Raw genomic sequence first — 1,153,433 nt, forward strand, 5'->3', positions numbered from 1 at the left:
GAACGTACTCAGGTCCCGACTTTCATGTGCTAAGTTCTGGCAGAAAAAAACATTAGAAATATCTAATGTTGTTTTATATTTTTTACATACTATATTGTTTATCAGTGCGTGCTATGTGAGTTTTGTATTGCATATGTGCATGTATGACTATTTAAATGTCTATAATCAATGACTGTTCTGTAGGAATGGTCTGGCTGTGCAACTGGGAATAACAGGTTATTCATTGCAGATGTACAGGGCTCAATTACTGATTGGTACTCTAGCTGGGTGAGGATCTCCCTCCCCGGGGCTTTTGCCTCATGTTTAACAGGATATTGTGGCTGCGGTTGGGGTGTAGACCTTACAGAAATAACATGACAAGGAGACTTGCGTTATAATGCAGGTGCCTGCGCTAAACCCATTCAGCAGCATAGGCTTCTTTTTCTGCTTCTGGAACAAGATCGGAGAAAGAAGGCAAAATTACATCTTCCCCATGCGGGAGCTTACAGACATGTTCAGGTGGCCAGTCTCTTTCAGCCAATAGGATGTCACTAGTAAGTTCATCCCAAAATATCACACCAATGGGGCGCTCCACGTGTCCTTCTATCTGAATTTTTAAATCATATTCCCTGTCGGGTGGGAGAATGCAGCCGTCAGCAGTTTCAACTGCAATAAAATCGCTAGTTGCTGTCGCATCCAGATGATCTTTCAGACTCTGGCGACATATCATGACCTCTGCTGCACTGTCTAACAGAGTAACTGCCCACGTCTTGTTCCTCAACAGTGTTCTCAAGTGTACTGGCATTTTTAGCTGTCAGTGCTGCCACCTTTTTCTTTTTAAACTGTGGCTTTTGCTGAGGAGTCTTTTCTTCTTTTTTAATTGTAGACTGCAGTGAGTCTTTCTTTTGTTTCACATATTCAGGACGTCGATCAGGACGACCCCCTCTCTTGCTACGCCTATCCGGTGCATCCTGAAAGGAATTTGAGGGACGTGAATCAGTATGTCTGTCTGGAGTTTTAATATTCTCCCTATTTCTGAGATTGTATCTACTTTCGGAGTTCTCTGGGTGTGGAGAATCAGCGCTCTTATTTCTTCTATCTTTAAAATCTTTTTGTTTTTCCCAGCGCTTCATAGAGCCCTCTTGTGCCTGCTTTGTACCTTCCTTAAGGGTGGTACCTTGTAACTCCAATTTCTTTGGTTTGGCTCCCAAACTATCCCACCCTATACTCGTATTATTTTTGGTAGCTGACTCTCTTGTTCCAAGTGTGGAGTTTCCCGGAGACGCTGGCGTATTGCCAGTGCTACCGCTTCTCCTTTAATATTACTGAGTATTATTGAGGAAACTGCGTCAAAGTTACGCATTAATTTCATCTCCAAATCCAAGGTTGGTGCAGCCCCGTGCTCACTCTGTATTTGTTTCAAAACTTCCGGTAAATTTGCAAGTGTTGAGTTACCATGTGTGGTAGTGTATATGGCAGCGAAGACTGTAGCCCATGTGGCACAGTCATCCATTGAGGGAACCATCACAAAGGGCAAGCACATAGTAAGCAGTCTATGATTTTCCTGTGGTCCCGTCTGAGGAAACACAGCTTCCAGCTGATTAGTTAGACAATAAAAACTTAACTGAGGTCTCGTCATGTTACTTAAAGGAATTTCAGATGCGGTTCCTAAGTGATCACTTTTACCATGTGTGATTATTAAGCTTATGTGTCCGGGTTAGTTAGGTCCATTTATTGGGTCTTATGGTTATTGCTATAGAGGGGGAGACCCAGTTTAGTAGCAATTAATGGTGTCTGGGTCCTGTTAACTTGTGTTCCTGTGTGGGGCCCTAGTTCCACTCTGAGTATTTATAATGGGTTACTTCTAGTGAAGGAGGTGGGCGGGGGTGACTTCTCGCTATAGTGTTTGACTCGTTAGTCCCACTCGAAGCGTGGGGATCTGTTAGGTAAAAGAATATTTGCCTTAGGGTTGCCATATGTTCCAGTTCATGGCTGTTTCTCATCGCTTTTGGCTTCCAGTCTACTTATTAGAGTTTCCCAGATCTCACTACCTGTGTGCTGTTGGCCCTCCCATGCCGATCTAAGCAGCACCATTGATTCTGCACTAGCCCATCTCAGTGTCATGTTGTGCTAGGTTTTTAGATCTGGAGCAGTGGCCGATTCCCAATTCATTGCTCTCAGTCTTTTGTACATTACGTATGCTAGGTCTGTGAATTTATGTAAATGCTTATGTTTCCTGTCTCTCTGTCTCAGGCCCAGCAAGCAGGATTTAAGGTCTGCTGTGAGCACCAACCCCGTCAGCTCCGATACCTTCTCCTCTATCCCGCTCCATTCCCTGTGCACCTGGGCACATTCCCAAACCATGTGGTAAAAGTGTGCCAGCGGGGCCTGGCATCTTGGGCAGGTTGGGTCCGAGCTGGGGAGCCTTTGTTTAATCCTGGCTGGTAAGAGATACGTTTGATGTGTATAATTAAATTGCGTGTAGCGAAACCTGGGGTTTCTCGATACGCCCTGCGTGTGGTGTAGTACGTTCCGCCATTCGTCTTGTGAGATCGGGGTTGGAAAAACATTGTCCCACCTTACTCTTGCATTTTCCAGGTTGGGTGTGGGGTATTTATTCAAAGTTTTGTATAGATTCGACACTACCTTCGACTGGCTGTCATATTGTAACATGTGGTGCAGTGCTGGGGAAATCACTGGTTCTTGGTTCCCTGCTAACCACATCTTCTTGATGGAGTGGCATATGGCATAATATGTCATGAACTTCCCAGGATTTACTGAGGTGAGGTCCCGTATCGATTCAAAAGGCATTAATTTCCCTTCTTCGAAGCAGTCACCTATCGTCTCTATGCCCGCCTCCGCCCAGGCCTCTAACAAGCGTTTTCTTTCTCCTCTTTCCCAGCCAGGGAGTGCGCCCAACTGTATAAGAGGTGAGTAGGGGAGCGCGCTGCAGCCGTTTTGGATATATCTCTTCCAGCATGCATGCGCCACTAGTATGAGTGGTTTGTCGGTCACCCCCTTCGGAGACCTGGTTGCCAGCCAAGCGACCAAGGGTATGCCGCACAAATTCATCAGTACCCATGGCGATTCCACCAGCGTGGGCCTATGTATCCAGCTCAATATCCACTGTAGCTGTGCAGCCGCGTACTAGCGTTCAAAATTAGGGATGCCCAGACCGCCCTTCGTCACTGGGCGCTGCAGTGTAGTGAGTGCTACGCACGCCCTGTCCCCGCCCATATGAGTTGCAACAAAGCCCCATTCAGGTCGTGGAAGAAACTCCTAGGGATCAAAAGCGGCAGTGCCGCAAAGTAGTATAAGAGCCTAGGTAATATCAGCATATTTGCTATTGCCACTCTGCCCATCGGTGGTAGCGGTAGTTTAGTCCAGAAACGTAACAACCCTTTTATGGAGGCCAGTGCTCTCCCCAAGTTTCCATCTCTAAGGTCCTCTGATCTATGATATATTTATACCCCCAGGTATTTGAATGAGTCAAAGCACCATTTCAGTTGCCCAGTCAGTCCTCTATTTGACTGTGGCCGTGTGGACAAGGGGAACACGCATGATTTTTCCCAGTTCACTAACAGTCCAGATAACCTTCCGAATTCGGTCAAAAGTGAAACTACCAGCGGAATCGTCTTGCTTCCCTTCCACAAGTATATTAAGGCGTCATCTGCATATAAAGATATTATATGTTTCGCCCCATTCCTGAGTATGCCCCAGCTGTCCTCCGTCATCCGCAGGCGGGTCGCCAGTGGTTCCATTGCTATTGCGAATAGCAGGGGGGACAGGGGGCACCCCTATCTGGTGCCTCTAGCAATCGGGATGCTGTCAGATACAACTCACCCCATTTTCACGCGTGCTTGTGGTTTGGAGTATATTGTCTGCACCTATTGTATATATTTAGGGCCGATTCCCATTTTTTGCATAGTGGAAAATAGAAAGTCCCATCCCAGCTTGTCAAATGCCTTCTCAATGTCCAGTGAGAGCACCATTTCTTCAAGCGCCCCGGTGGAGTGCCCCCCGTCACTCCCAGCAGTCTGCAGATATTTAAAAAGGTATTGCGTTTCGGGATGAAGCCATTTTGGTCATCGTGTATCAAAGTGTGGATAACGGGCGCTAACCTATTAGCCAATACTTTGCCCAGGATTTTACAGTCAGTGGTTAAATGTGATAGTGGTCTGTAGGATTTAACGTCCGTAGGGTCTTGTCCCTGCTTGGGTAGGACCACTATCATGGCTTCTCTTTGCGTGGGGGCCAATGCCTTGTGGTTGCAGGCTTCCTCATACACTTTCAGCAGGTGAGGCTTTAAATAATTTGAGTATTTCGCGTAGTATTTTAGTGGGAGGCCCTCTATTCCCGCTGCCATATTCCTGGGCATCTGTGCTAATGCTATGTTTAATTCCGCTACACTCAACGGGGCCTCCAATTTCTCAGCGTCACCCTGAGACAGTTGTGCCAATTGTGATCCTGCCAGAAAAGCGGTGAGCTGTGTAGGCGTACAGGCCGCTCGTTTGGCGTAGAGGTTCGCATAGTATTCCCTGAACGCCCCATTTATCTCCGTTTGTGTGGAGGCCATCTCGCCGTTGTCTAGTTTTATAGCCCCTATTGGAGACTGCTGTCGGTCTCCCTTGAGGAGCCATGCCAGCAGCCTGCCTAACCAGTCTCCCTCCGACTGCTGCTGCATCAAATTATATTTGTGGTCGTGTCTACAGAGGCGAGTGTCTGCTTCTTTATATTTTATACTCGCCTCTTTTAATACGGTGTAGGGTGCCTCCTTCCGTGCCACCGCTGTTTCCAGCGCTCTCAGTTCTTTCTCTAAGTTGCTGATCTCCTAGTGTAGAGTGCTCCTAACTCCCCAAGTGGACGACATGCAGTACCCCCTGACTACCACCTTATGCGCCTCCCACTCTGCTGCCCTTGAGCTCGCGGAGTCCGTGTTGATTTCCCAGTACTGCCTCAGCGTCGTGTCCAGCCCCTCTGCGTATGCCTGATCTTGGAGTGCTTCTGGCTGTAAACGCCATGTAGGGATCACTGATCGAGTTCCAACCCATTTTAATATCATTCTGAGCGGGGAGTGATCCGATAGTGTCTTAGCCAGGTATTCTGTCTCGCTCGACAATGTGCATATGTCAGCAGTACCCCAGATTATGTCTATTCTAGTGTGTACTTTGTGGGGTAATGAGTAGAATGAGTATTCTCTCTGCCGGGGGTGTTGCATGTGCCATAAGTCATAAAGTCTCATATCTTCCGTCTATATCTGTAGGGGGCTCTTAGCACTTCTATTTGTTATACCTTTCTTGAGGGGGTTGATCTATCCAGTGCTGCATTCGGTAAGCTATTACAATCGCCTCCCCATTTGGCCGGGGCTGCAGGGTTTACTGGTAGCGCTGGGGTGAGTGTCTCCAGAAAACCCGCCAGTGCATTGTTGGGGGCGTAAATCCCTATGAACGTTAAATGTCTCCCGTCTAGTTGTCCCTCCACTATTACATATCTGCCCCCTGGGTCTAATTTATACCAGGTTCGGGCAAACGGGACGCCGCCTGCTATCTATATCAGTACCCCCCTGGCGAACGCTGAGTAAGCTGTACCTATTATCTGCCCGCCCCATTTCCCACGGATTTCCTGTAGCTCAGGTTCCAGTAAGAGTGTTTCTTGTAGGATGGCTACGTGAACTTTCTGACGTCTGAGACGCGCATGCACTTGCGCTCTTTTGCCCGGTGTGCCCATGCCCCTCACATTCCACGTAACTATTTCATATTGGTGTGCATGTACAGTCGTATGCCGAGACATGCGTCACTGTGTTGTGTACCTCCAACATGCCATTGCCGGAGTGCGACTTCCTTCCGGGCTCCCCCCCATTTCGTCGGGTGTGTGTTTATGACAGATATCCGCGGTGGTGTATCCTGTTCACTTAGTTGACCTATAACAAACCCCTTAACTCCCCACTCCCCTCCCCGTTCTAACTATTTCCCTTAACCAACTACTAACACATAGTGAAACACCCCACGTTCTACTATTTGGTGAGGTCTGTATCCATTCGAATACCTGTGGGGGAGCCATTTTCGGTATTAGATGTGGCCCTTTTGGGGAGCTCACATCCTTCCTCAGACCTAGTTTGCGGGTATGTGCTTATATAAGTGTGGGCACTCCCGATATGTTATGTTATGTTAGCCCCCCCATTCCGTTTGCCCACAGTTATTAATCAGCGAACACAGCGGGCAGGGATTAATCGTTCAAAAGATACTCTTTATAGCCAACATGGCTAGCAGTTCGATTTCTGTTGCGGTTTCTTCTGTATCCCAGACGCTTGCTGCCCTGTCAGGACTGAGGTAGCCGGTTTGTTATTGCCATTTACAGTTCATCTGCAGTTCTAGGGGTAACCACCGGGCCCCTGAGCGCATCTGTAATCGTGGAGTCCGAGCTGCCCGATTCCGAATCCGAGCCCGCCAAGGGGCCCGCCCTGAGTGTCTCGAAAGAGTTCTGCATTAGTATTGGGGTTTCTTTTAACACTTTTGCTCTTTCCTCCGCTGCCTGTCTCTCCGTGGGCTGACCCTTGTGGCGTCTCTTATTGCTCTTTCTCGATGTGGAGGACATCCATTCCTCCTCTTCATTCACTCCTTCGTTAGTCTGTGCTATGCCTTTAGCATGCATCCAGCTCCAGGCATTTTCGGGGGAGGTGAACATATGAGTACGTTCTTCTGAAATCACCCTTAGCTTGGCAGGGAAGAGGAGAGCATATTTGATATTGTGTTCCCGGAGTCATTGTTTAATTTTCATGTAGCAGTTCTGTTGTTTCTGTACTTCTTGAGTGAAGTCTGGATAAGCATTGACCACTGAGCCCTCATGCCGAAATGGGCCTTTGCTACGCAATTGCTGCAGTATCAGGTCTCGGTCTCTATAATTCAGGATTCTCACTATTAATGGTCTGGGTGGTTGACCCGGTAATGGCGGTCTTCCCGGGACTCTGTATGCCCGTTCAACAGAGAAAAACTTCGAAGGGGACCCGCTCAGTACTTCCTTAATTAGCCACTGCTCTATTCTGCTGCGTGCTCAGGGAACCCCACGAAGCGCATGTTATTGCGGCGGGATCTGCTTTCTACTTCTTCGGTGCACCTCCATAGGAACTTCACCTCTGCGTCCAGGCGCTGGATTTGTTTCTGGTTGTCCGAGACCATAGGGCTCGTCTTGCTCAGGGTATCCTCCGTTGTTTTCACCCTCTCTGTCAAGTTCCGATGATCCACTCTGAGTAGGTTTAGATCTTGTGATACTGCGTCTATTTTTAGTTCTAGTGAGGATTTAGTGTCCATGATCGCCTGTAGCACTTTTTCGAACTGCACAGAGTGGGATTGGAGTGTGCTCTCCAGTGATTGCAAGGTTAGGATTTGCTGTTGGTCGTTGGGCGCCGGGCCGGGCGCGGTTCCTTCTTGATTTTTTGCTGACTTACATTTCCCAGCCATTGTTTTTCCTTTTATGTAACTCCCGCAGCCAGGGGGCAGCTTAGTTATGCGTTTCTAGAGCGACTAGACGGCCCGAGAGCTCTGATTCTCCTTCCGACGTGTTATGCCTTGTTGAGGCCCCTATAACCTGCTTCTGGTCCCTCTTTGTCAATTCTATCTGTGGGGGCTTGTGCTGGATCAAGTAAAGCAATTGGGGGGATCTTGGTGCTACTAGTTGGGTGTTCCGGTCCCGGGGTGCGTGCAGGTGCCCCCTCAGGGTGCCCACCCTGTGTAGATCCCCCGGGGGGGGTCCAGGCGATCCTGGTGCCCACAATATTCCTCCTCTGACACCACCCTGCGCGTGTCTACAGGCCCCCGCCCACGCAGCGCAGGAAGTCCTGCGGGGGAGGCCAGTATTTACGAGGGCAGTGGCGCGGGGGAGATGGGGAACCTCCTTGTTGGACTACCCCCCTCGGCTGTTTTTCTTCTGTCCACTTTGTTGCCCCCTTTTTCTACTTTTCACCCTGCTGTCTCCGCGCTTCTAAGTGGGGGTAGGGGGGAGAAGCAGTTGTTTACAAGCTTCAAGTGGTGGGGGGGCCTATACCCTGCTGTGTTTGGGCGCTACACCCTTGGATCGGGTAAGCACCCGCGAGGCCCCACTTTTGTTTCTGTCGCGGTTCCTTTAGAATTTGTTCACGTCTGGGCCGACTGCGGTGCCCGGACGCAATACCACCATTCCGCCATGTTCCCTTGTTATTTAATTCGTAGGGGCGGTCCGCCCCGCTGAGGAGAGAGCCGCCGGCTCTCACTTCTCCGTACGGCTGGATGGGGGGAAGTGGGGGAGGGGGGACGCAGCAGCGAGGGGAGAAGCCGCGCCGGTACACGGGCCTCACTCCCCGAGGCCCCCCCCAGCCTAGGGCCCCCGTCTCCTTACCTCCGCCGCTCTGCGTTTCGGTGTTTCTCTTCTCTTTCGCCGGAGGCTCAAGCCTCCAGGGCGCCGCCATTGCACGGTCGCACCTCTGCCCCGGCTCTTCATGCGTTCCCGGCACCCATGCGGGCCCGCACAGACCCGCGGCTCCGTGTGCAGCCCGTGTGCACAGACCCGCGGCTCCGTGTGCAGCCCGTGTGCAGCCCCAGGACCAGGTGCACTCCACAGGCAATGAGTGCCCTACAGAATCATCTCTCCAGGTCCGAGTCGGAGCTCCTCGCTTAGGCGTCCGACTCGGTCGTCATCTTGGCTCCTCCAGCATATAAAAGACATAAGATGTGTAATATTTCCTAATACCCTAATATGATAGGCCTAACCTCCTACCTAAAGGAGAGCTGGGTTTGCTAAATCTAATCTGCCAATGCCATGTCCATGAGAGAAGCCCACAACCCTTGTTACCTTGGAATGAGGTCTCTATCTCAGAATCCGCAGGGACACGAAATGTGGGTCAGCGTATAGATGATGTGCAGCATCGATATCAGCGATGGTGGCGATGCCCTCTGGTCGGAATCCCTCTGATTATCTGTCTAAAATGTGATGTATTAATGCAGATCTACCAGGACCCCTGACTTAGGTATGTTCTCAAACAATAGATAACAGACATGCTTGGGGCGGCAATTATTATGAACAAATTCCTCGAAAGTATAGAGAGGGAAAGTCCCTAAGTGTGAACACCTACTGTTTGTTTGTCTTTGTCACTTGATCTTGACGCCTTAGCGCTGTGGCACTGATAATGCAAAGCATAACAAGTGACCTAACTATAAACAAGGCAGCTATCTTAGATGAATTAAATAATTAAATGAGCCAACACAGAGCAAACTAAGTAGGTTAAAAGTCACTAGGTGATGGGGGCACGAGCCTGCAAGCCAAAGGCTAAGCTAATTGCTGTTATCCCAATAAAACAAACTAGAATTCACTGAAAGGGCTGACCTGGCTGCCTACCATGATGTGATGTAGCTGCTATACTTAGGAACCAGCAGCTCCTCCTTGCTGCAGTACTGCCCTTAATAACCCCACAGTTGGCAGCTACCGGGATTTCTGACTCCACGTATTCAAACACTGAAGTGTGTGTTGCCCCTTCAAACTCACCACCACCAAGGGCAGAGGAGATGACGCACACATCAGAAAATGAAGACGTCGAACAGATCACTTTCAACCATAAGAGTACATGGTAGCACAATTCCATGCCACATGGGCACTGATATCCTAGGTCCTGTGCTTGTTAACATGCCAGTCTTGCAACAGCTGCTCACATGCACTGTTCTCCAGCACACTGTGTACCTTCACACTATGCTCTGTGATTGTCTCTCACTACCTCATTGGCAATTCATGTTCCTCTGCACTGTATGACACTTCACCCCAGCATGTCCAATGACATGTCCCATTGCACTTGTGTAGCATCACAATAGAATGCGTCACACTAATGGGCTCAAAATACTGGACTACAGCACTTTCAAATAAATAGCACTTGCACAACCACTTTGTCTCTGTGTAATGTGACTCATCAACCATGTAGGAGATTAGCGATGTATGTCACATGTCAATGGCCATAGAATGTCAATACAACTGCGTTGAAAGATTGTGGGCTGATACCTATGCACTGGGGTCTTGATTGTATCATCATCTGCGCTTCCTGAGGCTTATTTCTTAAGTGAATTGAAAACTGACAGTATAATGCTGTGTTGGACTGAAAAAGTCCACTTTAAGGTATGTACTGTATAAGCTGAAAATCAATGTGTTCAAAATTTCCTTCAAGACAATCTTTATGTATGTGACATCTGACTATAAACTTTCATCACACATGCACACCACACAGTAGGAATGGATGTGTATGAGTGTATGGACATTCATGTAACCTGGGAGTACAATGTAAGAAATGATAGGTGTGAGTTATATATACTATAGTACATAAGATTAAAACATCATTCAGCTTTTCAGTGTTCACATGAACATCAGGCTGCAGGCAGACGTACCACAGTGGCCAAGATTCCAAATCAGGTCTCAAACGATGACAGATTTAAAACACACATCCAAATTTCACAACACATTGGGAACCATAGAAACCTTGAGTGGTGGGTGCAATGGATGGCAAAGGTGTTGAGAAGTAGCTGTGGTGTAGCTGCCAATGTGACTGCACATTAGGAATTGTGAATAACTATGTCAATAATGGGATTCGGGTGCAGGATGGTACACAAATGCAAATACTAAAATTGACACTGTTCACCCATGCCAAGGCCCTGATCCCCAAGCATATGACACATACTGTAAAGGAGTACCTAAATATGTATTTAACAGTTAAAAAAAAGATAATAAAACTAGGAGAAACACCTTAACTAACCTACCCTATCCTAACTACACATTACCCACAACTGGCCCTAACTACCCAAAGCTAAACTTACCTATCACATTTAACTAAACACTCAAAACATCAACCCCCCCCTTATATGACGGGACACACGTAGGACAACATACACTAACCTAAACACATAGGGGCATATTTATACTCCGTTTGTGCCAGAAATGCGTAGTTTTTTTTTACGCAATTTCGACGCAAAACTAACTCCATATTTATACTTTGGCGTTAGACGCGTCTAGCGCCAAAGTCCATGGAGTTTGCGTAATTTTTTAGCGTGGACACCTACTTTGCGTTAATGATATGCAAGGTAGGCGTTCACGTCTAAAAAATTGACTCCGAGGCATGTGCGCCGTATTTACACTCCCGGGCAAAATTCACGGCCGGGAGTGGGCGGGTCAAAAAAAATGACATACAGCCGCTTTTGCGCTGTTTTTTAGCGCCTGGAAAAGGCAGGCGTTAAGGGACCTGTGGGCTCTGAAGGAGCCCAGAGGTGCCCTCCCATGCCCCCAGGGACACCCCCTGTCACCCTTGCCCACCCCAGGAGGACACCCAAGGCAGGAGGGACCCATCCCAGGGACATAAAGGTAAGTTCAGGTAAGTCATTTTGTTTTATTTTTTTTGTGGCATAGGGGGGCCTGATTTGTGCCCCCCTACATGCCACTATGCCCAATGACCATGCCCAGGGGACAGAAGTCCCCTGGGCATGGCCATTGGGCAAGGGGGCATGACTCCTGTCTTTGCTAAGACAGGAGTCATTTCTATGGGGGTTGGGAGTCGAAAAAAATGGCTGCAAATCGGGTTGAGGCAAAAAATTTGCCTCAACCTGACTTGCCCCATTTTTTGATGCCCAAGCCCCATATCCCCCTACGCCGGCGCTGCCTGGTGTACGTCGTTTTTTTCCACGCACACCAGGCAGCGCCGGCGGCTAACGCCGGCTAACGTCATTGATTAAATACGGCGCCCGCATGGCGCTTCAGAATGGCGTTAGCCGGTGCAATTTTTTTTGACGCAAAACTGCGTTAGCGCAGTATTGCGTCAAAAAGTATAAATATGGCCCATACTATCTTATCCTAAACAAATATATATTTTTGGGGCATTTATTTTTTATATTTTTATCTTTTTATTTTTTATACACATAAACCCCAACATCATCCCCCAACCACCCACCCACAAAAAAACACATGTAATAATATAACCCCCTCAGCCCCCAACCCACTTATACTAACTAAACTAACAGCCTATTCTAACCTTACACTAAGCCCCCTAAACCCACTAAATATAAGAATCAGGAAAGAGGAAGGAGGGAAGGGAATCATGGCTGAGGGTCACAAAGTCACAGATTTGCCCTCCGCAGGATCTTCTTTATTCCACGCAGTCTCCTGCTATTGCAGGACACCTCCTGCTGCAGCCTGTCCATCTGCAAACATCCATTGCATGTCAACTTTCATTTGTTGGAATTCTGCATTGTCTATCACTGCAGCTGGGGTTGTCTGTATGCCACTAGTGGATGGTAGTGCTGGTGCTGGTGCCGTGCTTGGAGGGGGAGGTGCAGGAGCTGCTGTCTGTGGGCTTGGAGCTGATGAGGTAGAGGGACCTGCAACAGTGGCTGTCATCCTTTGTGCAACTGTGGTCAGAGTGGTTGTGCTGGTGGTGGTGGCTGTTGTGGGCAAGGATGGCCCCCCTTGGGCAAATGCCCTCCAGACCCCTGTGGCTCTCTCATGGCGATAACGCTGTGCCATATTGTGGAACCCATCTAGTATGTGTCGGTAAAGCATCGCCCACCTCTGGAATTCCCTGATCTGATGGGCATTTGTGTTGGCAGCTGTAAAAATAGAGAAAGCCAAACATTAGTGACATTATTGTGTGATACATCTACTGATGATATTCTAACACTTTCTCACAATTAGCTTAAACAGTCCAAATCACAGTACAGATCATAGAATGTCAATGAGGAATGACATGCCAACGCAGCCTACACATCTCCTATCTAACAGCACAGCAATGCTCAAAAAGGTGTGTACCTACTTAAATGATTTGTGCATCATTGTTCTGCCATTAGTCACATAACAAATGCTGCAAGTACTCCACATGTCACAGGCCAACTAATGAATATCTTCTGGATGGCAAACAAGGCCCACAAGATCTGTGAATTGTAAATGTAATTGCCTGGACGATACGCAGTTGCTAATCATGAGGGAGTATCCTAGGTTGGAACAAATGAATGTTGCAATTAAATGTCTGTCTTCTACACTTGGATCCTCACACCTAGGTACGCATATTCCATAACCCTAACCCTGTGCCTCAGGGGGTGATGGTCATGCAACTCATACTTTAAAACATCAAGGACAGCCACGAAGCTTTGGACAGCTGTCCATTGGTTCAGTCAGTCCACCACAGGTAAGGAGGGCTGACAACTAGGATTGACTCAAACATTGGACAATCACATCCACATTTATTTGATCTCACTAATACCTTACCAAAAACAAGCACATAGATGCAAGCAGCCATCTGGGCTTGAGCTGCATGCACACCTATGATGTTCTACTCAGGTACCACATAAACTTAGCACAACATGTGGAGCCAGATGCTGCTAGGAAGTCAAACATACAGTCCAACATGTTCATTATTTAACAGGGAGGCTGATGTCTGTGGCTAATACTTCGGCATGTCTGTGTGAATCAGGGTATGACTTGCTGACTAAATCATGAACATGACCACCTCCACATTTTTCATTGGCATAAATGTGACGACAAATATCAACCTGTTCACCTGCCCATGCCTATAGCAGCACTAGAATCCCAAAATATGACTCTCCCCCACTGATTGTCCAACTCAAACATGGAACAAAATGTCAAACTCCAGGCAAGTCACATATCAGACCATGTGCCAGCACATCATACCTTGCAATGTGTCCAACACACAGGAGTCAATCACACAACAGCTGCAAACAGAACTAACATATCGACACTTACTGGATATGTCCGGGTACGCAAATCGAGCCACTTCTCCAATTGTGTAGGGGGCTGGTCCACCTGTAACACACGGAAGGGTGAAATGTGCTCAATGTCTGCTCACTGTAAAAAACTTGGAACAAGAAATCACTGTGTGTGACATTTTAGATGATAGAGCAGTACCTCAGGCATGTAGACACCCCAACAGACATAACACTGCAAACATGTATTGACCCTGTCACTCCAGTGATTGATAGACACACATATGCACACATGCACTGGCCCTAACAATCATGTGGTGACAAGCATGATTTCTCAATTTTGTGCAGAATTCTTTTTAGAGGGTAGTCCATTTCTTCATTTGTTGTTATGAGAGACATGCAAAGCCACATTCCTGGCGCACTGCAATACCAGTCACTCAGGTACTGTGGCTTGTGCATCAAGGGACAATCAGTTACTGTGTGATGCTCAGGTGGGTTGAGTTTAGTACAGGAATTATTGTGCTTTCTATGGTCTGTTATATGTGGGCCTTTGTTGTCTGTAGGTTACATATGCCACATTGGCAGTGTAATCATAGCCGTATATGCCCCCATGACACCATGATGGCAGGGATCCTGTGTGTTACTTGAGGAGAATGTTACAACAAGCATGGAGTGGCCATTTATCTAAATCAAAACAACAAAGAAATATATGCTGACAGTGTCTAATTTGACCATCCGTAACAGAATGCATGGACACAGGTGTAGTCATTGCACCTGAAATGTGTTACTCAGGGCCCTGTGTACCTATATCAGGTATTGTAGATCACAGTTAGCCACATTCATCATCTTACATTTGCCAAGTTGGGTGATCTGTGGTTATACAATGAACTGACACAGTCCCCTAATTGAAACATGGTCTAGCAAATGTCCTACTGTGGCAATCTTGATGAGGTAGGTCTCAATTTGTATGCACCTTGGGAATGGCAGCCATCACAGTAATGCTGGTCTGCTGATCTTAGCATACACCCATGTCTGTGATATCCTTCAGACCGAGAAGTTAACAATTGTAAATATGCTGCACTAGATCAGCAGGGGTGTATCAAACGTAAACTACCAAACTATTTTATGACTTTAAATGTATGATGGAAGCAGTCAGGGATCCCTTGCACAACATCATGCAAATAAATAATGTGTGACCATGCTTTCACAAAGTTCAGGGATCCCATCATGACCCATTAACTTATGAAAATTGCTTGGCTATCAAGTGACACAGATGGCAAATGCATCAGCTCTGTACCAAAAATTGTGCCCAAGGCAAATTAAAACACACAGGAACAATGAACATAGGGCCCGATTTTTAAATGTTTTTTATGTGTAGCATTTGCTTGCTGTTTTTACGCTACAGCTATGGAAAGTAGCACCAAACATTTAGATATTATCCAGTGTGCAATACTTGGCATCCATGATTAATTTAAATGCTGCACAAACCAAGTCAAAATATCAGCCCAAGATATTACCAGAAGTTAGGAAGATCTTTGTACGTATGGCCATGTATACAGTTCAGACATTTATTCCAAATATTTGGGGACTACGTTCATTCCTTGCTTTAGCATGTGAGATACATCTAATTCCTGGTACACTCACAGACCATGAATAAAACATTTGTTTGTGCCGCATTACCATCATCTATTCACATCAAAGCAGCACTAATTTACAAGATCAAGTTGTGTTTTGTAAGTTTGTGCAGCTTTTGCGTCAACAAATGACGTTGATGTGCAGCAAATATTGTATAAATCAGGGCCACTGTATGCTCAACTTGCATTCCACATGTCCACAAACATTTCATGCAGCATGTCACCAAATCTGCTCCTATCACTACAGAGCATTTTACTGTACACATTAGTCTGATTTGTACTCACCAACAGGGCCACCAATCACCACACCGAGGTGGTCCAGCAGGCCTTGCTCTCTGGCCACAAGGTCAGCCCAGCGATGTTTGAGTTGGTGGTCGTTGCGCTGGCTGTTGAATACTCTCTTTAGATGGCACAGCACCTTGGACCACCTGAGCCTCCTCACCTTGGTATGATACCCCTGTATCACCCTGCCACCAGCCTCTAACATCAGGAGGAAAAAGTGGCACACCAGCCAAATGAAAGCCCCCAGCTCCTCCTCACCCATTCTCCCCAAACGTGGCCTGCCCAACATCACAAAAAATAATAGGGACAGGAAAGAGAAAAGAGGGAAATACAGGAAAATGAAACTTAAAGAACCCACCAACAGCCCAACAATACACCAACTAACAATACCCACTACACACTCCCAACAGTACAAAGACAAAATTAGACACAAAAAAATGGCAAAACACACTTACACAGAATTACTGAGACAATTATAAAAACAACAGATGACAATTGGAATAGCACACAGGAGACAAACGCACAATTTGGACTGACACAACTCCCAACACAGCCACACAGTCTAGAAGAATCACGGACTGCAAAGTGAAAGTGAAAGTACACCCACTGTACCATTTGTGTAAACAGGATATCCTCTTACATCACTTCCGGTCTCAAATGTGGTGCGTTTTTATTATGATGCGTGAAATTTTATGACGCTTACGGGCTTTGCGTCAATATTTATTGACACATGTGCTTAAAAATTACCCCGCATTCAAAGATCAATATATTTTTCATGGATAATCAATCTCATGTGGTGCAGTGTTGGAATTAACGCGTGGGACCAATCGATGTATAATGGCTGTGAGCGTCATTTTTTTACGCCTATGTGGCATAATTTGACGCATATGCATCATTTTTGGCATGTTTGTGTCAAAATATCTGTCTTTACCTGTGTTTGTGTCATTTTTCTCATTTTTACGTACATCAAAGCCATAACTATACAAAGATAGGCTGTTAGGGCCTGCTGTGTGTTTTCCAGTGTTTGGCCACATGCGGCAGACCACACTACCAGCAGGCCATAATACTCATGTTGTTGTGCCGGATTAGCACTCTTAACTGACGCAACAGCAACCCAAACGTTTGGAATTAAAATTGGTATTCCCTAGTTTGAGCAGGTGGTGCGTCAATAGAGGATAGCAAGGCTAAGCAACTTAAAAAATCACTCATGGCCTGTGAGTTTATGTCTGTGAATTGGCTATTTTAATTGTTGTTGTGCCTCTGTGTATATGTCGCAAGACTTGTTTTGCATAATGTGCTTGTATGCATGTGTTGTAATTGTTGATAACCATCAGATGCCATTCATTGAGGTACTTCAGTCAGGATATGTGTTTGTCATACCCGTAGCGTTTTATGCTGTTTGAACTTCCCTGACTTTGGGGACAAAACATCTCCCATGACAAACTATACACAGGATAGTTAGGGGACAGTTGATAATGGCAATGTTACAAAGGTAAGCCATCACATGTACTGGAATGTTGGATACCACTTCATGGTCACTTGTGTGTATACTACCCATGAGTCAGGCATTTGAACATGCTAGGTAGGTGCAGTGTTAATGACACAGAGTCCCAACGCCAATCCAGAAAAGTTATGGTACACCACAGATTGAGTCATGTAAATGACCTATGTTTCTCTTGTGGCTGTGGAGGACCAGCAGACCATGCTGCATGTGTTCACATATTTCCAGTGGTTCAGTGCACAAAGGTGTCCACTTCAAGTTTGTTGCCATGTGTACCCTGTGTCAGTATTGGCCTCCATGTTGTCACAGTTATGTGCATGTCTAGTCATGAGTCTGTGGAGTCATTCCCTGCATTAACAGAGTATTCTTCAAATCAGATTTGACCTAAAGCCAAAGAACAACTAACGACACACATGGGGATAGTCCAGCTATGGTACTGCTGAACTTTAATAAGGCAGAAGACAGGGCAACCTTGGTGTGCTTAAAAACATTTTGGATCAGTAATAGGAAACAGGCAGGTTTCATCACAACATTTGTACAAAGGGTGGCCTCTAAAATTCCCACTGCAACAGGGAACATCAGTGCCTCTGTGCTGATTAAAGTCACAGCTAGTCATCATGCAAGCCCCATCAAAAGGTGGTGGCAGAAGTGAATCTGTGTGTGGACCGTCAGGGCACAAACATGTTTTGTCCTTACATGCACATTGGCAACCCTTGTTTGTTGTGCTGGAGGCACTGTACCAAATCAATGCATACAGCCATGGCACACTGTCACTGTTTGGCACTAATGAATACATGCAAAACCAGACAAGGGATGGGGGCTAGATTAGGCTATATGAATACATTTCCCAGAACAGAATACTAAAAGAAAACTGGTTAAACTATACTATCTATTTGAGGATTCATCGTAGACCTACCAGACCCAATACCCCATGAGGAAAGAGAGGGCATGGAAAGCGTATATGAGACAAATGTTGCCACAGGGACCCTCTATGGTTAACGCAAAGACAGGAGCCAGTCAGGCTAACAGGATGCATGCTCTGTCAGGAACAAACATGAACAAGGCAAATACACAGTGAGCAGACTCTGACTGGGAAAAGCTGGAACAATACTGTGGGAACTAAAAACTGTATTTGTGATGTGGTCTGGAACGTTACACATTCCCCCAAGGGCTTTGTTACACAAGTGAATTGTACGCCAATGCACAACAAGGAGATTCAGAAAATGGTAGCTTCTAAGCAGTTCCAGGCAGCAGCAAGGGCAGAGCAGGTTCAAATGGCTGGTCTGCATGGAAGTGCTCACAGGTGTGTGCAGCTTCAGTCTTTCACAAGTCCTGGAGTTGAGAATCAAGTTCAAAGGGCCAACTGGACCTTTCATATGGGAAGCAATGGACAGCTGATTACAGGTCCTACTGACTACCAGGCAGTGCATTTTCAGACCTTAAGTCTATGCAGAGTGATTAACTATGACTATGGCATGCCATACTGAAGAGGGAAGCACACAGGAGTCAGAATGGGACTCTGGGTGTGTGTAGATGAAGGTTATCAGGGTACAGATAGTCCATTTACAGGACCCCCTAGAAAAGGGTGGGCAGAGACTGAAAACACGGCAGTGGCAGGACTTATTACCTGGGATGGACTGCACAGGGCATGTCTTGTGAGCAATGCTTGTCATACCTGGGGCACTTGTGCTATCCATTTTCAGCTTAGATGGACTCCTTGTCACACATGCTCCTTGCAAAGATAGCTGATGTCACACTTACTGCTGTCAAGGGTTTAGTCATACATTCCTGTTACCAATGCAATATCACATCCACTGCCTCATGTATGAAACACTTTTTTACCTTATGATTGATGGTGTCTTAGTTGTGTGTCATGTGCTGCAATGAACCATGTTGGCAACATGGATGTGTGTCATAGCCGTGGTCCTCTGATATTGCCCTTCACATGTGAAATAGAAAGGACATATGTTATTTACACTGTGTGTGATGTTGGGTGTACATTCATACCCATCAAATGTGATGTGGCTTTTTCAGTATCCTAATCTGTATTTCTGCAATGCTCCATGAGGCTAAACTCTGATTATGATTCCTAGGGATCATGTGATGCATAAATAATTACACAGAGCATGATTGAGTGATGAAGGTAGCTGTTTAATGACATATGGTAACAAAGTGGTGTTGGTGACTATAGTTAGAAGAAGTTTTGTACAATGTGTTGTCTCCGACGCAATCCTGCTGCAGTGTTTGGATGGTCCCCCTCATGTTCATGAACAGCATCCTCCTCTTCAGGCAGTTGTGCGTCTGGTTCATAGAGCAGAATTATCCTCCTTACACAAATGTTGTACAGGATGGCACAGGTCAAAATGATCTTGCAGACCATTTCAGGTGAATATAGGAAGCTGTCTCCGGTGATGTTGATGCACCGGAATCTGGACTTCAGGATGTCAAAAGTCCTCTCTACTATGGTGCGTGTCCTCAGATGTGCCTCATTATAGGCACGCTCTGATATTGTGCTTGGGTTTGCAGATGGGGTCATGATCCATGGCTGGATCCCATAACCCTGATCAGCTGAAAGAGAAAATGAATGTAAATATTTGGATGTTGTTTGAACCTTGATTATCACTTTGCATGGTAGTTGTTATCTTGTATCGTCTGTGACTCATCTGTGTTTCTGTTATTGTGTGGGATCCTAGGGTTCTAGGATGCTCTTTCAGCACTGGGTTGTTTAATTATCAAAACTGGTGTTTGGCTGATTGACTGGATATCAGCGGTATATTTGTAAACTTGCAGCTCATTGTGTATCTCCCATGCATTATGTCATGTGAAAGATGTGTCCATGTGCCTTCATTGGAGGTGACATGATACTTCCACATATAGAATTGATTTCACTGTGGTGGTAACACGGTTGCACTATATGGCCTGAACATCCCATCCAATCCAAGATATGTAATAGCATGTGAAAAACAACAGTGAGCCCCTTTGATTTGGCTCGGTGACAATGTACAACACATCTCCATAAGTTGGCAGCACTGAAATGTTCACAATTGATAATGCACTAATATCCCATGTGTGACAAGTTCCATGCAAACCTATTTTTGTGCCCTCAACGAGTTGGCTCATGTGCAAACGTGTACCTACACTACTGAACCTGCTCCAGGTAAGCTGGCTAACTTGGTTGTGAGGGTGAAGGTTTAGGTGTCAGAAGGTTCATGTGCCTGTACATCTGTTGTGTATATTTGTAATTGTCTCAATCCGTACTGCCTCAATTATTCCATGTCCCCTTCATTAGAGTCAGCATCATCATGCTATGTGTCTCATGGTGTTTGACCTGTAGCGAAATGCATTACACTCCCCTTACACAGTACGTACTGCTTGGAAGGGTGTGTGATTGAGTGTTATTGATGTGCTTTTGGAAGATTAATCTTCCAAGTTGTACTGCCAGTTAAGGCCATATCATTGTCACTGTGTGGTTTTAAGTTGGTCCTTTGTGGTTCTGAAGTGGCATCTGTTGTTATTTGCATCTGTCATTTGTCCATAGGTGTGTATCCCATCGGGTCAGGATATCAAACATGACTAGCAGTGTCACAACCTCAGTGTCTTCCTGGCCACGTGTCAATGTAGTGGTGTATGTGTTGTGTGTCCTACAGGGTTGCTGTGCTGCGTGTATATAAGTAGGTTTCTGTACTTACCAACAGGTAGGCCATTTCCATATCATCCATCCTGGAAGTGTTGATTGATGGTGCAGTGACGGAAGATGAATGAATCATGTACACTCCCAGCATATTTTGCCACGATGTTGGTAATCAATCCCCGGTGATCCACAATGGCCTGCACATTGATGGAGTGTGTGTGCTTCCTGTTGCGGTATAGATGCTCGGTTGCAGCAGGTGGCTCAATCCGTACATGTGTGAAGTCAATGGCACCAAGCTTGTGTGGGAAGCCATTGATTTGATAGAAGCCCTGTTTGGTCTCCTGCTGCTTCTGCTGTGTGTTGGGGAAGCTGATGTGGCAGGGTGTGAGGGAGATGATGGCACCCAGTACCTTGGGTAGGAAGGCAGAGAACGAGGGCTGTGAGATCCCGGCAACCAGGGCACCAGTGGTTTAAAAAGAGCCACTTGCCAACATGTGCATGACAGCTAGCAGCTTGGTCCCTGGTGGAATGATGTGGGGTGTCTGCAAGCTGGGGGCCAACTGTGGCTCAATGTGGCACAGCAGCTGCTGTATGGCTTGCCAGTTAAGTCTGTTCCTCTGGATGATGTCATATTCCCTGAGGCCCTGAAGGGTTGTCCTGGTCTGGAATATCCTCTCCTGCCTTCGGCGTTATCTTTGGGGTCCCTGTTGGTGTGGTGGAAGCTGCTGTTGTTGCTCCTGTGCTCTGCATCTTTGTGCATGCTGGATGAATAGCACCTCCTTGTCTTCCTTTTGGAGCTGTGATGTTGCTTCTGTGGGTTTTCCCTTAAGTACAGGTGCGTTTGCCCCATTTTAAGGCCTGCCCTGACCCAGGCATTGATTTTTTATGCAAATCGGGATGTGTGCCGTTTTCTGACTCCGCCTCTCAGCCGTGCGGGATTTTTGCGCAGTTGGATAAATATGGCGCAGGGGTGTTTAAGTCATTTTTTGGACTGGAACGCCTACCTTGCATGTCATTAACCAAGGTGGTTTCACGCATCCAGAAAATGATGCACACTGAGATATTTTGAAGTTATCAGGGTCTAGTGTCAAAGCACAAATATGGCGTTAGTTTTGCACTGAATTTGCATAAAAAAATGATGCAAATCCAGCGCAAGCAGAGTATAAATATGCCCCATAGTGTCATAGTGTGTAATATTGTACAGTTGGGAGGTGTAGAGTGGAGTGGCATAGAGTGAAGAGGGGTACACTGTACTGGCGTACAGTGGATTAGCATAAAGTTGATTGGCATATAGTTGAATGACATACAGTGGAGTGGTGTAAAATGTAATAGCATAGAGTGGAGTGGCATAGAGTAGAGTGGTAATTGAAACAGACATAGCCTGAAAGTGGGTAAATGGATGTAGATGTAATATGGCAGGAATATACATTATGATGTGTAAATGGTAATTGTTGGTAGCATGTGTGAATAGTGTCAGTAGTGTTAAATATATGCATTTTAAAAATACTCATTTATTGTGCTGCGGTATATTGCAGTAAGTTTGCAGCATACCGCCGTACATGTGGATGAGAAGGCACTACATGATTGGCTAATGGCTGTGTTTATCGAACATAAAAAGCAGCCATGTTGTTATCAGCACAGTTTGGCTGCATTGTACTTTTCACTGCATTCTGGGTTTGGGTCTTAGACATAGGTAAATAGTAGGTTTTATTGTTGTTCTTTACTTATTACCACTTTAACAGAGTGGCAACAGGTACATTTATTTAATATAATTTGCTTTATATTTTTGGAGCAGTCTAGGGAGAACTGTTTATTTTTAAGCACATTTTTAAGTAGCACACTAATTTGTAGGCATTAAAGTGCTACTCCAGAGATTTTTTGTGTGAATATTTAAATATGTTAATATAGTTTAACACAGTGTAGTTTGAGTTGTTTAACATATTTTTATTTATTTTAAGTACCACAGTACTTTCAAAAAAGTATCGCAGCATTCCATTCATTTAAAAAAAAATACATAGAAACGTAGAAATAATTTTCCTTGTCTAATATCACTTTAATAAAGTGGACATAGGTAGAGAAAAATATCAAACCTAGTACTTACTTATATCTAAAGGAGTAAAGCAGAACATAGCCAAAGTGTACCAAAAACAATAAGGCTGCCTTTAAGTTTTGTAAAGGTAGTCATTAGCCAATAACATAATTACTTCTCATTGCTATGTACTACTGCAAAATATCACATAATTCTGCTAAATATTGCAAAACTACAGTGACACTTGATATCACTAAGATAAAATGCCTTAAAACTTGATAAATACCCATCCTACTTACCTGTAGCCCCTAAAATAATAATCTGTGCACTATAATGCCTTAACCTACCAAATTTCATGTAAATCTATTCAGCCATTTTCACGCTGGGGTAAATACAAGTCTATGAAAAATGCATTGGTGGGAAAAATGGGTGAAAAAGTGTTTTTTGACTTGCCTATATCCTTGACACCATTTGACGAATCTTCACAAAATTTTCCAAAAAAAGTGTGATTCTTTTTGAGCACAGAAAGTTTCAGGGTGATCTGCCATGTGGGGACAGAGAAAAAGGGCTGATGACAAAAGTTCTGTTTCCCATGTAAATTCCCATAGGACCTTTAGACACTTCTACAGCCCAAACCACTGGACGAAATTACACCAAATTTGATACGAAGCTAGCTTTCGGTACGCAGATCATGCTTTCACTTATTTGATGTAAATCCATGGAGTAGTTTTTGAGATATTAAAGGGAAAATAAATTTGTATATCTCTAGCTGTGAAGACTTCACGGAGATGTTATGTAACTGTAACTCGTGCCCTAGGGAAACTATAACTTCCGCTTTCACCATGAAAATCTAATTACTCCACATATTATATCATTGATGAGATCTTGTAAGGCATCTTTGATATTATCACTGCAACATTTGCAATAAAATTATTGATAAGAAAACTGTGCCTGGCAAGGGCATGAGTTATACTTACTTAAAAGAAGTCTATCTATAATTGCTGAATTTCTATGCTTTTGTCCATGTAACCTTTGTTTTTTTCAGTGAACGTATACATACATATAAAGAGAGAGAGAGAGAGAGAGAGGAAGATATGTAAAGCAGAATTTACTTGATTTAACATTAGTTTCTGTTATTTGTTTCCCTGCCTCATTGTTTTCTGCAAGCATGTTGCAGTATCAGTGGTTTGCCATGCTTGGTGCTTGACATACTCCATGGATGGGCTGGAGTACATTTGAGCCTGTATTATATAGTTTAGAAATCATAATCGGCTAATTATTTTGTAGATGTGTTTGTATTAGCATGGCCCTCTCTAAGTGCCCCCTTAATTTTTACTGAACTCCACCCACATAGTAAAAAATATTCATTATTTCCATATGAATTCCTTGGTAGTCGCAGGAATGTAATCCCCCACATTATGGAGTCCTGCACATGATCTTGTAAGGGGCATCACAGTGGATATCATAGGTCCTGGATTATGTCAAACAGGACACGATCAAATACATTGCAGGATGCATTACACAGGAATTCATTGTTAACATTATGCGTATACCTAGTGATGTAAAATGTGGAGAAATGTTATTGCAAAAAATGTTTACTATAAAACATATTTAAAAACTATAAATGGCATCAATTTTGCAGTCCAGACAGGAATAGATTTTAGGATGTGTTGTAATCAATGACAGTTGGATAATTTGATAGACCTATTTCCCATTTATTGGTTATTAATTGATTTAACAATTAATTCCTTATTCTGCAAATTAAATAAACGCGTGCAAAATCTATTTACAGAGCAGAGCTCTCTGTTATACCTATGAGCTCTTACAAACTATTCAATATTTTTTCAATTTTAGTTATTATGAAGCTGAACCACATCACCCTTACTGAATTTGTGTTTACGTCCCTCAGGACTAATAAACAGGAAGCAATTAGCTGATAATTATTTCCACCTGCTGAACTTTGTTTTAAGGAGTTTAGATTAATAAACACCAAAGCATTCATCAGCGCTATTTGCTGAAAAGAAAAATATGAGAAAATTAGCATTCATCTGGAATGATCGCTGTGTCCATTTTCTGGGTCATTGCCACTTAAACTCATTACCAAAATAATTGAAAAACCTAGCCACTGTTTATCAATACAGCCGGTGTCACGAGTTATTTTATTAAGTTGCTGGTAATTGTGCCGCAAATGAACAGAAAACAATAAATCTAAAAAGCAAGACAACTAGTCCTTCCTGGACAGCGAAGCAGTTTGCACTTCCAGGCAGAGGCAATGTAGCTTTACTCATCTGTTAAAGCAACATGTGCTTCTAATAAATTAAAGTTGCATACACGATTCCCAAAATCTATTCAGGCTACGGCATATCCTGCAACAAAACTCTTTCTGCTACCAGTCTTTCTACCAATATGTGTAGGAGCTAGAAATAAAACCATAAGTGGGGGCACTACGCATCCAGTCTGCATAACATGCTGGGGAAGTATATTATGCATGTGAGGGACATTTCATTGACATTTTCCTGATAATTCCAGACCCCGTTCATGTTATCCTTTCATAAACGCCACCAAATATAGCTAGTGTTCCAGCCTGTCTAGGACAGATGGCTGATGTGTCGCCCTCATAGCACATTACCTCTGCATCTTTGTGGAGCAGCTGCAGTGTCACCTGAAGTCCAAGGCTAGAATTCCACGCAACTGACTGCATAAGTAAGACAATTTACTAATGGTGTCGATCCTAGATCTGAAAACTTCACAGCAAATTATATTTCAAAGCCAAACCCTAAAGCAGACCGTAAGAACATGTGGCATTACAACTTATCACTATACGACACAATTCACAAGCCTATGGGCGGACATCACCTCTACCAATCCTATCTTTTCAGTATACATAGATCACTGCACACATAGGTATAAGTTTTTATAGTAAAAGTGGAACATACCACAGGAAGTGGTGGGAAAATGGGAAAGAATTATCAGGTGAGTTAGTGGAAAATAAGGAATCAGTTTGGGAAGGAAATGCTAGGACGAGACACACCCACAAAAGAGTAAGACCATTAAATTTAAACAAAATACACTTCTAAAGTTACAAGGGAATTAGAGCCATAATGGTGTGTAACAGACTTAAATGCACTCCAGTCCAGCCTTGGAGTAAGTCAAGCACCACATCTAGCCACCTACTTGTACTGCAACACACTCCACAGAACACATTGGAGGTAGGGAAATACCTAACATGATATAGGAATTAATGAAAAATTTATTTAATTAGTATACATTTACATTTTCTCTCTCTCTTCCAAATGCCACATGTTTTTTGTTTTAATAATAACTTCGGCACCGTTTGACAAATCTTTACAAAACTTTCCAAAACAAAAAAACTTTGTCCACCTCAGCTCTTTCCTGGAACGCTTCTGGGTGATCTATCAAGAGGGGGTTGAGAAAAAGGGGAGGGGTCCCATGCAGTGTCCTTTAGGATTGTAGAGTGTTTTCAGAATAAATGAATGAACATTGTTGGAAAGTGGATTATTGGTAAGAGCAGATAAGTACCTACACTTAGCAATAGGCCACTAACCCCCACTAGGTCCAGTTAGGTTTCATTAAATTCACCCCAGCTCAACCCTTGCTAGCTTGGCAACAAGCAGTTAGACTTAACTTAGAAGACAGGTGTGTAAAGCATTTAAAAATAACAAAACAGTAAATGAGTTTAACACGAAACACAATAAAAAGCCATCTCCAATTTATAAAAATAGATTATATTTGTCTTTAAAATGACACTAAAATGACAAAAATCCACCAAAGGGAACCGGAAATATGAATTTTCAAAGATTAAAGGTATCTATACTACCCTGGTGGTCTTAAGACCGCAACTGCCATGGTCGAACTGCCAGCACTGCCAGTTTTCTGCTACTAGAGGGGCTGGTGTTGCTGACGCTCCTAATCTGCCAGGGCAGTGCTGCCCTGGGGATTACGAGACCCTTCTCCGCTGGCAATTACATGGTGGTATCCCCACCATATAAAGGCTGGTGGTGATGAGGTACAGGGTGCCCGAGGGGGCCCCTGCACTGCCTATGCTCTTGGCATGGGTAGTGCAGGGGCCCCATTGGCCAGCCCTGTTACAATTTTCACTGTCTGCTTTGCATCCTACACAATACAGCATTGCCGCTGGTTCTTTTATGAGCGGGCATCAATATTGTAGGCTATTTCCCACTAGGCCAGCGTGTGGAAACTCTGTTTCCGCCAGCTGACCTAGTGGGAAACTCTTAATGTGGCCCGGGGCAACAGTGCCACAGTGGTGGTAACCTGACCGTAGGAGTTTGGCGGCCGGCCTTTTCTGTCCGACAAACTCATTAATGACCCCATAATTGCTTTCTAGTGCTTAAAAGAAAGCACTAATCTGTATATCTGGTTGCACTTGACTGGGCAAAGTCATAATTTGAGGCCAAACACAATGGCGCTTACAATGAGTGGGAGGCCTCGGTCACAGTTTTAACTTCAAACTTAGGCCCTCATTATGACATTGGTGGTAAGTGCCGCTTACCACCATGCTGACTACCGCCAACATACTGCGACAGCGGCGATATACTGCTACGGGTATTATGACCCACACATATACGCCACGATACAGACACACACACAAGTCCCTCAGCCAAAAGGTCAATAAAAACGGGCGGTAGCAAAACTCACACTCTTACGCCAACAGAAATACTCCCACAGCATCATGACCCATGAATCACCGCAGCAGACATTCAACCGCAGTAAACCATTGGTGGTACACACCGCCACACTCAAAATACACTCACACTAAGAAAATAACACCACATTGGACAATTCAAACTTCACACACCTGACACACATACACACACCACACCCACACTACCCACAACCCTTTAAGACTCCAAAAGAATCTACAACAGAGAGAGAGAGAGACACCAAGAGCACCCACAGAACCAGAGCCACAGAACACCATCACCCATACACCATCCATGCACCTCACAGCACACACCCTAACACATCACCCCACACACCCTCACACACCACTCACACTACACCCATGGCACCACAAAGACACCCCATATTCTCTGAGGAGGAGCTAAGGGTAATGGTGGAGGAAACATCCGGGTAGAGCCACAGCTATTCAGATCACAGGTGCAGCAGACGTCCATTGCTAGGAAGATGGAGCTATGGCGGAGAGTCGTGGACAGGGTCAATGCTGTGGGACAGCACCCAAGAACAAGGGATGACATCAGGAAGAGGTGGAACGACCTACGGGGGAAGGTGCTTTCCGTGGTAGCAAGACACCAGACAACTGTTGGTGGACCCCCACCTCCTCCCCCACAACTAACAACATGGGAGGAGGAAGTCTTGGCGATCATGCATCCTGGGGGCCTGGCAGGAGTAGCAGGAGGACTGGACTCTTGTAAGTCATATCTTTACTACTTTACCCCCTCTACCTGCATGCCATCGCAAACTCCTACCCCTACCCTCACCCCCTCACTCCACTACCTCACATATATCCCACCATCACAACCCACCCATCCCAATACTAAGCCTTGCAGGCTACACCAATGCATTGACCCCATCACAGACCTGCATGAACACCCCTCACCATAGCATGCACACTAGTGACATTCACTTAGCCACTCAAATCACAACTCACAAAAGCCAAAGTTGCCTTGGTAATAACAACCATAGAGGGAAACATACCCATGCACAAGATGTCACACGCAGAAACAATAACACTGCATTTACATCCCCACAGGACCCCCATACAATGTCACCGGAGAGGAGGTGCCAGCAACATCCAGTTCCCCCACAGAAGAGGCCCACAGTGATGACAGCAGCTCTGCACACCTAGATCAGGATGACTAACCTGGCCCATCAGGGACCTCTGGACAGTCGGTGACCCAGCCACAGTCCCAAACAACAATAGAGCCTCCCCCCTCAGGAAACACCACCACAGCACCCACCCAGTAGACCCATCCCTCTGTAACCAGGACACGTCAATCAACAGTGTGTCCACCACTGCAGGGACCCCAGGCAACCCCACAAACAAAGGATGATTAGGGACCTGGGGTCAGTGGCAGTGGGCACACAGTTCAGGGGACAGAGGCACAGGACAACAGGGAAGCAGGGAGGGCTGCTGTGCGACAGGGGGAGGACAGGCCCAGGGAAATGGCTCTCCACGAGGCACTCACCAACATCCTGGGAGCATACCATCATACCCAGGAGACCATGGGCCTGATACTGGCCAAGCTGCACGAGACCCAGCGGGTGCAGGAGGGACAGTACCTGGGGATCAGGGACGACCTGAGAGACATGCACACCACCCTGGTCACCATTGCAGGGGTGCTGGCAGACATGGCCAACACCATGAGGGAGGCAGTGGCACACCAACGGGTGCCTGACACTAGCCACACCGAAGAACAGCCCTCCACCTCAGCCGACGCTAGTGGACAGGAGGCCCCGCCACAGGAACAACAGGCAACCAGCACCCCCTGCAGAAGGAGAACCAACACACAAAAGGTCCCTGCAATCCAGGCAGAAGCCAGAGAACATTGCCAAGACCCCCGCCAGGAAATAGGACTCTCCTGATTGCTACCCTTGTGTCCCACCCTGTCACCCTGTCCACCTTTAACTGACATTGCTCCACTTCCTATGCCTCCTTGGACAATGCATCTGTGATACCAATAGACTGGACTCTATCCTGGACAGTTCTCCACCATCAACCCAGCCCATTGCACATCCCCATTTACTTCTTCTAAACTGAAATAAACACACTTGGAACTAATACAAGTATGAAGTTTGTCAATTGATTGAAATATGTATTAGTTTAACAAGCTGTAAAGATTGCAATTCAAATGTACTGTAATATTTACATAGGTATGACCTGTAGTGGGCAGCAGTAAACACACCCGGATCCAGAGTGGGGCACAGATATCTGAAAATAGAGATGCCAAAGGGCACAGTAAATGGCCAAAGAAATAGGGAAATCAGGCTGCCATGTTCAATGTCCAACACAAAACTGCAATGGAAGGTGAAGTTACAGTGTCTTACCTGTGTGTCACTGGAAGTACTGTTGAATTATTGTAGTTCTGTTGTCCACATCCTTTTCCTCTGCCTCCTCTTTGTCACTGTCCATAGGCTCCACTGCTGCCACACGACCATCCCCAGGCTCATCTTCCTGCAGAAAAGGCACCTGGTGTCTCAAGGCCAGGTTGTGCCACATGCAACGATGATTTGGCACTCCTTCTTGGGTGAGTAGTACAGGGATCCACCTGTCAGATGGAGGCACCAGAATCTGGCCTTCAGGAGGCCAAAGGTTTGCTCAATGATCCTCCTTGTTCGCCCATGTGCCTCATTGTAACGTTCCTCTGCCCTTGTCCTTGCATTCCTCACTGGGGTCAGTAGCCATGAGAGGTTGGGGTAACCCGAGTCACCTGTAAATATCGAGGGATACCTGTTAGCCACACACTCACCCTTAAGGCCAACACCACACCCATATACCTACATCAACTGGGTGGGGACCATGGGCTCACCTATTAGCCACACCTGGTGCCTCTGGACTTGAGACATCACACATGGGATGCTACTATTCCTCAAGATAAAGCCATCATGCACAGAACCAGGATACTTTGCACTGACATGGGAGAAGTACTGGTCCGCCAAACACACCATCTGCACATTCAGAGAATGAAAGTTTTTTTCGATTTCTGAACACCTGTTCATTTCTCCGGGGGCGACAAGGGCAATATGTGTACCATCAATGGCACCAATGATGTTGGGGATATGTCCCATTGCATAGAAGTCAGCCTTCACTGTGGTCAAATCCTCCACCTGGGGGAAAAAGATGTAGTTGCGCATGTGTTTCATCTGGGCAGACAACATTTTGGTCAGCACGTTGGAGAACATAGGCTGTGACATCCCTGATGCCATGGCCACTGTCGCTTGGAAGGAATCACTTGCCAGGAAATGGAGCACTGACCAGACCTGCACTAGAGGGGGGATACCTGTGGGGTGGCGGATAGCTGAAATGAGGTTTGGCTCCAATTGGGCACATAGGCGGTCATTCTGACCTTGGCGGGCGGCGGAGGCCGCCCGCCAAAGTCCCGCCGTCAGGTTACCGTTCCGCGGTCGAAAGACCGCGGCGGTAATTCTGACTTTCCCGCTGGGCTGGCGGGCGGTCGCCTTCAGACCTCCCGCCAGCCCAGCGGGAAAGAGGCTTCCACGATGAAGCCGGCTCGGAATCGAGCCGGCGGAGTGGAAGCTGTGCGACGGGTGCAGTTGCACCCGTCGCGTATTTCACTGTCTGCGCAGCAGACAGTGAAATACATGTAGGGGCCCTCTTACGGGGGCCCCTGCAATGCCCATGCCAGTGGCATGGGCACTACAGGGGCCCCCAGGGGCCCCGCGACCCCCCCTACCGCCATCCGGATCCCGGCGGTCGGACCGCCGGGATCTGGATGGCGGTAGGGGGGTCGGAATCCCCGCGGCGGTGCAGCAAGCTGCGCCGCCGTGGAGGATTCAATGGGGCGGCGGTACACTGGCGGGAGCCCGCCAGTGTTGCCGGTCCGACCGCGGCTTTACCGCCGCGGTCGGAATCCCCATTGGAGCACCGCCGGCCTGTCGGCGGTGCTCCCGCGGTCCTCCGCCCTGGCGGTCTTTGACCGCCAGGGTCAGAATGACCGCCATAGTTCTTAGATTGTGTCCCTATCAAGTCTGTAGGTTAGGATAATGTGCCTGTCCTCCATTGTCACCAGGTCAACCATGGGTCTGTACACGGGGGGATGTCTCCATCTCCTATTCATCCTCAGCGGTTGAACTCTAGGGTGAAAAGCGATGAGCAGACGGTCATATTCAAATATATTCTCAGATTAATATGCGATTTTTGCTTTACATAAGCAGTATGTGAACTTGTAAGTCAGTTGATGTGCCTATGTCTGCTGTGATGCAGTTAAGTGGCATGGCCTGTGCCACCCTGAAATGCCGGTTGCCTGACCTGTGAGGAGGGACAAGTGAAAATGAGGTAATTCCACTGGCGTCGTGTGCTGCTGTGGTTGACGCTCGACGACGCCGTGCAACACCTCATTGGTTATCATTGGGACCTATGGGTTCCAGGAGCCAATGGCGATGTACGCTGGCGGTGACAGTACGCACCTCGGATGAGACCGCCATTTTCTATGTGTTCACTCACTTGCTACCTGACATTCAACAGGAGAGGACCTACACTGCAAGTGCTGCTGTGACCTGTGTCCAGAAGCAACCATGGCTTGAGTGTCTGGGGAAAGGGCCCCTGCCTTCACTTCGAAGGAGTTGGAGAGACTGGTGGATGGGGTCCTACCCCAGTACACTTTACTTTATGGTCCTCCAGACAAACAGGTGAGTACACTGTGAGCATGATGTGTGGGGCATGAATGTATGGAGTGCTGTGTGTGTAAGCCTCGTGTGGGGGGGCTGAGGGGTCCTAGGCAGAGTGCTGCATGTATGGTGGTCAATGTGTGTGCGTAAGGGGATGGGAGGGATATGGTGGGCCATGAGTATAACAGTCCGGACGGTATGACTAATACCTTTTCTGCTGTATATTTTCTGCAGGTCAGCACCCATCAGAAAAAAGGTATTTTGTGTGTCATACCAAGGAGGTGTGGACCTTGGTGGTCTTTGAAAGGCGGAGCACCCACTGCTGTAAACGGTGGGAGGACCTGTGCTGCTCGTCAAGGAAGATGTACCCTGACCTCCCTGATGTTCCGCATCCTGGCGGTGGCCTATCCGGAGTTGGATGAAGGCATCACAGCAGCCACAAGGGGGTGAGTGCAGATTCAGAAACATGACTTTGCATGCATTAATGTATTACCTGGGTGGGGGATGTGGGCTGTGGGTGCCCCTAGTCCAGGGCGAACATGGCAGGGTAGGTTTCATAATGGGCAAGCTCAGATGCACTCCAACCACAATTGTGTTAGTTGGCATCCACTGAGCAGCTGTCACCACCGGAGAGCAGTGTGTAGTTGTGACTACATGGGCTGCAGTGCGTCCTGGCCGATACAACACCAGTAGGTGTGACACCCAGGTGAGAGACTGTGACCTTGCACGATCCAGGATGAAGCACACTGGGCACAGAGCCCCCTCCAGAACCAGTGGAAGGAGGAATCCACTCAGCCCCTCCTTGGCAGGATGAAGCACACTGGGCACAAAGCCCCCTCCAGAACCAGTGGAAGAAGGCATCCACTCACCCCCTCCTTCGCAGGATGAAGCACAATGGGCACAAAGCCCCCTCCAGAACCAGTGGAGAAGCCACCCACTTGAGAGACTGTGGCTTTGCACTCCCCAGGACCAAGCAGTCGGCAAACCACCCACTTGAGAGACTGTGGTCTTGCACTCCCCAGGACCAAGCAGTGGGCAACCCACCCACTAGAGAGACTGGCTTTGCACTCCATAGGACCAAGCAGTGGGTACACCACCCACTTGAGAGACTGTGGCTTTCCACTCCACAGGACCAAGCAGTGGGCAAACCACCCACTTGAGAGACTGTGGCTTTGCACTCCCCAGGACCAAGCAGTGGGCAAACCACCCACTAGGAAGACTGTGGCTTTGCCCTCCAAAGGACCAAGCAGTGGGCAAACCACCCACTTGAGAGACTGTGGACTTGCACTCCCCAGGACCAAGCAGTGGGCATGGAGCCCCCTCCAGGCCAGGGGCATTGTAGCATCTTCCAGCTGTGGTGCCCTCCCATTCCCTGTTCCCCCTGAGGCGCCTGTGTTTTTTCAACCTGATGTCCCTGCAGTGTTCTCTCCATATTGAAGCAGGAGTCAAGTGTGGCCTTGGCCTATGTGTTATGGCCCCGTGGGCCACAGACACTTTGGAGTGGGCATTGTCCCTCCTTTTGTATATATTGTACATACTGTTTATTGATTTAAGTATGTATTTTTCTAAAATTTTACTATATACTCATTTTAATCCATTCCTTTTGTCCTTGCGTTATTCCTGAGGGTTAAGTGGGGGGAATATGTAGTGTTGTTGCATATGTTTGTGTTTATGGTGTTGGGAGTGGGGGTGGGGGTGTTGCGTGTTGCATGTGTGTGCCACTCTCCTTTTCCTCCCCCCTCCCTTGTGTGCTAGGTGCAGTACTCACCGCGGTCATCTTCGCCGACGTTCGTGTTCCTGGTGTATGAGGAGGTACATCAGCATTGGAATAATATGCAGCTCGGGCTCCATGGCGTTGTGGTTCTTCCTTCGGTGTCTAGAGGTGAGTCGGTTCCCTTCAGGGTACTGTTTTCGCTGTGCTTTTGATGGCGTTGGTACCGCCCCAAAAAGCTGGCAGATAGGCCTGTTGTATTGTTGTGGGAGGAACATTGTCTTCCGCCTGGCTGCTGGCGGTTACCACTGCGGTGTTTGTTGCTACCGCCGTGGCGGTTGGAGTGTTAAAGTGGCTGTATGTGTTGGCGGTTTCCGCCATAGTCATAATTCCATCTTTGTTACCGCAGGACTGATGACGGTTTTACCGCCGCTTTATCATAGACTGCCAGCATTGTAATGAGGGCCTTAGCCTTTTACTTGAAGATTTTCTTCACTGGGATGAAGTCACAAATTTGATCCGACCTTTCTGGAGCCCTCTTCGGATACATGACACAGACATCCTCAACGAAGAATTCTACCTTCGGACTTAAATGATTTTTTATGACATAAATCTTCATCCGGGCTTAACTTGAAATTGGTTCCGACCTCCCTGGCGCCTTCCTCGGATACACTGCACGGGAAGCCTTGGTCAACTGTCTACATTCAGACTCAGAAACTTTTTTGGAGCTTTTTCTCTCCGACGTGGGCTGACCCTCCAAAGCAAGCCGATTTCAAGTCAACATCATTGGATTGGCTTTCCAGGAGCTCTCAGTGAATTCCTGGAAGTTTGAGGCTGCACATCTTTTCAGCGGGCGGACCTGCAAGTCAGTCAGGGTCACGGTCGTTGTAAGCCGGCTTGACTCACGATGTCGGGTCGGTCCACTTGGGTAGCTTTTTTCCAAAAGTTCTCTAATCTTCTCCAAACTTCTGGATCTTCTTCCAGAAGGTCTTTGAAAGTCCTCTAGGAGTTCACAACTCACCCCAAAGTTCCAGAAGCTCTAAGCTGCTCCTTGAGTGTTAGGACTCCAACTCCCAGAATGCACCTGGTTCAAATCCAAAAATGACCACTGGTCAGTTATTCAATTTCTTCAGGGCTTGATGCAGGGGACTCTGTTCAGCTATGCTCTACCTGTAGCAAACAGCGAGTCCCTTCTTCAATCTGTTGAAGACAGGCAAATTCCTTTTTGTGTTGAAGCCCAAGTGTGCAGTTGGTGCGGTCCTTCAGAGTGCAGTGTCCAGGTGCAGGTCACGGGTCCAGCAGGGCAGTCCTTCTTCTTCTTGTCTTTGTGGGGGTGCAGTTATGACAATTTTATCCTTGCTCCTGGGATGGAAAGCAGAGGGGCTCTTGACCAATCACATGCAGGCCACCACCCTCTTGGATGAACACAGGGACACCTTACTGCGTGGTTTTGCAGCAAGTGGGGGAGGTTCCCTTGCATGACCAAATGTCCTTTCCTCCTTTGAAGTACAGTTTGGCTGCTCTCCCCCTATCCTGTTTCACCAACTGTACAGCCAGTTATCCTCCCCCAGACACTTCCTTTGTGTTCAGCCCAGGCCACTTCACATCTCAGCCTGGCCAATCTGAGAAGGGCTCTACAGAACTGAAAATGGTAACTTTTAGAAGAGTTCTAAAATGCTTTCAAGGTGTAAGTTATATTAAATTAAACAATGGCAAGTTGTTGGATTTATTATAACAATACGTTTGATGCCAAACTTGAAATATCTAGCTCTTTTGAGACTTTATTAAACAAAAATACATTCTCCCCATGTTAGCCTATAGAGCTCATTCACTACAATGGGGGCAAATTAATTTAGCTATTTTCCCTTAACAGGGCCTATAAAACATCTTTCATAAAGTCCATGCTTATAGCCACACTGCACCCTACCCTCAGAGCACTTAGGGCACACCTTAGGGGTAACCTATATGTCAAAATAAGGTAGCTTAAGACTTCTTTGGAAGTACTGTTAACTCCAAAGTCGAATTTGGGGTTAACTTTAACTTAAAATCAGCCAGCAAGCCAGGCCTGCCTTTACAATGACCCTTAGCAACACCTATGGGTTCACTACCTATGCTGAGGTACCTAAACCTACTTGCCCAGCCATATACTAGGGACTTATAGGTAGGTTGGTACAGCCATTTATAAAAAGCCTAATTTGCATATCCATTTTAATCAGAGCACAGGCCCTGGGACTGTTTAGTAGTGCCCAGAGCACCATCAGAGTCAGAAAAAAACAGCATAAGTGAAAATGGGGACAAAAAGTTAGGGGGCTACTGCAATCAGCCTAGTTTTCTCACAAACTTATATACATCAAATTTGGCAAAAAGTTAGATCTTTACTCAGAAAGCATGCTTTGTGTGATTTGGTCTAAATACACCCACCAATATTTTTTGGGAAGTCAGGGTTAAAAGATTAGTGATATTATGACCGTTTGTGAGCAAATATGCTCTGATTGGCCAATATAAAGGACACTAGTAAATCCTGATTCGTTGGTCATAAATTGAATAATATGTCGTGGCAGCCACTACAAGACCCAAGTACATGGTCCCTGTGCTCTAAAAATGAATTAAACAATATATAATGATCAGAGTCAGCACTCCCTGTTGCCAATGGGCTTGTGGGGTGATTGGCTGGCCACAACATAGACAACGTGTTGTGGCAACCGTTACAGGACTCTGGGACATGGTCCCCATTGAAATGCATTGTAGATGGTTTTAGAGGGTCACATAAAGTAGCAGATATAAATGGTGATAACTTATTTTAGTCACAATATAAATTATTTGTTGGTGGTACCATACTCATTTTAAGTGCTGTGGTGTATTTTAAGGTGACTCTACCCTCTGTAAAATTCTGATCCTCTGCTGGGATTGATGAACTATGCTTCAGAGAAATAATTTTTATCTCATGAGTTTGTCATATAGATAACGAAAGGTGCTCCAGAAGTTAAAATGAGAGCATATTCTCCATAAATTCACACTATCATTCTCTGCCATGTAATAATACATTCTGAAATAATGAATAAAACATATACTTCCAAAAGCAACAGTAATCAATCATTTGGTTCCCCTGTGTTCTACAGAAACCTCCCACGGAGTTCTAATAAACAACTAGGACTGTATGATGCAAACGGGACACATTTGCGCCATGATGCACCTTTCAAAAGGTGCACTGTGTGGAAACAGCATTTGGATGGTAGTGTTTGTGAACCGGAGTGTGGCTTGCATTTGACTGGCTGTCTGTGTGAACTGGAGTTTGGCTGGTGGTGTGTGTGGACTGGCATCTGACTGGCGATGTGTGTGGCTAGTTTTTTGCTGGTGATTGAAATAAGGGCCACGCCCCTCTAGAGTGCCAATTTTTTGCCTCTGCATTTTGCCCCTGTGGGGGCAGATCAGATATTTGTGATGTTGATCTACCCCAGGAGCAGAGTTCATTTTGTTTTATAATGTTAACTGTATTATTTTGTGTTATCGTTTGCATTTGTGACCTTAGGGCCTCATGATTCCCAGTGGCATGACAGCAGTCGGACTTATAACCAACCAGGGCGGCGCTGAACTCAGCACTGCCTGGCTGATTACAACCCCACTTCCCCCATCCTTTTCAAGGCAGTGACCCCAACAAGAAAAGGCAGGTGGAAAGCCAGTGCCGGGGCCCATAGCGTGGGCAGTGCAGGTGCCCCTGCTCAGCACCATCAGAATTGTTAGCAGACAGTGCACATTCCAAGGGTGCTGGGGTGTCCATTGAAGGAGCCAAGGCCAATATCTTAACACTGTTCCTGTTGGTCAGCACAGTGGGATTGGTTACAATAATGTTCTGCCGGTTAGCCCAGTGGGAACATTGTAATACACTTGGGGGAATGTCACCTCTATGAGTTTGGAGGCCCCATGGTGGGAACGCCAGGCTCATAATGAGGCACTTAGGGCCAAATGTATCACAGGTTTTTACCCATTCTGTGTCTATAGGAAAAAGTGTTTGTTCATATGACCCTTAATGTTTTATTTTTCCTTTTTATTGTGGTGAAAAGCATTTCATTTCCTTGGTGGCAACTCCTGCTTGTGGGTTTCATCGCTGGTAGAGCTGCAGTTTAAGTAGTTGTTTGTGTTGGGTAAGGAAACCTTTTTTGTAATGAGTATAATTGCCCTGCTGGAATGTGTTTTTTTAAACTATCGTAATATTTGTACCATATTTAGGTTATGTTTTATGTTTCAAAATTGCATTTAAGTTTTCTCAAGATTTGTATTGTGTTGTCCATTGTGTATTTCTTTTTATTTTTTTCTTTCTAGTGGGATATCTTTGGTGTTTACTGTGTTCATGCAGAGTAGATCCTTCAGGCTAGCTGGCTGTGACAAGATGGTGGTATTTTTTGGAGAATAAAGTTCATTGTATGGTTTGCATGTAAATAGTTTTATTTACTGTTTGATACAGCCACAATGTGTTGATTTCTAATTTGACAATGTGTTAGTGTGTTGTTTATTTCATTAGTAAGTGTTATGGCTGCCCGCATCTGATGATGAATCCTCTATTAGCATTGATGAAGTGCCTCTTTGATAGAAGTACACTGTTATACCGGTAGTGCAGCAAGAGAAAGTTGGATTGCAACCAGCAGCTAGAAGGCTTCCCATTGAAAGTGCTGGAACCTGGACTGCCCCTAGCATGTGCAGTCAGTTTTGTCTGCTTTTATAGGTGTGGCAGGAGCAGAGTAAATATAGAAAATGGTTTGCCTATCAATTTCCTCCAACTGTTTATTGATGATGTTTTTTATAATGATATTGTTGAGCAGGAAAATTTGTATGCAGGAATGTTTTTGAGGGGCAACAGTGCCACACTCTAGAGCTACCCAGTGAATTCCCATAGATTTCAATGAGATTAAGAGGCTCTGGGGTATAAATTTGCTAATCAAATTGCTGTGGAAGGCATCACTGCCTTTGTATTGGTCTATTAGACCCTGGATGGCAACTCCTATACTGAATCAAGATCTGTATTTGATTCCACAGCAGATGCTGTATTTTGATGATAATGCTAACACAGTGCCATGAGATCACCCTGGTTGTGACCGGCTCTCCAAGATTCGGCCTGTCCTTAACCATTTAATAGATTATGTTTCAGAGATCTACATTCTGTGGATGGCCCTCTAGTCCTGCTCAAGGGACATTTGATTTTCAGGCAATCCATACCCTGCAAGAGAGCATATTGTGGTACTGCGCTGTATACGCTGTGTGAAGGTTTTACTGATAATGTGTGTAATTTCAGGGTGTACTCTTATAGGGATTCTTCAGTTGACCCTCCTCCCTATCTGGTTGCCCTTTCACTGTTGGAGTCAATGCAAAACATGTGAGGGAACTTGCCGAAATACTTTTTAATAAAGGTCAATATTTATAGTTGAACAATTTCTACACAGGTGTGCAATTTGTTAAGAATTGCTCAAAGTCTCTGCTATAACCTCAAAGGCTACCCTAAAGAGGCTATCTGTAAAAAAACTAAAAGGGGGACAGAGCAGTGCCTTTCACAGTAATGAAGTTCCTACTTTGACATTTTCAGACAGAAGAGATGTCCACATGCTCACAACTATTCACCATAAAAGCACTTCACTGTAGCTAGGGTCACGTAGAAGAAGTGCAAGAACTTGTGTGCATTTTATACTACAATAAGCACATGGGAGGTGTAGATAAAGCAGAGCAATGGTGCCTTACAATGCTGCTTGAAAGTCAAACATCTGGTACAAGAAATTGAGGGGCATATTTATACTCTGTTTGCGCCGAATGTGCGTCAAAAATATTGACGCACAATCGGCGCAAACCCTGCCCCATATTTATACTTTGACGTCCGACCCCGCGGCGTTAAAATTCCACCATGTGCGTAATTTTTTGGAAGGGGGAACCAGCCTTGCTTTAATTATATGCAAGATAGGCATTCCCTTCCAAAAAATGACTTTAAGGCCTGTGCCCCATATTTATACTCTGAAGTCATTTTGACGCACAGGAGGGGTTGGGCCTTAAAAAAACTACGCACAGCCTGATGGGCGCCGTTTTTTAACGCCTGGGTCAGGGCAGGCGTTAAGGGACCTGTGGGCTCGGAAGGAGCCCAGAGGTGCCCTCCCCTGCCCCCAGGGACACCCCCTGCCACCCTTGCCCACCCCAGGAGGACACCCAAGGATGGAGGGACCCATCCCAGGGAAGTAAAGGTAAGTTCGGGTAAGTATTTTTTTCAGATTTTGTTTGTGGTATAGGAGGGCCTGATTTGGGCCCCCCTACATGCCACTATGCCCAATGACCATGCCCAGGGTACATAAGTCCCCTGGGCATGGCCATTGGGCAAGGGGGCATGACTCCTGTCTTTGCTAAGACAGGAGTCATGTCAATGGAGGTTGGGCGTCAAAAAAATGGCGCAAATCCGGTTTGAGGCCTGAATTTTGCCTCAGACCTGACTTGCCACATTTTTTGACGCACAACCCCCATTTTCCCATACGCAGGCGCTGCCCGGTGTGAGTCATTTTTTTGACGCACACCAGTCCGCAGCGCCGGCTAACGTCATTCCATAAATAAGGTGCCCGCATGGTGCGTTGGAATGGCGTTAGCCGGCGGTAAAATTTTGGACGCACAACTGCGTTGGCACAGTTGTGCGTCAAAAAGTATAAATATGGGCCTGAATGTTCATTTGTTCAACTGGCGCTCTTCAATGCTTATGTGGTTTTCAAATATTGTTCTCCAGATTCCAAGATGAGTATTGTACAGTTTCAGCACTATTTCATGGACAACCCTGTTGCAGCCAATTAGTCAAGTGTTTCTAGAATCAGAGTGATGAAAGATGTGGCTAGGTTGTAAGGTTGCGGATCTCCACTTGCATGAATACATTCCTCCAACACCCAAAAAAACTTTCCTTGCCAGAGATGTTGATACTGTGCCTGAAGAGGAGTATGAAAGGAGAATCATGTGTACTGCCTCAAGTGTCCTTCCATTCCTGGCCTATGTTTGCCCATATGTTAAGGTTGAACCACAGGCAACTCAAGTACTGGGAACAAACATGAAAGTAAAAGGAACTGACTGCAGTCTGCATTGCTATTTATTTTCTGTTTAGATACCTTGATGGCAATAGTTTGATGGGTTTAGTTGTATCTGATGTGAGTGTAAACATAGTCAGTATTTCATGTTCAATCAATTTTCTATCAATAGATAGTTTTTTTCTGTTTGAAAAATGTGATGTTTTTAGTTGGCTGTTTTAATTTTTTCCTATCTGTGTTTTATGTTTGTAATCTGTTCATTAAGGGGGTATTTTAAATGAAAGTGATATGCAGTTTAATGGTGATTCCTGAGTGGCATTTGGATGGCAGTGTGTATAAACTGGCACTTGGCTGAAGGTGTTTGTAGACTGGCATTTGGTTGGAGGTGTGTGTGAACTGGTGTTTGTCTAAAGGTGTGTGTGGCTGGTGTTTGGCTGGCAGAGTGTGAACAGGTGGTTGACTGATGCTGTGTGTAGTGGCAGCTGGCTGGAAGAACATATGTGTGGTGACTTCCTGCAGCTCACTACACACAGACTGCCAGTGAAATGCTATTCTGCACACACCAACATCCAAACACCAGTCCACAAATTACAACAGTTGCCACATGGTGTTTTTGCTGTGCCAGTCCTGTGGGTGTATGAAAGTAATGGCCTTTGAATGGTGCCATTTGTGAGTGCTGAAATGTTTTGGACCCGCAGATGGTGGTGTGATTGGTTTTGAGTTTGTGAGATGCATAAAAGGTGCATGAATGATCGTAAAGTGGTGGTGCTTGTCGTGGCTTTACAACTCATGAGCTGTGAGTCACTGATTCAGTATTCTAAAATTTCAATGATTTTACTGACAGTGAACTCTGTGTTTTCATTGTCATGAAATTTTTTGTTAATAAAATTTACATTTCGACCTTTTCATTCACCCTTGTGCCAAATCAAACTAATATATATGTGCAATTGAGCAGTAGATGGTTGTGCAGTAATGTTTGTCGTTTCTAACTTTCACTGTAAGGGTGAACATTTTCTCTAGGGAAAAGCTACGACCCCCACATATTTTTCTAAAATAGACACCTGGGGACTCCATGGTGGTGTGCCTTTCATGGATTACACAAGGTACTCTTACTCAGAAACCCTTTCAATCCTCAAACAGTGGCTAACAACACACCTTTTATTCATATTTCTGTGAGTAAAAATACTAGAATCTATGGGAGCCACAAATGTCTTACCACCCAGCATAACCACTTGTCTCACAATATAAGTGGTACCTAGTGCTCGTGACAAGTAAGGGTCAATGACCCAATATGGCAACATCAACAAAAGGGGCAGCTGATATTTCTGAAAACTAGACAACCTGGAGAGTCCAGGGTGTTGGGCCCAGTGTGTATCATATCCCATTAGGTTTTCTAACCCAAAATGCCATGCAAACTTCCCCCTTTGCCTTAAATCGATCGAATATTTGTCTTACATTTCTGTCTGAAATCAGAAGGAATCCACAAAATTCCTACCACTGAGCGTTCCCACACTCGTCCTGATAGAAGAAATGCCCCACTTGTGTTGCTGGGCCTAGTGCTTATGACAGGAATGGATCAAATTAAGGTTTATCTGAGTTTCGTCAGCCATATAGTCACTACGAAATCAAAGTTTCTAAATACCGAAAAGAGTGAACTTATACAAAGGTTTACATTTGTGAATCAGGCCCTTGGTGTTCATGTATTTTTCCATCTTGTTGCCAAACAACCAAAATATGTAATTTGTAAAAAGGCACAAGAAAATAACATTTTTAAACACCAAATGTATTTTAATCCCAGTATGTGGTATCAAATGAACAAGTGCGGTATTTTTTTTTCTTATTATGTTATGACATGTTATGATACATTTACTTTGGGTGAAAGTAAGGACATACAGCAAGCATTTAGCTACCTTGCTTCATGTATCCTGGACTCCTTTTTGTTGATACTGGACTTTTTTTTACAAAATTACTGCATTTTGGAAAGAAAGTCTACATTTGTTTGAATTAACAAATGCATATCAAGCCAATGACTGGCAAAGGGAATGTTCATGACTAGGTGCACAATATTTCAAGTAGATGTAACTATACAAGCAATAAATTTGAAGGTAATGAATTACTTGTGTGCTGTTGTGTGTGGTTGCCTGACTCTGTGCTTTGATTTGCAGGCATGGGTTTGTGACTATATCTGACTTTACCAGATATATCGAACTGTCCCATGTTTCTAAATTTGAGTCATGACCAGTTCCTCACACTGTTTGCCTCATCTTAATTTGCCTCCAACCCTCGCCTGCTCCCTCACTCCCTCACATGCAGCAATTCTTCCTCTTCTTGCCGACCAGGTGAGTAAGCATAGCTACAGATTTGTGTGTTTCTTGTAGCAAATAATTTCAGTCACAGACGTGTTCATAATGTCTTCTTTCTTGTTCTCTTCTTTCCAGCTTGCTTGTCATGGCTAACATTGCAGGATGGCCTTAGAGTAGGAATCAGTGCTATACAAGTATAACAGAAATGTCCCACATGTGCACATATGATCAAAGCATTATTAAGACCTTTGGGAGGAACAATTGCACCATGTGTTTTCCATATACCATTTTCAAAACTGAGTTCTGAAGACATCAGTAGAAACATTTTAAGTTCACCATTTAAATTATTGATATCTGGCTAACATTGGCATATATAAGAAATATCTTACTGTAAAACGTACTTCAGTGGCTTCAAGCCATTCCACTCAGTACATACCCCAACCCACTTCTGGACAGCATCAATGGGTGCAACCACACAACCAGTCGGCCCTCAATGGTCAGCTCATGCCACAACTCCCTCTAAACTACCCTCTGTTCTCCCTGTATTCTCCTGAATCCCCCCACCTTCCCTCTGTTGTTCATTGAGTTGCCTCTGCCCATGATGACTTGCCCTCAGTGGTCGGTTTGCTACCCCAACCTTTGACTCAACCTGTGCCCTCAGTTCTCAACATGCATGCCCCTGCCCATCCTCCTACCTTCAATGGTTAATTGTGCTGACCCAGCCCTAGCAGGTGTGCTCACCATCGTCTGATTGCTGCCTCCGCCCTCCTTCTGCCTGACCTCCATTCACCAACTGCATTCCCCTGCCCAAACCTGTCAGACCTCTGTGAACGTCTTAGTGCTGCTCCCCATGCCAGCCTGTTCTATGTAGTCACCTTGCTGCCCTGCTCCCGCACCTCTTCCTTTGTTCTCTTTCTTCAGGTCCCTCCCTCATGACCTCATGGTCCATTGTACAGTTACAACCGACACAGGTCGTTTCTTTGTGATGTCATTTGAAATGTCATTAGTGATGTCACTGACATGTGATGTAATATGTGCCATCATCTGCAGTGCATTGTGGGGGGGTACTTTATAGTTAGTTCAGATAACTATAACTGCTGAATTTCTATAGTTTTGTGTATGTAAAATCTGAGCCTATCTATAATTCAAACCTTTTTAAATTTGATTTCTTAAATATAATGTCCCTGTAATCTTTGTTGTTTTAGTAAATTTCAGTTTTTCTGTAATGCAAAATGTACTACAATTTCACCCATACATGCAATTCAGTAATTGTGTTGTTTATAAATACATTTTATTAACACACTTATTCTTATTATAATTTTTAAAGTAACAATGAACAAAACAACAAGGGGTAACTTATATACACTTTATATAAATGCAATACAGCAAGCCTTTCCCAATTTTGTATTCATTTTATGGATCCACTGATCCGCTGCAATGCCACCACAACATTTCATGACCACATACCCGAACATAAACTTCTCATTGGATACATTAAGGCCATCATTATGACCCTGGCGGTGAGTGATAAAGTGGCGGTAATACCGCCAACAGGCTGGCACTAACTACCGTTAAATTAGGACCATGGTGATAGCTGCATGTTAGTGGCAGATGGAGGTGCCACCTGGGCAGCCTCTGCAGGTGGTGATGGCTGCACTTCCTCAGCAGTCAGTAGGGGCCCAATGGCCACTGGTGGTGGTGGAAGTGTCACCCTCACTGACTCCCCTGGAGTAGAGGGCTTCTTCCTCTCCATGACATGGGGCGTAGAAACCTTCCCCTTCCTGGCGGGGGTTGATGGCTTCTTCCCCTTCATCGCAGGTTGTACGTGTTCCATAGCCTTCCAGGCAGGAGTCGAGCACTTCTTCCCCTTCAAAGCAGGAGGTGTAGTCTCCTTCCCCTTCTTGGCTGGTAGAGTAGGATCCTTCAGTGACTTTCCACCACGACTAGATGGTGTCACCACTGTCTGCATGGACTGTTTGGCTGAGGTGCTGGGCTGGGTCTTTTGGACCCTGCTCTTATGGGTGGGACGGGGAGGAGGGGGAGGGAAGAGGGCAAGTTGGGCAAGTTGGGCAAGAAAAAGCTTCTTAGGGATGGTGGGGCAGGAGGAGGGAGGAGGGAGGAGGGAAGGGGATTGGAGCTTGAGGGAGTGGTTGTAGGAGGTGTATGTCTGCTGGATTTGGGTGCAGGAGTATGGGCAGAATGCTGATATGAGGTCGATGGCTGTGTGTGAGTGCTTGCATTTGTATCCTTTAGCGGGGGGTCCCGACAGGGTGGGAGAGGACAGAGGGGATGCATGCATGGATGTTGTCGAGGTGCCTGCTAGGGAGGTGTGTGTGCTGCTTGGTGTGGTGATGCTGGTGTTGGATGTTGGTGAAGTGCATGCAGGTGTGAGTGTGGACATAACTGGGAGGGTGGTGGAGAAGGAGGAAGAGGGGGAGACAGTGGAGGCAGTAGATGTGGTTGTGGTTGCAACTGTCTGGTGTTTGCGTGAGTGCTTGTGGGATGAAGCGTGGTGCCTGTGTTTGACTATGCCACTCTAGGGTGTTGTCTTGTGTGCATGATCGTCAGTATCTGTGCATGGGATGGGTTGTGGTTGGGGAGACTGAGACTGGGAAGTGGTAGTTGGAGGGGGGACTGTAGAAACAGGGACAATAGCTGTCATCAGAGAGGAGTCCAGAGCCTGAATCGATCTCAGTTGTGCCGCCAATCCACTGTGGATGCCATCCAGGAAGGCATTGCATTGCTGCATTTGGAATGCCAGCCCCTGGATGGCATTCACAATGGTTGATTGCCCTACAGAGATGGATTTCATGATGTCAATAGTCTCCTCACTCAGGGCAGCAGGGCTCACTGGGGCAGGGCCTGAGGTGCCTGGGGCGAAGGAGATGTCCACCCTCCTGGGTGAGCGGGCATGGGCAACTCGCTGAGGGGCTGCTGGGAGGGCGGTGCTGGCACGGAGGTGGTGGCTGTACCTGTAGCTGGGGCGGTCACAGAGGTGTCCGCCACCACAAGGGAGCTCCCTTTGGAGGCGGTATCTGAGTCTGTGTTTTCACCTCCTGTCTCCGCCGTGATGCTCCCCTTACCCTCTGTCCCACTGGTTCCCTCAGCGTCGGTGGACTCTGCCTCCAGGATCCTGTGGGATGCAGCACTCTCTGTCACCGGTGCCCCTGCTCCTCTGCCAGATGATGCTAATGCACACATGGACAGGATGACAGAACAAAAAAGGGGGGGAGAAAAAGGAAACACTGGGTCAATTACTGCACCAACACCACAGTTGGCATACACAGCACTGTCAAACACAGGGATCAGGCTTAAGCACTATGCATTGCACTGCCAGTGAGTTGCCTAGATGCTAAGGCAAGATGAGGGCCATACACCACCAACTGCACCCCTCCTGGTACCCACAAAGCCCTGCCTGAAATGGAATTCTAACAAGCTAGGTTACCTGCATTTTCCACACACCCATTACCCTAGAGTTGACCCATGCTGCAATGTCTGGCCTGGCCTTATGGTCACCCACTAACTCACATCCACCACCCGGATCCCACCCCACCTGCCAAATTTTAGAATATTACCCACTGTAATCACCCCCATTTGGCTACTGTGATGCCCTCAAGCGCCCACCCAGCTCTGGGTAGGCCACCGCCAGCATGTGGGACATCAGGGGGGTCAGGTTCTGACAGGCACCCCTACATCGTTGCGAGGTCATACCCAGCTGGGCCTTGCCGGTCTTCTGTGCCAAGTGTCTCAGGTCCTCCCACCGTTTCCAACAGTGGGTGCTCCGCCTGCCATAGACCCCCAGGGTCCGCACATCCTTGGCGATGGCACGCCATAATCCCTTCTTTTGATGGGCGCTGACCTGCAGAGGCAATACAGACAGGAGAACACCATTAAACAAACAGTCCAGCCAGTCACACATATGGCCCACCATTCCCATTTCCATCACCATTGGCACACACATCGTCCGGCACGGACCATGTACACCACCACAGGACATACCTCCTGCCCCCCGATGACACTATGCTTGCACACCATTCTCCATGCATCCTTCCCACATGCATCATGCCCAATGTGTACTCACCTGTTGGTCTGGAGGCCCATACAGCAGTCCGTACTGGAGTAGGACCGCATCCACCAGTCGCTCCATCTCCTCCGAAGTGAAGGCCTTTCCCCGGTCACATGGGCCTTTGTGGGTTCAGACACAGATCACAGCAGCACACGCAGTGTAGGTGTTCTCCTGTTGAAGGTCAGGAAACAAGTGAGGAATCAGATAGAAAATGGCAGTCACCTCCATGGCGGTGTACACCGTCACCGCCGGCACACATCCCCATTGGCCACTGTACTCCATAGAGCCTCATATTATCCAATGAGCAATTGCAGAGCGGTGCAAGACTGCCTTCCACTATGATACCCAGGGCCATATTTATACTTTTTGACGCACAACTGCGCCAACGCAGTTGTGCGTCAAAAATGTTAACGCCGGCTAACGCCATTCCAAAGCGCCATGCGGGCGCCTTATTTATTGAATGACGTTAGCCGGCGCAGCTGACTGGTGTGCGTCAAAAAAAATGACTCACACCAGGCAGCGCCGGCATAGGGGAAAATAGAGCTTGGGCGTCAAAAAATGGGGCAAGTCAGGTCTGAGGCAAAATTTTGGTCTCAACCCGATTTGCGCCATTTTTTTTGACGCCCAACCCCCATTGAAATGACTCCTGTCTTAGTACAGACAGGAGTCATGCCCCCTTGCCCAATGGCCATGCCCAGGGGACTTATGTCCCCTGGGCATGGTCATTGGGCATAGTGGCATGTAGGGGGGCACAAATCAGGCCCCCCTATGCCACAAAAAAAAACAAAAAAAATACTTACCTGAACTTACCTTAAGTTCCCTGGGATGGGTCCCTCCATCCTTGGGCGTCCTCCTGGGGTGGGCAAGGGTGGCAGGGGGTGTCCCTGGGGGCATGGGAGGGCACCTCTGGGCTCCTTCCGAGCCCACAGGTCCCTTAACGCCTGCCCTGACCAGGTGTTAAAAAATTACGCAAAAGCGGCTGGACGTCATTTTTTAAGGCCCGCCCACTCCCGTGCGTCATTTTTGCACGGGAGTTTAAATAAGGCGCACATGCCTTAGAGTCATTTTTTAGAAGGGAACGCCTACCTTGCATATCATTAACGCAAGGTAGGTGTCCACGCCAAAAAATGACGCAAACTCCAAGATCTTTGGCGCTAGACGTGTCTAACGCCAAAGTATAAATTTGGAGTTAGCTTTGTGTCAAAAAAACCAACGCAAATCCGGCGCAAACAGAGTATAAATATGCCCCCCAATGTCTGCGGAATTACCTCACTTCCACCTTCCCTACATACAGGACAGGCGATTGCCATTTCAGGGAGGGAACAATGGTCATATCGACATTAACTGCGTCACAGACTAGATTGGCACATACCTTGCCATTAACACTGTCCCATAACATAAATGCACCATGTACACTGAAGTTGTGGTTCCATTGTTCAAATTGTGACAGCCTAACCACTCTTGTGTCCCTTTGATTCCTACCGCTGCGGATGAATAGGAGGTGGAGACAGACCCCTTGTGGGCTTGGCTACACTGGAGGACAGGCACATTATTCTCATCTATAGACTGAACAGGGCCACAGTCACAGAGCTGTGCGCCTAATTGGATCCTGATCTGATATCTGATATCCATCATCCAACTGGGATCCCCCCTCTTGTGCAAGTGCTATCAGTGCTCCATTTCTTGACAACTGGTTCTTTCCAAGTGACAGTGGGCTTGGCAGCAGGAATGTCACAGCCAATGTTCTCAATCGTGCTGGCAATAGTCTTGTCCGCCCTGATAAAACACATGTGCACCTACATTTCTTTCCCCCAGGTGGAAGATTTGGACACTGTGAAGGCCGGATTCTATGAAATGGGACATATCCCCAATAGAATTGGTGCTATTGACGGTACACATATTGCTTTTGTCCTCCCGCCAGAATGAACAGGAGTTCAGGAATCGTAAGAGTTTCCACTCCATGAATATGCAAATTGTGTGCCTGGCGGACCAGTACATCTCCCACGTCAATGCTGGGCATCCTGGGTCGGTGCATGATGCCTTTGTTCTGAGGAATAGCAGCATCCCAAATGTGATGGCCCAACTACAGAGGCGCAGGTTGTGGCTAATAGTTTATCCTTGGTCCCCACCTACTGTATTTAGTGTATGTCTTCAGGTGTCATCTCCAAATGATTGTGTGAGTCTAAATGTGGCCCCCAATACTTGCAGGTGACTCTGGCTACCCAAACCTATTGTGACTGCTGACCCCTGTAAGGAATGCCAGGACAGGGGCTGAGGAACGTTATAATGAAGCACATGGGTGAACCAGACGGATCACCGAGAGGATCTTCGGCCTCCTGAAGACCAGGTTCAGGTGACTCCATCTGACAGGTGGATCCCTGTGCTACTCACCCGAGAAGGTCTGCCAGATATTAGTGGCATGCTGCATGTTGCACAGCCTGCCCACAAAGAGCATGTACCCTTTCTGCAGGAGGAGGAGACTGGAGATGCCTCAGTTCCAACAGTGGACCTTGAGGACAATGAGGATGAAGTGGCTGAGGATGAGGACAACAGAACATCAGTTATCCGTCAATACTTCCAATGACACACAGGCAACTTACCATTCCTATGACTATTGGTGTATTCTGTATGGCTGTAGCATGATGGCATTAACTTCCTTTGCATCTCAACTTACTGTCACCTGTGGCTTGTCATTTTACAGATGTTGGTGATATAACATCTGCATACTGATGTGCTGACTCCAGACAGCTACAGGTCCTTATTTCTATGCTCTCATAGTGTTCAGATCATTTGCAAAAGATGTGACTGTTTCCATAAATTCACATTTTCTAAACATAAATCACTAGTAGTCAAGTTGTGTTCAAGGGTGTTTATTGCAGTGCTACCAAATGGAAAAAAAGTGCAATGGAATGGAGTGATGATGGAGGACAGTCCAGAGTATTGTTCAAGTCTGTCTGTAGCACAGGTCCTGTGTCCAAGTAGCCATAGGAAGGGGAGCAAAGACAGTTCAAAGTGGACAAGGTGACAGGGTGGGATACAAGGGGGACAATCAGGAGAGTCTCATTTCCTGTGGGGGGCTTAGAAAGTGTCTCTGGCTTCTCTCTGTGTTGCAGGGAGCATTTGCGGGGTGATTCTCCTTCTTTAGGGACGAGAGGTGCTGGTGGCCTGTGGGTCCTGTGGCAGGGCCTCCTGCCCACTATCTGCAGCAGAAGCGGACGGCTGGCCAATGGACTGGCTAGTGGTAGGGGCCGCTGCTGTGCTGTAGCCTCCCTCATTATGTTCGTCATGTCTGCCAGCACCCCTGCTATGGAGATCAGGGTATTGTTAATGGCCAGCAAGTCCTCCTTGATACCCTTATACTGTCCTTCCTGCAGCAACCTGTTCTCCTGCACATTGTCAAGGATCTGGCCCATCGTGTCCTGGGAATGTTGGTAGGCTCCCAGGATCTCATAGAGTGCCTCCTGGAGAGTTGGTTCCCTGGTCCTGTCCTCTCCCTGGCGCACAGCAGCCCTCCCAGTGGCCTGTGCTTCTGTCCCCTGAACAGTGTGCCCATTGCCACTGACCCCAGGTCCCTGATTGTCTTGGGTATGAGGTGTGATCTAGGGTCCCTGTACAGGTGGCCACACTGCTGATTGACGTGTCCTGGGGACAGAGGTATGAGTATGTTGGGTGGGTGTTGGGGTGTTGGATACTGATGGGGGAGGCTCTGAGGTAGACTCTGTTTGGGCTTGGGTGACCGGCTGTCCAGTGGTCCCTGATGGGCCAGGTAGGTCATCCAATTCTGAAGTCCAGAGTTACTGTCATCACTGGGGGCATCCTCTGTTGGGGGACTGGATAGTCGTGGCACCTCCTCCCCGCTGACATTGGTTGGGGCACCTGTGGGGATGTAAGTGATATTTTATGCTTCATGTCTGTGACATATTGTACATCCCTATCTTCCCCTCTATCATTGGTATTGCCCTGCCACTTTTCGCTTGTGTATGGTGATGTATTGTCTGATTGTTTCCCTATGCTGTGCATGCTTTCGTGATGGGTGTCCATGCAGGGCTGGAAGGCTGTCTATGCATTGGTATAGCATGCAGGGCTTGGCATTGAGGTTAGTCATATGTGTAGGTGCAGTATGTGGGATGTAGTGGAGTGATGGGAGTGAGGGTGAGGGATTGTGATGGCATGCAGGTATGGGGGTTGATGAGTAGTAAATGTTGACTCACCAGTGTCCAGTCCTCTGGCTACTCCAGCAAGTCCCTCAGGATGCAGTAGTGCCAAGACTTGCTCCTCCCATGCTATGAGCTGTGGGTGAGGAGGTGGGGGTCCACCGCCAGTCCTCTGTATGGCAAGCTGGTGCTTTGCTGCTATGGAACGTACCTTCCCCAGTAGGTCATTCCACCCCTTCCTGATGTCATCCCTTGTTCTTGGATGCTGTCCCACGGCGTTCACCATGTCCATGATTCTCCCCCATGCTCGATCTTCCTTGCAATAGATACTTGCTGTAACTGTGCGCCAAACAGCTGTGGCTCTACCCTGACTATTTCCTCCACCATGACCCTGAATTCCTCATCAGTGAAACGGGGGTGCCTTTGTGGGGACATGGGTGTTGTGTGGTGTGTGTTGGTGAGAGTGTGTTGAGTTATGTGGTGGGGTGTGTGTTGTGGGGTGCGTGAGGGATGTATGGGTGTAAGTGATGTGTGTGTCTAGTTTTCACAGTGGTCTTGGTGTCAGTCTGATGGCAATAATTTGTATTTGTAAAGGATTGTGGGTAATGTGAGTGGGTGTTTTATAGTGCTGTGGGTGGGTGGATGTGGTGTGTGTATGAGTGTCAGGTGTGTGTTTTTAATATTGGCCAATGTAGTGCTGTTTTGTATGTGGGTGTCCATTCTGATCACAGCAGTATGTAGCGCCAATGGTTTCCCGCCGTTTAATGTCCACCATGGTGATTCATGGGTCATATTGTTGTGGGCGTTGTTTTGTTGGTGTGAAGGTATGGGTGTTCATACCGCCACTTTATCATTGACCTTTGGTCTGGCGGATTTGTGTATGTGGCAGTATTCTGTCAGATTGGTGTGTGTGTGTCAGAATACGGTGAACGGATATTCGCCACCGCAGTGGTATGTTGGGGGCCGTCACCACGGTGGTAAGCAGGATTTGCAGCCAATGTCATAATGAGGGCCTAAGTCTTCACCCATGCATTTTGCAAACCGTTCCCTAAATCAGTTATTTGGGTTTAACATCTCTCTGGATTCCGACACAAACCTAGGCCTGGGTAGAACTTGAGAAGTTCTGCTATGCAGAATTCAGCAGAGTGACTAAAAAACTTTGCAAGAGCTCCGACTTACTCTGCGAATGTGCAGAGTTGTGATTGGCCACCCAGTCATGCTGATTGGTGCAGGAAGAGAGTTCCTCTTCGTGAAGCTGGCATGAATGGAAATATATGGTCAGAGGTGAATGCAGCAATTTTGTTTTACCTGTTCTGTGCAGGGTTTGGGCCTAATTTACAATCTACTCTTAATCTCTGTAAGGCTTCCTGTATCCCAGTTACCCACTCTGTTTTACCTTTATTATATCAGTGTGTATTTGTTTGTGCATTTTACATTTTTGTCTTTTTCTTCTGTGACTTTTTATCCGTTTTTGTTTTCCCTTTACTTCCTCATTTCTTCCTTTTCATTTCTTCTGTTTCCTATTTCTGGACCTGCTGAGTGCCCAGGGTGCAGGGCATGGTGAGTTAATAAGTATTTGTTGTATCCTACAATTTTTCCAAATAGCATGCTGCTCACACTCAGAGGTATGTTAAGTTCACCCAACATTATGAATAATATGGGATCCAATTTAAGCAAGCCAGGTGATTGGTGAAACCTAGTTGTACGCATCACTGTTGGTGCTCGCTTGGGCTGATTATTTGAGAATTCATGCAGAATACTTGCCAGTAAGATAGTACTACTGTGATAGTAGTAATATCAATGAATTGCATTCTGCATGTCTTTGTTTTTATGTAGCTCGTACAGGTCCAATCAATCTCCCAGTGACGTGTAGTATATGTCAATGCTTTAAAAAGGGAAATTGACTGAGTTGGAGCCTCAGAGGGAGTTGTGAAGCATAGATCATTTGCTGCAATGCATTAGTAGTTTCAAATGTAATTTCAAATGTAATTTAGGAAACTTAGAATAGGGCTTAGGTAAAGTTTAGGAAATTAGGAATAGGTCAACTCAATGCTAGTATATAGACGATCTAATTTAGGAAAGTTGAATTTCAATATGTTACTGCACTTGTTTTTGCCTGTCAAAATATTTCCTGGGAGATTAACTGTACCATTAATCTGCTTTTGTTATCTTCTTTATTTCTTATATCAGCACCAAGGGCAAGAAGAAAGGGCCATTGAAGGATCAGGATAAGGGTGCCACCCCAACTGCTGTGGCAAGTGGAATAGCCACCACCAACGCCGCAGATAACTGCTACGCTTGTCTCAGTAAATTCTTGTTAATACTATTTATTTCTCTAACTTTTACCTCTCCCCATTTCAATAGCTTTTCCTTGTTTCTCTTATAATGTGGCTTTGTTTTTCAAATCCTCTTCATTCTATTTACTGTTTCTTAATTCCTATTATCCCTCCCTGCATTATCCTTTTTTCCATATTTCTTGTTTCTGTAGCTGACTTCCTCAATCTGTAGCTTTCTTCTGCTTGGCTATTAAACTTTCCCTCTTCCCTACCTTAAATACCCTATTGATTGGTACTGTAATACTAAAATAATGGAATAGGTACTCTACTGTGAAAATGGCAGATATTGCAGACCTAAGCAAGCTATTCTACACTTGTTTGTTGAGGTTTTTTTTTTTCTGGCTCATGCTCAAACAACAAGAGACTGTCCATTGTCATGGCAACTACCCCCAATGTTGTGCTGTACGTTTTATTCAGTATCCCAGCAGTTTCAATGACAGTGCAGCATGGGAGGAAAGTGGTGTGAGGATGGTCTCGTGGCATTTGCCAACCAAAACTATGTGCCCTTCATTGACCAATTTAGCCTACCCGTTCATTGTGCTTCAAATGACGCACAGTCATCATCATACCTCTGTCCCTCCATTATGAAAGGTTTTTGGTTGGTGTGTCTACCTGGCTTTTCTAACATTGTTTACCCACAAAATGCCCAAAGTGATATTTTAGGTAGAAGAGAAGATACTGCAAACTGAACTATAGTCATGTGTTGCCGTTAAAAAAATAAAATAAAAAAATTTTAAAAAAGGGGAGGCGTAACTGGCATCTAAAATGTGTAATGTTTTTTCTAGCTGCACAGATCACCAGTGCTGGGCCAGCACCAGTGAGCCGCATGAAGCAGCAGTGGGAAGGCAACATGGGCAGGTGATGGTAAGTCACATTCCTTGGGTATTGACAATTACTAGTAAACCCACTGTATTTGTTAAGGGAGGTAGATCCGTCCCATCACCATCCATGACCTCTCTGCCCATGGCATTTCATGACCCCTGGGCCACTGTAGTGTTGGCTGTGTAATGTGTGTCTGCTTCAGTTAATGCACCATTTACAAAGCTTTCAATGGTCTGCAAACCAAAGTGAAAACAAGGTGTCTTTCCATTCCATCCCAGTGCCCACTCAGTCACCTCTTAGTATTTCACTCCTTTATTCATTCCTAAGTTCTGTCCAAGCCTACCAAAAACATTTAAAAAGAAAACATTCTTGCAATGTGCCACGTGTTATGGGCCTAGTAGTTTGTATTCTTATTTAAAGGATTCCATAATGGATTTAAACCTGTTCAAATTTTTCCCTTTTGATATTCGTAAACTTCATTTTCAACTATAGTGACTGACGAAGCCAAAGATAAGGTTCCTGATGATCAGTGACACCCCAGTATTCTTGAGAAAAACCTCTACAATACCTACACGGCATTTTCCATGTAACTTACCTTGCAGTAGAGTTAGTCAAGATTAATTTCCTTACTGCCAAGTGATTATGTTTGTTTGAAATAATTTGTGTTTGAGGGTGACTCCAAGAAGTAAAGTGGGAATAGGTGCCTGTGATTTTTTGTTTTTATCAGATAAGCTAAACTGTGGTGAGCGTGTCCAATAAAATCTGAATATCCCATTCCTTTCTCTGTATTGCAGTGCAACGTTTTTCCCACCATCTATTTATGGCAGACATGATATTTATTATCCACATGTTATACATGATGTGTGCAACATGTATTACTCAAGTGCCATTTTGGAATCAGGGTAGAATTGAAAGGCTTGTGGAGGAGAGCAGGGCAGTTGGAATCAAAGTAACATAATTGTCCATTGTAGCTGCCTCAGCTTCTAACTGCAGAGAGTAGCAAATAAGTGCCAGGTGCGCGAGCTAGCACACCTCCATTCATTTAGCACAACAAAAATAGAGTACTTAAACTCCATAGTGGATGATAACTTACTCATTAATCAGAGTTATTTTTCGTTTTCTTCACAGTGTCTGTGTGATCTTTTAGGAAGTCCTTTACAAGGAAAAAACATTTTTTTTTTAAACCTGAGTTTATGCTGCCTTAAATCATTTCAGCCAGTAACTCTTTTTTTGAGAGGCATATGTTGATAAAATCATGTCGCTATGACTCTCCTAAACACATCAAAAATTCCAATGGCCCTAACAGGCCAGCAATGTACTGCTATTGTGCACTATGTAAATTCAAACAACACTTGAAAAAACATTGTTTATAATTTGTCTTTTGTATTTCTTTTCTTACTTGATATAGCTACTCCTTCTGTTAGACCACCTTCACTGGCCCGGCAGAAGATAGTAGCCTGGCTCCAGCATTAGAGGTTGGAGGCCACCCGGAAAGAGCATCAGCAGGAGGAGGAAGAGTGAAGCCCATGCCCCTGCCCTGGGCCTCACTTCCATTAGCCAGCTGCCTGAGCCTCCAGGGCACGTCAACACCAGCACTGCTAACAACTTGCAGCCGCCCACTCCTGTACCAATATTGCTGCCCCCCCTTTGGACTGGCTACTACATTGCTGTTTATTGAATGAGTTGGCACAATTAGGTCATTGGATGGCATGCCTTGAGTCCCAGTTTCAAGACTTGTGGACCCTCCTGGAGAATGCCCTCTTCTAATCCCTCTTTTAATTTTTTGTTTTGGTGGGAGGGAGTTTTCTTGTTGGTGGACAGGGTGAGAACTAGATGGGGCATTTTATTATTTTGGACTTTTTTGGACAATTACATTTTGGACATTGGTTGGGTTGGTGTTGTTTTGGGAGAGCGGTAAGCCAGTTGTGGGTGGAGATGGCGGATTTACTTTTGGGCATTTTTTAATAGAGGGAAAACTTTCTATTATATTTTATGCGTGAAGTTGTTTTGTGTTTTACCTTAACTTTGCACTGATGCTTTTTCTCACAGGCTGTCTTTTTAATCTCAATGTGTAAACCAGTTAGTTATAGTTAGATATACCCTTGTCCTACTACCCTCTGTAACAATATTGACCATTGAGGGGTATGCTGGCATTCTCTATATTGCCTACAGAAACCTAGATAAACAATTGCTTACCTTATCTGCAGTAGAGGTTAGTTGCATACTAATTTATCTAATTTACTTCAATCCATAGTTCTCTTACCAGAATAGCTGTAGCAATGGATGCTACCTTTCTCCATCTTCCAGCACCTTACTGGAGGATTTCCCAAGGTGCCTTCTTAATGGTAGCGATAGTGCGCTAACAATGAAGGCATCACAAGCAAGGTCCTGCTCCCACCTAGGTGAGCTCTAATTATAGGATTAATCAAAACGATAATCCATCACAGGAAACTAAATTGAAAAAAACACAGAGTTAGTGGGTTATACATTTATATTATAGTTTTAGAAAGATTGAGACCAGACTACTACCACATGACACAACAAAGAATACTAGAAATTATAACAAAAACTAGCAATAATAAAATATTCTGAGCAATGGGGAGCATGGAATTCAATGAAAAACAAAGTTACAAAATACTCAAGGCAGGAACGTGTAGTCAAAGTCTGGACGAGGTTAAGCTTTTACGCATAAGAAAGGGCTGAATGATGATGTTGGTATAGATGAATTGTGTTCTTTTATGCATTGTTGGGTAAGTGGAGCTGGTCTGGGCTATTACTCAAGTAATAGAAGATTCTTAGATTCTGCAGTGAGTTGGAGTCACATTTAACAATATACGCCCCACCAAGTATGTGATTCATTTGGTGTAAATTGAGCCACCTCAATAAATCACACAACATAGCGGAAACATTAGTGGTTTGAAGAATGAATGGGAAGGGGGATTTGGGGGAAGGTATGACATTGCACAATGCAATAACAATATTAATCAGGGCGATAAACAGCACATCATCATCAATCTGTTGTGGAAGGAAATTAAGGAATGAGTGTGATACAGTTCAGTTAAAGGCATTGCAAACAGTCTGTCTGCCCCAGATCCAAGTTATTATTAGATATGATATCTAAATGTTCTGTCATCTAGGTTTGAGAAATTCTAATTATGGAGGAGTGAAGCGAACCTACCCAGTTCTAAAAAAATGATTGTTAAAAGAAACATGATTCTGTATTGCCAAATTGGGCAGTGCATCTGAATTCTTCTAGGAATGTATGTCACCCTGGGGTGCCTGGCTGAACTGATGCATTAGCTAAGCAGGAGTGTTGAGCTCATTTTCAGCTTTTGTTCATGCAGGAAAGGAGAAGGCCTATGGATTAAAAAAACAGTATTGTAAAGTCAAGGAGGAGGACAAAAGGAAGGTAAGCTTCACGGGGAGTGTACCAATAAAACTCTAAGACACAGCAAGAAGAGTTTCACCTTAGCCAGCAGTGCAGCACACACACTCAGCAGCATTTCCCAAATTAATGCACCTCTCTCCATTCCACACAGCTGAGTACTAAGTCTCAGAGTCCTCGTCATCATGGTTTCCTTTTGAAGTCAATAACTTCCTTTTTCTGGCTGTTGAGGTAGTACTGTTCTAAAGCCTTTCATCCTCCTCCTGACTCTGAGTACCTCTGTCACAGGTCAGTCCAGATTGAAATAGACCTGTAATGCATGACTGTTGAAGAACTAGTAGAGAAGCAGAATTGGACTATTTTATTTAGATTTGTGTTTGTTAGATAAAGTGAGTGGTCTGGTTTCTGAAGAACTAGAAACAATGCAGTGGACTCTGCAGGTAAATTTCACTAAGTTTGAAAGGGCCAATCACCTTATTGAAAAATGATCACCTGTCACACCCCAGGCATTGCAAAACATCAAAATCAAGTTTACTAATTAGTTAACCACTCTCTCTCACTGTCTGCCACAACATAAATCATCCAACATCACTCACAATCACATACTAATATATCATCACTCATTGGTGCAATAGTTAGTAGTTACCTCTTTCATTCCAAGCACGGTGATAGGTGCACAATTGTATCTCATCTTTGATGCAAGCAACACATTGAAATTTGGCAGTCTTGTAAATCAATTATCTTCTGAGGCACCTCTGCTAGGCAATGCGAAAAAAGGATCAGGAAGGGAGAGATGCAGGAATTGTCTTCAATGTCCTGAAGGAAATGAGGAGGCTTCTTCACTGCACTCTGGTCCAACTCCAATCTAGGCATACATGTGACTAAAAATGGTAGGGCATCATAAAGCAGACACAACCATAATATTTCACTGGCTATTTATTTTTTTGGCAAAGGGAGGAGTTTGTTGACAAATATTTTGAAAGTACCATGGTGACATACTCAGTAAGGGAAGTGGAGTTCATCCTCAAACTCAGTTGGCTCACCCTGAAGTTGGTCACCTAACACACTTGATTCTGACCAATCATGTTCCCCCTCCTCCTGTGCTGTTTCAGGAACAATGTAATATAAAATGTTTGTTTATTTTGATCATGTTCAATCTCTAGTCACTGTAAGGAGAGAGACTGGTCCTTTTCACTGTGACAACTTCACCAGCTGCACTTAACACATGCTCAGCAGAGACACTGGCTACTGGACAAACCAGATCCTTTATTGCCAGGCTGCTGAGCTCTGGCCATTTTGGCACATCTTCCCACACCAAAACACCATGGGTTTTGATCCACATAGAACTCTTAAGGGTCATCCAGATAGTACCAGACACCTTTTTTAACTGGCCCTGTAGCAGATGCAACAACAAAATAGCTTGGCCCGTCGTACTACCCTCCTTGCTAATTTCTCTTGTGGAAATCTTAAAAGGGAGTAACATCTGTGTCAGGCGTTTGACTAGGCCCTTTTCTCCGCATCCATGGCCATACTTTTCCTAATTGCATCCCCTCCTCTTTGAATTACATAGTCGTTCATCTGACTGTATGACTCAAACAGATGCTGTATCATATAATAGGCCAAGTTCCAATGTGTTAGCACCTCCTGTATGATGGCTTTAACTAGTACTCCATTAGCACACTGAGTACACCTCAACTGCTTCTGGTCTTTAAAAGAATGGCTGAAATGAGAGCAGATTCTTCTGTAGGTGGTCAGTATGTTGCTGACTATGTTTTCATTTTTTAGAAAGTCCTGCATAGCCAGCTTGAACCAATACACCAAATACAGGACCCTGAAATAGTTACCATCCTACATAGCCTTGACTATATTACTGCCATTGTGCGTGGGAACAAATTCAATTCTAAGACCTCTGGGTCACAGCTATTTAAACACCTTGCTGTTAAACTCTTTCAAGATGTTTGCAGCTGCAGGGGATTTCTCCATGATGAATACAACAACTGTTGCATGCTGCAAAATGCCTTAAAAAAGTACCTTCGGGCTGAAACCTGTAGGTAGCTGTTGCCTAAGCCTCTCAAAAGAGATCCAGTGTGTAGTGATATACATGTAATCAGTTGCTTGACATAAGGTGGATAGTGTGAATAGCACTTTGCCTCAAAGCTTGCCCAACCAATTGCAGCACATTATGATGGAGTGCTGGAACAGCAACTCTGTCAAAACAGGTTTGACTTGGAACCTTATATTTTGGGCAGAACCTTGCCACAAATTCTACAAACCCCAATCTTTGCACAAAAGAAAAATGGAGGGATGCCTGCGCTAACACTTTAGCCAGCTTCCCATTTTACAAACGTGTGATGGGGTGGTTCAATTTATAGAGCCCCGTCTGTCTAAACTATCCTGTATTAGTAGCCTGGAGTTTTTTCTTTTCTTGGGTCACTGATGCTGATGACGTTTGAGAAGTAGGAAGTGGTAGACTCAATGTGCATCCTGGGGCAATCACTGTATGCCGTGGTATCTCCATTGCACTCTAAGGCTTTTGCCATTTTGAGGTCACTGAGTTTGGTGATGCTGCTGCACTACTGGAGACAGGACTGCTTTGCATAAAGATGTCAAACTCTTCTTCCTTGTGACCTCCCACTGTGATCCAACCTGATGTTTTCCTCACCTCCACCACCACATTCAGCAATTTTGTTTAAGGTGCTCCTTCCACTGGATTGCGAGTCGTTTGACCTTCAGTACCATAGTATGAACCAGACTTACTTCACTGAACCCTCATGTGGCAAATGGAGCATATTTTAAATTGTAATGATCTTATCATGCTGGCAAAGCAAAAGAAAAAGTCCCAAACAGGGGAGGACTACTTTCTTAGTGTGCCAATTCCATAAGTAGAACTGGAGGTAGGTGGGTGTGTCATCTATTGACTCCCTTGAGTGCATACTTACACTGAGGTAGGGGTTGGCTCAGGATTCAACAGGGCCTTTACAAATATGGGATCAGGTGCTGGTGGTGGTTCCTTTGCCACAACCCTTGGAACAGGTTGAATAGGAGAGGTATTGTTGGACTCCTCTGGGCTAGCTTCCTTAACAATGACAGGCTCGTCTGCATCCTCCTCATCCTCCCCTTTCCATAAGATTAAGGCTTTATTTTCCCTTGCCTCTCCTGACATCTCTCAGACTCTGCCAGGGTCCAATCCATGTCCATATGATCATCATCATAAGGGGTGCTTGGTAAAGATGGTAGAGTACTCTTCCTTTATCTTGTTGGAGATTTGGGAGCTAATGATTCTAAAAGAGTAGGCCTTGCTCCACTGGAAAATGAACCCCCTGTTCTGATCAAACTTCAGGAACATCTACTATTGTTGGCTGTGGCTGCTACACATTTTGCTCAGTTTCTTGAAATGATTGGGTAGTACTTTGAGAAAGGAACAAATCCACTTCAACGACACTGCTCATCAGCATCACTATGAATGCAGTGGCTGCCTCGCTGGAAGACATGGGTTTGAGCTTAGATTGAGGTGGTTCCATTGATGAAGAAGTGCTGCTCCCAGGTTCAGGATGGCAGAAACACTTCTCCCAAAAAAGGTTGTAGTCAGCACACAAGTGGTGGAAAGCTGCTTCTTTTCGCTGGCCACTTTCTTTGGGGGTCATCTAAAAGCTGTCATTTGGGAGTGGCATCGAGTAGCATGAGTAGAAGATATTGGAGGACTAACATCACATGTTGTGCTGTCAAGTGTTTTAGACAAGCCTTCTGTTTGACAGTGGTGTGAGTGATGTCTTTTCTCTTTTGCACCTAATAGCAAACATTTAGTGAAATATGGCATTGTTGCAGTTTAAATTAGTACAGTCAAAGACACTATACATTTGTGTGGTTGGTTACTTAGGTAATAATTAATGACAATATAGACAACCATCTTAAATTCAAACCACAGACACATAACAAAAAATGTCATTTCCACTCAGGATAACACAACATACAAATATATATTTTTGGTTTATGTGCATCTATTCTAAAGGAGACATATGTGGCAGTAAGGGAGGTGCATGGGTAAATGGAATAATCATTAAAAATGAAGGCTAGTGTGTGCCTATGGCAGGCAAGGTGGTCCGGGGGAATGGAATAATCATTAAAAAAAATAATGATGCTAGTGTGTGTGCAGTGCACCTACTCCATAGCAGGCAGGGGAAAATGGAATAATATCTAAAAAATAAATGCTGTTGTGTGGCTGTGTGACTATGGCAGCCAGGACGTAGATGGATCAAGGCAAAATGCACATAAATAAAAAAAGAAATTACAAAAATCTAAAATTTTATTTAAAATAAATAAAACAAATAATCCAAATACAAACCATTGAAATATTGTTTTGGAAATTAAAATAAATAAAAACGAAATTAATTACTGATGTTTGTACTATGAGAGTATGAGAAACCTATAGGGAGGCAAGGAGGTGCAGGTTAAAAATGCATGTAATATAAAGCACTGTTCCTCATCATCATAGGCATAATAGACATACAATGTTCAGTGATCCATGATATCAGATGCAAGGCTATGGTATAAGCACACTTGCTAGCTACAGAAAAAGGCTTATGGACACCTGGTTAAACAAACTAGTGTGCAAGGAGGCATTTGCAAATAAAGACACATGCAAGTCTGTGGCAAAAGCACACTGTTTGGCTGCAGAAAATAGCTGCTAGTCACATGATCAAACAGCAATAGTGAGCTAGAAGGAATGGAGAACCAATAACACATGTAACCCTATAGTAAAAGCACAGGCTGGCTGCAGAAAATGGCCACAGGCCACATGGTCAAACCAGCAACAGCAAGCACGGATGCATCGAGAACAAATAACACATGCAGGCCTACGGACACAGACTACACAAAATGGCCCATGGCCACATGGCAGGAAGAACAAAGACAATTGGTGGCCCATGGCAAACACACTCATACACCCACTGGTCAGACAAAGGAGGCATGGTAACACTGAAGAAAACACTTCCAAATATAAAAATAGTAAAAATCAAAATGCTTCTCACACTTAAAACAACTTGAATGGTCTGTTGGAGTAGAAAATCCTCTCAAAAACATCTTTTCAAGTAGATGTAGCTGCTTCTTGAGTAGAGAATCTGCCTGAGGTGCACCTGCTGTCACTCGTGAGCGATACTATAACCTTGCCGTCGTGGCCAGAAGCCATGCTAATGGGTGAAAAATCTTGTGAATGCTCACAAGCCGCCTGAGACTACGATGGCACTCATAGACGAGTGCCAAAAACATAAAACAGTTCTTGAGGGCACTAATGGAAAAAATGCCATGTTAAATGGTGGAATTTGGGAACTCTGTGCTACTCCACCGAGCATGGAGTGCCAGAATTCTGCAAACTCTGTGAGCGGAGTGAACTTTACCACCACTCAAAACCACAGCTCCATTGTTTTTCTGGCTTTCTTTGAAAATAAAAGAGTTTCCGATTTAAGATGTCTTCTGTTAAAGATAGAAGAGAAGGGGAAGAGTAGGACAAAGAAGAAAAATACTTACCACCTCCAAAGAATTCCTCTGTTTGAAAATGTTTGTCCATATTTTCAGGAGAAAATAATTTTCTTCCTAAAATGTGTCCAGTGCAATATAAACAGCAAAAAACCTTTGAGCTATAGTGAAGAAATATTCAAATGGCACACCCTGTATTGGGAAACACCTGAAAACCATACATAGAAGATCATAATACAATATGATAAGGAAAAGGGAAGGTGGTGCATCATCAGCAGGAGCTGGGCAATCTGTGGGACCCTTACTTCTTGACCAGATGGTTACCATCCCGGTTGTTTTACCAAAACTGGAAGGCATGGTCACTCATTGTAGAAAATGTCATACAACAGTTGAAATAACAATCTCATCTGTTGGCCAGTTTGTGGATGCTATTAACAAGCATAATTCTGCTTCATTTTTCACCTCCAGGTTCCATTTTCCATCCTTCTCTAAACACAAGTAGTTATCTGAAAAGCAAATATACTATTATATTACATCAAATAAGCAAGTGAGAAGCTACATAAGTGATTATTTCAGTGTGCAACAGGTGGTGTATTTGTCTGAGTATGGATATATAACTGGGTATATGAGTGGCTCTACAGGTGACTGACTGGATGTGTCACTGATTGAGTAGATATGTGACTGAGAGTATCACTGCCTCTGTGGGAGTGTCACTGGATGTATAAGTAGCTGTATGGGTGAGTTAGTGACTGTGTATGGGTATGTAATTGGCTGTATGGATTGATAACTGTCTGTGTTAATGGGTGTTTGGGTGTATAACTGAGTGTGCAAGTGGCTCTGTCAGTTGTAGATACATACATGGTGTGGGGGTATGTGAGTAGATGTGTAAGGGTCTCTGTCCCGGTCAGATTGGTTGTGTGAGTGGTTCTGGGCTTTCGTAAATAGTTTTGTGAGCAGTTGTATGGGTGGGGAGTTTATAAGTTAGTGTATAGGTGTGTAAATGCATGTGTAACTGACTGTCTAGTGCTGGCTGTATGAATAGCTGTATAGATGTGTGAGTGGGTGTAAGAGTGCCTGCACATGCATGTGAATTATTACATAGGTGGATGTATAGGTAAGTAGATTGGTGTGTGAATGGTTTATGGTTATGTGACTTAGTGTGTCAGTGACTAGGTATATGACTAGTGGGTACAAAAGTGATTTTATAGGAGTTTAATTGGGTGTGCAAGTGCCTACCTGACTATATGCAAATTACATCCTATTAAGTTGCACACTATAAGCATCAACCCACATCTAAGTTCAATCACATTAATTCACACTGGCTTAATAAAACAACTATATTTTCACTATAGCAATTACCTTTTCTCCTTTCCTGCTCACTATTTAGTTATGTAATGTTCTCATCTAAACTCACTTCTATTTTGCTTTTAGTGTAGTGTCTAGAAACTATACATTTTCTTTATGCTTAAATATACTCATAGCTTTTTGATAAAGATAATGTTTTATACTGCCACCTAAGTCAAATACCTGTAAAATCACTTTGCTAATGTGCAACTTTTATGTTAATATCTCTTATTATATGTTTTTCACTGCAAATCTCTAGTCGGGAATATGGCAACCCCCCTCCACTCTCATAAGAAAAGTAGAAAATAATGGCTACACTTTCCATTGCGCTCTTGCTCATAATGTTGTGCTTACCAAATCTTAGACTTTCTTGCATCTTTTTTTTGTGTTATACCACTTCTAAATGGTCACTGTTTGTTGACGTTTTCCATATTTCCTGTAACGAAGCTCAATTCTGAAGGTTTTTGTGTGGAACTGCTGATCCACCACAAGACTTACTGCTTCCCCCCAGTGTTGTACATGGTGGATCCACATGGCAGCCCATAAGCATTCAACAATCTGCTATCAATGCCTTTTATTTGTCAATTATAAGATATACCCTCCCTACTGAGCAATTTTTATACATTAGTCTGCTTTTCTGTTTCACACTGCAGTCACTTTTGATCCCTTTCCCCATAATCTTTCAGCTCCATTTCCGTACCATCTTTCCAATAGTCTCTGCCTACCAGTAGGTCAGATGTTCACAAGACTTTCTCAGCTGTATACTAGCTTCACAGGTATAGTTGACTGTTTTCAATTTCAATTATACCCCAAAAAGCATATTTTATTTTAATTTTCCAAAGCCAATCCCAGATTTAGTTACTTTCTCCTTAAAGTCACTACCTAATTTTAGTTCCCAGCATGTCTCCACCATCAAATCAAATTTGTTCTTTTGTACTTTACTTGCTGCCTCCCATTTTAACTGCCCTTAAACATCAAAATTGCCCCATTCTACTGTAGCTTTTTCCTGTATGCTACTCCTGCTTGTCTCCAAAATGGTCAGAGTCTGGATTGTGGGTATAGTTTTGTGTTTTAGGCCAGAGATAGTGCTAGAAAGAGTGGCATTGACAGGAACGTAGGTTTACCCAATGTGGACATTACTTGGGTTAGTTAGAGAGGGTTAAAGTGGCATCAATTGCTACCTTTGGTTAAAATAATTATTGCCAACATCCAGACCTCATAATTGTGCATTGTAATGGCACTGACAGGCACAATTGCTGAGATAGGACTGAAAATTCAAATGACGGATATCTTAGGTAAATTAATGACACTTTTCCTGCATACTACCTTGGTGTTCTCCAACATTTGCCAAAGACAAAGTCAGTGGTCTACCAAATTTTGTCCAGAGATAGATAAATTCAGGAAACATGTCAATGAAACAATTGCTGCATTCCTCTGAGACCACAACAAGGGCTCTATATACCACAACAACTTATGCTTTGATATGGACTCATTATAGTGAAAAAACGGAGTCAATTTCACAGACAGAGGCAGCAGGGTGTTCCTCAATAACTTAAAAGACTGCATTGTGTTCTATGTGTAATTATCATCTACAGATCATAAACACAAGGGCTTTGTTTAGAGCCAACCCATCTCCCAAACACTGGGTCCTTATTGTTTCAAATCCTTTTTAAAAATGTCTCACTTGGATCTCCTGACCAACTAAGGATCCCTGGCCAAATAAGGGGTCTGTCTATTATTTTAAGTGAGGCTCTGCAATGGATCTGCGGATCCAATGTTGCTGTATGGGTGTGTGACGGATTTTGTAAGTGTCTTTGTGGTTCTGTGAGTGGGTGTATAAGTGACTGCATGAATGTTAAGTGGCTATGTGAGTGTGAGTGTGAGTGCCTCTGTGGGTCTGTGTGGTAGTGGTATTGTGGATCTACACATGGGTGTGTGAGTGGATATGTTACTGTGTGAATGAGTGTGTGAATGAGTTTGGAAGTGGGTGTGAGTGGCTGCTTGGGTCTGCGAGTGGGTGTGGTAGAGATTTTGTGGGTCCATGCGTGTGTGTGTGTGTGTGAATGGATATGCAAGTGAATGTGTGAGTGAATATGTGAGTGGCTGTTTGGGTCTGAGTGTGTGTGTTAGTGGTTTTGTGGCTCTGCAAGTGGGTGCCTAAGTGTGTGAATGGGTGTGTGGGTACATGTGTGAGTGGCTGTGTGAGTCTGCGAGTAGGCATGGTAGTGTTTTTGTGGGTGTACAAGTGGCTGCGTGAGTTTGTGAATGGTGTTTGAGTGGGCGTGTGAGTGGCTGTGTGGATCTGTAAGTGGATATGGTAGTGGTTTTGAGGGTGTGTGAGTGTGAGAATTATTGTGAGTGTCGTGTGTGAGTGGCTGTGGCGTTCTGTAAGTGGGCGTGGTACTGTTTTATGGGTCTGTGAGTGTGTGAATGTGTGTAAATGGGAATATGATTATGTGTTTGGGGTCAGTGAGTGGATGTGGTAGTGGTTTGGTGGGTATATAAGTGGGTTTGTGAGGGCCTGTGTGGATCTGTGAGAGGGTGTGGGAGGGGTTTTGTGAGTGTTTGAGTGGCTCTGTAAGTGTGCAAATGTGTGCGTGAATGAGTGGCTGTGTGGGTATGGTAGTGGTTTTGTGGGTGTGTGAGTGTGTGAATAAGTCGGTGTGTGAATGACAGTGTGGTCTGTGAGTGGGTGTATGAGTATGTGTGTGGGTCTGTGAGTGGGTGTGTGACTGGGTTAGTGAGTATGAGAGTGAGTATGTGAATGGGTTTGCGGCTGGGTGTATTTTTTTAATTGGCCTTTGGATCCACTGATCTATCACAGATTCACAAGGGGAGATGCGCTGAGCGCAGATCCTTATGCACTACCAAAAGAACATTTTGGGACAATTTGTTGCCCATGAAAGGGTCCCTCAGAGACCCCTCCATCAGACCCATTTCAAGGTACTCCTACCATGAGTCCTTCTATCAGTTTTATGTTTAAGTTTTCCCTCCCTGGTACCAAGTCCCGATACACAAAATGACAGCCACAACTTTCCTTTCAGGTTGCGGCCAGACAACCATGGCATTGCTGCCAGTGTGTGGCGGAGCAGATCTGCTGCAGTTGATCGACATGCATAGATATACGTAAAAAACATCTTTCATATCTTTAATAATTAATGCACAGGTTTATACCAAATTACAAAAAGCCATGTTTCAGAACCAAAATCTAGCTTTCTGCCAAATTTGGTGTAATTCCGTCAGGCGGCCTGGGCTATAGTTGTGTCTAAATTCCCTATATGAAATTGCATCATGAAAATGTGCTTTTAGGAGCCACCTCTCTCTTGGCCCCTGCTTGACAAATCATTCTAAAACTTTACAGACAGTAGCTGGAGTGCCAAACTATTTTTAAACATTTTGTGACGATTTGTCAAAAGGCATCAAAATGTTTTTCCTATGGAAACTAGATCCTAGCTTCCTAACTATATACAACTACACAACTGCAATAATTATATATGCTGTCGCCATGCATTGATAATTTTCCACAAATTATGACACTTATGACATCCTTGATTACATCATTGATAATATCACTGTAATATTTGCAGTAGAATTTGTGATGAAAAAACTGTGCTTGGCGGGGTGCAAATTATAGTTACCTTAAGGCACGAGTTACAGTTAGATGAGATAACTCTAACTGTAACTGGTGAATTTCTATGGTTTTGTACATTTAAAATGTGAGGCTAACTATAACATCTCTGTAACCTTTGTTTTTTTCAGAGAATAACTGTAACGTCCCTCTAACCTTTGATTTTTAGTGAATTTCAATGTTTTTTTAAAATGTATAGTACTTTTCATTGCTATACATTAATCCAAACACTGCCCCACACTGCCTTTGGCTGTGCATGACAGTGGTTGGCCACAGGGCTTGCCTGGGCCAGGCCCTGTGGCTAACCCTCTATAACCCAATAATCTTATAATGTGCTGGGGACAGAGATGAAAGCTCTGTTGTTTGACAGGATGATCTGCTTTAAAGATCTTGCTGTCAAACAGCAGAGTGTTTGCTGTGACTTGGCGCTGCAGCAAGCCACATAAAACAGCTATGCCCCAGGGTGGGCATAGCTGTTTTGTCTGGATGGGGGTCCCCAGGGCCATCAGTGGCTCCAAGAGGGCGCCGCATGCCCCCCTCTTATGAGAATAGCCCACTGGGTGGTGTTCCTTAGGTCTTATGGGGAGGGTTCCATAGGGACCCCCTTTCTTCTTTTAATCATTTGCCCCGTGGGTGGCGGTCCCTGTGTGTTGGAAAGTAGATTATTCATAGTGGCAGATAGTGCCTATGCCTAGCAATAGGCCACTAATCTCCACTAGGTCCATTTAGGTCTCAATAAATTAAACCCAGATCAACCCTTGGTAGTTTGGCAACGAGCGACTAAGTTTAATTTAGGACACATGTGTTTGAAGCATTTAAAAATCACAAAACAGTAAATAAGTCAAACACAATAAAATTCCAACACAACTTTATACAAATAGACTATTATCTTATCTTTAAAATGACTCCAAAATGATTAAAATAATCGGATAAGGGGAACCGGAGATATGAAATTTTTAACAATGAATGTTTTCTAGAACATAGAAACTAAAAGCACCTATCTGGTCGCACTAGATCTGGGCAAAGGCAAAGTATGAGGCCAACCACGATGAAGGCCTGCTAGGCTACAGCAAGCGGAAGGCCTCGGTCAAAAGTTTACCTTTGAACATAGTCTTTTTCTTCACCAAACCAATCCCACCTCCCTTGAGCCCTCTTCAGATACGCTTCGCAGGAGATCTCAGTGAAGAATTCTACCTTCGGACTTAGATGATTTTTCAGGGCAGAAATCTTCACCCAGACCAAAACTGAATCTCGATCCGACATCTCTGGAGCTCTCCCTGGATAGCCTGAAAGGAAGGTCCCGGTCTATTTTTTAAGGTCAGACTTTATCACTTTTTCAGGAGCTTTTTCCTTCCGATGGGGGTCGACCCTCCACAGCAGGCCAATTTTGACGTGAGGTCATCAGATCACTTTTCCAGGAGCCCCCAGTGAAATCCTGGTAGTCTGGGCCTCCGGATCTTTTCAGTGGAATGAACCTGTAAGTCAGTCCGGGTAGCAGTTGAGGTACGCCGGTTTGACTCACCCTGGTGGGGCGGTCCCTTTGTGGAGTTTATTTTTCCAAACGTTCTCCAAACATCTGGATCTTCTTTCAGAGTGTCCTTGAAAGTCCTTTACAAGTCCATAGATCACCGCAAGGATCCAGAAGCTCTGCGGTGCTCCTTGAAGGTTAGGACTCCAACTCTCTGAATTCACCTGGTTCAAGTACATAAATGACAACTGGCCACTAGTCAGCCATTCAGTTCCTTCGGGTTTTTATGCAGGGGACTCTGGGTAGCTATTTTTCACCTGTAGCAAGCAGGTAGTCCCTTCTTGAACCAGTTGAAGACAGGCAAAGTCCTTTTAGTGGTGAAGCTGGTATAGTACTTTAGAGTAAAGTGTCCAGGTGAAGGTCAGGGGTCAGGCAGGGCAGTCCTTCTTCTTCTGTTGTTGTTCCTTGTAGAGATCTGAGGTGTGGGTGCAGGTCTGCAAAATGTATTCTTGCTCCTGGAGTGAAAAGCAGGGAGGGTGACTGTCCAATAACAGGCAGGACACCACCCTCTTGGATGACCACTTCCTAGAAAGTGTGGGAAAAATCAGTCCCAGGGAACAACATTCCTTACAAATCCAAAATGGCAGAATCTGAATTTTGAAGGTTAGGTCTGGCTGAATCCACCCACTGGTGTGGCTAAAAATCCTTAACACACCACTCTCCTCCCCTCTCCTAATCTAATCAAGAGGGCACCTGGTTGTCTGGGTTTGCAGGAAAAGGGGGAGGTCCCTGAGCTGCTCTAAATGTCCTACACTCCTTTGTAGGCCAGTTTGGCTGCTCTCTTCCCATCCTGTTTCACCATCTGCTGAGGCAAATCTCCTCCCTCAGGCACTTCCTTTGTGTTCAGCCTAGGCCACTTCACACCTCATCAAGGCAGCCTGGAAAGGCTGCCAGAGGCTGGACAATTCAGAGAAGAGTTCTAAAATTCTTTCACTGAATTAGTTATATTAAATCCAAAAAATGGCAAGTTGTCGGGTTTATTATAACAATTGGTTGGAGACCAAATTTGCCTTATATAGCTCCTCTGGAGACTTTATTAATTAAAATATAGTCTCCGCATTTTAGCCTATGGAGCCTGTTCACTACAATGAGGGGAAAACTCATTTGGCTATTTTTTCTTACCAGGGTTTATAAAACCCTGCTTACAGTTACACTGCAGCCAGCCCTGGGGGCACCTAGAGCTCACCTTAGGGGTGACATATTTAAAAATGAGGTAGTTTGAGACTTTGGAGTACATTTAATCCTAAAGCTGAATTTGTATAATACTTTAGTTTAAAAACAGCCAGCAAGGCAGGCCTGCCTTTAAAATGTCACTGGGCACCTCAGCAGTGTACCTATGGGTGCACCGCCTATGGTGGGGTCCCTTAACCCACAATCCCTACCATATACTAAGGACTTATAGATAGGTTGACATAGCCAATTATAATTAGCCTAATTTGCATATTAATTTTACACAGAGAACTGGTCAGCAGTACCCAGGGCAGTATCCGAGTCAGGAAAACACTAGCAAAAAGTTAGGGTTCTTTTGCAATCAGTACCATGTCTTCCCCCCAACCAAGGTCAAATATTCTTTTGATGCAATCATCACTATCTTTTCGATAAGATGGAAGATTCTGTACTAACGGTCTCCGAAAATAATCTATACACTGAAAAACCTTTTCAAATAACCCTTTCTGTGTCACAATTACAGGTATTCCCATGTTTAAAGCATCTTTGTGCACTTTAGGAATTAGTTAAAATGCAGGGAGTTTAGAGCAATCTGTTTTGAAATAGCTATACTAATCTGCACTAATCAAACCCTGATCCTGTCAACTTCTCAGGGCTCCTGTAAACTTTATCTCCACTTCTTTGAAATTGACATAATCTACTTTTTATTACAGGTGATGTCTCTCAGCTGTTTATAGGAATCTGTCATTTATACCTTCATTGACCAGATTACAATATTGCCCCCTTTATCAGAGTTTCTTACCACCACATCAGGATTAGTGGTTATTTTGTTCACAGTATTTATGAGCTCTCCATTTCACTTCTTCATTTTTCTATTCTGTTTTATTCTTAAACTTTTCAATTCTTTTGTTATCACTTCTACAAAAAGATCAATTGCATCATTGTCACTGGCTGGTACTGTTCTAGATTTGGGCGTAAGTGTTAAATCCACTTCTTCTGATCACCACACTCCTTCCTTTTCCAAACTTTCTACTACCATTTGTTCATCAATTTCTCCTTTAATACTATTCTCAAGTGTCATTAATTAACTCTTTCATTAGGTACACATTATCAATCAATAAATTACTCTGTGACATCTCCATTAATGGTCCCTCTCTAGGAGGTTTTCTGTGTTCTCTCAATTTATATAATTTGGTCAATTTGAACATTCTGGCAAACTCGAAAAGATCAAAATGACTCTGTACGTAATCAAATTCACTTTTTATACAGTAAGACAATCCGAAGGAAAGGTTTGAGTGATCAATGTCACTTATTTTCATTTGTGATAAGTTAATTACCAGGCACTTTTCCATAATTTTGATCTGGCAATTCTTTTTTCTCTGACCTCCTTGCCTTTTCTTCCTCTGCCTTTTTGTTTCATTCCATTTTACCATGGCTTGTGATTTGTTTTCCTGTCGTAAAAAGTCAAATTCTTCCTGCAAAGTAGTGTGTGTGTCCACACAAAGGTGAATAACTGGCCTGTCTCATAATCTCTTCTATCCTATTAAATTTGTTTGCCTTCTTTTGGATAATTGCTTCTTCAGTTGATTTCAATCTTTCCATAAGTGTTTTCAAAAGGTATGTTATCCGTTCTTTATACTATTTTTTTGTTTAGGGCCCGCCACATCTACAATCCTACCAATTAACTTTTCTCTATCCACATGTGCATACTTTATAAGAATTTTCATAATTCCTGTGGAACCCTTGGCATTGTATTCGGCCCAATCTTTTAGCATTTCTGAATTGAGATCCTCAGAAGTTGGGCTAATCAATATCCAAAGTCCTCTAGGTTCTCTCTCAAAATCAAAATATTTTGACACTCCCAAAGTTTACTAATTTCTGATTTTTTAAATCTTTCTAGACTTCATTCATACTCGATCTCCAGCGTCTGGCTCTGAGTTACCCAAACTTTATACAAAGCCGAGTGTCTCTCACCTGCAGGACGGTCGTTCCTTGAGTGTTGTCTCTTCTGACACTCTCTGCAGCTCATTCCTCATCCATGCTCAACACTCCTCTGATTCTGAATATGAGCTAGTCTGCTTTTAAAATGCCAAATGTGTACATTGTGATGCCACACCATTGCACCTATTCATACCTCAAGTCTCCTCTACAGTATTTACTGTAGAGATGGGAAACAGGAACACATTTTGGCGATGTCGCCTTCGTCAGCCTATGTACATTGACATCTTGGTACCATATTTCAACAAATCGTGAAATGACTGTGTCACACCACATGCAGTGAACAGTGGAAAAATACTCATGATGTCCTTATTACCAAAACTAAATTTGCAAACAATTATTGAAACATATTTTTAAACATTGTTAACCTTTCTTTCTTTAAAAACATGAGAACATTACATTTATAACAAACATAGCTATGATCAGGTGGCTATAATCCCATTTTCAAAGAATATTCTCATTCAACATTTGTGCCTACCATTTTTCATACCCAGGCTTTCCAATTACATCATAGCAAGAGTGTTCATACCAATTGCATTAATGTAATCAATACAATCTCCTCCCAGTTTTTCAATGGGGGGGTACATTTCTCAAAACATTTATACTACAATCAAGCCCAAGTGTGTGAATTTTTCCACCTGTCCCTCCCCCTTCCAGGAAACAGACTCTTCAAAGATATAAATAGCTCCTTTGCTCTTCTGGGATAACTGAACTGCCTTCACCAAACTCTGAAAAAGTAAAAAACATTAAAAACTGCATTAAAACCATCAAAACTACTTACCATCACAATTCATCTATTTTTACATTAGCTTCCTAGCAAAGAACACAGCTCTCCATTGACAATCAAAAGGGTAAGAGTGTTTTCTCTTATTATTCTAGATGCAAATGTAATTCTTCGCCAAAGTTAAAACCTTGAGGTTCCTTACAATCAAAGGTAATTATATATTTTGAGTCTAATCTCAGTTTTTTCTCCCTATTTCCTCCCCTCACATCACTTTCAGTTCCTTATATTACTCCATACTTCAGATCGTTTGCATTTCCCCTATGTATTTCCTTGCAATGTCTGGTCACTGGGTATGAAATGTCACCATATTTAATGACTCTACGATGTTAAAGAATCCTCCCATGTACCTGTAATGTGGTTCTTCCCACACACATCTTTGGGCAACTGCATTTCATGATGTATATTACAAAATCACTTTTACAGCTATATTGCCTTTTGGTTTGGGAGACTTGAGGTATATCATATCTATATATATAATAATATACATATGTATGTAGGTGTGGATATATATATATATATATACATACATATATATATATATACATATATATATATATATATATATATAAATATATATATACATACATATATATATATATATATATATATACACATATGTATATATATATATATATATACATATATACATATATATATATATATACTCAATGAGAAAAACAAAGGTTATAGTTAGGTTCTAAATTTACTCACACAAAACCATTGAAATTCAGCAGTTACAGTTATGGTTAACACATGTATCTACAACTCATGCCCTAAGGCCATGCACAGTTGTCTCATCAATAACGGTACTGTAAATGTTGCAGTAATAATATTGAGATGCCACCAAAGGTGTCATCAATGATGTAATTTGTGGAGGAATTAGAAGTGCATGGCAAAGGCGCATGTTATAGTTACCATAGGGTTCTTGAGTTAACCATCACTATAACCAGCTAGGACTGCGGGACCCTTCAGGTTCCCCACAGTCCTATCACTCTCTCTCCCTCTTCCATCCCATAATGGGATGGAAGAGAGAGAGAGATTATTATTGCAATGGTCTCTCCATACAATGACTTCAAAGAGTTAGACTAGCAAGATGTGTAGTATGAATGTTATAGTTACCTTTGGATGCAGAGCAGAACAGTCACTTCTGGGCTAATGGTCAAGGTCTTGTACTGTCACTCAGGAGACTGAAGGTTCAAATCCTTGTATCGCTGAACAGTGTGCTTGTTTATTTACTTGTTTTTTGCCTTTTAAACCTTCCTAATGATGGAACATTCATGTTTCTTTCCAATCACATATGGGTTGACTGTCATGGGTACGGAGTCACCTATGTCCCAAAGGTTAAGGTCATAGACACTCACAATGAAAGTTGAGGCTTCTACTCCAGTTGTATCTGTAGTCCTTTTCCTTCTTTAATTTCCTTTAAGCTTCAACATTTTAAGGTTCATACTGAAAGGTGATCTCACTCTATTTAAATAACAAATACACTTTTTTTAAATGTGTCCTAAAATATTGCATTCTATGTATATCATTCATCAAAGCCTAAAATACCTCTCTCCCTCTCAAGTTTTCCGTCTGTCTTATTCTCTTCCTTTCTCTCCATTTCTCACTTTCTGAATTTCTCTCTCTCTCTTTCTCTTCCATTCCATAAGGGATGGAAGAGAGAGAGTGATTATTATTGCAATGGGTTCTCCATACAATGACTTCAAAGTGTCACAGTAGCAAGACATTTGGCCTGAATATTATAGTTATTTTTTTTTAATAGTAAGGATTCCTAGTGATGGAACATTTATATCTTTTTCCCATAGAAATATTTGGTTGGATGTCATAGTTATGTAAAATTTGAAGTATTAAGTCTAGGTTTCATTTCCCTGTTTTAATTTCTTTTCAACATTTAAATATGTAAGGTGCATACCGAAGGTGATCTCACTCTTTTTACTCGACAATTGCATTTTTTTCAATTTGTCCTAAAATATATTAATGTATCGATCTAATTTATTAAAGTTTAGAAAAATTATCTGGGAGGTTGTAGGGAGTTGGCCGCAAGGCCTGTAATTAAAATTACTTTACATTAAAAAAATCAAAGAAATTAATTGAAAAATCCACAGGGTACCGAGACATTATAGTTAGGAAACAGAATTTAAAAAACACAGAAATTCACCTTAAAAAACAGATGTTTCAGGGATGTTATAGTTAAGTTCTGAATTAACTCTTACAAAACTATAGAAATTCAGCAGTTAGAGTTAATTCAACTATAACTCGGACAATAAAGTAATCATAACTTGCGCCCTCGCCATGCACTGCTAATTATCTGAGATATTATAGCAATCAATACAACTTTTATAACGTTAATACAAATATCAATGAAACATTAGCAGTCAAGTTATTGAAGAAAAAAACAGTGCATGGTGTGGGCATGAGTTATAGTTACCTTAGGGCATGTGTATAACTACTAAACTTCTATGGTTTTGTACGAGTAAATTCAGAACCTAACTATAATGTCACTGTAATCTTTAGTTTTTTTAATGAATATATATATATATATATATGTATGTATATATATATATATATATATATATATATATATTAATCAAAACAATGGTTTGTATACTCTCCCATCCTTGTTTATTTGAAATTAATGATTTGGGCACAATTGGGAAATATAGCAATTGGCAGGCATGTTTTGAGATTATTTAGGTATTTGCTGCTTTCGAGTATTGGGAGGATGTGTGTCCTAAATCAGGACGGGTTGGGATTTCATGACATAGACCTGGCACTGGTCATAGATATTTTTCCGGAGGTCTTTGCTGACTGAACAGTCACTGGACTAATGCACCTTTCAAAGAACCATTAGTAAACATACAGTACCTGTGCTTGGGCATTGTTTTTGGATGTGTGAACATGAGATTAAAGTAATTATAGTGTTTTCTTTATATTCATATATCATGTGTTCTGCTCACTGCAAATATAGGTGTTAACTGAATGCGCTCTGTAAAAAGGCTGGTTCTCAGCTCAAATGCGTCACATCAGCTGTGGTACCTGAATAAAAAACATGGGCCCATATTTATACTTTTTTAGCGCCGCATTTGCGCCGCTTTTTGACGCAAAAACGGCGCAAACTCACAAAATACAATTGGGGGCATATTTATACTCCGTTTGCGCCGAATTTGCGTCGTTTTTTTCGACGCAAATTCGGCGCAAAACTAACGCCATATTTATACTTTGGTGTTAGACGCGTCTAGCACCAAAGTATGAGGAAAGAGCGTCATTTTTTTGCGTGAACGCCTTCCTTGCGTTAATGAGATGCAAGGTAGGCGTTCCCGTCTAAAAAAATGACTGCGACGCAAATGCGTCGTATTTATACTCCCGGGCAAAAATCACGCCCGGGAGTGGGCGGGGCAAAAAACCCTGCATTTGGGCCTCTTTTTAACGCCTGGGTCAGGGCAGGCGTTAAGGGACCTGTGGGCTCAAAATGAGCCCACAGCTGCCCTCCCATGCCCCCGGGGGCCCCCCCTGCCACCCTTGCCCACCCCAGGAGGACACCCAAGGATGGAGGGACCCATCCCAGGGACATTCAGGTAAGTTCAGGTAAGTATAATTTTTTATTTTTTTTATATTTTTTTTTGGCATAGGGGGGCCTGATTTGTGCCCCCCTACATGCCTCAATGCCCAATGACCATGCCCAGGGGACATAAGTCCCCTGGGCATGGCCATTGGGCAAGGGGGCGTGACTCCTGTCTTTACTAAGACAGGAGTCATGTAAATGGCATCTGGGCGTCGTTAAAAATGGCGCAAATCGGGTGGAGGCGATTTTTTGGCGTCAACCTGACTTGCACCATTTTAAGACGCCCTAACGCCATTTTCCCCAACGCCGGCGCTGCCTGGTGTACGTGGTTTTTTTCCACGCACACCAGGCAGCACCGGTCTGCTAGCGCCGGCTAACGCCATTCAATAAATACGGCGCCCGCATGGCGCTTCAGAATGGCGTTAGCCGGCGCAAAACTTTTTGACGCTAAACTGCGTTTGCGCAGTTTAGCGTCAAAAAGTATAAATACGGCCCAATTGTATTTTGTAAGTTTGCGCCGTTTTTGCGTCAAAAAGCGGCGCAAATGCAGCGCTAAAAAAGTATAAATATAGGCAATGGTGTTTAAGATGGATCCTGTGTCATGTTGGAGCCTGTTTCTTTTATTTTATGAAGAGAATGTAGTTGTATATATATATATATATATATATATATATATATATATATATATATATATATATGTGTATGTGTGTATATATATATATATAATTAAAAAACAAAAAAAGTCACACTCGCAGGAGCTGGTCACTCTTCTTTATTTACGACAGCCCCCTGATGTCACCTTACTCCACAACGCATTTCGACCTCTGTCTTTTTCAAAGTGGATTATTGTGAATAAATCAGTCCCATTAATTTACTGTGTGTTTTAAATCACCTTCAGGGGCATTATGGTAATTGTAGTCCAGAGGTGTGGCACAGCCTATCATATGCAAACCAAAAGTTAGACACGGAGTGCATTAACACAGTTCCCATTTATATTGAGAAAAAAGTTACAAAGTGTGTGTTCCATTCTCGCTTTAGTAATGACATTTTCTCTTTGTCAAGGTCACTTGTCATTTCCACACTTGGCGTTTGCCCATTGAGTTCACAGGTAGTTTACCTCCTCCTTCATACCTCAAAAACTCCTGAGCCCTAACGCCCCTCATTCTTTCATTGGGAACCCCGGCCACTTAGCACACAAAAGCAAGACAATCAGTTCACAACTACTTCAGGTGATGCTGATTCTGTTTTCTCTGCGGTAATCACAGTCCTTACCTTCCAGGTTCTCTTTGACTTCAAATGTCAAAAACACGATGCCAGTAAAAGTATCCTCTTATGATCACTGCTAATTAGATAACTTTTATTCCTTTTGGTGCAGGGTGCTACTGCCATTGAACAATTTACCAAGCAAACGCGATCAGAAGCGGAGCACCTCTCTAATGGTGCGAACAGTGGGCTTGACCACACCCCAACATCATTAAAAACAAAAAACAGAAAAAGGTTGCACTCCCAGGAGCTGGTCACTCTTCTTTATTTACAACAACAGCCTCCAATGTCACCTTACTCTACAACGCGTTTCGACTGCTTTTGCTTGAGATATATATATATACATACACAAACACATCTTCTTCAAGATGGAATTAAGATTAACAAATCTGTAACCACCACGACGATATTGTGGTAGTGGACATACTGGTTATAGATTTGGAATCCATTACAGTCCTGTTAGTATGCTGCTGTCTCTTTAGCTCCATGCATGTAGAGTTTATATCAATGCATGCATGAATGCTGTATGTTTGTGCCCTTGTGCTGTAAAACAGTGTCTTGTGGGCTTTGTTTTTAATAATAGTGATAACTAGAATTTGCCATTGTATAAGCTTACCAAACTTTGTGCCAAAATTACTAAGGGCCTCATTACTAGTTTGGCGGTCCTCAGACCGCCAAATGCTCTGTGGTAGTTGGACCTTCACACCTGGTGGTCCGACTGTTTGATTATGATCCTGGCCATCAGACCGACAGGAGGTCTCTGCCAAGATCGGGGATCTCGACAGGTTGGCGGCGGTCAAAGTCATGGCCAGCCACGGCAGTGCCGAGTTCAGCACCGCTGTGCTGATCACAGCTATGCTTTCTGCCAGCCTTTTCATGGTGGGTTCCCCACCATGAAAAGGCTGGCAGAAAGGCAGTGCTGGTGCCCCCCCTGCCAGCACCCCCTAAATGCACACTGTCTGCTATGGCTGTGTGAGCAGAGAGAGCCGAGGGTGCTATGTGCGGCAGCATTCACCCTGGCTCCCTGAGGAAGCCGAGGCCAATGCCGCCACACTTTTTCCACCAGTCAGCCCGGCGGAAACATTGTAACATGATGGGGGTGAGGCCTCTGGATTGATGGCCACCTCGCTACCGCCGATTTGATTAGGAGTTGTGGCAGTTCAACCACCCAACGTGTTAAGAGGCCCTGAGTTCTAGTCAATTTTTTTCAGCATGCGTCGTATTTCATCTGTGCTTGGCTTGGCAGAACAAATGCCCATTGTGATGTGATGTATTCTGTTGTGATTCCTACTGATTGCAAAATAGTCTGCATCAATAACTATGTAGCAATGGCGAGACCCCTGTAAAGTTTCCAATGGGAAATAACAATTGATCCCATTGATTTAAATTCTAAGCAATAGACAAACATTGTTGGTGGTTGCATGTAACTGAAAACCTGCCCATGATGGCATCATAAAATTATGCCACCAGTGATTAAAATCCACACAGAAATAATCTAAACTTCAGGAGCAAACCTATTTTGCAGCTTCCTGCATTAAACTCTGCCTCCTCAGTCAGACAGTGTATGGAGGGATGCCAAGTACCGGTCAATTTACAGGAAAGAGATTTAAATAATTAAGTAGTCTGATCTCACACTTGTGAATGTGTAACTAGAGTCCCCTTGTCACTACGCATACACTAGAACATGCAAAGGCTGCTATTTCTCTCATTTATTTATATCTGTTCCACTTTGGATGGTGCCAGTCCCTCTGTCTTCTGCAATCATTACATATTGATCTCTTTTAGGCTGCAAATATAATGCATGCCCTCTAATGTACAGGATGATAAATAAATGGTTATCCAGGATAAAGCAGAGCTAAGGAGACAAGATAGGTCAAAGTGCATCCCTTTGACTCTTTCCAGCTCTCCAGAAAAAACAGTGCAAACCTTAACAATAAAACATGGATACTTATAAATGCTTGAAATTGCTACAACATTTTTATATAAGGTTTGTGCAGGGGCTGTATCAATGGAATGACATGGACCTTTGTGGGAAAAGGTCTTTAATTTGAGAGTGAGTCTCATGTACATCATAGCAGGTGTCAATTCATCTTAGATAATGAACCGCATGAAAAAAGTAAACACATAATATGATAAAAGTTTGAAGGATATCCCAGTTTGGATGTTGGAAAGTGGGTGACAATATTTTTGTAACACCAGGTGCTTGCAAATAGAAGGAATCATACATAGTGGTGGTTAATAAGGCACACAGCTTAAAAGGCTTTAGTCCTGAGAGTTTACACATTAGTCACCAGTTAATTTTTTGTTAGCTGAGGGCATCACTTGGGCCATTTTAGTCTGCAATATTGTGTACTGGAAATCTAGTTACAACAACATTGGGAACAATGGGAATTATGTATTTAGGACCAAGATATCGAGGGAGTAACTGAATTTAGATAAGAATGGATTTACTTACTTCCTCCACATAATAAATATACTTGTGCTCTAAGGTAACTAAAATTTGCGCCCCCACCATGCACAGTTATCTGATGAATAATTTTATTGTGGATGTTATAGTGACGTTATCAATGAGGTTATCAAAGATGTCATGACTGCTAGAATTTGTGGGGTAATTAGCAGTGCATGGTGAGGGCGTGAGTTAGCTACAATGTCCCTGTAACCTTTGGTTTTTTAAGTGAATTTCTATGTTTTTTTAAATTCAATTTCCTAACTATAACATCCCTGTAAGTTTTGGTTTTCTCTGTGAATTTCTATTTTTTTTTAAAGTAAATCAATTTTCATTACTATACGTTAATACAACCACAGCCATGCATGAACTTCGGCCATGCATGGCGGTAGTTGACCGCAGGGCCTGGCCTGTGGCCATCACCCCTAACCACCCAACCCTATGCTGGGCAAGTGCCTTTAGGCCGTGCCCAGCAGGAGTTGACTGCAGCCTGTCTCTCTTGGTATAAGGATAGGTGTGAGAGGGTTTATCTTAGGGTGAGAACGGGAGTGAGAGTATCTGTCTGGGTGTGAGAGTGGGTGCATCAGTGTCTTAGTGGGTGTGTCAGTTTCTGTGGGGATCTGTGAGTGGGTGTGTGAGGGTTTCAGTGGGTCTGTAAGTGGGTGCACAAGGGTCTACGTAGGTCTGTGAGTGGGTGAGTGCCAGAGTGGGTCTGAGTGGGTCTGCAAGTGGGTGCACAATGGTCTGGTGTGACTGAGTGTGGGTGCATGAGTGTGAGTGAGTTTGTGATTGGGTGCATGAGTGTGAGTGTGTGTGTGAGTGAGTATATAAGGGTCTGGGTAGGTGTATGGCTGAGAGAAAGAGATTGTTAAAGAAATTGAGAGGATGAGAGACTGAGAGGGAGAGAATTTAATAGGCTTTGATGGATGATAGACTTAGAATAAGATATTTCTGGACAAATTAAGTAGAAAAATCGATTTGTGAATTAAAAATTGTGATATCACCTTTCAGTATGAACCTTAAACCTTTCAAGAAATTAAAATAGGGAAATTACCATAGACACACCTGGACTACAGCCCTCAAATTTCAGTGTGAGGGTCTGCAACCTTAACCATTGTGCCACAGGTGACATCCTTACTTCTCTCTCTCTCTCTCTCTCTCTCTTCCATCCCATTATGGGATCGAACAGAGAGAGAGAGAGTGGCAGGACTGCAGGGGAGCCTCAAGGTCCCACCAGTCCTAGCCAGCTTAACCCATTATGCGAAGCCGGCATTGATCCCACAAGCAGGGAGCTGCATATTTGCATGCAAGCAAGACAGATGAAAACTCTGCTTTCTGCAAGGGAGGGCTATTTGACAGCTCTCTTTCAGAAAGCAGACAAAGCTCCCACCAACCAAAAACAAACAGCTATGTCTCTGGACCGGGGTCCCCAGGACATAGCAGGAGCCAGTTTCTTTTTCTTTTCAAATTTGCCCTGAGGAGGTGGTGTTCCCCTGGGCTGCAGGGGGTGCTCGGAGGCCTCCCCACATTGAAATAGATGTGTGTTTTCAGTGATGTGGTGGTCCCCGGGACTGCGCGCGGGTTGGGCGACCCCCTGCTCTGAAATAGATTTGTGCCCTAGAAAGGTGGCAGTCCCCAGGGCTGGGGGGGCCCGAACACCCTTCTGCATTTCTTTTCAATGCGTGTCCCGGGGAGGTGGCGGTCCCTGGGGCTGCTGGGAGGCTGCACGGCCCCCCTGTATGAAATAGATGTGAAATAGATGTGTGCCCAGGGAGGTTGCAGTCTCAGAACCCTTCCATATTGTATTTCAGTGTGTTTCCCAGGGAAGTGGCAGTTCCCAGGGCTGCGGGGTGACTGGATGGCCACCCTGTATTAAAAATATAAATGCCCCCGGTACCTGGCCCACCTGGGGGTTCCAGTGAAACAGGCAAGGGAACCTGCATTTGCTTTTTTATTTGAAATTTTGGCAGGTCCGCCGTGACTCTGGCTGAAAATTAAAAAAAAAAAGCTTTTTTGCTCTATGGGTCCCAGTATCAGAGCTAAGGGGGCAGGGTGACTCCACCCTGGCCGCTTTTCTTCTTTTTTTCTGGAACTCCGATGAAGCCAACTCCTAATATGGCAGCCAATACTTACTTGTTGAAGTGTTGGTAGCCAATCAGATCGCAGCACATGATCAGGAGGGTTCATGAAGCCTTTCCATCTCTAGATATACAAATTTAGATTTAGACCAAGAGCTACCTTTGTTCCAAATTTAGGCCCTCATTATGAACATGGCTGTACGACGGGGGTGGGACTTTGACTTGAGTGAGGAGGTTTGGTGGGCTTCTCCTTTGAAGGGGGTGGGGGCTGTTTTGCTCGTGTGGAGCTGGATGGCTTAGGCTCAGAGCGGGCCTTCTTCTTCACTGGAGAAGGGGCACGGGAATGCGAAGGCTGGACCGGGGTGGGCTGTGATGTGGAAGGAGCGGAAAGGGCAAGGAGGTGGGCACGTTTTGGGACAAGACGGGGTGGGCCAGTGGGCTCAAACAGGTCTGCACGGGAGAGGAAAAGTTTTTTAAGAGCGATTGGGGTGGGTGTGGATGAGGGCGTGGGAGTGGAGGCAGAGGGAGTTGATGTAGGGGGTGTAGATGTTCGTGTACTGGGTGCAGGTCACTGCTCAGTATGCTGTGGTGTGGTAGATGTCTGATGGGTGGGTGTCTTGGTGCGTTTGAGTGTTTTGGGAGTTGGGGGGTTGACACAGTGGGAAAAGACAGACAGCTAGTGTGGATGTATATTGTGTGGGTGTCTGCAAGTCAGGTGAGTATGCTGCATGTGTCAACTACAGTGGAGGTGGTGTGTGCAGTTGTGGTGTATGGGGTGCCTGTATGGCTGTCTGCTATTGTGGTGAGTGCAGGAAGAGGAGCAGTTTCAGTGAGTGAAGGTGCAGTGCATGAGGGTGTGGATGTAGAGGTGACAGACAGGGAGGCGGAAGAGGTGGGCACACTGGGGGAAGTGGACGTTGTTGTGTGTGCAGGTGTCTGTTGGCTGTGTGAATGCTTGTGGTGGGAGGTGTGGTGCTTGTGTTTGGAAGTGTGCTTCTTGTGTGTTGATGTGCCTGCAAGTGGGTCTGATTGTGTGCATTGGATGGATGAAGGGAGAGGGGTGCTGGAATGGGTGGAGGAGGTTGGAGGGGGGGATGAAATGGCCAGGAAAACTGGCTGCTGTCCAGAGGAGGCCAGAGCCTGAAAAGATATCTGTAGGGCAGACACGGCACCGTGAATGCCATCCAGATAGGCATTGGTCTGCTGCACCTCAGAAGCCAGACCCTGGATGGCATTGACGATGGTTGTCTGCCCTACAGAGATGATTCTCAGGAGGTCAATAGCCTCCTCTGTGAGGGCAGCAGGGCTGACTGCGGCAGAGGAGGAGGTACCTGGGGCGAAGGAGATGCCCACCTTCTGGGGTGGGCGGTCAGGGGCAACTTGGTGGGGAGCAGAAGGAAGGGTGCTGATGGTATGGGGGATGGCGGAAGATCTCACAGTTGTGGTTTGTCCACTAGTGTCCACCACCGCCAGAGGAACCCCATCGGAGGAGGTCTCAGAGTCACTACCTCCTTTGGTAGTAGCCTACCCGTGGTGATCCCCTCACCCTCCCACCCACTGGTTCCCTGGGTGTTGTTGTCTCTGCCTCACAGGATCCGTGGGCCGCTGCCTCCCCACTTGCCGGTGCCCCAGCTCCCTCGCCTGATGTTGATGCTGTACCAGACAAACACAAGAGAACAGGGATGAGGAGACAAAACAGGAGAGACACTTGTAAGTAGCTGAATGCTGATACACAATGGCCAGACATACACCTACCCAGCAGACACACCCAACAGGCAGCACCGTGCACTAGGCCCATGGCCATGGCCCTGACTACTGAGCAGTATACTGACCTACGCCCATATCCTGAATTTGTTTTGGAGCTGAGGTAGGTGAAACCTGACAGGGACACCCCTACACCCTTTGGGGAGCAGACAGTAGCTGAAAACCAGTCAAAATCCCTGATCTAAGCACTATGAGCCCTATCGCACACACACTCATCCTTCTAGGCTGAAGTATGGGCTGTGAGTACTCACCCCCTTGTGCCTGCTGTGCAGCCTTCAAGCGCCCATCCAGGTCTGGGTATGCCACCGCCAGGATCCTTCGCATGAGGGGGGTCAGTGCCCAACGGGCACCCCTTCCACATTGGGAGGACTTCCCCAGTTTGGCCTCAGTGATCTTCCGCACCCAGCGCCACAGGTCCTCCCACCTCTTTCGACACTGGGTGTTCCGCCGGTTGAAGACCCCCAGGGTCCGTACCTCCTTGACGAGGGCATGCCAATGTGCCCTCTTCTGGTGGGCGGTGACCTAGTAGGGTGACACAGAAATGGAACACAGAGGTCAGGCACCTGCACAATGGCAACAGCTGGACGATTGTCAGACATAGGACAGACAGTACTCCCAGACATGCAGGACAGTGGCACACAGCATTCCATGCACCAAGCCCCATCCTGGCTCACAGGAGCACACATCTGTGCAATCCACTCCATCCATCACTCACACAGTGCCCCCAAAAGCCATACTCACCTGTACCTCTGGCCGTCGGAAGAGTCTTCCGTACAGGGGCAGGACCCCTTCCACCAGTTTCTCCAGTTCTTCCTGGGTGAAGGCCGGGGCCCTTTCCCCTGCACCACGTGGAACATCCATAGCCAAAGGCAGGCGACAGCAGTTCACAGAGTGGAGTACTTGTCTGCACAGGATCAAGTGATCAAACGATGACGAACGCGTGTACGTTCCGCGGCGGTATGCACCGTCACCGCCGGCGGCGATCATGATACGCCAGGAATCCCCATTGGCATCCATGTTAGCCAATTAGGGTGCAAACAGCGGTCAACACCACCGTACGCTGTGACGCCATCTGCTAGCGGTATTAGGTCACTTCCACAACGAAGGGGCAGAACTACAGTGGGCAGACATTTTGCCATCTCCTACGCATCTTGAAATTCATAATACTCACAATGCTGGGCCTACTAGCCATAAGAAGCACCTAGGCCTCTATCCATTGAGTATATAATCACACATGATTTACTCCGTTCCCTTCTAGTGATGTACATGTACTTCTGTCAGGTTGCAGTTATTGTACAGACTCTACTATGAAGAATGCAGTGCATGTATGTAGCAAATATGCCAGTGTATGTGTGCACATCACTCCTTTTTCTTACCACTCATAGGTACCGACCCTTGTGGCGTGGAAGGGCACCATCAGTGTACAGAACACTTGTGGATATGGGGACCATGGTGGAGCATCAGATCATAATCACCTACAGACTCACAAGTGCAACTATTCAGGACCTATGTGCATTCCTGGATTCTGCACTGACTCCCAGAAATCGTAATCAGCATGCCATTCCACCTGAGGTGAAGGTGTTCACTGCACTCCATTTCCTGGCCACGGGCTCTTTTCAAGTGACAGTGGGCATGGGTGCTGGTTTCTCACAGCCAATGCTCAGCCAGGTACTGACAACATTTCTGAATACATTTGTACAACATCTGCAATACTATGTGTGATTCCCCCAAAGTGCTGACCTCCCTGCCATCAAGTCTGACTTCTATGCCCTTGCAAACATTCTCCATGTCATAGATGCCATCGATGGCACCCACAGAGCTATCATACCCCCAAGAGTGAGTGAACAGGTGTACAGAAACAGGAAGAACTTTCACTCCATGAACATCCAATTGGTATGTATCGCAGACCAGTACATATCCCATGTGAGTGCCATGTTTCCGGGTTCTGTCCATGATTCATTTGTTTTGAGGAACAGTAGTGTGCCACAGAAAATGGAACAACTACAAGAGGACAGAGGGTGGATCATAGGTAAGTTTTCCTGTCACTAACTGACACATTGCTGTGAACTAGCCTGCCTGACTAAGGGGCATAACAATGACAACTCTGTATTGCACCATTTCTCTAGGTGATTTTGGCTATCCAAACTTGCGTTGGCTCCTGACACCAGTGAACAATCCTAGGTCGGATGCAGAGAGGAAATACAATGAGGCCCATGGACGTACTAGGAGGGTGATAGAGCGTACTATAGGTCTCCTGAAGGCTAGATTCCAGTGCCTACATATCTCTGGGGGTTCCCTGGCCTATGGGCCTGATAAGGTGTGTAGAATAGTGCACAACGTGGCAGTGGGACATTCAATCCCCCTTTTGGTGGTGGAGGGTGCTATAGGTCCTCATCAGTTACCTCAGAGAGGTGAGGAGAGTGATGGTGAGGATGAGGAAGGGGAAGATATCAATTCCAGGAACCAACTGATACAACTCTACTTCCAATGGCTGTGTGGGACATAAGCCTGTAAATGTGGTTAGTGACTGATACTGTAAGTGTGCCTTGTCATCTAGGGGGAATTGGTCATGACAGGCGAGACATGGACCTCTTCAGCATAGTACTGACAGACAATATATGCATTCCCTCCTTGCCTCATTTGAAACACACATTACCACCACCATGCACACATTGACAATAAAGTTGTTCCCTGCCAGTTGCATCCATAATCCACTTTGTTCAACATTGAAGACAGGGGACAGTGTTACAGGTGAGATATGTGGTTTATTGGTGGAATACAGTGAAACGTGCTATGTACAGTGATGGAAGTCGTATTGGCTGGGTGTCCACAAAACCGACATGGTGGCAGGCCTGTTTGATGCCATAGGTGGGTCCTATTTGTAGTTTAGTACTTTATTTAGCCCTCAGCTAAGTGTAGTTGGTGAATGGGTGGGATGGTTGCTTGGCAGTAGTAGCAGTGTCAATTGTTGGAGTGGGGCTTGTACTTAGCTGGGGTTCCAGTGCCATATATTGGCCTGAGACTACGTTTGGGCGCCTGCTGTGGAGCTTCTTGAGGTGGCATGGTTGGTCCTTGTGATTCCTGAGAGGGTATTTCCTGTGCTGTTTCAGCTGCTTGGATTATCTGTTGCTGGTTGTCCTGGGCTTTTGTGGGGGCCTCTTGTCTGGTTTGGGTGACTGATTGTTTGTTGACCAACTGAAGCAGTGCTCCAGTAATGGTGGCCATTGTGGCATTGTGTTCTGTCCACTGGTCCATGGCCTGTTGGTGTTGTTCCAGCTGCATCCTCTGACTTTGCTCAAGGGGGGATATAATCTTTGCCAACCTGTCTTGGGTATGTTGGTTGGCCCCCAATACCTCTGCAATGACGTCCTGGGCTGCTGCATCTATCCGGTGCCCTACCCCCTGACCCACTTGACCTTGCCCTGGCCCCCTGTTCCTGTGTCCCCTGCACAGGTCTTTACGTGCCACTTGTACTGGGGCCCTCATCTTCCTGCATGTTGGGGGTGGGAGACTGTGGCCTCTGTAGCTGTGTTCCACCTGTTTGTGCCCTGGGTCCACTGGTGTGGGTACGCCTCCCCTGGCCTGCTGGTCTTGACTGGGTGTTAGGGGTGACAGTGTTTTCCTGAGTGGGGCTGCTGCATGATGAGCATCCAGGGCTGTGTGAGGGGCCTGCCTGCTCATCATTGTCCAGGGATCCTTCACCAGTGTCCTGTGATGTGCCTCTGTCTCCCTGGAATGCTGTGGCACTCGTTGTCCCCTCCATTAGGGTTGCATGGGTGGAGGTGCCTGTTGGTGGACATAGAAGTGTATGTTACATATGCATGAGGGTTTGAGGTGTACTGAACTGTGCAATTTTGTGCTGCTGTGCCTTTCAGTGGCCTTCCTGGGTGCCTTTGTGAGGTGGTCATTGCATTTAGTGGCAGTGGTGGGGTTACATTGTGGTGGGGTTACTATTCCATTGTAGGTACGTGGGGGGGGGCTGTGCACAGCGGGAGTGATGTGGGCCTGGTAGTGAGTTGTGGGTGATGCAGGGTGGTGGGTAAAAGCTGGGTGGGGTGTGGGTCTAGGTGGGTGTGGTGGGGTGGTGCATGCATTACAGGTATGGTGTATATGGGGTAATTGTAGATGACTTACCCGTGTCCATTCCTCCAGTGAATCCAGTGAGTCCCTCTGGGTGCAGGATGTCGAGTACCTTCTCCTCCAAGTCTGTATAGTCGGGTGGTGTTGGTGGCGGTTCTCCCACTGCGATGTGGTGCCTGGATACCATGGCCCGGACCTTCCCCCGCAGGTCGTTCCATCTCTTACGGATGTCATCCCTGGTGCGTGGATGGTGTCCCACTGCATTCACCCTGTTCACAATGGTCTGCCACAGCTCCATTTTCCGTGCGATTGGTGTGTGCTGCACCCTGGACCCGAATATTTGAGGCTCCACTTTTAGGAACTCGTCCACCATGGTCCTTAGCTCCCTTTCAGTGAAGTGAGGAATTTTTGGGGGGACATGGTGAGGGTGGTGGATGGCGTTGGGACTGGGGACGGGGTTTGGGTGCTCCTGTGTGGGTCGCCATGCGTGTCCTGTGTGCTGGTGTTCTCTGTCTGGCTCTGGTGCTCTCCGTCTGTCAGGATACTTCAATTCGATTTCCTCAGAAGCAGAAGATAACTCCTCAGTCCCGACTTGAGCTACTCACAACGAATATTAATCCTTCGTGCTGAGTACCCCGGAGGGGGAAAGGGGAATGGGATGGTAGAGAGACTGCCACAGAGATGATGAACACCAGTACTCAGTCTGCCTCTTCACATCTAAGATTGGATACAGCACCTGCAAGAGTCACAGTCGCAATTACTAGGGACATACAACATCAGTTTTTCACTTTCTACTCTCAACACTTAATTCTCTTTAATTCTATTATTTCTTCACTCACCCTGAGTTCTCTGTAGCCTTGCTTCTCTCTATAAATGATAGCTCTTCTTAAAAAATGCTTATTACTGATTCTGGAAGAACTTCTCAACCTTTGTTAGAGATTGGTTTTATGTTGCTATATATATAGTTGGTGATAATGCGTTCTTCAAATCAGCTGATGTTATTTCATTTCTCCTGTCTTATTGTGACTTCTGTCAATACTTGTATTTGTAAATGCTTGTTTATTAAAGTTCGTTTCTCCTTTCTTACTTCGACATTTGTTGATAACTTGTATTTGTTAATGCTTATTTATTACAGTTAGTTTCTCCTTCCTTACTTCGACATCTGTCGATAACTTGTGGTTGTAAATGCTTGTTTATTTAAGTTTGTTTCTCTTTTAAACTCTATTTTGGTTTATTACCATTGAATTTGTAAATGCTTATTTGTTAACAGTTCGTTTCTCCTTTAAACTTGGCCTTTGTTTATAACCTTGACATTTGTAGATACTTGCTCTTTTAAAGTTTGTTTTTTCTTTGACTTTAATACCTTAAACAAGAACCTTGTAAACATAAGGTTAATTCATACATTAACTCAGCAGCCTTGCCGACTTCCACTGGAACGGTCTACTATCAAACTCTTCGAATAAACCTTGACAATATTTATCCGTTTTCTGTAATATAATCTTCAAATGTAATTTTATCTCACAGGAGTTTCTGTTCTGAAGCGCGCTCTCTCTCCACACAGCTGATTCCTGTCAGACCTCAGTTGAAGTGCAAGGCTTCCAGCTGGAGAGCTCGTAACCTAGCAACCAACCGATTGCAAGACTAGAACTGTAACTAACCTTCAGGACTCACAGCGGCCATCTTGGATCTTCTCTTCTTGATTCTTCCTTTGAAATAAGCGCAAGATTACTCTGCAAACCTTCTTCCAGTTTGGGCTTTGCTGTCTCCACTGAGGATATCTCTTTGCTTTTCTCATGGACTTCTTTGATTTGACTTGGCAAGTTTGTGTGGTCATGACAGTACTCCCCCTCAAGGAACAGTTCTCCAATTTAGGTTTGCTTGGGTAGGTTCTATGAAAGTTTCTCACTAATCTTGAAGCATGTACATACTTGTGCGGCTCCCAGGATCGTTCCTCTGGACCATAACCTTTCCAATCAATTAGATAATAAAGCTGGCATTACGGATTTTGGAATCTAAGATTTGATTGACCTCATACTCTTCTGCAGAGCTAATCTGGATAGGAATTGGAGGGGAGTTTTGACGTAAATTTGGAGGACTGTTCTTTAACAAGGAGACATGGAAAACAGGATGTATCTTTAGATGAGCTGGCAACTGCAATTTAACTGCCACTGGATTGATCACCTTGTCAACTTTGAATGGGCCTATAAATCGTGGCTGAAATTTGCGATTTCCTTTGAGACGTAAATGACGAGTGGATAACCAAACTTTGGGGGTGATTCTAACCCTGGCAGTCGGTGATAAAGCGGCGGCCAAACCGCCAGCAGGTCGGCGGTCCAAAAAATGGAATTCTGACCCTGGTGGGAACCGCCAACACACTCCGACCGCCACGGCGGGACCGACAAACAGCGCGGCGGTCACCGCCAACAGCCAGGCGGCAGACAATGTACCGCCCACACTATCACAACTCACCAATCCGCCACCTTTTCCGGGGCGGGAGCACCGCCGATAAAAACACGGCGGAAACAGACTACGAACGGGAAAACGCTCACTTCTACGCACTCCACGAGGAAGGAGGACAGCATGGAACCCGAATTAAACATACTACCTGCTCTCGTCTACCTTCTCATCTACCACGAGTACGAAGTCCGGCGCAGACGACAACGGTGAGTACTGCACCTACGACACACGGGAGGGGGGAGGACGAAAGGTTACGGGCACACACATATGCGACCCCCACCCCCCCCCAAGATGTACACACCAATGCAGAGCAACAACTCACAGTGACACCACCCAAACACCCGTAAAAAATACAATGACATAACCAAATTGAGAATAAATATTTATGTACAAAATAGCTGCAGAAAAGTCTTATTCAACCATCAAAAAATATTTCATTAAAAAAAAGTATTTACACAGCAGTGGATAACTGAAGCAAGTAGTCCTGCACATCTTACGAATTCATCATGTCCGTGGGCCAAAGTGTAGCGAAACAAGGGCAAAGCCCACACAGGAGACCTGAGTCCTTTGGAGAGAACACTGCAGGGGCATCTGGTGACAAAACTACAGGCACCTCAGGGGGAAGGGAAGGGGGGGGCACCACAGCCACATGAGTCCACTACGCCAGATCCACGAAGGGGCCACCATGCCCACTGACATATCCTGGGGAGTGCAAAGCCACAGTCTCTCAAAGTCTCTACAGTGGGTGGCTTGCCCACTGTGCCATCCTGGGGAGTGCAAAGCCACAGTCCATCAGGTGGATAACAGAGTCCACTGGTCATGGAGGATGCATGGTGGGCACAGTGAACCGTGAACAGTGCTTGACAGGAAGGGCCCAGCGGAGCGGTGCTTGAGACGGCGGGGCCCAGCGGAGCGGTGCTTGACAGGAAGGGCCCAGCGGAGCGGTGCTTGAGACGGCGGGGCCCAGCGGAGCGGTGCTTGACAGGAAGGGCCCAGCAGAGCGGTGCATGAGACGGCGGGGCCCAGCGGAGCAGTGCTTGACAGGAAGGGCCCAGCGGAGCGGTGCATGAGACGGCGGGGCCCAGCGGAGCAGTGCTTGACAGGAAGGGCCCAGCGAAGCGGTGCTTGACAGGAAGGGCCCAGCGGAGCGGTGCATGAGACGGCGGGGCCCAGCGGAGCAGTGCTTGACAGGAAGGGCCCAGCGGAGCGGTGCTTGAGACGGCGGGGCCCTGTTCAGCGGTGCTCTCCTGCATGGCGGGGCCCTGTTCAGCGGTGCTTGTCTTCATGGCGGGGCCCTGTTTCAGCGGTGCTCTTCTGCACGGTGGGGCCCTGTTCAGCGGTGCTCTTCTGCACGGCGGGGCCCTGTTTCAGCGGTGCTTGTCTTCATGGCGGGGCCCTGTTTCAGCGGTGCTCTTCTGCACGGCGGGGCCCTGTTCAGCGGTGCTCTTCTGCACGGCGGGGCCCTGTTCAGCGGTGCTCTTCTGCACGGCGGGGCCCTGTTTCAGCGGTGCTTGTCTTCATGGCGGGGCCCTGTTTCAGCGGTGCTCTTCTGCACGGCGGGGCCCTGTTCAGCGGTGCTTGTCTTCATGGCGGGGCCCTGTTCAGCGGTGCTCTTCTGCACGGCGGGGCCCTGTTTCAGCGGTGCTTGTCTTCATGGCGGGGCCCTGTTCAGCGGTGCTCTTCTGCACGGCGGGGCCCTGTTCAGCGGTGCTTGTCTTCATGGCGGGGCCCTGTTTCAGCGGTGCTCTTCTGCACGGCGGGGCCCTATTCAGCGGTGCTCTTCTGCACGGCGGGGCCCTGTTCAGCGGTGCTCTTCTGCACGGCGGGGCCCTGTTTCAGCGGTGCTTGTCTTCATGGCGGGGCCCTGTTTCAGCGGTGCTCTTCTGCACGGCGGGGCCCTGTTCAGCGGTGCTCTTCTTCACGGCGGGGCCCTGTTTCAGCGGTGCTTGTCTTCATGGCGGGGCCCTGTTCAGCGGTGCTCTTCTGCACGGCGGGCCCTGTTCAGCGGTGCTTGTCTTCATGGCGGGGCCCTGTTTCAGCGGTGCTCTTCTGCACGGCGGGGCCCTGTTCAGCGGTGCTCTTCTGCACGGCGGGGCCTTGTTCAGCGGTGCTCTTCCAGTCAGTGTAGGGAGTCAGACCTGGCCTTGACAACCTGCTCACTCGCCCTCCAAACGTGCAGTGTCAGGCCCCTTCGGAGACGGAGTCCTGGGCCCTTTGGTGTCGTCCCTTGCAGGCGGGATGGGGCGTGTGGGTCCCTCCTGCTCCGCGCTCCTGCTGGCTGGCCTCTCCGCCCTGCTGCCCTTCCGCTCCTTAGATGGGGCTCTCGGGCCCTTGCCTCCCCTGGCTGTTGTGGCAGGTGAAGTGGCCGGAGTTACCTCCTTGGGGGCAGCCGTCTCAGTCCGCTCACGGCGGCCCTTCACTTTCCGGGTCCTGATGGTTGGGGTAACCAGAGTCGCCTGCAAATGGCGAGGGACAACTGTTAGACACACACTAACCTGTAGGGATATCCCCAGACCCAGAGAACTCTTCCCACTGTCTTGCTTCCAGGTGCTCACCTAATAGCCACACATGGTGTCTCTGGAGTTGACCCATCACATAAGGGATGCTGCTATTCCGCAGGATGTAGGCATCATGCACTGAGCCAGGGAACTTGGCATTCACATGGGAGATGTACTGGTCGGCAAAACACACCATCTGCACATTCATGGAATGATAACTCTTCCTGTTCCTGTACACCTGTTCACTCCTGTGGGGGGGGACCAAAGCCACATGGGTCCCATCAATGGCACCTATGATGTTGGGGATATGTCCCAGGGCAGAGAAATTGCCTTTCACTGTAGGCAAATCCTCAACCTGAGGGAAAACGATGTAGCTCTGCATGTGTTTCAGCAGGGCAGCAAAACATTCTGGACAACACGTTGGAAAACATGGGCTGGGACATCCCTGATGAAATGGCCACAGTTGTTTGAAATGACCCACTTGCAAGGAAATGGAGCATTGACAGCACCTGCACTTGAGGGGGGATTCCTGTGAGATAGCGGATAGCTGACATCAGGTCTGGCTCCAACTGGCTACACAGTTCCTGGATTGTGGCACGGTCAAGCCTGTATGTGATTATCACATGTCTTTCCTCCATTGTCGGCAGGTCCACCAATGGTCAGTACTAGACCCTAACCTATGAAAAATCATAGAATTCTTTTAATTTTAAGGTTCAAAATAGCAAGTCCTCAGTTTTAGAAAATGGCCATCTAGGAAGCCTTAGCACCACAATCAAGGGTCCAGGAGTGGATGGAGACCACTTGGGGGTTCAGGACTCACTCAGGATGGGTTAAGGTGTGGGCTCAAGATGGTGAGAGCCTGCTATGTCCCTGTGGCTCTGAACAGAAGTCCAGCAAAACCAGCCCTTGGAGTACTGGGCACAGGTGAAGATGCAGTGTTTCACAGCAGGACTGGCCACTGAAGGTTCAAGGCAGGCTATAGGCAGCAAAGCAGTCCTTCCAGGTACTGCAGCAGTCTGGATGAGTGCACAGCAAGTCACAGCAGCAGGCAGTCCTCTGAGAGTCTTTCTACGGATCCAGTAGTGATCCGAAGAGAGGACTTGAGAGCCCTCTTTCTATACCTGGTACCCTGCTCCTAGAAGTTGGAAGAAGTTTCCAGAAGAGTTTTTTGAAGTTCCAGGAATTTCCTGTCTCCCCTGTCCTGGTTCCTATCTGGCTCCCCTCACCCTCCATTAAGTCAATTAATGACCCATTCAGGCTCTGCTAATTCCACTATTGTGTGGCTGTCAGGGAGGAATGGTTGGAGGGTTTAAGAATGAAAGCTTAATAAATATAATAAGGAACCCCCAATGGTATCCAATGGGAGGGGGTCGGCCTCAAAGTAATGAGAAACTAACTTGGATGTTTTTCACTACCAAGACATGTAAAATAAAAAAGTACATGTCCTACCTTTTAATTACACAGCACCCTTCCCTGTGGGCTACCTAGGGCATACGTGAGGTGGGTGTAATAATAGGGGAGTTTAAGGCTTGGCAAGGGGTTTTAAAGGCCAAGTTGACATGGCAGTGGGCCACTGCCTTCAGGCTGCAATGGCAGGTTTGGGACAAGCTTTAATGTGCTACTTAAGTGGGTGGCCCAATAAATGCTGTGGGGTATTTAATTTACAGGCCCTGGATATATGGTATTCTACTCTACAAAGGACTTACATGTAAATGAAATATGCAAATCAGGTATATGTCAATCAAACCATGCTTTAGGAAACTGAGTTCATGCACTTTAGCACTGGTTAGCAGTGGTAAAGTGAATAGAGTCCTAAGTCCAACAAGCACAACTCCAGGAAAACGTAGGAGGAGGAAGGCAAGAATGTTTGGGGGTGACCCTGTAGAGAAGGCCATTTCCAACAGTTCTCTCTTGAAGTGAAATCATCTTGGCCTTTATTATTCACAAGATTCAGGAAACAGATGCATGTTTGATATCAAGCTTACAAGAAATTACATTCTCCTCCACACTTGTGAACACATATTGGCTCTTGCTGACACGCATAGAGAGTACACAATAGTATCCATTATTCTGACAATACATCATACAAAGCATTTGCAAGGGGGTTCTATAAAACCTTATTTTAAAAAGACATTTTCTTTAGAGTCCTTTGAGATTGAAATTTCCAGTGGACCCATTTTGCTTCCTGTGTTTCCAGCAGAAAATGTAGGCGGTCACTGCAACATTGGCGGTAAAAGTCGCTTACCGCCGTGCAGAAGACCGCCAACACACTGCCGCAGAAAACCGCCACAGCTATTATGACCCACAGCACGGAATCCGCCAAAAGTCAGACACCCACACAAGTCCGCCACACCAAAGGTCAGTGATAAACTGGCGAAAACAAAACCTCCACCGTCACGGCAAAAGAAATACGCCCCAACTATCATGACACACAAATCCATGCGGCGGTCTTTCAACCGCGGTATTCCATTGGCGGTACACACTGCTGCGTTCAAAATACACACACATTTACAAAACACCACCACATTGGACAATTCGAAATACACACACCTGATACACATACACACACCACTCCTCCCACACACCCGATACAATATAAAACCCACACCCACATCACCCACAAACCCCTATGACCAAAAATCACGAACGAAGGCCAGAGAGAGATACCACCATCAACAATACTAGCATCCACAGGCACACAACACCATCACCCACATAACTTCCACATACTTCACACTACACACCACTACATATCAACACACTTATCACCCCACACACCACCCCACACATCACCTACACCACCCCATGGCACGGCAAAGACACTCCAGGTTCTCGGAGGAGGAGCTCAGGGTCATGGTGGAGGAAATCATTCGGGTAGAGCCACAGCTATTCGGATCACAGGTGCAGCACACCTCAATTGCAAGGAAGATGGAGCTCTGGGGAAGAATAGTGGACAGGGTAAGCGCAGTGGGACAGCACCCAAGAAATCGGGAGGATATCAGGAAGAGGTGGAATGACCTACCGGGGAAGGTGTGTTCCGTGGTCTCAAGACACCACCTGGTGGTTCAGCGGACTGGCGGCGGTCCCCCACCTCCTCCGCCACAACTAACAACATGGGAGGAGCAGGTCTTGGTGATTCTGCATCCTGAGGGCCTTGCAGGAGTAGGTGGAGGAATGGACTCTGGTAAGTCAAATCTTAACTATTACATCCCCCACCCTACCTGCATGCCAGCACATACCCCCACCCTCACCCCAATCACTCTAACTCCTCACAAATGTCCCAACATCACAAACCACACATCCTAACACCAAGCCCTGCATGCAACAACAAAGCATGGACACACATCACTAAAGCATGCCCACTGCACGTACCCATACACCCCCCTAAACCATCATCACGCAAGGTCCCACACAGGAATGAAAGCACTGGGGTACACGGTCACCCACCCAGGGACAGTCGGTTCCCCACACCCAGTCACAGGCCACCACAGAGCTTCCCCCCTTTGGAAACACCAGCACAGCACCCACACAGCGGGCCCATACCTCCATCCCCAGGACACATCAAGCAGCAGTGTGTCCACCACTACAGGGAAGCCAGGCTAAACCACCATCCCAACAACAACAGGGACCTGGGGGCAGTGGTAGTGGGCACACGGTCCAGGGGACTGAGGCCCAGGAACACAGGGGAACTGGGAGGGCTGCTGTGCGACAGGGGGTGGACAGGCCCAGGGAACCCACTCTCCACGAGGCCCTCTCCTCCATCATGGGAGCCTGCCACGACTCCCACGAGACAATGGCAACGGTACTGGCCAAGTTTCAGGAGACCCAGCGCCTGCAGGAGGAACAGTATTTGGTCTTCAGGGAGGAACTCAGAACCATCAGTTCCACCCTGGGCACCATTGTAGGGGTGCTGAAGGAAGTACTCAACACCAGGAGGGACACTGTGGCACTACAAGGGGCCCCTGACACTAGCCTGGACGATGAACTGCCCACCACCTCGGCCGGCGCTAGTGGACAGGAGGCACCGCCACAGGACCACCACACCAGCACCCCACCCACTGCAGAGGGAGCACCACCTCGCAAACGGTCCCTGAGATACAGGACAAAGACAGAGAACGATGCCAAGACCCCGCCAAAAAATGAGACCACCCTGATTGTTATCCTACTGTCCCACTTTTTCACCCTGTCCATCCTTAAACTGCCCCAGCTCCACTTCCTGTGCCCATTTGGGCAATGCACCTGTGAGACTAATAGACTGGACTCTGCCATGGACATTCCTCCACCATCAACCCTCACCATTTTGCTACCCCCTCCAATTTTGAGCACTAAAGTAAACACCCTTAAAGCACAAAACCATCTGGAGTCAGTCTACGATTTCGGAATACTGTATTAGCAATTAATGTGGTAAAAAGTTCTTTCATTTGTAATGTCAGCATACCTATGTCACACAGCTCTAGTCCATGAGGAATCAAAGCAGATGTCACACTGTGGGACCCAGATCTGTAAAATCGTAAGGGAAAGTGACAACTCAGTGACTATACACTGGGTGAAAACGACAGACAGTAGAGAGGTAGTAGTGTTTAAGTACATGTAGTAGACAGGTTTGTATTTTTACCTGTGTTTCAATGGAAATATTGCTGGATCACTGAGTCCCTGTTGTCCACGTCTTCTTCTTCTGCTTCCTCGTCTTCACTGTCCACAGGCTCCACAGCTGTAACAACACCGCCATCTGGACCATCCTCCTGCAGAAAAGGCACCAGTCGTCGCAAAGCCAAGTTGTGAAGCATACAGCAGGCCACGATGATCTTGCACACCTTCTCTGGTGAGTAGAATAGGGATCCACCTGCCATATGGAGGCACCTGAACCTGGCCTTCAGGAGGCCGAAGGTCCACTCGACCACCCTCCTAGTTCGTCCATGGACCTCATTGTAGCATTCCTCTGCACTTGTCCTGGGATTCCTCACTGGGGTCAGTAGCCATGACAGGTTGGGGTAACCAGAGTCGCCTGCAAATGGCGAGGGACAACTGTTAGACACACACTAACCTGTAGGGATATCCCCAGACCCAGAGAACTCTTCCCACTGTCTTGCTTCCAGGTGCTCACCTAATAGCCACACATGGTGTCTCTGGAGTTGACCCATCACATAAGGGATGCTGCTATTCCGCAGGATGTAGGCATCATGCACTGAGCCAGGGAACTTGGCATTCACATGGGAGATGTACTGGTCGGCAAAACACACCATCTGCACATTCATGGAATGATAACTCTTCCTGTTCCTGTACACCTGTTCACTCCTGTGGGGGGGGACCAAAGCCACATGGGTCCCATCAATGGCACCTATGATGTTGGGGATATGTCCCAGGGCAGAGAAATTGCCTTTCACTGTAGGCAAATCCTCAACCTGAGGGAAAACGATGTAGCTCTGCATGTGTTTCAGCAGGGCAGCAAAACATTCTGGACAACACGTTGGAAAACATGGGCTGGGACATCCCTGATGAAATGGCCACAGTTGTTTGAAATGACCCACTTGCAAGGAAATGGAGCATTGACAGCACCTGCACTTGAGGGGGGATTCCTGTGAGATGGCGGATAGCTGACATCAGGTCTGGCTCCAACTGGCTACACAGTTCCTGGATTGTGGCACGGTCAAGCCTGTATGTGATTATCACATGTCTTTCCTCCATTGTCAGCAGGTCCACCAATGGTCAGTACACCGGAGAATGCCGCCATCTCCTCACATGTCCCAGCGGACGGTGCATATGAAGGACAACAGCGAGCACAGAGTCAAACAACTCAGAGGTACGTACCCACAGCTTACACAGAACACCAATCATAATTAAAAAAGTGGCATGTATGTGTGTTGAGTCTAGGCCTAGGTATGTGTGACACAGTTGAAAATGAAGCCATGTGGGCCCCTGAAATGGTAGCTGCCTGACCTCTAAAGTGGGACAATGGGATGTGAGGTAACTGCGCTGGGGTTGTACACCGTTGCGGTAGGCGGTCGAAGACCACAGCGCTATGCTGCATTGGTTAACATTGGACACTATCAGTCCCAGGAGCCAATTACGATGTATGGCGGCGGTGACGGTACGCACCGCCACGGACGTGACTGCCATTTTCTATCACTTCAATCACTCAATACCTGATCTTCGACAGGAGAGGACCTACACTGAAGGTGCTGCTGTGACCTCGGTCTGGAAGAGACAATGGCTCGAGTGTCTGGGGAAAGGGCCCCTGCCTTCACATCGGAGGAGTAGGAGAAACTCGTGGATGGGGTCCTCCCCCAGTACACGCTACTCTACGGTCCTCCAGACCGACAGGTAAGTACAATGGGAGCATGCAGTATGGGCTATGCCTGTGTGGAGAGGGGTGGATGTAAGAAGGAAGGGGGGAGAGTGCGGCGTGCATGAAACGACGGTGAGTGCATGTGCCACATGGCAAGGGTAGGGATGGGGACCAATCACTTTGACGGTGCAGTTGGTAATACATTTCTCTTCCCCCTGTACAAATCATGTAGGTCAGCGCCCACCAGAAAAACTATATTTGGCGTACCATCGCCAAGTTCGTCCATACCCTGGGGGTCTACCACAGACGGAGCACCCACTGTTGGAAAAGATGGGAGGACATTCGCCGCTGGAGCAAGAAAACGGCGGAGGCTCAGTTGGTGATGGCCTCCCAACGTGGGAGGGGTGCCAGTTGCACCATGACCCCCCTGATGTTCAGGATCTTGGCGGTGGCGTATCCGGAGTTGGATGGGCGCTTGAGGGCATCACAGCAGCCACAAGGGGGTGAGTACACTCTGATTCCGCTGATTTTGCGCGCAGTGTAGGGGTCTGGGTGGGGGAGGTGGGCTGTGGGTTTTCCTAGGCCGGGGTGAGTTCCGTAGGCAAGGTCCCTCCGTAAGGCAGGCCATGTGGCACCCCACCACACCTCTGTGGAGTGCCAACTACACCTAGTCATGCTCCTGTGTCATCCATGTGTGCAGATGTCGTCCATAGCCTCGTAGGCCATTTCCCAGGAATTGAACAGTGGAGCCCAGGAGCACGGCGTAGTGCATGGGGCTTGTGTGTCTGTCGTGTCCGCCAACGGTAGCGGTAATGCATGCACTCAACAAGTCTTTCTTCTGTCGTTCCCCCCCCTTTTTGTGGTCTCCCTGTTCTTGTTTGCATTAGCATCATCAGGCGGAGGAGCAGTGGCACCGGAGCACAAGGGGGCTGTATCCCACATGGACATGGAGGGCAACACTATGGAATCAGACTTCACCAGTGGGACGGAGGGCGAGGGGAAAGGAGCTGAGATCACTGACAAGGACTTGTCCTCTGATGGGAGCTCCCTTGTGGTGGCGGCAACATCTGTGCCCCCCCATCTACAGGTACAGCCGCCAACCCCCCTTCCAGCACCACCCTCCCAGCAGCCCGTCAGCCTTTGCCCCGTGCCTGCTAACCCGGGAGGGTGGGCATCACCTTCGCCCCAGGCACCTCAGGCCCTGCCCCAGTCACCCATGCTGCCCTCAGTGAGGAGGCCATTGACCTCCTCAGGTCCCTCACTGTTGGGCCGTCTACCATTTTGAATGCCATCCAGGGTGTAGAAATGCAGTTGCAACAAACAAATGCATACCTGGAGGGCATTCATTCTGGTCAGGCGGCCCTTCAACGAGCTTTTCAGACTCTGGCCTCAGCACTGATAGCAGCCATTGTCCCTGTGTCTAGCCTCCCCCCTCCAACTTCCTCCACCCAGACCCAATCCCCTGTACCCCAGCCTCTCCCAAGCACACCTCTAGACCAGCATGCACACACGTCAACACACAAGGGAAGCTCAAGCAAACATAAGCACCACACATCCCACAGGCACTCACGCAAGCATCAGACACACCAACATCCACTGCCTCCACTGTGTCCCCCTCCTCCTCATCTCCCTCCTCCCTCCCAGTCTCGTCTACACTCACACCTGCATGCACTACCTCTACAGCCACTACTACCATCACAGCACACCCACCACCACACCCCGCTCACGTGCAGTCACCACCCCACTACCATTCACACGTCCCCTGTGTCCTCTCCCAGTGCGTCTGTGACGCCCCCTCCCAAGATACACATACGCAGGCACACACCCACCCAACAGCCATCCACCTCACGACAGCCTCCAGCGCATGCACCTTCACCCAAAGTCAGAACACCTCCTACAACCACAACCTCTTCCTCCACTGCCAAACCCCCTCCAGCTACCCGTCCCAGTGTCTCAAAAAACTTTTCCTGTCCAACCTTGACCTCTTTCCCACACCTCCCGCACCCCGTCCGCATCCTAGGTCCCGAACTAGCACCTCAGCCACAACATCTCCGGGACCAGTGGTGCCTGTAGTCACCGGAATCTGGAGTGCACCGGCCACCAGGGCAGGCAGTGTGGCACGGAGCCACAGCACGGACAGTCCCCACCTGTGAAGCATCAGAAGGTGGCCAGTGCCCGACCGGGAGAGGGGGAAGACTCCAGCCACCAAAGCCGCTCCCAGGGGTCCCAGCGGGAGTGTGGAGTCAGCTGCGACACCTTCCAAGCTGAGGAAGGACCACAAGAAACTCAGCAAGTCTGGGAAGAGCAGCACAGCGGAGAAGACCGCCATCATACCCGCTGCCCAGGAGGCCACCGCCAGCACCAGCCCAGCTGCCCAGGAGGACACCACCACCAGCCCAGCTGCCCAGAATGCCACCGCCATCATCCCCCCTGCCCAGGAGGCCATCGCCAGCACCAGCCCAGCTGCCCAGGAGGTCACCGCCACCTGCCCAGCTGCCCAGGAGGCCACTGCCAGCACCAGCCCAGCTGCCCAGGAGGCCACCGCCACCAGCCCAGCTGCCCAGGAGGCCACCACCAACACCAGCCCAGCTGCCCAGGAGGCCACCGCCACCAGCCCTGCTGCCCAGGAGGCCAGAGCCGTCATCCCCGCTGGGACAGAGAGTACCGCCAGCACAAGCCCCGCTGGGCCATGAAGGACCGCCAGCACAAGCCCCGTTGGGCCTTGTAGGACCGCCAGCAGCTGAGTCACTGCAAAGGAGCCCGCCGCTCCAAGCACCGCTGAACAGGGCACCGCCGTCTCAAACACCGCTGAACAGGGCACCGCCGTCTCAAGCACCGCTAAACAGGGCACTGCCGTCTCAAGCACCGCTGGCCCATGAGCCCCAAGGGCACTGATGCTACTGAGTCCATCACGGGCAGAATGAAGCACACTGGGCACCACACCCCCTCCAGAACCAGTGGAGAGATCCATCCACTACCTCTGTCGTTAGCAGGATGAAGCACTCTGGGCACAATGCCCTCTCCAGAACCAGTGGAGCGATCCATCCACTACCTCTGTCCTTAGCAGGATGAAGCACTCTGGACACAATGCCCCCTCCAGAACCAGTGGAGACTGTTATCCACTTGAGAGACTGTGGCTTTGCACTCCCCAGGATATGGCAGTGGACAACCCACCCACTGTAGAGACTTGTGAGACTGTGGCTTTGCACTCCCCAGGATATGGCAGTGGACAACCCACCCACTGTAGAGACTTGAGAGACTGTGGCTTTGCACCCCCCAGGATACGGCAGTGGGCAACCCACCCACTTGGGAGACTTGAGAGACTGTGGCTTTGCACTCCCCAGGATTGAACAGTGGGCAACCCACCCATTGTAGAGACTTGAGAGACTGTGGCTTTGCACTCCCCAGGATTGAACAGTGGGCATGTGGCCCTCTCGTGGATTTGGCATTGTGCACGCAACCGGCTGAGGTGCACCCCCTTTCCCTCCCTCTGAGGTGCCTGTTTTCTTGCTCTCTGGTGCCCCTGCAGTGTTCTCTCCGTCATGGTCAGGGATCTTGTGTGGGCCTCGCCCATACCGTGTGGACCCAGTGTTCCACAGACTTAATTGGAGCACTACTTGGACTACTATGCTTGGTGTATATTTTGTAAATGGTGTATATATATTTTTTTTTGCCTACTTGATTTTAATATATTACAATGGTTACACTAATTTTCTATTGTCATTGCATTCTTCCGGGAGGGTTGCGGGGTGTAACTGTGATGTCTCAATATGGATTAGTGTGTGTGTTGTCGTGGGTGAGGGTGGGGTGGGGGTGTTGTGTGTGTGTCCCTGTTTTTTTCCTCCCCCCTCCCCTGTGTCGTAGGTGCAGTACTCACTGTGGTCTTTGCCGCCGGCATTCGTGCTCCTGGTAGAGGAGCAGGAAGACTATCGCAGGGAGAATTTGGAGTTCCAGGTCCATGGTGTCCTAGTTCCTCGTGGGGTGTGTAGAGGTGAGCATTTTCCCTTCGGAATCCTGTTTCCGCCTTGTTTTTATCCGCGGTGAATCCGCCCCGGAAAGGGTAGAGGATTGGCCTGTTGTGATACTGTGGGCGGTACTTTGTCCTCCGCCTGTCTGTTGGCGGTGACCGATGCGCTGTTTGTTTGTACCGCCGTGGCAGTCGGAGTGTTAAAGTGGCTGTCTTTGTTGACAGTTTCCGCCACGGTCGTAATTGCAAAATGTTTACCGCCGGCCTGTTGGCGGTCTTACCGCCGCTTTAACACCGACCGCCAGGGTTGTAATGACCACCAAAGTCATTTAAATGAAAGTAGATTTGTGCCCTATTTCCTTCTGTATCAATCTCACTTATCATTTGACATATGGAATCTAGATGTGCACTTGATTTTACATTGGAGCCCAGCGTGTAAAATACCAATATAAGTGTCCATCTTCCTTCACTGTTCCTTTGAAAGGTACACTTACAAAAGTCTGTGACATGCCTTCAGGACCTCAGTTGAGACTGGAGTAACAAATGAGCAATCTGTAGGTTGTGTCATATTTTCATTCCATTGCCTTAGATACTCTTTTTTTACTAGTATGATAAGGGAATCCACTAGGGACCAGCAATATAGGGCTACACCTCCTTGTCAATTATATTCTGTATTTCACCTTTAACAAGTAGAAAAAAACATCCTCATCAATGTCGAGATGGGGCCACTCGTGGAACAAGTCTGGACATAGCTTCTGACATCCTGCACAAGTGTGGGCCACCAAAACCATCTTTGACAGGGATCTAACATCTTTTTCTCACCCAGGTGACCTGTGAGGACAGAATCATGTCCCCAATGTAACATTGTATCCCGTAATTCTTTGGTAGGGACGTACAACTGATCAGCATGGTTAAGTAAACCCTCTTTTTAATACACATCAGTTGAAGAGGAAACCTTGTGTTGGACTACCTGTATTTTCTCAAGGAACTCTTGGGAAGTGCACACAGCCACGATTTTTTCTGGGGGTATAATGCTTCTGACCTGTTCTAGTGCATTATCAGAGGAGAAATCCATCCTAGACCATGTTTGTTGTGTAGTGCCAGGCCTATAGGTGATTACGAGGTCAAACTCGTTAAAGAATAAAAGCCAGAGTAATTGACGAGATGTCTCGGCCTTGGTCGCTTGAAAAAACTGTAAATTATGGTGATCTGTATAAATAGTTATGGTGTGTCTAGCTCCTAGTAGGTGGTGACGCCATTCCTAGAAGGCAAGCTGATGGCCAGAAGTTCCCGCTCTGCCACCGTGTAATTTTGCTCTGCACGTAGCAATTTCTTTGAGAAGTAAGCTACTGGATGGAAATGCCCAGCCTTGGGATCTTGTTGGGACAAGACACCACCCACTGTCATTTGGGAAGCGTCTGCTTCCCTGAAAAATGGCTGAGCCGGGTCGGGATGATGGAGAATGGGTGCTTCAGTGAATGTGTTTTTAAGATGTTGGAATGCTTTCTCAGCTTCTGCGTCCCAGAGGAACTTAACCCCCTTGCGTAGGAGACGAGTTATGGGAGATACCATGGTAGAAAAGTGGGGTATAAATCTCAGATAAAAATTTGCGAAGCCCAAAAACTGTTGTAGTTCCTTGATGGATCTTGGGGCTACCAATCCATGATGGCCTATACCTTGGACCTATCCATGGAAATTCCACCTGGAGTGATCACATATCCCAGGAATTCTACAGTTGTAGCGTGAAAAACACATTTTTCCAGCTTGGTGAAGAGATGATGCTCACAAAGCTGTTGTAAAACCGCTCTTACATGCCCTCCATGTTCCTCAGTGGAAGACGAATAGATCAAAATGTCATCTATGTATACCACTACACAGATATCCAGAATCTCCTGCAGCACTTCATTGATGAAAAATTGAAACGCTGCAGGAGCGTTACACAACCCGAAGGGCATCACTGTGTACTTGAAGAGTCCGAATTTAGTTTGGAACGCCGTCTTCCACTCATCCCCTTCATCGCTTGGATCAAGTGGTAGGCGCCCCGGAGGTCGAGTTTAGTATCAACGGAAGTGGATACAGATTTTTTATGGCCACTTTGTTCATTGCGGGATAATCTATACAGGCGCGCAACTCGCGATTCTTCTTGTGCACGAAGAACAAAGACAATGATACTGGTGATGTTGAATGACAAATGAAACCCTTAGCCAATAGATCATCCAGGTAGTCTCGCAGGTGTCGATCCCAGGCTCAGAAAGAGCATACACCCTACTACATGGTAGCGTTGCCCCTGGAATCAAGTCTTTACGACAATCGTATGACCTATGTGACAACAGCTGCGTGGCCTTCTGTTCAATAAAGACATCATGGACGTCTTTATACAGTGCAGGAATGGCCAGTGTGTTGTCCGGCTTCATAGCAGTACTATGTGTGGACCCACAATGCAAGGGTATCACTAGTAATGGTTTGTCCTGGTAACAGGACTGCCAGCAATGTTTAAGGTCTAATGTCACAGTCCTTGCTGCCCAGTCAATTTTGGGATTGTGTAACTGCAGCCAGGGTATCCCCAAAATGACATAAAATACTTGGGTTTCTATGAGGTCAAACTGAATTTGTTCTGTTTGGTTGTTTGCACAAAGCATGGACAAGGGTATTGTTTGATAAATGATAATCCCGGAGGACAATTCTGAGCCATCCACGGCTCTGACTGGTTCAAGGATGTATTTTCTGAAAGTCGTAATATTTAGGGTTTTAAACACACCCAAGTCTAAAATGTTTCCGGTAGCCCCAGAGTCAAGCAATATGGGAATGACCTTACGAACCTGAGGGGACAAAACGTCACAATAAGAGTTAGATGTCGAGGTACTGGACTGGTGGTATTAGCCAGAAGACGTGAGACCATATTGAAAGCAGCGCTCGATAAAATGGTCTCAGAAGTTATTGAGCCAGTTAGTTTTCTGCCTGGTCAGGAAGAGAGAATTCAGGCCCTGTTACCACTCTGATGGCTTTCTTTGGAGCAGTAGGTTTGTTAGGACATTCCCGAGCAAAATGCCCTGCCTTACCGCAGTATAAACACAGTTTAAATTTTTTCCTATGTTCTTTCTCTTTCTTAGAAAGTGGGCCCCGCACACTGCCAATTTGCATGGGCTCAGGTGTATCATGAGTGGGAATGGTGGACTCCTTTTTCTCAGTTTTGAGCACCACTAAGCATGTGTCACCCCAGAATCTTTCTCCCTTACAGTCACTCAAGCGGTGATCCAATCATACCACCAGGTCGCTGAACTTGGAACACTTGAGATCGTCCCGAAGGTCACGATAGAAGAGGGAGGTCCTCTTCTCCTCGGGCCACTCAGTCTATGCTACCAACCGATTGAAAGAGGTGATATAGGACAGTAGATCCTTGTTTCCCTGGTGCAAATTCAGCAACTCATTGTCAGTGGCTTGCACAAAGAGGTGTTTGGCGAACAGTTTCCGCAAGGCTTCCTTGAACCGCTTGAAATCGGGCCATTGCGCTCCACCAGCAGAATAGACAAATTAGCTGCATTGCCTCCCAAATAAGAAATAATAAAAGCTACCTTTGCAGCATCGTTGGGGGATGCAGCTGCCTGACACTAAAACTGTAGCTGGCACTGGTTAAGAACATTTTTGAACTTGGCACTAGCTCCAAAAAACCTTTCTGGAGGAGCTAAGGGTGCAGGGGTTGGTGTTGTGACCATTACTTGCATGGGTTGTGTGGTGGAAGTTGCTGGGCCTGAATTGGGTCTAGAACATGATTCGACGGGTCAAACCGTGGGGTCTGTAGAACTGGAGATCTTTGTTTTAGTTTGACTCCTCCTCAGGGGGTGTCTTGTGGTTTATACCGCTGTAGTTCAGTGTGCAATTTCAGGTTCTCTTCCTTTAAGGAAAGAACTTCCTTCTGTAATCCCGCTAGGGGCCTATTTAAATCTCATAAAGATGGAACATCCTGATCATCTGGTAAAGCCTGTGCTAAACCTTTGAAAATACCCATTGAGGAATAAATCGCCCAGGCAGCCCTATACATTGTGGCTTGACTTTATGTTCAGACGGAGCCACTCACCTGAGAAGCAGGATATATGCAGGGGCGATGGTATGCCCCCCGACCTTCTGGAACACCTCTCAGCACTTCCTGGTGGACACAGAAGCCCCGGCAGGTGTCCCAAAAGGAAAGGGGAGTGGAAGAGAAAGAGACAAAACACTGCCACGTCTTACCGGTCCAGCCAGGCACCTGTGTCTTCGAGGGGCAGGTTGTTGTTGACAGAGTGATAGTAGAGTTAGTGCTCTCAACTTCCTTGAAACTGAAGAAGAACGGGATGCTCCAGCACTTTTATTGGATAATAATAACTGCTGGCACAATTACTAACACTGCATTACCAAAAGCCCAAACTGAGGACCATAACAATAAGTACTGCAACTCTAGGGCTGGCTTCACAGAGATTCACTGTTGCACAATACAATTAGAACTGTGGTTGCACTTATCATGCACAAGAAAGACAAACAAGGGCATTCATTATATCATGTATACCTTTCCTAGATGCATAGGGTTAAACTAAAAGGAACAACATCAATCCAAGAAATACAAATGTCCACTCTGGGTTTAAACAGTTAGGGTGGCACAGAGAGTGAAAAACCCATCTAAAGCAAATTCCTCAAACCTGAAACACAGGCATGAATAACACAATTGAAATCCAAGAGTTATGCTATTAGATAAAGAAAAGTCAAATAAATGTTCTTTTAAAATTGCACTGTCACTTTTTGTAGTACTTGAGCTCAAGCAGATTTCCTGAAGCACATTTGGGGTAGTAACTACAATAATAATGTAGAATGTTCAGAAATGCATTTGTCTCTTCAAGATAAGCACTCTGCCAAAATACAAGGTCTGACATACACTAGCTGTTCTAGTAAAGCGTGGCACTCTAAGAAAAAACTCCCTGGAGAATACTAGTCACTTAGCTGCAGTCTTTTCGGGAGTGCTGGAGGAATGCCTGGTTTCAGCTGGTACAAGAATGAAGAAAAGAATTGCCTCTAAAGGCCTGAATATGAGGATGACAGCAGGGGCTGGATTGCCAAGCCAGATGCTGAGATCAGGAAGCAAAACAAAGCAAAGTAGAGAGGCATGCTCCACTCTGCTATTTATAGCCAATCAGGAAAGCAGTTGAGTTTCCACATGTGGATGAGTCACCACACCCAATTAGAAGCACATGTCTACACTACACCCAATTAGAAGCACCTGTCTACACCTGCTCACATTAGCAAACAAGCATTGGTAAAACAAGCATTGATAAAACCAATTGTGTAATACAGCACATTGGGGGTGATTCTAACCCTGGCGGTCGGTGATAAAGCGGCGGCCAACCCGCCAACAGGCCGGCGGTCCAAAAAATGGAATTCTGACCCTGGCGGGAACCGCCAACACAGCCCGCCACATTAACACTCCGCCCGCCACGGCGGTACAAACAAACAGCGCGGCGGTCACCGCCAACAGACAGGCGGCAGACAATGTACCGCCCACACTATCACAACTCACCAATCCGCCACCTTTTCCGGGGCGGGAGCACCGCCGATAAAAACACAGCGGAAACAGACTACGAACGGGAAAACGCGCACCTCCACGCACTCCACGAGGAAGGAGGACAGCATGGAACCCGAATTAAACATCCTACCTGCTCTCGTCTACCTGCTCATCTACCACGAGTACGAACGCCGGCACAGATGACAACGGTGAGTACTGCACCTACGACACAGGGGAGGGGGGAGGACGAAAGGTTACGGCACACACATATGCGACCCCCACCCCCCCCAAACTATGTACACACCAATGCAGAGCAACAAGTCACAGTGACACCACCCAAACCCCCGTGAAAAAAGCAAGGACATAATAAAATTGTGTATCGAAATTTATGGAAAAAAAAAAGCCACTGATAAGTCATGGTCAAATAGCAATAACAATTTTAAAAAATCAATTCAATATTTAGTGCATTCGATAAACCGAGGCAATTAGTCCTGCACATCTAACGAAATTCCAAGTGTCCGTGGGCCAAAGTGTATCAACACAAGGGCAAAGCCCACACAGGAGACCTGAGTCCTTTGGAGAGAACACTGCAGGGGCATCTGATGACAAAACTACAGGCACCTCAGGGGGAAGGGGGGGGCACCACAGCCACATGAGTCCACGACGCCAGATCCACGAAGGGGCCACCATGCCCACTGTGCCATCCTGGGGAGTGCGAAGCCACAGTCACTCAAGTCTCTACAGTGGGTGGCTTGCCCACTGTGCCATCCTGGGGAGTGCGAAGCCACAGTCTCTCAAGTCTCTACAGTGGGTGGCTTGCCCACTGTGCCATCCTGGGGAGTGCAAAGCCACAGTCTCTCAAGTCTCTACAGTGGATGGCTTGCCCACTGTGCCATCCTGGGGAGTGCAAAGCCACAGTCACTCAAGTCTCTACAGTGGGTGGCTTGCCCACTGTGCCATCCTGGGGAGTGCAAAGCCACAGTCTCTCAAGTCTCTACAGTGGGTGGCTTGCCCACTGTGCCATCCTGGGGAGTGCAAAGCCACAGTCCATCAGGTGGATAACAGTCTCCACCGGTCAAGGAGGAGGCATGGTGGGCACAGTGAACCGTGAACAGTAGCTCGAGACCGATCCGGCACTGTCATTGTGCCAGTGGTGCTTGAGACGGCGGGGCCCAGCGGAGCGGTGCTTGAGACGGCGGGCCCAACGGAGCGGTGCTTGACAGGAAGGGCCAAGCGGAGCGGTGCTTGACAGGAAGGGCCCAGCGGAGCGGTGCTTGACAGGAAGGGCCCAGCGGAGCGGTGCTTGACAGGAAGGGCCCAGCGGAGCGGTGCTTGAGACAGCGGGGCCCAGCGGAGCGGTGCTTGAGACGGCGGGCCCAGTGGAGCGGTGCTTGACAGGAAGGGCCCAGCGGAGCGGTGCTTGAGACGGCGGGGCCCAGCAGAGCGGTGCTTGACAGGAAGGGACCAGCGGAGCGGTGCTTGAGACGGCGGGGCCCAGCGGAGCGGTGCTTGAGACGGCGGGGCCCAGCGGAGCGGTGCTTGAGACGGCGGGGCCCAGCGGAGCGGTGCTTGACAGGAAGGGCCCAGCGGAGTGGTGCTTGACAGGAAGGGCCCAGCGGAGCGGTGCTTGAGACGGCGGGGCCCAGCGGAGCTGTGCTTGAGACGGCGGGGCCCTGTTCAGCGGTGCTCTTCTGCACGGCGGGGCCCTGTTCAGCGGTGCTCTTCTGCACGGCGGGGCCCTGTTCAGCGGTGCTCTTCTGTGCGGCGGGGCCCGGTTCAGCGGTGCTCTTCTGTGCGGCGGGGCCCTGTTCAGCGGTGCTCTTCTGCACGGCGGGGCCCTGTTCAGCGGTGCTCCTCTGCTAGGCGGGCCCTGTTCAGCGGTGCTCTTCTGCGCGGCGGGGCCCTGTTCAGCGGTGCTCTTCTGCACGGCGGGGCCCGGTTCAGCGGTGCTCTTCTGTGCGGCGGGGCCCTGTTCAGCGGTGCTTGTCCAGTAATTCAAGGGAGCCAGACCTGGCCTGGACTCCCTGCTCAGTCGCCCTCCGACCGTGCAGTCGCAGGACCCTTCGGTGACGGAGTCCTGGGCCCTTTGGTGTCCTTCCTTACAGCCGGGATGGGGCTTGTGGGGCCCTCCTGCTCCGCGCTCCTGCTGGCTGACTTCTCCGCCCTGCTGCCCTTTCGCTCCTTAGAAGAGGCTCTCTGGCCCTTGCCTCCCCTGGATGTTGTGGCAGGTGAAGTGGCCGAACTCTGGTCCTTGGGGGCAGCCGTGTCAGTCCTCTCACGGCGGCCCTTGAGTTTCCGGGTCCTCTTGCCTGGGGGGGGCTGGCTGTCCCCTTGCTGCTGATAGAAGTGTCACTGCTGCCAAAGGGTGGACTCCAGAACCCATGCACCACAGTGACACTCGAAGCTGGGCTGGTGGTGGCTGAGGTGCTCTTGGGACTCTTAGCAGATGGAGGGGGTGGGTCAGGGGAGGGAAAGAGGTTAAGATTGGAGAGGTAAACTTTTTTAGGACCAAGGTAAAGGGTGGGAGTAGTGGTGATGGGAGTGGAGGAAGAGGATGTGGTTGTAGGAGAGGCAGGTGTGCTGTCTTTGGGTGCAGGTGATTGTGACATAGGCTGTAGTGAGGTGGATGGCTGTTGGGTGGGTGGCTGCCTGCGTTTGTGTGTCTTGGAAGAGGGGGTGACAGACACAGTGGGAGAGGACACAGGGGACGTGTAAATGGCAGTGGGGGTGGTGACTGCACGTGTGCGGACTGTACTGGAGGGTGTGCTGGTGATGGAAGCACTGGCTGATGGTGGTGTGCATGCAGGTGTGAGTGTAGACGTCACAGGGAGGGAGGAGGGAGACGAGGAGGAGGGGGACACAGAGGTGGTAGTGACTGTTGGTAGTGACTGTTGGCATGTCTGCATCTGGATGTTGCTTGGGTGAGTGTTTGTGGGATCTGTGGTGCTTGTGTCTGGATGAGCTGACCTTGGGTGTTGACGTGTGTGCAGGCTGTTCTGATGGTGTGGATGGGATAGGCAGAGGAACAGGAGACAGAGACAGGCTGGAGGCAGTTAGAAGAGGGAGGCTGGAAACAGGGACAATGGCTGCCGTCAGTGCTGAGGCCAGAGCATTGAACGATCGTTGATGGGCAGCCTGACCCGAATGAATGCCCTCCAGGTAGGAATTGCTCCGATGCACCTCCCTTTCTACCCCCTGGATGGCATTCAAAAGGGTAGTCTGCCCAACAATGATGGTCTGAAGGAGGTCAATGACCTCCTCACTGAGGGCAGCAGGGGTGACAGGGGCAGGGCCGAGGTGCCTGGGGCGAAGGAGATGCCCGCCTTCTTGGGCGAGCGGGCACGGAGCGTAGGCTGAGGGGCTGCTGGGAGGGCGGGCCTGGTGCGCTGGGTGGCGGCTGTACCTGTAGAGGCGGGGGCCCGGATGTTGCCGCCACCGCTAGGGATCTCCCATCCAAGGACGTGTCGGTGTCGCTGGTGTCACCACCGGTCCCCGTTGTGGTGCTCCCCTCGCCCTCCGGATCACTGGTGCCCTCGGTGTCTGTACCACGGCCCACCGGGGCCTTGTGACTTGCAGCTCCCTCGTGCTCCGATGCCAAATCTCCTCCGCCTGATGATGCTAATGCACACATGCAGAAGATGATCAAGAAAAAGGGTGGGGGGAGAAATAATAAAACAGGTTGAGTGCATGCAATGTCAACACCGTTGGCGGAGAGGACAGACACAGGGGCCTCATGCACTACGCTGCGCAATCAGGGTATACTACTCAGTGACCAGGCCTACAGGTCTATGCACAACAAATACACACATGGATGATGCAGGACCATGGATAGCTGTACTTGGCACCCTACAGAGGTGGGGGGCGGGGGCACAGGGCCATGCCTAAAGGAGAGGACTACACTACAGAAAACGCCCTGGCCTAATGTCACCCACAACCCTCCTCCCCCACCCAGACGCCTCCACTGCGCAGAAAGATAGCAGAATGTGCTGATACTCACCCCCTTGTGTCTGCTGTGATGTCCTCAAGCGCCCATCCAAATCAGGGTAGGCCACCGCCAGGATCCGGGACATCAGGGGGGTCAGGGTACAACTGGCACCCCTCCTAGGTTGGGAGGCCATCCCCAGCAGTGACTCGGCGGTCTTCCTGGTCCCGCGGCGGATGTCCTCCCACCTCTTGCGGCAGTGGGTGCCCCGTCTGACGTGGACCCCCAGGGCCCGGACTTCCTTGGCGATGGCACGCCAAATGTCGACTTTCTGATGGGCGCTGACCTATTTGACATGTACAGGGTGGGAAAGGATAATTCATCATTTATCTGCATGTTAGATGTGATTGCCCCCCCTCCCCAAATTTGCCATGTGGCACATGCTCTCATCTGTCGTGCGTTGCACTCCTCATTCGCTCCCCACCCCACCATCATACATCCACCCCACTCAACACAGGCATAGCCCATTCCATGTGCATCCAGTGTACTTACCTGTTGGTCTGGAGGACCGTAGAGTAACGCATACTGGGGGAGGACCCCATCCACTAGTTTCTCCAACTCTTCAGACGTGAAGGCAGAGGCCCTTTCCCCAGTCGCAGCAGCCATTGTATCTTCCAGACCGAGGTCACAGCAGCACTTGCAGTGTAGGTCCTCTCCTGTGGATGATCAGGTCTCGAGTGATTAAGCAGATAGAAAATGGCGGTCACGCCCGCGGCGGTGCGTACCGCGGCGGTGCGTACCGCGACCGCCGGCGCACCTCGTCATTGGCTCCAGAAACCCATAGGCTTCAATGTTAACCAATGCAGCTTCGTATAGCCGTCTTCGACCGCCTACCGCCACAGTGTGCCACGCCAGCGCATTGACCTCACATCCCATTGTCCCACTTCACAGGTCAGGCAGCCGCCATTTCAAGGGCCCACATGGCATAATTTGTACTGCGTCATACAGGCCTAGGCCTTGCATTGCCACACATACACGCCTTTCAATACATAGATAATCGTGTGCTATGCATGCTGTGGTGAACGTACCTGTGATTTGCCTGAGTCTGTGCTCCATGTTGTCCTTCCTAGGCACCGTCCGCTGGGACTTGCGAGGAGAAGGATGAATCCTCGCGTGTACCGACCGCTGGTGGACCTGTCGACAATGGAAGAACGCCATTTCATACTACGATACCGACTTGACCGAGCCACTATACATGAACTGTGTGCCCAGCTGGAGCCAGCCCTGATGTCCCCCATCCGCCAACCCACAGGAATTCCCCCTCTAGTGCAGGTTCTGTCAGTCCTCCATTTTTTGGGAAGTGGCTCATTCCAGACAACAGTGGCCATGTCATCTGGAATGTCTCAGCCTATGTTTTCAAAAATTTTGTCTAGAGTGTTGTCTGCCCTGACGAAACACATGCGGAGCTACATTGTATTCCCTGAGGAGGTTGATTTGGCCACTGTGAAGGGTGATTTTTATGCCCTTGGACATATCCCCAACATAATTGGTGCCATTGATGGGACCCATGTGGCTTTAGTACCCCCAAAAGACGATGAGCAGGTGTACAGAAACATGAAAAGTTACCATTCTATGAACGTCCAGGTGGTCTGTTTGGCTGACCAGTACATCTCCCATGTAAATGCCAAGTTCCCTGGGTCAGTGCATGACGCGTATGTGATGCGTAATAGCAGCATCCCTTATGTGATGGAACAGCTACAGAGACAACGTGTGTGGCTAATTGGTGACTCTGGTTACCCCAACCTGCCTTGGCTATTGACCCCAGTGAGGAATCCCCGGACCAGGGCAGAGGAACGGTACAATGAGGCCCATGGGCGAACTAGGAGGATCATAGAAAGAACCTTTGGCCTCCTGAAGGCCAGGTTTAGGTGCCTGCATATGACAGGGGGATCCCTGATGTACTCACCAAAGAAGGTGTGCCAGATCATCGTGGCCTGCTGTATGCTTCACAATCTGGCATTGCGAGGTCAGGTGCCTTTCCTGCAGGAGGATGGTCCAGATGGTGGTGTTGTGGCAGCTGTGGAGCCTCCGGAGAGTGAAGAGGAGGAAGACGAAGAGGACGACACAGACAACAGGGACAGAGTTATCCAACAGTATTTTCAGTAGCACACAGGTAAGAATCACCCACGCCATTTAACATTTACTGAAAGGCCCCTGCATCTTTACTTTGTGTATTTCACCCCAGTTCTTTTAAACTGATGTTTGACTTTCCCTTCCCTTTTCAGTGCTGTATGACCCACTGCGTGACTTCTGCTTGGTTAGACCATGGACTAATGCTTATTGACATCGGTATGTTGTCATCACAAAATTAACTGAACATTATTGATCAGTAATGTGTTATACATTTGTAAATAATACAGGCTGACTCCTGAATGATTTCAGTGCAATGAGTGATTTATTTTTAGTGCTAGATATTGGTACATGATATTAAAACGGTGATGGGTGAGGGTGGAGTTATGTCCATGGCAGAGTCCAGTTCTCAGTTTCACAGGTGCATTTTCCATATGCCTGTGGAAGGATGGAGCAGGGGCAGTTCAAGGTTGGACAGGGTGACAATGTGGGACAGTGGGATGACATCAGGGGGTATCTTATGCTGGTGGGGGTCTTGGCATCCTACTCTGTCTTCCTGTGAGATCTCAGGTTCCTCTTGCGGGGTGGTTGTTCTTCAGCAGGAGGTGGGGTTCTGGTGGCCCGTCGTTCTGTGGGGGCCTCCTGACCACTAGCGCCGGCGGAGGTGGTAGGCTGTTCCTGGTCCTGGCTAGTGACAGGGGCCCTTTGTGGTGCCACATGGTCCCGCAATGTGGTTTCTATCCGGTTGAGGGCCTGGACTATGGTCCCCATAGCGGTAGCGATGTTCCTGAGTTAATTGCTGAACCCCATGTACCGTTCCTCCTGCTGTGCCTGGATCTCGGTGAACCTGGCCAGTACCGTCACCATCGTCTCCTGGGAGTGATGGTATGCTCCCATGATGGTGGTGAGGGCCTCTTGGAGAGTCGGTTCCCTGGGCCTGTCCTCCCCCCCCTGTCGCACAGCAGCCCTCCCAGTTCCCCTGTTTCCCCGGGCCTCTGTCCCCTGGACGGTGTGCCCACTACCACTGCCCCCAGGTCCCTGTTGTTGTTGGGGTGTTGGGTCAGCCTGGGTGCCCTGTAGTGGCAGACACACCGCTGCTTGACACGTCCTGGAGACAGAGGCATGGGCCCGCTGGGTGGGAGCTGTGCTGGTGTTCCCAGAGGGGGTTGGGTCTGCTGTGGCCTGTGTCTGTGTGTGGGGAACCGACTGTCCAGAGGTCCCTGATGGTCCGGGCTGGTCATCAGGTTCTAGGTCGACAGAGCTGCTGTCCTCACTGGGGGCCTGTTCTGGGGGTGGGATGGACAAATCTGGACCCTCTGTGGCGGTGTGTTGGCGTTCGGGCCCTGCAGGGGTAAAAGAGTATGGTTATTGTTTCTGTGTGTGCCATGGCGTGCATTTTGAGTGCCCTTGTCCCCCAGTACTGGCATTCCCTTGTGGGAGGTGTTGTGAGGGTGGTGGGGGGGGTGTATGGGTATGTGCAATGGTCATGCTTTGGTGGTGGCTGTCTATGGTTTGTGTTGGCATTCAGGGGTTGGTGTTGTTTAGGGTGGGTTGTGCTGGTGAGACATTGGCAGGGAGGTTGTGTGCTGGGGGGTTGAGATTGGGGGTGAGGGGGGGGTTGGCATGCGGGTGGTTGGGGGGGTGAAGTAGTTGAGATTCGACTTACCAGAGTCCATTCCTCCGTGTACTCCAGCGAGGCCATCAGGATGCAGGATGTTTACTACCTCTTGCTCCCATGCTGTGAATTGGGGTGGAGTGGGTGGGGGTCCGCCGCCAGTCTTCTGCACAGCGATGTTGTGTCGCGACACCATCGAGCGCACCTTCCCCCGTAGGTCGTTCCATCGCTTTCGGATATCTTCCCGATTTCTGGGATGCTGTCCCACAGCGTTGACCCTGTCTACGATCCTTTGCCATAGCTCAGCCTTCCTTGCTATAGTGGTGTGCTGCACCTGTGTGCCGAAGAGCTGGGGCTCAACCCTTATAATTTCCTCCACCATGAACCTGAGTTCTTGGTCCGAGAACCTGGGGTGTCTTTGGGGTGCCATGGGGTGGTGTGGATGAGGTGTGGGGTGGTGTTTGTGGTGATGTGCGTGGTGATGTGTGGTGATGTGTGCGTAGATGTGGTGTGGGTGATGAAGTTGGGTTCCTGTGTGTGTTGGGGTTTTCGATTGCTGTGCTCGCTGTCTGTATCTCTATCTCTATCGCCTTCTCTCCGATTTCCAACTAGTGGGGGTTTGTGGGTGATGTGGGTGTGTGTTTTATAGTTGATTGGATGTGTGGGAGTGTTGTTTGTATGTGTCTCAGGTGTGTGTATTTCAAATTGTCCAATGTGGCTGTGTTTTGGTGCTGTGTGTGTATTTTGAGCGCGGCGGTGTGTACCGCCAATGGAATACCGCGGTTGAAAGACCGCCGCGTGGATTCGTGGGTCAGAATGGCATGGGCGTGTTTGTGTTGGCGTGACGGTGGAGGTTTGGTCATCTCCAGTTTTCCGCGGCCCGCTGATGAGGCGGCCTTCCTTGGATGTCGGGTTTTTGGCGGTTTCACAGTTGGTGGTCAGAATGACCGTGACGGTTTACCGCGGCCGCGGCGGTAGAATGGCGGGCTTCTGACCGGCGGTAAGGGCCTTTTACCGCCGAGATCAGAATGACCCCCATTATGTTTACTTAGAAACATGAAGGTTTAACCAAGAACAGAGATATGATTTAACCCTAATCCCTGGGGATGCTGTCAGATAATGCAGGAGGCACCTTGGGGATTCCTGACAATCAATAGCTTTAATTGGAGTCTTAATAGTGGCTGCCATTAAACTCACCTTGAACATTGCACACTAGATCAGATACCATAACCTTGATCTACTGTGCCGACCAGAGTAGCAATTGTCAGAGTTTCTTAAGTACTTCTTAATTGATACTTTTCTAACAAATGTAAACATTCCTAGTTTAAGGACTCAGGTAACAAGATGGCAAGGAGGGGGCATCAGCCCTTCATAAAAACAAAATCTGTGCCACAATCCTGGTGAATTTGGGCCAGATGTATGACATTTTTTGCAAATTGCGATTTTTCGCAGAATGGCATTTTGCACATGCAAAATACCATGATATGAAACCAGGTGGTAACCTGGTGCAAAATTTTAAAATGCAGTTAAAATGCTTTTTTAAATTGAACATGTAAAGCAACACATGCCCTTTTGGCATGTGTGCACCTTACATGTCCCCCAAAACATGTTTGGGGTGCAGCAGAGAGAACCCTGGCCTTTTGCATTTCCAAAATTGCGATTTCTGGTTCAGAAATCGCATTTTGGAAATGCAAAAAATTTGCAGCTATGGGCCAACAGGCCCACAGCTGCGAATGGGGCCGGTATCGCCATTTGCGATTCGGTAATAGCATTTGCGATTTTTAAGAAATCGCTATTACCGAATCGCAAATGTGATACATGGCACTTTGCGAGTCGGAAATAGCGATTTCTTAAAAATCGCTATTTCTGACTCGCAAAGGGCCGTAATGATACATCTGGCCCTAAGTCCCTTGCATTCGAAGTCTCAAATAGCTGCAGACAATTAAAATCATTCAAATTTGGGATTTGCCCAACCACTTTGAAACAGAGATTTGCACATCTTCTCAATGCTAACCCATCTTTGTTTGCCTCCCATGAGTATACCAGACAGTCAATTAATTACAACACCTTTAGCTAGATGACATGGTACTGCCTGAAATCCAATATGAACTGTAAACACATTCTCATTTTAATTGTATTTATTTCCCACAACTAGTGTGGAAGGTGAGAAAATCCTTTAATTTATTTTGAATTATATACCAGTGCTAAAAAGGATATAGTATATAATTTCATTACATGTGCATTAACAATCATACCTAGATATTTTTGATGGAGTCGTTCATCACTGATTGCAAGACGTTGAGAAGTGTATCCAAAGAAGCTCCAGTACCTAACCTTTTGTCTTAACTATTTATCGGGCAACCATGGACTGTTCGGCCTTCCAATCAAGCAGCAAAGTAGGAACCGTTTTGCTTACATACAGATTTATTTTGAACTCTCCCACAAGACAACATTTGAACACAGCATCTGTTCTACTGCAAATTGCTAAGGACTCAATATAAAATTCAATTATTATTAATAATAATAAAGGTATTGCAAACCTGTCTACATGAACATAAGCACTTTATTGCCTGTAACAGTATTAATAAACAGTCTAACTAATGGTCCCTTTAAGTGGTGGTGACTGACCTAGGGTACTTGGGCAGAGCTCTTATTTGTCTTTTCACCTCCAATGCAAGTCCTATGTTAGCAGAATGAATGCCTTTTCAGCATCAAGGAAAGTAATTATTTAAGTATGATGTAGTATCTGCCAAATAAAGAATTTGAGTGAATAGGTGATTGCCAGAGGTGAAGCCATCTGATCTGTCTTCATTATCTTTCTCTTTACCACAGAAACTATTAGATAATATTATATGATTTAGGAGCACAACAGGTGTATGTGTTCCTCACCTTAATGGGTCTTTATGATGTTTGAGAAACATAAAGGTTCTCCATCCTTGCATTTTGGTGACATCCTCATGTATATGTTGGTACAATTTAGTTACATATGTGATAAGCACATCTTGAAGAATTTCTAAAATCTGCTTCCAAATCCATTGTAACTAGACCTTTATCAATAAGTGAAGCTTAAATGGACTTCCCCAATTTAGTGTAACCAATGGAGGCACCAAGGATCCTAGCTTCACCTACGTTTCCAGGAACATTATGAAATAAGCATTTATTTAATTCCAACTCATTCATCTATCATTGAGAATGAATACCTATATTAAAATGGGATCTAGGGTGACAACATTACTCTATGCATGTAAAAATGCAGAAACTTCTTTATATCACAGCAACAATGTTAAGTCACTGATACAGTATGTGACCAAGTATTATCAGCAGTATGTCACAACTGTGTGTATAATGGATGGCAATGGTGCTCAGCAAATGACAAATGAGGATGTCTGCAGACAGGTGGTAAATCCTGGTGCAATGATTCTTTAGTAGGTATTAATGTCCATAGGGCTATATTTAGAACTTTAGAGGCCTTACACACTTAAAAGATGTTGGTGCCTCAATACATACCTCATTCATAATATAAACAATAAGAAACCATAGAAATAAACCTAACAGTAAGATGGAAAATATTTCTTTTTGTGTAATTCACCATGTATATTTGAAATGTTTTCTCCTACAATTTTCTATTTGCAAAGACTTGATCAGATCCTCGTAACTAATCTTACATAGCACATCCGCTTCCATAATTAGTAAACATAAGATATTCAGCCTGCCTTATTGCATAGTTGTTCTGTTGGGATTTTTAACATACTTCAATTGAGAAAATCAACACTCAGCTGAATGATTTGTGACCATTGATGTTAAAAATATATGAATGCAAATGTCTACATTTGGAAAGGTACACTCAATGTTGCCTTCTACAATTATTTTATAAAGTTCAGCAAGACTAAGGGGGTCATTACAACATTGGCGGTAAAAGCCGCTTACCGCCGTGCAGAAGACCGCCAATACACTGCGGCGGCGGCGGGAGACCGCCACAGCTATTACGACACACATCACAGAATCTGCCGAAATTCAGACACCCACACAAGTCCGCCACACCAAAGGTCAGCGATAAATATGCGGAAACAAATCCTCCACCTCCACGCCAACAGAAACACGCCCATGCTATTACGACACACAAATCCACGCGGCGGTCTTTCAACTGCGGTATTCCATTGGCGGTACACATCGCCGCGCTCAAAATACACACACAGCTCCAAAACACCGCCACATTGGACAATTCAAATACACACACCTGATACACATACACACACCACTCCCACACACCCAACACAATATAAAACACACACCCACATCACCCACAAACCCCTACGACCACAAATTAGGGACGAAGGCCAGAGAGAGACAGCACAGAATACATAATACCATCACACAGAGGTACACTACACCATCACCCACACAACATCCACGCACAAAACACCACATACCACTACACTCACCACACTCATCAACACATACACCACCCCACACATCACACACACCACCCCATGTCACGCCAAAGACACCCCCGCTTCTCCGAGGAGGAGCTCAGGGTCATGGTGGAGGAAATCATCAGGGTAGAGCCACAGCTATTTGGCTCATAGGTACAGTAGACATCCATAGCCAGGAAGATGGAGCTATGGCAAAGAATAGTCGACAGGGTCAACGCTGTGGGACAGCACCCAAGAAATATGGAGGACATCAGGAAGAGGTGGAACGACCTACGGGGAAGGTGCGTTCCACGGTCTCCAGGCACCACATCGCTGTACAGCGGACTGGCGGCGGACCCCCACCTCCTCCCCCACAACTAACAACATGGGAGGAGCAAGTCTTGTCCATCTTGCATCCTGAGGGCCTCTGAGGAGTCGTTGGAGGAACGGACACTGGTAAGTCTAATCTTCACTATCATATCCTCCACCCTACCTGCATGCTATCACCCACCCTCAAACCCTCCCCTATCACCCTAACTCCTCACTAATCTACCCATAACACCAACCACCCATCCCAACCCCAAGACCTGCATGACACAACTAAGCATGGACACCCATCACTAAAGCATGCCCACTGCACAGACCCACAACACCCCCCAACCATCACCACACAAGCCCCCACACAGGAATGCCTGCACTGGGGTTCACGCACACCCAACCATTCCACACCATGAAAGACACACATGCAATAATCATGTACTTATACCCCGCAGGAACCCGAAGGAACATCACCACACCAGAGGGTCCAGACAACACCACTCCACCCCCAGAAGAGGCCCACAGTGACGACAGCAGCTCTGCCCTACTGGATCTTGATGACCAGCCCGGACCATCGTGGGCCTCAGGACAGTCGGTTCCCCTTACCAAGCCACAGCCCAACACCGAGCTTCCACCCTCTGGTAACCCCAGCACAGCACCCACCCAGCGGGCCCATACCTCCCTACCCAGGACAGGTCAATCAGCGGTGTGTCCACCACTACAGGGCACCCAGGCTAACCCACCACCCCAACAACAACAGGGACATGGGGTCAGTGGTAGTGGGCACACAGTCCAGGGGACGGAGGCACAGGAACACAGGGGAACTGGGAGGGCTGCTGTGCAACAGAGGGAGGACAGGCCAAGGGAACCAACTCTCCACGAGGCCCTATCCTCCATCATGGGAGCATACCACCACTCCCAGGAGATGATGGCAACAGTCCTGGACAAGTTGCAGGAGACCCTGCATCTGCAGGAGGAGCAGTATTTCGGGTTCAGGGAGGAGCTCAGGACCATCGCCTCCGCCCTGGGCACCATCGTAGGGGTGCTGATGGACATTCAAAAGACCTTGAGGGACACCGTGGCACTCCAAGGGGCCCCTGACACTAGCCAGGACGATGAAATGCCCACCACCTCCGCCGGCGCTAGTGGACAGGACACCCCGCCACAGGACCACCACACCAGCACCCCACCCCCTGCAGACGGACAACCACCACGAAAGCGGGCCCTGAGATCCAGTAACAACACAGAGCAAGATGGCAAGACACCCGCCAGGAAATAAGACTACCCTGATTGTCCCCCCACTGTCCCACTTTGTTACCCTGTCCAGATTGGAACTGCCCCAGCTCCACTTTCAATGGCCAGATGTGCAATGTACCTGTGAGACTAATAGACTGGACTCTGCCATGGACATTCTTCCACCATGACCTCTCCCCATTTCACAACCCCCCTACATTTTTATGCACTTCAATAAACACCCTTGAAACCTTAATAATATTGGAGTCAGTCAATGATTGTGAACTTTGTATTGTCAATTACAGTGTTAAAAAAGGTTACCCATTGGAAGGTCAACATACCAATGTCACACATCACAAGCCTTTCAAGGGTGCAAGCTGTTGACACGTAGGTTACCACATTAGTGAAACTGAAATGGAAGGGGACAACTCAGTTACCAAATAGGGAGTGAAATGTAGGTACAGGATAGAGGTAGACGTGTGAAATGTAATATAATGTGAAACATGAAATTTTACTCAACTGTGTCTCATTGAAAATATTGCTGTATGACTGACTCCCTGTTGTCGTTTTCATCTTCCTCAGCCTCCTCCTCATCACTGTCCACAGGCTCCACAGGCTCACCCGCTGCAACAACACCGTCATCTGGATCATCCTCCTGCAGAAAAGGCACCTGGCGTCGCAATGCCAAGTGATGGAGCATGGAGCAGGCAATGATGATGTCACACACCTTCTTCGGTGAGTAGAATAGGGACCCACCTGTCATATGGAGGCACCTGAACCTGGCCTTCAGGAGGCCGAAGGTCCGCTCGATCACCCTTCTAGTATGCCCATGGGCCTCATTGTAGCGTTCCTCTGCCCTGGTCCTGGGATTCCTCACTGGGGTCAGTAGCCAGGACAGGTTGGGGTAACCAGAGTCCCCCAATAGCCATACAAGGTGCCTCTGGAGTTCACCCATCATATCAGGGATGCTGCTATTCCGCAGGATGTAGGCGTCATGCACTGAGCCAGGGAACATTGCATTTACCTGCGAGATGTACTGGTCTGCCAAACAGACCATCTGGACATTCATGGAATGATAACTGTTCCTGTTCCTGTACACCTGTTCATTCCTGCGGGGGGGACCAGAGCTACATGGGTCCCATCAATGGCACCTATGACGTTGGGGATATGTCCAAGGGCATAGAAGTCACCTTTCACTGTAGGCAAATCCGCCACCTCAGGGAAAATGATGTATCTCCTTATGTGTTTCAGCAGGGCAGGCAACACTCTGGACAAGACATTGGAAAACATAGGCTGGGACATCCCTGATGCCATGGCCACTGTTGTCTGAAAAGACCCACTTGCAAAGAAATGGAGCACTGACAGCACCTGCACGTCAGGGGGTATTCCAGTCGGATGGCGGATTGGTGACATCAGGTCTGGCTCCAACTGGGTACATAGTTCCCGGATTGTGGCACGGTCAAACCGGTAGGTCACGATGACATGTCGCTCTTCCATTGTCAACAGGTCCACCAGCGGTTGGTACACCGACGGATTCCGCCATCTTCCAATATGTCCCAACTGACGGTTCCTAAGAAGGACAACAGCGAAAAAACTGTCAGCATTCCTCCAGGTATGTACCCACAGTCACACACAAGACTACACCAGACAATTAACCCATCCAGGAAAGGTTTTGAGTGTAGGCCTCAGTATGTGTGACACAGTAGTAATTGAAGCCATGTGGGCCCCTGAAATGGCGGCTGCCTGACCTCTAAACTGGGACAATGGAATTGTGGGGTAACTGCGCTGCCGTTGGACACCGTCGCGGTAGGCGGTCGTAGAGCGCGGCGCAATGCTGCATTGGTTAACATTGGACCCTATGGGTCCCAGGAGCCAATGAACAGGTGCGCTGGCGGTGATGATGCGCACGGCTGCGGACGTCACCGCTGCGGACGTCACCACCATTTTCTATCTCTTCAAACACTAGATACCTGACCTTCGACAGAAGAGGACCTACACTGCTAGTGCTGCTGTGACCTCGGTCTGGAAGCGACGATGGCTGCTGCATCTGGGGAAAGGGCCCCTGCCTTCACTGCACAGGAGTTGGAGAAACTTGTGGATGGGGTCCTCCCCCAATATACGCTACTCTACGGTCCTCCAGACCAACAGGTTAGTACACAGGGAGCTCGTTGTATGGGCTAGGCCTGGGTGGAGACGGCTGGGTGGATGAGGGAAGGGTGCAGAGTACATAGAACAGTCATGCATGGGGATGAATGGGCCACAGGGATAGAGTTGGGAGGGGGCCAATTACAACGACGGTGTAGTAGGTAATGACTGTTCCTCTTTCCTTGTGCATGTCATGTAGGTCAGCGCCCACCAGAAGAGGGACATTTGGCGTGCCATCGCCAAGGAAGTCCGGACCCTGGGGGCCCACCATAGACGGGGCACCCACTGCCGGAAGAGATGGGAGGACATTCGCCGCTGCAGCAAGAAGAAGGCGGAGGCTCAGCTAGGGATGGCCTCCCAACGTGGGAGGGGTGCCCGTCGCACCATGACCCCCCTGATGTTCCGGATCCTGGCGGTGGCCTACCCGGAGTTGGATGGGCGCTTAAGGACATCACAGCAGACACAAGGAGGTGAGTACAACCTCATCCTATGGACTTTGCGTGCTGTGGAGCTGTCTGGGTGGGGGTGGTGGGCTGTGGGTGTCCCTAGGCCAGGGCGAGTTAGGTAGGCAAGGCCCCTCCGTTATGTAGGCCATGTGGCACTCTACCCCGGCTCAAAAAAAAGGCAAATTGATGTATAGTTGCCGCTTTGCCATCCATGTGGGCAGATTTCTACCATTGCCATGTAGGCCATATCCCAGAAATTGCATGTGCAGAGGGCAGGAGCACGGCGTAATGCACGGGGCTGCTGCGCTTGTCTTGTCCGCCAACGGTAGCGGTATGCCATGTACTAAAACTCTCTTTCTTCTGTCTCCATCCTTTTTCTGCTCTCCCTGTCCTTCTGTACATCAGCATCAACAGGCGGAGGTACAGTGGCACCGGAGCACGAGGGAGCTGCATCCCACATGGCCATGGAGGGCCACACCACAGACTCTGAATTCACCAGTGGGACAGAGGGCGAGGGGAGCTTCACGTCAGCCACAGGATCACCAAACAGCGACACGGACTCGTCCGCCGATGGGAGCTCCCCTGTGGTGGCGGCACCATCTGTGCGCCCCACTTCTACATGTACAGCCACAACCTCCCCTAACAGCACTGCCCTCCCAGCAGCCCCTCAGCGTTCGCCCTGTGCCCGCTCACCCAGGATGGTGGGCATCACCTTTGCCCCAGGCACCTCAGGCCCTGCCCCAGTCACCCCTGCTGCCCTCAGTGAGGAGGCCATTGACCTCCTCAGGTTACTCACTGTTGGGCAGTCTACCATTGTGAATGCCATCCAGGGTGTAGAACGAGAGTTGAAACACGGTAATGCATTCCTGGAAGGCATTCATTCTGGTCAGGCTGTCCTTCAGCGAACCCTGCAATCTCTGGCCTCAACACTGATGGCAGCCATTGTCCCTGTGTCCAGCCTCCCCCCTCCAACTTCCTCCACCCATACCCAATCCCCTGTACCCCAGCCCATCCCAAGCACACCTACAGACCAGCATGCACACAAGTCAACACACACAAGTAGTTCAAGCAAACATAGGCACCACACACACCACAGGCACTCACACAAGCATCAGACCCATACAGACACAGCAACATCCACTGTCTCCACTGTGTCCCCCTCCTCCTCTTCTCCCTCCTCCCTCCCTGTCTCATCTACACACACACCTGCATGCACCACATCTACAGGCACTAGGACTCGCACCAGGACACCCAGCACCACAAGCCGCTCACCTGCACTCACCACCTCCACTGCCATATACACATCCCCTGTGTCCTCTCCCAGTGTGTCTGTGACGCCCCCTCCCAAAGTACACAGACGCCAGCAATCACTCACCCAACATCCATCCACCTCACGACAGCCTCCAGTACCTGCACCCACCTAAAGTGACACCTCCTACAACCACCTCCTCTTCCTCCACTCCCAGAGCCCCTCCAGCTACCCATCCCAGTGTACGTCAGAAACTGTCCCTATGTCAAATTGACCTTTTTGCCCCCACCCCGTCCCTCCAATTCATCAGTCCCGTCGTAGCGCCTCAGCCAAAAAGCCTCCAGTACCAGTGGTGCGTGTACCAGGTTTTTGGAGTGCCCCGTCCACCAGGGCAGGCAGTAGGACCCCGAGCCAAGGCACTGTCAGCCCGCCCCCTGTAAAGGCTCCGAAATTGGAGAGTGGACGACAGGACTGTGTCAAGACTCCTGGTGGGACAAACAGTGAAATGGGATCCAATGCGATTGGTGAGTCATCTGTAACTCAAAAGAAGGTGGGGAAGGTCCCGAGGAAGTCTCCCCAACCTGTTGTGAGTGTCACGGCGGAGAAGTGTGCCATCATTTCCGGCGGTCCAGACACAACCGCCAGCACCGTCGTTACTGGTCAGGAGACCACCGCCAGAGTCAGGAGGGCCCAAGTATCGTCACTGGTCCAGAGACCACCGCCAGAGTCATAGCCCAGGAGGGCCCAAGTATTGTCACTGGTCCAGAGACCACCACCAGAGTCATAGCCCAGGAGGGCTCAAGTATTGTCACTGGTCCAGAGACCACCGCCACCGCCAGAGTCTTAGACCAGGAGGGCTCAAGTATCGTCACTGGTCCAGAGACCACCGCCACTGCCAGAGTCATAGCCCAGGAGGGCCCAAAATCGTTACTGGTCAGGAGACCACCGCCACTGCCGGAGTCACAGCCCAGGAGGGCTCAAGTATCATTACTGGTCAGGAGACGACCGCCACCACCAGAGTCACAGCCCAGGAGGGCTCAAGTATTGTTACTGGTTAGGAGACCACTGCCACTGCCGGAGTCACAGCCCAGGAGGGCTGAAGTATCGTTACTGGTCAGGAGACCACCGCCACCGCCGGAGTCACAGCCCAGGAGGGTCCAGAATCCCACAGCCCCGCTGGGCAATGATGGAACGTCAAGCCACACACCAACGTCCAGTGTGGAGTTTGTCATGCCACACACCAACGTCCAGTGTGGAGTTCGTCATGCCACACACCAACGTCCAGTGTGGAGTTCGTCATGCTACACACCAACGTCCAGTGTGGAGTTCGTCATGCCACACACCAATGTCCATTGTGGAGAACGTCATGCCACACACCAATGTCCAGTGTGGAGATCGTCATGCCACACACCAATATCCGTACCAGAACCGCCATGGCAAAGCACCGCTGAACAAGGCCAAGACCGCCATGGTGAAGACCGCTGAACAGGGCAAAGACCGCCATGGCAAAGCACCGCTGAACAAGCCAAAGACTGCCATGGTGAAGACCGCTGAACAAGGCCAAGACCTTCATGGTGAAGACCGCTGAACAGGGCAAAGACCGCCATGGCAAAGCACCGCTGAACAGGCCAAAGACTGCCATGGCAAAACACCGCTGAACAAGGCCAAGACCGCCATGGTGAAGACCGCTGAACAGGGCAAAGACTGCCATGGCAAAGCACCGCTGAACAAGGCCAAGACCGCCATGGTGAAGACCGCTGAACAGGGCAAAGACCGCCAGGGCAAAGCACCGCTGAACAGGCCAAAGACTGCCATGGTGAAGACCGCTGAACAAGGCTAAGACCGCCATAGTGAAGACCGCTGAACAGGGCAAAGACCGCCATGGCAAAGCACCGCTGAACAGGCCAAAGACTGCCATGGCAAAGCACCGCTGAACAAGGCCAAGACCGCCATGGTGAAGACTGCTGAACAGGGCAAAGACCGCCATGGCAAAGCACCACTGAACAGGCCAAAGACTGCCATGGTGAAGACCGCTGAACAAGGCCAAGACCGGCATGGTGAAGACCGCTGAACAGGGCAAAGACCACCATGGCAAAGCACCGCTGAACAGGCCAAAGACATGCCATGGCAAAGCACCGCTGAACAAGGCCAAGACCTTCATGGTGAAGACCGCTGAACAGGGCAAAGACTGCCATTGCAAAGCACCGCTGAACAAGGCCAAGACCGCCATGGTGAAGAACGCTGAACAGGGCAAAGACCGCCATGGCAAAGCACCGCTGAACAGGCCAACGACTGCCATGTTGAAGTCCGCTGAACAAGGCCAAGACCGCCATGGTGAAGACTGCTGAACAGGGCAAAGACCGCCATGGCAAAGCACCGCTGAACATGCCAAAGACTGCCATGGTGAAGACCGCTGAACAAGGCCAAGACCGGCATGGTGAAGACCGCTGAACAGGGCAAAGACCGCCATGGCAAAGCACCGCTGAACAGGCCAAAGACTGCCATGGCAAAGCACCGCTGAACAAGGCCAAGACCGCCATGGTGAAGACCGCTGAACAGGGCAAAGACTGCCATGGGAAAGCACTGCTGAACAAGGCCAAGACCGCCATGGTGAAGACCGCTGAACAGGGCAAAGACCGCCATGGCAAAGCACCGCTGAGCAGGCCAACGACTGCCATGGTGAAGACCGCTGAACAAAGCCAAGACCGCCATGGTGAAGACCGCTGAACAGGGCAAAGACCACCATGGAAAAGCACCGCTGAACAGGCCAAAGACCGCCATGGTGAAGACTGCTGAACAAGGCCAAGACCGCCATGGTGAAGACCGCTGAACAGGGCAAAGACCGTGTGGGTATGAATAGTCCGGCACATCAGGCATCGTTCTTCCATGTGCAGCTGGGACTGTGACAGGACATGTACTTTCACGGGGAGACTCATCCAGTCTGGGCACCAGTCCCACCCAGTACCAGTAGAGAACTGCATCTACTTGCGAAGATGTGTCTTTGCACTCCCCAGGATGGCACAGTGGGCAACGCACCCACTGTAGAGACTTGAGAGACTGTGGCTTTGCACTCCCCAGGATGGCACAGTGGGCAACCCAGCCACTGAATTGACTTGAGAGAGTGTGGCTTTGCACTCCCCAGGATGTAACAGTGGGCAACCCACCCACTGTAGAGACTTGAGAGACTGTGGCTTTGCACTCCCCAGGATTGTTCAGTGGGCAAGCCACCCGCTGTAGAGACTGGAGAGACTGTGGCTTTGCACTCCCCAGGATGGCACAGTGGGCAACCCACCCACTTGTGAGACTTGAGAGACTGTGGCTTTGCACTCCCCAGGACACATCAATGGTCATGGAGCCCCGTCGTGGATCTGGCTTCGCATTCATGTGGCTTAGGTGCCCCCCCTTCCCTTCCCCCTGAGGTGCCTGTATTGTTTCTATCTGATGCCCCGGCAGTGTTCTCTCTGATTTTGTTCAGGTATCTATTGTGGGCGTCGCCCATGCATTTGGACTGTTGGTGCACGGACATTGTTGTGTATATATCTGCACTACTTCTTGTATTGTACATTTATTTTTGATAGATTTTGTGATAGATATCCGTATATTTTTTAATGAGTAGTATATTGGCACAATACAAAGTTTGACCGCTATTCGCTTTGTCTTTGCATTCTTCCGGGGGGATTCTGGGTTGTTCATGTGATTTTTGTGAATGCATTGGTGTGTATGTTGTAATATGCGAGGGTGGGGGTGGGAGTGTTTGGTGGGTGTCCCCGTAACTTTTGCCTCCCCCCTCCCTGTGACGTAGGTGCAGTACTCACTCGTATGTTCTGCGCCTTCGTCGCTGTTGGTCGTAGATGAGCAGGAATGCAAGGGCAGGTAAGATTTGTAGTTCCGGCTCCATGGTGTCCTCGTTCCTCGTGGGATGTGTTGAGGTGAGCGTATAGTGTGGGTGGTACATTGTCTTCCGCCTGTCTGTTGGCGGTGACCGCCGCGCTGTTTGTCTGTACCGCCGTGGCGGGCGGTGTGTTAAAGTGGCTGTCTTAGTTGGCGGTTTCTGCCAGGGTCGTAATTCCCTTTTTTTGTCCGCCGGCCTGTTTGCGGTATTACCGCAGCTTCAACACGGTCCGCCAGGGTTGTAATGAGGGCCTAAATCTTGTTTTTAGATTTTTTGTTGCACTGAACTTATGAGGCACATGAGTGAAACTGCTAAAGCTCAGCTGAGAATTTAGTATTCAAGTCCTCTGGGTAAGAATCAATTAGCTTTTGAAAATACTGAGAATACCATTCAATTTCATTTGATGGTGAAGTGACATTGGGCCAGATGTAGCAAAATTTTGCGAGTCGCAAATGGCCCGAATCACAATTTGCGACCCTGCAAAATCGGATATGGGATGCAAAAACCCCATTTCCGAATCGCAAATTGCGACGCAAGCCATTACTGACTCACAAAAATTGCGACCCCATTTTGCGACCCACAAATAGGAAGTCGCAATTTGTGAGTCGCAAACCATATGAAATAGCCACTCGCAAATTGCGACTAGTCCCAAAAAGCCCATTTTGCACTTCCAATTTACCACTAACTCAGAGCAGGTGGTAACCAAAACCAAAGTATAAAAGGGGACCCAGAAGGCACCTGGGTCACTCAAGATGGCGGAGATATATATGATAGCAAGGAGGAGGAGAGCCCACGCCGCACTGCAGATGAGGAGGAGGAGCCAGAGACAGGAGAAGATATACAGAACCAGACAGACACTTTTCCAACAAACAGAGGAGAAGATATATGATAAATATAGACTCAGCAGTGAAGCAATATTAGAATTAATAGATTTACTCAATCCGCAGCTTCAACGCCAGACTGTGCGCAGCAGCGCCATCCCCACACATGTGCAAGTGCTATGCTCACTGCACCTCTTGGCCTCGGGTAGCTATCAGGGGGTCATTTCTGTGGCAGGTGGGGTATCTCAAAGTGCACTCTCACGTTCTTCAGAGCATTCCTAGATGCCATACTCACACACATGTCCAGATACATATACCTACCCAGGAATGAGGCAGAAATCAACAGCACCAAGTGGGAATTCTACAGGATTGCCAACTTCCCGCATGTAATAGGGTGTGAAGACGTGACACATATAAAAATATGCCCTCCTGCAAATCTGGAATATCTGTCCCGCAACCGGAAGTGTACCCACTCACTGAACATCCAGGTGGTATGTGACCCCCATTATGTTATAACTGACATGGTTGCCAAATTTCCAGGGAGTACACATGACTCCTACATTTTCAGGCACAGTGAGATACACCAACGCCTAGAACGTGGGGAGTTTGGAGACGGATATCTCCTAGGTATAGCTGAATACACCTTGCAGACATACACACAGGTCAATGTGGAACCCATCTATGCCCAGCTAACATTGTTCATTTTGTGCCAAACAGGTGACAGTGCATATGCACTACGACCATGGATACTTACCCCGTACTTGACACCCAGCAATGAGACAGAGAGGCGATACAACAGTGCACATAGGAGGACCCGAAATATTATAGAGAGGACCTTTGGACTGTTGAAGGCAAGATTCAGATGCCTCCACAGAAGTGGAGGTGCCCTCCAGTATTCCCCAATAACAGCATTCAAGATCGTTGGTGCATGCGCTATACTGCACAACATTGCCACCAGACATGGTCTACATCTCACCCCAGAAGACCCAGATTCGGAGGATGACGAACAAGAGCTACCACATCGCCATCATGGGGATAGAAGCATTGCAAATCAAGGCAGACAGAGACGGGACCACATTGCAAACCAATACTTTGGAAGGTACGTGGTAACTGTCAGTACACACACAAATGTCACACACAAAGAGCCCAGGTGTGAAGTGGAACAAACAAGAACTTTAATGATGTGAACCAATAAACTATTGAAATGAACTATTGATCAGGGGCTGTAAAAGTCCACCTGCTATGAGGACACATTAACCTCATGTGCCTCCATTGTTTGTCAGTGCGTAGCTCACATCCTACGCCTGGGACGCCCAGCATGGCTGGTGCCTGGAGCGTCTGCAGTTCCCTGCCGTGCACTTCCACTACGCAACACCCTGGTGTCTGTGGCAGATGCACTATTTATAGTAGAGCCCTCCTCACTGTCTTGCGGCGTGTCTGCCATGCCCCTAGCCACCCGTCGTGCCTCCATCATGTCCACTGCGTGGCTTATGCGTCCCAGCCCACGAGCCACATCGCTGGCAAAGTGGCCCATGTCCACGTATAGGCTGACTGTGCGGCGTGATAGCACTGTGGTATTTACAGCCAGGCGGACGATGGAGGCAGCCATGCGGTCTAGTCGGTGGATTAGTTGCCGGTCACGGCGCCTTGCACCCTCTCTCTCCATGACAAGTTCAGCCACTAGTTGTCTGATGGAGAGCGCAAGGTCGCCTACATTACTGTTCAGGTGTTGTAGCTCTGTGTGGACCTGTGCTAGCCCTGTTGTTTGATTCCTTTCCATTCGCCGCATGGCCCCTGAAATCAGTCTCATTTGCCTTGTCTGCAGGCGCTGACCTTCAATGAGTGCAGCCTCGGTGGCGGACATGGAGGCGTCCCCTACATCTCCCTGTGACACTGTAGGGACAAGGACACGTCGCCTGCGACGCGGGGTGGATCTGTGTCCTGTTGGCTGGCACTGTGGCTGGGACCGGGTGCTGCCTCTATCTCCACTATGGCCACTAGTGCATCTGGAGGGGACTGTGGTGGGGTGGTGCAGGTCCCTGTGGTGGCTGCTCCTGGGTCCTGTGCTGCCTGGTGGCTGACCTCTGGCCCCTGGACGGTGTGGCTGGAGGTGGTGTCTTGTGGGAGACCTGTGGGACATAGGGAACACACTGTCAGTATCTACCATCTGTTGTATGCTTCCTAATAAACTGTTGCCTATCAGCTGCCTACTTGACTGCATTGTCCATAATGCACCATTCTGGTGGTTGCTACTCTGACATGGATCTATTTTGGTTGTGCATGCTGCTGTGTACTAGGTGGGTGGGGGTATGGCAGATATGGGTGTACATGCATGTTTCATGGTACTCACTGGTTGATGGTCCTGGCGCTGATTTGTCCAGCTCTCCTATTCCAGACACTGTCTCTGGCTCCAGGGTCTCTTCCACTCTTTCCTCCAAGGGTGTAGGTGGTGGTGTGGTAGATGGTCTTCCTCCAGTGCCCATCATCTCCCGGAGGCACTCTGCCACCCTCTCCTTGGTCCGGGAGCGCAGGTCATACCACCTTTTTTTAAGTTCATCAATGCTCCTGTCGCTCACCCCCATTGAATTCACCTTGTCTTGGATTTCAGTCCAAATCCTCCTTTTCTCCAGCTCTGGCACACTGAGGGCTGCTCTTCCAAAGAGTTGATCATGGTGCTGGCAGCATTCATCCGTCAGCACCTCCAGTTCTTTTTCAGAAAATGTTATCTTCATCTTTCTGGCTGATTCCTCCATTGTTGCTGTTGTTACTCCTGTTGGCTGTTCAGCAGTTGGAAATGGGTGTGGTCCTCAGTCCTCCCAGGTGTATTAGTAAACTTCCTGGCTGTGATGTCATCATCAAGAGCCAGGAAGTGTTTTCCAGAGTGTTCTGCTGCACCTGCATGCAATTTGCGGCACAGTCGCAATTTGCGACACCCACTCGCAATTTACTTGTTCGTTTTTAGCGAGGTCGCAAAAAGCGACCCCGCAAACAGCGGACTCGCAATCTGCGGTGCGACTTAATTTGCGAGTCGCAAAATGAAGTCGCTTTTTCTTGTTGGATACCATTTTGCGAGTCGGAAATTGCGAGTCGCAACGACTCGCAATTTCCGACTCGCAATTTTTTAGCTACTTACATCTGGCCCATTATGAGGCACATTACTACAAAAAGAAAATCTCTCTGCTATTTCATTGTATATCTCTCTTCGTTTTCTCATCTCAGTTTCAACTTTATCAACAATTGTGTAAAAGCTGGTGTTGCAAAATGTATCTCTGGCATTCAGATGTACTTCTGGTGCAGCATATTGGTCATTTGGTATGTTCTTTCTGATGCATTTGCAAGATTGAGCTGCCTTTTAATCAACATCTGGTAACACTTGCTTTGTAGCTGCTTCACATCTTTCAAATTCATCTTGTGAAGTTCACAGTTGGTCAGCTAATGATCCATGAAGAGCTGCACATGTTTGTAAGTTCACACCATGTGGCAGTTACCAGATTCTAATTTTGTGTTTTTTCCAAGATTGATGTTTATCATTAACCTCTATTATCACTATTTTATTAGTGTATATATGTATGTAATATTTTCATTTAAAGTGGGATCCCCTTTTTGTGGAACCTAGTTCAGCTGCACTATTTTCAGTTTTACACCATATGGTCCACGGTAAATCCAATAATGGAAAATTTCTGATGCCCTAAGCACATGCTTATTTTGCTTAATGGTTAATCCAACCTTGAATGTCCATCATATTGCATCATATAATACTTACAAAAGCTGTAGACACCTATTCTTTATCAAAGCACAGATTCAAGATCTTCAATAAAATGTATTCTTTCTCAGACCACTTTGCTCTTGGCATGCCAGTCAAGGAGCTTCCTTAATGTTACTACTTTCATCATGAAATCTCTGCCTATATCAAGTAAGAGTTATGTCTTGCTCTTTTGTGGAACTTAATTTGGTTTCCTGATTGAATCTCTCCTTGACAGCAATAGAAAGAGCAGTCACCATCAGGCCCTTGAAACCGTTAAAAACAAATTTTATGTCATCCCTGATATCAAATGATTTCTAGAGGATGCAAAATTCCTGTAGTTACTGTTAATGTTTTATGTGAAATTACCAAAAAACGTATGTGAAATTATGCATAATTGTGTGAAATGCATCATCCACCATCCCATGCAAAAAAATTGCACAATTCATGTGAAAAATCATGGAATTATATTATGTGTGTTGCAAGCATGCTGCAATTTTTAACAGGAAGTGACACTGTCTCTAGGATGCTCCTGGTTAATCACTGGCAGTGTGCCCTTATCTCACCCCATCCACCCCAATGTTGGCCATCTTTCTCTTTTTTTCCATTTATTCCACTTTTTTCTCTCCTTTCAGCTAAATGTGCTTATTTTATTAATTGTTCTCCTTTTCTGCCTGTTTTGTCTTACACCTCACCCAGAGCTATGGCATTGTCTGGAAGTGTGTCAGGACCACAGGAATCCCATTACAGTTTCCCTGCACTATATATTTTTAGAAAGACGTGGCAGCGCTTGTTTTGTAAGTGCCAGGCCATCTCCAGCTCATGTTGGAGGCATGTCTAATGAGTATCATGCCTCTATGGAAAGGAAGGAGCTCTGGCAGCAAATGCAGCACAGGATGCATCACCTCACCACACCAGTATCCAAAGGAAGGTCTTAAATTGCTGGGCCAATGCCATCAACAGCCAATTGGACCTTCTCAGAATTGAGGCAGTGGAACCAACAAGTGTATGATGTTTAAAATATTTGTATTTATTATTATTATTTAACTGTAACTTGCACCCAAAAGTAACTGTAGCTTGTGCCCCCTTGAACCCCTAACCATGCACTGTGTTGTAAAAGGATGTAATTTCAGATGTTGTAATGATGATATCAATGATGTCATGAGTGATGTAATATGTGAGGCGATTAGCAGTGCATGGTGAGGGGCCAGTTATAGTTCTTTTAGGGCACGATTTATAGTTACTTGCGATAACTATAACTGGTAAATTTCAGTGGTTATGTTCATTTAAAATGGAATGTTTGATCTGACATTTTCACCTAAATGTGATGTCCTTTAACCTTTTGTTTTGTCAATGAATTTCTAACTTTTTTATTGTAAAGTTGTTTTTTTCAGTGACTTTCTATGGTTTCATGTAAGTACGGTTTCCTTCGCTGATTGTGGTGCGGGGTTTAGTGCCTAATCCCACACCACTGGCAATGCCCTGCACCTAATCCCCTGCAGGCAACCAAGCCCCACACAGTCTTTCAACATACATGGTGTGCTGGTTTGGGCACAAGTTCTGGCCTATGGCTAGACCCTGCATCAAACTCGCTCCATGGATGGCCTATGCTGTAGCTCACGACCTTCCAATGTGCTTGATGTGGGGTTAAGGGACCCAGCGCTCAATCCCCCATGGGTACCCAATATCCTTTTTTTGTTTTTTGGGTTCAATTGATGCCAGGATCCACTGCAATGCTCAGCCTGACACCCCTGGAGATTCTTTTGGGATCCACAGATCCATGAAACTTCAATAAAACCTTTTTTTTTCAAATTTAAAACCAGGGGGGTCACACAAGGCCCAGGAGGTCAGAGTACCCCTAAACTTCCCCTTTACATCTTATTTTGTTTTGTTTTTTTAGGACTCGTAGTAAGTCCTAAGATGCCTTCTGCAACTTTTCCTACAGATTTTAGCCAGTCAATCACAACACGTCTCCATTTTTTAAAATATTTCAAGATATTTGTGCCTTTATTTCTCAAAATCTAGAGAACAGATTTACACCAAATAACAAAAAATTGCTCTCTGGGCCAAGATTTAGCATTCTACAGTATTTGGCATGATTCTGTTTAGCAGCTTTGGAAGCAGCTATGTCTAATTCTCCAATGGAAAAATAAAGGGAAAATAATGTTTGGAGGCCCCCCTACTTCCTGACCCCTGATCGATCTGTCTATCTATCTATCTATCTATCTATCTATCTATCTATCTATCTATCTATCTATCCCTCTCAATACATATACTCAGAAGACCATGTACAAGACCTTAGAACAGCCCCTGCAAACAGAGAGCACAGACTTTTGTAAAAAGTGTAAATAAATCAAAAGTGTCAATAACATTTATGAAAACAGTAGTTTAAAGGTCTATAAATGTGAACAAATAAAATTATATCAAAAACATAAACCAAAACAATACTTGAAAACCTCCAAAATCTTCTGAAAATACAAAAATGAAAAACACACATCAAAAGTATCTACTCTGTTTTACACATTAAATGAACATTCATGGAGGACTGGGTACAGAGTCAGACCATAGGCCTGGCCCTGTGCCCAACTCACTGCTGTGCAGGACTGAAGGTTGTGAGTGGCAGGAGGTTGGCCACTGGCGGGGGTTGGTTGCAGGGCTGGGTTGCAGCACATTGACAAAAGCTTTGCTTAGTAGGGGAGTTGACTGAATATGATAAAAGGAACCAGAAATTCACCGAAAAAAACAAAGCTTAAAGTGATGGAATTATTAGGTATTAACCCCTTAGCTGCCAGGCCTTTTCCCCTTCCTATGCCAAGCCTTTTTCGGCTATTTGGTATAGTTTGTGTTTAGGCCGTTATAACTTTTTGCCCACATAAGCTATCCACCTCAACTTTGTGTCCTTTTTTTTCAACATTTTGGGGATTCTAAAGGTACCCAGAGGTTGTGGGTTCCCATGCAGGAGATAAGAAATTAGCCACAATACAGCTAAAATTTGTTTTTTTGGGGAACAATTTGAAAAAATTGCTGCAGAAGAAAGCATGTGTGTTTTTCCTTGTAAATGGCATCAACAAAGAGTTTGTGGTGCTAACATCACCATCTTCCCAGCTTTCTGGAACAGGGAGACTTGAATCAGTAAACCAATTTTTTCAACACAGCTTTGGCATTTTACTAGGACATACTCCATTTTTACTATTTTTTGTGTTTTCAGCCTCCTTCTAGTTAGTGACAGAAATAGGTGTAAAATCAATGATGGATCCTGGGCAGCTAAACATTTCTGAAATGTAGATACATTTGAATTGAGGAAGGGGTTATTTGTGTACATCCTTCAAGGTTTTCTTATAGACAGTAATTGTTGAAATAAAAAAATATTGAAATTGAGTTGGAAACACAGCCATTTCTGCCTCCGTTTTCTTCTGTAACGTTTTCCAGCTAAGGCAGATTTTTTTAAACAATATACTGTTACATCTGCTGGTCCCATCTGGTTGCGGGTATATGAAGGTCTTTTAGGTTCATCAAGAACCCAAGGTACCCAGAGCCAATAAATGAGCTGCTCCTTACAATGGGTTTTCAAGTTATACTGGATATACAGCAATTCTTTTGGTAAAATATAAAGAGTGAAAAATAGGTACGAAGGAAACCTATCTATTTCCAAAATGGGCACAAGATATGGAGTTTAGAAGCAGTGGTTATTTGCACATCTCCGAATTCAGGGGTCCCCATACTAACATATGAAATACAGGGAATTTATCAAAAACAATTTCTTTCTTACACACTGTCATACATTTGGAAGGCAAAAATGTAGAGAAAGACAATTGGTCATAACACTTGTCCTTGTATTCTGAACTCCCTCAGGTATCCTGATAAAAATTGAGTGGGTAGGTCTAGTGGCAGTGATTGGAAATGCCCCAAAACACCATGTGAACACATCACATTTTCCCAATAAAAAGAGACATGTTTTTTGCAAAGTGCCTACCTGTCGATTTTTGCCTTTAGCTTGGACGGCACCTATGGAAACCTAGAAAACCTATACATTTCTGAAAACTAGACACCTAGGGAAATCCAGGATGAGGTTACTTGTGGGGCTCTCACTTGTTCTGTCACCCACAATCCTCTGCAAACCTCAAACGTTGGCTAAACAAACAATTTTCCCCCACATTTTGATGCTGTGAAATTCGGGAATCAGAGGGAACCCAGAAACCTCCTTCCACCCAGCATTCCCCCTAGGTCTCCCAATAAAAACAGTTCCTCATGTATGTGAATAGGCCTAGTGCCCGCAACAGGAAATACCCCAAAACGCACTGTGGACACATTTTTCCAATAAAAATGGACATGTTTTTTATAAAGTGCCTAGCTGTGGATTTTGGCCTCTAGCTCAGCAGGCACCTAGGGAAACATAGCAAACCTATACATTTCTCAAAACTAGACTCCTGAGGAAATTCAGTATGTGGTGACTTGTGGGGCTCTCACTGGGTTCTGTCACCCAGAATCCTTTGCAAACCTCACAATTAGGCTAAAAAAACTATTTTTCTTCACATTCTGATGCTGCAAAGTTCTGGAATCTAAGGGAGCCACAAACTTCCTTCCACCCAGCATTTCCCAAAGACTCCTGATAAAAATGGTACCTCACGTGTGTGGGTAGGCCTAGTGTACATGACAGGAAATGCTCCAAAACACAGTGTGGACAACTCACATTTTTCCAATGAAAACAGACACGTTTTTAGCAAAGTGCCAAGCTGTGGATTCTGGCCTCTAGCTCAGCCGGCACATTGGGAAACCTAGCAAGCTTATACATTTCTGGAATCTAGACACATAGGGGAATCCAGTATGGGGTGACTTGTGGGGCTTTCACTGGGTTCTGTCACCCAGAATCCTTTGCAAACATAAAAATGTGGCAAAAAAAACACATTTTCCTCACATTTTGGTGCTGCAAAGTTCTGGAATTGGAAGGGAGCACAAACTTCTTTACACCCAGCATGCCCCCAAGTCTCCCAATAAATATTATACCTCACTTATGTGTGTAGGCCTAGTGCATGTGACAGGAAATGCCGCAAAACACAGCACAGACACATCCCATTTTCCCAGTGAAAACTGATGTTTTTGCAAATTGCCTAGCTGTGGATTTTGACCTCTAGCTCAGCTGGCATCTAAGGAATGCTAGCAAGCTTATACATTTTTAGAAACTAAACACCTTGTGAAATCGAGGTTGGGGTAAATTTCAGGCTCCCACTGGGTTCTGTCACACAAAATCCTTTGCAAACATCAAAATCTGGCTAAAAAACACTTTTTCCTCACATTTCGGTGCTGCAAAGTTCTGGAACTGGAGGGGAGCAACAAACTTCTTTCCACCCAGCGTGCCCCCAAGTCTCCTGATAAAAATGGTACCTCACTTATGTGGGTAGGCCTAGAGCATGTGACAGGAAATGCGTCAAAACACAGCGCAGACACATCACATTTTTCCAGTGAAAACTGATGTGTTTTTGCAAAGTAGCTAGCTGTGGATTTTGACCTCTAGCTCAGCCGGCACCTAAGGAAAGCTAGCAAACCTATACATTTTTGGAAACTAGCCACCTAGTGAAATCCAGAATGGTGTAATTTGTGAGGCTCTCACCCAGAATCCTTTGTAAACCTCAAATATGGCTAAAAACACTTTTTCCGTGCTCACATTTCGGTGCTGCCAAGTTCTGGAATCTGAGGGAAGCACTAAACTTATTTCCACCCAGCATTTCCCAAAGTCTCTCAATAAAAATGATACGTCACTTGTGTGGGTAGGCCTAGTGTCCACTACAGGAAACTGCTGAAAACACAACATGGACACATCAAAATTATTTATTACGAAACTACCTTTTTTTGCAAGGTGGTACCTGTGTTGTTAGTCCTGGGCTCGGCAGCCATCCAGGGAAATGTACAGAACCCAGACATTTCTGTAAACTTGACACCCGCGGGAGTCCAGGGAGATATGACTTGCGTGGATTCCCCCAGCATCCCTGGCAAATTTTAAATGTAGCTGAAAAATGATATTTTCCTCACATTTCTGAGTGGGATCACTGCAAAGGCAAAAATTTCCTACTGGCAATTGTTCCCCTCAGTTTCCTGATAAAAATGACACCTCACTTGTGTAGGTAGGCCAATTGCCTTTGAAAGGGAAGGGCCAAAAACATGTAGAATTGGAGGGGAACTAAAGCTGGACAAAAGGGCAGTTTTTTTTCAAACGTTTTTAGGCTAACAAGATCCCAGAAGGTTTCATCACAAAAACGTAGGGAAATACATGATTTCAATCAAAGTTGGGGGTTTACAGGGCATTTTGGTTAGAAAAATGGTGTGGCGTGCATGTGAAGCACACCACTCTGGACTCCCCTAGATGCTTAGTTTTCAGATCTTTCAAGGTCTTTTAGGTTTTTCTAGGTGGCAGCGTACCAAAGTCCAAAAGTGCAGCCACTCACCATTCCAAGTGGGACGATATTGGAAGTTAGCCAAGAGTCAAATGTCCTCTTGCTGGGTATTGGGAGGCGATGCTTTAGTTTGCGGGGGGGCTGAAAGATTATTCCCCCTTTCAGTTGGGTTGGGGGCATAACCATAGTGGTTGGCAGTCCCCGCCCCTCAATTCCTGGCATCTAGTGTGTTTTCTGCCCTCCTGGGGGGATGGATCGGGGGTAATTACCCTAACTGCCCATGGTGGGTAGAACATCTTTGTCCCCATTTTGTTGGGGTGGGGATACGGCCATACCTCTACTTTCTAACTTAAAAAAAATCCTTGTTGTTTAGTGTGCTTACTGTCCCCTTGGAGGGAGATGGGCCTTACAAAAATAGGCCGATCTGCCTCAAGGGGGGCAGAAATGGCCAAAATTACTTCCCCCCAAAGGGGAGTGACCTTTGCCCAATGGGCCACCCCCCAAACAAACACACACACATACCACAATCCCTCATGCCCAAATGGTTTCTGCCCCCTTGGGGGCAGATGGGCCTAAAGAAAAATAGGCCGCTCCTCCCCCATGGGGGTCAGAAATGGGTAACAGTAATGTGCCCCCATGGGGAGTGACCCTTGCCCAAGGGCCGCCCAAAATAAAACAGACACACACACACAACACTCCCTGGTGCCTATGTGTTCATACAAATAGGGAGATCTGCCCCCAAGGAGGACAGAAAGGCCATCAGTAATGTTCCCACATGGGGAGAGGCTCTTGCCCAATGGGCCGATCCCCAAACAAAACACACACACACAAATATCACTGTTACCTAGTGGTTTCTGCCCCCTATGGGGCAGATGGGCCTAATAATAATAGGCTGATCTGCCCTCAAGGGGGGCAGAAATCACCTAAAATAATATGCCCCCATGGGGAGCGATACTTGCGTACGGGGCCGTTCCCCTCATGTAAAATACAATTTTTTAAAATCTCCGTTGTCTAGTTGTTTCTGCCCCCATGGGCAGATGGGCCTAATGAAAATTGTCCGATCTGCCCCCAAGGGGGCAGATATTGCCTAACATAATATACCTTCACAGGGAGGGACCTTGCCTAAGGGGCTGCTCCTCTTATGTAAAATAAAATAAAATAAAATAAATCCCTGGTGTCTAGTGGTTTCTGCCCTCTTGGAGGCAGATGGGCCTAATAAAAATAGCCATTGCATCCATGGCACAGAAGGGGTTAATAAGATCTTACTTCATGTTAAAATAAAATCACCGAAAAAAACATAAAGGTTAAAGTGATCATAGAGTTAGGTTAGGTAATAATATTTTAGTTGGTGGCTAAAAAATCCTTAAAGATTTACTGAAAAAAGCAAGAGTTAAAGTGAAGTTATAGTTAGGCGTTACAATAATATAAAAACTAAGGCCCAGATTTAAGAAAAATGATGCACAACTGTGCTAGCACAGTTGTGCATCAAAAATGTTAATGCTGCGTCGTATTTATAAAACAATGCACCATGGTACAAAGCAAAGGTTAGCGTAAAAAAAATGACATGACACTAAGCTTTGCAACACGTTGTAAGGAAAAACAACGCTAATGCTGCAAAAGTGGCACTAGCATAATTAGTGACACGTTTTTTGATGCTGATTGTGCTTGTGCCATGTTTGCAGCATTAGCATAAAAAAAGCCTGCGAGCAACAACAAAAAAATAAAGTGATCCAAGATGGCATATGCAGGCCAGGAGAGACTCCTGTGAGATCCCAATCTGCCCAGTACAAGCCAAGATTGAGCAGGAAAATCCCAGGAGAAAAGGAAGCAGAAGTGTCACTTTGGTGAGGTGGAAAATTACATCTTGGTCAGAGAGGTGACGGAGCTCCAACACCAGCTCTTTGTCACCTCCAAATTGCCAATAGGTAGGAAGAAGCCATATGGCAGGAAATAATACATAAAGTCAACAGTGTGACAGAGGTAAAGAGGACTGTCATCAATTGTAAGAAGTGCTGGTATGATTGCAAAAGCAGAACTAAAGAGAAACTTGTCAGGAGCCGAAAGACAGCACTGCAGACTGGAGGTGGAAGTCCCCCACCTAGGATGATCTGGATGACCTGGAGGAGACGGTGGCAGTGGTCCTCCCCGGGGGAGCTGGTCTCGCAGGACAGGACAGCACAGACTTCCAAGACCTACCACAAGTGCACAGTAAGTTGCAGTGGGGAACAATCTGGAAATTATCAAATGGCAGCAAGGGGAGGCACATAGGATGCACTGAATGCATGCAAAAGTGTTGCATTGGGACACATAGGGGGTCATTCTAACTTCGGCGGGCGGCGGAGGCCGCCCGCCAAAGTTCCCCCGCCAGAATACCGCAGCGCGGTCAAATGACCGCCACGGTAATTCTGACTTTCCCGCTGGATGCCTAACGCCAGAACGTCACTGTTATTGATGTTCCGGTGGGGCTATGCACTATGCCATAGTTACAAGGGGGCATTAAGCCAATTTTTTTAGCTCAACACCACCTTGTAAATATCTCATCAAATACAGCACTTTGCCTGGAAGGGGTGTGCAATCGCTGTATCTGTGGGTGTGCCACAACATTACCCATTGCATTTTGACGTTGCTCCTTATTTACAAGTTCATGTAAACCTTAGGCTGCGCCACAATCTAACACCAGGGGTGGTGTTAGCATTGCACAATGAGGAGAAATGCTTTAATTCCTCCTCATGTTTTTGCTCTTTCAATGTGTGCTGCATCTTGCAGCACACATAGAACGTGCAAATGGCCATAAAAGATTGTTTTAGTGCAGGAATGTGTCCCTTCCTGCACAAAAACAATCTTGCCTGCAGCGCAGTCATCCTTGCACCATGGCACAGGGTTGTCTTTAGTGGCGCTGTGCTGCAAAAATAGCTCAGTCGCAGGGGCCAGCACTGGGGTGCGCTGTATACGATCTAGAACAGTGCATTCCTGCTTATTGAAACTGATGGAGTTTGGCGCTGCCAAATGTGGCAGAGCGTTGCACTCCATAATTTTCCCTGGGTCATAATGGTCAAACATTTCAGATGTGCCCACACCTTCTCCCCTATATGCACTGACCATTTCTCAGTCATGGCAGCAATCGCTTCACAGTTGCCACTGATCTACCTGCCCATGTGTAACACTGCGGGTGGCCCAGTAAGAACTGCCACACACCTCCATGCACTATTTGGGAATGGGCACAAAAGTGAGCATATACAACATATGGGGCATGTCTGTAATCATCATTTGTGCTGCTGTACAATTAGCTTCCATTTCACCATGTAGCAAGGTTGCCTGTGTTGTGGGAATGGTTGGTGTTGTGCACAAAGGGACATCTTCATATGTTAAAACAGCTACAATTGGTATCAATGTTGCACTAAGGGCCCAATTTTACAAGCCTGTAAAACATTAGCATTATACAAATTGTTACCAATGTGGGTACAAGCTGCCCATTCTCCATGTGCTACATCAACATAGTCACATAATGCATGCATTGATCCACTATGTACATCCTTCCACCACTATATGCCTGTGGCAGATATGATGTATGCAAGGAAATATACCTTATGCAGAGGGAAGAACTAATGGGGCTGACAAGCCATAAAGGTTGCACTCTGCTATCTAATAATCTCATGTGTGAGGCCTGCCAAAGACAGACGACAAATTGACACAAGCATTGTAAACAATGGTCTTCCTAGTGCTTTGCTGCATGAGTGCCATCATTTATGGTACCACCATTTTCCCTGCTGGCCCCTTGCCCCAGCCAACAACAGCATAAAACCCACTATTGACATTACTGGTCACCATAGTGGACATCTTCACAGTAGTCTTACACGTTTATATTGGTGCTTAAGTTAAGCACCAATATAAACGTGTAAGACTACTGTGAAGATGTCCACTATGGTGACCAGTAATGTCAATAGTGGGTTTTATGCTGTTGTTGGCTGGGGCAAGGGGCCAGCAGGGAAAATGGTGGTATGGGATCAATGCACCAGATACATTGAAAGTTTGCCAGATGTCTGATGAACAATGCAACTCACAATAAACCACTACCATCTAGAGAATTACAAACTGGTCACACACCCCCTTGTCACTCCCACACCACCCTGAGTTCTTGGACTACACTTAACTGATTCCAGATGTGCTGACCTTTTCAAAGGCATCAGGAACAGGGTGGGTCATACATGTGTTGCATGAGAATATCACAAATATACACATGAAATGCCTATTACATGCAGTGTCAGGTGTGAGAGGGGCACATGTAAGGTACACCAGGATAAGGTATGCAAGTTGCCTCTCCTTGGCATGTTAAGTATGACCTATCACTATCCCCCCACTCGAGTAGTCAATAAAAGTATACGTTTAGCTAGAGCTCCATGATGTTTGTGTCAGGATATACTGGCATATAATTATCCATTTATGAAGAAACATGCAGTGCAACAGCTCAGCTTGCTCTGCTGTGCAGCATCAATTCAAATATGCAGTGATGTGTACTTGTCACAGAGAGTCAATGGATCCCTACACTAACCTTGGAAATGCCTAAATATATGATGGACCTCACTATCATTGCCACGCAACCTGTATGGTGTAGGGGTGTCCCTCTTGCTGGTCCTAATGCACATCTGCAGGACGGAACATATCCTGCTGAATCTACTAACAGGAATGCTGTCTGCCACTTAAAATGTCTGTGTTTAGTACCACAACTACAATGCCACTCGTGATGTTATGTCCCATCATGATGCATCCACACATCAAGAAGCCTCAAAATGTATCAGGTCTGCATTCCACCACGCGTGTGTTGACAGAGTGATGGAAGTGAGTGGGTTTTCCACATGCATCCTCCTAGACACTTAGGCCCAGATTAATGACAAAGTGGTGCAGCGCAGTGCAGCTCCAAAATAGCAGTGCCAATCTGTGCCACTTTTGAAATGCAGGCATGCGCCGTATTTACAGGAATATGGCTCACCCCTGCTTTTTCCCCTTCGCCAGCACTGAGTGAAACTGCATGCGCCAATGCGGGCATCCATGCACTATAGTGCAAGGGTGTCTGCATTGAGGAGATAGATTGTTTATGTGCAGGAAGGGATACCTTCCTGAACACAAACAATCATCCATGCCATTTTGCTAATACTATGTGTGCTGCAGAATACAGCACACATAGAAAAAGCAAAAAACAATGAGAAACAAAAGCATTCCTCCTCATTTTGCTATGCTAACATCACCCCTGGCATGGCCTTAGTAATTGCTGCCACAAATGTACGATTTCCTGCAATTCTGGGGCAGCATCAAAATCCATGGAGTTTGTGGTGGAATGGCCAATGCAACACCCATTGCACACCCATCTGATGCAGAAAACTGCAATGGAAGAACCCATATTTACAAGGAGGTGTAACACCACAAAAAGTGGAATCCCACCTCCTTGTAAATATGGAACAGTGAAAAAATATTCAGTGGCCTGGGATCTCTTATGGGGTCAGTGAACAGTACATTGGACATCATTGGAAACTAAACATGCACATGTAAACAAATCACCATAATCATGTGTCCTGCTTTTTTCAGTGTTCCATCAACTCCTATAAAATGTATGCATTATGTGAAGTTAAGTCAATGAGTACAGACCCTAATAACATGCATGGCTTACTGTCAGACACAGAAGCACAAACTAGGGACTCAATCATGGTAAAGGTAGTATTGTGGTCTACAGTCACTATCAGAGGCTTCAAAGCACGTATCAAACAGAAATTAATTCAAGTTGACATATGGCTTGTGTGGTTCAGAATACATCGTGTACAACAAATATGTGAGAAACAGAAAAGGCATATGTTAGACTGTGAAGGGCAGCTGTTAGTGTTCCAGTATGCATTTCCCAAATAAGGTGGAGTTTAATGTGCTAAACTTAAAAAAAAAAAATATTATTGTTAAAGACCTTAGCGAATTGATTTTGCATTATTTACCTGACAAAGAATTTGTATCCATACACAATCCGAGTGTCAGTAACTGTGCTGAAATTTGTCTTGAGTTGCTTATGTCTTACAGTTGCCAATCAGACAGCTCCTTTGTCATAGGGGATACCCATAATAATACATGTAAATCAGTACTTGATGCATACCCTAAGGCATTTCTCTAACGTGGTCAGTGTAGACATGCGAACACCCAGACAGTCAATCAGCATGGACAACTCATTGTCCAAAACTAAGAGGATTTATTGTTACCTAAAAACACAACCTATTAAAAACCTATACTATACACTAACCTACACTAAGCTAACCTAAACTATCTTCATCATCAACACATAGCTTTATTCGGTTACTTTCAACCATAAAAGCAAAAACAACCAACAATTGAATGAAAAGAAAATAGAAATTAAGTTAAAAAGGGATAAGAAAGGTAAAAAACATATATTTCAGCCTTAAAACACATATAATTACTTTCCTTAAAAAAATGCACCTAACCGCACAGGATAGGAGGAGAGAAGTTTCCCTCATCATGATCCTTAAGGCAACAATACAGTGTCTTGCCCCCATATTCCTGCACACAGGTCGTAACCACTTCCGTCGCACAATCAAGTAAGCAGGGCATATAAACATAAAATGTACAAGAGATTCTGAAATATGATTACAACTCGGACAAAGATCAGGTGTTGGAGTCGCACTCCGCGTACTGCCATAGGATTTAAGAGGCAGACAACCATATCTGAACTGAATATATAGACTCTTACTTAATGGATCAAGAATTGTATCCATAAATGGTTCCAGATACGGATACCATTTAAAATCAAAGAATTGTGACGTCAATCTACCGTGTGTTGAGAACAGCAGGTAGTTTTCCCTGACATGTATCCAGTAAACAGTTTTCAGATGATTCTTCTGATCCTTCCTTATACTTTCTGGATGACTCCAAAACTCACTAAGACCCAATCTATGAAACCATTTTGAGATGTGGTTAAACCAGGAAATGGTAAGTACATTTGGTCTATCTAGAATGTCTTGAATAGACTCCTTGTATGTGGATAGCTCAGGGGTGGTCCATACATGGACCCAGAAAAGCAACGGTCGTAGGGCAATTACATCTGAGATGCGTGGAAGGCCAAGGTCCCAGAACATTGGCAGCAGTGGGGTACTGCGAGGACAGGTCAAGGTTGACCTTACAAAGTTGTTTCCCCCCACTGCAAGCTGGCCAGTGTTCGAGGACCCCCAAATTTCTGCCCCATAGACCGCAGCGCTCTGTGCCTTTGCTCAGTAAATTTTAATAGTTGGAGTAATCACTCTCTCAGAGGTAGACTTGTGGAAGCGTAAAATGGCCCCAGATCTCTGTGCCAGAAGAGCTAAGCTTTTATCGATTTGGGCCCCCCAATGCAGGTTGTTGCTAATTCTCACCCCCAAATAATCTATGGAGCTTACCATACCTAGGGGGGTTCCATTATAGAAAATTGAGTATCTCTTATCTTATTTTACTTCACCCCATAGCAATCTATCCTAATCTAAACTTCTCTTATACATATAGCTCCACATAATAAACATTGCCCCCGACCCCACTTAAGAGACAGCATGAACTAAAGCTACACATAGACTAACTAAACCTATTGCCTAAACAAACATATATATTTTATTTGTATTTTTTTTCATTTATTTCTTTACATACAAACCTATTCATAACCCCCACCTAAACCCCCCAAAACAATAAAATACCAACCCCCAACTATACCAACTATGTCCTACAACTAACCTAATTTATCCTGTCTAAGCTATAACTACCCACCTAAAACCCACTAAAACTATTTACAATATAAAATAAGGGAAAGAAAAGTACTGGGATAGTCACCATTTTCAAATTCATAGCGTTTTCAACTTTTTCTAGTTGCAGGCATTGCCTTGCTCAAGTTTTGCCTACTTACCCTTCACATTAGCCATGTTCCTTCTCATTTCAGCCTCAAAGGTGAAGACTGTGGCAGCTAGTGGTGGCTGTTGCTGGGCTGTTGTCAAAGTCTGTGCAGTGGATATGGAGGGAGTGGGACCTGCTGAAGCACACCTGACCCTTGGCATAGAACTGGAGGTTTTCTTGCTGTGGGTAGCTGCCTGTTGAGGTGGTCCCCATGTGGGAATGCCAGCCAAGACCCCAATTACTTTTCCCTCTGATACCTCTTGGCCATCTTCTTGAATGCACGCTTCTATGCTGGGGTCATTATGTCTGCTAAAACATGAGGAGAAGATGACATCAAAAACTACATTGGGATGAGGAAGAACAACCATGCAATGTATACAGCATCATCAGATGACACATGTCATCCACCAGACATACTACAACAATGTCAAGATCCAAATCAATACAAGTCTGCCTACCAGGCATCTAAGGTATCATGTCTCTGTCATGGAGATAACGGCTATCTAATATTTCACATGAGGGCCCAGATTTAGGTTGGACCAGTGCCTCTTTGGACCACACTAGCATCATCATTATAGTGAAGCTGATGTGCCCAAAAAGGCCAACATCCCTGTGATATAGTACAAAAGTGGTACAATGGAAGCATTGCATCACTTTGTCACCCCTTGTGTTGCATTATACCTTGGTCAGGCATCATGAATGCAAGGTAGGTTTCATCCAGTAAGGGGGCCTGGAAAAATGGCTCTGGGGATTGTAAGAGATTCCACATCACCATTTATTTTTTTTCCTTTTAACATCTGCTCAGAGCAGGCGTTACAAGGGGACACACCATTGGTTACAATGGGCCCCTATGTACTGTTCAGGGTTAGTGCCAATATATTTTGCAGTAAGCCTGAACAGTACATCAATAGTGTCTACAAATTTGACCCCGTTGCCCCCCCGTGGCATAGTGTGCCGAATTTCTAATGTGGTGCACACATGGTGGCTGTAGGGGTGTGCTAAGTGGAACAGGAAAATTAGTGCTGCTCAGGGTGCAGCCTCACTATTCTTAAATATTTGCCTATCTGTGCATATACCTTTTTACATCTCCTAAGTACCAGGTATACCCTCACCATGCACATTTCATAAACACATGATGTGACCATGCTCACTCACAATCATCATGAATCTGTACATCTTGTACGCTAATCTGCACACATCTTGTTTGCTACAATCTGTAGACATGTCCTACATCCACGTGTAGAAGAGCTGAAAACTTTCCGGGCACTCACCTGACAGTTGTACATCAAAAAAAGCTCCTTGCACGGCTCTTGCCTCACTTCATTTCTGAAGAATAGTGAAGCATCGGTGGTGCAAGTGTCTCATTGATACGCCCCTTAGTGACCTCAACACATGCACATAAATTGTACCATGTTCAGAGTAAATTAGTGCAACGTGTGGCACACAGAGCAGAAACATGTGCTGTGACAAATATGTGGCAACATCCATGCACTTCTAAAAGCGAGCACCTCTGACACATATCTTGACTGACATCACTGTGTTTGTGGGCATAATTACCTTTTCCTAATAATGACAATGCCATTTCAGCACACGTTGGCACCTGTGCATCAATCAACTCATTCAACATCCTCAACATTACATCACACATGATGTCGATACACTAGCATAGATGATGTTTACTTAATTGTCACATATGCCAGTTCCACATGGCATTGCACTTATCATACCCTCTCACACACAACCCTGGATCTAGACCTGTGACATACAAGGTGACACTTACTGACTGCATTGTGGTCTTCAAACCTGGAAACCTCTCCAACAGTGTAGGGTGGAGGTCCACCTGCAAGACACAACAGGAAAACATAGCTTTATGATTATTTAACAAATAAAAGCATGGACAATTGTTACACATTCAACTTGTTTAGCTGAGTGAGCTAGTCAACTTAGTGTTAGGAATTAACAACTGCCAACTACAACATTCCTGTCAGAAAGGCAATGGGCCAGATTTAAAAGGCCCTAGCGCCACTGGAGCATTACTTTCAGTCACGCTCCTGTTGCGCTTTTTACTGCACCATATGTACAAGAAGCTGCAATGCCACTTTGTGTGGCATAATACCTTCATGTAAATATGGGCCACTATGACACAGCTTTCTGCATCGTGACAACCATTACTTTTGACACTGCCCCAGATTTATGAGATATCGTAAATTGATGGCAGCACTAAACACAAACACCATCTCAGGGGTGGGGTTAGCATGGCAAAACAATGTATTCCTCCTCGTTTCTAGCTTATGCTATGTGTGCTGCATTCTGCAACAAACACAGAAAAAAACTAAATGTCAAGGTGTCCCTCCCTGCACATAAAAACAAACACTCCCCTCAACGCAGACACACTCGCACTACTGTGAAACTGTGCCTGTGTTGTCTGAGGGAGCTTAATTAGGCGTCAGAGCAGGGCAGCGATGTACACTTGTAAATACGGAACAACCCTGTGTTTAAAAAGTGGTGCATCACAGCACTGTTGATGTTGGCACAGCACCACACTGCGCCTGTTAACTTAATATCTGGTCCATAGTTAACCCAAAAATATATGTACAGATAAGGGATGCAGACATATATACATGTGTACGGTACACATTTTTGGGGGACAGGATACTGTCCATTGGCAGAAGCTTAACTCCATCATGTGTGTGCTGTATGTAACATGTGGCACACCATGGCAGATGTCAGGACACTGACATTGGTCACTATGACATTATTGTTGCTCTTAGCATGTTTTGCACCATACATGCAGGTGCTATACCTGCAAAGTAAAAATAGGCATTTTGATAACAATGGAATTGTCATGTAACCAACCTGCCTTAGGAACAAATTTAACTCCAAAAAGAGCCACGGTGTAACTAAGTTCTTTTGAAGGCTCTTTTTTCATGTGCCACTTACAGTAGGAATGCACACCTTGCATTCTCCAGGCCTGGCGATGCCATCATGTGGTACCAGGCTTTCAAACTGCCAGAATGCTTGCAGTGGCCAAATTTTGACATATGGTTAGGTAACACTTGCCTCCATCAGCAACATTACCTTCAAACACTAAGACCCAGATGTTGCATTATGAGTCAATCACTCCTTTTTACATTAGTGTTCTTGTTATGTCACACTGCACATGCATGACTCCTGCATCAAGTTTCTCATCACTCAAACATTACTTGCCACATTTTCACAGTTGTAAAGCTCATGATGGACATGTACATTTCTTCCTGGGAAACATGAACCCTTGCACCATTGCACGTGTGTACGATTATTGGCACTTTATTTTCTACATGTGATACACAAGGTACACAGAGAGGAATATGCAATTTGTCTGCAACTGGTGCATGTCTGAGCTCTCATAAATGCAGGTTGGTTGAGACACAAAGCTTGCTGTCTTAACCCCTGTCATTACATGCTGTGGTTACCCTTGAGTCCTACTGTCATGCAGAAGCAAATGAGGATGTTGCAATGTAAAAAGGATACTTACCCACAGGTCTGCCAACTCAAATCACCAGGTGATCTAGGAGATCTCCTTCCAAGGCAATGAGGTCTGGACACCGGTGTATGTGCTGGTGATCCATCCACACCACTGAAAAGATCCTGCACAGCTGGTAGAGCACCTGGCCCTAACGCAGCTTCCTTGAAGCCGTTGGGTAGCCCATGATGACCCGACCACCCATAGCCACAATGTTGGGGAGGTAGTGGCACACAAGCCAGATGAAACCTTGCACTTCATCACCGCTCATTCAATGGGTTTTCCCCTTCCTCAACATTTTGAAGATCCCTTCGAATGCCAAAATAATGACCTCTAAAAAAATACAATAATACCCCACCTAATCCCAAATACCCCAACAAGCTACAGTACACCAAGACGAACATGCAACAATACAATTACAATAACAGGACAATAAAGTACAAAAAACTTACAAATGTAACAAATTGGACTTTACACAGACAGGACACAGCAGAAAGCTCTCCAAATCAACCACTGCTCAACCAGCACAACCTCCACACAACCTCTCACAACCACAGACTAGAAGACTATAAAGGAAGAGGAAAAGTATTTTCACGTTACCACGTATGCAGTATGGAACTCCTGTTACATCACTTCCTGGGAGTATGCGTCATGTTTTTCTGATATGTGTTTTCTTAATGCATGACGGGCATGCGTTGAATTTTTCTATGAAGGCTGAAAAGGTCTGACAACTTAGCATTGATGCGTAGGGGCCAGGCATCATTTTAGGGATGTGCGTTATTTGTAGGACAATGGTATGCGTCATAATTTTTTACGCAAAGTGGCCATGCATGCATTTTGGTGGAAAGGCTGACAGTGCACCCAGATTCACATTCTTTGTGCAGGGGCTATGCATCTATGTAGTTTGTATGGCATGGCTACATGTGTGTGCGTGTGCGTTTCATGGTGTACCAGTAACATAGGAATTTGTTACCATATGTTTGTATCCGTGGGTGATGCATGTGAGGACTGATACTATTTGCAAATGTGCATGTGTTTGAAGACTCTTTGCCAAGTACATGTTTACACATGTGTACATATGTAATGCTACTCATATTGTGGGTCTACCACATTGTCATGTCAGAATACCTACTGTACGTTTCGCAACCAAAAGATAGGAAGGGCCATGTGCAATACATGTTCAGGCATATGATACCCTTAACAAATCTTTAGCAAAGGATGCTGTTGAGTAAGGCTGGGATAAGATCCTGAAAGCCATCACAATGTGAGTGCACGTATGTGCACACTTTGGTGTTTTGGAAGGAGCACACTTAATAATGCAAAGCAACACATGTAACATATAATTCCCCATGCATGCAAAATGTTAAAGATGGTGCTAACATGTGTCATTGTGGGTATATATGTGACATGTTTGTGTGTAAAAATACATGTATCATGTCTGATAAGTGATGCGTGATAGAGTTGTATGATTAGGGAGTAGACACATACCAATTCTCAATTCCAGCTGTGTCATGTGTAGGACATTGTCTCATGGCTGTGTACACATATCAATGTAAAATATGTTTAACATTGTGGGGACATTTGTAGTGGTCATAATAAGTTGTAAGTTATAATGTGACACATACACATTTTATCAGGCAAATTATACTCATTGGTCCATCAGCAAATTGACAACACAAAGCCCGGTCCACCTAGCTGGGACATGTGTGGAAACCTTTAGGTCTTGTGTTAACAACATAAAATTTGAATGTTCAATGAGTCAAACTTTGCTGTTATTACAAGATTGATAACATTGGATGCAATCTTAATGACAGGGCCACTCTCATGCAGTGATAGCACCCTAGTCATCATTGCTCCTGCGGCACATTAAATGACCACACAGTCTTATTGTTGCATGTAGTAACACAGGTTGACTGTGGTCCCCTCAGCTAAGTTTAATGTGCACAATCAGCAGGCCATTGACTGTGTCAAGGGTCCATGTAGCCTCCTCTGAGGATTGGGGGGGTTTTGGATGTTGATCTGCCATCCTCATGGTAGATCCTCAGCATTGCAATGCACAGTCTCCTGCAGACATACACCTGCACATTTGTGATGCCATGGCCAAGTATGTTTTGTTACCTTTATGGTTCTTGATATCAGCTATGCCCTGTCAAGTACTGATGACAGGCAGCTTGTTTGTGTAGGACATGTCTTATCAATTCCCATTGTTTTACATGACTAGCCATAAATAGTTGAGATTAGTCCTAGGGTGCTTGGGTAGGTCATTGATAGGTTGTGGAACTGGGTCATGTATGTAGACCAAGGGTACAGATACCGTCCTCCCTGAGCTTGCCTTCCTTTTGGATGACCACTAATGAAGCCTGTTGCTGGTCTAATGAGAGAACTCACCCCTTCTGGCTGTCCTCATACATCTGTTTCAGATGTGAGGCAAGCTTAATGGCTGTCAACTTATAGAGTTCTATTGGTACCCCATTGGGCCCTGATGCTTTCCATGGCTTCACATTCCTTATGGCTCATACAATTTCCTCCTGGGAAATTTGATCTTCTAAGGCTTCCCTATCCTCTGTAGGGATGGGCATGTCACCCTGGAACTTGCCTGCTTTGATTGGAGCGGCGAAACACCCTGCATAATAGATTTTCCCATAGTACTAGGCAAACGTTTGGACTATGGATTCTCAACTACTAGCAAGTTCCCCATCATACTTCTGGTTCCCAAGAACCCTTCTATCCACTGCCTTCTACCTGTCGAGCCAGGCCAATATTTTTCCAGTCTTGTCCCCCATTTAATTGATGTGGTGCTGTGTTGCCCTTTGTTACATTTTAGCAGCTTTCTGGGCCACATCTCGGTATTCTTTTTGATTAAGGGCTAGGATGTGGGCTCCCCCTGATCCCTCCTCATCTGGCAAGCTGGCCTCACGGGACAATAACTCGCATTCAAGAGCCTTCAATTTGAACCTTTTAAAGTTTTTCCCTAGCGCCATCATGGGGAAACCCACCCCCTTGGCTATTGTCTTATAGGCTGCCCACAACATGAGTGCAGATTCTATTGTAATGCTGTTTCTAGTAAATAATGGTTTGTTGCAGTTAACATCCCTTCTCTAATATTTTGGCAATTTAAGGTACCAAGGGCTCAATATAATGTGGCTAGTGTTTGGCCTCTTTCCCGACCATACACCAGATACAGCAGAGAATGGTAATTAATACTCCTGGCTAAGTTGGTAATCTCCCTTACTTTTAACACCTGGAGAGTTGGCATGAGACAGTGATCACATCAGGAGAGACTATCACCCCCCCCAACTAAAATGATAGAGTGCCAGGTTGCTGGGTTAAGGTTACACCATACATCTACCAGTCCCTGGGCAGTGAGGACATATGCAAATGGTCATCTAACTGAGCCCAGGAGCCTGGGGGGATGATGGTGAATGCTATTCCTCATGTTGCATTAAAGTCCCTTCACATGATCAGTTCTCCATCTCGGTCAGTGCCGGTAGTACCAAGTGGGAAGTCATATTGGGATGAATACTAAAAGTATGTTTAAGATGCCCCCCTCCCAGGTCCCAGAGAGCACCACATAGCAACCCAGCTGACAGGACCATATTTGTCAAATGACGAGGGGCAGCATTCTCTGCACCAAGATTACTACTTCTCTAGAGGAAGTCTTATGGGCCACTTGAGCAGCCTTTTTTTAATCCCCATTGGTTCAGGACATGACACCTATTACCTAGGAGGTGAGTCTCTTGTAGTTGAAGTATAGGATGGGAGTCTGGTTTGCTATACTGGAGCACCACTCCCTGTTTGACTTTGTTGCCAAGGCCATTGACGTTGCAGGTTAGTATCCTCAGGTTTGACAGACTAACGTTAGACATACCACTCTGTGGTAAATTGACCACACCCGGGGGTTGCCAGGCCAATGCTGGGTGGGTTTTAAACTGTGAGATTGAATGTCCTGTGTGCCTCAGCTATGTTGATGACCATATGTATCTTGCCTGGACATATACTTCCACAATATTCGCATTACCGTCCTTCAATCATGAATCCACCCTCCCTGCTAAAATGCATTGTGGAATCAAAAATGCCCACCTCCGCAAGTGTGTATAGCGCCTTTTTCCCCAACTAAACATACTTCTAAACTACCACTACCTCTAACTTCTTATGGCCCCTACCCAATCACTTACTGGAATGTCTTTACTAAGTGTGTTTCTCATATCAATCTTGCCCCCAATCACTGATTTAGGACCATTGAGGGCAGCTCCCAACCCACCTACAAGAAGCTCTGGGTGAATCTCCAGTGCCACAATTACAATCCCACGAGCCCCTCCTGTCTCTCCATGGGTCCCAAGATCTGTTTCAGGGATCAGGACAATGGCTAGGCCAATTTCTTTTGCTTCGCATCTCCACTTCAAGTATATTACAATTCTCCTTTGCAGTGCTGCCACACCGGCGCATCTTAGGGTGGTCGCAGCGTCTTGACCCTCCTGCCATCTGACATCCATCCAGCCAATCCCGACTATCTTCTGTGCTTGACAAAAAGAGAGTTTTGCATGCTGCGACTAATCAAAGCTGTGCCAGATAAATCTTTGAATCCTTGTGTCCCGGTCCCTCAGAGCCTTCTTCACCTAGAGGAAATTGCAGCTCAACCTCTGAACCCAAAGACTGAAATTGAGGGAGAAGGTAACCAGTTTGTTACCTATATGCAATGGAGGGGCACTATGAGCTGCTTGGAGAATTACATCCTGGTACTGGAAGTTGATGAGTCTTTCTATGATGGGACAAGGGTATGTTCCAGACTTTGATGGTGCACCTGGGATGCGGTAGGCTCGCTTCACCATTTCACCTAAAAGATTTTGGTAAGTCCACATGTTTGCAGCTTTTTCAGGGTGAGATCCTCCACGAACAGGTCCATGGCCGGATCCCTGAATTAAAGGTACCACTAGTATCCATACAATATTTTAGCAGGAACAGCCCGCCAAGCCTTTCAAATTCTCTCTTGACTATTCTACTGTAGCGTCACATAATTTGTTATGCATGGCAACATACTCACATTTGCATTCCACAACCTATGTCACATTCACAATGAGTGTATTTTGGTACTGTGATTACTCGAATCCGCTATGAGTAGAGGGGATGACACAATCAGCCTTTCTGTGTCATTCTGTCATTCTTCATGCATACAATTTACCAAGGGTCTGTGACTTGTTTGTACATTGCTTGACTTACATGCGCATTCTTAAATGATTGGGTGTGATGATACACCTAGACATTTATGTGTATTGGTCCCTGTATGTCACACTCTTGCTAAAACATGGGAGTGGCACAGCGACGTATGTTCTCAGTACTCACATGCGATATTGAAATTCAGACTTTGCTAGGTTATGCAGATACAAACCTGCCCTTGTATTCAATTTCTAGCCTTTTCCTACCTAGCCCATACATCTGTACAGCAATTTTCATGTATATTTCCAGGACTGCTACAGGCATATATCAGGCCAACACACTTGTCTGATATGTGTGATAATGTAAAATGTATTTGCTGCAGACTATGCCTACATTCGATCCACACAATCATGTGGTAGTGAATTCTTTTAAATAGTTTTTTGTTCCTGACTATGGGGCGGATTCATGAAAAGCGGAGCCGCAAACAGTGCAGGGCCACTGTTCTGTCAGCCCTTAGCACCCCCCTACCATCACCATGTGTATGCTGTATGTTAAAGGATGTGCACCATGGCATAGGGTAGGGAGCTATTCCCTCAAAGTAGTTGACGCAATTGATGTACTGTTCAGGGTTAGATCTAACATTTTGGCCCTAACCCTGAACAGAACTGAAGGACCAATTGATATAGCTGGTGTGCCCCTTTAACCAGCTGCTCAGAGCAGGTGTTAAAAGCAGCTGCAAAATATGACACAGTTGATTTTCTTATATTTTTCTTGTATTCCACAGCACCATTTTGACAATGTATGCATTGCGCCACTATGAATTTCTGTTGCTTAGATTTTCGCATCGTTGGGACACATTGGCATATGATGTAAGATGCTAATGTTGAAAAAGGATGCACTAGCCCATCTTAAGTCTGGGCCTATGTTCCAGAGTTGTTTACAACTGCTGCAGTGTAGTCATTCTCTCTGAGCTATGGGGAACTTTCAAATGGTATGTGATGGTGTAAATAAGTACGCCATGAGCATACTGAGTTTACGTGATAGTATTGAATTATTTACATTGTTATTCCTGGGGACTGTTCTATGTGAAAAGGTTTTGCACAATTAGTTCTCTTCTACGTACCCCAGCAGGAGTGTATGTTGTTCCCCCTCCTCCACTTGTATACTATTGTTGTCATCCTCCTCATTAGGGATATCTACTTGTTCATCCCAGGGGACATTTGTGCGCAGACAATTGCTATGCAATATGGCACACATAAGTATCATTTTGCAGACAAAGGATGGCGGATATAACTGACCTCCTCCAGTAAGTTGTAGGCACCTGAACCTTGATTTAATGAGGCCGAATGTCTTCTCCACCACATTTCTGGTCCTTCTGTGGGCTTCATTGGAGGCCCGCTCTGCATCCGTTGTAGGAATTCCAAAAATTGTCATGACCCATGGCTGGATGTCGTAAACTTGGTCTGTTGCAAATGAATGTGTGAACATGTACCAGTCATGCATATTAGTTATTTGCTAGGTGCCATGGCACATATTTGTTTTTGAGGAGAGTGGTGAATCAGACTTGCATCTGGTATTGTGTGTGTTTCTGTTTGGATGGGTGGTTGCACAGGTGTGTGGTGGTGCACTTTCCAATCATGGGTTGTGCCTGAGGTATCTGGTGTTTGTAATTTCAATTCTTGTCTGACAGGCCATACATGCCACATATGTGTGGTGTTGTCTACATTTTAGCCTGGGGCCCAATCTTAAGAGGACCTAGCACCTCCTTGCACAACATTACCCTAAATTTACACACACCACTGTGGGTCAACAAGGTAAACAAAACAGTGCTGTGTTTACAAAGTGGCACTACCCATGCAGTGCAACACTTAGTGAGACCTTGTGCCACATCATGCATGTGCAAGGCATCATGTATGCAAGGGGTGTGTTCTCCCACTGGGACAAATGTAAAAATGGTACAGAGGAATATAAGAGGTTCCAATGCATCATTTTTATCTGGTACTTTTGACGCCTGCTTTCAATGGACCTCTATGTACTGTGCAGGATTAGCACCATACATACGGCAATATTCCTACACAGTCCATCTATGGCATCCATTATGTTGACACTATTGCACCTACTCTGCACCATGATGCACCATATATTGAATACAGCACACACATGTTTGGGGTAGGGTAGAGCTTAGGGGCACAAGTAAAGTGGATGCTGCCCAAACTTTCTGACATGTGGCCCTTAGTGCCTTCAATTTGGACCAGCAGAGTGATGTTGTGGAAATGTGTACCTATTTTGTGTGTTGTGTGCCATGTAACAGGTGTAGGGCCCTGTGTGTTGCATGTGAATCCCTCCCCTTTGCCCTTGAAATACCTCCCTTGCACAAAGTGTTGTTGTTGGCAATTACTGGCTGGAATACTTATTACATGAGGTTCATATGCCCAGTGTGGCACAGTTATATGGGATGTTTTGTGATGTGTGCAAGATGTTTCAGACAGCTATGGTGTAGGACAGTGCATGCTGTGCTTTTCAGCACTGCCCTGCATCAGAAGTCCAGTCCTGCTGAGTTCCGTGTATCCTCATTCATATGCATTTCTGGACTCTACTTGTACATTCAGAAGTTCATCTGCCACAGTCCACTGTTGTTACACTTGTATCATGGTATGGAGATGTGGGATTTATGGGTATGTTTGTTTTTGCTGCATTATGCACCATACAAGGGAATGTTGAACACAATGAGTATATCTGTTAAGTTCTGCTGATATGGAGATGGTGATGGGACAACATGGCTGGCAATTAATATTGGTGCTGCCTGAGGTTTCTGTAGCATGGTAAATGTGGGGCAGTGCCAATATGTGAGTTGTTTGACTGTTGAATAGCTGATGCAATTCACATTACCAGAGTGATTCCTTGGTAAGTGTTATGTTTGAAGGATCTTTGTTTTGTTGTCAACCTGTGGTCACATGTAGTTGTTTGAGGGCTGTTTTTGTATTCAAGGGGGACTATGCTCCACCTGCCTGTCCTATGATGTGTCAGTCAGGTGGTGCCAGGGACTTGTAGATACGGACGTATGTGAGAATGATGTGCATTGAATGTGGTATAGTGTGGCATGTGACATAAGTGTTGTGGTCTATACGTCTGTGTTTCAGTGTCCATGTGTGTTTAGTGTGGTGTATGTATTGTTTGTACTACCAGTTTGGTGTGTTGTCTGTGTTATGATTTTTATGCTATCTTACCTACAAGCAGGCCATTGCCATATTGTCCATCCTGGAATCTTTGTTTTTTAGAGGAGTGCCTGAAATGTAAGCATCATGGACGCTACCAGGATATTTAGCTAGGATGTTTGAAATTATTCCACAGTGGTCCACGATGGCCTGTACATTGATGGAGTGTGAATGTTTGCAGTTCCTGTAGAGGTATTTCTGTTGCAGCAGGAGGGACAAGTTTGACCTGGGTGTAGTCCATTGCACCCAGCACATGCGGGAAGCCAGCAATTTGATAGCAAGCTTGCTGGTCTCCTGCTGCAGTTCCTGGGTGTTGGGGAACTCAAGTGGTGGGGTGTAAAGTCTGATGATGGCATTCAGGACTGTTGGGTGGAAGGCAGAAAAGGGATGGTTGGTAAATCCCCTCCACTTGTGCCGCAGTCGTCTGGAATGAACCTGATGCCAGCAAGTGGAGGACACCCAGGAGTTTAGTCATGGGTGGTTATGCTGTGTGACTCTGCACTCCTGCTGTAATGTCTGGCACAATGTGGTGGAGCAGGCGTAAAATTGACTCCCGCCTCAGATGGTAGAGTCTGATCACCTCTTCCTCCTTGAAGGCTAGGATTGTTGCACGCTTGCACAAGATCCTCTCCCTCCTTCTACAGCACGTGGCATCATCGCTGTCATCCTCTAAAGGTGCCAAGCTGTAGTAATAACACATCCATGCTGTCCAGTTGCTTGGAAACATTGCATCTGTGTGTTCTACTTATGTAGTGGTGTGTGGGCCTCATTTTAATGCCTGGTTTGACCTGGTCTTTTGCATGCATCATTTTTCCACTGGGTTCTAAATAGGGCGCAAGTGGCCTAGCGTCATTTTTTAGGAGGGAACGCCTAGATTGCATATCATTGTCATCAAACACTGCAAGGTGAGTTGGTCCTCCCCCAAAAATATGATAAGTCAAATATTTTGACACTAGGCTGCTCTAGCGACAAAATATAAATATGGCGCTGTGTTAATGCCGCATTTGCATTAAAAAAATGTTTTCTGAAATCTGGGCCTAAAATTTTAGAGCCAAAAACTTTTCAAATTCATCATTTGGTAATTTGCAGAGCAGGTTACCTATTCCAAGTGAATCATCCATCTATCTGTCTATGATTCTCTTGTGTTTCAAGGAAACAACATAAATAAGCTGTGTAGTGCAGTCCATTACATCCTTTCTTACATCTGAGCAAGGAAAAGCAGGGCTAGGCATTTGAGGAGGCAGCTTGTTTTTTTTTTCAAGATATGGCCTGCAGGTATCCATTGCTGAATTAGATGCTAGGTTGAATTTTTTTTCTTCCTTTGTCACTGCTCAGTCACCACTCAGTCACCAGGCCACATGGTATTAGCCGCACATTAACATATAGGTCAACATATATATTATAAAATTATAACTAGTCTTGGATGAAATGTCAATTATGCTGGAGTAATCTGAGTAATTTCAGTAATAATATATCGCTCTTGTGATTGGAAATTACGAAACTGGGCGATTATGCAATTTTGAGTAATTAAGGTCAATTTGGAGCAAAACTATTTCCTCAGGAGCACAGGAACAATGAACTTCGAGAGATTGAATGGCTGTGGGCTACTGCTGTTTGTGTCCTGTGGCATTTAGTGCACATTTTTAGCACACAATGCTTCCTGGGTCCTATTTAGAGGCAAGGGTGCATTTTAGAAAATAGCTCTAAATGCTAGATGATGCTTCTCACATGATTATAAGTACTTTTGAGGTAATTATGAGTGATTACAGTATGGAGAACTAGGCCAGTTGTGCTCACTCCTACTTGTAATGGATTAAAGAATCTACTCCACCAAGTTTTTTAGTATCCCAACTACTTCTTCACGAAGCAGCACAGTTTGCTATCACCAAAGACCCTATAGCTGGCAGTATGTGTATTTATTCCTTTAGCAGACTTCTCCATATAATTATAGAGAGCATGAGTAAGCCCAGATCAGTCACTAATAATGCATTTATTAGCGTAGTTCTTTCTTGGTGTCTCGAATTAAAGAACCAGGCAGAGTGACTGGCTTGCAAACACTGAGCACCAAGCATCCCACAATACAGATAGTCCTAGTTGATTTTCTTAATTCAGCAGATGTTTGCTATTTGTATGCAGAACAGAACCTAAACAATGCATGCTAATCTCCCATCATTAACCTTTTATATGCTACCTGCATATCTTTATGAGGTGCAAATATATCTCCATCCATGCACATGCTTGAGATGGGGAGGTACTGGACCGCTGAGATGAGGGATCCGAGTACTAGGAAATTAAACAAGCAGGAGGAGAGGGGCATAATGAAAAGTTATGTGAAGGAGCAAAATTAAGGAAAAGCTTTGAAGAATTGAGTTAGGAGCAGGAAAGAATGGAGGATTAATTGATGAAAAAATAAATGAGGGAGGGTAGGAAATAAAAATAAATGTCTTTATAAATACTGGAAAATACTATTCTTCTGATTTTGTAAGGTGCAAAAAAAGAGTAAACACTCATAATCACTTATTTTTACAGTTTTTTCAAAACATCGGGAACGACATACAAAAATCACTGTAATTCACAACAAATAGAAACAGAAAACAGGAAATTGTATTTATGCTATTTTTCTTAAAATGGAAATGTTCTGAGAAACAATCTTTTGTATCTATTTAAACAATATAAATAGGATAAACCAGAGGATGCATTACAGCTATGGTGAATAAATCAATTTCACAAGCCTATCTAAAAATGAATCATTTTACAGAGCTTAAAAATAATTACCATTTAAAGAAATTGAAAAGTTATTTAAAAATCTCACATTGTTAAAAAATGTTAAAGGTACACAAAATATCCACTGTTATGTAGCCTATTTTTCTAAAAAAACATTTTTGGTTGCACATTGCATAACAATCAATCAATCAATCAATCATGGATTTGTGACTACTCACTAGTGAGGGTCTCAAGGCGCTGGGGAAGGGAGGGTAGGTGCTGAGGATCAGTCGAAGAGCCAGGTCTTGAGGTCCTTCCTGAACTGAGACAGGGTCGGACACTGCCTGAGGTGGATGGGGAGGGTGTTTCAGGTCTTGGCGGCGATGTAGAAGAAGGATCTTCCTCTGGCTGTGGTCTTCTGGATGCAGGGGCGTTGGCGAGGGCCTGGTCTGTGGAGTGGAGTTGTCTGGCGGTAGTGTAGAAGAATAGTCTGTGGTTCAGATAGGCTGGTCCTGCGTTGTGTTGGGCCTTGTAGGTGTGGGTCGGGAGCTTGAAAGTAATTCTCTTATCGCTAGGCAACCAGTGAAGGTCTCTCAGAAGGGTGGAGGTGTGGCTGTGTCGGAGACATTCTTGATGAGACAGGCAGAGGCATTCTGGATGCGTTGCAGTTTTTTTGGGTATTGACGGTGGTTCCGGCGTAGAGTGCGTTGCCGTAGTCAAGGTGGCTGCTGACGAGGGCCTGGGTGACTGTCCTTCTGGCTTTGGTTGGGATCCATTTGTAGATTTTTCAGAGCATGCACAGGTTGTGGAACCATCCTGATAAGATGGCGCTCACCTGTCAGTTCATTGAGTGCGATGAGTCTAGGAGAACGCTGAGGTTGTGGATGTGGTTGGTGAGGGTAGGGGCGCTTCCGAGGGCAGCGGGCCACCAGGAGCTGTTCCAGGCAGTGGGTGTAGAGCCGAGAATGAGGACTTCTGTCTTGTCTGAATTCAACTTGAGGCAACTGTCTTTCGTCCAGGCAGCGACTGCCTTCATTCCTTTGTGGAGGTTGTTCTTAGAGGTGGTCGGGTTGTTGGTGAGGGAGACGATCAGTTGGGTGTCATCGGGTAGGAGACAATGTCGAGAGTGTGGCGTCTGATGATGGTGGCCAGCGGGGTCATGTAGAGGTTGAAGAGGGAGGGGCTCAGCGAGGGTCCTTGGGGGATGCAGCGGCTGATTTCAGTGGCTTCCGAGAGAAGGGGGGGAGTCAGACCAATTGTGTCCTACCGGTGTGGAACAAGGAGAGCCATTCCAGTGTTGAATCTCGGATGCCGGTGTTGTGGAGTTGGGTGCATAGTGTGATGTGGGAGGCTGTGTTGAAGGTGGCAGAGAGATCCAGGAGGATGAGGGCGACGGTTTCACTTCGGTCGAGGAGGGTACAGATGTCGTCTGTGGCGGCGAGGAGGGCGGTCTTGGTGCTATGGTTGTTCCCGATTTCAGACTGTGAGGGGTCCAAGATGTTGTTGGCTTCCAGGAAGGCAGTGAGTTGTTTGTTGGCTGCCTTCTCGATGACTTTGGCTGGGAAGGGGAGCAGGGAGATGGGCCAATATTTTTTGAGGTCTGCTGGGTCAGCAGACGGTTTCTTCAGCCGAGGGTTGAACTCGGCATGTTTCAAGCTCTCTGGAAGGAGTGGTTGATGGTATGCCGGAGTTTGGGTGCAATGATGTTGCTGGCTTTGTTGAAGATGTGGTGGGGGCAGGGGTCAGCGGGTGCTCCTGAGTGGGTGGTTGCATTGATGTTGCGGGTCTCATCATCTGTGATGCTGTTCCAGCAGAGGAGGGCGGGGGCATGGTGATGCTTTGGTCGAAGAGCTGGTGGTGGGAGTAGTGGGGGGTCCTGGGTGGTGCAGCTGTTGTAGATGTCTGCGATCTTGTGGTGGAAGTAGTTGGCGAGGTTTCCTCACAGTTCCTGCGACAGGGGATGTTGGTGGAGTCGGAGTTCCTTGCTTTTGTGGGCGTTGTTGTTGATTCGCTGTTGCAGGGCAAGTTTTTTTGGTGAACCAGATGAGCTGGTGATGATGTTTGATGGTGCTTTGGAAGGTTTTGTGGTTTGCAGGGGTCTTGTCAGTGCACCATTTCTTCTCCAGATGTCTGCAGGCCTGTTTTGATTCTTTGAGTGTGGGGGCAAACCAGTTTACTTTCTTGGCTGTGTCTCTGTTCTGGGGTGTTTTGAGGGGGGCGACGGCTTGCTTGTGTACCCAGCAGGTGTTGATGAGGATGCAGCTGAGGTGCTTGCATCCTGCTCCTCGGGTCCTTGGGGTAGTGCTTTGGAGGCTGGTGAAGTTGCCGTTCCTGCAAGTGAAGGGTCCCTTGGTGTCTCTCAGAGAGGTGGAGTGCCAGGTGGGAGATCTGCCGGCTTTGAGCATGAGGAGGGTGCGGGCATTGAAAGAGTTTGTGGTCCTGGGGCCAGGGTTCCTGGCGCTGGGCGTGGTCCAAGTGCAGACGCCATAAAACCTGGAGGGAGGCAGATGGGTGGGGCCGCAGCTAAGAGGTGGGAGGGTGGGAAGAGCAGGCACGGCACTGGCGAGGGTGCGGGGGAGAGCGTGGTACTGGGGGAAAAGAGCTGGAGGAAGGACAGTAGAACCAGAAGAAAAGGAGCAGAAACAGGCAAGAAAAGCTCAAGTGGGTAAGGCAAAATAGGCAGAAAAGGCAGACAAGGCAGAAGGCAAGAGAGAGTGAGAGCAAGAAAGCAAGCATCAGCAAGAGAGAGTAAAAGCAGAGAGACGAGAGTGAACAGAGGGAAGACGGGAATCCGACCAAAGAAGAGCACTGGCAGGTGTATGGTCCTCAGCAGAGGTCCGCTTAGCAGGTGGTGCTGGTGGTGGGGGCAGGTCACACTGGGCAGATTTCTTCACTCTCAAATAATGTTACATAATTGTCATGTGTTTGTCTTCTTTGCTAGCATTATATAAGATAGTGGGATGTTTTCCCATGCGTTGGTATGTTTGTATAGTACAATACAAGCGCCACAATGTATCACAGTAGTAATTATTGCACTGTTCAGTTCTTGCTTTGCCCTTAGGGCCTATAGCATTTTCCTCATTTTAGAATACAAGTAGTCCCGGACATAGTACTCCCCAGCCACACCTCTACGCTCCTCCCAGCAGTTATTCAACACCAAACCCCGCATAAAGAAGTCCTCGGCTGAGGGAAGATCTTTCACCTTCCTCACAGCAAAATGTTGGAACACCTTACCTCTCCACATCAGACAGTCACCATCATTACCTCAATTCAGGAAGGACCTCAATACCTTGCTCTTCGACTGAACCCTGAGGACACGCCCCACAGTGCCTTGAGACCCTATGGGTGTGTAACGTGTTCTAAAAATGACTGATTAATTGATTGAATGCCAGCCCTCTCACCCTCTGTGCCACTGGATCTTTCAAACCCAATGATACTGCTATCTGACTCCACAGGATGACTTCTGTACCCACTATCGTCATTTTGCCACCAGCCCTTGACAATATTTAATCAAGGGGCGTACATATTTTCAAATCAGCAACTGTGTGATTTTCTTAAACTTTACCGATTGTAACAACTTCATGTATAAGGAAAAGTTTTACAATTTCAATTATTGCAAGTCAAAAATCCTATCAATACGTTTTGCGGGAGAAAAAGAGAAAATAAACCTAATATTATTGTGTATAAATTGGGCCACAAAAACGTTTTTTGTGGAAAAGTCTAACTCCATGTATTTTTGCAGGAAATTTAACAGAGTGTTGAAGTTCTGCAAAGGAGACAAACTACAAATTCTTGAACTTGCAATTTTTGTGATTTAGAGAAAGATTCTCCGGCCAAGTTATAGTTTTAGACTACGCCACTTTAACATTTCAACTTTAAAGAGTGATATAATTGTTACTACAAGTATTGAAAAAGGAAATACGATGCTGGTATTGCCAGTGTGCTATTTATATGAGGAGAGCTCATTCTAGTAGTATGTTTCAAAACTGCGTGCTCTCTTGCAGCATGTGGAGAGAAAAAATTGTAGCACAATAAAAATAAAGCGATAAAGCTGCATGGGAAGTACTTCTTGTATCTCACGCCATTTATGTTGCTGCATTGTACAGTTCATACAGGAGGCAATTCATGCACTTAAGGGACAAAGCTTGGTCCTTTCTTATCTGAGGTTGCTGGGTCAAATATGACAGATTTTTTCAATATGTAATAGGGAACTTGATATGAAAAAAAGGTGTCTGCTGTCTTTAGGGTGCGATCAGAAACTCAGAAAGACATTACTTCATCTGGGAGAGAATCTTTGTGTTCCTCTGAAGCGCCCAAAAGGAGACTAAAGGGATATTAAACTAATAAAATAGCCCAGAGAACACAATGGAGTTTAAAGATCAGAATTGTCTTTGAGAGCTATTAGCATTAACACAGTTGTTATTAAGAATCTCATATAATTGACTTGAAAGCTTCAGCATCTGTTGAGGAGAAAGGGAGAACCGCCTGTGAAGATTAACAATACCTTCTGCACTTTAATTAGTTTCATAAAGACAGGAATTACCATTTACAACATTGTTGGAGATTGTTATGTGAGGGTACCTTTTTGTTCCAGTTGTTCTTTTCAGAAGGTGGCAGAACATTAATCCTGTGATTGATCACAAGGTCACAGTGGCTGTGTTTTTTCTATGCTTGTAAAAGTACGTTACTGATACAGGAAAAAACGGAATGAGTTGTCGCTCTTGTTGCCAACTGTGCCCTGATCAAAAATTTCTTCGTATGTGTCACAACTTAGAATCAACGTATCAATTAAGATAAGCCATTAAGTGGGGGAAGATTTTGTCTATGTAGCTAGTACTGTACGTGTGTCTGTGATGTACAATACTTTGTGGCAGTTTGTAGTGTCCACAAATATAACGCCACCTTCACAATGTCTTCCTACCACCCCCCACACATCCTGTCAGAGTTTATCCTTGGGTGAAATCTGTGTAATATGGAATAAACTCAAACCCTGCATTGTATTTTAGTGTAAGACAATCACAAAAAAGCAGAGGACTGTATCAAACAAATGGCCAAATCAGTGATAGAAACCATGGGACTGTTTATGGATGGGAAACAAATGAGACTGACCATTGCCCTGGGAGCATTTGTACAGGAATTTATATAAACTGGGAGATTGTCTGTATAGTGTTGTGTGAGTTCTTAATGACAGAACCCTTTTGGCTCCTGATAGACTTCATAGAACTGTGACATGTTAAAGCGTGCTGAAGTGAATGCAGGTTTAGAATGTTGAGTTTGTGGTTACCGGCAGACGAGTAAAGACATTTAGGCCCATATTTATACTTGTTTAGCGCCGCCTTTGTGATGCTTTTTGACGCAAAAGCGGCACAAACTTACAAAACACAATTGTATTTTGTAAGTTTGCGCCAATTTTGCGTCAAAAAGCGGCGCAAATGCAGCACTAAAAAAGTATAAATATGGGCCTTAATACCTAGCTCTGTGTGTGGCGTAGTCATTGCCAAGTACCCAGGTTGGGGAAGACAAGACGACTGGCAGTGAGGTAGGGGATAAGTAACACAAAGTTTGATAGTGCTGTCTCTGAAAGTTTGAAGTGGTCCAAGCAAACTGCTTGTGAATACCTCCTTCAAAGTGCACAATCAGCATTTGGTATATGTGAAGGCAAAGCACAATTCCTGCCACTGTGAAGCATTTGAAGATAAAGAAATCTTCACTGAGAAGCCTACACATGGGTGTCCAAGTAAATGCTGGCAAGGCCGTAAAGAAAGGCACAACGGTACTATGCAACATAGAGCTATTTATTACATGGAGTAATAATGCTAAAGGCAGAGACAAATAGATACAGGAAAAGCTGTGTTAAAAACTACCATAGTCAGATGCAAGTAGCTAACAAGATGATTGATAAAAAGGCATACTCTTATTGCATTTATGAGACCCTCGATAAGAAGTGCTCTATGACCCCAGCAGTGGGCACAGAGACCCAAGAAGAATCACATAGGTTGTGTTTACTGAGCTGTTCAATACCTGAAGCAGCACACTACCAAAACTGCCAGGTGGCAGCCCAGCACAACTCCAGAGGTCTCCATAAAGGTGAAGGGCTCAACATATGCTAATGTTGTGGGGTAGAGAACCATTTTGGATTGGCCACATGTGAAGAAAGTTACCAGTGAAAGAAAAGTCAATATGAAAAAGAACCAAAGTCATTCAAATATGTTCCAAATATTACACTGAAGTAAACGGTTGTTCAATACCTTTGATTATAGACAGTGGTGTGTCAAAAAACATTTTGCCCGAGGAGAAATATAATGAGAAATGTAGGGGCATATTTATACTCCGTTTGCGCCGAAATTGCGTCGTTTTTTTCGATGCAAATTCGACGCAAAACTAACTCCATATTTATACTTTGGCGTTAGACGCGTCTAGCGCCAAAGTTCATGGAGTTAGCGTCATTTTTTTGCGTGAACACCTTCCTTGCGTTAATGATATGCAAGGTATGCGTTCCCATCTTAAAAAATGACTCCGATGCATATGCGTCGTATTTATACTCCTGGGCAAAAATGACGCCCGGGAGTGGGAGGGTCTAAAAAACCTGCATTAGCGCCGGATTTTAGCGCCTGGGTCAGGGCAGGCGTTAAGGGACCTGTGGGCTCAGAATGAGCCCAGAGGTGCCCTCCCCTGACCCCAGGGACACCCCCTGCCACCCTTGCCCACCCCAGGAGGACACCCAAGGATGGAGGGACCCACCCCAGGGACATTAAGGTAAGTCCAGGTAAGTATTTTTTTTTTTTTTTTTTGTGGCACAGCGGGGCCTGATTTGTGCCCCCCTACATGCCACTATGCCCAATGACCATGCCCAGGGGACAGAAGTCCCCTGGGCATGGCCATTGGGCAAGGGGGCATGACTCCTGTCTTTGCTAAGACAGGAGTCATTTCAATGGGGGATGGGCGTCGTAAAAAAATGGCGCAAATCGGGTTGTGGCGATTTTTTTGCCTCAGCCTGACTTGCACCATTTGTGGACGCCCATACGCCATTTTCCCCCTACGCCGGCGCTGCCTGGTGTACGTCGTTTTTTTTAACGCACACCAGAGAGCGGCGGCGGCTAACGCCGGCTAACGTCATTGAATAAATACGGCGCCCGCATGGTGCTTCAGAATGGCGTTAGCCGGCGCTAATTTTTTGGGCGCTAAACTGCATTAGCGCAGTTTTGCGTCAAAAAGTATAAATATGGCCCGTAGTGTCATGACTGACATAATCGAAAACAGAAGTACATACATGGGCTGCGTTGAAGCCATTGAAAAGTCAAGGTTCATTCATAGCAACAATGAAGAACAAGAAGACAAAGTACAAGCACCCACCCATGTGCTTCAAGGTAGAGCATCAAGTGCCTGTTTACTCAGTCGAGTTATCCCTTATTAGTGAAATGTAAACAGAATCTAAAAGCCAGGCTCTCTAGGAGTAGTGTGTATCAGCAGCAAAGGCCGAACTAGGAGACATGCAAAGCTCATGCAATACCAGTGTTGTCACAAAGTACTCACGCGCGACAGAAAATACTCATTGTTACACAACATAAAGGTACTTTATATCGGTGACACAAATGCTAAAAATGCCAAAGAGACTATACTCCCTTAGGAGGTAAGTAATACACAAATTATAAACACTTGTATGCAGAAATTGCTGTGAAACCAGTTAGAAAACAGTGCAAATAGTGAAAATCACAAAAGTTAGAAATGGGCCTAGGGGGAACACAAACCATACACTGAGAAAGTGTAATGCGAAAGTCGGTTTCCCACCTAGGCAAGTGTAGTTTGTAGAGGGGTGTTAGCACGTTAGACCTTAATAAGTACAAGGGAGATGCAAATAGGCTGAAGAACTTTTGACTCGCTTCCAGGTTTTCCCACCATATCCCGTACATTCACAGAACCATTACCAATAACAATAAATAAGATTAGCAATCAAAACAAGTCAGTAATTGTCACAAACCATGACCTTTCAGTCATGAATAACCACACCGTTGTGTAAAAGTTAGAATCATTATTTCCCTATATTAACAACACTAATGTAACGTAGGTTAATCTCAAAATCAATTGATAAGAAACAGATACAGAAACAATACTGGCTGCCCAAAGCAGCGTAAGAATCGCAATCTAATCAAAGCTTGAGCTACTACACATTCCAAAGTCACAGTGCAAATCAATAATAAGAATAACTGTGCAAACGATATCACATACATTTAGATTCAGCAAAGAAAAGGCATCAGCTGTTAATACATGTAGCAAACTTCATCAGTGAGAACCCTAACTAATGCCAGATTGGAATTAGCATGTTTGGGCTTTATGCAAAACAACTTAGTCACACCAATTTGGAAGCCATCTATCTATGGCTCCATCAAAATAGCGGTTGGTAACTAGAAACAAAAGCAAATAAACCTAGCAAACAATATCATAGTTAATATACCTCTCCTCAAAAAGCATCAGCAAGCTGTGACAGTCTCTGTCATCAGGACATCAGTCTGGTCAGCAAGGCATAAGGATTCAGAATCAAAGTTCAGAAATGTCAAAGTCTTTAAGCAGTAAAGTTAAACACGTCTAATCAAGATGGTCACAAAACATAATGGTGGTATGGCATACGGAAAAATGGGAAGATGGGGTGGCAAATGGCAAATGCTGTCTTCTTCTCAGACAGTCTGGCTAAGTTAGATTTCCTAAAATTACCTCTCACATCCTAATTGATCAGGGGATCAAATGCTCACGCTTTGTCCAATGAAACTAAAACCCTTAATCTAAAGCTCTTCTACTACATGGTTCACATGTTGATGATTGGCTCCTCTTGTCCCGCTCTCGTCATTTGGTTCATCAGGTATCAATATCGTTGCAGCTTATACTCCAGTCAGTATGGTCTTTGTCTTCTTCTGGGAAAGTTATTCTCACACAAATTACTTTAAACAATGTTGTGGTAAAAAAGTACAGCATCTTCTAGCAACCAGTTCTCATGAGAAAGACTTTTAGTTATGAGCACATAGACAATACTGTGGAAAAACACAATTTAATTCTCTAAATAGCCATTTTATTAAACACCTAAGAAATACAGCTTGACATGAGGCCATGCTACTAGGCCAAGACCACGCTCAGTTAAGGCCTATGATTAATACATCTAATAAATAATGCATAACTCTTAGTATCACATATTACTACATTCAAAATTGTGCATTATTTTTCTTTAAGTTAGTACACTTTCTACGCAAATCCAACACTCAAGTTACATGAATATTCATTAGTGAAACTCATTAAAACTTCTGTGTTAACAGGGGCACTGGAAGTATTAGAAAACAACACAGGTAAGTAATAGAACTCACTCTAGAGCCCAGGAAAGCAGGAGTAAATCACAGTAACTTTCCTTGAAAACACAAGAACATGAGAAAGAATTTAATGCAAGAACTAGAATAAACTGCAAGACACCAACAATGGATTCCTGGACCTCAAGACCTGTGGAAGAAAGGGACCACGTCGAAGAAGCACAGAAGAGTCCAGGGAGAACAGGAGCCCCTGCTAACCCAGATGATGGTACAAAAGAAGAACCACAGGTGAAGGACAATAGTCAGTACAGCACCCAAGAAGATGAATGGGGATTCCTGGTTGGTGCAGATGATGTCCCACACCAGATGGCAAAACCCAGGGACCCTCTGGGAGAGCTCTGAGCATCACCCCTGGGGTGGTGATAGACAGGGGAGTGGTCACTCCCCTTTCCTTTGCCAAGTTTCATGCCAGATCAGGGATTGGGGGTCCCTGAACTGGTTTAGACTGAATCTCAAGCATTTACAGTGGCCTGGGGAGGCTACCCCTCCCAAGCCTGTAACACCTATTTCCAAAGGAAGAGGGTGTAACACACCTCTCCCAAGGGAAATTCGTTGTTCTGCCTTCATGGGCTCAAGCTACTTGAGCAACAGGAGAGCAGAAAGCTGTCTGAGAGGTGGCAGCAGCTGGGCTGCCTTGAAAACCTCAGAAGGCTATAATGGTAGTACTTGGGGTCCGCTAAGGAGCCCCCAGGGTGCATGAAATCATACAACCAATGCTTGCAAAAGCCTTGGGGTATGATTCCAACATGTTTGATACCAAACATGCTTATGTTCGGAGTTACCATTATGAAGCTGGACATAGGTAGTGACTTATGTCCAGTACATGGGTAAAATAGCGTTCCCACACTCACGAGGTCTGGGAAAATGGTCCCGGAGGTTGTTGGGGCACCTCTCCTTGTGCAGGGGTGCTTTCACACACAGGTGCGCTGCACCCTTCTCTCAGGGCTGAAGGGCCCTCTATACAGGTGACTTATAAGTGACCTGGTGCAGTGTAAATGGCAGTGAAAGGGTGCATGCACCTTTTCACACAGGCTGCTATGGCAGTCCTGCAGAAGACTTTGCATGGGCTCCCTATGGGTGACAAAAGAAATGCTGCAGCCCACAGGGATCCCCCGGAACCTCAATGCACTGGGCACCTAGCTACCAAATACTAGGGCCTTATAAGGGGGCACCAGTATGCCAATTGTGGGTGAAATACTGGGTTACCAGTATGCAGTGACAAAATTTAGAGGAGAGAGAGCATAATCACTGGGGTCCTGGTTAGCAGGATCCCAGTGAACACAGTCAAACACACTCACATCAGGCAGGAAATGGGGGTAACCATGGCAAAAGAGGATACTTTCCTACACCTGGGAAGTCGATTACACAAGATTTCTCATATTTCTGACATGTACCTCATCACTCATCAGATACCAATGTCAATGTAGAGACTGGTTCCTAAACGGCAATTGAAAAACCCCTGACTACTGTTGCTCCTATATCCTCAATGAAGATCATTGACACTCCTATTGCCAGTTTCTAGTTTCCTAAGACACTATCAGGACAAGTAATTAGAGCACCATAAAGGCTCAAAGGAAACTACAGTTGGGTATATATTTGTAAAAAATTATGATTTTTTTATTTACGAGAGGCAGAGATGTAGTTTTGTGTGAGTTCTTAACGACGGAACCCTTTTGGTTCCTGATAGACTCTGTAGAACTGTGATGTAAGTATTAGAGCACGGTGAAGTGAATAAAGGTGTCGAATGTTGCGTTCATCGCTCCATGCAGACAAATAAAGATGTGGAATACCCAGCTCCATGTGTGGTATAGTCATTGGTGGGTACCCAGACTTGGAAAGACACTACAGTTTAGAATTAACAGCATAAATACTCCAGGACCAGCGATATTCCCTGGTTTATGCAGCAGAGTAGATTCAGTGGTGTTCCACAGTTATCAGCAGTCAAAATTCAGTGGTGAGGATGGTACAGGCTGTGTCAAGGGAAATAGGTAGACATTTTTGGGAGCATGGCGAGTGCTAGGACATCCACAAGAAATATGGGAAACAAGATAATACAATGAAGTTTACATCAGCTGTTACCTCAATCCGATGCTAAATTTGTAAAAAAATAAGTGACAGAGTCCTCGTCAGGTGGCCACTGCAGCTTGCACCACCAATTGCCTCTGCCAGTGCTACCAATGACAGTACTAATGCAACTACTAAACATCAAACTCTTGCAAGTGTGACTATTCCGACTATTTCAGCCCCCCAAAGCATTAAGAATGGTTTAAGTGGCAGGTATTAGTCATTTTTAATGCACTTTGGATTCATAACCAACCGTTGTTGTACTGATCTCTAAATGATGCAAACAGTGCTGCTATGTGTCAGACTGTCATAAGTGCTGATGTTGACAATTAAGTGCTGGTGCAGAGCATGGAAAATGACTGGCCCAAAATAAGCACTTCCCCAAACTAAAGTAGAATCAAATACCAAATCAGAGGACAAGTGTTAGCTCCTTCAAGTTGTAGGGACTTCCAATACTGTTTGTTTTCTATGAATTCAATAGAAATGTGGTACTGTGTTAGGCTACATAGAAATCCTGACATTCGCTCTATTTAGTTTGTGCCACTATTTAATAGCCAAGCTTATAGGCTAGCTTAGAGAGTTCAGAAGCCAACTAAACCCTCAGCAATTTTGTAAAAACTTTCTGGAATGGGTTTATCCACAAAAAAGAGAAGATTCTGCAAAGTTAAAAAGACTCCATTATGAGAATATGTTAGAATAGGTTCTGTGCCTTTTAAGCGCCACTGTTGAGTTACCACTACACCAGGAAATTCCCTCAACCAGGAAATCAGACAAACAGCTGGATGAGTTTTGACTGTACTGAAGCTCGTTCAGCTTGGTCAAGCATTTCTATCTATAAGCTGGTTATCTAGAAACTGCCCCTGGTTTAGAGTTTTGGGACTGATCAGGCAAAATAGATTCAGTTTTCTCTGAATTCATTAATGGAATTTTTAATATGGAAAGAGAGGCATGGAAAACTATCTGCACCTTGAATTTGAGGCAAGCTTTGTCGGAAGAGTTCCTGATAATTTAGAACATTTGGAGAACCTTGACTGAAGAACCCAGGGGCATATTTAAATCAAATATAAGTAACCTTCTTGCCAACCCAACAGCAGCAATTCGAAGATTCTGAAGCCTTAGTATCAAGGCTATGCATGTGTGTTTTACAGTGCGACACATGCAAACTTGGAAAGGTTTGGAGAAATAAAAGCATTTCTCCAAGTCAATGGCAATCTAAAAGAGGTGTTATTTTTATGCAAAATGCTGGCCACTGCTGTTAGAGTATAGGCGAAGGGCTTTGCACCACAAAAATGCTGCTTTGCATTCCTTTCAGGCAACTTTTCAGCACAATGAGCTGGAAAGTAAATTCCAAGTGAACATTTTGCCACAGATTATGTCATGTTTGTGATGCAAGCCTGGTAAAAAATGTTAGTAAATCAGCCCCTATATTGCCTACATTTAGAGGAAGTGGGTGACTGTTGGACGTGGCCGTTTCTGCGGGGTAATCCCTACACATTTCCGCTTCACCTCCTTGTTTGCTAAACCCATTCTGTTGACTTTTAGTACTGCTGACCAGTGTCAAAGTACTTGTACTCTCTTCTTTAAACAGGGAAAAATTGATACATTTAATTTACTTGCTGTTTTCCTGTAAAGTGGTACTACATGTACCCTGGGCCTGCAAACTGAATGCTTATTTAATGCTACTAGTGAGTCTGTAGAAATTAATTTGCCACCTACCCAAGTAGTCATTTAAACCTGTCTTGGGCCTGTCCTTGCAGCCCGTCAGTGCAGTTTGAAACCTGCCATTTCCATTTGGAAAAATAAGTCATTGTAAGGCTCAACCCTTCCTTTTGAACACATATATGTCACACCTGAGGTAGGCCCTACATAACCCGGGGGTTAGTGTGCAGTGCATTTAAAAAGTTGGACATACACTTTTACTTTTACATGTCCTGGTAATGAATAACTCTTAAATTCATTTCTCATCACAGCAAGGCCTACTTCTCCCTTAGGATACCTTATTACCTTTGTAAACTGATAACTTTCAATTGGCATTTCTTTATCCCATCCATTCTGCGTGTGCAGCCTGTATCCTGGGTTACATGACCAGGTATATCTGGCAGTAGGTCTTTGTATATTGCTCCCAGACAGTGAGACAAAAAGAAAGATAGGTCTTGGCAGGAGGGGAGAAGCTGTCCCCAGTACACTTTCAGATCACAAACGATCAGCCTGAAAACACTCACAAGGGGTTTCACACTAGTCTTCCTCATCAGAACCTCAGGGTCAGAAAATGCTTCAAACACTTTGAACCCAGCACCCCGACTCTGTCTTCTGTGAGTCTTGCCCCCGAGCGTCTTCCCCCAGTTCTGTATCCTTGGAAGTGGGCATGAAGGTACTCTGCCAGCCTAGCTGTGGTCCTAATAGCCGAACCAATGCTATATGGCACATCTCATAGCCATATTGGAACCACCACTGCATAACACATCCCCGTCCAAGGACCTTGCATTGCAGCCTGTAGGTTCCTTTGAACCACAGCTGCATGATGCATCATGGACACAAGCCTTTGTATCATAAGCCCTTCCTCAAAGGAATCCTCCATGATCATGCAGGACTTGGCATTGCAGCCCTCAAGCTTCCTCAACCTGCTGCTGCATGACTCATCCTTGATGCAGGACTTCACATTACAAGCCACTCATCAACGACATCCTTGCCCATGATGCAGAAATCCACATCATAGCGCCACATCTTCCTTGGGATTGCCAAGGTACAATGCATCCTTAGCATGGGCTCTTGCCCTTGTAGTTTTTTTCTGGTCTGGCGCGACCACATAACCGCAGTTAGTGGCGTGTGTTTTCACTTAAATCTTTAAAATCACACTGTTAGAGCTGGCATCCTTGTTGTGTGGTTTCCCCAAACTTTTTATCTTCTGACCTCGAGTTTTTTTTTTACTTCATTTTTGCTGGCTTTAGGATTCTGTGGACTTTACCACTGCTAATCAGTGCTAAAGTGATGGTGCTCTTTATTCTAAAACATGGCTACATTGGCTTAACCACAATTGGCATATTTAATTTACTTGTAAGTCCCTAGTAATGTGAACTATATGTGCCCAGAGCCTGTAAATTAAAGGCATACTAGGGGATGTTGGAAGGTGGGTCATTAGTTGTGTAGTCTGCACAAGTAATGGGTCCACACTCGACCACCACTAGGAACCAAACACCCCATTGTAGGGCTTGGCTATCGTTGGGTAGCACTGCAGAGCAGTTCAAGGCTTACTCAGGGGAGGTGGTGTGGGCTAGTAATCGCCATTCACAAGCACACAAGAATAACACTCAAGAAGTGATTGCCAGTCTGTGCTTTTGCTTTTGATAAAGTAAAAGTACATTTATTGGACACACACTACTCAATACTATGCAACAATTTATAAATATACGTAAGTTGATGGAATTACTTTTGGATGACATTGCATAATCATTTTGGTCTCACCCTGAGGGTAAAGCACCTAAATCTTCCAATAACGAACATCTACTTTTCTCAGTGGGGGCTATCAGTCTCCTGACTCAGAGGCATGAACAAGAACAGGTGGAATAATGCTGGAATAATTTGAGCTGTTAGGATTACTTTCAGATTACTCTCAGATTACTCTTGCTCAACGTGGTGTAATACCATCCTGCACCCCTAGAGAGTGCTTTGTCATATGATCCTTCACAAGCTATACTAATGGACTCTACACTGGGACCACACATTCCCAGAATACATTTAGACTAACATACTATCATTTCAACGAGGGCTGTAAAAACACTTGTAATTACAGCCTTTCACAACTTGAGGACACAGATCCACAAGTCAGGAACAAAAGTTCCAACAGAGTTGTGCTTCAAATTGCTTTGTAACCCTTGAGTGGTTATCATTCCATCATGCTAACCAACTTAAAGTGGGGATACCAAACTTTGTGTTGGGGCAGGCTGACCTGCTCCTGCACCTCCCCCTCTCCGTGGGGGTTCTGTTAGTGGTGACCCCGTCTTCCTGGGCCACCACAAGCTGTGAAAGGAGCCAAGGAAAATGTTGTGCATCCCAATGATTATGGGGCTTTGTGCATATTTTATGTGCGGCTCTCCTGCTGTGTAGCGGAGAGCCGCTTCACTTGCATCTGCAGTTTTGTTATGCGGCCTCGCACCACGTTCCTCTTTGGTGCAGAAGGTGTCTGGTCCCACCTGAACAACCCTGCCATGCTGCCTCAATAGGGGGGCATCACGGGGAGCCCATCCCTGGCTGCCCTTGGGTTTGGGGGTGTCTGCTGCCACCCAGAAACCCCTGAGATGCCTCCTCGTTGGAGGGCAGCTTGGGGAGCCCATCCCGGCTGTGGCAGCTGGCACCCTCTCTTTGGTCTGCCCACTCCTGTGGGCAGAAGTGCACTGTGGCCCTGTCCTCTCCACTCCCACCAGTGCGGAGCACTGGGATCGGGGGACAGCAGCCACCTTGAGGAGTGCAGAAGCTCTCCCCTATCCTTCCTACTGCAGTACCCATGGATGGGTCCTATGCCCCACCTCTGCCATGATCTTCACGGGGAGCATGACAGCCATCCCCGGCTTTTCTTCAGTGTGGGGCCCCGGGATGGGGTCTGGGGTCCCCCTGGGAAGTCTTCATAGAGGGAACAATGGCATCCCCTGGCTTCATCTTAAGTGTGGGGCTCAGGATGGGGTTCAGGTCCCCTCTGGAGCCGTCGCGCTCCCCTGATTCATCTTTTGCCACCAGACTTTCCCAAGGCAGGCTGCCATATTCGTGGGGGACTCTGATGCTTAACGTCTTAGCGGGCCTTGGGATGGGGTCCAGGCCCCTCTCGCATTTTCACAGGGCGTGCGATGGCACTCCCAAACTTGGTTTTCTCTCTGGGTCCCGAGATGGGTCTAGGGCCCTACCAGCACCTTCATGTTCATGGGAGGGGTTCAATGTTGCCCCTCAGTCTTACTTCGGGCCCGAGGGCCCACCTTCACCTTTGTGGGAAGTGCAGCAGCACTCCCTGTGTTTGCTTCTTTGCGGGTCACCCCCTGGTATTGGGTCGAGGCCTGCTCTGCTAGTCTTAACAGGGTATGCAACAGTGCACCCCCAGCTTTATTTCTCTTTGAGGCAGACCCTGGGTCCAGGCCCACCCTGGGGCACCAACTAGAGCAGGGGCAGAACCCCACGCTCTTCGCTGTTCGCTCAGAAAAGTCAAAGGTTGCAGACATTCTTCTCCTGATCTCTTGGCACCCCCAAGGGCCATTTTTGAGAATCGTTTGTCATTTCAATCCTGGTGACAAACCCTTGCCACCAGGAGTACTTTCATTAGGTCTCCTAACCTAGAAGGTTCCCAAATAGGTAAGGAGCCATCCCCACTGACTTACTGTCCCAGCCTTTCCTCTGGGTGCCTTCCTTTTCTTCTGGGCTTCATTGCCCCAACCTCAAGGCCCTGGCCGTGGCATGCACCTACCTTGGCCAGAGCCCTGCCACAGTGGACAGTCAGGGGCTTCTTATTTCCAGTTGTCCATGGTGCCCATCTTTAGTCCCAGTGTCCTGCAGTGAAACACATCCAAGAAAAAGCACCCTCCCCTGTGCAAGACCTTTAAAGTGGGGGTGTAAATGTTCAGCAGGCCTACACCTCTTGCCAATCCAGATGTGCCACATCACTTCCTTGACCCTGTCCCCTCCTTGCTGCACAGTCTTCTGTGATAGCTCAAAATGGTGTTGTCCAGGAGTTAGTGCCACATGGGCTCTGAAAGTCTCAGCCCCTCCGACATTCCTTCCAGAGCCTCTCCACCCAAGTCCTGACAGGGAATGACAGGTAGCTGATTGATGCCAGGCCCTTCTTGGGCAGCTGGACAGAGCAATACTGGGCCCTTATCTGGAGCTGAGTCAGAGAAGGATGACATTCTTGGATGACCCATAAATGGTACAACTTTGCTTCTGTAACCTACTGCATTATTTGTTTCATACAGGTTACAGTGTACATTGGTGTGACTCTGACCTCTGTAAACCCTGGGGACTGGAGTTGTACCCTAGACCATCATTTACCATTGACATTTAATGGAGTGTCCCTACAGTTAAACAACAAAAGCACACTGACTATCCCTCACATGTGTACACCGGTCTCATGAGGCCTACCCAGGGTCACCACCCACTGAGCATAGTTCCTTCTGTGCCATGCTAACCAAGTGCAGTTCTTGGGGTGCACACACCAGGAAACCACCCCATGCGGCCCTCACACAGGTGTACACGCGTGTGCACACATCATCAAGTCTAACTAGCCTTGGGCCTCCTACCTTTGCTGCATCTCAGCAGCCTGGCCTTAGCAAGGCAGCACTGGTGGTAAACACACGCTGTCCATTTTTCCATGAGTTTAATGTGGGTGAGTCCTCAACTATGAGGCTCCCTCACAGTAAAATGTCAAATACCAAGTGATTCAAAGGTGACAAATCAGGGTAGACCATATAATCAGAACAGTCCTCTCACATGGGACCTGCAGCAATGAGTGTGCCACCTACTACTGTAGCCTGGTACTGCAGAGGCTGTGCGTGCTGGTTTAAGCTGCCATTCTGACCTGACAAGAGCACCCACTTGCCAGGCCCAAATCTTCCCTTTTTTATATATCAGTCACTTCTAAGGTAGACCTTAGTTAGCCCCAAAGGCAGGATGCAGTGTAAGTTTAACATGAACTATCAAATTCGTTTTTCACTACTGCTTTCGTTTTTCACTACTGCAGGCCTATCTTCCCTATAGGTTAATAGCGGGATTACCCTGAAGAAGCCTTTATGTATAACTTCAGTTTTGAATAAGATAAAAGTCTAGAGTTTGGTGTCTCTGGACTCACAATTTAAAGTAACAACTTATGGTGAAGACGGATTTTAAATTGTAAATCTGAAAATGCCACTTTTAGAAAGTTGGCATTTTCTTACCTTAACCATTCTGTGCCTCCGCCTGTCTCTGAATACACTTCAGGGGTGGGTGACAGCTAGGCTTTATACATTCCCTCTAGACTGTCACACTCAAAGGGAGGCGGAGTGTGACATTTGGATCCTGATGGCCCATCACCCGACTGTTGGGATTTCCTGGGCTAGATGGGAGGGAGGAGCTGAAACACCTGAATAGGGCTATGCCTCTCCCCATACAAAGAGCTGCATCATCCCCAATACAGTGTGTGAAGATAGAGAACAAAGGGCAGAGACCTTGTGCACTTCAAATCCCTCTCTTTGGAGTCTCCCCCACTTTAAAGACTCAACTGGGTATAAGTACTGGATCCCACCAAAGTACACTTCTGGATCTGAAGGACATCCTGGCAGGAAGAAGGACTGCTGTACTGCCAGGAGGGACTGACTCTCTACTCAACTGCATTGCTGTGTTGGCTTGCTTCCTCTTGTATGGGAGTGAGAAGGACTAGACTTTGTTCTCTACATCCTCTGCAGAACTAAGTGACTCCAATGGCATGCTTCTTTGCCTCCAGTTCTGGGAGTCTCAGGGCCATCAAAGGTTTCCCCTCAACTCTGCTTTAGCTGTTGACCCTGACAGTGTTCGTCCTGCCCTGCCAAGAGGTGACAATCCAGTCCTGGGCCTTGAGAAAAGACTTGACAGCAGCTTTCTACCAAACACTGATGCATCAAGGTTGTTGCCCCGTTCTGAATCAATTTCCTTATTCAATTTATTTCTCAAAGTGCATAGTTAATCAAAGCTCTTACACCATCCATGTAAAAAAAAGTGTTACTCGTAAATACAAACTTGTGTAAGCCTATAAAATCACTTAAAAATGCAATACAGTACATAAGACTAGATACAAAATAGATAAATAGCAACAGAAAATGTTCTCCTAAAACCATATAACCTATAACAACAAAGTTGGTAATTTAAAAGTGCACCAGTTCTTAGATTTGTTTAAATACAATTAACATACTATAAAAAGACTCATTCGACTGCCTCATTTAAATTAATCTTGCTTTGTGCATTCAGTTTCTTAGATGTAAAATGTACAAAATGTTGCTGATCTCACAGTCAGAATAATATCAGATGATTTAAAACTAGTGATCATGACTTGCCTACATGTTCGTATGCCTCTCTGATTAAAAACATACTTCAGGAGTCTTCTGCGTTCATTCAATAAACCTCTGCATATACAAACCACATGGATAAGGTTCTCCACCCGGCAACCACAAAGGAAACAAGGGGAATTTAAACTAGAGCATTCCCAAGAGACTGTGTTAGTGCAGCCTGGAAGAAGGCCAAATCGATATTTGATAAATAAATCATGATCTTTTTTTGACCAGCCCAACTCCGGGTATAACTGGTATTTCAGAGTTTTATATTCATTAACATCCATGAGTGGGATCGGCCTGCAAGAAGACCCTTAGCCGTAATTAAAGATGTAGGCCCTCATTATGACATTGGCAGTAAATCCCACTTACCGCCACACTGACTGGCGCCAACATACTGCCACTGCTACGGATATCTGTTCACCATATTATGACACACATACACCAATCTGTCACTATTCAGCCACATACACAATTCCACCACACCAAAGGTCAGTAATAAACTGGCGGTATAAAAACCCACACCATAACGCCAACAGAACCCATCACATTATGACCCACGAATCACCATGGCGGACATTCAGTGGTGGTAAACCATTGGCGGTACATACCGCTGCACTCAAAATACACACACACAAACAAAACACCACCACATTGGACAACTCAAACAACACACACCTGACACCCCTACAAATACCACACCCACATACCCACACCACTATAAAACACACACCCAATTTACCCACAACCCTCTATGAATACAAACCATTGGCACTAGACAACACCACGACCACAGACAAAACCAGAGCCACACACTACCTACACCTGTACACCGCCCACGTACCCCACATCACACACCCCAACACATCACCCTATACGCCCTCACCTACACAACTCACACAAAACCCATGGCACCACAAAGACACCCCCAATTCTCAGAGGAGGAGCTAAGGATCATGTTAGAGGAAATAATCAGGGTAGAGCCACAGCTATTTGGAGCACAGGTGCAGCAGATATCGATAGTTAGGAAGATGGAGCTATGGCAGAGAATCGTGGACAGGGTCAACACTGTGGAACAGCACTCAAGAACCCGGGATGACATCAGGAAGAGGTGGAATGACCTATGGGGGAAGGTACGTTCCATCGCAGCAAGACAGCAACTCGCTGTACAGAAGACTGGCGGTGGACCCCCACCTTCTCCCCCACAACTAACAACATGGGAGGAGCAAGTCTTGGCAATCATGCATCCTGCGTGCCTGGCCAGAGTAGGAGGAGGACTGGACTCTGGTAGGTCAACTCTGTACTACTACTACCCCCCTACCTGCATGCCATCACATACACTACCCTCACCCTCACTTCCATCACATCACCACGTCCCACACACCCCACCATCACATTTCCAAGCCCTGCATGCCATACCAATGCATGGACACCACTCACAGCCATGCATGGACACTTATCACTAAAGCGTGCACACTAGAGAAAATCAGCAATCCCACCACATACCAACGTACCCAAGTGAAAACTGCCAAGGCAAATACAACCAAAGAGGGCAATCCACGGATGCACAATATGTCAGACACAGAAACAATAACACAGCATTTACATCCCAACAGGTATCTCAGCCAATGTCAGTGGAGAGGAGGGGCCAGCAATATCCAGTCCCCCACAGAAGAGGCCCACAGTGATGACATCAACTCTGGACTTCAGGATCTGGAGGACCCAGGAACAGTCACACACGACCACAGAGCCTCTCCCATCAGGAAACACCACCACAGCATCTACCCAGCATACCCAGACCTCTGTACCCAGGACACGTCAATCAGCAGTGTGTCCACCTCTACAGGGACCCCAGGGCACCCCTCATACCCAAGAGAATCAGGGACCTGGGGTCAGTGGGCACACGATTCAGGGGACAGAAGCACAGGAGAACAGGGAAACTGGGAGGACTGCTGTGCACCAGTTGGAGGTCAGGCCCGGGGAACCGACTCTCCTGGCGGCACTTGCAGAGATCCTTGGAGCATATCAACATTCCCAGGACACGATGGGCCAGATCCTGGACAATGTGCAGGAGAACAGGTGGCTGCAGGAGGGACAATACCAGGTGATCAGGGAGGACTTGCAGGCCATCAACACCACCCTGGTCGCCATAGCAGGGGTACTGGCAGACATGGCCAATATTATGAGGGAAGCAGTATCCCAACAGCCTCCCCCTGCCACTAGCCAGACATCTGAACTGCCTTCAACCTCCGCTGCTGAAAGTGGACAGGAGGCCCCGCCACAGGACCAACAGGCCACCAGCAACCCTCCACCTGCAGAAGGAGAACCACCCCACAAACGGTCCCTGCGATCCAGACTGAAGCCAGAGACACTTGCCAAGACCCCGCCAGTAAATGAGACTCTCCTGATTGTCACTCTTGTGTCCCACACAGGCACCCTATCCACCTTGAACTACCATTGTTCCCCTTCCAATGTCCCCTTGGACAATGCATCTGTGCTACAAATAGACAACAATACCCTGGACTTTCCTCCATCATCACCCCAGCCCATTGCACTTGCCCCTCTTTTTCTTAGCACTTCAATAAACACCCTTGGAAAAAATAGATGTATGGAGTATGTCACATTTTTCAAATATGTATTCATTTCACCAGGTTCAAACAATGCAATTGAACTGTACAGTAAATGAGCATATGTTAATGACCTGTAGCTGGCTGCAGTGTTCACACCAGGAACTATTGTGAGGCACCAACATCTGTAAAATGAATTTCCAAAGGGTACAGTAAGTGGGCATAGAGGTGGCATATAACAGCATGCCAGTGCCACAGTTATTAAAAATAATTACAATGAATTGTGAAGTAAAACTGTTTTACCTGTGTGTCATTGGAAGTACTGTATGATAATTGATGTTCTGTTGTCCTCATCCTCATCCTCTGCCTCCTCATCCTCACTGTCCACAGGGTCCACTGCTGCCACACAGGCATCTCCAGCCTCCTCCTCCTGCAGAAAAGGCACATGGCGTCTCAGGGCAAAGTTGTGCAGCATGCATCATGCCACCATTATTTGGCAGACCTTCTTGGGTGAGTAGCACAGGGATCCACCTGTTAGATGGATGCACCGGAACCTGACCTTCAGGAGGCCAAAGGTCCTTCTATAATTCTTCTGGTTCAACCATGAGCCTCAATATAACGTTCTTCTGCCCTTGTCCTGGCATTCCTCACAGGGGTCAGCAGCCAAGATAGGTTGGGTTAACCATAGTCACCTGCAAATATTGAGGGACAACATTTAGTCACACACTATACCCATATACTAACATATACTGGGTGGGGACCAGGCCTCACCTATTAGCCACACCTTGTGCCTCTGTAGTTGGCCCATCACATTTGGAATGCTGTTATTCCTCAGGACAAAGGCATCATGCACCGAACCAGGATACTTAACTTTGGCGTTGGAGATGTCCGCCAAGCACACCATCTGTACATTCATAGAGGGGAAACTCTTACTTTTTCTGTACACCTGTTCATTTTGACGGGGGGACAAATGCAATATGTGTTCCATTAATCGCCCCTATTATGTTGGGGATAGATCCCATTGCATAGAACTCGGTCTTCACTGTGGCCAAATCTTCAACCTGGGGAAATACTATGTAGCTACACATGTGTTTAATCAGGGCAGACAACACTCTTGTCAGCATTATTGAGAACATTGGCTGTGACATTCCTGCTGCCAAGCCCACTGTCACTTGGAAAGGACCAGTGACCAGGAAATGGAGCACTGATAGAACTTGCACTAGAGGGGGGATCCCAGTGGGGTGACGGATAGCAGATATCAGGTCAGGCTCTAATTGGGCAGACAGCTCTGTGATTGTGGCCCTGTCAAGGCTATAGGTGAGGATAATGTGCCTGTCCTCCAGTGTTGCCAAGTCCATAAGGGGTCTGTACCTGGAGGTATGTCTCCATCTCCTATTCATCCGCAGCAGTAGCAATCTATGGGGCAAAAGAGTGAGGAGCCGGTCACAAACTGAACAATCGGGGTACAACAAAACATTGCATGCTTTTAATTTGTAATGGGTCAGTGTGAATTGTCCAGTATGTCCAAATTTAAACAGTGACACAACAATTATACAGGGCTTGCCCCCCCACCCTTGAAATGGCATCCGCCTGTCCTGTGTGGAGGGACAGGTGAAAGTGAGGTAATTCGGTGACGTTGTGCACCATTGCAGGAGGCGGTCGGGAACTGCCATGCAACTGCCCATTGGGTAACATTGGGCCCTATGGGTTACAGTGGCCAATGGTGATCTATGCCGGCAGTGACGTGACCACCATTTTCTATCTAATTCCTCACTTGCTACCTGACCTTTAACAGGAAACGACCTACATTGCTTGTGCTGCTGTGACCTGTGTCTGGAACCTGACATGGCCTGTGTGACTGGGAAAGGGGCCCCTGTCTTCCCTTCGGCAGAGTTGGAAAGACTAGTGTAAGGGGTCCTACCCTAGAACGGACTGCTGTATGGGCCTCCAGACCAACAGGTGAGTACACTGCGGGCACAATACATGTGGCATGAATGCATGGGTGGTGTGTGTGAAGGCATCGTGTAAGGGGGGTTGGTGGATATCCTCTGGCCCATGTGTGCTGTGTGCTGGGCCATGTGTGTGCAAATGATGATGTGAAGGGGTATGGTGGGCCAGAAGTTTAACAGGCCGGACTGTCTGACTAATACTATTTTCCTGTCTGTATTGCCTCTGCAGGTCAGGGCCCATCAAAAAAAGAGCATATGGTGTGCTATCGCCAAGGATGTGCAGACCCTGAATGTCTACGGCAGGCGGAGCACCCAGTGTCGGAAAAGGTGGGAGGACCTGAGACGCTGGGCACAGAAGATGGCAGAGGCTCAGCCGGGGATGGCCTGCCAATGAGGAAGGGGTGCCCATCGAACCTTGACCCACCTGATGGCCCGCATACTGGCGGTGGCCTATCCAGAGCTGCATGGGTTCTTGAGGGCATCACAGCAGCTACAAAGGGGTGAGTACAGTGCCTATCACTATTACTAAGACCTGGTGGGGTGGTATCCATGTGATGGATGTGTGTCAGTGGGTGCCCCCAGGCCAGGCCTGACATTGCAGCGTAGGTCCCCTGGTGGCTAGGGTGCAGAAGGGCAAATTTAGCTACCTAGCTCATAGGCATCCACTACTGCCCAGGGCTGCGTGTGTCCCAGGTGTGCTGGATTAGCTGGTGTGTGTCCCTCCCCATGCCTTGGTGGGTAGCAATATCACTGGTAGTGCAGTGCATATTGCGCAGGCCTGTTCCCTGTGTGTGAGGGTGCTGTGTATGCCAACGGTGGTGTTGGTGCAGCCATTGACCAATTGTATCCTTTATCTCTACCCCCCTTGTTGTTGTGTCACCCTGTCTTCATGTGCATTAGCATCATCTGGCGGAGGAGCACACACAACAGCAACGGAGGGAGCTGCATCCCACAGGACCCCGGAGGCAGAATCCACTGACACTGAGGGCACCAGTGGGACAGAGGGCGAGGGGAGCACCACGGCAGAGACAGGAGGGGACAGTTTGGACACAGATACCTCCTCCAATGGAAGCTCTCTGGTGGTGATGGACACCTCTGTGACCACCCCAGCTACAGCCGCCTCCCCCGTACCAGCACCACCCTCCCAGCAGCTCCTCATCGCGTTGCATGTGCCCTCTCACTCAGTAGGGTGGGCATCTCCTTCGCCCCAGGCACCTCAGGCCCTGCCCCAGTGAGCCCTGCTGCCCTATGTGAGGAGTCTATAGACCTCCTGAGATCCATCTCTGTAGGGCAGTCAACCATTGTGAATGCCATCCAGGGGCTGGCAGCCCAGATGCAACAGACTAATGCATTCCTGGAGGGCATTCACACTGGCTTGGCGGCCCAACAGAGATCAATTCAGGCTCCGGCCTCCTCTCTGATGGCAGCCATTGTTCCCTGTTTCTACCCTCCTCAACTCCAACTTATCCCAAGCACACAGGCAGACGAGCATGCACACAAGACAACACACAAGAGTGGTTCAGGCAAACACAAGCACCACACTTCATCCCACAGGCACTCAAACAAACACCATCCAGATGTATATAGACCAACATGAACAATTTTCACTGTGTCCCCCTCCTCCTCCTCCTGCACCTCCCTCCCAGTTCTGTCTACACTCACACCTGCATGCACTACACCATCATCCACTACCAGCATCACCAGCACACTTAGCAGAACACACCTCACTGGCAGACACCTCCACAACAGCCATGCGCACATCCCCTGTGTCCTCTCCCACTGTGTCTGTCCCCCACAAGGTACCCAAATGTAAGCATCCAGACAGCCATCCACCTCACAACAACATCCAGCCCATGCACCTGCACCCAAAATCAGCAGACGGACACCTCCTGCAACCACTCCCTCTTCCTCCACTGCCAAACCTTCTTCTTCTTCTCGCCCCAGTGTCCCTAAAAAACTCTTCCTATCCAACATTGACTTCTTCCCTACTCCTCCCTCCCCCTGTCCTGCATGTCTGGCCAGGGTGGCAAAAACCCAGCCAGGCACCCTAGCCACCCAGTCCACGGGCCGAGTCTTCACCATACCCACTCATGGTGGGAAAGGATCCAGGGCACATGTCCTGAGGGTGAAGGAGCCTGCACCAGGCAGCCTCAAGGAAAAGGAGCCTGTCAGAGGTGCTGCCAGGAAGACAAAGGAGCCTGCACCAGCTGCTGCCAGGAAGACTAAGGAACCTGCCCTAGCTGCTGCCAGGAAGACTAAGGAGCCTGCCCCAGCTGTTGCCAGGAAGATTAAGGAGCCTGCCTCAGCTGCTGCCAGGAAGACTAAGAAGGCTGCCTCAGCTGCCAGGAAGAGCAAGGACCTAGCACCATCATGCAGGAAGGGCAAGGGTTCTGAGGAAGGAACTGTGACGGAGCCTTCACCACCAACCATGGTTTTGCAGCCATCTGAGGCTGCAGGGGATGGGTAGGGACCTCCCCCCACCAACAGCACCACCACCTTCAGTGGGCAGCCGTCCGAGGCTGCAGGGGATGGGCAGGAGCCTCCCCCCACCAGCAGCAGCACCACCACCATTGAGCAGCCATCACCGCCGGCGGATGGTATGTAATCCTGCCTCCATGGGCTGCTGTGCATCCTGCCCCCTACAAATCCAGTGGGTATGACACCCACCTGAGAGACTATGACCTTGCACTCCCCAGGATCAAGAGCACAGGGCACGATGCCCCCTCCAGAACCAGAGGGTAAGACACCCTCCTACCCCAGCCTCCCCAGGATCAAGAGCATAGGGCGAAATGACCCCTCCAGAACCAGTGGGTAAGACAACCACTCCAGAGACTGTGGCCTTGCACTCCCCAGGACCAAGCACATGGCATGTTGCCCCCTCCAGTGCATGTGGGCAAATCACCCACTTGAGACACTGTGGCCTTGCACTCCCCGGGACCAAGCACAGGGCATGTTGCCGCTTCCAGAGCATGTGGGCAAATCACCCACTTGAGAAACTATGGCCTTGCACTCCCCAGGACCATGCACAGGGCATGTTGCCTCCTCCAGAACCAGTGGTGTTGTTCCATCTGCCGACTGAGGTGCCCTCCGTCTCTCATCCCCCTGAGGTGCCAGCCTATTTCCCAACTGATGCCCCTGCAGTGTTCTCTCCGTGTTGATGCAGGTGACAAGTGGGGCCTTGGTCTTTCGGCTTGTAGCCATGTGGCCCACACGAACTGAGGACTACCGCAAACTGAGGACTACGCAGTGTCCCTTGTTCCGTACATTTGTAAATATCTGTTACATTGGCTAAATTATTATTTATACTGTGTTGATATCATTACACTCACTTTAGTAAATTTGTTTAGTCCTTGCATTATTCAGCCGATTTAGGGGGAGTAACTTTTTTTCTTGTGCATCTGGTTGTGTGTATGGCGTGTGTATGGCGGGTGTGTGTGGTGCGTGTGTGTGTCACTCTCGTTTTCCTCCCCCCTCCCTTGTGTGCTAGGTGGCTGTACTCACCATCGTCGTCTTCGCCGTCGTTGGTGTTTGTGGTGGAGCAGCACACAGAAGACCATGGGAAGACATGCAGCTCGGGCTCCATGGCGACGTGGTTGTTCTCTGTGTCTCCAATGGTGAGTCCTTTCACTTCTGTGCAGTGTTTCCGCCAGGCTTTTGATGTCATTGGTGCGGTCCCGGAAAAGGTGGTGGATTGGCATGTCATAATGCGGTGGGCAGAACATTGACTTCCCCCTGGATGTCGGCGGCTACCGCCGTGGTGCCTGTTTTTCTCCTCTGGCGGTCGGTGTGGTTGCCTATCGGAGATCTATCCGCCGTGGTCATAATTTGGTGGTAATTACCGCCAGCCTGTTGGCGGTATTACCGCCACTTTTACACGAACCGCCAGGGTTGTAATGAGGGCCTTAATCTTCATTGTGCGGTTTATGATTTTTTTAATGCATCATATGGTAGACTTTTATCCCACACTGACCAAACTCCCATATCTTGATCCAAATATTGTCAGGATGGAGCCAAAAAATTCAGACTCATCCTCTTCCAGAGTGTTTGACACAGTTGATTCCCCTTTGATTGGTGTACATGTTTCCAGATATTAATATAGTTACCCTTCCTTGCAATAGTTTGGTTCAGGCATCTAAACTCTAGCCTGAACTGGGCCTAAGAGGAGTTCCCAGGAAAATGGAATAAGGACCTGAACACTTTTTTGATTATTCTGTTCAGAATGCCAGCATTTCTTCCTCGCAGAGCTTCACTTTCATAAGTAATGTTTGACACTTGTTTGGTGGCAATTACTTGTAGCAGAGGAGAATAACCAGGGCCATCCAGCGATATTTGCAGAGTAGGAAAAGCGAGCAGCAGCGCATTTTCTTTCTGCTGTAAATCCAGTTTTTGGTTAATAAAAGATCCCCTCTCATCAAATAATACATCCAAATATCTATATCATTTTACTTGTTCTAATTCTTGCCCTTAAAGGTGCCAGTTGTATGTTTAATGTATTTTTTTGCTCACTGCCATAATTTTAGTTTTCCTCTCATTTATTATCATTCCATTTGCTTAGCAAATTCCGCTAGTTTAGCTATAAGTCGCCCTAATCTATCTTTGGTTTGTCTTAAGAGGATTACGTTGTCTGCATAAAGCAAGTTCGAGATAAGTGAGTCTCCAATCTTTAGAGGATGCGCATTTACCTTGTTTAGCTTAATGGTCAGATCTGATAAAAAAAGATTAAAAAGATATGGTGCGAGCACACAGCCTTGTTTAAGACCTTGTTTTGTCTCAATTTTCCTTGATAGAAAGGAGCCATCACCTACCTTCACTCTGACCCAAGTATCAGTATATAACATCTGTATTGCTTTTAGTAAGCGGGCGGGAATACCCCAGGAGGCTAACTTTGCCCATAAGTGACTGCACTGTACCAAGTCAAAAGCAGATTTAAAATCCACAAATCATAAATAAAGGGGTTGATTTATTTGCTTACATTTATCTATAATGATAGAAAGAGATAGAATATTTGCTGCTGTTCTGGCCCTTTAATAAAACCTGACTGGTTTGTCAGGAAAATATTTTTTTCAGTTGCCCAGCTCTGAAGGTCCTCTAAAAGTGAACCAGCATTATATTTTCCTTCAGAGTCTGTCAGAGTAATTAAATGGTAATTCTTCAGGCTAGAGGGGTCTCATCCTTTATATATCAGTTGAATAATTGCGCCCTTCCAAGAACTTGGGATGGTTTTGAGCTCTAAGGGTTTTTAAAGACTGCAACTGTCATAGTTTGGACTCTTCCTCTGAGCAAGACTGCTGGTTTAGGGATGACAGTACTTTTATTTGTAAGCGACTACGTCTTTACTACAACAAGTCGCAACTGTTGTCCCAACCTTACCGGCTCACTAGCAGCACCTCACCAGAAACACAATAGTAAAAGGTGATTTATGGCAGCCGTTACGCGTGGACTCGAGAAATAAGATATCTCAGGGAGTGTCGCGGTTAAACGGAGATTACCCTTTTCTCACAGATATATCGGGGCATATTTATACTCCGTTTGCGCCGGAATTGCGTCGTTTTTTTTACGCAATTCTGACGCAAAACTAACTCCATATTTATACTTTGGCGTTAGACGCGTCTAGCGCCAAAGTCCATGGAGTTAGCGTCATTTTTTTAGCGTGGACACCTACTTTGCGTTAATGATATGCAAGGTAGGCGTTCCCATCTAAAAAATCGACTCCGAGGCATGTGCGTCGGATTTATACTCCCGGGCAAAATTCACGCCCAGGAGTGGGCGGGTCCAAAAAAATGACGTACGGCCGCTTTTGCGCCGTTTTTTAGCGCCTGCAAAAGGCAGGCATTAAGTGACCTGTGGGCTCTGAAGGAGCCCAGAGGTGCCCTCCCATGCCCCCAGGGACACCCCCTGTCACCCTTGCCCACCCCAGGAGGACACCCAAGGCTGGAGGGACCCATCCCAGGGACATTAAGGTAAGTTCAGGTAAGTGTTTTTTTTAATTTTTTTTTGTGGCATAGGGGGGCCTGATTTGTGTCCCCCTACATGCCACTATGCCCAATGACCATGCCCAGGGGACAGAAGTCCCCTGGGCATGGCCATTGGGCAAGGGGGCATGACTCCTGTCTTTGCTAAGACAGGAGTAATTTCTATGGGGGTTGGGAGTGGAAAGAAATGGCGCAAATCGGGTTGAGGCGAAAAAATTGCCTCAACCTGACTTGCCCCATTTCTTGACGCCCAAGCCCCATATCCACCTACGCCAGCGCTGCCTGGTGTACGTCGTTTTTTTTAACGCACACCAGACGGCGCCGGCGGCTAACGCCGGCTAACGCCGGCTAACGTCATTCAATAAATACGGCGCCCGCATGGCGCTTCAGAATGGCGTTAGCCGCTCTAATTTTTTTGCCGCAAAGCTGCGTTAGCGCAGTTTTGCGTCAAAAAGTATAAATATGGGCCGCCATATCTCATACAAACACAGGCAATGACACAGATGCAGTGGAGTTACAATAGTTTTTATTTAACATAACTGCAATTTGCGATAAGTTGCATGGGCTGCAATGATTAGGATAATGAATAATGCAAGAAATAGAATTGTGAAGATGAGAGTCATTATTACAAAGACCCCCACCATCTTGCAATACGTAGAAAAGATATATGAGATGTAATATGCCCTAATACCTTAAGGAGAGCTGGATTTGTTAAACCTAATCTTCCAATGCCATGTCCATGAGAGGAGCCCCCAACCCTCGTTCCCTTGGAATGAGGTCTCTATCTCAGACTCCGCAGGGACACGAAGACTGGGTCAGCGTCAAGACGACTGCAGCATCGGTATCAGCGATGGTGGCGATGCCCTCGGTCGGAATCCCTCTGATTATCTGTCTAAAGTGTGATGTATTTATACAGATCTACAAAGTCCCCTGACGTAGGTGTGTTCCTAAACAATAGATAACAGACATGCTTGGGACGGCAATTAATATCAACAATCCCTCAAAAGCATAGAGAGGGAAAATCCCTAAGTGTGAACACCTGCTGTTTGTTTGTCTTTGGTGCTTGATCTTGATGCCTTGGCACGGTGACACTGATAATGTTACCCATAACAAGTGGCCTAACTGTCAACAAGGCAGCCATCTTAGAAGAAATAAATAATGAAATGGGCTAAGACAGAGCAAGCTAAGTAGGTTAAAAGTCACTAGGTGACGGGGGCACGAGTCTACAAGCCAGGGGCTAAGCTAACTCCTGTTATCCCATTAAAACGAACTAGGATTCACTACACCCTCCCCATTGCCGTAACAGGTATGATGAAGGCATAGGGACCCAAATGTTAAAACTTGCTTCTGAACTAAAAGCTAAAAGGAAAAAACAAGCTAAAGAAAAACAAAAAACTCTACCATGTGTTAAAAATATGTTAAAACTAACCTGTTAAAATACATACAGAGATGTTAATGTCAACCATGACAAGCACAGCGTGCAACAGCAAATGTCAATTTAAGTGCATAATTTGGACTCGGAAAGGCAAGTCAATTCATCAAATTATTTGTTATACGCATGATCTTGAAGAATGTCATCAAAGTCACCAACCAAGGACCTAAAAAATGAGTCAACATCGTCCGATGTTAAGTCGAGAGCTGGGTGGACAAACGGATCCACAGAGCAGAAGTGAGCTGTAGTTCCTGGTGTATCTTTATCCGTTGCAGTGTTCTCATCCATGGTAGATCTCACAACGGAAGGCTCATAGGTGGCCTCGCGGAGCAACCTCAGTCTCAAGGGGCATGACCGTGTATGAACCCTCATCGGGGACATCAGCAGTTCGTGGTCCACAGGAGATGTCAGTGTAACAGCAAGACAGACCATAGGCAGATGTTCAAAGATACACCATATGCAGCGGAAGACTGGTTGTACACACCAGAGAAGGGGCCGAAATGACAACGACCAGTCAAGCTCCAGTTCCACCAGCAAGGGTGCACCGAAGATCCGAACCATGCGCTCACGGCACAGTGGAGTTGGTGGGAGCGGCTCCATTGCTCTGCGTTGCTGGAAAGAAACAACCACTGCAAATCAGAAGAAATAGCAGTAGTAGTCCGCCAATCAAAGCCAAAATAATTGGAAAGCCACCAAACACACTTGAAAAGAGAGAATGGATGGCTGCTGGGATGACTCCAAAAACAGTCTGGAAGATGGACACGAAACTAGACCCGACAGCCTTAACAAAATTAACAATCCCAGTGGTGCTCGAAGCATTGAATATTCTGGATACCAGTTCTCCTAAGTGTTTGGGTAAATTGGTATTTAAAAGGGATTGTATCTCGGCTGATGATCTAGCAATCTGGAGAGAATACGTCTCCTTTGGGGAAGTTAAGGCGACCTGTTTCTGAAACAATAGCGCCTTTAGCCTACTCAGCTTGTCATAGTTCACAATAATAGTATCTATGTGGGGCCACATGTCAGATACTTTAATCTCTCGTGTGGGGAGAAACAAAACATGTCCACAACACATAACGACCTTCGTGACCGAGATTGCGTAGGCAATTCCAGGTCGCATGCCGCAACAACTTTGATCGTTCAGTACCAGATAACTTCCATTGGAAAGTACATGAAATACCGGGCGAATCAAAGGGACGGGAGTACCCTTCAGAAAACAGGCCAAATTCGACACCCCGCATTGCAAAGACCGTGAAGAGACACCTGCTTGCATATCATAGAATGACGAACAGCAGTCTCACATTTGCTGCCGCTAAGAAAGACTTCCTTTTCGCCGTTCAGACATCTATAGTCAAAGGGCAACTCCCACTCTTCCTTAATAAAGCTATCTCCTAGTTGCTCATATCTTCCCACTGCAAGATGTTTCAGGCAGCTCGAGAAACGAAAGGTCGAATTTGGTAAATTAATAATGCCATCTAAGAGCCAGATAGTTGAAGGACTCTCTGCTACCATGAAGGGCAACTTATCTAACTTCTGTACTTGAAGTAGGGTAAAACTAGCCTCCATTTTAGCATTATCACTTGTTCCTTGGAAAAATTAAAAGCAGTGAAGAATTCACTCCCATTAATATACTTCCATGGAATGTGGCCACTTTCAGTGTCTGTAATGTCCAACCTAGCTGCATGATTGAACGTAGCTGTGTTTGCCCATGATATAACCGGGACAAGTCTGTCTGAGTGATATCAATAGCAGACAACACTATATTTGATAGTGAATAAATCCTGTTGGACAGTGTATTCATGCCGTTGACGACGACAGATAATGTTTTCTCTAAATTTTCTTTATCTAGTTGCCTTAAACGCGCAGCAGCCTCAATCTGGGAAAGTTTCCAAATTTCATTGTAGGTAGCATATAAAAACCTTTTAGAGCGCTGTTTCCTAGGACCCAGCAGAAAATCCTGCAAGTCTATATTTTCAGAAAGAGTGTTCAAGTGTTTCTTAACTGTGGCCAACGTGTTAGTTTGCCAATCTTTAAACCTTGCCGGAGTAGGGATACTGGGCGTGTTTAGATCCTTAATTTTCGCTAACCCCAGACATGATGTCTGCTGAATAGTGTCATTTAAGAAAATCATTTGCACAGGAATCAGGCATGCTCGAAATAAAGCCTCCCTACACTTTATTTGCCAATCTTGTGTTCCCCATACACTTTTCAAGTCAATAGTGGTCTTCCATTATTTGTAACCCTCAATTGCGAGCCGGGAAAACAAAGGGATCTGAATAAATCAATTTTGTATCAGTTAGAAAAATGTTCCTAATTTGTGCCGGAGGTATTTTAAAATAATATGACTCTGCTTTTCTTGTATCATGCCCAGAAAAGTATGTAAATTTATTGCTATAATACTTTGTACTCCCCACCAGTGGTGTAGAACAGTGTAGAACAGTGTTCCCACTGTGTGTAGTTCAATACTGGCCTGTATCTAGTGGCACGGTGTAGGTAGTGATGTCCCCAATAGTTATAGCAGAACATTTCCCCATAATTCATTGTATAATCATAAACATCATCACTTTCAAAAGTGCAATAGTCCTTCATTTCAGTTAGCATGGAATCAACTGTTTGGACATCCAATCATCAGAAACAACATCAGGTGTAATTACATCAGTCATTGAAATTTTGAACACGTATGGTATTTGAATAATTTCTGTAGGCCCGTATATATAGAATGGAACTTTGTCCCACACAATCCCATCAGTAATCGGTAATGCTGTAATATTTACAGGGGACAAATCTCTGTGGACCTTATGTGAAGAATGATGTGGTGTTAAAACTTCATCAACGGGCTCCACTGAGGAGCGATCAGGAATATAGTGACCATTTATAAGCAAAAAGAAAACAGTCACAAAACCAATCCATAAAAATAATGCAAAAAATGTCAAACAGAACCATAAGTAGTTCCATGGGCATTTCAAACAGTTCTTTTTAAGCCATCGATACAGCCTACTACTCTTTGAAACATTGTCAATCACAGTAGTGGATGAATCTGAAGAAAAATCATCAATGTCAATGAAATAGCCAGAGGTAGTCTCTGCAAACACAGGAGTCGGTGAACTCTGATCCACTGCACGTGGAGGCTCTTGGTAAACAACGTCATTAGTCATTGAAGGGTTAGTGTAAAATACAGCTAAATCTTGAAACGGGGTGGTCACTGAAGATGTGACTGGAACCAACAAGAGTTAATTTTCCGCCCTCCCCATGGTCAAGGAGATGTCTGGAACAGCAGTTGACATTGTTGCATAGTCTGTAGTAGTGATGTTCATCCTATTATGTAGATGGATGTCCTGTTGGGTAGTGAGAGGGGTTCGGGAACCACCCAAGGGACCTCCTGGTCTACTGTGAAGGATCGGCCACATGGTGTAATTTGATGTCATCAATGGAGATGAATCTGTTCATCTTAAAACGAGACAGCGGTGGTAAGATGACAGTCCTGGTGCCTTGTATTCCTAAGACTGATACAGGTGCTCTGTATGATGGACCGAACTCCTTCTTCACAGCGATCTTTTCACGAACCAGATCCCCAACTTTAGGAATCCAGCCAGTTGAAGTTTTCACCAAATCCCTTATTCCTAAGGTGGCAGCACTTGCAGATGATTTATCATCACAAAATTGTTGAAGCTCCTGTAAAACAGTGAGACGTTCTTTTATGTCAAATGGTGTTTCTGCTGCCACCATACCAGGGGCATCAAGATCAGGGACATACATAGGTATCCCAAAGAGAACCTCATATGGAGAGCATCCCCACAAGGACCGTCTTGGCAGATTATTCAGTGCTCTCTGGACTCCAAATAAGTGGTGTAACCAACTGCGGCCTGAACCTAATACTCGAGCTGTTAAGGACTGTTTTAGATCACGATTCCGCCTCTCCATGACCGAATTTCCCTTGGTATGGTGAGGAGTAATGGAGTTCAACACCCATCATCCCCATTGTGTCCCTGAACGCCTTAGAGGCAAATGCAGGGCCCTGGTCTGAATGGAATGCTGCAACCGCATATGTACCGATAAAGATCAGCAAGTCTTTTATAACAGTCCAGGCATCAGCCAACAGCTGTAGCCATACCCACAGGAATCTAGAACAGGAATCTACAGCTACTAAAATGTATTTGTATGCACCATCAGGCTGTAAGGGACCACAATGGTCCAGGTACACACACTGTAGTGGCTTGTTGGCCACTAAGAGGGATGTCTGCGGTGGGTGTTTGATATTAGAGCCCTTGATCTGCTGGCAAATGTCACAGCAAAGGACATACTGCTTTGTTCGTCTGCATAGACCAGGCCACCAGTAGCGTTGCTGTAGGAGTGTTATTGTGGCCTGTATACCAGCATGTGCAGAAGCAACACCCTCATGCGCTGCTTTAATTAGATCTAATCTCTGGTCTTCATTGGGGATCACTCGATCTCCAACCCCAGGAATCGTTGTGTAAGCAACATTCTGTGCACTGATATGGTAAGTATAGTTTGTAGGGTATCCTTTCAGAAGGGGCTTGCCTGCTGCCGAAGCTTTAACGGCAATCAGTATTTCATTATCCAATCTCGTCAGAGAATGAGTCACTGCAGCCACAGAAGCTGTAGCTACTGATGCTTTCGCCGCTTCATCAGCCAACGTATTACCGGTAACGTGTACTCCTACACATTGGTGTCCCAATGTATGAACTACTTGGACACACGGTAGCTTATCCTTAAGATCAGCCACCCTCCCCCACAATGTCTTGTGTTTAATGGTGTTCCCTTCAGCATCTCTAAACCCGTTCAGTTTCCAATGATTGAGATATTCATTGTATGACTGGACGCAGTAATATGAGTCACAGACTATCAAAGTCTGGCTTCCTGTCTCAGTATGTGCGAGCGCTAAAATAAGAGCCTTAAGCTCAGCCAACTGTGCCGTGCAGTCCCCTAAGGTCTGCGTGTAGGTATTGTGAGGGTGGAAAACTCCATCTTCCATCACTCCGCTCACGGCTGCGCAAGCTGCCGAGTATTGATGTTTAGTAACCTACAGCCAGTTGTGCCGAACCATCAGTGTATATGACAGTATGATAGCTGTCAAGTGGCAAGATATTCAGAGGAGAGGGGTACTCTTGTTCATACTGGAGAAATTCTTGTGTCTGAAGTTTGGGATCGAATATATAATCGACATCAATGGCGGTCAGGGACGTTTCCCATTGAATCCAACGCAGATGTAATGCTTTTGCATTAGGAACGCTTGCTTTGGTGCCAGCCTCTAAGGCTGGCACCGGGGAGACAACAATTATACGTTTCCCCTGGGCAAGTGGCCTCTCCTTTATGATGGCCATCTGAACTGGCGTTAGAAACTTTTCTGTAGGTGCAAAACGTTGTTCTGCATTTGAGTATAAATGTGATTTATATGCTATGGGTACCGTGTCATCCTCATTAAAGGTGACATAAGTAAATCCAAGGGCACCAGCAATTATTCTGATGACCAAGTTTGTTTTATTGTCACGTGTGTGTAAGTGTTAAGCTTCTAGCATGTCCCGTTGCATGTCCCTAAGGATGTGCGTGTGTTCAATTGTCCAGCGTCTGCTAGAAAAATTGGGCTGAACTAAGTCATAAAGTGGCTTTATGCGTTCTGCATTATCTGGAATGTTTGTTCTGCCAAAATTGAAGAAACCCACTAATGACTGTAATTTCTTAAGTGTGTTTTGGAGGCTGTAGTTGAGCACATTTCTCCAGAAAGTGCTGGGCCAGGCTCTTCCCCTCGTTTGATAGCTCATATCCCAGGAATAATACGCTAAGAAAGGCTATCTTGCTTTTCTTAAAATTGAATTTATAACTGAGGTCTGCAAACCCCAAAATGATCCCATCGACCCTCGCAAGATGAATGTCGAGGACGTCATCTGTGAGATATATGTTATCCACATAAGACAATGCCTCGGAATCAATATCATGTAATATTGATGTTACACAGGCTGAAAACAGCCCTGGGCTATTTTTATAGCCTTGAGGTAAACGACAAAAGCGTTTCTGAGAGCCAAATGAAAATGCACTTAGTTCCCGTTTTTCATGTGCTAAATTCTGGCAGAAGAAGTGTCTATAATCAACCACTATTCTATATGAATGGTCTGGCTTTGCAACGGGGAATAACGGATTATTCATTGCAGATGTACAGGGCTCAATTACTCCCTGGTACTCAAGTTGTGATAGGATCTCCTTCACCTGAGCTTTTGCTTCATGTCTAACAGGGTATTGCGGCTGCGGTTGGGGTGTAGACCTAACGGGAATAATATGACAAGAAGACTCCTTGTCCCAACCTACATGATTGCGATATAGTGCAGGTGCCAGCGCTAAAGCACATTCAGAAGCATAGGTTTCTTTATCTGCTTCTGTAACAAGACCGGAGAAAGAAGGCAAGATGACATCTTCCCCATGCGGGAGCTTGCGGACGTGTTCAGGTGGCCAATCTCTTTCGGCCAATAGGATATCACTAGTAAGTTCATCCCAAAATATCACACTAATAGTGCGTTCCATGTCTCCCTCTATCTGAATTTTTAAATCATAAACCCTATCGCTGTTTCAACCACGATGTAATCGCTATTTGCTGTTGCATCCAGATGATCTTTCAGACTCAGGCGACATATCGTGACTTCTGCCACACTGTCTAACAGAGTCACTGCCCACGTCTTGTTCCTCAACAGCGTTCTCAATTTTACTGGCATTTTTAACTGTCAGAGCTGCCACCTTCTTTTTTTTAAACTGTGGCTTTTGCTGAGGAGTCTTTTCTTCTTTTTTAATGGTAGACTGTTGTGAGTCTTTCTTCCCTTTCACGTATTCCGGACGTCGATCTTGACGGCCCCTTCTCTCGCTACGTCTATCCGGTGCGTCCTGAAAGGAACGAGAGGGACGTGAATCAGTATATCTGTCTGGAGTTTTAATGTTCTCCCTATTTCTGAGATTATGGGGCTCATTCTGAGCCCGGCGGGCGGCGGGAGGCGCCCGCCTGGAGGGAGCCGCCAAATGGCCGCTCTGCGGTCGAAAGACTGGCTTTCCCGCTGGGCTGGCGGGCGACCGCCAGAGGGCCGCCCGCCAGCCCAGCAGGAAACCCCTCCCCACGAGGAAGCCGGCTCCGAATGGAGCCGGCGGAGTGGGTATGTGCTACGGGTGCAGTGGCACCCGTCGCATATTTCAGTGTCTGCAAAGCAGACACTGAAATACAAAGTGGGGCCCTCTTACGGGGGCCCCTGCAGTGCCCATGCCATTGGCATGGGCACTGCAGGGGACCCCCGGGGCCCCACGACACCCCTCACCGCCATCCTGTTCCTGGCGGTGAGGGGGTCGGAATCCCCCATGGGGGATTACCAGGGCAGCGGAAAAACGGCGGGAGACCGCCAGTTTTCCTTGTCTGACCGCGGCCAAACCGCCGCGGTCAGAATGCCCTGCGGGGCACCGCCAGCCTGTTGCCGGTGCTCCCACATCCCCGGCCCCGGCGGTCCTTGATCGCCGGGGTCGGAATGACCCCCTATATCTCCTTTCGGAGTTCTCCGGGCGTGGAGAATCAGCTCTCTTATTCCTTCTTTCTTTTAAATCTTTTTGTTTGTCCCAGCGCTTCTTTGAGCCCTCTTGTGCCTGCTTTGTACCCTCCTTGTGGGCGGTACCTTGTATTTCCAATTTTTTAGGTTTGGCTCCTAAACTATCCCATCCTATACTAGTATAGGTATCGGAAATTATTTTCAGTAGCTGTCTCTCTTGTTCCTGGTGTGGAGTTTCCCGGAGACGCTGGCGAATTGCCAGTGCTACTGCTTCCCCCTTAATATTACTGAGTATTATCGAGGATACGGCGTCAAAGTTACGCATTAATTTCATCCCAAATCCAGGGCTGGTGCAGCCCCATGCTCATTTTGTGTTTGTTTTAACACTTCCGGCAAGTTGGCAAGTGTCGGGGTACCATGTGTGGTAGTATATATGGCAGCGAAGACTGTACCACATGTGGCACAGTCATCTACCGAGGGAACCATCCCAAAAGGCAAGCACATAGTGAGCAATCTATGTTTTTCCTGTGGTCCCGTATGGGGAAACACAGCTTCCAGCTGATTCGTCTTCTGGGCAATCCAGAACAGTATTTTTTCCCGTTCCGTGGGCACTTTACCCATAATAGTATGCACTGTTTTTGGACTAATCCCAGTAGCCAATTGATAACCACCAGCTACTGGCGGTGCTGGACGCACTGGTGTTGTGTTTAATGTTTGCAGTACGAACTGGGCTAATCATCTATATAATGCCACTAATTCATTATATAAAACTTGTAAATCTGCTATCTGCATATTTTGTAAGCCTGGGTGAGGTGTGTCTGTGGCAAACATAGGCCACGTAGGTCCATCATTACTTAAGGGACCTAACCTCACTCTTTGTAGTACATGAGGTAGGACCAGTTCTGATGCTCCTGGTATGTGAGCGATATTTCATGATACTGGTATGCTTTGTACCGTAAAGGTACGTTTGCAACTTCATATGTGTGAAATGTGTGCGTTCTTTGGTTAACCTCAAGAAAGGTGACCCAACAGTAAAATGTTTCTGTTTGGTATACTTCATTAGCTTCTATTATCAGAGTAACATCTCCACCCTCATCTGTAAGGCCATGCGTTAATAAATGTTGTGTTAGTGCACGTCTAGCATTTTCAGGAATGTCTATGGCATCAGCCATATTTGTTTAGAGAAATGGAACACCAGATAGGGGAAGTATTGTCCTTTTATGAGTTCAAGCTCGAACAACCTACAGCTGAATCAGGTGTTACCTTTTCAGCTGAGGAGGATTCTCCCAAAGACCACGGACGTCTCCGTATAATGATACTTAGGGTACCTGTTGTCTGTGAGACAGTGATAGTCAGGGTATCCGTAAATTAGTGCCTAAACACCATCCTTGGTGTCGTAGTTTGGACTCTTGCTCTGAGCAAGACTGATGGTTTTGGGATGACAGTACTTTTGTTTGTAAGCGACTACGTCTTTCCTACAACAAGTCGCAACTGTTGTCCCAACCTTACCGGCTCACTAGCAGCACCTCACCAGAAACACAATAGTAAAAGGTGATTTATGGCAGCCGTTACGCGTGGACTCGAGAATAAGATATCTCAGGGAGTGTCGTGGTTAAACGGAGATTACCCTTTTCTCACAGATATATCATGTCTCATACAAACACAGGCAATGACACAGATGCAGTAGAGTTACAATAGTTTTTATTTAACATAACTGCAATTTGCGATAAGTTGCATGGGCTGCAATGATTAGGATAATGAATCATGCAAGAAATAGAATTGTGAAAACGAGAGTCATTATTACAAAGACCCCCACCATCTTGCAATACGTAGAAAATATATATGAGATGTTATATGCCCTAATACCCTAATGTGAAAGGCCTAACCTCCTACCTAAAGGAGAGCTGGGTTTGTTAAACCTAATCTGCCAATACCATGTCCATGAGAGGAGCCCCCAACCCTTGTTACCTTGGAATGAGGTCTCTATCTCAGACTCCGCAGGGACACGAAGACTGGATCAGCGTCAAGACGACTGCAGCATCGGTATCAGCTATGGTGGCAATGCCCTCTGGTCGGAATCCCTCTAATTATCTGTCTAAAGTGTGATGTATTTATACAGATCTACAAGGTCCCCTGACGTAGGTGTGTTCCTAAACAATAGATAACAGACATGCTTGGGACGGCAATTCATATCAACAATCCCTCGAGAGTATAGAGAGGGAAAATCCCTAAGTGTGAACACCTACTGTTTGTTTGTCTTTGGTGCTTGTTCTTGACGCCTTGGGGCGTAGACACTGATAATGTTACCCATAACAAGTGGCCTAACTATAAACAAGGCAGCCATCATAGAATACATAAATAATTAAATGGGCTAAGACAGTAGGTTAAAGGTCACTAGGTGACGGGGGCACGAGTCTACAAGCCAGGGGCTAAGCTAACTCCTCTTATCCCATTAAAATGAACTAGGATTCAGTACACAACCAGCTTCTCTGCCCAGAAACCCAGGTTTTTTTCTATAAGGCATTTGGAATCCCATTTGCGCCTGGAGCCCGTGCCTGTCTGCTCTTATTAATCCATCTACTCACCTGAGCCACGGAGAATGTAATGGTTGCTTCTTGGAAGTCAACTCATTCAAGGGGGCAACAATGGTGCTATATCCCTTGACAAACCTCCTGTAATAGCCAGTGAGGCCTAAAAAGGCCCTCTCCTCAGTCTGGGTCTTGGGAGTCTCCCAAGACAGAATAATCCATTTTGGCTGTAGGGGTGCTTGCCTTAATAGTGAGTCCTGCCTTTTACATGGCCTCTAACACTCTGCAGAGGTGCTGCAGGTGTCCCTCCCAGGTGGAACTGAACACTGCAATGTCATCCAGGTATGCCGCGCTGAAGTCATCCAGCTCAGTCAATACTTGGTTGACCAACTTCTGGAATGTGGTAGGGTCATTTTTTATCCCAAATGGCACCACTTTAAACTGGCTGTGTCCATCTGGGGTAGACAATGCTGACCTCTCCTTGGCCCCCTCAGTTAAGGCAATCTGCCAATACCCAGATGTCAAATCAAACGTGCTGAGGTATTTGGCAGCTCCCAACCTATCTATGAGCTCATCAGCTGGGAGGATGGGTTGTGCATCAGTTTTAGTGACTGCATTGAGACCCCAGTGGTCCACACAGAACCGGAGTTCTATGGTGGCACCAGGAGCAGCAGCCTTTGGGACCAAGACCATAGGGCTGGCCCAAGGACTGCTAGAAAACATGATTATCCCTAGGGCTATCATCTTAGAAACCTCAACTTTGATGCTGGCCCTGACTTTATCAGTCATCCTGTAAACCTTCTGTATAATGGGTGGACTGTCCCCAGTGTCCACATCATGTGTACACAAGTGTGTGACCTTGGGATCAGGAAGAACAGGGAGGTAAACCGACCCAATACCTGGTGACAGTCCCTCCCCTGTTCTGAGGTCAGGGAGGGGGAGAGGTTCACACCCTCCACAGACCCTTCTTTCTTTCAAGTAGACAGGAGGCCGGGAAGAGGCTTGCTATCTTCCTCCACCCCATTTTCTTTTGCTAGGAGCATGGACAATTCAGTCTGCTCAAAATGTGGTTTGAGAAAGTTCACATGCAGGACCCTTAAGCAGTTCCTGGGAGTCCTCAAGTCCACGGGGTAGGTGACTTCACTCTTGCGGTCCACCACATCAAATTGCCCAGACCACTTGTCCTGGAGTGCCCTGGGCTCCACTAGCACCATTGCCCACACTTTTTGCCCAGGATGAAACTCGACCAGAGTGGCATTCTAGTCATACCACCGTTTCATGTGTGCCTGGCTTGCTTCCAGGTTCTCTTGTACAAGAGCTCTGAAGCGGGCAGTCAGGTTTCTGAAGGCCAGTATGTAGCTAAATACATCCTGGGGAGGTTTACTGGGGGCTTTCTCTAAGCTCTCCTTCACCAGACTCAAAGGTCCCCTAAATGGGTGGCCTTACAGTAGCTCAAAAGGACTAAATCCAAGCCCTTTTTGAGGCACCTCCCTGTAGGTAAATAGAAGGCATGGCAAGACGACGTCCCACTTCTTCATCAAGGGTTTTGACAGGCCCATGATCATGCCTTTTCAATGTGAGGTTGAATCTCTCAACCAGATCATTGCTTTGGGGATGGTAAGGAGTGGTGAACTTATACGTTACCCCACACTCCTACCATAGAGACATCATATAAGTAGATATGAAGATGGTACCTCTATCAGATACCACTTCCTTGGGGAACCCCATGCGGGTAAAAACCCCATCAATGCACGACCCACCATAAGGGAAGTGATTGAACTCAGAAGAATGGCTTCTGGGTACCGGGTGGCATGGTCCACCAACACCAGGATGAACCTGTTGCCCATGGCTGGCTTGGGATCCAGAGGCCCCACACTGTCAATACTGACCCTCTCAAAGGGGGTACTGACCACTGGAAAAGGCTGAAGGGGAGCCTTTCATTTCCCCCAATCTTGCCACATGCCTAACAAGTCCGGCAAGATTTGCAATGAGCATCTGAGTGCCTGTGCATTAGGGGCCAGTAAAAGTTGGTGACAAGCCTTTCAAAGGACTTGTCCTGCACCAAATGTCCAGCTAAAGGCACATCATGAGCCAGACCCGCTAGGAAGGCTCTGAAGCACTGGGGTACCACCGGCACACGGACTGACCCATGCACAGTAACCTTAGGCTCACTTGAGATCCTGGCTCCTTGCCAGCCGCCTGGTCTGCAGCCTTCTGCTGCAAACTCACTAGAGTAGGGCATGTCCTTCATGCCTCATAGAATGTCTCCCTGCTGCCACTGTGACAGCGCAGGGACCTCCTCCACCTCAGCCACCTGTTCCCCTGTAGGCTGAAGGGCATCAACCACAGGCTCCACCTCCTCCCGAACCGTGGGAACCTCTGGGACTGGTTTCCCATGCCTCCTGCCCTTTCTCTTTTAGGGGTCTCCTGGGCCACTGTTTCAGGATCCAGGGGCTCCCGACCACCCTGACGGGCTGCCATTGACCTGGTGGATACGCATACTCTCCCAGGCAGACCCAACATCTCCAAGTGTGACCTGTGTTCCACCTCCTTCCAAGGGGAATCCTCCAAGTCATTGACAAGCAAACAATCCACAGGCATGGTTGGACTCACAGCTGCCTTCAAGGAACCTGAGACCCCCCTCCATTCAAAGGGAACCTGCGCCACTCTGCACAGATGCTCTGAGTTGTCCACTGCAACCACTTGGTGAAGTATCTGCTCTTCAGATAGGCTCCACCCTCTGTCCATTAATGGTCACCCACTGCTTGTACTTTTTAGTGTTCTCAGGCACGAGGGTTCTCTGGACCATCTCAATGTTCCCTAGCACAACAAGCGGCATCCCAGCTGGCTCCCACCCACCTGGAACCAACTCCTCCGCAAGCGCTACACTAGCCAAACCCTGGGACTGCGCACAAGTGGGTGCTGGTGTACTTTTGGGGCATGTGGGGTCCCCCCACCCATGACCCAGCTGGTCACATGCATAACACTTATGTGGGGGACCTCCTACAACAGGTTTCCCTTTAGAGAACCATGGCTTCTTTTCACTGGGGGGCTGGGAATCCTTACCCTGGAAATAGGGTTGGGGCCCTTTAGAGAACTCCCCATATTTACCCTTACCTCCCTTCCTTCTTAGAGGGACCGTGCCCACCACTGGCGTGGTCTCCCCCATACCTCTTCTGGATTCTGGATCCTGGTGCTCTCCCTTCGGTCCGCTTCCTGCGCAAGCTTCCTGCGGTCAGTTAGCTTGCTGTAAGTTAGTTGCTGGCACAGCTCTGGAAATATAAACTGTACAAGTGCTCCCAAGCAATTAAATTGTACAGCCCCTCATACGTTGTCACCTTACTGCCCTTCTCCCAACCATCAAGAGACTTGCAAAAAGAACCAAAGCATTCCAACCATGTTTGGGATTCCTTCTTCTTATAGGACCTAAACTTATCGTTATACTGCTCAAGGGTGAGACCATACCTTATGAGTAGGGCATCCTTCAGGATAGAGTGGGTAAGTCTGTGAGGATCTCCCACGGATGTCAGAGTATCCCTCCCCTCTACCTAAATGGCTTTCACAGACCCGCCCCCCAAAGAGCTTCAGGGACCAGATCCACATGGAGAGCAGATTCATATCCCTTGAATCACAAAAACATGTCATCCTCCCTTTTGTAATCCTTCACAAGATCTTTAGGAATGTGCACCCTTTTCTCAGGCTGCACTGTGATATTGCTGCCACCATACCTACTGGACTGGCTCCTGTGCTCCAGCTCCCTCAAGCTAAGCTAATGAGCCAACGATATCATCTTCTCATCTATGGCCATCCTCCTCTCTTCCATCTCCCTTTGCATCCTAAACTTTTCTAACTCCAGCTGGTGAGCCCATACTGCCACCTGCCCTGGAGACTCTCTCCCTGGACATAATAGGCCCATCCACTATACCATTGTGTAGGGATTGCACCTCCTCACCCGCATCCTCCTCCTCTGTGTGCCCCTCAGCTTCCTTTGCTGTCACCCAGGCCCTCAGTGCTTTTTGCAGCTCCTCCTTCCTGGTGGAGCCCTTAATGGGACAGGCAAGATTATTGCGGAACTGCCTCAACTGAGCAACTGTATAGCTATCCAGTTTCCCTAAGTCAAAAGCAGCTTCACTGGCGTACTGGAATGGCGCTAGCCGGAGCTATACTTTTGGGCGCAAATATGCGCTAACACAGGTTTGCGTCAAAAAATATAAATATGGGCCTCAGTGTCTTGCCCCCTTCTGCCACGTAAGTGAGATAACAAAACTGTCCTTCACAATAAACTTTATGCACCAATGTTGCCAGAAAACATCTTGCAAGTGAAGGTAGCAACTGAAACCACTCATCTCTGTGTGTGAAAGCACGAGATAGGAATACCAGAGTGGTGAGAGCCGGTTAAAGTTGGATTTCCTTGGATGATTATCCCATTGTACTATGTGAAATGCATTTTTGTTGCTGATGATTTCACAACATTTAAACAAATAATGTTTAATACAAGTCTTTGGTCTTGTCCAAAGTCAGAGATGTTAAATAGTGAACAACAAATACAAGGAGTGCATGTTAAACGGCATCATTCATCTTGAATTCTGTAAAAGTATAATAAAATATAGACATTATTTCACCAAATTACCGTGCTCTGGCTGTGTGCACAGAAATATTGAAGATCCTGTTCTCACTCTATTCGCATATCCAATGCAAAGACGGTTTGGATGGCATAAAACTCATGTTAGATGATGACACAATTAGGTATCTTTTGTGAGAACAAATAACTTGGGAGGCAAGGAGTATTATCAGAGTGTGTCAGTAATAATTTCTATGCCTTGCAAATAGGTAAAATCAATTACCAATGAAAAATATTGACTCATGTGAGATGTAAACAAGAAGAGAGGAACACGTTTAAATGATACTAACGAGATTCCTGTTCATGGTAATCTATTCTTACTAAACTCATTGTTGGTTTCTAATTATATTACTCCTTCGAGGAACTTGAAAAGGGAATGGAGTTTCCAAAACCTTAGCCTGCTAATGAATAATGTAACTAATTACATTTGTGACTGTTTTGCTGCTTAGATCCCATTGTGCAACATTTCTCATTTCTTTTTTCTCCAAATGCATGGAATATCCTTGGATACGATTTCAGAAAGTTGGATGAGTGTGTATATCAGTTGATGTCAGAAATATAAATATGATTTCACGCGTTGCTTTACGTCTCTAAAGAAAATAATTTGTATATTGTTTTTTTAATATTTGTTAAGTTATATATGAAGATAACTCAGGACTGAACAGTGGTACTACAGCTGCTTATGAAGTACAATTTAAATGAATGAATTCCTAGGCATGCTTGAATTGATTCCTTCCTTCATTTATAGAAGGAAGAGTTTTAAGTCAGTACACACAATAAATGAGGACTGCATACAGTACTTACCAATCCAGGAACAGGAAGAAGCGCCCAATGACAGCACAACTATAGGATCCAAGGATCTGTCAATTAATCACTGGCAGGCTAACTTTTAAAAGGAAGAGTTTTATGCACATGACTCCTTTTAGATAAACTCCACCAAAACAGGACAGTCCATAAAAAAGTCCCAATTTAAAATGTATAGTTACCTTAGGGCACAAGTTACAGTTACCTCAGATTTATCTATCTATAACAGGTACATTTCTATCGTTTTGTACGTTTAAAATGTGAACCTAACTATAACATCCCTCCAACCTTGTTTTTTTAAGTGAATTTCTATGATTTTTAAATTCTATTTCCTAACTATAACGTCCCTGTAGTCTTTGTGTTTTTTTTCCCGTGAACTTCTATGGTTCTTTAACACAAAGTAATTTTCATCACTATACAGTAATCCATCCTTTGGCTGTCCGTAGCTGTGTGTGGTGGCGGTTGGCCAGGCTCTATGGCCAACCTCCTATAACTTCCCAACCATGTGCCATGCACAGCCGTCAGACATGTGAGGTGGGGTTGACCGCAGGGCCTGGCTTGTTACCTTATCCTGCAGCCAACCCCCACCTAACCACCCAACCCTGGGAGAGATAGAAAGTGAGAGACTGAGAGCGCTTTAGGCTTTGATGAATGATATAGTTAGAATGAGATATATCTGGGAAAACTGAAAATATTTTTTTTGTCAGTTAAAAAGATTGAGATCACCTTTCAGTATGCAACCTATATATTTATATTTAAAAAGAAACTAAGGCAGGAAATGACCACAGACTCACCTAGACTAGAACCCTTAACTTTTAGTTGGAGTGTCTAAGACTTTAACCACTAGGCCAGTGGTGACTCCTTACTGTGGAGTGTTCAGACTTATCTATGGCATTGAACCCACAGATTTTGAAGTTCCATCACTAGGTATGATTAACAATGAAAACACCAGAAAATAAACAGAACAGATCCATTGTCAAAAAATACTAGGATTTGAACCTTCACCCTAGTGAGTGACAACACAAGACCTTGATCATTAGGCCAGAAGTGACTCTGTTCTGCTCTGTATCCTAACCTAACTATAACATTCTTACCAAACATCTTGCTAGTCTGACTTTTTGAAGTCATTGTATGGAGAGACCATTGCAATAACAATCACTCGCTCTCTCTTCCATCCCTTTATGGGATGGAGGAGAGATAGACAGAGAGTGACTGGACCGCAAGGGAAGCCTGAAGGATCCCGAGGTCCTAGCCAGCAAACCACATTCTGCAGGTGCCGTCATTGCTCTCACAAGAAGAGAGCTGCTTTTAATAGCAGCTCCATGCTTGTGGGAACAATGTTTTAATCTGTTTCAAATATGCATGAAGGGAAACAGATGAAAACTTCACTTCCTGCAAGTAAGAGCTGTTTAACAGATCTCACTAGCAGAAAGTGAAGTGTTTGCTCTGACTTGGCTGAAGCTATCAAAGCTCCTGCCAAGTCAAAGCAAACAGCTATGCTACGGGATGGGCACCTGGGACATAGCAGGAGCCGGCCCTGTGAGTGGCAGTCCCCAGGGCCATCTATGACTTCTTGAGGTGGGCCGCGTGGCATCCCTCCAATGTAAAATAGCCCCAGGGAGGTGGTGGTCTCCAGGGCTGTGGGGGGGTTGTGCACCCCCCTGCATTGTATTTAATTAAAGTCCTGTGGAAATGGTGGTCCCAAGGGCATCAAGATGTCCTAGGAGGAGGACTCAGTGTGCCTCCCTCCTTTATTTCAAAATGCCCAGAGGACCTGACCCACCTGGCAGATTTATAAAAACAAGCTTGGGAGCCCACTTTTTCTATAGAAACGTGGTTCTAACTGTAACTACCCACTGGCAGTCACTACTAGGTAGTTGTAGTTAAGAGCCAGTTTCCATAGACAGAGCATTTTTGTTTTTCCAATAACTGTCGCTGCTTGACCAATCTTCACAAAATTCTCAAAACCTATACTTTGGTTATTTCAACTGCTGTATTGGGGATGTCCCAAAATGCATTTTCCCCATTCACTTTCCATGGGGTCTTTAGACACAGTTACGGCCCAAACTGCTGCCTGGAATTAGACTAAATTTGACAGGATAGTAGATGTTGTTGTGCAGATTGTGATTTTTGTAATTTGATGTAAATCCGTTCAGTAGTTTGGGAAAAATGAATGGCAAAAAATATAGATATCTAGGGACTCTGATCCTCCACGAATCTGACTGTCCTCTTGCAGATATCTGATTGGCTGCCAACACTTCAGCAAGGAAGTGTTGGCAGCCATCTTGGGACTCATCTTCAGTCAAGTCCCAGGAAAAAAGGAAAAAAGAACAAAAGGGGCCTGGGTCGGGACACCCCGACCCCTTAGCTCTGGTGCTGGGGCCCCAGGGGGACCCTGTCCGGGCTTAAGAGCATATTCTTTTTTTTAATGTTCATGGGTCCATGGATTTTCCTGATTTTTTTTTTTTTAAAGTGGTGAATCCCTACCCTTTTTTGTGAATGCCCTGGGTAGGCCAACTCCCTGGGGCATGAGAAAAAAGATAGGAGTGAGGTGAATGCGTGTTACAGCCCCTGGGAACACCACCTCCACTGGGCTTTAATGAAATTTGATGCAGGGGGATGCTCTGCCCCCTCACAGCCCCAGGGACCACCACATACTTGGAGATAAAATTAAATAATCAGGGGGTCCATTTCAGAACCCCCGCACCCCTTCAGTGGGTGTGAGCATGGGTGCATCAGTGTCTTAGTGGGGGAGTCAGTGTCTGTGTGGGTCTGCGAGTGGGTGCATGAAGGTTTCAGTGGGTATCTGAGTGGGTGTGTGAGAGTCTGAGTGAGTCTGTGAGTGAGTGCGCATTGTTCTGATCGGGTCTGTGATTGGGTGTATGAGTGACTAAGTGGGTCTATGAGTGGGTGCATAACGGTCTGAGTGGGTATGTGAGTGGGGGAAAGATATTGAAAGTGAGCAACTATAACTCGTGCCCTAAGGTAACTATAACTTGCGCCCGCACCATGCACAGTTTTTTCGTCAAAAAGTTCACTGCAAATATTACACTGATATTATCAATAATGTTACCAAAGCTGTCATGAGTGCTGTAATTTGTGGGGAATTGGCAGGGCATGGCGAGGACGTAAGTTATAGTTATCTTAGGGTATTTCTATGTTTTTTTTAACGTAAAGTAATTTTTTTCACAATACATTAATCTAACCTGGCCTTTAGCACTACTATGTGGCTAACCCCCCCAAACCCAACACTACGCATGGTCTTTGGCTGTGCGCGGTAAGAGTTGGCCACGGCCTGCCTCTCTGCGTGTGAGAATACATGTGAAGGGGTGTATATGGGTGTGAGAGTGGCTGTGAGAGTGTCTGTCTGGGTGTGAGAGTGGGTGCATCAGTGTCTTAGTGGGTCTGTGAGTGGGCGCATCAATGTCTGTCTGGGTCTGTGAGTTGCCGCGTGAGGGTTTCAGTAGGTCTGTGAGTGGGTGTCTGGAAGTCTAAGGGGGTCTGTGAGTGGGTGCATGAGTGTCTGAGTAGGTCTGTGAGTGGGTGCGTGAAGGACTGGGTGGAGCTGTGAGGGGGTGCACAAGAGTCTGAGAGGCTCTGTGAATGGGTATATGAGTGTCTGAGTGAGTCTGTAGGTAGGTGCATAAGGATCTAAGTGGGTGTGTGAGTGGGAGAACAGGATTGAAAGAGAGAGAGAGAATTAAAAAGAATGAGATCACCTTTCAGTATGAACATTACATTTTTTTAAATAAAATATAAAAGGAAAACGACCATGGACACACATGGAGTAGAACCCTTCACTTTTAGTGGGAGGGTTTGTAACCTTAACATTTAGGACATAGGTGACTCCTTACTGTGTTGTTTCCAGTCATACCTATAACAGTCAACCCATGCAAGTGATTGGAAAGAATTGTGAATGTTCCAGCACTAGGAAGGTTTAACAATCAAAACACTAGTAAATAACCAAACACACTGCCAAGCGATACTAGGATTTGAACATACACCCTACTGAATGACAGCACAACATTTTGACCATTAGTCCAGAAGTGACTCTATTACACTCTGGCTCTCATTACAACCCTGGATGTCAGAGTAAAAGTGGCGGTAATACCACCAACAGGCCGGCGTAAAAAATATTTAATTACATCCATGTCGGAAACCGCCATGGCAAACCGCCACTTCTACACTTCGACTGCCAGGGTGGTAACGTCTGCTGGGCTGGAAACTTCAGTCTCCAGCCCAGAAGCCGTCACTACAACGCCGGAGGTATCAGGACCTCGCATACCGCCATGGATTTCGTGGGGTTTTGTACCGCCATGAAATCCATGGCGGTAGGCACTATCAGTGCCAGGGAATGCGTTCCCTGGCACTGATTGGGGTCTCCCCTTCCTCCCTCCCCCTCGCCAGAGCCCTCCTCCAACAGCCACGACCCCCCTACCACCCCGCAAAGGTGGTAGGACCCCCTCCCCCACCACCCCGATACATACACACATACCCCACACCCCCTACAGGCACGCTCACACCACTCATACACATACATGCACACATACATGCACACAGACATTTATCACATTTCCCATACACACAATACACCCACTGCATGCATACACGCACTCACACAACTCCTCTACACACTCACAAGCACACCCCCATTCACGCACATAACATACAACACCCCCCTCCCCTAACAGACGATCACCTTACCTGGTCCGGTGATCCTCCAGGAGGGAGCGGGATCAATGGGGGCTGCTCCACCACCAGCACCCCGTCACCTGAACACCACCATGCTGAATCCTGAGTTGTGATTTGGTGGGCGTTGTTCTGATGACGTGGCGGTGGAGCAGCCTCCACTTCACCGCCGACCGCCAGTATGGCTGCTGGTGGCTCTCTGTACAAAAAAGGGCGGAGGGCTGCCAGCAGTCATGATACGCTGGACGGGAGACCACCTGCACTGGCGGTCTTCAGCCCGGCAGAACCTTGGCGGTCTTGGAAAAAGACTGCTGAGGTCCAAGTGAGGGTCTCCGTATCCAAACATAACTATAGCATTCATACCAAACATCTTGCTTGTCTTCAAGGCTAGCTTTAGGATGGTGCCACTCTAGGTGCTGACTTGGGGAGAAGGGGTGCTGAGCTTAGCGGCGGATCTTGTTTAGTGATAACTATTTTAAAGCACCCGCTGCAGAGTTCCTTGTGCATCCACCTTTCAGGCCGCAATAAAAATGTCAAGATAACTCATGTGATTAATGTTCCGCTACAAAGTGTGCAATATCAGAGTTTTGTTGAGTGGCAGTTTTGACCCATATAAAGTAGCACAGAGTGCTAATATGCCTGCTGCAAAGAAAACCTACTGTGCAGATCTGTATATTACATGGATAGCTGAATGGACTACTGCTTTTGTCATAGAGATCCTTTTTGTTATCTCAGTTAATAAGATACAACCCTAAAATAGAAAAGTGACTGTTACAAACTGTCATCAAAGAACTGCATGCAGACTGTATAAAATAGATTATGATGTTATGTTTTGTTTTCCCCAGTATTTCATTATCTATTCCTAATGTTGCTACAAAGTGTTTGTTTGGCTAGATATACATTCTTATTAGTAAAGCCAGCCTTTACTAGAGCTTTGAAACAAATTAAACATATTTCGAGAGATGGACTATGGAGAGATGAAGAGGGGTAGTGAGGATTCCGAGGAGGAGGGCACAAGATGCAAAAAGTGACTCGCACACCCGGCACCACCTGCGATAAAGCTGGCCCTGCTAGTCTTACTCAGTCATTGCATAGAGAGACCATTGTAACAACAATATCTCTCTCTCTCTCTCTCTTCCATTCCATAATGGGATGGAAGAGAGAGAGAGCGAGAGAAGGACAGGATCATGGGGGGAGCCTGAAAACATTCATTGCTCCCAGAAGCAGGAAGCTGCTTGATGGAGCAATGTTTTTATCTGTTTCCCTGCACCCATGTTTGTGTGCAGGGAAACAGATGAAAACTCCACTTTCTGCCAGCGGGAGCTGTTTGACAGCTCCCTCCAAGCAAAAGCAAACATCTATGTCCTGGGGGTAGGCATCCCTGTGGCAAAGCAGGAGCCAGCCCTAGGGAGTGGCGGTACCCAGGCCAACACTAGCCATGAGGCCCCCCTCCAACTAGTATTACCCCAGAGAGGTGGTGGTCCCCAAAATGGACTCCCCTCATTACTGTATTTTAGCCCCAGGATATGGTGGTCCCCGGGGTGTGGGGGGGGGCTTGTGCCCCTTGCACAGAACTAAATATTCCCCCAGGGAGGGGGTGTGAGAATGGATTTCTTTTGAAATGATTAACCTCCCACTTTTTGCCTGGTATATCAGGTTTCAACGTTGTTAGTGCCCAGTGCCCTTGCTAACCAGCTTCACTAGGTCAGATCTCTTGCCCAAAACGGTTGTGATGCATTGGCACCATAGGCAACACCTTTAGCTGCCACTATAAGTCCCTAGTAAATGGTACTTAGGTATCCAGGGCATGGGGTACTAAAGGTAGGCCCCTGAGGGCAGAAGCATAGATGGTGCCACCATAAGGGACCATGCATCCAAGTGCACCCAGCACTGCCATTGCAGGCTGTATGTTCCTGTGCAGTCCCAAAATGCAAAACTGACATGGCACACAGCCTGTGTGGCCTGACCATTACACACTACATGCAATATATGTAAGCCACCCCTCTGGCAGGCCTTTCAGCCTTAAGGCAGGTGCACTATAGTGCATGTGTGGGCACAGATGCATGAGCAATATGCCCCTACTTCTACTGTGTCCTTCCCAAACCTGGGGTATAGGAAGTGTACAGAGCAGCCATTTTAGATGCATGCGCTGGACAATGGTCAGTAAGAGTTTCCCAGCGACACAATAGCCACTCTGAACCCTTGATTGTTTGGTATCACACAATTTCAGGACAATAAATTAAAACTGGTGCCAGTATTGGATTTATTGCAAAATGAACTCAGGGGCAACCATTGAGTTTTCTGGCAGGTCATAAGCAGCCTGCCATCACCAGATAAGATTCTGGAACCTTGGGGTGGGAGTCCTTGCTCCCTGGGTCCAGAAAACAAAGCCCTTCCTGGGCAGAGGGTTACATCTCCTTCCCCAGAAATGTGCACTGCCCTGCCAGCGAGCTTCAACGGGCTTGCTGCCTTTGAAACATGACCCACAGCCCTCCTGCTGGCAGCAGATGGCTGCCCCATTGCAAATCCCCACTTTTGGAGGGACAATGGAGGAAGAATTGACAAAGGACATGAGGAGTGGCCACACCCAGCTTGCACCACCCCTAAGATGTTGCATGCAAGGTGACCTCTCCATTTCATTTTCCTCTACCTTACATGTTAGTATAATAGCCAATCAGGGATAGGGAACTGACCTCTGAAGATGACCCATTGGTCACTACTAGGGACTCCTCTGAAAGTCCACTAAATGCAGTATTTAGAGGACACCCCTAGACCTGCACATCAAATTCTCAGGACACAAGAATGCCAGTAGCAAAGAAGACCCAAGACACATGAACTGCATTCCTGCTGCACAAACAAAAAGGTGCCAAACCCTGCCTGCTGCACCCAGGACTCGACAATCACTGCTGAGGGGTTGCATGGACAAGAGATGGACTCTGTAAAATCCCAGAGGACCTCCGCTCATCTGAAAATTAAAAGATCTCCCTTCAGAGTGAAGACATTACCCCCTGCAACAAAGAAGCAAAAGACCAGTGAAGTCAAGTTCACTGACCAGCCGCTGACCAAGGAACCAGACCAAGCAGCCAAACCAAATTTCACCTGTTGGACCCAGAGTACAAATCCTGAAAATGTGGCAAGTTTGGTGGCACTGAGACCTCCAGTGGCTGAACAGTGCAAAGCCCAGGGTACTGCACCCCCATCGCCAGCCACCCAGAAGAAAAGTCCACTTTGGACTCCCAAAGGACCAGTAAAAATCCCAAGTCGATGGACTTCAGGACACAGTAGAACCACTACTCAGAGCGGCCCTGTTGACCTGCAATTCAACCTCAACTTGACCTGCCTCCTGCTTCCAAGGGCACCTTTGCACATAACTTTTGGCTCACCTATCTCCTCTCCAGCCGGCCTCCCTGGGCCCTGCACCAGAGAACCAGCTGTGCTCAAAGGATCTCCCACCCCTTGTGACCTCTACATTCCAAAGTGACCCATCGGACTCCCCCGGTCTCCTCCGGAGTCCCCTACAGTGGTCTGGCACCGGCTCCAAGAACTTTTCAGCAGCTACTCCCACTGAAACCAGGAGCCGCCCGAGCTTCCCCGGCTGGTCCACAGGACATCTCAATGAACTCAACCTAAAAATGAAAGGAGATATTAGTAAAACGCATTGCCAGATTTTATGTACATTTTTAAAGTTTTCTCCCATTGATATGTTTTGTTTAATTGTCCACAAAAAGATTATGGGGGTCATTCTGACCTCGGCGGTAAAAGGCGCTTACCGCCGGCCAGAAGACCGCCATAACACAGCCGCGGCCGCGGTAAACCGCCACGGTCGTTCTGACCCGCAACTGACAAACCGCCAAAAACCCAACATCCAAAAAAGTCCGCCACACCAAAGGTCAGCGAAAACATGGCGATGATCAAACCTCCACCGTCACGCCAACAGAAATATGCCCATACCATTCCGACCCACAAATCCACGCGGCGGTCTTTCAAACGCGGTATTCCATTGGCGGTACACACCGCCGCGGTCAAATTACACACACACATAGAAAACTCAGCCACATTGGTCAGTTTGAAATACACACACCTGATACACATACTAACACCACTCCCACACACCCAACACAATATAAAACACACACCCACATCACCCACAAGCCCCTACGACCCGAAATCATTACCGAAGGCTAGAGAGAGCACAGATTAGACAATCCCACAACACCAACACCCACACAGAATCCACGCACCAAACACCACACACCACCACATGCACCACACTCATCACCACAAACGCCACCCCACACCTCATCCACACCACCCGATGGCACCCCAAAGACACCCCAGGTTCAGTGACGCCGAACTCAGGGTCATGGTGGAGGAAATAGTCTGTGTAGAGCCCCAGCTCTTCAGGGCACAGGTGCAGCACACCAGAATTGCCAGGAAGATGGAGCTATGGCAAAGGATAGTGGACAGGGTTAACGCGGTGGGACAGCATCCATGCAATCGGGAGGACATCAGGAAGAGATGGAACGACCTACAGGGGAAGGTGCGTTCCATGGTATCAAGGCACAACATTGCGGTGCAGAAGACTGGCAGCGGACCCCCACCTACTCCCCCCGAATTTACCGCATGGGAGGAGGAAGTCTTGCACATCCTGCATCCTGAGGGCCTCGCAGGAGTATCTGGAGGAATGGACTCTGGTAAGTCAAATCTTCACTACTGCTTCCTACCCCCACCCCACCTGCATGCCAAATCATACCCCCACCCTCACCCCCATCACACCAACTCCTTGCAAATGGCTCACCATCACAACCCACCCATCCCAACACCATGCCCTGCATGCGACCACAAAGCATGGACACCCATCACCAAAGCATGCCCACTGCACACACACATCACCCCCACAAGCCACCCTCACAAAAGCCCCCACAAGGAAATGCCTGCACTTGGGTACACAAACACCCACCCATCACACGAAATGCCACACACAGAAGCAATAACCATACCTTTATACCCCTGCAGGACCCGAACGCCACCACACCGCCACGGAGGGTCCAGAGATGTCCATCCCACCCCCAGAAGAGGCCCCCAGCGATGACAGCAGCTCTGTCTCCCTGGAGCCAGATGACCAGCCCGGCCCATCAGGGACCTCTGGACAGTCGGTTCCCCACAGACAGGCACAGGCTACACCAGACCCAACCCCCTCTGGGAACACCAGCACAGCTCCCACCCAGCGGGCCCATGCCTCTGTCTCCAGTACACGTCAATCAGCGGTGTGTCTACCACTACAGGGCACCCAGGTTGTCCCACCACCCCAACAACAACAGGGACCTGGGGGCAGTGGTAGTGGGCACACCGTCCAGGGGACAGAGGCCCAGGGACACAGGGGAACTGGGAGGGCTGCTGTACGACAGGGGGGGACAGGCCCGGGGAACCGACTCTCCAAGAGGCCCTCTCCTCCATCATGGGAGCATACCACCGCTCCCAGGAGACGATGGCGACGGTACTGGCCAGGTTCCAGGAGATCCAGGAACTGCAGGAGGAACGGTACATGGGGTTCAGGGAGGAACTGAGGAACTGAGGAACATCGGTTCCGCAATGGGGACCATCGTCGTGGCCCTTACCCAGATCGTCACCACATTGCGGGACCATGTGGCACCCCAAAGGACCCCTGTCACTAGCCCAGGCCAGGAACAGCCTACCACCTCCGCCGGCGCTAGTGGACAGGAGGCCCCCACACAACGACAGGCCACCAGAACCCCACCTCCTGCAGAAGAAGAACCACCCCGCAAACGGAACCTGAGATCTCACAAGAAGACAGAGTAGGATTGCAAGACCCCCGCCAGCCAAAGATACCCCCTGATGTCATCCCACTGTCCCACATTGTCACCATGTCCAAACTTGAACTGCCCCTGCTCCATCCTTCCCCATGCATAAGGACAATGCACCTGTGCGACTGAGAACTGGACTCTGCCATGGACATTACTCCACCCCCACCCATCACCGTTTCACAATCATGAACCTATATGTAGCACTTAAAATAAATCACTTATTACACTTAAAATAACAGGAGTCTGCTTGTATTCTTTACAAATGTATTACACATAACGTTGCAATAATGTCCAGTTACTTTGTGATGACAACATACCAATTTCAATAAGTTTTAGTCCATGGGCAAACAAAGCTGAAGTCAGGCAGTGGGTCATACAGCTCTGCAAAGGGAAGGGAAAGTCACAAATCAGTTAACAGGAACTGGGGGGAAACACAGACAGTGGAGACCAATGGGGCCGTAAGTAAATGTAAAATGGCGTGGCTGATTCTTACCTGTGTGCTACTGAAAATATTGTTGTATGACTGTATCCCTGTTGTCCGTGTCGTCCCCGTCGTCTTCCTCCTCTTCACTCTCCACAGGCTCCACAGCTGCTACAACACCACCATCTGGACCATCCTCCTGCAGAAAAGGCACCTGGCATCGCAAAGCAAGATTGTGAAGCATACAGCAGGCCACGATGATATGGCACACCTTCTTTGGTGAGTACATTAGGGATCCCCCTGTCATATGCAGGCACCTAAACCTGGTCTTCAGGACCCCGAAGGTCCTTTCTATGATCCTCCTAGTGCGCGCATGGGCCTCATTGTACCGTTCCTCTGCCCTGGTCCGGGGATTCCTCACTGGGGTCAGTAGCCACGACAGGTTGGGGTAACCAGAGTCACCAATTAGCCACACACGGTGTCTCTGTAGCTGTTCCATCACATAAGGGATGCTGCTATTTCGCATGACATACGCGTCATGCACTGACCCAGGGAACTTGGCATTTACATGGGAGATGTACTGGTCAGCCAAACAGAACACCTGGACAGTCATCGAATGATAACTTTTTCTGTTTCTGTACACCTGCTCACTTTCTTTGGGGGGAACCAAAGCCACATGGGTCCCATCAATGGCACCAATGATGTTGGGGATGTGTCCAAGGGCATAGAAATCACCCTTCACTGTAGCCAATTCGCCCACCTCAGGGAAAATAATGTAGCTCCGCATGTATTTCATCAGGGCAGACAACACTCTGGACAAAACCTTAGAAAACATAGGCTGAGACATCCCAGATGATATGGCCACTGTTGTCTGAAAAGACCCACTTGCCAAAAAATGGAGTACTGACAGAACCTGCACCAGAGGGGGAATCCCTGTGGGTTGGCGGATGGGGGACATCAGGTCTGGCTCCAGCTGGGCACACAGTTCATGTATAGTTGCTCTGTCAAGCCGGTATGTAAGTATGATATGTCGTTCTTCCATTGTCGACAGGTCCACCAGCGGTCGGTACACGGGAGGATTCATCCTTCTCCTCGCAAGTCCCAGCGGACGGTGCCTAGGAAGGACAACATGGAGCACACAGTCAAGCAACCCACAGGTTCGTACACACAGCTTGCACAGTACATGAATCGCTATGCATTGAAAGGCTTGTATGAGTGGCAATGCAAGGCCTAGGCCTGTGTGACGCAGTAGAAATCATGCCATGTGGGCCCTTGAAATGGCGGCTGCCTGACCTGTGAAGTGTGACAGTGGGATGTGAGGTCACTGCTCTGGCGTGGCACACCGTGGCGGTAGGCGGTCGAAGACCGCGGCGCAAAGCAGCATTGGTTAACATTGAACCCTATGGGTCTCAGGAGCCAATGACGATGTGCGCCGGCGGTCGCGGCACGCACCGCCGCGGGCGTGACCGCCATTTTCTATCAGCTTAATCACTTGAGACCTGATCATCCACACGAGAGGACCTATACTGCATGTGCTGCTGTGACCTCGGTCTGGGAGATACAATGGCTGCTGCGACTGGGGAAAGGGCCCCTGCCTTCACTTCCGAAGAATTGGAGAAACTTGTTGATGGGGTCCTCCCCCAGTATGCGCTACTCTACGGTCCTCCAGACCAACAGGTTAGTACACACGGTGCACGTAGAATGGGCTATGCCTGTGTTGAGTGGGGTGTATGTAAGGTAAGGTTGGGGAGGGGGGGGCCACTCACATTGACCATGCAGAAAACTGATGCGATATCCTTTACCACCCTGTACATGTCACATAGGTCAGCGCCCATCAGAAGATCGACATTTGGCGTGCCATCGCCAAGGACGTCCGGGCCCTGGGGGTCCACAACAGACGGGGCACCCACTGCCGAAAGAGGTGGGAGGACATCCGCTGCGGGACCAGAAAGACCGCTGAGTCTCTGCTGGGGATGGCCTCCCAACGTAGGAGGGGTGCCAGCCGCCAATTGACCCCCCTGATGTCCTGGATCCTGGCGGTGGCCTACCCCGATTTGGATGGGCGCGTGAGGACATCACAGCAGACACAAGGGGGTGAGTATCAGCACATTCTGCTATCTTTGCGCGCAGTGAAGGTGTCTGGGTGGGGGAGGAGGGCTGTGGCTATCTCCAGGCCAGGGCGCATTCTGTAGGCTAGGCCCCTCCGTTAGACACGGCCCTGCCCCCCCGCACCCCATCTCTGTAGGGTGCCAAGTATAGCTATCCATGGTCCGGCCTCACCCATGTGTGCATTTGTCGTCCAGAAACCTGTAGGCCTAGTCACAATAACTGAGTAGTGTACCCCGATTGCGCAGCCTAGTTCAGGGGGCTTCTGTGTCTGTCCTCTCCGACAACGGTGTTGCCAATGCATGCACTCAACCTGTCTTCATTTCTCCTCCCCCCCCCTTTTCTTTGTCTTCCTGTTCATGTGTGCATTAGCATCATCAGGCGGAGGAGAAGTGGCATCGGCGCACAAGGGAGCTGCATCTCACATGGCCCCGGAGGGCCATACAACAGACTCCGAGTACACCAGTGAGACGGAGGGCGACTGGAGCTCCAGAACGGGGACCCGTGGAGACGTCAGCGACACCGACACGTCCTCGGAAGGGAGCTCCCTAGCGGTGGCGGCAACATCCGTGCCCACCGCCACAACAGGTACAGCCGCCACCCAGCGCACCAGCCCCGCCCTCCCAGCAGCCCCTCAGCCTTCGCTCCGTGCCCGCTCGCCCAGGAAGGCGGGCATCTCCTTCGCCCCAGGCACCTCAGGCCCTGCCCCAGTTACCCCTGCTGCCCTCAGTGAGGAGGTCATTGACCTCCTCAGGACACTCATTGTTGGGCAGTCTACCCTTTTGAATGCCATCCAGGGTGTAGAAAGGGAGGTGCATCGGAGAAATGCATACCTGGAGGGCATTCATTCGGGTCAGGCTGCCCATCAGCGATCGTTCAACGCTCTGGCCTCAGCACTGACGGCAGCCATTGTCCCTGTCTCCAGCCTCCCTCTTCTGACTCCCTCCACCCAGTCCCAGTCTCCTGTTCCTCTGCCTATCCCATCCACACCATCAGACCAGCCTGCACACACCTCAACACCCAAGGGCAGCTCATCCAGACATAAGCACCACAGATCCCACAAGCATTCACCCAAGCAACATCCAGATGCAGACATGCCAACAGTCACTACCACCTCTGTGTCCCCCACCTCCTCATCTCCCTCCTCCCTCCCTGTGACGTCTCCACTCACACCTGCATGCACACTACCATCAGCCAGTACTTCCATCACCAGCACACCCTCCATTACAGTCCGCACACGTGCAGTCACCACCCCCACTGCCATTTACACATCCCCTGTGTCCTCTCCCAGTGTGTCTGTCACCCCTTCTTCCAAAGCACACAAACGCAGGCAGCCACCCACCCAACAGCCATCCACCTCACGACAGCCTCCGTCACAGGCACCTGCACCCAAAGACAGCACACTTGACTCTCCTACAACCACATCCTCTTCCTCCACTCCCAAACCCACTACACCTACCCGTCCCTGTCCTTCCCAAGTCCTTTTCCTTTCCAACCTTGAGCTCGTTCCAATCACTGACCCACCCCCTCCATCTGGTAAGAGTAAGAAAAGCACCTCAGCCACCACCAGCCCTGCATCTACTGTGACCAAAGTGCAGGGCTATTGGAGTCTACCAGATCCTAGGGCAGGAACATCGGCCAGCAGCAAGGGGACAGCCAGCCCACCCCCTGGGAAGAGGACAAAAAAGAAAAAGGCCCGGCGCGACAAGAGTGAGACGGCTGCCACCAAGGACAGTAGCCTTGCCCCGTCACCTGCCACATCATCCAAGGGAGGGAAGGGCCACAGAGCTTCAGCGAAGGAGGGCAAGGGCAGCAGGGCGGAGAAGTCAGGCAGGAGGCGAGCTGCCCAGGAGTGCCCCACCAGCCCCATTCCGGGTGTGACGGACGACACCCACGGGCCCAGGACTCCATCACAGGAGGGCGCCGCGACCGCAAGTTCGGATGGTGAATGAACGGGAAGTCTTGCCCAGGTCTGGCTCCCTAGACACACAGGACAAGCACCGCTGAACAGGGCCCCGCCGGGAGGAGCACCGCTGAACAGGGACCCGCCGGGACAAGAACCACTGAACAGGGCCCCGCCGGGACAACATCCGCTGAACAGGGGCCCGCCGGGACAAGAACCCCTGAACAGGGCCCCGCTGGGAGGAGCACCGCTGAACAGGGACCCGCCGGGAGGAGCACCGCTGAACAGGGGCCCGCCAGGACAAGAACCGCTGAACAGGTGCCCGCCGGGAGGAGCACCACTGAACAGGGCCCCGCACGGAGGAGCACCGCTGAACAGGGACCCGCCGGGAGGAGCACCGCTGAACAGGGGCCCGCCGGGACAAGAACCGCTGAACAGGGGCCCGCCGGGAGGAGCACCGCTGAACAGGGCCCCACCGGAAGGAGCACTGCTGAACAGGGACCCGCCGGGAGGAGCACCGCTGAACAGGGGCCCGCCGGGACAAGAACCGCTGAACAGGGCCCCGCCGGGAGGAGCACCACTGAACAGGGACCCGCCGGGAGGAGCACCGCTGAACAGGGGCCCGCCGGGACAAGAACCGCTGAACAGGGGCCCGCCGGGAGGAGCACCGCTGAACAGGGGCCCGCCGGAAGGAGCACCGCTGAACAGGGACCCGCCGGGAGGAGCACCGCTGAACAGGGGCCCGCCGGGACAAGAACCGCTGAACAGGGCCCCGCCGGGACAAGAACCACTCCGCTGGGCCCTTCATCTCAAGCACCGCTCCGCTGGGGCCTTCATCTCAAGCACCGCTCCGCTGGGTCCCGCCGTCTCTGCACCGCTCCGCTGGGCCCTTCATCTCAAGCACCGCTCCGCTGGGGCCTCCATCTCAAGCACCGCTCCGCTGGGCCCTTCATCTCAAGCACCGCTCTGCTGGGGCCTTCATCTCAAGCACCGCTCCGCTGGGTCCCGCCGTCTCTGCACCGCTCCGCTGGGCCTTTCATCTCAAGCACCGCTCCGCTGGGGCCTTCATCTCAAGCACCGCTCCGCTGGGGCCTTCATCTCAAGCACCGCTCTGCTGGGCCCTTCATCTCAAGCACCGCTCCGCTGGGTCCCGCCGTCTCTGCACCGCTCCGCTGGGCCCTTCATCTCAAGCACTGCTCCGCTGGGCCCTTCATCTCAAGCACCGCTCCGCTGGGGCCTTCATCTCAAGCACCGCTCCGCTGGGGCCTTCATCTCAAGCACCGCTCCGCTGGGTCCCGCCGTCTCTGCACCGCTCCGCTGGGTCCCGCCGTCTCTGCACCGCTCCGCTGGGCCCTTCATCTCAAGCATCGCTCCGCTGGGCCCTTCATCTCAAGCACCGCTCCGCTGGGGCCTTCATCTCAAGCACCGCTCCGCTGGGTCCCACCGTCTCTGCACCGCTCCGCTGGGTCCCGCCGTCTCTGCACCGCTCCGCTGGGCCCTTCATCTCAAGCACCGCTCTGCTGGGCCCTTCATCTCAAGCACCGCTCCGCTGGGGCCTTCATCTCAAGCACTGCTCCGCTGGGGCCTTCATCTCAAGCACCGCCCTGCTGGGTCCCGCCGTCTCTGCACCGCTCCGCTGGGGCCTTCATCTCAAGCACCGCTCCGCTGGGTCCCGCCGTCTCTGCACCGCTCCGCTGGGTCCCGCCGTCTCTGCACCGCTCCGCTGGGCCCTTCATCTCAAGCACCGCTCCGCTGGGCCCTTCATCTCAAGCTCCGCTCCGCTGGGGCCTTCATCTCAAGCACCGCTCCGCTGGGGCCTTCATCTCAAGCACCGCTCCGCTGGGTCCCGCCGTCTCTGCACCGCTCCGCTGGGGCCTTCATCTCAAGCACCGCTCCGTTGGGTCCCGCCGTCTCTGCCCCGCTCCGCTGGGCCCTTCATCTCAAGCACCGCTGGCCCATTGACAGTGCCGGTTCTGTGTCGACCAGGGCTTCAGGAAGCACTCTGGGCACCATGCCTCCTCCATTAACAGTGGAGTCGGTAATCCATCTGATGGACTGTGGCTTTGCACTTCCCAGGATGTAACAGTGGCCAACCCACCCACTGTAGAGACTCGAGAGACTGTGGCTTTGCACTTCCCAGGATGGAACAGTGGGCAAGCCACCCACTGTAGAGACTCGAGAGACTGCGGCTTTGCACTCCCCAGGATGGAACAGTGGGCAAGCCACCCACTGTAGAGACTTGTGAGACGGTGACTTTGCACTCCCCAGGATGGAACAGTGGGCAAGCCACCCACTGTAGAGACTTGTGAGACTGTGGCTTTGCACTCCCCAGGATGGGAAAGTGGGCATGGAGGCTCCTCGTGAATCTGGCGTCAAGGACTCATGTGGCTGAGGTGCCCCCCCTTCCCTTCCCCCTGAGGTGCCTGTAGTTTTATCATCTGATGCCCCAGCAGTGTTCTCTCCAATGGTATCTGGTCTCCTGTGTGGGCTTTGCCCATGTGTTTGTGCACATTGGCCCACGGACTATGGAACTTTGAGGGTATGTGCAGGACTTATTGCCTATGTATATATTGTTGACTCTGTTCATTCCTTATTTTTGTATCTTTTATATGGCATATTTCACATACCTTTAATGGAGCTATTTCTACATATATTTTATAGATCATTTTAATTGTGTCTTTGCATTATTCCGGTGGGTTTGGGGGGTGTCACTCTGACTTGTTGCTCAGCATTGGGGTGTAGGTATTTGTGGTGGGGGGGTGGGTGTATGGCGCATGTGTGTGCGTGTAAGCTTTCCTCCTCCCCCCTCACCTGTGTCGTAGGTGCAGTACTCACCGTTGTCGTCTGCGCCGGCGTTCGTACTCCTGGTAGATGAGCAGGTAGACAATAGCTGGTAGGATGTTTAATTCGGGTTCCATGCTGTCCTCCTTCCTCGTGGAGTGTGTATAGGTGAGCGTTTTCCCGTTCGTAGTCTGTTTCCGCCGTGTTTTTATCAGCGGGGCTCCCGCCCCGGAAAAGGTGGTGGATTGGTGAGTTGTGATAGGGTGGGCGGTACATTGTCTGCCGCCTGCCTGTTGGCGGTGACCGCCGTGCTGTTTGTCTGTCCCGCCGTGGCGGTCGGAGTGTTAAAGTGGCGGGCTGTGTTGGCGGTTCCCACCAGGGTCAGAATTCCTTTTTTTGGACCGCCTGCCTGTTGGCGGGTTGGCCGCCGCTTTATCACCGACCGCCAGGGTCAGAATGACCCCCTATGTTTGCTAAAATTTGACAAATCATAACTTAAAAAGTACTGATCCGATTGAAATGATTTTGGTCTTAAAAATGTTATACAAATCTGAAGCATTTTTGTAAATTGGTTCCTAGTTAATCCCTTGAGTGTGTGTCCACATTTATTGATACTGTGAATATAACAAATGCTTAGCACTTCTCCAAGATTGGCCTAACTGCTTGACCAAGCTACCATAAAAATTAGAGCATTAAGGCCCTCATTATGACATTGGCGGTAAGTGCCGCCAACTTACGGCGACCACGACGGTATACCAATACAGGTATTATGACCCACACATATAAATCTGCCACTATACAGACACACACACAAGTCCGCCAGCCAAATGGTCAGTGATAAACTGGCAGTACTAAAATCCACACCGTTACGCCAACAGAAATACGCCCATAGCATTATGACCCACGAATCACCACAACGGACATTCAACCGCGGGAAACCATTGGCAGTACGCACCGCCGTGCTCAAAATACACGCACACTTAAAAAACAACACCACATTGGAAAAGTCAAACTACACACACCTGACACACATACACACACCACACCCCTAACACTATAAAACACACACCCACACTACCCACAACCCTTTACGACTCCAAAAAAATATGCAACAGAGAGAGAGACACTAAGAGCACCCACAGAACTAGAGCCACAGAACACCATCATCCATCACCATCCACACACCTCACAGCACACACCCCAACACATCACCTCACATACAACACTCACACTACACCCATGGCACCACAAAGACACGCCTGGTTCTCTGAGGAGGAGCTAAGGGTCATGGTGGACGAAATCTTCTGGGTAGAGCCACAGCTATTTGGATAACAGGTGCAGCAGACATCTATTGCATGGAAGATGGAGCTATGGTGGAGAGTCGTGGACAGGGTCAACACCGTGGGACAGCACCCCAGAACAAGGGATGACATCAGGAAGAGGTGGAACGACCTACGGGGGGAAGGTGCATTCCGTGGTAGCAAGACACCAGATACCTGTACAGAGGACTGGTGGTGGACCCCTACATTCTCCCCCACACCTAACAACATGGGAGGAGCAAGTCTTGGCGACAATGCATCCTGAGGTCCTGGAAGGAGAAGCAGGAGGACTGGACTCTGGTAAGTCAGGTTTCTATTACTATCACCCCCTTACCTGAACGCCATCACATACCCCCAACCCTGCCCTCACCTCCTCACTCCACCACCTCACATATACCCCAAGATCACAACCCACCCATCCCAATACCAAGATCTGCATGCAACACTAATGCATGGACACCCATCACAGACCTGCATGGACACCCATCACCACAGCATGCACACTACTGACAATCACTTAGCCAACCAAATCACAACTCACAGAAGCCAAAGCTTCCTTGCTAATAACAACCATAGAGGAAAACATACCCATGCAAACAATAACACTGCATTTACATCCCCACGGACCCCCACACAACGTCACCGCAAAGGAGGTACCATCAATATCCAGTCCCCACCAGAAGAGGCCCACAGTGACAACATAAGCTCTGCCCACCTCGATCAGGATGACCAACCTGGCCCATCATGGACCTCTGGACAGTCGTTGACCCAGCCACAGTCCGAAACCACCACAGAGCCTCCCCCCTCAGGAAACACCAGCACAGCACCCACCCAGAGAGCCCATCCCTATGTCCCCAGGACACGTCAATCAGCAGTGTGTCCACCACTACAAGGGCCCCAGGCAACCCCACAAACGCAGGACGATCAGGGACCTGGGGTCAGTGGCAGTGGGTACACGGTTCAGGGGACAAAGGCACAGGACAACAGGGAAGCTGGGAGGACTGTCTGTTCAACAGGGGGAGGACATGCCCTGGGAACAGACTCTCCACGAGGCACTCACAAACATCCTGGGAGCATACCACCATTCCCAGGAGACCCTGGGCCAGAAACTGGCCAAGCAGCAGGATACCCAGCGACTGCAGGAGGGACAGTACCTGGGGATTAGGGAGGACCTGAGGGACATCCTCACCAACCTGGTCACCACTGCAGGGGTTCAGAAAGACATGGTCAACACCATGAGGGAGGCAGTGGCACACCAATGGGCCTCTGACACTAGCCACACCGAAGAATAGCCCTCCACCTCTGCCGATGCTAGTGGACAGGAGACCCCGCCACAGGAACAACAGGCCACCAGCACCACCCCCTGCAGAAGGAGAACCACCACGCAAAAGGTCCCTGCGATCCAGGCAGAAGCCAGAGAACATTGTCAAGATCCCCGCCAGGAAATAGGACTCCCCTGATTGTCACCCTTGTGCCCCAATTCAAATGTACTGTAATATTTACATAGGTATGACCTGTAGTGGGCAGCAGTAAACACACCAGGAGCCAGAGTGGGGCACAGATATTTGAAAATAGAGATGCCAAAGGGTACAGTAAGTGGCCATAGAAATAGGGAAATAAGAATGCCATGTTCAATGTCCAACACAAAACTGCAATGGAAGGTGAAGTTACAGTGTCTTACCTGTGTGTCACTGGAAGTACTGTTGAAATATTGTAGTTCAGTTTTCCACATCCTCTTCCTCTGCCTCCTCTTTGTCACTTTCCACAGTCTCCACCGCTGCCACACGACCATCTCCAGCCTCATCCTCCTGCAGAAAAGGCACCTGGCCTCTAGGTTGTGCAACATGCAACATGCAACAATGATCTGGCACAGCTTCTTGGATGAGTAGTACAGGGATCCACCTGCCAGATGGAGGCACTGGAATCTGACCTTCAGGAGGCCAAATGTGTGCTCAATTATCCTCCTTGTTCGCCCATGTGCCTCATTGTAACATTCCTCTGCCCTTGTCCTGGCATTCCTCACTGGGGTCAGTATCCATGAGAGGTTGGGGTAACCAGAGTCACCTGTAAATATCGAGGGATACCTGTTAGCTACACACTCACCCTTAGGGCCAACACCACACCCATATACCTACATCAACTGGGTGGGGACCATGGGCTCACCTATTAGCCATACCCAGTGCCTCTGGAGTTGAGACATCACATATGGGATGCTGCTATTCCTCAAGATAAAGGCATCATGCATAGAGCCAGGATACTTTGCATTGACATGGGAGATGTACTGGTCTGCCAAACACCATCTGCACATTCAGAGAGTGAAAGCTTTTTCGATTTCTGAACACCTGTTCATTTCTCCGGGGGTGGACAAAGGCAATATGTGTACCATCAATGGCACCAATGATGTTGGGGACATGTCCCATTGCATAGAAGTCAGTCTTCACTGTGGCCAAATCCTCCACCTGGGGGAAAACGATGTTGCTGCGCATGTGTTTCATCAGGGCAGACAACACTCTGGTCAGCACGTTTGAGAACATAGGCTGTGACATCTCTGATGCCATGGCCACTGTCGCTTGGAAGGAACCACTTGCCAGGAAATGGAGCACTGACAGGACCTGCACTAGAGGGGGTATACCTGTGTGGTGGCGGATAGCTGAAATCAGGCCTGGCTCCAATTGGGCACACAGTTCTTGGATTGTGGCCCTATCAAGTCTATAGGTGAGTATAATGTGCCTGTCCTCCATTGTCACCAGGTCCACCAGGGGTCTGTACACAGGTGGATATCTCCATCTCCTATTCATCCTCCGTGGTTGAACTCTAGGGTGAAAAACGGTGAGCAGAGGGTCATATTCAAACATATTCTCAGATTAATATGCAATTTTTGCTTTACAGAAACAGTATGTGAACTTGTAAGTCAGTTGATGTGCCTATGTCTGCTGTGATGCAGTTAGGTGCCATGGCCTGTGCCCCCCTGAAATGGCGGCTGCTTGACCTGTGAGGAGGGACAAGTGGAAATGAGGTAATTACACTGGCATTGTGAGCCGTTGCAGTCGGCGCTCGACGACCGCCGTGCAACACTGCATTGGTTATCATTGGGGCCTATGGGTTCCAGGAGCCAATGGCTATGTACGCTGGCGGTGACAGTACACACCACCACAGACGTGACCGCCATTTTCTATCTGTTCACTCACTTGCTACCTGACCTTCAACAGGAGAGGACCCACACTGCAAGTGCTGCTGTGACCTGTGTATGGAAGTGATAATGGCTCGAGCGTCTGGGGAAAGGGCCCCTGCCTTCACTTCGGAGGAGTTGCAGAGACTGGTGGATGGGATCCTACCCCAGTACCCTTTACTTAATGGTCTCCAGACAAACAGGTGAGTACACTGTGAGCATGATGCGTGGGGCATGAATGTATGGAGTGCTGTGTGTAGAGGCCTCGTGTGGGAGGGGGTGTGAGGGGTCCCGGGCAGAGTGCTGCATGCATGGTGGTCAATGTATGTGTGTAAGGGGATGGGAGGGATATGGTGGGCCATGAGTATAACAGCCCGGACGGTATAACTAATACTTTTCTGCAGAATTTTCTGTGAAGGTCAGCGCCCATCAGAAAAAGGGTATTTAGCGTGCCATCACCAAGGAGGGGCGGACCCTGGGGGTCTTTGACACTGCCGCGAATGATGGGAGGACCTTCGCTGCTGGGCAAGGAAGATGGCGGAGGCCCAGCTGGGGCTGGCCTCCCACGAGGAAGGGGTGCCCGTCATACCCTAAGCCCCCTGATGTTTCACATCCTGGCGGTGGCCTATCCAGAGTTGGATGGGCGCTTGAAGGCATCACAGTAACCACAAGGGGGTGAGTACAGATTCAGAATCATGACTTTGCACGTGTTAAGGTATTACTTGGGTGGGCTGTGGGTGCCACTAGTACAGGGCAAAAATGGCAGGGTAGGTTCCATGATGGGCAAGCTCTGATGCACTCCAACCCCTCCAATTATGTTAGTGGGCATCTACTACTGGGCAGGGTCCTGTGGGTTTCAGGTGTGCAGTTAATGACATTAGGCATTGTACCCCATGGCCTGGTGACTAGCATTGTAACTGGTAGTGCATGGCCTAGTGCATAGGGCTGTTCCCTGTGAGTTGTGTACGCCAACTGTAGTGTTCTTGCTGGCATTGACCAAGTGTGTCCTCTGTCTCTTCCCCTCCCTTTTTGTTCTGTCACCCTGTCCTTGTGTGCATCAGCATCATCTGGCAGAGGAGCAGAGGCACCGGCGATGGAAGGAGCTGCATCCCACATGGGCCTGGAGGCCGAATCCACTGACGGCAAGGGCACCAGTGCGATGGAGGGCAAGGGGAGCACCACAACTGAGACAGGAGGGGACAGTACCGACAGCGACTACTCCTCTGATGGAAGCTCCTTGGCTGTGGGGGATAGCTCTTTGCCCACCCCAACTACAGGTACAGCCACCAGCCCCATACCAGCACTGCCCTCCCAGCTGCCCCTCAGTGAGTTTCCCGTGCCTGCTCACCAAGGAGGATGGGCATCTCCTTCGCCCCAGGCACCTCAGGCCCTGCCTCGGTCAGCCCTGCTGCCCTTAGTGAGGAGGCTATTGACCTCCTGAGATCCCTCTCTGTTGGGCAGTCAACCATACTGAATGCCATCAAGGGTCTAGCAGGGCATTTGCAACAAACAAATGCATACCTGGAGGGCATTCACTCTGGCATGGCGGCCCAACAGAGAGCATTCCAGGCTCTGGCCAACTCACGGATGGCAGCCATTGTCCCTGTCTCCAGCCTCCCCCCTCCAACTTCCTCTACCCAGTCCCAATTACCTCAACCCCAGCCTACCCCAAGCACACCTTCAGACCTGCATGCACCCAAATCAACACACAGAAGTGGCTCATGCAAACACAAGAACCACACTTCATCCCACAGGCACTCACACAAGCACCATCCAGATGCAGACACCCAACATCCATTGCCTCCACTGTGTCCCCCTCCTCCTCCTCGTCCACCTCCCTCCCAGTTGTATCTCCACTCACACCTGCATGCACTACATCCTCATCCACTACCTTCATGACCAGCACGCCTATCACTACACCCCCCTCACTGGCAGTCACCACCCCCACATCCATGCATATGTCCCCTGTGTCCTCTCCCACTGTGTCTGTGACCCTTCATCCCAAAGTACACAACTGCAAGCACTCGGACACCCAACAGCCATCCACTTCACACCAGCATCCAGCCCATGCACCTACACCCAAACATAGCAGACAGACACCTCCTACAACCACTCCCTCTTCCTTCACTCCCAGTCCTTCACCCTCTTCCCACCCCAGTGTCCCTAAGAAGCTTTTCCTCACCAACAATGACCTATTCCCTACCCCTCCCCCCATCCTTCCCTTCGGGCCAGGGTGGCCAGAACCCAGCCCAGCACCTCAGCCTCCAAGTCCACGGCCACTGTGCTTTCTGCAGCTTCTGCAGGTGTGAGAGGCTCTAAGGAGAAACCTGTCAGCACAGCCAGTGTGTCAGCACCACCTGCCAAGGCCAAGAAGGGGCTGCCACCTGCCAAGGCCAAGAAGGGGCTGCCACCTAGCTAGGGGAAGGAGGCACCACCAGCCAGCAAGTGCAGGAAAGGAATTCCAGCTGGCAGAAACAAGGAGGCACCACCATCTGCCAAGGGCAGGAAGGGGAACACAACACCAGCCATGAACTGCAGCCGTCCGAGGATGCAGGGGAGGGGCTGGAGCCTCCCCCCAGCACTGCCACCTGCACTGCGGCCAGCACCGCCACCTGCACCGCGGGCAGTACCTCCACCTGCTCTGCTGCCAGCACCGCCACCTGCACCGCCGCCAGCAGCACCACTGCCAGCAGCAGCCCCAGTAGGCAGCTGTCCGAGGCTGTAGGGGAAGGGCTGGAGCCTCCCCCCACCACTGACAACACTGCCACCTTCACCGTGGGCAGCACCGCCACCTGCCCTGCTTCTAGAAGCACCACTGCCAGCAGCAGCAGCCCCAGTGGGCAGCCGTCCGAGGCTGCAGGGGAAGGGCTGGAGACTCCCACCACCACTGACAGCACCTCCACCTGCAGCGCAACTGCCATCCACTGACCAGCTGTCAACGCCGGCGAGCAGTGTGTAGTCATGACGACACGGGCTGCAGTGCGTCCTGGGCCCTCCAACACCTGTAGGTGTGACACCAGGTGAGAGACTGTGACCTTGCACCATTCAGAATGAAGCACACTGGGCACAGAGCCCCCTCCAGAACCGGTGGAAGAAGGCATCCACTCACCCCTTCCTTGGCAGGATGAAGCACACTGGGCACAAAGCCCCCTCCAGCACCAGTGGAAGAAGGCATCCACTCACCCCCTCTTTGGCAGGATGAAGCACACTGGGCACAAAGTCCCCTCCAGAACCAGTGGAGAAGCCATCCACTCCAGAGACTGTGGCTTTGCACTCCCCAGGACCAAGCAGTGGGCAAACCACCCACTTGAGAGACTGTGGCCTTGCACTTCCCAGGACCAAGCAGTGGGTAAACCACCCACATGAGAGACTGTGGCCTTGCACTTCCCAGGACCAAGCAGTGGGCAAACCAGCCACTTTAGAGACTGTGGCCTTGCACTTCCCAGGACCAAGCAGTGGGCAAACCAGCCACTTGAGAAACTGTAGCTTTGCACTCCCCAGGACCAAGCAGTGGGCATGGGGCCCCCTCCAGGCCAGTGGTGTTGTACCATCATCTGGCTGAGGTGCCCCCCCATTCCCCGTCCCCATAAGGTGCCTGTGTTTTTTCGACCTGATGCCCCTGTAGTGTTCTCTCTGTTCTCTCTGTGAGGCAGGAGTCAAGTGTGGCCTTGGCCTATGTGTTATGGCCCCGTGGGCCACGGACATTTTGGAATGGGCATTGTCCCTCCTCTTGTACATATTGTACATACTGTTTATCGATTTAAGTATGTATTTATCTAAAATTGTACTATTAAACTCATTTTAATCCATTCCTTTTGTCCTTGCATTATTCCTGAGGGTTACCGGGTGTATGTGTAATGTTGTTGCAACTGTTTGTGTGTAAGGTGTTGGGGGTGGGGGTGTTGTGTGTTGAGTGTGTGTGTCACTCTCCTTTTCCTCCCCCCTCCCTTGTGTGCTAGGTGCAGTACTCACTGTGGTCGTCTTCGCCAGAGTTCGTATTCCTGGTGTATGGAAAAATATGCAGCTCGGGCTCCATAGTGTTGTGGTTCTTCCTTGAGTTTTGAGAGGTGAGTTGTTTCCCTTCAGAGTACTGTTTCCGTTGTGCTTTTGATGGCGTTGGTACCGCCCCGGAAAAGGTGGTGGATAGGCCTGTTGTAATGCTTTGGGCAGTACATTGTCTTCCGTCTGGCTGTTGGCGGTTACCGCTGTGGTGTTTGTTGCTACCCCTGTGGCGGTCGGAGTGTTAAAGTGGCTGTGTTGGCGGTTTCCACCGTGGTCCTAATGACATTTTTGTTACCGCCGGCCTGTTGGCGTTATTACCGCCGCTTTATCACTGACCGCCAGGGTTGTAATGAGGGCCTAAGTGGTCTAGTTTTTACCTCTGTATACCAAGGTGGTGTTGCTTGGACTCTGCACAGTGCACATCATTTTTGTACACTACATAGAGAGCAAGCCTCCTACAGGTGTTGGGGAGGTGCGTGGCTCCCCCATTTACTGGTATTTTCTCCCTGGGGAGGTGGCGGTCCCCGGAGCTGCGGGGGCGGTGCTCCCCCTGCACACATTCACATTTTTGCCATGGGTAGGTAGTAATGCCTGGGACTGGGGGTGCCGGTAGCCCCCCACATTGGATTTAAACTTGGGACCCAGGGAGGTAGCAGTCCCCCAGGCTTCGGGGAACGAGTGGTCCTCCAGCATTCATTTTCGGTAGAGCCCTGGTGAGATGGTGACCTGGGGCTGCGGGAGGGGTGGTTGGCCCCTATTCAAAATGTAAATGACCATGGGATCTGGCCCTCCTGCGGGGTTTAAAGAAACAAGTGCAGGAACCCTACACTTTTTTAAAAGCTAATTTTCTGCATATCCACCACAATTCCCACCAATTGTTTTAAAAAAAATGTTTTTTTTGCTCTTCAGAGGTCCTGCTGGGACCAGAGCTCCGGAGCTAAGAGGTCCAGGTGTCCCTAACTTGGCCCCTTTCCTTTAAAAAAAAAAAATTCAGGAACTCGACTGAAGCTTAGTCCTAAGATGGCCGTCAGATTTCATCAGGGGGACTGTTGGATTCGCGTCCCTAGATATACAAATTTGTTTTTCTTTTAATGTCTCAAAAATTACTGAACAGATTTACAACAAATAACAGAAAGGGCGCTTTCTGGGCCAAGAGCTACCTTTCTGCCAAATTTGGTGTACTTCCGTCCAGTAGTTCGGGCGCTATTCCTGTTCAAAATCCCTATAGAAAAATGTGTGGGGATAAAGTGTTTTAGTACCCTCCCCCCCTTTTTCTCAGCTTCCACTTGATGGATCACCCCGCAACTTCACAAACAGACACTGAAGAAAGTTTTATATTTTCTTTGACAATTTTGTGAAGATTCATCAAATGGTGCCAAAGTTATTTGCAAAATAAAAAGCGCTTTTCTATAGAAACTAGGTCCTAACTATTACTACCGACGACCACCAAAAGGCAATATATACACACACTATAACAATTATTAAAAGATTAAAAGAGGCACTAGTGCAGAACTTGTGACATTTGTTTATTTTGTTTACTTAACGACCTTTAATTCTAGTTCCCAAGTGGCATTTGAACCTCAAGCCTGGTTGTCCTCTGCATCCAAAAATAACAGACTTAGTGCCAGATGCAGCAAAGGATTTGCGCCTCGCAAACGGCGAAAATCGCCATTTGCAAGGCGCAAAAGCCTCTTTGCTATTCAGGAATGCATATTGCGAGTCGGGACTGACTCGCAATATGCATTTCAGAATCGCAAATAGGAAGGGGTGTTCCCTTCCTATTTGCGATTCGGAGTGGAATGCAATATGCGGTCGCAAATGGAGTCGCAGTTACCATCCACTTGAAGTGGATGGTAACCCACTCGCAAATTGGAAGGGGTCCCCATGGGACCCCTTCCACTTTGTGAATGGACCCACAAATATATTTTCAGGGCAGGGAGTGGTCCAAGGGACCACTCCCTGCCCTGAAAAAATACCGAAACTAAAGGTTTCGTTTTTTTTTTAAGTGCAGCTCGTTTTCCTTTAAGGAAAACGGGCTACACTTTAAAAAAAAAAAAAACTGCTTTATTTAAAGCAGTCACGAACATGGAGGTCTGCTGACGACAGCAGGCCTCCATGTTTGCGAGTGCCTAGACTCGCTATGGGGCCGCAATTAGCGCCCCACCTCATGAATATTAATGAGGTGGGTCATTGCGACCCCATAGCGAGTCGCAGTCGGTGTCTGAGACACCGTACTGCATACCAATTTGCGAGTTGCAAATTGCGAGTCGCAGGGACTCGCAATTTGCAAGTCGCAAATTGGCGTTTTGCTACATCTGGCCCTTTTTTTCGTCTTGTCTGGCTGATATCAGAAAATAACTTTTTTACTCTACTGCAAACTGTTAACACTTCTTCCTGTAGTGTTTCTGTGTACCTCAGGGAGCCCAAATTGTTTATCGTAACTGTGCTGCTCTACAGCACTAATTGCCAACATTTTCTTCTTGTCTTGAAACACAATTACAGTATCAGGTTTGTCAGCCATAGATGTGTTTCTGTGGATCGTGCGGTAAACAGGTGTCACCCAGCTCTCGTGTTTTTCCTTTTCATGTTTGCTCAATTACAAGATATTCTCTCTTTTTTCCAGCTTGCAATTTGTTATCCATTTTAATTTCCCTTTGTGTGATCTGAAACTTTGCTCCGCTTCATTTACCCCTGTCGAAATAGCCTAAACTAATTTGTGCGTCATCATCACCTGTTTATCTGCGTGAGCAGGAGCTGGGCGTTCTGACAAACAGGATCATGTCTGGAGTGCCAATCACATTAAAGCGTGCTGATTGTCCAGCGTGGTGCTAATGATGTGTGAAGGGGCTGCAGGGGAACCTCAGAGATCCGTAGCATTTCCCAGTGTGATGTGAATATATGTTTATTTATGTGCTCCTGTTTTGATGCAAAGCACCCGGCTTCAAAGTGTACACTAGAATCACTTCCGAAAACAAGACTACCAATGACATATCCAAGATTATTTTCACAATACAGTAAGGCATATTAGCAGATTTAAAGTTGGAGAATTGTGTACTGACACTTATACATGGTTATTAGTATGCCATCCATTTGTGTTATATAATGCAAGGAGGATGCACACATTAAAGTGGAGCATGCGTGAGCATACATATATTTGGATTGCCTTGGCAATTCATTCCTCTCTACTTTTTCTTGAGATGGTGAAAATATGACTTTCATCTTAATATACTGTCACAGTAAAAAAAAACGTGATAGGTGGGACTTTGGTTTGCAGAGTCAACTAAGCCTTTGGTTTTTGTTCCCCTGGCAGATGTCCCTCCTCCACTCCATCTACTGTGGCACTTGTGTGGCAGGAGCACTGACGCCAGAGTGGATTTGCCAATCAGCAATGCATTTTGACTCCTAAAAACAACCTCCCAAAGTGGGAGTTTGTTTGTTTTTTATTTAATTAACCCCGTCACTGACAGGCCTTTTCCCCTCAAGTGCCGAGCCTATTTTTTGCTGTTTGGGGTAGTGTGTGCTTAAAATAAAAAAATATTGAAATTGAGGTGAACAAAACAACCATTTTTCTCCATGTTTTCTTCTATAACTTTTTCCAGCTATTGCTAACTTTTAAGAGCAATATACTGTTATGCCTGATGGACTCTTCTGGTTTCAGGGATATATAGGGCTTGAAGGTTAATCAAGAACCCTAGCTACCCAGTGCCAATAAATGAGCTGCACCTTGCAATGGGTTTTCATTGTGTACGGGATATACAGCAATTAATTTGGTGAAATATAAAGAGTGAAGAATAGGTATCAAGGAAACCTTTGTATTTCCAAAATAAGCACAAGATAAAGTATTGAGAGGCAGTGGTTATTTGCACTTCTCGGAATTCCGGGGTCCCCATACTAGAATGTGAATTACAGGGCATTTCTCAAATCTACTTATTTTTTTAAACACTGTCTTACATTTGGAAGGAAAAAATGTAGAGAAAGACAAGGGGCAATAACACTTTTTTTTCTATTCTGTGTTCCCGCGACAGGAAACACAACATGGACTCATCACATTTTTACATTGAAATCTGACGTGTTTTTTTGGGAAAGTGCCTAGCTGTGGATTTTGACCTCTAGCTCAGCTGGCACCTAGGGAAACCTAGCAAACCTACACATTTTTTTAAAACTAGACACCTAGGAAAATTCAGAATGGGGTGACTTGTGGGGCTCTCACCAAGTTCTGCTACCCAGAATCCTTTGCAAGCCTCAGAATTTGGAGAAAAAAAACAATGTTCCCTCACATTTCGATGATAGAAAGTTCTGGAATCTGAGAGGAGCCACACATTTCCTTCCACCCAGCATTCCCCCAAGTCTCCTAATAAAAATAGTACCCTACTTTGTTGGTAGGCCTAGTGCTCGCGACATGAAATGCCTCAAAACACAACATTGACACATCAAATGTTAACATTGAAACCTGACGTGTTTTTTGGAAAGAGCCTAGCTGTGGATTTTGGTCTCTAGCTCTGCCAGCACCTAGGAAAACCTACCAAACCTGTGCATTTCTGAAAACTAGACACCTAGGAAAACTCAGGATGGGGTAATTTGTGGCGCTCTCACCAGGTTCTGTTACCCAGAATCCTTTGCAAACCTCAAAATCTGGCAACAAAAAAAACACTTTTTCCTCACATTTCGGTGATAGAAAGTTCTGGGAGGAGCCACAAATTTCCTTCCACCCAGCATTTCCTCAAGTCTCCCAATAAAAATGGTACTTCACTAGTGTGGGTAGGCCTAGTGCCAGTGACAGGAAAAGCCCCAAAACACTACTTGGACACAACAAAATGATCAATTACAAAACTAGCTATTTTTGCATGGGGCACCTGCGTTTTTGGTCCTGGGCTCAGCAGCCATCTAGAGAAACCTACCAAACCCAGACATTTCTGAAAACTAGACACCCGAGGTAGTCCAGGGAGGTGTGACTTGCGTGGATCCTCCAGTGTTTTCTTGCCCAGAATCCTCAGCAAACCTCAAATTTAGCTACAAAAAATCAAATTTTTCCCAAATTTCTGTGTGGGATCACAGCATCAGCACAAATTTTCTACCACCCAACGTTCCCCTCAGTCTCACAATAAAAATGATACCTCACTTGTGTAGGTGGACCAAGTGCCTGTGACAGGGAAGAGCCAAAAACATGTCAAAATTGAGGGGGAACCAAAGTGGGTCCAAAAGGGCAGATGAAAAAAAAATGTTTAGGCTGACAAGTTGGACAGAACTGTTATCGGTATAGATGCCACAATGCTGGATGGTAGGCATTTTGTGGATTCCTGCAGATTCCGGAAGGTTCTATCACAAAAATGTGGGGAAAACATGTGATTTCAAGTAAGATTGGTGGTTTGCAGGGCATTATGGGTAAGAAAGTGGTGCGGGGTGCATGTGAAGCACACCACCCTGGACTCACCCAGATGTTTATTTTTCAGATGTATCTAGGTCTCATAGATTTTTCTACATGGCAGCGTCCCAAAGTCCAAAAAGTGCAGCCCTCACCATCTCAAGTGGGATGATTTTGAGAGTTGGCCAAGCTCTCATGGCCCACATGTAAAACCAAAACCGAAACCTATCAAATGTCCTCTTGCTTGCCGTTGGGATAAGATATTTTAGTGTGCGTGAGGGGAGCTGAAAGACTGTTACCCCCTTCAGTTTGGGTGGGCGCATAACCAGGCCCATACTGGTTGGTAGCCACCACCCCACTATTTTTTTTTAATTCCTTGGCCATTTATTTGGGGTGGGGGGGTATAACCATACACCCACCCTCTTTTTTTGAAAAAAAAATATATTCCCTGGTTTCTGGTGGGCTTTCTGCCCCCCTTGGGGGCAGATGGGCCTCACAAAAATAGGCTGATCAGCCCCCAAGGTGGGCAGAAATGGCCTAAAATAAAATTGCCCCCCAGGGGAGCGACACTTGTCTAAGGGGTCACTCCCCTTGTGTGAAATTGGTGCAAAAAATCCCTGGTGTCTAGTGGTTTCATTGGCCTAATTAAAATAGACCTCTCTGCCCCCAAGAGGGGCAGAAATGGCCTGAAATAAATTTGCCCCCCAGGGGAGCGACCCTTGCCTATGGGCTGGCTCCCCACTTGTAATTTTTTTTAAAGTTATCCCTGGTGCCAAGTGGCTTCTGCCACTCCCCCGGGGTGGATTAGCCTAATTAAAATGTGCCTTAAAAATAATGCCCCCCCCGGGGAGCGACCCTTGCCCAAGGGGTCACTCCCCTTTATTGTTTATGTGAAAACAACAAACTCCCCGGTGTCTAGTTGGCATTTTTGCAGCACGATCGCTTTATGATCGTGCTTCAAAAAATGCTCAGAGACACATGAATGGAAAGAAAAAGCCTTTCATGCCTCTCTGATCTCCCCCACCCCTGATCGGAAGAGAAATAAAAACATTTCTCTTCCAATCGCGATGGAGGCGACCTCTGATGAGGTCAGCATGTGATTGCATGCTGATGTCATAAGACGTCACTGAGGGGAGTTGGGTTGGAAGGGGAAGCAGTTCCTCTTCCACCCCTGCCCATTGTGGTGGGAGGTCGACGGGTGGATGTGCTTGCACTCCCCTCGTGGGCCGGATGCAGGACAAGGTAGTTATATCCTTGTCACACTAAGTCCGTGGCCGAGGACGTAACAAGCACGTCCCTGGCACCCAACCGGGTAATGGCTTTGACATGGAGGAAGTTTTGCCTCAGTGCCTTGGGACCACCAACTAATTTTCCTGTCCAGTATCATGTGGTCCTGTTTCAGGAAATCTAGTGACAGTGACCTTATCCTTGTGGGGCAACAATCACTGTGATGTGGTAGACATGGGTGCAAATTTGGGGGTGTTGTGTGACTCACCAAAAACAAATGTATTCTTGGCTTGATAGTTGAATCAGGGTGCCCGGATTTGGGTCTGCTATGTCTTGTCAGTTTTTCAAGTCATGCTCCCAGGATAAAATATAAAACAGTGACATTTGATGTAAACAGGAGTGAGAGAGAGAGCAAGAGAGAGTCAGACCACAATACCCATATGGGGCTGTATTATAAATACAGCACACTTTCGTTGTTTGTGGCACAGCACACCTTTCAAAAGTGTGCAAAGGAGCAAAGTGTGTATTAGAAAGAGTTTGCTGGCATCAGGGCAGATGCAAACTTGTCCGCATTCAACTGAAATACAGAGCAGTAGTTTAAAAGCTGCTCTCTGTTTCACTCTGCTGGCAACAACGTACCTGCACTTTGAAGGGGGATTTGAAAACTCTTTGCAGGCGGGAGCAGTGAGTGACTGCACCCACCTGTAGGGGATGTCTGGGAGAGCCATGGAACCCTCTTTCTCCTCTCATAGGAGGCACACTGAAAGTGTTACACTTTCTTCAGGCACACTTTCAGTGCACCTCTTAAAGCCACATTTGCCTCTGCGTCCACAGTGGTAATGCGGTGTGGGCGCAGAGCCAAAGTGATTCCCTCATTTCCATTAGGCCATGACCCCACGCAAATGAGGAAACATTCTCTAATGACTGCGCTGGCACTATCAGTACTACAGAAGGGGAAGCACAGGTGTCTGCGGACCCTTCTGTAATACAATTGTGCCCCAGGGTTACGCAAAGCGGGTGCACAAACCTGTTGTGCTTGAGGCACAATGTATAACACATCCCATGGAGTCTGAGATTCAAAATACGAAACTAGATAAACTGGAATACAAATCGACTTTCTTGTTTGTCCAAATTATGTGATCCAGGAAAAAAGTTTGTTTCACAAAGCCTCCTTTTACTCTATTTTCACATACAAGAGTACTTTTAAATACCTTAGTTTAGGATGTGCGCTAGACAAGTGTCTCTAATAGTTGATTCAAAAGTCTACAATATTGTTCCACCTACAATAAAAATCCAGGCCATGTTTTGGGTTGACATGATTATTCATTTTCCTCGTAATTCCCTAATCACATTATCGCTGGGGGGCAAACCGTTAATGTTTCTAAGTTCATGTTTAAAATCTTTTAATATATGTCTATCTATGCAATGATATAATCTGATATGCTAAGGTGAAATGATTTTGCATGATGCACAATATAAATGCCAAACATGTTCATGTGCATGGACTCCTATAGCTAAGCCAATTCAAGCCCTTGGCTACACTCTGACATAGCTTGCATTAATAATTTGCTACAGCTCACATCTATTTGCGTCTCAGGCTTAATACATGGGGCCAGTCCGTTGAAAAAATTATTTGTGAAAGACAAAAACCAGAAACGTGGAGCCCTGCTTACATCCATCAATTTGATAACCCTATGAGGAAGGGTTTCATAGCATAGATGAAGAAGAGTGTGTGAAGCAACAATACATTAAAATAAGGGAGTCCTGGACAGGGTCCCCAGCCTACTGTGTCGTAAGTGACTGTAGTCTACAGTTCCTAAGGAGAACTACCAGGCTCAGGTGGGATAAACAGGGGCATAGCTTCAATGAGTGTCTAAAACTTACTACAAAATGTAGTTTTTGTGCATAGCCCTAGTGTATTCAGTTTGGTGGAGACATGCAAGTTACTCTTTTGGGGTACATTTACACTCATATTTAGTGAACAGCCAAAGAAGAACCTCCATTGGGCCAAATATATTAAAAGATACTTTATCCCAAACAATCCCATCAGGGATTGGTATAGCTGAAATATTCACTTAGGACAAGGCTCGACGGACCTTAAGTGAGAAAAAATGTGGTTTTAGGACCTCATCCACTAGTTCAACTGCAGAGCATTCAGAAAGGTAGTGACCATGTATGAGTAAGAAAAAAGACGATGACAAACCTAATCCAAAGGAGAAAGGCAAGTACCGTTAGTAAGAGCCATAGATAGTTCCATGGATGAATAAAATAGTTACATTTGAGCCAATTTATCAGTTTACATGCTCTTGACAATGGTGTCGCAGAAGAAGTGGATGAGTCGATGAAAGAGTCATTAATATTCGGCTAAATATCAAGAACCAGTTTGAGCAAGACTGGAGCCATGTGTAGAAGCAGAGAACTGACAGAAGTCTCTCTTGGTGCTTCATAGTAAGGATTCCATCGGTTTGAGTTGAATTTGAGTAGAATTGCTCATTATTTTGTTAATTTCTTGTCACAGAGAAAGATAGTGGTAATAATGAAAGATCATTTTCTACCCTCCCTAAGCTTGGGGAAGTGTCAGCATCGCTGCTCAAAAACTGCAGAGGAACTTCCTGGTCCATATTGAGATGGTTTCAGAAACTATCCAGGAGCCCTCTAGATCTGCTGTGAAGGATCCACCACATTGTGTAACTTGACATTAATAATGGAAACTAGGCGGTTTTCCTTTGAACCAGGCAGCGGTGGAAGAATAACAGTTATGGTACTCTGTACTCCCAGGACTGGAACCGGTGCACGATATAAACAATCAAACTCCATTTTAACAGCAATCAATTCTCGCACTAGATCCCCAAATTTCATAATCCAGACAGTAGATGTTCTTGGTGCATCCCTTATTCCCAAGGAGGCGGCACAGGCAGATGTGTTTTCATCATGGAACTGTTGTAATTCCTGCAAGACAGTGACACGTTCACTCATGTCAAAAGGAGTGCCTGCCACCTCTGCATCAGAGCCTTCAAGATGTTAAACATACATTTGTGTTCCAAATAACACCTCATATGGGGTGTACCCTCCTAGGGACTTTCTGGGTTGATTATTAGGTGTGTTCTGTACTCCATACAGGTGATTAAGCCAACTACGACCAAGCCTACTACTCTTACTGTTGAGGATTGCTTTAGGCCTCAGTTCTTCCATTCCACCATACTGTTGCCCTCGGGATGGTAGGGGAACAAGAAATGCACTTGGACCCCTAACAAAGCCATGGTGTCCCTGAATACCCTTGAGGCAAAAGCAGGGTCCTGGTCTGAGAAGAAAGTCGCAACTGCTTATGTCCAGATAAAGACTTGCAAATCTTTAATAACAGTTCGAGCAACAGCTGATCATTGTGGCCATATCCACAGACATCTGGAACATGAGTTGACAACAAATAAAATATATTTGTATGCACCATCAGGTGTCAGAGGGTCACAATAGTCCATGTACACACATTGTAGTGGTTTGCTTGAAATAAGAAGGGATGTCTGTGGTGGGCGTTTGATGGCGGACCATTTTGTTTTCTGTCAGATGTCACTGCAAAAGACATTGGCCCTCATTTCAGATTTGGCGGGCGGCAAGGGCCGCTCGCCAAGTTGAATCAGCCGCATGGCCGCCAATGGGGCCGCACTCCTGCGGTAGCTATTTGGAGATCCCCGCTGGGCCGGGAGGCAGAAACCTAGTTTTTGCCCGTCCGCCTGCCCAGCAGGGATCTCGGCACCAACACGGGAGCTGGCTCCAAATGGAGCCGGCGGTGTTGCGGTGGGTGGTGCGACGGGTGCAGTTGCACCTGTCGCGCTATCACTGTCTGCTATGCAGACAGTGAAAAGCTCCATGGTGCCGTGGCAGGGGGCCCCTGCACTGCCCATGCAGAGGCATTCCTTCATTTGATAACTTGTATCCCAAATATAGGACACAGAGAAAGGACATTTTTGTTTTCTTAAAATTGCATTTGTATCCTAATTCTGCAAATCCCACATCAATGTGGGCCACTCATCTTACATGTTGAATGAGATCATCAACCTTAAGGTAAATGTCATCTACATAGGAAAATGCCTCAGGGACAAAGTTGTGTAAAATGGATGTTGTATGTGATAAGAACAGCCCAGAACTGAGCCTCTACCCTTGAGGGAGCCTACACTTGTTTTCTTTTGTGAGCCTAAACTGTTAAATGCTGTTATATCCCTACTTTAATGTGCTATATTTTGGCAGAGGAAGCTGTTGGAAATATCCATTGTTGTTTTGTATTTTGTGGACTCCATATTGTTAATGAGTGCTGTGCTATGTGCATTTTGGAAAGCAAATGTGTATGTATGACTGTTTAAATGTCTTTAATCCAAGACTATTCTACATGAATGGTCTGACTTAGGAAGGGAAATAGGGGATTGTTCACTGATGAGATGTAGGGCTCAATTACACCCTTGTATTCTAGCTGTATGAGAATCTCTCTCACAGTTGCAGCCTCATGCTTTATAGGATATTGAGGTTGAGGCTGTGATCGGGATACAAATGGTATTATGTGATAGCAAGAATCTTTATCCCACCCCACATTGTTGCAATACTGGCTGGAGGCTTGTGCTAATGCCCAATCAAATGTGCAAGCCTCTCTCAACTCTACAGGAACCAGGGACGAGATAGAGGCATAATGATCTCTTCCCCTTGTGGGAGAATATGGATAAATTCTGGTGATCAATCTTTTTAAGCCAATAAAAATTCATAAATACTAGTTAGTCATTCCCAGAATACCATATCAATTGTGCGCTCAATGTCTCCCTCCAATTGTAGTTTCATTTTATACACACTATCGGGAGGGGAGACACACATTAAGGCAGCTTTGACTTCTAAGAAGTCTCAGTTGCTCCCACCTCCAGATGTGCTTGAAGATTTCAGTGAACTATTGTGACCTCTGCTGCACTATCTAGCAGAGCCAGTGCCCTGTTCTTGTTCTTTAATAAAACTCTCATCTTGCGTGGCATTTCTCTCAAGAAATAGTTGCTACCTTCTTCTTTTTGAATTGGAGCCTTTGTTGTGGAAGTTTCTCTTCTTTTTTAATTTTTTAATTGAAAGATCTGTTTCACTTACTCTGTTGGTTGTTCTGACTGCCCACCTCTCTCACTGCGTTTATCAGGTGAGACCTGAAAGGAACAAGATTGGTGTGTATCAATGTACTGATATCTATCAGGAGGTTTAAATGTATCCCTATTTCTTAAGTAATAGTGTTTTTCAGAGGTCTCCGAATGTGGAGATTCCACCTATCTTTTTTAGGTATTTGTTTTTTATTATCTCAGTGTTTTTAGAACTCTCAGCTGCATGTGTGGTAGAATCCTTGTTGCATTTACCTTGTAATTGTGGTTTACTAGGTCTGGATCCCACACTATCCTGACCTATACTTGAAAGGTTTCTTGAATAATCTTAGGCAGCTCATGTTCTTGATACTATGGAGGAACATCCCGGAGCCTCTGGCACACTACCAAAGCTACTGCTTCCACTTTAAGGTTACTTAATATTATTGAGGACACTCTAGCAACATATCCCATAAATTGCACCCCCAAGCCCAGGGCCTGGGCAGCCCCGTATTCATCTTGAACTTGTTTTAACACTTCTGGAACTTTGGCAAGTGTAGGTTTACCGTGTGCCTTAGCGTAGAGTGCTGCAAATATCATGCCCCAGGTGGTGCAGTTATCCACCGAGGGAACCATCCCAAATGGCAAGCACATAGTGAGAATTCTGTGTTTATCTTGGAATCATGAATGGGGAAACACTGTTTCCAGTATGTTCATTTTTTGAGCTGAACAAAACAGAATTTCTTCACGTTTTGCAGGCACCCTACCCATAATCGAAGGCACTGTTTCAGGGTTAATACCCAGCCATGCCCCAGGTGGTGTAGTTTTCCAACAAGGGAACCATCCCAAATAGCAAGCACGTAGTGAGAATTCTGTGTTTATCTTGAGGTCATCTATGGGCAAACACTGCTTTCAGCATCTTTTTTTTTAGCTAAACAAAACAGGGTTTCTTCATGTTTTCCGTGTACTTTACCCTTAATTGAATGCACTATTTCAGGGTTAATACCCAGTGTGACTGCATGTAGTTGTGCTGGAGCAGCCCTGTACTGTTTGCATTACAAATTGTGTTAGGAGTCTATATATTTCTATAAGCTCAACTATAAGTGGTGAACCACAGTTACTGCCAAGTTGCCTTTATAAGGATGTGGTGTGTATGTGGCCAATTGAGGCCGGGTAGGACCTTCATTGCTCAAAGGACCTAGCCTAACACAAGGTGTTGTATGTGGTAGGGCACCATCAAGCCTGTTTTGGTGGTCTTGAAATGATACAGAGATTTCCAAGTATGCATATGCTCCGTATTATGCAGGAACATTAGCATGTGTATAATGATGAAATGTATTACTGTTTCCATCAACTGCTGGAAAAGTAACCCAAGAGTAAATACATTCTGTTCTATACATTGGATGTGCTTCAACAACAAATGTGACAGCACACCCCTGGGTTTTGAGGCCTTTATTTAATAAATGATTAGTGAGGGGAGCCTCATGTATAGTGCAATTACCACTCGTTGTGGGTTCGCCATGTTGAATGCATTTGTTCAGAGATAAGGATACCAATTGGGAATTAATCATTTTAAGGTTCAAGCATAAACAACCTACTGCCATAAATAGGTGTTACCTATTCAGCTAAGGAAGAAATCCGCAATACCATGGATATCTCCGTATATAGCACTGGGGTGCCATAAGCACATAGTGAGACAGAGATACTGAGGGAGATCCGTAATTCAATACCTGACCTAACGTTGGTGGTGCCATGTCATGTTGCCTCTTATTATAACAATGAGACTGCTAGACTTGGGCAGCAGCAACACCGGATTGAGAGGAACTGAGTCCAATTCCACACCATGTGACAATAATTGTTGGACTAACCCTTCCGGCCAGCTAGGAGTACCTCACCAGTACCCAAGAGTATAGGTGATTTGTGGTGCCGTTTCTCAGAGAAATCGAAGTGGAACAGATCTTGCCATTTTCTCTTAGTTACATTTGTCTCACACATGCAAAGAAAAACAGAAGCAGGAATTGGTTCAATTAATTTTATTAATTTGATTGAATCAGCTGCATTCTAAATAAAAAAGCATGTACTGCGATGATGATGGTAATGAAACATGATAATAACAGAGCAGTGATGAAGAAAGTGAAACATAAGAAAAGTCCCACCATAGCACCACAATGCTAGGATTTGGAATTCCTACCTACACCACTAAAGTTTTATACTATAGCATCTCAGTGTTAGCCCTAATGCATCTCTCAGGACCCCTGGGAAGACACCAATCTCCATACCTGTGTATGGCAGTAGCGAAGAGGGCAGTTGTTTTACTGAGAGTCTTCCCCCATTTAGGCAGAAAAGATGTCTAGTCTCAGAAGACAGCTGCAATGAAGTAAACAGCATGCTGTGGCAACTTCTGGCTGGAATTTTCCTCTAACATGTAGGTGGGCAGAAAGGTGTTTTATAATAAAACATCTGGTGTTCAAAGAAAACTGCCCTAACATAATAACACGTATGTTTCCAAGAAATGACAGGGAATATGACATTCTACCAACAACATTATCGTGTAGAGCCTTGAGCAAAGCATAGAGTGAAAATGTTGTGCTAAAAATGAAAACAATTTCTAAGCAGAGTGAAAAAATAAAAACATCACCAAAAATCAAGCTTCTGCTAGAATATCAGACTGAATTGTTTTCTAGGCTAAAGGGCACAAGTTGCAGGCCTAAGGCTAAAATAGTGTGCCCATAAAATGCTGCCAAAATAACCTTATGATACAGTGTTGTTTAGATATAACATAGGGAAATGGCTATAATCCAATGGAACTAGGGTTTAAAAGCCAGTAATATACAAAAAATGTTCCAAAAGCAACCACTTAAGCAAAATGTTGATGCAAAGGCAGGGAAACAGAGTACAATAAATCCTGCTTTTAGCAAATGACAAATAATATATCATTTAGTTTTAATAACTTTACTCTACATAATCTCCCAATAATCATTCCAGACAATGATGAGGTGCTACATGTGACTTCGCAGTGTTAGTGAAGTTAAGTATTAAAAAAAGCCTCGACCGGGGCAACGTCAAAGTTTAAGGCTGACAGCGATGGAGCTCTGCTCAGCTACAGCCCACGTGGGGCCTCGGTCAAAAGTTTACCTACGGACTTAGTTATTTTCTTGAAGATTTTCTTCAGCGGGACCAATTCGCCAGTCCAATCTGACCTCCTGGAACTCTTCCTCGGGTACGTGTTACGGGAGCCCTCGGTGGAGGTTTTTACCTTTGGACTTAGTTGTTTTTTCTAAGTGAAAATCCTTCAACTGGGTCAATTCTGAATCTTGATCCGACGTCCCTGGAGCCCTCTTCGGATACACTGCCTGGGAGGTCCCCGTCAAATTTCTATGTTCGGACTTAGTCACTTTTTCTGAGATTTTCTTCACCGGGTTGAACCTACAAGTCAGGCCGGGTCACGGTTGAGGCAAGCTGGCTAGAGTTACCGCGGTGAGTCAGTCCCTTTATGGAGCTTTATTTCAAAAGTTCTCCAAACATCTCCAAACTTCTTGATCTTCTTCCAGATGTTCTTTGAAGGTTCGTTTGAGGTCCACAGCTCACCCCAAGGTTCCAGAAGCTCTGAGATGCTCCTTGATGGTGCAGACTACAACTCCCAGAATGCACCTGGTGCAAATTCCAGAACGGCCACTGGCCGCTGGTCAGCTGATCAGTTTCTTTAGGAGTTGGTGCAGGGGAAACTGGTTAGCAATTTTTCACCCGTAGCAAACAGGGAGTCCCTCCTTGAATCAGTTGAAGCCAGACAAAGTCCTTCTTGTGGTGAAGCCCAAATGTGTGGCTGGTGTAGTCCTCCAGGTCTGCGGTCCAGTAGGACAGTCCTTCTTCTCCTGTACTTCTTCATTGTTGGAATCCAGTAGGGATTTGAGGTGTGGGTGCAGCTCTGCCATATTTAACCTCAATCCTGGGTGAAAAACAGGGGGGTTCTGGTTCGCCATTCATGTGCAGGGTTCTTCCCCCTGTGAAGACCACTTCCTGGGAAGTGTAGCAAAAATCCATCCTAGGGAGCAACATTCCTCAAAAATTCATCATGGCTGAAACTGATTTTTGGAGGTTACATCTAGCTGAGCCCACCCACTGGTGTGGCTAGAAATCTTAAAAACACCCTTCTCTTGCCCTCTCCTAATCTAATCGGGGGGGCACCTAATTGTCTGGGTTTGCAGGATGTGAGGGTGGTGCTGGGTTGCTCCAAATGTCCTTCCCTGCCTTTGAAGACCAGTTTGGCAGCCCTCCCCAAGCCTGCCTCTCCATCTGCAGAGGGAAGATCTCCTCCCACAGGCACATTCCTTTGTGTTGTTCAGCCCAGACTACTTCACACCTCATCAAGGCAGCCTGGCCAGGCTGCCAGAGGCTGGCTAATCAGAGCAGAGCACTACAGGGCTGAAGTTTACAACTTTTTAGGTAGAGTTTAAAACTCTTTACCTGAACAAGGCATATTAAATCCAACAGTTGTAAGTTGTGAGATTTATTATAACAATTACTTTGATATCAAACTTGAAGTATCTGATACTTAGGGGGACTTTATAAATTAAAATAAAGTCTTCCCATTCTGTCCTATGGAGGGCATTCAATACAATGAGGGAAAACTCATTTGGCTGTTTTACCTCACCAGGGTTGTTAAACTATTGTTATAGGGTCCCTGCGTATAGTTACATGGCACCCAGCCCTAGGGGCACATAGGGCACACCTTAGGGGTGATGTATATGTAAAAATAAGGTAGTTTAAGACTTTGGAAGTACTTTTAATTTCAAAGTCGAGTATGCATGTAACTTTAATTTAAAAGCAGCCAGCAAGGCAGGCCTGCCTTTAAAATGACCCTAGGCACCTCAGCAGTGCACCTATGGGTGCACTACCTATGCTGGGGTCCCCAAACCTACATGCCCTACCATATACTATGGACTTATATGTAGGTTGACATAGCCAATTATAATTAGCCTAATCTGCATACTCATTTTACACAGAACACAGGCCCTGATACTGGTTAGCAATACCCAGGGCACCATCAGAGTCAGGAAAACACCAGCAAAAAGTGAAAAATGGGGGCAAAACATCAGGGGGCCTCTGCAACCAGTCCTGTTTTCTCACATGCACAAACATGACTCAACCAACGGGACAATGATCTTATAAAGAGGAACAGCAATTCAGTCAAATTCATAACTTTCATTCTACATTAGTCCTTTCATTAATATATTTCTAGATAGGAAGTATTTGTCAACATTTTAACCCATAAAGAAATAATTTGGTAGGGTCTTCATCAGGACAGATGTAACAACCTAGAAGGAAATTAGGAATTGTCAGAGCTATAGTGAAAGGAGTTTGAATAAGAGCCCCCAAATTAATACAAATAGTAAAGTTTCTGCTTGCTTACCTGACCAAGAGTGAAGTACAGTCTAGTAAATTAGGCCACCAAATCAGGATAAAAGTTGCTTGCAACAAGAAAAAGCTAGTACTATGTCACAGCTAAAAACAACAAAGGCTCTCTGATAACATCAAGTCCATGTGCAACAAACAGACAGAGGGCCTGATTCTGACCCCGGCGGTTCCTTACCGCCGGGGCCAGGGTCGGCGGGAGCACCGCCAACAGGCTGGCGGTGCCCCGCAGGGCATTCTGACCGCAGCGGTTTTGCCGCGGTCAGAAGTGGAAAACCGGCAGTCTCCAGCCGGTTTTCCGCTGCCCTGGGAATCCCCCATGGCGGCGCAGCTTTCTGCGCCGCCATTGGGGATTCTGACAGCTCATACCGCCATCCTGTTCCTGGCGGTTCTCCCGCCAGGAACAGGATGGCGGTATGGGTTGTCGTGGGGCCCCTAGGGGCCCCTGCAGTGCCCATGCCAATGGCATGGGCACTGCAGGGGCCCCCGTAAGAGGGCCCCACATTGTATTTCAGTGTCTGCATTGCAGACACTGAAATACGCGACGGGTGCCACTGCACCCGTCGCACCTTCCCACTCCGCCGGCTCAATTCTGAGCCGGCGTCCTCGTGGGAAGGCTCTTTTGCACTGGGCTGGCGGGCGGCCTTTTGGCGGCTGCCCGCCAGCCCAGTGCAAAAGCCAGAATCACCGCAGCGGTCTTATGACCGCGGAGTGGTGTTCTGGAGGGGGGAACTCTGGCGGGTGGCCTCCGCCGCCCGTCAGGGTTAGAATCACCCCCAGAGTCTTAATAAAAATCCTCCAGCTTCCAGTCAGGCAAGACTGAGGAGCAGCATGCACTTACTTCAAAAGGAGCCAGGCCCCACACCACTCTGTATTAACTCATGCTCGCAATAGTTTTCATTGGTACTTTCTATTAGAGTGGTCTAATGATTGTCCTTGTGCTTTCTGGACTTCCTTTCAAAGTGATGATAAGGTTTTATCTTCACCAACCAACACAGTCATGTCTCCTTTTCAGAGTAGGTGCATGCCACTCCTCAGACTTGTCTGACACCTCCTTCTCTTTGTCATGCCTGTCACTGGAAGTATGAGACCTGGACAAGAAAACATCTTTTTTTTATCTCTGTCAGGTTTGAAATTGTTTTCTTAAGCACTCATGTTGCCCGACAGAAGAGATAATACAGCACTCTAAGGGGTACTAAATTCATCTCCCATTTTCTGCCCTAAGAAAACAGAAAAACAGGCAGAACAATCCATGATTGTGGTCAGCCACTTGGACCAACAGCTATCTGTATGGGAGAACTTCACCTGTTCTGTTTGCTGTGACATTGCTATGGTGGATAGAGTCACTCACTGTTCTCCAGAATGCCCATGAACTCTGGATTAGTGTTAGGACATGTAAGACATTGGATTGTAATTTAGGGTGGTTGACTACTCACTTCAAGGTATAATTAAAACCCTTGTCCGAGTGAAACCTCTAGCCATTGAATTATTCTGAGCTCACCCCCCTGGTAGCTACGGCACAGAGCAGACAGGCTCAACTTATGGCAATGTGTGAAGTATTTATGCAGTACCAAAACAGTAATAAAGTCAAAAAGTTAAACAATAAATATCCCTAACTGAATTTGAAAAGGAAGTAATATCTAATTAACAAAATAACTCCAGAACAACAAAATCCAAAGAGATTAACTGGGTGTATACATTTTTAAAGGTTTATGTGACAATAGCACTACAATTGCCATTGATCATCAATGATTGCAGTAGACTGGGACCTAGGCACAATTTCAATCCAACCACAATAGATTGGATACAATAAGCAGGATTAACTTGGTTGAACCTATTATCTTCTAACTTAGAGACTGTTTAGAGATTGAAACACCCAAAAAATCCATATTGAAAACTGCATGCCAGCTATACAGACAACCTTAGTCATCAACAGGAACCACCATCATAATCAATCATGTCAATGAGTTAAAATGTTGATGGATGAGTTTTTCAAACAGGACAGCCGCCCATCAAACTGTTAAATTGTTTTTGCTTATTCAAAAGCAACATTCCAAAGTTAGATTTTGTTTTTTAAAAGAAACAAAAAATAATACCTCAATATCATTGGAGTTTTCTCCTATAGTGTGGTGATAATTTTTACTGCTCCAGAGCTCCAGGTTTTTCTCAGTGATAAAGGATAGTGTAAACTGGCAATTCAACTGCCCACATTATATGAGGCACGAGGTCAAATGGCCAAAATTCCTGTGTTCTTACTCTGTCAGGCCGTCAAAGGACTATGTGAGTGACAGAGCCACAGTTAAGTCTGTTGCTGATGTACTTGGTTAGTCAGGTGGACCTTCCGTTTTGTGGTTCTAAGAGACATCATTGACAATGACAACAAAGCTGGAATTGTTTATGATGTCAATTAAAACCTTGAGATTGAAAACTCCATGATATAGTTAGCTGCATAGCTATAATTATTTCATATATTTTAACTCTCACATAACCTGCACACGCAACTATTCACCTACAAATTTGAAACACTGATTTTATAGGGTGGCTGTTTAGGGACAGAAGAGTCAATGGGACAGCACACACAACCTGACTTCCCCTATCTTCACACTCTCCCCTGTCTAGTTTGCTCCAAATACATATATCTAATTTCTTCTCACTCTAAATCACCATCCTATAACTATCTATTATTCCTTTTGAAATGAGCCATTTGGAAAAACAACTATCCTAAGCATCTTGCCACCTTACTCTCCACCGTTTCTCAGATACAAAAAAAAATACCTCACATCCTGCAATCCTACCTATTACCCTCAGCAGCACATATTGTTACTCTGATAGTGCTGCTATAAACTCAGAAACTAAATCTCACGCCTATTGCTGATTTGCTGAGTCCTATACCGGACAGGTGGGAATGCATCACATACATTTTTCATCATCCTCTGGTTTGTAGAGACCCACAAAAAGAGAGTGGAGATGTGGAGACCTCCATCCACTATTTCACTGTTTTTGTCTCAATGACCTGAAGGAGGTGGAAGTGGTAAAGGAGGTACATATCTTCTTTGTTGCTCTACTCCAGTCTTTTGGGACCAAGATAAGCAGAGGAAGAACAGAGAAATGGGCACTTCCTGAGTGATATCACAACAGTAAAAAACAACTTTTGTTATCAACGTTCAAATTTATGAAACAAAAAGACAAACCTACTTACAACATTTCTATCCTCACAGTTACATTTTATGTGGGCTTGGAGAGGAATTTGAAACATTTTATATATCACAAATGGGGTAAATTAGGGAATTTCAATTTATATGCTGGATAAAGTACCCTCTACTATAGACTGTTAGAGTATTGCAAGTCACCAAATAGTTCAATGACCACCTAGAGGAATGACGAAGACAGCCAAATTCCTTTTTAAGGATTTGGGACTCCGAAGTGACATGCAGTATCCTTTCCATGTATGACAATGGATACTTTATTCTTTATAACAAATGGTCACACAATAGTCACCTTTCCCACAAGCCATTTGAAATCCTTGCTGCATAGCTCTTCCATATGAAAGAGAGAGAGAATGTTTGCAAACACAAAGAAAAATAATGGAATCTCTATTGTAAAATTAAACACATCTAAAATGCTGTTAGATAGTAGTTACAAAAATATATTAGAAACAGTTTAATACAAGCCAGTGTTTTAAAAAAAAAAGCACATTAGAAACATGCAGAAATATTCCATCTGTTCTATAATTACCCAAGGAATGCAAAACTAAACAAACATCTACATTCTGCTTGTCAGTGTACAACTAGAAAATCAGAGTAAAAGTAAGAAAAGCAATGTTTCATTTTCCTGCAGTAAACAACTATTTTAATTATGCTACTTTATCTAACCTGTGTTTCCCTCGGCAGCTGGGTCTGGCAACAGCTCTATGACATCAGAAGTCAAGTGTAATAATTTATTACAATTGGGTTCCAATGCATTTTTTTTATAATCAGTGACAGGGTGCTTCACAAGTCTCTGATTATAAAGAAATTAGAGAAGAGTTTGTTATTGAGGGGTGCAAAGTCCCATTAATTATGCAGTCCTAATGTCGATATACTGGACCCATACATTTATTATTGGATAAATATTTAGAGGAGAAATGTTTGTGGGTGTATAAGGCAGTTAAAGACCTAAAGGAAAGGCTGTGGTTTGGGAAGAAAATATATTGAACTCATGAAACATAAATAAAAGAAGTAAACTGATGAGGACACACAAATGATGCTAATCTTGATTATGATCCCTTCATCTGTTATTCCAAGAGAGGTTGAAACATATCAATGAGATAGTCAGCCAAAGATAACAGGAGTCTACATTTATAATCAATAAGAGCCTACTCCCCAGCTCATCCTTATAGAGGCACATAGGCCCTGATTTATATTTTTGGTTGCAAAACTGCACTAAAGCAGTTTTGCACCAAAAGGTTTGGAACCGGCTTGCACCATTTCTGTTCACCAGCCGGACAGTGTATTTATGGAATGCTGCAAGCTGGTGCAAATGATAGGCTAGCGTAAAAAAATAAAATGATGTTAGCCGGGTGGGGCTGGCTGTATGGAAGAAGGGGGTTTTGCACCATAAAATCATGTTAGGCAGGCTAGAGTAAAACAAAATGACTCTAACCTGCCTAGAGTCATTTTCTGACGCAAAACCATCCTTACCACGTCTTCTTTCTTAGAAAAGACAGGAGTCATGCCCACCACCCCAATGGACAGCACAGGGGACCAGGGTCCCCTGGGCATGGCCACTGCACACAGTGCCATGGAGGGGGGCCCTCCCCCATGCGTCATCGTTCCTCTGGTGTGGTGGAGGTGTCCCTGGGGCCTGGGGAGGACACCTGTGGGCTTATTCCATGGTGTTCCACCATGGAAATAGGCCCACAGGTCCCCTAACGCCTGCACTGACCCAGGGGTTAAAAAATGGTGAAAAGCAAGCGCTGCACCTTTTTTAACCCCTCCTCCCCCCATGCATGATTTTTGCACTGGAGGATAAATACGGCGCTAGGGCCTTAGAGTCATATTTTGCCCGGGAATACCTACCTTGCATCTCATTGACTCAAGGTAGGTTTCCGCACGCAAAAAGTGACTTTAACTCCAATATTTTGGTGCTAGACATGTCTAGTGCCAAAATATAAATATGGAGTAAAGTTGACGAGGGATTTGCATTAAAAAAATGACGCAAATCCGGCTCAAACAGAGCATAAATATGCCCCTTAGTTTACATTTTTTAAAGCACTAATTGAACTGAAATGTAGGTTTAAAACTAGTGTTTCCATTTGGTCCTTCAAACCAGATAAATATATATACATTGTGAATACCAAGGATGTCTTAAGTGCAGGTTTCAAGATGTGAAGATTGACTTCACAAGTGGGGGGAGAGGGAAATTATTTTCGATTACCTCGAGAATTTTGTCAATTACGAAAAAAACAATCTATACCTGAACTGTTTTAAAATCATTGTAACTTGGCATTACCTTTACAGCTTGGGATTCTCTTGTCGATGAGAATCCCATTTATACGGAAATACCTCTAAATGGATGTACATTAAATGTGTTGCATTCGATGGGGCTGGTACACTTAAATCTTGAGTTGTGTTTCAAATAATGAATTTGTATTTTTATGCGTGGCGAACCAACAGACTGACATATCATATTTGAGTTTTATGATAAGTTTGTGTACCACAAGTCTTTTTTTTGTTCCTGTTCCAATGGCATGCCTATATTGTTTACTATTATTGCTAAGTATTTGAATATTAAAGACAGTTAACATTTTTATGTTGCATTTGTTGAGTAAGTCTGGAATCTCGTTGACTTCAAAGCAAGTCTGGATGAGTGCTTGGAGAGTGCATGGCTGTTAAGCCTCTAGGAAAATCATGTCTTTCATGTAAGTAGCTCAACACTTCGAGAGAAAACGTTATCTCTGATATTCCAAATACGTGGTTGTTCTATCATGTACATTTTTTATTATAAGCTGTTAAATAGAATTCATTGTCACTAAATTCCTGTTTTTCACTGTTTGGAATTCTAAGTTAGTTGTGTCTTGTTTGCTTTGTCGTTTAGCATGCTCAGCATATGTACAAGAAATACATTTTTGACTGAATTCGGTGAGGTTGGGTTGAATTATTTGCAGCTCATGGTCTCTTCAAGGGGAAGGCCTGGGTTCACATGTTCATGGCATTATGGAAATCATTTACCTCTGTCTCGGAGGAGCCCGGAGCGGTGCTTTGATCCTGACATTGCAGTCTTAGCAAAGAAAAAATATTTCTGGATATGAGTTCTTAATGGTAATGTTAGTAATGGGACAGCTATGTAGTTTATTCTTTATCAACTGCTCGCCTGCCAGATTCGGGCTGGGACTTAGCCTGAAGGTATTTTTGTGAAATGACTTCGGTTTGTTTGAAGGGACGTGTTTTTCTGTAATTGTTAACCCCTACTCCAGATTTATGTCAGTAGTACTCTAGACATTTCTGAAGTAGTACAAACTTATTCTCATGAAATATCTTTGCGAACCAGGTCCTTCGAAGCTGTTGTCTTTTATTAGTATGACGTGCCCTGGAAATACTTTTGCATCAATAACCGTGTGTACCGACGTTTTAGTGCGTATGCTATTAGTAGTAGAAGGTGTTTGCCCTTTAGTAGTGTGGCACACAGTGCCTGTGTACATAAGCCCCCAAAATAATTTTAAAACCTATTTTGTCCTGAGATGAGCAGCATTTGCTGCTAATTGGCTCGAGTTTATTGATGCTGAAGAGAAGATACTCTACAGGCATCCAAGGCGGCATGCTAAAGTCTCCTGGTATTGGAGATGCTATGAATGAGGGTCAGGCTGCCACCTGCCGTCTAAATATGTCTTACTGAAACGGCTGAAAAATAGCACATGAAAATCTAGTGAAGGTTTGGGATAAAGGTGTCCAGTCTACCTGTTCCAAAGATTAGCTAATATTTTGAAAGACATCCAGTATGCCTCTTGCTGTAGAATGATGTCATCACATTAAAGTGAATCAGCTTCTAGGGCCAATGTTACACATATGTAAAGCAAAATTACATCCCATGGTGGCTGGCAATTAAAACATATAGCTGAACTCTTTAAGATTCATCTTTAATGGACCAAACTATCTTAAAACAACTGCTTGGGAAAATTAAGGGTACCCTAAACCACACCAGCCCCTGAAATTACTAACCTAAATCTAAAGTATCGAAACTCCTCTAGGACCCAGTGAAAATTAATTGGGAAAATGCAGGAGTCACTCACTCTTTCCTCTATTACTAACACTAAAATCACCTTCCCCCTTATTTAAATTAAACATTATAATTTGCAAGGAAGACAACGAGCAATTAGTCATGATGGACCTGGAATCTGAAAATCATTTGGATTTAGTTTGCTTTAGGAGCAGAATAGAAAGGAATATACAAGCAAGTGGTAATAGGTGGGGTTAGGTGGAATTTACAAGCAATCAACTTGTAAATGTTACAATCAAATCAGAAGTCGGTGGCATTTCAGATCAATAGACTGTAGAGTATATGTTATTCAAACATAATGCAAGCATTAAAAAGTGCACAGAACTAGCCACACTTGCTGCCTCTGCCTCTAAATGCAGGATAATTTTCAGCAGCAAACCAATTTGCATCAGCCATGTCTCATTGGCGTCTAACCATTCATGTACTGTATGATACAGGTACTTCATAATACTGACATTGTAATTTTAGGGCCTCAGCAGGACATATTTTGTGTTCCCTTGTTCGGAACAACAAGAAACTTTGAGGAACAGTTTATTCTTTCAAATGTAGGAAAGCACAATAACACTGATTCGACGGATGTTTAGTGATCTGCTGCACAATATTAAAATAGTACAAAAGCGCATATTGATTTGTAACATTAATTTCTGAATGTCCGATGTTCGTTAAAAACTGGCAACATCAATGCATGAGTATAAAAGCACGCATTGCTTCAAGTATATTCAGCATTCCATCTGGTTGAGTTTGATGATTTTTCCCTAAATTATTTTCCCTTGCCTTGTACATCCTTGCTGCTTTCTATCTGTACACTTCTCTGACAACCAATGATCTCCTTCTCTGCTGATTAAGTGAAAAAAGAGAGTAGGAGGTGGAAGAGGTGCAAAGACGTAACAACAATGGTATATCGTGGGACGTGAGGCTGAGAGAGAGTAGATTGAGAAAGATGAGGGGCAGAGATAAGTGAGGTAGAGAGAGGCATAAGCTAAAGAGAGACAAAAGAAGTACCAAGAAGTAATGATAGTGACATATAGAAAGAGAAGGCAATAGGTAGAGGAAGAGAAGAGAACAAGAACAATTGGTAAGGTTTTCGAGTGAATCAAAGAGAGATAGAGACTGGGAAAAGGAATGTGGGGAACGGGATAGGTGATGGAGTACATCAAAGTATGAGGTAGAGAAAGTAGTAAGTTAGAAAGAGAGGAGAATAAGAGAGGCAGGAACAGAGAGAAGTAGAGATTGGCAGGGAGTGTGATGAGGTAGTTACAAAGCACAGAAAACTGCATAGTAGGTAAAGAGGGAGCACAATGAAAAGAAGAAAAATATTATAGGTCTAGTAAATAGAGTACTGAGGCAGAGAGAAAAGTAGAAAGAGGGGTGAAGGTCAGTAAGAGATGATGTGGAGAGAGGAAAGAGGTGATGTAGTGAGACATGAGATAGAGAAAGAGGTGTTAGTGCATCTGACCTTATTTGGTTAATTTACATGAATTTATAAGGGGACGTGCTTGTAGGTCGATGGACCTTTTGACAGCCCTTAGAGTAGGTCCCACCATAGGGCTCAGTACCAATATAAATCATTAGCAATGACAATTAATTGCATAATTATTCATAGGAGTCAGTAAGTTCCACACACCATGACCTTTTCGGCCACGAATAACCACACCTTTTTGTAAAAGTTAGAATGTTTATTTCCCTATATTAACAATGCTAATATCTCAATATCTCGTAACTTAGTCTCAAAATCAAATGATAAGCATTCAGAAACAATACTGGCTGCCTACATCTTCTAAAGAATCACAATTTAATGAAGGCTTGGACCACTACACATTCGAAGGTTACAGTACAAATCAATGGCAAGAATAATTGTGCAAAAGAAATGGCATACATTTAGATTCAGCAAAGAAAAGACATCAACTGTTATTACAGGTAGCGAGCGTCATCAGTGAGTGTCCTAACTAACCTTCTGATTACAATAGCATGTTTGGGCTTCATGCAAAACAATTTATTCAACATAAATTCGGAAAACATCTAACTATGTCTCTGTGAAAATTAGCGGTTGCTACTTAGGGACAAAAGCAAATAACCATAGCAATCAGTAAAATTGTCTTATACCTTGCCTCAGTATGGTTCAGTAAGCTGTGACAGTCCTCGTCAATTGGACATCAGTCTGGTCAGCCAGGCATCGGAATTCAGCATTAAGGTTCAGGAAAGTAAAGCCTCTTCATGCAGCTCAGAACGAATAATATTTAAACCCTCAAGAAGAATGGGGAGAATGGCACATCTCCACTCGGCACAGTCTGGCTAAGTTAGATTCCCTAAAACTACTCCCCACGTTGCTATTGGTCATAGAATCGTACATTTACATTTAGTCCAATGAAAGTAGAACCCCAAATCTAAGAATTTACTAGACCACTGTTCACATGTTGATGATTGGCTCCTCTTCTCTTGTTCCTGTCATTGGGCTCATCAGGTAACACATCTGTATCAGCTTATACTACAGTCAGTGAGTCCATTGTCCGCTCCTGTGAAGGTCGTCTTTACACACACTTCGGCCCTGATTTATACTTTTTGGTGCAAAACTGCAATAAAGCAGTTTTGCACCAAAACGTTTAGCACCGGTATGCACCATTTCTGTCCACCAGCCAGGCACCATATTTATGGAATGGTGCAAGCCGGTGCAAAGGGTAGGTTAGCGTAGGAAACAAATGATGTTAGTCGGGTGGTGCTGGCTCTGTGGAAGAAGGGGGTTTTGCACCAAAAAATGGTGTTAGGCAGATTAGAGTAAAAAGAAATGACTCTGTTCCTGCCTCTCTTATTCTCCTCTCTTTCTAGGGTCATTTTCTGACACAAAACCATCCATACCACATGACTCCTGTCCTAGAAAAAACAGGAGTCCAGTCCACCACCCCAATGGCCAGCACAGGGGACCAGGGTCCCCTGGGCATGACCATTGCACTCAGTGCCATATTGCGGGGTCATTTCAGGGCCCCCTATGCACTTAAAAAAAAAAAAAAAAACAATACTTACCTGTACTTACCTGGGATGGGGTCCCCCATCCTCCGTAGTCCCTCTGGTATGGGGAGGGGTGTCCGTGGGGCCTGGGGAGGGCACCTGTGGGCTTATTCCAAGGTGTTCCATCATGGAAGTAGGCTCACAGGTGCCCTAACGCCTCCCCTGCCCCAGATGTTAAAAAATGGGGCAAAGCAATCTTTGCCCCATTTTCTGATCCCTCTTCCCTCCCGTGCATCATTTTTGCACAGGAGCATAAATATGGCATTAAGGCCATAGAGTCATTTTTTGCACGGGAATGCCTACCTTGCATCTCATTAAGGCAAGGTAGGTTTCCACTTCCAAAAATTGACTTTAACTCCATAAATTTGGCGCTGGACAGGTCTAGCCCCAAAGTATAAATATGGAGTTAGTTTTGCACCAAATTAGAGTTAAAAAAATGACGCTAATTCGGTGCCAACAGAGTATAAATATACCCCTAAATTATACAAAGTAACCTTAGCTAGTACAACATATTCTAGCAAGCATATCTCATGGGAAAGAATTCTAGTTACTAACATTCGGTCCAGGCCATGGAAAATTACAATTTAATTCTATTAAGCAGCTATTTTATAAATCACCTAAGCAATGTAGCTTGACATGAGGCCCTGCAAATAGGCTCAAGACCTCACTAAATCAAGGCCTAGGATTAACAAAGTAAATACATAATCCATGACCTTTAATATGACATACTATTACATTAATCAAAACATAAGCTCGACATTTTACATTAATAAGCTCTTAATAAGTAAACTTCATGATTATTGGTGGTTAGTCAAGTAGGCACAATTTCAAATGCTTGTATCATTTTTCTACGTTAACTCATTTTCTATGCAGCTTCAACACTCAGAAAACATGAATATTCATTAGTAAAAATTCAGAGTTAACAGAGTGGAGGTTGAGACTGAGGTAAAGGGAGAAGGAAAGGAGGTAGATTTGTAAATTAGAGAGAGAAGAAAAAACATGTAGAAAGAAAGATAAAGAGGGAGGTGAAGTTGAAATGGTGAGCTGAAATAGAAAATTAAGTGCAGAAGTGAAGTGGATATAGTGAGCTGAAATAGAAAATTAAGTGCAGAGAGAGTGATGTTAAGAGAGGCGTTAGGAAGTAATAGAGACAAAGGAGTTGAAGCACAGATAGAGACATGATCAGAAAGGAGTAAAGAAGTGACAACAAAGAAAAAATATGTTTGTTAGGAGACAGTCAACAATGGATAAATAAAATGTGAGGGTAAGTAGTCAGTGAGAGATAGGGAAAGAGTGGTGAGGTAGCAAGAGACAAGGTAGTGAGAAATGTGAAGGATAGTAATGAAGAAGAGAATAGTGAGATAGAGAGAGGGCTGAGAGAGAGTTAGAGGAGAGGCAGCATAGAGATGTACAGAACGAAAAGGTAAATAGAGTGATTAGGTTGAGAGAGGTTACTTACTTGGAGGAGAGCGGCAGGCAGGTAAGATGGAAACATTAGTAAATTGCAGAGAGAATGGTGGTATAGTGTGTTGAGGTCAAGAGAGGAAGTAGAGAGTTAGACGTATTGGCAGGCACCGAAGGATGTAGAGAGAAATAGGTGAATTCCATTTGAGCCGAGGAAAGGAAAGGCTAGATTACAAGTTCTGTTAGCAGGAGTGTTAACAAACTGGATTTTGACTTGATATAGCGTGTCTTTGGGATTTTCAGAGGTAATGTGTAACCGGGCATTTTTTTCCCGGGATACTTTAGATCATTGGTGAAGTTTGATTCCACTTATTTGGGTTGTGACAACAAATGGGTGTCTCTCCATTATATGGCTGGTATAGTGCATGCATTGTGGACTTCTTTCTTTCTTTCCACTTTCAGATGGGTTTGATTATTGATGCAGGATGAGGGCGTCACAGATTGGGTGTTAATATGGATTAATATTGGAATTTATTTATATTAATCTGGGCATATGTTACTAATCCAACTATGTAAATTAAAAAATGGATCCTCATGTTTCTACTAGTGCTCTACAATTTTGCCTAAAGTGTTATTATTACTAAATTAAGTATATTCAATTATTTTACAATGACTCTTGGGTTCCAGATTTACTAAATTAATGAAAGCAACTAGATTCCAGCCCTGAGGAAGTCAAGTGACGAAACACGTGTTGGCTGTAAGGTCGTTACAAAGAACTTGGATACATTTTTTGTTTCATTATGGATTCTTACCTGAACTTAAGGTGATGAAGTGATAGGAACAACTGTGTTCAAGCGGAACGGATTGTGTACTCTGATGGAACGACTCTCACATAGTTAATTCATTTGGAAAGAGATGAACTGATATAATTGGATTGTATGATTTTGATTTTGACATGTAAGGGTTTATCAGAGTGGGGGTTAGAGTATTAAACGAGGTTCCTAAAATATAAATAACATAAGACTATTTGATTAACATTTAATATTTGTTGTGTATATCAATAGAACCGCTATCTTGAGTAAGTATGATGTGCATGCATAAATAAGAGTACTGTATTCGTTCGAAAAATTTGAAGCATCACACTAGGGATGTACTTAAGAACAACGGGTGCCACAGAATGTACACATGAGGTCATGAAAGAGGTATAGAGATGTGGACAGTGTATTGAGGAAAGTGAGGTATATATCTAGAGGAGGTAGAAATTTGAAACACAGATGTGGGGCGGTAGGTAAACAGATATGCAGAAAAGAGAGGTAAACAGAGGTATAAAAGCTGAGCTGAAGTAACTAGAAAGAAGTGGGTCAGAAAGATTGCCATGAAGTCTCCAACTGCACGAACACATGAGGGATAATGCTTGCCAGGCTGGTCATAAACAATAAGCTTCAGTGAAGAGTTAATGCCCAGCTCGCAAATTAAGAATTTGTTTTGTTACGAGCACTATTCTTGTATTGGGACTTCATTATGGCCCTATCCTACAAGTGGGCTTCTTTGACGGTGCAGCCTCTGGGCAATTAGCCAATTTTCCCGTTCCTTAAAATAAAAGATTTTGCTTGACACATATAAATCAGTTTGCAAAGCAAGAAGTGTGCGTCTTTGATGCCCCCTGGCAACTTAAAAACTTCTGTAAGGAGTTTTGGGAAATGGAGAAGAAGATTAAAAAAAAAAACACTTTCCTTAGTTCATGAAACTGTCAGCAACCATTGATTTGCTGAAATTTCCAAACACTTGACCATGTTTCAAAGAGGTTGTTAGGAAATGTTTACCAGCTTCTACCAAACTACACCTTTCATGAGTACAAGTGGAAATCTACTTCTTTCCCCTGTGCTCTAAACTGCCTCAATTTACCTGCCTGGCTCATATCACTCCGACATATCAATATCACAAAACCATACATCCAAACACAGAACACTGGCCGCTTTCCAAGCCATGGCCAGCCTTCTCTTTGTCAATATTAGTACCAAGTCAACAAATTTACAGGCATATTTGATATATTTGGAGCTCGAGATCCGAAAAACACATCATGGCATTTGCGTTATGTCTTTCAGTGAAGGCAACGACTCCTGCATCTACTTCAATCTGGTAAGACACAACTGACTCACATGTCCAAACCATGTGATAAAAATCCGAATCACCTGAGCAAGAGAGTAGACTCTCTGAAGATTCTCAAACATACATTTTACTAGTGTGCTGAGGTGACAAATAGGTCTGGCTCCAGCAGCTGAACTGAGTATACTCAGTGTAGATTGCGTGAGACTGTTTGTACCTACTCCAGAGAACACACTCTTTTCTCATTCGTGAGAGGTTGATCCAGATGAGAATTCCACTTCAGCCTCAAGTCACTGCCATTGCTTGTCTAGGATGCGAGCAGCATGATGAACAGTATAGATACAGCCTTCTTTTCTGCTCCATGAGAAAGTAATATATTAAGGTTGGCATCTATTCTGTTTCTAAATCACCTCCAGACCACGTGCTGCAAATCGCTCCTATACACTCTCTATGTATTAAGAAAAACCCTCCCCTATACTGACCTGATTCTTGTAGTACAGCAAAGGGACGTAATGGTCCCTCAGTAAATAATTCCCCAATATACATTATTTCTGCTTCTACCCAATTCCATGGTTCATGGGCTAATACAACTCTGCGGAATACAGTGAGGGACCACAAAGGTATCTTTGCTGGATATAGGTTAGTGCCACCTCTCTATTTTAAATATTTCAACCGACACAATCAAACCATCCATGGCAATAGTGTGGGGCATGCTATGTCTTAAATGGATCGTACCAGTCTACTGGAAACCTCTTTAGAACTGGGGGGTTTTACTCATCCATGTTGGTTTTAATTTATAAAATCAATGTTATATCACCATGCCACTAGAATTCTATTGGTTTTCTGAGAAATAGTTTTGTCTGCCACTGCTAATAATTTAAAGTGTGAGACAGCTGGGATTAAATACATCACACATCATTAGCTTTTGGATACCTTTACATAGCCTCTTCTACTTGAAATGTTCTCTTGTGGGAGTATATCTCAAAAACTACCCTGAATATAAAAGAAGAAGATGTTTTACTGCTTGATATATGAAAGACATAGTCACAATGCCAAAAAGGTGTTTTGTGCTGGAAAAGTGCATTTTTCACAGCGATAAAACTTCCTTTCCAAAGCTTCATAAAACGAGAGTTACTGATGTGAATTAATGCAAATAATCACAGGTTTTGACGGAAAATGTAGATTTACTAAAGTAGCTAGACCAGGCTTGACGTTAAAGCTAATGGTTATGTGAAGCAGGTGTCAGCAAGGGCTTCTCCAAGAAACCAAAGCATTCATTGCATTGCATGTGTGCTGCTTTTCACAGTACACACCCAATCTGGAGGACGTTTCTGAGTTTATCTACACATAGTAGTTATAAGGGAAGGTGTATGAAAGTGGAGAATTATTCGGGGTGGAAAATGTTTACTGCTAAATGTTGCACGATTTAAATAAAATAAACCTGAGCTAAATCGTAGGTAACACGACACAAAGCCATCAGACTTAAATCAAAGGCCGTGTGTAAAGAATTGAACAAGTACATAAACAGAAGAAAAAGTTGCCCAAAACACAATAAAACCCCACAACCAATTTTAAACTAAAAAAATAAAACTTTTATGAATAAAAAGACAAACATGGCAAAACTCAAGTAGGAGGAACTGGAGATATAGTGGGTGATTCTAACTTCAGCGGGCGGCGGAGGCCGCCCGCCAAAGTTGCCCCACCAAAATACCGCTCCGCGGTCGAAAGACCGCTGAGGGTATTTTGGGATTTGCCCTGGGCTGGCGGGCGGCCGCCAAAAGGCCGCCCGCCAGCCCAGGGCAAATCAACCTTCCCACGAGGACGCCAGCTCAGAATTGAGCCGGCGTAGTGGGAAGGTGCGACGGGTGCAGTGGCACCGGTCGCGTATTTCAGTGTCTGCATAGCAGACACTGAAATACTTTGTGGGGCCCTCTTACGGGGGCCCCTGCAGTGCCCATGCCATTGGCATGGGCACTGCAGGGGCCCCCAGGTGCCCCGCGGCACCCCCTACCGCCATCCTGTTCCTGGCGGGAGACCCGCCAGGAACAGGATGGCGGTAGGGGGTGTCAGAATCCCCATGGCGGCGGAGCGCGCTCCGCCGCCATGGAGGATTCTGCAGGGCAGCGGGAAACCAGCGGGAGACCGCCGGTTTCCCGCATCTGACCGCTGCCGAACCGCCGCGGTCAGAATGCCCAGCGGTGCACCGCCAGCCTGTTGGCGGTGCTACCGCGGTCATTCGCCCTGGCGGTTTTTACCGCCAGGGTTAGAATGACCACCATAATTTTTTTAAGAAGTGTAGAAGCACCAAGAAAAATAAACTGCCCAAAGTTAATTTTCTCACCTCAAGAGATCACGCTCATGGTGCAATTTCAGGCCGACCATGACGGAGCTTAGTTCAAACACACCAATTGGATTGGTGCCAGTGAAAGTCTCAAGTCAAAAAGTTCACACATTTTCTAATTTCCAATCAGAAAGGGACCTTGTCACTTTCTCGAATTAAGATGCTGAAAACTCCTCTTCAACACATCATACCTGGATCGAGAAATTAGGAGATAAGATGAATTAGTCATTATGCCTTGCTCCTTCCAGAGACCATTATTATGTTATATTCTTACTGTATCTCATTGATTATAGCACAAGACAATAACATCGCATCTACTTTAGCGAACTAACTACCGCATCGGAAAGAAGGTAAATGAAAAAGATGAACAGTATAGTTAGTAGGGCTAGAGGGACGATGAAGATATAGTGGTAGGGGTGAACGGGATGGGATATGTTTATAGTTCGATAAGACTGACCTAATTACGGCGTCATAAACTCATTATTACCACCTTAAAGTGCTTTTTATTTTTATTTTTGATACCTTCCTCGTAGAATTGTGTTCTTCAATGATAGTAATTGCCGCCTAGTTTGTAGGTTCTGTCTTGAAGTGTCTAAACATTACAGACACATATAATCAATATCTGTACCTTTCAACCAATTAAAGGTGTGGTTGTACAAATCGTGCACTCGTGCACTCTTTTAGTCCTAGTGTAACTTTATTCTACTTTTTATGTTGGATGATCTTCTTAAAGTTCAGACTTTTTACAACTAACAAATTCTAATACCTCAGAGCAACTTTCTATTTTTCTTTTATTCCGAACGTGATTCAATGGCTGTAATAAATTGCACTACCACTTTTTATAATTGCCTAAACCTCCAGAAATACCATTCCCTACATTAGGAGGTATGGATACACAATTGTTTCAATTAGCTTACAATAATGATTGCCTACGAATTGCTGAGAAATGCAATTTCCTTCAACAATTGTTTAAAAGCCTAATCTCAGGTACACTATTAATAGTTTTCCATCAAAGAGATAATATCTTCCAACTGGTGTGGTTTTACACATCAGCTATTAGAGACCGATTGATAGTCCTGTTTCAAGTAAATGAGATGCGATTAGATATTTAATTATGTGCAACGTGGATAAGTACTGCAGTTTAAGGCAATAAGCGTCATTAGTGAAATAAATTAAAGCTATAATGCTACATTTGGTCAATTCATTTCAATCTGAATTAATGGGAGAACTCGTAATGCTCACAGACCAGAGGTTTAAATATGTCAGCTGGATATACTTGAAGGCGATTTCTTTGTGAATAAATGCCCACACCTAAATAGCGCTTAGTTATTGACTGATGACCATTCACCATAAGTGAGTACAGGAGGATGAAGAATTGAGGAGTGGCAATCATTGTACCAATAGTCATATGAAGGGTGTATTCAGGGAGCTAAGGTTGCATTTTAGCAGGAATTTCATTGATTTTAAGAGCTTGTCACTGGTCCAGCAGGTTACTAGCAGGGTGATTAGTCGGAGGACTAGCTGGGTGCGAGCGGATACTGGGTTTCTGTGTGGTCTCTGAAAGGAATACAAACACAAGAGTAACTGAAGGCTGGAAGGGAAGCATGACAGAAGCATAGGACTGAAGCAGGTTGAATAGGCCTGTGAATTGGGCACCAGACGTCTGCAGGGAAAACTCAAGCATACACAACAAGAATGTTAGAAATAGCATCTCTGGTTGGCAGTCAGTTTGCACACTGTCCAAACAGGCACCCTCACTCTAGTCAGGGTGAAAGAGATACACACTTTCGATAACCCCTGCTCACCCCCTTGGTAGCTTGGCACAAGCAGTCAGGCTTATCTCAGAGGCAACGTACAAAGTATTTGTACACCCACACACAGAAACACAGTGAAAACACCACAAAAACACTTAACACCAGTTTAGACAAATATCCAATATTTATCCGAGTAAAACAAGACTAAAATTACAGAAATCCGACATACACAAGCTAAGATACAAATTTTGAGAGATTAAACTTCAATGTAGCACTTAGAAACACAATAGCTCCAAATGGGACTATTGCGATGTCATTGACGGAGTTGTTCCCAACAAAATAACTGAACTCGTGAGGAGGGTGGGGCTGGTCATGGAGTCTCAGGGATCCCCAGGTACAGTACCTTTGGTAAACGAGGAAACAAACCAGTGTACAGAGTCATGGAGATGAGGCCATTCTGTATCCAGTGCATTGCCGGTTCCTTGCTGCAGAGCAGGGGAGGTGATGCGGTGTTGGTGTGAGGTGTCAGTTCCTGACAGTCCAGCAGGATCAATGAATCTGGCAGGGCAAGATGCAATGGGTGGCGGTCACACCATGGGACTGCAGGCACCACGGTGAAATCAGGTGTCACGAACGTTGGTGACATGGCACTTTGGGTCTCACGGAGTAGCAGAACTTCAGTGAGGCTGTGGTGGCATTGGGCCTGTGGTGTTAGTCGGGGTTGTCGCACTCCAGGATTACAGGCAGAGGCACTGGATAATTCACTCCAGCCCAGGAAAACTCATCAGGATCTGCAGGTCACACCTCAGCTCCCTTTGTGTCACTGTTTAGAGAGAATTCACAAAAGCCCAACTGTCAGTCTGACACAGGTGTGGATTCCACAGGCAGGCTGAGGCACAGAATGGTTAAGCAAGAAAATGTCCACTTTCTAAAATTGCAAAAAGAACAGAAGATGGACGGAATGCTGAACAATGCAAACATTCACCCCCAGTCACAAAGGTCTGGGTTTAATCCATCGTTTTTTTTCTCACCATGCCACTCCAGTTTGTGCCACTGGATTCAAGCTAGCCTGGCTGATGAAGGATGATACCCTGAAAGCGATCCCAGGATGCTTGTTTCTGGTCCAGGGAGGACTTGGCCTGGCAGTACATTCTGGACTTTTCCCATGGGGAACAGGGTCAAGACTGATTTGTATATGGCTGGGTCCAAACTGGGGTGGCATGGTGAGCAAAAGAATTGATGGATTGAACCCAGATATGTGACTGGGGATGAATGTTTGATTGGTTCTGCATTCCGTCCATCATTTGTGTTTGTTTGCTTTGTTGCCATAAGTGTGCCGGGTATGCCCAGATGGATTCAAGCTAGCCTGGCTGATGATGGGTGATACCCTGAAACAGGTCCCAGGATGCTTGTTTCTGGTCCAAGGAGGACTGGGCCTGGCAGTTCGGGCTGGGCTGTTCTCATGGGGAACAGGGTCAAGAATGATTTGCACATGGCTGGGTCCAAACTGTGGTGGCATGGTGAGCAAAGGAATTTATAGACAAAACCCAGAACTGTGACAGGGAGTGAATGTTTGATTGGTTCCGCATTCTGTCCATCATTTATGTTTGTTCACTTTCTAAAAGTGAGATTTTCAAACAGACAATCTAAAAACCACCTCTACTCCAGGATGTATTTTTAAATTGTGCGTTCATAGACCCCAGACTCTATATCTCTATCAGCTCCCAAAGGGAAACTGTACTTAAAAGCCATTTAAAGGGAGTCCCCATGTTTTACCTATGGGAGAGATAGGCCTTGCAATAGTGAAAAACGAATTTGGCAGTATTTCACTTTCAGGACATGTAAAACACAACAGTGCATGTCCTAGTTTTTAACTACACTGTACCCTGCCACGGGGCTACCTAGGGCCTACCTTAGGGGTGATTTACAGTTAGTAAAAGGGAAGGTTTGGGCCTGGCAAGTGGCTACACTTACCAGGTCGAATTGGCAGTGCAAAACTGCACACACAGACACTGTGGGTGACACGGCACAATCAGCGCTGCAGGACCACTAGTAGGATTTGATTTACAGGCCCTGGGCACACATAGTGCACTTTACTAGAGACTTACCTGTAAATCAAATATGCCATTCATGGATAAACCAATCACCATTACAATTTAGACACAGAACATATGCACTTTAGCACTGGCTACTGGTAGCAAAGTGCCCAGGGCCCTAAAGCCAACAGAAATAGGTCAGAAAAAATAGGAGGAAGGAGCTTGGATCACTACACATTCCAAAGTTACCGTACAAATCAATAGCAAGAAAAGCTGTACAATATAAATGGCATACATTTAGATTTTAGCAAAGAAAAGACATCAACTGTTATTAATCTTTAGCAGGCATCAATCAGTGAGTATCCTAACTAACCTTCCGATTACAATGGTATGTTTGGACTTCATGCAAAACAATTTAATCAACACAGACATACCTTACCCCACACCGACTGTCGCTAATTTACGGTGGAGCCCCCAAGACATGCCCCAGATGCGAGGACGTGAACGCTGATTTTGACCACATGGTGTGGAGTTGCCCAGAACTTCCGCAAGGCTGGGTTGCAGTACTAGCTGACTTAGCACGATTGTTTGAGGTAGAACTGGCCCTGTCCTCAACTACATGTTTACTGGGTCTAAAAACGGGTCTCCCACTTGGGAAGGTGAAGGGGCGCTTCCTGGACCTAGCTCCGGTTCTCTATAGGAGACGTATCACGATGGGCTGGAAATCCCTCAAGTGCCCTCTAATGAGTGAGTGGAGGCGTGATGTCACGAAGTGGGCTAGAGCAGAACTTCAAGTAGTAAAGAGTGAGGAAGCGCAGGGCCTCTGTCAAACCCCTATTTCCCCGGCGTAGGAAGAAATACTGACGAGATGGGACAGCATGGCGAGGGGAGGGGGGACAATTACGGAAGGGCAGAATGAACAGTAGTCCGGGGAATGGGGTAGAAGGATGGGGTAGACACAACTCCAGCAGTGGTGGGGACAGCGAGTGAGGCTGGGAGCCACATGGGATGGAAGAGCGGAGGAGGCAGCGGAACCGAACTGAGCGCAATAGGGCGTAGATAGACTCGACCCAGAAGCCCACATACTCATTACTGAGCGGGCGGAGACGGTAAATTGGGAATGGTACCAGTCCGGCCCCAGTGGAGAGGGAAAAGGACCCATCCCAGCGATTGAAGTCACCTACTCACAATAGCGCCATCACGTTGAAATAACAGTTAATATTAGTTAAGACTGTTATGTAGACACATAAACAAAATGGGTTCACGGCATGCACACGGGAAGAATGAATATCCAAGAGACTTAAACGAACTAGGCACTCCGGAATTTTAATTCTGAAGTTACACATAGAAAAAGAACAATATGTTGTAAGCCCTAGAACATGCAATAGCTCGCTGTGCTATTACCAATGAAGACTACGAACTGAATGGGAACCTGTTGATGTCACAAGTTGAATTGTATATGTAAGACAGTGAAATGTTAATAAAAATATATTTAAAAAAAAAAAAACTATTTAGTCAACACAAATTTGGAAAACCATCTAACCATGGCTCTATCAAAATTAGCGGTTAGTACCTAAGGACAAAAGCAAATTGATATAGTAATCAGTAACATCGTCTTATACCTTGCCTCTGTATGGTTCTGCAAGCTGTGACTGTCCTTGTCAATTGGACATCAGAATTCAGGTTTAAAGTTGAAGATAAAAAAATGTCTCTTCATGCAGTTCAGAAAAATAATAACTATCCTCTCGGGGCAGTTAGGAAAGAACGGGGCGAATGACCTCTCTCCTCTCTGTGCAGTCTGGCTAAGTTAGATTTCCTAAACCTACTTCACATGTTGCTATTGGTCAAAGAATCATGGATTTATGTTTAGTCCAATGAATGTAGAACCTCAAATCTAAGCATTTACTAAATCATTGTTCACATGTTGATGATTTGCTCCTCTTCTCCTGTTCCCATCGTTGGGCACGTCAGGCAACAAATTTGTTTCAGCTTATACTCCAGTCAGTGCATCCATTGTCAGCTCCTGGGAACCTTACATTGACACACACTAAGTTATACAAAGTATCCTTAGCTAGTACAATATATTCTAGCAAGTAGTTCTTATGGGAAAGAATTCTAGCTACTAACATTCGATCAATGCATTGGAAAATTACAATTTAATTCTCTAAGCAGCCATTTAATAATTCGTCTAAGCAATGCTACTTGAGATTAGGGTGTGGAACTAGGCCCAAGACCTCGCTAAATTAAGGCATATTAATAATAAAGCAAATACATCATACATAGCCAATAATATGACAAATTACTACATTAATCCAAATATAAGCTCAACATTTTACATTAATATGCTATTAATGAGTACACTTCATGGTTATTGATGGTCACTCAAGTAGGCACATTTTCAAACTTGTGTATTATTTTTTTATATTAGCACATTTTCTATGGAGATTTAACAATCAGAATGCATGAATATTCATTAGTAAAATTGCAGCGTTAACATACCAATCAGCTCCTATGGAGAAGGTGCACTGGATGGTTCTCTGTGCCAAAAGCACAAGTCTTGGAAGCTAACAGACTCCCTTGGAAGCAATGACAATCCAGATAACAATACAAGGCAGAACAACAGGGAACAGAACAAGGAACTCCAAAACAGAAACAACTGGCCTAAGGCAAAGAAGGACTGGAATCAGGGTGAGCAACAAGACTGAAATTCTGGGGACAAGGCTTGGAAATCTCTACACTCAAGCAAGACAAGATGGTAATATGGAGTCAAACAGGAACACAGAATACAAAGCAGGGAGTCTGCATATAAAAGGGCAGGGAGGAGACTATGAACTATGGCTAACACTGGAACAGAGATGCGGGAAAACAAAGTACGGGAACAGTAGACTATGAACTATGCCCAACAATGGTACAGCGCTGCAGGAAAACAAGGAACGGTAACAGAAGACTATGAACTATAACTGACACAGGAACAGAGATGCAGGATAACTAGGAACAGAAACAGGAGATGCAGGAAAACAAAGAATTGAAAAAGGAGAATATGAGCTGTGGTTAACACAGGAACAGAGAAACCATGGACTGAAACGTATACTGAAATTAGCCAAAAACAGGACAATGGGTTCAGAGAAAAAAGGAAACTGAATCAATGGACAAGCCTGTAGTAACAGTAGCAAAAACACAGAGCACAAGGAGATGCAGCAGGAGTCAATTGCAAGCTGGAGCACTCTGCGCTCATGGGGATGAAATAGCTAGAGGTCCAGGGCAGGAGCACAGGTTCAGTGAGGGAGCCAGGTGCAAGGAAATAACCAGGTGCAGGGAATCAGGAAACCACCAACAAAGAGAAAGCTGAACTGAAGCTTGTAAGAAGGAAGACCAAGGGCACCAGGAGACCCAAGACAGGGAATAGGAACACCTAAAATGGAGTGTGGATCAGAACAAACATAGAGACAGGTCCAGAGCACAAACATATAGGGCTCACAATAACCATAGGATCCAGGAACAAATCTGGCAAACAATAAACCACCACCAGGATTTGATCTAGGTCAGGTCTGAATGCAGAGGGAAGTACAGGGACTATGATGCATTAGGACAATGGAATGGAAGACTGGGCTGGAATACAAAGTGTATATCACAAGCCAAGTTGTGGGAGTGCATGACCTCATATTTAGTGATTGAGGCAGGTGTCCAGAGGTCCTTCATAAGTACTGCCTACATGTAGGATGGCATAATTCTGACAAGCATTGCCGTAGAAGAAACAACTAAACAGCTAAATATTCCAATTCACTTCATATTGTATCCATAGGAGCAGAACTGCACTAGGGGAAACAGATGAAGTCATCCTGCAGAAAAAGGAAAAAACAGTTGATGAGTTTACTTTGCATGTTGTGTCAGGCAACCTCATTCTTGCCTATCATTTGCTAAATGTGAAAGACATCATGGCCCAGATTTATCAAGAAGTCACATAATGCAGGGCAAGAAGTAAATTACTGCTCTGCATTGTGAGAACGGTAGAGAGCAGATCAGCATCACACCTACTTTAAAGTGTCTTAGTTCTGCATCCTTCCTGCGGTGGCACACTTCAGGCATCCATGAGCAAATGAAACGCCTTTGCATCACAGTGCAAAGGTGTTTGCATTGTCTAAACCATAGGTTTTGTACTGGAAGGAGTGCCTCCTACAAAAAGATTGTGCCTTAAGGCCTTTCCCGCTTTGCATGTATTCTGTACAATACAGTGAGCATGCAAAGTGGGAAAAAGGGGAAATTAAGGCGTTTCTCTCATTGCTCCAGCTTAGAGGAGGCTTAGGATTTTGGCACAAATCCCTGTATCCAATGGTTTGTATATAGGGATTTGCTTCAAAACCCATGCATTGCTATATGGGAACATGCAAGCACTATTCATGAAACACCCCTCTATGCAAAGTAATGCAAGGCAGTACGTTGTGTAACTTTGAGATGCTTTGGGTAACTATCCACCCCGAATCACAATTTTTGTTGGATAGTAAATACCACCTGAAACTTTGCGTCAGTCGGGTTTGCGTTAGAAAATATACACAAACCTGACACAAAGCGTTTGTAGATCTGGGTCCTTTATTGAATGATTTTGTACTTTTAGGGGCATATTTATACTCTGTTTGCACCGAATTAGTGTCATTTTTTTTTTACTCTAATTCGGTGCAAAACTAACTCCATATTTATACTTTGGTGCTAGACCCCTCTAGCGCCAAATTTATGGAGTTAAAGTCATTTTTTGAAAGTGGAGACCTACTTTGCCTTAATGAGATGCAAGGTAGGCGTTCCCGTGCAAAAAATTACTCTATGGCCTTAACGCCATATTTAGGGGCATATTTATACTCTGCGGCATATTTATACTCTGATTGCACCGAATTAGCGTCATTTTCTTTTACTCTAATTCGGTGCAAATCTAACTCCATATTTATACTTTGGTGCTATGCCCATCTAGCACCAAGGCCCTGATTTAAACTTTTTTTGCACCGCATTAACGTCATTTTATGACGCAAAAGTGGCGCGAACTTACAAAATATTGGCCCCTATTTATACTTTTTGCTGCAAAACTGCACTAACTCAGTTTTGCACCAAAAAGTTTAGCACCGGCTTGCACCATTTCTGTGCACCAGCCGGGCACCATATTTATGGAATGGTGCAAGCCGTTGCAAAGGGTAGGCTAGATTTTTTAAAAATGACTTTAGTCGGGTGGGGCTGGCAGTATAGAAGAAGAGGGTTTAGCACCAAAAAAATGGCTTTAGGCAGGTTAGAGTAAAAAAAAATGACTCTAACTAGATTAGCATCATTTTATGGTGCTAAACCTACCATGCCACATGACTCCTGCCTTAGAAAAGGCAGGAGTCATGCCCACCACCCCAATGGCCAGCACAGAGGACAGGGGACCCCTGGGCATGGCCATTGCACCCTGCAGCATGTATGGGGGCCCTATGGCACTTTCAAAAATAAAATGCGCTTATCTGTACTTACCTGGGATGGGGTCCCCCATCCTCGCAGTCCCTCTAGTGTGGGTGGGGGTGCCCCTAGGGCCTAGGGAGGGCACCTCTGGGCTTATTCCATGGTGTTCCACCATGGAAATAGGGCCATAGGTCCCCTAACGCCTGCCCTGACCTAGGTCTTAAAAAATGGGGCAAAGCAAGCTTTGCCTCATTTTTTGACCCCTCCTCCCTCCCTTGCACCATTTTTCCATGGGAGTATAAATATGGTGTTAAGGCCATAGAGTCATGTTTTTGCACAGGAACGCCTACCTTGCATCTCATTAAGGCAAGGTAGGTTTCCACTTCCAAAAAATTACTTTAACTCCATAAATTTGGCGCTAGACGGGTCTAGCACCAAAGTATAAATATGGAGTTAGTTTTGCACTGAATTAGAGTTAAAAAAAATGACGCTAATTCAGTGCAAACAGAATATAAATAGTGTCAAAAAATGATGCTAATCTGGTCAGAATCATTTATTTTGACTCAAAACTGCCTAACGTCATTTTTTTTAAAGCTAGCCTACCCTTTGCACCGGCTTGCACCATTCCATAAATATGGTGCCCAGCTGGGGCAAAAAAATGGTGCAAGCCGGTGCAAAACATTTTGGGGCAAAACTGCCTTAGTGCAGTTTTGCACCAAAAAGTATAAATAAGGCCCTTAGGGCCAGATGTAGCAACCCGTTTGCGAGTCGCAAACGGCGAAAATCTACCATGCCACATGACTCCTGCCTTAGAAAAGGCAGGAGTCATGCCCACCACCCCAATGGCCAGCACAGAGGACAGGGGACCCCTGGGCATGGCCATTGCACCCTGCAGCATGTATGGGGGCCCTATGGCACTTTCAAAAATAAAATGCGCTTATCTGTACTTACCTGGGATGGGGTCCCCCATCCTCGCAGTCCCTCTAGTGTGGGTGGGGGTGCCCCTAGGGCCTAGGGAGGGCACCTCTGGGCTTATTCCATGGTGTTCCACCATGGAAATAGGGCCATAGGTCCCCTAACGCCTGCCCTGACCTAGGTCTTAAAAAATGGGGCAAAGCAAGCTTTGCCTCATTTTTTGACCCCTCCTCCCTCCCTTGCACCATTTTTCCATGGGAGTATAAATATGGTGTTAAGGCCATAGAGTCATGTTTTTGCACAGGAACGCCTACCTTGCATCTCATTAAGGCAAGGTAGGTTTCCACTTCCAAAAAATTACTTTAACTCCATAAATTTGGCGCTAGACGGGTCTAGCACCAAAGTATAAATATGGAGTTAGTTTTGCACTGAATTAGAGTTAAAAAAAATGACGCTAATTCAGTGCAAACAGAATATAAATAGTGTCAAAAAATGATGCTAATCTGGTCAGAATCATTTATTTTGACTCAAAACTGCCTAACGTCATTTTTTTTAAAGCTAGCCTACCCTTTGCACCGGCTTGCACCATTCCATAAATATGGTGCCCAGCTGGGGCAAAAAAATGGTGCAAGCCGGTGCAAAACATTTTGGGGCAAAACTGCCTTAGTGCAGTTTTGCACCAAAAAGTATAAATAAGGCCCTTAGGGCCAGATGTAGCAACCCGTTTGCGAGTCGCAAACGGCGAAAATCGCCGTTTGCGAGTCGCAAACGGCGAAAATCGCCGTTTGCGAGTCGCAAACGTGGGTTTGGCATGCAGAAATGCATATTGCGAGTCGTTACCGACTCGCAATATGCATTTCCGACTCGCAAATAGGAAGGGGTGTTCCCTTCCTATTTGCGAGTCGCTGTGGGATGCAATACCATTTGCGACCGCGTACGCGGTCGCAAATCGTATCGCAGTTACCATCCACTTCAAGTGGATGGTAACCCACTCGCAAATTGGAAGGGGTCCCCATGGGACCCCTTCCAGTTTGTGACTGGACCCCAAAATATTTTTTCAGGGCAGGGAGTGGTCCAAGGGACCACTCCCTGCCCTGAAAAAAATACCGAAACAAAAGGTTTCGGTTTTTTTTGCAGTGCAGCTCGTTTTCCTGTCAGGAAAACGGGCTACACTTAAAAAAAAAAAAAACTGCTTTATTTAAAAGCAGGTCGCTAACATGGAGGTCTGCTGACGTCAGCAGGCCTCCATGTTAGCGAGTGCCTATACTCGCAATGGGGCCGCAATTTGCGACCCACCTCATGAATATTCATGAGGTGGGTCATTGCGACCCCATTGCGAGTCGCAGTCGGTGTCTGAGACACCGTACTGCATAGCAATTTGAGACTTGCAAATTGCGAGTCGCAGGGACTCGCAATTTGCAAGTCGCAAATTGCCGACTTGCTACATCTGGCCCTTAGTGTCATGTGAAGTTGAAAAGCAATTTTGCAACCTTTTCAAACAATTTACAACAGTTTTGTGCAAATGTTCAACTTGTAGAAATCTTGTAAAATCCTACAACCTTTTCCATTTTGCATAGAAAACCTTTTCTAAAGGAAAACTTACAGGTAAATAATCTGCATACATTTTCCACCTAGCCTGATGCCAGTGATGACGCAGAAATGAAGGTTTTACATTTATTAGCGCATAAACGTAGTGCTGAAATAATCAAGTGTGACTTTAACCGAACTAATAAAGATTGTACGGGGACAAATGTGCCCTCAGAGTAGTTCGCCAACATTTATAAGCGTGCTTTATATAACGTGATGTATTAGAATTGTACTAATCTGACATAACCGTAAACGTGTGCCATGATTTGCTTGTTTGAAATGTTTTAACTTAGCATAACTTTAGTGGAGGCTTCGGCCTAGTTGCCTTGTCTCACGGTTTAGATGCTCGTGTTTTTCTAATGTGCTAATAAAACGTGTATTCTTGCTTGAAGCTGTACTTTTCCAGTGAGATCGGTTCACATGCTTATCTTTAAGGTTTCGTGCCAGCCTGGCATCTTCTTCTTTGCTCCAAGGTCAATCTGCAGGTGCGGACAATGGAAGCTCTGACAGTGAGTTAATTGGTAAAATATGTTGCAACTTACGTTCCCGACTCCAAGGATAATGTATGCCTAGGTAGAAGCTTGTGAATTGTTGTTTTTGATTGGACAATTTGAAGCCAACCTATGAACCTTCCAATGGAAGACCCTACTGGATTTGAACTGTTGTCTATTTAAACCTGGTGCACAAGAAGAAAGCAGCCATTACCAGCCATTCGCCATTTTTACCCGCCATTTGCCATTTGCCATTAGACATTAGACATTGGGCATTACCCGCCATTTGCAGGACATTGCAGACATTATGGCCCATCTTGCCGACTTCGTCATTTTGCCATCTTCTACGATGCCAATTGATGTTCGACGCTATTTTGAATGAGACTTTGATGCTTTCTCTAATCGAGAGAAAGAGACTTTAAGTAATTCTCGCCCTAGAGACTTTAACTTCGATTTGTCCCTTTGCATGAAGTAGTAGTTTTGTCCTTTATCTTGCCGCTGTGAGGCAATTGCCCTGTCCACCCTGCCCCTTTGTCCCCGTCCCATGCTGATCGGAAACCGGTACCTGTGAGACGAAGACTTCCTTGAATGCTGATTGAATTTGGTAAATATGAAAGGAAAATGTACAATTGCATTGTGTTTCTTTTTAGGTAACCAACTGCTGATTTTGGATAAGATCCCTAGTTAGGAGTTTTCCAAATCAATGTTGCTAAATTGTTTTTGCATGAAGTCCGACATGCAGATGCTAATTTGAGGTTAGATGAGGATTCATTTGTTACACGATGCAATTTGAGACCTTGTTATGCTGACTAATGTATGCAATTAGCCCATTACAGATTATAGTTTTAGTGGTCTGCGTTGCTATTATTGAATGCATTGTTATTCAAATGCTGCATAGATTGCATCTTTTTCGCCGTTATGGACAGCTATTAATGTTCATTTACATATATCATTTAGTGTTGAGACACATTTATATCGTGCTAGCTTTGTTAATATAGGGAAATAAATTCATTAACTTTGAATAAACTGGTGTGGTTATTCATGGCCGAAAGGTCATGGTTCGTCGAAATGTTTTCTGGATTAATTGTGAAGTGTTATGTTGACCAGGGCATTGCTTATGTTCGTTATTGATTATTGATTTGATTAAATTGACTAATCTCGGGTGAAGAGAGCCCCACTTGGTCAAAATATTCATCGAACCAAGAGCGTCCAAATACAGGTAATTTATTAGTACGTAACGCTCTGGTAGCAGAGGACGGTTACGCCCTTTGGGACAACACTCGAGAGGTAACGGTTTCGCCCTTTGGGACCCCGCTCGAGAGGTAACGGTTTCGCCCTTTGGGACCCCACTCGAGAGGTATATGGTGTTGAATTAGATTTTTCTTGAGTAAAACAGATTGAGAGAATGATGATGCCCTAAGTCCCCCGCGACTTTCCCGGGATCTCGGAGCTTGCGAATGGAGAGAATGGAGGTGTGAGATCGGCGTTGGCGGTACTAGTGACGGTATGAGTGAAGTTAGGATTTTGCGCTTGCACAGCTTATTGCCGCAGATTGTTTGAAAAGGTTGCGAGGATTTTAGAGAATAGCGGAGGTGCGACTCCGAGTGTGAGAGTAGGGAAGTCGTCGAACTTCATGTGCATGTGGCGCTTTGTGCAGAAAAAGGTCCACGTGGTTGTTGTTGTTGAGACGGGCCCTGCGAGGTCAAGAGACTCCGGAGTATGTTGAAAAGTGTATGAGACACTTGTTTTATGTTGTGGTCTGGTCGGTTTAATAGGTTGACCGGGCGTGGTCAACGAGTCGGTACGTGTGTTAAGGGAGTGAAAGGAAACTTCGATTTCGGGCTTTGACAAATTCTAAGTGCACTAGAATAGATCATTGACAAGTTGAGAGCAGAGTCTCGGGTCAGATTTGCTCGCGAAAGTGGGGACCGAGAAAGATGGAATAACTGCCGAGGCTAGTGAAAAATCCCTAAGGTCCTGAAGCGATTGTGTTACCCTTCCTGTAGTAAACCGACAGATCTGTTTTATTATTATTTGGTTGCTCGCGATACATGCCAGAAGTTGTTACGAGAGGAGCTGAGTGAAGGAGGACTAGCCGCGAGGCTTTGTCAGCCGCAGTGTGTGTGAGTGTGACGTCACTAGGAGCCGCGCTGGGATAGGTAGGTTGCAGAGAAGGGTCGCGCACGGATTGGACGCAGTCCGTGGGGCTCGATTGGAAGGGGAAAGGCAAGCGAAGAGTATTCCGGGAATTAAAGTCACTTATTGATTACAAATTTTGTGAAATAAAAGACGAGAAAATGAAATTTTTTAAAGCATTAAAGAGTGTGATGAAGGGGGAGTCTTACATTAAAGCGAGCGTAGGAGAGGAGACGCCACCCGAAGGTACACCAGCTTACATTGTAATGGAGGAAAGGGGGGTAGCTCCGTGCCTTTGGCTAAAGCAATGGCACAAGCTGACAGAGAAACATGGGAGCGTAGCGTTCCCGATCCATGGGACATTCAATATAAGGATCCTAGAGAATTTGAGATTCGCGATGTACGACATGAAGGTACCTCCAAGGCCAGCACAGTTTGAGGCTCTAGCGATTTGGGAACTAATGGCTAGACAGCAACAGCAAAAGAAGTTCGAGACCAGGATAAGAAAGGCAGAAAAGGCACTAGCGGACGCTAGGTGGGATAATGCACAGAAGGTGTGGAGGTCAGATATATTGCAGGGGATAAAATTGTTTCCCGCAATTGCTAAGGAAGAAGAGGCGACAGGCAAGAAAGCTACCTGTAAGACAAACAGGAGGTGTTCCAAAAATAGAGAGGACGAGGAAAAGTTAAGAAGAGAAGACGATTCAGAGGATGAGGAGTTCATCATGCAATTGCTGAACGACCGTCCACCACCTTATGTAGAGAGTGAACAAGGTCCAAGTACCAGTTCTGCCCCTCCGGCACCAGTACAGAATAATGAAACTCCGAATTCAGAAACGCCATCGGGATCTAAGGACCCGAGTTTACTGTTCACCCCGCAGATACCGCAGGTTAGGAGGATATATCCAGATGTGCCTATATTGAAAACAGCAGAAAATTATCAGCCGCAGGTCCCAAGGTACTACAGCAGTGACAACAGTACGGGAATGATTCTAGATCCAACCGTAATGGGAGTACAGAATGGTCGCAACCCAACATTGGCACAAGCTGAATCAACCCAGTTTTTGATGCCTCAAAAGCAGATGCAGGGGGGAACCACACATGCTCAGATGACGGGGAGTCAGACGGGCATGCCGGCAATGATGACCCATAGTGTAGGAATGAACATGCCTCAGAACCTAGGGAATGGACAGAACCCAGATGCGATATCCCTACCCATTACTGTAGGTCCACCGGTACCTTTGTACATTCAGCCTAACTCAGGTATGAGCGGTCAAGGATCAGTGGTGCAGAATGGGACGGAAAGGAGGTACATAGAAAACACTCCAGAGACAACTCCGATAGCGGCTCAGCCAACTGGATCTGGGTCCTTGATGGAGTTTAGTCCCATATGTGCTCAGTCAACAGTGGTGAGGTCGAGTCCCCCACTGATGATACCGCTATCATCGAACACTGCACAGTTGCCGCAACCATCAATGGCAGTCGATGTGAATGCTACACTGATGGGGTTGAATGCGCAACAGCTGACACAGTGGTTCAACAGTGTGAATTCCACACAAAGCTCAGCCAATGGGAAGGGAGAAGACTATCTGAATAGGGTAAGGTTGAACATGGAAGCAGAAGAATTCGTGGAAGGGACTATGGGTTTGAATAGGTTAGAGTCCTACTCGGAAGAAGAGCTGAGGTATCTATTTCCCAGGATTACGAGAGAAGTGAACAAGGTACATAGAAGGTTGCAAGAAATAGCTGACTTCGGGACCACAGACTTTGAACACATGAGCTCAGCAGGCATGAAAACGCACCTTAGAGAATTGCTGCAGAGTGCACAAGTGTGGAGGTGCTTAGACAAATGGGAAAGCAGATGGGCAAAGAAAAAGGAAAAGAGGAAAGACAGTGTCCCAGAGCACAACGAGAAAAGACCACAGAGTAGTGATGCAATAACCATGTTACCAATGAGGGAGACAGCAGGGGGGAAATTAATACATGTACCGTGGCACAGAAGCGACATTCAGTCTTTTACGGATGATTTTCCCAAACTGAGAGAGAAACCGATTGAATGGTATCAACAGACTGATAGGTTTGTGAAGCTTGCAAAATGTCTTTGGGAAGACCTGAACACCCTCTTTGAGATTGTGGTTCCGGCAGATTTGTGGGAAGACTGCAAAAGGGCTGTAGGTTGGCCGACAAGTGAACCAGAGAGAGACAGGGATACGGGCGCACCATCACCTATGGTAATGAGCTTGTACTATAAGGTGATTGAGCATTTGAAGACGAAGGTTGCCGCGAAAAATGTGGATTGGCAGAAGATTGATCGAACTGCCCAAGAGGCTAAAGAGTCGATTCATGGTTACTATGAGAGGTTGTTGAAGGCGTTCAAGAACTACAGTGGCACGGAAACAATAGAGGTGAGGGACATGCTTCATTTTGTGTTTAGATTCGTGGAAGGGCTGAGACCAGAGATAAGTCAGATGATAAAGACGCATTTGATTTGTTGGCAGTCGAAACCTATTGATGAGGTGTTGAATTATGCGAAATACTGTAGCGACGAAATTGAAGTGAAACAGAAAAGGTTGAAGGAGAGAGTGATGGTGATGCAACTTAAAGCAGCTCAGACAGGGTTGCAAGGGTTGCAAGGGTTCCAACAGCAGATACCGCAGCCGCAGCCGCAGGGAAATATGGTGTTTCAGCCACAGGCGAGAGGCTGAGGCAGAGGAGGCTTTGGGAGTAATGGTCCGGATTTGAACACTGTTGCGATTCCGAATGGTGTGCAGGCAATGAAAAGGGTGATGCCGTGTCACGTGTGCGGAATCGTCGGACATTGGAAACGCGAGTGCCCGATGGTGGTGCTGGAAGGTGCAGGTGTTGGTCAGCAAAACAATGATGTCAATGCATTCCAGACAATGAGGGGACCGAAAATGAGAGGTCCAAACCCAAATTTTCAGACCATAAATCAGCTGCAGGGATTACAGCCCATGCAGCCGCAGCAGATGCAGATGCCCCGTATGCAGATGACACAAATGCAGCCAATGCAACAGCAGTTTCCCATGGTACCTAATCAGCAAATGCAAATACCCTTGGCACCAGTGAGTCAGCAGCAAGTGATGGTTCCTCCACAGGTCTCGGGTCAGGTGATGAGTACAAATGGCACAGTACAACAGTTCCCATTACACAGTGAGAATGGAATAAACAATGTATGGGAGAGTGAAAGTTCAGATGAGGAGGGAAATTGTGTGCTTGCAGCATCCTTGGAAGTTGATCAAAAGGGTCCATATGTGGAGGGAAGAGTTATGGGTCATCGTGTTTCATTCTTGGTTGACACAGGAGCCACACGTTCAACTGTTAGGAGCATTGAAGTACCAAATTTGCCACTCTCAGGGAGAACAGTTCAAGTAGTGGGAGTAGCAAACAGGCACCTGACGAACCCAATCACAGATCCAGTACAAGTCAGAATTGGTAACTATCAAGGGTTACATAATTTTGTGGTATGTGACTCAAGCCCGATAGCACTGTTAGGGAGAGACCTATTGTGCAAATTGGGATGTTCGATTATGTGTTCGAACGATGGAATTAGAATTCAGACGAGCAGTGATGGGGAAGAAGAGGACAGTGTAGAAGGGGATGAGATGGAAACTGTCGATGAAGAATATCCTCTGATTAACCTTTTTCCGATGATAACTGAAGAAGATATTCCAGCTGAATTACGGGAAACAGTCGGAAAGGAAGTGTGGGATATGACAGGAAAAGAGGTGGGATTGGTGAAAGGAGTGGAACCAGTGAAAGTGACCGTAAAACCCAATGTAACCTTTCCCCAGACCCCACAATACCACATGGCACAAGACACCCTCATGAAAGTCGCCCAACTCATTGACGAGTTTGTAAAACAAGGAGTACTGAAAGAAGTGTTAAGCAGTCCATGTAATTCACCAATCATGGGACTAATAAAGCTGAGTGGAAAGGTCCGAATCGTGCAGGACTTGAGGAAAATAAATGACATCATAATTAAATGCTGCCCTGTAGTACCGAATCCAGCTGTGATAATGTTTCAAATCCCTTGCGATGCTGAGTGGTTCTCAGTCATCGACTTGTCACAAGCATTCTTTTCGGTGCCTCTTCATGAGGACAGCCAATTTCTCTTTTGTTTCAAATTCTTAGACAGAGTTTACAGTTGGTGTCGAATTCCTCAAGGGTTTTCTGAGTCACCGTCAATTTTCAATCAGATTCTAAAGAAAGACTTGGAAGCGTTAGAATTGCCATTCGAGTCAACCCTAGTACAGTACATTGATGACTTACTGATTGCATCTAAGACAGAAAGTGGCTGCACAGCCGACACCATTGCTCTACTGAACCATTTGGGAAGGAATGGACACAAGGTGTCTCCTTCAAAGTTGCAGTTCTGTCAGAAGAAAGTGAAATACTTGGGCCATCAAATAGAGAAAGGGTCACGGAGAATAATGAAGGAAAGAATAACAAGTGTACTTCAAATGAGTCCACCAAAGACGAGGAGGGAGGTGAGGAAGTTTTTGGGGATGGTGAGCTACTGTCGCCAGTGGATTCCCAACTTCTCAACTCTAGCAAAGCCTTTACTGAAACTGACCCAGAAGGATGCCTTGGATGAAATTGAGCTGAAAGGAGATGAGATGGATGCTTTTATTGAATTGAAAGAATGCATGTGCAGGGCTCCAGCTTTAGGTATGCCTGATTACACAAAGCCTTTTACATTGTTTTGTCATGAACGTGATGCATGTTCTTTGTCTGTCTTGACCCAAGCCCATGGTGGCATAAACAGACCAGTAGCGTATTTTTCAGCTACTTTGGATCCGGTCGCAGCACCACTTCCAGGGTGTTTGCGCGCCGTAGCAGCAGTTGGTATCAGCCTCACTCAGAGTGAAGGAATAGTGATGGGACACCCATTAACAGTCATGGTCCCTCACTCAGTTGAGATACTTTTGACCCGCTCCCGAACGCAACACATGACTGGGGCAAGACTCACAAGGTATGAAACAATAATTCTGGGCTCACCGAATGTGCAGCTGAAAAGGTGCACTACGTTGAATCCAGCAACCTTGCTTCCCGGTGAAAATGCTGAAATTGAGAACGCTGAAGACGTCGAGCACGACTGCCTTCAGGTGACTGAATTTTGCACAAAACCCCGACCTGACATTAAGGATACTAAGCTTGATGAAAATGACCAAATTGTTTTTGTTGATGGGTCATGTTTAAGAGATGCATTGGGAATATTGAAAGCAGGATATGCTGTATGTACTGTAACAGGTGTCTTGGAAGCGTCCTGGCTTCAAGGAGTCTATTCCGCACAAGTAGCAGAGCTTGTAGCCCTTACAAGAGGATGCCAACTGTCTACATTGATGAAGGTTACCATTTACACTGATAGTCAGTACGGGTTTGGAATTGTGCACGACTTTGGGCAACTATGGTCACAGAGAGCTTTCCTGACCTCTTCAGGGTCCCCAGTGAAAAACGGGGAGAGAATAAGGGAATTGCTACACGCCATTCAGATGCCAGCCGAAATTGCAGTGGTAAAGTGTAGTGCTCATACAAAAGGACAGGACTATGTTTCCCTGGGAAATGCATATGCGGATCAGGTCGCAAGATTTTGTGCCTTGAACTGTATATTGCTCAGGGATGAATGGAATTTGATAAGTGAACCAGAACTCGAACCAGCTGAAGCATTTGCCTTGAAGGTCGTGGATACAATGGATGAACTAAAAGCATTACAGAATAGCGTCAGGGAGGATGAAAGGGCTTCCTGGATTAAGTCACGATGTACAAAGAGACCAGATGAGTTATGGGTTTCAAATGAGGGAAAATTTGTTTTACCAAATAGTCTCTTATCGCAGCTAGCGCAGTTCTATCATGGGCAGGCTCACCTAGGGAGAGATGCCATGATAAGATTGTTCAAAACTGATTGGTTTAACCCCAGATTCCGTCAAGTTGCAGAAGCAGTTTGCCATTGTTGTGTCATTTGTCAACAGATGAACCCAGGAAAGGGAACGGTTGTGAACGTGAGCCACATTGGCAGGGCGGGTGGCCCGTTCAGCAGAATGCAGATGGACTTTATTGAGATGCCTGTGCATGGAGGTCTGAAGTATGTGTTGGTGATTGTGTGCATTTTTAGTCACTGGATTGAAGCATACCCCACATGTAGAAATGACAGCCTTACAGTTGCAAAACTATTGTTGAGGGAGTTGATACCACGTTTCGGATTCCCGATCTCTTTAGAATCAGATAGAGGAAGTCACTTCAATAACGAGGTGATAAAGTTACTTTGCGCAGCGCTGAACATTGAGCAAAAACTGCATTGTAGCTATCGCCCTGAAGCCTCAGGACTGGTGGAACAAATGAATGGTACACTGAAATCAAGAATGGCGAAAATATGTGCATCGACAAATTTGAAATGGCCTGACGCATTGCCTTTGGTGTTAATGTCAATGAGAAACACCCCTGACAGAAATACTGGATTGTCCCCGCACGAAATTCTCATGGGCAGGGCCATGAGACTTCCTGCAGTTCCCGCAAACGCGCTTTTGAATATTACAGATGATATGGTGTTAGACTACTGCAAAGGTCTGGCTGACGTGGTTCGCTCTTTCTCTCACCAGGTGGAAGCAACCACCTTGTCACCGATCCAAGGTCCAGGACACACACTGAAAGCAGGTGACTGGGTCGTGATAAAGAAGCACGTGAGGAAGTCGTGTCTGGAACCCCGTTGGAAAGGCCCTTTCCAAGTGATCCTGACGACCACTACCGCTGTGAAGTGTGCGGGAGTTCCCAACTGGATTCACGCCAGTCATACAAAGAAAGTGTTGTGTCCCACAGATGAGGAAGTTGAAGCGCTGAAACTGCCAGTACCTGATAACAAAGTGCCAAGCGCTGAGACAGAGCAAAACAGAACTAGAAGCGAACAGGCAGAAATAGAGGAAAGAGAAATATTTTCTGAGGACGAAACAACCGATTCACTTGGGGAAGACCAAGGAGAAACCTCAGACAGCGACGAAGCAGCTGAAGGTAACAAAGAGCCTGAAGCAGCTGAAGGTAACAAAGAGCCTGAAGCAGCTGAAGGTGACAAAGAGCCTGAAGCAGCTGAAAGTGACAAAGAGCCTGAAGAAAGTAAAGGTGACAAAGGGCTCGAAAGAGGTGAAGAAGCAGGAGAGCCTGATCAGAGGAGGGCTTTCCCAGAAGCAGACGGTACAGAAAAAGAAAATAAAAACCTGATTGACTCCCCAGAAGGAGGGGACAAGGCAGAAGAGAACGAAACTGTTCAAACTTCTTCAGAAGAGATCGCAGGTCCATCAAGTGGACACAGTGCTAAGAGAAGACCAAGTATATCACCAGTAAAACTAAGAACTAGAGAAACGTTGAACGACAATGAAGGGCCAAGAGTGAAAGAGAAAAGAAAGGAAGTGTCTGTCGTGATACCAACATCAAGTGAAGAAAAAGACTTGGCCAAAGAGGAAAGTACCAGTGAGGCAGAATCAAAGAGAGATGCAAAATTGAAAAGGAAAAGGATACCAAACAGGAGATATTACGGTCCAGAATGGGCATATGTAGTCAATGACGATTGGACTGACGAATTTGTATCTCTTAGCCTCGAGAACGAAGAAGAAGAGATACCAATAGAAAAGAAAAGTTTTATGGACACTATTGACTAAAAAAAAAAAAAAAAAACGGATAAATGACATTGCTTGCTATAACCCGATTTGAGATACAACCAGCTGAGACATTGCTAAACCGGATGAGACATTTGCTAACTTGATAAGACTTTGATAACCTGATTGACTCTTAAACCCGATTTGAGACAACGTTGCTAACTGATAAAAGACTGAGTTATTGCCGAATTGAGACAAACGCTGCTAACCGATAAGTGACTGGGCTCCTGAAGAAAACTGTGTGAACAGTGCGCTCGTTCAGCTTTGTAACTAATTGCCAAATCGTTTTTTTTTAGGTGCTTCTAGCTCTCTGATTCTATACAGATCATGACACAAAACAGTAGAGTGAAATATTGTAAATATGCGTGTATAGGCTTGATAACTGCATGTGTACTAATAATAATGGCAATAGTGCTTGCAACGCGTGGTAAGGGTGAGAATGAGAATATGATGCTTCTACTTCTGCTCCTGTTACTGTCACTGAACTACTAGAATTAGATGAGAGACACTTGCATGATAAGAAGGAACTTTCGTATAATGTTTTCTATCGCCTACTAACAGAATATGTTGAGACTATGGATGCGAAAGATTGTTATGTGTGTACACAGATACCGACATCGGTAACGGAAGGGGTGACTTATCACCACATGCCTCTTACATATGGGATTACATGTAGTTTAGTAACTTCTAGATTTTATGGTCAAACTAACATACAGTATTTTTACTCAAATTATGATGTTACCTTTGCATATGTTCCTATAATAACGCAGCTAAGCCAGATTGCTAAAGATTGGGATGCTAAAATAATGAGGGAATTTTTCGAGCCAATGCAACCTTTTGAAACAGCTCACGCTCATAGGGAGAACCTTACCTGCTCGCTCTCTGCAGTAGAAATAAGCTTTTTAGATCGCACAGATGATAGAAGGGCACAAATGAATGCGAAATTAGAAAAAGAGCTAAGTAAGAGGACTTCAGTAGATAATTATGCTTTTGCCGCAATAAAAACAAAAGGGAAAATAGCTTTAGATGCTTGGCATGTAGGGAAATTTTGTATATATCGTGGTGAATCTTATTATGATAACATTTTCGTGGGAGCGAGTGAATGTAAACATACGTTTATCTTTAAGGCCAAATGGACATTCATGCTGAACGGACTTGACCCTGTCATACCTGGTGTATATTACATTTGCGGGCATAATGCCTATTATCGTCTTCCAAAGGGATGGTGGGGGAGATGTTATTTGGGTATAGTGTTCCCAAAGGTTTATCAACTGGATGACCTATCGGTGATTCCAAAGACATCTGGATCTCATCGTATCCAGAAAAGAGAGACCACAGCTGCTGTGGTAGGAGATATATTTGGAGCCATGATTCCTTCATTGGGAGTTGTGTTGAATTCCATCAAAATAAGAAAGTTGTCTACTATAGTGGATAACATGTTGACAAAGTTTTCAGGTGCTATAATCCTGATGGATGCTGAACTTGCAGCAGAAAGAGCTATGACTCTTCAAAACAGGCTTGCCCTAGACATTCTTTTAGCAAAGGATGGCGGCGTTTGCAAAATGCTTGGTGCGCGTCACTGTTGCACGTATATACCAGACAACAGTGTGAAAATTAAAACAATGCTTGAAAATCTAACAAAAGAGAGTGCAGACTTGAAGGAATTGAAAGAACCAGGAGTTTGGGAGAAGGTTGGAAAGGGAATTGCTTCAGTGGGAAATTGGCTTGGTGGCATTTGGAATGGAATCTTACTAAAAATAATACAGGGAATACTAATAGTACTAATTTGCATCTTTGGGATTTGGGGAATAAAGAGGGGAATACTAATGATGATGGGAAGAATTTAAAGAAGGAAGGAAGAGAAAGTGATGAAAAGAATGGCAGAAGAATACAAGGCAAGAACAAGGGGAACTAAAAGGCAAAGAGAACTGACAGAATTTTAATGGAATAAAATTTGTGGGAATAGTTTTGTGTGATGACAAGTAGTCATCAGAGGAGGGATTGATGACGCAGAAATGAAGGTTTTACATTTATTAACGCATAAACGTAGTGCTGAAATAATCAAGTGTGACTTTAACCGAACTAATAAAGATTGTACGGGGACAAATGTGCCCTCAGAGTAGTTCGCCAACATTTATAAGCGTGCTTTATATAACGTGATGTATTAGAATTGTACTAATCTGACATAACCGTAAACGTGTGCCATGATTTGCTTGTTTGAAATGTTTTAACTTAGCATAACTTTAGTGGAGGCTTCGGCCTAGTTGCCTTGTCTCACGGTTTAGATGCTCGTGTTTTTCTAATGTGCTAATAAAACGTGTATTCTTGCTTGAAGCTGTACTTTTCCAGTGAGATCGGTTCACATGCTTATCTTTAAGGTTTCGTGCCAGCCTGGCATCTTCTTCTTTGCTCCAAGGTCAATCTGCAGGTGCGGACAATGGAAGCTCTGAAAGTGAGTTAATTGGTAAAATATGTTGCAACTTACGTTCCCGACTCCAAGGATAATGTATGCCTAGGTAGAAGCTTGTGAATTGTTGTTTTTGATTGGACAATTTGAAGCCAACCTATGAACCTTCCAATGGAAGACCCTACTGGATTTGAACTGCTGTCTATTTAAACCTGGTGCACAAGAAGAAAGCAGCCATTACCAGCCATTCGCCATTTTTACCCGCCATTTGCCATTTGCCATTAGCCATTAGACATTGGCCATTACCCGCCATTTGCAGGACATTGCAGACATTATGGCCCATCTTGCCGACTTCGTCATTTTGCCATCTTCTACGATGCCAATTGATGTTCGACGCTATTTTGAATGAGACTTTGATGCTTTCTCTAATCGAGAGAAAGAGACTTTAAGTAATTCTCGCCCTAGAGACTTTAACTTTGATTTGTCCCTTTGCATGAAGTAGTAGTTTTGTCCTTTATCTTGCCGCTGTGAGGCAATTGCCCTGTCCACCCTGCCCCTTTGCCCCCGTCCCATGCTGATGGAAACCGGTACCTGTGAGACGAAAACTTCCTTGAATGCTGATTGAATTTGGTAAATATGAAAGGAAAATGTACAATTGCATTGTGTTTCTTTTTAGGTAACCAACTGCTGATTTTGGATAAGATCCCTAGTTAGGAGTTTTCCAAATCAATGTTGCTAAATTGTTTTTGCATGAAGTCCCACATGCAGATGCTAATTTGAGGTTAGATGAGGATTCATTTGTTACACGATGCAATTTGAGACCTTGTTATGCTGACTAATGTATGCAATTAGCCCATTACAGATTATAGTTTTAGTGGTCTGCGTTGCTATTATTGAATGCATTGTTATTCAAATGCTGCATAGATTGCATCTTTTTCGCCGTTGTGGACAGCTATTAATGTTCATTTACATATATCATTTCGTGTTGAGACACATTTATATCGTGCTAGCTTTGTTAATATAGGGAAATAAATTCATTAACTTTGAATAAACTGGTGTGGTTATTCATGGCCGAAAGGTCATGGTTCGTCGAAATGTTTTCTGGATTAATTGTGAAGTGTTATGTTGACCAGGGCATTGCTTATGTTTGTTATTGATTATTGATTTGATTAAATTGACTAATCTCGGGTGAAGAGAGCCCCACTTGGTCAAAAGATTCATCGACCCAAGAGCGTCCAAATACAGGTAATTTATTAGTACGTAACGCTCTATCACCAGTTAGAGTAAATGATGTTGTGATACAGGACGCAGCTACAAATTTGTTCGGCTTATGGCAAAGGTAAACGGAAAACATGAAAACTTTGTGAATGATGAAAATCACAACCTTTGCAAAACAATTTTGAAATATTATAATGCTAAAGCGAAGCAAATATTAAACTACATATACTTGGAACAAGAGTCAAGTAGTTATGAACTTCAAGTCAACATAGAAGCCTCAGAGGCCAAATATAAGCAGTTTGCGTGTTGCTAATGAGTCATAAAGCCAATTGCAAATTCAAAAAGTCGCTTGAGTTATATCAAAGCATGCAATCTTCACAAGTGCTAAAGCTGCAATGAATTTATTCCGCAACAAATATTTTGCTAATTGCAATTGTCACTCTAAACAAATAGCCATCCACAAAGAACAATTCATGAAGACATGCACATTTTTCATAAATTGTGCTACGTCACAATAAAGCTAAAATAAAGTGCCAAAATTGCCGCACACCTCACATCATTGGATCAGCAGGTGTGAAATGGAAAGGAGAAACCCATGAAGAATTCACACTTTCAGGTCTGTAGTCCATTTTGTGACCTGAAGATTTTAAATCTACATCGATGCAAGAGTAGGGAGAGGATTTTTCAGACAAAGTGTAGCATTGCGTAGCCTGGCGGGTTATGGAGGCAACCAGCACAGCAAGCACAGCATCTTTGACATTATGCTAGAGCGAACCATAGTGCAGACTGAGGTTAACTGTGGCAGGTAAAGTTCAGCAAAGCATCTTGTTATCTTCCGCACGTGTTTTTTGATGCCTTTCTATTAAAAGCAATCATCCACACACTTCCATGAAACACACCTTGACTTGCATTAAGGAAGGGAGGAATTTTAAGAATTTGCTAATTTTTCCAGTGCATTTGGATTCATACATAAAATTCGTCCTGTGTTTCATCTGTAAATAAATACATTTTCCAACAACGGACTGTTTTAGTTGCATCATCCTAGGAAAACACATGGCATTCTAAATACTATGCCAAAGGCTCCTTTATGTACGCATTGCCAGGCATGATATCATTGACAGAGCAAAACTAAGTGGGATTTCACACTACTTCCATTCACCTTCCACAGTGCCATTAGTGTTTCATTATGAACATTTTCTTCACATGCATATGACAAATGAATGTCATCCTTTTTTAAAACGTGATGCCATATTGGAAAAACACCCCCCAAAAGAGGACAGGTACAATGCACCACACAAACATGTGGTGGAGTGGGGATTTGAAATTCTTCCCATATCAAGTGCCTGATGTCCTCATAAGACTGGATGTACTCTGCTCTATGACCCAGATAAGTGCTAAAGAATTACAGAAAGTTGGCACTATATTGCTGTTAAGGGTATGTCCCAAAGGTCTACTTATCTCGCACTCAGGTGCTTGAAAGTGCAAGTATGTATGAATTTGATGGGTTGGGGCTGTTTGGTGAGGACTAGATTTGGGAAGTTTCTGTTTCATCATGCATGAAGGATGCTCCCATTACGATACTTTGAATATGTGAATTATGTCTGCCTCAAACTCAATTCAGAGAAGACAGAAGTCCTTATCTTCGGCTCCACCCCTCCGCATGGGATGACTCCTGGTGGCCTGACACTCTCGGAACCGCTCCGACTCCCACCGACCACGCACGCAACCTAGGATTCATCTTGGACCCCTCACTATTGATGAAGCAGAAAAAGCAAGACTAACAAACATTCATATATCATGTAACAAAATCGTATAAGAAAATGTTATTTTAGCAAAGAAAAATAACGTGTGTAGAAAATGTACCCACGAAGTAGTTCGCCATTAGTATAAACGAGCTTGATTAATCATGAAGAATTCAACAATGTAGTAATCCGTCATAATTACAGATGTATTTTATGATTTTCTCGTTAAACTGTTTAGCTTAAATTTAGCAGAGGCTTTGGCCTAGTCGCCTGGTCTCAATTTTAACTGCGTAGTTTTCACTTGTATTAACAAACATATATTTTATGTCTTTAAAGCTGTATTTTTCCAGTAGAATGACTAATACACTTATCTCAAGGTTTCGTGCTAGGCAAGTTTCATCCCCTTTGAAGCAAGGTCAGTTTCTGCAGATGCAGACAATGAGGACACTGATACAGAATTAATTGGCAACTTTGTTGCTACTTGTGTTCCAAAACTCCAAGGACGCCTTATGCATAAATGAGTACTAAGAGAAAGACACTATTCATTGGTCAAAGAGATGCTACCCTATGAACCCTCCAATGGAAGACCCTGAAGAATTTGGAACGTTCTCTTACTTAAACCCACCAGACAAAGAGAAGTCAGCCATTTTTCTTGATGCCATTTTGAAGCCAGATTCAAGACGTAATTTTAAATGACACTTTGATGCTTTTTCTCTATCCCAGAGAGAGAGAGACTTTAAAGAATTCTCACCCTAGAGACTTTAACTTTAATTTTACCCCATCTTGCCCATGCAATAACTTTTGCCCCCCCATTTTCCCTGCTGCTGCAAGGAAACTTGCCTTAAACGTTGCCCCTTAGAAATCTGCTCCATGCTGATCGAACCGGTACCTGAAGGACGAAGCCTTATCTTGAATGCTGATTGTATTTGGTAATTATGAAAGGATAAATGTATTATTCGTTGTATTTTCCTTCTTAAGTACCAACTGCTTATTTTGACAGAGCCTAAGCTAGACGTTTTCAAAATTTATGTTGACTAAATTCTTTTGCATGAAGCCCCACATGCCAATGCTAATCAGAGGTTAGTTGAGGTATCCATTTGATGCACCATGCTGAATTTAAATCTTGTTATGCTGACCAATGTATGCAATTAGTCAAATTCAGTTACTCTTATTAGTGATTTGCATTGCTATGACCGAGTGCATTATAATCCAAATCTTGCATAGATTGCGTTTCTTCCGTCGTTATGGACAGCTATTAATGTTCGTATATGTATACCATTTGATTTTGAGACTTACTTATATTATGCTAGCTTTGTTAATATAGGGAAATAAACTCATTAACTTTTAATAAACTGGTGTGGTTATTCATGACTGAAAGGTCATGGTGTGTCTAATTACTGAATCTCTGTTTAACTAATTTGTAGATTGATTACTAATCGAGTATTGGTTATTGATTATAAATGATTATTGATTATTGATTTGAGGGATCTGACAATTCTTTGGAGGAGGAGAACTCAACCCAGTCAAAAGGTCCACCGACCTCTGGCGTGTCCAAGTATAAGTAATTCATACGGACTGGACACGCTATCAGTAGATGGTAGCAGAGATTGATGGTTTGGCCCTTTGGGATCCCATTCGAACAATAGACGGATTCAAGTTAGAATTTTCTTTGACAAAACAAGTTGGAAAGATGATGATGCCCTAAATCCCCAATGGCTTTCCCGGAATCTCGGAGCTTGCGCATGGAGGAAATGGAGGTGTGAGAATATTTTGGGCGTTTCTAGTGACGGTATGAGTGAAGTTAGGGTTTTTGCGCTTGCATAGCTTCTGCCGCAGATGAATTGTGAAGTTTGTGAGGATTTTAGGAGGTTACGAACTCCAATCAAAATTTTAGAGGAGTGATACTCCAAAGTGTGAAAGTAGGGAAGTCGTCGAGCTTCATATGAGTGTAGCGCTTTGTGCAGGAAAAATTGTCCACGTGGTTGTTGATGTTGAGACGGGCCCTGCGAGGTCAAGAGACTCCGGCGTATGTTGAAAAGTGTATGAGACACTTGATTGATGTTGTGATTTGTTCGGTTTAATAGGTTGATCGGGCGTGGTCAACAAGTCAGTACGAATGTTGAGGAATAAAAGAAAACTTTCGACTTTGAGATTTGACTAATTCTAAAGTGCACTAGAATAGTTCATTGATCAGTTGAGAGTAAAATTTGCAGGTCAAATTTTGCTTGCGAAAGTGGGAAACCGAGAAAGATGGAATAACTGCAGAAGCTAGTGAAAAATCCCTAAGGTTTCTGAAGCGATTGTATTACCTTCCTGTAGTAAACCGACAGATTTGTTTTCTTCTTTTTGGTTAGTGCTCGCAATATATTGCAGAAATTAGTTTTGAGTGAAGTTGAATGAAGGAGGACAAGCCGCGAGACTTTGTCAGCGACAGTGTGTGAGTGTGACGTCACTAGGAGCCGCGCTGGGATAGGCTGGTTGGTGAGAAGGGTCGCGCACGGATTGGACGCAGTCCGTGAAGCGCAATTGGTGGGGAAAGGCAAGCGAAGAGTATTCCGGGAATTAAAGTCACTTATTGATTACATTTTTTTTGAGAAAATAAAAGACGGAAAGATGACATTTTTCAAAGCACTTAAGAGTGCCTTGAGGGGAGATGGAAATATTAAAGCAAATGTAGTAGAAGAAACACCGCCTGAGGTACACCAGCTTTCATCGTAATTGAAGAAAAGGGTGTTGCACCATGTCTTTGGTTAAAGCAATGGTGTAAATTAACGGAAAAGCATGGAAGTGTAGCGGTTCCTATCCATGGGACGTATTGCAGGGAATTAAATTGTTTCCAGCAATTACTGATGAAACAGAGATGGAAGGAAGGAAAGCCACTCATATAACAAACAGGAGTCAGTCCAGAGAAAACAAGAGAAACTCGAAAAGGTCAGACGAATCAGACGATGAGGAGTTCATTCTGAAATTGCTAAATGACCATCCACCTGCATATGTGAAAAACGAAAATGGCCCAAGCACTAGTACTGCCCCTCCAGAACCAATACAGGGTACTGTAACCCCAAATTTGAGAATATTGCAGAGGCAAAGTAGTCCAGTTATGCCTTATACACCAGAAATACCACAAGTTCAGAGAATATATCCTGACATGACTAAACTAATACCTGTTAATGATTATCAGCTAAAGTCCAAAGATGCTATTATGATGAGCATAATTTGGAAATGACCTCTAACTCAATGGTGCAGGGAGGACAGAATAACCAAAGACCGACATTTATTCAAACCGAACAAACACAAATTTTGATGTCTCAAAAGCAGATGCAAGACATGCCAAAGTACATTCAAAGTGCAGAAACACAGTTAAACATGCCAGCAATGATGAACCATAATGTGGAAATTAACATGCCACAGAATTTGGGTAACAGACAGAATCCGGACGCAATATCTTTGCCTATCACTGTAGGTCCGCCAGTACCATTATACATGCAAGCAAAGCCAAGTGTATGCGATCAAGATGTAATGACGCAGAATGAGACAGGATGAAAATACATAGAAAATACCCTAGAGACGACTCCTGTAGGAACACTGTCAAACAGATCTGGGTCTCTGTTGGAATTTAGTCCAATTCCAATTTGTGTTCCGTCAACTGTGGTAAGGTCAAGTCCACCACTGATAGTACCGCTAACTTCAAAAACAGAAACATTACAGAAACCATCAGTAGCAGTAGACGTAGATGCCACATTAAGGGGACTAAATGCACAGCAGTTAACACAATGGTTGAACAGTCTGAATTCCCCACAGAGTACACCCAAAGGGAAAGGAGAAGAATATTTGAATCAAATAAGATTGGGCATGAAAGCAGGTGAACTCGTAGATGGAACAATGGGTCTGAACAGGTTAGAATCATACACAGAAGAAGAGCTGAGATACATTTGCCCTAGAGTTACAAGAGAAGTAAGCAGCATACATAAGAGGTTACAAGAAATTGCAGACAGACACAAAATAGACATAAGTAAAACAATAATTAAAACAAAGCACTTGAGCAGAAGTTACAGGTTAGACTTTGAAACAAGAGATTTTGAACACATGAGGTCTGCAGGAATGAAAACACACCTTAAAGAAATACTGCAAAGTGCACAGTTTTGGAGATGTTTAGATAAGTGGGAGAGTAGGTGGGTTAAGAAAAAGGATAAGAAGAAAGAAAGTACCCCAGATCGGAATGAGAAAGTAGAACAGAATGATGATCTGATAACCATGTTACCAATGAGAGAAACAGCAGGGGGAAAACTTATCCATGTACCATGGCACAGGTGTGACATTCAATCTTTTACAGATGATTTCCCTAAGTTAAGAGAGAAACCGATCGAATGGTATCAACAAACAGATAGATTTGTGAAACTCGCAAAATGTCTTTGGGAAGACCTGAATACTTTATTCGAAATTGTAGTTCTAGCAGATTTGTGGGAGGATTGTAAAAGGGCTGTAGATTGGCCAACAAGTGAACCAGAAAGAGATAGGGACACAGGTGCACCATCGCCTACGGTAATGAGTTTATACCATAAGGTGATTGAGCATTTGAAAACAAAAGTTGCGTCGAAAAATGTAGATTGGCAGAAGATTGACAGAACAGCACAGGAGGTCAAGGAGTCGATACATGCATACTATGAGAGATTGTTGAAAGCATTTAAAAATTACAGTGGCACGGAAACGATTGAGGCAAAGGACATGCTCCATTTTGTGTTCAGATTTGTGGAAGGATTGAGACCCGAAATTAGCCAGATGATTAAAATGCATTTGATTTGTTGGCAGTCAAAATCGATCGATGAAGTGTTGAACAATGCAAAATACTGCAGCAATGAAATTGAGACAAAGCAGAAAAGGTTGAAAGAGAAAGTAATGGTGATGCAGATTAGAGCAGCTCAGTCAGGTTTGCAAGGTTTCCAACAACAGTTGCCGCAGCAGCAACAGCAGGGAAATGCTATGTTTCAGCCACAGATGAGAGGCAGAGGCCGAGGAGGTTTTGTTAATAATGGTCCTGATTTAAATACTGATTCCTAATGGTATACAGGCAATGAAGAAACTGATGCCATGTCACACGTGCGGAATCGTCGGACATTGGAAATGGGAGTGCCCAATGTTGATGCAGGATGGTGTAGGTCAGCAAAACAATGATGTCAATACTTTTCAGAATGTGAGAGGACCAAAATTGAGAGGTCCAAACCCAAATTTCCAAAATAATGTAAATCAGATGCAGGTTCTACAACCTATACAACAACAGCAGGTGCAAATGCCTCGTGTACAAATGGCACAGTCACAGCCAATGCAGCAGCAGTTTCCTATTGTACCTAATCATCAAATGCAAGTACCCTTAGCACCAATGAATCCGCAACAAGTAAAGCTTCCTCAACAGGTCACAGGTCAAGGAATGAATCAAAGTGACACAGTACACCAATTCCTGTTACACATTGAGAATGGAATAAACAATGTATGGGAGAGTGAAAGTTCAGATGAGGAGGGAAATTGTATGCTTGTGACATCTTTGGAAGTTGATCAAAAGGGACCATATGTGGAAGGAAGAGTTATGGGTCACAGCGTTTCATCTTTGGTTGACACAGGAGCTACACGCTCTACAGTCAGAATTATCGAAGTACCAAATTTGCCACTTTCAGAGAGAACAGTTCAAGTAGTAGGAGTAGCAAATCGGTATCTGACAAACACAATTACAGATCCAGTACAAGTCAAAATTGGTAACTTTCAAGGGTTACATAAATTTGTGGTGTGTGACTCGAGTCCAATATCCCTATTAGGGAGAGATTTATTATGCAAATTAGGATGCTCGATTATGTGCTCACATAATGGAATTAAAATTCAGACAAACAGTGATGAGGAAGAAGACGACAGTTTAGAAGAAGACGAAATGGAAACTGTTGATAAAGAGTATCTCCTGATTACTCTTTATCCTATGCTCACTGAAGCAGATATTCCACTTGATTTACAGGAAACAGTTGAAAAGGAAGTGTGGGATATGACAGGGAAAGAAGTAGGATTGGTCAAAGGAGCAGAACCAGTGAAAGTGACTGTAAAACCCAATGTAAATTTTCCTCTGACTCCGCAATACCATATGTCACAAGACACTCTCATGAAAGTCGCCCAGCTCATTGACAAATTTGTGAAACAGGGAGTACTGAAAGAAGTACTCAGTAGTCCATGTAATTCACCAATTATGGGACTAATAAAACCAAGTGGAAAGGTCCGAATTGTTCAAGATTTGAGAAAAATAAATGACATAATAGTCAAATGTTGTCCCGTAGTACCAAATCCAGCTGTAATAATGTTTAAAATTCCCTGTGATGCAGAGTGGTTCTCAGTCATCGATTTGTCACAAGCATTCTTTTCTGTGCCTCTTCCTGAGGACAGCCAATTTCTATTTTGTTTTAAATTCCTAGAGAGAGTCTACAGTTGGTGTCGAATTCCTCTAGGATTTTCGGAGTCACCATCAATTTTCAATCAGATTTTAAAGAAAAATCTGGAATCATTGGAATTACCCTTTGAATCAACCTTAGTACAGTACATTGACGACTTACTGATTGCATCCAAAACAGAAAATGACTGTACAGTTGACACTATTGCCTTACTGAACCATTTGGGAAGGAATGGACACAAAGGCGGTCATTCTGACCCTGGCGGTCATGGACCGCCAGGGCCGGGGACTGCGGGAGCACCGCCAACAGGCTGGCGGTGCTCCCAAGGGCATTCTGACCGCGGCGGTATGGCCGCGGTCAGAAACGGAAAACCGGCGGTCTCCCGCCGGTTTTCCGCTGCCCTGAGGAATCCTCCATGTCGGCGCAGCTTGCTGCGCCGCCATGGGGATTCCGACCCCCTCACCGCCATCCTGTTCCTGGCGGTTTTGACCGCCAGGAACAGGATGGCGGTGAGGGGTGTCGTGGGGCCCCTGGGGGCCCCAAAAAGATGCCCATGCCAATGGCATGGTCACTGCAGGGACCCCCGTAAGAGGGCCCCAAAAAGATTTTCAGTGTCTGCCATGCAGACACTGAAAAACGCGACGGGTGCTACTGCACCTGTCGCACCCTTCCCACTCCGCCGGCTCCATTCGGAGCCGGCTTCCTCGTGGGAAGGGGTTTCCCGCTGGGCTGGCGGGCGGCCTTCTGGCGGTCGTCCGCCAGCCCAGCGGGAAACACAGAATAACCGCGGCAGTCTTCTGACCGCGTAGCGGTATTCTGTTGGGGGAACTTTGGCGGGCGGCCTCCGCCGCCCGCCAAAGTTAGAATCACCCCCAAAGTGTCTCCTTCGAAATTGCAATACTGTCAAAAGAAAGTGAAATATTTGGGTCACCAAATAGAAAAAGGGTTGAGAAGAATCATGAAAGAAAGAATAACGAGTGTGCTTTAAATGAGTCCACCCAAAACGAGAAAAGAGGTGAAAAGTTTTTGGGAATGGTAGGCTACTGTCGCCAATGGATTCCCAACTTCTAAACTCTAGTCAAACCTTTACTGAAACTGACCCGGAAAGATGCGCTTGATGAAATAGTGTTGAAAAGAGATGAAATGGATGCCTTTATTGAATTAAAGGAATGCATGTGCAGAGCTCCAGCTTTAGGTATGCCTGATTACACAAAGCCCTTCACATTGTTTTGTCATGAACGTGATGCATGTTCCTTGTCTGTCTTGACTCAAGCCCATGGTGGCGTGAACAGACCAGTAGCATATTTTTCAGCTACTTTGGATCCAGTCGCAGCAGCCTTACCAGGATGCTTGCATGCTGTAGCAGCAGTTGGTATAAGCCTGAATCAAAGTGTCGGAATAGTGACGGGACATCCTTTAACAGTTATGGTCACTCACTCAGTCGAAATACTTTTGACACGTTCCCGAACACAGCACATGACTTGTGCTAGGCTTACAAGGTATGAGACAATCATTTTGGGATCACCTAATGTGCAATTAAAAAGGTGCACTATGTTAAATCCAGCAAATTTGTTTCCCAGTGAAAATGTTGAAATTGAACATGCAGATGATATTGAGCATGACTGTCTTCAAGTGACTGAATTTTGTACCAAACCAAGACCTGATATCAAAGATACTCGATTGAAAGAAAATGATCAAATTATTTTTGTTGATGGTTCATGTTTAAGAGATGCACTAGGAATATTGAAAGCAGGATATGCTGTATGTACAATAACCTGTGTTCTAGAAGCATCTTGGCTTCAAGGAATTTACTCTGCGCAAGTATCAGAACTAGTAGCCTTTACTAGAGCTTTCCAACTCTCAGCATTAACGAAAGTCACCATTTACACTGACAGTCAGTATGGATTTGGAATAGTGCATGACTTTGGACAACTGTGGTCACAAAGAGGTTTTATGACCTCTTCAGGATCACCAGTGAAAAATGGTGAAAGAATAAGAGAATTGTTACATGCTATTCAGTTGCCAGGAGAAGTGGCAGTGGTAAAATGCAGTGCACATTCAAAATCACAAGACTTCGTTTCTTTGGGAAATGGATATGCAGATCAAGTCGCAAGGTTTTGCACATTGAACTGTATATTGCTCAGAGACAAATGGAATTTGATAAATGAGCCAGAACTTGAACCAAGTGAAGCCTTTGCTCTAAAAGTTGTAGACACAATGGAAGAATTGAAATTCCTACAAAATAATGTTAGTAAGGATGAAAAACTCTCATGGAGTAAATTACAATGCGTAAACAAACCAGATGATTTATGGGTTCCAAGCGAAGGGAGATTAGTTTTGCCAGACAGTCTTTTGACACAAATAGCTAGGCTTTACCACTGACAAGCACACATTGGAAGAGATGCCATGATTAGATTATTCAAAATTGATTGGTTTAACCCCAAATTTCACCAATTTGCTGAATCAGTTTGCCATTGTTGCGTCATTTGCCAACAAATGAATGCAGGGAAGGGAACCGTAGTAAATCTGAGCCACATTGGAAGAGCAGGTGGGCCATTCAGCAGGATGCAAATGGATTTCATTGAGATGCCTATGCATGCAGGCTTGAAATATGTGTTGATGATTGTGTGTATTTTTAGTCACTGGATTGAAGCATACCCCACACGCAGAAATGACAGTCTCACAGTTGCAAAACTACTCTTGAGAGAACTAATACAACGTTTTGGATTCCCAATCTCTTTAGAATCAGATAGGGGAAGCCACTTCAATAACGAAGTAATCAAATTACTATGTGCAGCATTGAACATTGAGCAAAAATTGCATTGTAGTTATTGCCCTGAAGCATCGGGACTAGTGGAGCAAATGAATGGCACGCTAAAATCAAGAATGGCGAAAATATGCACATCCACAAATTTGAAATGGCCCGACGCGTTGCCTTTGGTGTTAACGTGAATGAGAAACACACCTGATAGAAAGACTGGACTATCACCGCACGAAATTCTCATGGGCAGGCCATGAGACTTCCAGAAGTTCCTGCAAATGCTGTTGTAAATATTACAGATGATATGGTATTGGACTACTGCAAAGGTCTGGCTGATGTGGTCCGCTCTTTCTCTCACCAGGTGGAGGCAACCACCTTGCCACCGATCCAAGGTCCAGAACACGCCCTGAAAGCAGGTGACTGGGTGGTGATAAAGGAGCACGTGAGGAAGTCGTGCCTGGAACCCCGTTGGAAAGGACCTTTTCAAGTGATTCTGACAACTACCAACGCCGTGAAGTTTGCAGGAGTTCCCAACTGGATTCACGCCAGTCACACGAAAAGGGTGACGTGGCCCACAGAAGAGGAAATTGAAGCACTGAAATTACCCACAACTAACAGGAAAGTACCAGGCACTGAGACAGAACGAAGAGAGCCTGAAAGCGAACAAAAAGAAATTGGGATAGAAGAAATATTCTCTGAAGAAGACAAGGTTGTTTCTTTTGAGGAAAACGGAAAAGAAGCCTCAGGAGGTGACAAAGTTCCTATCTCAAGTGAAGAAGCAGGAGAGCCTGATAGGAGGAGGGCTTTCCCAGAAGCAGACAATACAGGAAAAGAAGGAGAAAACCTGATTGACCTCCTCGAAGGAGACATGACAGAGAAAAGTGAAATTGTTCCAAATCTTCCAGAACCGGTTGCAGGTCCATCAGGCGAAAGCAACACGAAACGGAGACAAAGCATATCACCAGTGAAATCAAAGGCTAAAGAAACATTAAAAGAAAATGAAGGGCCAAAGTTGAAGGAGAAAAGAAAGGCAGTATCTTTCATAACAACATTGAACGAGGAAAAAGACACAGCCAAAGAACAAGACATAAGCGAAAGGGAATCGAAAGGAGATGCAAAATTGAAAAGGAAAAGAATACAGAGCAGAACATATTCTGGTCCAGAATGGGCATACATAGCCACTAACGATTGGTCAGACGAATTTCTATCTCTTAGTCTTGAAAATGAAGAAGCAGAACGACACTTTGGTACTTGAAAAGTGAAATTTCATGAACATTACTGAATAAGACATTGATAACCTGATTGACTTCTGAACCGAATAAGACAATGATAACCTGATTGACTTTTGAAACAGATTTTGAGACAAAGCTGCTAAACCGATAAGAGACTAAGCTGCTAAAGAAAACCGTGTGAACTTTGACCTCATTCATCTTTATATATAGATATATATATATCTGCAAATTTGATTTGATAACGTGTCTTCAGCTTTCTGATTCTATACAGATCATGCCAGGCAGTACTACGCAAGGACATAAAATGAAATATTGTAAATAGATGTGTATAGGTCTAATAATTGCATGCATACTAATAATTATGGCAATAATTATTGGAATGCATGGAGGGAATGAAAGAGACACGAATTATGCTTCTACTTTTAAAACTACTACCGAATTAACTCCTTTGAAGAAACTCGAACAAGACGGAAAATATTTACACGACAATTAAGAACTTTCTTCTAACGTTTTCTATCGCTTGCTGAATGAGTATGTTTAGACAATGGACGCAAAAGATTGTTATGTGTGTACACAAATACCTACATCGGTAATAGAAGGGGTGACATATCATAGCATGCCTCTTACATATGGAATAACATGTGGTTTGTTACTAACCAGATTTTATGGCCAGGAGTATATTCAATACTTCTATTCCAATCATGATGTTGTGTTTTCATATGTCCCCATAATAGATTACTTGAGTAAAGTGGCAAGAGATTATTATATAAAATTAGTTAGGGGTTTCTTTGAACCACTATCACCTTTTTCCACAGTTCAAGCTCATAAAGAAAACCTTACATGCTTGCTTTCACCCGTAGAGAAAAGCTTTTTAGATCACACTGAAGATAGAAGGAAAATGTTAAAGGAAAACTTAGAAAAAGAATTACACAAAAGGACATCTGTAGATAACTATGCTTTTGCCACAATAAAGACACAAGGAAAACTAGCTTTAGACGCAATACGTATAGGGAAGCTTTGTATATATAGACCTAAATCATACTATGGCACAATCTTTGTAGGAACGAGTGAATGTAAACACATGTTTTTGTTCCAGAGAAAATGGACGTTCATGATAAATGGCCTAGATCCAGCTACTCCAGGAGTATATTATATTTGCGGACTCAATGCCTATTATCGTCTTCCAAAGGGATGGTATGGGAGGTGTTATTGGGGAATAGTATTTCCAAAGATTTATCAACTAGAAGACTTAAAGACGTTTCCAAAGCTGTCTGATTTACATCGTATTTAGAAAAGGGAGACGGCTTCTGGTGTGGTAGGAGATATATTTGGAGCAAAGATTCCTTCAATAGGAGTTATATTGAATTCAATTAATATTTTAATTGAAAGTTGTTGACTATTGTGGATAACATGCTGACAAAATTCTCAGGAGCAATGATCCTGATGGATACTGAACTTGCTGCAGAAAGAGCTATGACTCTTCAAAATCGGCTTGCTTTAGACATTCTTTTAGCAAAAAAGGGCGGCGTTTGCAAAATGCTTAGTGCACGTTACTGTTGTTCATATAAACCAGACAACAGTGGGCAAATTAGAAATATGCTTACAAATTTAACTAACGATAGTGCAGATTTGAAAGAATTGAAAGAACCAGGAGTATGGGAAAAAGTTGGAAAAGGATTTGTTTCTGTGGGAAATTGGCTCAGCAACATTTGGAACGGATTATTACTGAAAATAGTAAAACGAATATTAATAATATTAATTTGCTTAATAGGTATTTGGGGAATATGGAAAGCTATTAAAATATTAAAATCAAGAAACAAGAGAAGAATTGAAAAGAAAGAACAAAAGAGAATGGTAGAAATCTACAGGAAAAATCAAAGGGAGTGAAGAGGAAAAGGGAATTGACTGAAATATCAAATTACCAAAACAGAATTTTAATTAGATAAAATTTGTGGTGGAAGATTTAATGTGATGACATAATTAGTCATCAGAGGAGGGATTGATGAAGCAGAAAAGCGAGACTAACAAACATTCATATATCATGTAACAAAATCATATAAGAAAATGTGATTTTATCAAAGAAAAATAACGTGTGTGTAGAAAATGTCCCCACGAAGTAGCTCGCCATTAGTATAAACGAGCTTGATTAATCATGAAGAATTTGACAATGTAGTTATCCGTCATAATTACAGATGTATTTTATGATTTTCTCGTTAAACTGTTATATGCTTAGCTTAAATTTAGCAGAGGCTTTGGCCTAGTCGCCTGGTCTCAATTTTAACTGCGTAGTTTTCACTTGTATTAACAAACATATATTTTATGTTTTTAAAGCTGTATTTTTCCAGTAGAATGACTAATACACTTATCTCAAGGTTTCGTGCTAGGCAAGTTTCATCCCCTTTGAAGCAAGGTCTTTTTCTGCAGGTGCAGACAATGAGGACACTGATATAAAATTAATTGGCAACTTTGTTGCTACTTGTGTTCCAAAACTCCAAGGACGCCTTATGCATAAATGAGTACTAAGAGAAAGACACTATTCATTGGTCAAAGAGAAGCTACCCTATGAACCCGCCAATGGAAGACCCTGAAGAATTTGGAACGTTCTCTTACTTAAACCCACCGGACAAAGAGAAGTCAGCCATTTTCCTTGATGCCATTTTGAAGCCAGATTCAAGACGCCATTTTAAATGACACTTTGATGCTTTTTCTCTATCCCAGAGAGAGAGAGACTTTAAAGAATTCTCACCCTAGAGACTTTAACTTTAATTTTACCCCGTCTTGCCCATGCAATAACTTTTGCCCCCCCATTTTCCTTGCTGCTGCAAGGAAAATTGCCTTAAACTTTGCCCCTTTGAAATCTGCCCCATGCTGATCGAAGCGGTACCTGAAGGACGAAGACTTATCTTGAATGCTGATTGTATTTGGTAATTATGAAAGGATAAATGTATTATTCATTGTATTTTCCTTCTTAGGTACCAACTGCTTATTTTGATAGAGCCTAAGCTAGAAGTTTTCTAAATTTATGTTGACTAAATTCTTTTGCATAAAGCCCCACATGCCAATGCTAATCAGAGGTTAGTTGAGGTATCCATTTGATGCACCATGCTGAATCGAAATCTTGTTATGCTGACCAATGTATGCCATTAGTCAAATTCAGTTACTCTTATTAGTGATTTGCATTGCTATAACCAAGTGCATTATAATCCAAATATTGCATAGATTGCGTTTCTTCCGTCGTTATGGACAGCTAGTAATGTTCGTATATGTATACCATTTGATTTTGAGACTTACTTATATTGTGCTAGCTTTGTTAATATAGGGAAATAAACTCATTAACTTTTAATAAACCGGTGTGGTTATTCATGACTGAAAGGTCATGGTGTGTCTAATTACTGATTCTCTGTTTAACTAATTTGTAGATCGATTACTAATCGAGTATTGGTTATTGATTATAAATGTTTATTGATTATTGATTTGAGGGATCCCACAATTCTTTGGATGAGGAGAACTCAACCCGGTCAAAAGGTCCACCGACCTCCGGCGTGTCCAAATAAAAGTAATTCATAAGGACTGGGCACGCTATCATTATCCATGACCCAGCAAGTGAAAGCCATCTCCTCCTCCTGCTTCAACACCCTCTGCATGCTCCGAAAGATCTACAAATGGATACCCACCGAAACAAGAAGAACAGTCCCCCAAGCCCTCATAAGCAGCAAACTGGACTGCGGCAATCCCCTCTACGCAGGAACCATGGCCAAACTCCAAAAGAGGCTGCAACGCATCCGGAACATCTGCGCACGCCTCATCCTGGACATCCCCCACCACTGCCACATCACAGACCACATGAAAAACCTGCACTGGCTCCCGGTCAACAAGAGAATCACCTTCAAGCTCCTCACCCACGCTCACAAAGCACTGCACAACACCGGACCAGAATACCTCAACAAATGACTCTCCTTCTACACCCCGACTGGGCATCTCCGCTCTGCTGACCTCGCCCTCGCAACCGTCCCACGCGTCCGCAGACCTACAACTGGCGGTAGATCATTTTCACACCTTGCCACCAAAACATAGAACACTCTTCCCTCCGACCTGCGCCAGACCAAAGACCTCCTTACCTTCAGGAAACTTCTCAAGACCTTGCTGTTTGAGCAGTAGCAGCACCCCCTCCCCCTCCCCTCCTCAGTGCCTTGAGACCCTCACGGGTGAGTAGTGCGCTTCACAAATCCCTGATTGATTGATTGATTGGACTAATTATTCTGCAAACATATAAGCCCTAATTATGTATTTGGCGGTAAAAACCACCTACCGCCACGGTGATGACCACCAAAAGACCATCACCGTGGCTATCATCCGTCTGCCATAATATCATCACTGCCGGACTTCTGCCACAATAAGGGCAGAAATCAGGCAGTGATCATACTGGCGGATGGTGGTAAGGTGGCGCTGCTACCACCAGCACCGCCACAGCAGTAGACTGCCGCCAGCTGTATTATGACCTGTGACACAGCCTGGTGGTGTTCTGCTGGCAGGCGCTGCTGGAGGTAGCAGCGCTTCTTCCAGTTCCCTGCCGGGAGACCACCAGGAAGAAGGTAAGTTGGGCTTCCAAAAAGAGAGGGGGGCGAGGGGTGTTGTATGTGTGAATGTGTGAGTGTGTGCATGAATGCGTCTGTGTGTGTAGTGTTGTTTGCTTGGGTGTATGCATGTGTGTGAATATGTGTAGGAATGGTAATGTGAGTACGTGTCCGCATGTCAGTGTGAATGTGTGTAAGCATGACTGGATGTATGCATGTATGAATGCATGTATGCCAGTGTGAGTGAGTTGGTGTATGCGTGGTGCATGTCTGTGGGTGTGTGTATTGGGGGTGTGAGGATCAGAAGGGGATAGTGTTGATGTAGAGAGGTGGGGGGTTGTCTGGGGAGTGTGGGGGTGGGTGAGCGGCCTACCAGTGACAGGGAAGGAATTCCCTGTCACTGGTAGGGCCTACCACCATGGTTTTCGTGGCATTAATAATGCCACAAAAACCATGGTGGTGGGCAGGCTCAAAATGCCGTCTGCGGTACTATAGTGGCCGCCGGGCTGGAGATTGACATCTCTTTCCTGGCGGCTGCTACCGCCATGGCAGTCTTAGTGGAAAAGTGGCAAACCCGCCGTTCTCGCAATGTGGCGGTATATACTGCCAACCTGTTGGCGGCTCTTGTGTTCATTGATGCTAGCAACTACTGTGAAATAATTGAGAAAAACCTTACTTCATGTATTTAAAAAACAGTGTTTGGGGCATATTTCCATGCCCCTAGTGCCACCGGAGCATCACGTTTAGCAACGCTTTGGTGGTGCTGTGCACTGCGCAATATTTACAAGGTTGCTCTAAGCATCACTGTTTGTGGCTTAACGCCACCTTGTAAATATGGGCCACTCTGATGCAGTTTTCTATGGCAGAGGGGTGTGCAAAGTGTGTTGCTGTGGGTTTTCCACCACAACACTGTTGCTTTTGATGCTTCCTCAGATATACAAGGGATTGTGAATCTGGGGCAGAGCCAAACATTAACGCAACAAGGATAAATACTTATTTCTCATTCCTTTTTGCTTTATCTATGTGTGCTGTATTCTGCAGCACACATAGAAAGAGAAAAAGGCCATTAATGGTTGTTTATGTGAGGAATGACGATTTGCTGCTTCTATGTGTGCTGCATTTGCAGCACACATAGAAGTGCCAAATCGCCATTGTAGATTGTTTCTGTGCAGGAACGGATACCTTCCTGCACATAAACAATCATTCCATTCAATGCAGACAGCCTTGCACTATGGTGCAAGGATGCCTGAATTCACTCTGGCAGCTAAGTTTAGCACCAGTTCTAGGGGAAACACAGGGTGCACCGTATTCTTGTAAATATGGCACATCCCTGTGTTTAGAACTAGCACAGCACTGCCAATTTTGACACTTTCCATGTAAGTATGCCCCTAAAATCGGGTTTGGGTCCAATACGTATACCCCTTTCTGCCTTTGAAGTTGGCCACCTTCAAAGAAAAGTCTTTGTTGTTTACAGGATCCTGCCTTGCCCAGGTCTGGCCCCAGACACACACCAGGGGGTTGGAGACTGCATTGTGTAAGGGCAGGCACAGCCCATTCAGCTATAAGTGACCACTCCTCCCTCTACTCTAGCCCAGATGGCTCATCAGGATATGCAGGTTACACCCCAGCGCCCTTTGTGTCACTGTCCAGTGGAGATGCACAAACAGCCCAACTGTCAGTCTGACCCAGACAAGGAATCCACAAACAAGCAGAGTCACGGAATGGTTAAACAAGAAAATGCCCACTTTCTAAATGTGGCATTCTCAAACTAACAATCTAAAAACCACCTTCACTAAAAGATATATGTTAGAAATGTGGTCTTTGGTTGGCAGTCAGGTGAAAGGACCCTCACTCTAGTCAGGGTAAGTCACACACAATCCAAATTATCCTGTGCCCACCCTCTGGTAGCTTGGCACTGAACAGTCAGGCTTAACTTAGAAGGCAATGTGTAAAGTATTTGTGCAATAAATCATACAATAACACCATATAGCACCACATAAATACACCACACAGTATTTAGAAAAATAAATAATATTTATCTGGATATTTGCAGGTCAAAAACGATAAAAGATGCAATAAGAAAAAGTAAATATATTACTGAAAAGTGATATAAAGTGTCTTAAGTCTTTTAAAAGCAAACAAGGTCTCTTTCAAGCACAAATTACCTGGTTTGAGTGAAAAATCGCTGCAAAGAGCCGCAGAGGAGGAGAACTGTGGAAACAAAGGGGTGTGCGTCGATTTCTCAGGCCACACACGGTCGATGCGTCGTTTAGTTTCCACGCAGGGATGTCTGGGCGTCGATTTCCGGCGCTGGGTCGTGGATCCTCTTCGGGTTGCGGGGCTTTCAGATGCCCCGGGGTCTGTGCGTGGAATCCTGGGCTTGCGAGGTCGAGGGGCATCGTCCCGGTTTGGCGTGCAGTGAATTTTTCACCATGGAACAGGCTGTGCGTTGTTTTTAGCAAGCTGTGCGTCGAATTTTCACCACACAAGAGTCCATTTGCAAGAGAGAAGTCTTTTTGGTCCTGAGACTTCATGGAACAGGAGGCAAGCTCTAACCAAGCCCTTGGAGAGCACTTCTTCACCACAGCCAGGAAACAGCAAGGCAGCAGGGCAACAGCAAGGCAGCAGTCCTTCACAGAAAGCAGTCAGGTGAGTCCATTGGGCAGCCAGGCAGTTCCTCTTGGCAGGATGCAGGTTCTGGTTCCAAGTTTCTTCTCCAGGAAGTGTCTGAGGTGGTAGGGCAGAGGCCCTGTTTTATACCCAAATGTGCCTTTGAAGTGGGGGAGACTTCAAATAGTGGCTTAGAAGTGCACCAGGTCCCCTTTCAGTTCAATCCTGTCTGCCAGGGACCCAGTAGGGGGTGTGGCAGTCCTTTGTGTGAGAACAGGCCCTCCACCCTCCACCCTCCCAGCCCAGGAAGACCCATTCAAAATGCAGATGTATGCAAGTGAGGCTGAGTAACCTGTGTTTTGGGTGTGGCTGAGTGAATGCACAAGGAGCTGTCAACTAAACTCAGCCAGACGTGACTTGTAAGACACAGAAAAGTGGCATTTCTAAAATAGTAATATTAAATCCAACTTCACCAGTCAGCAGGATTTCGTATTACCATTCTGGCCATACTAAATATAACCTTCCTACTCCTTTCAGATCAGCACCTACCACTTCAATAATGTATGAGGGCAGCCCCAAGGTTAGCCTATGAAGGGAGCAGGCCTCACAGTAGTGTAAAAAGGAATTTAGGGGTTTTACACTACCAGGACATGTAAACTACACAGGTACATGTCCTGCCTTTTACTCACACAGCACCCTGCTCTAGGGGTTGCCTAGGGCACACCTTAGGGGTGACTTATATGTAGAAAAAGGGGAGGTTTATGCTTGGCAAGTACTTTTAAATGCCAAGTCGAAGTGGCATTGAAACTGCACACACAGGCCTTGCAATGGCAGACATGAGACAAGTTTAAGGGGCTACTTAAGTGGGTGGCACAACCAGTGCTGCAGGCCCACTAATAGCATTTAATCTACAGGCCCTGGACACATGCAGTGCACTTTACTAGGGACTTATAAGTAAATTAAATAGTCCAATAGGATATGATCCAATGTTACCATGTTTAAAGGGAGAGAGCATATGCACTTTAGCACTGGCTAGCAGTGGTAAAGTGTGCAGAGTCTAAAACCCAGCAAAAACAGTGTCCAAAAAGTGGAGGGAGGTTGGCAAAAAGTTAGGGGTGACCACCCTAAGGCTGTCAGTCCTAACAATGTATTTTTAAAGAGTGAGTTCAGAGACCCCCAAGCTCCATATTTCTATATGCTCTCGAAGGGAAACTGCACTTTAAGGATATTTAAAGGCAACCCCCATGTTAACCTATGAGACAGATAGACATTGCAACAGTGAAACCCGGATTTGGCAGTATTTCACTGTTAGGACAAGTAAAAAAACATCAATACATGTCCAACCTTTAACAGATACTGCACCCTGCCCATGTGACCTTCCTTAGGGGTACCTTACATGTACAAAAAGAGAAGGTTTGGGCCGGGCAAGTAGGTACACTTGCCAGGTCAAATCAGCAGTTTTAAACTGCACACACAAACACCACAGTGGCAGGTCTGAGCCATGTTTACAGGGCTACTCATGTAGATGGGATACTCAGTGCTGCAGGCCCACTGGAAGCTTGGCCTCCCTCCCTCTTGGCTCTGCCCCCTCCTCTCCACCCTCACCCATTCCCCTGCCCTGCTTGCCACTGCCCTGCAGTGGGGCCCTACACTTGCACCTGCTCTGGGACTCTACCCTGTCACTGACAGTACCCCTCGTGCCCTGGAGTCGTCGGCCCTCAGTATCTGACCTCCTTGATCCTTCCTGGTCCTCCTAAGTTTCCCTCCCCGGCCAGGCCCCTGGTGGCATCGACAAACAGGGAGGACCGGACAGAGGGAGGAGAGCTGGTCGGGCCCCTCTGTGTATGGTACTACGCAAGTGCGGTGACTGCACCCAGTCACCCCAAAGGGTGTGCCCCAGCATTCGTTGAAGTGGCCCCCTAGGCGGGGTGCGACTTGCGGAAGGCTGGTGAGCCCCACGTGCCATTCAGCAACATCAGCTGCAGCACCACCAGCGTCAAGATCTCCATACTCTTCAGCCTTCATCTGACTCTACCTCAGTGGAGTCCAGTGCTCTCATGAGTGACAGCGTAACAGCCAACCGTCAACTTCCCCACGCCTCCACTCTCCCTTCCATTATCACAACCACCCCACTAGGGGGAAATTAAGGGCGTTATAGGAGGCAAAAAAGGGAAGGAACTGTGAGGAAGAAATCACATGACCATGCGGTCCGGCAAAACAAGGAAGACACCCCCCCAACAAAATCGTTATGGAAAAAAGGAAGAGGAGAACACAAGCTCAGGACTGCGACCATGAGGCCCAGATTGTCTCACCCCTGATTGAGATTGAGTCAGACCCACTCCAAGGAGGTCCAGAAGAGCAACCTCATGCTAGGCATAGTCTGGAACAAAAATACAGTCTGGAACAATCCAAAAAACGTTGTGTCACCAATTTCCAACCAAAAATCTACACCAAGTTCTCATTTTTAAGAAACAGCAGACCTGGCCTTGTCTCCAATAGCAACGACACACAGGGGCTACAGTTACCACTAATTCCGTCGATTTTCACTCATACAGCAAAAACCCTCCTATCAAGAAACAATTCCGCCACAACAGGGGCTTCCTCTAGCCCAATCTTTGCTCAACCTCCCGCAGCTAGCACAGTCTCAACACCTCTGAGGCAATCTGGCATACTCGCCAGGGCAGATGTGCACGAGGAGCCCAGACGGACTCCAGCGAAGCCATGGTGGACCTCCCTCCAACAAAGTGCAGCCCACCAAATTCACCTGGTGCTACATGGACTGAAAGCGACATAACCTGACTTTGAGAAGGAGGTGGGAAAGCAGTCTACAGATGGTTTGGCCTTTCTTCTGAAGGCCACCGATGATGACTGCCTGGAAGGTACATCAAAAGATGGATCTCTGGGCCCCTCCCTTTCACCGCCCTAAAAACTATATCAGAGGGGCTCCACCAGGAGCAGATGCAGAAACCCTATCTTGCCTAAACAAACAGGAGTGGGAAGATATGCTTGTTGCATATTCTCAAGACTCCTCTTCTGTCACTAGACTCACCCCAGAGCCTAGCCAGCAATCGCCAGAAGACGAGCCAATGAACAACCAGGCCAATCCACTTCCAAGCCAACCATCTCCCAATGACGGTGCAAGGATCAGTGCAAGCATGAACACTAGCGCCACATCAACAACTGGACAGGACCCTGCCTCAAACCGTCTCAATCAGCACACGGATGGCACCTGGGCCTCCCTGCTCAACACCTTGCAGCTCCTAGTCGAAGCACTCCACTACCAATCGGACAAAATGGACGTTCAGGTAACCCTACTCTACACCTTGGCAGTATTCGTAGCAGGTATTGACGAGAAATTAGGCGACCTTAAATCCCTCCTTATGCAACCACAAGAAAACTCCACAAACTTCTCTACAAGCTGCGTATGTGGCCCCATAATTGACAAACTAGCCACGCTCCCTTTGATGCTAACCAACATCTCTAAAGATGGGAGCCTCCACCCAGCATCCACATTTGCATCCCTCTCCTGGCCCTACCATACTACTCTAGGGAAAGACTCACTCGGAGTCACTCGAGACCACAACCATCGGCCTGAGATCAAAAAGCGATGACAGAACAAAAGGCTTACAGGAGACTCCAGTGATTGCAAACTCTTGCAATCCAACTCCAACAGTAACCGCACCGTCACCTTCAAGGGACATACTCTTATCTGGCAGCCCTGGGGACAGCCACATCACGGTGAAACTCAACGCCAAGCAGAGACGCATTCAACGGAGGAAAGGCTGCAAGAAGCGTATCGCAGGGATCGGAGCAATCCCAGATGCAGCACGTAAACTAACAATACCGGACATCTGGGCCTCGAAAGAAGTTACATCGCCCGGGTCACCTGCCCTAATAATAATCTTGGCGGTTCCATCCTTGAACTTGACCACAAAACAGAAGATCGCTGCCAAAAGCAATCACCCCTGGTCTGTAGAAGGGACGGACAATACCGGGGAACCCCACACTGCACCTTCTGGAGGTCACGGTCAATCCACACAAGTAACTTCTCCCACACAAGTAACTTCCCCCATCCCCTCCCTGGTCCATTCAGCGACGACTCTTCCTCAGTTCCTGAGAGCATCCATTAAGCCTCCTAGCCCCACATATCATGCACAAGCTGAAAACTTTACAATCAGCAGGACTAACAGTTGTTGGAACCAGGGAGAAGACCCCGTCAAGGGGCCCTTCGGCATCCTCTGCAGAAATTCAGGACTCCACCAGATTCGGCCACCACCAACTCATTGATTTTTCACCCGCATTATAAATCTAAAGGATCTGGCAACATTCTGAGCAGGGGGAACATCCTTCGGCTACTATCACATATCCCCTCCACAAGTGGCCTCAATTCAACTGATCTTCTAGCAGTTGAATTTCTCCATCCAATTAACACCACTGCTCCCGAACCCACTTAAGCCACATGGAAGACAAGCCTGATTGCCCAAACAGTCCAAGGAGAAAGTACAACCTTCGAACGCTGGGGTATCAGTATTACCACGTACTGTGAGGTTAGCTACGCAACTCCCCTGCTATCACCAGATCCCGCTTTAGAACCAGGCCCCCAGTGCCGGGAAACACGCTCTGTACTTAGGAGAGCTCGGGCTGCTCTCCGGTAAACTCAAGTTCCTCCAGGACTGCTAGAGGGGAATCTCGTCCCCAAAAATCCATCACCTTGGTCAACTTCTTCTCAAACAATGAAGACTTAAGGTGGTTTTCAAAAACAATCGACAACTGCAACAGGCAAGGGTGACAAACCTTAGATAAAAAGATGGGCTTTACATCTATAAAGAAGACCCTCCATATGTGCTCATGGAACGTCAATGGCCTCCTCTCCAAAGTACAGGACTCTGATTTTATCCAACACATCAGCACCTTTGGCATCATATTAATGCAGGAAACCTGGCTGGAGGAACCACTTCACTTGCAGGGCTAGATGTGTTTCATTACCCCAGCAATCAGGATAGTGAAGTATGGGCATCTGCAAGGTGGCCTTGCCACTTATATCTCCTTAGCACTATCGGCTAGAGTCACCCCTTTGCATTCCACCTGCTACTTCATCAATACAGTGTCAATTGCCGCTACAACAAGCGCGTCCGCAGTAGAGATATTTCTTGTAAACACCTGCCTTCACCCTAAAACTAAACTCAGTGAAGCCAATAATTTAGTGGTTTCCTCGAGAACTTCATAAGCAGCAGCGTCATAGCGTACGCGGCTGACATCATTGTCTCAGGGGACTTCAATCTGTACCTGCTAGGATCCTCAACAGATGAAGTTACAACTGCTCTTTCAAGCACCTGGGACCTCCCCGCACAGGGGGGTAACATACATGGCTGTCCAACAAAGATCAGCAGGATAGTGCTCAATGGCTTGGAACTGTTACAGCTAAGAGCCCTGAATGGCAGATTTACTGAAGACTTGCCTCCGGCAGCATCATATTTTTCAATAATTGCATCCACCACAATTGACTACACATTTGTTTCTTTTCCAATATTCAAGCAAGTAGCCTCTTTTCAGCTAGGCAACAGTGCGAGAGTGATCAGTGCCCACAGGAAGTATCCATCAAACTGGGGATAACCAAAATGGAGAAAACAAACATTGCACAAATCACCACTTTTACCACAAATTGCAGGCGTGTCAAATGTGGGCAATCAAACATTGACCAACTCATCAAAACAGCAAAGGATCTCGCACTCGAACTTGAAACAACTAACGATAGTGAAGTGCAGAAATGGGAACAACTCACTACCAGGCTTAGCGGAATGTTTGTGGTACCAATTACCAACAGGCGATCACCACCTCCTGGAGCAGTAACTCACCTGGCGCAAGCCCCCAAGTCAGCACTGCGAGATGCAAAGAGAAAAATCAACTACAGCATAAGGCGACTCCGTGGCAGCCCGGGTAATCCAGAACTTCTGTCAAACCTAAGGCACCACAAACAGGAACTGAAAAACTAAAATGGGCAATCAATAGGAGCCGCAATTAAGACTTGTGGGCCAGGATACATTTGGATGCAAGGAGTAACAACAGCGTACGCTTCTGGCGCACAATATGCAACCTCACACGCCCATACCATGGTGGAATTACATCACAAAAACCAAAAGCTGTCTGGGCCAAATATCTCCGACTGCATTTCAACGGACCAATATCAGTTAGCACTGACACACAAAGCATGATCACACCAGGATTTCTTCCTCTACATAGGCCTGTACCAAAGACTAAGCATTCATTACTTACCAATTCTGTCACTATACATAACCAGATAGCCAAGGGGCGGAGAGATGGCACCCCAGGACCAAATGGCCTCCCGCCTGCAGTCTTCAAGCACAATAGACCCTTCTGGGAAAAGATTCTTGAACCCCTCTATCTGGAAATAGGTTTGACAGGAACGAACCCGCTGTCCTGGAAGTGGTCCATATTCTCCCCCATCTATAAAACAGGGGACAGGTTGCTTCCCAATAACTATTGTCTGATTGCCTTAATTGACAACGACGCAAAGTACTTTGCAGGCCTGTTACTGGATCATCTGCTGGCATGGGCTACCGAAAAGGAAATAATCCCTACAATTCAAACAGGATTCTCCAAACATACCGGCACCATCACGAACATCACGGCCATTGCCCCCCTAAGTGAAAAAGCAAAAACACTGAAACGTCAGCTCCACCTATGCTTTGTTGACTTTAAGGCGGCATTCGACCATGTGGACAGAAACCGGTTGGGAAGAAGCTTGCAACCTGGGGGCTTCCCCATTCACTTCTATGCCTAATAATAGCTCTCCACACAGACACATGGGTCCAGGTAAAACTAGGCACAGGCACTTATCTTTCAAGGCGGATCCCTACAACCAAAGGCCTAAAACAGGGCTGCATTCTGGCACCCACACTGTTCAATCTATATCTAGCAGACTTAGCGGGTGCGCTCACCCTTGCAAACTCGCACCCTCCAAAAATTGGGGACCTCGAGCTACCATGCCTCATGTACGCCGACGATCTCGTACTACTCAGCCACACGGAGGTAGGCCTTCAGAGACTACTCAACGCCACTCAGCTCTACACAGATACGAATGCCTTGACAGCAATCTTTGGCAAAACATGCACACTGTCAATTAGGTCAAAGCCATCCAGGAGAGCCTGGTTTTGGGGTGAGACACGAATAGTCCACACAGATAAGTACAAATATCTTGGAGTCACTGTTGACAAATCGGGAAACTTCGAACATCAAAGGAAAAGCCTAATGGGAAAAAGTCTAGCCATAGCACTCTCACTAAAAAGACTAAAAACCCTGCTTAATGGGCCTTCATACCCCCCCTCTTAAAAGTGCTAAAGGCAAAGCTCCTCCCCACTATAACATACAGGAGTGAAGCTCAAAGAGGCAGGGACTGTGATATCTTAAATCTTGCAGTGAGCAAAGCTTACCGGACGATCTTTAACATCCCTAGATTCACCTCCTCTGCCCAACTGAGATTGGAGTTTGGTCTGCAGAACCAATCACTGGCTCGACCTGTCATCTACATAAACTTTTGGAGCAAAGCCCACAGTGCCTCCCTGGGCACTCTCACCTATCATTTGTGGCAAGAGCTTGAAAGTAAGAACACCTCCCCATTCAGAATTCACTTAGATAAATCTCTTAAGAAGACCGGACTAACGGACTTGTGGAGGACCTTAATCCCACACAATGCCTTTAAGAAAGCGGCTAGGAAATCACTTAGGCTCCAGTCACTACTGGAGGACAAAGCAGCCTTCTCACAGAGATCTCATGCCTGGATGACCCTGCACACCTACACATCTTCGACACCACAGCCATACCTAGGCCAGGGCTTCTCGAAACGAACAAAGGGCGACTTCTTAAAGTACCAACTTGGTCTCCTACCACTTGCCTTATATGCGGCCCCCTGGTTGAGGGAGCGGAAGATCTCCTCCACGTCCTTTGTCCTTGCAATCATCTTGCACTAGAACGAAAAACCCTACTGAAGTGCAAATTTAATGAAAAAGGCATACAGACACGGAGACAAGCAGTAATGGCGTGCTTTGCACCTGGTGGCCTACAGTTTAATTATGCCTTGGTAAAGTTTTTACTGCGTATGTCACAAAAGCAGGAGTGAAATGAGCAACATTGCCCCTGTGTCGATCTAAAGGAGGAGGACAGGCTTACTGCCTGAAAATTTACTATATTGGCATTAAGCGCTGCTATACTCACACTGGAGCAATGCAAAATCTTTAGATAGCAACACTTAACCATCATTTAAAGCGAGCTCCTATGGAGCCAAACTGAAATGACTGAACAATGATTTTTCTTTTTTACCTTTTTATATAGTGCTTATCTATTTTTATTTTTTGTGTTATTGTTTTAAGTAACTAAACAATAAAAACTCTTCTCTTCTCTCATTTGATTTACAGGCCCTGGGCACCTCTGGTGCACTTTACTAGGGACTTACTAGCAAATCAAATATGCCAATCACAGAGAAGCCAATTACACATACAATTTCACATATGAAGCACTTGCACTTTAGCACTGGTCAGCAGTGGTAAAGTGTCCAGAGTAACAAATACAGCAAAAACAGAGACCAGCACACAGCAACAACCTGGGAAGCTGAGGCAAAAATGTAGGGGAGACCATGCCAAGGATGCCATATCTAACAATACTCAACTATACTGAAAGTATTTTGTGCCTTGAAATGCATAGAAATGTACAATAATCAACACTATTTTGGCATAGTGGTGTAATTCTTGGCCTATCGTGGGTGTCCATGCTTTAATGTGAGTCCTGGCATAATAATTGTATTTAATTGCATATTGAGTGCATGCTTACTTAATGACTTACACCTCTGGTATAATGTAGACCCTGGCAGGATCATGGCAATCCCACCCATTTTGTGGGCATTCATGGAATGATGATGCCCATCCCTGGTATACTACTGGCCCTCATAACAGTGGTCATTCTTGGTATGTTCTGGGCATCCATGGCATGCAATGGTGAGGCATTGAAATGCAAGGCATAATCTATCCATGTGTGCAGTGATTATAGGTAAGTACTATATAATACTCATAAATTGACGTTGGGACACCAAACATGCATCATCTAAAACATCAGGAAGATATTTCAGGTCAAACACGCTTTTTCATAATGAAAACGTAAAGCTTTTATTAGCGCGATTGTTTTTTATTTTTTAAATAAAAGTGTGCCTTGATAGCAAAAATATGGGTATGCTGATAAGTAAACGGATTTTAGTGACAAACGAGTAGGCTTTTAAATACATACATAAAAGATAGCGAGCCTGTAAAATCTGTCTGCTCTGGTGTACTGCCTGTGAGTACAAGGTTTGTGTATTTTTTCTTGTTTGATTTTCCACTCTTCACCATCCAGGATCATTGAGTCCTACCACGAGACAAACGCTAGTTGGAGTGAGGAGAATGGGAAAATGAAATCCAGTGATTTGTAGAAATGAAGATAGGTGCTGTGTAAAATGATAGCTTTTACAAAAATGCATGTTATGATCCACCTGTGCCAAGTATGGCCTTTTTAGACATTTCTTAAGGAAATCATTACATTGTAGGGAAAAGTAACAATCTTCCCATCATTTTCAGAGTTTACAAACCCGGTTTAATCTTAGTTAGCATATCATGTCACTAAATGGATATCGTCATAAGTGTAATTTAATAGCTAATGGCATTTTAGCAGATTTATATGAGAAATATGCTGTAAAGTTTCCTCCCCTTGCATGATCGGTGCTCACTTGCTTTCCTGGCTTGCTGAGCGCAAATTAGGACAAGCATTACTATTCCCCATCACTTTCAAAGGACTCCAGCCACCACTGCTGGCTGCCCAGCCTTAACCTTTATGATAGTGTCTCCTTTTGATCCTTCTCCTATTGTGTTCTCCTCCAGTGATTCAATCTCTGGTTGTGTCTCTTTTAACACTCTCCCTTTCACAGTCCTAAGTCAGTGATGTCACACGTTGGTTTGTATTTTGTCTCACGACTCAGTACTCTTCCCCATTTTTCCTTCCAGGGACCTTACGAAATTGGCCACTCTGGTCTTTATGGTCAACAATATCCACATCAAAACGTGCATGCTGAACTCCTTCCTACATGAAGTGCTTCCTCTCTATCGGGTGTTCAATCACGCTAGAGTCTCTGGGTGTAAGATTGCATGGAGTATATCGTTGATGTTTGATCATTTTGTGGGCTGTGTAGAAACTCAGCTTTCTTGTTTCTAACTTCCCTGTTTTATGGCAAGTATTCAGCATTTTTACATGATGTTTTTTTTCAGGAGATCTACAAAAAAGGTGCTTACACTAAGCAGAGATATAGAAAGATGTATGAGATACATAAGTTGTAAAGCTTGAGGATCTGTAGCATTAATTCAATGTTATATTTTGTATTCCCAAACACAATGCAGGTGCCTGCATATAAGGGATTAATAGAACCATTTCACGTAATAAGTTTTGTCGTATTCGAATGTGCCAGTGTTAGCCAAGTCACATAAACAAATGTGTATCCACCGTAGTTTCTAAGCACTCAATTGTGCAGACTCAATATTAGCATCACAGTGCACCAGACCGAGTACTTTTCGTGACTGACAGTGATAAATCAGTACCATTTTACACAGCATACTAAACAACTGTTGATACTTTTTACTGAACATAATTCCAAATATTGTCAACACAAATATTTTCAATAGATACAATCGAAGGTTACCTTTACCCTGTTTGTTTTCATCTTTTCATTCCAGAGTACAAATGTAACACATCTGTTTTGCCATGGTACCAGCTTCCTGAGCCACAATCCCCTTATGCCAGCTTTTTGGGCTGAGAATAGGTACATCCCGGTGGGCTTATTTACAAGCTCATGTGCCACCGGTGTGCCGCTTTTTGTGACGTAACATACAAGCGGAGCATTGGGCAGGCCCACTCTACAAGACCACGCAAAGCCACTTCGTATGGCTTTTCATGGTTTTGTAGATACGGTGTAGTGCAACGCAGCGCAAGTCGCTCCATTACCTAACACTATGGCGGTCATTCTGACCCTGGTGGTCAAAGACCGCCAGGGCGGAGGACCGCGGGAGCACCGCCGACAGGCCGGCGGTGCTCCAATGGGGATTCCGACCGCGGCGGTAAAGCCGCGGTCGGACCGGCAACACTGGCGGGCTCCCGCCAGTGTACCGCCGCCCCATTGAATCCTCCAAGGCGCCGCCGAGGGGATTCCGACCCCCCCTACCGGCATCCAGATCCCGGCGGTCCGACCGCCGGGATCCGGATGGCGGTAGGGGGGGTCGCGGGGCCCCTGGGGGCCCCTGCAGTGCCCATGCCACTGGCATGGGCATTGCAGGGGCCCCCGTAAGAGAGCCCCTAAATGTATTTCACTGTCTGCTGCGCAGACAGTGAAATACGCGACGGGTGCAACTGCACCCGTCGCACAGCTTCCACTCCGCCGGCTCGATTCCGAGCCGGCTTCATCGTGGAAGCCTCTTTCCCGCTGGGCTGGCGGGCGGCCTGAAGGCGACCGCCCGCCAGCCCAGCGGGAAAGTCAGAATTACCGCCGCGGTCTTTCGACCGCGGAACGGTAACCTGCCGGCGGGACTTTGGCGGGCGGCCTCCGCCGCCCGCCAAGGTCAGAATGAGGGCCTATGTCTGGGATGTGTGCTTTGGCCATTGCTGAGGGTGTTCCCAGGCAACACCCATGGGTTTTGACACATTCCCAGATTTACAAGGATCTGTAAACCTGGGAATGTGTCACAATAACAAGGAGAAAAAACGTTATTTCTCCTCGTTTTTCCTCTTTCTATGTGTGTTGCATTTTGCCTTATCAGACTACCTTAGGACCTCTATAGTCAAGTGTCTCTGTTTTTGCTTTGCTGTATCTCTGGATTAATATGAGTGAGAAAGTCATTGACCGTCAACTACTCCTAACAACTGATTTTATATTAGGACTGTATATGTGCACTTATGTTAGATGGCATAAAGTCTGTTGAGATTGATCATGAATCTGAGCATTCAGTGGGTTTAGTAAACAGAACTATGGAGAATCCATGGGCACAACAATGTTTTTTAGAGGGGAAGCTGTTCATTTCATCTGGTTGATTTGATTTGATAGGCAATAATATCATCCACTAAAGAGCTGACATCATGATACTTTAAGAGATATTAAGCCAATTGAGAAAGGTATTATACCTTGATGGTAATTCTTTCCAGGTGTGTAATAGATTTACTTCAGTTATCCTGTATGGTGTGAAGACAGATTGAACATATTTAATGAGGTTTTTGAGTTGAACAGGGTCAGAGTGTTTCAGGAAGCAACCACTGTAAATATATGTGAGTGTTTAATTTGGGTGTTGAAAGAATCCTGCAATGAAGCTGGAGTTTTAGTTTTTTTTTCAATCTTGGTGACAGTATCCCAACAGACTATAAATACAATTTAAAGAATTGGTCAATCACAAGCTGGATCAAGTTGGACCTGTTGAGGAATTCAGGATTGAGTGAACTGGGGCTGGAGTGGATAGATTTTGTAGGTGAAGAAGGCAGGACTTCACACATATTTTGTGGTGTTACTTGAGATATCTCATTAGAAGCAGTGACCATTCCATGGTAGATGAGAGAAAGAACTTTTGGTTATTTGTCTGATTTGGCAATGCCTGACTTAACGCATGCCATAACCTTGCTCTTATGATGGCTATTTTGTAGCTCCTGGAGGATGACTAGCTGAAGATATGCATGCCTTTGTAGAAATGGTTGCCTTGAAGTGGGAGCAAGGTGATCTCCCATCTTAGATCCTCCCGTCTTTCTTTCAAAAAGAATATGCCATGAATAACATTCTAACAATTAATAACTATGCCTTCCCCCACCCTTTTTGATCTCTATTGTTACCACCACCTCTCTATCAATATACTAACTTTACCCAGATTTACAGGATTTGGGCTTATTCATTCTTCTTCTTTGCTCTTAATGCTTCACATTAATTCCCTAGCCTGCCGGCCCAGAACAAGGTTCACCATTCCTTTTCTCTCTTTCTTTTCTTATCTCATTCTTCCCTGTAACTGTTATCCAAATCTCTTTCTATACGCGATTATGCTGCCTCTAGAAATACCCATTTCTAAGGTATTTTTTCTGTCTTCACTTCAATCAACACCTTTGAATTCAGCTTGGTGCCCAACTGTTGGACCTGGTCTTTCTGCAGGGTAATCTCTAGACTTTTGGCCTTACTCCTCCTATTTTTGCTGCATATTTTTTTGTTGGTGTTGGAAATGGCCCTTTTGCAGGGTCATCCCCATTCTTTGTGCCTTTCTCCTCCTGTCTTTCTGAACCAGTTTCTGTTGGCTTTAGGAATCTGGGCACTTTACTGCTGTTATCCAGTGCCAAAGTGCATAGGCTCTGTGTCTAAAACATGGTAACATTGAATTCTCCATGATGGGATTTTTTGATTTACTGGTAATGCCCTATGTGTGCCCAGGGCTCGTAAGTCAAATGCTACTCGTGGGCCAGCAGCACTGGTTGTGCCACTCATTATGACAGCCTTAAAAATATGCCTCAGGCCTGTAGTTTCTGAGCCTCTGTGAGCATTTGAAACTGCCATTTCGACCTTGCAAGTGTGCACACTTGTCACGTCCAAGCTTTCCTCTTTATTATATGTAAGCCACCCCTAAGGTAGGCTCTGGTTAGCCCCAAGGGCAGGGTGCAGTTTATTTACAAAGTTAGACCAGTACTTTTGGGTTTAACATGTCCAGGTATTGAAAGACTCTTAAATTCATTTTTCTCTATTGCAAGGGCTATCTCACCCATAGGCTAGTATGAGGATTGCCTTAAAACATATTTTAAGTGTAATTTCTGGTTGGGAAAATATAGGAAAATCGGGTTTAGTGACTGTGGACTCAAAAAAAAAATCTTGTGGTAAAGGTGGTGTTTGTAAATTACAGGTCTGAAAATACCAGTTTTGGAAGGTTGGCATTTTCTTTCTTTCACAAAACTGTGCCTTAACCTACCTCCAATTTACATGTGGTCTGTGAAAGGTTATGTGCCAGCTACCTTTGTGCATTCCATCCAGAAAACCATAAATATAGGACACTCAACTGCCCCTACCGTCCACCTGCATACTGAGGGATCTTTCTTGGCAGGAAAGCTCTCATTTACATTCCAAAGGGTAGTGGCCCCATGGACCTCTTGGCAGACGTAGCTGGACTGAAAGGGAACTGGGGCACTTCAAGCCACTCTTTGAAGCCTCCCCCACTTCAGAGACACATTTGGGTATCAGTAACGGGCCTCTGACACCATATACTCAGAACACTTCTACGAGGAAAAATAACTACGGGGTTGTCAGGAGGGACTGGCACTTTGCTGTTTGCTCTGCTGTGTTGGCCTGCTGCCTGTTATTCTTGCCTGGAAATGAAAGGAATAGATCTAACTCTCTACATCCTGCAATCTGAAGTTTCTCTAATGTCATGGCTGATCTTGTCTCCTGTTTCTGAAGTCTCAGGGATATTAAATACTTCACCTGCATCTTGCTACCAGTACCTGGGCTCCTCTCCTGTGAGTTCTGATCTGCTTAGTGGTGCCAAATGCAGCCCTGGCTCTTAGAAGTGAGTGTGGTGTTACAACACAAGAACTGACACAATGACACCGGTGCATAATTTGGAACTGACACATCCCACTGCAGAAGCTCCACTTTGCTGCTTCCTGCAATGAAGCCGCAGACACCACTCGCTGACTGCGCAAGACAATGACCTCGCCTTAGCACCAATGTATCAGAACCAGTACTGATCGCTTCTGGACATCGACGCATCAATGATGTTGTCCAACCAGGAAATGACGCATCACCTGCAAGTATGGCATATCCCCTCCTCTGGATCAATGTATTGTCACCAAGCATCGGCGCAACAAAGGTACTGTTAGCATGTGTGCATGACTCCTGTACCTGGCCCGTCCTCAATCGCGGTCGGACTGCACTTTTGGATTTGCCCCGGTCAAGGGCTACCAGATAGTCCCAGTTGGAGCTATTGTCTTCTAAGCACTGCATTTTGATTTAATCTTTGAACATTCATAACGTGACTTGTGTATGTTAGATTTTTGTCATTTTGGGATTGTTTGACTCAGGTAAATATTGGCTATTTTCCTAAACTGATGTGGAGTCCTTTTGTAGTGTTTTCATTGTTTTACTGTGAGAGTGCACAAATACTTTACACATTGCCTCTTTAGTTTAATTTAGCCTGACTGCTCTGTGCCAAGCTACCAGATGGTGAGTACAGGTAAACGTTTAGTGTGTATCTTACGTGCCCTGACTAGGATTGTGGTCCCTTCTTGGATAGGGTGCAAACCTCTGCCCACTTAAGACCCAATTTCCAATAGTTGGTTTTGGGATTTTGTGCACTTTATCACTGCTAACCAGTGCTAAAGTGATTGTGCTCTCTCCTTAAAACATTGTACAATTGTCTTATACCTAAAAGACATATTTAATTTACTTGTACGTCCCTCGTAAGGTGGTACTCCCTGCACCGAGGGCCTGTAAATTAAATTCTACCATGGTCCTGAAACACTGATTGTGCCAACCAATTAAGTAGCGTTGTAAACATGTCAGAGGGCAGAGTGAAATGCATCTCAAAAGCAGGACATGTACTTTTAAGTTTTAAGTGTCCTTTTAGTGAAAACACTAAAATTCACTGTTTTCTACTGTAAGACATAGCTCTCCCTTAGAATAACAGTGAAGTTGCTTTATTACAATTTTTAAACATAATTTCCAAATGGGAAGAGATAACCAGTTCAAGTTTTGTGTCTCTGGAATCACAATTCAAAATCCTAACTTATGGTGAATTTGGATTTTAATTTGCAAATGTGAAAATGCCACTTTTAGAAAGATGGCATTTTCTTGCCTTAGCCCTTTGGTGCCTTCATCTTGTCTCTAGTCACATGACTGAGAATAGCTGACAGTTGAGCTTAGTGGATTCCTCCTAGACAACCACAACCAATAAGGAGTTTAGGTGTGCCTGGATGGGCCATCTCTGGCAGGATGGAAGGGAGGTGTTGGGTCCAGCCTCACTTGCACCTCTATAGGCTGTGTCCTTTCTCCACTCAAAAGGCTACATACTCCCTGTAGTTAGTCTGGAGCCAGGACAGGTAAGGCAGGATACCTGGGGACATCAAAGAGAATTTCTAGAAACTTCTCCCATCTTCCAGAGGTAGGGCATCAGGTCTAAGTATGGGACCTCAGACACCACCTCTTTGGTACACTTCCAGGTCTGTGGAAGTACTGCCAGGAAGAAGGACTGCTATGCTGCTGAAAGGGCTGTCACTCTCGCGGACTGCTGTGTTGAAGGACTGCTGTCCTACTGTGCTGACCTGCTGCCCTCTTATTTGTATGAGAAGGACTGGACCTGCATCCGTTGAACCCAGGACCCCATAATGACTCCAAAAGCTATCCCAAGAGCTACTTTGCTGACCTCCTGACTTGAGCCTCAGGGATAGAAGGCTTCAACAACACTGATCCTAGCACCTGTACTTGGCCATTAGAGAGCCTACCCTGTCTAGTGGTCCCATCCCAGCCCTGGATGCTTGGAAATGGGGTTAATATGCTCTGCCAGCCTCTGTGGCTACAGCAGAATAAATGCATCTACTCTACTGTGCAGCACAAACCCGGGCAGAACTGATATATTGCCACTGTTGCTTGGATTGCACAGTTTGCAAAGACCCCCCCAACATCTCCTCCACAGCCTGCGGCCTCTTGAGAACTGCTACGCAATGAATCCTCAATGCAGCTCCTCACTTCCCTCATTGATGGCAGCTTCGACAATGGCATCGGACTCAGCATCACAGCCACTTTGCTCAGTGGATCTAACTGGGTCTCTGTAGCTGGCCAGTGCTCCATTAAGGTCCGGCTGAACTTGTGACTTTGTCACAGTCCTGTGTGATCAGATATCCACAGTTGGCACATTGTGCTTTTTGGTACAATTATCACTGAAGCCTTTAAACCTTCATATCTATGGGTGTACAGTATGCATTTAGTTGTATTGGTCTTGTTTTTCTTTTTTTTAATTACTCTGTTTTTCTACTCTTTAAGGGATCCTTTTTGTGTGGTGTTTTCACATTGTTACTGTTTGAAGTATTGCACAAATACTTTACTCATTGCCTCTAAGTAAATCCTGCCTGCTCTGTCCCAAGCTACTATGGGGGTGAGCATTGTAGCAAGCCATCTCAAAAGCATGTTTCCCAAGTTTGATATCTGTCCAGGCAACATAAAATATTATCAGCATTTGAGCAGTCTCTTCTATGCAGTAAAGCTGCATTTATTTACATTTCGTTATAAAATTGGGCTATTATTCTTATTTTTTTCAAATAAATATAATAAGGAATTTGAGTATGCTTACAACAAAAAAAGAAACTGAAGCAGAAACAGAAAATTATTCATAAAAAAGTCTGAAATAACAAATAGAAGCAAATAAGCATGTGAGTTATTGGTTTTACACCCTACTCTGAAACACTCACTGTGTATCAGCAAAGAGAGTAAGGTTGGGTAAGTGTGGGCAGGTGTGTGTAATATGGTCATAAATGGAACCAAAAACAAAGAGAAAAATACTAACAAAGGATGAATGGTAAGGTTTAAGGGCCTGATGTACTATTATCTTCCACAAAGTAATGTGCAATTTGCACTCTGATTTGTTTGTGAAAGAGGGTGCGATTTGTGATGTGACTCTTGTCATAACAGGTCACATCAGAAATTGCACATTAGCAGTGGGTCACAAAGTAACCTACCTAATAAATATTCATAGGTCGCAATTTGCAACTGCCTGTGATTGGCTGCAGATGCAGGGATGAGGGTCTTGAAGAGACAGCAGACCTTGTCTCTGAATTCGCATTCCCAAATTGGAAACTTGTATTTTTTTTTTAAGTTGCGGGTACTGTCGCGATTCTCAAAAGGAAAACAGGGACCAGTTCCCCTTTGTGAATCAGAAATCCCGCCCTTTGAGATGTGAGAATATGTTCAAAAGTTTGCAGTTTATTATAATTCAAATTATTTTATTATCATGTTATGGAACTCCTAAGAGATCCACATGAATACAAATACAAAACCCTAAAAATCCCCATAATAAGATACATATTTCCTAAAGGAGCGATAAAAAATAAATAAATACATAATACAATAGTTCATTAATTAAAACACCAAATTCAGAATATCTGCAAGAATGATTGAAAGAATTTAAAAATCTTCTAACAAATTATTTCATTGTGGGGGGAGTAACATAAATCCAATGCCTCTCTATGAGATCTAATATTAAGCTGCAAAAAAAGGGGCTTCAACCAAAATTTCCTTGGAATGGCCAGAGCCGGGCAAACAAATAAGACATGTGTAAGAGACTGTACCCCTCCTTGACATAGGTCACAAATGCTACTAGAGCCATCCTACCTGGACGTGAGATCTTTCAGTGGCAATCTATTTAGTCTAAGCAACATACACAATCGCCTCACCCCATGGTTTAAGTTCCAGGTCAAGTAGGGTTGCACCATTTTCATAGTTACTGAGGTAATTAATTTCTCTAAACCTCTTCTTTAGCGACACCCCTTCATGTCCATCAAAAAGCCTTTAGACCATGATGCTTCCTTCTGGATTTTTTTTAATAATACACAGGGAATTGAAGGACAGAGCTCCAAGTCTAACTCTAGGAGTTGAGTAGCTTTGATGTAATTTAAAAAAAAAAAAAAATGATTTTTCCCTCAGACTGCTAAAGATCTCACTATATGCTAAGTTTCTCAATGTACAATTTTCACTGTGCATGAGGTTGTGTGCGCCCTTCCTATTACTGCCACAAGGCCTTGCACAAAGATGTTCCTAATGTCAAATTCAAGGCGTAGTGCAGCCTCTAAGACTGGATGATTACAAGAGACCATGCGTCTCAGAATGCGGCCTTCAATTTTGTCCAAAAAATCCCATTTAGTTGTATCAATACACTCCAGTGCATATAATAGAGTCGCTGGGATCTTAACCTGGTAGGCTGATAGTAAGTGGGCAAAATGGCGCTTACCATTTGCCTTATAAAAGGCTGAAAGGCCTTAGGCTAATGGCAGGGCCTTGTTGGTATTCTGATGTATGTGATCAGAATCTTTAATTGAAGCCGAAAAGATCTTACCCAAAAACTGGTATGCTGCAGGGAAACAAAACTTTTCCTGTGACTTAGCTGTATTAATTTTCAGGTAGTGCATCTCTGAGTAACTTTTTGAAGCAGCCAGACGATGGTTTAGGCCCTTTGGGGTAAGGTCATACACTACTTTATCATCCGCATACAACAGACACAAAATTGGCCGGCCCCCCACCGCAGGGGCATCGCCGGAGGAGTTCCTGAGGCTTAGAGGTAGGTCATGGATATAAAGGGAGAAAAGTAATGGGGCCAGTATGCAACCTTGTTTTAAGCCATTTTTGGTTAATACCTTTGAAGATAGGCCCTGTTCTCTGCCCAGTAAGATTTTACACCAGGTTGATGAGTATAGGGCAATCACCAATTGCAGGAGGCCAGATGGAACTCCTAGATCTTGGAGTTTTTTCCACAGTATTCCCCTATCCACTCTGTCAAATGCTGTGGAATAATCGATAAATGCCGCATACAATATACCTCCCCTAGTCACGACATCCTTATCAATTATGGTTTGAATTATCAAGATATTGTCTAGGGTATTATGGACTTTTCTGAAGCCTGCATGTTCCTCTTGTAAAATACCCTTTTCCTCCACCCAATCCATCAATTGTATGAGGATACTTTGCAAATATCTTTCCTGTAGCGTCTAATAAGGCAATTTGTCTATAATTTGACAGGATTGATCTATCTCCCTTTTTATGTAAAGGGATTATTATACTACCTGTCCATGATTCCGGGATGGCGCCATAGGCATAGCATAGTCCAAAAAATGGTTGATGTAATTTTGCCAAGAGCAAAGGCTCCCTTTTAATTAGGGTAATTGGGATCTCATCTGGGCCCATGGCACCTGATGAACGCATTGATGTTATGATCCCTTCTAGTTCTATCCCTGTTGGTACCCCTGTATAACCCCTTTCTCCACCTATATTTAATACAATCTAATTTCTCCTCATATCAGCACCCTATTTTCAGCATACAGTTCTTTAAATATACGATTTCCAAACTTCCTCTGCTATCGGGGCAGCCGCTAAGTTTTTACGATTTCCGCAACCCTCCGATATAATAGTCCAGAATAATCTGGTGTTTCTCTTTACGGCAGCTTCGCTCACTGCCACCCAATTCTGGTCCTCTTTTTTGTTTGAATTGTCAGTTTCAGCCTCGATCTTCTTCTCTTTAATTTTGTTATTTCCCTGCTCATCTCCTTAGACATGTACTCCAGATGTTGACGTATTAACTTATTAATTACTCTATTCAGGTTCAAAATAGGGAGCTGGTCGTTACCCACGCTTGTTAAATTACGCCCAGGCTTCTTTTGCGCAGAAGTATTCCTTATCAGCTTGGGAAATTGTATTAGTGCTTCTTTCCTCCACACCTCCATATTTCCTGTGATATTCTCCAACAGTGGCTTAATCAATAGCATTTTTACTGTTGACCAAGAAATTCTCCTATTTTTCCCATACTACTTATGTTTACACCTTTTAAAGACCACAAATCTGTTACCCCTAACTTCAGGCATAAGGAAAGCCTTAAGATTTTATGGTCACTATATGGAGTGTCAAATACCTCCATGTCCCCAACTTTTTGGGCCAGGTTATATGAAGCACAGATGTAGTCTATTATGGAGTTATTATTAAATGAATTATGGGTGGGATTTGCGGGAGAATCCATACTGTGCGCCCATTAAGAATGATACAGCCGCATGCCCTTAGGCCTTTCAACAAAGATATGCCTTTTTTATCTGTCCTAATTCTTGGAGGGAACTTAATGGCTGGGATAATAAGCGATTTTTCTCTGTCTCGGTTACTAAAGGCATGAAGCTTAGTGTTAGAAACTTTGCAATTTAAGTCCCCCATCACAATTAAATTGACGGGTTTTCTTATAGCGCAAATTTGTACAAAGAGTTGTTGAAGTAAAATGTCACATTCTTTTTCAGGAGGGATCTACACATTCATAATAGTTATGGGTATTTTTGCACTCTTCTCTCCTCTAAGATGTACTTGTACTATTTGGCACAAATTTGTAGAATCGGGGAGACTGACATATTCCCAGTTATATCTGTTACTTAAAAGCACTGGTATTCTCCCTTTATCATGCCCTTTTTTTGAAGGGAGTGCTTTTTTGCTTAAAACCGTGTAACCCGGACAGATAAAATCATTTAGACACCAAGTTTCTTGAATAAAAATCAAATCAAACCTCATGGAACACAAAACTTGTACTTTACATTGATCTTTCCCTAGACCTGCAATATTCCAGGAAGTCAGGGTAGGGCCAGTACTAAAGAACTAAGAAGGCTGATTCAACTTCTCCCTCGGCTTAGGTCTGTTCAATATCCCCGCTAGCCAATTCCAATTTTTGTGAATGGCACCATAGCCCTGCGATTTGGGCCCTTGCACCACATTCACTACCATTATACCTTGGTGTAAAGAAACTTGGACACTTTCTCCTAAGGTGGAAAAAGATTCCCCCCCCCCATTCATGGCTGAATTTATGGGAGCTGATCCTTGAGTCTTGGACGACCCACCCAAAAGCAATGCCTTCACTTTGACTGGGATCACATCTATTCCTCTACGTTGTAAACGGGCACTATTAGCCAATATGAATTTCACAGTAGTTTTGGAATAGAACCAAATCTTTGCCTGGCTCCTACCTTTACTGTGGTCAGGAAAGACCTTCACAATATCAGAACTTTCAATTAGATTGAGCTCATCTATTTCCAAGAAACATGATAATATGAATGATCGATTTCTGCATACATTTGAGTCAAATATAGCCAGGAATTCCAAAAAGTCAGGTATGTCGGTCTGCCCATCAGGGGCCATATCCCCTCTGAATTTTCCTCCCATACTCTGAAAACTGGCTCCCGAATGAGGCCCCTTATCCACGTTAGGGGCCAATTCAGTCGGGAACATGATGGAAGAGTCGGGCCTTACACATGGGATCACTGGAGTCACTGGGTCATCCATCTGAGCCAGGACTTCTGCTTGTCCAATTACAAATGCACCCTCAGTCTTGTTCAGAAAATTCTTCAAAGGGAGGCCCAGTTTCATAGTGTCCATATATTCCACCTGTTCTCTCTCTTCAAACGTAACCTTTGGTTCTTTTTTTTAAAATAATTCTCAAATTTATTTTCTTTCCCGACTTTTTCCCTCTTATTTTGGATATTCTACTGGCCTGCCCCACCTCGATTTCTATTTGATCACTTTGCTCTACTCGCTCCACCTGCTTTATAGGTAGGTGATCTTTGGGAAGGAAGATTGGAAATGGTACTGTATTGGGGGTAGGGACCGTTTCCTTGAACTGTGTGATGTGGTCCAGTGGAGTAGTATTATGAAATGAAAGAGAATTAGTAAACAAATTGTCCAAAGAATATATCTTGTTCTCTTCCGAGGCATGAATTACTATCCTAGTGTCTCCTTTGTCCACCTGTGATTTCCCAATTAGAGTTCCTCTATTGAGGAGAGCGGGTTTCTCACCTTCAGTATTCAGATCTTCAGTACTTGTATACGGCAAGCTAATACCATTTGCGTTCAGACCCAAGCTTTTAGTTGCTTCTTTTTTAGATCACGTAATCCACTCTGTTGGGGAATGGCTCATATTTTGATTTACTAGTAAAACTTTTAAAATAGAAACCAAAATATCTTGAGTATGGCCTGAAATTTTTACTTATTCCTCCAAAAGTTCCAGGATGGATGATAAAATTATTTCAAGACACTTGAGAGAATAGGAGAAAACTACGTGTTGTGAAGGTGGACACCCTAGATCTGTGGTAGCAAATGGAGATAAATCTGGAGTTAAATCAGAAAGAAAATGATCCAAGGGGGTACTATTGAATAGTTTTAACAAGGGTGAGACGATATTAGAGTGTGCTTCTGTGGGTGTCATTGGTATAATTGAGGGTGCTAATCTACAGCTAAGCCCCTCATCCAAATCTATATCAGGGAGGGTAAAATCAGTGGCTTTGACCTGATTTATCTCCCCACAATAGCCCTCGCAGACCCCTCCTTAGCATTAGTGCCCTCACCTATCAAAACATTTGGATCATTGTTCTGAGTAGGGCCTAAAGGGGATAGATTAAAGACGCCAGGTGTGTTTTCATCCATAACCACTATTTTCTCACAAGGCTCCTTCGACAGGAATGGTAGGATAGAATTCAAACTTTTTATATTTACTTGTGGCACCCCTTTGTTTCTCAGGGGGGGTTTAATTTAGTTTTTTTACATGCCCGATTAAGGAAGGACCTACTCCTTCTTGTGTGTGTAGACGTCATTCTTTTGGTGCTGTTCTCAATCACCCTATTGCTACAATATTTCTCTGATACACCGCTCTCTCAAAATATAGGCGATGTCCAGTATAGTAAAGTAGACCACCAACTACCAAGAGTACCACCTGATCCCAGTTGCAGTTGGGGCAGGAATGAAATGAAATGAAATGAAATGGAGAGACCGGCACCAGGTGGGCAGAAGCTGGAAGGCCAACCCGACTCCCAGCCCTTCTAGCGCTCTCCTAGCACTCCCAGCACTCCCAGCACTCCCAACACTCCACACTCTTAATCCTCTCCCTTGCTGCGAGCTTCAGTTTAGGGATCTCGGGGCTTCCACTGACAAGCCGCTTCCAGTCCGACAATAGTCAATAATCAATAGTCACAATAACTACGGTGCCTTTGTGAGTAAGAGACCACAGAAGTCAATGAAGTCTGTTAGACACTGGAGGCCGGTGAAGGGAAAAAGCATCTTTTAGGACTCATGTAAGTCAATAGGAGTCAATAAGGGTCATAAGAGGTGCTGGGGAATTTAAGGCACTATGAGCACTATAAGGCGGTTAGACAGGCAGGTGACTGAGGAGGGGTGGGAGAGAGACCCCTCTCTCCCCTTCTCCCTTTTACCCCCTTACCTCAGTCACAAAAGGTCAGGCCTGCTACCACGCTCCCTCGCTTGTTCCTTGAAGCCCAGTGGCCTCCAAACAATCTCCTCCTTCCTCTTTCCTTCTCCTTCAGTCCTCTGCTCCCCAGCACTGCAGCACTGCAGCACTGCAGGACTGCTCACCTCACTTCTCCAATGTGCGCAGGTTTCACAATCCCCAACTCGGCGTGCTCGGCTCAGCTCCGAGCTCCAACACTCAACGCACACCAACTTCAAGGCCTGCCACCTCTCCGGGCTCAGGACTCATGGTCTTAGGGCTCAGAGCTCTGCGCTAAGGGCAAAGATCCAAGATAAGAAGGGAGACCCTCCCGAAAAACTTTGTCCGCCATCCACCGTCAGGCACTCAGCACCCGACTGCAGGAGAAGCTCAGCAGGATCCAAGATAAGGGGGGAGACCCTCCTGAAAAGCTCGATTCACCATCCGCCGTCAGGCACCCAGCACACGGGCACAGGAGAGGCTCAGCGGGCCCCAACAGCAGCCCAACAGCGGCTGTGGTGCACGCCACTCACAGCGAGCGCGAGGACGGAACAAAAGCAGAACCGGAAACCAAGTCTGCTTCCGTAAGCCGCCTCAACCTTTCCCCCAATAGTTTGCAACCTCAATTGCGGTCACAAATGATTGATGTATCCCTCTCCAACTTGCAGATGGGATGCAAGTGCCCTTTCACACTTCCTCATATCTGAAAGATAGACAAGATCACAAAAGCTCTTTAATGAGTTATAAAAACATTGGTGGCTCATAAAAAGACATGTTTAAACAGTGAATATGTGCTTGCAAAACCAGTAATTTAGGGCCAGATGTAGCAACATTTAGAACTGCGACCCGCAAATTGCGAGTCAGAATGACTCGCAATTTGTGAGTCGCAATTCTGAATGTTGGATGGTGTCCCTGACACCATCTGCGATTCGCATGGGGGTCGCAAATGCCCACCTCATGAATAATCATGAGGTGGGTCGCAATTTTCGACCCCTTTGCGAATGGCGGCCCTCACAGGACAGCAGACCACCATGTCTGTGACTGCTTTTTTTATTTTTGTAATGCAGCCCGTTTTTGTTTCATTTTTTCAGAGCAGGCAGTGGTCCAAAGGACTGAAAAACTGAAAGGATTTTGCAGTGCCATTCTCAACGGGAAAGGGGTCCCATGGGGGCATCTTAATGCATTACTGTGCTTTTGAAAATGTTATTTTTTAGTATGTTATCTTAATATTTCTTTCACCTTTATTTTTGCTTTTTTACAGTTTTGCGGCACTCTCTTGAAACCAGATTCATGCAAGTATTAGTTCCCTTCAGACTGGACAAATGCCTGCCTAAATACAAATCATATAAACATGCATAACCCTAAAAATGGATTATGTATAACTTATGATAGAACATCATGTATTATGACCCTAGAATGCCTTAATTCTTTTAAATGTAATTATTTCACAGCATGATAAAATCGTGCAGAATGTTACCATTTCTGTACTGTACAACTGCCCCAGTACTTGGCAATTACAAGAAAAACACCATGGAAATAGGTAATTAATAAATTAGGCAGATTGTTCCAGTTTTTTAATACTCACAGAATAATCTATTTATGCAGTTTTGCCGCATAGATTTACTTCCTGCTTGCAGCAGGTGGTAAATGTAAACGAGGGTTGGTGCATTTGGTGGGGGAGAGGAAGGGAGCTGAGGGGAGTAGAAAAGGGAAGGCATGTTTTTTTTTTTTAAGCAGGTGGAAGCAAGATATTCTCCCCTATGTTCTGTAAAAAAAGCAGCATGAAAATTGGCTGCTGAAGTGTTTTCTAGCTAGAAAAACCGGGTACGTTCTTCCCTACGTAGTATATCAGGGCTTGGAAAACCTAGCCAAAGAGTATCAACTAGAAATTGACAGCGAGTTTGATTTGAATTTAACAGGACTTTATTGTACACAGCCGCCACACTGTTCTATGAAAATGATTAGTTAATAAAATTGATGTTGTAACGATGACAGTGTTGTTTGGAATGAATTTCAGAATGACATTAAGTTAATACATTTGATTAATATAACATCTAAGCGTGTCGGTCTCTCTATCAATTTATAACGTTTATTGTTAAAGTGGTTTATTTTGTGGAAAAACCTAACCAAGAATAATTAGGTGGAGAGAAATTAACACACACAAGCATGCTTTAGTTTCATTCTGCTTGACTTGGAAGCAGGCCGTAAAAAATTAAAATACATTTTGGGTCCGTTTTCTCACTTTTGATATTGGAAAAAGTGATGCACCAGTGGCGCAAGAGGCTTGTAAATAAGCCCCTTTAGTTTGATGTTGTGATAGTTCTAATTTATATTTCGCTTTTTGTAAAGCAAGATCGTTTCAGCATGGAGGGTCCTGGAGAGAGCTAGTCAATGAGTACTCTTTCCCCGGGAGGCTTTGTGGGTGAAGGAATGGCAGACAGGACTGGTTAGTGGGAGGAGGGGGAGTCACATGGGGTGGAGCAGGGGTTAAATAAGCTGGGAGAAGAAATGAAGTCCTCGTCCTCTTCCGGCTCATGGGGGAAATTTGTAAGGAGCTTTTTGCCACCAACCAGTCCTACATGCTTTTGGAGCGAGGGCTGCCACGTTAGGAAGGGTTTGCTGATAAGTGTGAACGTGGGGGGTGGGGAGTCAGATGCAGGCAGATCCACCCCTTGGGAAGAGGAGTAAGTTCAGGTGAAATGAGATCTGGGGTTAGGTTGACTGGAACAGGTGAAAGAAGCCGTGGTTGGAGGAGGTTTTGAAAGGAAGAGATGAGGATGACAGTGATAGAGGAAGTGACTGGAGTGAAGGGCAATAAGAATGCATGAGGCATTGTTGGGGGGAAATGGTGATGAGGGGCAAAGGAGAAATACAGTTGTTATGTGAAGGAGTTTCAGATGCTGTATGTTATATGTTCTAATGTTTTTGTTGCAGGCCTGTCCTAATAAATGGCCTTTTGCACAATATTTGTGTCATGATGATTATCCACAATACGAATTTCTCTGCCAAAACTGGTGTTAGAAATAGGGTGTCTAGTTGGCAGTCGGGTTGTACCCTGTCCAAGTACGGGCCCTCACTCTAGTCACGATAAGGGAGATACCCAGCTCAGATAACCCCTGCTTACCCTCTTGGTAGCTTGGCACGAGCAGTCAGGCTTATCTCAGAAGCAATGTGTAAAACATTTGCACATAACGCACAGTAACACAGTGAAAACACTACAAGAGGACACCACACCAGTTTTAGAAAAATAGCCAATGTTTATCTATATAAAACAGGACCAAATACAATACAAATCCAAAATACAATAATATGAATATGAATTCTGCAAGAATTACTCAAAAATACAGTTCCTTGAAGTCGAGCACTCCACCCGGGGCTATTACGGCATCATGATCAACAAAACCAGCAGTTCAGGCTGACCGCGGCATACGGTGTCGAGAAGACCCACAAACAGTACCTTTGGAATTCCAGGGCATCGTGATCTTCGCGATGAGACCGGAGAACAGCGTTGCTGGTGTCGCAGTGTCGGTTCTAGAGATTGGTGCGGGGGTCATCGGGCCCTAGAAGTCACACAGGTTACGGATCAAACTCCAGCCTGATGAAATCAGGAGCTCCAGCGTGCATGGCATTGGGGCTGCGATGCAAAGCGGGACAATGCAATGTGCGGTGCCCACAGGTCACAGTGCAGGCAGCGGCATGGTAACGTTCTCCACCAGCGTCGGTGAGGCCAGGGCTGTGGTGTGAAGGGGGGCGGTGCAACATGCAGGGTCACCAAGTCACTGTGCAGGCAGCGGCGTCATTGCTGAAGCAAAGTCAGCGGTAGGCCAAAGTCAGAGGTGCAGCATGGGACAGGCTCCATGCTTCATCCACACATCGCGGTGCAGACAGGGATGCCTGGTGACGACACTGGAGTCGATGGTGCTGGCATTGGGGGACTGGGGCTGCAGTGCGCGACGGAATGGTGCTTTGCGTACTTCAGGAGCGGTGTCCACAATCCATGGTGCAGGCAGTAGCGCCAGTGTCAACAGGAGCAGCGGCCTCGGGGATGCCCAGGCTGCAGTGTGAGCAAGGCGATGCCGGAGTGCGGGGCCCACAGGTCACGGTGCAAACAGTGGCTCGGTGGCAGCGTCAGATGACGCCAGCAGTGAGACCAGGGTTGTGGTGCAAAGTGGGGCAGTCTGACTCTGTGTGGCGTCGGCAGATCACGGTACAGGCCAGCGCATCGTTGGCAGCGTTGCAGTTGTTTTTCTTCTTGAACAGCACAAAACACACAGTTACCAGTGCTGTAGGCAGAAACTGAAGCCTTTGATATCCATGAGACTTCCAACAGGAGGCAAGCTCTAATCCAAGCCCTTGGAGAACTTTCTCAAGCAGGATACACAGCAAAGTTCACCTTTGCTCTCTCTTATGGCAGAAACGGCAACAGAGGCCATTCCAGCAAAGCAAAACAGCTAAGGTGTGGTACTCCTCCTCCAGTTCTTCAGCTCTTCTCTTTGGCAGAGGTTCCTCTTGATTCCAGAAAGATTATGAAAGTCTGGGGTTTTGGGTTCACTACTTATACCCCTTTCTACCTTTGAAGTTGGGAAAATTCAAAGGCCCCAGACACATACCAGGGTGCTGGAGATTGCATTGTGTGAGGGCAGGCACAGACCTTTCAGGTGCAAGTGACCACTCCTCCCTCCACTCTAGATCAGATGGCTCATCAGGATATGCAGGCCACACCCCAGCTACTTTTGTGTCACTGTCTAGAAGAGAGGTGTAAACAGCCCAACTGCCAAACTGACCCAGACAGGGAATCCACAACCAGGCAGAATCATAGAATGGTTTAAGCAAGAAAAATGCCTGCTTTCTAAAAGTGGCACTTTGAAACTAACAATCTTAAAACCAAATTCAATAAAAGATGTATTTTTAAATTGTGAGTTCAGAGACCCCAAACTCCACATTTCCATCTGCTCTCAAAGGGAATCTGCACTTTAAAGTTATTTAAAGGAAGCCCCCATGTTAACCTGTGAGAGAGATGGGCCTTGCAACAGTGAAAACTAAATTTGGCAGTATTCCACTGTTAGGACATGTAAAACACACCAGTACATGTCCTACCTTCTAAATGCACTACATGCTGCCCATGGTGCTACCAAGGGCCTACCTTAGTGGGGGTTTACCTGTAGTAAAGGGGAAGGTCTCAGCCTGTCAAGTGGGTACACTTGCCCTGTTGAATTGGCAGTTTAAAACTGTTCACACAAACACTGCAGTGGCAGGTCTGAGACATGTTCACTGGGCTACTCATGTGGGTGTCACAACCAATGTGGCAGACCCACTTGTAGCATTTGATTTACAAGCCTTAGGCACCTCTAGTGCACTATACTAGGGACTTATTAGTAAATCAGATGTGCCAATCATGGATAAACCAATCACCAATACAATTTACACAGAGAGCATACGCACTTTAGCACTGGTTAGCAGTGGTAAAGTGCCCAGAGTCCTGAGGCCAACAAAAACTAGAAAAAATAGGAGGGAGGAGGTAACAAGTTTAGGGATGACCCTGCAATAAGGGCCATTTCCAGACATTTGCCTGTGACATAAGCTAATTGTCTGGTTGTTATGGCTGTGGGAGTGATGTAGGATTCCTTAATGTACAAATGTGGAGATGGGGTGTGATAGCAGCATCGTTCATTCCACTGCTGCCCTCAAACATTTGAGAATATTAAATAGTAATTATTCTTTAAAATTAAATGAGTAGTGATCTGCAGTGATTTGAAGACAAAAAGCAAATGGAATAGCCATCAGCAGTATTAACGCCCTTTGGAGGAAGACATAATTTAATGTCAATGGCCAACTAGTACGGGAGGGGAAAAAAAGCCTTATCAGCCTAATGGCCTGAATAGACCCCAAAAATGGGGTGAGACTATTTCTCTCGCCTCAGAGGGGCCTCTCTGTATCATTTCCTGAATATCTGTTTCTGGAAATGTATGTATTCATTATGATTGATAAAGTCAATTCGGTGTTGGAAGGGAGTGGTGCTTGAGAATGAAGTGGGCCACCCTTCATTTTATGTGAGACCCACGTAGTTTCCAATTGATAGAAGATAGCAGCTAACTCTGTGCTGCTACACTTCACTGAATAGTTCTAAAAGTATTACTTATAAGTCTTTTTGTTGTGAATGTTTTTGCTCTGCCACTTTGCTACAGAAAATATAAGCACTGAAAATATTTGCGATCATGCATGGAAAAGCTTTGAGAATGGTATGTATGGAGATAAGTATTCTATGTACATTTTCCAGCCTGGTGATGTGCAACCATAGTGACAGATTTTTCCTTTTGGGCCTCATTACAAGTTGCCTGGAGAGAAATGATTGTATGTTTTCAGTGGTAATACCAATCTGGGCAATTATGAGTTTAACTCTGTGAGATTTTTTTTTCCGCATAGGAAATATGTGTTAAAATTTTGCACACTCATTTTCCTTACTCACTTCCAGAATTACTGGATGTGGTAAGTCCAGGCATAAAATAAGAACCCTACAGACTTGGTGATATATCATGTCAGTTGGAATAAATTAACTAAAAACACACACTTTGTGACCTAGAATTATTTTTCTTACATAATGAAGTAATTTCTCATATTGTAAAATTTAATACACATGCCCATTTAGCAAAAAGAACAGTAATAAGCAATTTATAAACTAGCTCATGCACAGGTGCATACATTACTATAAATTGCTCAGTACACCTTACCTTCCTCACACTGGCAAACCATACCAAGGAGGGAGTTGTTGGCTACGACATCATCTTAAATGCAAGGCAGATCTGGTCCCAGAAAAAGATACTGCAGCAGCAATTCAATTCACTTTATTTTATTGCACGATTTGGAACTCCAAAGAGGTCCACATGTACACTCATCATCTAGTCAAAAGGTAAAAATAAAAAAAAACCTTAGCGCATATATTCTAACTATCTTAAATACTATACATAAAAGCAGGAAAAATATAAAACAAAGTTATCTTTACAGTACATGTGAGAAACTAGGGCTGATTGCAGAGGCCCCATAACTTTTTGCCCCCATTTTCCACTTTATGCTGGTGTTTTCCTGACTCTGATGGTGCCCTGGGTACTGCTAACCAGTCCCAGGGCCTGTGCTCTGTGTAAAATGGATATGCAAATTAGGCTAATTATAATTGGCTAAGTTAACCTACCTATAAGTCCCTAGTATATGGTAGGGCATGTAGGTTTAGGGACCACAGCATAGGTGGTGCACACCTAGGTGCATTGCTGAGGTGCCCAGTGTCATTTTAAAAGCAAGCCTGCCTTGCTGGCTGCTTTTAAATTAAAGTTATATGCAAATTCGACTTTGGAATTAAAGGTACTTCCAAAGTCTTAAACTACCTTATTTTTACATATAAGTCACCCCTAAGGTGTGCCCTATGTGCCCCTAGGGCTGGGTGCCATGTAACTATAAGCAGGGACTTTATAAAAATAGATTTATAAGCCCTGGTGAGGTAAAAACAGCCAAATTCGTTTTTCCCTCATTGAAGTAAATGGCCTTCATAGGCTAGAATGGGCAGACTTTATTTTAAATTTTAAAGTCTCCTTAAATGTTACATACCAAGAATTTGGTATCAAATTGATTGTTGTAATAAATCCCACAACTTCCAGTTGTTGGATTTAATATAACTTGTCCAGGTAAAAAGTTTAGACTTTACCTAAAAAGTTGCCAATTTCAGCTCTGCATTGTTTTTGCTGCTGTGCTCTGATTGGCCAGCCTGCAGCAGCTTCTGCCAGGCTGCCTTGATGAGGTGTGAAGTGGCCAGACTTCACACAAAGGAATGTGCTTGGGGGAGAGAATCTCCCCTCAGCAGATGGTGAGGCAGGAAGGGGGAGGGCTGCCAAACTGGTCTTCAAAGGCAGAGAAGGACATTTGCAGCACCCAGCAACACCCCCACATCCTGCAACCCCAGACAATTAGGTGCCCCCTTGATTAGATTAGGAGAGGGCAGGAGAGGGGTGTTTTCATGATTTTTAGCCACACCAGTGGGTGGGCTCAGCCAGATGTAACCTCCAAAAATCAGATTCATCCATGTTGGATTTTTAGAGACTGTTGCCTTCTGGGATGGATTTTTGCCACACTTCCCAGGAAGTGGTCATCACAGGGGGACGACCCTGTCCCTGATTGGAGAACCAGGGCCCCCCTGCTTTTCACCCAGGAGCAAGGATAAAACTGGCAGACCTGCACCCACGCCTCAGATCCCCTCCAGAATTCAACAAGAAAGGAACTAAAGAAGAAGAAGGACTGCCCTGCTGGACCCCTGGCCTGCACCTGGAACCTGCACTCAGAAGGACTGCACCAGCTGCACAATTGGGCTTCACCACAAGAAGGACTTTGCCTGGCTTCAACTGGTTCAAGAAGGGACTCCCTGTTTGCTACAGGTGAAAAATTGCTAAACCAGAGTCCCCTGCACCAACTCCTGAAGAAAGCGACCAGCTGACCACTGTCCAGTGGCCAAAAAGGAGTTTGCGCCAGGTGCATTCTGGGAGTTGAAGTCCGCACTTCCCAAGGACCATCACAGAACTTCTGGACCCTTGGGGTGAGCTGTGGACCCCAAAAGAACCTTGAAAGAACATCTGGGTGAAGCCCCAGACGTTTGGAAAAGATTGGAGAATTTTTTTTAAAAAGCTCCATAAAGTGACCGACCCGACGCGGAAATTCTAGCCGGCTTGCCTCAACCGCGACCCGGCCTGACTTCGTGGTTCGTCCCGGTAAAGAAAAACATCCAAAAAAGAGACTAAGTCCGAACGTAAAAAGTTGACCGGGACCTCCCAGCCATCGTATCCGAGAAGGGCTCCATGGACGTCGGATCAAGATCCAGGTTTACCCCGGTCGAAGGATTTTCATCTAAAAAAAACGACTAAGTCCGAAGGTAAAAATCACCACCGAGGAAACCGACTTCGCGTATCCGGACAAGGGCTCCAGGAGGTCGGATCCAACTGGCAGGTTCGTCCCGGGGAAGAAAAACATCAAAAAAGAGACTAAGTCAGAAGGTAACTTTTTAACCGAGGCCTCCCGCGACTTGTAGCCGAGCAGGGCTCCATCGCGGTCGGCCTGAAAGTTTGACTTTGCCCCGGTCCTGGTGCAACCAGATGACCCGATTGGCGCTTTTCGTTTCTAAGCGCTAGAAAATAATAATACTTTAAAAATTCATATCTCCGGTTCCCCTGAACCGATTTTAATCGTTTTTGTGTCATTTTAAAGATAAAAATATAAGCTATTTTTATAAATTGGTTTTGGATTTTTAAACTGTTTCCTGTGTTTTATTTAATTACTGTTTTGTGATATTTGAATGCTTTACACTTTGTCTCCTAAGTTAAGCCTTGACGCTCGATGCCAAGCTACCAAGGGTAGAGCTGGGATTAATTTACTGAGACCTAACTGTACCTATGTGGCTTGTTGCTAGGTGTAGGTACCTACCTGCCCTACCAATAACCCATTTTCCAACAGTACAAAATAATCAGGTCGCAACCCATCACTTGTGAATTAAGATATCATACAATATTTACATAAAGAGACAACAATCACTGAAAACCTATTGTTTGGTAAATTTTGTTTTCTTCCCCTTCTAACCAATCACACATGTAAAAATCAGTACATAACATTATAGAATAAGACCAACAATAAAAGGAGAATTAGAATACCTATCAACAGAAGGTTTAGTGCCTTCACCATGACAGAAAGGTCCTACTACACGTCCCAGAGTATAAAATGACAGTACATTCAGATGGTGGCAACCTCGTTGTAACCACCAAAAGAGTGATAAGATCAATAAAGATTTAAAAAGGACTGAAAAAATTGAAACATCCTAAAACTAAATATTTCGTTGGGAGGATTATACATAAATTCCAATACCTCATCTGGTGAACATATATTAAAATTTGCACACAGCGATTTCAACCATTTTTTCCTTAACTCAACTAAGGTCAGACAAACGAATAGAACATGCATACAAATTTGTATCCCTATCTGGCAAAGATCACAAATATTTGAGGAACCATCCCTCTTAGCAGTCATATCTTTAAGAGGTAGTCTGTTAAATCTCAACAAAATGAGAAAATGTCTTACTCCATGTGGTAAATTCCACAGTAAAAAAGGTTGTGGGTAATTAAAAATCGCCAAATTAGTTAATGTCCTTAACCTCCACTTTTTAAGACAAAACTCCATGTCCAACGAGAAGCTTTTTCCCCTTTTAGCTTTTTTAGACTCTTTTTAAATGAAAAGGGATGTTGAGATAAAACGAATGAACATTTAACTCAAGCAGTTGCAGAACAAGGTTAATAATTCTATAAAACTGAGATTTATCTCTTAATGAACCAAATGTTTCTTATATGCTAGGAGTCTTAAGGGCATTCTGAGCTAAACCGAAGGCTCTCCTAATTAATACAGCTAGGCCTTGTGTATAAACACTCTTGATGCCAAATTCTAGTCTGAAGGCTGACACAGAAACCAAATTATTACAGGAGACCAAGGCAAATATGGCCTTCAATCTTATTAAAAAACTCCCATTTAAACATTTCTATTCCTTCTATGGCATACAGGAAGGTGGATGGAATTTTTTCTTGATAAACAGATAGTAAGAAAGAAAAATGCCGCCAACCCACAGCTTTATAGAAGGCTAATATCCTGTGAGACTGAGACCAAGCCTTGCTGATGTCATTAAAAATGTGGTCTCGCTCACTGAGAGAACAGGATAGAACTTTACCCAAAAAACAATAGGAATTCACCCGCTCCAAACTTTGCTCACCCACTGACCAAGTAGACTTAATTTTTTTACGGTATTTATTCCCCAAGAAGCATACCACTTGAGATTTTAACGCATTTATTTTTAGGTGATGCTGCTTCGAGAAATCATATAAGGTGGCCAATCGCCTATTAAGACCATTCTGGGCGAGGTCGAGCACCACGGTGTCATCAGCAGAAAGAAGGCAAGAAATTGGAGCACCTCTGATTATGGGTGTTCCCTAATAAAGACGGAAGGTCATGAATGTATAAAGAAAAGAAAAGGAGTGCCAACAGATAACCCTGTTTTAAACCATTTTTTGTCGTGAATTCTGAGCAGTACATTACACCACGTTGAAGAGTGCAGGGCTATGATTAAACATAGCAAATTTGTAGGAACACCCAATTTTAATAATTTCTTCCATAATATCTTATGGTCCACCCTGTCAAAAGCTGTAGAAAAGTCAATAAAAGCAGCATACACTATCCCCCCTCTAAGATGGACATACTTTTCTTTTATAGTTTGCATTAAAATGATATTATCTAGGGTATTATGATCCTTCCTAAAGCCTGCCTGTTCAATAGGGAGGATTGAATTTTCTTCAACCCAGGAAGTTAAATGCATGAGTATGCTATGAGCGAAGATCTTACAAACAGCATCCAGCAGGGCTATTTGCCGATAGTTTATAGTTAAAGATTTATCACCCTTTTTGTACAAAGGAACTATGAAACTCCCTGTCCAGGACACCGGGATTATACCATTCGAATAACAGGAGTGGAATACCAGGTTAAGAATCTTTGCCCAAAGCAAGGGCTCTTTTTTGATTACTGCCATTGGAACCAGGTCTGGACCCATTGCTCACAAGGGCCTCATTGGCCTTATAACCCCCTCTATCTCAGGGATTGAAGGAACCCCGAAGGCATCAGGTTCCAACCAAGAACCAATCTTAAAATCCAATTAATCTAATTCAACTTCCTCATTTTCCGCATACAGGGAGAGAATGTAGTCCCTCCATTCTGACTCAGCTATCGGAGGGGCTGAGGGAGTTTTACGTGACCCACAGCCTTCAGAAATAAGTGACCAAAATTTCTGAATATTTTTAACCCTAGCTGCTTCCCTCAAGGCTATCCAATGCAGATCTGCCTCCTCCTTCCTTATTCCCTCCTTCATCCGTACTCTTCTCCTCTTGAGAAGGGAAATTCTTCTACTCCTCTCCTCAGATTCCCACCCATACTGCAGCCAATCTATTGACTGCAACAACAAAAGAAGGCAGCTTCCCAGCACCAACATCAAATGCAGCCTCACAGAAGGAATCCCCCCGCACTCCAGAGGAGATGCGTTACCCTGGGCCATGACTTCAACCTACAACCTTCCCCATATAGTCTGGATCTGTATAGTATACAGAACCAGCAGAATGACATAGTGGATGAACTAAAGCCTAATATATTTAATAAAATATATGTACTGCCATCCCATGCCTTAGGAATGTAGTGACAGTCCCTCAGTTTCACACAACAGGTGGACTCCAGGCACAAGTGGACAGTCAACACATGACGCCCCAACCCACTTTCTGTAAAGACCTAAAACAAGTACTAACAGCCTCACTGAGTCTGATGCCTCAAATCACTCAATTTCCCACTGATCCAAATTGAGGCAATAGTGTAAAGGTGCAGATTTACGCAACTAGGGCCATTTGTCATGTCAGAGATGAATTGCTTTGCACCACTGCTGCATTTTTGCAGCCAAACACATAGGGATTGCCTTGAAATATCTTTTAAGTGTAATTTCCCATTGGGAGCAGATGAAGATATGGATTTTGGGGTCTCTGAACTTACAATATAAAAACACATCTTTTGGTGAAGTTGATGTTTGAATTGTAAGTTTGAAACAGTCACTTTTAGAAAGTGGCACTTTCTTGCTTAACCATTGTGTGCCTCTCTCTGTGTGCTGAATACACGTCTAGGTCAGGAATAAAGTTGGGCTGTTTGTGCATTCACTCTAGACAGTCACACAAAGGGAGCTGAGGTGTGCCCTCCATATCCTGATGACCAATCACCAGGCTAAGCTAGAGTGGTGGGAGGAGCCAACACTTGTACCTAAATGGGGTTCTGCCTGTCCTAAAAATAAAAGCAGTCTCTAACCCCCTGGAGTGTTTCTGGGGCCATGGCGGGGAAGGGCAGGGCCTTGTGCACTACAAAGACTTCTCTTTAATGTTTGCCTACTTCAAAGACAGAAATTGGTATAAGTACTGGATCGCTGAACCCAACAAGTTAGAATCCTTCTGTACTGAAGACATTCTGCCAGGAAGAGGAGCTGGATGCTGTAGGGGGGACTGCTACTCTGTCTGTTGCTTTGCTGTGCTGGTCTGCTGCTTGCTGCTTCAGTCCTGGGAGTGAAAGGACTGGACTTTGCTTTCTATATCCTGCTTCCTTAGGTTCTCCAAGGGATTGGTCTGAACTTGCCTCCTATTAAGAAGTCTCAGGGATATCAAAGACTTCATCTGCCAGCACCTGGGATCTCTTGCTGAGAGTCCCGACTTGCCAAGTCTTGCCAAATCCAGTTCCTGGGCCCTTGGGAGTGAGTTCTCGTGTAACTAAGACAAGCACATCAACTCTGGTGTGACTTCGAAACTAGTGCCACTGTCCAACTGTGTGACCCTGCCTATACCGGAGCCATGGTCCCTGCTGACAGCAACGACTGTGACCGACAACACAGACTCGACCATGCCTCAGCACCTCTGAAGTCCCACCACAGCATTAGCTGAGTCCACCACCATCCATGACACCTGCCTACGACTCTGCCAAAGCACCTGTGGCCCGTGGTGTGATTGCAACACCTCAAAGTCGACATCTCACGTCTTGACCCACTTGATTCATTGACACTGCCCTGTGGTAAGGAGCCGACACCTCACCATTGACGCTGCATCACTTCCCCTGCAACCATAAGGAACCAAAACCTCACCTCCCCTGCCTAGCAGTAAGGAACTAAGGGCCAGATGTAGCAAACTGTTTGCGACTCGCAAACGGCGAAAATCGCCTTTTGCGACTCGCAAATGCGTGTTTGCTATGCTGAAATGCATTTTGCAAGTCGGAACCGACTCGCAAAATGCATTTCCGAGTCGCAAATAGGAAGGGGTGTTCCCTTCCTATTTGCGAGTCGCAGTGGTATGCAATTCCATTTGCGACCGCGTATGCAGTCGCAAATGGAGTCGCAGTTACCATCCACTTGAAGTGGATGGTAATCCACTCCCAAACGTGAAGGGGTCCCCATGGGACCCCTTCCCCTTTGTGAATGGACCCAAAATTATTTTTTCAGGGCAGCCAGTGATCCAAGGGACCACTGCCTGCCCTGCAAAAATCCGAAACTAAAGGTTTCGTTTTTTTTTCAAAGTGCAGCTCGTTTTCCTTTAAGGAAAACGGGCTACATTTGGAAAAAAAAAAAACTGCTTTATTTAAAAGCAGTCACGGACATGGAGGTCTGCTGTTCCCAGCAGGCCTCCATCCCCGTGAGGGCCCAGAGTCGCTATGGGGGCGCAAATTGCGACCCACCTCATTAATATTAATGAGTTGGGTCTTTCCGACCCCATAGCGACTCGCAGGAGGTGTATGAGACACCTTTCTGCATAGCAAATTGCGACTTGCAATTTGCGAGTCGCACGGACTCGCATATTGCAAGTCGCAATTTGCTAGTTTCCTACATCTGGCCCTAAGACCTCACCTCCCCGGTAGCAGTAAGGAACTGATGTCGCTCCGGCTCCAGCAACACCTCACCGCCCAGACTTCATGCAAAATATTTGTTTCCTCATTATCCAAATTACTATACATGGAGTTCGTGAGACTCTGTGACCAGCCCACACGCCCTCACGGGTGGCGTTGGACTATTGGGAGAGACTCCATCAAGGCGTTGTTTCTAAGCTCTATACTAAGATTTAATCTTTGAAAATTCATATCTATGCTTGTGTATGTTGGATTTTTGTTGGTTGGTCTTGTTTTACTCAGATAAATATTGGCTAATTTGTCTAAACTGGTATGGACCACTTTGTGTTAATATGTGTGTGTGCTTGTGTGTGTACAAATACTTTCTACATTGCCTTAGAGATAAGTCTGACTGCTCGTGCCAAACTACCAAGGGGGTGTGCAGGGGTTAACTTAGCTGTGTGGCTCCCTCACCGTGACTAGAGTGAGGGTCTCTACTTCGACAGGGTGCAACCTCTGCCAACTGGAGACCCCATTTTTAACACATATAGTAAAATATATACTACTCAAAGATATATTTAAATACATTTATACAAATATAATAAATAATTTATAGCTAAAACATTGTTTCTTACAAACATTTAAAAAATACTAATAATAGAACTGTAACAATACAATTTATATATAATTTACAATTGAAACAAAAATTGATAAACGTTAAATTATACAATCTAATTACTAAACAATTCAATTTAAATTTAAAACACATTATTAAAATTAACACTACCCTAAAAAATGTATATATAAAATAACAATATTAAGATATAGTGAAATATACATTCACAAAAAATAAATCAAAAAATCAAAATAACAAAAGTACAATTCAAATCAAATATCAGAAAAAAGAAAAATATAAAACAAATATTAATATAAAAACTGCAATGAATAAAAATCAATCTATCTCCAGCAAAAAAGGACCATATTTCAAATGCTATGTCCGAAGTAAAAATACAAATAAATGAAGTAAACATCAAACCAAGTTAAACTCTATTAACATTAAAATTGAACAAAACTCAATTAATATTCTAAATTGAACAAAAAGTAAAAAAACTCATAAGCTGAAGAATACATTTCATTACTTCCACTTCAAAATGTGTTTTTCTGACTCTAATCTAAGCTACAGATGGGAAAGTGATGAAGTTTGGTGTAGTCACATTTAGTATTCCAACTCCAACCTAACCAAAAGAAGGTAATGCACAGGACTTTGTACGGGTTAGAGTTACATTCTCACTCCAATCTAAGCAAAAGTAAGGAAAGTATTTGACTTTAGAGACACAGGAGTCCGATCTAACATTCCCACTACAAGCTAAGCAACAACAAAGAAAGTACTGGACTTTGGAGGGGTGCTATTTAGAGTACTACACCAGCAGTAAAAATGTACTACACAATGTTACTTCTAAGGTGCTACTGTCTTTTTGTGCTGGTACTTTAGATGTGCAGTTTGTCAATAGCATTTTGTACTACATTTGTAGTGCTACAAGAAGTACTACAAAATACAGATGGTGAATCAAATCAAATCAAATCACTAACATTTATAAAGCGCGCTACTCACCCGTGCGGGTCTGAAGGCGCTAGGGGGAAGGGGGGGTTACTGTTGCTCGAAAAGCCAGGTCTTGAGGAGTCTCCGGAATGCGGAGTGGTCCTGGGTGGTCCTGAGGCTGGTGGGGAGGGTGTTCCAGGTCTTGGCTGCCAGGAAGGAGAAGGACCTCCCACCCGCCGTGGAGCGGCGGATGCGAGGGACGGCAGCGAGCGTGAGGCCAGAGGAACGGAGGAGACGGGTGGGGGCGTAGAAGCTGAGGCGACGGTTGAGGTATTCCGGTCCCTTGTTGTGGAGGGCTTTGTGTGCGTGGGTGAGAAGTCGGAAGGTGATCCTTTTGCTGACTGGGAGCCAATGCAGGTGTCTCAGGTGTGCGGAGATGTGGCTGTTGCGGGGTACGTCGAGGATGAGGCGGGCCGAGGCGTTTTGAATACGTTGCAGGTGTTTTTGGAGTTTAGCGGTGGTCCCAGCATAGAGGGTGTTGCCGTAGTCCAGTCGGCTCGTGACGAGGGCATGGGTCACGGTTTTTCTAGTGTCGGCGGGGATCCAGCGGAAGATCTTGCGGAGCATGCGGAGGGTGAGGAAGCAGGCGGAGGACACGGCGTTGACTTGCTTGGTCATGGTGAGAAGAGGGTCCAAGATGAAGCCGAGGTTGCGGGCGTGGTCTGAGGGGGTCGGTGCGGTGCCAAGGGCCGTGGGCCACCAGGAGTCGTCCCAAGCGGACGGGGGTGTTGCCGAGGATGAGGACTTCCGTTTTGTCAGAGTTCAGCTTTAGGCGGCTGAGCCTCATCCAATCTGCGACGTCCTTCATGCCCTCTTGTAGGGTGGTCTTGGCGCTGGCGGGGTCCTTGGTGAGGGAGAGTATAAGTTGGGTGTCTTCGGCGTAGGAGGTGATGATGATGTCGTGCTTGCGTACGATGTCGGCGAGGGGGCTCATGTAGACATTGAAGAGTGTCGGGCTGAGCGATGAGCCTTGAGGTACGCCGCAGATGATCTCGGTGGGGTCTGAGCGAAATGGTGGGAGGTAAACTCTTCGAGAGCGGTTTGAGAGGAAGGAGGCGATCCAGTCCAGGGCCTGGCCTTCGATCCCGGTGGAGCGGAGGCGGGTTATTAGGGTGCGGTGACAGACGGTGTCGAAGGCAGCCGAGAGGTCGAGGAGGATGAGGGCGACTGTTTCACCGTTGTCCATCAGGGTTCTGATGTCGTCTGTGACTGAGATGAGGGCGGTTTCAGTGCTGTGGTTGGTTCGGAATCCGGTTTGTGAAGGGTCGAGCAGGTTGTTGTTTTCCAGGAAGGTGGTAAGCTGTTTGTTGACGGTCTTCTCTATTACCTTGGCAGGGAAGGGGAGGAGCGAGATGGGGCGGAAGTTTTTCAGGTCGCTAGGGTCAGCCGTAGGTTTCTTTAGTAGGGCGTTGACTTCGGCGTGTTTCCAGCTTTCGGGGAAGGTAGCAGAAGAAAATGAAGAGTTGATGACGGCCTGGAGGTGCGGGGCGATGATGTCGTCGGCTTTATTGAAGATGAAGTGAGGGCAGGGGTCCGATGGGGCGCCGGAGTGGATAGAGTTCATGGTGGTTTTGGTTTCTTCAGTGTTGATGTGGGTCCAGGCGTTGAGGGTGATGGCCGGGGGTGTGGGTTCGGTGATGCTTGGTTGGGTCTGGTGTCCGAAGCTGTCGTGGAGGTCGCTGATCTTGCGATGGAAGAAGGTGGCGAGGGAGTTGCACAAGTCTTGTGAGGGCGTGACAGCGTTGGCGTTGGAGAACTCTTTGACGATGCTGAAAAGTCCCTAGTCCCTTCAATTCGATGGAGAAAGTTACACTATTGGGAGAAATTTACAGTTAGGTTTTTTGGATAGCCAAAAAGAAGTAAATTTACTCAAAAGTATAAATTAATCAAAAGTGTATGTTACCTTTGTGAATCAGGCCCATATAGTGACTGTTTTACCAGCAAAATAGTAAATATGTATCCATAGAAGTACTGTTTGAATGGTTGCAGATTTACTACTTTTTGGCATTCACAAACATTGACAGTAGTAGGATTGGTATGCTTTGTCAGTCTCAGGTTTTCAGGCATACTACTGCCAATCAAACATCAAAAAGGTGACATGATGAATGCTTTCTGATTTTATTACCAGTGGCAATTTCCTGGAGTAGCACTCCAAACCATTGTTTTCCACCTACTGTGCCACTCTAGACAGAGGCCCACCTGTCAAAATTCAGTACTGACCCTGTTACTTATGAAACAGTCCACCCTGCACCTTGGTGACGCTGCAGCACTTTGCTTTTTTGGTTGGGATATTTGTATTTCACCCCCCAAATGTCACTGACTCAGCTACGCCTCTGTTTGTAGGGGTTAGTATTACTATTCCCACTCCAATCTAAGCAACAGTAAGGAAAGTATTTGACTTTGGAGGAGTCAAATTTAGAGCCTCATTACTAGTGTGGCGGTCAGAGGACCACCACACTCACAGTGGCCATCGGACCGCTGCACCTCAGGAGGTCTGACCGCCAGATTACAACCCAGGTGGGCTGACCCACTTAACAACTGCCGTCCCCGCAAGGAACATTGTTCCTGATGGGCTGACGGTGGTCTGAGTTGTACTCAGCCACAGCGGTGCTGAACTTAATGAGGCCTAAAGTCATAAAACACTACAAAATAATACAAAGTCCATATTATATACAACTGTATTTATACAAACTATACTAAACACTTTGAAAATGTGTTGTTACCTGCAGTATTCTGTACCTCGCTATCCTTGTCATCACAATATTTTTTGACAATATTTGTGTATTTTTTATGAGACAAAACTAATATAGTGAACCCGGCTGATGGTTCTGCAACTTGTGACAGGTGTGAATTTTTCAACTGGAGGTCATCTCTCCTCTTTTGTTATAGGGCATGGAAGGCCAAGGGCTGCTCCTCCTCCTGACTATCTGGGCAATATAATCTTCAAAAGGAATCACATGCACTTAAAATATTGCAATCTCCTTTCCAGTTTGTTTTTAATCATAATCATGCCTGTGTTGCCAAACACTAGTGTACATTATATTAGGGCTGCTAATATCATCCACAAGGCACCCACTGTGTATGGATAAGGCATGTGTACATTGTAAGTACAATAACGCTTACATTAGTATCAGCTGTGAGCAAGTGGATTTCAGATGAAAGTAGAATCAACCACATGATTTATGGTAACAGCATGAGCCGTTGTTCTGATGTACAGTTCAACTCACTGTTCGGGACTCCTGTGTGCATACTTGGTTTTACCGAATTGCTTTGTGAGGCTACATACTGTCAATGTTTCTTAAGAGTATTATTGGTACAAAATGTTGTGCACTTATCAAGGGCACTTGCTCATCCAGCCTCTCTGCCATGAGCTAATCACTCCAGACTTGTGGGATTAATTACTGTCCTTACCGTCCCCTCCCCGGCCTGAAAGTTCAGTTTTTCTGTAGGACCTCCACCATTGGCCAGTATGTCATGTTCGTAAATAAAAGTCCCCACTCTCATCTAGCATTCCACTGCCCATTAAATCATGGAGACTGCATTTACACAATCTGTGACACACTGTCACAGGTGTGCCCTGACCATCCCACTTGTTTTTGTCATGAGATGAACCATCAGCGGTGGTTCCTCCTTGAGGGCAGAAGAGTGTTGTCTCTCTACCTATAATGCCCCCCGAGGATGAAAATTAAAATGATAATATAGTTAATTGATTACCATTTTATTTTCCATCCTCCCATCCTGAACCAGGTTTCAGGACGGGGTGGGGCCACTGCTTCTGAGAGACAGGAGAGAGAGCTATGCACAGCTTAAGGTGGGCATGTCTTTTTGGACAGCTGTCTTGCAACAGCCAACCATACATGCACACAAGAGAAAGCACAGGCCTCCAGTGCTCTAAAGAGCGCTTAGGGACACTGCTCCCTCCAATCCTGATGCTTCTTTCCTGCTGATCGTAATGAGGCCCAAAGTCTTGATTACTGACTTGTATTAAATGTTGCTGCCATGAAACCTTCCACTTCCAACCACAGCCTTGCCAGAGCTTGCTTCCCGGACTGAAAATAGCAAACTCTTGACTCAAGCAGCAGTATTATTTTCTTTAGTAGAAAAACCTTTTCCAAGTCTGTTCTGAATCAAGCCCTAAGGAACGAACACCTTATCTTTGGATGTAGATTGCTGACATTTAGGAAGATTCAACAGGAGACCCTAACCAGAAATTATTTCTCTTATCTTTTTCTAAAACTGGTGGATCTGATCCAGATTTGGTGCCAGTTACAACCAGTCATCAAGGTAGGGAAAAATCTGCATCCCTAGAAGATATAGGGGAGTGACCACTGGAGCTATCATTTTCGTGAATACCTTTGCAGCTGATTTCAGGTCAAGGGGAGAACCTTGAATTGGCAATAGTGATCCTCCACTGCAAACCTCAAGAATTTGTGATGACATTTTCCAAAGGGAAATAATTGGCTGCAATGTTGTCCTCTTATGTACCTGATGAAGGAATAGAGATCTTTACTTTAAATTGGTGACCAGATAATAGTCACCCGAGGACCTTGGTACTAGAAAGACAGATGAATACATTTTTAGTCCCAACTGCTCCTCGGGTTCTGGTTCAATGGCATCCTTCTCATGAAGTGCCACAATACCCCTTAGTAATGCCTTCCTTTTGACTGGATCAAGAGGCACTAGAGTATGAGTGGAATAGTGTGTGTTGAACTTGTCTCTCTCTGCAAGGTCACTCCCAAACCTTTTGCCTTCCCTCTCCTATTTTTTCTGAATTTGTTTTTGTTGGCCCTAGAACTCTATGCACCACAGCTAACTATTGGTAAAGTATTTGTGCTCTCTCCCTAAAACTGCAAACTAGTGCCAAAGCACTTGTGCTCACTCCCTAAAACATGGCAAAATTAGCTTACACCATTTAATTCACGTGAAAGTTCCTAGAAAAGTTGTAGACCTTTTCAGGGTGTCTGTAAATGAAATGCTACTAGTGAGCTTGTAGCACTTTTTGTGTCACCCACTTAAGTAGCCAGACAATCATCCCTTGAAACATGTTTTAAACTGTCAATTCAACCTGGCAATATAAATCCCTTGCCAAGCCTTAAACTCCCCTAATAGGGCATATAAGTCACGGATAAGGCAGGCCCTGGGCAGCCCATGGGGCAGGGTGCATTGTAGTTAAAAGGTTGAACATGTACTTTTAAGTTTTACATGTCCAGTGGTGAAAAATTCCTAAATTAGTTTTTCACTGGTTTTCCAGGTGGTAACCAGTGTGGAGTCAGAATAGACTAGACGGCCATCAGTGAGTTAGTGCACCAGGGCCCAGGAATAGCAAATTAAGTTAGTTAGTGGCTGAGTTGTACAGCAGCTTGAGTGTTCCTTTTGGTTTACGCTAGGTACATAGTAGTGGTTGACGTGTGCCACAAATCTGTTTGGCTTTCGGATATGTTTTTTATTCTCTGAGTATATTAGATGCATGTGGCGTATGGAGGCCTACATTGTGAGACACATAGCTTGCACTATGTAATTTGATAAGTTGGGTTGTTATCTGTCCCTCACTACAAAAACTAACAAAAGACTGAACTGTGTATGGGCATTAAAGGGAACCTATTCATTGTCTGGATCTACCTTGTCTGTAACGTCAATAGGTAAAGGTAACTGTAGCCTCTAGTTGGCTTTCTCACAAATTCATTAGTCAATTTAAAATGAGTGTATTATCAGGTTATTAAAGTCACCAGTTTTTTTTTTTTTGTCGACAGCTTCAGAATCATTTATTGAGCAGACGTAATCAGCTTTTGAATAACAATTTGTAAGTGTGCAAGTTTGGCGAATCAATAAACAAATATATATATAAGCAGCATAACAATGCTGATATCAAAATCACAAATGTACCTATAGTGATTTGCCTTTCGTGAAATACACATTAGGCATACAATCTTGCATGCCTCACATAAATGAACTTACTGCCACCACTTGTGTGTCTTTTAAACTTTGAACATGTCTGGGTGACATTCACTTTGGTTTTTGTGCATGACAATCTTGGTGAACTGGGTGTTGCTAGATCTAAGGGATAACTTATTTAATGAATAAATTGTCTGAAGCTAGTCTCGTCAGCAATATGAAAATGGCCCTTAGTTTTTTTTTATTTTAGATTTTTCATTTTGTCCTGTCATTTGTTAATGGCATAATATATTGAGGTCCTGAGGACGGTGATATAGAGATGTTGCAATCCCACTAAAACATATGTTGGCAGTTTTTAAACCCAATTTGACAATATCACCAAAGGAGGACAAAGAAGATCGGAAACCCCCTGGTCTAGGACAGGCGTATGATGCTTTCAGACTGGGAGTTGGAAAGCGTGTGATACATGGTATGAATGGTGTAATAGAGGTGAGTGTGAGAAGGAGGGGACACATTGGGTTTTGAGAATTTTCTATGATTTATTGGTAAAAATGTGTATTATGATACCTTTTGAATTATTTTGTTCCATTTTTGGATTATTTAATGTACATGTGTGTTTTCTTAAATAATGAAATGTGGCTGATAAGTAATTTATGTTGTGAGACTACTTGATATGTACATATAATAAATAAATAAAAACAAAGATAATGCATGTTAAAATGATAATAAGAATATGTTGGGTCTTTTAACTTTCAATTAGGTGCATTGCAGAATTGTAGGTAGACAAGTGGGATCTTCTATTGAAAACTGTGTAATTTTCCCCGAATCGCTTGCCAGGGAAATTAGTTCAATTTGGCAGATCCCCTATACTTATTTAACTAACTTTGATTAGACACAGGTGAATATTTCATGTTGGAAAAAGCATAATTTAAAACCCTCTTTAGTGGTAAAGTTAGATGTTAAGTTACAATTTTGAAATTTGTACTTTTAGAAAGGTGGCATTTTGTTCCTGGGTCACATAACCATGTTTAGTTGGCAGTAAGGCTTTGTTTATTCCTCCTAGACAGCCACACATTAGACAGATTAGCTGTGCCTGAATAGGCCATCACTAGCAGGAGGGGGTTGGGGCTGGGCACTTCCCCACTTGCAACTGAATAAGCTGTGCTCTGCCTTCCCACAAATGACTTTTTACTCCTGAATTATTCAGGCAAACAGCCAGGGCATGGTAGGCAGGAAACTTTAAGCACTTCAAAGGGAATTCTCCAGAAACTTCCCCTAATTCACAGAAAGTACCGGGTGTAAAAATAGGACCTTCAGACTCACTCTTCAGTTTACTTTCAGGAACTACGTAAGGACTCCCAGAAGTCTGTCTACTGCTGTGGCCAGTTGTGTACTTCAGAAGTCTGCTTTGCTGTGCCTGGTAGGACTGCTTTGCTGCCTAAAGTCTGCTGTGAACCCTTAGACATCTGCCCTGCTGCTTGAGCCCTGTAGCCTCTTCTCATTACTTGAACCCAGGACTACCAGAGGGACTCCAAGGGCTAGTTGGCTGGCCTCCTTCTCAGAGCATCAGGGCCAGAGAATGCTCCAGCTATCTTGAAGACACACCTGGATCCAGCCTCAGTGAGTCCTAGCTCCCCTAGGTGGTTCATTTCCAGTGCTTGACCCTTGGTGGTGGGGTTAAGTGTGCCCAGATAGCCAATATACAGAACTTGGGCTTAGAAAACTTTTGCCTAAAAACTGCTCTGAGAACTGAGAGGAGACCAGGACAAGCCTGCTAGTCTATCCACCCAAGGTGCATTGTTGTAGGACTTTGCAGCAGCTCCCCATACATGCTTCTCTGCAGCAGCAAATCATGTTCAGCAGGTCTTTGCAAAAAGGGGTATCCGGCCTGGTAGATCTCTTGTCAGCTACAGCCTTCAACTTTGTGCGGCTAGAGACTTTTGACGTCCAAAAAAGAGACTAAGGCCCTCATTACGAGTGTGGCGGTCAGTGGACCGCCGCAGTGGAGATGGTGGTAGCACCGCCGGCACCTGCAGAATAGTCAAGTTTCCGTCCGAACCGCCAATGTAGACGGACTGCTGTTTCCGACAGAAGGCTTCTTCAGGCCGGTGGTCAGACAGTTTCCACCCACCGTATTACGAGGTTGCACACCGCCAGGACTTCATGGGCAGTATAACCGCTGCGAAAACCATGGCAGAAATGAACAACATAAAAGGAAGCACCCACCTTCTGGAACACTGGCACATCCGTAGGCACCATGGAACATGAATTACAAGTATTTCCAATGCTCCTGCTGGCCATTGACATCCAGGACCAGTGACGCTGACATAGACAACAGCCGTAAGTACCCCATCCTAGCACACACTGGAGGGAAGGACATTAGTGCACGCACATGCACAAATGCACAGTTACCATACATACATGCACAAGGAAAGCCAGGACAAGCTATGTAGCATCGGTGCCGGTGTAGGTAAATATTATTGTAAATATAAAAAATTTTATGACAACAACTATATACAAAATGCCACAAGGGCCAGTGCATCATTGTCCAAATGTTCCGGGCACACTGGGCATGTGAGGACTGCCCAACTTGATTCCTGACTGCAATGTGCAGACCTCCACAGGGTAGGAGAATCAATGGGTCATGCAGGCACCTCAGGGATAGGGGGGTTGAGGGGTGTGTGATCAGGGTTTGTATGGGGGTCCTTTCTCTTCTTATCAGGCTTCCCCCTTACTGTCCTGCTTTAGGGGTGACTCCTTAGCCTGCCCCTCTTTTATGCCTTTTTATGTGGGATGGCGGTGCAGGCCACCACAGCAGGGGACCCAAAAAGAGTGCTACCAGGGCTGGAGGTGTGAGGGACAGTTGTGGCAACCTTGCAGACTGCTGACTGCGGGGCATGGCTCAGCCAAGAGGAGGACAGGGAGGTGGAAGGTAGGGGTCTGGGAAGGGTAGCAGGGCATTTGGGGGGAACAGGGACTGGACCAGGAGACAGGAACAGGGACAACTCATGCAGGAATCTCTTTTTGGGGACAGGGAGTAGGACATGGGTTAGATGTTTGGAAGTGGAGTGAGAGGGGATGGTTGACAGGTGTGTAGGTAGATGTGGTTTGGGTGCTGGTGCGTGGGTGTATGATATGCGTGTGCTGGGTGTGTGTTGGGTGGATGAGTGTGGGCGTAAAGGTGTACAGGGAGGAGGTGGTGGAGGAGACACAGAGAGATGGTAGGGGGGATGTGTGAGTAAATGGTGGGGTGGTTTGTGCAGGTAGGGTGGACATGCTGCATGTGTTTGTGTTGACTGTTGTGGTGCGTGCAGATGTGGTGTGCATTCATGGGAGTCTGCTGTTGTGGTGACGGTGGTATTGACAGGACATGTGTCTGGACTTGGGACTGATGAGGTGGTGTCTGCATGTGTGAGTGGCGATGTGACTGTGAGGGGGAGCAGGTGGGGGAGTCAGGGTGGGTAGTAGATGTTGGTGTGTGTGCATCTGAATGGTGGGTGTGTGCATGGCTGTGATGGCGTTTGTGGTGCATGTGATTGTCCTTGTTCTCTGGGTCTGTTGGTAGTGATGCATGCTGGTATGAAAGTGTGCTTTGGATAGGAGAGGGATGTGGGAGTGGGATCAAGTAGTTGGAGGGCGGGCAGAAGAAGAAGAAACACTGGTTGCCGTCAATGAGGAGGCTAGAGCCTGAAACGATCTCTGAAGGGTAGACAGGGCCCAGTGAATATCTTCTAGGAATGCATTTGACTATTGTATCTGTGATGCCAGTACCTGGATGGCATTCACAATGGTTTTCTGCCCAAAAGAGATGGACCTCAAGAGGTCAATAAGCTCCTCATTAAGGGTAGCAGGGCTGACTGGGGCGGGGGCAGAGGTGCCTGTGGTGAAGGAGATGCCCACCCTCCTGGGTGAGCGGTCACGGGCAACTAGGTGGGGAGCTACAGGGAGGGTGGCACTGGTAAGGGGATGGAGGACAAGGATGGTGCGGGCATAGGGCCTGAAGGTTCCACCACCACCAGAGAGTCACCATTGAAAGAAGAATCAGATGATGGTGTAGATGTTCCTGTCTCCCCTGTGGTACTCTACTCGTCCTCTGTCCCACAGGTCTCCTCGGCTCCGCTGGTATCAGCATCCTGGGTCCCGTGGGATGCAGCTTCCCCACTTGCTGGTGCCCCTTCTCCTTTGCCAGATGATGCTGTTGCACACAAAGACGGAGGAGCAGAGGGAAGGAGGGTGGGACAGTGAGAGACAGAGTGGGAGAAAGAGAAACAGGGATCAAGTGGTCAATGTCAGCACAACAGCCACTCACAAGTCACCACAACATGGTCTAGTGCCATGTCATTACATGCCATGCCTTCACACACCCAGGCCATAGCAATGACAGCCCATGCGTGCCACCTCAGTCATGTACATGAGTTTCACACACTCTGACTCACATTCAATCCTGTACAGGATGAAAGCCATACCCTCAACACATGTCTAACCCACCCCATTGGCTCATGGCTCTATACGATCACTAGAACCAAACTTTATACTCTACAGGCATTCAGAGGCATACTTTCACAGCCACATAACCCAAGCGCATAAAGCTGTATGATGTGAAACCTCAGACTTTTCAGACCACACATACACCACATGCCAGCAGACAGCAGATAGGGATATGGCCCCAGCAACACTGATTGGATCTTTGGGAGTACAATGTGTGTGTACTCCAGAAGCAGGAACCCTGTCCATATCTAAGACCCTGCTCATGTACTACACAGTTGCCATGTCATTGATACCAATTAGCAGTAAAGGCAACCCCCACTCACATCATGCATGGCATATGAACACATGTATGTAGCATATCCGGCCTCAATGTGTCCCAAGCCTAGTCATACAGTAGCTACCTAGCACACATCTCACAGCCTTCACACACTGCACAGGCTGCATCTATCACTCATCACATGATCTAAGTATGAATGTGAACTCACCCCCTTGTGGCTGCTGTGCTGGCCTCAAGTGCCCATCCACCTGAGGGTACACCACCGCCAAAATGCTGGACATAAGTGGGGTCGGGGTCTGATGGGCACCCCTCCTTCGTTGGGAGGATGTCCCCAGCTGGGCCTCACTGGTCTTCTTCACCCAGTGTCTCAGGTCCTCCCACCACTTCCTGCAGTGGGTGCTCGACCGGGCACTGCTGCCCAGGTGCCCCATATAACTGGGCATACAGAGGTAGGACACCCTCCACAAGCTTCTCAAGTTTCTTCTCTGAGAAGGCTTGGGCACTATCCCCTGCAGCACGTGGCATCTTGGCTACCAGTGGCAGAACACAACAGCACACGCAGTGGAGGTATTCTCAGCACAAGTGCCAGGAGTCAAGTGAACATGAGCACATGAAATGGCGGTCTCGGTCGCCGCGGACATCACCGTCACCGCCGGCAGTGATCGCCATTGGCTTATGTCTCCCAGAGGCAACCATGTTAACCAATGAGGAGTTGCACGGTGGTTGCAACAGCCTACTGCCATGACGTCTTACACCAGCGGAATTTGCTCACTTCCATCTGTCCTGTGCATGCAGGACAGGGGTCTGCCATTTTACTTCTACAATGTGTACAGAGGGAGGGTTTACGAGGTGCGTCATGGATGTTTAATAGTGACCTGTGCACAGCTCCGCTGCCACCACACACTCCTTTATGCACATATTGATTGCCACTCCATGCTATTTCCAGGTACGGTGGAAGAATGATGATGAGGAATGCTCCTGTCTACAGGCCTCTGGTCGATCTTGCCCCCCTTGAAGAGAGGCACGTCATCCAGTGCTATCGGCTCAACCATCAGACCATCATGGATCTTGTGAGGCTGTTGAAGCCGGATCTGTGGCCTTGTATTCATCATACCAATGTCATCACACCCACAGTATAGGTGTTGGCAGTCATCCACTTCCTTGCCTCAGGGCCTTTCCAAAAAGCAGTTGGCTGGGCTGCCGGAATGTCCCAGCCCATGTTCAGTAGCGTCTTGATGAACATCCTATGTGCCCTACTGAAACATATTGGCAGCTATATCAGGTTCCCCCCACGTGACAATCTGCCCACTGTGAAAGCAGCTTTCGACACTGTAGCACATGTGCCACATGTGATCGGGGCTATTGACGGGACCCACATTGCCCTGGTGCCACCCAGGAGGAGTGAACAGGTGTTAAGGAGCCATAAAAACTTCTACTCAACCAATGTTCAGGTGGTATGTCTCGCAGACCTCTACATCACTCAAGTGACTGCCCGGTTCCCAGGGTCAGTGCATGATGCCTACCTACTGCAGAGCAGCGGTATCCCACACCTGATAGCACCACTGCAAAGGGATTGTGCCTGGCTCATCGGTATGTATCGTGTCATATGTGTGCCTCTGTATTGTACACACTCCACACCACCTTGCAGATTTACCTACAGTTTTCAGTATGCCTATTACCTCTGTGCACACAGGTGACTGTGGTTATCCCAACCTGCCATGGCTACCAACACCTCTCAGGCATCTGACTACAGTAGCAGAAAACCGTTTCAGTGAGGCCCATGGTTGGACCTGACAGTTAATCAAACGCTCCTTTGGAGTGCTGAAAGCCTGATTCAGGTGCCTGCACCTTACTTGAGGGGCCCTACTGTACAGACCAGCAAAAGTGTGCCAGATCATTGTGGCATGCTGCATGTTGCAAAATTTGGCTCTCAAACGTCACATCCCATTACTGGATGCTGAGGAGGGTGCAGCTGTGCCAGTGGCTAATGAAGGAGACATGTGGAGTGATGAGGAGGATGATGATGAGGATGCAGCTGATTCCAGAGCAGACCTGATACAAAAATACTGCCACTGAGATATAGGTATGTGTTAGAGCCATGCTATGTAACCATTAACAATGTCTGCCATGTGCCGGGCTGCAACCAGGATTGTATGTTCAATATGGGTGTAGGATGAACCACTTAACTTTAGATGTGGTGCTGTTAACTGTATTACGGAACTTGTAAATGATTGTTCCCCCTTATGGCACTGTCACATAAATTGGTTGGTCAATAGTCTTCCTGTTACATATTTGATGGCTGCATATTTTGTCCTCACGGTAAAGACGTAGACAGAAACTGTGCTAAAGGTGTTTATTTTTATAATGCAATTGCAAGGGCTGATGAGTAGGTTCATGGCGTGTGGGATCATCAGAGTACCTGAGGGGAGTCGTGCAGTATGATGGCCATGTGAAAAAGGTGTCATGACAGTGGACAGTCAACAGGGTGTCGCTGTGACACACAAAGGGATATGTTCTGAAGTGGCCCACTTCCTGGCGGTGGTTTTGGCCTTGGCATCAGTGGAGGCTGGATGTCTGGTTAGACATCCTCGCTTGTGTGGGGGCTCCTCAGTTACAGGGGAAGGGGTGCTGGTGTCCTGTATGTCCTGTGACAGGGCCTCCATTCCACTGGTTGTGGCTGACGTGGAGGGATCAGATGTGATTTGGCTTATGGTAGGGGCCTGCTGGTGGGAGATGAACTGACGTTGGATGGTGGTAAGTTCCGTCAGCACCCCTGCTATAGTGGCCATGGTGGCATTGTGGGTCTGCCACTGCTCCCTGGTGTCATGATGGTTCTCCCTCTGTAACCTCTAGGTCTCCTGCAGGGTACTGAGGATCTGGGCCATGGTGTCCTGGGTTTAATGGTATGCACCCAGGGCTTTGTTGAGGCCCTCATGGCCAGTCTGATGTTGTTGCTGCCCCCCTCCCAATAGACCTGGCCCCCTGTGCTTGTGCCCCTGGCACAGTGTGCCTACTCCCAGTAGCACCAAGGTCTTCATTGTCTGGGGCAGGTGCCCTTGACTTAGACCCCTGTACTCTGGGGCACACCTCTAATTGAGTGGCCCCTGAGGCACAGGTTTGGGGAGGAGGGGCTAGTTGTGGTGTTGTAGTCACACAAGAGGGTGAGTCCGGATGTCTAGGTTGGGGATGCTGGAGGTGGACTAGCCAGTGTCCCCAGATGGCCCAGGCAATTTGTCATCCTCCAGACATCCACTGGGGCCTTCATCCTGGGGAGGGCTGTCTGACCCTGGCATCCTCTGCTGGATGGCAGTAGCAGGGTTAGCTGTGGATGGAAAGGGTGAGACTGATTACGTGGAAATGTTGTTGTAGTGTTATGGTGTGCCGCTTGCAGTGGGTGGAATCATTGCCCAGCTTGCAGTGGGTGGAATGACATTAGCAGCAATGCTGACACTGCATGGTGAATGGCCTTTGGGTCATGCTTGTCATATCAATTGTAGTTGTGGGTTTGCTGTTTGACATTGCTGTAATTGGCATTGGTAGTGAGGTGGTGTTGGCTAGCTGTCTGGGTGGGCTGTGGAAAGTCCATGCAGGTGCACCATTGTGAGCTGTGACTCAGATCCAGCATGCCTAGTGATGGATTGTGGGAGTGGTAGTTGAGGAGATAGTGAAGGTTTAGCGTGCATTGCGCGAGGTGGGTGTGTGGATGGCGGGAGAGGGGTGGTGTGGCATGAAGAGTAGGAAGGTGGGGTGATAGTGGGGGGTGCATTCTTGAAGTTTGTGATATGATGGGGAGTTGTGGGAGCTTGGGAGGCATGTAGGACTGGAGTGGTTAGTTCTCAGGGGTGTAGGTTCCTTACCAGTGTCAATCCCTCAAATGATTCCTGTCAGGCCCTCAGGATGCATGATGTCCAAGACCTTCTCCTCCCAGCTTGTCAGGTCAAGGGGAGGAGGTGGGGGGGTCCACCGCCAGTCTTGTTGAGGGCAATGTTGTGACAGGACGCCATGGAACGGTCCTTCCCCCTGATGTCGTTCTACCTCTTTCTAATGTCCTCCCTTGTGCATGGGTAGCTGCCGACTGCATTCACCCTGTCGACGATCCTCTGCTATAGCTCAGTTTTCCTGGCCATTGATGTTTGCCGGACTTGTGCTCCTATCAGTTGGGGCTCAACTCTGTTGATCTCGTCCACCATTGTCCACTCATTGTCGGTGAAGCGTGGGTGCTTGTGTCATGGCATGTTGTGGGGGTGCGTGCTTTGCATTTGAGGTGCAGTGCGGGCAGATGATTGTTGTGGGGGTGCATGCAACGTGTGAATTACTGTTCAATGTGCAGTGGTTCATTGGTCGTATATCTCTTGCTCATTGTGATATTCGCAAGGGTTCGTGGGGTGTGAGGGGGTGTGTTTTATAGTGCGGTGAACAGGTGTGTGTGGTGTGTATGTGTTTCAGTTGTGGGGTATTCAGGGTGTCCAATCTGGTTTTGCCTTCTATTGGCAGTGATTTTCTAGCCTGCCTCGGTGTGCACCGCCAATGGTTTCCTGCCATGCATGTTCTGCAGTGCTGAATTGTAACTCATGATATGGAGGCTGGAATGGTGTCAGCGTGGCGGGCCCGGCAGACGGACAGTCGCTCTTTCGCCGTCAGTGGCACTGGCGGTAATGGCGTTCTGGACGTGTTTCGTCGGCTTGGTGTTTGTGACTTGTAATACAGTGGACACTGTACCGCCAACACTGGCAGGATGGTGGCGGGATTTTGCATGGCGGTCTTGCCCAAAGACCCCCAAACTCATAATGAAGGCCTCAGTCCTAACGAAGAAATCTTCACCGTCACTTCACACAGTGGCTCCCCGACAATGCGTCCTTCTCAGACACTTCCTGCAGCCTTGCCTCACTGAACTTCTACCATCTCAGAGACTTTTTCCAAGAACTTCTCTGTGTCCGAAGGTAAGCACCAATCAAGCCCAATCCACTTTTGCATCCGACTCATGCTCCATCACGGTTGGCCATATATTATGACTTTAAAATGGACTTGACTGACTAGATGTCTGTGGTTGGCACTTTGATCTTTTAGGTTCTAGTTTTTACCTTCAACTTTACAAATTCATAACTCCGGTTGTACTGATTTGATTTGTGTCATTTTGATTTCAAATAACATATTAAATGTACTTTACTACTCTAAATTGATGTGGGACTTTTCTTGTGTTGTTTTCACTTTATTACTGTTCGGGTGCTGCATAAAGGCTTTTCACATTGCCTGTAAGTTAAGCCTGACTGCTTTTGTACTAAGCTACCAGAGGGTTAAGCACAGGTTAATTTAATAACTTTTGTAGTTCACCCAGAGAGGGATTGTGGCTGTTTCTTGGGCAACCCCACTAAGCCAACAACCTGTTTTCTCACAGGGTGTGACAAGAATTCTATCATGTAGCCTTTCCTGACAAATTGCAGACCCATTGATTCATTGTTACTAGATGTCACTGGGAAGCAAATTGTTAAATTCACCCACTGACCCTTGATGGTAAGCTCTTTTCCCCAGAATAGTCAAGAGAAAGGCAATAAATTCTGCTCTGATCATGGAGATGAAGGAATTTTGGGCACTTCGCTTACACTTGTAATGTGGAGTTCTTGCCAAATTCCACTAACAACCATGTGGGGTACTTTTTTATCATGTGTGGCTAGCCAACGGTAAGTTGTCAGCATTGAGCGAGAATTGGCGTCTCCTTGCAAGATTTTCCCAATGCAAGCCATTGCAGACCATCGTGACCCTTTACAGTGAGAAAGCTGATGCTTGAGAAGAAAATCTACTTGAGCAGAAGCAAATCCAACTCAAGAAGCAGCACCCTCTGACACACCGTTGGTGCTGATCATGCTGATTTTTCAGTGCAGAATGAGATCCAGGCACAAAAAATCAACACAATGTGCTAATTTCTCCCCTTTTATGAAACTCCACAGAATCCTGTAGAGTTTTAATGCAACTCTACAGAATTCCATGTAGTAAAACTCCGTGAGTTCCACCCACCCCTAGTCAGGAGCACTGATTTATAGTACCTGTGTCCTGCTTCTGCATCTTAAAAGATTTGAAAGGAGGTGATTTGAACTGAACTTTTGGGTATTGACTGTGATTTTATTGCCTTCTGGAAGGTTGATGAAAGGAGGACCTCATTTCAGGAGAACTTGCAACTTTAAGATTGATGTGTCCTCCTCTCTTTACAAATCCAATGTTGTTTATCCTGCAATTTAATGCCGAGCAGTTTAGAACCAACAAATGGTATCTGTAGGGCAACCAATCTATAAGCTACATCAGGGTTTAAGTCTGTGATATAAAGATTCTGGCCCATATTTATACTTTTCGACGCAAAACTGCGCTAACGCAGTTTTGCGTCAAAAAAATTACCGCCGGCTAACGCCATTCTGAAGCGCCATGCGGGCGCCGTATTTATTGAATGACGTTAGCCGGCGTTAGCCGCCAGCGCTGTCTGGTGTGCGTTAAAAAAAATGACGTACACCAGGCAGCGCCGGCGTAGGGGGAAAATGGCGTATGGGCGTCCACAAATGGTGCAAGTCAGGCTGAGGCAAAAAAATCGCCTCAACCCGATTTGCGCCATTTTTTTTCACTCCCAACCCCCATTAAAATGACTCCTGTCTTAGAAAAGACAGGAGTCATGCCCCCTTGCCCAATGGCCATGCTCAGGGGACTTCTGTCCCCTGGGCATGGTCATTGGGCATAGTGGCATGTAGAGGGGCACAAATCAGGCCCCCCCATGCCAAAAAAAAAATTAAAAAAAATACTTACCTGAACTTACCTTAATGTCCCTGGGATGGGTCCCTCCTGCCTTGGGTGTCCTCCTGGGGTGGGCATGGGTGACAGGGGGTGTCCCTGGGGGCATGGGGGGGCACCTCTGGGCTCATTCTGAGCCCACAGGTCCCTTAACGCCTGCCCTGACCCAGGCGTTAAAATCCGGCGCTAATGCGGGTTTTTTAGACCCGCCCACTCCCGGGCGTGATTTTTGCCCGGGAGTATAAATCCCACGCACATGCCTCGGAGTCGATTTTTTAGACGGGAACGCCTACCTTGCATATAATTAACGCAAAGTATGTGTCCACGCCAAAAAATGACGCTAACTCCATGGACTTTGGCGCTAGACGCGTCTAACGCCAAAGTATAAATATGGAGTTAGTTTTGCGTCGAAAAAAACGACGCAATTTCGGCGCAAACGGAGTATAAATATGCCCCTCTATCTTTCAGCTATCAACCGTCCTCCAGCAAGAGCCACTGATCTTTCTATGTCAAAAGAAATATCCTATGGAAATTCAATCTGATGCTCCAGGTCTGCCAGCAAAGGAAGGAAATCTGTATCATTCTGAATTGCTGTAAACAATTTCTTGAAATCCGAGATTAGAGATTGTGTGGTAGAGGTACCATAAATACCAGCCCTTATAGCCACATGAGATCCAGAAAAAACTTTCTCCAAGGCAGAATCCACTTTTATCTGATGAGTCCTTCAAAAGATGTTCCTCTACCATAAAGGAGTGGATGCAACAAAGTTGATATATACAATAAGCTGTAAAACAGTGTCCACATTTCCAAGAGCATAAAGATTAGCCATAAACCTTGGTAATGCAATCCTGTCAGTATTTTTCTATTCCTGCTATATCACATCTGTAACTAATTGATAGTTTGGCAATTCTAAATTGGAAAGCCTTTGAAATTATCCCCGAAACGTTTCCATAGGGTCTCAGGTTTCTCAAGTGACAGAGAGCCCATATTGCCCTTGCTATGGGCCACTAATTCTGATAGCATTTCTTTAGAAAAGTATTTGATTTTGAAAACAGAGTGGTTAGGGGTTTTATCCAGGCTGTCCAAATTCCCTGAACCAGAAACCCCTCTGTTCCCTTTTTGGTGTGGCTGGAAGGGGCCTTATACTTAAAGACTTTCAAAGTTTCCAAAAGTGTCCTGTAGGTTTTCTCCCCCTCCCCCTCCTCACTATGCCTGTGCCTATGCCTGGCTAAGGTGAGGGATAATGGTCTAAATATAAGGATGAGACAGAAAGACAATGGGGAAGTATGCCTTCTCTTGGCCAGATGCTTGCCAATCCAGACTCAATGGCAGGCGATAAACAGGAGCAATTACTATAAAATATGTTTTACTATAAACCAGAAAAGGCTTATTTGGCGGTTTAAATGTTGATAAAAGGCACACTACCCTTCACGTATCCTGAGGAAAATCACATGCAGGAGCAGGGCAGGCTTTTGCTATTCAAGTGATAGTCCAAAACCATCACATATGCGTGTGCTGGAAACACTCCCTCTGCTCTTCTCTTAAGTGAACTGGAGAGTGAAAGTAAAAGAAATGTCCATGTCTCCTGGCCCACAGCAGCTTAGAGGGAGACTAAACTAATGGTGGGTGGAATTCATGGAGTTTCACTCCGTGAAATTTTTTGGAGTTATATAAAAACAGCGCAATTATGAGGAGGTCTATGAGAAGGCAGAAATCCACAAGTTGTGTAGGCTTTGCTGAGTTTTAGCACCAGAAGCTTGTTCCACACTGAGAAATCGGCGAGAATGGGACCGCACGGGATGCAAGAGGATGTTACTTTTATAGTTGGTATTGCTGCTGCTTCAGTAGCTTTTCTACTTGAGCAGCAGCTTTCTCAATGCGAACAGTTTCGAGTGGCTGGCTGCATTGGGAAAATCTCACTAGCACTTGAAAATTGAGCTTAGGGATGCCAAAACTTTCTTGCATTTGCCAACTTACCATTGGCAAGCAACACTTGAGGAAAATCTCGACCATGTGGCGGTCAGTGGAATTTGGCCGGAAATCCCTTTTACATGAGTATCGTGGAGTGGCTAAAAACTCTGCAAACTCTGATTTTTAGTGTTAAATTTATAACCCACCCCAGATCAAACTGGGTTGTTGCAGAAGAAGGAAGACAACATCTAAATCCTCCTCATGAAGCTACTCACATGCTGAAGGATGCCATCCCTTCAGCCCCAGCAAGAGAGGTAAGCAGACCCCTATTGAGTACCAATCCAGCAGGGACTGCAACGTCCTTGGCCCAGTCACAGGAAACAAAAAAAACAAAACAGGAGGAGACAGGAGTGACAGCTCCCTCTATGGCACTGAGGTGGGTTCAGCGGGGATAGCCTTCAAGGATCCTCTTGTTTTTTGTTCCTCTCATGAAGTGACAACACGTAATTTTGTAATGATTGGGATGAGGACAAGGGCAGTAGTGTCTCAGCATGTGTCCTTCCACGCAGCCGCTCACCCATTTATTAATCCCCACTGGCATCAGAGATGCTGAAATACATGTGTGTACCTTGACTTCCTTTACATCACGTGAGCCATTACAGGTCTCAGATCTGAAAACATAATTTGGCTTCTCCAGAACGGGATTTAACGTGCTCTTTCACAAGTCAACTCGCAAGGAGGGCCTACATGGTAGATATGATCTTGCAAGTTAGACAATAAATCACGGGGCGAGGGTAAAGTGGAATATTCACTAACCTTCCTGAATGTCACAAATTGAGACCTTTGTAAAACTTTACTTGCGGAATACATTTCACACACACTGCCGTAGCAGCACCATGTACAGCTCTTGCCTGGCCTTCCTAAGGATAACTTACATCTTTATGATTAACTACAATATCCACTGTCCCCAATATAGCTCAAACACACTATTTTACACCAGATAGACACACATGTTAAAATTGAACTTGTTACGTCTGCATGTTATATTGGGATTTTTAACACGGAGACAAAGATGGCATTGTGTTCACAATGAAATTTCAACTGTCTGCATTTAGAAATCTTCTTCCACAAAGAGTATTTGGTTTGAGCATCAATGTATTAAAGGGACGTATTTTTCTCTACATTTAACTGCCTTGTAAAAGTCTGTGACACAAAAGGAAACTGCAGATAATTGGAGAGACCTGTTAATTCAGTATTCACTTTGCAAAGTAACTAAAGATGCAAGCTGGAATGGAGCATTGCCCTGCTGCCCTTATAGAATGTAGTACCAGGCGCGGCCTGGCGTTTAGGGCAGAGGGGCTACATCCCCCCACCTTTTGCCCCTCATGAACAGTGCCTGTCAGGCTGAGCAAAGGTCAGCCTGACAGACACTCTTCATGTGCAGCTCAGGGAGCCAGGAGCAAGACATGCGTGATTTGCGCAGACTCCTTGATGCCTGAGCTGAACTTTCCTGGGCTGAAGAGGTCACAGCTCTTATGGGTGTGACCTCCTTGGCTCAGAAAAGGTGCTTCAAGGTCCTTCCCCTTGGTGACGTCACCCATTGACTCCTACCTGGGCGCTTTAGTTTTAAGCCCTGAAGCACCCAGGGCGAGTGTCAATCAGTGACACCTTGTCACAGAGTGGGGTGGGGTCAGAAGTTTCACTGACCCCATCCAACTCTGTGACAAAGTTGGGACTGCTGCCTTCCCTCATGGGACCTCCGAGCTGAAGGTAAGTGTGTGTGTGTGTGTGTGTGTTTTTCAAATTAATGTTTGGTGCGTGCGTGTATGTTTAAATGTTGATGAGTGTTGTGAATTGATGTGCGTGCGTGAGTGTGTGTATGAATGAGTGTGAGTGTGCTTTTTGCCCTTCTCCTGCCTCCTAAAATTGCCAGCCCCCCCTGTGTAGTACAAATAATCCTATGCTTTGACTTAATAAGGGCCTCCATGACACAGAAGTATGTGCCCACTCACGGTAGAAAGAGCTACGATCGGAAGTGAAAGCATGCTCTCAACTCAAGTCTCAGGTATTCAAGGCAGCATTCAAGAAGAATTCATGAGGCACTACAGAAAATGTTGTGACTATACAGCCTAAACTGGCCAGCTTTAGTAATGGACAAAAAATCACGGCTTTATTACAGTGAGTATTTGAGTGTGGGTATCTTTATTTTCCTACATTTCCATGCCTTCAAAAAATAGGCTTAGTTAGAATTTGGGTTATTTTTTATTTTACATATTTAATTAGTATGCAGTAAAAAATGACATCACAACCAACACGGCCTGTAGAATTACAGAAGGATGTGCTAAGCAATATAGTAAACACATAACATGAAAACATACAAACAAAAGAAAAATAATTGACCTGCTCTATCCCTCCCCTCATCCTCGTTTCCACAGCGCAGTGTGCAATAATACGGAGTCCACTGCAGTATGCAGCGTGATAGGCACATATACTCCTACTGGACCCCTGCATGCCCCGGGACGTCTTAATTTCTGCACCTATAAAGTGGTGTGGTTGACTCTTCCCCTATATTTAGTCCATCTTTGACATATTTTTGGGTGTTTCTGGGGATATCCCCGGGCCTTATATACCGCTATCCCTATTCCCATGTAATGATCTATTCCTCTTTTACAGACCTCCAGGGACGGGGTGGGGTGCAGCTTTCCACTACCTGGGGATATCCAACACCGAAGTAGTGAAACACACCCTGCCAGAATTTGTCAAGTACCCGGCAGCTCCACAATGTTTGGATGAAGGTGCCATCTCTGGCGCCACACCAAAGATAGGATGGCGAGGCAATCACGGCCATGCTCCAGAGTCGATGGCGTGTAAGGTAAATTCTATGAAGGTATTTAGTATTTAAGCTTGAATTAAGCAAAGGCGGGCTGCAATGGCTGCTTCTTGCGGGGACCAGAGAATCTCTGTCCTGTTCCTCCGCATTAGATTCCTAATCTGTGTGAAGGGAGCCAAACTTGTCTGGCTGATTAGATATGTGTCTGATATATTTTTGCAATTCAGTGATCATCATGGTCTACCAGGAGGAGCTAACCCTCAAGTGGATTAAATTTGTGAAGTTCTCATAAAGTATGTATACAAGAGGTTAGTGCATGACAGAATTGTAAGTAGCGGAAAAATTGGCTGCAATGCAATTGATATTCCATTTGCAAGTCTAGAAAGGAGTTAAGCATTATGCCTTGCATAACATCACTCAGGGTGCAGGTCCTAAAGAGATCCCACTTTTAGAGTCCTCACAATCTGGCCGTCTGTAGTAACATGTTGCTGCACCACAGTGGTGTCTGTTCTGCCAACCTTCCCCACCATTTCATTTGTTGGAGGGACATTTGCCATAGTCTAAGGACTGTTTGAGTTGCCGGTGACAAATCTGTGTGTCAACCTCCGCTGTAACGGTATGCCACTAGTGAGGAGGGACCCATTACCCCTTTCTCCAATGTGTATGCTGGATCTCCCTGCATATCATACCACCAATCATTGATCTTTAAGAGAAGGGTTGCTGGGTAGTGCGATTCCACATTGTAGGAAAGTACCATCTTTCTTGGCATGTTACCCCCATTTTTACCTGTATGTCAGTATATTATTGCCTGTCTCACTGGGATCCTGCTGGTCAGGCCCCCAGTGCTCATAGTTTATGGCACAATGTGTGTGTTGTGTATAGTGTTTGACTGTGTCACTGAGACTGTGCAAACCAAAACCTCAGTGCTTATGCTCTCTCTGCTTTTAAATTTGTCCCTATAGGCTCGTGACTTCATTTACCAATTTCAATTGGCTCACTGGACCCCCCTTATAAGTCCCTAGTATATGGTACCTAGGTACCCAGGGCATTGGGGTTCCAGGATATCCTTATGGGCTGCAGCATTTCTTTTGCCAGCCATAAGGAGCTCAGACAAACCCTTCCACAGGCCTGCCATTGCAGCCTTCGTAAAATTGTGCACACAATATTTCACAGCCATTTTCACTGCACTTACGTAACTTATAAGTCACCTATATGTCTAACCTTCACTGACTGAAGGTTAGGTGCAAAGTTACTAAGACCCGTATTTATACTTTTTTTGCGCTGCATTTGCGCCGCTTTTTGATGCAAAAGCGGTGCAAACTTACTAAAAACAATTGCATTTTGTAAGTTTGCGCCCCTTTTGAGTTAAAAAATTATGCAAGTGAGACGCTAAAAAAGTATAAATATGGGCCTAAGTGTGAGGGCACCCTTGCTCTAGCAAAGGTGCCCCCACACGGTTCAGGGCCAATTCCCAGGATTTTGAGAGTGGCGGGACGCCATTACACACGTGCACTACATATTGGTCAATACCTATATGTAGCTTCACAATAGTAACTCCGAATATGGCCATGTAAGGTGTCTAAGATCAAGGAACTGTCCCCCCATTCCAAATATGTTATTGGGGAGCCAATTCCATGCATCCTGGGGGCTCCACCATGGAGCCCCAGTACTGCCAAACCAGCTCTCTGAGGCTTGCAATGCAGCTACAGCTGTTGCCACCTCACAGACAGGGTTCGGCCCTCCTGGGGGTCTGAGCAGATCAGTCCCAGGAAGACAGATCAAAGCATTTCCTTTGGGAAGATGGTTTTGCACCCTCTTCCTTTGGAAATAGGTGTAACAGGCTGGGGAGGGGTAGCCTCCCCCAGCCTTTGGGAATGCTTTGAAGGGCACAAATGGTGTCCTCCTTGCATAAGCCAGTCTACACCGGTTCAGAGACCACCAGTCCCTGCTCTGGCAGGAAACTGGACAAAGGAAAGGGGAGTGACCACTCCCCTGTCCATCACCACCCTAGGGGTAGTGCCCACAGCTCCTCCATGGTGTCCTAGACTTCAGCAATCTTGTTTTGCAAGGTGTGGGGACATTCTGGAGTCCTACGAGTGGCCAGTGCAAGCTGGTGACTTCATAGACCCCTCCTGATAGGTCCTTACCTGATAAGGTAGCAAATCCCCCCTCAGGGCTATTCAGGATCTCTCCTGTGGGTTCCCTTCAGATTCTACTTGCAAGTTTCCAGCAGGAATCCTTGGCACCTACTGCTTCATCCTCTGACCTCGGATAAACTGCAAAGTGCTCCAGGAACCACTGTAATAGCAACAAAGTATCCAGAAGGGCTACTTTTCCTCTGGAACTTCAGCTCCTTCCAGCAACTGTACAGTTTCCATGGTGTGCACACTCTGGGGACTCCCTGTCTTCACCGTGCAACAGGAAGACCTAAGAAATTCTCCTGTGAAGTGACGGGGACGCGACAGGAACTCTGAGAGACTACATATCCCGGACTGCTTTGTGGCCCCATGAGGCGGCCATCTGGTGAGCACCTACATCCACTTGATCACACCAACGAGCGCTATATAGCGCGTGGTGGCACTTCGCAGCGTGGGACGCGCCATGAACTCTGAGGGACTACATATCCCGGACTGCTTTGTGGCCCCAGGGGGTGGCCATCTTGTGAGCACCTGAATCCACTTGATCACACCAACGAGTGCTATTTAGCGTGTGGGGGCACTTCGCACCACGGGACGTGTGCAGGCTGTGCCCGGGTGAAGCCCGGGCCAAGGGCGGGCCCATCCATGCCCATCATAGCCCAGAGGAGGCTGGGCTGGGCCTCTTCCCTAACATTTTTCTTTAAATAGGCACCATTGACTATTGCCACTACTGTATCTTCTTGCAGGAGTATTTTTAAGCAGCTATCCATTAACTATAAACATATGGGCAAAAGGAAGACAATAGAGGGTGGGACAGGGGTGGTGTGAAAAACCAAGTGGAAAAGGCAGAAGCCTGTAGTCAACAACTGTGTTATGGACAGAACTGACAACCTTCTTGACGAATATTAGGAATTTTAAACTCCCCCCCGGACAGCAGCCCCACCGGAATTGGGGGAGAGTCCTCGCCTGCCAGGAAGGGCGTTGGCCATAAAAAAATTGCTGACATATTTGTCAAGCACGGAAAACAGGCCATAACCTCCACAGGCCAGGGGGAGGGTAGGGATGTCATCTGCCACGCATCCCCAATATCGGCAGATAAGCCTTCAGCTAACCCCAGCGACCCTATCCAGTGCGTTAACCACTTCACCCCCCTAATAAACATCCTAGACTCTCAGGATGCCCCAGATCAATGCACCAGGGTGGGTTAGTAGATGTAGATGTAAATGTAAATAAGCACTCAGTCCAGCACATGCTATGCATACAAGATCTAAAAAGGGAGGGGTCCGAATTAAAGTCTATGGTTAATTCCTTAATTGCAGTAGTTAAGCAGTTAATTTCTCCAGACACAACAAGTTCTATAAATCATTATTGCCATCCAACATCATACCACTTAGGTACCACAATGAAATTGCCCACAACACAAGCAAATGGTTGCGCTGACCAATTCTAAGCCAATGCTAAGATAAAGGAATCTGACCAGTCCACCTCCCATATAAGTTTAAGCGCAGGGAATACACTGGATGCCTGCTATCCAATTACAAAACCTACAAGCAATATTGTCCCTAAATACACAGCTAAGCCCATAATTGACCGACTCCATTCCACAAGGACTGTTAAGCTAAACCCATTGGCATCCAGAGAAGGGGGAGATTCTATTAGAAACAAGGCAATTCATTGGATTTGCCATGCAAGAGGCTGTTACTCTGTAATCCACAAGGACATAATTGATGCAGTAAGAAGGCCCGACCCTGGCACACACTTTGACACTTTACAGTTGACATTCGGGGATAGAAGTATGGTGGACAACCTAGAGGCCCTAGTTGCAAGGACAAGTGCTCCAGAGCAATCCTGTATCCAGTTTAAATATCCTAGCTCATCTGCACATTGCATGGCCCACTCCAACCATTGCCCATCAGGCAAACCATCTGCTCTTAGCAAAAATGATGAAGTGCATGTTGAGCTTCCCCCTGACTTACATGAAACAACTGTCCCCGGTCTGGCTGTAGCCCCCAGTATTGCCGCTGCAAGCACCCACGATCTTCCGCCGTACAGACCCTACCAGTCCTCCTCTGATCTACTGCACGCCCATGACAACACTGCACATTCTTTCCCCTGTGACTCACACTCATCATAGACAGCAAAGTATGAGAATACCACACCTAGGACCAGGTCAGGTCCCGTACATGCTTACTATAACTCTAATCTGCATCAACTGGACAACAGTGAGGATGACCCCTCTCCTTCTAAGCGACCTCACTTGCTAAACCCACCGTTAGCAACCAAATCCTCAAATACGTCAGTGGACAGGGTTGTCCACTCAACCACCGGGGTATGAATTGTCTTGTCGAATGTGGCAGGCCTGAGATCTATCCTTCACCTCCCGTCCTTCACTTCCTTTATTGATGAGCACAACATATGTCTCTTTCAAGAGACATGGTCAACTGATCCACTCTTTCTAACTGACTACTCCAACTTTTATATTCCTGCTATGGCCAGCACTAGGGGGAGGCCCTCTGGGCATCTAGCCATCTAGACCAGAACGTCACTAAATTGCCGCATAGTAAAGCAACCTATTGACTCCCCCGATCTGCTAGGTCTTCAACTATTATTCGGGGCTGATAAAGTTGTGATTTTATTAAACATCTATGCCAGAGGGGTCGGGCGGTTTATCCAAAACCCTCTCCACCCTGGACACTTTTCTGCAAAACTGTCCCCGACATTACAAAATCATTGTCGCAGGTGACTTTAACGTCACATGTGAACCTCTCGACTGGGATGATCATGGGTCCACTCACGATGAGGACCAGGCATGGGCTATCCCTGCACTGGATATCCCGCCCATCAAAAGGTTGTCCCAAGTTGCTGTTCAAGTTAAATAATTGACAATGTTATTTGGACTTAGGGCACTAAATGGTAGGATCAAGTCAGATGTAAAGGGCTGTCACACGTACAACAAAGTTAACCACACCAGTAGAATTGACTATTGTCTAGTCGGCGTAAGATTATGGCTTTTGGTGATTGACATGATGGAATGCGAGAGATCAGAAAGTGACCATAATCCTCTTTCAGCCCACTTGTTAGCTTTGAGCTGCCAGCTCCCCATAATTAACAACTCAGCTAAAGCACCAAAGGAGATTAGTTTGGTCAATGACAAACGCCACCTAAAGTGGAACCAGGTTCTGGCTCGACCAACACTCATTGACACAGCCAATGACACCCTAAGGACCACATTGACTTCCCTAAAGGGGCGTCTATATACACTAATGAGGAAGTAAGCATAACTCACATTACGGCCCGTATTTATACTTTTTGACGCTAAACTGCGCCAACGCAGTTTAGCGTCAAAAAAATTAGCGCCGGCTAACGCCATTCTGAAGCACCATGCGGGCGCCGTATTTATTGAATGACGTTAGCCGGCGTTAGCCGACCGGCGCTGCCTGGTGTGCGTGGAAAAAAACCACGTACACCAGGCAGCGCCGGCGTTGGGGAAAATGGCGTATGGGCGTCTTAAAATGGGGCAAGTCAGGTTGAGTCACAAAAATCGACTTAACCTGATTTGCGCCATTTTTTCACGACGCCCAGACGCCATTAACATGACTCCTGTCTTAGTAAAGACAGGAGTCATGCCCCCTTGCCCAATGGCCATGCCCAGGGGACTTCTGTCCCCTGGGCATGGTCATTGGGCATTGTGGCATGTAGGGGGGCACAAATCAGGCCCCCCTATGCCAAAAAAAAATAAAAAATATATATATATATATATACTTACCTGAACTTACCTGAATGTCCCTGGGATGGGTCCCTCCATCCTTGGGTGTCCTCTTGGGGTGGGCAAGGGTGGCAGGGGGGGTCCCTGGGGGCATGGGGGGGCACCTCTGGGCCCACAGGTCCCTTAACGCCTGCCCTGACACAGGCGTTAAAATCCGGCGCTAAAGCAGGTTTTTTAGACTTGCCCACTCCCGGGCGTGATTTTTGCCCGGGAGTATAAATCCCACGCACATGCCTCGGAGTCTATTTTTTAGACGGGAACGCCTCCCTTGCATCTCATTAATGCAAGGAAGTTGTTCCCGCCAAAAAATGACGCTAACTCCATGAACTTTGGCGCTAGATGCGTCTAACGCCAAAGTATAAATATGGAGTTAGTTTTGCGTCTAAATTGCGTCGAAAAAAACTACGCAATTTCGGCGCAAACGGAGTATAAATATGCCCCTACATGTTTAAGGGTATTGCGGCCCTCTTCTCAGCTGACGCAGCCCCTGATAGTAAGAGGCCTAAGGGTAGGCATTGCTGGTTTAACAAACAAGCACTTAATCCAAGCTATTAAATCCAAGGATGTAAAAGCAATTAGCCTAGCTAGAAAGTCTTACAAATCTGTCATTAACAAAGCTAAAAGTGAACAAGATGAGAAGTGGTGGGTTGCACTTAGTGATGCAGCACAAGAGAGGAACTGCAGCACATTTTGGTCCCTGCCAGCGCCCGGCTCTGGAAACAGCGATCTCCACTTACAACTAAAATCGCACCAAAGGACTGGGTAGATCACTTCAGTGGGTTATATTCTTACAACCATGATAGTTCTACCTCTTCACAGAAGGACACTTGCTCATCTATCACTCTCATACCTACCCCTCCAGTGCTGCAACTATTTTCCCAAGCAGACATAGTATACTCTTTAGGCTCCCTAAAGCACGGCAGGGCACCTGGTTTGGATGGTGTCCCAGCAGATCTATTCTTAACCGATATAGCTATCTGGTCAAGATATATCCCCATCATAGCAAATGCAATAGAATCTGAGGCACCAATCCCTGAGTCTTGGAAAGGGGCCATCATTATCCCCATTTTTAAAAAGGGCGACAGAAGCCAGCAATTATAGGCCTATTAGCCTATTAGACTGTGTGCAGAAAGTGTTTTGTCATTGCCTTCTGGGTAAAATTCAAGACTGGATGGAAGAACGCTATATTCTTAGTCCCCTCCAGGCAGGTTTTCACAAAACAAATATCTACCATTGAGCAAGCCCTTAGGTTCCTGCTCTTATATTGGAAAAACGTTTTTTTTTGGCAAAGGGAACTTGTACATTGCTTTTGTGGACTTGAAATCCTCATCCGATTTAGTACCCCGTAACAAGCTGTGCGAAGTTCTTTTCCTAATGCGAATCCCTGAGCACATTCTTGTTTTACTAACTCAGCTCCACAAAGGTAATTATGCATGTGTCAGGTGGGACGATAGGGGCCAGTTAACTGACATAATTCAGGCGTCAAGGGGTGTGTGGCAAGGGTGTGTCCTTGCCCCAACCCTGTTCTCCCTGTACATAAATTATATTGTCCCCTTTTTACTTAGACTGGAGGCTGATGTACCATCATTAGGCACACAGAAAATTCCAGTTCTGCTCTTCGCAGATGATACATTGCTGATATCCAAGACCCCAAGTGGATTACGTAAACTCCTTGCGTGTTTTGAGGAATTTTGCTCCACAAGGGGACTTGAAATCAATGCCTCTAAAACTAAACTGATGACACTCAATCCAAACAGATCATTTAGAGGAAAGTTCACTCTTGAGGGAACTCCACTTGAAAAGGTTGACACTTTCAGCTACCTGGGCATACTGCTAACGGAAACAATGCTTTGGAATTCCCATATTGCAAAGCAAGCACTCAAGCTAAAGCAAACAACAGGGGTCTTAATAAAGGACTTTAACTTTTCATATACCAAACCAATACGCCCTGCGACCCGGATATATGAAACCAAGGCAGTAAGCTCAGCCCTTTATGGGGCAGAACTCTGGGGCTATGCCACAGCCCAAGAAATAAAAGTGTCTGGAAATAACTTCTTACGGAATATAGTGCCTCTCCAGTTGAGTACTCCACTGTTTCATCTTTTTAAAGACCTAGGCATGAAACGCATTGACCACAAAGCCCGTCTACGCCCCCTCTTGTATTGGCGGTGCCTTTGGACCACCCCAGAGCTCGCCTCATTTACTACAGCCCTACAGGTCATCCTAGAAGCTGACCATTCACATAGTATCCCCTGGCTTAGACACATCAAGGGGTTACTTTATTCGCTTGGGCTCAGAGAACTGTGGGATTCCCCAACCACTACTTCATTTCCTTCCAAAAGTGATCTTAAAAAATTGTATTGGCACATGGTAGACTCTAAAGACACAAGGGTCACTCTTCATTGTACAGTATCATGTGACTTCACTAACCTAAAGATACGTGCAAATACGAGGCTTTCTGGGTCATAATCACAGTGCCAAGAGAAAGGGAGTTGTACTTCCAGTTCCGTATGGGCACCCTGCCATTAAGACTATTCACTAGTTGCTGGTCACATGACGAAGCAACAATCTGCCCAGCTTGTAAAGCACCCATTGAAAACCTCCCCCACGCCCTATTTGTCTGCCCTGCATACACTGCTCCATGCAGGAAATGGTTGACCCCGGCTTGTAGACAGCTAGGAGTGCGCAGGTCTGACTTAGCTCTTCGAATTCTTAGATCAGATATTCGACCTATGTTAGTGATTGCTGTTGCCAAATTCCTTGGGGCAAGCTGGATTGTCAGAGGGAAGTTTTTACCAATATAATGGTGTTAACAAGAATGTTAGACTCACACCGGGAGCGCATTCAATCTCTATTTTTATTTAAACTCTTATTCCTATTTAATTTTATTATTTTATTCATATACATGTATTGTACATATTTTATACACACATTTTATTTAATCCTGTGTAATTATTTATTGTTGCTGTGCTTTTGTGGCTCCTGGTTCTCTTGGACTCCTCTCCTGGTGATGAGCATGCTCCTTGGAACACGGAGGGTGGACCCCATTGACACAGACTGTACTGAGGTCCTGCTGTCCCAATTTGGAGGAGGTAAGACCTTGCCTTCCCCGAGAATGACAGTACCCCTGTGCACCGTGTCTTTTTGACCTCCTGTGGCCTCTGTGCACTCTTTGCAAAATTCCTTCATGCACAGCCAGGCCCAGGTCCCCAGCACTCTATCCTGTGACACTCAACTTGCTGAGTTGTTGGCGTGGGACCTTCCTTTGTAGCGCTGCACCAACCGCATTTTGCATCCCATTTGTCCCCATGTCCTGGGACACCAGTGGGTGCTGTCTGGCGTCCTGAGGGCTCTGTGAAGTGCTGAGAGCCCCCTTTTCCTCCTCCCTCAGAGTTGAGGCCCCAGGTCCCTCCTGGGTCCAGATAGCACCAACTTGACACAAAATGCAAATTTGCTGGAACCAAGGCTTGGTGGAGAATCCCAGCACCAAAACTCACCTGCATCCAACTTCTCTTCATGGGACATCCAGTGCATCATGCAGGAACCTGCTGACATCTTCCTTGGGTGCATTTCTGCAGTCCTTTCTGGGTTGGCAGGGGTTCCTGTCCTTCCTGGAACTTCTTTCGAGTTCTGGACTTGGTCTCCTTCATTTGCAGGTCTTCAGGTCCAATAATCCTCCATTTGTTGTTTGCAGTCTTGCTTGGTTCTTGCAATAACTCTAATCACCACTTGTAGTGTGTCCTAAGAAAACTTGCAGTCATTTACTCCTGTATTTCTAGGCTCTGGGGAGGGCTAATTTACTTACCTTTACTATATTCTTACTCTCCCAGCAATTCTGCACACACTACACCTGCCTAGGGGGGAATTTGTGATTCACATTCCACTTTCTTAGTATATGGTTTGTGTTGCCCCTAGACCTATTTTCTCCCATTGCATTCTATAGCATGTATATTTGCTTGCACTACGCTATGTCTAATTACTTACCTTACTTGGGTGTCTAGTGTATATATTGTGTATAATACTTACCTCTAGAAGGAGTATTGCCTCTAAGATATTTTTGGCCTTGTGTCACCCAAATAAACTACCTTTATTTTTGGTAACACTTAGGCAGTCATTACAACCCTGGCAGTCGGTGTTAAAGCGGCGGGGCGACCGGCAACAGCCAGACGGTAAAATATTGCAATTACGACCGTGGCAGAAACCGCCAACAAAGACAGACACTTTAACACTACGACCGCCATGGCGGTACAAATAAACAACGCAGCGGGCACCGCCAACAGACAATGTACCGCCCACACTGTTGTGACAGGCCAATCCGCCACCTTTTCCGGGGCGGATTCACCACAGATAAAAACACGGCGGAAACAGGAATACCGAAGGGAAAACACTCACCTCTACACACCCCACGAGGACGCCATGGACCCGGGACTCCAAATTCTACCTGCAATAGTCTTCCTGCTCCTCTACCAGGAACACGAATGCTGGCAGCGAAGACCACAGTGAGTACTGCACCTACGACACAGGAGAGGGGGGAGGGAAAAAACACGGACACACACATGCAACACCCCCACCCTCACCCACTACAACACCCCCACTAATGCATATCAATACATTACAGTTACACCCCCAAGCCCCCCGGAAGAATGCAAAGACAATAGAAAATGAGTGTAACCATTGTAATATTTTAAAAGCAAGTAGGCAGAAATATATATATACACCATGTACAAAATATATACCAAGCATAGTACTTCAGGTAGTGCACTAAGAAAGTCCGTGGAACACTGGGACCACACGGTATGGGCGAGGCCCACACAAGATCCCCGACCATGACGGAGAGAACACTGCAGGGGCATCAGAGAGCAACTAAACAGGCACCTCAGGGGGAGGGAAAGGGGGGGCACCTCAGCCGCTTGAGTGCACAACGCAAAATCCATGAGGGGGCCACATACCCACTGTTACATCCTGGGGAGTGCAAAGCCACAGTCTCACAAGTCTCTACAGTGGGTGGTTTGCCCACTGTTCAATCCTGGGGAGTGCAAAGCCACAGTCTCTCAAGTCTCTACAGTGGGTGGTTTGCCCACTGTTCAATCCTGGGGAGTGCAAAACCACAGTCTCTCAAGTCTCTACAGTGGGTGGTTTGCCCACTGTTCAATCCTGGGGAGTGCAAAGCCACAGTCTCACAAGTCTCTACAGTGGGTGGGTTGCCCACTTTTCAATCCTGGGGAGTGCAAAGCCACAGCCTCTCAAGTCTCCATAGTGGGTGGGTTTCCCACTGTTCAATCCTGGGGAGTGCAAAGCCACAGTCTCACAAGTGGATGACAGTCTCCACTGGTTCTGCAGGGGGCATGGTGCCCAGAGTGCTTCATCCTGCTAAGGACAGAGGTAGTGGATGGATCTCTCCACTGGTTCTGGAGGGGGCATGGTGCCCAGAGTGCTTCATCCTGCTAAGGACAGAGGTAGTGGATGACAGTCTCCACTGGTTATGGAGGGGGCATGGTGCCCAGAGAGCTTCATCCTGCTAAGGACAGAGGTAGTGGGTGACAGTATCCACTGGTTCTGGAGGGGGCATGGTGCCCAGAGTGCTTCATCCTGCTAAGGACAGAGGTAGTGGATGGATCTCTCCACTGGTTCTGGAGGGGGCATGGTGCCCAGAGTGCTTCATCCTGCTAAGGACAGAGGTAGTGGATGACAGTCTCCACTGGTTCTGGAGGGGGCATGGTGCCCAGAGTGCTTCATCCTTCTAAGGACAGAGGTAGTGGATGGATCTCTCCACTGGTTCTGGAGGGGGCATGGTGCCCAGAGTGCTTCATCCTGCTAAGGACAGAGGTAGTGGATGGATCTCTCCACTGGTTCTGGAGGGGGCATGGTGCCCAGAGTGCTTCATCCTGCTAAGGACAGAGTTAGTGGATGGATTTCTCCACTGGTTCTGGAGGGGGCATGGTGCCCAGAGTGCTTCATCCTGCTAAGGACAGAGGTAGTGGGTGACAGTCTCCACTGGTTCTGGAGGGGGCATGGTGCCCAGAGTGCTTCATCCTGCTAAGGACAGAGGTAGTGGATGACAGTCTCCACTGGTTCTGGAGGAGGCATGGTGCCCAGAGTGCATCATTCACCCCGTGGCGGACTCAGCTGCGTCAGTGTCCCTGCCGCTCATGGGCTAGCAGTGCTTGAGACGGCGGTGCACTGTTCAGCGGTGCTTGAGACGGCGGTGCCCTGTTCAGCGGTGCTTGAGATGGTGGTGCCCTGTGCAGAGGTGCTTGAGACGGCGGTGGCCTGTTCAGCAGTGCTTGAGATGGCGGTGCCCTGTTCAGTCTCCATTGCAGGGTCTCAGCTGCTGGCAGTCCTTCATGGCCCAGCGGGGCTTTTGCTGGCGGTCCTTCATGGCCCAGCGGGGCTTTTGCTGGCGGTCCTTCATGACCCAGCGGGGCTGGTGCTGGCGGTGGCCTCCTGGCCTGGTGGGCTGGTGCTGGCTTCCTGGCCAGGTGGGCTGGTGCTGGCGGTCGCCTCCTGGGCAGGTGGGCTGGTGCTGGCGGTGGCCTCCTGGGCAGGTGGGCTGATGCTGGCGGTGGCCTCCTGGGCATCGAGGATGATTGCGGTCTTGTCCGCCGTGCTGCTCTTCCCAGACTTGCCGGGTTTCTTGTGGCCCTTCCCCACCTTGGAAGGTGTCACAGCTGACTCCACACTCCCAACGGGACCCCTGGTAGCAGCTTTTGTGGCTGGAGTCTTCCCCCTCTCCCGCCAGGCACTGGCCATCTTCTGATGCTTCACAGGTGGGGGACTGTCTGTTCTGTGGCTCCGTGCCACACTGGCTGCCCTGGTGGCCGGTGCACTCCATATTCCGGTGACTACAGGCACCACTGGTCCCGGAGATGTTGTGGCTGAGGTGCTAGTTCGGGACCTATGAGACGGACGGGGTGGGGGAGGTGTGGGAAAGAGGGCAAGGTTGGACAGGAAATGTTTTTGGGACACACTGGGACGGGTAGCTGGAGGGGGTTTGGGAGTGGAGGAAGAGGTGGTGGTTGTAGGAGGTGTACGTTTGGTGACTTTGGATGAAGGTGCATGCGCTGGAGGCTGTCGTGAGGTGGATGACTGTTGGGTGGGTGTGTGCCTGCGTTTGTGTATCTTGGGAGGGGGCGTCACAGACACACTGGGAGAGGACACATGGGACGTGTGAATGGTAGTGGGGTGGTGACTGCACGTGAGCGGGATTTGGTGGTGGGTGTGCTGGAGAGGGACGTAGTGGCTTTAGAGTTAGTGCATGCAGGTGTGAGTGTAGACGAGACTGGGAGGGAGGAGGGAGACGAGGAGGAGGGGGACACAGTGGAGGCAGTGGATGTTGGTGTGTCTGCATGTGTGTGATGCTTGCGTGAGTGCCTGTGGGATGTGTGGTGCTTATGTTTGCCTGAGCTTCCCTTGGGTGTTGACGTGTGTGCATGTTGGTCTGTAGGTGTGCTTGGGATAGGCTGAGGTACAGGCGATTGGGTCGGGATGGAGGAAGTTGGAGGGGGGAGGCTAGAGACGGGGACAATGGCTGCCATCAGTGCTGAGGCCAGAGTCTGAAAAGCTTGCTGAAGGGCCGCTTGACCAGAATAAATGCCCTCTAGGAATGCATTGGTTTGTTGCAACTGCCTCTCTACACCCTGGATGGCATTCAAAATGGTAGACTGCCCAACAGTGAGGGACCTGAGGAGGTCAGTGGCCTCCTCACTGAGGGCAGCAGGGGTGACTGGGGCAGGGCCTGAGGTGCCTGGGGCGAAGGTGATACCCACCCTCCTGGGTTAGCGGGCACAGGGCAAAGAGTGAGGGGCTGCTGGGAGGGCGGTGCTGGTAGGGGGGGTGGTGGCTGTACCTGTAGATGCAGGGGGCATAGATGTTGCCACCACCACAAGGGAGCTCCCATCAGAGGACGAGTCTGTGTCGCTGGTGTCAGCTCCTGTCCCCGCCGTGGAGCTCCCCTCGCCCTCCGTCCCACTGGTGAATTCCGACTCCGTAGTGTCGCCCTCCAGGGCCATGTGGGATGCAGCTCCCTCGTGCTCCGGTGCCACTGCTCCTCCGCCTGATGATGCTAATGCACACAAGAACAGGGAGACCACAAAAAGGAGGGGAGACAGAAGAAAGACATGTTGAGTGCATGCATTACCACTACAGTTGGCGGACACGACAGACACAGAAGCCCCCTGCACTACGCTGCGTTCTTGGGCTCCACTTTTCAATTCCTGGGAAATGGCCTACAAGGCTATGGACGACATCTGCAGACATAGATGACACAGGGGCATGACTAGATGTACTGGGCACTCTACAGTGGTGGGCTGGGGTACCACATGGCCTGCCTTACGGAGGGGCCTTGCCTACAGAACTCGCCCTGGCCTGGGGAAACCCACAGCCCACCTCCCCCACTCAGACCCCTCCACTGCGCGCAAAGTCAGCAGAATGAAAGTGTACTCACCCCCTTGTGGCTGCTGTGATGTCCTCAAACGCCCATCCAACTCCGGGTAGGCCACCGCCAGGATCCTGATCATCAGGGGAGTCATGGTGCGATGGGCACCCCTCCCACGTTAGGAGGCCATCCCCAGCTGAGCCTCCGCCGTCTTCTTGCTCCAGGGGCAAATGTCCTCCCATCTTTTACGGCAGTGGGTGCTCTGTCTGTGGTAGACCCCCAGGGTCTGGACGTCCTTGGTGATGGCACGCCAAATATTTTTTTTCTGTTGGGCGCTGACCTGCATGAAATGTACAGGGGAAAAAGAGAAGTTATTACCAACTGCACCGTCAAAGTGATTGTCCCCCATCTCTACCCTTGCCATGTGGCACATGCATTCACCGTCTTTCATGCATGCAGCACTCTCCCCCTTCCTCCTTACATCCAGCCCTCTCCACACAGGCATAGCCCACACAACATGCTCCCTGTGTACTTACCTGTTTATCTGGAGGACCGTAGAGTAGTGTGTACTGGGGGAGGACCCCATCCACGAGCTTCTCCAACTCCTCCGATGTGAAGGCAGGGGCCCTTTCCCCAGACACTCGAGCCATTGTCTCTTCCAGACTGAGGTCACAGTAGCACTTGCAGTGTAGGTACTCTCCTGTCGAAGATCAGGTATCGAGTGATTGAACAGATAGAAAATGGCAGTCACGTCCGCGGCGGTGCGTACCATCACCGCCAATGTTAACCAATGCAGCATTGCGCCGTGGTATTCGACCGCCTACCGCAATGGTATACAACGCCAGCGCAGTTACCTCACATCCCATTCTCCCACTTTACAGGTCAGGCAGCCGCCATTTCAGGGGCCCACAAGGCTTCATTTCCAACTGCATCACACATACCTAGGCCTAGACTCAACACACATACAGGCCACCTTTTGTGAATGATTGGTGTTCTGGGTAAACTGTGGGTACGTACCTCTGAGTTGTTTGACTCTGTGCTCGCTGTTTTCCTTCATAGGCACCGTCCGCTGGGACATGTGAGGAGATGGCGGCATCTTCAGGTGTACCGACCATTGGTGGACCTGTCGACAATGGAGGATCGACATTTGATTATCACATACAGGCTTGACCGTGCCACAATCCAGGAACTGTGTACCCAGTTGGAGCCAGACCTGATGTCAGCAATCCGCCATCCCACAGGAATCCCCCCTCAAGTGCAGGTGCAGTCAGTGCTCCATTTCCTTGCAAGTGGGTCTTTTCAAACAACAGTGGCCATAGCTTCAGGGATGTCCCTGCCTATGTTTTCCAACGTATTGTCCAGAGTGTTGTCTGCCCTTCTGAAACACATGCGGAGCTACATCGTTTTCCCTTAGGTGGAGGATTTGCCTACAGTGAAAGGGGATTTCTATGCCCTGGGACACATGCCCAACATCATTGGTGCCATTGATGGGACCCATGTGGATTTGGTCCCCCCCCACAGGAGTGAACAGGTGTACAGAAACCAGAAGAGTTATCATTCTATGAATGTACAGATGTACGTTTGGCAGACCAGTACATCTCCCATGTGAATGCCAAGTTCCCTGGCTCAGTGCATGACGCCTACATCCTGCGGAATAGCAGCATCCCTTATGTGATGGGTCAACTCCAGAGGCACCGTGTGTGGCTATTAGGTGAGCACCTGGAGGCAAGTCAGTGTGAATGGTTGTCTGGGTCTGGTGATATCCCTTCAGGTTAGTGTGTGTCTAACAGTTGTCCCTCCCCATTTGCAGGTGACTCTGGTTACCCCAACCTGTCATGGCTACTGACCCCAGTGAGGAATCGCAGGACAAGGGCAGAGGAACGCTACAATGAGGCCCATGGGCGAACTAGGAGGGTGATCGAGCGGACCTTCGGCCTCCTGAAGACTAGGTTCAGGTGCCTCCATATGACAGGTGGATCCCTATTCTACTCACCAAGGAAGGTGTGCCAGATCATCGTGGCCTGCTTTTTGCTTCATAACTTGGCTTTGCGACGACAGGTGCCTTTTCTGCAGGAGGATGGTCCAGATGGTGGTGTTGTTGCAGCTGTGGAGCCTGTGGACAGTGAAGACAAGGAAGCACAGGAAGAAGACACGAACAACAGGGACTCAGTGATCCAGCAATATTTCCAGTGAGACACAGGTAAGAGTACAGACCTGCCTACTACATGTACTTTAACACTACTACCTCTCTACTGTGTGTCGTTTTCACCCAGTGTATGGTCACTGAGTTGTCACTTTCCCTTACGATTTCACAGATGTGGGTCCCACTGTGTGACATCTGCTTAGATTCCTCATGGACTAGAGCTGTGTGACATTGGTATATTGACATTACAATTGAAAGAGCATTTTGTCACTGTAATTGCTAATACACTATTTTGAAATCACAGACAGACTCTAGATTGTTTTGTGCTTTAAGTGTGTTTATTTAAGTGCTCAATATTGGAGGGGGTAGTGAAATGGTGAGGGGTGATGGCAGAGGAATGTCCATGGCAGAGTCCAGTCTATTAGTCTCACAGGTGCATTGCCCAAATGGGCATAGGAAGTGGAGCTGGGGCAGTTTAAAGATGGACAGGGTGACAAAGTGGGACAGTAGGATGATAATCAGGGTAGTATAATTTCTTGGCAGGGGTCTTGGCATCGTACTCTGTCTTTGTCCTGGATCTCAGGGACCGTTTGTGGGGTGGTTCACCCTCTGCAGGGGGTGGGGTGCTGGTGTGGTGGTCCTGTGGCAGGGCGTCCTGTCCACTAGCACCGGCGGAGGTGGTGGGCAGTTCATCGTCCATGCTAGTGTTAGGGGCCCCTTGTAGTGCCACAGTGTCCCTTCTGGTGTTGAGTACTTCCTTCAGCACCCCTACGATGGTGCCCAAGGTGGAGCTGATGGTTCTGAGTTCCTCCCTGAAACCCATATACTGTCCCTCCTGCAGCCTCTGGGTCTCCTGAAACTTGGCAAGTACCGTTGCCATCGTCTCCTGGGAGTGGTGGTATGCTCCCATGATGGAGGAGAGGGCCTTGTGGAGAGTGGGTTTTCTTGGCCTGTCTGCCCCCTGTGGCACAGCAGCCCTCCCAGTTCACCTGTGTTCCTGGGCCTCCGTCCCCTGGAACGTGTGCCCACTACCACTGCCCCTAAGTCCCTGTTGTTGTTGGGGTGGTGGGTTCCCTGTAGTGGTGGACACACTGCTGATTGACGTGTCCTGGGGATGGAGGTATGAGCCCGCTGGGTGGGTGCTGTGCTGGTGTTTCCAGAGGGGGTAAGGTCTGTGGTGGCCTGTGACTGTGTCAGGGAACCGACTGTTCTGAGGTCCCAGATGGGCCAGGCTGGTCATCTAGATCCAGTTGGACAGAGCTGCTGTCATCACTGTGGGCCTCTTGTGTGGGTGGTGTGGACATGTGTGGACCCTCCTGTCCGGTGACGTTGGGTAGGGGTCCTGCAGGGGTATAAAAGGATGGTTATTACATCTGTGTGCGTCATGGTGTGCAATGGGTGAGTGACCGTGTACCCCAGTGCTTGCATTCCTGTGTGGGACCTTGTGTGAGGATGGTTTAGGAGGTTGTATGGGTATGTGCAGTGGGCATGCTTTAGTGATGGGTGTCCATGCTTTATTGTTGCAGGCAGGGCTTGGTGTTGGGATGGGTGGTTTGTGATGTTGGGACATATGTGGGGAGTTGGGGTGCTGGGGGTGAGGGTGTGGGTATGTGATGCATGCAGGTAGGGTGGGGGATGTAATAATTAAGATTTGTCTTACCAGAGTCCATTCCTCCAGCTACTCCTGCGAGGCCCTCAGGATGCAGAATCGCCAAGACCTGATCCTCCCATGTTGTTAGTTGTGGGGGAGGAGGTGGGGGTCCGCCGCCAGTCCTCTGAACCGCCAGGTGGTGTCTTGAGACCACGGAACGCACCTTCCCCCGTAGGTCGATCCACCTCTTCCTTTTGTCCTCCCGATTTCTTGGGTGCTGTCCCACTGCGTTGACCCTGTCCACTATTCTTCGCCATAGCTCCATCTTCCTTGCAATGGAGGTGTTCTGCACCTGTGATCCGAATAGCTGTGGCTCTACCCTGACGATTTCCTCCACCACGACCCTGAGCTCATCCTCCGAGAACCTGGGGGGTCTTTGCCATGCCATGGGGTGGTGTAGGTGATGTGTGGGGTAGAGTGTGTGGTGATAAGTGTGCTGATATGTAGTGGTGTGTTGTGTGAGGTGCATGGAAGTTATGTGGGTGATGGTTTTGTGTGCCTGTGGATGCTGTTGTTCTTGCTGGTGCTCTCTCTCTGGCCTTCTTTTGGAATTTTTTGTTGTGGGGGTTTGTGGGTGATGTGGATGTGTGTTTTATATTGGAATGGCTGTGTGGGAGTGGTGTGTGTATGTGTATCAGGTGTGTGTATTTCGAATTGTCCAATGTGGCTGTGTTTTGTAAGAGTGTGTGTATTTCGTGGATTCGTGTGTCATGATAGTGTGGGCGTATTTCTGTTGGCGTGATGGTGTCGGTTTTGTTTTCGTCAGTTTATCACTGACCTTTGGTGTGGCGGATTTGTGTGGGTATCTGAATTTTGTCGGATTCCGACATGTGCGTCATAATAGCCGTGGCGGAATTCCGCAGCCGCGGCTTTGTGTTGGCGGTCTTCTGCATGGCGGTAAGCGGCTTTTACCGCCAATGTTGTAATGACCACCTTAGTATTGTCTTTACTTGTGTATAAGTACTGAGTAACTATAAGTGGGATTGCAGGATCTTTGCATGCCTCCTAGTTCATCCTAAGCTGCTCTGCTATAGCTACCTCTATCAGCCTAAGCGGCTAGAACACTACTACATTTCACTAATAAGGGATAACTGGACCTGGTATAAGGTGTAAGTACCCGAGCTACCCACTATAAACCAGGCCAGCCTCCTACACACATCCACTGTGGCGATACAGCCATAGTATGTGGATTGGAAGCATTTTCTGAGGGAAGTTGTTAAAAGTGAACTTCACATTGTGAAACCAATGTGCAGTATTAGAGAAGGAAAGTTCTGTAGCTGATAAAGAAATTTTGGAATGGAGACCATTTTTTAAATCGCCTACCATCCTAGTAAGGGCGGGGGAGAAATGACTAGGGGGTCATTACAACATTGGAGGTAAAAGCCGATTACTGCCATGCAGAACACCGCTAACACACAGCCGCAGAATTTTGCCACGGTCATTATGACCCAAAGCCCGGAATCCGCCAAAATCTAAACACCCACACAAATCCACCACACCAAAGGTCAGTGATAAACTGGCGATAACAAAACTTACACCTTCACGCCAACAGGAATAAGCCCACAGTATCACGACCGACGAATCCACGTGGCGGTCTTTCAACCGCAGTATTCCATTGGCGGTACACACCGCTGCGCTCAAAATACACACACATTTACAAAACACATCCACATTGGACAATTCAGAAATACACACATTTGATACACATACACACACCACTCCCACACATCCAATACAATATAAAACACACACCCACAAACCCCTAAGACAACAATTGAGAAAGAAGCACACAGAGATAGACAAAACCATCTACAAAAGAGCATCCACAGGCACTCAACACCATCACTCAAATAACATCTACGCACCTCACACAACACACCTCTAAATATCACCCCACACATCACAACACACACCACCCCACACATCACCCACACCACCCCATGGCACTGCAAAGACACCCCAGGTTCTCTGAGGAGGAGCTCAGTGTCATGGTGGAGGAAATCGTCCGGGTACAGCCACAGCTATTCGGATCACAGGTGCAGCACACCTCCATAGCTAGGAAGATGGAGCTATGGTGAAGAATCGTGGACAGGGTCAACTCAGTGGGACAGCACCCAAGAACTAGTGATGACATCAGGAAGAGGTGGAACGATGTATGGGGGAAGGTGCGTTCCGTGGTCTCAAGACACCACATCGCGGTTCAGGGGACTGGCGGCGGACCCCTACCTCCTCCCCCACAAATAACAACATGGGAGGAGCAGGTCTTTGCTATCCTGCATCTTGAGGGCCTCGCAGGAGTAGCTGGAGGAATGGACTCTAGTAAGTCAAATCTTTACTACTTCATCCCCCACCCAACCTGCATGCCATCACCTACCCCCACCCTTGCCCTCACCCCATCACACCAACTCCTCACACATGTCCCAATATCACAAACCACACATCCCAAACCCAAGCCCTGCATGCAACACCAAAGCATGGACACCCATCACCAAAGTATGGCCACTGCACATACCCATACACCCCCCTAAGCCATCATCACACAAGGTCCTACACAGGAATGCAAGCACTGTGGTACACGGTCACCCACCCATTGCACACCATGGCACACACAGATGCAATAATCATGCTTTTACACCCCTGCAGGACCCCTACCCAACGTCACCAGACAGGAGGGTCCAGATATGTCCACTCCACCCACAGAAGACTCCCACAGTGATGACAGCAGCTCTGTCCAACTGGATCTAGATGACCAGCCTTGCCCATCTATGACCTCGGGACAGTCGGTTCCCCTCACACTGGCACAAGCCACTATAGAGCTTCCCCCCTCTGGAAACAACAGCACAGCACCCACCCAGCAAGCCCATACCTCCGTCCCCAGGACACGTCAAGCAGCAGTGTGTCCACCACTACAGGGAACCCAGGCTAACCCACCACCCCAACAACACCAGGGACCTAGGGGCAGTGGCAGTGGCCACACAGTTCAGGGGACAGAGGCCCAAGAACACAGGGGAACTGGGAGGGCTGCTGTGCGACAGGGGGAGGACAGGCCCAGGGAACCCACTCTCCACAAGGCCCTCTCCAACATCATGGGAGCCTATCACCATTCCCAGGATGCGATGGCAACGGTACTGGCCAAGTTTCAGGAGACCCAGCCGCTGCAGGAGGAACAGTATTTTGGCTTCAGGGAGGAACTTAAATCCATCAATTCCACCCTGGGCACCATTGTAGGGGTGCTGAAGGAACTCGTCAACACCAGTAGGGACACTGTGGCACAAGGGGCCCTGACACTAGCCTGGACGATGAACTGCCCACCACCTCCACCGGCGCTAGTGGATAGGAGGCACTGCCACAGGACCACCACACCAGCACCCCACCCCCTGCAGAGGGAGAACCACCCCGAAAATGGTACCTGAGATCCAGGACAAAGACAGAGAACGATGCCAAGACCCCCGCCAAGAAATGAGACCACCATGATTGTCATCCTTTTGCCCCACTTTGTCACCCTGTCCATCCATAAACTGCCCCAGCTCCAGCTTATATACCCCTTTGGACAATGCCCCTGTGAGACTAATAGACTGGACTCTGCCATGGACATTCCTCCACCATCACCCTCACCATTTTACAACCCCCTCCAATATTGAGCACTTACATAAACACACTTAAAGCACAAAACAATCAGGAGTCTGTCTGTGATTTCAAAATAGTGTATTAGCAATTACAGTGGCAAAATGCTCTTTCAGATGTAATATCAACATACTTATGTCACACAGCTCTAGTCCATGAGGAAACAAAGCAGATGTCACACAGTGGGACCCACATCTGTGAAATCGCAAGGGAAAGTTGCAACTCAGTGACCATACACTGGGTAAAAATGACAGACAGTAGAGAGGTAGTAGATGTAAATCAGATGTAGCAGGCATTGTTTTCTTCTTACCTGTGTCTCACTGGAAGTATTTCAGGATCACCATGTTCCTGGTGTCGATGTCCTCTTCTTCTGCTTCCTCGTCTTCACTGTCCACAGGGTTCACAGCTGCCACAACACCTCCATCTGGACCATCCTCCTGAAGAAAAGGCACCTGTCGTTGCAAAGCCAAGTTGTGAAGCATACAGCAGGCCACGATGATCTGGCATACCTTCTTTGGTGAGTAGAATAGGGAACCACCTGACATATGGAGGCAACAAAACCTGGCCTTCAGGAGGCCGAAGGTCCGCTCTATAATCCTCCTAGTTTGCCCATGGGCCTCATTGTAGCGTTCCTCTGCCCTTGTCCTAGAATTCCTCACTGGGGTCAGTAGCCATGACAGGTTGGGGTAACCTGAGTCACCTGCAAATGGCGAGGGGCAACTGTTAGTCACACACTAACTCATAGGGACATCCACAGACCCAGACAACTATTCCCACTGTACAGGGTCCATGTCCTCACCTAATAGCCACACCCGGTGGCTCTGGAGTTGCCCCGTCACATAAGGGATGCTGCTATTCCGCAGGATGTAAGCATCATGCACTGAGCCAGGGAATTTTGCATTAACATGGGAGATGTACTGGTCTGCCAAACACACCATCTGCACATTTATAGAATGGTAACTCTTCCGGTTTCTTTACACCAGTTCACTCCGACGGGGGGGGGGCAAGGCCACATGTGTCCCATCAATGGCACCTATGATGTTGGGGACATGTCCCAAGGCATAGAAATCACCTTTCACTGTAGGCAAATCCTCCACCCGAGGGAAAACGATGTAGCTCCGCATGTGTTTCAGCAGTGCAAACAACACTCTGGACAACACGTTGGAAAACATAGGCAGGGACATCCCTGATACTATGGCCACTGTTGTTTGAAAAGACCCACTTGCTAGGAAATGGAGTACTGACAGCACCTGCACTTGAGGGGCGATTCCTGTGGGATGGTGGATAGCTGACATCAGGTCTGGCTCCAACTGGGCACACAGTTCCTGGATTGTGGCATGATCAAGCCTGTAGGTGATGATCACATGTCGCTCCTCCTTTGTCGACAGGTCCACCAGCGGTCTGTACACTGGAGCATGCCGTCATCTCCTCACATGCCCCAGCGGACGGTGCCTATGGAGGAGAACAGCGAGCAGAGAGTCAACCAACTCTGAGGTACGTAAACACAGCTTACTCTGAAAATATTAGCAAATCGAAATATGCCTGTATGAGTGTTTAGGCAAGGCCTAGATATGTGTGACGCAGTCCAAAATAATGCCATGTGGGCCCCTGAAATGGCGGCTGCCTGACCTATAAAGTGGGACAGGGGGATATGAGGTAACTGCGCTGGCTGCATTGGTTAACATTGGACCCTATGGGTCCCAGGAGCCAATGACGATGTATGCTGGCGGTGACGGTACGCACCGCCACGGACGCGACTGCCATTTTCTATCTGTTCAATCACTTGATACCTGATCTTCGACAGGAGAGGACCTACACTGCAAGTGCTGCTGTGACCTCAGTCTGAAAGAGACAATGGCTCGTGTGTCTGGGGAAAGGTCCCCTGCCTTCAGCAAGGAGGAGTTGGAGAAACTCGTGGATGGGGTCCTCCCCCAGCACACGCTACTCTATGGTCCTCCAGACAAACAGATAAGTACACTGGGAGCATGCTGTATGGGCAATGCCTGTGAGGAGTGGGGTGGATGAAAGACAGGGGGGTTGAGAATGAGGCGTGCATGAAACGACGGTGAGTGCATGTGCGTCATGGCAAGGGTAGGGATGCAGGCCAATGACTGTGATGGTGCAGATGGTAATTACTTCTCTTTTTCCCCTGTACAATTCCTGTAGGTCAGCGCCCACCAGAAGAAGGACATTTGGTGTGCCATCGCCAAGGAAGTCCGGACCCTGGGGGTCTACCACAGACGGAGCACCCACTGCCGGAAAAGATGGGAGGACATTCACTGCTGGAGCAAGAAGACGGCGGAGGCCCAGCCGGGGATGGCCTCCCAACGTGGGAGGAGTGCCCGTCGCACCAGGACCCCTCTGATGTTCAGGATCCTGGTGGTGGCGTACCCAGAGTTGGATGGGCGCTTAAGGGCATCACAGCAGACACAAGAGGGTGAGTATACTCTCATTTTGCTGATTCAGCACACATTGTAGGTGTATGGGTGAGGGAGGTGGCCTGTGGTTTCCCCTAGGCCAGGGCGAGTTTAATAGGCAAGGACCCTTCTTGCGGCAGGCCCTGTGGCACCCCACCCCACCTGTGTACAGGGCCAACTACGCCTAGTCAGGCTCCTGTGACATCCATGTGTGCAGAAATCGGGCATAGCCTTGTAAACCATGTCCCTGGGATTGAATAGTGGACTCCAAGTGCGCAGCGTAGTGCAGGGGACTTCTGTGTCTGTCGTGTCCGCCAACTGTAGTAGTATTGCATGCACTCACCATGTCTTTCTTCTGTCTCCCCCCCCCTTTTTGTGGGCTCCCTGTTCTTGTGTGCATTAGCATCATCAGGCGGAGCAGCAGTGACACCGGAGCAGGAGGGAGCTGCATCCCACATGGCCCTGGAGTGCAACACTACAGAGTCTGAATTCACCAGTTTGACAGAGGGCGAGGGGAGCTCCACGGCGGGGACAGGAGCTGACACCAGCGATACAGACTCCTCCTCTGATGGGAGCTCCCTTGCTGTGGCAGGCCCATCTGTGCCCCCCGCATCTACAGGTACAGCCGCCACCCCCCTACCAGCACCGCCCTCCCAGCAGCCCCTCAGCATTTGCCCAGTGCCCGCTCACCCAGGAGGGTGGGCATCACCTTCACCCCAGGCACCTCAGCCCCTGCCCCAGTCACCCCTGCTGCCCTCAGTGAGGAGGCCATTGACCTCTTCATGTCCCTCACTGTTGGGCAGTCTACCATTTTAAATGCCATCCAGGTTGTAGAGAGGCAGTTGCTACAAACCAATGCATACCTGGAGGGCATTCACTCTGGTCAGGCAGCCCTTCAGCGACCTTTTTAGACTCTGGCCTCAGCACTGATGTCAGCCATTGTCCCTGTCTCTAGCCTCCCCCCTCCAACTTCCTCCACCCAGACCCACACCCCTGTACCTCAGCCTATCCCAAGCACACCATTAGACCAGCATGCACACACCTCAACACACAAGGGAAGCTCTGGCAAACATAAGCACCACACATCCCACAGGCACTCACGCAAGCATCACACACATGCAGACACACCAACATCCACTGCCTCCACGGTGTCCCCCTCCTCCTCATCTCCCTCCTCCCTCCCTGTCTCGTCTCCACTCACACCTGCATGCACTACATCCTCAGCCACTACGTCCATCACCAGCACACTCACCACCACACCCCGCTCACGTGCAGTCACCACCCCCACTACCATTCACACGTCCCCTGTGTCCTCTCCCAGTGTGTCTGTGAGGCCACCTCCGAAGGTATACAAACACAGCCACACACCCACCCAACAGCCATCCACCTCACGACTGCCTCCAGCCCATGCACCTTCATCCAAACTCAGTGTAGGAAAGTCCTTTTTTTTTGCCTGATCACCCCCACTCTTTCTGGATAGGTACTGGTGGTTACTGACTCTTGGCTGTGCCCTGGGTACTGCTTACCAGTCCCAGGGCCAGTCCTCTGTGTAAAATGGATATGCAAATTAGGCTAATTATAATTGGCTAAGTTAACCTACCTATAAGTCCTTAGTATATGGTAGGGCATGTAGGTTTAGGAACCACAGCATAGGTGGTGCACACCTAGGTGCATTGCTGAGGTGCCCAGTGTCATTTTAAAAGCAAGCCTGCCTTGCTGGCTGCTTTTAAATTAAAGTTATATGCAAATTCGACTTTGGAATTAAAGGTACTTCCAAAGTCTTAAACTACCTTATTTTTACATATAAGTCACCCCTAAGGTGTGCCCTATTTGCCCCTTGGGCTGGGTGCCATGTAACTATAAGCAGGGACTTTATAAAAATAGATTTATAAGCCCTGGTGAGGTAAAAACAGCCAAATTCGTTTTTCCCTCATGGAAGTAAATGGCCTTCATAGGCTAGAATGGGCAGACTTTATTTTAAATTTTAAAGTCTCCTTAAATGTTACATACCAAGAATTTGGTATCAAATTGATTGTTGTAATAAATCCCACAACTTCCAGTTGTTGGATTTAATATAACTTGTCCAGGTAAAAAGTTTAGACTTTACCTAAAAAGTTGCCAATTTCAGCTCTGCATTGTTTTTGCTGCTGTGCTCTGATAGGCCAGCCTGCAGCAGCTTCTGCCAGGCTACTTTAATGAGGTGTGAAGTGGCCTGGCTTCACACAAAGGAATGTGCTTGGGGGAGAGAATCTCCCCTCAGCAGATGGTGAGGCAGGAAGGGGGAGGGCTGCCAAACTGGTCTTCAAAGGCAGAGAAGGACATCTGGAGCACCCAGCAACACCCCCACATCCTGCAACCCCAGACAGCTAGGTGCCCCCTTGATTAGATTAGGAGAGGGCAGGAGAGGGGTGGGTTTATGATTTTTAGCCACACCAGTGGGTGGGCTCAGCCAGATCTCTCCTCCAAAAATCAGATTCATCCATTTTGGATTTTTATAGACTGTTGCCTTCTGGGATGGATTTTTGCCACACTTCCCAGGAAGTGGTCATCACAGGGGGACGACCCTGTCCCTGATTGGAGAACCAGGGCCCCCCTGCTTTTCACCCAGGAGCAAGGATAAAACTGGCAGACCTGCACCCACGCCTCAGATCCCCACCAAATTTCAAGAAGAAGGAACTACAAGGAGAAGAAGGACTGCCCTGCTGGACCCCTGGCCTGCACCTGGACCCTGCACTCAGAAAGACTGCACCAGCTGCACACTTGGGCTTCACCACAAGAAGGACTTTGCCTGGCTTCCACTGGTTCAAGGAGGGACTCCCTGTTTGCTACAGGTGAAAAATTGCTATCCAGAGTCCCCTGCACCAACTCCTGAAAAAGTGACCAGCTGACCACTGTCCAGTGGCCAAAAAGGAGTTTGCGCCAGGTGCATTCTGGGAGTTGAAGTCCGCACTTCCCAAGGACCATCACAGAACTTCTGGACCCTTGGGGTGAGCTGTGGACCCCAAAAGAACCTTAAAAGAACATCTGGGTGAAGCCCCAGAAGTTTGGAAAAGATTGGAGAATTTTTGAAAAAAAGCTCCATAAAGTGACCGACCCGACGCAGAAATTCTAGCCGGCTTGCCTCAACCGCGACCCGGCCTGACTTCGTGGTTCGTCCCGGTAAAGAAAAACATCCAAATAAGAGACTAAGTCCGAACGTAAAAAGTTGACCGGGACCTTCCAGCCATCGTATCCGAGAAGGGCTCCACGGACGTCGGATCAAGATCCAGGTTTACCCCGGTCGAAGGATTTTCATCTCGAAAAAACGACTAAGTCCGAAGGTAAAAATCACCACCGAGGAAACCGACTTCGCGTATCCGGACAAGGGCTCCAGGTGGTCGGATCCAACTGGCAGGTTCGTCCCGGGGAAGAAAAACATCAAAAAAGAGACTAAGTCAGAAGGAAACTTTTTAACCGAGGCCTCCCGCGACTTGTAGCCGAGCAGGGCTCCATCGCGGTCGGCCTGAAAGTTTGACTTTGCCCCGGTCCTGGTGCAACCAGATGACCCGATTGGCGCTTTTTGTTTCTAAGCGCTAGAAAATAATAATACTTTAAAAATTCATATCTCCGGTTCCCCTGAACCGATTTTAATCGTTTTTGTGTCATTTTAAAGATACAAATATAAGCTATTTTTATAAATTGGTTTTGGATTTTTAAACTGTTTCCTGTGTTTTATTTAATTACTGTTTTGTGATATTTGAATGCTTTACACTTTGTCTCCTAAGTTAAGCCTTGACGCTCGATGCCAAGATACCAAGGGTAGAGCTGGGATTAATTTACTGAGACCTAACTGTACTTATGTGGAGGTTTGTGGCTTGTTGCTAGGTGTAGGTACCTACCTGCCCTACCAATAACCCATTTTCCAACATAATTGGAAGCAGCGACGGGATCCTGTACTTGTGTTCAATATCACGTTACAGTTTTAGGTAAAACAAATTAAAAATCCTTTAAATTGTCCTAGTGCAAAAATTGTTTTTAATTTTTAATTTTAATTAATTTTTAATTAATTTCAATTATTGAATTTTTTTAATTTTTCTAAATTCTTGTTTCCAATTTTTGCAAAAAGTTTTTGTTGACACAAAACTAGGGAACCATGGAGCTTGATCTGGCTAGCCTACCCACACTGACAGTAGTCCAGCTTAGGGGGTTGTGTATTGAAAGAGGGTTGCCTGCAACCACTAATCTCAGGAAGGAAATCCTGATTAAATCCCTGACAGCATGGGCTGAGGCCCAAGAGGTAGAGACAGAGGAAGCTCCAGAGGAGGAAGAAAAAGGGGAAGATGCTAGCTCTAACCTTTCAGGGGAGGGAAGGCATCAGACCCCAAGTGAGGAAGAGGAGGAACGGTCCTCAGTGGATACAGTCACTAGGGGCAGACCCAAAGCTAGTGGTAGGAAGGGGGTCCTTTCAGGAGGAGAGAACCCATACATCAGAGAAAGAGAGCTGGAAGCCCAGCTAGCCTACATAGCTTTGGAGGCAGATAAGCTTGCCCTAGAAAAGAAAAAGTGGGCAAGCAAAAAAAAAAAAAAAGATGGAGGCAGCGAGAAAGAAACTGAGGTGTCCCTGGGTGGGGGTTTTGCCCCCAGATTACCCAAAGGGGTGGTTCCTGCCTATGTAGAGGGGGATGACATAGATAAGTGGCTGGGGGCCTTTGAGAGGGCCCTCCAGATGAGGAAAGTCAAGCCTCAGTACTGGGGTTCACTCCTTTGGGAGTTAGTTCCCAACTCTGGGAGGGATAGGCTCCTAACCATGAGTGGGGAGGATGCAGACTCATACCCCAGTATGAAGAGTTGCTTGACTAAAAAGTTTGGTCTAACCCCAGAGCAGTATAGGCTTAAGTTGAGGGACACCCAAAAGACAAGCACCCAGTCCTGGGTGGACTTTGTGGACATTTCAGTAAAAGCACTGGAGGGCTGGATACAGGGCAACAGGGTAAGTACCTTTGAGGGGCTGTACAATTTGATTATGAGGGAGCACCTTCTAACTAATTGTGTCCAAGAGAGGCTCCGCCAGTATCTAGTAGACTCTAGGTTGACCAACCCCAGAGAGCTGGGGGAGGCAGCAGATGACTGGTTAAGAACTAGGGTTAACCAGAAACCCCCAGGGGGTGATCAGAAAAAGGGAGGACATGGTTCTTCTCAGGGGAAGAACCAGGGGAAAGATGACAAAAAACCCAAAGAGTCCTCACAAGAGTCCCCAAAAACTTCTCAGGGAGGGGGAACCCCGAGCCAATTCACTTTTAAAGGGAAAGGGTATCAGGGAAAGAATTATGATCCTGCTAAAGCAGGAAAGTTTCAGGAGCTTGCTAAGGCCGGCAAGTGTTTTGACTGTCATCAGCCAGGACATAAAAGAGGAGATGCTATCTGCACCAAGAAGCCCCCCACTGGTGGGCAATCCCAGGGGATTGCTAGTGTAGGGTTGGGGGTGGAAGTTGGCCCAGGGGTGGAATCAGGGTACACTGAGGTCACCTTAGTATCCGTGGGTGGGGTGGACATTGCAACTATGGCCACCTTACCTCCCATCATGGAGAGGTATAGGCAGAGACCTAAAGTCAATGGGACTGAAGTGGAAGCTCTGAGAGATACAGGAGCCAGTGTGACAATGGTCGCGGAAAAGCTGGTTTCTCCAGAGCAGGTCTTACCTGGTGTCTTCCACCAGGTGACTTATGCAGATACCAGAACCAAACTCCATCCCATGGCTATGGTGAGTCTGGAATGGGGAGGTGTGACTGGCCCTAAAAAAGTAGCTGTAGCTCCTGCCCTCCCAGTAGAGTGTCTACTGGGGAATGATCTTGAAGCATCTGAGTGGTCAGAAGTGGAAAGAAGGGTCCATGCACAGATGCTGGACCTCCCTGAATGGGTGTGTGCTGTGACCAGGTCACAGGCGGCACAACAGGGGAATGCTTGACACTTGGACCCTGGAACAATGGGCCAAGCCTCCAAGAAAAAGAGAAAAGGCACTGGGTCTGGCTTGCCAGCTCCAACAAGTACAGAGGGTCAGGAAGAATCCAACCCTGAGGGGGAAGATCTGAACTCTGAGGGAGGGACACCTTCCCTGCAAACTCTGCCTGACTTGGCAGAACTGCAAGGGGCAGGTGGGCCCACCAGAGAAGATTTGTGCCAGGGACAAAGAGAGTGTCCCACTCTTGAGGGCCTGAGGCAGACTGCTGCCAGGCAAGAACAAGGGGATACCAGTGGTACCCACAAGGTTTACTGGGAGGATGGAGTTCTCTACACTGAGGCAAGGGCCCTTAAAGAAGGGACTACTAGGAGAGTAGTGGTCCCCCAAAAGTATAGAGAATTCCTCCTTACCTTAAGCCATGATATCCCCTTAGCTGGTCATTTGGGACAGACCAAGACCTGGAGCAGGCTGGTCAACCATTTTTATTGGCCCGAAATGTCAGAAAAAGTCAGGGAGTTTTGCAGCTCCTGTGTCACCTGTCAAGCCAGTGGCAAGACAGGGGGCAAGCCAAAGGCTCCCTTGATTCCACTGCCAGTGGTTGGGACTCCCTTTGAGAGGGTGGGGATTGACATTGTTGGTCCCCTAGACCCACCAACTGCTTCAGGAAACAGGTACATTGTGGTGGTAGTGGACCATGCCACCAGGTACCCTGAGGCAATACCCCTCCGGACAGTCACTGCTCCCACAGTGGCTAGGGCCCTACTTGGTGTGTTCACCAGAGTGGGATTCCCAAAGGAGGTGGTCTCAGATAGGGGCACAAACTTTATGTCAGCCTATCTGAAAGCCATGTGGGAGGAGTGTGGTGTTACTTATAAGTTCAGCACACCCTACCATCCACAGACCAATGGTCTGGTGGAAAGATTCAATAAGACCCTGAAGGGCATGATCATGGGTTTGTCTGACAAACTCAGGAGGAGATGGGATGTCCTCCTCCCATGCCTGCTGTTTGCCTACAGGGAGGTGCCACAGAAGGGGGTTGGATTCAGCCCCTTTGAGTTACTTTTTGGGCACCCTGTAAGAGGCCCATTGTGCTTGGTGAGAGAGTCTTGGGAAAAGCCTCTCAAGGAATCCAAGGAGAATGTGCTGGATTATGTACTAGGCCTGCGGTCTCGCATGGCTGAGTATATGAAGAAGGCAAGCAGAAACCTGGAGGCCAGTCAGGAGCTCGTGAAGCTCTGGCATGATCAAAAGGCTACCATGCCTGAGTATCACCCAGGACAGCTGGTGTGGGTTTTGGAGCCCATGGCTCCTAGGGCACTACAGGCCAAATGGACTGGGCCCTATCCAATCCTAGAGAAAAAAGGTGAGGTCACCTACTTGGTGGACCTTGGCACCCCAAGGAATCCTCACAGGATCCTACATGTAAACAGGATGAAACCCCACCAGGACAGGGCAGACATGACCATGCTGATGGTCACTGATGAAGGGAAGGAGGAGGAGGGTGAACCTCTGTCAGACCTCCTGTCCTCAAAGGCAAAAGATGGGTCAGTGGAGGGAGTGGTACTCTCTCCCAAATTGACAGATCAGCAACAACAAGACTGTAAGCAAGTCTTGGGACAGTTTGCTAGTCTGTTCTCCCTGACCCCTGGACTCACCAATTGGTGTGTCCATGATGTTGACACTGGTGACAGCTTGCCTGTCAAGAACAAGCTGTACAGGCTGTCTGACCAGGTCAAGGCCAACATCAAAGCTGAAGTGGCTAAGATGTTGGACCTGAAGGTAATTGAGCCCTCTGATAGTCCTTGGTCCAGTCCAGTGGTACTGGTGCCCAAAGCTAATCCCCAAGGTGAGAAGAAAGAATTAAGATTCTGTGTGGACTACAGAGGTCTAAATGCAGTCACTAGGACTGATGCTCACCCCATACCTAGAGCTGATGAGCTCATTGACAGGTTGGGGGCTGCCAAATTCCTGAGCACATTTGATCTGACCTCAGGATATTGGCAGATTGCCTTAAGTACAAGAGCTAAGGAGAGGTCAGCATTTTCCACACCAGAGGGCCACTTTCAGTTCAAGGTGATGCCCTTTGGCATGAAAAATGCTCCTGCCACCTTCCAACGGTTGGTGAACAGAGTCCTATCTGGGTTGGAATCTTTTAGTGCAGCTTATCTGGATGATATAGCTGTATTTAGTTCCACCTGGAGGGACCACCTGGTCCACCTGAAGGAAGTGCTTCAGGCCCTGCTTCAAGCAGGCCTGACTATCAAGGCAAGCAAGTGCCAGATAGGGCAAAGTTCTGTTGTGTACCTGGGCCACCTTGTTGGTGGAGGCCATGTACAACCTCTCCAGCCCAAGATCCAGACTATCCTGGATTGGGAGGCTCCAAAAACCCAGACTCAGGTCAGGGCCTTTCTTGGCCTGACTGGGTATTACAGGAGGTTTGTTCAGAATTTTGGGACCATAGTGGCCCCTCTGACTGAGCTTACCTCCAAGAAACAACCCAAGAAGGTCATTTGGACCCCAGAGTGTCAGAAAGCTTTTGACACCCTAAAACAGGCTATGTGTTCAGCACCAGTGTTACTGGCCCCTGACTATAGCAAGGAGTTTGTAGTGCAAACAGATGCTTCAGAGGAAGGGATTGGGGCAGTGTTAGCACAAGTTAATGAAGAGGGCCATGATCACCCAGTTGCCTTCATCAGCAGGCGACTACTCCCCAGAGAGAAAAAATGGAGTGCCATTGAGAGGGAGGCCTTTGCTGTGGTTTGGTCCCTGAAGAAGTTGAGGCCTTACTTGTTTGGCACTCACTTCCGTGTACAAACTGACCACAGACCTCTCAGATGGTTGATGCAGATGAGGGGGGAGAACTCAAAACTGTTAAGGTGGTCGATTTCCCTACAGGGGATGGACTTCACAGTGGAGCACAGACCTGGGACTGCTCATGCCAATGCAGATGGCCTTTCCAGGTTTTTCCACTTAGCTGATGAGGACTACCAGGGTGTAGGTTAGTACCCATCACCTTTCATCTGGGGGGGGGCAGTGTAGGAAAGTCCTTTTTTTTTGCCTGATCACCCCCACTCTTTCTGGATAGGTACTGGTGGTTACTGACTCTTGGCTGTGCCCTGGGTACTGCTTACCAGTCCCAGGGCCAGTGCTCTGTGTAAAATGGATATGCAAATTAGGCTAATTATAATTGGCTAAGTTAACCTACCTATAAGTCCCTAGTATATGGTAGGGCATGTAGGTTTAGGGACCACAGCATAGGTGGTGCACACCTAGGTGCATTGCTGAGGTGCCCAGTGTCATTTTAAAAGCAAGCCTGCCTTGCTGGCTGCTTTTAAATTAAAGTTATATGCAAATTCGACTTTGGAATTAAAGGTACTTCCAAAGTCTTAAACTACCTTATTTTTACATATAAGTCACCCCTAAGGTGTGCCCTATGTGCCCCTAGGGCTGGGTGCCATGTAACTATAAGCAGGGACTTTATAAAAATAGATTTATAAGCCCTGGTGAGGTAAAAACAGCCAAATTCGTTTTTCCCTCATGGAAGTAAATGGCCTTCATAGGCTAGAATGGGCAGACTTTATTTTACATTTTAAAGTCTCCTTAAATGTTACATACCAAGAATTTGGTATCAAATTGATTGTTGTAATAAATCCCACAACTTCCAGTTGTTGGATTTAATATAACTTGTCCAGGTAAAAAGTTTAGACTTTACCTAAAAAGTTGCCAATTTCAGCTCTGCATTGTTTTTGCTGCTGTGCTCTGATTGGCCAGCCTGCAGCAGCTTCTGCCAGGCTACTTTAATGATGTGTGAAGTGGCCTGGCTTCACACAAAGGAATGTGCTTGGGGGAGAGAATCTCCCCTCAGCAGATGGTGAGGCAGGAAGGGGGAGGGCTGCCAAACTGGTCTTCAAAGGCAGAGAAGGACATCTGGAGCACCCAGCAACACCCCCACATCCTGCAACCCCAGACAGCTAGGTGCCCCCTTGATTAGATTAGGAGAGGGCAGGAGAGGGGTGGGTTTATGATTTTTAGCCACACCAGTGGGTGGGCTCAGCCAGATCTCTCCTCCAAAAATCAGATTAATCCATTTTGGATTTTTAGAGACTGTTGCCTTCTGGGATGGATTTTTGCCACACTTCCCAGGAAGTGGTCATCACAGGGGGACGACCCTGTCCCTGATTGGAGAACCAGGGCCCCCCTGCTTTTCACCCAGGAGCAAGGATAAAACTGGCAGACCTGCACCCACGCCTCAGATCCCCACCAAATTTCAAGAAGAAGGAACTACAAGGAGAAGAAGGACTGCCCTGCTGGACCCCTGGCCTGCACCTGGACCCTGCACTCAGAAAGACTGCACCAGCTGCACACTTGGGCTTCACCACAAGAAGGACTTTGCCTGGCTTCCACTGGTTCAAGGAGGGACTCCCTGTTTGCTACAGGTGAAAAATTGCTATCCAGAGTCCCCTGCACCAACTCCTGAAAAAGTGACCAGCTGACCACTGTCCAGTGGCCAAAAAGGAGTTTGCGCCAGGTGCATTCTGGGAGTTGAAGTCCGCACTTCCCAAGGACCATCACAGAACTTCTGGACCCTTGGGGTGAGCTGTGGACCCCAAAAGAACCTTAAAAGAACATCTGGGTGAAGCCCCAGAAGTTTGGAAAAGATTGGAGAATTTTTGAAAAAAAGCTCCATAAAGTGACCGACCCGACGCGGAAATTCTAGCCGGCTTGCCTCAACCGCGACCCGGCCTGACTTCGTGGTTCGTCCCGGTAAAGAAAAACATCCAAAAAAGAGACTAAGTCCGAACGTAAAAAGTTGACCGGGACCTTCCAGCCATCGTATCCGAGAAGGGCTCCACGGACGTCGGATCAAGATCCAGGTTTACCCCGGTCGAAGGATTTTCATCTCGAAAAAATGACTAAGTCCGAAGGTAAAAATCACCACCGAGGAAACCGACTTCGCGTATCCGGACAAGGGCTCCAGGTGGTCGGATCCAACTGGCAGGTTCGTCAAGGGGAAGAAAAACATCACAAAAGAGACTAAGTCAGAAGGTAACTTTTTAACCGAGGCCTCCCGCGACTTGTAGCCGAGCAGGGCTCCAGCGCGGTCGGCCTGAAAGTTTGACTTTGCCCCGGTCCTGGTGCAACCAGATGACCCGATTGGCGCTTTTTGTTTCTAAGCGCTAGAAAATAATAATACTTTAAAAATTCATATCTCCGGTTCCCCTGAACCGATTTTAATCGTTTTTGTGTCATTTTAAAGATAAAAATATAAGCTATTTTTATAAATTGCTTTTGGATTTTTAAACTGTTTCCTGTGTTTTATTTAATTACTGTTTTGTGATATTTGAATGCTTTACACTTTGTCTCCTAAGTTAAGCCTTGACGCTCGATGCCAAGCTACCAAGGGTAGAGCTGGGATTAATTTACTGAGACCTAACTGTACTTATGTGGAGGTTTGTGGCTTGTTGCTAGATGTAGGTACCTACCTGCCCTACCAATAACCCATTTTCCAACACTCAGCAAACGTACACCTCCTACAACTACTACCTCTTCCTCCACTCCCAAACTCCCTCCAGCTACCCGTCCCAGTGTTCCTAAGAAACGTTTTCTGGCCAACCTTGAAATCTTTCCCTCACCTCTCCCATCCCTTCAGTATCCTAGGGCCCGACTCTCAAGGTCCCAACCTAGCACCTCAGCCACAACATCGGCGGGACCAGTGGTGCCAGTAGTCACCAGATTCTGGAGTGCACCAGGCAGCAGGGCAGCCAGTGTGACAAGGAGCCAGAGCACGGACAGTCCCCCACCTGTCAAGCATAAAAAGTTTGCCAGTGCCCAGCGGGAGAGGGGAAAGAAATCAGCCACCAAAGCCGCTCCCAGGGGTACATTTGGGAGTGTGGAGACAGCTGTGACACCATCCAAGGTGGGGAAGGGGTACAGTAAAACCAGCAAGTCTGGGAACATCAGCATGGTGGACAAGACCGCCAGCAGCCCCGCTGCCCAGGACAAGACCGCCACCAGCAGCCCCGCTGCCCAGGACAAGACCGCCAGCACCACCGCAGGACAGTGAGCGCCAATGATTACAACGCTACTGATGCCGCCACGGGCAGGATGAAGCACTCTGGGCACCAAGCCCCCTCCAGAACCAGTGGAGAGTTACATCCACTACCTCTGTCCTTGGCAGGATGAAGCACTCTGGGCACCAAGCCCCCTCCAGAACCAGTGGAGACTGTTATCCACTTGAGATACTGTGGCTTTGCACTCCCCAGGATTGAACAGTGGGCAACCCACCCACTCTAGAGACTTGAGAGACTGTGGCTTTGCACTCCCCAGGATTGAACAGTGGGCAATCCACCCACTGTAGAGACTTGAGAGACTGTGGCTTTGCACTCCCCAGGATTGAACAGTGGGCATGGAGCCCCCTTGTGGATCTGGCGTCGTGCACTCATCCGGCTGAGGTGCCCCCCCTTCACTTCCCCCTAAGGTGCCTGTTTTATTTCGATCTGATGCCCCAGCAGTGTTCTCTCCGTCTTGTTCGGGTATTGAGTGTGGGTCTCGCCCATGCCTTTTGGGCCCAGTGGTCCACGGACTATGATAGTGGAATCCCTTGGACTTGTGTCCTTGGTGTATATAATTGTTTATAGTGTAAATGTATGTATATGTAAATATTTTTGATTAATGTAATTGAATATATAACAATTATTTTACTCATTTCCTTTTGTCCTTGCATTCTTCCAGGTGGGGTTGGGGGTGTAACTGTAATGTATCATGCTGTATTAGTGTGTGTGTTGTCGTGGATGAGGGTGGGGTTTGGGGTTTTGCGAGTTGCGTATGTGTGTCACTGTTTTTTCACTCCCGCCTCCCCTGTGTCGTAGGTGCAGTACTCACCGTGATCTTCACCGCCGGCGTTCATGTTCCTGGTAGAGGAGAAGGAAGATAAAGGCTGGGAGCATCTGAAGTTCGGGTACCATGGCGTCCTGGTTCCTCGTGGGGTGTGTAGAGGTGAGCGTTTACCCTTCTAAGTCCAGTTAACGACGTGTTTTTGTCTGCGGTGAATGCACCCTGGAAAAGGTGGAGGATTGGACTTTTGTAATTCTGTGGGCGGTACATTTTCCTCCACCTGTCTGTTGGCGGTTACCGCCGCAGTGTTTGTTTGTACCGCCGTGGCGGTCGGAGTGTTAAAGTGGCTGTCTATGTTGGCGGCTTCCGCCACGGTCGTAATTCTATTTTTTTTACTGCCGGCCTGTTGGCAGTTGTACCGCCGCTTTAACACCGCCCGCCAGGGTTGTAATGACCACCTAGATCTTTAAATTTTCCTTTTGAGAATATATAGGTTAATTATTCGCTCCTCAGGTCACCGTTGCGTCATCGGATAGGTAAACACTCAGGTAATTAAACCTGGTAGTGGCCTGATGTGGATCTGACGCCCATTCTAGTTTATGTGGTCCTTTACTGAGTGTATACATTTTGGATTTGGCAATATTAATGTATAGGCCAGAGGTTTCTCCAAACAGGTGCATTATCTGCAATAGTCTGGGGCACATCGTATTTGACAATGTCAGAAAGAAAAGAACATCATCAGCATACAATGCAATTCTGTCTGTTAGTCCATCCCCCAAGTTCTAATCCCTTGACTTGTGCATCCACCTGCACCCACTTCAAGAGCAGTTACATTTTAAGGGCAAACAGCAGGTGGGATAGAGGGAAATCCTGTTGTTTCCCCCTCTGTACTGGAAAGGAAGCTGATCAGGTGCCCAACACCCTGTCTGAGGCCCTCAAATCTTTGTATATTCCTGTGAGCCAAAGTTGAGGTGCTAGAGGAGGATACATAAGTGTTGCAACTAACAAAGTCAAAGGCCTTTTCAATGTGCCAAAAAGAGCATTGTGGGGTCTCTTAGTTTTTCTGCCATTGCCATTTCATTATAGATATGAGACATATTATGTTGAGATGCCTGGTGGGGGATAAAACCCAACTAGTCTGGATGTGCCAGGTCCGGTATATGTGTAATTAACCTGTTTCCTAGTGCCTTGATGTTAGAAATGGGGTCTTTGGTTGGCAGTCAGGTTACCCCCTGTCCAAGCAAGGACCCTCACTCTTGTCAGGGTAAGTCACACACAATCCAAATTATCCTGTGCCCACCCTCTGGTAGCTTGGCACTGAACAGTCAGACTTAACTTAGAAGGCAATGTGTAAAATATTTATGCAATAAATCATGCAATAACACAGTATAAACACCACAAAAAAACACAACACAGGTTTGGAAAAATATAGAATATTCATCTGAGTAAAATAAGGTCAAAACGAGTACAAGTTGAGATATCACTTTTATAATGAAAAATAGAGTCTTTAGTTCTTAAAAAGCAATAAATGTCTCTTGCAGGCATAAAGTACCTGGTTGGTATTTAAATTATCCACAAGGGACCACAGAGGAGGAGATGCGTTGAAAACTGGGAGGTGTGCGTTGGTTTCTCAAACAATGCACTGATATTTTCCATGCAGCAAAGGCCTTTAATCGATTTCTGGCACGCAGACCTGGATCCTTTGGGGGTTGCAGGGTATTTGGACACTCTGGGGACAATGCGGAGAAATACTGGGTGTACGGAACAAAGTCACAGGAGCAGTTTCTGTTGCACGGCAGGCGCTGCGTCGATTCTTCTCGCAGGAAGTCAGTCTGCGTTGTTCTGGTTCGGTGTCGATCCAGTGGGCCGTGCATCGACGTTTCAGTCACAATGTTGGCGCTGCGTCGATCTCCACTCGGGGAGCTAGGCTGCATCGTTCTGGTTTGGTGTGTGGTGAATTTCTCACCACGATGCAGGCTGTGCGTCGATTCTGGCAGGCTGTGCGTCAATGTTTTGCCACACAAGGAGTTCTTTGTAGAGATGAAGGGGCACATTTACACTGTTTGCGTCGGAGTTGCGTAGTTTTTTTATGCAAATTTGGAGCAAAGCTAACACCATATTTGTACTTGGACGCTAGACCCGTCTAACATCAAAATATCCCAGTGTGCATCATTTTCTGGATGTGTGAAGCCGCCTTGCGTTAATGAGATGCAAGGTAGGTGTTTCCGTCCAAAAAATGACTTAAACACCTGTGTGCCATATTTATCCCAACGCGCCAAGATGCAGCACGACTGGGAGGCGGATTTTCAGGAGCAGGACAACCCTTTAGGGCCTCAGGGAACAGGACCTCATCCAGATGTACAGAATAAACTGGCAAGCCATACAGCAGCTGCTGCACCACATTGAGCCACAGTTGGCACCCAACATGCAGACACCCCACATCATTCCACCAGAGACCAAGCTGCTAGCTGTCCTTCTCATGTTGGCAAGTGGCTTTTTTCAAACCACTGGTGCCCTGGTTGCTGGGATTTCACAGCCCTCATTCTCTGCCTCCCTTCTCAAGGTACTGGATGCTATCATCTCCCTCACACCTTGCCACATCAGCTTCCCTAACACACAGCAGAAGCAGCAGGAGACCAAACAGGGCTTCTATCAAATCAATGGCTTCCCGCACGTGCTTGGTGCCATTGACTGCACACATGTATGGATTGTGCCACCTGTTTCAACAGAGCATCTATACCGCAGAAGGAAGCACAAACACTCCATCAATGTGCAGGCCATTGTAGATCACCGGGGTTTGATCACCAACATCATGGCAAAGTATCCTGGGTGTGTACATGATTTATTCATCTTCTGCCACTGCACCATCAATCACCACTTCCAGGATGGACGATGTGGCAATGACCTACATGTTGGTAAGTACAGAAACCTTGTAATATACACACAGCACAGCAACTCTGTAGGATACGCAACACATACACCACTACATTGACACATGGGTAGGAAGACACTGAGGTTGTGACACTGCTAGTCATGTTTGATATCCTGAGCCAATGGGATACACACCTAAGGACAAATGACCGATGCAAATAACAACAGATGCCACTCCAGAGCCACAAGGGACCAATTTAAAACCATACAGTGAAAATGACATGGCCTTAACTGGCAGTACAACTTGGAAGATGAATCTTCCAATATCACATCAATAACACTCAATCACACACAATTCCAAGCAATACTTACTGTGTAAAGGGTGTGTAATGTGTTTTGCTGCAGGTCAAACACCATGAGACACATAGCATGATGATGCTGACTCTAATGAAGGTGACATGGAATCATTGAAGCAGTACCAACATCTCACATCACTCCTGGGGTGACATTGTCCGCTAGCAAAAAGGAAGTGGACTGTGCTATGAACATATATTGATGTGACAGTAATGCAAAGTACACACTGCTACACATATTGACTGAGACAATTACACATATACATAACAGATGTACAGGAACATGGACTTTCTGACACTAAAACCTTCACCCCCACAACCAAGTTAGCCAGATTATCAGGAGCAGGTTCAGTAGTGTAGGTACATGTTTACACATGAGCCAACAAGGTGAGGGCACAAAAATAGGTTTGCATAGAACTTGTCACACACAGGATAATTGTGCATTGTCAATTCTGAAAACTACAGTGCTGCCAACTTATGGAGATGTGTTGTACATTGTCACCTACCCAAATGATAGGGCCTCACTGTTGCATTTCACATGCAATTACATATGTCTAATTGGACGGGATGTTCAGCCCATATAGTGCAACGTGTTACCACCACAGTGGAATCGATTGTTTGGGTGGAAGTATCATGTCACCTCCAGTGAACGCACATGGACACTTATTTCATATGACAAAATGCATGGGAGATAAACAATGAACTGCAAGTCTAGAAATATACCGCTGATATCAGGTCAATCAGCCAAACCCCAATTTTGATAGTTAAACAACCCAATGCAGAAAGAACATTTTAGAAGCCTAGGATCCCACACAATACCACAAACACAGATGAGTCACAGACGACACAAGATAACAACTGCCATGTAAAGTGATAATCAAGGTGCAACCAACAACCAAATATTTACCCTCATTTTCTCTTTCAGCTGGTCAGGGTTGCGGGATCCAGCCATGGATCATGACCCCATTTGCCAACCCAAGCACAGCAGCAGAGCATGTCTATAATGAGGCCTATCATAGGACACGCACCACAGTTGAGAGGACTTTTGGAATCCTGAAGTCCAGATTCAGGTGCCTCGACATCACCAGAGGCAGCCTCCTACATTCCCCTGAAATGGTCTGCAAGAACATTTTGACCTGTGCCATCCTGCACAACAATTGTGTAAGGAGGAACATTCCCTTCTATGAACCAGACGCACAAATGCCTGAAGAGGAGGAAGAGGAGGATGATGTCGGTGAAATGAGGGGGAACATCCAAACACTGCTGCAGGATTGCATCGGAGAAAACACATCGTACAAAAACGTCTTCTAACTGTAGTCACCATCACCACTTTGTTATCATATGTCATTAAACACCTACCTTCATCACTCAATCATGCTCTGGGTAATTTTTTATGCATTGCATGATCCCTAGGAATCATAATCAGAGCCTTTTGCTTGTGCTTTTGTCTCCTGTGTACCATTTCTATTGTCATCTGTTGTTTTTGTAATTGTCTGTGTAAATCAGTGTAAGTGTGTTTTTGTCATTTTTTGAGTTTAGTTTTGTCTTTGTACTTTTGGGAGTGTGTTAGTGGGTATTGTTAGTTGGGGTATTGTTGGGCTGTTTGTGGGTTCTTTAAGTTTCCTTTCCATACCTCCTTTCCCTGTATTTCCCTCTTTACCCTTTCCTATCCCTATTTTTTCTGATATGTTGGGAAGGGAGTATGTGTGAGGAGGAGCTGGAGGCTTTTTATTTGGCTGGTGTGCTACTTTCTCCCCCTGATTTTGGAGGCTGGTGGCAGGGTGATACAGGGGTATCACTCCGTGGCTAGGAGGCTCAGGTGGTCAAAGGTGCTGTTCCACCTAAAAAGACTGTTTAACAGCCAGCACAACGACCACCAACTGAAACATCGCTGGGCTAACCTGGTGGCCAGAGAGCAAGACCTGCTGGACCACCTGGGTGTGGTGATTGGTGGCCCTGTTGGTGAGTACAAATTAGACTACTGTGTACAGTTAAATGCTCTGTAGTGACAGTAGTAGATTTAGTGACATACTGCATGTAATGTTTGTGGACATCTGGAATGCAAGTTGAAGAAACTGTTGCCCTGATGAATACTATTTTTGCTACACATTACAGTCATTTGTTGACAGAGAAGCTGCACAAATTTACATAAGACAACTTTATCTTGTTAATAAGTGCAACTTTAACCTCAATAGATGATGATAATGAGGCACAAACAAAAGTATTATTCAGGGCCTGTGAGTGTACCAAGAATGAGATGTATTTCACATGCTAATGCAAGTAACCAAAGTCTTTCCCAAATCCTTTAATACATGTCTGCACAGTATTCATGGCCCTATGTACGAATATCTTCCTAACCTCAGTTAATGTCTTAGGCTGAAATTTCAACTTGGTTTGTGCAGCATTTAAATTAATTATGGATGCCAATGTAATGCACACTTGATAATGTCTAATTGTTTTGTGCTACTTTCCATAGCTATAGCTTATACAAATGAAGCAAATGTTACACATAAAAAAAACAGTTACATCTAGCCTTAAGTTCATTGTTTCTGTGTGTTTACATCTGGACAGATAATCATTCACATGGGCACAAGTAATTGTACCCGGTTTCTACCAAATTGCAGTAGCAGTACACAGGTTCCACTTGTGGCTTTTCAGAGTAGGCGTAGAATTCCTATCATTGAGTAGCATAGCCCAACAACATTTTTGCCTTGGGCACAATTGGTGGTACAGAGCTGGTGCATTTGCCATCTGTGTCACTTTATAGCCAAACATTTTTCTAAAGTTAATGGTCATCATGGGATCCCTGACCTTTGTGAATGCATGGTCAGAAAATATTTATTTGCATGATGTTGTGCAAGGGACCACTGACTGCTTCCAACATACATTTAAAGTCACAAAATAGTTTGCTAGTTTACGTTTGGTACACCCCTGCTGATCTAGTGCAGCATATGTACAATTGTTGACTTCTCAGTATGAATGGTATCACAGACATGGTTTTATGCTAAGATCAGCAGGACAGCTTTCCTGTGAGTGCCGCCATTTCCAAGGTGCTTACAAATCGAGACCTACGTCATCAAGATTGCAGAAGTAGGACATTTGCTAAACCATGTTTCAATTAGGGAGCAGTGTCAGTTCGGTTGTATAACCACAGATCACCCAACTTGGCAAATGTAAGCTAATGAATGTTGTAAACTGTGATCTACAATACCTGATAGAGGTACACAGGGCCCAGAGTAACACATTTCAGGTGCAATGACTACACCTGTGCCCATGCATTCTGTCATGGATGATCAAAATGGACACTGCCAGCATACATTTGTTAGTTGTTTTGATTTAGATAAATGGCCACCCCTTGTTTAGCGCACCATTGTCATCAGGTAACACACAGGATTCCTGCCATCATGGTGTCATAGGGGGAATATAATGCTCTGGGTACACTGCCAATGTGGCATATGTAACGTACAGACAACACAGGCACACATATAATGGACCATTGAAAGCACAATAATTCCAGCACTAACCTCAATCCACATGAGCATCACACAGTAACTCATTTTCCCTTGATGCACAAGCCACAATACCTGAGTCACTGGTATTGCAGTGCACCAGGAATGTGGCTTTGCATGTTTCTCATAATAACAAATGATGAAATGGAGTACCCTCTAGAAACAATTCAGCACTAAATTGAGTAATCATGTTTGGCACCACATGATTGTTATGGCCAGTGCATGTGTGCATATGTGTGTCTATCACTAACTGGAGTAACAGTGTCAATGTATGTTTGCAGTAGTATGTCTGTTGGGGTGTCTACATGCCTGATGTGCTGCTCCATCATATAAAATGTCACACACAGTTCAGGTGTTTCCCCTAATTTTAGTATCCTTTATTACTGTGAAATAAAGTTTTAGGTACTCCTTTACAGTATGTGTCATATGCTTGGGAATCAGGGCCTTGGCATGGGTGAACAGTGTCAAATTAGGATTTGCATTTGTGTTCCATCCTGCATCAGAACCCCATTATTGATATGGTTTTCACAATTTCTAATGTGCGGTCACATTGGCAGCTACACCAAAGCTACTTCTCTATGGATCTGCCATTCATTGCACCCACCACTCCAGGTTACTATGGTTCCCAATGTGTTGTGAAGTTTGGATGTGTTTTTAAATCTGTCATCGTTTGAGTCCTGATTTGGAATCTTGGGCACTGTGGTACGTCTGCCTGCAGCCTGATGTTCATGTGAACCCTGATAAGCTGAGTGATGTTATATTCTTATGTAGTATTGTATACATAAATCACACCTATCATTTTTTACATTGTACTCCCAGACTACATATTTGTCCATACACTTGTACACATCCATTCCTGCTGTATGGTGTGTGTGTGATGAAAGTTTATAGTCAGATGTCACATACATAAAGATTGTCTGGAAGGGAATGTTGGCCACATTGATTTTCAGCTTATACATACCTTGAAGCAGACTTTTTCAGTCCAACACAGCATTATACTGTTTGTTTTCAATTTACTTCAGAAATAAGCCTCAGGAAGTGTAGATGATGATACAATCCAGATCCTAGTGCATAGTTATTAGCCCACAATCTTTCAACGCAGTTGTATTGACATTCTATGGCCATTGACATGTGACATACATCACTAATCTCCTACATAGTTTATGTGTCACATTACACAGAGACAAAGTGGTTGTGTAAGTGCTATTTATTTTAAAGTGCTGTAGTGCAATAATTACATAGTCCAGGATTGTGAGTCCATTAGTGTGACGCCTTCCATTGTGATGCAACACAAGTGCAATGGGACATGTCATTGGACATGCTGGGGTGAAATGTCATACCAATTTCCCTCAATTTCCAGAATCAGAACTAATTTATGCACTCCCTCCTGTTCCTTTAACAGTGAGGTCGAGTCCGCCCAGGTGGCACTGTCCTACCTGGCTGGGGCTAGGTGGTCATATGATGAATCCTGACACTATATAGTGTGTGAGACCACCTAGTGTGTAAAGGAAATTCCCCATCGTATCCTCCAGACTTGCCACAGCACCTTTTTAATAGATACTTTACCTCTAACAGAGGATTACGAGGTTTCTGGTGCTGCAATTGGTACACCATTGATTCATTCCTCGTTACATTAAAAGAACACCGTACTCCCCTTTTTGTGATTTTGTAGTGATTTTGGGAGCAGAGTACGGTTGAGTTCTATTTTTGCCTTCTCCCTCGCTCCCTCATACTCTCTCGTTGTGATTTGATACAGTGAATAGGAACATGAATTGCCAATGAGGTAGTGACAGACAATCACAGAGCATTGTGTCAAGGTAAACAGTGTGTTGGAGAACAGTGCATGTGACCAACTGCAGCAAGTCTGACATGTTAACGAGCACAGGACATAGGTTATCAGTGCCCATGTGGCATGGACTGGTGCTACTGGGTACTCCTACTGGTGAAGGTGATCTGTTCCACGTCTTCATCTTCTGAGGTGTGTCGTCTCCTCTGCCCTTGGTGGCGGTGGGTTTGAAGGGGAAACACACACTTCAGTGTTTGAAGACATGGAGTCACAATTCCCGGTAGCTGACAACTGTGGGGCTATTAAGGGCATTACTGCAGCAAGGAGGAGATGCTGGTTCTTGAGTATAGCAGCTAAATCACTGTGGTAGGCAGCCAGGTCTGCCTTGAGGAGGTCATAATTGCATTTGTGCACGCAGTGAAAGGTTTGGGATGCCAGGTGTCATGGCAACTCCCTTACTGCTGTGGTGAATTCCCTTACACATTGTTGTAGTCCTCGCAGGATTGATGGTAGCGCTTGCATGGCTGATGCCTGTTCTGCAGATGACATCATGCACATGCGCATCCCCTCAAGGCTGGCTGGCGTATTTTGCATCCCCAACCGCACCTCCTTGGCCAGCTCCTGCTGTACTCCAACTACAGTCCTCTCAAAGGTGGTGCCAGTGTCCTCAGAGTCCTCAGTTGGGTTGGAGCTGGCAGGTTGTACTATTAGGGGGGTGAGTGGATCCTCTGTAATGGCTGCTACTTATGTGCTTCTCCTTGCAACTGAAGGTGGGGTCTGGAGGGTTCCGAAGGACATCTTGGAGGGTCTGCTGGCTAATGTTTGTCAGCTCATCATCCATGTCATCAGGGAAGTCCAGGACAGGCATATCCCCACGACAGCCATTTTTCTCTGCAATTAGATATTGTACAAATAGTGTGTCTGTGTTGTGGCATTTGTAATGTGACGTTACTGACTTCCTATTAGTGGAACATTGTAATCTTGGTTCCTGTTAATTGGACCTGTCATTAACATCAGCATTCTCCCAGGCCTATGCCCCACCTGCATGTCACATGTAGTGTGGGCAGTTTGGGGAATTGTCTGCGTCACATTCTCTAGGTGTAGGTTCTGTCCAAATTGTAAGTTGCCACCTTATTATCCTACTCAACCCTCTGTCTACTTCCATTATCATGGTGAGGCCCTGCACTGGCTGTGGGTGTTCTGATGCCACTTGCACCACACTTAACAATCTGGAACTGACCCAGTCTCAGATATTTCACATCCACCTATATGTTGGTGAGACCTAGCATATACTATGTATAGCATTGGCATGGCACGATACAGGTGATAGCATTGGTAGCGTGTAATGTTGATGATGGAGAACATGTGCTACATTGGATTGCAGTGATGGTCCTGGCAGTGTTCCATTTCGTCGTATGACTGTGCAGGTGTGTTTAACTAGCTTGTCACATATGTCCTCCCCCTCAATGCTGTTGTCTTAGCAATATGACATTTGGGATGTTGCAAGGTGGCATTGCAGCTTTTGTAACACAGGCACGGGGTAGACCCTGAAATGTGCAGCATGGGTATGACATTACTGCTGTGTACTTCTTAATGTAAGTAACAATACCTGATGTTTATTGCGCCTACAGACATGAGCATTTGACAGGATTTGCACTTTGTTCAGAATTACAGGGGATTGATAACTTCGTCATCCTGAACCCTCTATTTTGGGTGTGTTTGATCCATGGGCACGTAACTGCAGTAAGCTACTTGACTTGCACACACAGCACATGTGGTAGTGGCAACTGTTGTCAATGGTAAATACCACTTGCGGATATGGCCTGAGACTGGTAATTGAGCCCTAATTCTTGTAGCGACAATACCAGCTGTTGTGTGACAGCAGGCCAGTTTTAAGTTGTACCCTACCCTCCTGGACTGCCTTTGCCTTTCCAACAGCCCTGGCATGGCAGAGTACCCCCATGCAAAGGTTGTTGTTGTAGTGTTTTATTGTGCCCTAGATTTCCCCTGCACAGCCCATGCACCCATGGTGTGCCCCTGTGCCCTTTCCACTTCCTGATTATCATGGCTGACATGTATTGTGTAGTAGGTATCCCCCCCGCTTACAGTTAAAATGTAGGCATTTTTGTCCCCCAAGCAACTTACCCTGCATCTGTGTGGTTTACTGGTAGTCTGCGCTGCCTGTCCTTGAATCCCTCTGATGATCTCCTCAGGGGTATCGGCTGCCACCATCTCCTCCATGTGGTCAAGGGCCTCCTGCGGTGCTGGACTCCCACCTCCAGTCTGCAGTGCTGCCTTCCTGTTCCGTGCCATTTTTTCCTTGGTCCTGCGCTTACGGTCATGTCAGCGTTTCTTGCACTCAGTGACTGTTCTCCGTACTTCTGCCACACTGTTGATCTTGTAGACAATTTGCTGGCAAATTGCCTCTCTCCTCCCAATTGGCAATTTTGAGGTGACAAAAAGGTGATGCTGGTGATCCATCACCTCTTTCACCAGTATTTCATGCTCCTCTGCACTGAAGCAGCACTTCCTTTTCTTCTTCTCCCTCTCCTGGGTCTTGTCTGGGTCCTCCTGGTTGGTTCCTGGTCGGTTGCAGTCTTCCTGGGGTCTCTCATGGCTTCTGGGATCCATTTTGGGGCTCCTTTGCACATTTTGCTGTGTTTGCGCTGCTTTTTGATACTATTGCGGTGAAAAAAGGCACGTATCCGGTTTGCGACGCCGTAAACCGGATTAAAGTAATTTTCACTGCGTTAAGGTCATTTTTCTTTACGATGTGGCGAGATGGTTTGAGTAAAAAAAAAATGACTCTTACCTGTGGTTTGAGCCACGGAGCGTCAAACTATAAATTTGACGCCTGGGTGGTGCAAAGAAATGGCTTTAGCCAGCGTTAAACTTTTTGACGCAAAACTGCATCGGCGCAGTTATACGTCAAAAAGTAAAAATATGGGCCAAAGTCTTTTTGGCCCTGAGACTTCAGAAAACAGGAGGCACGTTCAATCCAAGCCCTTGGAGAGCACTTCTCAGCAGAGTCAGATGGCAGCGAGGCAGCAGGGCAACAGCACGGCAGCAGTCCTTTTCAGCAAAGCAGTCAGGTGAGTTCTTTGGGCAGCCAGGCAGTTCCTCTTGACAAGTTGCAGGTTCAGATCCAGAAGTGTCTAAGTTGGTAGGGTCAGAGGCCCTGTTTAAATACCCAAATGTGCCTTTAAAGTGAGGGAGACTTCAAAGGCCACTGTCCTTTGACATATAAGTGTCAGGCCCTCCACCCTCCCATCCCAGGAAGACCCATTCAGTATGCAGATGTGTGCAAGTGTGACTGAGCATCCTGTGTTTGGGGTTGTCTGAGTGAAATGCACAAGGTCAACTAGCCCAGCCAGATGTGGATTGTAAGGCACAGAAGGATTTACGTGCAGAGAAATGCTCACTTTCTAAAAGTGGCATTTCAAAAATAGTAATATTAAATCCAACTTCACCAGTCAGCAGGACTTTGTAATACCAATTATTTTCATACTAAATATGACCTTGTTACTCCTTTCAGATCAGAATCTACCACACAAACAGTATATGCGGGTAGCCCTAATGTTTGCCTATGAAAGGAGCAGGCCTCACAGCAGTCTAAAACAAATTCAGGAGTTTTACACTACCAGGACATATAAACTACACAGGTAGATGTCCTGCCTTCTCCCTATATAGCAGCCTGCCCTATGGGGTACCTAGGGCCTACCTTAGGGGTGACATGTATGTAGAAAAAGGGGAGTCTAGGGCTTGGCAAGTACTTTTAAATGTAAGTCACATTGGCAGTGAAACTGCACACACAGGCCTTGCAGTGGCAGGCCTGAGACATAGTTAGGGGGGTACTTATGTGAGTGGCACAATCAGTGCTGCAGTCCCACTAGTAGCATTTAATCTACAGGCCCTGGGCACACGTAGTGCACATTTACTAGGGACTTATAAATAAATTAAATAAGCCAATTGGGTATGAGCCAATGTCACCATGTTTTAAGGGAGAGAGCATTTGCACTTTAGCACTGGTTAGCAGTGGTAAAGTACACAGAGTCCTAAAACCAGCAAAAACAGTGTCAAAAAGTGGAAGGAGGTATGCAAAAAGTTGAGAGTGACCACCCTAAGGCTGTCAGGTCTAACACTTGGTGAATATCTTATCCTCCAAGTTAAGGATGGAGATTTGTGGGTATGAGGTGATGTCATCTGGTGTGCCACCTGGTTTAGGGAACTACAATCTCCATGTGGCACCAGTCTGTTGGCATAATTACCACCTCAGAGGCCGACACTGCCACCCCAAGAAGACGATCTTGGAGTTTAGCCCGGGAGCCTTGCCCATCTTCATGTCAGTCACAGCTGAGGTGAGTTCCTCTTAAGTCAGCTTCACATCTAGTGATTCGTGTGCTGATGCAGAAAGAAATTTAAGAGGAAGAAATCTCATTAATTCTTCAGTCTGTGCATTCGATATCAGTTTACGCTAGCCATAAACTCTCTTGAAGTGTGTAGCATAGCTGTTGGCTCTCTCGGCTGGGTCTGTGAGTAGAGTACCTCACACATTTCTTATTACTAGAAAGGGAGGTGTCCTGGGTAGTCCTTGGCATAAACTATGGAGCATTTGGCTAAACTTATTCCTTTACTGGTATAACCAGCTTTGTGATGCCTGCCAGGCCAGCCGAGACTCGTCCATCAAATTCTGGTGATATTGCTGTTGCACTAAGCCGAGCTGTCTGTGTACACAGTGACTGTTGTCCTGATGACCATGGGTGTCTAAGTCTAAGAGTTACATATAAAAATGTAGTAACTGTTGTACCACCCACCAGTGAGTGCCTGTGAAGTAGTGAATGTGAACACCCCTAAACGTGGGCTTCATAGCTTCCCACAACACCTGGGGAGACTGAACCTAGCCTGTGTTATGTGCAAATTATCCATCTATGCAATCTTCCATATGTTTGCAATAGTCTGGGTATTGAAGGCCCCACAGTGATAGTCACCAGCAAAATACCTGGCATTGCCAACCAATTTATAGATCGTGGGCCACCAGAGGGTGATCTGACAAACCCCTGGGAAGGACTATAATAGTAATCACTCTGCAATTGTATGTGTGGGGGATCAAGAAGTAGTCAAGGCAGGAATAAGAGCCACAGGTTGCTGACAAGGAGGTATAGCCCCCAGAGGTAGTATGATGAGCCCTCCAGGCATGCGTCGGTACCAAGGCAGAAATAAAGGTGGAAAGGGACATAGGTCTTACTTCAGGTGGTAGTCCCTGGGGGCACGTCTACCTATTTCCGGGATCACAACTCTATTCTAGTTGCCGCCCGCCAGTACTAACCCACCCAATAATTCACTCCACAGCCATGTCAGCACCTCAACGTAAGACTGACCCGGTGGGGGGTGGGGACATAAACACTAAGCAATGTGATAGGTTCCCGATAAAGTGACCCCGCTGCTGCTCTGCATCTACCGTACTTGTCCGTCCAGGACTTAGAGTGCTAAAATGGGACTGACTGCCTGATTAAGATTCCTGTACCCCTGGAGCCCCGTGTGAACCTCAAGTGGTATACCTGCATGTATTCCCGATGTGCAAGACATTGGGCTGTGTTCCCACTAAGATAGGTTTCCTGGAGGAATAGGACTTTGACGCCCAACCACTTTTCCTGCCACAGAACGCCACCTCTTTTAATTGTGTCTAGGAGGCTGCTGATGTTCCAGGACACTACTTCAGAGGCTGTCCAGAGGGGTTACCTTATGTGTTGTACTCATATTAGAGTATTGCTAAAGTGTTTACAGACTGCGTTTGGGAGGTGTAGGTGTCTAGCAAGTCAAAAAATGAAAAGAACATGCAATCCCACATGGCAATAACGACAACAGCATTAATACAAAAAACATATTACTGTGGGGATAAGGAAGGAATGGCTGTTCCCTTGAACCCACAACTCCCTATTACAAACCTGGAAAGTATCTTTCACTGAAATGGTCTTAGCTCAACCCCAACATGGGATCTGCCACAGCCAACTCCAATTAGTCCCTCCCACCAACATTAACAAACCAAAAAAGGGGACAAGTACTCTTATGCACCACAGTGCACAGCCACCTATGACACCATAGAGATATACATATGTGAGAAAGGCTTAAAAGAATATAGACGATGTGATATCATTTAGGATAGTCATCGCCCGAGGTCTGAGGGTTTGGCGACTCCCCCATCACCTGTTGCTGAATCTGTCTTTTTATTTGGGCTTTGCCTGAGAAGCAATACCAGTGTTGACAAGCAGCAGAAACTTTAGTGGATTTGGCCTGGTTGTCACCCTGAGATGAGTCTGACTCTAGATGTGACAGAGTATGAGGTCTGACATGGATCCGCTCATCAGTTCATTGGAATACCTTCTCTGGGGTGTCTGTGACTGATAGAGAAGGTCAAGTTTAGCCGGGTATTGGAGCATATAACAAATGTTTATCCCACGTAGGCATTGCTTGGCAGCTGATGCTGTTGCTGCACCAGTCTAGTGTAGTTTGGGAGGCTCATTATTGTATGTAACTGGTATATTATCTTCCCTTGAAAGCAGTCATGTTTAAAAATTGCGTCTCTGTCCAAGTAAGTCAAAGGTTTTGCTATAACTGGCCTAGATCTAGCTCCAGGGAGAGGGTGGCAAACAAGCACCCGTTTGGCCTGCTCAATAACAAAACCAGGAGAGATCTTGTCTGAGGAGTGTCACATCTGAGCTCACAGTTCCTACCTTGGCATCCATGCATCACAAGACTGTGTTATAGCTGCCAGAAGTGTGGCATTGTCTTGGTCTACCTCTGTAAGGACGCCTGGCCCTGTCTGTGTCAATGGTCCACCCAGCTGAGTATATTTATCCAGTGTGCCTTGTTTAGTGTTGATTCGTCCCTTATCTTTGGTCACGATGAATAAGTGGGTCACAGTGCTGTTGTCAGGCATCCCCATGTCTGGCTGTGTTGTCAACTCCCTGACCCCCTTTCACAGGGTGGAACGAGTATTTGAATCACAGCTCTTAACTCACCGACTGGTGCAATGTGAACTTAGGCAGAATCAATTGGAAGAACACTAATTATGCAGTTGAAAAAATGGGGTCCCCCACGCCCACAAACAGCACCAAAACCTAGTTTAGCCACCCCCGGTGTGTTGCCCCAATAATGTCCCCTTAATAGGGAATGGTGGTGTCCATCCCAGATGTGTGTACGATGGGGGGTATGAGGACGTTCCTCTCTTGGGAGAGGGCCTCTGTCAACAATTCCGGCTACCTTTGCCATACACAGTCTAGCCCCCAAAGTCACAGCTCCCATGGCCCTGTCTGCTGCCTCCAATAGCACCTGGTCCCTGCACTAAGGGCACAGGACTAAGCCTGACTGATGAGCTTGACAATTAACCAAGACAGGACAGTGTTACAGGGTCTCTGGTGTATGTTTACTCATGCCACTTCACCAGTGGTGGTCCCTCTACTGGCAAACCTCGGCAGGGTGCCTTCCTGCAACTGAAAACTTGTAGAAGATGGGAAGGGGCCCAAAAGCTCTATCTACTTATGGAACTCAGCCCCTCCATCACAGGTCAGGTGGCAGTTCCCCTAAGTAGGTTTCGATATCTCCCACTGGATGCCACTGGCTCTACGGACATGGGACAGATCCCAGGAATGGACCTGCAGCAGTCTGATGTATTTAGGATAAGTGGCCAATGTCTCTCACACAGCTACGAGCCAGGGCCAAGCCAAATCGCATCTGAGTCAGATGTGGGCAAGGAGGTTGGGTGGGCAAGAATTGACCTCCTGGGCACCTCAACTAGTATGGGTACCCTCCCCTTAGCCACCCCCAGAACGGTACCTGCATGTCATGGTGCCGTAGAACCAGAATCTGCCACCGTGCTTCCTGGGCCCCCGGCATATTATACCTATCTGGGTATTGTTAGCTCATGGTTGCTGGCGGCACAGTCTCTGGTGGATCAGGTTCCTCAATTCCTCAGGGGAGGACTACGCTGTCCTCCCAGGGCTCTCTTTATCACCTCTGAGGGGGTACCAATGGATATGGTAGGCCTCGCACTTCACCGCCACAGAGGCAGCCATTGTTGCTTCATGAATGCGATCTGGGCTCTCAGCACATCCTCAATTGAGACTGCTGATCGGCCCGGGGAGCTCTGGTATCCTCAAAGGGGCTGACTACTCCATGCCACACTGCTGAAATGCCGGGTCAGGGTCAATTGCATGTGGCACGAGAATTGTTGACAGGGCTCCAGCAGCCCCAGACGTACCATTGCTAGACATGCTCTCTGCAGCCAGGCCCAACCCTGCTGCATTCACTCTCTCTTCTTTGTGGTTTCACCTGTATTCAGAGCATCATAAACTCTCTAACGAGTGACAGTTACAGTTCATGTACAATATTTAGTGAGTAATCTGTTTTTTCATCAGATGTAGTCTTAGGATGATTGCGGAAGGTTGGTGGCCACATGGAGTTGTATTAAAGTGCAGTATCCATGATTGGTGCACAAGTCACACCCCTGGGTTATTGATCATATCAAGCTGAGTAAGACAACTAGAAAATTCAGTTGTAGTGAATGACTGAATGAGTTAGTTAAATCCAAAGTTAGGTATGGAAATGAGTTTGAACGTTGCTCATTGTGAATGTACAACGTCCCATCGTAATCACCTCCTTCACTGCCGGGAGAGGCACTGAAAATATGGGAAAAGTTACCAATAGTACCATACATCTCAAAATTATTCATAGTAGGAATGCAGAATTACTAGTGGAAACAATCGAGAAGTAAATATGCAGTAAATATGCAGAAGTAGCTACTAATAATGGTATTATCGGCTCAACCATTACCAAGCCAGTTCATAAACGCGGTTTAACCATTCCTTCAAGCATAAGATGTATCAGTACCTATCCATAAGGAAAAAGACATCTTCAAGAGTCCTCTTAATGTACATTAATAAACACATATATCCCCACATTCATTTTTCTGACTAATTCAGTGCTTGCATTCCATGCACTAGCATTAGTGTTGTTCATTCCTCACTGCTCTACAAGATATCATCATGTATGTCTTTAGTAATAAATATATTGTTTCCATTTATGAATATTTTTGACTGCAACAACCTACTGTGTGTGTTTCTCATAGGTTTTTACAACCACAATGAATATATCAGAGCATAAATAAACAAACATTTAAATTGATGAACTGTAACATCAGCTTTTGCAGGTGCTATAGACAGATGCTGACAACCGCTTATACCATGCTTTGCCAACCTTTTTTGCTGGGCATCGGTCAAAATGTTTACACAAGTTTCCCACATGACACAAACGTTTTAATTGGTGAAATGTAACATTATCTTTTGCAGTAACTATAGACAGATGTTGACAAATGCTAATACCGAGCCTTGCCAGCCTTTTTTGAGGGGCATCGGTCAAAATGTTTACACGAGGTTCCCATATGGCATAAACACCTTTTTATTATAGTAACAAAATATCCTCCAAGGAAAGAGAAAATACAGAAACTCCAGTATCTGGCATTATCTTGTATTGTAGCTGTGCTAGATATGTATGTCTTAGAAATGTACGTGTTAGGACCCCATGACTAGGGGTGGACGTATGAAAGAAATGACATAATCGATCTGGGAGGTGTCAGGGTGTGGTCCTAATGGTTATTGAGCTATTGAGAGTTAGCATGTTATACGCTGATGAGTAAAGACTTTAACTGAGAGCTCCTTGTGTGGTGTGTTCTTGTGCATGCACTGGGCTGTGGAGGATGAGACAACTGGCAATGAGTAAGGGATATGTGCCCCAAAGAAATAGAAGTGCTGTCCCTGAGAGTTTGCAAGAAATAGCAAACTGCTTGTGCATGCCACGTGCGCCCAAGCCAAAATGAAGAAGCCTGTGCTGGCATATGTGGAGTGCAAGCACCACTCCAACCCGTACAAGGACTCATGGAGAAGTTGAAGGCCCGTCAAGAGAGCACCTTTGGAAAAGCCCTCCAAGACTTGCCGGCCAACCTAAGAAAGAAGAAGGTGCTGTGCCACGACACCGAGCTATCAGTCATACAACGAAAACACTAAAGACAGTGATAACCAGGTACAACATAAAAGGGAGTGATAAACAGATATAACGCTAGAAGGCGGCAACAATCAGGTACAAGAAATAAACATATATTCATCAGTAAGACAACAATCACAACTGAAGCATCAGAGACACCTGGTGAAACCTGCTGGAGAGACGATATGTGCAAAGTAGCATCAACTACATTTTGAATCTCCCCTCAAGCAAGGAGGCTCGATCTCATGGCCCACCATTATTAAAGCCACAAGGTAGGCCTGAAAGAGAAGCTGCTGAAAAAACTCAGGAAATGACTAGTACAAAAACAAAAAGGCGAAAGCAAAGACCAGAGTATGCAAGAATCACAAAATGCACCAAAAGTGAAGGAGAGCAGCAGAGCCGCTGGGTTGGTCCAGCAACCCGAGATTAAATATGGAGCTAGTACTTCCAGAAGGTGTGCTTTCAGGTGCACAATGAACACTGCCTAAGTAGTACATACTCTCAACGCCAGAAGAAAGAAAGATGAAGTACATGGCAGCTGCTTTCCTGAAACCTATGCCGCCATTCAATACTGCCAAAAAAGGAGTACTTAAAGAATCTCACTGGTGAAGGAGTGAAAGAAGTGATAAAAAACTCTCACAGACCGAGATGATGTCTTACTCTCAAATCAGAAAAAGCATTAGGAGTCAAATTTAACCCAATGCCAGACATAGACTAAAAAAGCTACATTTTCAATAAAGCTAGATGACAAGTTGGTGAAAGGATGGATGAGTTTATTGAAAGACTTGATATGCTCATCAGACGTTGCAAATTTAGTGAATTTAATTATGAAGAAGCCATCCACCTCAAGTAATTTATGGTTGTTTGTCGGACTCATTGAGAAGACGCATGTTGTGAGAGTCCCTCAATCTAGAAAAGGTATTAATGGCTGCTAGACTTGAGGAACAAGCCGATCGGCAAGCAGCTGACAGGGAAGCAGGAACAGCAAAAGGTGAAAAGGCATTGGTCAAGAAGAGTATACACCAGAGCCAAATAGATGCCTGTAAGTCGAAATCTTCAAAAAAATAAAGACTGTGTTTCTGATGTAGATTTCCATTCTCACGCAAGAACAAATGTCCAGCCATTGGACAAGAATGCAGAAAGGAGAGCCACTTTATAACTGTTTGCAAAGCGAAGAATAATCCAAGCGCCTCACCATTGGAGGAGAAGATGAACAACAGAATGCCCCTGAAGCAGGCTACCCACACCCACAAAGACAAAAATATGACCTCAACTGCAACAGATCAAAACTAAACAAAGTTGATTGCCATCAAGTTCATCCTGCAAGAGATCCTTCATGTCACCATCGAGAAACAGTGAAGAGGGTGAATGTGCAATGATCATAGGGAACAGCTGCACAAGTGGCCCTTGAATGGTGAAAGCAAAATAACTTGTGTGGACATTGCCCTAAAATCAAACTGAAATTCAATGGTTGCTCAGTAACTTTTGTAATTGATAGTAGTGCATCATTCAACATCATTCCAGTTGAACAATTTCACTGTCTATTGCCTGTACCATGACTCAAGGCATCAAGCACAAAAATGTACACATGTGCTGCTTCAGAGACAAGGATCATTCATAGCGAAACTGTGGCATAAGAAAATGTCTGTGCAGGTCCCAATTCACATTCTTCAAGGTACTCCATCAAGTGCATGCCTAGTTAGCTTTACATCTGCTGTAGACATGGCGTTGATATCCGTCAATTACAATTTAAATACCCAACTTGAAATAATGAGTCAATTCCTGTCTCCATTTCATGGTCTAGGAAGGCTCAAAAAGATGAAGGTGCAACTTCACATTAATGAAGATGCCAGGCCTGTTGCACAGTAACACAACAGGAAACCATTTCACCTACAAGGAGCGGATGAGAAGGAGCTAGAAACTTTGCTGAAACATGAAATTATTGAGGGATTTCTTGTCCCACACCATGGTTTTCGACCATTGTAGTAGTACTTAAAAAGGACATTGAAGGTGCAGTGTGCATCTGTGAGGATATGCGTCATGCCAATAAAGCAATCAACAGAGAGAGACATCCTGGTCAGGCTTCTCCCATCTTGATTTGAACAAGGCAACCATCAGCTTGAGCTGAAGGAGAACTGCCAATACATTACTACTTTTGTGACTCAGGTTGGTTTATTTAGCACAAAAGATTACGTTGTGGTGTGTCCTCTGTTGCAGAAATATTCCAAGATGTTATAAGTAGGATCAGTCAGCCTGTGACACATGCCTTCAATTTCATTATTGGTATATTGGTATTTAGTGCAACTCGAATGGAGCATGATAAAGCCCTCAAACAAGTTTGGCAATCACTTACAGATGCAGTCCTCACACAAATCCTGAAAAGTGTGAATTTTAAAAAACAAAGCCCAAGTTTTTTGGACATGTGTTTTGTGATGGAGGCATAACTCTCTATTCCGACAAAGTACAAGCACTATCAGTCACAAATCCTCCACAAGAAGTCACCATGGTATGTTTTTTTCATGGGCATAGCCAGCAATTGTTTGAAATACATTTGTGACTTTGCCTCAGTGAGTGTCTCTTTGTGAGACATTACAAAGGGAAATGTCCAGTTCTGATGGTCCACTGACTGTCAAGAGCAACAACCAGTCCCAGGATGCTTGTTTCTGGACCAGGGAAGACCTGGCCTGGCAGGTCGTGCTGGACTGTTCCCATAGGGAGCAGGGTCAAGACTGATTTGGATATTGCTGGGTCCAAACTGGAATGTCATGGCAGGCAAACAAACTGATGGATTAAACCCAGAACTGTGACTGAGGGTAAATGTTTGATTTATTCTGCATTCTGTCCATTATCTGTTGTGACTGCAGTTTTAAAAATATAAAGCATGCCATTGAAATTGCAACTGAGATAGCTTACTTTGATCATAAATTGCACACTGAGATAACTGTTGATAAGAGTCCATTGGGGCTGGGAGCAATCCTTGCTCAGCATAGTGGACATCCAAATAATCTGAGACACATTGTGGCATAGGATAGTTGAACTTTGTCTGACACAGAATGCGTCAATTCCCAGTTGTAAAAGGAGAGTCTGGGAGTGGTATCAGCCTTCGAGCATTTTCATGTGTTTCTGCATGGAAAGCATTTTATGATCATCACCGCTCACCAGATATTACTCACCATTTTTGACAATCCGAAATCCAAGATGCCTCTTCACATTGAGAGGTGGGGATAGCATCTGCAAGAGTAAAACTATACAATAGTGTACAAGCCAGGGAAGAATCAAAACCCTGCTGATTATTTCTCATGAGTACCCCAGCGGTGGCACAGCTCAATGTTGAAAACTGCTGAGGAGTTGATCAACTTCATTGTAAAGTCCAGAATGCCTGCAGCTCTGTCCATTGAGCAGGTCATTGCTTCTAACATGCTGATAAGGACATGTGTGCCCTTAAAGACATTCTTGCTGCCAAGTCCTGGAGATGGTGTATTAAACCTTTAAGTAATGAATTTCAAAAATACTGCAATGTCCAAGATGAACTCTCTGTCACCAGAGAAGGGATTGTGCTAAGAGGGTCCCATATTATCATATCTGCAGGCTTGAGGCAGCAAGTGATTGAACTCACTCATGAAGGCCACTGTGGTATTGTGGCCACCAAGAGCACATTGAGGGATCATGTCTTGTTCCCTTGCTTGGACGAGAAAGTGGAGAGGGAATTAAAGTAGTTCCATTTATGCAACTGCCTGTCTCCTAAGATGACCTAGCATTCCCTAACAATGTCTAATCTCCCTGTGCATCTTGGGAAAAAATTGCTGTTGACTTCTTTGGGCCTCTGGCCAATGGCCATCACCTTATGATGATCATTGATGAACATTCCTGTTTTCCTCTGGTAGAAGACATGTCATCCACAACCCACAACAAAGTAATTGAGTGGCTAGGTAACATCTATGCAGTGTGGGTCAAACCGGACAATAGTCCACCTTTCAACAGCACGGAGTTCAGAGAGTTTCTAGCCGGTCCCAACATCAAACATTAGAAAAGCAAACTTTTGTGACCTCAAGCCAACAGGGTCTTGGAACGATTTATGGGGACCCTGAAGTGGGTGATTGAATGTGCATCAATAGAAGGACTCGATCTGAGTCAGGCATTATGCCAAGCCCTTTGTGCTTATCAGTCAACCCCTCATTCTACTACAGGCCAGAGTCCTACCACTCTGATGTTCCTGAGAGCCATGTGAATCAAATTACCACAGTGGACCCCTGAGCAACACCTATATGACAATGTGATTTGTGCTACTGAAGCTACTTGGAAGCATCAGATGAAGATGTATGTTGATCAACGTTGTCAAACTCAAGATGTAAAGTTCAATAAGGGTGATTTGGTCCTTGTCAAACAAAAGTGAAAGCGAAAGAAAGACCCTCTATTTGAGGATGACCCCTTAAAAGTTGTGACATGAAAGGGACATATGGTAATGGCGCATCTTTCCAGGAAATCCACCACAAGGGACTCAGTTCACTTCGGATATCTATCTCATGGACAGACTCAGAGGAAACTGCTGAACTTGAAGACTCCAACCAAACATTAGATCCTGTATCCCTGAGGTGAACACTGTGTACAGTTAAACTACTTCATACCATGTGGTCTGGCCGAACTGTAAGAGCACCTAGATGGCTGATCCAAGTAATGTGATACTGATATTTGTTCATATCTTTTGTTTGTGCCTACCTTTTTATTTAACAAGGGAGGAGATGTAGTGTCCTAGATCTGTTTGTCTAAGGACCCTGTGACTCGGGGTGTCTTATGAAGGAAATTACGGAATCGATTTGGGAGGTTTGAGGGTGTTGTCGTAACTGCTATTGAGATATTGAGAGTTAATTACATGTAGTATGCTGATGAGTAAATACGTTTACTAAGAGCTCCATGTGTGGTGTGTTCTTGTGCATGCTACCAGGAAGTGGAGAATGCAATAAGGTTCATCATTGATAAGTAACCAAGGCAAGCTGTCTTCAAAATCTATGATATTTGCTACATGAGTGGAGGCCTGAAAGTATGCAAGGCCTGTGGGAAAATACCACCCCATCCCCTTCTGATGCCCTTCCTATTCTAGGCTTGAAACAAGAATCATGAACAATATTACCATATTGTGCTTGTCAGGAACACCGCTTCACAAAACATGTGCAAAAGGTCCTATACTACACAGGGGCCTGCTATTGACGGGCTTTCTTAGTAAAGGCTGCTTCAAATAGATGATACGGCCTGTATTATGACAAATATTCTTTCTATCGACCACGATGCAGGCAGGTTGACAAAATGCATGAATAAGAGTTCTTCTGCCCTTATATATGACATCTTCATGTTTACTGAAGCACTTCTGTCTTTGGTTCGCCTCTTTAATGTGTTAACTTCCGGTGCCCTTGTGTTTTTATGGCTCCCATGAGATCCAGTACTTAAATTGTAAGATAATAATGTAATAGCAATGTTTTGTTACTACTAGCTTTTAACTTATAAGTAAGGCTGCTTCTCTGTTATTAGAATATAGAGTTTGTTTTGGGTATTTGTGGGTGAAATTGGAGCTTTCAGTCACAGGAGCGGACTTCAGCTACAGTGCTGCCCTTTCTGCTCCGAAAACTGGAGATATTAAACAAACTTGTGTTCCAGTTATGTAACATAGTCAACCATCCTTGTTGTCCTCCACCAAGTCCTTCCTGAGCCCCAAGTGTTTTTGTTCAAGACTCAGTGGAAAGTTTGAGATGTGTTTAATCATACTTCGTCTAGGAACGTTTAGTGAATCCTTTTTGCCCTGTTTCCTGAAAGAGATTAATCTATGGAAATAATTTGTCTACATCTGATCAACTCCCAATGTACACATAAAGCAAGTCATTTACTGGAACCCATTTTTTCTCCCTTAAGCATATCACCTCTGGTGAAACTATTGAAATGATCTGCATCTGGCCACCACTTGTTGAAACAGAGGAATGGATCTGCCTTTTCTCCATACACTTTAAGGCAGTTAGCTCACATCCAGGCGCTAACCATACACAAACTTGGGCATATTTACAAGCCCCTAGCGCCAACTTTTTGTGATGCTCTGGTGGCACTGTGCACTGCACCATATTTACAAGGTGGCGCTAAGCCACTTTTTGTGGCTTAATGCCGCCTTGCAAATATGAGCCCCTCCAATGCAGTTTTCTGTGGCAGACGGGCATGCAATGGGTTTTGCTGTGGGTGTTCCATTGCAATACCCATTGGTTTTGGCGTTGTCCCAGATTGACAAGGAATCGTAAATCTAAGGCAGCACCAAAAACTAATGCCAATCCAGGGATGCCATTGGCATGGTGCAACGAGAAGAAATACTTTTGTTTTTCCTAGCATTTGCTTTTTCTATGTGTGCTGCAGCATAGAAAGAGCAAAAGGACATGAATAATTGTTTATGTGCAGGAAGGTGTCCCTTCCTGCACATAAACAATCATTCAGTAATGATGATTTGTTACTTCTATGTGTGCTGCATTCTGCAGCACACAAGTAGGCTTATTTACAAGAAAGTGGTGCATCAGTCGCGATGCATCACTTTTCTTGTGTCCCTCTGCACCCCCCCAATGATACCATGGTTGCTCTGTATTTACAATATGGTGCACAATGGCAGTCGTTACCACAACAACATCTAAATTATTGACACTATTGTGGTGCTTTGCTGGACTAGCGCTAAATTTTTTGAAGCTAGTGAAGCAAAGCACAGCAAGACCTCTAAGCCAATACAGGAGCATCACTTTAATGTCTGCCTTGGGCAGGTGTTTAAAATAAAGGAAAAAATGGCGCAGTGAAATCTTGTAAATTTCACAGTACCATTTTCTCGGGCCTCCCCACAGGAGAATGCCCACCTTGCATACATTATACCTGGCACAGGAATAATGTGACACAAGGGGTTGCAAAGAGGCACAATGCAAGCATTGCTCCACTTTGTAAATATGGCACAGGGAATGGCCTCCTTAGCACTGCCTTCGCAAAACAATAATGATGCAAAGGAGGCAATAAGAGGCACCGGGGGCTTGTAAATCTGCCCCCCTAGAAGTGCCAAATCACCATTGTACATGGTAAATACTGTGCATCCCTGCATTTCGGAACTGATGCAGCGCTGCCAACTTTGGCACAGTGACACACCAGTTCCGTATAAATATACTCGATTGTCTCTAAAATAGGCCAGCCATTGACTGGACATCTTTCTTCATAATAACAATAATTTGAATGATATGCGTGTACAAAAAGACCAAAAGTCCATAACAGGGAAGGAAAAGTGCCAGAGGAAGCGCCTATCAATTTAAAAAAAGTAGTGGGTTCAGGGAAAATTCTTGAGAAGCCCCACAAGTGAGAGAAAATTATTTGTAACTGAAAGAATCTGTCACTACTGCCTAAGTTCTGTTAGATAAGAAAGAGTGGAGAAGCTGGAGCTCCTCAGGATGCATTTGATGCTAAAATACACAGTGCAAAAAAAACACAGAGCGAATAACAGGCGTTCACATTCTGTTGTTTCCGTTGTCCCCGTGTCTTTGTGGTACGTCGGTACAGCAAATGGAGCATTCACTGTTAATGTTGATATTGAATGTGACATTGTGGCACAATATATCGTAATAGCGTAATTTTGAAAAATGTAAATATCAAGAGTAATGCGAAATGGCATTAACTATGCAGATGTTACGCATTTTTCACTGTGCCCAGCTGACATACCCAAGAAGGGATCATGGACGTCATTTAGGGGTCGCCAGGGGTTGCAGCTGCGACTCCTGGCTTGCTCCTTGTGACCCCTGGCACTGCCTTTGGGACTTCTGGCCTCAGATGTGGTAAAATTAGTGTCAGGGCGTTGCTTGGGGTACACTCTCTTTGTTTTCAATGAGTATTTTTATCACATTAATAGTGAATGATAACATATTTTGCACTATTAGTGTAATTAAAAATGAAGTACAGTTAGCTGGAATATGACCCTCCTTGGTAGCTGAGGTAAGTAAAAACACATTTAAATGTACGTTGTATTCATGCTTGTGGGTGGGAGTGTGTTTATGTAAAAGAGAATGTGTGTATGAGTGAATGTGTGCGTATTTGTAAGCATGTGTGTGTGATTGAAAGTAAAGATGAAATGGCATGTGTTGTCACTTCTACCCCTGGTGTTTTGGTGAATTGACATCCATGGAAGGCATGAACACTTATAGATAAATTACATAATTCCATCTACACAAGTGTCAGCCCATTGAGACACACCTCCAAAGAGGCTCCATTGGTAGAGGATTGGATTTGTAACACAAAAAGTTCCATGAATTTGGAGTCCTCTACAAGCACTTTTTTAATCAGCCGGAGATACGGGTCGTGGTAATCTTCCATCTGACGTGTCGCTTGCTATAATTTATAGACTGAACATGGGAAGAGCAACACTGAAGGGTAATTGTGATTTAATTTAGCGTTATTTATGCTTTGAGTGCTTCCGCTCTCGCGATGACATTTGTTTTCTTTTCTATGTCATAATTTTCATATGCGACCTATGATAAATGCTAGTAAAGTTTACATAAAAATATGGTGATGGTCTTTCACAATACCCCTTAAGGAAAAGTGTGACTATTGTGTCAAAATATTTAGTGCTGCTAACGCTCTACCCAAGACAATTGTAGAAAAGGTTTTAAAATCAAATAATTTATTTGGTAAAACTCATATACCCATACCACACATCGCCAAGGTGTGCAAAATTAAGTGGCTCCTGGACTCACAGGTTTCTACATTTTTTTAGAATTTTCTAAGTGCAAAAATCCCATAGTTTAACAGAAATGAGTAGCAGTGCCAGAGCCCCTTTGAGGCAGTGAAGAACGGTTCTTGCAGCTGTGAGATTTTGCTCAAGGCAAAAATGGGATTGTTGCCCATTGACAGCCATTCACCCCATCTACAGCTCTGAGCTCTTCAACTATTTGTAAAATGTTACGGCACTCATGTTACTCATTTTTTCATGCACAATTTCCATCCAGCCCACTGCCCACCAAATAGAGATCCCAGCCTAACCAGCACTCATGTACATGGCCCTACAAAACAAAGGACTCAGCCAACCTATCCCTTAAGCACCTCAGCCTCACTATTGATAGTACTTTTCCCCTGCCTGAATCCTGTATACCATTTGCAGGCTTGATCTCCAGACTTCTCCCCACCACCCCCACCTCCCCTGCACCACTTAGCAGTGACTATAAGAAGGTAAAACGTGCATTCTGCAATTTCCCTCTTCAAGATGCTCTGGCCATAGGACACTGCAGGAAGGGAATTGTAAAACAGGTGTGTAAATTATTTTTTTACCATGCCTTGCTTAGTGCAATGAAACTGGGAAACTTCAGCTTACTTCAATGGGGGTGAATTGTCCTAATTTCATCCAACTATGAGGGCATAATGAAACAATGGCCCACCCCCGATGAAAAGCAAATATTTGTGTCAGATACATATGAGCAGCTCTTCCAGACATCAAGATAATACAAAAAACTCAACTTGGCTTGTTTGACTCAAGAGGTAAATAATCCCGAAAAAAATGGAATTGAAAAAGAACTCTAGTCATGAACGTAGGCGATGGATGCAGAACCAGTCTCTATCAGAACAACTCAAAAAAATAATATTGATGTTTAGAAAAGCATGAATGCTGAAGGAAGCTTGGATTGTTGAAATTCAACCACCAACTTCAAAGACACACTCACACCCAATAAATAGACCTCGCTATTTTGCAACTGTGCAAATTATTTCACCCAAAGTAATTGATATGAGTTCAGAAGCAACTAGAGTAAAGAAGACAGGGTGAGAGGCAGTGACTGTTCTGGGCTGAACAAGAAACAGATATTCTAGAGAGAATCATGAATGCATTGCCCAAAAAGGAGCTACTAGAAACAGAGACACACTTTCTTTCCTGATCCTGTGAACAAATCTGTGAAGAATGGAAAAGAGGGTATATCAAAACAATCCTGTTTGGCCAAGAAAATCACAGAACAGTCACTCACTCCGCCGTGACCAGTACGCACGGGAGAAAAATATAGGGAGCAAAACTTTCTGCCGGAGGCAACCAGATATTTGTAAAACCCAAGTGGTCAACAATCTCCAAATACCTCAGGATGCAGTAATTGGCCATGAGTTAGGGAATGCCTGACACAGAACATTGGTTTGCAATTTGTTTCTGTGATGTATGAAGCCCAAATACAGTGCAGATTTAGTTCTTCCCAGGTCAAAAGGGGTTGTGCCAAGATGATCGGATCAGAATCTGATGCCAGTTTCACTATTGATGTTGTCTTGTCCACCTTATTGCATATCCTGACCAGAAGCATTTTAGCCCTTATCTGCGTTTAAAATGACTGAACCACATCCAATTTGCTTTCAGGTTCAATTTGTTGAATGAGATACTAGATTCCTGAAGATGAAACAAGGCCAGCGCCAACTGAAAACTCAATGTAAACAGGTGTAATGTGGGTGATGTATGTAATGGTGGGCGACCAGCACCAGCAGTAGTGATATACTGCAACATTTAAATGGCATGTGATAAGAAGTGCAAACTTTCACACATTGTTTACCAATACATTGCTAATTACTAGGTGATTCAGTGCTACAGGAGAGCATTTCAGGCATAGGTCATCCCTGTGGGTAGAACACAGGTTGCTCCTCTTATTTCACCAACATAACACAGATTAAGGGATTAAAAGTGGGTTATATTAAAGCTAGATATCCCTGCCAAAATGGAGAATGCCTTGTGTCTGATGGGTTGAAGAATGATGGGCAGAAACATATTTAACTTGATCTAAGTTGTGAAGTTTCCTAAAAACCCTACCCAGTCTATGTATATTTAGGTATGGCCTAAAGACCGTTTTAGCTGTCTTGCCAACATTATATTTTCCAAATGAATCATACAAGAATACCTCCATATACAGGGGCTTCCAACCAACACTCTTTCACCATTGATCTGTTGACATATCACTCAAATTGTACACCCTCCCATCACACCAGAAGGAATAGATCAATACACCAGCCCACTCCTGCAGGTGGATAGTTTTACTTTGAGTGACTGCATTTTACCCTGCATATATATACATAAACCTAAAAAATAGTTGTAGAAAAATGAAATTTGCATGTACAGTGCACTGACTGAAAACAACACCCGCACCCTGCTTAACTCACTGCCTGTCATAGAAAAAACCACTGGCTTATGCAAATGATATAATCCACATAAAAATAAACATCCTGAACACAGCTCATATATTCAGTAGGGTCTAATCACCGTGCTAGAAATCAAATATGTATAGAAATCTGTAATTTGGACTCACTAATATGTACCGAAACACAAATTGAAATTATTAAAATAGCACAAGTGTGTAGACAAATGAGTATATAAAAGCCACATCACCTCATCTTGGTGGTGGTCATCTAGTAAATACTAGAGGAACTGCAGCATCATGTAAGAATGTCAATGTTTTTCCAATTTTACTAAAGAGATTGATAGATTTCTAGTAATGACTAATGGAACTGAGGTTTCAAGTAAGAATTTCTATGCTTTTGCATGTGACTCAAGAGGGACACCTAGGAAGGACTTGTTTGAACTCCAGCTTCATGTAAGAATGTCAATGCTTTTGTAGTTGACTAGTGAGGAACAGCTATTAATGACTAGCTGAACTGCAGCTACATTTAAAAAAATCAATGCTTTTCTATTCACCTTGGGAGGGACACCTAGTAACATCCCTCGTAACTCATTCTTAGTAAACTTCATTAAAGAATATCAATACTTTTGCATCTGTGCTACAAAGGGCACCTAGTAATGACAAGTGGAACTGCTGCTTCATGCAAGAATTCCAATGCTTTGACATCTGACTCATAAATGAGCTCCAATAATGCCTTAAGATATACTGTAGCTCTGAGATTTTTTTTTAAAGAGTTAGCATCTGACTCCAGAGGGACATCTAGTAACTATATATATATCAATATATATATATGTATATATATATATATATATATAAATATATATATATATTTCAAATTATCTTCTTACAGGAGACTTAGGCTACCAACCCATTTACAATTGATGGATTCATAGGCTTTTTCACCCCACCAATTAGGGAAAAAAGGTTTGGCCACCCAAGGAGGGGACTAGCTATCTTTATTTCAGCAGGTCTAAATCAGGCACATGAGGAAATTAGGAAAATGAACAGTTTCTGTTAGTGAAGTTAGACGGATGGAACAAAGAGCATTCCAGCTCACGTTTGCTAATTAATGTCTACATCCATCCAGATGCATGCTCCAAAAATCACATTTCCTCCAAATTGATAGACACAATATTAACTGCCTCTAGATCTAGGATACCCAGAGTTTCAAGTAGCTGGAGTCTTCAATATGAAATCACTAAATCCTTTTGAAAGGGATGCTCAAACCATCTTGAAAGATCAGCAGAAAGATCAGCTGTGGGCAGTCCCGCAGCAGTCCCTGGGGTCACTAGAGCAAGGTAAACCTGACACTAAGGCGCTTTCCTTAGTAAAAGATCTTGAGGCCCTCAAAATCAGACTCCTAAATGGGAGGTTTCCACAAGATACTCTGCCGGCAACTACTTGCTATGCCACTGTAACTCAAGCAACAATCGATATCACTGTGGGCTCTTGATCCCTACTTACTATATTTACTAAGTATCAGATTGTAAAGTCAGATAAAAGTGACCATAGTCAACAATGTCTGGAGATTGGCTGTGGCTTTCCTATATTTAATCCTGCCCCAACCACATCAAGGGATGTTACTACAACAAACTATAAGAAACTTGGATGGAATGAAAAATCAATGGAGCCCATTTGAGAACAGTGAACTGTGATATTTGACCAATGCCATAATGATCCTGTTACCCAACAACCATCTGGTCGATATTCCTGGACAGATTTACAGTTGATGTCCTCATAGATAGACCACAAAAGAATTATCAAAACCAGGGGTGAGTTAAAACAAAAAAGAATCTTTCTGCTCATATGCCCAAACTAAGAACACAACGAAACAGACTCTTAAGGCTGTCTAAGAAAAACCCAACTGACTGTTATATGAAGGCTGACTTAAAAATCGTAAATAATATCTATCAGAAACAAATATGGGATGATAAATTACAGAATAGTCATGACTTTTGGGCAAAGGCTTTATTTCTGAATAAAAAATCAAATGCACAGGGATTCTGGAAAATGGTTAATGAACTGAAGAAAGCCCCAATGACCTTGACTAGCTCCAATTTTGCGGAATCCACATGGTCCGATTACCTAACTCAACATTTTGGTGAAAATAAGAAAGACACTAAAAATTCAGACGAAATAACAAATGAGTTAAGCCAAGAAGGAGTTTTATCAGAGTCCCCAACTCTCCAAAAGGAATCCGCAAATGTAACCTTCTCGATGTCGGAAGTTGTGAATTCAATAAAGAACAGCGGAAGCACTGTGGCCCCAGGTCCAAATTGGATCCCTAATGCATTATTTAAAACAAACCCTGCCTTTTTGGATGAAAAACTGGTCTCGATTTACAACCACTGCATAGAATTAGGAGGCATTCCAAAATCCTGGAAGGGAGCTATAACCCATCCAATATTTAAAGGAGGTAGTAAAGTTCATCCTGAGAATTACCAGTTGTATTACCTTAATGGATGTAGAGGCTAAATACTATGCTGGGCTATTACTGGAGCATCTTCGCAGCTGGGCAACCGAGAACAATATTATTCCCCCAAATCAGACAGGCTTTGCAATGGGCCCTGGAACAGCTACAAACATCTTAACTCTTTCCATTGTCATTGACAAATGCAAACAAAAGTCAACCTTTGTATTTGTGTTTTGTAGACTTCAAATCAGCTTTTGATTTGTTACAGTGAAGCCTTGTTTGGGAAAAACTAACAGCCTGGGGCATACCAGAGAAATTGTTAAAGGCCATTCTGCAGTTATATACTGACACATGGATCAGAGTAAAAATAGGGGACAGATCTTTCCTCTCAAGAAAAATTGAGACAAAACAAGGTCTGAAACAGGATTGCACGCAGGCACCATGGGCCGTATTTATACTTTTTGACGCTAAACTGCGCCAACGCAGTTTAGCGTCAAAAAAAATTGCGCCGGCTAATGCCATTCTGAAGCGCCATGCGGGCGCCGTATTTATTGAATGACGTTAGCCGGCGTTAGCCGACCGGCGCTGCCTGGTGTGCGTGGAAAAAAACCACGTACACCAGGCAGCGCCGGCGTTGGGGAAAATGGCGTATGGGCGTCTTAAAATGGGGCAAGTCAGGTTGAGTCCAAAAAATCGACTTAACCTGATTTGCGCCATTTTTTTACGACGCCCATCCCCCATGAACATGACTCCTGTCTTAGTAAAGACAGGAGTCATGCCCCCTTGCCCAATGGCCATGCCCAGGGGACTTCTGTCCCCTGGGCATGGTCATTGGGCATTGTGGCATGTAGGGGGGCACAAATCAGGCCCCCCTATGCCAAAAAAAAATAAAAAAAATAAAAATATATACTTACCTGAACTTACCTGAATGTCCCTGGGATGGGTCCCTCCATCCTTGGGTGTCCTCCTGGGGTGGGCAAGGGTGGCAGGGGGGTCCCTGGGGGCATGGGGGGGCACCTCTGGGCCCACAGGTCCCTTAATGCCTGCCCTGACCCAGGCGTTAAAATCCGGCGCTAAAGCGGGTTTTTTAGACTTGCCCACTCCCGGGCGTGATTTTTGCCCGGGAGTATAAATCCCACGCACCTGCCTCGGAGTCGATTTTTTAGACGGGAACGCCTCACTTGCATCTCATTAACGCAAGGAAGGTGTTCACGCCAAAAAATGACGCTAACTCCATGAACTTTGGCGCTAGATGCGTCTAACGCCAAAGTATAAATATGGAGTTAGTTTTGCGTCGAAATTGCGTCGAAAAAAACGACGCAATTTCGGCGCAAACGGAGTATAAATATGCCCCCATATCTTTTCAATCTCTATCAAATTTGACTGTTAAGCTTAATAAGGTGAATGCACACTCCCCTTAGGTTGGTGACATGTTTATCTCTAATCTGCTATACGCTGACGATGTAGTACTTCTGAGCCAAACTAAAGTAGGACTACGATGGCTCATCATCAATTTAATCAAATACGCCAAACAGAATGGAATGGAAATCAATCAGAAAAAAAACAAAGTGATGGAAATCAGTAAAAAAATCCTTGGAGTTAAAAAAAAAGGCATATACAGAGGGGAGTCTTAGAACAAGTCAATCACATAGATACCTGGGCATACTATTTGATAACCGGAGTTCCTTTCTCCCTCAGAAGCAGGATTTATATTACAAAGAAAATATTCTACTGCTTGCCTTTCGCACTTTAAAAAATTTGCTAAGCAGCCCTAGCTACCGTCCACTGATACTAGTTGTGGCAGCTAAACTAAATTCGACGATAGTGTATAGTAGCGAAGCCCTGCATGGGCAAGATGTCACCATCTTAAATGGTATAACTGGAAAAATATTTATGTCTCTATTTCAGTTACAAGGGTATACTTCACAAGCTCAAATCAGACTAGAGTTTGGTTACTTCAACCAAAATATAGCAAGCGAATGTAGCTATATTAAAACATGGAAACACCTACAGCTATCAAAGGGAAATCAGCTCTGCCAGGTGATATGGAAGAAGATTAGTTTGAATCCCACAGCCAAATCCAGACAGTACCTAGATTAGGCATTAGAGGATCCTGTTATGCATTTTAAAAAATCTTAAACCGAACAGCGAAGAAGAGATCAGTATTAATGGATTAGAACCTATTAGCAGCCAGGTCACACTCTTGGATGGTAATAAATGAGTATAAACTCCTGAAATATCAGCCTAATCTGGAGGCAGGGTGGTCAAAAGCTGAGAAGGATCTTTTTATTAAACATTAATTTGGCCTTATTCCTGGAGGTGTCCACCAAGCCCCATGGGAACGTACTGCAACAATTCCCCAGTGTAGGCTCTGTGGCTGTGGACTGGAAGACATTACTGGAAGACATTACTCATCTGATCTGTAATCACCTGCTTCAAACCTTCTGACTATATCTTGAATATCAGATTTTCAAAGTTTTTATGCTAAAAAACTTTTGCAAGCTCATCATTAAGTATAAACTTAATATATGTTTCCGCAGGCCTTCTAGGCCTCCGTACAGTATCCAGGGAAGTATTTTTAGCTCCTGAGTATTAATTTAATTGTAAATAAATGTATAACTTATTTTAGAGAAAAATTATTAGAAATCTTTAAGATACCTCTCTAATATGCTCAGAATCACATACATAAGATGAGGAGAGTGGGAAATCGATGCACCTTATAGGAAAACCTATATGGCTATGACTTAAAGATACTCACTCTAATCAGGAGGTATTTTGCCATAAAAAACAATTAACAACAGTAATATTTTATGGAATGTATAAATTGAAAAATTATGGTTAGTTATACTGATCTTATATTTTATAAATTAAGAAGAACTTTTAGACAACAATGGAAGGTATTTGCTTTTTATTTTGTATGGGGTGAGTAGTATCTTTTATATATATATATATATATATATATATATATATATATCTTACCTAGTGGCGGTCACCAGTCACAACATAGTTTCAATATGAAAAGCGTTTATTTACTTGCCTATATCTTTGGCACCGCTTGATGAATCTTCACAAAACTTTCCCAAAAATATTTGCCAGTTTCGTCAGCTGCTGCCTGGAGAGTTTTGGGTTGATCCATCTAGGGGGGCCAGGAAAAAAGGGGGGCCCCAAAACACATTTTCCCCATTCATTTTTACCTAGGAAATTTGAACAGCGAAACAGCAAAAACTATTGGACGGAATTACACTAAATTTGGCACAAAGGTCAATCATAAGCCAGAAAGAGTGCTTTTTTGTTTTGGTGTAATTCCGTTCAGTAGTTTTTGAGAAATTAGGGGGAAAACAAGTTTGGACATCTAGAGATGCGAAGGATCGCAACCCCTACTGATATTGTGCTGAGATGTGATCGGCTGATAACACTTCAACAACAGAAGCTGTTGATGTGTTGTCAGCCATCTTGGGACTCGACTAAAGCAGAGGGCTAAAAAGCATTTTTATTTTATTTTACAAGCAAAGACTTGGTGAATCTGCAAATCTGCTTGAGAAATTAAAATAAAAAAGGAAGTGAGGTCTGCCACGCTTCTTAATTTAATGCCCACGGGTGGGCTAAGTCCCGGGGTCTTTTTTTTAAAAAAGCAGCGGCCTGTGGCCCCCTGCCGCTGGCCTGGGGACCGCCACCTCCCAAGGGCTTTAATGTAATATGCTGGAGGGGGCACAGCCTCGGGGACAACCACCTCCCCAGGGCGATCGCATAATTAATGCTGTGCCCCCCCCCCACTGCGCTGGCACCACCACTTCCTGGGGAAACACTATATTTGGATTGGGGGGCCATGTGGCCCCCCCACTGCCCCAGGGACCACCACTCCTCAAGGCAAATGTGTACAGAAACAAAGAGGGTCCCTATGGGACCCCGTGCACCCGGGACCACCAGCTCCTGCGGGTATGTTTTTGTTGGAGGGAGGCCACGCGGGCCCCATCTTGAAGCCATAGATGGCTCTGGGTTTCGATACCACCCAGGGCCAGCTCCTGCTATTTCCCATCCCGGGACATATCTGTTTGCTGTGGCTTGGCAAAAACTGAAGTTTCATCTCTGTCCCCTGCACACGTGCAGGGGACAGAGATGAAATGCTTCAGCAAGCACAGAGCTGCTGTGAGCTACTGTCAAAGGAGCTCTGTGCTTGTTAAAGCGTTGGGACTGCAAGGGAAGCATTAAGGGTTCCCCCACAGTGCCAGGTAGCCCATAAGGGCTTTGTGTTAAAAATAGAAAATGTAAAAATTAGGGACCAAGGGGGGAGCCCTTGAGGGCTCCATTGAGGTCCCACATAGCCCGTAAAGGGGTTTGTAATAAAAAAATTAATTTTCTGTTTAAAAATAAATAAATTAAAAAGTAGGGGCCGTGGGGGAGCCCTTGAGGGCTCTCTCGTGATCCCACATCGCCCACAAAGGGCTAAAAACAAAATAAGAAAGAACCCACCCCCCCATCTCAGTGTGAAGTTCACAGATCTTCACACTGAGCTATGGGGGTTTGTTAGACCTGACTTCCTTGGGTGGGCACCCCTAACTTTTTGCCTGCCTCCCTCCACTTTTTGGACACTGTTTTTGCTGGCTTTTAGACTCTGCGCACTTTATCACTGCTAACCAGTGCTAAAGTGCATATGCTCTCTCCCTTTAAACATGGTAACCTTGGATCATACCTGATTGGACTATTTAATTTACTTATAAGTCCCTAGTAATGTGCACTATATGTGCCTAGGGCCTGTAGATTAAATGCTACTAGTGGGCCTGCAGCACTGGTTGTGCCACCCACTCAAGTAGCCCCTTTACCTTGTCTCAGGCCTGCCATTGCAAGGCCTGTGTGTGCAGTTTCACTGTCACCTCGACTTGGCATTTAAAAGTACTTGCCAAGCCTAACCCTCTCCTTTCTCCACATATAAGTCACCCCTAATGTGTGCCCTAGGTAACCCCTAGAGCAGGGTGCTGTGTGGGTGAAAGGCAGGACATGTACCTGTGTAGTTTATATGTCCTGGTAGTGTAAAACTCCTAAATTCGTTTTGCACTACCGTGAGGCCTGCTCCCTTCATAGGCTAACATTGGGGCTGCCCACATACAGTATTGAAGTGGTAGCTGCTGATCTGAAAGGAGTAGGAAGGTCATATTTAGTATGGCCAGAATGGTAATACCAAATCCTGCTGACTGGTGAAGTTGGATTTAATACTACTATTCTAGAAATGCCACTTTTAGAAAGTGAGCATTTCTTTGCACTTAAATCTTTCTGTGCCTTACAATCCACGTCTAGCTGGGCTTAGTTGACAGCTCCTTGTGCATTCACTCAGACACACCCCAAACACAGGGTACTCAGCCTCACTTGCATACATCTGCATTTTGAATGGGTCTTCCTGGGCTGGGATGGTGGAGGGCCTGCTCTCACACAAAGGACTGCCACACACCCTACTGGGACCCTGGCAGACAGGATTGAACTGAAAGGGGACCTGGTGCACTTCTTAGCCACTCTTTGAAGTCTCCCCCACTTCAAAGGCACATTTGGGTATAAAACAGGGCCTCTGCCCTAACTCATCAGACACTTGCTGGAGAAGAAACCTGAACCAGAACCTGCATCCTGCCAAGAAGAAATGCCTGGCTGCCTAAAGTACTCACCTGACTGCTTTCTACAAAGGACTGCTGACTTGCTGTTGCCCTGCTGCCTTGCTGAACTCTTGCCTGGCTGTGAAAGTGCTCTCCAAGGGCTTGGATAGAGCTTGCCTCCTGTTCCCTGAAGTCTCAGGACCAAAAAGACTTCTCTTTTTCATTTGGACTCTTCGTGCGCCGAAAATTTCGAAGCACAGCTTGTTTTGCGGCGAGAAAAACGCTGCACACCGACGCTGACCGACGCAACGCCTTCAGGCGGCCAGAACTTCGAGGCACGGCCTCGTAAGGACAACGCCGCCCGACTTCCAGAGGGGAAATCGACGCGACGCCAGCCGTGAGAGTGAAACTTCGATGCACAGCCCCGCGGAACGATGCGCAGCCGGAAAACAAGCAGGATAATCCACGCACAGACCCGGGACATCTGGTAATCCCCGCGATCCATAGAAAGAGACTGTCCGCGTGCCAGAAAAAGACGCACGACTTCCCCGCATGAAAAATAACGACGCAAGTCCGTGTGTGCTGGGGAATAATCGACGCACACATCATTTTTCCACGTATCTCTTCTTCTGTGGCCCTTTGCGGAGATTTTCCACTCCAAACCAGGTACTTTGTGCTTAAAAGAGACTTTGTTTGATTTTTAAAGACTTAAGACACTTTGGTGGTCATTCTGACCCTGGCGGTCTTTGACCGCCAGGGCGGAGGACCGCGGGAGCACCGCCGACAGGCCGGCGGTGCTCCAATGGGGATTCCGACCGCGGCGGTAAAGCCGCGGTCGGACCGGCACCACTGGCGGGGTCCCGCCAGTGTACCGCGGCCCCATTGAATCCTCCGCGGCGGCGCAGCTTGCTGCACCGCCGCGGGGATTCCGACCCCCCCTACCGCCATCCAGATCCCGGCGGTCGGACCGCCGAGATCCGGATGGCGGTAGGGGGGGGTCGCGGGGCCCCTGGGGGCCCCTGCAGTGCCCATGCCACTGGCATGGGCATTGCAGGGGCCCCCGTAAGAGGGCCCCTACATGTATTTCACTGTCTGCTGCGCAGACAGTGAAATACGCGACGGGTGCAACTGCACCCGTCGCACAGCTTCCACTCCGCCGGCTCGATTCCGAGCCGGCTTCATCGTGGAAGCCTCTTTCCCGCTGGGCTGGCTGGCGGTCTGAAGGCGACCGCCCGCCAGCCCAGCGGGAAAGTCAGAATTACCGCCGAGGTCTTTCGACCGCGGAACGGTAACCTGACGGCGGGACTTTGGCGGGCGGCCTCCGCCGCCCGCCAAGGTCAGAATGAGGGCCTTTATATCACTTTCCAGTGATATCTCTACAATTTCACATTGCATCTTAATTCGTTTTGACCTACAATTATCCTGATAAATATTATATATTTTTCTAAACACTGTGTGGTGTATTTTTGTGGTGCTATATTGTGTTAATGTATGATTTATTGCACAAATACTTTACACATTGCCTTCTAAGTTAAGCCTGGGCACAGGATAATCTTGGATTGTGTGTGACTTACCCTGACTAGAGTGAGGGTTCTTGCTTGGACAGAGGGTAACCTGACTGCCAACCAAAAAAAACCTTTCTAACAGGGTTCAAGTCCAGCTGGACTATTTCCTTTTCTTTCTTTTTTAAATTAAGAAATATACTTTAAAAAAATATATTCCAAGTATATGAGATATTAAAGCCTAAAAAAACTCTTTCTCTCTCACTTTCTTTCTCTATTTCTGTCCCTCTTTCTATCATTTTTTTCAACTCACACACCCACTTAGACACTTACGCCCCCACGCACAGACCCACTCAGACACTCACACAACCACTCACAGACCCAGTCAGACACTGATGCACCCACTCACAGACCCACTGACACCCTCATGCAGCCACTCTCAGACCCATGCACACACCTAGGCACCCACTAAAACACTGATATATGCACTCTTACACCCAGACAGACAGACAGCCATTCTCAACCCCAGATAGATCCTCTCACACCTATTCTCACATGCAGAGAAGCTGCGACCAACTCCTGCCGTGCACGGCAAAAGGGCTGTGCACCAGGTGGGTTTGGGTGGTTAGGGGGTGCAGGCCAGCAGAGCCTGGCTGCAGGCCAGGTCTTGCGGGCAACCTCCCCTGTGCATTGGTGAAGGACGTGCACGGTTGGGTGCTTACAGTGGGTTAGCCTCAGGGTCGTGGCCATCCGCCACGGCGCACAGCGGAAGGTCGTGCGCGGGGATGTTTGGATTAATGTATAGTAATTAAAATTAATATACGTTAAAAAATAAAGAAATTCACTGATAAAAAAACAAATGTTACATGGACGCTATAGTTAGGAAATAGAATTGTTTTTAAAACATAGAAATTCACATAAAAAAACAAAGGTTACAGGGACGTTATAGCTAGGCTCACATTTTAAATGTACAAAATCATAGAAATTTACCAGTTATAGTTAGAGTTACCTCAAGTAACTATAGCTCCTGCCCTAAGGTAGCTATAACCTGTGCCCTCGCACTTGAAATTACCCCACAAATTACAGCAATCATGCCATCTTTCACAACATCATTGATAATATCGATGTCATATTTGCTGTAATAATTTTAACGAAAAATCTCTGCATGGAGGGGTCGCGAGTTATACTTACCTTAGGGCACGAGTGATAACAAAGTTTAGTTACAATATAAATCAGTTGTTGATGTTACCATGTTCATTTTAGCAATTATGGTGTGTTCTAAGGTGATTTTACCCTGCTGGGATTTCATGAATCATGTTTGAGAGAGATCAGTTTTCTCACGATTTTCCCATCAAGGTTATTGAAGGTGCTCCAGTAGCTAAAATGAGAGCATATTTTCTGGAAATACACACTATCTTTCTCAGCGATATGAGAGTGAAGTCTGACATTCTCAGTGAAACATGTACTTCCAACAGGAGCAACCTGTCGGATGATTCCCTTCAATTCTACTGCAGACCCCAGAGCCTCCCAGAGTGTTCTAAGGAAGAACTAGAGTTCTTACAGTCCTACTTATGACAACATTGTGGCACACCTGAAGTCATCTTGATTGATTCAAAGTGGTAATACAGGTAAAATGTAACACATTTAATTTAGAAAGAAATCAATCCCTCAAGATGCACTGCTAAATACCTGAGATATTACATCACTCATGGCATCTTCTTTTACATCATAGATAATATCACTGTAACATTTGCTCTAAAATTATTGATGAGACAACCATGCATGGCAAGGGCACGAGTTATTGTTACTTGTAATAACTGTAACTATAATGGCAAAATTTCCATGGGTTTGTGCATGTAGAATCTGAACCTATGCATAACGTCCCTGTAACCTTTGTTTTTTGAGTGAATATATATATCTACATACTTTTGACAGCTGGCAGAAAAATAGATGAAAGGTCCCCTTCCAGTGAGAAGGAGCAGTTTTCCTTCTCCTGTCCACTGTGAGCAGACTTAAAGTTTACTGTCACTTGGCAGATGCTGTGAAAGCTCCCGCAAACCAAAAGCATACTGTGGATGGTGGCCCCCTATGACCATTAATGGCTCCATGAGAGGTAATGGCCCCCCTACTTTTTGTTTGTGCGGGCCATCTCCAGGGAGGTAGTGGTCCCTGGGGCCATTAATGGCACAGAAATGGGGGCCATGCGGTCCCCTCCCACTTTATTTACATATGTTGCCCTGAACAGGGTTGGTCCCTGGGCACTACAGGCAGAAAGAGAGTGGCTCAAGCACCCCCCCTCCCATTTACTTTTAAAGCTCCAGGGAGGTGATGGTCCCCAGGGCTCCTCTAAGGCACAGGAGGGGCACCTGTGTGACCCCCCTCCAATTTTCTATTATTGCCCTGGGGAATTGGTGGTTTTCAGGGTACTCAGGGTGCTGAGAAGCACAAGGAGGGGACCCACACAGCCCCCTTCATTATTCACACAAAGCCCCACGGAGGGGGAGGTCTTCAGGGCTCAAAGGAGCCTGAGGTGGAGCCCCCTCCTCACTTTTTTTGGTATCCCGCATGCCCCGGGACCTAGCCCCCCTGGAGCTGATAAAAACACAAGCGCAGGAACCCACATTTCCTTTTTTTTCTTTATTCACCAGATCCACAGATCCATGCAGTTTCCATTGAAAATGAAGTTTTTTCTCCCTGCCGTTGCCCAAGGGGGACCCCAGCACAAAAGCTTCCTACCCTACCCCTTTTCTCACATTTTTATTTCCCAAAATAGCTGCCAACTCTTCCTGATTGAAGTGTTGACAGCCAATCAGATATAAGCAGAGGGACTATAGTATCTGCGGAGGATCCATGTTCCTAGATTTACAAATTTTCATTCAAGATCTCAAAAACTACTGAACAGATTTACACCAAATAACAAAAAAGGCTCTTTCTGCACCAATAACTACCTTTCTGCCAAATTTGGTGTAATTCCATTTATTGATTCAGGCTGTAGTTGTGTTAAAAATCCCTATAGGAAATTGCATGGAGTGCTTAAGTATTTTTGCCCCGCCCATTTTTCTTGGCCCTCCTTGATGAATCACCATGAAACGAGACAGCAGCTGAAGTGAGTGGCAAACTAGTTTTGACATTTTCATAAAGATTCGGCAAATGTCGCCAAAGTTATTAGCAAAAGAAAAAGATGTTTTCCTATGGAAACTATTGAGCAGATTTATGGAAAGTGGCGCTGCTCAGAGTGCAGCGCCACTTTCCCTGCGCCCTTTAGCACCCCTCTACCGCCACCTTGTATGCACAGTATTTAAAATACGGCTCACCCTGGCACAGGGTAGGGGGCTATAGTGTCATTTTTTATGACGCTATTGATGTACGCAGAGCACATAGGGGCCCATTCTAAAGAATGGAAGCCTCCTTTTAACGCCTGTTCTTAGGCAGGCGTTAAAAGTGCCGTATTAAATGGCGCATGGAAATCTCAAAGATTTCCTTGCACCATTTTACAGGCTCCCCTAACAGGGGAACGCCCCCTTTGCATACATTATGCCTAGCGCAAACATAATGTAGCACAAAGGGTTATAGAGAGCATTGCACCACTGTAAATCCGGCGTGGGGATTATGGCCTCGTTGGGCCGCATTAACATCAAAATAAATCATGTTAATATGGTGCAAGGAGGCGCTAGGGGCCTATAGGTTCTAACTATACCTACCTACTGGCAATCACCAGTATGTAATAATGGAATACCAACAAAAATCTTTTTTCATAGGCATCTAGTAGTTTACTTAAAATTAAATTGGAAAATTATCTTCACAATGTTTATTCTTCTAAATTCATCTTCTCAGCCAGCTGACACATGTTTTTTGGTCATTTCACCTTTTCAAGGCTGTCAAAGAAATATACGCAGTTGTGAGCTATTGAAAACCTATAAACTATAAATGATTCAATAAATGTTCTAAACATGTCTAATCCTTCAAATTATACATAAGTAAACTCAATGAATTCAATTCAAATTAAATTGTATTGATCAATACTACAATCTCCCTAGCTGGTAACTAGAAATCTGGGAGGTGAAGGCTTTTACTTGCTTTAACCCATTATATTTAGCAATTCTATATACAAGGACCATTCACCAAATATCTTTATTCATTGGTGTACATTTTGATTCTTCTACTGCAGCCCATAGCATGTCAGTGGGCCTTTTACTGCGACATACATATAATGCCACTTAAAAAACTGTTTCCCAGCTATGTGATTGAAGGCACTTGACTTAACCAGTGACTGCTAGTACTAATACATACCTGTTGTCTTCAAAAGTGTTCAGATCAGATGTGTAAATGTTTATATATACTTTGTGATATTTGAAGCAGTTGACAACATGAGTTATTGCAGCTTTGTCACAGATTTGTTAAGCAGTTTCTTTTGACTTGAGACAGACAACTAGGAAAGCTTTGAAGAGCTGCAGTCTTGTTAAAGACTTCACACTGTTTCTACTTACTCCAGAAGGACATATAGTAATTAGTTGAAGTGTTGTAGCCATGTGAAAGGCCAGACTGATTGGCATTACTAATGCTTGTTTAACCTCGAATAAGTGAAATTTGTATAAAATTAAATGGGCCTATTTTAGATCCTGACGAAAGGCATTACTCCATCACAAACATGATGGATATCCTGCCCGCCGTATTATGACCCCATAATATCCCATGGAGATCGTAATACACCAGATGGGTTATCTGGAGTATGACAGAGTAATTCCTCCACCAGGATCTAAATCAGGCCCTATGTTCCCTTGGAATATTATTATAACCATCAGAAACCCCCAACAAGTAACATGCTGCTTTACTGAAAGTAGTGACTATCCCCATCATAATCACAAATAATAGGACTCATGCATACGCATTTTGTCACAAAAAAAGCTTGAGATGAGTCTGTCAGCATCAAGGTTAGTTGTAGGAGTGGCATGATCTCCAAGATGAAGTATTTCCTCTAATGGGATTAAGGGCCCGTATCCTGTTTTCTGTATAACCCATTCAGAAGAGATTTCTGAAAAGTATATGGACGTTACAAAGTGATATTGTTATTTTTTACAATACATTGATCAGGGTGCCAGAACCTCTTTTGGAGGCTCTCTGGGCAAGCAGCAGGTACTGAAGCTAACCAGAGAGGTTGCTGATTTTTACTCTATTGTTCCAGGGCCTAACATGCTATGGGTCCTGAGACTCTGGACCAAGTACCACCACTTCAGCACTTGACTCTCAGTGGTAGCACTGGGTGAGCAGTCAAAGGATCTTCATGGGTAGGTACATGCAAGGCAAGTGAGGGCCCATAACTCACAATATGCACAGTAACCGCAATAAGATGACTGCACAATCCAATACTGATTTTTACTGTAAAAAGATGCATTTATTATATATGCTAAACAAAGCACAATAAGCAGTCCTCGCAAGTAGTCTCTCAAGGTTAGCATGCTCACACTTATCAGGGCAGTGCTTCGTCTGCTGGTCTACTTTTTCCCCTCTCTACTCCTCTATGCTATATTCAGCATCATTGGTGGACTTTAAGAGGTGACTTCAGCTGCTCCCCGCTCGAGTGATATGCATCAAAATATGGTTTTGCCTTTTAGAGTTTTGAACTCTCTGGTGAGTAAACTGCCAAGACTGAAGACGTTTCACAGGGGGCCTGCAGCCCTGCTTCCACCATACCCCAACAGCAGCCTTCAAAGGAGTCTAAGACCCAAGTTGCTTCTCGCACCTGTGCTCCACCATGAGAAGCTTGCACCATGCCCTTACTGCAGTCAGTACAGTCAGTGCACTGAGGTAGTCTCAGAAAGCAACAGCTTCCATGTGCAGTAATTCCTTCTTCTTCATAGTTCCTGCTCATAAGTTGGAGAAGCAGTTGCATGCCTGCTGAGGGCTTCTGGAATTGTTCCAGAGTTCCTCAGGTAAACGCAGGAAATCCTCTGACATAGAAAAGACCCCAAAAGTCTCAGTGAAATTTGATTGGCATACTGGGGTCACAGATACAGTCAACAGTACCAATCAGGTTGGATCCTCTTAGTGATGGCTTTCACAGTCTCAGTGGCCCCTCTTTTTCACAAATGGTGGGTACAGAGGTGAAAGCCCAGATCCTCTGTTGCATGGATGATGGCCCCAGCAGTCTCAATGGCAACAACCGCCAGCCACAGCAGTTCCAGTTGCCCTCTCCTGACATGCGGGGTCATGGACACAGGTGATGACCCTAATGAGATTTGAAACACCGGGAGATACCAGCAACTCCACAGCAGCCCAGAAGGGGTTGCCAACTTTTGAAAAAGATCAGACGGCTCATTCACAACACTGGTCCAAAATGGACTGGGCACCTCCCACTCTGCTCATCTCGATCCATTCATCAGGATCCCTGCTGGACCTCACTCCTTCCAGGGTCTCTTCTTATCCATACAAGGCACTATGGTCTTGGCAGGCAGACAGAAGACTGATACCCCAGGTACAGAACAAATGTTCTTGGCTCCTGGTGATGGCCCCTCACAGATGGGAGAATGGCAGACCCTGCAACTGTCTGGTGCCAGCAGCAAGAAATGTTGCCCATCTTCCTACTGCTGGTAATACGAGGGAACTGTTCAGCAAGTTATGGGGCCCATGCTCCCACAATTTGTGCTCACATCCAGGCACATATGTGATTTAGCATCTGTTCCTATGAATTTGTATTGGGGAATGTCACCTCCTTTGAAGTACTCTCTTCTTTGCACTACCCTTTGTCAATTCAGTCTACCACAGCATGAATGGCTCTAATTCTTAGTGACCCAAAACACAAGCTAAGGGGTAACCGCGGACCATAACTGGCTGTCATTTCCTACTGAAATATGTTCCATAAAGGTTCAAATAACAAAGCATTCCTCTATAGCAAGATTCTCTGGAAGTGCAAACCTAACCAACCGTATCAACTTCACCATCTCCTCAACAATGAGCCCAGGCCCTACTGACCAGAAGCTCTTCTTGAAATCAAAGAGCCCTCTGATGTGCATTGTGGATGCTCAGCTCCTCTTCCTTCAGTGTAAGTGTCCCAACCAAGCCCTCAGGAATGTCAGCAATATACATCTCTTGGTCGGGGAATGAAGTCCTCACTTCTCCAGCCTCTCCATGCCTGGGATTCCAACATGCGACCCATAGGCATGCATGTTATGTACCATCCATAGGCATTCACATGCAACTTAGCATTCACATGCACATATAACAAGCCTTTGGGCACTACATGCAATCCATTAAGGCAAAGTTTGAGTTAAGTAGACAGCCACAAACCTTTGCATGAGTGGGTCAGTAGGCCCCACTCCAGTGCTATTGGACTGTTCACCTTACTGATTCTATTGAACATAAAACAGGTATGCTGCTACCACCACGCTTGTGTAGCCGTCTACCTTCACAAGGGTAGCACTAGGTGTGCCCTGGAACAAACAGCATTACACAGAGGCAGGCCTAGGTCAGGGCACACATGCATGATCTGTCAGTGACCAAAAAACAGTACCAGAGATCCAGTTATCAAAGCAGATAGGGTGCTCAGTGGTGCATATCGGTTTACCGGCATGTTAGTCCCGGCGGTTGTAATCCTCCAGGTTAGTACTGCTTGCAGCGCTGCCCAGGGGATTACGAGTCCCCCTCCCGCCAGCCTTTTCATGGTGGTAGGAACCGCCATGAAAAGGCTGGCAGAAAGGGGAGACGCTGGGCCCCTGGGGGCCCCTGCACTGCCCATGCCTTTGACATGTGCAATGCAGGGGCCCCCTACCACGGCCCCATGGAGCTTTTCCCTGTCTGCATAGCAGACAGTGAAAAGCGCAACGGGTGCAATTGCACCTGGTGCACCGCCGCAACACCTCCGGCTCCATTTGGAGCCGGCTTCCGTGTTGCGGCTGACATCCCTGCTGGGCAGGCAGGTGGAAACTCAGTTTCCGCCCAGCGGGGATGTTGAAATGGACACTACAGAAGTGCGGCCGCAATGACGGCCGCGCGGCAGTTACAACTTGAAAGTTGTAATGAGGGCCATGGTGTAAAAGCAATTTTTGAAAATGCACAAAATGTGCAAATTTCATGTAAAAATTATTTCTAGGAATTAGTGTTTCTTCCAAAGTAAGGAGTCTTTATTGCTAAATTGTGTTATTCTATAGCCTTAGAACCCGCCGTAGCGGGCTCTACCGGCTATTAAAGGCCCGCTCCCGCGTTAAATGCCCGAGCCGAAGGCGAGGGCATTTAACAAGGGATAGGGACTTTAATAGCCGGTAGAGCCCGCTACGGAGGGTTCTAAGGCTATTAGAACATTCTGCCACACAGGGCAGAATGTTCTTTTAAAAAAAAAAAATGTTCACGGAGCCCGAGGGGATTTAAATCCCCTCGGGCTCCGTGAGGCTTTGTTCACAGCTGTTGCTGTGAACAAAGCGAACATTGGAATGTTGGCGCTGGCGGGCTTTTACCGGCCAGTAAAAGCCCGCAGCACTCCATTGTTTTCAATGGAGCCTCCAGCATTCCAATGTTCTAATAATGAGTAGTGCAGTCTCTAACCGCTAGAGCAGCTGAAATCACTTAGGTAGCATTTTGAGGTGATCAAATATCGGGGTTCAATGATTATTGGTAGCTCAGCAATTACCACTCTGAAGTAACTGTGGGAACCTAACCCACAATGGCTTTACCCCATCATACTTTAAAACAATTTATCCCATTTCTACTTCAAAACAACGTCATAAATTCCATCATACAACCGACATTTGAGAACGCATTCACTTCATCACCCCTCCTTCTAAAGTCACTCCACAGAGACAACCATGATTTCTTCTATGTCTTCAAATGTTTCAGCTATAATTTTCTAAATCACTGCTGTAATCACTATGCCGTTTTCAACACTCTGTTCTAATGAATGGGAATATATTTTCCATGTTCTATGTAGGAAGCTCAGAAATGACCACTCTGAAATAACTGCAAGGCCGCCTGCAGCAAGCACCCCCCAAAAATTCCACAATAAATATATAAATAAATGAATACAGGTGAAATATGAAAAATCTAATAGATGACTATGCTCAGCATCAGTCTCGAGGACATCTATAATGGCGAGCCTGAACTTTCTATAATCACGTGCAAACGATCGCTTTTGCCATGCATTACTCCCCACGCACACTGCATTTATTAAGCTGACAGGGTACTCAGCTGGCAGTGAATCTCAAATCCGCATAAAGTTATTTTAATGTGAAGCATAAAAGATTCGGAGATGTCAACTGATAAGTCAACTCATTTTCATATTGTTTTAATGTTGGAAGAGAAGGGGAATCAGGGTCGGCTTTATGAGTAGTCGTAAATAGCTGTTTCATTACCCTTGTTGACATTCACTCTGCATAAATTTCCCAAACCACATGAAAGCAGAAACAGGTCAAGTCAAATGCTGCTGTGGGTCATGGACCGGAATAAGCTGCCTATTTTCAACAATCTTTAATAAAAGAAGATTGATTCTGTTTGCTTTCGTCGTGCATTTTGATATCAAGAAATGCAATTTTAAGTATTGGACTACAGCTAGTGCTAAGCACTGTAAAGCTATGATGGAAGCTCCGGCCCGTATTTATACTTTTTGACGCTAAACTGCGCTAACGCAGTTTAGCGTCAAAAAATTTTGCGCCGGCTAACGCCATTCTGAAGCGCAATGCGGGCACCGTATTTATTGAATGGCGTTAGCCGGCGCAAGCAGACCGGCGCTGCCTGGTGTGCGTGGAAAAAAACCACGTACACCAGGCAGCGCCGGCGTAGGGAAAAATGGCGTTAGGGCGTCTTAAAAATGGCGCAAGTCAGGTTGACGCAAAAAAATCGTCTTAACCCGATTTGCGCCATTTTAAACGACGCCCAGACGCCATTTACATGACTCCTGTCTTAGTAAATACAGGAGTCATGCCCCCTTGCCCAATGGCCATGCCCAGGGGACTTCTGTCCCCTGGGCATGGTCATTGGGCATTGTGGCATGTAGGGGGGCACAAATCAGGCCCCCCTATGCCAAAAAAAATATCTAAAAAAAAAAAAATGTATACTTACCTGAACTTACCTGAATGTCCCTGGGGTGGGTCCCTCCATCCTTGGGTGTCCTCCTGGGGTGGGCAAGGATGGCAGGGGGGGTCCCTGGGGGCATGGGAGGGCAGCTGTGGGCTCATTTTGAGCCCACAGGTCCCTTAACGCCTGCCCTGACCCAGGCGTTAAAAAGTGGCGCAAATGCGGGGTTTTTTGACCCGACCACTCCCGGGCGTGATTTTTGCCCGGGAGTATAAATACGACGCATTTGCGTCGCCGTCATTTTTTTAGACGGGAACGCCTTCCTTGCATCTCATTAACGCAAGGAAGGCGTTCACGCAAAAAAATGACGCTATTTGCCCATACTTTGGCGCTAGACGCGTCTAACGCCAAAGTATAAATATGGCGTTAGTTTTGCGCCGAATTTGCGTCGAAAAAAACGACGCTAATTCGGCGCAAACGGAGTATAAATATGCCCCTCCGAGTTTTGAGTTCCGTCACAGGCTTTGCTCATCTGTTTTAAGTATTTATTAATTTTATATTTTTATACGCCACTGTATCATTTTGTTTCTTTTTCACCTGGACTTTGGTATTACAGGTAACCTTAAAAGGCAGGAAGGGCATACATTAATGTAATTCACATGTAGTGAGTGTGTCCTGCAGACTCAACTGAGCCTTATTTTTAATTTTTGCATTGCTTCTAATTAACCCCGCGGGGTGAAGACCCTTCTCTGTGACCCATGAAGTTAATTTATGTATAGCCATGGCAGCAGCTACCCCCTCCTTTTAGTACCCTAGTTACTGGTCTTGTAGAACAATGAAAACCTCATAGCTCAAAATTCTCGTTCACCAGTGCTTTTAGCCAAACAGCACCTTAAAGTGATAATCAAATGAAAATAAATAATCCAGTTCCTGTTATACGTAATCTACCTAGCCAACAATGAGAATCTCAGACCCTTATTCATACTTTTTCTGCCCGCGTTTGCGCCGCTTTTTGACGCAAAAACGGAGCAAACTTGCAAAATACATTTGTATTTTGCAGGTTTGCGCCGCTTTTGCGTCAAAAAATGACGCAAATGCGGCGCTAAAAAAAGTATAAGGCCCTTATTTATACTTTTTTAGCGCCGCGTTTGCGCAGCTTTTTGACGCAAAAATGGCGCAAACTTACAAAATACAATTGTATTTTGTAAGTCTGCGCCATTTTTGCATCAAAAAGCAGCGCAAATGTGGCGCTAAAGAAGTATAAATATGGGCCTAAATATGGGTCTCAGTGTATCTAAATGTCTGACATTGCCAAATGGAGTTTTCAGAAGTGTTACTTCAGAGTGAGGTAGACATGTTGTGATTTTACATCATAAAATGTAAACTAGCAATCACAAGTACCAAGGAGGTAGAAGCGCTGCAGTTCCCATCACACATACAACCAATCCCATAAGTTAATGGCTTTCCGAGATGACTTGCAATATTCTTGATATATGCAGGGGGTACTTTACTCGTTATAAAAGATGATCACGCCATCACCTTTCCACCAAACCACTTAGGGGCATATTTATACTCTGCTTGCGCCGAATGTGTGTCAAAAAGTTTGACGCACTTTCGGCGCAAACCCTGCCCCATATTTATACTTTGACGCCCGACCCCGCGGATGTCAAAATCCCACTATGTGCGTCATTTTTTGGAAGGGGGAACCTGCCTTGCGTTAATTATATGCAAGGTAGGCGTTCCCTTCCAAAAAATGACTTTATGGTCTGTGCGCCTTATATATACTCTGGCGTCATTTTGACGCACAGGAGGGGGTGGGCATTAAAAAACGGCGCACAGTCTGATGGGCGCCGTTTTTTAACGCCTGGGTCAGGGCAGGCGTTAAGGGACCTGTGGGCTCGGAAGGAGCCCAGAGGTGCCCTCCCCTGCCCCCAGGGACACCCCCTGCCACCCTTGCCCACTCCAGGAGGACACCCAAGGATGGAGGGACCCATCCCAGGGAAGTAAAGGTAAGTTCGGGTAAGTATTTTTTTTAATTATTTTAAGTGGCATTAGGGGGTCTGATTTGGGCCCCCCTACATGCCACTATGCCCAATGGCCATGCCCAGGGGACATAAGTCCCCTGGGCATGGCCATTGGGCAAGGGGGCATGACTCCTGTCTTTGCTATGACAGGAGTCATGTCAATGGGGATTGTGCGTCAAAAACAATGGCGCAAATCCGATGTGAGGCCTGATTTTTGCCTCAGACCTGACTTGCACCATTTTTTGACGCACAACCCCCATTTTCCCATACGCTGGCGCTGCCTGGTGTGAGTACATTATTTTTACGCGTACCAGGCCGCAGCGCTGGTTAACATCATTCCATAAATAAGGCGCCTGCATGGTGTGTTGGAATGGCGTTAGCCGGCGGTAAACTTTTTGACGCACAACTGCGTTGGCGCAGTTGTGCGTCAAAAAGTATAAATATGGCCCTTAAATCCTTGGAGCATAGCTCTTTCATGTGAAAGAGAGAATATGCTTGTAAACATGAAGAATAAAGATAGAATCACTAGATCACTACTGCAAAATTAAACCAATCAAAAAAGTTTTTAGCTAATTGTTGAAAAAAGCTATCAGAAGCCAACAAAGAGGAACACTTGCTTGTCATTTTTCATAGATCCAAAAAGGCAGATAAGGACATCTCTGTACAGTTCAAACTGCAAAAGGTAGCAGTATGTTTAGTTTTGTGAGAATAATAACCAACACCAAAACACATGGTGCCCCAGTAACCCAAAGGCCTATTACCATGCTAATTATGGATAAACAGCATGCAAGTCCTATTATAGTGACAACCATAAAACATCTACTTGAGGTTACACGAACAGCTACCAAGACCCTCATGTGCCAGGCCCACCTCGTCTCTACCTCTGTGCTGCAGGTGATAGCACCAACACACTGACCATTAGAGTAATTTTATTAGGTAAATAGGTCAGATAAATTAACGTATAAACCTATGCCTTCTTTTAATTTGTGTAGTGCTCTTTGTATAATGCCATGCCCCCTTTTATGGCAAAAATGACTTTGTGAAATATTTAAATTAAATAAAAACAAACAAAATATTTTGTTGTATCGAAAGATGTTAAATCCACTATAAGACAACTTTAAAATTCTGGTAAATATTTTAAAACTTATCAAAGAAATTAACATATATCTTATAACACCTTAGATTCGGTTTAGCTAGTAAGGTCAGGTATTTACATCAGGTGCATTTGGGGGAATTCAGCTAACCCTACCTGCAAGCTCAGTCCCAGATAAAGGTTGTGAAAAAAGTGCAAATTGCAACCATGTAGGAAATGCTACAAGAAAAGGAAAATGCGGATGATGGAAAACTCTGCTTACTTTTCTTGGAGTGCAGAGTGGAGCACTGGATATGATCTACACATATTCCATTTCAGTGTGTAAATCATTGGAATTGTTCATGATTGGAGGGTAGTTATGCTGTAAATCTTGTAAAAATCGAGCAGCTCCAACATAAGGACACAAATTTTTTATGCTGCTGTTCATTTTTAGGTCTGGCTGGACTGTTTAAGCTATCTCCGGAGCCTATTTCGCTAAAACAAAAATATAACACACAACATACTACAAAACAATATGTAAAAAGGGGTTTTGATTTAGCCCAGTTTTTGGCTTGTTTGATTCAGACTACTTTAGCCATTGTTTTGAACAGTCCCACACATTCTGGACAAACCCACAACTTTCTGAGCATATTTACATTTTTATTTTGCATTTCTAGTTGATTACTGAAGTAGCCCCATTCAGTAATTCCAGCTAACGGCCTGCAGGGGGATGCATCACTGGACTGCCTACAGGTAACTTTCATTTTACAGTGGGTGGGATTTTTTTTTAAATTGTTATTTAATAGCTATCATTTAGAAATTAATTAATAGATTGCAATCAATTATTTAATTATTTAATACACGTTATGTAATATGTTAATGTGCTGTAACATAACAATTTACTGTGCTACGTCTAGGTTTACAATAAATATTTTGAATTAATTTAAAATTATATTTTACACAAAATAGTTTTAACTAGAATAATAACCTTCAATACTTCTCCTTTATTTTTTCTCTTTCTCGTGGGGCAGAAATCTTCATCTACATGTGAAAAGCAGTAACTTTATATTTATAATTCAGCTTCAGATGTCTCCATCCACTGAACCGAGGAGGTAGAGACCTGTAGGTCTACACTTTAAGGGAGATCTATACTACGAAAGGGTGAATCATAAAAGTGTAGACTTGCACCTAGGTTTTGTAGTAAATTTGCACATACGTTAATGTACAGATGTATATTTACCTTTGACATTAACTTGGTGAAGAACTTTGTTGTTGAAGAGCACGTGTCCAACGTTCCAGATCAGTGTCCTGCCAAGTTACAAGAAGTATTGATAGGTATCCATTCTCTTTGAGGTGCCCTTTGCCATGTACTCGACACATCACTGCTGTATGCCCAAGTACGATTTAGGTTGAAGAAGGGAATAGTCACCCTCCTTTTCAATAATCCTGTCGTCTTCACAACAGAGGTTCAATTTAAAATATTGCTTTTCTCTCGACATTGGTTAAATGAGTGGATTCGGATCACATGAAGGAATTCCTTGAAAGTAATGAGCTGCTCAATCAGTGTCAGCTCGGTTTTAACTTTGCCAGTGGCAATTAATCAACGCTGGTCATGCTCTAGAATGACTTGACTCTGAATGCTGATGGTAGCCGAGTCAGCACCTTGATTCCCTTACGACTCTCTCTGCTGCGCTTGACACTATCAATCACCAGGTACTTCTCGATCATTTCCAGGTGGACGGAATAGCTGTTAAAACCTTAAACTAACTGTTCTCCTTTGTATCCTCATAGAAACAATGGTGCTTTAATCTCTTGTTTACAGTAAAATGTTGTTCTCTTTTCATTGGCTGATTTCCCTCTATCCCCTTTACATGTTAATGTATTCATAGGTTCTGTAGCTTCCCTTTGATTATTCGAGTATTCAGCTTTGTCTTGTATGTGGCTACCAACAAACCCTAATGCTCCTCATATCAGAGGAAGGTCTGGGTGGTATATCGCAAGGATTGTCTTCAACCCAGTGATTTTTTGATGCCCCTTAATTGTGTGATAATTAATAATATAGAAAAAGTCACAGTGATTGAAAATTGTCCCGACTGCTCAACTCCAAAAACCCTAGATTTCAATGTTAAGACACGAACACACCAAGCAGGCAGGTCTTGCAAAACCTCTCGTTTAAGTCTCTCACTTGATACTAGGTCAGGAGGGCTGGTTCCGAGCCAAATTTTAGGACATGCATGTATATTTTATGCAATGACTTCAAATAAAATTAATTTCGATAAGATAACTTACCCTAAGAATAGAACCGGACCTCCTGGACCTATGTTTAACACTCTTGCACTAGATTCAAAGAACAATATGGGACAACTAGTCCTAGGGCCAGACCACTTCAGTTGCACATTTGAAAAAAACTGATTAAATAACAAGACTGATAAACTCCCAATGCACACTTCATTCAATAATACAGCTTTCCCAGGTATACAGTAAACCCATGTGAGTAGTTGTTCATCAGACTGGCATTCACTAGAAGCCTATACTTATTTCTAAATTAAAGACACATGAGCAGTATTCCTAGCATACATCCTGCTGCAAATATATTATGTAGTCATTAATGATCCTCATTGGCAAGCAGGGATCCAGATAGCAGCTACTAGTTAACTCATGCCAAAATGTCCATGCGGCTCAGCACAGCAGTGATGTTAAAACAGTGCTGTAGAGTAAAGGTAGGGAGCATGCATCTCCCTTTTGTAGAGTGCACGATGAGTATCTCAGGTTTATAGTGGGATTACTTTTAGACCTCTTACTCGGAGTGTTTCTAACATTCACAAATTACTAAAATTGCTCCCAGTGAGTATTGTCCTTTTCTGCAAGGTCTCGGTTCCGTTTTAGGTTTAAATATGTTTTATCGCACAAAGAGAAAAATGGAACAAACCACATATGTTGACAATAGGTTAAGCACACAAATCCCCACTCTCAATGTGATAGCACTCATCCTAACTCTTACTTAAATATTAAAATTGTATCTTCATGTAGATAACCTCTTGGCTAAGGAGAATACTGAGCAGGCTCAAATGTCCCAGGAGAAACCACGAAGAAGATGCAGAGGAACAGAGATAAAATAGTCAACAGTTCAATGACATCAAATAAAGCTCCCAGGTAAATACATTGTCTTGTTCAAAGAAAGGGCACCTACCTGGCCATCTTGATCAAGGTCAGGGCCCTGCACAATATGCAAAAATCCCATCACATAACACATTATGCGCAGCAACTCCGTATCATCCATTCTCCAGGTTTGAGTTATCATTGAACATTCTAGTGGATTCAGGTTCTTCGAACACATACTGTTTGTGGTGGTATTCCTCAGCCTTGGTAAAGGGCCCACATGGACGATCAGGCCTCTTGTCAATACTTTGGAGAGCTTTAGACACACTCGTTTCCCAACATGTTCAATGTGTGGAGATCAATGGGAAATAGGAATCTGTTTTCCCCCATCTTGACCACTTTCTTCTTAATTCTAGTATTTCCATCACTGTGCCCTCTATTCTTGTAGCAACCCTGCAAACCCTCAATGGAAGCCTCAATGCATTTCAAACCTCTTGGCAATTAGACACCTCTTGTAATCCCAGTAAGTCATTCAATATGTTTTCTATCTACTCAGGAAACAAATTTACTGGGATGTGGGCAACACCGGCCAGGACTCTGAGCATTTCTACCTTCCACACATTATCCAAGTACTCTATTCTATTTTCAAGTGTAGAAAACCCCTTTTGTTGGCCATTGCTGAAAGTGACCAGCCCTTGCAATATCTCTCTACATTCCTTCACTTTGTCCTCGCTGGGAGGGATAAGGCCACTGCATGGTGCCAAACGTTCACCCCCACCCTGAGTACCACAGCTGCATGGATATCTGCATCCCTGGTACTGATTTTTGTTCATGTGTGAACATGAATAATGCATGAGCGCCATGCCCTAGGCATGTGTCTTGGTTCTGTGGTCTTGTTTAACGGGACTGGCACACCAAGCACTACTCTCATAGTGGTAGAAAGCTACCACCCATGTCAGGAGTAAAGTGACATGAGTGTAGTGGTGGCAGCACTCCCGTTTTGTGTTAAGTAGCGATCAATCAATAATATTAACAGCATTTTTTCCTTGTGTCACTGAAGTGGTTCCTACTGGCTCACTTATGTAAAATTTCACTGCTGTGTACTTACCTCACACTTGGTCTACATGGAAAAAGTGTGTAGCACTGGGTAGTGTGCGATTTTTGCATGTGTGATCTGGGATATGTGTGTTCCTGTGCAAGGTGCATAACATGAAGGCCTATGGGCTCAATTTTGGAAACCCAGGGCCTGGAGAGGTTAGTGGAGATGAGCACGTCATCCCCTAAACAGGAGATATATATTGCTGACATTCTCAAGGGCTGAGGTGGGGACATACACAATGGAGAAAGGAAGAGCAGAACATCCTCTGTGCACATCAAAGGTGTCTATGATTCCAAGAAAGGCTATTGGTCAGTGGGGACTGCGCTAATTGTACAGTGAGATTGAGGGTTCAGTAAGGTTGGCACTGAATGACCAGGGAATCATGATAGAGAGGAAAGCATAGACCTTCTAACTTTTGTGAGGCATATTTCAGTGGAGGCTGACTGCCAGGTGTGATCCTTGATTACTCACTTGGCCTTTGCTGTGGGTCAATCAGAATTGGAGCTGCTTCTTCTGTGGCAGGCTTATCCTTTATTAAAGAACAGGCAGAGAAGAGGGCACTTCAAAAGATTTGACACGCACAACCTGAAATTCAAAGGATGAAGCACTAAGTCACATCTGTGGCCAGCTTTGGACTTGTTGAGCGGGAGCATGAGTCCCACCAGTTGTTCAACAGCTCTGTTCAACAGGGGATAAGACTTCTACCTATTGGAAGCATGACTAGGTACCAAGCTCTGCTAGTTTCCTTGCCTGCTCAAAGGTCATCAACCAGGAAGTCAAAACCTTTTATCCTGAGCCTGGACCACCAGCCTTTGGCCTGCCTGCCAAGTCTGAGAGACCCTGTGAGGAGGAGAAGAGTGTTTGGAGGGAGCAATGCCCAGTGGGCATCCTGCTGAGTGGATCCTGGTGACCAAAGTGTGAGACCCCCAGTCCTGTTGGGATCACTACACAGATGAAGTCAATGAATCCTGTGTACCATGAGGGGCCCACCATCAAGTACAGGCTGTCACCCTTGTGCAGGTGAAATGGGTGACCCTGTACGGCAGGAGTGGGCCACCATGAATTACAGAACATCACCTGGTCATCCTTGTGCAAAATAAGTCATCAACCACCATGAGCCAGAAGGTATGTCTCCATGGATCTAGCATGTCACACTTATGCAGGTGAAATCTGTGGCACCTGTGTGGTATGAAAATGCCACTGTGGAAGCAGGACTATTGCCCTGGATCGTCATGACAGGCTGCTATGAAGAACACTTACTTATTGCAGAGGAGCCATGGAGAAGGATATCCAAATCCATGTGGGCTGTCTGGTACTCAAATGCCTGAGGCCTCATCCGGGAAAGACTGCAAGAGGTTGTGGACCCTCAGCATCAGGCTACCGGATCCACAAAGACATGCCCTGGTCCTTATGCACTTGCTGGCTGCCATCGGGTTGGGTAAGAATGTTCGATGTCAGCAGACCAGTTAAGGACGTCCTTAAATTTAGCATGAAGAACTGCTGAAGTTGATTCTTAATGTGAAACTTAGACTTTGTCATGCTGTCATTAGCACCAGCCTAATCTGAAAGTCACCTCTAGTATTAAATGTGGAATGACTAGCCTCACTAGTGGAGATGGAGGGACTCAAGTAAACCACTCAGGATGATGTAAGCACATCACTCTTCACATACTCTGGATATTATTTAGTGTGTTGCCTCTATGCTTATTTTAAAACACTGCTTTATTCATTAAAGCAACTATTTGCGGTTACTGTTTTATTTCAAGTCTTGTGTCTCTCTATGCCTCACACCTAGCTCCCTCTTGAAGAGCCTTGTACTGCTCAACCAGTGTTACTACTGAGAGTTAAGTGCAGTGCTGAAAGGGGTAGAACTTGGTTCAGTTTCTAAGGATCCATGCTAGGGTGTGCCCAGGCATAGCAGGAATAAAATGCCAAAGCCCCCAATGGTTGGGCCCAGTAACCACTGCATGCCCTGTGGTCCTGTGAAAGGGGTCCTGAAACCCTTCAAATCCCGAACACTTCTGTTCTGTTATACATGGTGCTACTCAAAACCTTGCACTTTGCCAGATAACTCATCAAGTTTATTCCCACTGTCTGCAATGTCCTTTATCTTTCCCTATCAGCGTGGAGTGAGTTGATCAATTTCAGAAAAGATTAATCATCAGAAGGGAGACTTGAGCTGCCTGCTCAATATTCCATAGTGTTGTGTGCTCTTCTTTCATTTCTGTAGTGTCTTCCCCAGCCTGGAACCCGTCAAATAACTAGGGCACACACAGAGCTGTAAACCACATGTCTTTATTGTTCTGCGTGTATTATTCTATCTATCTATTCTAGCGACTATGTAACATTGATACTCAGAGCAAGAAAGGTTCTGCTCTAAATCATGCAAGATATTACATTTCCTCCTCTCTCAAATAAAAAACACTAATTGAAGAAGGATTTTTATAAGGACCCTGCTTATATTTACATGGCATTTACCTGGCTACATGGCACCCAACCCTAGGGGCACATAGGGTACACCTTAGGGGTGACATATGTAAAAATAAGGTAGCTTAATATTTTGGAAGTATTTTTAATTCCAAAGTCGAGTTTGCATATAACGTTAGTTTAAAACCAGCCAGCAAGGCAGGCCTGCCTTTAAAATGACACTGGGCACCTCAGCAGTGCACCTAAGGCTGGGGCCCCTAAACCTACATGCCCTACCATATTATAGGGACTTTATAGGTAGCTTAATATTGCCAATTACAATTAGCCTAATTTGCATATCCACTTTACACAGAGCACTGGCCCTGGGACTAGTAAGCAGTACACAGGACACAGCCAGGAGTCAGTAACCACCAGTATCTGTCCAAAAAGTTTGGGGGTGACCAGGGCAAAAAGGAGGACTTTCCTACATACGCCATTTCTGTAGCATTTTTGATGGCATGTTTGATTCTCTTGAAATTCTTTTCACATTCTTGCGACCATTTAAAATAAACATTCTTCTTTCTCAACTATCGTAATGGACACTGACAGTGGCAAATTCCTTTATGTATCGTGAACACTAGCTAGCCATTCAAAGATAAGAACACATCATTAAAACATCTTATGGGGGTTCAGCATTTGTCAAGGCTTGGACTTTTGCAGGATCAGGTGCCATACCCTCATCAGAAAAGATAAGTTTAAAGAATTAAAATTTTATTGTATTGAACTAACTGTTGTCTGTGTTCAAAGTCAAATCTACATCACTGAGTAATGGACATACTTGTGTGAGAGCTCTATCGTTCTCCTTCTGTGTGGATCCAAAAATCAGTACGTCATTGCAACAGTTAAATGCATTCACAACAGGTTGTATGATGTGTCGTATAACATCTTGGAAAAGTTCTGCAGCCAAACCAGAGCTAAGGGCCCGATTTAAATATTGGCAGATGAGTTACTCCGTCACAATGGTGACGGATGTCCCATTCCCCAAAATCTAAATTCCTTTATATCCTATGGGATTAAGATTTTGGCAGATGGGATATCCGTCACCATTGTAATGGAGTAACCTGTGCACCAGAATCTAAATCAGGCCAGAGTCTTTGATGCCTAAGCAAACCAACATGTGTAGCAAAGGTTGCCATATACCTGCAGCTTTCTTCTAATTCTAACCGATGATAACCTTAATTCAAATCAAGACAAGAGAAGATTTTGCCACCATTCAATTGCGTGATCACGTCACCAATGTGCGGCCCTGGATGTCGCTCTTGTTCAATCTCCTTGTTCATCTGGTGCATGTCAATGCATATCAGCAGAGCTCCTTCATGATCCTTTTTAGGGAGCCACTAAAATGAGAGAAACCAGTGGTGCCCTAGACAGTTCCTGGGCCCTTGAAAGATGAAACTGGTAGCCAAACCCTGAAAATCCACGCACAGACCGCCATGCTGGGAAATTTTCAACGCACCTTCCGAGATTCGGCTGAGAAACGATGTGCTCTGGCTTCGCAGCTGAAATCTACGCTCCACCTGCATCGCAGCTGGAAGATCAACACAATGTGGGTGGAGAACCGATGCTCAACACCTTCTGACGGAGGTTGTTAATGTCACAACCCCACATATCGTGGTTTTCTGAGACCGTGGGAATGGATATTCGACGCAAACCTCTCTGGGTGGGGAAAACCAATGCAAAGCCTGCCGGACCCGAGGTGCCTCTCTGGATCGATGCATCGCTTTCCTGCAGAGAGGAAAAACTACGCACGCTGACCCGACTGGAGGAGGAACAATGCATCGCTGGCCTTTTCTGACGCACATTCACCCATGTGTTTTTATTTTGACGCAACCCAGCTACTTTTTCATGCTAACAGTGTTAGCATTGTTTTCTATGGATTTAAGACTCTTTTTGCTTTTTAAATTATAACCTGACTTGTGTATGATGGTTCTTTGTCATTTTGGTCTTGTTTTGTTTAGATAAATATTACCTATTTTTCTAAACATGTGTTGTGTAATTTTGTAGTGTTTTCACTGAGTTACTGTGTGTGTTGGTGCAAATACTTACACCTAGACTCTGAAGTTAAGCCTGCCTGCTTGTGCCAAGCTACCAAGGGGGGGGGGCGGGGGTTAAACAAGGATGATTCTCCTTTACCCTGACTAGAGTCAGGGTCCTTGCTTGGACAGGGGGTAACCTGACTGCCAACCAAAGACCCCATTTCTAACAACGTCCATTTCAGATAAGCTGGTATCAGCAATATTCCAATAAGCCATTGCTCACTTGTGTAATGCAGAAGTCCAAATGAAAAAACAAGTAAGGTACATGGTGGAGGGGAGGGAGGGATAGACCTCAGTAATGGTGCAATAAGACCACATCTCATTTTCAAGGCACACCTAGTGCATCCGAGGTGCTGCATCAATGTGCAGGCAGTCCAGGCAAGTATTCTCACAGGGAGTCCTAGGCACCAGGGCCATTGTATTTATTTTAAATGACACAATTAGTTGGTATTTTCTCAGCAAAGAGCGGGTTGGTTGTCCTCACCACTGCCCTCCTATACACTCAAGTATCTCTCTATGGGAGCCCAGATGTCTTTGGGTTGCATGATGGTCCCAATACGCTGTTAGATATTCCTGACAGTATGCTGCATCACAAAGCCAATCATCTTTTTTTTGTCACTGGGCGGCATCCACAGTGGATTGCCACCCATCGCTTGGCCAGCAGCAGCAACAGCACAACTAGCTTCCCCAGTTCTGGCAGGATCTCCCTCAGATACCCAAGCAGCGTAATCTGGGACATGTGCTCTAGTGAGAGGCCAGTAATATCTTCAATAGTATCAAACACAGCATTCCAAAACTCGTCCATGCCTGGGCATCCCCAGGCAAGGTGCAGAAAATCTGCACAAGGTGCCGAGCAGCATGTGCAGCATGCGTCCTCAAGGAGACCCATTTTATGGAGTCTCTCTGGGGTGTGACAAATCGTATGTAAGCATTCATAATGTATTATTCTAAGTTGATAGTTGGGTGAAAGAGCTTGAGCCTGGGTGCAGCAGAAGTGCCATTGTTTATCAGGGATAGGGGTATTAAGGGGAGTAGCCCACGCTTGATGGGTGACTGGGACAGGTATTAGGACATTACTTTGCATATTAGAATCTAATCTAGTGATGAGCTTGCGCGGAGATGGGCTTTGAGGACATGAAACACTGGTAGTATTGTAGGGAGAGTGTTTTGCAAGTTACACATCGCAGCTCTGAGTTGGAATATGTGACTGTGCCAAGGAGAGTGGCATCCGGGCCCTGTAGCGATTGTTGTTGGATAATAAAAGTACCATATATGTAGATGTCAGCCATAGTGGTGAAATTTAGTACCTGAAATCTTCCTCGAGTTCTAGAGTCTTGTACGACAAAAGGGTTACAGAGCAACTCCATCCAAGCTTGCCACCACAGTTCATTCCATGACCGAATGGTGCAGCCCACAGTGTGGATGGAGGCTCTAGGGTGTAGCACTAGGCGAAGGGGGGGTGGTGCAGTGTGGTTATGTTCAGGTGCCATGTGGGGTAGGAATTGGGTGGGGTATATCCAATAATGTGCAAATTGTGCCTGTGTGCTGTAATAGTAGAGGTCCATATACGCACCGCCAGCCCACCCTGTTCAAAAGGTAATGTAAGAATCTCCCAGGCAATATGGGATGTTTCCCAGCCCATGCGAGAGCTATGAGGAGAGAACGGACACAGCAGCGGAAGTACTGTGGTAAAGGTAATGGCAGGTTGATGAATAGGTATAAGAATTTAGGCAGTATAATTATTTTGGCTAGAGCAAGCCTGACAGAGATAGCGAGAAGTTTCTCCATGCAGACAGATTATCATGCAACAATATTTTCATCGCCAGAGAGTCAGTATTTTGGCCCAGATATTTAATTTGTTCAGTTGAGTCTCTTGAGTCTCCGGCGTGAGAGGAAATATTACAGATTTTGACCAGTTTATGGTAACGCCAGAGAGGCTCCCAAATCTGGTTAATTCTCTAATAAGGGAATCAAGGTTCTGTTGGGGGTGTTTAAAGTATAAAGTGACATTGTCAGCGTACATGGCGACTAGGACCACACACAAGGAGAATGCCATGTCTCGATGAGAGTGGTGTTGCCAAAGTCGAGCCTCTAGGGTCTCTATCACAATGGCAAAAAGGTTAGGTGACAAGGAGAACCCCTTGTCGGGCCTGCAAGTCCCAATATGCTCCAGAACCCACATCTGGCATTTAGTCAAGTATGCCCCTAAGCAAATCACCTGACCTTGCATGGGCCAATGATTGTTGTTGCCTTAGTGAAATGTGTACTTGAACCAGTGCTTGATTTTTAACTTGTGTAGGAATCTGGGGCATGTATTAACCTGTTGCCTTAGCTTGTGGCATCCTCATGACTCAGACTGGGTATGGCCATGTACAGCAGCCTTTGACTCAGACTGGGTGTGGCCAGGTGACTCAGACTGGGTGTGGCCAGGTGTAGCAGTTATTAAAAGCCACTCCAGTCTTGAGGTGATTGTTTGCTGTCAAAGGTCTTCAGATGTAGAGTGGGATTCTCTGCTCCTCCGCGCTTGTTCCTGAAATGTCTATTCCACAGCCAAGCATCACGGATGCAGATCCTAGAAAAGAAGAGATCAAGAAGATTAGCATCATAAAAGGCGGTAATGCGCTGTAAGCGCTTGAAAGGCTTCTTACCGGTTGCCTTTAAAAGTTGATTGTCGGATGTTCAGGTGGGCAGAGGGCACTAGAAGGGCATGTTATCAATGTCCTTGGTTACTTGAGTACTTGCTGTCTGCCTAATAATAACGCTCATTGTTGTTAGCATGCAATTACAGTACAGATTAGAGTGCGTGTTGGACAATTGTTATTATAACTATGTTCTATGAACATGTTTGTTATAAGTGAATTTTATGTAGCATTTTTGTGATAACAATCATTGCCTATGATTAAAAAAAACTCTCATTTATTGGCATACACTAGTTTCAAAACATGAATCAAAGGTCCATTATTTCCATGTTTAATTGCCATTGTGATGTAACATTGATGACACCAATCACATACAAAAGTGCACTTCAGTATATTAACCTATGCTCTCAGTGTGCTTAAAACACTGAACTGTGTTTTTTTTCAAATACTAACTCGCTGCGCTGAATAGTCCCTGAATAATTGAAAAACCTAAATACTTAAGAAATGATTTTCATTCTTTATTGCCTGTAATTGTGAGTGTGACTGTCATTTAGAAAGTCTCATCAAGTCCCAATGAGCAAAACATACACTGAATTTTTGGAACACTTTAGGTAGGCCTTCAAAGGGGGCAAAATTGATTAGGAACAAGGTGGGAATACATGTAGACAGGATACAAGGCTAAACATTGCATCTGGTTGCAGGTTCCATACTGTTTCTTCAAGATCTCTAGAGAGAGGGGAGAGCCATCAAAAGCGGCAAAGGGAACTGTGACATGTACGCCTGTTTGTGGTAGTTGGCAAAGAGTAGTTTTAGTATATTGGATACATGAAAAGTGTTATTTGACTAAGGGCCTGATTACAACTTTGGAGGAGGCGTTAATCCGTCCCAGCCGTATTACGAGTCCATTATATCCGATGGAACTCGTAATACGGCTGGCGGTATATCCGTCACTTTACTGTCACTTTTGGGACGGATTAACACCTCCTCCAAAGTTGTAATCAGGCCCTAAATGTTTAATTCATCATAGAGATGTCTGCGCTTCGTAAACCACCACTAGCCATCCTGATCCTGCCAGGCAAAGTTTGTTTCTCTCACTCTCATCCATCCCCTTTCCCCCAGAACATTCCTGCGCCGATCACGTACAAGTAAGTGGGAGGCACGCAACATCTAGGTGTAGTTTGTATCAAGTAACTTGGGTCAGTATTGTGGCTCCGTGGGATGAACAGATTAGTGCTTGACACCCCTGCCGTGTTCCACAAGTCACCTGGAAGGGGGAGGTGATCCACCCATTAACGCAAAGGCGAGTTGCAGTGTTTGCATATAGGAGGCAAATAGGTTGTATAAATCGGAGGCTGATGCAAAGCTGGGCCAGAAGCATGAAAAGATAAGGCCATTCCAATTAATAGAATGCCTTTGTTGCATCAAGGAAAATCACTGCAGCACTGAGGCTAGGGGCGATGGTATACACCAAGGTGAGAAAGGTACAGATATTATGTGCTGTGGAGTGAAACCCAAATTAATCTGGTCTAACAATGAGTGGGAGGAGTGGCAACAGGTGGGATGCGATTAATTTGGTGAGCGTTTTGTTGTCCGTGTGGATCATGGAAAGCGGTCTGTAGGAGTCACATTTCAGAGGGTCCTTGCAAGGCCTAAGGATTGTGATAATTAATGCTTCACGTAGGGAGGGAGGCAGTTCTCCCCTCATCAATGATTACTCAGGCATGGCAAGGAGGTGGGGGACTAGATGAGGGACATATTCCTTATAAAATGCAACTGTGAGCCCATCCAATTAAAGAGTCATGTCCCCAGGGAGTGCACTTATCACCTGTACTACGTCTTCCACTGTGAAGGGTTCATCTAAGAATCAACAGTGGCAGTGTTAAAAAATGAGCTGAAACATATAAAAAAAAATGAGCTATATTCTGAGGGCTCGACTGGCTGCATATTCTGATACAGGGAGTAGTAATATTTTATCATTTCCCTCACCGCTGCATTGCCATCTTCAGTTTTCAATTCACTAACATAGGCATTAGCACGATGTTTGTGCAGCATACCCACCAGAGTCTTCCCCACTGTGTTGCCCTCCCCGTATCGTTTGGCTTGGCCCTCTTTCGACAAGTAATATTCCTCGCTTTGTGGCTTCTTCGTAATCATTTAGGGGGTCATTACAACACTGGCGGTAAAAGCCGCTTACCGCTGTGCAGAAGACCGCCAATACACCGCCGCGGCCGCGGAATTCCGCCACAGCTATTATGACCCACATCTCGGAATCTGACGAAATTCAGACACCCACACAAGTCCGCCACACCAAAGGTCAGTGATAAACTGGCAAAAACAAATCCTCCACCGTCACGCCAATAGAAACACGCCCATGCTATTATGACCCACGAATCCACGCGGCGGTCTTTCAACTGCGGTATTCCATTGGTGGTACACACCGCCACGCTCAAAATACACACACATCTCCAAAACACTGCCACATTGGACAATTGAAAAAACACACACCTGATACACATACAAACACCACTCCCACACACCCAACACAATATAAAACACACACCCACATCACCCACAAACCCCTATGACCAAAAATTAGAGACGAAGGCGACAGAGAGAGAGCACAGCAATAGACAACCCCACCACACAGAGGCACACAACACCATCACCCACACAACATCCACGCACAAAACACCCCACACCACTACACATCACCACACTCATCACCACATACACCACCCCACACATCACCTACACCACCCCATGGCACGCCAAAGACACCCCCAGGTTTTCGGAGGAGGAGCTCAGGGTTATGGTGGAGGAAATCGTACGGGTAGAGCCACAGCTATTTGGATCACAGGTGCAGCACACCTCTATAGCTAGGAAGATGGAGCTATGGCAACGAATCGTGGACAGGGTCAACGCAGTGGGACAGAACCCAAGAAATTGGGAGGACATCAGGAAGAGGTGGAACCACCTATGGGGGAAGGTGCGTTCTGTGGTATCCAGGCACAACATCGCGATTCAGCGGACTGGCGGCGGACCCCCACCTCCTCCCCCACAACTAACAACATGGGAGGAGCAGGTCTTGACCATTATGCATCCTGAGGGCCTCGGAGGAGTCGGTGGAGGAATGGACACTGGTAAGTCAAATCTTAACTATCATATCCCCCACCCTCCCTGCATGCTATCACACACCCCCACCCTCACCCCCTCCCCTATCACTCCAACTCCTCACTAATGTACTAATAACACAAACCACCCATCCCAACACCAAGCCCTGCATGACACAACAAAGCATGGACACCCAGCACTAAAGCATGCCCATTGCACATACCCATAACAACCCCTAACCATCATCTCACAAGCCCCCACACAGGAATGCTAGAACTGGGGTACACTCTCACCCACCCATTACACACCATGACACACACAGATGCAATAATCATGCTTTTATACCCCTGCAGGACCACTACGTAACATCACCAGACAGGAGGGTCCAGACATCTCTACCCCACCCACAGAAGAGGCCCACAGTGATGACAGCAGCTCTGGCCAACTGGATCCAGATGACCAGCCCGGACCATTGTGGGCCTCGGGACAGTCGGTTCCCCTCGCACAGGCACAGCCCAACACTGACCTTCCACCCTCTGGTAACACCAGCACAGCACCCACCCAGCGGGCCCATACCTCCGTACCCAGGACACGTCAATCAGCTGTGTATCCACCACTGCAGGGAACCCAGGATAACCCACCACCCCAACAACAACAGGGACCTGTGGGCACACGGTCCAGGGGACGGAGGCCCAGGAACACAGGGGAACTGGGAGGGCTGCTGTGTGACAGGGGGCGGACAGGCCAAGGGAACCCACTCTCCACGAGGCCCTCTCTTCCATCATGGGAGCATACCACCACTCCCAGGAGACGATGGCTACGGTCCTGGCCAAGTTTCAGGAGACCCAGCGCATGCAGGAGGAACAGTAGGGCTTCAGGGAGGAGCTCAGAACCATCAGCTCCGCCCTGGGCACCATCGTAGGGTTGCTGAAGGACATACAGAAGACCATGAGGGACACCATGGCACTCCAAGGGGCCCCTGACACTAGCCTGGATGATGAACTGCCCACCACCTCCGCCGGCGCTAGTGGACAGGACGCCCCGCCACAGGATCACCACACCAGCACCCCACCCCCTGCAGATGGGGAACCACCCCGCAAGTGGTCCCTGAGATCCAGGAACAGGACAGAGCAAGATGGCAAGACCCCCGCCAGGAAACGAGACCACCCTGATTGTCATCCCACTGTCCCACTTTGTTACCCTGTCCATATTGGAACTGCCCCAGCTCCACTTCCTATGCACATATGGGCAGTGCACCTGTGAGAATAATAGACTGGACTCTGACATGGACATTCCTCCACCATCACCCCTCACCATTTTGCCACCCCCTCCAATAATTAGCACTTCAATAAACACCCTTGAACCACAAAACAATCTGGAGTCAGTCTGTGATTTTGAAAATGTATATTATCTATGACAATGACAAAATCAGTTCGAAAATGTAATGTCAACATACCTATGTCACACATCACAAGCCCATGAAGGATGCAAGCAGATGACACACGTTGGTAACCACACCTGTGAAACCGTAATGGAAATGTACTATTCAGTTAGCAAATACTGCTTCAAATTGACAGACAGGATAGAGCTAGAAGTGTGAAAGTAAATGTACTAGTAAAAAAATTGTTCTCATCTGTGTGTCACTGGAAATATTGCTGTATGACAGAGTCCCTGTTTTCAATCTCTTCTTCCTCTGCTTCCTCCTCATCACTGTCCAAAGGCTCCACAGCTGCCACAACACCGTCATCTGGACCATCCTCCTGCAGAAATGGCACCTGGCGTCGCAAAGCAAGATTGGGAAGCATAGAGCAGGCGATGATGATCTGGCATACCTTCCTTGGTGAGTAGAATAGGGAACCACCTGTCATATGCAGGCACCTGAACCTGGCCTTCAGGAGGCCGAAGGTGCGTTAGATCACCCTCCTAGTCCACCCATGGGCCTCATTGTAGCGTTCCTCTGCCCTGGTCCTGGGATTCCTCACTGGGGTCAATAGCCATGACAGGTTGGGGTAACCAGAGTCCCCTAATAGCCACACCCGGTGCCTCTGGAGTTGACCCATCACATAAGGGATGCTGCTATTCCGCAGGACGTAGGCGTCATGCACTGAGCCAGGGAACATGGCATTTACCTGCTAGATGTACTGGTCTGCCAAACATACCATCTGTACATTCATTGAATGATAACTCTTCCGGTTCCTGTACACCTGTTCACTCCTGTTGGGGGGGACCAAAGCCACATGGGTCCCATCAATGGCACCTATGATGTTAGGGATATGTCGCAGGGCATAGAAGTTACCTTTAGCTGTAGCCAAATCCTCCACCTGAGGGAAAACGATGTAACTCCTCATGTGTTTCAGCAGGGCAGACAACACTCTGGACAAGACGTTGGAAAACATAGGCTGGGACATCCCTGATGCCATGGCCACTGTTGTTTGAAATGACCCACTTGCTAGGAAATGGAGCACTGATAGCACCTGCACTTGAGGGGGATTCCTGTGGGATGGCGGATTGGTGACATAAGGTCTGGCTCCAATTGGGTACACAGTTCCTGGATTGTGGCACGGCCAAACCTGTAGGTGATGATTAAATGTCGCTCCTCCATTGTCAACAGGTCCACCAGCGGTCGGTACACCGGAGGATTCCGCCATCTCCTCACATGTCCCAGCTGACGGTGCCTAGGAAGGACAACAGCGACCACAGAGTCAACCAATTCGGAGGCATGTACCCACAGCTACACAGAACACGACACAAAATACAAAATTCTTCCTGTATGTGTGTTGAGTCCAGGCCTAGGTATGTGTCACGCAGTTGTAAATGAAGCCACGTGGGCCCCTTAAATGGCGGATGCCTGACCTCTAAAGTGGGACAATGGGATGTGAGGTAACTGCGCTGGCGTTGTACACCGTCGCGGTAGGCGGTCGTAGACCACGGCGCAATGCTGCATTGATTAACATTGGACCCTATGGGTCCCAGGAGCCAATGACGAAGTGCGCCGGCGGTGAGGATACGCACCACCGCGGACGTCACCGCGGCGGACGTCACCGCGGCGGACGTGAATGCCATTTTATATCTGTTCAATCACTCGATACCTGATCTTCGACAGGAGAGGACCTACACTGCAAGTGCTGCTGTGACCTCGGTCTGGAAGAGACAATGGCACGTGCGTCTGGGGAAAGGGCCCCTGCCTTCACTGCACAGGAGTTGGAGAAGCTCGTGGACGGGGTCCTCCCCCAGTACACGCTACTCTACGGTCCTCCAGACCAACAGGTGAGTACATAGGGTGCAAGTTGTATGGGCTATGCATTGGTGGAGAGAGCTGGATATAAGTCGGAAGGGGGCAGAGTTCTGCGAGCATGAAGGAGTGTCAATGCATGTGCCACATGGCAAGGGAAGGGATGTGGGCCACTCACTTAGACGGTGCTGTTGGTAATGACTTCTCTTCTTCCCCTGTACATGTCATGTAGGTCAGCGCCCACCAGAAGAAGGATATTTGGCGTGCCATCGCCAAGGACGTCCGGACCCTGGGGGTCCACCAGCGACGGAGCACCCACTGCCGGAAAAGATGGGAGGACATTCGCCGCTGGAGCAAGAAGACGGCGGAGGCTCAGCTGGGGATGGCCTCCCAACGTGGGAGGGGTGCCCGTCACAGCATGCCCCCCCTGATGTTCCGGATCCTGGCGGTGGCCTACCCTGAGTTGGATGGGCGCATGAGGGCATCACAGCAGACACAAGGGGGTGAGTACACTCACATTCTCATGGATTTGCGCGCAGTGGAGGGGTCTGGGTGGGGGAGGATGGCTATGGTTTTCCCTAGGCCAGGGCGAGTTCCGTAGGCTAGGCCCCTCCGTAATGCAGGCCATGTGCCACTCCACCCCACCTCTGTAGAGTGCCAAGTACATGTATACATGCCCCTGTGTCATCTATGTGGGCAGATGACACTCATAGCCATGTAGGCCATATCCCAGGAACTGCATCTGTAGAGGCCAAGAGCACGGCGTAGTGCAGGGGGCTGCTGTGTCTGTATTGTCGGCCAACGGTAGCGGTAAGCCATGCACTCAACCTGTCTTTCTTCTGTTTCCCCACCCCTTTTTGTGCTCTCCCTCTTCTTTTGTGCATCAGCATCATCAGGCGGAGGTACAGGGGCACTGGAGCACGAGGGGGCTGCATGGCCATGGAGGGCCACACCACGGACTCGGAATACACCAGTTGGACGGAGGGCGAGGGGAGCTTCACAGCGGTCACCGGATCAGCAACCAGCGACACGGACTCGTCCTCCGATGGGACCTCCCTTGTGGTGGCGGCAACATCTGTGACCCCCACTTCTACAGGTACAGCCGCCACCCCCCCTACCAGCACCGCCCTCCCAGCAGCCCCTCAGCCTTCGCCCCGTGCCCGCTCATCCAGGAGGGTGGGCATCACCTTCGCCCCAGGCACCTCAGCCCCTGCCACCCCTGCTGCCCTCAGTGAGGAGGCAATTGACCTCCTCAGGTCACTCACTGTTGGGCAGTCTACCATTGTGAATGCCATCCAGGGTGTAGAAAGGGAGATGCAACACACTAATGCATTCCTGGAGGGCATTCATTCTGGTCAGGCTGCCCATCATCGAACCCTGCAATCTCTGGCCTCAGCACTGATGTCAGCCAATGTCCCTGTGTCTAGCCTCCCCCCTCCATCTTCCTCCACCCAGAGCCAATCCCCTGTACCTCTGCCTATCCCAAGCACACCATCAGACCAGCCTGCATACACGTCAACACAAAAGGGAAGCTCTGGCAAACATAGGCACCACACATCCCACAGGTACTCACACAAGCATCACCCACATACAGACACAGCAACATCCACTGCCTCCACTGTGTCCCCCTCCTCGTCATCTCCCTCCTCCCTCCCAGTGTCGTCTACACTCTCACCTGCATGCACTACCACTACAGCCACTAGGACTCGCACCAGAACACCCAGCACCACACCCCGCTCACCTGCACTCACCACCCCCACTACCATTTACACGTCCCCTGTGTACTCTCCCAGTGTTTCTGTGATGCCCCCTCCCAAAGTACACAAACGCGGGCACACACACACACCCAACATCCATCCACCTCACGACAGCCTCCAGAACATGCACCTGCACCCAAAGCATCAAAAGTTACACCTCCTACAACCACCTCCTCTTCCTCCACTCCCAGACCCCCTCCAGCTACCCGTCCCAGTGTTCGTCAGAAACTTTTCCTGAGCAACCTTGACCTCTGTCCCACCCCCTCCCCTCCAATTCATAGCTCCCATACTAGCACCTAAGCCAAAAAAAGTCCGGTACCAGTGGTTCCTGTTAGAGGTATGTGGAGTGCACCGGGCACCAGGGCAGCCAGTGTGACACGGAGCCAAAGCACTGCCAGTCCACCCCCTGTGAAGCACCAGAAGTTGGACAGTGCCCGACGGGAAAGGGTAAAGACTCCTGCCGGCAAAGCCGCTCACAAGGGTCCCGGGGGAAGTGTCGAGTCAGCTGTGACTCCTCCCAAGGTGGGGAAGGGGAAGAAGAAGTCTCCAAAGTCTGGGAAGAGCAGCACGGCGGAGAAGGCTGCCATCCTCCCCGCTGCCCAGGACGCCACCGCCAGCCCCACTGTCACTGGTTCGGAGACCACCGCCAGAGTCAGTGTCCAGGAGGGCAGCACAATCATCACTGGTCAGGAGACCACCGCCAGAGTCAGTGCCCAGGAGGGCAGCACAATTGTCACTGGTCAGGAGACCACCGCCAGAGTCAGTGCCCAGGAGGGCCCCGGCAGCCACAGCCCCGCTGGGCAATGAGGGACCGCCATGGCACACACCGCTGCACAGGGCAAGCACTGCTGAACAGGGCAAAGACCGCTGAACAGGGCAAAGACCGCTGAACAGGGCAAAGACCACCATGGCAAGCACCGCTGAACAGGGCAAGCACCGCTGAATAGAGCAAAGACCGCTGAACAGGACAAAGACCGCCATGGCAAGCACCGCTGAACAGGGCAAGCACCGCTGAACAGGGCAAAGACTGCCATGGCAAGCACCGCTGAACAAGGCAAGCACCGCTGAACAGGGCAAAGACCGCCATGGCAAGCACCGCTGAACAGGGCAAGCACCGATGAACAGGGCAAAGACTGCCATGGCAAGCACCGCTGAACAGGGCAAGCACCGCTGAACAGGGCAAAGATCACCCTGGCAAGCACCGCTGAACAGGGCGAGCACCGCTAAACAGGGCAAAGACCGCTGAACAGGGCAAAGACCGCCATGGCAAGCACCGCTGAAAAGGGCAAGCACCGCTGAACAGGGCAAAGACCGCCATGGCAAGCACCGCTGAACAGGGCAAGAACCGCCAACTCAAGCATTGTTTGCCCATGTGCGGCAGGGGCAGTGACGGAACTGGGACCGGCACGGGGAGCGTGATGCACTCTGGGCACCAGTCCCCCTCCAGAACCAGTGGAGAACAGCATCCACTACCTGAGTCCTTAACAGGATGAAGCACTCTGGGCACCAGTCCCCCTCCAGAACCAGTGGAGAACAGCATCCACTACCTGAGTCCTTAACAGGATGAAGCACTCTGGGCACCAGTCCCCCTCCAGAACCAGTGGAGAACAGCATCCACTACCTGAGTCCTTAACAGGATGAAGCACTCTGGGCATCAGTCCCCCTCCAGAACCAGTGGAGACTGTTATCCACTTGAGAGACTGTGGCTTTGCACTCCCCAGGATGGTACAGTGGGCAACACACCCACTGTAGAGACTTGAGAGACTGTGGCTTTGTACTCCCCAGGATAGAGCAGTGGGCAAATCACCCACTGCAAAGACTTGTGAGACTGTGGCTTTGTACTCCCCAGGATGGTCCAGTGGGCAAACCACCCACTGCAAAGACTTGTGAGACTGTGGCTTTGCACTCCCCAGGATAGAGCAGTGGGCAAACCACCCACTGCAAAGACTTGTGAGACTGTGGCTTTGCACTCCCCAGGATGGTCCAGTGGGCAAACCACCCACTGCAAAGACTTGTGAGACTGTGGCTTTGCACTCCCCAGAATAGAGCAATGGGCAAACCACCCACTGAAAAGACTTTTGAGACTGTGGCTTTGCACTTCCCAGGATGGTACAGTGGGCAAACCACCCACTGCAAAGACTTGTGAGACTGTGGCTTTGCACTCCCCAGGATACATCAATGGGCATGGAGCCCCGTCGTGGATCTGGCGTGGTGCTGTCATCCGGCTGAGGTGCTCCCCCTTCCCTTCCCCCTGAGGTGCCTGTTGTATTTCTATCTGATGCCCCTGCAGTGTTCTCTCCGTTTCTGGACAGGTATCGTGTGTGGGCCTCGCCCATGCATTTTGGGCCCAGTGGTCCACGGACATTGAAATGTGCATACCTGCACTACTAATCGTGATGTATATATTTGTAATGTGTATATATTTCTCTATATATGAGCTTACTGTATTTTGATACATTACAATGGTTGTACTGACTTCCTTTTTGTCTTTGCATTTTTCCGGTGGGGTTGTGGGTTGTTACTATGATGTTTGGAAATGCATTGGTGTGTGTGTTGTAGTGTGCGAGGGTCGGGTGGGGGTGGGGGTGTTGTGTGTGTGTGTCCCTGACTTTTGCCTCCGCCCCCCATGTCATAGGTGCAGTACTCACCGTTGTCTTCGGCGCCGCCGTTGCTGATGTTCGTAGAGGAGCAGGAAGACAATCACAGGGAGTATTTGGATCTCCAGCTCCATGGTGCCCTCCTTCCTCGTGGAGTGTGTTAAGGTGAGCGTTTTCCCATTGCAATAGCAGTTTCTGCCGTGTTTTTATCCACGGTGAATCCGCCCCGGAAAAGGTGGCGGATTGGCCTGTTGTAATACTGTGGGCGGTACTTTGTCTTCCGCCTGTCTGTTGGCGGTGACCGCCGCGCTGCTTGTCTGTACCGCCATGGCGGTCGGAGTGTTAAAGTGGCTGTCTATATTGGGGGTTTCCGCCACGGTCATAATTCCCTTTTTTGTTCCACCGGCCTGTTTGCGGTATTACCGCCGCTTTAACACCATCTGCCAGGGTTGTAATGACCCCCTTAGTTTTCTATGAATTTCTGCCAGAGTGCTCTTGCTCTTATATGAGAAAAATTGTAGTTCTAGTGCTCCAATCTGGGACTCGAAACGTGACAAATCATGTTGTAGCATGCCCAGCACCCCTGTTTATTTAGTCATGCAAATTCCATGAATGACAACCTTAAACACCTCCCACAGAGTGCTGCGTGAGTCTACTGTGCCCTGATTCAGTGTGAATTATTCAGTTATGGCTGTGCGCACCTCCTCCCAGAACATCTGGTCTTGCAAATTGTTTGTGTTAGGCGCCATGCGAAAGCACATGATCTATAGTCAGGGGTCATACGCAACAGGGCCAGGATGTGATCCAACATGGTGTGGGCCATGTGTAGAACCTCCCCATCCATGCATTTTTGTCCCAGGAAGTCAGCCAGAACTCTATCCATGACCAAGTGAGGTGTGGTGGGGTAATACAAGTTTCCTCGTCCTCACCCGCAAGTCATGCTCTCCATAAGTCAATAAGGTCAATCTCCCTTATCAGGAGGGCAGCCAACAGTGGGTGGGGATGTCTAGAGGTGCCCAACTTGACAACTGAAGGGTCAAGGATTGCATTAAAGTCCTCACCCCACAGTAGTCCGCCAAGGGACTCCGTAAGTGTCCAGAACTCTGTGAAAAAGTCTGTAACGTCCACCTTAGAACCATAGATAGAAAGTGGATGTCCCTGCAGTGCGCCTGCTAATATCACATAACGGCCCTTATAGTCGCAGATTACCTGGAGCATATGCCATTTCCGCAGAAGTAGAATGACACCTTGTGCATAGTTCGAAAAATGTGCAGTGTATTGCTCTCCAACCCAGCCAGCCCACAGGTGATTAAGCACACCCACCACCAAGTTAATTTGTCTTTACAGGAATGCCAGTACATGACGTGTCTTACGTCTGTCATATAGCCTGTGAACATTCCATGTTATGCAAGATATAGATGTCATGTCATGCTGGCTTGGAGTTGAGCTGAAAAGGATATGCATGCCTGCGGTTTGCAATCACATGCTGCAATGTAGGTGTCAATGTACTGAGTGATGTTGAGGGAATAGACCATAGACGGGAATATAGCAGGGAGAGAAGAACATTCCAACATACCAACTCACCAACAGCCCATCACCCCACCACCCTATTCACTTCGCCCCCCCTCATTCGGGCCGAAAGTCACCCACCCATCCACCCCCATTCAGGCATCTAAAGTCAGCAGAGAAGAACAGCAAAGAAGTCATCCCAGAGAATGTCCAGTAGCCCAACACTTGCCCAGCCCAAAGGGTGGGGAACAGGGAAGAAGCTGTTGCATAGTTGAGCCACCGCCATGGCATCCCCCACTTGTGCAGGTGTACAAAGCACTTCCAGGGGTCTAGGGATGCCGAGGTCCACATGGTAAGAAACAGTAAGTGTGCAGGCTCAGCAGTGCCAGCCTACTCAGTCGCCAGTCAGATAATGGGGATGGCAGCTCGCAATTCTTAGTCGTTGTTGGAGCAGTTCTGACCCGGAGCAGTAGTATTAATGTGTGACGTAGATGGTGTGAGTGGATAGTCTTAAAAAACTTAGCAGCCACTTTCGGATTTGTGAAGTATGTGGTCTTGCCGGCGTGGAAGATATGGAGTTTGGCATGGTACGATAGGGACTACTTTGTGTCTGTATTAAGAAGAGAGCACTTAAGTGGTGGGAAGTCCCTTCTGACTGACTGCACTGTACCTGTAAAGTCAGGATAGAAAGAGACAGTCAGGCCTTAATAATTGAGAGATGGCCAGTCCCTTGCAAGGCGTAACACAGTGTCCCTGTTCCTATAGTTTTATAGATGGGCAATGTTAGGTTGAGCCAGAGTTCCAGATGGGGGTTTTAGTCCCAGGTATCTATGTGCTCTCTCTATGGTTAATTTAGTGGAAAACATTTCCCCAGAGAGGCTGCGCAGTTTCATTTCCACATAGTCCTCTATCAGTCCAATGTCAATGGACTCCGGGATACCGAAGATCCTGAGGTTACTGCACCTTGAGCACGCCTCCAGGTCCTTGTTTTTGTTGCAGACCACCTCTAGAAGTTTTTCCATCTCAAACAGTTTCTCACTTGTTCGGACCCCATCATCCTCGAAACCCAATGTGCAGCCCTCCAACTCGGTTATTTGTTGCTGTGGCCATCTACCCATTCCCTCAGGAGGTCAAATCTGTCAGTTAGCGAGTCATTTATAATATCTATAGCAGTTAGACTGTGTTTCAACTCCAAGAACATAGCCCATATTTCTGATACAGTGGGTGTGCTGTCTGTGCTACCCGTGCTTGGCTGATCATCATCTTGGGAGAGTTTGGGTGCGCGCATCGTCCAGCACTGTTTAAATGCAATTTTCTATTGTTTTATATCCCCATCTTCAGAGGAGTGAATGAGGAACAGACAGGCAGTCGCAAATGAGGCGGTTATGACCAATTTGTGAAGATAAATTAATTCTATCAGCGGGGTCCCACCACTCCTCAGAGGGAGTTCATGAGGGGCATGAGCAGACCACCGTTGTGTAAAACACGTCTTGTTGCTGAGCGTTGTTTTCTTGATCTTTTAGCTCCTCAGACCTGGTGCTTCCTGAATGAAGATGTCAGCTAAGGCCCCACCTCACCTCACAGGTCACAAGCAAAGGCACGAGCAGGCCAGCAATCTCCCCAGCATGAAAGGAGTCCACAGAGGTGTGTGATGCAATGGGGGCCCTGGGGACCCCATGACAGAAGCCAACCCGCACCACAGTGTTTCGCTTGCAGGCTGCGTCTACCAACCTACACGGACCGCTGCTCCCAGCTTCACTCTGTGTCCCCCTAAGCGAGTTGTGAGTCTAACACACATGCACAAAACCCTCTGAAGGCTGAGGGAGGGGGCCTTCCCCCCAGCATGGCTACAGAGCCCCAGCGCCCATTGCAGGCCACGCCTCCCCATTCACACAGATCGCTGCCCCCAGGACCCAGATACTGCTCTATCTGTCGATCATACCACGCCCACACAAGGTGCTAGGCTGCACACCAGGGCTGTGCTTCAGCGGTCTCAAAAGGCAGGAGGTTCCTACCTCCACAGGGCCGCTCCAGCCCCATGACTTCACCTGCTGGGGGCAGCAAGCCGATAGCAGGGATACTTCCCTGTACGCACCCTCTGGAACACGGGTTGGTCTTCCCGGTCATGGCGTCTCTCTTCAGCACTCATGTCGTTTTCCAGCTAATCGCACATCCTGGCTTCCATCAAGGAGGATTTAAGGAAGTTGCAGAGCTTCATCTACTCCACTGCTAGTTGGCAGATACCGAAGCTGTTGTTTTTTATAGGATAAATACCAATATTCTATCCATGGTCAGAGAAGCCTCACAGAGTGATGGCCATCTTGCGGCTGGGTTCTCTGGCACCTCCCATGTCGACTTTTCTTTGACTGACTTTTCTCCTTACAGGTGACCAGTCCAATAAGTGCAAATTTTTCTGAGGTAAGCATTCACTTGGCACAATCACTTTCTTCACTTTCACTTATTATTGATGCTGAAGAACTGTTTCAGAATGATTTAGATGACAATCAACTTTGTTTAGTATCTATTTACCTCAACTGCTGTCACCACTTGAGCTTGTGGGCATGCGTCAAACGGTGCTTATGACAGCCATTTTGTCTTCGCGCCATGATGCACTTACATTTTCCTTTGCTCTGCACATTGTCACAAATTTTTTCTCTTTCCCATGACCTTTGTATATCTGACCAATGGCGGGACACTTTTCATCATGTGTAAATGCAAATACACACCTGAAACACAACGTCTTTTTGCGTGTAGACATCATTTTGTGCCAGTCAGTCTTTTGTTTCAAATTACTTTTCACACTCATGACTAACTCGCTGTAGGCACCTCTGGCCTCCGTGTCAGCAGCTTGTCTCTCAGCACATTCCTCAGCTCTGGCAGCCATCAACAATCACTTCAGACTAAGAATTTCTCAGTATTTGTCATCTGAATGAAACAGACAAGCATCCATTGATCACTCTAAGCCTCATGGCTTCTTCATCATTAAATTCATTGAACTTACAGTGTTTGATGAGCAGGTCAAGTCTTTCCACAAATTCATTGATTGTTTGGCCAACTCTTTGATATTTCTGACTGAAAACGTATTGTTCATAATCAACGTTTGGCCATGGAGTAAACTTGAGATTCAATGCATTCTCAATCTGACTATATGTGACTTCCTCATCAGCTCTTCTCATTGTCTTTATGAAAAGAATTTTAAGATATTTGATAATCTTCTTATTATCATTCTTTTCATGTGTATCTATGAAATCTTGAAATGTCTCTATCCATGCATTCCATTCATTGCCAATGTTTTGCTTTTTTACAGTGTACAATGGTGATGGTAGTTTGAGGAAGGTGGCAACATTGTAACTGTTCATGGGAGTGTTAAGATATCAAGCTCTGTCAAACGCTGTTTGGTGTTCCTGGGAATCTGCATCATCACGTAGGCCTGACAATGTTTCAGCGTGTGGGTCATCCAGGACAACCCTTGAAGTTTTGACCTGCTTCTTGATCTCTATCGAAACTCCTTCTCTCATGGAGACCTCCAAAGTTTTTCTGAGCCACCTCCTTGCAGCTTTGATGGTATGTCACTTCAAGTATTGGACAGCTCAGTAAGCACAACCCCAGTGTTTCCTATTGGGTCTCTCCTTCCAGTGCTGAAGTCGTAATGCTCCACTTGTTAAGACTCAGGTAAGTGTGATAACAGTATCCTTCTTTTTTACTTTTTCTGTCAACCAGCACTATTTGGTATGTGATGTGTCTTTAACTGTGCTTTGTAAACCTGGTTGAAGCCACCTTCAGCATTAACGCTTCGTACAATGTATATCTTTACTTTGCATGGCAGCCCGGTACCTTTTTGTACAATCTTGGTCATAGTTTCTTGAAGCTGTGAAGCTCTCTTTCCATTCACATGCTTCACACCGGCTGGAGTTGCGTTTTGACCAATGACATAAGAAAGGACCCTGCAGCCCCTGTGGGGGGGTGGGGCGTGAGCTCCATGGGCCCCCCTCAGCACAGCACCATGGCTTGAGATCTCTCCACCGGGCCCAGATGGGGGGCACCATTATCTTTGCAGGGGGCCCCTCAAGTTTCATTACGCCACTGGCTTTGACTCCACAAATGCCAACTGTCAACTCTGCACTTCGATGAAGACATGTGGCATGCATGATTAGTTTTCTTGGACCAAGGCAAACTCTCCAAGAGAGACCTTTCTTCTTTGGGTTACTTATCCCCTATCTCATCTCATATCATCTTCCCCAGCCTGGTACCCACTGAATACCTAGGCCACACACAGAGCTGTAAATCACACATCTTTATTCGTCTGTCTATAACAGTGAACACCAACATTCTAAACCAAGCTTTCATACATTTCGTTCTAGCGATTATGTCACACTGATGCAGCATCCTCAGGGAGCCAGAAAGGTTCAGTTCTAAATCATGCAAGACACTGCAATCCCTATGCCTTAAAGAACTCCGCTGTAGTAATTTTTTTCTCCGCATGATGGAGCTTCACTGCACCAATAGTGTGAAGGAGCACAGTATGACAGAAGAACAGTGCCAAGAGCCAGTCACAGTAAGAGGAGTGCAGTATCCCAGTAACAAAAACTGTGATCAGGTCACCATGTGCCAGAGATCTTTATCTGTGCAAAGAATCAAAGTTGACCAAGAGCAGAAGTCAATGGTAGCATCAGCAGTTCTGGGCTGATAGTCACCCTGAAGGGGTCAGGTTTCCTACTATGCTGGACTACTCCTCTGCACTGCTCCCATCAATATTTTGAATATGCAGTGGGCAACAGTTAAGCTGCAACTGTCTTCTCAAAGACATGTTTTCCTCTGTCCCCTCTAACAGTTGCATAAGTTTGGGTTCTTCCTCCAACACCTTGACTCTCACCCGAAGGTGGCTGAAAGGGTTAACACAATCATCTGCTCAATCCTGCTTGGGGCCTCTCCCCATAGGAGGGTGTGTGTGAGTGAAGACCTTTACAAAGATGCTGCTGGAGATCACACCCAAATTTTCGCTCTGATCAGAACCCAAATGTTTCATCTCTTTGTAGTGCCACTCCAGTGGGCCACTGACGTCCGAGTATACAGTCAGGAGAAAATACTGTGCCTATGCCAGCATCTTCAAGAAACAGCAGACATTGTGGGCAGTGACAGCCCCCAAGTTCATTTCAACTAAAATGAAGTACAGAAGGACCCTGAACTCAAACACCCAATTTGTACTGTAATTTCTGCCTTCAGAAACAAGCTCTGCAGAAATATTTGAAAAGGAGTCTGTCAGCCCTCCAACAATGGTAGTTTCATTTCTATCTATGAAGGAGATAATACAGTACGTACATGCTCCGTACACCACACTACTAGGACTCCGCATATTTCACACTTTGTTACTTCTTATAGTAATAGAACCACAAAATATCCTCACTGCCTTGAGGTCCGTTTTTCAACTCTGACTTTGATGCTGACTTGAAACATCTAAGCCTAATCCAAATCAGTGTGTCCAGATAATTGAAAATCTGGCAACATTTTCAACTCTTGACTACGCAAGCACTCATCCTATACCTCATCCTCTATCTGTAATTTACTGCTGCCTGACTTAATGTGACATACTTTCTCATCTCCATTACCTTTACTAATATGGCAGACCACTGCCAGGGATCATTATTTACATTCTGCTGGCAATATTTGAACAATGAAGGTAGAGGTGCCCATCAAGGATTGCAGGAACTGGACCTATGTGTAGTTCCTTCTCCACTGCTGTTTATCTTCCAGGCCGAGACTACCTTTTGCAATTTCTATGAGCTGTATGGACCTTTACGCAGTCAAGACTACTTTAAATTTAATGAGAACTTTGAGTATTTAGTAATCTGAACACATTAAGATATGTGCCCTGTTTTAGAAAGAGGCTGGCAACTTTGCTCGCTGGCACAAATTTTACAAAGATCATAGATGTGGGAGAGTCAGAAAGCAGCTTCAGCACACTCCTACTGGGTAGTGCGCATAAGACCTACTCTACAGAAGCTTCTGTACAGGTTTTGCCTATTAACAGGGGCAGCTAAAGAGAATGCAGTGCTTAACTACACTCCACAAGCCGGGGTCATTATTCACCCTGTTTCCTAAAGGCCTACTTTAAAGCCACATCATGGTCACAGTGGGTGTATCAAAGCAAACTAAATGGGGTATTTTAGTTAGTTGCAGAATCTCAGTAAATGTGAGGGCAGTGAGAGTTCTGCCATTATATAGCCCAGTTACTATCAGGTATTAGCGACCAACCGCAGGAAGATGTGATGGCCATTGTGCTTCGACCACAAAATGGGATCTGAAGTCAAATTCTGTCTTATTGTTTTACAGTAATGGTATAGTCTGCTTTTTTGCTTTAGCAATAGTGTATGCTGACTCATATGCTTATCCAAATGGACACTGCTGTCCCTTGTGTGCCAGCCTGCACCTTATGTATGGGTCCATCAATGCCCAGGTTCCTCTTTTTTTTTCATCAGAGAACACATATCTGCAGCTGTCCCCTGCATGAGGCATGAACTAACTATTATCTCATAGGTTTCTATAAACCACATCTGAATCATAAATCTGGTATCTAAACATGATTCTATTCTACGTATGTTACAGGTTGTTTTCGTTAAAAATATATATTGTATTTTTATTTGTGTTAGTAAAGAGGAAAGGTAATATATATTGTAGATAATATTAAGTGGGGTTCACTTCAGGCTTGGTGAAGTGCAAGGAAAACTCAATCAGATCATACTCTTGCACAAAGGCTTCTAATGCCCTCATGGTTGTGCTACACTCTGCATGGAGTTTCTAGCTGCTCCATAAATAAGACAAAACACACTGTTGGGTACCATTTCATCAATTTGTTCTATGGTCTTCAGACATCGCGGTTTTCATATTCTTCTCAAAGTCTTGCTCTAGAAGTCAATCATCTTTATGCTATTATTTCACATCATCAACTGCTCTGCAGAAGCATGCCTATTGTGTCTGGGTACACACCTCTCAGGAGTCTGAAGAAATTTGACTGCATATTCTCCACCATAATTGAACGCCACTGGTTGCCCTTGCCAGCTGCACTATGTTAACTGCTTGGGTGCCTTGGACGAGGTGATCTCGTCCAAGGCACTGGTTCACGGGTAGCGCTCCCCCCATGGGCCCCCCACCCACACTCCCCGGTCGTGGATGGAAGGGAAATCCCTTCCCCTTCCATCCCGACCCCCCCCCTCGGCAATCCGATGACGTCGGCGCGTGTCATCAAATATTGACGAGGGACGTGCTAGAAGCCATTTGCTTCCAGCGCTTCGGGGAGAAAGGACCTAAAAGGTAAGCCCTTTCCTCTTTGGGGGTTGGGGGGGGGGACAGACACGGGGGAAAGAAAAGGGTTTTTCCTTTCCCCCTGTGCCTGTTTTCAGTGGATTCCTGCTCCACGATCGCGGGTGGGGCCTGCGATCGTAGAGCAGGAATCCCCACTATGCACCAGGGAGTTATTTTTGCTGCTAGTTTTGGGAGCGACCCCTTGGGCAAAGGTCGCTCCCATGAGGGGCTAATTTTTTCCGTATTTCGGCCCCCCCTGGGGGCAGATCTGCCGATTTTTCGTCTGATCTGCTCCTGGGGGGGGGGGGGGGGCGAAATCCACTAGACACCAGGGAAATAATTTTTGGAATGTATTTTAGGGAGCGACCCCTTGGGAAAGGGTCGCTCCCATTGGGGGGCATTTATTTTCCATATTTCGGCCCCCCTGGGGGCAGATCGGCTGATTTTACGGCCGATATGCCCCCAGGGGGGCAAAATCCACTAGACACCAGGGACTTTATTTTTGGAATGTATTTTAGGGAGTGACCTCTTGGGCAAGGGTCGCTCTCATTGGGGGGCAATTTTTTCCCATATTTTGCCCCCCCATGGGGGCAGATCGCCCGATTTTTCATCTGATCTGCCCCCGGGGGGGGCCAAAACCACTAGACACCAGGGAAATTATTTTTTTGTTTTAGGGCAGCGATCCCTTAGGCAAGGGTCGCTGCCCCGGGGCAATAATTTTATTTATATGTTTCGGCCCCCCCTGGGGCTAGGTAGGCCATGTTTTTGGCCAATCTGGCCCCCGGAGGGGGTCGAAACCCACCAGGCGCCAGGGATTGGTAGGTGTGTGTGTGTTTTGTGTGTTTGGGGGCCCCCCTTGGGCAAGAGTCGCCCCCCCAAAGGGGGGAAATTTTGTATTGACCATCTCTGCCCCCCCTTGGGGGCAGATGGGCCTATCTTTGTAGGCCCATCGGCCCCCAAGGAGGGCAGAAACCACCAATACGACAGAGATTTTTTTGGGGGGGTTCCCTTTTTTTGTTTAGTGCTGGGGGTGTCCCCTGTTTGCCCCCTTTGGCAAGGGTCGCCCCCTGAAGGGGGCACAGAGCTGTTGGCCATTTCTGCCCTCCTTGGGGGCAGATCGGCCAATTTTTTTACACCCATCTGTCCCCAAGGGGAGGGCAGAATCCACTTAGGCACCAGGGGTCCTGTGTGTGAGTGTTGTGTGGGGGGGGGGGGGCGGCACCCTTGGCAAGTGTTGCTCCCCAAAGGGGGCACGTTAATGATGGCCATTTCTGCCCACCTTGGAGGAAGATCAGCCTATTTTTTTTAGGCCCATATGCCTCCTGGTGGGGCAGAAGGCACTTAGGCACCAGGGACAATTTCTAAGTTCTTGGTGGCGGGGTGTTTGTCAACTGGCGAAGTATTTGTATTTGTGATTTTAACAGTTTATTTCTTCTTTTTGTTCTAGTTCAAATCTTTTGCTTCATTTGCTGTGGATTCTTGTGGTTTTGGCAGTAGTTGTCCTGCGGTTTGCATAGTTGCATGTTTTAGGTAAGTGAAAGCAATTTTCTCCAAAGGAGTATTGTTGACATGCATGAATGAGATGTTTGTAGGTGGTGTACCAAATGCAGAATTGTGTGTGAAATTGTCCTTAGATTTGAGCACAATGATATTTGTGTTGTCAGCTGTCTAATTTACTTTTTTCTTTTTAGTGGGATATCATTGGTGATTGCTGTGTCTGTGCAGAGTAGTTGCTGGTGAGTAGCCTGTTCAGGCAAGTGAGTAGTATAGTTTTTTAGTACATAACTCTTTATGATAAAGCTACACTTTGTTTATTGCTTATTTTAGTGCTAGTTGTTGTTGGCAATCCATTTGTTGTCAGTGAAGATCATGGCTAGCTGCAGAGTGACCGCTCAGCAGGTTGTTGGCATGCTCTTTGAGTCGTCTTCAGACCATGATTACGAGACTGACTCTGCATCTGAGGCAGATGAGGAAGTGAGAGATTCTAGCAGTGAGCTTTCTGTCTGAGAGTATTCTTCTGATGAGGAAGCCACTCTCAGTGCAGATGAAGGGTCTGTATTAGAGGAGGACATTGATGTGCCAAGAGTGCAGCAGCCTGGAGCTGAAGGGTTTCCCATTAGAAGACCTGACACCTGGATTGCCCCAAACATGGAGCAGCCACAGTTACCTTCATTTACTGGTCTCCCAGGGTGTAGAGTCAATACAGAAAACTTTTTGCCTGTCCATTTCTTTCACTTGTTTATGGACGATGTATTTTTGGAAGAAATTGTGGAGCAGACTAATTTGTATGCAGAGCAATATTTGAGGGACAACGCTGCCAGACTTAGGCCTCAGTCTAGAGCTACTCAGTGGGTTCCCACATATCTGGAAGAGATGACAAAGTTTTTAGGTTTGACTTTTTTGATGGGGTTGATCAGGAAGCCGTCACTGGCTTCTTATTGGTCTACTAGTCCCTTTATGGCAACGGCTATATTTCCTTCAACTATGACACGTAATCGGTATTTGCTTATTCTTCGTTTGTTGCATTTTGTAGACAATGCTTTAGCCTTGCCACGAGATCACCCTGATTGTGACCGTCTTTTTAAGATTAGGCCTGTCCTTGATCATTTTGTAGATCAGTTTTCAGAGGTCTATGTTCCAGGCAAAGAGATAAGTGTGGACGAGTCTTTGGTCCTTTTTAAGGGGCGTTTAGTTTTTAAGCAGTACTAGTAAGAGGGCACGGTTCGGGATTAAATTGTATATGCTGTCAGAAAGCAGTACAGGATATGTGTATAATTTCTGGTTCTACACTGGTAGGGATTCCAGCATTGACCCTACTGGTTGTCCGGCCACCTTTGGAGTTAGCGAAACAATTGTGTGGGAACTTGGTAGACGACTGTTTAACAAAGGTCACTATTTGTACGTAGATAATTTCTACACTAGAGTGCAGTTGTTCAAGGAGTTGTTTAGAGTTGACACTGTTTCTTGTGGCACAATCCGTTCTAACCGGAAAGGCTATCCAAGGGAGCTTGTCTGTAAAAAACATGAGAGGGGACAGTGAAGTGCCTTGCGGAATAAGCAGCTGCTAGCTCTGAAATTTTCAGACAGGAGGGATGTGTACATGCTATGTACCATCCATGATGAGAGTACTTCCCTTGTGACTGTTTGGGGTCAGATGGAGGAAGTGCGCAAACCTGCGTGCATTTTGGACTACAATGGGCACATGGGTGGTGTTGATAGAGTAGATCAGAGGTTGGAACCTTACACTGCTCTTCATCAGTCTTACGTGTGGTATAAAAAGTTGGCCCTACATTTATTTCTTCTGGCAACTTTTAATGCTTTTATTGTGTTCAAGTATTGTTCACCTGAGTCAAGGATGACATTTGTTGAATTTCAGGAGTCAGTGATAGAGAGCCTTATTGTGGTGGAACGGGCAAGAGTTCCTAGAGTAGAAGTGGTGGAGGAAGTGGCTAGATTGAAAGATCGCCACTTTCCAGATCACATTCCTCCCACTCCCAAATAAGACTTGCCCACAAACAATTTTAGAGTATGTACCAGGAGATCAATCCGGAGGGAGAGCCGGATGTACTGCCCCGAATGCCCTTCAAAGCCTGGGCTGTGTGTGCCCGGCTATTTTAGAAGTTACCACACTAGGAACATTTTTTGGGAAATACCGTGAGGGTATACTGTCTGTTTTATATTTTCATATGTTTAGTTTCACGGTTGACATTACTGTCATGTATTTAGTTAGAGCTTTTGTGTGTGTAGTATTGTAATTTTTTTATAATTAGTTAGTGTTTTTTGTTGTTGTTTATAAACAAAAAAAAGTGATGTCGGTGTGCGTGGGGTGGCGCTTGGCTGGCGGTGTGCGTGGGGTGACGCTTGGCTGGCGGTGTGCTTGGGGTGCCGCTTGGCTGGCGGTATGGGTGGGGTGGCGCTTGGCTGGCGGTATGGGTGGTGTGGCACTTGGCTGGCGGTATGGGTGGGGTGGCGCTTGGCTGGCAGTGCCAGCCAAACGCCAATCCACACACTCATCAGCTGGTGTGATTGCTGTATCAGGCATGTGGGCATATAAAAGTGATGGGCCCTTGACTGGCGCTGTCTGTGGATGCGAGTGTTGTAATGTGCTGGGCCTGTGGCTGGCGGCGTGAATGGTCTTGTGCATGTCATGTATGAATGGTGTGTGAATGGACTGTAAAGCGGTGTGTGCCTTGCCGTGGCTTTACAGCACACAAGCTGTGAGTCATTGGTTCAGTTTTTTGGCCTTTCAGTTATTACCAGTGCATTTCACTTTTGTGAAATCTCTTGTGAATAACTGAACCATCACTCACCTTTGTGCCAAATCCAACCAGTATGTGTGGTAAAAATTAAAAAACCTGCTCTGCTAGGTGTCTCAGGCGGGACCCCAATGATGAAGCATGCCACCAACTTGGTTGGTGGGTAAGGGGCTTTTTCACATAACCCAAGTGCATTTCTTTTCACAATTTTAGTGTTTGGCACATCACAGACGTATGTGGACACATCAAAATGATATATTTCAAATCTACTTGTGTTTGGGGAAGAGGGGGCACCTATGTTTTTGGTCCTGGGTGCGGCCTTCATCTAGGGAAACCTATCAAATCCCAGACATTTTTTAAAACTAGACACCCCAAGGAGTCCAAGGAGGTGTGGCTTGCGTGGATCCCCCAACATTTTCTTACCCAGACTCCTCTGCAAACCTCAAAATTTGCTTAAAAAAGCATATTTTCCTGACTTTTGTTTGTACGATCACCGCTCCAGCACAAAATTCCTACTCCCCAGCGTTCCCCTCAGTCTCCCAAGTAAAATGACACCTCACTTGTGTGGGTCCCCAAAGCAGAGTCAGCCTAAAGATGTATAAAAGAAGAATATGTACTTCTCAACTCGCTGTGCTATCCCCATAATCTCTACAAGTTTGTGGCCTTTTTCTGTTGCAGGCACCTGGCCCACCCACACAAGTGAGGTATCATTTTTATCGGGAGACTTGGGGGACGCTGGGTGGAAGGAAATTTGTGGCTCCTCTCAGATCCCAGAACTTTCTGTCACCCAAATGTGAGGAAAACGTGTTTTTTTAGCCAAATTTTGAGGTTTGCAAAGGATTCTGGGTAACAGAACCTGGTCAGAGCCCCACAAGTCACCCCATCTTGGATTCCCCTAGGTCTCTAGTTTTCAAAAATACACAGGTTTGGTAGGTTTCCCTAGGTGCCGGCTGAGCTAGAGGCCAAAATCTACAGGTAAGCACTTTGCAAAAAACACCTACGTTTTCTGTCAAAAAATGTGATGTGTCCACGTTGGGTTTTGGAGCACTTCCTGTCACGGGCGCTAGTCCTACCCACACAAGTGAGGTATAATTTTTATCAGGAGACTTGGGGGAATGCTGGGTGGAAGGAAATGTGTGGCTCCTCTCAGATTCCAAAACTTTCTGTCACCAAAATCTGAGGAAAATGTGTTTCTTTAGCCAAATTATGAGGTTTGCAAAGGATTCTGGGTAACAGAATCTGGTCAGAGCCCCAGAAGTCACCCCATCTTGGATTCCCTAGGTCTCTAGTTTTCAAAAATGCACATGTTTGGTAGGTTTCCCTAGGTGCCGGCTGAGCTAGAGGCCAAAATCTACAGGTAGGCACTTTGCAAAAAACAGCTCTGTTTTCTGTCAAAAAATGGGATGTGTCCACGTTGTGTTTTGAAGCATTTCCTGTCGGGGGCACTTGGCCTACCCACACAAGTGAGGTATAATGTTTATCGGGAGACTTGGGGGAACGCTGGGTGGAAGTAAATTTGTGGCTCCTCTCAGATTCCAGAACTTTCTGTCACCAAAATGTTAGGAAAATGTGTTTTTTTAGCCACATTTTGAAGTTTGCAAAGGATTCTGGGTAACAGAACCTGGTCAGAGCCCCAAAAGTCACCCCATCTTGGATTCCCTAGGTCTCTAGTTTTAAAAAATGCACAGGTTTGGTAGGTTTCCCTAGGTGCCGGCTGAGCTAGAGGCCAAAATCTACAGGTAGGCACTTTGCAAAAAACACCTCTGTTTTCTGTCAAAAAATGGGATGTGTCCACATTGTGTTTTGGGGCATTTCCTGTCGCGGGCGCTAGGCCTACCCACACAAGTGAGGTACCATTTTTATCCGGAGACTTGGGGGAACATAGAATAGCAAAACAAGTGTTATTGCCCCTTGTCTTTCTCTACATTTTTTCCTTCCAAATATAAGAGAGTGTGTAAAAAAGACGTCTATTTGAAAAATGCCCTGTAATTCACATGCTAGTATGGGCACCCCGGAATTCAGAGATGTGCAAATAACCACTGCTGCTCAACACCTTATCTTGTGCCCCTTTTGGAAATACAAAGGTTTTCTTGACAGCTATTTTTCACTCTTTATATTTCAGCAAATTAATTGCTGTATACCTGGTATAGAATGAAAACCCACTGCAGGGTGCAGCTGATTTATTGGCTCTGGGTACCTAGGGTTCTTGATGAACCTACAAGCCCTATATATCCCCGCAACCAGAAGAGTCCCGCAGACGTAACAGTATATTGCTTTCAAAAATCTGACATTGCAGGAAAAAGTTGAAGAGTAAAACGTAGAGAAAAATTGCTGTTTGTTTCACCTCAATTTCAATAAAAAGAAATTCAGTTGTTATTTTCGGTAGGAAACCCTTGTAAGATCTACACAAATTACCCCTTGCTGCATTCAAAATTTTGTCTACTTTTCATAAATGTTTAGGTTTCTGGGATCCAGCATTAGTTTCACGCCCATTTCTGTCACTGACTGGAAGGAGGCTGAAAGCACAAAAAATCGTACAAAGGGGATATATCCCAGTAAAGTGCCAGAATTGTGTTGAAAAACCCTTTGTTGATGCCATTTTCAGGGAAAAAACCACAAGCCTTCTTCTGCAGCCCCTTTTTCCCATTTTTGTGATAAAAGAAAATTAAATTTTCACTGTATTTTGGCTAATTTCTTGGCCTTCTTCAGGGGAACCCACAAAGTCTGGGTATCTTTAGAATCGTTAGGATGTTGAAAAAATAGGACGCAAATTTGGCGTGGGTAGCTTATGTGGACAAAACGTTATGAGGGCCTAAGCGAGAACTATTCCAAATAGGCAATAAAAGGCCTGGCACAGGAGGGGGAAAAGGCCTTGCAGCGAAGGGGTTAAAAAATAGCTGCATCGTCTGCAAAGGCACCATGACCAGCACTCTAGGCTCTCTGGCAGAGAAGTTCACCAGAGTCTCTCTGCACATCCACAGCCAGGACACCATCAGACTGGAAATGAAGAAAGGGACAAAGGTCTTCTCCATCTATGCGCATAGGATTTGAAACAACATACTTGTATTCATCAAGACTGCCCCAAACCCCGTCCATTTTAGGAAAGAGTTAAAGACACGCACTTCTATAATGAACAATCAGGCACTATGCAGTAACAGTCCACTACACCAAGCTCACCCCCAATTACTCAATAACTGTATCTTTGCCTTTGAGCGATAGTGTGATGTGGGGAAGAGACAATTCATTAATCCTGTCTGGAGAATTTGATTGTGAGTTTCTACAGATGCTCATTTCAGAAGAACTATGTGTGAACAGAATGTTGTCCTCTGTGATGCATTTTTTTGATAAATGGAACAATCACCATCCTCTGCAGGAGTGAACAGTGGTGCTGGAACAATTTCAGGTTGTGGCGCCACCAGTCATGTTGCATGACCAAAATTATAGGGATTGTGAAAAAATTCTAAACATCATAAAAAGAACAATTGTAGCAAATGAGCCACACCCACTCGTGGCAAGGGTGTAGTATGTAGACGGTGGTCCATTTGAAGCACAATGTCAGAAATATATAGCTAATCCTTCATATGATACTACACTGATATTTAAAGACAGCACATTCTCCATCGAAATGCCCACTAAATTTGCAGACATGCAGTTTTACTGATAAAACTATACAGCACACAAATGATAATGGGGGTCATTATGACCCTGGCGATCAGCGTAAATTTGAAGGAAAGTACTGCCAACAGGCTGACGGTACTTTCCCCCATAATATGACATTGGAATGTACCACACCGGACGCCATGGCATTAATGACCGCCGGGCTGTAGACTTCAATCTCCAGCCCGGCGGCTGTCACTTGCCCACCTGCGGGATTATGACCCCGCCTACCGCCATGGTTTTTGTGGCATCCTTACTGCCACGAAAACCATGGCGGTAGGCACTATCAGTGACAGGGAATCCCTTCCCTGTCACTGATAGGGGGTCTTCCTCACCCTCCTCCCACTTCCCAGCTTTCCCGCACCCCCTTCCTCTCCAGACTCCCCTTCATACACGCCCCTCCCTTCATACATGCACACACGCATACACACACCCATTCCAACATTCATCCACACATTCATACATCCATTCACACACACATCCACACACAATTACATACATACACGCAGACACGCATTCACACAACTCAACATACATACACGCACACCCCCAAACATGCACACACATACAACACGCAACACACACCCACATACTTGCACGCACAGTCATACACACACACCCTCGCAGCACCCCCCACCCCATCCCCTGTTGGAGCACCTACTTACCTTGATCCGGGGGTCCTCCGGCAGGAGACGGGGCGCTACTGCCAGCAGCAGCATTCGCCAGCAGGACACCGCCAGGCCGTATTATTCTCTTATTACGGCCGCCAGTGGTCTACTGGCATGGCACTGCTGCTAGCAGCAGCACCACCTTACCGCCATCTGCTGGCATGGACACAGCCATATGTCCGCCATCCGTCTGGCGGTTATCCGGCTGTGGTCATGATACAGCGGACAGCTGGTAGCTGTGGCGACGGTCTTTTGGCGGCCGTCATCGCAGCAGTAGGCGGTATATACTGCCATGGTCCTAATGTGTAGAAATTGAGTTTCAACCAATATTTGTCATTTGTGCATCAAGAAGTGTCTTGATTTGTTTTGATCCTAATAAAATTAGAGTTTCCATTGCACTTCAAAATTTGTAAAAAGGCTGCTTTTGTGCTTTCATAACTGCTGATATATGTTTAAATATATACACAGTCCATTTATAGGTATTTACATTTAATTGTGTGTTAGCAAAACTGACATCCTCCTGCTTTTCCCTTCACACCAGCAATGTTGTCATATAATTATAAAATATTCTCACTCTGCTGTGTCTGATCATGTGATGGGGCCCTGAGAGGCTTCAAAGGGAAGGAAACGAATATCCTTCCCTTTGAAGTCTCTCAGAGCATTTCAGAAGCCGGATCGTAAAGCGATCCGGCTTCTGAAATGCCCACTAGACACCAGGGATTTATTTTTAAAAAGAAATTGGTATAAGGGGAGCGACCACTTGGGCAAGGGTTGCTCCCCAGGGGGGCAATTTTTTTCAAGGCCTTTGGCCAATTGTTTTTAGGCCAATCTGCCCCCAGGGTGGTAGAAGCCACTAGGTGCCAGGGATAATTCTTTTTTTGGGGGGGTTTTTTAGAGTTGAGGAGCAACCCCTTAGGCAAGGGTCGTTCTCCTGGGGGGCAAATTCTATTTAGACCATTTCTGCCCCCCTTGGGGGCAGATCGGCTGATTTTGTTAGGCTAATCTGCTCTCAAGGGGGGCAAAAACTACTAGGCACCGGGGATTTTATTTTTGCGCCAAGTTCACGCAAGGGGAGTGACCCCTTAGGCAAGGGTCGCCCCCCGGGGGGCAAGTTTATTTTAGGCCATTTCTGTCCCCGGGGGGCAAAATCCTCTAGGCACCAGGGATCTTTTTTTTTTCTTCTATTTTTTAGAGGTGGGGAGCGACCCCTTAGGCAAGGGTCACTCACCTGGGGGACAAATTGTATTTAGACAATTTCTGCCCCCCTTGGGGGCAGATCGACCGATTTTTGTTAGGCCAATCTGCCCCCAAGGAGGGCAGAAACCACTAGGCACTGGGGATTTTTTTTTTGTGCCAATTTCATGCAAGAGAAGCGACCCCTCAGGCAAGGGTTGCTCCCCGGGAGGGCACATTTATTTTAGGCCATTTCTGCCCCCCTGGGGGAAGATCGGCTTATTGTTAGTAGGCTGATTTGCCCCTGGGAGGGGCAGAAACCTCTAGGTGCCAGGGATCTTTTTTTGGGGGGGGGGAGTTTGTTTTTTTAGAGGTGGGGAGGGACCCCTTAGGCAAGAGTCGCTCCCCTGGGGGGGCAAATTTATTTTTGGCCATTTCTGCTCCCCTTGGGGGCAGATCAGCATATTTCTATTAGGCCGATCTGCCCCTGGGGGGGGGGGGGGGGCAGAAACCACTCAGGCACCAGGGATTGATGTGTGTGTTTCCTTTACGGGGGAAGCCCCTTGGGTAAGGGTCGCTCTCCATGGGGGCACATTACTGTTGGGCAGATTGACCGATTTTTGGAAGCTCCATCAGCCCCCAAGGGGGGGCAGAAAGCCCACCAGAGACCAGGGATTTTTTTTTTTCCTTTCCCCTACCCCAAATAAATGGGGCCATGGTTGTTCTGCCCACCAGTGGGCAGATGGGGCAATTACATCTGATCCACACCCGGGGGGGGCAGAAAGTCTACTAAATGCCAGGGAATTAAAAAAAAATAGTGGGGTGGTGGCTACCAACCAGTATGGGCCTGGTTATGCCCCCACCCCAACTGAAGGGGGTATCAGCTCTCCCCCACACTCTAAAACAACTTATCCCACGGCAAGCAAGAAGACATTTGATTATTTTGGGTTTTGGTTTTACATTTGGGCCATGATATCCTGTCTAACTCTCAAAATCGTCCCACTTGGAATGGTGAGGGCTGCACTTTATGGACTTTGGGACGCTGCCATGTAGAAAAATCCACAAGACCTAGACACATCTGAAAACTAAACATCTGGGTCATTCCAGAGTGGTGTGTTTCACATGCACCCCACACCTTTCCTTACCCGCAAGGCCCTGCAAACCTCCAACTTTGCTGGAAATCACACATTTTTCCCACGTTTTTGAGATGGAACCTTCTGGAATCTGCAGGAATCCACAAAATTCCTACCACCCATCAATGTCTCATCCATACCGATAAAAATTCTGCTGCCTACAAATGTTTTTTATTTTTTCAAATTGCCCTTTTGGACCCGCTTTGGTTCTCCCTCAATTTCAACATGTTTTTGGCTCTTCCCTGTCACAAGCACTTGGCCCACCTGCACAAATGAGGTATAATTTTTACCAGGAGGCTGAGGGGAACGTTGGGTGGTATGAAATTTGTTCTGGTGTGGTGATCTCACACAGAAATGTGGGATTTTTTTATTTATTTTTTGCTAAATTTGAGGTTTGCTGAGGATTCTGGGTAAGAAAATATTGGGGGATCTACGCAAGTCACACCTCCCTTGACTCCTTCGTGTGTCTAGTTTTCAGAAATGTCTGGGTTTGGTAGGTTTCCCTAGATGGCTGCTGATCCCAGGACCAAAAACACAGGTGCCCACCCTCACAAAAACAGGTAGTTTTGTATTTAATAATTTTGATGTGTCCAGATAGTGTTTTGGGGCATTTCTTTTCACGGGCAGTATGCCTACCCACAAAAGTGAGGTACCATTTTTATCGGGAGATTTGGGGAACAGCACCAACACTAGGGTCTAAAATCTCTTAGATGGTTCTTGGGATGATGAGACGACGTTTCCCAGAATGCAAGTGCAAGTGAAGTTCTGTTAACATGTTGCAGTCAAATTCAAATTCAAATCAATCTTTATTCGGATTTTACTCCATAAAAGATAAACGATCTCTTTAAAAATGATGATAATATACAATAAAATACTTCAAGAAAAACATTACTAATGAATAAATAAATAAAACCTTTGCTGCAACAAATTGGGCAATTATTCATTCTCATACTGGAGGTTTTCTAAATACGACAGCTTTTTCCTTTGTTCTATGGCATATAGGATAAAATGCATTACTGCATCACATTTCTCTTTAGTGTCCAGTTTACATAAATAATTAAAAGCTCCTCTACAATGAAATAATTTGTTACTTACAAATAAAGGTTTTAAAAAATGTTTCCTAATGTCATGATAAAATTTACAGTATATAATAAAGTGCATTGTAGATTGTGCAAATCGTCCCACGCATGGGCACTTCGGTAGACTTTTATTCCAAATCCTCACCTTTGGAAAAGCTACCAAAAAGTGCAACAGTCTAAAGCGCATTCGAGTCAGATAAAATCTATCCTGAATATTTACAACTGACAGTAAGTAATTTGACATTACCTCGTTAGTTTCAGTCATATAAAGTGCAACTGTTGATTTCCTACATTCTCTGCTTTTTCTATCACTAACCCTCCAAGCCATTAATTGGTTTTTCAATTCTTTCTTGCTAAATTGGAGGATAATACCTGGATTGTTCAAATTTGGAGCTAGATTTATGCCTTTCAATAAATCTTTTAAATGCATGAACCACGGAATTCTATCCCAATATTCGAATATAAGGCAATCTGTAATAATCTTTTGGGTAAATTGCATCCCTTCTTTAGACCAGATGCCATGCCAAGCCAACAGCGCGTTGGTATATATTAAAACTTCCACATAAGGACAGCCCAGTTCCTTATGTACCATAAATGTGGAGGTGGTATTTGGGACTGCAAGTAGTCTACTAAAAAATGTGTTCTCTAGCACTTGTAATGAATGGATCTCGGGCATCAAACCCCAAAAGGCAGAACCATACGTAATGCTGCTAATTGATTTACTTTTGTAAATTTGCAACATTTCCCTAAGGGGTTTATTACCATTTTTTTTTTGAAAATCTAAAAACAGCCTCCGTTGTCGTAATGTACTTCATCTTGATAGTTTCTAGATGTTGTTTCCAATGACCCATATTAGAAAACTGTACACCCAAATATGTAAATCCATTCACCTCTTCACATTTATGGCCCTTGATATCCCGGCCTTTCCCTGTTCACAAGTCATTACAACAGTTTTGCTCATATTCAACAACATATCTCTTTCCTCCATAAATTCCACAAAGCCCTCGATTAGCCGCTGCAACCCATTTACAGTTCGTGACAGCAGTACTGCATCATCTGCATATAAAAGGACTGGGGTAGAACATTCTCCTATTTTAGGGGTATCAATTTCGATATTTTTTAAGTGGGCATCTACCCCATTTATATAAAGGGAAAATAAAAGGGGCACCTTGACGTACTCCTCTTCCTATCCTAAAGCCTGGGGTACACTCGCCATTTCTTCCATATCTCACCTGCGCTGTTAAGTGGTTATATAATTGCGCCAAGAAGCTTATTATATCTGAGGGTGCACCCATATCTATTAAAACTTTCCACAGCTTTGAATGGTTCACCAAATCAAAAGCGCTGCTAAGATCTGCAAAACAAAGGAATACATGACCCTTCCTTGCTATTGTATTTTTACTTATTATTAAATTAAGATTTATACATTGTTCCAGAGTACCAACCCCAGGTCTAAATCCCAATTGAGTCTCTGAGAGTATATGATTGTTGGTTGCCCATAACTCTAGTCTTTCTAGGAGTACTCTTCCCAGCAATTTAACAGAGGTATCTAAAAGTGAAATTGGTCGATAGCATTTGGGGTCACCTCTATCTCCCTTTTTGAAGATAGGGACAATTATACTTTCAGTCCATGATGTTAAAATATATCCATTTGTCACACTCATAAAAACTTGGGTCAAAATAGGGCACCACAGATCAACGTGTGTCAAATAGGCATCTATTGGCACCCTATCAAGGCCCGGTGCCTTCCCTTCCAAGCATCTTCCTATAGCACATTTCACTTCCCCTAAACTAACTGGTTTCAAGAAGGGTGGCTTGATCTCAATTATCCCAATATTCGATGAGTGAATAGTCAGATTATCTGGGTTAAAAATTGAGCCAAAATGAGAAAGCCATTCCAATGATGGAACGTGTACTGTTATTTCGAGTGCATCACTATTTTTTAAGAATGGTTGGTTAATAGTTTTCCAGAATAGAGTACTGTCTCTTAGTGTTGTTGCTTGCTCAAGGTTATCCCATGCCCTAGCTCTCAATTGTGCCTTCCTGGTCTTTAGTCCATGTTTATAGCTAGAGCGTTTAATAATTACTTCTTCCCTATTTCTTGGTCGAGTCTGCAGGGCTTGTTTTAATTCCTAGCTTGCTAATGAACAATTATGATCAAACCACCCCACTTTTTCTCTCTTTTTATTCCCCAATGTTCTCACTAAACTTCCTGCGATGGCGTTTCTAAGCTGGTTAAAAGATCCTAAAATCTCGTTTGGACTTTGAATTCTGTACATGTGAAAATTTCTTGACGGTGTTGTGTCACAACTTTTTTCATCACATCTATTTCATTTACCCCAGTCCATTTAATTACAATTCCATTTTCCCTTCTGAGTCCTATATTCGTTGCTTATCGTTCACCTATGTTAAAGGGTTTAGCTAATCTCATAGTAAGTAACAAGGGGTGATGATCACTATAGATGGTTGGCTCAATCTTCAGAGATTTGACCATATCTATATTACTCTTAGAAATTAATATGTGGTCGATTAATGAAAAATGTCCTCTTCCTATAAACGTTGGAAGCTTCATTCCATTAAGCCCATCTAGTTCTGTCAATTCTAATTTATATCTAAATAATATTTCATTCAGTACAGTTCCGTAATTATTATGCAAAAAGTGCGATTGGGCGCTTCCCCCATCGTTGATAAATCCACATGTCTTTCCTATAGTATTCTGGCATGTCCCGATATTAAAATCTCCAGCCCAAATTATTGTATAACTAGAAGTTATATCATTTACAAAGATCTGTAGATCATCCTGGAGGGTCGATGCCACTACTCTATTGGTGCCATCAAATTTGTTATTGTAATAGTTTATTAATACAATTCCTAAAATTCCATCTATCCGAAAATATAAAAACTGATAGTAAGGGGAATCAAGGGAGGATTTCACCAATGTATACGGTACCAATGTTGATATCAGTATTGCTAATCCTCACTTTGCCCTACCACTGGCTGAGGCAGAAGCTGGTGTGGAGAATATGGTATAACCTTCAATGAAAAAGGATCCCGTATGCCATGTCTCTTGTAGACAAATTATAAGTGATGAACTTATTAAGGTCTGCCATTCCTTCTCAACCATTTTCATTTTTACTCCAGCTATATTCCGCGACATGAGTATAATTGAGTCTCCTGCTAGGGACCTCCCATCTGACTCAACATCACCATTACAGCTTAAAGATTTTAATTTGGGCATTGCAGTGATAGATTGTATTTTGTCAGGTAGCGAAATCCCTTTTCTACTTATGTCCTCCTGCTGTCAGTCCAAATCCTCCATGTTACTCAGGGGAGTGAATCGATTGGAACACTCTAGTTTGTTATGCCTATCCAAATTACTGGGTATATTCCTTGTCACTTGTACCTGAGATATTCATCATTCTATAAAAATATCCTAGGGGAACAGCCATGATCTCCCTTCTCAAATTTTTACCAGTTCGATGTCTTATATCAAAATCCACTAGTAGTTGACCAACAAAACGAGGATTGCGGAAATTGACCACAATGCAATCTTCCTCTTCTTCCTCCAAATATCCTACCCAATCCATTCTCCTTGCATATAAAATTTCGCAAAACAGTTTATCTGGTGTACATATATTCTCTGACATCCAGTGTACTACTTTATTGCGTAAATCTGGCCAGGTCTCAACAATGTTTGGTCCCAATTTGGGAACGTTTTTAAGAATGATTGTGTATGGAGTAGTATCTGGCGGTAGTTGTAATACCTCTTTCACAGGTCTATTTCTAATCCAAGGCTGGCACCTATGATTTCTATCCAATTGCTCCCTTTGATTAATCATAGGTACCTTAGCTTCGAGGATTTCATCCTGTATGGGGTACCAGTATTCCATACTTCTTTTATTAGAAACTGCTTTCCCTGTCATTGCACTGTTCCTTATATCTACAACTGCTTGACTCTCATTTGATATAGTGTCACGGCCAAGGGACAAAATTTTCGCTTTAGTCACTGAATTAACACTTACTTCTATCTTAGTTATGCGTTCTTTTATCTCCTTGAATTCTAACAATACTTTTGATTCTATATGGTCTAACTTGCCATGCAATTTCTTGAAAAGAGTTTCCATACGTTTTTGTAAGGGACCATCGTTATCTGATGATAGTACTACTGAATGACCCCCATGCATTTCAGTGTTTATTTTGCTACCCTTAGGGAACTGTGGAGGTGGTAACATAAACTTAGGTTTGGTGATCTGACTACTTCTTTTTTTCTTGTTTGGTGAAGGAATTTGGTCGTCTATACTGTTCGATGGGTCAATTTCTTCTATTGTCTCTGTAGGTAATAAAGGTCCTAAGGAAAATCTAAGATCCACCCCAGTGGATCTTTCCTTTGGGGATTTTAATTCAGAAATTAGGCCTACAGCCTCAGTGCTCACTTCAGTGACGGCCTCATGAAAGACATTTTTTGTTGCCACTAAACGTGCTTCGACGTTAATGATTTCTTTGTTAATTTTCCCCATTGCATCTGTAAGATAATTAGTAATCGTATTAGTACTTCTCTGGCTTTTTGTATTGATACCGTTCCCCATTTGATTTTGCTTTCTTTTCCCCATTATGTATATGGGGTTACTATATTGGGCACTCTTTGCCAGTCTCGGCAAAGTATATGCAAAACTCTAAACCAGATATCAACAGGGTATGCCCTACCCAGCCTCCTCCGGGCTCTGAAGGGCACCCAGCGGCGGCGCGAAGGAGTTATAAAAAGGGCTCCTGCCCCGTCCACAGAACCGGCACCAGCTGCAACTCAGAGTCCTTAAGCGTCTCCTTGCGGCCCTATAGCACACTGGATCATAAAGTCCATAGGAGAGTCAGCCTGGTGAAGAGCACGTCCCAACCCTATATAAGTGCCCAAAACCGGAGGTTTGCAGAAAGATGTCAGGGGGTGGCCCAGCCCAGCCTCTGCCAGGCGCTAACGGGCGCAGGACTGGCCCACCCTTGGCCTGGGCTTTGCCCGGGCGCTGCCCGCGCGTGTCCCGCGGGGCGGGAGTGCGAGCTCAGATTTAAAGGGCTCCTGCCCTTGTTGCCTTGCCTGCCGCCACCTCCTCCGACAAATCACGCTTCCCGTGGGGTGGGAGCACGAGCTCAGATTTAAAGGGCTCCTGCCCTTGTTGCCTTGCCTGCCGCCGCCTCCTCCGACAAATCGCGCTTCCCAGTCATGCAGTCCACTTCTTCACTTCTTGAAGCCAGGCAAAGTCCTTAGAGCTGTAGTTCCTCAATGTGCAGCAGGTGCAGTCTTCCAGAGTGCATTTATTTAAGGTGCAGACCAGGGTTCCAGCAGGACAGTCCTTCTTCTCCTGTTCAGGCACTCATCTGAGTTGCTGGTCAACTCTTCCATATGTATTCACTGTTCCTGGGTTGGCAACATCCTGACAATGGGGGGCAGGGTGACACCCTCACTTATGATCACTTCCTTCAGAGTGTGGCAACATAAATCCTATGAAGCACTATTCTTTCAAAATCCAAAGTGAAAAAAAGTTTCTCCTTGGGGTTAGGATCTCACTAGGCCATCCCACTGGTGTGGGTGATTTACCTTATCACTCTCCCTTTAGCCCCTCTGCTAATCTAATTACTGGCGATCTTGTCTGACTGGGGTGGCATAAAGTGGGGGTGAGCTTGTGTCCTGTCTTAACTGTCATCCCCCGTTTGAAGATCACTTTGGCTACCCAGACCCCTTCTTGCCTTTTGCTCTGCAGCTTGCAGATCTCCACCCACCAGATGTTCCTTTGTCTCAATGCAGGCCACTTCACACCTCATTAAGGAAGCCTGGCTCAGCCTGGCAGAGGCTTGCCAGTCAGAGGAGAGCTGTTGGAAGACTGGATTTTGACTCCTCAGAAAAGCAAGTTCTTAAACATTTTTGTGATAGTTATGATAAATCTAACAGTGTCATGTTGCTTGATGTATTCTAGCTACCTGATTAAGTCCATGAATACCATTTTTAGCTCTTTCCTAGCAATAGTTATACTTTGATAAAGTATTACCATGTTAACCTAATGAGCAAATGCACTACAAATGTAAACAATGAAAATTTAAACAACTTTATTTCCTCAGTGTACCTAGTTACTAATTGGACAATTTTTGTTACTTTAATATTACTGTTTAGAATTACATGTTTCTACTCTAGGATTTGTAGCATACTTTTGTGTATGTGAGAACATTTAATTTAAAAGCAGCCTGCAAGGCAGGGATAGCTTTTAAAATGACAGCAGGCACCACAGCAGTGCACACTTAAGTGCATCAAATCTGCTGGGCCTCCAAACCTACATGCCCTACCATATACCAGGGACTCACAGGTAGGTTGTCATGCTAACTATGCTTAATTAGCAAATACCTTTTAAACAGAGCACTGGCCATGGGTCTGGTTAGCTGAGAGAGAGAGATATTTGCAAAAAGGATGATTTTCTCACAATGGCTTTCCCACAGAATATTGGGTACTATAATTAAAATGGTTGCCTGACCAAGAAATAATACTGAAGTGTGAAGGAGGTTGTAGTGCCCTTGGAGATCGTAACCAGGAGTATCATTCTTTATATCTAGATCAAATTGCCTGTGTAATCTTTAGCTTTGCTGTGTTTTGCTGAGTTATTAAAAGTACTCTTCTTTTACATACAGTTAAGCACTATGTCAGACCTTAAGATTTTGTGCCTGTTGGTTCTCTGTTGAATTATGAGCTCTTGCCCACCCACTTTCACACTGAGAAGCCTACTTGACCTTGCTACCCGGACAGTCAAGTATGTTGGGCCTAGCACACAAAGCAACCTGAACCACAATAGCCTGGCCCAGTAGCCCTGCTCTACCCTGTGGCAATTCTGAACGGGGTCTTCCACATGCAAATTTAAAAATTTGCACTGCCCTATCTTAAACAAGTTGTACCGAATTCTCACCACAACTTCCTCGTTTACTAAACATACAAATTCCTGGGCAGCTCACCATTACCATGTAGCTCAGTTCTCGTGTTAGGAAAATAAGACTCTCTTACTAAAGAAGCTAAATATCCTAATATGTGTTATATCAAATCAGGAAGCTTTCATTATCAAAAATACTGGAAATATTTTGGAATAACAAAGTTGGTTTACGTGGCATACTCTCTTTTAGACAATGGCAGTGAATTTCATGGTGAATTAATTGTGAATAAGAGGCAGTCACGGCTTCTACCTTGGTAACATGGATGTTATTGGGCAAGGAAGAATAAACTGTTTAATTATATTGTCATCAGTCAACACGATGCTTTCTTCTCTGTAACTGAGGAAATGGAATCACACGAAGCTAAACACTTTAATGTTGTAACCTTATAATTGCTCTAGAATAAAATTATGCAGAGGTACAAACTGACCAAATAAATAACCCCTGGTCGGTGTGTTCATCGATCTGTAAACCATCTATCTAAAAGTTTAATCTGTGAGTTTATAATAGATTGTCTGGCCGAATTCGCCCCGTAAATTTCAACCTTTCACAAAGTACCATTAGCTGTGGCTTATATTTATGAACCTCTCCACAAAAAAGGGGCAGTAGAGAATCATGGAGGTTTTTGGATCACAGAACTGCCTTAATCCCTTGACCAAATGTGACAAAAACATGTCTCTTCGTTTTCAACAATAAGGGATAGATTTACTAGCGTTTTAGCTGGTGAGCCAATGCACTGCAGCCCTGACGCTACACCCAAAAACCTTTGCACCACCCCTTTGCTAATGTATGCAAAATTAATTAAATATCCTGATCCACCTTTGTCCCAAAAACCTAACAAGAAAAGCAGGTACAAACTAGGGCCTTGTGATATATCACCTGATATGAACTTGCCTGATATCGCCATGTAACCGGTGCTTTCCCCTAAAACACACATCTTATATGTCTGCCTTCTATGCTGATATCCACACCCAGGAAATTGCACTGGGTGGTGCACCTCAAATTCAAGTCTAGGCTGGACAGTGCAAAGTCTCCATTGCACCAGACCACGAGCACGAGGCTTTGCGTGACATAGTACAGCCAGATTTAGCATGTGCGTCAATGATGCAGGCGCTTTACTAAATCTGGTGCTGTGTCCTACATGCAATGGAGCTCTGCAGTTTTTCACTCAGTGCTAACAATTTCCGTGAATCTGGGTCATACTTCCTTATTAATAGTTGTATCATAATGGGACATTCTCAGATTTGTGGAGAAAGTGCTAAATCAGGAGTAGAATGTACCAGAGGTATTCCGTACACCTTATCGATAGTAAAGTTAATGCACTTCCTCTGGTGGATTCTGCTCCAAAGTAGGACAATTACAGGCATTTTAGAGGATTCTCCATTACCACTAAATGCATAATGAGAGTGTTTTTTCTCCATTTGGTTATATGAATAAGTGAAGAAGAAATTAGAATTTTTTCGGTTTATTTGAAGCTGCCCTAGTTGATCGATAAATCAACACAGAATAGTATGTGTAGAACATTTTCAATATGCAGTTCTTAATAATGCGTACATGTCTGATCTCATATCCATCTAGAGCACATACATAAATATTGGCCGCTCTCTGACCTTCAGTCGTCCTCCCTCACCCAGCCCCTCCTCCTTTGAAGTTTAGACTCCACTGTCTTCAATGGTATCTTATTTTTTACTGCTGTCGGAGTCGGACCGGACTTTTTATCCTTCTCAGTTCCTGCTTGTCCAAGTTTGTCCCTCTTTTCATTTTGCTGATATGAAGTGGTTTACTATGTTTTTATAACGTTGGGGCGGAAGTGTCCACGCAGTCCAGCTTTTGCACTGCTGTACTACCTTCACTCATTATTTTCCAGCTCGCCAGTCAACAAGCCGGCTGGTCTGCTGAGCCTGCTACTTCCTCGCAGCTCCACCAATCGCGTAAGGCAATCAGATTGGGGAGCCAATAGACGCCCTTTTGTGCAGCAGAGGTTGTTCCAGGCTTTGGAGACATCGAGGAAGTTATTAACCGACTTTGGAAAGTAGAGAAGGAGCACTTCTTTTTCTTGATAAAGATTGATAGATACAGCTCGTCTAAATAGCTTGTTTTCACTACAAATGAGTACAAGTAGCCCACTAAAAAGAGGAGGAGACGTAGCTGCCCATCTGGTCTCTGAGAGAAGAGTGCCTACCTTAACCGTTTATAATTTATTTTAATGTCTTTTTAAAATGGTGAACTAATGTAGTAGGCTTGGGGCCGCATTTACAAGGCCCGTGGCGCAGGGCTGAGCTGCACGTGACTTTCAGTGCTGCTCTCCGCCACCAGGAAAGGGCAGAAATGTGCCATATCTACAAAATACAGCACATTTCTGTCCTCGCTCTTAGTGCTGGCACACAAATTGCTGTCTAGCACCAATGCAGGCACCCTTGCACCATGGTGCAATGATGCTCGCATTTCAGGGATGAATGTTTTTGTGCAGGAAGTAACACCTTCTTGCACAAAAACAATCACAAGAGGTGTCTTTCCTTTTCTTTGTGTGCTGCAAAATTTGTCATTCTTACACCAACCCTGATGAGGTGAAGGAATCTGAAGCATTACTATACTTGTTTTTCTTCGGGTTCCATGTGTGTTGCACCGGAACACCCCAAGCAACACCCATTGAATGCCTCTTTCACACAGTGTTATGTGTGAAAGGGGACCATATTTACAAGGCCATGAAGAGCCACACATGGTGGGTTTGAGTGCCCTTGTAAATATGGGCTGGCCCACTGAGCCGCTGGAGCATCAAAAAACTGACGCTCTGGTGGTGCAGTATTGAGCTGGGGTCTCGTAAATGAGGCCCTTGGTTTTTCTGGACAGACTTATTAAAATCAGTTTTCCTCCAAAAACCGTAAATGAAACATTCTGAATTCACAGCAGTATGTTTTAATGCTCTTTAAGAACATCGAGGGGCATATTTATACTCCGTTAGCGCCGAAATTGCGTCGTTTTTTTTAGACGCAATTTCGACGCAAAACTAACTCCATATTTAAACTTTGGCGTTAGACGCATCTAGCGCCAAAGTTCATGGAGTTAGCGTCATTTTTTGGCGTGAACACCTTCCTTGCGTTAATGAGATGCAAGGGAGGCGTTCCCGTCTAAAAAATCGACTCCGAGGCATGTGCGTGGGATTTATACTCCCGGGCAAAAATCACGCCCGGGAGTGGGCAGGTCTAAAAAACCCGCTTTAGCGCCGGATTTTAAGGCCTGGGTCAGGGCAGGCGTTAAGGGACCGGTGGGCCCAGAGGTGCCCCCCCATGCCCCCAGGGACACCCCCTGCCACCCTTGCCCACCCCAGGAGGACACCCAAGGATGGAGGGACCCATCCCAGGGACATTCAGGTAAGTTCAGGTAAGTATATATATATATATATTTTTTTTTTTTTGGCATAGGGGGGCCTGATTTGTGCCCCCCTACATGCCACAATGCCCAATGACCATGCCCAGGGGACAGAAGTCCCCTGGGCATGGCCATTGGGCAAGGGGGCATGACTCCTGTCTTTACTAAGACAGGAGTCATGTTAATGGGGGATGGGCGTCGTAAAAAAATTGCGCAAATCAGGTTAAGTCGATTTTTTTGACTCAACCTGACTTGCCCCATTTTAAGACGCCCATACGCCATTTTCCCCAACGCCGGCGCTGCCTGGTGTACGTGGTTTTTTTCCACGCACACCAGGCAGCGCCGGTCGGCTAACGCCGGCTAACGTCATTCAATAAATACGGCGCCCGCATGGTGCTTCAGAATGGCGTTAGCCGGCGCTAATTTTTTTGACGCAAAACTGCGTTGGCGCACTTTAGCGTCAAAAAGTATAAATACGGGCCCAAGAATATTGATAGCATCAACCACATTGATTTGTAAGCATGCTAAAGCTCGCTTCAACTAAAAAATGTGTTGCATAAAGAAGGAAGAATTTGGCCGACCAGAGGCATTGTAACCATCACACATTAATTCGGTTGTTTCTGCGTATAGGTGCTTGTTGCTACGGGCTCCTGAGCGTATTTTAAAACGTTACGTACTTTGTTGGTGATTTGATTGGATTTTATTAATCAATTGGTTGCTTGGAGAGGGCCTTTAACTTTAGGTTTTGTTTCTTCTCATTTTATTTCGGTACCCTTAAGAAGTGTTTGTTTTACTTCAAATATCCAAGTTTGGGAACTTGCAACTCACCCCCAGGAAACAAGTTGAATCAAGGAAGTTGGGTCTTCTCAAATTCAAACTCAATTAGCAGTCTCTAGTATGGAGAAACACATCATTACAGCAATGAATCGAGGCTAATGTTTGTCTTCCCTGATGGAACACAAAGTCGGATTAGGAGGAGTTATGACTAATGGAGAAATAATAAGTTCTCTGAAATCTAATAAATGATCCCAATGAGATGCTGAAGTCAACCGAGTTTACATCTGATGTATACTTGTTCCATACACACACCGAGATGGAAAAAAGGAAGAAATTGTTCAATTTTTTAAAAATGTGTGCTGTTTTTTCTAAATACTCCTTATATTTATCAATGAGTAGGTGACATTTGCTGAATGTGTTGCAAGTTCTATATCAACTCCGTTTAAATACATAAAATTACTGTCATTTCTTTCACGTCATTCCAAACTACATAATTTATTTGGTCCTTTTCTGAACAAATAGGCATTAATGGGATTTATATTATTTCCTGGGGCTGCGTTATTACAAACCGTGCTGAAGGGAAAATGCATCTCTTCTCCTTTCCAAGCTGCCTTATATTTAATTGTATTGTCTTAGGACAGGCAAAAGAGAGCGCTACCAATTTTCATGCAACAAAAATAGAGAAAAACAATAAATCGTTGATACCGGTTTTAGAGCCACTTTAGGACATGCTGAATCATTGCAGACCTTATCTTGGGATGTGATGATTCTACATTACTTAAAACACCTGTGATAGTTTGTTTACAGGAGACTTGGCTAACCTTTACCTTTGACTTAAATAATTATTTGGTGCTCTCCATTCCAGTTCTAGAAGTTTCTAAGGTATATGCAAAAGCAGAACTTGAGGTAAGTTCTTAAAACCTGCCAAGAATTGGTCAGCTGCCAGTTTACAGTGAAATTGTCTCAATGCTTTAGTTGTACGTCTGCAATTGCCAGAAATATAATAAGTAAATGACAGAAACTCTGTGCTAGACTTATTAGTTTGATACATTTATATTCCTACTAGTTCAGCGGGTTTAGTCATCTAACATAATGGCATGCCTTATACGAAACCCTACATAAGTATTAAGATGCTATTTTTAATTGGTTGGTGATTGTAGTGGACATATCACTTCATCTATACGTGCAAAGTCAGTTCTCTAATCTGAAGTGATGTTGGGGGTTGGGAGTTCCGAATCTTTCTAACAAATAAGCAATAAACAAGGATGTTAGTTATCTACACTCTAGAAATGCTTGTGGTATTAATGTATGGTTTCTTTAAAAGTGGTAGTCCTGGGAACAGGGGCGGCTGGCACATCCTAAAAGTGGTGGGGCAGAAAGTTCCATTCCAAAATGAACAGCTGAGCAAGCAAATCTGACACGAAGGAGGGTGAAGGGGTTTTCTTGCTGTGAGAACATTTTAAAAAATTTCTCATTTTAGAGCTAAATTCTAACAAAACTTCACAAAAGTTTGAAAAAATGGGGTTCAAATTGTGCATTTTATAGCGCAGACTCTTTAATAGTCAGCATGCCATGTGTCTCTTTAAGGCCCACCAACAGATTGGAAAAGAAATGTTTTAAATTAGCTGTTGAACCATGTAAAGAAGAAATGTAGCAATTTAACCGGAAAGCCAGCTGTTTTGAAGAAAGCACCGCCAACAGGCTGGCTGTGCTTCCAGGGGGATTACAGCAGTTTTCCACAACTTTTGTCCCGGCAGATTTAATTCTCCAGTGCTGCCCAGGGGATTACGAGTCCCCCTCCCGCCAGCCTTTTCATGGCGGTTTGAACCGCCATGAAAAGACTGGCGGAAAGGGAAGTCGCGGGGCCCCTGGGTTGGTATGGGTTTGATCTTTCCCTGGATTTTGTATGTCAGTATGTTAGAAACAGGATTTCTAGTCAGCAGGGGTATCCACCCAGTCCAAGTAGTAACTACCAGTCGGGTCATGGTAAGTCAGATGTATACTAAAAGATAATCTGTGCTCACCCCCTGCAGCTTGGCACAGAGTAGTCAGGCTTTCCTCAAGAGGAAATGCGGAAGGTATTTGTGCTTCACACATACACACACAGGAACACAATGAAAACACAATTAAAAGACTTCACACAGGTATAGAAACATAGACAATCATTTTTATAAATAAATAAAGACCAAAATGATAAAAAGAGTTCTAGCGCTTAGAAGCAAACAGAAGTTTAGGGGGTTACTTGAGGTTGCTCTGGACAGGGTACAGAGTATCTTGATCCTAGTCGTGAACATGAAATATGTTGATTTTCCTCACACAGTGCTGACATTGTGTCGGTTCCAAAGGCAAAGCGCTGGTGCTGCGATGCATCAATTTTGAAGCTCCAGGTTTCTCCATGCAGTGAAGTGACACATTGATCTTCCTTCAGGAGTAGTGGTGATTCGGTAGTGCAGGTGCAGTGATGCATTGTCTCCAAAGAGGATCTGCAGGGTTTCTCCACAAACTGTAGAGATGAGCTGATCTTCCTTAAGCAATGGCGGCAAAACGGTGGTTTCAATTTGGCAACAATGCAATGGTGAACAAACCGGTTCTGAATGCGATGTACTGGTTCTGCTCCCACAACAGGGTTGATGCATCGGTTGCCACTTCCAGCAGGCAGAAGATGCAACAATTACACTGATGCAAGAATCTAGGTCTGCTTCCAGTGAACCAGGCACAGGAGCAGGGGTAGATACTCTCTGGCAACAAGAGGCATGCCAAAAAGTCCTTGGAGCTCACTTGGGGCACGAAAGCAGCAGGTAGCATGGCAGCACAACAGAAAAGCAGTCCTTTCAGGTAGGCAGTCCAGCAGAGTGGCAGTCCTTGATACAGCAAAGCAGTTAATCTGACGGAGTCCAACTGTCGGTCCAGAAGTGTCTGATTTGGTAGGGTCAGAGACCCAGTTCATATATACAAATGTGCCTTTGAAGTGCACATGAATCCTTTCTTCCTCTGACCTGGCTCCAGAATATTAGTAAGAGGTAATCATCCCTTTGTGTGGATGCAGAAACTGCCTATTACAGTGAAAGTATCAACTCCTCCTGCCCTTACTGCCCAGAAAGAGCCATGAGAAAACAGAAGAATGCAGATGAGCACTCAGACACACCTAACCTTCCTGTGTTTGTGGCTATTAGAGGAAATGCACAATGTGTAGCTGACACCCACCCCAGACATGTATTGGAGCCACTGCTATAAGAGCAGAGAAATGCCAACTTTCTAAAAGTGTCATTGCTAAAACAGTAATGTTAAATTTGACTTTACAGTAAAGAGGATTTATCATTACCATTCTAAAGATATGAAACATAACAGCTACTCATTTCTAATCAGGAAGTGCAGCTTAAAAGTGTATAAGGGAACACCCTATGTTATCCTATGAGAGGAATAGACCTCACAGTAGTGTAAAACGGCATTGGGAGTTTATCACTACCAGAACATGAAGAGTACATGTCCTACCTTTTAGTTACATAGCACCCTGCCCTATGGGCTACCTAGGGCCTACCTTATGGGTGACTCATATGTAATAAAATGGGAGTATAAGGCTTGGTAATGGGGTTTAAATGCCAAGCCACATTGGCTGTCAAACTGCACACACAGGCTCTGCAATAACAGGCCAGTGACATGTGTAAAGGGCTACTTCAGTGGGTGGTACAATCAGTGCTGCAGGCCCACTAGTAGTATTTAATTTACAGGCCCTGACTATATGGTATACCACTTTACAAGAGACTTATAAGTAAATTAAACATGCCAGTTGTGTATACACCAATGTTTCCATTTTTAGGGGAGAAGCGCACGCACTTTAGCAGTGGCCAGCAGTGGTAAAGTAGTCAGAGACCTAAGGTTAACAAAAATGTACAACAAAAAGAGGAGGTAAGCAGACAAAAGGTTTGAGGGAATACCACCCTGAAGGAGACAGGAGTAAGAATGCCCATTGTGTACTTGTACTCTTGTAATGGTAGACCACAGAATTCAATTCGAAGAGGCATCTTGGCTTTTGGATTTCCAAAGATGGTCAACAATGCTTTATGATCCGTCTCAAGTGTAAAAGGTTTTCTGTATAAAAACATGTGGAATGTTTACAAGCCCACACCACTGCTAAACTTCATTTTTTAGGTTGTGAATAAAAATGTTAAATTTGGGACAAACGTTTGCTTGCATATGCCACAACATGTCTTTTAGCATTTGGATGACCCCTGTGCTGTGCAAGGATTGCGCCTAACCCGATGGGGCTAGCATCAACCACAATTTCTGGATGGAGCTGTGGATATGCCAATTTCAGTAGTGTTCTCAACAGTGTTTTTTCTTCTTTTAAAGTTTTGCTTACATTCACATAACCCATGAAATGAAACATTCTTTTTTATCAGGTCCCTCAATGGAGAACTCACAGTGGCAAAGTTGTGTATGAATCTGAAACAGTAACTGGCCATGCCAAGGAATGAACATAACATGGAAACATCTTGTGGGGGACTTGCAGTTGACAACGCTTGCATTTTAGTTGATCAGGTCTCATAACCCCATCAGAAAAGAAATGGCTGAATAATTTTAGCTTTGGTTCATTGAATTCACATTTCTCACCATTCAAAGTTGGGCCTGCATCAACCAGTAAGTGACTCATATGTTTGAGAGATTTATCATACTCCTTTTGTGGAGTTCCGAAGATTAATATATCATCACAATAGTTAACAGCATTAATGGCAGGCTGCATGATATGTCGAATGACATCCTGAAAAATCTCTGCAGCTGCTGCCACTGCATAAATTAGGGCCTGATTTAGAGTTTGGCAGAGGGGATACTTAATCACAAACTTGACGGATATCCCATCCACAGCTCACCCCAAGGTTCCAGAAGCTCTGAGATGATCCTTGGGGGGTGTGGACTACAACTCCCAGAATGCACCTGGCACAAACTCCTTTTTGGCCACTGGACAGTGGTCAGCTGGTTGATTTCTTCAGGAGTTGGTGCAGGGGACTCTGGTTATCAATATTTCACCTGTAGCAACCAGGGAGTCCCTCCTTGAACCAGTTGAAGCCAGGCAAAGTCCTTCTTGTGGTGAAGCCCAAGTGTGCAGCTGGTGCAATCCTTCAGAGTGCAGGTTCCAGGTGCAGGCCAGGGGTCCAGCAGGGCAGTCCTTCTTCTTCTGTGGTTCTCCCTTGTTGGAATCTGATGGGGATCTGGTAGGGAACTGAGGTGTGGGTGCAGATCTGCCACTTTTATCCTTGCTCCTGGGTGAAAAACAGGGGGGTCCTGGTTCTCCAATCAGGTATAGGGTCATTCCCCCTGTGATGATCACTTCCTGGGAAGTGTGGCAAAAATCAAACCCAGGGAGCAACATTCTTCAAAAATCCATCATGGCTGAAAGTGATTTTTTGAGGTTACACCTGGCTGAGCCCACCCACTGGTGTGGCTCAAAATCATAAACACACCCCTCTCCTAATCTAATCAAGGGGGCACCTAGTTGTCTGGGGGTGGAGGATGTGGGGGTGTTGATGGGGTGCTCCAAATGTCCTTCTCTGCCTTTGAAGACCATTTTGGCAGCCCTCCCCCTTCCTGCCTCACCATCTGTTGAGGGGAGATCTCCTCCCACAGGCATATCTCTTTGTGTTAATCCACGCCACTTCACACCTCATCAAGGCAGCCTGGACAATCAGAGCACAGCAGCAAAAACAATGCAGGGCTGAAGTTGGCAACTTTTCAGGTAAAGTTTAAAACTCTTTACCTGAACAAGTTATTTTGAATCCCACAACTGGAAGTTGTGGGATTTATTATAACAATTAATTTGATACCAAACTCCTTGTATCTGTCACTTGAGGTGACTTTTAAAATTAAAATAAAGTCTCCCCATTCTAGCCTCTGAAGGCCATTCACTACAATGAGGGAAAAACAAATTTGGCTGTTTTTTCCTCACCAGGGCTTATAAAACTATTTTTATAAGGCCCCTGCTTATAGTTACATGGCACCCAGCCCTAGGGGCACATAGGGCACACCTTAGGGGTGACTTATATGTAAAAATAAGGTAGTTTAAGACTTTAAAACTACTTCTAATTCCAAAGTCGAATTTGCATATAACTTTAATTTAAAAGCAGCCAGCAAGGCAGGCCTGCCTTTAAAATGACACTGGGTACCTCAGCAGTGCAGCTATGGGTGCACTACCTATGCTAGGGTCCCTAAACCTACATGCCCTACCATATACTAGGGACTTATAGGTAGGTTGATTTAGCCAATTATAATTAGCCTAATTTGCATACTGATTTTACACAGAGCACAGGCCCTGGGACTGGTTAGCAGTACCCAGGGCACCATCAGAGTCCTGAAAACACCAGCAAAATGTGAAAAAGGGAGGCAAAAAGTTAGGGGGCCTCTGCAATCAGCCCTGTTTTCTCACACTCCTGCTCTGAGCAGACATTAAACATGATGGCAAAAATAGTGCAGTGAAATGTTGAAAATTTCACTGCCCCATTTTTTGGGTCTCCCTGCATCAGAATGCCCCCCTTGCATAAATTATGCCTGACACAGTCATAACTCACTCAACACTGCAGATGGCAGTATGCATGGCCAAGGAAACCAGGGGCTGTCATTATTATATTGATTTTTAGTGGGGAAAGTACATTTCCTCTTACCAAGTGTCTCAGCAACTGCAAATGAATATATATTGTGCAGTGGTGAGGGAAGGCCTCAACCCAGCTGCCATGCTAATGCCTGATAGCTGCAAGGAGGGGTCAAGAGTGCAGCAAAGCTTTGCTGTTTGAGAAGTCATGAACATCATTTCCATGTCAATGATTGAGAAGAGCAGCTTCACTTCAGAATAGCAACCCAACGTGTTCTTCACACCTCAGGGCATCCATCCATCCGACTCGGAATGAGAAACTAGACTGCTCCCCTAACATGACCCCTCAGCAACACTCTCTTCTGCATGTCACCTTTTCTAGCCATGTCTCCAGCCATTTACGCTCCTGTGCTCTGCTGACTACACCCCAGTTCACAACAATCAACACCCCAGGGCAGACTTTACAAAACTGATTAAACAGGTCATGCCCTCTACTTCTGACACCACTGCTCTAGATTGGGCCTAAAGAGCAAGTAAAACCTTACTAGGCACATTTGCAATAGCAACAACTCCATCTTCCCTTATCCTTCCCTTTAAAATATACTGCCCGGATTGCTTCACTCTAATAGCAGCCCTAGGCTAAGTGTTAATCTACTCGGGTGCTCTTTTTCTTCCTCCTTCAGTGTGAATGTAGGGCCATGTCCTCAATGCTCCCTAACATCATCCGCTCCTGCCTTGGAAATCTACTTGGAGGAACATAGGAACTTCCTCTCTTATAAATTATGTTTTTATTTCACATATTAGATGCTTACTAGTACAATCTAGGAGCAACCTTAGTGGTTACAGTCAAATTGATTGTGATACTAGGTCTTAATCCATACTCTCATTCGATCATCCAACATGTTTAAACTAAGTATAATTGCTATACCAAATGAATTGTATATTGGAACAACAAACATAGCCGATCTTTCATAGGATGGATAGGTTTTAGGGTGAAAGATCTAGGGACAATACCCAATTCGGTTTGCACTGGTATAGTGACTCAGAAAGGGAAGCTGTTGATTATTTACTGAACAATGAACCCTCCTATCCTTCGGTAACATATAGTAGATGAGAAAAATGATATCTAGACACCGGCATTCTTTTACTAAAGAGGCCTTAAACATGCAGACAAAAAATTGGAAGTAAGAAGGTGATTCTCATTTATGTAAGGGAATTGTGGTTGAATGTAGAAACATAAACACAAAAATAGATGTATATGAATCATGCCCTTATTGATGAATCATCCTGATGCTCCCATTTTGCGTGGCAATCAAAATCATGGAACAAAGGGTATTGTGATTAAAAAAGAACAAGGAAAAATTGATAGAGAAGCCTTTCAGAAAGTTTACCCAGTGAAAGAGAGCCAATTGCGGTTGCAGATAGTTAGGGGCATATTTAGGACTGGTTTGCACCGGTCTTGGGTCACATAATGTGATGCTAGGCTGGTGCAAGCAGTAAGTCATATTAGGAACAAATGCCACATCTGCAAAAATGCATCACTCTTTAAGGTTTCAGTGGGGCAAAAGCTGCATCATGCAGGAATTAATATATGCAATGCAGGTGTTTCCCCGCAAAATCCAACACAACTCTAACACAGTGGTATTTATCACCTTAACACTGCATCATGCATGATGGAGTAGCGTAATGCTAAGCTAGAAACATGCTAGAATTGCTGCACATCAGAAACCTAGGCATAGAAAATGACACAGTGGCTGCAGTACAAATACCCAACAGTCACAGTACACTCTAGCAGGCTCAGCTACACCATGAAGGTCGTGATACTGCAGCTGAGAGTAGCTAGAAGACACCTACATAGGCAGCAAAGGGGAAAGAAGAGTATTTTCCAGCAGTGTATATCCCTCGTTCACCTGAGGGAGGAGGAAGTCATACAGTTCTATAGAATCAAGAGGCAGTACATCATGTGATTGCTGGAGAAGATTGGGCCAAGTCTCCTGCCAGGAACTGTAAGGATCAATAACATCCCAGCACATGTAACATTGATGGCTGTGTTCTACATGCTGGTGCCAGGATTCTTTCAAGTCACAAAAGTAAGATTGGTTGGGATATCACAGGAAGCATTTTCTGCCTGTCTCTCTTCCTTTTTGGATGACATCATTAAACAAACACCCCACCCATATTTTACACAAATGGTCCAGGAGGTGTGATACAAGTTTACAGAGGTGAAATGCACTCTTCAGAAGCATGGCTTCAAATACAGCATGCTTTACCCAGCACGTCTACGTTGTGCACCATGTTTTCCATACCCCTGCTGACATTGCTCAATTCTGCAAACAGCACAAGCATGGTGTGGATTCACCTCAACATACTCCACCTAACCATTCACCTGCCACTGCCTCTTTGGGATCTTAGCACGACCTGCTGCCTTGAATGTTCCCTCTTCTGGATGAATAGCTCACCTTCTAGACACATGCCCACTACCCAGAAGGGCGCTGTTCTTTTGAGCGCTGTCATCCCCACAAGGAGTACACAGAATTATTTGTTTTCTTGTTCTTTTTGGTTTACAGTAGAATTTCCCAGAAGATGTTTCTTCTGGTGTGGGTGGGGGCATTGGGGGGTTGATTATTTTGTACTATTCAGTTTTTTGGCTTCGCTGTATGCGGATGACATCCTGTTATTCAAATGTGATCCACTCATTGATCTCCCTCCTCTCATATATGAGATAGTATGATTTGGAATCTTTTACGGTTTGTTGATTAACTGGAGCAAATCAGAATTTTCCTGCTCATGGAGTCCCCTGTACCCTGCAATTTAGACTACCCCCTACACTGGTGCGCTGATTCCCGCAAGTATCTAGGTGTTTTCTTACATAGAGACACATCTGAAGTTCCAAGTCAGAATCATCGCATTGATATTGATAAGCTCACCTCTCAGGTGGAAAGATGGATTAAGCTGTATATTATATATCTTTCAAATATTCCTACTGTCTTAACCAATAACTTCTTTGGCACTCAGTGAGGTCTCCTGACATGCGTCATTTGGAAGAATGCTGGCCTTGCATTAGGTGGGAGACCTTGACACTTCCTAATGAAAAAGTCTGCTTTGGTGTTCCTGATACGCGTTTATAATATTTAGTGGTTCAATCCCACTTCGCCTACTATTGGTACCCAATGCCATGTTACTATACTTTAAACTGAAGCGAGCTCACGCAACCAACATGCCTTTTTTTCCCTACTCCCCCAGGAACTTCCCTGACACCCTACTAACATACAAACTGTTTTCACAATGTGTTGGGCATGGTTTAAGCTCTGATAATACTCAAGCAGTGGGATCCTATATTCCCCTCACATACCCCTTTGCAACAACCCATTCCTCACTCAGGAACGCTTAGTGCAACATTCACTCACTTCACACCAGTTACAAGTGGTAAGTGATTTTTTTGTAAATGGGAGGATGAAACCTAGTTCCACACTCACGGAGGGGGGTGGTTCAACGCTCATGCACAGCTTTGTATTTCATCCCTTGCATAGAACCTTGCGAGTCAGCCTGCCAGCTTACTCTGAGGAACCTGCAGATTTTCCTCCCCTTTCCCTAGTATTGTCCACTCCGAATGGTAGCAGGTTGATATCCCGACTATATCACACTTCCCTGGAGCTGAGATTCACTGGTTTGGAGAAATCCAGAGCAGCCTGGGACAATAATTTAGGACTGCCCATCCTGGATAAAACATGGCATTACTGCTGTATGCAAAATAAATTATTCTCCAATAACCATAGGCACAAGTTGCTCCACTGCAAATATTTACACTGTGCTCATACCACACCTATGGCACTGGCCAAGCTCAATCTCATGAGACCACACCACTACCCTAAATGCAAAATGGACCAAGCGGATTTTGCGCATTTATCTTGCAATTGTAATGGTATTAAACAGTTTTGGGGGATTTCTTTTAATGGATATCCCCCATGATTGAACAAGTTATTGAATCTAACCCCCTGATGGCCCTGCTGTTTTATGTTAAGCCCCAGTGTCAGGGCCAGCAATGCTTTACAGCCAGTGCTCGACTGCTTCCCAATTGGCAAATAGCTGTCCACTAGGGCAGCACCTGACCCGAACCATAACTGTCTGGCTCCGAGATATGACATTTTGTGACACCACCAGTGACCTTTATGCCTTCCTACAATCCATTACATCCAGACCAAAGGACATATGGCCTCCGCTTCGGGATTATCTCTTAATGTTGGATTCTGATGGTGAGCAAGTTGATACTGACTGACCTGTTTACAATATATATTATGTTCAGTATTGTGCACAAAATGTTTATTGCAAATAGTAAATGTGAACTGTCATAGTGCACTGTATTGGTCAATATCTGATTGTCATGTAGAGTTTTCCCAATTTAGCTCTCTGTGTGGGCTTTGCATGTGAGAAGTGTCACCACAAGTTAACCACTGTGTAGCCTGTTTGGCTTATTTAAAAATTATAAAGTTTAAAATAAAGTCCAACACCAGTGCCTTCTCTTCCCCAAAACTACCCCACAACAACTGGAAACCATGCAAGGCTTTTACACCATTGCTGGATTCTCTAATGTGATTGGTGCCATTGATAGAACCCACTTGCAATTGGTGCTGCCTGCAGTAACATGCAACCTGTACCGAAGCCTCAAGGACACCTACTCCTTCAATGCCCAGGCCATAGTGGACCATCAAGAAATGTTCATCAATGTTTTGTCAAAATATCCATGAAGTGCACATGATGCCTACATCTTTTGCTACAGTGCCATGAATGAGCGACATATTTTCCGCAATGTTATGTAGCAGTAAACAAATCAACCCACAAATCATGTGTTCCACAATTAAATGAAATTTGAGTAGAAAGGATACATGCTAGCTAAATTTGAGATTTTGTATGTGCAATTGTGTTTCAAGTCTGGAGTATTAGTTAAAGTTCCACTAAAATAATGGTTGTTGATCGGATCATGTATTCGTATGTATATGTGTCCCACATGGCAGCAAATCTGTAGGCTGACCAAAGTTTCAGGAGCACAAATGGAAAAAGAACTTCTACATTTCATGTATGTTATGCAGTAAAAATGTAGCATCACGTCATGTGTACATGTGAGCTCTCAGTACATATGTGATACCAAAATTACAAAGTTCACCTACTTTTCTGGCATTCCAACATTCTAGGTCCAAACATACACATAGATAATAAGCCACATTGAAATACATCATCAATGTGGTAGATCAGTGGTTTCCAACCTGTAGTTCGGGGGCCGCTTGGGGTCTGTGAAGCCTCCTGAGGGGGGCAAGTGACTGCTCAGAAAATTAAAGAATATTAACAGAATAATACAGTTTTTATAAATAAAGTGGCTAAATATACAATTGAAATTTTAAAACATACTGTAAATGTCAAGGAATTTGAAAACGGAAGCTAAAAATTAAATTAGTATCCTCAGATTGTTCTGTGTGAGCAATGCAGGTGCCTCAAACAGAATAAGTATGGAAGATGTGTGGCTTCATTTGAACTTGGAAAAGCTCCTATTAAAATAACAAAATATTTTGTTATTGTGTTTGTAAGTTAAATAAAAAGTGGTGTATTTGGTGTGTGTGTTTTCCGAATGCTTACTTCTGTATTTTATGTGTATTGTTTTGCGGTTGAAATCAACAACAATGTTTAAGCTTGGGTCTCCGCCTTCCAGTAATGACTCAGTGAGGGGTCCCGAGGTTCCAATAATGATTAAGTAAGGGTCCCTGGGTTCTAGTAATGATAAAGTGGTGGTCCACAGAAGTCAAAAGGTTAGGAACCACTGTGGTAAATGAAAGGTTTAGTGACTCAAGTTGCCTATTTCCTGCACCTGCTGTGAAAAATGCCATACACCAGGAAATAACAGGTGGAATCCAACCAAGTTAAGGTATCACAGTGTACTCATTATCTAAATCTGAACCCTGTCATGCTAAATTAATTTGTCACAATCAAAGGATTAAAAGTACAGAGTAGCCTACAAGGCAAACTCATGCACAGACATGTGAATAAAGAAAATGTTGTATACAGGTCTGTTGTATGAAGTTACTTGTATCCAAATTGTGCTGCCCCATATGAAAAAGGTCTGCATTGACATAGCTATGTGTCAATCTAAGTTCAGCATGACAACTTGCCATACAAAATATATTAGCTGATGTATGAATGATTTCAATTTAAATATCCATGACACATGTTGAAAATTGGTCAAATTTACTAAGCAAATCACCATGTTAAATTAATTAAACAAATCTAAGGCTGCGCAAATGTCATCGAGGCAGGCAAGGGCATCATAGGTGACGAAATGACAAATGTTTGTGCGTGTCAAACATGTTGGCAGTGTCACAACCTATGTAGGGCTAAATGTTTGCAAGATAATCTAATCATAAGTTTGATACTTTGCAGACATTTTTACGGCAAATCACATATAGCTGTTAAAGTCATTCTGAAGTACAGAAAGTACTCTTCTGCCTAAACAAGAAAATCAGCATTTAGATGTATACTATGTTTCTCACCATGTACAATATGTGCAACATACATGTGTAAAACAATGGGCGACAGTACCTAAGACATATCTTTCAAAAGTTAAATAAATGTGTATGAGTTTTCCTGCATACATAACACACATGGTCATTTATGTCTAAGTAACAATGTACTAAACCTTTGACTGTTGGTATTTTCCACTTTTCAGATGACCAAGTATATGAGTTGCTGCCATGGGTCATTACCCCATTCAACAATCCACTGACAGAGGGGGAAAATGTTCATCTCTGCTCAGACAAAAACAAGGAATGTCATTGAGAAAATGTCTGGGATCCTAAAGTCCTGGTTACACTGCATGGACAAATCAGGTAGAAGACTCCTGTACTCCCCTCCTATAGGAGCAACATCATCCTTGTGTCTGCAATATTGCATAATATATGTTTAAATGCCAATGTGCCGTGGGACTATGACCCAGATATCTCACATGAACTGGAAGAGAATTTAGACAGTGATGCAAACATAGAGCACACAATGGCAGGCCAGCAGAGACAGGACTAAATAGTGGCAATTTGTTTTGCATAATGAAATGAAAAAGATAGTAATACTGACAGAAATTATGTCAGGTTATCGTCAATTGAATCCTACTTTTTAACTTATCCATTGTGTTGTGTTTGTGTGAATGTCAAGGTATATATCTCGTCACTCTGATCTTCTCAACTAGATGTAGGCCTCAACATGCATCAATCTTGACTTCTGAGCTGTTGATAAACAAGGGGGCATATCTTCAACAAGAACAAATCAATGCAGCAAGCCATTGGGATGCAGTGCGCTGCATAAAAGGGAGAGGGCAGGATTGCCCCATATTGAGATAGTTATGCTGCATCAAAGTGTGTTTAATGTACTACTCTGTGTATGATGGATCATAAATCCCCCAATAAGTCACTCCTTGAGGCAATCTCCTGATTCTAGTGTGTTTCACATGTCGGCTAGCATGCAGAATGCCAACACTTTGCTGGAGTAAATATTGCCGCAGATACTATCACAGATCATGGGAGACAGCTGTCATGGCCAAAGGCCTAGTATCATCTGTAGATGTCAAAATGACTTTTGAAAGAATGCATTCATGCAAGTGTGGGAATTCACAAAACAGCACACATTTAACACCTTTCTAGGGCTGATTGATGTGAGGGCTACATTAGCCAACACTTGATAGAACACATATTTACCTTGCTTTGCATAGCAATACAAGGAGGCACCAAGGCCCGTAACAAAACAAACTAAATGGCTGAAGTATCAATGCAGGACATTTTTTGGAAATGTAAAACAAGGGAGATGTTTGCCAAACATCACATCACTTCAGGAATACAGAGCTGTGTAATTTGCGAAGCACGTATGTTATAATGCAAGCACAAATTGGTTGTGGGCATGCACAAGTATGTGAAATATGGTGAAATGGTAAATGTTGGCTTTGACAATTTCCCTGCATGGTAAAAGATTTATACCCCTGCCCTGGGTGCCGAACTGCATTGTTGTCTGGTTCACTAATGCAGCTATATTTCCATAGAGGAACAAGGAATGTGCATGTGTGCCATGAAGATATTGTCATGGATTTCATTCTTGTTGGATCAGGAGGGGCACCAAAGTTCTAACCTCATAATTGTGGTGCACTACTGCCTTTGCCAGGAGAAAAACAGCACAAGCATGAGGGTGGCAGCATACGGTATAGCGATCAGTAGTAATGAACATGGGAATTCTACCCTGGGTCACATGAGTGAGGTCTACTAGCTCACTCGCCTTTTCTAAAGTACTGCTGCTGTGCGTTCAGCTCATCCCTGCCCAACGTCAGGTTGATCTGGAAGTGTGTGTATGAGAATAGCATGTGCTGATGCAAGACATAAACAACACATACGGTTAAATGTTGAACACTGTGCACATGGTTAATGTGTATGTGTTGGCAGTGTGTGTTCTAAGTGACACATTCTAGTACAGTACAAATGGACTGTCGTACTAAACAGTGTGCGCAGAGTGACTGTGCTGCATGTCAGTATGCTGGTGGTACTACAAAACATGGATTACTGTACTGAACACTGACTGTACATTCTGAACAAGATTTATGAATTGCAGCAAATAACCGTAGACATCAAGGTGCTACAGTTTCGGTAGTCTGACACAGAGTGAAAACAAATTACCAGAATTGCAGAGAAAGATAGGAAATATCGCTATAGGGTTTTTAAGGCTTTTCTAAAAGTAGAATGCAATTTCACACGTCAGATGATAAGAAATTGAATTCCACATTCTTGCCACAGCAACAGAGAAAGTTCTGTCTCCCCATCTCTCCTTCTGGACTGTGAGCATTGTCGTCAAATCAAGATGACTTGATCAAATATTTCTCCCTGGGATATACCAGTGGAACATCGCCTTAATTCCAGCTGGGCTAGCATTATAAAGGGTCTTGTACACTATGGAAAGGGCCTTGAACATAATGTGCTTTTTGGGGGGAAAAAATGCAGGTCATATAGTCCCTTAGTCACAGACTACCATTTTGGAATATCCAAAATAAGTCTTAACAGCTCATTCTGCACTAACTGAAAATTGTCTTGTGTGTTGTTATTGGTATCTAAGTAAAGCACATTACAGTAATGAATCCTTGACATGACAAACACAGGCGCTACTTGTTTCCATGCCAAGAAGATGGATAAATAGAGAATTTTCTTCAGCATTCTGATTATCATGAAACAAGTTGACAAAGGGCAGTTGTCCTCCCAGTCCAGTGAGAGCTTGCTGTCCAGAATCACCCCTAGGTTCTTAGCCTTCTCTGCTGGAACAGGTACTGTACCTAGTGGATTAGGCCAGCAGTTTCTAGATAGATGCTTGTGCTCCACAGAGTCAAACCTCTGTCTTCTCCCCTTTAAGCTTCAGGTAGTTCCTTTCCATCTACCCTGCTATTGCTATCATACAGTGATTGAAATTATCTGCAGCAGTGGTCGTATCTTTAGAAATTGACACAATGATTTGGGTGTCACACTGACTGTAGAAGTGCCTGCACCACTACATAGCATGGAAGGCCTTGGGTTCCTTATTGGGTAAGGTAATAGCTGCGTGGGGAAAATATAAGGAGTGGAGGAATACCACCAGACCAAGTTTGATAGTCCAGAAAAGCTTCAAGCTGGGAGTAATAAGCACTGGATGGTGTGAGTGCCAGTGATTCTCTGTGCTTCCCTAAGTGTTTGATGAATCAGTGATAGATCACAAGGAAGGGGGCTGGACACATCTCAAAAAGAGAGAGTCTGGGCTAGATATGGAATATAAAAGAGTGGGGCAGAAGGCCCGGGATAAACTTTTTCATGCACATAGGACTGTGGCTGACATCCAGGTGTAAACTGTGAGAACTCATAGGGAGAAATCATCTTTGGATTCCTGCCTTGCTGTGCTGCCCTGCTGCCTACTGGAAAAACCCAGACTGGTGCAGCACATCACACATGGACCTGAGAAACTTGGCAGGGCTGATTAATTGTCACTTCCTAAATAAATAACAGTTATGTGATGGATGAGTTAACATGTGAGGCATTCCTGCCCTTTCCCTTGCACACAGAGAAGCAAAATGACTTGCTGTTTTGCACTGAATGACAGTTTAAACAATATAGTCCCTTGTTTATACTCCTTCAGCACTGTCGTGCCCTTCTACTCTGGTCCTCATGTCCGCCTTAAGGTTCTTAACCTGTTTTTCTTTTGTCCCACGTTTATAATCATGCCACCTCTTCCTGCACTGCAGTGCTGGTCTTTTTGTTTGTGTAACACAGTTTATCTCCATTATGGATTGCCAAAATGCATCCTTCCTTGCTAATGGCAATTTTGAGGTGACAAAGAGGAGGTGTTCATTCTTTGTCTCCTCCCTAATTAGGATCTGATTGTCCTCCTTACAGAAATTAGTCTTCCTCTGCCCCTGGGATGCTGGAAGGTCTTCTCGGTTTGGGTTCTTGGTCTCCTGGCTTCTTGGTGCATCTTTTATGGTTCTGTGTATTGAGGAGTACTGTTGTGTAAATTCCATTGCTAATTTCAAGGTTCCTGCCATGCAACATACTCCTGTGTGATGCAATTCTAATTTTGCAGCATGTAAAGGTTATTTACAACACGCAAATCAGATTTCCGTCACATAGGTAGCAGTTGTCACGTAGTAGTAGTTGTGCCATCATTCTTTACACTTTTGCATTTGGATTTCAGACTCATTTTTGGTCCATAAATGTGGTGCTTCCATGGTGCAGGGAAATGCTGCAGCACAGTGCAGGTTTCTCTGATGCATCAAAGAAGCACCGCAGGATAGCGTCATAGTCATATATGTGCCCCTTAATGCACTGAACAATATAAGTTCATTGAGGTGTTAGTTACAAATAGGCTCCCAATAATAACTTAGAAAACAAATCCAATTTCTTGGACCATAACTTTCCACTGGTTACTTGATTATGCTGTAACAAAGAATCAGCCCCATGTTACATGCTGTAAGAGTTACATCACTCCATTATAAACAAAGAAGAAATATCTATTTCATTAAACCAGTGTCACAGTGCATTGTTGGATTCAGCAGGAAAAATATATGCAAAGATTATATTCCAATATTTGGAAATTTTGATAAATTAGAATTAGTTGTTCACAATGGAGCAAATAAGCTTTTGTCATTCTTTCTCTATGGTAGATAGTATTGTTTGTCTGAGGTTCCTTTGCAAAAAATATGTACTAGAAAATACCAGAATGGATATGACACTTTTTTGACTTTATTAATGCCTTTGATCATATTGATTGGAACACTCTACATATCTCTTTTAAAAACTACAAGGAGACTACATTCATAAAACTGGGTAAAAATTGTATTGAGATGCAGTAATACAATATCAGCTATTGTTCCAGTCCAGAATGAACTTAAACAGGGACATGTTTTGCACAAATACTTTTTGTTCAGTATGCTGCTCGCCTTCCAACACTCCTAAATTCTTATAACTTATTTCCTCCCAAATATAGGTAAAGTTCCCTTGGTTTGATTTTGTTGACACTCACCCTGATTGAGATACAGCAGCAAGTAACAGTCTTTGGTAATTTTGCCTCAAATCATAGTTTAATAGTAAATGAGAGTAAAATAAAAGATTTTTGGGACAAGTGGCTTACTTTCTCCTCACCAGTGGCTAAAAAATAACAAGCCATTGGAAGTGTGAGTGAGATATCCATATTCAGGGGTAACAATAATAATATTGTGTTGACCGAGAAGAAAGCTGGGAAAGGGAACATGGCAGCCGGTTGGAGTCAGGTCGCTGGACACAGGCTTACTGGTATCATGAAGACTCAGTGCTGGATCAAGGGGGCTTGTTAGTGGCATAGCACGGTGCTCCATGGCCGAAATAGCAGGAGCAGAAGGGACTCATGGGGACCTGTTGGAGATGATCTAGGGACAGAGTCCCCAATAAGAGTTTGATGAATGTGACTGACAGAAACAAGTGAGGAGTTGGCATTGGTTCCTGGGGCCGGACAGCATCAGAAGTGCAATGGGGCAGTCGAGCTATGACAAGGATTTCCTTCCGTGCTACCAGAGGCAGAGACATCACAGTAGAGGGTGTTGGGCTGTAGTGACTCCACTCCAGGGCTTTGCTACATGGAAGAGATCCTCGCAGCAGGCTGACAGGCTGGAAATCCTGGAGAGCCTAGGAAAGGCATATGGTAGCCCATGCAAAGATGTCCATTCACTGGTAAAAGGTAAGGGGGAAAGCAAGGCTGAGTCTTTAAGGAGCTTAAGAAGCATCTGCTTAAACGGGTTGGCAGATACATGTTAAGAAGTAAGGCGGACAGAAAAAGGGAGGAAAGAGGCCCAGGAAGAGACATACTCAGGCTCCCCAAAATTACAAGAGTGGAAGGAATTATCAAAGGAAAGTGATAGGTGGGGCAGAACCAAATCCTCTAAATATTCAAATGCTTACAAATAATGCAAAGTAGCTAACAAAATTAAAGATAGCACTATCCATGAGATCCTTTTTAAGGCACTTCCAAATAACGTGAAGCAGAGGGAAGATTTTATAATGGCTATTGATAAAGAGCAAAGTGCCTCAGAAGAGAGAGGGGTCCTCATGAACATATAGGCAGTAGTGACAAAATTCCTATTCTACAAGGGCCCTTATTAAGTGTCAGTAGTGTGAGCAGTGAAAATGTATTGGGTGTGCCTGTATCAAATAGGTTTCAGCCCTTGGCAGAAGCGGAGGATAGAGGCGAACTGAGTATGGTAATAGTTGAAGATAGAGGAAGCGAGAGGCACAGAAGAAGGTCCCCTCTCAATAGCCTCCATCTCTTCCCAAGTGGAGTTATTAAACAGCCCCAATATCATGGAGAGCATGATGCTGTTCCTAACAAAGGTGATCAAGTCAAGATTTACCAAAGCAGAGGTAAATCAAATGGAAATTCGAGGAGCCTGAGGCGTTTTGGAAAAGAAGCAGGATGCCCTGGCACAAATGACTCAGATCCTCAAGGAGGAATTGAGTGGGATGAAAAGCACAGTTGCCCTAAACAAGGAAGAGATTACACTAATGCAGAAGAAGGATAATGAACTCTCTGAGGAGTTGGAATCACTCCAGAAGAAAAACTTAAGAATTCTAAATATTCCAGAGGGTACCAAGGAGGAAGACTTGAAATCCTTTGTGATGGACTTGCTAAGAGCGGTTGCTTCCTTGGACAACACCTCAGTGTATGTGGCTTAGGGCATTCAGAGAATTCATTAGTACCCTTATAGGAGAAACAGAAAAAGAAAACCTCTGGAAATTTTAGTGAATTTTCTGACAAATTTTATTAAAGAGCAAATACTCTCAAAGGCCTTGATATTAAAATCTTTAACAGCAAACAGTTTCAGGTTAGAAATAAGGTCTGATATGTCCTGGACTACCTCTGACAGGCAATAGGAGCTTGCAAAATTTATGGATGTATTGAAGAAATTGGGGGCTACAGAGCAATTAAATTTCCCATCTCTCAAAGTTATATATGACAACAAAATGTATAACTTAAAAAGTTACAGAGAGGCAGATGAACTGTTTGCTGACATAAAGAGACGCAAGTCAGCACAGCATAATGATTAAAGTATGATCTTTCTGTGCTTAGTGGAAACTAACAGGAATTTGAGCATCCTAATTGACTATTGGAGTCTTAGTGAAGTATTACTTTACTTGAGCTGCAGTTGTTCTAAAGGACAAGAGGAATGTCCAATAAGATCTTAGAGGGGTTCCCTATGGGAGGGAAGGTAGGGGGGAGTAGAAGAGTGGAAAGGGTTATAGGAGGGGGGGCACTATTAGTACTGCTCAGACTGTATGCACAGGGGTGGTAGCATTAGGGGATAAAGGCAAAAAAGAAAAAAAATCATGAACCACATCCACATAAGGAACCAGCTGACACAAGACGGTGGGGGGTAGATTGAGGTAGAAAAATGTTTATCCAAATTATCTCACTGAATGTGAATGTTTTGCGCATGAGAGCTAAGCAAAGAAGAGTCTAAGAATATTTATAGGACTCTCAAGAGAAACTCTCAATTCTTCAGGAGGTCCACTTAATGCATAGGTAATGTGTGGAACTTTTCAAATCACAAAGGTGGGCTCAATAAGTGGTCTCTACAGATCAGGAAGGGTGCATGAAGGAAGTAGCTATTATTGTCAAAAAACAACAACCCTGTATCTATCACAGAATGTGAGCCAGACAGTTGTGGGAGGTGGATAATTACCCATCTTTGATTGTACAATATAGGATATTGGTTGGTGGGGTACTATTGACTCAGATAATGTAACCTCGATAAAAACTGTTCATTTAAAACTTCTGGATGCCAATACACCTGTGATATTGGCAGGTAATTTTAATGTTTAGATCAATAATGCCCTAGACAAATCTTCCAGTAAGGAGCGGATTTACGGCTCGAGGATGACATTGTTTATTAAGGTTATGATGGCAGAATTATGTTCGTGTGCTATTTAGAAGATGAGAGAGGGAGTAAAAAGTGAATCTACCTTTCAGGACATGAAACTCAGTCATGTTTCTAGTATAGACTACTTGTTTGTAGAGGTATGTCATAGTAAGAACACAGAGCACCCATTTCACGTACTTTATTACTCAAGGTACAGAGGATGATTCAACATTGCTTACATCTCGATTGCCTTCCACCAACTGTCCCACTTGGAACACTCTTTTCTCAAATGGTGCGGATGGCGGCCAGGCACGGACCCATTATGAGAAAAGGCACAAGCACACAACACATCCTCCTCTTTATAAAGAGAAATAACACAACCCCCACTTTATAAATAACAAAATAACAGAGTTAGAAGACAAAATATTTCCTTAAAGATAAAACAGAGAAAAGAACAAAACAATGCATTATACAACTATATGAGAAATTAAACTGAATCAAAGGCACAAAAAATCATTTACTACATTCATGTATGTAGTCCTTCAACTAGTAGGTGGCTTCCTTGTCCTACCCTGTTCGTTTGTATTCATATCAACTGGTGCTGCCATCTGCTGCTGAATCGTCTCATTACTCCTTTAATGATTTATCGGTTAGTTGTGTTTCTTCCTCCTCCAACCTTTGATTATTAGAACAATCAGTAATAGTCAAAATTTGGCAAAACAAATGTACCACGCAGTTTTTCATCTTCATCAAACCATTCAAATGATTTTTTTGAGTGACATCTCTTCATTCTTTTATTTTACTCAAAGCACCAGATTTAAGACAAACCTTGTCATTATGCAATCGGACTGCCTTGTGTAATACTTCAACTACTTCTTCTGGTTCATAGAATTTGCTGTCCCCTTTTGTTATGAGACCAGTTTTCTTCACCGTGCCCCCCATCTGAATGGACACTGGTTTAGTACTGTTTTTAGTGTCATAGCAATATTTACTTTTCAAAAGCCCTTCACTTAATGTATTCCTAACGTCCTTAATAGACGATGGTTCCACATTCTTGCTATTCAACCAGCCAGGACTGCACTTGGTTCTCAGGTTTTTTCCCCTTCACGATTAAGAAGGGAGACAACCCTGTTGCTTCATTCTTAGTAGCCCTGCAAGCCCAAACTACCTTTAGTGCCTGAACTTCCCAATCTTTGTTATTTATCCCTGCAGATTGTATCAATCCTTTGAGAAAACAGTTAAACCTTTCCACCCCACCGTTTCCACTGGGGTTATACAAATGAGGTGTTTCTCAGTCTACAACCTAGTTTTTTACAATATTGAATGAAGGCATGTGACCTAAAGTGTACTCCATTATCACTTACTACAGTAGATGGAATACCCTCAAAGTTGAAAACCTGGTCTATGAAACTTAATACCGAATTGGAATCTGTGTTCCGTTCAATCTTGACCTCAGAAGCCCGAGAAAATAAGTCCACAATCACTATAATGTACTTTTGTAGAGGTCCTACTGGACCCATTATATCAATTGCTATGGAATTCCACGGATTCTTCGGTCCAACATTCCTACTCATTGGGGGCCTGCAAGTCTAAAGAGATTTGTCCGCCTTTCAACACTCCATACATTCTCTAACAGTATATTTTGTCTATGAATTTATACCAGGCCACTAAAACAACTTTTTAACAGCTGCCCAGGTACGACTTATACCAAAATGACTTTCATGACACAGTGCCAAAATGTTATTGCGAAGACCATGAGGAGGAACTATTCTTTCCGTGTTAATAACATTCCTCCCTCAGGGGAAAGTTCAAGGTTTCCTAGAAAGGTCTGACTGCTTCTGATAACATCCTTTTTACTAGGCCACACCTCTTCAATGTACTTCATTACCTTGTGTAATTTAGTGTCATTTTTATACTCCTGCTCCCATTCCTCTTTATCACTGGAACACCATTATCATGTATTATTGCTATTTGAAATTCAATCCATACTCCATCTTCATACTCCTCTAGCTGCACAGGCATTCTAGAGAGAAAATCTGCTACTACGTTTTCTTTCCCTGGCCTATATATAATCTTGTAGATAAAATCTTTATGCAGATGGGGATTCTAGCAATTCTAGCTGACGCAACTATGGTACATTCTGTTGTCAATAATTTAACTAAAGGTTTGTGATCACAACAATTTGTAATGGGCTTACCCCACACAAATGTTCGGAAGTGTTCCAGCGCCCAAGCACATGCAAGTGCTTCTCTTTCAATGGTAGGGTATTTTTCTTTTGATGATGTTAACGACCTAGGAGCAAATGCTATTATATTTTCTCCAACCTTTTATTTTTTGGGCTGCGCATTGCCCCTAATCATTTATTGCTAGTGTAAGTCAAGGTTATGCACTCATTAGGATCAAAACCTCCTAATCTGGTAGCTTCAGTGATTCCTTCTTTTATGGTTGCAAAGTCCTTTTCACATTGTTGTGACCATTCAAATTTTGTACCAGATTTAAGAAATTGCCTGATGAAAAAACATTTCTCCTCAAACCTGGGTATAAATTTAGCACAATATTCCGCCAGACCTAAAAACGATCAGAAATTGTCTTTACTTTTAGGAGTGGGAGCATTCTTAATGGCTTGTACTAATTTAGGTGTATGTCTGACCCCCAAATTCATTAATCACGTGGCCCAGATAAGTTACATTTTTCTCTGAGAATTTGCATTTTGAGTATTCTACTTTCAACCCCTTAGACTTAAGAATAGATAGTACTTCATCCAACTTTGCATCATGCTTCTGCTTATAAAAATGTAACATTCTGCACTTTGCCAAATAGATTGAACACCAATCGCTGCAGCAGCTGATGCCAAGCTGTAAAGCATGCAGTGAAATTGGAAACACCCATCAGAGGTAATAAATGATGTATATTTCCTGGAGTCCGGTTTTAATGAGATTTGGTGATATGCAGAAAATAAATCAAGGTTAGAAAACCACCTTGCATCTTTAAGTGAAGTCACCATCTCAGTAATCTTAGGTAATGGAAATTTGTCAATGATTATATTGTTATTGAGCTAACACACAATGTTAGCTTGCCATTACTTCATTGTGCTACTACCATCAGAGAGATCCACTCCGACGCCTCTACAAGTTTAATTAACCCTAACTCCATTGATTTCTCAAGTTCTTTTGAGACTTCTTTTCTTATTGCTATGGGTACATTTCTAACTTTATGGACTTTTGGAATAGCCTCTTTTTTTAGATGAATTTTGTGTTCAAAGCCTACCACGTTACCCAATCCTTGTATGAATACACCAGGGATTTTTATTTACAAATTTCATTCCCCATTAAGGTATCTTGGTCCACAATCAATAATTGTTCTTTGCTATTTGGGTCTAGTATAAAATACAAGTCTTTTTGATCACCCCAACCTAAAACTGGTGGACCACATTTAGACACATACAACTTACCACGTGACACTCTATGTTGATATTTGTAAATTAACCACCTGAATCCCAAAATGTTCATTTTTTTCACCTCCATAACCTTCAGGATCAATATCAGATGGAATCAAATACTCCCTGATGTTCCCCACAAATACTTTTCTCCAAGAGTGCTCATTTATCCAGAATCAGCAAACATATTTACGTCTACCCCTCCAAAGGTCATAATGCATTCTGGCTTCCCTTTACACACATCATTATGTAAGTTTAAAACCAACCTTTCTTATATATTTCTGACAACACTAAATCTTCTTCAGAATCCTGTTTCTAATCACTTCATTCCATCACATCTTTTCTTTCCTCATAGACAAATTTGACACTTTTCTTCTTTTTACAGACTTTTGCAAAGTGACCACAACTTTTGCATTTTGGTTAATCGCAGGACACGTTTTACTGTAAGCAAGATATTTCTTACTGTTGCATTTATAAAACCAAGGGGCATAGTTATACTCTGTCTGCGCTGAATGTGCGTCAAAAATTTTGACGCACATTCGGTGCAAAACTCGCCCCATTTTTAAACTTTGACGCCCGAGCCCGCGGACATCAAAATCCCACTGTGTGCATCATTTTCTGGATGCGGGAAACCGCCTTGCGTTAATCATATGCAAGGTAGGCGTTCCCGTCCAAAAAATGACTTAAACGGCCATGTGTCATATTTATGCTTTCGGGCAAAAATGCTGCACGGCCGGGAGGTGGAGGCGGAGGCAGAAAATGACGCACAGCCCGATTTGCATAAAAACACCTGGGTCAGGGCAGGCGTTAAAATGGGGCAAACACACCTGTATATAATCAGAACACACAGAAGCAACAGCAGAGCAGCAAAAGGGAGACATTGAGGTGCTACTCATCCAGCGTGCACGCAGACGCAGAGCCCAGCAACAACAACAGCAGCTACCACAACACCAGCAGGGACCCCAAAGGCAGCGCAGAAGGCAGACGAGGATATTCCGCACCAGAACAACCCTTCATTGCCCCAGGGAACATGACATCATCCAGAGGTACAGTTTGAACTGGCAGGCCATTCAGCAGCTGCTGCGCAACATAGAGACACAGTTGGCACCCACCTTGTTGACACCCCGCACCATCCCAACAGAAACCAAGCTGCTAGCTGTACTTCACATGGGGGCAAGTGGCTCCTTTCAAACCACTGGTGCCCTGGTTGCCGGAATATCACAGCCATCATTCTCTGCCTTCTTGCCCAAAGTACTGGATGCCATCATCGGACTCACACCCGCCACACCTGCTTCCCAAACACACTGCAGAAGCAGCAGGAGACAAAACAGGGGTTTTACCTCATTATTGGATTCCCACATGTCCTTGGTGCCATTGACTGCACACATGTACGCCTTGTGCCACCTGCTGCAACTGAACACCTCTACCGCAACAGGAAGCACACACACTCCATCAATGTGCAGGCCATTGTCGATCACCAAGGATTGATCACCAACATCGTGGCAAAGTATCCTGGCAGTGTACATGACTCATTCATCCTCCGTCACTATACCATCAATCAACACTTCCAGGATGGACGATATGGCAATGGACTACTTGTTGTTAATTATAAAAACCTACTTATATACACACTGCACAGCAACCCTCTAGGACACACAACACATACACCACGGCAGCAACATGTGGACAGGAACACACAGAGGTCGTGACATCGCTAGCCATGTTTGATAGGTCTGCAATGAACCTGTCACACATCTGAAATTAGTGTACAGTCAAATGTTAGGACGTCAATGATCACAACGTATGGAGAGGTTTGACTAATTGTCATCTTGCAAAATTTAAGCGTCTCACTGATGTTTATATTAATCCATTGCATATGTCTAAAGGTATGGGATGTCCAGGGTACACTCTGTGTATGGAACTATCATCTCACCCCCAGTGAAGACACAGGAACACCTGTATCACATGTCACAATGCTAGGGAGTGCACACTGTACTGCAAATACCCAAACATACTGCTGACAACCAGTCAGCAGGCAAACACTCGTTCAGCCAAGGAAACAACACAATGCAGATGGTACATCCTACAAGCCTAGGAAGGAACACAATAACACAAAAGAGTCACAGACAACACAAGACAACTACTGCCATGCAAGGTGATATTAATGGGGCAAGCTACAGCAACATGATCCCATTCATTTCCTTTTTCAGCTGATCAGGGGTATGGGATCCAGCCATGGATTATGACACCATTTGGCAACCCAAGCACTGAAGCAGAGCGTGCCTACAATGAGGCACATAGGAGGACACGCACCGTAGTCGAGAGGACCTTCGGCATCCTCAAGTCGAGATTCAGGTGCCTCGACATCACTGGTGGCAGCCTCCTATACTCACCAGTAATGGTCTGTAAGATCATTCTAACATATGCCATCCTGCACAACATTTGCATACGAAGGAACATTCCCCTCTTAGAACCAGAGCCACAAATGCCTGAAGAGGAGGAAGAGGAGGATGCTGGCCTGCAACATGAGGGGGAACAACAAAACACAGCTGCTGGATTGCGTAGGCGCCAAGATATTGTGAACAATTTTTTTTAAAACAACTCACCATCACCACTGTATTCAATAATGTAAATAAACACCGATAATAATCACCATATTATGGTATGGCTAATCATTTTTGCTCACCTTTATATCTAACTATCAGATTAAGAGTGTAGCTTCATAGAGCATTGCTGATATACCGATCATGACACAGACATTTCCAGAGCAATTGTGATGCGTATTATACAACAGTCACATTCTTACACACTGTAAATTACATATATCCTGTACATTTCACCTTTGAAGGGCAATAGCAGAGGACCACACCTATTTTACACATACATGTTGGCAACATGGCTCATCACAGCATATGGCACACAACTAAGACACCAGCAGTCTATAAGGGAAAAAAATGCCTCATACATGAGGCAGTGGATGTGCTATTGCATTTTTAACAGGAATGAATGTCCAGACCCTTGACAGCCGTAAGTCGTACAACACCTATCTTTGCAAGGACTATCTGTGACTAGAGTTCCCTAGAAGCAGAACATAGACAGCACAAGTGCCATACCTATGACAAGCATTGCGCACATGACATTCCATGTACATGTCAGCCCATTTCCTAACTCCTGACACACCCATGTTCCTGGTCTCAACCCACCTGTCTGAAGAGGTCCCTGGAATGGTAATATGTGTACCCCGATATTCCCTCCTCTACACACACAGACTAACAATAGTAATCCAGTGTGCTACACCCTTTCCTATGGTATGCCATTGTCATTGTACATCTGACTGCATGGACGTCAGGTCAGTTAATACACTGGCTTGTAGTTTCTAAGCCCTGTTATCACCTGTAGATTGCTTCTTATGTGAAAGGTACTGTTGGCCATTTGAACTCGAATCTCACCTACAGGACTTGTGAGAAACTGATGCGGCACACACCTGGGATCACCTCCAAGCACACCACCCATTTGAACATCCACTGCCCCTGCTGATGCTTGGAACAGCATAGAAGTTGCCATTTTGTCAAATACACTGTTATGCATTGCTAGTAATTAAGCCATGTAACACAGCCCTTGGGTTTATGTGTCACCTTCAAAAACACAGGACAAACACAGTTTCCAATGTCAACTGTCTTGTTCTTCCTCCGACCAGTCTAAGTCAGACCACTGAGTATGTACCTTGTGAAATTGCTGGATCCTGATTGACCCTGCATCCTTGTGGCTACATATGTACCACACTTGCGTTACCAAACCTCACATTCCTCAGGGGGTATTTTGTCATGTGCTTCCTCAATGCATACAAATGCATTGTATAGCATCATCTGCTTTTTAATTGTACCATATTAGTCAAATTGTCTTTGAATACCAAAATCATGGCCTATCGCTTGTATGGGTCTCATGTATGCATGAATGACAAAGTGTGACAGTGTACCATGGCCGTATGCAGGGATTGGGTATGGTGCCTCCAGCAGAACCAGCTACCTCTGATAATGTGCATGAACAGTCCACACATGTTAGGACCCTGACTTTTCACACGCTGAAACACATTGCTCACAACATATCGATGGGCTGTGAGTGCTGAATAGCTGCAAGATTAATCAACACAGAGGCTATGATGTTCCCAGATGCAGTGGGAACTCTACAGGCCAACCTGTGTACAAATGTTGTAATGACACCTGCCGGAACATGACTCCTGAGATATGATCTCACTCAGCACACCAAGGTTGCCCTGTTGACAGTCTCATAACACATCTGCAGTGACAGGGTGGGACCATCCCCATCTAGGTTCTCATGTCCTCATCGACTTTACTTCCTATGATCTCCGAAGGTACTCAGTAGATACAGGACTAGCCGCCACTGACTCATGATGAGACCTGGACGTAACTGTGACAACATAGACCCCTAAAATTATACAGGATCAACATTGGACCACACACATGAACCAGACACCTCTGTGCAATTGAGCACTGGAAATATGTGGACCTGTGCTGCCTCGTTTGCTGGTCCACCACTGCCACTGGAGAGTTGTGGCTCAGTCATATGACCACAACTGTGGCGTGATATAACAGTTGGGGGTCACCTTTGGCTGTCTGTGCCAATAACATGGTACCCACTTAGTCTGTACATGTGCCAGACTCACGGTGGGTTCACCAACAAGTGCCTAGGAAGCAGTTTCCAAATTTCTAGGACATGGGATGGGCAACTTTTGGACCATTGACATGAACAAGCATCTGCCATCTATCCGGTGCATGCTTTATCATTTGTGGTGTCTACGTTACCCAAAATCTTGGAAGTGCACACAACAGATGTTGCTACGTGTATGACTAGCACATGTCCTCTCTCATTTCCACACTGACTTGCATCTAAGGTTTGGACACATTGATTTCACATTCATACAAGCATATTTTCAATAATGCAACTTGTGATGCACACACACTGGGTCAACAACTACATTAGTAGCCAATGCACACACATTGAGCCATATTTGGGTTCACTCTCCCAGGCCCACAAGTTAATGCTCATGATAGACGTGATTGTGAAGTGCCAGTTCCTATATTGTGGTCAGAAAAGGTCAGGGGGTCCACAGAGCTAAATAGCAAGTTGGCGCATTCCTCAGCTCCAGAGTCAGGTCTCACATCATTATTGAGTTATAATCTTCTTTCTGCTAACACAATTTCAGTTGAGATTATCATTACTGCTCTCTTGAGCATACTATGTATATTAGTTTCTAGATGTGCCACTGTATCAGCAGCCAAGGGCACAGTTTCCCATAATAACAGTAGACACCAATAGGCCCAGAAAACCACTTACCAGTTAAAGCTTCTTCCTCAGCACACAGACAAAGACACATAGAACAGAAGAGCGTAGAGGGAGGGCCTAGCCCAGCCTCGTCCAACTGCGGACGGGCACAGTCAGGCCCACTTTTCATTCGTCTTTGCCCAGGCATGTGACCGGACATATCCCTCGCAGTGGGAGTGCTGTGATCTTTAAATTCCAAAAGCTCCTCCAGATGCATGATGCAGGGTGGTGTGTGCAGGACTGCTATTTGTCATTTGGGCAAGCTTTTCATCTGAGGGAAGCAAGGGGTGGAACACACTGTGGCAGTGAAGGGGCACACGATTTTCAATGAGCTGGGCACATCAACAGAGATTGAGAGATATGAAAAAGACAGACAAGCTGATTTTCCCTGCTAGCCACATTGTCCTGAATTCATCCTTCATTTCTCTGCAGGCCATCTGGGTCTTATAACTTGAGTGGAGAACCTTCAGCAACCCTTATAGCCAGGAGCAAAGAGTCTATAATGGTATTCAAAATGTCCACACTGTTAGAATGTTCCAAATTACGATTGGGAAACTAGAGAGAAAAAATTGAATTTTGGAACAGGGAACCTGTACCAGCCAATATTGACCCTGAACCACTCCATTGTCTTAATTAGGACTCTCAACATTCCAGTCTTCTAAAAGAGCATTATAGCATACTGCTGAGGTCAATACCAGATGTTAAAGACCTTCTTCCCATGCCAAAGACACTCCTCCAAAGGGCAGTTGGGGCCTTTAGTATAAGGGATGATGGCCCTCATTACAACCCTGGTGGTTAGTGTTAAAGTGGCGGTAATACCACCAACAGGCCGGGGGTAATTACTGCCAAACTATGACCCTGGCGGAAAGATCCCTGATAGACAGCCAATGTACCACACTGACCACCAGGGAAAAAACAACAGTCACCACGGCAGTAGCCGCCTACAGCCAGGTGGTAGTCAATGTTCCGCCCACCATATTAAGACACATCAATCCGCCACCTTTTCCGGGGCGGTACCAACAACATCAAAAGCCTGGTGGAAACTGAGCTCAGAAGGCGAAAGGACTCACCATTGGAGACACAATGAACAACTACGCTGCCAAGAAGCCTGAGCTGCATGTCTTCCCCATGATCTTCTACATGCTGCTCCACCACGAACATCAACGCCGGCAAAGAGGACGACATGAGTACAGCTGCCTAGCACACAAGGGAGGGGAGGAGGAAAACAACAGTGTCACACACAAGCACCACACCCCTCCAAACACCATACACAATCAGCTGCATTATTAAAACATTTATACCCTGCAACTCGAATGAATAATGCAAGGACATACATATGTACACAAAAAGAGACAGAGCCCAGTCCACAATGTTCGTAGGCTAAATGGCCACAGGCCAAGGTCCAAGACCACACATGTCACTCAACACAGAGAGAACACTACAGGGACATCAGTTGGTACATAGGCAGGCACCTCCGGGGGATTCGGGACAAGGGGGCACCTCAGCCGGGAGATGGAAAAAGACCACTGGTTCTGGAGGGGGCAACATGCCTTGTGTTTGGTCCTGGGGAGTGCAAGGCCACAGTCTCTTGAGTGGGTGACTTGCCCACTTGCTCTGGTGGGGGCAACATGCCCTGTGCTTGGTCCTGGGGAGTGCAAGGCTGCAGTCTCATTAGTGGATGACTTGCTCACTTGCTCTGGAGGGGGAAACATGCCCTGTGCTTGGTCCTGGGGAGTGCAAGGCCACAGTCTCACGAGTGGGTGACTTGCCCACTTGCTCTGGAGGGGGCCTTGTGCCCTGTGCTCTTGATCCTGGGGTGTCTTGGCTATGTGGGTTGCTCACCCACTGGTTCTGGAGGGGGCCTATTGCCCAGTGCCCTTGATCCTGGGGTGTCTTGGCAATGTGAGTGTCTTACCCACTGGTTCTGGAAGGGGCCTCGTGCAACTGTGCTCTTGATCCTGGGGTGTCTTGGATATGTGGGTGTCCTACCCACTGGTTCTGGAGGGGGCCTCGTGCCCTGTGCTTTTGATCCTGGGGAGTGCAAGGTCACAGTCTCTCAGGTGGGTGTCATACCCACTGGATTTACAGGGGGCAGGCCGCACAGCAGCCCATGGAGGCAGGATTACATACCGTCCGCCGGCCATGATGGCTGCTCAGTGGTGGTGGTGGTGCTGCTGGTGGGGGGAGGCTCCTCTCCATCCCCTGCAGCCTCAGACAGCTGCCCGCTGGAGGTGGTGGGGCTGCTGGTGGGGGGAGGCTCCTGCCCATTCTCTGCAGCCCCAGACGGCTGCACAACCATGGTTGGTGGTGGAGGCTCCGTCACAGTTCCTGTCCCAGGCCCCTTGCTCTTCCTGCCTGCTGGTGCAGGCTCCTTGCTCTTCCTGGCAGCTGGGGCAGGCTCCTTTACCTTCTTAGCAGCTGCTGGGGCAGGCTCCTTGCTTTTTGTGGCAGCTGGGGCAGACTCCTTTACCTTCTTAGCAGCTGCTGGGGCAGGCTCCTTGCTTCTCCTGGCAGCTGGGGCAGGCTCCTTTACCTTCTTGCCTGCTGGGGCAGGCTCCTTGGTCTTTCTGGCAGCTGGGGCAGGCTCCTTTCCCTTGAGGCTGCCTGGTGCAGGCTCCTTCACCTTCAGGACATGTGGCGTGGATCCTTTTCCACCACAAGTGGGTGTGGTGATGACTGGGCCCATGGACTGGGTGGCTGAGGTGCTTGGCTGGGTTCTTCCCACCCTAACCATACATGCAGGACAGGGGGGTAGGGAAGAAGTCAATGGTGGATAGGAACAGTTTTTTAGGGACATTGGGGCGGGAAGAGGGAGAAGGAATGGGAGTGGAGGAAGAGGGAGTGGTTGTTGGAAGTGTCTGTCTGCTGATTTTGGGTGCAGGTGCATTGCCTGGATGCTGTAGTGAGGTGGATAGCTGTTGGGTGTCTGAGTGCTTGCGTTTGTGTACCTTAGGTGTGGGGGACAGACACAGTGAGAGAGGACACAGGGGACGTGTGCATGGCTGTTGTGGAGATATCTGCCAGTGAGGTATGTTCTGCTTGGTGTGGTGATGATGCTGGTAGAGGATGATGATGTAGTGCATGTAGGTGTGAGTGTAGATGGAACAGGAAGGGAGGTGGAGAAGAAGGAGGAGGGGGAGACAGTAGAAATAGTGGATGTTGGTGTGTCTGCATCTGGATGGTGTTTGTGTGAGTGCCTGTGGAATGAAGTGTGGTGCTTTTGTTTGTTTTGTGGGCATGCTCGTCTGCCTGTGTGTTTGGGATAGGTTGGGGGTGAGGAGAAATGGGACTGGGAAGAGTAAGTTGGGGGGAGGGTAGAAACAGGTACAATGGCTGCCATCAGAGAGGAGGCCATAGCCTGAATCGATCTCTGTTGGACCACCAATCCAGTGTGAATGCCCTCCAGAAATGCATTAGTTTGTTGTATCTGGGCTGCCAGCTACTGGATGGCATTCGCAATGACAGACTGCCCTACAGAGATGGATCTCAGGAAGTCAATAGCCTTCTCACTCAGGGCAGCAGGGCTCACTGGGGATGGGTCTAAGGTGCCTGGGGCGAAGGAGATGCCCACCCTCCTGGGTGAGCGGGCACAGGCAACTCGCTGAGGGGCTGCTTGGAGGGTGGTGCTGGTGTGGTGGGTGGCAGCTGTACCTGTAGGTGGGTGATCACAGAGGTGTCCGCCACCACCAGGGAGCTTCCATCGGAGGAGGTATCTGTATCAGAACTGTCCTCTCCAGTCTCAGCAGTGATGCTCCCATCGCCCCCCATCCCACTGGTGCCCTCAGCATCAGTGGACTCTGCCTCTTGGGTCCTGTGAGATGCAGCTCCCTCCGTCGCTGGTGCCTCTGCTCCTGCACCAGATTATGCTAATGCACATAAGGACAGGATGACAAAACAAAAAGGGGGGAGACAAAGGATACACTTGGTCAATGGCTGCACCAACACAATTGATGGCGTACACAGCACCCTCACACACAGGGAACAGCCCTACGAAATATGCCATAGCATTAGCAGAGAAATAGCTATCAGCCAGGCCATGGGGAGGGCACACACTGTGAAATGCAGCACACCTGGGACCCACCCAGCCCTGACCAATATTGGATGCAAACGAGCTAGATAGCAAGATTTTGCCTTCTGAACTATAACCACCAGGGGATCTATGTTGCAATGTCAGGCCTGGCCTAGGGGCGCCCACTGACACACATCCCCCACCCGGATACCACCCTACCATTCGTAAGTTGTAATGATGGGCACTGTACTCACCCACTTGTGGCTGCTGTGATGCCCTCAAGCGCACATCCAGCTCTGGATAGGCCACCACCAGTATGCGGGCCATCAGGGGATCAGGGTTCGATGGACACCCCTTCCTCATTGGGTGTCAGAGTCACCAGATCCTCGGGGTCTGTGCACGTTCCCAACACTTCCACCACAAGACAGCTCCAATACTCTGATTAGAATTGTCACAGAGTCTAAGAGAGTCCAAGTGAGGAAAAGGGAATTAGGAAGGGAACAGCTGGGAAGGAAACCTGTAGGAAGCAAAAAGGTTAAAACACACAGTATCAAGATTATATCATATTAATCAGTACTAGGCTATGACTCTAAGCATTGTCATTCTGAAAACATGGACAACCTAAGCATAGACTTAAATAACTAGGCTTCAAGATGACTAGATACCTGTGAGGGAATCAAGAAAGGTTAAATGCAACTTTCAAATTCAAGTATTATTTTTTGCATGAGAATCAGGAAATAATCTGAATGGTTTCTAAACCATCATATGAATCATGCTTGAGGAACTTATTATGTACATACAACATCACATCTAGAACTCTTGCATTTTTGTTTTCGCAGAATTGCAGGAACATGAATTGCGCACATTGCAGATTTTCACAAAGGTTGTACATACCATGGAATGATTGTGCACCATGAATAACATTAGTTGGACTCGAGAAATAAATTGCGCGTCTTGCCGACTTGGAGGTCACCAAGGAAATGCCATGAAGTGGTAGCACATAATGAACACCTTGATTTTAAACACAAGAAACAAATCGCGCTTATTGCCGATTCGAGCACCCCCAAGTAAATGCCATGAGATGGTAATGCTCGCTGAATAGCATGAGTTCAACACAAGAAATGAATTGCGCGTTCTGCCGATTCGAATGTCAGCCAATAAATGTCATGAAATGGTAACACACAATGAATATCATGAATTAGACACAAGAAATGAATCGGCGTCTTGCCGATTCGAAGGCCATCATGTGAATGCCAAGGAATGGTGGCGCACATTGAATATCATGAATTAAACACAAGAAAAGGAATCGCGCAACTTGCCGATTTGAAGACTACTATATGAATAACAAGAAATGGTAGCGTACAAGGAATAACATGAATTACACCCAAGAACTGAATCGCACATCTTGCTGATTCAAATGCCACCATGTAACTGCCAAGAAATGGTAGCGCACAATGAATATCAAGGGTTAAAGCACAAGGAACGAATTGCGCGTATTGCCGATTCAAATGCCACCATGTAACTGCCAAGAAATGGTAGCGCACAATGAATATCAAGGGTTAAAGCACAAGGTTAGGTTGTTTTCCTAGGCCTCCGGAACAGGAGCTCAGGAAGTTGCTGCTGCTCTGCACCGGGACCTCTGAATAGTGAGCACGTGGAGCTGGGCTGGCTCCCTTTTATAGAGTCTTAGCCCAGCCCACCAACCACACCCAGGCATGCTGCAGGGAAAGCTTCTAGAAGGCCCTGGAAGGGGACCACACCCGACACAGTCTCTAAGCCTGCAGCAGTACATTGCATGCGCACAGTATTTATATGCATGCTGAACATAAGTCTTCAGGATTAAACTCTGTAATGCAAAAGGTTAAACAAAATCATATCAGCACAATGCATAAATTATGTTAGCTTGAAATTGTTAGGTTTTTGTATTCTAGTCGCCCGTAGAGCGCGCTCTGCCCTGATGTTGACATTGGGAGGCCATCCCCATCTGTGCCTCTTCCGTGCCCAGCATCTCAGGACCTCCCACCATTTCTGACAGTGGGTGCTCCACCTGCCATAAACCCCCAGGGTCCATACGTCCTTGGCAATGGTACACCATATACCCTTCTTTCGATGGGCACTGACCTGAAGAGGAAATACACACAGGAAAATAGAATTAGTCAAATAGTCCTGCCTGTTACACTTATGGCCCAGTATACCCCTTCATTTCACCATTTACACACACATGGCCCAGCACACAACCAAAACACCGCCCAGGGATCATCCACCCACCCCCCTTACAGGAGGCCTTCACACACAACACTCATGCCACATGCATCATGCCCACAGTGTACTCACCTGTTGGTCTGGAGGCCCATACAGCAGTCCGTACTGGGGTAGGACCACATCCCCAGTCTCTCCAACGCCACCAAAATGAAGGCTGAGGCCGTTTCTCCAGTCACACGGGCCATGGTAGGTTCCAGACACAGGTCACAGCAGCACATGCAGTGTAGGTCCTCTCCTGTTGAAAATCAGGTAGCAAGTGATGAATCAGATAGAAAATGGCGGTCACACCCACGGCGGAGCATACCGTCATGGTAGGCGTAGATCACCATTGGCCACTGTAACCCATAGGCCTCAATGTTATCCAATGAGGAGTTGCACAGCGGTTTCCGACCGCTTCCTACAAAGGCGCACAACGTCAGCGGAATTACCTCACTTCCACCTGTCCCTCCACACAGGACAGGCGGATGCCATTTTGGGTGGGGCAGGCCCTAGATATTTGCTGCATCACTGATGAATTAGGGCATCCTGTACAAATCACACTTACCATTTACAAGTTAACAGCATGCAAAGTTCTGTTGTAGCCCCAATGTTCAGTTTGTGACCGACTCCTCATAGCTTGCTACCACTGCAGATGAATAGGAGATGAAAACATACCCCGTGTACAGGCTCCTGGTGGACTTGGCAACAATGGAGGACAGGCACATTATCCTCACCTATAGACTTGATAGAGCCACAATCTCAGAGCTGTGTGCCCAATTGGAGCCTGACCTGACATCTGCTATCCGTCACCCCACTGGGATCCCCCCTCTTGTGCAAGTTCTATCAGTGCTCCATTTCCAGGCAACTGGTTCTTTCCAAGGGACAGTGGGCTTGGCAGCAGGAATGTCACAACCAATGTTCTCAATAGTGCTGACAAGAGTGTTGTCTGCCCTGATTAAACACATGTACCACTACATTGTATTTCCCCAGGTTGAAGATTTGGCCACAGTGAAGGCCGAGTTCTATGCAATGGGACATATCCCCAACATAATAGGGGTGATTGATGGAACACATATTGCATTCCCCCGCATCAGAATGAACAGGTCTTCAGAAATCAGAAGAGTTTCCACTCTATGAATGTACAGATGGTGTGGTTGGTGGACCAGTACATCTCCCATGTCAATGCTAAGTATTCTGGGTCGGTGCATGATGCCTTTGTCCTGCGGAATAGCAGCATCCCAAATGTGATGGGCCAACTCCAGAGGCACAGAGTGAGACTAATAGGTGAGCCCTGGTTCCCACCCAGTATATGTTGTTGTATGGGTATGGTGTGGGCCATGTGGGATAGTGTGTAGCTAAATGTTGTCCCTCACTATTTGCAAGTGACTCTGGTTACCCCAACCTATCATGGCTGCTGATCCCTGCGAGGAATGCCAGGACAAGGGCAGAAGAACATTATAATGAGGCTCATGGATGAACCAGAAGGATCATAGAAAGGACCTTTGGCCTCCTGAAGGCCAGGTTCACGTGCCTCCATCTAACAGGTGGACCCTTATGCTACTCACCCAAGAAGGTCTGCCAGTTAGTAGTGGCATGCTGCATGTTGCACAACCTTGCCCTGAGACTCCACATGACTTTTCTGCCAGAGGAGGAGGCTGGAGATGCCCGTGTGGCAGCAGTGGACCCTGTGAACAGTGAGGATGAGGAGGCAGAGGATGAGGATGAGGACAACAGAACATCAGTGATGAGACAATACTTTCAATGACACACGGGTAAGACAGTGTTACTTCGCATTTCTATTGAATTTGTTGGAATTTCAATGGGGTAGTTCTCCTTCTGCAGGGGGAGGGGTGCTGGTGGCTTGTTGGTCCTGTGGCCGGGCCTCCTGGCCACTAGCGGTAGTGGAGGTGGGAGGCTGTTTAGATGTATAGCTAGTGGCAGGGGCCCGCTGTTGTGTGACTGCCTCCCCACAATACTGGCCATGTCTGCAGGCACCCCTGCTATGGAGATCAGGGTGTTGTTGATGGCCTGCAAGTCCTCCCTGATCCCCTGGTACCGTCCCTCCTGCAGCCGCCTGTTCTCCTGCACATTGTCCAGGATCTGGCCCATCGTGTCCTGGGAATGTTGATAAGCCCCCCGGATCTCTGCAAGTGCCTCCTGGAGAGTCGGATCCCTGGGCCTGTCCTCCTCCTGGTGCACAGCAGTCCTCCCAGTGTCCCTGGTGGCCTGTACCTCTATCCCCTGAACCATGTGCCCACTGCCACTGACCCCAGGTCCCTGATTGTCATGGGTTTGAGGTGTGCCCTGGGGTCCCTGTAGAGGTGGACACACTGCTTATTGACGTGTCCTGGGGACAGAGGTGTGGGTACACTGGGGGTGCTGTGGTGGTGTTTCCGGATGGGGGAGGCTCTGTGGTGGTGTGTGACTGGGCCTGGGTAACCGGCTGTCCAGAGGTCCCTGATGGGCCAGGTTGGTCATCCGGATCCAGAAGACCAGAGTTGCTGTCATCACTGTGGGCCTCTTGTGTTGGGGTACTGGATATTGCTGGCATCTCCTCTCCGCTGACATTGGCTGGGGTACATGTGGGGATGTAAATGATGTGTTATTATTTCTGTGTCTGACATATTGTGCATCCGTGACTTGCCCTCTTTGGTTATATTTGCCCTGACATCTTTCACTTGTGTACGTTGGTGTATGGTGGGATAGCTAGTTCTCTATAGTGCGCATGCTTTAGTGATGAGTGTCCATGAAGGGCTTTGAGGGGTATCCATGCATTGGTAAAGCATGCAGGGCTTGGCATTGGGATGAGTGAGATGTGATGGTGGGGTGTGTGGGTAGTGTTGGAGTGATGGGAGTCAGGGTGGGGATATGAGATGGCATGCAGGTAGGGGGTTGATAGTAGTAAAGAGTTGACTTACCAGAGTCCAGTCCTCCTCCTACTCTGGCCAGGCCTTCACAATGCAGTATTGCCAAGACTTGCTCCTCCCATGCTGTGAGTTTTGGGGGAGGAAGTGGGGGTCCACCGCCAGTCCTCTGTACAGCTAGTTAGTGTCTTGCTGCAATGGAATGTCCCTTCCCCCGTAGGTCGTTCCACCTCTTCCTGATGTCATCCCTAGCTCTTGGGTGCTGTCCCATGGCGTTGACCCTGTCCGTGATTCTCCGCCATAGCTCCATATTCCTAGCTGTCAATATCTGCTGCCACAGTGCTCGAAATAGCTTTGGCTCTACCCTGATGATTTCCTTTGGTGACCCTTGGCTCCTCCTCTGTGAATCGGGGTGTCTTTGTGGTGCCATGGGTGTTGTGTGAGGTGCATTGGTGAGGGTGCGTTGGGTAATGTGTTGGGATGTGTGATGTGGGGTGCATGAGTGGTGTATAGGTGTGACTAGTATGTGGCTCTGGTTGTGTCAGTGGTCTTGCTGTCTCTCTCTGGTGGCAATTGTTTGTAATGGTAAAGGGTTGTTGGTACTGTGGGTGTGTGTTTTATAGTAGTGTGGGTGTGGTGTGTGTATGGGTGTCAGGTGTTTGAATTGTCCAATGTGGTGTTGTTTTGTTTGTGTGTGTCAATTTTGAGTGCAGCGGTATATACCGCCAATGGTTAACTGCCGTTGAAAGTCCATCGTGGTAATTCGTGGGTGATAATGTGGTGGGTGTAGTTCTGTTGGCGTAACGGTGTGGGTTTTGATACCGCCAGATTATCACTGACCTTTGGGCTGGCAGATTTGTGTCTGTGTACTAACGTATTGGTGTATGTGTCATAATATGGTGAACAGATATCCGCCGCGGAGGCGGTAGGTTGGCGGCAGTCAGCATGCCGGTAAGTGGGATTTACCGCCAATGTCATAATGAGGGCCAATGTGTTTAATGCTATTAGAACATTTTACCCACAAAGACAAACAAAAAGATAAACATTGCGATGATGGAGCAGAAGGTCCTTATCAACCACTACTGACACTGAGGCACTACATTCTCTCTAATGCATCTCTCAGTATGTCACTGTTATGATAGTAGTCATTGATGGGAAATAAAGCGTTGGGATTGGCTTTCCAGCTTGCAACGCTTCAACATAGGTGCTAATTGAAATAGGAAGTTGGTAGAACGTCATTTTCATTCTATATTCATGTTTACATTAAGCAAATTCAAAAAACAAATTTGTAATTTAAAAACTGACGCTTAGGGGCAATTTAAGCAGATTTTACTGAGGAACACTTTTAAAAGAAAAACTTTTAATTTATTATTTTCATTTAACAAACAAAGTACATGCTAAGAGAAGCTCACTAATTCATTCCCTAAGTTTTTCATCTGCCTTCAGTTCATGGAATTTCTGAATACAGTCACATCAATCTCTCCCCAGGACAGCGTTTTCCTTTAAATGTATAATTATGAAACCACAGGAGACATCAGTATGAATAATATTTAAATGAGAGGATACTTGCTCGTTATTATCACTTTCTGAATTTATGGTGAAAGAGATCGTGATTTTAAGAAAGGATGATAATTGGTTTATGACTCCATACCAGCCTTGATTATCAAGAAGTTTCGCGTCATGTGAAACAGAGAAGTGAATGCAAAATGAATAGCAAGTGCAGAATACCTCAGCCTTAGTTAAAATATTTCTGCTAGTATTGCTCAAATGAATACTTGTCTATCTACTGTCCACTAAATCAAGTTATGGCAAATAGTCACTACTAAAGTTATTAGCTGTAATGGAAACCTCGCCCTAATGCGATGAGGAGTGTTTTAAAAGTCGTTAACACATTTAGGTGCATATTAAGAAGCCCCTTGCGCCGCCTTAGCACCGCCTTACTGACATTTTGTCATGCTAAGGCGGCGTTAAGGAGACCATTCCTCCACCCCATGGCCCATATTTATACATTGTTTGCGCCACATTTGCATCATTTTTTTACTCAAAAGTGGAGCAAACTGACAAAATACAACTGTATTGTGTCGGTTTGCGCCACTTTTGCATCAAACAATTACGCAAATGTGGCACAAAAAAAGTCTCAATATAGGCCCATATTTGCAAAGTGGCGCAATGCATGCATTCCCCCACAGGAAGGCCTCAAAATAGGGCACATTGAAACGTACAAGATTTCACTGTGCCAGCTCAGGGCAGGCTTTAAAGTGACACACCCATAAAAACCTATCGGCCTCCCTGACCTTTTCTGGACTAGCATGAACATTTTTGGTGCTAGTGCAGCAAAGCACCACAACAGCAGCAGACATTTTGACACTGTAGTGGTAACGACCGCCATGGTGCACTATAGTGTAAATACAGCACAATCATAATGTTGTTATGGGGCTGTAAGGGGACGCAAGAAAAGTGACTCATCAGGAACGATGCCCCACTTTCTTGTAAATCTGCCCATTAAAGTGGTGGACCTTGATATGCAACAAATTCAAGACTGCTTGTGCCAGAGGATTATTAAGATGCATATCCCCAACTGTTACCTCACACTTAAGGGGCTTACTCCATTTTGCCACCTGCAGCCGGAAGGGATCGACTACATGAATGCAGGAAGAAGAATAGATTACAATGTAAAGCAGACTAATATTTCTCTTCACTGGGGCTTTCATAACGAGATCTAAGAACACGTTGCCAGAGCAGCTACTGTCTCCTTTATTAAGACTAGAGATAACATGCAGATATCTATAAAAGTAAGTATGAGGGAGAGCAAACCACTTCCGCAAAATTTCAAAAGAGACAAGGACTTCCCCCTTAAACAGCTGACCCAGAGCCTGGTAGTCTAGCTTTCTCCCAATTGTCCCAATAGCACTCATGGATACACGGGGTAGATTAGGGTTGTACCCTAACTATGTAAATTGATTGAACTGGGCAACTTCGGGATAGCCCCAGATAAGACGAAAAACCTTTAGAGTCTTAAAATGAGTTCTTTTAAAATATGCTCTATCCACAATACCAATGCGTGGGGTAATTGAATTCCCTAGAGGCAAAAAATCAGTAAACATACGCCCCTGTTCACACATCCCCATACCCAAAATTAGACAGAGTCGAGAGAGAAATGCAGCAAAATAAGAAACCCACAGAACCAGAAGATAAACCCCCGATACTCTTTGTGCTGCTGAAGTTACTGTGTCTTACAGGATGGCTTCTCATAACCCTAAATTAACTTTTGACATCCTCTCAAAAATTGCCATGAGGTGATACAGAGGAAGGCAATGGAAGAGATACAAATACCTCAGAACAACAATCATTTGAATAAGGTTACATCAGAATATCAAGCACAAATGAAAGTGATTTCACTTTGTAAATAACTCAGCCTCTTGTTAGTATAGCTTCCCGTAAATATTTTCCACAATGTCCTCCGTACGCACAGACAGCTCGACCTCCATATTGACCGGTGACTGTACCCATCTGGTAACCCGGACCGGGGGACGTAATATTGGACAGAACCTGAGTTTTATCTGAGATCACCTTGTAACTAGATATTTCTCAAATAGATAGACAACCTCCACGACTGCCCGCAAGGCTCTAACAGGGGCAGGACTTTAGGACTTAAAACATGCCACTTTATCTGCTTATGTCAGGACTTTTACTTCAACTCAATGTATCATCAATGGCTGGATGTCTTCAGTCAGTTTAAAAGTGAATAAAGGGCTCAAAATATAAGGCAAACAGCTGAGGAGAAAGGGGACAACACTGCAAAGTACCACATGAAACTGCAATAACATTGGAGAGAAGCCCCACTCATCGTATCCTTGCCTTCAAACCTGTATAAGGTTGGCGTAACCTAGAGATACAGCCAGAGCCAGGCCCCACAGACTCCATAACTACCCAAAGGAAGGGCCAAGAAATCCTATCACAGGCCTTCTTTACATCTAAGAGGATCATACCAACCAGACACTTGTCAGGTAGAGGCGACCTCTAGGGCAATGATTGCCGTATTGACATGGTAGGTGGTATTGCAACCGGGAATAAAGCTGTGCTGGTTAGAATCTGTCCAATTCAAAATAACTGTTGCTAGCCGATCAACCAAAATACACATGTAAATCTTCAAATCAAAATTAATTAAGCAGATTGCGTGGTACGAACCACAAAGCAAAGGATCCTTCCCTTTTTTTGGAAAGTTGGCTATCATGGTCTTGTCCCAGGACTTGACCAGAGTCTTCAAAGGAATTAAACAGATCCCGAAAAACAGGAGCCAAAATATGCAAAAAGGTGGCACAAGCTCCTCTGGGATCTGTAGTGCCAGAGGCCTTACCCTTAGCAAGAGAACTGGTGGCAGCCTCCACCTCAGTGAGAGTCACCAGAGCCTATAAATCAGACCATTGGGTATAACTCAGGTTGCAAAAAAAAACACAAGGGAAACAATCCTTCCAGCATAAGCCCTGATAGAACTGCTGGAAGATATTACTGAGCGCATCCGGATCAGTCCTGATCTGCCGGATGATATTAAAGCTGGACCTATCCTTCACTCTAAAAGAAAACAGCATCCCATCTCTTCACTGTTCTCAAAGCTTAACATCTGCCTAGTGCGATAATTTTTGACTCTCTGATTCCAAATCTGCCGCCTGAGAGATGCCCGAAGAACAGTCATCTGTTCCACAAAAGCATCCTCCCAAGTCATTATTATATGGCTCAGCTTGTCCTCTAGCACACTGAGAGTCAAGTGGGCCATAATCTCCTCTGTCAATGCTTCCGTAAAGGGACGGAAAGCAAACCAGAGTATTTGTCCACAACAGAAAGCTTTGAGTACCTCCCAGCTAACTGTGGGAGCTGATGAGCCGTTATTAACTGCCAAGAGCTTTCATAACTGTATGCTCATCATTCAAAAATAAGCCTCCTCTAAAAACTACCTCTGGTCAAAGATTCACCCTTTAAACCCAAGGTTCAACAAACAGGGGTACAGAATTATGGTCAGATAGAACTTTTGTCTTCAGAACCAACTTCTACAATACAACCTGTTGGTTACATAAAACATGTCTAGGTGTGACACGGATTTATGACAGGTAGAACAGAACATAAAGACGGGTTCGTTGGAGCACTCAAAATGCCAGAGATCAGCAAGCACATATGAAAACATAATTTATTGCAAAGCATCTGAGTTTATGCTTTCCCAAAAAGGCCGTGACCTGCAGGCCCGAAGCCTGAGATGTAGAGTCTTTTGTGGCATACTGTCACTTTAAAATCTGCACAGACAAATAAAGGGAGTGTGAGAGAACAGGGCTGATTGCAGAGGCCCCCTAACATTTTGCCCCTGTTTTCCACTTTTTGCTGGTGTTTTCCTGACTTTGATAGTGCCCTGGGTACTGCTAACCAGTTGCAGGGCCTGTGCTCTGTGTAAAATCAGTATGAAAATTAAGCTAATTATAATTGGCTAAGTCAACCTACCTATAAGTCCCTAGTATATGGTAGGGCATGGAGGTTTAGGGACCCCAGCGTAGGTAGTGCCCCCATAGGTGCACTGCTGAGGCACCCAGTGTAATTTTAATGGCAGGGCTGCCTTGCTGGCTGCTTTTAAATTAAAGTAATATGCAAATTCGACTTTGGAATTAAAGGTAGTTCCAAAGTCTTAAACAACCTTATTCTTACATTAAAGTCACCCCTAATATGTGCCCTATTTGCCCCTAGGGCTGGGTGCCATGTAACTATAAGCAGGGACCTTATAAAAATAGTTTTATGAGCCCTGGTGAGGTAAAACAGCCAAATTTGTTTTTCCCTCATTGTAGTGAATGGCCTCCATAGGTTAGAATGGGGAGAATTTATTTTAATTTTAAAAGCCCCCTTAAGTAACAGATACCAGAAGTTTGGTATCAAATTAATTGTTATAATAAATCCCACAACTTCAAGTTGTGAGATTTAATATAACTTGTTCAGGTAAAGAGTTTTAAACTTTACATGAAAAGTTGGCAACTTCAGCCCTGCAGTGTTTTTGCTGCTGTGTTCTGATTGGCCAGCCTCTGGCAGCCTATCCAGGCTGCCTTGATGGGGTGTGAAGTGGCCTGGCTCCACACAAAGAAATGTGCCTGTGGAGGAGATCTCCCCCTCAACAGATGGTGAAGCAGGAAGGGGGAGGGCTGCCGAAATGGTCTTCAAAGGTAGACAAGGACAATTGGAGCAACCCAGCAACACCATCACATCCTGCAAACCCAGACAATTAGGTGCGCCCTTGATTAGATTAGGAGAGGGCAGGAGAGGGGTGTGTTTAGGATTTTTTGCCACACCAGTGGGTGGGCTCAGCCAGATGTAACCTCCAAAAAATCAGTTTCAGCCATGATGGATTTTGAGGAATGTTGCTCCCTGGGATTGATTTTTGCCACACTTCCCTGGAAGTGGTCACCACAGGGGGAAGGACCCTGCCCCTGATTGGAGAACCAGGACCCCCCTGATTTTCACCAAGGAGCAGGGATAAAACTGGCAGACCTGCACACACACCTCAGTTCCCTACCAAATCACTACCAGTAAGAACTACAGAAGAAGAAGGACTGCCCTGCTGGACCCCTGACATGCACCTGGACACTGCACTCTAAAGGACTGCACCAGCTGCACACTTGGGCTTCACTACAAGAAGGACTTTGCCTGGCTTCAACTGGTATCCCTGTTTGCTACGGGTGACAAATTGCTAACCAGAGTCCCCTGCACCAACCCCCGAAGAAACCAACCAGCTGACCACTGTCCAGTGGCCAAAAAGGAGTTTGCACCAGGTGCATTCTGGGAGTTGTAGTCCACACCCCCAAGGAGCATCTCAGAGCTTCTGGAACCTTGGGGTGAGCTGTGGACCCCAAACGAACCTTAAAAGAACATCTGGAAGAAGATCCAGAAGTTTAGAGAACTTTGGAGAAATTTTGGAAAAAAGCTCCATAGAAGGACCGACCCGCCGCGGCAACTCTAGCCGGCTTGCCTCAACCGTGACCCGACCTGACTTGCAGGTTTGTCCCGGTGAAGAAAATCTCCAAAAAAGAGACTAAGGGGGTCATTCTGACCCTGGCGGTCATGGACCGCCAAGGCCAACGACCGCGGAAGCACCGCCAACAGGCTGGCGGTGCTTCTGGGGCCATTCCACGGTCAGAAAAGGGAAACCGGCGGTCTCTGCTGCCCCAGGGAATCCCCAGGGAATCCTCCACGGCGGCGCTGCAAGCAGCGCCGCCATGGGGATTCCGACCCCCTTCCCGCCATCCTGTTTCTGGCGGTTTTCACCGCCAGAAACAGGATGGCGGGAACGGGTGTCGTGGGGCCCCTGGGGGCCCCTGCAGTGCCCATGCCACTGGCATGGGCACTGCAGGGGCCCCCTAACAGGGCCCCATTAAGATTTTCAGTGTCTGCTTGGCAGACACTGAAAATCGCGACGGGTGCAACTGCACCCGTCGCACACCAGCAACTCCGCCGGCTCCATTCGGAGCCGGCTTCCTCGTTGCTGGGGCTTTCCCGCTGGGCGGGCGGGCGGCCTTTTGGTGGTCGCCCGCCAGCCCAGCGGGAAAGTCAGAATGACCGCCGCGGTTAAGACCGCGGACCCCCTAAGTCCGAACATAGGAAATTGACCAGGACCTCCCAGCCAATGTATCCGAGGAGGGCTCCAAGGACGTCGGATCAAGATCCAGGTTTGCCCAGGTCAAAGGATTTTCCCCTGGAAAAAATGACTAAGTCCGAAGGTAAAAATCTCCAACGAGGGCTCACGCGATACGTATCCGAGGAAGCATTCCAGGAGGTCGGATTGGACTGGCAGGTTCGTCCCGCTGAAGAAAATCTTCAGAAAAACAAATAATTCCTAAGGTAAACTTTTGACCGAGGCCTCCCGCAGGCTGAAGCCGAGCCGGGCTCCAGCGCGGTCGGCCTCAAACTTTGACTTTGCCTTGGTCGAGGTGGGACCAGATGACCAGATTGGCGCTTTTCATTTCTATGCGCTAGAAAGCATTCATTCTTTAAAAATTCATATCTCCGATTCCCCTTATCCATTTTTATTCACTTTGGTGTCATTTTAAAGATAAAAATAGAATCTATTTTTATAAATTGATTTGGGATTTTTAAACTGTTTCCTGTGTTTTATTTAATTACTGTTTTGTGATATTTGAATGCTTTACGCTTTGTCTCCTAAGTTAAATCTTGTCACTCATTGCCAAGCTACCAAGGGTTGAGCTAGGTTTCATTTACTGAGACCTAACAGGACCTAAGTGGAGGTTAGTGGCCTATTGCTAAGTGTAGGTACTTACCTGCCCTTACCAATAACCCATTTTCCAACAGGGAGGCAACCAGAAATGAAGCTATGTCAACAAAAAATCTAAAACTGCTGGATCTTCATTATTTGGACCATAAATAACAGTTAATGAAACACAAATTGCACTTCGGGTTATGAAGCCTCGCACTGACAAGTGTTGCTTTCGCTGTGGGTTTGAAGGGGCAAGTGTGGTTCATGTTTTCGCTTCTTGTCCTACTCTCTGTTTATTTTGGTCTTTTGTCTTCCGCAAAATTAATAGTATTGCAAATGTATTGGTAGTGTGAGACCCAAGGCTGATCATGCTGGGGCATTCTCCATCCAACCCATAACATCTGAAAGGTTTATAATTTTTCTCTATTTCATTTGCTAGACTCGTGCTGGCATGTGCAGCGCTCTCGAATGGGGCCCCCAAACCCCGGATCTGGTGGTGGGAATTCTTGATTGTTTGTCAGTTGTGGATGACATTGTTAGAGAATGACATGCAGAGATGGAGGCTGAATCAGATACGGAATCTGGTCAGGCTTAGGATGGGCAAAATGTTTGCTGGCCACGACTTGGGCATTTAGCCTATACCTATCTCCATGATACTCCCCTCATTTCCTTTTCTTTTTTTTCAGGCCCAGCCTAGGGATTCATTGTCTTGGTATTTTATTTTGTTGTTTCATTTATGTGAAAAGTCTTATCTGTGTTCTATTTGTTGGTACTCAACCTGTCTGTTCCAAAACAAACCCCAAGTTGCACATCAGTATTTTCAGTAACAAGAAGTTTTAGATTTTCTAGATGTGTGAAAGAATTTATAGCAAGGCAATATCACAAAATAAAATGATGTACAGTGTTGAAACTTTTCAAACACTCACCCCCAGTCACACATCTGGGTTTAATCAATCGTTATTTTGCTTGCCACATCACCCCAGTTCGGACCCAGCTATATGCAAATCAGTCTTGACCTGCTCCCAATGGGAGCAGTCCAGCCCACACTGCCAAGCCAGGTCATCCCTGGACAGGATTCAAGCATCCTGGGGCCGATTTCAGGGCATCACCATTCATCAGCCAGGCTAACTTGAATCCAGTGTCGCAGCAAGCAAGGGACCCACGTCTGGGCATACCCTAGCCACTTAGGGTGCACAAGGCAATATCACAAAATAAAATGATGGACGGAGTTTTGAAACTTTTCAAACACTCACCCCCAGTCACGGATGTGGGCTTAATCCATTGCTATTTCGCTTGCCCCATCACCCCAGTTTGAAACCAGCTATATGCAAATCAGTCTTTACCCTGCTCCCTTACCTATACTAAAAAATGATAGCATTTGTTAACTAACAATACAGATGCCAGAATTTACTAGCTGATAACAAGAAACACCAATCTATCAGTAGTCTTGGGTATAAGACTTGAACCACAGTGACTTGAATCATGGTAGGTGGAATTGGGGGCTGATTCCCTGAGAATCCATGACTAGAGCATTTCAGACTTCTAATATGATATTGAGTGTCAGAGACCTCATTTTGTTATAGGATGGCAACCAAGCCTGTATGTTCCTGTTGTGGAGATGTCTGCTCCTCCACCACCTTCATGGAATCCTGCTTGTTGTATTTAAAGGTGCGTGTAAGCCTGTTGGTGCTTTTTACCAAACGTTTCTGATCTAATTCAGCCGAAGCACTTTCATTAAAATTCTTGTATGGTAGCCAGCCCACTGCATCATGGTACTAAGGTGGTTGAGCTGGCCTATATTGCTTTTCAGCAACAAACCTTCAAAGGTGAGATTGTTTCTGAAAAACAAAAATCAATGTCCTTAAATCCCGGGAATTTTCTCCTCAAGCTTGGAGGGCACAGTTGCTTTTATCCTGCTGGGACCACCAAGATCTCAAGGTGGGCATGTGCATTAAAAACAGTGTGTGAAGTCCTCTATAAAACAGGGCAGACCTTACAGTGCCATGAATATAGTTGTTCTCTTGTGGCTCTCCCCAAGCAGCTCTACACTTCACTTCTAAATGATGCTGGATAACCAAGTGGTGGGCAAACAGGGTAACCACTGGAGTTTGGAGAACACCTCATTACTGTTCACCTCTGAATGGCTCCATTAGTCTTTTTATGGAAACCTAGAGTTTTCATTCTTTACTGTCATGTTCTGAATGTGTTGGGTTTGGCCTGTTGATACACTGTTTGATTATAATCTGTTTTTTTGAGTTTTATAGGCATTTCAGTAGGAAAAAAACACGGCTTCACTTACTGAAGGAAAATCTCTAATTGCAAAGAGCAATTAAGCAAGGTAGACCATTGTCTCCAATAAATAAAATCATTCAGGGGAGATTATTATCTGATACTATAAAGTTGTTTGTAAATTTGCTTATGAGTTTGGGTAGCAGTTTGAGTGCCAGCACAGGACTATAATTTCAAACTTAGAAGTAGAAATTTGGAGAACTGTTGAACCAGTCCAGTACCAGATTCACAGACATATACTGCATGAAAATTGCCATATGCTTATGTTGCATGCTCTCTTATAGGGACCTTGAAAGTTTGGATATGCTGAGTCTCCTGTTAAGGAACTGAACATAAGTGAACCATCAAGTCCCTCACTTCATGATTGTAGCACCTGAAATTGCTCACAATCAGGACAACATGTCTTATCAACCTGCCAAGCCCTCTCTTGGTGCAGTTGTGACATCAGATGGGGTATGTTGCTGTTCCACATTATGAAGGAATCATATGCTGATCCCAGATAACGGAAACACATATGTGAGATATAGAAATTCACCAAACAGGCAACTTACATGTTGATGGAATGGAAGTTTTTTCTGTTGCAATAGACTTGTTCAGTGGCCTACGGTGGCACCAAGCCAACATGTGTGCATAAGTGGCCCTCACCACATGTGGGAGGTGGGCAAAGTCACAAAAGTCAGCCTTCAGATTGGCTAAATTCTCACGTTGTGGGAACATGATATAGCTGTTAATGTGTTTTACCTTTGCTGAGAGGAAATCCTTCAACACCAGACTGAACATAGGTTGGGACATACCAGCAGACAGGGCCACTGTATGTTGAAAGGACCCTGTGTCCAGGAAGTGCAGTTCTGACATGACTTGTACAATGGGTGGTATAGAGGTTGGATTACTAATAGCTGGCATCAGATCTGGCTCCAACTGACAGTATAAATCCACTATTGTTTGCCCATCCCGGGCCCATCTTTATACAAAATAATTATATGCCATTGCTCCATGGTCTAAAGGTCTAGCAATCAACGGTAGACAGGATGATGCTGCAATCTCCCTCCCCCAGGGAACCTATGTTTGTTAAGACATGATTTGTAACATTATTCAGTGTATCCACAGCAACATGCATGATGCATGCCAATATTATCATATGACAAAGCATTTCTGACTGGATAGACATGACACAAGGTATACATCCCAGCTGGCAACTACTGGCTTGTTAATGAATTCCTTCTAATGTATGGACAACTCTACGGCTCACAAGAGGAGCAGTCCTTTCCCTCCTCACAGGCTACAATGTGCCCCTGTGTACCAGTTACACTTCTTGGGTGCCTATTGTTGCACTCTGTGTGGCATCTATGGGATGTACATTGTGCAGGTATTGTGGCCAGTACTATATTTTGTATTCATTAACATTGTGTTGTGGTTTTTTTGTAGTCCTAGATCCTCCTTGTGTTGGATGCACATAACTAGGCAAGGATACTGTATTGCCATCCAGTGACACCTCTTTCATCAAGATGGTTGTACATGATGGACAACATGTTTGTGAATGACAGATTGTGTATGCATCTTGCCTAAGTAATTTGAGGATATTGTAAGCATTGTGTATAGTACCACAGACCTTTCACCCCACTTCTGGCCTTGCAAAACTGTTAACTAGAAGGCATATCCTGACTCGCTTTGCCCTTCAGGTTGCCACACTAACCACATTCCAAATTGTTGATGGTCATATGATGTACTGTCATGCATGAAAGTGATGGAAATGTGAGTGTCATGTAGGCTCTAAATGCTCAGCCTGCAGAGACCAGGGCTTGCCACATGTATATCACAGTATGGGGCATTAGTCCATGCTGTGGGAGTGTCACTGTGGCTATGCAACGGTGGCACGCTGCCCACTTCCTGCACAGCAGCAGATCCTGTCATGTGGACAATATGATGTTCTAGTGGCAAAACCTGTTCTGGATGCCTCAGTCCATTGACTGGATTAGGAATGGGTACTCAGGTACATCCCAGAAATAGTTGTATGTGCATTTAGCATCTTTGTCAATGTGTGTCTTAAACTCATGACAGGTCCCTTACTCCTACAGCTCTGTTGTCACCTTCACGTGTCATAATTGCACAGTACAGGCTTTTTGCACAAATGACTGCCCCACAGTGCAGACAATGTGTTGATTCCTGGGAGGCCATGAGATGTGACTCAGTAGCTTGGTTACATAGCTGAAATTATACAATACATACCTTTGTATGATGGATGTCATCTCTGTAGGATAGTCACATATGTCCAAAGCGGTGTTCTGTGGTACAGGTACATACCACAGTATCCCCGCCCCCTGAAGTGGCATGATTCTGCATTTAGTAGGTTCACATATGCACAGGGAAGACAGTAAATGTACCCACCATGCTAGCCCATTCATTGTCACTCAAGTGAAATGGTGAAATCTGCCTGTAGGGACTATTTGCAGTGAGTCACTCTCACAAAGTGTGAATGCATTGGTTCATTCAGGCTTAAGGAATACACCCTTCAGAAGCTGTACATGTGCATAGTGTTTCATTGTGGTCAAATCATAGTACATGTTGCTTGAGCATGGGCTACCTAATGTGAGTAGGCTTGCTTAGTCATTGTAGTCCCTGAGTAGGGTAGTTGGTTAGTCTGCCTGGTGGATACAAACATCTGTAGTCATGTCTCTGTAGTTATTGGCTTGTGTGCTTTATACTTCTTGTGTGTTGACAAATTGAACATTTTTTAAATTTAACTTGGTATTTCTGACATGTGTGTGGCACAACCATTTTTCTGAAACTTGTGATAGTAATCTTTTGATTTGTCTCTCGCATCCATGCAGTTAAACGCCCATCAGAAGAAGGAGATATGGAGAACCATCACCCAGAAGGTGTGGACCCTGGGGGTCCACAGCTGGCAGAGCTCACACTGTTGCAAGATGTGTGAGGACCTGAGACGCTGGGCCCGAACATCGCGGAGGTCCAGCTGGGGCTGTCCTCCCAACATGGGTGGGTGCACTTTGGACCATGACCATCCTAATGTCCGCATCCTGGCGGTGGTGTACCCAGAACTTGATGGGCATTTGAGAGGAGCACAGCAGCCACAAGAGTGTGAGTACAGGGCATATTCCTGCCAGTCACTTTGCCAAATTGATGTGTTAGGTTCTGACATCTCCCCCTGACGTTTAAGGATTAACCATGTGTGGCACAGTAGATGAGTGACTGTTTGTGTAAATATGTAATGTGGTGCATACTGATGTGCCTGCCCTATTAGCCCAGGGAACTAGGACACAACTGAGTACAATCCACAAACAAATTGCCCTCCAGGGACAACACATGGCTGTGTACATTAATTAATCAAGTAATGTTTGTTGTTGTTGCAGATGTAAATTCTACGCTACAGACCACTACTCCTCAGTGCTACAGGTCAAAGGAAAGGATGTGATGGTTCAGTGTCCTCAGCCATGTGGATGGTCAAATGAGTATATTGTCATCTGCCATCCAGAGGCTACTTGTCCTCAGCGTGTGACGGTTGCTCGTGCCTCACTACTGTCTGTAATGTGAAGATGGCCTTCATACACATGACATAGCATACATTGTTCTTTGGGTCAGCTACATATCAATACTTCCCCTTGGTAAACATAAATTGTCTATTGACATGATTTGTGTGCCATCACTGTTGCCAACATTCTTTGTGCCTGCATGTTAGCATGTGTCCCTTTCTCTTTTGACAAAATGTGTACACTGCTGTTTCATGCATGGTCTACCTGTGTTCATGGAATGATTTCTGTTTCCCCTCACATACAGTATATGTGCATGACAACCTGTGTTTAGAAAAGGACATTTGCAATTGGGGTACATTTCATGTGGTAATACAGACAGGACAGTGTCACCATTGCTTGCTGGCTAACTTATGGCCTCATTCATCTTTGCATTTCATTTGGCAAGCACAGTTGCTGTAGCAAGTAGGACATGACATGTATCGATCGTAGATTTTTTAGCCACAATGTGCATTTAATGCCATTTGTGTGGCATGATGTGGGAAAGTGCACTACACACATGTAATGGGGAAGGTTTGTAACCTGACTGTTGACATGCATCACTGAGTAACTTGCAGTTATGTTGGAATCATATGTGTTTGGGTGCACCCATTCATCCACAGACATCTGGGTTTTTAAGACCAAAATGGAGACAGTGATGTAGCTTCCCTTTGGGCAACATGTTGAGGGCCTTCTACAAGTACTTGCAAATCTCTGTGCCTCTCCAACATACAAAGGACTAATGGCATCTGCTGATGCAATCAGAGTATGTCATTGCAAGGGGAGCCAGACATTAGTGGCAATTTCCCTGGGGCTTGCTTATTTGTTGTGTAGTAGATTTTAGGGACACATCTCCCTAACAATTTGTACATTTTGTCTCAAGTGTCCATTTCCATGCCAAATGTGTAGCATATCTGAGCAACATTAGTACTACATCCATGACTCCATTGGGATACATTTCACTTGGTGAAGTGTGCATTGTTCATCTGTTTCCAGTGTGACATGAGTATTTCCATGTCACCATCTCCAGGCTACTGTACTTTTGTCAGTAGCATGGCATGTTCTGGGAACATCATTTTGACATTGTTGTGTTATTGTGTATGTGACTAATAGATGTCTGCATGACCTTGTGTTGGATCTGTGGGAATGAACTTGGCATTGGGCTACTATTGTATGACATTGGTAACTGAGCAATGCATTGAAGGTGATATAGTTTTCTACTTGTTCAGTGGCTACTGTGATTGTACAACTTCAGCCACACAGTTGTAGTTGTCTGTGATTCAGATTTTACTGTGGGCAACTGTTGACAGTTCAGATAACATGCATGCATATGCTGTGGAGCCTCTGTGCTGTAGTGTGCTGGTGGGGCCTAATTGACTACATGGTAATGTTTGTTAATCACAGCTGCTGTTCAAGAATGTTCAGAAACATGTGTTGACCCTCGTCCTCTTTGTATTTGCAGCATCATCCCAGGCAAGTGAAGGAGACAGCGCACAACCAAGTGGGTAAGCATCTGACCACAGTACCTCTGGTCAAGACAACACTGACACTGCCCCTGTGGCCTGGAGGGTTAGGGGATTGCCATGGAGGAAACATAAAAAATTTCTTCCTTATCAGATTCAACCTCCAGTGGCCACTCCCTACTGGTGACGGACCCATCAGGACATACTCCTGTACCATCTTTGTCCGCCACCCCCAGTTCTATTGCCGTCCTCCCTGTTGCTCCCCACCCAGTTGGCCGTGCCCACTCACTCAAGAGTGTGGGCTTCTCCTTTGCCAGAGGAATCTCCGCCCCAGCCCCTGTTCCCCCTGCTGCCCAGAGTGAAGAGGCTATTGACCTCTTGAGGAGCATCTCTGTGGGCCACACTGCCATTGTGAATGCATCCAGGGATTGGCCAGCCAACTTCAGCAGACCAGTGCCTTCCTGAAGGCATTCATTGTACCATCTGACATACAGAGATCTTATCAAGTTCTGGCCTCCTCAATGACAGCAGCCAGTTACCCTCCACGCTCCCCCTCCATCTCCTTCTTTCTAATATATATTCCTCATTCCCCTACCTATCTCAAGCACACAGACACATCCACATGCACCCTCCTCAACACACACAAGCTGCACACATAAACACAAACGCCACAAGACACACTGGCATTCAGGCACTCTAAATACACCCACAAACACAACATCAATCACCACTTCAACAGGTATACACACCACCCCACCCACATCCAGCATACCCACTGGCACCACCACAATAGCCAGTGACACACCCACCACCCCCGCCGTACCCATAGACATCACCCCAACAAACACATGGACATCCACCATATCCAGCATACCCACAGACACCACCCCAACAGGCATACAAACATCTACCACAGTCAGCATATCTGCAGACACCACTCCAACAGACACACACACACATCCACCACTCTATCACCCAGCACCTCCACCTCCCAGCCCCAATGTCAACATCAGAGCAGTGCGCGCTCTACGGGCGACTAGAATGCAAAAACCCAGCACTTTCAAGATAACGTAATTTATGCATTGTGCTGATATGCTGTTGTTTAACCTTTTGCATTGCAGAGTTTAATCCTGAAGACTTCTGTTCAAGGTGCTTATAAATACTGTTCATTTGCAATGTATTGCAGCAGGCTTTCAGAGTGTGTCAGGGTGTAATCCCTTTCCAGGGCCTTCTAGAAGCTTTCCCTGCAGCATGCCTGGGTGTGGTTTGTGGGCTGGGCCAAGACTCTATATAAGGGAGCCAGCCCAGCTCCACATGCTCACTATTCAGAGGTCCCGGTGCAGAGCAGCAGCAACTTCCTGAGCTCCTGTTCCGGAGGCCTATGTTGATCTTCCAGTCATTGGCCTTTCACTTTGTTGGTGATTCTTGATCAGGGCGGTAAGACGGAGGTCGGGCTGGGCCCCCGACCCCATTCTCGAAGGCTTTCGAGTTCTTGGGCCTAATTTGCATGATAAAACAATTTGCTCTGGTGCATTTGAATGTGTGCTTGGTGTTTCATGGCATTTCTTTCCTTCCTTGTGCTTAATTCATGAATATTCAGTGTGCGCTACCATTTCATGGCATTCACAAGGTAGCATTCGAATCAGCAAAACGCGCAATTCATTTAATGTGCTTAACTCATGATATTCATTGTGTGTTACCATTTCATGGCATTTACGCTGTGACATTCGAATCGGCAAGACGCGCAATTCATTTCTTGTGCTGAACTCATGTTACTCATTGTGCGCCACCATTTCGTGGCATTCACATGGTGGTATACGAATCAGCAAGACACGCGATTCATTTATGGTGCTGAACTCATGATGTTCATTGTGCGCTACCATTTTATGGCATTTACTTGGTGGCCTTCGAATCGGCAAGACACGCGATTCATTTCTTGTGCCTAACTCATGTTATTCATTGTGCGCAACCATTTCATGATATTTCCAAACTCTCTTGTGGAAATCCGCAATGTGCGCAATTCATGTTCCTGTATTTTAAGAAACTAAAGTGTTAGAATTCTAGATGTTATATTGTATGTGCATAATAAGTCCCTTAAGTACAATTCCTATGGTGTTATAGAATTCATTCAGTATCTTTTCTTGTCCTCATGCAAAAGACTATGCTTGAATTTGAAAATGAAATTCTAGAAGGTTATGATGTTTCTAATCCATGTGTAACATTTCATTGAAAGGTTCATTGGAAAGTTTGTATTAATCCTTCTTGATGCCTTCACAGGTAACCAGACATCTTGAGGCCTAGTTATTTAGTCCAAGCTAAAGTTATCCATGTTTCCAGTATGACAATGCTTAGAATCATAGTCTAGTAATGATTCATATGATATAATTTTGATATTGTGTGTTTTAACCTTTTTGCTTCCTACAGGTCTCCTTCCCAGCTGTTCCCTACCTAATCCCCTTTCCCCCACTTGGACTCTCTTACACTCTGTGACATTCTAATCAGAGTATTGGAGCTGTCTTGTGGTGGACGTGTTGGGAACGTGCACAGACCCCGAGGATCTGGTGACTCTGACACCCAAGACATGCAAATTACCACACTCACACATGCAACAAACACCACCCAAACAGAAGCATATCACACGCAGGTACACAAAAGGAGAGCACTGGGAGTATAGCTAACCCACACCGCCTCCCAAGAGAAATCTATATAATCACTGAAGGTGTGGGGTAGTAGGAACTGAGGGTAGGACTGGGTTAGTCTTTATTCAGTGCCCGGTATTAGTTAGGTTGCTTTAAATCCTGAAGCGGGAAAATCATGGTGCTGTGTTGTCCTACAGAAGTAGTGGGGAATTTCCTTTATGGACTAGGTGGTCTCACACACATAATAGTGTCTTGCTTCATCATTTGACCACCTAGCCCCACCCAAGTAAGATGATACTACTCGGGCGGACTCAACCTCTTGGTTAAAAGAACCAGAGGGAGTGCTGAAATTAAACTGACTGGATAGTTACAGTGATCCAGAAGGGGTGAATAATAAAATTACCAAACATGTCACCAGTAGCTATTGCTAGTTTTAATGGTGGTGCATGCTGGTAAGACTAAAAATAAGAGGGGGAGGCTCGTTAGAGAATAATGTCTCTTGGAGTCTAAAAAGAAATACATAAGACCAACATGTTTCTGCCCTCACTGAGTGCTGGTAGGTCAGGGTCATTCGTCAGGGTCAGAGCACACGTAGTAAGTGGGGTGCTCAAAGTGAATAATGTATGGCCTACCTGAACAGGTAGTTCACGGTGGGGTAGGCCTATGATAGATGATAAATAAATCACAATTTATTCAGAGTGAAAAGAGTGGCAAACCACTGCACACGACACAGCAATAGGTGAGAAATGTAAAAAGCACTCACACACGCATGCAATTGTGACTTACCCTGGAGTTGGGGGCGATTTGCCTCTGGTCTGGCTAGTGCCGGGGGGGGGGGGTTTCCCTTACTATTATATGTGTGAGACCACCTAGTCCGTAAAGGAAATTCCCCACTACTCCTGTAGGACAACACAGCACCATGATTTTCCCGCTTCAGGATTTAAAGCAACCTAACTAATACCGGGCACTGAATAAAGACTAACCCAGTCCTACCCTCAGTTCCTACTACCCCACACCTTCAGTGATTATATGCATATCACACGCACACATCCAAGACATCTACACACCAGACAACCACTCCCTCAACCTCCAAATCTCCAACTACTTCTGATGACCATCCCCGTGTTTTGAAGGAGAGTTTCCTTTTGAAGCGTGCCCTTTCCTCAGTTCTCTCTAAACCCCCTCACAAATCGAAGAGGTCCCAACCCACATCCCAAGCCATCCCTTCCACATCCAAGTCCTCCCCTGTCATACCTGCCCCCCTGCACCCATATTCCTCCCGCCAAGAAGAATTCCAAAGAAAGACTCCACCCATCCCAAACCCACCCATCCCAAATTTGACCTCCCACCCAAGGATGATCCCTAATGTTCTTCTCTGCCCACTTGATGCCCCTTCCCGTGGAGGTTCCCTGGAAGTGATAGGAGTCACCTCAAGACATAGGTAGTCATTACAACCCTGGCGGACGGTGTTAAAGCTGCGGAAATACCGCAAACAGGCTGGCAGACAAAAAAAGGGAATTACGACCCTGGCGGAAACCGCCAACAAAGACAGCCACTTTAACACATCGCCCGCCACGGCGGTACAGACAAACAGCGTGGCGGTCACCGCCAACAGACAGGCAGGAGACAATGTACCGCCCACACTATTATGCCAACTTTTCCGGGGCGGATTCTCCGTGGATAAAAACACGGCGGAAACAGCTTTTGTTATGGGAAAACGCTCACCTTAACACACTCCACGAGGAACGACGACTCCATGGAGCCGGAAATCCAAATCCTACCTGCCTTTGTCTTTCTGCTCCTCTACGACCAACAGTGACGTAGGCACAAAAGATACCGGTGAGTACTGCATCTACGACACAGGGAGGGGGGAGGAAAAAGTTAGGGGGACACCCACCAAACACCCCCACCCTCGCATATGACAACATACACACCAATGCATTTACAAAAATCACATGAACAACCCACAATCCCCCCGGAAGAATGCAAAGACAAAGCGAATTGCGGTCAAACATTGTAATGTGCCAATATACATGTCATACAAAAAATACTGATATATATCTCGAAATCTGTCCTAATTATATTTACAATACAAGAAGTAATGCAGATATGTACACAACTATGTCCGTGCACCAACAGTCCAAAAATGCATGGGCGAGGCCCACAATAGATACCTGACCAAAATCCGAGAGAACACTGCCGGAGCATCAGATAGAAACACTACAGGCACCTCAGGGGGAAGGGAAGGGGGGGCACCTCAGCCAGATGAATGCAAAGCCAGATCCACGACAGGGCTCCATGCCCATTGATGTATCCTGGGGAGTGCAAAGCCACAGTCTCACAAGTCTCTACAGTGGGTGGGTTGCCCACTGTTACATCCTGGGGAGTGCAAAGCCACAGTCTCACAAGTCTTTACAGTGGGTGGTTTGCCCACTGTTACATCCTGGGGAGTGCAAAGCCACAGTCTCACAAGTCTTTACAGTGGGTGGGTTGCCCACTGTTACATCCTGGGAGTGCAAAGCCACAGTCTCTCAAGTCTCACAAGTGGGTGGGTTGCCCACTGTGCCATCCTGGGGAGTGCAAAGCCACAGTCTCACAAGTCTTTACAGTGGGTGGGTTGGCCACTAGACCATCCTGGGGAATGCAAAGCTACATTTTTGCAAGTATCTGCAGTTCTCTACTGGTACTGGGTGGGACTGGTGCCCAGACAGGATGAGTCTCCCCGTGAAAGTTCATGTCCTGTCACTGTCCCAGCTGCACATGGGATAAGGATGCCTGATGTGGCGGACTATTCATACCCACACGGTGTTTGCCTTGTTCAGCGGTCTTTACCATGGCAGTCTTTGACCTGTTCAGTGGTGCTTTGACATGGCAGTCTTTGCCCTGTTCAGCGGTGCTTTGACATGGCGGTCTTTGCCCTGTTCAGCGGTCTTCACCATGGGGGTCTTGGCCCTGTTCAGCGGTGCTTTGACATGGCAGTCTTTGCCCTGTTCAGCGGTGCTTTGACATGGCGGTCTTTTCCCTGTTCAGCGGTCTTCACCATGGCGGTCTTGGCCCTGTTCAGCGGTGCTTAGCCATGGCAGACTTTGCCCTGTTCAGCGGTCTTCACCATGGCGGTCTTGGCCCTGTTCAGCGGTGCTTTGACATGGCAGTCTTTGCCCTGTTCAGCAGTGCTTTGACATGGTGGTCTTTGCCCTGTTCAGCGGTCTTCACCATGGCGGTCTTGGCCCTGTTCAGCGGTGCTTTGACATGGCAGTCTTTGCCCTGTTCAGCGGTGCTTTGACATGGCGGTCTTTGCCCTGTTCAGCGGTCTTCACCATGGCGGTCTTAGCCCTGTTCAGCGGTGCTTTGACATGGCAGTCTTTGCCCTGTTCAGCGGTGCTTTGGCATGGCGGTCTTTGCCCTGTTCAGCGGTCTTCACCATGGCGGTCTTGGCCCTGTTCAGCGGTGCTTTGACATGGCAGTCTTTGCCCTGTTCAGCGGTGCTTTGACATGGCGTTCTTTGCCCTGTTCAGCGGTCTTCACCATGGCGGTCTTGGCCCTGTTCAGCGGTGCTTAGCCATGGCAGTCTTTGCCCTGTTCAGCGGTCTTCACCATGGCGGTCTTGGCCCTGTTCAGCAGTGCTTTGACATGGCAGTCTTTGCCCTGTTCAGCGGTGCTTTGGCATGGCGGTCTTTGCCCTGTTCAGCGGTCTTCACCATGGCGGTCTTGGTCCTGTTCAGCGGTGCTTAGCCATGGCAGTCTTTGCCCTGTTCAGCGGTCTTCACCATGGCGGTCTTGGCCCTGTTCAGCGGTGATTTGACATCGCAGTCTTTGCCCTGTTCAGCGGTGCTTTGACATGGCGTTCTTTGCCCTGTTCAGCGGTCTTCACCATGGCGGTCTTGGCCCTGTTCAGCGGTGCTTAGCCATGGCAGTCTTTGCCCTGTTCAGCGGTCTTCACCATGGCGGTCTTGGCCCTGTTCAGCGGTGCATTGACATGGCAGTCTTTGCCCTGTTCAGCGGTGCTTTGACATGGCGGTCTTTGCCCTGTTCAGCGGTCTTCACCATGGCGGTCTTGGCCCTGTTCAGCGGTGCTTTGACATGGCAGTCTTTGCCCTGTTCAGCGGTCTTCACCATGGCAGTCTTGGCCCTGTTCAGCAGTGCTTAGCCATGGCAGTCTTTGCCCTGTTCAGCGGTCTTCACCATGGCGGTCTTGGCCCTGTTCAGCGGTGCTTTGACATGGCAGTCTTTGCCCTGTTCAGCGGTGCTTTGACATGGCGGTCTTTGCCCTGTTCAGCGGTCTTCACCATGGCGGTCTTGGCCTTGTTCAGCGGTGCTTTGACATGGCAGTCTTTGCCCTGTTCAGCGGTGCTTTGACATGGCGTTTTTTGCCCTGTTCAGCGGTCTTCACCATGGCGGTCTTGGCCCTGTTCAGCAGTGCTTAGCCATGGCAGTCTTTGCCCTGTTCAGCGGTCTTCACCATGGCGGTCTTGGCCCTGTTCAGCGGTGCTTTGACATGGAAGTCTTTGCCCTGTTCAGCGGTGCTTTGACATGGCGGTCTTGGCCCTGTTCAGCGGTCTTCACCATGGCGATCTTGGCCCTGTTCAGCGGTGCTTTGACATGGCGGTCTTTGCCCTGTTCAGCGGTCTTCACCATGGCGGTCTTGGCCCTGTTCAGCGGTGCTTTGACATGGCAGTCTTTGCCCTGTTCAGCGGTGCTTTGACATGGCGGTCTTTGCCCTGTTCAGCGGTCTTCACCATAGCGGTCTTGGCCCTGTTCAGCTGTGCTTTGACATGGCGGTCTTGGCCCTGTTCAGCAGTGCTTAGCCATGGCAGTTTTTGCCCTGTTCAGCGGTCTTCACCATGGCGGTCTTGGCCCTGTTAAGCGGTGCTTAGCAATGGCAGTCTTTGCCCTGTTCAGCGGTCTTCACCATGGCGTTCTTGGCCCTGTTCAGCGGTGCTTAGCCATGGCAGTCTTTGCCCTGTTCAGCGGTGCTCTGACATGGCGGTTCAGATACTGACATTGGTGTGTGGCATGACGATCTCTACACTGGACATTGGTGTGTGGCATGACGATCTCCACACTGGACATTGGTGTGTGGCTTGAGGTCCATCATTGCCCAGCGGGGCTGTGGGATCCTGGTCCCTCCTGGGCTGTGAATCCGGCGGTGGTCTCCTGACCAGTAACGAGACTTGTGCCCTCCTGGGCTGTGACTCCGGCGGTGGTCTCCTGACCAGTAACGATACTTGTGCCCTCCTGGGCTGTGACTCCGGCGGTGGTCTCCTGACCAGTAACGATACTTGTGCCCTCCTGGGCTGTGACTCCGGCGGTGGTCTCCTGACCAGTAACGATACTTGTGCCCTCCTGGGCTGTGACTCCGGCGGTGGTCTCCTGACCAGTAACGATACTTGTGCCCACCTGGGCTGTGACTCCGGCGGTGGTCTCCTGACCAGTAACAAGACTTGGGCCCTCCTGGGCTGTGACTCTGGCGGTGGTCTCCTGACCAGTAACGAGACTTGGGCCCTCCTGGGCTGTGACTCCGGCAGTGGTCTCCTGACCAGTAACGACGAGCTGGCGGTTGTGTCTCGACCGCCGGTTCTCCACCGTGACACTCACAACAGGCTGGGCAGACTTCCTCGGGACCTTCCCCACCTTCTTTGGAGTTACAGCTGACTCACCAATTGCCTTCGATCCCATTTCAGTTGTCCCACCAGGAGTCTTGACACGGTCCCGTCGTCCACTCTCCAATTTCAGAGCCCTTACAGGGGGTGGGCTGCCAGTGCCTTGGCTCCGGGTCCTACTGCCTGCCCTGGTGGACCGTGCACTCCAAAAACCTGGAACACGCACCACTGGCACTGAGGCGTTTTGGCTGAGGCGTTACGACGGGACTGATGAACTGGAGGGGGGGGTGGGGGCAAACAGGTCAATTTGACAGAGGGACAGTTTCTGACGGACACTGGGATGGGTAGCTGGAGGGGGTCTGGGAGTGGAGGTAGAGGAGGCGGTTGTAGGAGGTGTCACTTTAGGTGTTTTGGGTGCAGGTTCAGGTACTGGAGGCTGTCGTGAGGTGGATGGATGTTGGGTGAGTGATTGCCGGCGTTTGGGTACTTTGGGAGGGGGCGTCACAGACACACTGGGAGAGGACACAGGGGACGTGTAAATGGCAGTGGAGGTGGTGAGTGCAGGTGAGTGGCTTGTGGTGCTGGGTGTCCTGGTGCGAGTCCTAGTGCCTGTAGATGTGGTGCATGCAGGTGTGTGTGTAGACGGGAGGAGGGAGAAGAGGAGGAGGGGGACACAGTGGAGACAGTGGATGTTGCTGTGTCTGTATGGGTGTGATGCTTGTGTGAGTGCCTGTGGTGTGTGTGGTGCCTATGTTTGCTTGAGCCACTTTTGGGTGTTGACTTGTGTGCCTGCTGGTCTGTAGGTGTGCTTGGGATGGGCTGGGGTACAGGGGATTGGGTCTGGGTGGAGGAAGTTGGAGGGGGGAGGCTGGACACAGGGACAATTGCTGCCATCAGTGCTGAGGCCAGAGATTGCAGGGTTCGCTGAAGGGCAGCCTGACCAGAATGAATGCCTTCCAGGAATGCATTACCGTGTTGCACCTCTTGTTCTACACCCTGGATGGCATTCACAATGGTAGACTGCCCAACAGTGAGTGACCTGAGGAGGTCAATGGCCTCCTCACTGAGGGCAGCAGGGGTGACTGGGGCAGGGCCTGAGGTGCCTGGGGCGAAGGTGATGCCTACCCTCCTGGGTGAGCGGGCACGGGGCGAACGCTGAGGGGCTGCTAGGAGGGCGGGGCTGGTAGGGGAGGTGGCGGCTGTACCTGTAGAAGTGGGGCGCACAGATGGTGCCACCACCACAGGGGAGCTCACATCGGCGGACGAGTCCGTGTCACTGGTTGGTGATCCTGTGGCTGACGTGAAGCTCCCCTCGCCTTCCTTCCCACTGGTGCATTCAGAGTCTGTGGTGTGGCCCTCCATGGCCATGTGGGATGCAGCTCCCTCGTGCTCCGGTGCCACTGTACCTCCGCCTGATGATGCTGATGTACAAAAGGACAGGGAGAGCAGGAAAAGGGGGGGAAACAGAAGAAAGAGAGTTTTAGTGCATGGCATACCGCTACCGTTGGCGGACAAGAAAGATGCAGCAGCCCCATGCATTACGCCGTGCTCCTGCCCTCTGCACATGCAATTTCTGGGATATGGCCTACATGGCAATGGTAGAAATCTGCGCACATGGATGGCAAAGGGGAAACTATACATCAACTTGCCTCTGTTCTCAGCTGGGTAGAGTCCCACATGGCCTACATTACGGAGGGGCCTTGCCTATCTAACTCGCCCTGGCCTAGGGACACCCACAGCCCACCTCCCCACCCAGACACCTCCACTGCACGCAAAGTCCACAGAATGAGGTTCTACTCACCCCCTTGTGTCTGCTGTGATGTCCTTAAGCGCCCATCCAACTCCGGGTAGGCCACCGCCAGGATCCGGAACATTAGGGAGGTCATGGTGCAACAGGCACCCCTCCTACGTTGGGAGGACATCCCCAGCTGAGTCTCCGCCGTCTTCTTGCTGCAGCGGCGAATGTCCTCCCATCTCTTCCGGCAGTGAGACCACCTAGTCCGTAAAGGAAATTCCCCACTACTCCTGTAGGACAACACAGCACCATGATTTTCCCGCTTCAGGATTTAAAGCAACCTAACTAATACCGGGCACTGAATAAAGACTAACCCAGTCCTACCCTCAGTTCCTACTACCCCACACCTTCAGTGATTATATGCATATCACACGCACACATCCAAGACATCTACACACCAGACAACCACTCCCTCAACCTCCAAATCTCCAACTACTTCTGATGACCATCCCCGTGTTTTGAAGGAGAGTTTCCTTTTGAAGCGTGCCCTTTCCTCAGTTCTCTCTAAACCCCCTCACAAATCGAAGAGGTCCCAACCCACATCCCAAGCCATCCCTTCCACATCCAAGTCCTCCCCTGTCATACCTGCCCCCCTGCACCCATATTCCTCCCGCCAAGAAGAATTCCAAAGAAAGACTCCACCCATCCCAAACCCACCCATCCCAAATTTGACCTCCCACCCAAGGATGATCCCTAATGTTCTTCTCTGCCCACTTGATGCCCCTTCCCGTGGAGGTTCCCTGGAAGTGATAGGAGTCACCTCAAGACATAGGTAGTCATTACAACCCTGGCGGACGGTGTTAAAGCTGCGGAAATACCGCAAACAGGCTGGCAGACAAAAAAAGGGAATTACGACCCTGGCGGAAACCGCCAACAAAGACAGCCACTTTAACACATCGCCCGCCACGGTGGTACAGACAAACAGCGTGGCGGTCACCGCCAACAGACAGGCAGGAGACAATGTACCGCCCACACTATTATGCCAACTTTTCCGGGGCGGATTCTCCGTGGATAAAAACACGGCGGAAACAGCTTTTGTTATGGGAAAACGCTCACCTTAACACACTCCACAAGGAACGACGACTCCATGGAGCCGGAAATCCAAATCCTACCTGCCTTTGTCTTTCTGCTCCTCTACGACCAACAGCGACGTAGGCACAAAAGATACCGGTGAGTACTGCATCTACGACACGGGGAGGGGGGAGGAAAAAGTTAGGGGGACACCCACCAAACACCCCCACCCTCGCATATGACAACATACACACCAATGCATTTACAAAAATCACATGAACAACCCACAATCCCCCCGGAAGAATGCAAAGACAAAGCGAATTGCGGTCAAACATTGTAATGTGCCAATATACATGTCATACAAAAAATACTGATATATATCTCGAAATCTGTCCTAATTATATTTACAATACAAGAAGTAATGCAGATATGTACACAACTATGTCCGTGCACCAACAGTCCAAAAATGCATGGGCGAGGCCCACAATAGATACCTGACCAAAATCCGAGAGAACACTGCCGGAGCATCAGATAGAAACACTACAGGCACCTCAGGGGGAAGGGAAGGGGGGGCACCTCAGCCAGATGAATGCAAAGCCAGATCCACGACAGGGCTCCATGCCCATTGATGTATCCTGGGGAGTGCAAAGCCACAGTCTCTCAAGTCTCACAAGTGGGTGGTTTGCCCACTGTAACATCCTGGGGAGTGCAAAACCACAGTCTCACAAGTCTCTACAGTGGGTGGGTTGCCCACTGTTACATCCTGGGGAGTGCAAAGCCACAGTCTCACAAGTCTTTACAGTGGGTGGTTTGCCCACTGTTACATCCTGGGGAGTGCAAAGCCACAGTCTCACAAGTCTTTACAGTGGGTGGGTTGCCCACTGTTACATCCTGGGAGTGCAAAGCCACAGTCTCTCAAGTCTCACAAGTGGGTGGGTTGCCCACTGTGCCATCCTGGGGAGTGCAAAGCCACAATCTCACAAGTCTTTACAGTGGGTGGGTTGGCCACTAGACCATCCTGGGGAATGCAAAGCTACATTTTTGCAAGTATCTGCAGTTCTCTACTGGTACTGGGTGGGACTGGTGCCCAGACAGGATGAGTCTCCCCGTGAAAGTTCATGTCCTGTCACTGTCCCAGCTGCACATGGGATAAGGATGCCTGATGTGGCGGACTATTCATACCCACACGGTGTTTGCCTTGTTCAGCGGTCTTTACCATGGCAGTCTTTGACCTGTTCAGTGGTGCTTTGACATGGCAGTCTTTGCCCTGTTCAGCGGTGCTTTGACATGGCGGTCTTTGCCCTGTTCAGCGGTCTTCACCATGGGGGTCTTGGCCCTGTTCAGCGGTGCTTTGACATGGCAGTCTTTGCCCTGTTCAGCGGTGCTTTGACATGGCGGTCTTTTCCCTGTTCAGCGGTCTTCACCATGGCGGTCTTGGCCCTGTTCAGCGGTGCTTACCCATGGCAGACTTTGCCCTGTTCAGCGGTCTTCACCATGGCGGTCTTGGCCCTGTTCAGCGGTGCTTTGACATGGCAGTCTTTGCCCTGTTCAGCAGTGCTTTGACATGGCGGTCTTTGCCCTGTTCAGCGGTCTTCACCATGGCGGTCTTGGCCCTGTTCAGCGGTGCTTTGACATGGCAGTCTTTGCCCTGTTCAGCGGTGCTTTGACATGGCGGTCTTTGCCCTGTTCAGCGGTCTTCACCATGGCGGTCTTGGCCCTGTTCAGCGGTGCTTTGACATGGCAGTCTTTGCCCTGTTCAGCGGTGCTTTGACATGGCGTTCTTTGCCCTGTTCAGCGGTCTTCACCATGGCGGTCTTGGCCCTGTTCAGCGGTGCTTAGCCATGGCAGTCTTTGCCCTGTTCAGCGGTCTTCACCATGGCGGTCTTGGCCCTGTTCAGCAGTGCTTTGACATGGCAGTCTTTGCCCTGTTCAGCGGTGCTTTGGCATGGCGGTCTTTGCCCTGTTCAGCGGTCTTCACCATGGCGGTCTTGGTCCTGTTCAGCGGTGCATAGCCATGGCAGTCTTTGCCCTGTTCAGCGGTCTTCACCATGGCGGTCTTGGCCCTGTTCAGCGGTGCTTTGACATGGCAGTCTTTGCCCTGTTCAGCGGTGCTTTGACATGGCGGTCTTTGCCCTGTTCAGCGGTCTTCACCATGGCGGTCTTGGCCCTGTTCAGCGGTGCTTTGACATGGCAGTCTTTGCCCTGTTCAGCGGTCTTCACCATGGCAGTCTTGGCCCTGTTCAGCAGTGCTTAGCCATGGCAGTCTTTGCCCTGTTCAGCGGTCTTCACCATGGCGGTCTTGGCCCTGTTCAGCGGTGCTTTGACATGGCAGTCTTTGCCCTGTTCAGCGGTGCTTTGACATGGCGGTCTTTGCCCTGTTCAGCGGTCTTCACCATGGCGGTCTTGGCCTTGTTCAGCAGTGCTTTGACATGGCAGTCTTTGCCCTGTTCAGCGGTGCTTTGACATGGCGTTTTTTGCCCTGTTCAGCGGTCTTCACCATGGCGGTCTTGGCCCTGTTCAGCAGTGCTTAGCCATGGCAGTCTTTGCCCTGTTCAGCGGTCTTCACCATGGCGGTCTTGGCCCTGTTCAGCGGTGCTTTGACATGGAAGTCTTTGCCCTGTTCAGCGGTGCTTTGACATGGCGGTCTTGGCCCTGTTCAGCGGTCTTCACCATGGCGATCTTGGCCCTGTTCAGCGGTGCTTTGACATGGCGGTCTTTGCCCTGTTCAGCGGTCTTCACCATGGCGGTCTTGGCCCTGTTCAGCGGTGCTTTGACATGGCAGTCTTTGCCCTGTTCAGCGGTGCTTTGACATGGCGGTCTTTGCCCTGTTCAGCGGTCTTCACCATAGCGGTCTTGGCCCTGTTCAGCTGTGCTTTGACATGGCGGTCTTGGCCCTGTTCAGCAGTGCTTAGCCATGGCAGTTTTTGCCCTGTTCAGCGGTCTTCACCATGGCGGTCTTGGCCCTGTTAAGCGGTGCTTAGCAATGGCAGTCTTTGCCCTGTTCAGCGGTCTTCACCATGGCGTTCTTGGCCCTGTTCAGCGGTGCTTAGCCATGGCAGTCTTTGCCCTGTTCAGCGGTGCTCTGACATGGCGGTTCAGATACTGACATTGGTGTGTGGCATGACGATCTCTACACTGGACATTGGTGTGTGGCATGACGATCTCCACACTGGACATTGGTGTGTGGCTTGAGGTCCATCATTGCCCAGCGGGGCTGTGGGATCCTGGTCCCTCCTGGGCTGTGAATCCGGCGGTGGTCTCCTGACCAGTAACGAGACTTGTGCCCTCCTGGGCTGTGACTCCGGCGGTGGTCTCCTGACCAGTAACGATACTTGTGCCCTCCTGGGCTGTGACTCCGGCGGTGGTCTCCTGACCAGTAACGATACTTGGGCCCTCCTGGGCTGTGACTCCGGCGGTGGTCTCCTGACCAGTAACGATACTTGGGCCCTCCTGGGCTGTGACTCCGGCGGTGGTCTCCTGACCAGTAACGATACTTGGGCACTCCTGGGCTGTGACTCTGGCGGTGGTCTCCTGACCAGTAACGAGACTTGGGCCCTCCTGGGCTGTGACTCCGGCAGTGGTCTCCTGACCAGTAACGAGACTTGGGCCCTCCTGGGCTGTGACTCCGGCAGTGGTCTCCTGACCAGTAACGACGAGCTGGCGGTTGTGTCTCGACCGCCGGTTCTCCGCCGTGACACTCACAACAGGCTGGGCAGACTTCCTCGGGACCTTCCCCACCTTCTTTGGAGTTACAGCTGACTCACCAATTGCCTTCGATCCCATTTCAGTTGTCCCACCAGGAGTCTTGACACGGTCCCGTCGTCCACTCTCCAATTTCAGAGCCCTTACAGGGGGTGGGCTGCAAGTGCCTTGGCTCCGGGTCCTACTGCCTGCCCTGGTGGACCGTGCACTCCAAAAACCTGGAACACGCACCACTGGCACTGAGGCGTTTTGGCTGAGGCGTTACGACGGGACTGATGAACTGGAGGGGGGGGGGGGGGGCAAACAGGTCAATTTGACAGAGGGACAGTTTCTGACGGACACTGGGATGGGTAGCTGGAGGGGGTCTGGGAGTGGAGGTAGAGGAGGTGGTTGTAGGAGGTGTCACTTTAGGTGTTTTGGGTGCAGGTTCAGGTACTGGAGGCTGTCGTGAGGTGGATGGATGTTGGGTGAGTGATTGCCGGCGTTTGGGTACTTTGGGAGGGGGCGTCACAGACACACTGGGAGAGGACACAGGGGACGTGTAAATGGCAGTGGAGGTGGTGAGTGCAGGTGAGTGGCTTGTGGTGCTGGGTGTCCTGGTGCGAGTCCTAGTGCCTGTAGATGTGGTGCATGCAGGTGTGTGTGTAGACGGGAGGAGGGAGAAGAGGAGGAGGGGGACACAGTGGAGACAGTGGATGTTGCTGTGTCTGTATGGGTGTGATGCTTGTGTGAGTGCCTGTGGTGTGTGTGGTGCCTATGTTTGCTTGAGCCACTTTTGGGTGTTGACTTGTGTGCCTGCTGGTCTGTAGGTGTGCTTGGGATGGGCTGGGGTACAGGGGATTGGGTCTGGGTGGAGGAAGTTGGAGGGGGGAGGCTGGACACAAGGACAATTGCTGCCATCAGTGCTGAGGCCAGAGATTGCAGGGTTCGCTGAAGGGCAGCCTGACCAGAATGAATGCCTTCCAGGAATGCATTACCGTGTTGCAACTCTTGTTCTACACCCTGGATGGCATTCACAATGGTAGACTGCCCAACAGTGAGTGACCTGAGGAGGTCAATGGCCTCCTCACTGAGGGCAGCAGGGGTGACTGGGGCAGGGCCTGAGGTGCCTGGGGCGAAGGTGATGCCTACCCTCCTGGGTGAGCGGGCACGGGGCGAACGCTGAGGGGCTGCTAGGAGGGCGGGGCTGGTAGGGGAGGTGGCGGCTGTACCTGTAGAAGTGGGGCGCACAGATGGTGCCGCCACCACAGGGGAGCTCACATCGGCGGACGAGTCCGTGTCACTGGTTGGTGATCCTGTGGCTGACGTGAAGCTCCCCTCGCCTTCCTTCCCACTGGTGCATTCAGAGTCTGTGGTGTGGCCCTCCATGGCCATGTGGGATGCAGCTCCCTCGTGCTCCGGTGCCACTGTACCTCCGCCTGATGATGCTGATGTACAAAAGGACAGGGAGAGCAGGAAAAGGGGGGGAAACAGAAGAAAGAGAGTTTTAGTGCATGGCATACCGCTACCGTTGGCGGACAAGAAAGATGCAGCAGCCCCATGCATTACGCCGTGCTCCTGCCCTCTGCACATGCAATTTCTGGGATATGGCCTACATGGCAATGGTAGAAATCTGCGCACATGGATGGCAAAGGGGAAACTATACATCAACTTGCCTCTGTTCTCAGCTGGGTAGAGTCCCACATGGCCTACATTACGGAGGGGCCTTGCCTATCTAACTCGCCCTGGCCTAGGGACACCCACAGCCCACCTCCCCACCCAGACACCTCCACTGCACGCAAAGTCCACAGAATGAGGTTCTACTCACCCCCTTGTGTCTGCTGTGATGTCCTTAAGCGCCCATCCAACTCCGGGTAGGCCACCGCCAGGATCCGGAACATTAGGGAGGTCATGGTGCAACGGGCACCCCTCCTACGTTGGGAGGACATCCCCAGCTGAGTCTCCGCCGTCTTCTTGCTGCAGCGGCGAATGTCCTCCCATCTCTTCCGGCAGTGGGTGCCCCGTCTCTGGTGGGCCCCCAGGGTCCGGACTTCCTTGGCGATGGCACGCCAAATGTCCCTCTTCTGGTGGGCGCTGACCTACATGACATGCACAAGGAAAGAGGAACAGTCATTACCTACTGCACCGTCAATGTGAGTGGGCCCCTCCCAAATCTGTCCATGTGGCCCATTCATCCCCATGCATTTCTGTTGTAAGAACTCTGCCCTCTGGAGGACCATAGAGTAGCATGTACTGGGGGAGGACCCCATCCACAAGTTTCTCCAACTCCTGTGCAGTGAAGGCAGGGGCCCTTTCCCCAGACGCAGCAGCCATCGTCGCTTCCAGACCGAGGTCACAGCAGCACTAGCAGTGTAGGTCCTCTCCTGTCGAAGGTCAGGTATCTAGTGATTGAAGAGATAGAAAATCGTGGTGACGTCCGCAGCGGTGACGTCCGCGGCGGGGCGCATCATCACCGCCAGCGCACCTGTTCATTGGCTCCTGGGACCCATAGGGTCCAATGTTAACCAATGCAGCATTGCGCCGCGCTCTACAACTACCTACCGCGACGGTGTCCAACACCAGCGCAGTTACCCCACAATTCCATTGTCCCAGTTTAGAGGTCAGGCAGCCGCCATTTCAGGGGCCCACATGGCTTCATTTACTACTGCTTCACACATACCGAGGCCTACACTCAAAACATTTCCCGGAGGGGTTAATTGTCTGTTGTAGTCTTGTGTGTGACTGTGGGTACATACCTGGAGGAATGGTGACAGTTTCTTCACTGTTGTCCTTCTTAGGCACCGTCAGTTGGGACATATTGGAAAATGGCGGAATCCGCCGGTGTACCGACCGCTGGTGGACCTGTTGACAATGGAAGAGAGACATTTGATCGTGACCTACCGGTTCGACCGTGCCACAATCCAGGAACTATGTACCCAGTTGGAGCCAGAGCTGATGTCACCAATCCGCCATCCGACTGGAATCCCCCCTGACGTGCAGGTGCTGTCAGTGCTCCATTTCCTTGCAAGTGGGTCATTTCAGACAACTGTGGCCATGGCATCAGGGATGTCCCAGTCTATGTTTTCCAACGTGTTGTCCAGAGTGTTGTCTGCCCTGCTGAAACACGTAAGGGGATACATCATTTTCCCTGAGGTGGAGGATTTGCCTACAGTGAAAAGTGACTTCTATGCCCTTGGACATATCCCGAACGTCATAGGTGCCATTGATGGGACCCATGTAGCTCTGGTCCCCCCCGCAGGAGTGAACAGGTGTACAGGAACAGGAAGAGTTATCATTCGATGAATGTCCGGATGGTCTGTTTGGCAGACCAGTACATCCCGCAGGTAAATGCTATGTTCCCTGGCTCAGTGCATGACGCCTACATCCTGCGGAATAGCAGCATCCCTGATGGATCAACTCCAGAGGCACCGTGTATGGCTATTGGGGGACTCTGGTTACCCCAACCTGTCCTGGCTATTGACCCCAGTGAGGAATCCCAGGACCAGGGCAGAGGAACGCTACAATGAGGCCCATGGGCGGACTAGGAGGGTGATCGAACGCACCTTCGGCCTCCTGAAGGCGAGGTTCAGGTGCCTCCATATGACAGGTGGGTCCCTATTCTACTCACCGAAGAAGGTGTGCGACATCATCATCGCCTGCTCCATGCTCCATAATTTGGCATTGTGACGCCAGGTGCCTTTTCTGCAGGAGGATGATCCAGATGACGGTGTTGTAGCAGTGGTGGAGCCTGTGGAGCCTGTGGACAGTGATGAGGATGAAGCTGATGAAGAAGAAAACGACAACAGGGAGTCAGTCATACAGCAATATTTCCAGTGAGACACAGGTGAGTACATTTTCAGGTTTAACATAACATTAACTTTCACATGTCTACCTCTATCCTGTACCTACATTTCACTCACTATTTGTTAACTGAGTTTTCCCCTTCCATTTCAGTTTCACAAATGTGGTAACCTACGTGTCAACAGCTTGCACCCTTGAAAGGCTTGTGATGTGTGACATTGGTATGTTGGCCTTCCAATGGGTAACCATTTTTGAGACTGTAATTGACAATACAAAGTTCAAAATCATTGACTGACTCCAGTTTTATTAGTGTTTCAAGGGTGTTTATTTAAGTGCATAACAATGAAGGGGGGTTGTGAAATGGGGATGGGTTATGGTGGAAGAATGTCCATTGCAGAGTCCAGTCGATTAGTCTCACAGGTACATTGCACATCTGGCCATTGGAAGTGGAGCTGGGGCAGTTCCGATTTGGACAGGGTAACAAAGTAGTACAGTGGGGGAACAATCAGGGTGGTCTTATTTCCTGGCGGGGGTCTTGCCATCTTGCTCTGTCCTGTTCCTGGATCTCAGGGACCGCTTTCGTGGTGGTTGTCCATCTGCAGGGGGTGGGGTGCTGGTGTGTTGGTCCTGTGGCGGGGCGTCCTGTCCACTAGCGCCGGCGGAGGTGGTGGGCATTTCATCGTCCTGGCTAGTGTCAGGGGCCCCTTGGAGTGCCACGGTGTCCCTCAAGGTCTTTTGAATGTCCATCAGCACCCCTACAATGGTGCCCATGGCGGAGCCGATGGTCCTGAGCTCCTCCCTGAACCCCAAATACTGCTCCTCCTGCAGACGCAGGGTCTCCTGCAACTTGTCCAGGACCTTTGCCATCGTCTCCTGGGAGTGGTGGTATGCTCCCATGATGGAGGAGAGGGCCTCGTTGAGAGTAGGTTCCCTTGGCCTGTCCTCCCTCTGTCGCACAGCAGCCCTCCCAGTTCCCCTATGTTCCTGTGCCTCCATCCCCTGGACGGTGTGCCCACTACCACTGCCCCCAGGTCCCTGTTGTTGTTGGGGTGGTGGGTTACCCTGGGTGCCCTGTAGTGGTGGACACACCGCTGATTGACCTGTCCTGGGTAGGGAGGTATGGGCCCGCTGGGTGGGTGCTGTGCTGGTGTTACCAGAGGGTGGAAGGTCAGTGTTGGGCTGTGGCTGGGCAAGGGGAACTGACTGTCCTGAGGCCCACGATGGTCCGGGCTGGTCATCAAGATCCAGTAGGGCAGAGCTGCTGTCGTCACTGTGGGCCTCTTCTGGGGCAGAGTGGTGTTGTCTGGACCCTCTGGTGTGGTGACGTTCCTTCGGGTTCCTGCGGGGGTATAAGTACATGATTATTGCATGTGTGTGTTTCATGGTGTGCAATGGTTGGGTGTGCGTGTACACCAGTGCAGGCATTCCTGTGTGGGGGCTTGTGTGCTGATGGTTGGGGGGTGTTCTGGGTATGTGCATTGGGCACACTTTAGTGATGGGTATCTATGCTTAGTTGTGTCATGCAGGTCTTGGTGTTGGGATGGGTGGTTGGTGTTATGGGTACATTAGTGAGGAGTTAGGGTGATAGGGGAGGGTGTGAGGGTGGGGGTGTGTGATAGCATGCAGGTAAGGTGGGGGATATGATAGTTAAGATTTGACTTACCAGTGTCCATTCCTCCAACGACTCCTGCGAGGACCTTAGGATGCAAGATGGACAAGACTTGCTCCTCCCATGTTGTTAGTTGTGGGGGAGGAGATGGGGGTCCGCCGCCAGTCCGCTGAACTGTGATGTGGTGCCTGGATACCGTGGAACGCACCTTCCCCCGTAGGTCATTCCACCTCTTCCTGATGTCCTCCCTATTTCTTGGATGCTGTCCCACAGTGTTGAACCTGTCGACTATTCATTGCCAAAGCTCCATCTTCCTGGCTATGGATGTGTGCTGTACCTTTGAGCCAAATAGCTGTGGCTCTACCCGTGCGATTTCCTCCACCATGACCCTGAGCTCCTATTCCGCATGTTTATCACTGACCTTTGGTGTGACGGGATTGTGTGGGTGTCTGAATTTCGGCGGATTCCGTGATGTGTGTCATAATAGCTGTGGCGGAATTCCGCAGCTGCGGCGGTGTGTTGGCGGTCTTCTGCACGGCGGTAAGCGCCTTATACTGCCAATGTTGTAATGACCCCCATAGTACTGGTCAGAGACTTTCAAATGGACTGGCCAATGGGATTGGCTATTTTCAGTTAATCAACCCAAATTGTTTTTTTGGGTACACATTTGTCCTACAACTACTTTTCTAATTTTATGGTGTTCCTGAGTAACTTGTGTTGTCTGCCTACAGTTGTGTGTGTTTCAGCCTTCTTTCTGATCCAATTGCTGTAATGTAAAGCAATTGAGCAGCAGCAGGACGTGTGTGATGGCCTCCATGGTGGCACAGGACATGTAGCTCTGCCTGCAGGTGAGGTGCTTCATTTATAATCTCCTTTTCCATCTAGCAGGACGTGGTGGTTGAACCGTCACAGTCACATTGGTGGTGTGCAACATCATAATGAGTCCGACAGAAACACTGGCTCTGTCGGCCTGTTTGTCCTGCCTTGTCTTTGCGGCAGCCTGCACTGCCTGGCGGTGCTGGTGGAACCACAGCGGTCTTTGCTCCATCAGCCCACCAGGATCATAATACAGTGGTCAGGCCGCCCAGTCTATGGAGAGAGACCTCCATCACGGCCGAGCATGGACTTTCAAACTCGCAATCAGGCCCAACTAATATATCAAATTACATGAGTGTAGTTAATATTTTACCTGGGCCTACTAAACATAGTGCATTTAGTTTTTTTTAATTTCCAGTCACTATTAGACGTAAGGGGATTGGGTTCTCTTGACTGAAATCGATTTTGAGTATGGTCTAATGAGAGCATCACATTTTAAATTGAAAACGTATTTATAGGGAAAATCAGTATTGTTAAAAATGTGTTACATAGAGAAAAAACATCTATCTCATTCCGGGCATTTAAAAAAAGTTTGGAAAAGTTATTAGAATTTCTATAATTTTAGCATCAGAGTCTGGATGGAGAAAAAAGGTTTAAATAAAGAGGAAAAGTTACAAGGGAACTGAGAACAGTAGGGTAGAAAAATATTTTTTGAAGAGGAGAGGATTCAAAGAAAAAAACTGACTGAAAAAGAGAGCGGGGGAAATAGATGGAGCAGAGCAGGGATAACAGAAGGGACATGGTGGAGAGACACTAATAGGAGGAAAAAGGGGTATCAGGGCACATAAGGGGGTCTTATCCTTGAGTAGTTTAGTCGCAAAAAAAAGAAGAACAAGGTGGAGGTATGGGGGAGGCAGGAGGAAGGTTTGGGAACTCAAGAAGGTCAACGAGAATTAAGACAAGGTTCTGTCTCATGATGCATAAAATTTAAAATAAAGAAAAAATTTAAAGTGGAAGAAGACATATAACTAATAGAATAAAAAGGAGGTGTGAGCTGAGACAGTACTAGAAGCAAAACTGCAGTGAGAACGGAAAGAAGGAGCACTAGGTTGGATGTTTATGATCTAAATTATAAAATACTGTTTCACTGAAGATTTTTCAGGTTAGATTCAACATTTTAGTAAAAATTCTTAATTTTACAAGGTTCAGTGATAGGGGCTCAAGATTGAAGTTTCTCCAGGACCATTCTCCACACGTCCTCATAAAGTAGAACTTCCATCTCTTATTAAAAAGTGTTAACGTGTACCTGTGTGCTTACTCCAGTGTTTGGTTGCATATTTGCAAACTTTTAGAATTGAGACAGGTTTTTAAGAGTATTCCTGGAAGCATGCGCCAGTCATATTTCCAGCAGTAAATCTGAAAAGGGTTTGCAAGTTATCATTTACATTAATGCAAAGGAACGTTTGCAGATGTAATTGTACACAGTGTACAACTGCACATGGGAAACTGCATTTGAAATAATACAATTTTACTTTCTTTTTCTTTCTTCACAGACAAAATATTTTTCCTTGTGGAGAAACTCCTCCCCCTGTACCGCATCATTTTAAAGGTCTTCCATGTAAATTCACTCCATGGAAAGGAATTTACTCCTGTCCTTGATGGGACGAAATGTCCAACAATATCCCGGTTGGAAATGGGATGAGAAAAAAGGTTGTGAATTACTAACAATTGAGGGCCTTATTTACTACTTTTCGACACATGGCAGTGGAGCAAGCCACGTTGCTGTGCTGCCCTGCGTCAAAAGGAAAGGGCAGGAATGCATTGGGGGGCATATTTATACTCTGTTTGCGCCGAAATTGCGTCGTTTTTTTCGAAGCAATTTCGACGCAAAACTAACTCCATATTTATACTTTGGCGTTAGACGCATCTAGCGCCAAAGTTCATGGAGTTAGCGTCATTTTTTGGCGTGAACACCTTCCTTGCGTTAATGAGATGCAAGGGAGGCGTTCCCGTCTAAAAAATCGACTCCGAGGCATGTGCGTGGGTCTAAAAAACCCGCTTTAGCGCCGGATTTTAACGCCTGGGTCAGGGCAGGCGTTAAGGGACCTGTTGGCCCAGAGGTGCCCCCCCATGCCCCCAGGGACCCCCCCTGCCACCCTTGCCCACCCCAGGAGGACACCCAAGGATGTTCAGGTAAGTTCAGGTAAGTATATATATATTTTTTTATATTTTTTTTTGGCATAGGGGGGCCTGATTTGTGCCCCCCTACATGCCACAATGCCCAATGACCATGCCCAGGGGACAGAAGTCCCCTGGGCATGGCCATTGGGCAAGGGGGCATGACTCCTGTCTTTACTAAGACAGGAGTCATGTTAATGGGGGATGGGCGTAGTAAAAAAATGGCGCAAATCAGGTTAAGTCGATTTTTTTGACTCAACCTGACTTGCCCCATTTTAAGACTCCCATACGCCATTTTCCCCAATGCCGGCGCTGCCTGGTGTACGTGGTTTTTTTCCACGCACACCAGGCAGCGCCTGTCGGCTAATGCCGGCTAACGCCATTCTATAAATACGGCGCCCGCATGGCGCTTCAGAATGGCGTTAGCCGGCGCTAATTTTTTTGACGCAAAACTGCGTTGGCGCAGTTTAGCGTCAAAAAGTATAAATACGGGCCTGTATCTATAAGATATGGCGCATTCCTGTCCTCTTCGGCTGCGTTGGCACATAACTGACTGCCTTGTACCAATGCAGGCACACTTACATCATGGTGCAAGGGTGTCTGCATTGTAGGAATGGTTGTTTTTGTACAGGAATGGACACCCTAAGGACAAAAATAATCAATGCAGCAGTTTTCCTCCTTCTGTGCGTGCTGCAGAACGAAACACCCATACAAAGAGGAGAAAACAAGGAGAACTAAAAATATTTCTCTTCGTTCTGCCTCCCCTAGGGAGGTGTAGGCTTTTGGTGCATTTCCAGATTTACAAATCCTTGTAAATCTGGGAATTCTTCAAAATCCATTGGTATTGAGTGGGAACACCCTCCGCAATGCCCATGGAATGCCTCATTGAGTCACAATAAGGCAATGCAGCGACTTGTGCAGCATTGCCTGATTCCACATCTACAAGGCCATGTAAAGCCATGAAAAGTGGCTTTGTGTAGCCTTGTAGATATGGGTCTTCAGCCTGTGCTGCCAGTGCATCACAAAAAGTGTTTCACCGGCAGCGCAAGCCCCTTGTAAATATGCCCCTGAGAGGTTTGTGGATGAGCTAAAACAACTCAGGCAATCCTTTCTCTTGACTACCCACTACAAACCGCAGGAAGAAGATTTACAAAAACACAACATTATACCACACTGGGATACTGTTACACATGACTATTTATACCAGTGCACAACAACACTTTTGTAAACTGACCTTACACACACAAGTAGCTTTGAGACTCCGGCCATGAATCTTTACTCTGCCTAATCACGTGGAAAGCGTTCTGGTTCTTGCCATCGAAGCAGATCACTTATGTAATGCAAAGTTCTGACAAGGAATGAAATAAGCACTACTGTATGATATGTCTTCAGAAGTGCTGTACAGTTTTTAGAGTAGGACTCTGCAAAATCAATAACCCATGTGCTTCTAAACGACATTCTGAGCAAATGGCAAAAATCGCAGAGTTTGTATTTCAGATGATCTGTTTCTATTGAAGCATGGGCACAATCAAAAATATAGATCATATTTCTTCGGGCCTCCCTAACTCTTGCTGCAGTACAGACCCTCACAGGTTTGGATAATTAACACACACGCATCTTCGGATAAGGCCTGGATTCACTCAGCTATGGAAATCATCCAGATCCATCTAGTTCTATTTAGAGGCCGGAGGCACTGAGCATGTACGATGGCCAAACCTATTTATCTCTGAATAAATAACAAGCTCTCTGAGCTCAGCATTAGATTTAGTAATTTACAGTACTAAAATACATTCAGCAGAGGAATAGACAAAGTAAATATTTTCCCCAACATTCTCAGGCTGGAAATCCACAAACAAGGGAAAAGTGAGCAGGAATCAAGGAGACATGGACTCAATCTCACAGGTTACATAGGCCCCATCCCATGGTTTACAGGATTGATAATCAGTTAATTGGTTAATGTAACCCCTTCAGCTACCTGGAATGAACAAGCAGCAGCTTCCTAGTATTTGCTAACAGTGACTGCCTGTGAAATCACAAACATTCACACAGTTCATCATCATAGAATATCAGCAACAATCTACTAAATCTCAAATGCAAAGAACATATGATCATCTAAGGATCAAAGTACACATAGACAACACGTTAAGTAGCAACCCGTAATAACTGGAAGACAAATATTCACCCCCAAATCATCCTCTACACCCCATAAATTACCATGAGGAGCCGACTAGAAAGAGCCTCAATTAATGCACACCAAGTTACATACAGAGCGCAACAAATAAACATGTCAGACATGACTTACTTTCCACGAACCTACAAAGATAGCCAATCTGTCATTGACAAATGCAGAAGTCATTTTTCAATTGACCACACACTCATACAAATTTTCTGAAGACCACGATCCTTCACAGCCTCTTACTGGAATTGAAGTCACAATGTCAAGCCTAATAACACCAAACAACTAAAATCACAGATCACAATTACACTGACACACAATCTAAGATGATTTTCTAGCGTTAAAGTGACTCACACCCGAAAATCACAGTTCAGCCTCAAATTAACACATAAAGCACACTTATTGTCCGGTCTCACAACGTCCAAAAGTTCATGATCATTGTCTACTCTAACAGTGACACACAAATCTCTGGTTCCCAGCTCAGACTGCCTCGTCCTCTAAAGTCAAACTTGATCAGGATCTACAACAGTCTCAGTGAAAAACAACTCAAAATCACGTTCCTGGGAGCGCCTATTGACTAAGAACTTATGATCACTGCGCAGCCTCACAATGACACACAACTAATGTACACAATATAACCTCGTACACACAGAGCTCATCATCACCATCCAGGTTATATTGAGAAACATGATCAGTTCCCCATCCCATGCTGTTCCGAACATGCAGAGGTCGATCATGTCCAAGCTGCCTTACACCTACACACCAGTCACACCCACTATTCACACTCACACTGACACTGACAAAACCCACATTTACAGCCCTCTCCCAGATTAACATACAAGCCAGTGTCACGGTTCATTCCACCACAGACTGACACACGTTTGATGGCTGTCTGGTCTGTTATTGACCAACCATAATAGGTCAAACCACCAAACTCATAATTTGAGGATCTTCACTACCAGTCAGTCAGTGGTGAGACACCCACTGCGGGTCTTGTGGTTTTAAGGGTCTCATTGTGTTAAATTTTAGCATTTTGGTAAGTTTGCAAGCTGGCACATTCTCTTGGTTCTTTTGAACCCTCTAAGACTAAACTAATTTTTCTTTTCTAGTTCAACAGGTCTATCCCTTTTTAGAAGAAGAAGTACAATCATCAAGCCTATACAATAACAGGTGGAAGAAGTACTTATGCCTAGCTGCTTCTATGGGAAACACGAGGACTCAAAGAATACTAGCACATGGGCTGGAAATGGATAGATGTGAGCTATTTATAATAGCACAGATTAGGGGATCAAGTGACAAATCATAAGAGATTCTCAACTTATGGTGGGCATGATGATAATGAACACAGTTAAGTAAAACTTTTTTATTATATTGATTGGTAATTCAGTATAATTGCAGCTGGTTGTGATGGTACCAGATTAGCTCTTAGTTAATTGTATGCTAGTTTATGCTCTGCACTCACATTCTTCACTCACTATGTTTAGTTTGACCCTCAAATATTGTAATTTTCTTGTCGCATTCTAAAGACCTTCTGTTCTGCAAAGTCGTGGAAACTCCATAGTTCCCTATTCACAGTTCACCCAGTTCCAAGACAAGCAATGCCAGAAGATGCAGTTGCACAATTTAAATACAGTATGATTTATTTTAACTGTTAATGTAAATATTTTTTAACTGTGTGTCGTGTCATGTTGAAATTCAGCCTAGATTGCTATAACTAATTTGGGAGAGAGATGGCTGCTGAAGACTGAGGTGGTCATTCTGACCCTGGCGGTCTTTGACCGCCAGGGCGGAGGACCGCGGGAGCACCGCCGACAGGCCGGCGGTGCTCCAATGGGGATTCCGACCGCGGCGGTAAAGCCGCGGTCGGACCGGCACCACTGGCGGGGTCCCGCCAGTGTACCGCGGCCCCATTGAATCCTCCGCGGCGGCGCAGCTTGCTGCACCGCCGCGGGGATTCCGACCCCCCCCTACCGCCATCCAGATCCCGGCGGTCGGACCGCCGAGATCCGGATGGCGGTAGGGGGGGGTCGCGGGGCCCCTGGGGGCCCCTGCAGTGCCCATGCCACTGGCATGGGCATTACAGAGGCCCCCGTAAGAGGGCCCCTACATGTATTTCACTGTCTGCTGCGCAGACAGTGAAATACGCGACGGGTGCAACTGCACCCGTCGCACAGCTTCCACTCCGCCGGCTCGATTCCGAGCCGGCTTCATCGTGGAAGCCTCTTTCCCGCTGGGCTGGCTGGCGGTCTGAAGGCGACCGCCCGCCAGCCCAGCGGGAAAGTCAGAATTACCGCCGCGGTCTTTCGACCGCGGAACGGTAACCTGACGGCGGGACTTTGGCGGGCGGCCTCCGCCGCCCGCCAAGGTCAGAATGAGGGCCTGAGTATGTTACCTTAATTGCCATCTTCCTTAAGCAACAGTCGTGCCATGCTCATGGACTTTCCAAATGTCGTGTTTGAGTCACTAAATGTTTCCCAAATCCCCCCTGCCCATCCAATCCTAACCCTCCTCACCCACACTGTGAGCTCTATTGTGCTGTTATCTAATTCCACCATCATCAGCTCTCATACTTGACATGGATAACATGGTACTAAACTAATAAGGGTGATGGGGGGTAACTAATTGCAAATATGCCTACATAGTCCTACCTATCTACACCAGAAAGGCACATCTGTGCGCAGAGAATAAATTATAACCATAGTTAACTAACAATAGGCAGTGTGCACTATTTCTTCCACAATCTACGCTTCACAGAGAATAAATCTACCCTATTATTCTACCAACACTATGGGCCTGATTCTAACTTTGGAGGACGGTGTTAAACCGTCCCAAAAGTGGCGGATATGCCACCTACCGTATTACGAGTCCATTATATCCTATGGAACTCGTAATATGGTAGGTGGTATATCCGCCACTTTTGGGACGGTTTAACACCGTCCTCCAAAGTTAGAATCAGGCCCTTGGTTCCTTGTGTGATTTGAATGTTCATCATTGTTACTTTAGTAAAAGACTCCTCCTTTAAATTATCCTTTAAATTGCATTTATTTATGCTTATTCTCGTGGTGAAGTTTCCATTCACTCTGTTTTTTCTTTTTGTTTCATTTTAGAGAATGAGAATCTTTTATGCTGCTTCATCTGCTCCGTTCTGAATAAGAAGGTTCTAATTTTTCTTGTCGCTTGTTCCCTGTTTTGGCCTGTTAGGGCTACCAGCATTTAGCCCCTTTGGTAAAACTTCTGCATCTGCAGCAAGTTTAGGTGTGAAGTGGCAGACAATAAATTCTGCTCAGGTAAGAACGGGAAGGAGTCAATGATAAAGTTCAGACTGGATAAGACTTTGCAGTATGCATAATATTATAAACCTGTATTTCATTGGTTGTGGTTGGTTTCCTCCTTAGTGGTGAGTGATGATTGGTGGTGTGCAGAGTAGGACTCAGAACTATTGACTGATGGAAATGTGGGCTCTCTTAAGTGACATTAGGTCAAGAAGATGAGAAGCAAAGGTAATGCATCGTATATTTTCCAACACTGATTGACGAAGGAAGATTGAAGGCATGCATTGGAGCTAGCCTGAAGATAAGGGAACGCTAGCCAAGTAGAGACCAGAAACCAAGAGAAGTTTGAGGCTCAACATTATCTCTAATGAAAGACAGGTGGAGTATCTGCAGTCGCAGATGTTGTAGTGAAATGTACAACAAATTGAATAATTATCCTTATTATTAACAATAACCAGCAATCATAATGAATACAAACCCATAAGAAAGAACAAATAAAGTATTGATATTAACAAAAAATAAGCCCACATACTGCACCCACAAGAGTCTCTCCTCACAAACCATCAAAACACTATCTTATTAAGCCTTCCCCATCTGTTCAACCCCACATACAAACAGTCCCACCTCTTCCTAAACTTTCAAAATAATAGCCTAATAAACTTACCTCTTCCCCACCTGCGCCAGTCTCACCAATCAAACAGGCTCATCCACCTTTATAAATGCCATACAGTGTCAACCACTCTTTTCATAATCTCTCTGGGTCTTTCTTTCAGTTTTGCAAGGCCTTGAACACATATCTAAAGGAAGACTCTAGTTAAGGAAATAGGGAGACTCATTGTTGTAAAGGTCTGGGATGTCAACTGCAACAGCAACAAGATGATAGATAGAATGCTTGAATTAATGTCAGCCACTGGCAATCACTGAGGCCACATTCCAGTCCATTATTGTTCACCCACTATGCAACTCTAGACAAAGGCAAGCCTAATATCAAATCTGTACCTACCCTGCTCCTCATGGGTACAGTCTGTCCCAAAGTGCCAGGAGAGGCCTCCTTCAAAATTGACCACAAGCAACTCAGTGCCAGGAGAGGCCTCCTTCTCCCTTGTCCCTTGAAATAGCGAGTACGGCACCTACATCTGGACATACCCATTACACTTAGAATGCCAACTCCAAAAACAACAAGGAGATGGGTGGAATGCTTTAATTCATCATAGCCACTGGCAATCGGTAGACTGCCTCTAATGTTACTTATGCCTTGCTCAGTTCCAGAATCTGTCTTGCTCTCCGTGGCCCTCCTATTATAAAAATTCTATTACTCATTACATCCATACCAACCTTACTTACCGTACCGGGGCAACTGCTTTGTTACACTGATTTTGCCATCTTGGGTCAGGCTGTCTTCTTGGGGGGCTGCCACATATTTGTTTGTTTTGACCACAAGGGATTAGAGCAATTTACTATGGGTGGGCAGAACTCATGGAGTTGAACTCTGCAGAATTCTGCAGAGTTATGTAAAAATTCTGTGAGTTTCTGCTGAGTTCTGCCCCTGTTGAACTTATGAATTTTGTTCCTCTTTTCACATGCTAGTGGCACCCATTCAAAGTTGCTTCATGCGGCTGTTTGTAGTGGGCCACATTGCTTTGTTTGCTGGCTGCATGATTAATTGATATTGTGGAGGCACCATTGTCAGGGCCATGGGGAGCCATAAGGGAGCGCGAACTGATTGCAACGAGGAGCGCATGTGACATCTTCTTACTCCCGTAAGCAGATAGGTGCTTATGTAGCATATTATTCACAAATAAAAAAAATATCAAGTAACAAGAGAAATGCTACAAAAATTAATAAATCACAATGTTCTCCTTTATTGAGACCTGTTTCACACCACAACAAGAAAGCTTGGAAAATAATAACCTTAATTGTATTGAAGGGCATTATCATTATTATACATATTCTTCATGCCAATGATACATGACAGAAAATAGCTCCAATATAAGCATAACCGTTTTCAAATTAGTAGGTGGCGCAAGGTGCATTTGTACACATTGTTACTTATATACATTAATGTTCAAACATGTTTTTTCCTGTGTTACAAAGTATAAACACAAATATTACATGAAAAAGTGTGTGGTCTGCAATTTGTGGTTTTCAAAATCAATAATGATCTTATTGTGAAAGGTATTTTTACTTTTACCCATCCCCATTATGGTGATTCTTATTCTTACTGTTTAAATCATGAAGGATGTATTGCTATTAACCCCTTCCCCGCCACGGACGTAATGGTTACGTCCATGGCAGCGCCCGTGTGGCGCCATGGACGTAACCATTACGTCCTGGGACTGGCAGTCGGGGGAAGCGCTAGCGCTTCCCCCGAGGGCCGCCCCCCAACACCCCCAGGCCAGGGCTGAAAGGGGAATCCCTTCCCCTTTCACACCCACCCCCCCGCCCCCCCCATGACGTCAGCGCGCGATCGCGCGCTGATTTCATGGAAAGGGGGAATGACGCGCTGGAAGCCATTTGCTTCCAGCGCGTCAAGGGAGAAGGTGAGTATTTCACCTTCCTGCGGGGTGGGGGTGCTCTCAGAGAGGCATTGAGGGAAAGGAAAGGGTTTTCCTTTCCCTCGATGTCTCTTTGAGCATTCCTGCTGCCCGATCGCGATGCGATCGGGCAGCAGGAATGCCCACTAGACACCAGGGATTTCAGTATGTGTGTGTGTGTGTGTGAATATTAGTGTAGGGGAGCGACCCCTTGGGCAAGGGTCGCTCCCCTTTGGGGGCACATGCATTTTACGTCGTTTCTGCCCCCCCTGGGGGCAGATTGGCCCTATTTTTAGGCCGATCTGCCCCCAAGGGGGGCAGAAAGCCACTAGACACCAGGGATTTTATTGTTGCTTTGTATTTTTTGTGTTGGGGGGCGGCCCCTTGGGCAAGGGTCGCTCCCCTTTGGGGGCACATGTATTTTACGTCGTTTCTGCCCCCCCTGGGGGCAGATTGGCCCTATTTTTAGGCCGATCTGCCCCCAAGGGGGGCAGAAAGCCACTAGACACCAGGGATTTTATTGTTGATTTGTATTTTTTGTGTTGGGGGGCGGCCCCTTGGGCAAGGGTCGCTCCCCTTTGGGGGCAAATGTATTTTACGTCGTTTCTGCCCCCCCTGGGGGCAGATTGGCCCTATTTTTAGGCCGATCTGCCCCCAAGGGGGGCAGAAAGCCACTAGACACCAGGGATTTTATTGTTGATGTGTATTTTTTGTGTTGGGGGGCGGCCCCTTGGGCAAGGGTCGCCCCCAGGGGCCCTCATGTATTTTTGGGCAGTTCTGCCCCCCTTGGGGGCAGAGAGGCCTATTTTTTTTAGGCCTTTCTGCCCCCAAGGGGGGCAGAATCCCAATAGCGCCAGAAATAGTATGTATGTATGTGTGCTTTGTGTTGGGGGGTGGCCCCTTGGGCAAGGGTCGCTCCCCCCAGGGGCGCAATGTATTTATTGTCGTTTCTGCCCCCCTTGGGGGCAGATTGGCCCTATTTTTAGGCCGATCTGCCCCCAAGGGGGGCAGAAAGCCACTAGACACCAGGGATTTTATTGTTGATTTTTATTTTTTGTGTTGGGGGGTGGCCCCTTGGGCAAGGGTTGCCCCCATGGGCCCACATGTATTTTTGGGCAGTTCTGCCCCCCTTGGGGGCAGAGAGGCCTATTTTTTTTAGGCCTTTCTGCCCCCAAGGGGGGCAGAATCCCAATAGCGCCAGAAAGATATGTTTGTATGTGTGCTTTGTGTTGGGGGGTGGCCCCTTGGGCAAGGGTCGCTCCCCCCGGGGGCGCAATGTATTTATCGTCGTTTCTGCCCCCCTTGGGGGCAGATTGGCCCTATTTTTACGCCGATCTGCCCCCAAGGGGGGCAGAAAGCCACTAGACACCAGGGATTTTATTGTTGGTTTTTATTTTTTGTGTTGGGGGGCGGCCCCTTGGGCAAGGGTCGCCCTCAGGGGCCCACATGTAGGCCCTAGGGGGCAGATATGCCTATTTTTTAGGCCTTTCTGTCCCCAAGGGGGGCAGAATCCCCATAGCGCCAGGGATACTATGTGTGTGTGTGTGTGTGCTTTGTGTGGGGGTGTGGCCCCTTGGGCAAGGGTCGCCCCCCCCCAAAGGGTGCAATGTAATCTGGGCGATTTCTGCCCCCTCCCCTTGGGGGTAGATTGGCCTATTTTTTTTTAGGCCCATCTTCCCCCAAGCAGAGAAGACTAGACACGGGAAAATGAAAAAATGGTTAGTGGCGGAGTGTTTGTCAACTGCCGAAGTATTTGCTTTTATGATAATAACAGTTTTTCTCCTTTTTGTTTAAGTTCAAAGCTTTTGCTGACTTTGCTGTGGCTTGTTGCAGTTTTGGCAGTAGTTGTCCTGCGGTTTGCGTAGTTGCATGTTTTAGGTAAGTAAATAAATTTACTCCAAGTGAGTATTGTTGCAATGCATGAATGACATGTTTGTAGGTGGTGTACTGAATGCAGGATTGTGTGTGAAATTGTCCTTAGAGTTATGCACAATGATTATTGTGTTGTCTTATGTCTAATTTGCTTTTTTTTTTCTCTTTTTAGTGGGATATCATTGGTGATTGCTGTGGCTGTGCAGAGTAGTTGCTGGTGAGTCAAGCTTTTTCAGGCAAGTGAGCAGTATAGTTTTTGAGTTTATAATTCTTAGTGATAAACCTATACTTTGTTACTTATCTTACACAGTGCTGGTTGTTGGTGGTGTATTTGTCCAGTTAATTTTAGTAGGAAGGATCATGGGCAGCCGTAGGATGACCGCTCAGCAGGTTGTTAGTGTGCTTTTTGAGTCATCTTCTGACCATGAATATGAGACTGACTCTGCATCTGAGGCAGAGGAGGAAGTGCAGGATTCTGGAAGTGAATTTTCTGTCAGAGATGAATCATCTGATGACGAAGCCACTCTCAGTGCTGATGAAGGGCCTGTTTTAGAGGAGGACAGTGATGTGCCAATGGTGCAGGAGCCAGCGGCTGAAAGGCTTCCCATTGGAAGACCTGACGCATGGGTTGCACCAAACATGGAGCAGCCACAGTTGCCTGCGTTTACTGGTTTTCCAGGGTGTCGAGTTAATACGGAAAACTTTTTGCCCGTCAACTTTTTTGAGTTGTTTATGGACGATATATTTTTGGAAGAGATTGTTGAGCAGACTAATTTGTATGCAGAGCAGTTTTTGAGGGACAACGCTGCCAGACTTAGGCCACACTCTAGAGCTAGCCGGTGGATTCCCACAAATCTGGAAGAGTTGAAAAAGTTCTTGGGTTTAACTTTTTTGATGGGGCTGATAAGGAAGCCGTCGCTGTCTTCATATTGGTCTACTAGTCCCTTGATGGCAACTGCTATATTTCCTGCCATCATGAGTCGTAACCGGTATGAGCTTCTTCTTCGGATGTTGCATTTTGTAGATAATGCTTTAGCCTTGCCACAAGATCATCCTGATTCTGACCGTCTTTTTAAGATTAGACCTGTCCTTGATCATTTGGTAGATCGGTTTTCAGAGATCTATGTTCCAGGGAAAGAATTATCTGTAGATGAGTCTTTGGTCCTGTTCAAGGGTCGTTTGGTTTTTAGGCAGTACATTCCTAGCAAGAGGGCACGGTATGGAATTAAATTGTATATGCTGTCAGAAAGTCGTACAGGATATGTTTATAATTTCCGGGTCTACACTGGTAGGGATTCCAATATTGACCCCCCTGGTTGTCCTCCCACTTTTGGAGTTAGTGAGAAAATTGTGTGGGAACTTGGTAGACGACTGTTTAACAAAGGTCACCATTTATATGTAGATAACTTCTACACTGGAGTTCGGTTGTTCAAGGAGTTGTTCAGAGTGGACACTGTTGCTTGTGGCACAATCCGCTCTAATCGGAAAGGCTATCCAAAAGAGCTTGTCTGTAAAAAACTTGAGAAGGGACAGTGCAGTGCCTTGCGGAATGATGAGCTGCTAGCTCTGAAATTTGTAGACAAGAGGGATGTATACATGCTAAGCACCATCCATGATGAGAGTACTTCACCTGTGGCTGTTTGGGGTCAGGTTGCCGAAGTGCGCAAACCTGTGTGCATCTTAGACTATAATAAGCACATGGGTGGTGTTGATAGAGTAGATCAGAGGTTAGAACCTTACACTGCTGCTCGTAAGTCTTATGTGTGGTATAAGAAATTAGCGCTTCACTTGTTCCACTTGGCAACTTTTAATGCTTTTGTTGTGTTTAAGGATAGTTCTCCAGAGTCAAGGATGACATTTGTGAAATTTCAGGAGTCTATCATAGCTAGCCTTGTTGTGCTGGAACAGGCAAGAGTTCCTAGAGAAGCAGTGGTGGAGGATGTGGCTAGATTGAAAGATCGTCACTTTGCTGAGCACATTCCTCCCACGGCCAAAAAAAACTTTCCTGCTAAGAGATGTAGAGTCTGTGCTCGAAGAGGTATCAGGAAGGAGACTAGGATGTACTGCCCTGATTGTCCTTCAAAGCCTGGGCTGTGTGGGGGTGGCTGTTTCAGGAGCTACCACACACAGAAGAATTATTGGGAAATTCCGTGAGCGAAAACTGGTGTTTTATATTTTTATATGTTCGGTTTTACGGTTGGCATTAGTCATGTATTCAGTTAGAGCTTTTGTGTTTGTAGTTTTGTACTAATTTATGATTAGTGGTTTCTTTGTTGTTTAAAAACAAAAAAAAAGGGGATGGCATGTGTAGAGTGGCGCTTGGTTGGCGGCGTGGGTGTGGTGGCGCTTGGCTGGCGGTGTGTGTGGGGTGGCGCTTGGCTGGCGGTGTGTGTGGGGTGGCGCTTGGCTGGCGGTGTGTGTGGGGTGGCGCTGGGCTGGCGGTGTGTGTGGGGTGGCGCTTGGCTGGTGGTGTGGGTGGGGTGGCGCTTGGCTGGTGGTGTGGCGCTTGGCTGGCAGTGCCGGCCAAACGCCAGTCCACACACTCATCAGCTGGTGTGATTGCTGTATCAGGCATGTGGGCGTATGAAAGTGATGGGCCCTTGACTGGCGCTGTCTGTGGATGCGAGTCTTGTAATGTGCTGGGCCCGTGGCTGGCGGCGTGAATGGTCTAGTGCATGTCATGCATGAAAGGTGTGTGAATGGACTGTAAAGCGGTTGGTGCCTTGTCGTGGCTTTACAGCTCACGAGCTGTGAGTCATTGGTTCAGTTTGTTGGCCTTTCAGTTATTACCAGTGCATTTCACTTTTGTGAAATCTCTTGTTAATAAAATTTGATCTACTGAACCATCACTCACCCTCGTGCCAAATCCAACCAGTATGTGTGGTACAAATGACAAAACCTGCTCCGCTGTAATCAGGGGTCGCAGCACACTTGAGACACGCTAGGTGCCTCAGGTGGGACCCCGATGATGAAGCATGCCACCAACTTGGTTGGTGGGTGAGGGGTCTTCTTCACATAACCTAAGTGTGTTTCTTTTCACAATTTTAGTGTTTGGCACATCACGGACGTATGTGCACACATCAAAGTGATATATTCCAAAAATACCTGTGTTTGGGGGGGAGGGCCCACCTATGTTTTTGGTCCTGGGTGCGGCCGTCATGTAGGGAAACCTACAAAACCCAGAAACTTTTTAAAACTAGGCACCCCAAGGAGTCTAGGGAGGTGTGGCTTGTGTGGCTCCCCCAACATTTTCTTACCCAGACTCCTCTGTAAACCTCACAATTTGCATAAAAAAGCATATTTTCCTGATTTTTCTTAGTAGGATCACCGCTCCAGCACAAAATTCCTACTCCCCAGTTTTCCCCTCAGTCTCCCAAGTAAAATGACACCTCACTTATGTGGGTCCCCAAAGCAGAGTCCGTCTAAAGATGTATAAAAGAATATGCCCTTATAAACTTGCTGTGCTATCCCTTCTATCCCTTCAGGTTTTGGGCCTTATTATGTTGCAGGGACCTGGGCCACCCACACAAGTGAGGTATCATTTTTATCGGGAGACTTGGGGGAACGCTGGGTGGAAGGAAATTTGTGGCTCCTATCAGATTCCAGAACTTTCTGCCACAGAAATGTGAGGAACATGTGTTTTTTTAGCCAAATTTTGAGGTTTGCAAAGGATTCTGGGTAACAGAACCTGGTCCGAGCCCCGCAAGTCACCCCTCCTTGGATTCCCCTAGGTCTCTAGTTTTCAGAAATGCACTGGTTTGGTAGGTTTCCCTAGGCGCCGGGTGAGCTACAGGCCAAAATCCACATGTAGGCACTGTTATCTCCCAAAATTGTGGATGTGTCCACGTTGCGCTTTGGGGTGTTTCCTGTCGCAGGCGCTAGGCCTACCCACGCAAGTGAGGTATCATTTTTATCGGGAGACTTGGGGGAACGCTGGGTGGAAGGAAATTTGTAGCTCCTCTCAGATTCCAGAACTTTCTGCCACAATAATGTGAGGAACATGTGTTTTTTTAGCCAAATTTTGAGGTTTGCAAAGGATTCTGGGTAACAGAACCTGGTCCGAGCCCCGCAAGTCACCCCTCCTTGGATCCCCCTAGGTCTCTAGTTTTCAGAAATGCACAGGTTTGGTAGGTTTCCCTAGGTGGCGGCTGAGCTAGAGGCCAAAATCTACAGGTAGTCACTTTGCTAAAAACAGCTCTGTTTTCTGTGATATGTCCACGTTGTGTTTTGGGGCATATCCTGTCGCGGGCGCTAGGCCTACCCACACAAGTGAGGTATCATTTTTATCGGGAGACGTGGGGGAACGCTGGGTGGAAGGAAATTTGTGGCTCCTCTCAGATTCCAGAACTTTCTGCCACAGAAATGTGAGGAACATGTGTTTTTTTAGCCAAATTTTGAGGTTTGCAAAGGATTCTGGGTAACAGAACCTGGTCCGAGCCCCGCAAGTCACCCCTCCTTGGATCCCCCTAGGTCTCTAGTTTTCAGAAATGCACAGGTTTGGTAGGTTTCCCTAGGTGGCGGCTGAGCTAGAGGCCAAAATCTACAGGTAGTCACTTTGCTAAAAACAGCTCTGTTTTCTGTGATATGTCCACGTTGTGTTTTGGGGCATATCCTGTCGCGGGCGCTAGGCCTACCCACACAAGTGAGGTATCATTTTTATCGGGAGACGTGGGGGAACGCTGGGTGGAAGGAAATTTGTAGCTCCTCTCAGATTCCAGAACTTTCTGCCACAGAAATGTGAGGAACATGTGTTTTTTTAGCCACATTTTGAGGTTTGCAAAGGATTCTGGGTAACAGAACCTGGTCCGAGCCACACAAGTCACCCCTCCTTGGATTCCCCTAGGTCTCTAGTTTTCAGAAAAGCATAGGTTTGGTAGGTTTCCCTAGGTGGCGGCTGAGCTAGAGGCCAAAATCTACAGGTAGTCACTTTGCTAAAAACAGCATTGTTTTCTGTGATATGTCCACGTTGTGTTTTGGGGCATATCCTGTCGCGGGCGCTAGGCCTACCCACACAAGTGAGGTATCATTTTTATCGGGAGACGTGGGGGAACGCTGGGTGGAAGGAAATTTGTGGCTCCTCTCAGATTCCAGAACTTTCTGCCACTGAAATGTGAGGAACATGTGTTATTTTAGCCAAATTTTGAGGTTTGCAAAGGATTCTGGGTAACAGAACCTGGTCCGAGCCCCGCAAGTCACCCCTCCTTGGATCCCCCTAGGTCTCTAGTTTTCAGAAATGCACAGGTTTGGTAGGTTTCCCTAGGTGGCGGCTGAGCTAGAGGCCAAATCTACAGGTAGTCACTTTGCTAAAAACAGCTCTGTTTTCTGTGATATGTCCACGTTGTGTTTTGGGGCATATCCTGTCACGGGCGCTAGGCCTACTCACACAAGTGAGGTATCATTTTTATCGGGAGACGTGGGGGAACGCTGGGTGGAAGGAAATTTGTAGCTCCTCTCAGATTCCAGAACTTTCTGCCACAGAAATGTGAGGAACATGTGTTTTTTTAGCCAAATTTTGAGGTTTGCAAAGGATTCTGGGTAACAGAACCTGGTCCGAGCCCCGCAAGTCACCCCTCCTTGGATTCCCCTAGGTCTCTAGTTTTCAGAAATTGACAGGTTTGGTAGGTTTCCCTAGGTGCCGGCTGAGCTAGAGGCCAAAATCTACAGGTAGGCACTTCGCAAAAAACACCTCTGTTTTTTTCCAAAATTTAGGATGTGTCCACGTTGCGCTTTGGGGTGTTTCCTGTCGCCGGCGCTAGGCCTACCCACACAAGTGAGGTATCATTTTTATCGGGAGACGTGGGGGAACGCTGGGTGGAAGGAAATTTGTGGCTCCTCTCAGATTCCAGAACTTTCTGCCACAGAAATGTGAGGAACATGTGTTTTTTTAGCCAAATTTTGAGGTTTGCAAAGGATTCTGGGTAACAGAACCTGGTCCGAGCCCCGCAAGTCACCCCTCCTTGGATCCCCCTAGGTCTCTAGTTTTCAGAAATGCACAGGTTTGGTAGGTTTTCCTAGGTGGCGGCTGAGCTAGAGGCCAAAATCTACAGGTAGTCACTTTGCTAAAAACAGCTCTGTTTTCTGTGATATGTCCACGTTGTGTTTTGGGGCATATCCTGTCGCGGGCGCTAGGCCTACCCACACAGGTGAGGTATCATTTTTATCGGGAGACGTGGGGGAACGCTGGGTGGAAGGAAATTTGTGGCTCCTCTCAGATTCCAGAACTTTCTGCCACAGAAATGTGAGGAACATGTGTTTTTTTAGCCAAATTTTGAGGTTTGCAAAGGATTCTGGGTAACAGAACCTGGTCCGAGCCCCGCAAGTCACCCCTCCTTGGATCCCCCTAGGTCTCTAGTTTTCAGAAATGCACAGGTTTGGTAGGTTTCCCTAGGTGCCGGCTGAGCTAGAGGCCAAAATCTACAGGTAGTCACTTTGCTAAAAACAGCTCTGTTTTCTGTGATATGTCCACGTTGTGTTTTGGGGCATATCCTGTCGCGGGCGCTAGGCCTACCCACACAAGTGAGGTATCATTTTTATCGGGAGACGTGGGGGAACGCTGGGTGGAAGGAAATTTGTGGCTCCTCTCAGATTCCAGAACTTTCTGCCACAGAAATGTGAGGAACATGTGTTTTTTTAGCCAAATTTTGAGGTTTGCAAAGGATTCTGGGTAACAGAACCTCGTCCGAGCCACACAAGTCACCCCTCCTTGGATTCCCCTAGGTCTCTAGTTTTCAGAAATGCATAGGTTTGGTAGGTTTCCCTAGGTGGCGGCTGAGCTAGAGGCCAAAATCTACAGGTAGTCACTTTGCTAAAAACAGCTCTGTTTTCTGTGATATGTCCACGTTGTGTTTTGGGGCATATCCTGTCGCGGGCGCTAGGCCTACCCACACAAGTGAGGTATCATTTTTATCGGGAGACGTGGGGGAACGCTGGGTGGAAGGAAATTTGTGGCTCCTGTCAGATTCCAGAACTTTCTGCCACAGAAATGTGAGGAACATGTGTTTTTTTAGCCAAATTGTGAGGTTTGCAAAGGATTCTGGGTAACAGAACCTGGTCCGAGCCCCGCAAGTCACCCCTCCTTGGATCCCCCTAGGTCTCTAGTTTTCAGAAATGCACAGGTTTGGTAGGTTTCCCTAGGTGGCGGCTGAGCTAGAGGCCAAAATCTACAGGTAGTCACTTTGCTAAGAACAGCTCTGTTTTCTGTGATATGTCCACGTTGTGTTTTGGGGCATATCCTGTCGCGGGCGCTAGGCCTACCCACACAAGTGAGGTATCATTTTTATCGGGAGACGTGGGGGAACGCTAGGTGGAAGGAAATTTGTAGCTCCTCTCAGATTCCAGAACTTTCTGCCACAGAAATGTGAGGAACATGTGTTTTTTTAGCCAAATTTTGAGGTTTGTAAAGGATTCTGGGTAACCGAACCTGGTCCGAGCCACACAAGTCACCCCTCCTTGGATTCCCCTAGGTCTCTAGTTTTCAGAAATGCACAGGTTTGGTACATTTCCCTAGGTGGCGGCTGAGCTAGAGGCCAAAATCTACAGGTAGTCACTATGCTAAAAACAGCTCTGTTTTCTGTGATGTGTCCAGGTTGTGTTTTGGGGCATATCCTGTCGCGGGCGCTAGGCCTACCCACACAAGTGAGGTATCATTTTTATCGGGAGACGTGGGGGAACGCTGGGTGGAAGGAAATTTGTCGCTCCTCTCAGATTCCAGAACTTTCTGCCACAGAAATGTGAGGAACATGTGTTTTTTTAGCCAAATTGTGAGGTTTGCAAAGGATTCTGGGTAACAGAACCTGGTCCGAGCCCCGCAAGTCACCCCTCCTTGGATCCCCCTAGGTCTCTAGTTTTCAGAAATGCACAGGTTTGGTAGGTTTCCCTAGGTGGCGGCTGAGCTAGAGGCCAAAATCTACAGGTAGTCACTTTGCTAAGAACAGCTCTGTTTTCTGTGATATGTCCACGTTGTGTTTTGGGGCATATCCTGTCGCGGGCGCTAGGCCTACCCACACAAGTGAGGTATCATTTTTATCGGGAGACGTGGGGGAACGCTAGGTGGAAGGAAATTTGTAGCTCCTCTCAGATTCCAGAACTTTCTGCCACAGAAATGTGAGGAACATGTGTTTTTTTAGCCAAATTTTGAGGTTTGTAAAGGATTCTGGGTAACCGAACCTGGTCCGAGCCACACAAGTCACCCCTCCTTGGATTCCCCTAGGTCTCTAGTTTTCAGAAATGCACAGGTTTGGTACATTTCCCTAGGTGGCGGCTGAGCTAGAGGCCAAAATCTACAGGTAGTCACTATGCTAAAAACAGCTCTGTTTTCTGTGATGTGTCCAGGTTGTGTTTTGGGGCATATCCTGTCGCGGGCGCTAGGCCTACCCACACAAGTGAGGTATCATTTTTATCGGGAGACGTGGGGGAATGCTGGGTGGAAGGAAATTTGTCGCTCCTCTCAGATTCCAGAACTTTCTGCCACAGAAATGTGAGGAACATGTGTTTTTTTAGCCAAATTTTGAGGTTTGCAAAGGATTCTGGGTAACAGAACCTGGTCCGAGCCACACAAGTCACCCCTCCTTGGATTCCCCTAGGTCTCTAGTTTTCAGAAATGCACAGGTTTGGTAGGTTTCCCTAGGTGCCGGCTGAGCTAGAGGCCAAAATCTACAGGTAGTCACTTTGCTAAAAACAGCTCTGTTTTCTGTGATGTGTCCACGTTGTGTTTTGGGGCATATCCTGTCGCGGGCGCTAGGCCTACCCAAACAAGTGAGGTATCATTTTTATCGGGAGACTTGGGGGAACATAGAATAGCAAAACAAGTGTTATTGCCCCTTGTCTTTCTCTACATTTATTCCTTCCAAATATAGGGGTGTGTGTAAAAAAGACATCTATTTGAGAAATTCCATGTAATTCACGTGCTACTATGGTCACCCCGGAATTCAGAGATGTGCAAATAACCACTGCTCCTCAACACCTTATCTTGTGCCCTTTTTGGAAATGCAAAGGTTTTCTTGATAGCTATTTTTTACTCCTTATATTTCAGCAAATGAATTACTGTATACCCGGTATAGAATGAAAACGCACTGCAGGGTGCAGCTCATTTATTGGCTCTGGGTTCCTCGGGTTCTTGATGAACCTACAAACCCTATATATCCCCGCAACCAGAGGAGTCCAGCAGACGTAACGGTATATTGTTTTCGATAATCTGACATTGCAGGGAAAAGTTACAGAGTAAAAAGTAGAGAAAAATTGATGTTTTTTTCACCTCAATTTCAATATTTTTCTTTTTCAGCTGTTATTTTCTGTAGGAAACCCTTGTAGGATCTACACAAATGACCCCTTGCTGAATTCAGAATTTTGTCTACTTTTCAGAAATGTTTGGGATCCAGCATTGGTTTCATGACCATTCCGGTCACTGACTGGAAGGAGGCTGAAAGCACAAAAAATTGCACAAATGGGGTATGCCCCAGTAAAATGCCAAAATTGTGTTGAAAAATTGGGTTTTCGGATTCAAGTCTGCCTGTTCCTGAAAGCTGGGAAGCTGCTGAGTTTAGCACCACAAACCCTTTGTTGATGCCATTTTCAGGGGAAAAACCACAAGCCTTCTTCTGCAGCCCCTTTTTCCATTTTTTAAAAAAAAAACGAAATTTTCACTGTATTTTGGCCAATTTCTTGGCCTCCTTCAGGGGAACCCACAAAGTCTGGGTACCTTTAGAATCGCTAGGATGTTGGAAAAAAAGGACGCAAATTTGGCTTGGTTAGCTTATGTGGACAAAAAGTTATGAGGGCCTAAGCGCGAACTGCCCCAAATAGGCAAAAAAAGGCCTGGCACAGGAGGGGGAAAAGGCCTGGCAGCGAAGTGGTTAAAAAACACATGTAGATGTACACAGACACGTGTTTCTGTTTCCATGATCTAAAAGTGTATTTACTGCAAAAACCGTTGTGATTCAGATCTCTTCTTACAAACATATGTACTTGTCAGCATTGAGCTGGTTAAATATTATGGTGCAAGGTTCCATGCAGATTTCTCATTAACCTCCCTGCTGGAGATACCGGCTGCAGAGCTCCTTGACTCTCGGTCCAGAGGTACCCTTCCAAAGACCCAGGTGTCTTGAGGGAGGGAGCTCCTCCCTCTTGCGGTTCTCTGATCATTGGAATCTGGTGCAGAGGTGCCAAGGGACCCCCTTGCCTCTCCTGTGTGTTTAAATGCACTTGTCTCCATGTATCTGCTGAAGGACACCAGCTCTCTTGTGATCTGCAGCAACTGGTGAAGGGCCTGTCTCATCTCCCTGTGGTCAAGTGCAGGGTACCCCTGCCCTCCACCCATGTGATCTGTAACTCTTGGCAGGGCTCCACTTCGGGCAGTGCCCCTCTGGTAACCCACAACAGCATCACTGGGTAGTAATCTCCCAGCAGCTGATGCTGTTGACAGCTTCTTGAACCCAGTCCAAAGGCTGGCTTCTTCTCCCTGTTTCTGTTGGTCTCAGGGCTCCAGTGTTGGATTGGTGCCGTGATGGAGATTGCTGCTGGGTCCTCAGGGGACAAGGGGAGGGCGTAGAAGTGGCCAGCTGTTTTGCTTTCCTTCTCTTATCTTATGACCGAGCTTACAAAACTTCTCTGGAATGCACTTCTTAGTTTAAAGAATACATTTTTTGTTATTATTACTTCACCATGAGGTTCCTGAAAGACAAGATTAGTAGGTTGGAAGCACACGTTTGAAAGTAGTCGCTGCAATGAAAGCAAAATATATCAAAGTACTTCTCAGTTGCAATGTAAACAGCAAATACATGTGATTATATTATAGCATAACTTCAAAGCAAAGCATAAAAGTCAAAATTGCATCACCGTAGGGCCTATCACTCCGCTTCATCTTTCTAAGGTCTGCAAGTTGATGACTCCAGTTCAACTGCGAGAAAGAGATTTTCCACCCAAACGGGAGACAGGCAACTGACGTCTGTTCCTGCCTGAAGTCAAAATCCTTTCACGCTGCTGCCCAGGGCCATCGTTCCAAAAACATGCCCCCTCCTCTCAGACTCGGGAAAGGAAAACAAGCCTTTGGAGACTGGCCAGATCTCCTAGACCCCTCCTCTTCCCAAGGCTGAGCAGAAAGGAAAACACCAAGGGGCATATTTATACTCTGTTTGGGCCGAATGTGCGTCAAAATTTTTGCCGCACATTCGGCGCAAACACTGCCCCATATTTATACTTTGCCGTCCGACGCAGCAGGTGTCAAAGTTCCACTATGTGCGCCATTTTGTGGAAGGGGGAACCTGCCTTGCGTTAATTATATGCAAGGTAGGCGTTCCCTTCCAAAAAATGACTTTAAGGCCTGTGCCCCATATTTATACTGTGACGTCATTTTGACGCACAGGAGGGGGCAGGCCTTAAAAAACGGCGCCCAGCCTGATGGGTGCCGTTTTTTAACGCCTGGGTCAGGGCAGGCGTTAAGGGAACTGTGGGCTCAGAAGGAGCCCAGAGGTGCCCTCCCATGCCCCCAGGGACACCCCCTGCCACCCTTGCCCACCCCAGGAGGACACCCAAGGATGGAGGGACCCATCCCAGGGAAGTTAAGGTAAGTGCAGGTAAGTGCTTTTTTTCGTATTTTTTTTGTGGCATAGGGGGGCCTGATTTGTGCCCCCCTACATGCCACTATGCCCAATGACCATGCCCAGGGGACATAAGTCCCCTGGGCATGGCCATTGGGCAAGGGGGCATGACTCCTGTCTTTGCTAAGACAGGAGTCATTTTAATGGAGGTTGGGCGTAAAAAAAAATTGCGCAAATCAGGTTGAGGCCAAAATTTTGCCTCAGCCTGACTTGCCCCATTTTTTGACGCCCAAGCTCCATTTTCCCCTATGCCGGCGCTGCCTGGTGTGAGTCATTTTTTTTGACGCACACCAGTCTGCAGCGCCGGGTAACGTCATTCAATAAATAAGGCGCCCGCATGGCGCTTTGGAATGGCGTTAGCCGGCGTTAAAATTTTTGGCGCACAACTGCGTTGGCGCAATTGAGCATCAAAAAGTATAAATATGGGCCCAAATGTACACTCTCTTATCAGCTAAGGTTTGGTGTGAATTCAATTTGAAAAAACACAGCTTGGTCTATCATGTGGAAAAACACAGCTTGGAAAAACACAGCTCATCTGCAATGTCTCAACTGCAATGTCTAACTCCACGTTAAAGCCAATAGACAGCTAACCTAAATACCAAATGTAATGTCTAATGCCATGTTAAAGCCAATAGGCAGCTAAACTGATTACCAAATGTAATGTCTAATGCCATTTTAAAGCCAACAGGCAGCTAAACTGAATACAACATGTAATGTGCTACTGGTGTACACTGAGCAACTAATATGTGCAGTGGTGAAACACAAAGCCATTGGTCAAACACAATTAATAGCATAAACTCCACCCTATGACCAATTAATTTTTGTTTACATACCTCTTATTTAAAAAAAACCAAAAAAAAAAACCAACAACAACAAAAACCCTTATAAGCAAATCAGATTTGAATGATAAAAGCAATCACTGTAAAGCAATGGAAGTGGATTAACATATTGATCTCATAACCTTTCACATCAGATACATCTACAATGAAAGGACTGAAGCTTATATACTCTGATTGAGATAATAACTGATTGAGCAGTGTCTCTAAAACAGCAAGTGGATGTAGCATGAGTTCTACTCATGTAAAGGTACACGGTCCACCTGAAAGGTTTGCTGGAATGTAAGCCAAAGTCAGAGTTCCACACGAAAAAACACAGACAGTTAATTGGTAAGGTTGCTTAGTTCCAGTGCAAGAATGTAATCAAACAAGTTGACAAACTTTATATTGATCCCATGTAGAACTTGAACTGAAGGCGCCAGTTGTGCAAAATGGATCCATGGGGTCTGTACTTTAATCAATCAGGTTCAGGTTGGGGGTTCGGTCCCTCCCCCGACCCCAAACGCACACACCCGAAGGGAGACCACACAGCACACTCATGGTCAGTGGCGAGTTGTGGTAGGATCTGCAAAAGAAAAAAGTATGACTTTTCCTGTGTTAGAAATGGGGTTTTTGGTTGGCAGTCAGGTTACCCCCTGTCCAAGCAAAAGCCCTCACTCTAGTCAGGGTAAGTCACACACAATCCAAGATTATCCTGTGCCCACCCTCTGGTAGCTTGGCACGAGCAGTCAGGCTTAACTTAGAAGGCAATGTGTAAAGTATTTGTGCAATAAATCATACAATACCACCATATAGCACCACAAAAATACACCACACAGTGTTTAGAAAAATATATAATATTTATCAGGATAATTGTAGGTCAAAATGTTGCAATGGGAAATTGTAGAGATATCACTGAAAAGTGATATAAAGTGTCTTAAGTCTTTAGAATATAAACAAAGTCTCTTTCAAGCACAAGTACCTGGTTTAGCGTGGAAAAATCTCCTCAGAGGGCCACAAGAGAAGAGGTGCGTGGAAAAAGGGTGTGTGCGTCGATTTCTCCCCAGCACACACGGACTTGCGTCGTTATTTTCCACGCGGGGAAGTCGGGCGTCGTTTTCCGGCGCGCGGACAGTCTCTTTCTGTGGATCGCGGGGATTACCAGATGTCCCGGGTCTGTGCGTGGATTTTCCTGCTTGTTCTCCGGCTGCGCGTCGGTCTGCAGGACTGCGCGTCGAAATTACGATCTCACGGCAGGCGTCGCGTCGATTTCTCCTCTAGACTTCGATCTGCGGGGCTGCGCGTTGAAATTACGATCTCACGGCAGGCGTCGCGTCGATTTCTCCTCTAGAGGTCGGGCGGCGTTGTCCTTGCGAGGCCGTGCGTCGGATCTTCGATCGTCCCAAGAGCGTTGTGTCGATCAGCGTCGGAGTGCGGCGTTTTTCTCGCCGCGAAACAAGATGTGCGTCGAAATTTTCGGCGTACGGAGCGTCCAAGTAAAAGAGAGAAGTCTTTTTGGTCCTGAGACTTCAAGGAACAGGAGGCAAGCTCTATCCAAGCCCTTGGAGAGCACTTTCACAGCCAGACAAGAGTTCAGCAAGGCAGCAGGGCAACAGCAAGGCAGCAGTCCTTTGTAGAAAGCAGGCAGGTGAGTCCTTTGAGCAGCCAGGCAGTTCTTCTTGGCAGGATGTAGTTTCTGGTTCAGGTTTCTTCTCCAGCAAGTGTCTCATGAGGTAGGGCAGAGGCCCTGTTTTATACTAAGTTGTGCCTTTGAAGTGGGGGTGACTTCAAAGAGTCTCTAAGAAATGCACCAAGCCCCCTTTCAGTTCAATCCTGTCTGCCAGAGTCCCAGTAGGGGGTGTGGCAGTCCTTTGTGTGAGGGCAGGCCCTCCACCCTCCCAGCCCAGGAAGACCCATTCAAAATGCAGATGTATGCAAGTGAGGCTGAGTACCCTGTGTTTGGGGTGTGTCTGAGTGAATGCACAAGGAGCTGTCAACTAAACCTAGCCAGACGTGGATTGAAGGGCACAACAAGATTTTAGTGCAAAGAAATGCTCACTTTCTAAAAGTGGCATTTCTAGAATAGTAATATTAAATCCGACTTCACCAGTCAGCAGGATTTTGTATTACCATTCTGGCCATACTAAATATGACCTTCCTGCTCCTTTCAGATCAGCAGCTGCCACTTCAACAGTGTATGAGGGCAGCCCCAATGTTAGCCTATGAAAGGAGCAGGCCTCACAGTAGTGTAAAAACGAATTTAGGGGTTTTACACTACCAGGACATACAATATAACTACACAGGTACATGTCCTGCCTTTTACCTACACAGCACCCTGCTCTAGGGGTTACCTAGGGCACACATTAGGGATGACCTATATGTAGTAAAAGGAGAGTTCTAGGCTTGGCAAGTACTTTTAAATGCCAAGTCGAAGTGGCAGTGAAACTGCACACACAGGCCTTGCAATGGCAGGCCTGAGACAGGGTTAAGGGGCTACTGAGGTGGGTGGCACAACCAGTGCTGCAGGCCCACTAGTAGCATTTAATCTACCTGCCCTAGGCACATGTAGTGCACTCTGCCAGGGACTTACAAGTAAATTAAATAGTCAATCATGGATAAACCAATCAGTAGTACAATTTACACAGAGAGCATATGCACTTTAGCACTGGTTAGCAGTGGTAAAGTGCCCAGAGGTCAAAAGCCAACAACAACAGGTCAGAAAAAAATAGGAGGAAGGAGGCAAAAAGTTTTGTGGATGTCCCTGTCAAAAAGCCAGGTCCAACATGACCCCCTACCAGCCTAAAGCCAGGGGAGAACAATCACTATCCTGATGTACTTCCCTGTTTGAGGCGACAGAACAAGGACCCAGGCCCACAACAGCAGGGGCATGCTCCAGTTCTTCGCTTTCCTGACTCCAATTGGATCACTCTGTCCATACTCTCAGGGCCCACTAAGCCAACCCATGGGGAACCTTTCTCCTTACCTGCGGATCCCATCTGTGCAGCACCTAACCTTACTTTGCTCACAGATGTATCCCAGGAGCAGGATAGTACCACCATGACCAACACAGTGGTGTTGCCCACTCTACCCCCGGGGTGTGACACTTGTCCCCTCCCCAGGGATAACTCTGTCCACCCGGACAGCAAGCCACAGTGATTACTGACAGCTGCCAGGGATGAGAGCCAGGCCCCAGGCCTCTCAAAGCTCTCCAACCACTGTGGCTGTGGAGAGTGGGGGGCGGTAGCCCCAGGTGCTGGGCACCCTTTAACCACTCTCCCTTCCACCAGGTCAGGGATGACAGCCTGAACCTGGTCCTCCCCTCTGGGGCTCTGTACACTCCCTCCTGGAGCGGTACCCCCAGAGTCCAACATGGTCAGGGTGCTTACAGAAGTCGCCCTGTACCATTCCTCCACCAGTGCAGGGCTGTTAACCTGCAACTGGCCCTCCAACCTGGGGCCTGTACCTTCAGGTTGGACTAGGGCCCGGGGTGAGGCTTCCCTCCCCCGGCCCTCCCTTCTGGGGTCCAGCACCCTCCAACTAGGAATGGCCTCCTCAGAAGACAACATGGTAGGGGCACTGTTATCAGTAGCCCCTCCCTCCAGGTCCGGGGGGACACCCTGAACCTGGTCTTCCAGCCCAGGGTCTGTACCCTCAGACTGGATCACTGCCTGGCAACCCAGGACTTCCTGGGGGGCACACCTACCCCCCACCAGGTCAGAGTTTAACCTCTGCACCTGACCATTCAACTCAGAGTCACCACCCTGAAGTTGAACAATTGCCTGGCACGCCAGGACTTCCTGGAGTGCACACTGACCCTCCACCAGGTCAGAGTTTAACCTCTGGACCTGGTTCTCCAACCTAGGGTCACCACCCTGAGGTTGGGCAACTGCCTGGCACGCCAGGGCTTTCTGGGGGGCACACCTACCCCCCACCAGGTCAGAGTTTAACCTCTGAACCCGGTTATCCAACCCAGAGTCAGCACCCTGAGGTTGGACAACTGCCTGGTACACCAGGACTTCCAGGGAGGCACACCTACCTCCCACCAGGTCAGAGTTTAACCTCTGAGCCTGGTGCCCCAACCCAGGGTCACCACCCTGAGGTTGGGCAATTTCCTGGCACGCCAGGACTTCCTGGGGGGCACACCTACCCCCCACCAGGTCAGAGTTTAACCTCTGAACCTGGTCATCCAACCCAGAGTCAACACCCTGAGGTTGGACAATTGCCGGGCACAGCAGGACTTCTTGGGAGGCACACCTACCTCCCACCAGGTCAGAGTTTAACCTCTGAACCTGGGTATACAACCCAGAGTCACCACCGAGAGGTTGGCCAACTGCCTGGCACACCAGGACTTTCTGGGAGGCACGCCTACCTCCCACCAGGTCAGAGGTTAACCTCTGAACCTGGTTCTCCAACCTAGGGTCACCACCCTGAGGTTGAACAATTGCCTGGCACACCTGGACTTTCTGGGGGGCACACCTACCCCCCACCAGGTCAGAGTTTAACCTCTGAACCCGGTTATCCAACCCAGAGTCAGCACTCTGAGGTTGGACCACTGCTAGTACACCAGGACTTTCTGGGGGGCACACCTACCCCCCAACAGGTCAGAGTTTATCCCCTGAACCTGGTTAGCCAATCCAGAGTCACCACCCTGAAGTTGAACCATTGCCTGGCAGGCCAGGACTTCTAGGGAGGCACACCTACCTCCCACCAGGTTAGAGGTTAACCTCTGAGCCTGGTTCCCCAACCCAGGGTCACCACCCTGAGGTTGGGCAATTGCCTGGCACGCCAGGACTTTCTGGGGGGCACACCTACCCCCCACCAGGTCAGAGTTTAAGCTCTGAACCTGGTCATCCAACCCAGAGTCAACACCTTGAGGTTGGACAATTGCCTGGCACAGCAGGACTTCTTGGGAGGCACATCTACCTCCCACCAGGTCAGAGTTTAACCTCTGAACCTGGGTATCCAACCTAGAGTCACCACCCTGAGGTTGAATCTTTGCCTGGCATGCCAGGACTTCCTGGGGGGCACTCTCAACCCCCACAAGGGACATACCGTCCCCAAGGGTCACACAAGAGTCTGGTTGGCGCAGGTCTCCCGACCTCTGCCCATCCGACAGAGTCTGGGTTTCCCCCAAACCAGAAACGGTTTCACCTGGTTCATTCCTGGGGGGCTCTGCTCTCAGAGTTGTCCCCTGACTCTCAAGGTCCTCCACTGGGGTCTGCAACCCCCTCTCAACCCTATGTCTGGACTTCTGCACCCCCTCACTAGGAGGGGTACTGCCAGACACCAGAACTGTTGGGATGCTGGCTACAGTCACCCCCCCAAGTTCTTCTGACACTGCGGGGCTTCCCTCAAAAGATGGCCCTACGGTACAGGCTAGGCTTCCCTCCTGGTGTTCCCTCATGGAACCCTCTAGGACCTGGGACCTACCTGGGACACTACAATCCTTTCCCACCTCACTCGGTTGGGAACCACCTAGACCACTCCCTTCAGGAGCACCCCCAAATGCCTCTTCAGACTCTCTGGTACTCACCCAGAAGTCTGCCTCCATTGTAAGTTCCCTGGGGTCAGAGAACTCACACTCCACCTGGTGTTGGCATAGCTCTGGAAAATAAGGACCAGACATATGCTCTCCAGCAATTACATCATTCTGCCCTTCACATGTATTAACCACAGTACCCTTCACCCAACCACCCAGTAACTCAACCTTGGAAAAGCACTCTACTTCACCCTCCTGAGACTGGTGAGACAGTATCTGTCTGTCCCTGACACTCAACCCATACTCTTCTGGGATGTCTCTACACTCTATATCCAGGACGTCCACCAGGGGGGAACCCTTTTCTCTGTCACTCTCTGCTAGAGTCAGTAAAGTGTCCCTCCCCCCAGTAGGTATATGACTCCCTGTGCCAGTTCCCCAATCCTTCTCAGGGACCCTGTGCATAACGGGAACTACCTCATACCCTTGAACTGCCTGGGGTGTGTCAACTCCCTTCTTTAAGTTGGGCACCACATCTCTGGGCTTGTGCCCTTCTTCAGCAGTACTAGATGCAAGATTTTTGCTGCCACCATCTGAACTGGACTCAGCCCTTCCGGCCTCCAGCTTCAGCTCTTTACAGCTCAGCTCTTGAGCTGCAATCTTTTCTTCTTCCAGGGCTAAGAGTCTTTTTGCCTCAACCTCTGCAAGATATTCCTCTAATTGTTGCTCCTGTCGCCTTTGACTTCGGAGCCATTCATCTATTTCTGGGTCACTGTCCAACTCTGAGTAGTCTTCCTCCTCATCTGAGTAGTCTTCCTCCTAATCTGAGGGGTACTTAGTCATTTGGTTTCTTGCTGCCTCTCTCTCTGCCCATCTTTCCTCCCCCCAGACTATGTAGTGATGGAGCATCTCCGCTTTAGTAGATCTCCTTGCTACAGGAAGGCCCCATTGTCTGCAAAGCTTCCTTAGGTCAGCCTTAGTGAGGTGGTCAGTACGAACAAAGAATGAGTAGGTAAGCAATCCCATTCTGATAAGATCTTACTAGCAAAAACCAAAATCCAAAGTCCAAAATATCAATAGTATATCCAGGAGGACATCAGAGAACCAAAAGCCAAAAAAGATGAAAAATCAAGTTGACCTTCAACTGTGGGTAGGTAGTGAAATACTTAGCTACTGTATGTCACTGCACAAACACAAGTCCTATCCTCACCGCTGATCACCAATGTTAGAAATGGGGTTTTTGGTTGGCAGTCAGGTTACCCCCTGTCCAAGCAAAAGCCCTCACTCTAGTCAGGGTAAGTCACACACAATCCAAGATTATCCTGTGCCCACCCTCTGGTAGCTAGGCACGAGCAGTCAGGCTTAACTTAGAAGGCAATGTGTAAAGTATTTGTGCAATAAATCATACAATACCACCATATAGCACCACAAAAATACACCACACAGTGTTTAGAAAAATATATAATATTTATCAGGATAATTGTAGGTCAAAAAGAATAACGTTGCAATGGGAAATTGTAGAGATATCACTGAAAAGTGATATAAAGTGTCTTAAGTCTTTAGAATATAAACAAAGTCTCTTTCAAGCACAAGTACCTGGTTTAGCGTGGAAAAATCTCCTCAGAGGGCCACAAGAGAAGAGGTGCGTGGAAAAAGGGTGTGTGCGTCGATTTCTCCACAGCACACACGGACTTGCGTCGTTATTTTCCACGCGGGGAAGTCGGGCGTCGTTTTCCGGCGCGCGGACAGTCTCTTTCTGTGGATCGTGGGGATTACCAGATGTCCCGGGTCTGTGCGTGGATTTTCCTGCTTGTTCTCTGGCTGCGCGTCGGTCTGCAGGACTGCGCGTCGAAATTACGATCTCACGGCAGGCGTCGCGTCGATTTCTCCTCTAGACTTCGATCTGTGGGGCTGCGCGTTGAAATTACGATCTCACGGCAGGCGTCGCGTCGATTTCTCCTCTAGAGGTCGGGCGGCGTTGTCCTTGCAAGGCCGTGCGTCGGATCTTCGATCGTCCCAAGAGCGTTGCGTCGATCAGCGTCGGAGTGCGGCATTTTTCTCGCCGCGAAACAAGATGTGCGTCGAAATTTTCGGCGTACGGAGCGTCCAAGTAAAAGAGAGAAGTCTTTTTGGTCCTGAGACTTCAAGGAACAGGAGGCAAGCTCTATCCAAGCCCTTGGAGAGCACTTTCACAGCCAGACAAGAGTTCAGCAAGGCAGCAGGGCAACAGCAAGGCAGCAGTCCTTTGTAGAAAGCAGGCAGGTGAGTCCTTTGAGCAGCCAGGCAGTTCTTCTTGGCAGGATGTAGTTTCTGGTTCAGGTTTCTTCTCCAGCAAGTGTCTCATGAGGTAGGGCAGAGGCCCTGTTTTATACTAAGTTGTGCCTTTGAAGTGGGGGTGACTTCAAAGAGTCTCTAAGAAATGCACCAAGCCCCCTTTCAGTTCAATCCTGTCTGCCAGAGTCCCAGTAGGGGGTGTGGCAGTCCTTTGTGTGAGGGCAGGCCCTCCACCCTCCCAGCCCAGGAAGACCCATTCAAAATGCAGATGTATGCAAGTGAGGCTGAGTACCCTGTGTTTGGGGTGTGTCTGAGTGAATGCACAAGGAGCTGTCAACTAAACCTAGCCAGACGTGGATTGAAGGGCACAACAAGATTTTAGTGCAAAGAAATGCTCACTTTCTAAAAGTGGCATTTCTAGAATAGTAATATTAAATCCGACTTCACCAGTCAGCAGGATTTTGTATTACCATTCTGGCCATACTAAATATGACCTTCCTGCTCCTTTCAGATCAGCAGCTGCCACTTCAACAGTGTATGAGGGCAGCCCCAATGTTAGCCTATGAAAGGAGCAGGCCTCACAGTAGTGTAAAAACGAATTTAGGGGTTTTACACTACCAGGACATATAACTACACAGGTACATGTCCTGCCTTTTACCTACACAGCACCCTGCTCTAGGGGTTACCTAGGGCACACATTAGGGATGACTTATATGTAGTAAAAGGGGAGTTCTAGGCTTGGCAAGTACTTTTAAATGCCAAGTCGAAGTGGCAGTGAAACTGCACACACAGGCCTTGCAATGGCAGGCCTGAGACAGGGTTAAGGGGCTACTGAGGTGGGTTGCACAACCAGTGCTGCAGGCCCACTAGTAGCATTTAATCTACCTGCCCTAGGCACATGTAGTGCACTCTGCCAGGGACTTACAAGTAAATTAAATAGTCAATCATGGATAAACCAATCAGTAGTACAATTTACACAGAGAGCATATGCACTTTAGCACTGGTTAGCAGTGGTAAAGTGCCCAGAGGTCAAAAGCCAACAACAACAGGTCAGAAAAAAATAGGAGGAAGGAGACAACAAGTTTGGGGATGTCCCTGTCAAAAAGCCAGGTCCAACATCCTGTAAATAACATTTGTCATCTGAAATGTGCCCTCCTTCTTCCTTTCCTTGTTTTATAATCAGAAGGACATTTTGGGGGCCCTTTGCTATGATTTCTGCAGGTTCTGGTGGGTCATTTGGGGATTCAACCCACACCTTAGCACTGAGGTTTTTATCTGCTGCACCACAGTTTCCCTTTCCTTGTACTGTCCGAAGGGCTGGGGCAGACTCCTTCTTTACCAAACCTCCATTCACTGCACTTATGACAAGTTGGGCAATTCTGTCTCCAATCTGTATGAATAAATCAGATTCTCTTCTAGTTATCAGCATCATTGTGATTTCTTCTTGGTAATCTGCAGCAATCACTCCCCCTAAAACCTGATCAATTTGCCATATCTGTCCTGGTAACTTTCCTCTCCCCAACTGATCTTTGACTGTTTGTGGGACAGATTGCTGTTGTGCGTGCTGACAAACAGGACATTGCAAAATCAAAGTTTTTATCAAATGTAGGGGAATGTGCATCTCTCTAATCTCTGCCCACCTGTAAGTGTTTTTTTCTCCCAGATGTCCACATTTCTGGTGCACCCACTTAGCCATCCCCACTAAGTCAGAATTCTGGGTGGACACTTCTGTTTCTGAATTGTTCTCTTTAACATCTGCAAGGGAATTGAACCAGTTATGTACAAGCTATGTGGAAGACCAAACGGCTAAACCATTGGCAGTGAAGCAAGAATCAGTGTAAAAATGACACATCTCAAGCAGCTCTTCCTTTAAAGTCTGACACACATTGTACAACTCTGTTCCTTCTCCTGTGGTAGACAACAACTTTTCAGTAACTGTATTGTATAGCACTGCTTTCCCTGGTCTTTTAGTACTCATGCATTTCAATGAATCATTAGTCAAACAAACATGCTTTTTATCCTCAGGGGACACAAATTCAAATGGTGCACTCAATTTCACTGGTGACTCTTTTACCTGTGGTACTCCCTGCACCCTCTCCTCATACTGAAAAGGGATTTGTGACACCTGTTCATGTAGGGCTGCAGTGACTCTAGCCCTGTCTTGCATGTACCAGATCCAGTGTATGATACTAGCCTCCTGTGCCTGTCCTAACCTGTGAGATTTAGGTGAACTCATCACCCACTGCATGCTTGATATTTCAGGTTTCAGAATTACATTATCATTTAATGTCATTTGCTCAGTATTCACTAGAGCCCAATGACAAGTCAAAAGCTTAATCCAAAGTTCCAGGGGTGCTCTTGTCCTCCCCTGTTCCTGTTTTACATGTAAATCAGTGTTTCCCTCTTGCACTGTGCCCAAATCTAAAGTCTGAATTATTTCATTTGCCAAATCAAAAGCGTGCAGCTGCTCATGTTTTTTCCTAGTTACTTTGTACCAAAGTGTTAAGATTTCACTCAGATGAGGGCTATACTGTTTCCAAAAATCAAACAAGCTCATGAAACTCGGTGTCTCTTGCTTAGTGCAAATAGTAAGAAACTCTAAAATCTTTTGTTTTACTTGTGACAACATCTATTTTCTGGATTCCACTGAATTCCCAATAACTGCACATTTTGCGACAGTACTGCTGCCTTGTCTGAATTAATTTTAAACATCGTACTTTGCAAAAGCGGTCTGTAAATAACATTCTCAACTCGGTTCTCAGTGTTATCTGTTAAGGAATGCACTTCAACTGCCAAAAACTGTGGGCTGCTCTGCGCTACGCTCTGCTCATACTGGACCCCACTAGTAACCTTCTCATTACTGGAATGGGAAAAGTCAGATTGTTCTACAATAGTTTTATAGATTTCAGCATTATCTTGCAAGAATGTGTTCTGGCTAATTTGCTCACGTAAATTCTTATTTTCATGTTCTAACTGCCTGCATCTCTTCTGCATTTTTCTGTAAGCAGACAAAAGTATCCAAACCCTTCTGTCAAGAACAAAAGGGACATCCTTTCTTTCAAAAGTCACATTTTCTAAATATGCTTTATCAAAGCACTCATCCCAAGACTCAAAGTCCTGATAAACAAGAAAACATGTTTCTCACAGCACCATAAGGCAGTTTAACTTCACATGCATTTTCAAACATGGTCTGCCTTGCTTCTTTAATTCTCTAAACAACAGAAAACAATTACACTTTTAAACAGTGCACTTCCAATCTCCAACTCTGACTCCTAGACTGCCAATGAACGCTAGAATGTTTTGGTTTCCTTCTCTTACCTTATGACCGAGCTTACAAAACTTCTCTGGAATTCACTTCTTAGTTTAAAGAAGACATTTATTGTTATTATTACTTCAGCACGAGGTTCCTGAAAGACGAGATTAGTAGGTTGGAAGCACACGGTTAAAAGTAGTCGCAGCAATGAAAGCAAAATATTTCAAAGTACTTCTCAGTTGCAATGTACACAGCAAATACATGTGATTATATTATAGCATAACTTCAAAGCAAAGCATAAAAGTCAAAATTGCATCACCGTAGGGCCTAACACTCCGCTTCATCTTTCTAAGGTCTGCAAGTCGATGACTCTGGTTCAACTGCGAGAAAGAGATTTTCCACCCAAACGGGAGACAGGCAACTGACGTCTGTTCCTGCCTGAAGTCAAGATCCTTTCTCGCTGCTGCCCAGGGCCATCGTTCCAAAAACGTGCCCCCTCCTCTCAGACTCGGGAAAGGAAAACAAGCCTTTAGAGACTGGCCAGACCTCCTAGAACCCTCCTCTTCTCAAGGCTGAGTAGAAAGGAAAACACCAAATGTACGCTCACTTATGAGCTAGGGTTTGGTGTGAATTCAATTTGAAAAAACACAGCTTGGTCTATCATGTGGAAAAACACAGCTCATCTGCAATGTCTCAACTGCAATGTCTAACTCCACGTTAAAGCCAATAGGCAGCTAACCTAAATACCAAATGTAATGTCTAATGCCATGTTAAAGCCAATAGGCAGCTAAACTGAATACAGAATGTAATGGCTAATGCCATGTTAAAGCCAATAGGCAGCTAACCTAAATACCAAATGTAATGTCTAAACTGAATACAACATGCAATGTGCTACTGGTGAACATTGAGCAACTAATATGCGCAGTTGTGAAACACAAAGTCATTGGTCAAACACAATTAATAGCATAACACCTGCACACCACGCATGCACATCCGGAGGTTGGACATGGGGGAGAGGCACGTTTAAAGTGATAAGCACTTGCCCACCAGCAGATCACTTTCCAGAGATCCTGCTGTAAAGCTTGCAAATATGTTATTACAAATCTCACTCTACCTGCTGCAGCTTGCATTGATCTCTCTCCCCTGGCATACTGAGAACACGTTCCTCTCACCCAAGCAGGCATGCAGAGGCACACTCCCCCTGAATCAAGGATCACTTAAGCTTATTGCTCCTGCTGCGCTTAAGGATCACTTAAGCTTATTGCTCCTGGTGCACAAGGAAATCAATAGAGGTTGAAGTCACTTGCTCAGTCGAACATTCATCAAAAGCTGGTGCATGAAGTAAAGGAAGCAGCATCTTGGCTCTGGAATGTGCACATCTCACAGCATTGTGATCTGTGATATTAATCATTTGTAACGGAAATCCTTTGAAAGCAAGCATTAAAATGAAGCATTTCCCAATGCCAATTCGATGTGAAATTTGAGGAGAATTTCTTGTTTTGGAGATCAAAGGTCTGGGAATGTTTCTTGCTTACAAGATATGTGTGTTCAGGAATAGGGGTTGGTGCCGCCATACTGGTAAACTCAGCCATGTGGCGGTGCAAGATTATTTGCTGAACTTCGCACTCCAAGCAGATTGCGGAGCGAGCAAACTACTCTGACTCAGCCAGTGCAGAGTTTACCGCCCAGCCATAGAATATAGTAATCTGCCATTTAGAGGGTGCTAAGAGTCACTTCTCTCACATCATACAATTAGCTTACATGAAGCCAGAACTTCAAAGAGTGCTACTTTCATCTACTGGTGACTGAGTGGCAGTGCACCAAAAATAAAAGACAGATATGCTGATCACCTAATTCAGCTGCAAGGTAGTAATTATGATATGAAGTGATAGTCTCCAAACCCTTATGAGTGGGATTAAACCCTTCAGGCAAATATTATTCTCACAAGTCCTAGCTAGTGGCAGAAAAAAGCTTGCTCTGCAATTACAGAAGTAACTATGACCTGAACCTTCCTAGACACCCTAATGAAAGAATTGAAGATGATTAAAACACCCCTTACATCCATGTAAGCATGATCAGTGGAAACAATGTGCAAACGTAAATCAATCTATACAAATTTCAAAATTAAAGTTCATCTTCTTAGCTAGGAGATACATGTAGAAGCAGTAGAACAAAAAGTACTATAGCCCCAGATAAAGGCTGAGAATAGTGGAGCGTGCAAACGAATGTGACTACTCTTTAAAATAGGAATCGGTGGAACAATTTCCACCTTAACAAACTACCTGAAGTGGATGAGGATAATGATATACAAGGCTTCCTGGGATCTGGCTTCTCAAAACTATTAGCAATAAATTTTTAACCATTTATTGAATTTCAAAGAGCATACAGACTGAGGCAATCGATAATTAGTAGTAACACCCAGGAACAATGATAATGTGCTTACTGTGTTACCAACCTGTGCACCTTATTCTTCAGACAGTGAACTAGCATGGTCCATGCTCTTACGAAGTCACTAACCTTATGCTCTCAATGAAAATAATCTACTCAGGAAACAATTTCTGGCACTATGGCCCCTTCTCAAACAGAGAGGTACCAGATGTGGCCTCAGGGTTCCTGCAACAATGCTCCTGACACATAAGGGTAAATCCAGGAGGTTCTATGACCCAAAGGCTTCTAAGATTATTTGGAATCTATTGAACATATCTTGATGGATGTGACACTGACAGCCGAGGAAGATAGGGCATGCACTGAGGTCAAAACCACTAATGTACCTCCTGTACTCTTCAGAGTCACTTCCTTCATAAATGAGAAACTAGTGCAATGTGAAATGAAATACACAAGATGTCTTACATAGTGAGGCAGGGATGATTTCACTTAAGGCCTGACACTGAGCCTTTTACTGAGTATAGTAAAATCTCCTGTTGAATAGAGTGGCTTATACCTGATATTGTCCAATTACACGAGTCCCATGTATCCCACGAAGAGGATGAAAAACTCATGTGAGATATGTGAACAGTAATATCAGCATCCACATGAACAGCTGGAACTCCATCCTCAAACCCTACTATCCTGCTACATAGGACATGCAGATGAGATTAAAAAAAAACAACTAGGAGGTATGAGTGCATAAAATATGGCAAGACCCTCAAGGCTGATACATGTTTGTATAAATCACAGTTGCAAACCAGGTATTTGTGATTGGCTCACTCAATGCTCATAATATAGTGAAATCAAGCTTCATTGTAAAAGTGAGCAAATTACACAGTTACATTAGTACTCGCAGGGGACTGGAATCTTAGAATTGATCCAATTTTGGCCTGAATGGGCTATCCCCTCCCTAGAAATGACAATGATAGAGGCATTCTTTAATTTTTGATGATTATTTTTGTCTAAAACCTGAAGGCTTTGGTACCCAGAAGACAGAAAGCATACATTCCTATTGTGCCCGTAGGGGACCAAGGCATGCATTGACTACTTTCTAGAGCATGCAACTATAATTCCAAAGTTTGCAGCCCATGCGATAGGGGTCAGTGCTATTTCTGATTACTCTACAGTTTTTAATTACCATACAGTTAGATCTATGCCTAACAGTGTCAGTGAAAAGATTTGGAGAATGTATTAACCAAGATACCTAAATATAAAATATAAAAAGAAGTATTTAGCTCACTCTCAGGACTACTTGAAAATTCAAATGAAACTCAGTTACCTCCACACAAACTCTTTGGGTGGCTGGAAAAGCCTACTTGAGGAGAGTATTGATCAAAGATGCAGAAATAGTTTAAAAACAGACAAGGAATGGAAATCTATATTGGAATTGAAATATCTACACTTTCAAGGTTTTACAGAAACTCGTTTACATAGTCCAGTCTCAAAACTTTGACTGTGATATGAACTAAAAAATATGATTACACTGCAAGTGGAATACGTGCTGTATTGCCTCAAAAGTAGGCAAGATGAACATGGTGTAAAGCTGGTAGGCTCCTTGCCCTACAATTGGAGCATAGAGAAGCCAGGTCAGCCATCTCATACTACTTGGCTGACTACATGTTACTAAAGAGCACAAAAGACATCTGAAAGGAATTTGCCTCTTACTACTTCAACTTATATATCTCAGAGGCCTCTCCAAATGAGTATTGGCTAGAAACTATTTATGGAGAAATTGTCAATTCCACATTCAAATGATGTACTTTGAGATTCAATAGATGGTAAAATGACCAATAACAAAATAGCTGAAGTGATAAAGGACATGCCACCTGGGAAGGCCACAGGGGAAGATGGTTTCCCCGTGAAATTTTATATAATTGCAGCCAAATATTCTATCCCTATCTTGGGAAAATGTTTTGAGATGCAAACCCAAACAGATTAAGTACTCATTACAAGTATTCCGAAGCCAGGGAAAAACCTGCCTCATTGTGGAAACTAGAGGCCCTTTCTTTGATCAACACAGACATAAATACACTTGCTAAGGTCTGGCACTCAGTTTGAAAAATGCAACACTGTGTCAGATCCTGGTAGATTTTCAAAGAATCAGATGCATACCCTTTTAAATATGCTCTGGGAATCTAGACATAATATTGATAAAAAGGTGGCCCTCTTCCTTGACGCTGAAAAAGGTTTTGATTGATTGGAGTGGGGCTACCTGTTTTGTACTATTGTTTGAATGACATTGGTCCAAAATGTATTGTCATGACAAAATGACTCCAAACTAAACTAACAGCTTTAATAAACTGCAGTAGTTTCCAGTCATATACATTGCAGCACTAATGGCTACAATCCATACTTTATCACAATTCTCTGGAAAGAAAATGATCGGACTAAAAGTGAACCCATACAATGATCACTTACGTCAGCCCATTACCTACATTGTCAAACATTTAGTGGATACTGAGAAAAATAAGATAATTAGGGACACTGCTGAGTGATAACATTCAAATAATGATTAAAAATAATATAGTGATTCTTGTAGATCAAATGCAAATCAACTTTAAAAATTTGGACAAACTACAGCTTTTTATGTAAGGAAAAATCCAACCATTAAAAATGGTGGTCAATACACATTTTATATATGTTTTTGGTATGGTGTCAATTCTGGTACCCCACACTTATTAAATTGATTGTCAAATTAAAAATCATGTGTGGCAGAGTTGTCCTCTGAGGCTGGTGTTGCACAAACTACATACAACAACAACTTCAGATGGCCTGCAGCTTTTACACTTTGAAGTATAGCCTGCAGCCAACATTTATCAAAAATAGCATACCTTTTCAGCTTACAACTAGAGAGCCTTTCACAGGGCAGAATAAAGAATGCACAATTGATTTCTCACAACGTCCTACGACTGCTAGTAAAGATGACCTTATCTTAACAGGACCCTCAATCATCACATTGGATGGCTAGCATCATCATTGGGAATTGCTCCTCACCAGGCTGGCGCTGCAATGCCTAGTGGGCACCCCAGTGGGGGGGGGGGCTCTCAACCAAAATAACGTGATGCTCAAAGTCACCATCAAAAAAGTGTTAAACAAGATTAAAATTGGTTATTCATCCACTAAACACCATCATTTAATCAATCTGAGATAACAAGGATGAAGACCAAGATTAAAAATAAAAAGGTTTGAAAGAAAAAATGAGGATAATGCTCAAAGTCTTTCTAAGGAGAACAATCTAGTCAAGGGTCCTCAAAACTACAAGGACCTCTATTTCACTGGTCGACATGTTTCGCGTCTATTGGTCCAGCCGGATCCATTGACGCTTCTTCAGGACCTATACAATTCAATAGTAGGAGTGAGTATCACAGACAAGGATACATAAATATCCGCCAACTTACATTAAAGTTAACTGGTTAACACAGGTAACCTGGAAAACAAAAGAACAATGGACAAATATCGAAATATCAAATGTATTAGAAAAAACACCAAAGCACCAAAACACGGGACACCACACGTCAAAACATGCTTACCGATCCCTAGTCGAGATCAGGCTCCAGTGGGTGGTGCATTTCAGAGACTCAAGGTGACGCTACATGTGGTTAATGACAACAAAATACTAGGTTAATAAGTGAACCAAACAAGAAAAGTGACATCTTGTTTTGCCAAGTGGACAATCGCATACTAAGTAGTCGCTTTTGAGACATGAAGTGATAAAAAGGAGTGAAAGAAAGATTCATGCTACATGTTGTCATCACTAATGAAAACGTGACTGGTCGTTTAAATGGGTTAAGTTGAAAAATATCATTGGTCAATCCATGTTGCACGATCGTAGGTGCTGCTCTCCAAATGTCAATATTCTCAAAAATAGGGATTATCCCAAAATAAACATTAGGGAGAGTCATCGCTCCAAGGCATCTAATTAATACACCCCGAAATGGCAAAATCAACAGGTAAACAGTGTGAACACATGAAATAAACCAGGAAACGGTTAATGAGAGTTAAGAGACTAGTTCCATTTCACATCAAGTAATGCAATACTATTGCCAATAGCGAGGTGGCTACTCACGAGATCATCCCTGGTCCAGTTTGTTGAACCTCGCTTCGGAAACACGCGACCCGGAAAACAACCGGATCGGACGTTGTCCGAGCTTCAAATAGGAGCCGCGGCGTCCGCTCCCGAACCTGTCACTTCGTAAAAATAAACGGGGGACTAACGGGAGCCGAGTCCGTGTCGGAAAAAGACAACGGACTATTGTGGGAACACGATCGTAGTTCCCTTCATCTTGAGACGGACTGTTTATTGAGGCCCCGTATTGGAGGGCTGCCACATTAAACTATAAAAATTGTCTTCCATTAAAGTGTAGTTTGTTGGAGGAGAATAGCGGTTAACTGTTCGGGAATCCCTATTTGAAGGTGCCCCGTGTTGGAGGGCTGCCAAATAAAACTGAAAACAGTTAACAGAAAACTGAAAACTGAAAGCCGATAACATCGTGATCCAGATTAATGCCATTGAGAACACTCTGAAGACAACAATCATTTTAACCGCATTTAAATGTCGTCTAGCTGAAATTACTGCTGAGTTAAATGAGACTAAAGATTTTTTGACACACCAGAAAATTTCCAAACTTCAGAAAGACATCACTAAATTTAGTCGTGAGAAAGTCTATCTTTACATAAAGGATGACTTTGATGGGGACAACCGTTCCCAGTCATCTGATGAGTCCTCTGCACCTGTAAGAAAATTTCGTATTTACAACAGTGGATCCTCATCTGATGGCTGGAGTTCAGATGATAACCAACCACAACCCTTTTACAACTATCCTCCATACCCTGTACATGAGGCTATGCCGTGGCAACCACCTTATCCCTTCTTCCAACCACGACCTATGGTGCCTTTTGCTCCTTTTTTAGGCCGAGGCCGGGGCAGAGGCAGAGGCAGAAGGAGAGGAAGAGGAAGGCACATCCAGTGGTCCAGAGACGAACCCCAGATGGTGACCAGAAGTCAGTCAAAGAACCCCCCGATGAAAACTTAGGGCCAGATGTAGGAAAAATCCAATTTGCGAGTTGCAAATTGCGAGTCATTCCGACTCGCAATTTGCAACTCGCAAATTGGTATGCAGAACGGTGTCTCAGACACCGTCTGCAACTCGCTATGGGGTCGCAATGACCCACCTCATTAATATTAATGAGGTGGGTCGTTAATTGCGGCCCCATAGCGAGTCTAGGCACTCGCAAACATGGAGGCCTGCTGTAGTCAGCAGACCTCCATGTTCGTGACTGCTTTCAATAAAGCATTTTTTTTTTTTAAGTGTAGCCCGTTTTCCTTAAAGGAAAACAAGCTGCACTTAAAAAAAAAAACGAAACCTTTAGTTTCGTTTTTTTTTCAGGGCAGGCAGTGGTCCCTTGGACCACTACCTGCCCTGAAAAAAATGTTTTGTGTCCATTCACAAACTGGAAGGGGTCCCGTGGGGACCCCTTCCAATTTGCGAGTGGGTTACCATCCACTTGAAGTGGATGGTAACTGCGATACCCTTTGCGACCGCATATGCGGTCGCAAATGGTATTGCATTCCACTCCGAATCGCAAATAGGAAGGGAACACCCCTTCCTATTTGCGATTCTGAAATGCATATTGCGAGTCGGTACCGACTCGCAATATGCATTTCTGCATAGCAAAGAGGCATTTGCACCTCGCAAACGGCGATTTTCGCCGTTTGCGACGTGCAAATCCTTTGCTACATCTGGCCCTTAGTCAACCTCTCAACCAAGATTCTTTCTGACGACGAGACCGCGGTGCTCAATAGAGGCTTAGGCTTTGTTCCTACCCCGCAAGACGATTTTTTCCGGCTACACATCGAACTAGCTCATTTTTTCCGGAAAATTCGCTTGCACTTCTTTTTCAAAGACAAAACAGATGAAATCCTGCCATCTGACTCAGGTCTTAAAAGACCTTCCACCTTTGTTCCCCCTCCGACAGCTATGCCAAGCGAAGTCCTGACTTTTGAGAAAGCAGTGTTAACTGATATAAACCATCTTAAACCCAAACACGCTTATATTAATATTACTACTAAGGAAAATATAGCTCTCACATCATTAGCGTCGGATCCAGAGATAACCATAAAACCAGCTGATAAGGGAGGAGCCATTGTCATAATGAACTCTTCAGATTATAGAAATGAATGCCTACGCCTCTTGAGTGATTCCACCTATTGTACCAAAATCAACAGAGACCCTACTGGTAGACTACAGACCCAGATAAGAATTCTCATTGAAGAAGCGAAGAATAATGAATGGATTTCACCTAAGGAGGCAGAATTTTTGGATACCCCCAACCCTCGTACCCCTTACTTCTATTTCTGCCCAAAATCCATAAAGGGAGGAGACCTCCCCCTGGGCGCCCCATAGTATCAGGCTTGGGCTCTATTTTGGAACCACTATCAACTTTTTGTGATCATTTTTTACAACCTCTAGTGAGAAACTCCACCACCTACCTTCAAGACACCAAAGACGTGCTGAACCTGATCGAAACCATCAACGATTCTGATACTACTCAGGCGATCATTACATTAGATGTAGAGGCTCTACATACTAATATTCCTCAACAAGCAACTTTGTCAGTTATAGAGACTGCTTTACAAGAATCACTAGGAAATTTGTCTTCTCCTGTGTCTTTCATCTTACAGTGCACCAAGTTGGCTTTGACAGAAAACTTCTTCCTCTTCGAGGATCAATTCTACCATCAAATTCAAGGTACATCTATGGGGAGCACTTTTGCTCCCAGTCTAGCGTGTCTCTACATGTATGACTTTGAGAAAAAGCATATTCTTTCTCCTACCAATCCTCACACCAGGTATATCAAGTTATGGCGGCGCTATATAGATTATACTGATCATTTGGCAAGGATCTTTGGTTCAGGCTGAGGAACTCACATCTTGGATCAATACCCTTGATCCTTTCCTGAAATTTACAGCCACTGTATCTGACTACCAATTACCATTCCTGGATCTAATGATTACTATTAATAATGGCAGATTGCAGACCAGTGTGTACCATAAACCTACAGACCGTAACTCTCTTTTACTTTATGAAAGCCATCACCCAAAATCTTTGCGGGACAATCTACCCTTCGGTCAGTTCTTACGTCTGAGACGTAATTGTAGTCTACCCAGTGAATTTGATCAACAAGCGGAATCCCTCCAGCGTAAGCTTTCTGATCGGCATTATCCATCGAAAATTGTAAACCAGGCACGAAAGAGAGCCAGAAATAACAATAGAGAGGCCTTATTAGCTCCTAAAGACAACATCCCTCAGTTGAGGCTCACATGTGTCTCCACATACACCCCTTTGTCAAACTCGATTAAAAAACTGATCAACAAAAGGTGGTCTATTTTAACAAGTGGTGGTCACAATTTATCTAAACCTCTCTATGCTTTTAAACGGACTTCAAATATAAAAGATCTAGTGGTTCATACGCGTCCACATATCCAACGTGACTCTACCAATCAGAAGACGCTTTGGGGCCTACCTCCTGTGGTGGGCCACCATCCCTGTGGGAACTGTAACGTATGTTGTCTGACCAGACATCTGACAAAGTTGGATTTTGACTGTATTGGGCCTTGGTATCTCAAAAAACATACTAATTGTAATACCAAAAACTGTATTTACATGATATCGTGCCCTTGTGACCTACGTTATATCGGGATGATGTCCAGATCGGTCAAGACACGTATCAATGAGCACAGGAGCAATATTAGATGTAAAAAGATCACTACCAAACTTAGGGGGTCATTCCAACTTTGGCGGGCGGCGGAGGTCGCCCGCCAAAGTTCCCTCGTCGAAAGACCGCTCCGCGGTCAAAAGACCGCGGGAGTCATTTCGACTTTCCCGCTGGGCCGGCGGGCGCCGGCGCCCGCCAAAAGGGCGCCCGCCGGCCCAGCGGGAAAGACCCTGCAACAATGAAGCCGGCTCCGAATGGAGCCGGCGGAGTTGCAGGGGTGCGACGGGTGCAGTTGCACCCGTCGCGATTTTCACTGTCTGCAAAGCAGACAGTGAAAATCTTAATGGGGCCCTGTTAGGGGGCCCCTGCACTGCCCATGCCAGTGGCATGGGCAGTGCAGGGGCCCCCAGGGGCCCCACGACACCCGTTCCCGCCATCCTGGTTCTGGCGGTGTAAACCGCCAGAAACAGGCTGGTGGGAAGGGGGTCGGAATCCCCATGGCGGATGGAGGATTCTCTGGGCCAGGGGTAATCCGGCGGGAAACCGCCGGATCCCCTTTTCTGACCGCGGCTTCACCGCCGCGGTCAGAATGGCCCTGGAAGCACCGCCAGCCTGTTGGCGGTGCTTCCGTTGCCCTCCACCCTGGCGGTCAGAGACCGCCAGGGTTGGAATGAGGGCCTTAGTGCTAATTTTTGGGAGATCCAACACTCCCCCGACGGCCTGTGGTGGGTTGTCATTGAGGCACCCACGATTCGCCCTGATGACTCGAGGGCATTGTTTAAGATTGAACAAAAATGGGTTTTCAAATTAGGGACACATCTAAGGGGTCTCAATGATGATATCCCTTGGACCTCCTTATCATCATAAATTCTAGGTGATTCATTATCCACGTCCAATTCTACCTCTTTCAGCTATCTCTTCGTTATTCTGATGAGATTGTAACTTTTCCTTTTTCCCTTTCCAGTGATGAGTCTTAGACCAGGAAGGCAGTTTGTCCAATATGACGTAGCAGCATTACCAATATATATATGGACTATTTCCATTATGTTTATTTACATCTCTTCATAATGATACATTGCCGAGCCAGTTAACCGTCATTCTGCTCCACAAACTACATTTTAATGGAAGGCATTATTTACAGTTTCATTTGGTGCCCCTCCAACACGGTGCCTCATCTAATAGTGATGCTCGTACAGTTAACTATTATTCTGCTCCACATACTATATTTTAATGGAATGTTTTTTTTTTTTTTCAGTTTTATTTGGCAGCCCTCCAACACGGGGCACCTTCAAATAGGGATTCCCGAACAGTTAACCGCTATTCTCCTCCAACAAACTACACTTTAATGGAAGACAATTTTTATAGTTTAATGTGGCAGCCCTCCAATACGGGGCCTCAACAAACAGTCCGTCTCAAGATGAAGGGAACTACGATCGTGTTCCCACAATAGTCCGTTGTCTTTTTCCGACACGGACTCGGCTCCCGTTAGTCCTTCGTTTATTTTTACGAAGTGACGCGTTCTGGAGCGGACACCGCAGCTCCTATTTGAAGCCCGGACAACGTCCGATCCGGTTGTTTTCCGGGTCGCGCGTTTCCGAAGCGAGGTTCAACAAACTGGACCAGAGATGATCTCGTGAGTAGCCACCTCGCTATTGGCAATAGTATTGCATTACTTGATGTGGAATGGAACTAGTCTCTTAACTCTCATTAACCGTTTCCTGGTTTATTTCATGTGTTCACACTGTTTACCCGTTGAGTTTGCCATTTTGGGGTGTATTAATTAGATGCCTTGGAGCGATGACTCTCCCTAATGTTTATTTTGGGATAATCCCTATTTTTGAGAATATTGACATTTGGAGAGCAGCACCTACGATCGTGCAACATGGATTGACCATTGATATTTTTCAACTTAACCCATTTAAACGACCAGTCACGTTTTCATTAGTGATGACAACATGTAGCATGAATCTTTCTTTCACTCCTTTTTATCACTTCATGTCTCAAAAGCGACTACTTAGTACGCGATTGTCCACTTGGCAAAACAAGATCTCACTTTTCTTGTTTGTTTCACTTATTAACCTAGTATTTTGTTGTAATTAACCACATGTAGCGTCACCTTGAGTCTCTAAAACGCACCACCCACTGGAGCCTGATCTCGACTAGGGATCGGTAAGCATGTTTTGACGTGTGGTGTCCCGTGTTTTGGTGCTTTGGTGTTTTTTCTAATACATTTGATATTTCGATATTTGTCCATTGTTCTTTTGTTTTCCAGGTTACCTGTGTTAACCAGTTAACTTTAATGTAAGTTGACGGATATTTATGTATCCTTGTCTGTGATACTCACTCCTACTATTGAATTGTATAGGTCCTGATGAAGCGTCAATGGATCCGGCTGGACCAATAGACGCAAAACATGTCGACCAGTGAAATAGAGGTCCTTGTAGTTTTGAGGACCCTTGACTAGATTGTTCTCCTTAGAAAGACTTTGAGCATTATCCTCATTTTTTCTTTCAAACCTTTTTATTTTTAATCTTGGTCTTCATCCTTGTTATCTCAGATTGATTAAATGATGGTGTTTAGTGGATGAATAACCAATTTTAATCTTGTTTAACACTTTTTTGATGGTGACTTTGAGCATCACGTTATTTTGGCTGAGAGCCCCCCCCCCCCCACTGGGGTGCCCACTAGGCATTGCAGCGCCAGCCTGGTGAGGAGCAATTCCCAATGATGATGCTAGCCATCCAATATGATGCTTGAGGGTTCTAGCTCCTGAGATCACAGGTCTCCTGGTGTTATTGCTTTGCTTGGAACAGTGTACTCATATTTTTATTACTACTGTTGGGAGATTGTACACTGGACCAGAACACTCCTGGTCCCTCTTCTCTTTGTTTTGTGTCTTATCTTAACAGGATCACTAAAGATTTGGAGAACAGGACACAAAGTGCTATGACAGCACAAGACCTATTTGGAATAATACCAAAATCTTCATCAACGGACGAGTACTTAATTGATCATCATGGATCAGAAAAGGTATTGTGACTGTTAGTCAGGTGCTCACAGATGGACTATTCAAATCTTTTCAAGATCTATGTGTGGAATTCCAGCTTGGCCAGCTGGACGCAAATTAGTTTCTTCAATATTGAAATGAGGCCTCTTCACTGTAACAAGGCTCATTTCAGAGTAGTAATGAATTGTTGCCATCCATATAACAAATGCCCTTTTCACATCACAGATGAATGCCTGCACCCACCTCCTTTGTTGTGAAGTCATGGTGAAACAATGTGTAGTTACAGTTGGGATTGTGTTTCCATAGGAAATGCCTTTCCTATGTTGTTAATAACTTTGGTGTCGTTTGACCAATCTCCATGAAACTGTTTGAAAAAATGCTAAGTTTTGACTAGTTTGCACATGGAAGGTTTTGGGGTGATCCATCAAGCAGGGGCTGAGAAAAAGGGGGGTCCCAAAGCACATTTTTCCCATTAATATTTCTATGGGAAATTTAGAAACAGCTAAAGCTCAAACAGCCGAATGGACTTATACCAAATATGACAGTAAGCTAGATCTTAGTCCAGAAAGAGTGTTCTTTCTGTTTTTGGTAAATATGTTCAGTCTGGAAAAATTAAAATTAAAAATGCTCTAATTATCACACAGTGGGAAATCAGCTGGCATAAAAGATCTTCTTCTGAGATAAAGGGAAAAGTCAATTTAAAAAATGTTGCCACAAATTTGCAGAGGATGGCCCAATCTGTGGCAAAATATTTAATCAAAAGGAAGAACAAGAACAATGTTTCTATTAAAAAAAGCTCCACAGTGGGCCAGGGCCCGGGGTGAGGGGTGAGGGGGTGGCTGGGGCATATATGTTAGGGGGAGGGAGATGCATGGTCCCTTCCCCAATCCATTAAGTGGGCCCAGAGACTCCATCACCCAGGGCTGACATCTTATTGAAGAAGAGGGAGTTTGCAGCGCCCTCCTAGAGCTGGCCAGGGCTTTGTTTATAAAAAGAGAATTTTGGCTTCACTGCCTCCTCTGTGAGTTGGGAGATGTCCTGGGGATCCCATGCCCCAGGGCTGTGTTTTAAATAAAGGAGAGAGGACCATGCAGCACCCCTCACTGAGACATACACTGGTCCCAGGTTCCCCATCCCCTGTGGTCACCTGATCGACTGTGTCACAAGGTCCCGAGCCCCCAGGAGACTGTCTAGTTTTTTGCCCACGGGCCTGGGAGGGAAAGTGCAAGTGTTTTCTCACTGAGCAGGAGCACAAATCTGCTCCCATCAGGTGGGAGAACAAAACATTTCCCTTCCTGAGTTCTCGAGCAGGGATATGCATTAAATTGCTCCCAGCCAGTGGGAGTGAAAAAGCCTGCACCTGCGGGGTTGGTGCAATGATGGCTCCCACTGTACCTGCAATGGGGGCACAGAGGGAAGCCGGCAGCACTGCAGCCGCACTGGGCCTCTCTCAACAACCACCAATGTGAGACTAAGTGTTTCATGCCCCGGTTGGGCACAGGTGCATCTCAATATTAGAAAAAGCATATTAATGCTGACTGCTCCAGGAGCAGGTGGACATTGGGGCCACAGTGGCCCTCATGTTCCCCCATGGCTCCCAAAAATAATAATCACCTGGAGTGCTCTAGGTGGGCAACAGGACACCCTGTAAATTATAAACAAAATGCCAGTGCTTGCAGGGAGTCTGTGGGACTGTGGGAGGCCTGGGTCTCCCCCAGAGCCCCCTAGACAAAAAAAGTAGATGTCTCAGTGGGACTGAGAAATACAGAAAATTCAAAAAGTGAATCATAAATATGTGGCCACAACCACTCATTTAGTAGTCACTTCTCTTCCAAGGAGCACCCCATAATGACCTCAGCGAGATATTTGCACATATTTTGTTTTGGTGATGTCTCTAGAAGGAGCAGAGACATCACCAAAATTCCAAGCTGGAGCTTTTCATCTACAGCTGGTATTGCAGTGCCAACTTGGGCTGGATGCATGGTTGCATTTTATGTGGCCTGAAGATGTACAATATAAAATACAAGGCCTTTATGTGATTAGTATTATGATTTAATTTTTTTTCGAGGTAAGATCTTAATTTATTTTCACATTTTTCTCCCAAAATGTTATAATACTTTGTAATGATGAAGAGTGATAGGCATGTCGCTTTATAAATAATTATTAAATATTTTTCATGTCATTGATAATAATAAACATTGAATTGTATGCATTTGTGAAATATTCATTTGATTAAAATTATTTGTAATTTTGTGCAAGGCCGGAGAAAGCAGGCCTTGCTTTTCATGTGCCATCTACATTCCCAACTTAAAATAAAGATGAAAACACTCCTGGCATGGCGTGCTGCCTTGAGATACACTCAGTGGAACGCCACTATTACACGCCAGACCCCATTATGGGCAGGAAAATGGCTAAGCGCAACAGCATCACTAGAGGGATTCGCGGATTGGGATCGGTTGGGCATCTCCTTGGTGGGCGACTTGTGGAAAGCGGAGACTATGGAATCCTTCCACGACATACAAACAGACTTACAATTAACCCAATCACAGTTCTTCAAATACCTCCAGCTCAGTCCTACCCTGAGGGTTCACATACTAACCACCAGCCCTTTACCGGAATTTAACCCCCTTGAGGCAAAACTACTCATGGGCAATCTGATGGGGAAAGGTGTCTCCTGAATATTCAAAATGTTGATCAATAACTCCCCCCAAGACCTGAACTCCACCAGAATAAAATGGGAGTCATGGGTGGGTGCCTTAGAGGACTCGGAGAGCAGGGAGGCCCTGATGGCACCCAGGGAATTGGCAGTGTTGGCCGGACTCCGCAACATCCAATTTTACTACTTACACAAAGCCTATTTATCACCATCTAGACTGTACCGGGCGGGCTTCGCCCCTCAGCTCAATTTCCACGGTGTGGGGGAAGCCCTGCCAACTTCTTTCATATGGTATGGTCCTGTAACGTGATACAGATATTTTAAGGCCGGGTATTCCAGGAGATCGGGCCGCCCTGGGGTGGGAGATTCAGAAATCTGCTAAACTGGCCCTACTGGGGGTAATGGAGGAGATGGGAGGTTCACGGGTGAAGCGAGCCATGGCCGCCATGGCCATGTTGGTAGCCAAAAGAGACATTGCCGCCACCTGGATCTCTCTAGAGGGCCCATCAATCCGAAAGTGGGGAAGGGGCGTAGACTGGTGTGTCAACCAAGAGAAAGTGGTGTATAAATCTAGAGGCTGCCCCCAGAAATTTGAGAAAATTTGGGGGGGATGGATGGTCGTATGATCATGAAACGGGGAAAAGATAACAACAGGAAAGTGGTATTGAAATTTATACTGAATGCTATGGTTGATCCACACTTGAATTCAAACTGTCTATTGGGGTGGTCTGTCACTAAAATGTATTACCCTGTAATTGTCCACTGCTGTGCTTACCTGTTTTACTTAAAGTTCTTTCCTATGCTTTATAAAACAAATAAAAATGTGTTTATCAAAAAACAAAGATTAAAACACTCAAAAGCTTTGAACAATGTGCAACATGCAACGTGCAGATCGAAATATAATGGCAGAAATGGCACCAGAAATACAAGATAGATTCAAGCATGAATATAAATTAAAAAATCACCAAAACCCTCTAATCATGTGGAAAAAGCAATGTGCAAAAAATATATACCAGAATTGGCAGAAAAGATTCTGAGTAGCAACCTGATTTATCATATCTCAACGATCAGGCTCAGAAAGCTTTCTTTCTTTCTCAGTCCAGGATAACGGACATGCCATAGGCTTACATTTGCCTTTTCTTTGCCATGCCTCCTTGATCCTTGTTGTTGTTGTCTGCCCATGTGACTCTCCGGCAATGATATTGTGCATACAGCCAGTGTATATTTGACATAGCCTACATGCAAGCATTGTTAACCATTGATCATTTGTTTTTTATTTTCACATTTTTTCTATTTTATTATTTATCTTTATTTCTATTTTGATGTTTTATTTTACTTTTTCATTTCATTTTTATTTTTATTTAAATTTTTTAATGTATATATTTTACGTTTGTATTTTTAAAATATATATATTTTTATTTAAATGTCTATTTTGTTCTGCATTTTGCCTTGACCAATCCATCCACATCCAGCCAGTCCTCCATCCATGTATCCATCCACTAAAGAAGCACAGCTGCACTACAGCATTCGTTTTCTCTAGGTGTAATTCCATTTCCTCCAGAATACCCTGGCTGCAGAGCACTGCAGACAAATCAGCAGCATAATTAATTTTGGTAAAGATTATTCCATTTCCCCTGGACCACCTTGTTGCCATAGGTTATTTAAAGGACTATTTCATTTGAACATGCATCTCTCTCTGACTACCTCAGGTGTCTTCTTTAAAATAGATGGAGATAAAGCAAAGATCTAGACATGCCTGTTGTGCTGTCTGATTTGAAATGTATGTTATTATGGTTTGGTGAGTAGTTTGCCTTTGCAATGTTTGATTAAATTGGTATTTATCACATAAGTAACCAACCACACCAAGACTGCATACGTCTGTACTATTTCAAACTAGAGCAAAGCCATGTTTCACCAACTACATTTTTTTTTTTTTTTTTTTTTTTTAGGTGCATAGAGACCCAAATTGACCCTTAGTACTGCAAAAGAGAAGGGCTTACAGTTACTTCAGTACACCAAACTCTTTCACTTGTGCATCTTAGTGCAACTGCCAACCTAGAGATTAAGATGGCCTCAATGAAAGTTGCTCCCAAAAAAATGTCCAGTGAGAAGGAGAAGCAGCTTTCCGCCAGGTGCGTACCAGTCACAACCTTTTTTGAGAGATGTGTGCCTGCCCCACCAGCCTCCGGGGAGGAACATGGGAGTTGCACTCCCACATCAACATCACCACATTAACCTAAGCCCAAGACCATGACTGTCAGCGAGGCAGCCACTGCAATCATGGCAACTCTGATGAACTGTGATGCTAAATTGGATTTGTCCCTTTCTCAATGTAGTATCCAATCATTTCAGGAAAAAAGAGAAATGTGGACATCAGTCCCACCCAGCAATAGTAGATCTTCCCAAAGTTGGAGCAGAACAGGAGGTTGGGCTTCCTGCCAAGCTAGAACCTCTTCTTTTAGAATCCAAGGATCCCAGATCTCCAGCAAGAAAAAGGAAGGGTACTAGTCTACCATCTACTCAAAGCATCACTTCTCCCGACAATGATAGGGACATGGAGTGGACCACGACAGAGTCCGGAGACACCAGGAGAGGCAAGGGAAAAGAAATGTTCCAGAAAGCCTTAGAATCATGGAAGGGGATGATGATGAGGAGGAGGTTGACGATGAGCCTGTCATTGTGGAATCTGGCACAGTGTAGTCTGACATTACCATTTAATGTGCTCCGGGGGATGTGGCACAGGCAGGCCCGCCAGCTCCCATATTTGTGAGACTCCAGCAGTAGAAGTATGCGCTGCAGAGAAGCAATTGACACTTCCACTTACCTACAGTACTTCTTCAGACATTGGCAGTAGCCCAATAAGAAAGTACACCTCCCTAGATTGGGACTCTTGTATGATTAGCAAACAGGAGGAGAATATTGCCATGTGCTCCATTTGCCATGCAAGTGTTTGTCGAGGTAAGCCTGGTTCACACTATGGTACTGGAGGACAAACAACCCATATAATAAAATATCATGCAGTTCAGTGGGAGGAGCACCTTAAAAAATGACTAAACGTAGTTGCAGTGGTGAAGGTGAGGAGAGCCAGGAAACATAAGCTACAACTGGTCAAATCACATTGGAAGGTGAGGAAGAAGAGGGTGACATCCTCGCACAAAGCAGCCCTGTCTACTGCAGTGCACCAGAATCACCCACCTCAACAGCCTCACAACGGTCCTGGAAGATTCAAAGTCAGATGGACACACCATGGCATACAGTGACTGCACCACAAAGTGCATTGAGTCTACCACCACCTGCATCTCAAAACTCACATGTGTCAGTGGCCCCATAAAATAATAAAATCCAGGCTATAATTACAGGCATGTTTAGGCAGCATGGGCCTTCCGACTACATCCACCAAATGGCACATTTGAACAATGGGAAGCTGGCAAAAATGTTAGCGCTGGGCCTCCTCTCTTTTTCTTTTGTGGAAGGAGTGGGATTCTGAGAGTTTGTGGCAGCTGTCTACATAAAAAATGGAAGGTTCCAAGTCAGACCTATTTTGCAAGAGTTGCTGTTCCAGCACTGCATCACAATGTGCTGCAATTAGTTGGACAAGCTTTGCAGCAAAGTGTTGTCCACACTATCCACTTGACGACAGACATGTGAACCAGTTGTCGGGTGATGGATTACATGTGCATTATTTCACACTGGATCTCTTTTGTGGGGGTAAAGCAAAAGCTATCTACTGGTCTTGGCCCTGAAGTAATTTTTAAGAGCATTCAGTGGGATGTAACAGTATCCATGTTTACCTTGGAGAAATCACACACAGCTGCAATCATTTTGGGTGAATTTAATAGCTAGGTGTCTGAATAGCGGTGACCTAGAGATCTTCTAATATAGTCAAGGCCATGGCAGACAATGGCTATTTCAAGGTCCTTTGTTTGGTGCACTGCATCAACCTCCTTGTGCAAGACTTTCTTAAAAATGAATACATAGTCAGCAAGATACTGACCACCTGCAGATGCATTTGCACTCATTTTAGCCATTCTTTCAAAGTCTGAAAACAGTTGCAGATTATTCATTGTGGTAACAGAGTACCAGTTAAGGTCCTGATACAGGAGGTGCCAACAGATTGGAACTCAACCTATTATATGTTGCAATGTCTATTTGAGCAATACAAACAGATCAATGGCAATGCCATTCAAAGAGGAGGGGATGCAATTGGGAAAGCTATGACCATGGATATAGACAAATGGGGCCTAGTCAAATGCCTCACACAGATGCTGCTCCCTTTTGTGATTTTCACACGAGAGGTTAGCAAGGAGGATAGTACAATAGGCCAAGCTATTCCTGTATTGCATCTGCTACAGGAGCAACTAAAGAAGGTGTCTGAAAGGTTTGCATTCGAGGGTGTGAACAAAAACCCAGAAGTGTATGCCTTGGTTGAGAGCCTAAGTGACGCTTGAATTGTAATGCAAGGCTGTAAAATGACATTATCTCCTCCAAAGAGTACATCTGTGCCACCCTAGTTGATCCATGCTACAATTATTTTTTTCCTCTTTCATTCCTTTTTTCTGAAGGGGATATTTCACAATACAAGAGGTGGATTGTTGAGCAACGAGGAGAACTGGAAGAAGAATGGCTGGAACTTAGAGTCCCACACCGCAGTTCTGGGATGCCGCGTTCTATTTCCAGAGAAGGAAGTCTTGTCTCACATCCGCCAACTCCACCAACAAGAAAACTGGTGACAACAGTAATAGAAAAATCAGACCCAACCTCTGCATTGGCTTGGTTTCAAGTGGTGGGGCCCAAATATATAGTGCATAGGTGAAGGTAGAAGCAGTCGAGCAAATAGCACCACCAATGACCATTCAGAAGATGTTCAGGAGTATCTGGATGACCCAAAAGAGGTGTATGTGGATCAAAGCCCATTGGTTTATTGGTATGGTTAGAGGCGCCAATAGCAAGAGCGTAGCAGGCTGGCAATACATTTTCTGGCTTGTCCTGTAGCCACTGTGTCTGCTGAATGTGCGTTCAGTGCAGCTGGTACAGTTGTTACAGTGAGAAGAACCAGTCTTTCACCTCAAATGTGGAGAAGATTAACCATGATCAAAATGTGCCAGCATTTTGTACCACCTGATTACACCATTACCAAAACACCACAGGAGGAGGAAGAGGATTTGTGGTCAGAATCAAGTGCGCTAGCTGACAAACTTCTGGGTGAACCACCAGAGTTTGAGGACAAACTCTACTTCCTGGACTGAGTATGCCAGTCCCACCATAATGATAGAACTTTTTAATTATTTCTTGATTACCTTTTTTCATTCTTTCTTTGCAAAAACGAATTCTAGTGCAACATTATGTTTGAGTCTGATTTATGCTGCCCCACCATTTTGTAGTCACATATAAGCCCAGATTGGAGTTGGACCGTGTGGAGTGACGAAGCCACAAAATACCCATCAGGACATTCAAGTCAATGCCTGCCTCCCTCACATGCCATTGCCTATTATTTTATATTACCTAGCAGGGCTCCCCTAGAAAATCATTGATTGAATGACTGCTTGTGGCTATGCCAAATTCCAATGTCTTGATCATCAAAGAGGGGATATTTTGTTCAATCACCATACTTGGATTGGAAGATGTAACTACTAAGTAAATATTGCACCAATGAGTGTTGATATATTGAGAGATTGTGAATTTGTGAGTGATGACTGATGCATGTGGTGTCTGAGAGTGAGGGAGGGATTGCAATACATTTATAAACTTGTTTCAGAGGATTTGTAATGTTTGGGGGCCAATGGGTGATCATTTTTTCCAGAAAGTGGTTGGCCTTTCAAACTTAGTGAAATTTACCTCGAGGGTCCACTCCTCTTTTACTGGTTCCTCAGAACAGACCAGACACTTTAGTTACCAAACACTAATCTACACAAAATACTCAGTTATGTTTCTCTTTCTGTTCTTTAACAGCAGTGCACTTCAAAGCTATGGTTTCAAACTGGGGAGGAGTTATTCAGAATCTGGAGGAGGAGGATGGAAGGACTCAAGGCAGGACTACCCAACAACTAGAAGGAGAAAGTTATCAACTTCAAAGGGAACCCATGATGATGGTGAAGTCTCTGAGACCTAGTACTCACTCAGCTCTATGAAATGGAGAGAGGTGTGTTGATTTGGAAATGCCGCTAAGTATGTGTTTGCTGCATTGCTGGCTCAAGCTTGAGACTCCACTTATGTTCTTCCTCTGCCACTGAGTCTTCTTGGTACACTCCTGACTCCTCGTGAACCTTATCTTGTTTCTTTTTGCACTTCTCCTTCACTCTATAATACAGCTACTTTTTTTTCAATACACAGGCCTTCTCCTAGTCCTCGCCTGCACAAACAAAACTTGGGGAAAGCTCAGGACTCCATCTCACCTACCAGACAGCCTCAGACAGGCACCCAAGAGTGACAGACATTCCAAGAAGAATGGAGATGCATCTTCCAATTTGGCAATGCAATATCATTTTCCTTTTAACATAATTTTTTGGACCTGGGTGGGTTAAATTCAATCTGCCATAAATTGTATATTTCAAAACTAGAAGACCTAACAATTAGGATATCCTATCTGGGGACTTTCTGGGGCAGAAGGACTGTTTGCAATGCATTTAACTGAACTGTGTCACACTTATCCTTCCACAACAGAATGATGATAGTGTGCTGCTCGGCACCCCAATGAATATTGTTGTGGTTTCTTCTGTGTAGTGATGATCTTTGTCACACCTTTTCCCAAATCTCTTTTCTCATCCATTCATTGAGTACCTAATCCGCTTCCCCCGGGCTGTGTGATTTATTAAGTTGTGACCTAATTTTACACCATAAATGAATCACACACTTGCTGGGGCGGATGTGGTAAAAGTGACCAACTCACTGCATAACCTTCCAACCTTCTATTACTGAGCAATATTCCACAATGGCCTCATCAATGTCATCATTCATGCCTTGTGTGTGTGTGTGTGTTCTGTAAATGTTTAATCTTGTCCAACCAGTCTTGAGTCTGAGCCCACGCCTCCTGACTCCATTATTTCATTTCCTAAGTTTAGTTTTATCGTTTCCCACCACTGCTCAGAAGAAATTGATATTGCTGGATTTTAATATCATATGGTCTTCTTTGTTGTGTGTCTAATGCTGTCACTGTGGTAGTCTGGTCTCAGTCATCCTAACGTTATGATATATGACTCACTAACTCGCTGTTTTTTTTAAATCTAGTTGACAGTGTTGGATAACCCTTTGATTAATCTTGCTGTTGGAGTTTGCATGGGTGGTAGTGGTACCTCCTGTCTTCCCTGTTAGTGCGCTAGCCTGCTACTTCAGCTACCCCTTCCACCCCTTTAAAACCCCGCATTAGGAAAAAATGTGCAGTAAGAAGACTTCCTCGCGTAATCTATTCAAGTAAGAGAAGAACTATGGATTGAAGTGAACTTGTTTAGCTAGTAATTCACTACAACTGAAAACAGATGTCTGTGTGTACTAGGTTTTTGTAGACAAAATAGGCAAGGTCAATCATCCCCTAGGGTCTATATATTGTTGCAGAGGGCAATAGAGCAATGTAGGCAAGGGTAATCATCCCCTAGTGGTCAATATATATATAGTTGCAGAGGGCAATAGTGCAAGGGTATAAGTAAATGACATACACTTTTTTAAGCAAGTAAAAAAAAAAAAACAGGTGTTGGAAATGGCCTTTCTGCAGAGTCACCAGCAAACATTTTGCCTTCTTCCTCCTCTTTTTCTGACCTCATTTTTGCTGGCTTTCGGACTTTGCGCACTTCACCACTCCTAATCAGTGCTAAAGTGCATATGCTCTCTCCTTAAAACATTGTGACATCGGCCCATACCTAATTGGCTTATTTGATTTACTTATAAGGCTCTAGTCAAGTGCACTACATGTGCCCAGGGTCTGTAAATTAAATGCTACTAGTGGGCTGAAGCACTGGTTGTGCCACCCACATAAGTAGCCCCCTAACCATGCCTCAGGCCAGCCACTGAGGACCTGTGTGTGCAGATTAACTGCCACTTCGACTTGGCAGTTAAAAGTAATTTCCAAGCCTTAAACTTCCATTTTTCTACATATAAGTCACCCCTAAGGTATGCCCTAGGTAGCCCAAAGTGCAGGGTGCTATGTAGGTAAAAGGCAGGACATGAACATGTGTGTTTTATATTTCCTGGGAGAGTAAAATTCCTAAATTAATTTTTACACTGCTGTGAGGCCTGCTCCTTTCACAGGATTGCATTAGTACTACCCTCATATACTGTTTGAGTGGTAAATTCTGATCTGAAAGGAGTAACTGGGTCACATTTAGTATGGCCAGAATGGTGATACAAAATTCTGCTTATTGGTGAAGTTGGATTTAATATTTCTATTCCATAAATGCCACTTTTAGAAAGTAAGCATTTCTCTGCAATCAAATTCTTTTGTGCCTTAAAGCCTGTCTCCAATCCACGTATGGCTGGGTTACTTGACAGCTACCTTGTGCATTTCACTCAGACAACCCCAAGCACAGGATGTTCAGTCACACCTGCACACATCTGCATACTGAATGGGTCTTCTTTGGATGAGAGGGTGGAGGGCCTGACACTTACATGCCCTCACACAACGGACTGCCAAACCCCTACTGGACCCTGGTAATCAGGATGGAACTCAAACTTGTGCACTTCTAACCCACTCTTTCAAGTCTCCCCCACTTCAAAGGCACATTTGGGTATTTAAGCAGGGTACCTGACCCTACCAACTCAGCCACTTCTGGACAAGATACCACTGAAGAAGAAACCCTAAACCAGAACCTGCAACATGCCAAGAGGAACTGCCTGGCTGCCCAAAGGACTCACCTGACTGCTGCCCTGCTGTTGCCCTGCTGCCTTGATTCCCTCTGGTTCTGCTGAGAAGTGCTCTCCTAGGGCTTGGATAGAGCTTGCCTTATGTTCCTTGAATTCTCAGGACCAAAAAGACTTCATCCTGCAAAGAACTCCTTGTGTGGTGAAAATACGATGCAAAGCCTGCAAGAAACGACGCACAGCCTGCATCGCAGTGAGAAAATCATCGCACGCTGAACCAGAATGACGCAGCCAGGCTTCCCGAGAGGAGATCGACGCAGCGCCAGCGTTGCGACCAGAACGTCAATGCACGGCCCACTGGATCCACACAAAGCCGAGCCAGAACAATGCAGCCCGACTTCCTGCGAGAAGAACCGACGCTGCACCTGCCGTGCCACAGAAATTTACACCCATTGCCCACCAGATCGATGCAGCCCCACAACCCAAAGATGATCCCAGTCTTTGCGCTGGAAATCGACGCAAAGCCTGCCCTGCATGAAAACTTATTGACACATCGTCTGTGTGTCAGAAAAATTGACGCACACCTCCCCATTTTCCACCCACCTCCTCCTCTGCGGTCCCTTGCAGAGAATTTGAACGCAAACTAGGTACTTTGAGTCTACAAGAGACACTTTTTGCTTTTTAAGAACTAAAAACTCTTTTTATCATTTTCTACAGTGATAATTCAAAGTGTACTTAGCAAATCTTGATCGTTTCGACCTCCATTTAATCAGATAAATATTATATTTTTCTAAACACTGTGTGGTATATTTTTGTGGTGTTATACTGTGGTATTGCATGATGTATTGCACAAATACTTTACACATTGCCTTCTAAGTTAAGCCTGACTGCTCAGTTCCAAGCTACCAGAGAGTGGGTACAGGATAATTTGGATTGTGTGTGACTTACCCTGACTCGACTAAGGGTCCTTGCTTGGACAAGGGGTATCCTTACTGCCAACCAAATACCCCATTTCTAACAACAGGCTACACTAGAAGACAGCAATGCAAACTAAATCACCAAATAAATAAAGATCTGAGGCACAAATGAAGTTAAAAAAAATCCCCTTTTTTAAATTATTTAGAAATAGAAAACCCTCCCTCTTCACCCACAACAGTCCCGCCCGTCTCCCCGAACAAATAGCAACCCAGTCCCAAACGTCCAATGAAAAGTCCAAAGTCCATGCAAAATCCCTCCCCACCCTCTCCACCCACAACAACAAATCCCTTCCACCAAAACAAAAAATATAAAAAGAGCTTAAAAGAAAGCACTGCCAATATGGGTACGGAGGTCTTTGAGGCTCTGCTCAATGCTGGCAAGCTGACTCTCCATGTGGTCCATTCACTGCAGGATGCGGTTGAGCAATGCCCTCTTGGAGTGGGAAAGTGCAGCATGTGGTGCCCTCAGGGACCTTGACTGCTGGCAGTGGTGCCGATGATGTACTAGCCTGGAGGCTAGGGGCTGGTGTGCTGCTCTGCTGGGTCCTGGGTCCAAGGCAGCTGTTTGGGCCTCTTCCTCCTACAGGATCACCAGCTACCGATATTTAGCATGGATGTTCCCAAGCCTCTGCTGCCACTGACGGGCACTATCTCTTACCTGTTTGGTGGTGGTTAGGGAGCAGGAGTAGCTATATTGAGAAAAAGAAGAATACAAAAAATTAAACACTGCTCTAAACAAACACTTCTTCAAAATATAGGTAATGGGTGGCACATTAAAATTTGATGTGATTATGATTAGGAGAGTCACAGGACCAATTTTATATGTTTACCTACACATGCCTCACTTAAAAAGCACTGCCTGTCTGGTAGAAAAGAATTAAGGCAGAATAAGAACAGATTACAAAACCAGTAATTTCATTTTTTTTTCTTTTAAAGGCTTTTCTAGTAACTAAATAGCCACATTTAGTGGAAAAATAAAAATGAATTACCTCTTATTTATGATGAGTAAGGCATTATGCACCATGGAGTGCAAGTTGTGGCAAATATTTGGAGGCATGCTAACTAGCTTTCCGAATACTTTGCTACTTTCTGCGTCTGGGACAGCTGTAGCTGATAATTATCTATCTTTAACTCAAATGCACCTCCTCTTCCCTAAATGGCTTTCACCTGGTTTCTACCCTGACTCCAAAGAGGCAGATGAATAATTAAGATGCATCGCAAATGTCATGTATAAAATGTGTATGTATTTATTCTGTCTGCCGTAAGTAGGTGTGCTGCACTACAGGAAAAGGAATGGTCTATATAGATTATATTTGGCATGTTCATCACAGAGTGTCCCCTAAGCGAAACTTGAAATCAAATTGGGCACTTACTAGTCACACTTTACTCACTGGCCTTGCCCAGCATCATAAAATCTTTCCAACAAATTAATTCGCTGGACAGTATGGAAAGTAAAGAAACTTGACTCTAAAGCAGAATAAGGCAGAGGGATTAGGCAGGTAAGAAGAGCTTATTCTATAGGAGAAAAGAGGGGTTTCACTGATCATCAAGTTATCATGTGTCTAAGCTTTGGTTTCTTCATTCTTTGTATAACAAAAGTCTAAAGGGAAAACTCTGAACAGACTTAAAATAAATTGGTCATTGGTGGCGAAATGCCGTGGACAGGGAGGGGGTTGATGAATGATGATAGGATACATATCTGCCTCATTTCACAAATACAGTGAATCAAGGAATTAGTAAACAAATTGAAATGTACCCCACCTTTAACCATAGATTTGATAACCATAAATGATAAAACACAATAAGTAAGTAAAGTAGGTGAGAACCAAGCAAGCCCCTCTACATAACAGCTCCCTTCTTTATTCATCCGAGTAATCATTCAATCATCCTTTCATTCTTCCTACTATATTCACCCATAGCCATCATGATTTAAGCTTTACTTTCTCTCATCCAGTCTTTCACCCAAATCCAAAATCCTTTATCCATCCATTCAGTATCCACTTTCCACCCTTTCTTTTAATCCTAATTTCACCCATCCATCCATTTACCCAATACTCTCCCATGCATTATTTTTAATCTACCCATGCATCCTTTCCTTTCACTCTCTTGACCCATCCTTTCTTTTAACCTTCCATTCTTTCATGTTTCCAACAAGCCTTCATTTTTAGCATACATTATGTGTGCTTTAGCTGAGTGGCAGGTAGAACAGTCCATACATAACCGAACCACCACTGTAGCAGTAATGTGGTGGGTTCAGGAATCCGATCGCAACAACAGCCTTGTAGTTAGTGAGTAATAGTAATTGTCAAGAAGCAAGCAATATGACTTACCATCAGACGTCCCTGCTGCTCTGTCTCCTGCTGCTTCATCTGCTCCTGCAGCAGTAGAACTTGAGCCAGCTCTACCAGTAACACTAGTCAGTGTGACTAGAAAAATAAAATATACCATTTTTAGATGCCATGTACACCTCCCCTTCTTAACTTAACAATGCAACCAAAATACATTGCTACAGTTCAGTTAGCACTGCAATATCTTCTATCAATAATATCACTCTGGGCATTTTGTTGGAATGTTAAAAAAATCAAGAAGCCAAGCCAAGCAAAAGCTTTGCGTAATGGAGGGGCAGAGCTATTTTCTATGATTGATGATGACTCAAATTAATTGAAAAGCAATGAAGGGGTGGAATACAAAATGCGCAATGAAAGACACAAAAAAGATTATGCTGGGATAAAAGGAATTAAACAAAACTTGGTTTGAATAGTTGGAAAAAAGGGAGACAGTATAAAAAAGTTAACAAGGCAAAATTTGAAGTAGTATAAAAGTGGGGAGAGGTCAAAGTTAGGGAAATAATTATGAAATTAAATAATCGAGCTTACTGGGATGAGCAGAGCCATTAGCATCAGCGCTGGTGGTCAGTGCCTACCCAGCTCCTGCTGGACCCACCGGTGTGGTGACCCTCTTCTTGCCCTTGAGTGCTGATGTAAGAAATAAAGAAGATGAAAAAATACATTAGTGGCACCGTTAATCTCCACAAAATTATTATACAACAGGCAAATGCCATAACATTGTAATTAAATCAAATCGCCTATGGTACCAGTATGATCAACTTTCATTGAGTTGGCTATACTCCTAAAATCCCTATTCCAAGTTTCCTTAACATAAACTACATTTGGAAATAATGCACTGCAATGAATGATCATTCATTATATTCTCATTTCTCAACCCCTTTGATGAACCAACTCAGTCTCCCTTTTTTGCAGTGCATACATACTTGCATCACAGTGAAATTGCTTGGGACTGTATACACTACATAAAGTCACAGAAAACGCTAACTCACTGATATCACTAATTCACTATGGAGACAGGAGGACAAAGGAATCTACATTGCAGTGGCTTCTTAAATAATCAGCCAAAGCGAGTGCTCACGAGTATGATGATGTAGTGTAGAGTACCTGCCTAACTCTAACTGGATCACATAATAAATAATATTCTTAACATAAACTAAATGTACCTAACTTCTGAGTGGAAGCCACATGCTATTCAGATAAATAAGTTAGCACTGTAGAACACAAACACACAAAAAATATAATACTCATCAAGCCCCGGAATCAGGACACCTTGCAGGTCAAACAGGTCCTGTTTGCAGTCGATTAGATCCACCTAGCACTGCATTAGCTGCTGAGTGGTGCACTGGACCTGGGTGATGGTCCTGGCACACCCTAGCCAAATGAAGCCGTTGCTCCTGCAAGGGGTTACCACTCCCAGGCCTGCCGCCTGCTACCAGCATGGAGTGGAGGTGGTGCTGCACCTAAAAAACAGTGCTCAAACCTCCTCCTTGCTAAATATGCACCCGTTGATGGCGCCACCACCCACAAGGTAGGCGGTCACTGTTCCTCTGCTCTACCATGATGCTGGGTGGGGTAAGGTGAAGAAGAAAGGGGAAAGAAACATGAGGAGAAGGAGGGAAGAAATAATGGAAAAGAAAACAAAACTACAAAAAGTCACTAAAACACAATGTTTTTTTTTTTTAATGTCAAAATAATCGGACACCAAAAGACACACTAATACAATAAATATAAAATAGGGGTATATTAAGTGTAAGGGGGGGAGGATTGGAAAGATTGATATTGGATGAAAAACACAGGCCCTCCACCATGAACAGAGTGAAAAACAAGATGGCTGCACCATTGCAAACCGCGGGGTGCTCTCTACGTGTGATTTTGAATGTGAGTACGTACTTCACATTGCGTTTGATGTCAAATGCAACACAAACGGGCGCAACAGAGGTTATTGACTTTTATAAGATTAACATGATTAATTTCAATTGCCTACAGACTATCCCTTAACTCTTGGAGGACGGACGTTCTCTATCTAGATATTCTTTGGTAAAACCACGGATTCCAGCTTTCATTGCACACCAGAATATAGTATTAGTAGAAGTGCCCTTATTGATAGATAAGAATGTAAAGATCAGGATGTATACCTACACTATTGTATTGCTGATTGATGTTCTACTAAACAGAAAAAATCTACTCTAGAATACTGACAGAGAAATGGTGAATAAAAAGTAAAATCTTTACGTTCTAGGCTTCCATATCTCCATTAATGTATCAAATGAGAGAATTTATTAACAAGAATATAGTGTTTTGTACTTGTAACATCTAGGCACGCCAGCTTGTATTACTTGTGTTTTTGATAAGACAAAGTATAGAATTAAAGTCACCTGTGATAATGAAATTACCTGGAACAGCCCAAAATGTTACCCTAATTAGATATAGATTTTCAGATTATCCAAATATGGGTCAAATAATGTACATGCAGGCAGTACCTTGAAACCTACCTTTAAGCCAATCATCACCTATCATCCTCTCTGATAAGACATATGATACATAGCATAATATTGAGATAACTGTACCTTCAAGGAAGTATTTATAGAACTGTCATAAAAGGCCTAGCAACCACTCTCCTATAATGTACACAGTCATTGGCACCATCCTAGTTTCCTCAAGACAGGAAATACTGGTAATTGGCTAAGTTGGGTCTGTTTGTCATGTATCTATTGGTGACAAGCGCTGCTTCATGCACATGACTAGTGCTGTATTCAAAATGTTGGCAGGAAAACTCATAAGGTATCCTAGGTACGATTTGTCCTTCTTTACAAAAAAGTATCACCCACACTATCCCTTGTGTTTGTGTTTCTCGAGAGGATATATTATCATTTATCCATTGTCATTTCAGACTCTACATTAACCGTATGCCAGTTGGTATGTTGTAAACCCTTAATTCTGATGCTCATACTTGAAAACTTGAACTTTTGTTACACAACTAATCCTGTCATTTCTCACTGTGATTTTATCTGTCGAAAACATTGATTCTCTAATGTAAAATCTTACTATTTTCTGGATGTGCCTAATGCTCAGTGTGGGGTAACTTCAGTCAGACAATTTTCCTTTGTATATTCCAGCATGCTTAAGATAACCTATTACATTTGACCTTGTTTTCTAGAATCAGGGAGACTGTCCAAATGTGAGATCCTCTATTCTGCTCTATGGATGGGGAATTGAGAAATGGAACCTTGTGTAAGCTGTTGCTTCGGTACCATATTTATTTTGCTAACCTTCTTTACTGTCCAAATGTCTAATAACTCCATGCTAGTCCGACTCCTTTTAGCTGAAAATCTCAAATTGTCAACACACAAGTTAAGACACAGAAGAATTTCTTCCAGAAACTAATCTATATATGTGTACTAGGATGTTGCTTTAGTGAGTGGTAATTGGGTAATTTCAGAGTAGGAAACATCTCCCTCCATCCCACCCATGCCCACCCACCTATTTGTACAGAGGGGATACAGGTCACACCCATATTGGCCCATTTTAATTGCATATAACATGCATTAAACATAAAGTAGCCATTAGTCAGCACAGTCACCCAAATATTCCAGACAAACACATTTTGGGTGTCGTGGCACTGCTGATCTGAAGACATACGTCCTTCATTGCCTCTTTATGGAATATAATATTATGCAGTGCTTCTACATCAAGTATCATAGATATCTCAAATACGAACATACAGCATTCACCTTTACTAACTATATCTGTGGTACTTTTCTTAAAAGATTTCAAGGAATGCACAATCTACATAAAAATTACATCTGCGCTTTTGGATTGGGGTTTTTACTTGTTTTAGTGCTCTAAATACGAGATGTTAAGGGAGGGTTTTTAGACCTGACAACCTTGGTATGGTATCCTCTCAAACCTCTTGCCTTCACTCATCGCGTTTGTTGAATTTGTTTTTTATTTGCTTTAGAACACTGCACAATTTACCACTGCTGACCAGTGTTAGCGCATCAGACCTTATTAAGTAAACTTATAAGGGGACGAATATAGGCCGATGGACCTTTTGCCTGCGCTACAAGTAGTTCCCACCATATAACCCCATACCAATACAAATCAATAGCAATAACAATCAATGATACAAATAATCCATAGGAGTCAGTCATTTCCACACACCATGACCTCACACCCTTGAATAACCACACCTTTATGTAAAAGTTAGAATGGTTACTTTTCCGTATTAACAATGCTAATGTCACGTAACTTGGGTGGTCATATCAACCCTGGCGGTTGGTCTTAAAGCGGCAGTAAAACCGCCAACAGGCCGGCGGGAACAAAAATGGAATTACGACCGTGGGGGAAACCGCCAACATAGACAGCCACTTTAACACTCCGACCGCCACAGCAGTACAAACAAACACCGCGGCGTTAACCGCCAACAGACAGGCGGAGGACAATGTACCGCCCACACTATTACAAACCACCAATCCGCCACCTTTTTCGGGGTGGTTTCACCGTGAACAAAAACACGGCGGAAACAGGACTTCGAAGGGAAAACGCTCACCTCTACACACCCCACGAGGAACCAAGACCCCATGGAACCGGAGCTCCAAATTCTGCCAGCCTTTATCTTCCTGCTCCTCTACCAGGATCACGAATGCCGGCGGCGAAGACAATGGTGAGTACTGCATCTACGACACAGGGGAGGGGTAGGGAAAAAACAGTGACACACACACACGCAACATGCAAAACCCCCACCCCCACCCTCACACACTACAACACACACACAAGTACATGTTGATACATCACAGTTACACCCCCCTGGAAAAATGCAAGGACAAAAGGAGATGAGTCGAATAATTGTGATATATTCAAAGACATGAATCAAAAATATATACAAATATATACATTTATACTATAAACAATTTGATACACCAAGAACACAAGTCCAAGGGATGCCACCATCATAGTCTGTGGATCACTGGGCCCAAAAGGCATGGGCGAGGCCCACACAAGATACCTGAACAAGACGGATAGAACACTGCAGGGGCATCAGTTGGAAACAAAACAGGCACCTCAGGGGGAAGGAAAGGGGGGGGCACCTCAGCCGGTTGAGTGCACAAAGCCAGATCCACGAGGGGGCTCCATGCCCACAGTGCAAACCTGGGGAGTGCAAAACCACAGTCTCTCAAGTCTCTACAATGGGTGGTTTGCCCACTGTTCAATCCTGGGGAGTGCAAAGCCACAGTCTCTCAAGTCTCACAAGTGGGTGGTTTGCCCACTGTTCAATCCTGGGAGTGCAAAGCCACAGTCTCTCAAGTCTCTACAGTGGGTGGTTTGCCCACTGTGCAATCCTGGGGAGTGCAAAGCCACAGTCTCTCAAGTCGATAACATTCTCCACTGGTTCTGGGGGGGGCTTTGTGCCAAGAGTGCTTCATCCTGCCAAGGACTGAGGTAGTGGATGTAAATCTCCACTGGTTCTGGAGGGGGCTTTGTGTCCAGAGTGCTTCATCGTGCCAAGGACTGAGGTAGTGGACGTAAATCTCCATTGGTTCTGGCGGGGGCTTTGTGCCCAGAGTGCTTCATCCTGCCAAGGACAGAGGTAGTGTATGCCTTATTCAACTGGTCCTGGAGGGGGCTTTGTGCCCAGAGTGCTTCATCCTGCTCGTGACGGTCTCAGTAGCGTCTGAGCTTTTGGCGCTCATTGTCCTGCGGTGCTGGTGGCAGCAGTGTACTGTTCAGCGGTGCTTGTGGCGGTCTTGTCCTGTTCAGCGGTGCTGGTGGCAGCGGTGTCCTTGGCAGCGGTGCTTGTGGCGGCTGTGTCCTTGGCAGCAGTTCAGCTGGTGGCGGTCTTGTCCTGTTCAACGGTGCTGGTGGCGGCGGTGTCCTGTTCAGCGGTGGTTGTGGCAGGCTTGTCCTGTTCAGCGGTGCTGGTGGCGGCAGTGTCCTTGGCAGCGGTGCTTGTGGCGGCGGTGTCCTTGGCAGCTGGTGGTGGTCTTGTCCTGTTCAGCGGTGCTGGTGGCGGCGGTGTCCTGATCAGCGGTGCCAGTGGTGACGGTGTCCTTGGCAGAGGTTCAGCTTGTGGCGGTCTTGTCCTGGCCTGCAAGGCTGCAGGCGGTCACCTCCTGGTCAGCGAGGCTGCTGCTGGCAATCCTGTCTGTGGCAGTGGGGCTGCTGGTGGTCTTCTCCTGGGCATCAGGGCTGCTGCTGGCGGTCCTGTCTGTGGCAGTGGGGCTGCTGGCGGTCTTCTCCTGGGCAGCGGGGCTGCTGCTGGCGGTCCTGTCTGTGGCAGCGGGGTGCTGGCGGTCTTCTCTTGGGCAGCAGGGCTGCTGCTGGCGGTCCTGTCTGTGGCAGCGGGGTGCTGGCGGTCTTCTCCTGGGCAGCGGGGCTGCTGCTGGTGGTCCTGTCTGTGGCAGCGGGCTGCTGGCGGTCTTCTCCTGGGCAGTGTGGCTGCTGCTGGCGGTCGCCTCCTGGGCAGCGGGGCGGCTAGCGGTCTTCTCCGCCGTGCTGATCTTCCCAGACTTGCCGGTTTTACTGTGTCCCTTCCCCACCTTGGATGGTGTCGCAGCTGTCTCCACACTCCCAACAAGACCCCTGGGAGTGGCTTTGGTGGCTGATTTCTTTCCACTCTCCCGCCGGGAACTGGCCAACTTTTGATGCTTGACAGGTAGGGGACTGTCCGTGCTCTGGCTCCTTGCCACACTGGCTGCCCTGCTGCCTGGTGCACTCCATAATCCGGTGACTACTGGCTCCACTGGTCCCGCCGATGTTGTGGCTGAGGTGCTAGGTTGGGACCTGGAGAGTCGGGCCCTAGGAGACTGAAGGGGTGGGGGGGGGTGAGGGAAAGAGGTCAAGGTTGGACAGGAAAGGTTTTTTTGGACACACTGGGACGGGTAGATGGAGGGGGTTTGGGAGTGGCGGAAGAGGTAGTGGTTGTAGGAGGTGTTCGTTTGGTGACTTTGGGTGAAGGTGCAAGGGGTGGAGGCTGTCGTGAGGTGGATGGCTGTTGGGTGGGTGTGTACCTTGGGAGGTGGCATCACAGACACACTGGGAGAGGACACAGGGGATGTGTGAATGGTAGTGGGGGTGGTGACTGCACGTGAGCGGGGTGTGGTGGTGTATGTGCTGGTGATGGACGTAGTGGCTGAGGATGTAGTGCATGCAGGTGTGAGTGGAGATGAGACAGGGAGGGAGGAGGGAGACGAGGAGGAGGGGGACACAGTGGAGGCAGTGGATGTTGGTGTGTCTGCATGTGTGTGATGCTTGCGTGAGTGCCTGTGGGATGTGTGGTGCTTATGTTTGCCAGAGCTTCCCTTGTGTGTTGAGGTGTGTGCATGCTGGTCTGATGGTGTGCTTGGGATAGGCTGAGGTACAGGGGTGTGGGTCTGGGTGGAGGAAGTTGGAGAGGGGAGGCTAGAGACAGGGACAATGGCTGCCATCAGTGCTGAGGCCAGAGTCTAAAAAGCTCCCTGAAGGGCTGCCTGGCCAGAGTGAATGCCCTCCAGGAATGCATTGGTTTGTTGCAACTGCCTCTCTACACCCTGGATGGCATTCAAAATGGTAGACTGCCCAACAGTGAGGGACCTGAGGAGGTCAATGGCCTTCTCACTGAGGGCAGCAGGGGCGACTGGGGCAGGGCCTGAGGTGCCTTGAGCGAAGGTGATGCCCACCGTCCTGGGTGAGTGGGCACGGGGCAAAAGCTGAGGGGCTGCTGGGAGGGTGTGCTAGTAGGGGGGGTGTCGGCTGTACCTGTAGATGCGGGGGCACAAATGGGGCCGCCACCGCAAGGGAGCTCCCATCAGAGGAGGAGGCAGTTTTGCTGGTGTCTGCTCCTGTCCCCGCCGTGGAGCTCCCCTCGCCCTCCGTCCCACTGGTGAATTTAGAGTCCGTAGTCTCACCCTCCAGGGCCATGTGGGATGCAGCTCCCTCCTGCTCCGGTGCCACTGCTCCTCTGCCTGATGGTGCTAAAGAAGGGAGACCACAAAAAGGGGGGGAAGACAGAAGAAAGACATGTTCAATGCAGGCAATAACGCTACTGTAGGCGGACATGACAGACACAGAAGCCCCCTGCACTACGCTGCGCACTTGGGGGCCACTAGCCTTACAAGCCTATAGCTGACAAGCCTATAGCAGCAAGCCTATAGCTGATTTCTGCACACATGGATGTCAGAGGAGCCTGACTAGGTGTAGTCGGCACTGTACACAGGTGGGGTGGGGTGCCACAGAACCTGGCTGAAGAAGGGAACTTAACTAACAAACTCGCCCTGGCCTAGGGGAACCCACAGCCCACCTCCCCCACCCAGACACCTCCAATGCGCGCTGAATCAGCAGAATGAGAGTGTACTCACCCCCTTGTGGCTGATGTGATGCCCTCAAGCGCCCATCCAACTCCGGGTACGCCACTGCCAGGATCCTGAACATCAGGGGGGTTATGGTGCGATGGGCACCCCTCCCACACTGGGAGGCCATCCCCAGCTGGGCCTCTGCAGTCTTCTTGCTCCAGCAGCGAATGTCCTCCCATCTTTTCCGGTAGTGGGTGCTCTGTCTGCGGTAGACCCCCAGGGTCCGGACTTCCTTGGCGATGGCACGCCAGATGTCCTTCTTCTGGTTGGCGCTGACCTACAGCAATTGTACAGGTGAAAAAGAGTAGTAATTACCAACTGCACAGTCACAGTCATTGGCCTGCATCCCTACCCTTGCCATGACGCACATGCACTCACCGTCGTTTCATGCACGCCTCATTCTCACGATGTAGCTGCGCATGTGTTTCTGCGGGGCAGACAACACTCTGGACAACACGTTAGAGAACATTGGCTGGGACATCCCTGATGCAATGGCCACTGTGGTTTGAAAGGAACCACTTGTCAGGAAATGGAGTACTGACAGGACCTGCACTAAAGGGGGGATGCCTGTGGGATGGCAGATACCAAACATCAGGTCTGGCTCCAACTGGGCACACAGTTCATGGATTGTTGCACAATCAAGTTTGTAGGTGACTATTATGTGTCTCTCTTCCATTGTCGACAGGTCCACCAGCGGTCTGTACACCGGAGGATGCCGCCATCTCATCACCTGCCCCAGCAGATGTGCCCTATGGACGAGAACAGCGAGCAGAGAGTCTGCCAACACTGAGGTATCACAAAATGTCATTTGCACACATTTATTAATCCGCAATGTGCCTGGTACTGTGTGTATTCAAGGCCTACATTGGTGTGATGCAGTTAATATTAATGGCATGTGGCCCCCTGAAATGGCGGCTGCCTGATCTGTAAGGTGGGACAAGGGGATATGAGGTAACTGCGCTGGCGTTGTACACCGTCGCGGTAGGCGGTCAAAGACCGCGGCGCAATCCAGCATCGGTTAACACTGGACCCCATGGGTCCGAGGAGCTAATGACGATGTACACCAGTGGTGACGGTATGCACCGCCGCAGACGTGACTGCCATTTTCTGTCTGTTCACTCACTTGATACCTGACCTTCAACAGGAGAGGACCTACACTGCAAGTGCTGCTGAGACCTCAGTCTGGAAGCGACGATGGCTCATGAGTCTGGGAAAAGGGCCCCTGCATTCACTTCGGAGGAGTTGGAGAAACTAGTGGATGGGGTTCTCCCCCAGTACACACAACTGTACGGTCCTCCAGACAAACAGGTGAGTACACTGTGAGCATGCTGCAAGGGCAATGCCTATTTGGAGTGGTGTGGATGGAAGATAAATGGGGGGGGGGGACTGAGGCCTGCATGTGTGGATGGTGAGTGTATGTGCATCAGGGAAAGGGTGGGAACGTGTGCCAATGAGTATGACGGTCTGGACGAGTAAAGATTTTCCTTTTCCCCTGTACTATTCCTCTAGGTCAGCGCCCACCAGAAGAAGGCTATTTGGTGTGCCATCGCCAAGGACGTCCAGACCCTGGGGGTCCAACACAGACAAAGCACCCACTGCCGTAAAAGATGGGAGGACCTTCGCCGCTGGAGCAAGAAGACGGCGGAGGCCCAGCTGGGGATGGCCTCCCAATGTGGGAGGGGTACCCATCGCATCATAACCCCCCTGATGTTCAGGATCCTGGCAGTTGCGTACCCGGAGTTGGATGTGCGCTTGAGGGCATCACAGCAGCCACAAGGGGGTGAGTACACTCTCATTCAGCTGACTCTGCGCACATTGTGAGGTGTCTGGGTGGGGGAGGTGGGCAGTGGGTTCCCATAGGCCAGAGAGAGCTTGGTAGGCAAGGTCCCTTGTTAGGCAGGAACAGTGGCACCCCAACCCCACTAGTGGTTAGTACCATCTACACCTAGTCAGGCTCCTGTGACTTCCAGGTGTGCAGCAATCGGGCTTAGGATTTGTACCCCATGGGCATGTGATTAATCTAGGAACTATAAGTGCATGGCGTACTGCAGAGGGCTGATGTGTCTGTTGTGTCTGCCAACAGTAGTGGTGTTGCATGCCCTGAACATGTCTTTCACCTGTCTCTCCCCCCCTTTTTGTGGTCTCCCTGTTCTTGTGTGCCATAGCATCATTAGGCGGAGGAGCATTGGCACCGGAGCAGGAGGGAGCTGCATCCCACTTGGCCCTGGAGGGCAAAACAACGGAGTCTGAAGCCACCAGTGGGACAGAGGGCGAGGGGAGCTCCACGGCGGGGACAGGAGCAGACAACAGTGACAGCGACTCCTCCTCTGATGGGAGCTCCCTTGTGGTGGCAGGCCCCTCTGTGCCCCCGGCATCTACAGGTACAGCCGCCACCCCCCCCTACAAGCACTGCCTTCCCAGCAGCCCCTCAGCGTATGTCCCGTGCCCGCTCACCCAGGAGGGTGGGCATCTCCTTTGCCCCAGGCACATCAGGCACTGCCCCAGTCAGCCCTGCTTCCCTTAGTGATGAGGCTATTGACCTCTTGAGATCCCTCACTGTTGGACAGTCTACTATTCTGAATGCCATCAAGGGTGTTGAGAGGCATTTGCACCAAACAAATGCATACCTGGAGATCATTTCAGGCTCTGGCCTCAGCACTGATGGCAGCCATTGTCCCCGTCTCCATCCTCCCCCATCCAACTTCCTCCACCCAGACCCAATCCCCTGTACCTCGACCTATCCCAAGCATACCATCAGACCAGCATGCACACACATCAACACACAAGAGTGGCTCATGCAAACATAAACACCACACTTCCCACAGGCACTCACACAAGCATCTTACCCATGCACACATACCAACATCCACTGCCTCCACTGTGTCCCCCACCTCCACGTCTCCCTCCTCCCTCCCAGTCTCGTCTCCACTCACACCTGCATGCACTACATCCTCAGCCACTACCTCCATCACCAGCACGTCCATCACTACCCACCGCTCAGATGCACTCACCACCCCCACTACCATTCACACATCCCCAGTGTCCTCTCCCAGTGTGTCTGTGAGCCCTCCTCCCAAATTACACAAATGCAGGCACACACCCACCCAACAGCCATCCACCTCACAACAGCCTCCAGCCCATGCACCTTCACCCAAATTCAGCAGACGTACACCTCCTGCAACCACCACCGTTACCTCCACTCCCAAACCCCCTCCATCTACCCGTCCCAGTGTGTCTAAAAAACTTTTCCTGGCTAACATTGACCTCTTGCCTACACCTCCCCCGTCTTTCCCCTACGGCCAGGCTTTCCATGTCCCAGCCCAACACCTCAGCCACCATATCCCCAGGCACAGTGGGGCCAGCAACTGCGGGTCATGGAGTGCGCCGACCATCAGGGCTGCCAATGTGCCACAGAGCGAGGGCAAGGACATTCCACCACCTGCCAAGGTGAAAAAGGTGCCCACATCCCAGAGGGAGAAGTCAAAAACATCTGCCACCAAGGGGTCAGGGAAAACGAAAGGGGATAGTGGCAAGACAGCTGCCCCACCATCAAAGGTGGGGAAGGGCCAAAAACTGAAGGGCAGGTCATGAGAGGGCATGGTGGCACCGAATGAGGGACCAGTGTCACACCTTGTGTCCACGTCGACGCCAACCTGTACGGCGGAGAAAACCGCCACCTGCACTGCCACCTGCACATCCACCTGCACGGCCACAGACCCCCCCATCAGCATCGCCGCCACAGACCCCAACGCCAGCACCGCCGCCACAGACCCCACAGCCAGCACTGCTGTGACTGACACCGCCACAAGCACCAGTGCGACTGACACTGCCGCAAGCACCACCAGCGGCCTGTGACATCCTCAGACAGTGGCACCACCGCAGACATGGCTACCATCCCCAGTGGTCAGTCGTCCGAGGCTGGTGGTGAGTTCCATGACCCTGGGCAGCTTCCATGTAGCATCACTGTCATCACAGTTGTCTCCTGCATATGGAATGCGAAGGCGCAGTAGTGTGGGGTATGTTTCTGCCTCCATGGCATATCATGCTACCTGTACGTCGGCACTCTCGTTGCACACACACCCAGGCAATTGTATTGTTCTAGCCACAGTGCACGTGGAGCACTCTGGGCACCAGGCCCCCTCCAGAACCAGTGGAGTATCTCATCCACTGCCTCAGTCCTTGGCAGGGTGAAGCACTCTGGGCACAAAGCCCCCTCCAGAACCAGTGGAGAAAGGCATCCACTACCTCAGTCCTTGGTAGGATGAAGCACTCTGGGCACCAAGCCCCCTCCAGAACCAGTGGAGTATCTCATCCATTACCTCAGTCCTTGGCAGGATGAAGCACTCTGGGCACAAAGCCCCCTCCAGAACCAGTGGAGAAAGGCATCCACTACATCAGTCCTTGGTAGGATGAAGCACTCTGGGCACAAAGCCCCCCCCAGAACCAGTGGAGTATATCATCCACTCCTCAGTCCTTGGCAGGATGAAGCACTCTGGGCACAAAGCCCCCTCCAGAACCAGTGGAGAAAGGCATCCACTATCTCAGTCCTTGGCAGGATAAAGCACTCTGGGCACAAAGCCCACAAAGCCCCCTCCAGAACCACTGGAGAAAGGCATCCACTACCTCAGTCCTTGGCAGGATGAAGCACTCCGGGCACCAAGCCCCATCCAGAACCAGTGGACTATCTCATCCACTACCTCAGTCCTTGGCAGGCAGAAGCACTCTGGGCACAAAGCTGCCTCCAGAACCATTGGAGACTGTTATCCACTTGAGAGACTGCAGCTTTGCACTCCCCAAGATAAAGCAGTGGGCAAACCAACCACTGAAAATACTTGAAAGACTGTGGCTTTGCACTCCCCAGGATAAAGCAATGGGCAAACCACCCACTGAAAAGACTTGAAAGACTGTGGCTTTGTACTCCCCAGGATTAAGCAGTGGGCAAACCACCCACTGAAAATACTTGAGAGACTGTGGCTTTGCACTCCCCAGGATAAATCAATGGGCATGGACCCCCTCGTGGAGCAGTGGTGTCATGCGTTCATCAGGCTGAGGTGCCGCCCCTGCTCCTGAGGTGCCTGTATATTTTCTATGTGATGCCCCTCCAGTGTTCTCTCCGTTTGGAGTCAGGTATCATGTGTGGGCCTCGCCCATGCATTTTGGGCCCAGTGGTCCACAGACAATGATTGGTGCACTATCCGGACTTGTTTAGTTGGTGTACATAATTGTATATACTGGATTTTGACTTTTGACTAATGGATTTTTATTGATTACAATTGTTACAATTATTTCCTTTTGTCCGTGCGTTATTCCAGGGGGGGGGGTGTATATATAATGTTGCTTCATGTATTTGTGTGTATGGTGTTGTGGATGAGGGTGGTGGTGGGGATGTTGCGTGTCACTCTCTTTTCCCTCTCCCCTCCCTGTGTTGTAGGTGCAGTACTCACCGTGGACGTCGCTGCCGTCAATTGAGCTCCTGATAGAAGAGCAGGAAGTCCATCGCCGGCAGTATCTGCAATTCGGGCTTCATGGCATCCTGGTTCCTCGGGGTGTGTTGAGAGGCGAGTGTTTTCCCTTCTGTGAACTGTTTCCGCCGTTTTTTATTCGTGTTGGTTCCGCCCCGGAAAAGGTGGAGGATAGATGTGTTCTGATAGGGTGGGCGGTACATTGTCTTCCGCCTGCCTGTTAGCGGTGTCCGCCACTCTGTTTGTTTGTACCGCCATGGCGGTCGGAGGGTTAAAGTGGCTGTCTATGTTGGCGGATTCCGCCATGGTCGTAATCCCGTTTTTTTTCCGCCGGCCTGTTGGCGGTATTTACCACCACTTTAACACCGACCGCCAGGGTTGTACTGAGGGCCAAAGTCTCTTCATGCAGTTTGGAAAAGAAGAATCAGAAAAATGGGCTCTCTGGGCAGTTTGAAAGAATAGAGCTAATGGCATAATGGAAAAATGGTGTCCTCCTCCCGGTGTAGTCTGGCAAAGTTAGATTTCCAAAAACGACTTCCCACATCCTTATTGGTCAAAGAATCGAATGTTTGCATTTAGTTCAATGAAATAAAACCCCAAATCTAAAATTTCTCTAGTATATGGTTCACATGTTGACGACTGGCTCATCTTCTCCTGTTCCCATTGTTTGGCTTGTCAAGTATCAATATTGTTGTGGCTTATACTCCAGTCAGTTCATCCATTGTCTTCTCCTGGGAAGGTCATTCTTATATATACTAAGTTATACATTGTATACCTAGTTAATACAACAACTTCTAGCAAGCAGTTCTCATGAGAAAGAATTTTAGCTGTGGGCACTTGGTCGGTACAGTGGAAAATCACAATTTAATTCTCCAAGCATCCATTTTTTAAGTTGTTTAAGAAATGCAGCTTGACATAAGTCCATGCAACTAGGCCCAAGACCTATATCACCTTTAACATGACATACTACTACTTTAATCAAAACAAAATCTTAACAATGTACGTTAATAAGCCATTAATAAGTACACTTTGTGCACACTGACGGCCATTCAGGTAGGTGCGACTTCAAATGCGTGCATTATTTTCTCTAGGTTAACTCATTTTCTAGGCAAATCCATCACTCAGAATACATGAATATTTATTAGTAAAATTCAGCATTAATAATTCCTTCTCTGATGACTAAGGCCCTCATTGTGACTTCGGCGGACTTCTAAGAAGACCGCCGAAGTCTCGCCAGACCGAAGACCGCCAGTGTTCGCGGTCTTTCGGCCACCATATTATGACTGGTGGAAACTCTCCGCCATAATTTGGGTTGAGAGCCGCCAGCTGCCATAGTGGCAGTTGGCAGTGCAGTGGAAGTTGCTTCTCTGTCACCGCCATGTCATCACAGCACCGCCCACCGAATCACGTTACAGTATTTGACATGGCGCTGTTGTGGTGATGGGGTGCTGCCGGCAGAGCAGGCTCCATGGAACCCGTTCCCTACCAGTCGACCACCCAGACAGGTAAGGTGATCGTCCGACAGGGGAGTGGGGTGGGAGGGTGTTATGTGTCGTGTGCGTGAATGGGGGTGTAACTGTGTGTGTATAGAGGGGGTGTGTGAGTGCGTGTATGAATGTGATGTGTCAGGGGTGTATTGTGTATGTGTGCATATGTGTGCGCGTGTATGTGTGTGAGTGGTGTGTGCATGTGTGAGTGGGGGTATGTATGGTGGGCCCATGGAGTTTGGGGGGTCCGGGAGGGGAGGGGGCCCTATCAGCTTTGGGGAGTGGTAGGGGGCCATGGCTGTTGGGGAGGACTGTGAGGTATGGGAGGGGGGGGCGGGGGAGACCCTTGCCTACCGCCATGGTTTTCGAGGCGGTACAGACGCCACGAAAATCATGGCGGTATGCGGGGTCATTATCCCGCAGGTGGACTAGTGACGGCTGCCGGGCTGGAGACTGATAACTCCAGCCTGGCGGTCATTACCGCCATGGCGGACGGTGTGGTACATTAGCGGTTTGGCATGAGCCAAACCGCCAATGTCATAATTTGGCGGTAGTTACCGCCAGCCTGTTGGTGGTGCTACCTCCAAGATAACACCGTCCGCCAGGGTTGTAATGAGGGCCTAAATGTGTTGTCACACTTAAATCTAGCCCCACACATTTTCTGCTTCAGCTAAATTTTTGCAATTTGATCCCTCTTAATCTTCTTTTCCTCTTCGAATTCTCCCCAAACACATGTTTAATTTTCATTTCTCCCCTCCTCTGATTATTTTTCATTTTCTTCAATTTAATCATCCTACACAATTCACATATTCCCCATGCTCCAATTGTGCAAATCACAGTAATCAATATCCCTTATATTATTTTCAATATTATCCCTTTCCCAATGTTGTTGAGCCAATTTCCTACTGAAACAAATCATTTGCCAACTTTCTTCCAAACACCTGGTTCTTTCAACTCTTTCAAATCAGCACTTTCATTAGCCAGATTAGTAAGCAAGAATTTCCTTGCTATTGCCAGGAATATACGAGCAGCAATGCCTCAAATTAAGTATTTTGTAAACTCTGCAATATTTTCCAAAAAGAATGTCTAACACAAGGTGGTTCTGAAAAGTCATAGATCTTACCACAGCTATTTCTGTATCCATTAGAATCATGGCTCCTGAAAAATGTGTCAACATGTATCCACGATAGTAGACAACTTTTGAATCTTTATAGACTTCAGAACAACTCCTACTAAAGGAATCATTGCTCCAAATATATCTCCCACTATTCCAAAAGGAGACTCTCTCTTTTTTCTAATGTGATGTAGCTCAGTCAATTTTGGTAATCTTTTCAAAGTCATCAAGTTGGAATATATTTGGTAAGAATATCCCCAAGTAATATGTGCAATACCATCCTCTCGGAAGACAGTAATAAGCATTAGGTCCATTTACTCTGAAACAAAAACACATGCTTACATTCACTTGTCCCCAAAAATAAAGTGTCAGTGCCAGATTTCGGTCTATATACACAAAGCTTTCCTACGTGTTGCGCATCTAAAGCTAATTTCACTTGTGTCTTTATTTCACTAAATGTATAATAATTTCTAAAAGTCCTTTACTCTAAGCCCTTTTCTAACTTCTCCTTTAATGCCTTTCTCCTGTCATCTGTCTGATTTAAGAAGCTCTTTTCTAGTGGCGTAAGCAAACATTCAGGTTGTTCTTGTGCACATATGCTGTGCCAACAGTTAGTGTACGCTCAAAGAAACCCCTTATTAATACTATGTCTTTGTCCTTAGCTAGTCTACTCAGATATCTAATTATGGGGACAAACGAAAACACAATGTTAGAATATGTTAGAATAGAAATACTGAATGTGCTCCTAGTTATAGAATCTTGTTAGTGATAAACTACAACTTATCCCATAAGTGAGGGGAAATCTATGATAGGTAAATCCTTCTTTGACTGATGAAGGAAACTGCGTAACACACTCGCATCCATCGTCTTCACGTACTCACTCAACAAGCAATAGAAAACATTACAGGAAAGTTCCTCTTGTGCATTGTCTACATGCAGATATTCCTTATCTAACCTAAACTTCTCTATCTCTGTTAATGCAGTAGTTGTCTCTAAAGCTGAAGTATTGTTGGCTTTACTTTTGTCAAGAACAGTCATTCCCACAATCAATATCACGCACAATATCGCACACACAATTGCCAAACCAATACTTGTGTATTTACAGCACCTATTCTTCCTACCCTGCTGGCTAACGTTACTCATGATCTGGAAAGAATCAGAAAGTAGAAGAGAAAATTTAGAAACTATGCAGCAAAATCAAAAACAAAAATCTTCAGTCTTCTTTCAGCAGTTATTTACAGCACTCAGTCTCACTTCCAGGATCTTTTGTCAAAATCGGTTTAGCAGCTTATCAAATCAGGTTATTTTGTCAGATCAGGATTCAAAAGTATTTTCCGATTACTTTCAACAGTCTCTTTTTCTTTATGCCTTCTCAGCGTGTAATTTCTACAGTTCAGTTCATTAATTTCCTTCACCTACCAAAATATTGACCTGAAATGTCTTGATCCAAAAAAAAAAGACAAAAATTCTCTTTGCCATTCATTTATTGTTGCATACGCCCAGTGTACCTTTGACTTGCTATTCTCTTGTTTTTCAACTTTCGATCTCCATCCAATTCTCCTTCACTCAGTTCTTCTTTACTTGTCGTATCTACTTCTTCCTCAATTGTTGTCACGACAATTGCTTCCTTTCTCTTTGCTTGTGACTCGGGCCACTTGTCTCCTTTCACTGGACTCTTGGTCAATGCTCTTTTCAGTGTTAAACTCAAACCTTCTTGCTCTGCAGGATTTTCTCTTGACGGACCTGCAATTGGTTTAGGAGGAGTCAGACCACATTGGCTTTGATCCGCCTCAACTCCTCCCCCCTCAGGGTCTGGCATTTGCTCTGTTTGTCTCTTACCTTCTTCTACTTCTGGGAGAGCCCTCCTCTGACTAGACTCTCCTGCTGCCTCAATGGAGATTGGCTCACAGTCACTCTCCTGGAGGTCTTCTCCTTCGTCTCTCACAGGAATGACGTGGAGCACTCTGGGCACCAGGCCCCCTCCAGAACCAGTGGAGTATCTCATCCACTGCCTCAGTCCTTGGCAGGGTGAAGCACTCTGGGCACAAAGCCCCCTCCAGAACCAGTGGAGAAAGGCATCCACTACCTCAGTCCTTGGTAGGATGAAGCACTCTGGGCACCAAGCCCCCTCCAGAACCAGTGGAGTATCTCATTCATTACCTCAGTCCTTGGCAGGATGAAGCACTCTGGGCACAAAGCCCCCTCCAGAACCAGTGGAGAAAGGCATCCACTACATCAGTCTTTGGTAGGATGAAGCACTCTGGGCACAAAGCCCCCCCCCCCAGAACCAGTGGAGTATATCATCCACTCCTCAGTCCTTGGCAGGATGAAGCACTCTGGGCACAAAGCCCCCTCCAGAACCAGTGGAGAAAGGCATCCACTATCTCAGTCCTTGGCAGGATAAAGCACTCTGGGCACAAAGCCCACAAAGCCCCCTCCAGAACCACTGGAGAAAGGCATCCACTACCTCAGTCCTTGGCAGGATGAAGCACTCCGGGCAAGAAGCCCCATCCAGAACCAGTGGACTATCTCATCCACTACCTCAGTCCTTGGCAGGCAGAAGCACTCTGGGCACAAAGCTGCCTCCAGAACCATTGGAGACTGTTATCCACTTGAGAGACTGCAGCTTTGCACTCCCCAAGATAAAGCAGTGGGCAAACCAACCACTGAAAATACTTGAAAGACTGTGGCTTTGCACTCCCCAGGATAAAGCAGTGGGCAAACCACCCACTGAAAAGACTTGAAAGACTGTGGCTTTGTACTCCCCAGGATTAAGCAGTGGGCAAACCACCCACTGAAAATACTTGAGAGACTGTGGCTTTGCACTCCCCAGGATAAATCAATGGGCATGGCCCCCCTCGTGGAGCAGTGGTGTCATGCGTTCATCAGGCTGAGGTGCCGCCCCTGCTCCTGAGGTGCCTGTATATTTTCTATGTGATGCCCCTCCAGTGTTCTCTCCGTTTGGAGTCAGGTATCATGTGTGGGCCTCGCCCATGCATTTTGGGCCCAGTGGTCCACAGACAATGATTGGTGCACTATCCGGACTTGTTTAGTTGGTGTACATAATTGTATATACTGGATTTTGACTTTTGACTAATGGATTTTTATTGATTACAATTGTTACAATTATTTCTTTTTGTCCGTGCGTTATTCCAGGGGGGGGGTGTATATATAATGTTGCTTCATATATTTGTGTGTATGGTGTTGGGGATGTTGCGTGTCACTCTCTTTTCCCTCTCCCCTCCCCTGTGTTGTAGGTGCAGTACTCACCGTGGACGTCGCTGCCGTCGATTGAGCTCCTGATAGAAGAGCAGGAAGACCATCGCCGGCAGTATCTGCAATTCGGGCTTCATGGCATCCTGGTTCCTCGGTGTGTTGAGAGGCGAGTGTTTTCCCTTCTGTGAACTGTTTCCGCCATTTTTTATTCGTGTTGGTTCCGCCCCGGAAAAGGTGGAGGATAGATGTGTTGTGATAGGGTGGGCGGTACATTGTCTCCCGCCTGCCTGTTAGCGGTGTCCGCCACTCTGTTTGTTTGTACCGCCATGGCGGTCGGAGTGTTAAAGTGGCTGTCTATGTTGGCCGTTTCCGCCATGGTCGTAATCCCGTTTTTTTTCCGCCGGCCTGTTGGCGGTATTTACCACCACTTTAACACCGACCGCCAGGGTTGTACTGAGGGCCAAAGGGGCATATTTATACTCCGTTTGCGCCGAAATTGCGTCGTTTTTATCGACGCAATTTCGACGCAAAACTAACTCCATATTTATACTTTGGCGTTAGACGCATCTAGCGCCAAAGTTCATGGAGTTAGCGTCATTTTTTGGCGTGAACACCTTCCTTGCGTTAATGAAATGCAAGGGAGGCATTCCCGTCTAAAAAATCGACTCCGAGGCAGGTGCGTGGGATTTATACTCCCGGGCAAAAATCACGCCCGGGAGTGGGCAAGTCTAAAAAACCCGCTTTAGCGCCGGATTTTAACGCCTGGGTCAGGGCAGGCGTTAAGGGACCTGTGGGCCCAGAGGTGCCCCCCCATGCCCCCAGGGACCCCCCTGCCACCCTTGCCCACCCCAGGAGGACACCCAAGGATGGAGGGACCCATCCCAGGGACATTCAGGTAAGTTCAGGTAAGTATATATATTTTTTTTAAATATTTTTTTTGGGCATAGGGGGGCCTGATTTGTGCCCCCCTACATGCCACAATGCCCAATGACCATGCCCAGGGGACAGAAGTCCCCTGGGCATGGCCATTGGGCAAGGGGGCATGACTCCTGTCTTTACTAGGACAGGAGTCATGTTAATGGGGGATGGGCGTCGTAAAAAAATGGCGCAAATCAGGTTAAGTCGATTTTTTTGACTCAACCTGACTTGCCCCATTTTAAGACGCCCATACGCCATTTTCCCCAACGCCGGCGCTGCCTGGTGTACGTGGTTTTTTTTCACGCACACCAGGCAGCGCCGGTCGGCTAACGCTGGCTAACGTCATTGAATAAATACGGCGCCCGCATGGCGATTCAGAATGGCGTTAGCCGGCGCTAATTTTTTTGACGCTAAACTGCGTTGGCGCAGTTTAGCGTCAAAAAGTATAAATACGGGCCAAAGTCTCTTCATGCAGTTTGGAAAAGAAGAATCAGAAAAATGGGCTCTCTGGGCAGTTTGAAAGAATAGAGCTAATGGCATAATGGAAAAATGGTGTCCTCCTCCCGGTGTAGTCTGGCAAAGTTAGATTTCCAAAAACGACTTCCCACATCCTTATTGGTCAAAGAATCGAATGTTTGCATTTAGTTCAATGAAATAAAACCCCAAATCTAAAATTTCTCTAGTATATGGTTCACATGTTGACGACTGGCTCATCTTTTCCTGTTCCCATTGTTTGGCTTGTCAAGTATCAATATTGTTGTGGCTTATACTCCAGTCAGTTCATCCATTGTCTTCTCCTGGGAAGGTCATTCTTATATATACTAAGTTATACATTGTATACCTAGTTAATACAACAACTTCTAGCAAGCAGTTCTCATGAGAAAGAATTTTAGCTGTGGGCACTTGGTCGGTACAGTGGAAAATCACAATTTAATTCTCCAAGCATCCATTTTTTAAGTTGTTTAAGAAATGCAGCTTGACATAAGTCCATGCAACTAGGCCCAAGACCTATATCACCTTTAACATGACATACTACTACTTTAATCAAAACAAAATCTTAACAATGTACGTTAATAAGCCATTAATAAGTACACTTTGTGCACACTGACGGCCATTCAGGTAGGTGCGACTTCAAATGCGTGCATTATTTTCTCTAGGTTAACTCATTTTCTAGGCAAATCCATCACTCAGAATACATGAATATTTATTAGTAAAATTCAGCATTAACAATTCCTTCTCTGATGACTAAGGCCCTCATTGTGACTTCGGCGGACTTCTAAGAAGACCGCCGAAGTCTCGCCAGACCGAAGACCGCCAGTGTTCGCGGTCTTTCGACCACCATATTATGACTGGTGGAAACTCTCCGCCATAATTTGGGTGGAGAGCCGCCAGCTGCCATAGTGGCAGTTGGCGGTGCAGTGGAAGTTGCTTCTCTGTCACCGCCATGTCATCACAGCACCGCCCACCGAATCACGTTACAGTATTTGACATGGCGCTGTTGTGGTGATGGGGTGCTGCCGGCAGAGCAGGCTCCATGGAACCCGTTCCCTACCAGTCGACCACCCAGACAGGTAAGGTGATCGTCCGACAGGGGAGTGGGGTGGGAGGGTGTTGTGTGTCGTGTGCGTGAATGGGGGTGTAACTGTGTGTGTATAGAGGGGGTGTGTGAGTGCGTGTATGAATGTCATGTGTCAGGGGTGTATTGTGTATGTGTGCATATGTGTGCGCGTGTATGTGTGTGAGTGGTGTGTGCATGTGTGAGTGGGGGTATGTATGGTGGGCCCATGGAGTTTGGGGGGTCCGGGAGGGGAGGGGGCCCTATCAGCTTTGGGGAGTGGTAGGGGGCTATGGCTGTTGGGGAGGACTGTGAGGTATGGGGGGGGCGGGGGAGACCCTTGCCTACCGCCATGGTTTTCGAGGCGGTACAGATGCAACGAAAATCATGGCGGTATGCGGGGTCATTATCCCGCAGGTGGACTAGTGACGGCTGCCGGGCTGGAGACTGATAACTCCAGCCTGGCAGTCATTACCGCCATGGCGGACGGTGGTACATTAGCGGTTTGGCATGAGCCAAACCGCCAATGTCATAATTTGGCGGTAGTTACCGCCAGCCTGTTGGTGGTGCTACCTCCAAGATAACACCGTCCGCCAGGGTTGTAATGAGTGCCTAAATGTGTTGTCACACTTAAATCTAGCCCCACACATTTTCTGCTTCAGCTAAATTTTTGCAATTTGATCCCTCTTAATCTTCTTTTCCTCTTCGAATTCTCCCCAAACACATGTTTAATTTTCATTTCTCCCCTCCTCTGATTATTTTTCATTTTCTTCAATTTAATCATCCTACACAATTCACATATTCCCCATGCTCCAATTGTGCAAATCACAGTAATCAATATCCCTTATATTATTTTCAATATTATCCCTTTCCCAATGTTGTTGAGCCAATTTCCTACTGAAACAAATCATTTGCCAACTTTCTTCCAAACACCTGGTTCTTTCAACTCTTTCAAATCAGCACTTTCATTAGCCAGATTAGTAAGCAAGAATTTCCTTGCTATTGCCAGGAATATACGAGCAGCAATGCCTCAAATTAAGTATTTTGCAAACTCTGCAATCTTTTGCAAAAAGAATGTCTAACACAAGGTGGTTCTGAAAAGTCATAGATCTTACCACAGCTATTTCTGTATCCATTAGGATCATGGCTCCTGAAAAATGTGTCAACATGTATCCACGATAGTAGACAACTTTTGAATCTTTATAGACTTCAGAACAACTCCTACTAAAGGAATCATTGCTCCAAATATATCTCCCACTATTCCAAAAGGAGACTCTCTCTTTTTTCTAATGTGATGTAGCTCAGTCAATTTTGGTAATCTTTTCAAAGTCATCAAGTTGGAATATATTTGGTAAGAATATCCCCAAGTAATATGTGCCATACCTTCCTCTCGGAAGACAGTAATAAGCATTAGGTCCATTTACTCTGAAACAAAAACACATGCTTACATTCACTTGTTCCCAAAAATAAAGTGTCAGTGCCAGATTTCGGTCTATATACACAAAGCTTTCCTACGTGTTGCGCATCTAAAGCTAATTTCACTTGTGTCTTTATTTCACTAAATGTATAATCATTTCTAAAAGTCCTTTACTCTAAGCCCTTTTCTAACTTCTCCTTTAATGCCTTTCTCCTGTCATCTGTCTGATTTAAGAAGCTCTTTTCTAGTGGTGTAAGCAAACATTCAGGTTGTTCTTGTGCACATACTGTATGCTGTGCCAACAGTTAATGTACGCTCAAAGAAACCCCTTATTAATACTATGTCTTTGTCCTTAGCTAGTCTACTCAGATAACTAATTATGGGGACAAACGAAAACACAATGTCATGGTTAGAATAGAAATACTGAATGTGCTCCTAGTTATAGAATCCTGTTAGTGATAAACTACAACTTATCCCATAAGTGAGGGGAAATCTATGATAGGTAAATCCTTCTTTGACTGATGAAGGAAACTGCGTAAACACACTCGCATCCATCGTCTTCACGTACTCACTCAACAAGCAATAGAAAACATTACAGGAAAGTTCCTCTTGTGCATTGTCTACATGCAGATATTTCTCATCTAACCTAAACTTCTCTATCTCTGTTAATGCAGTAGTTGTCTCTAAAGCTGAAGTATTGTTGGCTTTACTTTTGTCAAGAACAGTCATTCCCACAATCAATATCACGCACAATATCGCACACACAATTGCCAAACCAATACTTGTGTATTTACAGCACCTATTCTTCCTACCCTGCTGGCTAACGTTACTCATGATCTGGAAAGAATCAGAAAGTAGAAGAGAAAATTTAGAAACTATGCAGCAAAATCAAAAACAAAAATCTTCAGTCTTCTTTCAGCAGTTATTTACAGCACTCAGTCTCACTTCCAGGATCTTTTGTCAAAATCGGTTTAGCAGCTTATCAAATCAGGTTATTTTGTCAGATCAGGATTCAAAAGTATTTTCCGATTACTTTCAACAGTCTCTTTTTCTTTATGCCTTCTCAGCGTGTAATTTCTACAGTTCAGTTCATTAATTTCCTTCACCTACCAAAATATTGACCTGAAATGTCTTGATCAAAAAAAAAAGACAAAAATTCTCTTTGCCATTCATTTGTTGTTGCATACGCCCAGTGTACCTTTGACTTGCTATTCTCTTGTTTTTCAACTTTCGATCTCCATCCAATTCTCCTTCACTCAGTTCTTCTTTACTTGTCGTATCTACTTCTTCCTCAATTGTTGTCACGACAATTGCTTCCTTTCTCTTTGCTTGTGACTCGGGCCACTTGTCTCCTTTCACTGGACTCTTGGTCAATGCTCTTTTCAGTGTTAAACTCAAACCTTCTTGCTCTGCAGGATTTTCTCTTGACGGACCTTCAATTGGTTCAGGAGGAGTCAGACCACATTGGCTTTGATCCACCTCAACTCCTCCCCCCTCAGGGTCTGGCATTTGCTCTGTTTGTCTCTTACCTTCGTCTACTTCTGGGAGAGCCCTCCTCTGACTAGACTCTCCTGCTGCCTCAATGGAGATTGGCTCACAGTCACTCTCCTGGAGGTCTTCTCCTTCGTCTCGCACAGGAATGACTAAACAGTTCTCAACGAGCTCAGATCCGCTCTCTGTTCCTCTTCCTTCTCTTTCCGGCTCTGAGGTTAGTCTGATCGCTGTTGGTACTCTCAACAACTCCTCTTCATTGTCCAAAGGACATGCTACTTTTCTCGGCTGTCTGGCGTGTATCCAGTTCGGAACTCCAACACACTTCACAGCTGTGGTAGTGATCATAATAACCTAGAATGGGCCTTTCCAACGAGGCTCCAAACACGTCTTTCTCACGTGTTTTTGGACCACAACCCAGTCACCATCACTCACGTTGTGTCCTGGATTTTGGATTGGTGGCAGTGTGGTGGCTTCCACCTGCTGAGAGAAAGAGCAAACCACATCAGCCAGACATTTACAGTAGTCCAACACCATATCATCTGTTATATTCACAAAAGCATTTGCAGGAACTGCTGGCAATCTCATTGCTCTGCCCATGAGAATCTCGTGTGGCGACAATTCTGTCTTCCTGTCGGATGTTTTTCTCGTTGTCATCAGAACTAATGGAAGTGCTTCAGGCCATTTCAGATTTCTGGATGCACACATTTTCGCCATTCTTGATTTCAAGGTACCATTCATCTGTTCCACTAGTTCTGATGCTTCAGGGCACTAATTATAATTCAACTTCTGCTCAATGTTTAAGGCTGCACATAGTAATTTCACTACTTCATTGTTGAAGTGACTTCCTCTATCTGATTCTAAAGAGATCGGAAACCCAAACTATGGTATCAGTTCCCTTAGCAGCAGTTTCGCTACTGTGAGGCTGTCATTTCTCTGTGTAGTGTACGCTTCTATCCAAAGACTAAAGATGCAGACAATCACTAACACATTTCTCAAACCTCCACATACAGACATTTCAATAAAATCCATTTGCATTCTGCTGAATGGACCTCCTGCTCTTCCACTGTGGCTCAAATTGACCACAGTCCCTTTTCCCACGTTCATTTGTTGACAAATGACGCAGCAATGGAATACTGTTTCAGCAACTTCTCTAAACTTCGGATTAAACCAATTGGGTTTAAAGAGGCGAATCTTGGCATCCCTCCCAACATGGCTTGACCATGATAATACCTAGCCACTTGAGTCAACAAACTGTACGGTAAAACCAATTGACCCTCTTCTGAAACCCACAACTCATCCTGTCGCTGTACACACTTCATTTTGCTCCATGATCGATTTCCTATCTGTCAACATTATTCTGCAGTGTTCTCAATTCTCCCAATGTATCTATCACGTGCAAGGCAGAAATTGGACGCATTTCATCTTCTTCAGGTAACAATTCCCATTTATCTTTGAATGACATACAGTTAAATGCGCAAAACCTTGCAACTTGATAAGCATATCCCTTTCCCATTGACACAAAATCTTGTGATTTCAGATGTGCACTGCATTTCACCACGTCTATCTTTTCAGGCATCTGGATAGTTGGCAACAACTCCTGAATTCTCTCACCATTTCTCACTAGTGAACCAGAATAGGTCATGAAACCTCTCTGAGACAATAACTGGCCAAAGTCATGGATTATTCCAAATCCAGACTGGCTATCAGTATAGATGGTAACTTTAAGCTGAGCAGAAACATGGCATGCTCTAGTAAGGGCTACCAGTTCCGCTACTTGTGCAGAGTTTACTCCTCAAAGCCAAGATGCTTCCAGTATACCAGAAATTGTGCACACAGCATATCCTGCTCTCAGTGTTCCCGTATTATCCCTTAGACAAGAACCATCAACAAAGATAATTTGGTCATTTTCTTCTAATCAGGTTTCTCTAATATCAGGTCTCGGTTTTATGGACAAATCAGTTACTTCAAGAGAATCCTGCTCAATGTCTTCCAAGTTTTCAATTTCAACATTTTCATTTGGAAGTAAGGTTGCCCCGTTAAGCACTGTACCTCTTTTTAATGACACATTAGGTGACCCTAAAATGCTTGTCTCATAGTGAGTCAATATGGCACCTGTCAAGTACTGGGTTTTGTCCTTGTAAGTAAAACCTCAATGGAGTGAGGAACCATAATAGTCAAAGGGTGTCCCATCACAATGCCTTCACACTGTGTGAGACTCTGTCCAACTGCTGCAACTGCATGCAAAGAGGCTAGTAAAGCTGCTGCAACCGGGTCCAAAGTAACTGAAAAATATTCTACTGGGAGGTTTACACCTCCATGGATCTGCGTCAAGACAGACGACAAAGCACATGAATCACACTCATGACAGAACAACATGAAGGACTTAGGTCCTCATTATGACCCTGGCGGACGGGGGAGAAGTGGCGGTAATACCGCCAACAGGCCGGCGGAAAAAAAAATGGAATTATGACCATGGCGGTTACCACCATGGTCATCTGCCACTTCTCCACTCCGACTGCCAGGGCGGTGATGACTGCTGGGCAGGAGACTTCGGTCTCCAGCCCGGTGGCCGTCACCAGACCGCCGGCGGTATCACGACCCTGCATACAGCCATGGATTTCGGGTGGTTTGGAACCGCCATGAAATCCATGACGGTAGGCACTATCAGTGCCAGGGAATTCCTTCCCTGGTACTGATAGGGGTCTCCCCCACCCCCTCCCCTAACGGACGATCAACTTACCTTGTCCGTTGACACTCTGGGAGGGGACAGGATCCATGGGGGCTGCTCCACTGCCAGCTCCTCGTCACCAGAACACTGCCATACCGAATCATGGGACGTGATTTGGTGGGCGGTGTTCTGAAGATGGGGCGGTGGAGGTGGAGCAACCTCCACTTCCCCGCTGACCGCCAGTATGGTTGCTGGCGACTTTCCGTCCGAAAAAGGATGGAAGGCTGCCAGCAGTCATAATACGCAGCGCGGAAATCCGCCTGCACTGGCGGTCTGCAGCTTGGCGGTTCCTCAGCGGTCTTCAAAGAAGACCGCGGAAGTCGTAATGAGGGCCTTAGTGTTGTCAGGCATTCCTAAAGCCAGAGCTTTACACAAACTCTCAACTCAGAAATTGTTTTCATGCAAGCCTGATTTAACACTAGGGGATCAGGGACTTCTTTATGAGTCAGCTTCTGCAGTGGGTTGGAAATGACTGAAAAATTGGGAATCTATTGGCAACAGTAGCCTACCATCCCTAAAAACATTCTGACATCTCTCTGGGTGGCTAGAGGATTCACCTGATGGATGTGACCCTTTCTCTGGATATTTTCCTTATTTCCTTCTCAATCTGGTGACCCAAGTATTTCACTTCTTTCTGGCAGTATTGTAATTTAAGTGGGGACACTTTATGACCGTTCTTTCTTAAATGGTTGGGCAAGGCAATTGTGTCATACTTGCAGTCTTCCTTTCTTTTGGATGCAATCAGCAAATCATCAATGTACTGTACCAAGGTCGGTTGGAAAGGCAATTCCAATGACTCCAGATTCTTTTTCAAGATCTGATTGAATATGGAAGGTGATTCTGAAAACCCTTGAGGAATTCTACACCAACAGCAAACTCAATCTAAACTTTGAAACAAAAGAGAAATTGACTATCCTCATGAAGGGGCTCAAAAAAGAAGGCTTGTGACAAGTCTATGATGGTGACTCACGGTTGGATTTGGCACTATGGGACAACATTTGATCACAATGTCATTTATTTTTCTCAGGTCCTGGACAATTCGAACTTAACCACAAGGCTTTTTCAATCCCAATATCGGTGAATTACATGGGCTGCTCATACTTCTTTCAAGACCCCTTGGTTTACAAAGTCTGCAATTATGTGAGCAACCTTCACAAGGATCTCATGTGGTATGTGATACTAGGGAATCTGAGAAAAAATTGCCTTTGGCTTCACAGGACATTTGACTGGCTCAACTCCCTTTATCAGGCCAATCCCTTTCCCTATCAAATCCCACACTTTCTTCTTAACCGTTCCCCGTAAATCAGCAGGAAGCTCCTTTACTGTGAATACAGGAAAGAAATCAATCAGGGGATACTCCTCATTTATTGTCTCACACTCAGTCTCTGGAGCCGGGGCATCCTCGTCATCACTATTCATCTGTATGTCGATTTTGTAATTTGGACAAGTAATCGAGCACTTGGTTTTAAAGAACAAGGCTGTCATTCTGACCGCGGCAGGCGGCGGTCGCCGCCCGCCATGCGGTCACCGCCGAATGTCCGCACCGCAGTCAAAAGACTGCAGCGGCCATTCCAACTTTCCCGCTGGGCCGGCGGGCGCCCTCCAAAAGAGCGCCCGCTGGCCCAGCAGGAAAGCCCCTGCAACCATCAAGCCGGCTCCGAATGGAGCCGGCGGAGTTGCAGGGGTGCGACTGGTGCAGTGGCACCCATCGCGATTTTCACTGTCTGCTAAGCAGACAGTGAAAATCTTTGTGGGGCCCTGTTAGGGGGCCCCACGACACCCGTTCCACAAGCTGGCGGGAAGGGGGTTGGAATCCCCATGGCGGCACTGCAAGCAGCGCCACCATGGAGGATTCCCTGGGCCAGGGGTAAACCGGCGGTTCCGCCGGTTCCCCTTTTCTGACCGCGGCTTTACCGCTGCAGTCAGAATAGCCCAGGAAGCACCACCAGCCTGTTGGCTGTGCTTCCGCTGCCCTCCGCCCTGGCGGTTTCAAACCGCCAGGGTTGGAATGAGGGCCCAAGTCTCTCCCCAGCAGGGATACCGACTTGAGTCACAGATTACAAATTTGTGCAATCCTTTAAAGTTGCCAATTTTAACCTGGACTGGTTCTGTGATTGGATTGGTGAAAAACTGATTTGCTACTCCTACAATCTGGACTGTCTTTCCTGAAAGGGGTAAGTTTGGAACTTCTGTAGTTCTCACTTTAGAGCGTGTAGCTCCTGTGTCAATCAAGAATGAAATCTTATGACCGATTACTTTCCCATTCACATATGGGCATTTCTGATCTACTTCTAATGAAGCTGCAAGCACAAATTCCTCTTCATCCGTACTCCCGCTCACCCAATCATGGTTTATTCCATTCTCACTGTGTAACGGAAATTGTGTACTGGGTTATTACTTTGGTTAAACTTCTGACCTGTGAATTGTTGAGGAAGCATCACCTGCTGCTGATCTATTGGGTCTTGAGGTATTTGAATTTGCTGTCTGGGTACCATTTGAACCTACTGTTTTTCTCTCAACCTGGGATAGTCATTTGTAAAAGACAGAATGTCACTTCTGCTCCAAGGGACATGAACAAAATTCCCCCCTGGAATCTCTCTCATTGGTAAAATGTTCACTAGATCCTTGCCCTGCTGCACAATGCAGTCAGATCCGCAGAATCCCTTTTCCATTTATTTCTTTTCTTTACCCATATGCCTTCCCATTTGTCTAATGCTCGCCATGTCTGGACACCTTGGAGTAACTCCCTAAGGTGTGCCTTCATTCCTAGAGATCCCATGTGTTCAAAATCTTTTGTGTCAAAATCTAACCTGTAATTCCTTTACAAAAGTTTAGTTTTCTATATTTCTATGCCGTACTTCTCTACCAGATCTGCTAGCCTCTGATGCACATTGCTCACTTCCCTCATAATTTTCGGGCATAGATACCTCAGTTCTGTTCCTGTGTAGGATTCTAGTCTTTCCACGCCTATAGTTACTTCAATGAGCTCACCCGCTTCCATTCCCAGTCTCGTATAGTTCAAGTACTCTCCCCTGGGAGCACTCTGAGGGATATTCATCTTGTCCAACCATTCAGTCAATTGCTGGTCAAACCTTGCAGCAAAATGTTGTTGGCCTGGGCATGTGGCATCGATTGCACAACTACATTTGGAGACTGTGGTGTCAGTAATTTCAGGCTATGACTCACATTTGACCCTATTACAGTATTCGGAGGAACTTCGAATGGACTAAGGTCTAGTAACAATCTTGTTCCATCAAAGTTCTGTACCATAGGAGAAACTACTTAGATATTTTCATTAGGTCCTCCCCTCATTAAATTCTGACTCAGGACTCCCTGTCCCCTTGCACTGTTAATCTCTTGAGCAAACAAAGGTACAATTGGACCAATGGTGACAGGTACAGATACAGCATCTGGGTTCGGTCTAACATTCAGGTTCTGTGGGTGTACAATTCCCGTATTCTGGCTCATCAATACAGTCATCTCTGACTTTCTCCCTGTTATCAGAGTGTACTTTGGCATTGCGTGTGACTGCACTTGAGGCAGTAAAAGTGGAGTTGGCTCTGTCTGAACCAATGTCGGTTTTGGGAAAACCTGTCCTGTTGGCACTATTAGGTTTGTGGCAGTTTCCACAATGTGTACATCAGGGTAAATTCTCAGGACATTCGGCTGTGGCACCTGATTTTGACCTACTAGAGTGCATTAAGACTGCTCTGCATTGGGCTCGGTGTCATGCTAGAATTAATCTGCACTGGACTCGTCACGTTAACCTGTGTCAGAGCTGAAGGATTTACACTGGTGCTTGGACCAGTCTCTTGTGCTCCATATGATGGGGGATGATTTCTCAATAACTGCAAAATAAACTCATCATCGTCTGACTCTTCCTCAAGTGTGAGGGATCCTCTAGACTCTTTTGAACCCGCATCTCTACTCTCAGACGGGCTTCTATTTATCTTTCAAGTGGCTTTCCTTCCTTCTCTCCTTCCTTCTCTCTCGCTTTCCTGTGTAATCGCTGGAAACATCTTAATCCCCTGTAAAGTCTTGGTTCTCCAAAATTTCTGATCACTGTCCCATCTAGTCTCCACTAGTGTCCTTTCTGCCTTTCTCATCCTCCTCTCAAATTTCTGTTGCTATTGCTCCATAGCTACTAATTCCCATATTGCTAATGCCTCGAACTGTGCTGGTCTCGGGGGGGGGGGTTCAGATCATACAGCACCCTCCTCAGATTCTCTAAGCTCCTCAAATGTAATATTCCATGGGCAGGAAACACTGAAATCCCATTGTTTGCTGTCACTTTGCGCCACTGTTTTGGCCAAAGAAGTGACGCAGCACACTTTTCTTCGATTACAATGTAAGCTGGTGTACCTTCTGGCGGTGTAATGTATGTATCTCCCCTTAAAACACTCTTTATAGCTTTGAAAAATGTCACCTTTTTGACCTTTAAACCTTTATGTTATTCTAAATCAAATCAGGAAGTGACTGTTAATCCCAGAATTCTCTTCACCCACCTTCTCAACCAATTGCACTTCACTGTTGTCCGCATATCCGTGACCATTCTCACTAACCAACCTATCCCAGCGCGGCTCCACTAATGTCACACTCACACGTACTGCGGCTGACAGCAACTTGTCCTCCTAACCTCAAATTCATATGAAACGAATGCAATTTATTGCGACTACTAAACAAAATCAAAACCCAATTTGTCCGTTACTACAGGTAAGGTAACACAATCGCTTCAGAAACATTACGGATTTTTCACTGATGGTGTTTTACTCTAGCAGCTACTCCTTCTGTCTCAGTTTCCCTGATTCGCAAGCAAAATTTGACCCTATAAATTTCACTCTCAACTGATAAGTGAGTCTGTCCTGGTGCTCACAGGACTCGCCAGATCTCAGTTGAAAAATTATTTTGCTCACTTTGACTCACACTCAAACTCATCGACCATGCCCAATCGACATATTAAACCAGACAAATTACAACAAAAAAACAAGTGTCTCATACAATTTTTGAGCACAAAGCGCCACACACAGGTGAAGTTTGACAACTTCCCTACTGTTACACTTCGGAGAATGCACACTCTTTCGACAACTTAATTTGGAGTACACAAACTCCCTAAACCCTCACAAACATCACAATTCATATGCGATTTGCATAAGCTGTGCAAGCGCAAAATCTACTTCATTCACACTGTCACTAGAACTCTGAGAACATCCTCAAACAATCATTGGCAAGCTCCAAGGTTCTGGGAAAGTCATCTTAAGTACTTAGGGGAACATTTTCTCTCCACTTTGTATCATCAAATCAGAAAAATCCAAACACTCAACAAATCTGCAAATTACTTTGCTCTTTGTAGGACGTTAACCCTTACCCCACTACCATTTCTGGGAACACCTGTTTTTTCTCGCTTACTACCTCAGGAACCAAATATTCCACTACCTGTCTCTGGACTCTATGATGGGCTTTTAAGGAGACAAACCATCCATCCCTGCCACCATCTCTGTTAATGCGTCAGACCTTATTAAGTAAACTTATAAGGGGACCGATGGACCTTTTTATTGCACTTCAGGTAGTTCCCACCATGTAACCGCGTACCAATACAAATCAATAGCAATAACAATCAATGAAATCAATAATAAATAGGAGTCAGTAATTTCCACACACCCTGATCTCGCGGCCATGAGCAACCACACCTTTATGTAAAAGTTAGAATGTTTATTTCCCTATTTAAAACAATGCTAATGTCACGTAACATAGTCTCAAAATCAATTGATAAACGTACAGAAATATTTCTGGCTGACCAAAGCGCCTAAAGAATCGTAATCTAATAAAAGCTTGAGCTACTACACATTCTAAGGTTACAGTACACATTAATAGCAAAAATAACTGTGCAAAAGAAATGGCATACATTTAGATTCAACAAAGAAAAGACATCAACTGTTATTACATGCAGCAAGCTTCATCAGTGAGAACCCTAACTAACATCAAATTAGAATAGCACGTTTGGACTCCATAGAAAACAATTTAGTCAACACAAATTGGGAAAAACATCTAACTATGGCTCTGTCAAAAGTACTGGTTAGTACCTAGGAGCAAAAGCAAATAGACATAACAATCAGTGACATCGTCTTGTACCTGGCCTCAGTATGGTTCAGCAAGCTGTGACAGTCTTCGTCAATAGGACCTCAGTTCGGTCAGCAAGGAACCAGGATTCAGCATTAGCGTTCAGAAAAAATGGGCTCTCTGGGCAGTTCGAAAGAATAGAGCTAATGGAGTAATGGAAAAATGGTGTCCAATAAAAATAAAACCCCAAATCTAAAAGTTCTCTAGTATATGATTCACATGTTGATGATTGGTTCCTCTTCTCCTTTTCCCATAGTTTGGCTTGTCAGGTATCAATACTGTTGTGGCTTATACTCCAGTCAGTGCATCCATTGTCTTCTCCTGGGAAGGTCATTCTTCCACATACTACATTATACATTGTATCCCTAGCTAGTACAACATCTTCTAGCAAGCAGTTCTCATGAGAAAGAATTTCAGCTCCGAACACTTGGTCAGTACAGTGGAAAATCACAATTTAATTATCTAAGCATACATTTTATAAGTTGTTTAAGGAATGCAGCTTGACGTGAGGCCATGCAACTTGGCCCAAGACCTCGCTAAGTTAAGGCCTACGATTAATAAAGCTAACACCTAATCCATAACCTTTAATGTGACATACTGCTACTTTAATCAAAACAAAAGCTTAACAATGTACGTTAATAAGCCATTAATAAGTACCCTTTGTGAACATCGGCGGCCATTCAGGCACATTAACTCCTTTTCTAGGCAAATCCAACACTCAGAATACATGAATATTCATTAGTAAATTTCAGTGTTAAAACCAGTTAAAACCAGTGGTAAAGTGCTTATGCTCTCCCTCTAATTGGCACACATAATTTGCTTGTCCGTCTCTATTAAGTGACACTACATGTGCCCATTGCCTGTAAATACATGCTAGGATAGCACCCAATGTAGCACTGACTAAAGTAGCATTTTATATCAGGTGTTAGGACTTCCACTGCAGCCTAAAGGTCAGTTTTAACTTTCATTTTGACCTGGCAAGAAAAAAACAACTCTTGTCTGGCCTAAGCCGTCTTTTTTAATACAAATCCCACCCCTAGGATAGGATTTATATGCTGAGAGGGCAGGCCACCATGTATTTAAAAAGTAGAACATGTGGGTTTAGGTTTTACAAGTTCCGGCAGTGAAAAACCCTTAGTGTCATTTTTCAATACTGTACGACCTAGCTCTCCCATTGACTAACTTGTAGTTACCTTATTACATTTATTAAGTGAAGGCTTTTGATTGCAAGAAGGTAGCGACATGCTATTTAACTCAATTGAATTGCAATTTAAAATTATCTTTAATGGTAAATTTGAATTTAAAGTCACAATTCTGAAAATACCACTTTTACAAAGTTGGCTTTTTCTAGTACTAACCATTTTTACCTCCCTGACAGTGTCCTGAGTCATATGACTGTGAATGACTATGCTGTTTGGGTTTGTGTATTCCTGTCAGACACTGAGATAAAGAGTACTGGGTGCAGGATGAATGGGTCATCATGTCTGGATAGTTGGAATGGAGCTGTTCCCTGTTGAACTAACATCTTAAAGGGCCTGCTTCCATCACTCACAAAAGCACTGATACTAGTTTTTGTTACTGTAGGATCGAGGAGGCTTTGACTGCAGAACTGGAATAACGTTCCAGATCCAGGTGTGTGGATAGTATTTGGAATCCCCCCACTACAAAGGCTGGCATCACATATAAATAATGGACCTTCAGAGCTACTTTTCAGTACATTCATAGGCTTGTGGACATTACAAGACCAAGGACTATCTTGTTCACCCAGAAGGCTTGCATGCTGCTTGAGGCCTGCTTTGTTCCCAAGAGGATAGTACTACTCCTAAAGGCCTGCCAGGACCTCTTAGGAGGAAGATTGACTCCTGTTCTGAGCTACAGTCACAAGCTCCTGAGGACGCTCTGTAACTGCCCAGCTAACTTGCTGCAGTTGAACTGCCGGGGCCTGCAACTGGACCTGCCTGAACCCTGTTGACGTCCTGAAAACTTTTGCTTCCCAAGGTCCTGGACCTTTGGTTGGCATGAGAGTACACTCTTCTGTAAGGAAAAGTAATACCCTAAAATGTTGGACTATTCATGCCTATGAAGGGGCCCATTCACACCACAACTCTTCCCCCTGTGATAACCACCAATGTAAATCTCCAGTGAACACGACCAGCAACTCGAGATATGCACGTCGTGCTACAGCAATGACAGCCCATGGTGATTTCCAATGTGAAGCTCCAGCAACCACCATCTGTGACACCTGACCAGATCTTCGCCTTAAAGCTAAGCACATCTGCGAAATCAGCAACAACCCTATGTGATGCTCTCCCTGCTCCTTGTGTACTCCTCCACTGTGAACTTGACACTTTGAACTAGACATTTAGAAGGTAACTTTATTTAGCGGGACTAACCTGGTCTCTGTTTCTGGCCCATACTCTGCTATGGTTCGCCTGAACCTGTGAGTATGCCCCGGTCTGAATGCCTCATACCCCACTTTCAAAGGTCTAAAATTCCAATTTCCCTGGTGATGGATGATGGAGTGGATGAGGAGAGTGAACCTTTCCCTTACATCCCTTTTTCCAAGGAGAAGAATGGGTTAGTGAAGGTGTGGACCTCTCCCTTTCAATGACCGTGGAGCAACAGAAGGACTGCTACCAGTTGTTGGGGCATTTGCCTCCCTCTTCTCCCTAACCCCAGAGCTCAGTACATGGTGTACCTATGATAATGACACTGGGGACAGTATGTCTGTGAAGAACAAGACCTAAAGGGTATACAACAAGGTGAGAGCCAACATAAAGAAGGACATCTCCAAAATGCTGGAGCTATGGGTAATTGAGCCCTCAAGCAGCCCTTGGTCTAGCCCAGGGGTGCTGATACTCAAGACTGCCCCTCTAGGTACTGTCTCTGAATTCCGGTTCTGTGTGGAATACTGGGGGATCAATTCAGTCATTAATACTAAAGCTCATCCCATCACCGAGCTGACGATCTTATTGATCGGTTGGGGGCTGCCAAGTTCCTCAACACATTTAATCTTACATTTCGATACAGCCATATCCTTTTAACTGAGGGAGAAAAACACAGGTCTGCATTCTCTACCCCTGAGGGCCACTTCCAGTTTTGGGTGATGCTCTTTTGGTTGAAGAATGAACACCTCTGTCACTTACTACAAATTGATCAATCAGGTCCTATCAGGTGTGGAGAACTTCAGTGCCGCCTACATAGACAACATTGCAGCCTTCAACTCCAGCTGGAATGACTACCTCTGCCGCCTCAGGGAGGTGTTTCAGGCTCAGCAAAGGGCAAGTCTGAGTATCAAGTCCATTAAGTATCAGATAAGATAGGGCTAAGTGGTCTATTTGGGTCATCAAGTTGGAGGAGCAAGGTACAGCGCCTCCAGGCCAAAATACAAACAACAGCAACATAAAAGGATGATGGACAGAGTGCTGAAACATTTCAAACACTCACCACAGTCAAAGATCTGGGTTTAATCCATTGCTCTTTTGCTCACCATGCCACCCCAGTATGGGTACAGCCAGATGCAAATCAGTCTTGACCCTGATCCCCATGAGAACAGTCCAGCCCAAACTGCCAGGCCAGACTGGGACCCTAAACAAGCATCTTGGGACCACTTTCAGGGTATCACCCTTCATCAGCTAGGCTAGCCTCAATCCAGTGGCACAGTGAGCACGGGTCCCATGTCTGATCCTACCCTTCCCACTTAGGGTAACTTTAGCAACACAAAAGGATGATGGGTGGAGTGCTGAAATGTTTCAAACACTCACCCCCAGTCACAGATCTGGGTTTAATCCATTGTTCTTTTGCTCACCATGCCACCCCAGTTTGGACCCAGACATATGCAAATCAGTCTTGACCATGTTCCCCGAACTTCCAGGCCAGGTCCTCCCTGGACCGGAAACAAGCATACTGGAACCGTTTTCAGGGTATCACCCTCTATCAGCTAGACTAGCTTGTGTTGCTAAAAGTCAAACTATTCTGGGTTGGGAACCTCCCAAGACCCAGACAGCAGTGAGGGCATTCCTGGGCCTCAGCGGTTACAACCAGTAACTTTTCAATGTATGTGGCACCATTGTGGCTTCTGAAAAGCAACCCAGAAATGTAATCTGTACAGAGTTGTGCCAGAACTCTTTTGACACTCTGACAAAAACGCCAAGTAAACTGCACCCATGCTCAATGCCCCTGTCATCTTCAAAGAGTTCAGCATGCAGACAAATGGCTCAAAGCATGGCATAGGGGCTGTGGTCTCAAAGCTAAATGAAGAGGGTCTGGGTCAACCTTTACCCTTTATCAGCATGATGTTATTTCCCAGGAAACAGAGGTGAAATGCTATAGAATAGAAAATTGTTCAAAGTGGGTCTGGGTACTGAAGAAGTTGAGGCTATACCTGTTTGGTGCTCACCTCTGAGTTTAGATAGACTACAGACCGCTCAGCAGGCTAATACAGAGGAGGGATGTGAATATTAAACTCTTGAGGTGGTCCATCTCCCTTCAGGGAAGGAATTTTATGGTGAGTGTAGCCGTTGTACTGACCACACCATTGCTGAAGGTCTCTCTATGTTCTTCTGCCATTTGTGATGAGAACTCTCTTGAGGGTGGGCAATTGATTCTTTTTCAGCTGAAACGGGGGGCATACATTGGATCTGACATCCTTGGCATAATTTTCCACAACACATTTGCCTTCAGTCCTCCTGTTATTGCTGACATTTTTGCTGGCCTTAGGACTACTTACCAGACTTACCAGTGCTAAAGTGCTGGTACTTTCTCCCTTAAAAATGGCAGAATTGGCTTACAACCAACTGGCACATTTCATTTACCTGTATGCTCCTAGTATACTTGTACCACACATACCTGTGACCTGTAAACTAACTGCTACTAGTGGGCATGCATCACTGATTGTGTCACCCACTTAAGCTTCCCTTTTAAACATACAGCAGGCCTGCTATTGTAGCATTTGTGTGCAGCTTTTAACTGCCATTTTGACCTAGAAAAATAAACTCTTTGTCAGGCCTAAACCTTCCTTTTGTCATACATATGAGTCACCCATAGGGTAGGCTCTAAACAGCCCAAATAGGAGGGTACAGTGGCCCGTATTTATACTCCGTTTGCGCCGAATTAGCGTCGTTTTTTTCGACGCAAATTCGGCGCAAAACTAACGCCATATTTATACTTTGGCGTTAGACGCGTCTAGCGCCAAAGTATGAGTAAAGAGCGTCATTTTTTTGCGTGAACGCCTTCCTTGCGTTAATGAGATGCAAGGAAGGCGTTCCCGTCTAAAAAAATGACGGCGACGCAAATGCGTCGTATTTATACTCCCGGGCAAAAATCACGCCCGGGAAGTGGCGGGTCAAAAAACCCTGCATTTGCGCCACTATTTAACGCCTGGGTCAGGGTAGGCGTTAAGGGGCCTGTGGGCTCAAAATGAGCCCACAGGTGCCCTCCCCTGCCCCCAGGGACCCCCCCTGCCACCCCTGCCCACCCCAGGAGGACACCCAAGGATGGAGGGACCCACCCCAGGGACATTCAGGTAAGTTCAGGTAAGTATAATTTTGTACATTTTTAATTTTTTTTTGGGTGGCATAGGGGGGCCTTATTTGTGCCCCCCTACATGCCACTATGCCCAATGACCATGCCCAGGGGACATAAGTCCCCTGGGCATGGCCATTGGGCAAGGGGGCATGACTCCTGTCTTTACTAAGACAGGAGTCATTTAAATGGCGTCTGGGCGTCGAAAATAATGGCGCAAATCGGGTTGAGGCGATTTTTTTGCCTCAACCTGACTTGCCCCATTTTAAGACGCCCTAACGCCATTTTCCCCCTACGCCGGCGCTGCCTGGTCTACGTGGTTTTTTTCCACGCACACCAGGCAGCGCCGGTCTGCTAGCGCCGGCTAACGCCATTCCATAAATACGGCGCCCGCATGGCGCTTCAGAATGGCGTTAGACGGCGCTAAATTTTTTGACGCTAAACTGCGTTAGCGCAGTTTAGCGTCAAAAAGTATAAATATGGGCCAGTGTATTTAAAAAGTTGGACATGAACATTTACCTTTGTCCTGTTATTTAAACACTCGTAAATTTGTTTTTCACTACTACAAGGCTTACCCTCCCATTAGATAATATTGAGTTACCTTATCACATTTAACAAGCAATAACTTTCAATTTGGAGCAGGTCAGAACATTGAGTTTGATGTTTAAAAAGTTTAACTTAAAAGCCTCTTTATTGGTAAAGTCACATTTTAAGTCACAATTCTGAAAATGCCACTTTTAGAAAGTTGGCATTTTTTTGTCCCAATCAATTAGTGCCTAAGCCTGTTTCCTGGGTCATATAGATAGGTATAGCTGGTAGTTAGTCTTTGCGGGCAGTAGGCGATCTCTGACTTGAGAAAGGGATGGAGCAGTCACGTACTACTCTTCCATATCCGAAAGACTCTGCCTTAGGAAACTCACAAAGGGTGTCACACTCATCTTTTGTGTCCACAGAGACGATGGGATCAGGGCAGGGAGGAAGGAAATTCTAGTCACCTCTAAATAGGGAGCTCTCTGGAAGCTTTTCCCACTTCAAAACGGGCACTAGGTATAAATAGTGAACCCTCAGACCCATCTTTCCAGTACACATCTAGACCTGTGAAAAACTCAAAAGGACTGCTGTGTTGCTCTGCTGCAAGAAGACATGCTGCCCTGTTGCCCTACTGGTGCCCTACTGCCCTGCTACCTGAGCAAGAATGACAAGACCTGCATCTTGATCCTAGGACCACAAGAGCTACACAAAAAAGAAGTTGGCTGGCCTCCTGATCAGAGATTTTGAGACAGAAAGGTTTCCAATAACCTTGCACCCTTTACCTGGACTCCATTTGCTGTGATCTATGCCCCCAAGTGGTGCCACCCGAGGGCTGGACCCTTGGAAGTGAATCTGCAGGTACTCTGACAGCCCAGCCACATTCCTAATAGAACCAACACAGAATGATGCATCTCTCTGCAGTTCATCTGAATGCAGGACATAACATTGCAGCCCCACAGCTCCTCAAAACTGTCACTGTGTGATGTATCTCAATGCAGTTGCTTGCAACGCAGTGCTGCAGTTCCTCAGAAATGCTTCTGTGTGATGCACCCTCTATGCAGGACTTCGCATTGCAGACCCGCAATTCCTCAGAACCTCGCAACACTCCACAACCAGGATTTAAGGTACTTTTTCAGCACACCTAACTTCGTTCCTGTATCTGACCTACGCTCCATTGTGGTTCCCCTGAGCTTGTGAGTTTGTCCCAGTCTGGCGTGACCAGAAAACCACAGAAGGAGCTTTGTTCTTTAAACACTATGGCCCTCATTCTGACCCTGGCGGTTTGAAACCGCCAGGGCGGAGGGCAGAGGAAGCACCGCCAACAGGCTGGCGGTGCTTCCTGGGCTATTCTGACGCGGTCAGAAAAGGGGAACCGGCGGTTTCCCGCCAGTTTTCCCCTGGCCCAGGGAATCGCCGCCATGGGGATTCCGACCCCCTTCCCGCCACCCTGTTTCTGGCGGTTTACACCGCCAGGAACAAGATGGCGGGAACGGGTGTTGTGGGGCCCCTGGTGGCCCCTGCTCTGCCCATGTAACTGGCATGGGCAGTGCAGGGGCCCCCTAACAGGGCCCCACAAAGATTTTCACTGTCTGCTATGCAGACAGTGAAAATCGCGACGGGTGCCACTGCACCCGTCGCACCCCTACAACTCCGCCGGCTCCATTCGGAGCCGGCTTCATTGTTGCAGGGGCTTTCCCGCTGGGCCGGTGGGCGGCCTTTTGGCGGTCGTCCGCCGGCCCAGCGGGAAAGGTCATTCGACGGTGACCGCATGGCGGGCGGCGACCGCCGCCCGCCGCGGTCAGAATGACCGCCTATTTCTACTGAAATCTTTAAAATTAAATATCTCTGGTTCTATTGGTTGGTTATTTTTTAGTTTTGGTCTCAAATAATGTATTACGTTTTACTCTATTTCTCTAAATTGGTGTGGATTTTTGCTTGTCTTGTGTTTTCACTTTATTACTTTTGAAGTGCTGCATAAGTACTTTTCACATTGCCTCTAACTTAAGCCAGGCTGCTTATGTGCCAAGCTGCCAGAAATGTTATCACAGATTAATTTGGGGTTTGCTTGTGTTTCAACTAGACAGGAATTGTGGTTGCTGCTTGAGTAGGATTTCACTCCTTCAAACAGTAACTGAATTTAATACAATTACTTTCTGTAAAAGGAACATGTGACTATCCACCAATAATGATGCATGCATTATTGTGAGAATTAACAACTGTAAGGCTCTATCAGTCCCTATCCATTTATTAAGTCTCACACTTGTCAGATAATACATGCAGGATGATATATACATTCCTCCATAAAGCATGAGGTTATCACAGTTCCAGGTTTGATTATTTGTCTCATATACTGTATGAGTACATGTTGGAAATGTTTTAGAATTAGCCTCAAAATATGAAATACACATCCTGTGCACAGCTAGAGCATAGGGAAATGTCTTTTTTTGCATGATCAACCTCAAAAGTGGACTGATATCTCTGGTTTTTCAAATCTAAGATTGCACTGAGGCCTGCTAAATAGACCTCAGTGCCAGTGTTTTTGACTCTTAAAGATATATGTTTGATTGGCTAGACCTAATTGCCATAAGTTAACTTACTTATAAACACCTAGTATATGGTACCAGGGGTAAACAGGGCCTGCAAGTTAGAGGGTCACACCAAAGCTGCAGCACACATTGTGCCACCATAAATATGAAAACATCTCCCAGCCTTCCATGGTGGACTGGCAGATCAGTTTTAAGCTGCTAATTTGCCCTTCCCATTTAAACTTGTGGCAAAGGCCACACTTCCCTTTTTAACATACATGTAAGTCACCCATATAGCAGGTCTCTCGAGTCCTAAGACAGGGTGGCATGTATTAAACGCAGGACATGTTCTTTTATATGTCTTAACAGTAAAAATAACCAACATTTTCATTTTTCTTTGAAACAGCTAGTAGCCCATGAGCATGTACAGGGTTACACACTGACAACTCAGTTTGCTAACTCCTGAATGGGACTACTAAAGTTAAGGTATCAAATTAATCATTGCATTAAACCCCACTTCATGCCCAATTTGGATTTCATGTAACATGATAGTACTGGAACTTTTGAAAGTTTCTACTCTGTTGCTCAAGATTTCTAGTGGCTTCAGGAGATGCTGCCAACCATGACAGCCTCCTGCCTTCCTGGGAATTAGTGTGAACAACTGCCAGGAAACTGAGCAATCAAGGCCTGCCATTAATAAAGGTGTTATCTCTCTCTGGCAGGAAGGCACACTGGGTGTGAGCCCAAAAGGTGTCTTTGAAGGGCAAATGGTGCACACTTGGTTAGCAGTGGTGTCACAGAGGTAAAACCCGTGGCCAAACTGGTTTTCCTGTAGGTGTGTTCCCTTTAGGTAGCCACCCCCTAGTCTGGGCAACTAAACTCCAATCTAAAAGAGGGGGTCTGTAATTTTGGGAAAGGGGAGAATATTGAAGTCTGGTTTAGCTAGATGCCACACTTCAAAGAAAGTCATCATCAGGTGGGAAAGTTCCAACAAGCCCATTGGCTAGTGACCCCTGAATGCCCCAAGGGTATTTTGTGGGCATAAATATTGCACCTGTGGCACCCACGTCACATCTGGACAGGGATATTTGCACATGGCTGGGTCCAAACTGGGGTGACTCAGTGAGCAAAATAACAATGGATTAAACCCAGATCTGTGGCTGGGGGTGAGTGTTTGAAAAGTTTCAACACTCTGTCCATCATTTTATTTTGTGTTGTGAAGTTGACTTGTGCGCCCTAAGTGGCTAGGATATTCCCAGATGTGGGCCCCTTGCTCGCTGCACCACTGAATTCAAGCTAGCCTGGCTGATGACAGGTGATACCTGGAAACTGATTCAAGGATGCTTGCTGTGTTTGGGCTTTTCATTTTATTTTTGGTTTTCTACATTTTTCAATTTATTTCTGTTTGTTAAATACATTTTTTTTAAAACACAAAGTTGAAGACTGGTGTTGTGTTTCTTGTGGTATTTCCTTTCTTTAGTTGTCCCTTCCATCATTTAAAAAAACTAATAAATACAATTCATCACAAAAAATTTGACAACTACGTAATGTTTCTACAATTTCCAAAAAAGGAAAACATACCTAATCTAAATGTATCGAGTACACAAATCTGTAAGAAATAAATGGGACAGATTTAAGAGCCCCTAGTGCCTCCATGCACCACATTAGCATAATTGTTTTTTACGCTAATGTGGCTCAACGAGGCCAAAATTGTCATGCTAAATTTCCAAAGTGGCTCAATGCATGCATTGTGCCACTTTGTAACTGTTTGCACTACATTATGCCTGTGCCAGTGAAAATCATGATACTACTATATTTTGTGGCCACAGGATCACTTCTAAACACTGTGGCAGTATCTGGTGAAATGCCACAAACAACCTTCTGGTTCTTTCTACTATGATATGACATCAAATATATCATCCCAGTGTACATTTCTAAACTATAAATAAAGCAAATGATCCCATTAAAATTTCGGACCCACCAACAAGTCATTCCGTCTCCGGTCCAAGTTGTGAAATTTTAAGGGGTATGGTGCTGTTCTGTAGTACAAAGGAATCATGTGTTGATCCTGGGAAATGGGTACACACGCTTGAGATGTACAAATCAAGTAAGCAGACAACTTGCACAGTGATTGAATTGAAGTTCTTCCAATTGTGTGCCATCTATTGCTCCAACCACATGTGGTTTGCAGCCCAAAGCATAACAATCCCCCTTCACATTTGCAAAATCCTTATGCTGTGGAAACTGGATGAAGCTGTTGATGTGTCTCATCATTGAAGCAAGGCCTTATTGTAGCACACCACTGAAAGTTGGTTGTGACGTGCCTCCTGATGCTACGACAGTGTATTGGACGGATCATGTGGCTACAAATTGAGTACTGCCATGATATTCACTATTGGTGCTGGATTCCTATTGTGAGGCAGAAGATCTAGCTCCAGCTGATTACATGAAGTAAAAATAGTTTGCCTAATCAATCAGAATTGTTTGATAAAATCCCTGTCTTCCATGGTGGCAAGGCCTGGAAATGGTCTGAACACTTAAAGCTGTCGTCTCCTACCTCTCCTTACATTCAAATGTCTGCATTTAAGACAAAGAAACACTTAAAATGGGCAATGGGCAAAAAATACATTGATAATCAACATACATCTCATATCTTTGTGAAAATATAGTTCTTTTGTGACACATATTTACACATAATTTTTGTGTTATGTTGCAACTTTGAGTGACAATTTCTTACATGTCTGATACATTTGAAATGTAGGCACATAATTAATTTTTTTAATTCCGCCAATGGAAGTATAAAATAAACTGCATCACTAATTGAAACACAGTAACACATTACTTTATATTGTGTTAAAGTTATCAAAAAAACGGTACTGTACACATTTTGCATTGGTAAAAAACTAGCCACCACTTTGAGTGGTGGTAACACACTTAACATTTAAAAAAACGGAGGTTCACACCTGAAAATGGCAGCTATCTGATCTTGCTGTCAGGACATTGGCAATCCGAGAGCTGTCGGTGGAATTTGGTTGCATAAAAGGTGTTACACTCCACGACAGACACAGCCATAGGCTAACGTGTGTGACGACAATGGAGTGTCCGTCTTCAGTGATGATTGCATACGGTGTGTACATGTATGCTCTATTAAGAAAAAAGCTCCTAACACTGCAGCCAACAACACTTCCTCCACTTTTGATGCTGTTATTGACCTCTGGGAACCACAATGCCTGGCAAAGCATGTGACAGGGCCCCTAATTCTCTGCTGAGGATTTGGAATTGCTTACCTCGGAGGTCCTTTCCCTGCACAGCCAGCTGTGTGGGAACTCAGAGGTACAGGTGCATGTTTGAAAGGAGAATGTACACAGGCTAATTTATTTCTTTTAGATCCTGAGTAAAGTATTGTGATTGGAGCATAGTCAATTCATTGATTTAGCTAGGAACATAATGATGTTTAAAAATGTTTTTAAATGTCTGTACATTGAAATCAAAAGTCATCTGAATGAATACTGTGACTTTTCATTTCAATTTACTCACAAATCAAGACTTTCCATTTTCCAACTGCATGGCCCTTACTGCCAGTGGCTAGTAGACACTGGTCCATAAGTATAAGTGAAATAGGTGTGTTCCGCCATAATGAGAGAAATACAAAGTGCAAGAAAATACTTCAAGTTATGGACTTCTCCGAATGTTCTTTTATCACTTTAAATTTATCCCACTTTCTGATAAATGAGTAGCTGTATGTATTATCCATGTAACAGCACCACATATGGGGAATGGTATATTCTGTGCTGCAAATTCATGTGATACAGGCTCTCAGTCACCCATATAAATATGTCTCATTCCTACACACACACACTTGTTCATTCATCACCAAAACCATGCTCTCACTCACACATCTGGCAGCCCTTTCAAACTGCCCTCAGTAATTGTATGTGGTTCAAGCATTAGTATCTAGCTCAGAAAACAATAGGCATTAAGCCAATGAAGCTGTGCTTGGGGTGTATGCTAACAATATACAAGTTGTTTAGCCTTCAGTAGCTCACAATGATTTGTACTGATCCAAAGTAGTGCTCACCACAGGAAATGTTTCAGACCACTGTACTAGATGATGCTTACAGCCTGGATTTGTATAATGAAGACATTACAAATGTTGAGCGTACTCAACAGATCACTACAAATTAGTATTTCATTGGAATAAAAATGTTGGTAAGTAATCCGTACTAACATTTTAGAAATGCTGCGAGAGATTTTCTAAAATGTGTGTCACAAAAATACAGACAAAAAACCCTCACAAAACATATTTTTCTTTTTTATTATCTACATTGGTTAGCACTCATCAGAGCAAGGTGATATGGAAGGTCATTGCCAAGAAGGTGCAGACTCTGGTGGTCTACAAGCAGCACAACATACATTGCTGTCAGAGGTGGGAGGGCCTACAACACTGGACCGGAATGTCATCAGAAGTCTAAATCGTCCAGTCCTCCCAATGTGGGAAGCATTTGCACTGCACACTGAACCTCCTCATGGCCCGCATACCTGTGGTGGCCTATCTGGCCTTTGATGTGCAATTGAAAGCCTAACTGCAGCATCAAGTGAGTAAGTAAGTGTTTTGAGTTCTTATTGCTAGTTAACTATTTTTTGTTACAGCAATGCTTTATGGCATCAACATAAAGTTTGACATGCCTCCAATGTACAAGAGGATTTCTGAAAGGTGTATGTTTTGCACAAGGTGTATGATGATGAGTTTTGTGTATTGATTTGTTTTGAAGCTTGCCATTAGATTCCCTATCACAACCAAAGTGCTGTTTTGAGCAGACACTTGCCTGCATAAGAAACAAAATGTACCTGCATTTTGTCTATGTTATGAGGGACACTTGACCCAACCAGGCCCCAATTGAGGGTTCTGCCTGGTGTGATGCTACATCCCAATTGTGTGGTAATGTTGGTCCTATTACAGATGACATAGCATACAAAGCACTTATGATACAATGGATGTTCCTGACTTCACATTGGTGAGTTGGTATGATGACCAAACAATATTTAGCATCTGGTCCAAAATGACTAGGAACATGAGTACAATGGCAACATTTCTTAGCAAAAACATTTGATTAATGTGTTTCACTGCAAGATTCAAATTAGTTAATGTTGACAGTAGCAGCTTGGCATGAAGCCTTACTCCTTTACAAATGTCCTTATAAGGCAGTTTGTTACAACAAACATGAATTCAGTAGGCAAACTTCATTAATTGAAACAGACAGGACACATTGGTGATAGAGTAATACGTACCCCAAACAACATTTGTGTGTCCTTTATCATGTCGAAATGATAAATCAATGTTAAAGCCCAAGAGTTATTAAAAGGTGCTTTTGCTTATGGTCAATGTACATGATACAAAGTTTAATTGCTAGATATGCATTTGTATGACATGCATTCACTATTCAAAATAACCAATTTGTAGCATTCAGAGATGTTAAAAAAATCCATGAGAAATTTGAAGTCTTTAAGTAAAATGTTCTACAATGAAATGGGACTAAAGATGATAATTTCCTAAACTTTGAGCAAATGGGCCCATAGTAGGTTCCCTACATGCATGGATAATGGGAAAGTCTACCTAAGTTTTATAGCTTTGAAGCAGGTGAAAAATTGAAATTAGAAAATGTTTTGTAAGATAAACTTGGGACCATTTTGATTTGCACAGTTGTGATAAAAATGTATGTATCTTTTCAACAACTGCAGCAGCTGGCAAAGTAGACATTGTCCATGAAGGCAGAGAAGCAGCTGGCCACTGTGTGCCAGGTGGAGAAACATCGGACACCGAAACACACAGTGGCATCAAGGGTGAGGGGACTGGCATGGATTCCACCATCTCTACACCTTCTTCAGAGACTTCCACAGATGACTAATCCCTAGTGGTAGCAGACCTGACAGGACCTGTTCCAATCTACTTCCACTTTGGTCAAATGTGAGTTTAAATCATCATCTGTTAGGTAAATGTCATCAACGTGAAGCAACACTTCTGAGTCAATTTCTTGTGAAATTGACATCACTCTGCCGCAAACAGACCTGGACTGTTCTTAAAAGCTTGTGGGAGCTTACAGAATCTCTGTTGGGAAATAATGGGTTAGTCATAGGGAAGACACAGGACTCAATCACACCTCAAAATTCAAATTTTAATTGTGATTGAATCTCCTTAGTAGAGTATTTGGCTTAATTTTTAATAGGGCATTGTGCTTACATTTGCAGGCTGTCAGCTATCGGTATAACATGATAACGTGAGTTGTTATCCCAACCGGAAAGATTGAGATATAAACCTGGGCAAGAGCCCAGTCTGCAGTATTTGCCACCTTAACTTCCTCGGCAATAAGAACTTCCTTGGGAATAAGAACTGAAAAGGAAGGGCATCTCTGTCTTGTCTTTTCATTAGTTAAATAAATTCAGTGAGACTATTATTTCAGTAGTATGTGATATGTCACCCTTGATCTGTATGTCCAAATCATAAAGTCTATCAGGAGTGCTTAGCCACTGATCTGGAGTTTCAACATGTGCATAGTCATAGTAGGTCTTGCCACTGGAAACTCTTGAAGAGTCAGGTGAACTATTGTGACCTATGCTAAGCTGTCAAGCATAGTTCTTGCCGACGCCTTGTGCTGAAGAAGAGTTCTGAGTATCTGTGGCATATTTAGTGGACATCCCAGACACTTTCTTTTTTTTTTATTGTGCTTTTTGTTGTGGAAGTGTTTCTTCCGTTATCATGGTGAGATCAGAGGAGCATTGTGAGTCTGCTTCACATTCTTTTCTTGACTGCAGTCACCTCATCCCTCTCTCAGACCACTTGCCTGTACAGTCCTGAAAGAAAAAAAGATGGACGCATATTAGAATACTGATATTGATCAGTCTGCTTAATTGTATCACAGTTACATAAATTGAAACATTTTTCGGAAGACTCCAGTCGTGGAGATCCAATATGTTTTGTATTTTTAATAAATAAACTGATAGACTAATAACGTTTTAGTCTTTATTTTTGTCCCAGCCTTTTATTAGAAGACATAGGTGTCTTCTTGGTTGTATCAGATTTGCCTTTAAGCTTTGGCTTTTTAAGCCTGGTCCCCAACCTATCACATCCTATGCATGTATAGGTTTCAGAAATAATTTTGGGTAGCTCGTGTTCCTGATCTGCTATGAGAACTAATGCAAGCCTTTGGCATATCACTGAAGAAGCCACCTCCCCTTAAATATTACTTAACATTATTGAGGAAACTGTAGCAAAGATGCCAATGAGTTTCATCCCCAAATCCAGGGCAGGGACCACTCCATGTTCACCCTGCATCTGTTTAAGGTCTTCAGGTAAACCTACAATTGAGAGTGTGACATGAGTACTGGTTAAATAGCAGCACATACTGTACCCCTTGTATTAATGTCCTCAAAAGGGGGAACTATGCCAAGAGGAAGACACATAGGCCCTCATTACAACCCTTATGGTAAATCCCGCTTACCGGCCTGCCGATGGCCGCCAACATACTGTGACCTCAGCAGTATTCCGCTACGGGTATAAGGACCCATACAGAGAATAGCGCCACAATACAGACACACACACAAGTGCGCCAGACCAAGGGTCCAAGGATAAACTGGCGATAGCAAAACCCACAACGTCACGCCAACAGGAATACACCCACAGTATCACGACCCACCAATCACTGCGGTGGTCTTTCAACCGCGGTAAACCATTGGCGGTACACACCGCCGGGCTCAAAATACACACACACTTACAAAACTACACCACATTGGACAATTCAAACTACACACACCTGACACACATACACACACCACACCCTCACACACATACCACTATAAAACACACACCCACATTATCCACAACCCTTTCAACAAACAAATTAGAACAAGCAGAGAGAGAAAAGCAAAGAGCATACCTTCACCCAGAGGCACAGAACACCATCACTCATACACCATTCACACACATCACATAATAAATCACAACACAGCACCCCACACATCACCTCACATCATGGCACCTCAAAGACACCTCAGGTTTTCTGAGGAGGAGCTAAGGGTCATGGTGGAGGAAATCATCTGAGTGGAGCCACAACTATTCGGATCACAGGCGCAGCAGACCTCCATTGCAAGGAAGATGGAGCTATGGCAGAGAATCGTCGACAGGGTCAATGCCGTGGGACAGCTTCCAAGTACCAGGGATGACATCAGGAAGAGGGGGGATGACCTATGGGGGAAGGTGCATTCCGTGGTATCAAGACACCAGATAGCAGTACAGAGGACTGGTGGTGGACCCCCACCTCCTCCCCCACAACTAACAACATGGGAGGAGCAAATCTTGGCGATCATGCATCCTGAGGGCCTCGCAGGAGTAGCAGGAGGACTGGACTCTGCTAAGTCATATATTTACCACTATATCCCCCCACCCTACCTGCATGCCCTCACTGACTCCTACCCCTACCCTCAAACCCATCACTCCACCACCTCACATATACCCCACTATCAAAACCCACACATCTCAATACCATGCCCTGCATGCAACACCAATGCATGGACACCCATCACAGACCTGCATGGACACCCATCATCACTGCATGCACACTAGAGACACTCACCCACCCCACACAATCAGCAATCACACAAGGCCAAGGTGACAGGGAATGCACAATTCCATTAGGGAAACAGACCCATTGCACAAGATGGGACACACAGATACAATAGCAATGCATTTGCATCCCAACAGGACCCCTAACCAACGTCACCGGACTGGAGGTGCCAGCTGCATCCAGTCCCCCCCATACAAGAGGCCCACAGTGATGACAGCAATTCTGAACGGCTGGATCAGGATGATCAGCCTGGCCCATCTTGGACCTCTGGACAGTCGGTTCCCCTGCCACAGTCCCAAACCACCACAGAGCCTTCCCCCTCAGGAAACACCAGCACAGCACCCACCCAGCGGGCGCATGCCACTGTCCCCAGGACACGTCAATCAGCAGTGTGTCCACCACTACAGGGACCCCAGGCAACCCCACTAACCTGGGGTCAGTGGCAGTGGGCACACGGTTCAGGGGACAGAGGCAAAGGACAACAGGGAAGCTGGGAGGACTGCTGTGTGACAGGGGGAGGACAGGCCCAGTGAACCCACTCTCCACGAGGCACTCTCCAGCATCATGGGAGCATACCACCATTCCCAGGAGACCATGGGCATGGTACTGGCCAAGTTTTAGGAGACCCAGCGGCTGCAGGAGGGACAGTACATGGGGATCAGGGATGACCTCACCAAAATCTACACCATCCTTGTCACCATGGCAGGGGTGCTGGCTTATATGGGCAAGACTATGAGGGAGGCAGTGGCTCAACAAGGGGCCCTGACACTAGCCAAACCGAGGAACAGCCTTTCGCCTCCGCCGGCGCTAGTGGACAGGAGGCACCGCCACAGGAACAACAGATCACCAACACCCGACCCCCTGAAGAATGAGAACCACCCTGCAAACGGTCCCTGCGATCCAAGCAGAAGACAGAGAACATTGCCAAGACCCCTGTCAAGGAAATAGGACCCCCCTGATTGTCACCCTTCTGTCCCACTCTTTTACCCTGTCCGCCTTGAACTGCCATTTCTCCCCTTCCTATGCTCCATTGGACAATGCACCTGTGATACAAAGAGACAGAACTCTACCATGGACCTTCCTCCACCATCACCCCAGCCCCTTGCACACACTCCTATACCTGTTAGCACCTAAATAAACACCCTTTAATCAAATACCAATCTGAAGTCAGTCTGATGATTCACAAATGTATTACTACAACATTAGCAAAACATTGCTTGGATGAGTAGTACAGGGAGCCACCTGTCAGATGGAGGCACCAGAATCTGGCCTTCAGGAGGCCAAATGTCCTCTGAATAATACGCCTAGTTCGCCCATGTGCCTCATTGTAGCGTTCCGCTGCCCTTGTCCTGGCATTCCTCACTGGGGTCAGTAGCCATGAGAGGTTGGGGTAACCAGAGTCACCTGCAAATTTCGAGGGATACCTGTTAGACACACACTAACCCTTAGGGACTACCCCATACCCAGACATCTACTCATACTGTGTGGGGACCTTGGGCTCACCCATTAGCCACACCCGGTGCCTCTGGAGTTGGCCCATCACATAAGGGATGCTGCTTTCCCTCAAGATATAGGCATCATGCACAGAGCCAGGATACTTGGCATTCACATGGGAGATGTACTGGTCTGCCAAACACACCATATGCACATTCATCGAATGGTAGCTTTTTCTATTTCTGTACACTTGTTCATTTCTGCGGGGGGACAAATGCCACATGTGTCCCATCAATGGCACCAATGATGTTGGAGATGTGTCCCAGGGCATATAAGTCAGCTTTCACTGTGGCCAAATCCTCCACCTGGGGGAACACGATGTACCTGCACATGTTTTTCTGCAGGGCAGACAACACCCTGCTCAACACGTTTGAGAACATTGGCTGAGACATCCCAGATGCCATGGCCACTGTAGTTTGGAAGGAACCACTTGCCAGGAAATGGAGCACTGACATGACCTGCACAAGAGGGAGTATACCTGTGGGCTGGTGGATACCTGACATCAGGTCTAGTTCCAATTGGGCACACAGTTCTTGTATTGTGGCACGATCAAGACTGTATGTGATTATGAAGTGTCTGTCTTCCATTGTCGACAGGTCCACCAGGGGTCTGTACACCGGAGGATGGCACCATCTCATTATCTGCCTCAGCGGTTGTAGCCTGTGGAGGAGAACGGTGAGCAAAAGGTCATTTACCACATAGATAGCACAACTGTGTCTGAACTAATGTTACAGAATCTCTGTGTGAAATCGTGAGTCCGTATATGCGCCAATATGTGCTGTGACGCAGTTAGGTGCCATGCCATGTACACCCCTGAAATGGCGGCTGCCTGACTTGTGAGGAGGGACAAGGGGAAATGAAGTAACTGCGCCGGCATTGTGCAGTGTTGCAGTAGGCGGTCGAAGACCACCGAGCAACTCCGCATTGGTTATCATTGAGCCCTATGGGTCCGAGGAGCCAATAGCGATGTACGCCGGCGGTGACGGTGCGCACCGCGGTGGACATGGCCACCATTTTCTATCTCTTCACTCACTTGATACCTGACCATCAACAGGAGAGGACCCACACTGCAAGTGCTGCTCTGACCTTAGTCTGTAAGCGACAATGGCTACAGTGTCTGGGGAAAGGGCCCCTGCCTTCACTGCAGAGGAGTTGGACGAACTGGTTGATGGTGTCCTCCCCCAGTACACGCTACTCTACGGTCCTCCAGATAAACAGATGAGTACACTGTGAGCATGATGCGTGGGAAATGCCTGTTTGGAATGGTGTAGATGTAAGCCACATGTTGGGGAGTGGCCTGAGTGCTGCATGTGAGGTGGTCAGTGTATGTGCATCAGGGCATGGGTGGGAACTGGTGGGCAATGAGTAAGACAGTCTGGACAGGTGAGTAATAAAATTTGTTTACCCTCTAGGTCAGCGCCCACCAGAACAAGGGTATTTGCCGTGCCATCGCCAAGGAGGTGCAGACCCTGGGGGTCTATCACAGACGGAGCACCCACTGCCGTAAGAGATGGGAGGATCTGCGCCGCTGGAGCAAGAAGACGCCCGAGACCCAGCTGGGGATGGCCTCCCAACGTGGAAGGGGTGCCCGTTGCACCATGACCCCCCTGATGTTCAGCATTCTGGCGGTGGCCTATCCGAAGTTGGATGTGTGCTTGAGGGCATCACAGCAGCCACAAGGGGGTGAGTACAGTTTCAGAAAGCTGACTCTGCGCGATTTAGGAACTAGCTGGGTGCGGGGGTGGGTTGTGGGTGCCCCTAGGCCGGGCGATCATGCCAGGGTAGGTCCCTTGTTTGCAGGCTCTGAAGCATCTCTACTCCAATGGTACAATTGGGCAGCTACTAGTGTGCCGGGTCCTGTGGGTGTCAGGTGTGCATGTGCTGGCGTTAGGCATTGTACCCCATGTGGTGGTGACTACCATAGTGACTGGTTGGGCAAGGCCTAGAGCATAGGGCAGCTCAGTGTGTGTTGGTCCACCAACGGTAGTGGTGTTGCTGGCATTGACCATGGGTGTCCTCTGTCTTTCCCCGCTTCTTGTTTTGTCACCCTGTCCTTGTGTGCATTAGCATCATCTGGCGGAGTAGCTGAGGCACCAGTGACCGAGGGAGCTGCATCCCACATGGCCCATGAGGGTGAATCCACAGAGGGTGAAAGCACCAGTGGAACAGAGGGCGAGGGGATCTCCATGACGGGGACAGGAGGGGATACCAATTACAACGACTCCTCCTCTGATGGAAGCTCCCTGGCAGTGGAGGACACCTCTGTGCCCACCCCAACAACAGGTACAGCCGCCACCTCCCCTACCAGCACCACCCTCCCAACAGCCCCTCAGCGTGTTTCCCGTGCCCGCTCACCAAGGAGGGTGGGCATCTCCTTCGCCCAAGTTACCTCAGGCCCTGCCCCAGTCAGCCCTGCGCCCTCAGTGAGGAGGCTATTGACCTCCTAAGATCCCTCATTGTTGGGCAGTCAACCATTCTGAATGTCATCCAGGGTGTTGAGAGGCATTTGCAGGAAACAAATGCATACCTTAAGGGCATTCATACTTGTGCAGCAGCCCAACAGAGAGCATTTCAGGCTCTGGCCTCATCACAAATGGCAGCCATTGTCCCTGTGTCCAGCCTCCCCCCTCCAACTTCCACTACCTAGACCCAATCCCCTCTACCTCAGCCTATCCCAAGGATACCTTAAGACCAGCATGCACACACATCAACACACAAAAGTGGCTCAGGAAAACATAAGCACCACACATCATCACACAGGCACTCACACAAGCACCATACCCATGCACACATACCAACATTCACTTCCTCCACTGTGTCCCCCTCCTCCATGTCCTCCACCTCTCTCCCATTCTCGTCTCCACTCACACCTGCATGCACTACATCATCACTCACTGCCTCCATCACCAGCAATCCCATCACAACACACCGCTCACGAGCAATCACAACCCCACTACCATTCACACGTCCCCTGTGTCCTCTCCAGGTGTGTCTGTGAGCCCTCCTCCCAAAGTACACAAACGCAGCACACACCCACTCAACAGCCATCCACCTCACAACAGCCTCTAGCCCATGCACCTTCACCCAAACTCAGCAGACATACACCTCCTACAACCACTACCTCTTCCTCCACTCCCACACCCCCTCCATCATCCTGTCCCAATGTGTCTAAAAAACTTTTCCTAGCTAACATTAACCTCTTCCCTACACCTCGCCCCGTCCTTCCCCTAGGGCCAAGATGTCTAGATCCCAGCCCAGCACTTCAGCCACCAAATGTGCGTCTGCTGTGATCCCTGCAAGTCCGGGTGGATCGAAGGGGGCACCCGTCAGAGCTTCCAGTGTGCCACCTACAGATGTGAAGGACCACCTGATTCTGCCACCTGCCAAGGTCAAGAAGGGGCCTGCATCCAGCAGGGGAAAGTTGCACCACCCACCCAGCAAGGCCTCATCCAGACCCAGAGAGGACAGTGCCAAGGGCCCAGCAGCGACTGCCAAGGTGGGGAAGGGACACAAGACAAAAGGCAAGTCACCTCAGGGCACAATGCCTCCTGGTGAGGGGCTGGAGATGCCAGCAACTTGTACCACGGTCGCCACCGTCGCAATGACCTCCACCTGCACCACCACCTGCACTCCCACAACATCAGTCTGCAGCATCCTCCCCAAGGATCAGCTTGTTGTCTCCCTCCACCACTACAGACACCTGCACCATGGGCAGCACCTGCAGCATCTCTGCGGCAACCACCGCCGCAGCCACCACCACCTGAACCACCATCTGCACTGCCACGTGCCCAGCTGGTGCCACTATATTGGATGTCAGCAGCATCCACAGTGGGCAGCCCTCCGAGACTGCTGTTGATGTCCTGGACCCTGTTCACACCACTTGAGGCACCACCACCAGCACTGGCACTACCAGCAGTTTGCAGAATAAGTCGGCGCAGGATGGAGTGTGGCTCTGCCTTCATGGAGTATCAAGCTACCTGTTCCATATACATCTCGTGGCTCAGACACTCAGGTGAGAGGATGTTAACTGCCACACCCCAGGTCCAGTATCACTGGGCACAAGGTCCCATTCAGAACCAGTGGAGAGATGCATCCACACCCCCTATCCTTGGCAGGATCAAGCACTCTGGGCACAATGCATCCACTCCCCCTATCCTTGGCAGGATCAAGCGCTCTGGGCACAATGCTCCCTCCAGAACCAGTGGAGAGATGCATCCACTCCCCCTATCCTTGGCAGGATCAAGCACTCTGGGCACAATGCCCCCTCCAGAACCAGTGGAAGACGCCATCCACTTGAGAGACTGTGGTTTTGCACTCCCCAGGACCAAGCAGTGGGCAAACCACCCACTTGAGAGACTGTTGCTTTGCAATCCCTAGGCCCAAGCAGTGGGCAAACCATCCACTAGTGAGACTGTTGCTTTGCACTCCCCAGGACCAAGTAGTGGGCACACCACCCGCTTGAGAGACTTGAGAGACTGTTGCTTTACACTCCCCAGGACCAAGCAGTGGGCAAACCACCCACTTGAGAGACTTGTGAGACTGTGGCTTTGCACTCCCCAGGACCAGGCAGTGTGCATGGATCCCCCTCGAGGGGCAATGGCGTCGAACCATCTTCCAAATGAGGTGCCCCCCCTTCCCTTCCCCCTTAGGTGCCTATGTTTTTTCGACCTGATGCCCCTGCAGTGTTCTCTCCGTTTTGAGGCAGATGTCATGTGTGGCCTTCGCCCATGCTTTTTAGGACCACTGGTCCACGGACATATACAAGGGACAGTGTACGGCCTTGTGTATATAAAGTACATTTTTGTATGTACTGATTATTTACATTTCTATTGTTATATCTGAATGTTCCAATATAACACTGGTTAGACTCATTTAATTTTTTCCTTGCATTCTTCCAGGGGGTGACTGGGTGTATCAGTAATGTTGTTGGATGTGTTAGTGTGTATGCTGTTGTGGGTAAGTGTGGGGGGTAGGGGTGTTGTGTGCTGCGTGTGTATGTCACTCTCTTTTCCCTTCCACCTCCCCTGTGTGCTAGGTGCAGTACTCACCGTCGCCGCACCTTCTTTCTACTTCCTGGTGTATGAGAAGATACACCAACATGGGCAGGATCTGCAATTTGGGCTGCATGGCGTCCTGGTTCATCGCGGAGTGTCGAAAGGTGAGTGGTTCCCCTTTGATGTACTGTTTCCGCCATGGTTTTGATGTCATTGGTACCGCCCCGGAAAAGCTGGCGGATTGGCATCTTATAATAGGGTGGGCGGTACATTGTCCTCCACCTGTGCGTTGGCGGTGACCGTCACAGTGTTTTTTGCTACCGCCCTGGCGGTCGGAGTGTTAAAATGGCTGTCTATGTTGGCGTTTTACGCCGTGGTAGTGAGACCATTTTTTTTTACCGCTGGCCTGTTGGTGGTGTTACCGCCGCTTTAACACCGACCGCCAGGGTTGTGATGAGGGCCATAGTGAGCATTCTAAATTTATCTTGGGGTCCTGTGTGGAGAAACACTGCTTCAAGCTTATTTGTTTTTTGTGCAATCCATAATGGAATCGCATCACGTTTGGTAGGGATTTTGCCCATTATAGCATTAATAGTAATTAGACTAATTGCAGGCACAGCTAACCTTGTCTACCCAGCTTGAAGAGCCTTTTTTAGGGCAGTAGTTAATGTAAACATAATGAACTGCATCAGATGTCTATAAAGTCTAACTAAATGGTGCAATAGAGAAAGCGTTTCACACTGGTTTAAATTATTTGAATGTGGATAAGGTATATAGCCTGCCAAGACTGGCCAGGATGCCCCTCCATTACTGGGAGGACCCAGTCTTAAATTCTGAAGTGTATGTGGGAGGACTCATATAATCAATTATGTTGTCTCTGATAAGTTAAGGGTGTTTTTGACTATTCATAAGGTATATAATAGCTGAAACTGCAGCCTCAGTGTGTGTGTGAAATAAATGTAAATTTGAATCAACTGCAAGAAAATTAACCGAGGAATAAAACACTTCACATTTTATTTTTTGCATGCTTCAATCACAAAGGTAACATCTCCACCACCATTGGCAAGCCCATATCTAGTTAAATTAATAGTGACAGCTTGGCTGCAATTCACAACAATAATAACTTGTTGTGGCATGTCTACTGAATAGAGGTAAAAGAAATTAAACACTATGGGGGCTATCATTTTAAAAGATCAAGCTTGATAAAGCTACAGACATAAATAGGTGCTTGCCATTAAGGCTGAGGAGAATAAATCTTTATCACCACGGCCGTCTCCTTATAGATGTAGTAAGGAGGCCTTGGGCGCATGCAGAAAAAGTACTCAGTAGACCCATTGAATAGCTACCTGACCTCAAATGTTCATGGCACCGTGTTCTACAGTTCCTATGAATTTAGTAGGTCTGTTTATTAGGTCAGCAAACGTTCACAATATGAAAACTAAGAGCCTTATTTAGAACTCGGCAGACAAGTTATTCTGTCACAACAATGCTGGATAAATCATCTGCCGGAATTTAATTCCTATAGGATAGAATGGGATTTAGATGACAGTAGATGGGATATCCATTACCGTTGTGGCAGAGTAACCTATCTGCCAAGTTCTAAATTAGGCCCCAAATCTTCTAACATCATTGTTAAATATTGGTTTATTTGGCTAGCTCACATTACCACATCTAAAACCCATAATCTTTCAGGGTGATATAAGTTGTCAGTCACCTTGAACATGACCACTCTGATTCCCAAAGAAATCGTATAAATATTTCTAACTGTTGGAAAATGGGTTATTGGTAAGGGCAGGTAGGTACCTACACTTAGCAATAGGCCACTAACCTCCACTAAGGTCCAGTTAGGTCTCAGTAAATTAACCCCAGCTCAACCCTTGGTAGCTTGGCAACGAGTGTCAAGGCTTAACTTAGGAGACAGAGTGTAAAGCATTCAAATATCACAAAACAGTAATTAAATAAAACACAGGAAACAGTTTAAAAATCCAAAACCAATTTATAAACATAGATTATATTTTTATCTTTAAAATGACACTAAAACGAATAAAATCAGATAAGGGGAACCAGAGATATGAATTTTTAAAGAATTATTTTTTTTTTAGCGCCTAGAAACAAAAAGCGCCAATCGGGTCATCTGGTTGCACCTCGACCGGGGCAAAGTCAAAGTTTCAGGCCGACCGCGATGGAGCCCTGCTCGGCTACAGGACGCGGGAGGCCTCGGTTAAAAGTTTACCTTCACACTTAGGGGGTCATTCCGACCCTGGCGGTAAAAACCGCCAGGGCCGGGGTCCGCGGGAGCACCGCCAACAGGCTGGCGGTGCTCCTTTGGGCATTCTGACCGCAGCGGTACAGCCGCGGCCAGAAACGGAAAGTCGGCGGTGTCCCGCCGACTTTCCGCTGCCCAGGGGAATCCTCCATGGCCATGGGGATTCTGACCCCCATACCGCCATCCTGTTCCTGGCGGTTTCGGCCGCCAGGAACAGGATGGCGGTATGGGGTGTCGTGGGGCCCCTGGGGGCCCCTGCAGTGCCCATGCCAATGGCATGGGCACTGCAGGGGCCCCCGTAAGAGGGCCCCACTTTGAATTTCAGTGTCTGCTTAGCAGACACTGAAATTCGCGACAGGTGCTACTGCACCCGTCGCACCCCTTCCACTCCGCTTGCTCCATTCGGAGCCGGCTTCATCGTGGAAGGGTGTTTCCCACTGGGCTGGCGGGCGGCCTTTTGGCGGTCGCCCGCCAGCCCAGTGGGAAACCCAGAATGACCGCCGCGGTCTTTTGACCGCGGTACGGTCTTCTGGCGGTTCCCGCTTGGCGGGCGGCTCCCGCCGCCCGCCAAGCTTGGAATGACCCCCTTAGTCTCTTTTTTGAAGATTTTCTTCAGCGGGACGAACCTCCCAGTCCAATCCGACCTCCTGGAGCCCTTCTCCGGATACGCGATGTGGGAATCCTCGGTGGAGATTTTTACCTTCGGACTTAGTCGTTTTTTCGAGGTGAAAATCCTTTGACCGGGGTAAACCTGGATCTTGATCCGACGTCCATGGAGCCCTCCTCGGATACGCTGGCTGGGAGGTCCCGGTCAACTTTTTACCTTCGGACTTAGTCTCTTTTTCGGAGATTTTCTTTACCGGGATGAACCAGCAAATCAGGCCGGGTCGCGGTTGAGGCAAGCCGGCTAGAGTTGCCACGGCAGGTCGGTCCCTCTATGGAGCTTTTTTTACAAAAGTTGTCCAAACTTCTCCAAACTTCTGGGTCTTCTCCCAGATGTCCTTTTAAGGTTATTTTGGGGTCCACAGCTCACCCCAAAGGTCCAGAAGTTCTGAGATGGTCCTTGGGGGGTGCGGACTACAACTCCCAGAATGCACCTGGCGCAAACTCCTTTTTGTTTTATTCTTGCTCCTGGGTGAAAAGCAGGGGGGTACTGGTTCTCCAATCAGGTGCAGGGTCCTTTTCCCTGTGATGACCACTTCCTGGGAAGTGTGGCAAAAATCAATCCCAGGAGGCAACATTCTCTAAAAATCCATCATGGCTGAATCTGATTTTTGGAGGTTACATCTGGCTGAGCCCACCCACTGGTGTGGCTAAAAATCATAAACACACCCCTCTCCTGCCCTCTCCTAATCTAATCAAGGGGGCACCTAGTTGTCTGGGGTTGCAGGATGTGGGGGTGTTGCTGGTTGCTCCAAATGTCCTTCTCTGCCTTTAAAGACCAGTTTGGCAGCCCTCCCCCTTCCTGCCTCACCATCTGCTGAGGGGAGATTCCTTCCCACAAGCACATTCCTTTGTGTGAAGCCAGGCCACTTCACACCTCATCAAGGCAGCTTGACCAAGCTGCTCAGGCTGGCCAATCAGAGCACAGCAGCAAAAACAATGCAGGGCTGAAATTGGCAACTTTTCAGGTAAAGTTTAAAACTCTTTACCTGAACAAGTTATATTAAATCCCACAACTGGAAGTTGTGGGATTTATTACAACAATTAATTTGATACCAAACTCTTGGTATGCATCATTTAAGGAGACTTAAAAAATTAAAATAAAGTCTCCCATTCTAGCCTATGAAGGCCATTTACTACAATGAGGGAAAAACGACTTTGGCTGTTTTTACCTCACCAGGGCTTATAAAACTATTTTTATAAGGTCCCTGCTTATAGTTACATGGCACCCAGCCCTAGGGGCACATAGGGCACACCTTAGGGGTGACTTATATGTAAAAATAAGGTAGTTTAAGACTTTGGAACTACTTTAAATTCCAAAGTCGAATTTGCATATCACTTTAATTTAAAAGCAGCCAGCAAGGCAGGCCTGCCTTTAAAATGACACTGGGCACCTCAGCAGTGCACCTATGGATGCACCACCTATGCTGTGGTCCCTAAACCTACATGCCCTACCATATACTAGGGACTTATAGGTAGGTTAACTTAGCCAATTATAATTAGATTAATTTGCATATCCATTTTACACAGAGCACAGGCCCTGGGACTGGTTAGCAGTACCCAGGGCACCATCAGAGTCAGGAAAACACCAGCAAAAAGTGGAAAATGGGGGCAAAAAGTTAGGGGGCCTCTGCGATCAGCCCTGTTTTCTCACACTAACCCTTTTGTTTATCACTTATGCGTGTCCAAGGCGTCACAAAGGAAATATATTAAAATACATTTCCAAATAATTATTGAAAAGATTGTATTCTTGTAAATAAAACACGAGGAACGTATATTAAGCATAGGAGACATATAATTATAATTAGCATTTATAGAATGGTGAAAAACCAAAGCAATTCAACCATGTTAATTGTCCCTAATGTTACTCATGTGTCGCTAGCAGCTGTTCATTAGAGAGAGATGGATGGGACTACTCTTCAGCCAGACCTGTTGGAATGATCTAACCCCATACCTTGGTATTATGTGTCAGGAAGCCAGACTTGGTGCATAAAGAAAGCACTTGTCTAAATGTGCAGCCTGTACATTCCCCTTGCACGACTTCTTAGGATGAAGGTCGGGGCAGCAGGGCTGCATCTCAATCACATCTCACAGTAGTCCCATGATAACTTAAGAGCAAAGAGCCTTTCACTGAGTTCAGCATAGACGTGTTCAAATAATAAAAAGCTATTCTTATCAACTGTGCAAGAGGTGCAAAACAATGTCTTTACTCTGTCTATAGAAAAAGAGTCATCTCCTACAAGCACAACAATATAACAAGGGCATCTTGTTCTAAATCTGAGACCCTGGAACTAATTGTGCAGACTCCAATACAACAACACCATACAATCCACTACAATTCCTTTTATAGAGTCTTTGCCATTGTGCAAACATATTTAGGATACTTGTCACATAATATATATCATACTTTGTGAAATTAGGGCCACACAGTTTGATTACCTGATGCATCTCCTGACCCTAGTGAAAATCCGATAATATTGAGCCATATGAGTTGCATCTGTACACATTTTACAAAATATTCAAATTATTTTGATACAGACCTGTCTCACATGCCCAACTGTACAGGATTCACATGCTTGGTTCTTAAAGAGTCAACAGACAAAACACATGAAATGCTACATGTTAGGATAAGCTTCACAGTGTTATTTTAATTTAAAGAACTCCACACCTTGATCATGCATGTATTACAACAATAGTTATGAATTGTGTTTTAGGTGGAAACAAATGATGTGTATAGTTTTGACTACTAATTGGGATAGTTCAACTATTTCCAAGGCATGCATGTTTAGTTACAATGTTGAATATATTTGCCCAAATGATTGCACATCTTAAAGTTTACTACTTCCTACATATTATTATTTTTGTATCAAGAGTTTGAGCACATATCCTAGTATTGAGTGGTCCTATCGCATTAAACCTAAACAATTAGGGCCAGATGTGCAGAGAAATCCATTTGTGATTTCCTAATTGTGAATCTTTGTGGTTGTATCATGTGTCTCAGACACATTTATGGATTCCCAAGGTGTCGCAAATGGACCTGCCTCATCAATATTAATGAGGTGGGTTGCAGTTTGCGACCCTTTAATAATGGCCAAAATGCAGCCCATTTTCCTTAAGCCAAACTGACCTTTCTTTTCATTTTTTAAGAGTAGGAAGTGCCTGCTCCTAAAAACTATTTGCATCCACATATACAAAGGGTCCCTTGGGGACTCCTTCCCGTTTGCAAACGGGTTGTTGGTGGAAAGCTGCGAATATTTGGCGACCGCATTCCGGTTACAAAACATTCATACATCCCCCAGTGAATCGCTATTAGGAAGAGATGACCTTAAAACACCCCTTCCTAATATCGAATTGCAAACCTATTTCGCAATTCGGTAATAGATGTTTTTTTGTTGTAACAAACAACCTGATTCTGAGAATCTGACTGGTTTTGACAGCAAAAAACCTTCATACATCTGGCCCTTAATTTCTTAAATGTTTCTGTATTTGGTAATTGCATTGTATATTTAAGAATTGGTCTCTTAAAAAAGAGCACAAACACTTGCATACCAATTGTCATTTGTTGTGGCTTTCATTGATGTTTAATACTGATGAAAGTGTATTTGGATTTTCATATAGTATTATTATTTTTTTATGTTAATAGCCAAGATGAAGGTCCTTTACTTTTGAAACAAAATTTGTGGCTGTGCTCATGATGTGACCATTTGTAAAATAAATGAATAAAGATATTTTTTTCAATGAAGGAAGTGGGTGCCTCTATCATTTAAAATAAAGCTTTTTGTTTTAGGGTATTTTAAGATGGTTGTCCCTACGAGGTAGGCAACTTCAGAATACATAATTGTGGTATGATTAATTGGTAAGGCAGTTTCCATAACTGTCCTTTGTAAATTAATGAATCACTGTGTAATGTCTACTTGTACAGAATCCCATCATGTGTGGCTAACAATAGATTGACTGCTGACTAAGACCCAAAGAAAGCATGATGTTGGATCCCTTTTAAGAAAGTGACTCTTCACTGAAGATACCACTGAACAAATCAAATATTCAAATGATATTAACTTAACAGATTGCCACACAAGCAATGAATATTTACAGTTGGTGATACTTCAAGATGTTTATATCTCTACATGACATCAATAACTCCGTAGTCAAATATTATTATTATTATTATTATTATTATTATTATTATTATTATTATTATTATTATTATTATTATTATTATTATTATTTCTCTTTACACATTTGACTTACTAAGATGCAGGCACAATGTACCATTTGTGGTCTCTTCTTTACTCTGTTCAATTTGTAACGTCCAAATATTAATTATGATTTTTTTTAACTTGAAAAACAAAACATAAAAACTTCATTATGATAATAATCAATTAATTTGTAAAACGCTTTACTACCATTGCCATACAAGTTTGACAATTTCCATTGATAAAAGTTAAGGGCCTTATTTAGATCTGCGTGAAGGGAATACTCCATCACAAGAGTGACAGATATAGCATCTGTCGTATTACAATTCCCATAGGGTATAATGGGATCGTATTATGGCAGACACAATATCCGTCACATTTGTGAAAGAGTATTCCCCACAGATCTAAATCTGGCCCTAGATCATTTGCTGTACATTTACTTGGTCATAGTTAAAACTACACGTTTTCAGTATTTAGCACAGATCAATACTGTCTCCTTACAATTTAGCACATAAAGCGTGAGAGTCACTAAACTAGTTTTGCATCGAAAACATCTTTTGCTTTCTATGGCTATCCCAAACCATCTTTTTAACATTTTCAAGGTTGGTAATTGATTGGGTCTTGACAACAACGTTGCACAATTTATGCAATGCTTTGGTAGTTAGAGATCCCATGTCTTTTTTAATAGGTAGGAGTCGTAACTGTTTTCAGCATCATGCACTTTGCCAATATACCTTCATACTCCAACAGTCCTCATTGGCTTACTTTGTCTACATATCAAGGACGTACAAGCTTCTTCTTATTTCTTCAAAAAGTAGTTTGCCTTTTGAATCAGTCGTAGCACATACAAGACCAATATACCAGCACAGGGTCAATTGCATAAACCTATAACTTGTTGCTTTCATTTAGATTTCAAAAAGCATTGCATCCATCGGAATGCTTTACTGCTCAAGAGTGTTTACCATGTGGCGCCTTCATTTATTTTTGTGTGGTAGCTAGAAGGCACACTTGGGTGTCATATACTGTTGGTGTCCCTTTTGTTTCATAAGCTCTGTCTAGGGGTCCCAGTGATGCAAACCTTTTTATTAAATTAAACAAATTCTTAATTCATTTCATCTTCTGCTTCAAGAATGACCTCAATTTTATGTGCTAGCGAAGAAGTCCACATATTTATATTTTTCTATTCTTTCAATTTTTGTTTATTACTATTGTAGGATCCTTCATCACTATAAGATTCTGGTTGTCTCATCCCTACTCAGATGCTGCACTTACTAAGCTATTGAGCTATAGAAGAATAAGGATTTGACATGTCTTTGGTCCTTTGGGACATCAAAGGGTAAGCTATTGTGAGTGGTTGTATATGATGCAGAATATGATTTGCTTCTCAGTGTCTTCTACAAATTTGATTTTAGCTAGTAGGCTGCAGATGCAAGATGAGGCTTCATACCCAGTGAATGTTCTTTGTTGTATTTACATTGCTACTATACAAATATGGAGATGACTAGGGAGGGGGACATACATACATTTATAGATGGGTAAAAAGCAAATTACGGGGATGTTTTTCACTTTGGGGTTTTGAGTGAAATCATAGACAATTCAAGCTTTGCTCTCTTTGTCTATTTCATGTCACTCAGAATCCCTTGGTGAAAAGCATCCTCCTAACTCACTGTGTCCATCTTCAATTCTATATGTTTTATTTTGCTGTCATTATAATATGTTGGATAGGCAGCCTTCTTTTTCTTAAATAATAAATGTGTCACGTTTAAATATAAACGGCCTTTGTCAAACGTGTCCATTATACAACATTTTACTCTTCACAGCTTGTAAGTGTACCACTTACAACACAAATTTAATCTTCTGACACTTCTTTCTAATACTGTTCCTTGAGGTCACTGTTTAATTTTGCGATGCCTTTTGTTCAACAAAGTGGTACTACTCCTTCCTCCTAGCTTCCATATTGTTGTAGCATAGACTGTTGTTTAATTATGCGATTCTGTTTCTCGGACAAACAAAGAGAGCACGCATCACCCAACTAATACCAAATACAGCCAGTAACAAACAAAAAGCTAGACTTGATTGACAAATGTTTATTGACTTTATGTCACTAATTAATTCGCAAAAGATATGGGTGGGTATTAGTACAGGAATATTATGGAAGAATATATGAAACTGTTGGCAGAATGAAATACAAGACATAAGACAGAACAGTGGCAGAGAATGAGTCTACTTTACTGTGGAAAGGCGTCTTCTTAGGAAATAGACTATGGCCCACATTTAGGAAGGCCTAGCGCCGCATTAGTGTCATTTGTTTTACTCTAATGTGGTGTTAGGCTTGCAAAATCCCTGCGCCATATCTACAAAGTGGCACAATGTATGCATTGCACCACTTTGCGACCATTTGTGCCACATTATGCATGCGTCATGAACACAAAGTTACCACAGCACACCACTAAGCAGTATAATCAAAATAAACAGGACATGTATCCCTGGTAGGACATGAAATCAAAAGTGGAATGCATAAATGTCCCAAGTCCATTGGAGAAGGTGTCTTTATTTGAAGGCACAGTCTGCCCCAAAACAGAAAGTGAGTTCTTCGAAATACAGCCAAAACAGATGGTGAGTTCTTCAAATACAGCCAACACATGTTTCGTCTCTCAGGTGACTTCATCAAGGCTGCAAAACAATGATATGGACAAACATTGTATATAGCGATACCCATCATTAGAAAAAATATATTTATGCCACAAGGGTGGCCTATAAGATGTGCGAAAGAACGGGGAGAGAAGGTAGCAAATAATCTACAACCCAAGTGAACAAGAAGGAAGAAAGGTTAGGCATGGTGCGGTAAAAAGTTAAAGAAAGACCCAATTTGTGCAATTAGAGGGCAAGTCCAAAATAGTCATGAAAGCATAAGAAAAATAACCGTGGACCTATTAGATTAGTGAAGAACGTGAGGGTGTGTTCCAAAGTTGGCAGGCAGAGTCCGTGTACAGGCTAGAGCATGCTAGAGAGATAAAAGGATTTCCACCTAAAAAATAATGATAAATGTACCTAGACCAACCGGTCAGTTAGGAAGAGTCAGACAACCATTGATAAGGCAAATAAGTGATCTTCTGTAGAGAAAAAATAAAAAATGAAAAACTACTAATAATTTAAGAAATGGTTGTAGTTGGCCACTGTAAATATCTAAGGAAGCAACAAAATAAATAGGTAACGTATATCATGGTACTTAAAATACCTTCAGAAATCTGTTAATAGTATTGTCTCCTGTATTAAAAGTGCAAAGAGTCTCCAAAGGTGACCATGGAGACTGTGGATGGCCCTGATAAGCCAAAAGTCATGAAGTCTGCATGGAGAAAAGAAAAGAAATGAACACGAGAAAAGAATGAACAAGTCATAAAATAGGAAAACAGTAATGAAAAAGGATAGCCTAGTAGTGTCACTAAATCAGTCTAATGCAATATAATTGTATTAACGGACTGCCCAAGCCCGAAGCCGGTAGATGGTAAGGCCACAATGTAAACCCAAATAATGACAGCATACACGGTTATTAACCTGTGGTACCCATTAAAAAAAGTCCCAAATCCAAGAACGCAAGTAATAACCAGGACGGATACACTTTGGAAAGTTATAGCCAACATCACCATAGTAGTAGCATAAATAGTTATGAAAACATTGAAGACAACTAACACGGTCACATGGCATCAGTAAGTTATATGATGTGGATGTCGGTCGCAAATAAAACATATGGTTTGAAATAGCCATACACTGACCGGGCGAAAACGCCAACAGTAACGTTGGATAGCTATGGGATAGGATGTAATGGTTGGGCATCCTACCGTGCAGAAGGAGTAGAGTCGGGAAAGTTGTCCAGTCGCTCCCAATTCGAGTGAGCAAGTCCAAGAACGTGGCACTGGTTATCCAACTTGTATCGGAGGTGACGAAAATAGAAAAGGGACTACATATTGGATAGACATGTCCATGAACACACGTAGACTAGGAAAGCAAAAACGGCGGCCATCTTAGAAGTAACAAAGTACTCTGTAGCAATGTATATGTAAAGGGGTGGTTATAAAAAGTCATGCCATTAGATAAAACAGCCCAAAGAATGATCTTAATGAGCTGGACTACTCTCTAGCTAGTAGTCAGAAACGTATGAAGATCAACAAAACGGTGGTTATCTATTGGTGATAAGGTTGAATCTAGTAATTCGCTAGAGAAGGGGGACACTAGAAACAGTTGTGGCAATGAGTATAAAGACCCTAACTGTGGACTCAATTGGTTAAAAATCAAAAGACCAAATTAGTGAAAAGAACAGAGCCAATGTCCTCACATTGTGACACAAATAGAATAGGGACTGGATACAAACAACGAGTATAATTTAGCTGGGAAAATAGATCATACTCAAAGGCATGCATGTGCTTACAAGAATAAGGGAGGGAAGGATCAACAAAGATCTATTGACACAGAAGTAAACAAAGAGAAACAAAAATAACAATTGAATGATAGCAGTAGTGTGGACCATTATGGGTCCATTAATCAGCGAAAATACATGGGAAGAAATGTTAACATTTGGCAGATGTGATTAGCCGAGAGATGAGCAATCAATGTAACATGGGCACCAATAGGGGCTACACGTAATGCTAAGTGGTATGCTGGTCGATCCGCAGTACAGAAAAATGATTAGCATGTCCAGCAACTGTAAGACATAGTTATTACACAATAAAAATAGACTTATGGATCGGGTAGCATGCTGGTCAATTAAGTAATGCAAAAGTCATAGCAAGGAAATATACATTTTTTTAGCCAATAATGACGCATGAACAACATCACAATAGGGAAACATTATGTAAGAGAAAACATGCAATTCACAGTCAGTGTTGAGCCCCTGTTCAACTGCTCGAAGTTTCAGGATCCATTTTGCTTCACATTTGCAGAGATCTTTTGTTCTGTCACCCCCTCTGGGTGAGTTGGACACATGAGGTATGCCGTGAAATCTTACGTTCAGAAGATCTTTCTCCCCGTGTTGTGAGTTGAAGTGAACAGACAGGGGATATGTTGTGTTAGGATTCCTAATAGCTCTGACGTGCTCCTGGATACGTTCCTTCAGTGGGCGTATTGTACTACCCACGTAAATCAGACCACAAACACAAATGACACAATAAACGTTATACCTGGTGTTAAAATTCATGAACTCTTTGATTTGATAAATGTTCTTCTTGTTGTAATAGAAGGATAGGGTTTTATTCAGGGCTAGTACACACTTAAAAAAAACCTTTGGTTTGCCTGGAATCCAAGTCGTTGGTTGTACCTGTATGGGAGGAGCAAGAAAACTCGGGCACAAAATATTCCTATTTTTCCATGCGTCATGCATAATGTATGCAAAGGGAAGTTCCAGCGCAATGAAGCCTGCAAAAACAGGATTTCATTGCGTTATTTTTGGCATAATTTTTACTGCATGCTGAAAGCAGGCATTAAAAGGACACACCCATTGTAATCAATGAGCCTCCTTGCACTTTGCTTTACTTGCATCAACATTTTTGCAAAGCGCAACAATAGCATCAGAAATTTTGACGCTTTTATTCCCAATACCGCCATGGTGCGCTGTATGATGAATACACCACACACATGGTGGCATCAAGGGGATGCAAGAGTGGCACAAGAAAAGTGGCGCTGCATTGGATGCAGCGCCACTTTGCTTAAATTCGGCCCTATATCCATAAAATTACTGTTGAAAATAAAAAAAACTTTCGGTCAGCATCAAATTGTCCTTTCACCCTTTATACCCGTTCAAAATTATAGTAGAACCTGGTACATTAGAAGCTATACAGGTCAGAGCAACGTGTTGTGTAGAGAACATTCTTTCTGTTCTTCTTTAAAAATACCTATCAATTTAGTGTAGCCTTGAGAGCGTTGCACGATGCATTTCCTTCTCTTTCAGCATGAATCATTTAAAAAAAAAACACGTTTGCAGACTCTGGGTGCATACCCACACAATCTAGCCTTTTATTACGTGACATTCTATAATGCAACTGCTGCCACAGCACTTCAGCACATTAGGGAGTTAACACTCCCTGACTCATGTCTGACGAGAAGGAGAATATGACACAGTTGTGACAGTGTCAAAAATCACTGGGCCGGAGGCCTGTAATTTCATTCCGATATGGCAACTATCTACCCAATCAAACATTGAAGTAATGCAAAGTATTCATTCTTGGGTCTATAACAAAGACGAGTGTAAGAAAGAATGAAGCAAATATATTTTTCTTCAAAAAAACAAGTTTTATATTGAGCAAATTGAGTACACGCTAATGTTACTATGCTTGCATTATAGGAAATTGAGAAAATATATTTTCTTCACTTCTAAAATGTGAACAAAGGGTCCATGTTTCGGAAATTTGTTTTGTATTTTCTTCACTTCTAAAATGTGAAAAAGGGGACTATATTTCAGAAACAATGTATTTCATCTTTTTATTTACCAAAGATGCAAACAATTAGCGAAGTCTTTTTTATATTTATTTTTCTATATTTTATTCATGGAGTAATATTGCTGTTTAAAACGACATTCGTTAAGTAAGTTTCAAGACAATCAAGACCACAAGCCTGATTCACAAAGGTAAATATACCCACATATATATTTACTCAAATGGATTTTGCTTCTAGGTGTAACTCTCCACTTTTTCTTTGCTACTCACCATTTTTTAGAGGATATTTACAACTAGATGAAGACTAACATGTCTGTATCCCGTTACTATTAATAACTTTCATTAGTTTAACATTTTTAATTTGATTTAATTGTTAACAAATTTGGATATATTCAACTGAAAATTAGTTTATTAAAGGTTAATCAAAAATTTGAAATAGTTCTTATGTATATATTTAAATACTAAAATCTGTCTATCTATCTATCTATCTATCTATCTATCTATCTATCTATCCATCTATCTATCTGTCGATGTGAATATAGACAGATAAAAAATATATATATATATATATAATAATATATAGATAGATAGATAGATAGATAGATAGATAGATAGATAGATAGATATAGATAGATAGATAGATAGATAGATAGATAGATAGATAGATAGATAGATAGATAGATAGATAATTTTTTGAACAGCACTACAGCAAATACTGCTGAACAGAACTACACTTAATTTGGCAAGAAGCTACTTAGTCTGGAAAAGGTGTTTTTTGTGATTTAGTTTAAGTCTATTCAGTGATTTTTTTGAGAAATTAATGAACAAACATGTTTCTATATCTGGATGGTTGGGTTGGAAGGGCTCTTTTGTGAGTCATGTAAGCTCAGCTTAAAAAACAAAGCATTCTAATTGGCCTAGGGGGCTTTTTTCACATGAGCCATCGCGCTCTGTGGGAGTGAGGATCCCAATAGAGTGAGCACTCAGATTGGCTGGCCACAACATGAAGGAAAATGTTGAGGTAGCCACTACATGACACCTGGGATTAGTTCCCTGCCCTAAAAAAAGAAGTAAAAAAAATATAAGGGGCATGATAGAAATACCCTGCTGCTAGAACTTCTGGGTAAAATTCCACAGGGATTGACTCTGGGGCCAAAATCAAAAAAAAAAATTTTTGTGACTTAATCCTGTGGTATGTCTTCAGGATCGCTGGAAAAAAGTAATGGTCTCCAATTCCTTTAAAAATAATATAACTCCTCAGGTGGGCAAGGTCACTTGAGTCAATGCATATAAATATTTGGCATTCATGTGACCTCCTCAAAAAACTTTCAGTGCTAGGGACACCATACATCAGGGCTGTGCATAGATGAAAGGGGAGAGGGGTGTGTGACTCTTGCCTTGAGCCCCACTAAGTCCCCATGGTCCCATCCCGCAGGTCTGCTAAGTGTGTGAAATGGGGAGGGGGCACACAGCCCCCCTCCTCAAACCTCACTGAGTCCCAGGGACCTCATCCCCAGGGCTAATTTTAAATAAGGGGGGCATGGGTGCCCTCTCGTACCCTGTACGAGCCCCAGGATACCATCCCACAGGGCACTATTATTTTTTCAGGGGTGGGGGCACAGTCCCCCTTGTGAGTCTGTAATGCCCCTGGGGATTATTTATTTAAGTAGAGGGGGCACGTGGCTCTCCCCACAAGTCATGAAAGACCACTGTTGTGTCCCAGGTTGCCAACTCTTTGAACACTGTTCCCCTGCTCACAAGAGTGCAGGCTGGGAAATTTTGTTTGCTCTCACCCAGCAGGAGCTTTAAAAATACCTCTGTCAGGTAGGAGCAGTACCTTGCTTTCCTGCCTGTGCTCTTGCAGCCAGGGAAACTGGCCCCATGAACATAGTGTTTTGTGGGTGCCTAGAGTAGGTACCAGGCCACCTACTTTAGGCCCACATAGATGACGTCCCCAGGGCCACTATTGGCTTAGGGAGAGGGCCCTGCTCCATTTAAAAGCAGGCCCCAGGGATGGGGTCACTAGGGCCTTAAAGGCTCGGGAGGAGGATCAATTGCCTCCACCCCATAATTGAAGAATATGGCCCCAGGCGATGTGGACCCCAGTGCACCAAGGCTTGGGGAGAGGGGCTGTGTGCCCACTCCTCAATGCTTACTAAAAAAAAAAGAATTTCTGACTCCCACCAGCTCCCATGATGGTTGCTGGCAGGGGAGATGGCTGGGCCACAGGGGCACTGAGGCTCCCCACATTACTTCACCAAAAAAGATCTGGGTTTCCAGTTTGGGCACCAGCACTCTCAAAATACATTTTCAAAAAATGAATAAAAATTTAGTGCCTGGAGAAGCTAATTTATTATTCACTTCTCCTTCCCGTAGGGCATTTAAAAATATCATATTTTCACACGTATGGTGCTCATAGAAGAGACCGTGGGCACCACCAAATATTTTTCTTAATGTTGTGGGTGCTGCAGGAAGTGCAGTCTCCAAACAAACTTTAAAAAAGTGACTCTTTATGCACTTCAGCTGGAGTGGCCTCTTGTAGTTGTTTTTATGATTGCATGTTGTGGGCTAAAACCTTCAAAAGAAAGACTCAGAGGCATGTTGGATTTATTACCAAAACAAAAAATCAACATGTCTCTGTGTCTTTCTTTTACAGTTTTTCAGCTTATAAAATGCACTCATACGAACAAGGTTAAAATAAATTGAAATGTTTTTTTCATTATAACTTTATGTAACATTTTTATAATAATCACTATCATTAAACATAGCATGGGGTGAATTCCAGAAATACAAATTTGAATAAAAATATTGGTGATTTTTAGTGAAAGATGCAAATATCAGGAATAAAGAAGATTTTTTCACAGCACTGTGAGGAGTGCATTTGAACTCTTTTCTTCATATCTATCTATTTATCTATCTATCTATCTATCTATCTATCTATCTATCTATCTATCTATCTATCTATCTATCTATCTATCTATCCATATATCCATATATACACTTATATATACATTTATATATACATGCATGTACATATAATATCTGGCAGGACCACACAAACAAGCTGTGATGAGGAACAGCCAGCATCCACAAAGAGTCCATACAGTGCACCACCACCACCGACAATACCACCAGTCTCATGGAACATCTCAATTTGAAGCTCCACATGGATCACAGAACAATCATTAGAGATGCCCTTGCATACCGAACCCCAGGCTCGCGCTCCAGCTTCTGCAACACTATTTCAGATTTCATTGCGCCCAACCCAAACTACAGCAACACTACAAACCTCCTTCACAGTATGAGCAGCGTCAGATTGATCCAGGTCATCCATGACCCTACACCCACCGCAGAAAACATGCTGGACCCCATTTTCACATCCATCAATTGTGTCAACCACAGGCATGTCATATAACTCACATGGACCGGTCACTCGATCGTCCACTTAGCATCTCCAGCCCCTGCACCTCCCTACCCAAGATGACCAGCAGCCCCTGCCAGAGGTTGAACAAAATCTCAGAGACGAGCTGGGCCGACGCCCTCAACACTTCCAACCTCGCTACTGCCACCATCCTTAAACAGGGAGTGAAAAACTACAAAGCCTGTATCACCAATTGCGCTGAAAGCCTCATCCCATTCAAGACCAACATCCAGAGAAAATCCTCCAAAAATGCCAACTGCTATGCCCAAGAACTCAGGACATTGAAACGTGACATAAAACAGCTGGAAAGGAGATGACATGCCAGCAAGACACCTCCGACAGAGGAGCCTTCAAGGCCTCTTTCACCCTCTACCATCACCTGCTGAGGGCAACAAGAAGAGAGTCCTTGTCACACCAATAGCACCAAGAAACCATTCAAAATCATTGAGGAACTCTCCAACCTGTCTTCCAGCGAAAACAACATCACACCCTCACAGGAGTTGTGTGACAACCTCGCCCACTTTTTCCACAACAAAATCGCAACCATATACGGAAACTTCGAACCCCAACCCACACTTACTCAACTGGTACGCTACCACTGTAACCAACAAGAACCACATACTGACCACCTGGAACATCCTCTCCACGCAGGACATGACCGCCAACCTGAAATACATCATGGGGAGTTCCCACAGACCAATGCCCCCCCACATCTTCTACCTTGGAAACCAAAGGATCAGTCAGGAACTCACCACCCTGCTCAACACCTCTATTACCACTGCAAAATGTCCTGCCTCCTGGAAACATACTGCAGTCAGACCACTACTCAAAAAACCCTCCGCCAACCCCAGTGAATCCAAAAACTACCAGCAATCTCTCTGCTCCCATTCCCAGCAAAGGAACTGAAAAAAATAATCAACAAGCAACTCATGACATACCTGGAGCAGAACCAGCTACTCAACGCCTCCCCATCCACAGCATTCACAGCACCAACACTGCCCTGAATGCACCGACCAATGACATCCAAACCCTCCTTGAACAAGAAGAAACAGCAGCTTTGATCCTCCTCAACATCTCGGCAGCCTTAGACACCATATCCCACCACATGCCGATCAAAAGACTCCACCACATCAGCATCCAGCGGGACGCGCTCATTTGGAACACCTCCTTCCTCATCAGAAGAACCCAGAGAATCCACCTCCCACCTTTCACCTCCAAAACCAACAAAATTATCTTCATTGCCCCACAGGGCTCATCTCTCACGCTCTTCAATGCATACATGACACAGCTGGCCAACATCATCAGATCCCACGCTCTCAACATAATTTTCTATGCAGACGATACCCAACTCACCCTCTCACTCACCGACAAACCCTCCACCACCAGAACCAATTTCCACAGATGCATGACAAGTGCCACTAGCTGGATGAAGAACAACTGCCTGCATCTGAACACAGACAAGATGAAAGTACTGATCTTTGGCAACAGCAGCAACACGTGGAATGACTCTTAGTGGCCATCAAACTTAGGACCTGAATCCACTCCCCCAGACTATGCCAGAAACCTCAGACTTATCATTGACAACAAGCTCACCAATAAATCACTTTGCACATGGTATGTAAGATTTGAAAGTGGCTGGCCCTACACGCGCGATTCACCATGACATAGGCCCCATCACCAGCTGACTGGACTACAGCAACACCCTCCATGTAGGAATCTCTGCACATCTCCTACAGAGACTTCAGACCATACAGAACGCTGCAGCCAGACTCATCCTTAGCCTTCCCCAATAAACCCACATCACACCCCACCTCAGGCAACTCCATTGGCTACCCGTACAGTAGAAATGCCAACTCAAGATGCTGACCCATGCACACATGGCTCTACACAACCAAGGACTCGTGTACATTAACCACCACCTGATCTTCCACCAACCGTCGTGAAGTCTATACTCTGCCTCCCATTCACTTGTGCATAATCCCCGCACCTACAGAACCAGGTGTGGAGGATGCTCCTTCTCTCACGTTGCAGCAAAAACTTGGAACAGTATCCCCACACACCTCCAAGCCATCACCTTACTTCCGGAATTCTGAATGGCCCTCAAGACCTGTCTGTTTGGATAAGCTTCGGGGACCTGCAAGAACCTGGATACCCTATCTGGTGGTTATCTAAGCTTTATAAATCCTGAGTGATTGATTGATCACATTGACAAACTCAGTCAGTCTGCCTTAGTAGTGCCAGAACATGCAAGACAAACTGCATGCAGTGCATGCCAGAAGACCATGCGAGGCATGGGGTTGGCTGCCAGTGGGGGGCTTAGATGCAAGGCATGGCCTCTGACAAGGCCATACTAATAACCCCACACCATGCACAGGTGAAGCCGTGTGCCACATGAAGTTGGCTTTATGTTTGATAATAAAATATTACTTTCTGTTGAAAAAAACCTAGAAATTCACTGCAAACTAAAGTTAAAATAACATATGGTTTTGAATTGTAATTATATCTTACTTTACGTAACTCATGAATTTCAGTGTTTTTTGGTTTAAAACATTATGGTGGTCATTATGACAATGGCGGTGACTATTAAAGTAGTGGTAATACCACCAACAGGCTGGTGGTAATTAACACCAAATTATGACCATGATGGTGAAAACTCCCCTAGACAGTGTTAGAAATGGGGTCTTTGGTTGGCAGTCAGGTTACCACCTGTCCAAGCAAGGACACTCACTCTAGTCAGGGTAAAGGAGAATCACCCTCAGCTAACCCCTGCTCACCCCCTTGGTAGCTTGGCACGAGCAGGCAGGCTTAACTTTAGAGTGCTAGGTGTAAAGTATTTGTACCAACACACACAGTGACTTAATGAAAACACTCCAAAATGACACAACACAGGTTAAGAAAAATAGAAGATATTTATCTAAACAAAACAAGACCAAAATGACAAAAATCCCAGGAACTGGATGGGCACCACAGGGCAGAGTCGGGGTCTCTCCAGAGACTCCAGGTGCTGGCATAGAGAAGACATTGCTGTCCCTGAGACTTCAAACAACAGGAGGCAAGCTCTAAATCAAGCCCTTGGAGATCTTCACAAGATGGAAGGCACACAAAGTCCAGTTTTTACTCTCTTACTCTGGCAGAAGCAGCAACTGCAGGATAGCTCCAGAAAGCACAGTCACAGGCGGGGCAACTCTTCTTCCTCAGCTCTTCAGCTTTTCTCCAGGCAGAGGTTCCTCTTGGTTTCCAGAAGTGTTCTAAGGTCTGTGGTTTTGGGTGCCCTTCTTATACCCATTTTTTCATTTGAAGTAGGCCTACTTCAAAGCAAAATCTCTTTTGACTGTGAAATCCTGCCTTGCCCAGGCCAGGCCCCAGACACTTACCAGGGGGTTGGAGACTGCATTGTGTGAGGGCAGACACAGTCCTTTCAGGTGTGAGTGACCACTCCTCCTCTCACTCCTAGCACAGATGGCTCATCAGGAAATGCAGAGTATACCCCAGCTCCCTTTGTGTCACGGTCTAGTGTGAGGTGCAACCAGTCGAACTGCCAAACTGACCCAGACAGGGAATTCACAACCAGGCAGAGTCACAGAAATGGTATATGCAAGAAAATGCTTACTTTCTAAAAGTGGCATTTTCCTACACACAATCTTAAAATCAACTTTACTAAAAGATGTATTTTTAAATTGTGAGGTCAGAGACCCCAAACTCCACATGTCCATCCGCTCCCAAAGGGAACCTACACTTTAATCATATTTAAAGGTAGCCCCTATGCTAACCTATGAGAGGGAAAGGCCTTGCAACAGTGAAAAACGAATGTAGCAGTATTTCACTGTCAGGACATATAAAACACATTACTATATGTTCTACCTTAACCATACACTGCACCCTGTTTTAGGGGTGCCTTACATAAAAGAAAAGGAAAGGTTTAGGCCTGGCAAGTGGGTACACTTGCCAAGTCGAATTTACATTTAAAACTGCACACAAAGACCCTGCAGTGGCAGGTCTGAGACATGATTAAGAGCTACTAATGTGGGTGGCAGAATCAGTGCTGCAGTCCCACTAGTAGCATTTGATTTACAGCCCCTAGGCACCTCTGTTGCACTTTACTAGGGACATACTAGTAAATCAAATATGCCAATCATGGATAAACTAATCAACTATGCAATTTACACAGAGAGCATATGCACTTTAGCACTGGTTAGCAGTGGTAGAGTGATCAGAGTTGAAAAGCCAACAGCAACAGGTCAGAAAAAATAGGAGGCAGGAGGCAAAAAGATTGGGGATAAGCCTGCATAAACTAAAAAGTCTAACACTAACCCAGACAGGGAATCCACAAACAGGCATAGTCACAAAATGGTTTAACCCTGAAAATGCCTACTTTCTAAAAGCGGCATTTTCAAACACACAATCTCAAAACCAACTTCACTAAAAGGTATATTTTTAGATTGTGAGTTCAGAGACTCCAAACACCCCATGCCTATCTGCCCTCAAAGGGAATCTATGCTTTAATCATATTTAAAGGCAGCCCCAAAGTTAACCTATGAGAAAGATAGGCCTTTGCAACAGTGAAAACCAAATGTGGCAGTATTTCACTTTCAGGACATATAAAACACATTAGTATATGTCCTACCTTAAACATACACTGCACCCTGCCCATGGGGCTACCTTGGGCCTACCTTAAGGGTGTATTATATGTAAGAAAAGGGAAGGTTTAGGCCTGGCAAGTGGGTACACTTGCCAATTCAAATCGGCAGTTTAAAACTGCAGACACAGACACTGCAGTGGCAGGTCTGAGCTATTTTACAGGGCTACTAATGTGGGTGGCACAACAAGTGCTGCAGGCCCACTAGTAGCATTTGATTTACAGACCATGGGCACCTCTAGTGCACTGTACTAGAGACTTACCAGTAAATCAGAGATGCCAATCATTGAAATCCAATTACACATACATTTTACATAGGAGCACTTGCACTGCAGCACTGGATAGCAGTGGTAAAGTGCCCAGAGTAACAAAAACAGCAAAAACAGAGTCCTGCATACATCAACAACCTGGGAAACAGAGGCAAAACGTTAGGGTAGACCACGCCAAGGATGCCAAGAGCCAAGTCTAACTATATATATATATATATACTGTCCAGTAGAAGGCGTTTTGCCGAAACGCGTTGACAGACATCTTACTCAGGACTCTGGATTACCTGTATAAGAAAATAAACTCATGAACTAAATACGAGCGCTCTGGAATTAATTGATTTCGAGATTTTGGGAGATACATGATGGTGCAGCCGTCAGATGGCTATCAGTCCATCTGTTGAAGAAATTATATATATATATATATATATATATATATATATATATATAATATATTTCTCTATATATATTTATGTATATATATATATATATATATATATATATATATATATATACACATACACACACAAACACACATTTTCAACTCAAAACCCATGTCCACCCTAAATAAAACCTAAAAATGCCCTTACCACCTCAAAACCCATATCCACCCTAAAACCTAAAAATGCCCTTACCACCTCAAAACCCAGACCCACCCTAAAACCTAAAAAAGCCCTTACCACCCCAAAAGCCATACCCACCCTAAAACCTAAAACTGCCCTTGACACCCAAAAACCCACACCCACCCTAAATCCTAAAAATGCCCTTACCACCCAAAACTCATACCCACCCTAAAATCTAAAAATGCCCTCACCACCCCAAATCCCATAACACCCTAAAACTTAAAAATGCATTTAGCACCAATAACTGTTACCCACCCTAAACACTATATATATCACTCAACACAATTCACGTAATGCTTCACTGTACTTACATTTAAAATCTTTACCACGCATACACCTTTACCATTCATGCCTTCATGCCTTTACAATGAAATTCATTGTAAAGGCATGAGTGGTAAAGGTATATTTGTGGTAAAAGCATGCATGGTAAACCATGCGTGCCAAACATTGTGGCAAATGCATTTCATTGCATTTACAGATTTGTTAGTGATCTTTTCCATCTGGCTGGATGACAGAGTCACAGCTTGGCGCTCCTTGCCATTGTCCCTGGCTGGACGGATTGAGGTGGCTAAGATACTTGTGCTGCACAAGTTTCTTAACCTTCCGCTGGTGCTTAGTTTTTTGCAGTGCATTCGTTCCACGCTGATCCGATTGGTATGGGCGGGAGGTCAGCCTCGCATAGCCTGGAAAACACTAGTGCTGCCATTTGAGTTGGGTGGTCTTGCGGCCCCTTATCTAGAGCTCTATTATCTCTGAGCGCAGGCTCTGTTTGCATATTACTGGATCAACCCGATACGCTATGTGCCACACCTGGCTCCCGAAAGCGATGTGGTGTGGCCGGATGGGCTCGAGCGAGTATTGGGCGACCTGGACAGAGCTTGCCCTCGAGGCATTGATACGGTGGCCTCCACGGTCCGGGCTTGGTCGGGTTTGCTGAAGCATTCTGGGATGAGTGTGCCGTTTGCACCGTCTATGCATGTGGTGGCAGCTGGAGATAAGGTGATGTTTCAGGACTCGCGGCTGCGGAGCTTCCTACGGGACTTTGATTTGATAACCCTCGATGATTGGTTTGTTGATGACAGATTGATGTCCCCGGAGGAGATCCTGGGGGATAGACCGGCCACTGCTCTCCACTGGTTTCACGTGTTGCTGATATGCGCTATGCTGTGTGCTCGCTACCCCTGCTTGTCCGCGACCCTGACTTCTTGCCGCGTGTTGGAAGTGTTGTGGAGTGTGCGGTCGCCTGAGAGGCTTATCACTAAGCTGTATAGCAATACGCAGGGAGAGGGGGCGGGGCTGTCTGTAAGGATGAAATGGGTGGAAGATGTGGGTGAGAACATAGCAGAAGATGTTTGGAGGATGTGCTGAAGCATATGAAGGAGTTGTCACCAAACTATAGATTGCACCTTATACATTTCAAGTTTTTGCACCATCTGTATTATACCCCTAGAAGTTTATGTGCTATGGGGCTGCGAGCGGATGATGTCTGTGTAAGATGCCGGGCCCCTGCTGCTGATTTTATGCACTTGGCGTGGACCTGTCTGGCAGTATGTGCCTATTGGGGGAGGGTCTTTCGTGTACTTTCTGAGATGATTGGGCTGGAGATTCCTCCGTCTCCCTTGATGGTGCTGCTGGGAGGGGTGAATGAGGTGCAGACTACAGTGCAGCGCCTGGTTGGCATGATGTTATTGCTAGCTAAGTGCAGGGTGGCAATCTGTTGGGGTCGGGCCCAGTCTCCCCGGATTGGATGCGAAATGCCGCGTTTTGCCATGAACAATTAACAAATTACTGGGAGTTGACTCCGGTTGGCTCCAGGCCACGGGACATCTGGGCACCGCTTCAATCCTATCTTGAATCTGCGTCTGTCTGAAAAACCTGTTGCAAATGGGTATGTTGATGTGATGAGTGCTGTTCCCTCTACAAGGTTGTATAGAACGGTTGCTGAGAGTGATGCTTGTTCCTCCCAGCCTTCTTTCTCTCCCTTTTATTTTTGAGGTTTCTGTTTCCTTTTTTTTTTTTTTCCTTTTTTTCTGCCACATATGTTTGGTCCTGCCCTTGGACTAGATGACCTGTTAGGTTGTTCCGGCAGGGGCATACTACTACATGGACGTTCAGCAACGTTTTTGGGTTCCCTCTGCTTGATTTACAAGAATTACTGAGACGTGGGACATGACAAACGCTTGGAGAGCCGAAGATAGATTAAAAGTAACTGACTGATTTATTATTGTAAGGGTCGAGGTGGCATTTCATATTTTTGTTGTATGTTGTTTACATAAAATTATAACTAAACATAAAAATAAAAAAAAAATACCTGAGTCTGGCTCAACCTGTGTGTTGGTGGTCATCCCCGGGTTGCAGGGGCCTTCGGACTGAAGCTGGCTCATGATCTATCCCCAACCCTTGCAGATCATTTGGGGCAAAACAAGGCTTGTCACTCACTTTTTCTGGCTTCAAATGAGGAAGGCCTTATATGAATTCTGCAGTTCCTGTCCTGCGTTCTAGGCCAATGGAAAGTTAGGAGGGAAGCACAAGGCTCACCTTCAACCTTTCCCCTGTCATTGACACTCCTTTTGAAAGGGTGGCCATCACCCTCATTAGGCCTCTGGACCTCAAGTCAGCCATGGCAGCAGGTTCATCCTGGTCATAGTGGACCATGCCACCAGGTACCTGGAGGCTCTCCTTCTGGGGACAGTGACTGTACCCACAGTGGCCAGGGCACTGAGGGGGATCTTTATCATGTGAGTTTCCACAAGGTGGTTGTGTTGCACTGGGGTATCAGCTTCTTGTCAGGGTACATGAAGGCAAAATGGAAGAAGGGCGGGGTAAACTACAAGCTCTCCACTTCTTACCACCCTCAAACTAATAGGCTCATTGAAAGGTTCAACTCGACCCTAAAAGGCATGATAATGGCCTGTCAGATCCCTTAGGACAGAAGTAGGACCTTCTCCTGCCATGTCTTTTTTTCGCCTACAGGGAGATACCACAGAAGGGGTTGGCTTTTGCCCCTTTGAACTTCTGTACGGGCACCCTTTGCGAGGGCATCTCAGTCTGGTGTAGTAGGGCTGAGAGCAAGCTCCCAGGAAGGTCCCCCAGAATGTGGTGAGCTACATACTGGTGATTTGTAACCAGATGAAACACTTCTGGAAGCAAGTACAGGAGAATCTAGAAGTTAGCCATGAGTACATGAAACAGTGTTTTCATCAGAATACCATTCTGGTTGAGTTTCTGTCTGGTCAGAAAGTGTTGTTTATTGAGCCTATGGAACCTATGTAGATGACATTGCAGTGTTCAGTGCTAGCTGGGAGGGCCACCTGTGCCTCCTCAGAAACTATCAAGGCCAGTAAGTGCCAGAAAGGGCCGGAGTCAGCAGTCTACTTGGATACCAAGTAGAAGGAGGCAAGTTGAACCCCCTCTGGGTCAAGATTGAAAGAATTCTGACTTGCAACCCTCCCCCCAAGACCCAAACAAAGGTGAGGGCCTTCTTAGGCCTCACTGACTACTTCCAGAGATTGTCAAGGAGTATGGCGCTATTGTTGCACCCTTGACAAAGCTGACAGGAAGCAGCCCCATGAGATGATCTGGGTAGTGGTGTGCAAGAAATACTTTGAGACCCTGAAGGAGGCCATGTGCACAGCACTCATGCTCAAGGCCCCTGACATATCTCAAGGTATTAGCGTGCTCTCACAGTTGAAAGAAGGGGGCCTGGATCAACCTGTAGCCTTCATCAGTAAGAGGTTACTTCTCAGAGAACAGAGGTGGAGAGCAGTAGAGAGGGAATGGCTTTGCTGTGGTCTGTGCGCTGAAGAAGCTGAGATCATACCTGTTTTGTGCTCACTTCTGGGTTCAGAACAAAAACAAACGCCTCAAATGGTTAATGCAAATTAGGAGTGAGAATCCCAAATTATTGAGGTGGTTCATTTCCCTACAGGCAAAAGACGTTACAGTGGAACACTGTCCTGGAACAGACCTTGTCATTGCTGATGTTCTCTCCAGGTTCTTCTACCCTAGTGAAGGGAGCTCCCAATGGGTTGGATAGATCTCCTTACTTTCAGTGTGGGCAGTCACACGTTCCCTTCATACTTCCTGTTTTTGCTGACTTCAATTTTGCTGGCCTTAGGATTCTGCACACATTACCACTACTAATCAGTGCTAAAGTGCTTGTATTCTTTCCCTAAAACCTGGTGACACTGCCTTTCACCCAGTTGGTATATTTCATTTACTATAAGTCCCTGTGTCCAGGGCCTGTCAGTTAAATGCTACTAGTGGGCCTGCAGCGGTAGTTGTGGCACCCACTTAAGTAGCCCTTTATACATTCCTCAGGCCTGCTACTGCAGACCCTTTGTGTGCAACTTAAACCTGTCATGTCGGCCTGGCAAAGTGACCCTTATGCCATGCCCAACTTTCCTTTTTAATACACATGGGTCACCTCTAAGGAAGGCCCTAGACAGCCACACTAGGAGGGTGCAGTGTATCAAAAAAGTTGGACATGTATGTTTATGTTTTACGTGTCCTGGTAGGAGAAAAGCTCTTAAATTTGTTTTTCACTACTGCAAGGCCTATTTCTTCCATGGGATAACATTGGAGTGAGCTTACTGCAGTGAAACTTCCAAATGGGAAGTGATAAACCCTTGAAGTTTGGTGTCTCTGGAATCCTAATTTAAAACACCATCTTACAGTGAAATCTGAATTTATACTATGTTTCTGAAAATCCCATTTTTAGAAAGTTGACATTTTATTGAATTAGCCATTTGGTGCCTGCTACATGTCTCTAGTCACATGATATGGTGTAGTTGGCAGTTGGGCTTTGTGCATTCCTCCTAGACAACCACACACAAACGGAGGTTAGTTGTGACTTACTGGGTCATCATGGGCAAGTCTTGTCTACACACAAAGGGCTGAACATCCTGCAGATAGTCTGCGGCCAGGGCAGGGAAAGAAGGGCATCTGTGCACTTCACAGGCATGCCTCTAGAAGATTCTTCACACTTCAAAGGCACATGTGTGTATAAAAGGAGAACCTCAGACACAACTACTTCAGTACACTTCTGGACCTGTGGGTATTCTGCCAGGAAGACGGACTGCTGGGATGCTACAAGGACTGCCACTCTGCTGCTCTTAAGGAACTGTTGCCTACTGCCACCTTGTCTGGGTGAGAAGGATTGGACCTGCATCTCCTGAACCCAGAATCCAAAGGTTAGTTGCTGGCCTCCTGATCTGAAGCCTCAGGGGCATAACTGGCTTCCAACAAACTTGTACCTGCACCTGGACTCTGCCATCTGTGAGTCTACCCTGCCAAGTGGTGTCACCCCAGTCCCGGAATATTGGGTCTAAGGTGCTTACCAGTGGAACCAACACACTGCCTCTGCTGAGTGGCACATCCCCAGTCAGAACCATGCGTCTCATCTACGGATCAAAGCATCCTGGAGCAATACTGATGCATCACTGCTGCTGTGTGGAGCGGGCCCGATGTGAAGACTCATAGAGCCTCCGCAGTCCTTGGAACCGACCCATCACCCCAAAGGCGTAGCAAATCCATGGCCCAGGTCATCGCATCCCTCCTCAATGGCAGCTGCGATGATGACATCAGACTCTGCACCACAGCCTCGCAACTCTTCAGAACCAATACATCACCATTTGTGCGCTGCAGCCCTGACCTCGGACTTTGCATCACAACCCTGTCAACGGGATACTAGACGATGGCGCAACAGGACATCGCACCACCGACCGCCACATCTCGGAATCAATGCATTGCTTCAGTCTCATGGTGCATCCTAAACATGGCTCCGCAAGCAGGATTTAAGGTACTTATTTGAGTGGGCCTAACTGGGTCCCTGGAGCCAGCCCTCACTCCATCGCGATTGGCCTGAACTTGTGACTTTGTTCTGGTCTCCGGTGACCAAATAGTTGGCGCTTTGTGCTTCTGGGCATTATTTTTAATTAAAACATTTAAATTGCCTATTACCAATTCTACTGATTGGATTTTTATTTATTAAATTTTACTATATTTTTCTGAATTGGTGTGGTACGTTTTTGTGTTGTATTTGTACTTTATTACTTCTTTGAGTTCTGCATAAATACTTTACACACATCCTCTACGTTAAGCCTGACAGCTTTATGAAAAAGCTACCAGAGGGTTAAGCCTGATGGCTTTGTGCCAAGCTACCAAAGGGTTATTTTGGGGTTTGCTTGTGTTTCATCCTGAGAGAAATCATGGATTCTGCTTGAGTAGGGTTTCAACCCCCTCTACCAATAACCCAATTTCTATAACAGACTTACTCTAAATTATACCAGGACAACCTGAATTAGTTCCTAAGCTTCTAACAAGGAGCTGTTTACCATGCTGCACTGTCATCCAGTCCCTATATTCTGATTATGAAGCGATTTTCTTTAGAGCCAGGCAGTGGTAGTAGCATAATAGTTCTGGTACCGTGTACTCCCAGGACTAGAACCGTTGCAGGATAAGATGTACCGAATTCCTCTTTCACAGCAATCCTTTCAAGCATGAGATACCCATTGTTTGTTATCCAGTTGGTCGATATTATTGGTACATCCCTTATTCCCAAGGAGTCTTGTAAGACAGTGACACGTTCATTTATGTCAAAAGGTATATCTGCTGCCTCCACACCAGGACCATCAAGCTCTGGAACATACATTTGTGTTCCAAACAGGAATTTGTAGAAAGTGGACCCCCCAGCGACCTTCTGGGCAGATTATTAAGTGCTCTCTGGACTCCATACAGGTGTGTAAGCCAACTACGACTGGTGCCTAATACTCTGGCTGTTAATTATTGCTTTAAATCTCGATTCAGTCGCTCCACAACACTATTTCCCTCAGGATGAAATGAATGCAGTTGTACCCCTAATAAAGCCATGGTGTCCCTGAAAGCCCTTGTGGCAAAAGCAGGGCCCTGGTCCGAGTGGAAAGCTGCAACAGCCTATGTGCTGATAAAGACTTGCACATCCTTAATAACAGTTAGGGCATCAGCCGAGCATTGTGGCCAAACCCATAGAAACCTGGAGCACAAGTCAACAGCAACTACAATGTATTTGTATGCACTATCACATGTCAGGGGACCACAATAGTCCAGGCACACATATTGTTATGGGTTGTTGGAAATTAGGAGGGGTGTCTGTGGTGGGCATTTGACGGTGGACTCTTTTATTTGCTGGCAGATGTCCCAACAAAGGGCACATTGTTTGGTCTGTTTGTAGCGACCTGCCACCAATGATGTGCTTGTAACAATGATATTGTAGCTGCAACACCAGCATGGACAGAAGCAACTCCCACATGTGCTGCTTTGATCAATTCTGATCTTTCGTCTTTTTAGGGAATCACACGAATACCCACACCTTGTATAACTGCTAGGTCTGTATTGAGGCATGATGTGCACTAGGAATATTTAGCAGGGTATGCTTTTGGCAAGGGCATGCCATCAGCCGAAGCTTTCAAAGAGGCCAGTGTTTCATCATCCAATTTTGTTCTAGAACAGCAGTTTGACAACAGAGTAGCAGTCCTTCTTGCAGAGCAGCATAGCAGGCCTTCTGAGTCTTCAACAGGTCCAGAGGTGGACTCAAGGGTTGGGGCTGAGGGTTCATTATTTATACCTCGTGCCCACTCTGAAGTAGGAGAAGGTTCTGGATGTTTTGATCCCCAGAGATGCTTGAAGTTTTCTGCCTGCCTGCCTGCCTGCCCTGGTCCCAGCTTGTCTGGAGTCACAATAAACTAGTGTTAAGCCTAGTTTCTTGTGGCAGGCAGAGCCCTTGTGATGCATGTGTGGTAGGAGACTGCTCCTCCCCGTCATCAAGTAAAGAATTGACCATTCTGCCAAAACCTATGCTCCTTTGCCTTACAGCCTGGGCCCAATATGCAAAGACCAACATCCAGCTATGCAGAGTAATGTAGCCCATGAAAGAAGCTGCAGGTACCAAAGGGTTTTGGCAAGAAAATGCCAGCTTACTAAAATTGCATTTTCAAAACTGTGACTTGAAATCCAACTTCACCCTTAAGAGGGTTTTAACCCCTTTGCTGCCAGGCCTTTCCCCCCTCCTGTGCCAGGCCTTTTTTTGCCTATTTGGAATAGGTCTCGCTTAGGCCCTCATAACCTTTTGTCCACATAAGCTACCCACGCCAAATTTGCATCCTTTTTTTCCAACATCCTAGGGATTCTAGAGGTACCCAGACTTTGTGGGTTCCCCTGAAGGAGGCCAAGAAATTAGCCAAAATACAGTGAAAAATTTGTTTTTTTAACAAAAATGGGAAAAAAGGGCTGCAGAAGAAGGCTTGTGTTTTTTTTTTACCTGAAAATGGCATCAACAAAAGGTTTGTGGTGCTAAAATCACCAGCTTCCCAGCTTTCAGGAACAGGCAGACAATTTTGGCATTTTACTGGGACATACCACATTAATACAATTTTTTGTGCTTTCAGCCTCCTTCGAGTCAGTGACAGAAATGGGTATGAAGCCAATGCTGGATCCCATAAACCTAAACATTTCTGAAAAGTAGACAAAATTCTGAATTCAGCAATGGGTAATTTGTGTAGATCTTACAAGGGTTTCCTGCAGAAAATAACAACTGAAATAAATAAATATTGAAATTGAGGTAAGAAAACAGCTATTTTTCTCTACGTTTTTTCTCTGTAACTTTTTCCTGCAATGTCAGATTTTTTAAAGCAATATACTGTTAAGTCCCCTGGACTCTTCTAATTGCGGGGATATGTAGGGCTTGTAGGTTCATCAAGAACCCTAGGTATCAGTGGGTTTTCATTCTTTACTGGGTATACAGCAATTCATTTCCTGAAATATAAAGAGTCAAAAATAGGTATCAAGAAAACCTTTGTATTTCCAAAATGGGCACAAGATAAGGTGTTGAGGAGCAGTGGTTATTTGCACATCTCTGAATTCCGAGGTGCCCTTACTAGCATGTGAATTACAGGGCATTTCTCAAATAGATGTCTTTTTTACACACTGTCTTATATTTGGAAGGAAAAAATGTAGAGAAAGACAAAGGGCATTAACACTTGTTTTGCTATTCTATGTTCCCCCAAGTCTCTCGATAAAAATGGTACCTCACTTGTGTGGGTAGGCCTAGACGGAGTGACTTGTGGGGGTCTCACCAGTTTCTGTTTAACAGAATTCTTTGCAAACCTCAAAATGTGGCTATAAAAACACCTTTTCCTCACATTTCAGTGACAGAGAGATCTGGAATGTTAGAGGAGACACACATTTCCTTCCACCCAGCGTTCCCCCAAGTCTCCCAATAAAAATGGTACCTCACTTCTGTGGGTAGGCATAGTGCCCGCAACAGGAAATGCCCAAAACACAACGTGGGCACATCACATTTTTCCACAGAAAACAGAGGTGTTTTTTGCAAAGTGCCTACCTGTAGATTTTGGCCTCTAGCTCAGCCGGCACCTAGGGAAACCTACCAAACCTGTGCATTTTTTTAAACTAGAGACCTAGGGGAATCCAAGATCGGGTGACTTGTGGGGCTCTCACCAGGTTCTGTTACCCAGAAACCTTTGCAAACCTCAAAATTGTGCTAAAAAAACACCTTTTCCTCACATTTCGCTGACAGAGAGTTCTGGAATCTGAGAGGAGCCACAAATTTCCTTCCACCCAGCATTCCCCCAAGTCTCCCGATAAAAATGGTACCCCACTTGTGTGGGTAGGCATAGTGTCCGCAACAAGAAATGCCCCAAAACACAACGTGGACACATCACATTTTTCTACCTAAAAAGACGGGGTGACTTGTGGGGCTCTCACCAGGTTCTGTTACCCAGAATCCTTTGCAAATCTCAACATTTTGCTAAAAAAAACACCTTTTCGTCACATTTCGGTGACATAGAGTTCTGGAATCTGAGAGGAGCCACAAATTTCCTTCCACCCAGCGTTCCCCCAAGTCTCCCTATAAAAATTAACCTCACTTGTGCGGGTAGGCATAGTGCCTGCGACAGGAATTGCTCCAAAACACAATGTGGACACATCACATTTTTCTACAGAAAACAGAGGTGTTTTTTGCAGAGTGCCTAGCTGTAGATTTTGGCCTCCAGCTCAGCCGGCACCTAGGGAAACCTACCAAACCTGCACATTTTTGAAAACTAGACACCTAGGGGAATCCAAGATGGGGTGACTTGTGGGGATCTCACCAGGTTCTGTCCCCCAGAATCCTTTGCAAACATCAACATTTGGCCAAAAAACACTTTTTCCTCATATTTCGGTGACAGAAAGTTCTGGAATCTGAGAGGAGCCACAAATTTCCTCCTACACAGTGTTCCCCCAAGTCTTCTGATACGAATGGTACCTCACTTGTGTGGGTAGGCCCAGTGCCCGCGAAAGGAAATGCCCCTAAACACTATCTGGACACATCAAAATGATCAAATACAAAACTACCTGTTTTTGCGGGGGGCACCTGTGTTTTTGGTCCTGGGCTCAGCAGCCATACAGGGAAACCTACCAAACCCAGACATTTCTGAGAACTAGACACCCGAGGGAGTCCAGGGAGGTGTGACTTTCGTGGATACCCCAGTGTTTTCTTACCCAGAATCCTCAGCAAACCTCAAATTTAGCTAATAAATCAAAATTGAGGGGGAACCAAAGCGGTTCTAAAAGGGCAGTTCGGAAAAAAACATTTTTAGGCCAAGTGGGGCAGAATTTCTATCGGTATAGATGAGACAATGCTGGGTGGTAGGAATTTTGTGGATTCCTGCAGATTCCAGTAGGTTCCATCACAAAAATGTGGGAAAAATGTGTGATTTCCAGCAAAGTTGGAGGTTTTCAGGACATTGTGGGTAAGAAAATGGTGCGGAGTGCATATGAAGCACACCACCCTGGACTCACCCAGATGTTTACTTTTCAGATGTGTCTAGGACTTGTGGATTTTTCTACATGGCAGCGTCCCAAAGTCCAAAAAGTGCAGCCCTCACCATTCCAAGTGGGATGATTTTGAGAGTTAGCCAAGCTCTCATGGCCCAAATGTAATACCAAAACCCCAAATAATCAAATGTCCACTTGCTTGCCATGGGATAAGATGTTTTAGTGTGTGGGGGAGAGCTGAAAGACTGTTACCCCCTTCAGTTGGGGTGGGGGCATAACCATGCCCATACTGGTTGGTAGCCACCACCCCACTATTTTTTTTTTTAATTCCCTTCCAGTTAGTAGACTTCCTGCCCCCGGGGTGTAGATCGGGGGTAATTGCCCCATCCACCCACTGGTGGGCAGAACAACTTTGGCGCCATTTATTTGCGGTGGGGGTATGGCCATACCCCCACCCTCTTATTTTTAATTTTTTTTTCCCTGGTCTCTGGTGGACTTTCTGCCCCTTGGGGGCAGATGAGCCTTCCAAAAATAAGCTGATCTGCTCACAAGGGGGGCAGATGTGGCCATCAAGAATGTGTCCCCATGGGGGGCGACCCTTGCCCAAGGGGCTGCCTCCCCCAAACAAAACACACACACCAATCCCTGGTGCCTATGTGGTTTCTGCCCCCCAGGGGCAGATTGGCCTAATAGAAATAGGCTGATCTGCCCCCAAGGGGAGCAGAAATGACCTAAAATAAATTTGCCCCCCCATGGGGAGCGACCCTTGCCTAAGGGGTCGCTCCCCTTGAGTGAAATTGGCGCAAAAAAAAAATCCCTGGTGCCTAGTGGATTCTGCGCCCCTTGGAGGCAGATAGGCCTAATAAAAATAGGCAACTCTGCCCCCAAGCGGGGCAGAAATTGCTTAGAAAAAAGTTTGCCCCCAGGGGAGCGACCCTTGCCTAAGGGGTCGCTCCCCACAAATAAAAAACACACAAAAAAAACAACCCTGGTGTCTAGGGGGGTTTCTGCCCCCCTTGGGGGCAGATCGGCCTACAGCCAAAAAACAAATTGCCCCACTCTCCTTACGAAGTAAACAGAAAAAAAAAATACCCCTGGTGTCTAGTGGTGATGAGATCGGGCAGCAGAAATGCTCAGAGAAGCCTGAAAGGAGAGGAAAGGACTTTCCTCTCCTTTCAGGCTTCTCCGCCCCCTCCATGTGATAAGAGGAGAAATGCAGAGCATTTCTCCTTTGATCGGTCAGTGGAAGCTGAGCTTCCAGCACCGGAGGGAAGGCCTTTGATGAGGTCAGCGCGCAAAAACGCGCTGACGTCATAGACGCCACGGGTGGTCACGGGGGTCGGGGATGGAAGGGGAAGCGATTCCCCTTCCATCCCTGCCCAATGGAGGGGGTGCCTGGCCATCGCCATAGCAGGACAAGCTGGTCTTGTCCTCGGCACCAGGGAACCGGTGCTGAGGACGAGACCACCTCGTCCTAGGCACAGAACCGGTTAAATTAGATTTCCTTAGAATCCAAACTTGATATTCCTAAAAGTTATCATGTATTAAATGCAATAAGTTAATCCAAAGTTTTCCTATGAGGGAGTGATGCCTTGCAGTTGTGAAAAAACGAATTGAGGAGTTTTTTTACTTCTATGACTTGTAAAAGTTAAAAGTACATGTCCCACTTTTTTAATACACTGTACTTTTCCCTCTGGGCACTTAGGGCCTAACATATGCATTAAAAGGTTTGGTTTAGGTTTGCCAAAAGGTTCATTTTGCTGGGTTGGAATGGCAGTTTAAAACTGCACTCACAGGCTACAATGGCAGGCCTGACATAACTTTAAAAGGCTACTACAGTAAGTAGCACAGCAAGTGCTGGAGGCCCACTAGTAGCATTTAATTTACAGGCCCTGTTTCCATGTAGTACCACTTTACTGGGGACTTACAAGTTAACTAATTATGCCAATTGGTTGTAAGTCAGTTTTACAATGTTTAAGGAAGAGAGCACACGCATGTTAACCTTAGTTAAATGTGCAAAGTACTAAAAACCAACATAAATGGATTCAGAAAACAGGAACGTGAAGGCAAAAGGTTTGGGGATGACCCTGCAGAAAGTGCCAAGTCTGACAGTCTGGTACAAAGGGTACTGGCGAAAACGACAGGTATATTATAGGGTAACCTGAGGATCCACTTAGAAAGGTTGAATTACTTTGGAAATGAAGCATTCCAATTCTCATGGTTATTCCTCCTGATGTCTGTCAATGGGTCTGAGCAATCAGTTCACATATCTCTACATTTTTTGTGCATTCAGTACTTATTGTTTAGCGGACATGCACAGTTCTAAGCAGATGATTTCTTAACTATTTTCAGGGCATGGAAATCAACAGTTGCATTGGATTTTCAGCACCTGAAATCTCGGAGTGAAATATACAGGTACTTTGGTACTCCTGTGGCAGGGCTTAATTTGTAAACAAAAAAGTGCCAGTGCTCAAAGCCCTCCTCATTAAATGTGGGAGCACAGAATACTGACGCAGTGTAATCCTGAAGCCATCTTGGGCCTCTTTAATCCATTTACAGCCACTCCCTGTCCCTTCAGCTCACTCAGATTTCTGCTTTCTCCTATTGGGACGCTTTTTCATTTTTCTCTTCCTCCGTCTTTCCATATGTGTCTTTCGCTCGCAGCAAATGCTTGAGGCAGAAGAATAAGCGCTGGCCCTCAAAAATAAGTGATGGTGCTCTACACCGGAAACAACAAGCACAAGTTAAGCACTGTCCTGTGGACCTTGTAATTTCGGTGGGGCTGGTAACTCCCTCTACTGGTCCCAATTAGTAATGCACTTGTGACTGAGGCCATAATAAAAGGACTTGTATAGCAAATCACTGAACCTGTCTGTCTCCTATAGGCTCTTGGTTGTTTTTATAAGCGTGCCTGTGTTTGTATACGTACGAACATGTATTTGCCGACACTTGTTGATATGTATATACATGCACAGACACTACTAATATATATGTATGTATTTAATAGTCTTGGTATAAATGAAAAGGTGCACTACCGAACACCATGCTGTTACTTTCACAGTGATTTTCAGCCTCAATTGTTTTATCTGTGACTCGCAGAATGAAATGTTGATTATTTGGCAATGAGTTACCAATCACAGCCTCTCTCTTGCATGTAGAGAAGCTAGCTCAAATGATGTTGATGACAATGGTTATATAAATGTTAGTTGCAAATTAATAGTCTTGCATCCTTTGCTTTTTAAAATCATTACTCTTAATAAATCCAATGACAGGTTAAATTGCTACCTAATGCTTATTGCAGATTTCAGATATTGACAAAGCCACATTGCCATTATAGGAATAATTCTAAAATGTTTTGATAGTCAATCTGACCAGTAATCTGTTCTGCTCCCCTCTATTCTGTGATTCATGATAGAAAGGAGTGACTCCCTCTTCATAGTGCACTGTCCCATTTCTAGTGTTGTTTGATACCACTAGTTTTCCAAACTTTGAGGTATGAAGACAACAATGAATGTAGTGCGTGTTGCTCAAAATATCTGGAGAAAAATAGGCCCAGATTTAAGTGGGCCTAGCTCCTCCTTGCACTACATTAGCGTAATTTCTTTTTACGCTAAAGTGGCCCAACAAGGCTAAAATTGCTGTGCCAGGTTTACCAAGTGGTGCAATGCCTGCTTGCGCCACTTTGTAATCCCTTTCGCCACCGCCACATTATTTCTGTGCCAGGCACAAATGTATGCAACGAGGGCGTTCCCCCATTAGAGGGTCTGAAGAAATGGTGCAAAGAAATCTAAAAGACTTCTTTGCACTGTTTGTTTCGGCATAGAGGCACACAATTGGTTACAATGGGCGCCTAAGTACTGTTTAGTCTTAGCATCAACATTTTGGCACTAACCATGAACAGTACATCAATTGAGTCAAGAATGTTAATGCTGTTGCCCCCTACCCTGCACCATGATGAATCGTATTTTAAATACGACGCACACATGGTGCAGGTATGGGGGCTCTTAAGGGGCACAAGAAAAGTGGCGGAGCACTGGGTGCAGCGTCACTTTTCTTAACTCTGCCCTGTAGTGCAGTAAGCATGTTATAGGTTGTTCCCGCAATCTCTTTTCTGTGTTAAAAGTCCCCATTTTATATAAGTGCTCTTCTACCACATACGTTGAGTTTTTCATTAGTTTTCGCCCGTTCCTTCATCCATGCACCTTCGTTTGTTTTAATTTATTGTGGCCTGTCCCATATCCGCTTGCGCCTCCTTTCTTTAAAATATTTCCTTTCCCATTACCCGTGACTTTAGCGTTCATGTCTTTACTTTGTATCTTTGTTACGCCTATTTCTCCACTGACTTTGTCTTGTAGTAATTTATGTTAGAAATTCAGCTCTTGTCTGGCAGTTTTTTAAATCCTGCATCCGTTCAGAGGCTCTTCATCTATTATTGATTCGCTGTGTTCCGCTGCGCTTTTAACCCTCAAATGACCAGGGTTTCCCTGTTTTCTTTCTCCTCCCTTAATCTGTAAGCATTTGAAAATCCTTATGTTATTGCATATGATCCTCTTTCCAAAGTGGCAGAACTGTGTGCTCCTATTGGTTGGCCATAGTGCTTCATGCAAGAGAGCAAATTATCGAAAACAATGAGTAAAAAAGTAGATCCTTTGCCTTGACATCATTTGTGTAAAAGACATTTGCTTTTGATGATTTCATATTCAGTATTAGCATGATTGAAAAGTTTAATTTTATTGGTTATTTTTGAATAACTAAACAGATGTTGTTTCCCACTTTTGCTATGTCATAAAGGAATCCCGGGCTGCACTGACAAGGCTCTCTGAAAACCTATCAGTGCCATCCTAACTTTGTGCTCTACTGGGGAGTAGAGAACCCATCTTAGGGTTGGGCAGTAAAGGTGGTAGGGGTAGGTGGCAGAATAATGAGGCCAGATTTGTCAACCTTCACACAGTGCTCTGAGCAGTGTTAAAAGTACCAAAAAAGTGACACAGGGAAATCTCTTAGAGTTCCTTGCGCCATTTTTTCGGCCCCTGTAGCAGGCAAAGGGTTACACAGTGGTGCAATGCATTCATTGCACCACTTTGTAAATATAGCACAGAGTTTTTGGCCTTTTAATGCCACATTAGCATAAAAAATGATGCTAATGTGGTGTTAGGATGGTGCAAGAGGCTCTTAACTATGCCCCTTTCTGCGCTGTGTGAAAGAGGGAGGGCAGGAATGCCGGATATCAATCAAGATTTGGTGCATTCCTATTGTCTGCCTGAGCAGGCGCACAATTACCATCATAGCACCAAAACAGACACACTTGCACCATCTTGATTTACATGTGCTAGTGCGTCTGCTGTAGGAATGACATTGCCTGTATGTGTCTTGTGAAGAGGAGATGCTTGCACTTTATTCACTCAAAATAAATATTTCCTATTGGAGAGGTTCCTTTCTCGCGTTCTCTGGAACAAGGATTTTCAGAGCCTTTGGCAAAATTACATTTTTCTGTTTGGGTTCTAACCTTCTCTAGTAACAGACATCTTTAGCCTATGTGTTGTAATCTAGAGCAGCTGAAATGCAAGTGTGTTAAGTGGCCATCAATAGCTGTGGTACCTTCCCTTCAACCACACAAGATGGGATGGTTCACCAAACCATTAGAATGTTTAGAGTTGAGAGTTGGCAGGTGCTCTAAGAGGGACATTTGATGGTGCATGGGATGCACATTAAACAGTTCTTCATGTAATCTGAACGTGTTGTCTGACCTCTGGAGAAGGAAGCTACCAATATACAAAGGTATTGCTCCACCCATTAGTTCAAGGATATCTGGGATCTTACAAAAAGATTCTGTGCACAACAGCTGGATATTTTTATTGACAATGAGTACAGAAGACCAATAACCTTGCAGAGCAAGTATACACTAACATTTGAAATATGCGTCTTTAACGCATTCACAAACAAGAAAGAGGTTTACTCATGAGGTCGCTCCCTAGCAAAGACGAACATATGTAATCTATGCCATGAGATGGTTCCGTAGATTCCTGCGAACTAGTAACACTTTACAAAAACTAAGATCTCATCTGATCTTAATATGTTTATAAAGAGGAAGTATGAGCAAATGCCTCAAAAGTTTTGGTACTTAGGCCCATAGTTATACTTTTTGACACAAAACTGCACCGATGCAGTTTTGTGGCAAAAATGTTAACGCCGGCTAACGCCGTTTCTTTGCGCTGCTCGGGCATCAAATTTATACTTTGACACTCGGCGGCGCAAACCACTGGTGTGAGTCTTTTTTTTTAACTTAAACCAATGCGTCACGTCATAAAGAAAAATGACGTTAATGAGTGCGAAAATTATTTTGATCCAGATTACGACGTCGTAAACCGGATATGCGCCTTTTTGGACGCAATTGTGTCAAAAAGCGGCGCAAACACAGCAAAATGTGCAAAGGAGAGCCAAAATGGATCACCCAGGAAGATGACATCCAACCAGGAACCAGCCAGGAGGACCCACACAAGACCCAGGAGAGGGAGAAGAAGAAAAGGAAGTGCAGTTCAGTGCAGAGGAGCAGGAAACACTGGTGAAAGAGGTAACGGAACACCAGCACCAACTTTTTGTCACCTCTTAATTGCCAAATAGTAGGAGAGAGGCAATTTGGCAACAAATTGTTGACAAGATAAACAGTGTGGCAGAAGTACGGAGAACAGTCATTGAGTGCAAGAAATGCTGGCATGACTGCAAGTGCAGGACCAAGGAAAAGATGGCCAGAAACATGAAGGCAGCACTGCAGACAGGAGGTGGGAGTCCAGCACCGCAGGAGGCGCTGGACCACATGGAGGAGAAGGTGGCAGCCGTCATCCCTGAGGAGATTGTCACAGGGATTCAAGGACAGGACAGTGCAGACTACCAGGAGACAACACAGATGCAGGGTAAGTGGCATGGGGAACTAAAATGGCTAAATGTAAGCGGGGGACATACCTACTACACAATGCAAGTCATGATAATCAGGGAGTGGAAATGGCAAAGGGGCACGGCACAGGAGCATGGGCTGTGCAGGGCAAACCTGGGGCACAGTACAACACTACACCAACAACCTTTGCATTGGGGTATGCTGCCATGCCAAGGATGTTGGAAAGGTAAAGCCAGTCCAGGAGGATAGGGTACAACGTAAAACTGGCCTGCTGTCACACAACAACTGGTATTCTCCCTACATGAACTAGGGCTCAATTAACAGTCTCAGGCCATATCCGCAAGTGAAAGTTAACATTGACAACAGTTGCCACTACCACCTCTGCTGTGTGTGCAGATCAAGTAGCTAATGACAGCTATGGATCAAACACACCCAAATTAGAGGGTTCAGGATGACAACGTTATCAATCCCCTGTAATCAATAAAAATTTGCTAATCCTGCAAATGTGAATGTCCATAGTCGCTACAAACATCAGCCATTTTCATAAACATTTTGAGGTACACAGCAGTAATGTCATACCCATGCTGCACATGTCAGATTCCACCCTGTGCCTGAGTCACAATAGCTGCAATGACACCATGCAACATTCCAACTGTCATACTGCTCAGACAACATCATTGAGGGGGAGGACATATGCTTCCAGCTAGTGAAACACACCTGCACAGTCGGAAGAGGAAATGGAACACTGCTAGGACCATCAGTGCAATCCAATGTAGCACACATTAACCAACATCAACATTACACACTACCAATGCTGACAACTGTATTGTGCCATGCCAATGCTATACATAGCATATTCTAGGTCTCAGCAACATATAGCTGGATGTAAAATATCAGAGACTGGGGCAGTTCCAGATTGACAAGTGTGGTGCAAGTGCCATCAGAACATCCACAGCCAGTGCAAGGCCACAACATGAGAATGGAAGTAGATGGAGAGTTGAGTTGGACAATAAGGGGGCAACATACAATTTGGGCAGAACCTACACCTAGAGGATGTGACACAGCCGATTCCCCAAACTGCCCACACTACATGTGACATGAAGGTGGGGCATAGGCCTGGGAGAATGCTAATATTAAAGACAGGAACAATGAACGGGAACCAGGATCACAATGTGCAACTAATAGGAAGTCAGCCATGTCACGTTACAAATGCCACAACACAGACACACTAATTGTACTATATCTCATTGCAGAGGATGATGGCTCTCCTGGGGATATGCCTGTCCTGGACTTTCCTGATGACATGGATGATGAGCTGACAAACATCAGCCAGCAGACCCTCCAAGATGTCCTTGGAACCCTCCAGACCCCACCTTCAGTCACAAGGAGGAGCACAGAAGTAGCAGCCATCACAGAGGGACCACCCCAATTATACAACCTACCAGCTCCAACTCAGCTGAGGACTCTGACGACACTGTCACCAGCTTTGAGAGGACTGTAGTTGGAGTACAGCGGGAGCTGGCCAGGGAGGCGAGGGTGGGGATGCAAAATATGCCATCAAGCCTAGAGGGGGTGCATTTGTGCATGATGTCATCTGCAGAACAGGCAGTAGCCATGCAAGGGCGAACATCAATCTTGCAAGAACTTCAACAAAGTGTGAAGGAAATCAGCACAGCAGTAAAGGAGTTGACACAACGCCTCCAACAACAAACCTTTCAACGCGTGCGCAAATGCAATATTGACCCCCTCAGGGCCAACTTGGCTGCCTACCACAGTGATGTAGCTGCTATCCTCAAGAACCAGCAGCTCCTCCTTGCTGCAGTACTGCCCTTAATAGCCCCACACTTGGCAGCTACTGGGATTTCTGACTCCATGTCTTCAAAAACTGAAGTGTGTGTTGCCCTTTAAAACCCACCACCACCAAGAGCAGAGGAGACGACACACACATCAGAAGCTGAAGAAGTGGAACAGATCACCTTCACCCGTAAGAGTACCAGGTAGCACTAGTCCCTGCCACATGCCCACTTATAACCAAGGTCCTGTGCTTTGTAACATGCCAGTCTTGCAACAGCTGCTCACAAGCACTGCTCTCCAGCCCACTGTTTACCTTGACACTGTGCTCTGTGATTGTCTCTCACTACCTCATTGGCAATTCATGTCCCGCTGCACTGTAGGACACTTCACCCCAGCATGCCAAATGACATGTCCTTTTGCACTTGTGTAGTATCACAATAGAAGGCGTCACATTAATGGACTCACAATCCTGGTCTATGTAAATATGGCACTACAGCACTACAGCACTTTGAAATAAATAGCACTTACACATCCACTTTGTCTCTGTGTAATGTGACACATCAACTGTAACGGAGATTAGTGATGTTTGCATCATGTCAATGCCCATAGAATGTCAATACAACTTCCCTGAAAGATTGTGGGCTGATAACTATGCACTGGGGTCTGGTTTGTACCATCATCTGCCCTTCACGAGGGTTAAATCTGAAGTAAATAGAAACATTACACTATAATGCTGTGTTGGACAGAATATCAAGGGATGTCTAAGCAGAAAATCCTTGTCTTCAAATTTTTCTTCAAGACAATCTTTAGGTATGTCACATTTGACTCAAACTTTTCATCACACACACCATACAGCAGGAATGGATGTTTATGAGTGTACGTACAAATAAGTAATCTGGCAGTGCAATGTAAGAAATGATAGGTGTGAGTTATGTATACTATACTACATGAGATTATACCATCACTCACTTTATCAGGGTTCACATGAACATCAGGCTGCAGATAGACTTACCACAGTGTCCTCAATACCAAATCTGGTCTCAAAACATACATCGAAATGTAAATACACATTGGGAACCATAGTACCTTGAGTGGGGTGCAATGGATGGCAGATTCCTAGCGAAGTAGCTTTGGTGTAGCTGCTAATGTGACAGCTCAATTGGGATTTGGATGCAGGATGGAACACAAAAGCTAATACTAAATTGACAATGTTCTCCCATGCCAAGGCCCTGATCCCCAAGCATATGACACATACTGTAAAGGAGTACCTACGTATTTATTTAACTCTAAATATAGGGTACTAAAATTAGGGGAAAAACCTTAACTAAACTAACCTATCCTAATTACACATTACCCACAACTGGCCCTAACTACCCTAAGCTAACCTTACTTATCACATTTAACTAAACACTCTAAACATCAACCTCCCATCCCCTTTTTATGACCAGACACACGGAGGACAACATATACTAACCTAAACACATACTATCTTATACGAAACAAATATATATATATATATATATATATATATATATATATATATATTGTTTGTATTTTTTTAATACACAAAAACCCCAACATCATCACACAAAAAAACACATGTAAAAATATCATACCCTCCACCCCCCAACACACTAATACTAACACAACTAACAGTCTATTCTAACCTAACACTAAGCCCCCTAAACCCCCCTAAATATAAGAACCAGGAAAGAGGAGGGAGGGGAGGTAATCATGGCTGAGGGTCTCCAAGTCACAAGTTTGCCCTCTGCAAGGTCCTCTTAATCCCACACACTCTCTTGTTGATCTGGGACACCTCCTGCTGCTGCCTGTCTAGTCTGCACAACATCCATTGCATGTCATGTTGCATTGCACAAAATTCCACATTGTCAATGACTGCAGCAGGGGTGGTCTGTGTGGCAGTTGTGGAGGGCTGTGCAGTTTGCTGGTGCCATGCTTGGAGGGGGAGGTGAAGGGGCTGTTGTCAGTGGTCCAAGAGCGGATGATGTTGATGGACCTGCAGTGGTGGCTGTCATCCTTACTGCCACTTGGGTCGTAGTGGTGGTGCTGGTGGTGGCGGCTGTTGTGGACACAGATGGGCCCCCTTGGGCAAATGCCCTTCACACCCCTGAGGCTCTCTCATGGCGACAACGCCTTGCCATGTGGCAGAACCCAGACTCTACATCCAGAATGTGGCGGTAACGCATCACCCTCCTCTGAAATTCACAGATCTGGTTGGCATCCATATTGGCAGCTGTTAAAAAAAAGATAAAGCCAAACATTAGTTACATCATTGTGTGATACAGCTACTGATGATAATCAAAAAATAATTCTAATGTAGCTGAAACAGGCCATATCACCGTCCAGATCAAAGATTCTCCCTGAGAAAGTACATGCCAACGCAGCCTATACATGTCCTATCTAACAGCACAGCAATGCTCAAAACGATGTGTACATACGTAATTGCTCTAAGTATCATTGTTCTGCCATTAGCCATACAACACATGCTGCAAGTCCTCCACATGTGACAGACCAACTAATGACTATCTTCTGGATATCAATCAAGGGCCACAAGATCTGTGATTTGTAAATGGAATTGCCAGGATGGTATGCAGTTGCTAATCAAGAGTGGGTATTCTAGGTTGGAACAAATGAATTACAGAATTACATGTCTGCGTACTACACTTGGATCCTCACACCTAGGTACACATATTTCATAACCCTAACCCTGTGACTCGGGGGGGATGGACACGAAACACATACTTTCAAACATAAAGGACAGCCAGGAAGCTTTGGACAGCGGTACATGGGTTTAGTCAGTCCATCACAGGTAAGGAGGGTGTCCAACTAGGATAGACACAAACATTGGACAATCCCATCCACATTTATGTTTGTAATTGCAGACAATTGTCTACATCATTTGATACCACCAATACCTGTCCTACAACAAGCACATAGATGCAAGCACCCATCTCGGCATGAGCTGCATGCACATCTATGACATTGTACTCAAGTGCCACATAAATGTACACAACATGTGGAGCTAGATGCTGCTAGGAAGTCAAACATACAGTCTAACAGGTTCATTAGTGAACAGGGAGGCTCATGTCTGTGGGTAATACTTTGGCATCCCTATTCTGTGTGATTCAGGGTATGACTTGCTGACTAAATCATGAAAATGTCCCTCTCCAAATTTTTCATTACAAGAAATGTAACAACAAATGTCACCCTATTCACATGCCAGGCCTACAGGGCTGCACTATAATCCAAAAATATGACTCTACGCCACTGATTGTCCAACTCAAATATGGAAAAATACGTCAAACTCCAGTCAAGTTACATATCAGATCATGTGCCAGCACATCATACTTTGCTATGTGTCCAACACACAGGAGTCAATCACACAACAGCTGCAAACACAACACAGAACTGAAATATCAACACTTACTGGATATGTCTGGGTCCGCAAATCGAGCCACTTCACCAATTGTGTAAGGGGCGGGACCACCTGTAAAGCATGGAAGGGTGAAATGTGCTCAATGTCTGTGTACTGTACAACACTTTGAAGTAAAATTACTGTGTGTGACAATATATCTGAAAGTCCAGCCCCTCAGGCATGATGATACTCTAACATACATACCACTGCAAACATGTATAGACCCTGTCACTCCAGTGAGTATACACACACATCTGCACACATGCAGTGGCCCTATCATGTGGTGATAAACATGATTCCTCAATTGGTTGCAGACTCATTTATAGAGTGTACTCCATTTTATCATTTGTTGTTATGAGAGACATGATAAGCCACATTCCTGGTGCACTGCAGTACCAGTCACTCAGGTATTGTGGCTTGTGCATCAAGGGACAATCAGTTACTGTGTGATGCTCATGTGGGGTGAGTTAAGCTCATGATTTATTATGCTTTCTATGGTCCCATACATGTGGGCCTGTATTGTGTGTAGGTTACATATGCTACATTTACAGTGTACCCTGAGCCACATATGCCCCCATAACACAATAATGAAAGGGATCCTGTGCGTTACTTGACGACAATCTGACGCTAAACATGGATTGGCCATTTATCTAAATTAATACAACAAAGACATATATATGCTGACAGTGTATATTTTGGTCATCCATTACAGAATGCATGGGCACAGGTATAGTCATTGCACCTGAAATGTGTCACTCATTGCCCTGTGTACCCATGTTGGATATTAGAAATCACAGTTAGCCACATTCATCATCTTACATTAGCCAAGTTGGGAGATCAGCGATTATACAGCAAACTGACACTGTCCCATTATTGAAACATGGTTTAGCAAATGTCCTTCTGTGTAAATCATGATGATGTATGTTTGATTTTGCATGTGCCTTGGGAATGGCAGCAGTCACAGGAATGTTGGTCTTCTGATCTTAACATACACCCATGTCTGTGATAGCCTTCATACTGGGAAGTTAGCTATTGTACATATGCTGCACTAGATCAGCAGGGGTGTACTAAACGTAAAGTAGCAAAGTATTTGGGTACTTTATATGTGTAATGGAATTGGTCAGGGGTCCCTTGCACAACATCATGCAAGTAATACATTGTGACCATGAATTCCCCAACTTCAGGTATCCCATGTTGACCCAATAATTTATGAGAAGTGCATGGCTATAAAGTAACACAGATGGCAAATGCATCAGCTCTGTTCCAGCTATTGTGCCCAAGGCCCATTTAAAACACACAGGAACAATGAACAGAGGGCCAGGGATATTTGTTATTCCTCAATTTGTAGCATTTGCTTCATGTTTCATGCTACAGCTATGTGAAGTAGCACCTAGCATTTGAACCTGTGTGCATTACTTTGGTATCCATTCCTAATTTAATTGTGGCACAAACCAAGTCAAAGTATCAGCCTAAGATATTACCTGAGGTTAGGAAGAACTTTGTACATATGGCCCAGAATACAGTTCAGATATGTATTAAAAAAAATTGGGGATCACATTAATTCCTTGCTGTAGCTTGTGAAAAACATCTCTTTCCTGGTACACTCACAGACCATGGATAAAACATATGTTTGAGCTGCATTACCATCATCTATTGACGTGAAAGCAGCACAAATTTACAAGATCAAGTTGGGTTTTGTAAGTGAAGGTAACCTATAGCAATTATTGTAATGTATAACTCAGGGCCACCATATGTTTAACTTGCATTCCACATGTCCCAAAATATTGCCTGCAGCATATCAACAAATCTGCTACTGTCACTACCGAGCATTTAAATGTGCACATTACTCTGAATGGTACTCAACAACAGGGCCACCAATCACAACACCCAGGTGGTCCAGCAGGTCTTGCTCACTGCAAACAAGGTCAGCCCATCGGTGCTTCAGTTGGTGGTCGTTGCGTGGTGTGTTTAAAATGTGATGCAGATGGTACAGCGCCTTGGACCACCTGAGCATCCTCTCCTCCGTGTTATCCCTGTATCACCCTTCCACCTGCTTCAATCATCAGGGGAAGGCAAGTGGCACACCAGCCAAATGAATGCCCCCAGCTCCTCCTCACCCATTCTCCCCAGACGTGGCCTACCCAACATGACAGAAATAATAGTACTAATAAAGGGTACAGAGGAAAATAAAGGGAAAGGAGGAAGGTAAATGAAAGTAAAGTAACTCACAAACAGCCCAACTAACCCCAAACTAACAATACCCACTACAGACTGCCAACAGTACAAACACAAAATTAGACACCAAATAAGACAAATACACACTTACAATGAACAATTCAGACAATTACAAATAAAACAGATGACAAATAGGATGGCACACAGGACACAAAAGCACAAATTGGACAGACAAAACTCTCAGCACAGCCACACAGTCTAGAAAAATCACACACTTCAAATTTAAAGTGAAAGTACACCCACTGTAACATTTCTGTAAACAGGATATCGTATTGCATCACTTCCTGCCTCAAATGCGGTGCGTTTTTATTATGATGCGTCAAAATTTTATGATGCTTACAGTCTGTGCGTCAATTTTTTTTTACGCAAATGCTCAAAAATTACCTCACATTCAGAGTTCCAAATATTTTGCATTGGTAACCAATTTCATGGGGTACAGTGTAGGAATTACCGTTCGGGGCCAATGGATGTATAATGGCTGAGAGCGTCATTTTTCAACACATATGTGGCGATTTTTGATGCATATGTATCTTTTTTGATGCTTTTGCGTCAAAATATATGTCTTTTACTGTGTTTGTGTCATTTCTCACATTTTTTAAGTACATGGCAGCTGTAACTGTACAGAGATAGGCTGTTTGCACCTGCATTGTGTATTCCAGTGTTTGGGCACATGTGGCAGACCACACTACTGCGGACCATGATACTCATGTTGTTGTACCGGATGAGCACTCTTCACTGACGCAATAGATACCCAAACTTTTTTAATACAAATTTGTATTACCCAGTTTGAGCACGTTGTGCGTCAATAGAGGATAGCAAGGCTGCACAACTTAATACACTAACTCATTGCCTGTGTGTCAATGTCTGTGAATTGTCTATTTCAATTTTTGTTGGGCCTCTGTGTGAATGTCACAAGACGTGCTTTCATTAATGTGCTTGTATGCATGTGTTGTAAATGTGGATAACCATCACAAACTATTCATTGTAGATATGAGTCACGATATGTGTTTGTCTTACATCTATCATCTAATGCTGTGTGAACTGCACTGACTTTTTGGACAATACATCTCCCATGACAAACTATGCACAGGATAGATAGAGGATGGTTGATAATTGCAATAAGTAAGCCATCACATGTACAGGAATGTTGGATACCACATCCTGGTAACTTTTTTGTATACTAGCCATGAGTCAGTCTTTTGAAAATGCTATGTAGGTACAGTGTTTGTGGCACAGAGTCAGAAAAGAATCCAAAAATGTAATGTCACTCCACAGTTTGAGTCTTATATATGACCTATGTTTCTCGTGTGGCAGTGGAGGACCAGCAGACCAAGCTGCATGTGTTCACATATTTTCAGTGGTTAATTGCACAAAGGTGTCCAGTTCAAGTGTGTGGCCATGTGTACCCTGAGTCATTATTGTCCTCCATGTTGTCACTGTTACGTGCATGTCTACTCATGTGGATCCATTCCCTGCATTAACAGAGTATCCTTCAAAGCAGAATTGACCGAAATCCAAAGGGGAATCAACAACACACATGGGGATATTTGAGCTATGACACTGCAGAAGTTTTATGAGGCTGACAGCAGGGCAACCGTCGTGTGCTCACAAACGTAATGGATCAGTAAATAGAACCCGGCAGCTTTCATCACAACATTTGTACACAGGGTGGTATTGAAAATTCTCACTGCAACAGGGAACATCAGTGCCTCTGTGCTGATCAATCTCACAGCTAGTCACCATGCAACCACCATCATTGGGCTGCACCCAATGTGAATCTGTGTGTGGACCGTGAGGGCACAAACATGTTTTGTCCATTCATGCACATTAGCAAATGTTGTTTTTTGTGCTGGAGGCACCAGTCCCAATCCATGCATACAGCCATAGTAAACTGTCACTGTTTGTCACTCATGCATACATGAAACACATGCAACGGATAGTGCCAGGATTAGGCTATTTGAATACATTTCCCAGACCTTGATATCATATGTAAACTGATTAAACTATACAATATATTTGTGGATTCATCGTGGACCTACCAGACACAATACCCCAGGAGGAAAGTGAGGGCATGGAAAGCAACTATGAGAGAAATGTAGCCAGAGGTAACATCTATGGTAAAACAAAGACCGGTAACAATCATGCTAACAGGATGCACACTCTGTCAGGAACTCACATGAACAAGGCAAATGCACAGTGAGCAGACTCAGACTGGGAAAAGCCTGCACAACACTGTGGAAAATTAAAACTGGATTTGTGCTACTGGCTGCAGTGTTACACAATACCCCAAGGGCTGTGTTACACAAGTGGTTTATACAGCAATGCACAACAAGGATATTCAGAAAATGGCAGCTTCTAAGCAGTTCCAGGCAGCAGCAATGGCAGTGCAGGTTGAAATGGCTGGTCTGCATGGACGTGCTCACATGTGTGTGCAGCTTCAGTCTCTCAGAAGTCCTGTAGGAGGTGTGAATCCAGTCCAAAGGACAAATAGTACTTTTCACATGGGAAGCAATGGACAGGTGATTACAGGTCCTACAGACTACCAACAGTGCATTTTGGGACCTGCAGTCCATGCAGTCCGATTAACTAGGACTATGGCATGCCATACTAAAGAGAGAAGTCTACTGGAGTCAGAATGTGAGTCTGGGTGTGTGTAGATGATGGATTATGAGGGTACAAATAGTCCAGTTACAGGGTCACCTAGAGAAGGGTGGGGAGAGACTGAATACATGCCTGTGACAGAACTTATAACCTGGGATGGCATGCACAGGGCATGTCTTGTGAGCAATGCTTGTCATACTTGGGGCACTCGTGCTATCCATTTAGGGCTTTCATGGACTTCTTGTCACACATGCTCCTTGCAGAGATAACTGATGTCACACTTACTGCTGTCAAGGGTGTGGTCATACATTCCTGTTACTAATGCAATTGCAAATCCACTGCCTCATGTATGAAGCAGGTTTTTTACTTGTGATTGATGGTGTCTTAGTTGTGTGCCATATGCTGCTATAAACCATGTTGCCATCATGGATGTGTCCCATAGCTGTACAACTCTGACATTGCCCTTCAAATGTGAAATGAATACGATATATGTCATTTACACTGTGTGTGAAGTTGGGTGTGATATGGCTTTTTCAGCATCCTAATCTGTATTACTGCACTGCTCCATGAGGCTAAACTCTGATTGTGATTCCTAGAGATCATGTGATGCATAAATAATTACCCAGACCATGATTTAGTGCTTAGATTAGGTGTTTAATGAGATGTGGTAAGAAAGTGGTGATGGTGACTAAAGTTAAAATAAGTTTTGTACAATGTGTTGTATCCAACGTAATCCTGCAGCAGTGTTTGGATGGTACCCATCATGTTGATGTACAGCATCCTCCTCTTCCTCCTCTTCAGGCATTTGTGGGTCTGGTTCATAGAGGGGACTGTTCCTCCTTACACAAATATTTGGCAGGATGGCACAGGTCAGAATGATCTTGCAGACCATTTCCGGTGAATATAAGAGGCTGCCTCCAGTGATGTCGAGGCACCTGAATCTTGACTTCAGGATGCCAAAGATCCTCTCTACTATGGTGTGTGTCCTCCGATGGGCTTCATTATAGGCACGCTCTGCTGCAGTGCTTGGGTTTGCAAATGGGGTCATGATCCATGGCTGGATCCCAAACCCCTGACCAGCTGAAAGAGAAAATGAGTGAAAAATGTTGATGGAATTCCACCATGATTATCACTTTGCATGGCAGTTGTTATCTTGTGTTGTCTGTGACTTATCTGTGTTTGTGTTATTGTGCGGAATCATAGGCTTCTAGGATGTACCATCAGCATTGGGTTGTTTCATTATCTGAACTGGTGTTTGGCTGATTGACCGGATGTCAGCTGTATTTTTGTACACTTGCGGTACATTGTGTACTCCCATGCATTATGTCATGTGAAAGAGGTGTCCATGTGTCTTAACTGAGGGTGACATGATTCTTCTATACACAGAATCAATTCCACAGTGATGGTAATACAGTTGCATCTATATGGTCTGAACATCCCGTCCAATTTAACATATGCAATACAATTTGTTAAACATCAGTGAGGCCCTTTGATTTGGCTAGGTGACAATCTACAACACATCTCTATAAGTTGGCAGCACTGAAGTGCTGACAATTGACAATGCACAAATATCCCATGTGTGATAAGTTCTATGCAAACCTATTTTTCTGCCCTCACCGAATTGGCTCATGTTCAAACGTGTACCTACACTACTGAACCTGGTCCACGTAATGTGGCTAACTTGGATGTAGGGGTGAAGGTTTAACTGTAAGAAGGTCCTTATGCCTGTACATCTTTTCTATATATGTGTAATTGTCTCAATCCGTATGTGTAGCAATGTGCACTTCGCAATATTGTCACATCAATATGTGTTCTTTGCACAGTACACTTGCTTATTGGTTGTGGGCAATGTCACCCCAGGAGTGATGTGAAATGTTGGTAGAGCCTCAATGATTCCATGTCCCATTCATTAGAGTCATCATCATCATGCTATGTGTCTCATGGTGTTTGACCTGCAACGAAACACATTGCACACCCCTTACATAGTACGTATTGGTTGGAAGGGTGTGTGATTGAGTGTTATTGATGTGATGTTGGAAGATTCATCTTCCAAGTTGTACTGCCAGTTAAGGCCATGTCATTGTCACTGTGTGGTTTAAAATTGTTCCCTTGTGTCTCTGGGGTGGCACCTGTTGTTATTTGCATATGTCATTTGTCCATAGGTGTGTATCCCATTGGGTCAGGATATTAAACATTACTAGCAGTGTCACAACCTCAGTGTCTTCCTGGCCATGTGTCAATGTAGTGGTGTATGTGTTGTGTGTCCTACAGGGTTGCTGTGCTGTGTGTATATAACTGGGTTTCTGTACTTACCAACAAGTAGGCCATTTCCATATCATCCATCCTGGAAGTGTTGATTGATGGTGCAGTGGTGGAAGATGAATGAATCATGTACCATTCCAGGATACTTTGCACAATGTTGGTGATCAAACCCTGGTGATCCACGATGGCCTGCACATTGATAGAGTGTGTGTGCTTCCTGTTGCGGTATAGATTTTCGGTTGCAGCAGGTGGCACAATCCATACATGTGTGCAGTCAATGGCACCAAGCACGTGTGGGAAGCCGTTGATTTGGTAGAAGCCCTGTTTGGTCTTCTGCTGCTTCTGCTGTGCGTTGGGGAAGCTGATGTGGCGGGTGTGAGGGAGATGATGGTATCCAGTACCTTGGGTAGGAAGGCAGAAAATGAGGGCTGTGAGATCCCGGCAACCAGGGCACCAGTGGTTTGAAAAGAGCCACTTGCCAACATGTGGAGGACAGCTAGCAGCTTGGTCTCTAGTGGAATGATGTGGGGTGTCTGCAAGCTGGGTGCCAACTGTGGCTCAATGTGGCGCAGCAGCTGCTGTATGGCTTTCCAGTTTAGTCTGTACCTCTGGATGATGTCATGTTCCCTGAGGCCCAGAAGGGTTGTCCTGGTCCGGAATATCCTCTCCTGCCTTCTGCCTTGCCTTTGGGGTCCCTGCTGGTGTGGTGGAAGCTGCTGGTGTTGCTCCTGTGGTCTGCGTCTTCGTGCATGCTGGATGAATAGCACTTCCATGTCTTCCTTTTGGAGCTCTGATGTTGCTTCGTTTTTTTTTCCTTAAGTACTGGTGTGTTTGCCCCATTTTAACGCCTCCCCTGACCCAGGCATTTTTTTTCGACACACATCAGGCTGTGCACCATTTTCCGACTCTGCCTCCCAGCCATGCAGGATTTATGCGTGGTAGGATAAATATGGCGCACAGGTGTTTAAGTTATTTTTTGGACGGCAACGCCTATCTTGCATGTCATTAACTCAAGGCAGTTTCACGCATCCAGAAAATGATGCACATGGAGGAATTTTGGCGTTCGCAGGCGTCAAAGTATAAATATGGTGTTAGGTTTACTCCGAATTTGCGTAACACATTTGGACGCAAATTTGGCGCAGACATTGTATAAATATGCCTCTCAATACTCACAAAAGGTCAGATGATGAGATGTTCCCTGAAGTGTCGGTAAATTAACTATTCTAAGATCAGTTAAGAAAAGAATGCTGCTAAAATCTCTTAAGCTGATTCACAACCATGGGAAGTAGTACTACAAGAATGCTCTTTTACATACTCCAAAAATGTGTTTGCGAATCAGTCCTGAAAAGTCTTACTCCCTATAGTGAAAATGCAAGGATAGTACAGACTTTTCTGTCTGCATATGAAAGATTCTTTAGGGCTAATTCACTAAGTAATGCAAGAGAACATACTTCAAAATGCCTTTGTAAATAAGTCCTTGAAGGTTTAATGTAAACATCTATCTCTCCACAGAATTAGATTCATTCCACCCAAGACAAAACACGTTTTGGACATTCCATGTCCCTTTCTATAATTTCTGTATGGATGTATATTTCACTTCTGGGTCTCTGAAACAATTCCTGTCACCTGGATCTCACACAAGCTTCAGTTTACCTTCTAGCCAGAAACCTGTTTACTCTACTTGTTCATTGTTCAATCCTTCGCTATTTCACTCTTCTTGAAGCAGATGATTTGTGCCTGATACAATGTTTCTTTTGCCCAACCTATATGTTCATGTACACCAATGTGGAGCCTTATTTTACTATGCATTTTTAAATGCCTTTGCTTCCAATTTGTATGTATTGGTTATTATGCACGAAGAGTGTGCAAGGGTGGCAAAAAAGAGCTATTTGGAACCATCAAATCACAGCCTGCTTTCAACTCCTTAATTGTTATTCCATGATTATGCTTCTGTTGTGTGTAAGTCAGCTTCTCACAGAGGTGACCTTGTTGTGCTGCTGCATCAAAGGGAAAGGGCAGGCATGCGCTGTATTTAAGCAATACAGCACATTCCTGTCCTTTCCCTCTGTGCTGACGCCCTTTGGGCTGCCTAGCACAAAATCAGGTACCTTTGCACCACAGTGTATGGGTTTCTGCGATTCATGCAGGGTTGCTTTTGTACAAGAATGGGCACCTACTTGCACAAAAAAAATCCAGGGTGGCTATTTCTTAAGGGGAAACAAGGAGAAGAAAAAATGATATTTCTCCATGTTTTGCCTTTCCTGGAGAGGCGTAAGGTTTTGGTGCATCCCTAAGTTCCCATGGTCTTGTAAATCTAGGGATGTATTAAACTTCAGGGGTGCTGCATGGGAACACCCTAGTGCAGAGAAAGGCAGAGCTGCAATTTGCGCTGCCTTGCCTTACTCCATATGTATAAGGCCATTCAAAGCCACACAAAGTGGCTTTGAATGGCTTCATAAATATTATTTTGTGGTTTGCACCACTGTTGCATTACAAAACTGATGCAACGGTGGTGCAATTGCCTCATAAATATGAGCCCCAGAGTCTATGGGCCAGATTTACATCTACGGCCCTGCTAGAAAGCACTTTTACACCTTTTTCCAATTCACACAGCTGGTGTAATAAGGAGGGAATCCAGTACCAGGCACAGGTTTCTAGGCAAACCTTTCAACCTTTCAGTTAACTTTTTAAGCTACCTTCTTGCCCAGTGCAGAATTGCACTTGGCATACAATCCCACAGGGTAGTCAGAGCAACTGAATTGGCAAAGTATTTTTTTTTCCCTTTCTTTTTTTCTCCAAAGGGAAAACATTGTGACTGCGGGGAAAGTCCTTATCCTAGTTTCCCACAGAATCGAAGATGATCCATTCCCTTTGCACCTTGATTTCTGTAACCCAGTGGTTCACAACCTTTTGACTACTGTGGACCCCCCACTTTATCATTACTGGGGCCCCACTGAGTATTTATTGGATTCTGGGGATCCCCACTGAGTCATTACTGAAAGCTGGGGACCTAATCTGCTAATATTATTTAATTCTGTAAGCAGATGTGGACCCCCTGAGGAGGCTTTGTGGACCCCCAGGGGTCCCCGGACCACAGATTGGGAACCACTTTTCTAACCATTTCCAGGGAGGGAATTCATTTACTATATTTTTAGAGCACTCTATAGAATGTGTCCTCGTGCTGAAAAAAAGACTGCCATGGCCATCACCCCATCACCGTCTTGGACCCTGAGTGAGATTTATTACTGTGCCTTTTTCAGCAGTGTGGTTGAAAAACGTGTAGAAGTCTAACCATTTAAACCAAGATTCTTTTTGTGAATTTCCAGCAGGCATAGAGCTACCTATTATTAGCCCTAAATATACATTTAAAGCCAAAAATGGCTTTGTGGAATGTGCAATGTTTTGTCATAGCTTTAACGAATACTTCAGCGAGCACATGATTTCTCTTGATTTGTTTTATATTTAGATGATATTTTGAATCTTTGTCTATTTATCCTATATCCAGTGTTTGAAAACCTCACTTGAACAATGGATATTAAGTTTAATTCTGCTGGATTATGATCACAAACATGGATATAATTTATTTTCTAAACACCGACCTTCTTATTTGATCTTCTTCACACTTTTAGAAATGTTCGGATCTGGTAGTTATCATGATGTGATGAGCTGCACATCAGATTAATATTTGAAAGACTGAAAAAATGACAGTGAGGGGTATATTTACTACGAACACTTGCAAAAACATTGTGGTTCTGCTTTGAATGAGTAGGAGAAAACAGCGCAGTTCCATACCTACTAGATATACCAATGTCCTGCCGTCACCTAGTGCTAGTGTAAAATCACGCTGACTAGCATCACACACACACACACATCTTGGCACTGAGAAGGCATAATTTTGGCTGTGCCATTATGTGTCCCAGGAGACACATCATAATATAATAAAAAATAAATATATTGTGTGCCTTACCATTACTAATGTAAAGTGAAGCATCTAAATCATATTATTGAAGGCACATTCAAAATAGAAAACTAGTAATTCAAATATATTTAAATGTGTGTTCTAGAGTTGATTTTCACATGTTGGGTGTAATACATACGCACATTTATATTCATGTACTCTGCGGTATTATGGTAAACTTGCATATAATCATATTTCATTTATAATCATGTTGCAATTATAACTGAAGGTGCACGTATAATCATGTATTTCCAATGGTCATTAAAATGCCACGTTGAATGAGCATAACCAGAGGCCTGAAATGTTGATTTTGTGTGTCAAACTTCAATGTCAGTTAATGAAAGGTACATTGTGTATTTGAGATAGTGGGGTATGGGAATATACTTTGGCAAGGAAAAAGGAACACTAATGAACTGAGAAGAAAAGACTCCTGTTTGTGTACCAGGCTCCATGAGACACTCAAGGTCATCCTGATGTTCGATTCGTGGGATGAAAACTTGATGGATGTTGCAAATTTTAACTGTGCAAGAAAGAGGGACAACTACTGGTGTGATGACATGGATTTCTCAAACGTTCTGTAGCTTTAATTGGTATTCACGCAGTGTGATGAGAGCAGATTTTCTTCTGTCTCGGACGAGGGCAGATTCCCTTGAGACTTGGGGGGTACAGACCTCTCTATTCTTTATTCCTTTGTGTGGCTTTACGCTACACAACACCTCTCTTTCAGTACTTCCACTGAGGTTTCTGTTATACTGGCACTTTCCTATGTTCCCATTATTTCTTAAATTCCCTGAGAGAAAATTAGGATTTCCTTTAGCTCTGTTTAGGGTATTCAATTATTATAGTTCCTCCAGTGACTAGGCAAGAGGACCACATCTTGATCACCAGATCTTGTTCCTCACCTATTATGTTGCTGCAACTGAGATCTTGTATGCCTTATGCTGTGCAATTTAATCTCATTCAATGCTTTACTTCACCTTTGGTGATCTTGTACTTAGAAAGTATGTTTTTGAGATTCATTTACTTAAGTCTGGCCCATAATTTGTAATACATGTTAAAGCTTTTAATTGATCTGAAATGTTAATTTGAACTCTCCTTTACCCCTCAAGACTCCTAAAACTGCCTGTCAGAAGAAGAGAAGTAAGAATATGAGCCCGAGCATCATCAGCAGCATAATGTGTCATGTGTAACATACGTTTTGTACTAGAAGCATACCCTTCTAGGACAAAACACTATACCAAGACACAATTTATTACTGTTCCTACTTTGGATGTGTGCTGTACAATGCACCCCACATGTAAAGTCAGAAAACTTTGGAGAAATGAAATGTTTCCTCCCTTTTAACACCAACAAGAAGGAGAAGTTATTTTTTAATTCTGTCTTTAAATGTTAACAGTTAGAGCTTTGTGTCCTGCATGTCAAAAACCATAGTTAGTTAAATGGGAATGTCCATGATGCAATTATGCCACAACTCCTTGATGCACAGCAATGCAAAGTAGCTTTGCAACTACTTTGCTTTACTTTGAGACTATTTTCTGGCACAAATAAACTTATGATGGAACTCAAGTTCTAATTAAACATTCTGCATAGGTTTCTGTCACTTTTGAGATGTAAAATCAGTGCAAAATGTTAGTTCATATGAACTAAATGTGAAGTGCTGTTTTCAGAGAAGGCACATAAAACTGTGGAATGCAGTTTTTTTTAGAATAGTTATTATTTTTGGAGTATCAATACTTAGTAATTTCTGTGATCAATATATCTCACAGGAGTCTGTGATGACAAAGCACTTTATTGAACTAATACTTTCTGTTTAGAGTGTTATGCTCAAATCAGGGCTCAGTTCTAAATGATTGTCCTTCGCTGTCAATCTGAGATGAAGCTGATCTCCCCAGGGGTGCAAACGATTTCTTTTCTTGCTTAATAAGGTCTCTGCCCTTTTATTTGAAGTCTGCAAGGTCATTGTCACAAATGAGGTGGTACAGAAGCAGCAATCTGGAGCTGCGATAGCAGACAAAGAAAGCACCAGTATGTGGCTGCTAGCACAGTGCTGCAAATGTGTCAAATAATATTGAAGTATGGATTTTTCTATCAATTTCCATTTATGAGTGCGCGGATTGGTTTGAAATAGCCCCCAATCATTGATTGTGACACAATTGCCAGCGGCGCCTTACAGTGTGACAGAATCATCTTAGAGCAGTTTATATCCTGGTATTGATTGAAAGAACTGGGAAATGACATCTATTTTACTTCTTTTGTTTCCCCAGTGATGACTACAAAAACATTACTGCGTACCTGAGCTGAGTAGCATTTTGGAGAGTTCAAAATCAGACAAAGTACAAACAACTTGACCTGCAAAGAACTTGGATTACACTGGTTAATATCCCTGCCACTACCCATTACTTTTTATAAAGTCTCTGGGCATGATGCACAAATATTACATTTACAAGAAGTGATCGTGAATTGTGCACTGGTAGAATCAACAATATATCATGAAGCATAACAAGCCACTATGCTGTGCTGAGCTGCGTGATAGCGAAAGGTTTGGAATGTGCCATACTTAATATTGTACTGCGCATTCATATCTTTTACCAGCACTAGCGCACAATGTGCTGCCTAGCCCCAATTCAGTCACCCTTGCACCATGGTGCAATGCAAGCCGGAATGTTTTTGTGCAGGAAGGGACACCTTCTTTACAAAAACAATCCTGAGAGGCACATTTCTCTTTCAACGTGTGCTGTAGAATGCAGCATGCATAGAAAAATGAAGTAACAAGGAGAAAGAAAGATATTGTTCCTCATTACACATCACCTCAGGAGGTGTAGGTTTGTGACACATTCCCAAGTCTATCAGTGATGGTAAATCTGTAAATGTGACAAAATACATGTGTGGATGCATGGGAACACCCACACTCTACCCATGGAATGCCGTCCCAGGACAGAGTATCGCAATGCAGCGATTTGTGCTGTGTTGTGGTACTCTAGATTTATCAAGCCATGCAAGACCATGCAAAGTAGCCTTGCTTGGCTTGATAAATTTGCCTTAAGTCTTGTGTCATTCTTGCACCAAGTTGCGTCCTGCAGGAGCGACACAAATCATCGAAAAACATGGCCCTAAGTTTTATTGAATGCAATCTGATTTTGTGAACTGACGTGTGCAATAATAGGGTGGTTAAAAAATATAGGAGGTCACAAATGACCAGCCTAATTAGTATTCATTAAATAGTGTGCAATTTGTGACCTTCACTACTTCCTGTCATATGAATGTAGGACAGCACAATAGCAATCCCATGATTACTTTTCAGAAATGAAAAATAAAATAAAAATTAAGCATCAGAGCTCCTTAAAGGAACCCAGCAGCTTTAAAAAAAATCTGTTTTGGAAAGATTGAGTGAGAGCAGGCAGCAGTCCCCCCATGAGCATGGATTACGAAAAAAGAGCACTATATTTAGCTTTTAGCAACTGATTTAACATTGCTATACAATAAGATTGTTTTGTTGGATTTTACATCTACAGGCAAATAAGTCACAATAACCATTTTTTGACATAAAAGAACCATACATTTAAATATTAAATAGGTCATCCCCAATAGGTCATGTAGCCCACGAGGTAGAGTGCCTATTATATAAAAGAGATATTTTCACTGTACAGAGTTGCAGCTGCTCCTACGGGGAAAACTGATGTTAAGACAAAATAATAATTCTAGTGTTTTTGATTTGGATAAGCTACACAGTAGGTTCAACCACTATTTTTAATGAGTATTGAAATCAAAACCCACTGATGAAGTTAGATATCCAGTAACTATTTGGAATAATTAACTTTTACAATTTAGAGTTTGCCTGAAATCTCAGTAAGTGAATGAGCTTTAGGCTGCTGTTAGCTGGGCTCTGTCAGTGCTTCCACTTAATGAGAAGTGAAAACATCTCCCAAAGCAAAAATAATGGCATAGGTCTTTGTTAGACCTAGCATCCTTGGCATAGTTTCCCCTTCTGACCTCCTGTTTTTCTGCAATCTGCTGACCAATGTTAAAGGGCAGGTGCTCTGTACTCTAAACATGATAACATTGTATTAGCAACAATTGGCATATTTAATGTACTTGAAAGTCTCTAGTAAAGTGCATTATATGTGCCCAGGGCGTGTAAATTAACACTTTCACTGCTAAGCCTTTCCTCGTCCTGTGCTAAGCCTTTTTTAGCTATTTGGGGTAGTTTTTGCTTAGGTCCCCATAACGTGTTTGTCCACATAGGCTATCCACACCAAATGTGTGTCCTTTTTTTCAACATCCTAGGGATTCTAAGGTTACCCAGAGTTTGTGGATTTAACTAGATGGGACAGAGAAATCTACCAAGATACAGATAAATTTTGGGGGGGGGGGTTGGGAAAAATGGGAAAGAAGTGCTGCAGAAGAAAGCATTGTTTTTCCTGCAAATGGCATCAACAAAGGATCTACAGTGCTAAAACCACCGTGTTCCCAGCTTGCAGGCACAGGCAGACTAGAATCATAAAACCAAATTCTTCAACATACTTTTGCCATTTTACTGGGACATTCAACATTTTTCTTATTTTCTGTGCTTGTAACCTCCTTCCAGTTAGTGACAGAAATGGGTGTGAAAACAATAGTGGATCCTAGAAAGCTATACGTTTCTGAAAAGTTGATAAAATACAGCAGAGGGTCATTTGTGCAGATCCTTCATGGTTTTCCTATAGAAAGTAACAGTTGAAACAAAAAAAATACTGAAATTGAGTTGGCAAAACAGCCATTTCTGTTGACATTTTCATCTGTAACTTTTTCGAGCTATGGCAGATTTTCAAAAGCAATATACAATTTTGTCCACTAGACCCATCTGGTTGCAGGGATGTGTAGGTTCACCAAGAACTCAAGGTACCCTGAGCCAAAAAATAAGTTGCACCGTGCAATGGATTCTTATTGTGTACCAAGTATGCAGCATTTCATTTGGTAAAATATAGAGAGTGAAAAATAGGTATCAAGGAAACCTATGTATTTCCGAAATAGGCACAATACATAGGCCCTAATTCTGAGTCTGACGGGCGGCGGAGGCCGCCCGCCAGACTTCCCCCCTCCGAAATACCGCTCCGCGGTCGAAAGACCGCGGAGGGTATTCCGAGTTTTCCCCTGGGCTGGCGGGCGGTCTTCTCAAGACCGCCCGCCAGCCCAGGGGAAAACTCCCTTCCCACGATGACGCCGGCTCGTAATAGAGCCGGCGGAGTGGGAAGGTGCGACGGGTGCAGTTGCACCCGTCGCGTATTTCAGTGTCTGCTTTGCAGACACTGAAATACTTTTAGGGGCCCTCTTACGGGGGCCCCGCGACTCCCCCTCCCGCCATCCGGTTCCCGGCGGGAGAACCGCCAGGAACTGGATGGCGGGAGGGGGAGTCGGAATCCTCCATGGCTGCGGAGCGCGCTCCGCAGCCATGGAGGATTCCTACGAGCGGCGGAAAGTCAGCGGGAGACCGCTGGCATTCCGCGTCTGACCGCGGCTAAACCGCCGCGGTCAGAATGCTCGTAGGAGCACCGCCAGCCTGTTGGCGGTGCTCCCGTGGTCGGTGGCCCTGGCGGCCACCGACCGCCAGGGTCGGAATGACCCGCATAGAGTTTAAAGGCAGTGGTTATTTGCACGTCTCTGAATTTGTGGGTACCCATACAAGCATGTGAATTAGAGGTCGTTTCTCAAAATGACTTCTTTGCTACACACTGTCTTACATTTGGAAGGTGCAAATGTAGAAAAGGATAATTGGTAATAGCACCTCTTTTGCTATTCTCCGTTCCCCCAAATCTCTAAATAAAAATGGGACCTCACTTGTGTAGGTAGGCCTAGTGCCCGTGACAGGAAACAGCCCAAAACTCATTGTGGACACATCACATTTTTCCACTAAAACTGACCCTTTTTCGCAATGTGTCTAGCTGTGGATTTTCCACTCTAGCTCAGCTGGGGAAACCTAGCAAACCTATCCCTTTTTGAACACTAGACACCTAGGGTAATCCAGGGTTGAGTGACTTGTGTGGATCCCTCCAGGTTGCTGTATCCAGAATCCCTTGCAAACCTCAAACTTTGACAAAAAAACACATTCTCCTCACAATTGCAAGTGGGACAATCTTGGGAGGTAACCAAGCTTTCTTGGCCCATATGTAAAATCAAAACCCAAGAGTCAAATGTAATCTTGCTTGTCATTGGGATGAGATGCTTTAGCCCACAGAGGGGGGCAGAAAGACGTTTGCTCCCTTCAGTTGAGGTGGGGGCAAAAACCCGCCCCCACCCCTCTATTTCTAATAAAAACGCTTTCCTGGTGTCTTGTGGGCATTCTTATTTGGGGGTGCGGGCATTGACATGCCCATTTTGTGTAGCCCTACTCCTTGTGCCTAGTGGGATTTCTGCCCCCAGAGGGGGCAGAAAGACTGTGCTGATTTTTTAGGGGGAGGCGTGAGGGTGTTGTAGTGCCCATTCTGGGCAGCCCTAACCTCTAGATGAATTAAAACACATCCCTGTTGCCTAGTGGGCTTTCTGCCCCTCGGGGGTAAATTGAGGGCTATTACCCCCATCGACCCCCCGGGGGGGCAGAAAGACTGTGCTGATTTCTTTGTGGGAGTGGGGGCATTTCAGTGCCCAATCTGGGCAGCCCCACCTCTAGATGAATAAAAAAAAATCCCTGGTGCCTATTGGACATTCTGCCCCCCCTGGGGAAGCAGAATGGGGATATTGCTACATCTGCTCCCCGGAGGGGTAGAGGCATTACAATGCCCATTTAGGGCAAACCCACCACTAGATATAAATGAAAAATAAATTCCTGGTTTCTATTGGGCTTTCTGTCCTCTGGGGGGCAGATAGGGACTACTGCCTCCATCTGCCCCAGGGGGGCAGAAATACTGAAAACGTCAAAAAGAAATGTGGAGCAAAAGCCCTTCCCCAAGGGGAATCTCCTCCCATGTGCCTACTGTATAAATCCCTGCTTGGGTATCGCCCTTCTTGGGAAATCCCCAAGCAGGGATCCACTTTGGAGGGGTCCTATGTGAAGGGGGGATTCTCCCCTTTACAGAGATACCTCTCCTGTCTGTCTCAGTGCTTAGGAGGCTGAGAATGCCCCCTGAGCACAGAGCCCCCTGGGCACAGAGGCAGTGAACAAGAAATGAGCCAATTGGCTCATTTCACTTTCAGTTTCAGTGAAATGACATCAGCACACTTTGCACGCTGATTGGCATTTTACTTAAACAAAAGAAACAGTCTCAGGAGATGGGAAAGCTCTCCCCATCTCGGGAGGCTGTTTTTTTGTAAAAAAAATCCCTCTTGTGCCTGCACCAGAGGGATGTCAAGTGCCATATGTGCAGATGGCTGGGAGCCATCTGATGCACATGAGCTCTGTAGCGTTTGATGGCTCCTGACCGTCCGACGCACCGAACAGATTTAATCAACTAGTGGGCCTGTAGCCATGACTGTGCCACTCACTACATTAGCCCTTTAAACATGTTTCAGGCCTGCCACTGCAGAGCCTGCATGTGCAATTTAAACTGCCTTTTCGACCTGGCAAGTGCACCAACTTGCCAGGACCAAACGTTACTTTTTATTACAAATGTCACACTTAAGGTAGGCCCTGGTGAGCCCCAAAGGCAGGGTGCAGTTTATTTAAAATTTGGGACATGTACTTTTAAGTTTACCATGTCTTAGTAATGAAAAACTATTACATTTGTTTTTTATTACTGCAAGGCCTATCTCTCCCATAGGTTAGATTAAAGCATTCTTTAAAGTGTAACTTCCAAAGGGGAAAATTGAGAAAGGATAGAAATTTAGAGTTTGGGGTCTCTGGACTCACAATTCAAAATCACAATTTATAACTCATATTTCAAATTATAAGTCTGAAAATTGCACTTTTAGAAAGTTAGTATTTTCTTCCTTTAACCATTCTGTCCCCTGCCTGTCTTTGATTACACATCTGTCATATGTGACAGCTGGTCGTTGTTGCATTCCCTTTGGACAGTCACACACCAAGAGAGCTGGGATGTGACATTTGAATCCTGATGGCCCATCACCAGGTTGATGTGTCTTCATGGGATAGATGGGAAAGAGGAGCTGACACGTTCATCCGAATAGGGCAGTGCCTCTCCCCACACAAAAGGCTGTATGAATAACTCCCTGTAGAGTCTCTGGCGCCAGGGATGGAAGAGCAGGAAACTTGTGCACTTTATAGGCCTCTCTTTGAAGTCTTCCCCACTTCAAAGGATCAACTGGGTGTAAGTACTGGGCCCCAAATCCCACCAAATCAGAAATTTGCTGGAACCAAGGACATTCTGCCTGGAAGAAGAGCTGCTGTGCTGCAGGAGGGACTGCCACTTTGCTAACTGTTTTGCTGTGTTGGACTGCTGCTTGATGATTGCTGGGCTGTATGAGGGACTTCTACTTTGCTACCTGCTTTGCTGTGTTGGCCTGCAGCTTCTCGTCTGGGAGTGAGAAAGACTGGACCTCCTCTCAACATCCTGGTACTCACTTTTCTCCAAAGGCTTGCTGGATTACCCATGGTTCTTGCAGTCTCAGGGACATCAAAGACTGCCTGCAATGCTATTCCTGATACTGGAATCTGCCATCTGTGAATCCAATCCTTGCCTGAGGTGCCAATCCAGTCCGGGCCTTAAAAGCGGGTTTTGCAGTTTCCCTAAAAGAATCGACACATCCGAGCTGATGTGCCACTCGAAACCAATGCAGTGCACTCCAACGCTTTGCAGATTCAACAACAACGCAGGAATGGACTGCAAGGTTCAATGATGATGCAGCGCCAACCCGAGGACATTGCTGCATGGCTCAATAAAGACGCATTGCATTACCTCTCAACGGAGTTCGACACTGACGTGGGACCTGACTGTGAGGCTTGCCACCAATGATTCTACCCGACTGTGTGGATCGACATCGACATATTATCGCCTTCGCATCACTCCTCAAGTTTGATGCCTGCTCATCCAAGGTACTTTATGCAGAAGTCTCTGCATCACCACTATAGTCATCCTACCTTCCATTGCGGTTGGCGAGAACTTTGGATTCACCCCACTCTAACCCGACCTCAAGTAATCTTTCATGGCTATTGACTTTAAAGCACTACATAGCAGTTTATTCTTTAAAAATTAATATCTTGAGTCCTACCTGTTGTATTTCTGTCATTTTGGTCCTGTGTTACCCAGACAAATGTTCTCTGTTTTTCTAAACTGGTGTGAAGTCTTTTTTGGTGCTTTCACTATGTTACTGTATTAAGAGTTGCACAAATGCTTTACACATTGTTGCTTAAGTTAAGCTTACTGATCTGTGTCAAGCTACCAGTGGGTAAGGACAGGTTAATTTAGGGTGTGTATCTTACTTACCCTGAAAAGGATTGTGGTCCCTACTTAAACACGATGCATATCTCTGCCAACTTGAAACCCAATTTCTAACACTCTTTTACTAGGAAGAACAAGTGGTGAGGTATGTGACTCCTCTCAGCTCAGAAAGGGCAGCTGGGAATGGTTTGGGACTTCCCTCAACTTGAATATGATCAGGATGATAGAAGCGCAAAAAAATTCCTTATTGCTGAGTTTTAAAAGGACACTTTATGGGGAATCAAGACCTGTGCTATTTTATATAACACACCATCTTCCAAATGAACCCTTTTTCTCAGTAACCCAAACATGGATCCACCATGCCCTCTGTGTTATCAATTCCCATCATTAAAAGGGTTCTAGCCTGGGTAAGTTAGCCAATAGTTTGGAATCTGTTATCCTGTCCAGGTCAACCCCATTTTGCTGATCACTCCACCGACCTTCACCATTACACCCCTCACACATCCCCATATTGACAGCCACAGAACTCTCAAGTATTTTGGGTAGGTCAGTTCCTGGAATTCTCGAGTCAGAAAACTAATAACGAGAGGCCAGATCTTCTTGTAGCTGTCCTGGTTGCCACTTACGTACAAAGGGCCATATTTATACTTTTTGACGCAAAACTGCGCTATCGCAGTTTTGCGCCAAAAAGATTAGCGCCGGCTAACGCCATTCTGAAACGCCATTCTGAAACGCCATGCGGGCGCCGTATTTATTGAATGGCGTTAGCAGACCGGCGCTGCCTGGTGTGCGTGGAAAAAAACCACGTACACCAGGCAGCGCCGGCGTTGGGGAAAATGGCGTTAGGGCGTCTTAAAATGGGGCAAGTCAGGTTGAGGCAAAAAAATCGCCTCCACCCGATTTGCGCCATTTTTAACGACGCCCAGACGCCATTTACATGACTCCTGTCTTAGTAAAGACAGGAGTCATGCCCCCTTGCCCAATGGCCATGCCCAGGGGACTTATGTCCCCTGGGCATGGTCATTGGGCATTGTGGCATGTAGGGGGGCACAAATCAGGCCCCCCTATGCCAAAAAAAAAAAAAAAAAAATAATAATTATACTTACCTGAACTTACCTGAATGTCCCTGGGATGGGTCCCTCCATCCTTGGGTGTCCTCCTGGGGTGGGCAAGGGTGGCAGGGGGGGTCCCTGGGGGCATGGGAGGGCAGCTGTGGGCTCATTTTGAGCCCACAGGTCCCTTAACGCCTGCCCTGACCCAGGCGTTAAAAAGAGGCGCAAATGCGGGGTTTTTTGCCCCGCCCACTCCCGGGCGTGATTTTTGCCTGGGAGTATAAATACGACGCATTTGCGTTGCAGTCATTTTTTTAGACGAGAACGCCTACCTTGCATCTCATTAACGCAAGGAAGGCGTTCACGCAAAAAAATGACGCTCATTCCTCATACTTTGGCGCTAGACGCGTCTAACGCCAAAGTATAAATATGGCGTTAGTTTTGAGCCGAATTTGCGTCGAAAAAAACGACGCAAATTCGGAGCAAACGGAGTATAAATATGCCCCAAAGTATTTTTTTTTCTTTCATGCCTAATACCTCCCACAAGGAATAAGGCCAGGATCAATGGTAGAGGATGATGTCCATACCCCACAAACTCCTTATAACACTTTCTGCCCCACACAGAGCCATGGTCATCAGTTTGCTCCTGGGGGATATGGTACAGTTGTTGATTAGGTAGGCCTAAGATCACATAGATAACTAAAGCAAATGGCCAGCAAGTGGATCATTTAGAACAAAATACTGTAATTAAATATCTATGCATTTAGAGATCCATAATTCTCAGAACACAATTCACCGGAATCAGTCCAGTGTCTGATATTGTGGATTAATGCAGGGAAGAGAACAATAAATGAAGAACAGGCATATTCACAATGCAATTATAATCAACTGGAGTTATTAAAGCAAGGGGTAACAAGGGGTTCTATGAACAACAAGAAATACATATCTATTCAGCAGGCTAGTTGTACATATTTCTGTATGTCGATTCCCTGAGACATGTGTGGAATGTGCATCAACATTTTGATCTCCTGTAGTATGATCTCAAGAGACCATCCTCAGGATTAATAGTAGATAGTTAATGTAGATGACCCCTGAAAAAGTTCTTCCACTGGCAGGACAAGATGAATGAGCTCAATTATTATGATCTGTGTATTATTACAAAATAAAAAATCATGAGACTACTTCGGGCCTGATTTAGAATTTTGCAGACGGATAACTCCATCACAAATGTGACGAATATCCCATCCACTGTAATACGATTTCCATAGGATGTAATGAAATTATAATACGACAGATGGGATACGCATCACATTTGTGACTGAGTAACCCCATCTGCCTAACACAAAATCAGGCTCTTAGTATGGACCCATGACTGCAACGTGGGAATTAATCTGACAAATTAGATTACCCAGATAACCCAAGCTCACAAGAGGTTATTAGGTCACTCTCCTATTTTCTAAGGTCACATAGGCCCAGAATCTAGGAATTTCCATACCAAATATTGTGTAAAAAGCATCTAGTCATTTTTCCAATAGTTAGCTCTGGGCCTTCCTTGAACATATGAGTAAGTGTGCATTGTTTGACAATTGTGCCAGTACAGCTCAGTTTTGTTGGTGTCCCAAGAATGTCCCAATTCGTGTGTGTAGTACCAGTATGCGATAATTAATGTGTCATGTATGCATTGATTAGACAGTTTTGTTTTGCGATGAATGTGCCCTGCACTCCACCTGCATGAGGACCTCTCCTAATGTCTTCTAGAAAATTAACTATGTCCATCTTGAATTTACTAATTGTTAGTTTTGATGACTTCAGGTGAACTCTCAGGAGTCAATAAGACTAATGTAAGAATTGGGTTACTTGATGTGAGCGGGCTGCAGATGGGCAATATGTGGGAAGAAAGCAGGAAAATGAGGGGTTGGTGTGAGCCCAAAGGTAGTTCCTGTACTGTTATTTCTGGGCTGATCAAAATCTTTGGTGTCCTTTTAGAGTCAGTTAATCTTTAAGATACAGATGTTTTCATGATATACACACTGCCCTTATTTCAGCAATAATCAGTCTCAGGCCCCTCAGAAATATTATCTTGATTAGATTATCAGGAAAGATATGCATATTCACTGGTAAGGTGATTCAAATAGTATACAGTAACTTTGTTCTTGGTGTAGGAACTAAAACCAGGTTAATAAGGCAACACATTTATTTAGATATCAATACTGTGTTAGATTGATTGCATGCTCTGTATTTCAGTGTGATATTAGGGCCCTCATTATGAACTTGGCGGTAAACACCGCTGACTGCCGTGGCGACGGTGAACAGAGGACCTCCAGTGACCCAATGTACCTCCACCCCCCACATAAAATGCAAAGAAATGTACACAAAAGGATCTTGCATGCCACTACAGGGGAATTTAACCACCAAATAGGGCAATTGCCAGAAAAGTACCTGACACCAACATGTCCATTCCCCCGCCCCAACAGGCAGCACCACCCATGCCACCCGGACAGAAACGCCAAGGAGTGCCAGTTCCCCACCTGAAGACAGAGGCCCCACTCAGAAGAGTGCAGAGGGATGTCTAGAAATAGAGGAACTCCCTGGCCCATCACACAGTCCTGGACTGTCACCCTCCAGCAGGCCTACCCAGGATACCACTGACACCCCTACCACCCAGCCACCATCATCAGCTCTGGCCATACAACCCCACACCAGTTTCTCCCGGCCACGGACTGGCGGCCCACATGTACAGAGGCCAGAGTCTCCACCCACCAACAGGCAGGATGATGAAGGGCCAACTGCAAGTGGGACTGGAAGACCTGTGCAGGGGACACAGGGGCAGGGGGCTAGGACCAGTAGGAGGGCATCAGTGGCCCAAGGGGGTGATAACTGAGGTCCTGGGAGCATACCACCATATCCAAGACAGGATGGGCCAGATCCTAGCCACCTTGGATCAGAATCAGGGGCTGCAGGTAGCACACCACCAGAAGGCCATGGAGCAATGGAAACAGCTCAATGCCACCATGGCCTCCATTGCAGGGGTGCTGCAGCACCAGTACCACAGCCAGCCTGAGTCCTCCAACAACCTGTAAGCCCCGACCACTAGCCAGGTCGCTGCCCTGCACTCTACATCTGCAGCAGCTACTGGACTGGTGGCACTGGCAGTGGACACACAGGAAACTAGCACCCCTACCCCTGCAGCCCAGCTCCAACTACGCAAACGTGCCTTCAGACCCAGACGTGCCACTGAAACACCAGCCAAGACCAAGCCCAGCGCTAGAAAGTGACTCTACCCTGAACTGTCTCCCTTGCGTGCCACTGTGCTACCTTGTTGACATGCCACTGGCATCACACCATCTTCTAGTGGCCACATGGACCAAAACCCAGTGCTACCAACAGCTGAGAATATGTACCTGAGTATGAATGTGCACCATGTGCCCCCTCCCTTTCACTGTCCCACGACTTATGTATATTTTGCCATTCAATAAATACACCTATGCACTCAAATCGTATGCCCCTCGTCAATATGAGATGTGAATTGTGAGTGTGCATGCATTAGCCAGTCAATTTCCTAATCATACCTTTATTGCAGGAGGGGATTCAACGGACTGTAGTGTCTGAAGTATGTCACACTGTACAGTACATAATATTGGGTTTCCTGGCACATGCCACTTCAGTCATCGGTTAGCATTGTCACTGACTATAGACACCACATTACCAGTTACATGAGTCAGACTGAAACTTTGCAGTGAATACATCAGCATAATTGAACAGTACCTTAGAGTCACTGGAAGTATAGGTGGATAAGCTGGGTCCTGGAGTTGAGATCTTCCTCCTCTTCTTCCTCACCATCACTCTCATCCCCTCTCTGAAGTTGCTGGGCTGGTTGGACAGCACCCTCCTCTTCCAGAAGGGGGATAGCTTTCATCATAGCCAAGTTGTGCAGCATGCAGCAGGCTACCACTATCTTACACACCTTGTCAGGGACATAGCACAGGATCCCCCAGAGAGATGGAGGCAACAAACTCTAGCCTACAGAAGACCTATAGTGTGTTCAATCACCCTCCTAGTACGTCCCTGGGCTTCATTATAATTCCTCTCTGCATCTGTCCTGAGATTCCTCACAAGTGTCACGAGCCATTGCAAGTTGAGGTAGCCAGAATCACCTGCAAAAGTGGGCGAAACAGGACCTTAACAAACTGACTTTACATGCATATAGCCTTGCTGTCAGCTATACACAGATCCAGTGTCATATACACTCACCTACAAGTCATCCTATGTCCTCTTGTAGTTGTTTCATCATGTGTGGTACACTGCTGTTTCTCAAGACAAAGGAATCATGGACTGAGCCTGGGAACCTGGCATTGACATGTGATATATACTGGTCAGCAGTACACACCAATTGCACATTCATGGAGTGATAGTTCTTCCAATTCCTCTACACCTGTTCATTCACTTTTGGGAGTATGAGATCTATGTGGGTTCCATCAATGGCACCTATCACATGTGGGATATTAGCAAAGGCATATAATCCAGATTTGATGGCGAGATGTTCAGCCCTTTGGGGAAACTGGACATATGTTTGCAAGTGTTTAACAAACACATCCATGAATTTTGACAGGATGAGGCTGAACATTAGCTGTGAGACCACTGCACCCATGCCCACTGTCACCTGAAATGAGCCTGTAGCCAAACAATGGAGTACAGATAGCACTTGCACAGTTGTAGGAATGATATGCTGATTTCGATTTGTCAGTTTCAGTACAGGATCCATTGATGCACAGAGGTCATGGATAGTAGCTCTATTGAGTCAGTATGTGATATTGAAGTGATGTTCCCCCACAGTTTCCAGATCAACCAGGGGTCTGTATACAGATGGGGCCCTCACTCGGCACATGGGTCTGTACCTATGGGGGAGGTAAGAACACAATCTCAGTGTCAACTTACTCTTGCATCCCATGATGTCACTGTATTTTTGTAACTGCGGCACATAGGTAACACACAAACACAAAGTATGAAGTACACCTTCAGGCATAATGACATCCCAATGTGGACACACTTCCAAAGATGGGTACATGTGAGGATCATAGACTCATGTCAGCAAGTGACTAAGGGTGGAGATTTTGAGGCCCTGGATGAGGCCCCTGGCCGGGCTATGGTGATGTGGTGGTAGCAATAGAGTGAAAGTGACTTCATTCCGCTGGTGTCAGTCATCATGGCGGGAGGCAATGTTCACCACCGTTCACCCGATCATTGGATTACATGGTTGTCAATGGGGAACCTGGGCCAATCATGATCGCTGCTGGCGGTGAAGGAGCACACCACTGCAGTAGCTTTGCCATTTTTTCAGGCCCTTGACACTTCTCCTGATTCCATTGCAGGGTAGTACTCCACTGCGTGTGCTGCTGTGTCCTGACTCTGGTCCCTGAGATGGCCTGGGTTATAGGGAAACGGGCCCGGCCTTCACCGCGAAGGAGCTGGAGAAGCTGGTGGATGGGGTCCTACCCTTGTGTGCCAAGTTGTATGGCGGAGCAGAGGAGCAAGTGATTTGGCATCTGTCATCCTTAGATGTGTATGATTGTGGTGGATGCCTGTATGCATGTGGGTTCGATATGTAACTGCCCAGCCGTAGACTGTCTGGCATGTACTGTATGTGAGTTGATAACATGCCTTTTAACAGTGGCCGTTCCATAGGGAACAACATGTCGTCTGTAATCGGTGCACACATAATGATGTCTTTTTTTTGCTCTGTGTGTCTCAAGCAGGTCAGTGCCCATCAAATAAAAGGCCTGTGACAGGCCATCGCCAAGGAGATGCAGACCCTGGGGGTCTACAACTGGCAGAGCACCCACAGCAGGAAGCAGTGGGAGGACCTGCGGCGCAGGGCCAGGCAGACTGGAGAGGCCCACCTAGGGAAGGCCTCCCAACGAGGAAGGGGTGACTGTCGGACCCTGACCCCCCTAATGGCCCGCATTCTGGCGGTGGCCTTTCCGGATTTGGATGGGCGCTCGAAGGCAGCACAGGAGCCACAAGGGTGTGAGTACCAACACTGTTGTGATACGGCTTTGATTGATGTATGTAGGTGCTGTGAAATGTATGCATTCTAGTGCCAGGCACTTGGACAGGTGTGTTCCTGCAGTCCTGATCCCTCAAAGTCCCTGGGATGGTGTGAGGGCTAGTTTGGGCAGTCTCTATAGGCCCATGGGGGGTCCCTTTCTGTCATCTGGTATGCTTTGTGGCCTCATGGACTTTTAAGTGCATTGGCTGGGCATGGTCTCTCATGGGTGTACTTCACATAGTGTATCAGGTCCGTGTTTTATGTGGGTTATGTGTTGTATTCTGGGTTAATGGCCAATAGTCAGGGGCTCAATCATGACGTATATTGTGTGTGCTACGTGTAAGTGTGTGACATGGATGGAAGTGTGTGTGAGCCAGAGATGTACATATATTCAGGTTTTGACAAAGTTCTCCCTTGTTTTGGCTCTCCACCCCTGTGCTCTTGTGTCCTTTGTGTACATCAGCATCATCTGGCGAGTGAGCAGTGGCACTGGAGAGGGGGCATGCAGCAGCCCACAGTTCCAAGGAGGCAGAGTCTATAGACACAAAGGGGACCAGTGGGTTGGAGGATGAGTGGAGTACCATAGGGGAGGCAACTACCACTGGAGGTAGTGACTCGGATACTTCCTCCGATGGGAGCTCCCTGGTGGTGGCGGACCCTACTGAGCACACCCAATCTATACCATTTTAGGCCCCCATGCCATCACAGCCCTCCCAGTTACTTCCCACCCAGTTGCCCGTGCCCGCTCACCCAGGAGTGTGGGCGTCTCCTACGCCCCAGGCCCCTCATCGCCTGCCCCAGTCATCCCTGCTGCCCTCACGGAGGAGGCTGTTGACCTCCTGAGGACCATCTCTGTAGGGCAGACAACCATTGTGAATGCCATCCAGGGGCTATCATCCCAGATGCAGCAATGCAATGCACACCTGGAAGGCATTCACGGTGCCATGTCTAGCCTGCAGAGATCTTTTCAGGCTCTGGCCTCCTCTTTGACGGCAGCCAGTGTCCCTGGTCTTTCCATCCCCCCTCCCAACACCTCTACCCCTTCCAGCACCCCACTCCCCTCACCCATCCCAAGCACACATGCAGACAGCCATGTACACAGATCAACACACAAGAAGCACACAAACACAAGCACCACACTTCCCACCACAGGCAGGCACACACCTAACATACCAAAGCACACACAACAACATCCACTTCCTGCAGAGGGTCAACCTCCCCAACCACCCTGTCTGTCACCACACAATGCCCACCCACATGCACTGCACCCTCAGTCACTGCTGCTGTACCCATTCATGCAGTCACCACAACATCTGACATCCAGACATGCACCCCAGACACCGCACCTGCACTCACCAAAACTACATTGACAGACACTTGCAACACACTCACCAGACCTGCAGACACCCAGACAACATCCATGTACTCTAGCAGCCTGTCTTCTCCCACTGTGTCCACCCCCTCCTCCCAATACACTCAAGCATTCGCAGACATCCACACCACACACATCCACCACACATCAGCATAATTAACAGGCACCTGCATCCATGTCTGGCACATCTACACCTGGTACAAGCACTCCCTCAACCTCCACTCCCAGACCTGCCTCGAAATCCCCTTCAACTGCCCCTAAGAAGCTTTTCCTCTCCTGTTTTGACCTATTCAAACCCACTGGCCCACCCGGTCTTGTCTCTAAACATGCCCCTCTCTTTGCCCAGTCCACTCCTTCCACATCCAAGTCCACCCTAGCCCGCCCTTCCCATTCCTGTGCCCCTTCCCCAGGTAGGAAGTAGCCCTGTGTTGCCCCAGGTCCCTCTGCCACCCCTCGTTCCAAGCCCACTCCCCCTCCTTCCAAGGGCAAGCCCGAACTCCCTCCACCTCCCAAACCTAAGCTCAAGCCCCCCCCCCTTCCAGACGTAAGTCTCCACCCCTGCCGCCCCCTGACCCTGTTCCCTGAGGTGCCTGGCTACCCCATTGATGCCCCTTTCAAGTGGAGTACCTGTTGCACATGTGGGAGTCAAGTTCGGCCTGTTTTGGCCCTTCAGGCTATTTGTAAGGGGCTGGCCAATGGCCTTATGTGGACATGACGTAATGGCATTGTAAATAAAGTTTCAGTGCCCAGTAGTGCTGTTGGCACAATATTGTGACATTGTACAGCCTTTCACTATGGAGGGGTGATGTGCACATGTGTGTACTTTGGTGCAGGTATTTGTTGGCTTGTGTCTGGTAAGTAAATGTTGTTAAGGTATGTTTGGCTTGGGATGTGAGAGGGGTTGGGGTGTGTTGCAGGGTGGGTGGGTAGTTGTGTAACTGTGCCCTTTCTTCCAATGTGTACTAGGCTGCGGTACTTACCATTGTTGTCTTTGTCGGCAGTCACGGTCCAGGAGGTATATGGCAAGGAGCATCAATGGCATTATTTCCAACTCTCTCTCCATGTCTGCATGTTCTGTGTGCCTCCAGTGAGTGTGTCCTTTTATATTGTTCGTTTCCACCATGTTTTGCCTGGCGGTGTTTCCCGCCCCGGGCCTGATGGCGGTCTTGTGGTTCAATATTTGGTGGGTGGGTAGGACCTTTCTGCTGGCCTGTGGGTGGGCTCCTCTGTCCTCGGCAGGACTACAAAGATGGCGGTGTGTGGATGGACCTCTACTTGTTTTTCATTTGCTTCATTATTTGGCGGTCCGGACCACCAGCCTGTTGGTGGTAGTTACCGCCACCGCCGGCGGGGCGGTGTTTACCACCATTTTCATAATGACTAACTATATTTAGATAGACCATAATGAATGATTTTTACATTGACAGTTACTCATAGAACGTGTAAAGTCATAGTTACTGTAGGGCGCATTTTGAAAGACTCCATATTAAATGAAATTTTTTGATTCTAGTTGTTGTTCATAATATTTTTCTAGTTTCAGGAGCCATGTTTCAACTGTGTCCTCATTAAACTGTACTGTTAATATTAAATTCTGTGTGAAGTCCATCAAATGCATCTTTGAAATGAGCTGGACCAAAAATTTTCCCTTGTGGTATATTTATGAAGTCCATGGAATGGAAATCTTTCATTGTATGAGGCAGAAGAAGATGGCTGACACTGAGAGTTTTGTGAATGTTTAGTGTTGATTGGGTCCTTCTTTGTAGGAAACAGGAAGAGTATCTATTCTATTGAATTTCATGTTTTAATTGTGCATCTCTGACTTAGGGGCTCATCACGAGTTTGGCAGTCAAGAGGAAACCAAACTCGCAATGGCTGTCAAAGCGACATGGCTGCGGCAGTCTGACCTGCAAATTACGACTCCCGACGGGGTGGCGGCAGTCAGACTTGTAATCAACACCGCCTGGCTGATGACAACCCTACTTTCTGCCAGCCTTTCCATGGCAGGGACTCCGCCATAAAAATGATGGCGGAAAGTCAGTGCAGGAGGCCACAGCAGGACCCCTGCACTTCCCATGCACATGGCATGTCATCAGTAGTGCAGGAGTCCCCCTGCCCAGCACCGTCAGAATGTGCACATTCCATGGGTGCTGTAGTATTAGGACATTGGCCACGGCTCCCTAAAGGGAGGTGAGGCCAATATACTAACACTTTTCCAGCTGGGTAGCCTGGCAGGAATGTATATTGCAACATTGTAATACGCTCAGACGGGGGTGGGAACATCACTGCCATGGCACTGGCATCCTCCCCGTGAGTTTGGTGGTCCTGTGTTGGGACCACCAAACTCATAATGAGGCCCTTAGTTAGTCATGCTTCTGTCCACCCTACGACACACACCCCTCTACCACTCTTGAGAGTCTATACTTTTTTATTCCTGCTCAAACACTCGAGAAAACCCCTTTGCCCTTTCTTTGATTTGTACCCCCATTTGCTTCTGCCTTGGAGGCTATATTAGAGGCTATATTTGGTTATATCTGATGTTTAAACTTCCCTGGCTTCACCTCTGAAATTTTAGGTTAGCATTAGGGCAGTTTTCTTCAGGGGAACCAATCATTCATGATTTGCCTACTTAGGGACAGATGTACGAAGCATTTTTCTAGTCGCAAAGGGTCCGATTAGCAGAATTGGCCCATTTGCGACTAGAAAAATGCTTTTTGGGATGTACAAAGCCCAAACTGCAATTCAGTAACATGTTACCGAATCGCAGTTTGGGTTTTGTGATTCAGTATTAGGAAGGGGCTTGTCAAGGGCGTCCCTTCCTAATACCGAATCTAATTGGTATGTATGATTATTTTGTGACTGCGAATGCTGCCGCAAAACAATCGCAGTTAGCACCAATTTCAAATTGGTGCTAACCAATTCGCAAAAGGTAAAGGGTCCCCAGGGGACCCCTTCCCCTTTGTGAATGCACGGGAAAACATTTTTTCAGTGCAGTCAGTGGTCCCACGGACCACTGCCTGCTCTGAAAAAATGAAAAGAAAACTTTTCATTTTTTTTCAAAATGTATTCCATTTTCCTGTAAGGAAAACAGGCTGCATTTAAAAAAAAAATACTGCTTTATTTAGAAGTAGTCACAGACATGGTGGTCTGCTGACACCAGCAGGCCACCATCCCTGTGAGTGCCGCCATTCTCAATGGGGTCGCAAATTGTAACCTACCTCATGACCATTCCTGATGTTGGTCATTTGTCACTAAGACTCGCAGTTTGCGAGCCGCAAAACTGGATCTTCGTACATGTGGCCCTAGATTCTTAAATAATTTACCCCACGTTTGCTGTTGGACCTGTCAGGATTACATTCCTTTGTGCAATAATCACCTGATTGTTGATTTATGACTAACTGATTGATTCAATTTGTAACTTGTAATAATTTTCTAATAAAACCTTCATGGTTTGCAAATCTACCACTCTCTCTCATTTCTGTGGGGCGTAATGAGCTTCACTGTTGATGTTCATCCTCAATTTGAATCAAAGATCCATCCTTTTGAGTATAGCTGAGGTTTGAGATTTGCATCTGCCTTTGAACAGTGCAAACAACATCTTTATCTGCTATAGTACCACCACTAACATAGAATTATGTGCTTCTTTTGCAGATTTAAAGCCAATGCCTCTTTGAGAATGATTGTAAACATACATATTTCTCAAAACTAAATGTTCATTAATGACTGATCTTATTCTGTACTGATAGATAAAAACTTAGAAGATCTAACAGGGTAAGACTAAAAAAATGTACATCTATTCCCTAAGGCAGTGATTCTTAATCTGTGGTTCAAGGACACATTGGGATCCACAAAGCCAACTCAGGTGGCCCGCAACTGCTATGAAAATTAAATTAAATAATATGAACAGATTAATAAAGTGTAGACAAATCAAAAAGCAAAATGTATATCTGAAAATTAAAAAACCTTCTGCAAATGGGAAGGAATTCAATATTTGAGCCTACAAATTAAAATACTGTCCTCAGATTGATTTTTGGGAGCAGTGCAAGTGTATCAAACTGAATATACTATGGAGTGGCCTCAATTGAATTTAGAGAAGTTTCAAACTTAAACCTATTAAAATTAAAAGTCGTTTTTTTTATATTTGTTTGATGACTAAGTAAAATGTATAAGCATTTCTGGATTTTTTGATGAATGCTTGTTTATCTATTTGTTGTCTATTGTTTTGAGGTTCAGATCAATGAAGATGCTCAGGCTAGGTTCCTCGGTTTCCAGTAGTGATACATCGGAAGGTATACCGGATTACAATTATGATTTAGTGGGAATCCCCGGGACCCAGTAAATATTAAGTGCGGGTCCACATAATTCAAAAGGTTAAGAACCAATACCTTAGGGAAGAGGTTGATAGAAGCTTCACTTTAAATTCTGCTAAATATGAGTTATGAAGTTTTAAGTTATACAATAAAGAAAACACTATTAGGCGCCCAATAGCACTGTGGATACTCTTGTTATTTCTGTGTTTTTTTTCCTGCTATGCCATTTAAATAACGTCAATGTTACATGATGAATAATATAAAAATGAAAAAGCATGGACACCCTAGAATTGGGCCCAACTAATTACTGGGGATGATGAACTGTCATACCCATGACTGCTAAACGCACATGTCCATTACAGTCCAACAGATGTTTTCTCTTAAAATGGCATTACATATGCAAATTGGTGATAGGAAACATCTTGAAAGTGATCCCAAAGGACGTTTAACCTCCTATGTCCAGATGGTTTCTTCTATTTCTGAACCTCTTTGTCAAAATTTTATTTTTAGACCAAGCTCTAATTTGACCCTTTGATCTCTTTAGGAGAAATGGGTTCACTTAGTATCAAAGTGTTGTTTATGTTGAGCAGGACCATTGCAGGCAATCATGTTTGGGCAGGATTACACATACCACAGACCACCATATAGTGAAAAAGCCACATTAATTAGGTAAAGTTTGCCACTGTGTTAGCATTCAAATACAATAATGCATACCCAAGTATCACTTAAGCATAGTAAGCAACCAGACAGTGTCTTCTCCTTTATAGATCCCCTGCATTATGCCAAACCCATACCTAAGAAGTTACTCACATGCCACCTGCACACAAACAAGTCACAACACTCCTAAATTGCTCACCAGCTTAATGTGCTCCAATTGTCCCCCAATTTGTACCACAATCTCTGGTCTGTGGTCTTCCTCCCCACCCCCGATGGGTGGAATATGCCCAATCATAACTCACTATACCTCCACCTACCTCCACCCCAAGCCTCAAAACAAAAATACTGGATGTGCCCAAGAGTGGCAAAACATGTTTGAACAAATCTCAACCCTAAATCAAATCCCATTGTTAATTGGCTACCAATGAAAACCCACTACTCTCAGCTACACCAACCTCTCAATGGGTCAAGGGTCAGCCAAAGAGGCTGTGCCCTTGCCTTCATGGCCATAAATACCTGACATGAAACTCCTCACCACTACCCAGCCCTGAACTATCCCTTCCCCCGGGCTCTCTTTCCAGTTCTACATGTCCAAACTAGCCCTGGGGGACACCAGGACCCTCATTCGTTCAAAGCAAGTACAACATCACCTTCTAAGGTTAGTGCTGAGATGGAAATGGGGAGTTATGCAGGGATCAGAATTATGAGATTTTAACTAATGTTTGCACAGTAATATTTACCACCGATACATTTCTGCAGGTCAAACCTGCCAAAATCTTTCAGCAGAAAATGAGAGGAAAAAGTAAATATCTTACCTCGGGGAATCAGTATTCATTGGGCATGGGAAATACATATCAAGTTCTGCCACAATCGAATGAGGATCAAGGTGATACCTTACCTGTTGTAACTCAATGATATAGCTGATGCGTATTACTGTATTGCCTCAATTTTTTTGCAAATATTTTTGATTTTCTAACGAGGCTCAGGTGTGTTATGTCCCTCTTGTGTTGAAAATTAAAACTAAAAAGCATAATTTGATGTCTGAAACCTCGCATCTTAGGTGTTGGCTTGGGCAAGTTCAGCCTTTGTGCAATCAGCACCTTTCCTGTTTGGAGGAGTCATTGAGGACAATATGCATGCATCCACTGTTATGAAGGCATTCCTCAACTTCTCACATACTTAAAGAAGACAAATCAAGTTTGGAGTTTTGCTGTGTGCACTGAACAGTTATCCTAGAACAAGATCAGCTAAGCCATTTGTTCACCCAGATACAAATGTGGAATTGAACCTGGCAAAAACCAAAAAGATTGAATAGGTCCTGCTTCTACGTACTACTTCAGGCAATATCAAGCATGCACAAAAAATATTTGCATGAGTTTACACATTTCATGTGCCAACACAATCATGCATATTAAAACATCTGTGAAGAAGGGCATGGCTCGGGCATGGCTCGGCTTCAAGGAAGATGTCAGCATTGTGCATCAGAAGCCATCCATTCCCACTGTGATATAAGGGGAAATAGAGAGACACAAAACACTGAACAATAGCGTGTTGGCCTGAACTGAACTGCACACAGAAATGCAGCCTGCTGCGGATAACACCACACATCCATCTTAGATTAGAGAGACACCCTGCAACCCTCGTCAGAGACTTACTGAGGAAAAGAAATGTCAAAGGGTGGACTGCGCTTCACATGGACAATCTGTCTGTGACTATTGAAAGCTGTGGCATTGAAAGCTGAGTATTTAAAACTGAGAGGAGGCATAGACAGTAGCTGAGACAATATTGAGGTTGAGGACCCAACTGCAGGAGGTAATAAAGCTCCTCTAAATGAACACTTGTGCTACTGATGTACATTTATACTTAAAGTAGCATCATAAAGATGACTGAAGATTAAAAATCTGTGGACATAATAATCATGCTGTGGGGAATAGTGCCTAAAGGATCAAATGCTGATAATTTTACCCTCACCTCCTGGACAACACTTTTTTAATCCTGAACTTACGAGGGCAGCCATAATTCAACACTCAAGGCCAATAATCACATACAGGAAAGCACACCACTTGAGAGGTAATGTTAGAATGAGGAATGGGAAAACACATCTTAACAAAGACATTGCATCATGTATTCTGGCAAGAACTCAAACAAATAGAATTCTACTAATTGTAAACACAAAGCTTGCTCTTCTTAAATTCAAAGTAACACAGAAACCAGGAGACAAGAGTGTAATACAGAAAGGGGAAGTGCACACTTGAATAACTGGGAATAACTTTCAGCAGTAACATGAATGGAAGCATAAACAACATTTGTGGAATAAAATGTAGTGCCAGATTTTGATCCTGGCAGTGTTACTGCCAAGCAGCATCGGCGGCAGACCCAAGAAGATCATCAAGTCAACAGTGTTCCACCTACCGTATGTAGATGTTACAGCTCTGCAACTGGAGGGCGGGTGGCGAATTTCTGACAGAGGGGGACCGCAGTGGCGCCAAATGGACTTCGTACAATGGCAGGGGCTATGGAATAGAAGTAAGTGACACACACACACTGTACCTTAGCCATATGTGTCCCCTCCACTACACACTACACAACCCACCTCATACACAACGTCATCCATTATAATTCCAGCACAACACAACCTTTACATGCCAGAAACACACATTGACATCCATCCATGGCACAACTTACACACAGCAATGACATTGCACCCACACATGACACAACCACAACAACCAACACAACTACACACAGCTACACAAACATTCTCACACACAAACACAACTGCAAACATCACAACAACATCTGCCACACAACAACAAAACTCACCTGAATGTGTCACATGACAACACAACATATACAACATCAGTCTCACATCCAAGTGACACACATACAGACGCAACCTCATCACTCACTCCAGCTCCCTACGCCTAAACCAGCAAATCCACACACATACACACACACACATACCCCTACATACACACACCTACTTACTGACTCACATACACTACATATAGCATTAACCTACACACATGTGTCCCCTTGCATTTGGCACACATAGACACCGTTGTCCAGTGTGAGTGTACCGTCATTTCGGTGCCAGCTTTCATTTTGCAACGGATGATGACATTACAATGACAGTTGTGTATGTGTGCAATATCTTCGTGATGTGCCGGTACATCCCCAGCCATGTGTGGCACAATTGTCTCCCTGACATCCGCAATGTCAGAGCAATTGAAAAAAATTACTGTGACATGTATATTCCTGAAGTGGTCCTGACCTCCTGTGCAGTGCCCATTCAATACCCTGGGAATGCTTCATCCCTTCCTTCGAGTCCGGCAACGGGGGGGTCTTTTTCTCTCCATGGGCCAGTGGCAGATGTGACAGCAAGTGTTGTCGAGTCATTCCCAGTCAAAGAGAGAGGTGCAATGGGGAAAAAAAAGTGAGTTTTCACCCCATCCTCCCGAATCTGCCAACTCAGAAGTGGAGGTCGGACCGCCAATTTGTTTTTGCCGGTAAGGCACTTTCAAATCTGCTCAGCAGGAAGGGAGGCTGGGTCCCACCAGCATCCAGTTTTCACTCTCCTGCCGTTGACATGGATGGTGTTTCTTGGTGGAGATGGCGGTTCGAATGCGGTCTTTTATCTATAGGACCTCTAACATCAAAATAAGGTGGCAGACCATCACAGTGGCAGACAGGTTCTCAGTCAAAAGGTCGACAGCAGGATCATTACCGTCAACATCTAAATCAGGTCCTAAGTAAAGTAGGACCATCTTCATGCCCAATAGAAAATCAGCATATCATTTAATCTCCACTGAAGTTGTTGCAGGCAAAACCCCCAAAATGTCCAAAGAAGTTCCAATTGCTAACATACCTGAAGTCACATTAAATGTGATTATGAGGGAAATAACCTCCATGATGCTGACCATTAGCTCACTGGAATATACAATAAAAGAATTGTGACTGAGTTAACCTTGATACACACAGAGATCACCGTGTTCAAAGCACGACTATCAGCAACTCAAGACAGGATAGCATCTGTTGAGAAAAGACTGACTCAGTTGTTGTAATGGGAACCCAGCCACTGGATAATGCAGAGAACAACGATCTTGAAGACAGAAACAGAAGACACAACATTAGAATCTCCAGCATTCCTGAGAGACAGAAGAGAACAATATGACTGCATTTCTCACTTGCATCCTAACAGCAAAAGTGGCGCATACACTTTCGTTTATTCAAGCTGACAACTATGCTGTTCACAAGGGAAAGGTAGACTAAGGGATTAGATGAGCCTGATTCTTTAAACAGTTGTTGAACAGTTGTTGAGCTTCTTGGATGCCTCTGCACCTGAACTTTCACATCAATCCTCCAAAATCCATGTTCAACAGAGACTTAAACATTTAGGGCAAGATGAGAGGAGAAGAAAAGAGGAACAAACTATAAGACAATGGGCATTTGGAACAAAGAATAGAGACAAAATACTTCCAGAAACCAAAGAAAAATCACAATCACCATTAAATAAAGCTTGATCAACCTCTCATTGGTTTTACTTTTACCAAATCATAGTCATACTCAATGCTTTTGCAATTACAAAAGGCATGGTGGATTTAAGACAAATAATAAAAGGAGAAATAACAGAAGAGGAAATCATCCACAACATTTATTCAGAAAAAAACTGCAGGGAACACGGTTTTGAAATTAACAGACCTAAAGTAGTTCTAATACTCTAGAAAGTATTAAAAAAGTCGATGTGGCTGAGGGACTTCTGCCAGAATTGAATAGAGAAAAGAAATTCATGATCATCTACATTGTACCAGTGATAGACCTATCTTTCCAATTCACACTGACAATGCTGGCCAAAGTCTTGGCCATTAGGCTAAAAAATGTAATAATAAATTCACAAATCAGTGTTGCTTCGAGTCAACTAACAACATTATCTAATGTTCTGTTGCAATTCAGAAATGATACAGGTGAAACGATAGCTCTGTATCACTAGATGAAAAGAAGCATTTGGCTTTGTAGATTAAGGCTACCTATTCAAACTCATGGACAAGAGAAGATTAAGGTACTGACCTGGTAAGGAAAATGAATTTGATTCACAAAGGCCCATCAACAATTGTCAACTTCGGAGGCTTCACTTCTCAGTCTTTTAGAAAACTTTGGCACTAGACATGGTTTCCGTCTTTCCCCACTACTGTTTTTCACAGCACTAAAGCATTAGCCAAGTCCATCAGAAAAAAAACAGAGACCAACGGGGCATTTCAACAACTGTGATTGAACAGAATATAATACATATACCAGTGACATTATAGTGTCCCTATGATAAGTATTTATACCCGTATTTATATTTCAAGTTGCAATATTCTCGAACACTTTTGGGATATAGAATACATTTGGAAAAAAGTGAAGCAGGACCACAGGCAACATACTTCACAACAGTCTTACTGGGTACATCGTTTTTGAAATGGAAAAAACCCTGATTTAACTACCTAAGCATACCTCAACAAGAGGCTGGAAAACATGGTAAGGTATGACCATTTTCTCCTCTTGGAATCACTGGCAGTGAGCTGTGTCGCAATGAACAAAATGCAGTTTTCAATGTAGGGAATGATCCAAACAATTAAAATGAATGTAGCCATTCAATTAAGATACATATTTTCTCTAATACTACTAAAATACTAAAGAACATATTAATCTCCCTAGAAAAGAATCTCCATATGGGATAGTGCCAAACCTAGAATAAAAGCATCAATATTCTATGCTGCTACAGAATATGGACTCTGAGCATACCATAGATAGAGCATTATGGGATTGCACACCAATCCTCCCATATAAAATACCTGTGCTCTAGATACATGAAAACCCATACTGATAGAAATGAAAAGTATAATCTTCCAGACGAGAGACAATATCCATCCCACATACTAGTAACAGCCTGACAAAGGAAAAAGTGACTCCACTATTTTACTCACTAACATATGGTTGGCATAATGCCCAAACTAAATCTGGTTCAAACACAGATTACACACTAGGGCACCCATTTGGGATAAAAGGGCAATTCTGATCAGTAATGTACTAATTTCCTGAACAACATGGAAAGGCAAGGGCATGGTGACAACTGAAGACTTATTAACCATGAAAGCAATACTGATCTTTTTCACCTTGTTGTCATTAGCTTTGACTTAGCACTGTCTCACTCCTGGAAATTTAGACAACTCAAACACTGCCTCAATTTCACATTAGGCTCACTCGTAATTATACTGAACCAATCAAGCATTATGATATATTTTCACAATTGGGGGACATGCAAGGGTATATATGAAATTCATTATTATTCTTAAATGACCTCCAGAGGCTTGAGGAAATGTTGAGAGGGTCACCTACCAACAAAATGGGTTGATAGAGACTAGGAGGAATTGCTCCTGAATCATGATGTCTAAGGAGCCAGACTCAAATTAGGGCACTTACTTACATGAGGCTCGGCTGAACCTGGTCAAGACGTGCTGGTGGTGTGCACATCTACAATGCAATATTGTTCACATGCTCTGGGAATGTGCAAAACCAGGGAAGTACATGATGCCATATGAGAATGACTGGGAGATGTCATAGTAATACGTAGGAAGCCCAATGTACACTTTGTTCTATTACATGACACATCTGACTTACCAAAAATCACACCTAAGTACTGAAGACAATTCTCAACATCCATAGTGATAGCAACAATAAAAATAAAGAGACACTAAGAAAACACCAATCACGCCTGTGCAAGAGCCATGACTGTGTGACATGTTTAATAAGGTGGCATATAACAACACATAAATGACGACATTTGAAAAACTATGGGGGTCTATCTGAGAGATGTATGTAAGAAATTGGGAGGAACAAAATGTAAATGTGTTGGGAAACAAGTAGAAAAATAAGGAAGATGTTGAGGTTCTGGAAATGGATGACATGTTTTGCAGAAGTTGTAAATGTGTTTATGTAGATACACACATAATTACTTGGATTCAAACAGTTGATGGCTATCTTGTTACATTCTCCTTTTTTCATTTATTTTATACACTTGTATGTAACTAATGCCCAGCCACATTAGCTTTTTTTCAATCTTTTCTGTCTAATAAGGAATTACTTTGCAAAAGAAGCATAAGGGCATATTCTATCCTATTCAAATTATGTCAGATGATTGTAATGCATATCACAGTAGAGTATATTACACCATAATAGATTAAAAAGCTAAATAAACTATATCATGGCCAAACCTGAGATACATTGAAATATTTTTGCTGTGTGAGAGGGAAAATTGCGTAGATGGGGTGGGTCTTGGTGCTTTAAGGCCTTTACTGTGTGGGCAGTCATGGAGGGACAATAGTGGGGGTGGAGCAATTAGGAAGGGTAGGGCTTTGTGAATGACACTCCCAGATCACCCACTCCAAACCTCACAAAAACACAAAGGAAACTGAATCTGCCTAAAAACCTCATCCAAATTGGGTTTGGTTTGGCAAATTGTGTGTAGATTGTTCAGGCAGATGACAACAAACGGGAGTCCATAAAAAATGACATTCTCCATTTTAACTTAATGAGAAGCTATTGACAGGGCAACAGACAAAAGAATTAACAGAATTACACCAGACTTGGCATTAATGTTGAACTTTACCTAAAGAAAAGTGACTTTGCTTGTGGTAAATCTGTTGAGTAGTTTTCTTTCTAAAAAAATCAGAATTAGACTGTCATTTTTTCTAAGCCTTGAATTAAGCTAACCTGTCAATCAAATTGGAACGGTAGTGTCTGCCCTGTCAAAGCCCCCGGCTCAGGAATGGCATTCCCCTGCTAACGCCTTGCACAATGAAGTATTTTGCACTGCAGTTCACAAGGCCATTATTGAATATTTTTTGTGTTAAATACTGGATCTGAACAGACCCATATAGTGCTATGTGAAGCCTATGAGACATACATGAGAGGGGTATGCATAGCCAATCAGATGGGAGTGTTTTGTAGCCTCAAGAATGACTTGGCCAAGGTTGAAGGGAAACTTAAAGATCTGGATAATCAGTCTGTGTCTCCCACCTGCCCTTTCTCGCTAAGTACTTGTTCCCTACTACTTCAGGAATTCCATGATCTGATCCATGAAGAAGCTCACTTGGGCAAGTATGTCAGGGCTTACAGATATGGGGAGGGGAAGAGACCTGGTCAAATGTTGGCCTGAATCCTAAGCCCACACTATCAGACCTCTTACATAACCAGTTTGCTCTAAGACAATGGCACATTAATTACTGATAATGCCACTATAATGTCAGCATTAACAATGAACTACCAAAACCTGTATACCTCCTCTATAAACATGCCTGAAAACGCTCAGGCAGACTATGGGGGTCATTACAACCCTGGCGGACGTGGTTAAAGTGGCGGTAAGACCGCCAACAGGCTGGCGGTCTTTTTTGGGGAATTATGACCATGGCGATTACCACCATGGTCATCCGCCGCTTCTCCGTTCCGCCTGCCAGGGCGGGGATGACCGCTAGGCTGGAGACCTGGGTCTCCAGCCCGGCGGCCATGACAATACCGGCGCCGGTATTGTGACCCGGCTTACCGCCGTGAATTTCCAGCGGTAGGAACCGCCATGAAATCCATGGCGGTAAGCACTATCAGTGCCATGGAATTCCTTCCCTGGCACTGATAGGGGTCTCCCCCACCCCCACCCCCACCCCGACTCCCTCTCCTACAACCCCCACCACCCCTGCCACTCCTGAGGGTGGCAGGACCCCCTCCCCACCCCGACCCCCGACATTACCTTACACATACACACCTGACACGCACGCAGGCACCACCAACACACATACACGCACACACACTGACACCAATGCCAACATCCATACACACAGTCAGACACGCACACCCACATTCAAACATACACGCGCACATCCATACAGACATACCTACAGACATGCACGCACTCATTCCCAAAACACGCAATACCCCCACAAGCATACACGCACTCACACACCCGCTCTACATACACCCACGCACACCCCCATGCATGCACACAACACACAACACCCATCCACCCCACAACCCTAACGGATGATCGACTTACCTGTCCAGTCGATCCTCCGGGAGGGGACGGGAGCCAAAGGGGCAGCTCCGCCGACACCACACTGCCAACAGAACACCGCCATGCAGAATCACAGGACGTGATTCGCTGGGCGGTGTTCTGTTGGCGTGGCGTTGGAGGTGGAGCAACCTCCACTTCCCCGCCACCCGTCACTATGGCTGTTGGCGGCTCTCCTTCGGAAAAACGACGTAGAGCTGCCAACAGTCATAATACGCCGAGCGGAAAACCGCCACCAATGGCAGTCTTCAGCACTGCGGTCCCTCGGCGGTCTTGTAAAAAGACCACCGAGGTTGTAATGAACCCCTATATCTCCAAAATAGTTATGGTACTGGCGCGAGAGGCTGCCTTCAGTACTAAGCCTCCCCATTACCTGCGAGGAGATAACCAAAGCCATAGATGCTCTAAACGGTTCGAAGGCCCACAGCTTGGATGGTTTCACTGGTGATTTTTATAAGGGCTATAAAGCTGTCCTGGCTCCTCGTTTGCTAGAAGTAAATGCTGAATTCTTCAAACAGGGTATCGTCCCCTCCACCCTCAGGGAAGCAGTCATCACTTTATTACTTAAACCAGGGAATCCCCGCCCAATCTCTGCATCTCGTATAGGCCTTTGTCAATGCTAAATCACATTTCTAAAACTGTAAACTTTGCACTTGTATAGCACACTACTCACCCGTTAGGGTCTCAAGGCGCTGTACGCATACCGCTATGGAAACCCTCCTGGCTTTTCCCTGTGTGGTGCCCACTCCTGGGCACCCTCAGGGTGAAGCCAGGCATCCAAGCGCTGTCAGGGCCGATGTGGAGATCAGGCAAACTATTGCCAAGAGTTACAGACTGGAACCCATTAATTAGATTAGGCACCAAGGCAAGAATTATCTGGTCCAAGAGAATTGAGCCCACGACCTTCCGAGGCGGGACTTGAAACCTGGTCCTGGGCCAGATCTCTGAATCAGGCTCTGCCACTCTAAACATTGTGCCCCACTTCTCCACTCCAATTCGAAAATAGTGGCCAAGGTTATCGCTACATACTTGGCCCTCCCAATGTATAAAATTATCTCCACCTATACAATCAGGATTCCTTCCTGACTGCTCTACAGAGATAAACTTTCTCACAGTGTTTGCAGCTATTAATCAAATATCCCCAGATCTTCCAGCAGTGGTAGTGCTATTGGACGCCGAAAAGGCATTCCATTCCCTTGCATGGTCCTTCCTGCATGCTACCCTCACAAAGCTAGGAATCCCCAGGGTATTTAGATACCTGATCAATTTGCTCTATACAGTCTGACTTGCATGCCTGCGGGTCAACAGTGCAGTTTCCGAATCCTTCTCCTTAGCTTGGAATACCCGCCAGGGCTGCCCTTTTTCTTCTTTTCTATTCATCATTGCCATGGGCCCCCTTGTCTGCCACTTCCAGGAACATGATTTAGATCCAGTTCTACAAATTCACCGTGGGCTATTATTGGCCTCACTTTATGCAGATGATATCCTACTTTTTGTTCGGGAGCCTGCCATTAGCCTACCCCCCGATAAGGGATGAGATGTGTTTTGGAACCTTCTCTGGTTTATCCACAATTGTGGCAGCTTTGGAGTCCCTGATCTACAACGCTACTATTTACTCATGCAGGCACACAGCATATTTTTGGTACCACCCTGATACTAGGCTCCAATACCTTAAGCCAGAGCTGATGCAGGCCCATCCCTTTTCCCTCTCCAATCTATTACACAGGGATTGCCTAGAAATCCATGGGACAATCTTCTCTGCTACCTAGAATATGATATACTATACTCTCCACATATTCCCCTACTCGGGAACCTATGGCTCCTGCTTACTCAAGAAAGCTTGACACAACAATCCCTGAATGCACATCAAATACATACCTTAGGTGATCTATTTTCTGACTCTATTTTACAATCGATCACCATGCTTACAGAAGGGTGTAATGCTTCACACATGGACAGACTTATCCTCCACAGATTACATAGCACGTTGCTCACTGTCCTACCTGCCTATCCTATAAAAGAGAAGTTCTCTCCCTTTCATGGATTATTACTGCCTCTGACAATGTTCACTTAATTTCCTGGCTATACCATACCTCTTTACAGATAAGGTGTATGAGAGCAGAGAAGTTGGAAGCTGCTATTGAAAGAGATTTGTAACACCCTATCTCTGTGCGCAAATCAAGCTTCTTTTCAACAATCAGCAAAACAAACTATTACAATATGAATACCTGCTCTGCACCTACACAACCCCTCATTTACTAACTAAGCTTGATCCCTCTTGGTCTCATTGCTTCCCTCAATGCTTTTGCTAAACATGCTGGCTTTGCTCATTTACCCTGGAACTGCACTCCAGTCCGTGCATACTGTGAAGATATCAGTACTGCTCTGCCACGCAAAACAGAGCAAACGTTTACCCTTGACCCACTGCTGGCCCTCCTTGGGTATGTCAAGCCTCTACCACTCAACATTAGGCACATTACTGCACTTGCACTACTAATGGCTAAATATCAGATTGCCCTCCATTCAGGCAGCAGCCCGCTCCCCACATGGCAGCCTGGCCGTAGTATATGTCCTACTGTGACTCCACTAGTGAAATTGATGCCTTTCTCCAACCCCTCTCATCCAACACCAAAGACACATGGCAACCGCTTAGGACCTATCTCACTGCCCTGAATCCCACAGCTGAAGATATTGAAGGAGATGCTCCTTCATCTCTATGGTGCCAGCTTCCCATATTAGCCTTTCTCCTTCTGTGATTTCTCTCTATTTTAATGGCTCCTTGTTTCACTGATCCACAAAGATTTTTGTTTTTAAACGTCTTGGATTGTCATCAATGGTTTTAAAGACTGTAGCCTTTGAATTCTTGTTTTTGTTCTTTGTTTCCTGCAAAATATTCTTCAAAATAAAGTTTTTTTAAAAAAATTGGAAAAATAGAGATATTTGGACAGTTAATCAGTGAATAGTCTGCAAATCCTACTTTATATTCATTAGAAATTTAAGTCAACACAGACCAGCATGAAAGGGGTTTAATCCATGCAATGAAGTACAATTGCATTAAGGAGCCCCCCCCCCCGATTATTAGCGGAACTGTGTGCCTGTGCAAAGTCGTCGTAACATCAAATCTGCAAGGCACTAGTGTAACAAATGTGTGAGTATGCGTTTATAAGTACAAATGCTTTGAATAACATCTTTTATTTGGGATCAAAGTAGTTTATACAGGTAAACAATTCTGCCAATAATCATAATGGCTTTTCAATGTGATTTTAGCTCACTGTGTGAACCTAACTCCTTGTATCTTGGTTTTGGTTAAATTTAGTACCAATATTTAGGGTTAGATGGGCATCATGATTCATCCAAGGCTTCACCTCTCACGATTCAAGGGTCATCCCCACACTCAAAGATGATAATATATCACACATTACACTGTGTCTTGATACATATTATTACATTCATACCTGAGGGTCTTTATTGTAAACATTGCAGTGCTATAAATCCCATGTTTCAGAACGACCAGTGAAATATTAGAAATATTTCACAGGTCCGTATGAATTATGTGTTTCATCATCATAAGGACAGCATCAAACCACTCTGCGAAATTTACCATTGTCCATTGTTAATCGACATTCTTCTTTTGAAAGGTAAACAAAGCCTGAAACTTATAATTCCAGTCAGTGGCCATTTTAACTACCACCTGAAGAGAAGAGGTCAACAAGCTTGCCATTTTACAGATAGAAAGGATGTTTGCACTAAAAACAAATCATGCTATTTCTCAACAAACATCCCAATAGTATAGTTCAGTATTTCACCTACTGTTTTCAATAAATGTTCACCTTTTGAATAGAAAAACACATTTTTCAAGATAACTGAAGTAAACCTAAGGGGAGATATAAAGTTAATTTGTTTCCCACAGCTCTCTACCGTTCAGGATGGTCACAATATTTCCTGAATGCACTTAGTGAATAGATATTCCCAGTCTCTCGCTTGTTGATTAAGCCCAACATCAACCCCCTGAGTCTCAAACATAATTACATTCGAAACAACCTGAATTATTCTTTTCAGGGTGCCATAGATTTCACTGTTGAAACCTTCCCAATTGTTTTCATGGCTGAACATCTAGAAAATATATGGATTCCTTCTACTTCCACCTCACCACATTTTGAGTGCTTAACTGGAGATGAAGGGGAAGGAGCTTCTGCTGTAATCAATAGAGCCTGAAAATTGTGACGACACGGTTTCTTTTCAGGGCAGCCAGATGAAACATGTTTTGTAATGTGATTGATATTTCCTATAGTTGTTATTTCCAGCATCGATGAAGTATTTATCCATATCACATTCGACATGTTCAGTTCTGGTTCCATTTTGTCCTGGAGCTGTTGATAGTGCTGCAATACTTTATTCTGTATATATGTGCGTCCATTTCCTTCCACCTCTTATGTGGTGAAGTAAGTTGCGGTTTCTTCAATTCTAAACTTCTAAGTCATCGACTAGGTGAAAGTCCATAAACCCAGGTGGTTCACCCTTTGTGATTTCTTTTAAATGTTCCCAAACTTGTATCTCCTACTGCAGGTTGCTCAAGATGTATCTGCTCTTCTCATTTTTGTATCTGACGATCCTTCTCCCAATCAGATGTAACTCCATGATGGCTTTTGGCGAATCTTCACTTACAAATCCTTCACTCACTCACTGCGCACTCACTCACACTCATTCACTCACTAACGCATTTACTCACTCATGCACTCACTCACTTACCATCTTCGTCTTCCAGTCCCTGTTTTCCCAATCCCTGTATCTGTCAGCCACTATGTTTATTAAGCTATCAAGGTGTGTCCATTCCCTCACCTTCCTCTCACAACTAATCCTTACCTCTTAGCACTCCTGCATCACCGAACCTTGTGTATTTTTGTCCTCTTCCATGATTTGTCCTATCCCCACTTCTCGAAGGCTCGACATTTCTCTCTCACTGTCCTTGCCCCATCCTGTTCCAATGCTTTCCTTTCCTCGTTCTATTTGAGTTCTCTGCCTCCCTGTTCCATTGTATCACTGACTCCTCGACACAGTGGAGTCGTTTTAGAGCTTTATCTAATGAGTGACTGCCCAGCCTTTTCCAAATGATGGGTAGGAAGTGTAAGATTGGCAATGCTCTTCACAGAATGTTTTCAACATTCTTCAACAGGTTTACAATATTTCCTTCCATCATACAAATATAAACCACCGTTTGAAAGACAGAAATATGAGCTTACTGAGAAAATCCGCCAATTAGATTGTTTTCCCTGATAAATTTCGGCAGGTCAAATTTAATGTAAATAACTGGGCGAAAAATGTCAAGTAAATAGCAGGACACACAGATTTTGGTTCAGTAAGCAACAGAACATCCATGATATTTCCGATTTCACTGGCAAAACTCTTCATAGACAGTATTTTTTGCATCAATTACATAACATCCCCTAGCTTATCACTATGTATTGAGTGTGGGAAATATCAATCTATTACCGAGCACCCTAGGGAGAAAACGCTATTTCAACTATTATCACAAAGGGAAATCACACATATTATATTATTTTAACCAATCAATATTTGAAGTATGACAACAGAGATGTAATTGTTTTTATTGTTGCACAGAGTATGCATTAAGATACGTTTTCCATTCTATTTTCATGGCCTGCATAATGGTCTCCATGAATTAACTAGCCGTTTTTCTCTAAACCATGCCTTGTTGCTCCATGTGTGAAATTGAGTAACATAGTCAGAGTATGTCAAATTTTCTTAAATAGACCCACCTTTAAAATGAAAGTGTGCTGAAGAATTTATTTTTATTTCAAAAAATGTAAGCCTCTAGACTAAATATTTGCACAGACCGTAGGACAATCACATCTGCCTGTTTGTACACAGTCTTTGTGTGTATTTTTCTTCTCAAACCAGATCTGCTCCGATGCTTTACGTTTCTCTACAGGTAGCTGATTTATCATGTTTCCATACTGCCATCTATCTGTGTGGTGTAAGCTAAATATCGTGGGTAAGAGCAATCGTCTGGAATGGATAGTCTTTTTACTAACCCTCGATGTTTTCCCTGCCCATTGGAATCTGAAGATGCCATCAAACATATGTAGTCTGGTAAACAGAGCGAACGCTGCTGTTAGTGAGCAGACAATATTCCTGCTGGGACGGAGAGGAAGCACAAGGAAAGAAAGGCCGAAAGAGAATTACAGGACCATGGACACGCCCCATGCTCGGATTATAAAGGGGACAACTGATCGCAGTTTGCGTGTGCCCGCGCGTGAAATGGGTGCACCGTGTGCAGACCCTGAGAATGTGGCAAAATGACAAAAGATGCTGTCACATTTAGGGGCATATTTATACTCCGTTTGCGCCAAATTTGCGTCGTTTTTTTCGACGCAAATTCGGCGCAAAACTAACGCCATATTTATACTTTGGAGTTAGACGCGTCTAGCGCCAAAGTAGGAGGAAAGAGCGTCATTTTTTTGCGTGAACGCCTTCCTTGCGTTAATGAGATGCAAGGTAGGCGTTCCCGTCCAAAAAAATGACTGCGACACAAATGCGTCGTATTTATACTCCCGGGCAAAAATCACGCCCGGGAGTAGGCGGGGCAAAAAAACCCGCATTTGCGCCTCTTTTTAACGCCTGGGTCAGGGCAGGCGTTAAGGGACCTGTGGGCTCAAAATGAGCCCACAGCTGCCCTCCCATGCCCCCAGGGACCCCCCCTGCCACCCTTGCCTACCCCAGGAGGACACCCAAGGATGGAGGGACCCATCCCAGGGACATTCAGGTAAGTTCAGGTAAGTATACATTTTTTATTTTTTTATATTTTTTTGTGTCATAGGGGGGCCTGATTTGTGCCCCCCTACATGCCTCAATGCCCAATGACCATTCCCAGGGGACATAAGTCCCCTGGGCATGGCCATTGGGCAAGGGGGCATGACTCCTGTCTTTACTAAGACAGGAGTCATGTAAATGGCGTCTGGGCGTCGTTAAAAATGGCGCAAATCGGGTGGAGGCGATTTTTTAGCGTCAACCTGACTTGCACCATTTTTAAGACGCCCTAACGCCATTTTCCCCAACGCCGGCGCTGCCTGGTGTACGTGTTTTTTTTCCACGCACACCAGCCAGCGCCGGTCTGCTAGCGCCGGCTAACGCCATTCAATAAATACGGCGCCCGCATGGCGCTTCAGAATGGCGTTAGCCGGCGCTAAACTTTTTGACGCTAAACTGCGTTAGCGCAGTTTAGCGTCAAAAAGTATAAATACGGGCCTTAATATGTGCTTCGATGGTGCACTATCGTGATGGGAAGAATCGAAAAATAGTATTGTGCTGAATTTTATTGACACTTTACTGCATTTTAGTTAAGTATTTTAGATAACCTTCCTGTGAAATTTGGCCCTTGGTGCTGCATAATCAGGAGCACCTCACGGCGCATGCAAGAGGGGGGAATTGGGGAAAAGAGAAAAAATAATGTAAAAAAAAGTCCTGACTCCCCGCTGCCGCACCACTCTTCAGCGTCCACTGCAGACACAGGCTTAAGGCACAGGCTTTCAGCCTGCCCTGCGGACAATCCAAACTCTGCTCTCATGCTGCTGGCATCCAGCTCTATTCAACCAGGCAACAAAGTGCGGGGCTGGAGCGAATCCAGCGTACAAGCAGGCCTGCCAAACCCACATGCGCACTGAGGGGAGTGCTGTACACCCCCCCTCCATCTCTGTCATGTTCCGTGGCCCGCTCCTTTAACAATAAAACGATAATAAGCATAGTTAACCCCTTAGCTGCTGGGCCGTTTCCCCCCCCCAGTGCTGAGCCCTTTTTTGGCTATTTGGGGTAGTTCGCGCTTAGGCCTTCATAACGTTTTGTGCACATAAGCTATCCACGCCAAATTTGCGTCCTTTTTTTCCAACATCCTAGGGATTCTAATGGTACCAAGAGTTTGTGATTTCCCCTGGAGGAGACCAAGAAATTAGCCAAAATACAGTGAGAATTTAGTTTTTTCCAAAAAAATGGGAAGAAAGGGCCGCCGAAGAAAGCTTGTGGTTTTTTCCCTGAAAATGCCATCAACAAAGTGTTTCTGGTGCTGAAATCACCATCTTCCCACCTTTCAGGAACGGGCAGACTTGATTCAGAAAACCACATTTTTCAACACAAATTTGGCATTTTATTGGGACATACCCCATTTTTACTATTTTTGGTGCTTTCAGCCTCCTTCCAGTTAGTGACAGGAATGGGTATGAAACCAATGCTGGATCCCGGAAGGCTAAACATTTCTGAAAACTAGACAAAATTCTGAATTCAGCAAGGGGTCATTTGTGTAGATCCTACAAAGTTTTCCTACAGAAAATAACAGCTGAAATAAAAGAATATTGAAATTGAGCTGAAAACAACAGCCATTTTTCTTTCTGTTTTACTCTGTAATTTTGTCCTGCGATGTCAGATTTTTGAAAGCAATATACCGTTATGTCTGCTGGACTCTTCTGGTTGCGGGGATATAAAGGGCTTGTTGGTTCATCAAGAACCCTAGGTACCCAGAGCCAATAAATGAGCTGCACCCTGCAGTTGGTTTTCATTCTATACTGGGTATACAGCAATTCATTTGCTGAAATATGAAGAGTAAAAAATAGGTATCAAGAAAACCTTTGCATTTCCAAAATTGGCTCAAGATAAGGTTTTGAGGAGCAGTGTTTTTTTGCACATCTCTGAATTCCGGGGTGCCCATACTAGCATGTGAATTGCAGGGCATTTCTCAAATAGACATTTTTTTACACACTCTCTTATATTTGGAATGAAAAAATGCAGAGAAAGATAAGGGGCAATAACAATTGTTTTGCTATTCTATGTTCCCCCAGGTCTCCCGATAAAAATGATACCTCACTTGTGTGGGTAGGCCTAGCGCCCGCGACAGGAAATGCCCCAAAACGCAACGTGGACACATCACATTTTTGGAAAGAAAACAGAGGTGTTTTTTGCAAAGTGCCTACCTGTAGATTTTGGCCTCTAGCTCAGCCGGCATATAGGGAAACCTACCAAACCTGTGCATTTTTTAAAACTAGAGACCTAGGGGAATCCAAGATGGGGTGACTTGCGGGGCTCTGACCAGGTTCTGTTACCCATAATCCTTTGCAAACCTCAAAAAGTGGCTAAAAAAACAAGTTTTCCTCATATTTCGGTGACAGAAAGTTCTGGAATCTGAGAGGAGCCACAAATTTCCTTCCACCCAGCGTCCCCCCAAGTCTTCCGATAAAAATGATACCTCACTTGTGTTGGTAGGCCTAGCGCCCGCGACAGGAAATGCCCCAAAACGCAACGTGGACACATCAAATATTTTGAAAGAAAACAGAGGTGTTTTTTGCAAAGTGCCTACCTGTAGATTCTGGCCTCTAGCTCAGCCGGCACCTAGGGAAACCTACCAAACCTGTGCATTTTTGAAAACTAGACACCTAGGGGAATCCAAGATGGGGTGACTTGCGGGACTCTGACCAGGTTCTGTTACCCATAATCCTTTGCAAACCTCAAAAAGTGGCTAAAAAACAAGTTTTCCTCACATTTCGGTGACAGAAAGAAACCTACCAAACCTGTGCATTTTTTAAAACTAGAGACCTAGGGGAATCTAAGATGGGGTGACTTGCGGGGCTCTGACCAGGTTCTGTTACCCAGAATCCTTTGCAAACCTCAAAAAGTGGCTAAAAAAACAAGTTTTCCTCACATTTCGGTGACAGAAAGTTCTGGAATCTGAGAGGAGCCAAAAATTTCCTTCCACCCAGCGTCCCCCCAAGTCTCCCGATAAAAATTATACCTCACTTGTGTGGGTAGGCCTAGCGCCCGCGACAGGAAATGCCCCAAAACGCAACGTGGACACATCAAATATTTTGAAAGAAAACAGAGGTGTTTTTTGCAAAGTGCCTACCTGTAGATTTTGGCCTCTAGCTCAGCCGGCACCTATGGAAACCTACCAAACCTGTGCATTTTTGAAAACTAGAGACCTAGGGGAATCTAAGATGGGGTGACTTGCGGGGCTCTGACCAGGTTCTGTTACCCAGAATCCTTTGCAAACCTCAAAAAGTGGCTAACAAAACAAGTTTTCCTCACATTTCGGTGACAGAAAGTTCTGGAATCTGAGAGGAGCCACAAATGTCCTTCCACCCAGCGTCCCCCCAAGTCTCCCGATAAAAATTATACCTCACTTGTGTGGGTAGGCCTAGCGCCTGCGACAGGAAATGCCCCAAAACGCAACGTGGCCACATCAAATATTTTGAAAGAAAACAGAGGTGTTTTTTGCAAAGTGCCTACCTGTAGATTTTGGCCTTTAGCTCAGCCGGCACCTAGGGAAACCTACCAAACCTGTCCATTTTTTAAAACTAGAGACCCAGGGGAATCCAAGATAGGGTGACTTGCGGGGCTCCGACCAGGTTCTGTTACCCATAATCCTTTGCAAACCTCAAAAAGTGGCTAAAAAAACAAGTTTTCCTCACATTTCGGTGACAGAAAGTTCTGGAATCTGAGAGGAGCCACAAATTTCCTTCCACCCAGCATCCCCCCAAGTCTCCCGATAAAAATGATACCTCACTTGTGTGGGTAGGCCTAGCGCCCGCAACAGGAAATGCCCCAAAACGCAACGTGGACACATCACATATTTTGAAAGAAAACAGAGGTGTTTTTTGCAAAGTGCCTACCTGTAGATTTTGGCCTCTAGCTCAGCCGGCACCTAGGGAAACCTACCAAACCTGTGCATTTTTTAAAACTAGAGACCTAGGGGAATCCAAGATGGGGTGACTAGCGGGGCTCTGACCAGGTTCTGTTACCAAGAATCCTTTGCAAACCTCAAAAAGTGGCTAAAAAAACAAGTTTTCCTCACATTTCGGTGACAGAAAGTTCTGGAATCTGAGAGGAGCCACAAATGTCCTTCCACCCAGCGTCCCCCCAAGTCTTCCGATAAAAATGATACCTCACTTGTGTTGGTAGGCCTAGCGCCCGCGACAGGAAATGCCCCAAAACGCAACGTGGACACATCAAATATTTTGAAAGAAAACAGAGGTGTTTTTTGCAAAGTGCCTACCTGTAGATTCTGGCCTCTAGCTCAGCCGGCACCTAGGGAAACCTACCAAACCTGTGCATTTTTTAAAACTAGACACCTAGGGGAATCCAAGATGGGGTGACTTGCGGGACTCTGACCAGGTTCTGTTACCCATAATCCTTTGCAAACCTCAAAAAGTGGCTAAAAAAACAAGTTTTCCTCACATTTCGGTGACAGAAAGAAACCTACCAAACCTGTGCATTTTTTAAAACTAGAGACCTAGGGGAATCTAAGATGGGGTGACTTGCGGGGCTCTGACCAGGTTCTGTTACCCAGAATCCTTTGCAAACCTCAAAAAGTGGCTAAAAAAACAAGCTTTCCTCACATTTCGGTGACAGAAAGTTCTGGAATCTGAGAGGAGCCACAAATTTCCTTCCACCCAGCGTCCCCCCAAGTCTCCCGATAAAAATGATACCTCACTTGTGTGGGTAGGCCTAGCGCCCCCAACAGGAAATGCCCCAAAACGCAACGTGGACACATCAAATATTTTGAAAGAAAACAGAGGTGTTTTTTGCAAAGTGCCTACCTGTAGATTTTGGCCTCTAGCTCAGCCGGCACCTAGGGAAACCTACCAAACCTGTGCATTTTTGAAAACTAGAGACCTAGGGGAATCCAAGATGGGGTGACTTGCGGGGCTCTGACCAGGTTCTGTTACCCATAATCCTTTGCAAACCTCAAAAAGTGGCTAAAAAAACAAGTTTTCCTCACATTTCGGTGACAGAAAGTTCTGGAATCTGAGAGGAGCCACAAATTTCCTTCCACCCAGCGTCCCCCCAAGTCTCCCGATAAAAATGATACCTCACTTGTGTGGGTGGGCCTAGCGCCCGCAACAGGAAATGCCCCAAAACGCAACGTGGACACATCAAATATTTTGAAAGAAAACAGAGGTGTTTTTTGCAAAGTGCCTACCTGTAGATTTTGGCCTCTAGCTCAGCCGGCACCTAGGGAAACCTACCAAACCTGTGCATTTTTGAAAACTAGAGACCTAGGGGAATCCAAGATGGGGTGACTAGCGGGGCTCTGACCAGGTTCTGTTACCCATTATCCTTTGCAAACCTCAAAAAGTGGCTAAAAAAACAAGTTTTCCTCACATTTCGGTAACAGAAAGTTCTGGAATCTGAGAGGAGCCACAAATTTCCTTCCACCCAGCGTCCCCCCAAGTCTTCCGATAAAAATGATACCTCACTTGTGTGGGTAGGCCTAGCGCCCGCGACAGGAAATGCCCTAAAACGCAACGTGGACACATCAAATATTTTGAAAGAAAACAGAGGTGTTTTTTGCAAAGTGCCTACCTGTAGATTTTGGCCTCTAGCTCAGCCGGCACCTAGGGAAACCTATCAAACCTGTGCATTTTTTAAAACTAGAGACCTAGGGGAATCCAAGATGGGGTGACTTGCGGGGCTCTGACCAGGTTCTGTTACCCAGAATCATTTGCAAACCTCAAAAAGTGGCTAAAAAAACAAGTTTTCCTCACATTTCGGTGACAGAAAGTTCTGGAATCTGAGAGGAGCCACAAATTTCCTTCCACCCAGCGTTCCCCCAAGTCTCCCGATAAAAATGATACCTCACTTGTGTGGGTAGGCCTAGCGCCCGCGACAGGAATGGATCACACAAGGGTCAATGGTAGTCCTTGCTTGAGGTCTACTGTTAACCCTGGAGTGATTCATTCCTGAAGCAGGCACTAGGCGCAGGCACACAAGCGGGGTTGTGTTTTTATCAGGACAAGTGGGGAAACACTGGGTGGTAGGAATTTTCAGGATCCCTGCAGATCCCTGGACTTCTGCTCATTGGAATGCAAGGAACATGTGTTTTTTAAGCACATAATGTAATTTCAAGGGGATTCTGGGTGAAGGAAAACTGGTGAGAGCCATGCAAGTCCTGCACCCTTGGACTCCCCTGGTACTAGTTTGTTAAAGATAACCCACCATTCACACTGGTTGGTTTTAGCACCTCCAGAAATTATGGTTTGAAAGCATGATTACTTATCAAAGTATCTGAATAATGAAACCAAGCCTTCTGAAGGTGGGCCATAAAGCCGCGTCCAGGCACCAACCTCTTTATGGTCCATTCACACACCATTCACACACAACAAACAACCCTTTCATATCCACGGGCCCAATCCAACCAATCACTGCACTCACATTAACTTACCGCTGCCAGACAAGGGCCCATCACATTCACACACCACAGAACGGAATAAGTTTGACTACATTTTACCACCTGTCAAGTAACTGCCTCCTTCTTCCTTAACATTACCAAATGCATGCGTAACGAATCTTTACTAATGACTCCTGTGACAGCCACCTGAGGCTCGGGAAGACATGTTTTTCATGCGCCTTTAACGCACTCTCTGTGCTAAATCCAACTCCTTCCAGTTTGTGGATGCAAGTTGGGGGTGTCCGAGTATGCCGTACAAAGCGATTCCTCGAACTGAGTGAGCATATCTACCTTTGAAACTAAGGGAGACATGCTGGGGATTTCTCATGCTGTTACCTAAAGAGAAGGTCATAGGCTAACTGCCTCCTTCTTCCTTAACATTACCAAATGCATGCGTAACAAACCTTTACTAATGACTCCTGTGACAGCCACCTGAGGCTCAGGAAGACATGTTTTTGATGCGCCTTTAACGCACTCTCTGTGCTAAATCCAACTCCTTCCAGTTTTTGGATGCAAGCTGGGGGTGTCCGAGTATGCCGTACAAAGCGATTCCTCGAACTGAGTGAGCATATCTACCTTTGAAACTAAGGGAGACATGCTGGGGATTTCTCATGATGTTCCCTAAAGAGAAGGTCATAGGCTATGGAAAAGGGTAGTGTTTAGTACATAGGGGAGTCCATGAGAACGTAGCATATGTCCCAGCCAACATTATGTGCAGTGATGTGACTATAATGCACTTATACAGCAAACTGAACATCTACTAAGTTCTGATGGAGGATGAACATGAAAAGCAGGTCAAACACTGACCTATACAAGTCATTCTCCTTCAGTGCTGGGATGGCACAAATGGGTTTGAATCCATAGGTGTAGATGATGTACAGCTGTACTACCTTTACTATCTGCCTTCTACCTGTGCAATAACCCTGTGAAGGCACTCCTACCATAAGCTTTCCTTGCCCATCCATGTCTCTGTTCTCATCAGAGTCCTGGCTGATCCTGTATAATAGCCAAGTGAACCTATACTAGTATGTGGAAGCAAGTTGGGGGTTTCCAAGTATGCCGTACAAAGTGATTCCTCGAACTGAGAGAGCATATCTACCGTTGAAAGTAAGGTAGACATGCAGGTGAAGAAAGGGTACTCCGTGGCAATGTGGCATATGTTCTGTCCACTAGTATATGCAGTAGGGGGAAGAAAATGCATGTTAATTGAACAGAACACCGAGAACGCCAAAAGGAAGTCCATGATGAAGTAAAATTCTGTGCCTCCTTGCCTAACGAAGCAGTGGCCCATGGACGTTCGGTATCCATGCACTGCTACTGAAAGGATTACCCAACAGCAGCTCAACCTCAGTCGATTTCCCAGAACTTTGCTTTAGTATGATACAAGGTAAAGCAAGTAGGGATACAGAGGCCTGGTTGTGATGGACACTGCGGACAGTAATACCGACTCTCCTGCCGCTTTCCATGCTTTGAGCACACTTTACAGCGACGACATGGACGATCCTTTTTGGGTGTTTTAGGTATGCGATCAGCAAAGTGTCGCTCCTGCAGCCTTGCCACATCCTCGAGAACATATGAGGTGGAGGCTGCTGCTTCTTCTGTAACAGCAGTGAGGCTTTCAATTACAGACAACTGGAAGTCAAGGAAAGTCATGAGTCTTCCTGTTGTTGTCTGACGGTAAACAACATATGCATTATATGTTGCCATCTGAATCAGGTGGGTAAACAGTTTCTTGTACCAAGTGCGAGTTTTACGACACGCATTGTATGGTTGAAGAACCTGGTCGTTCTTGTCCACTCCACCCATGTACTTATTGTAATCGAGTATACAGATGGGCTTGTGGACTTCGGCCATCTGACCCCAAACCGTGATGGGAGAAGTGCTCTCATCATGAATTGTAGTGAGCACGTATACATCATGCCTATCTAGGAACTTGACTACGAGCAGTTCGTTAGAACGCAATGCAGTACTCTGTGATTTCTGGAGCTTCTTGCAAACAAGCTCCCGTGGGAATCCTTTGCGGTTACAACGAACTGTACCGCAGGCCACAGTGCCAGCTTTGTAGAGCTCACTGAACAGTTCTACTCCTGTATAGAAATTGTCCACATAAAGGTTATAACCTTTGTGAAGAAGTGGCTGGACAAGTTCCCATACAATCTTACCTGTGAACCCTAACGCGGGAGGGCAACCTACAGGGTTTAGGGTAGAATCCTTCCCTGTATACACTCTCAGGCTGTACACATAGCCAGTAGAGCTCTCACACAGCATGTACAGTTTTATGCCATAGCGAGCTCTTTTGCTCGCAATGTACTGTCTGAAAAGCAGACGTCCTTTGTACAGGATCAAGGACTCATCGACTGCTATATTCTTTCCAGGAGTATAGATCTCTGGAAACCTGGCAGACAAATGTTCCACGACAGGCCGAATTTTGAACAACCTGTCATGATCTGGATGGTCCCGGGGCAATGCAGCAGAATTGTCATTGAAATGCAGCATGCGCTGCAGTAGCAAAAAACGATCTCTGCTCATGTATGGTGCGAAGATGGGAGTTACCCAAACCGTGCGAGTCGTCCAGTAGGACTGCAAGGTGGGTTTCTGCACTAACCCCATTTTGAGCGTAAGGCCCAAAAATATCTTCAACTCTGCCAGCGAAGTGGGAGTCCACTGGCGTGCCCTAGAACGGGGCCCTAGAGTGCCTCCGCGCTCCCTCAGAAATTGGTCTGCACGCAAATTTGTTTGCTGCACAACTTTCTGAAGAAAGTCAACATCCAAAAACAGATAGATGTAGTCGACTGGCAAAAAGTTAGCTGTATCGACTTTACATCCAGCGTCACCAGTAAAAGGTGTAATTTGGGGCTGAACCAAACAGGGGGGCTGCCAAGAGAGCACTCTCTCTGTGCTTGCGGCAGCAAGCACGTGCTCTCTGGGTTCCGCTAACCCAATGTGGTCCCGCTGCCCAGAATGTGCTTGCGAAGGGACAGCACGGATGTCGTCATTGTCTCCTTCAGACTCACTGGAAGAGGTGTCGTCAGATGGGACTCCGCCGACTGAAAAATCACTCCCAGAATCTGCCCCATTGTCCTCTCCCTCAGATGCTGTCTCAGTGTCTGCTGTCTCTGAGCCTACATCAGAACTGTCCTCCATAACCCGAGCTAGGGCTTGATCAGCAGTCATCCAATGAGACGCCATCTCTGCAACTGGCTAAACTGTCCCTCTAAATTACTAGCCTACGTAGAAGGCAGATAGTCACAAAATTGCTTGTGGGTATGTTTGTTGTGTACAACAGAAAATGTCATCACCTTACCTTCGCTTCTTCTCCAATTCTGCAGATTCTCTGAAAACACTGAAAAAAAGAAAAAAAGAATGTATTACTTCACCTTACCACACACCCTGTGCAACAGTAATTTTTGGTGCTCTGCCTCCCATTACCTCCTCTTCTAATTCCCTCAGTACTACCCAGCAAAAGTGCCACTCATATCTCCTTAGTCCCCCTGGCATTACATTTGTTTTAAAGCGCAGGTAACGCTTGCCTTTACTAATCCACTCAGCTACTTTATGGCAACTGCCACTACAGAAAAGACATGCATATATATATATATATATATATATATATATATATATATATATTGTGTGAACAAGATTCTCACCCCACTCCACGAGGTTCAAATTGGCATCTTTTATTGCAAGCAACAGCCACGTACGCGTTTCGACTCTCATGGAGTCTTGATCACAGTAAATGAGTCCCTCTTTTCTTTCATTGTTTATATTTGCAATAAAACATGTCAATTTGAACCTCGTGGAGTGCGGTGAGATTCTTGTTCACAAAATATTTTCGAGGTTGCTCTCCTCCATCACTGAGCACCGGCAGTGGAGTGCGCTTCGCAACAATCTTTTTAACCAATTTGTGTTGCATATATATATATATATATATATATATATATATATATATATATATATATATACACACATATATATATATATAACAATATATATACTGTATATATGTTTAGACACAAAGTGGTTGAAGGGTTGCTGGGAGGCACTCTCCACTGCCGGTGCCCAGTGACAGAGAAGACCAATCTAGAAATTATCTAATGCCGAAAAATTTCACCGCACTCCACGAGGTACAAATAAACGTGTATTTTATTGCAGTCAATAACCACCAACGTGTTTCAACTCACCAAGGAGTCTTGATCATGGTCCTCGTGGAGTGCGGTGAAATTGTTCACCATTATAAAACAACACACAAAAGAAAAACAAGCATTTACAATGCAATGGGTCTCGCATCTGCTCGAGTTAGAGATATTAGCGTTATAAACTCCTAACCCAACTTTTCTTGCCACATAAATTGATAATTGAAAGTTAAACTCTTTCACATAAGAGAGCCGATTCACAGCGCCACGGCCACCATGAGCATCATGTGAAGAGATACACAAAAGGAAAAGAAGTTAACTCGCAGTTAAACGTAACAGCAAAAGTGCAATTAGCCATGTACCAGGGGCGATGGCCAAGGCGGTAACAAAACCTCCCCAAGGAGGGACAAAGGTAAATCATTTTCCATTGTAATCAAAGGATTTTTGAAGGGCAAGCCCACGAACGAGTGGTAGTGATGGGCGTGAGGTGGGCGTTGTTAGAAGCCCAGATACACACCAACAAGTCAGAAAAGCAGCACATGGGCGCTGCAATGCTTGTCCTGAAAAAAAAAATATATATATATATATATATATCTATCTATATATATATAAATAAATATATATATATATATGTATATATATATATATATGTATACATATATACACATATATATGAGAGAGAGAGAGAGAAAACAAGACACTCATGTCACAAACCTTTTTTTTTTATACATGTTTGCTTGCCCTTGGCAAAGCACACATGTATAAAAAATAAAATGGCCCCATTGATGGTCACCCTAAGGGCTGACCACCAACAATTTGTTTTTTTTCCTTCTGTTTTTTACCCTGGGGGGGGCGATCGACCCCCCCAGGCAAAACTACATGTTTTTTTTTCCCCCTGGGGTCAGCCCGTGTTCTAAGGGCCGACCCCGCCATTTTGTTTTCAATTTTTATTTTTTTTAAAACTTTTTTTTTAATGTGGGGGGCTCAATCGCCACCCAAAACTGTGGAAATAAATAAATATTGCCCCCGGGGGGGGCGGCCCTTTTACAATGGGGCCAACCCCCCCCAAAGAAGATCCCTGGTGCCTAGGGGCGTTTCCTGGCCATGGATCGCAGCCGCGCTGCGATCCATGGCCAGGAAACGGTGCCAGGGAGGCATCGATGGAAAGGGGAGAGCCTCCCCTTTCCATCGATGCCTCCCTGGCATCTGGGGAGGCCGTTTTGGTGGGTTTTTTCCCCACCGGAGAAAAAGAGAACGCTTACCTGCTTCTCTCCTTCTCCGGTGGGGAAAAACTGTGACGTCAGCGCACCTCGCGGCGCACTGATGTCATAAGTTGGCGGGAGGGGGGCGCGATGGAGACGCAGAAGCTCTTCCGCGTCCCCCATGGGGAAACAAAAAAAAATAAAAATCGCACCAGAGGATTTTTAACCCCCTCCCTGGTGTCGGCCACTGGTCGTGACCCGCACCAGGGAGGGAGTGTGGGTGTCGGCCAGTGGCCGACACCCGCACCTAAAAGGTTAATTATTGTTTTATTGTTAAAGGTTTACTGCTGCTGGCGGGAGGCGAGGCTCTTCCACGATAGCGGAGGAGCCGCGCCTGTGCATAATAGTCACAGCCCCAACAATGATAAAGAAGTGCAAAAGGGGTTGAGAATATCATTGTAATGAGTACATTCTTATTTCACTGAGAATTGTGATATATTTTCCATATTTCAAAGGCCCTTGTGAAATATACCTAGTTAGGTTACTGCATTTTATGCAATAAAAGAATCTATCTATCTATCTATCTATCTATCTATCTATCTATCTATCTATCTATCTATCTACCTTATGCAGTGAAATAAATCTGGCCCAATAACAAGTTATTTACAGTAACTGTGGTACTAAAAGTGCATTCACGAGTTTATCACTACAGCAGAATAGCCAAATAAGACTTACACCATTCACTGCCTTACACATTGCATGTAACAATCATTACCAATGAATCCTCTCCAGTATAAGAAAATAAATGCAGAACACTGCTAATAAAAGAATGACACTGTCCCACAATGCACTTTATTTTCTTTCCTTACACCTCAGGTTACGCCTACTCGACAAGGATGGAGGTTGACAGGAAGCACAAGGAGAGAGATAAATATTGTACATGAACAAGAAGCAAACTATTGAGCGAGGGAGAGCATGTACTGTGAGGAAGAGAAGAGGTTTTGGAGAGGCAGGGATATAGTGACAGGGAGGAAATTAAACCCCTGTGAGGCAAAGGAGTGATATTTAGGGTGACATAAGAGTCAATGGGAAGGTATACTGGGAAGGAAGGATTGAGTTCTGAGTGGGTGATGATGTGTGTTTAGATGTTATCTCTGAGCAGTCTAGGCAACATGGTAGTATCAAGTAGACCACTCCACCACATCCATTCTCCTGCCTAGATGATTACTCTTTGTTCACCTCTTCTGGTCAGCACTCCCTTTCAAAGTCCATGCAATACCCTTCTTCTATCCCCATCTAATCCGCTTGCATGCCCAACAAAGGGTGGCTAATGTGAGTAATGGAAGAGATCTAAGGAGTAAAACTGTGTTAGAACTCCGAGCATCATATTTGGATTATACATTGATTGCTAAAGTCAATTTTTTATATGTAAAATCACAGAAACTTCTCTCTTTTTCCATGCAGGGTACTCGTCTTCAACGGTCTTCTCCCATAAAGGCCAAAATAACTGAGGGCAACATGTATCAACATTAGGAGTTGCAATTTCCATACTGCAATTCTTAGCCAACTCCTAATGTATGACAGTTTTATTTTTAAAATACAAATACTAATGGGTCACAAATCAACCTATATTATGAATACTAATAAAGAAGGTTGAATTTTGCGACCCACTAGGAATTGTAGTCATCACATGGATGGTAGCTGCTCGTTTCAGCAGACCATCATGTCTCTGATTACTTTCTAAGAAAGCATTATGGCCCATATTTATACTCTGTTTGCGCCAGATTAGTGTCATTTTCTTTTACGCAAATTGAACGCAAACTTAACTCCATATTTACACTTTGATGCTAGACCCGTTTAGTGCAAAGTTATGGAGTTTGAGTCATTTTTTTACGTGAAAACCCACATTGCGCTAATAACATGCAAGGTAGGCGGTCCCGTGCAAAAAATGACTCTGAGGCTGTACGCCTTATTTATCCTCTGGCGTCAAAATGACGCACAGGAGGAGATGGGCCTTAAAACATGGCGCCCAGCTGGATTTCCATTGTTTTTTAACGCCTGAGTCAGGACAGGCGTTAACGGACCTGTGGGCTCATTTCCATGGTCAGAGACCATGGAATCAGTCCACAGGTGCCCTTCCCTGCACCCACGGACCCCCCTGCCACCCTTGCCCACCCCTGGAGGATACCCATGGATGGGGGGACCCATCCATGGTGAGTGCAGGTAAGTGCAGATAAGTATTATTTTTTTTTTTTGGTGGCATAGGGGGGCCTAACTTGGCCCCCTTACATGCCACTGTGCCCAATGGCCATGCCCAGGGGACAGAAGTCCCCTGGGCATGGCCATTGGGCAGGGGGACATGACTCCTGTCTTTGCTAAGACAGGAGTCATTTTCATGGGGGCTGTGCATCAAGAAATGGTGCAAGTCAGGCTAGAGCCAATATTTTTGACTCTAACCTGACTTGCACCATTCTTTGGCGCACAACCCCCATTCTTCCCTTCGCCTCTGCTGCCCGGTTACCGTCATTTATTTTGACGCAAACCAGGCCGCAGTGTCGGCTAACGTCATTAAATAAAAAAGACGCCCGGCTGGTGCGTTGGAATGGCGTTAGTCGGCGGTACACTTTTTGACACAAATCTGCCCAAGTGCTGATTTGCGTCGAAAAAGTATAAGTATGAGCCTATGTTTTTTCAGTGCAGCTTGCTTTACTTACAGAAAAATGGGATGTGTTTAAAAAAAGAAAATTAAATGTTTAAGTCCATGGAACCACCACCTACTCTTCAAAAATATTTAAATTAATATTCTCAAAAGGGAAGAGGTTCCATTGGGACACCTTCTCATTTGTGAGTGGACTGCCACTGATTTGAATTGGTGGTAAAGTATTACTGTTTTTATGATGAGAATTCAGTTGCAAAAATAATACGTACCATTCAAATTCAGTATTTGGAAGGGACCATCTTCCTAACACCAAATCAGTATTTGGTAGCAAATACAAATTGCGATTCAATGTTCAATGTTTTATTATCATGATTTGGAACTCCACATGAGTAATGATACAGAGCCATATAAATTCATAATAAAACGATGCACTTTTCTAAGAAAAGGACAGAACCATTTAATACATGGTAAAATATTACACTTTTAAAGAACACAAAGAATCAAAATATCTGTAAAAAAGTTTGAAATCTTTTTAAAATCATGTAACAAAATCTTTCATTATGGGGGGGTATAACATACATCTAATGCCCTTACGCAAAAAGAGGGGTTTCAACCATTTTTTCCTTTGAGCGGCTAAAGCGGGACAGACAAATAAAACATGTTTGATGTTCTGTACCCCACCTTGACACAAATCACAGGAGTTAATAGAGCCATCCCACTTAGAAATAGGATCTCTCAAGGGTATTCTATTAAGTCTGATCAAAATACAAAATCGCCTCACCCCATGTGGTAGATTCCAGGTCAAATAAGGTTTCACCACTTTCATAGTTACAGAATTGGTTAGCTTCTCGATACTTCTTCTATGGCGACCTGCCTCCATGTCCATCAAAAAACCTTTGGACCATGTTGCTTCCTTCAGAATTTTTTTTAGGAATACATAGGGTATCGAAGGAGTGAGGTTCGAGTCCAGCTCTAAGAGCTGAATAGCTTTGATATAGTTTCTAAAAAACCTGTTTTTTTCTCTCAAATTGTTAAAGATTTAATTGAAGGCCAGGTTTCTCAGCGTAAATTCCTCGCTATGAATAAGGCTTTGCGTCCTTCTTATCACAGCCTCAAGGCCTTGCACAAAGATATTCTAAATGCCTAATTCAAGTTTTAGCGCTGCCCCTGAGGCTGAATGATAACAGAAGGCCATGCATCTTAGAATACCGCCTTCTGTCTTGTCAAGAAAATCCCATTTGTTTATGTCTATACATTCAATCACATATAAGAGAGTAGCTGGAATGTTAACCCCTCCGCTGCCAGGCCTTTTCCCCCTCCTGTGCTGAGCCTTTTTTTGGCTATTTAGGGCTGTTCGCGCTTATGCCATCTTAACTTTTTGTTCACATAAGCTACCCACGCCAAATTTGCGTCCTTTTTTTCCAACATCCTAGGGATTCTAGAGGTACCCAGACTTTGTGGGTTCCCCAGAACGAGGCCAAGAAATGAGACAAAATACAGTGAAAATTTCGTTTTTTTAAAAAAAATGGGAAAAAGAGGCTTCAGAAGAAGGCTTGTGTTTTTTTCCCTGAAAATGGCATCAACAAAGGGTTTGCGGTGCTAAAATCACCAGCTTCCCAGCTTTCAGGAACAGGCAGACTTGAATAAAAAAAACAATGTTTCAACACAATTTTGCCATTTTACTGGGACATACCCCATTTTTACGATTTTTTGTGCTTTCAGCCTCCTTCCAGTCAGTGACAGAAATGGGCATGAAACCAATGCTGGATCCCAGAAAACGAAACATTTCTGAAAAGTAGACAAAATTCTGAATTCAGCAAGGGGTAACTTGTATAGATCCTACAAGGGTTTCCTACAGAAAATAACAACTGAAAAAAAATATTGAAATTGAGGTGAACAAATCTGCGATTGTTCTCTACGTTTTACTCTGTAACTTTTTCCTGCAATGTTAGATTTTTTAAAGCAATATACTGTTACGTCTGCTGGACTCTTCTGGTTGCGGGGATATATAGGGCTTGTAGGTTCATCAAGAACTTTAGGTACCCAGAGCCAATAAATGACCTGCACCCTGCCTTGGGTTTTCATTCTATACCGGGTATACAGCAATTAATTTGCTGAAATATAAAGAGTAAAAAATAGCTATCAAGAAAACCTTTGTATTTCCAAAATGGGCACAAGATAAGGTGTTGAGGAGCAGTGGTTATTTGCACATCTCTGAATTCTGGGGTGCCCATACTAGCATGTGAATTACAGGGCATTTCTCAAATAGATGTCTTTTTTACACACTCTCTTATATTTGGAAGGAAAAAATGTAGAGAAAGACAAGGGGCAATAACACTTGTTTTGCTATTCTATGTTCCCCCAAGTCTCCCGATAAAAATTATACCTCACTTATGTGGGTAGGCCTAGCGCTCGCGACAGGAAATGCCCCAAAACACAACGTGGACACATTCCATTTTTTGACAGAAAACAGAGGTGTTTTTTGCAAAGTGCCTACCTGTAGATTTTGGCCTCTAGCTCAGCCGGCACCTAGGGAAACCTACCAAACCTGTGCATTTTTGAAAACTAGAGACCTAGGGGAATCCAAGATGGGGTGACTTGTGGGGCTCTGATCAGGTTCTGTTACCCAGAATCCTTTGCAAACCTCAAAATTTGGCGAAAAAAACACATTTTCCTCACATTTCGGTGACAGAAAGTTCTGGAATCTGAGAGGTGCCACAAATTTCCTTTTACCCAGCGTTCCCCCAAGTATCCCAATAAAAATGGTAACTCACTTGTGTGGGTAGGCCTAGCGCCCCCAAAAGGAAATGGCCCAAAAAACAACATGGACACATCTCATTTATTTACAGAAAACAGAGGTGTTTTTGCAAAGTGCCTACCTGTAGATTTTGGCCCCTAGCTCAGCCGGCACCTAGGGAAACCTACCAAATCTTTGCATTTTTTAAAACTAGAGACCCAGGGGAATCCAAGATGGGGTGACCTGTGGGGCTCTGACCAGGTTCTGTTACCCAGAATCCTTTGCAAACCTCAAAATTTGGCCAAAAAAACACATTTTCTTCACATTTCGGTGACAGAAAGTTCTGGAATCTGAGAGGAGCCACAAATTTCCTTCCACCCAGCGTTCCCCTAAGTCTCCTGATAGAAATGATATCTCACTTGTGTGGGTAGGCCTAGCGCCCGCAACAGGAAATGCCCCAAAACACAACATGGACACATCCCATTTTTTGACAGAAAACAGAGGTGTTTTTTGCAAAGTGCCTACCTGTAGAATTTGGCCTCTAGCTCAGCCGGCACCTAGAGAAACCTACCAAACCTGTGCATTTTTTAAAACTAGAGACCTAGGGGAATACAAGATGGGGTGACTTGTGGGGCTCTGACCAGGTTCTGTTACCCAGAATCCTTTGCAAACCTCAAAATTTGGCAAATAAAACACATTTTCCTCACATTTCGGTGACAGAAAGTTCTGGAATCTGAGAGGAGCCACAAATTTCCTTCCACCCAGCGTTCCCCCAAGTCTCCCAATAAAAATGGTACGTCACTTGTGTGGGTAGGCCTAGCGCCTACGAAAGGAAATGGCCCAAAACACAACGTGGACACATCCCAATATTTTACAGAAAACAGAGGTGTTTTTTGCAAAGTGCCTACCTGTAGATTTTGGCCCCTAGCTCAGCCTGCACCTAGGGAGCCACAAATTTCCTTCTACCCAGCGTTTCCCCAAGTCTCCCGATAAAAATGATGCCTCACTTGTGTGGGTAGGCCTAGCGCCCGCAACAGGAATTTCCACAAAACAAAACGTGGACACACCCCATTTTTTGACAGAAAACAGAGGTGTTCTTTGCAAAGTGCCTACCTGTAGATTTTGGCCTCTAGCTCAGCCGGCACCTAGGGAAACCTACCAAACCTGTGCATTTTTTAAAACTAGAGACCTAGGGGAATCCAAGATGGGGGGACTTGTGGGGCTGTGACCAGGTTCTGTTACCCAGGATCCTTTGCAAACCTCAAAAGTTGCCTAAAAAAACACATTTTCTCACATTTCGGTGACAGAAAGTTCTGGAATCTGAGAGGAGCCACAAATTTCCTTCCACCCAACCATCCCCCAAGTCTCCCGATAAAAATGATACCTCACTTGTGTGGGTAGGCCTAGCGCCCGCAACAGGAAATGCCCCACAACACAACGTTGACACATCCCATTTTTTTACAGAAAACAGAGGTGTTTTTTGCAAAGTGCCTACCTGTAGATTTTGGCCTCTAGCTCAGCCAGCACCTAGAGAAACCTATCAAACCTGTGCATTTTTTAAAACTAGAGACCTAGGGGAATCCAAGATGGGGTGACTTGTGGGGCTCTGACCAGGTTCTGTTACCCAGACTCCTTTGCAAACCTCAAAATTTGGCTAAAAAACAAATTTTACTCAAATTTCGGTGACAGAAAGTTCTGGAATCTGAGAGGAGCCACAAATTTCCTTTCACCCAGCGTTCCCCCAAGTGTCCCAATAAAAATGGTACCTCACTTGTGTGGGTGGGCCTAGCGCCCACGAAAAGAAATGGCCCAAAACACAACGTGGACACATCACATTTTTTCACAGAAAACAGAGGTGTTTTCTGCAAAGTGCCTACCTGTGGATTTTGGCCTCTAGCTCAGCCGGCCCCAGGGGGGGCAGAAATTGCCTAAAATAAATTTGCCACCCACCCCCCTCCAGGTCGCTCCCCTTGGCTACGGGGTCGCTCCCCTTGCGTTATGGCGCAAAAAAAAAGATCCCCAGTGCCGGAGGCAGATCGGCCCAATACCAATAGGCTAATCTGCCCCCAGGGGGGTAGAAATGGCCTAAAATAAATTTGCCCCCCCACCCTCCCGGGGAGCGACCCTTGCCTACGGGGTCGCTTCCCTTGCGTGACGGCGCAAAAAAAAAGATCCCCATTGCCTAGTGGTTTCTGCCCCCCTTGGGGCAGATTCACCTAAAATCGGCCGATTTGCCCCCAAGGGGGGCAGAAATGGTCTAAATACAATTTGCCCCTCCATGGGAGCGACCCTTGCCTAAGGGGTCGCTCCCCATCTCTAAAAAAACAAACAAACAAACAAAAAAACACAAAAAAAAATTAGCCCTGGCGCCTAGAAGTTTTTGCCCCCCCGGGGGCAGATCGCCTAATAACAATAGGCTGATCTGCCCCCAGGGGGACAGAAATGGCCTAAAATAAATTTTCTTCCCCCTCCCTAGGCAGCGACCCTTGCCTACCGGGTCGCTCCCCTTGCGTGACAGCGCAAAAAAAAAGATCCCTGGTGCCTAGTGGTTTCTGCCCCCCTTGGGGGCAGATTGACCTAAAATCGGCCGATCTGCCCCCAAAGCCGGCAGATATGGCCTAAATACAATTTGCCCCTCCAGGCGAGCGACCCTTGCCTAAGGGGTCACTCCCCATCTAAAAAAAAACAAACAAACCAAAAAAAAAAAACACACAAAAAAATTCGCCCTGGCGCCTAGAGGTTTCTGCCTAATAACAATAGGCCAGGGGGGGCAGAAATGGCCTAAAATATATGTGCCCCGACGGGGAGCGACCCTTGCCCACGGGGTAGCTCCCCTTGCCTGACGGCGCAAAAAAAAGATCCCTGGTGCCTAGTGGTTTCTGCCCCCCTTGGGGGCAGATTGACCTAAAATCGGCAGATCTGCCCCCAAAGCGGGCAGAAATGGCCTAATACAATTTGCCCCTCGAGGGGAGCGATCCTTGCCTAAGGGGTCGCTCCCCACCTCTAGAACAAAAAACAAAACAAAAAAAATATATATATATCCCTGGTGCCTAAAGGTTTCTGCCCCCCATGGGGCAGAAAAGGCCTTAAAAAAATTGCCCCCCCTGGGAGCGACCCTTGCCCAAGGGGTCGCTCCCTTATGTCCATTTCATTTCTAAAAAGACATCCCTGGTTTCTACTGGGCTTTTTTGACAGCCGGATTGCTTTCAATCTGGCTGCCAAAATGCAGAGAGAGACTTTCCAAGGGATTTTCCTTCTGATTTTTTCCGGGAGAAGCATACCACCTGGGACTTTGATATATTTATTCTTAAGTAGTGCTTCTCCGAGTAAATATTTAGGGTGGCTAGGTGTTGTTTTAGGCCTTTTGAGGTCAGATCTTACACACCTATGCCATCTGCATATAATAAGCATACAATTGGCCGGTGCCCCACCTCGGGGGGGTAGCCAAAAGTGCTCCTGAGGCTTTTAGGAAGGTCATGAATATAAAGGGAGAAAATCAGAGGGGCCAGTAAACAGCCCTGTTTCAGGCCATGTTTGGTTGAAAATATTTAAGACAATCCCTGCTCTCCACCCATTAGGATTTTACACCAGGTCGAAGAGTGCAGGGCAATTACCAATCGCAGGAGACAAGGCGGGATCCCTAATTCTTGGAGTTTCTTCCACAGTATTTTCCTATCCACTCTGTCAAATGCTGTGGAATAATCAATAATCAATGAATGCGGCATACACTACTCCCCCCTAGTCTGGACATATTTATCAATTATAGTTTGCATTATAAGGATGTTATTTGAAGTATTATGAGCTTTTCTGAAGCCTGCCTGTTCCAATGGAAGAACACCATTTTCCTCAACCCAGTCAGTTAATTGCATTAAGATGCTTTTCGCAAATATCTTTCTGGTTGCATCTAAGGCAATTTGTCTGTAATTTGACGGTACTGTTCTATCTCCCTTTTTATGTAGTGGAAGAATTATACTTCCCGTCCATGATCCCGGGATATTAACTTGGGCATAGCAGGTGTCAAATGCTGGATGAAGAAGTTTTGCCCAAAGCAAAGGCTCCCTTTTAATTAGAGTAATTGGGACCTCGTTGGGGCCCATAGCACCCGAAGAGCGCATTGAAGTTATAATCCCCTCTAATTCAGCCACCGTAGGAGCACCCGTATTATCCATAGCTCCCCCTCCGTTTAATACTATCACCTCTCTCCCAGGGACAGCACACTGGTGTTCAGCGTAAAGGTCTTGAATATACAACTTACAGTCTTCCTCTGCTATTGGGGGGCGAATAAGGTTTTACAGTTTCCGCACCACTCTGAGATGATAGCCCAAAATTTATTGGGATCTCTTTTTTGCGGCTGCTTCCCTAAATGCGATCCACTTGTGATCCTCTTCTTTTTTTCAATCACCACTTTCAGCCGCAATCTTCTTCTCTAAAGTTTTGTCATTTTCCTGTTCATTTCCTTGGTTTTGTACTCCAATTGCTGCCTTACTAACTTATTTATTTCTCTGTTCAGGTTCAAGATCTGCAGCTGAGCTTTTTTTACTCCAGTTATACTATGCTCAAGCTGCTTATGCAAAGTAATGTAACTTATTAAATTGTAAAAATGTACTAAAACATCTCTCCCCCAAACCATCTTTCCCACAATGTTTTCCAGCAATGGCTTAATCAAAATTATTTTAGCTGTTGTCCAAGACATTCTCCTATTTTTTCCATTAATTCTAAGGTTTGCGCCTTTTATAGACCATGGATCTGTGGCCCCTAGGTGCAATTTTAAAGTAAGTTTTAGAATCTTGTGGTCACTGTATAGGGTGTCTAATGTTACCATATCCTCAACTCTTTGAGTGATGTTGTACGAAGTACAAATATAGGTCCTCATTACAACCCTGGCGGTAAATCCGGCTTTCCGCCGTGTAGAAGACCGCCAACATACCGTTGCAGCAGGTATTCTGCTACATGTATTACGTCCCACATCTCGGAATCTGCCACAATACAGACACCCACACAAATCAGCCTCACCAAAGGTCAGTGATAAACTGGCAATACCAAAACCTACACCGTCACGCCAACAGGAATACGCTCACAGTATCATGACACACGAATCAACGCAGTGGTCTATCAACCACGGTATTCCATTGGCGGTACACACCGCCGCGCTCAAAATACACACACATTTACAAAACACAACCACATTGGACAATTCAAAATACACACACCTGACACACATGCACACACCACACCCACACACCCAATCCAATATAAAGCACACACCCACATCACCCACAAACCCTTACAACCAAAATTCTGAAAGAAGGCCAGGGAGAGAGACTACCTAACACAACACCAGCATCCACAGACACACAACACCAACACCTACACAACATCCACGCACCTCAAATAACACACCCCAACACATCCCCTGACACATCACAACAGACATCACCTCACACATCACCCACACCGCATCATAGCACCTCAAAGACACCCCATGTTCTCTGAGGAGGAGCTCAGGGTCATGGTGGAGGAAATCGTCCGGGTAGAGCCACAGCTGTTCGGATCACAGGTGCAGCAGACCTCCATTGCAAGGAAGATGGAGCTATGGCGGAAAATTGTCGACAGGGTCAACGCAGTGGGACAGCATCCAAGAACACAGGATGACATCAGAAAGAGGTGAAACGACCTACGGGGAAGGTACGTTCTGTGGTATCCAGATACCAGATTGCTGTACAGTGAACTGGCGGTGGACCCTCACCTCCTCCCCCACAACTAACAACATGGGAGGAGCAAGTCTTGGCGATCATGCATTCTGAGGGCCTTGCACGAGTAGCAGGAGGACTGGACTCTGGTAAGGCAAATCTTTACTACTTCATCCCCCCACCCCACCTGCATGCCATCACATACTCCCACCCTCACCCTCACACCCATCACCCCAACAACCCACAGATACCCCACTACCACAACCCACACATCCCAAAAGCAAGCCCTGCATGTAATACCAATGCATGAACACCCATCACCAAAGCATGTCCAGTAGAGAGACTCACAATGCCCCAAAATCACCAATCACAGAAAGGCCACAGCAATATTGCAAGCACAGGAGTAGAGGGTAACTCACCCATTGCACAAGATGGCACACAAAGATACAATAACTATGCATTTACACCCCAACAGGACCCATACCCAACTTCACCGGACAGGAGGTGCCAGACATATCCAGTCCCCCCACAGAAGAGGCCCACAGTGATAACAGCCTCTCTGCACGCCTGGATCAAGATGACCAGCCCGGCCTATCAGGGACCTCAGGACAGTCAGTTCCCCTGACACAGTCACAAACCACCACTGAACCTCCCCCCTCAGGAAATACCACCACAGCACCCACCCAGCGGGCCCATCCGTCTGTCCCCAGGACACATCAATCAGCAGTGTGTCCACCACTACAGGGAACCCAGGCAACCCCACTAACCCAGGACGATCAGGGACCTGGGGGCAGAGGCAGTGGCCACACGGTTCAGGGGACAGAGGCACAGGATAACAGGGAAGGTGGGAGGACTGCTGTGCAACGGGGGAGGTCAGGCCCAGGGAACCCACTCTCCACAAGGCACTCTCCAACATCATGGGAGCTTACCACCATTCCCAGGAGACCATGGGAATGGTACTGGCCAAGTTTCAAGAGACCCAGTGGCTGCAGGAGGAACACCACCTGAGGATCAGGAAGGACTTGAAGTCCATCAACACCACCCTGGTCATCATTGCAGGGGTGCTGGCAGAACTTCTCAATACCAGGAGGGACACAGTGGCACACCAACGGGCCCCTGACACTAGCCTGGACGATGAACAGCCCTCCACCTCTGCCGGCGCCAGTGGACAGGAGGCACCGCCACAGGAACAGGCCACCAGCACCCCACCCCCTGCAGATGGAGAACCCCCCCCACAAACACTCCCTGAGATCCAGGAACAAGACAGAGAACATTGCCAAGATCCCCGCCAAGAAATAAGACCCCCCTGAATGTCATCCTTTTGTCCCACTTTGTCACCCTGTCCACCTTAAACTGCCATTGCTCCACTTCCTATGCCCTATTGGACAATGCACTTGTGAAACAAATAGACTGGACTCTGCCATGGACATTCCTCCACCATCACCCCAGCCCATTTCACACACCCCTCCACTTATTTGCACAAAAATAAACACACTTGAATCACAAAAAAATCTGGAGTCTGTCTGTGCTTTCACTAATGTGTAATTGCCAAACCTCTGGAATATAGCAATGTCAATGTACTTGTTCACATACCAATATAACACAGCTGTAGGCCAGCACCTACATAGCAGAGGGCACAAAGTGGGACCCAGATATGTGAAATGGAAAGGCAAAGTAACAAGTCAGGGTCCATACACTGAGTGAAAATGACAGACTTATGCTAGCTCCAACAATAGTATGAGATGTGCCAAGCAGTTAAATCTTCTTACCAGTGTTTCACTGGAAGTATTGCATGATGATGTTTCGGTTGTCGACATCTTCTTCTTCAGCATCCTCTTCTTCACTGTCCACAGGCTCCACAGCTGCCACAAGACCACCATCCTGCAGAAAAGACACCTGGCATTGCAAAGCCAGGTTTTACAGCATACAGCATTCCACGATTATCTGGCACACCTTCTTCGGTGAGTAGTATAGGGAGCCACCTGTCAGATAGAGGCACCGGAATCTGGCCTTCAGGAGGCCAAAGGTGCGTCCTATAATCCTCCTAGTTCGCCCATGTTCCTCATTGTAGCGTACCTCTGCCCTTGTCCTGGGATTCCTCACTGGGGTCAGTAGCCATGACAGGTTGGGGTAACCATAGTCACCTGTAAATGTCGAGGGACAACTGTTAGACACACACTAACCCTTAGGGACAACCCTACACCCAGACACCTATGTCAACTGTGTTGGGACCTTGGCCTCACCTATTAGCCACACACGGTGCCTTAGGAGTTGCCCCATCACATAAGGGATACTGCTATTCCTCAAAATGTAAGCGTCATGCCCAGAGCCAGGACACTTGGCATTCACATGGGAGATTAACTGGTCTGCCAAACACACCATCTGCACATTCATTGAATGGTAGCTTTTCTGGTTTCTGTACACCTGTTCATTCCTGCGGAGGGACAAATGCCACATGTGTACCACCAATGGCACCAATGATGCTGGGTATTAGTCCCAGGGCATAGAAGTCACCTTTCACTGTGGGCAAATCCTCCACTTGAGGGAAAACGATGTAGCTGCGCATGTGTTTCAGCAGGGCAGATAACACTCTGGACAACACGTTAGAGAACATTGGCTGGGACATCCCTGATGCCATGGCCACTGTTGCTTGAAAAGACCCACTGGCCAGGAAATAGAGTACAGACAGAACCTGCACTAGAGGGGGGATTCCTGTGGGATGGTGGATAGCTGAAATCAGGTCTGGCTCCAACTGGGCACACAGTTCCAGGATTGTTGCACGATCAAGTCTGTATGTGATAATGATGTGTCTCTCTTCCATTGTTGACAGGTCCACCAGGGGTCTGTACATCGGAGGATGCCACCATCTCATCACCTGCCCCAGCAGACGTGCCCTATGGAGGAGAACAGCGAGCAGAGGATCACCCAACACTTAGGTATCACAATGTTTTATTTGCTAAAACGTTGGAAAATCGCAATGTGCTGGTATCTGTCTGTATTCCAGGCCTTGATAGGTGTGACACAGTTTTTTTCCATCCCATGTGGCCCCCTGAAATGGCGACTGCCTGACCTGTGAGGTGGGACAAGGGGAAATGAGGTAACTGCGCCGGCGTTGTACATCGTCGCAGTGGGCGGTTGAAGACCGTGGCGGAATTCAGCATCGGTTAACATTGGGCCCTATGGATCCCAGGAGCCAATGATGTTGTACGCCGGCGGTGACGGTACGCACTGCCGCAGACGTGGCCACTATTTTCTTACTGTTCACTCACTTGATACCTGACCTTCAACAGGAGAGGACCTACACTGCAAGTGCTGCTGTGACCTGTGTCTGGAAGCGATGATGGCTAGAGTGTCTGGGGAAAGGGCCCCTGCCTTCACTTCGGAGGAGTTGGAGAAACTGGTGGATGGGGTCCTCCACCAGTACACGCAACCATACGGTCCTCCAGACAAACAGGTGAGTACACTGTGAGCATGGTGGATGGCACCTGAGTGTATGGAGTGTCGTGGATGGAAGAGGGTGGGGAGGGGGGCAGGCCAGCATGTCAGGATTGTGTGTGTATTTATGGCAGGGCCAGTGTGGGAGGTGTTTTGAAATGCGTGAGATGAAATGTACAGGCTAGAAACATCCATTTTTACTTCACTTTTCCTCCAGGTCAGCGCCCAACAGAAGAAGGGTATTTGGTGTGCCATCGCCAAGGACGCCCGGACCCTGGTGGTCTACCATAGACGGAGAACCCTCTGCTGTAAAAGATGGGAGGACCTGCGCCGCTGGAGCAAGAAGATTGCAGAGGCCCAGCTAGGGATGGCTTCCCAACGTGGAAGGGATGCCCGTCGCACCATGACCCCCTGATGTACCGGATCCTGGCGGTGGCCTATCCGGAGTTGGATGGGTGCTTGAGGGCATCACAGCAGCCACAAGGGGGTGAGTACACTCTAATTCAGTAGACTCTGTGCGCATTACGAGGTGTCTGGGTGGGGGAGGTGGGCTGTGGGTTCCCCTAGGCCAGGGCGAACTTGGTAGGCAAGGTCCCTTGTTAGGCAGGCTCCTGTGACTACTGTTAATAGCCATCTAGAGCTAGTCAGGCTCCTGTGACTTCCAGGTGTGCAGCAATTGGGCTTAGGCCTTGTCCCAAATGGGCATGTGAATTTGCTAGGAACTGTTAGTGCATGGCTTAGTGCAGAGGGCTGCTCCCTGTGTGTTGTGTTCGCCAACGGTAGTGGTGTTGCATGCACCGAACATGTGTTTCTTTTGTCTTTCCCCACCTTTTTGTTTTGTCTCCCTGTTTTTGCGTGCAATAGCATCATCTGTTGGAGGAGCAGTGGCACTGGAGCAGGAGGGAGCTGCAACCCACTTGGCCCTGGAGGGTGAAGCAATGGAGTCTGAAGCCACCAAAGGGACGGAGGGCGAGGGGAGCTCCACGACAGGGACAGGATCATACACCCGTGACAGCGATTCCTCCTCTGATGGGAGCTCCCTTGTGGTGGCGGGCACCTCAGTGCCCACCGCATCAACAGGTGCAGCCGCCACCCCCCCTACCAGCACTGCCCTCCCAGCAGCCCTTCAGCGTGTGTCCTGTGCCCGCTCACCCAGGAGGGTGGGCATCTCCTTCGCCCCAGGCACCTCAGGCATTGCCCCAGCCAGCCCTGCTGCCCTCAGTGAGGAGGCTATTGACCTCCTGAGATCCCTCACTGTTGGGCAATCAACCATTTTGAATGCCATCCAGGGTGGTGAGAGGCATTTGCAACAAACAAATGCATACCTGGAGGGCATTCATTCTGGGCAGGTGGCCCAACAGAGAGCATTTCAGGCTCTAGCCTCAGCACTGATGGCAGCCATTGTCCTGTGTCCAGCCTCCTCCCTCCAGCTTCCTCCACCCAGACCCAATCCCCTGTCCCTCAGCCTATCCCAAGCACACCATCAGACGAGCATGCACACTCATCAACACACAAGAGTGGACATGGCAAACATAAGCACCACACATCCCACAGGCACTCACACAAGCACCATCCCCATGCAGACACTGCAACATCCACTGCCTCCACTGTGTCCCCCTCCTCCACTTCCTCCTCCTCCCTCCCTGTCTCGTCTCCACTCACACCTGTATGCACTACATCCTCAGCCACTACCTCCATCACCAGCACGCCCATCACTACACACCGCTCACATGCAATCACCACCCCCACCACCATGCACACATCCCCGTGTCCTCTCCCAGTGTGTCTGTGAGCCCTCCTCCCAAAGTACACAAACGCAGACACACACCCACCCAACAGCCATCCACCTCACAACAGCCTCTGGCCCAAGCACCTTCACCCAAATTCAGCAAACGTACACCTCCTACAACCACTACCTCTTCCTCCACTCCCAAACCCCCTCCATCTTCCCAATCCAGTGTGTCTAAAAAACTTTTCCTGGCAAACGATGACCTCTTTCCTTCATCTCCCCCCCCCCCCTGGCCTTCCCCTAGGACCAGGCTTTCCAGGTCCCAGCCCAGCACCTCAGCCACCAAATCCCCAAGCACAGTAGTGCCAGCAACTGCGGGGTCATCGAGTGTGCCACCCATCAGGGCTGCCAGTGTGCCACCTTGCGAGGCCAAGGACATTCTGCCACCTGCCAAGGTGAAGAAGGTGCCCACATCCCGGAGGGAGAAGCCGCAGCTACCAGCCACCACGGCTCAGCCAAAACAAAAGGGGACAGTGGCAAGACACCTGCGGCACCATCAAAGGTGGGACAGGGACAAAAGCAGAAGAACAGGTCAGGACAGGGCACGGTGGCACCGACTGAGGGACTAGTGTCACCCCTTCTGTCAACGACTACACCAACCTGTACAGCAGTGAAAAATGCAACCTGCCACACCACCAGCACCGCCACCAGCACCACCACCAGCACTGCCACCTGCACAGCCACCTGCAACGCCACCTGCACGTCTGCAGCCTAAGCAACAGTCCCCAGCATCTTCCCCAGTGGGCAGCCGTCTGAGGTTGCAGGAGACGTCCTGCTGTGTCCCTCAACCAGTGCTGACACATGCACCACCGCCAGCACCGCCCCCCACAGACACCTCGGACAGTGGCACCACCGCTGACATGGCTACCATCCCCAGTGGTCAGCCGTCCGAGGCTGGAGGAGACTTCCTGGACCCTGCCCAGCTTCCATGAGGCATGACTTTCATGACTGTTTGCACCTGCAGGTGGAAGGCGAAGCCGCAGCAGGGTGGGGTATGTCTCTGCCTCCATGGCGTATCATGCTACCTGTTCCTAGGCAATCTCGTGGCACACACACCCAGGTGAGGGAATGGGACCGGCCACACTGCATGTGGAGCACTCTGGGCACAATGCCCCCTCCAGAACCAGTGGAGAATCACATCCACTACCTCAGTCCTTGGCAGGATGAAGCACTCTGGGCACCAAGCCCCCTCCAAACTCCTTCCAGAACCAGTGGAGACTGTTATAAACTTGAGAGACTGTGGCTTTGCACTCCCCAGGATGAAGCAGTGGGCAAAACACCCACTGAAAAGACTTGAGAGACTGTGGCTTTGCACTCCCCAGGATAGAGCAGTGGGCAAACCACCCAATGGAAAGACTTGAGAGACTGTGGCTTTGCACTCCCCAGGATACAGCAATGGGCATGGAGCCCCCTCGTGCAGCAGTGGCATTGTGCATTGATCCGGCTGAGGTGCCACCCCTCCCCTTTCCCCTGAGGTGCCTGTTTATATTCGATCTGATGCCCCTGCAGTGTTCTCTCCGTTTCGAGTCAGGTATCTTGTGTGGGCTTCGCCAATGCATTTTGGGACCACTGGTCCATGGACAATGATTGGTACACTACCCGAAGTTGTGTGTAGTTGGTGTACATATTTGTATATACTGATTTTTTTACTTTCACTGTCTGATTATTCATGATTACAAATGTTACAATCATTTAATTTAGTCCTTGCGTTCTTCCATGGGGTGGAGGGGTGTATATGTAATGTTGCTGCATGTATTTGTGTGTATGGTGTTGTGGGTGAGGGTGGGAGTATTGCGTGTTGCGTGTGTGTGTCACTCTCTTTTCCCTCCCCTCTCCCCTGTATTGTAGGTGCAGTACTCACAGTGGTCGTCGACGGCATCTGTCCTGCTCTTGATAGAGCAGGAGGAAGACCAGCATGGGCAGTACGTGTAACTCAGGCTCCATGGCGTCTTGGTACCTCGTTGGGTGTCGAGAGGTGAGTGGTTTCCCTTCTGTCTACTGTTTCTGCCGTGCTTTTGATAGCGTTGGATCCGCCCCGGAAAAGGTGGCGGCTAGGCCTGTTGTTACACAGTGGGCGGTTCTTTTTCCTCTGCCTGTCTGTTGGCGGTCGGAGTGTTAAAGTGGCTGTCTCTGTTTTCGGTTTCCGCCATGGTCATGATTCTGTTTTTTTTTTCTGCTGGCCTGTTGGCAGTATTACCGCTGCTTTACCACCGTCCACCAGGGTTGTAACAAGGGCCATAGTCTATAATGGAGCTATTCTTAACCGACTTATGTGTGAAGGCTCCGGGTGAATCTGAACTGAAGCGTCCATTCAGAATAATACTGCTGCAGGACCTCAGACCTTTCTAGAGGGGAATAATATAAATGGAATATTCAACGCTTTTTCCCTATATGGGTCACCAAAGGAATGAAGCGTAGAATTTGAAACTTTACAATTTAAGTCCCCCATTATAATTAAGTTGACAGAATTTCATATAGCACAAATTTGTGTAAGCAGTTGTTGTAAAATATTGTCAAATTCCTTTTCAGGGGGGATATATGCATTTCTTCAGGTGGGATATATGGATTCAGTAACGTGTTGTTGAATCACAATTGGATTTTTTTACATACCAAGAGCTTTTTTGCGGTCACAAACAGACAGTTTACAACCTCAAAAAGCTTTGTAAATCTGCACTAAGACTCTAATCTAACAAGCAATCACAATTATACTCTTTTGGATTTACATCTATTTTTGGAGTATTCATGGGAAGCTTAGATAGTTGCAGATTTCTGGGGAAGACACCTACATATGTATTTATGCATGGGAATATATAGCAGTATGCATTTATACATTTGTAAATAATTCAGGAAAAGTTAATTTGCACTCTAAGGCCCAGATTTACAAGGGGTCTGCTACGCCGGTGTCACTTTTTTGATGTATGGTGACACAGGCTGCTGATCCATATCTACAAGGCGACGCAAAGCCACTTTGTGTGGCTTTACATGGTCTTGTAGATATGGAGTAAGGCAACGCAGCCCAAGTCACTGAATTCCCTTAATTTGCGTGGGGGAGGGGTTCCTATGGGTGTTGCATGGTTGTTCCCATGCAACACCCATGGATTTTGACGCATTCCCAGATTTACAAGGTTTTGTAAACCTGGGAATGTGTCAAAACCCTGCACAACCCAGAGGTGGTTTAGAAGTGAAGCAAACAGAAGAAATATCTCTATTTCTCCCTGTGTTTCCTCTTTCTATGTGTGCTGCATTTTGCAGCACACATAGAAAGAGAAAAACTCCTCTTGGGATTGTTGTTGTGCAGGAAGGTGCTGCATCCTGCACAATAACAATCATCCCCACAATGCAGGCACCCTTGCACCATGGTGCCTGCATTGGCGCGCAGCAGCAATTTGTGTGCCAGCACAGGGGATAAGGACAGGAATTTTCCGTATCTCATAAATATGGCACATTCTTGCCCTTTTGTTTTGACACAGGGCAACACAGAGCAGCAGCAAGAAGACTTATGGCATTGCTCTGCACCAAAACATTGTAAATCTGGCCCTAAAAGTTATTTTTCTTATCTCGCTAAGAAAACTATTTACCCCGGTCAATTTGGTGCACTTACACCCCCATTAAATTTGGGGATGTTTCCATCCCATTTCTATTTTGGATTCAATGTTGCTCCTGACTTGCAGAAAATACATTTAAGGATTTGCAGTGCAGGAATGTGCGTTACATGTTGCGGATTCCTACAAATTGCCAGTTTGAGGGAGTCCACTCACCTGCAAAACAACCTTGCTGGCACCCCCGTGAGATTTGCTCACACATCAAATTACACCATTCTGTTGTAAATCATGTTATGAATAAATCTCCATTTGTTAGTGTAATTTAGTGATTTGTGAGTGGAGAAGCAAATGTAAATCTATACCTGTAAGTCACGCACTTGATGTGCATAAAAGCAGTATAGGATTGGAAATGGAATTGTGAATCTGGTTTGCAAGTCATTATTTGTTTTTAGTAGCAGAGAATAACATTTCATTTTTATCACAGTGTAGACAGTTTTGCTTAGAGCACAGACATGTTAATAGTGATATTGAAAATCTGTTTTTGTTCTTGAAATATGGGAGTTTAGGATTTTATATTAATGGAACTCACAGATAAATCATAAGGGATAGTTGCATCTCATTGGCCAGGAGTAACACGTATTAGCCTATATTACACTAATATCCCTACTGTAAATGGTAATAGTTTCAAAGTAGAAATGCTTCTTGGACTAAGGATAAGGGAATTATCAGATTGTGCCAGGTAACTGTCTTATATAGATTTAAACAGGCTTATTTTACTCATAAGGCTCGCCATCCAACACCAGTGCTGTGCAAGAGCTCACACCTTTTATTCCCACATGGAATCCAAAAATTCCTTTATTATTTTCTCTGGTTGTTTTTTTCAGAGTAAATGACAAGGGAGGATTCAGGATGTGTAGAAAACTCTGTCATATTCTTTGGAAAATCCACCACAAAGGACTTTGCTTTTGCTGGGTTTGTGTCAGCACAGGAATGTGAACATACTGTAGGAATGTATAAAGGTTAGAATGTCAGAATACCTCTGATAGCCCTATAGGTAAATGTCCTTCTTGACAAGTTATTGTCTGGCAAAGAGTTGAACTGGACAAGAAATAATAGATTCTATAAATGTGGCTATGTATCTGTCTTTAGTGGATTAAAGTAGGAGTTTTATTACCTTTTGTGTAGGGGTGGGAGAAATATTCTGCTCCACCATCAGAGTTTGCAGAGCTCTTCCCATTCCATGTTGTGCGTGCATTGGAGAGTTCTGTCTCCACTCTGCCAACCACTTTTGGCAGTAATTTTTCTCACGTGTGGCTCACCGGCATTAAGTTGGTGAGTGAGAATTTGCATCCCCTAGTATGATATTTGGGCGGTAAAAGGCCTCCTGACTAGATTTCTCAACATAGGCACTCACGGCAGGATGTGAGTATTCGCCTTGAGAATGCTGACGCTCGAGTTGAAAATCAACTCAAGTCGCAGAAAGAAGCAGCGCCCTCTGGTGCACCACATGGTGCCATTCACACTGATTTTAAAGCACCTAACAAACTCTGGCACTAAAGATCAGTGCAAGCAGTGCAACATTCCTGAATTCCGCCCACTTTCAAACCTCCATGGTATCTTGCGGCATTTTTATGTAACTCCACAAGGTCCGCCCACCACTACTTCTGTGCATATTCCTGCATTAAAGAGGATGTCCAGGAAGCTGTTTCATGATTTATTCATATAGAACAGTTAGGCCTGAGTCTGCATTGGGAACCTGCTTCTAGAGATAAACTTCTGATAGCTGGTTGCTTGGAGAATATGGTGTGAATTTAAATTCCGATTGCCTTCGGCAGTCATTCTACGTAGAAAATGTGTTATGTCAGTTCATCTTACACAGACTGTGGCCTCCCTTCTCCTTTGGAAAACAGGCAAAATGACTACAATACACATTTCGTCCCACATTTAGATCCCACATCAAATTTCTTTCTTTCTATACATCAATACCACCTTATCCAACTTCTCTGACCCTTTAAAAAGCTATATATTCCCCAAAAAGCAGTTTTTTATTTTTCCTACTCTTCCAGTTCATAAAAGAAGCACAAGGACTCCCCAGACATCCTGCTTCTGGCATGGGGCATGCTACGGCCAGGATTGTTTCAGTCAAGGTCATAAACCACCCAGAGTCTCCAAAGGAATGTGATGAATTCAGGGGATAGATGTAGCAAAATTCTGGATTACGAGTCAGTCCAGAATGTAGGATGGTGTCCCTGACACCATCTGCGACTCGCAAGGGGGGTCGCAAAGGCCTACCTCATTATTATTAATGAGGTGGGTCGCAATTTGCGACCCTCTTGCGAGTGGGGGCACTCACAGGGATGGTGGCCTGCTGGAGACAGCAGACCACCATGTCTATGACTGCTTTTAAATAAAGCAGTTTTTTTTTTTTTTTTTTGTAATGCAGCCCGTTTTCCTTAAAGGAAAACGAGATGCATTACAAAATGAAAAAATTAAGCATTTCATTTTTTCAGAGCAGGCAGTGGTCTGTAAAAATGTTCACAATGCCATTCACAAAGGGGAAGGGGTCCCATAGGGACCCCTTCCGTTTTGCGAATAGGTTACCACCAGTGTGACACTGGTGGTAACTGCGATTGCTTTGCGACCGCGTTCGCGGTCACAAAGCAGTACAGCATCACGCTGCGACTCGCAATTAGAAGGGGAACACCCCTTCCTAATTGCGACTTTCAGTCCCATTTTGCGAGTCGGTAACCAGGTTACTGACTCGCTAAATGGGGATTGGGCATCGCGATGTGCTTTTTGCACGTCACAAACAGCAAAATTCGCTGTTAGCAACGCACAAAAAGTTTGGTACATCTAGCCCAAAATGTCCTACATGGTCAATAGAGTAGTGGTTCTCAACGTTTTAGAACCAAGCCCCCACATTTTAGAATGATAAGCTTTCTGCAACCACCTATCTTTAATAGACATGAGGAGGGGTGATTTGTAATTATCATTTACAGACAGCACATTTTCCACTGAAATGTCCACTAACTTTGCACAGACATACAGCTTTACTGATAAAAGTAAATAGCATACAGCACTCACAGGAAAATGTGTGGAAATGGGTTTGAGTGCATATTTATCATTTGTGCATCACAAATTAAAGTGTCTTTATTTGATTTGGGCATACTAAAATCTCTGTTTCCAGTGCAGTTCAGATTCACAAAAAAATGATGTACCGTACTTCATTTTTGCTTTCCTGACTGCTGCATGCATACAGTTGATTTACAGGTGTTGTATGTTGCAAAAAAAACAACATCCTAGGATTGTCGTATAGGTCACTTTAAAAACTCCTCTCACTTTGCAGTCAGAGAAAGAAGAGTAAATACCAATCACATGTGTTAAAGCGTTTTCTCCTCCAGGTCAGGATTCAAAAACGCTTTCACCGAGGTCGATGGGATCTTTGGACCCAGTGAGGAGTGTGATTAACCAAATATATTCATTCCAATCTCAAGATATAAAACAACAAATTCAAACACCATAACCAATTTGGCCACAGAAACAAAAATCCATTCTGTTAAAAGTTTCAAAGCTTTATTATAACCACAAAGTCAAAGTCACTTAATTAAATAGCAAAATTAAGTTGAACAAATAAATGAAAACCATAGGTTGGTCAATTCTGCGAAAAAGGTTTAATCTACTCAATATGAGAACCATTAAACATCGAAAAGAATTACACACACAATGATATAATGTGTGAAACCGAAACAAATTTCAAATCATTAGATGGTGACATTAGTAAAATCCAGATCCACAGATCAATACATCAAATTTTCTGGCCTAGGTTATCCCTACTACTATTGCAAATTAGGAAAAACGTGTGGAAAAGGGCTAACACATGCGGGCAAAAGCAAAAAGTAAAAAGAAGACAAAAATAATTTGGAAAAGTCATCTATCTTGGGTTGAATTAGACTAACTAAAAATAATGAACAGGTGTCAGTGTGCTAACATAAGTAAGATAAGGCAAGGGGACACATAACATTGCAATTGATTATACCTCTCCTGGGATCAGCATACAATTCATGTTTATCAGCAGAGCATTTCAGGGTCAGTGGAATTCATCAGAAGCATCATTAAGGGCAAGTTCTACACATCAGGAACATCCAGGGGACAAGTTAACAGTACAAGAATTTAACAGAATGGGGATCAAGTGGGGGCTTAACAATATAAGAATTAAGTGGGAACTTAACAGGGTGAAGGCCAAGAGATGACTTAACAGCTTGATGATCAAGTGGGAACTAACAAAATGTTGCAGAAGTCTCTGCCTAACTAGGAATGTCCACAGCATTTCAATTGGTTGGCTGAGTGGGCCCAAATCATGTAAAAGGGACATTATCCAATGAAAACACTCTCTCAGGGTAGGTGGGAAGTCATCTATCCTTCCGTGTGACTCCAAAAATAACTTGCAACTCTGCACATTACTTGATAAATTCCAAAATCTTCCCATGGCTCAAAACAGTTTTCTCCTTTCACATGGGAGCAAACATTTAAACAATGGTACTGCTTTACTTTCCATTCCTCATGCTCTATTGTTGCAACATCTAAGGTTACTACAAAATTAACTTACACATTATACAATAGAACTCTTTGCTAAACATGTGAAACAACCTAATAGCAAAATTCAGATTAAAGGGAAAGAAATTATTTGCCAATTCAATACTGCCGCAAAAATGAAAGTTCAGGCCTAGTTATGCAAACACAAGAAATTCAATGAATTAATATTTTTTTAATAAAACACACATAAATTGCAAACTTATGAATTTACCTAATTAATACTATATCATAGAATATGCAAAGCATTCCAATAGTAATAGCAATCTTTGTTAAAGCATTATAATATATATGACTGAGATATTCATTTTTTTCTGCACACATGTAACTTTAAACTAATAACTCATAACTCATAGCAATCAACATAAATCATAACTATTTTCTACTCATAATTCATTCTAATGATTATTAATTCTCAACATTTTTATAAATCAGGTTAACATTTTATTAAACATGGTTGGGCACACCATTAAACAAAGGGGCATATTTACAATCCTCTTGTGCCACCTTAACCCCTTCACTAGTAGGCCTTTTCCCCCTCAGGTGCCAAGCCTTTTTTTGACTAGGCCCTCATACCTTTTTGGCCACATAAGCTACCCACGCCAAATTTGCATCCTTTTTTCCAACATCCTAGGTATTCTAGAGGTACCCAGACTTTGTGGGTTCCCCTGAAGGAGACAAAGATTTAGCCATTAGTCATTTTTTTTTAAATGGGAAAAAAGAGCTGCAGAAGAAGGCTTGTGTTTTTTTCCCTGAAAATGGCATCAACAAAGGGTTTGTGGTGTTAAAACCACCATCTTCCCAGCTTTCAGGAACAGGCATACTAGAATCAGAAAACAACATTTTTAACACAATTTTGGCATTGTACTGGGACATACCCCATTTTTACTATTTTTTGTGCTTTTAGCCTCCCTTCAGTTAGAGAAAGAAATGGGTATGAAACTAATGCTGGACCCTGGAGAGCTAAACATTTCTAAAAATGTAGAGACAATTCTGAATTCAGCAAGGGGTCATTTGTGTAGCTACTACAAGGTTTTCCTACAGAAAATAACAGCTGAAATAAAAAAAAATATTGAAATTGAGCTGAAAAAACAGTCATTTTTCTCCACGTTTTACTCTGTAACCTTTTCCTGCAATGTCAGATTTGTGAAAGCAATATACCATTACGTCTGCTGGACTCTTCTGGTTGTGGGGATATATAGGGCTTGTAGGTTCATCAAGAACCCTAGGAATTCAGAGCCAATAAATGATCTGCACCTTGCAATGGGTTTTCATTCTATACTGGGGATACAGCAATTCATTTGTTGAAATATAAAGAGTGAAAAATAGGTATCAATGAAACCTTTGTATTTCCAAAATGAGCACAGGATAAGGTGTTGAGAAGCAGTGGTTATTTACACATCTCTGAATTCCGGGGTCCCCATATTAGCATGTGAAGTACAGTGCATTTCTCAAATAGTCGTCTTTTTACACACTGTCTTACATTTGGAAGGAAAAAAATGTAGAGAAAGACAAGGGGCAGTAACACTTTAACACTGCTATTCTGTGTTACCTTTAGTCTCCCGATAAAAATGGTATCTCACTTGTGTGGGTAGGCCTAGTTCCCGTGAAAGGAAATGCCCCAAAACACTATCTGGGCACATCAAAATTATCAAATACAAAACTACCTGTTTTTGCGGGTGGGGGCACCTGTGTTTTTGGTCTTGGGCTCACAGCCATACAGGGAAACCAACCAAACCCAGACATTTCTGAAAACTACACACCTGAGGGAGTCCATGGATGTGTGACTTGTGTGAATCCCCCAGTGTTTTCTCACCCAGAATCCTCAGCAAACCTCAAATTTAACAAACAAAATCACATTTTCCCATATTTCTGTGTGGGATCACTGCACCAGGACAAATTTCATACCACCCAACGTTCCCATCAGTCTCCCAGTAAAAACAATACCTCACTTGTGTAGGTGGGACAAGTGCCTGTGACAGGGAAGAGCCAAAACATGTCGAAATTGAGGGGGAACCAAAGCCGGTCCAAAAGGGCAGTTTGGAAAAAAAAATGTTTAGGCTGACAAGTGGGGCAAATTTTTTATCGGTATAGATGAGACAAAGCTGGGTGGTAGGAAATTTGTGGATTCCTTCATATTCCGGAAGGTTACATCACAAAAATAGGGAAAAATGTGTGATTTCCAGCGTAGTTGGAGGTTTGCAGGGCATTGTGGGAAAGATAATGGTGCGGGTGCATGTGAAGCACACCACCCTGGACTCATCCAGATGTTTAGCTTTCAGATGTGTCTGGGTCTTGTAGATTTTTCTACATGGCAGCGTCCCAAAGTCCAAAAAGTGCAACCCTCACCATTCCAAGTGGGACAATTTTGAGAGTTGGCCAAGCTCTCATGGCCCAAATGTAAAACCAAAACCCAAAATAATCAAATGTCCTCTTGCTTGCTGTGGGATAAGATGTTTTAGTGTGCAGGGGAGAGCTGAAAGACTGCTATCCCTTTCAGTTGGGGTTGGGGCATAACCAGACACCTAATGGTTGGTAGCCACCACCACACAATTTTTGTTTTAATTCCCTGACATCTAGTAGGCTTTCTGCCCCCTCCGGGATGTGGATTGAGGATAATTGCCCCATCTGCCCACTGGTGGGCTGCCCAACTTTGGCCTCATTTATTTGGGGTTGGGGTATGGCCATGCCCCCAACCTCTTATTTTGAATAAGAATCTTCCCTGGTCTCTGGTAGACTTCCAAAAATCGGCCGATGTGCCCCCAATGGGGGCAGAAATGGCCAACAGTAGTGTGCCCCCATGGGGAGCGACCCTTACCCAAGGGACTGCCCCCCAAACAAAACACACACCTACACACAACAATCTCTGGTGCCTAAGTGGTTTCTGCCCCCACTGCAAATTGGCCTAATAGAAATAGGCGATCTTCCCCAAAGGGGAGCAAAAATGGCCTAAAAACTATTTGCCCCCCTCCCTCCTGGGAGCGACCCTTGCTTAACCTTTTAGATGCGGGCGTCGGCCACTGGCCGACGCCCACACTCCCTCCCTGGTGCGGGTCACGACCAGTGGCCGACACCAGGGAGGGGGTTAAAAATCCTCCGGTGCAATGCACCGGAGGATTTTTTTATTTTATTTTTTTACTGTCAAAGAGCTTCCGTGTCTCCATCCAACCCCCCTCCCGCCCCTCGCGGCGCGCTGACGTCACAGTTTTTCCCCACCGGAGAAGGAGAGAAGCAGGTAAGCGTTCTCTTTTTCTCCGGTGGGGAAAAAAAGGCCAAAACGGCCTCCCCAGATGCCAGGGAGCTATCGATGGAAAGGGGAGGCTCTCCCCTTTCCATCGATGCCTCCCTGGCACCGTTTCCTGGCCATGGATCGCAGCGCGGCTGCGATCCATGACCAGGAAACGCCCCTAGGCAACAGGTATCTTCTTTGGGGGGGTCGGCCCCCTTGTAAAAGGGCCGCCCCCCGGGGGCAATATTTATTTATTTACACGGTTTTGGGGGGCGATCGCGCCCCCCACAATATAAAAAAAAGTTAAAAAAAAAATAAATGAAAACAAAATGGCGGGGTCGGCCCTTGGAACACGGGCCGACCCCAGGGGAAAAAAAAAAACATGTAGTTTTGTCTGGGGGGGCCGATCGCCCCCCCAGGGTAAAAAAAGAGAAGAAAAAAAAACTAATTGTTGGTGGTCAGCCCTTAGGGTGACCATCAATGGGGCCATTTTTTTTTTTATACATGTGTGCTTTGCCAAGGGCAAGCACACATGTATAAAAAAAAAAAGGTTTGTGACATGAGTGTCTTGTTTTCTCTCTCTCATATATATGTGTATATATGTATACATATATATATATATACACATATATATATATATATTTATTTATATATATATAGATAGATATATATATATATATTTTTTTTTTTTCAGGACAAGCATTGCAGCGCCCATGTGCTGCTTTTCTGACTTGTTGGTGTGTATCTGGGCTTCTAACAACGCCCACCTCACACCCATCACTACCACTCGTTCATGGGCTTGCCCTTCAAAAATCCTTTGATTACATTGGAAAATGATTTACCTTTGTCCCTCCTTGGGGAGGTTTTGTTTCCGCCTTAGCCATCGCCCCTGGTACATGGCTAATTGCACTTTTGCTGTTACGTTTAACTGCGAGCGAACTTCTTTTCCTTTTGTGTATCTCTTCACATGATGCTCATGGTGGCCGTGGTGCTGTGAATCGGCTCTCTTATGTGAAAGAGTTTAACTTTCAATTATCAATTCATGTGGCAAGAAAAGTTGGGTTAGGAGTTTATAACGCTAATAGCTCTAACTCAAGCAGATGCGAGACCCATTGCATTGTAAATGCTTGTTATTCTTGTGTGTGTTGTTTTATAATGGTGAACAATTTCACCGCACTCCACGAGGACCGTGATCAAGACTCCTTGGTGAGTTGAAACACGTTGGTGGTTATTGACTGCAATAAAATATACGTTTATTTGTACCTCGTGGAGTGCGGTGAAATTTTTCGGCATTAGATAATTTCTAGATTGGTCTTCTCTGTCACTGGGCACCGGCAGTGGAGTGTGCCGCCCAGCAACCCTTCAACCACTTTGTTTCTAAACATATATATATATATATATATATATTATTATATATATATATATATATATATATATATATATATATATATATATATGCAACACAAATTGGTTAAAAAGATTGTTGCGCAGCGCACTCCACTGCCGGTGCTCAGTGATGGAGGAGAGCAACCTCGAAAATATTTTGTAAACAAGAATCTCACCGCACTCCACGAGGTTCAAATTTACATGTTTTATTGCAAGTATAAACAATGAAAGAAAAGAGGGACTCATTTACTGTGATCAAGAATCCTTGAGAGTCGAAACGCGTACGTGGCTGTTGTCTGCAATAAAAGATGCCAATTTGAACCTCGTGGAGTGGGGTGAGAATCTTGTTCACACAATATATATATATATATATGCATGCATGCATGTCTTTTCTGTAGTGGCAGTTGCCATAAAGTAGCTGAGTGGATTAGTAAAGGCAAGCGTTATCTGCGCTTTAAAACAAATGTAATGCCAGGGGGACTATGGAGATATGAGTGGCACTTTTGCTGGGTAGTACTGAGGGAATTAGAAGAGGAGGTAATGGGAGGCAGAGCACCAAAAATGACTGTTGCACAGGGTTTGTGGTAAGGTGAAGTACTACATTCTTTTTTTGTTTTTTTCAGTGTTTTCAGAGAATCTGCAGAATTGGAGAAGAAGCGAAGGTAAGGTTACGACATTTCCTGTTGTACACAACAAACATACCCACAAGCAATTTTGTGACTATCTGCCTTCTACGTAGGCTAGTTATTTAGAGGGACAGTTTAGCCAGTTGCAGAGATGGCGTCTCGTTGGATGACTGCTGATCAAGCCCTAGCTCGGGTTCTGGAGGACAGTTCTGATGTAGGCTCAGAGACTGAGACAGCAGACACTGAGACAGCATCTGAGGGAGAGGACAATGGGGCAGATTCTGGGAGTGATTTTTCAGTCGGCGGAGTCCCATCTGACGACACCTCTTCCAGTGAGTCTAAAGGAGACAATGACGACATCCGTGCTGTCCCTTCGCAAGCACATTCTGGGCAGCGGGACCACATTGGGTTAGCCGAACCCAGAGAGCACGTGCTTGCTGCCGCAAGCACAGAGAGAGTGCTCTCTTGGCAGCCCCCCTGTTTGGTTCAGCCCCAAATTCCACCTTTTACTGGTGACGCTGGATGTAAAGTCGATACAGCTAACTTTTTGCATGCTGCATTTCAGTGACAATTCTGCGGCATTGCCCCGGGACCATCCAGATCATGACAGGTTGTTCAAAATTCGGCCTGTCGTGGAACATTTGTCTGCCAGGTTTCCAGAGATCTATACTCCTGGAAAGAATATAGCAGTCGATGAGTCCTTGATCCTGTACAAAGGACGGCTGCTTTTCAGACAGTACATTGCAAGCAAAAGAGCTCGCTATGGCATAAAGCTGTACATGCTGTGTGAGAGCTCTACTGGCTATGTGTACAGCCTGAGATTGTATACAGGGAAGGATTCTACCCTAAACCCTGTAGGTTGCCCTCCCGGGTTAGGGGTCACAGGTAAGATTGTATGGGAACTTGTCCAGCCACTTCTTCACAAAGGTTATAACCAGAAATCACAGAGTACTGCATTGCGTTCTAACGAACTGCTCGCAGTCAAGTTCCTAGATAGGCGTGATGTATACGTGCTCACTACAATTCATGATGAGAGCACTTCTCCCATCACGGTTTGGGGTCAGATGGCCGAAGTCCATAAGCCCATCTGTATACTCGATTACAATAAGTACATGGGTGGAGTGGACAAGAACGACCAGGTTCTTCAACCATACAATGCGTGTCGTAAAACTCGCACTTGGTACAAGAAACTGTTTACCCACCTGATTCAGATGGCAACATATAATGCGTATGTTGTTTACCGTCAGACAACAACAGGAAGACTCATGACTTTCCTTGACTTCCAGTTGTCTGTAATTGAAAGCCTCACTGCTGTTACAGAAGAAGCAGCAGCCTCCACCTCATATGTTCTGGAGGATGTGGCAAGGCTGCAGGAGCGACACTTTGCTGATTGCATACCTAAAACACCCAAAAAGGATCGTCCATGTCGTCGCTGTAAAGTGTGCTCAAAGCATGGAAAGCGGCAGGAGAGTCGGTATTACTGTCCCCAGTGTCCATCACAACCAGGCCTCTGTATCCCTACTTGCTTTACGTTGTATCATACTAAAGCAAAGTTCTGGGAAATCGACTGAGGTAGAGCTGCTGTTGGGTAATCCTTTCAGTGGCAGTGCATGGATACCGAACGTCCATGGGCCACTGCTTCGTTAGGCAAGGAGGCACAGAATTTTACTTCATCATGGACTTCCTTTTGGCGTGGTCGGTGTTCTGTTCAATTAACATGCATTTTCTTCCCCCTACTGCATATACTAGTGGACAGAACATATGCCACATTGCCACGGAGTACCCTTTCTTCACCTGCATGTCTACCTTACTTTCAACTGTAGATATGCTCTCTCAGTTCGAGGAATCACTTTGTACGGCATACTTGGAAACCCCCAACTTGCTTCCACAAAACAATATAGGTTCACTTCGCTATTATACAGGATTAGCCAGGACTCTGATGAGAACAGAGACATGGATGGGTAAGGAAAGCTTATGGTAGGAGTGCCTTCACAGGGTTTTTGCACAGGTAGAAGGCAGATAGTAAAGGTAGTACAGATGTACATCATCTACACCTATGGATTCAAACCCATTGGTGCCATCCCAGCACTGAAGGAGAATGACTTGTATAGGTCAGTGTTTGACCTGCATTTCATGTTCATCCTCCATCAGAACTTAGTAGATGTTCAGTTTGCTGTATAAGTGCATTATAGTCACATCACTGCACATCATGTTGGCTGGGACATATGCTACGTTCTCATGGACTCCCCTATGTACCAAATACTACCCTTTTCCATAGCCTATGACCTTCCCTTTAGGGAACATCATGAGAAATCCCCAGCATGTCTCCCTTAGTTTCAAAGGTAGATATGCTCACTCAGTTCTAGGAATCGCTTTGTACGGCATACTCGGACACCCCCAACTTGCATCCACAAACTGGAAGGAGTTGGATTTAGCACAGAGAGTGCGTTAAAGGCGCATGAAAAACATGTCTTCCTGAGCCTCAGGTGGCTGTCACAGGAGTCATTAGTAAAGGTTTGTTACGCATGCATTTGGTAATGTTAAGGAAGAAGGAGGCAGGTAGCCTATAACCCTTCTCTTTAGGTAACAGCATGAGAAATCCCCAGCATGTCTCCCTTAGTTTCAAAGGTAGATATGCTCACTCAGTTCGAGGAATCGCTTTGTACGGCATACTCGGACACCCCCAACTTGCATCCACAAACTGGAAGGAGTTGGATTTAGCACAGAGAGTGCGTTAAAGGCGCATGAAAAACATGTCTTCCTGAGCCTCGGGTGGCTGTCACAGGAGTCATTAGTAAAGATTCGTTACGCATGCATTTGGTAATGTTAAGGAAGAAGGAGGCAGTTACTTGACAGGTGGTAAAATGTAGTCAAACTTATTCCGTTCTGTGGCGTGTGAATGTGATGGGCCCTTGTCTGGCAGCGGTAAGTTAATGTGAGTGGAGTGATTGGTTGGACTGAGCCCGTGGCTGGCAATATGAAAGGGTTGTTTGTTGTGCGTGAATGGCGTGTGAATGGACCATAAAGAGGTTGGTGCCTGGACGCGGCTTTATGGCCCACCTTCAGAAGGCTTGGTTTCAATATTCAGATACTTTGATAAGTAATCATGCTTTGAAACCATAATTTCTGGAGGTGCTAAAACTAAACAGTGTGAGTGGTGGGTTACCTTTAACAAACTAGTACCAGGGGATTCCAAGGGTGCAGAACTTGCATGGCTCTCACCAGTTTTCCTTCACCCAGAATCCCCTTGAAATTACATTATGTGCTTAAAAAACACATTTTCCTTGCATTCCAATGAGCAGAAGTCCAGGGATCTGCAGGGATCCTCAAAATTCCTACCACCCAGTGTTTCCCCACTTGTCCTGATAAAAACACAACCCCGCTTGTGTGCCTGCGCCTAGTGCCTGCTTCAGCAATGAATCACTCCAGGGATCCATTCCTGTCGCGGGCGCTAGGCCTACCCACACAAGTGAGGTATCATTTTTATCGAGAGACTTGGGGGGACGCTGGGTGGAAGGGAATTTGTGGCTCCTCTCAGATTCCAGAACTTTCTGTCACCGAAATGTGAGGAAAACTTGTTTTTTTAGCCACTTTTTGAGGTTTGCAAAGGATTCTGGGTAACAGAACCTGGTCAGAGCCCCGCAAGTCACCCCATCTTGGATTTCTCTAGGTCTCTAGTTTTCAAAAATGCACAGGTTTGGTAGGTTTCCCTAGGTGCCGGCTGAGCTAGAGGCCAAAATCTACAGGTAGGCACTTTGCAAAAAACACCTCTGTTTTCTTTCAAAATATTTGATGTGTCCACGTTGCGTTTTGGGGCATTTCCTGTCGCGGGCGCTAGGCCTACCCACACAAGTGAGGTATCATTTTTATCGGGAGACTTGGGGGGACGCTGGGTGGAAGGGAATTTGTAGCTCCTCTCAGATTCCAGAACTTTCTGTCACCGAAATGTGAGGAAAACTTGTTTTTTTAGCCACTTTTTGAGGTTTGCAAAGGATTCTGGGTAACAGAACCTGGTCAGAGCCCCGCAAGTCACCCCATCTTGGATTTCCCTAGGTCTCTAGTTTTCAAAAATGCACAGGTTTGGTAGGTTTCCCTAGGTGCCGGCTGAGCTAGAGGCCAAAATCTACAGGTAGGCACTTTGCAAAAAACACCTCTGTTTTCTTTCAAAATATTTGATGTGTCCACGTTGCGTTTTGGGGCATTTCCTGTCGCGGGCGCTAGGCCTACCCACACAAGTGAGGTATCATTTTTATCGGGAGACTTGGGGGGACGCTGGGTGGAAGGGAATTTGTAGCTCCTCTCAGATTCCAGAACTTTCTGTCACCGAAATGTGAGGAAAACCTGTTTTTTTAGCCACTTTTTGAGGTTTGCAAAGGATTCTGGGTAACAGAACCTGGTCAGAGCCCCGCAAGTCACCCCATCTTGGATTCTCCTAGGTCTCTAGTTTTCAAAAATGCACAGGTTTGGTAGGTTTCCCTAGGTGCCGGCTGAGCTAGAGGCCAAAATGTACAGGCAGGCACTTTGCAAAAAACAGCTGTGTTTTCTTTCAAAATATTTGATGTGTCCACGTTGCGTTTTGGGGCATTTCCTGTCGCGGGTGCTAGGCCTACCCACACAAGTAAGGTATCATTTTTATCGGGAGACTTGGGGGGACGCTGAGTGGAAGGAAATTTGTGGCTCCTCTCAGATTTCAGAACTTTCTGTCACCGAAATGTGAGGAAAACTTGTTTTTTTAGCCACTTTTTGAGGTTTGCAAAGGATTCTGGGTAACAGAACCTGGTCAGAGCCCCGCAAGTAACCCCATCTTGGATTCCCCTAGGTCTCTAGTTTTCAAAAATGCACAGATTCGGTAGGTTTCCCTAGGTGCCGGCTGAGCTAGAGGCCAAAATCTACAGGTAGGCACTTTGCAAAAAACACCTCTGTTTTCTTTCCAAAAATTTGATTTGTCCACGTTGCGTTTTGGGGCATTTCCTGTCGCGGGCGCTAGGCCTACCCACACAAGTGAGGTATCATTTTTATCGGGAGATTTGGTGGGACGCTGGGTGTAAGGGAATTTGTGGCTCCTCTCAGATTCCAGAACTTTCTGTCACCGAAATGTGAGGAAAACTTGTTTTTTTAGCCACTTTTTGAGGTTTGCAAAGGATTCTCGGTAACAGAACCTGGTCAGAGCCCCGCAAGTCACCCCATCTTGGATTTCCCTAGGTCTCTAGTTTTCAAAAATGCACAGGTTTGGTAGGTTTCCCTAGGTGCCGGCTGAGCTAGAGGCCAAAATCTACAGGTAGGCACTTTGCAAAAAACACCTCTGTTTTCTTTCAAAATATTTGATGTGTCCACGTTGCGTTTTGGGGCATTTCCTGTCGCGGGCGCTAGGCCTACCCACACAAGTGAGGTATCATTTTTATCGGGAGACTTGGGGGGACGCTGGGTGGAAGGGAATTTGTAGCTCCTCTCAGATTCCAGAACTTTCTGTCACCGAAATGTGAGGAAAACCTGTTTTTTTAGCCACTTTTTGAGGTTTGCAAAGGATTCTGGGTAACAGAACCTGGTCAGAGCCCTGCAAGTCACCCCATCTTGGATTTCCCTAGGTCTCTAGTTTTCAAAAATGCACAGGTTTGGTAGGTTTCCCTAGGTGCCGGCTGAGCTAGAGGCCAAAATCTACAGGTAGGCACTTTGCAAAAAACACCTCTGTTTTCTTTCAAAATATTTGATGTGTCCACGTTGCGTTTTGGGGCATTTCCTGTCGCGGGCGCTAGGCCTACCCACACAAGTGAGGTATCATTTTTATCGGGAGACTTGGGGGGACGCTGGGTGGAAGGGAATTTGTAGCTCCTCTCAGATTCCAGAACTTTCTGTCACCGAAATGTGAGGAAAACCTGTTTTTTTAGCCACTTTTTGAGGTTTGCAAAGGATTCTGGGTAACAGAACCTGGTCAGAGCCCCGCAAGTCACCCCATATTGGATTCTCCTAGGTCTCTAGTTTTCAAAAATGCACAGGTTTGGTAGGTTTCCCTAGGTGCCGGCTGAGCTAGAGGCCAAAATGTACAGGCAGGCACTTTGCAAAAAACAGCTGTGTTTTCTTTCAAAATATTTGATGTGTCCACGTTGCGTTTTGGGGCATTTCCTGTCGCGGGTGCTAGGCCTACCCACACAAGTAAGGTATCATTTTTATCGGGAGACTTGGGGGGACGCTGAGTGGAAGGAAATTTGTGGCTCCTCTCAGATTTCAGAACTTTCTGTCACCGAAATGTGAGGAAAACTTGTTTTTTTAGCCACTTTTTGAGGTTTGCAAAGGATTCTGGGTAACAGAACCTGGTCAGAGCCCCGCAAGTAACCCCATCTTGGATTCCCCTAGGTCTCTAGTTTTAAAAAATACATAGGTTCGGTAGGTTTCCCTAGGTGCCGGCTGAGCTAGAGGCCAAAATCTACAGGTAGGCACTTTGCAAAAAACACCTCTGTTTTCTTTCCAAAAATTTGATTTGTCCACATTGCGTTTTGGGGCATTTCCTGTCGCGGGCGCTAGGCCTACCCACACAAGTGAGGTATCATTTTTATCGGGAGATTTGGGGGGACGCTGGGTGGAAGGGAATTTGTGGCTCCTCTCAGATTCCAGAACTTTCTGTCACCGAAATGTGAGGAAAACTTGTTTTTTTAGCCACTTTTTGAGGTTTGCAAAGGATTCTGGGTAACAGAACCTGGTCAGAGCCCCGCAAGTCACCCCATCTTGGATTTCCCTAGGTCTCTAGTTTTCAAAAATGCACAGGTTTGGTAGGTTTCCCTAGGTGCCGGCTGAGCTAGAGGCCAAAATCTACAGGTAGGCACTTTGCAAAAAACACCTCTGTTTTCTTTCAAAATATTTGATGTGTCCACGTTGCGTTTTGGGGCATTTCCTGTCGCGGGCGCTAGGCCTACCCACACAAGTGAGGTATCATTTTTATCGGGAGACTTGGGGGGACGCTGGGTGGAAGGGAATTTGTAGCTCCTCTCAGATTTCAGAACTTTCTGTCACCGAAATGTGAGGAAAACCTATTTTTCACTCTTCCTATTTCAGCAAATGAATTGCTGTATACCCTGTATAGAATGAAAACCAACTGCAGGGTGCAGCTCATTTATTGGCTCTGGGTACCTAGGATTCTTGATGAACCTACAAACCCTTTATATCCCCGCAACCAGAAGAGTCCAGCAGACATAACGGTATATTACTTTAAAAAATCTGACATCGCAGGACAAAATTACAGAGTAAAACAGAAAGAAAAATGGCTGTTGTTTTCAGCTCAATTTCAATATTCTTTTATTTCAGCTGTTATTTTCTGTAGGAAAACCTTGTAGGATCTACACAAATGACCCCTTGCTGAATTCAGAATTTTGTCTAGTTTTCAGAAATGTTTAGCTTTGCGGGATCCAGCATTGGTTTCATACCCATTCCTGTCACTAACTGGAAGGAGGCTGAAAGCACCAAAAATAGTAAAAATGGGGTATGTCCCAGTAAAATGCCAAATTTGTGTTGAAAAATGTGGTTTTCTGATTCAAGTCTGCCCGTTCCTGAAATGTGGGAAGATGGTGATTTCAGTACCAGAAACCCTTTGTTGATGGCATTTTCAGGGAAAAAACCACAAGCCTTCTTCTGAGGCCCTTTCTTCCCATTTTTTTGGAAAAAACGAAATTTTCACTGTATTTTGGCTAATTTCTTGGTCTTCTCCAGGGGACACCACAAACTCTGGGTACCATTAGAATCCATAGGATGTTGGAAAAAAAGGACGCAAATTTGGCGTGGATAGCTTATGTGCACAAAAAGTTATGAAGGCCTAAGCGCAAACTACCCCAAATAGCCAAAAAAGGGCCCAGCACTGGGGGGGAAATGGCCCAGCAGCTAAGGGGTTAAGGGGTCGCTCCATTTATCAATATAAATAAAAATAAAATCCCTGGTGTCTAGTGGCTTCTATTCCCCGGGGGCAGATCGGCCTAATTAACATAGGCCGATCTGCCCCCAGGGGGCAGAAAAGTCCTAATGCAAAAATTATCCCCCGAGGAGCGACCCTCGCATAAGGGGTCACCCCCCTTATCAATATAAATAAAATAAAAAATCCCTTGTGTCTAGTGGCTTCATATCAGCCTAATTAACATAGGTCGATTTGCCCCTGGGGGGCAAGAAATGTCCTTAAATAAAATGCCCCCCTTGGGGAGCGGCCCTTGCCCAAGGGGCCTCTCCCCTCATGACAATTTCCCCAAAATACACAGAGAGACATGAAAAGCCTTTCCTTTCCTTTTCATGCCTCTCTGCCTCCCCTGCCCCCGTATCGAGGAGAAACTAATCAGTTTCTCCTCAGTTGCGCTGGAAAGTCTCGCTGGAAGCATTGCTTCCAGCGCAATGGGAGTTGACTTCTGTTGAGGTAAGTGCACGTTGGTGTCACTGGAGGGGGTGGGGGTCGGGGTTGGAAGGTGAAGCGATTCCCCTTCCAGCCCTGCCCTGGGGGAGGTCCTCGGGGGGAGCGCCAGCGCTTCCCCCAAGGGTTCTCTACTAGGACTTAATGGTTATGTCCGTGGCGCCTCAGTGCTGTGCCACCGGACGTAACAATTACATCCTTGGTGGGAAAGTGGTTAATGCCTCTTTTTTTTACGCTAAGGCGACTTTTCAGCCACACCATATTTACAGAGTGACACAATGCTTGCCTTTCATAACATCATTATTTGAATAATTTTAACACCTGCTCAGAGGCATTATAATGGCGAATCCATTATATTCAATGTTTGACGCAAGTGTAACAAAGCGCCACAGTAGCATAAAAAATGTTGATGCTATTGTGCTAACGACCACCATGGTGCGGAGTATTGTAAATACGGCGTAACCCTGGTGTTGTTAGGTGCCAGTAGGGGGGCACAAGAAAAGCGGCACATCATCTATGATGCTCCAATTTCCTCTTAATATGCCCTAAAATGTTTTCACTTTAAAATACATATCAGTGCATCTCTGCACCTCTATTAGGCTTTTAAATGTGAATAGAAAATCACCTAATGCTGACTTCAGTGCCACTAAAGCATTACCAAAATTGCCAACATTTTTGCTCTAACAATCCCCCCTCTGACGGCAATTGATGCCGTCACAAAAGGACACTCTCATTTACAAATAGTCAACTCAAAGCCTGGTTGCTTGATAACATGAGGACCTTGGTCTACTGAAATACTCAATTCTTTCCAGGTTCTTATAATACCTACTCCTCATTTTCTCCATTTCAATTTCTTCCCTCCTCTGTTTATTCTTAGCTTTTTGTTTGTTTCAGAAATTGTATGATTTGTGAACTCCGAGTCAACACAAATGCACACAGTCACAATCAATAAAGGATCCTTATGATAGGCATCTTTCCCACAAATGAAATGAGCACCTGGAATGGCTGGGTATTGTCCATGTAACATAGAGCTCCAAATACTCTTAAACAAAAACACATCTACATTCACTAGTCCCTAAAAACGTACCATTAATCTTTGACTGCGGTCTACATATATAATATTTCCCTACAAGTTGCCAATCTAAAGCTAAGCGTTGTTACGTATCACCACCTGGAAGATGTAAAACATCTTTCTGCCAATCCTGTTAAACTATTTCCTTTTCTATTTTGGTTTTCATTACCTGTCATCCACTTGAATAATGAAATCTTTCTCTACTTGTGTGAGAATGCATCTCAGATTATTTGTGTGTGCATACGCAGTGCAAAAGGTTAGTGTTAGTACAAAGAAATCTCCCACTGAGTCAATATTCTTCAACTTAGCAGTACTACGCACATGCTGGTTAATAGGCAAGAATGAAAGACAACATCATAGTTGGAGTAAAAATACTCAATGTACTCTTGTTTGTATGGACGTGTTAATAGCAAGCTACAGCTAATACCATACATCAAAGGCAGACTATAGCTTGTAATTCCTTCCTGTACAAATGAAGGAATCTGCATACACAAGTTACAATCACGCATCTCCATGGTTTCAATGTATTTATACAGTAATCTAAAGTGTACATTAGAAGACAAATTTCCTTTTGAGTTGTCACGATCAAGCAATCTCTCATCCTCATACAACTAATCTTGTGTTTTGGTATCTCTCCATGCACTGGTGTAACTGTGCTCCTAAAATTATCTTTCAGTGACACAGTCAATCCAACAATTACTAATATGCTCTCAATCACACACACGGTTGCTAAACCAATAGAGACATATTTAACATTTACTTCATTTACATTGCTACAGATTAATAGCTGCTCCAGAATAAGGCAAAAATAAAAAATGTGAAAATAAAAAAATCACAAACAAAAACAAAATCAAAAATGTAAATCAGCTTTTAAAATGTGTTTTTTTAGTTTTTTCTTTTTAACGTTAACCAAGCAACAAAACCAAAAATCTAAAATACTTAAAATTCTTTTTGTAGTTATTTACAACAATTCTTGATCCACTAGAAGGTTCCTCAAATTTTTACTAACAAGTTCCCAGATTTCAAAAGAAACATCTCTAATAAAATACAGTTTGGTAATCACTGATTAGCACTTACAGCAAATAGTGTCTACGTTCATTAATTGGCAAGGTTATTTCAAAATTCAGCTCTAGCATGATTTCAAGTTCCAGAATGTTCAGCTGAAAATGCACGGTCAAAACAAAAGACAATACACTTGTTCTCTCACTCATGTGCAGCAAAGTAAGTCCATTCAGGTGTAGAATACGTGCAGCTTGGCACCATTTTTCTCTTTGATCTCCTTGCTGCACTGTTTTCACTGTCACCTTGATCTGAATGTTCTGTCACTTTGGAAATTGTTGGAAGCACATCTGCAAATGTGTCTGAACCTTTTGAGGACCACCGGTCTCTCACAGTTTGCGTTTCTGCAATGTTTGCTGAGCTAGCAGGAGCTGGCTGACTTTGACTTCATTCTCCTGCACAGTCTTTGATGGACTCTGACTCTCACCAGTTTGTGAAGGCTGTGCAGCAGCCACTTGTCTAGTCCTCACAGTTTGGCTAACCTGGACCCCATCACTAACGGAACAGACACTGTATCTTCAAGAGGACATGGAACATTGCGTGTGTGGTTCACCTGAACCCAGTTCGAAGACCAGCACACTTCACAGCTGTTGTAGTATTAGAACAATCTGATACAACCCTTTCCAACATGACTTCAAGCATGTCCTTCTAACATGCTCTTCTACTAGGACCCATTTGCCTAGGCTCAAGTAGTGACACTGTTCCTGTGGCGGTTGAACTGTTGCTTCTTCCACCTGATGAGACAAAGAACAAAGCACATCAGCTAGTCCTTTGCAATAATCCATCTGTAATTTTCAGAAGTGCATTTGCAGGCATGGCTGGTAGTCTCATGGTATGTCCCATGAGAATCTCATGTGGTGACAGTCCTGCCTTCCTGTCAGGAGTGTTATACATGTTCATTAAAACAAGTAGCAATACATTAGGACTTTTTAATGTTGTAGAAGCACACACCTTTCCCAATAAAGGCGTCAAAGTCCCATTCATCTGCTCGACCAATTCAGATGCCTTTGGTCTGTAATTGCAGTGCAATCTTTGCTCAATTTGTAATGCAGCACACAGTAATTCAATAATCTTAATATTAAATGATATCCTTGGTTGGATTCCAATGAATTCAGGAATCAGAAATTCAGGATCAATTCCCTTAAAATCAATTTTGCAATAGTGAGACTATCATTTCTGTGTGTTGGATAAGTTTCTATCCAATGTCAGAAGACAAACACTTTCACCAATGCATACTTCAGTTCGTTGCATGCAGGCATCCCAATGAAATCTGATTGCATTCTGTTGGAGGGTCAACCTCATCTGCCTATGTGACTCAAATTAAACACAGTGAATTTTCCAAAATTCATCTGCTGACACATTGCACATCTGTGATGCACTGCTTCACAACTAGCCTGAATTTCGTATCGTACCATGTCTGTTTGAACATTCGGATCATTGCATCCCTGCCAAGGTGTACCTGTCCATGATAGAACCTCACCATTGAAATCAGCAAACTGTTTGGATACACTTCTTTTTACTCATTTGAAACCCAAACATCATCCTCATCTCTCTGAACACAACCTGCCCTACTTCAACCTCTGCGTTCCTCTTCAGTAACTTCTTCCTGTAACCTCTTAACCTCTTCCCAGGTGTCAACTGCTATCATCAGAAAACTGATGCTACTTCCATCACTACATTCCTCATTAAAGTATGTGTAATGGAGTGCACAATATCTGGCTACTTGATCAGCGTAGGCATTGCCCATGGAAATATAATAACTTGACATTTGATGTGCTGCACATTTCACAATTGTAGTTTTCACTGGTAATTGTAATGCTTTTAATAACTGAAAGTCTTTCACCTTTCAGTTTGGTGATTCTCAAGAGGTCATCAAACCTCTCTGGAACCACAACTGTCCAAAGTTGTGACCCACAATAAACCTGCATTGACCTTCAGTGAAAATGGTTACTTTAAGCGGTTCAGAGGCACACCACGCTCTAGTAAGAGCCACAGATTCAGCTACTTGCGTTGAAATTACTCATTGAAGACATGAAGGTTCTGTCACTTCTGAGGCTATGCAGACTGCACAACCAGCTCTCAGAGTTCCTTCAAAAAATCTCAAACAGAAGCCATCAACAACCATAAGAGTCATTTTAGTCTAATGGAGTATCTTGAATATTGGGTCTAGGTTTGGTGCACATCAGTCACATCGAGACAGGCATGCTCCACTTCATTTCATAATTCACATTATCATCAGACATGGGTGAAAATGTGTTAAATGGATTCAGTATTGTACACCTTTTAATATTTACATTTGGTGAACCCAATATTATCAGCTCATAATGGGTTAAGTGTGTATTGAGCAGATGTTGGGTTTTGGTAATGGTCAAAAGAACCTCAACTAAGTGGGAGACAAAAACATTCAGAGGATGACCAAGACAATGTCTTTGCACTGTCCAGTGCTAACACCCGTGCCCATGACTGCCTTTTAACAGCTGGGCAAACCAGCAGCTACAAGTTCCAGTGCATCCAAAAAAATAAGCCACTGGTCTGTTGACCCCTCCACGTAACTGCACCAAAACAGAAAGTGCACAACAATCGCCTTCATGTCAAAACAATGAAAAACATTTATTGGAATCTGGCATTCCAAGAGCTGGTGCTCAGTACAGGCTTGCTCTCAGCTCGAAGAAGGCTTTCATACAAGTGTCATTAAATGATACTGGATCAGCCACCTCTCTGTGTATCAATTTTTGATAGGGCTTGAAAATCATTTAAAAACTTGGGATCCATTGGCGGCAGTAGCCAAGCACTCCCAATAACATTCTGACATCTCTTTGTGTCACAGGTGGATTCATTTGCATGATTGCTGCAACACTCTTTAGGGACACCTTCCTTACTCCCTTATCTTTGTGATGACTCAAATATTTCACTTCTTTCTGGCAATACTGTAAATTTGCAGGGGAAACCTCATGCCAGTTTTCACCTAAATGGTTCAATAAGGCAATGGTATCTCTCCTATAGGATTCACATGTGTTTGATGCAACCACCAAGTCATCAAAATATTGAAATAGCACTTAATGAAATGTCATGTTCAGGGATTCTAAATTCTTTTTCAGGATCTGATTTAAAATGGATGGGGACTCAGTATACCCCTAAGGCGTATGAAAACAGGAATAATTTAAGCTTCCGAACTTAAATGAAAATAGGAATTGACTTTCCTCATGGAGTAGCATGGAAAAAAATGCCTGACACAAGACAATGACAGAAAGCCATTCTGCTTCACAAGGGATCTGAAACAAAATCACACTATGATTCGGTACCACAGGACAACATGTAACGACAATTTAATTCACTTTTCTCAAATTATGGACTATGCAGCTTTTTACATTGGGTTTCTGCAGTCCCATAATAGGAGAATTAAACAGAATTCCCATGATTTCCTTCAAAACTCCCTGCTCACCTAAATGTTCAATTACAGGAATAATTCCTGAAATTACTTCTGGGGCCATGTTATACTGGGGAATCTTGGCACTGCATTTGGCTTTATTGTCATTTTAACTGGCTCAGCACCCCTGACGAGTACAATATATTTTCCTGTAAAATCTCAAACCTTCACCATCACTTTTCCCTGCAAGTCCTCTGCAAATCATTAACTGTCATCACTGGAAATAATGAAACAAGAGGATACATCTCATCAATTTTGCTTGGCATTTCATCATCACTACACGTCAGAATGGCTATTCCTTTGTGACTACAACTGATGGAACAGTTTAATTTGCACAATAGGTCACGTCCTAACATACTCACATGACTTGAATTTCAAACAACAAATTGATGCGAATTTTCAAAAGACCATATTTTAACTGGAATATGTTCTGTAATTGGATTTGTCAGATGCTGATTTGCTGTTCCTATCACCTCTACTTTTCTTCTTGACAAGGGCATGGTTAGACCTTCTGCAGTTCTGGCAGTGGAATGTGTTGCTCCAGTGTCAAACAGGAATGAAACATCATGTCCCATAATATTTGCATTGCCATAGAGATCACATTGATCCACCTCTAAAGCTGCAGTCTGTACCAATTCTTGCTAATCTGAACTGTCACTATTATACGTTTCAGGAACTTCATCATCACTGAAATCAAGTAATGGCTATTTTGTGACTAATTGATTCACATTTGCATTCGCTCTCTGATTCATGTTTTGATGAGGAACCATCCTTTGTTTCTGTTGCATCGGGGCTTATTGAACCTGCATTTGTTGAGGGACTTGTATTTGTAAAGGGCCTGCATATGTTGTTGGACCTGCAATTGTGGTAATCCAGCAGGAACAGCCACATTTTGAATTTGGGGTCTTTGGACTCTGAATTTGAACTTGACTATTGTCCACAGTTTGCGTAACACCACCATTCTGCACCAAATTATTAACATTACTGTACGGAAACTCCTGTCCCCAATATCCGAGATTACCGTAAGCATGACGCAGAAGCATTTTCTTCATCGACTGCACGTCAACCGCATTACCACTCCGATCTATTCAACCACCGTGTCCTCTACCTCTGAACTGAGGCACATTGCTATCTGCTGGAGCATACTGTGCATCCCACTAAAGTTCACCATTCCATTCCTTGCAAACTCTGTGTTCCTGCCTGGGTAGATATAATTTGCATCACCATCGCTTTCTCCTCACTTTCTCCTCTAGCTTTTTTTTCAGGTTTCAATCCTTGAACAAATCTGAACACAAAATTACTCAAGTTCTTCGGCTCAATAACCTCAGAACCACTGTGCTATTTAAATGCTTGCAACAGTCTCTCATAGTAAGCATGAAACAACTCCTTTTGTTTCCTGTGCTGTCCTGCAATCCTTTGCCAATCAACTTCTTTAGAGGAAACTCCATTCTTCAGAAATGCGATCACTTTGTAATACCCTTTCATCACCTCTTCAGATGGTGTACCTGCTACTGGCTCACTTAGCAGGTTGCCTCGTTGGCCAATCAACACTCCACTTGCTCTCAAACCACAAATCAGCTGGAACCACAATGTCAAATAAGGTATTCAAATCTTCCCACAGGTATTTTGAAAGTTTCACAAACATCTCTCTTTGCTTATACCACTCTATTGGTTTCTCCCTCAATCTCGGGTAATCATTTGTGAATGACAGTATGTCACTTCTGCTTCACTGGACATGGAAATAAGCTCCACCTGGTATCTCTCGCTTTGGTAGCATTTTTTATACTCACCTCAGCTTGATTTGCTCCAGCTGAAGGCAATTTCTGCTTAGTTTTCTTCTGCCCTATTTTCTTTGCCCATCTGCCTTCTCATGCATATAATGCTCCCCATTGATTAATTCTTTAATGTGCATTTGTGTGCTGTGTGACCTCATGTTTGCAATATCCTTTAAACTTAATTCTCATCTGTCACTTCTCTTTAAAAGTTCTGACTTGTCCAATTCAATCCCGTAGTTCTCTGCTAACTCGGCCAATCTCTCATAAGTCCGTCCTGCTCGGTGTGTGATATCCTTGCACATGAAGCACAATTCATCTTCATTGTAAGTATCTAATCTTTCCAGCTCAAGGGTTCCTTCAATAAATTCATTTAATTCTAATTTTAATCTAGGCACTTTCACTGTCCTATCCCTCTTTGAGGTTTTTTCAGTTCTGACATTATTGTGTGTTGCACCTTTTGCTCCACTCAGACTGTCAAAACACTCAGTCAGTTGCAGTGGTGAAAATCCCTGCAGACTAATATTATTTCCCTGTGTCATGGTTTGCAGGATATTATGTGGTACTCTCATAATCTGTTCTGGTGTGGGCATGTGTGAAACTGGAGTTCCTGGAGAAAATCTCACATCTATTGTTGGACCTGTTTGATCTAACATCTGGTTGGGACTTGTGATTTGATTGGGTGTCATAATCGGAAAAGATGTAGCTAATCTTTCTATTTCTGAATTAGTTGAGTGTGGTGAAAATACTGCAGACACAGGATTTTAGGTCTGGAGACTACTCCCAGAATTTCCTGAAGCACACAGTGGGACAACTGGTCATATTGTCACAGGGACTGTCAAAGCTTCTAGTCCTGTCAAATTTTTCAGTACTGTCCCAAAGGTCTTTCCTAATTGATTCGGGCCATATTTGTGGTTGTCGATACTGGACAATATGTTGTGGATACATTTTAGTTTGCTCGGGTACAGGAGTTTAGCTTAGCCTTGGCTTGCAGGTATGTGTCTTTTTTACCTAGATAAACAGGCTCTGTTTTATTATTAATCTTTTATTCATTTTAACAGTACTTGTAGTTCCTACATTTTATAAGAAATATTTATCATTCGCCATTCTGTGAAAGCGTCATTATCAATAATGTAGGCATTGAATTATTGAATTCTCATGTCCCCCTGCTTTACAGAATATGAGAATATCAAGCATTTTTATATGGTATTGGCAATCCAAGTTTACACATACAATATAACGCTTAAGTACATATCCACATCAGGATGTCTTACATAAACAATACCATTAACCTTATATAAACACTCTGTGAAACCAAGGTCATTAGAGGGGGGTTCCACCCAGAATATTCCATCTACACTGTGCGTCTTTTTGCAGCACACATCAGCCTTTGCGTCTCTACATCGCTTGATTTGGGGATTGGAGGTCCAAGGTAAAAAGGGAGGGGGCGCTTCTCATGGACATGGTTTGGGCAGATTAGGTTTATCATACCCTGCTCTCTTTAGGGTAGACAATACACTTTTAGAGAGGAGTTTGTGTATTCCTGGTTATTCCAAAATGGTAGGATTGTTCTTATTCACCCTGCTCATTTTCACAATCCTGGTTTTGTCTTTTGTTATTATCCTCATCATTTCAGCTTATGTATTTTACAGTAGAATGCAGTCTTTTCAGTAAATATATTGAAACATTTCCTGCCTCTTCTTCTCCGCCTGTGTGTGTGTAAGAGACTCACTTGTAACTAGAGAAAAGGGGAAGACTTGTTGCACCATGAATCCTTGAGAGGGTTTCAAAGTTCATGTGCTAGGCTGGCAGAAATCATCTTTACTGTTCATGTTTTGAGGTGCTGCTGGAGAATCAGAAGGGTTGGGCCGACAGTTGCCAAATGTTGTGGGAGTGACTCAGTTGCCTAGAAACAAAGGTGCTGCTGCCACTAATCCAGCACTCTTGTAGAGATGCAAGGGTCCTTACAATAAATGCATTTTCATGGTCGGTCTCAGGTTAAGATTTGGTGCAGATGCTGCCACATTAGGTGTAGATTCAATTTGAATCATCCCTGTATTTAGCACTATCTGATTCACAACTGGGGCTGCAATGTGCTGTGCTATGCTAACAACTGGAACTGCTGCATAAATCACAGGCACCTGTGTCACAGTACTAGCAGGTAAACTTGGGACTATCTGAACCAGGCTTTGTGAAACTAGAGCTGTAGGCACATTCGAAGCTACATTTTGTGCTGTCCTTTCAACTACATGGTATGGCGAGGGACGATTCATCAAAAGATGACTTATGAACTTGTCTTCTGTGTCACTCTCCTGTGCAGCTGGCTTTCTATTCTCATCCACTTCCTACTCTGTTTTGTCTGTCTACTTCTTTTTTGTTTTAGGCCTTGTACTCCCATCACCTTCTTCTGTTATAGCAGGAAAACATTTTTCTCCTTCTTGCATGTCTGATCTCCTCATTTTCTGTTCCTCACCCCATCTAGATTCTGCCATTGTCTTTTCTGCCCTTCTCATGTGATTCTCTAATCGCAGTGTTTCCTTTTGTCTCGCCACTAGTTTCCAAATAACAAGAGCTTCAAATTGTGCGGGTCTCGGAGGAGGCTTTAATTTGCACAATGTTCTCATCAAATTTTCTAGAATCCTCACATTAAAGGATCCATAGCTCGGGAACGCCAATGAACTCTCTCTCTCTCTGTAATATTACACCATTGTTTGATTCAAATGCATGCCAAAACTCCTCTTGCTTCTATCACTTCATATGCTGGTGTTCCTTCAGACAGTGTTTGCTCATCCTTCATGTTAGAAATGGGGTCCTTGGTTGGCAGTCGGGTTACCTCCTGTCCAAGCAAGGGCCCTCACTCTAGTCAGGGTAAGTCACACACAATCCAAATTATCCTGTGCCCACCTTCTGGTAGCTTGGCACTGAGCAGTCAGGCTTAACTTAGAAGGCAATATGTAAAGTATTTGTGCAATAAATCATGCAACAACATAGTATAGCACCACAAAAATACACCACACAGTGTTTAGAAAAATATATAATATCTGATAAGATGCAGGTCAAAGCAATAAATATATTCAATGAAAAAAACACCCACTAGGTTTGCAAAATCTCCAAACTCACTCAGGGTAGGTGTGAAGTCATCTCTCCTTCCTTGTGACACCAGCAAAAACGTGCAACTCTGCACATTACTTGATACATTCCAAAATACTCCCATGGCTCACAACTGTTTTCTCCTTTCACATGGGAACAAACATTTAAAAATGCTACTGCTTTACTTTCAAGTCCTCATGTTCTAGTGTTACAACATTCAAGGTTACTGAAGAATGAACCTACCCACTATACAATAGAAGTCTTTGCCAAACATCTGGAACAACCTAATGGAAAAATTCAGGCTAAAGGAAAATAAATGTTTTTGCATTTTAATACTGCTACAAATATGAAACTTCAGGCCTAGTTCTGTCAACAAAAGAAATTCAAATTAATATTTTTTTTAATAAAACACACATCCTATGCAATCTTATGAATAGATCTCATTAATACTAGATCATCGAATATGCAAAGCATTTAATATTAATTGTAATCTTTGTTAAAGCATTTAGATATGACTGAGATGTGCATTTATTCTTCTGCACACATGTAACTTTAAACTAATAACCCATATCAATCAGCATAAATCATAATTATTTTCTATTCATAATATTTCATTCTAATGATTAATAATTCTCAAACATTGTTACAAATCAGGTTAGCATTTTATTTAACATAGTTGGGTACGGCGGCTGCCATGGTAGGCACAATTTCCAATAATGGTTGGCACAAAGTCCAACATAAAACAAAACATGTATGTACACATATATATGTGCATTTTAATTAGGCTTTTAAATGCGCACATAAAGTCACCTAATGCTGACATCCGTGCAACTAAAGCATTACCAAAATTTTTGCTCTAACACATGTTAAAAAAATAAGCATCAACTTTGCTGTTAAAAGAATAAGCATCAACTTTGCTTAACATTTGACCTCTTTCACTGAAGAACCACACTAGTGACAAGATCAACACATAATTTAAAGGCAACTTTATGTATTCCTTGGATTTTTCTGTCCCACCAAAAATCGTCTCACAAGCAGTTTGGGAAACACTGAACTAGGGCGCTTGAGAGCAGGTTGTTCTTACACAAATCACGCTCCCATCTCCTGTCAGAGTCCTCCCGACTCTCCCTCTGCTGCTACACTTGTTCCCACCCCCACACAAGAAGGGGCACTGACACAAATAGCAGATGACAAGAGGAGTCTAATGCATTCTCCTGGAATGATGTACAGGAGAGTATACTCTCTTGTGACCTCAACAGAGTTTTGGTTTCCTAGTTTGGCTCTATTATCCCTGTGGCTATGTGGCACAACAAGGTGGATCTCTGCCATATAACAGCTGATGTTGTGATAATGCTGAACATCTAGATTGGTTTCAGGAATACCTGGCCATGCTGCATTAGGATGCCTTCCCATCATGTTTGGCACATACTGGAGCACTAGAATACTAGTGGGTAACATTAAGGTTTATGGTTCAAATCCCTTCAGAGTTCAAACTTATTCCACCTGTCTTATACATATGTGTAGAGTTATATTAGAATAGCAATTTTTTTTTTTTTTTTGCTGGAACAGACAAGACAAACCGTTCACAGTGCTAGTTTTTCTTTCACAGTCAGTAGGCTTGTTTTCATATTCTTTGCAGGACTTTCCTTTGAGGTATTCTTGCAGCTTCTTTTGACTAAATCCTGTATCACGTAAGAGGAGGTCTTGGCTTCTTAGGATCTTTTTTTCCTTTCTCAGCTGCTTGATCACTCGTTGTGAAGTTCTGTTTAGTTGGATTCACTTCTCCTTTTAACTTCAGATGGATGCCCTCCTGTATGCGTTAATGAATGTGGTACGACTGTGTACTTGTTTTCCCACACTTTGTGAAATCTCTTTATTTTTGGTAATACCTGACAAAGTTACCTGACTATTGGAAAAGTGAGTACTTTAGACTTGAATTACACCTTTTTGTACAGGTTACAGGTACTCAGCTAACAAGTTACCCATGGTCATATTTTGGACCAGACAGAGAAATGAGCAGAGAAATGAGCTGGGATAGAATAGCTGCATGCAATGTGGCTGCTGGCTTGAAACCAGGTAACTCAGCAAGCTCATTTGCATTTTCTTTAGCATTAACTTCAGTATCCATCTCATTGCATGCCACATGGTTATGGGTTTGATTTGTGTCATTTTATGATGAATTTGTTGCCTCTGTCTTGGTTATGTGGGAAAGGTAATGTTCATGCCTGTGTTAATGTCTGTGGATCTGGGAACTGGTGGCAGTTTTTTCAAAGTCCTCCCTGCTTTACTGATAATGCTTTATGTTTCTGCTTCAGCACTCTACATTAATCATTATACACATTTCCGTCCATGAATTGGAATATGTTTTCCCTATGACCGCAGCTAGGCATTTTCTGGCTTTTTGTATGAACAATGGGGGCAGATGTAGAGGGTGAACTTCCATTTAGGATTTTGTTCACATTTTCCCAGGGTGTTTCTTTAGTGGGTTAGCATTCGAAGAACATACTAAATGGAGTAACCTGGTCAGAATCAACAGATAATTCATCCCATTAAAGGTACTGGCAAAATCACATCTCCAATTTTAAAGACAGCATTGCTTAGCCGAGGAGAGAAGACTAAGGAAGGGATGTTTAATTATGTCCCCAGCTCCATGACTAGGGGCCTGATTTAGAGTTTGGTGGATGGGGCTACTCTGTCACAAATGTGACAGATATCCCGTCTGCTGAATTAGGATCCCATTATATCCTATGGGAATCATAATGCGGTGGACAGGGTATGTCTCGTTTGAGACGGAGTAACCTGTCTGCCAAACTCTAAATCAGGCCCTAAGTTTTAAATCTTCCATGCAGCTCGAATCCACCCTTTACCTTGACCCAATCACTGATAAAAATTATTATCAATACATCTCACAGACTTTGGGGGGGGCAGGGTCCAACAAATGCCTTTGAAATCAGTGGGGCCTTAGAAGACGATTTATTTTGTTGCTGCGTTTTTAGTTTGGTTGTGGGATGGCTTCCCTGTCTTGGTGCCCCAAGAAGACAATCCTGCTTAGCAGTTGGATTTTGGGGAGCAGCATGAATCCTTCTCAAGGGGTTCGGAGCACTCATTAAATGCTTCGAGGGGGCATTTAGAGAGATTTTCTGTTTCTTTGGTGATCTCTTGTTATAGAGAGTGCTTTATGCTTTCTCCTTATCTTTCCAAGATAGCACGCTAGCTAATGGGCTGTTCTTGGCATCAGTCTTGTGACTCAGTTAAGCTGGCCTGCTTCTTAGAATTAACTGCAAGGTTTGGGAAGAGATAGCAGGAAAGACGAGAGCGGCACAGAAGGAGGATCTTTCAAACTGATTGGTGACAAGTTCTTTCACAGCATCACACAGTGCTCGCTTGTGCTGGTGCTTGCACAATGGACCTCAGTCTAAAAAATATCTTGCGCACCTTGTTCGTCTTTTGTCTTTTCAGTTCATTGGAAAAATTTTATTAAATACAAAAATATAAGTTTTAGTTGATCGGGAGAAGGGGACAGCCTAGAACTGCCAGACTATGACAGACATATTGGGTAACTCCTTCACAAAGGCAATACAATGTAATAGGTCACATCCAATGCTGTGCAGTAGACTGAGGGGTGTTGTAGGGGAATTTACAAACCCTGAGAGCTGGTCATGTACTAGGTGTACAGTACTCATGTTTGAATCATTAACTTTTATCAAAGCCAACAATCCATGTTGGTACAGCTGAGGGGAACAGTAGACCTTCACTCCCAGTATTGAATTTGTAAAATAATGAGTGCCAGTTCCCAAAGCACTGCAGAGATGACAGAAGCTAGCACTATTAAACATTGCCAAATACCAAGGCTGTGTAGTCCTGAATATGACTATGGCCTTTTTATTTTGCTACCAGACACTCCCTGCCCCTTTATCTCACTCTTGCAGGTTCCTGCTTTCTCCCTTGGTGACTGTTTTTCCATTTTCTGACCTTCCTTTTTCAGCATTGGTTTGTTTTTGCCCCTCTTTTTGTCAGAAAATGACTGATCGGGAAAAATAAGTTTTGATCCTCAATAACTAATGCGGGTTGCTGCCACTGGCATCCTCCGGCTCAAATTAAGCTCTACCCACTACTAAGATGAGTGCTTGAGGGCAAACTGCCTTGGCAAAAACAAGCCATATAGAAATTATGTGACAGGGTAGTTTCGTAGCTTGAGAGATTTCTATGCATAAATAAAGTGGGTGGTAGACTCTCAATCCATGTACTGTGTGGCCGCTTGGTGCTTTAAATGCCCACAATTTTTGTTCCTGGAGACCTACCTATTGCTTTAGACCCTTCACTATGGAATTTTTGAAGTCAAAACTCAAGAAAAATTCAAACACTTCAATTATTAAAATCTAACAGAGACAGCTTCCAATAGTAGAGGGCCATATGATAGGAATTGTTGCACTGTCTCAAAAAAACCAGCATGGGAAAAGATGGGGTTGAAACTGTGAAAACTTATGTTGGTAAATAAGAAATAGGTCACCATCAAGCGTCCATTCAAAGAGAGCAAGTTTGATCACTTTCTAAGTTTTAACAGGTGTTAGACCTGGCATCATTGGTTGTTACTATGTTCTGGACTCTGTTTTTGCTGTTTTTGTTACTCTGGGCACTTCACCACTGCAGCCTAGTACTAAAGCGCAAGTGTTCCCTATGTGAAATTGTACTTGTAACTAGCTTTTCCATAATTGCCATATTTGATTTACTAGTAAGTCCCTAGTAAGGTGCACTAGAGGTGCCTAGGGCCTGTAAATCAAATGCTGCTAGTGGGTCTGCAGCACTGATTGTGCCACCCACTTGACTAGCCCTGTAAACATGGCTCAGACCTGCAACTGCAGTGTCTGTGTGTGCAGTTTTAAACTGCCAAGTCTACTTTGCAAGTGTACCCACTTGCCAAGCCCAAACCTTCCCTTTTTGTGCATGTAAAGCATTCCAATGGTAGGCCCTAGGTAGCCCTATGGGCAGGGTGCAGTATATGTTCAAGGTGGGACATGTACTGATGTGTGTGGAATACTGTCATATTTGGTTTACACTGTTGCAAAGCCTATCTTTTTCATAGGTTAACATTGAGGCTGCCTTCAAATATTCTTAAAGTGTAGTTTCCCTTTGAGAGCAGATAGAGATTTTGAGTTTAGGGGTCTCTGAACTCACAATTTAACAATACATATTTTTTTGAAGTTGGCTTTTGGATTATTAGCTTGAAAATGCCACTTTTAGGAAATAGGCATGTTCTTTCTTAAACCATTCTGTGACTCTGCCTGTTTGTGGATTCCTTTTCTGGGTCAGACTGACAGTTGAGCTGTTTGTGCATCTCCTCTAGACAGTGACACAAAGGGGGTTAGAGGTGTAGCCTGCATATCCTAATGAGCCATCTGGGCTAGAGTGGATGGGGGGAGGTCACTTACACTGAATGGGCTGTGCCTGCCCTCACACAATGCAGTCTCCAACCCCCTGGTGTGTGGCTAGGCCTGGTCTGGGCAAGACCAGATCCTGTAAACAACAAAGACTTTTCTTTGAAGTTGGGCAACTTCAAAGGCAGAAAGGGATATAAGAAAAGGACCCACAGACCCAGACTTTAGATTTCTTCAGGATTTGCTTCTGGAACCATGAGGAACCTCTGACAAGGAGAAGAGCTGAAGAGCTGAGGAGAAGTGTTGTTCCTGCCTGTGACTGTGCTTTGTTGGGCTATCCTACAGTTCCTGCTTCTGCCTGTGAAAGGGGACAAAGACTGGACTTTGTGGTATATTCCTGCTTGAGAAGAATCTCCAAGGGCTTGGACTGAGCTTGGCCCCTGTTCTGAAGTCTCAGGGCCATCAAAGACTTCCTCTGCTAGCACCTGGACTTTCTGCTGAGACTCCTGCCCTGTCAAGTGGTGCCTAATCCAGTCCATGGGCCATTGAAAGTAGATGCTGGTGAAAATCAGGAAGATCCAAGGAAACTGACTTCGGAGAATTCTTGACCGATGCGGCTGCCGAATCCCGTGACGCCGCCTGGACAGATGACGTGATCCTCGCTGGAGTGCGACGACCCCACAGGCCCGATGCCTCTGCAGCTTCACTTTACTAGAGTGAAGGTCCTTGCTTGGACAAGGGGTAACCTGACTGCCAACCAAAGGCCCCATTTCTAATAACAAGTTAGTAATTATGGAGTCACGTCAGTATAAACAGAGAGACCGTCACATAGCAAATAGTACAGCCCAAATCTGAGAAAAATTTTAAGGGCACTACTTTTAAACCAAGGAGAAAAGAATAAAAGAACAAAAACAACTGTGAAAGGGAAGGGCTAAAGTACAAACATACCCAACTCAGTTTAACATTTTCCATGCTCCTCAAGTCAGATGTCCACTCTGACCTAATCACCATTATTATTGCTGCTAAAACACATTTCAAAATGTTTGCATTTAATAGCTTTTATCTACAGAGCACACCTTGAAGTGTAATTTTGCAAGACTAAAAATTACATTTTTTGAAAATACTGTTCCAGAGTTCTAAAGACTAGGAGCAATCTTTGTTTCTAGTTAAGGGGTACACTAACCTGGTTTACTACTTAGATTTAAATAAAATATAGAAAGGCACCCTCAAGCACCTTGATAGAGCTTAAAATTTAGTACTGTCCCTGGTGTCACAAAATTCATCAGGATGTGACAGTTTAATTTTATGAAAGTAAAAGACAGAAAAATTGACATCGAAAGCTGCACTGACATAATTTAAACGTGCAATTGCTTGGTTTTCAGAGTTCGACTTACATGATAAAATTTATGTCAAAATGTAATTTAGACTTGGGACTGCCAGTGTATATAGAAGCAATATTGAATGTCTAGTGATTAGTCAATGATTATTGAGTTTAATTATATGTACAAAGCGAGAGAACTGCAGTTCTCTGATGTATATAATGAAATACAATGACAAATCTTTCTCATTTGAAAATGTTTTATTCATTTTAATGACACTTTAGTAATTCTGAATTTATAAGTTTGGTTATAACTTGTTTTACTAAAACATATTCATTAAATATAGTATTGTGATCTTGTGTCAGCATAACTGAGGCCTGTAAAGTTGAATTTTGGAGTCACGTAAAAGTGTTGAATTTTTCCATAATGTGAAGTCTTCATTCAGATTTCGTTCCCATGAGAAGCAAAGATCGTTTGCAATGGACCCCTTTGTTTAAGAGTGGAAAGATGCATTCATTTGTCCTTGAAAACAGTACATTGCAGGAACATGGGCTGAGTTTGCATACCTTTGTTTCTACCCTATTTGAAGTCACAAGGAAGAGTCATGTTCCCATGACAGACCTGGGAAGAAATTGGATAGTTTCAATTTGAAGTTGTACAATCATTTCTTATTAGATTATGGGGGTCATTCTGACTCTGGCGGTAATTACCGCCATGGCGGAGGTTGGCGGTAGCACCGCCAACAGGCTGGCGGTGCTCCGCCGGGCATTCTGACTGCGGCGGTACAGCCGCGGCCAGAAGCGGAAAGCCGGCGGTGTACCGCCGACTTTCCGCTGCCCATGGGAATCCGCCATGGCGGCGCAGCTTGCTGCGCCGGCCTGGGGATTCTGACAGCCCATACCGCCATCCTGTTCCTGGCGGTTCACCCGCCAGGAACAGGATGGCGGTATGGGGTGTCGTGGGGCCCCTGGGGGCCCCTGCAGTGCCCATGCCAATGGCATGGGCACTGCAGGGGCCCCCGTAAGAGGGCCCCACAAAGAATTTCAGTGTCTGCTTTGCAGACACTGAAATTCGCGACGGGTGCAACTGCACCCGTCGCACCTTCCCACTCCGCCGGCTCCATTCTGAGCCGGCTTCCTCGTGGGAAGGGTGTTTCCCGCTGGGCTGGCGGGCGGACTTTCGGCGGTCGCCCGCCAGCCGAGTGGGAAAGCCAAAATGACCGCCGCGGTCTTTTGACCGCGGAGCGGTCTTTCGGCGGGAACCGCTTGGAGGGTGGCGACCGCCGTCCGCCGCGGTCAGAATCACCCCCTATGTCTATTCACCATGACATAAACTGATACCTTTGGCAAATCAAAATGTCATGTGAAGTTTAAAATATTGATGAATACTTGAACTTTGCACAGTTGTGAGCAGTCTTGAGCATTACTGAGCCATCCTGAACATCTTGCAGATGTCTTGGTGATTTTAATGTCTTGCTGATGAAGTTTCCCTAAATGCTGTGCCCTTGGAGAGGTATCTTCCTCCCTGCCATTTGCCCTTAACTGAGAAATTCCTTTTTTAGATTTAGTGATCCTTTTTGATTTCCCATTCAGAAGACTCTTGACTGAGCTTCTGATATGCTGATGCTTTCTCTTTTTATTCATACTTTGCCAAAATTAGTGTCCTGGCGTCAGAGATTATCTTTTTGCAAACTATGGGCCTGATTTTAACCGCGGCGGGCGGCGGTTGCCGCCCGCCATGCGGTTACCGTCAAATGACCGCACCGCGGTCACAAGACCGCGGCAGCCATTCTGGCTTTCCCGCTGTGCTGGCGGGCGACCGCCAAAAGGCCGCCCGCCAGCACACCAGGAAAGACCCAGCAAAGATGAAGCCGGCTCCGAATGGAGCCGGCGGAGTTGCTGGAGTGCGACGGGTGCAGTAGCACCCGTCGCGAATTTCAGTGTCTGCTAGGCAGACACTGAAATTCTTTTTGGGTCCCTCTTACGGGGGCCCCTGCAGTGCCCATGCCATTGGCATGGGCACTGCAGGGGCCCCCAGGGGCCCCACGGCACCCCCTACCGCCATCCTGTTCATGGCGGGTTTCCCACCATGAACAGGATGGCGGTAGGGGGTGATTCCCCCGAGCAGCGGAAAGTCGGCGGGAGACCGCCGACTTTCCGCTTCTGACCGCGGCTGAACCGCCGCGGTCAGAATGCTCGTGGGAGCACCGCCAGCCTGTTGGCGGTGCTCCCGTGGTCGGTGGCCCTAGCGGCCACCGGCCGCCAGGGTCAGAATGACCCCCTATGTTTGTTCTTTTTGTACTTTTTTTATTTTGTCTGCATGTGCGTCTTCCCACACATGTATTTCCCTGACTTGGTTAGTTGAAGGGTTGACCTGTGCCCAGCCACAGATTATTAACTCTGCTAAATTTGAATTGACGAATAATTGTAAATTCTGAGCAAATTGTTATATCAATGTCTCAGATATTTTTATTGATGTTATGTCTTAATCTCCTTGAATGCTTAGTTTTAATAATGTTAGTTTCTCTGAATCTATTTTGACGCCTTTGGCAACCCTTGGTGATTATGGGGGTCATTCCGACCGCGGCGGTCATTCTGACTTTCCCGCTGGGCGGGGGGGCGACCGCCAAAAGCACGCCCGCCCTCCCAGCGGGAAAGCCCCAGCAACGATGAAGCCGGATCCGAATGGAGCCGGCGGAGTTGCTGGTGTGCGACGGGTGCAGTGGCACCCGTCGCGATTTTCAGTGTCTGCTAGGCTGAAAATCATTATGGGGCCCTGTTAGGGGGCCCCTGCACTGCCCATGCCTGTGGCATGGGCAGTGCAGAGGCCCCCAGGGGCCCCACAACACCCGTTCCCGCCATCCTGTTCCTGGCGGTTTTTACCGCCAGGACCAGGATGGCGTGAGGGGGGTCGGAATCTCCATGGTGGTGCTGCGAGCAGCGCCGCCATGGAGGATTCTTTGGGGCAGGGGTAAACCGGCGGGAAACCGCCTGTTGGCGGTGCTTCCGCGGCACTCTGCCCTGGCGGTTTTCAACCGCCAGGGTCAGAATGACCGCCTATGTGTCTTTATAACTTTGTCTTGCGCAGTGTCTTCATGACTTTGAGCTTGTGTCAGTAACACATTTTTTTAAAAAATGTTCCTGATTGGAGTTTTCCTTCCATGGCCACATTAGTCCTGGTGTCTAAATTGTTTGAGATGTTGTTAAAATCTTGTTAATAGTTCTACCGCACTTGTTACAGATTCCCTCGACTTCGGTTGAACATTTGATTCCTCTGAAAGATGAAAAATGCTACGTCAGATCTGGTAGCAGAATGATGGTTTCGTCCCATAAGAGGGGGAACCATGTTTTTGTTTAGGACAGGGAGTTAGGATTTACCCTATGTTATTGCCCACTTCAAAAATGACCCACCCCGTAATTCATCCCATAGTCTCAAATTGATGATGTTACAGCGTTGTTCTTCCAAGTGCCGTGTTGCAGGAGTATCAATGGGGTTTCACGCATGTGATGCTTTTGGCTTGAAGACTGCTATGAAGTGCGGTGTTGTGAAGTCACTTATGGAGTTGTACTTGAAGTGACTGTGTCATGTTTTGCTGAAAGATTTCAGTGGTTGTTGTTGTTGTTGCGCCTGTCATGGCCTAAGACCCCGGGATAATGCACAAGTGTAGAAGACTCTTGGTTAAGTTATTTCTGCAGTGAGGCATTTGTCATGAGACTTCCTTGATGGTACCAACAGTTTTTCCTTAAGTAAGTGTGAGTTGTTGGTTGGTATTTAGTGAATCCTAAAGGCCTACGGGGAATCTATATCAACCGGAGTGAGAATTGCTAGCCAAGTTTCACTTGTTGTGTAATTATGAAAGCTATAGTTGGAAGTGTAGCCCTTACAGCTTTCGAAGTGTGTGAATTCCTAATTTTTTCCTAGTTTTTTTTACTAACAAAAAACAGCTGCACAGTTCCACGGCAAGTGTGGCTCCTCACTGCCAATTGGGGATTGAGGATTGAGGATTCAGTTTGTCCCTGTGCGTGTTCAAAATTGGGAACAAGAGCCTTTTGGTGACATGCTTCATCATTGGGCTTTGCTCCTCATCAGGCCAGCACTGCAATGCCTGATGGGCCCCTCAAGGTTTTTTTTTGCCAGAGATCTTTTAGGAATCTTTGCCGGTAGTAAGTGCGATAATGCAATAATGTGGGATTGGTGAAACTAAACTGTTGAAATTGACATGGGGAAACCAATTAATAGATCTTTTTTGTAAATGTAAACCCCTGTCAAGGATAAAAACAACCAAGGTGAGGGAAAAGTAAGATTAATGACTATGGGGGTGATTCTGACCGCGGCGGACGGCGGTCGCCGCCCGCCAAGCGGTTCCCGCCGAAAGACTGCTCCGCGGTCAAAAGACCGTGGCGGTCATTCTGGCTTTCCCACTGGGCTGGCGGGCAACCGCCGAAAGTCCGCCCTCCAGCCCAGCGGGAAACACCCTTCCCACGAGGAGGCCGGCTCAGAATGGAGCCGGCGGAGTGGGAAGGTGCGACGGGTGCAGTTGCACCCGTCGCGAATTTCAGTGTCTGCAAAGCAGACACTGAAATTCTTTGTGGGGCCCTGTTACGGGGGCCCCTGCAGTGCCCATGCCATTGGCATGGGCACTGCAGGGGCCCCCAGGGGCCCCAGGGGCCCCACGACGGCGGTATGGGCTGTCAGAATCCCCATGGCGGCGCAGCAAGCTGCGCCGCCATGGCGGATTCCCATGGGCAGCGGAAAGTCAGCGGTACACCGCCGGCTTTCCGCTTCTGGCCGCGGCTGTACCGCCGCGGTCAGAATGCCCGGCGGAGCACCGCCAGCCTGTTGGCGGTGCTACCGCCAACCTCCGCCATGGCGGTAATTACCGCCAGGGTCAGAATGACCCCCTATATGCCCTCACACGTGTATTGTATTGTGTGTGAAATGCCCTACCCTCTAGGGATTGACTCACTGAGGACAATGTTGGTAGTCCCTACACTGCCCATCATGAAATGGTCAACATGTTTCTATCTGTGCTAGTCATAGGGATCAAAGTGCGATTCATTATAACCTAGAAAAAAGAGACCTACCTAATCCTCACTGGCATGTTAGACTATGTGGTATTTGGATGATGTATAATATAGAACAGGAACCCTCCTCAAATTAAAGGATGGGCCCAATAGGGATAACGACGGGGATGCCTGGTCCAATAAATATATTAACTTGTTTTAGGGCCGGCGTATGCTGTAGCACCTACCTAAGCTCCGCACTTCCTGCGATGTTGTTTTTTTTATCAGCTCATGCAGATTGTCTAACTTCTATAACTGATTTGATTGTACTTCTGAATATCGACTTGAAAAATGTCAACATACAAAAATATCTAGGACAGAATATCAAGACACAAAATATCAAAAGGTGAGTACATATAGGAAAGTATAGATTTACTGTTTTATACTCCTCATCTGAAGATATGTGTAGCACAGATGTATATATGTGTGTGCGTTAGGTATGGAAAATCTAGACTTAACTTTCAATATTTTTTTCAGATATTTTGTCCTCGACATTTAGCACCATTGATATTCTGACTTCTGTATTTAGGGGCATATTTATACTCTGTTTGCGCACAATGTGCGTCAAAATTATTGACGAACAATCGGCGCAAACCCTGCCCCATATTTATACTTTGACGTCCGACCCCGCGGGCGTCAAAATTCCACCATGTGCGTCATTTTTTGGAAGGGGGAACCAGCCTTGCATTAATTATATGCAAGGTGGGCGTTCCCTTCCAAAAAATGACTTTAAGGCCTGTGCCCCTTACTTATACTTTGGCGTCATTTTGACGCACAAGAGGGGGTGGGCCTTAAAAAACGGCGCACAGCCTGATGGGCGCCGTTTTTTAACGCCTGGGTCAGGGCAGGTGTTAAGGGACCTGTGGGCTTGGAAGGAGCCCAGAGGTGCCCTCCCCTGCCCCCAGGGACACCCCCTGCCACACTTGCCCACCCCAGGAGGACACCCAAGGATGGAGGGGCCCATCCCAGGGAAGTAAAGGTAAGTTCGGGTAAGTATTTTTTACAGATTTCTTTTGTGGCATAGGGGGGGCTGATTTGGGCCCCCCTACATGTCACTATGCCCAATGACCATGCCCAGGGGACATAGGTCCCCTGGGCATGGCCATTGGGCAAGGGGGCATGACTCCTGTCTTTGCTAAGAGAGGAGTCATGTCAATGGAGGCTGGGCGTAAAAAAAAAATGGCGCAAATCCGGTTTGAGGCCTGAATTTTGCCTCAGACCTGACCGTTTTTTGACGCACAACCCCCATTTTCCCATACGCCGGCGCTGCCTGGTGTGAGTCATTTATTTTGACGCACACCAGTCCGCAGCGCCGGCTAACGTCATTCCATTAATAAGGCGCCCGCATGGCGCGTTGGAATGGCGTTAGCCGGCGGTAAGATTTTTGACGCACAACTGCGTTGGCGCAGTTGTGCGTCAAAAAGTATAAATATGGGCCTTAGTATGTACACTGCCTGTTTGCCCTGTCGCATTGTAGTGGGCATTTAACAACAATGGAATCATTGACAGTATGTAAAGCAGTGGTAAAGTTGTGAGGAATGCAACAAGAGAAGAGGAGAGCGCCCTCACTTTCTTTATAATCGGTGGGTCGTTAAGGAGACAGGCTATCAGAGCAGGACAGTGCCTTGCACATGCAAAGATCTCCATTTCCCATTTGTATACAGACTTCAAGCCACATCACAACGAGGAAGGAGTTAGCTGACAAAGGGAATATCAAAGACTGGGTTGAAATGTTCAAAAGCAGGAACGTGCCAAGGCCAACATGGATTTTCAGTCTCATCTTTGGGCCTTTAGCCCCATTAATAGATTTCTTCAACATACGATTGTCATCACTCGATCATTATGGCTTAAGAATTCTTCTCAGAAGTTTTAGATGATGGATTTGCATGTCAGAATGTCGTATGCAGAAATATTGCATCCTAAATATTGTATTTATAAATGTCCCTCTATTGGAATAAATAATAGAATATCCACACCCAATGGGAAGACTCAATAGTTTTGCTAACAATATGTTCTGATACGTTACCTAAATCTCTGGTCTGACTTTAGAGTAATGCGGCAAACAGTGGAAAAATGGCTTCGGAAACAGATCACATTACATATTTAAGACAGCACTCTGAACATGGTTATATTAAAAAATACAGTCAAGCATTGTATGCGTTACTAGCTCTATGTACCCTTCCTTTTAGTAACACATAGGAACAGCTGGCATAGCACCGAGGGGTTTTTTGTACATTAAACTTTATTGAAAATTGTGCCTTTTATGGTAATTGAAAACCCAGTGAGACAGTAAATACCAGAAAAGGAACCCATATAAGTTCGGCAAATTATAGATTGCACTTACTGCTAGAAAGCATTCAATTTAGGCCTGTGAATACAGAAATCGTTTCGAGCCCACACTTGCTGCAGCAAGCAGATGTTCCAATGTTTCATAGAGCAATTACAGCTGGAAGAAAGACGAACTCTTTAATATCTTATGAGCGTGTGGTGCCATGTTTCAAAAATATGTTTCGCATTACTTTGCAGAAAAATTACTGTACAATTACACTCAAAAATTGTCAGCTGGGGCTGCCTGGCACTTCCTGGATTGATTGAGTAAGTGTCCTGACCGAATAGGCAGATTTATGGAACTCGCTGTGGAAATAAACTGTGCCCACAGTTGTGTGTCAACTGCACACTCCCTGCTGCCCCGCCAAGTGTTAATAAAATAAATCAATGTCCTTCAAGAGAGAGAAGCTGATGTGGTTCAAATGCACTTCCAGGTGGGTCTAATATGGACGCAGTATCATTTTAAGGCGTGTTTATTTTGGTTTTTTCCCCTCCTGTGACCTTAGTTCCCTTGCAAATAAGCCCACTTTCGCAGAAACTACTGTGTTTTTACACATTATTTTTTTCTGTTTTGGGGACAAGTTCCTAGTGTACCTTACACGCTTCTAGAACCACCGTGATGTTTAAAATGTTCTTCCTGTGTGATAAAAAGCATGTTTGGCTCGGGATGCTTTTCCTATCAGAAGTTTACAGTATTTATTTATTGATGCAAGTGTTGAAACTAGAAGCATCATTTAGCATGTGCTGGCCCGTCGTCCCAGGTGTCCACAGCAGGCTTGTGCTGTATATGATTGTCAGATCGCTTTCTGCCGACAGGATCCTGGGTTTCTAGTTTTTAGTTTACTTTTAACAAATCAGTGCATTTTCGGAGCTGTAACATTCATTTGTTTCAATTGCACACAAACAAATGATCATTCATTTTTCAGGAAACACACCTCTTAGAAATATTGGGCCAGACAGACAAATTAGTTAATGTAGAGCCCCCTGACAAGCTGGAGGGAGTTTCTCACACTTGAGTACCAAGTGGGGTGCCATCATTTTTAGTCCCACTTGAAATTACCTTTTACTTTTCTGCCCCATACCCTCAAAGCAGGGGTTTGTTGCTGAAAACCAAAAGACAAATGTCCCTGACACACAGAGAGTTTCTCCCTGCCAGTCTGGGACAGTTAAACTTTTTCCTTCATCGGACATCCGTACCTCACATGGTGGTCCAGTAAGAAGAAATCGTTGATGGTAGTCTTGCACAGTATATTGCAGGTCTAAAGGCACTGTGATCCAGTGTTTTTTGGCCGAAAACCCGTCAGGTCAAGGGTTTCCACAGGCAATTGGTTGAGGCTCTGTGAGTAGAAACCATGTAGGTTCCTATCTCAAAATGTAGCATGAGAAAAGGGGACCAAGAGGTTGTCAGACGGGACATCTTGGGCGACATGTACGAAGCATTTTGCCCATCGCAAATGGCGAATCGGGCCGTTTGTGACGTGCAAAATGCAATTTGGGATGTACAGACCCATTTTTGCGATTCAGTAATCCATTTACCCAATCGCAAAAAGGGTTTGTGAGTCGCAATTAGGAAGGGGTGTTACCTTCCTAATTGCAAGTCACAGTCCCATTTATGGACGTTTTGTGACCGTGAATGCGGTCGCAAAACAATCGCAGTTAGCACCAGTTTCAAACTGGTGCTAACCCATTCGCAAACGGGAAGGGGTCCCAAGGGGCCCCTTCCCCTTTGTGAATGGCAGCGAAAACATTTATTCAGAGCAGGCAGTAGTCCTACAGACCACTGCCTGCTCTGAAAAAATGAAAACAAAACTTTTCATTTTTTGTTTTTGAAATGCATCTTGTTTTCCTTTAAGGAAAATGGGGTGCATCTAAAAAAAAAAAAAACTGCTTTATTTAAAAGCAGTCACAGACTTGGTGGTCTGCTGTCTCCAGCAGGCCACCATCCCTGTATGGGCGGCCATTCCTCAATGGGGTTGCAAATTGCGACCTACCTCATGAATATTCATGAGGTAGGTCTTTTGTGACCCCCTTGCGAATTGCAGGCAGTGTCGTTAACACTGTTGTACATAAGGTTTTGCGAGTAGCAAAGTGCGGGTCACTCTGACTCGCAATTTGCGAGTCACAAAATCTGTATTTCGTACATGTGGCCCCTTTTTAGGTCTCGCATGCAGGCAGTGTGCATACCCTGTTGTTTGGTGACTGTACATTGTGTTTTTTAAAAAAAACTCTAAAAAGGGGCTTTAGCCCGCCCATTAGTTATTATTTGTTAGCATGATTATCATTCTTCTTTGCTGCCTTCTGATTTACCAGTGCATATGAGGCATCACCTCTTGTCTCCGTTCCCTTTCTTTATGTGGAGCATGAACCGTGCACAAACTGATTTACCTTAATTAGTGTCTAACTGCAGCTAGCACTGTGCTTGAGATACTACTTCTGCCCCCTGCAGTTTTCTCATCTCCCATCTAACATCATGGACAGTAGCCTGGCAGGACAAACTTAGTTACAGCTTGCCTACTATGAATCTTGTTTTACCAATGTATTTACAGGGACGCAGTGCCCTCATGGGAGAGAAAAAAATATATTTTTATTGTTAGCCAATACTTGGTGAGAAATTAAAATGGGAAGAACAAAATAGATAACTCTGGGTGCCTTCCAAATTACCACACCTATGTCCTCTGAAGATCAAATCAGAACCCACTCCGATTGCATTACATTTTTTGCACAGGTCAAAGCACATACTGTTCTGTTCATGGCCCTCCTTGCAGAGCAGATCGTCCTTATGCCCAAGACCCCAGTGTGAGAGACAAGGAGGTCCTTTCTTCCTGCAACCCTCTTAAATAGCTTTATGAGTCTCTGCAGAAACAGGACAGTGGTCATTATCCCTTTGGCTCGATGCCCCTTAAAAGTTATTAATCTAATTCAATCCCATACTCCATTTTTAATGCCATTTTCAAAACAACAGTGAGAGGTACTGATACAGCTGAGGCTGCATCCCTATTCAAGTGTCAGGGATAGCATAACATAACCTGCATAAACTCTTGTGCTTGCAGCTGGGTAATTTTATAAACTTTTAGTCATCGTACACAGCACCTGTGCTGCTGTGTAACACGACTAAAAACATTGACAAATCCAGTAGTTTGCGTAGGCAAGACATATTGGCTTTGCCAATGCTTGCTTTGTTTAGGCAAAATCTCTGCATCAACAAACTTTTAAACGAGCCCAACGACTTTAATTTCACAGGAGGTAACAAACACAGATTGGGAAAACTCTCAAACCAATACAGGAAAATAGTGTTAGTTTTAAACTTAAAATTACATCACAACAAAAAAAAATCCAATCAGTAGAACCAGAGTTATAATTTCTTTAAGTTTCAGATGAAAATGCCACCAAAAAGCACAAACCACCACTCGGGGGTATCAACTCCTTCTGAGCTGTGTCAAAGTCACATGTTCAGGCCAACCCTGATGGAGTGTGGCTTGGATGCTCGGACTACATTTGCCCTGGTGAGGAGTTTACCTTCTTATGTTCAAGTCTACTTAGGGACCTACAGGAGGAGTTTCATATTGGTGTGGCGTATGAGATCGTTGTCAGTGTAAGGGGAAGGTCGAGCATCGTGAACGGTTGCTGCTTTGATGTAAAGAGCTAGTTGTCTCTGAGGCTTTGTGTTGTCGGGCAATGTGGACTGTCACTCCTGATGCAGTCTTTTGTGGCTGGCGTGAAGGGCAGGCATGACTGGTGTTTTGCATCAGGTGCTGATGCACATGGTAATTATTTTTGCTGTTAAGAGTCCATTCTCGGTCGCAAACAGCCAAAGATGCCTTGATTTTTAACTCGAGCTCAGGAAGAATAGACTCCGATGCCCTGGGCCTGAGGGTGCCACTTGGAGTTACGAAATCACTCAAGCAGAGGCCAGCAGCAGGGTCTAAACAGGCCCAGTTGGTGATCATCAGCTAAGCAGTTGCAGGGGAGGCCTCTGTAAGCTTTATGTGTCCTTGTAGCTCAAACACGAGGTCAGCTAAAATACTCTTTGTGTCACTTGTGGAAAGCCTGGGTCCAAGGCCAGCAGACTCAGGCCCTCATTACGACCCTGGGGGTGGGTGATAAAGTGGTGGTAATACCACCAACAAGCTGGCAGTAAGTACTGCCAAATTATGACCACGGCGGTGATAACTCCCATAGACAGCCAATGTACCACACCAACCGCCACGCGGAAACAACAGCCACCAAGGCAGTAGCCGCCAACAGCCAGGTGAAAGATAAAAGTACCACCCACCATATTTTAACCCTGCAAACCACCAACTTTTCCAGGGCAGTACCAACGCAAACAAAAGCCTGGCGGAAAGAGCTCAGAAGTGAAAGGACTCACCATTGGAGACACAGGGAAGAACCACACTGCCATGGAACCCAAACTTCATGTTTTCCCGATGATCTTCTACGTGATGCTCCATCTGGAACACTAACGCTGACAAAGACGACGACGGTGAGTACCGCCACCTAGCATACCAGGAAGGGTGGGAGTAAAAGGAGAGTGACACACACACGCACTACACACACCCGACACACGCACCATACACACAACCAGCTGCACAAGAGAAACAATTTGTCCCCGAAAAACGGCAGAAGAATGCAAGGACAATGGGAATTGACTAAAGTGATTGTAATCAGATCAACATCAAAATTAATAATTAAATTTGTCAATGAAACAGATATGTACACATGTACACAAAGGGAAACTGCCCAGTCCAAAGTTCTAAGGGCCCACATGGCCACAGGGCACAGCCTAAGGCCCAACTCGAATCCTGACCACTTCCGAACACTGCAGTGGCATCAGTTTGCAAATAGGCAGGCACCTTGGGGGGGAGGGCACCTCAGTCGGATGTGGGAACAAGCCCACTGGTTCTGGAGGGGACATCATGCCCATTGCTTTGTCCTGGGGAGTGCAAGGCCACAGTCTCTGGAGTGGGTGTCTTTCCCACTGGTTCTGAGGGGGCAACATGTCCATTGCTTTGTCTTGGGGAGTGCAATGCCACAGTCTCTCAAGTGGGTGTCTTTCCCACTGGTTCTGGAGGGGGCAACCCACACAGTAGCCCCTGGAGGGTGGACTACATTGCGTCTGCCGGCAGTGATGGCTGCATGGTGGTGGTGGTTGGAGGAGGCTCCTGTGCAGCTCCTGCACTCACTGATGGCTGCATGGTGATGGTGGTTGGAGGTGGCTCCTGGGCAGCTCTTGCACTCACTGATGGCTGCACATCCACAGCTGGCAGTGGGGCCCCATGAAAGCTGGTGGTGGTAGCAGTGTTAGCCTGACAGCTTCCACTGGCGTAGAGTGCCTCATCTCCTCCTGTTCATGGGTCGGGCATCCCTTACCCTTCCTGGCAGGGATGGATGGGCTCTTCCCCTCTCTGCCTGGTGGTGCAGGCTCCTTCCCCTTCCTCACAGCTGGTGCAGGCTCCTTCTCCTTCTTCACAGCTGGTGTAGGCTCCTTCCGCTTCCTCACAGCTGGTGCAGGACTCTTCCTTTTCATCCCTGGTGGTACTGGCTCCTTCCCCTTCAGTGTCGTAGGTCTGGTATCCTTACCACCATGAGTAGGTGGTGTTACCACTGTCCCGTGGACTGTTTGGCTGAGGTGCTGGGCTGTGTCCTTGGTACCCTGCCCATACGTGCGGGACAGGGGAGGAGGAGTAGGGGAGAGGTCGCTTTGGGAAAGGAAAAGCATTTTAGGGACGTTGGGGCGGGAAGAGGGAGGAGTAATGGGAGTGGAGGATGAGGGAGTGGTTGTTGGAGGTGTATATCTGCTGGATTTGGGTGCAGGTGCATGAACTGTATGCTGATGTGAGGTGGATGGCTGTTTGGTGTCTGAGTGCTTGCGTTTGTGTCCTTTAGGAGGGGCAACAGACACAGTGGGAGAGGACACAGGGGACGCATGCATGGATGTTGTGGAGGTGTCTGCCAGTGAGGTGTGTTCTGCTTGGTGTGGTGATGCTAATAGTGGATGTAGATGTAGTGCATGCAGGTGTGAGTGTGGACATAACTGGGAAAGAGGTGGAGGAGGAGGAAGAGGGGGAGACAGTGGAGGCATTGGATGTGGTTGTGTGTGCAACGGTATGTTGTTTGTGTGAGAGTTCCTGTTGGATGAAGTGTGGTGCTTGTGTTTGCCTGTGCCATTCTTGTGTGTTGCCTTATGTGCAGTATCGTCTGTTTATGTGCTTGGGATGGGTTGGGGTTGAGGAGAATGGGACTGGGAAATGGTAGTTGGAGAGGGGACGGTAGAAACAGGGACAATGGCTGCCATCAGAGAGGAGGCCAGAGCCTGAATCGATCTAATTTAGGCGGCCAAACCACAGTGAATTCCCTCCAGGAATGCATTGCATTGCTGCATCTGGGATGTCAGCCCCTGGATGGCATTCACAATGGTGGACTGCCCTACAGAGATGGATCTCAAGAGGTCAATAGCCTCCTCACTCAGGGCAGCAGAGCTCACTGGGGCAGGGCCTGAGGTGCTTGGGGTGAAGAAGGTGCCCACCTTCCTGGGTGAGCGGGCATGGGCAACTCGCTGAGGGGCTACTTGGGAGGCGGTGCTGGTATGGAGGGTGGCGGCTGTACCTGCAGCTGGGGTGGTCAAAGAGGTGTCCGCCACCACCAAGGTGCTGCCATCGGAGGAGGTATCACAGTCTGTGTTGTCCCCTCCAGTATCCACTGTGGTGATCCCTTCGACCTCCATCCCACTTGTTCCCTCAGCGTCAGTAGACTCTGCCTCCAGGGTCCTGTGGGATGCAGTTCCCTCTGTTGACGGTGCCTCTGCTCCTCCGCCAGATGATGCTAATGCACACAAGGACAGAATGTCAAAACAAAAAAGGGGGGGAGAGAGACAAAGGATACACTGGGTCAATGACTGCACCAACACCATCGTCGGTGTACTCAGCACTCTCACACACAGGGAACAGGTCTACGCAATATGCATTGAACTACCAGTGAAATGGCTAGTCACCAAGGCATGAGGAGGAGCACACACAGCCAACTGAAGCGCACCTGGGACCCAGGCAGCTCTGCCTAGAAGTATATACTAACAAGCTAGGTTACCTGTATTTGCCATGCAACCATTACCCTTCAGAGGACCTACGCTGCTATGTCTGACCTGGCCTTAGGGGCACCCACTAACACACAACCACCACCCAGATACCACCCCACTAGCCATAAGTTGTGATGATACCACTGTACTCACCGCCTTGTAGCTGCTGTGATTCCCTCAAGTGCCCATCCAGCTCACGGTAGGCCACCGCCAGTATGCAGGCCATCAGGGGCGTCAGGTTCCGATGGGCACCCCTTCATCGTTGGGAGGCAATCCCCAGCTGGGCCTCCCCTGTCTTCCGTGCCCAGTGTCTCAGGTCCTCCCAACATTTGCGACAGTGGGTGCTTCGCTTGCCATAGACCCTCAGGGTCTGCACGTCCTTGGCGATGACACGCCATAATCCCTTCTTTTGATGGGCGCTGACATGCAGAGGTAATACATACAGGAGAACACCATTAAATAAACAGTCCAACCTGTCACACACATGGCCCACCATACCCGATCCCGTCATCATTGCAACACACATAGCCCAGCTCACAACAGGTAAATCGCCAACACAGAATCCCCCCACCCTTACATGATGCCTTCACACACATCTCCATGCATCCACGCCACATGCATCGTGCACAGAGTGTACTCACCTATTGGTCTGGAGGCCCATACAGCTCTCCATATTGGGGAAGGACCCCATCTACCAGTCGCACCAACACCTCCAAAATGAAGGCTGGGACCATTTCTCCGGTCACACGGCACCACCGGCGTAGATCCTCATTGGCCACTGTACCCCATAGAGCCCAATATTAGCCAATGAGGAATTGCACTGCGGTTCATGACCGCCCACACCCAAAGTGCACAACGTCGGCAAATTACCTCACTTCCACCTGTCCATCCACACAGGACAGGCGGTCTCAATTTCGGGGGGCGGACAGGCCTTTCGATATTTGCTGCGTCACAGGATAAATAGGCACATACTGTTAAATTCCACTGTCCTAAAACATGATTGCACGATGTGGACTGCTGTTATGGCATAGTTGTTCAACTTGTGACAGCCCTCTCACTCTTGTGTTCCTTAGATACCTACCACTGTGGATGAATAGGAGATGGAGACATACCCCGGGTACAGACCCCTGGTGGACGTAGCTAAACTGGAGGACAGGCACATTATACTGACCTATAGACTGGACAGGGCCACAATCACAGAGCTGTGTGCCCAGTTGGAGCCTCACCTGATATCAGCTATCCGTCAGACCACTGAGATGCCTCCTCTTGTGCAGGTTCTATCACTGATCCATTTCCTGGTAACTGGCTCTCTCCAAGTGACAGTGGGCTCGGCAGCAGGAATGTCACAGCCAATGTACTCAATAGTGTTGCCAAGAGTCTTGTCCGCCCGGGTCAAGCACATATACAACTACATTGTTTTCCCCCAGGTGGAAGGTTTGGCCACTGTGAAGACTGGATTTTATGCCACAGGATATCTCACCAATATTCTTGGGGCGATTGACGGTACACATATTGCGTTTGTCCCCCTCTGCCAGAATGAACAGGTATACAGGAATCGTAACAGGTACCGGAATTCACTCCATGAATGTGCAGGTGGTGTGACTGGTGGACCAATGATAAATATCCAGGGTCGGTGCATGATGCCTTTGTCCTGAGGAATAGCAGCATCCCAAATGCGATGGCTCAACTACAGAGGCACAGGGTGTGGCTTATAGGTGAGCCTTGGTGTATGTTGGTGTATGCCTATGCTGTTGGCCAAATAGGATAGTGTGTGGCTAAATGTTGTCCCTCAGTACTTGCAGGTGACTCTGGCTACCCCAACCTTATGATGGCAGCTGACCCCTGTGAGGAATGCCAGGACAAGGGCTGAAGAACGTTATAATGAGGCACATGGTTGAACTAGAAGGATAATTGAGAGAACCTTTGGCCTCCTGAAGGCCAGGTTCTAGTGCCTCCATATGACAGGTGGATCCCTGTGCTACTCACCCAAGAAGGTCTGCCAGATAGTAGTGGCATGCTGCATGTTGCACAAAATGGCCCTCAGACGCCATGTACCTTTTCTGCAGGAGGAGGAGACTGGAGATGCCCCATTGGCAGCAGTGGACCCTGTGGACAGTGAGGATGAAGAGGCTGAGGATGAGGATGTGGACAACAGAAAATTAGTGATCCATCAGTACTTCCAATGACACACATATGCAACATCACAATGCTATGACAAGTGGTGTATTATGGGTGGCATTGACATGCTGGCATTACCCACTTGTTTCCTTTACGTACTGTCACCTATGGATTATAATTTTACAGATGTTGGTGACATGACAACAATGTTGTGTTTTGATCACAACAGTCAGCAACAGGTCATGCATTCTATGCTCTCACTATGTACAGTTCATTTGCAATGGAGTTAGCTGTTTCAATGTATACAAATTTGCAATAAATGAAATACTAGTAGTCGAAGTTGGTCAAAGGGTGTTTATTGTAGTGCTAAGATATTGAGGGGAAAGTGCAATGGAATGGGGCGATGATGGAGGAAAGTCCAGGATATTGTTCCAGTCTATTTGTAGCACAGGTGTAGTGTCCAAGTAGGTCATAGGGACGGGAGCAGTGGCAGTTCAAGGTGAACAAGGTGACAGTGTGGGACATAAGGGGGACAATGAGGAGAGTCTTATTTCCTGACGGTGGTCTTGGCAAGTGTCTCTGGCTTCTTTCTGGTTCGCAGGGAACGTTTGTGGGGTGTTCACATTCTGCAGCGGGAGGGATGCTGGTGGCCTCTGGGTCCTGTGGCAGGGCCTCCTGGCCACTAGCGGAAGCAGACGTGGAGGGCTGTTCAGTTGACTGGCTAGTGGTAGGGGCCCACTGGTGTGCTGTTGCCTCCCTCATGATGTTGGCCATGCCTGCCAGCACCCTTGCAATGGAAATCAGGGTGTTGTTAATGGCCTGCAAGTCCTCCCTGATCCCCTGATACTGTCCCTCCTGCAGCCGCCTGTTCTCCACGTTGTCAAGGATCTGGGCCATCGTGTCCTAGGGATATTGGTAGGCTCCCAGGATCCCGAGAGTGCCTCCTGGAGAGTCGGTCCCTTGGTCCTGTCCTCCCCCTGGCGCACATCAGTCCTCCCTGTGTCCCTGTAGGCCTGTGCCTCTGTCCCCTGAATGGTGCGCCCACTGCCACTGACCCCAGGTCCCTGATTGTCTTGTGAGCGAGTTGTCGGCTCTGATCCCTGTACCGGAGGGCACACTGCTGATTGGCGTGTCCTGGGGACAGAGGTGTGGGTACGCTGGGTGGGTGCTGTGGTGTTGGTCACTGATGGGGGAGGCTCTGTGGTGGTCTATGAGTGGGCTTGGATGACCGACTGTCCAGTGGTCCCTGATGGGCCAGGTTGTTGATCCTCCAGATCCTGAAGTCCAGAGTTACTGTCATCACTGGGGGCCTCTTCTGTTGGGGGACTGGATAGCGGTGGCACCTCCTCTCCACTGACATTGGCTGGGGTGCCAGTGGGGATGTAAATGATGTATTATGCTTCAAGTGTATGACATTTGTACTTCCCTAGCTTCCCCTCTATGACTGGTGTTACCATGCCAGCTTTTGCTTGTATATGGTGATGTATTGTGGGATTGTCAGTTTCTCTATGCTGTGCATGCTTTGGTGATGGGTGTCCATGCAGGGCTGGGAGGGCTGTCCATGCATTGGCGTTCGGTGCGGGACGCACGTCTATGTGACGCAAACTGTCTCAAGTGTTTGTGGTTGGATGGATCTAATGAGATGAATAAGATTACATACTCGTAGATTTTCCGTTTGGACTACTAAGAACTATCCATCAGATAACTTTACTACTACACGTAGGTCTCTAAGTTTAGAACATGGAGGAATATCCCTTATAAGAGCCTTGATAAAGTCCTGAATAGGACGAAACACGTGTCGGCTGAAGTCTCGGATTGCATTTTGGAATGAACTATACCATTTTGGATGGATTTATTTGTGATTGAATTTAAATTTTGGGACTGGAATCAATCACTAGAAATAGGATAAATTATGTATTGATTCATCATTGACAGTCTTGTAATGTCTATTTTTAACGTTTGTACGTCTAATGTGTATTGTTAAGTCTATATATAGTTTGTATGTCACTGAAGGTGTTTTTGAATTCTTTCCTTTTTTTGGAAGTATAATTAAATATTTGTTCTTAATAGGCTGCATCCTATAATGTGTCTGTTTGACATTTTTCTAAAAAGACTGTACTCATTTGATTATATTCTAACACATGGGACAATTGTACCTGTACTTTCTCTGTTCAAATTGTATTTGTATGACTTTACTTCAGTCTGAAAATGGCTATACATAGTTCTAGAGTGCTCCACATATTTTTCTATTTCTGTCCATGCATTGGTATTGCATGGAGGGCTTGGCATTGTGGTTAGTCATATGTGTAGGCGCAGTGTGTGGGATGGTGTGGGGTGATGGGAGTGAGGGTGAGGGGGTGTAATGGTATGCATGTATGGGGGGTGATAAGTAGTAAATGTTGACTTACCAGTGTCCAGTCCTCTGGCTACTCCAGCGAGTGCCTCAGGATGCAGTATTGCCAGTACCTGCTTCTCCCATGCTGTGAGCTGTGAGGGAGGAGGTGGGCGTCCACTGCCAGGCCTCAGTATGGCGAGCTGGTTCTTGCTGCTATGGAACATACCCTCCCCCATAGGTCATTCCACCTCTTCCCGATGTTGTCCCTTGTTCTTGGGTGCTGTCCCACGACATTGACCCTATCCACGATTCTCCGCCATAGCTCCATCTTCCTTGCTATGGATATTTGCTGTACCTGTGCTCCAAAGAGCTGTGGCTTTACCCTGACAATTTCCTCCACCATGACCCTTAACTCCTCCTCAGTGAAACGGAGGTGCCTTTGTGGTGCCATGGGTGTTGTGTGATGTGTGTTGGTGAGGGTGTGTTGGGTAATGTGGTGGGATGTGTGATGTGGGGTGCGTGAGGGATGTTTGGGTGTATGTGGTGTGTGTGTCTAGTTGTCTCAGTGCTGTTTGTGTCAATCTCCTGGCAGTAATTGTTGTTTATCATGGGTTGTGGGTATTGTGGGTGTTTGTTTTCTAGTGGTGTGGGTATGTGGGTGTGGTGTGTGTATGAGTGTCAGGTGCATGTTTTTTGTATTGGGCAATGTAGTCTTGTTGTATATGGGTGTCCATTCTGAGCGTGACGGTATGTACTACCAGTTGTTTACTGCCGTTGAAGGTCCGCCGTGGTGATTCATGGGTCATAATGTGATGGGCGTTGTTTTGTTGGTGTAACAGTATGGGTTTTGGGACCACCACTTTTGCACTGACCTTTAGTCTGGCAGATATGCATACGTGGCTGAATTCCATCAGATTGGTGTGTGTGTGTCATAATATGGTGAGTGGATATCCGCCATCGTGGCAGTAAGTTGGCGGCCGTCAGTGTGGCAGTAAGCAGGATTTACTGCCAATGTCATAATTTGGGCCTCAGTCTTCTTTCTTCAAGTAGCAGGACAGGTCTTCTTCTGAATCCTCCACATGTCCAGCAATGTCCTGATGAGAGTTTGTGAAGGTGCTATTCTTATACCCATTGCCAACCTGTGGGTGTTCCCAATCTGAACTTATGACTTATTAAGAGTAATAAGGTAACCCAGTTTTAGTCTATGTGAGAGATAACCTTCTAATTGTGATAAACAACTTTAGGAGTTATTCACCACCAGGGCATGTAAAACTTAAATACACAAGTCCCACTTTTTAAATACTATCACCCTGATCTTGGAGCATATAGGGCATACCTTAGGGGTGACTTCTAAGTAATAAAATGGAAGGTTTAGGGCTAGAAAATGGCTTAGTTTGCCATGTTTAATAGTGTACTACAGTCTGCAGTTCTACTATAGTGGGTAGCACATTGGGGGTAGCTGCTCACTAGTAGCATTTACTGGCCCTGGGTACATGTAGTACCTTTTACTATGGACTTATAAGTACATTAAATGTGACAGTTTGGTGTATGGCAATTTTACCATATTTAAGGGAGAGAGCACAAACACTCTACCACTGGTTAGCAGAGGTAAAGTGCACATAGTCCTAATATCAACAAAATGAGTTCAGCAAAAACAGGGAGTGAAATCAGACTGCCTTGAGAATACTACAGCATGGATGTCAGGTCTAACAACCCTATAATCTGGTGATCAAACATTCTGATGTTCTTTTAACAGAGTTCTATATGTAATCCCTGTTACAATGTTCACACGGATTTTCTGTATTTCGGTGCAGTCCAGAGATATTAATGAAATACTATACATCATGTGTCTAACAGAGATTGGCATTTAACTGCTAGAGGTATGAGTATGTCATAATTGAATGTTGAGCAACCTGTGAAATTGTTTGAAGGAATTTCTGACCTGAAAATGCAGGATAGCCCTTTTATAAAGCTTTACCCGAGACCCTTGTCTTTTGTGACATGGGCAGCAGGGTCCTGGATTCAGAGTCTAAGGGCCAGATGTAGCAAAGGTTTAGCGAGTCGCAAACGTAAATGTAGAAATGCATTTTGCGAGTCGGAACCGACTCGCAAAATGCATTTCTGACTCGCAAATAGGAAGGGGTGTTCCCTTCCTATTTGCGACTCGCAATGCAATGCAATTCCATTTGCGACCGCAAAAGTGGTCGCAAATGGACTCGCAGTTACCATCCACTTGAAGTGGATGGTAACCCAGTCGCAAACGGGAAGGCGTCCCCATGGGACCCCTTCCCCTTTGTGTCTGTGCTATAAAACTAATTTTTCAGAGCAGGCAGTGATCCAAAGGTTTCGTTTTTTTTTTTTAAAGTGCTGCTCGTTTTCCTTTAAGGAAAACGGGTTGCACTTTGAAAAAAAAAACTGCTTTATTTAAAAGCAGTCACGGACATGGTGGTCTGCTGTTCCCAGCAGGCCACCTTCCCCGTGAGTGCCCTGAATCGCTATGGGGTCGCAAATTGCGACCCACCTCATTAATATTAATGAGGTGGGTCTTTGCGACCCCATAGCGACTCGCAGAAGGTGTCTGAGACACCTTTCTGCATTCCAAATTGCGAGTTGCAATTTGCGAGTCGCTGGGACTCGCAAATTGCAACTCGCAATTTGGAACATTGCTACATCTGGCCCTAAGCTTCTGAAACCTTACTACATGTAAAGTAAAGCAGGTGATTGAAAAAGCCCTGAGAATAAAGGAACCCTAACAAACAGATAGTGTCAGCAGCAACTGTATGCACCTTCACAGATACCCTATAGGTTTTCTGTACTTCTTTACACCAGATCTGAATAGCTAAGTTCCTCTTGAGTCCATCTGAGATTTTATAATCGAAGTACACAAAATGAGATGGCAATTATTCATAGGGGTTGCAATGCTTCTATCTATAAACTGTTATTCATGTAAAAGTAGTTTTTTTGCACAACAAGTGATTCTTTTTATATGAAGGTATATGATGTTATATGCTCCCAAAATGTCTGATTGTATTTCAGTAGTGTATTTTCACATACTTTGTTTCAATATTTGTGGAGAAGAACATATCGATGGATAAGGGTACTTTAAAATAAAACCTAAAAGCTACACTGATCATTTTCTGACTGTGTTGCTAAAAGTATTTTTTTAACCATTTTCATTGGTATTTTGTGTAATAATGCAGTTACATTTGTCATTTGTATTACAGTGTACTTGTACACAATCAGCAGATACTATATAGGACTATGAGGAACATCAATATAGATACAGGAGCCTGTGGTTTATTTTAAGTAAACTTTAACAGTATTCAACTATAATGAACTAGTTTTGCAATGCCTATTACAAATATGGATGAAGTGTCATCAATATATTACCTCCCTTCAAGGTGGGGTCGGTTTTGAGCCTAATAGGATGCACTTTTTAGCCTGAGTGCCGCTGAGAGCCGGTATGGTATGGCTCTATGTGGATAGAGCAGTATGTTTTGGTGGTCATGCGTGCAATATTAACCATCCTCCCCCTCTTGGTATGTTTGCAAATCTAGGAGCAGTGCCTCCCAGTCCGCAACTACGGGGTACTTCTGCAGGCCGTGTGTTTCCTCCCGTCTCAGTGCCACTGCCCCTGCGTGCCCCAATTTAAGTGTTGCTGCACACCAGTGTGCTATTCCAAGCAAGTTAGAGGCTTTCTGGTACATGGAAATTAGTCTATAGGCTATCATTAGTGCTAATTTGATGAAGAAGCTTGTGGCTTTAGTTGCCTTTGAGCGTCAGAACAGACCCAGCAGCACCCATTCCCTTGTACACACATCCACCAATGTGTTGCTATACCAATGATCCCCAAGCCTTATGGCCTTATGCCTGTGAAAAAAACATTTTAATTTTAAGTACCTCCATTTGACCAAACCCATGAAGAAAGCCCTTCTCTGGATTTTAGAATCAGAATGTAGTGTGTTAAACTTGTGGATGTACTTCTGCAGTTTCCCAGATGAAGACTCTTTAATGGTGTAGATGATGAAGTTCAATTTAGCAACTTGTTAAAGTTTTGTTTAATATGATTATTTACCATCTGAAACCATCTAGGGTGGTGTTTATTGCTGATGACATGGCAACTGGATTAATTTGTGATTTCAGTCTTCAATGGTCCTGTTTAGGAAATAGGTACCTAAGGGACATTACATACCTGTTTTCTGATGACACAGAATTATATATTTCCTGCAAGTAATGGAGTACAACAAGGTTGGACTCATTTACCTAGTTATTGTTTAGAACATTGGGCATCCACTATAATGTGTGGACACATTATATGTAATTATTGTTTTGTTAATGACACTTACAGTTTGCAAACTCACTCAAGAAGGGTAACCTGGTTTGGGGAAAGCATTCACCTCATGGAGGGTGCCCTAATTTGGTGAACAGTTTTGTCTGAAGTCCAGAAGAGGGAAAATCACAGCAATTTTTTTTCTAAATCAAAAAGAGTAAAAAAGAGAGAGATTTTCGAGAACACCAATAGTTGGGCATTTAGAGAAGCTTCAGTGAGTGTAATAGGCATGCAAGGAAATGGTACGTAGTTAGCAGTTATAGGAGGAACCACTTTATGCTTCTTCAAGTGTCTATGGCCCATTTGCAAAAGAGAGGGGCCATAGGAAAGGGAAGGTAAGATTGAAAACTTCAATTTCTGGGATCACAATTAAGTCTGAACTCAATATCAAGGACCTCAAGAGGACATATGTCCAAGGGTGAGCCAGAAGGACAGAGCGATAGAGGTCAGATTAATATAAATGACCCTATTACTTACCAATGATCTTCATTACCCTGAATCATAATCCTCCCCATCTTAGTCTTTGGTTGGAGATGACTCCACCTCCAACAGAGGTTTTAGTCACGCTAGGGATCTTTGACCCCTACGCCCAGAGGTTATCTTCTATTTCTATTGATAGGGCAAATGCTCCTCTCCCAACTTTCTGTAAATGATCAAGTACGAGTAATAGTGGAGGTGCAGAGTGGGCTGGAGGGAGCCATATGGACTGGGATGAAGGGGACCCTGAAACGGGTATTGAAGATTACCGGTCAGTGAGAGGGTGCCTCACCTGATCCCATTCCATGTTTGTGAAGATTTACCAAGTAAGGAAATGCACTGACACATAAGATGCTCAAAAAATTTAATTACACGACAACAATTACACCATTGCTGTTTTTAACACATTAGCACAGATGCACCAGCAGACTCTGACAAATCTGACAAAACTAAGATGGGACAACCATGTTGCTGCCCTACAAGTCTCATGAAGGGATGCTCCACCTGCCTCCACTCATGATGCAGCTATGAGCAATCCCCCTGGATATCAGGAAGGAGAACATTTTCAGCTGATTGGTATGCCTGAGATGTAGCCTGACAAATTGATTTGGTACTAGCTTTGGTGGAAATCTTCTTACCTTTATTGGCTCGAATATATGAGACAAACAGAGACTGTGATGTCTGAAAATTCTGAGTCCGGGCTAAATAGACAGTAATGAATGACTGACATCCAATGTGGAAGGCGTACCCTCTATCTTAGAAGGAAAAACTGGTAACACCACTCCCTGGCCAAAATGGAAAGGAGAGTGAACTTTTGGAATAAAAACATGATTGAGTCTGAAGTGCACTCTCTCTGGTAAGAGATGTCATAAGGGAATGAAGACAAAAGAGCCCCAATTCACTTAAGTCTTTTTTGCCAAGATAATGGCAAGCAAAACTCCTGTTTTAGCAGACAACCAAGACAAAGGAGATGTGCCCAAAAGTTCAAAAGGGGGAAGTTGTAAACCCTTTAGGGCTATTGAGAGATCCCGTGAAGGGACTGTAGCAGAAACTAGCAGCTTCTCATATCTGAAGCACTTCAGAAGACGTGAAGCTAAGGGAAAAACTCTTGAAAATGACTATGAATGTTAAGTGCGTCTATGGATGCCCACTCAGAGGAAAGCATAGCAGATAAGAGCCCCTGTGTGAATCCATCCCTTAAAGCTTAAGCTATCAATGGCTAGAGGGTCTAGACTCTTAGCAAAACACTACTTTTCAAATGCACCCCAGTGTTTCTAAGTCTTCAGGGTTGAAGTCTTACAGGATGCTTGAATAGCAAAGGCTACCATTCTAGAGCACACCAGTAACTCAAGACCTACCCTCCCAGAAGAACAGGAAACTGAAGAAAGAATTGATGGATGTAGAAATTAACATACCTTCCCTTGTAGAGATCCCTCGGAAGAGGGAACCGCAGACATAGCGTCAAAAAGGGAAAAATCAGAACCACTCTTCTCTTCTCCTTCCAAATCTTTTGACGCACCGTCAGGAGAAAGGGAATTGGAGGGAAAGCATAAAGAATTCTTGGAGGCCAAGGGACTATAAGAACATTGATTGCCCACACTGGAGGAGATCGTATCTCCAAGCAAAAGTAGAGAAGCATCACATTGTGTGGGAATGCTAAAAGATCTCATCAAGGAGTCCTGGACATGGCACATATCCAAACTCCCTGCAAAAAAGATTGCATGTCATGGAGGAAGACATGTTCCAGCTGAAACCATCAGCCCTGACAATCAGGGCTGATGGTTTCAGGTGGAACATGTCCCTATATGACGCCCTCTCCAACCACTTCCACCACAAAATCCTGGACATCCACAACAGCTTCATACCACACAGAACCACCGCACACACCCCTCACTCACCAACCCAACCCCCACTCATGACCCCCCCACCACACTCACCACCTGGACCCCCACCACACATGAAGAAACCGAAAAAACCATGAACTCCATCCACTCCAGATCCCCCTCCGACCCCTGTCCACATCGCATATACAACAAAGCCAGCCCAACCATCGCCCCCATACTCCGCAACATAATCAATTCCTCTTTTGACTCCGCCACCTACCCAGACCCCTGGAAGCACGCGGAAATCACCGCTCTCCTAAAAATAAAACAAAGCCTGCCTGGAGATACTCTCCAACTATTGCCCCATCTCCCTCCTCCCTTTCCCCACCAAGGTTGCCGAGAAACTAGTCAACACCCGCCTATCCCACTTCCTCGAAGCAAACAACACTCTTGACCCCTCACAATCTGGGTTCCGCAAGAACCACAGCACGGAAGCCGCCCTCATCGCATGCACTGACGACATCAGGACCAAAGTCGACAAGGGCGAGACCGTCACACTCATCCTCCTAGACCTCTCCGCAGCCTTTGACACCATCTGCCACCACCTGCCACCACACACTCCGCACACGCCTCCACAACATAGGAATTCACCACAAAGCCTTAGACTGGCTCACCTCCTTCCTCACCGACAGGACCCAGAGAGTCCGCCTCCCACCTTTCCACTCCTCCACTTCCAAGATCATCTGCGGAGTCCCCAAGGGTCCTCCCTCAGCCCCACACTCTTCAATATCTGCATGATATCCCTAGCCAACATCCTCCGGGCACACAGAATCACTATCCTCTCTTACGCAGATGACACCCAACTCATCCTCTCCCTCACACGCAACCCCACCACCGCCAAAACCAACCTACACCCTGCTCTCCTCGACACCGCCAACTGGATGACTACTAACCACCTCAAGCTTAACTCCAACAAAACCAAGATCATCATCTTCGGCCCCAACAAAACCAAATGGGATGACTCCTGATGGCCCACCACACTAGGCCCCGCACCCACCACCGCAAACCACGCATGCAACCTCAGCATCATCCTAGTCTCCTCCCTCTCCATGACACAGCAAATCAATGCCCTTACCGCCTCCTGCTTACACACACTCCGCACTCTAAATAAATCCTTGAAATGGATTCCCCCAGAGACCAAGAAGACAGTCACCCATGCACTCATCAGCAGCAGACTAGACCTAGATCCTCATCCACACTCGCAAATCCCTCCACAACACCGGCCCAACCTACCTCAACGAAAGAGTGAACTTCCACACTCCCACACGCAACGTCCGATCAGCCGACCTCGCCCTAGCCACAGTCCCCTGCATCCAACGCACCACCACAGGAGGCAGGTCCTTCTCCTGCCTCGCCCCCAAAACCTGGAACTCCCTCCCCACCAACCTTCGCAAAACCAAAGACCTCCTGCTCTTCAGAAAGAGCTTCAAGACATGGCTGTTCGAACAGTGACCCTCTCTGCCCCCCCTTTTGATCACCCCCTCCCAGCGCCTTGACACCCTCATGGGTGAGTAGCACACTCTATAATTTTTTTTTGATTGATTGATGTTTTTTTTAGAGTTCCCTGGATATAGATGGCCAACTGTAGACACCATCAGATTCAACTTCTTCCTCCTCATACCACCATGACAAGTCAGATAACGTGTTTCTTGATTGCCAATTCTAATAACCACTGGCATCAGGGAGGGATAAGAGATGGGAATGCTCCTCAAAAGATTGATATCCCTCCAGCCACCAAACCAAATTCTGTTTGATGAGAGCTGCCACTGGGATCTTGTGCTCGTAGTTCTGAGAAGTCAATTGTCAATTTTAGGTTAGTTAAGGTTAGATTAGGTAAAGTGATGTGATGTGATAATATCAGGATTTGAAATGTGCGAATTATCACCAAGGGGTATTCATGCTCTGGAGCAGGTATGATGGTGGTCTGTTTGGTCTTAGTTGAAGAGCCAGGACTCGATGACTTTAAGGACCCATTTGTCTGCAATACACTTCCCCCATCAAAGGTACAACTTTGTCAACCTTGCCTCAACCTCCAGATAGTAATTTGTTTGCATGTGCTCAACCAGGGGGAATTTTTGGCTGGGTTTTGTGGTGAAATGTGGCCCCCAATCCCAGTTCTGGCCATGAAAGGGGCATTAATCCTACATGGTCTGGGTTGGTTAGCTTGCCAGAAATTACTTTCTCCTTGTGTAAAGCTGAAACAGCTTTAATATACTTTTTCCTCAGCAGCTTTTTGCACAATCTGATCCAACTTTTGGCCAAACAGCTTCTGATGAGTAAAAGGAAGTTTCATGCTCAAGGACATTTGACTGACATCTAACTTCCAGGATTCATTCACAGTCTACATGAAGCAATAGAATCCCTGGCTGAGTATGAAGCTGTCATATGCTGTCAAAGTTAAGAACCAAATGGAAATGTGCAAGTATTTACCCGAACAATCGTCTTTGTTTTGGATAACATCCAAGTCCTTTAGAAGGGCCTGTGAGGCACAAGCTGCATACGTATTCTGTTGAAATATGTATGTCAACAGACTTAAAGCCTTTGAATGATGCCTCACCCTTCTTGTCAACCACATCTGAAAGAGTAGAATCTTCAGAGCCCAGACTTGATGTTAGTCATTCTCGTAAGCATAGTATTGACTTTCAGAGTTTGTGGGAACATTTCCAGAAAATCATTGAGCACATACCATTTATTTAAAAAAAGTGAGGGATTGACTGTTGTAGGAGGCTGGCCTGGTGTGTGTTGAGTACCTATGGTACTTACACCTTATACCAGGTATCCCTTATTAGTGTAGTGTAGTCAGTGTCTAGAAGACAAGCTCTCTAGAGGTAGCGCTGGATGAGCAGCCAAGGCTTATCTAGGAAACATGCAAAGAACATCCAGTACCACTGTAGTCACACTTAGTAATTACACACATGAAAGAAAACACTCAAGCCCTCATTACGAACACGGCGGTAAACACCGCACCGCTGGCGGTAAAAACCGCCAACAAACGTGCGGTCCGGACTGCCGAATAATGAACCACCTGAAACACAGGCATCCTGAAAACCACTCACCACCAGCAGAGGAGTGCCGACAACAACAGCAGAGCCCATTCACAGGGCGATGGAAAGGCTCTACCCGCCCAAGGCTCTACCCTGGTGGTTCAAATAATGAACCACCAGACCGCCGTCAGTTCCGGGACGGGAACCACAGCCACGCTAAGCCAGGCGGAAACAAACCAAATATAAGGAAACACTCACCGGAGGCTCACACAACACACCGAAGCAGACATGGAGAGAGATTTGTAGATCATGCCAGCCCTGCTCCTTGCCTCGTACCTCCACGACTGAGACTGCTGACGACGACGGTAAGTACTGCAACCTACTAAACAAGGCAAGAAAGAACACAGTTCCATGTCCACCCACTCCACCCACCCTGCAATGCTGCCACAACCCTTCACAGCAGCACAAGCCATACACCCCACACCAAGAGGTACTTACCCGACACAAGGCAAATCCAACCTGTCCAAAGTACATACATGTGCCCCACACCCAGAAACAAGGAAATGAGAAACCACGGATCCAGAGTGTGCCTCCATAAACACAGGCCACACATTAACCTTTATTATGCTCACTGAGCAACCAAAGTGCATATAAGGCCAATGGCCAGTCCTTTATAAAACAAGTCCGATGGGCCACAATGGCCCCAACCTGACGCCCACCAGTGCAACGGTACTCCACCTCATAGGGGCAACAATGGGGCATCCAGGCACCTCAGGAAACTGGGGCAGGGGGTTGTTGGGGTGGGGATTTACGATGGGGGTGGGGCTTAGATTTACGTTCAGAAGGTGGAGGGGGTTTGGCCTTGGAAGGTGGGGGAGTGTGCTTGGACCGGGTGGAGGCAGATGGAACAGGCTCAGCCTGGGGCTTCTTCCTCTCTGGGGAAGGGGCACGGGAATGTGAAGGGCAGACAGGGGCGGGCTGTGACGTGGAAGGAGTGGACAGGACAAGGAGGTGTGCACGTTTAGGAACGAGACGGGGTGGGCCAGTGGGTTGGAAGATGTCAGCACGGGAGAGGAAAAGTTTCTTTGGAGCAATTACGTTGGACTTGGAGGAGGGTGTGGGAGTGGAGGTAGGGGAGAGGTCGTAAGTGGTGTAGGTGTGCGTGATGTGGGTGCAGGTAACTGGACAGTATGCTGAGGTGTGGTGGATGTGTGATGGGTGGGTGTTTTGGTGCGTTTGAGTGCCTTCGGAGGAGGGGGTGGACACAGTGGGACAAGAAAGGCTGCCACTGTGAATGTCTGTTGTCTGGGTGTCTGCAAGTCTGGTGAGTGTGCTGCATGTGTCAACTAAAGTAGTTGTGGTCAGTGCAGGTGTGGTGTCTGGGGTGCATATATGGATAGGTGCTATTGTGGTGGATGCAGAAATAGGTTCAGCAACAGTGAATGAAGGTGCAGTGCCTAGGGGGGTTGGCATGTAGAGGGGACAGACAGGGAGGCAGACGAGGTGGGCACACTGGAGGAAGTGGATGTTGTTGTGTGTGCATGTGTATGTTGGCTGTGTGCATTCTTGTGGTGGGAGGTGTGGTGCTTTTGTTTTGAAGTGTGCTTCTTGTGTGTTGAGGTGTGTGCCTGCGTGTCAGAATGTGTGTTGTGGACGGGTGAAGGGAGTGGGGTGCTGGAAGGGGTAGAGAATGTTGGAGGGGGGACGGAATGACCAGGGACACTGGCTGCCATCCAAGAGGAGGCCAGAGCCTGAAAAGATCTCTGTAGGCCAGACACTGCACCGTGAATGCTATCCAGATAGGCACTGGTCTGCTGCATCTCTGATGCTAGCCCCATGGCATTGACAATGGTTGTCTGCCCTACAGAGATGGTCCTCAGGAGGTCAAAAACCTCCTCCGTGAGGGCAGCGGGGCTGACTGGGGCAGGGGAAGAAGTGGCTGTGGCAAAGGAGACGCCAACCCTTCTGGGTGAGCGGGCACGGGTAACACGGTGGGGAGCAAATGGGAGGGCGGTGATGGTATGGGGTGGCGTAAGTTGACATAGTAGGTGTGGGTCCACTAGGTTCTGCCACCGCTAGGGAGCTCCCATCGGAAGAGGTATCGGAGTCACTACCTCCAGTGGTAGTTGCCTCCCCCGTGGTACTCCCCTCGCCAACCCACTGGTCCCCTTGGCATTGTACGACTCTGCCTCTGAGGATCCGTGGGCCACTGCATCCCCACTCACCAGTGCCTCAGCTCCCTCGCCAGATGATGCTGATGTACACAGACAACCCAAGAGAACAGGGATGGGGAGACAAAACAGGAGACACACTTGTAAATAGCTGAATGGAGGTACAATAGTGGTTCACACATACACCCTCCCACAAGACCCTCCAACAGGCAGCACCTACCGCTATACCCATGGCTATGCCTCTGACTAGTGCCCAGAACCCTGCTCTACACCTATTCCCCAAATAACTTAAGGACCTGACATGTAGTAGACCTGACCTAAACACCCCTACTCCCCAAGGGGCCATAACGTAGATGGACATCAGTCCTAGTCCCTGAAACTAGCCAGCATAAATCCAAATGCACACACACACACATGCATCCCTTTCTGTGAAGCGTGGGTGTTTGGGGGGTGCCATGGTGAGTGTCATGAATGCTGTCTTGTGTGGATCTGGGTGAGGGTGCTCTTGTGTGTAAGTATCGTTTATTTGTGGCGTTCAGTGTCTGCTTCTGGTGTTCTCTGTCTTCGTTGGCCTACTTTTGTTGCAAAGGATTGTGGGGTGTGTCTGTGAGTGTTTTATAGTGTTGTGGATGTGTGTTAGGTGTGTGGGTTTCTAATTTATCCAATGTGTGCATTTCTTACTGTCGGGTTTCTGTTCACCGCCAATGACGGGCTTCTGTTCGCCGTCACCACGGCGGTTGACGGTGTTTACAGCCAGGTTCATAATGAGGGCCTGAGTGTTACAAAAATAAAGGTACCTTATTTTGGTGACACAAATACCAAAAATACACTAGAGGCCATACTTCCTTAGGAGGTAAGTAATACACAAATTATATACACTAGTATGCAGAAATAGGCATAAAAACAGTTAGAAACAGTGCAATTAATGAAAATCACAATAGAGGGAAATAGCCCTAGGGAGAGCACAAACCATATACTAAAAAAGTAGAATGAGAGAGTCGGTCCTTCACCTAGGTAAGTGGAGTGTGAGGGGAGATGTGAGTACTAGGAAAGCCCAAAGGTAAGCCCAAAGGTAAGTACCACAACCCACCCCAGCGACCAGGAAAGCGGCAGTAAATCACTGTAAATTCCTCAGAACACCCACATAGAAGAAAAGAAGAAAAATGAAAAAAAGCCTAGAAGAGGCTGCAAGACACCAACAGTGGATTCCTAGACAAGAGGACTTGTGGAAGAAGGGGACCACATCCAAGAGGCACAGCAGAGTCCAGGAAGGGCAGGAGCCCCTACCCACCAGACTGAAGGTGCAAGAGGTGAGTCGACTATGAAGAAGGAAAGTCAGCACTGCACCCTAGACCTCTAAGTCGGGTTCCTGGAGGATGCATGTGATGGTCCACGCCAGAAGGAGGATTGCAGTCGGGTTTTCATCTTCGGATTCTGCCAACAAGCCATGGCACACGCAAAACTCACTGTTAGCGGAAAGTGACGCTGCTGAGTAGCAGGAAGGACCAGCTGGAATTTACCCAGGAAGGGGAGACAAAGGGTTCCTTAGCAACACAGAGAGTCCACAGAAGCACAGGCAGCACCCACAGGAGTCCCAGAGGACAGGAACATGAAAGTCACAGAAGAGATTCATGCAGCACTACGAAAAGGGCTCCCACGACACCAGATAACCACTCAGGGAGCTGTGTGTCACAGGATGTAGTGCTGGGGGCTGGAGCTTCAAGATGCCTGAATATCTCTTGGAAAAAATGCTAACAAGCCTCGGCAGCTGCAAAGGACATGGTGCAGGGGTGTACTGTGGGCAGGCAAGGGCTTACCTCCACCCAAGTTGGACAGCTGGAACAGAGGACCATCGGGACCACTTCAGTCCACCACCTGTGACAGCCAGTCCTCACTGCAGTGCCTGCAGAAGCAGGGGAGTGACTCCTTCAGTCCAAAGGAGATTACTTCTACCTTCTGATGCAGGCTGAAGATGGGCTGTCCTCAGAGGATGCACAATTGGGGAAATGTTGCAGTTGCTGGAAAGAGCCTCGATAAAATATTGCAGGAGGCGTCTTGCTTCTTTGTTTGAGCCTGTCGGGTCGTGAAGCGTCAAGATGCAGTTTCTTTGGTCAAAAGTCAAAAGTTGAAGTGGAGGTTGCAGAGGAATCCTGCTGGAGTCTTGCAATTTGAATCTGAGGAACCACCCAAGAGAGAGACCCTTAAGAGCCCTAAAAGGGGGATTGGTCACCTCGCTGGGTGACCATCTATCAGGAGGGGCCTTGACATCAACTGCTGGCACAGGCCACTCAGATGCTCCCAGAGTTCCCTGCCAACCTTGAATCCAAGATTGCAAACGCAGGGACCTTCTGGAGGAGCTCTGAGCACCACCACTAGGATGATGATAGACAGGGGAGTGGTCACTCCCCTTTCCTTTGTCCAGTTTCATGCCACAGCAGGGACTGGGGTCCATGAACTGGTGTAGACTGGTTTATGTAAGGATGTCACCAAATGTGCCCTTCAAAGCATTACCAGTGGCTTGTGGAGATGACCACTCCCAAGGCTGTAACACCTATTTCCAAAGGGAGAGGGTGTAACGCCCCTTTCCCAAAGTAAATCCTTTGTTCTGCCTTCCTGGGCTTGAGCTTTTCAAGCAGCTGGAGGTCAGAAACCTGTCTGTGAGGTGGCAGCAACTTGGCCTGCCTGGAAAACCTCTAATAGCTATAATGCAATACTGGGGGTCTTCTAAGGAGCCCCCAGAGTGCGTGGAATCACACAACCAATGCTTGCAAAAACATTGGGGTATGAATCCAACATGTTTGATACCAAACATACCAATGTTCAGAGTTACCATTATGTAGCTGGACATAGGTGTTGACCTATGTCCAGTACACGTGTAAAATGGCATCCCCTTACTCACAAAGGCTGGGAAAATGGACCTGGAGTTTGTGGGGGCACCTCTGCTAGTGCAGGGGTACCCTCACACACAGGTACTTTGCACCCATCCCTCTGGGCTAGAAGGCCTGCCTTAGGGGTGACTTATAAGTTACCTGGTGCAGTGAAAAGTGGCAGTGAAATGGTGCTTGCAACTTTTCACACAGGCTGCAATGGCAGCCCTGCAGAACCCTTTGCTTGGGCTTGCCACGGGTGGCAAAATATATGCTGTACCCATAAGGATCCCCTGGAGAGCCAATGCTCTGGGTACCTAGTTACCATATACTAAGGACTTATAGTGGGGCACCAGTGTGCCAATTGTGGGATGAAATATCATTCCAGCAACAAAGTTTAAAGGAGAGATCCTAATCACTGGTTAGCAGGATCCCAGTGAATCCTGACTAATAGGCCAAAAGTGGGGGTAGCCAAGCTAGAAAGAGGTTACTTTCTTGCAACTGTTTGTCAGGATACTCCCATTCTTTGCACAAGATTGACTTGATCATGATATGCAGTGGTAGTGGCAGCTCTTTAGACTCAACCGAACATATTGAGAATCAAACCCCTCCACTTGTTGCTGCTGTTCCTGGAATCCTAAGACTTCTCTGTTATGCGTAAGTAGGTTTTATAACTGTTAACCATGAGCATATTTCCCTTGTGGTTCAGAGTTGGCATCATAATCACCATGATCCATCTTTTGTGTTTTAGATGCAGATTCTTCCAAAGCAGAATCAACAGCCTCCTTATTAAGGGATTGCAGTTCCATGTGTGAAATCTACAACCCTTCCTCCACTTCGACAGGCGGTGGATCCATTCTGTGCTCCTTTCTAGCACCCTTTCTGCTTTCCATTATGAGTAAAGCAGTGTTATTCCTGTTTTTTAAAAATTGCTGGGTGACAAAATCTCACTTTTGCAAAAAAATGTGAGACCCCACAAACACAATGCTGCCTTCTGAGGCTTGCTACATGAACCTATGCGCCGACTTTGGTGTCAGACACTGCAGAATGTGAATCCAACATGGCCCAAACAGCAGCGTGAAGAAAGCTCTCAGCCCAGGGCATGGGCAGGGAGAATACTACTCCGCAGTGCAAGCCATCTTTGGGCCCAGCGCCAAAGAAAATAGTAAGTATTTAGAACAACAAACATATAAAAATATACATTAAAGCCTACCTTACTTCTATCGTCAAAGGAGATGGATGGAGAAGGAGAGGAGCAATTATTCTGTTAATAAACATAGATACAGCCTTAAACTGTGGAGATCATAGAGCCTTATCATGGCTAATACCTCTGTTGGAGGTGGAGTTGCCTCACAAAAAAGTACTGGAACAAGGAGGACAGAGATGAGGGGGTAATGGAATCCTTGTTAGGAAAAAAAATGCAAATTAGAAACAGTTTGTCAGGGTAAATCCTGTGGGAATTAGTGATATCAGTGTCCACAAGGAAAGGCGAGAAGGAAGTGCAAATTATACCAACTTTCAAATGGAAAAATTCTGACAGATTTTTCAAAGGTTTGCAGGGTTTTCTTGTGTTGTACAGGGTACTTCTGTTCCAGTGGTAAAACTGAGATGTGTGATGGGGCCAGGATGTACAATTGAATATGAAAGCAAAAATCATTGTGAATACATACAATTCCCATACAGAGGGGCAGATTCACTAATGGCTGAATTTTCCTTGCATCACGCAAGGCTGGGCCAGCCTTTACTGGGATTTACTAAGGCATGCAAAGCCACCTTGCATGGCTCTGCGTGCTTTAATAAATCAAAAGGAACACAAGGCACTGCATTTCACTATTTTGCATTACCTTGCAATAGGGAAACATTCCATGGGTGGATTTCAGGCGTTTCCACGCATCCACCTATGGATTGTGAGATGAACCCGGATTAACAAAGGGATTGCACCAACATGGTGCACCTTCCTGACCTCGGCGTTAATGAGGAGACATATATTTATTTAGTAATCCTGGCTACTGCTCTTTATGTGTGTGCTGCACACATGCAAAGACGGAAATGCCTTTCAGGATTGTTTTGTGAAGGAAGGTTTTTCTTCTTGCACAAAAACAATCCTATCTGTAATGCAGTCACCCTTGAGCTATGGTGCAAGTGTGCCTGCATTGGTGCTAAGCAGCCATAGATGCGCCAGCACTAAAAAAAAGAAGAAATGCACTATATCTTACTCAGTGACGGTTCCTCCTAAAGGGTGGAGGAGCATTTTATTTTGATGTGCCGTCACTGGACCGTTGATCTAGGGTGAGTGTCCTGGCTACAGAAACAAGTAATAAATTGTTCTGGGAAATAGTAAATGACCCTTTTTTGTGTAATGGGGCGCCTCCTGAATTAAGCTCTAATGTGTCCGGCGTAGCTTGGGTGTACCACTTTTCCATCATTGTACCTATATATAAAAAAGGAGATAAATCAGACCCCAAAAATGATCACCAAATATCATTGTTTGACTCATATGTAAAAGTTTTTAGTAGTGTTCTACTGGCAAGACTTAATGAATGGATATTGGATAATAACATCCTCTCCCCTGTTCAGTTTGGTTTCAAGAAAGGCCTAGCCACCATTGAGCAATGTGTTAATCTTGACATACTGATAGGGAAACATATAAAGGCTAAAACAGGGGCAATATATCTCTGTTTTGCAGATGTTAGTAGTGCCTTCAATCTAGTAGAGCGTGCCCTTCTGTGGCCAGCACTACTGGAATTGGGTGCCCGAAGGTATATTGTTGATTTCCTAGCCCGTTTATACAACAATTTAACACATAAAGACCGTTTGGGTCAATGAGAGAATGCACCACCCTTTTTAAGATTGGGAGAGGCATTCACCAAGGCTGTGTCCTTGCCCCGTTAATATTTCTGCTATTCATTAATGGGGAGGATTACTTCCTTCAGGCCATTCAGGTGGATACACCTCAGGTGGCAGGGCATCCTGTATCTGTGTTATTATATGCAGACGATGCAGTCTTGATCTCTAAGACCCCAGTGGGACTTTAGAAATTAATGAATGGCTTTGAGAAATTTATGACATCGATCGGTATGGTGAGAAATAAACCCAAAACCCTTGTTATGGCCTGTGGACAAAAGGCTCAGAAATATATGAGCTTTCATATCCAGAACACACATTTACTATTGTTAGTTCCTTCAGCTATCTGAGTGTTCTATTTACAAGTAATGGATCATGAAAACATCATGGCCCTCATTCTGACCTTGGCGGGCGGCGGAGGCCGCCCGCCAAAGTCCCGCCGTCAGGTTACCGTTCCGCGGTCGAAAGACCGCGGCGGTAATTCTGACTTTCCCGCTGGGCTGGCGGGCGGTCGCCTTCAGACCGCCAGCCAGCCCAGCGGGAAAGAGGCTTCCACGATGAAGCCGGCTCGGAATCGAGCCGGCGGAGTGGAAGCTGTGCGACGGGTGCAGTTGCACCCGTCGCGTATTTCACTGTCTGCGCAGCAGACAGTGAAATACATTTAGGGGCCCTCTTACGGGGGCCCCTGCAATGCCCATGCCAGTGGCATGGGCACTGCAGGGGCCCCCAGGGGCCCCGCGACCCCCCCCTACCGCCATCCGGATCTCGGCGGTCCGACCGCCGGGATCTGGATGGCGGTAGGGGGGGTCAGAATCCCCGCGGCGGTGCAGCAAGCTGCGCCGCCGCGGAGGATTCAATGGGGCCGCGGTACACTGGCGGGACCCCGCCAGTGGTGCCGGTCCGACCGCGGCTTTACCGCCGCGGTCGGAATCCCCATTGAAGCACCGCCGGCTTGTCGGCGGTGCTCCCGCGGTCCTCCGCCCTGGCGGTCAAAGACCGCCAGGGTCAGAATGAGGGCCCATATGTACTCAGGTAGGGACAAATTGAGAAGGAACTCATTTGCTAGTAAATTGAGGAATCGTCCTATAACATTGATGGTGGATATTTATAGGGCCAGAGTTCAATCAATGGTAGTTTATGTTGCATGAGTGTGGGGCCATGGTGAGAATACTTCCCTGCAAATAAAGGAAAATCATTTTATTAAACGGCTGTTATGTCTATCAAGATCCGCATCCAATTTGATTGTACATCAGGAGGTGGGCCTCCAGTATTTGGAGGGTGTGCTGCAGTTGAGCCCCTTGCTCCAAAGCACAGTATCTGGTCCAAAGATGCAACTGCTTTTACCAAACAGCTTATCCTTCATTGCTTCACACTGGATGATGTCAATGTATCCCCTGGCTTGCCTACATTGACTTTTCCTTTAAAAACGTGTTCAATATAACCATAAATGTGGACCCAGTACAAATGCTGACACTCTCGAAGAAACTCATTAAGGAAACTTTTCTGCAACATAGGCTGGATGGCAGAAAACCCATTGAAGTGACAAATTCTACAGTTGGTATCTACTGGGGGAAAGTAGAAAAGGATATCTTTTAAGTGTCACTAATATACAGCACTGGTTTTTCCTGACAAGATTTAGGCCCTCATTACAACATTGGCGGTAAAAGCCGCTTACCGCCGTGCAGAAGACCGCCAACACACCGCCGCGACAGCGGCATTCCGCCACAGCTATTATGGCCCACAGCACAGAATCCGCCAAAATTCAGACACCCACACAAGTACGCCACACCAAAGGTCAGTGATAAACTGGTGGAAACAAAACCTCCATCATCAAGCCAACAGAAAAACGCCCACACTATCATGACACACGAATCCACGCGGCAGTCTTTCAACCGCGGTATTCCATTGGCGGTACACACCGCCGCGCTCAAAATACACACACTTATACAAAACACATCCACATTGGATAATTCCAAATACACACACCTGATACACATACACACACCACTCCCCCACACCCATTACAATGTAAAACACACACCCACATCACCCACAAACCCCTACGACCACAATTACAGAGAGAAGGCCAGAGAGAGACACCACAAACAACTACCAAGCATCCACAGGCACAATACCATCACCCACATAACTTCCACGCACCTCACACAACACACTACTAAATCTCACCCCACACATCACAACACACACCACCCCACACATCACCCACACCACCCCTTGGCATGGCAAAGACACCCCAGGTTCTCTGAGGAGGAGCTCAGGGTCATGGTGGATGAAATCGTCCGGGTAGAGCCACAGCTATTTGGATTGCAGGTGCAGCACACCTCAATTGCAAGGAAGATGGAACTATGGCAAAGAATAGTGGACAGGGTCAACGCAGTGGGACAGCACCCAAGAAATCGGGAGGACATCAGGAAGAGGTGGACCGACCTACAGGGGAAAGTGCGTTCTGTTGTCTCCAGACACCACCTGGCGGTTCAACAGACTGACGGCGGACCCCCACCTCCTCCCCCACAACTAACAACATGGGAGGAGCAGGTTTGGGCGATTCTGAATCCTGAGGGCCTCGCAGGAGTAGATGGAGAAATGGACTCTGGTAAGTCAAACCTTTACTATTACAACCCCCACCCTACCTGCATGCCATTACATACCCCCACGCTCACCCCCATCACTCCTACTCCTCACAAATGTCCCACTATCTCAACCCACCCATCCCAACACCAAGCCCTGCATGCAACAACAAAGCATGGACACCCATCACCAAAGCATGGCCACTGCACATACCCATACACCCCCCTAAACCACCATCACACAAGGTCACACACAGGAATGCAAGCACTGGGGTACACGGTCACCCACCTATTGCACACCATGGCACACACAGATGTACTAAACATCCTTTTATAGCCCTGCAGGACCCCTACCCAATGTCACCGGACAGGAGGGTCCACACATGTCCACTCCACCAACAGAAGAGGCCCACAGTGATGACAGCAGCTCTGTCCAACTGGATCTAGATGACCAGCCCGGCCCATCGGGGACCTCGGGACAGACGGTTGCCCTCACACAGTCACAGGCCACTACAGAGCTTCCCCCCTCTGGAAACACCAGCACAGCACCCACCCAGCGGGCCCATACCTCTGTCCCCAGGACACGTCAATCAGCAGTGTGTTCACCACTCCAGGGAACCCAGGCTAACCCACCACCCCAACAACAACAGAGACCTGGGGGCAGTGGTAGTGGGCACACAGTCCAGGGGACGGAGGCCCAGGAACACAGGGGAACTAGGAGGGCTGCTGTGCGACAGGGGGAGGACAGGCCAAGGAAAAAACTCTCTCCACAAGGCCCTCTCCTCCATCATGGGAGCCTACCACCACTCCCAGGAGACGATGGCAACGGTACTGGCCAAGTTTCAGGAGACCCAGCACCTGTAGGAGGAACAGTATTTGGGCTTCAGGGAGGAACTCAGAACCATCAATTCCACCCTGTGCACCATCGTAGGGGTGCTGAAGGAAGTACTCAACACCAGGAGGGACACTGTGGCACAACAAGGGGCCCCTGACACTAGCATGGACGATGAACTGCCCACCACCTCCGCCGGTACTAGTGGACAGGAGGCACCGCCACAGGACCACCACACAAGCACCCCAGCCCCTGCACAGGGAGAACCACCCCGCAAATGGTCCCTGAGATCCAGGACAAAGACAGAGAATGATGCTAAGACCCCCGACAAGAAATGAGACCACCCTGAATGTCATCTTTCTGCCCCACTTTGTCACCCTGTCCATCCTCAAACTGCCACAGCTCCACTTCCTATGCCCATTTGGGCAATGCACCTGTGAGACTAATAGACTGGACTCTGCCATGGACATTCCTCCACCATCACCCCTCACCATTTTACAACCCCCTCCAATATTGAGCACTTAAATAAACACCCTTGAAGCACAAAACAATCTGGAGTCAGTCTGTGATTTCAAAATAGTGTATTAGCAATTACAGTGGCAAAATGCTCTTTCAATTGTAATGTCAACATACCTATGTCACACAGCTCTAGTCCATGAGGAAAGAAAGCAGTTGTCACACAATGGGACCCACATCTGTGAAATCGTAAGGGAAAGTGACAACTTAGTGACCATACACTGGGTGAAAACGACAGACAGTAGAGAGGTAGTAGTGTTAAAGTACATGTAGTAGGAAGGTATGTATTCTTACCTGTGTCTCACTGGAAATATTGCAGGATCACCAAGTTCCTGTTGTCCATGTCCTCTTCTTCTGCTTCCTCATCTTCACTGTCCACAGGCTCCACAGCTGCAACAACACGGTCATCTGGACAATCCTCCTGCAGAAAAGGCACCTGTCGTCACAAAGCTAAGTTGTGAAGCATACAGCAGGCCACGATGATCTGGCACACCTTCTTTAGTGAGTAGAATAGGGATCCACCTGTCATATGGAGGCACCTGAACCTGGCCTTCAGGAGGCCGAAGGTCCGCTCTATAATCCGCCGAGTTCGCCCATGGGCCTCATTGTAGCGTTCCCCTGCCCTTGTCCTGGGATTCCTCACTGGGGTCAGTAGCCATGACAAGTTGGGGTAACCAGAGTCACCTGAAAATGGCGAGGGACAACGGTTAGACACACACTAACCTGTAGGGATATCCCCAGACCCAGACAACCATTCCCACTGACTTGCTTCCAGGTGCTCACCCAATAGCCACACACGGTGCCTCTGGAGTTGACCCATCACATAAGGGATGCTGCTATTCCGCATGATGTAGGCGTCATGTACTGAGCCAGGGAACTTGGCATTAACATGGGAGATGTACTGGTCTGCCAAACACTCCATCTGTACGTTCATGGAATGATAACTCTTCCGGTTTCTGTACACCTGTTCACTCCTGCGGGTGGGGTACCAAAGCCACATGGGTCCCATCAATGGCACCTATGATGTTGGGGATATGTCCCTGGGCATAAATATCACCTTTCACTGTAGGCAAATCCTCCACCTGAGGGAAAACGATGTAGCTCCACATGTGTTTCAGCAGGGCATACAACACTCTGGACAACATGTTGGAAAACATAGGCTGGGACATCCCTGATGCTACGGCCACTGTTGTTTGAAATGACCCACTTGCAAGGAAATGGAGTACTGACAGCACCTGCACTTGAGGGGTGATTCCTGTGGGATGGCGGATAGCTGACATCAGGTCTGGCTCCAGCTGGGCACACAGTTCCTGGATTGTGGCACGGTCAAGCCTGTAGGTGATGATCACATGTCTTTCCTCCATTGTCGACAGGTCTGTACACCGGAGGATGCCGCCATCTCCTCACATGTCCCAGCGGACGGTGCCTATGAATGACAACAGCGAGCACAGAGTCAACGAACTCAGAGGTACGTACCCACAGCTTACACAGAACACTAATCATAATCCAACAATGGGCCTGTATGTGTGTTGAGGCTAGGCCTAGGTATGTGTGACGCAGTTAAAAATTAAGCCATGTGGGCCCCTGAAATGGCAGCTGCCTGACCTGTAAAGTGGGACAATGGGATGTGAGGTAACTGCGCTGGCGTTGTAAACCGTCGCGGTAGGCGGTTGAAGACCGCAGCGCAATGCTGCATTGGTTAACATTGGACCCTATGGGTCCCAGGAACCAATGACGATGTACGCCGGCGGTGACGGTATACACCGCCGTGGATGTGACCACCATTTTCTATCTGTTCAATCACTTGATACCTGATCTTCGACAGGAGAGGACCTACACTGCAAGTGCTGCTGTGACCTCGGTCTGAAAGAGACAATGGCTCGAGTGTCTGGGGAAAGGGCCCCTGCCTTCACATCGGAGGAGTTGGAGAAACTCGTGGATGGGGTCCTCCCCCAGCACACGCTACTCTACGGTCCTCCAGACAAACAGGTAAGTACACTGGGAGCATGCTGTATGGGCTATGCCTGTGTGGAGTGGGGTGGATGAAAGATGGGGGGGGATTGAGGCGTGCATTAAACGACGATGAGTGCATGTGCCACATGGCAAGGGTAGGGATGGGGGCCAATGACTGTGACGGTGCGTTTGGTAATAACTTTTCTTTTCCCCCTGTACAATTCATGTAGGTCCTCACCCTCCAGAAAAAACATAATTGGCATGCCATCGCCAAGGAAGTCCGGACCCTGGGGGTCTACCACAGACGGAGCACCCACTCCCGTGAGAGATGGGAGGACATTCACCGCTGGAGCAAAAAGACGGCGGAGGCCCAGTTGGGGATGGACTCCCAACATGGGAGGGGTGTTAGGGTTTGTGCACAGCAAAGAGCATGTCCCCTCTCACTGCACTAGTGGGTTCTGTAATAGCTCCCTTTTAAACTTACTATTGAAAGCCTTTCTTGTTATCTCACCTTCCCCCCCCCCCCCCAGGCTTCTGTGTATGTTGTTTAATGTGCTGTTTTGTTTACACATTGGGCCTTGCTTTTACCAAGGCTTCTTTAAAACACTCCTCTCTAGGCCATGTGTTAATTTAACTCATTTGCATAATAACTAAAACTCTGCACACCTTTCAAGAACATGTGCAGCATGTGAGGACCACACCCAGCTCTTCAAACCACACCCAGCTCTGCACACCTTTCAAGAACATGTGCAGCATGTGAGAACCACACCCAGCCCAGTCTATAAAAGGCAGCCCCCGAGCCTCACCCAGTGCTTGTGCTCGTCTACCTCCCGCTTACCTGAGGACAGATCCCTCGGCGCTGGCACTCCTGCTCTCTACAGACTTTCATTGGCTTCAATGGGCGCAGCTGCTGTCTCTTCCTTCTTCCGGTTTCCGGTTCCTCCTTGCCTTAGCCTCTCTCCTACAAGCAACCTGCAAAAGAGAAAGAAGACAAGCTTAGACTGATCAGTATCTCTTGCCAGCAACAAGTAAGTGCAAAACTTTTATTACCTGAAAGAACTTTGACAACAATTTCTGGATTCGTGTATAGACAATTTGAAACAAGATACCTTCCACGAACATTGTGATTCAAACTCTTTGTTACAAGAATACTTTGCAGAACTTTGTGAAGATTTTTTTTATTTTTTTTATGGAACTTTTAAGAATCGAACCGTGGAAACCATTAACAGCAAGGCAAACAGTACATCAAGGACTTGCACAAATTACATGCTGTATTTTGACGTAAAAGTACAGTATTTGTTTTATAAAAGATTCTGGAAATATGGGAAAAGTGAGTCTGCTATTGGGAATTTAGGCTTTAGTTATATTAAGATGAATGTTTGATATTGGTAATTCTGATAACGGTATTTGTTTAATGTTTTAGAAGCTTTAGAGTAATAGAAAGCACATCCCAGAGCAGTAACACATTCCAAACCTGGAAACTAGAGACCAGGATCCAAGAGGTACTTTTAGAAGAAAATTTCTAATAAATAAAGGGATAGTCAGGAACCCAGTTAGGAATAGGTTGTACTTATCTGTTCTTTGTTTATGTTTCATTAGGCACCAGTTTCTACAAAAGTCAGAGAGGGCCGCAGATTTGTGCAGCACTTCAACAGTGGAAACGCAAGAACGGTGTTGTCTCTTTATTTTATTTTATCCACTTCCCCCCTTCCGTTGAGCTTCTGTTCTTAGTGCACTGTTTTTAAAACTAGTGTGCTGGAACAAGCAGTTTCAGGGTGGGGTCGGATTGTCTTCAACCTCCATCAGAACTGAACAAGGACTCAGGTGAGCTGGGCTTTGACAGAAGCACGAGCCTTAAAAAAAAAATTCCGTTCTGGTGGACGATGAATATCGGGGAAGAAATAGAGGGCATTGACGTCACGGATATGGCGCAGGCCCTAAATGAGGACTTGGCTCATAATGAATCAGTGTCTGGCATCTTGCAACATATGCAAGAGGATATAAAGAGATTAAAGATGGAGAATACCTCTTTAAAACAGAATTTAAGTAGGTATAAATTTAGGGTATCTCAGTGGAACACAGCTTTTACGCCTTTGTTTAAAACCTCCTCAGAGACAGGGGCGCCATCAAAACATACAACTTTGCCTCCCCCAGTTGAGGTCACTGTTAATGTTCCTAATGCTGTGCCCTTAGCAGCACCTGAACGTTTTCATGGAGATAGTAACAAATTCCATGTTTTTATCAATCAATGTCAATTACACTTCGTTTGTAAGCCACAACAGTTCCCTACTGATGCTACGAAAGTGGCATTCGTCTTGTCTTATTTGGGTGGCACAGCAGCCAATTGGTCAATTCCTTTCGTGGAGAGAGATGATCCCATCCTCCATAATTGGAATCAATTTAAACGTACCATGACCAGCCTTTTTGCAAAACACACTTTCATGCAGGCAAGTGATAATGAGCTTTTAAATCTTAAACAAGGTAACAAAGATTTATTGACCTATCTCACTAGTTTTAATCGTTTACTCACCGAGACACAGTGGCCAGAAGAAAAGCATGTCTCCCTTTTCTATAAAGGTTTGAGAGACGAGTTAAAAGACGCGCTGGCTCATATCGTTGATTTGCCAGAAGACTATTCGGACTTTGTAGATTTAGTTGTGAAATTAGAACATAGACTAGGAGAAAGAAAGGGAGATAAATACAAACTGGAATCACGGTTAACTTTTATTAGACACGAGAAGAAAGACCCAGATAATAAACTCCCTGAACCTGAGCCTATGCAAATAGGGACACTCAGAGGTCCACTCACATCAGAGGAAAAAGAAAGAAGGAGTAAACTTCAATTATGTTTATATTGTGGAAGGGCAGGTCACTTTGCCAGAGAATGTCCAGTAAAGCCTAAAAATCCACGAAAGGGTGCTGTTTCCTCCACCTCCTCAACTGAATCGGGAAACGATTAAGCTCGACAAGGGCAGAGGTTACTTGTTCGAGAAAACATCTTAAACAAACCTCTAATGCTGCAGCCTTCATGGTACCGCACATACCTAGACATTTCATAATTCAGGTCGTTTTAATTGTTACTACCCAAGTGAGGCATTCTCTCCCTGTCCTACTGGACTCAGGCGCGACAGGAAATTTTGTGGATAATAAGTTAGCTGAAAACTTAGGACTTCCTATGTGCCTAAAGCCTTGTCCAGAAGCAGTATGTGCAGTGGATGGGTCAGAATTGACCTCTGGATTAATCACAAAACAAACAAGTCCACTTGTTATGGTCTGTCAGAACGGGCACACAGAGGTGATCAGCTTTGATCTGATAGATACTCCTAATTTTGGTTTGATTCTCGGAGTACCCTGGTTAACAACTCATAACCCAAAAATTGATTGGGTGAATAGAACTGTTACTTTGGATTCCTCTTTCTGTAGAACCAATTGCTATCAAGAAGCAGGTACAGAACAGAGCACAGTATTACACTGTGCTAGTGTTACACAAGATGAACCAAGTCTCCCTCCCGAATATTCTGACTTTAAAGACGTCTTTGATCCAGTAAAGGCTAGTGTGCTGCCCCCACATAGGTCTTATGACTGTCGTATAGATCTTATCCCAGGGGCCTCTTTACCTAATAACAGAGTATATGCTTTGACTGACGAAGAAACCAAATACTTAAGAACCTACCTAGATGACCTACTACAGTCTGGGTTCATCCGTCATTCCACATCTCCGGTGTCATCTCCACTCTTTTTTATCCCGAAGCCGGATAAATCCCTGCGCGCGTGTATCGATTATAGAGGACTAAATAAGGCTACAATAAAGAATAAATATCCTCTTCCTCTAATACCTGTGTTGTTGGATCAATTAAGACATTCTACTGTATACACTAAACTAGATCTGCGGGGAGCTTACAACCTGGTCTGAGTAAAAGAGGGGGATGAGTGGAAGACAGCTTTCAAGACAAAGTTTGGTTTATTTGAGTACACAGTAATGCCCTTTGGGTTATGTAATGCCCCTGCGGCCATTCAGTTCTTTATAAATGAGGTCCTACACGAATTCCTGGACATTTGTGTCATAGTATACATAGACGACATCCTCATTTACCCTAAGAACTCAGAAGAACATACCCAACATGTTCGTGCAGTATTATCAAAGTTAAAAGAAAATCATCTTTTTGCTAAGTTAGAAAAGTGTACTTTTAATGTCAGCAAGGTGGACATTTTAGGATACTGCCTGTCACCTCAAGGAATAACTATGGTTGTAAAGAAAATCAGTGCTATTGCTGATTGGCCAGAACCATCCTCTGTAAAAGATATTCAGAAATTTCTGGGTTTCGCCAATTTTTATAGGAGGTTTATTGCACATTTTGCAGACATTGCGGCCCCAATAACTACCTTGTTGCGGAAAGGGCAACGATTTCTTTGGACTGATGAGGCGGCACACGCCTTTCAACTTCTAAAACAAAAGTTCACTTCAGCCCCAATTCTGAAACATCCTGATCCTGACTTGCCTTTTTTTGTTGAAGCGGATGCTTCACAAGTAGCTTTAGGAGGAGTTCTCTCTCAACGAGATGCAGTAGATGGCCAGTTACATCCTATAGCCTTCTGTTCCAAAAAGTTATTACCAGCTGAACAAAATTACACTGTGGCTGAAAGGGAACTACTAGCTATCAAAGTAGCCTTTTCAGAATGGAGGCACCATTTAATGGGAGCCAAGTACCCAGTTACAATCTTTTCTGACCATAAGAACCTACAGTTTTTTGGATCACTTAAAGCACTAACACCACGTCAGATGCGCTGGTTAATTCTTTTTAGCACATTTGACTTTGTAATAACCTATAGACCAGGTGCACAACAAATTCAATCTGATGTGTTATCTAGATACGGACATACTTCAGACATGAAACAAGATAAAATAGGAGAACCCATTATTCCTCCCCAAAAGTTTTTGGCACCAGTACAACAGAAGGATTTCATCACAGATCTATATAATGCACACATACAAATAGCACCTCAGGATTGGTTAAAGGATTCCCATAACACAATACAACGAGGTTTATTGTATCACGACAACATGCTGTTAGTGCCCACCTCTGAATTACAAACACAGGTGATAATTTGGCATCACGCCTCACCGTTGGCAGGTCATCCTGGTTGGGTAAAAACCCTGGAAAATGTGCAAAAACACTTTTGGTGGGACACTATAAGAAAGGACATTAAGCAATTTGTCACTACCTGTCCAATTTGTGCAAGACATAAATCTTCTCATAAGGCCCCTGACGGCTTGTTAATACCAATGCCAACACCCAAACGACCTTGGCACACTATGAGCGTAGACTTTATTGTAGGTTTACCACCTGTAAAATCTTTCACAACAGTGTTGGTTATAGTGGATTTTTTATCTAAAATGGCACATTTTGTACCATTACGGAAATTACCCACGGCGGCAGAATTTGCCGATATTTTTATAAGGGAAATTGTGCGTTTACATGGTTTGCCAAGCAAAGTGGTGTCAGACCGAGGGAGCCAGTTCAACTCTACATTTTGGAAAAAATTATGTAAAAAACTGAAAATAGATGTGGCAATATCCACTGCTTTCCACCCAGAGACAGATGGACCGACTGAACGACTGAACCAAACCTTACTTCAAACGCTACGTTGTTTATTGGCTGATTATTCTAGTGAATGGTTGGAAGCTCTCCCTGTAGCGGAGTTTGTTTATAATAATACTGAGCATTCAGCTCTACTTTGCTCACCATTCTATTTCTTGCAGGGGTATCATCCAAGAGCTATACCCATTTTGTTAGAAGATTCTCTGTTACCTACAGTAACGGATAGACTAACAAGGTTAGGTGACATACAAGACAAAGCCAGGAAACATTTATTAAAGTACAAGGAAAGCATGAAAAGACAAGCAGACAAACACAGATCTGAGGCCCCAATGTATTAAATCGGTGACAAGGTATGGCTCTCCACAAAGAACCTAAACATAGAGGGATCCCGAAAGCTGCAACCACGTTTCATTGGACCCTTTAGTATAACTGTCATAGTAAACCCGGTAACAGTAAAATTAGATTTACCAAAAGAATATCCAGTACATACTACATTCCATGTGTCCTTGCTTAAGCCGTACAATCCAAAAACCCGACCTGAACCACCACCTCCACCCATACCAATTAAGGGAAATCTAGAATATGAAGTGAAAAGCATAAAAGACTCAAAAAGAATTAGTGGACGTCTGTTTTATTTAGTAGAATGGAAAGGATATGATGAATCTGAGAATTCATGGGAACCAGCATCATATGTACATGCTCCACAGCTGATTAGGCGGTTTTATTTAAAAAATCCAGGAAAATCCCGTCCTGTAGGAGGGCCTTTGAGGGGGGCAACTGTTAGGGTTTGTGCACAGCAAAAAGCATGTCCCCTCTCACTGCACTAGTGGGTTCTGTAATAGCTCCCTTTTAAACTTACTATTGAAAGCCTTTCTTGTTATCTCACCTTCCCCCCCCCCTAGGCTTCTGTGTATGTTGTTTAATGTGCTGTTTTGTTTACACATTGGGCCTTGCTTTTACCAAGGCTTCTTTAAAACACTCCTCTCTAGGCCATGTGTTAATTTAACTCATTTGCATAATAACTGAAACTCTGCACACCTTTCAAGAACATGTGCAGCATGTGAGGACCACACCCAGCTCTTCAAACCACACCCAGCTCTGCACACCTTTCAAAAACATGTGCAGCATGTCTATAAAAGGCAGCCCCCGAGCCTCACCCAGTGCTTGTGCTCGTCTACCTCCCGCTTACCTGAGGACAGATCCCTCGGCGCTGGCACTCCTGCTCTCTACAGACTTTCATTGGCTTCAATGGGCGCAGCTGCTGGCTCTTCCTTCTTCCGGTTTCCGGTTCCTCCTTGCCTTAGCCTCACTCCTACAAGCAACCTGCAAAAGAGAAAGAAGACAAGGTTAGACTGATCAGTATCTCTTGCCAGCAACAAGTAAGTGCAAAACTTTTATTACCTGAAAGAACTTTGACAACAATTTCTGGATTCGTGTATAGACAATTTGAAACAAGATACCTTCCATGAACATTGTGATTCAAACTCTTTGTTACAAGAATACTTTGCGGAACTTTGTGAAGAAAATATATGTATTTTTTTTTTATGGAACTTTTAAGAATCGAACCGTGGAAACCATTAACAGCAAGGCAAACAGTACATCAAGGACTTGCACAAATTACATGCTGTATTTTGACGTAAAAGTACAGTATTTGTTTTATAAAAGATTCTGGAAATATGGGAAAAGTGAGTCTGCTATTGGGAATTTAGGCTTTAGTTATATTAAGATGAATGTTTGATATTGGTAATTCTGATAACGGTATTTGTTTAATGTTTTAGAAGCTTTAGAGTAATAGAAAGCACATCCCAGAGCAGTAACACATTCCAAACCTGGAAACTAGAGACCAGGATCCAAGAGGTACTTTTAGAAGAAAATTTCTAATAAATAAAGGGATAGTCAGGAACCCAGTTAGGAATAGGTTGCACTTATCTGTTCTTTGTTTATGTTTCATTAGGCACCAGTTTCTACAAAAGTCAGAGAGGGCCGCAGATTTGTGCAGCACTTCAACAGTGGAAACGCAAGAACGGTGTTGTCTCTTTATTTTATTTTATCCACTTCCCCCCTTCCCTTGAGCTTCTGTTCTTAGTGCACTGTTTTAAAAACTAGTGTGCTGGAACAAGCAGTTTCAGGGTGGGGTCGGATTGTCTTCAACCTCCATCAGAACTGAACAAGGACTCAGGTGAGCTGGGCTTTGACAAGGGGTGCCAGTCGCACCATGACCCCCCTGATGTTCAGGATCCTGGCAGTGGCGTGCCCGGAGTTGGATGGGCACTTGGGGGCATCACAGCAGCCACAAGGGGGTGAGTACACTTTCATCCTGCTGATTTTGCACGCAGTGGAGGTGTCTGGGTGGGGGATGTGGGCTGTGGGTTTCCCTAGGCTAGGGCGAGTTTAGAAGGCAAGGTTCCCTTGTTCTGGCAGACTCTGTGGCACCCCACCCCACCTGTGTACAGTGCCAAGTACACCTAGTCATGCTCCTGTGTCATCCATGTGTGCAGATGTCGTCCATAGCCTTGTAGGCCATGTTACAGGGATTGAACAGTGGAGCCCAAGTGCGCGGCGTAGTGCAGGGGGCTTCTGTGTCTGTCGTGTTCGCCAACGGTAGCGGTAATGCATGCACTCAACATGTCTTTCTTCTGTTGCCCCCCCCTTTTTGTGGTCTCCCTGTTCTTTTGTGCATTAGCATCATAAGGCAGAGGAGCAGTGGCACCGGAGCAGGAGGGAGCTGCATCCCACATGGCCCTGGAGGGCGAGACAACGGACTCGGAGTTCACCAGTGGGACGGAGGGTGAGGGGAGCTTCATGGCGGGGACTGGAGCTGACCCCAGTTACACGGACTCGTCCTCTGATGGGAGCTCCCTTGTGGTGGTGGCAACATCTGTACCCCCACATCTACAGGTACAGCTGCCCCCCCACCAGCACCGTCCTCCCAGCAGCCCCTCATCCTTTGCCCCGTGCCCGCTCACCCAGGAGGGTGGGCATCACCTTCACCCCAGAAACCTCAGGCCCTGCCCCAGTCACCCCTGCTGCCCTCAGTGAGGAGGCCATTGACCTCCTCAGGTCCCTCACTGTTGGGCAGTCTACCATTTTGAATGCCATCCAGGGTGTAGAAAGGCAGTGCAACAAACAAATGCATTCCTGGAGGACATTCATTCTTGTCAGGCGGCCCTTGAGCGACCCTTTCAGACTCTGGCCTCAGCACTGATGGCAGCTATTGTCCCTGTCTCTAGCCTCCCCCCTCCAACTTCCTCCACCCAGACCCAATCCCCAGTACCTCAGCCTATCCCAAGCACACCTTCAGACCAGCATGCCCACGTCAACACACAAGGGAAGCTCAGGCAAACATAAGCACCACACATCCCACAGGCACTCACACAAGTATCACACACATGCAGACACACCAACATCCACTGCCTCCACTGTGTCCCCCTCCTCCTCCTCTCCCTCCTCTCTCCCAGTCTCGTCTATACTCACACCTGCATGCACTACCTCTACATCCACTACTGCCATCACCAGCACATACACCACCACACCCCGCTCACGTGCAGTCACCACCCCCACTGCTATTCACACGTCCCCTGTGTCCTCTCCCAGTGTGTCTGTGACCACCTCCCAAGATACACAAACGCAGGCACACACCCACCCAACAGCCATCCACCTCTCGACAGCCTCCAGCACATGCACTTTCAACCAAAGTCACCAAACGAACACCTCCTACAACCACAACCTCTTCCTCCACTCCCAAACCCCCTCCAGCTACCCATCCCAGTGTTTCCCAAACATTTTTCCTGTCCAACCTTGACCTCTTTCCCACACCTCCCCCACCCCGTCCGTCTCCTAGGGCCCAACTCTCCAGGTCCCGAACTAGCACCTCAGCCACAACATCTCCGCGACCAGTGGTGCCTGTAGTCACCGGAATCTGGAGTGCACCGGCCTCCAGGGCAGCCAGTTTGGCACGGAGCCACAGCACGGACAGTCCCCCACTTGTGAAGCATCAAAAGTTGGCTAGTGCCCGGTGGGAGAGGGGGAAGACTCCAGCCACCAAAGCCGCTCCCAGGGGTATCGGTGGGAGTGTGGAGTCAGCTGCGACACCTTCCAAGGTGGGGAAGGTCCACAAGAAAGTCTGCAGGTCTGGGAAGAACAGCACGTCGGAGAAGACCGCCAGCATCCCCGCTGCCCAAGATGCCAGCACCTGCCCTGCTGCCCAAGAGGCCACCTCCATCATCCCCGCTGCCCAAGAGGCCACCGCCAGCACCTGCCCTGCTGCCCAAGAGGCCACCGCCACCAGCCCCGCCGGGCCAGACACGACCGCCAGCACCAGCCCCGCTGGGCCAGAGAGGACCGCCAGCACCAGCCCCGCTGGGCTAGACACGACCGCCAGCACCAGCCCCGCTGGGCTAGACACGACCGCCAGCACCAGCCCCGCTGGGCCTTGAAGGATTGCCAGCACCAGCCCCGCTGGGCCAGAGAGGACCACCAGCACCAGCCCCGCTGGGCCATGAAGGACCGCCAGCACCAGCCCCACTGGGCCAGACACGACCGCCATCACCAGCCCCGCTGGGCCAGACATAACCGCCAGCACAAGCCCCACTGGGCCAGACATGACCGCCAGCACAAGCCCCGCTGGGCCAGAGAGGACCGCCAGCACTAGCCCCGCTGGGCCATGAAGTACCACCAGCAGCTGAGTCACTGCAAAGGACCCCGCCGCAACAAGCACCGCTGAACAGGGCACTGCCTCCACAAGCACCGCTGAACAGGGCACCACTGCCACAAGCACCGCTGAACAGGGCACCGCCGCAACAAGCACCGCTGAACAGGGCACCACCGCCACATGCACCGCTGGCCCATGAGCGCCAAGGGCACTGACGCTACTGAGTCCGTCACGAGCAGGATGGAGCACTCTGGGCACCAAGCCCCCTCCAGAACCAGTGGAGAAAGACATCCACTTGAGAGACTGTGGCTTTGCACTCCCCAGCAGAAAGCAGTCGGCAAACCACCCACTGTAGAGACTTGAGAGACTGTGGCTTTGCACTCCCCAGGATTGAAAAGTGGGCAAACCACTCACTGTAGAGACTTGAGAGACTGTGGCTTTGCACTCCCCAGGATTGAACAGTGGGCAAACCACCCACTGTAGAGACTTGAGAGACTGTGGCTTTGCACTCCCCAGGATAAAGCAGTGGGCAAACCACCCACTGTAGAGACTTGAGAGACTGTGGCTTTGCACTCCCCAGGATAAAGAAGTGGGCAAACCACCCACTGTAGAGACTAGAGAGACTGTGGCTTTTCACTCCCCAGGATTGAACTGTGGGCATCTGGCCCCCTCATGGATTTGGATTCGTGTACTCAACTGGCTGAGGTTGCCCCCCCTTTCCATCCCCCTGAGGTGCCTGTTTTATTGCTATCTGATGCCCCTGCAGTGTTCTCTCCGTCATGGTCGGGGATCTTGTGTGGGCCTCGCCCATACCGTGTGGGCCCAGTGTTCCACAGACTTCAATGGAGCACTACCTGGACTACTATTCTTGGTGTATATTTTGTTTATAGTGTATATATGTATATTTTTGCGTACTGGATTTTAATATATTACAATGGTTACACTCATTTTCTTTGGTCTTTGCATTCTTCCGGGGGGGGGGGGGTGTAACTGTTATGTATCATGCTGTATTAGTGTGTGTGTTGTCGTGGGTGAGGGTGGGGGTGTTGCGTGTTGCATGTGTGTGTGTTCCTGTTTTTTCCCTCCCCCTTCCCCTGTGTCGTAGGTGCAGTACTCACCGTGGTCTTCGCCACCGGTGTTCATGCTCCTGGTAGAGGAGCAAGACGGTAAGGGCTGACAGGATCTGCAGCTCTGGTTCCATGGCGTCCTGGTTCTTTGTGGGGTGTGTAGAAGTGAGCGTTTTCCCTTCGAAGTCCTTTTTCCTCCGTGTTTTAGTCCGCGGTGAATCCGCCCTGGAAAAGGTGGCGGATTGGTAGGTTGTGATACTGTGGGCGGTACTTTGCCCTCCGCCCGTCTGTTGGCGGTGACCGCCAAGCTGTTTGTTTGTACCGCCAGGGCGGTCGGAGTGTTAAAGGGGCTGTCTTTGTTGGCGGTTTCCGCCACAGTCGCAATTCAATTTTTTTTTACCGCCGCTTTAACACCGTCCACCAGGGTTGTAATGACCACCTTAGATTGGGAAGGTGTATCACTTAGTAGCGTTCCCTAGGATGAGACCCTTTCCCATTGAGCAGGACTGCTGCACCTGTGATGGGTTTAGTAAACAGAGCACACTGCACTATATGCAATTTTCTAAATTTTATGCACTCCTTAGGATTTTTTTTATCTCAAACCCCTTCTTATCGATTATAATATAGGGACACATCTGGTTGCATTGGAATTTCTATTTAACTTAAACAATTCCCATGTGTGTTATAAAGTGGCATTATTTATTTTAAATGCCATTCGCGTTAGGAAAAGCTTCAGTTTTTAGTTCTTGCATATTCCGGATATGAGTAATTGTATGTGCCGTTTTCTCTGTATTAATTGTTTTTAACTAATTATGACAATCAATATTATGATCTTGGCTAGGACTGTGTAGAATATTTTACTGGGTTAGTCTCTACCAACCAATCCTTTTGTTTCTCTCATGCTGAAAACAGCATGAGAGTCGCTCCAGGATTATTTAGGTATGTGTTGGCTTTTGTAGGAAGTCAGACACCTTCCTTCCCTTTGTCTCTTTTCAAACTTGATGGCTCGGCTGGACGGTTGCTCTCAGAACACAGTTTACTTGCGTTTTTGGGGTCCAAATAGATACCATGCGCTTTGTCTGCTGCAGAACACAGAGTGAGTCTGACCTCATGGTTCAGTTTGGATTCCCACTTTCACACTCTGTCGGTGAACCTCCAGAGTCAACCCACCCTGATGATCTCAAGTGTAGACCCCGGACGGCAGCCTCTGTATGTTTTTCAGTATTACGCTGCATAGCACCTCTACATCCAGTGATTCTGAGGCCACATTAGGACCACAATTTGGGTGCTTTTTTAACTGGGAAAAGCCAATGGATCAGGTTATTCATTTTTAATCAAGGAACAGGTGCACATGTGATCTCTTCCCCACACCCATGTTTAAACATTTGGGTATCGTTTTTATTTCATGTATTTCATTTACTGAAATATTTACCTACAAATGTCTGTAGCAATGGAAGAAGAAAGTCAGTCTCCTGTGTTTTTGCATAGAAAATTTGAGAGTACAGTTTGAGTGTAGTATATTTGAAATGCACTAGTGATAGTTTAATTGAGCTGTAAATAAAAATACCCTAAAACATATTTGTAAAACACATGCCCCTTATCCTGTTCCCGAACTTTCAATAAACCGATAATGCCTGATTTGCTGAGCAAAACTGTTCAGTCGAGCTAGATAGAAACCCCAACGCTAGCATTTCAAGAAAGGTTAGATGACCCATGAAAATAAAGCTTTTGTTTCAAAGCTTGTGGTGCATTCCTTTTTGCTTTCCGCCTGTTGTGTCCAACTTATTGAAATTCTGGGCTCGGGTCAGTTTGCCCATAACTCATACTGTATATCTGGGGTGAAGGTAGAGATGCGTTTAGTGGGCAACACTAGCTGCACTGTGTCTAAGCACTTCTTTACTTAGCAAGAAATGGTAGCATGGATGCAAGAGGTTTGTATTCTGTTTCTTTCTAAAGACTGGTGGCTTGCCACCAAAAGGATTTATTTAACGGTTCCAGAGCCTCTGAGCTCACATACATAGATTATGCTGGCATGATGTGGAGGATTGTAGCTGTAAGAAACTGGCATGGTCGGGAGAGTAATTGTACGATATGCAGCAAGACATGAGATGAATTCCCAGAGCCCAAACACTTTCTAAATGTCACCAGCTGCCATTTATCTTAGTAGATATGGTGCATTTTTGCTTTCTCACTTTCAAGCAATGCAGCGCAATAAGTTGTCTTGCTGCGTAGGGTGAAATAGTAGTAAATCTACCCCTTAGTTTATACATCCCCCTACATCCTCTGATGATATTTGTTTTATATTTTTATATTTCAGTTGTGAAACATGATTTTATTTCTCTATAATACATCTAACATAAAGTAGATTCTTAGTCTTACATTTTGAGGAAAACGTTATTTTTCCTTAAAAGTATTCCATTAGTAGTTCACGTAATGCTTGAGAGTAGAATTCAAAAAATCTTGTCTGGTTTATAGGACATACTCACATTGAACATCTGTTGAATATTTCAGTCCTGCATGTGTGCCCCTCTGACTTTGGCAATGAACATTGAATCTAATGAGTTTGATGAGCATGAATGTTTTTCCCCAAGTTACTGTGTTTGGAAGGTGTTTTCCTCCATGTCTTTGCTTTTATAGACCTTGGTGTCTATGCAGTTTTTTTTAGATTATACCATTTTATTCTATTTTATTTTTTGCATTATATATATGAATATATGAATATTATATGAATTGTTTGAACATACAGAAATGCTCTTGTCTATGTTACAATTTTGTCTGACCCATAACCTGTTCCTATTTGACAATGATTGTTTTTTGCAGAAACAAGGGACAGCTATGGGTGCGTCCTTTGCTCCCACGTACGCTAATTTATATATGGGATGGTGGGAGAAAGAAGTGGCTTGGTCTGATGACAATAATATCTACATGGACAAAGTTGTACTATGGGTGCGATATATTGACGATATTTTTATTATCTGGGATGGCTCTGATCAATCACTTTTGGATTACATAAATAGATTGAATGATAATGAGTTTAATCTCCATCTAGAAACCTGTTACAGTAGAAAGACCATTGAATTTTTAGATGTTTTACTTGAAGTGAAAAATGATTGTTTAGAGACCACCATTTATCTCAAACCCACAGCGTGCAATTCCATCCTGGCATGCCAATGGTGGACATCCCACGACACTAAAATTGAGCATACCATATAGTCAGTTTCTGCGGGCTCGTAGAATATGTTCTGATGAGAGCAGATATGATACAGAAATCAAGATAATGACAGAAAGATTTTTAAGTAGAGGATACCCTTTAAAAGTCTTAGTGGATGCACAGAACAGGGTTAAAAAGAAGAGCAGAGATGAGTTACTTTTTAAGAATGCACCCATCAGTAATGAGACAAAAGCATCACCCCCTAGAATATTTTTGGAATACAATCAACAACATGGCTCATTGAAAACCATATTACAAAACATATGGCATATTTTACAGAATGACCAAAATATTAGGGATGTAATTGGCCAACATCCCTCTATAACGGAAGGCCCGCTCATTAGGAGGCCACTTGACCAGGAGTTTTTTTTACCTCAAAAGATAATACATCATTGTTGAGCAAGAAGAGTCTGGGATTTTGGAAATGTGGCCATTGTAAGGCATGTAAATATGCTAAAAATATGCAATATTATCAAACATTTAATGGACGCCATTGTGACATCAAGGATCGCATCACCTGTGACACAGAATATGTGGTTTATGTTGTTGAATGTGGATGTCACAAAAAATATGTTGGCAGCACCATCCTTAAGTTGAAAATCAGGTTTCTACAACATTTTAGAGCCATTAAAAATCATGATAGAACATATACCTTGGCCAAACACTTCTGGGATATACACAATGGGGATTGTAGTACGCTAACATTTTATGGCATCAAATTCATCAAAAGCAGTTCTAGCGTGGGTGACAGAACATCTGAACTTAGACAAATGGAATCTAAGATGATCTTATTACTTGGTTCTGAATCTCCCTGGGGGCATAATCTTGATGCTGAACTACATGTTCATTTATGATGTAACATGGGAAATGCATATTAACTATAACACAGTGGAAAATACGATGGAATTATGGAATAGTCATCAATAATTAGATTTTGCAGAGAGTATTACATTTAGATTCGTCACCAATAAGTGGTGATTTGTAGGACTTAGATTGCCATGCGAATCATAGAACGGTATGTTTATTTATTTGGTTTCTAATTTGAGTTCTTGAATTTTTTCTTCTTCATACAATATTAAGGCAGTAGGTAAGGAGATGAATTTTCCATCATTGTTTCCTATATGTTACATTCACAATATTTATGTAGAAGTGGATTTGAAGGTTAGCACTTTGCACTTTAGCTAGGGGCCGTTGTGGTTTGATTTTCTGTATATACTTTAATTTTGAATGAAAGATGAAATATTAGCATAGTTTGTCTCATTACACAATATTACTTTTTATACGTTAGAGCAATCAGACATTATGCATGTTGAGGGTTATACTTGGGATTTAATAGATACAATATGTTTACACAAGGTTCAAAAAAATATATGATAGAATTGTGTGACTAAAAGCCCCACATTATTCCAAAAACTCTCAGCAAAATTTACCGGATGATTTAACATAATACCTATAATATTTGACATTTTAGTATTTTCCAATTATATTTTGAGAAATGGATAGTGATTTTTTATATATTTTACATTTGTGACTCAACTGATGATGAATGTCCAATTTTGTTATTGATTTGTATGATAATGGTATTTTTAGGTAATATGTGAAGAGTTATTAACAATGAATTGTTTTTTATAAGCATTTAAAATGCCAATATTTATATTTGATAATATTTGTAAGTATTTAAAACAGTGCAATATATATTTAAGAATGATTTTTATGTATATTTAAAACCTATTTAATTAACAAAAATTGTTACGATTGATTAAAAACATAAAAACATAAAAACATAAAAATATATAATAAGAATCTTTAAATATATCAAATATGTAATGGCATTAAGTCAATAAAGATATGTTGCTTTGCTGGGGGCTTTTGTTATTGAGTTGGATTTTCATTCAATTTAATTGAATATGATTGTAACTCTATAGCCTTTGGCCCTGTTTACTGCTGACATTCATTATAACTAACTAAGGCGTTTACAATGATCATACGCTTCATTATGTCGAGATTACAAATAACAATATATGTTTTCTAATGTTGAGGCAGTATTTTGCCATGCAAATGCAGGTTTATTTAAAAGTATTTAATAAGAAATTAAAAGTATTTGCATGTTAAAAGATGGCCACACCAGTAGTTTGCACAAGCATAGCATGGAAACAAATGATGGCTTTTTAACTATGTATGTAAGATGCTGTATTTTCACGGCCAAGTTTGTCCTGTAGAAGGCGTTTGCGGAAACGCGTTGACATCCTGTGCAGGAAACTGTGATTTAACTTAATGGAATAAAATTGGTGAAATTCAATTTATGAACATTCCTTTTGTCCTCACGAGACGGTCAAGGGATCAGTGCAGCCGTTTGGTGGATATTGTTCCATCTGTTTTGGATTATTTATATATATATATATATATATATATATATATATATATATATATATATATATATATATATATTTTAGACGTTTTCTAAAGCTCATCCTGCCGAAAGGGTAGCCTAGTGCTGTGCAAAAATATAAATGCAATAAATATTAAACACATTAGCTTGAGCAGAAAAAGGATAACAAAAAAACAATGAGTAAATAATTTAAATAAAACAAACTAGAATAAATAAACAGAAAATACTGAAGAATAAAATAAAAAAGCACTATGTCACAAGAGTTCACACCTGGTAATGATGTCTATTTGGTACCTCTTGCTTCCCGAAATTCTTGATCAAGATAATCCAGCTGATCCGGGGCAGGATGAGTGCTTTGAAAGTTATCAAAGCCATTTTAAAAGGTGGCCTAAGGTATAAAGCAAGCCGTTACCAAGTAAAAGAAATTTGAGTCATGTGACAATATTTCCTGTAACTTATCACTTCTTGAATGACAGAGTTTTCAACAGATTTGGGATGAAATAAGGTAGAGGTTGGAAGGTGAGGAAAACAATTATGACCTACATCCCTTGCTGATACTACTAAAGTGTAGACAATGGATGGAATTAATGTCACAATGAATGTAAAATATAAGGTTTTGTTTGCTGTAAATGTGCTAGTTATTAATGGTATGATGGCAGGGCAGAGATCTGCCAATACTGACTAATGTGGGTTAAATACTTTGTGAGGAAAGTAAAAAAAAGACAGGATTGGACAGGCAGCGTAGTTAGGAATCAAGTCCTCATAGGCATCTATTTATAGCCTCTGGGAGGCAGCATTCTCACCGTCCTCAGCCAAGGCCACCTGGCCAGTCTAGTTTACCTGCAGGGTTTACCAGCACCTATGGTTATGTTGCCCCTGGTTCTACCCTGCCTCCAGCTTGCTCCTTCCTGTTCAAAGCCAGACAATAGAATGTAAAGTCTTAATTCCTGGTTGGCTGCACAGCTGGCACTACTCACCTCTTACACATATTCATAGATTCAGAAATAATGCACGTGGGGAGATGGCCCTAATGTGGTGTTTGTTCCTCAGAGCCGAGTTAGTGACCATTCAGAGACCAGCCTACCTGTGCACGTAGATCTGTCTGGAGTAAGCACTTCTGGCAAGCTGAGTTTTAAATCTGGACTGCTAACGGCTGGTGCGCACAAAAAGGAGGTAGTTGCACTGTCCACGGCCCTGCAGGAGGAACGTTAAGTTTAGCACTGCTTTCACCAGGTGCCATTATGAAGGTTCACATTGGACTTTTTCTTGTGTGTAGTATTATTTTCTTTGTTGATGGTATTTTTAGCAGTATTCACATGTTAATATTTTCCATACCCCAATTTTAGCTTCTGACCTATGCATGCCACTGGAGGGCCTTGTGGGAAGCAGGGGCACAGCCTAGTCTTCCCATGGGATACTTCATGGCCAAGTTTGTGGAAAGACAGGATATGTGGGGGATTGGGCGGGGGTGGGATATTATGAGGATATATGAAGGGGTCACAGGAAGGGGTAGTCCTCTTCCTGGGTTTAACCTCACACTAGCAACAAGGGAAGAAGTTTACTTTATTAGGTAGGCTTCTTAATTCAGGATCTTACTAGGCTGGAATATCAGACAGTGTGATTTATTTGACCGCTTACCTGAGATGTCTATGAGGAAGAAGGTTGATGTGGTGCACTATGGACGCTTGGGAAGGCATGTAGGGCTGACTTTCTCAGGCCTGGCATGCTCGACCAGGCCTGGGTCAGAATGGCACACCCCTCACAAGCCACGCAGGCGATGTAGCGGCAGCTGTTGCTGCATGCACCTTACTGTGCAGAATAGGTGCAGCCAGGAGGGGTGGGGTGGGGCCGCAGCATGTTGCCTGCACCAGATAAATCTAAGAATGCTGGAAGGTGTCAGAGCCTTCTAGCACCTGCATGGCATCTGTTTTGGAAAGTGGCCCGACTGAGACTTTAGCTCCCCAGGGGGTGGAGCCTCAATCCCAGCAACAAATGGCACAGTGGCCAACAGGGGAGGGCTCAATAGTGCAGCCGAATGAAAAGGGAGCACAGTTGCAGATGCCCCCCTCGGCCTTTCCAAAAAAGCCCACAGTGGAGCCAGAGCAGACCAGGGACAGGTATTGGTCGCTTGGTATCAAAAAATAAGGCAATGGGGGACAAGCCCTTGGGCTTGATGGGGCAGGAAGGGGCAAAGGGGCATATGCAGATCTCGGTGAGGGGAGTGAGGCTATTGGCCCCACTACTGGACTGGTCAACAAATGGCTTGAGTTGGACATTGAGGACAGGATCAGGGAAAAATGAAGGTTGGTGGCCAAGACAGAACACAAACACGAGAGGAATGGGAAGGGGGTCAAGAGTGTGAGGGACAGTGGAAGAAGGTCAGAGAGATGGCTGGTACATGGGAAGGTGGGGCTTCCCGTTGGCACAATAGTAAGGGGAGATGGGTGTGGGTCCCAGAGGCAGGTTATGGATATCAGAATGGGGCCTGTGTGACTAAAAGGTTTGCTAGTATAAGGGCAATAGTGGCCTTGTGGAGATCAGAGGTTCAATGCGAGCAGGTGAGGAGGACAGATGGCAGGAGATGCCAACTGGTGAATGATGGCCTCTGAACCTTGGTCTGAAACAATAGGGGGGGTCCCTGGTGGCCTTCCTACTACACACAGCAATTCACCCCAGCACAGACTAATAATACATACAGCAGAGGAGAGAGGGAAATTCCCAGTGTGCAAAAGGGGGGTGCAGATGGGCACATGTGGGCAGCAGTGAAGGAGTGCGAGGATGAAGTGGAGCTGGACTATGGGAGTGACAGAAATTAATTGGAGGCAGGTGAATTGCATGGGGCAGTGGACATAGGCATGCCTGTGGTGCAGAGTATACAGGGAGGTGGTGCAGTGGCCTCTCCAGTTGATATCTTACACAAGTCAAGTGTTGACTCTGGGGACCAAATGGGGAAAAGGAGACAAGCCAGACGAAGAAGTTGCAACCTGAAATGGGACCCATGATGGTTACCCCCAGGCAAGAAGGAATGATGGGCAGTTTGGGAAGTTTCTTATACCGCAGGTGGTGCATCACATAGTCTATGGGAGTTGGTGATGAATTAATCGAAGAGGTTGTGACATCTCAGAAAGAGGATGAATGGGATAAAGGGAAGACCCTAGAGCCGAAGGAAGGCATAATTTAGGAAGGAAAAGAGGATGGGGCAGACAAGAAAGCAGATGAGGAGGCAAGTGCTGGGGGTACGGAAAGAGGCTCTCAAAGAAAACGGTTGCCTAATATGAGCTTAGCGATGTCACAGGGGTCGCATGTTTTTGAAAAAAACAAGAACAGAATACAGAAACAGAATTACATAGACATATTCAAGTTGTTACTCAGGGACATGTAGACTAAAGAGACGTCCTAGGAGGAAGAGTGAGAGCTTGCATGGTGACCCAGAGTGCCCAGTACAATGAAGAACCTTTATTGTGAAAAATATCCAGACAGGGCTATTGCCATATTTAAATATATGGATATCACACACAAAGCTTACATGCGCTTCAGGGACTGTACTCAGCTCAGTTACAATGAGAAATTCGGGGCTAAGATGAGTGTTACTTGGATAAGACTTAGGAGGGTGGATTCTGAATTATGGGTTCAACAGATAGCATTGTATCAGTCATCAGCCTCTACACATATAGTGAGTGGCTTGCCAGTAGTATATAAACCCTTTCAGCTGCACCCCACCCAACAGTGGGCGGGTAGCTCACCAAAAGCATCAGGAACTAGCATTGGGGCTTGCTCCTGACAACCATGCAAATTCAAGTGTGAATGTCCCAAGTGTGAGGGGGTCACCAAGTCAGTCAGTGCTTCATGCTGGTAAATCCATCAGGACAATGGAGGACAATCAGAGGGGGGATCTCAAGGCACTGCTGGTCAAAAGCGATCCTACGCCAATTAGGTTAGACAATTTATTGCCATGGATGCATTTATATCACAACAGGGAGGCGGCTTTGCGATTAGAATGGTGTTTCAGGGAAGGTTTTTGGGTGGGTTACCAAGGGCCAAGGGGAAGGAGACGGGCTGACAACTTGCGGCCAGCCAATGAGGCACCAGGTTGGCTGGCAGACAGGTTACGGAAAGAGACTGAGGAAGGCAGGATCATAGGCTCCTTTCATGATTGGCCTATGCCTGATTTTAGTGATTTCTTTTTTAGGTGTCGTTCCCAAAAATAGAGAAGAGGAGTTTTCATTTATACACCATCTGTCTTGGTGCAATAGGGTTTCAAAAGTGGTTTAGACTTCAGTGGATGATGCCACTAGGTTGATCCGTATGTGTGGCCAGGATGTGGAGTTAACAAAGTGTGGTATCAAGTCGGCTTTTCGGCTCTTGCTGATTCACCCCTGTGATTTTTCTCTACTAGGCATGCAACTGGATGGGGCAATTTACATTGATAGGGTTTTGCCTATTGGATGTGCCATTTTGTGCACTCGATTTGAGGCTTTCAGCACCTTTATACAGTGGACTTTTACAAAATTAAGTGGACATCGACTGGGGTCTCGCTACTTGGATGATTTCCTGTTTCTCGGTGGGGGGGTCAGATGAATACACTAGGGCTCTCAAGCAATTCAAAACCATGGTGGAGATTTTCATGGTGCCATTGGCCTGAGAGAAAACAGAGGACCCTATCACGGTTTTGAAATTTGTGGGGATTGAACTGCTTGTGGCAAGGTTGCCAAGAAACAAAGTGCTTGAAATGCAGGTTGTACTTGATGGAGTGGTTGCGACACAGAGATTGGAGCTCAAGGTAGTACAGTAGTTGCTTGGGCTTTTGAATTTCGCATTCTGAGTCGCTCGCGAAGGAAGGCCATTTTGCAGGCAGTTGGGCATGCCAGGCGCGGTGCTGCCTCACCAAAGCATGCAGGTTTCCATGAGGGTGAGAGCTGACCTCAGGGTTTGGAAGTTTTTTCTGGAGGATTTCAATGGTGTTTCCATACTTTTTCAAGGTGATGACACACTATGGCAACTGCAGATTTTCTCTAATGCTCACGGGGCTCTGGGTTTTGATCTATTCTGGGAGGGTGGTGGTGGTGTGCAGAGGGATGACCTCAAGCTTGGTTGACACAAGGGCAAGGTATCACTTTCTTGGAATTCTTCCCACTGTCTGTGGCACTGGCAGTGTGGGGTGGTGAGTTGGCTAATCGGATGGTGTTATTTCATGTGGATAATATGACAGTGGTCGAGCTAGTTAACCACCAGAATGCACTAGATTTGAGAGTGTTGGGACTCTTGTGTTGTTTCATGTTTTTCTATCTCAAGCTGAACATTGTTTTCAGGGTTAAACATGTGATGGGTGTAAACAATTCTACAGCAGATTCATTGTCGCATTCACAGTGGAACCAGTTCCGCAGCCTGGCACCAAGAGCAGAGGAACAGAAGACAGCCTTTCCTGCAGAATTTTGGGCAGGGGTGTGTGAAACTTTTTAGACGAGTAATGAAGTCATTAACTGAGAAGAGTTACAAGCTGGCATCGAAGGATTTTGAGTCTTTTGAGGGATGTAAAAGGGAACTGTTGAGTCTCGACATGGAGGCATAGACAGTAAGGTTCTGTGTTGTTCTTAATTGATAGGGGTCTGCCATCAGCAACTTTTGTGGGGGAACTGGCAGATTTGTCCTTTCACAGAAAGCGGTATTGGGTTTTTGACCCAGTGAAGGATGACATTTTGTGAAATTTTTTAAAAGGGTTTGGAAAGAAGAGGGTGGCAAGGTTGGGATTTGAGGGAGAGCTTTATGTTTGAGCTGTTGATTGAATTTATGGGTGGGTGACCTGTGTTTTTTAGAGATAGTTTTGAGGTTGCTATTTTCAGCTTATACAAGGTCTGGATGTATTTGGAATGTTCAGGGTGCCTGGGCTGTTAAGCTTGGAGCGTGATGTGGGTGTGCTGCACGTGGAAAGTCGTTTGGGGAAGTGTCAGTTTGGGATATGGCTCTGCAAATCCTAGACAGACCAGCTGGGGAGAGGAAAATGGGTATGGTTGCAGCAAGGTGGAGACGAGGGGGCATGCCCAGTGAGGGAATGGTGTTTTTTTGTAAATGGCCAGGGTTTAGACAGGAGCAAATATTTTGAAATGCAAATGGTGACAGTTTTATGGCCTTTCAGTTCTTGTCAGTATAAAACATGGCCTTGAAGAAATTGGGCTGAGATGTGCCTACGTTTGGGACTCAGTCCTTCAGGATGGGGGAAACAACTGCAGCTTCCTGACTGTGCAGAAGCTGCTCTCAAATAAGGGCAATTATCATGTAGAAAATGTGCTTCCAACAGAAATATGTGCACAAATGAACAGGGGTGTGTTGGGTGGCTTTTGCGCTGTTTTGGGGTAATGGGATGTTGGGTTAACTATTCTTCTTTTTCTGATAGGGTGTGTGAGTGGCCCTGCGAGGTCTAAGATGGCCACGTGGCAGGTTGGCCATTCTTTCATACATTGAATCTATGTGCGGAATCTGGGATTGCCTAGCAGGCAGCATAAGGTTCTCTGGTGGCGGAAGAGTGGGAAGAGATGGGGTAATTTGCTGCTTTTTTGGCACTGTGATATAGAAATGGGTTGTCAGATATGCTGGTCCTTCACTTGGGAGAAAACAATCTGGTGTACGTGTTGGGACTCACTTTAATGCAACACATGCAGATGGATTTATTGCTCATTCAACAAAACTTGGCTGGGACAATTGTGAAATGGACAGAGTTTGTGCCTCATAGGAAATGGAGAGGAGCAATGAAATATGGGGCGGTTGATAGAGCCAGAGGAAAGCTGAATCGGGTGATGCAGATTTCCTGCAGGGACCACGATATTAAGGTCCTAGTGCTTGGGGACATTAAGGAGGAAGACGTGGGTTCATTTCATTCTGATCAGGTGGATCTATCTGATACTGGAAATTCTTACTGCATACTGGAATTGAGGGATTTGTTGTGTGCACTGTGGAATGAGAGGGTATGGGGTGTAGGGGGTCAGAGTAATGCTGTGCTGCAGTGGGTTTGCTGGTGGGGCAATAAAAAAACCCTTTGGGGTTTTACTGGGTGGAATTATTTTGGGGGGGTGGGGAGTCAGATGCGGGCCTATCTACCCTTCGGAGGGGTAGAAAAGAAGGAAACATGGATGAAAGATGACAGTGTCTGGGATGACACAGCAAGAAGTTTACATGGAAGGGTGCTTGGATGAAAGAAGTAAGAATGTGTTGGGTATGAAAGGGGATTATTGAATGGATGGTGAAAAGTAGAATCAAACAGGTAGAAATGTTTTAAGATGTATCCAATAAAGTTATTGTGTTGGAATGCAAACATGGAGGGTCATTCTGACCCTGGCGGCCGGTGGCCGCCAGGGCCACCGACCACGGGAGCACCGCCAACAGGCTGGCGGTGCTCCAATGAGCATTCTGACCGCGGCGGTTCAGCCGCGGTCAGAAGCGGAAAGTCAGCGGTCTCCCGCTGACTTTCCGCTGCTCTTTGGAATCCTCCATGGCTGCGGAGCGCGCTCCGCAGCCATGAGGATTCTGACCCCCCCTACCGCCATCCAGTTCATGGCGGGAAAGCCGCCATGAACAGGATGGCGGTAGGGGGGGTCGCGGGGCCCCTGGGGGCCCCTGCCGTGCCCATGCCAATGGCATGGGCACGGCAGGGGCCCCCGTAAGAGGGCCCGAAAAGTATTTCAGTGTCTGCCTTGCAGACACTGAAATACGCGACGGGTGCCACTGCACCCGTCGCACCTTCCCACTCCGCCGGCTCGATTACGAGCCGGCATCCTCGTGGGAAGGTCGTTTTCCCCTGGGCTGGCGGGCGGTTTTACTGGAACCGCCCGCCAGCCTAGGGGAAAACTCGTAATACCTGCCACGGTCTTTTGACCGCGGCGCGGTAATTTGGAGGGCGGGATCCTGGCGGGCGGCCTCCGCCGCCCGCCAGGGTCATAATGAGGCCCATAATGTTTTAAATTGGTAGCTTAAATTGAGTTGATTTTCAATAAATGGCCGTATGCACTCTAAATGGACTAAAGCGCATGATAATCTCTGTATTTTCAAAGCTGCAGCATTCACTCACAGGACGTTTGCGTCTGCACTACTTTTTCGGGATGAATTGCATTCGAAACTAGCCTGCATGCATTCACCAGTCAGATGTTACTAGCTTCATTTGTATGTGTGTGCGGGTGCTTTTACTCATCAAAATGTTTGAATTCTAATGTAACTGGCATCTTTATAAAAACATACAAAAACATTTAAATGGACTGCTGAAATGCACTACAAGCTTCCAATATTAACATGGTATGCATTTGATATTCAGAAATTAATCATTTTTCAGCGCAGACAGGGGTTTTATTGCTCTAAGCTACATGTCTGTACTTTATTACTTGATAAAGGTGCAGAGCCATAAATATTAATTCACGGAAATTCATATACTGCTTTAGAACGCTGAATGATTTCAGACACATGTTCAGTAACATCATGAAAGGTGTTCAGGATATGAATGTTTCTAAGTCCGTATTCATGGCAGAACCACCTATTTACTTCGCGATTGTGTGTACGATTTTATGGTACTGTTGTTCAGCATCATCATTTTTGTTTGAAATATAAAAGTAAAACTGGTTAATTGCAATCATTTAAACAAGATGGAAAGTGGAAATAAATCATGAAGGACAACAATCACTGAAAGAGAATGTAAATATGCGACTAGTTTAACTATACATTCACCCACAATCCGTTAAATATGGAAAACAGCAGTCTAGGAACTTCCATCATGAAATACTTGAAAATACTGCGTTAACTAAGATTAGGTAAAAAAATAATAATAAAAACAACATGGTTTACCTTACTAGTGTGATACTGTTGCTAATATCTGTGACTTCTACAATAACACGACTATGTCTGGTTTTATCGCCTGTCAATAACAACTTGCGCTGAATGCTAAAAAAGCAAAACATTTAGGGGCATATTTATACTCCATCTGCGCCGAATGTGCGTCAAAAATATTGACGCACATTCGGTGCAAAACTTGCCCCGTATTTAAACTTTGACGCCCGAGCCAGCGGACGCCAAAATCCTGCTGTGTGCGTCATTTTCTGGATGCGGGAAAATGCCTTGAGTTAATCATATGCAAGGTAGGTGTTCCCGTCCAAAAAATTTCTTAAACACCCGTGCGTCGTATTTATGCTTCCGGGCAAAAATGCTGCACGGCCGGGAGGCGGAGTCGGAAAATAACGCACAGCCCGATTTGCGTCAAAAATTAACGTCTGGGTCAGGGCAGGCATTAAAATGGGGCAAACACACCTGTATTTAATCATAACACACAGAAGCAACAGCAGAGCAGCAAAAGGGAGACATGGAGGTGCTACTCATCCAGCGTGCACGCAGATGCAGAGCCTAGCAACAACAACAGCAGCTACCACAACACCAGCAAGGACCCCAAAGGCCGCACAGAAGGCAGGAGAGGATATTCCGAACCAGAACAACCCTTCATGGCCTCAGGGAACATGACATTATCCAGAGGTACAGGTTGAACTGGCAGGCCATTCAGCAGCTGCTGCGCAACATAGAGCCACAGTTGGCACCCACCTTGCTGTCACCCCACACCATTCCAACAGAAACCAAGCTGCTAGCTGTACTTCACATGTTGGTAAGTGGCTCCTTTCAAAGCACTGGCGCCCTGGTTCCCGGAATATCACAGCCATCATTTTCTGCCCAAAGTACTGGATGCCATCATTGGACTCACACCCCGCCACATCTGCTTCCCAGAATATCACAGCCATAATTTTCTGCCCAAAGTACTGGATGCCATCATTGAACTCACACCCTGCCACATCTGTTTCCCAAACACACTGCAGAAGCAGCAGGAGACAAAACAGGGGTTTTACCTCATTAATGGATTCCCACACGTCCTTGGTGCCATCGACTGCACACATGTATGCCTTGTGACACCTGCTGCAACTGAACACCTATACTGCAACAGGAAGCACACGCACTCCATAAATGTGCAGGCCATTGTCGATCACCAAGGATTGATCACCAACATCGTGGTAAAGTATCCTGGGAGTGTACATGACTCATTCATCTTCCGTCACTGTACCTCAATCAACACCTCCTGGATGGACGATATGGCAATGGACTACTTGTTGGTAAGTACAAAAACCTACTTATATACACACTGCACAGCAACCCTCTAGGACACACAACACATACCCCACGACAGCAACATGTGGACAGGAACACACAGACGTCGTGACATCACTTGCCATGTTTGATAGGTCTGCAGTGAACCTGTCACACATCTGAAATTAGTGTACCGTCAAATGTTAAGACGTCAATGATGACAACGTATGGAGAGGTTTGGCTAGTTGCCACCTTACAAATTGTAAGCGTCTTACTGATGTTTCAATTAATCTATTTCCTAAGTCTAAAGGTATGGGATGTCCAGGGTACATAGATGCTAACGTGTTACCACCACTGTCAAAATGAATCTGTGTATGGAACTATCATCTCACTCCCAGTGAAGACACAGGGACACCTGTATCACAAGTCACAATGCTAGGGAGTGCACACTGTACTGCAAATCCCAAAACACACTGCTGACAACCGGTCAGCAGGCAAACACTTGTTCAGCCAAGGAAACAACACAATGCAGATGGTACATCCTACAAGCCTAGGAAGAAACACGATAACACAAGAGAGTCACAGACGACACAAGACACCTACTGCCATGCAAGGTGATATTAATGGGGCAAGCTACATCAACATGATCCCATTCATTTTCTTTTTCAGCTGATCACGGGTATGGGATTCAGCCATGGATTATGACACTATTTGGCAACCCAAGCACTGCAGCAGAGCGTGCCTACAATGAGGCACATAGGAGGACACGCAGCATAGTTGAGAGGACCTTCGGCATTCTCAAGTCGAGATTCAGGTGCCCCAACATCACTGGTGGCAGCCTCCTATATTCTCCAGAAATGTAAGATCATTCTAACATGTGCCATCCTGCACAATATTTGCATACAAAGGAACATTCCCTTCTTAGAACCAGAGCCACAAATGCCTGAAGAGGAGGAAGAGGAGGATGCTGGCCTGCAACATGAAGGGGAACAACAAAACACAGCTGCTGGATTGCGTAGGCGCCAACATATTGTGAACAATTTCTTTTAAAACAACTCACCATCACCACTGTATTAACTAATGTAAATAAACACCAATAATAATCACCATATCATGGTATGGCTAATCATTTGTGTTCACCTTTATATCTAACTATGAGAATAAGAGTGTAGCCTCATGGAGCATTGCTGATATACCGATCATGACACAGAAATTTCCTGAGCAATTGTCATGCGTATTATGCAACAGTCACATACACACACACCGTAAATGACATATATCCTGTACATTTCACCTTTGAAGGGCAATAGCAGAGGACCACACCTGTTTCAGACATACATGTTGGCAACATGGTTCATCGAAGCATATGGCACACAACTAAGACACCATCAGTCTATAAGGAAAAGAAATGCCTCAGATATGAGGCAGTGGATGTGCTATTTCATTGGTAACAGGAATGAATGTACAGATCCTTGACATCAGTAAGTCGTACAGCACCTATCTTTGCAAGGACTATCTGTGACTAGAGTTCCCTAGAAGCAGAACATAGACAGCACAAGTGCCATACCTATGACAAGCATTGCGCACATGACATTCCATGTACATGTCAGCCCATTTCCTAACTCCTGACACACCCATACTCCTGGTCTCAACCCACCTGTCTGAAGAGGTCCCTGGAATGGTAATATGTGTACCCTGATATTCCCTCATCTACACACACAGACTAACAATAGTAATCCAGTGTGCTAGACCCTTTCCTATGGTATGCCATTGTCATAGTACATCTGACTGCATGGACGTCAGGTCAATTAATACACTGGCTTGTAGCTTCTAAGCCCTGTTATCACCTGTAGATTGCTTCCCGTGTGAAAGGTACTGATGGCCATTTGAACTTGAATCTCACCTACAGGACTTGTGATAAACTGATGCAGCACACATCTGTGATCACCTCCATGCACACCACCCATTTGAACATGCACTGCCCCTGCTGATGCTTGGAACAGCTTAGAAGTTGCCATTTTGTAAAATACACTGTTATGCATTGCTAGTAATTAAGCCGTGTAACACAGCCCTTGGGTTTCTGTGTCACCTTCAAGAACACAGGACAAACACAGTTTCCCATGTCAACTGTCTTTTTCTTCCTCCGACCAGTCTTAGTCAGACCACAGAGTATGTACCTTGTGAAATTGCTGGATCCTGATTGACCCTGCATCCTGTCAGCCTGACTGGCACCTGTCTGTGCGTTACCCTAAAGGTTTCTTGTGGCTACATATGTACCACACTTGCGTTACCAAACCTCACATTCCTCAGGGGGTATTTTGTCATATGCTTCCTCAGAGCATACCCAAATACATTGTATAGCATCATCTGTTTTTTAATTGTACCATATTAGTAAAAGTGTCTTGGAATACCAAATTCATTGCCTATCCCTTGTCTGGGTCTCATGTATGCATGAACGACAAAGTGTGACAGTGTATCATGGCCGTATGCAGGGATTGAGTATGGTGCCTCCAGCAGAACCAGGTACCTCTGATAATGTGCATGAAAAGTCCACACATGTTAGGACCCTGACAGTTCACATGCTAAATCACATTGCTCACAACATATTGATGGGCTGTGCGTGCTGAATAGCTGCAAGATTAATCAACTCAGAGGCTATGATGTTCCCAGATGCAGTGGGAACTTTACAGGCCAACCTGTGTACAAATGTTGTAATGACACCTGCCGGAACATGACTCCTGAGATATGATCTCACTCAGCACACCAAGGTTGCCCTGTTGACAGTCTCATAACACGTCTGCAGTGATAGGGTGGGACCATCCCCATGTAGGTTCTCATGTCCTCATCAACTTTACTCACATTGGTCTCTGAAGGTTACTCTGTAGATACAGGAATAGCCTCCACTGGCTCATGATGAGACCTGGACATAATTGTGACAACATAGACCGCTAAAAATATACAGGATTAACATTGGACCACAAACATGAACCAGACACCTCTGTGCAATTGAGCACTGGAAATATGTGGCCATGTGCTGCCTCGTCTGCTGGTCCACCACTGCCACTGGAGAGTTGTGGCTCAGTCATATGACCACAACTGTGGCGTGATATAACAGTTGGGGGTCACCTTTGGCTGTCTGTGCCAATAACATGGTACCCACTTAATCTGTACATGTGCCAGATTCACGGTGGGTTCACCAACAAGTGCCTAGGAAGCAGTTTCCAAATTTCTAGGAAATGGGATGGGCAACTTTTGGACCATTGACATGAACAAGCGTCTGCCATCTATCCAGTGCATGCTTTGTCATTTGTGGTGCCTACGTTACCCAAAATCTTGGAAGTGCGCACAACAGATGTTGCTACATGTATGACTAGCACATGTCCTCTCTCATTTCCACACTGACTTGCATCTAAGGTTTGGACACATTGACTTCATATTCTTACAAGCATATTTTCAATAATGCATCTTGTGATGCACACACACTGGGTCGACAACTACATTAGTAGCCAATGCACACACATTGAGCCATAGGCATTGAGATATTGTACTTATATGCGTCGCATTGCTATCCTCTCCTGATGCCAAACATGCCCAATTTGTGCAATACATATATGTAGGCCACATATATGGCCATCTAGTGCGTTAGCAAAGCATGAGAATCCTGTTAAGGAAGTAGCGGATCATGGTCCGCAGCAGTATGATGTCTCACATGTGACCACACACCATCAACACCAAAGTGGGTGCAATCAGCCTATCTCAGTTGTGTCACAAATGGAACATTACATTAAAATGGCAAAATTACCCAAACCCAGTTACTGCCCTGAAATTTTGACGCACACGCGTAAATAAATGACACTTATGCCTGAAAAATGAAGCATTATGCCCTTAAAATTGGATAAGTGTTAGACTATTTCCAAATATATGGATGCGGCCTAATTTTTACTCCTGTGCGTCGAAAAAAATGACACACATACTGTATGCGTCCAAAATTATAACACACATAACGATAAAAACGGCACCCATTTTATGCAGGAAGTGATGTAATAGAATATTCTGTTTACAGATTATGTACAGTGGGGCTACTTTCACTTTCACTTTGCAGTCTGTGATTCTTCTAGACTGTGTGGCTGTGTTCTGAGTTTTGTCCAGTGAAATTGTGCTTTTGTCTCCTGTGTGCTCCATTACTTGTTAGTTTGTGATTTAAAATTGTTGTTGTATACTGTCTGAGTGTTTATTGTGTACTATTGTCCAGTATTGTATTGTCTTTGTTGTTTTTGGGAGTCTGTTGTGGGTAGTGTTAGTTTGGTGATAGTTAGGCTCTTTTAGTTGTTAAGTTTACTTTTTTCTTATTCTACTTTCCCCCTTTTCTCCTTTGTTCTTCTTTATCCCCTATTCCCCTTTTTCGGTGCGAAGATGTTGGGTAGGCCACGTCTTGGCAAGATGGGTGAGGAGGAGCTTGGGTGGTTCATATGGCTGGTGTGCCATTTCCTCCCACCTATGATTGAGGCAGGGGGCGGGTGATATAGGGGTATCACACTGAGGCACGTAGAATCCGGTGGGGAAAGGTCCTGTATCATTTGCAACGTGTGTATCGGAGCCAGAGGAATGACCACCAGCTGAAGCAGCGCTGAGCTGACCTCATCTCAAGGGAGCAAGATTTGCTGGACCACCTGGGAATTGGGATTGGTGGCGCTGTTGGTGAGTACAAATCATGTAAATGTGCACGATTAAAAGCTCTGTAGTGACATCAGATGATTTGTACAATATCTGCCGGCTATGTTGTTGAGTGTGTGGAATGCTTTGGAAACATACAGGGTCATTGATGGACTATGTGAAGGACCACAATTGCTAGCTGTCAGGAAGCAAGTGCTCTGCAAACTTAATGAATAAGTTTTGCTTAATGTAAGTTGGTGCTGCCTTTGTGTCAGACAGCAACACAAATTAGGAGCCAATCATGTATATATAGGTCACATTTGCCAGTGAGGTATAGATTTTCCAAAACATTACCGACCTTTGTTGGCACAACAGCTAGACTGACTTTAGAAACAGTACATGATGCAGAAAATGAGTGCAGGCTTCACGTCAATTGTTGATAGCAATGTGGCCCACACATATGTCTCATGTGTTTCTGGTGAGTGTGTAAGGAAAGCGTTCACGGAAGTTCTATGAATGCTAGGGATTATTGTGGTCCTTCATCATTTTGGATACATGTCAGATCTGGATTTGGAAACATAGGGAAAAAGTGCATGGTGCCCTCAGCTAACATCTTACATTGGTATTTGGTGTTTGGTGTTCCACCTTTCGTTTAGGGATGGCAGGCCAAAGGTATGCACATGGGTTCATATATCTATGGTTGGTGCAACTCATCATAGCTGGGCCACATCAAAGGAAGAAACTGTAACAACATGAGGGCTTACAAATGTTCCTGCCCCTCTGTACATTGTACCTATGTGCCATACATTTGTCATGGCCACAATGGCTGTTTGACTGGTAATGCACTCCTCAAGGAAACAGGCTTTGGATGTCTCTCTTGCATGCACTTGATGAGACGAATACACTCTGTTGGACTTTTGCTTTTGCAGGGTCATCCCCAGACTTTTTTGCCTCCTGCCTCCTATTTTTTCCTGACATGTTGCTGTTGGCTTTTCAACTCTGAGCACTTTACCACTGCTAACCAGTGCTAAAGTGCATATGCTCTCCTGTTTAAATTGTATGTAAGTGGTTCATCCATGATTGGCATATTTGAATTACTAGTAAGTCCCTAGTAATGTGCACTAGAGGTGCCAGGGCCTGTAAATCAAATGCTACTAGTGGGCCTGCAGCACTGGTTGTGCCACCCACATAAGTAGCTCTGTAATCATGTCTCAGACCTGCCACTGCAGTGTCTGTATGTGTATTTTTACACTGTAAATTCGACTTGGCAAGTGTACCCACTTGCCAGGCCTAAACCTTCCCTTTCCTTACATGTAAGGCACCCCTAAGGTAGGCCCTAGGTAGCCCCAAGGGCAGGGTGCAGTGTATGGATAAGGTAGGACATATAGTAATGTGGTTTATATGTCCTGACAGTGAAATACTGCCAATTTCGTTTTCACTGTTGCAAGGTCTGTCTCTCTCTCATAGGATAATATGGGGGCTACCTTTAAATATGATTAAAGTGTAGATTCCCCTAGAGAGTAGATGGACATGTGGAGTTTGGGATCCCTGAACTCACAATTTAAAAATACATCTTTTAGTAAAGTTGATTTTAAGATTGTGAGTTTGGAAATGCCACTTTTAGAAAGTGAGCATTTTCTTGCTTAAACCATTCTGTGACTCTGCCTTGTTTGTGGATTCCCTGTCTGGGTCAGTTTGACAGTTGGGTTGTTTTTCACCTCACACCAGACAGTGACACAAAGGGAGCTGGGGTGTGATCTGCATTTCCTGATTAGCCATCTCTGCTAGGAGGGAGGGGTGGAGTGGTCACTCTCATCTGAAAGGACTGTGCCTGCCTCTGACAATGCTGTCTCCAGCCCCCTGGTGTGTGTCTGAGGCCTTGCCTGGGCAAGGCAGGATTTCACAAGAAGGTGTGAGTCCCCTTTGAGGGAAGGTGACTTCAAAGACTAAAATGGGTATAAGAAGGGCACCCAAACTTACAAACTTTAGAAACACTTCTGGAATCAAGGGGAACCTCTGCCTGGAGAAGAGCTGATAGCTGAGGAACAAGTGCTGCCCTGCCTGTGACTGTGCTTTGTGGAGCTTTCCTGCAGTGCTGCTTCTGCCAGAGTAAGAGGGCAAAGACTGGACTTGGTGTGCCTTCCATCTTGAAGAAGAAATCTCCAAGGGCTTGATGTAGAGCTTGCCTCCTGTTATTGAAGTCTCAGGGATAGCAAAGACTTCTTCCTGCCAGCACCTGGAGTCTCTGGAGAGACCCCTACTCTGCTCTGTGGTGCCCTTCCAGTTCCTGGGACCCTGAAAGGAGAGGCTGGCAGCCTAAGGACAAAAATACACGCACCGAGCACCGTGCGGAGAAAAGATCGACGCGAATCCGATCGCGGCTGAGAAAACGACGCGACGCCGGCTCCGCAGCTGAGACACGACGCCGCAGGAAACGCGACCGGAGAATCGACGCCCGGAGCAGGAGAAACGACGCGCAGCATCGCTGACGAAGGCTGAGAGATCGCAACCAGCGCCGCGGGACTTTCGGACCGTCGCGCGGCTGGCTTTTTCGACGCGCCTCGCCGTGCCGAGCTGTTTTCGACGCATATACCCGTGCAGGGTTATTTTCGACGCACACCGCCCGTGCGGGGTTATTTTTGCCGCAAACCAGGTACATTTTCACGCTAGCAGCGCTAGTGTGGTGTTACAACTACCTAAAGACTCTTTTTATTTTAAACCTTTAAAAAATCATAACTTGACTTGTGTATGTTGGATTTTTGTCGTTTTGGTCTTGTTTTGTCTAGATAAATATTTCCTATTTTTCTAAACTGGTGTTGTGTCATTTTGTAGTGGTTTCATTAAGTTACTGTGTGTGTTGGTACAAATACTTTACGCCCAGCACTCTGAGGTTAAGCCTACTGCTCTGCCAAGCTACCAAGGGGGTAAGCAGGGGTTAGCTGAGGGTGATTCTCTTTTATCCTAACTAGAGTGAGGGTCCTTGCTTGAACAGGGGGTAACCTGACTGTCAACCAAAGACCCCATTTCTAACATTGGTGACCAGCGGTCGGGATTTGGACTTGTATTTGTACTTGACATACAGTAATTAAGTGTACACTACTGTTTTGATCTCAGACCACTACGTGACCACATACTACTTGTCTTGTGATTCTGCTTTTTGTTCTCTGATGTCCTCCTGGAAGTATTGATAATATTTTTGGACTTTGGTTTTTGGTTGTGAAGCCTTTGCAGAATGGAAGTCAATTTCTGGCACCTATTTATGTATAAAAAGTGGCAGCTTAAAGCATTTTGCATGGAAAGGGGACTGGCTGTGAACAGGAAATCCAGAAGGGAGGATCTTGAGTCAGCCCTGTTTCAGTATGAATTGAAACGTTGTCAGGCAACACCACCAAATGAGTCTGAGGAGGATGACTACTCCGAAGAGGAGGAAACAGAAAGAGATGAGTGGCTCCTAGCTCGAATCCGGAGTCTGGAAGAGCTAGATGCAGAGCTTGAGAGGGCTGAGGAGGAGAGAGCCTTAGTCCTGGAAAAAGAAAGGATTGCAGCTCAAGAGCTGAGCTGTGAAGAGCTGAAGCTGGAGGCCATGAGGGCTGAGTCCAGTTCAGATGGTGGCAGCAAAAATCTTGTATCCAGTACTGCTGAAGAAGTGCACATGCCCAGAGATGTGGTGCCCTACTTGAAGGAGGGAGTTAACACACGCCAGGAGGTTCAGGGGTATGAGGTAGCTCCAGTGATGCACAGGGTCCCTGAGGTGGATTGGGGAATTGGCATGGGGAGTCATATTCCTACTGGTGGGAGGGACACTCTACTGACTCTAGTTGAGAGTGACAGGGAGAGGGGTTCCCCCCAGGTAGAAGTCCTGGTTATGGAGTGTGAAAACATCCCAGAAGAGTGTGGGTTGAGTGTCAGGGACAGTCAGGTACTGTCTCACCAGTCTCAGGAGGGTGATGTGGGGTGCTTTTTCAAGGCAGAGTCACTGGATGGTTGGGTGAAGGGTACTTTGGTTAATTCATGTGAGGGGCTGAGTGATGTAATTGCTGGAGAGCATATGTCTAGTCCTTATTTTCCAGAGCTATGCCAACACCAGGTGGAGTGTGAGTTCTCTGACCCCAGGGAGCTTACAATGGAGGCAGACTTCTGGGTGAGTACCAGAGAGTCTGAAGAGGCATTTGGGGGTGCTCCTGAGAGGAGTGGTCTAGGTAGTTCCCAACCAGGTGAGGTAGGGAAGGATTGTAGTGTCCCAGGTAGGTCCCAGTGTAGTGGGATGGGTGAGGGACCCCATGTCCAGTCTCAGAGGAGAGGGAATGGGGATGGGTTGAGGCCCAAGGTGCCCGAGATCCGGTCCCAGGTCCTGGAGGGTTCCCTGCGGGAACCCCAGGAGGGGAGCCTAGCCTGTACCATAGGGCCATCTGCTGAGGGAGACCCCACAGTGTCAGGAGAACTTGGGGGGGCGGCTGTAGCCAGCGTCCCACCAGTTCTGGTGTCTGGCAGTACCCCTCCTAGTGAGGGGTTGCAGAAGTCCAGACAGAGGGTTGAGAGGGGGTTGCGGACCCCAGTGGAGAACCTGGAGGGTCAGGGGTCAGCTCTGAGTGCAGAGCCCCCCAGGAATGACCTTGGTGAGACCATTTCTGGGCTGGGGGGAATCCAGACTCTGTCAGATGGGCAGAGGTCAGGAGACCTGCGCCAGCCAGACTCTTGTATGGCCCTTGGGGAAAGTGTTTCCCTTGTGGGGGGTAGGTGTGCCCCCCAGGAAGTCCTGGTGTGCCAGGCAATGATTCAACCGCAGGATGGTGACTCTGGGTTGGATGATCAGGTTCAGGGGGTAAACTCTGACCTGATGGGGAGTACGTGTGCTCCCAAGGAAGTCCTGGTGTGCCAGGCAATGGTTCAACCGCAGGGTGGTGACTCTGGGTTGAATGATCAGGTTCAGGGGGTAAACTCTGACCTGATGGGGGGTAAGTGTGCTCCCAAGGAAGTCCTGGTGTGCCAGGCAGTGGTTCAACCGCAGGGTGGTGACCCTGGGTTGGATGACCAGGTTCAGAGGGTAAACTCTGACCTGGTAGGGGGTAGGTATGCCCCCCAGGAAGTCCTGGGTTGCCAGGCAGTGATCCAGTCTGTGGGTACAGACCCTGGATTGGGAGGCCAGGTTAAGGGTGTCCCCCCTGACCTGGAGGAAGGGGCTACTGCTAACAGTGCCCCTACCATGTTGTCTTCTGGGGGGGCCGCTCCTAGTTGGGTGGTTCAGGACCCCAGAAGAGAGGGCAGGGGGAGGGAAGCCTCACCCCTAGCCCTGGTCCAACCTGAAGGTACAGACCCCAGGTTGGAGGATCAGTTGCAGGTTAACATCCCTGCACTGATGGAAGAATTGTGCAGGACTGCTTCTACAAGCACCCTGACAGTTTTGGACTCTGGGGGTGCCGCTTCTGCAGGGAGGGTACAGAGCCCCAGAGGGGAGGACCAGGGTCAGGTTGTCATCCCTGACCTGGTGGAAGAGAGAGTGGTCAAAGGGTGCCAGGCACCTGGGGCTACCACCCCCCACTCTCCACAGTCACAGTGGTTAGAGAGGCCTGAGGTCGGGCTCTCATCCCGGACAGTTGTCTGGGGCCACTGTGGCTTGCTGTCCTGGTGGACAGAGTTGCCCCTGGGGGGGGGAGGACGAGAGTCACACCCCGGGGGTGGAGTGGGCAACACCACTGTGTTGGCCCTGGTGGTACTATCTGCCCATTGCAATACATCTGTGAGCAAAGTAAAGTTAGGTGTTGCACAGATGGTGTCTGTAGATGTGGAGAAGGGTTCCCCATGGGTTAGCTTAGTGGGCCCTGAGAGTATGGACAGAGGGATCCAACTGGAGTCAGGAAGGCGTAGAACTGGAACATGCCCCTGCTGTTGTGGGCCTGGGTCCCTGTTCTATCGCCCCAATCAGGGAAGTACATCAAGGTATTGATTGTTCTCCCCTGGCTTTAGGCTGGTAGGGGGTCGTGTTGGACTTTTGCTTTTGCAGGGTCATCCCCAGACTTTTTTGCCTCCTGCCTCCTATTTTTTCCTGACATGTTGCTGTTGGCTTTTCAACTCTGAGCACTTTACCACTGCTAACCAGTGCTAAAGTGCATATGCTCTCCTGTTTAAATTGTATGTAAGTGGTTCATCCATGATTGGCATATTTGAATTACTAGTAAGTCCCTAGTAATGTGCACTAGAGGTGCCAGGGCCTGTAAATCAAATGCTACTAGTGGGCCTGCAGCACTGGTTGTGCCACCCACATAAGTAGCTCTGTAATCATGTCTCAGACCTGCCACTGCAGTGTCTGTATGTGTATTTTTACACTGTAAATTCGACTTGGCAAGTGTACCCACTTGCCAGGCCTAAACCTTCCCTTTCCTTACATGTAAGGCACCCCTAAGGTAGGCCCTAGGTAGCCCCAAGGGCAGGGTGCAGTGTATGGATAAGGTAGGACATATAGTAATGTGGTTTATATGTCCTGACAGTGAAATACTGCCAATTTCGTTTTCACTGTTGCAAGGTCTGTCTCTCTCTCATAGGATAATATGGGGGCTACCTTTAAATATGATTAAAGTGTAGATTCCCCTAGAGAGTAGATGGACATGTGGAGTTTGGGATCCCTGAACTCACAATTTAAAAATACATCTTTTAGTAAAGTTGATTTTAAGATTGTGAGTTTGGAAATGCCACTTTTAGAAAGTGAGCATTTTCTTGCTTAAACCATTCTGTGACTCTGCCTTGTTTGTGGATTCCCTGTCTGGGTCAGTTTGACAGTTGGGTTGTTTTTCACCTCACACCAGACAGTGACACAAAGGGAGCTGGGGTGTGATCTGCATTTCCTGATTAGCCATCTCTGCTAGGAGGGAGGGGTGGAGTGGTCACTCTCATCTGAAAGGACTGTGCCTGCCTCTGACAATGCTGTCTCCAGCCCCCTGGTGTGTGTCTGAGGCCTTGCCTGGGCAAGGCAGGATTTCACAAGAAGGTGTGAGTCCCCTTTGAGGGAAGGTGACTTCAAAGACTAAAATGGGTATAAGAAGGGCACCCAAACTTACAAACTTTAGAAACACTTCTGGAATCAAGGGGAACCTCTGCCTGGAGAAGAGCTGATAGCTGAGGAACAAGTGCTGCCCTGCCTGTGACTGTGCTTTGTGGAGCTTTCCTGCAGTGCTGCTTCTGCCAGAGTAAGAGGGCAAAGACTGGACTTGGTGTGCCTTCCATCTTGAAGAAGAAATCTCCAAGGGCTTGATGTAGAGCTTGCCTCCTGTTATTGAAGTCTCAGGGATAGCAAAGACTTCTTCCTGCCAGCACCTGGAGTCTCTGGAGAGACCCCTACTCTGCTCTGTGGTGCCCTTCCAGTTCCTGGGACCCTGAAAGGAGAGGCTGGCAGCCTAAGGACAAAAATACACGCACCGAGCACCGTGCGGAGAAAAGATCGACGCGAATCCGATCGCGGCTGAGAAAACGACGCGACGCCGGCTCCGCAGCTGAGACACGACGCCGCAGGAAACGCGACCGGAGAATCGACGCCCGGAGCAGGAGAAACGACGCGCAGCATCGCTGACGAAGGCTGAGAGATCGCAACCAGCGCCGCGGGACTTTCGGACCGTCGCGCGGCTGGCTTTTTCGACGCGCCTCGCCGTGCCGAGCTGTTTTCGACGCATATACCCGTGCAGGGTTATTTTCGACGCACACCGCCCGTGCGGGGTTATTTTTGCCGCAAACCAGGTACATTTTCACGCTAGCAGCGCTAGTGTGGTGTTACAACTACCTAAAGACTCTTTTTATTTTAAACCTTTAAAAAATCATAACTTGACTTGTGTATGTTGGATTTTTGTCGTTTTGGTCTTGTTTTGTCTAGATAAATATTTCCTATTTTTCTAAACTGGTGTTGTGTCATTTTGTAGTGGTTTCATTAAGTTACTGTGTGTGTTGGTACAAATACTTTACGCCCAGCACTCTGAGGTTAAGCCTACTGCTCTGCCAAGCTACCAAGGGGGTAAGCAGGGGTTAGCTGAGGGTGATTCTCTTTTATCCTAACTAGAGTGAGGGTCCTTGCTTGAACAGGGGGTAACCTGACTGTCAACCAAAGACCCCATTTCTAACACACTCCATTATTATGTCTGGTCACTAATGAAGGAGCATGTTTGCCACCACATGATAGTTAGGGCCACTGCATGTGTGCAGATATGTGTGTAAAGTTCACAGGAGACCCATGGTATGTAAAAGGTAGCCGTGCTATATTGGATGCAGTATCATCATGTTTGAGTGGATTTACTCACATATGTCATCTTCCACATAGTTTTTGTCTTTGGAATTGTTGGTCAGTGCACAGATTTTGAGCACATTTCTTCCTTCCATGCCTTACAGGTGGACCCAACCTTACACTGTGGGCGAGGTGGCTTCATTCGAGGACCCCGACAACTCCAGTAAGTGTTGATATGTCTGTTATGTGTTGTGTTTGCTGGTGATGTGTGATGGACTCCGGTGTGTTGAACAAATAGCAAGGTGTGATGCACTGGCCCATCATTTGTCTTGTTCCATGAGTGAGATTTAATTTTCTCAGCATTTTGGAGTTTGCCAATGCTTATCCTATTGTCTTATTAGGGATTCTAGGTCATTCCTGTAGGCCCCGCAATGTGAATTGGGTTGAGTCATGTGGATAACACTTGTATCAACAAGTGTCGCACTGGACCTAATCTCAGATTTAGTCAGCCTGTCAGACCCACATTCTCCCAGAATGGGGCTGCAAAATGCTTACCCACAGACTTCTGCTTCCCTATTCACTAATGTACTTATGAAACTGTAGGTTGAACTTCCTAGCAGCATGTAGCTCCACATGTAGTGCTACAAGTATGTGGCACTTGAGTGCAATGGCCTAGGTGTGCATGCAAATCATGGCCAGGGGTGTTCTTGCAACTTTGTGTTAGTTGTAAGTCATGGCTTACTGGAAATATATGATGTGGACAAAGGTCTGCATTGCAAGACATGTGTGACACTGGGATTGGTCAAGGGTTTGCTATCTCCTATTTGTAGATGCACCTTACCTGTGGTGTGTGTGCTGAGCCAAACACATGTCCAGCTTTCATAAGCTTCCTGGGTGTCCATGTTGTTTGAAATTGTTAGTTGTTTCTCCAACCCCCACACTCAAACACAGGCATGGGTTTGTGAATAGTGTACCTAGGACTAATGATACAAGTATGTTACACAGACATGTAAATCAGTGAATCTTTGGTCGGAACCTAGTATACACACTCAGGTTTAGCACATGAGTACTATACTAACAAGTCCATTTACAACTTGCAGATCATGTGGCCCTAGATTTCCATCCCATACACTGACATTTGTAGCCCTGGCATTGGTGGAGGATGTGCAGCATGATTGTTAGCTGACAACTGGCAGAACTTTGATGCCAAAATCATGCCAGTTGTTACCCATCTTGTAGGGTTTGGATGTGCTATGTGTGATACAACCTTTGTAGGCTGGCCTGCCATGTACTTCCTCAGGGACATTCAATGATCTGTATGATGATAGGAGCTGTTACAAGTATAGTAGATGTACTGTCTGATTTACTTCTTGTGCTATTTCACACAATGCAGTTCCTAATGTAAGTTTTTTCATTTGTCTTCATAGCTGCTAATATGACACCCATCCAGGTCCGTGAATTCCAGAGGCGGGCAATACGTTACCAGCATATCCTGCTGGTAGAGTTGGGGTACAGAAGGATGGCCCAAAGATACAGGACCGAACGTGCCTCCAGGGCTTGGAGGGCTTTCCCACAGGGTGGCCCTTCTTTGCCCACCACAGCCACCACCAGCATGACCACCACTACCACCCAGGTGGCACCACCCACAGCTGGGACCGTTGTGCCTACAACATCTGCAAGTGCTCCAGGCCCTAGCAGTGGACCACCTTCAGGGCAGCCCACAGGCATTGACCATACACAGCCACACACGTCCTCAGCCAGTACTCAGACCACCCCAGCTGCAACAATTGACCCTGCTGCTTTTGTGGACATGCAGCGCAAAATGTACCGTGTCCTCAGGAAAATGAGTCACCTGCGGCGGGATGTTCGCCATATCAACAGGTGTGTGCGGTCCATTAAGCGGACCCTCTGGAGGGCCAACCTCTAGACTTTGTTGATGGACATGATTCCCTTCCCTCCCTCCTCTTTCCTCATTCTTATACATAGTGCGCTTAGGGGGCTTAGTGTTAGGTTAGTATAGGCTGTTAGTATAGTTAGTGTTACTGGGTGGGGGGTCCTGATTATTTCAATTTTTTCTTTTTGAGTGTGTTGGCTATGTTGGGGTTCTTGTGTGTTTAGAAAAAAATATATATTAAAAATGTAAAAAAATATATACAAAGAATATATATTTGTTTAGGATAAGATAGTATGTGTTTAGGTTAGTATCTGTTGTCCTCCATGTGTCCCGTCTCAGAAGGGGGGTGAAGGGTTGATGTTTAGAATGTTTTGTTACATGTGATAAGTAAATTTAGCTTAGGTTAGTTATGGACAGTTGTGGGTAATGAGTAGTTAGGGTAGATTATGGTAGGTAAGACTTTTCCCCGAGTTTCCCCTTCTGTTATTACCATTTAATAAATATGTAGTGAACCCTTTACATGATGTGTGAAATGCTTGTAGATCAGGGCCTTGGCATAAGTGTACATGAATTCTGTTCTATTACACTTGTGTCCTATGCTACGAACAAATCTTCACTGAGCTGTAAGTTTGGCAGCTACTCCAGAGCTACCTTGAAAAGATTTGCCATTCATTGCATCCACCAATCACAGTTAGTATAGATCCCAACGTGTTTTTTTCATTACGTATGTTTTCAATGTCACATACAGTGGTTCCAGATTTGGTATTGGGGACACTGTCTTATGTCTGACTGCAGTGTGATGTTCAAGGAAACCCTGATTAGCTGAATGGTAGTAAGTACTCTTGTAGTATCGTGTTCATGACTCACACAGATCATTTGTGACACTGTTCAGCATGATTACTTATTTGGATGTAAACTCAGACACCTTCATTCATGCAGTATGTTGACTGTTTGCTTAGATTTGTGGCCAATGGTATATGTGTTAGTATTGCATGGTGGCAACATTTTGATGACTTAGATATCCCTTGAGGAAGCATTATTCTGTCCAACACTGCATTATGGTGTATGGTTTCTCTTTTCATCAGATATTACCCTCAGGAGGGGCAGAGTATAGTGCAATCCAGGCCACATAGTTATCAGACTACATAATTTCAGGACAGTTGTATTGACAAGCTATGCAATTTGACAGGAGGCAAAATTCCGTGATCTACTGCACGGTTGATGTGTCACATTACACAGAGACAAAGTGGTTGTGCAAGTGTTATTTATTGAAAAGTGCTGTAGTGCTATATGTACATTGTCCATGATTGTGAGTCCATTATAGTGACATCTTCCATTTTGATCCTACACAAGTGCTAAAGGAAAATGCATTTGACATGCAGGGGTGATGTGTCAGACAGTGCAGAGGGACAGGATTTGCCAATGAGTAAGTGAGAGACAATCACTGCGCAGGCTGACAAGATAAACAGTGGTTTGCAGAACAGTGCTTGAGTACAGTTGTTGCAAGACTGGCATGTTCAAAAGCGCTGGACCTTGGTAATAGTTGGCCATGTGTCAGGGACTAGTGCTTCCCAGTACTTTTCCGTGTGAAGGTGATCTGTTCCACGTCTTCTTCTTCTGATGTGTGTGTTGCCTCCTCTGTCCTTGGTGGTGGTGGTTGTGAAGGGGCAACACACACCTCGGTGTTAGAAGACGTGGAGTCAGACATCCAGGTCGCTGCTACCTGTGAAGATCTTAAGGGCAGTACTGCTGCAAGGAGGATCTGATGGTTCTTGAGAATAGCAGCCACATCACGATGGTAGGCAACCAGGTCGGCCCTGAGGGGTTCAATGTTGCATTCGTGCATGCGTTGACAGGATTGCTGTTGTAGGTGTAGGGTCAACTGTATTACAGCTGTGCTGATTTCCTTCGGCATTTTTTCTACTTCCTACGGGATAGTTGTTCGCCCTTGCATAGCTGCTGCCTGTTCTTCAGTTGACATCATGCACAAGCGCACCCCCTCTAGGCTGGCTGCCATATTTTGCATCGCCACCCAGACCTCCTTGGCTAGCTCCCGCTCTACTCCGACTACAGTTCTCTTAAAGCTGGTGTCTGTGTCATCTGAGTCCTCAGCTGTATTGGAGCTGGCAGGTCTTACAATTGGGGTGGTGGGTGGCTCCTCTGTGATGGCTGCTTGTTCTGAGCTCCTCCTTGTGACAGAAGGTGGGGTCTAGAAGGTTCCAAGGACATCTTGGAGGGTCTAGTGGCTGATGTTTGTCAGCTCGTCATCCATGTCCTCGGGGTAGTCCTGGACAGGCATATCCGCAGGAGATCTATCGTCCTCTGCAATGAAATAGGGTACAATTAGTGTGTCTGTGTTGTGGCATTGGTGATGTGACATGCCTGCCTTGTGATGATTTCATATTGTGATATTGTTTCCTGTTCATTGCTCCAGTCTTTCAGATGGGCATTCTCCCAGGCCTTTGCCCCACCTGCATGTCACATGTATTGTGGTAAGTTATTAGACTTGTCGGCATCATCTCCTCTAGTGTTGTTTTAGGCCAAATAGTGAATTGCCACCTTCTTGTCCTAAACCCTCCGTCTACATCCATTCTAATGGCGAGGCCTTTCACTGGCTGTGGGTGTTCTGATGGCACTAGCAGCACATTTAACAATCTGGACCTGCCCCAGTCTCTGATCTTTCACATCCACTTATATGTAGTTGAAATGTAGCGTATCCTATGCATAGCATTGTAATGGCACGATATGGATGTTAGCATTGGTAATGTGTACAGCTGATGTAGAGGAATGTGTGGAGATTGGATTGCCCTGATAGTCGTAGCAGTGTCCTATTTCCTCCTCTGACTGTGAAGGTGTATGTCAGTGACCAGTTACATGTGTCCTCCCCCTCAATGCTGTTGTCTGAGCAGTACGACATTTGGGATGTTGCATTGTGACCCAGGCACAGGATGGACCCTGGCATATGCAGCATGTGTGTGACCTTAGTGCTGTGTAGGTCCTAATGTTGAAGACATTGGCTGATGTTTGGGGCAACTATGGGCATTCACATTTGACAGGACTGGAACATTTGTCTTGTTTCAGGGGATTGTTAAAGTTGTCATCCTCAACCCACTAATTTAGATGTGTATGATCCATGGGGACGTTACTGCCATTGGCTACTTGAGCTGCACACAAAGCGGAGGTGGTAGTGGCAACTGTTGTCACTGTTACAGTCCAGTTGTCAGTATGGCTAGAGGTTGTTAATTGGGCCCTAGTTAATGTAGGGGGTATAGTGGCTGACGTGTGACAGGATGTCAGTTTGACGTTGTGCCCTTCCCTCCTGGCGTGGCTTTACCTTTGCTGCATCATTGGCATGGCAGCATACCCCCATGGTGTGCCCCAGCTTCTCTCTGTACAGGCCATGCCACTCCATGTATATCATGGCATCCATGCATTTTGAGGTCAGTATCCCCCCCTTCTTACAGTTAACATTAGTGCATTTTAATTCCTAAAGCGACTTACCCTGCATGTGTGTTGTCTCCTGGAAGTCTGTGCTGTCCTGTCCTTGAGTCCCTGTGAGGATCTCCCCAGGGATGACGGCTGCGACCATCTCCTCCATGTGGTCCAGGGCCTCCTGGTGTACTGGACTCCCACCTCCAGTCTGCAGTGCTACCTTCCTGTTCCTGGCCATCTTTTCCTTGGTCCTGCGCTTGCAGTCATGCCAGCGTTTCTTGCACTCGATGACTGTTCTGTGTACTTCTGCCACACTGTTAATCTTGTCAACAATTTGTTGCCATATTGCCTCTCTCCTACTGATTGGCAACTTTTAAGTGACAAACAGTTGGTGCTAGTGTTCCGTCACCTCTTTAACCAGAATTTCCTGTTCCTCTGCACTGAAGCAACACTTTCTTTTCTTCTTCAAACTGTCCTGGGTCTTGTGTGGGTCCTCCTGGCTGGTTCCTGGTCTGTTGTCATCTTCCTCGGGTCCGTACAGGCATCTGGGATCCATTTTGGCTCTCCTCTGCTGAAATGGCTGTGTTTGTGGGGAATCTTGATGCTATTGCATCCAAAAACACTGCATATCCGGTTTGCGGTGTCGTAAATTGACCCACAGTCATTTCCGCCGTGTTAACGTAGTTTTGCTTTACGACTTGACGCTACGGTGTGCGTAAAAAAACATGACTTACACCTGTGGTTTGCGCCACCGTGTGTCAAAGTATAAATTTGACGCCTGCACGGCGCACCGAAATGGCATTAGCGCTGTTTTGCGTCAAAAAGTATAAATATGGCCCTTAGTGCAGTTTCCTGAAAACGCTCTCAAGATGACTGAATGCACTAAGCAGCCACGCTATCAAGAAGACTCGGGGACTGTGTAAGGATGTTTGGTAAGCTAGGCAATAATGCCTTGGATATTGAAGACAATCTGGCACTGTTTGCTGGTGGTGCTTTAGGCAATGCCCATGTAATTCCTTAATGATTCGTTTAGTGCCTGCACGTGCTTCACCGAAGAATGTTTTGAACTTAGGTCACCTTGGTCACACATCTATTTCATTTCTTTCATTTTAAACTCTTGATTACAGAAAGGAGCACCGATTCTGAAAACATTTTGTCAAGGTAAATCTAAGCATGGCTGTGAACTATGTAACTGTGCAGTTGTGGCTTTCTGGTATGTTCTTTACAAGTACCTCATCAGGAAAATTATGGGGCATATTTAAGAGCCCCTAGCACCTCCTTGCGCCAAATCAGAGTCATTTTTATGCTAAAGTGGCTCAACGAGGCCAAAATCGCCACGCCATATTTACAAAGTGGTGCAATGCATGCATTGCGCCAATTTGTAACCCCTTGTGCCACATTAAAGAGGGGCCAAAAAAATGGCACACAAAAAGATTTTTTTGCATCATTTTTTATTGCATTTTTTCATACCTGCTCGGAGCAGGCTTTGAAAGGGCTCTTGCCATTGTTTTCAATTTGTGATCAGATTTTTGAAAAAATAATATTTTATTAGTTTTCACAAAATGGAATAAAAATACATTACACTCAGACATCATAATGGGCCTGATTAGGACTTCGGCGGAGAGGGTTAATCCGTCCCAAAGGTGACAGATATCCCGCCCGCACAATTATGAGTCCATTATATCCTATGGAGCTCGTAATAGAGCGGGTGGGATATCCGTCACATTTGGGACGGACTAACCCTCTATGCCGAAGTCGTAATCAGGCCCTATATCTTTTGCACATGATTATCAGTTGTTTGCGCAATCAGTTATCAATTGTAAACTACAGTAACTTTGTAAATCATTGATTGTCTCAACAGGATTCTGTATCATCACCTGGGGGCATATGCCACTCAACCTTTAGACTATCAGTGATACTCACTGTAGCAATGTTGATCTGTTAAAGATTCCTAAGTCAGGTGCAACATGTAAAATAATAAGTGCAGGGCCAAAGTTTTCCCTAAATGTCAGCAGCCAATGGTATTGAGTGTCAGAGTGCTGAATAACAAAGCTGGGCAACCTTGATTCCACCTCATGCCTCTTTAGTCCACAACCAGGCACTTCCTGACTCTTTATCTCACTCTTGCAGGATCTTTTTAATCCCTGCTTTCTCTCTTTGACATTATTTTTTCTGTCTTTTCCCTCCTCCTCCATTCCTTCTTTTTTTTTTGTTTTCTCTCTCTTGCTCTGAGCGCTGTTTGGGTGCAAGTTGTTATTTTTGTGGACCATGTGTCTGCTCTGGAAATTCAATTTCTATCCATTGAAGATAGAAGGAAGCTTTACTTGCTCCCAGTGCAACAAATGATCTACTTTCAAACCTTGAACCATAGGCACAAAGACCCCTATTTATACTTTTTTTGTGACACATTTGTGTCATGTTTTGACGCAAAAGCGGCGCAAACTTACAAAATATAATTGTTTTTTCTACGTTTGCGCAACTTTTGTGTCAAAAAATGGGCCAAAGGCTGTTATGATGCTGGCACATCTGAACTCAATAAACATTTTGAAAATATGACCCTAGGAGATATCTATGGTCATCCTCCAAACTTCTTTCCATACTCGCGATTCAAGTGCATCAGGATGGATCATAGGAACCTTTTCCAGGACCTTTTACGGCCTTCATTCTAGATTATGGAATGAGCTTTTTTTGTCCTTCATATTCAAACAAATCACTTTAAATTTCCAAACCCTATCTGTTCTTCTGAGTGCTCCCTTTTAGTTTAACTCACCAGTCCTTCTTCAGTGCCAAGGTGCCCTTGGGGGTCAATATATGCTCTATAAATATTAATTAAATACAAGTTAAGATAAATACATACAAAATTTCCTCACAAACTCCCACTAAGGGCAAGGTAAGACGTAAGCCACACCCAATGGCAATAGGAACTCATGTGGATATTTCCTGATAACCATCTTGCTGGGGTGGGGCTTAGTATATGGTGCCACACGATTCTGTGCTTGATCCTGGGCTGTCCATTTCAGTTCTCCCTCTCAGCACAGGCGTAACCAAACTTAAAGGGGCCCCTTGCAAAGTATATGGAGCCCCCCCTCTGGACTTACTCAAAAGCTCTCAGGCAAGCTCTCAGGCCAGGGTACTGCACTGAGGGGGTGGCACTGGAGGTCACCCTTCCAATTACCACAGGGGCTGCACGGGTCTTGGTTACACCACTGCCTCTCAGGCATTCACAATTCCCCTCCTCCCTCCCAAATGGAATCACCCAGGAACTGAGAGTCCCCTAAGGTGCTGGCAATGAAGTTTGAGTATCAGGTATTTGTATTGAGTTTCAAAGCTAACACCATATAGGTCATTATTCTCAGTTCGCAAACACATTGTTGTCAAAGGATCATGTTGATTTTTGAATCTATATATCACCTTGTCTGCGGTCATGGGCATGAGTAGTGGCAGTTGGTTTGTTCAGGTGTCATCTTGTGCTGGTTCTGGGCACTGCGTCATCTGTGCCTGTTGTCACTGTCAAGCCAGCCTCAGAATGCCTCACAGCAACAGTCACCATTACTGCTTTTCTTTGGACATTTGTTTAGCAGTCAATTTCACATTGTTCTCCTTGTCCTTCTCTTGACTGGTTGCTATGCTCATTCACCGGTAGCTTTCGTATTGTGTTCTGAGGCCCATTTTTCTGTCCAGTGATGCACTTTCTTTGCGACAATATAGAGTTGTGATTTTCTGACATTTAGAAATGTTTGATTTGCTGGAAAAGTGAGCTTATACTTGTCAGAGTTTCTTCTTGACACCCAGAAAGGTACGTATGTTGTACTGCATTGCTACAGTATTGTCTGAGAGCAAGAAGACCTTAATGAGATGGTGGCTTGGCCAGTACCTTGTTTGCTGTTTCGACTGTAAAGAACTTGGAAAAACCTTTCAGGACAACTTGCTTAATGAATCTTCAAGCAATCGCGCTATGTTCAGTCCCAACACGTTTTCAGATAGACTTACTATTTTTATGTTGTTTCTTCCTAATAATACCTATATGCCCCCTATTCAAAGAATATCACTTGTTCTTGCAACATTGCCACATTGTTGTAAGGGTTGATTCTAACTCTGCAAGAGAGTTTTGTTAATTTGCTCTTAGGAGACACAGGTCATGTATAACTTGAGGGCAGATGCTTCTTGGCTTTCGCTGATGGTGTGTAGAATACAGTTAAGCTTGTCTTTAGCTTTGTAGGTATCATGACATTCATGTTGTTAGTTTGGTTACCTGTATTTGCCACTGGGGTTCAATTTGATCTCATCTATTCCTTCCAGCCTATTCCTTCATTTGTATTGAGAGGTAGAAGCAAGAGGGGGAAACTGACCTCTGGATCCCTAGCTGACAGCACCTTGACCTGCAAACTCCTTTTTTCCAGTTTGGCTACTGCACTCTATGAAGGGTGTAGCATGTATAGCACTTCTGGATCGATCTCATCTTCTCAACCTCTGTCCTACTAACACACCACCTTTTCACACCCTACGTGAGTGTAGTCTCTCAGGTCCTTTTACTGCATGAGTTAGTTATTTCAGTCAAGAAGTATCATGTTTACATCTAAAACCCTGATTCCCAAGTGTTTCCTCACTTGGTGATGAAGTAGTGTCACATAATAGGGCTTCTAGTCCCTTCAGTTCGACTCATCATGATTCATGGATGAAACCATCTGTGCGGTAATGAAGAGGAGGCATGTTGTGCAATGGGTATCATTACATGTTTATTTGCCATTCCGTCTCCTTGGGGTACAGCAATAACAATTTCCAGGTTAGGGCCAGAAGCCTGTTGGAGGCCTACCCTCATTATTTGTTTCATTTGCCTCAAGTCAGTCCCACTTCGTCAATTTCGCCCCAGACATCAGATATCCCATATTTTCCTTCTGTCACTAGATATCTCAGTCTGGGCCACTTGCCTGTGTCCTCTACGTGGGGCTCTCTTCCAGGCCCAAACAAAAGCCTTCTCTCAGAAATCACTGAAGCATCTTCCAGGGAGGAAGGGGAGATGCCTATCTAGTCTTCCCATTCTACCTCTGCATCTGCCCCATCACACAGAAAACAGCACTATTCCTATGCACCTCAGTACAGGGAAGGTCCCAGCATCTCACACTCCTCACATACTATCCTCTAAATCCTATCATATTGCAGTGGTGAGTATTTTCGGCATCTGCAGTATGGATGCCATTTTGGATCAAGATCTTGCTATGCAGCCCAGAGCTCCTTCACCAGCCATTGCTCTCCTGTAACACTGATGTGTGTGCTCAATAATTATATAGCACCTGGGAAGTGATCCACCGCTTTGAATCACTGGGAAAAGGCAAAAATCGTACAGGATTATGTAGCAAGTAATACGGCAAGCCAGGAGCTATCACAGACATGTCCATTACTTTTGGTTAAAAGCCACACCTTCATGGGTTCCCAGATTTACTATTAGCAAATACACTCAAATAATGCTAAAGTTTTTTTATGACACAAAGCAGAGTAAACTACAGCACTGAAAAACACGTTCACACACCAAACCTATTTTGATATGAAAGTTAGTGTGAGAAAAACATCAAAAAGTTTTTTATATCACAGTGCACCACCCCTTGAAAATATAGGCAAAGGGATTGTAACAGGAAGGAAAGAACACAAACACCCTTAGGATTCGATGCAGGGCCGGATCTGTTAAACTAGAAGGACCAGGTTTTGTGTTAAAAATATAGCACCCAATAAAACCGGGTGGAAACATTGCTGAAGTAGAATAAATGGGCATTTTAAGACCCCCTAGCACCATTGGAGCATCACTTTTCGCTAAACACTGCTCTATATTTACAAGGAGGTGGCGTTATGCCTCCTTGTAAATATGGGCCCCTTTGATGCAGTTTTTTGAATCAGCGGGGTGTGCAATGGGGCACCAACACCCATTGCTCTTGACATTGCCTCAGATTTACTAGTTGTCATAAACCTGAAGCAGTGCCAAAAACTAACGCCACCAAGGCAAAACGAGGAGGAATGCCTTTATTCCTCCTCGTTTTTTGCTTTTTCTATATGTGCTGCATTCTTCAGCACATGTAGAAGAAGCAAAATGCCATGGACGAATGTTTGTATGCAAGACGGGACACCTTCCTGCACATAACCAATCATTCAACATGATGCTTTGGTACTTCTATGTGTGCTGCATTTTGCAGCAGACAAAGAAATGCCAAATTGTCATTAAAGATTGTTTATGTGCAGGAAGGGACACCTTCCTGCACTTAAACAATCTATCCCCTTGCACTATGGTGCATGGATGCCTGCATTAATGCTAGGCAGCTTAATTGAGTGCCAGCACAGGGGGAAACGCAGGGGTGCGCCATGTTACTCTAAATACGGCGCAGCCCTAGTTTCAAAAGTGGTGCAGCACGGCGCTGCGCCACTTTAGCATAAACTGGGCAATAGTGTGATATACCCTTCTGTAACACATGTAATTCTGTCAAAACTGCACACTTAGGTGGTTTAATGGGTCTGGCTGTCATTTCTTAGAAATCTGTACTGAATAGTGTACCTCAACTTCAAATCTCTCCCAAGGCACCGCTGACTCGCTACTGCATAATTGGCACATAAATCTTTGTAAAAATGATGTTGCACTTTTTTTGCAGTTCATGCAACTCTGTAGAATGTCATACTGTACTGTGTTGCTTGTCTTATTAAGTCGAGGCTGGAATCTCTGACAATTACAAAAAAACTAGCATAATGAAAGATTGCAAAAAACAGTTTGGAAGTATAAAACGTGCTACAAAATATTTAGTCGCCTCAAATCAAGTATCACAGGATTTGATGTCGTCCCATCCATGTGAAAGTGGATTCAGTTTAATTTAGAGGCAGTTTACCACAGATCATCTTTGAGGTGAAAAAGGCATACTAAATCGCTGCTTTCCTATATAGTTCTTCATTGAGACCCACTGGCCTTTATGGCATTCTTGAATTTTGAAAAAAATAAATCTAAATAGAGAAGAATGCTTCTTTAAAAAAAAAAAACACGTCGCAATTTCCACAAATTCTGTCCGACATCCGCGATGGCCTCACTCTCTTTGTGATTACCTTTTATGATTGTAGCTCGGCGAGGTGGTTAATGCTCTGGGGCAGTCTGTCCAAAAGAACCCACTTTCCTCTGCTCTTTGTCTGCTGGGGCTTTGTTTTGCCCATACTAATAACTCTGTGCTCCAGCTTTCTGACCCTGCGAGCCTGCTGTTGTAGCCACATCAGAGTTTATCACCCTCGGGGTGTATTGACTGATGACAAGAAGACTGAAGAGTCAAGCAGGTACTTCCACTGTCAGACATGCGACCGCCATAGAATATTCAGCTCCATCAGACGCCCCAGGCTATTCCCTCGGTGGCTAGTATCACCTAACATTGTTTCCCTTAACAACTGCAATTCTGCCGCACACACCCTCCTTGTTGAGTCCACATTGATAACATCACTAACCTGCTCTGCTGTGGCTACATTGTGGGGCATATTTATACTCCGTTTGTGCCGAAATTGCGTCGTTTTTTTTTGACGCAATTTCGACGCAAAACTAACTCCATATTTATACTTTGGCGTTAGACGCGTCTAGCGCCAAAGTCCATGGAGTTAGCGTCATTTTTTAGCGTGGACACCTACTTTGCGTTAATTATAAGCAAGGTAGGCGTTCCCGTCTAAAAAATCGACTCTGAGACATGTGCGTGGGATTTATACTCCCGGGCAAAAATCACGCCCGGGAGTGGGCGGGTCAAAAAAAATTACGTGCGGCCGCTTTTGCGCCGTTTTTTAGCGCCTGCAAAAGGCAGGCGTTAAGGGACCTGTGGGCTCTGAAGGAGCCCAGAGGTGCCCCCCATGCCCCCAGGGACACCCCCTGTCACCCATGCCCACCCCAGGAGGACACCCAAGGCAGGAGGGACCCATCCCAGGGACATTAAGGTAAGTTCAGGTAAGTGTTTTTAAAAAAAAAAAATTGTGGCATAGGGGGGCCTGATTTGTGCCCCCCAACATGCCACTATGCCCAATGACCATGCCCAGGGGACAGAAGTCATTTCTATGGGGGTTGGGAGTGAAAAAAAATGGCGCAAATCGGGTTGAGGCGAAAAAATTGCCTCAACCTGACTTGCCCCATTTCTTGACGCCCAAGCTCCATATCCCCCTATGCCGGCGCTGCCTGGTGTACGTCGTTTTTTTTAACGCACACCAGACGGCGCCGGCGGCTAACGCCGGCTAACGTAATTCAATAAATACGGCGCCCGCATGGCGCTTCAGAATGGTGTTAGCCGGCGCTAATTTTTTGGACGCAAAACTGCGTTGGCGCAGTTTTGCGTCAAAAAGTATAAATATGGGCCTGTCTATTTAGGGTGAGGCCTCTGAAGCCAACACCAAGGGCTGAGTGGGATCACCAGGCTATCATTCTCTTGGCCCTGCTAGGGTCAAGATCGTCTTTGAAGTTGTGCCATCATCCATGTGGTCGCCAGAAGTCTACTGCATCTCATTAGATGCTGTAAGCGTGCTCAACGGGTGAGGATGAATTGCCAGCTGCCCTTTCTCTACCAGTATAGCCTTCAAGAAATCTGTAATCAAGAATCTGCCCCCCACAGTGCCCATGGTAACACTACTGATCACACTGAGTTTTCTGGCTGCCTTAGCTGTGACTGCCGTTGCTTATGTCAAGAGCATTAATGTTTTCAACTTGGATTTCCATGTTGTCTCATCGCAGGAGATGCCCAACAGTTTCCTGCATTCCAGGCCCCTGGTAGTGCTTGCACTCGTCACCACACCACTGCAGCTCTTAGCTGTCCTGAATCTCATGGGAGGCATTACATTTTTTGTTCTCACCTGTCTGTTTCCCTTCCACATGACCGTCACTGCACGTTGCAGCAAAGAAGCACCAAACCGTGATCCGCAGGCTGGCTGGCCAATATAAACTTGCTTGCCTCCTTTAGCCAGCCACACAACCTCTAATCATGGCAGTTACACCCCTGACCCACAACAGAGATATGAAAGCAGAAATGGCCTCCAGTCTTTTCCTGTCTGCCTGATTAGCTTGGGGAGGGAGAGTGGCTCACATTCGGCCTAACACGAGGCCAACATTTTGCTTCAACTGCGTTTTTTATATGTCTGGAGGGTCTTCGGTTCGAGCAATGATTTAGATTTGACAGAGGATGTTCCCTCAAGTAGCCCACCAAGTGAGATGGATGAAGCCATTCAAGATGGATCGGTAGGACAGTTTATGCAGTCAGCTATATGAAAGAATTCTGGCAAGGGTGGCCGGAGATCAGGCACTGTCAGACTAAAATGGGACTATAACACTATTCAAAATGTGTGTGATGGTGTTGCCATCCCTAAAAAAAGTCTAGGTCAGTCGCAGCTGATGTTGAATGAGCCACCCACTCTCGATGCTATGTGACATGACATCATGCTCCATTGGGGGAAACATTATTTGATAGCCATAGAGCTAGAGCTGCAACCAGGAAGCTTCAGCGGGCAGTGGGAGAGAATCCAAAACTTGTTCTGAAATTGCAGAAAGGAACTTGGCTATAGACAACCAATCTGCAGCTCTGGAAGAGTAACTCACTACAATAACGTCTCAATCTGAGGCACACAAGGCACAACTGGTGGACACACAATGGAAACTTGAAGACTTCAGGAATTGGCGTCACCACAGCAACTTAAAGATCCTGGGGGTTGAATATGGTGTGGAAGGAGCGCTATCACAAAATGTATGATTAAGCTATATCGAAATGCTTTCCCTGAACCAGGAGGGTAGAATTTGGACCATGTAATTGAAAGGGCCCACTGATTCCCTCTAACATTAAAGTGTGCGGAGCAGAGAACTCCTCCAGTGAGTGCAAAACCTGGCTGTTTCTTTTTGTCAATTATCTTCTACGGCAAACAGTTTTTAAAATACCGCACCCAGACTCCAAATAATGTGTAGAAGGGCGTTTGTATTATTTGCTAGACAAGACTTTTTCCACGTGACAGTGGAGAGACAATGAAGGCTGAAGCAGTTGATAAAGTTGCTTCAGGAGAAGCACCTATCTGTTGAACCCTGCAAAGCTTAAGATAATACTCAATGTCAGGATTTGAGATTTTTAGTCAGAGGTCAAGGCTAAAGAATATTTGGAAGTCTCTGATGTGATGATAGAATTATGTTCTGTTTTAGAATGAAGGGCCAGACAGGGTGGCACTAGCAGGGATGATTATAGGACTAGGACATATGCTACTGGAAGGGTGCTGCCTCTATAAAGATTTGTTTTTATACTCTGCTTGGCTTGCTTTGGGAGGCAATGGGGCATACAAACTATCACACAGACCAGTGTGGGTTGACTGCTTAACATGGGGAGGGGAGGAAGGAAAAGAGGAGGAGGGGATAGGTGGAGGTGGGAAAGTGGGATGGGAGGGATGAGAGGGTGTTGTGGATTTTGAAAATGGTGCATTTTGGAATATATGGACATTTTCAAGGGAGACGAATATTGGTCTATTGCATCTGCCCAATTAATGATTGTGGAGAAATGATAAGATCTGGGATGAAAAAAGCAATTGTGACAGTGAAGCAGGTGGCGAGGAAGTCATTATATAGCTAAATGGCACCACTGAGGAAATTGCGTATATGTACTAACAATGTCTGTGGCCTGAATTATCTGTCTAAGAGGGTCAAGTTAGCAGCTGGACTGAGAAACCTGGGTCCAGACATCATGTGTATAAAATAAACACATATTGAGGGATCAAGGAAGGATCTGCTTCAAACACTGGGGTATGTCTGTTTAGTTTATACTACGCCAGCAACCACCACGAGTGGTGGGGTGACAGCTTTAGCAAAAAGGGATGCCTATGATGTTAAGCACAAACTCTTAGATAAATTGAGGAGATGGGTATTGATGGAATGTCAGGTGGCTGGCTCAAGTTTCACTGTCTGTTCAGTCTACGACTCTAATAATGATGAGCCATCATTGTTTGAGGGCCTAAATTTAGAGCTGCCCTTGTAACCTACTCCGCTTATTGTGTGTAGGGACTTGAATATTCATAATGATTGTATTCAGGGATCAATATCACCTGGAAGATATGTGGGTAAGAAGCCCAGGGTCTATTGGGAACTGTAGCAACTCAAGAGGGATCGTGGGTTCAAGAATATCTGGGACAAGCTAAGGGTCCCCAACCTAGGCTATACATTTTTTAGATATCCCCGTAAGGAATTTCCCAGACTGGCTTATTTTTTATTTCAGCTGGGATAATTTGTGAAGCCTGTATTGAGAGACACCCAATGATATTCCCAGATCATAAACCTCGGATTATAGAGCTTCAGGTAGTGGTGGCTGCAGGAAAGATTCAAATGTGGTCTTTTGATAGGGTGCTGCTGTTCAATTTGGATTATGCAGAGCACATCAATAGATGATTGGTCCATTTTCTGGAGAGCAAAAGAGGTAGCATCTCAGTTGGGTACTCTGATATTCAATAAAAGCTGGAATTAAGGAGGAGACCCTTAGTTTTAGTCTAAGCATTCAGAAGACTTTGGCTCATAAGATGAGGGCACTCTGTAAGAACTTGAATGTATTGGAAGTCAAGCTTATCACTGCAATTGCAGAGTTCAGGAGGTACAATAGGTCCTACAAAGATCTCAGTTGTCAAGATGAGTATTAACTTTTATTTAGCAAAGGCGGCAGAGAAATATTATGTTCTGAGGGTGGAAAGCTATGAATATAGTGAGAGCATAGGCAGACTCCTGGCATTGCACAAGTGGCAAAAGGAGGCATACAGCAGAATCCATCAAATAAAGGATAAAGGAAGGCAGGAAGTTACTACCCCAAAAGCCATTGTAAACATATTTAAGAAGTTTTATGAATACCCATATCGAGCAGATGGGTCAGGCATCTTGGCAGATGTTGAGCAGTATATAGATTCAGCCAAAGGAAGAGGATTCAATGCACTGGAGCAGGCCACTCTCGATGGCCCAATCACTCCGGAGAAAATTAAACTCACAGTTAACTTTTTAGCAATGGGAAAGGCCACAGGACCAGATAGGATACGATTGGAATTCTATGGAGTCGTTTTTTCCCAATATTGGAGTGGGATATTTTGATACTTTTCGGGAGGCTCAAAAAGGTTTCTTGACCCCAACTTCTTTGACAACAACTAATTCATCAGTTTTCAGAAAAGGGGGGAAATACCCACTGAACCTGGGCTCACATAGGCCTATATCATTAATTAACAGTGATACAAAGATATTTTCCAAGATATTTCTGACATGGTTGATTAAGTTCATTGCTAACATGGTGTTTCACTGGCAGCATGGTCTCATCCTGGGCAGGGAAAATTCTGACCATCTTAGGTGGACAATTGCTCTGTTTGACCTGGCAGGGTCACTAGATCACCCCATGAACATGATCTTGCTTGATGCCAAAAAAGGCATTTGATTGGGTCACTTGGGGCCATCCATGGGTGGTCCTTTAAAGGAAAGGGATTGGCTCCGCCTTTACCTCAGCCATAGAGGCACTATATCATAAATCAACTGCAGGACTCCAAGTAAGGGAATCAGATGAGATCAAAAGAGAGATAAGACAGGGATGTCCATGCTCAACCTTAATATTCACTCTCTAGGTTGACCCTTTGATCAAAACGTCAGAAGAGAATGATCTAAGTAGCCCTGTGGTAGTAAATGGAACTAACACTAAACTATTGGCTTATGCTGATGACGTTGCATTAGTAACCTATGATCCAGTAAGGGCCATATGGAAGATTGAAAATAGAGGGAAATGTTAGGGAAAGTAGCAGCTTATTGACTGAACAAGAGCAACACCCAAATAGTAGTAAACGAGGATGTACAAATGGTAGATGAGCTTTAAGTCGATAGCGAGATATATCTGAATGTAAATATCATTGCTAGAGTAGAATAGATTGTGGGGTTAAACCTCTCTCCAATGATGATAAAAAGCTGGAGGGATCTTATGCGGACTAATAATCAACATTTAACACAGGTCAGACCTTTTAATGTAGTTAAAATGCTGTTATTACTTCTTTAGGGCAATCCCTCTGGAATCAACAACATTGGTTTACAATATTTGATGCAATTTACAGCACTTTTATTTGGGAGTATAAAAGGGTGAGGACAGCTCTAAAATAGCTGGCGGGACATGGGGTTAGAAGAAGCTGAATGGTGCCCAACTTTAGGCAGTACAATTGGGCAGCAACATTGCAGCACAATGGGATTTTAATTATGGGCAGGCAAACTAAGGTCTGAGGGGTTTATGAGTAGCTCTCTATCTATGAGATATATTTGGGTGCAAAAGCATGTTTTTTGAGGAATATCAAGCCAAGCTATTTAAGGAAAATTGAATTCAAAGTGATCAAGGCAGCATATAAGATCTGGGGGTAGGAATAGAAGTAGCTGAAAATAAGGCGCTGTAATTATTCTGGTATTCACCAATTTTTCCAGAGGTAGTTCATGATAAAATTGAGCTTATGTGGGAAAAAGCAGGAGTAGAGACGATAGAGGATTTTTTTTGATGGGATCAAATGTATTCATTTGAGGAACTTCAAGCTAGGCATAGGTTGGCAAAGCATAATTTTTATTAAGTGTTTGCAGATAAGGGATTTGTTGCTGAAAGTTGATAATGATGAAGTAACTATTGAGCGTGTTTTGTTATTGGATCAGCTGGGCTGCCCTGGGACGGGGAAGGGTAGGCACATTTTTAAAGTTTTGAGTGATCTAATTCTGGTTGATTTGATCAGCAATGAGACAACTGGGAGAGGAGATTGGCCGTCAAATGGACAAGCTATAGTGAATTGTGAGAGATGGGTCAGGAAGTGTAGTTGTCAGCGGGCTTGAAGGTCCAACATCATAAGACATTATTTAATCTTCATTACACACTAGAAAAATTGTGAGACAGGAGAAAAGACCAGAAGTTAGCTGTCCTTTCTGTGGTAGCCTTGACGGAGATTTAGTACAGATGTTCTGCAATTATAGAAAGCTGGAGGGCTACAAGAAAGATATTAGTCAGTATCAGAGATCAGTTCTTAACATTCTTGTTTTGGTGACACCATAGCTAATGCTACTTGGCATCTATAGCAGGATGGTGAAGGATAAGAGGATACAATACTTTATTTTTGGGGCTATTGCAGTAGCCTACAAATTTATTGCATCAGCCTGGCTTAGCACACATCACCTCACATATCATCATTGGCTAGCTAGATCACTCTCTGTGTACCATCTGGAGAATAACCTATATTGATACAAGGGGCAAAAAGCGAGAAAGCTAGGCAGCCCGGTCTAGGCACCAGTTGCAGAATGGCTTGTCATTGAATGAAAGTAGCTGGGGTAGTGACTCTTGGAGATGTTTGTAGCACAGAAGTTAGGAATAAGGAAGTCGATCTATCGACAGATATTACATGACAGAGTATTAGTACATGCACTAGGAAATTAAGTTATGTGCTGGGCAGCTGAATTTGCATTTTAGGTTTACAGTGAACTGAGATGTGTTGGTGGTATATTTTAGGGATGAGCGGCGAGCTAGGCTCTGCTGGCGGAGCTAACAAAGTTTGGGCACCCCACACTCTGCTTGGAGCGTGGAGTTCACCCAAAAACTCTGCTAGCCCCTCCAGCAAAACGGAGCTCACCGCATGTGCACTGCAGCCCAGTTATGGGCCACACAGATCAAGCACAGACCATCTCTGCCTGTTCTGCATAGCCCATAACTGGGCTGCAGTGAGCACTCTCAGGCTGGTGTTGGCATGGCAGCCTGGAGATGCTGCTGGCACCAGCTCCAGACCAGATCCAGAAGGGGGCAGAGAGAGTCAGAGCATGGCTGACAACGATGACCCAGGTGAGTCCTCGTTTTTTAATATTTGTTTCACTCTGCACACTTGTGCGCAAGAGGCCGGAAAAGGCAGCTTTTGCTGCCTACGGTCCAGGCCTGAGTTCAGGCCAGGGCTGTACTTAGCAAAAGCTTCCGTTTCAGGCCTCTTGTGCACTGGCCTGACCTGTGTGTAGTTTACACAGGGCAAGCCTGTGCAAAAGAGGCCTGAAATGGCTGCTATTGCTGCCTACAGCCCTGGCCTGAATAAAGGCCAGAGCCATAGGCAGCAAAAGAAAGCAGCCGTTTCAGGCCTTTTATGCATTTGCCTGTCCCGTGCGCACTGCACACAGGGCAGGCCAGTGTGCAAGAGGCCTGAAACAGCAGCTTTCACTGCCTACGTCCCTCTCCTGAATGTGCCCGATCTCAGAAGCGCTAAGCAGAGTTGCGCCTGGCTAACCAGGCCCGTTCTTGCTTAGCGCTTCCGAGATCGGGTGCATTCAGGACTCCGTGGCTCACGGAAATCCACCTCTGTGGCTTTTCACTGAGTTTTTAATCAACTCTGCAGAATTCCACGGAGTGGAACTCAGTCAGCTCCATCTAGGCCTAGTATATTTACAAGCTGCAATGACACATGTATATTTATCTATATATTTGACTGTGCTATACGATTGTTGAATGCTGCTCCCCTAAGAAAATAATAAAAATAAAAAGAAGAGAAGGAAGCCCGCTCTCCATGATGGACTGAACCTGTCTACCAGAGTTAAACCCATGTACACATCATAGATTCTTAGTTTATAAGGGGAGAAATTCTGCAGTCTTCATATGAGCTGTTGATGATCTCCCACACATCCAAAACCACCAGATTCTTATTTCACAGGTTAGTTTCTGTGAGGAATACCAGATGAATCCTTGGCTTACTGTTGTTAGCCTGGAACCAGCAGAAAGACCTTCTTCAAAAAAGGTTTCAAGTTGTATATGTATAATAATACGAACACATCATTGTTAACAAAAAAAGCCAATTTCCAAACCAAGGTAGTTAAACATATGCATGTTTGTTTAGAAGGTCACAGCTGCACCAAAGTTCAAAACGTAAGGTGGAGATGGTAGAAAAAGATGCCTCTCATGTAATGCCCCTGGGATTAGTAGGATGCTTGCCACTTTGACCTATATACCAATAGTGGGAGATCCAAGAGGTTCGAGACCCATGTGACTAGGTAGCTATGTAAACCAAGGAGCAAATATTTCATACTGCACTTCATAAAGCAGAGGACCCTTATATGTCTGGCTTTCTGCATGGAAAAGTAAGAGACTTTGCCTGAAGATTTCAGCTTTTTATCAAGCGACATGAGCCAACAACTGATTTCCTCAGTCAACATCGTGCACAGTCTGTAGTTAAACACAATCAATAAAATGCTCAGAAATATTATATCTGAATAAAAGACCAGGATTTAGTACCTGCATTGAACCAAGGATGGCTAAACTCCCTTAGAAGGATATATTTCAACTTTCATGAAACTTAATATTCTGAGGGTATGCCCTCTGAATGTCGAACCCACAATAATCAGCGGAGGACAATATTGATGACAACATTTTAAGAAAAACAATATCAACAGGTAAGTAAGTCTAGATTTTTTATAGCCCAGGTATGCACACACGCAGTACATAGGGTTTCAAGGTACGTAGATGTGGAGTTAGGAATAGTAAATCTATACTTTCCATATGCACTTATCTTTCAATATTCTGTCCCTCGCTATTCAGACCTCAATATGCTTATAACACAATATTGTTGGTGTTGATATCTCAATTGTACAATCGTTGTTAAGAACTATAAGCTGCCTGTTGCTTATGTTAGTCTTATTAGGAGAAGAGAGAGATTTTCCAATAGACTGAAAAAAGAAAACCACATAATGAAGCTCTCTAGTATATCCTGTGAAGTCAGTTTGAGCCTTGTGGTGCTGTGAGATATTTGAGTTTGGGATTTTTTTATACTCTAAAAACGTAGATAGCTACAGAAGAGACCAGTCATATAGGTATTTTTGTTATTGTATGCAATCCATCTCAATGTGACAGCATAAACTAATGAATCAGGAAAACCTTTTTTGCCATTGTGCCAATGAAAAAACGAAGAGCTGCACTTTTAGGGCTATTTACACTTACTGTTGCTATTACCCATGACATTTCTGATATTATGCCATTATGCCACTTTGTATAATTAAGCGCTGCCGTTTGTGGTAAAAATGCACAGAAACAGAACTAAAACCGCTATTGTCCCAGTGGTTTTGCTTAACTGCATCCTTGCAACAAATATATCCAGAAATGACAGATTTTCATTTGCGTAATTAGGTGTAATTTTTCATAATTATGCCATAATTTTGCAGAATTACATGAAAGCAAAGTAACAAATTTAGCTTGTTTTGTCAAACATGTATGCTTCCTTGAGTCAGGCGTAAATTTGGAGAAATGTTTTACCTCCAAACTTTATAAAAGTTGAAGTGTACTGTACTGTACACCACATTTGCATTTTTGGAAACGTTTAAAATTATGCTAAGCCTATTTTTTAACTGAAAGGGTAGCCTCTAATTCAAAAAAGGTATGTTAGACACCCTTACACTATGGTTCAGAGGCTTATCATCGGCACAAGATAATCTAAAGTGCACCATTGCTTGGGGACAGAGAAACAGCTGTTAGATTATTCATCAAAAAGCTTTCTAAAAAGTAAATCTCGTCCACCTCTGCACCTTCCTAGAAAGTTTTCAAGTGAGCCATCAAGTGAGTGTGAATAAAAAGGGGATCCCAAAACATTGTTTCCCCATTCCCTTTTCCACAGAATAATTCAACAACAATAACATAATAACTGTTGAATGAAATTACACCAAATTTGGGAGAAAGCCACATCATGTTCCTGAAAGCATGCTTTTTGTGATTTGATGTAAATCCATTCAGTAGCTTTTGAGAAATTTAGGCTCGACAATCTGTATTTTTGACACCACAGAGAATTAGTGTGCCAACAGATCTTAGGATGAGATCTGATTGGCTGCCATCCCATCAACAAAGATGTAGTGGCAGCCATTTTAGAACTCATGGTCAGAAAATAAGGTGAAAAACAAATATGGGGGGGCACGGTATGTATGTATGTATGAGGGACCTCTCTGGGGCCAATAATGTATTTTAATTAAATGGGAGGGAGCAACCCCTGTTTCCCAGCCTCTTTGAGGCCCCTGAGACCCTAATCCAGTGGTCTGATATTTAATTACCATGAGTGTGGTGCTCCACCTCTTCCAGGATCCTCTTTGAGGACCTGGGGACCCCGTACACTGGGCTGACATTTTAAAGGGGAGGGGGCACCCAACTTCCCTCTCCGTGCCTTCTTCAGGCCCCAGGGACCTCATCTGTGGGGCGTATACAGTATATAGTTATAGTGGAGGGTAGCGCATGGCCAAAATATATAATTTACAAAAAATGACAGCAAATTCATGGTGGTTCTGCAGTAAATGTTTAATAAAGTGTAAAACACTCCTAAGCTGTAAGAACAATCCCTCCTCATGTGGGTTGGCCAGGGCCTCTGAGGGGCTGCAAAATCAGTTTAATGGAGGAGGAAAGCATGTGGCCTCCAACTTTGACCCTCTTTGAAGCCCCAGGGAACCCACCTCCCGGGGTCAATATTTAATTAAATAGGAGGAGGGTGAGCAGCCCCTGTTGCAGAGCTCTTTGAGGGCCCTGGGACCTCATTTCCTGGAGCTGATATTCAAAGTGAGGGAGTGAGCAGTCCCCATTCCCAAGCTTCTTTGAGGTTCCGGGGACCCCATTCCTCATGATGGTATTTAGTTAAAGGGGATGGGGGTGTACAGTGCCATACCCCAGCCTTCATCAGGCCCCAGGAATACCATCCCCCAGGGCTGATATATATTTAAAGAGGCTGGCGTCCTGCAGCTCCCCTTCCCAAGCCTACTTGAGCTCCAGGGAACCCATTACCCAGGGCCTTACAATTAAGTAAGTGGAGGGGTGTATTTACCCCTGTCCTGAATCATACTATGTCCCAGTGACCCCTTCCCCCAGGGTCAACTCCTTGATGGTTTTTCCAGGGACCCATATTGAAAGGACACTGTCATCTCCCTGCCTGTTAGAGCACAGCAATGAACTGTTTTCTGCTACCATCCTGTTGAAGCAGAAAGCTGCTCCTGAAGGGGTGCAAGTATGTTTCCCTGCCCACTCTCTCGCCAACAAGGAAACATAGAATTGATACCACCCAGTGGAATCAAAAGCAATCTGTTTCCAGGGGGTGAGAGCACTTCTGGCTACTGCTGCACCCCGGAAGAGTGCAGGCAGGAGAGCTAGCGGGACTGCAGCGGCTAAGGGTTTCCCCCATAGGCCCCAATGTGGGATATGCTGTAGACTCAGACGAGCACCATGACATCCTAGATTATTTAAATGTTATGTGCTCCCACCTGGCGGAAAGTAGAAAGCTGCTTTTGCTTGGTGGAACCAGATAACTATCCCAGCCCACTCTCTCACAGGCAGGGAAGCACAGAGAGGCAGATTTGTGAGTGCTTCACCTACTGCAGTACCACTTTTCTTGCACCCATTAGGGCACCCCAGGCCACCATCTGTGTGCCGTATTTATAATATGGTGCACCATGGCGGTCGTTAAGGGTACTAGCATCATTATTTTTTATGCTAGTTCAGCGTTTTGCAGGTTTAGCATGAAAAATGTTGACGCTAATCCTGCAAAGTACCCAGAGGCCCATTGAAACCAATGGAAGCCTCCTTCGAACGCCTGCTCTGCAGATGTTAAAAGTGCCAAAAAAAAGAGGAAGGAAATCTCTTAGAATTGCCTTGCGTCATTTTTTGCCCCCCCAATGGGGGAACGCCTTCTTTACACACATTATGCCTGGCGCAGGCACGATGTGGCACAAAGGGTTACAAAGTGGCACAATGCATGCATTGCACCACTTTGTAAATAAGGTGTGCCGTTTTTTGGCCTTCAAACGCCACATTAGCATAAAAAAATGATGCTAATGTGGCATTAGAATGGGAATGCGGGGGCATGGAATTTGCTCACAGCCCCTATCATGGGACATGTTGTGGAGTACCTCAGGTGGGCATGGTGCACCCCAAAGAAAAATAAAAAATAGAGATGTTGGCTGCTGCCTTAGCAAAGAGCCATCAGGGTAAAAGGGGCCCTGGGGATGCCCTGCACACCAACAGAAATGATAATGAGGTGTGCCATGGTTAGACACCAGGGCACCCAGGATTAATAAAATGTTTTTTGTAAAAAGTGCTATGTCGACTCCTACACCGTAATGGGGCAAGCTGCAAGGAGCCAGTGGGCTGCAGGGGCCCTGTGGCTCCCCTTGGACCCCACAACAAAAAATAAATATCTCTGTGTCCTGGAGGAAAAAAAATAGTAAATGAGTAATAAATGAGTGGTAGGAACCACTCATTTATTATTCACTGCTTCTTCAATGGAGTACCCCATAATGTCCTGTGAGGACTTTTTAAACATATTTTTAGAGCTTGGTGGTGTTCCTAGAAGTGGCAGGGGCTTCACCAAGATTTTATTTAATGCTGTAGGGGGCTATAGGGGCTGCACAGAGTACGGCATCTCCCTGTAAGCCTCCTGAGTCTTAAAATCCATGACCTTAGTAGAGTTTAAAATATGTTTTAAAAGCACGTCTAGCTGGAACTCTATACTCTATGGCTGAAATGCAAAATTCTCTTCTGGTTTGATCTTTGTAGCTTGAAAAATGTTTTAAAAAAATTAAAGACATTCTGATGCTTCTTTTTAATAGAACTTCATTGTTTTGTCTGACACTCATTTATTAAACATTGCACTGTAATTTTTCCTCTTCTTTTTCACTTGTTTTTCCTTCTTCTTTTCCTTTCTCCTCTCCTTTTCTCTGCCTCCTCCCCCTGCAAGCACTTTTTCCTACCCTCCTGCCTCCCGGCTGATCGCTCCCCCGCCCCCCTCCCCCTTCCCTTCTTAATGGCGGCCACAGCGCTGTGAAGCTGCAACAGCACTGACCTCCTGGTCTGCGTCTGCTGCCCTCCCCAGCTCCTCTTGCTGCTGCTGCCTCTGCCTTCTGACTGGGATGAACTGAGACTCTACTGACTTTCAGTTCGAGGCCCTTCTCCACCCACAGGCTCATCCCTTTGCTTCATCCCTGGTGGTCTAGTGGCCATCACAAGTAAGTATTTCTCTCTGTTGCTCATGCACTCTTGCTTTTTCTACCTTTTTTCACTTGTTTTTCCTCTTCTTTTTCACTTCTTTTTCCTTTTTTTCGTTTCTTCTCTCCTTTCCTCTGCTCCCCTCCCCTGCGAAGCTCCTTTACCTGCCCACCTGCCTCCCAGCTGACCGCTCCCCCGCCCCACTCCTTTTCCTAATGGCAGCCACAGCGCTGTGAAAGGGCAACTGCACTGACCTTCTGGTCAGCGTCTGCTGCCCTCCCCAGCTCCTCTGGCTGCTGCTGCTGTTGCCTCTGCTTTCTGACTGGGATGAACTGAGATCCTCCTGACTCTCAGTTTGAGGCCCTCATCCACCTGCAGGCTCGTCCCTGCGCCTCATCCCTGGTGGTCTAGTGGCCATCACAAGTAGGTATTTCTCTCTGTTGCTCTTTTACGCTTGCTCTTTCTGCCTATTTGCACTTGTTTTTCTTCTTCTTTTTCACTCATTTTTCCTTTTTCTTTTCCTTTCTCCTCTCCTTTCCTCTGCCCCCTCCCCCACAAAGCTCCTTTTCCCACACTCCCTCCTCCCAGGTGACCACTTCCCTCGCCCTCCTCCTTTCCTTAATGGGGGACGCAGGTGCGCCAAGGGCAAGCCTGTCTGTGCCCGTCCACGCCCGTCCCAGTCCAGCACCAGGAACCCTGGATCTCCATTAAATCACCCCCTGACCTGCATCCGTTATGATGTCGAGACCCTCCTCCGTCTCAATACCGGACGTCTCAGGAACTGCTGCATCATCTCCCCCAACAACACACATGGACCTTTCACCTGCAGGAACTTCAACTTCAGCACCAGCCTCAACAAGCTGTGTACTCTTCGCCCACAGAGACACAAACAACCTCCACAAGCCCATCAACAGCTTGCTCCTGAACATCTGCTCCCTCCATAAGCATGCCACCGAACTCTGGGATTTGATCGACACCACTCTAGCTGACATCACTTTCTTTACCGAGCCCGGGACCGACCCGACCTTGGGACCAGACATCGTCATCACCATTTCCGATGGATACAGCATCCTAAGGAGGGACCGACCCTCAAGGCGGGGTTGAGGGCTTATCATTGTACACAAGTCCTCACTACGTGTCAAGTCCGTCCCAGAAGAACAATGCATCACCATGGAACACCTTCACTTCTCGGTCCACTTCAACCACAGCTCCTCCATCCATGGCTCCCTCGTGTACAGGCCACCCGGCCCGCACCCAGGTTTCATAGATGATGTTGTAGACATTGCTACCCCCCAGGCCCTGGCGTCCGATGACTACCTCCTCCTCGGCGACCTGAATTTCCACCTCAAGGACCACGCTGATCCAAACACCACTGCTCTACTTGACAATCTTGCCACTTTTGGCCTCAGACAGCTGGTTTTTGAACACACACACATCGCAGAAAACACACTAGACCCCATCTTCACCTCAAGCAACCAGATCACCATCAAGACAATCTCCACCCCAGACTAGACCGACCACCGCTGCCTACACTTCACTATCACTGCACCCAGCAGCCTCACCTGCATCCACAGGGCCCCCCATAGGATATGGAATGAAATAACCAATGAGCAACTAACCTCATCGCTCGCCAAATCCCTCCCTCCTTCCTGTGATGACGCCGACACTGCAGCATGCAGTCTCAATGCATGGATCATCAAATGCGCTGAAACTCTAGTCCCCCTCTGGCTGACATCAGCCAAACCCGTACCTAAGAAAGCCAGTTGGTTCACCACTGAACTCCAAGAATCAAAGTGTACCCACAGAAGTTTAGAGAAAAAATGGAGAAACAGCTAAACCAGTGAAGCCCTCGTCTCATTCAGAGCTGCTACCGCCACCCACCGCCGAAAAATCAAGAACACTAGGAAGGACCCACCTCTGGAATGGATCAACTCCTTCTCACACAACTCTAAGGAACTCTTCTCAGTTACCAATGAGTTCACAGATCCCCCTTCTGAAGCCACCAGCATCCCCGTCACAGGACCTCTGTGACAAACTTGCTATCTTTTTCCACTGCAAGATCCAGGACATCTATGACAGCTTCTTCCCGGAAAATCCTGGCACCAGAACCTGTGACCGAGCCTCCCCTCAGAACCATTCCAGACCATCCACAGCTGGTCCATGCTCTCCACAGAGGAAACAGTCAGCATCATAACAGTATCCACTCCAGAGGCCCCACGGATGACTGCCCGCACCACATATACATCAGAGACAGCACATCCATCGTCCCCGAGCTCAAGAACACAATCAACTGCTCCATCAACACTGGTACCTTTCCTGAGGACTGGAAACACATCAAAATACGCCCTCTCCTGAAGAAACCTTCAACTGACCAATCAGAACTAAAGAACTTCCGGCCCATCTCCCTGCTATTGGACCCCGCCAAAGTACTGGAGAAAGCAATCAAAGTACAAATATGGAATTTCATCAAGGCCAGCAACTCCCTGGACAGCTCCCAGTCCGGCATCCGCAGCAACCACAGCACAGAGACAGCACTCCTGGCATCCACCAATGACATCCAATTACTCCCACACTGCAGTGCTCATACACCTCAACCTCTCAGGAGCTTTTGACATTGTCTCCCACAGCACCAGACGCCACAAAATAGGAATCCACAGAAGAGCCCTGGAATGGATCCACTCCTTCCTCTCCGGATGTTGCAGAGGGTCAGACTTCCGCCCTGCGCATCCAGACCCACAGGAGTCAACTGAGGAGTGCCTTAAGGATCCTCACTGAGCCCCACATGGTTCAATGTATATATGGCCCCTCTCGCAGCCATTGTCAGAAGCCACAGTATGAACATTGTGTCATTATGCCGATGACACACAACTCATCATTTCCCTTACCAAAGACCCGGAAACTGCCAAAAGGAATTTCGACTGAGGAATGGAAGAATCTGTTGCCACCTGCATGAGAGAAAGCTGCCTCAAGCTCAACTCTGACAAGACTAAGCTCATCATCCTCGGAAATGCCACCTCAGCTTGCAATGACTCCTGGTGGCCCACATCCCTCAGTGCCCCCCCGCACCAACTAAGCACGCCCGCAACCTAGGTATCATCCTCCACTCCTCCCTATCTATTACCTGCCAGGAAACTCAGTCTCCTCCTCTGCTGGCACACACTCCGCAAACTTCAGAACATTTTCAGATGGATCCCAGCAGACTGTCGCAGGACAGTCACCCACTCCTTAGTCACAAGCAAGCTCAACTGCGGCAATGCCCTTTATGCCGGCACCTCAACTAGAAACATCAAAAAACTACAACTCATCCAGAATGCCGCCGCCAGACTCAGTCTGGACCTCCCACGCAAGAACACATCTCCCAACACCTGAGGACCCTCCTCTGGCTACCAGTCGAGAAGCGAATCACCTTCAAGCTACTCACCCATACGTACAAGGCCATACACAATGCAGGCCCAGCCTACCTGAACCACCACATCTCCTTCCAAACCCCTGCCAATTGCCTCAGCTCTGCCCAGATAGCCCTGGCCACCATACCTCGCATCCTCAAAACCACCCCCGGAGGACGATCCTTCACCTACATTGCAGCAAAGAGGTAGAACAACCTCCCTCTGCACCTCAGACAAAGCCCGTTGCTCACCATCTTCAGGCAGAACCTCAAGACGTGGCTCTTCGGATGAGGCCCTCCCCTCCCCCTGTGCCTTGAGACCCTCACGGGTGAGTAGCTGCACTTTTAAAAAACTGATTGATTGATTGAGGTTGGCTGCCAGTGTGGGGTTGGACACAGAGCCTAGCGGCAGGCCAGATCCTACAGATAGCCAAAGGCATGGTGTTGGCCTTAGGTATGGTAATAAAATGGTACTTTACATTTAAAAAACTAGGATATAGCTGAAATAAATAATAGTAAAATGATGTCATAGTTAGATTATAATGTCTTACTTTGCATTATAAATAAATCTTACAAATTCTCTGAAAAAAGCAATGTTTAACTTTAAGTTTGAGGACCTTATATTTAAATGAAAATGTCAGTTAAAAGATACTGTATTAAATGAACAAAACCACAGAAATTCACCAGTTATACTTATATCAAGTAACTATAGCTCGTGGCCTAAAGCAACTATAATTTGCACCCTTGCCATGCATTGCTTATGACCTCACACATTACATCACTCATGACATGCTTATGACATCATTGCTAACATCACTGCAACATTTGAAATGACATCATTGATGACAAAACATTTGGGTCCAAATTTTAAAAGGGCCTAGCACCAACTACTGCCATATTAGCATCATTTTTTTTATTGCATTGCGCTACTTTGCAAACCCTTGCACCAAGTTATGGCCTTGCTTGATGTATGCAAGGGGGTCATTCCCCTGTTAGAGGGGCTGCAGATATGGTGCAATGGAATCTATTAAATGCCACTGTGCCATTTGTAGCAGCATTTTTAATGCTGGCACAGAACAGGCATTAAAAGGAGGGACACTATAATTTTTAATGGGCCTCTATGTACCTTGCAGGATTAGCACCAACATTTTTGCCACTAATCCTACAAAGGTCAACAAAAGCATCAAAAATGATGATGCTATTGCCCTTAACCTGTGCCATGGTGTGCTGTATGTTAAATATGGCGCACAGACGGCATTAGGGGGGCACAATGGGCCTCAAGAAAAGTGGGGCTTCATGACATGAAGCAGCACTTTTCGTAAATCTGGCCCTTAATTTTTAATTAATGACTCTGTACATAGGCCCAAAGCCAGGTCAGTAGACCCGAATCGCTCTAATTGACAGACAAACATCTGTTGCAACCGTCATAGCAGGATTCAGGGCAAGGGCAATCAATCAATCAAACAGGATATGTAAACCCACAAGGGTATCCACTGGTTCAGATAGGAGACCCATATGGACCCCTGTCACCCACTCAAAATGTAAAAAAGAAAAACGACATTGTATCACAGGGTTTGCAAATCCTGAGGCACACTATAGAGCTCATTGTGGCTCACAAATCCACTAACCCTACCTTGGGAGCCTGCAAAAATTGTTAAGGGATCATGAGCCCTAGGATTCCTGATAGAATCCTGGGTTTATTTCTGAGTGTTCTATTATTGTACCTGTATTGGTTCTCAGCCTCATTGTACATCAAAAATGAAGCTTCTCTCCACAATCTAGTTTTCTTCATGTGTTTTCACAAAAAACGGTGAAATGTTGTTTGAGAAACAGTGCAATGCTATATATGTTTACTGATATCTTGAAGACTCAACATATGTCAATAACAGTGAAACCTCCACTGCCAGATGAAGTTCAGATGTCACTTTTCCAGCATCAAAGTGCAGAGCACAAAGTTTAATTTAGCAATTGTTTTACTGCAACATGTTTGTCTGTATAAGCATCTCTGATAGAATCAGTTTTACCCAAGCAACTTAAACTCATGACACTTGCGCATAGTGACAAACAGATCAGCATCATGCAGTTCAGAATGCTCACAAATGCTGAAAACGTCTGGATCATTATAGCCTGAACAATGTCTTGCTATGACCCTCTGAGACTTTTGTAATGTGATCTTCTCTGTCCTTCCCATACAGTTTACAGACAAGATCTAATGACAGTAAAACCAGGCCTCTGCGAGAATGGGTTTGGATCTGTGAACACATTAATCCCTCCAAGAATCACATTCAATAAACTGTTAAAAATTGAAACAATGATTAACAGAGTAAATGCCAGACATACCTCCAAATGTTGGCACCGCCTTACATCTTTGCCAGGATTCTACAGTTAGCCACCTCAAAATAAAATGCATGACAGTCATTCATTTGGTGTGTGGAGTCGCAGACTCTGCCTGAGATAGCACCAGACTCTCTATGATTAAGGAAACTCCTCCAAACACAGTTCTTTAGATAGGCATTTGACTGAATAAATGACAGTGGGTAAGGGAGAGTAGAATGGATTATTTGAAGAGGTCCTTCCTCCAACTGAATGATCTCCCAAAAGTCCTAAGTCAAAACTATACCCTGTTTATTTCTTTACTTGCATTTTCATAAACCATTCATGGGTGCCACATCCAGCATGGTCCAAAGTGAGTTCACCTCCTTCTGGCCCTAAGATGTAGGTATTGAGCTAGAGTTACTAGCTCTGGAGACAGATTGCAAAATGTCCCAAAAGTGCAAGTCTGAAGCAATTCCTCAAACTTCAGACAAAGAGATGTACTTCCGCTTTGAGCTTCCTACTTTGTTGTCCATCTCTACTCAGCCTATCTGCCCTGTTAAAGGGTGTACAAGTAGTGCTGGAAGAATTTACAATATTTTAGTCCCTATCCAGTCATATGATGCCACATCAACCCTCACCCCATCTAGCACTTCCAGAGTTCCTCCACTGGCTACTCAACCCCTTGCACTTCATTCTCAGAAGAAAGTAAGACAAACAGTGATGTAACAATAGCACCTTCAGGCCCCTGTGGTGCGGGTGGCCCCAGAACTCCAAGGGACACCCCCTGCACAATACTCTGGCCTGAGAGCTCCTGAGTGAGTCAGGTGGGGGGCCTCCATGTATTTTTCAGGCCCCCCTTGAAGTTTCATTACACAACTGAAGATTGCCACTGAGACTGCAATTGTAGCACACCTCTCTTCTGAGCCATACTCTATCCTATTTATTCTTGTTTCATATCTACAAGCTTAAAAAATCCTCCATATAGTGTATGGTGCTAGAGGGCTACCAGTCCACCCTTTTCATCTAAAAACAATCTGCAAGTGCTCCATAAGGAGTCTCTGCTGATTAGCTTATCATGATTCCACTCCATACTCTTCTTCTGGCAGGAGAATTATAACATCAAATAAAGGGCCTGCTTTTCCAGAGGAGCTCCGAACTTCCAGCTAGCCAGCAACATAATTAACATGCCCAATAGGTTAGTTTATAGGATGAATTGCATTAGAACTGTTGGGGAACATTTTCCCAATTTCATCCCTAGATAATCATGCCCACTTAGTGAATTTAACTCTAAAAATGAGTTTCTTGTCCATAACTATCATACCTGTAGGAGGCTGGACTGGCTTGTAGTGAGTATCAAGAGGTACTTACACCTTGCACCAGGCCCAGGTATCCCTTATTAGTGTAGAGGGGTGTCTAGCAGCTTAGGCTGATAGAAAAGGTAGCTTAGCAGAGCAGCTTAGGCTGAACTAGGAGACGAGTGAAGCTCCTACAGTACCACTAGTGTCATATGCACAATATCATAAGAAAACACAATACACAGATATACTAAAAATAAAGGTACTTTATTTTTATGACAATATGCCAAAAGTATCTCAGTGAGTACCCTCAGTATGAGGATAGCAAATATACACAAGATATATGTACACAATACCAAAATATGCAGTAATAGCAATAGAAAACAGTGCAAACAATGTATAGTCACAATAGAATGCAATGGGGGCACATAGGGATAGGGGCAACACAAACCATATACTCTAGAAGTGGAATGCGAACAACGAATGGACCCCAAACCTATGTGACCTTGTAGAGAGTCGCTAGGACTGTAAGAAAACAGTGAGGGTTAGAAAAATAGCCCACCCCAAGACCCTTAAAAGTGGGTGCAAAGTGCACCTAAGTTCCCCAAAGAGCACAAAAGTTGTGATAGGGGACCAACACCAGCAATGCAACGACAATGGATTTCCAGACGAGAGTACCTGTGGAATAAGGGGACCAAGTCCAAAAGTCACGATCAAGTCGGGAGTGGGCAGATGCCCAGGAAATGCCAGCTGTGGATGCAAAGAAGCTGCCACTGGATGGTAGAAGCTGAGGATTCTGCATGAACGACAAGGGCTAGAAACTTCACCTTTGGAGGATGGATGTCCCACGTCGTGAGGAGTCGTGCAGAAGTGTTTTCCCGCAGAAAGGCCACAAACAAGCCTTGCTAGCTGCAAGGGTCACAGTTAGGGTTTTTGGATGCTGCTGTGGACCAGGATGTCACCAATTGCGTGAGGGGACAGATGGGGCGTCCAGCAAGACAGAGAGCTTACTCAGAAGCAAGCAGCTCCCGCAGAAGTGCCGGAACAGGCACTACGAAGTGGAGTGAATCAGTGCTCACCCGAAGTTGCACAAGAGAGTCCCACGCCGCCGGAGGACAACTCAGGAGGTCATGCAATGCAGGTTAGAGTGCCGGGGACCCAGGCTTGGCTGTGCACGAAGGAAATCCTCGGTGAGTGCACAGGAGCCGGAGTAGCTGCAAAACATGCGGTTCCCAGCAATGCAGTCTAGCGTGGGGAGGCAAGGACTTACCTCCACCAAACTTGAACTGAAGAGTCACTGGACTGTGGGAATCACTTGGACAGAGTTGCTGAGTTCAAGGGACCTTGCTCGTCATGCTGAGAGGAGACCCAGAGGACCGGTGATGCAGTTCTTTGGTGCCTGCGGTTGCAGGGGGAAGATTCCGTCGACCCACTGGAGATTTCTTCGGAGCTTCTAGTGCAGAGAGGAGGCAGACTATCCCCACAGCATGCACCACCAGGAAAACAGTCGAGAAGGCGGCAGGATCAGCGTTACAGTGTCACAGTAGTCGTCTTTGCTACTTTGTTGCAGTTTTGCAGGCTTCCAGCACGGTCAGCAGTCGATTCCTTGGCAGAAGGTGAAGAGAGAGATGGAGAGGAACTCTGATGAGCTCTTGCATTCGTTATCTAAGGAATTCACCAAAGCAGAGACCCTAAATAGCCAGAATAGGAGGGTTGGCTACCTAGGAGAGAGGATAGGCTAGCAACACCTGAAGGAGCCTATCAGAAGGAGTCTCTGATGTCACCTGCTGGCCCTGGCCACTCAGAGCAGTCCAGTGTGCCAGCAGCACCTCTGTTTCCAAGATGGCAGAGGTCTGGAGCACACTGGAGGAGCTCTGGGCACCTCCCAGGGGAGGTGCAGGTCAGGGGAGTGGTCACTCCCCTTTCCTTTGTCCAGTTTCGTGCCAGAGCAGGGCTGAGGGATCCCTGAACCGGTGTAGACTGGCTTATGCAGAGATGGGCACCATCTGTGCCCATCAAAGCATTTCCAGAGGCTGGGGGAGGCTACTCCTCCCCAGCCCTGACACCTTATTCCAAAGGGAGAGGGTGTAACACCCTCTCTCTGAGGAAGTCCTTTGTTCTGCCTTCCTGGGCCAAGCCTGGCTGGACCCCAGGAGGGCAGAAACCTGTCTGAGGGGTTGGCAGCAGCAGCAGCTGCAGTGAAACCCTGGGAAAGGCAGGATGGCAGTACCCGGGTCTGTGCTAGAGACCCGGGGAATCATGGGATTGTCTCCCCAATACCAGGATGGCATTGGTGGGGCAATTCCATGATCTTAGACATGTTACATGGCCATATTCGGAGTTACCATTCTGAAGCTATACATAGGTAGTGACCTATGTATAGTGCACGCGTGTAATGGTGTCCCCGCACTCACAAAGTCCGGGGAATTGGCCCTGAACAATGTGGGGGCACCTTGGCTAGTGCCAGGGTGCCCACACACTAAGTAACTTAGCACCCAACCTTTGCCAGGTAAAGGTTAGACATATAGGTGACTTATAAGTTACTTAAGTGCAGTGTAATATGGATGTGAAATAACGTGGACGTTATTTCACTCAGGCTGCAGTGGCAGGCCTGTGTAAGAATTGTCAGAGCTCCCTATGGGTGGCAAAAGAAATGCTGCAGCCCATAGGGATCTCCTGGAACCCCAATACCCTGGGTACCTCAGTACCATATACTAGGGAATTATAAGGGTGTTCCAGTATGCCAATGTAAATTGGTACAATTGGTCACTAGCCTGTTAGTGACAATTTGGAAAGAAATGAGAGAGCATAACCACTGAGGTTCTGATTAGCAGAGCCTCAGTGAGACAGTTAGTCATAACACAGGTAACACATACAGGGCGCACTTATGAGCACTGGGGTCCTGGCTGGCAGGGTCCCAGTGACACATACAACTAAAAAAACATATATACAGTGAAATATGGGGGTAACATGCCAGGCAAGATGGTACTTTCCTACAATTCCCCATGCCAATCAAAAATTACATTTTAGGCACACTAACCCAAAGTGTAAAAAATTTACAGGTTTACACGTCAGCCTAAAGGAAAGAGAAACATAAGTGAATTACAAGGCCTTAGCATTCCATGTAGCTGTGACAGTGCTACTTGTGCACAGATGTCAGGCTTTGTCAGGAAACAGTCATTCTCACTCAGCCTGGATTCATATACAGAAGCATGTGCGCAGACATCCCACACATATCCTGTGCTCACCCTCCTAACACATCTGTGCAGCGGCTGATCATATTTTAAATGGTGAGTGTTAGAATTCAAGGCTCAAATCCATTTTTCATAGGCTTTACAGCGAGTGAAATGCCATCTGTGAAACGTACTCACAGCAGAGGTTGAAAACACAAAGTTCCAAAAGTGATAAAAAACTGTTAGTTTTCATCGGTTTTCACCCATTCTCCTACAATATTCCAAAATTATTAATTTATGTGAAGACTACATCTTTCCCACAATGTGTTCATAATGACAAACTATTAATTAGCAGTTTGTTATTCGTAATAATGTATATAAATTTGAGACAGAGTACTTTTAAATCAACAGGCAAGCTATTTATGGGTGATTTCCCTTTTGATCAAATTAGTTAGTAGAATGAATTTTCTCAAGATGTCACATATTCTATTGCGTCTTTATTTGTGTTGAAATTTTAAAAAGTCATCAAATCTCCTTTGAAAAAGATATGGCTAAAATCCAAAGAATGCAACGCATAGTTCATTTTTTCTTTACATAAAAGTTATCTCTCAGTGATGAATTACCCCAGGATGTCACAAAAGGTTTGGTCAATTGAGTGCACATTAGGCCAAGGAGAAGCTTGTGTCTGCAATCCCAGAGTAAGGTGTTATCTCTGATGCAAATTCTCTTCAGTGAATCGAGTAAAACATCGCAATATCGGGTAAAATGATGCTAAACCCGTTCAGCCAACTGGATTTCCAGATGCATAAATAAATCCTGGGCAGGGCATACCACACCAGGGAATGCTAATAGTGGCCACTGCACCCCTTCCACATGCATTTGTGGGATACGAGTAATGGAGGGTGGAGCGGACAATATGAGGAAGTAGCATAGGCTGTCCAACAACCATGGGACAGCTAGGGTGGTGGCATTGTGGGCAGCATGGAAAAAGGAATTCAGAGAAATCAGAGAACAATGTAGGGGCTAGGATTTGTAACTGTGTCTGCAGAGCTGTGTTCGGAACAAGTGGTGGAGACTCTTGCCAAAGCTAAGTGGCAAAAGCCGACCAGCTTCCCTCAAATTTTGTTGCAGTGGTAGCAGAGTCTCACCTAGCAACAAGCGTCGAAGTTGTCGTTTCTAAACTTAACAGTATTGTTTATTCGTTTTTAATATGACGAATTTGTGAATAACATGATTTTGCAACTTCACTCACATCCACTACAGAGTTGCAATCATTTCATGGAACCACTTTCTCATACTAATTCTTGCTGTCCTTTGCCAGTGTCTGTTTATTGAAAGTGAATATCTTATTTTCACTGACATCATAAATGTTTACTCACCTTTCATCCAAGAAATCATATAATTATCGTGACTTAGAGTTTGGAGGGTAGGGTAACTCTGTTACAAAGGTGACGGATACCCCGTCTACTGTAATTTCATTTCATTATGTCCTATGAACAGCGAAGTACGGCAGACGGGATATCTGTCACGTTTGTGACGAGTAACCCTTCAGCCAAACCCTTTTCCATACACTAGCATATCGATTTGACAACTGTATCATCATTTGCTCCCTCTTATACAACCACCAACTCTGCAGAGTCAAATTCTCTCTTATTCTTTGGTGCCCGGAGCACATTCCATAGAAATATTTGATTCTTTCTCTGACACTACAAATGGTCTCAGAAGATTGCATACAGAAGTTGAGGATCCTTTAGTAGCCCGAAAAAACAGAATGAAATTAAAAATGAACTGATATCTAGGCAATACATTGATTGTATTGGTAGCAGTCCTTATTTTCTACATCAAATATCTAGTGATATCCTATAGAATGTCTTTTAAATTTGAAATAAGATCTACACCAAATAATAATTATTGTTGGTAGAAAACAGGATTTTCTCGGAATCCTGGGATATAGTTTTCACAGCCATGCAGGCATGCCCAGATGGGAATCAAAACCAATGCTGTCTATATGTACATGGCCAAAATCTAACAGATCGACTTCTACAAACACGTCCAAGAGAAAGTGTCCCAGAACCCCAGTCAGAACACAATGGCGTCTTCCACCTGTCACATGCCCCTATCCCTGCAATCAATGTAATGTATGTCACCTTACTGGAAGAAGAAAAACTCTGGATTTATGCTTATGGACACCATGGATCATTTAGAATTACATGAACTGTAATACAACGAATGTGGTACATATGATGTCCTACAGCTGTAACCTAAAATATATAGGAATGACAACTAGGAAGGTGAGAATAAAGATAAATGCACACCTTAAAACCTTCAGATGCTAAAACTGGCAACAAAACGGGTAAGACGTTTTGAGGAGCACAAGCATGCAAAGGATGACTTCAAGTGGTTTATAATTGACAAAATATGGGTGTGGCCGATATGGCAGCAGATTAAATTGCACTTTGCGCTCTTCCACTGGCCAGGCCCATTACAGCTTTGCTTCAAGGAGACCTGAGCCCATGGTCGCCCTTGCCACCAGGAGTAACTGATGCAGCTGCAGCACCCATTATGGCCCAGAAATTGATTCAGAGCAGTGCACTACAAATGGAAAATGGCAGCCGCCTGACCTGCTTGTCACTGCCTACCTTCCTACCCTGATGCACCCTGAGGCCCACCACCCATTGTACCTACTTGATCTGTGCTTTCCCCCATGCCAGAAACCAGCAGCATATGCAACGGCGATATCGGCCTTGATCCTGCGCACTTGAACTTTGGCTCACGGGTCTCAGCCTCACCACTGAGGCATCTCTTATCAGCTGCGACACAACAATGAAGATGGGCTCACTGATGGATCCCCTAACCCTGATCAACAATAATATGAGAGCAGCCAATTCAAGAGGCCAGGAGGCCTACGTTTCACTCTTGAGAATCCCGCTCCCCTGCCTGAGCTCCACCCATGTCATTCCGGTGAGTGCAGCGCATGCAGCCTGGAGGGTCTAGGGGTGAAGGCAAGGCCTGTACACCTGGAGGAAGTGAAGGTGCAACACACGCAGCAGCACCAGGGGGAGTGAGGGGGCTGGGACCTTGGGGCCTGTCCAGTAGGGACAGAACAAGGTACACTGTCACCTCCAAGCCCAAATTGGGAAACCTGACTACCCTACGCTCTGCTCTCATACGCAATTGCTCCTTACTGCCTCAGGGGGACTTGATAGCTCTTTCCAACCCAGCACAGCCTTCTTAGACCTCCATGCCCCCGGAACTTGTGCATTTGGTGCCCCCGACCAACATCCTATCGAGCACAAGAAACATAACCTTGTCCATAGCTCAGGAGAGAGAGCAGCTGGAGCATATGGTCTCCAGGACAAAGCTTTGCATGGCAGAGCCTGATTGCGGTCCTCTTGGTCTACCCTAACCACTGATGCCAGCCTACCACTGAATCTGCGCCTCACTCTCTTGACACTTTAAATCACTCTGCTCCATGGTTACCCCGAGACTAGTGGCATGTAAGCACCCTTTTGCAGTAGGTACGTGCTGGGACTACCCCAGGGGAGACAGGGACTTTCAGTCTCTGACTTACAGAGCCCCAGAGGCCTGGTCCATCACATTGCCCTGCCCCCCGACCATGGCAGGTGCTAAGGGGCAAAATACACCAATCTGTGCTAGAGATGATCACCCGCTCTGCCCCGTCTCCTGCCAAGAGCCTTTTCTTCACAACCCCCCCACACAACCCAGACCAGGAAGGGTTTTCTGAATCTTATCTCGCACCAGTAACACACAGCTTCATTGCCTCCCTCTTTGACTGACTGAAGTCTGACGTTCAGGAACTCAAAAAGGACCTCTCACAGGAAATGGGGGACCTACAAACTGACTTATCTTTGCTCAGAGAACAAAACTCCACCCTCGAGGACAATGAGACCGCAAGAGGAGAAGAAGTGGCATTGCTGCAACAAGAAATCAAACACCTTCATGCACAACACAGCAAACTTAGAGCCCAAGCGGAGGACCTCAAAATCAGGATTCAACAGATTAATATGTATTTTAGGGGGGTCCGTAAAGGTGTGGAGGGTTCAGACATCAATGGTAACACCCAGGCACGGATTGGCTCCATTCTGGATTGGAAGACAGATGCTGACCTACTACTGGACATAGTACATACAGTCAGCCACTGCGCGGGACCCAATGCCAGACTTCCGGATATCCTCACTTGTGTACATGATTTCCAGATCAAAGAGGATATCCTAAAGGTGCCCAGATCCAAGGAATCTATCCACTTCTGTGGCCACATTATTGATCTTTTCCAGGATGTTCCACTCCTCACAGCTCAGCACCACAGAGAGTTTAAACCTATTACTGAATTCCTGTGCTCTAGGGAGGTGACCTATGGCTGGTGGAACTCTTCATGCTGATTTGCCATTGGAAGGGCTATCTTCACCAACTTAAAATACTACAAGATGCTCACTGTGTGCCGGGCCTTGCAGACAAGGCACTTGTCCACTAATTGGCTATCTCTCCCTGGATCTCCCTATCTCAAACTCTGGCATGACAGAAGGCGGGCAAATGCAGGAAACACAATTGGCCGTATCCAGAGGAGAGCACACAGGAACGCCAAGCAGTCCTGGACAGCTTGGCCTCTGGCACTGGCAGGCCCATCAAATGAAGTTCTCTTCTCAACCGCCCTACTCATGGACGCTCCTCACTGGCATGGGTCACGTCCTCCTCAGCAAGGTCTTTGATGGAGGAGGGCACCTGAGGACTTGCTTTATTGACATTGTAATATGGACTGTTGGCCCACGACCCTGATGCATCCCTCCTCGATTTGGACTTTTTCCACTTCTTGTATTGATCTTCTTTGATTCTGGGCACTGTTTTTGTAGACTTTTATTTCTTCATTCCACAAGGTATCCTCATGTACCTCGGAGGTATACTGCAGTGATTGACACAGTATTTGGTTATCCGAGGCTACTTCCCTCACTATCTCCTTGCTGCCATTCTACTTCACACTATGACCTTCCTTACCCCCTCAGAGCTTAAATAACAATCCTCATTGTCTGAGGACCTAACAACCCTCTCAAGCAAGTGATTGTTCTGTCCCTCATGGAATGTTTCTGTAGCTACATCTCCCTCCTCTAGGAAAATCACTTTCTTCCCAAGGATATGCCCAGAAAGCAGTCAAAGGGTTCCCCTGTTAGCCCTGCTCCTCCAATTCCATGAAGCAAGGGTTAGTGACAACCCTTTTCTCCTGAGAGTTTAAGGGCAAGATTCTGTCTAAAATAGCTGAAGCTAAAGGACGAGCCATAGCTTATAGACTATGGGTGGTTCCTTCCATTTTACCATAGCTAACATCTATACACCTAATGAACACCAAGAGAAGTTTATCACTGAGGCCCTCATCCCTGTTTTCTGCTCACCAGATGCTGTTATACTTGTAAGTGGTGACTTGAACCTGGTGATGGACAATTAGCAAGACCGATCTGACCAACGCTCTGATCAGACTGGGGCCTTTTCGGCTCAGGGGCTACGTTGGTTAGATGTTTGTGGATTGAAAGATGTCTGGTGGGTGCTTCACCCCCATGTGCAAGATTACACTGTCTACTTTGCTGGCCTCAAGACCTATGCCCTTATTGACCACTTCTTGTTGATGCCAGCATTACAGGCACTGATCAGTGATTCTTTCATTGCACCCAGTTCACTCTCTGACCCCACACTCCTGACCCTAGTAGTTCATATCAACTCCCATCAGTATGGGTCCTCTCACAGGCATCTAGGAGAGAGCTTACTCTAATCCCAAACCTCAATAGAATCCCTCTATAATGTAATTATCGACTACCTTCATAACAATGATGATGGAGTAGCATATATCACATCTCTCTGGGAGGCGCTGAAACTAGTGGTGTGGGGACAACTTATAGCACTTCTTGTGGCCAAGAAACTGCTAGAACTGAACGTCTTAGAATGGGAAACCATAGATGAGTCCAAGGGGGGCCCTAGAGTGTTGAGGGAACTAGAAAAAGCATGATTAATACTAAAGTTGCTGGATCAGGACAGAGCTGACTACGCCATGGACCGCCTGAAACACACATTTTATTTGGGGAGCAATTGATGTGGCCGTATGCTTGCACATCGTTTATGGGATTGAACCCATGTAGCCTTGGTACAGGTGATTTGGTCTACTCCAAATGAGGAACCATGTAAAGATGCACAAATAGCAGTTAACTTTCTAATGGTTCTATAGCACTCTATACACTGCCACAGATGGCAAATCAAAAAATACATTCCTAACTACCTAGAGAATAGCATGCTCACCCCTCTTACACCATCTGATTCAGAGGCCCTAGGAAACCCTTCTGCATCGAAGAGGTCATTTTGGCCATTGCCCAACAGAAGCCAAGCAAGTCCCCTGGCCTCAAGGTCTTTTGTCATGACCTGGCACCACTCCTCACACGCCTCTGCAACTCCTTTACTCACATGGGCTCCCTCACGTAGGCCATGCTAAAAGCCTCTATAACTGTCTTCCTGAAGCCCAGCAAAGATCCGGGTCTTTGTGGGTCCTACAGACCCATCTCAGTTTTCAACATTCATGCAAAACTTTTTACTAGCATATTGGTTCACCACCTCCATCTACTAATGCCTGGCCTAACTGACCCGAACCAAGCAGGACTATTTCCACCCAACAATGCTGTGACAACACCAAACACATTCTATACGTACTGGACAAGATACGTAGGGGCATTATGAGCCGCTAGCTCCACTGGAGCATCACTTTTTGTGACGCTCCAGTAGCGCAATGTCCTGCACCATATTTACAAGGTGGCATTTAACCCACTTTTTGAGGCTTAACTCCACCTTGTAAATACTGCCCCTTCACACGTGGTCCTTTGCGTGGAAGAGGCATGCAATGGGTGTTGCTGAGGGCGTGCCACAGCAACACCTATTGAATTTTGACGCTGCCTCAGATTTATGAGTTTTCATAAAACTGAGGCAGCGCCAAAATTTAACGCCACCCCAGGGGTGGCGTGAGCAAGGCACAACGAGGAGGAATACTTTTATTCCTCCTAGTTTTTTGCTTTGTCTCTGTGTGCTGCATTCTGCAGCACGCATAGAAAGTGCAAAATGGCAGACATGATTGTTTGTGTGCGGGAAGGTGTCCCTTCCTGCATATAAACAATCATTGCAAAATGACACTTTGGCACTTCTGTGTGTGCTGCATTCTGCAGCACACACTGAAGTGCCAAATCTCCATTAGTGATTGTTTATGTGCAGAAAGGGACACCTTCCCACACATACACAATCAAACCCCTAAAGGCAGACATCCTTGCACAATGGTGCAAGGATGTCTACGTTGTCTCTAGGCAGCTCAATTTAGCACAAGCAGGGGAAAACTCAGGAGTGCCCATATTCAATTAAATATGGTGCATCCCTGTGTTGTGAAAATGAGAGAGCGCGGCTCTGCCACTTCTGGCGCAGTTTTGCTCTCCGTCATTTTACTTTAAATATGGGCCATAGAGTACAGAAGGAAGCTCTTCTCCTATGTATTTATGCTGAAAAGGTGTTTGATAGAGACCACTGGCCCTATCATTTGCTGACCTTTGACCACATTGGTTTGGGGAACAGACTCAGATGCTGGGTATGCAGCATGTGCAGTGATCCTAGAGCCTCACCGAAGGTTAATGGGTCGACATCTCAACACCCCCCTATCCAACGCAGCACCCGACAGGGATGTCCCCTCTCCCCCCTTCTTTTTGCCTTACATATGTAACCCTTGGCTCATAAGATCCTATCCAACTGGCTATTGCTGGGACAACATTTGGTGGAGACCACCACCACTTAAGTATTAATGCAGCCAAAGTGATCCTAGCTATCTCGGCTCTGATGTCATCTCTCCCTGCCCATGTTGCAGAACTGTAGGTATTCAGGAATCTATTGGGTCTTAAGGTAAGCAAGCAAAAGTCCCAAATCTAGAACCTTTCAGTGACCCCACCCCATGAAGATCACCTCTACTCAATTTTCCATTTTGAATGGGTAAAGAGATCTATACCTTAGCTCGGTATCAAGCTCACACGATCTATACCTCGAACCATCAAGCTGAACTACACAGCATTAACTTCCCAAACACTGGCAGATCTGGATACTTGCTACCTTTCCTGGCTGGGCAGGATAGCAGCGATTAAAATGACCAGGGCTGGCTCCTCCATAAGGGTGGGAAGCGTCACCCCCCCCGCTAGCAGCGTCAGCTGCAGTCCCTTTCCACAAAAATTATAATAAACTTTGTTTATTATCGTTTTTGTGGAAAAGAGACAGGGCCTCAGGGTGACGAGTGTGAGAGGGAGTGCTCAGCACTCCCCCTCATAGTGCATGTATGGTTGGCCGGCCGTCTAGGATTGACCAAACACACATGTGCACAGGGCACTCTCGAGCCAAGCAACACAATTGCTGGGCTGGAGAGAGCCTGCATAGGCTCCCAGTCCACCTGGGAGCACCCTGGCTGGGCACTCCCAGCCAATCCTGATTCTGCTCTAAGCAGTGTCAGGATTGGCACAGGGCAGGCTGGGAGCCTGTGTCTGCAGGGAGAGAGGAGAGTACGGTGGTGAAGGCAGCAGTGGTGGCACAGGTAAGTGTTTTTTTATTTTATTTTTTATTTAATCACCCCTCCCTCCCCACTGTTAATCCCCCTCCCCTGTGCGCCAGGCTGCCCCTTCAGTGTCACACTAGCCACGACTAAAAATGATCATATTATTTTGCATCCTGTACCTTTTTCAGACCCTTCCACTGACCTCTCTAAAGTATACTTTACAGTACCTACAGATTGCATCCAATAAATTAATTTGGGATGGGACGAAATCTCTTCTCTCAAAAAGCTTGCTCCATTGCCCAACACGAGAGGGAGGGCTGGCGGTGCCCTGTCTATCTGTGATATTTCCATGCCTCCCACCTCTGCTTTTTAGTGGAGAGGAGCTGCCTGCTCTCAGAGAAACAATGGTGCTTTATAGACCAAACAGTGGCTGGCTCCCACATTTGGAATGAATCTTGTCTCCCTCACAAACATCGGACATGGGGGCTCGCCTCCTCTCCAGTCTCTAGTAACGTTTTCCAGGTTTGGGATGCAGTAGCGACAAAAGCAGACTTAACCTCCTTCCCATCCCCCATAACCAACATCTTCTGTAACCCAGAATTTACCCCCGGGATGCAGCAGGACCAGTTTCACCACTGGTAGTAGAAAGAATGCAAACTTGCAGGCTGCTTATTTGATATTCAAGGGATTATACTATTTGAACAACGGAAAGCAGATTATGAGTTATAAACTGACCGCCTGCAATACCGGCTGGTCCACCACTTGGTGAAGCAAACCTCTCTTAAACCACATGCAGAGAGACCACTCATGCCATTCAGGAAATGGGTGCTCCTTAAAAAACACATGACAAATGCCTCATTACTGAGCCTTTCTAGGAAAGGGGGTCCCCCAGTTCAGAACAGCAGACCAATCCAGATGGGAGGCTGCGCTTGGTAGGGTGAGAGAGTTTGAGGACATGTAATACAGAACCCAACACTCTGCCCACAACATGGCCAGCATTGAAACAGCTTACAAAATAGTGTCATATTGGGAACTAATCTCAGGACAGATACAGGCATGGACCCCAGTCCATTAAAAAAAGTGCTAGAGAGGCTGCTAGCAGCACCCTGTTTCACCTTCATTGGCATTGTCCAGAGCTGGACAGATGTTGGGAACGTATACTGAATGATATAGACCAAGCCTTCAACGCAGAGATCCCACAGTTTCTGTCCCAATCTATTGTGGGGTTATCTAATCCCTTAACCCTCCCCCTCCACTTCTTGAGGGGAAAGCAAATGGTCCTAGCCCTAGGGGCGGGCCTCCAAGTGAGTCTGTCCTTTTGGGGCACTGAGAGGATTCTGGATTAAATCAACTGGCTCCACGAGTCAGTTTAGGGATGGAAAAATTGCCCTTGATGGTTGACCAGCATAATGATACCTATCTTGTGATGTGGGCCCCATTCATACACATATTACCATTAAAATTTAGCAAACTCACTTGCTCTGCATGTCTTAAACTACTCAGTTTGCTCCCCTGACCAAACCCTCTATCAACTTACTCCACCTTAAAACCACACACTCAATCTTTTCCACTTTTTGACCAACCTTTGCCTACATACGTTTCCACCATAGACCATCTAGATATCATCCAAGAAGGAATTCAGGGAGGAGGCGGTGTTTGTTGTGGGTATTGTTTGTTTTTCCTTGAAATCTCCTTTGCAGCAGTGCCAGAACCATGGTTGTAGGATTAAAGCTGTATCAAATGACTCTTGCATATTACTTGGCGCTGCTGGCTCTCTGGATTGTAGGCGATCAGCTGTGTTTCGTAGCAACTTGTTGAGGCTTTAATAACAATTATCAGAATTGATCCATATAATTAAAAAAATAAACCAGGTTGATACAAATACAGAATCCATATTGCTACACCTTAAACAACAATGGATTTATTGTCTAAATATGAGCTCACAAGAACTCAATGATGGGGATGTTAGAACCAATTAAGCATCTGATAAAATGAGACCACACAACTGACAAATAAGTTCTACTAAGGCAACACAGGTTTTAGGATCTAGTATCAAAATTTAGGAGAACACTAGTAACTAAACCTTCATTTTTATAGATGGTCAGTGAGAGGGAATTTCAAGTCTTAGGGCCTGATTAGGAGTTGGGCGGTTGAACCACCACAACTCCGATACGGCGGTGGTGAGGCGAATAATTATGTTTCCACCGGTCAGCCCACCGTACCATGACATTCTGGCTGGTTAGCCTGGTGGAAACAATGCAGCGACATTGGCCTTGGCTCCCTTAAAGAGCAGAGGCCAACGTCATCCCACACAGCACCTTCTGAATGCACACTGTCTGCAGCAGCAGAAAGTACGCATTCCGAGTATGCTGGGGGGGAGGGACTGCACTGCCCACAACATTGTCTTGGGCAGTGCAGGGGTCCCTCTGGCCCACAGCACTGCCTTTCTGGGCCTTTTCATGGCGGGGACACCGCAATGAAACTGCTGGCAGAAAGCAAAGTCGTACTCAGCATGGCAGTGCTGAACTCAGCACCTCTGTGGCTGACCATGACTTTGAGTGCCCCTTGCATGCATTATACCTGGCGCAGGCATAATCTGATGCATTGCACCACTTTGTAACTATGGCACAGTGTTTCTGGCCTTGTTGGGACACATTTGCATAAATAAATTAAGCAAATGTGGCACAAGGAGGCGCTAGGGGCTCTTAAAAAGGCTTCTTAGTTTTTGCATGGGGTGATTTCAGCCCGACACTGTGAAGTACTACAAACATATTACACAAAAGAGTTGAGATGATGAGAAGGACGCTGTTTAGAAAAGGTGAAATTGACATTAACCATGAATTAACCACATAAAATAAAAACACCCAGTTCCTTTAGAAATGGATGGAAAATCCTCCTACCTGTAATGATTTGAACCACAAGTAATAAACACTACACCAAGGGGTTGTATCACAAAAGTGTATCCAACTTAAAACGTGAATTACAGATTCAAAAGATGCAATCCAAAATTAAATAGATGAATAAATACCCCCTAATAAATCGACATGAAGTACCACCAAGAAAAATCGAGCAAATGGCATAGCTATGAGCAAGTCATTTTAACTATAATAGAACATTGCAGATAAATCATAGACTATATGGCGATATTCAAATCCTTCTTTACAAATATATCGCAACAGACTACTTAGAACCCTAACAATAGAACCCTAACAATAGATTCTTCAATTTCCTCCTGAGTAAAATACCCGTCCTTTATTGATGAATATTTTGCACACTGAATGGTGGGTTTTACTGCTTCAAGATAAATTGCATGCACAGAACGTACCTTTTAAGATACAACTATAGTTGAGGTGTACCTTCCTGCACATAAACAATCATCCCTCCAAAGCAAGCACCCTTGCACCATGGTGCAAGGGTGCCTGTATTGGTTCAAGGCAGAAAACCTGCACTAGCACAGAGGGAAGTACAGGGATGCGTCATAATACTGTAAATATGACGCATCCCTGCACTTTCCCATTGGTGCTGCGCAGTGCTGCAAGCTGACTTGCGGCACAATGCTGTGTCATTTTATTGTAAATTGGGGCCATAGACTGTTTCAGCAGAGTCTGACTTGCTAATCAAAATTTATTTCCACTTGCATTTCAATAAAGGACGACTGCTTTTGGTTCTTAGTTTATGCTCAATGAGCTCTATGGTGTGTCCTACATACAAGTGTGAAATCCCTTTTAATTTATCTTGCTGCTTGAAAAACTGCTGAAAGTTACATTAATTTTGGTGTACTTAAACGCTATGGAAGTGTGGTGATTTTGCTTGATTGGTGAACATAGACATTTTTGAACTTGCGAAAAACATGTTTTTCTCCAAAAACACTAATGAATTGTAGCCATTACATCTTTACATGTTCTTTATATGTGCCTGCTGTTCACTGTAGTTTGGTCCACGCTCTTTCATATAATTGCTCTGAGAAGTTATGCACCAGACTGATATTCGTATTTCACACTATTCAAGTTGGTATCACGAAGACCTAGTAAACAAAACTGAACTATTTGTTATACATTGAAAAATGTGACTTGGAACACAAGGTTTCAGTCCATGTTTTGATTTTGTTACCGCTATGACATGTTTTGCTTCATTGGAACTTCAACCATGTGCAATGTATTAAATTAAAAAATAAAATAATAATAGAAACTAAAAAAGCTTGATTTATTTTCACCTATAGCAATATTGAGCTTAGAAGTAACACCATAGTAAACTTTGCACTGTTATAACATATTGAGTAATTAAGATGTTTAACCATTCCCTTAACAGATCCTGGATTGCTGTAAATGATTCAGTGCAATCTTACTCCAGAATCGGTTAACTAAAAAGGGGACGTAGTGCCTTGCTTCCTTGGTCTCGGGCAGCAAGTCAGGTGTTCCCTCTCTAGAAATATTGGCATGACACCGTTCACTCTCATTCACTCTGAATGTGTATGTGTTAGACTTGTCAGCCTTAGGGTGGTCAGCTCCCAAACCTTTTGCCTTCCTCATCCATTTTTGCAGATTTCTTTTTTGTTGGCCTTAGGACTAACCAGTGCAAAAGTGCATGTGCTCACTCCTTAAAACATGGTAGCAATGGCTTATCCCTAATTGATATATTTAATTTAAAGTACCTAGTAAGATGGCAATACATGTATCCGGGAACTATAAATTAAATGCCACTAGTGAGCCTGCTGCACTTTTTGTGCCACATACCTGAGTAGCTCTTTTAAACATGTCTTAGGCCTGCCTTTGCAGCCTGTATGAGCAGTGTTAAGCTGCCATTTCGACCTGGTAAAATATTATTTTGCCAGGCCCAATATTTCATTTTCAATATATATGTCACCCGTAGAGTTGGCTCAGAATAGCCACAGCGCAGGGTGTAGTGTTTTTTAAAGGTTTGGGCATGTATTATTAAGCTTTACATGTCTTGGTAGTGAAAAACTCTTACGCTCATTTTTTACTACTGCAAGGCCTACCTCTCCCACAGGATAACATTGGTTTTACCTTATTACATTCAATAAGTTGTAACATCCAAATGGGAACAGGCAGCAAGATACTATTTGATATCTTTGGACTTGTAATGAATAATCCTCTCTTACAGTAAGTTGGATTTTCAATTACAATTTTGAAAATGCCACATTTAGAAAGTTGCCATTTTTCTGCCTTAGCCATTCAGTGCCTATACGCTGTCTCTAGGCCACATGACTGGGTGTAGCTGGCAGTTGGCCTTTGTGTATTCCCCTTAGACAGCCACACACTGTAGGAACGTACCATCTGGCCTAGAATGTTACCCCCATTTTTACATGTATGTAAGTTTGTTCTTGCCTGTCTCACTGGGATCCTGCTAGCCAGGACCCCAGTGCTCGTACTTAGTGGCCTGAATGTGTGTACCTGTGTAGTGACTAACTGTGTCACTGAGGCTCTGCTAACCAGAACCTCAGTGTGTATGCTCTCTCTGCCTTTAAAATTGTCACTATAGGCTAGTGACCATTTTTACCAATTCTAATTGGCACACTGGAACACCCTCATAATTCCCTAGTATATGGTACCTAGGTACCCAGGGTATTGGGGTTCTAAGAGATCCCTATGGGCTGCAGCATTTCTTTTGCCACCAATAGGGAGCTCAGACAAATCGTATACAGGACTGCCACTGCAGCCTGAGCGAAATAACGCACACATTATTTCACAGCCATTTTACACTGCACTTAAGTAACTTATAAGTCGCCTAAATGTCTAACCTTCACTTAGTGAAGGTTAGGTGCAAAGTTACTAAGTGTGATGGCACGCTGGCACTAGCCAAGGTGCCCCCACATAGTTCAGGGAAATTTCCCCAGACTTTGTGAGTGAAAGGACACCTTTACACATGTGCACTACATGACGGTCAATACCTATATGTAGCTTCACAATGGTAAGTCTGAATATGGCCATGTAACATGTCTAAGATCATGGAATTGTCCCCCCATGCCAAATCTGGTACTGGGGTGCCAATCCCATGCATCCCCGGGGCTCCACCATGGAACCTGGATACTGCCAAACCAGTTCTCTGGGGGTTTCTCTGCAGGTAACGCTGCTGCCAACCCTCAGACAGGGTTCTGCCATTCTGGGGTCTGGGCAGCCCAGTCCCAGGAAGGCAGAACACAGAATTTCCTCTCCCTTTGGAAATAGGTGTTAATGGCTGGGGAGGAGTAGCCTCCCCCAGCCTCTGGTGATGCTTTGAAGGGCACAGATGGTGCCCTCCTTGCATAAGCCAGTCTACACCGGTTCAGGGAACCCCCTGTCCCTGCTCTGGTGCGAAACTGGACAAAGGAAAGGGGAGTGACCACTCCCCTGTCTATCTGGTGCCCAGAGCTCCTCCAGTGTGTCCCAGACCTCTGTCATCTTGAATCCAGATTTGTGAGGGCACAATGGAGGCCTCTGAGTGGCCAGTGCCAGCAGGTGATGTCAGAGACCCCTCCTGATAGGTGCTTACCTCACTAGGTGGCCAATCCTCCTCTGAGGGCTATTTAGAATCTCTCCTGTGGGCTTTTCTTCCGTTAACGATGTGCAAGAATTCACCAGAGTTCCTCGGCATCTCCCTCTTTGACTTCTGCCAAGGATCGACCGCTGACTGCTCCAGGATGCATGCAAAACTGCAACAAAGTAGCAAGAAGACTACCAGCGACATTGTAGTGCCTAATCCTAGCAGCTTTCTCAACTGTTTCCTGGTAGTGCATGCTATTGGGGCTGTCTCCCTTGACCTTCCACTGGAAGCCAAGAAGAAATTTCCTGTGGGTTGATGGAGACTTCCCCCTGCTAACGAAGGCACCAAACGTCATCTCCACCGGTCCTCTGGGTCCCCTCTCATCATGACAAGCGTGGTCCCTGGAACACAGGTGGTGGATCCAAGTGACCCCGACAGTCCAGTGGTCCATCTGTCCAAATTTTGAGGAGGTAAGTCCTTGCCTCCCCCCAGACAGTAATCCTGTGTACTGCGTGAACTGCAGCTGCCAGGGCATCTGTGCACTTTTGCAAGGAATCCTTCATGCACAGTCTAGCCCAGGTTCCCAGCACTCCGTCCTGCATTGGTCAACTTGCTGATTTGACCACAGGCTTTGTGGGACCCTCCTTTGTAGTATTGAGACAACCACTGTGCTCAGTTCTCTTGAACCCATGTTCAAGTACTTCTGCGGGTGCTTCCTTCTTGTTCGTGGGCTCTCTGTATTTCTGAGGGCCCCTTCTGTCTCCTCTTCCAAGTGGCAACCTCCTGATCTTTCCAGATCCCGGGCAGCAACCTTTTTCTTCTACCATGACCTTTGCAGCCAGCAACGTCACAAAGAAGAAAATGACAGGTAGGGACAAATTAAATCCTAAATTAAATAAACAGTCATTAATTCTGTTAATCCTAGATTTAATTTCTTTCTCAAATTTATTTCAAAAAATTAAATAGTAAAAAAGGAAGCTATGGTAGTGTAATCCAAAGTCTAATACACATAACATAAATTGCTGCACTATTATTTACAAAACTCATATATAAACCACAATGAGCCACACATTGCACAAAGTACAGTAACAAAACTAACAAAACATCATACCCTACACATTTAAACAGTGGTCACTATAACACAACTGCCAAGGTGATCCACTTCTATTAACTCAGCCAGTGGGCTTTTAATGCACTTGACTATCACTCACTTGTGTATTTCTTTCACACAAGCGTGTATTGGTGCATTTTGAAATATTTTTTACTATATAGTCCATTAATTCGGTAAGCCCAATGTACTTGTAAGGAGAAGTCAACGCGTTTCGGCCTGTAGATTAAGGCCTCATCAGGACTGGATAAGGGCACAAGTGATTCGATATATTCAATAACCGGCCCGAAATGTGAGATGACTAAAGGGCTTGACCGATTGTCGTTCTCCACAAAGTAAGTCTATATAATGATGGTTTTTCATTTAAGCTAATTCATAATAGGATAAACTCGGGTAAATTAGGTTGTATGGGGTTGTACAAAAGCATTGGATGTTTGAGATTCAAGTTAGATTCACCATTATATATATTTGTTATATATTTTTTATCTTTTTCTTGCTTCTGGTATGAGCTAATATGTTCACAAATGAAAGGTTGTAAATATCAAATAGTCTGTTGTCAGTGAGACCATATACTTTCTAGACCTGATTAATATGTGTAGGATATTGGATGTATAGTTGAAAGAATTGTTTTTTGTCTGTTTAATTGTTTTTTAGAATCACTTGTGCCCTTATCCAGTCCTGATGAGGCCTTAATCTACAGGCCGAAACGCGTTGACTTCTCCTTACAAGTACATTGGGCTTACCGAATTAATGGACTATATAGTAAAAAATATTTCAAAATGCACCAATACACGCTTGTGTGAAAGAAATACACAAGTGAGTGATAGTCAAGTGCATTAAAAGCCCACTGGCTGAGTTAATAGAAGTGGATCACCTTGGCAGTTGTGTTATAGTGACCACTGTTTAAATGTGTAGGGTATGATGTTTTGTTAGTTTTGTTACTGTACTTTGTGCAATGTGTGGCTCATTGTGGTTTATATATGAGTTTTGTAAATAATAGTGCAGCAATTTATGTTATGTGTATTAGACTTTGGATTACACTATTCCTGAGCTCCAGCTGGGCGCCATATTTATGGAATGGCGCAAGACGGTGCAAAGGGTGGGATACTGTAATTTTTTTTTATGTTAGCCGGGTGGGGCTCACGGTATGAGAGAAGGGGGTTTTGCACCAAAAAATGACGTTAGGCTGGTTAGAGTAAAAAAAGAAGACTCTAACCAGGGTAGTGTCATTTTCTGATGCAAAGCCATCAAAACCACATGACTCCTGTCTTAGAAAAGACAGGAGTCATGCCCACCACCTATTGGCCAGCGCAGGGGACCAGTGTCCCATGGGCATGGCCATTGCACCCTGTGCCATGCAGGGGGCCCAAGTTGGCCCCCAATGGCACTTTAATTTGGAAAACAAATTACTTATCTATACTTACCCTACTTACCTGGGATGGGGTCTCCCATCCGCTGGTGTCCCTCTGGTGTGGGGAGAGGTGTTCCTGGAGCTTGAGGAGGGCACCTGTGGACCCATTTCCATGATGTTTAACTATGGAAATGGGTCCACAGATCCCTTAACACCTGGTCTGACCCAGGTGTTAAATAATTGTGCAAACCAAGCTTTGCACAATTATTTACCCACTCCTCCCACCCGTGCTTCATGTTAGCATGAGGGGATTCATATGGGGCTATGGGGTTAGCACCATTTTTTAGATGGGAACGCCTACCTTGCATCTCATTGACGCAAGGTAGGTTCACGCATCCAAAAAATGGTTCAAACTCCAATATTTTGGTGTTAGACCTGTCTAACGTCAAAATATAAATATGGAGTTGTTTTTGCGCTGAATTTGCATTTAAAAAACATACGCAAATTCGGTGTAAGTGGGGTATAAATATGCCCCCAAATGTCCCAAGAAGGCACAGCCCTCTGGGGATACAAACAGGTTGGTGTGAGTGTAGCTCTTTGGGAGGAACTGATCCCTATTAACTTTGGGGAACAGATAGAGGTTACACTCTTATCTCTAGGGGATAAGGAGATTGTGCCAAAACCTAAATGCCTACAAATAATTCTAAGCAAATGTGGCAGGTCCCCATCAATGGGCAACGGGTGGAGGTTCTAATGGGCAAAGGAGCCAGCTTGACTGCTGTAAGGTGTCAGCTGATGTCCTCAAAGAAGGTCCTCCATAACACATTCTACTGAGCCATTGTCACATAAAACCATGATAGCCATCTACCCGTGGCTCTGGTTCCTTTTGAGTGTATGTGTTGGGTGGTCTTAGGTTATCTAAAAGTACCTGTGAGCCCTGCCATGCCTGTAAATTGTCTGTTGGGCAATGACCCAGAGCACACTATCTGGAATAGGTCAGGTCACATTTGGAGTTATTGGGATTGTCTGAATGGGTCTGTATGACTCCAAGGTCCATCGCTGCCCGAGAGGGGAGTCAGGGGCACATGGAACATGGAACATGGTACAGGCAGCTGGCAAAAAGAGTAATGGTAAGGGGCATGGGAAACCCGTCCAAGAAGTTCCCACAGTCATCTTGATAGAGCACCACAGGAGGATGCTCTTGAGACTACAAGGGCAGGCATTACCTCCATGGGAGACCTGCCGGAGCTTGCTGTCTGGCAATTTGAGGGTGGGCTCACCAGGGAGGAATTCTGCAAGCACAGTAAAAGTTCCCCACTCTAGAGGGCTTGAGAGCTGAGACCCAGGCAACTAGTGGTACTTCTGGAGATCACCTTATCTACTGGGAGAATGACCTCCTTTACAGTGAGACTAAGGTTCCTGGACCTGGGGAAGCCAATGTGCTGATAGTTCCCCAATGTTACAGGGTCTTCCTACTGGGATTTGTTCATGATATCCCCCAGCAAGACATCTGGGGCAATGCGACCTTCACCAGGTCTGTTTTCCACTTCTATTACATTTCTTACAATGCCCTTCATGAAAGGTTTCATAGGTTAGATTGTGATAGACCTTTGTTTTTCTTTAAAGTTTCTTACCCCCAACATTTCTGTAAGAAGCTGTTTCCCCTATGAATACTACACAAAACTTCCAGCTCTTTCATAATTTTCTCTCCATTTTTCAAGACAGTTTGCCTATAATCTCAAAGTTTTTTGCAACTCCTTTGTTAATGAACCAACATAAGAAAACATTTGACACCGCCATTAAACTGATTAACCTACAGCAATGCAGAATTAGATCATGAGCAGAACTGATGTACTACGGTTTAATGCAGTTTAGTAGCTTATATCTTTCACTTGTGCAATAATTTCTGGCTATGTTTATGGTCCATAGTTTTTGATTCTAAAATATCATCATACCTTAAGATTAAAAATGATTTAATTATATAAAATGTCACTTGATTTAATAAACGTTAAAAGAATGAATCCAGTGTTAAAAGTACCACTTTGCACTAAGAAGGGAGAACATGCTGAATGTCAGTTATGTTCTCATTTTATGGCTCTTTTTGACTCCAACATCCTATTGATTCTTTAAAGACTAAGGGCCATATTTATATTTTTTTACGGAAAACTGCGCCGATGCAGTTTTGCGTCAAAAAGGCTATCGCCATTACTGTGCGCCGTGCTGGCGTCAAATTTATACTTTGACACACAGGGGCGCAAACCACAGGTGTAAGTCATTTTTTTACGCACACCGCAGCGTCACGTCGTAAAAGAAAACGATGTTAACGCAACGGAAATGACTGTGAGCCGATTTACGACACCGCAAACCGGATATGCGGTGTTTTTTGACGCAATATTGTCAAAATTCCCGCAAACACAGCCATTTCAGCAGAGGAGAGCGGAAATGGATTCCAGATGCCTGTACAGGCCCCAGGAAGATGACAACAGACCAGGAACCAGCCAGGAGGACCCACACAATAACCAGGACAGAGAGACGAAGAAAAGAAAGTGTCGCTTCAGTGCAGAGGAGCAGGAAATTCTGGTAAAAGAGGTAACGGAACACCAGCACCAACTGTTTGTCACCTCAAAGTTGCCAATCAGTAGGAGAGAGGCAATATGGCAACAAATTGTTGACAAGATTAACAGTGTGGCAGAAGTACGAAGAACAGTCATATAGTGTAAGAAACGCTGGCATGACTGCAAGCGCAGGACCAAGGAAAAGATGGCCAGGAAACAGGAAGGCAGCACTGCAGACTGGAGGTGGGAGTCCAGCACACCAGGAGGCCCTGGACCACATGGAGGAGATGGTCGCAGCCGTCATCCATGAGGAGATCCTCACAGGGATTCAAGGACAGGACAGCGCACACTACCAGGAGACAACGCACACGCAGGGTAAGTCGCATGGGAAACTAAAATGCACTAATGTTAACTGCAACCGGGGGGGGAATACCGACTACACAATGCATGTAAGTCATCATATGCATGGAGTGGCATGGGTAAAGGGGTACGGCACAGGGGCATGGCCTGTACAGAGAAAAGCTGGGGCACACCATAACACAACACCAACAACATTTCCATGGGGGTATGTTGGCATGCCAACGATGTTACAAAGGTAAAGCCGAGCCAGGAGGGAAGGGCACAACGTCAAACTGACATCCCATCACACGTCAGCCACTATACCCCCTACATTGACTAGGGCCCAATTAACAACCTCTAGCTATACCGACAACCGGAATGTAACATTGACAACAGTTTCCACTACCACCTCCACTGTGTGTGCTGGTCAAGTAGCCAATGGCAGTAACGTCCCCATGGATCATACACACCTAAATTAGAGGGTTTAGGATGACAACGTTAACAATCCCCTGAAACAAGACATATGTTGCAGTCCTGTCAAATGTGAATGCCCATTGTTTCCGCAAACATCAGCCAATGTCATCAACATTAGGAGCTACACAAAACGAACACATGTAACATTGCCCACAAATATAAGCGAACAGTCACCAAACTGCATGAATGGAGGTATATGAGTTTACATCCAAATAAGTAATCATGCTGAACAGTGTAACAAATGATCTATGTGAGTCATGTACACTATACTACAAGAGAGCTTACTACCACTCACCTTCTAAGGGTTTCCTTGGCCATCAAACTGCAGTCAGACATAACACAGTGCCCCCAATCATAAAACTGGAAGCACTGTATGTGACATTGAAAACATACTTAATAAAAAAACACGTTGGGATCCATAGTAACTGTGATTGGTGGTTGCAATGAATGGTCTAATCTTTGCAAGGTATCTTTGGGGTAGCTGCCAATGTTACAGCTCAGTTGGGATTTGTTTGCAGCATAGGACACAAAATGTAATACAAAAGAAATACTGTACACTCATGCCAAGGCCCTGATCCACAAGCATGTCACACATACTGTAAAGTGTTAACTACAAAACTCGGGGAAAAGCCTTACCTACCCTAATCTACTACTCATTACCCACAACTGTCCCTAACTAACCTAACCTAAGCTAAACTTACTTATCACCTTTAATGAAACGTTCTAAACATCAACCCCCCCACCACCCTTATGAGACGGGACACATGGAGGACAACAGATACTAACCTAAACACATACTATCCTATTCTAAACAAATATATATATATATATATATATATATATATATATATATATATATATATATATATTTTAAACACACAAGAACCCCAACATTGCCAAACACTCAAAAAGAAATATTCAGGACACCCCACCCACTAACTCTAACTAAACTAACATCCTACACTAACCCAACACTAAGCCCCCTAAACCCACAAAGTATAAGAATCAGGAAAGAGGAGGGAGGGGAGGGAATCATGTCCGTCAACACTGCTACAGATTGGCCCTCCGGAGGGTCCTCTTGTTTGACCGCACCTGCCGGTTGACATGTCGCACCTCCTGCCGCAGTCGACTCATCTTACGCAGGGCACGGTCCAATTTACGCTGCATATGTACAAAAGTAGCAGGGTCAATAGCTGCAGCTGGGGTGGTCTGGGTGCCAGCTGAGGAAGTTTGGGGCCGTGAAGTGTCCATGGCTGTGGGCTGCCCTGCAGGTGGTGCTGTGCTGGGGCCTGGAGCACTTGCTGAGGTGGTTGCCGCAATGGCCTTAGCTGCTGGTGGTGCCTTCTGGGTGGTAGTGGTGGTGATGCAGGTGGTGGCTGTGGTGAGCAAAGAGGGGCCGCCTTGTGGGAATGCCCTCCAGGCTCCGGAGGCCCGTTCATGCTGGTATCTGCAGGCCATTTTTTCAGTACCTAGACTCTACTTGCAGCATGTGCTGATACCTCATTGCCTGCCGTTGAAACTCCCTGACCTGCATGGGTGTCATATTTGCAGCTGTAAAGACAAATAGAAAAACTAACATTAGGAACTGAATTGTGTGAAATGGCACAAGAAGCAAATCAGACAATACATCTATTGTACTTGCAGCAGCTCATATCATCAAACAGATCATTGATTGTCCCTGAGGAAGTACATGGCAAGCCAGCCTACAAAGGCTATATCACATGTAGCACATCCAAACTCTACAAAATGGGTAACAACTGGCATGATTTTGGCATCTATGTTCTGCCAGTTGTCAGCTAACAATCATGCAGCACATCCTCCCCCAATGCCAGGGCTACAAATGTCATTGTACGGGATGGAAATCTAGGGCCACATGATCTGCAATTTGTAAATGGACTTGCTAGTATAGTACTCATGTGGGAAACATGAGTGTGTATACTAGGTTCAGACGAAAGATTCACTGATTTACATTTCTGTGTACCAAACTTGTATCATCAATCCTGGGTGGACTAACAACTAACAATTTCAAACCACAAGGACACCCAGGACGCTTGGGAAAGCTGGACATGTGTTTGGCTCAACACACACACCGCAGGTAAGGAGTATCTCCAAATAGGAGACAGCAAACCCTTGACCAATCCCAGTGCCACACATGTCTGGAAATGCAGACCTTTGTCCACATCATTTACTACCAGTAAGCCATGGCTTACAACAAACACAGAGATGCAAGAACATCCCTGGCCATGAGTTGCATGCACACCTAGGCCATTGCACTCAAGTGCCACATACTCGTAGCAGTACATGTGGAGCTACATGCTGCTAGGAAGTTCAACCTACAGTTTAATCAGTACATTAGTGAATTGGGAAGCAGAAGTCGGTGGGTAAGCATTGTGCAGCCCCATTGTGGGAGAATTTGGGTCTGACTGAATCACAAATTAGGTCCGGTGTGACTCTTTCAGATACAAGTGTTATCCACATGACTCATCCCTATTTACATTGCGAGGCCTACAGGACTGACCTAGAATCCCTAAATAAGACAATAGGATAAGGATTGGCCAACTCAAAGATGGTGAGAAAATAAAATTCCACTCATGGAACAAAACAAAAGATTAGCCAGCGCATCACACCTTGCTATGTGTTCAACACACAGGAGTCCATCACACATCACCAGCAAACACAACACATAACAGACATATCAACACTTACTGGAGTTTTCTGGGCCCTCAAATCTAGCCACCTCGCCAACAGTGTAGGGTGCCGGTCCACCTGTAAGGCATGGAAGGGAGAAGTGTGCTCAATTTATGTGCACTGTACAACAATTCCAAAGACAAATACTATGTGTAAGATTACATAAGTAAGTAAAGCCACTCAGACATGATGATACTGCATCCGATATAGCACGGATAGCATGTACATAGTATGGGTCTCCAGTGAGTGTTACACTCATATCTGCACACATGCAGTGGCTATAACTATCATGTGGTGGCAAACATGCTCCTTCATTAGTGAGGAGACATAATAATGGAGTGTATTTGTCTCATCATGTGTATCCAAGAGAGACATCCAAAGCCACTTTCCTTGAGGAGTGCATTACCAGTCAACCAGCCATTGTGACCATGACAAATTTATGACACACAGGTACAATGTACAGAGGGGCAGGGACAGTTGTTAGCCCTCATGTTCTCATAGCTTCTTCATTTGATGTGGTCCAGCTATGATGAGTTGCACCAACCATAGAGATATGAACCCATGTGCATACCTCTGGCCAGCCATCCCTAAACGGAAGGTGGAACAACAAACACCAAATACCAGTCTAAGATGTTAGCTGAGGGCAGCTAGAACTTGTTCCCTATGTGTCCAAATCCAGATCTGACATGCATCCGAAATGAAGGAGGGCCACAATAATCCCTAAGATTTTTGGAATTTCCGTGATCGCTTTCCTTACACACTCACCAGACACACATGAGACATTTGTTTGGGCCACATTGCTATCATCTATTGACATGAAGCCTGCACTAATTTTCAGCCTCATGTAGTGTTTCAAAAGTCAGTCTAGCTGTTACGTCAACAAATGTTGGTAATGAATTGGAAATTTCTATACCTCACAGGCAAATGTGACCTATATCTATACATAATTGGCTCCTGATTTGTGTTGCTGTTTGACACAAAGGCGGCACTAACTTACATAATGCAAAAGTATTCAGTAAGTTTGCAGAGCTCTTGCTTCCTAACAGCTAGCAATTGTGGTCCTTAACATAGTACATAAATGACCCTGTATGTTTCCGAATCATTTCACACACTCAACAACATTGCAGATATTGTACAAATCATCTGATGTCACTACAGAGCATTTAATCGTGCACATTTACATGATTTGTACTCACCAACCGGGCCACCAATCACAATCCCCAGGTGTTCCAGCAGATCTTGCTCCCTGGAGATAAGGTCAGCCCAGCGGTGCTTCAGCTGGTGGTCATTCCTTGGTTTCCGATAAATGCATTGCAGGTGATGCAAGACCTTTGCCCACCGGAGCCTACATGCCTCAGTGTGATACCCCTGTATCACCCGCCCACCTGCCTCAATCATAAGGGGTAGGAAATGGCACACCAGCCATATAAAACCACCCAGCTCCTCCTCACCCATCTTGCCAAGATGTGGCCTACCCAACAGCAAAAGATAAATAGGGGATAAAGGGGAACAAAGGAGAATAGGGGGAAAATAGAATAGGAAAAACTTAAACTAAACAACTAACACACCCCAACTAGACCCTAACTAACACTACCCACAACAGACTCCCAACAAAACAAAGACAATACTATACAACACAATTGCACACAAAAAACACTCAGACAGGATACAACAACAATTTTTTATTCACAAAAAGACAAGAAATAGACCACACAGGAGACAAAAGCACAATTTTACCAGACAAAACTCTCAACACAGCCACACAGTCAGGAAGTATCACAGACTGTGAAGAGAAAGTGAAAGTACACCCACTGTATATAATCTGTAAACAGGATATCCTATTACATCACTTCCTGCCTAAAATGGCAGCCGTTTTTATTGTAAAGTGTCAAAAAATGTGACGCATACAGTCTGGGCGTCATTTTTTTCGACGCTCAGGAGTAGAAATGATCCTGCATCCATATGGTTGGAAATAGCTTAACACTTAACCAATTTTCTGAGGTACAGTGTGGAAGAGTCAATGGTCTGTTCAGGGCATTAGGCGTCGTTTTTTGGGCATAAGCGTCATTTGTTGATGCATATGCATCAAAATTTCAGGTCATGGACTGGGTTTGGGTCATTTTACCATTTTAATGTTATATTACATTTGTGACAAAACTGAGATAGGCTGATTGCACCCACTTTGGTCATGACGGTGTATGGCCACATGTGAGACATCATACTACTGTGGACCCTGATCCGCTACTTCATTTACAGGATTTTCACTCTTGACTGACGCACTAGATGGCCAAATGTGTGGTCTACATATCTGTAATGCACAAATTGGGCATGTTTGGCGTCAGGAGAGGATAGCAAGGTGACGCACATAAGTACAATACCTCAATGCCTATGGCTCAATGTGTGTGCATTGGCTACTAATGTAGTTGTTGACCCACTGTGTGTGCATCACAAGATGCATCATTGAAAATATGCTTGTATGAATGTGAAGTCAATGTGTCCAACCCTCAGATGCAAATCAGTGTGGAAATGAGAGAGGACATGTGTTAGTCATACATTTAGCAACATCTGTTGTGTACACTTCCTAGTTTTTGGATAACGTAAAAAGCACAAATGACTTAGCATGCACCAGATAGATGGCAGATGCTTGTTCATGTCAATGGTCCAAAACTTGCCTATCACATGTCCTGGAATTTTCGATACTGCTTCCTAGGCACTTGTTGGTGAACCCACAGTGAGTCAGGCACAAGTACAGACTAAGTGGGTACCCTGTTATTGACACGGAAAGCCAAATGTGAACCACAAATCTAATATCACGCCACAGTTGTGGCCATATGACTGATCACATGTCAAAACCTTTGACGCACATTCGGCGCAGACGGAGTATAAATATGCCCCTAAATTTCACCACAATTATATTTTTTCAATGTTAAAATATGAGCCCTCTTGCTTCCTATTGCACTTGTCTGTGCAACAATATGAAACCCCAACATAATTTCTATTGTGTCGGAGTATCTAGGGAAAATATGGCATTTCATTGCAAAAAGTACATGTAACATCTGATATTACACCACAATGCCACACAGTGTAAGCAAGATATCCATTTGTAGAAAAATGCTATCACAGGTGCAGAGAAACATGATTGACACACAGGAACATTGTGTTTGACCTTAACCAATAAAAATAATGCGCAAATAAAATTACCCTGAGCTGCTCATTTGGCTAATTTTTTAGCACGAAATGCACCGTGTGAGAAAGACATCCTTTTTTGCACTGATCACCCCCATGTTTTTAACCAATGCTGTTGGTTACTGACTCTGACTGTGTCCTGGACTCTGCTAACCAGGCCCAGGGCCAGTGCTCTGTTTGAAAGGTATGTGGTAAGTAGGCATAATTATAATTGGCTATGAAGTAAGACTCTAAAATATGGTAGGGCATGTAGTTTTAAAGGTCCAGTAGATTTATTGCACTTAAGTGTGCACTCCTGTGGCACCTGCTGTCATCTTAAAAGCCAGCCCTTCCTTGCAGTGTCTGCTTTTAAAATAAAACGATATCCACACTCGACTTCGTTCTTAAAAGTACTACAAAGACTTAAAATATGTTATTTTTACATTTAAGTCGCCCTTAAGGTCTACCCTAGAAACCCCAAAGTGTCAGGAAAACGATTGCCGGCTGTTAGAAATTGGGTCTTTGGTTGACAGTCAGGTTACCCCCTGTTCAAGCAAGGACCCTCACTCTAGTCAGGGTAAAATAGAATCACCCTCAGCTAACCTCTGCCTACCCCCTTGGTAGCTTGGCAGAGCAGTAGGCTTAACTTTAGAGTGCTAGGTGTAAAGTATTTGTACCAACACACACAGTAACTTAATGAAAACACTACAAAATGACACAACACAGGTTTAGAAAAATAGGAAATATTTATCTAAACAAAACTAGATCAAAACAACAAAAATTCACAATACACAAGTTAAGTTATCAATTAAAAATCAAAGAGAGTCTTTAAGTAGTTTTAAACACACACTAACGCTGTCAGAGTGAAAAAGTACCTTGGGCGCATCAAAAATAACCCAGCACGGGCGAGTGCATGTCAAAAAGGGCTTGCGATGCGTTGATTCCACTCACGAGTGGGACCGTGCGTCATTTCTCATTTCGCCGGGTCGGGCTCGTTGTTTCTTCTCTCCGCAGGAGAGCGATGCGTCGATCCGGTCAGCACTCTCGGGTCTGAGCAGGCCTTGCTTTGTTTTTCCACGCAAAGCGGTACTTGAGTTGGAAATCCAGCCGCACGATGATCTCAAAACCCAGCATCGCAGGTTGTGATCTCCCAGCCTCCGTCAGCGATGCTGCACGTCGTTTCTCCTGCTCCGTGTGCCGATTCTTCGGTCGCATTTCCTGCGAGCGTCATTTCTCAGCTTCGGAGCCGGCAGCACATTGTTTCTTCAGTCGCAGATCGGAGTTACGTCAATCTTTTCCCCGGACGGCGCTCTGTGCATGGATTTCATTGTCTTTAGGCTGCCAGCTTCTCCTAAAAGGGAAGGTCCATACACTTGCCAAGTCGAATTTACAGTTAAAACTGCACACACAGAGACTGCAATGGCAGGTCTGAGACATGATTACAGAGCTACTTATGTGGGTGGCACAACCAGTGCTGCAGGCCCACTAGTAGCATTTGATTTACAGGCACTGGGCACCTCTAGTGCACTGTTCTAGGGACTTACTAATAAATCAAATATGCCAGTCATGGATAAGCCAATTACATACACATTTTGTAAAGGAGCACTTGCAGTTTAGCACTGGTTAGCAGTGGTAAAGTGCCCAGAGTAACAAAAACAGTAAAATCAGAGTCCAGCACACATCAACAACCTGGGGAACAGAGGCAAAAAGTTAAGGGATGAAAAGTCTTATACTGGCGTTGTTAAGTTCTTCCCTCAGCATAAACGATTCCCCTTTTCCTTGTCCCATGATGGTGTCCTCATTTATGGTGGCTCTTGCGGAGGCTGTTCCTAGAACTAGCTTCTTGAAGTTTAACTGCCACTCAAGATGGTGGCTGCAAATCTTTGTGAGGTCAGCGTTCGAGTGTTTCTACTTTAGTCTTGTGCTGAACGTTCCCTCCAGATGTTTCTCTCAGGGAGCCCTGCACTTCAACTGTCATCCTCAGGAGAAATGAGCAGTGTTCCTGAGGTGCTTTGTTTCATAGAGAATTCTTCCAGTTTTGAGTAATTGATTATTTTTCGTGCTACGGTGTGCACACCAGCTACTTTTTCTCCTTTGAAGAAGCTGAATTTGTTCCTTCTTCCAACAACTGGCTTTTGGCTTTCTGAGGAGAATTCATTTTGGCTTAACAGAACTTCAAGCAACTGCAGTAAGAAATCCTTTTGTGTGATTTCCAGATTTGCCAATATATATATATATATATATATATATATATATATATATATATGTACATATATATTCAAGAACTCTTTGCTTTGCAGACTTGTCAGTTTTAGAGAAAAACTCAGTGCTCAGACTAATTCCTAGAGACTGTTATTGAGAAAACTGAACCTTGAGAAGGAGTTTTCATTTCCTGTAAAATACATTAGTAGTTTGTATTTTTTGTGACCTTTTGAACCATTCTCCAGAGAACCTTGGAAACCTCTGACTCCTGGAGGTATGAAGATATTAAGTTAACATTGTTCTCTTAGAGAGAGGCTAGTCTTTCAAAAGATCCAGGTTAGGAGAACAATAGAATTGGGTGAATGTGAATGGCTGAACAGTTGAAGGTGCAATACGTATGTACTTAAATATGCTCATATCACCCGACTGCAGGTCATTCCTTTAAAAAAAAATCCCAATAAGAAGAAAGTTGCAGGTTTTCAGAGACACACACTGAATATCCCATCTTCAAGTGGGAAACACAGCCTGGAACTGGATCTGGAGGCGGTCTCTCTTTTTCTATTCCCATTCCCCTTTCCCCCTAGCAAATGCAGGGTTCAGATAATCAGTTAAAGTCTGAGCATGCATCTGTTGGTAAATGGCTTCTGCTCCTGTGGAAGTTTGATGTAATGGGTAATCATCTGACAGATCGAAGTGCCTACAAATACTTATTTCCACCCAAGCGGAATGACTGAAAGTTTGCATTTTAATGCCTTGGCGGCACTTATGGACGAAATGCAATAACAGTTAGTCCTACCCTAGATTAAAACAAAAACTTGAGAAAGGAAATAAAAAGATCCCATGTTAAGACCCAACAATTCATGGACAAATTAAATAACTTCGCTTCTGGGAATACCGCAGGGACTAGTGGGGTTTCAGATAAAACCTTCCCTACCTCTACGTCAGAAATATCCATACAAGTCATTCATTCCATCTCCCCTATCATTCCCCTGGCCCCACCTGAACGTTTTAATGGAGATCCTTACAAGGCGCAGATATTTGTATCCCAGGGCTCCTTACACTCCCTTTGTCGTCCCATTATTTTTACAGAGAATCAGCCAAAAACATTGTTCATTTTGTCTTATTTGAATGGAGATGCGGCTTCATGGTCCATGCCTTTGGTGTCACAAAATGACCCTATATTATATGATCTTGAAGTCTTTAAAACCGAATTGCTTCAAATCTTAGACCGCTGAACAATTTCCCAAGCCACAGATAATGAATTAATAGACTTAAAATAAAGCCAATAGAGATTTGATCTCTTATCTGGCCCAATTCAGCAAATTAACTGTGGAGACTGGCTGGCCAGAGAGTAAAAAGGCTGTGGTTTTTACTGACGTTTACAAAAAGAACGAAAACATGCACTAGACCAAATTCCAGATCGACCTACTGATGAGTCAAAATTTATTGATCTAGTTTTACAGATTGATCAGTGTCTGTTTGAAAGGAAAGCGGAACTCAAGAGAGAATTTTGTTCTATCCCACCATGATTTGATAGGAGTAAAGTGGAAAAAATTGAGACCTCCGAGACACACTCTTCGGAACAGCCAATGCAAATTGGCAGTGTTAGAGGTCCCGTGTCTAAAGAGGAAAAGGACAAGCGAAGATCTAAGAATCTATATCTCTATTGTGGGTTGTCAGGGCATTTTGTAAGAGAATGCCGTAAACAAGATAATTCAGGAAAAGAGTAAACTCATTCTACCAAGAGAGTAGCCCTGGTTGACTTATAACACCTTCCAGTCCCTGAATCCCAATTAGTGGCAAACACCTTGAAGTCTGCTTCCCCTCATCTTACCATCTCTTTGACCTCATCTTCAGAGAAAAGAAGCTGCAGGAGGTTTCAGTGACAATTGACTGAGGAGCTATGGGAAATGTCTGCGACATCCAGTATGCCACAAAAATGGGAACAGATTTCATAAAAAATAGAATAGCAGAGCCTGTTCGTGCGGTGGTTAGAACAAACTTGTCTTCAGGTCCTATCAGAGATTAAACTGAAAATATATTTCTGAAAGATCATCTAGGACACCAAGAAAAGATATCTTTCAATCTCATAAATGCTCCCCAATTTCAGTTGATCCTGGGCTTACCGTGGCTTACGGAACACAACCCTGAAATTAATTGGGAAAAGAGGACTGTCCAATTAAATTCAAGTTACTGTTGGAAGCATTGTTATAGTCCTCAAGAGATAAGTAGTGCACTATCTCCCGCTCAAGTTTTAGCTACTAAATCCAATGAGGTTTGTGCTGTGGAAAAGGTTGTCATTCCCCCAGAATATAAAGAATTTTCTGCAGTGTTTGAACAATCAGAGGCAGATAAGCTACCTCCCCACAGATCTTATGATTGCAGGATCGAACTTTTAACAGGTGCAAATCTATCTTGCAGTAGAATCTATGCCCTTACTGAAAAGGAGAACAACTTCCTAAAAGAATATTTGGTAAAATATTTGGCAAATGGTTTTATTCTTCTCTCTCAGTCTCCAGTCTCTTCCCCCCTTTTTTATCCCAAAGAAGAAAAATGAAGAGTTAAGAGCTTGTATCGATTATAGAGCGTTAAATCAAGTTACAGTGAAGAATCAAAATACCCTGCCCTTGATTTCAGTACTGCTAGATCAGGTAAAAGATGCACAAATCTACACCAAATGAGTTCTTCGCGGAGCATACCATTTAATTTGAGTTGCTAAGGGAGACGAATGGAAAACGGCCTTTCGCACCCGGTTTGGTCTATACGAGTACCAAGTGATGCCTCATGGGCCATGTAACACACCGGCCGCTTTCCAGCACTTTGTGAACGATGTTCTGAGAGAGTTTTTAGATCAATTTGTAGTAATCTACATTGATGATATTTTAATCTTCTCCCAGAATTTCAAGACCATGTAGATCACGTGAGAGTAGTTCTAAAGAAATTGTTGGAAAATAACCTATATGTGAAGTTGGAAAAGTGTGCCTTTCATGTGAAGGAAATAGAATTCTCAGGAATTGTCTTAACAGAAAATGGAGTTTCCATGGATCATGCTAAAATTCAAACAATCCTGGATTGGCCTTCTCCTAAAACGGTGAAGGAGGTGCAAAGTTTTATTGGTTTTGCCAATTTCTACCGCTGTTTATGAAAGAATTTTCTAAAAAGGTGGTCCCCATTACAAAACTTTTGAGAAAAGGACTACCCTTCCATTGGTCTACTGATGCTGAAGAATCTTTTGAGTTCCTCAAAACAGCCTTTACGACAGCCCTGATCCTTCTCCATCCTAACCCTGAGGAGCCATTTTTTGTGGAAGCTGTCTCCTCCGACCAAGCAATTGGTGGTTTATTGTCTCAGAGGCACAAGGAAACAGGTCAACTTCACTCAGTGCATTTCGATGCAGGAAATTAACTCCTCCTGAAAGAAATCATCCAATTGCTGACAAAGAGCTATTGGAAGTGAATGATGCCTTTCAGGAATAGCAGAATTATTTATTAGGGGCTTGTCGTGTAGTCACTGTGTTCACCGGTCATAAAAATCTTCAGTTTTTAAAGTCTGCTAAGACATTAACTCCAAGGTAATTGAGATGGTCCTTGTACTTTGCAGATTTCAATTATACCATTACCTATCGACCTGGTTCTGCCAATGGAAAGGCAGATGCGTTATCAAGAATTAATAATATACCTGGAGCTGGAGAAGTTTGGGTGCCTACCTTACCTTAGGAAGGTCGAGAGGCTCGGTCCCAGCTGCAAATGAATTCAGTAAGAAAATTCAAAAGACCTACCAATCCGCTAGAGAACACTTGGCCAAGGCAAAGGTCTCTTACAAGAAACACGCTGACAAAAAGAGGATAAGCAACCCTGGTTATTGCAAGGGTGGGAAGGTCTGGCTATCCACTTGACATTTACATTTAAGAGGGAACAAAAAATTCCAGCCTAGATATGTAGGACCCTTTAAAATAAAGAAAATTGTAAATTCAATAACAGTCAATCTCGCCTTGCCCCCTCAGATTAAGGTTCATCCAGTATTCCATGACTCGCTACTCAAAAGAAGCCCTCCCAATGTTAGGACAACCACGGCTCCAGATCCTATCCAAGTAGATTCACATTTATTTAGAATATGAAGTGAATAGAAATTTTGATTAAAATTTTAAAAAAGGAACATTATATTACCTCATTGATTGGAAAGGTTTTGGCCCAGAAGAAAGGTCCTGGGAAGCCTTTCAGAAGGTGCATGCTCCTAGGTTGATAAAGCAATTTCACAACACTTTCCCCAACAAACCTTCTGTGGGAGGGAGTTCTTTGGAAGGGGTTACTATCAGGAAAACTATTGCCAGCTTTGTTAAGTTCTTCCCTCAGCAAAAACAATTCCCCTTTTTCTTGTACCCACGTTGGTTTCAGCAGCGTCCTCACGCCCGCTGGCTCTTGAGGAGGCTGTTCTTAAACTAGCTTCTTCAGGTTTAATTACCACTCAAGATGGTGGCTGCAAATCCCTGTAAGGTCAGCGCTCTAGTGTTTCTACCTTAGTTTTGTGCTGAAGGTTCCCTTCAGCTGTTTCTTTCTGGGAGCCCTGCACTTCAAATGTCATCCTCAGGAGAATGAACAGTGTTCCTGATGCGCTTTGTTTCATAGAGAATTCTTCCAGTTTTGAGTAATTAATTATTTTTGTTGTTATGATGTGCACACCAGCTACTTTTTTCCCTTTAGAAGAAGCTGAGGCCCATATTTATACCTTTTTAGCGCCGAATTTGCGCCGCTTTTTGACGCAAAATGGCGCAAACTTGCAAAATACAATTGGATTTTGCAAGTTTGTGCCGTTTTTGCATCAAAAAGTGGCGCAAATGCGGCGCTAAAAAAGTACAAATATGGGCCTGAATGTTTTCCTTCTTCCAACAACTGGCTATCGGCTTTCTGCAGAGAATTCTTTTTGGCTTAACAGAACTTCAAGCAACTGCAGTAAGGAATCCTTTTATATGATTTCCAGACTTGCCAAAATATATATATATATATATATAAATATTTACATACATAGTCAAGAACTCTAGAGACTGTTATTGAGAAAACTGAACCTTGAGAACGAGTTTTTGTTTCCTGTAAAAGACATTAGTAGTTTGAATTTTTTGTGAACTGTTGAACTGTTCTCCAGAGATCCTTGGAAACCTCTGACTCCTGGAGATGAGAAGATATTAAGTTAACATTGTTCTTTTAGAGAGAGGCTAGTTTCTCAAAAGATCCAGGTTAGGAGAACAATAGAATTGGGTGAATGTGAATATGTATGCTCTTATCACCTGACTGCAGGTCCTTCCTTTAAAGAAATCCCAATAAGAAGAAAGTTGCAGGTTTTCAGAGACACACAATGAATATCCTATCTTCAAGTGAGAAACACAGGCTAGAACTGGATCTGGAGGGGGTCTCTCTTTTTCTATCCCATTCCCCTTTCCCCTTAGTGGATGCAGGGTTTAGATAATCATTTAAAGTCTGAGCACGCATTTGTTGGAGGGAGTTGGATAAAAAGCATCTGCTCCTGTGGAAGTTTGATTTAATGGATAATCTTCTGACACAAAGGTAGGGTGCATTTGTAATAATAATAGTGGTATAACAAATGACCCCTCATCCCCATGGTGTGGGGGGACCCTGAGCGCCAGCCCCCCCCCCCCCCCCCCCCCCCAGCACAGTACCCTGGACTGAGAGCTCCTGAGGGATTCCAGTAAGGGGGCCCTCCATATACTTTGCAGACAGGCCCCCTTAATTTTCGGTACACCACTGAATAATAAGCAGGGACATTATAAAATGTGTTTTTTATGCCCTGACAAAGTAAAAACTGCTATTTTTATTCTTCTCTATGGTAGCACTGCTAGCTTCCTAGGCTGACATGAGAAGACTTTATTAAACTTTAATCAATTCTAGTATTTTGACAGGAGTGGGTGGAAACAGTCATTCAAGTTGTTAAATTATTAGTTACAATAAATCCAACACCTTGCTAAGGTTAGATTTGTTATAACTATTACAGGAAAATAGTTTTAGAACTCTTTCCTAAATTAACTTAAACTCATCCCTGTAGCTGCCGCTTCTAATTGGTCAGCTATTGACAGGCTGAGCTAAGCTGCTCTAATGAGGTGTGAAGTGGCCTGGGCTGAGACAAAGGAAACATCTCATGGGAGGAGATCAACAGCAGTAAATGCCAGGAAAGGAAAGGGCTGAGTAGTCAAGATGGTCTTCAACGGAAGAAAGACAGTTAGAACAGAAACTAGACCCAACCCACTTTCTCCGCCCCAAGCAAGATGGGAGCCCCTGTAATTGCATTAGGAGAGGGGCTGGAAGGGGAGTATAGGGTAAAGTTAGCCACACCTGAGGGAGGGCTTAGCCAGACCTGAACCTCTAGGAGTGGTTTTCTAAATATTTTTTTTGTGACAGTGCTTTCTGGGACAAAAATGTGCCACACTTCTAAGGAAGTGGTCATCAGAAAAGGTGTCACTCTGTACCTCACTGGTCAAGGGTGCCCCCCGCTTGCCAGCCCAGAAACCTAGATACATGAGGGTCAACTGCTCAGCAACTCAGATCCCTGCTAGAAGAAATCAGAAGAAGGACTGCCCTGCTCCACACCGAGAAAAACTGCACTCTGAAGGACTGTACCTGCTGCACACTCTGGCTTCACCACAAAGGGGACTTTGCCTTGCTTCCAAGATTAGGAGTGGACTGCCTGTAAGAACAGGTACAAAAGAGCTATCAGAGCCACCTGCATCAATTCCTGCAAGAAAAGCCCTGCTGACTAACGTCCAGTAGACTTTTCAGGATTTGACCAGGTACTTTTTGGAATTGTATACCCAACTCCCCAAGGAGCAGCTCAGAGCTTCTGGAACCTTGGCTAGTGTTGTGGACACTTCAAGACCCCATAAGCACATTCTGGAAGAAACTCCAGACGTTTTGGACCATTTAAAGAATTTTGGTGAAACAACATCAGAAGTGGACCAACCCATTGATGAGAGTCAAGCCGTAGATGTGAAACCATGACTCTGACTTACATTCGAGAGTCAAGACCTCCAGGATTTCACCAAGGCCTGACGCTGAACCAAGCCAATAATGACGACTTGCAACTTGGCCTGCTGAGGAACCTCACTTAAGGACAAGGAAAACGAACCAGAATTGACAGTGTGAAGGTAAAAGTTTGACAGGGGCATACCACTAAGTGTATGTGACCCATGCTCCATCGCAGCCATCCTCAAACTTTGACTTTGACCCAGTCAATTTGGTCTAAATTTAGAACAAAAGTCTAAACTTTGACCAAATGTCTAACTTTACTATGAGTAAAGTTAGACTTTAGGTTTAAAGTTAGACTTTTGGTCTAAACCTAGACTTTTGGTCTAAATTTACTTTTGTGAATTGGGCCCCTTATTTATTTATTTACTACCCTTTGGTTTGCAGAGGAAGTGCCATATAGAGTGGGACTACTGTACTCTTCCTATCCTGAAGATACCTCTCTATGTTTTTTTCAGCCTTTAGTCATTTGAATTTTGGCTTAGGCTGCAGTCTCTACTGCATCATCGACCTATGCATTCTTTAGTTTTATTTTTTTCATTTTGTTTGTTTGCTGCTAATGGCATTGAGTTTGGAGTCACTAGGGCACAGGTAGGCCAGTTAGGGTAGGGGGTAATGGGCCTTTTGGATAGTAGAGGCCTTAGGTTAATATTATGTATTTCTTTTCTTTGTTTTTTCAGAATTTTTTTACACATATCTTCAAATTGTGGTGTTTGCATATATATATGTATATATAAGGGTAGGACCTAGATACCATAGGAAAAGCGTTTGTTTTGCCAATAACTTTGGTGCTGTTTGACAAGTTTTCCTGAAATGTAAAAAAATATATATACATCAGGTCTCTATTTAAAACCTATGAAACCGCAGTGGGCTGTGCACCAAAGAAACAAGCTCAGCTATCTGTGGTATACGGTATCGAAAACGTAATATACCCAAGGAATTCCAATAACTCAATAAATCACGTTTGACTTCATATTATACTGCACAATGTGTGTGTGTGTGTGTGTGTGTGTGTGTATATATATATATATATATTAAAATTAAGAAATATATAACAGAACATGTAACAATAATATATACCAAATGATCAAATGCAAGTAAAAAAAATAAAATAATACATAATCAAAAGTAAACATATAATGAAAAATTGCAAAATATTTATTTTTATAAATAACTTAAAAGTTAAACAAGAATTATAAATAAAAATAACATTCTAACTCCAACATAAGCATATGGTGGGAAAATATTTGATATTGGAGTAGTTACATGTATTATTCCCACTCTGAGCAATAGTAGAGGATGTGTTGAATTTTATGAGGTTAGATTTGCTATTACTATTCCAGACTTAGGGAAAGTGTTGCACTTGGGAGAAGTGATATTTATTATTCCCACTCCAATGTAAACAAAAACAGGGAAAGTGATAGTTTTGAGAATGATTAGACTTAATATTTTCACTCCAGTCAAGATATAGTAGGGAAAGTGTTGGACTTGGAGCATTAGATTTCCTATTTCCACTTCAATTTAAGCAACAATAGGGAAAGCGTTAAAACTTAGAGTGGTTAGATTTACTATTCCTTCTGCAATGTATGAAAAAACAGGAAAACAGGAAAAGGGTTGGACTTTGGAGTCCAGCTATACTATTTCACTCCAGTAAGGAAAGAACTGGTCTTTGGAGGCAATACATAAACCATTCCATTTCCCACACTTTAAAAACATATTCAAACACATAATTAACTAAAAATATACAATCATATTTAAATAAATATGTATTCATTATCAATCTACAAAATTAACTTAAATGGAAAAAATACAAATATCTTTATACAAAATACGTTTTTAAATGTAAATAATACAACTATTTTAAATAAACACAGTTCCTTCCCCTCCACCTAAAAATAATACTACTAATGAACAAATACAACTACTAAATGTACAAATAACACATTATTAACATTAATACTGAGTATTTATTAAAGAAAGTTATTACATTTAAAACACAAAATATATAAAACTGTTTTTCATAAATATCTAATTAAATAAACTGATAGGAAAATCAACCATTGTTTAAAAACAACTATTTAAAATAGCAGTTAAACAATTAATCAGTTAAACAATTTAACAATTTACATCTCTAAGAACCTTAAACGAACTCTGGATTACTGGGTCGAAGAGGAACCCTGGTGCCAGAACATCCAAACAACAGAGATTATATTGTTTATTTGCATGTAAACAACACATACTACTGTATTGATTATCTGCCAATCAGATGAGCTGGTAAATTCAGTAATCTCTCATCATGTACATGTGGAGATGGAGTGGGGGCTGGTAGCAAGATGCACACTAGGAGTGACAAGAGACTGTAAACCACATTATTTTGTGAACCAGCCTATAGAGGCAAAATGGTACTAGAGATGTACTTTGTGTAAATTAGAAGACACTACAACCAAACTAAACTGGGATACCTTTAAACAGTGGTGAAGGAGCTGCACTTAAGTTGTCTGCCTAAAGGATGATAGAATCTAGGCTAAAGGAACAAAATACCTAATGCAGGCATCTCAACTGACAGACGATTTTAAGGGGAAATGAAACTTGATCAGAATTAGCAAAGAAGAACTTGCAGATCGGAAATTAGGTAAAGCTGTCTATGTAAACGGGAACAACATTGATACACTCCTTACAAATGCCTTTGTATCCAGAGAGCAAAGACACATATAGGGCTTGTTAACAAACAAAATGGCACACTACCATCAATGAGGTGATGAAAATGGGAGCTTTTAGGAGCTTTTACCTTTAGTTTTATGACAAGGGGGGGAGAAACAATAGACAGCATTAGAAAGTACCTTAAACAGGCAAGGTTCCTAGCTTTACCCCAGTCAGGCATTAATGATTTGGAACAGAAGCTGGGGAGCTGCGGCAAGCTGTAATGAATATGCTACCAAACAAACCACCTGTATCAGATGGTTTTCCACTGCCACTTTCCAAACCCTTCAGTCTCCAACTGGGCAAATACTTAACAAACTTATTCAGTCATTATGCAAAGGGTGGTGGAGTGACCCCCCACAATGAGATAGATGTAGGTTTCCTTAAACCTAAGGTGTGGAAAGGATCTTACAATCTGTGCCTTCAAATAGGCCCATCATTCTTTTAAACACAGATGTCAAATGTACACCAGAATCCTAACCTACCAGCAAGAGAAGTGGATGCCTTGCCTGATAGATTTCAGACCAGATGGGGTTCATTGAAGATACAATAGGTCCAGACAATACCCGTAGAATTAACCAGCTTTGGGAAAAATCAAATAAGAAGAAGATCACAATGATATTACTGAGCCTCGATGCTGAAGAGTAATTAAATTATGTCAGTTGGCCTTTCGTGCATTAGGTGCTTGCTGAAATTAACCTCTGCCCCAATATGCAGTATTCAACACTAACTAGGTATCAGAACCTGAATGCTAGGATTCAGGTACAAAGTAGGACATTGACCCCTTTACAACTATTGCAGAGAACTAAACAGTGTCCTCTCGATTCCTCTTCACAATGGTCGTTGAACTGCTGGCAGGTAGAATTTGGAGGCAGAGATATATTAAAGGGTTTAGGTTTGGTCTTGATAAACAATACCTGCTTATAAGAGGTTGATGTCATGCTCTCACTATCAGATTGATTGTGTTGGTTGGCCGCATTTCTCAAAGGGTTGGAATGGTTTGAGGCTGTTTTAGGGCTGAAAATCAATAAACAGACATCAGAACTGTTGGGTATACAGCTTCCACTTGAGGAATACCAAATTATCATTGAAAGTTGCCCTTTTGGATGGGCCCACACCTCACTCAGGTATCCAGCGTTGCACCTCACCTCTCACTGATGGCAGCTAATTGGCCACCACTTTGCTATCAAATAAAAGCAGACCTAAAACACTTGAACCAATGTAAATCTCGTAGGTACGTAGAATTAATGTGATCAAAATAAATGTGATACAAAAGCTATTAAATCTATTTCACAAACAAGAAGGTTGCAGACCTTATTTGAGCTAGTCATAATCCTCATAAGAAAAGGCTTTTTATGATGCCTCATGAATAGGGAGGCTTGGCTAACTGTAATATTCTACACTTTTAGTCCACAGCACAGCTCAAGCTTATAATGGAAAAGACCGCCAGGGAGACATACAAAAAATTTGTCTTTATGGGCCGTTGAATAGTGGGCAGAGCCCTGTGGGATTCAGTCTGGCTCTCACAAACTCAAAACCCCAGAAACACCTACATATTTGTCAAAGGAGCCAACACACTTAGAGAGCTTTGTGTGCACCCTCCTAGTAGGCAACAGGGGTATGATATCAGGTATATACAAAATACTGAGGGTGGCTGAGACTCTCTCACAGTGGTGGTATCACCCTCACTTGGAGGTTCCACTACAAAGGGAGTCCCATGAAAACCTCAAATAAGTTGCAGGGAGGCCTGCCTAGACATATTAGAGTAGTTTCAAGTAGGGCATTGCCTTACAAGGCAATATTCAAATGGTATATGACCCAAGATAGGCTATGAACAATTTACTCTGATGTAGGCAAGAGGTACTGGAGATTTGAGAGGGACTTGGGGACAATGTTGCACATCTTGTGGATTAGTTCAGACATTATGACATTGTGGAAATAAGTCTTAAGTCATATTAAAGAGGTTGTGGGGTAATAGGTACCTTAGGAAGCAGGAGTAGTACAATTGGGCCTGTGTGAGGATCTAGAGGAAAGCATGTGTGTACACTACAAAGCTATATTTTATCAAACAACAGTGGCAGCCAAGGCTTTGATAGCATTGCAGGGGAAGAAAAAGAAGCCCCTTAGTATTTTGCAATCATTCCACAGTCTTTAACAGATTTTCTACCTGGAAAAGGTGACCAAAGAGTTTCACCAAGATGGAAATCATTTTGAGCAAAAATAAAAGTCACCGATTAGACACTTCCTGCTTCTTAAGAACACTCACATGACCCCATTATGACTGTGTGAGCTCTTCAACTTTTTGAACTATGGACAATATTCAGGAAAACATAGTATGAGGTAGTGCCCATGATAACAGGACAGCCTAGTGCAATTTAGAACCAATAGTCACAGTGACTTTGGGCCTAATTGCCAACTGCACTTTTAAGTAAGTTTGGTCTTGAGTAAATTTACTACTTTTCTGTGTTCACAATTGCCACTTTTGTAGTAACTTGCATTTATGTAGCACATGGGCAACCCATGTGATTGCCACTCCCTCCCACAGAAAATAATGAATGCAGGGACTCAAAATAAAACCCCATAGGAAATAATGTTGGATTAAATTAAATTATTCAAAATAGTTAAGAATACACATACATATAAATCAATGTTAAATTATATATATAACAAGTACATATATATATATTTTTTTTAATACTGTGAAGTTTAATAATAAGTATGTACTATGTGTATTCAACATGGATATAAATGTGTTGTGTTCATCGGCAATGCCATTTCAAACAAACAACTCCAACAACTTCCCCAACTAGAATCCTTCAACCATATACTAGCATCAAACATATCAGAAAGTGAATTATAAGTAACAGAATATTAATCAATTTTTACAGAGTCAAGCAGGGATATCATACTGGTGTGGATCTGTTTGGAACGATTCACTAGAACCACCTATTCCAAACATTTATCAATATAGAACTCATGGTTGGCTGTCAGTTTCATAAAAACATAACCTGACTAAGCCTGCACAAGCTAACCCTTTTCCAGATAATCTGTTTCATCTAATTTCTCACCTTCAATTACATTTACCAGGCTGACTAGTCTAATGTAGTGGGAGCTTTTCTTTGTGAGAATGGTTTTTCAAAGTTTGTATTTCTCCATCTTGCCACTTGTTCCTATTTTTTATTTATTTCTGTCAGCCCTCATATCTGCCAAATCCTCTTTCTATTTTTAAATGGAAGCATTCCCCCACCAAGCCTACACATTTTTTCCTCACTTCTTTTTTTGAGGATCTTGGTGGGGCTCCTTTCCCCTTTTTACTATACTTTTCCTTACATTTCCACTCTCTTGCCTCTATAACACATTGCCCCTGTACTACCATACTCCCACCCGATATCTTTTATCTTCCCTTTTCACTGTTTTTTTTCTGTCAGGTCTGTAGGTGGTGGGCTGGGGAGAGTGGGGCCCCACCATGTACTTTTCAGGGGAACTCCCTGAAGATTCGTTATGCAACAGTCCTGCATCCTGTTTTTATTCTTACCTTTTTAGTCAATTGGGTGTTTAGCTCAAATGGTGATACTTTAAAGAGGGATTTTGTGTATTGTGATGAAGTAGTATTAATTAAGCTGGTATTTAATCAAAATGAGACGGATCCACAACTCAGGCAACATACTGGCTCCTCTGTATTTCACATACTCATTTTTACCTAACAAAGAAAACCTTTGTTTTCATTAATGAGTCAAATTAGAAAAGTGGTAGATTACATTAATGATACATGAACATTTTTGCCTTGATGTCTCCATTATAGAATGCAATATAAAATGTTTTTTTGCCCATATTTAATGTTTATGTATTAAAGGAGTGTTATAAAATGCTGACTGGCCCCCTTCCAATCAATTTAGGGTTCCAATAGATGAAAATAGACAAGGTAGGAAGGATGCAAGACTCCCAGTAGAAGAACAGGTAAAGATGACTGAGTTCAACAGTTAGGGCCAGAACGACAATAAAAGAAGTCATCTGGGTCTACATGGGTGCTATCTGATAGGTCTTTGATTATAAGGTAGATTAGGGGCCTGTCAATGTGAAAAGTGAGTGGTTCTTTAACAATGGCTGGAAAATCCATCAACATGAAAACACCATTCTTCCTCACATCAAGAGTGTTATTCTAATGTCAGTCAGGGTACGATCAGTTAAAATCATGTCTAGAATGATGTCCAACACAGAGTAAGTTCTTCTGCTGTTGTTTCATTCCTTTCAAGGTAGAAACCTTTTGGGGACAACTGCTGTTGATTCTACTGGCCATGCACTAAACTTTTAACATCTTTTGTTTTTCAAAAACTAAGGGGGTCATTACGACCCTGGCGGTCATGGACCGCCAGGGCCAGGGACCGCGGATGCACCGCCAACAGGCTGGCGGTGCATCCAGGCCTATTCTGACCGTAGCGGTAAAGCTGTGGTCAGAAAAGGGAAACCGGCGGTTTCCCGCCGGTTTTCCCCTGGCCTGAGGAATCCTCCATGGCGGCGCTGCAGGCAGCGCCGCCATGGGGATTCCGACCCCCTTACCGCCAGCCTGGTTCTGGCGGTTTTGACCGCCAGAACCTGGTTGGCGGTAACGGGTGTCGTGGGGCCCCTGGGGGCCCCTGCAGTGCCCATGCCAACAGCATGGGCACTGCAGGGGCCCCCTAACAGGGCCCCACCAAGATTTTCAGTGTCTGCATAGCAGACACTGAAAATCGCGACGGGTGCAACTGCACCCGTCGCACCCTTTCCACTCCGCCGGCTCCATTCGGAGCCGGCATCCTCGTGGAAGGGGGTTTCCCGCTGGGCTGGCGGGCGGCCTTCTGGCGGTCGCCCGCCAGCCCAGCGGGAAACTCAGAATTACCGCGGCGGTCTTTTGACCGCGCAGCGGTATTCTGGCGGCAGTACTTTGGCGGGCGGCCTCCACCACCCGCCAAAGTCAGCATGAGGGCCTAAATCTCCAAGAGGGAGTTTGTTTTCGAGAAATCCCCCCAAAAAGTAATGTTCCTCCCAACCTCAGAGTTTTCTCCCAGTGTGTGTGGGTGGGGTGGGTCATTATTTGTTTTCTGTCTCTCACTGTCAGGTGCTTCTTGGTGGTGATTGACAGAAAAAAATGACATCACACTGTCTAGATATAACATGCAACAGTAAACAAAACTGCTGTTAATGTTAGATCTGCTTTATTTTTAGATTTATACATTAGAAATGATAACAGAGTCTGAAATTAACGTTTCTCCATTTAAGATCCTTCCTTCCACTGATAAGTTCATAGACTCAAATACATAACAATACAATACAATAAAAATAACATGGGTTAAAATAGGACATAATACATATATTTTGGCAAAAAAGGACAAATATCAATGACACATAAAGTGCAAGTGCCTCAATCAGAGGATTTTTAAGCAATAAAGGATATCACAGATGAAAGGAATAGTCTACAAAACCTCATCCTGTTAACAAGGTGCTAATCCATTCTTGGACACACTTCACATTGTGACACCTCTGCTGTGAATGAGCCAAGCACGTGCAGAAATTTTGCTAGAGCAATAACAATCACTTCTTTAGTGTCAGAGCAAAGAACACATAGATCAGACCTATTTTGACGAATGCCCAGAACTTTGCACATCGGCATAAGCAAGTGTTTAAGTTACTTGGCATAGGCAGGGCAACAAAAGACTAAGGGGAACCGCCAATTGGCCGATCCGCGGTCAAAAGACCGCGGAGGCCATTCAGACTTTCCCGCTGGGCCGGCGGGCGCCCGCCAAGGGAGCACCCGCCGGCCCAGCGGGAAAGGCCCTGCAACATTGAAGCCGGCTCCGAATGGAGCCGGCGGTGTTGCAGGGGTGCGACGGGTGCAGTTGCACCCGTCGCGATTTTCACTGTCTGCTATGCAGACAGTGAAAATCATGCTGGGGCCCTGTTAGGGGGCCCCTACGACACCCGTTCCCACCATCCTGTTTCTGGCGGTGAAAACCGCCAGAAACAGGCTGGCGGGAAGGGGGTCGGAATCCCCATGCCGGCGCTGCTTGCAGCGCCGCCATGGAGGATTCTCCCAGCCGGGGGTAATCCGGCGGGAAACCGCCGGACCCGGCTGGGCGACCGCGGCTATGCCAGATGAAGCACCGCCAGCCTGTTGGCGGTGCTTCCAGCGACCTCCACCCTGGCGGTCATAGACCGCCAGGGTTGGAATGAGGGCCTAAGTGGTGTAGTGTTACTTCTGTTAAATTGCAAAAGGGCATTTAGCTGAGCTACAGTACTATTACCCCACCTTACAGAAAAGCTATTCAAAGGTATACTCTTGTATCTCTATTTTAAATAAAGCTGAGATGTAGTAGCTACTGGGAGAATGTCTAAGAATACTTCGTACCCAGGGGTGATTTTCACATCTACAAATTGGCAGTCAGGCTCCCCATATTGACACATTTCATCTCCCTCAGCTACGGGTATTCCTTCAAGCAGTCTTCTATCAAATATTTAGATACTATTTTTGCTGAATCTTTGGTTTTCCCAGAGGAAGGACAGCCCTATTTCATATAGCATGGACCTAATCCAGGCAAGCCAGGGGATCCTTTCAAAGCCTTCTGTATTTAAAAGAGGCTTTAGCAAAACTCTGAAAGGCTCCAGCTCATCTATTGACCACAGCCTGTGCCAATACATAATGGATTGAGACATAGGGGGTTATTCCAACTTTGGAGGAGGTGGTAATCCGTCCCAAATGTGACGGATTTACCACCAGCCGTATTACGAGTTCCATAGGATATAATGGACTTGTAATACGGCTGGTGGTATATCCGTCACTTTACCGTCACTTTTGGGACGGATTACCACTTCCTCCAAAGTTGGAATAACCCCCATAATGTTTAGATTAATGGGGTAAATGCCAATATCCAAGAACTGAGGGAGATGAGGAGCACTCTGTGGAAGATTGTGGATGCTCCTAACAAAATTATTTTTTACTCTACAGAGATTGTCCACATTAGTGCAACCTCATAATTCAGCCCCATACACAGTTGACATTTTTGCTTTAAGATTGTAGATCTCCATCACTGGGGCAAGGGGAAAGGCATATGGTTCTTATGCATTTTGTACACAGTGCTAGATACTTGCAGTAATTTCAGAATGCTCTTACTAACGTGTATAGGCCAGCTCAACCTATGTAATAAACAGACCCCCAAGTACACACATTCCTGTACATGCTCAAGAGGCACGCCCTCCCCCAAACATTTTGCCCGGTTTATATATAGGGATTGAACACCATGATAAAGCTTTGTTGATGTTGCACTCCAAACCCCAATTGCTGCAGAAGCTCAAAAAAATGATCTACTGTTGTCTGCAGACCACTGAGTGTTTTAGAGATTAAGAGAGTGTCCATAAAGAGCAGAGTTTAAATTTTATGGGAGCCTAATTTGAGTGCATTTTTGCCAAGGAAATCCAGAGTTTGGACTAAATCATTGGTGAACGCTGGTCTCAATGTTGAAAGGGTCTGTGAGCTCACCTTTACTACCATATCTTACACAGGTTGTATTAGGAGCATGCAACCTGATTAAAACTGACAAAAGATTAGGAGGAACACCCATCTGTTTTAAAACTCCCCACAGCTTATCTCTGGGGATGGAATCAAAGGTTGTTCTTAAGTCGACTAAGACCACTTAGAAGTGACCTTTGTAGAGCGTTACTGTCTTCCAACACAGGTTACAAAAGCAGACAACTTGATTCACAGTACCACTCTTATTTCTGAATCCCACCTCAGAAAGAATTAAGTTGTCCTTGACCTACTCTTGCAATTTACCTAAAATAAGGCATGAAAAGAGCTTCAAAGAGGTGTCAGTGAGGCTTATCAGCCTTTAGTTCCCTGGATCATCTTTATTACTTTTTTGTAAATTGGGACGATCTCTGTTGTCTGTCATGACACAGGGGTGGACCCACCTTGCAAAAAGGAATGAAAAACAGCTGGAAATATAAGGTCAGACCAGAGGTTCTGCTTGAAACATTTCCCCAATGATGGAATCAGGGCTTTCCGCCTTGTGCAGGGTGATTGCCTTGATTGCCTCTAGGAGATCCTTAAACTCGAAGAACAGTGGGGTACCAACACCAGCAAAGGAGGGCACCTCAACGTCAATCACACTGCTCATACACATAGGCTTGGCAGCATAATTTACCCAAGTCTGTTGTTGAAGATAAAAATTAGCATATGTGACAACATTACACTTACCATGGGCCACTAAACCCCAGAATGATTTACTGTCCCCTGTCCTGGCCCCTTTGGCTTAGTCCTCCCATAGCTTGCATGCCCCAACATTTTTAGCCAGGGCAAGATCCTTCTTGTGGTCTTTCTTAGCTCCAGAGATGTCATTTCTGCTTCCAGCTTTTAAACTCCATAAAAGAGCTTGCCTTGACTTCCTGTCATACCATACACTGAGGGTGTGTGACCTGGGAGCATTACACTTGTGGTTGTTTAACAGACCACCACAGCAGTTGAACAGCTCTTCATGTGATTTTACAAAGGACACAGGTCAGGGGTTCCCAAACCACTAGGGGCTAAGGCCTCCAAGGTATTGGCCACCTGGCCAAGAAATTCAGATGTACAGCTAAATCTTTGCAAGCAAACTCCCTCTTTAGGGCCCTCCTATTATTGGCGAGGGCCAACTCTGCCCCAAACTTGGAAATACCATCCTGATGAGCACAGGTCCCAGGCCTACTAAGGGCAGATCACGGGCATTGTGATCACTGTCAAAGCGTTCTATAACCTCCATGTCTAATAAAAGTGGTCATATCTGCAGTGATAAAAATATATAAAGCTTTTACATTTTCCACAGATGTAACATAAATGTAACAGATAGCAATCAGTTGAAATTTTTATATTTGAAAACAAGAGGATGAAATTGTCATGTGGGCCTTTTACTGAAATGGGTATCAGAAAATGTTCCAACAGCCTAGTACTTAATAAAAGTCTGGTTAAACTTTGGCAGCGTCAGACGCACACTATTTTTGCCATGTGTGGCTGATTCTTCCCTGCTGCAATACATTTTTCAGAGGCACAAGTTTTTAAAAAAGAACTTCAAAGATCAATTATGGTACAAGCCATCTTGAATACTAAGCATGTGGCTTATCAGCTAAACTGTTCGGATCAACAAACTTGGGGCAAAAAATTACTGTAAACTTCTCTCCTCCTCCCAAGAATAGATTGGAGATGAAACAAGATGAAACATCAGTACAATTTTTTTAAATAGTCTATACTCAAGGCAGTTGCAGCACCAAGGCACTGGATACTAGACAACTGAGGGCAGATTTATCAACATTTGACACAACGCAGCACGACAATCTGCTGTGCTGCATCAACTGGAAAGAGCAGGAGTGCACCATAACTACTAACATTTGGGGCATTTCTTCTCTATCTCTCTGCGGTTATGCATCGGTGACTGCCAAGCACCAAAGCAGACACCCTTGTGCCATGGTGCAAGAGTGTCTGCGTTACAAACAGGATTGTTTATGAGCACAAAGGGACACCATAATGCACAAGAACAATCCTCAAAAGTATTTCATCTTTCTATGTGTGCTGCAGAATACAGCACACACACAAGGAGGAAAGAACAAAGAGAAATCAACATATTTCTCCTCATTTTGCCTCACCTACCTAGGCATAGTGTTTTGACTCATTTGCAGGTTGACTAGTGTTAGTAAATCTGGGAATGTGCCAAAAACCAAGGGTAGATGAGTGGGAACACCCATGCTCCACCTATGGAATACCTTCCCGTGCAGAGTAACGCAAGGCAGTACCTGGCATTGCCCTGCATTACTCCAGGTTTACTACGCCACTCAGAGCGATGCAAACCATTAATACATCTGGGCCTTAGTGTCTAGCAAAAAGAAATACAAGAGAATTACTGGATAAAAAACAAACATTTGTAAGGCTATTAAAAGTTGTAATGCCAGAGGCACTAGTGTTGCAATTAGGCAAAGGCCCACCCCTAATAAGGCTAGCAAGAGAAATAAGGCCTATAAAAATACCCCGGGGTAGTGCTTTTTTTGTATTCGACCCATGGGAGTGTGCAGCTTGCTTAGATGTTACAGAAGCAGTTCAACAGTTAGAGAGCTTTTAAAGTTTACAAGCACACAGTCCCCGCCACACTTTTTGGGGTGGCTGCCTAGCCAGGTTACTCTTCTCCCTAATGATACTTGGGCAAGGTCCTGGAGCTATCTCGCATCAGTTTTTAGCCATTGAACTGTTTCATTTGTCAAGGCCTCATGGCTTTTAGTTTAGTTGGCAAGAGGTTTAGAAACATCCTTCAAAACAATCATATAGTGCATGGACTCTGGGGGTAGTTAAGAAGGGGGCTGCCACAATAGCTGGCTGAGTTGGATCTTCCTCCACCTTCCACCGGCTGCACCCTACTATTGTTCCTATCTTGCCCCCCCATAATCCTCAACAGAGACTGACCCATTGAGGTTCGGGCATATGCAATGGTTATGACATAGAGGGGGACTGAGGCGCGGGCCGTTGCTGCTGCATACAAGGAGGTCGATGTTCTGTGGAGGTAATTTCCAAATTTTGGTCTATTTTAATCTTTAAAGCCTCTAGTTTAGTATCCATCATTTCAGTGCAAGCCAATATAGGAGCAAGTTTGGCATTTAAAGTGGTCCAGAATTTTTCTAAACAATTCTCCATACAATTCGCAATTGGTTCCATTAGAGACTCCTTAAGATGCTCAGCCAACTTTCAAGATGATGAAGAAGGATGTACTTCACTACACCATGCAGGATTGTGCATAGAATGAATGGATGTGCACAGAGTGAACCATTTTTTATCTCTCATCAGTCGGTTTTGCAAGAGTGACCCTCTTAGATTTAGCATTAGTCATTAGAGAGAATGTTGTAACATGACTACCACCTACTTCACCTGCCTTGCTTTTAGATGGTACGGGAATCTAAAGAGATTGATACAGAGGGTCCCGGGTTGCAAGGTGGTGCTATCACGAGATGACAGAGGTTCTGTGGCAGAGTCAGGAACTGCAAGAACCAGGAGAGGTGAGCCTGGATTTAAGGAAATCCACCTTCCAGAAAGGGCAATTGCAGAGCTTACAACCCCAATTGCTCTTTCTAAAATACATCACTTGAGGTGGGCTTGGTGGTAGGAGCCAACCACCCCTCACCCATGTTATTTCTTCCCCATGTCCTACAACTGTCAGAAAAGTAGTTACTTGCTATTCTAGAAACAGAATGATTCCATGGAGTGTGGATACCTCTTGAAAAATGGGACCAAGGGGGGGTGGCCTAGCCAGGCCCCTTCCAGCCTACGACAAGCTAAGACACGCAGTGGATGATGTTGGCGCTTTAAAGCACGTCTGCCTTTGTCCCGCCCTTCTTAGGCACAGAGGGTCGCTGAGGGTAGGGTAACCACCTGTCCGTAAATTTCACGGACTGCCCGTAATTTCGGCCTGCCGTCCGTTGTCCGTGATGAACGGCTTAACGGACAGCATTTGTCAGTAATTTTAGCCTTTCACCAAAAGGACAACAGACGGCAGGGTGAAATTACGGGCAGATAATTTTCCCCAGGTGGATTGAAGGGCAGGGAGTCCCGTGTGCTCTGAGGGAGGGAGGGGCAGGCAGAAAAGAAAAGGCCTTCTTGCCAGGGGGTCTCCCCCACTAAAGAAATGCGAATGTGGGTAACTGGTAAATCTGCAAAGCAAAGGGGCTTGAAACCCTGCATTGACTTTAATCAAAGGAGTCACTTGAAGCTTTCTGATGGCAAAGATATCTTTTAGAGAGCTACTGTAATGGTGAGCTGTGGACTGTGTGGTTTTAATGGAGTGTTATAAAAACTGTCATTACTAGGTATAAACTGCATTTAATTCAAATCTGTATTTGAGAAACACTTTTTTTATTTAACCGAAATGTATTTGCGCATTTTGTTGCAGCCTATATTATGATGTAATTGTATTTATAGAGCGCTTACTAACCCTGACGAGGTGTCAAATGCATGTTTAAAATAAGGACTTACACATTCATAGTTCTTTCAGGGACCTCAGTACCTCATAGTACTAACAAACATTGGCCAAGCCAATATGTCTCGTCTGAGCAAGTGTTATTGGCTTTGCCAATGTGTTTTAGCCATGTTATACTCCAGAGTAGCTTCTGTTCATGGCTATAAGTTAGTGGCATAGTGGTGTGGAGTGGAGTGTCATAGGAGCAGTGGTGTAGTGGTGCAGAGTACAGTGCAGTGGTGTACAGTGCAGTGGTTTAGAGTGCAGTGGCATGGAGTGGTGTTGGGCAGAGTAGAGTGGCATAGAGTGCAGTGGAATAGTGTGGCATACAATAGAGTGGCAGAGAGTGCAGTAGTGTAGAGTGGTGCAGTGGCATAGAGTGCAGAGTAGACTCAAATGGCAGCGAGTGCAGTGGCGTGGAGTAGTGTAGAGTATAGTGCTGTAGAGTGCAGTTGCGTAGAGTGGAGTGATGCAGAGTAGAGTGGCATAGAGTGCAGTGGCATAGAATGCAGTAGTACAGAGTAGATTGGTGAACAGTAGAGTAGTGGGGAGTGCAATGTTGCAGAGTAGAGTCAGTGCAGTGCAGTGATGTAGAGTGGACTAGAGTGGCACAGAGCAGTGGCGTAGAGTACAGTGGTTCAGAGTAGAGGGCAGTGGCGTACAGTGCAATTGTTTAGAGTGCATTGGCGCAGAGTGCAGTGGCATAGAGTGGCATGGGGGAGAGTAGCATAGAGTGCAGTGGAGTAGAGTGGCATACAATAGAGTGGCAGAGAGTGCGTAGTGCAGAGTGGTGCAGTGTCAAGAGTGACATAGATTGAAATGACCATCACATTGCACAGACATACAGTTTTTCAAATCAAACTATACTGTGCACAGACGATGTGTGGAAATTGCATACCCTAATGCAATGATTTGTTTTAATCATATAAAGGTATTTGTTTCCAGCACAGTTCAGAAGTAACAAAAATGTGTTTAATTTGTACTCCTAATTCTGATATGTTCTGAAGTTTATTTAAATGTTTTCATGGGATAGAAAAAAACTATTTCCTAACCCCAGTATCCAGCAAGATTGTTGCATATATCCTCTCACTTTGGAGTCAGAGAAAGAAAACACTACGAAGACAGAGCCTGACATTTGACTTTGTTCTTTGAATGCACAGCAAATGTGATGAGATAAGAACAAGATATACAAGCCTGTTTACAGAAAGGGAGCACTCAGAAGGATACTGTAAATAAGGTTTGGGCAAGGGAAGGGACAAACTCAAGCTGCATAGCCTAAAATGAATCCAGCAAATTGAAAGCAACAAAATGTGAGTTACAAACCACAAGGCCAATGGCAAGCAATGGGCATAATTCATTTCGAAGTAAGCTCTTTGAATGTACTTAAAGTGACAGCCGTGGGATGCTTTGTGGGGAAAGTCCAGTATTTTAGTCCAGTCTGCATCTTGCAGAGATTTGGCCACATCAATCACCCAGGTAGTATGATGAGAAGACCTGGAGTGGTTTCCATGTTGCAGGAAAGGTCTGGCACACCTCTTGTAGGGTTAGTGCTAGGTGGCAGACATGAAATAGGGCATTTCATGATTATCAAATTGGTTGTAAGTAAGGAGTTGACCGGGATGAAGATGGTAGTCTGCCACAAGGGTTTGGAAATTTAGCAGGTCGCTGTCCAGAAACAAATCCCCCAATTTTAAGACACCTGCAGCATGCCACTGATGGAGTTGCTCTGAGCACAGTCATCCTGCGGGAGTGGGAAGGCTTAGAAAAGATAGTACAGGAGCACAGGGTTTCTTCATATCAGTGAGTTTACAGGCAAAGCAAGAGAAAGCTGTGAGTGATAACTCCAGATGGTGATCCGTAGAATGGTCAGCAGGAAACAATGAGCAGTGCATTAAGCCTTCCTTAAAAGTCTTTACTGATAAACCCATCTCATGCATGGAGGTGGGCAGAAAGCCAACGAGCCACCCATTGGACCTGTGCAGCTGAATAATAGCATTCTAAGTCCTGAAGACTTATCCACCTACAGTCACAAGTAGCTTTACAGTGGAAAGAGCTACCCGATGGCACCGCAGCGACCAAATCAGATGTGTGGCATGTCTGAAGAAGGAATGAAGGCCGAGCAGGAGAAGGTTAGCAAAATAATACTATCATTGGGGTAGCACACCATCTTCATTAGTGCCACATGGCCCACTACAGAAAGCAGAACAGAAGACCAAAAAGCAAACTAGGTTTGGATGGACCGTGACGCTCTGCCGAGATTTCCATCCTGCAAATCAGTGGGAGAATGGCCGATATTAATCACTAGGTATCGGAAGGTAACTGGTTCCCAGTTTAATCTGAGATCTAATTGTATATAAAGGGGAAAACAGTGCCATATGTTAAAGAAACACTAATAACATTTTTACATTTTTACTTTTTGTTTGTACAATTTAAATCCCAAATATTTTGAAGATTCTATATGTACTTGAGACTAAGGGATAACCCAGATCATTAGTCTGGCTTTTGCTCAATTTCAAAACCATTTAAAGACATGGGCAAAGCGGGCAATTGCCTTGCACAACCTTGCAAGGGGTCTGGCCCCTGCTCACCCTTCACAACCACAAACAGCAGACCATTGCACCAGAAGAGTTTGCCAAGGTGGATGGGTTTTGCTCGTTCAACCACTTGACAGTGCCTCTTCTGTTTCTCTCATGTCTACAGAGATAAATCCCCAGATACCCAATACCTTCCGATAGTCTTGGTGGCCCCATCTTGTCTGATTTTAGGAATTGTCCCACCTTGTTCTTCTCTTCCTTATTTACCCAGTTCTTAGCAACAATGCTTTGAATCACTTGCCGTGGATCTCCTATTTGATCTCAATTTCATCCTCCTCTTTTATTATCTTTGATTGGTAGTCCGGGTTCCCATTTCTGAGATAAATGTAGAGTCCCAGACATACACTCTAGTACTGTGAGACTACAGACAAGTTGTGGGTACCTCACATCCTGCCCTGCCTCATTAATTGTTTTTTAGGTTGAAAGTCCATGGGCGGTTGGGGTGAGCCAGATATTTTTGTTCAATTTGTTTAAACTAGCATAAGGTTAATTACCTTAATGCTTCCCAAACTATTTGCACAGGGTTTTAAAATGTTCGGAATCATAATCAAAATGTTGCAGTTTCTTTCTCTTCAAGAAAAATTGGGTAGATTTGGGTAGGGGTGATGGGCTTGACACAGTGCTGAAGGGAATTCATTTTCTACTGAACAAGGATGTAATTTCACACCTGAATGTAGCATACCAGGAGGTAATCACAAAAAGACCACAGTGAATAAATAGTGCTATGTTAAAAAAATAGTAAAGAAATGCACTGACAACATAGTGAGGCATGGCCTCTCTTTGGTGTGTCTGTAAAACTGACGTTTGTTCTTGAATTTGTGTCCTGAATTTTGACCCTTTGTCCTGAATTTCTGTCCTGAATTTTGACCCTTTGTCCTGAATTTTTTACAGTCCTGTTCAGAATTTGCCTCAGTGCCAGGTGGTCACCCTAGCTGAGGGATATAGTTCCACCGCAGGGATGCAGGCACAGAGTAGATTACAATAGCATTGAAATAGGTAGGGCAGCCACTCTTCAGGACAACCCTGCAACGCGGGCTGATGCTGGCGCTTTAAAGCAAGCCCATCTTTGTACTTCCTGTGCACAGAGGTTTGCTGGGTGATGTAGTCTCCCCCCAGCGATGCTGGCACTGAGTGGGTTGCAAGTGTGGTGAAACAGGTAGGGCAGCCGCTCTTGACGACACCTATATCCTATATATTTTTTAAACATCTTTAATCTGAGCTCTATTATGCTAACCTACATTTAATTTTCACGTGATTGACTCTATATTTTTTTTTTTCATGAAATGTGTATTTTTTGGAAAGTGCTCTGTTTCACTTGGTAGTCAATCACGCTTTACATAACAATGCACAATGTTCTTAAATACTTGAAGTCTCATTAAAAGATTTCAGGTGCTCTAGATTTGGTCATTAATGTGTTTTAATTATCAAATAGGGATTTTGAGATATGAAGAAGTTAAATCACAAGTCCTACTTGCTAACGGCCTAGAAAATGCCCAGGATTTTCACCACTCCACAGTTACCGATACAGAGGAAAAAATTGGAACCTTTATAAATCAGACCTTGGGGGTCGGCTTAGAAAACAGAAATTCTAGGGGAAATATGTAATTTAGGTTTCGATTCTCCATGTAATTCCTCATTTTCCACCAGATTTTCACACTTTCCCTTGTCTGGGTGTCATGTATTCATGAGTAACAAACAGTGACAGTGTACTATGGCTGTATGCATGGATTTTGTAGGGTGCCTCCAGCATAACAAACAAGGGTTGCTAATGTGTATGAAAGGACAAAACATGTTTGTGTCCTGATGGTTAACACACAGATTCACATTGGCTGCAACCTAGTGATGGCACTTGCATGGTGACTAGCTGTGAGATTAATCAGCACAGAGGCACTGATGTTCCCTGTTGCAGTAGGAATATTAGAGGCCACCCTGTGTAAAAATATTGGGATGAAACCTGCCTGTTTCATATTACTGATCCATAAAGTTTGTGAGCACACCAAGTTTGCCCTGTTGTCAGCCTCATAAAAGTTCTGCAGTGCCATATCTAGACTATCCCCTTTTGTGTTGTCAAATTCTTTCTGGCGTTCGGTTAAATCTGCTTTGAAAGATACTCTGTTGATTCAGGGAATGGCTCCACAGTCTTATGACTAGACCTGCATGTAACTGTGACAACATGGAGGCCAATAGTGGCACTGGGTACACATGGCCACACACTTGACCTGGACACCTTTATGCAATGAACCAATTGAAATATGTGAACATATGCGGTATGGTCTGCTGGTCCTCCACTGCAACAGGAGAAACATTGGTCATTTATACGACTCAAACTGTGGTGTAACATTACATTTTTGGATTGGTTTTGGGACTTAGTGTCACAAACATTGTACCTACCTAACATGCTCAAATGACTGACTCATGGGTAGTATACAAACAAGTGACCAGGAAGTGGTATTCAACTTTCCAATACATGTGATGGCTTACCCTTGTAACATTGACATTATCAACCATCCTCTATCTATCCTTTGCATAGTTTGTCATGGGATATGTTTGGTCCCAAAAGTCAGGGAAGTTCCTACAGCATTAGATGCTATGGATATGACAAACACATATCCTGACTGATGTACCACACTGAATGGCATCTGATGGTTATCCACATTTACAACACATGCATACAAGCACATTCATGAAATCACGTCTTGTGACGTTCACACAGAGGCACAACAACAATTGAAATAGCCAATTCACAGACATAAACACACTGGCCATGATTGAATGTATTAAGTTGCGTAGCCTTGCTATCCTTTATTGATGCACCACCTGCTCAAATTTGGGAATACAAATTTATATTCCAAATGTTTGGGTCGCTGATGCGTCAGTTAAGAGTGCTCATCTGGTACAACAACATGAGTATTATGGTCTGCAGTAGTGTGGTCTGCCACATGTGTCCAAACACTGGAACACACAATGCAGTTGCAAAGAGCCTATCTCTGTACAGTGACAGTTTTCATGTACGTTAAAGATGAGAGAAATAACAAAAGCACATTTGAAGACAGATATTTTGACACATACGCGTAAAAAAAGATGCATATGCGTCGGGTTTTGTCGCATATGTGTTGAAAAATGACGCTCACAGCCCTTATACATCCATTGGGCCCTAGCGGTAATTCCTACACTGTACCCCATGAAATTGGATATCAATGAAAAATATATGGAACTATGAATGGAATGCGGGGGAATTTTTAAGCAGTTACGTCAAAACAATTTGATGCACAGCCCGTAGGGGTAATACATTTTTCACGCATCATAATAAAAACGCACCGCCTTTGAGACAGGAAGTGATGTAATAGGATATCCTGATTACAGAAATGGTACAGTGGGTGTACTTTCACTTTCACTTTGCAGTCTGTGATTTTTCTAGATTGTGTGACTGTGCTGAGAGTTTTGTCTGTCCAAATTGTGCTTTTGTCTCCTGTGTGCCATCCTATTTGTCATCTGTTGTTTGTGTAATTGTCTCAGTTATTTAGTGTAAGTGTGTCATTGTTATTTTTTGTCTCACATTTTGTCTTTGTACTGTTGGGAGTGTGTAGAGGATATTGCTAGTTTGGGAATTGTTGGGCAGTTTGTGGGTTACTTAACTTTCCTTTTCCTCCCTCCTTTCCCTGTTTTTTACAAAGTACCCTTTCCTATAACTATTATTTCTGTCATGTTGGGTAGGCCACATCTGGGGAGAATGGGTGTGGAGGAGCTGGGGCATTCACTTGGCTGGTGTGCCACTTCCTCCCCCTGATGTTAGAGGCTGGTGGATGGATGTTCTAGGGGTATCACACGGAGGCGAGGAGGCTCAGGTGGTCCAAGGTGCTGTACCATCTGAGGGGAATTTTCAACACACCGCGCAACGACCCCCAACTCAAGCATCGCTGGGCTGACCTTGTTGCCAGAGAGCAAGACCTGCTGGACCACCTGGGTGTGGTGATTGGTGGCCCTGTTGGTGAGTACAATTCAGACTAATGTGCACATTTAAATGCTCTGTTGTGACAGTAGCAGATTTGTTGACATGCTGCATGCAATGTTTGTGGACATGTGGAATGCAAGTTAAATATACAGTGGCCCTGATTTATACAATATTTGCTACACATTACCGTCATTTGTTGACGCAACAGCTGCAGAAACTTACAAACCACAACTTGATCTTGTCAATTATGGCTGCTTTGACCTCAATAGATGATGGTAATGCTGCTCTAACTTATGTTTCATTCATGGTCTGTGAGTGTACCAGGAAAGAGAAGTATTTCACAAGCTAAAGCAAGTAATTAATGTAGTCCCCAATTATTTGGAATACATATCTGAACTGTATTACTGGCCATATGTACAAAGTTCTTCCTAACCTCTGGTAATATCTTAGGCTGATACTTTGTCTTGGTTTGTGCAGCATTTAAATTAGAAATGGATGCCAAAGTAATGCACATGGGTTCATATCTAAATGTTTGCTGCTACTTTCCATAGCTGTAGTGTTAAACATGAAGCAAATGCCACAAATTGAGGAAAAAAATATATATCTGGCCCTCTGTTCATTGTTCCTGTGAGTTTTAATTTGCCTTGAGCACAATTGCTGGAACAGAGCTGATGCATTTGCCATCTGTGTCACTTTATAGCCATGCAATTCACATTAGTTTTTGGGTCATCATGGGATACCTGAAGTTGGTGAATGCATGGTCACAATTTATTACTTGCATGATGTTGTGCTAGGGACCCCGAACGATTCCATCATACATATAAGAAGCCAAAATAGTTTGCTAGTTTACGTTTGGTAAACCCCTGCTGATGTAGTGCAGCATATGTACAATAGCTAACTTTCCAGTATGATGGCTATCACAGACATGGGTGTATGTAAAGATCAGCAGACCAGCATTGCTGTGACTGCTGCCATTTCCAATGTGCATACAAATGGAGATCCCCCTCATCAAGATTGCCACAGTAGGACATTTGCTAAACCACGTTTCCATTATGGGACAGTGTCAGTTTGTTGTATACCTGCATATCATCCAACTTGGCTAATGTAAGTTGATGAATGTGGCTAACTGTGAATTCCAATACCCTATATAGGTACACAGGGCAATGAGTGACACATTTCAGGTGCAATGACTACACCTGTGCCCATGTATTCTGTCACAGATGTCCAAAATAGACACTGTCAACATATATTTCTTTGTTCTATTAATTTAGATAAATGGCCAATCCCTGTTTAGCGTAAGATTGCCATCAAGTAACACACAGGATCCCTGACAGTATGGTGTCATAGGGGGCATTTCTGGCTCTGGGTACACTGGCAATGTGGCATATGTAACCTACACACAACACAGGCCCACATTTAATGGACCATAGAAAACATAATAATTCATGAGCTAAACTCAACCCATATGAGCATCACACAGTAACTGATTGTCCCTTGATGCACAAGCCACAATACCTGAGTTACTGGTACTGCAGTGCACCAGGAACGTGGCTTTGCATGTCTCTCATAACAACAAATGAATAAATGGAGTACACTCTATAAATGAATCTGCAACCAATTGAGTAATGATGTTTGTCACCACATGAATGTTAGGGCCACTGCATGTGTGCATATGTGTGTTTATCACTCACTGAAGTGACATGGTCAATGCATTTTTGCAGTGGTATGTCTGTTGGAGTGTCATCATGCCTGAGGGGCTGGACTATCAGATATAATGTCACACACAGTAAAAAAAAAAAACAAGTGTTGTACAGTGCACAGACATTGAGCACATATCACCCTTCCATGTCTTACAGGTGGACCTGCCCCCTACACAATTAGAGAAGTGGCTCAATTTGCGGACCCAGGCATATCCAGTAAGTGTTGATATGTTAGTTTGGTGTTATGTTTGCAGCTGTTGTGTGATGGACTCCTGTGTGTCGGACAGAAGATGCACTTTCAAGCTGCTTTGTATCACCCACAAAGCTATACATGGAACAGGACCGCTTTTTTATCAGAAAGAAAATGACCAAATACATCCAACAAAGAACCCTCCGCTCAAGACTGGCACCCCGCCTTAGAACACCACCATACAAGAAAAAGACTATAGGTGGTACATCCTTCTCCGTCCAAGCAGCCAAACTATGGAATTCATTACCCCCAACTATTAGAGCCACAGATAACTTTCTTGTCTTCAGAAAACTACTCAAGAGTTGGCTCTTTCCTTCATAACCACCTTTTTCAAACAACTATGAACTGCATATGCCTATGTGGATAAATATGTTTTTCAGATTATATGTATATTTCTATTTATTTATAGTTTCTTTGGAAAATATGTATTGCTACTATGTCATAACAATAAAATACACACACACTCTTTAAACCTGTCTGACTAAGTATTTTTTTACCCATGATTCTAATTATGTATTGTATGTGCATGTGTGTGTGTGTGTATATATATATACGTATATATATATGTATGTGTATATGTTGTTTCTGTGCTTGCCATGTTCGTGGATCATTGCATGGCTCCTGTTTTTTTTGGGTTGTTATACTAGATATCTATGAATTCCTCCTCTCATCTTATCACACTTATCTACTCATCACTCTTATGTCATGTCTCTATCAAACTATCCTCCATTCTCACTCTGACTCATCCCAAATCCCTTCTGCCACTTTCATCTCCTAAATATCTCTGCCTAAGCTCTTCCCTCCACATCTAACTCACCAAACCTCACTCTACTTCTGTGACCTCCCACACAACCCTACTAAATTCTCCTGTATTCATCTCACCCTGCTACTATGCTCTCCCTAACCCTTCCACATACTCTTCCCCCTCCACCCCCCTTTACTCATCCCAAGCCTTTGGGTTGAGTAAATGAAGGATATACTCCCAATTAACACCCCTGGATTTATTTCCTCCTCCACGCCTCCATTACTCCAGTCTAACTAACAAACTCTCATATCCGCGGCTAAAATTAACTCATCATAATACTAAAACTGTACTCATTATTTAACGATACTAATCCATCACTAATTCTTGTTGGGTTCCGGAGTAGCGTGCTACTCATCGAAAAGCGCTTCGACGCCTCGTCAGGGGTAGTAAGCGCTATATAAATACAATTACAATTACAATTATAATTACATAGCAAGGTGTGATGTGCTGGCACCTAGGGCCTCATTCCGACCCTGGCGGTCATGGACCGCCAGGGCCGGGGACGGAGGAAGCACCGCCAACAGGCTGGCGGTGTTTCTGGGGCAATTCTGACCGCGGCGGTAAAGCTGGACAATCAGTGGCGCAGAGTCATAATTTGGGATTGTAGTGCAGCGCTGTAGGCATGGGCAGGTGAACAGGGTGACTTTTGTTGTTAGAATTTATTGTAATAAAATTTTTGGAGGTAGCCATTTTCATGAATTAGTCAGCAAGTCATACCCTAAATTACACAGAGCAGGGATGCCGAAGTATTACTCACAGACTTGAGCCTCCCTGTAAACTAATGAACATGTAGGCATGTATGTTTGACTTCTAGCAGCATTTAGCTCCACATGTTCTGCTACGTTTATGTTGCACTTGACTACAGTGTCATAGGTGCTTGCATCTATGTGCTTGTTTTAGGAAAGGTATTAGTGATATCAAACGATGTGGACAATTGTCCACAATTAGGAACATAAATGTGGATGTGATTGTACAATGTTTGTGTCTATCCTAGTTGGCAGCCCTCCTTACCTGTGGTGGACTGACTAAACCCATGGACAGCTGTCCTGGCTGTCCTTGATGTTTGAAAGTATGTGTTGCATGTTCATCCCCCCCGAGGCACAGGCTTAGGGTTATGAAATATGTGTACCTAGGGGTGAGGATCCCACTGTAGAACACGGACATAATAATGCCGATTGAAGGAGGAGCAGGAGGAGAAAGAGGAGCCTCAGTCATCCTAGGTACTTGAGATGCTTTTTCTAGACACTTTGTGTCCTGTTGATTTATATGTGCACCAGGAGACGGTGAGTGCTACAGGTCCACAACTTTCGGGTTCTTCACGGCAGGAAGCTCTGATCAGCCCTTCCCTTCTTTATAGGAGTTGTATAAAGCTTAGCCCTGCTCTAGGTTAGCATTGGGCATTGGACTTTATAAGGAAGGGGAAAAACACAAGGTATTTATCTTTTTCTCTTTCTAATTAAGGATTAGCTTGCCCTGATGGGGAAACGAAAAGGAGACTGTGGAAAGAGGGGTCCGTTGCAGGAGGCCCGTCCTAGGTTGATAACTAGCTATCTTACCTCCGTGATGGACGTCATTGAGTCGGAGATAGGGAGAGTGGAAGCTACTTTAGAGTCAACCCTTGAGAGAATAGGGAAAGGTAAGGGGGAAGAAAGGACTCTCCATGTAAAATCTCCACTAACCAAGACAATGACAGGGAATTCTTGTGTAATAATGGATAATGATCCTCGAGTCAATTTAATTAATTCCATGACCCCCGAGAGTCCACCTTAAAAAAAATGTAGGCAAGTGATCCTCCTCATGTTATAGCCCCCTCTTCAGATTCAGCCTTGTCTCCTGCAAAATCTTATGAGCCTGAAAAGGACTCAATAGGAATGGAGAAGAGAAAGGGGAAACGTCAATCCAACCCACTTAAAAGAACTATTGCAAAACAGACAAAAACCAGTGAGATTTCGGAAGCCCTCTAATGACAGTCTTAGTCAGATTGAGAATCAACTCAGGGATATAAAAAAGTTATGTTCTTTGGTCCTGGAGAAAGTGGCTGTTCTCGAGGAGAAGGTTGACTCTATATCAACGATAATGAACTCACCATCATCGAGGGCTGAATCTCAGATTAACCATACTCACTTTGTGTGCCCACCAGCCCGGTTACTCGGTTACACCAAAAACATAGGCCGAATTCGTATCAGAATCTAGATTCTAAGCCCTTGAATCCAGTAGCATTACAAATTTCTACAATGTACAAACCCAGTGGGGCACAGATAAGTGGGAGGATTCAGAGGGCCAGGTGACTATAAGAACTCAAACAACTTACCCAAGGATCCCGCTGACATGTGCTCCCTATATTTTAATTTTGGAAAATGTCCCTACACTAGTAAACTCGCATTACGAGTCTTATGCATCACTATTAAACAAAGTGATGCATTGGATAGGAAAGTATTCGGGGAGGAGGGTAGATTTTTGTAAGGATATTTTAACTGTAAGAAGGGTCCCCTGGGTTGGCTTATCCCCTAAGTCTTTACAAGGGGATTGCATAATTGTAAATTTTAGGAGCCCCTGGAAAGTCAATGCCGTGCATCACCACTTTTCAACTATAATGCTACCTGCAGGGTCTATAAGAGTACAATGACTATCCATGTTTATTCTTTCTTCACCTCTTCACCTAAGTCCTGTCCACTTGATTCAAATCACTTTGGAAAACAGAATCTTAGCCATCCTGGTGTCTCTAAACTACTTGATACCACCCTGATGCTGTCTAATAGATTTGAGCTCTTGGCATCTTCAGAGCAGTTAGACTGAAAACTAGCAGCTGGGTCACCCTCACCGGTGTCTCATGAGATAAATACATTACATCAGTTCTTTCTGCAATCTAAGGGAGCCTCTGATACACATGATATACATGATACAACAGTTTCAGGGATTATTTCTTGAAATGTGGCAGGATTAAAATAAAAAATGGGAAACCTTGATTGGCTAAAATTAGTGACAGAAAATCTTCTTATTTGTTGCCAAGAGACCTGGCTTATAGAGCCTCCATACATAAATGGTTATTCCACATGTAGTGTCCCAGCAATTAAGACCTCCGTGCGTAGGGCTAAGGGAGGTCTGGTTACTTTTGTATCAGTAATGGCAAGGCGGGTGGATGTTCGCATCGTGGGTACATCACCTTTTTTATTGGCCTTAATTCTGAACTTATTTGAGCCATTTGATACATTGCTGTTTAATTACTATAACAATACTTTTGACAACTCGGACACCAGTGTGGTTGGCAACCTGGAGACGACAATACATAAGGCAATGAATATTAGTAAAAAGGACCTAAGAATAATATGGGTTGGTGATTTTAATGCTCATTTGTGTGAATCAGAGTATTTAGACTGCTGTGGGCTCCTTGACGAAAACGATTGTCCTATTCAGCACTTTAAACATTCTCCTTATGGGAATGCTCTTAACTGTTTGATAACAGCTAACTCTCTGCTTTTTCCTATATCAGCCTAAGAGGGGATACCGACGTTTATAAGAGGAGATGCTCACACCATTATTGATTTTATTATTTATTCTAGAGAATTAACCCCCTTTGTCGGTCAGTTTAGGGTGACGCCAACCTGTATTAGTGATCACAACCCTCTAACTATTGAAATAAACTTGGGTTTGAAGAATGACCAGAGAATAGAGAAACGACACCCAGACACGAAGTTTTCAGCCCAAAAAGGTCTCACAATTAAATGGGGAAAAATAGATAGTTATAGCTTTTTCAAAGATTTAATACTGAATAAAAGGACATATGTTATGACAACTTTGAGTGAAGATATGCCCCCCCATGAAATCGTCTATGCATTTTCTTCCTTAACAAAGTACATGGCTGAACAATTAGAGTGCCCTGGTTCTAATAAAATACGAGGCCCTCGATGGTTAGATCATGCATGTACCCTATCCTTACAAAATCTAAAGAAAACAGTTACTGCATCTCCTCAAGATCGACAAGCAATTAAAATTGCAAGAAGGAGGTATAAGGAAGTACTTGCTATTAGGAAGGCTGAATTAAGCGAGTCTGCCTGGGAGAAACTGATCGAAGCAAGTAAAAACAAAGATACAATTGCATTTTGGTGAGTGGTTAATTCTCCATTGTTGAATGATAAGTATGAGATGACTATGGATACTGTCATTCCAGCTCAAATCTAGGTGGATTATTTTTAAAAAACTTTTGCAATGGAGAATAATGTTCAACAAGATGACACGAATTGCCTTATGACAATAGGAAATGCTTTGATCAGTGCAGCTTTTAGTAATACTATAAGTGTAGCTGACGTAACACAGGCCATTCAAGATTGTCCTTCTGAGAAAGCCCCTGGCCCAGACAAAATTCCTGCTGATTTATACAAAGCCCTTCCAGATGTTTGGGGGCCATTGCTCACCAATGTTCTGAGATCTGTTATGATAGGCCCACTAGTAGACATGTGGAGAGAGGCGATTATTGTCCTGATCTTTAAGAAGGGGGATAGGGCAAATCCTTTATGCTACTGACCAATTTTTCTGTTGGACAGTTCAGTTAAAATCTTAGGCCGAGTGATTTTTTAAAAATTGTAAAACTGGGCATCTGAATCTCACTGTCTTTCAGAAGTGCAATTTGGCTTTCGACCTGGGTTGGGTACAGTAGAACAAACACTCAACCTGACTCTCATTGTTCAAAAATATACGAAAATCAAAAAGGGGTGTGTACATTTAGCATTTATGGATTTGTTTTGCGCTTTTGATACAGCCAATAGAGAGACTGTGGACAGTTATGTTAAATATGGGGGTGGACAAAGACATAATTGTCCTACTTAGTAGACTTCATGCTTGTACATCTGCCCGAGTTCGCTACTCTCAAGAGGGGGGTTTAACAGAGAAGTTCCCTTCACTAAATGGGGTAAGACAGGGTTGTGTGCTGGCCCCCTTTTCGTTTTTCCTTTATATAAATTAGCTAGAGTGATCTCTCTGTGAATTGGAGGAAGGATTTGCCAATTATTAATAACTCCCCAATTCCAGTATTATTGTATGCAGATGGTGCCGTACTCATTTCAAGGACAGCAAATGGTCTTCAGATTTTATTGAATGCTTTTAATACATTTATAGGAAATCTTGGTCTTACAGTCAACAGATCTAAGTCATTTGTGATGAAGCCTGGGCCAAAGTTAGCAAAAACTAAAAAATTTGTCATGGATGGGGAAGAAATACTTAAGGTCCCACATTTTACGTACCTGGGGGTTCCCATTGATATAGATTTTAACTGGAATTTTTTTGTAAATATACGTTCAATGCAGTTTCAGAAAGCCATAGAAGCAGTTTTTAGATTTGCGAAAAGGTTGCAACACAAACCTGTAAAAGAGATGATGACTGTCTTCTCTAGCAAATGTCTATCGCGATATTCGGAGCTGGGCTTTGGGGATGTGCAGAATGCTCGAGCCGCCAGATTGTAGAAAATACTTTCTTAAGAAGGCTATTAGCAGTTCCGCAATCAACCTCAGTAACGTTTTGTCACGAAGAAGTAGGCCTGAGATGCACATCCAGCTATATAAAGCTTCAACCGATATTACTATGGATAAAAGTTTGGTCAAAATCAGAAGCTTTTTTATGTAGAAGGGTGATACAGGATTGTCTTTTATTATCGCCACCATTGGACATACCTTGGCTTAGATATGTCCACTCCTCTCTTCTTTCTTTAGGACTAGGGGAGTTTTTTTCTAAGCCGGACCTTTTGACAAAGCGGGATGTCAAAAAGGTAAAGGAAATATATTGGCAGAAAATGTATGATTTGGATCCGATTTTGGCTACGAATAGAAACCAGGCGAGGAATCAGATACAGCAATTGCATCCAATGTTATATCTGACTACTATCAGCCATGAGCGACATAGGTTCTTACTTACCAGGCTACGCCTGAATACATTACATTACTTGGTAGCATTTCCTAGACGTGGAACCTGGTTTGAGAATCTTCCACCATGTTTCTGCTATGGAAAGACATCCCAAAGTACCTTGCACTATTTACTCTTTTGCACTTTTTATGACATCCCAAGAAAAAGGTCTTTACGTCCGTTATTTTTATCTAAAAGCATTAGAACTAGCCCAGCTTGCTTACGTTTATTTACATAATTTGGGAAATGTAGACATAATACAGGCTGTGCTAAATTTTATATATATTCTAAATATGTATCAATAATATTTTATTAATTTAACGATTATGAAATTTGTATGTTTGTATTTATTAGATGTCTTTTATGGTCTATTTTGTACCGAATAAAGTAAATTGATGATGATGATGATGACACAGACTTGTAATACAAAAATTCATTTGTTCCAACCTAGGATACCCCCTCATGATTAGCAACTGCATACCATCCTGCCAATTCCATTTACAAATCACAGATCTTGTGGCCCTTGATTGTCATCCAGAAGATAGTCATTAGTTGGCCTGTCACATGTGGAGTACTTACAGCATTTGTCATGTGATTAATGGTAGAACAATGATGCATAGATCATTTAAGTAGGTACACATCTTTTTGAGCATTGCTGTGCTGTTAGATAGGACATGTGTAGGCTGCGTAGGCATGTACTTCCTCACGAACAATCTGTGATCTGCACTGTCATTTGGATTGTTTAAGCTAATTTTGAGGAATTTTTGGAATATCATCAGTACCTGTATCACACAATGATGTAACTAATGTTTGGCTTCATCTTTTTTTACAGCAGCAAATATGGATGCCAATCAGATCCGAGAATCCTAGAGGAGGGCGATGCGTTACCGCCACATTCTCGATGTTGAGTCTGGGTTCCGCCACATGGCATGGTGTTATCGCCATGAGAGAGCCACAGGGGTCTGGAGGGCATTTGCCCAAGGGGGCCCATCCCTGTCCACAACAGCCGCCACCACCAGCACCACCACTCCGACCCAAGTGGCACCAAGGATGACAACCACCACTGCAGGTCCCTCAACATCATCTGCTGACATGTGCAGCATGGGCATGACATTTCTGCTGTGTACCTCATTATGTTAATAACAATACCTGATGTTTCTTGCGCCTATAGACATGAGTATTTGACAGGATTTGCACATTTTTATTAATTAAAGGGGATTGATAACATTGTCATCCTGAACCCTCTATTTTGGGTGTGTTTGATCCGTGGGCACCTAACTGCCATTTGCTACTTGACCTGCAAACACAGCAGAGGTGGTAGTGGCAACTGTTGTCAATGGTACATGACACTTGCAAATATGGCATAAGACAGGAAATTGAGCCCTAGTTCATGTTGTGACAATACCAGCTGTCGTGTGACAGCAGGCCAGTTTTACGTTCTACCCTACCCTCCTGAACTGGCTTTCCTTTTCAAACAGCTTGGCAAGGCAGAGTACCCCCATGCAAAGGTTGTTGTTGTAGTGTTGTGCTGTGCCCCAGGTGTCCCCTGCACAGCCTATGCCCCCGTGCTGTGCCCCTTTGCATTTTCCATTACCTGATTATCATGGCTGACATGCATTGTGTAGTAGGTATGTCCCCCACCCTGCTTGCAGTTAACAATTAGCCACCATCTCCTCCATGTGGTCCAGGGCCTACTGCGGTGCTGGACTCCCACCTCCAGTCTGCAGTGCTGCCTTCCTGTTCCTGGCCATCTTTTCCTTGGTCCTGCGCTTGTAGTCATGCCAGCGTTTCTTGCACTCGGTGACTGTTCTCTGTACTTCTGCCACACTGATGATCTTCTCGACAATTTGTTGCCAAATTGCCTCTCTCCTCCCAGTTGGCAATATAAAGGTGACAAAAAGTTGGTGCTGGTGTTCCGTCACCTCTTTCACCGGTATTTCATGTTCCTCTGCACTGAACCAACACTTCCTTTTCCCTCTCCTGGGTCTTGTGTGGGTCCTCCTGTCTGGTTCCTGGTTGGTTGTCATCTTCTGGGGGTCTCTCTTAGCTTTTGGAATCCATTTTGGTGCTCCTTTGCACATTTTGCAGTGTTTGTGCTGCTTTTTGACGCTATTGCGTAAAAAAATGGAGCGTATCCGGTTTGCGATGTCGTAAACCGGATTAAAGTCATTTTCGTGATTTTTCTTTACGATGTGGAGCATTGGTTTGAGTGAAAAAAAAATGACTCTCACCAGTGGTTTGTGCCGGAGTGTATAAATTTGACGCCCGGTGGCGCAATGAAATGGCGTTAGCCGGCGTTGAAATATTTGACGCAAAACTGCATTGGGGCAGTTTTGCATCAAAAAGTATAAATATGGGGCTAAATGTATTACGGAAACATCGCGGATCTCATAATTCCTATGCGTCCGGTACCTGCTGCTTCCATTCCCATTGGAGGCCACTTGTAATAGGGGCCACACAGTCCACCAGGGAAATCTGATGAAATGTCATGGAGAAAAGGGCAAAGAATAGCTGAAAACATTCAGAAACCTGCGCACAAACGCCAATTTCCTTCTGTAACACCCCAGTCCCAGGTGGCAATCTGGCCCACTAGTCATGCTCCTCAAAACTGTCACACTTTACAATATCTGTAATTCTAGATGCAGGATGACCAATGTTTGGTCCTGCACCTCAAATAGTGAGGACTTTTAAAAAAATGGTATCTATTTTTATCCTCTGTCACTCTTAATTGCTAAAGTTAAAAATAAATACAATTCAGATGGAGACACATTTTAAAATTTTAGGAATACCTAGACTATAAAGCATTTTCATGCATAATATTAACTAATACATTTGCTCAGTTACAAATGTACTTCACCGTAATGAACCATGTATGCAGTTAGTTAATTTCAAATTAATCATCTAATTCCATCTCATGTTAGCTCACATAAATAGCCAATCGAACAACATTAGTATTTCAATCTAAAACGAAATGTATATGATGCATATTGATATTATTTCAGTTTAACCAATACTTGTAAATATTCATCGTCATTGATTCCAATTGCAAATGTATTTATTGCACTGAGGGCCTCTTTCACAAAAATCTGATGCATTGGCCCAATGTGTCTGATTTCTTGCACTGCTCTACGATCCCCTAATAACCCCAGGAATACATTGTATTTACAATACAGAGCTCCATAGCGCACATTTTCACAGATGCTTCAGAAATTCTTACGCAGCTGTTGGCACTAAACTCACACAGTGATGGACTAGCATCAAAACAATGACGCTCTTTAGCAATGCGAGGAGTTCCCCTAAAGAAAAGCCCTGCATCCATTTTACACCTCCTCTGAGCAGGTGGTAAAATCCTGAAGTTGCAGAATGAAGCAGTGAAATGTACATTTCACTGCATCAGTTTTGAGTGTTTTTTCTCATGGAAAAGCCTACCCTGCATACATTACACCTGGCACAAGTATAATGTGATGTAAGGGTTTACAAACTGACACATTTCAACCAATGTGTCAGTTTGTAAATCTGGAGCAGTGTAGAGCACTGCTCGGTCAAAATAAATTATGCATCAGTGGCGCAAAGGCCTTGTAATTGAGACCCTTAGTATTCGTCTTCTTTCACTCTAATTGCTACTCCAGGGTTTGTCTAGTGATCCAGGCAAATTGCAATATTTCCAAATTATGTGACATTATTGCTTCGCAAAAATGTACTACTCGTTGAACATTTCAGATAAAGTTTGTGAGTGTGTAGAGGGATAAAAGTGTAGTTTCTCAGAACTCTAGGGAGGATAGATGTTGATTTATTCAGAAAGACTTATGAGAGCAAAACGGCAGACAGTGTGGTAAAGTGGTTGGGACACCAATTTAATTTGAATGAATAGCTTCAATTTACATGTGTTGACTGAGAAAAGGCAAATATGATCAACACAGTATTTTAAAAAAAGACTTTTTTGCCTTCACACAAGCCTAGGCTGTGTCATTGGAGGTAACATACATTATAAACGGTTGAAGATTTGCAACAGTAGCTTAGTATAAACAAGAGAACAACATATGGAAATTTAAGTCAACCCAAGACAACTTGTAAGCCATGGAAGAACATCAGGAACTGTTGAATGAGGGACCACATATCTTTATGACTTTGGAGATTTTAGCATGCACCATATCATGCCTTCCTCATTAATCTAGTGTTCCTGAAGAGCAAACCATGGAACTGGGAGGCAGTTGGCAATGGTCATAACGTCTGCTGCATTTTGTGTGTATGATAGACTAGTAGGAGATACTGTATTATACTACATCTCCAGCAACCCTAAGCAGCATATCATTTGCAGCATAACTACCAGATATCCACCAGTGAAACAGAACATATGGGGCCCTATTCACATAGCTAAATGTACACATACAAATATCTATATGTCTACTTTTGACACTTTCACTTTTGAGTAAATTTACTAATTTTGACTAGTCACCATTTCAGAGTGTAAAGTTACTCAAAAACGTAAATGCGCATGTCACCACTACCTGAGATAAGGGTTGAAGTCAGTAAAAAAAAAGTCTTCTCCTACCCCCCCAATAGTAAATATTCCTCATTTTACTAGCCACTACTAAAATATTAATTTATGTGTATGGAGATCTAGGCAGGCGGGTGGAGATCTTTTAGTGAATCCTAGTTTGTTTTCATGGGATAACGGGAGTTAGATTAGCCTTTGGCTTGCAGACTTCTGCCCCCTTCACCTAGTGACTTTTAACCTACTTAGCTTGCTCTGTCTTAGACCATTTATTTAATTAATTCTTCTAAGATGGCTGCCTTGTTTATAGTTAGGTCCTTTTGTTTAGAGTTATGTTATCAGTGTCACAGCGCTAAGGCGTCAACTCATGCAACAAAGACAAACAAACTGCATGTGCTCACATTAGAAATTACCATTCCAAGCATGCAGTGTTATCTATTGTTTTGGAACAAACTACGTCAGGGGTCCAAGTAGATTTGTATAAAATACATCACACTTTAGACAGATAATCAGAGGGATTCTGACCAGATACCATCGCTGCTATCGATGCTGCACATCGCCTTGACGCTGACCTGGACTTCGTGTTCTTCCGAAGTCTGAGCTCGAGACCTTACTCCAAGGTAACAAGGTTGGGGGCTTCTTCCAGGGACATGTCATTGGCAGATTAGGTTTAACATACCCAGCTCTCTTCTAGGTAGAAGGTTAGGCCTACTACGATAGGGTACTAGGACATATTACATACCTTCTGTCTTTCATTGCTAACGCAAGATGGTGGGGTCTTCATATTCATGACTCTCGTTTTTACAATTCTATTTCTTGCACTGTTCATTATCCTAATCACTGCAGCCCATGCGATTTACTGCATTGTATTAAATAAAAAACTATTGAAACATTACTGCATCTTCGTTATTGCCTGTGTTTGGTTGAGACATGATAAATCTGTGAGAAAGGGGTAATCTCCATTTAACCACAATAATCCCTGGGATGTCATACTTCTCAGTCCATGCGTAAAGGCTGCCACAAATCACCTTTAACTGTTTGGGTTTTGGTGAGGTACTGCTAGTGAGCTGAAAGGGTTGGGACGACAGCTGCGACTTGTTGTAGGATAGGCATAGTCACCTACAAACATAAGTACTGTCATCCTTAAACCAGCAGTCTTGCCCGAAGCAAGAGTCCAAACTATGACATGGCGCCACCAACGATGGTGTTTAGGCACTAATTTACGGGCACCACGACTACCCTAAGTACCATCACACGGAGACGTCCGTGGTCTTTGGGAAAATCCTCCTCAGCTGAACAGGGAACACCTAATTAGGCTGTAGGTTGTTTGAGCTTGAACTCTTAAAAGGACTATAATCCCCACTTGGTGTTCCAATGCTTCACCCATTTTTACAATATGGCTAAGGCCATAGACATTCCTGAGAATGCTAGACAAGCATTAACATTACACCTAGTAGCACATGGCTTAACAGAAGAGGGCGGGGACGTCACTTTCATAGTAGAAGCTAATGAAGCTTACCAAACAGATACATTCTATTCCTGGGTCACCTTTCCTAAGGAGGACGCCAGGTCAGTCACATTTCACACATATAGAATTGCGAATGCACCTCAACTGTACTAAGCATACCAGTATCATGAAATACCGCTCACCTATCAAGAGCATCAGAACTGGTTTGAAGGCGCCCTACCATATGTAATGCAATGCATGAGATTAGGTCCCTTAGGTAATGACGGACCTACGTGGCCTATGTTTGCCACACACACCTCACCCGGGAATACAAAATATGCAAGCAGCAGATCTGCAAAATTTATGCGATGAGATATTAACACTATACAGACGGCTTGTTCAGTTCGTAATATGGACTTTGAACACAACACCATCGCGTCCAGCACCACCAGCACCTGCTGCATACCAATCGGCTACTGGGATTAATCCACAAACAGTGCATACTATGATGGGTAAAGTACCCACAGAATGGGAGAAAATACCTTATTGGATAGCCCAGAAAACAAATCAGCTGGAAGCTGTGTTTCCCCATATGGGCCCACAGGAGAAACATAGAATTCTAACAATGTGCTTGCCCTTTGGGATGGTTCCCTTGGTGGATGACTGTGCCACATGGGGTACAGTCTTCGCTGCAATATATACTACCACACATGGTACCCCAACACTTGCCAATTTACCGGAGAAGTTAAAACAAATACAGAATGAGCATTGGGCAGCACCTGCCCTGGATTTGGGGATGAAATTGATGCGTAATTTTGACGCAGTATCCTCGATAATACTCGAGGGGGAAGCGGTAGCACTAGCTATACGCCAGAGTCTCCAAGAAACTCCACATCTGGATCAAGAGAGACAGCTACCAAAAATGATATCTGATACCTATACTAGTATAGGATGGGATAGTCTGGGAGCCAAGCCAAAGAAATTGGAAGTACAAAGTACCACCCCTAAGGAAGGTACAAAACAGACACAAGAGGGTTCGAAAAAGCGCTGGGAGAAGCCAAAACAATTTAAAGAAAGACAGAAGCAGAGAGCAGACTCTCCGCATCCGGAGAACTCCGAAAGGAGATATGCTCTCAGAAATAGGGAGAATATTAGAACTCCTGATAGATATACTGATTCACATACCTCTCGTTTCTTTCAGGACACTCCGGATAGGCGTAGCAAGAGAGGGGGCCGTCCTGACTGACGTCCAGACTACATGAAACAAAAGAAAGACTCGCCGCAGTCTACAGTAAAAAAAGAAGAGAAGACTTCACAACAAAAGCCACAGTTTAAAAAGAAAAAGGTGGCAGCACTATCGCTTAAGAATGCCAATACACTTGAGAACTTTGCTGAAGAACAAGAGGTGGGCAGTGACACTGCTAGACAGTGCAGTAAAGGTCACGATATATCGCCGGAGTCTGAAAGAACATCTGGATGCGACAGCAACTATCGATTTTGAAATGGCGGACAGGCGTGTATTCCCACCAGATAGACTTCATGATCTAAAGATCCAAATTGAGGGACGTAGAACGCACCATCAGTGTGATCTTTTGGGACAAACTTAATTCTGACATCCTATTGGCTGAATGAGATTGGCCGTCCGAACACGTCCGTAAGCTCCCACATGGGGAAGATATTATTTTGCCTTCTTTCTCTAATATTGTTCCAGCGGCTAAAAAGGAAGCCTACGCTATCAGTTGGGCTCTAGCGCAGGCACCTGCATTATATCGCAATCATGTAGGTTGGGACAGGGACTCTCCACGTCATATAATACCTATCAGATCTACACCCCAACCTCAGCCACAATATACAGTTAAACACGAGGCAAAAACTCCCGTGAGGGAGATCCTCACTCAGCTAGAATATGAGGGGGTAGATGAGCCCTGTGCCTCTGCAATGAATAACCCGTTATTCCCAGTTGCAAAGCCAGACCATTCCTATAGAATAGTCTTAGATTACCGACATTCAAACAGTCATACCTGTACATATGCTATACAAAATTCACATAGTACGGCACTGATAAATAACATAGTGCACAAAAAATATAAAACAACGTTGAACATTTCCAATGGGTTCTTCTGCCAGAATTTAGTGGAAGAAAGTCGGGACCTGAGTGCATTCTCATTTGGCTCACAAAAACGCTTTTGCCATTTACCCCAGGGCTATAAGAACAGTCCAGGGCTGTTCTCAGCCCGAGTAACATCAATATTACATGATATTGATCCTGAGGCGTTATCCTATGTGGATGACATTTATCTCACAGAGGCCGACCTGAACATTCATCTTGTGAGGGAGGGTCGATCGAATAATTTTGGGGTTTGCAGGAGTCGGTTATAAATTCAACTTTAAGAAAAGCAAGATCGCCTTTCTCAGTGTACTGTTCCTGGGAAATGAGCTATCAAACAAAGGAAAGAGCCTGGCCCGCACTTTCTAGAAAACTGCACCCACCAAATACACTAAGGAAACTACAGTCTTTACTTGGTTTCTTTAATTGTGGCAGAACATACATTTCTGACTATGCACAACGCATCAAGCCACTATACGACTTAATACATCCAGACTTTTCTAGTAGACACTGGACAGTTGAACACACGTGCATCCTTAAGGATTCGCAACAGGACATGCTAGAAGCTAAACCCTTACACACCCGTGACAACAAGAAGAATTTGGTCATCAGAATATTTGCTGGTGCCCTGGGTTTACGTATATCACCTTCAATGAGGATTACACAGTGCCCATAGCATATAAATCACATTTATACTTGAATGCAGAGCAACGCTTTGCACCTATAGAAAAAATTCTAAACTGCAGTTCAGATGGCGGTCATAAAAAAGAGACCACTTGCCCAGGGGAAACGCATCATTGTCATTACCCCGGTGCCAGCACTAGAGGCCATCACCAAAGCAAGCGTTCCTAACACTAAAGCATAACACCCAAGCTGGATTCAATGGGCGACCTCTCCAACAGCTTCTGATGTAGATTATACTTTGGATCAGAAACTTCAGACACAAGAATTTCTTCAATATGAACAAGAGTGCCCAGCTTCTCTACATCTCTTTAGACAACTATGATACTATTATTTATACTGATGGTTCAGCCCAACCAGCTGTAGGTAACAAACATCAATACTCAGCTGCTTGCGCAGCTATGAGTGGGGTGATGAAGGAAGGAGTCTTCCACCCTCATAATGCCTACATGCAGACCCTAGGGGACTGCACAGCTCAGTTAGCTGAACTCAAAACCCTTACTTTAGCGCCAGAGAAAACAGAGACTGGAAGACTGACTTTGATAGTCTATGATTCATATTACTGTGTTCAGTCTTACAATGATTATCTTAATCATTGGAAACTGAACGGGTTTAAAGATTCTAAATGCAACATCATAAAACACAAGACATTGTGAGGGAGGGTGGCTGATCTTAAGGATAATCTACTGTGTGTCCATGTAGTACATACATTTGCCCACCAACGTGTAGGAGTTCACGTTATCGGTAATATTGCTGACGAAGCAGCCAAATCCGCAGTAGCTACGGCTTCTGTGGCTGCAGTGACTCGTTCCCATACGAGATTGGATAATGAAATAATGACTGCTGTGAAAGCTTCAGCTGAAGGCATGTCTCTCTGAAAGGATACTCTACGAAATATTCCCACCACATCAGTGCATAGAATGTTGCTTATGCAACACTTCCTGGGGTTGGAGATCAAGCAATCCCCAACGAAGAACAGAGAGTGTGTCGCTTTGGCTCATGCTGGCATTTCGGCCAGAGTAACACTCTGGCAGAAAAGATTCTGGTGGCCAGGTCTATACAAACAGATAAAGCAATATGTCCTTTGTTGTGACACATGCCAGCAAATAAAGGGCTCTTTAATCAAACGCCCAGCACAGACATCCTTCGTAGTGTCCAGAAGGCAATTACAATTTGTGTATCTGGACCACTGTAGTCCACTCCAACCGGATGGTGCATATACATACATTCTAGTCGCTGTAGATTCTTGTTCTAGATTCCCGTTGGGTATGGCTGCAGCGGTCGGCTGGCGCTCGAACTGTTAAAAAAGATTTGCTGATCTTTATCGGTACATATGGGGTTGCAGCATTCCACTCAGACCAGGTCCCTGTATTTGCCTCCAAGGCATTCAGGGACACCATAGGGACGATGGGTGTTGAACTCCATTACTCCTCACCATACCATCCCAAGGGAAATTCGGTTGTGGAGAGGTGGAACTGTGATCTAAAGCAGTCCTTAATAGCTACAGTATTAGGTTCTGGCCGCAGCTAGCTTCATCACCTATATGGGGTCCAGAGAGCACTGAATAATCTACCAAGACGGTCCTTGGGGGGATAAACTCCCTATGAGGTTCTCTTTAGCATACCTATGTATGTCCCAGATCTTGATGGTTCTGGTATGGTGGCAGCAGAAATGCCTTTTGACATGAATGAACGTCTCACTGTCTTACAGGGGCTTCAACAATTTTGAGATGAAAAATCATCCACCAGTGCTGCCACCTTAGGAATAAGGGATATTCCAACAACTTCCACTGGCTGGATTCCTAAAGTTGGGGATCTGGTTCATGAAACGATTGCTGTAAAGAAGGAATTTGGTCCATTCTATAGAGCACCATTCTCAGTTTTGGGAATAGAAGGTACAAGAACTGTAATATTACCACTGTTGCCTGGTTCCAGAGGAAACAGATTTGTTTCAATTGACAATGTCAAACTACACCATGTGGCCGATCCTGCACAGTAGACCCAGAGGTCCCTTGGGATCCCCTCTCACTACCCAACAGGACATTCTTCTTCAGAACAGTGACCAATACTACTATGGACTATGCTATAATGTCCAACAATGCTATAAGTTCCTCCTCGACTATGGGGTGTTCGGAGAATGAGCTCTTGCTGGTTCCAATCACTACTTCCACGACAACACCTGGTCAAGAATTAGCCGTCTTTTACACCAATACAACACAGACTGATGGCACTATTTACTATGAGCCTATACAAGAAGTGAACACATCTCCAAGTACTGAACTTACTCCTGTTTTTGCAGAGACTGGCTCTGGCTACTTCATCGACATTGATGACTTTTCTTCAGACTCATCCACTCAAGTGATTGGAAATGATTCAAAGACAAGCAAGCTATATCTATGGCTTAAAAAGAACTACATAATATATCCTTGGAACTATTTATGGTTCTACCTAATATTTACTATTTTCTTTCTATGAATTGGTTTCGTGGCTGTTTTTTTCTTACTTATAAATGGTCATTACATCCCTGAACGTGCAATTTTAACGCCAGTAGATGAAGTTTTAAGTCAACATCATTCCTCACACAAGGTCCGCAGAGACCTGTCCCGGGTGAACATTTCAGCAGTACCTGTTTCTGATGGGATTGTGTGGGACAAAGTTCCCTTTGAAATATACGGGCCTACTGAGGTCCTTCTAATTCCATATGTATTCAAAATATCCATGAGAGATGTCATCACACCCGGTGTTGCATCCGATGATTAGGACGTCTAGACAGTTGATTCTATGTTAACTGAAATGAAAGACTATTTAATATTTGAAAGTGATGATGTATATGTAAATAAAATGAATTATGGGGAAATGTTCTGCTACAATAATTGGGGACATTACTACCTGCACCGTGCAACTAGACATAGACCTGTACTTAATTGCACACAGTGGGAACATTGTTAGACGCCTCCGGTGGGGAGCCCAAAAAATATTTTGAAAAATTAACTTATTCTGCTGGGCAAGATGCAAGAAATTCTGAGTCATATATATTCAAATTGCCTCCTTCAAAGATTAGGAAAATTTTGCTAACAGATACAAAACTGATATATTCAGATGCTTTTGTTTCCCGTCTTACCATTGAAGGTTACGATCACTGGAAGAACATTATTTAAGGAGTGTATGGGGGACACAAGATTGGCAAATACAGGGTAGGGATGCCTTGTTTAGAGCGGGCCTGATTCCTGTACAAATGTGTTTTTTTTTCATGACACTGTTCAACAGACGTCCTGCGTCGGGTTAGCAAAAATAAAAGAAATGAACATGCCCAGAATCCCGACACCGGCTAAATATAATGGTTGGCAATTCTTCCTAAATAACAAAGAAGAAGAGCTAGATGTGGAAGTTCAGGCTGGTACCGATAATTCTTCACTTTCCAGGCTCGGCGGGTGGTTAGTTTGGCCAATAGATACCGATGGATGTCAGGCTCGTTTTTTAAACTCCTCGGGGGGTTTTAAGATTAGCTGGCCAGATCCTCGCTTCATCTCAAGTCAACACACGTGGATAGTTACTTCATACAGTGTGGGTAAACTGTGTCAACAATGAGTACAGTCTAACACATTAGCCGCAGTTAAAGAACATCTGAACACACCTTCTGAAGATATAGACTTGGAGGACTTGTTAGGTCCTAGGAAACAGCGCTCTAAAAGATTTGTATATGCTATGTATAATGAGATATGGAAACTTTCTCAGATAGAAGCCGCTGCACGTTTTAGGCAAATAGATAAGGAAAACTTAGAAAAGGCTTTGGCAGTTGTCGATAATGGCATGAACACCCTGTCCAACAGGATTTATTCACTCACAAACATAGTGTTGTCTACGATTGATATCATTCAGTCAGACATGTCCCGTTTATTCCATGGACAAAGTCATCTGCGTTCTATTATGCAGCTTGGTTGGACGTTACAGACATTGAAAAATGGCCATGTTCCATGGAGATACATTAACGGTGGTGAATTGTTTGCTGCTTTTATTTAATCAGAGGAACAACAGACAATGGCTAAAAGGGAAGCGAGTTTCACCATGCTTCATATAGAAAAGTTGGAACCATTGCCTTTTACGATAGCAGACAGTCCTTCGACTGTCTGGCTCATACATGGTATTTTAATCTGCCTATATACACCTTTCATTTCTTGAAATGCTTGAAAAATCTTGCCAGGGGCAGGCATGAGCGTTTGGGTGACAGCTATATTAAGGAAGAGTGGGAGTTGCCTTTTGATTATAAATGTCTGAATGGCGAAACAGAGGTCTTTCTTAGTGGAAGTGAATGTGAGACTACTGTTAGTCATTCTATGATCTGCAAGCAGGTGTCCCTTCACGGCCACTGCAATGAGGGGGTCGCAAACTTGGCCTGTTTTCTGAAGGGTGCTCCCGTCTCTGTGATTCGACCAGCAATTCATGTACTTTCCAATGGCAGATATGTTGTGCTGAGCAATCAAAGCTGTTGCAGCATGCGACCGGGCATTGTCTACACAATTTCGGTCCCAAAGGTCGTTACGTGTTGTGGACATCTTTTATTCCCCCCCACACAAGAGATAAAGGTGTCAGAAATGTGGCCTCATATTGATACTATTAATTTAAATTATGAGAAGCTGAGTAGGCTGAAGGCGCTACTGTTTCAAAAACAGGTCGCATTGACATCCGCTATAGAGACGTATGTTCTCCAGATTGCGAGATCATCAGCTGAGATACAATCCCTATTAAATACCAACATTCCCAAGAACTTTGGTGAGCTGGTATCGAGAATATTCAATGCCTCGAGCACTACTAGGATCGTCCATTTCTTTAAGGCTGTTGGGTCTGAATTTGTGTCCGTCTTCCAGACTATCTTTGGAGTCATCCCGTCAGCCATCCATTCACTCTTTTCAAGTGTGTTTAGTGGCTATCCTGTAACTTTTGCATTATTTGGCAGAATACTACTGCTTTTTCTGATTCACAGTGGTTGTTTCTTTACAGCTACACGGAGCAATGGAGCCTCTGCCCCCAGCACAACTGTGCCATGAACGCATGGTTCAGATCTTCGATGCTTCCTTGCTGGAGGAACTAGAGGGGAATTGATCATTGTCATTTCGGCCACTCCTCTGGTGCATGCATCCTGTCTTTCACTGCGTATGGTGCTTCTTTGAACATTTGCCAACTGTGTCTCTTGCCGTCTTGCCAGTATCTCCTGTGGACCATGAACTGCTGATGTCCCCGATGAGGGTTCATACACGGTACTGCCCCATGAGACTAAGACTGATCCGCGAGGCCACTTATGAACACTCAGAGTTGGTTCTTCCATCTACGGACAATGTCATTGACGTAGGTGGACCTGCACATGAGACTATTGCACACTTTTGCTTTGTGAATCCATCCGCCACGCCACTATGAGTTACTTTGGCCCGCTGTGCTTGTCATGGTTGACTTTAAGGGGGTCATTCTGACCCTGGCGGTAGGTGATAAAGCGGCGGACAACCCGCCAACAGGCTGGCGGTCCAAAAAATGGAATTCTGACCCTGGCGGGAACCGCCAACAGAGCCCGCCACTTTAACACTCCGACCGCCACGGCGGGACACACAAACAGCGCGGCGGTCACCGCCAACAGGCAGGCGGCAGACAATGTACCGCCCACCCTATCACAACTCACCAACCCGCCACCTTTTCCGGGGCGGGAGCACCGCCGATAAAAACACGGCGGAAACAGACTACGAACGGGAAAACGCTCACCTCTATAGACTCCACGAGGACGGAGGACAGCATGGAGCCCGAATTGAACATCCTACCTGCTCTCGTCTACCTGCTCATCTACCACGAGTATGAACTCCGGCACAGACGACAACGGTGAGTACCGCACCTACGACACAGGGGAGGGGGGGAGGAGGAAGGGTTACGGGCACACACATACGCATTACACCCACCCCCCAACTATCTACACACCAATGCAGAGCACCAAGTCAAAGTGACCCCACCCAAACCCCCCGGAATAGCGAAAAGATATAATTAAAGTGAGAAACTAAATTTATGTAAAAAATAGGTTCATTGAAGTCATGGTAAAATAGGAAAATGAAACAAAAAAATCCAAGTGTAAACATTGCGTAACCGATAAATAGAGGCAATAAGTCCAGCACAGTCACTGAAATTGCAAATGTCCGTGGGCCAAAGTGTATCAACACATGGGCAAAGCCCACACAGGAGACCTGAGTCCGTTGGAGAGAACACTGCAGGGGCATCAGATGATAAAACTACAGGCACCTCACGGGGAAGGGAAGGGGGGGCACCACAGCCACATGAGTCCACGACGCCAGATCCAAGAAGGGGCCACCATGCCCACTGTTCAATCCTGGGGAGTGCAAAGCCTCAGTCTCTCAAGTCTCTACAGTGGGTGGCTTGCCCACTGTCATATCCTGGGGAGTGCAAAGCCACAGTCTCTCAAGTCTCACAAGTGGGTGGCTTGCCCACTGTCATATCCTGGGGAGTGCAAAGCCACAGTCTCTCAAGTCTCTACAGTGGGTGGCTTGCCCACTGTCATATCCTGGGGAGTGCAAAGCCACAGTCCATCAAGTGGATAACAGTCTCCACAGGCAATGGAGGAGGCAGGGTGGCCCGAGTGCAGCGTGAACATTTGCACGACACAGAACCGGCACTGTCATTGGGCCAGCGGTGCTTGAGACGGCGGGGCCCAGCGGAGCGGTGCTTGAGACGGGGGGGGCCCAGCGGAGCGGTGCTTGACAGGAAGGGGCCCAGCGGAGCGGTGCTTGAGATGAAGGGCCCAGTGGAGCGGTGCTTGAGACGGCGGGGCCCAGCGGAGCGGTGCTTGAGATGAAGGGCCCAGCGGAGCAGTGCTTGACAGGAAGGGCCCAGCGGAGCGGTGCTTGACAGGAAGGGGCCCAGCAGAGCGGTGCTTGAGATGAAGGGCCCAGCGGAGCGGTGCTTGAGATGAAGGGCCCAGCGGAGCAGTGCTTGACAGGAAGGGCCCAGTGGAGCGGTGCTTGAGATGAAGGGCCCAGCTGAGCAGTGCTTGACAGGAAGGGCCCAGCGGAGCGGTGCTTGACAGGAAGGGGCCCAGCGGAGCGGTGCTTGAGACGGCAGGGCCCAGCGGAGCGGTGCTTGAGATGAAGGGCCCAGCGGAGCGGTGCTTGAGATGAAGGGCCCAGCGGAGCGGTGCTTGACAGGAAGGGCCCAGCGGAGCGGTGCTTGAGACGGCGGGGCCCAGCGGAGCGGTGCTTGAGAGGAAGGGCCCAGCGGAGCGGTGCTTGAGACGGCGGGGCCCAGCGGAGCTTGACAGGAAGGGCCCAGCAGAGCGGTGCTTGAGACGGCAGGGCCCAGCGGAGCGGTGCTTGACAGGAAGGGCCCAGCAGAGCGGTGCTTGAGACGGCGGGGCCCAGCGGAGCGGTGCTTGAGATGAAGGGCCCCTGTTCAGCGGTGCTCCTCCCGGCGGTGCCCTGTTCAGCGGTGCCTTTCTGCACGGCGGGGCCCTGTTCAGTGGTGCCTTTCTGGACGACGGGGCCCTGTTCAGCGGTGCCTTTCTGCACGGCGGGCCCTGTTCAGCGGTGCCTTTCTGCACGGCGGGGCCCTGTTCAGCGGTGCCATTCTGCACGGCGGGGCCCTGTTCAGCGGTGCCTTTCTGCACGGCGGGGCCCTGTTCAGCGGTGCCTGTCTGCACTGCGGGGCCCTGTTCAGCGGTGCCTTTCTGCACGGCGGGGCCCTGTTCAGCGGTGCCTTTCTGCACGGCGGGGCCCTGTTCAGCGTTGCCATTCTGCACGGCGGGGCCCTGTTCAGCGGTGCCTGTCTGCACGGCGGGGCCCTGTTCAGCGGTGCCTTTCTGCACGGCGGGGCCCTGTTCAGCGGTGCCTTTCTGCACGGCGGGGCCCTGTTCAGCGGTGCCTTTCTGCACGGCGGGGCCCTGTTCAGCGGTGCCTGTCTGCACGGCGGGGCCCTGTTCAGCGGTGCCTTTCTGCACGGCGGGCCCTGTTCAGCGGTGCCTTTCTGCACGGCGGGCCCTGTTCAGCGGTGCCATTCTGCACGCCGGAGCCCTGTTCAGCGGTGCCTTTCTGGACGGCGGGGCCCTGTTCAGCGGTGCCTGTCTGCACGGCGGGGCCCTGTTCAGCGGTGCCTTTCTGCACGGCGGGGCCCTGTTCAGCGGTGCCTTTCTGCACGGCGGGGCCCTGTTCAGCGGTGCCTTTCTGGACGGCGGGCCCTGTTCAGCGGTGCCTTTCTGCACGGCGGGGCCCTGTTCAGCGGTGCCTTTCTGGACGGCGGGGCCCTGTTCAGCGGTGCCTTTCTGCACGGCGGGGCCCTGTTCAGCGGTGCTTGTTCTGTAAGTCAAGGGAGTCAGACCTGGCCACGACTCCCTGCTCAGTCGCCCTCCGACCATGCAGTTGCCAGACCCTTCAGTGACGGTGTGCTGGGCCCTTGGGTGTCCTCCCTCATACCCGGGATGGGGTTTGTGGGGCCAACCTGGTCCGCGCTCCTGCTGGCTGACTTTTCCGCCCTGCTGCCCTTGCCCTCCTTCGATGTGGCTCTCTGGCCCTGGCCTCCCCTGGATGTTGTGGCAGGTGAAGTGGCAGAACTTTGGTCCTTGGGGGCAGCCGTGTCAGTCGTCCCGCGGTGGCCCCTTACTTTACGGGTCCTCTTCCCAGGGGGGGGGCTGGCTGTCCCCTTGCTGCTGACCGATGTATCACTGCTGGCAAAGGGGGGACTCCAAAAGCCATGCACTACGGTGACCCTTGAAGCCGGGCTGGTGGTGGCTGAGGCGCTCTTGGGACTCTTAGCAGATGGAGGGGGGGGTCAGGTGAGGGAAAGAGGTCAAGAGTGGAGAGGTAAAGTTTTTTAGGACCAGGGTAAAGGGTAGGTGTAGTGGTTATGGGAGTGGAGGAAGAGGAGGTGGTTGTAGGAGAGTCAGGTGTGCTGTCCTTGGGTGAAGGTGCATGGGCTGGAGGCTGTCGTGAGGTGGTTGGCTGTTGGGTGGGTGGCTGCCTGCGTTTGTGTGTCTTGGAAGAAGGGGTGAAAGACACAGTGGGAGAGGACACAGGGGACGTGTAAATGGCAGTGGGGGTGGTGACTGCACGTGTGCGGACTGTACTGGAGGGTGTGCTGGTGATGGAAGTACTGGCTGTTGGTGGTGTGCATGCAGGTGTGAGTAGAGACGTCACAGGGAGGGAGGAGGGAGACGAGGAGGTGGGGGACACAGAGGTGGTAGTGGCTGTTGGCATGTCTGCATCTGGGTGTTGCTTGGGTGAATGTTTGTGTGATCTGTGGTGCTTATGTCTGGATGAGCTGCCCTTGGGTGTTGAGGTGTGTGCAGGCTGGTCTGATGGTATGGGTGGGATAGGCAGAGGAACAGGAGACAGAGACAGGCTGGAGGCAGTTAGAAGAGGGAGGCTGGAAACAGGGACAATGGCTGCCGTCAGTGCTGAGGACAGAGCATTGAACGATCGTTGATGGGCAGCCTGACCAGAATGAATGCCCTCCAGGTATGCATTGCTACGATGTACCTCCCTCTCTACCCCCTGGATGGCATTCAAAAGGGTAGACTGCCCTACAATGATGGTCTGTAGGAGGTCAATGACCTCCTCACTGAGGGCAGCAGGGGTAACAGGGGCAGGGCCTGAGGTGCCTGGGGCGAAGGGGACGCCCGCCTTCTTGGGCGAGTGGGCACGGAGCGAAGGCTGAGGGGCTGCTGGGAGGGCGGAGCTGGTGTGCGGGGTGGCGGCTGTACCTGTAGAGGCAGGGGGCACGGATGTTGCCGCCACCGCTAGGGAGCTCCCATCCGAGGACGTGTCGGTGTCGCTGGTGTCACCACAGCTCCCCGTTGTGAAGCTCCCCTCGCCCTCCGAATCACTGGTGGCCTCGGTGTCTGTGCCATGGCCCACCGGGGCCTTGTGAGTTGCAGCTCCCTCGTGCTCCGGTGCCAATTCTCCTCCGCCTGATGATGCTAATGCACACATGCACAAGAAGATAAAGAAAAAGGGTGGGGGGAGACATAAAAACAGGTTGAGTGCATGCATTGTCAACACCGTTGGCGGAGAGGACAGACACAGGAGCCTCATGCACTAAGCCGCGCAATCGGGGTACACTACTCAGTACTTGTGACTAGGCCAACAGGTCTAGGGACAACAAACGCGCACATGGGTGATGCAGGACCATGGATAGCTGTACTTGTCACCCTACAGAGGTGGGGGCGGGGCACAGGGACATGGCTAAAGGAGAGGACTACACTACAGAAAGCGCCCTGGCCTAATGTCACCCACAGCCCTCTTCCCCCACCCAGGCACCTCCACTGCGCGTAAAGATAGCTGAATGTGCTGGTACTCACCCCCTTGTGTCTGCTGTGATGTCCTCACGCGCCCATCCAAATCGGGGTAGGCCACCGCCAGGATCCGGGACATCAGGGGGGTCAGGGTACGACTGGCACCCCTCCTAGGTTGGGAGGCCATCCCCAGCAGTGACTCGGCGGTCTTCCTGGTCCCGCAGCGGATGTCGTCCCACCTCTTGCGGCAGTGGGTGCCCCGTCTGTTGTGGACCCCCAGGTTCCGGACTTCCTTGGCGATGGCACGCCAAATGTCGACTTTCTGATGGGCGCTGACCTATTTGACATGTACAGGGTGGAAATTGAAATATCATCAATTTTCCGCATGATAGATGCGATTGGCCCCCCCTCCCCAACCTTGCCATGTGGCACATGCTGTCATCTGTCGTGCCTTGCACTCGTCATTGTCTCCCCACCCCACCATCTTACATCCACCATACACAACCCGGGCATAGCCCATTCAACGTGCACACAGTGTACTTACCTGTTGGTCTGGAGGACCGTAGAGTCGCGCATACTGGGGCAGGACCCCATCCACAAGTTTCTCCAACTCTTCTGTAGTGAAGGCAGGGGCCCTTTCCCCAGTCGCAGCAGCCATTGTATCTCCCAGACCGAGGTCACAGCAGCACTTGCAGCATAGGTCCTCTCCTGTGGATGATCAGGTCTCGAGTGATTAACCAGATAGAAAATGGCAGTCACGCCCGCGGCGGTGCGTACCGCCGCGGTGCGTTCCGTGACCGACGGCGCAGCTAGTCATTGGCTCGTGAAACCCATAAGGTTCGATGTTAACCAATGCGGCTTTGCGCCGCGGTCTTCGACCGCCTACCGCCACGGTGTGTCACGCCAGCGCATTGACCTCACATCCCACTGTCACACTTCTCAGGTCAGGCAGCCGCCATTTCAAGGGCCCACATGGCCTGATTTCTACTGCGTCACACAGGCTTAGGCCTTGCATTGCCACTCATACAAGCCATTCAATGCATTGAGAATCGTGTACTGTGCAAGCTGTAGTTACGTACCTGTGGGTTGCTTGACTCTGTGCTCCATGTTGTCCTTCCTAGGCACCGTCCGCTGGGACTTGCGAGGAGAAGGATGAATCCTCCCGTGTAATGACCGCTGGTGGACCTGTCGACAATGGAGGAACGTCATATAATACTTCGATATCGACTTGACCGAGCCACTATACATGAACTGTGTTCCCAGCTGGAGCCAGCACTGATGTCCCCCATCCGCCAACCCACAGGAATTCCCCCTCTGGTGCAGGTTCTGTCAGTCCTCCATTTTTTGGCAAGTGGGTCTTTTCAGACAACAGTGGCCATGTCATCAGGGATGTCTCAGCCTAAGTTTTCTAAGATTTTGTCCAGAGTGTTGTCTGCCCTGACGAAATACATGCGGAGCTACATTATTTTCCCTGAGGAGGGTGATTTGGCCACTGTGAAGGGTGACTTCTATGCCCTTGGACATATCCCTAACATCATTGGTGCCATTGATGGGACCCATGTGGCCTTAGTACCCCCAAAAGACGATGAGCAGGTGTACAGAAACAGGAAAAGTTACCATTCGATGAATGTCCAGGTGGTCTGTTTGGCTGACCAGTACATCTCCCATGTAAATGCCAAGTTCCCTGGGTCAGTGCATGACGTGTATGTTATGCGAAATAGCAGCATCCCTCATGTGATGGAACAGCTACAGAGACACTGGGCCTCATTATGACCGTGGCGGTAGAGAACCGCCAGGGCCAACGGGGGCGGGAGCACCGCCGACAGGCCGGCGGTGCTCCCTTGGGCATTCTGACCGCGGCGCTTTGGCCGCGGTCAGAAAGGGAAAACCGGCGGTCTCCCGCCGGTTTTCCACTGCCCCTAAGAATCCTCCAAGGCGGCGCAGCTCGCTGCGCCGCCGAGGGGATTCTGACAATCCTTACCGCCATCCTGTTCCTGGCGGCTCGCCCGCCAGGAACAGGATGGCGGTAAGGATTGTCATGGGGCCCCTGGGGGCCCCTGCAGTGCCCATGCCAATGGCATGGGCACTGCAGGGGCCCCCGTAAGAGGGCCCCGCTAGTATTTCACTGTCTGCGTAGCAGACAGTGAAATACGCGACGGGTGCAGTAGCACCCGTCGCACCTTCCCACTCCGCCGGCTCGATTACGAGCCGGCATCCTCGTGGGAAGGCCGTTTTCCCCCGGGCTGGCGGGCGGCCTTTTGGCGGCCGCCCGCCAGCCCAGGGGAAAACTTGAAATACCCGCCGCGGTCTTTTGACCGCGGCGCGGTATTTTGGAGGGCGGAATTCTGGCGGGCGGCCTCCGCCGCCCGCCAGAATCAGAATCAGGCCCACTGTGTGTGGCTAATAGCTGACTCTGGTTACCCCAACCTGCCGTGGCTACTGACCCCAGTGAGGAATCCCCGGACCAGGGCAGAGGAACGGTACAATGAGGCCCATGGGCGATCTAGGAGGATCATAGAAAGGACCTTCGGCCTCCTGAAGGCCAGGTTTAGGTGCCTGCATATGACAGGGGGATCCCTAATGTACTCACCCAAGAAGGTGTGCCAGATCATCGTGGCCTGCTGTATGCTTCACGATCTTGCATTGCGACGCCAGGTGCCTTTTCTGCAGGAGGATGGTCCAGATGGTGGTGTTGTAGCAGCTGTGGAGCCTGTGGAGAGTGAAGAGGAGGAAGACGACGGGGACGACACGGACAACAGGGACACAGTCATACAACAGTATTTTCAGTAGCACCCAGGTAAGAATCCCCCACGCCATTTTATATTTACTTCTGGTCTCCTGCATCTCTACTTTCTGTGTTTCCCCCCAGTTCCTTTAAACTGAATTGTGACTTTCCCTTGCCTTTTCAGAGCTGTATGACCCACTGCGTGACTTCTGGTTTGTTCGCCCATGGAGTAAAGCACATTGACATTGGTATGTTGTCATCACAATGTAACTGAACAATTTTGAACCGTTAAGTGTAATACATTTGTTAAGAATACAAGCAGACTCCTGAGTGTTTTAAGTGCAATTAGTGATTTATTTAAAGTGCTACATATAGGTCCATGATAGTAAAACGGTGATGGGTGGGGGCGGAGTGATGTCCATGGCAGAGTCCAGTTCTCAGTCGCAAAGGTGCATTGTCCATATGCCTGTGGAAGGATGGAGCAGGGGCAGGTTAAGGTTGGACAGGGTGACGATGTGGGACAGTGGAATGACATCCGGGGGGATTTTAGGCTGGCGGGGGTCTTGGCATCCTACTCTGTCTTCCTTTGAGATCTCAGGTTCCACTTGCGGGGTGGTTGATCTTCAGCAGGAGGTGGGGTTCTGGTGGCCTGTCGTTGTGTGGGGGCCTCCTGTCCACTAGCGCCGGCGGAGGTGGTAGGCTGTTCCTGGTCCGGGCTGGTGACAGGGGCCCTTTGGGGTGCCACATGGTCCCGCAATGTGGTGACTATTAGGTTCAGGGCCAGGACGATGTTCCTGAGCTCCTCTCTGTACCCCATGTACCGTTCCTCCTGCTGTGCCTGGATCTCCTGGAACCTGGCCAGTACCGTCGCCATCGTCTCCTGGGAGCGGTGGTATGCTCCCATGATGGTGTTGGGGGCCTCTTGGAGAGTCGGTTCCCTGGGCCTGTCCTCCCCCCCCTGTCGCACTGCAGCCCTCCCAGTTGCCCTGTTTCCCCGGGCCTCTGTCCCCTGGACGGTGTGCCCACTACCACTGCCCCCAGGTCCCTGTTGTTGTTGGGGTGTTGGGTCAGCCTGGGTGCCCTGTAGTGGCGGACACACCGCTGATTGACCTGTCCTGGAGACAGAGGCATGGGCCCGCTGGGTGGGAGCTGTGCTGATATTCCCAGAGGGGATTAGGTCTGCTGTGGCCTGTGTCTGTGTGTGGGGAACCGACTGTCCAGAGGTCCCCGATGGTCCGGGCTGGTCGTCAGGTTCTAGGTCGACAGAGCTGCTGTCCTCACTGGGGGCCTGTTCTGGGGGTGGGATGGACATATCTGGACCCTCCTGGCCGGTGTGTTGGCGTTCGGGCCCTGCAGGGGTGAAAGAGTATGGTTATTGCTTCTGTGTGTTCCATGGCGTGCGATTTTGTGGGTGCCCTTGTCCCCCAGTGCTGGCATTCCCTTGTGGCAGGAGTTGTGAGGGTGGTTTGTGGGGGGGATGGGTATGTGCAGTGGTCATGCATAGGTGATGGGTGTCCATGGTTTGTGTTGGCATTCAGGGTTTGGTTTTGGGTTGGGTGGGTTGTGCTGGTGAGACATTGGCAGGGAGGATGTGTGCTGGGGGGTTGGGGGTGAGGGTGGGGGTGTGGGTTGGCATGCTGGTGGTTGGGGGGGGGAGTAGTTGAGACTAGACTTACCAGAGTCCATTCCTCCGCCTACTCCAGCGAGGCCCGCAGGATGCAGGATGTTTAAGACCTCTTGCTCCCATGCTGTGAATTCGGGAGGAGTGGGTGGTGGTCCGCCGCCAGTCTTCTGCACAGCGATGTTGTGTCTTGAGACCATCGACCGTACCTTCCCCCGTAGGTCGTTCCAGCGCTTTCTGATGTCTTCCCGGTTTCTGGGATGCTGTCCCACAGCGTTGACCCTGTCGACGATCCTCTGCCATAGCTCCGCCTTCCTGGCTATTGTGGTGTGTTGCACCTGTGTGCCGAAGAGCTGGGGCTCTACCCTTATAATTTCCTCCACCATGACCCTGAGTTCTTGGTCCGAAAACCTGGGGTGTCTCTGGGGTGCCATGGGGTGGTGTGGATGAGGTGTGGGGTGGTGTTTGTGGTGATGTGAGTGGTGATGTGTGCGTAGATGTGGTGTGGTTGATGATGTTGGGTTCCTGTGTGTGTTGGGGTTTTCGATTGCTGTGCTCTCTCTCTCTCTCTATCGCCTTCTCTCCGATTTCCAACTAGTGGGGGTTTGTGGGTGATGTGGGTGTGTGTTTTATAGTTGCTTGGATGTGTGGGGGTGGTGTTTGTATGTGTATCAGGTGTGTGTATTTAAAATTGTCCAATGTGGCTGTGTTATGGAGCTGGGTGTGTATTTTGACCGCGGCGGTGTGTACCGCCAATGGAATACCGCGATTGAATGACCGCCGCGTGGATTCGTGGGTCGTAATGGCATGGGCGTGTTTGTGTTGGCGTGGGGGTGGAGGTTTGGTCAGCTCCAGTTTATCGCTGCCCGCTGATGAGGCGGCCTTCCATGGATGTTGGGTTTTTGGCGGCTTGGCAGTTGTGGGTCAGATTGACCGTGGCGGTTTACCGCGGCCGCGGCGGTAGAATGGCGGTCTTCTGACGGGCGGTAAGAGCCTTTTACCGCCGAGAACCTCCCAAGAGAGAGACCCTAAATAGCCCTCAAAGGGGGATTGGCCAGCTACACAGGTAAGCACCTATTAGGGGAGGGCCTGACATCACCTGCTGGCACTGGCCACTCAGATGCTCCCAGAGTGCCCTGCCAACTTGTAATCCAAGATGGCATAACCCAGGGACACTCTGGAGGAGCTCTGGGTACCAACCCTGGGGTTGTGATGGACAGGGAAGAGGTCACTCATCTTTCCTTTGACCAATTTTGTACCAGAGGAGGCACTGGGGGTCCCTGAACTGGTGTAGACTGGATTATGCAAGGAGGGTACCATCTGTGCCCTTCAAAGCATTTACAGACGCTCTGGGAGGCTACCCCTCCCATGCCTGTAACACTTATTTCCAAAGGGAGAGGGTGTAACACCCCTCTCTCAAAGGAAATGCTTTGTTCTGCCTTCCTGGGCTTGAGCTGCTTGAGCAACAGGAGGGCAGAAGCCTGTCTGTGAGGTGGCAGCAGCTGTTGCTGCCTGGAAAACCTCAGAAGGGTGTGATGGCAGTACTGTGGGTTCTCTAAGGAGCCCCCAGAGTGCATGAAATCATACAACTAATGTTTGAAAAAGCCTTGGGGTATGATTCCCACATGTTTGATACCAAACATGGCCATATTCATGGTTACCATTGTGAAGCTGTACATAGGTAGTGACCTATGTATAGTGCATGTGTAAAATGGCATCCCTGCACTCACGATGTCCGGGAAAATTGTCCTGGACGACATGGGGGCACCTCTGCTAGTGCAGAGGTGCCTTCACACACAGGTACTCTGCACCCAGCCTTCAGGGTTTGGAAGGCCAGACATATGGGTGACTTAAAGGTGACCTGAAAAAAGAAATTCTGCAGCCCATAGGGATCCCCTGGAACCCAAATGCCCTGGGTACCTAGGTACCATATACTAGGGACTTATAAGGGGTGACCAGTATGACAATTTTGGGTGAAATATTGGATTACCAGTATGCAGTTACAAAATTAAGAGGAGAGAGAGCATAAGCACGGGGGTCCTCGCTAGCAGGATCCCAGTGACACTGTCAAACACACTGACAACAGGCATAAATTGTGGGTAATGGGATGAAAGTCTCATGGTAGTCATCCACATGCCTTGCTAAGGTCCTCCATTAGCAAAGTTTAATACACGTGTCTCCCTCTTCCTCCGCTGCAGCAATAATTGCTTGAGTATCAGTGCAGACCACTTTCAGTATCCTTTAAGGCACCCTTTCCCTGGTCACCATGGTAATGTAGTAGGCTTTGCCGATCATGGTTGCATAACATTACAACACAGCCCAAAACCACGCATGCCTTTCCCACCCACACATTTTTTACCACTGAGATGCATTTATAACGCACACCTTCACTGTGCATGGAAAGTCTATTTAAGGTAAATATATATATATATGTGCCTCAAGTTCAAAACATAAAACTGCTTGCACTCCAGGTTCATGCTTGTTAAAGTAACGCATTATTTACAGGCAACACGTTTCAAACCCTCAGTCTTGCTCACAGCCTGAAATTCTACTGTGCCACCACTTTAAAGTGCAAAGAAGAGTCAATAAACATTAAAGAATGACAAGTTGTCTCAGTGCACGCCAAAAAAATTAAAACAGACTTATAGGGCTAGCACTATGACCTACAGCAATAACGCAACACGATAATATGTAAAAAGTGACAAAGCTTTATACTATATCTTGTCCATATTTGTATGTTCCATACACAGAGTAATAAACATTTTCAGAAGCAATTAATTATCCCTGTAACTGAAAAAATAAGTAAAAAAACAACATCATGAATCTGCCAAGAAGCTCCACTGTCTCAAAAACTTACCAATAGACTGTACGACGAAACAACGACTTCAAAAACAACTACTGCCTTAACAACGAGGTCGGAACACCGACCTCGTTGCTACTACTAATGATTTTACCACGAATGCCTTAACAACGATATTTCGTTGTAAAGGCATTCCTGATAAAATCATTAGCAATAGGCACCATTCACCCTACATCCCTCACCCCACCCCCCCAACCCCACCCCAAAACCTAAAACCCCCTGACCCACCACCCACTCCCCAAAACCAAAAACGCCCCACCCCCCCAACCCCACCCTAAAACCTAAAACCCCCTGGCCCCCCACCCACTCCCCAAAACCAAAAATGCCCCAACCCCACCCTAAAACCTAAAACCCCCTGACCCCCCACCCCCTCCCCAAAACCTAAACCCACCACTTACCTTCGCCAACTCACTTCTTTGTACCTTAACCACGCATGTTCGTTGTTCAGAACATACGTAGTTAAGGCACAAAAAACGGAGTCGTGGTTAAAAAAAGCGTTGTTGCGCTTTCGTTAACCACGACTTTCGGAAAAAAAAAGTCGTAAAAAAGGATGTTCCCCTTACCAATATCCTATGAAGTGCACTGCACTTACCCATCCCCCAAAAAGAACATGTGATAAAATAATAATACAACTGACATCATGCAAATTTCAACTCAAAAAGGGAGGGAGACTACAACCAGAGAGGTCCACTGCAAAATAATTGCTGGAGAGTGGAAACTTGTAGGAAATCAAATTATCTCATGGATTCCAAAGGCAAAATTCGAATAGGTGAAACAGACATAAGTCAAACCAAATTGATGAGACCAAATAGAAAGGACAAACATATCATATGAGAGTAAAAAACAAGAGGGTAAGTTTAAAAAATGAGTCGTAGGGGCTGATTACGAGTTTGGTGGTCCCATGACGGGCATGTTGGTTGTGGTGGTCTGACCACAAAGAGGTTGGCGTAGCGGACCGCCTTAATATGAGTTTGGTGGTAGTACACCCAGAAGATTGCCAGCGGTCTGCCTGAACTGCCAGCCAGCCCAGACCGCCATGGTCTGTCAGAGCCACAAACATGCCGGAGACCAATTTGCTACCTGCCTCATTACGAGGCAGCACACCCCCAATGTGACCGCCGTGGTCCAACCACCACGTATCAGGAGGCGGAAACAAACAGTACAAAGCGAGACACTCACCTCCAGGAAGCCAAACACATCCGGAGCTGCCATAGATCCACACGTAGATGTAATCCTGCTGCTCCTGCTTGCAGAAAGGCAAATTAATTTGTGAGGATGACAACAACCGTAAGCAAACACACACTCACCTATGTCAACTGTGACATATTTAAAAATTGTAACATAATAAACCACAATATAGGGAAGGGGTGTGAGAGGCTGCATGCACAAGTCACAGCACGCTGACACACACTCACATACAGCATCAAGGAATCCCACACATACAAAACATGCACATACACACGTTACATGTTAATACCATACATATATGCACAGCAACACAACACAGGTCCAGGTTCACACAATACCACATGGACATACAAACTTACAGCAACCACACAACTACTGCACACATACACATACAATTCACACACTCACACACAACACTGTCCACAGACTGGAAACACATACAACATGCATATACATCTGTGTGCCATCATTCACACAAAACACCTCCATCAAACCACACAGCAGCCGACACACACATCACACACACTCAGCACATAGGATCAACAAGGCCATGTGCAATACACACACACAAACATACCAAACACACAAAGCAACACACCACAACAAGACCAGTACTGCAGCGATGACAGCAGCAAGACCACACACGGAAGAAGCCTGTACTGGAGCCTGTACTGGAACACATGTCATTTACAACAAGGCCCAAAATAACATATCCACATGAACTGGCTACATTCACAACTCAGAGACAAGCATTACCAATAACAAAGGTACCGCAGAGGCATACATAAGGGTGAAGGGGAAGAATACAAAGCATACAGCACTCCAGACACCATACATAACACCACACAGCCCCGAGGGACACACATGTAAACAGTCACATGCACACAAAGGCAAATAAAAAAACACAACTCAACACACTCCATGTCTGCACTGTCAAAACTACACCACATGTACACAATAGCCACATTACAGTACAAGACATACACCATACATGTCCACATTGCACATAACCTCATCAAATGCATACCACTGCAAACAACACAGTATGATGACAACAACATTTATAATACATATATTAACCTAACACACTGCACACACCCTTCCCTTAGGGGATCACAGCACTGCACACAAGCCCACATACATCAAACCACCATACATGGATCTGCAAGCAACACACACACAAATATTTACACTCATCTAATGTCAGCCAGGAACAACATACAGCTATGGAATCAAATGCAGGACAAAGATGTAACCAACAAACAAAGAACTGATTGGCTTCAGTGGCCATTAGCTAGTCCACAATAGTGCCATATGCCTCAAAGGCACAAACAGGTGCCCCAACTTGACTCCTGACTGCCATGTAAACTCCACAGAAAGGGGCATCAAACAGGAAGCCAGGCACCTCAGGGGACATTGGGGGTGGTGGGGGGAGGGGGTTTGGACTTGGGAGGAGTGGGTTTAGGTTTGGGTTTGGCAGGGAAAGAACCTTCTAGGGAGGGGTGGACTTCCTGGCGGGGGAGGGGAATGGGTGCTGGGAGGGGGGTAAGGGAGGCCTTAGAGGTGGAAGGGATGGCCTTTATGAGGGAGAGCAATCTTTTAGGGGTGTCAAAGAAAGGGAAAAGGTCAAGATTACATAGGAATACGTCCTTAGACACAGCAGGCGGTCATCAGAAGGTGGTTTGGCTGTGGAGGGTGAGGGAGTGGTTGTGTGACATGTAGGTGTGGATGTTTTGGATGCGTGTTTGTGGGAGGCGGGCTTGTGTGTGGTGGGTGTCTGTTTGGTGGGTGAGTGAGGGTGTTTATGTGTCCTGGGCTGAGAGGGGGTAGAGGTCCTGGGGGATGCCTTGGTGCCAGTTGGAGCCAGATCTAATGCCTGCCATCAGTCATCCAAATTGCAAACCACCCATTGAGCAAGTCATGTCTGTGCTGCATTTCCTGTCTACAGGTTCTTTCCAAAATACATTGTCACTAACTGCTGGGATGTCTCAGCCTATGTTCAGTCTTGTCTTAAAAGATGTACTTTCAGCATTGTTAAAACACCTTTACAGCTACATCAGTTTTCCTAAAAATGAGGATTTTGCCCATGTGAAGGCAGAGTTCTATGGTTTGGCACAAACCCCACATGTTGTGAGATCCACAAATGGCATCCATGTAGCCTTGGTTCCTCCACATGCCAATGAACAGGTCTATCGGAACAGGAAAAACTTCCATTCCATAAATGTCCAGGTAGTCTGTTAGGTGGACTTCTACATCTCCCAAGTATATTCCTGGTACCCCAGGTCAGGCCATGATGCCTTCATCATGTGGAACAGCTCTATTCCCAGCTGATGACACAACTGTACCCAGGGAGGGCCTGACTGGTTGGTGAGTCACGTATGTCATGTGTGTTAGTATGCTAAGTCTACTGCCACATGTGATGATGCCCTGAACAGATGTTTCTACCCATGTTTCTTTCCATTACAGGGGACTCTGCATACCCACACCGTCACTGGTTATTGACCCAGTGAGGTACCCAACCACGCCAGGGGAAGTTCGCTTCAATGAGGCTCATTGAAGGACAAGGCGTGTCATGGAGCGATAAGTCTGGTGGAGCCCTCCTCTACTCACCTGCTAAAGTGTGTCATATCATTGAGGTCTGTTACATGCTCCACAACCTTGCCCGGAGGTGACAGATGCTGTACATCCCAGATGAGGGGAAGCTAGCAGTGCCACCAGGTGAGATTGCAGAAATACCAAGTGAGGAGGACAGTGATGAGAATGAAGGTGGGCTGATCTCATCAATCATTACTTCACCTGAGTGTACGTATGTAATGATCTGTGATTTGACCAATTCCAAGGGATACTATGGGGATCATGGTTGTATGTAAAGGATCTTTGTGTGAACATCTGACGTGTCATTTGATGCTATGCAGTATGCAGCAGAAGTTTACTAGGTTTTACTGACTTGCACTTGTGGCTTTCGTAGGAACACCTTAGTTTAGGGCATTGCAAAGCGGAATCTGAGTTAACTAACAAATTGTTATGGAAACTTGTAGGTCATGTAAGCCTTCCCCTGGCTAACATTCTGTTTTGCACTTTTATCCTTCTAGGTGTCTTCACTATGTCACCCTCATGTGTACATATCTGTATTGTGTCACTGGAACTTGGATGGAGCTGGGCTGACACATGTGGAAATGAATTGATGCAGGTACTGTGTTAAAACTATTTGGGGTTTATGAGTCCTATGCTCAGGCTGCAAGGGCAGTGAGAGGGCAGAGACCTGTGTCACACAATGGATTTGTTTGCCATGGTAATAGTGTCCTTTTTGTGATCTTGTGTCCCTGTCACGTGTAATCCAGTGCAAACCATTCCCTCTACCTTCACATTGTGTTCACAACTATCCTGTGTGGCTGGACTATAGCTGTCATTGAGTTCCCTTATTGGGGGCCAAAATGCCTGTGGCACAACACTGACACAGGTGTGTCACATGCCTACAGATGTATGTCCATTGTAACTAGAACGACCTCTGACTTGGGACTGAAGTACTGTTCTATGTTTGTATAATGGGGTATGTAGTTTTACTCAGCATGGTGTAAGAATGTGATAAGGGTGAAGCTGATGACAATTTCAACCACTCTGTTGGCCTATTCAGTTGGACACAGCCTGACATGTCCATGACTTCAGTGACCTGTGGGATGGTACTGACAGATTCCTGCGCACAAGTATATATTTTTGGACAGAATTGACTATGACAGGCCTGACAATTGTTCTGCCTGTGTGCTGCACAGTGTAATGATAATGGTTTTAGGTTCATTTTGACTTAGGTATTTGTGTTGTTAGGGATCCTCAGCATGGCATTACCTGTGACATGTCCCTCCTGACATCACCTTCCTATGTTTGAATCTGGAGCATGTCACATATTTCACACAAGTCCACTCAAATTGAAGATAAATGCTCACAATACATAGATGGTGTTTTAGTACTGTTTATTTTCTTGTGCACAGGACATTCGGGTAATTGTGTGTAAAAAAAAGAAATCAGACAGCAAAGGGATCATTCATGGAGGATGTGATTATCAGAGTAGCAGCCACAAAATATGTAGTCACAAGTCTGGTGTCCCGCAAGGATGGAAAATGGAAAGTGGTTTGGAAAAAGTCAACAGGGTGCATCAGTGGCAGACAAAGGGGTTCCATCAGTCAGATTTTACTTCCTGGCAGTGGTTGGTGTCTTGGCATCTTCACCTCCTGGATGTCTTTGTGGACGTCCATGCTTGCAGGAGGGTTCTCCAGCTACAATGGCAGGGGTGTCTGAGGCAGATCTTTTCCCTGGCAGGGCCTCCCTTCCACTGGTTACTACAGAGGTAGTAGGGGCTGGTGTAACTTGTGCAATGAAAGGGGTGTGGTGTTGTTGTCTATCCCTGCTCAGGGTATTGTTCATGTCTCTCAGCACTCCTGTGAGGTAGGCCATGTGGCCATTGGGGGCCGACCACTGTTGCATGACCTCCTGGTGCTTGTCCTTCTGCATCTGTTTGATCTCCCACAGCATGGCAAGTACCTGGCCCATAACACCTGGTGATCGTTGGTAAGGTCCCAAAACTTGGTAGATTGTGTCCTGGCCAGAACTGTCCATAGCAGCCTCACCGAACTGACCCACACCATCCCTCCCACGCCCCATTCTCCCACGTGCCTATGCCCTTGGCACAGTTTGGCCTCGGCCTCTAGTGCCAGGTCCATCATTGTCAGAGATTTCATTTGTGACTAGAGTACCTGGACTCGGGGGCACAAGATGGTGGTAATTGTCCTCAAGGCACAGGTTTGGGGGTGCCTGGTTCTCTGTGATGTTAATACAACAGGGCTGGGAGGAGTCAATCAGGGCAGGGTGAGACTGAGAGTTGTCATCTGACCAGGTTCCCCAGATGGGCCAGATTCGTCCTCAACATTCACACAGCCAGGTGTGGTGTCCTCACTGAGGTCTTTATCCAGGGGGGAAGTAGCAGTCTAAGGAGTGGTTTGCACAGTTCCAGTGGAAGGTAGACCTATTGAAGTTGTGAAACAGACTGGTACTGGTTGTATTGTGACATGGGCCATCCTTTCCTAACAGTTAGTTATGCCTTGGGCCATGTACAGGATGCCTTGGTTGATGCCCATGCCCTCATGTGATAAGGACCTCAACTTTCAATATCACAGTACTGCCCCGTGGGGTTTCTGAGGATTGTATTTCAGGTCACCTTGCAGCAGGCTGTCTGGGTATCTTGGCACTTGTGTCTGTTCATAGACCCATATCTTCTTGACAGCATTGGAGCATCATTGGTTTAATGCAACCGCCCAGTTAGATAAACAACATGTTTAAGCTGCACATTGTCATGTGGACACTGGTGTGGACATCAGATTTTGATTGACCTATATACATGGCAATATGAGACAGGTTACAGCAACTACAACACACAGCATAAATATGAGATTACCTCAGGTGAATACAGTTCTGTGGGTGATGGGAGTTAGAAGGGCCAGAGTATCAGTGGACACATTAGTAGCAGGGTGTACGTAGTATCCCAGTGGCAGCTGTCCTTTGTATTCCTGTCATTAGGTGTCCTATGCCCACAGACTATACAATTATCAGACCCCCAGGTGAGTACAGTTCCATGAGTGATGGCAGATAGTAGGGCCAGAGTAACAGAGGACACAGTTGTAGCAGTTTGTAAGTGTATTGGTGTAGGAGGCTGGCCTGGTTTGTAGTGGGTAGCTTGGGTACTTACACCTTACACCAGGTCATTTATCCCTTGTTAGTGAATGTAGTAGTGTTCTAGCAGCTTAGTCTGATAGAGGTAGTTATAGCAGAGCAGCTTAGGCTGAACTAGAAGACATGCAATGCTCATGCAATACCACGTATAGTTACACAGTACTTATACGCAAGTAAAGACAATACTCAGTGTTACCAAAAATAAAGGTATTTATTTGGGTGACACAGTACCAAAAATATCTTAGAGACAATTCTCCTTGTGGAGGTAAGTATTATACACAATATTTGCACTAGACACCAAAATTAGACAAGTAAATAGTCATAGAACAATGCAAACAGTAGGAAATCCTATAGAATGCAATGGGAGAAAATAGGTCTTGGGGCAGCACAAACCATACACTAAAAAAGTGGAATGTGAATCATGAATTCCGCCTTAGACAAGTGTAGTGTGTGCAGAATCGCTGGGAGAGTAAGAATACAGTAAAGGTAAGTAAATTACCCCACCACAGAGCCCTGAAAAGCATGAGTAAAATACTGCAAGTTTCCTTAGGGCACACTACACCTCGATTTTGGGATTTTGCAGCAGCCAACCAAGTCTGCACATAACAGCTGCTGGATTATTGGACCTGAAGAGCAGCAAAAGAAGACGACCAAGTCAAGAAATTGAAAGAAGTTCCAGGAAGGACAGGAGCCCCTACCAGCCCAGAAGAGGGTGCAAAAGAAGAGTCCCCATTTAGTCAAAGACTGCAGAAATGCACCCTAGGAAGATGCCAGCAGGTTCTTGCATGATGCAAAAGATGTCCCATGGTGTGAAGATTGTTGCAGATGAGATTTGGTTTTGGAAGGCACCAACAAGCCTTGGCTATGACAAAAGAGCGTTTTTTTTATCAAAATGGTGCCGGTGGACCCAGGAGGGACCTGGGGGCCTCATCTCCATGTGAGGAGGAAGAGAGGGCTCTAAACACTTTAGATAGCCTTCAGGATGACAGCCAGCACCCCAGAAGCCGCAGGATCTGCATTCAAAGGAGGGACAAAACACAGTTGGTGCAGCACAACAAAAGAAGGTCCTATGCTGCTGGAGAACAACTCATCGAGTTGAGCATCACAGGGTGGATTGCTGCTGAACCAGGCTGTACACAAAGGAATTTTGCAAAGAGTGCACAGAGGCCTCAGGAGGCAAAGATGACACAATACAAAGGGGTACTGTCGTTCTTGGGGAAGGAAAGGTCTTGCCTCCTCCAAATGGCATCAGAAGGACCTCAGGGCAGTCTATGTGGATGATGTCCACCCTCTGTGTCCTTAGGAGCATGCTCGTCACTGTGAGAGGAGTCCCAGGGTACCGGTCATCACCTTGGAAGGTGCCTGCTTGGAGCAGGGGAGTGACTCCGTCACTCCACAGGAGATTTCTTGGGTCCTTCTGGTGGAGAATGAAGACAGGGAGTCCCCGGAGCATGCACACTGTGGAAACTGTTGCAGTTGCTGACTTGGAGCTGAGGTTGCTGAAGAAAAGTGTCTCTTGGAGACACTTTGTTGCAGTTACAGCGTTTCTTGGAGCAGGCTGCGGTTGATCCGAGGTCAGAAGAGTCTGAAGTTGTTGCAGAGGATTCCTGAAGTAAACTTGCAATCAGAATCTGAAGAGAACCCACAGGAGAGACCCTAAATAGCCCTGAGAGAGGGATTGGCTACCTTATCAGGTATGGACCTATCAGGAGGGGTCTCTGACGTCACCAACTGGCACTGGCCACTCAGAGCCTTCCAGAGTTCCCCCACACCTTGCAAAGCAAGATGGCTGAAGTCTGGGACACACTGGAGGAGCTCTGGGCACCACCCCTGGGGTGGTGATGGACAGGGGAGTGGTCACTCCCCTTTCCTTTGTCAAGTTTCCTGCCAGAGCAGGGGAGAAGGGGTCCCTGAACCGGTGTCGACTGGTTTATGCAAGGAGGGCACCATCTGTGCCCTTCAAAGCATTTCCAGAGGCTGGGGGAGGCTACCTCTCCCCAGCCTGTAACACCTATTTCCAAAGGGAGAGAGTGTCACACCCTGCTCTCAGAGGAAATGCTTTGTTTTGCCTTCCTCGGACTGAGCTGCTCAGATCCCAGGAGGGCAGAACCCTGTCTGTGAGGTGGCAGCAGCTGTAGCTACAGTGCAAGCCTCAAAGAGCTGGTTTGGTAGTACTGGGGGTCCATGGTGGAGCCCCCAGGATGCATGGAATTGGCTCCCCAATACCAGATTTGGAATGAGGGACAATTCCATGATCTTAGACATGTTACATGGCCTTATTCGGAGTTACCATTGTGAAGCTAGGTTTTGACCTATATGTAGTGCACACGTGTAATGGGGTCCCCACACACACAAAGTCCAGGGAAATGGCCCTGAACTATGTGGGGGCACCTTTGCTAGTGCAAGGGTGCCCTCACACTTAGTAACTTTGCACCTAACCTTCAGCAAGTAAAGGTTAGACATATAGGTGATTTATAAGTTACTTAAGTGCAGTGAAAATGGCTGTGAAATAGTGTGTGCACTATTTCACACAGGCTGCAGTGGCAGTCCTGTGTAAGGGTTTGTCTGAGCTCCCTATGGGTGGCAAAATAAATGCTGCAGCCCATATGGATCTCCTGGAACCCCAATGCCCTGGGAACCTAGGTACCATATACTAGGGACTTATAAGGGGGGTCCAGTGTGCCAATTGAAATTGGTAAATGAAGTAACTGGCCTATAGTGACAAAAGCAGAGAAAGCATAAGCACTGAGGTTCTGATTAGCAGAGCCTCAGTGACACAGTCAAGCACTACTGACAACACATACATTAGGCCACAAACGGTGAGCACTGGGTCCTGGCTCACACTCACAAACAGGCAAACAGTGGGGGTAATCATGCTAGAAAGAGGCTACTTTCCTACAATTGGCAGCTGTCCATTGCATTGTTGTTATTGCCTGCCTATACCCACTGTGTATTCTGATATGAACCTTTCATTTGAGTGTTCTCTGTTGTAAGTTTCTGAGCATGGATATTACAAATTGGTACACAGTTCTGATTTTGGCTATGCAACAGTGCCTCCTGGGAGTTGTAGTGCTATCAGTCCTTGCAATACCCACACCACACCCAGATACTGTGCCCCAAGATTGGGTCTCTCCACATGTGAGATGACATACAGAGGTCTTTCGACAGTTGTACACAGGGGTGGTGAGTGGTGTGACAGTGAATTTGGCAAATGGTGATCAGTGAGCATGCATGCAAATACATTTAGGTGACATTGTTGGTGTATGTACTCCAAAGAGTTGTGGTTTTACGCTAATTATTTCATCCACCATGACTCTTAACCCACTCACTGCCTTGGATGAGCTGGTTTCATCCAGGCACACGGTGCTCGTCCTGCACCCAGCTCTTCCTGCACCCAGCCCACGGGGTAGCGTTAGCGCTCCCCCTAGGGGTCTCCCACCCACACCCCCAAGTCAAGGATGGAAGGGGAATACCTTCCCCTTCCACCCCCGACACCCCCTCAGCAATCTGATGACGTCAGCATGCTCACAGCGCGCCAACGTCATCAGAAGCTGCAGAGCATGCACTCGAAGCCATTTGCTTCCAGCGCGAGGGGAGAGAAAACTTGAAAAGGTAAGTCTCTCTCTTTTGGGGGTTTTGGGGGGGAAACAGACACGGGGGAAAGGAATGAGTTTTTCCTTTCCCCCTGTGCCTGTTTTCAGTGGATTCCTGGTCCACGACCACGGGTGGGGCCCGCAATCATGGACCAGGAATCCCCACTAGGCACCAGGGATTTATTTTCACGTTTATTTTTGGGAGCGACCCCTTGGGCAAGGTTCGCTCCCATTGGGGGCTATTATTTATCCTATTTCGGCCCCCCCTCGGGGCAGATCGGCTGTTTTATGGGCTGATCTGTCCCCGGGGGTGGGGGGGGTGGGTCGAAAACCACTAGACACCAGGGATTTTATTTTCATTATGTTTTTGTTGAGCGACACCGTGAGCAAGGGTCGCTCCCCTGTGGGGCCATAAATAATCCTATTTCGGCCCCCCGGGGGGGTCGAAAACCACTAGACCACCAGGGATTTTATTTTCCTTATGTTTTTGGGGAGCGACCCCTTGGGCACACCTACGTGCATTTTGGACTACAATAGGCACATGGGTGGTGTTGACAGAGTAGATCAGAGGTTGGAACCTCACACTGCTCTTCGTAAGTCTTACATGTGGTATAAAAAGTTGGCCCTACATTTATTTCATTTGGCAAGTTTTCATGCTTTTGCTGTGTTCAAGGATTGTTCACCTGAGTCAAGGATGACATTTGTTAAATTTCAGGAGTCAGTGATAGAAAGCCTTATTGTGGTGGAACAGGCAAGAGTTCCTAGAGTAGCAGTGGTGGAGGATATGGCTAGATTGAAAGATCGCCACTTTCCAGATCACATTGCTCCAACTCCCAAAAAAGACTTACCCACTAAGAAATGTAGAGTATGTGCCCGAAGAGGTATCCGGAGGGAGAGCCGGATGTACTGCCCCAATAATCTCTTCAAAGCCTGAGCTGTGTGCGCCTGGCTGTTTCAGAAATTACCACACAAAGAAAAGTTTTGGGGAAATACCGTGAGCGTAAGCTGCCTATTTTATATTTTCATATGTTCAGTTTCACGGTTGGCATTACTGTCATGTATTTAGTTAGAGCTTTTGTGTTTGTAGTTTTGTACTTATTTTATAATTAGTTAGTGGTTTCTTTGTTATTTATACACAAAAAAGTGATGGCGGTGTGCGTGGGGGGTGGCGCTTGGCTGGCGGGGTGCTTGGGGTGGAGCTTGGCTGGCGGTGTCTGTGGGGTGGCGCTTGGCTGGCGGTGTGTGTGGGGTGGTGCTTGGCTGGCAGTATGCTTGGGGTGGCGCTTGGCTGGTGGTGTGCGTGGGGTGGCGCTTGGCTGGCAATGTGCTTGGCGTTGGTGCTTGGTTGGCGTGTGCGTGGGGTGGTGCTTGGCTGGCAGCGTGCATGGGGTGGTGCTTGGCTGGCGGTGTGCTTGGGGTGGCACTTGGTTGGTGGTGTGCTTGGGGTGGCGCTTGGTTGGCGGTGTGCGTGGCGTGGCGCTTGGCTGGCAGTGCCCCCCCTCCCATCAGCTAGTGTGACTGCTGTATCAGGTATGTGGGCGTATGTAAGTGATGGGCCCTTGAGTGGCGCTGTCTGTCGATGCGAGTGTTGTAATGTGCTCGGCCCGTGGCTGTCGGCGTGAATGGTCTTGTGCATGTCATTTATGAAAGATGTATGAATGGACTGTAAAATGGTTGGTGCCTTGACGCGACTTTACAGCTCACGAGCTGTGAGTCATTGGTTCAGTTTTATGGCCTTTCAGTTATTAACAGTGCATTTGACTTTTGTGAAATCTCTTGTTATTAAAATTTTATCTACTGAACCATCACTCACCCTCGTGCCAAATCCAACCAGTATGTGTGGTACAAATGACAAAACCTGTTTCAATGCAATCAGGCGTCGCAGCACTCTTGTGACACGCTAGGTGTCTCAAGTGTGACCCCGATGATAAAGCATGCCACCAACTTGTTTGGTTGGTGGGTGAGGGGTCTTTTTCACATAACCCAAGTGTGTTTCTTTTCACAATTTTAGTGTTTGGCACATCACGGACGTACATGGACACATCAAAATGGTATATTACAAAACTACCTGTGTTTGGGGGGCAGGGGGCAGCTTTGTTTGGGGGGGAGGGGACACCTTTGGTTTTTGGTCGTGGCTGCGGCCTTCATCTAGGGAAACATACCAAACCCAGACATTTTTTAAAACTAGACACCACAAGGAGTCCAGGGAGGTGTGGCTTGCGTGGATCCCCCAACAGTTTCTTACCCAGACTCCTCTGCAAACCTCAAAATTTGCTTAAAAAAGCATATTTTCCTGACTTTTCTTAGTAGGATCACCGCTCCAGCACAAAATTCCTACTCCCCAGTGTTCCACTCAGTCTCCCAAGTAAAATGACACCTCACTTGTTTTTGGCCTTTTTCTGTTGCCGGCACCTGGCCCACCCATACAAGTGAGGCATCATTGTTGTCGGAGACTTGGGGGATTCCTCTAGGTCTCTATTTTACAAAAATGCACAGGTTTGGTAGGTTTCCCTAGGTGCCGGCTGAGCTAGAGACCAAAATCCACAGGTAGGTACTTTGCAAAAAACACCTCTGTTTTCTTTGAGAAAATGTGTTGTGTCCACTTTGGTTTTTGGGGCATTTCCTGGCGCGGGCACTAGGCCTACCCACAAAAGTGAGGTACCATTTTTATCGGGAGACTTGGGGGGAACGCTGGGTGGAAGGAAATTTGTGGCTCCTCATAGATTCCAGAACTCTCTGTCACCGAAACATGAGGAAAAAGTGTTTTTTTAGCCAAAGTTTGAGGTTTGAAAAGGATTCTGGGTAACAGAACCTGGTGAGAGCCCCACAAGTCACCCCGTCTTGGATTCCCCTAGGTCTCTAGTTTTAAAAAATGCACAGGTTTGGTAGGTTTCCCTAGGTAGCTAGGGAGCTAGAGGCCAAAAACCACAGGCACTTTTCAAAAAACACCTCTGTTTTCTTTGAGAAAATATGATGTGTCCACTTTGTGTTTTGGGGCATTTCCTGTTGCGGGCACTAGGCCTACTCACACAAGTGAGGTACCATTTTTATCGGGAGACTTGGGGGAACATAGAATAGCAAAACAAGTGTTATTGCCCGTTCTCTTTCTCTACATTTTTTCTTTCTAAATACAAGACAGTGTGTGAAAAAGACATCTATTTGAGAAATGCCCTGTAATTCACATGCTAGTATGGCCACCCCAGAATTCAGAGATGTGAAAAAATCCACTGCTCCTCCACACCTTATCTCTTGCCCATTTTGGAAATACAAAGGTTTTCTTGATACCTATTTTTGACTCTTTATATTTCAGCAAATTAATTGCTGTATATACGGTATAGAATGAAAACCCACTGCAAGGTGCAGCTCATTTATTGGCTCTGAGTGCCTAGGGTTCTTGATGAACCTACAAGCCCTATATATCCACGCAACAAAAAGAGTCCAGCAGACGTAACGGTATATTGCTTTAAAAAATCTGACATTGCAGGAAAAAGTTACAGAGTAAAATGTAGAGAAAAGTGGCTGTTTTTTTAACTCAATTTCAATATTTTTTTATTTCAGTTGTTATTTTCTGTAGGAAACCCTTGTAGGATCTACACAAATTACCGATTGCTGAATTAAGCATTCTGTCTACTTTTTAGAAATGTTTAGATTTCTGGGATCCAGTATTGGTTTTAAACCCATTTCTGTCACTGACTGGAAGGAGATGAAAGCACAAAAAAATCGTAAAAATGGGGTATGTCCCAGCAAAATGCCAAAATTGTGTTGAAAAATTTGTTTTTCTGATTCAAGTCTCCCTGTTCCTGAAAGCTGGGAAGCTGGTGATTTTAGCACCACAAATCCTTTGTTGATGCCACTTTCAGGGGAAAAAAAACACAAGCCTTCTTCTGCAGCCCTTTTTCCCATTTAAAAAAAAAAATTCACTGTATTTTGGCTAATTTCTTGGTCCCCTTCAGGTGAACCCACAAAGTCTGGGTACCTCTAGAATCCCTAGGATGTTGGAAAAAATGGACGCAAATTTGGGGTGGGTAGCTTATGTGGACAAAATGTTATGAGGGCCTAAGCGCGCCCTGCCCCAAATAGCCAAAAAAAGGCCTGGCACCTGAGGGGGAAAAGGCCTGGCAGCGAAGGGGTTAACTCGTCATCTGCGAAACAGGAATGTTTTTGTGGTGACATGGTGGTGGGATACAAGACAAATATTAAGAGATGGCGTGTAGGTGCTGTGAGGTGCTAATGGCTATGACATGGGGCGTAGAGGTGATGTTGTGTGTGGTGAATGTATTGTGCGGGTGCGGGATATGTGGTTGAGAAAAGTTGTCGGGGTGCCTATTCTTTGTTTTGGGTACTGTTTCTAGCCTTATCTGTCTGTGTGTGGAGGAGTAGTTGCAAAGGATTGTGGTCTGTGAAGGGTTGTGTTTTATAGTGTAATTTGTAGGTGTTTCGGTTGTGTGTACGTGTGTCAGCTGTATTGTTTTAAAATCCATCCAATGTGGTGTTGTGTTGTACGGGAGTGACCGCAAACCACTGTGGTTCGGACTGCCATTGGAGGACTGCAATTGTGATTTGTGACTCGTAATAGGTTCTGTGGTAGGTTCACGGGCTGGCGGTGCGGGGGGTTGGACCGCCTATTTTCCACCCTCCGGGGTCGTGGCGGTGATGTTTTTTTGGGCTGAGTTTTGGCAGTCCTGCCTGGGTAACTCGTGATACATTGGTCTGTATGACCACCAAGATGGTGGTCGTTTGGCAGCCGCCACTGTGGCGGTCTTGCAATCAGACCGCCAAACTCATAATGAGGCCCATAGTCCTAAAAAGTTACTCATCCAATGTGCATGGACAGTTCTTCACCCTTATTCAAACCCTTTGGAGATTTGCTGTTGAGGAGAATAATGTACTGTGACTCGAGGATCCTCACTTTTCTCTCCCTGATGCCTCCCCGGGGGGTCAATGCAATCCTGTCAATTTCAAAGAAAGACAGGGTGTCAGGGTTTCACTCATGATCAATGTCCCAATGTCTTCTGACGGGATAGTTAGAGTCACCATTCCTGATGGCCCACAGGTGTTTTAAGATTCTCTTTTTACAGGAAAGATGGTACTTCCTATATACCGGGAACCAAAGGGGCACACCAGGACATACTTACAAAAATGACTATTTCACATGATGAGTTTACGGATCCGACCAACCTTCCCCATAAGTAATGTGTATGTTTTCATATTCTTACTCGCTTTAGAGGCCTTACAATGCTCATGTTTGTAAAAGCACTGTTGTTCCTGTAACCACCCTCATTGTTTCTGTCTGCCCAAGTAACTTTTCACTAACATGTCCTTCAAGGACCTTGACTCACGATAAGTCATCTGAACGGATATTTATATTTACATATGTTTTGCTCATTCTAGGTTGGCTTGGATGGCGCTTTAACAATCCAAAGCTGTGATACTGTGCCTGGAGTGGTAGAAGACTTTTGTCATTTAACAGCTCAGCGGGAATAGCACAACGTCAATCCTATATTTCAAGACTTTTCTGTATAAATGGCAAAAGACTAAGGGCCATATTTATACTTTTTGAGGCAAAACTGCGCCAACACAGTTTTGCGTCAAACATTTTACGGCCGGCTAACTCCTTTTATTTGCGCCGATCGGGCGTTCAATTTATACTTTGATGCGTGGCGGCGCAAACCACTGGTGTGAGTCATTTTATTTTTACTCACACCAATGTGTCACGTCATAAAGAAAAACGATGTTAACGCGGCGAAAATGACAATGAGCCGGTTTACGACGTCGCAAAACAGATATGTGCCATTTTTTGACGCAATTGCATCAAAAAGCGGTGCAAATACAGCAAAATGTGCTAAGGGGAGCCAAAATGGATCCCAGATGCTTGCCCAGACGCCAGGAAGATGACAACAGACCAGAAACCAGCCAGGAGGACCCACAGAAGACTCAGGACAGGGAGAAGAAGAAAAGAAAATGTTGCTTCAGTGCAGGGGAGCAGGAAATTCTGGTGAAAGAGGTGATGGAACACCAGCACCAACTGTTTGTCACCTCAAAGTTGCCAATTAGTACGAGAGAGGCAATATGGCAACAAATTGTTGACAAGATCAACAGTGTGGCAGAAGTACGGAGAACAGTCATTGAGTGCAAGAAATGCTGGCATGACTGCAAGCGCAGGACCAAGGAAAAGATGGCCAGGAACAGGAAGGCAGCACTGCAGACTGAAGGTGGGAGTCCAGCACTGCAGGAGACCCTGGACCACATGGAGGAGATGGTGGCAGCCGATATCCCTGAGGAGATCATCACAAGGATTCAAGAACAGAACAGCACAGACTACCAGGAGACAACAAAGATGCAGGGTAACTCGCATGGGGAACTAAAATGCCTAATTGTTAACTGCAAGCGGGGGGGACATACCTACTACACAATGCATGTAAGTCAGGATATTCAGGGAGTGGCATGGGTAAAGGGGCACGGCATGGGGGCATGGCCTGTTCAGAGGAAACCTGGGGCACAGTACTACATTACACCAACAACCTTTGCATGGGGGTCTGCTGCCATGCCAAGGATTTTGGAAAGGTAAAGCCAGGAGGGTAGGGTACAACGTTAAACTGGCCTACTGTCACACGTCAGCTAGTATTCTCCCTACATGAACTAGGGTTCAATTAACAATCTCAGGCCATATCTGCAATTGGAATTTCATATTGACAACAGTTGCCACTACCACCTCTGCTGTGTGTGCAGGTCAAGTAGCTAATGGCAGTAACGTCCCCATGGATTAAACACACCCAAATTAGAGGGTTCAGGATGACAAAGTTATCAATCCCCTGAAATCAATACAAATGTTCCAATCCTGTCAAATGTTATTGTCCAGAGTTGCTACAAACATCAGCCATTGTCATAAACATTATGAGGTACACAGCACTGATGTCATAACCATGCTGCATTTGGCAGGGTCCACCCTGTGCCTGGGTCACAATAGCTCCAATGACACCATGCAACATCCCAAATGTCATACTGCTCAGACAACAGCATTGAGGGGGAGGAAAAATGTAACTGGCTAGTGAAATACACCCGCACAGTCAGAGGAGGAAATGGAACACTGCTAGGACCATTAGTGCAAGCCAATGTAGCACACATTTCCCAACATCAGCCGTACACAGTACCAATGCTGACACCCGCATCGTGCCATGCCAGTGCAATACATAGTATATGCTAGGTCTCAGCAACATATAGGTGGATGTGAAATATCTGAGAGTCTGTTAGTTCCCGAATGTTAAGTGTGATGCAAGTGCCTTTAGAACTCCCACAGCCAGTGAAAGGCCTCACCATGAGAATGGAAGTAGACGGAGGGTTGAGTAGGACAAGAAGGTGCCACTTCACAAATTGGCCAGAACCAACACTTAGAGGATGTGATGCTCACAAGTCCCCAAACTGACCACAATACATGTGACATGCAGGTGGGGGCATAGGCCTGGGAGAATGCTAATATGAAAGACAGGAACAATGAACCAAAATCACAATGTGCAACTAATAGGCAGGCATGTCACATTACAAATCCCACAACACAGACACAATAATTGTACCATATCTCATTGCAGAGGACGATGGCTCTCCTGCGGATATGCCTAGCCAGGACAACCCTGATGACATGAATGATGAGCTGACAAACATCAGCCAGCAGACCCTCCAAGAAGTCCTTGGGACCCTCCAGACCCCACCTTCAGTCACAAGGAGGAGCACAGAAGTAGCAGCCATCACTGTGGACCCACCCACCACCCCAATTGTTCGACCTGCCAGCTCTACCCAGCTGAGGACTCTGACGACACTTGCACCAGCTTTGAGAGAACTGTAGTTAGAGTACAGCACAAATGCAATATTGAACCCCTCAGGACCTGGCTGCCTACCACAGTGATGTGGCTGCTATACTTAAGAACCAGCAGCTCCTCCTTGCTGCAGTACTACCCTTAATAGCCCCACATTTGGCAGCTACCGGGATGTCTGACTCCACATCTTCAAACACTGAGGTGTGTGTTGCCCCTTCACAACCACCACCACCAAGGGCAGAGGAGACTACACACACATCAGAAGATGAAGATGTGGAACAGATCACCTTCACCGTAAGAGTACCCGGTAGCACTAGTCCCTGCCACATGGACACCTATAACCAAGGTCTTGTGCTTTGTAACATGCCAATCTTGCAACAACTGCACTTAAGCACTGTTCTTCAACCCACTGTTTATCTTGTCACCCTGCCCTGTGATTGCCTCTCACTAACTCATTGGCAAATCCTGTCCCTCTGCATTGTTTGACACTTCACCCCAGCATGTCCAATGACATGTCCTTTTGCACTTGTGTAGGATCACAATGGAAGGTGTCACACTAATGGACTCACAATCATGGACAATGTACATATAGCACTACAGCACTTTCAAATAAATAGCACTTACACAACAACTTTGTCTCTGTGTAATGTGACATATCAACCATGATGGACATTAGTGATGTTTACCTCAGGTCAATGATTATAGATTGTTAATATAACTGACCTGAAAGAATGTTGGCTGATAACTATGCACAGTGGTCTGGGTTGTACCATCATCTGCCCTTCCTGAGGGTTAATTCTGAGGAAAATAGAAACTATACACCCTAATGCTGTGTTGGACAGCATAACGCTTCCTCAAGGGATGTCTAAGCCAAAAATTATTGCCTTCAAATTTTTCTTCAAGCCAAAACATATGTATGTGACATTTGACCCAAGTTTTACCTAACTCACAACATACTGCATGAATGGATGTGTATGAGTGTACTTACAAATATGTAACCTGGCTGAACATTATAACAAATGATAGGTGTGAGTTATGTATACCATACTACATGAGAGCATACTACCACTCACCTTATAAGGCTTCGCTTGGACATCAGGCTGCAGACAGACTTAACACAGTGTCCTCAATACCAATTCTGGTCGCAAAGTATGTGAGATTGAAAACATACATCAAAAATTAACAACACTTTGGGATACATAGTAACCTTGAGTGGTGGGTGCAATGGATGGCAGAATCTTAGCAAAGTAGCTTTTGTGTAGCTGCCAATGTAACAGCTCAATTGGAATTTGGTTGCAGGATGGGACACAAAAGCTAATACTAAAGAGACACTGTTCACCGATGCCAAGGACCTGATCCCCAAGCATGTGACACATACTGTAAAGGGTTACCTAAATATTGATCAAACAGTAAAAACAGAAGCTAAAACCAGGGGAAACACCTTACCTAACCTAACCTATCCTAACTACACATTACCCACAACTGGCCTTAACTAACCTAAGCTAAACTTACTTATCACATTTAATGAAACGATCTAAACATCAACCCCCCACCCGCCTTCTAAGATGAGACACATGGATGACAACATATAATAACCTAAACACATACTTTCTTATACTAAACAAATATATATATTTTTTTATTTTTATATTTTATATATTTTTTATTTTTATTTTTCAAAACACCAATATCCCAACATCAACCCCCACCCACCCACACACATAATAAAAAACAGATATTAAAAGTATCATACCCCCACCCCCACCCACTACTACTAACTAATCTAACAGCCTATTCAAAACTAGCACTAAGCGCCCTAAACCCACTATTTAAAAGAACCAGGAAAGAGGAGGGAGGGGAGGGAATCATGGCTGAGAGTAAAATGTTTACAAGTTCACCTTCCGTAGGGTCTTCCTTGTTGCACGCACCCTCCTATTAACTTGTGCCACCTCCTGCTGCAGCCTGGTCATTTTCCTCAACATACGGTCAATGTTCCGTTGCATCCGCTGAAAATCTGCTGGGTCAATGACTGCAGCAGGTGTGGTCTGGGTGCCAATTGAAGATGTATGTCCCCTTGTCGGTGCCATGCCTGTAGGAGGAGGTGCAGGTGGTGCTGTGACAGGTCCTAGAGCAGTGGAGGTTGATGGTCCAGCAAAGGTGCCTGCTAAGGTTGGTGCCACCTGGGTGGTAGTGGTGGTGCTGGTGGTGGTGGCTGTGTTGGACACCGAAGGGGCCCCTTGGGCAAATGCCCTCCACACTCCGGAGGCTCTTTCATGGCAATAACGCCTTGCCATGTTGCGGAACCCAGACTCCACATCTAGAATTTGGCGGTAACGCATGGCCCTGCACCGAAACTCACGAATCTGGCTGGGATTCATATTGGCAGCTGCTAAAACAAATATAAAACCAGACATTAGGCACTTCATTGTGTGATATGGCTCCAGCAGTAAATCAGACAATACATCTAATGTACCAGAAACAACCCATATTATCATACAGATCACTGATTGTCCCTGAGGACTTACATGCCAATGCAGCCTACACATGTCCTATCAAACAGCACAGTAATACTCTAAAAGATGGTTAACAACTTAAATGACCTATGCATCATTGTTCAGCCACTTGCCACGTAAAAAATGCTGCAAGTCCTCCACATGAGACAGGTCAACTAATGACTAACTTCTGGATAACAATAAAGGGCCACAAGATCTGTGAGTTGTAAATGGAATTGCCAGGATAGAATGCAGTTGCTAATCATGAGTGGGTATCCTAGTTTTGGACAAGTGACTTACAGATTTACATGTCTGTGTACTAAACGTGGATCATCAGTCCCAGGTACACTTTTCACAAACCCATGCCTGTGTCTGAGGGGGGGTGGACAAGCAACAAATACTTTCAAACATCAAGGACACCCAGGAAGATTTGGACAGCTGTACATTGGTTTGGGCAGTCCACCACAGGTAAGGAGGATGTCCAACTAGGATACACCCAAACCTTGGACAATCCCATCCACACTTATGTTTGGAAATGCAGACAATTATCAACATCATTTCCTACCAGTAACACATGACTTACAACAAGCAGATAGATGCAAGCACACATCTGGCCATGAGCTGTAGGCACACCTAGGACATTGTACTCAAGTGCCTCATACACGTAGCACAACATGTGGAGCTACATGCTGCTAGGAAGTCAAACATACAGTCAAACATGTTCATTAGTGAATAGGAACGCTCAAGTCTGTGGGTAAGACTTTGGCATCCCTATTCTGTGAGAATCGGGGTCTGACTTGCTGACTAAATCACAAATATGGTCCTCTGCTACATTTTCTGAATTTAAGTTTTATCCACAAAAGTCATCCTATTCACATGGCCGTGCCTACAGGGCTGCCCTACAATCCCAAAATATGACTATACACTAATGATTGCCCAACTCAAAGATGGAAAAAAATGATACTTCACTCACGGAACAAATCCGATCATTGACCAGTACATCACACCTTGCTATGTGTCACTTAACAGAGTAGGGTCAATCACACAATAGCAGCAAACACAACATAAAACATAAATATCAACACTTACTGGAGATATCTGGGTCCGCAAATTGAGCCACTTCTCCGATAGTGTATGGGGCAGGTCCACTTGTAAAGCATGGAAGGGAGAAATGTGCTCAATGTCTGTGCACTGTACAACACTTCCAAATACAATTACTGTGTGTAAGATGAAATCAGAAAGTCAAGCCTCTCAGACATGATGATACTGCATCCGACATACCACTGCAAACATGTACAGACCCAGACACTCCAGTGAGTGATAAACACATATCTGCACAAATGCAGTGGCCCTAACTATCATGTGGTGGCAAACATGCTCCATCATTTTTTTTCAGACTCATTTATGGAGGGTATTCCTCTCATCATGTGTATCCATGAGAGACATGCAAAGCCACTTTCCTGAAGGACTGCAATACCAGTCACCCAGCTATTGTGACTAAGACCAATGTAAAACACACAGGCACAATGTACAGAGGGCCAGGGATAGTTGTTACCCCTAATTTGTGTCATTTGCTTCATTTTATGTGCCACAGCTATGGTAAGTTGCACCAAACATTTTGATATGAACCCGTGTGCATTACTTTTGGCATCCATCCCTAATTTAATTGTGGCACAACAAAGTCCAAATATCTGTCTAAGATGTTATCTGAGGTCAGCTATAACTTGTTACATATGTGTGAGGATCCAGTTTAGACATGTATCAGAAATAATTGAGGGACACATTATTTCTTGAAAATATCTGGATTAAAAACATGTCTTTCCTGGTACACTCACAGACCATGCATAGAACATATGTTAGAGACACATATGCATCATCTATTGACGTGAAGGCAGCACTAATTTACAGGCTCCTGTTGTGTTTTGTAAGTTAGTGCAGCTGTTGCGTCAACAAATGACGGGAATGTGTAGGAATTATTGTATAACCCACGGCAACTGTATGTTTAACTTGCTTTCCACGTCCAAAAACATTGCCTGCAGCATATGAACAAATCTGTTACAGTCACAACAGAGCATTTAAATGTGCACATTACTCTGATTTGTTCTCACCAACAGGGCCACCAATCACAATCCCCAGGTGGTCCAGCAGGTCATGCTCCCGGGCAACCAGGTCACCCCAACGGTGTTTCAGCTGGTGTCCGTTGCACGGTGTGTTGTAGATCCTTTGGAGATGGTACAGGACCTTTGCCCACCGGAGCCTCCTTGCCTCTGTGTGATACCCCTGTATCACAAGCCCACCTGCTTCTATCATTAAAGGTTGGAAGTGTCACACCAGCCAAATAATGCCCCCAGCTTCTTCTCTCCCATCCTGCCAAGACGAGGCCTACCCAACATGCTTGCAAAAAAAAATGTGATAAAGGGGTACAGAGGATAATGCAGGGAAAGTAGGAGAGGGAAATGAAAACAATTAACACAAAACTGCCCAAATATCCCCAAACTAACACTACCCACAACAGACTCCCAACAGTACAAAGACAAATTTATACACCAGAAATTACAAAAATACACTTACACAGGATACCACAGACACTTAGGAAACACCAAAAGACAATTTTAAGACCACACAGGAGACAAATTCACAAAATGCACAGAGAGATAAGTCAAAACACAGCCACACAGTCAGGAAATATCACAGACTGCAAAGTGAAAGTGAAAGTACACCCACTGTACCAATTTTTGTTTTTATTCTTATGTGTCAAAATATTATAACGCTTACCGGCTGTGCGCCATTTTTTTTTTTTACGCACATGCTTAGAAATTACCCCGCATCCATATTTTCAAATATGTTTCATACTTAACCAAGTTCATGGGGTACGGTGTGGGTATTACCGCTCAGGGCCAATGGATGTATCATGACAATGAGCGTCATTTTTCAACGCATTTCTGACTTTGAATGGGTTTGGGTCATTTCTCATTTGTAATAGTACATGACAGGTGTAACAATACAGAGATAGGCTGTTGTCGCCTACATTGTGCATTCCGGTGTATGGGCACATGTGACAGATCAAACTACTGCAGACCATGATCCTCTAGTTGTTGCACCGGATTTGCACTCTTCACTGATGCAATAGATGGCCAAAAGTGTGGAATACAAATAGGTATTACCCCGTTTGGGCATGTTTTGCGTCAATAGAGGATAGCAAGGCTATGCAACTCAATACAGTAACTCAATGCCTGTGTGTCACTGTGTGAACATCACAAAACGCACTTTCTCAAATCTGCTTGTATGCATGTGTAGTCAATGTGTCCAACCATCAGATGCTATTCTGTGTGGAAATGAGAAAGGAAATGTGTTTGTCATACATGTAGCAACAGATGCTGTGTGAACTTCCAAGGTATTTTGGGACATAAGCATCACCAATGACAAACCATGCACAGGATAGATAGAAGACAGTTGATCATGGCAATGTTCCAAGGTTAAGCCATCAAATGTCCTGGAATGTAGGATACTGCTTCCTAGGCACTTGTTTATATACTACCCATTAGTCAGGTATTGGATAATGCTATGTGGGTACGGAGTTTGTGACACCGAGTCCCAAAAACAATCCACAAATGTCATGTTACGCCACAGTTTGAGTCATATAAAGGAGCCATGTTTCTCCTGTGGCAGTGGAGGACCAGCGCACCAAGCAGCATGTGTGCACATATTTCCAGTGGTTAATTGCACAAAGGTGTCCAGTTCAAGTGTGTGGGGCCATGTGTAGCCTGAGTCATTATTGGGGTCCATGTTGTCACAGTTACGTGCAGGTCTAGTCATGAGTCTGTGGAGCCATTTCCTGCATTTACAAAGTATCCTTCACAGCTGAATTGAAAGAAAGACAAAGAGGAATTGAGAACACACATGGGGATAGTCTAGCTATGGCACTGCAGACATGTTATGGGACTCACAACAGTGCAACCTTGGTGTGATAACAAAGTGAATGGATGAGGAATTTTAAACCAGCAGGTTTCTTCACAACATTTGTACACAGGATGGCCTCTAAAATTCCCACTGCAGCTGGGAACATCAGTGCCTCTGTGCTGATTGATCTCACAGCTTTTCACCATGCAAGCCCCATCAATATGTTGGGGGCAATGTGAATCAGCGTGTGGACTGTCAGGGTACTAACATGTGTTGACATTTTATGCACATTATCTGACGTTGTTTGTTGTGCTGGAGGCACCATACCCAATCCATGCATACAGCCATGGTACACTGTCACTATTTGTCACTCATGCATACATGAAACCCAGACAAGGGATGGGCCATGATTAGGCTATTTGAAGACAAGTTCCACCCCATGATACGATAAGTAAACTAATTACGCTATACAATGTATTTTTATTATTCACTGTAGACCTACCAGACACAATACCCCAGGAGGAAAGTGAGGGCATGGAAAGCAACTATGAGACAAATGCAGCCACAGGGAACCTTTATGGTGACGCTAAGACAGGACCTAGTCAGGCTAACAGGATGCAGGGTCAATCAGGAACAAAAATGAACAAGGCAAATACACAGTGAACAGACAGAGACTGGTCAAAGCTGGAACAACACTGTGGAAAATGAAAACTGTATTTGTCCTGTGTGTTGGAATGTAACACAATAACCCTAGGCCTGTGTTACACAAGTGATTTATACAGCAATGCAGTACAGTGTTATACATATAATGGCAGTTTCTATGCTGTTCCAGGCAGCTGCAAGGGCAGTGCATGTTTAAATGGCTGGTCTGCATGGCGGTGCTCACAGGTGTGTGCAGCTTCAGTCTCTCACAAATCCTGTAGGTGAGAATCAAGTTCAAAGGGCCAACAGTACCTTTCACATGGGAAGCAATGGACAGGTGCTTGCAGGTCCTACAGACTACAAGGCAGTGCATTATTCAACCAGAAATCCATGCAGACAGAAGAACAATGACTATGGCATACCATACTAAAGAGGGAAGCACACTGGATTCAGAATGAGAGTCTGGGTGTGTGTAGATGAGGGATTATCTGAGTACAAATATTTCATTTCCAGGGCACTCTGAAGAAGTGTGGGATGAGACAGGAAACATGGCAGTGACAGGACTTATGACATGGGCTGGCATGTGCAGGGGATGTCTTGTGAGCAATGCTAGTTATACCTGGGGCACTTATGCTATCCATTTGCTGCTTATATGGAATTCTTGTCACACATACCCCTTACAAAGATAGCTGATGTAACACTTACTGATGTCAAGGGTCTGGTCATACCTTCTTGTTACCAATGCAATAGCACATCCACTGCCTCATGTATGAGGCATTTTCTTACCTTATTGAATGATGGTGTCTTAGTTGTGTGCCATATGCTGCAATGAACAATGTTGCCAACATGTATGTGTGAAATAGCTGTGGTCCTCTGATATTGCCCTTCAAATGTGAAATGGACAGGATATATGACATTTACAGTGGGTGTGAAGATGGGTGTACATTCATATCCATCAAATATGATGTGGATTTTTCTGTATCCTAATCTGTATTTCTGCAATGCTCCATGAGGCTACACTCTGATTATGATTCTTAGGGATAATGTTATGCAAAAATGATTAACCAGACCATGATATAGTGAATAGAATAGGTGTTTATTGAAATATGGTAAGGCAGTGGTGATGGATGAGTAGAGTTAAAAGACATTTTGGACAATATGTTGTCGCCGACGCAATCCTGCAGCTGTGTTTGGATGGTCACCCTCATGTTGATGGACAGCATCCTCCTCTTCCTCCTCTTCAGGCATTTGTGGGTCGGGTTCATATAGGGGAATGTTCCTCCTTACACATATGTTGTGCAGGATGGCACAGGTCAAAATGATTTTGCAGACCATTTCTGGTGAGTATAGGAGGCTGCCTCCGGTGATGTCGAGGCACCTGAATCTTGACTTCAGGATGCCAAAGGTCCTCTCGACTATGGTGCGTGTCCTCCGATGGGACTCATTATATGCATGCTCTGCTGCAGTGCTGGGGTTTGCAAATGGGGTCATGATCCATGGCTGGATCCCATACCCCTGATCAGCTGAATGAGAAAATGAGTGAGAAAATGTTGATGTTGCTTGCACCATGATTCTCACTTTGCATGGCAGTTGTTCTCTCGTGTTGTCTGTGACTCGTCAGTGTTTGTGTTATTGTGTGGAATCCTAGGCTTCTAGGATGTACCATCAGCATTGGGTTATTTTCTCATCTGAACTGGTGTTTGGCTGATTGACCGGATGTCAGCGGTATTTTTGTTGAGTTGCAGTACATTGTGTACTCCCTTGCATTATGTCATGTGAAAGAGGTGTCCATGTGTCTTAACTGGGGGTGACATGATACTTCCATACACAGATTAAATTCCACAGTGGTGGTAACACGGTTGCATCTATATGGCCTGGATATCCCATCCAATTTAACATATGCAATAGAATTAGTTCAACATCAGTGCGGTCCTTAGATTTGGCAAGGTGACAATGTACAACACATCTCCATACGTTGTCAGCACTTACATGTTGACAATTGACTATGCACAAATATCCCATGTGTGACAAATTCTCTGCAGACCTATTTCTCTGCCCTTGCCAAGTCAACTGCGGTTCTAACGTGTACCTATACTACTGAACATGTTCTAGTTCAGCTGGCTAACTTGGTTGTGAGGTTGTCATTTTGAGTGTCAGAAGGTCCATATGCCTGTACATCTGTTGTGTGTGAAATTGTCTCAATCCGTATGTGTAGGAATGTGCACTTTCAATATTGTCACATCAATATGTGTTCTCAGCACATTACACTTGCTTATTGGTAGTGGGCAATGTCAGAGCAGGAGTGATGTGAGATATTGGTACAGCCTCAATGATTCCATGTCCCATTCATTAGAGTCATCATCTTCTTGGTGCTTGACCTGGAGCGAAACACATTGCACACCCCTTACACAGGACTTATTGCTTGGAAAGGTGTTTGATTGAGTGTTCTTGATGTGATATTGAAAGACTAATCTTCCAAGTTGTACTGCCAGTTAAGGCCATGCCATTGTCATTGTGTGGTTTTAAATTGTTCCCTTGTGTCTGTGGAGTGGCATCTGTTGTTATTTGGTTCTGTCATTTGTCCATAGGTGTGTATCCAAATGGGTGAGGATATCAAACATGCCTAGCGGTGTCACAACCTCAGTGTGTTCCTGGCCACGTGTCAATGTAGTGGTGTATGTGTTGTTTGTCGTAGAGGGTTGTTGTGCAGTGTGTACATAAGTAGGTTTCTGTACTTACCAAGAAGTAGGCCATTGCCATATCGTCCATCATGGAAGTGTTGATTGATGGTAGAGTGGCGGAAGATGAATGAATCATGTACACTCCCAGGATACTTTGCCACAATGTTGGTGATCAATCCCTGGTGATCGATAATGGCCTGCATATTAATGGAGTGTGTGTGCTTCCTGTTGTGGTATAGATGTTCAGTTTCAGCGGGTGCACAAGGCGTACATGTGTGCAGTCAATGGCACGAAGCACGTGTGGGAAGCCGTTTATTTGGTAGAAGCCCTGTTTGGTCTCCTGCTGCTTCTGCTGTGTGTTGGGGAAGCTGATGTGGCGGGGTGTGAGAGAGATGATGGCATCCAGTACCTTGGGAAGGAAGGCAGAGAATGAGGGCTGTGAGATCCCGGCAACCAGGGCACCAGTGGTTTGAAAGGAGACACTTGCCAACATGTGGAGTACAGCTAGCAGCTTGGTTTCTGGTGGAATGGTGTGGGGTGTCTGCAAGCTGGGTGCCAACTGTGGCTCAATGTTGCACAGCAGCTGCTGAATGGCTTGCCAGTTGAGCCTGTACCTCTGGATGATGTCTTGTTGCCGGAGTCCCAGAAGAGTTGTCCTGGTGTGGAATATCCTCTCCTGCCTTCTGCGTTGCCTTTGGGGTCCTTGCTCGTGTTGTAGAAGCTGCTGTTGTTGGTCCTGTGCTCTGCGTCTGCGTGCATGCTGGATGAATAGCACCTCTATGTCTTATTTTTGGAGCTCTGCTGTTGCTTGTGTGTGTTTTCCTTAAGTACTAGTATGTTTGCCCCATATTAATGCCTGACCTGACCTAGGTGTGTGCGTCATTTTCCGACTTCTCCTCCCGGCCGTGCAGGATTTTTGCGTGGCTGCATAAATATGGCGCACAGGTGTTTAAGTCATTTTTTTTAAAGGAAATGCCTAGCTTGCATGTCATTTACGCAAGGTGGTTTCCCGCATCCAGAAAATGACGCACACGGCGGAATTTTGGTGTTCGCGGGCATCAAAGTATAAATATGGTCCACAGTTTGCGCCAAATGTGCGTCAAATGTTTTGGTGTACATTCAGCACAAACTGAGTATAAATATGGGCCTTAGTCCCTTTCTAACTCAGTGTGGGGGGCACTGTGCTAATCCTATGCTTGGAAACATTGGTGGAAAAACAGACATTTGAGGTTAGCAAATCTAGAGTGTCGCAGGTGTTGCAGGGTGCTCCTTAGTGGAGCGGCTCTGACCTAAACTTGGGAACTACCCAGAGTTCTCTCTTCTTTTTTTGCATAATTTATGCATCACTCTAACCCTGAAAGGGTTTTGTTTCGACTTATACTAGGTATCCGCTTGCGTCCGAACAAAGCTAAAACTCTCTGATGAGCTATAATGATAGTGAAAAACTTGTCAAGGGTTGCTTTTGCTCATTCCAGGTAGGCTTTGATGATATTTTATTAATCCAAAGCTGTAATACAGTGCCTGGAGTGATGAAAGACTTTTTTTTTAAAACATTTCTTTTTATTGATTTTTATCAAGATCCAGCCAAATAACAAAAAACATTGCAATTCCATACTTTATCTTTAACATCCTTCCCAATAAATTCCAATAGGATAACTTTAAATAAATAATATCTGGCTAGGTGGCACCCCAGTTTCATTTTATAATTAAGCCTGAAAATGATTGCACACAGTTGTCTAGAAATAATTTGCCCCAAATATGTGAAAACTTTTTATCCCCACCCACTCTCCTGCCATATCTCATTTCCTGATTTCTGACCTAAACCATTTCACTCAGCCATTCTTGAGGGGAGGGCGTTAGATCGGAGCACCAGTTTCTTTACAGGAGAGATCTAGGAATCACAGTGGTAATAAAAACTAGTTTTTCCCACCTAGGTGGAAGCCTTGCCCCGGGGTAGTAACCCAAGCCCACCAGCCAGATACTGGGAATTATAGGAGTCTGAGCAATAGTTGTTAATATCTTAAATACTCCATCCCAGAGTTCCTGAATAAGTGGACATGTACCAATCATGTGTATCCAACCGGCCATCCCTGCTGCCATACACCGAAAACAGAGATCAGGGCAGCCGGGTACCAACCAGGATAAGGCTTGCGGGGTGCGATATAATAACCATTTGCTAAAAAATATCATGCGATATCAATTCGCACCTCTGAGTACTACAAAATTTAGATGATTGATCTTCTCCCAGCATTCCCTTGATAGGTCGAGGCCCTCTTGACAAACCCAATTTCTTGCCGCCTTTACCCAAAGATCAGTCTTATCCTGCTCTAAAAGTAGCCTTCTCCATGCACCCGTTCACCTCAGCCCAGGGTGGTCTACTAGTGCGGCAACTAAGGCCTGTGTATTAATGATTAAATCGATATCCAAGTCAATCAAACTGTGAAGCATAATACTATAGGATCTCACCAAAAGGAAATCATTTTGGACAGCCATCTGAATGTTTTAGAGAGTTTCCCAATTGTCGTTGATGCGAAAATCCCCAATTTAACTAAATCCTGCATAATCCCATCTCCTCGCTGTCTCTAAATCGAGCCGGTACCCAGAGCGACACGTGAATTGAATATCTTCTAAAAAAATCCGACTTTCTTTTAAAGTGCCATTTAAGAATCTTGTATCAAACCTTTTTTGGAGATTTCACCTACAGTGCCGTATTCAGAATGTCCTGCTCCCTGCAGATTAATTCACAAAAATCTTTAATAAATAAGCAGTCCCCAGGTTGATTAGTTGTGAGATGAGTCAGATAATGTGTGAAAAAGGCGAAATAATAATCTTTGACATTTGGGAGTGCTAAACCCCCCTTTTCTCTACCAGCATATAATGTACTTGATGCAGCCCGCGCCTTCTGGCTTTGCCAAATGAATGAGCCGAACATAGACTCTAATTTCTTGAAAAATAGAGATGTTAATACACAGGGAACGGTCGAGAACAGAAAGTTGAATAATGGTAGTATGAACATTTTGATCAGTGCAATTCGGCCAAGTATAGAAAGGGGGAGAGACCCCCAGCATGCAAGTAAGGCCTGGGTTTTCACGAGCAAAGGAACGTAGTTGAGATCATAGAGATCTCCTATTTTGGATGAAAAATTTATCCTGAAGTACCTCTTTGGCCTCATATTCACACAGTGTATTAATTCAGAGAGCAATCTAATGGAAGAACTGCCACAAAGAATGATATCGGTTTTACTCATGTTAATCTTGTAGCCACCAATTTGCTCAAATTCGGCAAACACCTTAAGACCCTCTTCCTAGGAGAACCGCTCTTCATCTAGAAACATAATAATATAATCGGCGTAAAGCTTAATCTTCCCCATTGACTTCAGTGGGGAATTAATCAGATTATTCTGTCTAATTTTAATCGCTAAAGGTTCAATGAAGAGAGCGAAGAGAATAGGAGACAGGGGCACCCCTGACGGGTCCCACGTCGAACTTGAAGTTGACCAGTACTTTCAGAATTGATTATGATATTGGTTTCAGAGTTTAGATACAGCCTTTGAATTAATGCAAAGACCTGGGAAGGAACTTTGTATCTCGACAATCTTTCAAACAGTGTCCCCCACACAACCAGGTCAAAAGCTTTTTCTGCAACTAATACAAGAATGATGGCAGAAATGTTATTACAAGCAAAATAATCAAGATCCTCGGCTACATAGCATATTAGTTGCCAGTTGTCGACCGGCAATAAACCTGTTCTGATCAGGGTGCACCAGTTTAGTGACATCCCTGTTAAGCCTGTTGGCCAACAGTTTTGTAATCATTTTATAGTCCGTATTTAGCAAAGAGATTGTATGATATACATTAGGGTCTTCCCTATCCTTATTCTTTTTAGGAAAGCTGACCGCATTCCCTGAATGCCAAGAATTGGGGATCTGCTCTCCCTTGAGCAAGCCATTAATTAAAGACAAAAAATTGCCTAAAAAATACATTGATGAAACTTTTATAAACTTCAGCTGGGAAACCATCAGGTCCACAAGCCTTCCACGTGGGGAGGTTCTTAACAACCTCCAACAGTTCTGACTTCAAAATTGGCTGTGTTAGAGCATCGCCATCTTCTTTTGAAAGAGTAGGAATATCCAATGTCCCCAAGAAGTCCCTGATGGTCTTAAGGTCAATATCCTGGGTTTGGCTATAGATTCGCCTATAGTGTTCTAGCATGATTTCATACACAGCTCTGGGGTCAGTATACCTTACCCCGGAGGAAGGGCATCTCAATGCATGTATCATATTGCTAGCAATTTGGTCTCGAGCTTGCCAGGCCAAAAATGTTCCTGTAAAATTACTCTCTTTGTATGCCTTCTGTCTATAAGTCTGATATCCTATGTCAACCTTTTTAAGAAAACTGTTGGACAGTGCCAGTTTAGCTAATTCAAAAGATTTTTTATTGTTTTCCGTGGGTGCATGAAGATAGATAGCTAAGCTCCTCTGTACTGCTTCTTCCAGAACCCTAACATGTTGTCTAAGATAAGTTTTATCTGCCTCCCCCCTTGCGATTACCAAGCCCCTATAAAAGGCCTTTAACGCATCCCAAACCATAGCTGGAGTTGAATATCCTTGATTATATTTAAAGTATTCACTTATTTCAAATTTGGAGGCCTGTACCCATCCCTCGTCTTGGAGTAATTGCCGGTTGAACACCCACCTTCTAGGTTGAGGTGTACAGTATCCTGGGAAAAGGGACACTTCTAGCACTAGGGTGGTGTGGTCCGATATAGAATGCCTCACCAATTGGCTCTTAAAATGCAATATTTTGGTTATAAAAAAAAATCAATGCAGGAGGCACATTTAAACCGGCTTGAAATGCACGTATACTCTCTTTGATTTGGAGCACCTAGTCTCCAAGGATCACAGAACATCAATACTTTGACGTAGTCTTTAAAGATTTTAGCAACTCTAAGTTTGTGTTGTTTTTTACCTTTAACAGTGCTGTCCATGAATGGACCTTGAAGACAGTTAAAATCCCCACCAATAATAATTTTGCCTGGAAATTGCAAAAGGGATTGAAACAGTTACATATAAGGGACCGGATCATCCATCAAAGGTGCATAAACACTGAAGAAAATAAATCTTTATTTGGCGATTAGGCAGTGCACCCAGCACCATCGCCCTTCGGGGTCGCTAAAAGACTCAAGTGCCTGAGCACCACGATCTCTAGCTAGAAAGACCGCCAAGCCTCTGTGAGCGGCTGGAGCTGCGACAATCACCTTGAGATTAACAGATCTTTTGAACATGTTGAAGCCCGCTACTTTTTTAACCGGGATATGAGTTTCTTGTAATAGAATAACAGAGGGATTTAAATCATTTACCCTGTCTTTTCCTCCTATTATTTAGCCCATTGACATTCCAGGAGACTATTCTTAGTGAGGATTGGATTCTTTGAGGAGGATTACCTAAATATTGAGTATTCTAAACCCACCAGAAAGTTTGGACCTTGGCCTGCATCGGATGGTGTCATCCACACTGTAGACTTAATCACTTTACATTGCGCATACCTATATTTCAGTATAGTAGAAAAGGATCTTGTACCCGTTGCCCTTACCCCCGCCCGCCCCCCTGTACCCTCACCCCACCAGTTAGGTGGCCGACACCTGGGGCCCTCCAGTCTGAGCGAACCGGGACCACCACCCACCCCCTGCCCCCTCCTTCCCTAATTGGGTGCCTTGGCATGGCCCCCCAGATACCATAGACTTCAAAGGGCAGGAGTATGAGTGCCAAGATAATGAATTATATTTTCACTCTGCAGAATCCATCATTCTCAAACAAATTCACCGTTCTCAGTGTATAATGTACCCACCCCTTCCATTCTCTTATTTATGTTTTTTTCCCTTCCCCCTCCCCGCTCCTTCGTCATGCTTGGTCAAAGTTTTGAATCGAATGCAAAAGAATCTTAGCAGCATCAACTGTATGAACTAAATTAGCATGTCCCTTAAAAATACCTTTAAGTTTAGATTGCTGCACAAGTCCTGCCGGAGCTCTGGCTTTTTGAAAAGCCAGGATCATCCTCTTCAATTCTCTCCTCCGATGCGCAGCCGCCACTGACATTTCTGAGAAAATTCTAAAGGTGTAATCACCAGGGATCTGGTGTATTTTCTTCTCGATTTCTTGTTGAAGGATGCGTTCCTTGACACGAATATCGCCAAAGTTTACAAGAATAGTTTGAGGGTATTTTGCATTGGGTGGCTGTACTGCAGGGACCTGATGGGCCCACATAATGGTAAGGTCTAGATGTTTTTCCGTTGGTTCCAAGAGAACATTGTGTATGTTAGGATCGGTAATTAAGTCTGTAACAGTCCGCCCATTTTCACGCACTTCAGGGATTACTATAAATCTCAGATTAGATCTGCGTGAGCGATTCTAAGCATCATCTAGCCGAATCTGTAAGTTTAACAGATCTTCTTGACATTTTGCCATTGATGGCTTCAAAGTAACGTGTACATCCTCCAGATCTGATACTCACTGTTGTACCTCTTTGATACGTGAGTTAAGTTGCTGTATATTTCTCCAGATTAAATGTGATTGTGATTCCGTTCTCTGGTTTGCTTCGTCTTGCGAGATTTTCAACGTTTTTAACTCACTTAAAATCTGAAGGAGCAGATTTTCTGAGGGGATGCCAGTGCTTGCCTTGTCTTTACGTTCATGAGATTGAAACCCCACTTGTAGGTTCAACTGATCTTGAGCCAGCTCGGGGAGACCATTGACAATGGAATCCAGATGGAGCCCAGTTGTAGTGCTAATCCCGGAAATATGAATTGGCTCACGAAGTGTGTAGAGTAGGGAGCTTTTTGCCTGGGGAGCAGAGATGGAGCCACTAGTCAGTGGGGGAGTAACATCTTTTTGACCCTTCCCCACTCCACCACCAAACAGGGGATATAGCAGCTTGGGTGCTGAGCCCATATCCAGGGCTTGACTGTGATTAGCCTCAGAGTTACAGATCGAGGTTGATTGGTTCAGAAGTGAGCAAACTTTGCTAACTGATTGCAGATTCGAGTCCGGGTCTCTGTCCTCCAGGGGCAAAGAGTCAGAGCCAGTACACTGATCCGCCATGTTTAATCATAGAAGGTGGTGAGTTGCGAGGGGGCATAGTGCTGAGAGATGAGTCATTGGTCAGCGGAGGGGCAATATTTGAAGGTGAGTCCATATTTAAATGATTATCAAGGGGGCTGGGTGTTTTGCTTTAACAGTGTGTGTTGTTTTGGGTGCCCTAGAAGCATGGCACGAAATTGATGTGGAGATCGCCGCATTATATAATGTTACTCCTTGTCCCTGCCCTGACAAAAGACACCCAACCCCCTTTCTCTTACCTCCCTGCGCAACTGACTCTGACTTTAGTTGAGAAATGATCGTAGCATGCCAGATTTGCACCAAATTACACCAGGGGAAATGTCCTTTAGCAGATGACTTTCAGAGATCAAAGTATACTGCGTATAGCGAGCGCTGAAATAATATAGCCTGTACAAAATACACATTTTAAGAACAGGTACAAGGCGAGACTGCCCCCACTGGCTAAGTCTATTGAGGTCCTGTAGCCTCTGCCTCACCGGCCTTTTTTTATGGGGAACTGGTCTCCTCTCTCAAGGCAAGACAGCAATCTATAGAGCTTCTCAGCTAACGTGTTGAATTCCAAATGAAGCGAGGCGGCAAAGAGGCAGCATTCCAGTCCTTTCGTGGCAAGCAGTGGGGAGCAGGAACCCGCTTTATGAACTTAGTGGCTTCAAACTTCTTCTAGATATATATAATATATATATATATATACAGTATATATATATATATATATATATATATATATATATATATATACATATATATATATTATTTCTTCAACAGATGGACTGTTAGCCATCTGACGGCTGCACCGATCCCATCACGTATCTCCCAAATCTCGAAATCAGTTAAATCCAGAACGCTCGTATTTAGTTCATGAGTTTATTTTCTTGTGCAGGTAATCCAGAGTCCCAAGTAAAATGTCTGTCAACGCGTTTCGGCAAAACGCCTTCTACTATATATATATATATCTTCCTTCCAAACAGTTGAGTTTCCACTCATTATACGGCCACACCACAGACAAATTTCACTGCTGCCATCACATAGACAGGACAAATTACATGTGTTGATGCTTGTTTGTTTATTTCAAATCAAGTGCAAAAAATCATGCTACCTCCAAATACTAATGAAATGTCAACGTGTTTCGGCTAATGCCTTCTACCAGACATTCCAATCACTGTCTCATCTTCCTGCAATATCTTGTTAGTCCCTCATCTATTTTCACTCCCAAAAAGGTACAGAACAATGGAGCGGACATCTTATAACATATATAACAGCCTATATATCAGCTTTATCCATAAACACATAATGATACATATGATAGAATCATCAACCTTGTCATATTCATTATTGTTGTTAAAATAGTACAGAATTCTAAAATACATGAACACCTGCATATATAAATAGATTAGTACTATACAGTTGCTAAATTGTGTTCGCGGTCACTTCAATCTGCAACCTGTTAATGTGTACATCTATAAACTAAACAAATGTTCATTATGTATATAAAATACCATATTGATCTTGATAGTCAAGTAACAAGTGCAGGATACGTTTTTTGATAATTCAATGACTGTTCACTAATCAATTGAGCAACTTGTGACATACCATAATCATATGGAATTTCTATTTCAATATTTCAGTATATATTTTGAAATAATACAAAGTTGTAAAATGCATGAACACCTGCATATATACATAGATTTATACTATACAGTTGCTAAACTGTCTTCGCGATCACTTCAGTCTGCAATCTAATAACATAAGTGAATTTATACTGAACAAATGCTCATTTTGTATATAAAATACCATATTGGTAAAGGTAATAAAGTGACAAGTGCATAATGTATTTTTATGAGTTCAATGACTATTCACTAGCAAATTACGTGACCTATGACATACCGTGCTCATATGAAGTATCTTTTTAATATTTCAATATATATAAAGTAATTTGAAAATAACCTCATCATTCGGTATATGTCATCTAATTTTAAGGTAACATCATACCTGTCATAACATGAAGCTAGTCTCATGCTAGAAATAATATATAACTCTGTTTCAATATATCTTCACAAGTGCAGAAGTCCACATTTCTATATGGCTCAAGCTTTACAACTACAGTTTCTGATTTTACCTTCCCATATATCAGGTGATATTATGCCAAGGTTTCAATGAACACAGTCCCTGTTTATTCATGAAATGACAAGATGGCATTATTTAATGTCCCCCATGATTTAAATAATCTGCACCAATATATTATTTCTTAACCTGATGTAAAATAATATCTATATCTAAAATACTAAACCATACCCACTAAGGAGCCTAGAGTGAATGGAAGTGAATCGAAATAAAAAAATATTGTTAAAAAACCCTAATGACAGGTTTCAGCAATTCTGATTCCTGCTCTCAGCATCTCAACCTTGAATATCCTAAAGATGTAGGTATCAACCTTTAAATCCCCCAACATGTCTAGTTTTTAATAGAAAAGGATGTACATATTTCTGGCAGATCTCCCTTGTCCTCAAACTTGTAATTATGCAAATGGACATATAATTGAGCATCCAAGCTGTGTCCCCATGGGTTCTCTGTACCAAGCAACAAAATCATCTTTGATTCCATTTGTCTGAGTTCAAGTGTCCTATTGCCCAGCATGGGGCCTAATTTGATTGATCTAATCCCATAGAATGTTAAAGTGCTACAATCCTCTGGATGTATATCCCAGAAGTGTTTGGCCAGAGGATAAGATGTTTCTTGATTTTTAATGGCTCTCTCTAGTTTTACACTTCACTCTATTCCATTCATCAGTCAAAGTTTTGTACGGATAGCCCCTCTCCAATAATCTTTGTGTCATGGCCATAATTTCCTTTTCAAAACTGGCATCATCTGAGCATATCCTGTGAGCCTGCAGGAATTGACTGTACAGTTTGCTCCGTTTTAATGCTTTCAAGTACCCACTATTCCCATGTAATATAGAGTTGCATGCAGTAGGTTTTCGATACACCAAAATCTCTAATCTGTAATTTTTAACCTCTAGCAGCACATCCAAAAATCAAATTTTGTTTCTACTCCATGTTGTCTCAAGTTGGATATTCAATTTGTTGGTATTAAGTATATTGATATATTCCAATGGGATGTTTTCATGACCATCCCATATAAGAAAGAGATCGTCAATGTATCACACCCACAGTACAACTTTTTCCATGTGGGCACTGAAGGCATCGGACAATGCTACTTCTTATTCCCACGATCCCATGTATGCTTTAGCATCAGTGGGAGCAAAAGATGCCCCCATTGCTGTACCCTGTTTTTGAAGATAGTGTTCATTGTAAAATATGAAAGCATTGTGTGTAAGAGAAAATGACAGCATTGACATTAGCATTTCAGTATGTTGTGAACATTCTATAGGCTGTGTCTGTTAGAAATATCTACATGTTTCCATACCATAATGATGTTTGATTGATGTATATAGGGCAGATACATCCAATGTAACCATGAGATAGTTATTGTTCCAAGGAATATTATGTAATTTAGATAAAAAGTCTATAGTGTCACGTAAATAAGAGGGCAATTCTGTTACATAAGGACACAACAATAAATCCAAATACCAAGTGTTCTCCAAAGGAGAGTTGATCATACTCACAATGGGTCTCCCAGGGGGGTGGCAGGTGTTTTTATGGATTTGTGGTAAAAAATAAATGCATGGAGCTCTTGGACACTCAGTTTTTAAATATTGCTATTCCTCATGTTCTATAAGTTGATCTACAACCATTTATCTAGCATCTCATGATAGATCTTTTGAAAATGTATAATCGGATTCATGCTCAACCTCTCATAGTTGCCATCATAGGTCAATTGGCACTGGGCTTCCTTTATGAAATCTACCACATCCATATTTACAATATTGCCACCCTTATCTGACGGTTTAATAATAATGGATTTATTCTCTTTAAGTTGATTCAGATCTTTCTAGTCTTAAGCAGTGAAATTTCTCGATCATATATTTTTTATCTGTGGTTTCATACATAATTTATCAATATCTCCTACTACCAATTCATGGAAAGTGTCAATTAAGTTCCCACTGGGAAGCTGAGTATTGAATTAGCTCTATAAATTCAAGGAGCTGGATATGGACAGATCAGTAGTGAAGCCCATCATCTCTACTTTTGTTGCATCTGTATAGTCAATAATATCTGTGATTGGATTCTCTGCTGTGTTCTCATCCACTAGATCGTTGATAACTACAAGGTCGGGGGTATATTTTATTGTGAATCCGGAAAAGTTTACATTCAGTGGTTCTTTTATTGGTCTCTTGGCAGGGATTTTTCCTGCATGATATTTGATAAATCGTAATTTCCGCACAAATTTATACACCTCAATACGTGTTTTTGCATAATCCCAATCAATATTTGGAAAAAAGCAGAGACCTAAATTCAAAAAAAATTCTTGATTCATTGTCAGTGTACTCTGAGAAATATATATATATATATATATATTTATTTTTTAACTGAAAAAAAAGGTTGCAGGTATGTTGTAGTTAGGAAACAGAATTTAAAAAATACAAACTTACTTAAAAAAAACAAGGGGCAGACTTAAGAGATCCATAGAGCTTCCTTGCACCACATTAGCATAATTGTTTATGGCAATGTGGCCCAACAAGACCAAAATCGCCACCCCAAATTTACACATTTTGACTCAAGTTTCCTTAGATACAGCGCACACATGGTGGTGTTAGAGAGGTGTTAAGGAGCACAAAAAAGTGACACTGCACTGGGTGCAGAGCCACTTTTCTTAAATCTGGCACCAAAGGTTACAGGGACATTATAGTTAGGCTCCAATTTTAAAGGTACGAAACCATAGAAATTCACCAGTTATATTTAGTGTTACTTCAAGCAACTAGAACTTGTGCCTTAAGGTAACTATAACTTGCACCCTTGCCATGCACAGTTTTTTCGTCAAAACTTTTACCGCAAATATTACATTGACATGATCAATGATGTAATCAATGATCATAAGTGCCAATATTTGTGGGTAATTACCAGTGCATGGCGAGGGTGCGATTTATAATTACCTTAGGGCACGAGTTATAATTAGTTGAGATAACTCTAACTATAACTTATAGTTTTGTACGTTTAAAATGTGAGCCTAACTATAACATACCTGTGACCTATGCTTTTTACAGTGAATTTCCCTGTGTTTTCCTAACTTAAAATAATATTAGTTACTGTTGTTAATCCAATCAATGCAGCAGCAACTCCAACAACCACCAAAACCCGTACCATGCAGGCAGTGTGGCCAAACCCTCATAACCACACAACCCCACGTAGCGCACAGCCTTTGGCTTTGTGCAGCGGCAGCTGGTCTCAGCAGCAGTTGACAAGAAAGAACCCACTTGTTACAGTCACTTCATGAGATATTACGCTAAAAAAAGCAAGGATGCCAACACCTCCATCAAGGTTTAAATATAACTTTTCAAGGTCCAAATACAAAGAAAAACACTTGCTTTGTCTTCACCATGAGCAAGGAATTTGGATGATTAGTACTTTACAGAAGTGGAGCTTCAACTTGAGAACCTGCTTTGTTTATATCTGTAAGTGCTTCCTTTTGAGGTTTAGTGGTTTAATTTCTGTGAAATGAGCATCGTACCAGAATGAAAGCTGCCATGTGCATTTATCCAAGAAGAGACACCATTTCGTGCAAAATGTCCACCCAACTGGAATACGTTCTGCTGGCTAATTTGTAAATGCCTCCTCCTTGCGTAAATGTATAGTGCATCTCATATACTAAAGGATGTCCAGAAAAAGTCTTCAGTGACCTTGGGTGTCTGCCAATGTGATTCTTCCTTGAGTGTTTTCATCAGGTAACTTTACAATGTGGAGCTGCAGAGAAAACACACTTGGATGACGTGGAAAAGGCCCCAGCGGTCCCAGCTGACTCCCGTCTCCTGCAGGACCTCACTTTGCTCTTGTAAGCAGGGAGCTGATTTAAGTAGCATCTCCCTGCTTGAGAGAGCAATGTTTTCATCTCTTTCATGTAGCGTGCAGGGGGAAAGATGCAAACTCCTCTTTCAGCAAGCGGAGCTGTTTGACGATGGTCCTCAGGCCATAAATTACTCCTCCCCTCCTCATAATGTATTTGTCTCTAGAAGGTGATGATCCCCAGGTCATGAGAGGGCCATGTGAGCCCCTGCAGTCTTCATTTTTGTATTTCCCTGGGGAGGGGAGGTCTCTGGGACATGGGGGGCACTGGTCCACCAGGCATGCATTACAAACATTGTTCCGCAAATTGTCTCTGGGGTGTGGGTGGTCGAGCGGGTGCCCCTGCATACATTTAACATTGTTTGCTCCAGAGAGTTGGTGGTCATTGGAATGGGGGTGTCTGCCAGCCTCCCAACATACATTAACCTTCATTGACCTGCGGAGGTAGCAGTCACTGGGGTACGGGGGCTGCAAGGGGACCACCACTTCCCTGCGACAACATTAAATAAATGTATGGGGGGAAAACAGACACCCCTGGGAGGTGGCCCATAACTACCCATGGCCACTTTAAATACATTATTGGGGGCCACACAGCCTACCTTGACCCTGAGGACCACCACCTTCCCAGGGCAATATTTGCAAAATAGTTGGGAGGCCACACGGACCCCCCCGGGTCTCAATGAAAACCACCTTGACTGGGTCATTTTTAATATTTAAAGTAGGAGGGGGCACATTGCCCCCTTCCCAAGGACAATTTTGGCCCCAGGGACTCCATTCTTCGGGGCCCAGCCATATCCTCGTGGGTGCCCTGGTCCACCGAGGGCACCCACTGCTTCCAGATGCAGACCACTGGGGGAGCCTCATGGCCCTCTTCACCCCAGTTGGCTCCCCACCTCCTGTGGAAGCCAGCATTGTTCTAGCATGAAGGGGGCTGCTAACATAACACTGCAGCTCCCTGTGCGCAGGAGCAATATGTCCATCTCTTTCCCTGCCTGCATGAAAGTGGACAGAGAAAGAGAGGAAATCTCCGCTTTCTGCAAGAGGGAGCATTTTTAAAGCTTCCTCTTTCTGAAAGTGGAGTGCTTGCTTTTGCTTGGCTGGAGCTGTCAGGAGGTAACAGGAGTTGGTCCTGGGGTGTGGTGGTCCCCAGGGCCATAAATTGCTCCTGAATGAGGACTGTCTAGCCCTATCCTTTGATTAGCAAGGGCTGGCCCTGGGGAGGTGGTTATTCCAAGGGCCTGTGGCTCAGTGCCGACCCCACTCTTTAAATTTATTTGCAGTACTGGGGAGATGGCAGTCTCTGGGGCTCGGGGGGTCCGTGCACCCCCACAACAATATATACTATGTCACCGCAGGGAGTCTGCGCAGCCCCACTCACCTTTATTTGTCAATAGCCATGGGGAGTTGGTGGTCCCTGGTGGTCCACGCAGCCCCCTGAGCATAACTATTACATCGAGCCCTGAGGAGGTGGTACTCCGTGTGGCCCAAAGGGGTCAGCAGGGCACCCCTATTCATTTATTTTCTAGCCCCAGGGAGACGGTTTTCCCCAGGGCTCCTAACAGCCCTGGTAGGGTGACCCAGTGCGCCCCCTTCCTTTATATGGCATTGCCCTCAGAGCCTGGCCTACTTGGGGGCAAAATCAATTATAAGCGCAGGAAACCGTGTTTTTTTAAAAAATCTCGGCCGAAGCTGAGTACCAAAATGACTGCCCCCACTTCTTGGCAGTCAATCAGTTCTCAGCAGGAGATCTCCTTTGATTTGCCGCCCTCGATAAACAAACGTCTTTTCCCTTTAATTTCTTGAAAACATTTGCTTTCCTCCCAGCCGTCTTCTTCTTCCGATCCGACCTTTCCCCGGGTCCTATCGTATTCCTGTCTCTCCTCTTCTGCCTCCCCTTGCTCCGTTCCTAACACCTTTCTTATAACCCCCCCAGATGCCACGATCCTCCCTGATGTAATCGCTCTCCGGTTGCAGTTGTGGAAGAATACTCCTGTGAATCCCCTGGGGCACCCTAAGGACATCTCCGGCGGCCGAGACTCTTGTGCCCGGCCACATTCGCTCTACCCAGAAAGTATCTGTTTGAGCCACGAGTCCGTAGGATATTGGGACAAATAATCAGCATTGGTCAATAAAGAGCCCGGGGAATGTCTGACCTGAAACATAAGGAATTGTAGGGATAAGAACCATCAGAGAACTCAGGCATTAGTATTTTTAAGTCTGGCCAACCACATCAAAGGGCATGATCAGTGAGAAGAATGAAAGGTCTCCCTAATAGGTAGTATTGTAAGGACTCGATAGGCCATTTGAAGGCCAAACATTCTTTTTCTACGGTGGGGTAGTTCCTCTCTCTAGGCAACAGTTTCCTGCTAATAAATACCACTGGATGTAGTTATTTGTCCTCACCTTCTTGAGACACAACAGCCCCCAATCCTTGCCTCTGTATGCAGCAGAAACGTTTTTTGAAAGTTGGGACAATGTAAAATGGGTTCAGTAGTGAGGCGGTATTTGAGGGAGAGATAATTTTGATACTGCGTATCAGACAGCCTGGCTATTTTGTTAGGGCAAACTTTCTCTGGAAGGGATGTAAGGGGGACTGCTAGGGTATAGAAATGAGGAATGTAACACCTGTAGTACCCTACCATTCGCAGAAAGGCTCTTATGTCTTGTTTGCTTTTTGGAATGGGTATTTGTTTGATTGCCTCAACTTTCTCAACTTGTGTTTTAATATACCCCATTTAAATTATATAGCCAAGGTAAATAATAGAAGTCTTGCGTAAGTGGCACTTTTTGGCATTGGCTGTTAACCCGGCTTAATGTAAGGCCTGTAGGACCTAGAGATTTGATCCAAGTGTTGTTTCCAAGTATTATTATGGATAACAATATCATCTACATAGGCGGCTGCATACTCTTGATGAGGTTTTAGGATGAGATTTATTAACCTCTGAAACGTAGCAGGGGCTCCATGTAATCCAAAAGGTAGGACAGTAAACTGATAGAGTTGAAAAGGGTGGAGAATGCGGTCTTCTCCTTATCTTGGCTCGGGATTTGCCATTACCCTTTTGTTAGGTGTAAGGTATGCAGAAAATGGGCTTGTCCCAATCTGTCGATGAGATCATCGATTCTGGTCATAGGTTATGTATCAAAATAAGACAAGGAGTTCAGCTGACAAAAATCTATACAAAACCTGATCTTATTGTTTGGTTTGGGTGCCAGCACTACTGGGGAACACTAGGGACTGGAGGAGGGCTCAATGATACCGGCTTCTAGCATCTCTGCTACCTCATTTTCTATGAATTGTCTCCTGGCCTCTGGTATACGATAGTGTTTTTGTCTAGACACCTTCCCTTCCACTGTTGGAATGTGATGTTGTATTAAATGAGTTTTGTCCGGGATTCTAGAAAAGACTCTTCTGTTGGTTAGTACTACCGACTCTACTTGTGCTCTTTGGATTTCAGTTAATTCTACTCCATAGTTAGGTTCCAACTCTTGGTCTTTGTCGTTGAGTGTGGGACGAAAGGGAATCTCTAAGGGTTGTGTCGTGGTAATGTACAAGGCTGCATTATTAGTCTCAATAGGGTTCTCACTCTAATTCCATTCCTTCAAAAAATTAATCTGGTATATTGGGCTCTTATTGGAAACTTCGGGAATTTCAATTCTGTAAGTAACAGGGTTTTTTTTTAATCAATAATTCAGTATGGTCCTTGCCATTTTGCCAGGAGCTTATTTTCCATGGTGGGCAGAAGGATCAATATTTTGTGTCCTACAGCCAGTTCACGTAAATTCTTGCCTACATCATATTGTGCCCTTTGTCTCCCTTGACTCACCTCTAAATGGGAATGTACCTCTTCCCAAATTGAGTTTAGATTCTCTTTTAGTTCCCGGGGAAATGTGAGAATATCCCTTGATTCTTTCTCTGTTTCTTCCTATTGTTCTGCTGTTATATCCAACAAATTTCTTGGCTATCTCCCAAATAACAGTCCAAAGGGACTATGAGGGTCATTCTGACCCTGGTGGCCGGTGGCCGCCAGGGCCACCGACCACGGGAGCACCGCCGACAGGCTGGCGGTGCTCCAATGAGCATTCTGACCGCGGCGGTTCAGCCGCGGTCAGAAGCGGAAAGTCAGCGGTCTCCCGCTGACTTTCCGCTGCTCATTGGAATCCTCCATGGCTGCGGAGCGCGCTCCGCAGCCATGAGGATTCTGACCCCCCCTACCGCCATCCAGTTCATGGCGGGAAAGCCGCCATGAACAGGATGGCGGTAGGGGGGGGTCGCGGGCCCCTGGGGGCCCCTGCCGTGCCCATGCCAATGGCATGGGCACGGCAGGGGCCCCCGTAAGAGGGCCCAAAATGTATTTCACTGTCTGCCTTGCAGACAGTGAAATACGCGACGGGTGCAGTAGCACCCGTCGCACCTTCCCACTCCGCCGGCTCGATTACGAGCCGGCATCCTCGTGGGAAGGTCGTTTTCCCCTGGGCTGGCGGGCGGTTTAACTGGAACCGCCCGCCAGCCCAGGGGAAAACTCGTAATACCCGCCGCGGTCTTTTGACCACGGCGCGGTAATTTGGAGGGCGGGATCCTGGCGGGCGGCCTCCGCCGCCCGCCAGGGTCATAATGAGGCCCTTAGTCTGATGGAGGACTGAACATGTGATCAGATTGCATATAACACTAATGATAATTTCTTATCCCAGTCTTTCCCGGTTTCATTTATGGGCTTTCCTAACAGATTCTTGATAGTTTTATTACAGCTTTCCACTAGGCCGTAAGTTTAGGGATAATAGACAGAGGTTCATATCTATCAGACACCTAACAGTTGACATACTTCTGCCATTAATCGTGACATGAATGGTGTTCCTTGATCTGTTAGTATTTACTTGGGAAAATCTACCCTAGAAAAGAACCCAATCATGTCCTGTGCTATGTTTTTGGGCGTCATGCTGGGGAGGGGAATAGCTTCTGGGTATCTGGTGGCGTAATCAACCAAAACTAACAAGTATTAATGCCCCTTGGAGGAAGTTACCAGTGGACCTACCAAATCCATTCCTACTTGGGTAAATGGCATTTCTATAATCGGCAGAAGGAACAGTGGAGCCTTTGGCTCGGTGTTGGGATTAATCATTTGGCACTTAGGACCTTTCTGGCAATGTCTCCTGATATCCCTATATACCCCTGGCCAGTAAAATAATCTCAGTAAGTATTCTTCTGTTTTATCTCGACCAAAATGTCCTCCCGCAGCTGTCCGTGGGCCAAATACAGTACCTGTTCCCTGTACCCCTTGGGTAATACTACTAGTTGAGTTTTTAAATCTCCTTGTTGTTGGAGACCTGTATATAACAGCCCATTCTTGATCAGAAAATAGGGACCCACCTACTCTGTAGGATATGAAAGAGCTGTATTCCAGGTGTGTTTGAGGGTAGGATTGTCTCTTTAACATATTCTGAACTCCCCATAGATGGATTGTACCTTATTCTCTTTATTTTTGTTCTCCCCCTTGTTTCTGACGGTCTGTAGTCGATACGCTGTTTTTTGAAGTCTCTTCTGGGCTTTTGTCATGTGTTCCTTACTCTTAGTCTGTTCAATCTCATCCCGACAGAAAGGAGACTCTTCCCACAAAGACTCTATTGTGTTTGTCTTCTTCAAGCTATCTAAAAGATACTGAAAGGCAGCATAATCTGCCCCTATAATATCCTCTACCAGTTCTGGAATTTCCCCCACTTTTAGTAGTTCTTCCCCTCCACGCCAATTTATAGTGATCTCGGCAACAGGATATGCTTTACTGTCTCCATGCACACATGTGATGGCAAGAAATTTCTCCGGTAACCATTGTTCCGGTTGGATGTATTTTCTGCTCACAATGCTCTGACTGCAGCCTGAATCTACTAAAGCCTGTTGGGTTTGGTTATTAACACTTAGACTTGTTGTATTCCTAGGTGTTGTGTCTCCTAACCATAGGACCCTCCCTTTAGCTATTCCTATTTCCATAGGTTCAACCGAACTCCATTTTTGTGGACAATATTGGGCTATATGTCCCCATTCTCCACAATGGTAACACTGGGGAGCTGACATGGGTTCCTTAATGGTAAAATGGAGGGGTGGGTTTTTGGTAACCCAATCATAGGTTTTACAGAGGGAATAGGAGGGTTAGTCCTGGAGGTTGATGGTAAGGTCCTCACTGTGTCACCTCTGAATTCAGGTGCTCTATGAAAGGCACATGGTAATTCAATTGCTGAAGAAATGTCCACACTGGGATGTTGTTGTATTCAATTTTGTGTGACTCAGGGTAGAGCGTCCAAGTATTGTTCTAACAATATGGCTTGAAACAATTCCTCTTTGGTGGACTCAGTGGGATGAAGCCCTTTGCATTCCTCATCCTGTGCTCTGTAAAATAATGCGCGGGGATTCTCTGAGGGGCTCTATTTAGTGCGACGGAATCAAATTTAATAGCCTTCTCTATCTAGTCCAACCCTCTCCTATATTGCTTTATTTATCTCTGTATAAGGTGTTATCCCACCCGGATTAACTGCTTGGTATGCTGATTGCAAAGTGCCGGTTAAGAGTGGGGCGATATATTGTCCCCACCGATACTAACACCAATTAGCAGAAGCCACGACTCTTTCAAAGTTCATGAAGAAAGAACCTGGGTCCTCACCTTCCTGATATTTTTGTAACACTGAGCTAGGAACTGGGGGGTGAACTCGAGCTGTGGCAATGGTCTCAGTACATTTTTCTAGAGCTGTTTTATGAACCTAATGATTACTAACAATAATTATAGCCTGGTTCTTTATAGCGTTCTGGAGAGCATCTTTGTCCGACCTTGCCTCCTTCACTTGTTACTCCCATAACAGCCAGAGGTGTCTCTGTACTTCTGCCAAGTGGGTTTGACCTCCTTGCTACCTTCCTGTCTAAAGGTATTATTATCCCACTTCTGACACCACTGTGACAGGTAGGTAATATGAGGATTGGTCTAGGTTCTTGTGCACATAGTCCACGTAGGACACTACAAAGGTTATGGTGAAAATTAGCTGGTGTTCGTTTTTATTATTTATAAGGGATTGTAAGGAATTCAGTAGAGTCTGATCCTAGGAAAGATTCCTGTGGCCTCCATTGTCCCCTCTCCTTGCTCTTCCATCATGTTTAATGATTCATCTCTTTTTCTCTTCACAGGGAAGTTGTGGTTTCACCATGGAACAATCCCATGAAGCGAGAGAGAGAGAGAGAGAAGGAGAAAAATAAAAAGCCTCTATTAGGTAAGTGTTTTGGGTTATGTATGTTATTTCTCTTCTTCTTTTCGCTTGACTTTTCTTCTTTTTGCTTTTTAGTGCTTCACACTGTGTCACCCGTGCCCTTAGTGAACCTTGTCTATTATAGTAGAGGGTTTTAGTCCATGCGTCACACTTTCATCTGCTTCAGTAATTGCCTATTTCATTTATCTTAGTTTTTCTCTTTTCTTGTGTTCTTTTTTTCCTATGTAGTGCTCCCCAGAAGTGAGTCTCTATTTCATATGGGCTTTACCCTAATGTGAGGTATTTAAACAAAAGAAACGGCAAGAGATGAGAGAAACAACACAACTGACAATAGTACATAAACTCAGTTGTCGGGGTTCGTTCACACCATCTGTGATATTTGTGTGACTATTCTGGGCCAGGTGTGACTTCTTCCTGCTGCCTTTTCACACCCTGCCCCTCCTCAGTCCTCCCAATAATATCTGAAACTGAACCACATAAACGGTTCCTTACCTGTGGGAGCCACGTCCCTTCTCCATCCGCCTCCTTCTCTCTTTCTAGGTTGTGGCATGTTCCTTTGCCGCTGCAATTGGGGTCCTGCGCCATCTTCCGTTGGCCTCTTCCGTCGCCCTCCATCTCGCTGTTAGTCTCTGTTCCCTCGGCACATTTGCTTTCCTCCCGGCCGTCTTCTTCTTCTGATCCAACCTTTTCCTGGGTCCAGTTGTCTTCCTGTCTCTCCTCCTCTTCCTCCCCTTGCTCTGTTCCCAACCCCTTTCTTCTACCCCCCCCCCGGACGCTGAGATCCTCCCTGACGTCATTGCGCTCCAGTTACAGTTGCGGGAGGATACTTCTGTGAGTCTCCCCGGGGCACTCTAAGGATGTCTCTGGGGGCCGAGACTCCTGTGCCCGGCCACAAACACCTACAGCCTGAACCACTGAATGGAATTACACCAAATTTGGCACAAAGCAAGATTCTGTTACACGACCACGTTTCTTTTGTGATTTGTTGCAAATCCATTCAGTAGTTTCGCAGATATTTGAGGCCAAAACATATATAAATACAGGGACGCGGATTCTCTGCGGATCCCACTGTCCCTGTGATATCTGATTTGCAGGAAGTGTTGGCAGCCATCTTGGGACTCGGCTTCAGCTGAGTCACCAAAAAAAAAGGCAAAAAATGAAGTGGGACCACTGTAGAATTACCCTGACCCCTTAGCCCTGGTGCTGGGGGCCCTGATGGACCCAGCCAGGACTAAAAAACATTTTTTTTAAAACATCGGAAAAATCAGCAGATGGATCCTTGAAGCTTACCCTGCAGTACCAGCTAGACTATAAAGGGCATTTTATTTACATTGTTTTTTAAAAATAAATAAATATATAAGCAGGTGAGGTTTTTTAAAAGTAAAACAAAAACAAATACATAAATCTATATGGGCCCTGGGGGAGACCTTACGGGCTCCTTTGCGGTCCCAGAGAGCCCATAAAGGGCTAAAAAAAGCAAAAAAAGAAGAAAACCCCTAGCTAAGTGTGAAGGTCACAGACCTTCATGCTGCACATTGGGGGTTTGAGTCCAGCTGGGCTCTTTTTTTTAAATATTATACGTTTTTATAATATTAAATATGTTTTGGATTTTAAATTGTACACAAATATGTCATTGTAAGTTTTTCAGACATCAACCCCTAAAAAAACCTCTTTCTCTCTCCCTCACTTTCTTTCTCTCTTTCTGACTCTCGTTCGGTCAATTTATCCTACTTATACTCCCACTCAGACACTCCTGCATCCACTTACAGACCCACTCAGACACTCACGCACCCACTCACAGACCCACTCAGACCCTCATGCACCCACTCACAGACACACTCAGACAGATACACACCCACTCACACACCTACTAAGTCTGGCACCCACTCACACACATACTGAGACGCTTATGTGCCCACTCACAGACCCACGCACCCACTAAAACGTTTATGTGCGCACTCTCACAGGCAGATAATCTGATAGCAGCTCTCACCCCCGATATGCCCTCTCACACTTATTCTCACACCCAGCGGAGCCACGGACAACTCCTGCCATGTATAGCCAAAGGTCAATGTGCAGCATGGGGTTAGGTGGTTAGGGAGGTTGGCCGTAGGGTCTGGCTGCAGACCAGGTCTTGCGGGCAACCTCTGCTGCACACGGCTGAAGGCCATGAACGGTATAACGGCCAGGTCCTGTGGCCAACCGCCAATGCGCACGGTCATAGGGTATGTGCAGAGGTGGTTGGATTAACGTATAGTAATAAAATTTACTATTTGCTAAACAAAACATAGAAATTCACAGAAAAAAACAAAGGTTACAGGGTCATTATAGTTAGGAAATATAATTTTTTTAAAAACCCATAGAATTTCATTGAAAAAAACAAAGGTTACAGGGACGTTATAAGTATAACTCACGCCCTAAGGTCACTATAACTCGCACCCTTGCCATGGACTGCTAACTACCCCAGACATTCATTAAAAAACTGTGCATGGCATGGGTGCGAGTTATATAACCCCAGGGCATGAGCTATAGGTTCTCAAAATAACTCTAACCATAACGGGGCTACAATAGAAGGATCACCACCTCCCTAGGGCAAACAGAACATTAGAGGGGGGCCATGTGACGGTGTGGTTAGATTAAGGTATAGTAATACAAATTACTGGGGGTGGGCAAAGAATTCCACTCTGCCGGTGAAGTCCACTGAGGTCTGCCCACTCAGACCTCTGTCCAGAGTGCAGAGTTCCAAAACACTCTGCAAAGTGACACGTAAAGGAGATTTTACTCTCATGGAGCTTGACAACATTAAGTTGGAGAGTGAGAGAAACCGCTATGTTGGTGAGCATGAGCAAGATTTCTAAATACAGGTGGTAACGGCAGGTCATACCTGCCCATATTGATAAAGCTGCTGCTCGCATTGAGAGAGCTTCTGCAGAAAGAAGCTAGCACCCTTTGGTGCTCTGCGGTATACCGTTTGTGCTGATTTACAATGCAGGAGAAAATCCTGGTGCCTAAAATCAGTGCAAACAGCGCCACTTACCCAAACTCTGCTGCTTGCAGAACTCCACATAGTGCAGCAGAGTTTTTTTTGCACTTTTCGAGGTTCCGAGTAGCAGAACTCCGCTCAGGCCTAAAAATTACTTTCTGTTAAAAAAACAACAACATTCTGTGAAAAAAATGAAGGCTACCTTTTTAGTTGAATATATCTATTTATACATATACATATGTATACATTTATATATACATATATTTATATATATATACATTACATTCACCAGTAGTAGCTATAATTAGGACGTTAGCCCACCCCAGGGGCCTGCCCATGCATAAAATGGTGAGGGCTTAACGTGGCCCCATCCGTGAGCCATTAAATGGCCCGGGAGGCCTGCACTGCTAATTACCCCACATATTACAGCAACCATGATATCTATGACATCATTGATAATATCACTGCAACACTGGCATTAAAATGATTAATGAGAGTACTGTGAATGGCAAGGAAGCGAGTTATAGTTACCTTCAAGCATGAGTTATAATTTCTTGAAATAAATACAACTGCTTAATTTCTATGGTTTTATATGTGTAAAATCTAAACATATCTATAACAAACCTGTAACCCTTTTTTCTGTGAATATATATATATATATATATATATATATATATATATATAGATACACATAAGTAAAAGAAAGACATTTTGTTTAGAACACATTTAGGTTTTGGGCCTGACATATACCTTAGTACTCTGTGTTACTCAAAAGGAAGACGTACGGTGCTTGTTAGAAATGGGGTCTTTGGTTGGCAGTCAGGTTGCCTCTTGTGCAAGAAAGGAGCCTCACTCTAGACATGGTAAAGGAGACTCACCCTCAGCTAACCCTCGCACACCCCCTTGTTAGCTTGGCACAAGCAGGCAGGTTTAACTCCAGGTTTAGAAAAATAGGTAATATTTATCTAAACAATACAAGACCAAAACAATACAAATCCGACATACACAAGTCAAGTTATGAATTTAAAAAAATATTTGAGCTTAATCCTTAGAAAACAGAGACAACGCTGTTAATGCACAAAAGTACCTGGGTAGCGTCAACATAAAGCCTCATGGGCAAGTTTACGCCGAAATGGAAAGCGATGCGTCGATTTCTCACTGGTAAGCAAGATGCGCGTCGTTCCTCCTCTGGTCGGGTCAACGTACATCTTTTCTCCTCTCCCACAAGAGAGCAACGTGTCGATCTGGATGGGCACCTCGGGTCCAGGCAGGCTTTGCACTTATTTTCCCCACCCAGCAATATTGCGTTGAAATCCAGTCACACAGTGTCAAGAAACTGCGTGGCAGCTTGCATCATTAACAGCAGCTGCTGAAGGTGTCACGTGTTGTTTCTCCAGCATTATTGCATTAATCTGTCAGCCGTGATGCAGGTGGAGCACCAATTTTAGCCGCGAGGCCGGCGGCGTGTCATTTATCAGCCGTGAGGCGGATGGTGCATCGAAAGTTTACCTGCACGTCGATCTTTGTGTGGATTTATGTTCAGCTGCACCTTTCAAGGGCCCAGAGACAGGTTAGGGCACAACTTGGCAGGCAGGACTCTCAACAGAAAGCCCAAGTGCTGGCAGAGCGAAGTCTTTGTTGTCCCTGAGACTTCAACAACAGGAAGCAAGCTCATTTCAAGCCCTTGGAGATTATTCACCAGTGGGAAGTCACACAAAGGTCAGTCTTTGTCCTCTCTCAGGTAGAAGCAGCTACTGCAGATGAACCCAGCAAAGCACAGTCACTGGAAAAGGGGCAGTGCTCCTTCTCCAGCTTCCAGCTCTTCTCCTAGGCAAGGGTTCCTTTTGGTTCCAGAAGTAATCTGATTTTCATGGGTTTTGGGTGTTCTTCTTATATCCCCTTTCAGTTGTTTTGTTTTAGATGGGAATTTATTTTTTATTTAAACTTCAGAAATATAATTTTAATTTTATTGTATTTTAATGTACTATATTGAATTTAATTACATTTTATTTCTAACCCATTTAAAAATTTTGCAGCGTTTTGTCCTTTGTTTGGCGTAAAAAAAAAAAATATATATATATATATATATATATATATATATATATAACACATTCTCAATAATATTGAACATAAAAATGTGTCAACTAACTTTTTCCAAGTTTGATAAACTTTTTCATTTTTTTCCTGTACTTTACCATACATGAAGCTGTGGGGCTTACTTGCAAAACCTGTGCAGCACCAGTGAGTCACTTTTTGTGATGCACCGCCAGTGCATAGTGCAGACCCATATATACAAGCCCACGCAAAGCTACTTTGTGTGGCTTTTCATGGCCTTGTAGATATGGTGTGAGGCATCACACCACAAGTTGCTGCATTGCCTTACACTGCGTGTAGGAGGCATACTATTGGCATTGAGGTGGGTGTTCCCACGCAACACCCATGGGTTTGATGCATTCCCAGATTTACAAGATTCTGTAAACCTGGGAACCCGTCAAAACTGTACTCCTCCCCCAGGCAGATGCAACAAGGAGAAATATCTTTATTTCTCCTCGATGTTTCCTCTTTTCATACGAACTACATTCTCGAGTACACATATACAGAGGCAACCCCCTCTCTAGACTGTTTTTGTACAGAAAGGTGTCCCTTCCTGCACAAAAACAATCCTGCTGACAAAACAGACACCCTTGCATCATGGTGTAAGGGAGTCCCCATTTGCGCTAAGTGGTAAATTGTGTGCCAGCACAGGGGGAAAGGACAGAAACACACTGTATCTTGTAAATACTATGCATTTCTTCCATTTTTTAAGCAGTGCAGCAAGGTTACTTAATTGCGCCACGGGGCTTGTAAATATGCCCCTGTGTACTTTACTGGAGACCAGAAATGGGGAATCACTATAAATGTTGCAACTAGGATCTCATTTGGGTCCATTGGGAGCCCATTGGCTTGTGAGTTGGGTGTGCTGTATATAAAGTACATAGTGATTACGGCTCTGATGATGTGGTCCTAAGGTCCTTATTAACACAATTAGTTTTTGCCCCTCCAGGCGTGCACAACAAAACTTTCCTAAGTGAAGTACTCACTTTCTCTAGATAATTGGTAACTCAGGCACAGACTGCAAATCCTTACAAGTTTCTCACTGGAGGTAACAAAAACATTTTTCCATTAGTTTTTAGTTTTGATTTGGTCTCAATGTAATTTTCATTACATGAGTGTGATTTGGTGAATTCTCTGACATTTTACATAACAAAAATTAAGCTTGATGCCCAATATAACTCAATTACATCCACTGCATAATGATAAGTGAGTTTGGGTAAAAGTTCAGCTGCACTAGCATTGTAAGAACACAATCAACCGGAATGCCATGCCAACAGTACTTGTCTTAAACATAGGTGCGAAAAATCTACTTGAAAATGCATTTCAAGTTGATATTTTACACTAGCAGACCATACAGGTGTGAAAGGTATTTTTTACAGCTGTTATATCTGACATTCCTCTCCAAAACACAACCAGAGAGGATTCTGAAGACACTATCGGTCACCATGGACTTCATTAATGCACAAGTATGAGGTAGAGAACCTAATGGAGGGCAAATACCTGCAACACACCGAGCATTGCATTTGTAATTTTTGCATTAGCTAACTATCAGTCCTATGAGACTGACATGAATAATTAATAGAATCGAAACCCTCTTTCATCATTAATAGATACACTAAAGAGCACTAGGAAACAAGAATTACATTTTCAAGATTTTTTGGATCCTATCCTATTGCACACAATAAGAATAGTATATATCAAAAAAATAAACAAGATAGTGGCAACAATGTTTGTCAATATGCGGAACAATTGAAAATATTGTAACATAATCACTGTATTTTAGGGGTTTTCTGCATCAGTTAGACCCAATTCTTACATTTCCTAGGGAAATTGAGCTGCGTTTAGCACCAAAAAGAGGCCCTCTCAAATTTCATAGATGGCTGACACTCATACCTTTTCTGTACAACTGAAGCAGTGTTAAATAATGAGACACCTGCCCTTCTTCCCTTTGCACTTTAGTAAAAAAGTTCCTCCACCCAGCAGGCATATAAGCCTGTTTTATGGCTTACTGTGTTTGTTCAGACTATAGCAAGGAGAGGTGTTTGCAGCTACTGTATGATGTTCAGCCTGGTTGAGGTTCTTCTGTATCTAATAATGCTTTGTCCCAGGATAAATACTCTGAGTGATTATTGTTGAATATATTTAAAATAACCACACAATCAAAAAGCCCTTCCAGTCTTTTACCCACTTATATTCTGTAAAACATTATTTACTGCTAAAAGCTAATAACTGAGAAAACTCAAGCTATCACATTCTGTGAAACCTTCTTGATTGTTTGCCAATAATGATTAGAAAATCAAAATTTCAAGCCATGATAAAAATAAACAATATATTTGAGCAATGACAATGACCACATTGCAATGAAATAAATACCTCAGTGACATTGCTACTTGTGCATTCACAATTTTAAACATCCACTTGAACAAACAAAAGTATCTAATTTTAAAGAGGTGTACATAAACTAAAACATGTATGAAGATTACAACAGGAGGGAGTAGCATGGAGACCGACCTACTGTATCAACTTCCTCCTTATTTCTTGAGGACTCACCCCCAATGCTTTGGTCAGCTCTTTGGCATCATGGATTTGGAGTAGAAATAGCACTCTCTTTTAATCTACAATCTCTCCTGTAGCCACACCTTTAGATTTTTTTATTTTGTTTGTAAAATCAAGTTCAAAGCAGTACTTTGCAAAATGCTTGTTGTTTGAGGGAGGGGAGGCACCAATAGTTTGCGTTTTTTTGTATTTATTTCATTTTGTTTGTTTGTTGTTGGATAGTTGGGAGTTTACAATAGAGGCCCGTGTCGAGTTAAGGGATTATGCAAATTTTTTGGATGGTGGAGTCAACATATTTCTTTGATTTTCTTTTATTTTTTGTGGATTTTGTCCAGATTTATTATTTCATTCAGTTGTTGTTTTATTGTTTGTGGTCTAGTCAGCAGTAGGCCTTGGTGTGTATTTAAATGTACTTTTCATAGTGCCATATTTATTATGGTTTTAATTCCTTATGGATGGCCTTGTATTCATACCTAATGTTAGCTATTGTTTTTATCTGTATATAACTGTTGAGGGCTAGAGCCAAGGTGACTTCTGGATTCCAGGCCTACGTAGCAATACACTTTCCATTGTTCTCAGCTCCCTTCTTTCCCATGTGCTTGCCCACCTTTGTGTGTGTGAGTTTGTGTATGTGTGATTTGATCGATTAGTGTATTTCTGCCAAATTTTAAAAGTATTTGCACAGTTAATTGCTACCTTGAGTTGTTTGTGTTTGGGACATTTTCAACATTTTACTTTCTTTTCTGACATTGCTACTTTACTGGTGGTTAATAAAGGGCAGGCCATGGGTGCACCCAGGCACATTTTGAGTATATATTTGTGCAATCTTTCTCTTCAGTACAACAAGTTTTTGTCCTCTAAACCTGCTTATTTGCTGGCTATATGGGCAAGCACCATTTTGTGACACCTATGTGTGTATATATGTGAGTTTTTGTGTGTTTATGCGTGTGACATTTTATTATTTGTTTTCTATCCCGCTTTCTTTGCTGCCCATGTGGCAACCACAATCACCATTTTATTGAGCCTGGTTTGTGTGTGTGTGTGTTATCGGTAGCCATTTTACCTTTGTTCCATGTGCCTCCTTCTTTGCTGGCCATGTGGAAACTACAAGCACCATTGTGGAGCATGTGTGTCCTTTGTGCATGTATGCTTATGTCTGTGCATGCATGTGCATGTGCGTGTCTGTGTTTGTGTGTGTGTGTGTGTGTGGTAGCCGGTCATTTTGCCTTTGTTTTCCATGCCTCCTTCTTTACTGGCCATGTGTGGCAACCACCATTTTATAAAGTACGTGTGCATTTCTCATTAAAACTGATTTTATTCTACTTTTAAAATTCTATTGTTATGAACATTGATTGTTGCTATAGAAGCATCGGCTGTTTCTGTAAATGTTTTTGCTTATTTTTACTTACATTTACTTCCTCATGTTATTTATTTGTGGTTGTGGTTAATTGTAGTAGTCTGTAGCACACGGTTGCTCTTTTTAAATAATTTATTTGATTTTGCCTGGTTCCCAGAGAGGTCCCAATAGTGCCAAATGAACAGCAGCTGCTTTTTACCTAATTATTTCAATTTTTCCTCTAGCTCCACTTTCTATTGGGATTCATGGTTCCTAGACAGACAGTAGCAATTTTGTTTTAAATGTATTTAAATGTTGCCTGCTCACCTCAGCCTTCTATAGGGGTCCCAATGTTTCAGGAGTCCTAGAGAGACAGCAGCTATTTATTTATTAATGTATTTGCCTGGTACCTCCCCCCATAAGAGCCCATGGGACCTGGAGTGATTCCAACTATCTTTTGCTATTAATGCATTTTACTTGTGCCATGCCTTTGCCTCCCATAGGGTCCCATTAGCTCCGGAGGAACGCCAGACATTTTCTAAATAATGTATGTGGTTTTTGACTGCGTCCACTATCCACAGGGATCCCATGGGCCCAAGAGGGATATCAGATTTTTTTTATTAATCTATTACATTTTTGCCTGCCTCCTGCCCCCCATATGGGTCCTGTGGCCCCTGAGGAGACACCATGTTTGCTTTTCTTGTGTACTGTTTAACAAAATGGGTTCACTGTTTTTAAGAATTTATGATGCTGTTGACTTGTATTACATTGACTAGACTACCAAAATTTCAATGTGTTTCTGCTTATGTTTAATTGCAGGTCCGTGACACGTTATGATATTAAGATGGAGAGAAGTCTGTGAATTAGCTGACAGTAATGCCAGAGTAGAGATTCCTTTCTGCTAAGTGCTTCTGCTTGTGCTGCTGACCCATACAAGAAGTAAATAAAATGACCCCAGTTGAGGAGCTTGCCAAGAAAGTAGCAGATGAGGATTTGAAGATTTTTCACAACAGGCATCAAGCCTGCTTCCTTTTCCTGGCAATGTGGAGTACCAGCTGAACCCTTCTCTGGGTGGGGAGAAACAGAGAGGAGGATAACATCGAGATCACTAATGGTACTACTACCATGAAAATCAAAGTTGATGTCTCACAGTGCAGCAGGGACTGCAGTCATGGCTGAAATCAGTGATTCTAAAATCGAGATGTCCCAGCTGGAAACCGGATTTTCCCCACATGTAACTCAATAGCAAACATGGTCTCCTACACCTGATCATCAAGAGGTAGGAGCATTGTAGGAAATGTAGCTTATTGCAGAAGATGCTGTTTTGACTACTCTTCCATTGGACCTATCATTGTCATGATCTGAAAGAAAAAGTAAAGCACTGCTCCATTTTCTCCAACATCCTTTACTGGTGAAGACTTGGAAGTGAGATAGATGATGAACCAAAGACTGTTTGTGTAGGAAGAGGCAATAAGTGGCAATAAGGAGGTGTCAACCACCTCTGTTCAACCTGCTTTAAGTCATGTAGTGCTACTGACACCACCTTCTTCTTTTAAGGAACCCATAAATCTGCAGCAACCCACACACTTGTCACAGCCACATCCACCCTAAATAAAGGAATTCTCAGCCACCTAGCTCCAACTCAACAAGTTTGTTTATTCCAGCATTGACTCAATACAAAACCTTACCTTCCCAGCATGGGACTTGTCTACACTTAGTCCATGTGAGGAGCACATTGCAGAATGCTTACTTTGAAGCACACCAGTGCACTGTGGTAAGCCAAATGGATATTAGGGTACCAAGAGGCCAAGTCCCTGTGAGAGAGGCTGCTTTTTTTTAGCTCCTGGCCACCTCTCACAGAAACATTGGTTGCATGCAGATACCTGGGGTGGTGCGGTGGTGCATTTGATTTTCAATGTTTAGTCACCAAGTGCTGAGCCAGAACCAAACCTAGATCTAGGAAGTGGGATACAAGCCTGGTCTGAGTGCAGCAGTAAAGTCACAGTGCACAAGCCTCCCAACTGTGGAGGACATCATTGCCAGTAAGTCGACCACGGTGTGAGGTAAGCAGCTGCCAATAGAGTGAAAGGGAGGGACCGGTCCATAGCATGTGTAGCATGCCTGAACCAAGAAAGTGGCAGCGCCAGCAGCACAAGTTCACACCACAAAGTAATCAATTAGTTTGGTATGGGTGAGATAAGCCCTATGAAGTAGGAGAAATTGAATGAGCTCGAACCTGACATTCCTAGTCTCTTTAGTAGTGTACTCCAAGATTCCGTCCTTAACTGTTACTTATAGTATGCAGCCACCATTCCCAGAAACATCAGAATGGCATAAGGAAAAGTGGGATACAGTCATCCCAAAGCATCCATATAGCTTTCCTGCTATTGGTAGGTCCCTTGTGGAGGTATCCTCACAAAGAAAACAGTCACAAGAACTCAATAAAAAGTTTGTCTTCAGGAATGAGCAGCTGTACCAACGAACCCATGAAAAAGTCTATTTGTAGAATGGGAAGATGGCCAAAATGATAGCACTTGACTTCCTGACTTTTTCCTTAGTAGAAGGAGACAGGTTTCTGGAATTTGTGAAGAACCTCTGTCCAAAACGGAAGATTCCAATCCAGATCTGTTTTTCCACTGTTGCTGTGTCAGTACTGCACCATCTAGAGCTAGAATTTGTTGACGAAGCAATGAAAGAGAGCACTGCTTAGTATCTCTATTTCATGACAGACATGTTAACCAGATGTGAAGCAATACACCAACATCATGTGCAGAACTGGGCCTCCTTCAAAGCGGGGGTTAAGCAAAAACGAGTCTTTGGTCTCACTAATGAGGATGCTTTTTGAGACATTTGGTGACATGTAACAGTTGCAATGTTCTCCAGGGACGAATCTTGAAAGAAGTTAATACAGATATCAATTAATGGTTTCAGCTGAGAAGGCTGAGCACTGGATTTTTTGCAAGCTGACATTGACATTAATATTGTTAAAGCCATGATTAAGGAAGGATAGTTTAGAGTTCTATGTTTAGCACATTGCATCATCTTAATTGTGCAGGACTTCACAAGCAGTAGTTAAGAGCATACTGGTCGCATGTGGAAGGATTTGCACTCATTTCAGTAATTTTTTTAAGTCTTAAAGCAGTTTAGGATCATTTTGCATGCTAATAGAATGGCTGTAAAGCCCTTATAGAGATGATGCCAACCCACTGGAACTCCATTGTCTGTATTCTGCAACACATGTTTGAGCTGTACATGTTTATCAATAATCAAATAAGAGAAGGGATGCTACTGACAAATCCATGAAGATGAAGGTTGACAAATGGGGACTAGTGGAGAGCCTGACGCCTTTTGAGATTTTGACCTGAGAAATCAGCAAGAAGGACAGTATCTTGAGCCAAGTGGTCTCTTTGTTGCACATTCTGTAGGAACAGTTGCAAAAGGCGGAACTAACATATACCGATGTCAATGAAGAAACAGATTCTTTGGTCAAGAGCTTAAACCTTTGTGTGAACACAAATCAATAGTCTGTGTTCTCTAAAGAGTACACCTGTGCCTTTATATTAGATGCACAGTGAACAAAAAGTTCTGCCCACTTCCATTTCTTTTTCAACAGTAGATGTCTCAAATTACCAGAATTGGATTGCCTGGTAAGTGGGTGATCTAGAAGATGAATGGTTGCAAATTCAAGGCCATAGCAGAGCTGAAGTACTGCCTTAAACCTCCAGACAGCCTGATGTTGACTGGGAATCCAGAAGAAGGACGCACCAATGGGAACAACATCATCAGCTACTAAAACCACAGGACCAACACCCTACTTTCACTATCTGGGTTGGGTTGGTTTATGGATATGACAGGACTTAAATCAAGTGCTCAAGAGCAGGCAAAACAGAAGCAAAAAGTGCCAACTATGGCTATTGAGAAGATGGTTCAAGTCTATTAGGATGACCCAATTGAGGCATAATTGACCTCCTCACATGGAAAGAAGGAACAGTGACCAGAACTCATCAGGCTGGAGAAAAAGTATTTAGCGTGCCGTGTTGCCATGGGATCTGTGAAGTGTGCGTTGAGCGCAGCTGGTGCTCTTGCCACTTTCAGAAAGACCAGTCTCTCTCCTTAAAACGTGGAGAGACTGATGATGATTAAAATGAAGGAACATGTCATACCTAAAAGTTATAAGGCTCCGGAATACACAAGTATGGATAAGTGAAATTTCTCAGGCATCAATAGTGCAAAAATGTATCATCCTCTAGTTGACCTCCCTGGATGTAGGTATGGACTTTACTTTCTACATTAAAAAAAACACAATAACACATCAACAATGTTTGCTATGTAGATTTAGTTTTTTTAATATTTGGTCTGTGGTTATTGAGAATAGACTTCAATGGACCTGCATGTTCAGACAGGTAGACAATCAAGGAGGACACTGCCATTTTGGGCTGGTGACTGAGGAATAAGGAAAACTAATTTAACTCTTTGGTCAACTATAGACTTTGAAATGAACAATGGCTCTGACATTTCCTAAAATGAATACCTCCCTTGCTTAACCTTTCCTTCTTATATTCGATTCTCAATAAAGATTCAGAGAACTTCACTGCTTAACTATGTATATGGCTTCCATGGGTAAAAGAGACACATAGGTAAAAGGTCAACTCACTTGGGCCCAGATTTATACCCTGTTTGCGCTGAATTAGCGCAATGCTTTTTTTAATGCTAATTCAGGGCGAACCTAGCTCCACTAGTCTAGCGTCAAACTATATGGAGTAATGTCATTTTTTGCTAGCAGGAAACTACCTTGCATCAATGAGATGCAAGGTAGGAGTTTGCGGGCAAACAATGACTCTAAGACCCTATCGCCTTATTTATCCTTCCATGCAAAAATGGTACACTGGAGGGAGGCGGGCCTAAATAATGGCGCTAAGCTTGCTTAGCGCCATTCTTTAACACCTGGGTCAAGGAAGACATTGGGGGACCTATGGGCCTATTTCCATGGTGGAACACCATGGAATAAGCCAACATGTGCCCTCCTCAAGCCCCAGGAACACCCCCACCAACACCAGAGGGACACCAAGGGATGGGGGACCCCATCCCAGGTAAGTATAGGTAAGTAGAGGTAAGTAATTGATTTAATTTTTAAAAGTGCCATTGGGGGCCCTGAAATGGGCCCCCCTACATGGCGCCGGGTGCAATGGCCATGTCCAGGGAACCCTTGTCCCCTGTGCTGGCCATTGAGGTGGTGGGCATGAAGAAATGACTCTAGGAGTTTCCTTGATATTAGCCCACCCTTAGTGCCGGCTTGCGCCATTCCTTAGTTATGGTGCCCGGCTGGTGCTCTGGAATGGTGCCGGCCGGCGGTAAACTTTTTCACACAAAACTGCGTTAGCCCAGCTTTTCATGAAAAAGTTTAAATATGGACCTTAGAACATGTAACTTGCATTAATGAACATCAACTTCAATTGATGACTGATGGTTCAGCTCAAGGGTGAAAGGTTCTTAGGTAAAGTTTATATGAATGTTTGGGTGATCATTTTTAATCAATCGTTCACATGTCACAGGGAGTATTACTTGATTGTTCTTTTGTTTACTGACATTCAACAGATATTGGTTCATCTAAGCCCACTCAGGTCACATAGACTGGACAAGACTCAATTTCTTTTTATTATCATATTGAACAGGCCTGTCACTTTTAGGAACAAATGGTGCCCAAAAGCCTTATGCACAACATTTGGAAAAACTCATGACTATCTACTTCTATGGAAAACAAGAGGATTCAGAGAAGAGGTCTACTCCTCTAGAATGAAAAGAGGTGATTAGAATAATGCAGACTAGTAGCAAATTCTAATTAAGTGGTTGTGGACCTATTGGGCAGGGCTACATTTTAATATTGTTTTGGTGACCATGGTC

The sequence above is a fragment of the Pleurodeles waltl genome, chromosome 9 (genome assembly GCF_031143425.1).
Source record: "Pleurodeles waltl isolate 20211129_DDA chromosome 9, aPleWal1.hap1.20221129, whole genome shotgun sequence".
Lineage (NCBI taxonomy): Eukaryota > Metazoa > Chordata > Amphibia > Caudata > Salamandridae > Pleurodeles > Pleurodeles waltl.